At 43.5% G+C, this 1153433-nt stretch overlaps 4 protein-coding genes and 5 long non-coding RNA genes across 33 annotated transcripts; 2 read left to right on the top strand and 7 right to left on the bottom strand.

Moving 5' to 3' along the window:
- Positions 35991–170218, bottom strand: LOC102160303. Of its 2 annotated transcripts, XR_002343180.1 has the most exons (5): positions 168175–170218; positions 45292–45459; positions 41066–41225; positions 37794–37919; positions 35991–36549 (listed from the first exon to the last, which is right to left on the bottom strand). It is a non-coding gene; the product is annotated as an uncharacterized LOC102160303 (long non-coding RNA). The 2 variants fall into 2 exon arrangements; XR_002343181.1 differs by lacking the exon at positions 41066–41225.
- ZNF706 (zinc finger protein 706) lies at positions 180780–189741 on the bottom strand. Its single transcript, XM_003481371.3, has 4 exons — positions 189456–189741; positions 185446–185582; positions 183442–183549; positions 180780–183010 (listed from the first exon to the last, which is right to left on the bottom strand). Exons 2-3 carry the CDS (start codon positions 185578–185580, stop codon positions 183454–183456), a joined length of 231 nt encoding a protein of 76 aa, XP_003481419.1. The 5' UTR covers positions 185581–185582; positions 189456–189741; the 3' UTR covers positions 180780–183010; positions 183442–183453.
- Positions 324565–338512, top strand: LOC110260452. Its single transcript, XR_002343763.1, has 4 exons — positions 324565–324851; positions 337839–337928; positions 338017–338073; positions 338196–338512. It is a non-coding gene; the product is annotated as an uncharacterized LOC110260452 (long non-coding RNA).
- LOC110260426 lies at positions 388334–393071 on the bottom strand. Its single transcript, XR_002343691.1, has 2 exons — positions 392950–393071; positions 388334–390558 (listed from the first exon to the last, which is right to left on the bottom strand). It is a non-coding gene; the product is annotated as an uncharacterized LOC110260426 (long non-coding RNA).
- Positions 392434–589040, top strand: GRHL2 (grainyhead like transcription factor 2). 6 transcript variants are annotated; one of them, XR_002343689.1, is made up of 17 exons: positions 392939–393289; positions 441726–441921; positions 449593–449660; positions 455628–456021; positions 467590–467645; positions 471537–471693; positions 476524–476635; positions 508293–508387; positions 526900–527058; positions 534912–534999; positions 535426–535565; positions 540323–540354; positions 560145–560239; positions 564338–564423; positions 581190–581254; positions 583703–584397; positions 584478–589040. XR_002343689.1 is itself a non-coding variant. In XM_021090600.1 (16 exons), exons 2-16 carry the CDS (start codon positions 441754–441756, stop codon positions 583815–583817), a joined length of 1830 nt encoding a protein of 609 aa, XP_020946259.1. In that variant the 5' UTR covers positions 392434–393086; positions 441726–441753; the 3' UTR covers positions 583818–586691. The 6 variants fall into 6 exon arrangements, 5 of the variants coding, with proteins under 5 accessions (XP_020946259.1, XP_005662992.2, XP_013852023.2 ...); XM_021090600.1 differs by having other exon boundaries at positions 392434–393086; positions 583703–586691; XM_005662935.3 differs by having other exon boundaries at positions 583703–589040.
- Positions 588435–1033567, bottom strand: NCALD (neurocalcin delta). 18 transcript variants are annotated; one of them, XM_021088579.1, is made up of 8 exons: positions 1033421–1033440; positions 1012513–1012617; positions 898145–898194; positions 794238–794287; positions 771558–771646; positions 611897–612293; positions 593975–594080; positions 590293–591243 (listed from the first exon to the last, which is right to left on the bottom strand). In XM_021088579.1, the coding sequence occupies exons 6-8, from the start codon at positions 612272–612274 to the stop codon at positions 591146–591148; spliced, it is 582 nt and encodes a 193-aa protein (XP_020944238.1). In that variant the 5' UTR covers positions 612275–612293; positions 771558–771646; positions 794238–794287; positions 898145–898194; positions 1012513–1012617; positions 1033421–1033440; the 3' UTR covers positions 590293–591145. The 18 variants fall into 18 exon arrangements, 17 of the variants coding, with proteins under 17 accessions (NP_001231395.1, NP_001231394.1, XP_020944238.1 ...); XM_021088584.1 differs by having other exon boundaries at positions 771578–771646; positions 1033421–1033437; XM_021088577.1 differs by lacking the exon at positions 1033421–1033440 and adding an exon at positions 1013908–1015345.
- Positions 831284–833007, bottom strand: LOC110260427. The gene is made up of 2 exons (XR_002343692.1): positions 831974–833007; positions 831284–831615 (listed from the first exon to the last, which is right to left on the bottom strand). It is a non-coding gene; the product is annotated as an uncharacterized LOC110260427 (long non-coding RNA).
- Positions 1058486–1090074, bottom strand: LOC110260425. Its single transcript, XR_002343690.1, has 3 exons — positions 1089601–1090074; positions 1083612–1083714; positions 1058486–1058569 (listed from the first exon to the last, which is right to left on the bottom strand). It is a non-coding gene; the product is annotated as an uncharacterized LOC110260425 (long non-coding RNA).
- Positions 1098051–1133959, bottom strand: RRM2B (ribonucleotide reductase regulatory TP53 inducible subunit M2B). 2 transcript variants are annotated; one of them, XM_021089040.1, is made up of 10 exons: positions 1133680–1133959; positions 1122086–1122187; positions 1121799–1121954; positions 1115577–1115693; positions 1114736–1114869; positions 1113906–1114000; positions 1110170–1110303; positions 1109120–1109224; positions 1107543–1107656; positions 1098051–1101701 (listed from the first exon to the last, which is right to left on the bottom strand). In XM_021089040.1, exons 1-10 carry the CDS (start codon positions 1133725–1133727, stop codon positions 1101549–1101551), a joined length of 1158 nt encoding a protein of 385 aa, XP_020944699.1. In that variant the 5' UTR covers positions 1133728–1133959; the 3' UTR covers positions 1098051–1101548. The 2 variants fall into 2 exon arrangements, with proteins under 2 accessions (XP_020944699.1, XP_001925036.1); XM_001925001.6 differs by lacking the exon at positions 1122086–1122187 and having other exon boundaries at positions 1133680–1133946.

Here is a 1153433-nt window from a genome sequence, read left to right as displayed (position 1 = left end):
AACAGCACGTCAAGAAGTTTTAAAAATTGGAGTTCTCCTCAAGGCTCAGTGGTTAATGAACCCAACTAGTATCCATCAAACACAGGTTCTAACCCTGGCCTCGCTCAGTGAGTTAAGGATCTGGTGTTGCCGTGAGCTGTGGTGTAGGTTGCAGACTTGGCTTGGGTCCCGTGTTGCTGTGGCTGTGGCGTAGGCTGGCAGCTATAGCTCTGATTGGACCCCTAGCCCGGGAACCTCCATATGCCGTGGGTGTGGCCCTAAAAAGTCAAAAGACCAAAAAAAAAAAAAAAAGTTTTAAAGGTGGAAAATGTCATATCCCCTCCTCCTTTGTTGTTCTCTATCCCAGCACCAGATGACCGAGCCTCTTCTGAACGCTTTGATATTTTACCTACATCATTTGCTATTTTACCTACATCATTCTAAAAGATACATCAGATTTCTTTTTGAATCTGGTTTTGATGTACACACACTCTGACCCTTAGCTTCGTGGGGATTCATGGAGCTTGCATTCTAGTTGGGGGGAAACTGGTGATAAAATAGCAAACTATAGGGCATGTCAGATGGAGATTAAGTGTCAAGGGAAGAGGGCAGGGGTGATGGGAGAAGGGATGTCATTGAGGGGACTTTTTATTAGGTGTTTATTCCTGTGTCATCTCAAGGACAGAAATCAAGTCAGTCTTGGTGTCTTCACCTTTCAGGTTTTTGTTTTTTTTTTCTTTTTCCGTCTTTTTTTTTTTTTTTTTTAGGGCCACACCCACAGCATATGGAAGTTCCCAGGCTAGGGGTCAAATCCAAGCTGCAGCTGCCAGCCACAGCCACAGCCAGAGCAATACCAGATCCAAGCCTCATCTTCAACCTACACCACAGCTTATAGCAACAACAGATCCTTAACCCACTGAGTGAAGCCAGGGATCGAACCTGTATCCTCATGGAGTCACAACGGGGACTCCTCAAGAAATATTCGTTGGGTGAACTCGGGAGGCTGGTTTCATGGAGCTCATTTGGTATGGAAATAGTTTGTCTTACACAGCTTTTGATGAAAGAAGTATTGGTGAGACTACAAATGGCCCTTCCAAGAAGGAAGTAACTGTTTATTTATGGGGTGGGTTCTCCACTTTCTCTGGTTTTATCAGAGCCCAGTTTACACTGGCAGTTTTGAACAGAGCTTCAGCATAAGCCCACAGAGAACAAAAAATAGACAGACTTGGTCAGCAAAGATGAAGGTTATTCCTTTTATGGAAGAGATGAGAAATGAGAAATTAGAAGGGGAGAAGGAATGCCAGTGTCAGAAAAGGAGACACGAAAAATCAATGAAAGGAAGCAAGGAAGAAACAACAGAAGCAAAACATGAACGTGAATGAATTGGTAGAAAAATAGAATGCCATGATGAGAAACCCACAAACTCTAACTCTGATGAGGCCTAGAGAACTGGCAGGAGAACTATAGCACAGAGATGGGGGTGGTGAGTGAAGACTCCAACACAAAAAATCCCAACTTATTTCTATTTTTGAGCTATTTCAGCTCTTCCTGAAAGTCTGATAAGAGTTTCTCTCTCCAACACTAGTACAACTATCCTAATTCCTCTTCACGATCCTTCACATCAAAGGGATGAACTTTGGAAAGGAGCAGCTCATGGACAAGCCTTTTTTTTTTTTTTTTTTTTTTTTTTTTTTGGTAACAGAAGAACCAGAAAGCACAGTGAACAGGGGCTTGAAAAGTGGGTGCTGAGTAGGGTGAAAACAAATCCTCTCTCGTGAAAGTTAGAAGCGGGAAACCAAAATCGGCAAATGTGAAACTTTATTAGGACTATAAGGAGAGGGTTGCTCACTCTACTTAAAAATACTCCTCAAAAATAGTCAAAAGCAAGGGTGAAGTGTCTTTTTCAAGACCATTTCGTGATAATTTGAATGCATTTAGTGCCTGTCTTACAGGGTTGCGGGTTCGTGTAGATCTCTGCGTGGTGGCATCAACCATGCCTGCTCATAGATGCCTTGTTTTCCCAGGGAGAGAAAGAGGGAAAGGGAAAGAGACATCCAGTGACTGTAAACCAGGCAGCTGCAGGTGAGTTAGCTGCAGGTGGCAGCCAGGTTAAGGGACCTGAAAATGAGGATGGGACCACTGATAGGTGCTCCATATCACCCACTGAAGAATGACAAGGGCTCCTCCTCAAGGTACTACTTGTGTCCTCTCCTTCGAAGGCATGTCAACCTGAGACCCTTAAAGAAGCTTCTCCAGGGCCTTCACCATCTCAGAGGGATGGGGATTCGCCCTGCCTTCCACAAAGTTATTCCTGTAAATTTATTCCAGATATTTTCTTCTTCTGCCTTCTCACAAAAGCTCTAAAAGTAAAGGAAGGCACGAAGGCATCAGTAACTTACTCCAGGTCTCACTGCTAATAAGCGGGGGTCAGAACGAGAAACTAGCTCTGCCTTTCTGTTTGTGTGCTTCTGACTCCACCTGGCTTCCCGGCGATGTTCACATGAGGACAGCCGCGGAGCATCGAGAGGATGAAGACCCAAGGACATAACAGGGAAGCATTTGTGATTGTGTACCCCATTGTTTTTTTCTAAAGACCTCTTCCACAAAAAAAAAAAAAAAAAAAAAAAAAATTCAGGAGTTCCCATTGTGGCTCAGCAGGTCAAGAACCCAACAAGTATCCATGAGGATGCGGGTTTGATCCCTGGCCTCTCACTCAGTGGGTTAAGGATCCATCATTGCCCGAAAGCTGTGGCACAGGTCATAGAGGTGGCTTGGATCCAGAGTTGCCGTGGCTGTGGTTTGGGCTGGCAGCTGCAGCTCCGATTGGACCCCTAGCTTGGGAACTTTCATATGCCTTGGGTGCAGCCTTAAAAAAGAAAAAAAAAAAAAAAACGGAAATGTTTGGTGTTGGCATATTTTAAAAACAATAAATATAATTTGATGAGACATTCATAAAGCTTGCTTGCTGTTATCTTCAACAAAATACAATTTTGAAATGTATTTTTAAAATGATAAGATCTTTACAGTGAAAAATACCCTACATCTATGGGTTTATCTCTTGCATGTTACTTGATCTAGAATTCCCACTGCTGCCACTTTGTTTTTGTTTCAGAGTATGATTGCAAGGAGCATCTAATCATTAGCATCAAGAAATCAAATATTGGGAGCTATCAAAGAAAAAACGTTCCTGGCTTCATTGCTGATCCTGGGAGTGGGGGAAGGGGTAATGATGAGACCAATCTATATCTTCTGGAACACTTAAGAGTCTACAACTGAAAATGCATCCTGGCAGGAAGTGCTTTAATTATTAAGATCAGCAGAGTGGTTTGCTCTGCAGACAGGCTCTGAGAAAGGTCCCTTTTAGAGTCAGGGTATGACTGGGGAAGGGAATCTGCTTAGGTAGCAATCAGGGGAGTGTTATCTCTCAAAATATTTACAGAATAATGGATAGAGGGGTCAGGGCTTATATGAGACCAACACCCCAACGAGGGTTAGGCCACCTTGTTTCACGGAGAGTAGAAAACAACGGAAAGATGGTAGATGTCAGTTATCAATGTGGGAGGCCCCGCAAAAGGCAGGGAGAGGTGACTCTGGTTTGCTGACGCTGCAGGAAACGGGGCCGCAGTGGGGGAGAGCAGAGAGGAGAGCGAGTTGCAGATTACAATAGGATGCTCTTTTCATGGCCCAAACTTGCTCGTGACATCATGAGGTTGGGTGCTCTCCAGAGCTCCAGGAGATCCAAGAAAGGGATAAGGAATATAAAAAGCTATTCATAGGAAAGTTGCTGTCTTCAAAAGAAAAGCATGCATAGGATAAAACAGAGTCACTGAAAACCCTAGAAGATTGATAGAAAAGATGTGGTTCTATCCTTAGGGTTTTATGAAAAATAAAGAGGCTATTTTAGAAAATACAGATGACTGACGACTTTTTCGTTCTTTAAGCCTTACCTGATGAGAATGTTGTCCACAGGTGGCCTTAAAGACTTCAAAGCCAGTTTCATGCTACAACCTAAAGCTGGGAGAAGGGGATGAGGGGGCTGGGGGCTCAAGTTTATGTTTAAGAATTTCCCTTTTATCTTTAGGTGATATCAAATGTACAGTCACAGAAATACCTGATAGGATTAAAACAAAATGATCTGTTTTTGTTGGTTTGTTTTGTTTTGTTTGTCTTTTTGCTTTTTCTAGGGCCGCTCCCACGGCATATGGAGGTTCCCAGGCTAGGGGTCGAATTGGAGCTGTAGCCACCGGCCTACGCCAGAGACACAGCAACTTGGGATCCGAGCCGCGTCTGCAACCTACACCACAGCTCACGGCAATGCCAGATCCTTAACACACGAAGCAAGGCCAGAGACCGAACCCGCAACCTCATGGTTCCTAGTCGGATTCGTTAACCACTGAACCACGACGGGAACTCCCAAACAAAATGATCTTCATACAACTGTGACTTGAGTCCTATAACAGCCAATATGAATTACTATTTAATAACTACCACAATTAGCTAGCCTTATTTTATGGCATTTTTATTACTGTTTATTTATATTGATTATAATATAATTACTTATTGCATTGCATTGTGTGTGCATGTTAAGAGTCTCAGCTTGTTAAAACTGAGCATTTAAAAAAAAATACTTGAAACTTTTACCCTGTTGTCGCCGTTAAAAAAGAATTAGGCCAGAAACTTCAAAGAATGGAAGTGCCTCCAGCCTTTTTTAATCTGCCAGGGGCCTTGTCTCAAGCCAAGTGTCCTTTTGCCAGCTACCCCTCAGGTCACCACCTTGATAAATATAATTAAAAAAAAAAAAAAAAGACTTCAAGTTCGTTTCCACTTGGAAGGATGGAAGGAGGCAAAGTGAAATGCTTAGTAAGAAGAAGGAAGTAGTCAGAAGACTGCAAATGCCTTGGATTAGAAGGCGTGAGCGTCACTTATGATGCTCCTAAATTTGTGGGAATTACAGAGAACAGTTGGCCACTGATGTTGCAGACAAAGTTTTCAACTGTGCAGGACAGGAAAAGGTTTTCAGGTGTTTTGTCCAGATGTTTGATATGGGATTCTGCAAACCACATTTCTCCTTCCCTGGGATGCGGGGCCTTCCTGCATTGCTCAGGTCTATCCTGTAAGACAAGAGCAGGAATCTGCCTCGGTGGATACTTAGCAGGAAGAATGCAACAACTTGGCTGTTAGAAGTGTAAAGACATGTGTTCCAAGAGAAATCCTCTGAGATGATTAAAATGAAGCAATAGGTGTTAGGACTCTTCCTGGAATAGTTCAGAAAAATGAGGGATATGAAAAAGTTACATATGTGGGGTAAAAATTGTGTTCGGCAAGGCTTTTTCCTTTCTCTGCCTTTTTCTGAAAATGTAACTACAGGACACTTAGTAGACAAGTTTTTTTTTTTTTTTTTTTTTTAATAGTGTTGATGGTTTATCCTTAACTTGGGTCCATTCCTCATAAACTGGCAAACCTTCCAAGGTGCTGCCAGCAGCTTAGAACTATATGTGTGTAAAAAAGTGCAAACAATGTAGAACAAAAATCAATCAGCACATTGATAATGAATGATTCATTTTAAAGGGAAAACACATGAGGCACAATACTTTTGTGGCAAAACTAAATTATATATCCTTCCTATTCTTAAAGAGGTTACTTTTGACTTACAGAGTATTGAAATTAAACATTGACCTTTCTTGATTTAAAAAATTTCTCTAGCCTCCTCTACTCTAAAGGACTACAAAATTTGATTTCTCGAAAAGTAGATGGACCCCCTTTCTCACAAATGCTAGTTTTCTCCCTGCACCTTTGGTTCTTTTTGTTGGCAAGGAGTTTCAGCTTTTAGCGATCTTGTAAAAACTTGGAGCCCTCGGGCAGTGGGGACAGACAAGTGGCGAGGTCTCCCTGTTAGGTCCCAGCCTCCACAGGACCCCCCGGGGGCTGTCTCTGGTTTGTCCCCTCGAGCAACCACATTTGGGTGAATGCTAGGTGCATATTTGTGGACCGATGTGACCAAGCGCAGGTCATTTTTGAGGTTCTCTGGAAGTTTGCCTGTTATTTACTAAGCACCCACAATGGGTCAGAGATTCAATGAATTTCAGAACTGAAAGGGATTTTGGAGGTGACCTGGTCCAACCCCTCTGTTTTATAAACAAGGAAATTGAGATCCAGAGAGAAGGGCCCTGCTCAAGGTCAGACACCTGGCATGTGATAGAGCTGGAAACGAAACAGCTGCATGATCCCCCATCAGACCCAATCCCCCGCTCACTAGAAATTTATAATTTAATTATACCAAATTTTTATAGCTTATGATATTTGCATAATCAGCATGATGGAGTTGGGATCTACCTTTGAATTTAGGGAGAAACTGATAAGACAGAAATAAGGAGAAAAATGAACACCTCTAACATCTATATTTTCAAAATTGTTTTAACTTTACATATATTCTGCTTTGTTCCAAAGAAAAAGATGTTAAGTTTTAAAAGGTATTTACAGTGTAACAAGACAGGTAAGAACAGTACTATAAAAATAAGTAGGAAAAAATGACAAAAAGGAAAATAAAGGTAGTAAAGTAAGTTGGGAACTACAGTGAGATTAGTATACAAAATACATGCCTGAAAGCCCTAGATATTTGCTACAGGGAGGCTTCACATTTGCAGCTAAGCCTCCTAGCAAGAAGCAGGAACTGTTACAAGATTTACAATTCCCAGATAAAAAAACAAACCAGCCCTGGAAAAGCACAGCTTTCTTTACTAATGAGGCCAGAGAGAAGGTTCTCCCCTGTGTCCTCACATACCCTGAAGTCTATTAGGATAAACCGGAATTGGAATCACGGGCTTTTCAGGCTTTGGGGATCATCCAGTTCAACTCCCTTCCCAAGAACTGGAACAGAGACTTACTTCTCAAGGTCACATCCTGGCACTGGGTCTACTGGATTTGGAAGAGGAGGAAGGAATCCAGGCAACCTCTTTTCTCCCACTGCAGATCCCTGGAGAAGGCTGGGATGTAGCCTGCTGTAAACACAGATGCCCTTTCACCTGGTGGAGAAGTCATCTTCCTCCTCCACAAGTGTCCCTATGCCAGAGGGCTGGTATGCCACAGAGCTGCCCTCAAGGGTCGTCCCCTCCCCAACCCTGTCACTTCTTGGCGACGCCCCGAGGGAGACAGAGGGAAGAATCTGGGGCCAACTTCTAAAAAGATACCCTGACTGGCTGGCAGGACTGGTTTAAAAATGCAGAACCTGGAATTCCCGGCGTGGCTCAGCAGTAATGAAACTGACTAGCATCTATGAGGATGTGGGTTCGATCCCTGGCCTCGATCACTGGGTTAAGGATCTGGTGTTGCCATGAGCTGTGGTGTAGGTCTCGGGCTTGGATCTGGCATGGCTGTGGCTGTGGTGTAGGCTGGCAGCTACAGCTCTTATTGGACCCCTACCCTGGGAACTTCCGTATGCGGTGGGTGCAGCCCTAAAAAGACAAAAAATGAAAATAAAAAATGCAGAAACCATTTCCTTTAGAACAATTTTTTTAAGGAACCATTTTCCTTTTAGAACCATTTCCCAGATCTAAAAGGCAGGCGGCCATTCAAAATTCAAAAAACACAGCATATGGAGATCCCATTGTGGCGCAGCGGAAACGAATCCGACTAGGAACCATGAGGTTGCGTGCTCGATCCCTGACCTCTCTCAGTGGGGTAAGGATCTGGCGTTGCCGTGAGCTGTGGTGTAGGTCACAGACACGGCTTAGATCTGGTGTTACTGTGGCTCCAGCGTAGGCCGGCAGCTGTAGCTCTGATTGGACCCCTAGCCTGGGAAACTCCATATGCCACGGGTGCGACCCTAAAAAAAATAAATACATAAAATAAAATAAAATAAAATAAAACACAGCATCTGATAGAAGATTTATTTGGAGGGAGAGGGAAAGGGGGAGGGTAAGTGATCTACCATTTCCCCCTTTAGGGAAAATAACAGAGAACACCTGGGTTCTCTTTGCCCTGAAGAGGGTTGAAAGTAAAGATGTAGTATTTAGTTTGCTTTGCAGTAGAGGTGGAGGGAAATCTGTTATAAACCATGATTTGTATTTTTTTCATTTCTCAATTTCTTTTCTAGTCTACAGAGGAAATCACTGCTGAGAACAACAAAGTGGAATTTGAACAAGCTCAAAAATGTTTAGGAGGATATCCCACCACACGGGGGAAAAGGAATACATGTGCAGACAAAAAAATATTTTTTTTCAGTTTCAAACTTTCTCCTTTGATCTTGATTACCAAAGTATTACGTAATCATTGTGGAAAAGGCAGGAAGTACATTTTAAAGGGATAGAGGATAAGAGCCCCTTTAATCTGATTCATCTTAAGGTTCTGGTACATTTCTTCCTGCTTTGTTTTTCATGTGTGATTTTAATACATAAATATGACTCGATTAGAAAACGAACTAATTTGAAAATCAATTTCAAGTTGCAACATAGTTCTTGAATTTGCTTCTTGTGGACATTTCCTAAGCCTGGAAGATTGGATTTCCTCCACAGGACGTCTCTAAGGTTTGACTATAAGGTAAGGATGCTGGTTTAGAGCAAATAATTCGGAACTTAACCATCAAAATGAGCAAGTCCCCCTCAATGTAGCCTGGGAGACAGTGACGTAATACCACCACACATAGATTTTAATGCTGCTGACTCAGCTCACAATGTTTCTGGACTTCCTCTTGCGGAATTACCTTCTGAGTCTACCGCACGTTCTTTTGAAGTTATCAGACTGACATGCTCTCCCGCTTTGCGGGTGGGTTTCATATTTAGAAACTTCCAAAAGTTATGAGGTCTGATAAATAAAGTGCATTATCCCTCAAGCTGAGCAATATTTTTTTCAGTTAAGAGCTTGTTGGAGTTCCCGTCGTGGTGCACTGGTTAATGAATCCGACTAGGAACCATGAGGTTGCAGGTTCAATCCCTGCCCTTGCTCAGTGGGGTAAGGATCCTGCATTGCTGTGAGCTGTGGTGTAGGTCGCAAACGTGGCTCAGATCCCAAGTTGCTGTGGCTCTGGCGTAGGCCGGTGGCTACAGCTCCGATTAGACCCCTAGCCTGGGAACCTCCATATGCCGCAGGAGCGGCCCAAGAAATAGCAAAAAGACAAAAAAAAAAAAAAAAACTTGTTGAGTCCACAATGACATTCGTTGTTTCCAAATTTTCACTGTTATTATCAACGCTACAATGAACACTTTCTTTATCTCCAGTGCACGTGTGTTTCTACTGAATAAACTTAGCAATACACTCACACAAAAAAAAAAGAGAAAAGAAAAGAACTCGTCTGGTCCAAAATGCAGTAAGTCATTTTCTCCTGCGGTAACAAGGGTTGGAAGAGGAGGTGTTTTCATGGGAGATTTACCCTCTCTCCACTGAGTCTCAAAGAATTACATAGTGTAAAGGGGAAAACGTGTCCGAAGGACCAATTCAAATTGGGTTGTCTGATTCCTAAGGCACTTTTGGTGTCCTGAAGCTATTTGTTTTACAGACTCCAAGATAATTCTCTTCTCAGTTTCTAGCAAAGCAAAAAGTATCCCATACTCAAATGTAAGATAGTCACTGAGGCAAATTGTTCTTAACCGATTAATTAGTTAAAATTACACTTGCCGTTACTATTACCTCAAGATGTGGATGACTTCATGCTTTAATTATCCTGTTACTCATTTATAATGTTCTTTCTATTCGTTTCAGGCTGGACATTCCTTCGCTAGTTTTGGCATCAATCTGGAAGCACAAAAGAGAAAATCAGATGGCCCTATTGGTCAGTACTGATTATTACTATTTCTTTTTTTTTTTTTTTTTTGTCTTTTGTCTTTTTGTTGTTGTTGCTATTTCTTGGGCCGCTCCCGCGGCATATGGAGGTTCCCAGGCTAGAGGTCAAATTGGAGCTGTAGCCACCGGCCTACGCCAGAGCCACAGCAACGCGGGATGCGAGCCGCGTCTGCAACCTACACCACAGCTCACGGCAACGCCGGATCGTTAACCCACTGAGCAAGGGCAGGGACCGAACCCTCAACCTCATGGTTCCTAGTCGGATTCGTTAACCACTGTGCCACGACGGGAACTCCTGATTATTACTATTTCTGAAGGAGTTCCCGTTGTGGCTCAGTGGTTGATGAATCCGACTGGGAACCATGAGGTTGCAGGTTCGATCCCTGGCCTCGCTCAGTGGGTTGGGGATCTGGCGTTGCCGTGAGCTGTGGTGTGGGTCGCAGGCACGGCTCAGATCCCGCGTTGCTGTGGCTCTGGCATAGGCCGGCGGCTGCAGCTCCGATTGGACCCCTAGCCTGGGAACCTCCATATGCCGCGGGAGCAGCCCTAGAAAGGGCAAGAAGACAAAAAAAAAAAAAAATTTCTGAAGGTTGCATATACGGTCATGTGCGACTTTCTGGATAATCAAGCTGGCATAATATTTTAAGTACAAAGTAGCATAACTCTACTCAGTATTCTTTTTATCGTGTTTCTTATATTTGACAGCAAAAGATGGCAAGCTTTTTTTTTTTTTAACAATTCAAGGATTTTAGTAAACAAATTGAAGAACCAACAATATTTCCTTTTATATTTTCTTCCCTACAAATCCTTGTTTCTTCCTGAGAAATCGTGATATACAAGTGGTGAAAATGTGAGTTGCCGTCATGGCTCAGTGGTTAATGAACCTGACTAGCATCCACGAGGACTCGGGTTCCATCCCTGGCCTCACTCAGTGGGTTAAGGATCTGGCATTGCTATGAGCTGTGGAGTAGGTCGCAGACGTGGCTCAGATCCTGAGTTGCTGTGGCTGTGGTGTAGACCTGCAGCTACAGCTCCAGTTGGACCCCTAGCCTGGGAACCTCCATATGTTGCAGGTGCAACCCTCAAAAAAAAGGGGGGGGGGAAGTAGGGGAAAATAGATATATACATTAAAAATTTGGAGTTCCCGTCGTGGCGCAGTGGTTAACGAATCCGACTAGGAACCATGAGGTTGTGGGTTCGATCCCTGCCCTTGCTCAGTGGGTTAATGATCTGGCGTTGCCGTGAGCTGTGGTGTAGGTTGCAGACGCGGCTCGGATCCTGAGTTGCTGTGGCTCTGGCATAGGCTGGCAGCTACAGCTCCGATTAGACCCCTAGCCTGGGAAACTCCACATGCCGTGGGAGCGGCCCAAGAAATAGCAAAAAGACAAAAAAAAATAAAATAAAAAATAAAATTTTTTTTTTGCTGTCTTGTTGATATTCATCAGTTTTCTTATTCCTTGAAGACTGGTTTCCTTTCTTTTACTGAAAAATGTTTTGCCCCTTTTGGGCTGGTCAATTCTGTAAAAGGAAAAGGAAAATACTATCTGTGGTCTGTGTGTATATTATGCTGCCATTTGGCAAGAAAAAAGGTGTAGGGGTATATATGCATACATATTTCTTGTACGGGCACAGACTATTTCAGCGGATATAAAAAAGACCTTGTTTGTCTCTGGGAGGAGAAGTTGTGTGGCAGGGGTAAGAAGGAAAGGAAACTTGACCACCCATCTTTTTTGAAACTTTCAGTTTTTGGACCATGAAGAATGCAATCATTCATTTAACACACACACACACACACACACACACACACACACACACACACACACACACACAGCAAAAAACAAACCTGACAGTTTAAAAAAAGAAAATTAGAGAAAAACCAAGGGGGGAAAATACTTTCTGTTGGTCTGAGTCTGGAATTTGTAGTGAAGATCAAATTAAAGCTATTCCCTTTCCTTTTTTTTATATCCCTTTAGGGCCGCACCCACGGCATATGGAGGTTCCCAGGCTAGGGGTCAAATCGGGGTGGCAGCCGCTGGCCTACACCACAGCCACAGCAGCGTGGGATCCGAGCCACATCTGCAACCTACACCACAGCTCACGGAAACACTGGATCCTTAACCCACTGAGCGAGGCCAGGGATCAAAGCCACAGCCTCATGGTTCCTAGTCGGATTCATTAAACACTGAGCCACGATGGGAACTCATGATTCCCTTTCTCGTTAACTCCATCTCCTCTTCTCTATTCCTTCTTTCACTCTCACCAACAGCTTGTAGCTTCTACTGATCGGATAAGGACTTAGAACCCACAGGGAACAAGGGCATTAAGTGTCCTCGAGCTGCCCCTAAACTCTGCAGGGTCCTACAAAGACAGATGGGTGTCCTTCACGGAACACAGATGGAGGCCACCTCCTCTGGTGTCTTCATCACAGCCTTAGCCTGCACATGTGGCAAGTGAATACCTTTTAATCAGTGTGTTCAAAACCACGTCCTTTTTGAAGAACTTTAGGAATGTGCTTCTCCTTTGCTATTCATTAAGTACCCGTGTTTCACTCACCTCTGAGCCTTCTGCACGTGGCTCTCTCTTTGTCTGGCTAAATTACCAACTCGGTAAGGCCTTACTTCTTGAGCTCACTGAGACTTAGCGGCTGGTTAGTATAGGCTGCTTCCCCCCTAAATAGGAGGAGATGCTTAGGTCTCTCTGCTTTGCATTTCCTCTGTCCCGCATGCCCCCAGATCCTAATTTAGGACTCCCTGTTTTTGCTTCTCAGTGTTTGGTAAAACAGATAGCTCTAGAATAAATAGATGAATCAATAAATGCATGAAAATCATGTACACTTGCCCAACTTTACCTCCTAGCCAGAAGAGATGGTACCACATTGGGGTATCTTTACCTCTCCAGGGTTTCCAGGGGAATTCTCAGGCCTAAGCAGTATAATCCATATATTTTTTTAAATTTAATTTTATTGGAGTATAGTTGATTCATATATGTTAGATCTCCACAAAATGAGTGCCCATGAACTTGAAGCATGATGGCATTCTCTTGTCACATGGTGGATAAACCTTATCTAAACTGAGTTGAAGTAGAAAACCTATATAAAAAATAATCGTTTCAAATCCAGCCTCCTAGAACTTTTCTTTTCTTGTCCAGGACCATAGATCTCTGTCTTTTCTGCTTCTTTTTCAGCCATTTGTTTACAAATGGCTATAACAGAGGCAGAGACTTTAGGTCAACAGTCATCTTTTAAGTACGAAAGCATTAAAAAAAAAACCCTTATTATTCTATGGAAAGTATACTTATAAAACATGCATATGCTGTAACGTTGGAAAGATTGATTTCAAAAATGATCCAAAAACTTTTTGAAACATTGAAAAAAGTTGAAACTAAAAAAAGATGAAGTTTAACAGGATTAAATTAAAGCTCTGTATCTAGGCTTTAAAAAAATCAATTGCTCAAGGAGAAGGTGGGGGAAAGCAGGCTTGGAAGCCGTTCATATGGAGAAAGTCAGTTATAACTGACTAAAATGTTCAGCCAATGGTGTGATGATGTTACTTTAAAATTCAATGCATTTAGATTTCCTTAAAATAAAGACACTAAGTTCTGGACTCAGGAAGTAAAAGCCACTCCAATCAGCCTGCAGTAAGGTACCACCTTCTAAGAATATGTATTGGCTAGAGTGCATCTAAAGTAGTGATTTTCAAACTATGGGTTGCCACCCATGAGTGAGTAGGAAATCCATTGAGTGGAGAGCAACCAGCCTTTAAAAAATAAAATAGAACACAACAGATTGAATAGATTAGAGTTGAATTGGAAAATATATGAGTTTGTGTCAGCTAAAATGGCTGCATATTGTTTTATGAAACGTCTGTTTCAGTTACATGCATGTATATGTATATTGAGGATATATAAAATAGATTTCTTTTTGCGGATCACAGTCAACAGAATTCGAGAAAGAGTAATGTAGAGAAAGATACCCAGAAGCTGAGAAGGATCGACAACTGGTTACTTAAACAGCTGCAACATTGGGAATGTTTAGCTTGAAGGGAGGAAGACTCGGGGATGACATAAGGGCTGTCTTCCAATAGCTGAAGCACCACCATAAAGAGGAGGGTATGGCTTGGTTCTCTGTTGTTTCAAGAGTCAGGGGTTCAAGGGAGGCAGTTTTTAGATCACCATCCAGATAAACTGTCTGACAACCAGAGCTGTCCATCAGTGGAACTATAAAACAACACACTCTAGGGGTGCTTACGCACAAGACAGGGGACCATCTGTCAGGGTTACTGTGGCAGAGCATCCTATATTGGGAGAGAGGTTGATTTAGGTGTCCTTGAAGGTCCCTTTCAACTCACAGTTTTGACCATTCTGTTTTTTTTTTTTCCCGTATGTTTGTTATATGCTTTAGATCATGTAATTAATTCATCAGATATTTTAAACCAGTGGTTATCTTATATGCTTATAATATCATGTGTCACAACATTAATTTTTTTAGCCATGAAATATCTATTTATGGATGAGATTACTAAGTCACTTGGATACTTGGGTAGAAGTAAGAACAGAATCCAGGCCTCCCGAATTCTAGGCTTTCCACTTAACTAATGTAGCCTCTCAAATCTGACATTGGGCTGTGGCAGACTCTGCTGGGTTCTTACCTCAATAGCTGTTCTCTTCTTGCTTGTAACAGAATACCAGTTTTCACCTGGACCGTGACTACATGTTGTAAACACCATATTTCCCAAGCTCCTTTGCAGTAATATATGGTCAATTGGACTAATTGAACACGTAATATGAATGGAAGGCAGTTTCCGGCAAACATGACAAAAAGACAGCTGATCTGTATCCTTTGTTTCTCTGCCTCCTCCTCCTTCCTGTTGGGTGGATCTCAAGCAGCCGTCTTGAACCACGTAGTGGAACCGTGTGCCAAGGATGGCGGAGCCTGGGTCCCTGAAACCATGCAATTGCCAAACAAGCTCTAGTGTGGTTCTTTTATAGGATGAGAAAGAAAGAGACTCCTATTTCACTTAAGCCAATGTTAACTGTTTGCTATAAGCAGTTAGAGCTAGTCTTAATTAATCTTAATTCTCTCACCAGTGGACATTGGGTGTCCCATTCTTATTTACTGTAATGCTGACAGGATGCCAGGTCTTTTGAACTTAGAATTTCTACATCTTAATATCTTTCATAATAAGTAAATACCCCAAAATGCTGGGCCAGTTTGCGTCTAGGTGTTCCCAGTGTTAAAACCAGGGCATATTTCCAAGCAAATTGCTCTTTTAGTATTTTCCATGCTTCCTTCCTTAGAAGCTATGATTAGGGAGACTTCCAAATGGTCCTGACTTAAGACACCGAGAGAGTTGAACTCATCCTCCGCCTGTCTCTCGTTCAGAGAATTTTTTGCAAAAAAGATAGCCCCTCCCTCTTTCCCTATTTCAGTTCATCCTTGCAACCAACCTGGACCTTGATTTATCATCCTTTTTACCACTTAAGGCAACACAATGGGGTTTTAGGTGACTGTGATTCTGGGCAGGCCCCTTACTTCAAAGAACTCAGGGAGCTTGTACAACCCTTCCCGTTTTCTAAAGAAGAGAGGAGTCTGAGATGCCCCCTGAGTAGTCATATAATAAGCTGGCTAAAAGATTATCACAGAATCCGTGTGCAAAGAACAAAGAATGATGTGTAAGACCCAGAGATGGAACTTTTCCATTTCTACTGCTACTGTCTCCTTTTAGATTTGCAGCAACAGGTGGAATCTGCTAGATCTTTTGTTCAAATGCTATAGCTAGACCTGTAACTATCTGGTGAATCAAAATCACTATGATTTTTGTAGATAATGGTAGACCTTACAAAAAAGAATGTGTGTGCGTGCATATGTATATATATGTATATGAATATATATGAATCACTTTGCTGTACAGCAGAAATTAACACAACATTATAAATCAACTATACCTCAATTAAAAAAATAATAAAATAGTACACTTGATTCCTGGTTCTGGCTCTATCCATAATGGTGTTCAGTGGTCCCTATGGTGGTACTTTGGGATAAATTTGATATGATAGAAGTTGGTATCATAATACATGTCCTTTATAAATTTATAATGTTAGAACCAAGGAAAAGTAATAGAGAGACAAGGCATGGTTTGGGGGCGATTCACATAGCAGCCAGAGTTCTGACGATGCTGCTACGAATTTGAAGGGTTTCTGGTATTACAGAGCCTTCATCTAAAATCTGAAGTTCTGCCAAAATTTCTTTTAAAAGTTCATTTTACTTGAGAGTTTTAAAAAAATCCATACATTTTAACGATATGCTATGCATATACCATAAAAAAATTATAATCCACGGAATAGCATTGCTAAAAACGTTTATTTCAAAGACAACCCAGAGTCTCTATAAGAAAGTTCCAAAACTGGACTAAACATAGAATAAACATGGTTTTTGCAAAAGCATCTGGGGTGGTCCAACATAGCCAATAGTGCCCTTGAAGCATTACCATCAGCTACCTAACACTTCCATACACATTTTCATTAGTGCATCCAAAAATAAAATCATTTTTGAAAGACTCACCCATAGTGACACATCAAAGAAACTGAGCACATTAGACTTCTAACATGTGACTTTGTAACACATGCACACATAAACTCTCCTCCTGCTCCTATTTTCCCCTTCTTTAAAGTGAACTCGCAGGCTATCTTTTTTTTTTTTTTTTTTTTTTGATATTTTTGCCACTTCTTGGGCTGCTCCTGCAGTACGATTCCCAGGCTAGGGGTCGAATTGGAGCTGTAGCCGCTGGCCTATGCCAGAGCCACAGCAACTTGGGATCTGAGCCTTGTCTTCGACCTACACCATAGCTCACGGCAACACGAGATCCTCAACCCACTGAGCAAGGCCCAGGGATCGAACCCGCAACCTCTTAGTTCCTACTCGGATTCGTTAACCACTGAGCCCCAACGGGAACTCCCAGGCTATCTTTTTTATAAGACAAACAAAGGGAGTAACCAATTAAAGCAGTATTGCTTAATTTACTTTTCAAATCAAACTCTTTCAAATGAATTTTTTTTTTTTTTTTTTTTTTTTTGGTAAATACCTTTAACACGAGATCACAAAGCCGCAATAACTAAATATCCATAAAGGATGAAGTGCGTCAAGTAGTTAGGGCAGAATTCCTTAGTTTCCTATTTGGCCTCCCCATGTCACTCAGGACCGAGCAGATTTCACATTGTTTCAGTTTTACCAACTCTAAAGGGGAAAGCAATACCCACTTCTCAAAGACAGAAAGGCAATACTGTCTTGACTTAAAGGAATTCCATCCTCATTATCACAAATATGAGAATAAGAATCATTTTGAATCTTCAGAGCTCAGTAATTTTAATACAACAAAATTCTAGTGGGACAAAAGAAACAGGACAAATATACTGATGCTCAGTGAAGCAAAACTGACTTATGTTTAATCTGCACAAAATGATCACAATGACCAAACGTCATTTAAATGAGATGCCTTTCAAATTCTCCAGCGTGAAAAACTTTACTTCCAGGAGTTTGCTGACAAAGAGGTATTTCTCTCCTGGCCCAGAGAACGCTGCATTACTCATGCTCAGCTTTGCCCCTCCCAGGTGACTCCACCCAATTTGATCACCAAATATGGCAATCCTGCAAGGGAGTTTTCCTCCTATTTACCGGAATTGCTTAGTGAATAGGAGGATTTTTAAAGGGATAACTGTTCCGTTTCCTTTTTGACATTCTTGACTCATCAGCCAGGGAGAGGATCAGAGGCACAGAGGAGAGAGATTCTCAAACTTGGTGCACAACAGAATTATCACTTGAGGAAATTTAAAAATGCTGATGTCTTACTTATTGGCCTGGGCTTTGGACTGTATAAATGTTTCCTAGGTGATTATAAAGTGTGTGCATTTTGAGGTGGGGGGAGTTGTTGAGAACCACCATTGGAACTTGCAATTTGTGCTCCCTTAATTCTAGAAGCCACAGGTGACCGTAAAATTAGCTGTCACTAATTGAGCACTCCTTGGGCCCAGCACACTGCTAAGTGCTTTCCTATGTGAAGTCACTGTATCTTCCCCACAACGGTGTGTCAAGCCTTAGCCAGCATCTTCATCATTGGTCTCAGGCAGCAGAGATTCATCAAACGCCATCATTGTTTTAGGCAGCACTATGAATACACAGATGAGTAAGATGTAGTTCATGTCCTTGAACAGTTAATGATGATAACAGGGATTCATTATAACTGTAATATAATGAAGAAGACTTTTCATGAGAGCCTGCCTGTTACTGACAAAGTTCAGAGGAGGAAAGGGGTAGGACAGCTTGGAGGTATCAAGAGAGGTGGCATGGTAGGTGCAGTGGTGCACTACAGCCAGCTCGTTCTGGGTGCTGAGTTTTCAGAAGTTTTTGTGAGCCAATGGATATCAGGTTGATAGCTTGAAATTGGCCACAGTGGGAGTTTTTTATACTATGAACATTGGCAAACACTACAAATCAGGGCTCTTTCTGTCTGCAGAGCTGCTTGTTAAATATTTACCAGCACATCGCTGATGGACCTTAAAAAATGGATAGGCTTTCGCTCTGGAGAGGTGGGATAGGCCAGGTGGAAAGAAGAGTGCGACTGAAGACAAAGAATTGGGAGAGAATTCAAGCTTGCTGAGTGAGAAAGAATGAGTCATCTACTTTGCCCGGAGTCAGATACAGCTAGGAGAACAAGAGGAGTTACAACTGAAAAGTGGAAGGAGGGGTATGTTCACAAAGCCTAAAACTTCAATGCAAAATGTCTAATAGAGCCTGACCCATGGCAGCTGCTCAAAAAAAAAGTTAACACCCTTTATCCCCTCACCCTTCATCTCCCCAATACGTTCAAACTCTTGACATTAACAGTTCTTTGAAAATGAGGTAGGAATTTTTTTTAGCTAGATGAAACTGAGGTTCAGAGAGATTCAGGAAATGGACCCAGAACACACAATTAATGATTGAGTCTTACAGAAAGAAAGTGAAGTGGAGAATGACTCTAAGATGGTAACTGGGAGAATGGAGAACAGAGGTACCATCTGGAGAAATAGGGAAGTAGAAGAAAGAATGAGGGGAAATCCTCTGAGTCCAAGTGCTGGGTGTGCACACATGTGGCAACACCAGCAGCAAAAGTGGAGCTGGGGAGAGAAGCAGGGGCTAGAGGTATGGTTTGCAAGTCACTACCCAGGGCCTGGAGAACAAGAGCCTCCCTTCCATTTCTTCAGATCCATTGGGCTTGGGGAACCATGGGTTTTCTGACTCTTGGGAGCTAGAAAGCTCTTTGCTTCAATCGGCAGCAATTTCAGGGATCCCAGACCAGCTGAGCCTCACCAAAAGTATCACGAATTCGGGGGACTGTGCAAAATGTCCCTGGAGATTCAGGCCAGGGAAGCTAGGGTGCTTCTTGGGAACACCAAACCCCACCAGGCTCTGGAACTTTCAGCTGTGACTTCAGTTCTCTGGTGGAGGCGCTTTAATCCAACCTGGTCTGGGTCTGCTCTCGGAACTGGGAAAACCTGACCTTTGCTCAAGGGAATAAGGCAAATTTCCTGAATCCAACTTTGTTGCGGCCTGGCCACCTCGCAAAAGTGGACTAAGGGGGGAGACGGCACACCCTTCATCTCCCTGTGACTGGCTCACAGTGGACAGCCCATCCAGCAGAAATTGTAAAGCGAGCTTAAGGATGGGCTTGAGACTCAGAGGGTCATTTTGAGAAGCAGCCATTCTGTTCACTCTCATCACGACGGGAGCCCCAAACTGGGGATTCTCCCATCGCATCTTGAACAAAGCCCCGAGCTCCAACGACCAGCCAGGTGTGGAAAGCTCTGCTTTCTTTTAAAACCCTGCTCACGCTGAAGAACATCTTTTAATCCTAGACTGCATTAAAAAAATTTCTGCGTACAGATTGTTCCAATTAAATTCTTAAATGTCAAAAGTTTCTTAAAATAAAACTCCTTAAAATAAACCAAATCAGCCATTCTGGATTACAGCCAACATAAATCAAAGTACCTAACCAGATGGGGAGTCTGTAAACTAAAGGTAATAGCAGTTGTTCACAACTTAAGCCTTGATGAGAAAAAAGAAAAAGGCATCGGAGAGGCCATTTTTCCTTTTCAAACTGTTTTCCAAAACACAGGGTAACATCCTAATAAACAAATGAATCGTGCTTCCTGCAGCACCTGTTCACAGAACCCCCAAATATGCCTGTGAAGTTCTGAAAAAAGAAGCTGCAGTCCAGTTAGCAAAACAACCGAGTTTATTCAGAGTGAGAGAGGAATCTAGCAGCTGCCTGTATAACCTGGAGAGAAGCATGTGGGAAATATCACTCACTCCAGGCTCCATCAGCCTGAATGAGGGCATCAGCAAGATGCAACCGGACTTGACCCAGCGTGGTTCTCTGACTCACCATGCCACCGAGACCTAGCAATGGGGTTTGGCACCAAGAAGATGCAGCAGTGTTGGAAATGGTTTTCTGCACAACCACTGACTATATCACACACACATAAACCCTGCAATGAGCCTGAGTTACTGTCCTGAGAGCCAAAAATGGCTTCTGTTAGAAAAGAAGTGCTTTCTAATAAGCTGAAAGTGACACCATGGCTTATCTTGCTACCCAGCTGGGGAGGAATCCTGTGAGCTGTCAGCACCAGTATGGGAGAAGTGGGGCAGAAAATGGCCCCGGCCAAGGTCAGACACTGACAAGAACGGAAATAAGTGTCCAAGCCTGGGCTGCAGAGCTGTCAGCCCACAGGGCATCGGACGAGGTCAATGTGGAGTGAACAGCCAGAGATGCCCAGTGGGCGCAGGGGGACTTCACTTGGTGTTGGTCTCCAGAGGACAAGGAGATCTTTTTTCTCTGCCCGGCTCACCATTAATCATCCTTTAGGCCCTCGGCTCACACAGCAATTTCTCCAGGAAGCCCCCAGAACAGCCTTATGCACTGTCCTCCCCCTGCAGTGCTCCTACACAGCACTCACACGTGAAGTGATGTAACTGATGATGGATTTCATAGCCGTCCCTGCTAGAAGTCACAAGGTGGACCTGTGTCTTCTTACAGGCTGCATATCCAGTCCCCAGTACAGTATGTGGCCCACTTTCGGCCCTTAGATATCTTCTTGGGAGGAAGGAAAGATAAATAAAAGCCACAAAAGAGAAGAGAGGGCTGGAGGGAGAAGGGCAGGGCAAAATCGGAGGATGTGCACATGAAGCTTCACCCTGTTCCAGATCTCCTTTCTGAGGACCTACGGGAAGGCTTGCAAATATAACTAGGCATGGCTGGTCCCAAAGGCATGAGATCCCCAGCCCGGCAGCTGACCCAGGCGATGGACACTGGAGGGCATATGGTTTAGGTACCTAAAATGTGAATCATTCCCAGAAAAACGGTCTCCTTTTTTTCCCCCTGGGCATTTCATCTCTTGAAGTTTTTTTTTTTTCTTTTTTCTTTTTCTTTCTTTCTTTCTCCTGATGTTCTGAGATGAAAACAAGCTGTAACCTGAAACTATAGATACTTCTGAAGGATGACGGTAGGTTGAAAGAATGTAGTTAAAATGCTCATTAGGGATCATCAACTGTTGTAAAGAACAGGGTAGAGGAACAGATTTCCCCATCCTTGGATTTATTCGAGAGGATTTTACCAAAACAGGATGAACCTCTGAAAAAATGGTAACCATTTACAATACCATTACAAAGAAACCTAATAAAAGACATCTGAAAGAAGATGTATTTTGTAGGCAGAGAGCTTTACCCAAAGCTTTGATAGTCACAGAAGTATTGATGTTAGCCATCAAGTCAGTGGCAGATGGGAGCCCGGGAGTGAAAAGGTGATGGGTCCATGGGTTTAGATGAGGGGAAGCAGTGTTCCTCAAAATTCAATGTTCTTAGCTGGGGTTGAGTAGATCAGGGCAGCCTGGAGTCTGCTTTTGTAACAGTCTCTCAAGTCATGTCCATGCAGGTGGGTTTGGGACCACATTTTGAGTAGCTAGACTGCAGGACAATGCAAGAAGATGTGTTGCTATGGAGACAAGCAGAGGAGAAAACAATAAGCTCCTGGCAAGTAGGGACCACCTCCAGGAGGTTTGTATTTCCCTGAGCCAGGCCTCGAGGACACTGGAACCAGATATGTCTGAATCCAGGGCAGCTCCATGGGGCAGGGATCTGTGGAATTCCTCACCCTCTTGCCGTCCTTTGAAGGACTTTCCTCTTATCTCATAGCCTTAACTCCTCTTGCTTCCTCATAATGACGCTCTCCCACAACCTCTCTACACCACCTCTGACTCAAAGCCTCTGTGTCAGCTTCCTTACAGCGCCCCGTCCCAATGCTGCAGGACCCCCTCTAGTTCCTACTTCAGGCTCCAAGAGTGAGAATCCAACTGGCATCCCTCGAAGGCTGGGAGCATCACCCAGTTTTTTTTCCCTCTCAGGGAAGGTGTGCCCCCCGGGGGCGGGACCGACGGAGTGGTCCAGCGTGGCTGCCAGGGCGCAGACGCAGCAGCACGGGCGGAAAGGGCCTTTTAAGGAAGTGGTGGGCGTGGTGTCCGCCTCCAGGAAATCCAGGGCTGGCTGAGTTCTGGGCTTTTGTGCTCCTTGGAGAGTTACTTGCTCTTGGTTGCTCTCTGAGGCAAAAATGTCTTTCTTCAGAAAAGTATTGGGAGACTTCCTATTTGGAAAGTTCCGGTCTGTTCTACTGATGCTGGGGAAGAGGGTGTACATTTTGCAGTTTTTAAAGCGTTGGTGGTTTTCTAAAACCTCCCGCTTGGGATTCAGAATGTTAACTGAGGCTAAACTCGGGACCCTTTCCCATACCTGCTGCCATGGGGGGGGGGGGGGGGCGCGGAGGGGGCGGGGGTGAGCTGGGGGAGATGGTTGGCCCACTGCCGGCCAGTTCCTGTTTTCCTGATGGGCTGCAGGATGCTTGCCCACACATATCCGTACATACATCATTCATTCAGTACTTCCTTGAGGATTTATTGAGGGCTCCATGTGCCAGGTACTAAAATCAGGGCTGGGGATACAGCATTGAACAAACATCTCTGCCTTCATACATCTTATGGTCTGGTTCGTCGAGGCAATTGATAAGTTCAGGAAACACATGATTTATACGTCATGTTAGAAGGTGATCCATGCTTTGGAGAAAAAAAATACAGTAGAGTAAGTGGGGTTAGGAAATAGGGTGAAACCTTAAATAGTATAGATGAGGGTAGGTGTCATGGAGAAGTTCACATCTGAGCCAGGCTTTGAAGGAGGTGAGGGTGGTTTTGAAAATCCTACAGTATCCCCCAGAACAACACACTAGAGGCATCTTGGAGTCTTGTGAAACCAGCCCTGAAATCCTGAGGAATAAACCATGGGGGAATAAGAGCATAAGTCAGAAATAATCCATGGCTCTGCATCAAGAATGGCCCAACACAAATGTTTTAGGAGCAATGGCAGTGAGATTTGAGAAGGAAAGGTCAAAGCAGCAATGTTGGAAATGGTGGCAAAGTCATCGTTCATTTCAGTGTATTATTCTAACATTTCTGTAGATTTGAAAAATTCAAAATAAAATTGGCAGGAAAGTCTTAGTCGTGATAATGGTATGGTGGCTATGTAGGAGAATTGCCTTATAATTAAAAGGTGAACTATTTGGTGGAAATATGTCATGATATCTGCAACCTTCTATTAAATGGTTCATAAAAATATTTTAGAGAAACAGAGAAGTAAAGCAAACATGGCATGATGTTACCAATTGAGAACTGAGACAAAGGATGTATATTGTGCCCTTTTTTTTTCAACTTTCCTATATATTGGAAAAGTTTCAAAATAAAAAGTTGGATTCTACTCTTCGGCGTTGACTCAAGAGAAATGAAAATATATGACTACACGTAGACTTGTATATAAATGTTTATAGCAACATTATTCATAATAGCTCCAAGTTGGAACCAGTCCAAATATCCATCAATTGTTAATGGACAAAGAAAAGGTAGCAGATCCATGCAGTAGAATACAACCCAGCAATAAGGAATGAACTGCAACGTGGAGCAACCTTAAAAATATTATGCTATGTGAAAGAAGCTAGGAGCAAAAGACAACATATTATGTAATTTCATTTATATGAGCCATCAGATAGGGAAAAATCTATAAGAGACAGAAAGCAGAACAGTGGTTGCCTAGGGCTGGGGGTGAAAGTGGGGACTGACTACAAACAAGTATGAGGGAACTTTGGGGGATGATGGAAATGTTCTAAAACACACTTGTGGTGGTGATGGCACAACGCTATAAATTTACTAAAAAATACCACATTGTACACTTACAGTGGGTGAATTCTGTGGTATGTAAACTATGCTGCCATAAAGCTGTTGGAAAAAAAAAAAGTTAAGAAAAAAGGTAAAAACATTTCTTTCTCTACCTAGGAATCTCGAAAGTGAGACTTTATTTGTTCAACAAATATTTTCTGAGGCCTACCATATGCCAGGCATGTGTGCTGAACCCTGGGCTACAGTGCTGAATCAAATAGGCACTGAGGTTTGATAAGTTTTATGAACTATTTGTTTGGTATATTTTCTGTGGTATCTGCCTGGTGGTGGAGGGAGGGACTGGTTATATTTCTTTGGTTCCTTGCTTTGTTTTGGGTTCTACCAGAAGCACACCCTGAGACTGGTATGAAATGTTTACTTGGCAGGTGTAGTGGGTGGGATAGTGGCCCACAAAAAGCTATGTTCATGCCCTAATCCTCACAACCTGTGAGTGTGACATTTTTTTGGAAACAGAGTTTCTGCAGATGTGATTAAGTTAAAGATCTCAAGACGTGAAATTATTCTGGGTTACCTGGGCGAGTCCTACGTGCAATGATAAGCGTCCTTAGAAGAGACAGAAAAAGAGAAGGCAGGGACACAGAGGAGAAGGCTGTGTAGAGGTATGGGCAGAGATTAGAGTGATGCGGTCACAAGCCGAGGACACCTGGAGCCACCAGAAGCTGGAAGAGGTAAGGGAAGATTCTCCTTGGAGCCTTTGGAGGGACTGCAGCCCTGCCACCACCTGGACTGTGGACTTCAGGGAGAAAATGAATTCCTGTCATTTTAAGCCACCAAGCCTGTCTTCATTTGCTCTTTTTTTTTTTTTAGCTTTTTAGGGCTGCACCTGTAGCATATGGAGGTTCCCAGGCAAGAGGTCTAATAGGAGTTGTAGCTGCTGGCCTACACCACAGCCACAGCAACACAGGATCCAAGCCACGTCTGTGACCTATACCACTGCTCATGGAAACGCCAGATTCTTAACCCACTGAGCAAGGCCAGGGATTGAACCTGCAACCTCATGGTTCCTAGTTGGATTTGTTTCTGTTGTGCCACAATGGAAACTCCGGTCTGTCTTCATTTGTGATGGCCACCTAGGAAATGAGTAGAACAATGATCCAAGTGAGGGAGTGAGATAGCAAGACACGGACAGGAGGCACGCCCAGAAAGGAAAGGCGAAGGAGGGCATTTCTTCCCCGGGAGCCCTTCTGAGAGTTGGTGAAGAAGGGGTGAGGAGACTTAGGGCTCCACCAGCCTGTCCCTTGCTGGTTGAGGGGAACTCCTATTTATTAATATTGAATGGAATGTTCTCATGTTCCCATTATATTTGTTTTACACGTGAGCTTTAAAATTGTGCATTAATAGTCTAGAAATGCTGCCAGCTGCTTTGTGTGGAGACTGGCTCTCCTATGACCCTGGACCTCTCAGCACCAAGCTTAGGGTGGAGACACAGCAGGTGAACTGCGAAGCCTGTTAAGTTTCTTATTCCTCTTCCTGATGGCTCCCTCTGCCCCTTGGTCCTCACCACAGGCACTGCCAAGCAGGGCTTCCTGCAGCCCTCATTTTTGCCTGCCTGTTCTTTGTTGCTCCCAGCCAGCAATGTTCTTTTCTTGTTCCTTTTCTTCTAGTCTCCCTGCGTAGAAGCCCGTGGTGCTTTTTGCCCAGACTGGGTGGGGAGCTCTCAATGATTGTCTATATCACTTATAAAGTGCCCAACATCAGATCTGATATTTCATATCCACTTCCAACACTGGTCAACTGGTCACCTGCACTCCCAATGAGGACTCAAGGGTACCATTTAGCATAGAATAAATATGCACATCTGAAATTTTAAATGTATCTGCTCATTTTAAAAGTGAGCTTCTCCTTTTTCCAGTGGGAAAGGCTCTGAAATTGTCATGCTTTGCTCGTGAGCTCTCACGGGGGCTTCCTGGGTATGATCCTGGCTGTGGCTTCTCCCTTCGCTGTTTACTCTCCTATGAACTGGAAATTAGGAGAGAAGGGCATCCAGAAGACTAAGGTAAGCCGTCGTTGGCTTCAATCCTCCTAGCACCCTCTGACAAACAAAAATAAATCCTCTATCTGCACTAAAGGAATTATCTTAGTGGAAAAAGTGATTATTTCAAATGCCCTAATAATAATAGCTCATATCTACTGCGTGCTCACCACACACTAAGCTCTGTGCTAACACTTGGCATTCTTTATCAATTTTAAGCCTCACAACAACCTTATGAAGTCCCTCCTTTATCATCCCCATTCCACAGATGAGGGAACTGAGTCTCAGGGAGTTTAAACATGTGTCTGGAGCCACATGAGTGATGGAACCAGGATTCAACCCTAGTTCTGACTTCAGGATACATGTGTTGAACCTTCAAGACATGTGGCCTTAGATCAGAAGGACTCTCATCTTCTATTCCTTTTCAGAAAGAGTTAAATGAAGAATTGGAAAAGCAACAGCTTCTGAACGTGTTCTTAGACCATCCCACTATAAGGAGCCAAGGCTCTCAGAGTCAGGAAAAATCAAGCAAGAGAGGCTAGCCAGCTCAAGAGTGGGCTTTTTCTGTTCAGAAACATAGGGCTGCCTCTAAAAGGAGATCCACTGAAATGGACCTTAGAAGGAGAGAGTGGACACTGGACCATGGAGATGGAGGGGGATCGAGGTCTGAGCATCTCAAAGATTGTTTGGGGCAACAAATGAGACTGCAGCTCAAATCATATAAGCCTGCTCTTCACAGAGACTTAGGAGGAAAAGGGCAAGAAGTTCTGACTGCTGAGCATTCAAGGCTTATCTGGGGGCTGACAGTGGAATGATACAGGGTCACTGGTGCATAGAGTGTCAGTGAACCAGTGGTAGCCTGACCCCTTGTCCAGTCAGAAGGGAAGACTTCAGCCGTGAGAATTCTGGCCCAGCATGGTCTCTGCCTGAAGTGTGGCCTGGCCGCCTGCCTCTCCTGGCTGTCTGGCTTTTATCACATAGGAACAGAGGAGAAAAATAAATTGGAGATATGGATAACATTTAAGTGACTCTGAAAAGTTTTGTGGCAACATGGACCTGTTTCAAGAATTATTTTTAACTGCAGACATTTGGTCCCAGTGGGAAATAAAACTTAAAAGGACAGTTATAATTAGGTCACATTTTGAGAAACTTATTACATTTTGCTGAATGTCCCAGGAGTAGTGTATCTTAAATGATTTTAGTATTTAGATTCAATCATGGTACAGAATTCCATTTTTCTCTGCACGAATGGGAAACAAATAAAAGAAATTATGATAGCAGTATGAGATGAAAGCAAAGGTAGGAATAAATTTGGAATAGAAGAAAGAAATATCATATAATTTGTCTCCTCACTCCTCTCTCTTTCTTTTCTCCTTGTCTATATTCTAAAACAGTGTCTTTGGAAGGAGCCTGGATTCTTCCATCTATAATTCCCCTTGAAGTGGCCCTTTATTTTGTTCAGGATGAAAATTTCACTGAAAACAACACCTTCATATCTCAAGTGCAATCCAGTGAAGCAATGTAGTGGGGGAAAGGCTGTTATTTCACTGGGAACAAGAAAATAAACATTAACATTGGCTATAATATTGCTTCTATGATCTCTGTACAGGTTTCGCCACTGAGGGCCAACTAGGGACTAGTTATTGGACCCTTGAGAGTGAGGCTGATGGAAAAAGGGGAGAAAGGTTGAAGGTGGGGTAAGGAGATGACAGTGGCCAAAGCAGGGGTTACACTTTTCTTCTGTGAAAAATGTCCCATGAGACCTTTATTAGACTGAAGACTGACAAATGTCAAGGCCCTTTGCTCTGTGTTTTATAGACACATGATGAAGTCCAGCCAGTCTCTTTTCCATTCCATGTACCTGAGAAATTTAAAAAAAGAACCCTAAAATTTATCTGTATAACAGCGCACTGAAATGGGCCAGGAATGGTGTATCGCAATGACAAATACATAATATATTCTCATTGTTAAATACCTGTCCACAGAAATTCCACTCTATTCTTCCTAACTTTTTTACCTAAAAGGTTTATAAACTCTGTATTCTTTACCATTGGTCTGGGTGAAATCATGATTTGCCCTGGATGAGTAGATGTGTCGCTATTCACTGAGTTAAATAAGATAGAAGAATTGTGTAGAGTGATCAGAGCTACATGTACCATAAGCTCATTTACATTTGATGCACAGAGATGTCACTTAGAGGAAAATGGCACAGTGGGTCCCCTCCCTGACTGGAGAAAGTATGAGGAATCATGCGAGGATGAGTTGCAGCCGTTCATGACGTGATGGCCTTGGTGACAGCTCATACTATGTGTCCTCTCCTCTTGGCAGGTCAGCATCTCTGCAACTTCCTGCCTCAACTGGCCTTCATTTTAAGAAGGTGTGTCAGAAAGTGTGTTTTGCTGCCATGAAATCTATATTGGGAAAGATCAATGGGGAAAAAAACTACTCAGGGAAGTCAAGGATCAGCAGCTAATGAGCTAGTCTACCTTCTAGGCCCACAGTCCCACTGACTTGAGGACCTGTCCCCTCCAGCCCACCTTTTTCATATGTTCTAAGAGGAGGTCTTCCTCCTCTATGTTCTCCTGTCTGACAGACTGTCCTACGATATGGTAGGCTAATCTTTATTAGTTAGCAATGGATGTGTTAAACTTCTAGAGCACACACCAATACCTTAACCTAGGTGTCACCAACTCCAACACTTATAGGAGCCAGGAAAGTAAAATGAATGAGCATGGGATGACTGGGGACTAGTAGAAAAGATGCCGCTTCATAATATGGATATATGGGTCCGTTGTTGTCAGAATTCCCAAGTTTTTAGAGAAAGTTTGGGAATCTGGATTTTTATATAATCTCCTAGCATTCAAACATTGGGTAGTTAATTCAAAAAATTAAATAACTCCTTTTGTAAATTAAAACACACACACACACACAAACACACACACACACACACACACACACACACACACAATGTGGATCCTCCATGAAAGCCAGTTTACTGCATATGCATTAACTCAGAAGAAATTAAACTATATGGTAGAAATATATTGGCACACCAAACTGTGGTCAGTGGTTACCTTTGGGAACAGAAGTGGGGGTGTATGGTAACTTTTACATTTTTCTCAGTATACTTTTGTATTGTTTGAATTTGGGGCAATGAGAATACATTTATGTATTATTTATGTAGTTATTTGAAAAATAAACTGTGTGAGAAATATGAGAGACTGGACTTAGAAGTTGGAAGACTCCAACATTTAAAATGGCTAGAGACTTACATTTAACATGGAAGACTGATTGCATGGAAGACAGAAACCAAAAAGAAAAAAAGAAACTTGGAGGAAGCACAGAAAAATCAGGGAGCAGGGAAAAAATCAAAAGGACTATCAGTTTGTGAAATAAGAACAGGGTCCTCTAAAGATCAGAGAACAAGAAAGAGCTTTTGAAGTTAAAAGTGTAATAACAGAGTAACATTCAATACAAAGTTTAGAAGATAAAGTGATGAAATGTCATAGAAAGTAAGAAATAAAAGAACAGATCTGGAAAATAGGAGAGAAAAAATATGAAATAGAGAGGATTGATTTATATTGATGGTATATTTGGAAAGGGAGAAGTAAGCTGAAGAAAGGAAATTACCATAGAAATAATATAAGAAATTTCATGAAATGCCCAAACACAATAAATAAAAACAATAAGTAATAACAAATACTAAATAATTTTATAATGATAAAACCTCACATTGAGGTACATCATCATGAAATTTCAGAACATCAGGAGTCAAAAGAAGATTCCAGAGAGATTTCCTGGGAGAAGAAATAAGCCACGACAAGGGATCAGGAATAGAGTAACATTAGACTTCTCAATAGCAATACTGGATGCTGTCAGGAAATGGAACACTTGAAAAAATATTTATGAAACTGGTCTATAGAGTTATTTTTCAGTATCCATGAGGGATTGGCTCCAGGACCCCCTGGGGTCACCAAATTCTGCTCTTGCTCAATTCCCTTATATAAAATGGTGTAGTTTTCTCATATAAGCTATGCAAATCCTTCCATGTATTTTAAATCATCTCTAGATTACTTATAGAATGTAATATAATGTAAATCATTGTAAATACAATGTAAATGCTATGTAAATAGTAGCCAGCTTATGGCAAACTCAAATTTTGCTTTTTGGAATTTTCTGGATTTTTTTTTTTTTTTTCTGAATATTTTCCATCCAGAGTGGGTTGAATCTGAGGATGCAGGATCCATGGATATGGAGAGCCAATTGTATAGCCAAACTAACACCAAATGTGAGTGTATGACAAAGGTGTTTTCCAGACATGAAGGGCCTCAGTTTTTTTTCTATGCACTTTTTCTTAAGAATCTGTGAGGATGTACTTTACTAAAATGAGTAAGCTATCTGGGAGACTTGAGATCCAGGCCACAATGGATCCAACACATGAAAGAGAGTGAGCAAAGGAAATTCTTGGTGACAATAAAGACAGGTTTTAAGAAGACAGCTATGCCACAGGCCCAGAAGAAAATCAGTGCAGAGTAGAGCAAGAACACGAAGGGCTGCCATAGCAGTATCTCTAGGAAAAAGTAGAACCGATGGAGGATCTCAAATGTATGACATACATGACATTTAGGGAATGAATTATTGATAAATATACCCAAAAGGGTCAAATGAAAATGAAATGGTCCAGTGAAAAACGAGGCAATTATTAACTCCAGAAAAGAAATTTTAAATGTTCAAGAAAGGAATTTTAATCATCCCATACCTATGTCTCAACTATAAGCAATATTTGCACAGTAATAATACTCAAAATACTGAATATTAGTTTAACAAAAATCACAATGTAACCTTTGGAAAAATGAAGGAGGATAGTGAATAGCTCCCTGTGTGTGCATTATGAGTGGGAGATACATAGTAAAGCTAACTACCTCTCTTCATCAGTAGGAAGTCAGCAGATAATGCTTAAACTGAAAATCAAGAAATAAGTATTAAAAAGAAGTAAATTAATAAATTCCTGAAAAATCAACTAAAAAATTTAAAGCCTCTGGTAATTCAGAACTGGGAAATGGGAATAGAGTAGATAGCAGATGGATTTAAAAAAACAACAACAACAAATTTTGGCTTAAAATAAACCAAACTAGTCACTAAAGGTATTCCCAGTATTCTGCTATGTTGGAAAGAACACCTTTGGGATTTTTTATATAAGATTTTTATTTTTTGCACTATAGTTCATTTACAGTGTTCAGTCAATCTCTACTGTACAGCAAAGTGAGCCAGTCATACATATTCTTTTTCTCACATTATCCTCCATCATGTTCCATCACTAGTGACTAGACATAGTTTCCTGTGCTATACAGCAAGATCTCATTGCTCCGCCACTCCAAATATAATAGTCTGCAGGAATGAATAACTTTGTACATATGTTATTTCATTTGCGTGCGGATATAGCTGGAGGATCAATTTCCAGAGGTCAGAGGGCAAATGTATTTTTGATAGAGAACACCTAATTGCTCCCCATAAGGGTTGTGTTGTATCATCGTATTCTCCCACAAGAATTGTGTGAGAGTGGGTGTTTTGCTACAGCCCCATCAGAACAAGGTGCTGTCAAACTTTTAAGTCTTTGTCAATCTGCCCGATATCAATATGACTGCTCTTATTAAAAGTGAGATTAAGGATCTTCTAAATTTTTGAGTCATTTATATTTCCTTTTCTCTGAATGCTCTGATTATGTCCTTTACCCACATTCCTATTTTCTTTAAATCTTTTTCTTCTTGATTTCTAGAAGTTCTTCATATTTTAGGGAAATTAATCCTTTATATTGCAAATATTTTTTCCAGTTTGTCATTTGTCTTTGCTACTCTTTCAGGCTAAGTTTCTGATGGATATGTAGTCATATTTATAAATATTTTCTCTGATAGATTCTGGATTCTGAGTCATAATTAGAAAGACCCTCCCCACTCAAAAATTATAAAGGAATTCATTTGTGTTTTCTCCTCATGACTGTAAGTTCTTATTTTCTGCATTTAAATCTTCAATCCATTTTGAATGTATCCTCATGTATTGATCCAACCTCACCTTTTCCAGATGGCTACTCAGTCATCCCAACTCTATTCACTATTTGACTCTCAACTTAACACAAAAATAAATTAAAAAAGGCAAGAAAAGGAAAGGGTAGAGAAGCCCTCTTGATGGCCTGAAGTGAAGAGGGAAGGGGGGAGGTGGGAAGGCCATGTTCTCTTTCCCAGCCTCCTCCCCACACTGCCATTCAGATGGCCATTTCTCCAGACACGTCTCGCCCAGTGGCCGTTTTGGCAGGAGGGTTACTTGGCCGCAGTGAGGGGCTCACCGGGGCGATACTGGCCAAGTTCAGACACTGGAAGAGTGAGTTTCATACCAGACCCGGGAGGGATGATGGCAAGAGCCGCTCCAGGAAATTCCCTGTCGCAGGATGACTCAGCGCTAACTGCCTTCCTGCATGACCGCACTGAGAGTTCCAGTCCCCGGGAGAGAGAATCTGATTGGCCCAACGTGGTCTCACTTGCCCATCTCCTGTCAGCAGGGGTCCAAGTGCTAGGATTAGCTGGACAGCAGAACCAAGGGGCTGGGATAGGGAGGGGCAATTCCAAAGGAAGAGATGCCAGGCAACAAAAGCAAACAAAGCCCCCGCAGCAGCTGTCCACGACATTTGTAAAAATAGTCACAATAAAAATAGCAGCTATTTGTGGACTATTTCTATGAACCAGGAATTGTGTTAAGTGTTTGATCTCACTTAAGTCTCACCAGTTGTGTGAGGTTGACAGGTGAGGAAGCTGAGGCTGCGGATAGGTTAAGTAAGAGACGTCTCTGACACAGCTAGTAAGTGGTATCACCAGGATACAAACCTGCATGTCCACTCCTACCCAGCCTCTGCCTTTTAACCCCTCAGATATTGTCCTCTGAGTGAGAACAAATGTTCTGCTTTCTGTAACTCAGCTTCTGGGCCTCGTACTCCTGGCCTCAGTGGGCTTCGGATGCAGCTGTAGATGACGGCTCTGGTACCCACAGGGCTCCTTCAAGTCCCCATCAGTCATCCTGGTGTTTGCTGCCTGCTCTTCTGCACCTGGTGACCACAGCACCCCCAGGGATCAAGCTTTCTCATTCCTCCTCTCCTCACGGCCCTCTTTGGGCAAGGTCCTCTGGGCTGGGCCAGTGACCTTGTCAGGCCTGCACATCTCTTGCTCCATGTGCAGGCATTGCACAGATACTGAACCACTGCCCCCTGTGTACCTCTACACTCTCTTTCCTCAGAATGGGGTCCCTCTCCATCAGGGATGCTGCATGGGAAACTGAGGGGCGGCCTGTGTCCCAGTGGTGTCAGTCACCACACCATCTAGGTCAGTAGCTGCCCCTCAAATAAGGCTTACACATCTCTGGGCCAACACCCGCTGCCTTTCCACCTGCCCTGGGGCCCCTCTAGCTTTCCGGGATGGCAGAATTAGAACTGGGTGCCCCCAGTTCTGGAATCCCCTGGCACCTGCCCTACTCTGCTTCACCCCTAGCTTCTCCAGGCCCAGGAAGCCTGTCAGCAAGGGTCACTGACCCCTTTTTGGCCACATTCAAGCCTGGAATATCTTCTCCTTCCAGTTCCCTTCCTTCATGATTCAAAAGCCTCCAAAGTCCTGGCGTGCCCTGGGCTGGGCAGCTCCTGTTGGGTGTGGTTTGGAGCTCGCCTCCAGTTGTGGAAACACCATGATTGAATTGAAACACTAAAATTACACATTCGACATTGCACAAGTGCTGCTCCTCCAACTGTGATCACTTCAGGACGGAATGACTCACCGTCCCGTCCTCTCCTCCCCCTGGCCAGATGTGCTGTGTTGTGCACACAGGCTGCCTGCCTCAAGTCTCAGTGTGACACAGAAGCTCTGTCTGAGCAGTCACGAAGGTCATTTGCAGCTGGGGATGGCCATGGGGACACTTCCTCCCAGGTGGTCTAGGGGTGAGGAATGCCGAATTGAGGGAAACTCTTCTTATCTGCACCCATGAGGGACCATTGTAACAATGATCAGGGTTCACAGGGACTGGGCTCCATGCAAGGCCATGTCCAAGGTGGCCCATCACCCCTCTAAACCATCATCGGCCCCACTCTACCTGCTTGGACAGGACAAGTCTGATGGCCCTATTTAAAACGTAACCTTACTCTAGGATTCCAGAGCCCTCTTCCCCTCAGCCTTTCCCCCCACAGGGTACTTAAACTGCAGCAGACTTTAAAATGTATTTATTCTGCTTATTGTTTATTTTCTGTCTCCCTCCAGGAGAATTTAACTTGACAAGGGCAGGCAGGGACTTTGGTCTGTTTTGTCTAGGATGTATCCTGAACATCTAGAACAGTGAGTGCATATAGTAGGTTCTCAATAAATATTTGTTAAGGGAATGAGTGATTCACCCCCTAAATGTCTATGGTGATTTTAAAATAAACTCACTAATTCTGTGATACTGCTCCCTTCCAAAGTGGAATTCATTCACAGGAAATGATGCCCCATATCAAAATCATCATAAAAATGCAAATCAAGGTCACAAGGAGATATCACCTCTCACCTGCCAGAAGGGCTATCATCAACGAGAACACAGATAACAAATGTTAGGGAGGATGTGGAAAAAAAGGAACCCTAATATGCTATTGGTGGGGATGTAGATTGGTGCAGCCACTGTGGAAAACAGTATACAAGTTCCTCAAAGAAGTCAAAATAGAACTACCACATGATCCAGCAATTCTATTCGTAGGTATATATTCAAGGAAAACAAAAACATTAATTAAAAAAGATGTAGGCACCCCAGTGTTCTGGAAGCACTATTTACAACAGCCAAGACATGGAAGCAACCTAAATGTCCATCAGCAGATGAATGAATAAAGAAGGTGTGGTATATATACACAATGGAATACTACTCGGCCATAAAAAAGAATGAAATTTTGCCATTTGTAACAAACAGTTGGACTTGGAGGCATTATGCTTAATGAAATAAGTCAGATAGAGAAAGACAAATATTATATGATATCACTTGTATTTGGAATCTAAAAAAGAAAGTAAACTATGAATATAATAAGAAACAGATTCACAGATGTAGAGAACAAACTAGTGGTTACCAGTGGGGAGAAGGAAGTGGGGAGGGGCAATATAGGGGCAGGGGATTAAGAGGTACAAATGATTCGATGTAAATTAAGCTACAAAGATATTTTGGGAGTTCCCGTCCTGGTGCAGTGGAAATGAATCCAACTTAAAACCATGAGGTTGCGGATTCGATCCTTGGCCTTGCTCAGAAGGTTAGGGATTTGGTGTTGCCGTGAGCTACGGTGCAGGTTGCAGATGTGGCTCGGATCTGGTGTTGCTATGCTGTGGCACAGGATGGCAGCTGTAGCTCCGATTAGACCCCCTAGCCTGGGAACCTCCATATGCCCCCAGGTGCAGCCCTAAAAAGACAAAAAAGACCAAAAAAAAAAAAGAGAGAGAGAGAGAGATTTTGTACAACACTGGGAATATAGCCAATATTTTATGATAACTATAAATGGAGTATAACCTTTAAAACTTGGGAATCACTATGCTATATACCTGAAACTCCTATTGTAAATCAACTATACCTCAATTAAAAAAAAAAAACAAATGGTGTTAATTCCCTCCCCAACTGAATGACTCTCTTCTAATGAAGAGAGCGTGACTTCTGAGGCTGAGTCATAAAAATGATGACTTTCACCTGGCTCCCTTTATGGCTCACTCACTCTGGGAGAAGTTTGTGGCCTTGTTGAGAGGACATTCCCATAGCCGGAGAGGCCCATGTGAAGAGAAAGTGGGGCCCCCACCCACACGACAGCACCAGCCCACCCACCAGGTGGGTGAGCCTTTCAAGCGACAGCAACTCTAGCTGACACTTTGACTCTGACCTCACGAGGGACCCAGCTAAGGAAAGCCTGAACCCCCGACCCCACAGATATTGTAAGGGTAAGAAATATTTATGATTGTGTTATCCACTATGCTTTGGGGGTAATTTTTAATGTAGCCATAGAGAACTAATACAATTTCAAGGTTACCTAATGCATGTAAAATATGACTTGTTTTAGAAAAACTCCACACACACACCCTCCCATCCCCCAACTTTACAAGAAAGCAATGCTGGATAGGGTGGGCTACAACTGCTGCTATGCTGTGGAGGTTTGGTGGAGAAAGAACAGTCCTGGGGACATAAAATAGAAAAGATTGGCAGATAGGCCCCTGTCTGGCACTTATGTTGGGAATATCATTTTGAGGCAGCGAGTCCCTGGGGACGTATGTGTTAGCCAGGAAGATGCACAAAGACTTAAGCCCTAACCAGGGGCACGAGCTCCGGGGAGGGGGGGGGGGAACACTTGTCCGCTGATTCGAGAACCCATTGTTGGTTATTAATGGTGCTTACACGTAATGAAGTGCAGGGCTGGGGCCCGCTCAGCCGTGCTCGCAATCTGGACCTCAACAAAGGCTGCAGCTGCTGTTGTTGTCTTCATTTAACTTCGGAGTGACCTGAAATTACATCCCCCAGTGGTGAAACAGCCAGAATAGCACACCGTTGAGGATGTTAATTAACCCCCTACAGGATACAAACGATAGAAAATAACCACGTGGAGAGCAGCACGGTCTCCCCAATCCTCATCAGATCAATGCGGCTGCCAGCGCTCCGAGCTCTTTTCTTTTTAGTGCCTGAAATGGTGCCAAATGAGAGGCTCTGCGGGCTTCTGTCACCAGGGATCACCAGCCAAGGCCTGACAACTTGGTCTGACAGAGGACCCCGGCGCCCGCGCCTGCTCCTGGTGTGTCTGCTGGTGTGTCTGCCGGCGCTGATGCTGCTGCGGCTGCGGCTCGCAGAGGTGCACATGTGCGGTCCAGCTGGGCATTCGGCCGTGTTAAGAAACGAGGCTCTCGGGAATGACTGGATTGGCTTTCACAGAATGATGGGAAATTCTCTTTTGGCAGAAGCCGCTTATTTGGGAGCTTCACCAGATTATGGGGGAAAACCCTGGGAGGGCTCTAGTCACCGGCGGTTCAGGCTACTTCTATCAGTTTTGTTTAATGGGTGGAAGAAAAGACACAGAGCGTGGGTGTAACCAGTGATGCAGGAGGGCAGGCGGTCTCCCGGGGACCTTTCTTGCTGGGAGTCATCGTAATAACAGCAGTTAACGCTCATGAGCCCTTGCTCACCACCCTGTGCCATGCTAAGCATCTAAATGTTCATATTTAAGATTCACGACCCCCCCCAATTGATGTAGCTACTATTTTTATCCCCGTTGAACAGAAGAAGAAACTGAGATTCAGTACAGTAATTTGCTTAAGGCTACATGGCTGAGGGAGGGTCTCACTCCGAGGGCACCAACCAAAGAACACATGTCCCTAAGTAGTATGTGGTCACTCTGCCAAACTGGTGAGTCCTGAGTGTCTGCCTGTTTCCAAGGTTGGTGAACTTGTTGTGTCTCAAGCCTGTCACATCCAGTGCTCCACATCAGGGAAGAGGACAAAAACCCAAACAGGAGGCCCAGCTCTGAGTCATCCCTCCATGCTACATTGCATGTTCCTAAAGATAGTGGATTAAAATGAAAAAGTGGTCTTGTCCCTTGCTTGAAAAAGTAGAGAGGTGAAGACTGTTTTTGAGAGATTTTCTGCCAAATGATTCATATTTTTGGAAAAGTGTTGGTTCTCAAAGGGGAAAAAAAAATGATTGGTGTAATAATAATTACAAAGGACAGGATTTGGATTTGATGATAACCTGGTACCTTGATTGTCCTGTAACGGCAAAGCTTCCTTCAACACTCATGGGATCACTCCTCATCCAAGGGGCATTTTGGGGGCTTAAAGGGGCAAGATTGTTGTAGGTTTGAGGTTTCTCTTCCATGAGGTCACTGTAAAGAGAAGAGTGGGAAGGGAAGAGGTAAGAGCAGCCAGAGAATAGATGATGTGATAGATTTTTTTTTTTTTTTTTTTTTTTTTTTTTAGGGCGGCACCCTCGGCATGTGGATGTTCCCAGGCTAGGGGTCAAATCGGAGCTGTAGCTGCCAGCCTACACCATAGCCATAGCAACACTGGATCCTTAAACCACTGAGCAAGACCAGGGATCAAACCCATGTCCTCATGGATACTAGTCGGGTTCATTAACCACCGAGCCACGACAGGAACTCTTGATGTGACAGATGTTTATGGCATCCTCTTTTGTTCTTCCTGAGGGCCCCTCTTCCTGGGTGGTATAGGCCTAGGTATTGGGAAGCCAATTTTCCAAGGTTCTTCCCATAATTCCAACAGACCAAGCCTCGATGCTGCCATTTACCATCCCTGCAAGTTTGCTCTAGCCCTCATACCTGGAATGGAGCCAAGACACAGCTAGTATCATGGTAGTAAACCAGCTCGAGTTTGGTCCGAACTTGACACCACTGAAACAGGGGACTATTCAACTGGTTACTGGGACTGGGCTAACATGCCAGCATCATTAGCAAACAACATGTACTAAGGTACCAGTAAGCAGGTAATATTTTACCACCCGTGAAGCATTAAGAAATCATACTTATGTGCTATATTCTGAGTATCTAAACCAGAGGTCCCCAAACTACTACAAACAATTATTTGGAGAATTTCCTCAAGATGCACATAATTCACCCCTATCCCTTGAAATCCAGGTCCTCGGTGGCTCTAAGCATCTGTATTTTTGAGAATTCTGCAGCTGATTATGGTTCGTATCTAAGGCTGAGAACCAGTGGTCTTGGTGGACTGCTGAGAGCCTGCAGAGAAAGCTCAAGACCTCTAAAAAGACATGAGAACTTTAAAAATAAAATTAATATATCTATCCTTCCATTACACATTCTCTTTCAACACAGAAGAGTGAAATCCTCTTGGGGAGAACGAACTTTGTGGAGAAGATGAAGTGCATTAAGCACATTGCATACTGTATCAGTCTGAATACAGTCAGGAAAACAGAAATTATGCAAAGTATTTCAACTAAAGGGTATTTAACCTAGTGCATGGATTCACAGGTGTTGGAACATCCAAAAGGAAAGAGTAAGGTGAGTAAACAGCAGGAAGCAACCTAAAGGCTGGGAGGGAAAAGGGAAGGACATATAACCAGAACCTAGGAACCTAGGAATGCAGAAGAGCACCACCTTAGGAGCTGAGCTGCTGCAGGACCTGGTAGCGGGACTGCCAGAAGGGCGCTGTGTGGCTAGTGATGGGGCCTCTGAGAAGGTGGTTTGACACTGGTGCTAGGGGTATCAAGAGGTGCTAGAGTCATGGTTGTCCAAAAGAAGGTGTAAGGAGAAAGAGAGTTCCTTCCTCTCTACCAGTTTCCCACCAGTGCCTCCCAGTTGCAGACTCTAAGTGGAAACCAGCTACTAAGGGAATCTGGGAAACATGATTTGCAGACTCCATGCCCATGGTGTTACAAATGAAAGTGCAGAAGGGTGTGCATGGAACTGAGATAATAAAAACTGACAAATGCATTAGCCAATTCACTGAATACTCTGCAAAACTGCGAATAAGTAGAAGAACCAAAGTTCAAACCAGAGTCTAACACAAGAATCCCTGGTTTTGTGGTAAGTTTTAAAAAGTTTAACTTAGTTTCCATTTATACTCTGCCCTTACTTTCTGCTCTTAGCATTTACTTAACTCCATCTCTGTGCCAGGTCCCATGCTAAATGCTTAGGCTATTCTTACACTATTTAATTTTTGAAACAGTGGAGATAATGTTGATGCCAAGTTGCCCAGTAAACAATTGAATGAGAAAACTAATAAGAATAAAACTTGTTTCTTGAATTGTGAATGTATGGGTGTGCATGTGTGTTTATTTATTTATAATGATTTTAATTATGCAGAACACTAGGGTAAAAAAAATACCATAATTAAAGGGAAATAAGAATATTGTCCTAAATTATTCACCATGTCATTTTAATTTAATTCAATTCATTCCAGAGCACAGTTGTTAAACACATATTTGTGCATGGCATTGAGCAAGAGACCATAGAGGATACCAGAAAAATATACAATATGGAACTTGTTCTCAAGAAAACTATTGTCTAGCTCTGAAACTAAGACTTAGCTGTATGGGACAGCGTGTGAACACAAAGATCAGGGGATTCTCTGGGAAGTCAGTGTGGGCTGGGGTTGTCAGGGAAGGATTGGGGAGGAGGTGAAACTTGAGGAGATGGTAAAGTCAAAACAGGTGTGAAGTGGATGAAATATTCTGTGTTAGGGAAGAGCATGAGTAAAGTCTCAGAGATGGGGTGTGGACTCTGCTTTGAATGACAGTGAGAGACTGAGGGTCCTGGGGAGGGAGAAGGGATGCTAAGTTGGTTTAGGACTGAGTCCTTGTGGTACTTCTCTATGTTCATTCTCCCCCCTTTCCTATGGTAACAGGAGTTAAAGCTGGGCACTCAGCCAGCCTCCCTTGCAGCTAGGTTGTGACAGTGTCACTAGATTCTGGCTAATGGGGTATCAGCAGAAGTGATGTGTGAAGTTTCCAGGTCATGTCCTAAAAGGAAACAAGTTTATCCTCCACTGCTCCTCTTTTGCTTTCCCCTGAAGACTTGTGTGTAGATGTGGTGTGGAGCCATTTTGGACTGTGTGGATAAGGGCAACATCCTAGGATTAGCAGATAAACAATGTGGAAGGAGTCTAGATGCCCAAGACTGATAAACTGCCATACCAGCCCTGGAGTGCCTACATTGTGTGATGAATGAGAGGAAGGATTCCATTTGAGAGTATAGGGGTGCCATTGCTCCTAGGGACCATTGTAGATTCTAGCATTTGTTCTATCAGACATAGAAATGTAACCTTTGAAGTTCCCACTGGGGCTCAGTGGGTTAAGAGTCTGACATAGTATCCCTGAGGATTCCAGTTCAATCCCTGGCCTCAACTCAGCATTGCCATGAGTTGTGGTGTAGGTCACAGACATGGCTCAGATGCCACATTGCTGTGGCTATGGTGTAGGCTGGCAACTGCTGCTCTGATTCAACCCCTAGCCTGGGAACCTCCATATGCCACAAAAAAAGAAATGTAACCTTACCTTAACCGCACCTTTGCATAATTGTTACCAAGAAGATCTTCTCGGGGGAAGACCTTTTAGAGAATGGGTACAGCAGTGGGAGGAGCCATTTTCTCTCCATATGTCAGGCAGGGATATTCAAGACTTTGGCCAACCATGTTCTGAAGGAATGTGGGTTTTGCTGCAAATCCAGAAAGCTGCTGTGAGATCCTACAGTTGGTGTGGGGGAGGTATTAAAAAAACACTAATATTTCTGGAATGGAAACTTTAATTGAATGCAAGAAAGATAACATAACTTAGAACAAATTTCCTTTGAAGTCAAATACATCTTTTGCAGATGATCTGACCTGACTTTTTGGTTGGCTCTTTTCAACATAATCCCCATGAAAGGATGAGTCATTGCACTGGCTCCAAATTTTCAGCATCTTTCTCTTCCTTGGTATAGCAATTAAGCAAAGATCCTAGAACCAGACTTGGGCAAGAGCTGGTAGAATCAATGGTTTTCAGATTCTGAATTCTTTCGTGGTGGAGGGTTAAGCATCAATTTAAAAAAAAAAAACTGAGGTGAACTTACATAACATGAAATTAACCATTTTAAAGCAAACCACTCAATGTCACTCAGTACATACACCTTGTTGTGTGCAACTATTTAATTCCAAAACATTTTCATCACCCCAAAAGGAAACCTCTTACCCACTAAGCATTTATTTCTCATTCTCCCCTCTCCCAGCCCCTGACAACCATGAATCTTCTTTTGTCTCTATGGATTTACTTATTTTGGATATTTCATATGAATGGAATCATACACTATGTGACTTTTGGTGTCTAGCTTCTTTTACTTAGCATAATGTTTTTCAAGGTTTGTCTAGGCTGTAACATGTAGCAGTGCTTCAGTCATTTTTATGACTGAATAATATTTCATTGTATGGATGTACCACACTTTGTTTATCCATGCAGTCATTGATGGACATTTGAGTTGTTTCTGCCTTTGGGCTGTTATTGTGAACAGTGCTGCTGTAAACATGTGCATACAAATATTTGAGTACTGAGTGCCATTTTTAATGAATGTAAAACTTAAGACTCAGAGCACCTGAAAGTCCACTGGCACTCTTTCCATCTCCTTTGACATACTGGAGGAGCAGTTACTATGAAGGGGCTGCTGCATAGCACAAGCCCAGCTCTAATGGTTCCCCAGGTGTGTAACAGTGTGGTAATGAGTGTGAAGAAGTGGTGATTTATGGATCCCGACCTCCCTCCTTGCTGTGGCCACTTCCTCCCTTTGCAAATCGGGGTAAGCACAGTGTTGAGTCAGGCTGAAGCCCATTTCCTCTCTCTGTGATGCGTGATCTTCCAGGTCATTCTCTCATCTGTTGTTCTGTTCAGCCGGCTCAAGGCCAGTTGCCCTCACACACTCTGAAAGATGCCTTCCTGGCTATATTCAACAAACAAAACTTCCCAGGTTAGACCTGAGGGACCTCAGGCCCCCGGATGAGGGACAGAAGGGGAACAAGTTCTGCAAAAATAATAACATCTGCTATTTATTGAGCATCACCTGGGAACAAGACACTATCTTATTTAATCCATTCAGCAGCCTTATAAGACAGGCACATCAGCCCCATTTTATAGACAAGGAAATTGAGGTTAGCAAATAGTAAATACTTTCCTAAGATTATTCAGCTGGTCAGTGGTGAGGTCAGGGGCTCAAACTCAGGCAGCGTGACCCCATGCTGGAACTCTTAATCTCAACTCCCACAAGGGACTTAATTGCCAGGCGGGCCAGGAAAGAAAGGGTTTGGACTGGAAACAGGCTCTGGGGATTAGATGAGTGATGCTGGCAGGGAGCCAGGAGAGGGGGATGCAGCTGGATCAAAGTAGCAGCAAACTGGAGCAAGACCGGCCAGGCTCAACAGGGGTCCAGGAAGGAAGGGTTCTGGACAGAACTAGCTCCTGGGTGGAGTCCTACACACGGCACAGCTTAGCCTGGGATGGTTTGTTGGTCAATAAAGGGTGGCCTGGACCCAGAGACATTGGTGACAATCAGCTTTGAAGTGGCACTCTCCCCAGGATGATTCCACCCACCATCCTTGTATAATCAGCACCTAACCCAAAGCCTGGGGCTTGTGGTTGGCACTCAGTAAAGATCTCAGGGGGGGATGAATGCACACAAGAGTGAGCATCATTATAGTGTCTGTGTAGCAGGGACCCTTCATTTGCTACCCCTTAGGCCGCTGGAGAGTATTTCTGTTATCATTTGGATGCATAGTGCCTGAGACAGCTTCTAGGGCCACTAACAAAGGATACTAGTTTTGTGGATCTGCTGTAAACAAATTATTATAAACCTAGTGGCTTAAAACAACAGAACTAATTGGCTCCCAATTCTAGAAGCCTGAGACTTGAAATAGATATCTGAAGGCTCTGGCAGGGGAGGGGGGTCCTCTTTTGCCTCTTCTAGATTTTGGTGGTCCCAGGTGCTCCTTGGCTTCTGACTGCCTCTGTTGTCACAAGGCCTTCCTCTCTGTCTCCAATGTCCCCCTAACTTTCTCTTTCAAGGAAACGTGCTATTGGATTTAGAGCCTACCTAGATACACAGGATGCCCTCATCTCAAAATCCTAAATTTAATTACACTAGAAAAGACCCCTTTCCCACATGAGGCCATATTCATCGGCTCCAGGAACTAGTATGGCCATATCTTTGGGGGGAGGTACTATTCCACCTACTGCCCAGGGCCCAAAGCCCCAAACAGAGATAAAGAGAAACCACTGACTCCAGTGGGGCTGGGCTTCTCCCTCTGTGTCATCACAGTGGGCTGCTGCCCCATCCCAACACTCACCCCTGCAAGCAGGAGGTAAATGGTGAACCTGGGAAGAGGAGTCACAGGGCATCTGAGGAATAAAGAGAAGGAAACCCAGATTTCCCAGGCTCCTTACTGGGTCCCCATAAGAGAAGTCTGGGTGAGCAAGGCAAGATGAGCTGACTAGGCTCACTTTAGGAGCTCAATAGAAATTCCATAATAAGCATGGAGGTAAAACAGATTGCAAGGCTTCCCCAGGGAAGAGGGGGAGGGTATTTAGAGAGAGGGACAGGGTACAATAAGGCTGGACTTTTCCCCAACCTCCTACTGTTTGGCTGCTCTGAAGCCATATTCCCCTTCCCTTTCCCCCAGCTCCCGGTTTTTGTTCTTTGGCAGAGTCTTCAGCCTCTGGATTACCCCACCCACTGGCTCCTAAGACCCAGGCTATGGACCTGCAAATGCGTGATGGTTAATTTCACGTGTCAATGTGGCTGGCCAAAGTGCCCAGATATTTGGTCAAATATTATTCTAGGATGTTTCTGTGAGGATGTTTTTAGATGAACTTTACATTTAAATGAGTGGACTCTGAGTAAAGCAGATTGACCTTCACAATGCGGGTGAGCTTCACGCAATCAGAGGAAGGTCTGAGTGGAGCAAAAAGCTGACCTCCCCTGAGCAAGGGTGAATTCTGCAGCAGGAGCCCTTTGGACTTGAACTGCAACACCAGCTCATCCCTGGGTATCCAGGCTGCCAGACCATCCTGCAGATTGTAGACATGCCAAGCATCCATAATCACATTCTCTTCCTTTCCCTCTCCCTCTTCCTTTCTTTCTTCCTCGTCCTCTCTGTCTCATTTCACATCCTACTGGTTCTATGTCTATGGAGAATCCTGATTAACACAGAATGTCTCACCTTCCCAACCTAGACGCAGTCTTCTCAAGGGTGGGAGTAGGGATGCTCTATGTTCTGTGCTCGGCCCCATGCTTGCGCCCTCTCTCTCTGGTCTGCATCCAGATTCCAAAGTTTCCAGCTCAGAGAAAAGCTGACTTTTAACACAGATATGAAACTCATATTGGGGCTGTAGTATCGTTCTCTTTCTTGCAAACTGCTGATTACAAGTTGACCCCAGCCAGGAGCTAGCTCAGTGGGATTCGTAGAGGGGGGACACTTGAATAGGAGAAATGGCAGGAATAGAGGAATGGTTTCGGCCCAGCGAGGGCTCCAGAAGTGCCAGCCAGGCTGAGTTGGACTGAGAAGGGCAGCACCAGTGCAAGAGAACACAGAGATTGCAGCGTGAGGGTCGCAGCTAATCCTGTTCTCCCAACATGCAAGGAAGATCCAGGAAAGCAAACACCGAGTAACCAGAAAAAGACCATGAACCAGGGGGTGTGAAGAAACAGGAGGGATGGGCTTGACATTTTACTGACAAGGGGGATTGTTTCAGCCATCTTTTACCTTTGTTTTTGGACACTTTGGGCCTCTCACAGGGAAACCATTTGTTCCTAAGAACTCCTGTCCCTGTGTGCTGACTGTCCAGTGCAGGGAAATGGGAGAGATCTTTCCAGTCTGCAGGCTGATCAGGAATTTTCTTCTCCCTGGAGGAACATTGCCCCTCCTAAGGGGCTAGAAGGAGAGAGAGCCTGGTCAATACCTTGGGGTCTTATGTCAGGCATTTAAAGCACACCCAGATTTAGAAATATAGGAAACAAGTTCCCATTGTGGCTCAGCGGTAACGAACCTGACTAGTATTCATGAGGATGCGGGTTCGATCCCTGGCCTCACTCAGTGGGTAAAGGATCCGGTGTTGCCATGAGCTGCAGTGTAGGTTGCAGATGCAGCTTGGATTTGGTGTTGGCATAGGTCAGCGGCTACAGCTCTGATTCGACCCCTAGCCTGGGAGCTTCCAAATGCTGCACATGCGGCCCTAAAAAAAAAAAAAGGAAGTGTAGGAAAAAATTGTGAAAGATTTTTGAAATTTAGTGGTTATCCTGGCCAGCTCAGCCATTTGTCTTTGTCTTGGAAGAGGCTGTTGTACAACTCTGTAGAGGTAGATGTTTGCTTGCATGAAACTAATGGTAAAAAGCTGTAGCCATAGGAATGCAAATCATGTCCACTGGAATGAAACTGATAATCTCTCTGTGGATATTAGTTTTGCATCCATCTTTCAATTCATTTTAGCATTCCTCATCTAACCAGAAACGTGTGAGACTTTGAGTTCTCTTTGAATTTTCTTTTGTGATACCTCCTGGTTCCCTTGATAATTAATGAGTTACATAAAATCTTCGACATGTGATCATTTTATAGTTGTATGAGAGTCATGATTTTACCTTTATTATTTTTTTTTTAAGTATCTCTGTGTGTGTGTGTGTGTGTGTTTTAAGGACCACACCCACACATATGGAGGTTCCCAGGCCAGGGGACGAATCGGAGCTGTAGCCACTGGCCTACACCACAGCCACAGCAACACGGGATCCGAGCCAGGTCTGTGACCTACACCACAGCTCACGGCAACGCCAGATCCTTAAACCACTGAGTGAAGCCAGGGATTGATCCTGTGTCCTCATGGATACTAGTCAGATTTGGTTCTGATGGGAACTCCCTAAAAGTATCTTTCAACAGACACAACCTCTGTCAAGCCTTCCCCAAATGAAGTGACATCCTATCATTTGATTTCCTCGGCAACAAATAAATCCATTAACATGTTTTCGAGTTGTATGACAGAGATTTAATATGGACACGGAACGAGACTAAACCTTACAAATTTCCAAAATTTCCTATGCTCCTCTTTTATTGACATCATGCGGAACTTAAAAATCAACTTAAGAAGATCAGCATCTTTTTTTATTTTTTAGGTTTGGTCATTTATAATTTTTTTAAATAGGTTTTTTGGAGTATACCTGACTCAGAAAGGTGTGTTAGTTTCAGGTGTAGAGCAAAGTAAATCAGTTATACATACGCATATATTTATTCCTTTTCAGATTCTTTTCTCATCTACGTTATTAGATAATATCGCGTAGATTACCCTGTGCTACACAGTAGGTCCTTGTTATCTGTTTTATTTACAGTGGTGTGTGTGTGTCGATCCCAACCCCCTGATTTATCCCCCACCAATTTCATTTAAAAAATCTTTGAGTCTATTTTGTAGGTTCTTTTGTATAATTTTTGTTGTTTTTGTTACATTCCACCCATAAGTGATGTCATATGTTATTTGTCTGACTTCACCTAGTATGGTAATTCTAGGTCCCTCCACGTTGATGCAAGTGGCATTATTACATTCTTTTTACGGCTGAGTAATATCGTATATATGTACCGTGAGGAAGATCAGCATACTGTTGATAGGAGAAAGAAAAATGACATTGAATCATCTTATTAGAAAATATGGTATATTTTCCTGTGTCTCTGTGTTCTGCTGTGTCCCTCGAATGCTTTTTGTTTGTTTGTTTATTGAGGCATAGGTAACATAATATAACATTTAGTTTCAAGTATACAGCATAATAATTTGATATTTGTATATATTGTGAAGTGATTCTCACAATAAGTCTAGTTAACATCCATCCCCCCACATATAATTCCTGTATGTAATAAGAACTTTTAAGATTTACTCTCAGCAATTTTACCATCTGCAATAAACTGGCCCTTTTTTTCCGTCCGGAGCAGTGGTTCTGAACTTTGAAGAACATAATACATACAGTATAGAAACTTGTACCCAGGAATGAGGATACTGTTCATGGAAGAGATTTAAAGGATTTACTGTATTTTGAGGAGAGCGTATGGCATTATTAACAGAATAAAGATTTTTGTGAATAAAGATGATTCTGAAACTTCCAGTCCACCTCCTCCTCCCCACAAAATACAACTGTCCTGGAACTAAGCTGTCTGGGTCCCTTATGCTGTCAGGTGCTTTGATTTCTTATTGCATTTCCCTGGGAAGGCAGGTGTCAGGTCACTGAGGCCCTAACTTAAATATATATGTGTATTATTGAAGTGAAATTCGCACAACATCAAATCAACTATTTTAAAATGTATAGTTCGGTGGCATTCAGCACATTCATGATGCTTCACAGCTTCCACCTCTGTGACGTTCTCATTTTCAATCACCCCCAAAACGAACCCTCCCTGTACCGTTAAGAAGTCACTCACCATTCCTCTCCCCACCCCCACCCCAGCCCGTGGCAACCACCAGTCTGCTTTCTGTCCTTATGTATCTTTTCTGGATATTTCATGTAAATGGAATCATATCATATGACCTGGCAATTCCACTCCTAGATATACAATACACCCCAGAGATCCGAAAACAAATACTTGTGCACAAAGTTCACAGCAGGTCTAACTTTTAAGTCTTCCCTGGGCCCTCTCTACTTGCTTCCTCACGGGTTCTGCCGGCAGATATCCCATTATCCGAGCTGGACAGGCAAAAGCCAAAAGGACGAAACAGCTGGGAGCTGCACCCAGTCACTGCCCCTTTGGGGCTCAGCTCCCTGAGCCTCGACAACCCCGTGTGGGGGTGAATGCGCCCTACTGAGGGTGCTGAACAATGATGAGTCAAACACACCCAGATAAAAGAGACTTGGCAGACGTGGTCAGCTGCTTCACCAAATTCACAGGAAACTGGGAGTGCCTGCCCTGAAAGCCACAGAAATGGGAATAGCCCAGAGTTCCTCCAGCTTGGAGATGAGTCTTGCCTTGAAGCTTGTTATGTAAGTGAGCTGGATTCCCAGCCTTAAGGGGAAATGTGCAGGAGAACCTGCCTCGGGGTGGGGCAGGGTTCTTGTGGGCATCATGGTCACAGCCAGTAATGAGCCCAAGGCTGGCAGACCCACTGGTAACACAGGCCCATTTCTAAATCTATTCCCACCTCCTGAACTGTGAGGCATTTTTATCCTAACTCTCTGTGAGCTCAGAGGCTTGGCTGGCACTACAATTCCTGGTTTGCAAATGAAGCTGAGGCCTTTTCCAATGTTTTCTCCCCTGCTTTCACTTCCGGCAATTATTATAAAGTGCACTCATTATCCTTACAATGGCTCGGAGATTAAAGCTTAATTTGGCCTGTTATTTCTGTGGCTTTGCCTTAATAGCATTTGTACCTGTACCAGCCTCACTAGGCTGTGAAGCCAACAGATCCTTAAATCACCAGAGGCTGGTGTCTGCGTTCTCATCTTGGTTCCTATTGGTCTGGCCATAGGCCGTTTGCATGAGAATATTTTAATGGGTCACCAGGGTTTTCTGTGGGGACAGCTATCTCTGTAACAGGCAAAATGGGATTCTCTTAAGAGCAAAGCTGGTCTGCAGGAACAATGATCAGGCTGGAACTCTCAATGCAGTAGTGAAATAGGGCCCATTTGTTGAAAGTAAATGCTGGGAAGCTGCTCTCCTCTCCCAGGAGGTTCTCAGTATGCACTGGAGGAGCAGACAGATCTGCGTTCAAATCCCGCCTATGCCGGCGTTCCGTCTTTCTGACAAGTCCCTTCATCTTCCTGACACTTAGCGTGGAGTAGGGAGGTAGAACCAGTTATCTTACAACTGAATAAAAAATTTAGGAAGTACTTGACACATAATAGGTGCTCAGAGATGAAAGTGATATCATTCATTTTATTTTATTTTCATTTTAGCACTAATAGCTGGCTCCAGTCTGAGTCCACCCAAAAGAATCAGACAATTTAGGGATGTTAGTCTTGGAAGGAGGGTTTCTGTGATGTCTGATGCAGCAGAGCTCTCCAGACCTTGACATATTGTAGGAATTCTTGCCTATGATACCAGCCCCTCCACTCATCCAGATACATGGTTGATTTTTATCATTTGGGGGCTTCGCCAGGTTAAAGTAGCATCCTTAGGTCCACAGTTTCTAGGGTGGGGAGGAGAGGGGACCAAAATCCAGAGAGGCCAGTGGGAGGGTAGAGTAGGATAGGACAGAGGGGAAAGAAGAAACTGATTTTTTTTCCGTGTTGCGTTCAAAGCTCTTTTGGTTCTACGAATTATCTTGATACTTTGCTGTGTATCGGTCATTCAACGAATGGTACATGAGCACCTGTTCTGTGACTTCCTGAGAGCCCAGTCCCTCCTAACACACGTTTTCCTACCTCCTTCCTGCCTGTTGTCTTAGGAAGGTCACTATCAGATAACACACTGTTTTCTCTCCAAGAAGAGGAAGGGACCTGTGAGATGGCTGGAGGATGGTGTGAACAAAGAGGGTGTCTGCGAGGAGGAAGGAAGATAGACAGGCTCCCAAAGGAGGTGGGGGAGTAGGAGGGATGGCATCTGTTCAGCAAAAATCGCCTGCTGCCCCTGAACACCCTTCTCTTCCCAAGTGCCTGCCCCTGGAAGTCTCCCCTGGGGTAGCCTGGCTGAATTGCCCAAGGGATTAGAACATTGCATGGTTGCTTGTGTGTGTGAGAGAGAGAGAGAGAGAGAGACAGAGAGAGAGAGACAGAGAGAGAGAGAGGGAGGGAGGGAGAAGGAGGGAGGGAGAGAGAGAGAGTGTGTGTGTGCGCGTGTCTGTTGCGGTGTTTCCCCATCTCCTGATGGAGGAAATGCTTCCATTTAGCTCAAGCCTTCACTCAGTCCATACACACTCCCTCGGTCAGGCTGGGGTGTGGAGGGGACTGGGGAGGGGTGTGGTCCTGCCACGGAAAGCACAGCCAGATTCCAGGGCAGGATCTAGGAGGCACCCGGCAAAGGAAAAGACAGATACGCGGGAGAGGGGAGTCGTGTCTTCCTGCCTGGCTTGTTTATTGTTACAGCTTAGGAAGGAGGAATGTGCAAACCGTTCTTTTCTGGCCGAAACCCTGCCTGTTCATTTTTCTCTTCTCTTTTCCTTTCTCTTTAGCATAATTCTCTCTGCATTCCCCAACAGTCCAAGACAAATTCCAACCACACTTCCCAGTTTTGAGGGAAAGCATTGCTAATGCCCTGTGGGTAATTTGTTTCATTAAAGCTCAGGACACATGTTGGTTCCTGGAATAGGTGGAGAAGTGGAAAGAAAATGAGAGGTCAAGTGAATGCATTGCTCCCCTGATTTTTTGCACCCTTTCTTAGCCAAAGAAAGGAGCAAAATGGAGAATCGTGGATAGATTTTCAGTTCTGTGCAGTAGCATAAATGCAAAACAAAAGTTATGGATTAATTGTGGTACATGATGTTAAGCAAAATCTATTACATATCTTTTTATATGTTGGATCCCTACTTAATTAAACTGGCAATATAATTTATGCTGCCTTTGTCAATTGTGCAATTTAATCAAACCTGCTGTCTTGCTGTGCCAGCCCCTAGAAAACCAGTCTCTCAGACTTTGAAAGTGAGTCCTGCTGTTACACTGTGATTATTTTTATAACACCAACCATTTGAAGGAAAGGAATTGGTGATCTAATTGGGTACACATGGTATTTTGTGTTGTGATATGTGTAATATTATGCAGCTATGTCTTCAGTCATTCAAGGGGAATGGCTGTGCAAAACAATGTAACATGTCCAGCGTAATCCTCTCCCCAGCCCCCACCTTATCCAAAAACCTGGAATCTGTTTGGAAATTTCTGCATATCCACTAGATCCACTGTGATGACTATTTTTAAGTCTTAAGGTATGAATTTTTATTTATTTATTTTTTTTGTCTTTTTGCCTTTTCTAAGGCCGCTCCCACGGCACATGGAGGTTCCCAGGCTAGGGGTCGAATCGGAGCTGTAGCCACTGGCCTACACCAGAGCCACAGCAACGCAGGATCTGAGCCGCGTCTGTCACCTACACCACAGCTCACGGCAACACGGGATCCTTAACCCACTGAGCAAGGCCAGGGATCGAACCGGCAACCTCATGGTTCCCAGTCGGATTCATCAACCACTGAGCCACAACGGGAACTCCTGAGGTATGAATTTTTAAGTGATATGATATAGTTGTAGTATCATATCCTATTATAAGCACATGCTTTAAAAAAGGCTTCATTCACTTCCTTACTCATTAAATGCATATTGAGTGCTTACCGTATGCAGTTGTTACTGTTGGTGCAAGAGACACAGTTACATCACTCTGCATGACTCACTTCCCCTCTTCTTTAGCTTGTCAGCCTCCTGGTAACATCCTGCACTTTGATATTCAGTCCTAGATATCAGATGGAGAAACGACCCCAGGACACTCTAGGCTTTCATTTATCAACTTGTCAACTTCACGGAAACAGACCTCCTCTCTGTTGGGTCCAGCAGAAGCCTGGGTAAGCTTCCCATTAAGGAGCCCAGTTTGGGTCATGGGACCCCACCTGAACCAATCTCTGTAGTTGTGGGTGGTGGGCTGTGCTTGAACAGCCTGGGTAAATATCTGTTCACGAAGGGGTCAGGTCCTCACAACCACACGGTTTTGCAAAAAGTGGTTCACCCCAAAACAAGACAGGGAGGATGGCCAGAAATAGCAACGGATGGCTGCTATACAGCCCAAACCCCCTCCTAAGTACCAGACCTGGATAATCTAACTGCTTACTCAACATCCCCACTCGGATGGTTCACTAGCACTGTGGTGAAAACTGTTCCATAGCACATGTGCGAAGGGACCCATTGTCTTTCCCTACAAATTTACACCTTCCCTGGTGCACCTCCTCTTGGTGATGCATATCGCAATCTACCCAGTCACCCAAACCAAGACCTGGCCATTGACTTCCAGGCCTCAATCCCCTTCATCCCCATGGTCCGTCTGTCACTGAGGATAAAATATTCCTTGTCTCTGTCCTTCTCTAGTCCTACTGCCACCTTTTTGTTTCAGGTCATCATCATCTCACTCAGGTGACTGCAGTGTGCTCCTTGCTGGCTTTTCTCTCTCTAGCCTTACCCCTTTCCAGCCAGGTGGACCTTTCTAGAACTAAAATATAACCATGTTTTAAGTCATTCGAAGACTACTCAGTGCCGTCAGGGTAACATGCAGCTTTGAAGACTTGGCATAGATAATTTCGTTTTCCATACAAAGCCTTCTCGCCTGGCTTGGGGACTGTGCCTCTGGCTCTCACCACTGCCCCTGTACTACATGGATAATACTCTAACGATGTTTGCTTGTCTGACCTTCACCCTAAGCTGGAGTTCTTTAAGTGCCGGGAGGTTGTAATGTGGCTCGCTTAACACCCATTCCAAACCCTTTAGAGCTTGCTTTCCTGTTTGAGCCGGAAAGCTAAAAACTGCATTTACAAGACTCCCTTACAGCTGGGGTGTAGGAATGTGACCTAAGTTCCATCAGGCAGATACACGTGCATAAGACTATAGAAGCCAACAATGAAAACTGGATCTTCCAGCAACCTTGGTGCTGATATCTGACATCTGGTTCTTCTGGGGTTTTAGGCTCCAGCCCCGAGCACAAGGTGGCTGTAGTGATGACGTTCCCACGAGGACATTGCCTTGGTGTCATTGGTCATTCTTCCCAATCGCATTGCTGTTGCCTGGCCCTGACCCTTCCCAAGATTCTGTGAGCTACTTAATTTTCTGTAATAAACCTCTGTGTTTAAACTAGTTAAAGTAGATGTTGTTGTCTGCAAGTAAGCAGGCTGATGAATGTGAATGGCGTCTAACACATCTTTCTGCCTATGCTGCCCAGCACAGTGCCTGGCTCATGAAAGATGCCATATGCCCGTTATGGAATAAATGTTAGAATGAATGCATTTTCTCTAATAAGAGTGTTCACTGTACAATGAGGGAGGAACAGCTGGGAACAAATACTTCAAATATTTCAAGGCAACAGGCTATAAGAGAGTCAAAAGCTTCTGAAAATGCAAAGATGGGAGCATTAGGGTCATCTTAAGTAAGGTAATATTTGAAATGGGCCTTTAAGAATGAGTAGCAATTTGGAGTTCCCATTGTGGCTCAGCCGGTTGAGAACCCAACTAGTATCCATGAGGATGCATGTTTGATCCCTGGCCTCACTCAGTGGGTTAAAGATCCAGCATTGCCAGAGGCTTCGGTGTAGGTTGCAGATGCAGCTCAGGTCTGGCATGTTGCAGCTGTGGTGTAGGCCGACAGCTGTAGCTCCAATTCGACCCCTAGCCCGGGAACCTCCATAAGCTGCAGGTGCGGCCCTAACAAAAAAAAAAAAAAAGAGAAAGAAAACGAAAAGAAAAGAATGAAGCAATTCATTAGCTAGAGTAGGAGATGAAGGTCATTCCAGGCAGGAGACTGTTGTCTGTAAAGGCGCAAACATCTAAGATGGTAGGACACGTTTAGGGGATGTGTGTGTGGTTACACAGGATATGATCCTCTGGTCGGGCGATGGAAAGGGAGGAGGGAGCAGAGTGTGAATAGCAGCAATGATTGTAAACGTGTTTCTGGTACTTGTGAGACACCAGGTACTGATCCATGTCACTCACATACATTATGTCATTTAATCCTCACTATTGTGATTATTCTCATTTTATAGGCTGAATTGCAAATGGCAGAACTCATAATAGAAGTGAGCTCTCTTTACCATGCTAAAGAGTTTAGAATTTACCTTCAAATGAAGAAGAACCCACGAAGGTTGGACAGTAATAGAATTAGATTGTTGTTGTCAAAGGATTGGAGAAAGAGAACTTGACCAGAAGGACTAATTAGGAGTCCAGAGGAGAGATGACAATGACCCCCCGTTGGGAGTAGGAAGAATGGTGAGGAGTGGGTATATTTGAGAAATATTTTAGAGGCTCAATGGACAAAGTCTGGAGACGGATCCCATGCTGCAGAGTGAGGAGGCCACAGGAATTAAGGATGGAGCCACCTGAGCTTGGGTGGCTGGGTAGATGGTGGTACCTTCAGGAAGGTAGAGAAAACAGGTAGAGAAGCTGCTTTGGGGTTAATGACAGATTTTGGGTTTAGATGTGTTAAGATTTGCTTCCTTCAGAACAAGAGCTTGGAGATCATCAAGATATCTGTTGCCCAAATCTGTAGTCCCTGTGACCCAGCAACGAGGCCTGGTGCCCTGGGTGTCTTGGCAGCTGCTCAAGCATGGCTGGAATCTTGCTCAGCACTGGGCCGGGTGAGCACAGGACCGTGAGTTGCTGCATATTTAAAATAACTTGTCAGGCCAGGGAGTTGCAGAGGAGAAAGGCTTGGGCCCGGGCAGACAAACATCGCACCATTCAATAATTCAGTGCAAAGCCTGTCTTGGAGTGTTTTTAAAGTCAAACCCTATTTTTGTACTAAGTCATGCCTGAGTGAGCTGGATAGTTGCCAAAAGACAAGAGAAGATTCCAGGCTTCTTTATGAGCAGGTCCTGAGAGACAGGGGCGTTGCAAGATGAAGCTGTCAGTCAGGTCCCAACTGTCTCTTCCAGCAGTGGGGCTCAGTCCACAGATCCCAGACTCCAAACCTATGGGCACATGAATCTGGGCAGTGCAACCTCTATCAGGGTCAAGCTTTTTTACAGGCGAGATCTAACCTCCTATCCCTCATCTGTACGCTGCTTTGGACCAACTCACAGCCCCTCCAACCAGAATGGAGCTCTTCTGAGGGGGAGCATTTCAGAGGAGGCCCCCACACAGCCCTTCTATGTGGCTGGAGAGGGGAGGGGCTGGAGCCCCATAAACACACTGCCACCAGTAGCCAACCTGCAAAGCTCTGGAAAGACAGGCCACCTCTGCTTTCCAGGCAGGCTGCCTTCCAGTGGGCCAGGAGAACAAGTCCCGTGTGTCGGCTACCTGTTCCCTTGCTTCTCTCTGGCCTTGCTTCTATGCCTCCTTGATTAGCTCTGGAACTCTGTGCCACCCGTACTGGGGATCAATTATCAAGCAGGGGACCTATAAGGAAACCTCAACTGGATATGCACAGCCCTGCGCATGGTCTGATATTGATGCTTATTGACTGGTTAGCTGCCTGGTTAGGGTTGGATTCAGGCATTCATTTTCTTCTCTCTCTCCCTCTGGCCTTTTTATTAGGGCTGCACCTGAGGCATATGAAAATTCCCAGGTTAGGGATCAAATCGGAACTGTAGCTGCCAGCCTGTGCCACAGCCACAGCAACACCAGGTCTGAGCTGCTTCTGTGACCTGCATCACAGCTCATGGAAACGCCAGATCCTTCACCCACTGAGAGAGGCCAGGGATTGAACCCACATCTCATGGATGCTAGTCTGGTTTATTACCACTGAGTCCCAACAGAAACTCCTCACTCTCTCTTGATTTGAGATGGACACCGGGCAAGGCTGCTGCCAGCAGAAGGGATCTGCCCTGGGCACTCCAGGGCACCATCCTAGCCCTTGGGGCCTCCCCAAGGGTCAAAGTCATTCATATTTCAACTCTCTCTAGCTCACTGGCAGAGGCAGCAACTAGCAGAAACTAGGAATAACAAAAGTGTGAGCTTTCCTGCAGGTTGGCTCCTCCCTGCACCATGATGCCAGGCCTGGTGGACAGCACACAGGCTGGATTTCAGTCTCCACCTGCCCCTCATGCCAGATTCTTTGTGGTAGTCACCAGCTGCACAGCCCAGTCAGTGGGGGCCCTGCCCGTGAACAGTCGATCAGTATACTGTGATAGGTCCATTGGTCAATTCGGCTTTATGAGACCTTTCCTCAATCCCCTACCCCCATCATATGTTCCAAATCAAAAAATATACTGACTCTTAAAACACAAACCTAATACAAGTATTGAAATTATGATAACCCTGCTTGGCATGTTTGGACTGCAAAATTTTGGTTCACCTCTCACTGACACTGGACCTGTTTCAGTTCTGCTGGGCTAGGTCTCTAAGCTCCTGTTTAAGGTGCCTGCTAGGCAGTCCAGCTCTGTGCCAGGGCCTGGGCCAGACCTCCTGATGCTGCCGTCTCTTAGGCCCTGCCCCATCCCTCCTTGATCATCCTGCCTAATAAAGAGACTGCTCAGACTTTGGCTAACGATGCTTACCCTTGGCTCCTACTTTCCTCCTTGTGCTGGTCCCCCGAGAGCCCCACCTCAGGAGTGACACGGTTTTGACTGTGCTCTTATACTTAGACCCCTAATCTTTCCTGACCGTGGCTGATTCCCGATTCCAGTCTTGTCAAGTGGACCTTCCACATGCTATTATCACTAGGTTCAAAATAATCTATCACATTTGGGGGATCAGGACAATGGAGGCAGTTCAGGGAATCCAACTTCCTTCACAGCATTTGGTGATTTTAAAATAAGTCCACAAATACTACTCAGCCATAAAAAAGAACAACATATGTCATTTGCAGCAACATGGATGGAACTAGAGACACGCATACTAAGTGAAGTAAGTCAAAAAGAGGAAGACAAATACCATATGATATCATTTATATCTGGAATCTAGGAGTTCCTGTAGTGGCACAGTGGTTAACGAATCCGCCTAGGAACCATGAGGTTGCAGGTTTGATCCCTGGCCTCACTGAGTGGGTTAAGGATCCAGTGTTGCCATGAGCTGTGGTGTAGGTCAAAGACACAGCTCAGATCCTGCGTTGCTGTGGCTGTGGTGTAGGCTGGGGTCTACAGCTCCAATTAGACCCCTAGCCTGGGAACCTCCATATGCCAAGGGAAGTGGCCCTAGAAAAGGAAAAAGTCCAAAAAAAAAAGGGGGGGGATCTAAAATACGGCACAAATGAACCTTTCCGCCAAAAAGAAATGCATGGACTTGGAGAACAGACTTGTGGTTGCCACCAACGCAGGGAGGATGCGGGGGGAAATGGACTGGGATCTTGGGGTTAATAGATGAAAACTATTGCATTTGGAGTGGATAAGCAATGAGATCCTGCTGTATAGCATTGGGAACTATATCCAGTTACTTGTAATGAAACGTGATGGAGGATAATATGAGAAAAAGAAAGTGTATATGTGTGTGTGTGTGTGTGTGTGTGCGCGTGTGCATGTGTGTGTGTGTGTGTGTGTGTGTGTGTGTGTGGCTAGGTCACTTTGCTGTGCAGTAGAAAATTGACAGAACACTGTAAACCAACTATAATGGAAAAAAATTTTTTTAATTAATAAAAAAAATAAATTGTCTGCAAATTATGGGATACTCCTCCCTCTCAGAGCTAGCGATTAATTCTCTCCCCTAGATTATGGCCTGAATTTAGCAAGTTGCTTCTTATGACCAGAAGGTGGTTTCATTCTTGTTCTTTCTCTCAGATCAGTTATTCTGGGGGAAACCGGTTCCCATGTTGTAAGGACACTCAAGTAGCCCAAGGGAGATGCCCACATGGTGAGGAACTGAGGCCTCCTGCCCACAAGCAGCATTTGACAGTCCTCTGAAAGAGCCACCCCAATCAAACCTCCAAGGGACCACAGCCCTGACAATGTTTTGACTACAACTGCCTGAGAGACTCTGAGCCAGAACCACTCAGTCAAGCCATTCCCAAATTCCTAACCCATTGGCACCTTAGATTAATAAATGTTTATTGTTTTAAGCTATTAAGTTTTGAGGTAATTTGGTACACAGCAATTGATAACCAATACACATCCCAAAGGTGAGACAGGAGATGGGAGGAGTCTCATAAAACGGTTTTCTGTACAAGGAACTTTCCTTTTTTCCTTAATTGAAGTATAGTTGAGTTAGAATATTGTGCTAGGTTCAGATGTATTGCAAAGTGATATATATAGATATATAGATATATATATCTTTGATATATATAGATATATATATAGATATATGTTCTTTTTCAGATTCTTTTCCCTGTAGGTTATAAAATATTCAGTATAGTTCCCTGTGCTATACAGTAGGTCCTTGTTGGTTAACTGTTTTATATATAGTAGTGGTATATGTTACAAGGAGCTTTCATATCATTTACTACCCCTTTCCACTGAGGGTGTCACATCCTAATGGCTCATTTGCTTTTCTATCCCCTAGATAAACTGTGGGCCCTGGAGAACAAGGGCTTGACAAACTCATCCTTAAATTAGCTGAGTTCTAAGGATAGGAGCTTAAAGGTGCCGGTAGTCTAAAATTCTTTATTTTGGGGGTTCCCATCGTGGCTCGGGGTTAGTGAACCCAACTAGCATCCATGAGGACGTGGGTTGGATCCCTGGCCTCCTTCAGTGGGTTAAGGATCCAGTGTTGCCATGAGCTGTGGTGTAGATTGCAAATGTGGCTCAGATCCCACATTGCTGTGGCTGGGGCATAGGCTGGCAGCTGCAGTTCCAATTGGATCCCTAGCCTGGGAACCTCCATATGCCGTGGGTGCGGCCCTAAGAGGCAAAAAGACAAAAAAAAAAAATTCTTTATTTTTCTATAACTCACCTGAATATCTACTTTGGGCATCTGTTCTGAGGGTAGCATCCACAACCAGTTTGGGGGACCCTCTACCTCTCAGGTCCTGTTTTTCTCAGCTCCTTCCATGCCCCCGTTGGGTTGTGGGAAATACTTGGTTATCTGTACCCTGCAGGATGTAGGCAATGCTGCCAGCTGTTCTCAAGTCCTCTGGGACCCGACAAGGTTTGTTACTTCCTGGTCTCTTCCTTGGAAAGGAGGCCCCTCCAGGCTCTTGCCTGCCAAGATTTGCTCGATGAACCAGCAGCTCAATGCTTTTCTCCCCATGAGAAAAAATGAATTGCCCTGAACTCCTAATTATAAAAACGTCAGCCAAGGACCCTTGGAGATTTTGTTAGCTATAAACCTTAACCTTTCCAGGAAAGGAGATCACTGTTCCTGTCTGCCTTCACTTTCCCTGCAGCTTGAGGATCTGTGTCAGCAACTATGGCTCCCAGGATGGTACATATTTTCAGAAGGAACAAATATTATGATTGATTAGTAGTGCTGTCTGCATAAGAGAGGGAGAAAGTAAATATAGCTATGCTATATTTACCAACTCTGACCCATACTTTTTTCTTTTTTTTAAACATCAGACGGGTAATGTGCCAGTGTTGTAACAAGATTTGCAGGAGGCACATGTCACACAACCACGTGAACACCCAACTGTCATGCTCATGAACTACAAAAGGATCCTCTGACTCATACTTGTGATGTTACCCTGTTACTTCTCCAATATGGAGAGACAGGCCATTCAGTGGCCAAAAGTCTCCCATCCTTCTAGGAGGCCCAGTTGCTGATACTGTCCTACAGCTAGCTGGCCTAGAAGGGTGCTGCCTGGATGCAGCCTGGGTAGTAGCGTTCTTTTTGTAACAACAGTAATGGACTTAGTGTTAGTATTACCTGGGACACTCTGTGCTAGAGGTGAATCAGTATGGATGTCTGAAATGGCCAATGAGACAGGATCTCACTGAAGGTCCAGGCAGCAAGTCCAAAGGTGCTTTCATTACCTAGCATCCTGGTGGAGGTGCATGCCTGTGGGAGAGGACAAATCGCACACACAGGTTCTGCCATTTCACTGATTCCTTGGATGAAAAGAAAACAGGCGGCCTGGCCTCAAGAACTCGAAGTTGCAAGGGAAAAAAGAGCAATTCCAGCCCATATGCTCTTTCCTGCATGTGCTGGCCCTACTGCAGTAGGCTGCCCATTGAAGTTTTACTGACTCTTGCTTCTGCTAACAGGTCACAATAAAAAAAAAAAAAAAAAAAAAAAAGACTTGGAGTTGCCATTGCAGCTCAGTGGGTTAAGAACCCGACTAGCATCTCTGAGGATGCAGGTTCAATCCCCAGCCTCACTCAGTGGGTTAAAGATCTGGTGTTTCTGTGAGCTGCAGTGTAGGTCACAGACGTGATTTGGATCTGGCTTTGCTCTGGCTATGGCCTAGGCTGGCAACTGCAGCTCCAATTCTACCCCTAGCCTGGGAACTTCCATATGCCACACATTTGGCCCTAAAAATTGGGAAAAAAAAAAAAAAAAAGAAGAAGTGTTAATCTCTGGGCTTTAAATAAGAAAATGGCAGCACTCTCTGAAGGTGGTTGGCAGAACTCTACTTGTGCCCAGTGGCAGCAAAGACTGAGTGTTTTCACCCTGCAGGGCTCTCGGGGACCCCTGGGGGAGGGGCACGCTTGGGGAACAGCAGCCAAGAGAAAGCTGCTGAGGGCCAAGCTCTGATGATCTCCAGTCCTAACTCACTGCAGATCAAAGCAGCCTCACTGCATCCAGAACATATAAATATTGAATAAGGCTGCTGGGAAGATTTGAGATCCTTAAAGGAGTTAAAGGGAGGAGGAAGAGTTCAGCATAGAAGATGGTATCAAAAAATGCTGACCTTCAGCTAAGAGCTAATACACAAGTCAGCAACAAAAGGGTGAGCACGGATTCTATCAGGCGGAGCTTCTATCCCTGGCTTAGAATGTGCACATGCATTACTTCCAAGGTGTAGCTATGCAGGAATTTGACTGTCTGGGTCAGAACAACCAGGAGGAAGAAAGCGATCACTCTTAGTTTCATAGTCTCCTCCTTTACCTGCAAGTCCAGCCTGTTAGCCCGAGGCTTCTTCTGCAGAGGAGAGCTATCCACCCCATCCGGGGACATGTGTGCTCAGGGAAGGTCATTCTCTGAGGGACCCCAATCGGCTGGAGTTATTTTTGCTAAGAAGCCTTCCCAACAGCCCAAATCTGGCCCCGCCCACTGCATCTCCACAAGCGAGGCCCCGCCCACTGCGCCTCCACAAGCTGCATTGCCCTGGTCTGCCAGAGCATACGTGAGGCTGGCTTGTGTGTGTGTGTCCACCTCTCCCATGAGACCACAGACGGGGCAGATGGTGCTTTACTTGCCATTACGTCTCTTAGCAAAGTGCCCAACATGCAGTAGACACCCCCCGGGCAAGTACTGAATGAATACTTGAGAAAGATTGTCTGTGGGAGCCTCAAAGGGAGCTGTGCTGAAGAGCTGCTTGGGGGCAGCCCCCCACCCGGAAGGTGCCTCTGAGTTCTCAGGACTTCTGGCTCATTGCTGGTACCACCTGAAATATTAGCCATGGATGCTTCTCTTGCAAAGGCTGAGCCCCAGGCTTTTTCACCTGACCCCTGCCCTTTCCTAGTGGTACCCACCAATCACCCAGCCTGTCTGCCCTGGAGCACAGCATATCCAGGAGACCAATTTCGAAGCCAGGAAACTCTCCTTTGGCAGTGTGGTGATTCTAGGCACACAGTGGGTGGGACTTCCACTGCCTGGTGTAGAGGCTTTTTTTGTTGTTGTTTTTTAAATTTTTAAAAATATGCATTTATTAAATAAAATACAATTTGTGTAACTTTAAATAGTACAAATACTTTTATAACTTTTAAAATGAAAAGGTAAATGGTGATTTTTTTAATTTAGTTGTTTATTTTTTATTTTATTTTCTTTCTTTAGAGTCACACCTGTGGTATAGGGAGGTTCCCAGGCTAGGGATTGAATTGGAGCTGCAGCTGCCGGTCTACTGCCTGGTGTAGAGTCTCTCCTTGGGCTTGCCCACCTCTCTCCCTATCTCTGGCTGCTCTAAGCCCATACTCATAGGGCATTTTGTCTTTCTTAGTATTTCCCTTAGTTACTTTCCTTACCAGAGGCTGAGCTCTCACTCACTCCTTTTCTCTTTGTAGTTTCCTGGGAATGGTTGTCAGAGTGCCTAGGTTTCCAGCTGAAATTGCTCTGCTTGCAAGCCCCTGAGAGATGCTGTAACCTCACCCTGACTCCCTGGTGTTCATAGTCCATCCTCCCCAGTTCTCCACTCTCTACCTTCCAGCCTCTTCTTTCTTTCTTTTTTTTTTTTTTTCCCCAAGGCCACACCTATGGCATATGGAAGTTCCCAAGCTAGGGGTTGAATTGGAGCTGCAGCTGCCAGCCTATACCACAGCCAGAGCAATGCAGGATCCGAGCCAGGTCTGAGACCTACACCACAGTTCAGGGCAACACCAGATCCTTAGCCCAATGAGTGAGGCCAGGGATGGAACCTGCTATCTCATGGACACTAGTTGGGTTTGTTACCGCTGAGCCGCAACAGGAACTCCCCCTCTAGTCTCTTCTGAAAGCACAGCCCACTGAATGCCTGTGCTCAGGCCTCACATCCCATTAGGGTTCATCATCCCCAGACAAACCCTCCACAAATCCTGCCCTGCAGCTTCTTCACTCGGCCCCTTGGCCTCCCACCAACCCCACTGGACCCACACTCCTTGTCAGGCATTTGCCCAGGTCTCCCCTCACTTTACTGATTTGAAGGAAGAGCCTTACAGTTTCACACTGTCACCCTCCTCTGTTCCCACTTGCTCTTTCTATGACAAGGTTTCACAGCCCTTGAGGAGGTGAGCAGGAATTTACAAAGAGGACAAAGGGAAAATCTCATTCCAGGAAGAGGAAGAAGCCAATACAAAGGCTCCAAGGAAGAAAGTCAAATGAAAGCGGGACAGCCAGAAACCTGGTGTGACCTGAGGGGACAGGGTGGGGCGGGGTGGGGAGAGGTGAGGGTGGTGGTGGAAGGCCTTGCCTTGACAAGGATTTTATGGGAATCATCAAAATATCTGTGGTCAAGAGTTACTGATTAGCTCTATGTTTATAGTTGTTGTTCCTCTTATTACAGACAAAGGGCTAATGTCCTTGATAAGTAGAGTTTGAAATTGATAAGAAAGTTGGTGAGGAAAATTAATGAGAAACCAACTGACTTTTCTTTCTTTCTTTTTATTTATTTTTTGTCTTTTCTAGGGCTGCACCCGCGGCATATGGAGGTTCCCAGACTAGGGGTCAAATTGGAGCTGTAGCCACCAGCCTATGCCAGAGCCACAGCAACATAGGATCCAAGCTGTATCTGCGACCTACACCACAGCTCACGGCAACGTGGGATCCTTAACCCATTGAGCAAGGCCAGGGACCAAACCCGAAACCTCATTCCTAGTCAGATTCGATAACCACTGAGCCACGGCAGGAACCCCCCCAACCGACTTTTAAAAATAGCCAATAACAAAGTTCCCAGGTGGCACAGCAGTTAAGGATCTGCCATTGTCACTGCTGTGGCTTGGGTTGCTGCTGTGGCACTGTTTTGAACCTCGGTCCCCAGAACTTCCACAGGCTGTGGGCCCAGCCAAAAAAAAAGAATGAGAAGAATGAGCAAAAGATACAATCGTGAGTTCACAGAAAATGAAATACAAATGGCTCTTAAACATAAAAGACGTTCAACCTCACTCAAGATACAAGAAATGCAAATTAATTCTTACCGAGATTCCATTTTCACCTATTCTATTGGCAGAAGTCCCAGAATTTGATAACTCTGTTGGCATTCTCAATCATTGCTAGTGGAAGTGTAAATGAGCTCAACTCCAGTGGAGGACAATTTAGCAATATCCACCCAAACTATAAATGCTTATATCCTTGACTTCTACTTCCGGGATTTTACCATAGAGATATACCTCATACGTGTGAAATAATGTATATACAGGGTAATTAATTACAACATCATTGAAATGGTAAAATATAGGAAGCAGCTTAGTGAACATCAATAGGGTACCATTAAACTGATGATGGTTTAACCATGCACTTGTGAAAGAGAATGCCTATCCTCTCTGTCCTGACAGGCAAAAATTCTGAAACACCCAAAACAGTCATAAGTGGTTAAGTAAAAGGCAGACCAGTGTATATTGTTGGTACATTTTGTAAAAAAAAAAAAAGGGGGGGAGAGAAGAGAACATATATTTGCATTTTCTTGTAAAAGCATAAAGGAACTTGGGATGGGTCCAAAATGGCTGCCCAGGTGGAGGTGGGAGAGGTGTGGGAACCAGGCAGACAGTGGATGGGAGTAAGGAGAGGTTTCACTGTGAACCTTTTTATATTTTTTTGAATTTTGAATCATGTGATTATGTACCCTACTCAAAACATTATCTTAAGGAATGCCTGTTTCCATAGTCTTTCACAATAGTTCTTCCATAGCCTAGCTGCCCAGAGGAACTGGCACCTGACTTATGACTCATGAACCATCTCTAGTGATCCTCAAGTGTGAAAAAATATCCTCCCCAAAGTCATAAATGTCTTTGGAGGGCAGCTGCCCTGTATCACCCAACCGTAAGTCATTACAGTTCCTTTGTGGTTGAAAATGTGCTCCTGGAGCTCTGATTCATGTTTCTGCATTTTCCCATGTCCTTCTTTGCTGCTTAAGTCACCCTTTTTCAGGTGGTATTTTGCTCGAATAAAGCCAGCGTCTGCCTTTACTCTGGTGTCTTTCTCCCTCAGGCGTCCCCTCCCTAGGGCGACCTTGCTGCAAAGTTCTGTGGGAACCGGTCTCTTCTGGTGCTTTACGATTGCTTTCCCAGACCCTGCATATCAAATGTGGTTGCCCAATTTGAACACCTTGTAAAAACATTTAAAATCACTCGGTGAAAATCCTTCAAACAAGGAGCAGCTGTGCTGAAGAAAGAGCCAGCTGGTTGCTCACCACTTTCTCAGAAGTGTGGTGGGAAGCCGGTGTTCAAGAATTCCAGGAGGTGAAGGAAGAGTCGCTCTGTGAACCTTTTGGTTGGGATAGGACTGCGTGCAAAATGGCCCTCTCTTCCCCCAGCTCGTCCACAGAGTTGCCCTCTTCAGAAGGCAGGGTCAGAAGTTCGAGGCTTCCTTCTCTTGGCTTCACTGTTCTCTGGCTGTGACACCTGTCACTCAGATCTAAGCTAACTTACCACCCACGTATCTGCAAGCAGGTGCTAAATGAAAGATTTATAAGCTTAAGTCCAACCAGGTCAACTCCCTCCCCTGCTCCTCTTCCCTAAAGCTGACCTTTTGCAAGAGTTCTGTTCACCGGTGTGTAGCTCGTTTTATTCCCCAGATGAAAAAGCCCATAGCTGTGATTATGCCCTACCAAGCTACAATCTCCTGGCATACAGGGACCACTGGTTTTCCTTTTTGTTCCCCCAACACATGGCTGACTCTCCGTAAATATTTGTTGTATAAACAAAGGAATGAGTGGTTAAGTGGATCTCTAACACTTGCTGTGTATTTAGATCAGATCTTACCCGATAGAAATTTCTGTGATAGTGGAGTCGTTCTCTAGCTATGCTGTCCAGCACGGCAGCCACTAGCCACAAGGGGTTACTGAACACTTGCACCCTGGGGAGCTGAATTTCAGATTTTTAATTAATTTGATTTAAAGGGTCCCATGTGGTTAGTGGCTGCCATATTGAATGGTACAGATTTAGATTGTTGGCTATATAATCTGATCATCCACGTTGATAAAATAAACCCTGGCGCTTTCTCAAGTTAACTCTTCTTATTTAACATGGCCAAGAAACTTTCAACAACAGTTTTAGAAGCAGTGAAAAGGCATATTAGTACTTTTCATGGCACTTGTCATCATCAACACAGCAAATGGAAGCCAGAAGGAAGAAGAGTGAATAGAAATTGGTTCTTCTTGCTTTTTTAAAAAAAGTCTTGGGTTCTCCTGAGAGTGCAAATGGCAGCTACTCAGTTTACGACTCACCTAAGAGCCACCCCTCTATGATGGCTCCAAGCCCCCACCAACCGTCTAGGCATAGAGTCAGGGTTGAGTCTGAGGGAAGAGTGCCATGTGGTGAGTCATCCTTACCATTTCTCCGAACAGGTGTTCTTTAGGGAGCCTTGCCTGTGGACGCCCCACCCAACCTGCCTTTACCTGCAGGGGTGACTATAGCCTGAGGACAGGCCTAGGCTTCATTTCTGTTCAGTGTGGAGTTACCGGGGACTTGTGCTCAGAGACCCCACAAGGATCCAGGGGTGGGTATTGTGCTCTGGCCACTTGAATGGAGGCTGAAGTACCAGTGGCAACTTCAGCAAATTTAAGGCCAAACCTGGACCCTTTCTTGGGTGCTTGGTCCCACTGGTTCCACCCATTGTCACCCTGGTAGAAAGCAGACCATGTTCTCATGCTCTCATGCTCTCTGGAGAACCTGGGAGACCTCAGTCACAGCTGAAGTGATGGCTGCACTTGTGTGTGTCTACATGTATGTGTGCGATCCCCTAGGTGCCACTGTCTTCTAATGGATGGGACAGGACAATCTCTACACCCAAGGTGAGCAGCACTTGCTTCTCCTGCTGAACGAAAATAGTTCCTTTGCTTCTTGGGTTAGGAAATGTCCATAGAACAAGTCATGAAAGTGCCTGTGACACCAGGGTCACAAAGCCAGATCTCCCAGAGCATCCTTTGCTCTCATCCCTAGGGAATAAAGACAAAGGTACATGCCACCCAGTGCTCTGCAATCCCACACCAGCCTACTTGCCACCTCTCACTTGGAAGAGTAAAAGACTGCAGTGCTGGGTCCCTGACACAGCAGAACTCTCGAGCTGCCTGAGGCCCAGGGCAGTGTCTGGGCACAGTCTTTGGTTGCTGGTGAGCCATCTTCTAGAGCCTAGAATTGTTTCAACATATCTAACACACCCTACAGGCCTAGCAGGCAGGGTGGGGGAAGCCCAAACTGTATATGACACACAGGAGAAGCTCTGGTTACCAGTTGCACAAACAATGCCTCATTCAAGGGCTCAGGTAAGTGTCAGGGTAACTTGTCACTCCACACTAATGCACCTCGCCCTTCCCTCCCTCTGCTTCTTCTCCTAACCTCATCTTCCAAATCTGGGGGGGTGGGAGCCAAGCCTAGGTTTGAACAATTGGTGTCCAGAAACCCAATTACTATAAGAATAATGTGCAATCTACTGTCACCTAGTCATTTGAGCCTTTGTTCTTGAAATCCCATCCAGCTGTGTCTAAACAACCTATGGTTTCCATCACTGCCCTACTTTTTCAGAGCTATGCATCCTGGCAGATGGTGTGGCATTTTTAAGTCAAGTGTGACTGAAAAGGCTGGTGTGAATGGATCACCTTGGCCATTCTAGAAGACTTCTTTTAAGTTCCCTGGAGAAGGATTCTGTCTCAGACTTTTCCTTGGGATGTTGAAGGTTACTACCTACAAAAACTATTCCCTGAATAAAGAACACTTATTTGGGGCAAGGCTAGCTCTGTGTAGCATTTTAAATGTTGAGAGCTGGAGGAGAACTTAAAGATGACAACTTCATTTTTAGAGTGAAGAAGACAATACCAGAGAGGTTAAGTAATTTGGACAAAGTCACTCGGCTTATAGACAGAGCTAATAGAACCTTGAAAAGCCAACTGTCAAGTCTTAAGGCATTAAGTCAGTGAGTTGAGGTTGACTTCAAATGGGAATGGGGAACTTACTCTGGACTTCTCACTTAGAAGAAAGGGTGTGGATTCAAAATTATTCTAAATAATTTCCCCCTCTTTTTCCAGTATCAGATTCTTTAAATCTTATCATATCTTAAAAGCAGGATGATAATGTGTCCTCTCTTTTACCATAAAATGTTTTGCTTTCCCAACCTCTGCCCCCACTTTAAATTGTGCAACTGGATTTATGTAATTCAGGATTCACTTCATTAACTGAATCTGGTCATAAAGGAAGATCTAAGTGAAAGTTTTGCTGCCCAAATGGCAAGTAAAGCCAGCTTAGACCCATCTTTATGTCTCTAAGGCTCTAGATGGTTCCATGCATCAAAAGGTGTTGAGACCTCTTGGGAGGATGATCTCCAAGGTTGAACTGGGGTCAAGGCTCGCTCTTCCTTTTCTCCCTGAAAATATGCCTGTCAGCTTTCAGGAGATGTGGACTGCTGTGGTATTGAGATGACGATGGGCGGCTGATACCTTCTTATGACTTAAGTAAGTTCGGTCAAGGGAACCCCTTTGAACTAGGTGGCAGAGATAGCCAAAGCCAGTTGCTGTAGAAAAGGATCCACTCAAGGTGAGTGAAGGCTCTCCTTTTTTGTGACCAGATGTGTCTCTCTCCTCCATCTTATCCTGGAAATGCAGGGGTCAGAGCATCTCAAAGTAGAGTCTGGTAAAAGGATTGGTTAATGTTTTCCACAAGGTTCTTTATAGAAGTTTTTTACTTGTCCTGCTAGAGGTCATTCCAGTTCTGTTTATGAAATAGTTGCTACTTAAGAATCTGGCTGTCATCCATCCTCTATGTCAGGCCAGTTTTGTGGTGGGAATCCTGTTTTTCTGGAGATGTCAGGGCTATAAACTGGTTTCTTGGGCTGATGGCTCATGTAGCCTACCAATCTAGCCCTGTAATCTGTGCTATTTGTATTACTCCCTCAACAAGACTGTGCATTCCTTGAGCCCAAATAACACAGTTTATGTTTTCCCTAATTCTCTGTCTGGTACACAGGCTAAACACATTGTACATACGAATAAGCACTTGATTTGTGTTGGTAAAGGCTTAAATTAGGCAGAAACATATTTAGAGCAATATATATATATATATGTTTTATATAGAATAAAAATTTGTAGTAAAAATATGGTGTTAGCTATTTAAGTCAGCAATGAGAAACAATTTTTTTTTAGAAAAAATGATCTTTGTAAAAGAATTTGATTTAAGTGTCCAAATTTTTTTCAATCAAGTCTCTAAAAAAAAGTGATAGAAAATGTTGCAGAGGGTGATAAGTCAGCCTGGAAGGTGCAAACTTGACATTCACATTTGTGAAGAAGCTGAACAACACCTCTGAAAACTTAAAACCAAAGAAAGGTTGAGAAATGTGACAGATATTGAACACCTCCCGGAGAGTAGATGGTTTGTCAGCCTCACGTGTGTTGTAAGGATCGATTAGGCATAAATGTCAGGTGTGTGGACAGATAAGGAGATAAGGAGAAAGCACACTGCAAGAATGTCATCCAGGAGCTGGACAGCCATGGCTTGGATGTGACCAAGAGCCACCACGTGGCATCCTTTCAAAGGGGCTTTCACATCCCTGAGGCCTGACACTCGGGGAAGCTCAACCCCCAGAGGCAATTGCCGACAGAGTGCACCTGGAAATTAAAGGAGGAGTCTGGCTCCTGTCCTCTGAACTGAGTCGAAGGCAGAGTGGTGCTCGACCATTTCATTTTAAATTTTAAAAGCACGAGAGGCTGAGGCAGTCCCGGCTACATCAGCCTGATGCACATGATTCACAGCTGTCAGGGCGGAAAGCGGGAGATGGGACTCAGGTTCTGGAAAGTAGCACTTTGCTGGAAGATAATGAGTAAGAATAGCTAGCATTTTTAAGTCCAGATTTTTCAGCCCTGGAAGGTTCTGTGAGGGGGAGGAGCCTGAGGAAGTTTGAAAGAAGGAATTGTTCTACTGTCTTGGGTGCTGGTAGCAAATTAAAAATCAGCAATAACACGTGCACTTAAATCATTCCATTGGGCTAGAGAAGTTTTAGCCCAAGGTCGCTTATTTCCACTTCTGAATAAAATTATCTAAGTTGTTGCCTTAAATTTTTCAGATGTGTTTTTGAACTGGACTTTGGCCACGCTGTCAGGCAAGCATTCAGGGAAATGTTATTAGCTTTGGAAACAGTTCCTTCTGCAAGGACCCTCTAGGTCTGGAAGAATTAATCCATCTCCTGAAGCTCCTCTTTGGGCCTGGAGACCTCTGTGTGCTTCTGACTTGCTTTTGTCCTGGTTTCTGTTGAAGTCCACTGAAGTCCCCCACCTTTGCTTTTCTGGAGGACTCTCCCAAGTCTGGGGACAACGACAAAAAACAAAGCTCAAACCAACAAAAACCCACACATGGAATTGGATGTCTGTGTTTGGCTGTTGCTTTGAGTATAGTAATGTAATGCCTTTCCTTAAAAAGGACATCTATTTTCAGTGATTACAACCAAAATTAACATAAGAAGATTTGATGTTAGAAGTAAGGGCCACAGCTACCTTAGCTCAAGCATGATGGGGATAGGCCCAGAGGAAGGTGCACTCATGGCCATGACTCCTGGGCTCACTACCCATCCCATGGGAACAGATACCCACATTCTTTTTTTTTTTTTTTAATAAATATTGTTTTTTTGTTGTTGTTTTTGTTTTTGTTTTGGTTTTTTTTGTCTTTTTGCCATTTCTTGGGCCGCTCCCGCGGCACATGGAGGTTCCCAGGCTAGGAGTCCAATCGGAGTTGTAGCTGCCAGCCTACGCCAGAGCCAGAGCAATGCAGGATCCGAGCCGTGTCTGCCACCTACACCACAGCTCACGGCAACGCCGGATCCTTAACCCACTGAGCAAGGGGCAAGGATCGAACCTGCAACCTCATGGTTCCTAGTCAGATTCGTTAACCACTGCGCCACGACGGGAACTCCAGATACCCCCATTCTTAAGCAGAGTGGAGCCATGTAAGATCAAAAGCAGCAGGGACTTGGTTCTTGTCCACAGGTACTCAATGCAGAGATGTGGAGCCCCAGAGGCCCCTGATTCAGGTTGAAGAGGGCTCAACCAAGTACCTGTGGCTTTTTGGGGTCATCTCTCATCAGACTTAGACATTTGGTGAGTGCTAGATATATACTCATTCCAAGAGTGGTACTGAGAATGTCCCCTTTGGTCTCAGAGGGGAAAGAAATTCCAAGATGTATATGTTTCATGTTTAACAACTGGCTCTGGGGTGGGAGTAGGGAGGGAGCCCTGGGTTTGCATCCTTTGCCAATTTCTGTGGTGTAAATACTCCCCACATGGCCATTTCAAGCTAACAACATGAAGTCAACTGGCTTGCAAAATTTCTGATTATCCGTGGGCTCTTGAGAGTAAAGACCAACTCTAGCTCCCCATAGGCACTAGCCTGGCACAGGGTTAATACAGCTACCTGAAGACACAGAACACTGGCTTCAGAGCTAGACAGACCTGGAGAGGCCCTCTGGCCCAAGCACATGGGAGGAGTGTGGCTTGGGCTCTTATGTAAGCTTCTTAAACCTTCATATACTTAGTCAAAAAACCAGGGTGAATATCCATCATCATTCTTTCAGTTGTGAGTGGCAGAAACCATCTAAAGTAAAGAGAAAAGGAGGAATTTATTGGCTCATGGACACAATCAAGGGATTGGAGCATTATGGGGTGTGTTCTTTCTGTCTTCCTCTGTTTGTCAGTGTTTTTCTTTCCCAAGGGTGAGGACTCAGGCTCAACAACAATTTCAAATTTTTATTCTCATGGTTGAGTGACCAAAGATGAGCAGCTCTTTCCTTGCTCCACTTTGGGACATCCCAGGCTTGGCCACCTATTGTGTCACGGTGGGTCACGTGTCCATCCCTGGAGCAGTCTCTGTGGCCGGGTTGATGGAGGACCATGACCAGCAGCCCCCACTCTACCTTGTGGTTCGAATCAGTATTGCCCAGAAGAAGATGCCATTTTGAGCAGTCCCCACCCTCAATGGCTACCTTGGGGTCATGCGTTGATCTTGATGGTTTGTTGTGAGTCTGGAATAAGATGATGAGTGGAAAGGGCTGCCCTGTGGTAGGGATTCAGTAAGTGTTGGTTCCAGACTCACCCCCTCCCATCCTTCCTGCTTTCTCCCACTGAAGTCTCAGTGAAACTCTACAGGATGGACCACAGGCCTCTGATCCAGGTCAGGCTCACCCACTCCACATGTTAGAAACAGCCCAGCACACTTCGCTATCCACCTGTGCAGAAGAACCAGACTGCATAGCCCAGAATGGGGAGGTGTGAGACATGGGCATCAGTGTGTCCCCACCATCTTTCTCAGCATCATTTTCTTCAACCTCCTTGGCCACTGATTTAGATTCTGGGTTCTGTTCTTAAAAAGCTTTGCTCTCGGTCATTGTGAATTTTATGTGAATTACAGTCATGTCTTCTAGCAGTGAGAAGACTAGAACACTCTCCCAGTGCCTTGGCTCCTAGCAATTCACACACTCCTCCAGCTGTCAGCCACTGGTGCTGGTATTTTGCTGTCCAGGAGCCCCTCTTCACCCTGGAGTGCCCTCTGCTATCTGACAGCAGCTGAGAGTGCCTCCTGGGAGCATCCTACAGGCAACAACTGATTGCATTGGTGATGAATACCCAGGCCCCTGCACCCTTTGGGTGAGCCACCTCTGAGGGCTGTGTCCTACATGGAGCCCCAAAACTTCCCCTCACAGCATTAGGCTCCATCACCCATGTTGGTAGCCGGCAAAGTCACAGACCCTCCATTAGCTGCCTTCCCTTCCTTGTCTCTTTTCCCATCCCCCTACTGATTCTCTCTCTACCTCCCAAATACATTATTTGCACTTGAATCCTTGCCTCAGGGTCTCTACTTTAGGGGGAACTCAAACAACCATACGGGATTTCTGAAACAGCCAAAGGAATATTCTTGGAGAGTAAAATTCCAAATTCTATTTTCTGAACCGGAAATAGCATAGTCTGATATGTACACATGAATGGGTAGGAATAACAGGACAGAATACTTGAAATGGAAATCATCCAGCAAAATCAGGGAGGTTTGGCTGCCGCCATGATAACAGTTAATGGAGGATACTTTGGAGATGCTGCTCCAGGCCCCTAAGGCCAAAGGAAGACAGTGGCTTCCTGTCTTGAGGCCAAGGTCAGGCAGAGGAGGATACTCCTACAAGACTCAACCCTGGACCCCTGCATATTGTTGGGACTGGCCCTTATGAGACACCTGGAACACATTCTAATTCTGTGTCTCACCAGATCCTCGAATAAAACCCTCCCACACGTGGGAGCTGTTCCCCTGGAGGGCCAGACTCTCTTTGCTGAGGATAAATTGCTATTTCTTGGGACAGTGGAAGGGAAAGCAGAAGGCAAGGATTCCACTGTGCATGTCTTTGTTAACTCCTGTGTATCTGTGTTTATGCTAGGAGCTGGGAGGGCGGTGGGGGATTCGGGAGAAATATGACCTGCCCTTAGGGAACTCGCAGTCTAAGAGGAGAGACAGACAGGACACCTAGTGACTGTGGAACAAAGCCGCAGGAAAAATGCACTGGAATCTTTGGGCCCACAAAGTGCTGAGGGAGGGAGGGGAGGAACAATCGATTTTGATTCACAGGGTTGCAAACAACATCCTGTATCTGATAGATGGATGTAAATCTTCTAGCAGAAGGTCAGATGCATACAAAGAGCTCCATAAACCTTGATTCACATCTAGGGGCCTTTCCACACTGAGACTTCTGTGTCTAAGTACCAGAAACTATCTACTAGATGTTCGATGAGTTATAGCTACAATTATCTGCAAAATGAAAGGCAAAAAGCCAAGGGTATATTTGGAGTTGAATTACTGAACACTGAGAGCATGTGGCTGGCAAGATCTGGATTGGCTGCCCTTGCTGCCAGAAAACGGTGTACAGTTTCCTACTACCCATCTCACTTGGCACCGATGGCCCTGGCATCCCAATCCCAGAAACTGGGCAGGGGCGGAGCCCCCAGTGAGGGAGGTTACCCATCCAGGAAGGATCCAGAACACAAGTGGCATTTTCAATACCAGCCTCTGCAGCCACTGCTGCTGTCCTCACTGTATTCCAGGGCCCCCCAGAATGGATGGTATGGGAGGGTGAGCTACTGCAGGGAAGTTTCAGAGTCCAGACGCCCTGGCATTTGCACGGGAGAGTATGCTCTGGGGCCTAGTGGGTGGGAATTGTTCCCAGGATATGTGAGGGGGTGGGAAGGAGAGAGGACAGAGAAAACATCAGATGATTTGAGCCCAAGTCCAGGAGCATGAGCACCTCGTGAAGCCCAGCAAGGCTGCTGGAGCCACCATTGTCTTGAAATTTAGGGGAGCCCTTACAATCTGCACCCTGGGAATTCTCAACCCTCCCACACAGCAGGAAGGATGCAGTGCGTGTTCGCTGTCTGTCTGCCGCGCCGGCTCCTGCTCTAGCTGAGCAGCTCAGAGCACAGAGCTGTGGATGGCTGTGTGGGAGTTGGGGGTGGTGCCAGGGAGGGCCTTTTACCATCCTAATTGGCAGGGGGGCAGCTGTTTGGGGATGAGAGGCAGAGCGGGAGCTAGAGCAAAGGTAATTGTTAGCTCGTTTATCTAGCTCTGAGGAGGCCAGAAAGCAATGATTTGTAAGCACTGGTGTATGTGTGTGGGGGGGGGGAGGGTGGAGAAAGAGAGAAAGTCTTAAAAAAGCAACTCAGGGAAAATAGGCAATATTTATCTTTTGTAAATTTTACACTAATTAAAAGTAACTGAATTCATTTCACAAATTATGTATGTGTAAAACCTGATACGCTTATATATTGGATTGTTGGGGGGTTTTATTGGTCGGTTGGTTGGTTGGTTGAAGAGATGTTACAAGATGAAAACGTTTGCTGAGGCAATCAGGCCATTCCCTCCTGACTGTCTCAGCAAATGTTTTCAGTCCCTTGTAACCTTAAAAAAGTCCTTAGAAGAAAATAATTTTACCCCTCCCTCCCACTCTCTCACTACCTCTCAACACTGCAGTTACCTTCCCTCCTTCTCTTTTTCTCCTCCTTACCAGTTGACTCTGTTTAATGTCAGTCAGTCAGTCAGTTGGTCAGTCAATACACATATTATAGGCACATATGCCAAGCATTAGTATCTGTGTGTGTAAGCTAGTACATAAGCAGATTTTAGTTTTCATTTACTCTAAGGAAGATGTCTTTATTTATTTTATTTTTGTCTTTTTGCCATTTCTTGGGCCGCTCCTGAGGCATATGGAGGTTCCCAGGCTAGGGGTTCAGTCAGAGCTGTAGCCACCGGCCTACACCAGAGCCACAGCAACTAGGGATCCAAGCTGCGTTTGTGACCCACACCACAGCTCACGGCAACGCCAGATCATTAACCCACTGAGCAAGGCCAGGGATCAAACCCGCAACCTCATGGTTCCTAGTCGGATTCGTTAACCACTGCGCCACGACGGGAACTCCAGTAAGACATCTTTAAGTTCACCCTTAAAGGCAGTGCATTCTCCATTATGGAAAATGTCTGATTATTTGACTGGCAGCAGCCAGCTGGGATGTTTATGGAGAATCTTCTATGATGCTGGACTTGGCTGAAATAACATCTCAGGCTCCTCCCAACGCTAAGATGCCATGATTCTGTAGTGATGATTTTTAACGGAATTGAAGAGACACCAAGGAAGGACTGTGGTCCCTAAACTGGATTTCTACCCCTCTACTCCCAAGTGATCAGTTCCAACAAAGAAAACGTCAGGCCAATTCGCCACTGCACCCTGAGCTCTGACTTCTCCCCAGCCTTTGATTACTTCAAAGCTGTCTAGATTGCGCTAAGGGAGTTGAGAAAAGGGCAATGTCAGTTCTCCAGAGAGAAGACAGACTTGTGGAGCAGAGGAGTCAGGGTCTGTGATGATGCTCCTCTTGCTATGTCCAGGATGTAGCATGGTTCATCCCAGGAAAGGGTACGAGTCCTCACTTAAAACTGAAAACAGGGCAATTTTCTAACTGGAGACCTGGCAGCTTCTTCAAATCACACTGGGCAGCCTGAGCAGAGCTTCACTTCGGGTCAGCTGGATTCGCTTTAGCAAGACACATTTTGTGCATCCCTATTACACGAATCTGCACTTTAGGGGCCTGTGGGGAAGCTGGGCGCTGTCTACCCTGATCAGGTGGACCCAGGCCTGCCGACTGACAACAGGCGGGTGGGGGAAGGCCAGGCTTTCTTCCTGGAGCCTGAGGTGACTTCCCTTTGCCTGACTCCCATTCTCATCAGAAACAGGGAGATTCTTGCCTTAAATCTCAATGACTAACATGGAGAAGGGTAAGCTCTGACTTTAATAATTCTTCCACAGGTGAGGAAATTCTCCTTGGAGCGCACCCTCCTCTAGTCTTCTCTTCACAAATGAAGGATAAACCTGAACCTTTCTGCTCCCACCCCCGCCCCTCTGCAGGGTCCTGGTGTGTAAAGCTGCCCTTAATCAGGGAAAACGGGAGGTGGCCACGTCTGTCAGAAAGACAGCTTTTACCACCGAGACCTGCCTTGTGTGGGTGATGAGGTAATTTCTTCTTAAGCTTCTGGTATCCAAGGAGGAAAAAGAACAACAAAACAAGGTCTGTTAATAAAGGTGTGAGAGTCTCTGGGTGTTTGCTGTTATGAAAGAGACCTCGAGGAAGGCTGCTTCCGGGCTGAGAGCAAACCTTTGTCAAGGATTTCATTTTAGAACATTCAAAAGATGCCAGAGAGGGAGCGGGAACAAGAGGCAGGAAGAGGCAGGCGCAGAGAGGGGAAGAGATGAAGAGAGGGAGAAGGCAGGAGAGCTGTGCTCGCTGAGATGTCACAGGAGAGAGTTACAAACACAGGCTCGGGCAGTTTGATCACTGGAAAAAAAATGTTTGTTAACGGTTGGTGCAATTGAAGAGAGAAGTTTCCGGATTTTTTTGAAAAAAGATGTGCCTTTGCTCCTGCAGCTCCGTTTGCCTGGAATGCCCTTTTCTGACCATCTTTAGCCCATCTATTCTAAAGCCCCGGCTCGAATGCTCCCTCCTCCATGAAGTCTTTGATAGCCCCAATTAGATATGTAATTGCCTCACTTTCTGCAGGTCAAGAGTCATTTTTTTTTTCCATTCAAAATTGTAAAAGGATTTTAAAATTATGGTAAAATATGCACAACATAAATGTTACTATCTTAAGACATTTTTAAGTGTATAGTTCAGTAGTGTTAAGTTGAGCATCAGACCTTCGGGACTTTTTCACCTTGCAAAACAGAAACTCTACATCCATTCAGCATTAACTCCCTATTTTCCTCTCCCCTGTCTACTAACAACCACCATTCTACTCTGTCTCTGTGAATTTGATTACTCTAGGTACCTCATATAATTGGAATCATACAGTATTTGTCTTTTTGTAATTGGCCCATTTCACTTGGAATAATGTCCTCAAAGTTCATCCACATTATAGCCTGTCTCAGAATTTCCTTCCTTTTTGAGGAATTGTAATATGATTTGATTTGATTTTTCTAATGGCATTTGTAATATGCTATCTTATTTTTATTTATTTAAAATTTTTTTATTATTTCCCCAATACAATTTTTTCTACTGTATATAGCAAAGTGACTCAGTCACACATACATGTATACATTCTTTTTTCTCCCATTATCATGCTCTGTCATAAGTGACCAGACATAGTTCCCAGTGCTACACAGCAGGATCTCATTGCTAACTCATTCCAAAGGCAATAGTCTGCATCTATGAACCCCAAGCACCCCATCCATCCCATTCCCTCCCCCTCCCCCTTGGCAACCACAAGTCTATTCTCCAAGTCCCTGATTTTCTTTTCTGTGGAAAGGTTCATTTGTGCCATATATTAGATTCCAGATATAAGTGATATCACATTGTGTTTGTCTTTCTCTTTCTGACTTATTTCACTCAGTATGAGAGTCTCTAGTTCCATCCATGTTGCTGCAAATGGCATTATTTTGTTCTTTTTTATGGCTGAAGCTATCTTATTTTAAAGCTCTGTATGCACTTTACAGCTTCCCTATAGAATTCTAGATTCCTTGAGGGCAGGGTCTCAGTCTCTTCCCACTGAGTCCCATCAGACCTATTAGCCCAGTGCATGGCTGAGAGTTTGTAATGACTGAGTATTTGTTGAGCTCAAAGGAAATGTGCTGCCATATTGTCTTAAGGGAACTCTTGTATACATCCTGGTCTCTCTCCATAACCACACCCCCCACAAAACTCAATAGCAGTTTAACCCAATCTACGTCATCAAGTTGAGGCAAGCTGAACAGAGTTGGCAGCAAGTGCTTTGGGTTCATCCCACCCTGCAGCTTTCAGTCAGTCCTGTATCTTCTCTTGGCATGTGCCTTCTGCTTCCTTTTGAGGGTTACCTCCTTTGGGACAAGAAAGCAGCCCCAATCTTAAAAGAACAGAGAGCCAGGATGGAAAGAGTAAGGAGAGAGGGTGAGGGTTACCTCCTTTGGGACAAGAAAGCAGCCCCAATCTTAAAAGAACAGAGAGCCAGGATGGAAAGAGTAAGGAGAGAGGGTGACGGTTCACATAGAAGGGAAGCTAATATTTAGAGTTAGGTTTCCCATCCTCTTAGCTTTCTGGTTGTGTCATCATTTTTAATACTCATTTTCTGGGAGTTCCCTGGTGGCACAGCAGTTAAAGATCCAGTGTTGTCACCACTGTGGTGAGGGTTTGATCCCTGGCCCAGGAACTTCCACATGCCATGCCAAAATAATTACTCCTTTTCTGATAAAGGTGAGGTGGTACTGGAGGGTGGGGGACTGCGGAGGTCTTCTTATTAACTGTACTACTCATCCATTCCTACCTCCTTCTCCAAGTTGTCACTATAGAAGATTTGCTTATTTTGTAACTCAGGACCAATAAGGGAAGTCTTGCTAAAATTTGGTTTGAGAACATGGAGAACTAAACGAAACATCATGCTTGGTCTGTAACAGCTATTTTTGGAGTTCTTTAGTTAGCTTGTCTTAGAACTCTGCCTTTCCCTTTGTTTCTACCATCATTTATATGAGGGGATCTGGAATGAACCCAGGTGTTGAGTTAGGCAGCCCTGTGTTCTACGGGTGGTATGACCTGGGGCAGGTCAGTTCACCTCACTGGACCTCAATTTCCTCATCTATAAAATGGGGGAAATATCCCCTTCCTCATCAGGCTTTCCTGAGGGCTCAATGAGACCATGAATATTGTGTTCAGTCTGACACTGTAGATGGATAATAGATGTGAATTTCCTACTCTTCTCCTGAGTTGACCTGATGTCCCTAGGGCTGTAGCTGAATTGGCTCCATTTGATTCCATGCCTCCACACCAGCCACACTCACTGCACTGCCCTTGTTTCTGCCTCAGCAGCCCCTGACCCCTTCGGAAACTCTGTGGTAGTTCATCCTTTGGGGATACTTGGACCCATGAGAGAAGAGCATTGTAGTGTGGAATCAGACTTTTCAGGCTTAACAAAATCTTGCTGGAAGGTGGGATTTTCAGTACCACAAGACTATTCACAGAAGAAAAAACTATCACAGTTAGATTTCTCTCCCAAAGCATTTATCTCCAAGCTGGGCAGGAGGAGGCTCTGTGTCTGTATGTGCTATTGGAGCTACTGGAGCCTATCCTGCAGAGGAGCCTTCAATTTTAGACCCATATCACTTTTATTGGAGAAGACAAGTCCTAAGGGTTAGCAAATGGGTAGGTTCTCAGACAGCCCAGAACAAGTAGAAATATCAAAGCAGTTTCTGCAATTGTGTAACAGAGCTGGTGCCCTCACTGACCCAGGAAACCAAAAGCCAATAGCCTGTTTTTGAGTAAAAGTACATGAAATGTATTTGAATTGCCTGGCTTTTATTCATTTAAGTATCATTGTGTTTATCTTCTTAAGCACAAAGTAGCTCTTCTTTCCCTCAAAAATCTCTTCTCCCTTGGACTTCAGAGAAGGAAATGACTACTTCCTATAAGAGGGTGAACTGCTAAGACTTTATGGAAATGGCATTTGAGTCTAGCCTTAAAAGATGGGTAGGATTGGGAAATGTAAATAATTGGGAGCACATAAGCAGAACACTCTTTGACATAAATTGTGGCAATGTTTTTGTAGATCTGTCTCTTAAGGTGAAGGAAATAAAAGCAAAAATAAACCAAAGGGACCTAATTAAACTTAAATCCTTTTGCACAGCAAAGGAAACCATCAACAAAATGAAAAGACTGAATGGAAGAAAATATTAGCAAATGATATGACTGATAAGAGGTTAATATCTAAGATATATAAATAGCTTGTACAACTCAATATCAAAAAACCAAACAACCCAATTAAAAAATGAGCACCTGAATAGACATTTTTCTAAAGAAGACACACAGATGGCCAACGGGCACATGAAAAGATGTTCAACATCGCTAATCATCAAGGAAATGCAAATCAAAACTACAATAAGATAGCACTTCACACCTGTCAGAAAGGCTATCATCAAAAAGACCACAAATAACAAATGTTGTCAAGGATGTGGAGAAAAGGGAATCCTAGTACACTGTTGGTAGGAACATAAATTGGTGCAACCTCTATGGAAAACAGTATGGACATTCCTCAAAAAACTTGTAATAGAACTACCATACAATTCAGCAATTCTACTTCTAGGTATATATACAAAGAAAATGAATGCACCTATTTGAAATTATATATGCAATGTTCATAGCAGAATTCTTTGCAGCAACTACAATATGGAAGCAACTTAACTTCCATCAACAGATAGATAAAGAAGATATGGTAGATATATGTGTATACAATGGAATACTCTACCCAGCCATAAAAAAGAATGAAATTCTGCCATTTGCAACAACATGAACGAATCTGGAGGGTATTATACTTGGTGAAATAAGTCAGACAAAGAAAGACAAATACTCTATGTTAACAATTCTATGTGGAATCTAAAAAATGAAATGAATGAATATAACAAAACAGAAACAGACTCATAGATATAGAGAACAAACTAATGGTTACCACTGGGAAGAGGGAAAGAAGGAGGGCAAGACAAGGATAAGAGATTAAGAGGTAGCAATTAATATGAATAAAGTCAGTAAGCTACAAGGGGATATTGTACAACACAGGTAATATAACCAATATATTATAACTTTAAATGAGGTATAGTCTATAAAAACATTGAATTGTTCTTTCTCTCTTGCTCTTTCTCTCTGTCTGTCTGTCTCTCCCCCTACCCCGACTCCACCAGGGGCTGCCTGTGCTTTCTCCACACCTACCTTTTCCCTCTTCTCTCTTAATACACACTTATTTGCCTCTCAAAAGTAAATTTAAAAACTAATTAATTAATTAATTTAATCAAAATATTGAATCACTCTGCTATATACCTGAAACCAGTATAATACTGTTAATCAACTATACCTCAATAAAAAAATTTTTTAGGAGCTCCCACTGTGACTCAGTGAGTTAAGAATCTGGTCTCTGCTGAGGTCCCAGAACAGTGGGTTAAAAGATCCCACATTGCTGTAGCTTGCAGCATAAGTCACAGCCTAGAAACTTCCATATATGACCATACATTTTTTAAAATTTAAATAAATAATAAATATTTGCAAGCATTCCTGGCAGAAAGAACAGTAGCAGTAAAACACAAACTTGGAAACTTGTAGTGGCTTTAATGAAGAATAATTTGGGGAATAAGATGTGCAAAAGGAATAATAAAAATAGGTATCAATAATTAAACACTGTGGTAGGCATCCTCTCAAATGGCCCCAATGATCCCTGCCTCCTGATCTTCACATTCTGTGTAACCTCTCCCCATGAAGGTGGGCTGGATTTATTGACTCATTTCTAATGCAGAGAATCTATCAGAAGTAACGAGATATCTATTCTGAGATTAGATTATAAAAAGACTGTGGCTTCCTTCTTGGGCTTTCTCTCTTGTCCTCATTCTCTCTTGGATTGTGTGCCCTGAGAAAAGCTGGCTGCCATGTCAGGAGGCAAGTGATGGGTTGCATGTGCCCCTCCCCACCTCCAGCCAAGCTTTCAGGGACACGTTGGCCAACTGCTTGACTGCATCTTTTGAGAGATCTTGAGGTAGAAGCACCCAGCTAAGCTGTGCTCAGAGTCCCACCTCAGCCACTAAGCCTGTGGGTAATTTTCTTACATAGAAATAGACAAATAACACAAGCACCTAGTGTAATGTGCTAGACACCATAAGTGCCTCATATGTCTGATGTCACTTAAAAATATTAGGTGGGTATTATTACCCCAACTTTTTTTCACTTGAGAAAATTAAGTTTAGTCATCTTCCTGTTACATGTCTAGTAAGTGGAGGAGCTGGGATTCAAACCCAAGCTGTCTCACTCCGGGGCTTGCTCTTAACTAGGACACTGTATGTTCTATGAGGAGTCCCTGTAGGTTACAGTTTGACCCACTTCTGCTGCTCCTTTATCCTGGTCCATGTCCCCCAAGGTCTGTTGGTACCCATTCTTCATACCTCACCAGATCCTGGAAGGAGACATTCTTCTTAAGTTTTTAAACAGAATCTCACTCTCTACACTCAGTTGCCTCTGTTGGACTGTGTCATCCACTCGAGGCTCCATCCCTGCTGATAGCAGTGGCCGCCCACCCCCAGGAGCTCCTGCTGCATGTTCCTTAATCTCCTTGCCAGCCCTTGCCCTGGGTGCCACCTGTGGTCTTAGAAGTCAAGGCTGGTGATGCTACTCTCAGGTGGGTTAATGGCAACATTTCTCTTGCCCTGGGGCAGAGCTTGTTTCCTTGGAGATAGCATCCTATTCTTCAAGACCCAACAAATACAATTTTTCCATTTACTTGGGGCTGGGAGAACCCAGATGGTCCTTCTCTCACTCCAGGAGATGGAGAACTCTAACCCTGAGAGTCCTTCCTTAGTCTCTGATAAGAAAATGGAACTCTGCCCAGTCTTATTCTGCTTCCTCTACAGTTTAATTGGCAGTGCTTTGTTGCAGGGTATTCCTGAGAGATTTGTAGTTGCCTCTGCTAGTCTGTCATTTGTGATAGTCCCTCCCTGGGCCTTTTCAGGGAGGCAAGGGGTGCAGATGTGTGGGTCGCCACATGCTTGGTCCTGAGTGACCACAGTGTTCCTTCTGATCACAGTATTTATGGGCAACTCAATGAGACCTTTAACACTCTGGCTGAGTCTCAAGCGGTCTAAAGATGAATGATTACCATTAGCTAATATTAAAAACAAATAAATATACTAGTCAAACTTTATGAGTTAGAAATGACCTTTCGTGATTGATAAGACATTCTTCACTGTTGCCCTAAATTACATTTTGGTGTGTGTGTGTGTGTGTGTGTGTGAGTAAACTCATAAGCTCAAAGGAAATGACTGCTCAGAATGCTAACTCCAACCAGTTGGACTTTATATTTCAATTTCCTATTAACCCTTGGTGGGAATGAGCAGTGTCCTAATTCAGGAAGAGTTTACAATGGATTGACCAAGGTCCAAAAGCAACTTCTCCCTGGTGGCAGAAGAATTGGGCTCTTGTCCCAATTCCACCTGCTCTCAGGACAATCCTGGGCAGTTCACCTCACCTCTGTGAATATGTTTCTTTATGTATTAAACCAGGAGGCTGGAGCAGGTCACTCCTAAGAACTACTTTAGTCTTGACTGTAATTTTATGGGACTTCATAGTTGCCATAGTGACAATTACACAATACGATAGGGCTGGCCTGTGAGTAGGGCACCCTTGCCCTTGCTCTGTTTCCCTTTCCTCTGCTCACACCAGATCCCTAGTTCCTAGGCCCCAGCCTCCCCTTGAAATAATATTGGTTTTTCTAAAACAGAGTTTTACCTAGAAGCCCTTGGTGGGTCAGAGGCTGAAGCGCTCCAGGCCCAGTACCTGCAGAATAAAGGGACAAAGTCCTTGGCCTTCCAGATCATTCCTAACAAGCCCAGAGCTTTCTTTCAGAAGGGTAGTGCACTGGTCTCTAAATGCCCACAGCAGCCATCCCACACTCTTTGGAAGATGAGGGGCAGAGGAGACAATGACTAACATCCAGCCAGCTCCCATCTTCCAGGAACTGGGAACCAGGATGGAGCCCCACCCAACCTTCTGAACAGGGGCAGAAAATCAGCAACTGCTAGATTAGAAACTCAAACCCAAGTTCATGACAGAGAAGATATTAATGAATTCCATAAATATTTATTAGAGTGAAAGGACCTCAATAAATTGTCTGAGCTGGCTTCAAGGCAATTTCTCAACCAGAGAAGTAAAATGATTTGCTCAAAGACAACCAGCCAGCGAATGACTTTGATTGGCATTATGTATCAAGAACTTTTCTCTAATGTGACTGACTCGGCGTCCTTTAAAAATAAGCTCAAGAAAATGGAGCTGGGAGCAGTCTGTTACTCTGCCTTCCTTCTGGTTCCTAACAGGACTTCCTCTACTTTTTCAAAGGATGTTCTTTGGCCTCTACACCAGCGGACCCGCCCCGATATTGAAGGGCCCTGTGTAAACACTCTTCCTTCTATCTTATCAAAATCCAGGCTGCCTGGGTTTATCAGAGGTGACTCATTCCCTGGAGCCCTTTGTAGAGACTGCCTGGAATTACAGGCCCGAACAGGAACAAGCTGAGCAGGAATGAGCTTCTCCACCCTCTTCAGGGAAGGCCATCTTAAACCTTCCCTCTTCTTCCTTTCCCCCCTCCCCCAGGAGCACAGCCACCCACATTTAGGGAGCTGGACCCCAGAAGTTGGCCCCTGCCTTTCCTGCAAGCCCCTTCTGGGGGCACATGATCCCAAGGAAATCAGACAGCTGGAGGGACATGGGAAGCAGGGCTGGTGGGTGTGGGAAAGAGAGCAAATAAATGCTTTGAAATGTAAGCCAGATGGAGGCCCCCCCACCCCCACCGGAGGCAGGGTGCTCAGGGAACGCTTCCTTTCATGGGAGAAGTGGTAGCTGCTCCCATCTTCAAGAAATACATTTTTGAGAGTAAGACAAATGATCATTTGCTTAAAAAGGCCAAAGCCCTAAATACTCAGCATTTTCATCATCAAGGCCCATGGTCGGATGGGGAACAGTAGGTCAGAAGAAATGTCACATTGGTTTCTGCCTCCCAGCTGGGGCAGGCACAGGGCAGTGGGCTACATGTCCAGTTAGAACAAATGATGTCTTTCTCCCTCCTTCCCTCCCTCCCTCCTATTGAGTGGTGACCATCTGCCAAACACTGCACAAGATACAGGGAATCCAGTGGGAACAGAGGTCCTCCTGGCTCTTCCAGTCCCATTGGGGGGAGGTAACATTGGACCCAGACATAGCAGCTGTGAGGAAGGCTGCAAAGAAGGGGTTCATAGGGGCCTCCGGGAGAAGTGACTGGTCTGAGAGGCCAAGAGAGGTGTTCTGGAGGACGTGATCTTTGGGCTGGTTCTGGGAGGGAGTGCGGACACCCCAGGGCCCTGTGAGGAAGCTGCAGGCAATGGGAAGGTGGCCAGTGTGGCCCAGAGCAGAGCATGAGGGTGCCCAGGAAGGAGGCGGAGTTGGAGGTGATGCCCTGTGCTCAGGCCACTTTCAGAGTCTTATCTTCTTTTTCTTTCTTTTTTTAAAATTTTATGGCTGGATCCATGGCATAATGGAAGTTCCCAGGCTACAGACTGAATTTGAGCCATAGCTGCAACCTACACAACAGTTGTGATGATGCTGGATCCTTTGACCCTCAGTCCCAGATAGGGTTTGAACCTGCATCTCCGCATCAACCTGAGCCACAGTTAGATTCTTAACCCACTGCACCACTCCACAGAGTCCTGTCTTTATGCCCAGAGACACAGGAAGCCTGCGAAGGGATGGAGCAGGGAGTGACATTCAGGGAACACTGGGTGTGTATTCAGAGGACAGCCCAGGGAAAGTGATGGGCCCAGAGCCTCTCTGCCCTGCTGTCAAGCAATATCGATGAGTAGAGACACCCCCAGGGGCAGTTGCCAGTCAGGGAAGTGGACCAGGAAATGGTGGAGCTGGAGGCAGGGCAGGGACAGATGGTCAGAGAGCGGGCCCTCAGCATCATCTCCTCAACCCCACCCTGGTGAAGCTCGGGTACCCCAGGTCTGCCTCCTTCAGGTGCTGGACGCCTCCCATCCCCTTGGAGCCGGCGCGGAGCACCCGAGCAGGAGGCTTCTGAGTGCCGCCTCTGCCCTGGTTACACCGCAGGTGCTGTGAGTCACCCACCTGTGTGATGTCAGGGGAAGAGGTGAGAATGTGACTGCTGAGGAGGCTGGAAAGGCAGGTGGGCGCTTGGCAGATGCCCAGCTTCCGGGGGAGCGTAGCCCCTCCCCTCGAAACCCCTCCTCCCAGGAGCCTCTTCAGAGACATCCTTTGGTCCCATCCCCTGCAGGATGCCTCCTCCCAGCTTCCCTCTCCCTCCCCGCCCCCTTCCTCTCCCTGGGCTGGCTGTCAGCAGACCGCCACCATCACCATGGCTACGCTTGCTCCTGCTCTAGCTCCACAATCAGCAGGAGTCAGAGCAGGGGGAGGGCGGCTGGTCTCATTAGTCTTCCTATTGAACTGCGCTCTTTTAAAACTGGCTCATGGCTGCACACTGCAGATTCAAGACCTAGCTGCTCACCTGGAGAGCTCACCTCAAACAAGCAAGATAAAAACAAGTGAACAGAACATATATACCAAGAGGGCTTATCTGTGCCATGAACAGATGCACTGTGGCTTCCCTTTCAAGCACTGATGCATAATGGAGTGTTGGACATGACTGATTACCCGAGGTTTAAGGCCCCCCCAATGCGTGACCTGAGGAAGACTTACAAGGCTTTGGTAGTTAAAGGCAGTTTGGGGTCAGACGAATCTGAATTCACATCCTGACCCTGCCACTTATCAAAAGGATGAACTGGCACAAGTTGTTGAAACTTGCTGGGTCTCAGTTTCCTCATCCGTAAAGTGAGGATAATAATATCTACCTTGTAGGTTGGCATGGGGATTAAAGATAACAAGCCAAGTGTTTGGCCCGTGGTAGGTGCTAAAAATGGTTATTGCTGCTGTTATCATGACAGAGTTCTGAGCCCTTTGAGACGGTCCACTTGTATTTGTTGATCTGAGGGTAACACAAAAGGCCAACATTAACTTAAAGGAACTGTGCATTTTAAGATGGTGGGTAAAGCAATGTCCACCCCGTCCTCGAAAGTCTCTTACATGCTGGAAATATACATAACCCTGAATCACAGTACATGAAGACAGTGGAAAGCTGAAGAAATCAGCAAGCAGGAGGAAAGTCCAAACTGAGTGCCTGGGGGCAGGGGTGGCATACACCAGAGAGAAGGGTATGGCTCAAAGAACCTTGGCAAACCTCAATGTAATAGGCAAGAAGTTCATCACTAAAGGGATGTTGGCTATAAGCTTAAGTTATACAAAATGGGTCATCTCTGGGAACCCTGCCTCCTAGATAATGAGCATTATGCTAAACAACCTTTATTTGGCTTCCTGCATCCTCCCAAAGCCCACCTGTGAACGACGGGAGGCGGACTGGACCCATGAAGTTTTTTACTTCACCCCTCCCCTTTTAGTCTAGAAGAAGCCTAAATTCTAACTCAGGCAAGATGATTCTCTGGAACATCTATCTTCTTGGTCTGGCAGTTTTCCGAATAAAGTCACTATTCTTTGCTCCAACAACTCGTCTCTCGATGTATTGGCCTATATCGTGTGCTGAGCTGCACGGTAACATTAAGAACTGGGGCATCAGGTGCTGTGGAAGGGAATGATGTGGGGGCTTAAGACAGAGGGATTCTTTTTTTCGCTTCTTAGGGCCGCACCCGCAGCATATGGAGGTTCCCAGGCTAGGGGTCGAATCGGAGCTACAGCTGCCGGCCTACACCACAGCCACAGCAATGCCAGATCCCAGCTGCATCTGCAACCTACACCACAGCTCATGGCAACACCAGATCCTCAAGCCACTGAGCGAGGCCAGGGATCGAACCCACAACCCCTTGGTCACTAGTCGGATTCATTTCCACTGCGCCACGACAGGAACTCCGACAGAGGGATTCTTTACAAGTATTAATATGAGGCAGATAGACTTTTGCAGTTCCCAGCCCCAACTCTGCCTTTTGCAGGAGAGAGCAGGTTTATTTTCTAGAAAAACTGAGCCAGAGGAGACATTTGTGACATCAGATACAGAGGGAGGTCAGGCTGGGGTAAAAGTCTGCACACTAAGCGAGCCCCTCTCTCTGCCCCTTTCCCTAGGGAATCACAGAACAGCGGGGCGGGAGATCGAAAGATTCTTTTCGACAGAAACTGATCCATTGCAGAAAAAAGACTTACACAAATTGACATTTAAAGACTCCTGGTGAAAAAGCTCATTGTCTACCTGATCCCCCTAGAATGAATCCCATCCATGTACTTCCAGTCAGCCCTCTAGGCTCTCATCCCTAAATCGGAGTGGCGGTCAAGGATCACAGGTAGGAAAGCTCCTAACGTGACAGAGCATAAAATAATCAAACAGGAAAACAAAAGGATCTATGAAGGTGGCAGAAATAAACAATGAGCAGCAGAAACCAAAAGGAAATTATATTTGATATCTTGAGAGGCATAAGAGAAGACACAATATCCATAGGATGTGATGGAAAGAAATAAGCAGGGCAAAAAGAGAATTCCTAAAAATCAAAAAATGAAGTAAAATTTTAAAATAATCTGTAGCAGTCTTGGGACATATAGTTAAGGAAATTTCCCTGAAAGCAAACAGAGAGAAAGACAGTGGAGAAAAAAAAGATAAGATAATTAAGGAGTATGGAGTTCTCGTTGTGGCTCAGCGGAAATGAATCTGACTAGCATCCATGAGGACGCAGGTTTGAGCCCTGACCTCACTCAGTGGGTTAAGGATCTGGCGTTGCCGTGAGCTCTGGTGTAGGTCGCAGATGCGGCTCGGCTCTGGCCTTATTGTGGCTGTGGCGTAGGCCAATGACTACAGCTCGGATTCAACCTCTAGCCTGGAAACCTCCATATGCCACAGGTGTGGCCCTAAAAAAAAAAAAAAAAAGAAAGAAAGAAAGAAAAGAAAAGAAAAGAAAATTAAGGAGTGATTCAGGGCCTTTGACATCTAATAAGTAGTATTAGAGAGAACAGAGAAAAATGATGGTAAGGAAATTATCACAGAAATAATGAGAAGATGCCCTAGAACCAAAGGACACAATTTTTTAATGAAAATGCCCAGAGCAATAATTGAAAATGGACCTAGATCAAGATACATCATTGTGACACTATGGAACTCTAGGGGTAAAAAAGGAGATCTTAAAGAGATTTTAAAGTGAAAATTAAAAAGTGTAAATATAAAGGATCAAAAATCACAATGGCATGGGACTTAATAGCAACATTGGAAGTTAGAAGACACTGGAAAAATGCTTTCACTGTCCCCAAAGAAAGTTATTTTCTGCCTAAATTTCTATTCCTAACCACTCTATCAAATAACTATGAGGGCAAAATAAAGATACTTTCAAAACATTCAAAATACACCTGTTGTATCCTTTCTTGGAAGCCACTGGAGGATGCTCCATGATGATGAAGGAGTAACCAAGAAAGAGGAAGCCTTGTGATGCTGTGAAGGACAGGGGCAAAGGGAATATCCAAGGTTCTGGTGAAGGATGACAGCAGTGAGGGAGGCCTAGGAACCAACCAGTCCAGGCGAAAGCAGAACACTGAGGACTCCAGGAAGAATTTCTCCAGGAAGTTCTGATTATCAACAGGTTTGTGATATTTAAAGAAAAAAGTATAGCGAATCAGTTTGCAGAGCTGTTGGAAATGTTTACAGAAAACAAAGCAAATGTAAAATAGGAAGGAGTGATCAACTCCAGGAAGAAAATGTTGAGAAAAAGAAATGTAATCTTGATTCATTGCTTGGCTTAGTAATGAACAATGTTTATAGTACATAATCATAATAATGAAAACACTCTGTGTGGATCTAACCCAAATTTGATAAACAATTGTATTGGAAGGATACAAAGTACAGGAAGGGGAGGAATGAGTGATCTAAAATATTCACTTACTATAGTGGAAAATATTTAAAATAAGCGATTCAAGAGAGAGAGCTGTATATTCCTATGATCTGAAAATATGAATATAAATACCAAAGAAGAATAAGAAGAAACTATGAATGCTGCACGGGTTGCCTTTGGGGAACAGAAGGGATGAGATAGGAAGGAGGTCAAGGGACCCTTACAGATTATATATTTTGATTACATATAAACAAAAAATAATTTAAAAACCCAATAAAAGAAAGAAGGCTGGACCTGCACTGCTCAAGTAGTGGCCTTACCTCCCCCTACACACACCAAGGGTGCTTTTCAAATTTCTCAATGGGAAAGCCAACAGAGTCAAAGTGGCAGGCACACGCACAGCTTTAGGAGAATCTCTGGAACTGGGACTCCCATTCCTACTAATAGGAAAACACTGACAGTAATAACTAGCAATGGTTGCCATAGGTGTTCAAGGCACCCTAGCAAGTTAGGTAACATGCTATTCCCTGTTTTCCATAAGAGCCCAAACTCAGAGAAAGTCCGGACTTAATGGAAGTCTTTGATATAGTGAGTGGTAAAGGCAGGACCTGGAGCCAAGTCCTCTGTGGTGGATTTTATTTTCTATGATGAACTAATATCTCCTGCTCTTCTTCCACTCCTTCATCAAAAGATGGAGTCTATTTCTCCATCTCCTTAAATCTAGGCAGGTCTTGTGACAGTTTTGACCAACATAAAACCATAGGAGTGATGCTGGGTGACTTCTAAGTCCAAGTCATAAGAAGACTTGCAAATTTTTTTTTTTTTGGTCTTGTGAGGTGTTCCTTGTGGAAGAGTCTCGTAGGAAGCAGCTGCCATCCTGGGAGAAGCCTAAACCATGTGTAGAGATCACATAGGCACTTTTGTCAACATCTCAGCTTAACCAGCATCAACTGCTGACCAGGTGAGTGAGCAGCCATCTTGACATCCAGTCCAGGCGAGCCTTCTGCTGAATCCAGCCCTAGTCACTCTCTGACCACAAGGACACGATAACCCCAAGTGGACCCACCCACCCAAGATGTCAACCTGAAGAACTGTGAGAGAGATTAATAAGAGGATTATTTGAAAATATTAAATTTGAGGGGTGATTTGTTATATGGGCCTCTGGGGTCTGTTGCTGGCACACAGGAGGCATTTTGCTGGAATACAGGCTGCTGTGCCTAAGATGACCTACAGTAAACTGTGTGTCAAATCTGTAACTATGATGAGAAGCGTGAGGTCAAACCCTCTTTTTCCTTGTGTAGATAATACTGGCTAAATCCAAGGTCAGAATTCAGTGGAAATTCTTCCAAAGATTTGGAACTGGGGAAGCCCTTTGATTAGTGGCTGACCACTGTTCACACAGCTGCCATCCCAGCAAGAGCCTGACTCCCACACACAGAATGTCTGACACAACAAGGCCTTGGCTCTGGAGAGCCTGCAGTGCCCCGTGGGTCACAAAGCCAAAGTGTGTCTCAGTTCCTCCTCACTCTGCAGTTAGGGACTGTGGGGGTCTGTCCGAGCTGGCCATGTATCTTCTGTCAAGAGTCCAGGCAGAAGAAGGGACGGGGGCGTGTGCGTATGTGTATACTATGTGAGCATTGCTCAGGAAGGGGAAGGGCACTGGTTTGGGAGTTAGGAATCAGACCTGGGTCAAATCCTGGCCAGGCCACTTAGGAAAAATTTCACTTCTCTGAGTACCATGTCCATGGCTGTCCAGTGCAGGGTTTGACCAGATATTTCAGATGAGTTGTAGAAAAAAAAGCAACAAACTTTTAATTTGCACTCAGACCACTATGTACTGTCCGCTAAATATTTTTTGCTTATCTGGGGCCATGTTAAGCTGAGCATTTCTACTCTCTCTGGAATAGAGGTTGGCCTTTTGGTGATCTGGGGCTTAAAGGGGAATCTCCTCCTTGCCAACTCATCCTCTGGGGTCCACTTACCTCCCAACTCCCTGACTGTAGTTATGACATAAAAGGTGTGTGCCATGGGGGAGGGGCAGTAGATTGGGGCAGGATGGCAGGAAGGCTCCTGCCAAGGTCTCCAGATGGCAGAAAAATTTCAGAAAAGAGGATGTCAAGTGGCCCTGGGATGGGAAAATGGCCTTGGGCTTCTCTTGCTCAGATGTACTGCTTCACCTCTGTTCTGGCCACATTTAGAAGCTGGACTGGAGGCCTAAACTAATTCTGAAAACTTCTTAGAATTCCAGCAAGGTGGTCTGGAAAGTGAGGGGGAGAAGGGAGTAGGTTTGCCTTCTCATCTGCCTGACTCATGGTTATAACTTGTCAGCATGCAGACAGGCTTTTTGTTTTTCAGTCAAATGAAGCTTTTGTTGGATGTCTTGAGTGATGAGCACGATACACTCACATAATCAAAACCCTACGTGGGGAAGAAAAATCAGTCTTTATTGTATGAGCGATTGTATATTCCTGAAAATCAGAGAGTATAATTTCAAACACGACGTCTAAATAGACTTCTCTTTTTAGAGTGATTGAATGCATTTTACATGGGGGTGGGTAGGGCAGGAAGGGAGCTGCTTCTGCTCCTCCAGCATCCACCACTCCTTGGGGTGGGCTGGGCTGGGCTCTCCTCTGGAAGACACGCCTAGGGCAGGGAGGGCCTGGGCAGTGCGGGCTCAGGATCTTCCATGCTCCTCTGGGGCCCAGTCTTCACCTTCGTATTAATATTCTAGAGCTGCCAGAAAAAAATATCACAGACCGAGCAGCTTAACAGATAATTTCTCACAGTTCTGGAGGCTGGAAGTCCAAAATCAAGGTGTCAATAGGGTTGGTTTCTCCTTAGATCTCTCTCCTGGCCTCAAAGACAGCCATGTTCTCACCATATCCTCACACAGCCTTTCCTCTGTGTGCCCTTGCTCTTCTTTTTTTTTTTTTTTTTTTTTTTTTTTGTCTTTTTCCATTTCTTGGGCTGCACCTGCAGCATATGGAAGTTCCCAGGCTAGGAGTCTAATCAGAGCTGTAGCCGCCAGCCTGCACCAGAGCCACAGCAATGTGGGATCCAAGCCTTGTCTGTGACCTACACCACAGCTCATGGCAATGCCGGATCCTTAACCCACTGAGCAAGGCCAGGGATCGAACCCACAACCTCATGGTTCCTAGTTGGATTCGTTAACCACTGAGCCATGACGGGAACTCCAGCCCTTCCTCTTCTTATAAGGACATCAGTCCTGTTGGATTTGGGGCCACTTGTATGAGACAGGGCCCTGCTTCCCAGCAGCTCTAGCTCCGCCCAAGATGCCCGAGGGCCTCAGTGAAGGCTTGAGGGGCCCAGCATCCCTCCCTCACCCCCCACACTAGTGCTTTATTTTTACTTTTAAACATATTTGAGGAGTTCCCAAAATATGTGTAGGTGTAGGTCACAGACAAGGCTTGGATCCCGCATTGCTGTGGCTCTGGTGTAGACTGGCGGGTACAGCTCTGATTAGACCTCTAGCCTGGGGATCTCCACGTCTTGGGAACGGCCCTAGAAAAGGCAAAAAGACAAAAAACAAAAAACATATTTGATGTTTCAGTCACTTCCCTAAACGCCAGCAAAACACAAATAAACAATGGGACTCAGGAAGGTCAAGTGGTTTGTGATCAGACATTTCCTTCAGGTTTGGTGGTGGAAGCTGGGGTGTCCCTGAGGCAGGCCTGGGAAGTGGCTGGTGTGTTCTCCTCCTCTCAGCCTTCCTGTGCTCAGCGGCTGATGGCTTCTGTTCCATGCTCCTGTCCAGGAAGGCCAAACCTGGCATTTAAGCCCAAAGTGGAGAAGACCACTGGGACGACCACAAAAGTTTTTCAATAACCACATTAGGTATGTAAGTCTGACTGAGCCCAATAACCCAGAGCTGAAATTAAGGAGAGCAGTGAGTTTGGAGAAGAAAGCAATGTCCTTGGACTCTTTATATTTTTCTAAATTTCTCCTAATTTTCCACCTCATTCTGATGTTTGGAGAGAATTTCCCAAAATTTTATTTCCCATAATATTAACGATGGAAGGAGTCTCCCGTGTTTGCTTACTTGTTTCTGAGAACTATAAACTTGCTCTCTTCCTGACTCAAATCACCCTGAGGTCCCACTGAGAAGACTGATGATCAATTAAAATGTGGAGAAGCCTCGGCAGTGACTGGCATGCATTGAAATCAAGGGAACACCTAGTGTAAAAGATCATTTTCTCTCGGCCCTGAGGCTACTTCTCTTCCTTCAGGCAGGCCTCAAAGAATCAATCACTTCTGCTTTTCCAAAGAGAGATTCCAGGTTTTTCTTATTAACTCATTCCTCATTATGATGAAGGTATTTCTCTTCGCCCAAAAAATCTTCCCAGCTGTAGCTTCAATGTCAATATAAATTTGATTTATATAGCTTCTTGTCTCCCAAGGCTAGCCTTTCTTTCTTTCTTGAAAATTAAATTTTTATCATTTTTCTTTTTTTCCCTATTTTTATCATTACAATCCCCTTCTCCTTCTTCTCCCCCTCTTTTCTAATCTTCTGATTTCATAGTCATAGCACCAAATGCATGGGGATATTAAATAAATGTGAAATCACTTGATCTGCACTAACAGCTCATATTTACCAAGCATTTACCATATGCCAGCCCTGGGCCAAGCTCCTACAATGCATTGTCCCGCCAAATCCTCATCATTACCATGTGAGGTCATTAAGAGGGCTGGGACTAGAGTGCGGAAGGTTGGACACCTAGGTCCTGAGGTTTAAAGGAGTGCTTACTCAGAGTCCTATAGCTGCAACATTAGCACCTGAGAATGCCTCCCAGTACTCCCAGGCCCAGACATTGTTATTACCTTCATTTGAACATCTAAGGAAATGAGGCTCACAGAGGGTAGGTCATTGGCCCCAGATCACAGAACTAAGGAATAAATAGAATTTGAACCCAGGTCTAGCTAACTCCAGAGCCCAAGTACTTAAGAATTATAATTAATATGTGCCCAGAGCACTATCCTTAAATATGAGGAGAAACCCAAGCATCTTCAGACTTCAGAAAGCCTCTAACATAAACACCAGAGAACTACACAAAGAAAAAAGAAATGCAGAAAGTCCTAAAACTGAAATAATGCAGGAAGCAGAAGAAAAATTTCAGCCAAACTGAAGTTTACAGCCTTGAAGAATTAGAAGACACTGCATCCACAAAATAAGAACAGGATAAAAAAGAAACAGAGAAGAAGAAAACAAGTGTAGAAATTAGGAGTTCCTAATAGAAATGAATATTTCAATAATTTCAATAGAAGAGTTGAATAATAAGGTTGAAAAAGTTTCCCAGGAAATAGAATAAGACAAAAAGATGAAAAATAGGAGAGAAAAGATAAAAGAAACAAGCTTATAGGAGTTTCCAAAAGAAAGGAGAGCAAAAAACTAAGAGGAGGAAATTATTAAGAAATGATACAAGAAAACTTGGATATGGTACTGGGAGCATTAAATAAAAAATAGATAAATTATTGTAAAATCTGAGAACACCAAGGATAGAGATGATTATAAAAACTTCCAGAGGAAAATACAAAAGATCCAGAAATCAGAACACTATTCAGATTTCCCACTAACACCTCTGGAATCTAGAAGATACTGAAGCAGTACTTTGAAAAATCTGAAAGAAAATGGCCTCCAAACTGCCAAGCGAATGTGAGGATAAACTGAACACACTTTTCAGACAGACAAAGTCTCAACAAATTATCTTTCCATGGACCCTTTCTCAGCAAACTACTAAAGGATGTGCTTCGACAAAACAAGAAAGCAAACCAACAAAAAGTGACCCAGGAAAGTTCCCGTCGTGGCTCAGTGGAAACGAATCTGACTAGTATCCATGAGGACACAGGTTCAATCCCAGGCCTTGCTCAGTGGGTTAAGGGTCTGGTGTTGCTGTGGCTGTGGTGTAGGCCAGCAGGTTCAGCTTGGATTTGCCCCCTGGCCTGGGAAATTTCAGATGCCGCAGCCCTAAAAAGACAACAACAATAACAACAACAACAAAGTGACCCAGGAAGTATCTAGTCCAACACAGGAGGGAGGTGAAGGGAAATACTAGGGCAGCATGATACCGTAGGTCTAGAGAGCTCTCCACTCAGAGTGGAGCTGCAGGATGGAGCGCAATGGACATCTGTATTCATGCCATAACAAAGACAAATGATCTGACAGCTTACTTCATGTATTTGCCGATGTTGAGAAGAGTTTAAGAAGAAATCTGAGGGATTAGTGAGAGGCGCTAAAAAAAAAAACTGAGTGAATGTAGAACTTCCTTGTGGCACAGTGGATTAAGGATCCTGTGCTGTCACTGCTGTGGCCTGTTTTGATCCCTGGCCCTGGAACTTCCACCTGTGCTAGAGCGGTCAAAATGAAAAAAGGAAAAAAAAAAAAAAAAAAAAAAGGAGCAAATGTAAGGAGGCGATTAACTCCAGGAAAAATAAAACACTGTAGATGACATGAAATGTAATTATGGTAGAGTCTGTGGCTTAGCTGTGAATATATTTAACAATATTTCCTGAGGCATATCAACATAAATTCTGAGTATTCATTAATCCAAAATAGGTGATGAACCACCATATTAGGGAATGACTATGAGTGTACTTGTGTATAAAATGTAAAAATTAAATTTTCCTTTGCCAAGTAAGAAGTTACTACATGTCTAAATTGAGAAATATATTACTTAAAACTATGGAGGAATATACCAGAAAAATATCTGAAAGAGTTGAAAGTGAAATGACACATTTCTCCCACCTGACCTCACTCAAGTTGCCTTTCACCCTCCCTCACTCAGAGTTCCCTCTCACTCTCCCTCTGTTTGAGTTCCCTCTTACCTACTCTCACCCAGAGCTTCCTCTCACCCTCCCTCACCCAGAGTTCTCTCTCACTCTTCTCATAGTTCCCTCAGTGTCTCCCTTACCGAGTTTCCTCCCATCTGCCCTCCCTCTTAGCTCCCTCACATCCTCCGTACCCAGAGCTCCCTCAGACCCTCCCTCCCTCACGATCCCGATCATCCAACCTCACTCAGAGCTCCCTCCAGACTCCCTCACCTCAGAGTTCCCTCACAACCTCCTTCAGGAGCTCCCCTTGTGGCTCAGCCAGTTAAGAACCTAACATAATGTCCCTGAGGATGTGGATTTGATCCCTAGCCTCCTCAGTGGGCTAAGGATCTGGCATTGCCTTCAGCTTAGGTGCCAGATGCAGTTGGGATCTGGGGATCCGCTGTTGCTGGGGCTGGGGCGTAGGCCTGCAATTATGGCTCTGATTCTACCCCTAGCCCTGGAACTTCCATATGCCCCAAGTGCAGCCATAAAAAGAAAAAAAAAAAAAGAAAAAAAGAGTTCCCTCTTACCCTCCCTCAACCAGAGCTCCCTCCCACCCTTCCTCTCTCATAGTTCCCTCTCGCCCTCCCTCACCCAGAGTTCCCTCTGACCTTCCTTCACGCAGGTTTCCCACCCACCCTCTCTCACCCAGAGTTTCCTCACACTCTCCCTCACCCAGGGTTTCTCATAACCTCCATTTCCCAGACTTCCCTCTCACCCTCCCTCCCTCAGAGTCTCTCTCGCTCTTCTTCCTCAGTCAGAGTCCCTCTCACCCTCCCTCAGCCAGAGTTCCCTCTCATCTTCCCTCTCTCATAGTTCCCTCTCACGTTTCCTCACCCAGAGTTCTCTCACATCCTTTCTCACTCAAAGTCCCCTCCCACCCTCCCTCGCAGAGGTTCCCTCACTCTCCTTCACCCAGAGCTCCCTCTCACACTCCCTCACTCAGAGTTCCCTCACCCTTCTTCACTAAGGAATCCCTCACACCCTCCCTCACCCAGGGTTCCTCACACCCTCCCTTACCTAGAGTTCCCTCACAGTCTCCCTCACTCAGAGTTACCTCACAACCTCCTTCACTTGGGATTCCCTCTTACCCTCCCTCACACAGTTTCTCTCCCTCTCCCCTACTCAGGGTTCCCTCAAACCCTCCCTCACTCAGAAAATCCTCTCACCTTCTCTCACCCAGAGTTCTTCCTCAGCCTCCCTCACTCAGAGTTCCCCCACACCCTTCCTCACTCAGAGTTCCCTCACACCCTCTGTCAGAGTTCCCTTATACCTTCCTTCCTTCCTTCCTTCCTTCCTTCCTTCCTTCCTTCCTTTCTCTCTCCTTCCTTCTCTTCCTTCCTTCCTTCCTTCCTGTCTTTTCTAGGGCCGCTCCCTTGGCATATGGAGGTTCCCAGGCTAGGGGTCTAATCAGCTATAGCCGCCAGACTACACCACAGTTCACAGCAATGCCAGATCCTTAACCCGCTGAGCAAGGCCAGGGATCGAACCTGCAACCTCATGGTTCTTAGTCAGATTCATTAACCACTGAGCCACGATGGGAACTCCCCCCTTATACCTTCTTTCACTTAGAGTTCAAACTGTCCCTCACTGAGTTTCCTTTCACGCTCCCTCACTCAGAGTTCCCCCACACTCTGTTTCAATCAGCTTTCTCTCAAACACTCCCTCAGCTCAGAGTTCCTTCTCAAGTTCCTGTTGTGGCTCAGGGGGTTAAGAATCGGACTAGCATCCATGAGGATGTAGGTTCGATCCCTGGCCTCGCTCAGTGGGTTAAGGCTCCAGCGTTGCTGCCAGCTGCGGGTCGAAGGTTGCAGACAGCTCAGATCTGGCATTGCTGTGAGCTGCAGCGTGGGTCGCAGATGGGGCTCAGATCCCGCGTTGCTGTGGCTGTGGTGTAGGTCAGGAGCTGCAGTTCCCATTTGACCCCTAGCCTGGGAACTTCCCTGTGATGCAAGTGCAGCTCTAAAAAGAAAAAAAACAAAAACAAAAAGAGTTCCCTCTCATCTTCCCCTTATCCTCCCTTACCTAAGGATCCCTCACACCCTCCCTTAAAAAAAAAAAAAAAAAAAAGTGTTGAAGTTCCTTGCCTCTGAAATGTAGGACTCACAGGCAGCAACAGAACAGAATGAGGGAATCTCTGGAATCTCTGCTTTTAATTCTAAGCACTGTAGTAGCTTTGGATGTTTAAATAAGGTATGTTTCACCCTGATTAAAATAATAAGTCAAAGGTAGTCATTATCAGCTATTTACTGCCTTTCATTTTCCCTCATAAAACTAGAAGGAAAAGATCTCTTTTTGTTCTTTGAAGAGAATATACTGTCTTAACTCCTCTTTTTCTCACTTATTATAGAACAAAGCAGTAGTTTTCTTGTTTGTTTGTTTGTTTTGTCTTTTTGACATTTCTTGGGCCACTCCTTCAGCATGTGGAGGTTCCCAGGCTAGGAGGCGAATCGGAGCTATAGCCACCGGCCTACACCACAGCCACAGCAATGAGGGATCCGAGCGACATCTGCGACCTACACCACAGATCAGGGCAACGCTGGATCCTTAACCCACTGAGCAAGGCCAGGGATTGAATCTGCAACCTCATGGTTCCTAGTCGGATTCGTTAACCACTGAGCCATGACGGGACCTCCCAGAGCAGTAGTTTTAATCACCCCAAACAACACATAATTCTAACCCAGTATTTGACTTTGAAATTAAATTTACTGTTATATTTGGCTACACTTAGGTCATAAAGCACATTATGAAAAGCCAGCTCATGAAACACCGAAAAGCTTGCCACTTTTTCCATCCGCCTCCTCCGCCATGGTCAAGGTCTGCTTCACTGTTTGTCTGACAGATGGAAGGTATTAATTGAAGCAACACAGTTCCTCTAGCTGTTTTGCCCTGATTTGCATCCCCACACCTGGCTGTTGAATGCAGAGGTGTGAACACTTCAGTGGCTTTGGGGCCACTAACTCATACATTAAAGAAGCCTTCCAGGAAGCTCAATGCTGTCTTAGCCCTCTGGGGGAGAGAAAGTTCCAGAACCAGTCCCTACCTTCAAAGGAATTTAAAATTCAGGTTGGGAAGAGGAAAAAAACAAAAACAAAAACAAAACATTGTGAACAAAGCAGAATTAAGAGAGCAAAGGTGAGATGCAGGAAGACCTGAGGTTTGCATCCAGTGTAGGAGAGACTGGAGAAGATGCAGTGGCCAAATCGGGCTCCAGGGAGGGGTTAGAACTCGGCCTGTGTGCTCCAAAGTCACGTCCTGCTTTATTTTTTTATTTTTATTTTTTGTCTTTTTAGGGCCGCACCCACAGCATGTAGACGGTCCCAGGCTAGGGGTCTAATCGGAGCGGTAGCCACCGGCCTACACCACAGCCACAGCAACACGGGATCTGAGCTGCATCTGTGACCTACACCATAGCTCATGGCTACGCTGGATCCTTAACCCATTGAGCAAGGCTAGGGATCGAACCTGCAACCTCATAGTTCCTAGTTGGATTTGTTTCTGCCGCACCACGATGGGAACTCCAAGTCCTGCTTTAAAATTATCCTCTGGGAGTTTCTATTGTAGCTCAGTGGGTTAAGAATCTGACTAGCATCCATGAGGACACAGGTTCCATCCCTGGCCTTGCTCAGTGGGTTAAGGATCCAGTGTTGCAGTGAGCTGTGGTATATATAGTTCGCAGACGCAGCTTGGATTCAGCATTGCTGATGCTGTGGCTGTGGTGTAGGCTGGCAGCTGCAGCTGCAATTCAACCCCTAGTCTGGGAACTTCCATATGATGCAGGTGCAGCCCTAAAAAACAAAGAAACAAACAAACCAAAAAAGAAAACCTATCCTCCTGGACCCCCTTGACTTGGCACCTCACCCCTTTCAGAGTTAATGGCGTTTTCCTTTGGGCTAATGCTGCATTTTAGAGACATTCTGGTGCCGCAGTCATCATAAGGCACAATAATTTGTGATTATGTGCTCACCTCTCTAAACCCAGAGTTCCCCCAGCTCCTAGGCTGTATGTTCTGGCAGCCCCAACACCCATCTCAGCCCAAGGGCTCAAGAATGAGAGCTGAATGAAAAAGTGAGCAGTGCTTCACATGCGGAGGAAAATGACAACTGGCAGTGGTCTCCCCGGCCCCACCATCCATCCCCCTTTCACACCCTGACAGGTTGGCATGGACAAGTGGGGAGGCCGATGGGAGAGAAGGCCGGAAACCCAGATGGGACGGGGATGAGAAGTTGTCCTTGAAGGCCATCTGGGGGAGAGGCTGAGCTCAGCTGTGTCCAGGACATGGAGACTCCCAGAGAATGCCCACACCATCCTTCCCAGGCCCTGGGACTTTGTCCTCTCTGCCCTGTGATGCCTACAGAGAGCACTCAAAGACACAGAGCAAACCAGCACCCAGGGGGCCTTGGTAGGGAGCGTCTCCGTGGGCAGCCAGGGACCATCCGCCTTGCAGGATTTGCAGGTCTGGGGCCCCAAAGCCCAGGCTTTGAGCCTACGGTGGGCAGGGAGCAGACTCAAGAGTGAGGGGGACGGGTGGGGCCTGGGGGCTCCTGACAGCCCTGGACACACTGCCAAGAAGAGCCCCTCAGGCTCCACACAGGGTGGCCAAAGCTGGTGACAGTTTCACCTTACATGCTTGTGCTACCTTTGTCATGATTATTTAACTTTGTCAAAGGGCCCTGATAAGACCTCCCTCACAGGTGTCCAGGGCTGGGCCGAGATCCTGCAGGAACATGGCCCACACAGGAGCTGGCCCTCACCACCCTCAGTCCTCAGCTTTTCAAGGGTCTCGTGTTGCTGGTACTGCTTCCCACCCCCCTCCCTTGTGTCCCAGGTCGCACACGTGGGAGATGCAGGGCACAGCAGCGTCTAGAGAAATGACAGGAGTTCTAACCATGACTTGCATTTTTTATAATTCTGTTTTTCTTTTGACCCAATTAAAAAAAAAAAGGAGGCTTTTTGCTCCTTTTCCTCTTGGGCCCAGGGGTTGTGCTAGTTAGCCTGGCTGCGGGTGGATTGTGTCAATCAGAAAGCATTGGGAGGGACCCTCTGAGCAGTCCCAGGAGGCAGTGCTGCACCAAGGTCAGGGCGAAAGTCAGAAAGTCAGCCTCCCGGCCTCTCCTCAGCAGGCTGGTGCAGGACGGGTGGTGGGGGGCAGGCTTGAGTGAACAGCCCCTCTCCCCTTGTGGCTTCCTGACCAACCCTGGCCATTCTGGAACCACCTGAGATGCTTTCAGAAAAGGGCAACCCAGTACCACCCCCCACCCCTGCCCTGGTTCCCGCTGGTCTAGGATGGGCCCCCATCATTGTCGTTGGTATTGTGAAAATGCTCCCCTCCTGATAATAAAGTGCAGCAGGGGCCTCATGTGCTGGGTTAACCCCTTCTTGTAAAGTTGTCCTTGGATAGTCATTCTGCACATGGAGGAGCCCATGCCCAGGATTCAAGTGACCAGGTTTGCATCCTGGCTTTGCCCATCCCGACTACGTGTGACCTTGGGCAGGTCATCCAGCATCCCTGAACCTCGGTGTCTTCATCTCCACAATGGAGGTGATGACAGCCATCCCCTGTCAGTGTCTAGTGAGCATTAACGAACTTTGGCATGTAAAGGGGACAAGCATGGGAACTGACATGTGGTCACCGTTAATTACTATCAATACTAATCATGGAGTTTCCATCAGGGCGCGGTGGTTAACAAATCCCACTAGGAACCATGAGGTTGGGGGTTCAATCCCTGCCCTTGCTCAGTGAGTTAAGGATCTGGTGTTGCCGTGAGCTGTGGTGTAGGTCACAGACACGGTTCGGATCTGGCGTTGCTGTGGCTGTGGTGTAGGCTGGTGGCTACAGCTCCAATTAGACCCCTAGCCTGGGAACCTCCATATGCCACAGGAGTAGCTCTAGAAAAAGCAAAAAGACAAAGACAAAAACAAAAACAAAAAAAGCAAAAAATGCTAATCATTATCATCACTTGGAGAAAATGCTCTGCTTTTTGACCTAATCTCGCAAGTGCAGAAAGCCTTTGGATTATTCCAGGCACTCATCTAGTGGATTCTGCGAATAACCACGTGGACAGTGACACACTAGCCCATTTCTTTTCTCCCACTCTACCTATAAGTCCCAGGGAAAGGCCCCCCCCCCGCCCCAATCATTTGTCTGCAACAGCAACAGAAGCATTTTTCAGGCATTATTTCATTGAACACTCGCCCTTGCCCTTGCCCTTGTGATGGTTCCACAGCTCCTTCTCAGCCTGAGTGACGGACTGAGATAGGTCTCTGGCTGCAACAGGCAGGGATAAGCCACTAAGTCAGGGCAACTCGGGTGCCAACTCTGGCCTTGAGAGCCAGACATCTGGACAGGTGCGCCCACTGTCCAACTGCTCTTGCTGACACCTAGCAGTAGAGCGGTTGGGCTTAAAACAAAAAGCAACTCTCATTTCCTCTTTGGGGAAGGGTGCTGGGCCTGGGCTGCTGCCTGCCCTCCTGCTCCAGCAGGTGGTCAGGGGGACAGGCTGCACTGAGGACCAAGGTGTAGTCTCTCCAGAGCAGAGGGCCATGGGGTCACCTAGAGGTTGGGGACACCCACCCCTCATTCCTTCCTACTGCTTCTCCTCTTCCCAGGAGCCACATCCTATGATGTTTCTACCTGGCAAGCAGACTCGACGCCTCCCTGCTGGAGACCGCTCCCTCTCGCCTCTGGGAAAGCAGGGAAGGTCAGAGGTCCCTACAAGGGGTCCCTTGAAGAACTAAAATGAAGCCATGTGGCTGGCATGAGTGAGCTGTGGGGGCCAGGGAGGTGAGTAGGGTGCCCGTAGGGGCTTCTGAGCTGGGCTGAAGGCCTGTCTCTGCTCCTCAGACAATGGGAGACCACTGGGGGCGCTGGCAGTGGAGTGCCATGACCAGCGTTCCATTTCGTGCTGGCTTCAGTTCTGCTTATAATCCTTTGTTCTTTCCAAGAAAAGCTCCACCTAACACAGCAAGATTCATAGGCCAATGTAACTTACCCTGCGTCAAGCCCTAGGCTAAGGACTCTACCTGAATCAGCTCACTTCTCCACGGGGTCCCATGGCACATCCAGGAGGGTGCCAGCCAGGGCCCTGTTTTGTCCCTGGCCCTTTCCAGGCCTCTTCCTGCCTCTTTGCATTGGTGTGTGGGGCTTTTTTTTTTTTTTTTAATTGTAGTATTTTTAAATTGAAGTCTTATTGATTTATAATGTTTTGGTTGTATAGCAAAGTGATTCAGTTTATATATATATATATTCATATGTATGTGTGTGTGTGTGTATGTGTGTGTGTGTGTATATATATATGTATTCTTTTTTCAGATTCTTTTCCCTTATAGGTTATTATGAGATATTGAATATAGTTCCCTGTGCTGTACAGTAGGTCCTTGTTGTGGAGTAAGGGGCTGTTTTTAGAGTGGAGGAGCAAGGCTCACCTCCTTGAGATGTCACATCTAACATACTTGGCCTCAGAAATTCTCATAACCAGATTCTCATAACCTGACATTCACCCAGTACACTCTCTCACCTGCTGCTTAAACACACCCCTCTAAAAGCTACTTCTGGGCACCAGGACAGCAACAGAAAACATCCCTCTGGGGTGAGTGCTTAGATACAGTGGCCCCAGAGGTTTCCCAGTCCTTCCCACCCCCCAAATGGCACATCTCTCACCCCTTGCTGGGGATATGGCTGCCTGGACAGATGACCTCAAGGGTGAAAGTGCCTGAAACAGGGGGCCTGGAGGGGCTGAGCCAAAGATGTGCAAACTTGTTAATTAGACAGCAGTTAATTAGAGAGGGGGGTGAGTTCCCTCATTTATAAAGCCCAGAAGCACCTGCTTCCGAGACCAGGTAGGAACGAGGGAAGGCTGGTGAATGGTGTCCCCTAGCCACCACCATTGGTTGAGAAACTAGGAAGCACCTGGCACTTGATAGACAAGGTCCTTATCCTACAGAAAACCTATTTCACATCTGAGGAAACTGAGGCTCACCGAGGTTATCTAGCCTTGGTCACATGCCTCTTAAATGACTGAGCTGGGGTTTAAACCTTGAGCTGCATGGCTCAGTGGCAATTGTATCCCCTTCATAGGTGAGGAGTGGCCTGAACCTCTCTGGTGAGCAGGAACCTGAAAAGAGGCATTGTTTCCATTGTTTGTATGAGTCTGGTCTTACCATCTAGCAGCTCAGCTCCAACTGGCTTTAGCCAGTTTAGCCAGCAGCTGATTGCTGAGACAGCACTGCGGGGGTGATGTCACAGGAGCTCAGAAACATTCCCTTTCTGTTAACACCCAAGTACAGATTGTCCTAGGAGCCCCCAAATCCTACAGAGGCAGTAAGAATAGCCTTACTGGGACCAAGTTACAGATTTTCTAGGGTCCTAAATTGCATGTCACAAAAATGCAGTCACAGAAATGACTTAAATGATTTTTGACTTTCAAAATACAATCCTGAAATCGATCCTGAAAAGTTGTGAGCTGCATGTCATTTGAAAGTATCTAATAGATGTTGGATGTTGCCAGAGCTATGGCAGAAGTGCTTCCTGGACACCCAGGTAGGGCAGACTCAATAGCATCTACAGTCTGACCAAAATGAATGTATGAATTGGCATGTGTGTATGTGTGTGGTGGCACACACTCACATGTGCACATGTGTGTGTGTGTGTGTGTGTTTTGGACTGGGGGAAGGGAAGGGGAGGCCAGGTATCCAGGAGGGTCTCCAGATGACCCTCCCTATGACCTCTTATTCAACTGTTGTATATTGAAGGCCTTACACTAAAAACAGTTTGAAAAATCACTGCTGGAGGGGAATGGTGACTTAGTGAACAATTCTGAGCAGAAAAGTGGCGTGGTAAGATTTCCATTTTAGAACTATCACTGTGCTTGCAAGGTGGAAGATGGGATTGGAGAGAAATGAGAGTGGAGGTCCTAAGATAATCAGGGCCTATGTGATCCAGCAATCCCACTCCTAGACATATAACCAGAGAAAACGCTAATTCGAAAAGATACATGCATCTCAATGTTCACAGTAGCACTACTCACAATAGCCAAGACATAGAAACAACTTAAATGTCCATTGACAGATGAATGTATAAAAAGATGTGAGATGTGTATATATATATATATATATATATATATATAATGGAATACTACTCAGCCATAAAAATGAATGAATGCCATTTGTAGCAAAAGGAATGGACCTAGAGATTCTCATACTAAGTGAAGTAAGTCAGAAAGACAAAGACAAATATCATATGACATCACTTATATGTGGAATCTAAACTATGACACAAATAAACTTATCTACAAAACAGAAACAGACTAACAGACTCGTGAGTTGCCAAGGGGAAGGGGGGGTGTGGAGGACTGGAAGTTTGGGGTTAGCAGATACAAGCTATTATGTATTGAATGGATAACCAACAAGGTTCTACAGTAATCAGAGGGAATTATATTCAACATCCTGTAATTAAGCATAGTGAAAAGGGAAAAAAGAAGACAACTGAGGGATGACTGCAGTCTCAGGGCAGCCAAAACCAAGGCAGTAGCAAGAGAAGGAGTAGAGGGGCATTTTGGAGATAAAATCAGAGGGGCTTGGCAGTTCCTAGCAATACACAGGAGAGAAAAGGTGGCATCTCGCACAATTTATGGGTTCAGGTCTGGGAGGACAGTGTTGGGGTCGCTGAGTTGGAGCACACAAGAGAGGAGCAGTTTCTAAGGAAGGTGGACAAGCTGAGCACTGGGCCTGGGGGTGTGACTGCTCTGTGGGACATTCCAAGGATGTATGATAAGTCAGCAGCTATAGTCCAGACCTTAATGGAGAGCTTGGGGCTATAGGTATCAACTTAAGTTTTCAATACAAAAATATCTTTAAAGTTACATGAATAGATTAAGCAACGGGGCAGAGGCAAGTATAGCTAGAAAAGGGAAAAAGGCCCAAGAATGAGAGATTCCAACCTTAAGGGGGTGGTACAGAAACTACAACCAGCCGAAGAAATACAAAGTGTTGGAGTTCCCTTGTGGTGCAGCGGATCTGGCATTGTCACTGCAGCAGCTCAGGTTGCTGCTGTGGCATGAGGTTTGATCCATGGCCCAGGAAATTCCACATGCCATGGGCATGGCCCCACCCCCCCAAAAAAAGAAAGAAAGAAATTACAACATGTCTGTGTGTTCGTGGGCAGGTGGGTTTAATTCTGAAGCTGAAGGGAAGCACTAAGTTCAGATGTGTGTCATTGGCATCAAGAATATCAGTTATGATAGGAAAGGATGGGAGTGAGAAGAACAGTGAGCCTTGAAACATCGACTTGTCAGGAAAGCGAGAGAGGAGACAACATGGAAGAAGACGATAAAGTATCAGCCAGAGAACAAGGACAGAATAGAATCTCGGAAGCTGGATCAGTCAGGACACTGTTGGCTGCAAGTAACAGAAGAGCTGACTAAAATTGGCTTAAGCAATAAGAACACAAATTCTCTCATAAGAGGTCAAAAAGTAGACAATTTCAGGGTTGGATCAATGGCTTGGTACGTCAAAAGCTCAGGCTTTTCCTCATGATTTCAAGATGGCTGCAGCAGCTCCAGCATCAATTTTTTATAACCAATAATGTGGCTTTTTCTTTGTGTCTTTCCTTCCCCTTTTTCAAAAAGTAAATCTTTCCCAGAAGTTTTACCAGGTGGACGCTCCCTCAGATCCCATGACCCAGTCCTAGCTGCAAGGAGGCTGGTCACAGGAATAACTAGCATTTCAGTCTCATGGTAGAAACTGAGCTCTCATTGCATGAAGAAGGTGGGAGAAAAGCTGTCAGTCAGGAGGGCGACTAACAGGGCCTTCCTCCAGAGCTCATAGCGTAGATGGATTCCAGAAGCAGGGAGTGGTAACTATCCCATTAGAGCAGTGTGACTCAGGACCATTATAAATGATTTTATAATACAGGGTGGAAGGAACGCTAACAAAAGCAGTAGACTGGGGGAGGAATAGAAACCGAATTACGAGTGAATGGAGGAGTGAATGGGGACCGGAAAATACAATACATAATGTAAATCAAGAGGGTTCTTGGTGTTCCCGTCGTGGTTCAGTGGTTAACGAATCCGACTAGGAACCATGAGGTCTCGGGTTCAATCCCTGGTCTCGCTCAGTGGGTTAAGGATCAAGCATTGCCGTGAGCTGTAGTGTAGGTTGCAGATGCAGCTCGGATCCTGCGTTGCTGTGGCTCTGGCGTAGAGCAGTAGCTACAGCTCTGATTAGAACCCTAGCCTGGGAACCTCCATATGCTGCAGGAGCAGCCCTAGAAAATGCAAAAAGACACACACACACAAAAAAATAGGGTTCTCACAAGGGGGAGATTTTGTCCTCCAGGGAATACTTGGCAAGATCTGGAGACATTTTTGGTTGTCACAACTAGGGGTTGTCAACAACTATCATGACTTGGGGGTTGGGGTAGGCAGCACAACTGTCACTATGGGCTTCTAGTTCTTTGCCATCTTTTCAAACTGAAAAGAATGCATGTCTGGTGGGTAGATGCCAGGGAGGCTGTTAATCATACTGGAGCTCAGTGACGGACTGAATGTGTCCCTCCCAGTTCAGATGGTGAGGTTCTAACCCCCGATGCAGCAGTATTTGAAGACGGAGCCTTTGGGACATGGAGAGCGTTTGATGAGGTCCTGAGGGTGGGGCCCTGATCTGAGGTGATAAGTGCCCTGATGAGAAGAGACATCCGAGAGCTTGCTGCCTCTCTCCTCACACTCAGAGGAAAGGCCATGTGAGGGCATGAGGAAGAGGAGGCCGTCTGCACTCCAGGAGGAGAGCGTTCACCAGAAACTCAATTGCCAGACTTTGAACTTGGTCTTGCACCCCTCAGAACTATAAATTTCTATTTTTAAATTCTGACCCAGTCCATAGTATTTTATTATGGCAGGTCAAGAAAAGTGAGACAAACACACAGGACAGTCCCCACAACAAAGAGTCTGCCCCAGATGTCAACAGTGCCGAGGTTGACAAATCTTGACTGTCCTCTCAAGAAGTCAGGGTGAATGGGGAAGTGGAATGAAAAATGCAGTGGCAAAGAAGGGGGTGGGGAGACAGCAGCATGTTGCTGGCCTGGGGGAGCCAGTGCAGAGGAAAGGGCTACAAATTCTGCAGAGAAAGTTGATCATTGATGGAGAAGGATCGTGGAGAGAGGAGGGAGTGGGTCAAAGGTGGAGTTGAGGGGAGGCCTCAGACAGAAGAATACCTGCTGCCTGAAGCCTGAAGAGGAGAAAACAAAAGGGGGTGGAGACAGGTGACCTGCAGGTGCAGGGCCAGCGGTAGAGGCTATTCCTGCTCCAGGACCCTTGGCTGTCTGGCGTAACAGGAAGGGACAATGCAAGAGGGAAGAGCCATTCTGGAAGTGTTGCTGAGGGGAACGAACAGAGGGCAGGCCACACGTGGAAAGAGACTTGTGGAGCTGTTGAGGGTCTGCCCGAGGCCAGGCTCGGTGGTGGCCACAGTCCTTATTGTGTGACTCTCCAAGATGCCCATCCCCAGGGCAGACCCGGGGAAGGTGCCCTTGGCAGTGGGTGAGTATGCCAAATGGAAAGGAACTCAGAGAAGTGATTGGAAAATGGTCCAGGGGATCAGCCCTGTGGCCTAGGCCCAGGGCAAGTTATTTCAGCTTCTCAGACCTCAGTTTCCTCAGCTGTAAAGTGGGGTTAATGCTGCTACTGTCTCTGTCACCTCATGGGATCGCTGTGGGGTTCAAGTGGCAGAGTTTATGAAGAAGCTTTGTTAACAATGACCCCCGCCCTGAACAGTGGTCATTTTGAACACAAATCCTGGGCAGAGTGGACGGTGACCAGGGCTTTCACGATTGTTTTAAGGATCATGTACCCTCTTCCACACCTGGGTGTACGAGACTGAGATTTCTGTCCTGGTGTGACAGACGGAGAAACAGAATTGCCCCAGGACACACACCAAGCCCAGCAGATCTTCCCTCTGTCTCTGGTGTCACGTCAGCCACATAAGCAATCCTCCTCCTGCCCCCACCCCACCCCCGGGCCAGGCCTCTTCCCATCTCCTGTCACGGGTCTGGTGCGCAGTCCTTTGATGAGCACTTGGAAGGGAGAGGATGTCATCATTGCCACCTGCTGCATCATTTAATTAGAGCTTAACGAGAGCCAGAGGGAGCCACGGAATGGGGAGAGAGAGGAAAGTGAGAAAAACGGGGTGGGGAGTGAGGAGCAGTGAGACAGCCAAGATGGCAAAGAGTTGGAACCAGACAAACACGGGGAAGGGGAAAGATGGCTGGTCCAGGACCTCTGTCCACCTGGTTTCGAGGTGTGCTCTCAGATTAGACGGCGTCCTGGTGAGCGGAAGCAGGAGCCAGGCTGGGGCAGATGTGGGCGAAGGGAGGATTGGGGACAACCCAAAAGAAAGGGGAAAGGGCTGGGGAGAGGACAGCAGAGCTGGGGAGAGCGGGGGGCACCTGGGACACCTGAAATAGGGTTGCCAGAGCGGGAACCTGGTTCAGAAGTAAGAGCAGGTCAGTCCTTGTCACTGACTTATACTTTCTGGCTATAATTAGTGTAATAGCAATAACAGCTCCCATTGGTGGGGCGTCTACTGTGCCGGGTGTACTATGACAGTAGCTTATTTAAGCATCAGCCATGAGGTACCTCTCAGCATCCCCCCCGACAGAGGAGGAAACTGGGGTTCCCAGAGGCCAGGGGACTCACCCCAGGCCACACAACAATATAAGGCACAGCCATCTGAACTCAGCCTGAGTCCAGGTAGGGAGCAGGACCCTAGGGGGCCTTCCCCCACATCCTCTGCCTCAGCTCCTCTCTTAAGTACCTGGACAATAGTATCTGATGTGCATTCCTGAGTTGTCTTACAGATGCTAAAACCATCACCAAATCGAAGAAATTAACTATTTGATGATCATGAGCAGACCTACTAGCACCTAAATGTGAACCCCTGTGACACGGCCCTGTCACCTCTCCATCATGCAGAGAATTATTGTGCACGAGCTGATCACTTGCCCTGGGACCTCCCTCCCTCACCTGGCTTTTAAAATACAGTTGTTGGTTCAGGAGGTTTGGAATACTTTGCAGGCATCCATTTCCTTGCACAGTCTGATGCAGACTCCAACCTAACTGCTGGGCCTCACTGTGCCTTGGGCACATGAACTTGAACTAACATCCCCACCCCTGAACCCCACATGTCACAGTGGCAACAGCGTTCTCTGAAGAAACTCCCAACCCCTTGTTCCTCCCTCCTCATACACTGGGCTGACTTCTTCCCAGGCCACAGCCCTCACCTAACCATCCCAGGGGTCACAGAGCATGGCCTATCACTACCACTGCCCCAATTCCTAAGGGACATCACAGACTAGAACACAAAGGGACACATTTCAATTGCAGATTCACAGGCCCTAAAACTGCTAACAGAGGAAATAATTTTTTTTCTTTCTTCCTATGGATGCACCTGTGGCATATGGAATTCCTGAGCTAGGGGTCGAATCGGAGCTGCAGCTGCCGGCCTACACTGCAGCCACAGCAATGCAGGTTCTGAGCTGCATCTGTGACCTGCACCACAGCTTGTGGCAATGCCAGATCCTTAACCCATGAAGCGAGGCCAGGGATGGAACCCACACCCTCATGGAGACAATGCTGGGTCCTTAACCTGCTGAGTCTCAACGGGAACTCCAAAGAAATGATTTTGAACAGGGGTTTTCGTGTCATTCACTCTTCAAGCCCTTAACTGATTGCTTCATCCATCCATCCATTATTTATTCAGCAAGAATCACTATAGCATAATAGTCAAGAACACAGACTCTGGAGTCAGACTGCCTGGTTCCTAGCCTCATTCCCCATTCCTGAGCTTTAGGAACCTCATCTTTCAGTGCGTCAGTTTTCTCTCTGAAAAATGGGAATAGCACCTGTTCAGGTGGAGGTGAGGGGTCGTGTGCTAACTCAGAACAGTGCCTGGCCCTGGTGAATGTTAACCTGGGCCAGGAGATACCAAGACCAGTGGCATAGTTTCTGCTCTTGAGAGGCTCACCTTCTAGGGAGGGCAGCACGGCTGCTCTGTCCACCCCACCTACCAGCCAGGACAGGGCAGGGGGAGGCCAGATGCCCTCAGCCTCTCCTCAGCCTCCCCAAGGGCCTTTTTTCAGAGGCAGGTGCTGCAGCCTTGGGTTGGGGCCCAGATGGCAGAAGGCTGCCTTTGAGTGGAGCCCCACCAGCCCAGCTGGGAGTTGCTGCAACCCTCAGCTCAGGCCTGACTGAGGCTGCACTGCAGTGTGCGTCCCTCTGCTTACTTTCTTCTTCCCTTAGCGCAGGGATGGCTGCCTGCTGGAGGGAGGGGAAGCTTTCAGGATGCTGGGGGCTGGCTCTAACAAGGGCTCCTCTCCCTGGGGTGGCTGGCTGTTGGAGAAAAAGTCCCAGTGCTCAGAAAGCTGACCCCAGGCACCTCACAGCAGAAGGCAGAGCCCAATAAGGGAAGTCGCAGCCAAAAGTAGGGCACTGGCCTGGGCTTTGTCACCTGCTAAAGACATCCGCTGCCCCCAGTGCTTTGTGCCTCAGATCCTGGCTGCTGCTCCAGCAAGGCGACAGCCTCTGATCTCTTCTTTTTGCTGGAACTCGGGCAGAACAAGGCTGGAGTCTCATTTGTCTGTCTGAGATGGAGGCTTTCGGAGCCAGGCAGCTGGGAGAAATGAGGTGACAAAAGAAGCCGGCCAGCAATTAGGTAATGCCAGCCTGCCTGCTGGGCAGCCCGGCGCAGAGCCTGTCCCCAGAGTCCACCCAGAGCCCAGGCGAGAGCGGATACGTGGATTCCTGGGGTTGAAGGTGCACAGCCTTGCAGCAGAAGAACAGCCAGGATGTCTGAAGGACAGAGGGACCCTGGGAAGTGGCCAGTGACCTAGCCTCTGAGCCTCTCCTGTGTAATGGGGTGGAGAATGCTTCTCTCACTAACCTGACCCTCCTGTGCCAGGACAGGTGCTCAGTAGTGCCACCTTCCTTACTTCTCTAGTGGGACTTCAGGCCAGAGCTTTGGCAGAGGAATCCAGCACAGGGCTTGGTTGAGGCGCTTCTAGTGGCCCTTGTCAGTGGGTCCTGGGTGGGAGCTGAGGGGTTGTGCTCTGAGTGGCACGGGGCCCCAGCCCCAGGCAAAGGTTTCTTCCACACACGGCTTCCTCTTCACCTTGGTTCCCTATCAATTTCTCCATCTTGGACAAACAAAATCCTTTGCTTATTCATTTCTCTGAATTTCCTCCCAGGCTAATCCTCCTGTTAAAAAAAATCCTTACCCAAAGACTTGTTCTTCCTTTTTGCAAAATTCACTGCAATACTCTCCCCCTTGGGTGAGACTTGGGGGTCAGACAAAGCCTGAGGACCTGAATCTGCATATCTGAATCTTTTCCTCTATAACCAGGCACTTATTTACGTGTTTGTTTTCGTCTTTTAAGTATGTGTGAGCCTGAGTTTCTAGGTGGGGAGTGGGAAAAACCCAGAAGTTTTTTTGGTCCTAGCTTCACTACTTACTAGCTGTGTGACTGTGGACCAGTCACTTCATCTCTCTGAACCTCAATTCCCTCATCAAATAGTAGTTTCTAGAAACATTTCCCTCATATATTGTCTTAACAGCTCTTCAGAATAGCCTTAAAAGAGAGGAATTAGAAAGTCTACTTTACAAATGAAGAAAACAGGGCTTTGAGAAATTAAGTTCTCTTAACTGTGTCTCTGAGACATAGAGTTAGTGACAGGACCTTGCCTCTGAATGCCCCATTCTTTCTATGGGACCAGGGAAGGTAAGGATCTCTTTCCTGTTTACTTCTCACAGTGGTTACGAAGGGCAAAGGACATCGTCCAGCTGTTTCTCTACTAGACATTGGTTGAGGACCACTTGGTCTTGCGAGGGGCTCCCTCAGCACTGAGGAGCTGAGCAGATGTGAGTGAGGGTGGGGCACCCCCCCCGGGGCGGGGGGGAGCGGCTAAGGATCTTACAGAGGAGCCTAGGGCAGGGGCGCCCTTAGCCCTTGAGGAACGATCCCCTTCCCTCTGCGGGCCTCCCTGCCCAGGCCCTCCCCAAGTTCAGCCTCACAACGCCCTGTTTGGGAGGAACTGTGAGACCCATTTCCCAGGTGAAGGCAGCGCAACTCCAGGCCTGGCTGCATGTGGGAATCACCTGGGCATCTATAAAAGCTAATGCCCAGGCCGAATCCTAAGCAGTGAAAGGAGGAACCTGGGGCTGGGCCCAGGCACCCGTGTTTTTTTCAAGCCGGGAGGGCCCATTTGGAGTGCGGCAGAGAAGGAACCCACTGTCTTGGTGGCTGGGCACTTACAGTGCGCGCTGATGGCCTGAGAGATGATTTCATTCTGTTTATTCACATCTCCTCCAGAGGAAGTGCAGCTCAGATCAGTTGTCCTTCTTAGTGGTAGCAGCACTGCCCGCAGGCTGGAAGGACCTTGGGAATGGGCGGGGAGAAGCCTGGAGGGGCGGCTGGGGTCTAGGACTGGCAGGTCCATCTCCATGCTTGGCCCAAGTCGGACCTGGAGAGGTAATGAAGGTAAACCGTCTGCTTTGGGCCCAGCTTGCTGGGCACTGGGGCCTCCTCAATGGTGTGGTCATCCTTCTCTGGCCTTGGAGGGAGGTTTGAGAAGCAAGGATTCAGGCTGGGGGGCTGGTTGGCAGACAAGCAGCCAGAACACCAGCTTCCCCAGGTATCTGTGGGCCAGAGGCAGTGTTTCTCCAGGATGGAGCTTGGCTTGATGCCTGGGATGTGGTAGGGGCTCAGTTAATCCCTGCCTTGAAAATAGTATCCTTATTACCTCAGGAAATTCAGGGACTTTATCTGAGAAGTGTCTTAGTGACCTTGGGCTGCAATAACATACCAGAGACTAGGTAGCTGAAACAACAGGAATTTGTTTTCCCACAGTTCTGGAGTCTGGAAGCCCAAGATCAAGGTGCCAGCAGGGTTGATGTCTGTGAGAACTCTCTTCCTGGCTTGCAGATGGCACTTTCTCTTTGTGTCCTCACATGGCACAGCGTACATGAGCTCTCTGGTCTCTTCCTACAAGGACACGAATCCATGATGGTGGGACACACATGACCCCATCTAAACCTATCTACCACTCAAAGGCCCCATCTCCAACAATCATGTTGAGGATTAGGGCTTCAACAGATGAATTTGGGGGACACAATTCAGCCTATAGCATTCTACCCTTGCCCCCCTCCAAATCAATGTCCTCACAATGCAAAATGTCTTCCATCCCAATAGCCCAACAGTCTTCCATCAACTCCAAAGTCTAAAGTCCAAAGTCTCATCTAAACATCAACTAAATCAGACATGGGTGAGACTTGAGATACAAGTCATCCTTAGGGAAATACCTCTCTGGCTGTGAACCTGGGAAACCAGACAAGTTACATGCTTCCAGAATGTAGTGATCCGGATGGAGTAGGCACAGGTAGCTGCAGAAGTCCCAATAAGGGACCATAGATAGAGAGGGAAACCTAGGGGACTTTGGGAGATCACTGTAAGTTAATAATTGCTCAAGGGGGCCATCAGAACAAGGCAGGCTTGCTTAACTAGAGGAGGCAAGATTTGCCGCTGGCCCTTGGGTGGGGGATGGGATGAGGCCTGCATTCAGGATCAGACCAAAGGCAGGAGCTTAAGGACCACCCGTCCACTGATTTGAATACCAGATACCAAGAAGGAGCTGCTACTCTAAGAGGAGGAGGCGGTCTTTTCCCACCTCCACATCCCTTGGGTGAAGAAAACTGTAGCCCACCTAATCCTCAGGGCAGAGCCTCCTTGCCTGCCCGCTTGCATCACTCACAGACGTCCTATCTTAATAAATCTACTCTTGCCTATCACTTTGTCTCTCGCTGAATTCCTTCTATGCACAGGCATAAGCAACCTGAACCTCAGTGAGTCCGGACACAGGGTAAGTGATTCTAATTTAAAACCATGGGTTTAAGTCCCAATCTGGGTTTAGGCCATTAGTGCTGTCAGTTTTAATGGTACAGGCATAGGATAGGCATTCCCATTCCAAAAGGGAGAAATAGGAAAGAAGGAAGGGGCGATGGGTCCTGAGCAAGTCCAAAGCCTAGTGAGGCAAATTCCATTAGATTTTAAGTCTCAAGAGTAATCCTCCTTAGTTCAAAGCTCTGGCTTTCCAGACCCACTGGGGCCATGATGCCCTCCCCTGCAGCTCTGCCAATTGAGATGGGAGTCTTTTGTCAAGGCTTTCTGCCCTGTGGACACCTAAGTGGTGGTCTGAAAATCTCCAAATTGCCTTCAGGGTCCTCTTGACTTTCTTTGAAGAACAATGCAAATTTGTAACCAAAGTACTGTAAGGTCCAGTTTTATAGAACCCAAGACGTCTGGGAGTCTTTTTCATTCTGTCCTGCTTTCTCTGTCCCCTTTAGTTCAAACCAGCAGCATCTCTGCTGTTACAATCCCATCTCCTGGCTTCCCCTGAGGACTGATTAGATCTGTGGTCACACCCATGATCTCTTTATGAAATGGTTGTTCAGCCACACCCTTCGAGTTCTATTCAGAATAAACTTTCTCATTTTTTTTTTTTTTTTTTGCAATATGGCAGACAATTTCCCAAAGCTCCAAGTTCTGGTTCCTTTGTGCTTAACAGTTCTTCAATTCCTCTCTCTCCTTTTGCATTTTACTCTAAGGAGCCAGGAAAAACCAAGCTGTTCCTTCAATACTGCTCAGAAATCTCCTCAGCCAAACATCCAATACTAAGGCCCACACATTCTACCTTCCATAAAACACTAAAACACAGTTCAGCCAAGTTCTTTGCCACTTTATAACAAGGATCACCTTTCCTCCATTTACCTGCTCCTCTACATAACATGCTCCATATTTACATCTGACACTTCACCAGAATTGCACTTAATGCCCATATTTCCAGACTAGTGTGATAGCGAGGACACCTCTGCACGGCCCAGTGCCAGGCTGCCATGCGGAAACCAGTCAACAAGTGAGGTTAAGCCTGCAAACCATTCCCTTGCAGGCAGGTGGCATGCCAGCCCCTGGGCAGGGAGCCATATCCATATCCAGGCCTCACTTTCAATGGGCCTCTGTTGAAGGCTGCCCGGAGTCACCGGTGGGTCAGATGCTTGCCTGTGCTCAAGTCTTTTCTAAAGCCTCTCTAAGTGTCCCACATACACACCAGTTTTCAAAGGCCCAGAAGAGTCACCAGCTCTGCAGTAGAGAAGGAGCCCCTGCACTCAGAGGCGGGGTGCTGATGGGTAGGAAGAATCCCAGCATCACTGCACTGGTGGATCAGTACATACTACTTATGTAATACAGACACTGCCAGTACAGTGTAGCATGTTGATACCCAGGTCTAAGAGCCAGATTACCATGTTCTGGCTTTGCCCCCTCCTAGTAGTGTGATCCTGGGTTAAATCTCTCAATATCTGTTTTAATTTCTTACCCTGAGAGCTGGAGATGTTGATACTAATTCTCATGTCATGGAATGATTGGTAAGAATTACATGAGTTAATTCAAGTAAAGTGTTTACACTAGTTCATGGCACATTGTAACTGCTCAAAACAATATTAGTCACTATGACGCATTCATGAGAATCCGCCTGGCTAATAGCTGATTCGCCTAATCAGGAACCAGGAGGCAATGAAGAGGCAGGGGCTGGGGGGAACAAGCCTGGATGGAGAGGGGGCCACCTTGGGACTTAACTGCCCTGAGCCTCAGTTTCTTCATTCGTAAAGTGGGGATCACATAAAATAACACCCGCAAACCTTGTCGTACAATATCTGGCTGTACTAAGTGTAAAATAAATATTTGCAACTCTCGTGTTTCAGATAAGGAAACTGAGGCACAAAGAGGAAAGAACTTGACAAAGGTTACCAGCCAGTAAGTGGAAAAGCTGAGATTTAAGCCAGGGCTGTCTGTTTTTAGAGTCACATACCCACACTTCAAACAAATTGTTGAGAATATAATTTATTCACTCATTTTTTTCTTTTTAGGAGCAGTTAACAGAATAAGATGACATTTCCCAAGCAAGGGGATAAATTTGTTCTTAAACCCAATTTCCAGTGATTTTTTTTCTCTATCCTCTTTTGCTAGACTAGCAGCTTTTAAAGCAGAGATTATATAAAAATTCATTCGACATGACATTAGACATAATAGACTCTTCTGGGGGTCCAGGCCCATTAGCGGCAGATAGGCTTAAGCTACAGTGCATATACCCAAGTCCACTTACCATGATGAAACATCCTCCCGAGAAAATCAAGTGGTGTGAAAATGCCAGCTAATACTGCTTGTTTCCGCTTGTACTCAGTACCACCAAAGTAGAAAGGATGGGTTTAGAAGCGCCTTTTTTTTTTTTTTTCTGTCTTTTTGCCATTTCTACGGCCGCTTCTGCGGCACAAGGAGGTTCCCAGGCTAGGGGTTGAATTGGAGCTGTAGCCGCAGGCCTACACCAGGGCCACAGCAACATGAAGCCACAGCAACACGGGATCCAAGCCGCGTCTACAACCTACACCACAGCTCATGGCAACGCCAGACTCAACCCACTGAGCGAGGTCAGGGATCGAACCCTCAACCTCATGGTTCCTAGTCAGATTCGTTAACCACTGAGCCACAACGGGAACTCCTAGAAACTCCTTGAGGACGGCTGCAATGCAGGTTTAGCCCGTGCACATAAATTAAACACAGGTGTGGAGGCCTGGTGACCCTGACCTGACTCCTTCTGCCAACTGCTAGTTGTGCCTCCTTGCAAACTCAACTCATGATCCTTCAGTGGGGACCCATTTGTAGTTAAGGCATCTAAGCTCAGGGGGAACCTCCTCAAAATCAGTGACTCTCAAAGTCAAGTCTACCAAGCACCTGCTTAGAAAACGTCAGGACCCTTGTTAAAATGCAGATTCCACAGCTGTAGCTGGTTCTGTTGAATCTCAGGCTCTGCCAACAAGGCTGGCGGATGTGCATTTCTGACAAGTTCTCCAGGTGACCCTAGGCCCGCTTTCTCAGCCCATACCCCAGGCAGGTGTGGGGACATGGGGCAGCTATAGAGGAATCTTCCTGACCGTGTCACGATGGGTCTATCTGGGAGCTTTGCCTCAAGCCTCAAAATCACGATCCTCCTGGAGGTGGCATCCTCAGGGACGGTGCCTCTCGCTCAGCGCTGTGTGAGTGCTGGAGTGACCTTGCTTATGAATTACGAGTAAAGGGCTTTTTAGAACAGAAGCCACCTCTCCCTGGTTTCTGACTTTTTGGCGGCCTCATGAAACAAACCAGCTTCAGGAAAGGGATGCACGTGGTGGGGGGCCATGTGGCCGTGCACCCAGCAGGCGGCCATGACTCAGCTCCGGGGGCTCGCGCCCAGTCCCGGGGCTGGGCGGGTTTGATCAACAAAGAGCTCGAATGCGCACTCCCCGGGCGGCGGCGCACCTGCCCACCTGCCTGCTGCCGGGCTGCCCGGCCCCACCCCTTCCGGAGGCGGCCCTGGAGGCGGCCGTTGCCGGCCCGGTGGGGGCGGGGGCGAGAGCAGGCTGCGGCCCCCGCCCTCTGAGTCACCCCTACCCGCCGGAACCGAGCGGGCCGCCGCCTGGTCCCGCCCCGCCTCTGCGCCTGCGCGCTGCACCCGTTCTCCCAGCCCCACTCAAGGCGCGGGCGGAGCCCGGCGAACTCGCTCCCCCTGCGTTTCTGGCACCCAGACTGCTGGGCTTCCAGAGCAGGAGCCCCTACCCCGCGTCCCTCCACAGGCGATGTCTGTCTAACCGCGCTCGCGCCGGCGGGCAGGAAAGCCAGTCTGTCTCTGTCCTATTACTGGGCCTCCCTGATGCTGCTCTCAAACCTCTGCCTGGGAAGACAGGCAAGTAGCTAGTGGCACCCAGACTCCACAGCTGTCAACTGTCCCTTTTCTTCTGCTAGTGGTTCTCAAAGGTTGCTGCCCATTGGAATCACCTGGGGAGCTTTTAATAAACTGGACAGTTAAATCAGAACCACAGATGTGGGCCCCGGGCATTGGCATTAGTGCAAAGCTATCCAGATGATTCCTGTGTACAGCCTGGGCTGCGAATCCCGAACCACGGATGCAGAGGCGGGTTTCTCAAACTTTAAACGGCATCGAAATTGCCTGGAATCTTGTTAAAGTTCAGATTCCCTCTCAGAAGGCCCGGCAGGGGCCTGAGAGACTGCATTTCTAACAAGCTCCCAGGTGCTGCTGAGGCTGCACGACAATAAATGCTCCGTGTCCCTTTACCTTTTCTCTTGTATTGTGATAGGGAAGACATGGGCTTTGGAGCAGGTAGGGGTTTGAATCTCACCTCTGCCACTTCTAGCTTGGTGAAACTGGATCTTGTTTCTTTGTATGTGAGGGCTTGATACTCTCGAGTTTCTGGTGAGGGTGACATGAGATGATGTACAGAAGGCACCTAGCACTCAGTGAGTGTTCAGAGAAGGTCCCCTGTGTTAGGATGGCTTGGCTCTCCAGTGACCCTCATGGCTGATTCGGCCAGGGATTGGCAGAAGCAGAAGGCGGTCCGTTCAGGTTCCCACTTCCCTGCTCTCCTTCCTGTTAGGAGAACTGGGGTCGAAGCCAAAACACTCACATGAAGGGGAGAAGGGGTATAAAGGCAGGAGGCAGGTGTGAGTTGGGGGAGCTGGAGAGATGGGGCAGTGGCAAGGAAGGTCCATGTGAGAGCCCTGAGGAGGGCAGTGGGACCATTCCTACTGGTGGTGAGCTCCACTCTTGGTCTTGCTCTCCTGAAACTTTAGCCCGTATATGTCTCATTTGGGGGCCCAGTGAAGGGGCTGGAAGACAGAGGTTTTGCATTAAATCTTACTGCTTTGTTTGAGACCAGTGGTGGGGACCATGTGCAATAAGATTGTGTGTGTCATGAGATCTGTGGATGCTCCATCAGGCTCTTCCCAAATGCAAGGCACGTTTGGGATTCTCTTGTTAATGTTTGAGATTGTAATTCTCTTTTCTTTTAAACCATGGGCATTTCTTAGGCCGCTCCCACAGTATATGGAGGTTCCCAGGCTAGGGGTCGAATCGGAGCTGTAGCCACCGGCCTACGCCAGAGCCACAGCAACGCGGGATCCGAGCTACATCTGTGACCTACACCACAACTCATGGCAACACTGGATCCTTAACCCACTGAGCAAGGCCAGGGATCGAACCCGCAACCTCATGGTTCCTAGTCGAATTCGTTAACCACTGAGCCACACGGGAACTCCCTAAACCATGGGCTTTCAATGTAACTCTGATGGACAGCTTGGTGGGTAGGATTTTTTATTTTATTTATTTATTTATTTTATTTTATTTTGCCTTTTCTAGGGCATAGGATTTTTTTTTTAAATAAACTTTCTTCTACATATACACAATGGAATGTTACTCAGCCATTAAAAGGAATAAAATACCGGCATTTTTAGCAACATGGATGGACCTAGAAATTATCATGCTAAGTGAAGTCAGCCATACAATGAGACACCAACATCAAATGCTTTCACTGACATGTGGAATCTGAAAAAGGACAGACTGAACTTTTGCAGAACAGATACTGACTCACAGACTTTGAAAAACTTATGGTCTCCAAAGGAGACAGTTTGGGGGGTGGGGGAATGCGCTCGGCTTGTAGGATGAAGTCCTACAAAATTGGATTGTGATGATCATTGTACAACTATAAATGTAATAAATTCTTTGAGTAATAAAAATAAATAAACTTTCTTCTGCACAGAGCCCATGGGCTCTGACAGTAAGGGACTTGAAGCTGAGACCAGAAGCTCTGGTCCTCTGGCCTTCCACTCTGGGTCCCTGCTCTGAACACTGCTAGTCCTGTGTAGCTGCCGCACTATTGTGTAATCATTGTGTTTATATTCTTCTGCTCCCTGGACAGTCAGCTTTGTGAAGGCAAGGGCTGTGTCCCCCTCCACCTTGAGTTCCCATCACACAGCAAAATGCCTGACACCTAATGTGTGCTTACTAAGTGCTCATTATCAATGCAAGAATAACTGAACTGTGGGACCTGGACCCAGAGGAGGTACTCACTTCCCTCTTTTATCACGGGCTTCAGCTTTTCATGTGTAAAATGGGGTTTGAACTAAATTTGATCTCTTAGGCTCCCTCTGGCTGCTACAACAGTTGAGACTGCACTCTTTCTCATCTGGTTGTAATCCACTTCATTTTTCCTTCCCTAGTACACGTTCTTACACTTGACCTTGATTTTGTGTTTGCTCCTTACTCAAGTTTGGTAGATGGACTTTATACAGTGGGCTTTACAAATGCCCTGCTGGTTAAGGCCTGAAATTTCTTTCTAACTTCTTGCCAAAGCCATCTATCTGGTTTTTGTTAAAGGCACATTGGGCTGATCATGTTAGGCTGATGGAGCCAGTTTTCTCTTCTCTGCTCACCGTAGCAGCTTCTGCAACATCCTTGAGCACATCCCCTCTGGGCCCCCTTTCCTTTGCTTGGGGTTCTCTCTTGATGGAGAGAATGTGCAGACCAAGGGAGGTCCCAGCCCCTTTTCCCTGGTGTGCAATATGGGTACTGGACCCAGCTGGTCACACAGCCCCAAAGAGCATCATTACCACGGAAATAAATGTGTGACTTTAGCTCCAATCTCCTCTAAAATGCATTTCATGTTTATTTACCTGTTAGGGTTGAAAGAGTCCAAATAGAATGTACTTTCTTTTCTTTTCTTTTCTTTTTTTTTTTCTTTTTAGGGCCTCATGTGTGGCATGCCAGGAGAGGGGTCAAATCAGAGCTGCAGCTGCCGGCCTACACCACAGCCACAGCAACACAGGATCTGAGCCATGTCTGCGACCTACACCACAGCTCACGGCGACGCCGGATCCTTAACCCACTGAACGAGGCCAGGGATGAACCTGCATCCTCATGGATGCTAGTTGGATTCATTACTGCTGAGCCACAAGGGCAACTCCGTAGAATGTAGTTTCTAAGGGGAGTCTTTTCCCTTCCAGGAAAGCTACCACAATAGGATTTTCTGTAATACTGGCCTATTCCTTGGCTGTCTGTCACCATGTGTGGTGCTGTCGGCAAAGATGGCCATGCACAGGCCACCCCTATTGGCATATGCTACTCCTCTCATCAGAAGGTGCAGTCTATTTCCCTCCCCTTGAATCAAGGAACTTGAGTGTGGCTTGGACCAATAGAAGGAGACAGAGGGGGTGCTGTTCCAGTCTGGGCTGAGGCCCTTTGCTCTCTTGCCACCTTGAGCCACCACCTAAAGTCCAGGCTGTCATGTTGGGCAGAAAGCCAGCCACCAACCTCTAGGCCCCAAGCCTGTGAGAGAAGCCCTAGTCCCAGCAGCCTAGCTGACATCACATGGAATAGTCCTGAGACAGCACTAATGAATTCTGCCCAAAGTCCTGGCCCACAGAATTGGGAGCAAGAAAATGCTTTTGTGGGTTAAGCCTCTAAATTTTAGGCTGATTTGTTACACAGCAATAGATAGCTGACACATTATACCCAGTGGATCCCAATTTCTTCATTTGCAAAATGATGGATCTGTCTTCCATCTTTGCAGCCAAACCAACACTGCCATAAGTCAGGTCAGCGCCTCCCACCATAAATAAGTCTTTTGATATCTGGGCCCCAAACAAGGGTTTGAAATCAGGAAAATTACTCCTGAATCTTTAAGCCTACAGCACTAATGCAACAGAAATTCATCAAGGAAAACAAAAGAACACACCGTTTCAAAGCACTGATTTTGGAGTGGGGCCTCCAGGCTTTGAATTCCAGTTCTGCCACTTCCTGCCATCTGATCTTGAATAAGTTTCTTTCTCCAAGTCTCAGTCTCCTCATCTGTGAAATGGGGATAATGATAGTGCCTACTTATAGGATTAATGTGAGACGTAAATTAAATAGTGTCCATACCTTATTTAGCATGGTGCTCAGATATCAAAAATATTCAATAAATGGTAGCTATTCTCTTTATTGGCTCCAATAATATTTTTTTGCTTTTATATCTATCTATAGAGGAGTACAGATTAACCAAAACCCAATAGCCTTGTCCCAGCCAATAAGAAAATGAAATTAGACATTCCTAGGGGCTCTCATAACATTGGTATATATTATCTCTATAGATTCAGAGACGATTTACAAGATTTCGACTGTGTAAAGAAATACAGACTGCATGGGGGGCAGGGGGGAGAGAAGATGCCAGGTAATGGTTTGCTTTTGTTTCTAAAAAGATATTGCCCATTGAGTTTTTGATTAGAGAGGATGGTTGGATGAAAAGGATTTTAAAAAATTAACTTGTGCCTTTGTCGAAATAAAGCACAAGAAAACGGCACGTTGGTTAGCACATTTTTAGAGAAAAACAACAGTAGAACAAGAGAAATTAAAACCTAACCTTCTACCATCTGCCACAGCTGATTTTGTAGCTCTCTACAAGAATCTCATTAGCATCTTCAAGAGGCTGATTGTGTCACCAGCAAAACAGTGATGGGGAAAAGGGACACTCACAGCCACGCGGTGCACGCTCACACAACCTGAGCCTGCTCTGGCTGCAAGGTGGCCAGACGGGGACTTGGTCCTCTCTCCCAATTCCCTCCTTTGTCCACGGGAACCCCATAGGCCAAAGCGACAAAAGCTCTGGTTCAGCAAGGAGAGAGTTACCCTTTAAAAAAGATCTGCTCCAGGCAGCAAGCACAGCACGGCAAGGAGGAGGGATTGGCCTAGCGAAGACAAGAATAACACTGCAAACCCACTTTTGCTTCTCGTTCTGGGCCTCCTGGGTCTCCAATCTCCTGGCTACATTTTCAAGTGCTACATTTTCTGGAGCTTTTTCAACCTGGGCCTGCCAGATTTGAGGTGCAGGGAAAATGTTCTCTCCTCCCCAACTCCTCAAATCACCTTCCCACTTATTTCCCAGAGGAAAGCGAGACAATAGGAGACTGTTCTCGAAGGGCTTTCACCTACTTAGCGGCTGTGAAAAGAATTTAGAGCTTTGAGATGAAAAATGTCACAGGAGGAAAGGAGGCCAAATCCAGGAGATGATTCCCAAAGAAGTTTTAAGGAATTCTGGGGTTTTTTCACCATGCTTCTAATTCTTCTATTCTGGAGAAGTGTATGAGGCTGGAACCTGGGTGTACACACACACACACACACACACACGAATAATGATTTACTCTCTCTAGGAAGACTGGAATCCATGAGATTCCAGAAATGCACTAAAGCTTTCTGGGACTCCTGATTCAACCAGACCCTTTTACTGGGGCCAGAATTATAGAAACTCAGGTCCAAAGAGTCACTTTAATCCAGTCCCACATGATTTCAACCCAGAGTCACTTGACTGTTTTGCCCCAATCTCCTTGTCTAGAGATATCCTAGGTCCCCAAGCAAAGTACTGCTCAATTTAGTGTCCCTTGTCTCCAAATACTCTGACTACTTCTACTGGGGGATCTTCCCCTTGGAGGGACCCCCAAGAATCTCAGAGACCGTGTGGGCAGACTGGTCGGTCTATATGGAGGGTGATAAAGTAAAAGTAGACCACTTTTTAGTTCCATTAAAATGTTGTGAGACCTTGGGCTGGAACTTTTAACCAAATGACAACACTGAATTACTCTGAGGAGAATCTCAGCTAAGCCTGTGAACATTCATACTAGTCAAACTTACCATGAATCAGTTAGTCCATTAAGAGTGTGCGGGACCCCAACCCCAACTAGCTTGGGGCCAACAGAGGGGAGGAACTGATGCCTATTGCTGAGAAGGGCAGGAGGCGTGTGCTCAAGCAGAACAAAGCCACCAGAGTTCTCATCTCCTATTTACTCTCTCTGTTGGCTTTGTTCTCCCCACGGCTGATGAGTGAACGGAGGTGTGGATGCAGATAGCTCCTTTCTGTGGCATCACAGCTTAGCAACCCCTGTGGAGGGGAAGGGTGGTCTCCCAATATCTGTAAAAGCAAAGCAGAAATTTCTGATGCAGCTGAGATCTTGCATCCACTTTTCAGGCAAGCACTGAGGACAGGGCATGGCATCTGCGAATGACACGGGGTGGGGATGGGGCAGTAACTCTAAGGGAAGGAGGGGGTGGCATTACCAAAAGTAGGGGAAAGGGAACCTGTGTTCACAAAAAAATCAGGTATTTGCCCCACCTGCATAAAATGCCTCATTATTCACTAGATCTTTCTCTTTGCTTGCCTTCAGATTCAGCTTCTACTACATGGATGCTAACTGAAGGAGCCCTGAGTCATGGTCTGACGTGTGTTTTCCAACACTATCAACTCATTCTCCAATTCTCGGCAGATACTGACTGGAGGTCCTACAACTCCACTCAATTCTGATATTATCTCCCTGGAGGTCAAATCAGATCCCATAGGTTAAGGGCTCAGTCCCAACAAACTGCCCCCACCTCAGATGTCAATCATAACCCAGGTTGTGGAATTCCTGTTGTGGCCCAGTGGAAATGAATCTAGCATCTATGAGGATGCGGGTTCGATCCCTGGCCTCGCTCAGTGGGTTAAGGATCCAGTGTTGCCATGAGCTGACATGGCTCGGATCCTGCATTGCTGTCTGTGGCTGTTGTGTAGTCTGGCAGCTGCAGCTCTGATTTGACCCCTAGCCTGGGAACCTCCATATGCCGCAAGTACAGCCCTAAAAAGACAAAAAATAAAAATAAAAAATAAACCCAGGTTGTTAACTGGGCTTCTGACCAAATGGCTGTAAAGCAGAGGTTCCTACAACCCTTTCTTCAGATTTGATTAACTTGGTGGGGCAGCTCACAGAACTCAGAGAATCATTTACTAATGCTTACCTGTTTATTATAAAAGATACAAACAGCCAAATGAAGAGGTATGTAGGGTGAGGTCTGGTAGGATCCAGAGCACAGGGGCTTCTGACTCCATTGAACTGTGCGCACCACCCTCCCACCACATGGGTGTATTCACCAACCCGGAAGGTCATCAAATTTTGTGCAAAAGTTTTTATAGTTCTTTTGTGGTGTAGATGGCTACGGATCCGGCATTGTCACTGCAGCAGCTTGGGCTGCTGCTGTGGGGCCTGTTCAATCCCTGGCCCAGGAACTTCCTCATGCCATGGGTGTGGCCAAAAAAAAAAAAAAGTTTTTATAGAGCCTAATCTGCAGGCACCATGCCCACTTTTCTCTCCTAGAGATCAGTGGGTAGGACTGAAAATTCCCACAATCTCACTTCTCCGTCTTTCTGGTGACCAGCCTCATTCTGAGCCTAGTAGGGCCCCATTCTAAGTCACCTTATTTGCATAAATTCTGGTGTACTCAAAAGGGGCTCCTAATGAAGACTGAAAAGACACTTCTGCTGCTCAGGAAATTCCATGGGTTTTACGATCTTTGGGCCAGGAACTTGGGACAAAGACTAAATACCAGAGGGGGACATCTGAGGTGCATCCACGGTTGTTGGAACAAGTGGAAAAGAACTCCTGCCTGAGAAGGACTTTACTCTCCTCAGCCCCAGGGGGACTCTCCCTGGTTTGGCATCTCCTGCCAGTTCACCTGCCTATGTGGATTTGGAACCTCTCTCTGTCGCATGTGTGCTCTCAGCCTGTGGCTTCGTAACAACATTAGCTAACACCACTGTGTGCCAAGAGTTGTTCCTGGCACTTTAATTATATTTACCTATTTTATACTCACACTGCCCTATGTGGTATGTGTAATTATTGTTACCCCTACCCTTTAGTTGAGGAACCTGAGGCACCAAGAAATTGTCATTCATTTGAAGTCACGTGGCATCTATGGGATAGAACTGAGAAACCTTAGGTGTTACCATGAAGCTTGAAGCAGACAGACCCCAAAGTAAGACTGTCCTACCATGTGACCTTGAGCAGTCTGCTCAGCTCAGCTTCTCTGAACCTCGGTCTCCTCATCTGTACAATGGAATGTGAAGTTCTCAGTATATTCCAAGATTCTTCCTCAGTCCCCTTCTTGGCCTCAACTCTCCTTCTTGGCTGTCCCATTCAGTCTGCGATCTTTAAAAGTTGTCCACCTGCTGAGAGTTCTCAAAGCCAGATCTTCAGGCTGACTCTCTCCCTGGAACTCCTGCCTCTTGAACATTCGCACTTGAAGGTTCTTTGGCATCTCAAATTTAACACAATGGAACCTGCGTTTCCTCACCAGATTCCTTGCTCCCCAGTCCTCCTGATCTCAGAGCATGGTCCCACCACCCACCCAGGTGCTTAGGCTAAGAACCTGGAATCTGAACGGCATTCCTCTTTTGGCTCACCCCATAACCAGTCTTCCATTAGGTCCTATTGGCCCAGTCTTCAAATATATCCTGATTGCTGGTCATATTTGCTGTTTCCATGGCCACAGCTGTGGTCCCACCCAGAGTCCCCAGCCCAGATCAGTACCCAGCCTTCCAAAGAGTCTCACTTACTCCATCCTTTTTCTATCTCTATAAATAAATTGTTTTCACATCTCTGCTCAGAACCCTTCTGTGGTTTCCCACATTCCCAGGATAAAACCCAAGTTCTTCTCCATGGTCTACACAATCCTACTCAACTGGTCCTCTGCTTCCTCCTCCAAACCCTCCTGCCTGCTCTTTCCTTGTGACAGCAGGCTGCTCATCTATTTTGTCCCCTGCTGGATCCTCAGAGCCTAGAATGGTGCCTGACACATAGCAGAAGCACAGTCTGCATTTCCCTGTCGAATGAATGAATGAATAAGTGAGTGAGTGAATGACTGTGTGCCAGCCTCAAGGACCCCCTCTCTCTCCCAAACCTACCAGGCTTTTTCCTGCCCCAGGACAGCTGCACTTGCTGTCCCTCAGTTCTCATAATCTTCCCCAGGCCCTGCATGGCCATGCCCTCTCCAGCTTTCAGGTGTTGACTGCGTTCCAGCTTCTCAAATACACCTCCAGGGAGCTTGGGACGGAAGCAGGGCCCTCCTCCACAGAGCTCCATCCCCTCCCATTCTCTATTCTTCACAGCCCGTGTCAGCATCTGAAATTACCTGCTCTGCTTCTTTAGATGTATTGCCTGACTGCCCCACGAGAATGTGTCTCAATGACACAGACCTTATCTATTTACTGCTCTATGCCAGCATCTAGATCAGCACTTGGCACATAGTAGGTGCTCGGTTGTGAGCTGACTGATGAACACTTAAGGTTGTTGTGAGGATTAAACATATATTAGAACTATCAGAACAACGGCTTTGGGAAGCTGGCTGTTTCTAATAAAGCTAAGCATACCCTGACAAGGATCAGCGATTTGACCTTGAGGTATATACACAAGAGAAATGAGTACGTACAGCCAGAAAACACATGGTATAAGAAGGATCACAGCAGCCTTATTCACAATGGTCAGAACTGGAAATAATCTAAATTCCATGGATAAGAGAACTGACAAACTGTGGTCTCATCATACAAGGGAATAAGAAGGCCTTCCCAGAATGAATCTCATAGACAAACGTTGATCAAAAGAAGCCACACCCCAAAGGGCACACTGTGTGAGTCTGTTTATATGAAATTCAAGACTAGAGGAACCTGATCCTGGTTGTGCCTGAGGACCCTTTTCCAGCCTGCTGCTCACGGGCCAGAGTGACGTACACAGCTTTTTTGGGAGGAGGAAGTGAGATGACTTTGGTAAGAAGGGGGGGAAGGATTTACATTCACAAAGGTGGAGGGTCAGTGCGGATCCTGTGGGTGGAAAGAATGCCAACGGCCTCGGTAATTTTGGAAAGCTATGTGCAAGGCCGCCCTCACCAACAAAGGTCTGTGGAACAGCTGGAAAAACAGAACTTTCAAAGAACACCAAAGAGGATGCTGCGGCTTCACGCGGGAATCAGATCTTAAAATGTAAAGCACACGATGAGGTGACCCCAGCAGTGCCAGCTGCTGCAGCAGGTGGCTTCCTGCCCAGCCCTGGGTGTGGGATGGGAGGAGGGGCCTGGAGCGGGGGTTGACAGAGGTGGGGCAGCAGCAGATCTTCCTGGTTTTCGTCTGTCTCCAGGGCTGCACAGGTGAAGGTGTTCCTCCATCTAGCGGTGGAGCCAAGCCCCTCTGGGGGCCCTTTTTACTTCATCTGAAACTATGCAAAATGTGAGCAAAACAGGAAGAGGCCTATAAAGCGTCTACTTAGTAACCAAAAGGTCGAGAACTTTGTAATAAAAGCCCCCAGAGGCAGCACACACAACAGCAAAACCCCACTGTCCGTTTTCCTCCTCCAGCATCTACCCTGCAGCCGTTCCCCCCTCCCCCCCATCATTCGTCTGTCATGTTGCTGCAACGGCTTCAGCTGGTTGGGAAACTCTGAGATCAAAATTAACTGCTCAGTGGGTCACCAGAACCTTGTGAAAACTAAAGTAAGCTGAATTCAGAAAGCATGCAAAGACAGGGCCCCAGAAATAAACCCCAGAGAACTGGATCCTTGGGGATGCAGATATGCAGTTTGATGATGCTGTTGATTCTATTAATTACATGCAGATATTCACTGTGGTTTGTCTCCTCAAAGACACTTTACTCCAACTTCTAAAAAGTTGAGAATGTGTTTCAGTGTTCTCCATAACGTTCGATTTAAAAAGGGGAATTTGGTGAGGCTATTTAGAACATTTGAATAAGCATACTCTTGGAGTCCACGTAATTCCAGCCATCTTTCATTTCTTTCTCTTTCTTTCTTTCTTTCTGTCTTTTTAGGGCTGCACCTGCAGCATATGGAGGTTCCCAGGCTAGGGGTTGAACTGAAGCTGTAGCTGCCGGCCTACACCACAACCACAGCAACGCCAGATCCCTGATGCACTGAGTGAGGCCAGGGATTGAACCTGCGTCCTCATGGACGCTAGTCAGATTCATTTCCGCTGAGTCACGATAGGAACTCCTTGGGTTTTTTTTTTTAAATGCATTCCTACACACTATTCTGTGATATCTATAAGGGAAGAGAATCTGAAGAACAGATGTGTGCATATGTATAACTGAATCCCTTTGTTGTACACAGAAATTATAACATTGTAAATCAACTATACATCAATAAGACCTTTAAAAAATTAAAATAAAAAAAAATGCATTCCTGCATGAGCTCCTCCAGCCTGAAGATAAGCAAGTAAAGGAGATGAGAGGTCAAAAGTTCGAGGAAATGGAAACTTGGGTTTCAGTTGGAACTGAAACACTGTGAAGTCAGTACTGAAGAGTGACAGTATTGTTAGAAAATGATCTTGGAGTGAAATCAAGAGGTAACTGAGGAGATCAGTCATCTCTGGGTGTGACAAGGAGTCAGTGAACAAACGGCTCTGGGGAATAAAGAACCTGCAATTCTGTCCAGGCAGCCAGAGAAGGGTCAAAGGACAGACCAGGCCTTGTCTCAACCAATCAATAACCTCCTCACTTGCAGCGGTTAAAAGACTTAAGACCTTACCAAGCCCAAATCTTACTGGTTAGGAAAAAAATGGCTGAAGCAAATCTCACTGACAATAAATTATAGCAACCAAGATGAAGTGTCACCCGTCTTATTTAATTAGATAGTGCATACAGACTTTTTCTGCTCGGTCCTCTTAGATCTTTGGGGGACGTGCTCTGTCTCCAGGCCATGTGTTTGTGGTGAGTTGTCAATCAAGATTCCAGAGCACAGGAGTGAGTTTGTATCCCCAGCCCTTAGCCACGGTGATCAGAATAAAAAGGATGAGGAAACCCAAGCAGGACAGATCCATTGCTATGTGGATGCTGGGAGACAAAGACTCTGTTATTTTAACTTTTTTTTTTTTTTTTTGCTACAGGAGGTTAGACATGGAAGCCAGGGTAGGAATAGCTTTCTGTAGGAGGAAACAAGCAGAGAGCAGCAAAGCCAGAGGCTCAAGAAGCCAGGGGTCTCAGCCAGGACTGTACACCAGACTCATCTTTAACAGCTACTGCTGTCTGGGTCCAGCCCCAGAAATTTTTATTTGATTGGTTGGGGATGCAGCCTGGGCCTTGGGCCTTTTAAAAGCCCTCTGGATGATTCGTATGGGCAGCCACGGATAAGAACTGCTTGTCTAGAAGCACAAGGCGATCCCCGAGGCCTGGATCCTGGCAGCTCTTCCTAATTCTGTAACCCATCGTGGTGCCCTTGGCTGCCAGTAACTTTCCTTGTCTTGCTTAATTTAATTTGAATGGGATTTCTGTTATTTGCAGCCAAAAGAAATCTAACCCAAAACCTAAAAAGACTCTAATCATAGCATTGATTCAGCACAAATGATGTGCCTGGCAATGTTCCAAGTGCTTTCCTTATAGAAACTCATTTGGCTTAATCCTTACAACATCCCTGGAGTTAGAAAACTATTATTGCTCCCATTTTACAGATGAGGAAATGAGACATCACAAGATGAAGGGACTAGCCAACACTTATGGAGCTTGTAAAAGCAGAGCTGGAATGTGAACCTAGAAACTTCCTTAACCACCTCACCTCAAGGTAGAACCAAGAAAGGAGGCCAGTTCTCTGCATGAAGCCCAGAGAGGGGTCTCCAGGGACAACAGGAGTGCTTTTATCAGGAAGAAGATTTGGCTGTAATAACAGAAAACCCCGACCCTTGCACAATTATTTAACACATTAAGAGGAAAGGCGAGGCGGGCAGTTCCAGGTTGGCTGATTCAGCGGCTCATTCTAAGTTGTCAGATAGCCCACCTCTTCCCATCTTTCTTCGCTGCCTGCTCAGAGCACTGGCCTCGTCCTCAGGGTGACTCTCCAGATGACAGCAAAATGGTCATCGTCCCCAGGCGTCATATCCTCATAAAATAACCACAGGCAGAGAAAGGTACTGTTTACGTACCCGTGTTTCTTGTTATCAGATAGAAACACCTTGTGCCAAAGGCCCTGAGTAGGATTTCCCTGGCCTTTCATCACAAGACAGGAGGATAGGAGCCCCAGCGTTTGCTTAGATCCGTGCTCCTCAGCTGGAGCACTGGAGCAATGTGGATGGGGGCATTTTTGATTGTTTTGATGACTCGAGGAGGGCCATGACCTTGAGTGCGTAGAAATGGGAGATGGTTAACAATCTACAATGTGGGGAACTCTCATTCTTGTGACCTGCATGACTTTTGAACATTCACACGGGTGAAGAAACTGTTTAAAATATCGGAGCTAGGAGCTCCCATCGTAGCTTAGCAGGTCAAGAACCCAACATAGTGTCTGTGAGGATGCAGGTTTGATCCCTGGTCTCGATCGGTGTGTTAAGGACCTGACATTGCCGCAAGCTGTGGTGTAGGTCGCAGGTAGGACTAGGATCTGGTATTGCTGTTGCTGTGGTTGTGGTGTAGGCTGGCAGCTGTAGCTCTGATTCGACCTCTAGCTTCCATATGCTGCAGACTGACCATAAAAAGAAAAAACAAAATGGAGATAAAACCTAATTCTTTTTAATCTATAAATCCAAAGAATTTTTTAGCTTTTTTTTTTTTTTTTTTTTTCTTTTTGGCCACACTTACAGCATGTGGAATTTTCTGGATCAGGGAAAAAACCTGTGCCACATCAGTGATAATGCTGGATCCTTAACTGCTGGGCCACCAGGGAACTCCCCAAAGCATTTTTAAAAATGCACTGTATTTTCCAGGGAAGCAAATGAGCAATTACTGTGTAGTACATCAAGGGAACGCTGAACTTTATTTTGTTTAGAACTTTTCCAAGAATTTGTTCCCCGTTTTGGAAAATCACATTAGCAATGTTAGCACCAGTCATAGAATCTGCATCTCCACTGCAATAGACCTGTATGGGCCTGCACTGCCAAATCACAGTGATTTGGGGCATCTAGCACCTGCAAGGTTGTTACCCATTCTTCTAAGGTAATCCTACTGAGCATTTACCCATTGAAAAAACATGCTGTTTTACTGTAAATTATTTTCCTTTTTTTTCTCTTTTTATAGCCACTCTGCAGGATATGGAAATTCCCAGGCTAGGGGTTGAATCGGAGCTGCCCTACACCACAGCCTCAGCAACACCAGACCGGAGCCACATCTGCAACCTACACTGAAGCTCACAGCAACGCCAGATCCTTAACACACTAAGCAAGGCCAGGGATTGAACCGGTATCCTCACGGACACTGAGTCAGGTTTTTAACCCACTCAGCCACAATGGGAACACTATTTTCCTTTTAATTCTACTTTGTGCCTTAGTTCAGGCAGTTGGCTTATCAACAAGAGAAATTTCTTTCTCGCACAATTCTAGAGGCCTGAAATCCAAGATCAAGGTACCAGCGCGATCAGATTCTTATGAGAGTGGATGGCCATTTTCCCTTTGCATCCTCACTTGTAGAGGGAGAGAGAATGCTCTGGGGCCTCTTTTATTAGGGCACTAATCCCATCCACGAGGGCGCCACTCTTATGACCTAAGCACATCCCAAAGGCTCCACCTCCTAATGCCATCACTTTGGGGGTAAGAATTTCAACACATGAATTTGGGGGGAACATAAACATTCAGTGCATAACACTTTGTAGTAAGGTTATTAATTTTTTTGGAAATGATGTATGCAGATAGATTCATTACCTATAAAATTCATTTCAGTGTAGTAAAGGGGAAGTTATAAAAATACTTGTTGTCAAAAGACGGTACTGACTCTGTCAGGATGAGAGCCACTGTTTCCAGTGCTTGAGACAAATATCGCTGCTATCACAGTGGAGAGGATGGCCCTTGGAAAGTACCTCTTACAGGCACAATATTTTTTTCTTTATATTTTTCTGTATACAAATGGGCATGTGTTACTCTTAAAATTATGAAAAGGTTATTAAAGTAAGTTAGAAATAGCTTTTAATAAATGCCCGCGAAGGAAATTAAAATATACAAAGGAAATACCAGGTAATTAAAACATCTGCAAGAACCTTAGACTGTGGACCCTGAGGAGCCTCTAGGAGGTGTGGTCAGAAAATCAACACCAGATGGTTCCGGAGGGAGTTGATTCTGAGCTGTCAAAGAAATCCTAGGAGAAGAACCTTTGGTGTTAGTAGGGCTGGTAATCTTCCTTTCTTCCTTCCTTTCTTTCACTGCACACCATGGCATATGGAAGTTCCCGGGTCAAGGGTTGAAACCGTGCCACAGGAGTGACCCAAGCTGCTACAGTGACAACACCAGATCTTTAACCTGCTTCACTACAAGGGAACTCCTGGGGCTGGTAATGTTTCATTCATTCCTTTAATTATTCATTTAAGGAAAAAAAATTTTTTTTGTACTAGATTCTGGAAATACAGAGATGAACAAGTCTGCAAGGATCCTGACCTCAAGGATCCCATATTCCTGCTGAGGAGCAGATGTGTTAATTGTTACAAACAGTGGAATGTTGAAGGTGCCACAGAAGAATTTGTGAAAGGGGACAGCAGGGACCCCAGAGAAGTAGGCCCTATGTCCACCTGACCATCATTTTATCTTGAGAGGAATGGTACCCACCCGTCTACTCTTTCCCTCACACTTATTTTTGTTTACTCCCTTCTTAGGTTCTAACGCATGAGGAGTTGAAAGATTCTACAAAGAAAACTCCCCAAATAAACCATTTGAAGATGCTATCAAGGCAGAATTTATGTAATCATGCTAGTTTATCACTCAATTTCACATGCTTTGGGGTCAAATGTAGCTAGCTGGTTCCTTCCATCGTGACAATGTCTCCCACCTCTAACCAAGTAATTAACTTTCTTTCTGCTTCCAAAGGGTAGACTGTTAGTTGTAATTTTCCATATGGAGCTAGTAGAGGCAGAAATGTAGGGGTCTCTGCCCAAACCACAGAATATGTTATCAACTGTCAGGACAGAAATAGTTTTCCAGAAAGCTGATCATTCAGTCTTAATAAGAAACTGTTGCTAATTTGAGAGGAGAGAGTAAGAATATGCTTGACTCCATTTAAAATTTATCAAAATCTTGGGAGTTCCTGTTGTGGCTCAGCGGGTTACAAACCCCACTAGTATCCATGTGGGTTTGACCCCTGGCCTCGCTCAGTGGGTTAAGGATCCAGCGTTGCCGTGAGCTGTGGTATAGATCACAGTCTCAGCTTGGATCCTGCATTGCTGTGGCTGTGGTGTAGGCCAGCAGCTGCAGCTCTGATTCGACCCCTAGCCTGGGAACGTCCATAAGCCACAGGTGCAGCCCTAAAAAGCAAAAACAAAAAGAAACAAACAAAACAAGATTTATCAAAATCTGATTCTATTCTTGAGTATTTGGGTTCCCAGTAAAAGTCCACTCTGATTTGCCAATCCCTCAGGTCTATGGGTATGATAAAAGAGAAGTTGCAGATTAGTTCTGATTAATTTCCATCACAAGCATCAAGTCGTGGTTTTCAGGGAGAGAATAGGAAAGGAATGACATTTGGGTAATTAAAATCCACGGATAGTGCAAACACCCAGTTTAACCAGCAATTTCAAATCCTCCTGCACTGATTTTTTTTTTTTCATTAGAGGTACCAAGTGACAGGCTCAGCCCACCTTTGGGGGCTGCATCTAACAACATGTGAACTCATCAGAAGGCAGGCAGGTGGGTGCAAGAGGAACAAATGAGAAGTTGGGCGTTGTTGGCCTTTCTGAAACTGTAAATCATCCATTCTTGCTCACTCTGTTGGTTTCATTTAGAAGATGTACAACATCAGCACTGTTGGTTTAAACTGGGGACTGCCAGGCAGATTGTTTAGAAAGGCCACCACTCTGCTCACCACTGAAAAAGCAGCTCGCAGATAGAGAAGCCCCCTTTGTAAAATGGGTTTGCAGTGACTGCAGGCAGAATGATGTGACAGAGCAGAAGCTGACCTCCCAAAGCAGGGGCCCTTCTCATTTGCCTCAAGTTTAAACTCTAACAGTTGGAGCTTCAGATATGACTCAGACTCAACACAACCTGCAACTGCCACCATTTAGACTTCCTTAGACCTAGCCCTTCCCACAGGTCTTCATATGGCCTCTCATTTGCTGCCATTCAAGGCTGCACATGACCTAACTCAAGTCAGACCTCACTTCTCACTACTCTCCAAACCACATGCGTCAACCTCCGCCCAGGTTTACCCACTGTTACTTACCGGCTTTTATCTGTGCTTCCCATCATCTAGCCTTTCCTATCAGTCCTTCTCTTGCTGATAATGTAGCTTTTCAAGACCCAGCCCTTCCACAAAAGTTTCTCTGTTTCCCCAAACTCAAAGTGATCATTCTCTCCTATGATGCACTTTATTAGTATTTCTTTTATGACATTTACTACATTATGCTTTTCATTATATTACAGTAGCTTATGTCCCCTATGACTTTAATGTTCTTCAGAATGTGGGTCAGGACCCACCAGTGAGTTCTGAAATCACTTTAGGGGGTTATGACTTGAATTTTAGAAAATAAAATAAGATAAAACAGAAGATATTCGAGTGCCTTTCATGTAAACATATTTCTCACTTTGGTTTATGGTCAAAAAGCTTGCAAGTTACTGCCTCACTTAGTAATGTTTTCAGCTTCTATGGTACAGAAACCCTCTATCTAATTAGTTTAAATAACAAAGGATTTATTATGTTATATAACGAGAAGCCTAGAGGTAGGGTAGAGGTAGGAACAGCTCTAGGTTAGTTTATCACTAACTTATCAACATCAAGAGCCTACATTTTTGCCAACTATGTCATACTTCCAGCTACCTTCTCTCATGTTTGCAAGATGGCTGCAGGAGTTCCTTTCATCACAACAACATCCAAAGGCAGAAAAAAAGGAGCTACTTATTCTTAAGATCTCTTTTTAATCAGAAAAAAATTTTCCCCAGAACTCCCTCCAAACCCCTAGAAGATCTCCTTCCATTTTTCTTTGAAATAAACTGAAACAAAAATAAATGATATGGAGTTCCCATCATGGCACAGTAGAAATGAACCCTACTAGGAACCATGAGGCTGTGGGTTTGATCCCCGGCCTTGTTCAATGGGTTAGGGATCCAGCATTGCCATGAGCCCAGATCCTGCATTGCTGTGGCTGTGGCGTAGGCCGGCAGCTACAGCTCTGATTCAACCCCTAGCCTGGGAACTTCCATACGCCTCCGGTGGGGCCCTAACAATAAAAAAGAAAAAAAAAAAAAAAAAGAATGATATGTCTAGATAAGAGTAGCAAGGAAAACCACAATTAGCTTAGATGAGGATAAAATCACCTTCCCTGGTCAGAAAGATGAGAGAGACTGATGAATCTGAGGTAGGAAAGCAAAAGTATCTGCTAGCCCCAGACAAAGTGCATCGAGGTAGGACCAGGGTGCCTATCTTTTCATATTCTCTGCAGGGCTTACCACGTAGCAAGTCTAGACAGTCACCTCAATTTCCAGTGATGAATTAAATCAATCATTTCTCCTCAAAGTATAAATATTCATGGGCTACATAGATCAAATAGCCAATTTGAGACACCAGAGGCATTCTGCAGACACGATTTGCCAATATATAACTCACTGGAGGCTAGGATTTTTTTCTGTCTTAATTTTTCTATTGAATTTTTAAACATGAAGAGCTAGACTAGCAGCATTGTACATTGTAATACCATTTAAATAATAAAACACATATTTGTCACCATGCAGATGGCAACTGAAAATTCCACAGATGGAATTGTGGCTCTCCAGAGGAGACAGTAAACGTGTGACGGTGGGTGTGGAGAGACGGCTGTATCGGGGTGGAGAGACATTACATCATCCCAGATATGGGCTTTCTTTGGGAACCTGGCAAGATTACTGCTGAATCACTCAGCTAGGCAAATTATTGGCATGTTAGTTGTACAAAGGTCCTGTAATTAAGCCCTTGTTCCATCACTTTCCTTGGCATCTTTCTGCTTATGTTGCCATTTAAGGCCAGACTTGAAAATATGAATACATAAAAAATATCATACCTGTAAGAGTTAGTGGTTTAGAGTATGGAGCCAGACCTGTTTCTTCTCTTTTGCATGCACACGTATTTGTGCGCGCGCACACACACACACACACACACAACCAGAGGCTTTTATCTCTGAGATGGTTAGAATCCTTCTCTTCACCCCGTTACAAATGCAAGCTCCTCCCATCTGCTCAGTAGATAAGACTAGCCTTGTGAGTGTCTTGCAACTCCTTAAAAGGTACACCCGAAACTAACACAATATTGTAAATCAACTATACTTCAATTTAAAAAAGAAGGAAGGAAGGAAAGAAAGGAAGGAAAGAAGGAAGGAAGGAGGGAAAAAAAGGAGGCCTTTTGCTCTGGAGTAAGAAGGCAAACCTTTTCTCATCTGCAGGACCACAAGATGCTGTGGGTGCATCTCATTGGTCCGGGGACAGAAGACTTGGGTTCTATTTTTGCCTCTGCTTCTAATTTGTTACCTAGCTGTAAGGCTGTGTTGGGGCTGTGGGCACTCTCCCTGGTCTACCAGAATTCACCTGAAGTTCCGTGTTCAGTTTCAGGGAACTTGTCTTAAGAAGATCTTTGGTTAGCAAACTCGGTGGCGTGCTTGCGGCCAGACCATGAGATGTCCAGAAGCTATGGAGAAACTCTGAAGGACAATAGGAACAAGTACGACTGCACAGGGCTTTCACATATGTTACGGCATTTGATTTGCTCCCTCTATCAACCTTGTAAGGTATTTATATTCATTTTGAAGAGATTCTAGAGACCAGAGACCAAGGAGATTGAGTGTGGTGCCCAGGCACATTGGTAAATGTGTAGTTTAACAGACGGCCTGGGATTGCTTGTGAAGGAAGTGGCAGTTACAGAGGATCACAGGACTGCACCCTCATTTCCTTTCCATAGCATTACCCCATAGTTGATAATAAAAGCTAAGCTATATTGAATGCTTTCTACGTGCCCTGCACTATGCTGTTTCAATGCATTTAAGCTTCACTAAAAACCATGAAGTGAGTGCTATTATTATTACAATTTACAGGTGAGGAAACTAAGCCTTAGAAAGAGAAGCAAATTTTTTCTTGCTCAATGCTTCCAGCGAAGCTTTCCCTGCCTTCCCCCGCCCCATTATCTCAAGTCACCCACTGCCAACCTCACCTCCTCTGTTACACTTCTGTTCATTTCATTCACAGGACATACCAGAAGTTGTAGGTAGCTCGTTTACTTACTGATGTGCTTGTTTATTTTCAGCTCCTACTATCCAGATATAAGCTAGTCAGGGCAGGGACCCTGTCCTCCCAATCGTCCAATGCTATTGTCTAGCAGGGGGTCTGGACTGTAATAGGTACTCAGTAAAAATTTAACTGAGTGAATGAGTTTATGCATAAATTAATGAGGATAGTCAATCAATGGGATCTGGACACGAGTTTTTCTAATGACAGAGACAAAATTCTAGCCTCTCTGCTCACACCTTTACTCATCATTTCAACAAGCATTTATTATATTATCAACAAATGCCAGGCACTGAGGTGGGTGCTGAAGAATCAAGAGTAAGATATAGTTTTTGCCTTTGAAAAATCTCACCTATGGGGGGTGGAAGTGGTAGTTGGAAAGCGTGATTAAGTGGGGTTTATAAAAAAACACAAATAAAAGTATAATGTGATACATCTTAGAGTTAAGCATAAAATGACACAGTAAGAAAAGAAGGGGCATCAGTGCCCCTGCTGGACTCTGCAGATCAGGTGACTTTGAACGTGATCTTGAAAGAACACTCTGAACTGTGGAGAACTGCATGGAGCCTATCCCCTGCCTGTTGAGTCACTTTTTTTTTTTTTTTGGGGGGCCACACCCACAGAATATGGAAGTTCCCAGGCTAGGGGTCGAATCAGAGGTACAGCTGCCAGTCTATACCATAGTCACAGCAATGAGGGATCCAAGCCAAGTCTGTAACCTACACCATAGCTCATGGCAATGCTGGATCCTTAACCCACTGTGTGAGGCCAGGGATTGAACCCGCATCCTCATGAATACTAGTCAGATTCACTTCTGCTGCACCACAACAGGAACTCCCTTGAGTCACATTTTGATCACAGGGCCCAGGTGTTAGAAGGGCCAGTGACCAACCGACCTCTCAATGAAATGTCACAGAGGGGAATCCTGATAGGGGTTGGGGTAGGAAGGCACCAGGAGGTGGGTCTCAGTGGGCTCTAGGTGTCTTCCAACTTAAGAGTGACATGAGGGGAGTTCCCGTCGTGGCGCAGTGGTTAACGAATCCGACTAGGAACCATGAGGTTGCGGGTTCGGTCCCTGCCCTTGCTCAGTGGGTTAACGATCCGGCATTGCCGTGAGCTGTGGTGTAGGTTGCGGATGCGGCTCGGATCCCGCGTTGCTGTGGCTCTGGCGTAGGCCGGTGGCTACAGCTCCGATTCAACCCCTAGCCTGGGAACCTCCATATGCCGCGGGAGCGGCCCAAGAAATAGCAACAACAACAACAAAAAAAAAGACAAAAGACAAAAAAAAAAAAAAAAAAAAAAAAAAAAAAAAAAAAAAGAGTGACATGACTGGAGAGACTGTTTCTCAGAGGAAAGCACCAGAAGACAAAACCAGAGAAAAGCATGGAAACAGTCATAATCCTGTGCTAAATACAGAGAGTTTCCTAACGAGAGGACTGACTATGACCAAAGTGTGTATTCAAAAAAGCTTCCGTGGGTTTCAAAACAGCTTCTCAAACATTGAACCATTTGATCCTCCAAGAGCCTGCCAGATATTCTGAAGACTATTATTCATTTATTCGGTCAAATTTATGGAGGGCCAAGCCTCAGCCAGAACTGGGCAATGCAAGGGGGGAACAGTACAGCCTCTGGCCCCAAAGCACTGAAGTGTGAAACCGTAACAAGGGCATCGTGTAATGCGCCGTGATTCCACTCAGCATACAGGAAAGAGACTCAGCACAAGGGATGCAGGAACAAAGTGCTGAAGTGGTGGCTGACAGCATGGGCTTCCGAGTCAGGCAGTCTTGGTTTCAAATCTTTGCTCTGCACTCACTTGCTGTGCTACCTCAGGTAATTTTTTTTTTTTTTTCCAATGCTAGCAGCATGCAGAAGTTCCTGGGCCAGGATTGAACCCTAACCACTGTGTAACCAGAGCCATAGCAGTGATGACACCAGATCCTTAACCTGCTGAGCCACAAGAGAACTCCCACTTTTGTAATTAAATGAGATCATTAAAAATAAATGAAACAACACTAGTGTACTAGTGCACTAGTTAGGTTATAGGCTGGCTGCTAAAACAAAGATTTGAATAGACAGCCACTTAGCCAAGATGGAAATTTATCTCTCTCACATACACATCCAGCCAGGCTCTGCTCGAGGAAGTCTTCCCATCTGTCTCTTTCCATCTAGTTGCTCTGCCAATTCTAGGGAGTTGACCTCATCTATCTGGTCCAAGACGGCATGGCTGAGAATGGGGGAGGGATGAGTCCCTCCATAAAATCCTCCATACTATTCTACCAGAAGGATAAATGGATGCTAGGGGTTAAAAATTTTTTTTCCAGTGGGATGCCCTTCTAGTTGCTTTGATGGGATGCGTACTGATTCATGAATCATTGAATAAACTCAATTGATCTTCAAATTTACTTGGTTGAAAAAATAAAAAACCTGTTTTCCTTCTGTCAATCAATTATATGCACTTCTAGAGTATTATGATTCATACCAGGGGTCTTTAGACTTCACTCAGAAAGCCTCAATCTAGATTATGCCCTCAACAAGCACATTTATTCCTTTGTAAGTATACACATGTGCTATTCTACTAACATATTACTGTGGTAAAAACTAATAGAGGCACCCTGTGTCCATCCTTCCCACTTCCTTCACGTAGCATTTCCTAATGGGCATGGGGCATTCCAGAAGAAACTACATGTCCCAGGACCCTTTGCAATTAGATGTGGTCACATGATTAAATTCTAGCCAATGAACTGTCAGAAGGGTAAGATGCACTTTCCAGGAAGAGTCCTCAAGGGGAGGAACATGCAGTTCCACCCTTCATTCTCTTTCCTGCTGCTTAGAATGTGAACAGCTTGACTATGAGTAACTGCCTTGAACAATGGAGTGGAAGCCACATGTTGATGATGTGAAACAACCCGAAAAGACAACTTACAAGCTCTGGATGGCTTACCTCCAGACTCCATTTGCGTGAGAGAGAAATAAACATCTCTCTTGTTCAAGCTGTTACTGTTTTGAATATTCTCTTAATAGTTCTTAACCTCAGCCAAATATGATTTTACTTGATAAAATGTTATAGATTATAATACATGTGCCAAAACACATATTTAAAAACTCTAAATGCACATTCTAATGTTTCTTGTATCCCACTGGATAGTCTCACACATCCTGAGGTGCATCCCTTCCCCTCTTCATTTTTGAGACTTCTGGTCTCCTTGGCCCTGGCCCTGTGATGCCCCATAGGGTTACGTACATTTGTGAGGCTATTTGCCTCCTCTCCCAGGATACACTTTGCTCCTGAAGTGAGCCCTCTGAACCACCTAGCCCAGTTGGGGAAGAGTCCCTCCCCAGCCCTACCTTTTGCTGCCTGCCGACTCTTCTGAGTCTATTTCTATCATCCAGACTTTGATTTTGCAATGGGGAAAGCAGCTCAGAAAATCTGAGGGAAGTGACAAGATGAGATACAATCTGAACTCAAAGAACCCAAGGCAATCCGTCACTGTCAGGAAAAAAGACCTGCCCTTCTAGCCTGTGCTGCTGCAGCACAGGACTTGAGCTAACTGGCCTGGTTCTGTAGGGAATGAGAGGGGGAAGGGAGGAGGCAAAGAGCTTCATCTTTCTAGAGCTTTTTCCAAGGCCACAGTTTTCCCTGGAAGGGGCATCTGTGGAGCCACACCCACGGCACCAGAGTGGACCCAGTTCCATGACTCTGAGGCTGAGCGTCACAGACCCCCATCAAGGCTGGGCCTGGGAAAGCTAACCCTGCCCGGTCTCTTTAGGCGAGTCTTTAGGGCAAGTCCATACTCCCTCCCTCCAGCCCCTTGAGGCATCAGTGTCCTGATTATATCACAGCTTCAAAATTCCCTGACTCATGCCATCCTCGGATTTAAAAAAAAAAAAAAAAGCTTGTTCAAGAGGTGTAGGCAGCACACACCACCTTCCACTTGATTTAGTGATTCAATACAGTACCGTGTGTGTGTGTGTGCGCGCGCGCGCGCACGCGCGCGCGTGCGCACCCACGCACCCACGTGCGGCAGAGGTGCCAGAGAGGGAAGGGGGGGGGGGACGAAAGGGCCTCCTGAAACCAGAGAGAAAAGTGCTTGAGGAAAACTTGTGCTGATCTCATGAAAGCAATGAATAGGTGCCCAAAGAATGTCTGACCCTTACTCCCAACACAGGCGGGTCTGAGCATGGAAAAGCACTGGGCTGTACAGGTCAGCTCAGGAAAAGCGAGGGAGCTGGGGAGGAAGGCATCTCCTCTCCCCATCACAGTCTGAGCCGGCTGTTCTCCTACACTTCTAGGGAGCAAGGCTATCATGTGATTTGCTAGTAACCATGGCAACAGACCCTGTTCTGTGGAGTACATGGAGAGAAATCCCACAGAAAGAGATCGAGATGCAGAATGTCGTCCTGTACCCAATCACTGCTGTGGCAATTTGTTGTTACTATTGTTGAGGAAATGGCAGTGATTTGATCTCCTCTGAGCTGGAGACGTTGGCTTTTTTTTTGGTTCTCCTCCTGATACTTGCATCCCCTACTTTCCAACAGTCTCTGAAGACAACAGATAAAAATAGCTCTCTCAGAAGGAGAGGATGCTAATGCATGCTGTGCTTTCAGAGATGGGCTTCTCTGTTGTAAAACATGCATCTCCAGTAAGTGAAGCGGGGCGGGGGTGGGGTGGGGGGGAAACAAGCCCTGCCCCTCCCTTGGCCAAAGAGAAAGCACTAGTGAAGCCCGGGGCAGTGAACACACTGCCTTCTGCCAGGCAAGGCCAGAGGGGTGGTCTGTGCTGTGGAAGCCTAAATAGTGGTGAGCAGGGTGCAGCCAACCCAACTGTGGGTACTTGCCACTCCCCTGCTCACAGGCTTATCGGGAGGAAGTGGCTCTGATATCCTTTGTTGCATATGGAGGACATAATTATAATTTGGGGAAACACACATTGCAAAGCGGTGCAGCATACAGCAGCCAAAAGATGACAGCTGCAGGGTGATGAGAGCACACCTAGGGGCCCCCTCTGAGCTGCGTCTTCCATCTCCCTTTAGGAGACTAGCTAGTGGGCAGGGCGCTGCCTTTCTGGTGGGATGCTATCACGATTACTGCCACTGTGACCTTGAACAAGTCACTTAGACTCTTTGGGTGACAGTTCTTCATCTTCAAAAGAGGCAGAGCGATATTTCTTGTAGCCCTTCTTACTGGGTTTTTGTAACAATCATATTTGATAATCTAAGGGAAAATATTTTAAAATTATAAATCCCTATGTGGTATCATTATCCTTCTTAGTTGTAGAAATATCCATTCTTAAAGGATTCTGAAAGTTAGAATGAGTAATTAGGTCAAAAAGTTATGGTCATGTAAAGCTATACATGTTACCGAGACAGAGTTTTTAGCTAATGTTTAATGAATGCAAAGCAAATGGTATATTGCATGTCCTGAAACCACCCCCACTGGTACGACAATTTTCATTTTACAGATGAGGCCCAAATTCACATAGTTGGTGACAAGAGTCGGGATTCATTTCTTGGCCAGTCTGATTCCCAAGTCTAGAGTCTTAACTGCTGCTGGAGCCTTGTGCTGAGGGGGGGATTCATTGAAACACTCTCCGTGCTTTGGAGTTAAGTTAGCAGGTGGCTTCCTATCAGTTCACAGAGCAGCATGGTGTGTGTGCATGTGTTTATAAAGAGGGGGTTGCCTTCCTTCCTCACCTGGGGATTACCCATTCATCCCATGCTACGTGACCATCTCTTGGCTTCTCATGGAAAACTCCAGGTCAACCCAGAATGCTGCAGGCTGCCCTGGTTTGAATGGCAGCAACAGAAGCCCAATTAGTGTGCACAAACACCAGAGAAATGGAGACAGAGGACATGGCTGCAGAGGCTGAGGAACAAAACTGTTTTAACAGTTAAAAGCTGGACTGCCTGGTTTCCCTCACCTAGTACTGTCTAACCATCTGTGTTTGCCACGTTTGCTGTTCGCAGACATTCTTGACTTTTCTCAGCCTGCTCAGGGCCTGAAGGCTCGCCCCTCTGGACCCCATGGTTGCTTCTGGCCATGAGGGAGCCCTGGCCGGAGAAAAGGGAGGCCAGGATGTCTGTTCCTCTGGCTCCCTCCCTTGAGGGTGGCTCTGTGTCTGCTGCTCCTCTCATCCCTTCAGGCAGGATAAGATCACCAGCCCTCGGGGCTACACTGTTCCTTGCAGGGCTCCTTAAACCCCGTTCACACTTTTATAAAAGTCCCTTTATTAAACTCTCCTCGGTTACCAGCTTGAGTGAGTTAATCTGGCCCCTTCCAGGTCCCTACCTGATATGTAGGAAAACAGCTCCTCCCTCCTAGGACTATTATGGGAATGAGATGAGTGCTTGCAAGTGTGCTCCATAGGGGGCTGCAGGTGAACGCAGGGTGAGCAGCTTCCCTGGGGCATCTGCAGGCATCCTCTCCAGGGGACAGTGTGGCCTGCAGCCACCCCCACTGCCTGGCAGGCTGGCTTGTCCGGTAGCCTGGCCTCCACTCTTCCCCAAGCATTGGCTACTTTGCAGTGGAAAACGGTGCACACTAAATAAATAGCAGTTGGTGATTTATATGATGGGAAAAGGGAAACAAGAACATGAGGTTCATTGAAGGTGAAAATGAAAAATCAAATAAGCATATACGGCAGTAATTCATTTATCCTAACAATATTTATTTAATACCTGCCCTATGCAAAAGATGTAGCAATGAATAACACAGACCTGGCCCTATTTTCTCATAGAGCTTGTGTTTCAGTAGGGAAGACACAGCTAAACAAAGGATACCAAGAAATCTTTTCCCTTTTAATTAAAAATATGGCAGAAGGAGGAATGGTGGTGAGGGAAGTGACTTTCAGTTGAGTACTTACTATGTGCCAGGTACTGGGTAAGGCATTTCATTTGCATTATCTCATTTAATTTCACAATATGGGGTAGAGTTATTCTCTTTCTGCAATGAAGGAGCTGAAACTCAGAGTTTATGTGATTTACCAAGGTCAACGACCATTTGAAAAACATTTATAGAGCACCTACTATATGCCTTGCCCCTGTACCTACTTTTTAAGAATTTACAGATAGGAGTAGAGATAGGTACATAGACATATATTTATCAAGCAATGGGTTACATATGGTGACAGCCGTGTGTTCAAGGCATAATGAGGATCTTCAACCTCACAGGAGAAGTCAGGAAAGACTTATTAAGGAGGGTAAGGTCTCAGCTGAGTTCTGAAGTTGGGTTGGTAATAGCCAGGTTGGACACTGGAGAGCATGGGCCTCTCAGGCAGAAGGGGTGCTGTAAGCAAAGAAAAACAGGCTGCAGAGCAGGGAATGTGGCCAGAGAATTTTAAGCAGGGCCAGGCTCTGGCAGAATTTTACTCTATATCAAGAAATGTGGACTGCAAGTCTCACAGCTTACCTTCTAGGTAAAGAGTTCATACAGAGGAGTAACAAGGTCAGATGTAGGTTTCAGATCGCCCTGGCTATTACATGGAGGACAAATTTGAGGTGGACCAGAATGGGAGCAGAGAGACTTTTTCAGAGGCTTAACTGTCATCAAGGCAAGAGACAGTAAGGACTCAAAGGAGGTCAGAGGTCCAAGAGATGGACAGGAGGGAACAGTTTGGAGAACAACTTTAAGAGGTAAAGTCTCAGAATATAACAATTGATTGGCTTCGTGATGAGCGAGAGAGAGATTTCTTCCCAGTCTAGGTGGTAGATGGGAGGATGGCAGGGCCACCAATTGAAGTGGAGAATGTAGAATAAAAAGCAGATTTTGGAGACCAGGCACGTTGGGTATCATCTTGTCTGGACCCTCTGCCTCTCCTGTCCCATATATATATTTTGTTTGTTTGTTTGTCTTTTTTGTCTTTTTAGGGCCATACCCACAGCATACGGAGGTTTCCCAGGCTAGGGGTCCCTTCAGAGCTGTTGCTGTCGGCCTACACCACAGCCAGAGCAAAGCGGGATCCGAGCTGCATCTTCGACCTATACCACAGCTCACGGCAACATTGGATCCTTAACCCACTGAGCAAGGCCAGGGATTGAACCTGAAACCTCATGGTTCCTAGTCGGATTCATTTCCGCCGCGCCACGATGGCAACTCCTCTTGTCCCGTATTATTATGATAACAGACCCAAGAAGTGGAGCCAAGATCCAAGGTGGCTATGTCAAGTTGGCTCCTGGAATCTATGCAGTGACCCTATTCTTGCCTTCAGACACTGGGTTATTCAGTGATTCCTTTGATTCCATGAGGCACCTTGCAAGCCTTCCAGGTCATCTCTTCTATGCATGGGCTAGTCAGGATCAGTCTCTGTTGCTTACAACCAAAGAGCACTAATGAGAGATGAATTCAGCTCTGGATACGGTGGGTTTCAGGCCCATGTGACAGCCATGTTAAGGCCCGAACCTCCAGGAAATATGAATCAGAGGGGAAAGGTCTGGGCTGGAGTTAGCATACGAATTGTGGCTGAAACTAAGAATGAATCAGACAATTGAGAGAGTGTAGGGGCGAGAATACCAGTGGGAGAGGGCAGCATCCAGAAGAACAAGTGAAGGCTGGGAGATGAAGAAATAGGAGTTTAGATGTTCAGAGGGAGCCCAGGAGAACCAGGAGAGTGTGATTTCATAGAAACCAAGGGAATAAGGGTTTAAAGAACGAATAATTGAATAGTTCACAAACAGGCAGGGGGCCAAAGTAAACAAGGGGCTGAACTTTGACTCGTCAAGTAGATTGTTGATCCGTGGGGTAATTCCTTGGAAGGAGGAGTAAGATGGAAGCCAGGCTGTGTGAGAATGCAAAGCACACCGAGAGAAGACGGTAGCTCTGGGGAGTTTTAAATGAGATACTAGGTCAGAGAAACTAGATAGCGATGGGAAGGGCAGGGTTAAGGGAGGGGTTATTTTAGTAGCTCCAATCAAATTAGCTGAATCAAAGGTCATGCTTCTGGCACTCAAAATCTGCTTTCCTGTGCCCTGAGAGAATTGGCATTTGACTGGTGAAGGGAACCCGGACACAGAGTATGCTTCAGTTTGGTGGTTTTCCTGCTGCCAGATGCCTCACTGGGACCTCACAGAACGGAGTGTGGGAGGGGCTGAGTTGCATTAGGAAAGTTGACGTAAAGGACAAAAGCTGGTGGATTTCTTGTGCCTACTTCCTGCCTGATTTGGTTCTAGACAGGCTAAAAGCCAAAATAAGAAAGAAAGGAAAAACTCAATTTGCTCTTGTACTTTCAAATTTATAATCCCTTCTGTGCTCCCCCCTCCCCAATCCCCAATTCAAGGAGAGGAAAAAAAAAAAAAATCTCAAACCTGCCTGAGAAATGAATTTGTATTAGGGCAGTAAATGCCCTGTGTTAGCTGAGTGTGTTTCTTCAAGGAAGGCTTGGCCTGGCAGATTCACTGTGCTAATGCTTCAGATAGACTTTTTCTTTAGATATTTATTGGCAACGGATGGATGAAGTAGATCTGAATCGATGAGATTTTTTTTAAATTATTTTAAAACTCCTCAGTGTTATAAAACTTATGTATGCTCACTGAAGAAAGTTTGGGAAATACAGCAAGACCTAAAATAGCCTGAAGTCCCACTCCCAGGAGGACCATCTTGGAATACTTCTTTCTTGTCTTTGTATCTAGGAGCAGGGCCTGAGAGCTGTTTTTATGGCTAGTTCACTAATGTCAGTTGCAAGGCTGTTTCCAGAGCAACTGTGCAGCAGGATCCTACCCACAGTGTGTGAGGGGAAGAAAAAAGGATGAAAGATGCAGGGGAAAAATGGTCTAGTGTTAACACCTATGGCAGAAAAGAGCAAAAAGAGAAAGGCTGAGTACGCCCCAGACTAAGATCTGGAACCCAGATCTCCTGACTGCAACATCAGAACTCTTTGCACCAGACAGATGGCTGTCATGTTCCAGGAATGCCTCACTGTAAGAAACCTGACATCCTACTCCCAATTTCCATGTCTAGGGTATCACTTGTATTTCAGATTGGATTCTTGTTCCCTAGTCTTTCCTTCTCCCATCATGTGACCTTGGTAGAGCCAGCCTACTTCCTTGACTTATTGTCTTTGGACTTAGTCACATGACTTGCTTGGGTTAATAGCAACATTAGTGGGGGTGATGTGAGCAGGGGCTTTAAATATGCTTTCATGGTTTGCCTTGGTCTCCTGTGCTTCTGCCATCTGCCACAAGATGAATCTGCCTACACAGCCTCTGATCCCAGAATGAGGAGACACTTGGAATAGACCTGAACACAAATGGCAACTTGCAGCTAAGCCTATCTGGTTCCAACCATCCAAGAGAGTCACAACCAATCTGAACACCCACAAGCAATGAATCAATGCTGATTACTGTAATGCACTGAGATATGGGACCATTTGTTACACAGCATTTTAGCAGCAGACACCTGACTTCTATAATGGCTCAGATGTGCAACTTTAGTCATCTCTGACATCTGCTTTTCCTTTACCCTCATAGCTATTTCTTGTCAAGCCCTCATAAGCAGCTTGGAATCATTTGTTTCCTGATTCCCACTCCACCACCATCACCCTTCATCACTTCAACTTTGGCTTTCCACAAAGGCTTCTGTTCTTTCAGGGCTAAAGTAGCCCGACAACTCAGAGCTAAACTTTGTGCAGTTTTAATAACAAGCCTTAGCCTAGGGTTCTGATACAATTCTCTCCCCTGATTTCCATAGCTCTGATCTTCTATCTTTTTTTTTTTTTTTTTTTTTTTTTTTTTTGTCTTTTTGCTATTTCTTGGGCCGTTCCCATGGCATATGGAGGTTCCCAGGCTAGGGGTCAAATCGGAGCTGTAGCCACCAGCCTACGCCAGAGCCACAGCAACGTGGGATCCGAGCCGCGTCTGCAACCTACACCACAGCTCACGGCAACGCCAGATCGTTAACCCACTGAGCAAGGGCAGGGACCGAACCCGAAACCTCATGGTTCCTAGTCAGATTCGTTAACCACTACGCCACAATGGGAACTCCTGATCTTCTATCTTAATGGAATGGTCCTAGAAATGATGGGGCGTTTCATTTTAGTTTAATTCTTCTCAAGTCATTTTTTAGAGGTAGCAAATATAAAGTTTTCCTCATTTTGAGTTCAAACTTCTGTGATTTTTCAAGCCCTTCTATCATTTGGCCTCACCTCATTATTTAACACTAATAATAATAATAATATTACTTACCCAACACTTACTGAATTGACTAATACATGCCAGACATCACTTTGCTTTTCATGTTGTATAGGTTAAGATTAGGTTCAAACATACAATAAAGGTCCCAATCACAGTGGTTTACATAGGACAGTCATTTATCTTTCTCTCATGTAAAACTATAGAAGTAGCCAGGGGCTGCCATAGTAGCTTTGCTCCATCCTTCACTCCATCCTCAGGCCCAGAATGGCAGCTAGCACCCCAAACATCACAACCATATTCCAACAGCAGACTAGAAGAAGGGACAAAGAAGAAAGAGGGAACAAAGAGTACATGCCAGCTGGCCTTTCACGGTAACGGCCATGCAGCATCTGCCTATATCTCACTGGGCACAGTTATATGGCCAGACACAGCTGTAAGGGAGGCTGGAATGTGCAGTCTTTATTCTGGGAGGCTATGTACCCAGCTAAAGATTAGGAGTCATTACTATGAAAAAAGAGGAAAAGGGGTATTGTGAGGTAACTAGCAGCTCTGTCTCTGATATATTCACTCACTCAAGCCTCAGGACAATCCTCTTAGATACAATTCTTTATTTTACAGATGGGGAAACTGAGGCATACAAAGGAAGCTCCTGTGATTCTGCCTAAATTATGGATATCCCTGCCTTCCAAACAGGAGGGTCTTAGACACACAGGGGAGAGGCGGCCCTCATTGGAGGCCTTTCCACTTATGCCTCCCTCTCCTCTCCCTGAGATCTGCGGGGCTGCTTGAGAAAGGTCATCTATGGCTGACTCTTTAGACATGATCCTGAATGACCATGAGGAGCCACAAGCTTTGACTTTCTTGGTCTGCAAAATAAACTGGCCACCAATGGAATCTACTTAGTGGAGTAAATGCTAGTATTTAATAGATGTGAAATACTGTTCTAGGGCAGAACCCAAAACAACAACAGCATCCACCAAGGGGAATGATTTTTATTGTTACACAAAACATTTCCTACCAGAGCACATACAAAGCCGGAGATGAGATGCAGGCTCAAAACAGATCAGATACTTTTGATGAACTGAGTGAGGTGGCAAAGGAAAACAAACCACATAACTTTAAATTTTGGTAGTGCTTTTACTGAATTTAAACAGAAATGAAAATTAGGGCAGAGTGAGAAAAAACACCTGCTCATGAACAAAAATGCCTTTCTCAGGAGCAGAGCCTATTGCGATGCTCACTGTTTTATGCAGTAAAAACTGGGTTCTATCTCCTGGGCTTGGGAAGATGCAGCAAACCCATTCCTGGCACCCCCCCCTTTCCAATTCTCTAAGGCGGCTAAGCTAATGTGCTCCCCAGATCTGCCCTTCCTAAGAGACGCACACATGGACAGCCAAGCTCTGTACCTTCTCTCTTATATCTGTTCCTCCCACCTATTCTCACTGCTTCCACCCGAATTCCTCACACTGGGGCTAGGGTTGTAGTTTCCTGAGTTTGTAGGCTGCCAGCCTCCTGGACCTCTCCTTGCCATCCCAACTACAATTATGCAGCTAGTCACCCTTAAAGGCTGCCTTTTTTAATTAAGACCATACCCATGGCACATGGAAGACCGCGGGCAAGGAGTCAAATTGGAGCCGCAGCTGGAGGCCTATGCCACAGTCATAGCAGCACTGGATCTGAACAGTATCTGTGACCTACAATCACTGAGTGAGGCCAGGGATTGAATCCGCATCCTCATGGACACTATGTTGGGTTCTTAACCCACTGAGTCATGGACACTATGTTGGGTTCCTAACCCACTGAGTCACACTGGGAACCCCTAAAAGCTGACCTTTTATCCATCCTCCCTCTGAGGGTAAATTCTTCTTACCATTTTTCTTGACCATTTTTGGAGGTTGAGAACTCCCTTAAGGCAGCCCATTCCAGAGTTTCCATCATGATGCAGTGGAAACGAATCCGACTAGGAACCATGGGGTTGAGGGTTTGATTCCTGACCTTGTTCAGTGGGTTAAGGATCCAGTGTTGCCGTGAGCTGTGGTGTAGGTTATAGACATGGCTTGGATCTGGTATTGCCATGGCTGTGGCGTAGGTGGGCAGCTGTCGCTCTGATTTGACCCCTAAGCTGGGAACTCCCATATACCACAGGTGCGCCCCCCCCCAAAAAAAAGACAGCCTATTCCTTCCTTAAGAGTACTAATTTTTTTTTTTTTTTTTTTGGTCTTTCTTTTTGCCATTTTTCTTGGGCCGCTCCCGTGGCATATGGAGGTTTCCAGGCTAGGGGTCGATGCCAGAGCCACAGCAATGCGGGATCCGAGCCACATCTGCAACCTATACCTCAGCTCATGGCAACGCCAGATCCTTAATCCACTCAGCAAGGCCAGGGATCGAACCCACAACCTCATGGTTCCTAGTTGGATTCATTAACCACTGCGCCACGTCGGGAACTCTAAGAGTTCTAATTTTTTTCCTTTTAAATTCAAATCTATGTTTCTGATAACCTCCATTCAGCTGAGATAGAATTAATCAATCTACTGCCTCTTTTAGAGTTTTTCTTCTCACATAGAATTCTGCTTTTTCTCCTGCAGCTGACTGTTAAAATTGTCTTTCCAATATCAATATTCTCTCTCAAAAGTAATAGTTTTATCTGGGCATGAGGCTACCAGTGAAAGACTAGATTTCCCAGACTCCCTTAGGGCTGGGTGTGGTCATGAGACTCAGTGCAGACCAGTGTGACATGAATAGAAGCCACCTAAGAACTTTCTGTTATGTTCTTAAAGTGACCGAGTGGTACATCTTGGTCTCTATCTCCCTTCCCTCTGGCTGGAGTGGTGAGGACTGAAGCAGTCACCTTGAACATGCAAGTGGAAGCCTCATGTTGAGGACCGTGCAACTAAGGTTGGACCACCTGCCTACCTCAAGCACTGAGAGAAATGACCTGTCTCAGGGGTAAAGCCTCTGTATTTTGGACTCTCCTTGCTACAGCAGTTTAGCCTGTACCTTAATCTCTTCATCTCCATTTAAGATAATTCTACTCTACACAGTTTCACTCAGCCAGGAACGTGCCTCCCCATCCTTTGACTCCATGGCCTTTTGACCCAGTTCTTATGTTGGGCCTCATGCTCTACCCTGTACTGCACTGATCTCTGTTCAGGTCTTACTTGTTCTCTGAAGCTCAAATAGGACAAGGGGCCAAATCCTAATCATCACTTTATATTCCACAGAACCTAGCACACTGCCTTACATTTGACTGGCTTGCAGTAAATGAATTGAATGCATAGATTATTCTTCGTTGTCTATGCACACGATAAATTACAACAAAATATGTGCTTAAGTAACCGTATCCAAAGACTGCTAGGTAAGACGTCATTGTGAAGGTAAAGAATGAGGTGCCAAGCTGGAAAGCTACTGGTCGTTTTCCTGTTTAATGGTTATATCAACAACTTCAATGAAACAGTCAGCAAATCCATCACACCTGAGGATGACGCAATGGGAAGCCAATAAACTAGATAAAAGAATCAAAAATCAAAAAGATAGGTATAGACAAGAACAATGGTTGAAAATTAAACTTTAACAAATGAAGTTCTTAATATCAGTTCAAAAGTGGATAAAAGGAAAGAATGGAGAAAACTGGCTTAAAGATTATATTTTAAATAGGCTTAAAGACTTTATTTGACTGGAAGCCCAGTATGAGTCAAGAATATGATGGGATAGCCAAAAAAATTTTAGTGCAATTCTGGGCTGAATAAATTTACTCAAATGCTTCTTGATTGCCTACTATGCGCTAGGTGTTGTGTGGGAGACGACGATGAGGAAGGGGTAGCCCCTACTTGCAAGGAGCTTCCAAAGACCTGGCACGTGGTAGAAAGCATTTGGTGCTGCAGGAGCAAAGAGGTGGGAGCTGGGCGCAAGTGTGATGGAAAGGGAGTAAGGAGCTGAGTTTAGCTTGCGTGTGGGCTCGAGAAGAGCACGGAGCGCTAAGGGAGGAGAGCTGAGTGCCAATCTGCAGTGTTTCCTTAGTGCCAGGAGGCTGGGATTTATGTGAAAGGAGAGAGCAGCTGAAGGATTTTGCAGAAGAAAAAAAAAAAAAAAAAATCAGTATTTTAGGAAGATTTCTTTGGAAGCAGTCTATTTGGCAGATTGGAGTGGGGAGATACACAGCAGATTAGAAATGGAGGCAGCTCTTTAGAAACTGTTTTGTTCAATAGCTTCATTTTATAAGCGGCTAACTTGAGGCCGAAGGTGTAAATCACGCACCTAAAGCCACAGAGCTGGCAGATGCAGACAAGAACCCAGGACTGGGCGTTTCTTGATCTGGGGGTGACAAACTAACAGCAAGTAGACTTTGTATAGCTGTTGAAGTTTAAGAAAGCATTTCCGGAGAGACTTGAGTCAAGGAAGCCAGTTTAGGGACTATTTCAACAGTCAAGGTTAAAAGTTTTGAGTAGTAGAAGTAGAAAGAGGGTGAACTGTGGGAGAAATTGCTTGGATGCTGGGGGTTGGCCGGAATGGAGAAGAGGCAAAGGTGACTGAATTTTTTGGGTTGGGACACATGAAAGACAGCAATGGAATTCATGGACATTGGGAATGCAAGGCTGAGGAATAAGTTGGATGAGCCCCATTTTAGATGGGTCCCATTTTAGTAAAACTGGAATGTGTCGAGAAGATGGTAACCAGAAAGTAAATCACAGAAAGGCACGATAGAATTGTTTCAGCTGGAGAAACCTAAATTCACTACAAGGAGCAGAATTGAGAAGATTTCCGCAGAGTATGGTAGCGGGCTTCACATCTCACATATTTGGAGGGCTTTCAAACAACGTTTGTGAAACTGCCTCCTAATTAGCATAACACCAATGGAGGGAGGGCACTGCTGAGTGACAGTGATGTGGGCTGTAGAAAGGGCATGAGCCAAATGACTGGGGCAGATAACCTCTGTTCTGTGAAGCAGTGTAGCAGAAGGAGCAAAGGCTTTGCAGTCACACAGACCTGGGTTCTAGGCTAAGCTGCAAGCTGTGTGAACTTGGACGAGCTGCTGGGCCTCACTGTGCCTTCGTGTCCCCAGATCCAAAATAAAGAGGCTAGACTGGAAGACTTGGAAGAGCAAGTCTAGACAGAAAATTCCTTGGAACTAAAAAGGTGGCTGATGTGCATAAAATAAATAAATGGAATATTTAAGGTTATCTTATTTGGATTTTGCTCTTGAACTGTACTAATCTTAGCGATGAGCATGAACAGCCAACCTGCTTCCGCTGCACTCCACAATGGCATGGAATGATGGAAAAGAGCTGACATGTTCACAAAAGCACTTTTCTCTGTGGGCAGGAGTGGGAAATAGTCCCATTTAGCTGATATCACTAATTTTTAAAGGGAACCATATGAGCTAAAGAGAACTAGAGATGAATGTGGGAGCTATGAGTCAACCACTGAATTTCAAGTGCATTAATTTTACATTATAAATGACATAATTTTAAAAGTTTCTTAGATTTTGTAAAACTTGGGGTTTTTCTTTTAAAAAGCTCATCCAGATGCATGCCAATACATGTTAAGAAATATCGAACATTTACTCCCATCCTAAAGCATTTTTAAAACAATGACTATGCTTTTAGCTATTTTCAATATAAAATCCATTTTCTAGCAGTCTTATAAATTGATAATAACACTTTTTGTGAAAACTATCTTCTTATAAAAAAGTCTTTGTTATACCTGTGCAATTTTTTCCCCTTTCAAATTGTTTTGTAAGAGATAATATTGCTTAAAAACATCCAGCATTTCCATTAGAAAGGAAATAGAATGCTTGTGGATAAACAACATTTATATATAGTCCCTTTAATCTTAGATATCTAACTTTTAAATAGAAGAAACAAGTGATTGTTTTCCTTTACTGTGGCAGAATCAAAGTGACACTACAAATTTTTAGGTAGAGAACTGAAATATAAGACCTAGAGATTATATAAGCAAGATCCGTACTTGCCATCCTCACCTCAAAGCAAAACAAGACCCAGAGCAGAAAAGAATTTCAAAGACTGACTTTGACGATTGTGGAAAATACTTCTATCAAATCAAAGTTTAGGACAATCTTGGACGGTGGCAAGAAGAAAAGAACATTGTTAAAAATAGATACTCCCCCTCTTTTAACCACAGACAGTTTTCCAACATCTTACATTAGCAACATGGAGAGACTGGACCCAGTTTTAGTTCATCCTGTCACTTAACCTTTCCCAGCATGGTGGGTTGTTTTTTTTTTGTTTTTTTTTTTTCCATTACCAAAGTGGGGGTGATATTATTTATTTATTGCCAGGATGAGTGTGAGGCTGACACAAGACCATGCATGTGGAAGGCACTGTAAATCATACAGCACTTCTCTTACAGGGTTTGTCCTGGCCTAGCTGGAATCTGTCTGCTCACGGTATTGCTACCAACCTGGAAAGGACTTGGAGCTGTTGTCTAATAACACACTTCTGATACCAAAACTGCAAGCAGCATTCAGTTTGAAATAGAATTATTAAGGGGGAAAAAAAAAAATCTGCTCCACCGAGTGCAACCGAGATACGGTGCTGCTTCTTGGGCACAGACCTCCCACTCAAACTAATTAAAGTTCCACACAGAAAAAGATTCGCCATGTGAACCTAAAGGACAGAATTGTCTCTGGCTTTATTGTTGGTGGTAACAGAAGCAGGTTTCTCTTTGTTTAAAAAAGAAACATGGGGGAAGGGGAGTGTATATTTCTTCAAAATGGTTTAAGCGACTGGAGGAATAAAGGGAGGAAAGGATGTACTAAGCCTAAAGGTAGAAGCAAAGAACCCAGGGATGGACTGCAAATGCTTTGATGACAAGCAAGGCAGGTGATGGTGAGAAGGCAGAATGCTCGCACACTGAAGAGGAACCCGTGGAAAACAGGTTTTCCTTTTAACTCGCTTTGCAGCTGGGAGAATCTCCTCCTTCCAGTTTCTGACCATTCACCCAGCCCAGAATCTTGTTTGCAGTCGTTGCTATGTCCTGAGGGGGCTGTGGGTCGGCTCTGATTGGGCCTGGGTCAGTAACTGCAATGCCACCTCACTCACTGGGCCAGAGTCCCCAGGAGGAAGGGCTCCTGAGTCCCTAGTGTTTCCCTCAGCTTGACTGATGCCCTCTAAAGGAAAACCGGGGGGAGCACAGCCAAATGATAGTGACTTAGACACTTTAAGCCAGATGTCATTCTCTGGATGAGAAGATTCCCCCCTCCCTGGTCTGCCCACTCCCACTTCTGAAATGTTCTATTTTCCAGGAATAAGCTAGAGAGATGACTTGCTGTTCCCCAATGTCTGTTTCTTTCTTCCCTCTTCTGTTTTTACTGGTTGCCCAGCTTTCCTCATGGCTGGTGAGTGTGTAAGTGCTGGTTGCATCTTGTTGGGGGGGTGGGGCATGGCCTGCCTCTGCCTCTCTCTTCCACCTGGGCCGAGGATGTGGCCATATGGACGACGCAGATGAGGGCCATCCCCTACAGATGATGAAGCAGTAGGACAAGAGAGCCTGGGTCTCTGACACCATGGAGCCACCACACAAGTCCTAGGTGGCCAGCCTTCAGACTATCAGTAAGAGAACAATGAGCCTCCATATTGTTTAAGCCACCGATATTGCACGTCTGTTAGATGCAGCTGAAGCAGTGGTCTAACAAATGCACTTTCCTGACTCAATGTCACCTTCTCACTCTGATGATTTATATTCATTTTAATGTGTCTACTTCTGCAGTAAAGACATTTTTAAAGGACCCATCAGCTCTTCAATAAATCTGGCTTTCTCCAAAAATATTCCAGCAAATTCATGTGATTGGAGAACTGGGCTACTTAGTAGGGATAAAAATGAAGTTTTCCACAGGTGATTGTTTGGGAAGCAGACATCTCGAAAATGTAGTTCTCAGGTGTCTACAGATGCACTTAGAGCCTGACCACTCAATGAGGAGGTGGTGAGCCTGTCTGAGACAGAAGGTGGATGTACTCGCACAACAGCAGGCTGAGCCTTGGACATCTATAGGGGAACACAAATCAGCTCGGCTGTACTAAAATGGTCCTCCAATATTTGGATAAGAACTGAGCACAAGTGAGTCACCAAAGTTAAAGCTGAAAAACAACAGCTGAGGTTGGACCAAGAGACCAAGAAGCCCAAGCCAGTATATTATTTTACAGTGTTACAGGGAGAGGTTTTGGAAGGAAGCAATGTGGAAGGCTGTGCTGGGATACATATTTATATGTGTATGCCAGGGTTAGAACATAACATCACTTTGGGCAATATTCTTTACATTAAAATGCATTTCCATAATCAAGAGTTTATAGAATCTTTTTAGAACCAGAAAGAAGACTATAGATCCCTTTGGATATGGTTATTCAAGCATCTGTAACTTCACACAAACTGCATTAATAACTCAGTCTACATTTCTCCTTCACAGAGTGTGAGCATATTCCAAGTAACCTTGTCAGATGTAGGGATAACCTCCATCACCAGCAACACTAAGTTTACCCACACAGGAAACGATCCGCCCTTTCTTACTGATTCTTTTTTAAAATTTCACAAATCCTCTTTTTAATTAAGCATTCTACAATTTTTCCAGGAAATAGATTAAAACTTATTGGTTTGTACCATCCATGAGTCTCTATTTGGACAATTGAGTTGACATGTTCTTGACTTCTGTCTTTGGGCTGTTCTCATCTCTCATGAGTTATAAGAACTTAGGACTCCTCAGTTACATCTTCAAATCTTTTAAGTGCCCTGAAAGCAAGGTTTTAGGGCCTAGAGACAAATACATTTTGTACAGCTACTTATATGGAGTGTTCTTTCAACTATGTTTGTTTCATCCTTTCTAAATTTGAGAGCACTATTTTTGATGGAGAACAAATAGGAAGATGTTATTTGTTCATTTGCAAAGAAATAGATATCATGTAGAATAGTCTTTTTTTTTTCTTGTCTTTTCTAGGGCTGCAATCACAGCATATGGAGGTTCCCAGGCTAGGGGTCTAATCAGAGCTGTAGTCCCCGGCCTACACCAGAGCCATAGGAACGCAGGATCCGAGCCACCTCTGCAACCTACACCACAGCTCATGGCAATGCCAGATCCTTAACCTACTGACCAAGGCCAGGGATCAAACCCGCAACCTAATTGTTCCTAGTTGGATTCATTAACAACTGAGCCACGACGGGAACTCCAGAATAGTCTTTTAAATATCATACTTTTCTGACGTTGAAACAGCAGTTGTTCTCCACCATGGCTGCACACCAGAACTATTTAGAAAGCTTAAAACAAAACAAAACAAACAACCCTCCACCCCAAACCAGAGATCCCGCTGGGGCTTAGTGGGTCAAGAACCTGACTGCAATAAATAAATAAATAAAAATAAAAAGGGAGTTCCTGTCATAGCTCAGTGGAAACGAATCAGACTAGTATCCATGAGGATGCATGTTTGATCCCTGGCCTTGCTCAGTGGGTTAAGGATCCAGTGTTGCAGTGAACTGTGGTATAGGTCGCAGATGCAGCTCAGATCTGGCATTTCTGTGGCTGTAGTGTAGGCCAGTGGCTATAGCTCTGATTTGACCCCTAGCCCTGGAACTTCCACATGGTGCCTGTGCGGTCCTAAAAAAGACGAAAAAAGACCAAAAAAAAAAAAAAAAAAAAAAAAAAAAAATCTGACCACAGTGGCTTGGGCCAAGGCAGAGGCATAAATTTGATTCCTGGTCTGGTACAGTGGGTTAAAGTATCTGGTATTGCTGCAGCTCAGATTCAGATTCAATCCTTGGCCCAGTAACTTCCATGTGCCGTGGGTGTGGCCATTAAAAAAAAATCAACACCAAAACACCAAAACCATGCCTGGGTCCCACCCCAGATACCCTGATTTAGCTGGTTTGGGATGAGGCCTGAGCATTTGTATTTTCCTAATATGCAGGATTGTTATGAATCACAGCAAATCTAACTATTAGAAAAGTGTAACTTTCTTTTCCTTAAGGCTGTATTCTATAGGCAATCTCATCTGTTGTCCCATAAGTTAACCAAGCTTTGGTAGTTAAAAAGGTATTTTCAGGCTGTAAGCCCACATACTCATAAGGACCCTGGGCAACAAGAGGTGCTGGCAGACTGGACTTATTAGCCCTCAGTGGTTCTGAATCTCTGGAAAGAATTGCCTGAGGACCATGTTTGTTTTTGATTTCCGGCCACACCCGTAGCATGTAAAGTTCTGGGGCCAGGGACTGAACCCACACCACATCAGTGACCTGAATCACAGCAGTGACAATGCTGGATTCTTAACCTGCTGAGCCACCAGGTAACTCCAGGACCATGTTTGAAATGCAATGAAAATCTAGCGCTCCCTCCACCCTTAGGTCTTCTGCATTGCTTGGGGAGAAGGAAGGTAAGGGTGACCAGGAATCTGCATTTGTAACATGCAAACCAAGCCATCCGATGTTGCCACCTCAAAGCCTTAGATGACGGCACGTGGCCTGGTAACACACATGACCCATATCCTGAGCGTGGCTCAGTGCACTCCAAGCAGAGCTTTCAGTGTCAGGTGTCAATCTGACCCACCAGGATTGGCTTAGAGTTCAGGTCTGCCCTTCAACAAGCAGACCCAACAGGAAAAGCTGGATTCTAGAACAGAGAAACCTGCCAACAAAGCCATGTTTTCTAGACGGTCCCCATTGTTTCTGGGGTCTTTCTTTACCAATCCCTCCGCATCACAGTGTTCCATTTCTTCTCGGCTGTTCTTTATGTCACTCTCTACCCTTAACCTTTGCTTTCCACACACAATTTCCAATTACTGACAAGCCTTGCTCAGAAAGCCTCAGGCTCACAGGTTTAGGCCTTGCTGCCAGTTCTTACCTGTCCACTGGAGCACTCTGTCACTGCCAGGGCCCTTGAGGCAGCTGAGCCATTTCCCTACCACATCAGTCAATGTGCTTATGTGACAGAACTGCCTTCTTTAGGGCAGCACAGTCCCTTTTCATTTCTGGCCATGAAATCCTATCTGCAGTTTTCTAAACTCTTGGTAATCTACACATCATGAAAGGCAAGCCTTCTAGATTGAAGAACTGGATTCCACCTTGTCTTGGAGCTGAGTTCTCTGCTTATCCAGGCCCTCCTTAGCTAGAAGCTCACAGTGTTTGCCCTTTTTGGTGTGAGTTTTCATACTTTCCCACTGTTCTTCCCAACAGTTTTGTGCATGTCACTGTGAACTCAGCAATAATGTAGTCTTCCTTCTTGGAGAAGAGTATATCTAGATAGTTGACCCTTATTTTCCACTTTTTTTTTTCTTTTTTTTTTTTAAATATGGCTGCACCTGAGTTGCCAAGTCTGGGAATAAATCAGAGCCACAGCTGTGACCTATGCCAAGCAGGGGATCAAATCCATGCTTCTGCAGTCAGATTCGTAATCCACCATGCCACAACTCAAACTCCACCATTCATCTTCTCCAAGATGAAACCGACACATCAAAAATTTAGAAAATGCACTTTTAGCAGAGTAAACATTCTAATAAAGGCTCAAAGAGCTGAAATACATTCTTATTTGTATTACATCTTGCCCCTCTTTGGAATCGGGATTAGGAAACCACTGCCTGCAGATGCTGGGAATGGCCTGTGGTCCCTGTTTTATAGAGCTCCCACGGTGATATCACTTCTGATTCTCTCTCCTTTCATCTCCACCCAAATACCCCCCATCATGCTTCTTCATGCAGGGGTCTGGCTTTAGGTGTACTTTGTCCACTTTTGGACATTTACTGTCCCCCTGCTAACCCTTACTTCAGGGCTTCCATATTCTAGTCTGAGCCCGATGTTTTAGGGGAACCTGGGAAATGATTTCTTAACATCTTAATACAATCTCCTTAGCTTGAAATCAGATTTTCCCCATTTTTTTCCATGCAAATTAAGGGATTCTTCAATTGTTTGCTATGTCACACACATTTTCCGATGAATAAATAACCAAGGGTTGTAACGCCTCAATTTCCCCACCTTCTCAAATTTCAGCCTAAAGCTTCTTGGTGAAGTTACTGCATCTCTGACAAGCACATCTTCCCTGAGCTTCACAGGGTGATTTTTGGCCCTCTCCAGGACTCCGATACTCTGGTATGACTGCTGCTCCCCAGGTCATCTGCTTATCAAAGGCAATCAAGTTTGTAACACTCTTACAAAACAAATGATGAGAGATGGTTTTGGCTTTCGACTTACTGTGCAGGTGATATGCAGGGGTGCTTTCTGCCCCACAGCCAGGATGCCTTCGTTGGTGGTAGGCGGTGCAGCTGGATCTCAGAACCAGACCTCTCTACTCATTTCAGTGTCAGTCTTATGTTCCCGAGGGCCACATGCTGAGCTTGTCCTTCCTGCAGCTGCTGCTAGCACTGGCTGAGGTGGGAGAAGGTCTCTTGCTCCGTTATGGTATTAAGAGCATCAACAGGCCCTCATGTTGCCAGCACGTTTCTAGTTTTGTCTTGCTGGCCCTGGTCTCTGAGGTGCTGAACAGCGAGTGTTCTCTTCCTGGAGGACCCTTCTCTCTGAGCTGCTTGACACACCCCACCCCCCGCCCCCGGGTTCTTCTCTCCTTTCCTGGCTCCTATTCCTCTACCTAACTTCTGAATGCTAGGGTTCCTCAGGGCATGGGCCTGCACCCTCTTCTCTTTTCTAAGTTATTTCACCCAGTCCTATAGCTTTAAATACCTTCCATAGGTTGACAACTCTGGAATTGATATCTCCAGCTCAACTTCTGCACTAGAACCATGTCCACCTAGACACAGGCGCTTTAAATACAATGTACTTGACATTACCACTTGGCCAACAAGTAACCTAAACATGTGCAAACTGAGTTCTTAATTTAGTGAGTGCAAACTCCTCCCAAATAAGTTTCTTCTCTCATCTTTTCTACTATCTCAGTATATGGCATCATTGTCTACTCAGCTGATTAAGCCAGGAACCTCAGAGTCATCTCTGATTCTTCTTCTTTCATCCACAGAGAAGCCATCAGCAGGCCCAGGAGGTTCTACCTCTAAAGCAACTTCTACATCAGTTCACTTCTCTACTGCCACCACTCAGGTCCAAGTTAACATCTTTCGCTTGGATTACAATTATGACTCCATATGGCAGGAAGAGTGCTCTTGACAAAATGTAAATCAGAGCACGTCACTCTCCTTCTCTATCTTCAATTTTTTCCATTGCATTTAAAATAAAGTCCCAACACAGCCAACAAAGCCTTGCCTTATCTGGCTTCTGCTCACCTCTAAACCTCATTCCATGCCACCCTGTCCCTGGAGTGTTCCCTTCACTCCAGCGTTTAAGGCCCCTTCCCATTCCTAAAACAGGCAAAGCTCTTTGCTGCCTTAGGGCCTCTGTACTTGCTGTTTCTTCAGCCTGCAAAGCCTAGGCTACCTGGCCTCCAGGGAATAACCTAATGACCACCCTATGCAGAGGAGCACAAACCTGTGATATTCCTTTATGGTACCCACTTACCTCTCTGCCCATAGATGACAAACTGCATGAAGGCAGGGGCTCTCCTACTATGCTCAAGGCTACACCCCAGTGCCTGTACTTAATAATGATCTAGATGTGGGTCCTTCTGCCTAAAGAATTCTTAAGGGCTTACCTTCATATGCCACAGTTTTCCCCCAAAAGTATGCAATTAGGGTCTGCAGCACCCATGAAACCATGCTGCCAAAATCCTCTTCAAGACAACTAACCAGCTGTGGGAAGTCTAGCTGACTGACAGCCCCAGCTGCTGCCCTTCTGGGTCCACCAGCCTTCATGCTGAGGCCGTGCTCTCTCACTCCCCTCCCCATGATGCCTCTAGCCACTGATATACACCAAGGGTGTAGTGCTGGCCCATCCCTGCCCTCCACAGGGTTCCTTTCCTGGACAACTTTTGGGGTCAGAAGTTAGGTCTGGCGGAAGCTTCTCAGAACTGTGCTGTAATCTGAGGGTTTTTCCACTCAACTCTTCCTTTCTCTTCACTTTTCTCCTCAAAGGTGTGAGAACTGCATTGTGGTCTGAAGGCTTTCATAGCCTATTCCCATCCTCTCCCTAATCTGTTCCACATTAGTTTCCCAGGGGCTCCTTAGAACTTTGAAGTATTGATACTATAAACCATGGTTCCAAAAAACAAACTCTCCTTGTTGACACTATGTATAAAACCACCTGTTCACTTCCCATACCCCTTCCAGGCACAGACTTGAACTAGGAGAAATTACAAAATATCCCCGGTGCCCTGGAGCCTTGGTTTAGACCCCTAGGGCTCCAGATCACTGGAGATACAGTTCAGATTTCATTTTACATATGTTCCCATAAAAGTTAGCAGAATGGATAACCACTTTGCAGACATGATCAATTCTAGCACAACTCAGGTCCATGCTCCAGAAAGGTAGCCTGAAGTTCATGCTCAGGCATCAATAAATTGCTCAGTCACCAACACCTGCCCTTTGTTTTACAATATAACCTTTGTAGCAGCTGGTGAGTAGAAAGCTTCAGTAATTTTGTGGGGAATAAAACTTGCTCTCTTCATGAAGGAGAACCATATGTGACTTTATAACCCATATATGTGACATTTCTTTGCCTTCTCTGATTCAAAATCAATATTTAGTTTTACTCTGTGTCAACTCCACGAACACCAAAATTGTCTATGTGCTCTACTGATGTATCCCATAAAGGCACTCAGCAATTAATCTGCTGAGTAAACTGTCCTGCAGGTTCCTTCACATTATCTCATTTAAGCCTCAAAACAACACTAGGAGGCTGGTGTTACCTTTGTCTTACTGAAAGATCAAGTCACTTTCCCAAAGCCAGTTGGCACTCTCCAACAATTCAGACACCAAATATTCAAAGAGCTTATCTAGGGTCAGATAATTAGGTTGCTTATTGTGTTTGGCTTACAATTGTGGAATACTCTCCTCTAAGAACTTAATACTTTTATCACATTTAAGATGCAATTAACTCTTATTAATCATCCTTATTTTAGGGCTAGGTTGAGTGATTTACCTATGGTCACAGAGGTAAGAGGTAGAATTCAGAGCTCATGTTCTAAATTCTCCCACCATTCTGCTTCAGTCCAAATGATAAACCATCACTGCCCCCATCCCCCACAAATGATCAGAAATTAAAACAGATTGCTACATCTTTGGAGATTAATATTCTAACGATAAAATGATAAAAACAATAAGGGCAGTGTCCTCTCAGGCCACAGTAAAAAACAACTACAACAACAACTACAACAACAACGTGTATATGAGCGAGAAGATTTGACAGTACAGAAGGGTTAAGAGAACTAAGCATGTATGTTATGTTTTTCCTGAGGTTTGGTGTTCCCAGCAGTTTTGCATTTGCCCATTTAAACTACTCACCACACTCCTGTATTCAGTACTAAGAAAAAATTTGCCAAACGTAGGTTTTTGTAGTATTCACTGCTGTTCCACTCAGCCATCTTTGACACATAGGGATGAACCTTCAAATTATGGTATTTAACAATTAAGAGGCCATGGGCTATTCAGACCAGATGCTGGGCCACTGCAAGTATGTGATCTTAACTGCTGCATCCTAGGAGGCTGGTGGCAGGCTAAAGGGCAGGGTGCTGAAGCAGTGGGGAACACTCCAGGTATTCAGGCTAGTGGGTATTCCTAACTGGATAGAAGTATTTTAACATGGTGACTGGCAGGGCCATATAGGTTGGTAAAGCTAAAAATCAGCTTTGGACAGACACACTGTTTACTGGGCACCAACCAGTTTCAACCCTAAAAGTGGGAATATCTGACATGGACATTTTTTTCTTTTTTGTCTTTTCTAGGGCCGCACCCATGGCATATGGAGGTTCCCAGGCTAGGGGTCTAATCGGGAAATGTAGCCGCCAGCCTACGTCACAGCCACAGCAACTCGGGATCCAAGCTGAGTCTCCGGCCTACACCACAGCTCATGACAATGCTGGCTCCTTAACCCACTGAGCGAGGCCAGGGATTGAACCTGCAACCTCATGGTTCTTAGTTGGATTTGTTAACCACTAGGCCACAACAGGAATTCCTGGACTTTTTATTTTACTTTGAATTATTTTAATGAAAAACCAGCTTAGAATATTGAGTCAAACCTCTGTATTTATACTTCAAGGTCACTTCAATGCCTTAATGTCTAACAGGGAGGAACAAATCTGACTCCATGTTAGATCTGCTCCTTTTACTTTAACCTTTGTGCTGTTGCCTATGCTTAGTCACGCTTTGCACATTTTGTAAAAGAATGTTGCCTAGGGAGTTCCTGTTGTGGCACATTAGAAATGAATCCGACTAGTATCCAGGATGTGGATTCGATCCCTGGCCTTGCTCAGTGGCTTAAGGATCTGGTGTTGCCGTGAGCTGTGGTGTAGGTTGCACATGTGGCTCAGATCCTGTGTTGCTGTGGCTGTGGTGTAGGCCAGCAGCTACAGCTCAGATTGGACCCCTAGTCTGGGAACTTCCGAAACAGCCTGACCATGACCTGATCTGAACAGAGAATAACAGGAACATCGTGACCTGACCTATATGGACAGCTACAAGAACAAAGAATCTAACACCAAGAAATCTGTAACAATTAACCATGCCCCTCCCTCGCCTCACTTCCCTGAAAGCCTTCAGGGAGTTTCATGAGCCTCCAGCCTCTTTGCACCACCTTGCAACAAATCTTTGCTGCAAACTCCAACGTTTTGGTATTGTTTGGCTTCACTGTGCATTGGGCACAGAGACCTGTGTTAGGTCACAGATGCATTAAAAGTATTTTCTTGGAAATGCATTTTTCCTTTTAATCCCAGGAATCTGATAGTCACAATAGCCCATAACAAGTAGATTTATTCTCTTAGGCCTGTGTTAGACTTCTAAGAACTAGACCAAAAAATGCTAGTAAGCTTCATTTTCCTTACAGAAATAGTGTTGAAAGCTGAGCTGTGACATCAAGCTGCAGGCCTCCCTCACACTGGAAGCTTTTGCATATAGCAGCAGTCTGTGGCATTTCATTAAAGAGGCAGGGCTTTTATAAGCCAATTAAAATCTGATTTTATATTGAGTTTGTGAACATTGTAGTTAGAGCTTTTATGGTGCTTTAAATCACAAGGATTCAGTTTAGTTCAGGAGCAGTCTTTGTCAATAGGTTGACCATTGATCATAGAAATTTCTACCTATAGACAATGCAAACAATCATTAAAAGATAGTGGCGGCATTTTGAATCTGAAAATCAAAACACAAACTCATCAACCCAGCAGTCAACAACACTGAAACAAAAGGAAAACTACTTGCATGGTATGAATGAAAAAGGGATTTTACTTATTACATATCTGTCTATATTGGCTGAACTTCTTACTCCAAAAAACTAAAAATTAATTACCCCCAACAAAACTAATAAAAAACAAGGTAACTTTGAAGAAAAGTTCCAAAACATCTAAGAGCTAAGGCATTTATCACTGCTATTCATTCAAAATATTACAGTCATCAAATATTTGAAACACTCACACCTACCCAAACTGGATGTCCTAGTCTAACAATGCATCTTCACAGCCACCTTTTCCAGGGAAGAATAACTTTGTGGACAGCTAAAAAGAGCCGTATTTTTGTGTTTTAACTTCTACAAGGTGCAAGAATAGAGGTAAATACTCACTTACCCAGTAAAGTAGGTGGTTATCCTCACTTTAGAGACAAGGACTGAGATGCAGAGATGTGACTTAAGTTTACTACTTAAAGTCACTCGGATTCTAAATGGCAGTGATAGGTATGAATCCTGGTTTACCTGTAGGTTGAGAAAGAAGGCTATGCTATTTCTGCTACATCTAATGTATTTTCTTCCTGCTATGAGACACACACTATTTGACATTCACATGTCTGACACACAGGTAGGCATATCTAGGGTCACACATATGGTTCCTGACCTGTGGACTTTAATTCTTTCCCTCTGGAGAGAGCACTTTAAAAGGTAACTAAGTGTTGCTCTTCTGGGTAACAGTCTTTTTTTCCTTTTTGGGAGGTTCCCAGGCTAGGGGTCGAATGGAGTTGTAGCCACCAGCCTACACCACAGCCAGAGCAACTCAGGATCCAGGCTGTGTCTGCGACCTACACCACAGCTCATGGTAACACGGATCCTTAACCCACTGGGTGAGGCCTGGGATCAAACTCGCGCCCTCATGGATACTAGTCCTAGTCGGGTTCCGTTAACTGCTGAGCCATGACGGAACTGCTGGGGAACAGTCTTGAGTCCATTCTAATTCATAAACTATCACTAGTTAACAATCAGCTTTTCATATCTGGAAACCACACACAAGTATACTGCAACCCACCCAACCCTCAAAGTGCTTTACACTTTAACAAAAGCACTTCAATGTACTTAAAAGACTCCTTACAGTGCTACCAAGAGCTTCCTAATGGCCCCTCCACCAATTTCCTAGGCAAACATATTGGACACATGGCTTTGTAACCTATGTCAAAGGACAGCCAGTGGGAGAGCTTTTGGGTACATCTTTAACCCAGAAATTCCTCTTTCAGGAATTTTTTTCAAAAAATAACCACTTTCGCATTTTTTAAAGAATAAAATGGATCTCAGAGGTTAAACAGTGGCCATAAGTATATCACAAGGTCTGTTATCTCCTTATTCAACCAACAGTGAGTGAGTGATTCAAGGTACATTCTGTTTTCATGGTATCAATAAAGGTTAGTGTGCTTTACACATGCCCGACGAATGAAGCATCAAAGAGCATGGGTTCAGATGGCATATTTAATCTTTTTTAAATATTTTATATACAGTATTTTAATTTACAAATTAAGTTTATTGTGCCTAAAAAGCAAATGCCCTCATGGTATCTTTCAAACTGCCAGTACTTTTTCTGCCAACTACAGACTGGTTTTCCCAGCCATCAGTGCTTCACGCCTCTTGGAGAAAGGCCTTGATGGCATGGATGGACATCTGCCATGCGATGCCTTGCTTTTCCAGTCAGTGGTCTGCCTGCTCCTTCCTTGCTGCTCAGCTTCTACCCCTTCTAGTTCCCTGAAACCACACTCCTTTGACCTCAGGGAAGCATGTAAAGGATGACCCCTGCTGTTAAGAACGTTTCATTCAGCCTGGCATAAAGTGGCACCCTTGAATGGACAGTAGTTCATGGCCCTGGATACCCAGCCTTTGACCATTCTTCTCTGCAGGCCTATACATCCTGATACCCCTCTGACCCCTTCAGTTATTGTTCCTAGCTTCTTCACTACCCATCCTAAAAGTGAGGGCTTTCCAAAGTTTATACCCAGCTGCTTGTTCTTTTGACTATATACTGCCTTAAAGGTATCATTTATTTCTAAGGTTTCGAAGATTACCTTTATGTATATTAATGCAAATCTCTCCTTCGATCCTAACTTCTCTTAAGTCCCAGCATAATGTTCCAAACCGCATGTGCTAAATACTCAAAAAATGCTGCCACACACCCTTTACCAGTCTATAAGGCCACTACACTTTTCACATGCTTTGCAACCTATTTTGTACAGAGCATGGACCCTTTATACATTTCACATCCTTTTAGTAATTTACATAGCTCTATGAACCTATGAGTTGCTAGAAATTCTTTAATTAAAAACAAATGAGGAGTTCCCGTCGTGGCTCTGTGGTTAACGAATCCAACTAAGAACCGTGAGGTTTTGGGTTCGATCCCTGGCTGTGCTCAGTGGGTTAAGAATCCGGCACTGCCATGAACTGTGGTGTAGGTCACAGATGTGGCTCAGATCCCTCATTGCTGTGACTGTGGCATAGGCTGGCGGCTACAGCTCTGATTAGATCCCTAGTCTGGGAACCTCCATACACTGCGGGTGCGGCCCTAGAAAAGACAAAAAGACAAAAAAAAAAAAAAAAAAAAAAAAAGAGGATGTTTCCTTGTGGTATAGCAGGTCAAAGATCAGGCAGTTGTCACTGCAGTGGCTTGGGGCGCTGCTGTTGCAGGTTTGATCCCTGGCCTGGGAATTTCCACATGCCCCAGATGCAGCCAAAAGGAGTCCCCCAAAACAGAAAAACAAATGGGAAGCAAGAATTCCAAGTTCTATACCCCAGAGCAATGGTTCCAAAGTCAAGCTATGTATGTTCCAAGTGCAAAATTATCTAATGGAGTGTGGAGAGAAAATATTAGAATTTTTTCTCTTATCCAATTTTTAATGTCTCTTTTTGCGAGGAATTTATAATTACAAGAGAGTACGTGTATATAACTTGTAAATGCTTATATTAGTGGCACACAGCATTTTTTAACTGACAGAACTTATAATTTAAATGTGGAGTTCATGGACATAAAGCACAATCTTTTTGTTTTTGTCCTTTTTTTTTAGGGCGGCCCCTGCGGCATATGAAAGTTCTCGGGCTAGAGGTCAAATCTGAGCTACAGCTGCCAGCCTACGCCACAGCAATGCCAGATCTGAGCTACGTCTGCGACCTACACTGCAGCTCGAGGCAACACTGGATCCTTTAACCAACTGAGTGAGGACAGGGATCAAACCAGTATCCTCATGGATGCTAATCAGGTTCTTAGCCTGCTGAGCCACAACAGGAACTCTGAAGACTGACCTTGACAAACTATTTTTATATTATTACAATACAATAGACCAGGTAATAAAAAAGAAGCACTTCCAAACTAAGTTTGACATCTATGAGCCTATTAGAATACTGACCATAAAAAAATACACCCTGTTGTCAAATACCTATCCAAATGTGAGCAATAAAGGCATCTTGACTCACATCCTGACTCAGTATTCTCCCCATTTAAATTTTTAAGCACCTGAAAAGGACAAATGAAGATTAAGCAGTTTGCATCTTAAAATAATAAAAGCAGTTCTTCTCACTTTTTCTATTTTCCTTTTGACAAAACTTGACCAAACCACCTCCAGCACTGTGAATTACGTGATATCATAGAACTGCTGAGTAAGGAAGGATCTCAGAGTCTACCTACTTTACCTCTTGCCAAGTGCTAGAAAATCCTGCTGCACTGTCCAGACATGATCAGCTATCTCTCTGCTGAGGACTTTGAGGAAGAGATGCTCCTTCCTTAAGCTAAGTCATTCTGCTACTGGATAGGTCCAAGCATTGTATTGATTTTTCTTACAGTGAAGTCATCTCCACTCATGGCTCCAAATCTGCCTTCTAGAACAAAACATTGCAAGAGAGACACCTGGAAAGTTGCTAACAGAGTTTACCATACTGCTACTCACCACCCTAGACTTCCTCTACTGAGTGGAAGCAATGTTTCAACTCAAAAACAATAAAGATACCCCAAATCAAACACCAGTTTCAAAGGGGAACTGGCTATCAATGAATGAAAACAGCTTGGTGTGATTAATGTGTTCCAAACCAAGGGTGCATTCCCACCTTTTAGAGCGAGAAATCATACTTGACTCATAATAAGCATATAATAATTAATACATTTGCTCTCATATGAAAAAATGCCAAGGTGGATTTCTGCCCGTATTTTGGACTTACGCAATGAGATCTCTAGAAATCCTAACAAGATTTACTTTCTCCTGCTTAAACTGCTTCTTGTTGGTTTTACTTGTGTTTCAGTCTAAAATCTTTCTAAATTATAACTCTTTTTGTCATCTGTAAGCTGATCACATACACAACTTAAACTGGATATGACAGCTTTGTGGAACTTGATACATTGACACATTAATATTAAACACAGTAATACAGAAGTTCAAAATCAGTTCAAGTCCACTCAAATGTATTACTGCCTGTATGAACTCTTGTTATATAGAGAGGGAGATTATCAAACTTTCCTCAAGTATATTTTTATGTGCATTTCAAAAGAACATATACTTTGTAAACTATCAAGTATTCTACATGTACAGTGCTGCCTTAATAAGCACTCTTTTTGACTTAAGTAATCTAAAAAAGTAAATCCTAAAGTTTTTTGTTTTTAAATAGACCACTAAGAAAGCAATGAAAATGGTTTCTTCCCATTTAGGGACTATTCCATGTGAAGGTTAATAAACAGACACATGCTCCGTCATGAACAGTCAAGTATGCACAAAATCCAGTCAATTTATGTTAAGGATCCTAAAAAAAAGAATGGCTTACATAATGCTGAAAAGATAAAAGACTACCCCAAGTGGCTGTGAGAGTTACAACTGGAGAGCATCAGCAAAAGTTAGAGATAGGCCTAAAAGGACTGGAAGAGAAGGTGGTAGCCAAATTAAGAGGCAGAAAAATTGCGAGGAGGCAAGAAAGGGGTAGAGTTACTCAGGGACAGCAAGTAATTCACCTTAGCAGGAACATGGGAGCAAACAGGGCAGCACAAGGGGCTGGCTGTAAGCACCTGCTGGGGGCCAAATGTGGAGGACTCATCAGTCACAGTCCAGGAGTGTGTGTTTATCAGGTGAACAGTGGAGACATCTAACAGCTCCAAAGGAAGGGGATGTGACTGGAACTACCCAAGAAATTAGACCAAGTGAGGAAAGAGGAGGCTCACAATAATATTTATATTTACCTAGAAACTAAGAGCAAATTGACAATTCCGTACTTCCTTCAATATTCTTCTGCGCTTTTTGAAAATTAAAGACACAAATTACCTACCTCTAGCCTTCTGGGTAGCATCTCATCTATATCTCTTTCCTAAAATGCTGGCTGTTTCTTTGCCCTTCTAAAATTTAGTCAAGTTCTACAAATTGCTCCAGCTTTCTGAGCTGCAATTAATCAAGGTCAAGTAAAAACTCTAAGAAACCATTTGTCCCCTCGGTATTTCATCCATTGGGTTTCTTTCTTTCTTTTTTCAACCACGCTCACGGCATATGGAAGTTCCCAGGCCAGGAACTGAATCCAAAGTGCAGCTGTAATCTGCATTGTTGTGGCAAGGCCAGATCCTTAACCTGCTGCACTGGGCGGGGATTCAATTTGTACCACCGGAAGAGACGACGACGCCAGATTCTTAAATGCCAGCTCCTGCTGCACCACGGTGGAGATTCTTAAATGCCTACTGCTGCTGCACCAGGGCAGAACTCCTAGGATTGTTTCATTTTTACAATGATACTTTTACAAAATACATGGCATGTAAACAGGAGTTGCTAAGGCAGTGCTACCCAACACCTATGCCTTGGTACAGCTGCCTAATGGAAACATTTTTGTTGTTGCTTTTTAGGGCTACACCTGCAGCATATGAAGTTCCCAGACTACGGGTCAAATCAGAGCTACAGCTGCCAGCCTATACCACAGCTACAGCAACACCATATCTGAGCTGTGTCTGCAACCTACACCACAGCTCACAGCAATGCCGAATCCTTAACCCACTAAGCGAGGACAGGAATCGAACCTGCATCCTCATGGATAATAGTTGGGCTTGTTACTGCTGAGCCACAACAGGAACTTTCAAAAATAATTTTTACTTATTCTCAGGAACTTCGCCCTTCTAAAATTTAGTCTCTTGACTATTTTTAATAGTTTGCAGTCATGTCTCATGTTTATTATTGTGTATTCTTCTTTCTCAGTTAGTACATTAAAAAAATGCTGTTTGGGAGTTCCTGCTATGGTGCAGCAGGTTAAGGATCTGGCACTGTCACTGCAGCAAACTTGGTTGCTACTGAGGTGTGGGTTCAACAACAACAAAAGAAGCTGTCTATCAAGAAAAAATTCAGCATTTAAGTTGGACCCAAAGAATGGATGGTATTAGATACACATCTAAAAAGTTTAGATGATGAGAAGAGAAAGGATTTCAATAAAAAGAAGCACAAGCAGAACACTGGCAAAAATGGTATGTGTGAGACACATGTACTACATGTCAGTAGGACAGGGGAAAGGAAGAAAGTGGGAAGAAAGCAGTTACTGAGCACCAATGACAGCAGGCATTCATACTCATGATGTCATTTCCTCCTGTTAAGTCAGAACAACTCTTTGAGGAAGTATTAGTTTCTGTATTTTATAAGGGGCTTGAAGATACCATAGTTCAGAAAGGTGAAGTAACTTGTCTAAGTTCACTCAGCTTGGGAAACTGAACCTATCTGTTGTCCTTTTTCTCACTAGGCCATTCAACTATAGCTTTAAACTCTCATGCTTTACAATCTTCTATCCAACTTAAGTGAGGAACTTCTTTTCCTAAGAGTAACATCCCTGGTAGAGCTCCCGGTGTGACTCGGCAGGTTAAGAACTTGACGGAGTATCTACAAGGATGTGGGTTCAATCCCTGATCTCGATCAGTGGGTTAAGGCTCTGGTGTTGCTACAAGCTTCAGTGCACACACCAGGCGTAGGTCCCAGATGTGGCTTGGATCTGGCATTGCTGTGGCTATGGCATAGGCCGGCAGCTGCAGCTCTGATTCAGTCCTTAGCCCAGGAACTTTCATATGCCACAAGTGTGGCTATAGAAAGAAAAAGAAAAAACAAATGAAAATACCCCTAGCTATTCAAAGCAAGGCTTAAATACAGTTGATTTTGTCACTATGAAATCCACAGCCAGAATTATGAAATAACAGAACTTAAAATGCAGATTAGAAATCTAGAAAGATCTAGAAACATGAAAGGCTATTTTGTTACTGTCATTTGAACTGATGTAACATGATAAAAATTAGCCTTATTTCTTTGGAATAAACAGGTACCAATTTATCAAAAGCAATTTTCATCAGCCTTGAGTAAGAAATATGCCTTAAATACAAACTGGTTTTACACTTTATCTGTTAAGACAACCAGCAAGTAGTGTACACAGAGCCTATAATTTTGTATAAGTTTCACAACCCTAGTTATCTAATGTCCTCTGGCAAGTTCCAGTTCTAGTTTACTGTGGACGGCAGACTCAATACAGTTAGAAGATCCCAACAAATAAATGGGCAGTGGACAATTCATAAAATAGGAAATATAAATGTTTAACAAATATAATTAAAAATTTCAAGCTCCTCTAGAAATCAAGGAAACACATCATGCTTAAGCTATCAAATTCATGGAAAAGTGAGAGTATTCAAATGAGTGTGATGTGGTAACATTTCAAACACTGTAGGGCCACTGTAACCTTCTCCCCTATCTACCCAGCCTTCAGCTCTGGTTCTCTTATCTTCTACCTTAACGAAACACTACTCTCGGGAGTTCCCCTGTGGTGCAACAGTTTAAGTGGCTCAGGTCACTGCTGTGGCATGGGTTTGATCCCACATGCTGCAGGTATGGCCAAAAACAAAACAAAACTACACATTCTTCAGAGTCTCATCATCTATCTCCTTATAAGCCTTAAAAGTTTATGAAGCTTAATTCTAAATGTGGAAATAAAGCCTTCTACACAAACTTGAGAAGACCCAAATGTTCAACAACAGAGGAATTGTTCAACAACAAAAGCCTGGAGTTCCCGTTGTGGCTCAGCGGAAACAAATCCGACTAGGAACCCACAAGGTTGCAGGTTTGATCCCTGGCTTCGCTCAATGGGTTAGGGATCTGGCATTGCTGTGGATCTGGTGTAGGCTGGGGGCTACAGCTCCGATTTGACCCCTTGCCTAGGGGCCTCCATATGCTGCAGGTGAGGCCCTAAAAAGAAACAAACAAACAAAAAACAAAACCTACAGCAAATCTAACCCATAGATTATAGAGCCACAAAAATTCATTTACACAAAATTTATAACATGAAAAAAACTCCTTGTTGTAATGTTCGTAAAATGGCAAAGCACAAAAATATACAAAAATGACTATATCAAAGCATGAACTTAAAACATATTTGTATGCATTCATATGCACGTGTGTGTATGTTAGAGAAACAAAATGTTTACCTAAGTTCCTACCATGGTGAATTTTAAAAATTCAACTTTATTCTCCAGAATTCAATATACAGTAAAAATGAATTACTTTTAATAAAGTAGAAGACAACAAATATCACGAAAGAGATGCTGTAGTCTGAAAATATTTACAGCAGAGGCAAATATCCCTAAATACAGCTCTCCAGGCCCTAGTAGTACTACTGCACTACAGCAGAGCAAAATTCTGCCTATAAATCTGCCTTCTTAATGACCTTTAGTAATCCAAAGTTAAATTATGGACAAGCAAAGTGCAAAAGGTTGTAAAGATGTCTCTATCAAAACAGTACCAACAGGGGAAAATACTTCACCATTAGGTATTAATCCTCCTAACATCATGTCACTCTCCGCCCCTCAAACCCTGAAAGGGTCCCCCCCTCCCCCCCGTAGCGTCGGGAGTAATTTGAACTATTCACTGCAGTGTGCGAGCATTGCACAATCCCATCCCATCCTCATGTTCGCTCCCCACTCTCATCCACAGGCTCAAAGACTCTCATTCAGAAGCCTTATGCTCTGCTCTGGTTGGCCTACTCACCTTCTCTCAAAGAACTTTATGTACTTGCCTGAGTTTCTGCTCACTCAGCCACCCCCACTTTGATTCTCTTATTCACTCCTACTCCTTCCCCAGCTGAATCCTCATCCTTCCAAGAACAGACGAACATCTCCAACCCACATATCATCTCCTGCCTATATATTCCTGTAGAAGTTACTGTCTATAAAACACACAGGGCACTTAACCATATATCCTAAAATTATATAAACAAATATATATGCTATTTCCTAAAATGAATTTTAATTTCTAAAGATTTAGAGCCTTTGTTATATTTGATTTTATATAATGCTTTAATACAGGATTAGTAGACATTCTAAAGCAACTTCTCATATTAACATTCTCAATAAATATGTTGACAACTTAAAAGACAATGCTTCAGGTAAAAAATGAAAAATTTTAATCACAATTTTTTTTTTTTTTTTTTTTTTTGTCTTTCCTAGGGCCGCTCCCAGGGCATATGGAGGTTCCCAGGCTAGGGAATCGGAGCTGTGGCCACCAGCCTATGCCACAGCAACGCAGGATCCAAGCCGCATCTGCGACCTACACCACAGCTCATGGCAACGCGGGATCCTTAACCCACTGAGCGAGGCCAGGGATCGAACCCGCAACCTCATGGTTCCTAGTCAGATTTGTTAACCACTGAGCCATAACAGGAACTCCACAAAAAAATATTTTTAAAGCATGTGCAGAAAACTGCTCATTCAGAGAGCCCAGAACCTAAAGATCTGGGAGGATACTTCTCTTCCCCACAACCCACAAATAGTAGTAGCTAATGGTGGAAAAAAGTTCAACATTTCATATTTAAAAAAACAAGAAACTTACTAATACCCAGTGCCCAGATCTTAGTTTCTTAATACCATTCTCCAATAATAGGAATCAGGGCTCTGGAGGAATGATTCATTCTAGGGGTGAGGCAGAGAAAATACAAGATTAGCCTGGAGCTTCTCATAATGAGGAAATGCTCAAAAAGAGATGGAGACACATGTCAAAGGGACACATGAGCCAATCTGAAAGAGGTCCCAATGGCCAAAGTCAGTGTAATTTGAATAACAAGACAAATACAAGTACTGGATTATGAGTCCATATGAACATAATAAGGTGACTGAATAAATAAATGAGACAAAACAAATCTTTCTTATAAAAGAATTCCCCTCCAGGAGGTGGAGCTAAATCCCCACACCCCTTGAGTAAGGGCTGGACTTTGAAAAGACAGCATATGCAAAGAAAAATTTCAACTTTCCAGTGGAGAGACCTGGCAGACAGCACCTTAACCAAGTGACAGAGGCTAGCTAACATCACTAGTGATGTCGTGTGAGTATCACTCTCCCCAAGATGATATATAAGAAGAGCACTTCACCCATGCAGTCTTCTTTCCAAAAACCTGTTACCCCAATGTAATCATGAGAAAAAGATCAGACAAATCCAAACTGAGAGACATTCTGACAACATATCTCCATATACCTCAAAACTGTGAAGGTCACACAAAGATGAGGTCAAGACTGAGAATCACACACAAAAGACCAGGAAGAAATAAGGAAATGCAATGTGGCATTCTGGATTGGATCATGGAACACAAAAAAAGATATTACAAACTGGAGTTAATGGTAACATATCAATAATGGTTTCTTAGTTTTGACAAAGTAATGTTAAGATTATAACATTAGGGTAAACCAAAATTGAGTAAAGGGATACAAGAATTCTCTTCTACTACCATTATAACTTCTCTGCAGGTCTAAAGTATTCCAAAATTATAAGTTTATAAAAGAAAATTTCAGAGATATAGGTCAAATAATATGTAGAAGCATCCTGTCTCAAAATCAAAAGATTTGCCTGAAGTTTTCAATACTGTTAGTCCAGAGGATGTCTAACTTGAAGCCAGTGGTGCAGGTTTCCCTTCCTTCCTCAGTGAAAGTGTTCTATACTAACGGGCGGTACCTCTAATCCCAACTAGCCATTTCCTGTAAATCCTTTGGATGAAAGATGATCAGCAAAAACAGTCTGAATCCCAACATGGTACAAACAGTATAAAGTTTATACGAATGCCTATGAATAAAGGCAGTTCAAAGTTTTAAAATCTAGTTAATTTTAACAGATATTTAATGCTTAGTAGGTCATTAAAAAAAAAAAACCAAAATAATAGATTCAAGGCCATTAAAAGACAAACCCTGCCAGTAGCCCGTGTTCCCAATTAATGAGTTGTTAACATTTTCTGGGTATCAAAAGTTTTGTTGTAAACCTACATTTAAAAAAAGCACTTCAGGGAGTTCCTGTCATGACACAGTCATTAATGAGGTTGCGGGTTTGATCCATGGCTTTGCTCAGTGGGTTAAGGATCCAGCATTGCTGTGAGCTGTGGTGTAGGTCGCAGATGAGGCTTGGATCCTGTGTTGCTGTAGCTGTGGTGTAGGCTGGTGGCTACAGCTCCGATTCGACCCCTAGCCTGGGAACTTCCATATGCCATGGGAGCAGCCCTAGAAAAGGCAAAAAGACAAAAAAAAAAAAACAAACAAAAAAAACCCCCAAAAACCAAAATTCAAGTCCCATTCTGAATGGGAATAAGATGAAGGTAGTGATAAAGTGAGATACTTAAGTTTACAAAACCTAAGCCATTATAATTAACATTATATAAAGAAATAATCATGTTGTATAAATTTAAAAATGACTAGAAAGTACTGATTTTAACATAATTGCTTCTCAGTGTAGATATGTCCATATGGACATAAATACATGATTGAAGTCTATCACTATATGCAGATTTTAGAGCCACATTGTGTACCAAAAATTAAACTAAAGAATGGCTATTCAAAAACAAAAACAAACAGGTGTTCCCTGATGGCCCAGCAGTTAAGGATTTAGCACTATCACTCCTGTGGCTCGGGTTCAATCCCTGGCCTGGGAACTTCTGCATACGGTGCGCACGACCATAAAACAAAGAATGTCAATGACAAAAGCAAAAACAAAAAAGAAGATGGTAACTTAGTCAACAGCTCATCCAAAGACCATTTAAAGTAGAAGACATTTAATTTTCAGTTTACTATGGTAATCCACAACCAATAAGGATAGGTTGAACTTTCATTAATAAAACATCCATTTTTCAGCCAAGTAGAGATGTTTTATTAAATCTACACATTGGAAGCACTTAAGATTTTTCTGAAACTTTCCAACAGATAAAATTAAGCTAGCCTGAAAAGATTTCAGAAGGTAAAGCCACAGTAAACACAACCCCCTAGTGTTGACTTTCACTGCTATACACTCTTAAAAAGTACGCATCTTTGACCAAAACTAAACCAGACCAAAAATTACCCCCAGAGTGAAAAACCTAGCACAAATGAATTTATGCAGATTCAGAAGTTCAAATATGACATTTCAGTTAAAGTTTGGACTGTGGATGAACACTGTATTTTAGAAAAAGGCCTCTACAGGTACGTCCTAATCCACATATTTAAAAAATGAAAAAGTTTTTGGGGGTAAAAGAGCAGTGTTTGTAAAGTGTATCTTATTTATCCTACATACATCTCAGGTTTTAATTATGATGCAATCGATCAGCTATATAGCATCTTAATATAAAAACAAAAGCATTATCTCAAATCTGAGTCAATGTCTTTAAGGACTTATCCCTTCAATTCAATCTAAGCATTTTTTGCTTTAATATTATTTTTTACATTAACAGCCAATTACTTCCCCCTTCCAACAACTTAAACTTATTCGATACAGCAAAGTTTCAGAACAATGTTTTTCTTTTTATTCTTAATAAGTATTCTACAGACCCCAAATGGACAGACTGAAAGGAAAAAACACTGAGAAATGAAAGAAATCTCTTGCCACCCTTAGAACTATCAAGTTCTATGCTCAAGAGACAATTCTGAGATGATAAATTTTTAAATAAAATAATAATGGGAAGAGGCAATATAAAAACCTCTTAAAATGTAGAAGAAATTAGACTGGTTTAGTTTTCTTTAACATCTTCTTTAATAAGACATTACAGCACACAACTGAACCCCCAGTGTGTCAGTTAAACACGGGGATGTAGATCCATATGAAGGAGAATGGAAACAAGTTTAATTTTAACCCCATTCCTTTGGCAACTAATGCAAATACAGAATACAAATGGAGCAATTCTCTCTGCATTATTTTATCATGTCCTTGAAGACACCATAACAGTTTTATAATGAACTTTGCTGCGATCTGTTAAGAATCTTCAAATTAAGTAACAAGGACATTTAAAAAACTGTAATCTTCCCCTTATAGCAGATTTAGGCCAAACAAAAAAGGGGATTGCACTAATAATCCTCACATGAAATATGAGAATTAATATTTAATTCAAGATCGATGCAACTATTTCCCTGACACTGAGATCTAGAGATAAATATGGTGTCTTCAGCTGCTTATAAAAAAGAGCCAAGTACAAGAAAAAACTTTTACTCTGAATTACAGTCAATAAAACAAATGAAAAAAAAATTAAACCAAAACGTGTGAAAGGTTTTTAAATGCTTTGTTACTAACATAAACATACATATGCTCAAAGCACTTTTAAAAACTTTTAAATTGTAATTTTTACCAGAACTTCTTTAACACCCACTATAAGCAATTAGGCAAATTCTAATGTTCCGGTAACCAACATTTTGGGAATTAACAGATATTGAATCTGAAACTTAGAAAGTTGAAATGCACAAAAAAATAACTATCTTTAAGTAAGAGTATAAGGACAGGAGTTGCTAAGAAACTATCACCATTGAAGCTTTTCCTTGGAAATATCTTATTTTAAACTTACAGTGAAGACAAACAAGGTGGGGAGAATATGGACAGCTAGAGAACAAATGCAGCGATGAGTTACAGCAGAAAGAGGGAACGCATTTCATAATCCACAGGATCAGATTTGTGGCAACTACCAGTAAATATTTGAATGTTTTTCCTATTATATCAACTTTAAAATTTAAACTGAGTTACAGCAGTTTCACTTGTAAAGTTTATAATTGGCAAAAGCAAATTAGAAGAACTCTAAAATTGGTCTTTTTTAACTGGGTAAGATTTACCTCATTCATCAGAACCAACCCACTTCCCCACCCTTTGAGCCAAGAATGTTGATACTGGCCTATTTTTAATACTTTTCTAGTTCAGATGGAAGTCATATTGTACACAGTCTTTGATTTCAGGAACCAACACAAAGTAAACTCCTAATACCAACTACTCACTTAAAAAGGAAAGGAAGGAGAAAGTTCTAGGAATTACCTCAGCCACAAGTCATTCCAATCTTTCTATTAACATAAAATCCCTTCATAAATTGCCCAAATTGTTAATAAATTCCAAAAACTCTTTAGAAAATTATGAGTTTCAATTTCAAATTAAAGAACTGGAAGAATTTTCAAAGAATTCAGTATAACTTATAAAAGGTAGCTCTTTACCAGTTCACATATTGTTCCACTGTATCTTGTATTAAACAAAAGGCTTACTGATTACTTCATTGTAGCATAAACTCCAGAACCTAGTTTTTCAGAAGGGCTCACTGACAATCCAACCACTTTAAGGAATTTATCAGTTACCTATAGGCTATACCTAGCTGGCAGGTATAGCCAGAACACAAGTTGAACGATTCTAACCTCAAATACAGGAAGCACTCAGAGGGGAAAATGACACAAGACTGCAATAGAAGGCAGCATGTAAGACATTCGTCACCTAGGTTAGCAGCTGCCAAATAAAATCATGTGCACAAATTTAATGAAGGAGTCTGCTCTATTTTAACTAAAGAACCTACCACTGAACTGAGAAAAAGTGATAAGAATTGCACCTGCAATTCTAGCTGATGCATTCATTAGATTTTTATAAGGCAAATAATGTGGAAAGTTAGTACAGAATTTCTAGAACGATTTGTCCTGCGATGTTGTAAAATCAAAGTACTACTTTATTAAATGAGTTATTTTACACAATATGAACATCAATATAATTACAATTGTAAAAAAATTTTTATAACAAGGATGGACTGATTTTCAGATTTCCAAATCAGAGTCAACTGTACATTTACACAGAATTGTCTTTGCATGAAGCCCAAAAGGGAACAGCATAAAAATGAGTGTTTCTGTAGCCCCTTTATTTTTGCTGATCAACAGTTTGTTAGAAAAGCAGCTGCAGGTTTGTTACCTAAGGTCTGAGACAGTAGAAGAGTCAAAGGTGTCATGAATTCACCTACAAAACATAAGCAAAATTTTCAGTGAACATATGCATTGCACAAATGTGACTTAACATGAATTTCTAATGTCTAAAAGCACTCACAGACTTTAGTCTGCATCATTTCTGGAGGCAAGATCCTCAAATACTTTTGCAATAGTTATTTTCTTTAAACTGAAAACTTTCTTCCCTTCTTGGATCAGATTTGGCCAGTATCACCTCATCCCATTTTTGCTATAGTGGTAAAAACTTGGATGTTTCAAAGGCATTGAAAGGATATAGTCTGGGGAAATGGACTTTTAACAAGTGCAAAGTTAAACTTAAAAAGGGGGCAGTAATGAACTCTCATCTAGAAGATAGAAATCAATTTCACAATTACAGACATTATTAATTCTGCTCTTGTATATAACCCTAACATTAACAAATGAAAAGATGAAAAGGTCAATTACCTGTAAACAATTTTATGCCTGAACATCAGCTAATTCTGGAGGAAGTGGAGTCTTAGGATGCTTGCTCTCAAAGTGCTGCTTGAAGGTCTTAGGGTCTGGCATTTGTGTCTAATTTTAAAAATTGTGTAAAAAAAGTTAGACCTAATTCATGAAATAAAAATACGCTAACTTTCAAAATCTTGAGCCTGCTCATGACAATCATCATAAAACACTTTTAAACTCCCAGTAACAGTTGGCTTAGGTAAAAGGATCTTGCAACAAATAAATTCCTAGCATATTTCCACATTTCACATATGACGAAGGGGTGGGTCACATGGAATGAAGTATTTTTATCTGATTAAAAGTAATTAGCAGGTAACATTTACTGAGCACCTTATGTTAAGCATATTACCTAATTTCTCATAGAACCTTGAGTAATCTTAAATCGGTTTCTACTATCCTCATTTTACATGCTAAGAAAACTAAAACCTAGAGCTTAATTTGCTCAAGACCTACAGTTTAACCTAGTACTAGGTATTTCGGTTCTCAAATACTACACTTTACTGACTTACCTAGGCAAAGACCTTCAATTACTTGTTTTTTAGCACATTACATTAGATAAAATGTGGAATAAACATTTTTTGTTGAGTTTTTAAATATATAAACTACTCTAGGAGTTTTAGGAAAAAGTATTTCTTCATCAGTAATTTAGTAAAGTTTACTTTTACTTCGTCTCTTTGAAAAAAGAACTTGAAGTTGCTCAATTTCATTATTTGGAATGCATATGAACAAATTATTTAATGTAATAGATGTCCTCTCTTAATGAGATTTTATGTAGTTAGGAACTATTTCATCAGCAATGACTTCAACAGATGATGAAATTTAGTCCAGGAATTCAGTCTTATCAAGATCCCTTCCCATTCATACTACCAAGTGGGATACAGGGCTCTGGGAGTTGGAGGGGACAAGAAAAAAGTATATTGGACTAACCTCACTATGTACTTTTCCTTTGGCAGTTTTATTTACTAACTTCAAGGGTGGTAAGCTTAAACAAACAGGCAAGAAAGAGACTCTGGCCTGGCATTTAAGAAAATTTTCTTTGGAGTTCCCATTGTGGTGCCATGAGGAACCATGAGGTTTTGGGTTCAATCCCTGCCCTTGCTCATTGGGTTAAGGTTCTGGCATTGCTGTGGCTCTGGTGTAGGCCAGTGGCTACAGATCCGATTTGACCCCTAGCCTGGGAACCTCCATATGTTGCAGGTGCGGCCCAAGAAATGGCAAAAAGACAAAACCCAAAAAACTTCGAGGCAGTGCGTGGTACAGCCCAGAGGTAGACTCTGGAGCTACACTGCCTGGGTTCAGATCCCAGCTCTTCTCCATTCTAGCTGGGTGACCCTGCACAAGTTATTTAGTCCTCAATTTACTCTTCTGTGAAATGAGAATATAAACGGTTTATGTCATAGGACTGCTGTGTGAATTAATGGGCTCACAAATGTAAAACACCTGGTTCAGTGTCTGGTGCATTCTATAGCAGCTGTTATAATTATTCAACTCAAAGCACAAAAGATTTAGAAAAAAATAGAATTTTTCTAACTCTAGTTAAAGCCTTCAATGTGAATGTACTCTATTCAGTTTCGTAGACATCACAGCTATGAATTTAGTGAAGAAAAAAAAGCCAATTATATAACCAGAGGTATCATACATAGCTTTAAATTAAGAAGATAGAGCTGACTTCCTTATAAAGTTCAAAGTGTATTAATTACTCCTAAGAAGACATCTTGATTCTCCATGAGAAAAGAGATTTTCTTCCTTCATTCCTTTTCACTAATGACCAGAGCACCTGGCCAGAAGACCCATTAAAAAATATATATATTTGTTGAACAGATGAATGAAGATGGGTTATTAAAATAACCAGCTCTCAAATCTACTTCAAGTAAAGCATTTATCTTGCCAGGTTTGCAAAAATTTTAACCTACACAAACCAATCTCTCCAGGAGAAAGCTATTATCTGTCAATGCCCCTTACCCTACAAACAGTGCAGGTATATATTAAGGCAGCTTTGGCAGCAGCCTTTTGGTCATGTCCTTGTTTCTTCTTTTGTCCAGCTTGCTTTTTGGCATTTTTCTGCTGAGACTGAATCTTCTGCTGTCCACGAGCCATATCTAAAAACAGAATTTGAGGTATTAGAGGGAAATCTAAGAACGGTAACACTTAGAGTTGAGAAGTTCACTTTTATAAACACAGTTGAGTTCCCATCAGGGCTCAGCAGTAATGAACCCGACTAGTATCCATGAGGACCCGGGTTTGATCCCTGGCCTCACTCGATGGGTTAAGGATCCATCCTTGCCGTGAGCTGAGGCGTAGGTCACAGATGTGGCTCAGATGCCATATTGCTGTGGTGTAGGCCGGCAGCTGCAGCTCTGATTCGACCCCCCCCCCCCCGGGAATTTCCATATATTGCGGGTATGGCCCTAAAGGGGAAAAAAAAAAAAGATAAAAACAGTCATCAAAGTGTATGGATTTTTAAATTCTCATACTCAACACCACTAGAGGATAAATTGGTACAACCACTGTAGAAAACTAGCTTTCTATAACCTCACAATTCCACACTTGGTATATATTCAACAGAAATGAAAATCTATGTACAGAAAAGATACAGCTCAAGAAAATTCAGAGTACCTGTTTCCAAAACTGGAAACAATCTATATACCTGTTAATAGAAAAATGGATACATAATTTGTGGTAAATTGATACAAAGGAATACTATGCAGCACTCAAAGAGGAGCTATTGTTACAAGTAACAATATGGTTGTATCTCAACATTAAAGGAAAGAAGCCAGATACAAAGAACATATGTTGTATCAAGTTGAAAACAGGCAAAGCTAATCCAGGAAGTAATGCTAGGGAAAAGGGGCATTTGGGGGAATGTGGGGGTTTATCTTGATCTGGGTAATGGTTACACAGGCACATTCACTTATAAGAAATCATTGAGCTATATATCTAAGATTTGTACACTTTTCTATATGTGTGTGATCTTTTAAGTTTACCAAAGACAATTTAGCCCTTTCCTCCGTCATTTGATGGTTTTGCAAAGGTACTTTCCCCTTCCAGAATTCACTGCTGTGACTTGAGATTCTTACAATTTGAAGAGTTCCTGCTGTGGTGCAGTGAGTTAAGAATCCAATTGCAGTGACTGGGTCGCTGCATAGATGTGGGTTTGATCCCTGGCTGGGAGCAGCAGGTTAAAGGATCGTGCAGCTGTGGCTCCAGATTCAATCCCTGGCCTAGGAAACTTTCACAGTTTACTGTGTATGACAATTAAAAAAAAAGAAAAAAAAAAAAAAAGGCTGTCATCTTATGCCTCTAAAGCAGCTCATAGAACAATGGGAACTGCTCTCTTAAATACTTAGGTTTCCTACAACCGTTGTGTTATCCTTTCTAAAAAATTGACCTTTGGGGGTTCCCATTGTGGCTCAGTGGTAAGGAACCTGACAGTATCCATGAGGACACAGGTTCGATCCCTGACTTCGCTCAGTGGGTTAAGGATCCAATGTTGCTGTGAGCTGTGTTTAGGTCACAGACGCAGCTCAGATCTAGCGTTGCTGTAGCTGTGGCCCAAGCCAGCAGCTGTAGCTCTCACTTGACCCCAAGCCTGGACACTTCCATAAGCCATGGATGCAGCCCTAAAAAGACAGAAGGAAAAAAAAAAAAAAGTGATCTTTGTAGGATGCTAGACAAATTATTAAATAAGATTAAGGGTAACTTTAAAAAAATTAAAGACACTGCTTTTTACTACTGATGATCTGAAATGAACCTAAATGTGCTAAAAAAATTAACGGAAAAAGGCTACTTTTACAAAGGCTTCTTTTAGGTAATATAAGTTAAACCTCTTCATAAAAGGCCTAAAATGGAGTCTGTCTCTTTTTAAATACTTTAAAACTGGATCTAAATAGAATTCTTATGTATAGTTTTGACTAGCAGTGAAATTAACTTTAAACTTTTAAATCACTGCAGGACATGAACTCACAACGAATCTACAACTTCACCAAAAAAGAATGCTGTTTTTTTGTTTTGTTTTGTTTTCTGACTAGAACCCTAGATAGTTAACAGATATGAGGTCAAAGCATTTCATTAAAATACCTGAGCTTCTCCCAAAAAGAAAAAGGGAAACTGCGAAAATAAATCTACTGACTGGACAGAGTCCCACCAGCATTAAACACCGAACTACAAGTCAAAATATAAAGGCCAATCAACCCTTTTCTAAAAGCCAACTAAATATTTTAACAAATTACAAAAATGTTTAGTATGCTAGTCTAATATAAGAACCCTATTCCCACCCAATAATGGTAAATAAACCCAGATGTGTTAGCTTTTGGAGAATAAACTTCCATTGTGGTTATTTTTTAAAAACCAAATCTTTATTAATTCCAAGCCAAATGGAATGATTTTTTTTTAAAAGTATATTTATGGCAGCTGTACAAACCTATTCCCATGGAAACAGATTTGGATACGTTTGTATTATTTGGATGACAGTCATGTATTCAATCTTTTTTTATCCCGATGTTTATAATGTTCCTAACATCTCAGTGTTAGAATATTTCAGTGCTCTCAGGTCTCTGAACTCTTCCACATAATGTATGCTAAAGATGTTAACATAGTGACTGTACGGATAACCTCTTAATTGTTATACACTGAAAAAAAAATTGTGAGAAGGGAAGCTACTAATTCTAGAAGTTTCTTTGATATCTAGAAGTTGTTAGCTATTTTAACATTTTCATGCAGGGATCTGTACAAAGGAATGCCATTAAATACACATTATTTTTAACTTTTGCAGTTCCAATTTCTTCTAATACATAACATTACACGATAGATTTAACCCATTTTCACTGTCATCTAACAAAAGTAACAAACAAGCCATGAAAGCTTTAATAAATACGTCTGTGGTTGCTGTTCTTATTTTTGAAATAGAAAGCCTAACATCAGGTAAAGGAAACTCAATTAGTCTAAATGTGTTAAGATCGGCCCCTAAGTTCTAACACGCTGCATTGATTTCCTTCCTGAAAGCAGAAATGCAAACGAACAAACCACCTGCTTTTGGACAGCTCAACTTAGGACTTGCTCTCAAGCCAATCGAATTTTCTACAAAACCTTAAGCAATAACTAAGCATAACTTCTCCCTGATTAAATGCGCCAAACTGTGGAGCAGGAAGTCATGTACAACCCTAAAAGTTGGTTTTTAATATAACTCTTATTTTGGACGATTCTCGGAGGGGGCTGCAAAGAGGGAAGTAACAGAGCGAATAACGAGTTCTTCCAAAACGAGGAGCTCTTATCGGAGGTAACAAGTTAAGCACTGCCCCAAAGACCCTCTTAGAACCAAAACAAATAAGAGAGGAAAAAAAAAGATTTTGGATCCAGGAAGTAGGATCATCCTCCCTAAGAATGTGAAGCGAAGAGGCCCAGGCAGTGTTCAACATCCTGACCCTGGCTTTTAACTCCATCCGTTTTGGAGAGGCAGAGGATGAAAGCACCAGCCGTAAGGTCTATTTCTCTCAGCACTTCGCTGAACCCAGCTGCAGCCGGGCGCATCTTCCTTCTCGATCCGGTCTCTTCAGCCTCAGAGAGCCCCCTCCTCTTTTCTGCCACCCAGTCTCTCTCTACCCGCCACTCCCCACGGACCCCGGCCCGAGACGTGCCTCCCGGAGGCCTCAGCTGTCCGAAACCCGGCCCCTTGACCACGGGGAGTCCCGGCCTCGAGAAACCGGCCAGCTGCTGTCGCCAGAGGGTAAGGTTACCGCTCGGCTACCGGTCTGCGACCCGGCCACCTGCAGGGCCTGGCAGGCGCCCGAGCTTCCCCTCCTTCCGCGGCCCGCGCCGGACAGGACGGGCTCGGCCGCCCCCGGGAGGCGGGGCAGGCCGGTGGCCCCTCGCGACCTGTGGTAACCCCCATGGTTCCCGCCGACCCCGCCGGCGGGCCCCCACCCGGGCTCCCGGGCGTCCTGTGCGGCGTCAGCGCCGCCCCCACAGCCGCTTACCCGGGCCGGGACAGTCTTGCGTCTGAGAGACCGCGCAGCGCGAGAGCGCCGGGGAGGTGGCCGGAGAGGAAGGGGAGCGCGTCCAGCACCGCTTCGACCTCCTCCACCCGCCAAGGAGGGGAAAAGGGAGAGCCGAGAGCACAACAGCCCGCGCCTCACACCCGCCGCCGCCGCCGCCGCCGCCGCCGCGCGCGCCCGCCGCCGCCTCAGCCTTGGGGGAGGCCACTACGCCTCGTGCTCGCGCACGCCGCGCTGCTCTCCCAGTCGCCCCAGCGCCGCCCGCTTCTCCCTGCTCCCGCCCACTCGCCTTCCTGCTGAGGCCTCCTCCCCGCCCCCACTCTCTAGCGCGCCTGCCCCTCTTCCGGCCGCGCGGGCCAATGGCAGCGCGCCCCTATTACATAAGTGGAGAGGCGGGGCCTGCAGGCTGAAGGCGGCCCCTCAGAGAAGGGAACTGCAGGGGACGTCGCGCTCTGTCCTCTGTGCCCCTCCCCTGCCGCGTGCTCTCTCCGGGCGGCTTTAGCCGGCCCTGGGACCCGCGTGATCTCGGTCCTGGCTGGTGACGGCCCGCAGTGTGATTCACAAGTCGCTCGCTCACTCATTCGGGCGGTGGCCGGGCCTCAGCCCCTGCGTCCCAGGTCACGAGCCTCCCACCTCGGCGGCGCCCTCCTGTGTCCCAGCCTGGGGAGGGTCCCGGTGAGGCGCGCCAGCCCCGCGGCGCTAAGGGTCGCCGACCCGGGAGCCCGCCACCCAGGCGCACTGCCGTCCCCGCCTCCTGTGAGGCCCGGGCGGGCTGGTCGGCCCTTAACTGGGACGTGCAGCCTTTGTTCGCTCACCAGCTGCCCTTTACCTCGTTTCCGGGGAAACCCTGGTTACTCTACGAATCTGGGAATTTTAGAGAGTTCAAGATTCAGGCCTGAGTGTCTCGCTGAAAATTGCCGGCCAGGCCTCCCTGACCATTTTAGTCTAACTACTTAGCAGTTTAATCAGTTGTTACTATTTGGGGGAATTGTGTGTGTGTGTGTGTGTGTGTGTGTGCGCGTGTGTGTTACTTGACTTAGAGGCCACGACGGCTAATTTCCAATATGTGATCAAGAGCATGGCGATTTAGTAATTATTAAATCTGTTTATCTGGAAAGGCCTTTTAGACCTTGGCTTTAGTCTGCTGCTTCCCTCCTCCCCCCTCCCCTCGCCTCCGCCGCCGCCACCCAACACACGTTTGTTTCAAATTAGAACTACAGATCCAACAACAAAGGAACTCTTGGCATTTGACATTCTCACCTTGCCTCCGCTCTCCTAATTTATCTGTCAGCGCCCAGGAAATGGTAGTTGAATGTAAATACATGGCAAGTTACTAGGATAACTTGGGTGGACCGGGGTATATATATCACAGAATTGTTGAAAATAGCCAGGGAGGAGTTAACTGCTTAATGAATTTGGGTGGCATACAACTTGTTCAGTCGTTCCTTTTCCTCCCCACTTCAGGTCCTCTCACTTTTCACACCCTCCCTTCCATATTGCAGTTTTAAACGACAGGTTCAAATTTTAATCTCTCTCCAGTGCTCAATTGTAAGCTCATTTTCGCCGCTGCATACCCAGTGCTTAGCAGTATATGAAATATAGTAGGGGGTGAGTAAATGGCTATTGATCAGATTAACTGATGTGTATCAAGAAAGCAGAACTGGGAGTCCCCATCGTGGCGCAGTGGAAACAAATCCCACTAGGAACCATGAGGTTTCGGGTTCGATCCCTGGCCTTGCTCAGTGGGTTAAGGATCCAGCGTTGCTGTGGCTGTGGTGTAGGCCCGCAGCTGTAGCTCCGATTGGACCCCTAGCCTGGGAACCTCCATATGCCGCGGGTGCAGCCCTAAGAAGACAAAAAAGAAAAGAAAGCAGAACTTATCGATGTATGAAGCCATAGCTTAACTATTAAGTCACCATAACTGTATAATTATATTAACCTGGCTAATAGGAAGGAAGCACATGAGGCACTTGGGAAACCTAAAGACAGGAAATTGGAAGAGTTGTGTTTCTCTAGCCATGAAAGAGACTGGACGATGAAAAGGACAGGGAAATCTGATTGGCAAAGCTGTCTTTTTAACTAGATAGGTGATTTCTGTGGTGAAATAGGATTACCATGTCACTTGTTACCCAGGCCTAGATGAAATATCTGGTAGAGCCAGTGTTTCTTAAATTTTTGAGTTGTACCTCCTTTGAGAATTTGGTAAAAGCCGTAGACTTTGCCCCCAGAAAGTTCATGTATTTATAGATTTATCCTTATTGGTAGAATTTCTTGATGTTGGTTGCTAATGACACTTTGGGCTAGATCATTCTTTGTTTGGGGGCTGTCCTGAGGACTGTAGGATGTTCGGCAACATCACCCTCTTGATGTCAGCAGCACCCCATCTCCAGTTTTGACTATTGAAAATGTCTTCAGACATTACCAAGTGTCCTCTGGGGTCAGACTCTCCCCTGGTAGAAAACCACTACCTAGAGGATATGGTCATTTTATGTGATGGTTAGGGCATTTGAAATACAAAGGGGAAAAAATGCAAAAAGGAATGGCTAAGATTCAGTATCTGTGCCGTGACAAACAGAATATGAAAGGCAGATGAATTGGCATTACTACCAGCTGGTGTCCCACTTATGTTTTAGAAATGTGACAGCAAATGGGATATGAACTCCTTAGAAGAATGTTCATACACGTTTCTAGTTTTAATCATGAATGCTACCGTATTTCTAATGTTTTTCTTCGGCCTTTCGACAATTACTCTAGGTTAATATGCAGTAAGCCTGTGCCTATTTTCTGTCTCAATCACATTCAGATTAAAGGACTTCTCTGAAGACCTGAGAGGCTTATTTATTTATTTGTATTCATGTCACGTTTTCAGAGGTGAAAGTGCTTCTTATATTACTTCTTATATTACTTCTCAGATACACAGATTATTCTGAATCATTTTCCACAATGTATCTGTGACACGTAGGTTAATATCTAAATGTAGGCAAGTGCTCAGCTCGAGGGTTCATTAGAAAACAAAGGAGGTGAGGTCCAGACTCTAGAGGTCCTTCCATCGAGTGACAAATAATAACAGCAATAATGATGATAGTAGACTTAAAAATGTTTCCTTTGCTGGCTCTTCTTCCTCTACTCAATTTCTACTTGTTGAGATTTCTCATCAGGGCTGCAACCTAGATATTCTTGACTTCTCTACACTCTTAGCCCAAGGGAAAAAGTTGTAGCTTTAAATAAGGAACTTCAGATGACCCCACATTTCTATCTCCACTGCAGTCCTCTCCTTTTTTTTTTTTTGTCCTTTTTAGGGCTGCACCCATGGCATGTGGAGGTTCCTAGGCTAGGGGTCTAATCCGGGCTATAGCTGCTGGCCTACACCACAGCTACAGCAACAAGGGATCCGAGCTGCATCTGCAACCTCCACCACAGCTCACGGCAACGCCGGATCCTTAACCCACTGAGCAAGGCCAGGGATCGAACCCGCAACCTCATAGTTCCTAGTCAGATTCATTAACCGCTGAGCCATGACAGGAACTCCCAGTCCTTTCTTCTGATTCCAAATGGCTATACCCAAATGCCGATTTTACATTTCTACTTCAGTGTCTTATAGACATTCCATATTTAGTGCTAAATGGTATTGAATCTAAGCAGCTATTGATTGTAAGTCAAATTTATGTCAAGATTAAAAAATGGCTGCCAGTTGAAGGCATGATGCTAAAATACTTTTGATTGTTAAGACACGTGGTCTTCATTTCAGAGATGTTAAAATTGGTTTAAAAATAATGTGATGTATTAGAATAGCAACGAAAAGAATAAAATACTGAGGGATAAACTTACCAAAATCAGTGCAAAACTTACATCCTTATTGCCAAAACTCGGCCTCTGTGCAGTGACGTCAGACTGAACCTCAGAGAGTTTTGGGTAAAGGAAAAAAGAGCCAGGCAAAAGGAAACACAGGGGGTTAAAGCCTCCAACAGCTGTGTCCTGCCCAGAAGGATTTGGTGAGCTTTATAGCAATGGTGCAAGGGCAGGATGGCTGATAAGGATCAACAGCAGGGTGGGTGCAGGGCCTGATTCCCTTAATCTGGCCTCTCAGGTGGTCTCCTGATGAACTTCTGTGGTCCTGGAAGTTATCAAACTGTAGCCTTCTTTCTGGAAGGAAGAATTCTTCATCAAGTAGTTAACTTAATCCATTATTGGTGTTTTAGTTTGGCGAAGATCTCAAAAATACTGTTATTCGTATCCCTTGAGGCAGAACCAGGACCCTGCCCAAGGCGGCACTATTGTTTCTAGACTACCCCTCCCTTGTCTTCTGCATCCCCTCTCTTCCCTGATTAGCAACTGCATGAACCTGCCCTCAGGGAAGGTTCTGGAGGCTGAAGCCTATTCCCTATGAACAAGAAGAGGTGGTGGGGGGATACAAAAAGGCTTCTGTGCTCAGGAACTTCACAAAGTCCTACTTCGTTTCATTCTGAACACTAATACCCATTGTTGAAAGAAATTAAAGAAGGCCTAAATAAATGGAAAGGCATTCCATTTATGGCTATTTCCTGGATCAAAAAATATTATAGTAGTTCCCAAATTGATCTTCAGATTCAATACACTCTGCTACCAAAATTTCAGCTGACATCTTTGCATAAATCAACGAACTTATTCTGAAGTTTATTTGGAAGTTGTGAGGAACCTAGATGTGATATCATAAGAAATGTATTTGGTCTATGTCCCACTCCTGGCACATGCCTCAGAATTTTTTGAGGGATAGGAGTGTTTGTCATTTATAAGGAGCTCCTTTTGAGTACACCTGAATTTATGCTAATAAGGTAATTTAGGGTGGGGCTCCTAATGACCTAAGGCTGGGGCTGGACACCAGAAAAACAGAGTTATTAAATGATTAGAACCTTCAGCCCCACCCATTGACCTCAGGGAAGGCCTAGGGGTGGGAGCTGGAGATTACCTTTATAAAAACTTTTTTTTCTTTTGCTTTTTAGGGCCCCATGTGCAGTGTATGGCAGTTCCCAGGGTAGGGCTGAATCAGAACTGTAGCTGCAGGTCTACACCACAGCTCACAGCAATACCAGATCCTTAACCCACTGAGCAAGGCCAGGGATTGAACCTGTATCCTCATGGATACTAGTCAGATTTGTACCTGCTGAGCCACCATAAGAACTCCTTGAACAAGATTTGATTAGCTTCCCCTTTGGCGAATGGGGCATTCATGTGCCGGGAGGGTAGCACACCGCTGTTCCATGGGGACAGAAGTTACCTTCTGGACTTCACTCTATATACCTTTATAGTATCTTTTATAGTAGTAGTTTAAACATAAGTGAATGTTTCTCTGTGAGCTGCTCTAGGAAGTTAATCAAACTTAAGTGGGGGGATCATGGGAAACTTCCATTTAGAGCTGGTCAGTTAGAAGCATGGATAACAACCTGGATATGCAATTGGCATCTGACATGGGAGTGGGGGCAGTCTTCTAAGACTAGATCCTTAAGCTGTGGGATCTGAATATCTCCAGGTGGATAGTGTCAGAGTTAAGTCAAATTGTAGGACACTTACCTGGTGTTGCAAAATTTCTTTTTTTTGTCTTTTTTTTTTTTTTTTTTTTTTGTCTTTTTAGGGCTGCACCTGCGGCATATGAAGTTCCCAGGCTAGGGGTCTCATCGGAGCTGTTGCTGCCAGCCTACGCCAGAGCCACAGCAATGCCAGATCTGAACCGAGTCTGCAACCTACACCACAGCTCATGGCAACGCTGGATTCTTTTTTTTTTTTTTTTTTTTTTGTCTTTTTGCCTTTTCTAGGGCTGCTCCTGCGGCATATGGAGATTCCCAGGCCAGAGATTCATTTGGAGCTGTAGCTGCTGGCCTACACCAGAGCCACAGCAACGCGAGATCCGAGCTGTGTCTGCAACCTACACCACAGTTCATGGTAACGCTGGATCCTTAACCCACTGAGCAAGGCCAGGGACCGAATCTGCAAGATCATGGTTCCTAGTTGGATTTGTTAACCACTGAGCCATGATGGGAACTCCCAAAATTTCTTGATATTTGGGAAACCTACATATGTAAGGTCAGAAGTGAAGCAGTGTTGTAGTGAAGTAAGTGTGGAGAGTAGAGGAGACACACAGAAGTGTGTGTTCTTCCTCACACCAGGATGGCCCCAAAACAATGTGAGGAACAAAGCTAGAGGATGTACGCTTCCCAATTTCAAGACTACAAAGCTACAGCCATCAAGAACGTGGCCCTGGCATAAAGACAGACATAGAGATGAATGGGATAGAAATGAAAATCCAGACATCTTCACATTAATTTCAAAATAGGGGCCAGGAAAATTCAATGGGAAAGGAGATAGTTCTTTCAACAGATGGTACTAGGACAACTGGATATCCATATGCCAAATAATGAAATTGGATCCCTACCTTGGACTATATACAAAAATTAATCACCAATGGATCACAAACCTAAGTTTATGTGATAAAACTATAAAATTCCTAGAAGAATAGACAGGAATAAATCTGCATCAAAACTTTCTTAGATATGACACTTAAAGCATTGATGACAAGGAGTTCCCATTGTGGCTCAGTGGTTAACGAATCTGACTAGGAACCACGATGTTGTGGGTTCGATCCCTGGCCTTGCTCAGTGGGTTAAGGATCCGGCATTGCCATGAGCTGTGGTATAGGTTACAGATGTGGCTCAGATCTGGCGTTGCTGTGGCTCTGGCGTAGGCCAACGACTGCAGCTCCAATTCAACTCCTAGCCTGGGAACTTCCATATATCTTGGGTGCAGCCATAAAAAGAAAAAAAACAAAAAACAAAAACAGATCTGATTAGATATTTCATCAGAGAAGGATAATCATCGTTATTAGCCATCAGGGAAACGCAAATCGAAACATTGGCTTGGAAGTTCCCTTGTGGTACAATGGGTTAAGGTTCTGGCAGTTAAGAATCTGGCATTGACGCAGCTGTGGCACTGGTTCTATCTCTGGCCCAGGAATTTCCACATGACATGGATGCAGCCAAACAAAACATTGTGTTAGTATTTCACACCTACTAAAATGGCTATGATAAAAAAGCAGATCAGGAGTTCCCCTCAAGGCAAGCGGAAATGAATCCAATCAGGAACCATGATGTTTTTGTTTTGATCCTGCCTCGCTGAGTGGGTTAAGAATCTGGCATTGCTGTGAGCTGAGCTGTGGTATAGGTTACAAATGTGGCTCAGACCTGAGGTGGCTGTGGCTGTGGTGTAGAGTGGCAGCTGTAGCTCTGAAACTCACAGTATTAGTGGCCTGAACCTAGCCAGAAACCAGATTGGGACTTGAACCCACATGCTGGGACTTGAACCCAGCCTAAACCCAGACCGGGACTTGAACCCAAGGTTTTATTTTATTTTTTTATTTATTTTTATTATTATTATTTTTTTTTTTTGTCTTTTTGCTATTTCTTTGGGCCGCTCCTGCGGCATATGGAGGTTCCCCGGCTAGGGGTCGAATCAGAGCTGTAGCCATTGGCCTACGCCAGAGCCCCAGCAACGCGGGATCCGAGCCGCATCTGCGACCTACACCACAGCTCACGGCAACGCCGGATCATTAACCCACTGAGCAAGGCCAGGGACCGAACCCACAACCTCATGGTTCCTAGTCGGATTCGTTAACCACTGCGCCACGACGGGAACTCCGAACCCAAGGTTTTAAATTAGAATCACTCACCCTGTATCTGGACTCACCGAGGTTCAGGTTCTTCATGTCTGAGCAGAAGGAATTCAGCGAGAGACAAAGTGATGGGCAAGAAATAGATTTATTAAGATAAGACACCTGTGAGAGATGCAAGCGGCAGGCATGGAAGCTCTGCCCTAGGATCCGGTGGGCTACAGTTTTTATCATCCAAGAGGAGGGGGGTTGGAAAAACCAGCCTTTTCCTTTCCGGGAGTAGTAGCTCCTCCTTAGTATCCAGTAAGGTGTATTCAAATCTGCAGAAGGCGGGTCCTCAGCCTCTTGCCCTTGGTCTGAATATGAATGCAGGCCTAATACCATCCCCCACCCAATGAACTGAGGCAATTCTCAAGGCTCCGCTAAGGAAGCAAACCTGCCTTGTTCTGAAGGTTTTTTGAGCAATTTATTTACTTACAGAGATCTCCCAATGTCCCCTAAGTTTCCCTCTTTAAATATGGTCCCTTATCCGGATGTCTGCAACTACCTGTGTCTACTCCATCCCTATCAGCTCCGATTGGACCTCTAGCCTGGGAACCTCCATATGCCAAGGGTGCGACCCTAAAAAGCAAAACATAAACAAAATAAAACAAAAACAACAGATCATAAGTGATGAATGGGATATGGAGACACTGGAACCTTCACACCTGCTGGTAGTGTGAAATAGTGCAGCCTCTCTGGAAAACATCCTGATAGTTCCTCAAAAACTCAAACCTAGAGTGACCATATGACACAGAATTCCAGTCCTAGGTCTAGATCCAAGAGAAATGAAAACATACATCTACACTGAAACTTGTACATGAATGTTCAAAGCAGCATTTTGGCTATTCATAGCCCTGAGACAGAAATACCCCAATGTTCATCAATTGATGTGTTGAGAAATAAAATGTGGTGTATCCACAAAATGGAATCTTATTCAGCCCTTAAAAAGAAGGGAGTTCTAATACTTGTTACAACATGGATGAATCTTGGAAACACTATGCTAAGCCACTCACAAAAGATTAGATTAGATATTGTGTGATTGGATTTACATGAAGTGATCAGAATAGGTAAGTCTATAAAGCAGTTAAGTGATTGCCTAGGACTGGGAGAACTGAGGGAAAATCAGAAGTGATTGGTAATAGGTATGGATTTTCTTTTGGGGATGATGGAAATGTCTTAAAATTGATTGTGGTGATGATTGCATAACTCTGAATATACTGAGAAAACATTGAATTGTACACTTTGATTGATTTGTGTGCAAATTATATCTCAACAAAGATGTGACATACAGAAAAAAACATGTGACTTAGAATAATAAAGAACAGGCGTTCCTGTAGCTCAGTGGTAACAAATCTGAAAAGTATCCATGAGGACGAAGGTTCGATCCCTAGCCTTGCTCAGCAGGTTAAGGATCCGGCTGTGGTGTAGGTGACAAATGCAGCTCAGATCTGGCATTGCTGTGGCTGTGGCTGTGGTGCAGGCCAGCAGCTGCAGCTCTGATTCCACCCCTAGTCTGGGAACTTCCATATGCCTGGGGTTCGGCCCTGAAAAAGAATGCTATTTAGAGATGTAGAGATAAATACCAAAAGAACTGATGAAGAGAATTATAAGTAGCTGTGACTGAAGAGAAATTTGGCAGGTGGGAACTGCTGTTTTTCATAACTAGACTTGTAGGACTAGTGGAATTTTTAAACCATGTGCATATAGTACAGTGTAAAACAAAAATGCAATTAATGAAATGATTTTTTTTCAAATAATTTTCTAACCATGTTTGATTTCAGGCAGTATGTAGTCACAGGGCTTCAGAAAGATAAATACATGAGTCAAGCTATTTCAAGCACCCTTGGCATTGCCCTGCAGTTAGAGACTTGACTTTTCTTTCCCCGTGTGGACATGCCTCAGGTTACACCATCTCATTTTTCTAGTTCTCTGCATACCATCCTTATCATTAGACTCTCAGGCAGCCGAATAAGCAAAGGAGAAGAGAGTATCAAATTTGGAGTTCCCTCTGTGGCTCAATGGGTTAAAAAATGAACATAGTGTCTATGGAGGATGTGGGTACGATCCCCGGCCTCTCTCAGTGGGTTAAAGATCTGGCATTGCCATGAGCTGTGATGTAGGTCGCAGATGCGGCTCGGATCTGGCATTGCTGTGGCTGTGGTGTTGGCTGGCAGCTGCAGCTCTGATTCGGCCCCTAAACTGGAAACTTCCATATAGCATGGGTGTGGCCTACAAAAAAAAAAAAAGGAGAGAGAGAGAGCATCAGATTTAATGTGCCTGTTCTGCTCTCTTTCCATGATTACCGTTAAGCAGGGGAAAAACAAAACAAGGAAATCATGAATGGAGCAATTCATTCTTTTACAGACAGGAATCATACAGGTGTCTATTGAGGGAGAGCCTTTGCCTTGATTTTCCCTGTAAAGCTGTCATCTGGTCAATGGTCTTGATTTTGGCTGAAGTCTGCTCTATGGGCTGGTCGTGGTGGGTTGATCCCAAATAGAGAAATCTGCCCTGAAAGTGACTCTTGGAGTTTTTCCCTAACTTGTGATGATCTGAAGAGACTTTTTCTAATGCCGTCACTTTGAACTATGACTTTGGGGGAAAGAGGACAAGAGGAGAAGAAAGAGTTTAGTTATGCTCTGAAATTTAACCACTTTTTGGAGTATGGTTACTAATGCTTTTAATTACATACTTAATTATATTCTGGGTTTGATTTTAATAGTAATAAAGCCATGAAGACTCAGAAGAATTTTTAATGACTGATTCCCCAGATATAAAATAAAAGAGCTGGTTTGAGGGACTTCCAAGACCCCTTCTCGTTTTTGAACGTCTATGGATTAATGACTCAACATGACTCTAGGGTCTTTTAAAAAAAAATCCATGAAAGGCAGAATAAAAATTACCTCAAATTCCATCCAGATGAATATTTGAAAGCAAGACTGTTTGCTATTTACATATAAAAATGAAAATGTACTTTCTCTATACCATAGGAGAGCACTAAGTGATTGGGGGATGAGTCAAAAATAGCATGAAAGGGAAAATGCTTGTTTGGAACTTCCATAACTGTATTAATTCTGTTTTTTATTTTCTGTATCTTATGACGCTTTAATATTTTAGGGGCCTTCCAGCTCCAGGGAGAGACTGTACCTCCCAGGCATAGCTAATTCCTAAAGATAATAACAACTTGCTTAGGGATATGCCCTTTGCAAGCAAACCAACCAACCTTGTGTCTCTACCTCCAACCACTCCCTTGTGTATATTATACACCAAATCAATACTTCTCCTGACCTATGCCATCCCAGGGCCAAGTACCAAGCAACTGGAGACCATTCCTATTGCCCAGTCTGCCAGAATCATGCACACTGACTGATCTGTAAATGTTTCCTCTGCCCTGTCTTACCTTTGCTTCACAAACTGCAATAAAGGCTCTGACCTAGACTCCCCCTTCCCACCCCTCTTCCAGCTCTGCCTTCTAACCAAAACCAGTTGGCTCCCAAATGGCCCTGTGTGCTGTGGCATGGCCTCTCCTCTCTGGAGATGCAAGTAGTCCTTTCAATGGCATTGACCTCGCTGCATCCTCATTCAGTCACCTCTGTAAATTAAATCCCATGGGTAGATTACAATGAAAAAACCTTAGTGTTTAGAACACTAACTCTTGATTACTTATAAAAGTAAGTATCTAGTGTGACATTCTCCATAGGCTCATAATGGCTGAGATTTTCTTGTATCTTTCTTTAAAAAATTAAGCTCTAGTAGTTCTTTTTTTTCATTTTTGGCTGCCCCACAGCATATGGAGTTCTGATCCTACCTGCAGTTGCAACCCAAGCTGCAGCTGCAGCAAAGCCGGATCCTTAACCCCCTGTGCCAAGCCAGGGATCGAACTCGCATCCCAGCACTCCCAAGATGCTGCCAATCCTGTTGTGCCATAGCAGGAACTCCTCTAGTAGTTCTAAGTTGGTCAAATGTATTTGTAAATATAGAATTTGCCTAGGTCAGAGGCTGAAATGAATACATCAGAAACACAACAAATCCAAAGGAACTTAATATTATGTGATTCAAATAAATCTCACATGTCAATTCTTTAAAATAAAATCCCATAGGTACAAGAGAGACAGTGACATACATTCAGTTTTGTTGTCTGTGTGAACCAGGGAGTCTTGATCTTCTGTATAGCTCTGGTTGGTTGGTTCACTTGCTTGGGTCAAGTTATAAAGGATCACCCAGACATCTAACTCAGTACTCACGTGGGCTGCAGAACTTTGTTTCGTGATCACACATCAAACTCCTAGACTAGGCCAAATTCTCAAAATAAATGACTTAAAGTATAGGGTGACAAAGGCATTTGGGGATAGGGAGGAGAATGACAGATAATCACTGCAGTTGTGGCTTGTTTCTTCTGGAACAATTAGCCATAGGACCTCCCCTACTGAAACTGGGTCCTGAGTATTATCTTCCCATGTAAACCTGAAATTTTTGCTCAAAGTCTCCTAATGACAATAATAACAGCTGTATTTTGAGCACCTGCTGTGTGTCTTTAATTCTCGTATCAGACCTTTATAGCACATCTGACTGTCCCTATTTATTGGTGAAGAAACTGAGACTCCAAGAAATTAATTTTCTCACCATCATACAGAAGGAGAACTGCTGGAGTTCCCTGGTGGTGCAGTGGGTTAAGGATCAGATGTTGTCACTGTTGCAGCTCTGGTAGCAGCTGTGGTGTGGCTTCAGTTCCTGGGCTGGGAACTTCTGCATGCTCTGGGCAGGGCCAAAGGTGGGGGTGGGGGGTGGAACTAGTAAGTAAAAGAGCCGGAATTGAGAATCCAAACCTTGATTCCAAACCTGGCCTTCCTTCCCCCCACACCACACTGCCTCAGGAATGAATTCCAGTGTGGAGAATTTCTCTTTTACTTGGCTGGGTACCACGGATGCCATGCACCTGACTTAGAATGGCTAACATGGGCACCAAGGTTCTTCCTGCTACCATGACCACACCCTGCTGCTCTTCTGGGTTATACAGGGAAATCTCTTATGGTCTCTGGCTCGTATTTCTTTAATTTGAAAAAAAACTAGAGACTTAGAGTAGGTATCTTTTATGATAACACCTTGGATTCTTAAAATATGATTATAAGTATGCTGTATGAGAAAATTTATATTTTATACACTTGTTATTCCCAACGTAAATTTGAAGCACTCATATACCCATGTGTTCATTTTATTTAGATGACATTTTAACATTTTTTCTTTCTTATAATTTCAGAACATCAGCAAGGAACATGAATTGGTTAACCTTAAAGGGAGCTATCTTTAGTGACAGAATTTAAAGTACAAATAAGAGGAGGATGTCTTTAATAAACAAATGATGTGTCATTTGGGACACATGCAATATGATGTGTGGGTTTACCCAACGTAGTCATCAGGGTCATACTTCGTTGTACCTGGCATAATTAAAATTTCCAAGGTATGCATGTGTTTGCGTCAACCTTACTTAGGATGTCATGTCACTGCTGGTTTCCCTCAGGAGGGCTTGTGCTTTCAGCTGTCTTTCTGTCCGTGGAAGTGGATGGAGAAACACAGATCCCTCTCCTCCCAGATCAGTCTTTTAACTTATGGCTTATTTGTGTCAGATATTTGGCTCTCTAGAAGTCGTGACCATAATAGTGCATTATTATTATTTTGTTTGGCTTTTTGGCTTTTCTGGGGCTGCTCCCTCGGCATATGGAGGTTCCCAGGCTAGGGGTCGAATCAGAGATGTAGCCACCGGCCTACGCCAGAGCCACAGCAACGCGGGATCCGAGCCGCATCTGCGACCTACACCGCAGCTCAAGGCAACACCGGATCCTTAACCCACTGAGCGAGGCCAGGGGTCGAACCCGCAACCTCATGGTTCCTAGTCGGATCCGTTAACCACTGCACCACAACGGGAACTCCCATAATAGTGCGTTATTACCTGACCCCCAGGGGGGTTGGATGCAAAGCCTTGTCCCATTAGTCTTAGAATCTAGTCCACTATCTTTACCTATCGCAACATTCAGGAGATGTGAATTTTTTGCATCAGCTGGCCAAGTCACACTGCTTCATTGTGCTTTAGTTACTACATTTTTTTCACAGGGATAATAGTACCTCTGTGATACTTAAAGAAGCCAAATTTTTGTCTGATAGTATATGTTCACTGCAAGTAGTTGGCTGGACACTATAACCCAATTAACTGGAGGGAAAGACAGTATACAATGTTAAAAACAGCTGTACTGACTAAAACCTAATTATAACCAAGTTGAAAATTGGCTTTTAAAAAAAAAAAATTTTCAGTTTGAAAAAAAAAAAAGATATGGAAAAAAGAAAGAGAAAGAAATTGAGAGAAATAGGAAGATAATTTCTTATATTTTGGAGTCAAAAGTTTTTGAGAAAATATACATATTCTGATCCCTAATTTTTCTTGCTATTCAGCAGCACTTGCTATAACATGATGATCCTAAGTTCTTTAATTGTCAGACAAACTGTCTTTTGCTGTTATATTATTACTGTAATTAGAGTGTATTTTTCAGCAGGCACAGCATTTCTTTTTTCATGACATAAATGCTGAGCCCGAATTGTGACCAAGAAGTGGCAGAGTTAATACTGCAGATCACAAACACATATTGAAATGTGAATGACCGTAGCACGTCCAAAATATTGGAATTGCAGCTGAATAAGCATTTAAAACAGGGTGTGATTCTACATAACACTAATGTATCTGGTTGCTGCCAAGTTAGGAAAAGGATGAGTCAACTTGCTAGACGAGTCGAACAGAGACTAACTTGAAGCCCTGAAATTGTGAGAATGTTCTCACGTTCTGTTCCCATAGGATGGCGTTTGTCAGGTTAAAAACAAATTGCCATGAAAGGTACTTTCAACAAAACATAAAACAGGCCATAGGATTTTAATGTTAAGGCAGGGTTTTGGCATTATCAGTGCAGTTGGTTTTTGAGAGTAATTGGCTGATGTTTTGCATCCAGTAGCTGAATACCCCACATGCCATGTCACTGACTCTTTTACCCCCAGATCTTGAGTGCCCCAGTAGTGTGATGCATTTGCAAAACTACTAATGGAGAGTCATTTCCTGTCATCTGAAAGGATGATCAGTCTATTTGCTAAACAGATATCTGGCTCCACAAATTTTCTTTTCTTTCTTTTTTTTTCAATTGCTTTTTAGGGCTATACCTTGGGCATATGGAAATTCCCAGGCTAGGGGTTGAATCAGAGCTGCAGCTACCAGCCTATGCCACAGCCATAGCAATGTGGAATCCGAGCCTCATCTGTGATCTATACCACAGCTCGCAGCAATGCTGGATCCTTAACCCACTGATGGAAGCTGGGGATTGAACCCACATCCTCATGGATACCAGTCAGATTCGTCTCCACTGTGCCACAACGGGAACTCCGAATTTTATTTTCTTATGCATCCTCTTCTTCCTCCCAAACAAAAAATGAGTTAGGCAACTGTTGACATGCTCTTAGCTCACCACTGCTTCATTGCCATCTTAAAGCCTGTGTCAGGGAAGGAAATGCAGAGAGATTGTCTAATTCGGTGTGCAGACCAATTAGGACTCCCTCTGGAGAATTACAGGAGACAAATCAAGCTCTGCTCAAATGGAATTATCATGAGGTTGATCTTATGTATAAAGTATATATTGATATCTATGAATAACTCAAATTGTCTAGTCTACTTAATAGCTTCTTTGCAATCACATGCAGGGAGTATTTTTTCCTTTTTCTCTTTACATCATGTACTTCTATGCTACTTTGAAATTGTTGTCACGCTAGGTAAAGCATTTAAGAGAAGGAGAACTTAAAGATCTGTTAACACTGGTAAAGAATTTTTTAGAAGCTTGTGGCTTCTGAGTTCTTTTTTTTTTTTTTTTTTTTTTTTTTTGTCTTTTTGCTATTTCTTTGGGCCACTCCCGCGGCATATGGAGGTTCCCAGGCTAGGGGTCGAATCAGAGCTGTAGCCACCGGCCTACACCAGAGCCACAGCAACTCGGGATCCGAGCCACGTCTGTACCCTACACCACAGCTCACGGCAACGCCGGATCGTTAACCCACTGAGCAAGGGCAGGGATCGAACCCGCAACCTCATGGTTCCTAGTCGGATTCGTTAACCACTGCGCCACGACGGGAACTCCTTTTTTTTTTGCTTCTGAGTTCTAATGGGAGGGGGAGGCTGAAATCACTTTGAGACCAATGAAGGTGACGGATGAGCTTGGTTCATCATGGGAGCAGTGAGAAAGGATAACTGCACAGTCATTCTCTCACCCATAAATGAAGATAACCCCTGAAAGAGAGTGAAATTGTAAAAACGAGTATGGCAAATCAGAATACTCACCATTTTTTTTTTTAATAAATATCCTTAGGCATAGGTTGGAGTTCAGATGTAGATGACATATTTAGTTCTGTGTCCTGTATAGTGAATTTCATGTTAAAAGCCTGCAAATATTTTCTATTAGCAGAAGTAATAAGATATTTCCCATTATTCATTTAAATTAGAAAGGAGCATGTTTACTGTGATTCCATTTCTCTGCCACCTGGTGGATTTTACTTAGAACTGCAATAGTAAAATTGGTACGAACCTGTCAGCTGATGTTTATGTTTTGTGTGTGTGTGTGTTTAGGGCTGCACAGGCGGCATATGAAGGTTCCCAGGCTAGGGGTTGAATCAGACCTGCAGCTGCTGGCCTACGCCACAGCCACAGCAACTCAGGATCCGAGCCATGTCTGTGACCTACACCGCAGTTCACAGCAATGCTGGATCCTTAACTCATTGAACGAAGCCAGGGATAGAACCCGCAACCTTATGGTTCCTAGTCGGATTCGTTTCCACTGCGCCACGATGGGAACTCCTCTTTTGGATTTTTTAAAATACAAAAACTTTCAAGCATCCAGGGAAGCCCAAAGATGTTTCCAGTACCTCCCTCTATTACCTCACCCCACCCCACAAAGGAGATTCTACCATTAACATTTTACTTTACTTGTTTTGTTACATATCATGCATATACTTGTCAATATTTATTTTATATTATTTTTATTTTTTGGCCACACGAGTAGCATATGGAAGTTCTGGGGCCAGGGACCAAATCGGAGCTGCTGATGCAATCCCAGCTGCTGCAGTGTCAACACCAGGTCCTTAATCTGCTGCACCACAAGGGAACTCCTCAGTAAGGCTTCTTTCACTCAGCATAATGTTTTTGGCAACAAAACATAATACAGTAATTACATGATGTTCTTTTCAAGCAATATTTTCTTTCTCTCCCCTCTTGCCAACCAATATCTTTTTTGTTTTGACTAATGACAATTTGTACTATACGGATTTTTACCGAGTGCTTTTAATCATGGTTAAAGGAAAGGAAACAAATTACAGAAAAATACAGGTAAGCTTTACTTAAAATTTAAAATAGAAAATAAAATCACATTGATGCTTATTTCATTCTATAATCAGTGATTACTGTCACTATTTCCCCCGTGACAAAACTGAGGCATTTACGCTGGGCCATGGACCTAGACAAGAATTATCCTCGTCCTGACTCAACTCAAAAGTAAAAACTTTTAAGCTTTTGCATTATTTTCCTCTTTTACCAAATTTTTATCAGCATGTTTTTAAAATTCATCCATGCTTTTGCTTGTAAAAGTTGTTCTTTCCTTTTTACTGCTGAATATAATTCCTTTATGTAGGTATACCACAGTCTGTCCATTCTCCTACTGTAGGCACCCAGGCTTTTCCAGTTTTATTATTATTATTATTTGTCTTTTTAGGGCCGCACCCACCACGTATGGAAGTTCCCAGGCTAGGGGTTGAATCGGAGCTGTATCCACTGGCCTACACCATAGCCATAGCAATGCCAGATCTCAGCTGTGTCTGTGACCTCACTACAGCTCACAGCAATGCCAGATTCTTCACCCACTGAGCAAGGCCAGGGATCGAACCTGTGTCCTCATGGATACTAGTCAGCTTCATTTCCACTGAGCCACGACAGAACTCCCTGGTTTTTTATTATTACGATAAACTGGAAAAAAGCCTGGGTGCTGCTATGAATTTGCTAACATAGTTCCTTTTGTGAAAGTATGTTTTCATTTATCCTGTGTAAATACACAAGGGGGAAATTGCTAGGTCATATGATAGGCATATGCTTAGTCTGTAAGAAACTGCCAGACTTTTCCCCAGAGTTGTACCATTTTACATTTCCAACAACAATGTGTGAGAATTCCAGTTGCTCCATGTCCTCACCAACATTTGATGTTGTTTAGAACTTCTCATTTTGATAAAGGCATGCCAGGTCTACTTTCTGTTTAGAAGATTTTTCAGCAAATTAAGTTTCCTTTCATCAGTAACCTGGGCAAAGGGTTTCTAATTTCTTCTCAGAAAAAATATCCAAAATTCCCTGCTACTCAACTCATCAGAAATTTATTTTTAAGAAATCATAATTAAGAAGTTCCCATTGTGGTTCGGTGGTAATGAACCCAGCTAGTATCCATGAGGAGTTGGGCTCAATCCATGGCCTTGTTCAGTGAGTTAAGGATCCAGCATTTCCCTGAGCTGCGGTGTAGGTCATAAACACGGCTCAGATCCAGTGTTGCTGTGATTGTGGTGTAGGCCGGCAGCTGTAGCTCCAATTCAACCCCTAGCCTGTAAACTTCCGTATGCTGTGGGTGTGTTCCACCCCCAAAAAGGCAAAAAATAAATCATGATTAAGAAATAATTACTTGAGTATATAATGCATTCATTCCATACGGATTTGTTAAAATCCAAATCGCATTCCTGAGGCAGAGAGTTGAATGTTTGGACATATTTTTCCCCTCTTATAATTTTTTTTTGAGTTCCACTCTATGTTATACCTTTAGCTTCCTTTGAGCAGCACTATAAGAAACAGCCTTATGAAACTCAGTTCGTGTTTACTATAAGCAAGTTACTGAAGATACAATCTATTGTATTAAATAGTTCTCCTCACTTATCTTGTAATTCAATCCTGGAAACATTTGGCCTTTTTCTTCTGAGCAACTGGTCCTTTTTTGTTTGTTTCTTATCTTTTAAACCCTATGACTCTTCTGACTGATTCTTTCTTGGTCACTAGGAAGCTTAGAAATTATGACATACCTACTGTGCAATAATTTTTGGTATATTCTACATTTTTGGTGTATATTGCCCAGGCTTCATTTTACAATGCCATCCTTGTTTTTCTCTAAATCTTCCTTTTTTAAAAAAATCTATTTTGCTCCTTTTGTATTTTGTAAACTTCCTCAAATAAATCCTGGACTAAGGTTAAAATACAAATTAGGCTGCTTTGGTATACTGTTTAAAGCACTGATTATTGAAAGAGAATGTGGCTAGTGACTTTCATATCTATATATATTTATGAGAAATTGGAAATGTTAGTAACAAAGGTGAATCATAAGAACAGATTAAATACCATTCCTTTATAATTAGGGTTATTAGAGATGCTAGGCATTTAATAATAGCAGCATTATTCACATTAGCCAAACTGTGGAAACAACCTAAGTGTACACCAACAGGTAAATGGATAAAAACTGTGGCACAGGAGTTCCCGTCGTGGCACAGTGGTTAACGAATCCGACTAGGAACCATGAGGTTGCGGGTTCGATCCCTGCCCTTGCTCGGTGGGTTGAGGATCTGGCATTGCCGTGAGCTGTGGTGTAGGTCGCAGATGCGGCTCAGATACCGTGTTGCTGTGGCTGTGGTGTAGGCCAGTGGCTACAGCTCCGACTAGACGCCTAGCCTGGGAACCTCCGTATGCCACAGGAGGGGCCCAAGAAAAGGCAAAAAAAAAAAAAAAAAAAAAAAAACCCCAAAAATAAAACAAAAACAAAAACCCCATGGCACATACATGATAAAATAGTATTCAGCCATAAAAAATGAAATTCTGATACCTGCTACAACATGGATGAACCTTGAAAACATTATGCTAAGTGAAAGGAGCCAGACACAAAAAGACAAGTAGCATATGATTCCACTTATATCCAATATCAAGAACAGACAAATTCATGGAAACAGAAAGTAGCAGTTACCATGGCTAGGAGAGGGGAATGGGAAGTTATTGCTTAATGTTTACAGAGTTTCTATTTGGAGTGATGAAAGAGTTTTGGAAAAAGATAGCAGTCATGGTTACACAACATTTTGACTCTACTTAAGGCCACTGAATTATACACTTAAAAGTGATTAAAATGGTAAACTTCATGTTATACCTATTTTACCACAGTCAAATATTTACAAACTAGATTAAATATCATTCTTTTTGTGATTAGGATAATTTGTGTTGCCAGTCTTTAAATGGGTTGTTAGTAGCTGCCATGCAGCTTTTCCACAAGGCATCCTAGAACTCAGGCCCCTAGTTGATCATTATAAAGAAGATCGTGTTTTATGAAAGGAACATTATACTTGAGAATTACATTTCAGAGAACTTAACCAAGGAAGCAGTATTGTGTAAACAGCAGAGAGGATCAGAAATATACCCCAAGAGCCAGGACACTATAGTAATCGTCACACACAAAAAGGTAGTAGAGAAGGGTGGCCTGACTCTGGACACTTGCCAAGGGCCCAGGGTGACCCTGGGCAATGTCTAATATGGTTCAGAAAAATGGCCTGCCCCAGGGGTCAGCATAGTGGGCAGGTAATGACAGACAGAGAAGCAGACAGGGCTACCTTACACACCTCTAGCCATGACAGGTAAAAGCAGACAAGAAGTGGACCCCTGGGAGGCTTACATAGGAGGGGCAAGTTCCCACCCCCTGGGAGAGGCGCAAGACAGGACCCCAATTCTAGGATGGAGTTAAGGGTGTATTCAGTTTCACAGATCAAGAACAGGGAAATAGGGTGTCTGGGAAAGCTATCAAAAGCCTTGACAATAATTATATCCTTCAATTATAAAACTTATTGATAAGGAATTTAATCCACCAAAGTAATTATTTAGCATAAAGATGTAACTATTAACACAAATATTTTTAGAACCAGCAGTGCTTAAAATAATAAAAACTTATGCTTTGAGTTCCCGTTGCGGCTCAGCGGTAATGAACCTAATATTCATGAGGACTGGGTTTGATCCCTGGCCTCGCTCAGTGGGTTAAGGATCTGGCATTGCTATGGCTGTGGTGTAGGCCAGCAGCTGCAGCTCAGATTCGACCCCTAGCCTGGGAACTTCCATGTGCCATGGGTGTGGCCCTAAAAAACAAATAAACAAGCAAACACTTATTATTAACTTATATGCCCAGCAGTAAGGATACCCATCCAGCAAAATAACCCTGTTCATTAAAAATGCTTTTGTGGAAGAATTTGCAAAGGCATGTAAATCTAGGACCAATCCTGTGGCATATGGAGGTTCCCAGGCTAGGGGTTGAATTGGAGCCTTAGCCGCCGGCCTACACCACAGTCACAGCAATGCAGGATCTGAGCCTGCGTCTGTGAACTAGACCACAGCTCACAGCAACACCGGGTCCTTAACCCACTGAGCAAGGCCAGGGGTCGAACCCGCAACCTCATGGTTTCTAGTCAGATTCGTTAAGCACTGCACCACCAAGGGAGCTCCAAGACACTTCCATTTTTATATGTACTATAACTATTCCTTGGTTAGATCTCTAAGTACTCCACCGAACAAATCAAAGTAGATTACATGGCCAGCATTTCATATCTGAAGCTATCTATGTTACTCACCTTCTTTTTGCTGCAAAGTAAGCTCATGGGATAAGAAGGGTCTTTCTTTCACTCATTTCATCTAAAAATGTCAAAGTATTTTATGACCTTTGTGTAGTTCACAAAAGAACAATTTTTAAAATTTTTGCATAAATGTGGAGGCAAAAGACTGGATTAAAAAGTTTGCTTCTGTGAGTTCCCTTCGTGGCTCATCGGAAAAGAATCTGACTAATAACCATGAGGACGAAGATTCTCGATCCCTGGCCTCACTCAGTGGGCTAAGGATCCAGAGTTGCTGTGAGCTGTGGTGTAGGTCACAGATGTGGCTCTGGCATTGCTGTGGCTGTGGCATAGTTCAGCCGCTATAGCTCTGATTTGACTCCTAACCTGGGAACCTCCATATGCTTTGGGTGCAGCCCTAAAAAGACCAAAAAAAAAAAAAGGTTTGCTTCCGTTATTACAGAGGGGCCATGCTCAGTAATAAATACCACTTTCATTCATTCATTCACTCATTGAACACCTACCAGGTGCCCAGCATTGGTTAACACCAAACAGAGCTCCTGGTTATAGGCTGCTTACATACTAAGGGGGAGGGAGGGGCAGACCACCACTCCCTGTAAGTAAACATACATGATTGTCGGTAATGATAGATGCTATCAACAAATTCAGCAGGGGGCAGTAAGAGTGGATGCAGAGGCTGCTTAAGTAGAGTGTTCAGGAAAGTCCCCTCTTTGAGAAGCCATACATGTCAGTGCCAGGAGGAAATATCCAGCCCTTGACACTTCTATAAAATAATAAGCCATGTCATTTCATATTTCCTATTCTTATTTGCTCTGGGTTAGCATACAGCATATTGCAGGTGCTGTGTTATTGAGACGAAATTTTCAAGAAATGTCATTCTTGACTCTTTGGGCATTTGCAATTAGAGCACTTGGAACTTCACTGAAAAGCCAGAAAAGATATGACCAAGTCATTAATTGAGACTTGACAAAAGGAACTTCAAAATCTGCCCAGAAAATTTCTAGGACACTGCTTGAAGTGGTGTTGCTGGCCCAAGGTGCAAACTCCTGACTTTGGCAGGGAAGATGGGTAGGCCGTGGCTGGCGCCCAGCCTGTGCCAAAATAACTCCTCCCCTTCCTCACCCATCCCCCGTCAGACCCCACATGAGGCCAGGTTTGTGCCAGCTGCCCTGTTACTACAGAGTCCTTTTTATTCCCTCATTCAGTGAATGTTTACTGAGCATCTAATGTGTGCTTGGCTCTGGGGATAAGACAGAAACAGAAATGTTTCCCGTGCCCAGAGCTTGTAGCCTATCTCGAAAGGCAGCCGATTAACAATCAGCAATTACAACAAATGGTAACCCTGTTATAAGCTGTGGTGGGGACCCCCAACAGGGCCCTGCTTTAGAGGCGTCAGGAAAAGCTTCCTGGAGAAAGTGCTGTTAGTTTAATCTGGGTTTAGAGATTGAGTGGGAGTCAACTAGGACAAGGAGGGAAGGATGGAGAAAATAGGGTTCTGAGTGGAGGAAGCATGTTAATACCTACCTGGAGGTTCAATGCTGGATGGGGCTGAATGTTTCATATGGCTGAGCGTGGAAAGTGGAGAGAAAAGGGAAGTCAGGGATTTTCAGTTTTTTTCATCCCTTTTTTTTTTTTTTTTTTTGCTTTTTCTGGCCACACTTGCAGCCAGAAAAGTTCCCAGGCTAGGGGTCAAATGGCAGCTGCAGCTGCCAGCCTACACCACAGCCACAGCAACGCCAGATCCCCAACCCACGTAGTGATGCCAGGGATCGAACCCACATCCTCATAGATATTAGTCAGGTTGATTACCATTGAGCCACAATGGGAACTCCCCATCCATTATATTTTTAACAGAAAAGTTTCAAGCATATATTGAGGTAGGGTTATTTTGAAGCAAGTCTTAGACATTGTTTCCTTTGTAAATATTCTTGTAATTATTCTGTATTATCTCTTCCCCAGCTCCTGGTACAGTATCTGCTCGTGGTAGGTGCTCAGAAACTAAGTTGATTTGTTCGCTTAACCAACAAACAATTGAGTGGGTGAAAGAAAGGCAGGCAGAGCCAGTTGACAGAGTTTGGACTCCACTCTGCAGGCCCTGGGAAGACTGTGCCGGCTCTTGAATCGGGGAGTGACATAAAGTGGCCACTCTGCTGAAAGTGGAGGAAGACTCAGAGGGGCCACCACAGAGGGATTTTTTACGAGGTTGTTGTACAAAGCCCAGCAACCAGATTGCAGTTAAGTGTGGGAGCGGGTAAGGAGCTGGAAGAAGGGGAAGGGACAGCCAGGCAGGACAAAAACCCCAAACACCCTGATAAAGAGAGTAAGAGGTTGGAAAGTAGACTATGAGACAGAACAAGGAAAAGTGAGTCAGAGGAGTTCCCGTCGTGGCGCAGTGGTTAAGGAATCTGACTAGGAATCATGAAGTTTTGGGTTCGATCCCTGGCCTTGCTTATTGGGTTAAGGATCCAGCGTTGCTGTGATCTTTGGTGTGGGTCGCAGGCACGGCTCGGATCTGGTGTTGCTGCTGCTGTGGTGTAGGCCGGCAGCTACAGCTCCAATTAGACCCCTAGCCTGGGAACCTCCATATGCTGCAGGAGCAGCCCTAGAAAAGGCAAAAAGACCAAAAAATAAAAATAAAAAAAAATAAAAAAAATAAAAAAAAAAGGAGTCAGAGAAAGATGAAGGCAAAGCATAAAAGGGGAGGATGCTGAGAAGTGCCAAGGGAGAAGGCGCAGAGGGCAAGGGGGCCAAGAGGGTCTTACCCTGCTCCCCATTGTGCCAGGCCAGGCCAGTGCCTCCTGGAGGCGGCCTGGCTCTCTTTGCTGCTGTGGGTGAAGTGCCCTCAACACTCAAGGTAAGACATCTGGTTTCAGTATTTGATCCAAGGAGGAGGGAGGGGGCTAGAGGAGAAGGATGGACAGACATTCTCAGAGGCTCCTGGGTATCCAAAGAGCCTCAGGACAATGTGGGGAAGGTGGACTCCAGGCAGGGAAAAAGCTGGCAGGAAACAGTCTGAGAGACTTCAGCCAAGTGGGCAGAGGTCAGGGCCAGGTCCTCTCAACTCTCCCGAGGGCGTTGGACTGGGAACAGAGCTCTGGGCAGATGACCAATGTCCCTGGCACATCCAAGTGCTGTTTAATAGATGTCAGCAGCTCAAGAATCCCACAGACACTGGTGGCAGGGGAGGAGGCAGCCGCCCTGTCCCTAGGCACACCCTGTCAGACCTTCGGGCATCAGAAAAGCAGTTCTTGCAAGTGAACCTCTTTTAGAACCTACAGCTTGGCAGGGAGGGGACCAACATTTGAGAGATTCTTATTTTCTAAATTGGCTTTTTTTTTTTTGCTTTTTAGGACCACACCCGAGGCATATGGAGGTTCCCAGGCTAGGGGTTGAATCAGAGCTGTAGCTTCTGGCCTTTGCCACAGCCATAGCAACGCAGGATCTGAGCCTCGTCTTCGACCTACACCACAGCTCATGGCAATGCCGGATCCTTAACCCACTGAGTGAGGCCAGGGATCGAACCTGTGTCTTCATGGATCCTAGTCAGATTCGTTTCCGCTGAGCCACAAGGGAAACTCCTAAGCTGGCAAGTTTTAGTAAGGTTTCTTAACCATCGTGAATATTCATTTGTTTTAGGGTTTGGAAAACAGGGGGCTGGCTGCCTCCCCTCTCTGAGCCAGACAGGGCTGGGAGGGATTTCCCTAGTGCAGTCGGCCTCTTAGCCGACTGTGGTCTCTGTGGTCTGAGGTGAATGAGTCCTTGGATGGTGGGTGACAGCCACTGGTCCATGTGTGTTTAGAGGAGGGAGCCATCTCTGGCAGCTCCTTAGTGTGGACGGGTGGGGTTTGTTCTTGGTCTTCATTTTCCTTCTGGGCCAGCAAGAGGCTGCCACCCCGAGGCGTGTTTGCAGATTTCATCTTCCCTGGGTGGAGGCTGAGCTTGGACTGGGCTTAGCAGGCCCCGAACTATGCTCCCTGACCTAGCTTTCATCAGCAGCTGAGGTGGATTTTGGTTAGCCCTCTGCCTCCTCTCTGGTCCGGAACTTGGGAACTTGCTACTCTTGGGCCTGAGAGCACCTGGATAATGCTGTGTATTGGCGAGGTTTGGCCTCTAATGGACTAAGAAGTTGTCCTGACTTCCTTGAGGACTTTGTTACTCCCTCAGGGGCTGTGGTGAGATCCACTGACCCTGGCTTCTTGGGTTATTTGTGATGTATAGGGACAAGTTTCTCCCAAATTCTGTAAGGAAACATTTGGATCAAAAGAGAAATGAACAGGAACAGGACACAGAAGGGACCCTAAGCAATGGATTGGTGGATGTGCAAAACTGCACCTATCTTGCAGACAAAGGAACATCGACTTTAGCTAATCTTGCTCAGGCGCGTTGGTCACAGTCTACTGTGCACTTTGTTCCTATGAAAACAGTGACCTGTGACTTTGCAGATGCTGGGAGCTTTAGGCCCCATTTGATGGTTTTCCTGCTTCTCCTCCTATCCCTTCAGCTGTGGCTGGATCAGATCAAACACGAACCTCTACCCTCTAGTCCCAATGTCTGTGCTTATAGCCGATACCCCTAATGGTACACCAAAGTAATAGCTCATCATGCATGAATAGAGAATAGTGCGCAATAAGGACATTTTCCCTGAAACATGACAACTTAATCCCTGAAATCCATAGTTTGTAGCCATTTCAAAAAAGAAAGCTTTCAGAGTTCCCGTTGTGGCTCAGCAGGTTAAAGACCTGACATTGTCTCTGTGAGGATGCAGACTGAATCCCTGGCCTCACTCAGTAGGCTAAGGATCCAGCGTTGCAGCAAGCCGTGGCATAAGTCACAGCTGCAGCTCTGATTTGACCCCTGGCCCAGGAACTTCCATATGCTGCATGTGCAGCTATAACAAGAAAAAATAAAAAGAAAGTTTTCAACAATATGTACTCATTACTCTGCCTTAGTTAGCAGAGTGGGATGGAGCATAATTCAAACTTGTATTAATTTAGGATTGCTGTTGACGTCATATTCCGCCTGTGGAGAGACATGGCCTGTCTTGTCCCTGAATTCTGCCAGATCACCCTCACCACTCAAAAAAGCAGCCATCTTTGTCCCTGCTTCTACTTTAGTAGTTTAATAGTTAAGATTAAGAGTTTGGCACCATTCTCCCTTTAGTAGACTCTCTAAAACTCCAGATATTCATAGAATGAGAATTTTTAGATCTAGAAGGAAATTGGAGCCTCTAGTCTTTGATTGTTACTGAGGGCAGAACAGCAGGTTGCCAAGGAAACCAGAGAATCCTCTGGTTGTTGTTTGTAACATGAAGTCAAAATTGTTCTCTGTGCCTCTGAAGAAATAAAGTAACACGACTTTGTCATAATTGCCCTCCTTGAGATCAGAGTCTTTTAAACCAATTTACAGCTTATTTTCATGATCATAGTAAATCTGGAACCAGGCCCAAGGAAAATGCTGCTGTACCCAGATTTTTTTTTTTTTTTTTTTTTGTCTTTTTGTTATTTCTTTGGGCCACTCCCGCGGCATATGGAGGTTCCCAGGCTAGGGGTCAAATCGGAGCTGTAGCCACTGGCCTACGCCAGAGCCACAGCAACACGGGATCCAAGCCACGTCTGCAACCTACACCACAGCCCACGGCAACGCCAGATCCTTAACCCACTGAGCAAGGGCAGGGACCGAACCCGCAACCTCATGGTTCCTAGTCGAATTCATTAACCACTGTGCCACGACGGGAACTCCTGTACCCAGATTTTATCTCATTTGCAGCCAGGGTAAGCGTTGTGGTGTTTGCAGTGATCTCCGTTCCTATCTAAGGCTCACGTGCTTCTGGAGTCAGTGTTAGACGCAGCCCTAGATAACACTGAGTACTTAGGAGGAGTATGAAATTGTCCCAGTGGAAGGTTAGGGGGTCATGATGGGACCAGGGGAGCACCCAAGTTCACCAGATGTTCCAGAAGTGAAAACTGGCAGGTCTGGTGACTGGTCTCTGGGAAAGCGGGGTGGGGTAGGTAGTCCTAGATAAAAGTCAGCTATCTAACTTGACTGTGACACGAACCAAGATTTAGAGTGCAGAGATGGGAGCTATGTTGTTAAAAGTAGAGAATGCAGGTTTCTCTTTATACTTGGATTTGAGGGGACATGCAGGGGAAACACAGTCATCCTTGGCTGAACAAACACTGAAAGCTATTTATGGAGTTGCCCTGACTGTGAAGTTCAGGTGGTGGAAAGACCCAGGACCTTGGTTCTCTTGGGCCAGGTTCTCCCACTAAGCAACTATGGTCCCTTAAGCACATTGTAACTTTTCTGGAGCTTCCATCTGTGTGTGTGTGTGAGTCTAAAATGAGAATATTTTCAAGGTGTGTTTTAACTGTGGCCTCTATAGCCAGATGTGATTGGATTTGCTCTGCCCCTTCTTCCAAGATGGCATACTTGGTTGTTTTTTTCAGTCCACGTGTTTGCGTAACGTACAAAGACAGCCATGCCAGCCAGTATCATGGATTTTTCAGCCGAGTTTATGAGAATCCTTATGGCTCTGTCAGTGCATCACTTGCCTGTGGGGATGAAACCTAGTGCCTTGTGTGGTGGTTGCTTTTTATTTCCTTTTTTTTAATTTTTAAAAATTTCATTGGAGTATATGGTTGATTTACAATATTGTGTTAATTTCTGCTGTACAGCAAAGTGATTCAGTTATACATATACACATATCCAAACTTTTCCAGATGCTTTTCCCATGTAAGTTATCACAGAATATCAAGTAGAGTTTCTGTGCTACACAGCAGGTCCCATTGACCATCCACACAAAAGTGGGCATAGGCCAATCCCAATCTATTTCTTCAATTTCTCTTTCAAATACTTTGTTGTTAGTGTATAGAAATGCAACAGACTTCTGTGTGTTAGTCTTGTATCCTGCAATATCACCTAATTTATTGATGAGCTCTAATAGTTTTCTGGTGAGGTCTTTAGAATTGGTTAGAATTGGGTTACTTTCTTTCTTTCTTTTTTTTTTTTTTTTTTTTTTTTTTTTTTTTGTCTTTTTGCCTTTTTCTAGAGCCGCTCCTGCAGTATATGGAGGTTCCCAGGCTAGGGATCTAATCAGTGCTATAGCCACCGGCCTACACCACAGCCATAGCAACGCCAGATCCGAGCCGCATCTGCAACCTACACCACAGCTCATGGCAACGCCGGATCCTTAACCCACTGAGCAAGGCCAGGGATCGAACCTGCAACCTCATGGTTCCTAGTCGGATTTGTTTCCACTGCGCCATGACAGGAACTCCAGAATCTGGTTACTTTCTAAGTCAGTAACAGGACTTGGACTTGCAGCACTGGGCTGATTCACTTGCTAAACCATCTCTGGGACTCGTTGGTTTTTTGGGTGTTTTGGGTTTTTTTTTGTTTTTTGTTTTTTTGTCTTTTTAGGGCTGTACTTGTGGCATATGGAGGTTCCCAGGCTAAGGGTCTAATTGGAGCTATAGCTGCCAGCCTACACCACAGCCACAGCAATGCCAGATCCGAGCTGCATCTACGACCTACACTGCAGCTCATAGCAATGCCAGATCCTTAACCCACTGAGCGAGGCTAGGGATCGAACCTGTAACCTCATGGTTCCTAGTTGGATTCGTTTCCGCTGTGCCATGACAGGAACTCCTGGGACTCATTTGTTATTGTGCAACCCTAGAAAAGTTTTTTTTTTTTTCTTTAGGTTGTGGTAAAATTTATCTAATGTAAAATTCATTGTTTTAACCACTTTAACATATATAATTCATGGCTTTTAATACATTCACAGTGTTGTGCAACCATCACCATTTTGTAGTTCCAGAGTGTTTTCATCATCCCCAAAGGAAATCTCACACTTTTTTTTTTAGGGCCACACCCACAGCATATGGAAGTTCCCAGGCCAGGGTCAAATCAGAGCTGCAGCTGGCAGCCTATGCCACAGCCACAGTAATGCCACATCTGTGACTTAAAACGCAGCTCACGACAAGACTAAATCCTTAACCCACTGAATGGGGTCAGGGATTGAACCTGTGTCCTCATGGATACTAGTTGGGTTCGATACCACTGGGCCACAATGGGAAGGAAATCTCATCCTTGTTAAGTAGTCTCCCTCCCCTAGTCCCTGGCAACCATGCATCTGTTTTCTGTTTCTATGGATTCACCTATTCTGAACATTTTACATAAATGGAATCATACAGTATGTGTCCTTTTGTTTCTGGCTTCTTTCACTTAACATCTTTTCAGGGTCCGTCTACATCATAGTAGTGCTTCATTCCTTTTTATGGCTGAATAATATTCCCTTCTATGGATATACCACATTTTGTCTATTCATGCATTCGGTGACAAATATTTGAGTTGCTTTCATGTTTTGGCAATTGTGACTAGTGCTGTTATGAACATTTGTCTACAAGTTTTTGTTTGAACACCTGTTTTTAGTTCTTTTGAATATATAGCTGGGGATGGGATTTCTGGGTCATAGTGTAATTCTGTGTTTAACTTTTTGAGGAACTGCCAGAATGTTTTCCACCATTTTACATTCCCACCAGCAATGTGAGAAGATTCCAATATGTTGGTTGAATTAATCCACTTTTGGTGGAAGTTGTTCCAAAGCTCAACTAAGATTGGGACTAAACAAATGAGGGGAAAAAAAGAGCAGATCTGGGAACATGTGCCTTCATTATTCTGTCATCTTGTTTTCTGACTCCTCTTTCAGGGACCTTTATACTGGACTGAGTTTTTGCAACACCGAAAACCTGTTTTTTTTCCTCCCCCAGTTGTCATTGAAACCGGAACTGCCTGAAAGAACAGCTGAACAATTCATCAGGCTCGTGTGGCTTAGAAGGACCTGCAAGCTCACTCTAGATGAGATTTCTAATGACACAGGCTCCAGTGAGGATGTTACAATGTCACGGTCACACATTATGGGCACATTGTTTTACGCCTGCGTGAAAGATTTTGCTAAGCCCAACTGCCTCGAGCTTTGCATCAACTGCTTAGGCAGACTGCCAGACCCTCTGCCACATTCTTTTCAGACCGGAAAGATTGTTGGGTATCCTTCACAAATATTTCTTGGGTGAAACAATTCGGTAGATATAGATATATGTACCCTTGGCTGAGGCAAAGGCCAATGGGATTTTTGTTGTTAATTAAAACTTTATTTGGAGTTCTCCTGTGGCACAACGGGTTAAGGATCCGGTGTTTTTGCTGCAGCAGCTCGGGTCGCCGCTGTGATGCGGGTTGAATCCCTGGCCCGGGGAACTTCTACATGCTGTGAATGTAGCCAAAAAATCCCCAAATAACTTCATTTTTGTTGAGGTAAAATTTATATACAATAATACTTAGAGATTTTAAATGTACAGTTGGGTGAGTTCTTTCTAATGTATACACCTGGGAGTTCCTGTTGTGGCTCAGCAGGTTAAGAACCTGACTAGCACCCATGGGGATGTGGGGTTTGGTCCCTGGCCTCGCTCAGTGGGTTAAGGATTTGGCATGGCCACAAGCTGCAGCATAGGTCAAAGGTGTGGCCTGGATCTAGCATTGCTGTGGCTGTGGTGTAGGCCGGCAGCTGCAGCTCTGATTTGACCCCAGCCCAGGAACTTCCATAAGCCGCAGGTGCGGCCCTAAAAGGAACAAACAAGCAAATGAACAAATGTATATACCTACCCAACTCCCCAAATAAGATGTAGAACATTTCTGTCACCCCAGAAAGTTGTCTTCTCTCCTTTCCCTTTCAATCCCTGCCCCCACCCCCTAGTAGGCAGCAGTATTCTTGTCTTTTCTTGCCATAGATTAGTTTTGTTGAGAGGAAATTATATCATAAGAGGTGCCTCCCACCCACCTCCATCTCATCTTAGGTCTTTGTCCTCCATCAGCATTACAATTTCACTGAAATATGCAAGGCAGAGCAGACACCATGGCCATTCTACTATGTGGAACAGGAAGTTCTCTGGGTATTGAAGCTGATTCCCAGGTCAGAGCTTCGCCAAGAAAATACAGTCAAGGATGACCTCAAGGTTTTAAGTCTAAAACGCTCTCCGCGTAGCACCTTAGACGGCCATCTTTAGAAAACCCCTGGTTTTGGGAGCTCTCCAGGGTACTGGACTTCTGCCTTGAACATATCTCTTGACACTGAAGACTAGTGTTCTATGCCTGCGTCCAACTATTATTTCTGTGTTTTGAACATAATCCTCCTTATTCCAGTTTTTAATTCTAAAGCAAATTTTGCATGCCTATGCCTATCTTTAAGATATCCACTCTATTTTCCCATCTCTCCAGCCACCACATTAGGCCAAATGTAGTGGTCTTCCAATTTAGCACTTCCCAAATTTTAATGTGCCAATGAATCACTTGGGGATCATGTTAGAATGCAGAATCTGATTCCAGGTTTGGGGTGGGGCCAATAATCTGCATTTCCAACAAACCCCCAAGTCAATTTGATGCTGCTGGTCTGTGGACCACATTGAATAGCAAGGCTCTAATTTTCTTACTTTCATCTTTGCCTTTCAACTCTGGAGTGATCATTTTTCAAACATAAAACCTTTCAGTGATGTCTAGTTATGCTTAGAATGAAATAGAGACTCCTTACTGTGGCCAGAAAAACCCTGCTGCATGGACTGGCATCTATTTACCTTTCTTGCCACACCAGGTACACTTTTCCCCTCATTCTTTACCCTTCAGTCACATCGGACTTTGATGACACTTATAGGGGACCACATTCTCTCCAACCCCAGGGATTTGTGCATGCCTTTTCCTTGGAAGCTTCTCTTTTCTATAGGACTGCATTTTTCTAACTCTTTGGGGCTCAGCTGAAATGTTTCCTTCTGAGAAATACCCATGTTTCATTATTCATGGTGAGCTCCACAGATAATGAAATATATCTATTATATTCACTGTTGTACTCTCACCTTATGGTACACATTCAATAAATATTTGAGTGAAGAAGTATAAATAGCACAAGCTCTACCCAAACTTATCTTGGTTAACATAGTTTTTCATCAGTTATAAGTAGACAACTTGGTTTTTTTTTGGCTGGTACTCTAATCACTGATCATTGCATTCCTGAACAATTGCCCCTAGGTTTCTTTCTAACTGTATCTCTAGGATTTCCTGCTTCTTCATCCGTCATCTTCTCCATCATCGATTAATGAACATGAAGCACCTAAGTATGTTTATGTCTTAATGCGCAGATCCTGTTATTGTGGTACCAAGACATGGCAAAAAGAATATTGCCGATGTGGGAGAGTTGTTAAAGATTTTGAGATGGAAAGGTTTTCCTGGATTATCTAGGATCAGATTCAGAGGAAGGTGATGACAGAAGCAAAGGTGAGAGGGAGAAAGACATTTGAGGTTGCTATGCTGCTAGTTTTGAAGATGGAGGAGAAGCAGTCATGAACCAAGGAATGCAGATGGCTTTTGAAGCTGGAAGTGGCAAGGAAATGGGTTATTCTCTTGAACCTCCAGAAAGAACACAGTCCTCCTGACTCATATTAGATTTCAGATCTCCAGAACTGAAACATAATAAATTTGTGTTGTTTTAAGCCACTTGATTTTTGGCAATTTGTTATATCTGCAATAGAGAACTAATATAGTTAATAGCACAGGGAACTTTCCAAAAGCCAAGTTGCCAACCAAAGAGCAACATCAGGCCTACCATGTTAACTCTTTTTTGTACAAGCCTGTAGCCAGTGAATTCACAAACATGTGAGAGAGATCAGCCAAGACCAGCAGAGCTGCCTACCCAAACCACCATCAGTGAACACAGCCAACATGAAAGCACTTCTCAGCATGATTATTATTGTGGGCAACAAGTGCTTATTATTTTAAACCCCTAAGTCTTATGGTGGTTTGTTATACAGCAATAGCTAACTAGATTGCATGGAATTTTAAGTTCTTTGAGTAGGAATTCATGAGCCCAGTCCATAGACTCTGTCTTATCTCTTATGTAAATACATTTTTTTTTTCTTTTTAGGGCCACACCTGTGGCATATGGAAGTTCCCAGGCTATGGGTCAAACCAGAGCTGCAGCTGTTGGCCTATGCCATAGCCACAGGAACGTAGGATCTGAACCTCATCTTTGACCTACGCCACAGCTCATGGTGACGCCCGATCCGTAACCCACCGAGCAAGGCCAGGGATTGAACCCGCTGCCTCGTGGATACTCATCAGGTTCGTTACCACGGAGTCACAAAGGAAATTCCCATAACAGTTTTACTTCTATTGGTCTATTCCATGTCACCCAAACAATCCTTGTTCCTTCCTATCATGATATTTTCTCTCTGTCATTGCTGTATCTGGAGTGCTTTTTTCCATCTTCAGCGTGCCTCCGATTTCGGAATGTAATTGACAGACATTTGGCATGTACTTTCATGAGCATCCTAGTTTCCAAGTCTAGTCAACTGATACCACTTGGAATTTGGTTAGAATCATGCCGTGTGTTACTAGCATTAAAAAGGCTTTTAAGTCATAGCCATCTGCAAACTCTCAAAAGAACAAATACTTTAGAAAACACTTCCCCCTTAGATCAGAAAGTAGAGTTGGTAACAGAGCTGCCAAAGTTATTTTTTTTTCTTCTATTATTGAGAGGGAAATTTATTGATTTTTGAGTGCTTATGGAACTTTTGTTTCCTGGGTCCCATAGCCGGGCACTCTGGTACTCTCGCTGGCACTTTAACATTGATTGTAAAAGCTTAGAGCGTATTTAACCTGCAGTTAGGCAATTTGGATTTCACTGCCATCTAAGAGTTAAACTACCTACAGAGGCTTGAAACCAGCCAGTGTCCTGAGGGAAGAGCTGCAAATCTTGTTGACAATCACAAAATGGCAAGTCGGCAAATGCTCTCATTGGGTTGTAAAAAAGAAACACAAGAGCTAATATTTATGGAGTGCTTACTCTGTGCCAAGCCTTGGGCTCACTCATGGGAATATGGAGTTGAATAATACAGAAAACGTCCTTAACCTGATGGAATTTATAATAGAGAGTAAAAACAATAACAGTTAAAGTCAGAAGTAGGTAATTTCCTGAGGTCAGCAATGAGATATACAGGCATTTGAAGGTGAAAAAAAAATTGTGATGTAATCCCAAGAAAACCCTGGTATCTCTCGTATAATATAACCTCATTTCAAATTTTTATGTCAATATCCTACACAACAAATGACTTATTGAGTGCTAATTATGTCATAGGCGCTCTGTCTGATACCAGGAGGAGATGGACGACATAATCCCCGCCCTCGTGAATCATATGTTCCACTTAAACATGAACAGCACTGGGGACAAAATATCTGGGACCACAAAAGTGTGGTTCAAATTACATTATTTGCATATTTTGCACTATTGAAATTTATGTATTTTATCATCAAACACACTCCTAAAATTATAGTCTTTTCCGGCCAAACTCTTTGATATAGAGACATATAGATTAATCAGATGATTAGAGTTGTGAATGAACTGCAAGAATAAAAGAGCTGGCCCTGGGACTTCTGGTCATGTGTTCAATGGACTCCACATGTATCTCACTATTTGTTTGGTGAATGTTCTAAAAAGAGCCTTGGATTTGAAATCAAGCGTTCCAGTGTCCACTTTGCTGGGAAACACAGCTATGTGAATTTGGGCAAATCACATCACCTCTTCTCTCCTATAAAAACAGGAATTTCAGCTCTGCTCAGCTGACCTATATTACTCACATATAGTTGTTATTTGTATTTCTCTGTCATTTCTTTTTCTCCCTCTGTAATTTCTGAAAGTCTAAATTTGTTAGAGCAAACCAGCGATCCTGAGACAGCACGGTCCTGTAAGACTAACATCATGTGTTACTATCACTCATTTCAACAGCAAGAACCTGAGGGAGCAAAGAGCAGTTGCTCATTGAAGAAGGCGTCTTTGTATTTAGACAAACAGGATTTGGGGCACAAGCCACAATGAGTGGTCAAGGAGTGTGAAAGCCTGTTGTGGCAACTGTTTCAGAAAGAACACTTGTCTTCAATTTCTGTGTGTTAGCGCTGGCATGGGGACCAGGACAGGGGGGGGGGGGCATGGGTGGCTTTGTCATTCTGCCCAACCACAGACTCAGGGACTGAAAATAATGCCTGAATTTGCACTGAATGGTTCTGCTTTAGTTGCTGGGGAACCTCTGAGGAGTCAGTCTTTGAAACTCAGTCATATTAGAAACCGCTAAGGGCAGGTTAGGGAGATTTTTTCACCTGAAGATGTAAAGAAGAATCAAATAAAATGACAAATATAATAATATTATTAAAATCCCCTGAACAGGGATGCCTTGTTGTGGATCGGCAATAACGAACCCTGCTACCATCCATGAGGACTTGGGTTCCATCCCTGGTCCTGCTCAGTGGGTTAAGGATCTGGCATTGCAGTGAGCTGTGGTGTAGGTCGCAGATGTGGCTCTGATCCCGAGTTGTAGCCTGCAGCTACAGCTCTGATTCAATCCCTAGTCTGGGAAGGTGGCCCTAAAAAAAAAAAAAAAAAGAAAGAAAAAGAAACCCCTGAGCAAATAGTGATGCTTTAAGAATTTCCAGATACTGGTTAGAGGGGAGCCCATCTAATTGCATCTTCCTAAGGAATCTTGGATGTAAAATCCCTGAGAGCCCCAAACTGATGGCTCCCTCCTTAACACCTGGGTGAAGAATGATGATGGGGTGGGGGTGGGGGAATATTCAGGAGACTATCTAGGGCATCAGTATTTATGAGGAACCATTAATGTGTTAAATACAGAGGGCGGGGAGTTTCCTTTGTGGCTCATCGGTTAACAAACGTGACTAGGATCCATGAGGATGTGGGTTCGATCCCTGGCCACACTCAGTGGGTTAAAAATCCAGCATTGCCATGAGCTGTGGTGTAGGTCGCAGGTGCAGCTGGGATCTGGCATTGCTGTGGCTGTGGTGTAGGCCTGCAGCTGTAGCTCTGATTCGACCCCTAGCCTGGGAATTTACATATGCTGTGTGTGCAGGTGCGGCCCTAAAAAGCAAAAAACAAAACAAAACAAAACAAAAAACACAAAACAGAGGGGACCCTCTATCACAGCTGCCACCTGGCTGCAAAGAAAGCCTTGTACCTCACTGAACACCATCTTTCCAGATACACACACACACACACACACACTCTCTCTCTCTCTCTCTACCATCCCATCCCTACCACAGCCTCATGATTTGTAGAGTCAACTTTTTATTCTTATATAAGGTATGTTTTAGTTAGCCGTGGTTAAACATGTCTTCCGTACATCTTCGTGGCAAATACCTAATCCAAATGTGGTGTCTCTGGTGCCCCAGGGGATCTTGGAGTCTTCCCCTGGTATCTGTCACCACTGCTTAGTGGGTGCAAGAACCTTTTAATTTTAGCCTGAGTAAATCCCACTGTGGAGGTGGGTCTGTTCTGTGCAGAGATGCCTTGTCAACAGGGGGGACACCAGAGTTGTGAGATCGAGGTGTCTAGAGCGAGGGACACCCAGGCGTCTAGAGAGACTGGGTGTGTAGGCCAGCTTGGGCCCCTGCTGGCTGGGTGAGGCCGAGCCAGTTGTTCCTTAAACTTGCAGCCTGTTTTTGCCTTCTCTAAAGTGGAGACGCTAAAGCAGTGCTATTTAATGTCACAAGGTTGTTGCTAGAATTAAAAGAGCTAAATAATGCATATGAAGTTCTTAGCACAGCCTCGGGCATCTTGATGAACCTCACCAGGGGATCCATCAGGGCCCTGGCAGGAGCCAGGCAGCCGTTCAACCTGGGTCAGCTGAGGCGGTTTAATAACGGGGCTATAGGTGTTTATAAAGGTATTGGGAGGGTTTGAGGGTTAAGTACAAGGGATATTGCAGAACAACGGGGCGACTGACAGTATAACCGCTGGAGGGGCCAGGGGAGAGAGTGGGTCACAGAACCCAGAAAGGGGGGTGCTGCTTGGACAAGCCCACCCCCACAGGAGCTGAGGCCCTTTTAGGAGCACACAACCGGCCCATGAGATCTGAAGGGAGGGGGCATCATACCTGGGGAATTAATGTTCCTCTGTCACTCTCCTCCTGTCTCCCCCTCAACTCCTGCTAGTGCCTCCTTTTGGCTGAACCCAACTAGAAGAGAACCCATTCGTACAGCTCAGAGTAGGTTGGAGAGACCCGCAGAAAGTATCCAGTAGAGTTAGTATTAAAATCTCATCTGTTCCGGTGAGCCAAGGAGACACCCAGTCAGTCTAGGTTAGAGAGCCAGCTAAACCACTGACTACCCAACAGAGACCCAGCATGGGGAACAGGAGAGTCCCCTGGCAGTCACCTCAGTAGGTAAATAAGAAATCACTATTAACCAGAACCTCTGTTACATGTAAATGATACTTTTAAAGCAAATGAAAATTTCAGTTTTTTTGCATATGGAATTTCCCGAGCTAGGGGTCAAATTGAAGCTGTAGCTGCAGCCACAGTAATGCCAAACCCAAGCTGCATCTGTGACCTACACCACAGCTCACGGTAAGGCTGGATCCTTAACCCACTGAGGGAGGCCAGGGATCAAACCCATATCCTCATGGATCCTAGTTGGCTTCTTAACACACTGAGCCACAACGGGAACTCTGCAAATGAGAATTTGAAAACCCTTTGTTCTCTTTAGTGATGTATGCTTTCTCTTTTATATAGTTTACTCAGCAAACACACAGATAACACAGGGGCAGAATTTACCCAGTGATTTTCTGAATTCGTTGTGATTCCTGATCCAGTCGAACACAGTGAATAAAAATTCTGATACCTTTCCAAAGTTCCCAGCAGGTGTTCCTGTCATGGCACAGTGGAAACAAATCTGACTAGGAACCCTGAGCTTGTCCGTTTGATCCCTAGCCTTGCTCAGTGGGTTAAGGATCCGATGTGGCCATGAGCTGTGGTGTAGGTCACAGATGAGGCTCAGATCTGGTGTTGCTGTGGCCGTGGCGTAGGCTGGCAGCTGCAGCTCCAGTTAGACCCCTAGCCTGGGAACCCCCAAATGCCTTGGGTGTGGCCCTAAAAAGCAAAAAAAAAAAAAAAAAAAATCCACCAAGTGATTCTAGAGTATTCAAATGTGAAATGTGTATTAGCTTGTTAGGGCTACTATAACAAAGTATCCCAAACCAAGTGACTAAACAGAAATTCCTTGTCTCGTGGCTGTATAGAAGCCTGAGCTCAAGGTGTCTACAAGGGCCCTGCTCCCGCTGAAGGCACCAGGAAGGCGTCTGGATCAGCCCTCTCTCCCAGCTTCTGGTCGTTCTTGGCTTGAGCAACCTACGTTCAGTCTTCACACAGAGTTCTCCCTAAGTGCTGGATGTGTCTCCGTGCCCACATTTTCCATTTTTCTAAGGACACCAGTCCTACTGCGTTAGGGCCCTCCCTGATGACCTCATTTTAGCTTGATCACCTCTGTAAACACCCTATTTCCAAATAAGGTCAAATTCTGAGGTATTGGGCGTTCCCTGATGGCCTAGTGGTTAAAGATTTAGCACTGTCGCTGCTGTGGCACGGGTTCAATCCCTGGCCCGGGAACTCCCACATGTCAAAGGTGCGGCCAAAAATAAAATCTAAGGTATTGAGGGTTAGAATTTCAACATATATTTTAATGGAGGGGAAACAATTCAGCCCATAACAGAATTCTTGGGGCCACTCTTTCCTCTTCAGGATAGATAACGAGAGCTAGCTGTGTCATGCTTCCATGGAGATATATAAGCACTTTCCTACGTGGAATGATAGACTCTATCTGGGGGGAGCCTCAAGTGGGATGACTTCATGATATTCTTCAAGAAATAAAGAATAAGGGCAAAGTTAGTATAAATCCACCAGCTCAAAGGCAATTAGGACTGAGCCTAAGAAAACAAAGCACCCAAACAAAGCCCTTGATGTTACAGGAGCAGCAAGACAGAGTCCCTTGGGGACTTGCAGCATCCATGTCCCTTCTGGCCACTCCTGGAGGCAGCCGTTGCCCAGACCAGTCTTCAGTGTCAGCAAAAGGTCTTTTGGGAGTCTGCCCACATCTCCCGGCGAGCCAGACGCTACCTGAAACAGCTTAGACTTTCTCCCTCCAAAAGAACTTGAACACAGGTAGCTAGTTACTTCCTAACCAACCTCTTGCCCTGTAGTCCTTGGTCAATGACAAAAGGCAACTCGTTTTTCTCTCCCTTTCCCAGGCCCCCTCTCTCCTCCTCCCGCTCCCTCATCCCAGTATCTCCTACACTTTCTTGTATGCTTATCCCCGTACTGTTAAATGCCTCACCAAGTGTTATTATTTCCCAGGATGTCATCCTTGGCCCATCCACTTTTCTCCCCTGTCTACCCCATAAAGATAACCATATTCAGTTAACTGTGGTTTCAACCAGTTGCTCCAGTTTCTCTGTCCTCCAAGTCTGTGTCAGACAGATCTCTGCATTTTCTCTGCTAAACCACATTGCCACAGCAACAGTTTCTGTCTCTTTCATCAAACTCTGTCTTGTTTGTCATTATATTTCCTAGTCCCTCAGAATGATTGGCATGGGATTGTCACTCAATAAATATTTGCTGAACTGTGCAAGACAGAATGATTCCAGAATATTTATTTTGACACACTTCCTGAGCCTCAGACGCCTACTTACATCTGCCATCTTATTTTTCTCTAGACGCCTGTGAATCCCAAACTGAGCAACTCTCAGTCTGGTTTGCTTGTCTCAGGATGACTCAACCACTGCCCTAACCTCCCACACTGGATGCTCAAGTCTCCATTCTCAACTCCTCTCTCCCTCACACGCCCTTCCCATCTCCAAACAATCATGAGGCCCTTCCACATGCATCTCCTCCATGTCTCTCAAATCCATGCCCCCTGGAGTGTAAGCTCCGTGTGGCCAGGAATCTTTATCTGTTTTGCTCACTACAATATCCCCAGTGCCTAGAATTGAGTCTGCCACATACTAAGGGCTCAAAAATATCTGTTGAATGAATAAAAGCTATTGACACCTTAGTTCAGAGCACACAGCATCAGTTATCTATTCTGCTTAACAAACCCCTTCAAAACCCGGTGTCTTAAAACAATGCTAATTTATTATTTCTGACGAGTGGTTCTTAGACTGGTCTTGCTTGGGCTCACTTCTATAGCTCTGGTGCGAGAGTTGCTGGGGTGGCCGTCTGACTGAGGGGCGTCCATTCTCCACATTGCCTCCTGTAGGCTAGACTGACTCCTTTGCAGAGTGGTGGTCTCAGAATTCCAAAAAGAAGAACATGGAAGCTTTTCGGCCTCTATTTTTTTTTTTTTTTTTTTGGTCTTTTTCCCTTTCCTAGGGCTGTTCCCATGGCATATGGAGGTTCCCAGGCTAGAGGTCAAATTGGAGCTGGGGTCGGTCGCCAGCCTATGCCAGAGCCACAGCAACGCCAGATCCGAGCCACGTCTGTGACCTACATCACAGCTCATGGCAACACCGGATCCTTAACCCACTGAGCAAGGCCAGGGATCGAACCTGCAACCTCATGGTTTCTAGTCGGAGTCATTAACCACTGAACCACAACAGGAACTCCTATTTTTTTTTTTAATGATTTTTATTTTTTCCATTATAGTTGGCTTAACTTCATAGCCTCTTAAGGGCCAGCCTTGGAAGTCACATAAGGTCACTTCTGCTGCCTTCTATTGATAAAATCATGTCACAAGGCTAGGGCACATTCAAAGTGTGAAGAAACAGACTCACTCTCTTGATAGGAGGAGTGGCAGTGTCACATCACAGAAGGGGGTGAACACAGGAAGACATGGTTCATCCCATGCCTTTAGAGTCACGATCGATCACAGCATCCCTCTCCCAGTTTGCTGCAGCAGCCTCTAGCTGCCTGAGGTTGTGCACGCTTCAAATCTGCTTTCCTCACCGTTTCCAGGATGATCTTCCTTGAACACAAATCTAACCCTGCTGGCATCTCGCTTCATTTTCTTCTAAAGGACAGAAGCTGCCAAAAAGATATCCTTCAAGTAGCAAATGATGAGCTCTAATTACAGCTCCATCTACCTTCTGCTGACAGTACTTTGGTGCAATGCAGAAGGAAATACATAGATACAGGCATCCCCTGCCTGACTCAGGCGATGGCCACAGGAACACTTGAATGCTTCGTGATGGCACAGAGAGACTCCTGCGGAGGGTGGCATCAGCAGCCTTCTGGCTGCTTTTACAACATGGCCATCTCCCCATTTTGACTGTGAACTGAAATCTTACGAGAAAGGAAGTGGCAGAGGGAAAAATTAAACAGAAGGAAAATTCGGGAAAAAATAGCAGGTGGTTTGGCGAAGGTGAAACCTGTGGGAAGAGGGGACGAAAAGGGGAATGAAACCAAGATCTTTTCTCACTCTTGCTTCAGTTGTCTTTCAGTCACTAAGACATGCTCTGATGCTGGAGTGGTGGAGAATGTGCACTTTCTTTATCTTTTTAAAAAATTTCTATACATGAATTTTAAACGTTGGAATGATCCGAGCAGGAATCTTAAATGCTTCTGCCAACAAGCTTCAGAGAGCTGAGCTGCCGTTATTAGCATCTTGGGGAAATACTTCCGCCAAATGCTTCTGTGCAGTTTTATTTCTGCACGGGCTGGGTCCTCAGAGGATCCAGCAGGAGATGAAGGAGAATCCCAAGATGAAATGGATGCAGTGATGGCTTAAGACGCCTCAAACGCATCTCTGCTTCTTCCGTTTGCTCTGTACATGGGGAGAGGCAGTGGGATGAGTTGCGGGTAGTTCTTGGTTCCGGGGAAAGGCTGTAGGCGACAGTGGGAGGTTGGGGGTTTCAGCTCAGTGCACTGCCTCCAGCCTTCATTCATAGCCCTGAGCACTTGGTTTGGGGGGGGGGCACTTAGATGTTCTTATCATTCTGAATAGAAGAACAGAGGGAAGGAGGGTGTTAGCAGCTTAAATAAAGAATTAGAGGAGTCCTCCGTTGTGGCGCAGCAGAAAAGAATCTGACTAAGAACAATGAGGTTTCGGGTTCAATCCCTGGCTTTGCTCAGTGGGTTAAGGATCCAGCGTTACCGTGAGCTGTGGTGTAGGTCGAAGACATGGCTTAGCTCAGATCCCGCATTGCTGTGGCTGTGGTGAAGGCTTGCAGCTGTAGCTCCGATTCAACCCCTATTCTGGGAACTTCCCTATGCCACGGGTGCTGTCCTAAAAAGCAAAAAAAAAAAAGAATTAGATGTTGGAGTTCCTGTTGTGGCTCAGTGGGTTAAGAACCTGACTGGAATAAATGAGGATTTGGGTTCAATCCCTGGCCTCACTCAGTGGGTTAAGGATCCAGCGTTACCGTGAGCTGCGGGGCAGGCCTTAGATGTGGCTCAGATCTGGCATTGCTGTGGCTGTGGTGAAGTCCTGCAGCTGTAGCTCTGATTCAACCCCTAGCCTGGGAACCTCCACATGCCTCGGGTGTGATAAATGTCCAGTGGAAAGAGACGTGATGTTCTTGCTTACTGTTATTCCCAGTCCTTGGCACAGAGCTTGGCACATTGTTGGTCCTCAAGATAGCTGCTGCATGAATGGATAGCTGGTTTATGGAAAGCTTGCCTTCACTTTGCCAGCTGTGGGCATAACTGATGGTGGGCTCAGGGGGGGCAACAATGGCCCCGGACCCAGGCGGTATCCTTTGCCAGACCAGGAGGCATAAGGCACGGTGATTGACATCTCTAGTGGCTGTAAGATCATTAGAACATCATTGAGTTGCTGGCATAGACTTGGTGGCTATAAAGTTCAGATCTAAGTTTGGGGCTTAATTTTAGCAACTATCTTCACCTTGGATTTTTCCAATATAAGCATTCCTAACTGCTCCTTGGCTGACCTTCCCCTTCATCCAAAATTTTATGAATTTTTCATTAATGATTATTTTAATGGCTCATGGCCTCTGTGTCTTTGTGAACTTCCCTCTATTTTAAAACATTTATAGATCTTAACAAAATAATAATATTTATAAATGAGAATGGAGACAGATGGTTCAGGGCCATGAAGGCCTGCCCTGGAGGCCCTTGCCTGGATTGAGGGCATAACAGAATGATTCTGGGCCTTGAAGGAGAGCAAGGCACTCTTCCCTCCCATGCCTGAAGAGGACGCTGGGCTTTGCAGGTCAGATCTGGTAGAAACATTAAACATAGGATCTCTGATCAAACTAGTAGTGGGTTAGAGGTAAATACCTTCTATTTTTTCTTTTTAAAGCTGCACTTGCAGCATATGGAAGTTCCCAGGCTAGGGGTCGAATCAGAGCTGCAGGTGCCTATACCACAGCCACAGCAAGGCGGGATCTGACCCGCCAGGAATTGAATCCATGTCCTCATGGATACTAGTCAGGTTCATTAACTGCTGAGCCACAACAGGAACTCACTAGTACTTCCTTTTTTTTTTTTTTTTTTTTTTTAATCTTTTTTACCTTTTTAGGGCCGCTCCCGCGGCATATGGAGATTCCCAGGCTAAGGGTCGACTTGGAGCTGTAGCCACCGGCCTACGCCATAGCCACAGCAACACGGGGTCCGAGCCTCATCTGTGACCTACACCACAGCTCACGGAAACGCCGGATCCTTAACCCACTGAGCGAGGCCAGGGATTGAACCTGCAACCTCATGGTTCCTAGTCGGGTTCATTAACCACTGCGCCACGACAGGAACTCCAGTACTTCCTTTTTAAAAGACGTTTGTCTCCTTCTCTCTGATCTTTAGAGTATAAAGCCCACACACTGGGTTCATTACAGGATTTCCCAGGCTAACACACATAACGACTGGTGTGAACTTTGTGGCGGGAACTGTGTTCTGGATGCTCTCATTCTGGGCCAGGGATATTCTGGATCCAGCGTTCATCTGGAGAGATACTCCTGTTTCCGCCGACCCCACACTCCCCAACTTACGAGCATCCCTCTCCTTTGACTCACCTCCACTCATAATCTGTGCCTCTCCCAGCCTCTCCTGTCTGCCCTGCACCCTCTAGGACTCTGTAATAGGGTCCCCTTTAGAGGTTCCCAGGCCACTGGTAACATAGGACATTGCACTGTCCACGTGGCCTTTTCAGAGGAGGCCTTGGAGAGGTCAGCCTCCCTACCCTCCATCCCATCTCCTCCTGCTGGCAGTGCAGCATGTAGATAGATTTGCTGGGCTCCCCCACCCACACTGTCCTGTTGCCTTAGCAACGAGACTGAGAAAGTTGGGTTTCCTGGTATCCAAGGTTACACTGTCAGACAGCTGCTATGTAGTCTATGTACATATGGATCTGTGGTTGGTTCAAAGAGAACGTTTTCATTGTACACAGGCGTATACAGGTCACACCTTGAATCTGGGTCTGATCATGAGCTTGCCTTCCATTTGTAAAACTAGAGCTCAGGTTATAACCAGATATATTTTGCAGTGTTTTCTGTGATCTTCCTCACAGAGCTCCCCTCTGTCTCCACAGGAGGAAGGGAAGTGGGTTCTTAAAGGCAGGGATGAGAACTGGGGAGACAGGGGATGGAAAGAGAAGATAGATGTTATCATTTACTTTTTATATAGTAATGCGAACTTATGAAAAAGAGGAGGGGGCATCTTGGTACTTTACAGGCCATAGCCTTGGGTGCTATTTCTGGAGGTCCCCTAGGCCATCTCCCCCAAGATAGCCAAGGCCAAGCTCGTAGTTCAAGGGACATGCATAGCTCACTCCAGATGCTGGGCTCTGAGCAGCAGGCCCTCAGCCCATGGTCCTTTGGTGCTCGGCCCCACGCCTCCCTCCCAGCTGTCTCCTGCAACCGAGGAGGCACCTTGGGCCTGGGCTCCTGTCTGGCTGTGGCCTCTCAGTCCAGCTCAGCTGCTCAGGCTTCTCAGTGGGGCTCCTGCACAGGTTCTTAGGCCCTCAGGCCCAGGGTAGCTGGCTCAGTTCCCATCAGGCCCTGGAGTTTCCAAGAACAGTTTTATGGACACCTCATTATAACTCTGCAAAATTCAAGGGCAAGGGAGTTCTTATCAGGCTGATTTGGCAAGTGAGCAAACAGGGCAGCCCACTCATTAGCTGGAGCCTCGGCTGGACCCGTCATCTTGGTTCCCAAGGCCAGGGCTTTAGCCCGTGACCTGGGAATGTCATCCTGCCCAAGCCGTATTTGGCATCCTATTACAGAGGAGACTTGGAGGACCCCTTCTACTCGACGTTCTTTCAGAGAAATCGGAAGAAATTTAAATCATCCCATCATTTTTAGTAGTATAGTTCTCAAGTTCATATAGTATAGTTCTCAAGTTCATAGCCACAGTGACAATATTTCCAGACTGACAAAGAAGACATATGGGCTCACCAAAGATACTTGCTAATTTCTTTGAATTTGGTTTTGTGAAAGAGAGAGCTGATAAAATTTAAATTTCAGAGTTCCTGCTGTGGCATGGTGGGTTAAGAATCCAACTGCAGCAGCTCAGGTCACTGCAGAGGTCCAGGTTTGATTCCCAGCTCGGCACAGTGGGTTAAAGGATCTGGCATTGCCGAAGCCGCAGCATAAGTTGTAGCTGAGGCTCAGATTCAGCCCCTGGACCAGGAACTTCCGTATGCTATGCATATGGCTATAAAATAAAATGAAATAAAATAAAATATTTAAATCTCACGGAGCTGTACATTTAACCAATTGTCCTGAGTGGAAAAAAATAAAATGACTTAAGGAGCTCCCGTCGTGGCGCAGTGGTTAATGAATCCGACTAGGAACCATGAGGTTTCGGGTTCGATCCCTGGACTTGCTCAGTGGGTTAAGGATCCGGCGTTGCCGTGAGCTGTGGTGTAGGTCACTGATGAGACTCGGACCCTGTGTTGCTGTGGCCCTGGCGTAGGCTGGCGACCCTAGCTCCAATTTGACCCCTAGCCTGGGAACCTCCATATGCCATGGGAGCGGCCCTAGAAAAGGCAAAAAGACAGAAAAATAAAAAAATAAAAAATAAAAAAAATAAAATGATTTGAATGAGGATTATCTCGGAAAGTTTGGGACAACTATGGCTATACTTACGGTGCTATGTGGTTTATAGCCATACTTACTCATTTTTAAAAATTCTCTCCAGGAAATTAAAGTAATTTATAAACAACTTCTATTAATTCTTTTGTGAATATTGAAATTGAGTGCAATAGAAATTGATTACTTACTAGGCTTCTTCCAAGAAACCTGGAAGAATTAATATTTAAGAGAATTCTGATTGCTAATTATACCTTTTTAAAAATTCATATTAAATTAGGAAATTTAACTATTCAAACTTGAAAAAAATGTGATTTTTTTTTTTTTTTGGCCGCATGCATGGCATGCAGAATTTCCTGGGCCACAGGAGCAACCCAAACCATAGCAGTGACAATGCTGAGTCCTAAACCTGCTGAGCCGCCAGGGAACTCTAAGATGTGATCTTTGATTTATATCTGATCTATTTTCAAGGCTTTAAAGGAAATTTTATTCTAGTTTTCAAAGTTTTTTTTTTTTTTTTTTTTTTTCTGGTTTCCTTTCAAGGAAGTTTCAGAAGGATTTAACGAACATCTAGGTCAGGCAAAAGTCTGGAATTTCTAAGAAAGACATTATAAATTGTTTGCCATCAGAGCTCTCCTAACAAGGAAAGCTGGCGACAGTAACATGCCAACAACTTTATTTTATGACAATTAGGAATAGTGTGAATTCAGTATTAGCTTGATTAAACTCTGCTCCAGAAATGCCAGCCGCACAGCAGTCATATATTTCTTTCTTTTTTTTTTTTTTTAGATTTTTTTTTTTGTCTTTTTTGCTATTTCTTGGGCCGCTGCCACGGCATATGGAGGTTCCCAGGCTAGGGGTCAAATTGGAGCTATAGCCACCGGCCTACGCCAGAGCCACAGCAACGCAGGATCTGAGCCGCGTCTGCAACCCACACCACAGCTCACGGCAACGCCGGATCGTTAACCCACTGAGCAAGGGCAGGGATCAAACCCGCAACCTCATGGTTCCTAGTTGGATTCGTTAACCACTGCACCACGACGGGAACTCCCGTCATATATTTCTTATAAGTTTTTAGATTAATAAAACCCCAACTGCCATATAATTTTATGGCATATCTATATTGCTAATAAAATTATAATTATACAAATGTGAAAATAGGTTTCTATTATTTGGCATCTCCATTTTATGCCACCTTGGAACAATTTGTCCTCCAGCATAACACCAAGCTCTCGAAAGCTGCCTATTTTACAACATCAACAAAATTAAGCCCCCTGTTTGTCTTAATCAAGAATATGTTGCAAGGAGTTCCCATTGTGGCGCAGTGGAAATGAATCCGACTAGGAACCGTGAGGTTGCGGGTTCGATTCCTGGCCTTGCTCAGTGGGTTAAGGATCCAGCATTGCCATGAGCTGTGGTGTAAATTGCAGACACAGCTCGGATCCTGCGTTGCTATGGCTCTGGTGTAGGCTGGGGACTACAGCTCTGATTAGATCCCTAGTCTGGGAACCTCCATATGCCGCGATTGCGGCCCTAAAAAGACAACTACAACAACAACAAAAAGAATATTTTGCAAGAAGATGTTCTTAAGAGTGCATGAGTGTTTTACAGACTGAAAGGGAATGGAAGTAAACAGACTTACCTGATAATTTTTTAAAACAGGATTTGCATTCTCTCTGCAGGGACTTTAAAAAAAAAAAGAATGAAAACTCAGAACCATAACAAATATTATGGACGCTACTGCAGTGCTTTCACACCTTTACACACACATTTGTTCTTGTTTAACCTTTTAAATTGTAAATTACCTACCGCCATGTCCAATGTCATTCATGACCACGTGTCTAGGGGGCTTAATTTTCCTCCACTTTGGAGATGCCCCGTGTGAAGCTCATTTACATACATATACAGAACTCACAAGGCGCCCATGCCCTCTTTTACAGGGATAGCCGTGTTTTCCCTGCATCTGACTAGTTGTTGCATATTCTGACTCTGAACAGGCGAGACACACAGTCTCTTCCAGGTCTGGGGTAATAAAACTGGGGAAACCACACACCAGAAACTTGGTACCCAGTGTATCCAAGTGGAATCAGATTCTAAAAACAGCCACCAGATTTGCCCAGTTTCAACACTGTGACACACACGGCCAACCAGAATTAAAATGGGTCAGAGACACCGCTTGTGTTACCGAAGTGGCCAGGGTTGGGCACTGCACCAGCATCTTTCATTTCCCTTTTCTCCGCCTCGATTTATCTCTTGGCCACACTGCAACACACAGTACAACTGGACCTCTGTTAGGCTGCCCACCCAGCAGTCAGTGGAGCTTCCCGTTCTTGTGTTTCTCCTCCATTTGCACAGAAACAGCCCTCCTTCTAGGCTCTAAATCAAGATTCATGCCATGGGCAGCGGCTTTTGCTAATAGACCTGGAAAGATGAAAGAGAAAACAGAATTGAGTTGCCTTTGGGGAGGTTAATTGAAATGAATCCTCGATGAAAAGAACAGGTTGAATTCACCACTCTCCTCCTCGCCCCCACCCCAGCCCTCTCCTGCCCCACGCTCTGTCCCCCAGGCTGGGACTCCTGGCTCTGGACACTCAGTCTTGATGCCAGCTTCTCACCAGGTTCTCTGCACAGCACATCCGTTCTCTCCTGCCTCGAGCTCTGTCCCAGTTTAGTTATTTGTTTGTCAGTTCAACACAGGTACTGGTATTTCCTATGGGCCAGGCATTGCACTGGGCATGAAAGGATCTGTTCATTCAGTCAGTCAATTATCAATATTTATTAAATGACTCTTTTGTGTTCTTAGCAATGATCATACGGTAGAGAATAGAATGTCTTTCGTGGAGTTTATAAACTACAGGGAGGGTGGTGGAAACAGAGGAATGAATTACACATGTAAATATATACCATGTTGGCATTCCTGCTGTGGTGCAACAGGATCAGCGGTGTCTCTGGGGCTGTGGGATGCAGGTTCGATCCCCGGCCTGGCACAGTGGGTTAAAGATCTGGTGTTGCTACAGTTAAAGATCAATTGTGCCACAGAACTGATGCCTAGCCTGGGAACTCCATATGCTGTGGAGTGGCAAGAAAGACAGACAGACAGACAAAGTTGGAAAAGTACCTGAAGGAAAAAAGACAGCAGGAAGCAGGCCAGGGAGTGTTAGGGGATGGCTGCACTGTAATGATGACTGGAATAAAGACATTTGGGAGGTGAGGGAACAAGCCATGTAGACGTCTAGGGCAGCACTGTTTAGACAGAGAAAAGCTGTGCAAAGGCCCTGAGGCAGATGAGCGCTTGGTGAGATCATCAGGAGTCAGTAACATGGCAGGGACTGCATTCACAAGAGGGGGCAGTTGTAGGAGATGAGATCAGAGAAATAAGGGGTGGAGGCAGGTATTATGTCTTATAAGATATGAAACGTTGTGGGTTCAATCCCTGGTCTCGCTCGGTGGGTTAAGGATCCGGTGTTGCCGTGAGCTGTAGCAGACACAGCTGGGATCCCGTGTTGCTGTGACTGTGGTGTAGACCGGCAGCTACAGCTCCGATTGGACCCCTAGCCTGGGAACCTCCATATGCCTCGGGTGCAGCCCAAAAAAGATTAAAAAAAAAAATGATATGAAAGAACATTGACTTCAACTCTAAGTAGAATAGGAGCCATTTGGGGGTGCAGGGAAGAGGAAAGATAGGATTTGCTGCGGTGACAATGGGTTGGTTGGGGGTAGGGGACAGGTAGAAGCAGGGCTACTGCAGTGATTCAAGGGAGAGGTGATGGAGGAGCTGGGTGGGGGTGGTAATCAGCACCCGAAGTCTGGGTATATTTTGAAGACAGGACGGGCCAGATTTGCTATGGAGTGAATATGAGATGTGGGGAAAAAGAGAGGAGGTATGACTAAGATTTAGGCCTAGAAGCTGAGAAATAAGACTGAGACACAATACCTGCCCCATAGGAGTTCCTGTCATGGCTCAGCGGTTAATGAGTCTGACTAGGAACCATGAGGTTACAGGTTCAATCCCTGGCCTTACTCAGTGGGTTAAGGATCTGGCGTTGCCGTGAGCTCTGGTGTAGGTCGAAGACGCGGCTTGGATTCCGCATTGCTGTGGCTCTGATGTAGGCCAGTGGCTACACCTCTGATTGGAAACCTAGCCTGGGAAACTCCATATGCCACGGGAGTGGCTCCAGAAAAAGGCAAAAAAAAAAAAAAAAAAAAAAAAAAAAAAAAAAAAAAAAAAAAACCTGCCCCTTAAAGAGCTCACTCTAAGGGGAGCTTCCCTCCTGTGGTGGGAGAGCTTGTGCAGAACTCGGGGAGGGATCTGGGGGTGCCAAGGGGGCACTGAGCTGAGCCCAGAGGGAGGAGCAGGGATTTGCCAGGCTGTCAAGGGGAGTCCAAGCTGAAGCCCCACAGAAGGGCAGGAACTTCCGGGAGCCCTGGGTCAACCCCAGCACACTGGGCAAGTGAGCAATGGCCTCCTGCGGCTTTGAAAAGCCAATGTAGCTTCAGTGTAGCCAGAATGACCCAGGAGACCTTCCCACTTCCTAGTCCCCTGACAGCTTAGCATGGCTGGAAAAGCTTGATCCCCATCTTTGCCAGGTCCTTTGCAGGTGGGAGGCACAGTGACGCAGTTCTGCCCAATGACATGTAAACTTATATCTGCCAAGGGTTTGCAGCAGAAATGAGCTTGGGTCTCCTAATGAAGGAGGCAGCTGTGGCTCTTGATCAGGAGCTCCTGTTCCTGTTTTCTTGTCCTGTATTCCTTGAACACAAATGTGGAGTTGCAGCAAAGAACTTGCAGCCTTGAGGCAGTAAAACTACTGGCCAGGAAGGTGAAGGGGGAAGCTGAGAAGAGACAGTCTTTCTTTCTTTCTTTTTTTTTTTTGTCCTTGATAGGGTTGCACGCACGGCATATGGAAGTTCCCAGGCTTGGGGTCTAATTGGAGCTACAGCTGCCGGTCTATACCACAGCCACAGCAACGGCAGGATCCGAGCTGTGTCTGTGACCTACACCACAGCTCATGGCAACGCCGGATCCTTAATCCACTGAGTAAGGCCAGGGATCAAGCCTGCATCCTCATGGATATCAGTGGGGTTCTTAACCTGCTGAGCCAGAACGGGAACTCCCTAGACAATCTTGGTGAAGGTGAGCTGCTGCGCCAGCTCTGATTGCCTATGTCTAGACCACTTGAATATAAGATCATCTGATGTCTTTGCTTGCTTAAGCCTCTGTAAGTCACATGTTCTAGAAGTGCCCCCAAGCTTTCCTGAGTCACGGGGTTAGAGCCTCGAAGATCTTGCCAGGTCGCTCTGACTTGTGGGCGGTAAGGAACCACTGAAGGGTTTATAGGGGAATGATATGATCTCATTTTTATTTTAGAAAAATCCCTCCGGCAGCAACATGGAGCTGGATTGGATGTTAGAGGCAGGGAGGCCCAGGAGGAGGTTGCCTCACCTGTTCAGCAGAGCTCAAGGTGGGGACAGTGACAGGTGCTTCTTGCAGTCCTGGTCGCCTGTCCCTTCTGCCCCTCTGCTTTCTTCGCTGTCCTTGGGCATCAGGTTTTCACTTGGGTTCCCCGCTGCAGCCAGCCTAGCAAGAGGCTGTGGCTGCCGGGTTTCCTTGCCCCTCTCAGCCTCGTAACCCTTCCTGCCTTCTGGTCCCATCGACCCTCTCCGGTAACTGTGTGGATCAGGGGGCCCTGCTAAGGGGTCAAAGGGCTGGATTCTAGCCCAGGCTCTGCCTTTCTTATGCTGAGGAGCCTCGGACAGACAAACTTCTGCAGGCTGAGTTCCTTTACTGCAAGATGAGGATGTAGAACTAGCAGATGTTTAAGGAACTTGGAAAAATGCATTGGCTTTCTGTGGTTGTCAGGCAGGGGGGCTCTCAGCTCCCAACGGCCCCCACCGAGGTCCAAGGCACGTGGCCCCGCTAGGCCATCCCCATGTGGAAAGTAACATAGTGTCTTTTCTACCAAAGGAGATCTTGGTTACTCCATTTTGCTCCGGTTTTGTCTGAATCAACCCTGCGATCCTCTTCCTCTTTCCCTCTTCTCCCAGTAACAATTTGTTTCAAATTAGCCGACTGGGAAGAATGTGCGCCCTGACCTGACCAATGGGAAGGGGGCAGGTCCATCACCTGCCTTAGGGATCAATACGGGAGGGTCCTTTGTTCGGTGTACTTGTTTTTTGGAGTACCTGGGCCCTTGTGCAGAAGTAAAGAGCCTTGTCGAGATCTCCTCGTGTTCATGTGTCTCATTTTTTGACACTGACAATCCGAGCCATGTCCCCAACTCTCAGTATGGCATCTTACTTTCCTCTTTGAGGCCAGTAGGACGAATCTGTTTCGCTGGTCAACTAAGATGGAGAGTATGTAACCAAAGTAACCCCAGGAATGATTCTTCCATCATATTCCCAGGCCTTGCTCACTGAGGGGAAGGGGATTAGACAGGGCATGATGTTGACAGGGCTGGAAGCTTGGGGGCCACTTAGAGTTCTGACTCCTCTACCCACTCCTGGCTCCACCCTCCCCAGTTCTCCATACTCTTTCGGGACTTAGTCTCTATGTACATCCTACCTCAAATGTCTAGAGCAGGCTGAATAATATGAATAACATTCTAGATTAGGCATTTTATTATCAAAAGGGATTTTGGGAGTTTCCTGGTGGCTCAGTGGAAATGACTCTGACTAACATCCATGAGGCTGCAGGTTCAATCCCTGGCCTCACTCAGTGGGTTAAGGATCCGGTGTTGCTGTGAGCTGTGGTGTAGGTCGCAGGCATGGCTGGGATCCTGCGTTGCTGTGGCTGTGGTGTAGGCTGGCAGCTACAGCTCCGATTCGACCCCTAGCCTGGGAACCTCCATATGCTGCGGATGTGGCTCTAAAAAGACGAAAAAAAAAAAAAAAAAAAAGGAATTTGAAGTGAAGCAAAAGAATTCAAATAAAACTGACCCTCCCTCACTGGCTAGTCTGAAGTCTGCCAGATTTATTTACCAAACCACAGTATTCAATAAGTTCTAGGCATTGCTGTTAAAGGTTTATATACATGTGTGATTTTATTCAGTCCCTCAACATCCGTTTGAGTATTAGTGTCCCTGTTTTACAGATGGGGAACCTGAAACTAAAAAGGGACACACTCGGGCTCTCACAGGCGGCCAGCAGAGGAGGCAAGTCTGTTCATAGGGCCTCTGGCCGTCACCTCACCAGGGGGCGTGTGGAGGGTGTGGGGTGAGGAATAACAAAGTCACCTCTCAGGATGACATTCCTCCTTGCATGAAACAGGAGACCCCATGGGCTTTGGAAGATGCACGTCTGGTACACAGGACAGCCCCCTTTGGCTTTGCTCTTCATGACTGATGGGTCCAGCATTTTCCAATTAGTCTCCAGGCATCTTCCTTAGAAGCACAACTTTGAATAAGAGAAAAATAATTTTAAACCTCAAGAATCAGAAGAAAGGGAGTTTCCATTGTGGCTCAGTGGGTTAAGAACCTGACATAGGGTCTGTGAGGATGTGGGCTCTATCTCTGGCCTCACTCAGTGGGTTAAAGATCCGACGTTGCCACAAGCTGTGGTGTAGCTCACAGACATGACTTGGGTCTGACGTTGCCGTGGCTGTGGCATAGGCCCACAGCTGTGACTCCAGTTCAGCCCCTAGCCTGGGAACTTCCATGTGCTGTGGGTGAAGCCATAAAAGGAAAAAAGAAAGAAAAGAAGGAGAAAGAAGAGACCGTCTGTGGGTTATCCCCAAAGTAATGATTTCAAGCTTTAGAGACTTGCATGCATTCTGGCTAGAAATTGATGGAGCATCAAACAGAAATGCTGAGAGACACCAAAACAGAGCTCACCCCCTTCTCTGGGCTGATGACCCAGGCTTTTCCTCTGCACAGGCCAGCAACGCCTGGCATCCCTTCTTCAGGATTTAGCTCTTGATCCGTGGCAGCCTGGGTTTTGACCAAGGCTTACAAAGGAGGCGGGCAGCTATGGGCACAAAATGGCCACATCGCTTTGTTTGAGAATCTTTGTCTGCACACGTGGACCAAGAAAGCACCACGGGAAGCCTGGCAACGTGTAAGGGAAGCAACACAGCACAGCCCTAAAGACCCCTGCTATTGGTCTCAACACCTGCTTCCTATTTGATAGTTGTTTGACTTAAGTATTTTTTTAATAATACCACTTTATTTCAATTACTATTACATTGATACAATTTAAATATGAATACTGATCTTTTTTTTTTTAACCGAGGTATAATTGACATGTAACGTGTTCGTTTCAACATAGTGATTTGATGTTTGTATATGTTGCAGAATGATCACCGTGAGATAAGTCTTGCTGACATCCATCACACACAGAGTAACAAAATTTTTTTTATTACGACAAGAACCTTTAAGATCTCCTTTCTTTATTGGTTAAATATGCAATGTAGTATTATTAATTACAGTCACTGTGCTATACATTATATCCTCATTTAGGAAAGTTGTTTTTTAACCCTCGTTGAGCCTCAGTTTTCTTATCTGTCAGCTGGGCACATGAATACCTATCTCTGAGGGAATTTCAATGAGGTATCGAATCACCTATCCTTGGGTAAAGCCCCCTGCCCACAGGAATTGTTTGATAAGGGACAACTCTTAATATATTGCTTTTGCAGCTTTGCTTTCCTGCTGCGCTCTATCTGCCAAATTCTAGCAGAGGTACCTCCCTGGCCTTGTGGCAGCTTAGTCAAACTGCAAGCATGAAATGTCACATCCGGAGGGACTGAGAGTTTGGGGTTAGGAGATGCAAACTATTGCATTTGGAGTGGATAAGCAATGAGATTCTGCTGTATAACCTAAGGAACTATATCTGATCACCTGTGATGCAACAAGATGGAGGATAATGTGAAAAAAAGAATGTATCTATGTGTATAACTGGGCCCCTATGCTGCACAGCAGAAATTGACAGAACATTGTAAGTCAAGCATAATTTAAAAATTAAAAAAAAAAAAAAAAAAGAAACCATTTAGGTGGAGCTTTTAACCAAGCCTGGGAAGCTTTTAGTGTGAGGGTAGCCTCTGAGCTACACTGCTGGAGGCACAGGAGTCAGCAAAAGAAGAGTGTGGGGAGGAGTTCCCATTGTGGCTCTGCAGGTTAAGAACCTGACTAGTATCCATGATGCTGCAGGTTCAATCCCTAGCCTTGCCCATTGGGTTAAGGATCTGGCTTTGTTGCAAGCTGTGGTGTAAGGTTGAAGATGTGGCTCTGATCTGGCATTGCTGTGACTGTGGCATTAGTGTGGCTATGGCGTAGAGCAGCTACTGCAGCTCCAATTCGACCCCTAGCCTGGGAACTTCCAAAGGCCGTGGGTGCAGCCCTAAAAAGCCAAAAAAAAAAAAAAAAAAAAAAAAAAAAAAAAAAAAAAAGAGAGAGAGAGAGAGAGTGAGTGGGGAAAGGGGCTCCAGGAAGAAGGAACAACATGTGCAAAGGCCTGGAGGTGAGATATGGTGCATCCCTCATGCTCTGTGGTTTGTTATTGCTGAAACTAATGTCTTTCGTGTTTTACCTGCCTTGACCTCTAGAAGAATGCACAGAGAAGTTTAACACCTATGCCGCTGTCATCATCTATATCACTCAGAGATTTACGTGTTTGAAGGAGTTCTCTTAATATCAGGTTAAAGATCTGGTGTTGTCACTGCTGGGGACACTGCTATGGTGCAGGTTTGATCTCTGGCCCGGGAATTTTCATATGCGGCAGGTGCAGACAGAAAAAAAAGAGAGAGAGAGAGTTTGCTTCAAGTGTTTGGAAAAGTTTCTGTGTTTGTGAGTGAGACCCACACAGACACACAGAGTTAAACACAATTACTTGAAGGCAGCATTCTCCACAATTTCGGTGATGATTCCAATCTCAGGAATCAGAACCTATTTGGCAACCTCTGACCTGGAGGAAGCAAGCCCACTGGCTCTTTGACGCAGGTACCTTGGGAACAAAATTTCCGCTGCATTTTTCAAACAGCAAACCCAAGATCCAGGCCCTGGGGCCAGCACTTTACCTGTGTGATGTCAGCTATGTTGTTTATCCATTTTCCCTTAACTCAGTCTGCAGGCTCTTTCCCGTGGATATAGAACGTATCACAGGGAAAAACGTGCCTGACTTGGCACCCAGGGCTTCTGCCTGTTTGTTTGTTGCTCTTGCTGTTGTTTTGGAACCCTGAACGGAGGCTTTTTGTACCCGTGGCCTTGTGACTTGCAAGGGACTGTGACCAAAGGACTGCTCACACTGGTGAGGGGACAGGATGCTCTCAGCCTTGGGACATTGCAGCTATTCCTTTCCGGCTCTTTGATTTCATCCTGTATCTTATTCAGCTTTGTTTGCATCCTGTCTCTTTCAAACTATGCCACAGAATGACATCATCGCAAAGGTATCTTCCCCCAGATCTCCTGAAACAGAAAGAAGGAAAGAAAGAGGTAGAAATTTCTCCTGGCAGCCAAATGGAAACCAGGGTAGTGTCACTGTTCTTGGGCTTCCAGGTACTGTGACTTACGGGCAACTATAGCTGCAAAAGAAATCACAGACTGGAGTTCCCGTCGTGGCGCAGTGGTTAACGAATCTGACTAGGAACCATGAGGTTGCGGGTTCGATCCCTGCCCTTGCTCAGTGGGTTAAGGATCCGGCATTGCCGTGAGCTGTGGTGTAGGTAGCAGACACAGCTCGGATCCCGCATTGCTGTGGCTCTGGCGTAGGCTGGTGGCTACAGCTCCAATTAGACCCCTAGCCTGGGAACCTCCATATGCCACAGGAGTAGCTCTAGAAAAAGCAAAAAGACCAAAAAAAAAAAAAAAAAAAAAAGAAAGAAAAAAAGAAATCTCAAACTAATGCACGCTCAGGGCCTGAGCAGGCCCCCTGGCAGGGCCAGGCCTGCGACCAGCCAGCCCAGCCCACCTGCCCCCTCTCCGTGCTCCATTCTGAAGTTTGGGTTTCTCTGCCTCTTCATCCCCTTCTCTCTGGAGTCGGCTATTCACACACAGGGGTTACTATGGTAGTAGAAAATCCCTGTTGTGTCAGAAATTTTGTAGGAAGGTAATTTAGGAAGGAGCATGAAACTGGTATGTTGATCTTTTTATGGGATAGGAACCTGGATGCCGAGTTTCCAGGGGAGTGGAAGAGAACGCTGGTCTGAGCACAGCTGTCTAAACCCCTGGAAGTGGATCATCATCGGGGCCCCTGGCCCAGAACGGACTGTCAGGCCTGCGAGAACCAGAAATGGCTGACAGCGGGACAGGGGACCCCAGCCCTGGCCCTTTCAGTGAACTGTCAGCCGCTGGGTGCGCTCGTCAGAGTCTGCACTTGAAGAAGCTCTATGAGTAAGAAGCTGAGCACAGGGCCTCCCTCCCGCCTTCTCTCCCTCCCTCCGTTCTTTCTTTCTTTCTTCCTTCCTTCCTTCCTTCCTTCCTTCCTTCCTTCCTTCCTTCCTTCCTTCCTTTCTTTCTTTCTTTCTTTCTTTCTTTCTTTCTTTCTTTCTTCCTTTCTTTCTTTCTTTCTTCCTTTCTTTCTTTCTTTCTTTCTTTCTTTTTCTTTCCTTCTTTCTTTCCTTCTTTCTTTCTCTCTTCTTAGGGCTACCCCCGATGCATGAAGTTCCCAGGATGCCAACCTACACCCCAACTCATGGCAACGCTGTATCCTTAAGCCACTGATCGAGGCCAGGGATCAAACCTGCATCCTCATGGATCCTAGTCGGGTTCATTATTGCCGAACCACCACAGGAACCCCCAGGGCCCCCATTTCTGCTCCCTCCCCATGCTTTCTCTTTCTCCACTCAAGAGTTGGTGGGTGGGGAGCAAACTTCCGAGAAGCCTTGGAGCTTATTTGGTTTTTGCTCCCTCTTCCCCTGCCCCCATCTGGCCCCCCTTCTAGGCTCAGTGGACAGTTGATAACTGCTTATGTTGACTGCCCCCCCACCCCATGTCCCCCATCGCAGGAGACCAGGAGAGATGATTTGGGCAGGGCTGTGGAAGGAGTGAGGTAAATGGACAGTCTCCTCTGCAGAGACCCTTCTGAGCACCGTTCCTGGGCCACGAGGTGCTTTGGGTTATTGCATGAGTCTGAACGCATCTGTCTACAGGGGCTGGGAAAGTGTCTACCCTCTCCTCCCCTGGCAACCCAGGCCAGTTCCAGGTGACTCTGTTAACTCCATTATGGAGTCCCCTGGAGGCTCAAGTCGTTAAAGATCCAGCATTTTCACTGCTGTGGTGTGTGTTCACATCCTGGCAGGGGAACTTCTGCACACCCTGGGTGTAGCCAAAAAACCCATAAACTCTATTATGCAAAATACTTCTGTGACTCATGACAGGACCCATCGGCAGACCTCCTCCAGCCCCAGGCCTCCACCCTTCCCCTGTTTTTAAGGCTAATTATCTTTTCCTTTGCTTTGCGGTGTAAATCACAGGGAGTGACTTAGCTGTTCACACCAGCATTTTATGGAAATCATAGTCCCGGGGAACATAAGCACCACCGGGGATCTTAAAGATCGTCTGAACAGTGGGTGATTCCCAGTCTCTTTTTCACCCAACACTCTAAGGGGATGAGGCTCTTCCATCAGCAGGAGGACTTTTTCAGCAGTGATTCGACCAGGGATGGGATCAGAGGTCACACTTGGAATCTCAGGGGGTAGGGCTGGTACCTGTCAGTTTGCTTTGTCATCTAGAAGGCAGAGGCACCATAGGACAGATGCATGTTAATAAAGGTGGTCAAGAATAGTCTGGACCAGAGTTCCCATTGTGGCTCAGTGGAAACGAATCTGACTAGCATCCATGAGGATGCAGGTTCAATCCCTGGCCTCGCTCAGTGGGTTAAGGATCCGGCGTTGCCGTGAACTATGGTGTAGGTCACAGATGTGGCTCGGATCTGATGTTGCTGTGGCTGTGGCTGTGTCGTAGGCTGAAAGCTGCAGCTATGATTTGACCCCAACCCTGGGAACCTCCATATGCTGTGGGTGTGGCCCTAAAACAAAAAAAAAAAGAAAAAGAAAAAAAGAAAAGAAAAAGTTTTTTTGTGGCTCCGTGGGTTTAGAATCCCACTAGTATCCGTGGGGATATGGGTTTGATCCCTGGCCTCAATCAATGGGTTAAGGGTCTGGCCTCAATCAATTGGTTAACTCAGATCCTGATGTGCTGTGGCTGTGGTGTAGGCCAGCAGCTGCAACTCCGGTTCGATCCCTGGCCCAGGAACTTCCACATGCTGCAGGTTCTGCCCTAATAAGAAAAAAAAAAAAAAAAAAGAAAAGAAAAGAAAAGTCTGGACCACACAGTTGGAAGAAGTCCTGAACCCCTACACGCCAGGTTCTGATACCCCTTTGTCTATGGTGAAAATCACTAATGGAGTGAACATCTCATATTTGAGATGTGGGAAGCCTGGGAGGCTCAAAGAAGGGAGGCAGCCAGAAATACACAGTAAAAGATAATGCTGTGTGTCAAGCCCAGGTCTTCTAACTCCCAACCCAGGTTAGGACATAGCACAACACATGGCTCTCTAAAAAGAACTCTGCTGAGAGGTCCCTGGTGGCTCATCGGATTAAGGACCTGGCATTGTTACTGCTGTGGCATGGGTTTGATCCCTGGCCCAGGACTTTCTGCATGCTGAGAGCGTGGCCAATAAATAAATAAATTTCATTGATTAAATAGACCCTGCTTTCTAAGGAGAGGTGAAGGATAATGATGTGGTCACTCATTAGTTTTACTTTTTTATTTTTTAATGATTTTTATTTTTTCCATTATAGTTGGTTTACAGTGTTCTGTCAATTTCTACTGTACAGCAAAGTGACCCGGTCGCACACATATATACATTCTTTTTCTCATATTGTCCTCCATCAGGCTCCATCATAAGTGACTAGATAGAGTTCCCAATGCTATACAGCAGGATCTCATTGCTTATCCACTCCAAAGGCAATAGTTTGCATCTATTAACCCCAGACTCCCAGTCCATCCCACTCCCTCCCCCTCCCCCTTGGCAACCACAAGTCTGTTCTCCCAGTCCGTGAGTTTCTTTGCTGTGGAAAGGTTCATTTGTGCAAAGATTAGATTCCAGGTATAAATGATATCATAACAGTATTTGTCTTTCTCTTTCTGATTTACTTCACTTTGTATGAGAGTCACTCTTTAGTTTTAAATATGGGATGAAGGAGGAGCCCAGGATGTTCTTGAAAAGAGGCTGAGGAGGCAGGGGAGACTGGGCGTTAGCTGGAGGCAGGGATCGGAGGGACTGGTGCTTGTGGAGAAGGCTGCTCTGTCACCCTGACCCGGGGTGAACGCCAGCATTGTCTTCTACGTGACTGTGAGACTTTGGGCTCATTACTTAATCTTTCCCTACATCTGCAAAATCGGCGTAATGGTAATGACTAGTACCTGCCCAAGCAGTGGTGGGAAGAGTAGGTGAAGCAATGGAGGGACCGGCGGGCACATTCCTGGCGCCTGGAAAGCTCTTGGCAAACACTGCCATCTTCACCACTGTCATCAGATCCAAGTTCCAATCCCAGCTCAGCCTTTTATTGATTGTGTGGCGTTGGCTAGGTTGCCTAACCAGCGTCAGACTTTCCTCACTTTTACAATGAAGATTATATCTAGCTTGTAGGTTAAATAATTTGGAGGCAGCACTTGGTATGCAAAAGGTACTAATTATGTAATTATTATTACATTTTTTTCTCTGTAGTGAGAAGGCACAGGGTAGGAATATAACACATTCTTTCTGACTTGATTATTTTCCCTCTCTGCTGAAAGAATACCAGGCCCCTTCGAAATCACTCTAGTGGACTCTGAAATTTGTGTAGTGTTCTATTAAGATATGTCAAGGATAGTCTCTCATTTGACTTAATTGTTTTTGCTGACTATAACTGGGGATAAATTGCATCTTTTACATGTTAATTTCAGCCATATTTTGTGCCTATTCAAGTTCATTTCAGAGAGGTGGCGTCTGGGCTAGGAATAAACATTGTCTGAACACTTTGTGTTCAGCACTGGGTCCAGATTTATCTGGACAATCTCATTTTGTCTTCAGAGCCACCTTTTGTTATTTCTCCAAGAGGCTATAATCATACCCATTTCACAGAGAGAGAAACAGACAAAGAGCCGTTAAATAGGTGGTTCAAGGTCACTCAGGGCAAAGCCAAGTTGCAGAGCCAGGCTGTCTCCCTCCAGAGCCCTGGCTTTTTATCACTCTACTATCTCCTCACTCTGTGGGCTTTTCTTCCAGAAGGATCTTTGCTCTGGCAAAATCTTCTCAAAATGAGTCTCCAAGACAGACAGCGAAGGGCTCTGTGCAGACCAAGGAGGGTGAGTGGAGAGAGGCAGCGCTCCCTAGTGGTCAACCTGGGGCCCAAGTGAGGCCTGACCTTGGCCATGCCAGCCTCAGCCCTTCTTGAGTTCCTCTGCTCTTTCCTCTCCTTGAACTTCTGGGTCCCTGCCGTAGTTCAGCCCCTGGCCTTCTCTAGCCTCAAGGTCTAAGTGGACAATGGCTGTCCCCACTTTCCACCCCATGGGGACAGCTGTGCTAGCTTCTCTGTAGGTAAAGAGTTCAGTGAGGCACCTAATGTGATAATGGATTTCCAGGTGCTCTGGTCACATCTTGGTGAACTAGTTTCCAGGTCTGGTTCCCCTGCAGGATGATGCTGTTGCCATGGAGACCAGGTGAAGACTGGTGAGGAAGTGGGAATGTGGGGTGTGCGGTGTGTGTGATGCAGGGAGTCAAATGCAAAATTGCTGGTTGGGTCTAATCTCTCTCTGACTCTCTCTGTCTCTGTCTCTCCAGCAAACAGAACAAATGTTACTTCACGAACACACAAGTTGCAATATCCCTTTTTAAAGAGCAGCATGGTCCCTTATGTCCAGGCTTGCTGTGGTGGGTTGAACAATAACCGTGTGTGGACTAGATCCGGGCTGCATGTCACATAATTCACATTCTTGGCTTCCTGAGTCACTGTCATTATCTAACCTTTCCGGGGAGCCTGCTGTGTGTGGGCGTAGATGGACAGGAAGTCAGATAAGCCCCATCTGTGTGCACATCTGCTTGGGGAGTGATTTACCTGATTCTGGGGAAAGCTTTGCATTTAAAGTAACGTGACTGAAAAATTCTTGTCTGAATTTCTAAATCCCTTGTTAGAGTCTGTGGACATTTCTGGACTGGAAGACACAGGGCTGGCATGAAAGGCTGAATCAGACGGCAGAAAGCTTCTTTTCTTTTCTTTTCTTTTCTTTTCTTTTCTTTTCTTTTCTTTTCTTTTCTTTCTTTTCTTTCTTTCTTTCTTTCTTTCTTTCTTTCTTTCTTTCTTTCTTTCTTTCTTTGTTTTTCTTCTTTCCTTCCTTCCTCCCTTCCTTCTGTCCTTCCTTCCCTTTCTTTCCTTCTTTCCTTCTTTCTTTCCCCACACCTGCAGCATATGGAAGTTCCCAGGCTAGGGATAGATTTGGAGCTGCAGCATCTGGCCAATGCAGCTGCAGCGAAGCCAGATCTAAGCTGTATCTGCGACCTACTCTACACCTTGCAGCAATGCCGAATCCTTCACCCACTGAGCAGGGCTACGGATGGAACCCGCATCCTCATACATACTAGTCGGATTCTTAACTCACTGAGCCACAGCAGGAACTCCAGGAGGCTTGTTCTTTCACACGCCTGGTGGAGGATGCTGGCTGTTGGCTGAGGGCCTCAGTTCCTCTTCCTGTGTCCTCTCTACCTGAACTGCTTTGGGCTTCCTTACCGCCTGGTGGCTGGGTTCCAGAAGCCAGCACTGAGAAGTTGATGGGGAAGCGAGGAAGAGAGAATGTAGTGTTGGGCAGAAGCTGGAATATTCTTAGACTCTAGCCTCTGAAGGCCCACGGCATCACTCCCACCATTCACCAGTGTTGGAGCAGGCTCAGGCTGGTGCCCAGACTCAAGGGGAGGAAAAAGCAGACGCCACCTCTCAGCAGGCAGGGCACCAGTCACATAGGGAGAAGAGCAGGCAGGGTGAGATGGACGTCTCCAGCTTGGGGAAATGCGGTCGGGCCCCATCGCGTGTCGGTGGCCAAGGCGGGAGCAATGGCGACGGCAGCAGAATGAGCCCTGACCATCCTTCCCACAGCCACCAGAGGGACTGCTCAATCCTGTTACAGGTTTGGAAAGACCTACAAAGCTAGTTTTAACAGTTACCCTCCCTATGTCTCTTTCCATCCGAGTCTTGCTCTGAGCCAGTTAATCTGAGAAACACTCATGATTGTTGATAGGTGCGAATGGGTTACCCGTGCCAAGAGACCTAATTGCAGTTAATAGGGATCCACCTCCTGGGGACATGATTACTTAGCCTAGAAAGTGACTGGATAATGGCTCTAGAAGAAGAGAGTGGGCACAAATGCTCCCTTTTGGTGCCATTCAGTTCATAGGGTATGGGCAGCCACCTGTCTTCTCAAATGCAACCAAGGATCTGTGTGACAGCTCAATTAATGCAACATTGCTAAGTGCAAGTGGCCCTACAACAAGAGCTTAGAGGACTCATTTATTTTCAGGGTCAAAAATTTCCCTTTTGGAATTCCCATCCTGGCTCAGCGGAAATGAATCTGACTCGTATCCATGAGGACTCAGGTTCAAACCCTGGCCTCACTCAGTGGGTTAAAGATCCAGCGTTGCCATGAGCTGTGGTATAGGTCGCAGACGTGGCTCAGATCTGACCTTGCTGTGGCTGTGGCGTAGGCCCGCGGCTACAGCACCAATTCAACCCCTAGCCTGGGGATCTTCATATGCCGTGGGTGCAGCTCTAAAAAAAGAGAAAAGGAAAAATTCCCTTTGACCTGGAAAACCATATCATGATGCTACAAATAATTGTGTTTGAGTGGTAGAACTAAGGATGATTTTTTTCTTCCCTTATTTTCTCTGTTTTCTAATTTCTTCCTGCATATGCATTACTTTTATAGTTAAAGTTTAAAAAAATTGTCGTTTAAAGCATTTCATCAGTAAGAGTTGGGAAAACAGGAGACCTGAGCTCCAACCCTCCTCTAGTGATATCTGCCAGGATCCTGGATAGCTCTGTGACTTTCTTTCCACAAGTGTCAATGTTGGCATCATTCCTAATTCTTGCTACTTTCCAAGGTTGCTGTGGTTATCATGAATGAGTGGCCGTGAAGAATTTGGAAAGAGGCATTATTGCTAAGGTAAGATTTATTATTATTTGTCCTTTGTCTTCCTGAACAAACTAGACTTCATCAAAACAAAAAAAGTGAGGCCAAATTGCTTACCTGTTTACCCTAATGTGCAGGGCCACTGCAAAGTCTGAGGCTGAACTATAGGGTTGACAACATGTTTTTTTTGTTTGTTTGTTTGTTTGTTTTTGTTTTGTCTTTTTGCCTTTTCTTGGGCTGCTCCCACTGCATTTGGAGGTTCTCAGGCTAGGAGTCACAGTCGGAGCAGTAGCCGCCCGCCTATGCCACAGACACAGCAACTTGGGATCCGAGCTGCATTTGTGACCCACACCATAGCTCACAGCAACGCTGGATCCTTAACCCACTGAGCAAGGCCAGGGATTGAACCTGCAACCTCATGGTTCCTAGTCGGATTCATTAACCATTGAGCCATGACGGGAACTCCAGGGTTGACAACATGTTTTGAAATCTTATGAGGAGTTCCCGTTGTGGCGCAGTGGTTAACGAATCCGACTAGGAACCATGAGGTTGTGGGTTCGGTCCCTGCCCTTGCTCAGTGGGTTAACGATCCGGCGTTGCCGTGAGCTGTGGTGTAGGTTGCAGATGCGGCTCGGATCCCACGTTGCTGTGGCTCTGGCGTAGGCTGGTGGCTACAGCTCCGATTCAACCCCTAGCCTGGGAATCTCCATATGCCGCGGGAGCGGCCCAAGAAATAGCAACAACAACAACAACAACAACAAAAGACAAAAGACAAAAAAAAAAAAAAAAAAAAAAGAAATAAATTTCCTTTAGCGTTTTCTTCTTTGGCCTTCCTGACTTTATCTTATAACTTTATGCAGTACCTGTGAGCTAATAAATAATGTATCCAAAGAACCCTGCAAATCAGAAAGGTCACCATGTGTGCATTGTTTGTCTGGCAGGAGAAATTTTTGGTTCAGAGCAAAAAAGCAAGTTTATTTTGGGGACTGGTGACTTTGAATAATAGCTGCAAGAAGAAACTGGACATAGGAGTTCCTGTTGTGGCTCAGAGGGTTAAGAACACGACTAGTATTCATGAGGATGTAGGTTCCATTCCTGACCTCACTCAGTGCCCTGAGCTGCAGTGTAGGTTGCAGACGTAGCTCGAATCTGGTGTTGTTGTGGCTGTGGCTGTGGTGTAGGCCAGCAGCTGAAGCTCCGATTTGACCCCTAGCCTGGGAACCTCCATATGCCACAGGTGCTGCTCTAAAAAGAAAAAAGAAACAGAGTTCCCTTTGTGGTGCAGTGGAAACGAATCCAACTAGGAACCATGAGGTTACGGGTTTGATCCCTGGCCTCACTCAGTGGGTTAAGGATCCGGTGTTGCCGTGAGCTGTGGTGTAGGTCACAGACGCGACTTGGATCTGGTGTTCCTGTGGCTCTGGTACACAAAAGACAAAAAAAAAAAAAGAAGGAAAGAAAAAGGGACATAAAGTCCTGCTACTTAATCTTCTTTCTAAATATTCATTTAAAAGTTCAACTTTGGCAAAATTTGACTGGTCTCAATGGATGAGATCTTGCCAGATGGGGACATGAAGAAGACGTGGGAAAGCAACAGAACCTGGGAACCTGAATTGCTGGATGTCTGCCCGCATTGGGTAAGATCTGGGGGCAGAGCCCAGAGGGGTGTCGGCCCAACCCTGACCTGGTGTCCCAAGTGCTGCCTGCCTGTTGCGCAGCTGAGGACATGAGAGACGCTGCAGAGACCAGGGCCCCTCAGTCGTCGGGCGGGCCTGGAGCTTTGTGCAGAGCCCCTACTCACCCCATTGCCAGGGGCGCTGGTACTGAATGGCTTCAGCTCCATTGTTTCTTCTGCCGCCACAGCTCCACCTCCCCCACTATGACCTTCAACAGGCCTTCTGCCCATGGAGGCATCAAACCGCCCCAAAGGGAAATGCTGATGTCAGCATTCTCTCAATGAGGAACTCTAACTTAGAGAGGTCAGACAGAGAGCCTGCACACGCAAGTGGCTGAGCCAAGCGCGCCTGTCTGCAGTTCCTCCCCACCCCCTTTATTTTTCTTTCTTTTTAGGGCCGCATGTTTGGCATATGGAGGTTCCCAGGCTAGGGGTCCAATCGGAGCTACAGCTGCTGGCCTACACCACAGCCACAGCAACGCAGGATCTGAACCACGTCTGCCACCTACACCACAGCTCACAGAAACGCCGGATCCTTAACCCATGAATGAGGCCAGGGATCAAACCCAGATCCTCATGGATACTAGTTGGGTTCTTTTTTTTTTTTTTTTGGTCTTTTTTAGTGACACACCCGCGGCATAAGGAAGGTCCCAGGCTAGGGGTTGAATTAGAGCTGTTGCTGCTGGCCTACGCCAGAGCCACAGCAGCGCCAGGTCCCAGCCACGTCTGTGACCTACACCACAGCTCATGGCAAAGCTGGATCCTTCACCCACTGATTGAGGCCAGGGATCGAACCCGAAATGTTGTGGGTCCTAGTCAGATTCATTTCCGCTGCGCCACGACGGGAACTCCCTAGTTGGGTTCTTAACCCGATAAGCCACAACGGGAACTCCCCCAGTTCCCAGCCTCAGGGCTGGTTTGGAGGTTCACGCCCATGCCATCCTCTGGGCCACTTCACCGTTGCCTCCTGGGTTCCGTGGCTTGGCTCTTTCTCGGCTGTGCTCAACTGGGTGTCAGTAAATCCAACCTCAAGAAACTTCACCTTTGTTGAGAGAAAGGAAGCCTTCCACTCCGCAGCCTACACAAGCAAGATCACGCTGTGGTTCACTCTATTTGCAATTTCCCTTCTCTGCAGGCCCCGGGACTGGCCTGGAGCTCAGGCTCTGGCTTCAGTTCTTGGCCCCCCAGCTCCAATACAGGGCCCAGGGCACAGCAGAGTCCTCTCACAATAAGGGCCCTTTCTTTTTATTTTTTATTTTTGCCTTTTTGCCTTTTCCAGGGCCACACCCGTGGCATATGGAGGTTCCCAGGCTAGGGGTCCAGTCGGAGCTGTAGCCACCGGCCTACGTCACAGACACAGCAACACGGGATCCGAGTCGCATCTTCAGCCTGCACCACAGCTCACAGCAACTCTGGATCCTTAACCCACTGAGCAAGGCCAGGGATCGAACCCGCAACCTCATGGTTCCTAGTTGGATTCATTAACCACCGTGCCATGATGGAAACTCCAACAAGGGCCTCTTCTTGGGCAGATGGCACCCTGACACCGGGCGGGTCCTGTTACCCACACTTGGAGCCACTCCTACCAGTGGAAAGGCAAAGACCTCAGACACAGAAAAGCTAACGCCCTCAGAGGCCCTGACCTCATCCACTTCCTCACACAGGGCAGGGGCAGTCCTGGTCCCTTGGAGGTGGAGCAGCGACAGGCCTGACTGGAATTGCTTTCAAATGCCCCAGTTTCATCTGTTTTCAGTCAGAGTAGGCTGGTCGACCATGAGCAAAGCCTTTCATGTGGCTAAAAATGTATAGAAATTCCAAACCAGTTTTTAAAATTCAAAATTGGACACTGAGCCCAGGAATCTTCCTCTACAAGAGAGAAGTGTGTGCATTTGTGGATTTTGTCTCAGTGCTGGAGAAACAGACTCCCAGATCATGTAACCAAAGGCCTCGAGGTCCCAGAGGCTGCACTGGTCTGGTTCCTGACAACCGTCAGATTCCAGCTTCTGATCTCTTACAGGCCTCACTGTGAACAGACTAAACTCAACATGGCTTCAAAGGCAGTGTTGCAGCATCGCCTGGGCTGTCTGTTTTTCTGGGCTCAAGTTCACTCCTTGATTGCGTGCGCTGTCTTCCCTCGAGACGCAGACTTACTCCACTCCGGCTCTTGAATCGTTTGTGTGGGGCGGGCTCACGCTTTCTGAAGGGCAACTGGTTTTAAATAAGTAGTCACAGGCTCAAGCAAAGACTACAGAATATATTTTTATTCCACTGTGGTGGACACTGCACGTGGATCAGAGAAAGCAGGAGAGATGAGGGTCAGCTCAGGACAGGAAGAGAAGACATTTATCCACAAATTACATAATCCACAATTACATAATCCATCAGCATTACCACATCAGATCCCAAACTCTCAGGGAGGAAAAAAAAAAAGTATTTGTTTTCCTTTTCCCTTGTCCTTTTTTCCCCTCTTAAGTGCTAAAAATGTGTTAATGATGCAAAATCAAATCACTTTGGACCATTAATCAACACCCACACTTGGAGACAATATTAAAACAAGTAGGAGTGGCCATTCTCATTTAATTTATCCGGTAATACTGTCCCTTGTAGCCACCGCTGTGGACTATAACATTGGATTAAAGCTCTTCTTATTCCATTTGTCACTACGAACTACTCTGTGACTCATCATTTCCACGGTCCCCACTTCAGAGATGACTCTGAGATGGATTCATCACTATGGGGACAGGGGAGGTCCAAGGCCACAGCATCTGATGATTTGTGGGCACATGACCCCAAAGTTTCTACCCTCAGACCCAATGGAAAGTGACTAGAGCCCCATGGATGTGGTGGTGACCAGATTCTCCACCAGCGATTTACTGCTGTACCACAGAGTGCCGTGAAACCTAGAGGATGGCGTTCCTGTTGTGGCTTAGTGGTAATGAACCCGATTAATATCCATGAGGATGCAGGTTCGATCTCTGGCCTTGCTGGAGGATCGGGCAAGGATTGGGCATTGCTGTAGCTATGGTGTAGGCCGGCAGCTACAGCTCCGATTCTGTTCCCAGCCTGGGAACTTCCATATGCCTTGAGTGCAGCCCTTAAAAAAAAAGAAGAAGAAAGAAAGGAACCTAGAGGTTTTTGCTTTTTTTGTTTTGTTTTGTTTTTGTCTTTTCTAGGGCCGCTCCCGCAGCATATGGAAGTTCCCAGGCTAGGGAGTCTAATCAGAGCTGTAGCCACCGGCCTATGCCAGAGCCACAGCAACACGGGATCCTTGACCCACTGAGCAAGGCCAGGGATCGAACCCACAACCTCATGGTTCCTAGTCGGATTCCTTAACCACTGCACCACGACGGGAACTCCAAAACCTAGAGGTTTAACACTACAATCACTTTCTTACATCTAAGTTTCATGGGGCAGGAATTCAGGGAGGATGTGGCCAGGTGATTCCTCTGTGGTCTGTGGGGTAGACGCAGGCAGTATTCAGTGGTGTTCAGGTGGCCTCTGGTCTGGTCTGGAGGGTCCAGGCGAGGCAGCCTGCTCACACACCTGCCTTGGGAGGGACAGCTGTGCTCAGTTAAGCCTCTCTTCTCCCAGCAATCCCTGGCCTCTCCAGCCAGGTAGCTGGACTGCTTGTTTGGAAGATGAGGGCCCCCAAGGCCAGGGTTCTAAGAGGAAGGAAGTTGATCTGTACCAGGCTTTTTTTTTTTTTAAGGGCCGCACCCACAGCATATGGAAGTTCCCAGGCTAGGGGTCAAATCAGAGCTACGGCTGCTGGCCTACAGCCTCAGCAACACAGGATCCATGCTGGATCCCCAACCCAAAGAGCGAGGCCAGGGATTGAACCTGCATCCTGACGGATACTCGTTGGGTTGGTTACTGCTGAGCCACAGTGGGAAGTCCTGTGCCAGACTCTTCACGCCCGATCCTGGTCAAAGCAGAGAGCCTGAGAGACTCCAGGGGGATGGCAAATGTGTTCCACATCTGCACATACAGCAAAGCACATCTGTTCAATGCCTCTTACAGTTTTGGGGAAATTTCCACGCACAGGGGAGAAAAGAATATACTTGCTCTGCTTTGGGGCCCCACATTCCTGTTCCTACCCTTCCACAAATACCCGCTCTGGTTTTCCCCAGAGCAGAACGTATGTAAATGGCCACTAACCATCTCCAGGAGGGCTTTCCAAGAGGACACCATTCTGAGGTGGTTTGTGAGGCCTCGCTTTCCAATAGCTCCTTCCTTCCCTGTGGGAGGGGGAATAAGGGCCTCTGAAAACAGTCAGAATCCGAATCCCCTGGACCTGTGAATGTCAGCACACTAGGTGAAAGAGACTGGCAGGTATGTTTAGGTTATTAAAGTTTGGAGATGGGAGAAGCTCCCGTTGTGGTGTAGCAGGTTAAGAACCCAGCTAGTATCCATGAGGATGTAGGTTCGATCCCTGGTCTGGCTCAGTGGGTTAAAGATCTGGCATTCCAACGTTTTCATGAGCCCTGGTGTAGGTCCCAGACGCAGCTTGGATCCCATGTGACTGTGGCTGTGGTGTAGACCGGTGGCTGTAGCTCTGATTGGACCCCTAGCCTGGGAACCTCCATATGCCATGGGTGAGGCCCTGAAAATCAAAATTAAAAAAAGTTGTTTAATGATGGGGGTTGGTGGTGGGAACGGGGGTGAGTGGGGTGGGGTTTCTTTTAGGGACAAGAACATTATACGTTGAATGCATTTCTTAAGAATGATCTGGATGGTTCAGTTGACTTCACACCAGAGAACCAAGGTCAACCAATGACCTTTTTGTACAGGGAAATACTGGAGATTTGTGTAATAATGTTTAGTTACTTTTGCTGAGTGTTTTCACAGACCTCTCCCCATGAATTTTGTGACTCCTAAGACGTGAGCTTGTCTTCCTCAAAAAGGGCTGGGAAGGAAAGGCTTATCCAGATCCCACCTCAAGTCATGAAAAAGCAGGTCTGGGATTGAGTCTGAGCCCAAGTCCCACATGCCTTCCCCCGAACGTCTCAGGTCAACGTCAAAGGGAAAGGTTCCCTCCTAACTCCCTGCTCCTTGTCCAACAAGAAGGGTTGGGAAATCGAAGAGGGTGAGATGGAAAATCAGTAAGATGTGTGTTAAGTAATAATCTGATCTCGGTTTAAGGGAACTGGCTTTTGAGACAACACAGAAATACGAACATGAGCAAATGTGGTATTCGATGATAAAGACCTGGTGGTTATGTTTAAAAGTCCAATCAGTTAAAAATACCCCTTTGGGAGTTCCTGTCATGGCGCAGTGGTTAACGAATCTGACTAGGAACCATGAGGTTGTGGGTTCGGTCCCTGGCCTTGCTCAGTGGGTAAATGATCCGGCGTTGCCGTGAGCTGTGGTGTAGGTCGCAGACGCGGCTCGGATCCTGCGTTGCTGTGGCTCTGGCGTAGGCTGGCAGCTACAGCTCTGACTGGACCCCTAGCCTGGGAACCTCCATATGCCATGGAAGCAGCCCAAGAAATGGCAAAAAGACAAAAAAAAAAAAAAAAAAAAAAAAAAGTCTCTTTGGAGTTCCCATCATGGCTCAGAGAAAATGAATCCAACTAGGAACAATGAGGTTGTAGGTTTGATCCCAGGCCTTGCTCAGTGGGGTGGATCCTGCGTTGCTGTGGCTGTGGCATAGTCCAGCAGCTGTAGCTCTGAATAGATCCCTAAGCTGGGAACCTCCATAAGCCACGGGTGCAGCCCTAAAAAGCAAAAAAAAAAAAAAAAAAAAGTCCCTTTGGCACGTTTATGAGTAAAATGATCTGTTGTCTGAAAAGTGATTAAAATCTTCTGCCTCCCAGAATTAATGACAAGAGGTGACGTAAGAGGAGCCCACCTGTCGCAACTGGGTGACGAAGCCCATGGGGCTTGGCATTACTATTCTTTCTACTTCCCTGTGTTTTGAATTTTCCGTGATTAAAAGTAAAGAGAACTGTGGCCTTAGGTCCCAGGACAAATACAGGGGAGGTCGCATGACAGAGCTTCTCTTCTCTAGTCCATCCATCCCCAGCCTGGATCCTCAGCCTGGCCTCCTTGGACATCTCAGTGCCTGAGAGCAGAGATCTGACCTAGGAGTTTCCGTCATGGCGCAGCGGAAATGATTCCGACTAGGAACCATGAGGTTGCGGATTCGATCCCTGGCCTTGCTCAGTGGGTTAAGGATCCGGCATTGCCAGTGAGCTGTGGTGTAGGTGGCAGAAGTGGCTCAGATCCTTTATTGCTTCGGCTGTGATGTAGGCCAGCAGCAGTGGCTCCGATTAGACCCCTGGACTGGGAATCTTCATATGCCGCGAGTGCAACCCTAAAAAGCAAAAAAACAAAAACAAAAACCCTAAAAAACTGACCTGGAGCATGAGCCTCAGGAAGGTGGATGCTGCGAGCCACTCCCAGTCACATCTCAAAGGAGGGAAAGATACTCTGCAGCTTGTCTGAAAGAGAAGCAAGGAAGTGCTGTGCTTATGGGGCAGCCAAGCAGCATTTGTCACCAGCTCTGTTGGGCACCCGTGGAGAGGGGACCCAAGTGCCCAAGGAAGGCAGAATCAGGGTCAGTGGTGAGGGCAGGACTCCGTCAGGCTCCCGGAGCACAGTTGTGCCCACTCGGCAGCTCCCGCATCTAAGACCCCCCTCCCTAAAGATCCTCACTGAGTTCCAGGGCGGAAGCGGGGAGGCAGGGTGTTCAGGTTCAAAGTTGGAAGAGAGGGTTGTGCAAGAAGCTGCTCATGGGGGTACCTGGGCAGGAAAAGGATGCTCCATCACTAACAGAGATGGTAGGACAACCCCCTGCGCGCCCCCCACCCCCACGCCCTTCGAGTGAACGCACGTGGGGCAGGAAAGGGCTGTAGCCACGTTTCCCATGGTCTTCAGGGAAGTGAGTTGTCTGGGTTCACCAGCCCAGACGACTGGCAGAGCACGAGGCGTTTTCTGGCTCGCAGAGTGAGCCCTGCTGCCCATTTGTCTGGATTTCAGGCAGCAGCCTGGGACCGGGCCTCCTGCCAGCCCTACATCACGCAGTAGCAAAAGAAGTCCCTTTTCATTTAGCTTTGGGATAATTCCCCACCAAGGGGCATGATTTTCTGCTTAGATATTTAGAGTTAATGGTTTTCAACCCTGGCTGTGCTCTAGGATCACCTGAGATACTCAAAAACCTCTAGGGCCTGGACCCCACCCCTGACCAATGAAACCAGCATGCTGGGGGCTGGGGGGTGGGTCTGGGCACCAGTGTGGTTAAAGCACCCTGGGTGATCCCAAGGGTCCCCTGAGGCTGGAGCCACTGACCTAGAATCATTCAGGCCTCTGCTCACCTGTCGCCTCTCCCGAAAGCCTCTGAGGCCTGCCCACTAAAAGAGCATGCTTATTTTTTTCTTTTGAGCACCTGTTGATGAGACAGTAAGTGATAGTTTGTGTGTTTTTATTGGACTTCATTTAATCATCTCTTTTGCTCAGCATTCTATCCACACCTCCAAGAATTGTACCTGGTACTTGGGAGGCACTGCTGAACATTGCTAAACGAACACATTCGATAGAAGGAGCAGTTTTACGTATTTACATGTTTATGATGAATAATGTCTGTAAGGTTGTAGAGGAGAGGGAATCAGTGGAGACGGGTCCTAACTCCAGGCTCTCGTAAAGTAATGGAAAGGGGGCCCATCTCTCCAGAGTGTGGTGCACAGCGCCCTCTGCTGGATAAAACATAAAACTGGGTTTCTTCTGAGACCTGGAGGGTTGCTCCAAAGCACTCTCCTAGGAAAAGAGCATCAGGGGAAACTCATCCTGGATACGTTGACTAGTTTGGGTCGACACCTTCATGGATGTGTGGATGTGAATGTGTGTGTGTGAATGGAGACAGTGATTGAAATTTTACCTAACATACATATGCAAAACCAAATCCCACCACTCTTAGGATTGATCCAGGCAGTAAAGAATCTCTGGGTCTGGAGTTCCCGCTTTGGCACAAGGGAATAGGGGGTGTCTTGGGAGTGCTGGGTTGCAGGTTCAATACCTGGCCCCGAACAGTGGGTGAAGGATCCGGCGTTGCTGCAGATGTGGCTTAGGTCATGACCGGAGCCTTGGATCTGATCCTTGGCGGGGAAACTTCATATGCATGGGCGGCGGGGTGGGGGGGCAAAAAAGGAAAAAAAAACTCTGGGTCTGTGCCAGAAAAGTCAAAAGTAAAGAGCTTCAAATAACTCTAAAAAGTAAAAAATGTCAACCTTGAACTCTGCAGGAGAGACTACTCTTTCTCCTTCAGCATCTGTTGCTCTGAGGCCAGGCTGAGGTGACCACATACAGGGCTAATTTGTGGTCTTTGATCAGTTTCCTGGAGCTAAAATGACAGAGGGCCCAGCTGTTAGAAGAGGTATTCCAAGTGCTTAAGTGGGTTTCCAAATGCTTACCTTATGTTCATTAAACTGTAGACTGGTTTAGGTTTTTTATACTGTAAACTGATCTTTGAATGAAACCTCCATAATTCTCTCTCTCTCTTTCTCAGACAGACAGACAGACAGACAGGCACACATGTTTTAATATATTTAGATATTAAATATATTTTATAGACCCTTAGAAGACCCTTACAAGAATATTGTTTTCTTTTTTCTTTTTTTTGTCTTTTTTGTGTGTGTGTGTCTTTTTAGAGCTACACCCATGGTATATGGAGGTTCCCAGGCTAGGGGCCTAATCGGTGCTGTAGCCACTGGCCTACACCACAGCTCACTGCAACGCCGGATCCCCAACCCACTGAGCGAGGCCAGGGATCGAACCTGCAACCTATGGTTCCTAGTCGGATTCATTTCCGCTGCGCCATGACGGCAACTCCAGAATATTGTTTTATATTTCAGTTTGTGAATATTGGACGAGGCCAGAAATAATCCCTGGAAGAACTGAGATTATTCAACCCAAAGGGGAGAAAACTGATTTATTAGAATCTTCAAATATAGAGCAGACCTTGATTAGGTATAAACACCTGAAATGCGAGGGGCTAGTTATATGGTGGGGGCTTCCAGTTTGTGGGTTCTGTGCAGGGTCACCATGGTACCCTGTATGATAGCAAATCATGTTGTGACCAAGTTCTATGTGCTACCCTTAGGCCACATCAGGCACCAGCTCTTCTCCAAAGCACAGCGATGCCAACAACATCAGCTTATGATACGGTTGGAGGGATTACATTAAACCTCAGGAAGAATTTTCCAACAGTGTGTTATTAGATTCTAGACCAAGCCACGGAGAGAAGCTGTGAAATATGACATTCTATGAATCATCTCAAGATACAACAGATTCTCATTTGAGATTTCTGGGATCTAAGGGTCTATAAACTCAGAGGGACTAAAAAATCAAGTAAACTCAGCAGTCGTTCAACAGACATTTAATGAGCACAGCTCGTGGGTCTCAGTCAGTCACCCCCCACCCCCCAACTCCTGGCTCCTGGAAACCAGTCATCTGTTTTCTATTATCATAATCTTGCTATTTCTAGAGTTTCATACACATGGGACCGTAGAGTATTATGTCTAATTTTTTTCACTTTACATAATGCTTTTGAAATTCATCCATGATGTTGCTGTTACCAAGAGTGAATTCCTTTTTATGGCTAAGAATTTTTCTATTTTTATAAGTATTCTTCAGTATATTTAAGTATTTATCAGTTGATGGATTTAGGTTGGCTCCTGCATTTGGCTATTATGAATAAAGCTATTATGAACATTTGTATCTAAGTCTTTGGGCAGATACATGTTTTCATTTCTCTTGCATAAATACTTGGGAATAAAAGTGCTGGGCATATGGCAAGTATACGTTTAGCTTTATTAAAAACTACCAATCTGTTTTCCAAAATGGTGGCACCATTGTACATTCTCACCAGCAATACGGGAGAGTGCCGGTTGCCCCACATCTTCACCAGCATTTGGTATTATATGTCTTTTAAAATTTTTAGCCATTCTCATGTGTTCGTAGTGGTAATTTATTATAGTTTTAATTTTTCATTTTTTTCCAAGAACACTTTTTATATGCTAGTGGCCATTCAAATATCTTCTTAGTATCTTTTCAAATATTCTGTCTATAAAAAAACCTGAGTGGTTTTTTTTTTTATGAATATTGAATGCTAAGAGTTTTCTCAAGATTCTGGATACAGTCTTTTACCAGATATATGATTTGTAAATATTTTCTCCCATTCTGTGGCTTAATTTTTCATTTTTTTAAACAGTGTCTTTTAAAGAACTGAAATTGTGGAGTTCAGCAGTAATGGCTCAGCAGTAATGAATCTGACTGGTATCCATGAGGACGTGGGTTTGATCCCTGGCCTCACTCAGTGGGCTAAGGATCCGGCGTTGCCGTGAGCTGTGGTGTAGGCTGATGGCTATGGCTCTGATTAGACCCCTAGCCTGGGAACTTCCATATGCCTTGGGTATGGCCCTAAATAGACAAAAACAAAAAAACAAAAAAAACTCCCCAAAAAACTGAAATTAATTTTGATGTCTTTAATTTATTAATTTTTTCTTTTGTAGCTCATGTTTCTTGTGTCCTATTGAAGAAATTTCCCCCCGGCCCAAGTCACTAAGATAGTTTCCTGCATTCGCTTCTAAAGTTTTATAGCTTTAGGTCTTACCCTCCGGTCTGTGAGTCACTCAGGATTTATCTTTGTATACAGTATGCAATAAGGGTTAAGATTTGTTTTCTTTTTTTTTGTTGTTGTATTTTTTTGTTTTTTTGTCTTTTTGCCATTTCTTGGGCTGCTTCCATGGCATATGGAGGTTCCCAGGCTAGGGGTCCAATCGGAGCTGCGGCCGCCAACCTACACCAGAGCCACAGCAACGCAGGATCCGAGCCGCGTCTGCGACCTACACCACAGCTCACGGCAACGCCGGATCCTTAACCCACTGAGCAAGGGCAGGGATTGAACCCACAACCTCATGGTTCCTAGTCGGATTCGTTAACCACTGCGCCACGACGGGAACTCCAAGTTTTGTTTTATTACATGTGATGACCAGTGGTTCCAGCACCATTTGTTGAAACAATTATTCTTTTCCCGTTAAATTTCCCTGCCTTCTTTGTCAAAAACCAATTGGTTTTCTATGTATGGGACAAATTTTGAACTCTCTAGTCTGTTCTTTTGGTCTATATACCTATCTTTATACCAAGACCACTATCTATTATTTTTACATTTCACTTTTCTCCATTCTGTTTTATATTCCAAACTAGAACCCAAGATCTTTGAAGAAACTGCTCTGATAGTCAGTTCAGGAATGTTATGAAGATTAAATTACATGTGAAGATATCCAGCCCAGACTCTGATGTATATAGATGCGTGATACATGCCAGTTGCTTGTTAACATATCCATGCGTTCTTCTGTTCGCCTTTTTTTTTTTTTTTTGTCTTTTTGCTTTTTCTAGGGCCCCTTCCGCGGCATTTGGAGGTTCCCAGGCTAGGGGTCCAATCGGAGCTGTAGCCGCCAGCCTACGCCAGAGCCACAGTAACACCAGATCCAAGCCGCATCTGCAACCTACACCACAGCTCACGGCAACGCTGGATCCTCAACCCACTGAGCGAGACCAGGGATCGAACCCGCAACCTCATGATTCCTAGTCAGATTCGTTAACCACTGAGCCATGGCGGGAACGCCTGTTCGCTTAATAAAAGATTCCTTGACTGGCACCATGAAAGGAATTGAAAGACAAGGCTCTCAGACACATCTGACATCTAAGGTGCTGAGGTTATGTCATCATTGTGGCGACGTGAAATTATATTTTAAATGCTGCAGTTCTGCAGGAAAGGGATGGTATTTTTGCCATAGCCCACATCAAAGCCCAGATGGAGTGAGGGAGGGATGGAAGTGGGTCCCCATAACCCCTGGGAACTCTTGAGATTTCATCTCCTAAGTAGTAATGGTCCATCTGTTTCTGTAAGTTCCTAAGCAACTTAACGAGTAAATCCTTAAATAGTAACTGCCAGCGATATTTCAGTGTTTTCAATTTCTCATTAGGTACAAGAGCTAGGAAGCTAAACTTTTATGACCTCGACCACTGTTAGAACTGTCTTTGAGCTATTCCTCTGGACTCACTTTTAATTTGTCTCTAAGGGGAGGGAGGGGCCTCCTTGGTTATAAGGAGCCAGTGTTCACAAATCCGCTGGTATCTGCTGGTCCAGCCCCCAATACTCTTTCTTTCTCTCTTTCTTATTTTTAGGGCCACAGCTGCACCATATGGAAGTTCCCAAGCTAGGGACTGAATCAGAGGTGCAGGTGCCAAACCCACACCACAGCCACAGCAAAGAGGGATCCAAGCCACACGTGCGATCTACACCATGGCTTCTGGCAATGCTGGATCCTAACTCACTGAGAGAGGCCAGGGATCCAACTCCCATCATCCTCAGGGATACTAGTCAGGTTCTTCACCCACTGAGCCACAGTGGGAACTCACCCAATACCCCTCCTTGAGGCAGTAGCTCCCTGACTTTACTTGGACCCCCTCCCAGTCTCAGACCATGTGGTTCAGATGAGGATGGTGCCTGCAGGGAATTATTTATTTAGAGAACCGTTCTGAGCAGTGTATCTCCTTTTAAAAGAAATATATAGGCATTCCCGTCATGGCTCAGCGCTAACGAACCCAACTAGGATCCCTGGCCTCACTCAGTGGGTTAAGGATCCAGGCCCGGGAACTTCCACATGCCATGGGCATGTGGGAAAAAAAAAGTTGCAGGAAGCAAATCTCTTGCCTCAAGCAGAGAAGGATTATTTAGTTCTTTCTTTCATTCTTCATTTTAATTTTCATTTAAACACATTACATCTTCACCATTGGAGGCTTTGGTTTTCTTTTAACTGTATTTCAAGGCTCTTCAGAATTGAAAGACTCATCTTCCTCTCCTGTTTCTGTTTTGCCATTGGAACCTCAGAAACCTAAAGAACCCAAAGAGAATTCCCTTTGTGCCTCAGCAGCAACAAACTTGACTAGCATCCATGAGGACATGGGTTCAATCCCTGACCTCACTCAGTGTGTTCAAGGATCTGTTATTGCCGTGAGCTGTGGTGTAGGTCGAAGATGAGGCTCCCATCCTGTGTTGCTGAAGTTGTGGCGTAGGCTGGCAGCTGCAGCTCCAATTTGACCCCTAGTCTGGGAACTTCCATATGCCGCAGGTGTGGCCTAAAAAGACAAAAAAAAAAAAAAAAAAAAAAAAGGAACCCAAAAGAAAAAAAATCCATAAATATAGACTAGAGAGAAAAAAGGTGAAGAATTCTAATGATTGTTGATGAAGAGATGATGATAGCTCTAGACGAAATTTGATGGGTGGGTATGTATTTAGTTCACAGAATGATTGTTCTTTTAATGAGAGGAGACTAAATGAACATGAGCTAAACTATAGATCATGCTATGTAGCATCTTTATTATATTTATTTTGTAGGACTTTACTATGGTTTCTTATTTCTATTTTACAGATGAGGAAACTGAGGCTCAGATTTCACACCTAACGGGGGGGGGGGTTGTGACACCAGGTCTCTCCTGTGCTTTCTCCAGCATGTTTGTCACCAGATCACAAATCCATTATTATTTTCTTTCTACAAGTCTCATTTATTAAGTGTAGAGGCTAAAGCAAATTTAAAAATTAAAGACAACTTTGTGGTTTCTTTTTATTCTTTGGCCATGCTTGCAGCATGGAGAAGTTCTTGGGCCAAGGGTGGAACCCACAGCAGTAACCAGAGCCATAGCAGTGATGACACCAGGTCCTTAACCCACTGAGCCACCAGGGAACTCGCTGTGGTTTCTTATTTTAAATGGAAGTGTGTATCTTTCTGAAGAGCTCATTAAAGAAACGTAATATGAGGAGTTCCCGTCGTGGTGCAGTGGTGAACGAATCTGACTAGGAACCATGAGGTTGCGGGTTCCGTCCCTGCGCTTGCTCAGTGGGTTGACGATCCGGCGTTGCCGTGGGCTGTGGTGTAGGTTGCAGACACGGCTCGGATCCCAAGTTGCTGTGGCTCTGGTGTAGGCCGGTGGCTACTGCCCCAATTCGACCCCTAGCCTGGGAACCTCCATATGCCGTGGGAGCGGCCCAAGAAATAGCAAAAAGACAAAAAAAAGAAACGTCATATGAAACTTATGCTTGCTTGGGTGAAAATGCAAACTCTCATGGTTATTTTGGTTTGGAACACAAATTGCCATAATGTGTACTTGAAGGTGGTAGCTACTACACAGTCTGCACAATTTTATGCACACAATTGCACTGTGACATTTTGGTCAGCAGGTGGCGATATTGTGTCACAAGGGACATTTAACAGGCCAGGAAAATGGCGATTTTCTTTATCGATAACTGTATTTTAAAATAAAATAATGGGGTATGATTTGATACTTTGAATCCTGTATCTTCACAGGGACCAAACAACACATATATTTCAGGCAGTTCCTTTGGAGCGGTGCGCAGACCTTAGGAGCCAAGCGCAGTGAGGGATGGGACCAGCCTGCACTCTGACAGAGGTTTCTGGGCTCCTGAAAGCAGGTGCGGTTCCCAGGGTTCAGAGTCAGCTAATGGAAGGGTAGGTTCTTCAAGTGATGGTGGATATTATAGCAACTTCTCAATTTATGGATCCCCGCTTCAATAATCTTCAGCTAGTAAGACCCCATTCAGAAGGTGAAATAAGGTGGCGGGGGGCACTTACAACAGAAAATGGCAGCAGAGTTGATGCACAGACAAATTCATGTAACTTATGCCTGAACAAGAATTTTTACTTAGGGGCTCTTATTATTTTGACTTAATTCTAATTGGGCTATTTACTTTTCTGATGTATATGGATTAAAAAACAGCTGCTTTGGGAAGTTCCCATTGTGGCTCAGTGGTAGCAAACCAACCAGGATCCTTGAGGATGCAGGTTCGATCCCTGGCCTCACTCAGTGGGTTAAGGATCCAGCGTTGCCATGAGCTGTGGTGTAAGTTGCAGACACAACTTGGATCCTGCATTGCTGTGGCTGTGGTGTAGGCCAGCAGCTGCAGCTCTGATTCGACCCCTAGCCTGGGAACCTCCATACACCTCAAATGTGGCCTTAAAAAGCAAAACAAACAAGCAAAAAAAAACCCAAAACAAAAAATGAAACACAACTGTTTGGAAGAGGGTGGGGAAATCATTAGAGACAGGTACAAAGATGGACTCAAGTTCAGAAATCAGTGCAGGGAGGGTCAAGGATCTGGCGTTGCTGTGAGCTGTGGTGTGGGTCACAGATGCAGATCAGATCCAGCGTTGTTGTGGCTGTGGTGTAGGTTGGCAGCTACAGCTCCAATTCGACCCCTAGTCTCGGAACCTCTATATGTCACAAGGGCAGCCCTGAAAAGATCGGAAAAAAAAATCAGGGTAGTAAAACTGGGCATAGAAACATGAAAAGAACAGAAAATAAGAACTTGAAGGCCTGGGACTGCAGAGCAGGGACAGAGAGCCCCTGGGGGCGTCACTGTCACAGAGCTTGGCCTGCTTATAAAGAAGACCCTCAAGCCATTGATCTGAGTGTGAGTTATGTTTGCAAGGCTTGGTTCATAAGGCAAGTGAGTGAGCAACAAGAAGGAGATGAAGAGATTTCCGTCAGTGGGGGAAATAGAAAAAAAAAGTGGTTTGCTGCAGGGAGCAGTTTCAGTGACCGGGAAAATGAACTCCTCAGCCAGGGAGAAGCAGTGCAAGCTCCTGAGCTCTGAGGCAGGCAGCCCTGGGTGGGAACCAAGCTGAGCTGTGTTACAGGAGCATCAGCAGTTATTCAAGCTCCCTAAGGCTCAGTTTCCTCATCTGTAAAATGGGGATTAAAGAAAGTGGGTGAGCCTGCATGGTGCTTAGCCCAGGCCAGGTATACGCCCGTCTCTGGTAACAGCTTTTACTCCAGGTAAACCAAAGTGTAAATGTGTGGTCCCGTCCTGCACCGCTGGCAGGATCCCAGGACCACAGACACACCTGGGCTTTGTCCCTGTGACAGGTGTTGGGCTGGGACCCACGTCTGGGTGCAGGGTCCTGGCGGTAGCCCGCAGCACACTGCTCTCTGTGCTCGCTGTGCAACTTGGCCATGGGTCCCGCCCCACCTCTGAGGTGGGGGCTCCCTGGCCACATGCCACTCTGCCCCCCACATCCCTGGTCATTCTGCCCCCACCTCAGCCCCACAGGATAATCCAGGATGGACGTCATCTCCAGATCCTGAACTTAATTATATCCGCAAAACCCATTTTTCAAATAAGGTCACATCCACGGGTTCCAGGACACGGACATAGCTTTGGGGGCCACCATGCAACCCACTACATACTCCATGTCTTCATGCCCACTGAAGGGAGGAGGGGAGAGTGATGGAGGATGGCTCAGAAGTTTTTTTGTCTTTTGTCTTTCTTTTGAGGGCCGCACCCGCGGCATATGGAGGTTCCCAGGCTAGGGGCCTGAGTCGGAGCTGTAGCCTCCGGGCTACACCAGAGCCACAGCAACGTGGGATCCGAGCCGTGTCTGCAACCTACACCACAGCTCATGGCAATGCTGGATCCTTAACCCGCTGAGCGAGGCCAGGGATCGAACCCCCAGCCTCATGGTTCCTAGTCGGATTCGTTTCCGCTGTACCACGACGGGAACTCTGTAAGTTTCTGGTTTTGATTGAGTTTCCCAGGCTTTCACTCTGAGTCCATCAGTAGTATCTACTCACCCTTGCCCGACTCCCCCTCCCTCCTTCTCCTCGCCCCCAGGCCATCTTCCTGGGTGCTGACAATGGCTTGAAAAGATCGGCAGCTTCTCAAGCTCTGCCCCCAGGAGGCACCCTGCGGCCACCCTCGTGCCATACCATTTCCCCAAACCAGGGTCCTGTGAGTGCCACTAGGAGAGCCCCCAGCCCTCTCAATGCTCTTACCTTGAAGCTGGGAGCCCGCTGAGGCCCCCGTGTGTTTAATTGGATGTTGACTTCACATCGTGAGCATCCAGCTGCAGCCTCAGGGTATCAAACCTGATACACTGAGTTTCAGGTTTCAGTCCTATCAAAACACCAGTTTCACCAGTTTCAGTCCTATCGAAAACACCAGTTTCAGTCTTATTGAAAGTCCCTTAGCACCTAAAATGTACCCATCACACACACACACACACTCACACACACACACATGCGTGCGCGCGCGCACACACACACCTAGTGTTGTGGAATGTAGCACCCTTAATCCCCTCAAATTTTCTGAAAAATTATATCCAAATCAGACTATTAGAATTTGGCTTCCATTTTCCTATGGATTTTCAACATTTTAGGGATAACATACATTTCCTTTCTCATTACTTTTTTCATTCTTTGTTTGTTTTTGCCGTAGGGTGCAGCGGTTTAATGTGGGATCTCAGTTCCCAGAGATTGAACCTAGGTTGCAGCAGTGAAGGTGCTGAGTCCTAACCACTAGACCACCAGGGAACTCCCGCGTTACTTTTCTCATAATGTAAACGCTTCTGTGCTACTCTAAGTTGTGATTGGTACATATTAGCGTGAACAGCCAGAAGTTATGCAGGAGGAAGGGTGGTTCTTACCCAGCAGGACTGGCACCCATTGTAAAATGTCTCAGCCTTGCTCCACTTACAAACCAGTAGGACCTCCCCACCCGTGAGCAGAAGGGAACCGGCAGTGGGCCTGGGAAGGAGCGCTGCTCTCTTCAGAGGGGGCAGGGGGAGCCCTCCTGTGTGCAGCTGTCAGGGCAGAGTTCTCAGAGCACTGGCGCTTATATGGTGTCTCTGAATGTTTTTCTAAGATCCATTTCCAAGAGGACTCCCTACCCTTAAAATAACTACAGATCTTGGTCCTCTGATGTAAATCTTTTTTTTTTTTTTTTATCTTGTTAGGGCCTCACCCTCGACCTGTGAAAGTTTCCAGGCTAGGGGTTGAATCAGAGCTATAGCTGTTGGTCTACACCACAGCCACAGCAACACAGGATCCGAGCTGCGTCTGCAACCTACACCACAGCTCAAGGCAATGCTGGATCCTGAACCCACTGAGCGAGGCCAGGGATCGAACCTGCAACCTCATGGTTACCAGTCGGGTTCATTTCCCATGCACCACAATGGGAACTCCTAATGTAAATCTTGGTGCCTGTTTGTTGCTTACGCTGATGGGTGCCAAATAGACTTTAGGTTTCTATCTTACTAACCTTTCGTAATTTGAAGACCTGCCAGATCTTTCTGTCTACATACAGAAATTTACCTGGGTGCAGATGGCCACGTGTGCTGAGCCTGAATGCAAAGCAACCCCTCAGGTCTTTCAAAGGATTGAGTAGCGTCTGGGATAAGCAAAATCTACAGATCTTTGCCCGAGGGGTAACTGCTGTCCAAAAGAGAGCTCTCTTTCTAACTCTGAAAATCAAGATGTCTAGTGGGGACCTTCCAGCAGGATTCCTGGCTTTGTTTACTGTGATTTCCAAAAGGCAGCTCACTTCACATCTGCATTGCTAATGACCCACATTCCCAGTGGGCTGTATTCCCTTGGGGTTTGGAAGAGCCCTCAGAATTTTTCCTTTTTGGAGGAAGATTATCAGGCCACCAGGTGATCCCAGATCCGCCTCAGGAGTCTGCTTTCACCAGCCTTGCTCAGCCAGCCAGACGCCCAGAAGCTGTAACAGGGGAGAAGACAGGCTTTTTCCCTCTGGGTAAATATTGACTTGTGTGTGGTTCGTATCATGGCCATCAAGGCCTCTCCTGCCCTGGCCTGCCGCACTTCAGACTCCTGCTCCTATTACACAGATCATTAGGTTTCCCCAGTAAGCTGAAAAATAGCCATTAAAAAAACTCTATGATGGAGTTCCCATCATGGCTCAGTGGTCATGAACCCAACTAGTATCCATGAGGATGCAAGTTCGATCCCTGGCCTTGCTCAGTAGGTTAAGGATCCGGCAGTGCTATGAGCTGTGTTGTAGGTCGCAGACACGGCTCAGATCTGGTGTGGCTGTGGCTATCAAGTAGGCTGGCCACTGCAGCTCCGATTTGACTTGCCTGGGAACTTCCATATGCTGTAAGTGTGGCCCTAAAAAAAAAAAAAAAAAAAAGGAAAGAAAGAAAGAAAGAAAAAAAAGAAAGAAAGACAGAAAAGAAAAGAAAGAGAAAGAAAAGTACACAGCAACCACCTGCAGCAACCACTTAATGAAGGTTTACTGAATCAATGAATAGACCAATGGATGAATGAATACATATTATTTAAACTCTTTATTATTTTTTCTTTTTTTCTTTTTAGGACTGCACCTGGGCATATGGAAGTTCCCAGGCTAGGGGTCGAATCAGAGCTGAAGCTGCTGGCCTACACCATAGCTCATGGCAACGCTGGATCCTTAACCCACTGAATGAGGCCAGGGATTAAACCTTCATCTTCATGGATACTGGTCGAGTTCATTTCCACTGAGCCACAAGGAGAACTCCTAAACTCTTTAATATTAAGGACACATGCACACAGAAAAATGCACAGGTTATAAATATACAACACAAAATTTTCACAAAGTGAACACTTATTTAACTACCACTCATGTCAAGAAATAAAATTAGGCCAGTACTCAAAATTTCTCTTTTGCTTTCTCCCAGTAATTACTTGTCCAAAGGTAACCACTTTCCTAGCTTAATCAGAACTTTATTTTGCTAGTTTTTTAATACTAATCAGAACTTTATTTTGCCAGTTTTTTAATACTAATCAGAACTTTATTTTGCCAGTTTTTAATCTTTACATAAATGGAATAATACAGTATGATTCCTTTGTGTCCAGCTTCTTTTGATTAATATCATGTTTGGAAGAATCAAGTATGTTGTGATTTATTAGTTGTGGTTTGTCCATTTTTTTTGTTGTTTTATTGTTCATTGTGTGATTTTATCATCTTTATTTTTCTTCGGATAGATATCTGGGTTCTTCCTTGTGTTGGGGCTGTTGTGATTAATACCGTCTATGAACATTATTGCCCATGGATTTTGGTGCATATGGATGTGTATTTCCCCTCTGGAACATCTATGGGGATCGACTTGCTGTCACATGGTATGCATATATTTAACATTAGTAGTGAATGCAAAAATATTTTCCAAGTGTTTCTATCAATTTACATGCTCACTGGAAGTGTGTGAGCATTCTCATTTGTTCACCTCTTCACCACCACTTGAAATTGTCAGTCATATTTTAAAATTTGCATGGAAACACAAAAGACTCTGAATAGCCAAAGTAATCTTGAGAAAGAAAAACAGAGCTGGAGGAATCAGGCTCCTTAACTTCAGATTATACTACAAAGCTACAGTCATCAAAACAGTATGTTACTGCCCCCCCCCCCCAAACAGACATATAGATCAGTGGAACAGGATAGAAAGCCCAGAAATAAACCTGCACACTTATGCTCAGTTAATCTATGACAAAGGAGGCAAGAATATACAATAGAGAAAAGACAGTCTCTTTAATAAGTGGTGACAGGAAAACTAGACAACTACATGTAAAAGAATGAGATTAGAATACTCTTTAACACCATATACAAAAATAAACTCAAAATGGATGAAGGACCTAAATGTAAGGCCAGATACTGTAAAACTCCTCAAGAAAAATGTACATATAACACTCTTTGACATACATCACAACAATATTTTTTGGATCTGTCTTCTAGTCATGGGAATAACAGCAAAAATAAACTAATGGGACCTAATTAAACTTAAAAGCTTTTGCATAGCAAAGGAAACCATAAACAAAATGAGAAGACAACCTACAGAAAGGGAGTAAATATTTGCAAATGATGCGACTGACAAGGAATTAATCTCCAAAATTTACAAACAGCTCATACAGATCAATACCAACATAAATAAATAAATAAACAACAAAAAAACTACCCAATCAAAAAATGGGCAGAAGAAAAAAAATGAAACTAAAACGAAATGGGCTGGTGATCTAAACAGACGTTTCTCTAAAGAAGATATATAGATGACCAATAAGCACATGAAAAATTACTCAACATCACTAATTCTTAGAGAAATGCAAATCAAAACCACAATGAGGTATCACCTCACTCTGGTCAGAATGGCCATCATCAAAAAGTCTACAAATAATAAATGCTGGAGAGGGTGTGGAGAAAAGGGAACCCTCCTACATGGTGGGGAATGTAAATTGGTGAAGCCACTATGGAGAACAGCATGGAGGTTCCTTAAAAAACTAAAAATAGAACTACCAGCAATCTCACTCCTGGACATATAACCAGAGAAAAACCACAATTCAAAAAGATACGTGCACCCCAATATTCATTGCAGCACTATTTGCAATAGCCAAGGCATGAAAGCAACCTAAATGTTCATCAACAGAGGAGTGGATCAAGAAGACATGGTATAGATCTACAGTGAAATATTACTCAGCCACAAAAAGGATGAAACAATGCCACTTAGAGCAACAAGGATGGGCCTAGAGATTATTCTACTAAATGAAGTAAGCCAGATAAAGACAGTATCATATGATATCACTTATATGTGGAATCTAAAAAAAAAAAAAAGATACAAATGAACTTATTTACAAAACAGAGAGAAACTCAAAGACATAGAAAATGAACTTAGAAAGACGTAAAAAAGAAACCGTGGCAAAGTGGGTTAAGAATCCAACTACAGCAATTCAGGTCTCTGTGGGAGGTTCATGTTTGATCGCCAGCCCAGTGCAGTGGGTAAAAGGATCCAGTGTTGCCGAAGCTGTGGCTTGGAGTCAATCCCTGGCCTGGGAATTTCCATATGCCTTGGCTGTGGCCATTAAAAAATAATAATAAAATAAATAAATAGAAAACAAATTTATGGTTATCAAAGGGGAAAGGGTGGGGGAGGGATAATTTAGGAGGTAGGGATTAACATATACACACACTCCGGGTAAAACAGATAACCAGCAAGGTCCTACCGTATAGCACAGGGATTTATACTCAATATTTTGTAATAACGTATAAGGGAGAAGAATCTGAAAAAAAATGCATACATGTATACATATATATGTATAACTGAATTGTTCTGTATACCTGAATCTAACACAATATTGTAAATCAAATATACTTAAAAAAAAAATAAAGAATGGAGTTCCCTGGTGGATCAGTGGGCTAAGGACCTGATGTTGTTACTGTTGTGGCTCAAGCTGTAGCTGTGGCTCGGTTTGATCCCTGGCCCTGGAACTTCTGCAAGCCAGGGAGGCAGCCAAAAACTAAATAAGGAAAGAAGGGAAGGAAGAAAAGAGATTATATCCAAAAACGAGAAGGAAAATGGATGGACCTAGAGATTATTATGCTTAGTGAAATAAATCTGACAAATACTGTATAATATCACTTATATGTGCAATTTTAAAAGTAATACAAATGAATGTACATGCAAAACAGAAACAGACTCACGGATACAGAAATCAAACTTGTGGTTCCCAAAGCAGAGAGGGAAGAGGGGAGGGGCAAAGTGGGGTATGGGATTAAGAGATACACATTACTATGTATAATACAGTCAAGCAACAAGTGTAGATAATATGTTATATAGTGTGTGTAGGGAATTATAGTCATTCTCTTGTAGTTACTTACAGTCTACAAAAATACTGAATCACTACATTGTAAACCTGAAATTAATATAATACTTCACCTTAAAAAAAACGAAGCGTTCCTATTGTGGTTCAGCAGGTTAAGAACTCAACATAGTGTCTGTGAGGATGCAAGTTAGACCCTTGGCCTCACTCACTGGGCTAAGGATCTGGCGTTGCCACAAGCTGCAGCACAGGTCACAGATGCAGTTTGGATCTGGTGTCGCCATGGCTGTGGTGTAGGCTGGCAGCTGCACTTCCAGTTTAACCCCTAGCCCAGGTGCAGCTGTAAAAAATTTTATTTTATTTTTATTTATTTTATTTTTTGTCTTTTTGCCTTTTCTAGGGCCACTCCCACAGCATATGGAATTTCCCAGGCTAGGGGTTGAATCAGAGCTGTAGCTGCCGGCCTACACCAGGGCCACAGCAACTTGGGATCCGAGCCGCATCTGTGATCTACACCACAGCTCACAGCAATGCCAGATCCTTAACCCACTGAACAAGGCCTGGGATCGAACCCACAACCTCATGGTTCCTAGTCGGATTCGTTAACCACTGTGCCACAATGGGAACTCCCTAAAATTTTTAAAATCAAAAAAGAAAAATAAAAAAAAAAGAAACAAGGTAGGCAAACTACTTTTAGGTCGTTTCTCCACAGGGTAAAAGCACAAACCAGATTTGTTTCAGTTTGTTCTTCCGAACAACTTAGAGAAAATTCGTCGTGCTAGGCAGCATGTATGTATTTTTTACTGGTGGGGAAAAAAAAGCGTATTTACTGTTTGGCTCTGATTCATGTGGAAAACACGAATAGATACTATCTAGTGTGTCCTACATGTACATGACAATTCATCTATAGATTTGAAAGAAAATTTAAAGATAAAATTTTCTTCTCACTCGTCAAAACATTTTCCTCTGCTCTACTCGACACTTGCTAGGATGCTAGATCTTTTTCTTTCTTTCCCGTCACAATGTAATTATTCTTGCTTATTAATTTAGAGCAAAATGGACAAGCCAGTTCCCACCATGTCTGAATTCGAATGCAGTTTCTACCACATTGAACCTGCAAACCATGCTTGGGGTCATGACTTGGAGCAATGGTAACACAGTGGACGTAATTACATGCTAATACTACTCATATTACCTTCCGTGATGCTGGTTTCTTATTTTCTCTGGGGGCGGGGTAGGGGGGGATGGAGACTGAAGAGTCCTGAAGGTTATAAAACAAGGCGCCACAGGGATTGAGATTCGCCTTCTGTCTTAAGTACTTTCCTGCGAGGTTAAGTCAGCAGGGGCCCTGGTCCCTCCACCTCCCAGCTCCCTAGGAAAAGAAGGCGTGAAACTCTGCCACAATCTCCAGGGAGCTGATCTTGGGGGCTAAAGCCGTGTGCTGAAGCCAGGGTGTGCCCCCTTGCTAGACCCAGTTTTGGACATCTCTTCCCAATTCTGTGTTCAATGACCTCACGTTGATAGCTTGAAATCAGCCATGGTGGATTCATTTACACCGAAGGAATTTTCTTTTGGGAGAGCCTTATGTTAAATATTTACCGGCACACCAGCAGCTTAGGTCCTGAGACCAGAGCCTGTTAGAAGAGGAGGGATGGTGGATATGGGGAAGGCTCGGCTGACACCCCTTCAGGGGTGATTTTGCTGGCTACACTGCAGGACAACATGCAACACGAGGACCAAGCTGGCAGGACTGTTCTGAAGAGCCCAGAGCAGCGGCTCGGCTGGTCCTTATAGGCTAAGTGTGAACTGGACTTGGTAAATCTTCCTTTCATTTCCCACCCAGCTGTTCGGGGAGAAGGAAAACACTAGAGCATCAGGGAGCAAGCCTGGCCATCGTGAGAACTAGAAAGATGTCCGCAGGCATCCCGTAGTGAAAAAGAGGTCCCTGTATTAACGAAAATCATACGATCCCTTTTGATATTAGGTATTGTCAGTTCTTCTTTAAGCCTCAATGAAAAAATTAAAAATTAGGTAAAGAGCTACATTTTACCTGAAAAGGGCAGAAAAAACCAAAACCAAAAACCTGAATTAGAACTGATACAGAAGAAAAAGATTGCACATAGCATGTGTGTCTTTATCATGTTGTGAAGTGGTGTTCTTCATTTTCCCCTTGGCCATGCATGTGTTTATGTTTCCTAGTGGGGAACGTATAAATGGAAACCATTATGAAACCATTACGAGACAAGCCCTGTCACCCTTGGTGAGTTTGGATGGATGACTATCTGCTGGTTAAATAAATGTGGAAAAATCCAGAGTTAAATATTTATTGGCTAGCCTGTCCTTGCATTTATTACCTCTGCTGATTTGTCTGCCGCCTCCATTCCAGCTGACGTTATCTGAACTGAACAGAGCCGATGATGGATTGAATCCACTTAGCCAAGCGACAGAGATAAAGTAACACCCAGAAATGTGTAGTTTTAAATATTTTTGTCGCTGCAGAAATGAATTTCCTTTTTCCCTTTCAAAACTAATATCCAGGTTCCAGACTAATCAAACTGTCAATTTTTAAATCCAAAATTGACATTGCTGGTTACAGCAGTTTTATTCATATTTAAAATTGTAAATACCGGAAGGAAAAAAGTCACATAAAATTCCCACTTCAGAAATGTCTGGAGAGTTTTTAAAAATTTATGTATGAATATATATACGGAGAAGAGTCTGGGCTAACAGTTAAAGGAAGTGTGAGAACTACGTAGTGTTTAATTGAGTGTATTCTGGATGTTTGAGGAAAACATTTAAGGTTTATTCAACAATTTGGCATTGGCCTTTTTTTTTTTTTTTTTTTTTTTTTTGGTCTTTTGTATTTTTAGGGCCACACCCATGGCATATGGAGGTTCCCAGGCTAGGGGTCCAATTGGAGCTACAGCTCCAGCCTACACCACAGCCACCGCAACTCTGGATCCTTAACCCACTGAGCAAGGCCAGGGATCGAACCTGCAACCCCATGGTTCCTAGTCAGATTTGTTTCCTCTGTGCCCACGAAGGGAACTTCGAGGTATTGGCCCTTTTTGCAGACTACAGCCATTGTTCTCCGGGGAAGAAAGCTCCTTATCTCAGAATTTATTAAATGCTGAATACCTTGCTCAGGAAAGGTGGAGGCTGAGAATGTCAACTCTAAAATGTCAGAAAATTCTGGCGTTCTCATGGCAATGTTAATTTGCTCTTCTTATTAAGTCTTTTTTTTTTTTTTTTTTTCTTTTTGCAGCTGACTCTGGGGCACATGGAAGTTCCTGGGCTAGAGGTCAAATGGGAGCTGCAGCTGAGGCCTATACCACAGCCACAGCAACACCAGATCCAAGGCACACCTGAGGCCTACAATGCAGCCTTAACCCACTGAGGGAGGTCAGGGATCGAACCTTCATCCTCACAGAGATAACATCGTGTCCTTAATATGCTGAGTCACAATGGGAACTTCTCATTCAATATTTTAACTGTAGTGGAAATGCTATTAGCAGGCCGGGAAAAAGAAGCTCCCTCTGAGTTGTGTTGGGTAAGCCCATCTTTGTGTGAGTGTGTTTGAGTGTGTGTGTGTGCTTTTTAGAGTTGCAGCTGCAGCATATGGAGGTTCTCAGGCTAGGGGTTGAATTGGAGCTACAGTCGATAGCCTGCACTACAGCCGCAGCAATATGGGATCCAAGCCGTGTCTGTGACCTACACCACAGCTAACGGCAATGCCAGATCCTTAACCCACTGAATGAGACCAGAGATCAAATCTACATCCTCATGGATACTGGTTGGATTCGTTTCCTCTGTGCCACAACAGGAACTCCGGTTAGCTCATCTTCATTAATCTACCAGATTCCTCCATTTCCTGGCTGGACAAAGAAAAGACTTCGTAGGTGTGATAGAACAAGAAATTGAAATGGGTGGAGTTCCCATCATGGCACAGCGGAAACGAATCCGACTAGGAACCATGAGGTTGCGGGTTCAATCCCTGGCCTTGCTCAGTGGGTTAAGGATCCAGCGTTGCCGTGAGCTCTAGGGTAGGTTACAGATGCAGCTCGGATCCCCCGTTGCTATGGCTGTGGTGTAGGATGGCAGCTGTAGCTCGGATTGGACCCCTAGCCTGGGAACCTCCATATGCCGTGAGTATGGCCCTCAAAAGACAAAAAGACAGGAAAAAAAAAAAAAAAAAAAAAGAAATTGAAATGGGCGCAAACCCATGGCTGGGAAGCATCAAGAAAAGGAAAGGATCTGAGCTCACAAGGGCATGGCTGGCAGGACTGTCTTATCATTGAAGCAAGTCAATGCAATTGAATTTTATGGTCACGCCACCCACTGGGAAGAAGCTGTCCTTGGCACTGGGGTGGGGGTGGGGGAGGGATTGGGGGGCTGATGCTTGGAATCCAGGGCAGATTATGAAGTGGTGGGGCTTGGAATCTCAGGGCCCTCAGTCTGCCTTAGTGGACTAAATTGCAAAGCTTTTGGTAAACGGTCCTTAATCCCTGACTCACTCTTGAAGCTATAGCTAATGCCTTGGATTTCAGATCCATTCTTTTGTCCTGTAGACCATTAATATAAAACTGCTGAAAATGGCCCTCAAGTCAAAGGCTAAATTTAAAATAAACCTTCGAGGAATTCCCACTCTGGCATGGTGGGTTAAGGATCCAGTGTTGCTGCAACTTTGGCAGAGGTCACAGCTGTGGTGTGGGTCACAGATGCAACCCCGGGAACTCCATATGCCATGAGTGCAGCTAAAATAAAGTAAAATGAAATAAAATGAAATAAACTAAAATAAAATGATAAGATAAGCTGTCAAGATTATTTGATGCAAGTTTCACAAAAGCGACCTGGGAAGGAGGGGTAAATGCCCAGGTTGTGAGGACTGAGACTGTGTTGGTTCCCCGGCCCTTGCGGGGTAACTGTGTGATCCTGGACACATCATTGAAATCTCTGACTTGGAGTTCCCGTCATGGCGCAGTGGTTAATGAATCCGACTAGGAACCATGAGGTTGCGGGTTTGGTCCCTGCCCTTGCTCAGTGGGTTAACGATCCGGCGTTGCCGCGAGCTGTGGTGTAGGTTGCAGACGCGGCTCGGATCCTGCATTGCTGTGGCTCTGGCATAGGCTGGCAGCTACAGCTCCGATTCGACCCCTGGCCTGGGAATCTCCACATGCCGCGGGAGTGGCCCAAAAGAAATAGCAAAAAGACAAAAAAAATAAAAAAATAAAGAATGAAATCTCTGACTTGGATCTCATGTGAAATAGAGACAGTAATGCCTATTCTGTTTGTGTGTGTGTGTGTGCAATTAGATGAAATAAAAAATTCTAAGTGATTAATCAGGTATCTAGCCTAAGATATTATGATTTATTTACTTAGATTCCTCTCGTTCCCAATCCATGCCCCCTTCTCCCTGGCTAGAAACACATGTCATTCTAAAAGGATTGAAAAAGGAACATTTTTGGGATAGAAAGTCTATAAAATTGGGTTGTGATGATCATTGTATAACTATAAATGTAATAAAATTCATTGAGTAATTAAAAAAAAAGGGAACATTTTATACATTTTGTTTGCTTCTTTCTTTTCCGAACTCCAAATTCTTTGTTTGTCTACCGACCTAGGAGTTCTTGTTTGGAGAAACTAAAAATTGTTGTTAAGGTGAAGTTCGGGAGTTCCACTGTGGCTCAGTAGGTTAGGAACCTGACTAGTATCCATGAGGATGCAAGTTCAATCCCTGCCTCTCTCAGTGGGTTAAGGATCCAGGGTTGAGCAGATGCAGCTTGGATCTGGTGCTGCTGTGGCTTGTGGTGTAGGCCGGTGGCTGCAGCTCTGATTCCACCCCTAGCCTGGGAACGTCCATGCGTTGCAGGTGTGGCCCTAAAAAGAAAAAAAAAAGTGATGTTTAACTGGCTAGTATTCCTTACATCGAAAGACAGCCCAACTGCTGCTTCTGCATCTTTGAATCTCCGCTGGGATCAGGTCTAAGCAACTGGCAGTGGTGGTTCGAGCTATATTCCTTAGGGAACGAATCAGGGACAGTCCATAAATAAAGGTGGTAATTTTTTTTTTTTTTTGTCTTTTTGCTATTTCTTTGGGCCGCTCCCGCAGCATATGGAGGTTCCCAGGCTAGGGGTTGAATCGGAGCTTTAGCCACCGGCCTACGCCAGAGCCACAGCAACGCGGGATCCAAGCCGCGTCTGCAACCTACACCACAGGTCACGGCAACGCCAGATCGTTAACCCACTGAGCATGGGCAGGGACCGAACCTGCAACCTCATGGTTCCTAGTCGGATTCGTTAACCACTGCACCACGACGGGAACTCCAAGGTGGTAATTTTCTACCATGGCTGCCTTGTGATCCCCTGGAGACACCTAAAAATGCCGATGCCTGTGAGAAGCAGGAGTCTTAAAAAATTTCGTATATTTGACTGAGAAATTCCCTCTCTAAGAATCAGTCTATTTAAGAGAGTAGACAAAGATGTGGACAAAGATATATGCCCAAAGCCTCTCCTGAATTTTTTTAAAAAGCATCTTCCAAGTTCAATGAAAGGAAAGAGGAACGGTTAAATAGAATATGATATCTCCATAAACTATTGCGGACCCATTCAAAATTACACTTACGCTACGGGTTGGAAGTTAGAACATCACTCCCTCTGGGGTAGGGATAGTGACTGGGAGGGACAGAGCGGGGGAATAAAGAGGGTTTCTGGGGTGCTGGTAAGATTTCATTTCTTCACACAGGTGCTGGTTACAACATGGTGCTCGCGTTGTAAAAATTGATTGAGCTGTATTTGTTGATATATACCCTCTTTTAAAATTGTGAGAAAATACACATAACCAGCGTTCCCATTGTGGCTCAGTGGGTTAAGCATCTGCCTGGTATCCATGAGGACGCGGGTTCCATCCCTGGCTTCACTTGGTAGGTTAAGGATCTGGCGCTGCCACAAGCTGTGGTGTTGGTCACAGATGTGTCTCGGATTCTGCAGCAGCTACAGCTCTGATTCCACCCCTACCCTGGGAACTTCCAGATGCATCAGGTGCAGCCCTAAAAAGATAAAATAAATAAATAAATAAAAATACACACAACAAAATGTACTCTCAACTTTTTAAGTACAGAGTTCAGCAGTATTAAGTACATTCACGTTGATGCCCATCCAATCTCCAGAACTCTTTTCATCTTACAAAACTTAAATTCTATATCCTTTAAACAGGAACTTTGCATTTGTCCCTCCCCTCAGACTTGGGCGACGACCACTCTACTTTCTTATTTTTTATGTTTTATTTTTTGTCTTTTTGCCATTTCTTGAGCCGCTCCCATGGCATATGGAGGTTCCCAGGCTAGGGGTTGAATCGGAGCTGTAGCCACCGGCCTACGCCAGAGCCACAGCAACACAGGATCCGAGCCTCGTCTGCAACCTACACCACAGCTCACGGCAACGCCAGATCCCTAACCCACTGAGCAAGGGCAGGGATCGAACCTGCAACCTCATGGTTCCTAGTTGGATTCGTTAACCACTGAGCCACAGCAGGAACTCCTCTACTTTCTATATCTACGAATTTGACTACCCTACGGGCTTCATATGAGTGGAATGATTAATGCTTGTCTTTGTATTTTTTGTGACTGGCTTATTTCACTTACTATAATGTCCTGAAATTTCATCCATATTGTAGCATGTGTCAGGACTTCCTTTCTTTTTAAGGCTCAGTAATATTCCATGGTGTGTTTATACACATTTTGTTTATTCATTCATCCATTGATGAGCACTTATTACTTCCGCCTTTTCACAAAATGGGACAGTGATGCTATGAACATGGGTTAACCACTACCTCGTTGAGTCTTTGCTTTCATTTGGGGGGCGGGTAGTTATTTCCAGAAATGGAATAGCTAAAGATATATATACTTTTGTTTTCCTTTTTAGGGCTGCACCCATGGCATATGGCAATTCCCTGCTAAGGCTGGATTTGGAGCTGCAGTTGCCGGCCTACACCACAGCCACAGCAATGCAAGATCTGAGCTGAATCTGTGACCTACACCACAGTTCACAGCAACATCAGATCCTTAACCCACTGAACAAGGCCAGGGATCAAACCCACATCCTCAAGGAGACTAGTTCTTAACCCCCTGAGCCACAGTGGGAACACTTATGTACTTTTTATATGTCTGTTATGCTTCAATAGTAATTTAACTTAAAAAATACTAATGCCTGGACTTCACTTCTAGACATTTTCAGTAAATGACCTGAGGTCAGTCTAGGCATCAGAAGGCCTTTTCAGGGAATTCTCACGTGCAGCTAAGGGTGAGAAAGCTTAACCTAAGAGAGATGCATTTAGTGCCTTCTTGCAAACAGCTTGCTGAGAACCATGCAGAGTAATTATTAGGGGCTAGTGTATGCTTTCTTCATGCCAACCTTCAGTCTTTTTAGTCAGATTCATTCCCATCACATGGTGACCTGGACCAGGACAGTATGTCGGTCAATGCTTGTCTCCCATCAATGACAGGTAGGGGACGGAGTTCCCATTGTGGCTCAGTGGTTAACGAATCCGACTAGGAACCATGAGATTGTGGGTTCAATCCCTGGCCTCGCTCAGTGGGTTAAGGATCTTGTGTTGCCGTGAGCTGTGGTGTAGGTCACAGACCCAGCTCAGATCTGGCGTTGCTGTGGCTGTGGTGTAGGCCAGCAGCTACAGCTCCAATGGAACCCCTGGCCTGGGACCCTCCATATGCCTCAGGTGTGGCCCTAAAAAAACCCAAATAAATAAAAATAAAGGGTTGCCAACAGGGGAGAATCTCTTTTAAAAGTCAATTGACCCTGGAAGGTTATATGTGGACTATTAGCCACTCAAACTATATTACAATTTAGTTCAAACAGATATTTTTCAATAATATAAATGTGATAGCCGTACATGAAAGCAGGCTTGTCAGTCTCAGGACTAGTGACATTTGGGGCTGCATAGTTCTAGGATGTGGGGAGCTGTCCTGGGCCTTGTGGGATGTTTAGCATCATCTCTGGCCTCTACCCACAGGATGTCCCTGGGGCGCTCTAGTCCCCAGTTGCAAAATCCCTTCCAGTTGAGAACCACTGTATTGAAGCAATGGGATTTTCTTTCTTTCTTTTTTTTTTTTTTGGTTTTTAGGGCCACGCTTGCAGCACATGGAGGTTGCCAGGCTAGGGGTCTAATCGAAGCTACAGCTTCCAGCCTACGCCACAGCCACAGCAACGCAGGATTTGAGCCGTGTCTGCGACCTACACCACAGCTCACAGCAACGCCGGATCCTCAACCCACTGAGCAAGGCCAAGGATGGAACCTGCAACTTCATGGTTCCTAGTAGGATTCGTTTCCACTGCGCATGATGGGAACTCCAAGGAATGGGATTTTGATGGAAGAAGGGAGGAAGAAGAAATTTTACAACGAAGGAAGACTTAGAGGAGACCAGGCCTGGCTAAGTTTAGGGGCAGCTGTTGATACTCTTACTTTTTTTTTTTGTCTTTTTGTCTTTTGGGGGCCGTCCCCACAGCATATGGATGTTCCCAGGCCAGGTCCAATTGGAGCTGCAGCTGCCAGCCTACACCACAGCCACAGCAATGCCAGATCCAAGCCGTGTCTGCGACCCACATCACAGCTCACGGCAATGCTGGATCCCTGACCTGCTGAGCGAGGCCAGGGATCGAACCTGCAACCTCGGGTTCCCAGTCAGATTCATCTCCGCTGCACCACTACGGGAACTCCTGCTCTTTTACTTCTTATGAACCACTTCTGTCTCAGTCCCAGGAAACCCTCCTTGTTGCTCTGGGATGGGAGACCAGTCACCATGAGACAGGAAGGCACAAAAGACAAAGCCCCTCCGTGTCCCTGCACCTGCGTGGGCGCTCTGCGCCCTCTGGTGCCCGATTGCTCTCCTTTCCGCTTCTTTTCTGCCTCCAAACATGAAATGCTGTGAAAAGTAGGGTTTGTCAGGGGATCCACCCTGCCCCACCCCTCCCCCTAAAAAATATTTCCAGCTTTTCACGATGACAAACCTGCCTCCTGTGAATGGCCCACTCGGGGTTCATTCAGTGACACAGCGTTGTGTTTTCACATATGAGGCCATAATACATTTCCCTGAGTTCTCTAGTTCTAATCTGCCCCAATTCAAAGGCCTCTGTGTTGCGGAGGTGGAGGCGTTTTAAAGCACACGGATGGGAGGTGGAGGGAGCAGGGCTGGCTGAGGGCGAGGTCATGCTTTCCAGAGCCACCCAGAACGTGGGAAAGCCACCCTTTCTCCTCGAAGGTCCTTTCCCCACCGTGGAGCAAGACGCTTAAAAGCTATTTCCAAGGCCTCTCACTGACAGGGCGTGTTTTATGCCTTTGTCCTTTCATTGCGTTCGCTTCCCCCAGGCTTCCACTTTATTGGGGTTGGGGCGCCCCCAGCCCCTCTTGGGGAGGAAAACGCAGCCCAGGCTTTCTCCTGCAGGCAGGGCAGCCAGCATCCCTGTGGATGCAGACGCTGCCCGCTCCCCTCAGCCTCCTCTGTGCCCTGCTCCACCCAGCGCAGCTTATGGCCCTAATTGGGTGGCCACTTTGCAATGAAAGGCGCTGAGTAAACAAAGCTCCGGCCCCAGGAGATTGACTCAGACTTAATAAAGGATGTGCAGGCTTTCAGGGCTCCTCGGCCCACAAGTTTTAACCACTGTTCAAACTGATTTAGAACACTAAAGCCCAACTGTTTGCTCAGTGCCTGTGTTGACTCAATTCCTGCCCTGAAGGCAGGTGGCCTCGCCAGCCACTCAGTCATTGTTCTGACTCAGTTCTCCTCAGTGACACCGTGGCCTCGCCTCCCTGTTGAGAGTTTCTTTCTTTCACTTGCTGGTCCTTGAAAAGCTGGGCAATCGACTCACACTTACAGGTGTAGTGTTTCATTTTTAGAGGCGTATTTCACTCCAGTCAGAATTTTCAGCTGTCGAATTGGGTTTGTTGGGTTGAGGGACGTTTCTTTCTCTTTTTTTTCTTTTTGCCTTTTCTAGGGCTGCACCCGCGGCATATGGATGCTCCCAGGCTAGGGGTCTAATCGGAGCTCTAGCCGCCGGCCTACACCACAGCCACAGCCATGTGGGATCCAAGTTGCATCTGTGACCTACACTGCAGCTCACGGCAACATCGGATCCTTAACCCACTGAGAGAGGCCAGGGATCGAACCCACGTCCTCATGGATGCCAGGTGGGTTCGTTAACCGCTAAGCCACAACGGGAACTCTAAGAGGGACTTTTCTACTTTTCTCTTGGAAAGCAAAGAGCTGATGTCCTGATGGCGGTAAGGAGTGCGGTCACTGCTCTGGTATATTAACTCTTTCCAAACTTAATTTGTAAATGGCTTCCCAAGTGCCCTAATGTATAAGGAAGATGAACCAAAAAGCTTCTACAAACTTCCAGCAGGGCCTGGCTCCACTGTGAACGCTATGGATGTGACCCAAAGTAGCACCTTGGAAGAAAGACCTGGTGATCTGGCTCATTGTTCACTGGAACAATAATATCATTTATTGAGCATATACTTTGTGCAGAGGGCTATGTCTGTTTTTGTTTTTTCAGTAGCACTGACCCCTTGGATCGTCACCCAAGACCTTTGAGCTGAGTGTCCCTGCTCTCCTTTATCAGATGGGGCAGGGAAGGACAGTCCGTTAGTGTCTGGAGGCAGAGCAGGAATTTGAGCCCAGGTCTGTTTGACTCCAAAGCCTGAACTGCTCCCTTTCTCGCAACCTGACCCCTTCCTTCTTCACCCTGCTCGACTAGGAGAGAAGGAAACCCCACAAGATCCCAGGGAGGGGCAGCGCTCATGGGAGGGGTCCAGGAAGCAAGGCGGCAGTGGCCCCGGGGGGTGCCATGCTCCCGCCCCGCCAGGGTGCCCTTGGCACCGAGGTGACCTCCTCCCCCACCCCCATGGCCAGTGCTGTCCTTGGACAACTTTGTCAAGCCTTCTCGTCAGAGGGCAGAGCTTATGTGTCTCTTGATCTGGCTGCCAGTAAAGGAAGCTGGGAGCAGCACACAGACTCGCACGTGCTCACACACACCGCACAAGCACGCTCACCTGTGTCATTCAAACAGGCATACAGGCCCATGTATTCATTGAGACACACGTAGGTGCATTCGCACTCACCTTTATGCACACACATATCCCCCCCAAACAATCATTCAGACACACATATATTCAGACACATTTACTCTCAATACTTTCACTCACACACTCACTCCCAGGCTCACACACACTGTAAATACTCACCTTCATATCCAGTGCTGCCCCCCACACTCACAAATGCACTCACGTGGCCACAACCCCTCCACGTACAGAAATGCATACCCTTCTCGTTTCCTGCAGAGAAGCTGAGGACACGCTGCGGCACAAGGTCAGGAGGCCAACACCCAGTACAATAAACTGCGGGAGAGGCATGTGCTGTGGGATGTGGTGGCTCCAAAGCCACTCGAAATGACGGGAGAACTGACAGCCAAGACCCAGGATTTGCTCTAAGGAACTATGGTCATTCCTAACTTTAATTGCCCTCCGTGTTCAGGAGGCAGGTTTTTGGCACCGGGCCCTTTGCTCAGAATGTTTGCTTTGGAGCCTCACCCACTAGCTGTGACTTGGGCAAGTAGTTTAACTTCTCTCTGTGTCCATTTCCTCATCTGTAAAATGGGGATAATGGGAGCTCCCGTTATGGCGCAGTGGAAAGGAATCCGACTAGGAACCATGAGGTTGTGGGTTTGATCCCTGGCCTCGCTCAGTGGGTTAAGGATCTGGCGTTGCCGTGAGCTGTGGTGTTGGTCGCAGACATGGCTTGGATCCCGCATTGCTGTGGCTCTGGTGTAGGGCATCAGCTACAGCTCTGACTAGACCCCTAGCCTGGGAACCTCCATATGCCGCAGGTGCGGCCCTAAAAAGACCAAAAATAAATAAATAAATAAATAAATAAATAAATAAAAATAAAATAAAATGGAGATAATAATAGCGCCTGCCTTAGAGAGGGATGGCACTAAATGGGCTAAGACATGTGAAGCTCATGGGCCGGGCAGGGCACCCACACGTGTTCAGGGGCCATGGGCTCACAATAGCCTGGGTTTGCTCTATCATTAACTAGGGAGAACTGTACCAAAGTGGATGTCGATTTGAGATTTTGATATGAAAATGAAATTTATGGAGAGACTTACCAAGTTTTAAGGTTTTTTGCCTTAATGGCTGCAGTTTATAAGCCCTTACACTTGAAAGAGACTCCAGACAGGGAGAACCATCCTTTCCCTTCTCAGTCTCAGAGTGTCCTCGACTCCTTAGAAGACTGGGTGATAAATTCAGGCCCCTGAGTTGGTCAGGGAGCATCTCAGATTCCTGGAAAGCCTGGACTTGCAGCTTCCTGTCCCTCCTGTCCCCTCAGGTAAACTGATCCTCAGCTTGTAAACGTTTTGCTCAATGCAATTGGAGAAGGAGCCATGCAACCAATCAGGATTTAATTTTTGTGCTCAGTTTACCTGTAAACAGGTAGAGCCCAAGAATTAGCATATTTACTCTGCGGTTCCAAGACACCCCCTCTTAAAAATGATAGAAGAGGAGTTCCTGTTGTGACTCAGTGGGTTACGAACCTGACTAGTATCCATGAGGATGCAGGGTTGATCCCTGGCCTTGCTCAGTGGGTTAACAATCTGGCCTTGGCCTGAGCTGTGGTGTGGGTTGCACATATGGCTTGGATCCTGCGTTGCTATGGCTTGTGGTGCAGGCTGGCTGGCAGCTGCCCCTCTAATTCAATGCCTGGTCTGGGAACTTTCATGTACCGCAAGTGTGGCCCTAAAAAATAAAAATAATAGAAGAAACAGAAGTCATTTTACGTGAGAGCAGTTAGAACAACGCCACTCTATTTTATTCTATTTCTTTCCTTTCATCCCAGGATCATTTTTAAAATCTTGCAAGTCTTTTTTTTTTTTTTTTTTTTAAAGGCTGCACTGGCGGCATATGGAGGCTGGGGTCGAATTGGAGCTATAGCTGCCATCCTACACCACAGCCACATCAACGCCAGATCCAAGCGGTGTCTGCAACCTACACCACCACTCACGGCAACGCCGGATCCTTAACCCACTGAGTGAGGCCAGGGATGGAACCCATGTCCTCGTGGATGCTAGTCAGGTTCGGTAACCGCTGAGCCATGATGGGAACTCCCCTCCAAGTCTTCTGTCTCCCAGGCATCTTACTTCTCTCTCAGGCTCCCTGGCCGTTTATGGCTTTGGTGGTGACTTAGAATCATGCCCCCTCTTCCCTTCTCTGCTCTGTGACCGCTCCATTTCGACCCTTCCTTTCCTTCACAAAGTCCCCAAGGGGAACTAGAGGCTGTTTCCCTCCCTCTCCATCCCGCCTCCCACCTCTGAATGAGGCCAAGCTTTGATCAGAAAGGCACGGTTTGCCTTAGAATTCCAACTATTTCGTTATCACGGTGCTCATCTCATCGGAGGATGGACCAGAATGAGGCTCTTTTCCAGTCTCTGAAAGCACAAGTTCCTCTTTTTCCCTTTGCCACAGAGATGAATGGAGATTTCCCAGCAATGCTCCTTTATCATTTGTTTTTTACGTTTGCACCCATGTTTACAAAATAATTCCTACCAATCCCTTGAGAGACTTGTTGGAATGACAGTCATTTAATGCTAATGAGAGTTACCTAGGGAGGCGACCTGGGTGATTTTATTTAATAGGATGCCTTTTGCTTTGTATTGTTCTGTATCACCAGGCATCATTTTTTTGTAGAAAGAAAAGCCATTTGAGAAGGAATTTTAAAAAACATATATACAACAATGTGGCAGTACTTTTCTCAAATGCTTTTCAATATGCCATTTTTGCCCCATGGTAATATCTGAACACCCTCCTCAGCTGGCCAGTTAAACAGCACCTCTTTCTGAGCTCTGTTCAAGGCAGGTGTTGAGGTGAAAAGAAAAGTTACTCTGAATATAGAGCCAACAAGTCCCCTCCTTTTGGAAGGCACTGTTGAATTAGTAACTTGTAAAGCTTTTGTAAAATATGCCTCATGGGCTTTTTTTCCCAGGCTTTTTTTTTTTTTTTTTTTTTTTTTAGGTCAGATGTCTCTAAAGACAACCAAAATGGTCAGTTGAGAAAGAGCATTCAGGGGTTACAGTGTATTGGGCTTTTCCCAGTGTGTGGGCATCTTTAAAAAAAGAGGGAGTACTTTTATAAATGAATGTCAGTTTCCTTGGTGAACATCATCAGCTATACTTTTTTTTTTTTTTTTTTTTTGTCTTTTTTGTCTTTTTAGTGCCCCATCTGCAGCATATGGAGGTTCCTAGGCTAGCAGTTGAATCGGAGCTGTAGCTGCTGGCCTATACCACAGCCACAGAAACACTGGATCCAAGCCGTGTCTGTGACCTACATCATAGCTCACGGCAATGCTGGATCCTTAACCCACTGAGTGAGGCCAAGGATCGAACCTGTATCCTCATGGATATTAGTCAGGTTCATTAACCACTGAGCCACGATGGGAACTCCTCATCAGCTATACTTTGGATATACATCCTTGGGGTTGATTTTAACTTTTCATTGAAGTCTGTCTTCTTTCATTCACACTCAGGAATCTGAACGTCTAATTTTGCATGTAAAGAAAAAAATTCATTTTCTTTGCTGTATAAGATTCTGTGGTGTGAACATACTGTGATTTATTTACCCATTCCAGCATGGATGATTATTTGGGTAGTTCACTGTTTCAAGTTATTATGGGAGTTCCCGTTGTGGCTCAGGGGTTAACGAATCCGACTAGGAACCACGAGTTTGCTGGTTCGATCCCGCCTTGCTCAGTGGGTTAAGGATCCGGCGTTGCTGTGAGCTGTGGTGTAGGTCACAGACGCGGCTTGGATCCCGTGTTGCTGTGGCTGTGGCATAGGCCAGTGGCTACAGCTCCAATTCAACCCCAGCCTGGGAACCTCCATATGGTGCAAGAGTGGCCCAAGAAATGGCAAAAGACCAAAAAAAAAAAAAAAAAAAAAGCTATTATGATCAGTGAGACTATGACCATTCCAGTACATGTCTTTTGATAAACATATGTTTGCCCTTCAATTTGGAATGTGTATAGGAGTGTATATACACGTTCTGCTCTACTAGGTATTACTAAACAGTTTTCCAAAGTGGTTGTACCAGTTTGCATTCCCACCAACCTAGCATGAACATTTCAACAGATTTTTTTTTTTTTTTTTGAAAACAAGATTTGTGATGGCTGGCAACCTGGAGAAAAATACTCACCTGAACAAACAGATGATAATGCACCCAAGTCTTTTTAAGAAGCCGAGGGTACCATTCATTTTTCACATTAATTTTCAGATGAAAACATCCCTGTGAAATCAATGGTGGTAAGTTTTATGCCGTTTCCTCCTGAAGCTGAGGAAATACTACAGAAGCAACTGGAATGCTCTTTCTAAGCCCTACTAAGCTTCGTATGTCCTCAGAGTTTTAATTTTAGGTCCAAACGCCGATTTTTGAATTTGTTACAGAAACATCATGCTCATGCTAGCACTTCCACTATAACAGTATTAGTTTCAAATAACAAAGCGCTCATGTCAAGAACCCTCATAGAATTTTCCAGGCAATCAGCCAGCAAAAAGGGGCATACTCATGAGTTCTTAAGCCTGACCTTGAAGGTCTTCTGACAGTTTTAAATGGAAAAAGGAGCCTGTCCAGGTTTCCTGGCCTGGCTGCTTCTTAGACTTGCCTGTGTGACTTTTCAAAATACAGAATTCCCATTCCCACTCTAGAACAATTGAATTGACTTGCTTGGGGTTGGGACTTGGGAATCTGTTTATTACAAAGTTCCTAAGTGATTCTAATTCAACTGGAAATCACTAGTCCATCTTTGGAAGTACTGTTGTTTCCAGATTGGTTTTTTGTTTTTTAAGGATAGCCATCTAAAGCAAACATGATAGCAAAATCCTGAAAATAAGAAGGAAAAATGAGTAAAAGATCAGATCTTTCCCCTCCTTCAAAATACTCTCTCAAAATGCTCTGTTTGGCTAAATAAAACAGACAAGAGGATTCAGCTGAAGATGGCTCTGATTTCCCAGGGATAATACTTACAAGTTAACAATTATATGGCACTTAATACTTTGCTGAATGGTGTCAGGTGTATTATTTCACTTAGGGTTCTTTTCTTTCTTTCTTTTTTTTTTTGTTGTTTTAGGGCCACACCCACGGCATAAGCAGGGTCCCAGGCTAGGGGTCAAATTGGAGCTGTAGCTGCCAGCCACAGCCACAGCCACAGCCACACCAGATCCGACCCATGTCTGCAACCTATACCACAGCTCACAGCAATGCTGGGTCCTTAACCCACTGAGTGAGGCCAGGGATTGAACCTGCATCCTCATGGTTCTTAACTGACTGGGCCACAGTGGGAACTCCACACTCAAGGTTTCTTTAAGGTAGAAATAATAATCCCCAATTTACGAAAGGGGGACTGAGCCTTGGAGGTTAGATGCCTCCTCTATCGGTGGATGTGCATTAATGTTGGAGCTAGTTCACACACCTGATTCCAGTTGTGTATTTCCCGCTCTGCCCCCGTAGTCAGAAAGCTACCTGAGGGCCAGCAGGAGTTAAGTGTTTCAACAACTCTGAATGAGCCTTCCTGGACCCCTTCCCCTCTCCTTCACGCCTCGTCCTCCTCTCCCTTCCTCCAACAGAAGGCTTTTAATGTCTCCCACGCAGCAGGGAATCTGCAATAGGCTAGGGAATCAGAGATGAAAGAAAAAAGGCCTTCCTCTCAAATCATTCACCTTCCAGTGGGGAGATTAGACAGGGACGCACCAAATGTCACGGTCATTTCTGGTAAAATGACAGACCACCCCAACTGGGTGAAGCGGAAGGGGAGATTACGCCTTGATCACCCATCCAATGGGACATGTGGCTTCTCAGTCTCCCCTCAGACAGAAGGTCCAAAGCCTACAAGGTAAGAACTTGCTTTGATGTACTCTCACTTCAAAGGGAGCCTGTTTTATTTTGAAACAATCCTACTGCCTCCAATATCCTGTTAGTACACCCTTCAAAATGTGTCTTCAGATCTCAATTGTATTCTATAATCGGTGTTTACCCTTTTCTGACTAAATCGAGAAGCATGCCATCTTATTAGTGGTTCATTTACATACTCTTGAAAGATGTATCATTTTTCAAAAGAGGGACAAGCCTTAAGTAAGAGTTGGGAGGGGCTCAAGGGTTCCCTTCCGGGCTTGTGCATAGGAAAAGCAGCTTTGTTTTTATTTTTTATTTTTTAGAGCCGCACCTGAGACATATGAAGGTTCCCAGGCTAGGGGTTGAATTGGAGCTGCAGCTCCCAGCCTACGCCACAGCCACAGCCACACCAGATCCGAGCCTCGTCTGCGACCTACACCCCGGCTCACGGCAATGCCGGATCCTTAACCACTGAGCGAGGCCAGGGATCGAACCTGCAACCTCATGCTTCCTAGTCAGATTCATTTCTGCTGTGCCATGATGGGAACTCTTGGAATTGGACACTTTATGTCATTGCTTAACTTGCTCTCATTTCTGAAGCACCGTATCCTGCTGATGGTCCATTTTGTGCTCTTGTTCAGCCTTGGGTTTCTGTGCCTCTGCTCTTTCCCAGTCCTCACTTTTCTGAGTGCTCTGTCTCCTCTGGACACCTGTGGTCTTGTCTTCCCTGCTCTCCCCGCTCCAAGGTCTCCAGCTTTTTAATCTAGTCCCATCTTTCACTTTTTCACTGCAGTTATCTTATGTTTTTTCCCCCTTTCCAGCTCTACATAATAATAACTGACAATCATGTGAGTATTAAAAACATGAACAGAGAAAGTTCCATCCATGGTTTGAATCAACAAGCACTCATTGAATGCCTTCTGTGTGCCAGGCGTGGCGCCAGGTCCAAGTCCAGTGGTAAATACTGAGGCTGGTCCAAGGTAACACAGTCGGGATGGGACAAGCTCAAATACATAATCTTCTCATCTTTGATTCTGGCTCCTTCCATCTGTTGCAAGGTCGTTTCCTAAGAAGCAGATCTTGAGATGACGATAAGTGTTTATAAGGAACACTTTGGGACCCAAGCCTATGGAAGGGGAGGGGAAGAAGCAGGATTAGGCAGAAGAAATCAAGGGACAATGCAGTCTAATGAGAAGTCCTAAGGGTTCTGAACTTGGGGAGATCCCTTTGTGGCTCAGTGGTAATGAACCCACGTAGTTACCATGAGAATGTGAGTTCAATCCCTGGCCGCGCTTAGTGGGTTAAGCATCCAGTGTTACCGTGAGCTGTGGTGTAGGTCCCAGACATGTCTTGGATCCTGCGTGGCTGTGGCTGTGGCTGTGGCTGGCAGCTGCAGCTCTGATTTGACCTCTAGCCTGGGAACTTCTATATCCTGCAGGTGCAGCCCTAAACAAAAAACAAAACAAAACAAAAACAAAAACAGAGTTCTGAATGTGGGATGGTGCTCCAGAGCTGTAGGCTGATAATAATAAGACTGAGAGCTGAAGGTTGGCTGTTAGCAGCACTCATGGCAGCGGTGGAGATTGGGGAGTCGGGGGGAGTGAGTCCTTCGGTCAGGAATGGGGGTCAGGGTGGTGCATCTCAGCATGCAGCACACCTCTCACATTGCTGACAGTCGCTGCAGGTGACCTGACTTGTTACCTTGAGGTTTAGTAGAAAGGGCAGGGAGTTCCTGGAGAAAGATAGCTGAGTCTCATCAGCCAGAAGCACTGCCCTAGGTGGTGGCAAAGCAGGAAAAGGTGGAATGGGCCTGATCAAGTCCCACCAGATGAATGAAGTAAAGGCCAAGGTCAGGCCAAGGCAGGCAACCCTACTCCCCGCCTCAGGTCTTCTTTTGCAGAGGCTGTCCCTTCTGCCTGGAATGTTCTTCACCCAGTCTTCAGCTCTCTGCTTACAGGTAACATCCTCCATGCTGTCTCCTTGGGTCCAGCCTAAATTAAGAGCCTGGAGACACACTTGCTTAATATCCTGAACTTGACCTTTGTCACACTTGTCATTTTAGGTCCTATTGGGGGACTATTTATTCTGTGTTTTCTTCCTCTTTTACTGAGAGTCTCGTGAAAACAGACATTCTTCTTCTATTATTATTCCTCTTCCTCTTCTTTTTCTCTCCACCCCCCCCCCCGCCCCCGCTGCTGCTTCTTCTTCGGGGCACACCCACGGCATATGAAATTTCCTAGGCTAGGGGTCAAATCGGAGCTGCAACTGCCAGCCACAGGCACAGCCTCAGCCACAGCAACACTGGATCTGAGCTCCATCTGTGACCTACGCTGCAGCTCAAGGCAGCACTGGATTCTTAACCCACTGAGCAGGGCCAGGGGAGAACCCAAATCCTCATGGATACCATTTGGGTCCTTAACCCACTGAGCCACAACGGGAACTCCAATTCTTTTTTTTTTTTAGGGCCACACCTGCAGCACATGGAGGTTCCCAGGCTAGGGGTCTAATCAGAGCCGTAGCCGCTGGCCTACGCCACAGCCACAGCAACACCAGATCAGAGCCGAGTCTGTGACCTGCACCACAGTTCACAGCAATGCCAATCCTTAACCCCCTGAGCAAGGCCAGGGACTGAACCCGCAACCTCATGGTTCTTAGTCGGATTTGTTTCCACTGCGCCATGACGGGAACTCCCAAATTCTTCCTTTTTTTTTTTAAACTATGATATCCCCTGTGTCTAGTGGTGGGTTCCTGACACACAGTAGGTGCTCCATAAACACTTTTTAAATGATTAAAACTAAAATAGTGTCTTCATCAGTGTTCTTTGTTTGCAAGCAACAGAAATTGACCCTGGCACAATTAAGCAGAAAAGAGTTCTGGAAAGAACACAGGGAGCCCTGGATCATAGAGAACAGAGGTGAAAACAGGTAATACCCAGCCAGTCTGGAGGAAGGTCATGAGGCAGGAGCTGCTGGACAAAGCAACCCTTTCCAATCTCTGCCATTCAGTTCAAGAGTCAGTTTCCACCAAGGAGAGTGAGGAGGCTTGGCTTGGTCTCGCCTGAGACACACGCTGTTCCCTTGGCTGGAAGAGAAGGACAGCTGATAACAATCCCATCAGGATTTCCTACATTCAATTCCTATATCCAATTTCCTATATTCAAAAGGAAATTGGGGGAGCTGATGAGTAAGTGGGCTAGGGGCAGCTAACAAAACAAAACCCAGAGTTCCGGTCGTGGCGCAGCGGAAATGAATCCCACCAGGAACCATGCCATTTAGGGTTCGATCCCTGGCCTTGCTCAGTGGGTTAAGGATCTGGCATTGCCATGAGCTGTAGTGTAGGTCACAGATGCAGCTCGGATCCCGCATTGCCGTGGCTGTGGCGTACGCCAGCAGCTACAGCTCAGATTAGACTCCTAGCCTCCATATGCCGTGGGTACTGCCCTAGAAAAGACAAAAAAAGACCAAAAAAAAAAAAACCCCAAACCCAAAACCAAGCCAAACAAAACCCATTCCCATCTAGGAGCCAGAGGGAGGAAGGAGTGTGTGGACTACGTGGGGTATTGGGGAAGCATTGATGAAGGTAGGTAGGGGCTCCCTTAGTCACCTCTACTCCAGAGTAAGCGTTAGGCCTGCCGCCCTACTTCCGCCTCTCCCCAAAACTCTCAGTCATGGATTCAATCTCTTTGAGGTTAGTAAGCACTATACTTAGTAAGTAAAATCTGCAAGAACTCCATTTTCTCTCTCTCGTCTGGATCTATTTCTGTTGTCTCACTTTTTCATGGACTACAGTGCTATTACCTGGTATCATGATAGGCTTGGTTATTTTTTGTTGAGTTTCAGACATTGTATATGCAAAATTATGGAATAATTGAAGCCTACAAGGATGCCATCCTTTCTCAGAGAGAAATAGCCTTCAGACAATCACGCTCCCATGAAGAGGTCTAAGCCGTTCACCTGCATGGCTGTCGTAGTTCCATATGAGCAGAAGAGGCCAGCACAGACAAATATCGTTTGTTATTGTCTATGATACCATAATTCTATTCTATTCTATTCTATTCTATTCTATTCCTCTATTTTTTTTTTTTTTTTTGTCTTTTTAGGGCTGCACCCACGGCATATGGAGGTTCCCAGGCTAGGGGTCCAATCAGAACTATAGCCGCCAGCCTATACCACGGCCACAGCAACGCCAGATCCGAACTGCCTCTTCGACCTACACCACAGCTCACGGCAACACCGGATCCTTAACCCACTGAGCAAGGCCAGGGATCGAACCCGCAACTTCATGGTTCCTAGTCGAATTCATTTCCACTGCACTATGACGGGAACTCTTGATACCATAATTTTAAATTCCAGGCCTGTGTTTATCTACATGGAGAACTCTGTGGTTACAAATTTTAAAACTCTTTGGGGCTTAAGAATTATACTCTTGTTTATCTGAGTTCCTTTATCCAAAACTACACCCTTATTCCTTCATGACACCTGTCAACTGAGGCGCCTCCACAGTAGATAATATTGAAGGGCATCAAAGAGTTTCTAAAATCGCCAACAACTTGGGCAGAAATGGGCAAAATGAGATTTTTTCTGGGTTCAGAATATCAAAAGATGACAGATTGTTGGCATTTCCCTACATGTGCATGGGGTTGGCTAGACTGATAGAGGGAAGATATGCGAAGGACTCCAGGGAAACAAGGGGGCAACAGGGAATTCCTGCAGTGGTGCGGCAGAAATGAATCCGACTAGGATCCATGGGGGTGCGGGTTCGATCCCTGGCCTCGCTCAGTGGGTTAAGGATCTGGTGTTGCCAGGAGCTGTGGTGTAGGTCACAGATGCGGCTTGAATCCTGTGTTGCTGTGACTGTGGTGTAGGCCAGCAGCGTAGCTCCGATTAGACCCCTAGCCTGGGAAACTTCATATGCCCTAAGGTGCGGCCCCAAAAAGCACAAAAAGGTGGGGAGGCAACAGCCAACACCCCCTGCCCCAGCTGCTCAGCTGTCTAAGGAATAGAAAAACTACTGTGCATGCCCAGGATTCCAGTACAGTGGTGAGAGGAAGAGTTTGGAGGGACTGAAACCTGAACCAAAGTGCATGTGCAATGACGCCATCGGTCCGGACTGTCAGTTCAAGAATTATTTGTTTGACCAGTGCTTCAGCCATATCAGGTTGAGCTTGTTTTCTGGCACATAACACCTAGGGGTTACCCCCTGGAAGGTACAGGAGGTAGATATAGGACAGGGAAAGGACTTACGGAACTTGTTCTGTCAAGAGGTGACGACAACCCAAAACATAAATACCATCACTCTTGAAAAGTTTAGCTAGGAGTTCCCTTGTGGCTCAGGGGATTAAGGATCCAGTCTTGGCACTGCTGTGGCTCTGGTCACTACCATGGCACAGGTTCCATCCCTGGCCTGGGAACTTCTGCATGCTCCAGGTATGGCCAAAAAAAAAAAAAAAAAAAAAAAAAAATTAGCTAAGTTCCTGCCCAACAGATCACTAGCTGGGATTTGGGGATGCCCTTCTTCAGTCTTTCCAGGGTGACAACAGAGAGACTGTCCTCTTTGTGCCACAACATTATCTACTGGGACCTCTGCAAAAGCCAGATCTTTTCCTCTCACCACTGTTCTGGAATCTTGGGCATGCACAGTAGTTTTTCTATTCCTTGGACAGCTGAGCAGCTGGGGTAGGGGGTGTTGGCTGTTGCCCTCCCCCGTTTTTGCTTTTTAGGGCCATACCCGCGGCATATGGAGGTTCCCAGATGTACAATGGTTATAACTGAAATATTTTCAATGTTCCCATCGTGACTAGTATCCATGAGGATGCAGGTTCAATCCCTGGCCTCACTCAATGGGTTAAGTTTTGGAGTTCCCGTTGTGGCTCAGTTGTTAACGAATCCGACTAGGAACCATGAGGTTGCGGGTTCGATCCCTGGCCTTGCTCAGTGGGTTAAGGATCCGGTGTTGCCTCGAGCTGTGGTGTAGGTCGCAGACATGGCTCAGATCCTGTGTGGCTGTGGCTCTGCCGTAGGCCAGCGGCTACAGCTCCGATTAGACCCCTAGCCTGGGAACCTCCATATGCCGTGGGAGTGGCCCAAGAAATGGCAAAAAGACAAAAAAAAAAAAAAAAAAGAAAAAAGAAAAAAAAATGGGTTAAGTTGCTATGAGCTGTGGTGTAGGTCACAGATGTGGCTTGGATCTGGCATTGCTGTGGCCAGTAGCTGCAGCTCTGATTCCACCCCTAGACTGGGAACATCCATAGGCCACTGGTGTGGCCCTAAAAAGACAAAAAAAAAAAAAAAAAAAAAAAAAAAAAAAAAAAAAGCAAAAATAAATAAATAAAAGGAAAAAAAAAAGAGGGGGGAGGCTGATGGAGGGATCCCATGGACTCCATAGGTTCATAGGAAAGAAACTATGAGTACATGAGCTTGAGTTCCACGTGTTACTCACTCCCCGGTAGCTCCCCATATGGGCAATGGGAAAGCAGGAGAAAAGATAAGCCTTCCAATCTGGCTTATTTAGGAGCAGAGACCCTCAGTTCTTAAGAAACTGAGTGGAAGCAACACCTCAGCCTGATCATAATTCGTGCTAACCGGTCCGCTGCTGGTACATCTTGAACACATGTTTTTGTAAATCCTCATCTCAAAAGATGGGCTCCCTCCTGCTCACAGAGTAGAAATTAGCAGAACTGACAGGGTGTGAGGAGCAAGCACTAGGAAAAGCAGGTTTGTCAAGCTCCAGCGCAGTGGATGCCCCGTCACTTAATCTGCCGAATATCAGATAAGCAAACAAATCGCTTAATGGCAGGAGAGGAAGTCAGGGCTCCGCAAACGAGGCGAGATCAGGCCAGCTATTAAAGGGCCCTTTTCTCTCCAGAGGCCATCACTTCGCTCTTCTTGCTGATAAAGAGGTTGAGTCAGGCGTTTAATATTCCCTGGAACACGAGGTGGTATTGTAGCCACATGTTCCAAATGCTGAGAAGCCTGACAGGAAATAAGAATCACGGAATTTGGCAGAAAGGAGGTGCTAAGACAAGAGGCAAGAATCCCAGAAGCTCAAAGAGATTCAAGGAGCGACTCAAAGAAGGCAGAACAAACGCAGCTTCAGGGCTCGGCTGGGAGGGTCCCCGGGCAGGAGGACGTTTTCCTACTATTGCATTTTGGTGTATTTTCCCTCATCATTTTCCAGTGCATTTTTTTTTTTTAACAATGTTATAATAATGCGTATTCCAATCAATGTTCTGGCTTCCTTTTTTTTTTTTTTTTGGCCGCACCTGCGGCATATGGAGGTTCCCAGGCTAGGGGTCGAGCCACAGCCACTGTAGAAGCAACGCCGAGTAGTTATGTTGTGAGCCACACGGGAAGTCCTGGCTTCCCTTTTGTTTCTACCCAGCCTTCACCCGTGTGGAGTGCCTCCTGCAGCATCTCTACAGCCTCCAAGGAGCCTGCACTTGTCTCTCTAGCTCAGTGGAGGAATTTCATGACAAACCAAACCCATTTTATCACCATTTGATCAAATCATGTATGTGAAAATCCTTTCTGTGTATGCCTGAGGATGCATCTTCATCCCAGATTACTGCGTTTCAGGCTGTCTTCAGAATTTTCAGGGAATCAGTGAATAATAATAAAGAAGTTGGAGTTCTGGTCCTAGCACAGTGGAAACGTATCTGACTAGGAACGATGAGGTTTCAGGTTCAATCCCTGGCTTTGCTCATTGGGTTAAGGATCCCTCGTTGCTCTGAGCTGTGGTGTAGGTTGCAGATGGTGCTCAGATCTGGTGTTGGTCTGACTGTGGTGTAGGCCAGCAGCTGTAGCTCCCATTCAACCCCTAGCCTGGGAACCTCCGTATGCCTCGGGTATGGCTCTAAAAAGCAAACAAAACAAAACAAAAGTTATAATGACGTTGGCAAAGACGACCGTCATCACAATAATAGCTGAGGGCCGAATTATTACTCTTTTACAAATAAGAAAACAGAAGCTCAAAGAGTTGAAATAATTTGCTCATGGTTTCAAGGCTACTCAGGGGTGAGGCTGGAAGTCCAACCCAGAAATATTTGCACTCAATCCATATTTGAGGTTAATATGCAGCCAACATCAGGCAGGGGACATTTCATGAGTATTCATCAATGCTCAACTCTCCCAAGCACTGTCTACCAATAATCTCATTTAAATATTCAGAGTAGCCCATTGCTGTACTCTTATCATCATTCTTTTTTTATTTTCATTTTTTTTTTAGGGCCACTGTGGCCTATGGACATTCCTGGACTAGGGGTTGAATCTGAGCTGCATCTGTGGCCTATGCTGCAGCTTGTCTCAATGCCAGGTCCTTAACGTGCTGAGCAAGGCCAGGGATTGAACCCATGTCCTCACGGAGGCTATGTTGACTTCTTAACCCACCGAGCCACAATAGGAACTCTTCCTTCCTTCCTTTCTTTATATTCTTTTTTAAAATTATGGTTATTATTACAGAGGACAATAAGACTTGAGAGATTCAGGCACTTGCCCAAGGTATTCAAGCGGTAGTGTTTTTTGGTTTTGGTTTTGTTTTTTTGTTTTTGTCTTTTTAGGGCCGAGCTCGATGCAGATGGAGGTTCCCAGGCTAGGGGTCGAATTGGTGCTATAGCCGCGGGCCTGTCACAGCCAAAGCAACACCAGATCCGAGCCGTGTTTGTGCCCACACCACAACTCACAGCAACGCCGGATCCTTAACTCACTGAGTAAGGCCAGGGATCGAACCTGTGTCCTCTTAGATACCGGTCAGATTTGTTTCCGATGAGCCACCACAGGAACTCCTCAAGTAGTAGATTTTGGATGCAAGCCAGGCAGGCCAACTCGCCAGCTCACGCCATTAACCATCAAGTTCCGTTTATAGACTGCCTTCCGGACACACGGACACACACGCGCTGTGTTGCCAATAGTTTGAATTTCCGGAGTAAATCCTATCTGTTTGGCAAGTTCCACTTTGTATTTTAATGATTTAAGGCCTTTTCCGCAGCAATAACGTTTGGCACTTGGTTGATCTCCGGTATTATGTTGGGACAGTTTCTTCTCTCTCGGAGTTGAACTATGTATGGCCCAAACCCTCTATTTCCCAGGCAAAGCTCTCATGTGAATTGAAGGATGATGAGCTTAAACTTCCCCCACCCTCACCCCATCAAACTTTGTCTCTTCCTTCCTCAGATCATTATGTGGCCAACTCCACACTTTCTTTGCCCCCGTTTACCACCCTGTCGGGGTGCGAGCCTTGTAAGTGGCTCTCTCAACCCTGCTGGCTGGTCTAAGTCCAGCCTGTGTCCTAAAGGGCTTTGGGATTTTCCAGCCCTGGACCGCCCCCTGACAGCAAGTGCCAATCGGTCTGCTTTCCCCAGTTCCAGCATTGCCTCACCCCTTCCCGTCCTCCTACACGTTTGAAAAGGCCCACTAAAGCGTTTCTAATGTCCCCTCCATTTCCTGCAGCGGAGTCTGGATGTAAGTTCCCTGGAGTCTTATCAGCAGGAAGAATCTGGAGCCGTTTCTGCTGCACTCAGCCCACCTCCCAAATCCTCCCCATCGTGATCCCTCGTAATTTGATTCCGGATTAAGAAAATAGCAGTTCTTCCCCTCAAACGAAGGCAATGCGCCCCAGGGGGTTCACAATTTCTTTGTCCTTATTTCTTGTATAACACCTTATCCTTTACCATTTGAGGAAGAAATTCCTTTTGTATCCTTAATCATTTGTTTATTGTTCATTGCTTTTGGACCTTGGGATGCTGCACATTTTTTTTTTTTTGTCTTTTTGCCTTTTCTAGGGCCACACCGTGGCATATGGAGGTTCCCAGGCTAGGGGTCCAATCGGAGCTGTAGCCACTGGCCTAAGCCAGAGCCACAGCAATGAGGGATCTGAGCCGCATCTGCGACCTACACCACAGCTCATGGCAATGCCGGATCCTTAACCCACTGAGCAAGGCCAGGGATCGAACCCGCAACCTCATGGTTCCTAGTCGGATTCGTTAACCACTGTGCCACGACAGGAACTCCTGCACCTTTTTTCTATAACTCTGTTGTGTCTTTTTGAAGCAGGACTTGGCCAAGATTTTATTTCCCACTATGTCAAGGAGTTGGACTAGTTCAGGACCAACAACTTTTGCGGCAATGGATCAGGTAATATGTTTAGGCTTATGGGTCCTAGGGTTTCCATGGCAGCTACTCAACTCCACCATTGCAATGGGGAAGCAGCCCCAGACGATATCTAAATAAGTAAGCATGGCTGTATGCCAATAAAACCTCATTTATGGCCACTGAAATTTAAATTTCATATAATTTTCACTTTTGATGAAACACTATTTTACCAACCATGTAAAAAGGTGAAAGCCATTCCTAGCTCACAGGATGTATACAATCTAAAAAATCAAGCAGTGGGGAGTTTCATCGTGGCTCAGTGGGTTAAGAACCTGACATCGTGTCTGTGAGGATGCACGTTCAGTCCCCAGCCTCGCTCAGTGGGTTAAGGATCTGGTGTTGCTGCAAGCTGTGGCACAGGTCACAGATGCAGCTTGTACCTGGCCTTGTTGTGGCTGTGGCCTTCAGCTGCAGCTCTGATTTCACCCCTAGCCTGGAACCTTTCATATGCTGTGGGTGTGGCCCTAAAAGACCAAAAAAAAAAAAAAAAAGTAAATAAAGTCACTATATCTAGAAAACGTTCTTAGGTGAACCGGACGGAAGTAGAAGATGTTCATATATACACAACACACAGATACACATATACACATACAATACACAGATACACACATATAAACATATACACAAATATACACATATACACATACAATATGCAGATACACAAATATACACATATACATAAGCATACAAAGGACACGTTTTGGTGTACCCCTCAAAGACTGATAAAATGAGCACAGATAGGTTAAAAACAACCCCTAGATAATCTGTGTATATGGTTTGCTTTCTCTACCCTCTAGAAAGCCCTACAAAATATTCATGACAAGAACCTGATTTTGCAGCAAGATTGAGTCAATCACAGAGCAGCCAGCTTACAGTATAAAACCTTAATTAAAATATATCAGTCCTGGAGTTCCTGTTGTGGTGCAGCAGAAATGAATCCGACTAGGAACCATGAGGTTGTGGGTTCGATCCCTGGCCTTGCTCAGTGGGTTAAGGATCCGGCATTGTCATGAGCTGTGGTGTAGGTCGCAGATGCGGCTTGGATCCTGTGCTGCTGTGGCTGTGGTGTAGGCCGGCAGCTACAGCTCCTATTAGACCCCTAGCCTGGGAACCTCCATATGCCTCTGGTGAGGCTCTGAAAAGACAAAATATATATGTGTGTGTGTATATATATATACATATATATATATATGTATATATATATATATATATCCTGATCCAAATGGATTGGCAATAAGATAGGTTATCGCAAAAGCCTGTGTTTTCCTTTTCCTTTTTATCTGCTAAAAATGGATAAAGTGTTTTAGAGGGTGTGTGTATGTGTTGCTGTGGGGACTGGGCAGCTGCTTTAAGAATTCAGTGCTCCCCCTTCCCTTTTTGGTGCCCAGGAAAATAAGAAGTGGAAGTTGGGGTAAGAAGGAATGTCATGGAGTTCCCATTGTGGCGCAGTGGTTAATGAATCTGACTAGGAACCATGAAGTTGCGGGTTCGATCCCTGGCCTTGCTCCGAGGGTTAAGGATCCGGCGTTGCCGTGAGCTGTGGTGTAGGTCGCAGACGCGGCTCGGATCCTGCATTGCTGTGTCTGTAGTGTAGGCCAGCAGCTGCAGCTCCAACTTGACCCCCAGCCTGGGAACCTCCATATGCCTAGGGAGCGGCCCTAGAAAAGGCAAAAAGACAAAAAAAAAAAAAAAAAAAAAAAAAAAAAAAAAAGGAATGTTATTAAAAATAGTCAATGAAAGCAAGTTTCCGCATGGTGGGGGGGGGAGGAGAAGGTGGTCCAGAAAGAGAAGATGGTTTCAGCAATTCCCATCTGGAACTCAGTTTGTGCTCTCTGAATCTTTACACTTATTTCTGCAGTTTCTCACCTCCTAGGAGAGTCCCTGTCTTGGCATCCAGCTCTGGCAAGTGGTCCAGGGAGAGACGTTACAGCAAAGAGAGAGGCGAGATAGCTTTCCAGGTGGCCCACACCGTTCCCTCGTCACCCTGTTGTGGATTTGCTGGCTCATCCGCCTTCCTGAACCTTCCCCAAGCCTGTCTGCACTCACATCGGGAGGAAGAGGAAATGGACATTCTAGCAGAGGCAGCCCCAGTGATTAAGCTCACGTCTTTACATCCCAGATGCAAAACCAACCGTGTGACCAGTCATTGAGATGCACTCATGCTCCCAGATATCACGCTGGGATTCATCTCTGTGTGTGACCCTGATCTTGCAGATGCCAAAACATCCCCCCTGCTCCCTAGACACTTCAGAAGTTCAAGTTTCCATCTTACAAAAGAAAAGGGGAGTTCCCTCTGTGGTGCAGTGGGTTAGGAACCTAACTGCAACAGTTGGGGTATCTGCAGAGGCGTGGGTTTGATCCCTGGCCCAGGGCGAAAGCGGATCTGGCTTAGGAGGCCACTGTGTCTTGGAGTCAATCCCTGGCCCAAGAACTTCCATATGCTGCGGATGTGAACATAAAATTTTAAAAAAGAAGAAGGCGGGCGGCGGGGGGGGGGGGGATGAAAGAATCCAGGCTTTTTCTTTTGCAAAGGAGGAAATGAGTTGTGTAGCTTTTCCTCTGGTCCTTTGTCTTTTGTCTTTTGGTTTATCATCCCGGGTATCGTGGGCCGCCTCCCCTGTTCCCTTAACCACACACACCACCCAGTCAGCACTTGGAAAGGAGGTTCTGGGCATCCGCATCCACTCCAGTCCCAGATGTTCTCATTTTCCGCTCACCTGGTCCGTTCGTGGGCCTATCTGACTCCTGCCCTCTCAGTTTTATTCCCCTTTTCCTACCCATACCTAGATCTGTGGCCTTTTAGTCATGTTTGTTGATGCATCTCTTTATTTCTGCCACCAACATTGGGTGCTGCCATGGGCAGGACCTGTGCCAGTGTTGATGGAGACCAGATAAAGAGGTCTTGTGCTCTGGGGACTTGAGGTTTAGTAATGAACCAGGTAGCCAAGAAATAATTACCTGAGTATTTACACCCTTAATGTGGGGTGAGTGCTGTGAAGGATATTTGCTCACTAAATATTTGTAGAGAACCTAGGCTGAGGGCACAGCGGTGATCATCAAGAGTCACTGCCTTGCCTGTTTTCCTACAAACAGACCATTCATCACACAATCACACCTGCCAACACTACAGTTACAACCTGAGGATGTAGCAGGGAACCTAGGATCCTAGGGGTCAGGTGGGCTTCTGGGGAGACAATGGCGTTGAAACTGGCAACCCTTTGGACTTGAACCCAGCCAGAAGCCAGACTGGGACGTGAACCCATGGTTTTTTAATTAGAATCACTCCCCAGGTCTGGACTTAGAAATTCAGATTCTTTGTGTCTCAGCGCAGAAGGAATTCAGTGAGAGACAAAGTGATAGGCAAGAAATAGATTTATTAAGATAGGATGCTTGGAGGAGTTCCCGTCGTGGCTCAGTGCTTAACGAATCCGACTAGGAACCATGAGGTTGCGCGTTCGATCCCTGGCCTTTCTCAGTGGGTTAACAATCCGTCATTGCCGTGAGCTGTGGTGTAGGTCGCAGACTCGGCTCAGATCCCTCATTGCTGTGGCTCTGGCTTAGGCTGGCAGCTACAGCCCCGATTTGACCCCTGGCCTGGGAACCTCCATGTGCCACAAGAAACATCCCTAGAAAAGGCAGAAAGACCGCCCCCCCCCCAAAAAAGGTTGGATGCTTATGAGAGATACAAGCAGGCAGGCAAAGCAGCACTACCCTGAGGATTAGGTGGGCTCCATTTTTATAATCCACGGAAAGTTGGGAGGGAAAACACTGCCTTCTTCCTTGTAGACCTCAGGCTTACGTCACTAGCTCCTCCTTCACATTGGGTAAGAGAGTATTTGACCTTTTGAGGTCAAGCCAGGACTGTCATGGGGCTCATTCAAGTCAGCAGAATGGTGGGAACAGATGCTAAACCGTGTTGAGTCGTCTCTGGTTTCCATATAATGAGGGTCTCCGATGTGGAAGGTCATCTTTCTCTTAAACTCCGGTCCTTGGTCCTAAGGATCATTACCTTGTTGAACTTGAATGCAGGCCTCATTTTATCTTTCCCTTGATGACCTGAGGCACATGTCATGTTTTTTATCTATGGTTTTATAGTTAAGAAAGTCTGCTTCATTCTGATGGATTTCTCGAGGGATTATTACTTAGCGATCTCCCAAAGTTCCCTAAGTTTCCCTTGCTATCTCGGGTCCCCTACTGGAACTCCTACAACTACCTGTGTAACTATCCTACTCCATCCCTAGCAGGGTCAGAGACCTGAAGCCCAGCTAACTATTTTGGCTTCTCTGCCAGATACCCAAGAGTGTGTGTGGCTCCAGGAAACCCTTTAGGACCTGCCTTTTGCCTGAATCTGGTCTTGCTGGGGAGCCACCCAGACTAATCCAAACCTCCCCTGGGACTACCCTAAGGTCCCTGGGAGTGGGTATCTGATCCACGGAGCATCGACTGCTTCAGCTTTTTTTTTTTTTTTGTCTTTTTGCCTTTTCTAGGGCCGCTTCCCACGGCGTATGGAGGTTCCCAGGCTAGGGGTCTAATCGGAGCCGTAGCCGCCGGTCTACACCACAGCCACAGCAACGCGGGATCCGAGCTGCCTCTGCAACCTACACCACAGCTCATGGCAACGCCGGATCCTTAACCCACTGAGCAAGGCCAGGGATGGAACGCGCAACCTCATGGTTCCTAGTCGGATTCATTAACCACTGTGCCACAATGGGAACCCCAGCTTCAGCTTTTCTCACTGCCTAGCACAGGGCCTGCACGTAGGAGCCACTCATCACGGAGAATTGATGTTTGATAGAAAGTAGGTCATGTCCATTTCTTTGATAATGTGCTCCGCTCTTCTGCAGTTGGGGGTCTCCCCTCACATTATTCTCATGCTCCTTTGCCCTCTGGGGAGACCTTGTTGCTAACTTGCTTCTAGTTACTGTAGCTGATTACTACCCCCCAACATACCAGGCCAATTGCTAATTTCTATTTTAGCCTCTGGGGTGGGTGTCTCGCTACTTTGATGAACTGAAATCCATAGTAGTCCATCCTTGCCAGCCTCTGTTGGCGCAGCTGGAAGATTAAACTGGAGGGATGCGTATGTGTGGAGGGATTTGGACAACAGGGAGCTCAGAAGCATGGCTACACCATCAGGCAGAGCTTGGGTCCCAAGTTCTCATCCTCTTTTACTATTTACTCTTTTTAGACCTTGTTCACCTGAAGCATGGGCTGGGCTCAGTGAACGAAGAAGCATTTTGAGGCCCAGGAACACAAAGTTCTGGTGGTGGGTCTCCTCCCAGGGGTGGGGGGTTGTCTGAGCAAGCCATTTGGTGATGGTGGCACCTTGCCTACAAGAAAAATCACAGGCCACCCCTGGGCTGATTCCCCACCCCCCACCAGGGGACAGGGAAGGGTGGGAACCCTCATTAAGTTAATTTGGAGGCACTTAGCTGAGTTGAAGTTCAGGGTCAGTGCCTGCATGGCTCCTAGTAAAACCCGTGGAGTTTTTAGGAGGAGAGCTGCCGAGGAAGGCAAGGTTCTCCAGAGATAGGCCTGGGAGGGGCTGAGAGAGGGCAGGGCCTGGCTCAGAGCTGGCCACATGCAATCCCTAGGAAGACATGGCCTAGCCTTTTTGTCTGTTTCACAGCTATTTTGTGGCAATATTTCTGCCATGGGAACAGGCTGCAAGGTCTGATCGTGTTCAGGTGGTCACCCAGTTTGCCTCTAGGGCTTGACTGAGAGACAGTCGTTCATGTCCCAAGCCAGCAGGTGGGTGTCCTCTTTGAAGCCAACAACCACTTCCCAATTCTCGTTGACCCTTTCCTTCCTTTTAAGTGTGTGATCTGTGATGACTCAAGGTGTTCTCAGAAACTACCTCAGCAGTAAGCTTTAGGAGAAATAATGGTCTCGTCAACCTGACTTTTACTACTGTTTCCATTCCGGTGTATTTTTCTACATCATTTAAAAAAAAAAATGCTATAATAATGTGTATTAAAATCAGTGTGCTAGAGGAGTTCCCATCGTGGCGCAGTGGTTAACGAATCCAACTAGCAACCATGAGGTTGCAGGTTCAATCCCTGGCCTTGCTCAGTGGGTTAAGGATCCGGCGTTGCCGTGAGCTGTGGTGTGGGTCGCAGATGCGGCTCGGATCCAGTGTTGCTGTGGCTCTAGCGTAGGCTGGCAGCTACAGCTCCAATTTGACCCCTAGCCTGGGAACCTCCATATGCCACAGGCACGACCTGAAAAAGCAAAAAAAAAAAAAAAAAAAAAAAAAAAAAAAAAAAAAAAAAATCGGTGTCCTATTTTGCTTTTTTTTTTTTTTTTGTCTTTTTTTGTTTTTTTGCCTTTTTCTTGAGCCACTCCGATGGCATATGGAGGTTCCCAGGCTAGGGGTCTAATTGGAGCTGCAGCTGCCGGCCTACATCAGAGCCACAGCAACGCAGGATCCGAGCTTCGTCTGCAACCTACACCACAGCTCACGGCAACGCGGGATCCTTAACCCACTGAGCGAGGCCAGGGATCGAACCCACAACCTCATGGTTCCTGGTCAGATTCCTTAACCACTGAGCCATGATGGGAACTCCCTATTTTGCTTTTTGTTTCTATCCAGTCTTCATCATAATGAATTTGCTTGGCTAGATACTACTTCTTGAAAGAATAGCTCCTATGTATCTTAATTCTTCCTTATGTCTTTATATTTTCTTGCATACAGATTTTCCACTAGCGCAATGGCCCTGGAAGCAACAATTTTGTGCCAGACCCGTGGTATGGTCCTGGAGAAGAGCCTGAGCCACATGGCAAATCTGTCTCTGCTGAGGGCTGGTGTAAAGCAAGGATGCCTCCTGGGGTATCCAGACTGAGGCTAATCGAACATCAATCAGGCAGTGCTCCATATCTAAAATAAGACTCGGTTCCAGATCCTCAAACCCTCTGCCCTTGCTCTTCCCTTGGGGTAAGACCTCTCCCCTCTGAAATGGGTGGGCTCCTTCCTTACTTCCTTCATGCCTCATAAGGCCCTCCCCCGCCCTCATCACCCCCCTACCCTCTTTCTTGTTCTCTGTACCATTTGTTATTTGGCACAAGAATGGATTGGTTTGGTTTGGGTGGTCTCACCCAATGGAATGCTAGCTTGATGAAGTCGCAGATGTTGTCTCCTTGGTTGGCTGATGCAGTTCCAGGCCCATGGACTGGAGGACTCAGGAAATATTTGTTTTAACTTAATGAGTTTTATTATATTTATGGCTGTACAACAATGATCACAAACAACACAGTTTTATAGCATTTCCATTGCAAACCGCCAGCCCATCCACCGCCCCCCCAACATGTCTCCTTTGGAAACCATAAGTTTTTCAAAGTCTGTGCATCAGTATCCATTCTGCAAAGAAGTTCATTGTGTCCCCTGCCAACTTTTTTTAGATTCCACATGTAAGTGATAGCATATGATATTGGTGTCTCACTGTCTGACTGACTTCACTTAGCATGATAATTTCTAGGTCCATCCATGTTGCTGCACATGCCGTTACTTCTTTCCTTTTAATGGCTGAGTAATATTCCATTGTGTATATGTACCACATCTTCTTTATCAATGGGCATAAAGGTTGTTTCCATGTCTAGGCCATTGTATATAGGGCTGCAGTGAACATTGCGTCTTTTCAAGTCATGGTTTTCTCTGGGTAGAAGCCCAGGAATGGTCAGGAAATATTTTTGAAAGGCTAAGGGACTAGAAATCAGGGGGCATGGAGGAGTAGGAGGAGGGATGGTGGTAATCCGGATCTAGGACTCTGGTTTTCAGGCCTCCCTTAATCCCGGAATTCTTTTTTTTTTTTTGGTCTTTTTGTCTTTTGAGGACTGCACCCGCGGCACATGCAGGTTCCCAGGCTAGGGGTCCAATCAGAGCTGTTGCTGCCAGCCACAGCCACAGCCATAGCAACGCCAGATCTGAGCCTCATCTGCGACCTACACCACAGCTCATGGCAACGCCAGATCCTTAACCCACTGAGCGAGGCCAGGGATCGAACCCGCAACCTCATGGCTCCTAGTTAGATTCATTTCTGCCGCACCACAATGGGAACTCCCCAGAATTCTTTCTTTAAGTGAAAGCGAAGGGTCGAAGGAGTGGGGAGGGGTAGGGGACTGGAGGCTCATTTAAGGGACCCTCCTCCTGCTCTTCAAGAGGGAGCTACCTTGCTGAGCCTGCAGGCGTCTGAGGAGCACAATTTAAAGACGGGTGAACTAGGAGTTCCTGCTGCTGTACAGTGGGTTAAGAGTCCAACTGCAGTGACTTAGGTGACTGCAGAGGTGCAGGTTTAATACCTGGCACAGTGTGGTTTAGGTCGCAGATGTGGCTCGGATTCAATCCCTGGCCCAGGAATTTCCATATGCTGGGGGTGTGGCCATAAAATAAATAAATATAAATTTTTAAGAAGACTGGTGATGTAGGAGTTCCCATTGTGGCAGCACTAACGAACCCATCTAGCATCCGTGAGGATGTGGGTTTGATCCCTGACTCGGATCCCTCAGCGCTGTGGCTGTGGCTACAGCTCCAATTTGACCCCTAGCCTGGAAGCTTCCATATGCCATAGGTGTGACTCTAAAAAGAAAAAGAAAAAAAAACAAAACAAAAAAAACCCTACAGATAACCCCTTTATTTTTTAACCCCTTTATTTTTTCCTTTTTATGCACCTTTGGCATATGCAAGTTCCTAGGCTAGGAGTTGAATTGGAGCTGCAGCTGCCAGCATACACCACAGCCACAGCAATGTGGGATCTGAGCTGCATCTGTGACCTATGGCCACAGATTATAACAATGACGGATGCTTAACCCACTGAGCAAGGCCAGGGATTGAACCCAAACAATCACATACACCATATTGGGCTTAACTCACTGAGCCTCAACGGGAACTCTGATAATTTTAATACTGTAGCTGTTTATAATGGTTTAGAGGGGTTTTTTATATCCTTTAGCTATGATTTTGAATACACATATAAGTTCTTTTAGGATTTTCTTTAGTCAAATAACTTTACCTCAAAAGAAAGTCACCCTTCTTCTGAGAAAATAGAAGTTGCTTTGTGGCCATCAACTTTACAATGCAGTTTTCTGAAACATTATATGGTGAAAAGCAGGGGACTTCATGTGATGATATTTTGGCAAGTCCTCCTTGAACCAGAACCAAGGAGAAATGTTTATGCTCAACGTTTTGGTGATAGGTGAAGAATAAGACACCAAGGTATTCATTATGCAACAAACATTTACAAAGCGGCTGTCACCTCCAGATGCTGAAGATTCAGTGGGTACCCTGCCCATGGTGCTTGCCTGGGAGAAGGCCAGGCAGATAGGAAACACATACACAAATATAAGAACTGTTAATTTTCAGGAGTTCCCATGGTGGCTCAGTGGAAACGAATCCGACAAGTAACCATGAAGTTTTGGGTTCGATCCCTGGCCTTGCTCAGTAGGTTAAGGATCTGGCATTGCCGTGAGCAGTGGTGTAGGTCTCAGACGAGGCATGGATCCTGCGTTGCTGTGGCTGGGGCATAGGCTGGCAGCTGCAACTCTGATTGGAACCCTATCCTGAGAACCTCCATATGCCGCAGGTGCGGCCCTAATAAGACAGAAAGACAGGAAAAAAAGAAAAAAAAAAGAAAGAAAGAAGTAGAAAAAGAAAAGAATTGTTCATTTTCAGATAGCATTGCTATAAGGAAAATAAATGAAGACTCTGTCATAGAGAAGGGCTATGGGTTTGTCAATTAACCCTAGACTTACTTGCTATTCAATTGTCCAGAGAATTAAGTCAATTTCCTTATCCCAAGACTGAAAAGTGAAATCTTACGTTCAGAATGATTGTCCAGAAGATCTGAAAGATTAAATCATATCCTCTATATTCATGTTTAAGAAAGGAAGGAGAGGAAACAGGAGGGAGAAAGGTGGGAAGGAAGGATAAAACTAGATTCTAGAGAAATTCCTTACAGGATAGAGAAAATCCAATTAACCAAAACGTGCTATCCCCAAAGAATTCTAGCTAATCAAGGCTCTGTTGCCACAATTATTACTCTGGCTACTTAGACTGAAAATCTACGGAATAGTTCTTGTATTTATTCATTTTTCCTGGTTTTCAAAATCACCTCTTTTTACTAGAGAAAATCCTGGCTTGGTTTTTATAAATAATGTTTTGATTTCATGTATACCTCATCCCATAATCTAGTTCCTTGTGGATTTACAAATGACATGCTAATCATCTGTGGTCTTTGTATAACTGGAAAAAAATGTCTGCAGAAATAACATATTTGTAAAAGTTACAATATTTCTAAAGTTAAAGTGATTCAATTTAATTCAAATTGATTTACAGCATGCTGTTACTGTCCTGGAAAAGGGTTCGGAGTGCATTCTGGACCATTCAAATTACTTCTGTTTTTTTTTGATTAACTAATAAAAGGCAGGGAGGTCCTTCTCAGAGTGAGTCCAGTTAAACTGAGTGTGACGTGGGCAGGGCTTGCACAATTTAGCTGCAGTTCCCTTCCCATCTATAAATAAAGATTTTTTTTTTTTTTTTTTTTTTTTTGTCTCTTTAGGGCCGCATCCACAGCATATGGAAGTTTCCAGGCTAGGGGTCTAATCGGAGCTGTAGCCGCCAGCCTACATCACAGCCACAGCAACGCCAGATCCAGCCGCGTCTGCAACCTACACCACAGCAGCTCATGGCAACGCCGGATCCTTAACTCACTGAGCAAGGCCAGGGATTGAACCCACAACCTCATGGTTCCTAGCCGGATTTGTTTCTGCTGCGCCATGACGGGAACTCCTAAATACAGCTTTTAAACTCAAGGAGAAAGGACAAGACCCTGAGCACAGTGCCGACCTGAGATTTTTCAGAGCAAATATATGTCATATTAGGGTTCATGGAGAAAATCAATCAAGAGCTTAGAGACACTCTAAGTGTAGAATAGAGACACTCTGGAATGTTCCTGGGTGTGGTGGCACCAGTCTAGGCAGATATAAAATCAGAACAGTAAAACTTGTAAGATCTCCAGTGGAGAGGTGTGGCCAGAGCAGGAGGTTGGTTTATTCTCTCTTCTATCATCAGATACTCACATCATAACCGCTAACCTTTGTGCATAGGAAGTGTTATAGTCACTAGCTCATGCAACTACCCTATTGGGCGTGTACCATAATTATGTTCATTTTGAAGATGCAGAAACTGAGGCTTAGGGGATAATTTGGGCAATCTCACATTCTGGTAACTAAAGCAGTCAGGGTTCCAACTGAGCCAAGTGGTTCTAGAAGCTGTATTCAGAAGCACTCCTCTTTGATCCCATTGTATGTTGGCATTTCTTGTAAAGTTTTTTGGTTTGTGTGTGTTTTGTGTTTTGTTTTGTTTTGTTTTCTTTTGCTTTTAAGGGCCACACTTGTGGCATATGGAAGTCCCCAGGCTAGGAGTTGAATTGGAGCTGCAGCTGCCGACCGACACCACAGCCACAGCAACACCAGATCCTTAACCCAAAGATGGAGGCCAGAGATCGAACCCGCATCCTCATGGTTACTAGTCAGATTCACTACCACTGAGCCACAATGGGAACTCCCTGTACAGTTTTGTTTCAAGAGAAAAAAATGGGTTAGGTGGTTAAAGCACCCACCCTCCAATCCAGGCTTAAAGACCACCCACTTAGAGTAATCAGAACATCTCTAACTAGGAGTTCCCGTCGTGGCTCAGTGGTTAACGAATCTGACTAGGAACCAAGAGGTTGCAGGTTCGATCCCTGGCCTTGCTCAGTGGGTTAAGGATCTGGTGTTGCCATGAGCTGTGGTGTAGGTCATGGATGCAGCTCAGATCCCGTGTTGCTGTGGCTCTGGTGTAGGCCGGCGGCTACGGCTCTGATTTGACCCCTAGCCTGGGAACCTCCATATGCCGCAAAAGCGGCTCCAGAAATGGCAAAAAAGGGCAAAAAAAAAAAAAAAAAAAAAAAAGAACATCTCTACCTAGTGCATCTGAGTGTGGCAAGGAGGGGTCACTGTGATCTCCACAGAGAGGTGAAACCTTTGTCCTGGGAAGTGGCTTAGAGCCTTCTTACTGAGGCCAGACATCTGTGATGATAATGAGAAGGAGGAGACAGTGGCAATAATTAATAACAACACCTATCATTTATTGAGTGCTTGCTCTGTGCGTGACCTTAAGGCATTAGGCTGAGTTTGCTGGAAGGATCATCCCCATGGATCCTTCCCCAAACCTTCCGAGTCAGTATTGTTATCATTCGGAATTTTAAAAGGAGGAAACTCAGACTTAAGCTGTACGCCCTGCCCAAGGTCGTGCAGAATTCCTAAGTGACAGTTGAACCTTCATCTGTCTGATTGCAGAGCCTGAGTCCTTAGCCACTAGACTCCAAGCTGCCCAAGGTCAAACCAAACTGAAGAGCTGGGTCAGGTTAACAGATGCCTGAGTCAGAAACACAAAGATATAAGCCTGCTAAGAAGAAAGTGGATGCGTTCCCGTCGTGGCTCAGTGGAAACGAAACTGACTAGCATCCATGAGGACACAGGTTCGATCCCTGGCCTCACTCAGTGGGTTAAGGATCCGGTGTTGCCAAGAGCTGTGGTGTAGGTCACAGACACAGTTCGGATTTGGCATTGCTGTGACTGTGGTGTAGGCCAGTGGCTACAGCTCCAATTCACCCCCTAGCCTGCGAACTTCCACATGCTGCGGGTATGGCCCTAAAAAGACCAAAAAAAAAAAAAAAAAAAAAAAAAAAAAGAAGAAGAAGAAAGTGGTGAGGGTACAGCAGTTTAGAACGTGTACAATTAAGCCACTGCTTCATTCTGTCCTTTAGCAAATATTTCTTGCATGCTCACTATTTGTTAAGCTCAGCTAGTTCTACTCATGAGCTCTTTAATTCGTTCAGCAAACATTTACTGAATGCTTCATCCTGGAGAGATAAAGATAAGTAAGTCCCTGTCCCCAGAAGCTTCTGCTTGGCAGAGAAGTTGTGGTGACAAATTGCTAAGGGGAAAAAAAAAATCACTAACCCCAACAAATAAACCAAACTCCACTGACGCTGGGGGCTTGCTTTCTGGACTGCTCCCCTCCCACTCACAGAGCCAGGTGGCGGAGGGCGTTCACAGCCACCTGAGGATGCAGGAAACTGGTTTCAGAGTTCCTGCTGTAGGTGCAGGCTGCCAAGGGGGCAGATCTGTGGCGATAGCACTTTCTCATTCGTTCGTGGGTTTTGGGTGACCAAAGACAAATCCAGATCTTAGGGGAGGGAATGCAGACTGAAACCCAGGGAAGGAACAGGCACGGGGAGTGGACAGAAGATGCACGTGTGTTGATGGGTTTCAGGGTGAGACAAGCCTCCTCCCCCAGGCAGATGTCTAAGGCGGGTGGGGGCGGGGGGTGCTTTCTGGGCTATGGCAGAAACCAGGGAACAGAACTGTTGGGAGAATGATAGGACACTGCTATTTCACACACTCTTTTTATTTATTTATTTATTTATTTATTTATTTACTTGTCTTTTTTGTCTTTTTGCCTTTTCTTGAGCCTCGAGTGCGGCACGTGGAGGTTCCCAGGCTAGGGGGTCGAATCGGAGCTGTAGCTGCCTGTCTACGCCACAGCCACAGCAACACCAGATCCAAGCTGTGTCTGCAACCTACACCACAGCTTATGGCAACGCTGGGGTACCCTTTGGTTTCTTTATTTTCTTTTTTTTTTTTTTTTTTGTCTTTTGCCATTTCTTGGGCCGCTCTTGCAGCATATGGAGGTTCCCAGGCTGGGGTCGAATTGGAGCCGTAGCCACCAGCCTACACCAGGGCCACAGCAACACAGGATCCGAGCCATGTCTGCGACCTACACCACAGCTCACGCCAATGCCGGATCCTTAACCCACTGAGCAAGGCCAGAGATCAAACCCACAACCTCATGGTTCCTAGTTGGATTTGTTAGCCACTGCGCCACGATGGGAACTCCTCACTCAAGCTTTTTAGTTGCTGCCCATGTGATGTATGATTCCAGTCTAAGCCTTCTCTCCTTGAAATCTTCAGTGAAAGTCTGGTATTCTGCTGCTACTTGTAAGGAGTGGGACAAGCTGCTTTGAGGACTCAGGAGGCAGCAGCGAAGCTGGATGCAGACTGAGGCCGGGGGCGGGGGGGAATGGAAACACCAGCAGTGTCATGCCCCCCCACCCCATAGGCTCAGAAACCCTGAGCAGGAAGTGCCACGTGCTGGGCTGCAATAGTCAAAGGGGCATGGGAGGGCTGGGAGGGTGGACTCAGCCTCTGAAGCGGAAGTACTTCTAAAGTCTGGTTGACTGGGTGACCCTGCAGACCCTACACTGGGGACAGGGGGAGGCAATTTGGCTGTAAATTCAGGACTTTGGTCAGTACAGTAGAGTAGAAAGTAAGAGGAGATCTGCCAGGTGCTATGGAGCACAGGGGTTGGGTGGGGGCTGGGAGGGCGAGGAGGAGTTGGGGGCTTCCATCGCCAAGGGCTTCCTGGATGAGGTTGTGTCTCGAGGGCTGAGGGAAGGTAGCCCAGCAGAGTAAGGCAGCGTGAGCCTTCTGGGCAAAATGGAAGCGAGAGAACAAGGCCGTGGGCAAGCTGAGCAGGGTCTGCGGGAGATGCCCAGAGGCTCCGCATTGCCCGATCTGGGCAGGGCCAGGTGGGAGGTGGGGGGAGGCCAGGGCTGGAAGGTGGGCTGCATCCTGGGGAGGCTGGTGGTCCATCCACAGGCCCATGGATCCCAGACAGTCTTTCATGATGGAGTTTTCACAGGCCCTGCCGCAATGAGAAAAATATGAACATTGTCATATTTATTTACTTTTATTTATTTTTGCTTTTTAGGGCCGCACCTGTGGCATATGGTACCAGGCTAGGGGTCGAATCAGAGCTGCAGCTGCCAGCCTATGCCATAGCCACAGCAACGTGAGATCCCTAACCCTCTGAGCAAGGCCAGGGATTTAACCCATATCCTCATGGATACTAGCTGGGCTTGTAACCCACTGAGCCACCACGGGAACTCCTGACATTGTCTCATTTAAAAGACTTTTTCTTCCTCTTAAATTACATATATATTTTTCTGTTTGGTTACAGTAACCTTTCTTTTATAAAAAGAAAGTGATTAAAGGGTTGTTTTGAATGTCTTATTTGGCCAAAGAAAATGTTGGCAGCTCTATATGGCTGTCCAAGATTATTTGATTATATTTTACATTTTGTTTCATTTCATTTCCTTGCTTTACTTTACCTTCTGTTAAGTCATCCTGTGGAATCCTGGGTGGAGGGAAATGGGGAGACCTCTAGTGAGGGAGTAACACAGATTTGCATCTTGAAAGGAAAACTGGTCCGGGTGTGAGGATGACAGGAGGGTGGGCTGGTGGCCGGCGAGGCAGAGGCGGCAGATGAGGCTGGAGCCGCAGCCCAGGTGTGGAGGAGGCTCAGCCAGGGCAGCGATGGGCAGAGCAGTGGGCAGAGGGCAAAGGAAGGACCTATGTAGGCAGCAAAGGATCTAAAGAGCCTGTCCTGTTCACCTTCTGGATTCCCGGTGTCTGAGACAGTGCCTGGCCCAGCTGCTGGACATGCTTGGGGATGAATGAATGATCTTGAAGGGTGCTCAGCCATGGGAAGTGAGGGAGAGAAGGGGCAGGCTGGTTATTCCTGCTTGTGCGGCTGGGTGAATGGTGATGCCCAAGGCTGAGATGGGGGAAAATGAGGAGAGAGGCAGGACTGGGGGATGACACCTGCTTTGGAGGGGATGGGTGTTAGGGCTGGGGAACGGCTGGGCAGTGGGGCACAGCAGGAAGCCTATCCTAGGCCTGAAGATCTGGAGCTGAACTTGAGGACACTCCCTGACACCCCAAGGAGGTAGCCATCTGGAGGAGAGGGAGGGAGTGCAACCACGGGATGCTGAAAGAATTCTCTGACAGGACTCTAACAGTGCTAGCCTACTGACTACTCCAGAACACAGCAGTATAAGACACACCTGTCATACTCTGTTCCAAAGTACAGAACCGGTGAGGCAAGTCTCAGATCTAAAGCGAATTGTGGGGAGTTCCTGTTGTGGCTCAGTGGTTAACGGACCTGACTAGGATCCATGAGGATGCGAGTTTGATCCTTGGCCTCGCTCAGTGGGTTAAGGATCCTGCGTTGCCATAAGCTATGGTGTAGGTCGCAGACACAGCTTGGATCTGGTGTTGCTGTGGCGGTGGCGTAGGCCGGCAGCTGTGGCTCCAATTGGACCCCTAGCCTGGGAACCTCCATATGCTGCAAGTGCAGCCCTAAAAATAAAATAATAATAAATAAATAAGAAATAAAGAGAACTGTGCTTTGGGCTTATGAGGCGTTGATTGGAGGTCACTGGTGGGGGCTGGGGGATCCACAGCCCAGCCCCTCGACCATCAGGTTATTCCACTGCACTTGAGGAAAGAGGAGAGGGAGAAGTCGGTGAAACCAGACGTGTTTACTCCCTCCGAGCTCTTAGGAATGAGGTCAGTGCTCCGGACACCTTGACTGTCAGCAGCCCGGGAGGCCCACGGAGGGCATCCAGATCAGGGCAGAAGTAACCTGTTCAGGCAGCTCACCTGCTAGCAGAGGCTGCTCCAGGAACCAGGAGGGGCTCCAGGCACTGCTGTGGGAGCCTCTGCCACCACCCAGTCTTACCATCCAGATCCTGCCATCTGCACTCACTGGGTGATGGAGTGGGGGAGGGGAGGGGTTTTCGGAGGCTCAGGGCCAGCATTCGGGGAAATGTTGAAAATCTGGGCTCCGAGACAATAGACCCTGTTAGTATGGGGCCTATTCACTCATTTTTCTAACATATTCTTTGAGTGCCTGTTTATGTCTGGCACTGGGACCACTAGCGGTGAATAAAACAGACACAAACGTTTGCCTTTGTAAAATTTGTAGTCTGGAAAGCTGGGGGAGGGGTGCTAGATAATAAACAAATCAAATTATAAAACTGTGAGTTGGAGGTTCCCGCTGTGGTGTAGTGGGTGAAGAATCTGACTGCAGCGGTTCGGATCTCTGCGGAGGGGAGAGCTTGATCCCCGCCCGGTGCAGTGGGTTAAAGGATCCAACGTTGCCGCAGCTGCAGTGTAGGTTGCAGCTATGGCTCAGATTCAGTCCCTTGTCTGGGAATTTCCATATGCCCCAGGGGCGGCTGGAACCCCCCCCCCCAAATTCTATGGGTTATAATCATTGCCCTCTGGAGACAGAGACATCGGACCTCAGGAGTCATCCATTCAGATCACAACCTTTGGGAGGCCCTAAGGTGGAGAGCGGGAGTTACTCCATGAGGCTTTCTTGAAAAGACAGCTCCATCATGGAGTTCCCGTTGTGGCTCAGTGGTAATGAACCTCACTAGGATCCGTGAGGATGCAGGTGTGATCCCTGGCCTCGCTCAGTGGGTTAAGGATCCGGTGTAGCTATGAGCTGGGGTGTAGGTCGCAGACGCAGCTTGGATCTGGCATGGCTGTGGTAGCTACACTACAGCTCTGATTTGACCCCTAGCCTGGGAACTTCCATGCCAGAGGTGCAGCCCTAAAAAGACGAAAAAAAAAAAAAAAAAAAAAAAAAGAAAGAAAGAAAGAAAAGGAAAGAAAAGCCAGCTCCATCAGAACCAGCTCTACTGCCTGAGCAACAGTATGTGACAGTCTGTGTTGAGAGATGCTGCCTTGGAGGAAACTGAAGGTGATCTGAGAAAACAGTATTTGGACCCTCGGGAGCAGAGGAGCGTCGGTAGGGTGGGTGGATTTGGAAAGGTAAAATCTGTGCTCTCTCAGGCTGCTTTTGGGCAGCTGTGGGGGAAGGAGGACTGTCCCTGAACTAGGACAGTAGATTAAGTGGCTGCTTGTTTGAGAATATTCACGCTTTCTCTTCCGCCGCCATGGTAGGCATACATTCCCTGTCCCTTGACTTTGGGCTCAGCTGTGTGACTTGCCGTCTGTGGGTTGTGGACAGATGTCATGCAGGCCCAGATGGTGGAGTTGCCCTCCTGCTCCTCTGTTCCAGCCACAGACAGGTAAACGCAGACTGAAACCCAGCCTGCGGCAGGGAGCCCAGCCCTCCTGGAGCTCAGTTGCTGGCACGTGATCCACAGGAGCCACACAGGCGTGTGAGCGTGAGAACAGGTGCTTTCTGTTGAAAGCCCTGAGGTTGGGGGTGGTTTGTTACACAATATTATGTGGCAATAGCTCATTGATATAACCAGTAAGGGTGCCAAGAGGTGGTTGAGAGAATCAGCCCCCTCTTGCCTAAGCCACCCCAAAACAAACAATCTAAGTGAAAACAATGGGTATACTATACAAACGAAGCATCAAAAAGGTCCCTGAGGAGTTCCTATCGTGGCTCAGCGGAAATGAATCTGACAAGCATCCATGAGGACATAGGTTCGATCCCTGGCCTCGTTCAGTGGGTTAAGGATCTGGCGTGGCTGTGAGCTGTGTTATAGGTCACAGACACGGCTTGGATCTCACATTGCTGTGGCTCTGGTGTAGGCTGGTGGCTCTAGCTCTGATTAGACTGCTAGCCTAGGAACCTCCATATACTGCGGGTGTGAGCGAGAAAAGACAAAAAAATAAAACAAAAAAAACACAAGTGGGTATTGTCATGTGGGCAGGGGCACAGCAGACTCTTTCTTTATGCCAGTCCTTGGCCTCACAGAGGCTCTGACCTTCAGGTTAAAGGCAGAAGCTTTCATTGCCACTGTGACTTGATGTGTTCGAATCCCTGTGGGGAGGAGCCAAGGCCAATCAAGTCCTTGCCTGATCTCACCTGAAATCCGGCAACAGCCCCATGAGCAGAGCAGGGTGGAACACATGGCTAAGGCACACAGCAGCCCAGCATGGCACCTGGCGTGGAGGGAGAGGAAAGGCCAGTCTAGCGGGGACTGTCACCTCTTGCCACAGTGAGTGCTGCTGACTTCCATCTCTCAAGCACGGCCCCAGAGTAAGACTGGGAATCTGCCCTCAGGAGCATGAGGGATGAATGCTTCTTCGCTTCTGTGTTCGTGACATCCTCTGGCCCAGCCTATCTGCTGTCTCTGGCATGCGTTACGTGCAGGTGGTGAAGACTGTCACCTAAATCTCTGTGCCTTCATCTTGGTGCCTCTGTCATCAGGCCAGCTCCCTGGCTTCTTTTCTTTCTGCCCCCTCCTTTCTCCTCCTGCTTTTCCTCCTCATTTCCCCCCTATCTTGCGTCTCCTTTTCCTCCCCTCCCTCTCCTGCTCCCCCCTCCCCCCTTCTTCATCTTTTCTTTCTCTCTTTTCCTTCTCCCCCACCCCCACTCCCACTTGCCGTGAATAGGCTCTGGTTGGTTCTATGTGGGTCAAGTGAGCCCCTCTGTTCAATCTTGTGCTCCAGTCACCTGGGCCAGGGTATGGATCATGTTGACTAAGCATTTCTGCAGGAGCCAGCTTTCTGCGAATGGGTGCTAAGATTCGTTTCCATCAGTTAAGAGTTTCGTTAAAAAAAAAAAAAAGGAGTTCCTGTTGTGGCACAGTGGTTAACGAATCTGACTAGGAACCATGAGGGTGCGGGTTTGATCCCTGGCCTTGCTCAGTGGGCTAAGGATCCGGCATTGGCGTGAGCTGTGGTGTAGATCACAGATGCAGCTTGGATCCCGTGTTGCTGTGGCTGTGGCGTAGGCCGGTGGCTACAGCTCCGATTCAACCCCTAGCCTGAGAACCTCCATATGCCATGGGAAGTGGCCCTAGAAAAGGCAAAAAGACAAAAAAAAAAAAAAAAAAAGAATTTTGTTAGGTGGCAGGAGCTTTAAGAAGAGAGGGCGTGGTCTCCTTTTCTGTCATGTGAGAGCAGCCTGGCGATCAGGGGCAGGTGGTGTCTCCACAGTATCAGTAATGACCTTGCCTTCATTCTTCCTGCTCCACTCTTCTTAACTCTGGCGATGGGTGCCCATCCTCAAAGGTGTTAGACATTTACCGAGCATCTGTGCACACGTGCGTGAATACCCACGTGCCACAAAACCCGGAGACCTCCAGGAGTTTCTCCAGGCTCTCTGTCTGTGAAGCCTTCTGCAGGCAGAGTTAGTAATTCCCACCTCCGGTGCCCATACTACTGTGTATGTATGTCAAGTATTGTGTTTACCTCCTTGTACTACATCTTCCCATGTGTTAGGCAGATCTGGGCTCTTGACAGTGGGCGCCGTGGCTTCCTCCTCTTTGGGTTCCTGATGCCTAATCTAGTGCTGGGCATCCAGCAGGAGACTGTGCTTGTGGAGGGGCTGAAGGGTGGATGAGCCAACGCATCATTCTGTCCTCAGCTCGCACAGCCCGTCTCTAACGAAGGAGGATTAGATTGTGGATCATGGTCATCTCCCCAAAGGAAAGGGAGAGGACCAACAGGACGCAGCTGATTATTTACAGGTCTGGAGCTCGAGAAGAGCACTGGGCGGGAGGCGAGTTTGAGAATCTTCCACATACATGTGGAAGTTCAACTGATGGGATAGATTGAGATCATAGAGTGGGTGGATGGAGAAAAAAAGGGGGACACCTACATTTAAAAAGTAGGTTAAAGAGAAAACAGGAGGACCCAGCAAAGGGAACCAGAAGGAATGCAACTGAGGCAGAAAAGAGCTGCAAAAAGAAAACATGGTGAGCCGTCAAAAGACACAATGAGGGAGTTCCCGTCATGGCGCAGTGGTTAATGAATGTGACTAGGAACCATGAGGTTGCGGGTTCGATCCCTGGCCTTGCTCAGTGGGTTAAGGATCCGGCGTTGCCATGAGCTGTGGTGGAGGTTGCAGACACGGCTCGGATCCTGTGTTGCTGTGGCTGTGGCGTAGGCCAGCGGCTACAGCTCCGATTCGACCCCTAGCCTGGGAACCTCCATATGCCGCAGGAGCGGCCCAAGAAATGGCAAAAAAGACCAAAAAAAAAAAAAAAAGAAACAAACAAAAAAAAAAACGCAATGACGCAATGAGGTCAAGAGTGGCCTCTGCCTTGACCAGTCTCCAGAATCACAGGGGACCCACTGACCTGAACCCCAATCCTCACTCTCAGTCCCCTCTGAAAGAAGCACATTTTCCAGAAAATCAGAGGAATCTATTCCTCATACCCAGCCCCATCCAACCATCACAACTACAGCTCCTTCGGACTTCCCGTGTGGCTCAAAACAACTACAGCTCCTTCACTATAAGGTAATTGTATCTATAGCAAAAGCCACTTGCAACTAAATATATATATTTAAGGAAGGAAGGCAGGGTTTTTGTTTTTGTTTTTGTTTTTGTTTTTTTTGCCTTTTAGGTCTGCACCATTGGCACATGAAATTTCTCAGGCTAGGGGTCAAATTGGAGCTGCAGCTGCTGACCTACACAACAGCCACAGCAATGCAGGATCCAAGCCATGTCTGCGACCTACACCACAGCTCATGGCTACGCTGAATCCTTAACCCACCCACTGAGTGAGGCCAGGGATTGAACCTGTGTCCTCATGGATCCCACTTGGGTTCATTAACCTATGAGCCACGAAGGGAGCTCCTGAAGGCAGTTCTTGCTATAGAGGATTTATGGCTGGGTGGTCATAGCTTAGGTCCATCCTGGGGTAACAAGGTCAAAATCAAACCCTGATCAGTCAAGGGAGCAATGAGAACCCGGGTCAGTTCTCCAGGCTGGGATTACAAACACTGCAGTGTTTCCCAAAGTGAATGCCAAGAAACGCTGGTTATGGGGAGATGAGGAGAAAAGCAACAACAGTGAAAGAATCTTGTGGTTAAATAGTGAGAATCAGCTTGCTGAGCTAGAGACTGGGAGATAGAAGCTCAGACTCAAGAGTTCCCGTCGTGGTTCAGTGGTTAATGAATCCGACTAGGAACCAGGAGGTTTCGGGTTCGATCCCTGGCCTTGCTCAGTGGGTAAGGATCCAGCGTTGCCGTGAGCTGTGGTGTAGGTCGCAGATGCGGCTCGAATCCCGAGTTGCTGTGGCTCTGGTGTAGGTTGGCAGCTACAGCTCCAATTCGACCCCTAGCCTGGGAACCTCCATATGCCGCGGGAGCGGCCCATGAAATGGCAAAAAAAAAAAGCGCTCAGAGTCAAAAGTAAGAGGAGTTCCTGTTGTGGCTCTGCAAGTTAAGAACCCAACCATCATGCATGAGGATGCAGGTTCAATCCTGGCATCGATCAGTGGATGGATTAAGGATCTGGCATTGCTGCGCCTGTGGTGGAGGCGGGTGGCTACTGCTCAAATGGGACCTCTAGCCAGAAACTTCCATATACCACAGTTGCTGCCCTAAAAAAAGACAGAGAATCAAGAGTAAGAGAAGACGTGCCAGAGCTGGGCCTCCGAAGGTGGAGCAGAATGACAGCCCAGCCACGTAAAAACTATGAAATAGACAGAGCCCTGAGCGAGCACTGGGGAAGGAGCAGTGATTCACACCAGGGACCCCAGGACCAAACCCAGAGCTGGGAGGGGTCCTAGCAGGCAGAAGTCATTTGTGCAGAAGTGCTGATCCAGGTAGGATTTGAGCTGCACTTGGAAGAACACTGATAGAGAGGAGGGGTCACTGGGGACAGAGGACAACATTTGGACCCTAAATAGCCTGGTTGTGGGGTTAGTTCTGCTGCAGGTGGTTAGCAAGGGGCCATGAGAAGCATTAGCTCTGTGCTCTCAGCATCTCCCCAGGGAGGGAGAGCTCCTTTCAGCCTCGTGCTGTTTCAGGGCACAGCCCTAGAATGAAACCAGACCCACTGCCATCATCAATGCCAGCTTTTGACCGAGAGCGGCGGCGACCTGGGCCAGGCAGCCCAAGTTCCCGCCTGGACAAAGCAGACACCCAGACGCTCCTGGCCTGTGCCACCCGTGCGGGGCCTGCTCAGCCGAGCTCAGCATCTCCATTACTCCGCCCTGCAGGCTCCCAGGCGGGGCCCCAGCTGCTTTGTTCACGGCTGCTCCTTTGAGCCAGAAGGACAGAGATGCTAGTATCTCCTCCCAGGCCCAGACACCTACTTTGTTCTGTGCCATGGCACCACCACTGTGTGCTCTGTCACATGCCATAGTCTTCCTCTCTGTACGCTCTTTAGGCCAGTGGAGCAGGAGACATCATGTCCTCAGGTTAAAAGCTTTCGAGGAGTTCCTGTCGTGGCTCAGTGGTCAACGAATCTGACTAGGAAACATGAGGTTGTGGGTTTGATCCCTGGCCTCGCTCAGTGGGTTAAGGATCGGGCGTTGCCATGAGCTGTGGCGTAGGCTGGCAGCAACAGCTCCGATTGGACCCCTACCCTGGGAACCTGCATATGCCGTGGGTGCAGCCCTAGAAAAGACAAAAAAAAAAAAAAAAAAAAAAAAAAAAAAGGCTTGTGAGCTCTTGGGTAGGAAGATAGTGCGGGGAGTGGGGGAAAATACAAAGTGAAAATGTTTATAGATGGTAAAAAAAGCCCAGCCTGAAGCCTTCTGGAAAGGCTTCAAATGAATCCTCATGTTCAAAATATAACATAAAACAAAAATCGAAAGCTGTCCCTTTGTTCAAGTCACTTATGAGGGATGAAAGAAAGAGTCAGAATCATTTTCTGGCCTCCTTTTTTTTTTTTCCCCCTTTTTCTTTTCAGGGCCACACCCGGGGCATATGGAAGTTCCCAGGCTAGGGGCCAAATCAGAGCTGCAGCTGCAGACCTACACCCCAGCCACAGCCATGCCAGATCGGAACCCTCTCTGCGACCTACACCACAGCTCACGGCAACACTGGGTCCTTAACCCACTGAGCGAGGCCAGGGATCAAACCCACATCCTCATGGATACTAGTTGAGTTCATTACCGCTGCGCCACAACGGGAACTCCTCCAGTGGTTGATCTTTAATTTCTTGGTAGTTCTATTATGCTCCTAGCAGTTTTTCCTGCCTAGAAAATGGGTCATTTCAGTCCACAAGTCCCCGTGCAGCTATTGTGACAAGTAATGAAAGTGTCGTTAAAGCCACTCTGTGAGGACGCAGATGCCTGGTGCAGGCTGGGAGACAGATAAGTGAATTCCTCCAACTCAGCTCATCGTCCCAGCGAATGGATGATACAGAAGTGCTTATGAGAGCACACCAAGATATTTCAGCAGTAAGTCAGGGAGACTTTCTGGGCTCTGCCATCTACCTGCTGGTCAAACTAGGTTCAAGTACTTATGTCAGGATCCTCATGTGTGAAATGGAAATAATCTCATTTCTTTTAAGAGTAGCTGTGAAGAGTCAGTGCAATCATGGGTGTGAAGCATTTAGCACAAGGCCTGCAGCTGGTACGTGCTGAGTAAGCGCTAGCCCCGCAGTGTGAAAATCACTGCCCTCCTTGTCAAGGCAAACAGGTGGGGACACACATTCACAGCCTGTGATCCAGTAATCCTGCTCCCAGGAATTCACCTTAAGAAACTTTATAGGAGTTCCCGTCGTGGCGCAGTGGTTAATGAATCCGACTAGGAACCATGAGGTTGCGGGTTCGATCCCTGGCCTTGCTCAGTGGGTTAACGATCCGGCGTTGCCGTGAGCTGTGGTGTAGGTTGCAGACGCGGCTCGGATCCTGCGTTGCTGTGGCTCTGGCGTAGGCGGGTGGCTACAGCTCCGATTCAACCCCTAGCCTGGGAACCTCCATATGCCGCGGGAGTGGCCCAAAAAATAGCAACAATAATAACAACAACAACAACAAAAAAAAAGACAAAAGACAAAAAAAAAAAAAAGAAACTTTATAACAACAACAACAACAACAAAAAACCAAAAAAAGAAAAATAACAAAAAAAGAAACTTTATAACCAAAAGGAATCTGAAAAAGAATATCTATCTAGGAGTTCCCATTGTGGCTCAGCTCTAACAAATCCAACTAGCCTCCATGAGGATGCAAGTTCAATCCCCGGCCCTGCTCAGTGGGTTAAGGATCCAGCGTTGCCGAGAGCTGTGGTGTAGGTTGCAGGGGTGGCTCGGATCCCGCGTTGCTGTGGCTCTGGCGTAGGCCAGCAGCTACAGCTCTGATTAGACCCCTAGCCTGGGAACCTCCATATGCCGCGAGTGCAGCCCTGAAAATAGACCCCCCCCCAAACAAAGGTAGATGAATGATAACAGCCACGGCTGGATGAAGATGAAGGAACCACAGAACAATTAAAGGTGCCATGTTAGCAACCTGGGGGATTGTTTTTTGTTTTTTAACAAAATGTTCTTTAATCATTTTTTAGTTATATTAGGAAAGATAAAGAGCTGAGACAGGCTGTTCTGTGTTTGGTCGTTTAGCTTTGCAGGGGGTGGGGGAGGAGACAATAACACCTGCTCAAGTTCTAGTTCTTTTCTTCTGCTTTGCTGGAGCGCTTTAGAGACATTAGCTCACGAATCCTCAACCATCCACGAAGCAGGCAGGGAATACTATTAACTCTCCCACTTTACCTATTCCGGTTCATTTAAATGAATTTATGATGAGGGCTTTCTGTGAGGTGAGTTATACTCACATTTTTACGTGTTATAAATCCCCGCAGATGTACACACCAGAACAAATGGATTACATTTTAACCAGCTCTTTGGAACTGGGTTATTTCTCCAACACGCTCATTGTCCTCTTATCCATTCTGAGCTGAAGCTGGGGTGTCGTGTTACCTTAGCTTCCAAACAAAAAAACCACAAGGCCTGCCAAATGCGTCTGGTGGGCCAAAATGGGAATTGTTCTTTTTGTGCTATCTTTACGCTATCCGGACAGTAGAAATGAATGTTCAGGCATCAGCGTATCAAGCTGATGACTGGCATATCCCTTTGTTTTGGTTGGGACTGACTTTCTCACCATCACAAACAGGTCAGGTCCCCTGTTACAGAACCAGTAACTCCTAAAGATCGATCCTGAAGAATGTCCTTGTCATCCACAAATTCCACGGTACATGCTGTCCCTTCCCTAAGATACACTGTCCCACCTTATTTACCAAATGATCTTCCTCAGTCTTTTTTTTTTTTTTTTTTTTTTTTTTTTAAGGGCTGCACCTGCAGCATATGGAGGTTCCCAGGCTAGGGGTATAATCGGAGCTACAGCTGCCAGCCTAAGCCACAGCCACAGCAACGCCAGATCCGAGCCTCATCTGTGACCTACACCATAGCTCATGGCAACGCCCAATCCTTAACCCACTGATCGAGGCCAGGGATGGAACCCAGATCCTCATGGATACTAGTCGGATGCATTTCCTCTGAGCCACGACGGGAGCTCTCTCCTTGGTCTTTTCAGGACTAGTATCCCTTATAATCATTCCCCCTTTTCTCCTTTACTTCTAAGTACCTCCCCCAGCCCCCGCCCTCCACATGGTAAAGCATCCTCTCTCTCAGGCTCTCATGGGTACGTACTGATCTTTATTTTTGTCCTTAGCATGGGCTGTATATTTGTCTCTGTGCTTGTCTCCCTCTAGAAGATTGAGAAGTCATTGACAAAGAGTTCATGGCATAATCATCTTTGAATCCCAGCACAGGGTGATGGCAATAATAGCGATGGAGATGGTGGGACCGCCGCAACAAGTACCACAGGCTGGGTGGCTTAAATGACAGAAATGCAGTTCAGGGGCTAGAAATCCAAGATTAAGATGTCAGCATGTTTAATGTCATCCTGAGGCCTTTCTCCTTGGCCCTCTTCTTCCCGTGTCTTCACACGGTTTTCCCCCGTGTGTGTCTTCACCATCTCTTCTTGTGAGGACACGAGCCATACTGGATCAGGACCCACCCATATGACTTCACTGTTACCTGAATCACCTCTTTTAAGGTCCTATCTCAAACTAGAGTCATATTCTGACACACTGAGAGTTGAGACTTCAACACATACCGTTGAGAGGGGATTTAGCCCATGACAATAGTAATGAAGAGGATGATAACAGGTGCCATTTATTGAGTGCTTATTGTATTCTGAGAACTTGCCTTTTCACCTGCTCTCTCTTTGAATGGTCAAGAATCTTGTAATTATGATACATTGTCATTCCTAGTTTATAGATAAAAGGACAAAGGCTTAAGGAGAGTAAATCACTTACCCAAGGTCATGGAGCTAATGTGCAGTGGAAATGGGATTCAAGTACAAATTATTGTATTGCCTCCAGAATTACACCCTTAATCATCATGCTCTGCTACCTGGTACATAGTAGGTGTGTGGTGCAGTTTTGAAGAGGGCATGACCGAGGAAATGAATGAAAAAAATGAATAAGGATGTGTGATGTTTCAATTCAGTTGTACCACAGACCATATCATAGTTTGCAGAAAACTGAGAAAAATTACACTTAGATGATTATCCCAAAAGTAATTTATTCCTATCTTCTAATGCCAGATTTTTAAAGGGATTCTATCAAATTTAAAATCTAGCACTTTTTGGAATTCTCTTGGGGCTCAGTGAATGAAGGATCTGGCATTGTCCATGGCTTGAGTCACTGCTGTGGCACAGGTTCCATTCTGGGCCTGAGAACTTCTGTTATGACATGGGTGTGGCCAAAAAAAAATTTAAAAAAGAAAATAAAATCTAGAACTTTAAAAAAAAAAATTAAAAGGTGAAGGAGTTCCCATTGTGGCTCAGCAGAAACGAATATCACCATATTCATAAGGACGCAGATTCGATCCCTGGCCTCGCTCGGTGGGTTAAGGATCTGGCGTTGCTGGGAGCTGTGGTGTAGGTTACAGATATGGCTTGAATCTGATGTTGCTTTGGTTGTAGCGTATGCCAGCAGCTACAGCTCCAATTCAATCCCTAGCCTGGGAACCTCCATAGGCCGAGGGTGCAGCCCTAAAAAAAACAAACTAGCAAAAATGGTGAAGCCACCCAATCGAATTTCAAAGTCGGTAGAAATGTCACAAATTATCCAGTTCAAGTTCTGTCTTTTCCAAATGAGGAAATAAAGGCTTAGTGACATTAACTGACTTGCCAGGACTTTGTTAGACTGGGAACATATTGCTAATTCTGCTCTATCATTCACATCATTCATCATCACCGACCTCTTAGGCGTGGAGTAATCAAATTAGGTTTTCCTTTTCTCCCAGGAGCATTCCAGACTAGTTGGGAGGTTAGACCTGGGGGAAGGCAGCAGAAGGGGTCAAATCGTCAGTCTTTCAAAGCCACGAATATCCAAATCCCTCTTTCCCCCTCGCCTTCTTTCCCCTGCGGCTCATCCAACCTAGAGAAAGGGGGCTTTTGCTTTCACACCCTGTGTGGGAGGAGTATCCCCAAACCCTTGCTGATGAAAAGCAAAGTCCTGCAAAGTTTCCAGGAAGATGAGGCACATGTATGGACTGGGGCCAGGGAACCAATTGTCTTGCGTTCAGGGCTGCACCGTTCTCGACAGTGTCTGGGCCTGGCAACAGAATCTTTAAAAAACCACAGGTCCTTAGAGAGGAACTCAGCACCTAATCAGTTCAACTTCCTCAGTTAAGGAAATGCAGTTGTAGTAGGTGAGTGACTAACTCAGGATGGATCAGCCCATTAAGGAGCATGTTGGAACCAATCAGCCTCTTCCAGGGTGAACCGGGCAGAGCATAGAGTTTCACTCACTCTTAGCATCCTCCTTGTAACCAAGCCAGATGTTCTAAAATGTGGTTTGCATGTCAGTCATGGTTACACAAGATGTTTTTCGTTATTATCATTTTTTTTTTTTTATCTTTTTGCCCTTTCTAGGGCCACTCCCGCGGCATATGGAGGTTCCCAGGCTAGGGGTCTAATCAGAGCTGTAGCCGCCAGCCTACACCAGAGCCACAGCAATGCGGGATCCAAGCCTCGTCTGCAACCTACACCACAGCTCACAGCAACGCCGGATCCTTAACCCACTGAGCAAAGTCAGGGATCGAACCCGCAACCTCATGGTTCCTAGTTGGATTCGTTCACCTCTGCGCCATGATGGGAACTCCTCGTTATTATCATTTTTAATGAGCCAACTTTTTTTTTCCCTCTTAATAGATATGTATTTGTTTGAATAGATATTAGGAAAAAAATAGCCCATAAAAGCTATGAATTCAGAGGGAAAACTAATTTTGAAGACAATGGCAATTTTATTCCCAAAATACTCTGTTTAGGAATTCCCTTGTGGCATAGCAGGTGAAGGATCTTGTCACTGCAGCAGCTGGAGTCGCTGCTGTGGTATGGGTCTGATCTCTGGCCTGTGAACTTCCACATGCTTCAGGCGTGGCCAAAAAATAAATAAATAATAAAATAAAATAAAATATTCTGGGAGTTCCCACCATGCACAGTGGGTTAAGCATCCGACTGCAGCAGCTCAGCTCCCTGCAGACGGTTGGGCTCGATCCCTGGGCTGGTGCAGTGGGTTGAAGGAGCCAGCATTGCCACAGCTATGGCATAGTTTGCAGCTATGGCTCAGATTCGATCCCTAGTCTGCTAAGTTCCAAGTGCCATTAAAGAAAAAAAAAAAATTCTGTTTAGATTAAAAAAAAGTGATTTGATTTAAAGAAAAAAATCACTAATATTATAGATGGCATGATGATACAGCCAAAACCGAGGTAATGCATAAATCGTTAAAATGTGGGACACACTGAACTAAGAGAAATCTCTCCTTTTCATCGATACATTAACTGGTGTGTGGAGAGGAGATGCGATCTGCTCATGAATAGGACAAAAATATTTTTGCTTAGAGTGGAGGGATCTGGCTGTGCCCTGCCCTTACAAGCAAGTACTAAGACTGCTCGCTTATGTTTGACAGGTCACGAGGGTTGCCATCAAATAGCGCCTTTATCCTCCTTTAGACAAATCCCCCTTTAGTGTAAATACATTGTGAGAACAGCAATTGTCATAAACGTGTATTGATTCATTTATACGTTTCGTGATAAAACGATGAACCAGGAAAGCTCTCGATGCAAATGTTCTCATAGTAATCTGTCACTTATCAGATCCTGGGCTTTTATCTGAAAATTGGCAGATTAGACCACAACTGGTCCACACTTGTCCTCTCTAGCTGCTGTTCTGACATGTTTACGGCAAACAAATACATTTTGTTTTTATAGGGTGAATAATATCCTGAAAGGGCAGCTTAGGTTTCTCATTGCCCCGTTGAAGCTGGTCCCAGATATCCTTAACCTTGAAGTCATGCCTTGCTTTATTTAAAATGCCTCATTAAATCCTCAAAATTCACAAAGTTGAGTGATGAGTTAAGGTAAGGCTGTGTGTAGAGTTTGTCTGTGATTGTTCTTTTTGTTCAAAAAGTTCCCACCTCAAAGATTTGTATCTGGAACAACTGTAATCAACCAGCAGAGGCTTAATGCCTGGCCCCCCACCTCCAGAAGAAGATCACATTAATCCTGAGATTTGAAGTGTGTGGGCCCCAAACTCTGGGCCTGGAATCCTCTTCTAAGCCCAGTCCCCGGAGGCCCCTTGGGTAATCCCTTAAACCTCCTCCTCCCACAGACAGACCTATGCTCCTGTTTTCTTGGAGACGCCACTCAAAGGACTATCCCAAAACAAAGTGGAAAGATGCAAGTCCAGCCCCGGGGGCGGATCTCGCAGGCATGCGAGTGGCATGCAAGACTCAATAAACCACAGCGCAGTCCTGGACTGGCTTTCAAAACTTCCCAGGGAACATGATTTCCAAGGCCTTCCTAGAATGTTCCCCTTTCCCTTGTGGTAAATATGCCTTAAGACATTTTCCTGATCTTAGAAACGTATCCTCCTGGAGTTCCCGCTGCGGCGTGGTGGGTTAATGATCTGGCTTGTCTCTGTGGAGGCTCGGGTTCCATCCCTGGACCATTGCAGGGATTTAGGATCTGGGCTTGCTGCAGCTGTGGCATAGGTTGTAGCCCCAGCTTGGATTCAGTCCCTAGCTCGGGAACCTTGATATGCTGCAGGAGCAGATGAAAAAGAAAAAGAAAGAAAAAAAAAGAAACACATTTTCTTTCTTACTCCTGGACTTCCTTTTAGTCTGAGGTCATGAGACTAAAATAGCTAAGAACTTCTAAGTTTTCAAACTGACTACAAGTTGACAATTAGAGTCTCACAAGACAAATACAGCTCCAAGCCTGGGAGAGATTTTATGAGCCTGGTATGCAGCTGACACTCAACACAATCACTGGGGTCAAGCCTTCAACCAGCTCAGTTCTCTCATTCTGTCTGACTCTCTGGACTCTTTTCATTTCTTTCATTTTCTTCTCCCCCCCCCTTTTTTTGAGTTGAAGTATCATTTATTTACAATATTATGTTAGTTTCAGGTGTACAGTATAATGTTGCTTCTTTTTTTTCTTTTTCTTTCTTCCCTTTTTTTTTTTTTTTGCTATTTCTTGGGCTGCTCCCGAGGCATATGGAGGTTCCCAGGCTCGGGGTCTAATCAGAGTTGTAGCCTCCGGCCTATGCCAGAGCCACAGCAACACAGGATCCGAGCCGCACCTGCAACCCACACCACAGCTCACGGCAACACCGGATCCTTAACCCACTGAGCAAGGCCAGGGATCGAACCCACAACCTCATGGTTCCTAGTTGGATTGGTTAACCACTGCGCCACAACGGGAACTCTTTTTTTTTTTCTTTTTGAAGATTATATTCCATGATGGGTTACACAAGATACTGGGTATAGGGGTTCCCTTGTGGTGCAGCAGATTTAGGATCCAATGTTGTCATTACAACATCTTGGGTTACTGCTGTGGCTCGGGTTCAATCCCTGGCCTAAGGAACTTCCACATGCTGAGAATGAGGCCCTTCCCAAAAAAGATATTGGGTATATACAATTCCTCCTGCTATACAGTAAATCCTTGTTGCTTATCTGTTTTATATATGGTCCTGTGTATGTTAATCCCATACTCCTAATTTGTCCCTCCCTCTCCTTCCACTTTGGTAACCATAAATTCGTTTTCTAGGTCTGTGAAGCTACTTCTGTTTTATGTATAGATTCATTTGTATTATTTATTTTAGATTTCACATATAAGTGGTAAGATAGTATTTGTCTTCTCTAACTTGTCTCACTAACTTATTTCCATGTTCTCACAGAAGATCTTCTTCAAGGGAAAAACCACGTTCTAAAGAATTTGCATTGGAATTACAACCCTTGGAGATGTCTATAAGGACTGGAAGAAAATGGTGAGAAAATATACTCTGAAGGAGATGTATAGTCTATAAGTATGTATCTTGTATTTTGATGTCATCCAGGTAAAATGTCTCTTACCAGGTTTTGCTAATGTTTGCTGCCCAGTCCATGTCTCCTGCTGAGTGGGCAACCAACCAGGTGAGCCTGTGTCCCCAGTCTCAGCTGATGGCACTTGGTGAAGGCACAGGTCTCAGGAATGGCCACCTGTGACACAGCCTAGCTCAATAGCTAGGCCGTCAAATCCTTCTTTTGGGATTTAGGTGAAGATGCCCAGAAGGAAGTTAGTTGTGATTGCTGAACCTGGAAGATGATGCATATTTGGGGAGTGAATGCGCCCCGGGAGCTCATGCGTTTGGGCCATGTATAGACAAATCAGCAGAAGTAGCTGGTTGGCAAGGAGGAAGATGAAGGAGGCCACGTACAGAGAGAGACTTCGCTGTGAGGGGAAGTGTTAGAAATGCTTAAAGTGCATGTCACAAGAGATGCCTTGGTTCCAGCCTTTCCTGAGGCTGGGTTTTTGGCTCTTCCAGGATTTCCGTGCATACATGTCTTTCAATAAACCTCATTATTTCTGGAACAACTTGAATGAGTCTCTTCCTGATTCAGACAAAACCATGGTAGAAGCACTGAGTGAGTTAGTCTTAATGGACACTAACTTGGGTGACCAGAAAAGCTCTCTTCAAGGGCAGGTTGGTCAGTGATCCCCATTCAGTGTTGCCTTAGACATCAACCCATATTCAGTCCTCATACCAAGACTTGTCTCTGCCATTTTGATTTAAAGGATCTGCACATCCTTAAACCTCTACGAGTCTAGCATCATAGGATCTCAGTGTGGGAAAGAAATGAGACCGTCATGTCCTACCACCCTTCCCATGGTTGACTCATCCCTGTAAATCCTTGGTCAATGGTTTTCCAGCCTAGACTCGAATATTTCCAGGGACAGAAAATTAGAATCAAAGAATTTCCATGCTAGTACCTACTAACTGTGTGCTTCTTTACCCACGTTGTCTCTTTTCATTTTTCCTAAAAACAGAAATGTTAAGTTTTAAAAGAGAAATAGAAGAGAACCAGTATTTATTGAGCACCTATTATGTATCTTTCTCTTCACAGATGCTATCTCCTGTTAGACTCTAAAACCTACTGGGATTATTTTTAGGAGTTCACACTGTGGCGCAGCAGAAACGAATCTGACTAGGAACCATGAGGTTGCTGGTTCAATCCCTGGCTTCACTCAGTGGGTGGGTTAAGGATCCAGCATTGCCATGAGCTGTGGTGTAGGTGGCAGACACAGCTCGGATCCTTCATTGCTGTGGCTGTGGTGTAGGCTGGCAGGTGTAGCTCTGATTAGACCCCTAGCCTGGGAACCTCCATATGCCAAAGGTATGGCCCTAAAAAGCAAATAAATAAGTAAATAAATTCATACATACATAAATAAATAAAACCTACTGGGATTATTTTCAAACGAAAGACCTAGGGCTCAGAGAAATCAAATTATTTCCCTCAACCACAGCCATGCAGCTAGTCAATGGCTGTGTCAGAACTCTTTGCTCACATTATAAAAGCATTCCTCTTAACTTACGCAAAACATAGAATTTATTGGGGGAGTTCCCATTGTGGCTCAGTGGAAATGAATCTGACTGGGGATACGGGTTCAATCCCTGGCCTCACTCAGTGAGTTAAGGATCCAGCTTTGCTGTGAGCTGTGGTGTAGGTCACAGACGTGGCTCGGATCCCATGTTGCTGTGGCTGTGGCGTAGGCCAATGGCTACAGCTCTGAGTAGACCCCTAGCCTGGGAACCTCCATATGCCAAGGGTACGGCGTAAAAAGACAAAAAAAAAAAAAAAAAAGAATTTATTGGAAGACATACATAGCTCATGAATTTGATAGAAGGCTGAAGAATAGGACCAGGGACGATAATTTTTTTCTTCAAGGGCCAACGATATGATAAGGAATTCAGTTTGGTGATATAAAATCTTTGGAGATTCTCTTTAACACTGGAAGAACGTGGTGGGAAAATTGAATGAGTTTTTTTTTTTTTTTTTTTTTTTTTTGGTTGCATTCACGGCATGTGGAAGTTCCCAGGCCAGGGACTGAACCCACACCACAGCAGTGACCTGAGCCATAGAAGTGACAACGTCAGATTCTAAACTGTTAGGCTATCAGGAAACTCCTTGAAGGAGCTGTGTCATATATAAGAATTTCTCTTCTATTTTGGTATCCTTGTTGGTCATGGCCCTGCTCAGGAAGAATCAGCTCCAGCCACCTTTCCACCCTCTGTTATGGAGTTCAAGAGAGAGTGACCTACAAAAAAAGAATCTGAGCTGACTTGGGTCACACATTCAATTCTTGGTGAGGGGTGAATAGTACAAGCTGATGGACGGTCCCACCAAGACTCTTCTCAATGAGGAAATATTTCAAAGGAAATCGGGCCATCGCTTTCAGAATAAAGAGGAGCAGACTCTGGAAAGCAAAAGCAGCAAATGCTTCCCGCAGTGTCGGGACTGGCATTCCAACCGTCTTTTCACGGCTTTCCAGTCGGAAGGATCACTAACTCATCTTTACATGGGATCACATTCTCTTTCCTGGAGTTCTGTTGTGGCTTAGTGGTAACGAACCTGACTGGTATCCATGAGGATGCAGGTTTGATCCCTGGCTTTGCTCAGTGGGTTAAGGATCCAACGTTGCTGGGGCTGTGGCGTAGGCTGGCAGCTGTAGTCCCAATTGGACCCCTAGCCTGGAAACTTCCATATGCTGCAGGTTTGGCCCTCAAAGGACAAAAACAAATGAACAAAAAAACCTCTTTCCTTCCAACTTATTCTTCCTGCTCTTGGTTTTCCAGCTTGGAGCTACACAGCACCAACATATTCTGCCAGTCCCTCAATTACTTGAAGGCAATTCGCACCCTCTTCCTCCCCAACCTCTGGCCCTAGTCTCCTCAACTTCTGGCTATAAATATTTCCGATTCCTTAAATTTTTCTCCAAATGACGTGGTTTAAGTATCTTTTCCTCCCTGGTTGGTCTTTTTAAAAATATGCTTCCTGTTTATTTTCCCACTTAAAGCACGGTGACCAGAGGAACCCAGGGTAACATTTTGGATATGCTGTGCTCAAAGCAGAGTAGAGCAGAACGTCTCCAAACCACACCATCGGGAAGACCAAAGGGAAATATGCTTCCATGTCCTGCCTGATGCAGGCTCCGGTGTGACTCCGATGGGTCACATTCTGCATCTTAGCGTTGCTAATTGTTAACTGTATTTATGCTTTGTGAGCAGGCCTCCTTCACTGCTACCTGTAATCATAACACAAACTCACGGCCACTGTAATGATTAAACGAGAGAATGCATGCAGAATGCGTGGCATGGTGCGTGGCCCATAGCAGACCCTTGGTATCCTGATCATTATGGCTGTTTGTCACTATTTATTCCTCCACCCCAAGGAAGTGGCCATCCAGCCTTTCCGTGGCCACTGAAAGGGGGTCACAGCCAGAGAAACCATATCTATCCCTCAGAGTTTGCTCAAAGTCGCACGAGGGACGGCTTGGTCAAAGAGCACAAAGTTCAGGATTTCTACACACTATCAGAAGGAAACAGTATCAGTTGAGAAATAAGAATGACCTTGCAGGAAAATGCATAGCGCTAAAGGGTAAGGAGACTGCTCTGAGGTACTTCCCCTCCGAAAGGGAAAAGGCAAGCTAATTTCCCTTTTTATTTTTTTAAAGACTTCACAGGAAGCAGTCACCACGTCTGAATCTGTGACGATCAAGTTCAATTATCAAGGGGTGAAAACCAACAAGGAAATATTTGTTATTGATAAGCTACTTAGTAATTGGAGTGGCTTCTCACACCCATAGTAAGGTCTGCTCACAGGACTTTCAAGCCTGCATTTACTGTCCCTACACTAAGTAGGCAAATAAAGCAAAGCAGGCCTGGAGCATGTAGCTCTAGTAGATGGCCTAGAAAATGGTCATTGTCCTTTGCTGCACTCAGCCTCTTACTGCAGGTGTCTCAGCAGGGCTGGGGCGTGGTACAGGTGAAGGTCACCGTCTCTGGTACGGCCTGCAGTGGCCTCAGACGCAATGGCAGACTTTAAAGTGTGTGCACCACTGAGGGCTTGTCTAGAGAGAGTTGGGGGCACCGGTATGGGAGTCAGAAACAATATAGATCTTCCCTCACTTTCAGTGGGGTTACATCCAGACAAACCCATTCTAAGTTGAAACTGACGTTAAGTCAGATTTCCCCGGTGACTCAGTGGGTTAAGGATCTGGTGCTGTCACTGCTGTGGTTCTGGTGGCTGCTGGGGTAAGGGTTTGATCCCTGGCCTAGGAATTTCAACCTGTTACAGGCATGCCCCCCAAAGAGGAAAACAACAACAACAACAACATTAAGTCAAAAATGCATCTCCTGGAGTTCCTGGGCTAAGAACCTGACTAGTATCCATGAGGATGTGGCTTTGATCCCTGGCCTTGCTCAGTGGCTTAAGGACCCAGCATTCCCACAAACTGTGGTGGAGGCCGCAGATGTGGTGCAGGCCGGCAGCTGTAGCTCCAGTCAACCTCTAGCCTGGGACTCTCCATATGTCGCGGGTGTGGCTCTAAAAAGAAAAAAAAAAGACAACCCCCCCCCAAATGCATTACCACGTCTAACCTACTGAACATCGTAACTTAGCCTTAGCCTACCTTAAATGTTGTCACAACACTTCCATGAACTACAGTTGGGCAAAATCATCAAACATAAAGTCTATTTCATAATAAAGTATTGCATATCTTATATAATTTATTGAATCTATACTGAAAGTGAAAACAATGGTTATCTGGGTACAGAACGCTTGTTATTATTTGGGCTGTGGATCCTCATTGTCGGTGGCGTGGCGGGCTGGGAGCTATGGCTCAAGGCCACCGCCGAGCATCACCAGGGAGAATCACACCACACACAGAGAGCCTGGGGAAAGATCAAAACTCAAAATCCCAAGTATGGTTTCTACTGAATGAGTATCACCTTTGCATCATCATCAAGTCAAAAACTCAAACACCGAACTGTCCTAAGTCAGGAGGTGTCTGTAAACAGACTCTGTTTAGTGCAGCTTGTCCCCAGAGAACTGACTCTGAGTTCTTCATGGTCTTGTGAACACCCACCCCCCCAGCCCCGCGCCTATCTCAGAACAAGAGTTCACAACTGTGAGTGAATAAATGAATGAACGACCTGGGTTGAGATGCTGCCTCTGCTACTTACCAGCTGGATGCGCCTCGGCCAGCCCTGGAACTTCTCTGCACCCCATCCCCTTATCTATAAAGTGGAGATCGTGGAGTTCCCATGGAGTCCAGCAGAAACAAATCTGACTAGTATCCATGGGTTGCAGGTTCGATCCCTGGTCTTGCTCAGTGGCTTAAGGATCCCGCGTTGCTGTGGCTGTGACGTAGGCTGGCAGCTGCAGCTCCGATTCGACCCCTAGCTTGGGAACTTCCATGCGCTGTGTGTGTGGCCTTAAAAAGCAAAATAATAATAATAATAAATAAATAAAATACAGTGGAGATCATGATGATACTTGCTTCAGATGGCCGTGGAGAGAAAATGAGGAAATGTAGTCTGTTGAGTACAGCACAGAGTAAGAGCTCAGTAACTCTCAGTTGTTATTGTTTGGAGGTTTCATCATTATTATTACTGACCTTTGATCAATTCTGGCAAAGGACTGTACACAATAACCTTCACATTTACACAAATACCTAAAGAGTTCAATTGCCATAAGAGCGGCCATTTCACCACCAGCAATAGGCAACAAGGAGATGGTTAAGTTTTTGTTTGCTTGTTTGTTTCTGCCAATTGGATTGAAGATCCTCTGCCTCTCTCTAATTAACTCTTTGAACTGGCAGGGCTTTGAAAGCTCCGGGTAATCACCAGTTGCCTGCTCTTCCTGGCCTCTCCCAGCCAACTCCCAGGGCCTCCGTGGTGGGCATCCTGAGACTCTGCCCTGGGACCTCCGAGGTCCGAGAACACACACAGCAAAGGGAAGCACTCATCATTCATCTGGAGGGACTTAATTTCTGCACTGAAGAAAGACAATGTGAAAGAGGGGGAGACTTTATTTTTTAGAAAATGAACTTGGTAAATTAAAAACAAAAACGGAGTTCTCCTGTGGTGCAGTGAGTTAAGGATCCGGCATTGTCACTGCAATGGCTTTGGGTCCCTGCTGTCATACAAGTTTGATTCCTGGCCTGGGAACTTTAACATGCTGCAGGCGCAGCCAAAAATAAATAAAATAAAAATTAAATTAGAGTTCCTATTGTGGCTCAGTGGGTTAATAGCCTGATTAGTATTCATCAGGACGTGGGTTCAATCCCTGGCCCTGCTCAGTGGGTTACGGATCTGGCATTGCTGTGGCTGTGGCGTAGGCTGGCAGCTGCAGCTCCCATTTGAACCCTAGTCGGGAAACTTCCATATGCCACAGGTGCAGCCCTAAAAAGAAAAATAAAATCAAATAACATTTTAAAAATTACTTGGAAATTATTAGAGTCTTGAGTTTGAGCAACGTTCCTTGTAACATCATAACTCTCAGGTCCCAATCTCCCTTGGCTTGGTTTTCTCCCTTGTCATCAATGACAAATACGATACAGGAAGTTGCAGTGATACTATCCCCAGCCCTTAGAATCCAAAGAAAGTCAGCTTATGTGTGTGGGTAGACTCTCCATCATACTGTGTATTATGTACATGATATTTTCCTAATCTCCTCCCATTATTTTATTTTATTTATTTATTTATTTTTAGAGCCGCACCTGTGGCGTAGGTAGGTTCCCAGGTCAGGGGTTGAAGCGGAGCTACAGCTGCCAGCCTCCACCACAGCCACAGCCACACCAGATCTGAGCCTTGTCTGTGACCTACACCACAGCTCACAGCAACACCGGATCCTTGACCCACTGAGAGAGGCCAGGGATCAAACCTGTGTCCTCATGGATCCTATTCAGATTCATTTCCACTGAGCCACAATGGAAACTCTATCCCCCTATATTTTATTTATTTATTTATTTATCTTTTTTTGTCTTTTTTTAAGGCTGCACATGGAGGTTCTCAGGCTAGGGGTCGAATCAGAGCTACAGCTGCAGGCCTACACCACAGCCATAGCGACTTGGGATCCGAGCCCTCAACCTCATGGCTCCTAGTTGGATTCGTTAACCACCAAGCCACGATGGGAAGCCACCCTATTATTTGAAACACCAAATCACTTTAATTATGTTTTATTGGAACAGCATTTTAACTTTTCAAATATATACAGGTTACGTGCAACATATTGAGGGAAAAGCCCCAGCACTTTTCTAGGTGTCTTCTGCAGGTATATCAAGAAAACAAGGGAGTTCCCGTTGTGGCTCAGTGGTTAACGAATCTGACTAGGAACCATGAGGTTGCAGGTTCGATCCCTGGCCTTGCTCAATGGGTTGCCGTAAGCTGTGGTGTGGGTCGCAGATGCGGCTCGGATCTGGTGTTGCTGTGGCTCTGGTGTGGGCCGGCAGCTGCAGCTCCGATTGGACCCCTAGCCTGGGAACCTCCATATGCCATGGGAGTGGCCCTAAAAAAGGCAAAAAGACCCCCCCCAAAAAAAAAAAAGAAAGAAAACTAGCCAACATTTCTAGACTGCCTTAAACCAGACACTACCTTTCAAGGAGCCCATCTTTTGCTCTCAGTAATATTCTGACCTCTTGAAAAAGAAAAAGGAAAAAAAAAAAAAAAAAGTCAGGGGAGGAGATAACAGAACTGACTTTTCAGTTCTATTATCTTTGGCATTTTGTACCAGTCTGGGATTTCTCAAGTCTGGAGACACGAAGCCCATATCCATTTTTGACCAAAAAAAAAAAAAAAGTTCTGAATGCCTTTGCAGTTTCTTCCGTGAGCTGTCTAGAGGGGACTATTTATTTTGCTTCTTTACCTTGCAAATAGCTAACGGCTTCCAGCCAGGGCTCAACCCAACCCTTTTGTGCCCTGCAGTCATCGCTGCGTCTTTAAAAGAAAAGTGAGTCTCTGGAATGCAGTGCGTGCACATGCCTGTCGGACTCAGCAGGCCCCACCTGCTGAGCAGGTAAACCAGATCCTCCAACCGGCCTCTGCAGCCGCATTCCAGCCGGGCAAGCTCCTACTCTCTAATTGTTACCTGTCAAACAGGTCAACCAGGCACTTGGGTCTGGTCCAAACACGCGCATGTTCCCACGAAACCCTAAACCTGCAAACCTTCGACCTTTCCATTGCTCCCAAGTTCCCTTGATGATTTTAACCGGGGCTGATTTAAATCCAAATGATGACTTTTTAGCGGGCACGCAGGTTCTTTTTCCTCCCTCATTATGGATGGTAAAGCTGATCACGCACTGTTTGGGCTTTCTGGGCTAGCACGCAGTCGTCATTCCAGATGACGGAAGGCCCAGGTCAGGCTTGCAAAGGCTCCAGACACAAAATCCACTAGCCCTACCTAAATCACTCATGGGAATCATAGGCTGTCCACCCTGACCTAATGGAGAGTGAGTGGGCGGATAAAAACGGAGGTGAGTCACAGGTGAAAATTCCCTTCCTTTCCTTTCTGGCACTGGTTTGGTAATGGAAACTGTGGCCTATGGGCTCAGCCCCAAATCTACAGGTAAGAGCTTGAGCAAGTCATGGGACCTGTGCGGGCCTCAGCTTCCCCTCTCCAGAAAAGAGAAGCACTGAGACTCCCAGGCTGTAAGGTCTCTTTAGCATGATTCCATTTTCTTTCCTTTCATTGATGCCACTCAAAGTAGGGGGACCACATCACAGGAAATGCTGGTGCCTCTTCACTTTGATATCTGGGGCTGGGGGCTGGGGTTGGGCACTGCTAGAGGGCCCATTTACCAGGTCTTGGGACTTCCCTCAAGTATGGAAAAACCCTGGGCTTCCCCACCTGGGACACTGGGCTAGAATACTGAATATCCATCTTAACCCACATTCCCCTCAGCATCTCGCCCAGTGAGTTCAGGATTTAAATTGGGGGGTTGCCGTCATGGCTCAGCGGAAACAAATCTGATTAGCATCCATGAACACACAGGTTCCATCCCTGGCCTTGCTCAGTGGGTTAAAGATCTGGCCTTGTCATGGGCTGTGGTGTAGGTCCCAGATGTGGCTCGGATCTGGTGTGGCTGTGGTTCTGGCGTAGGCCACTGGCTACAGCTCTGATTAGACCCGTAGCCTGGCAACCTCCATATGCTGTGGGTGCAGCCCTAAAAAGACAAAAAAAAAAAAAAAAAAAAAGGTTGGGAGATGTGGTCATTTTGGTTGTTTTCGTACCACAGACTATCCTTCTTATTCTACTGACAATGAATTCAGAATCAAAATAGGCTCATTGAATCCGAACACTTCGCTTTACTGATAAAGAGACAGAGCCCTAGGCTTGAGCTGCCACACATCTCTCAATGAGGCATTAGGCTCCTCCTCACTTAAGGGGGACCGTGGGAGGAGGCGAACACCATGGGCAAAATCCTTGCCGGAGAAGATGCTCCCTAGACAGGTCTGGCGAAGGAATTGCAAAACTCCAGGCGAAGAACCTGAGCTCCGGAGCAAGTTCCGAGATGGGCGGGGCTGACAGGCCAGTTTGCTGGGCGGTGGGGGGGCGGTGGGGGGGTGGGAGTGGGGGTTCTCCTCCTGGGCTGGACAGGTTATTCTACAAAGAGCTCAGGATCACTGCGTGCAGAGCAGGAACTTGCACTTCCTGCTCGTTCATCCAGCTCAGACTTGTCAGCCAGAGCCAAACCGGCGGGGCTGGCTGGCTCCCGGGAGAGACACTTCCTGGGGCTCTGGGACGGTGGAGTCAGGCAGTCTGCAGGCCTGCTTGGCACCCTGCTCACTGGCTGCTCACTTTAAGGGGAGCAAAGAGCAGAATGCATGGGCTCATGGAGGGGACATTCGACCAGAAGCGTGCCTGGCTTGTTCTCTGGGGTGCCATTAACTCATGAGGGCTGTGGACACCGGGAACCCACTCCCAAGGGGCTGGATGTCCCGAAGGAGCCTTCACGTCAATGCAGCTTGATCTGAACAGGCACTTCCTTCTGTGAAGCCCTCTGGGAACATGGGGCAACGACCTGGTTGTTTTAAAATAAATATGAGACGGTATTTACATGACATACTTGGGTAGCATTATTTTTTTATAATTATCATTACCAAACACAAAATCTTTCACAAAGAATAGTTTAGCAATCCCCTTCCATTAAACCCAGCAGTCCTCATGTTCACGCTCTTCCCTTCGGTCACTTCACCGCATATTGGCCACGGGACACTGAGCCCTGAGCAAGTTACATCGGCTTTCTGCACCTCAGCCTCCTTATCTGCAAAATGGAAACCCTTGTCATCACGGCACCAGAGTGTCGCATAAATGAGATAAAGTTCCTTGCCCTGGATGGGCCCTCGCATAGAATATATATTTAATATATGCTCTTTTGTTGTTGATACAAAGCTTGTTAAAATCGTGACCCAGGTTTAGATGGCATCATGCTGATCAAGAAGTATCATTAGTTCCGGTCATGGCTCAGTGGTAACGAATCCAGCTAGTATGAGGATGCGGGTTCGATCCCAGGCCTCGCTCAGTGGGTGAAGGATCCAGTATCGTCGTGAGCTGTGGTGTAGGTTGCAGTTGAGGCTTAGATCTGGTATTGCTGTGGCTGTGGTATAGGCAGGCAGCTACAGTTCCGATTGGACTCCTAGCCTTGGAACCTACCTTTGCTACAGGTGTGGCCCCAAAAAGACCCCCCCACCAAAAAAATACTGTCAGAATAACTCAGAGTTCTTTACTCATTTTCTCCAACACTTAGGGGAGGGGGTTCTGGTTCCTCATCCACCATCGCTGTTCAGGGTCCACATACTTGCTTTCAATTCTAGGCTCCTTCCTCGGCCACCCCCACACTCCTCACTGCCTCGATTTGCCATTCGTTGGTAAGGAATCAGGGGTTTTCAACAGATTTTCCCATCAAAGGATCCACAGCATGGTTGGAACAGGCACTCTGAAGGAGAGGCTACTTTGGGATTATGGTCTGGGGTCTTTTCCACTGTGGTCCTCCTCTGTTGGCTCAGCTCTTTCAGATGAACCCCTGGCAGCAGCTATGTTGGGTGACTGTCCATTTCTCACCCTTTCTTTAGGCCACCCTACTGATTACAAAGCAGGCTTTCAAAGAACGTAGAGTCAAGAGACAGAATCCACTAACTGGCTAATTAACTCCCAAATCCTCAAGTGCTGACAGCTCTCTTTCTAAAGTCCTGGCTTTCCTAAGACAGGAATGGCCCAGGGCTACCCCAAGCATATTGCACAGGGCCTGCCCCGGGCAAAAGCAACCTGGCCTCTGGCACAGAGGAGGATGAACAGGTTGAGTGAGGCTTGCTGGACATTTGGCCCAGGAGTTGATAAGGAAGTCAATCAGTCAAGGGCCTGCAAGGAACAGATGGCCTCCTCAACAAACACTTGCTGAATTCTTTCCTGACTAAACCCAGGACATGCAATGAATCACCAAATTCTGTCAATTCTACCCCCTAAATCTCTCTTAAATCCATTGGCTTCTTCATATCCTCACTGCTTTTGTCCACCAAAGTTTTGCATTTGAATGAATGAAGCAGCCTCCTAACTGGTCTGCTAAGAATGGTTTATGTGGCCTTAGATTTCTCTCTCCAGCCTCCTCCAGGCCTCACCCCCTCTTTGCTCTGGGCCACACTGCACACATTCCCTCTGCCTGCAACACCCTCCTTGCCCAACCCTCGTTGTCCTTCAGGTATCTACTTAAACATCCGTGTCTACAGCAATGTCCACAGGCCACCACAACCGGTCTGTAACTGCCTCCCAGGCTCTACGCAGCCTGATGACAGGCTCGCCTTCCATCCTGGTCACTATGGCCAGTTGATTCAGAATGCTGTTCAATGCATGTTTTCTCATTTAATCTGCATAACCACCCTAGAACAAATGTATGATCATGCCCATTCAGCAGATAAAGAAACTAAGGTTTTGAGACATGAAATAACTCACCTGCCGTCACCTAGCTAGGACAGAGGCAGAGTCTGTCTATCTATCTATCTATCTATATATTTTTTTAAGTTTTTTTGTCTTTTTGCCTTTTCTAGGGCTGCTCCTGTGGCATATGGAGGTTCCCAGGCTAGGGGTCCAACTGAAGCCGTAGCCACCAGCCTACGCCAGAGCCACAGCAACACGGCATCTGAACCGCTTTTGCAACCTACACCACAGCTCACGGCAATGCTGGATCCTTAACCCACTGAGCAAGAGCAGGGATCAAACCTGCAACCTCATGGTTCCTAGTCAGATTTGTTAACCACTGTGCCACGACGAGAACTCCCGGAGTCTGTGTTTGATCCAGGTCTATGGCACTGAAGTCTATGCTTTTAACTTCTACAAAAAGCTGCCCCAGGGATACTCAGTTCATGTCCTAATTGAACAAGTCAGGGGTCACATAGTTACTGAGGTTCTGAGTCAGTAATGAAGGGGATCAAAAGATTCTGGCTCCCCTCAAATTCAAACTCAAACCCATGACTTCTCAGAGGAAGGTGTGTAGCCCCTTGGGAGCAGCTGCTATTTGGGGCACACTAGATTAGCCATTTTTACTCCCATAAGTATTTAAAAGACTCTTTTAAGGTCGTATTCTGAAAAACCTTTTTTGTTGTTTTTTTAGGGCTGCACCTGCGACATATGGAGGGTCCCAGGCTAGGGGTAGAATTGGAGCTGCAACTGCTGGCATGCACCACAGCCACAGCCATGCCAGATCTGAACTGCATCTGAGACCTTCACCACAGCTCACAGCAACACCGGATCCCTAACCCACTTGAGCGAGGCCAGAGATTGAACCCGAATCCTCATGGATATGAGTTGGGTTCGTTACCACTGAGCCACAATGGGAACTCCCTGAAAAACCTTTTTACAATGATTAAAAAAGAAGTTTGACTGCAGATGCATATTTTTGCTTATAATTTGGCCACTAGCTCTTAGCAAATTTTATGAAAGGACAAAGTCAGGAGGGCAGCCCTCCAGTTGCAGGAATGCAGGGGGTGGCCCAAGTGGCCTTAGAGAAGAGGCAGGAGGGTAACAGTGAAAAAGCTCCGGGTGGTGTGTAGGGGATGCAGGAACGCTAATGCCCAACCCTCCAGAGCGCCAGACCTCAGAGGAGGGACATTAAATGTGGTGCATAAGAAACTAGACAGTCCTGGAAATGGCGATAGTTAGAAATACAGCAGAGGGAGTTCCTGTTGTGGTGCAGTGGAAATGAATCCAACTAGTATCCTTGAGCATACAGGTTCGATCCCTGGCCTTTCTCAGTGGGTCAGGGATCCGGTGTTGCTGTGAGCTGTGGTGTAGGTAGCAGACTTGGCTCAGATACCATGTGGCTGTGGCTGTGGCATAGGCTGGCAGCTGTAGCTCCAATTCGACTCCTAGCTTGGCAGCCTCCATATGCCGCAGATACGGCGCTAAAAAAACAGGAAAAATAAGAGGGAAAGAAAAAAAAGAGAAAAAGAGAAAAGAAACACAGCAGAGGGTGCTTGAATTGGGGGTGTTTTAATCAACATCAAAAGGAGTATGAACCAAAGGCTCCCTAATGACTCATCCAGGTACCCCTGAGACAGCTTCAGGATTAAATGTCTGAGTTAGAGCCTCGAAGGAGATAAGGACATCAACTGATCTGGCCTTCTGGCCTTGAAGAGAATGATGGTCAATAGTATTTAGCCAAGGCCTTTGGTTAGAAATAAGGAGGAGCAGAAAAGGGCAATTAAGACTCTGAGCATCAAGGGAGCCACACCCAGTTGCTCTGGCTCATTTTCCTCCTGCCTCCTCTTCATCCAACAGCCATCCCCTGCTGGACCTCTGGTTTCTGCTCAAGAGAGGAGAGCAGGGATGAATAAGGTTACTGATTAGAAACTTAGAGAACGTAGCCAGGTTTACAAAACTAATAGTGTAAGAAAGGAACCTTTTTGTTAAACTAGCCATCGTAAATCCTTTTTGAGACAAGGCAGGGTACCAGATAATGAAATAAATAAAATATTGAAATAAAATACATAAAATATTGAAAGTAAAAAGAGAGAGTGGTGATGATGCTTATAAAAAATCCCTTGAATACAGGAAAATAGAACTAAAATCCACCAAGTCATTGGTAGCATCCATTTGGTTAGCTAAAAGGAAAAATCAGGAGTTCCCATCATGGCTCAGCGGTTAATGAACCTGACTAGGCTCCAGGCGGATGAGGATTCTATCCCTGGTCTCGCTCAACAGGTTAAGGGTCCGGCGTTGCCGTGAGCTATGGTGTGTTGAAGACGTGGCTCAGATCCTGTGTTGCTATGGTGTAGGCCTGCAGCTATAGCTCCAATTCGACCCCCAGCCTGAGAACCTCCATATACCACAGGTGTGGCCTTAAAAAGCAAAAAATAAAAAAATAAGAAAATAAAGAGCAAAATCACCGGCCCAGCCCAGTGGGTTAAGGATACAGTACTGCTATAGCTGTGGTGTAGATCTACAGCTTTGATTCCATCCTTGGCCCCACCCCAGGGAAACTTTATATGCAGCAGGTGCAGCAAAAAAAAATAAAATAAATAAAATTAAAATCACATCAGAAGGGAAGCATGCATTACAGAAAGGACAATGAGGATCTACAAAAATTAGCTTGTGCTTGGAGTTCCTGTCATGGCTCAGGGGTTGATGAATCCGACCAGAAACCATGAGGTTGTGGGTTTGATCCCTGGCTTTGCTCAGTGGGTTAAGGATCTGGCTTTGCTGTGAGCTATGGTGTAGGTTGAAGACATGGCTCGGATCCCTTGTTGCTGTGGCTGTAGTATAGGCCAAGCTACAGCTCCAATTAGACCCCTAGCCTGGGAACTTCCATATACCATGGGTGTGGCCCTAGAAAAGGCAAAAAGACCAAAAAAAAAAAAAAAAATCAGCTTGTGCTTTAAGAGTGAGCATCATATAAAAGTATGCAGGCCTTACCCCCAAGTGGAAAGTGTTGCTCCTGTTTTTGGAAGCAAAACGTTTAAACTTGAATGTCAGAAAACTACGTGAATCAATTAGTGGCTGAATGAAGCAATTGAAATGTACCCAACTTCCTACCTGGAAAAGGTAATCGTGTTTCATAATAATGAATGATAATAACCTGTGATGGTATGTGAACGCTGGGAGGCTGAAAGACCAGTGGATAAGGGAAGTGGTGGTATGTTTTGTTTTGTTTTAAACAGACACATACAGGCACATACAGTCACACACACATAAAAGGGTTTGGGCTGTTCCATTACTTAACAGTCCCTCCATGGAAAAATAGAACAAAGACCTGTCTGTGTCCAAAGCAAATCAGCGCTGACCCTGATGGGAGCTTTGGAGAAAAAGGAACCCTGTTGCAGAGGGACTGACTAAAACTGGCTAGAGAGAAACACTAGGCTAACTTCTCGGGAAGACGGAAGGAAATGTTAATGCTGTCTGGGATTCACTAACACGTTGAGAAAACATATGAAGAAAGTACAGGAGGTCCCGTCGTGGCGCAGCAGAAAGGACTCCAACTAGGAACCACAAGGTTGCAGGTTCAATCCCTGGCCTCAGTCAGTGGATTAAGAATCTGGCACTGCTGTGAGCTGTGGTGTAGGTGGCAGACATGGCTTGGATCTGGTATTACTGTGGCTGTGGTGTAGGCCGGCAGCTACAGCTCTGATTAGACCCTTAGCTTGGGAACCTCCATATGCCAAAGGTATGGCCCTAAAAAGACAAAAGGAAAAAAAAAAAAAAAAAAAAAGGGAAAGAAAGGACAATTCTTATGCTGGAAGACATTTCAAAGGGATTTTGTGAATTCGTGCAGAAAGACACATTCTACCAGTCTACGGTGTGTCCTTGAAGTTGCCAAGGGCTTTCCGAGATAGAGGAAATAGAAGACACGGTCATTATCCTCTGTTATTCCTATAACTGGGTAGGCAAGACAAATGCCAGTTAAAGCACAGGCCGCTCAAAGCGATGGGTAAGTGAAGGAAGTTTGGGGGGTGGGTGTTGATTCCTTGGGGCCACAGAAAGTCAGAGAGGAGAAGAACACGTGCTGTAGGACTAGCCAGGAGAGTCCCATGAAGTAAGTGAATCTAAAGAAATGACTTGGACTTGACAGGTTCAAGTCCAAGTAAATCATCCCAAGGATTCTTGAGGAGGAGCCCCAGGGCTTAGGACACTGTTGGGCTTATTATAGACAAAGTGTTCTATGTGTGTCATCCACTTTACTCTCATACCACCACCAAAAGGCAGGTCCTAACATGATCCTTGTTTTTCTGGCGAGGAAACTGAGGCACAGAGAGGATAATCACGTGGCCCTGAGTGACAGCACTAGCACGTGACCTGCAATTTTAACCACATCGCTCCACTATCTAGACAGTAAATGCTCCAGAGCTATTGAGGCTTCCGGTCAAGCAGAAAAACTATCATGTTTTAAGCTTAATCTTAATATTTCTGCTAAAGTAACACTTGCTTTAAAATATGGAAATTTGGTTTGGAAATCTCATGGGTATTTCCACATTATGCATCACATAACACAGCTATTATTGTATAAAGGATTTGCAGGGAACGACTACTGCTCAGAGTATTTGCTAATTAAATGTTCAAGTCTTCTCTAAATATACCATTCAGCTTATAAGGCTGATTATAACAAGCAGAGTTTTGGCAATTCATTCTTTCCCAAACTGGAATGTGTGATTCTGCCTAGTTTCATCAGCAGAGATTAGTTTAATGCATATAGCCTGATTTCTTCAACTGGATTCCGTCTTTGCCTCGTTTGAATATGTAAGAGGTTCAAAATTCACAGGATTGAAGAATCTTACCCATTAACATTTTGGAACAAGCCAAGAAATGGTTAAATTTCACAGAGATTTCATTCAAAGTGATTCAGGGGTCTCTGCTAGATACCACCTCCTCTACTAAAATCCAGCCTGATCAAGTATAGGGATTGCAAGACACTGAGATGCCAAGATTCCCAGCTCTTTCCATGGCATTAGGGGTGTGTTTGATGGTTTTCTTATGGCTACTCACACAAGGGTTTGGGCATCCTTATTTATGAAAGTCAGTGTATTACAAATCACTTGGATTTTTCTTTTTGGTATGTGTATTAGTGTAAAAATTTCCATTATGCAAAAACATATGTAATGAGATCTTGAGTGTATAGTTAATAGATCAGAGAGATACTTATGCCAGACCAGTAAGTTCTCATGCAGGTGCATAAGAAGACATCTGAAAGGAGTGTGATGGTAACAACAGACAGGGTGTACCCACCGCAACAGGGATGGAAGAAAAAATTAACCATCAGAATGAGTCTAGGGAATTCCTGTCGTGGCACAGCGGAATCAAATCTGACTAGGAACCATGAGGTTGCGGCTTTGACCCCTGGTCTCACCCAGTGGGTTAAGGATTGGCGTTGGCACAAGCTGCGGTGAAGTTGGCAGATGCAGGTCTGATTTGACCATAGCCTGGGAAATTCTACATGCCACAGGCATGGCCATAAAAAGAAAGAAAAAATAGGAGTTCCTGTTGTGGCACAGTGGTTAATGAATTGGACTAGGAACATGAGGTTACAGGTTTGATCCCTGGCCTTGCTCAGGAGGTTAAGGATCCGGTGTTGCCGTGAGCTGTGGTGTAGGTAGCAGGTGCGGCTTGAATCCCACGTTGCTGTGGCTCTGGTGTAGGCCAGTGGCTACAGCTCTGATTAGACCCCTAGCCTGGGAACCTCCATATGCCACAGCTCAAGAAAAGGCAAAAGGACCAAAAAAAAATAAAAAAAATAAAAATAAAAATAAAAAAAAAGAAAGAAGCAGAAAAAAAAGAATGAGTCTAGGAGTTCCCGTCGTGGCGCAGTGGTTAACGAATCCGACTAGGAACCATGAGGTTTCGGGTTCGATCCCTGCCCTTGCTCAGTGGGTTAAGGATCCGGCATTGCTGTGAGCTGTGGTGTGGGCCGCAGACACAGCTCAGATCCTGCATTGCTGTGGCTCTGGCGTAGGCTGGCAGCTACAGCTCCGATTAGACTCCTAGCCTGGGAACCTCCATATGCCACAGGAGTGGCCCTAGAAATGGCAAAGAGACAAAAAAAAAAAAAAAAAGAGTCTAGAGAACAATATATTTACATAAAATAAAAGGCGTAAGAAGTGGCAAAACCCATTTTTATAAGAATGTATATAAGCACAAGTGAATACAGTATGTACATCAAGTAGATTAGAATGGTTGTCTGTGGGGGGAGGGGAGACACTTGGACCAGATGGCCTTGCAGGGACCCGTGCCGACAATGTGCTTGAACTGATGAATATGACAAATCCAAAAGCCAGGAGAGAAAGACATTTAACCCAACACAGTTTCACCTTGGGTGCTCAGTCTGGTGGTTCCTCAGTGAGGTGTTTAGGGTGAGGTTAATGATTGCCAGGTGGGTTTCTTAGGCTCCTTGGATGTGCTTGGATGCTCTTTAGGCCAGAGGCTCTGAACCTTGGCTGCACCTGAGACACATGGGGCCCAGCCCAGGAGATTCTGTTTAAGTGACCATTGGTGGGGCCCAGGCATCAGTATTTTCTCAGAGCTCCTCAGGTGATTCTGCTCTGCATCCGGGACTGAGAAACATTGAGAAACCCTTCGGCCTATGGAAGTTCCCAGCCCAGGGGTGGAATCGGAGCTATAGCTGCCTGCCTACACCACCGCCACAGCAACGCCAGATCCCCGTTGCCCCTGTGACCTACATTGCAGCTCATGGCAGCATTGGATCCTTAACCCACTGATTGAGGCCAGGGATCAAATCTGCATCCTCATAGATATTAGTTGGGTTCTTATCTGAGCCGCAAACCGGAACACTTGAATTTTTTTTTTCCTAGTTACTAACGTAGCATTCTTTGGCATGTGAGAAGAGACCATGAAATCAGACTATTTTCCTTTTGCCAAACAAGAATTCACTAATTAACATAGACCACCAAGAAGAGTATCCTTCATTTATTCCTTTGATCACACAATGAAAACTTTCAGGTGAGGCCACTGTGTGGGCTTGGGGCGGGTCCTGCCTAATTCTAGGGGATGGGGCCACAGAGTTGTTAATGCAGGTGGGGCCCTTGGAACCAATCAGAAGCTATGCCTACACATCAGCCTGTTCACGTGTCTACTTGTGTGCCATGCGCTGGGCTAAGTGTCTGTGCGACATGGGTGAGCCAGATGACATGGTCACTGCCCTGGCAGAACTTCCATCCTCCCAGGAAGGTGGTCATTCATGTGGTTTCCATGAAACGTGGCTGCGCTGTGGTGGGAGGGGCACTTGAGGAGCTCAGGTGCGGGCCCTCATTCAGTCTAGGGGTCAGTAGCAGGGGGGATCTTGTTGAAGGAAATGAAATTTGAGCTAAAACCTGAGGCTAAGGATGAAGGGAGGTCTGGGGGTGTGGGAGAAGAACAGTGCTGTCCCCCCACGAGGAACATTCCTGCAAGGGCGGGGAGATTTCACTGTGCTCACTACATAACGAAGGCGCTGAAGGATGCTCAGTGTGATGGACAAGGGTGAGAAACAGGAGCTTCCAAGGAAGGCAAGGTCTGGTTACAAAGGGTGTTGTGGGCCAAGTTAAGGGGTTTAGACTTGGAGATCCCGTTGTAGCTCAGTGAGTTAGAAACCCAGTGAGTATCCATGAGGATGTGGGTTCCATCCCTGGCCTCCCATAGTGGCTTAAGGATCTGGTGTAGGTCATGGTTGAGGCTCCAATTTTACCCCTTGCCTGGGAATCTCCATAGGCCATGGGTGTGACCCTAAAAAGACAAAAAAAAAAAAAAAAAAGAAAAAGAAAAAAAGACGTTTAGACTTTATGATGTGGGCAATGGGGAAAGGGATAATCAAATACGAGACTTAGAACATTCTAGCAATACGTGGAGCTGAGCCTACAAGGAGCTCGGACTCTGGCATAAATGGGGGTGAAACAAGGCGGTTGAGGGGAGTCGTCTGGGAAAGAAGGGGAACGGACACGAATGAAAGATGTCCAGGAGAGATGGCCCGGAGAGTGCCGGAGGAAGGGGGGTGCTGGACAGCAGAGATGCCATTCTCTGAGATAAGGCCCAGAGAAGAGAAGAGAAGGTAGGGCAGGGAGGTGGGGAAGGCGATGACTCTGTTTTGAACATGTTGGCTTTGGGGGCTAGTCTCGCAAGTGGAGTTCCTGGGAGGTAGGCTCTGAGACACAGTTGCGTGAGCGGGATATTTCTTGGGGTGTACTTCTGAGGGCTACACCAGCAGGAAGGAGGGGAAGGTGGCAGGAATTGGCAGAGGGAGATCGAGGTACAGGGCCGGCCTAATGATGGCCTTAGATATGAAAGATTAGACTTTCTAATGAATTTTTATTTCGGTTATTATATTTTGCATCTCTGTTTACGTTTTAAATCTTGTATTTCTTTGCTCAGTGTTTGCTGCAAATTATCAGTCTTTGCCTCCAATTTATTTTCAATGTCTTACATCATCTTCAGCATCATCAGTCTAAAGTCTTTTTCTTGGAGGCTGAGAATCTCCTGATCACTTAGGTGTTTTTCTGGGGGGTTTTCTTTCTCCCTCATCTGAGTTACGGTTCTCTGCTTTTTCATTTTTATGGGTTTTTTTGGAGTGGTCTCCTTTTTGCAGACAATAGAGTTGTAGCCTCTCTGACTTCTGCTGTCTGCCCCCCTTGTGGTTGAAGTTGGTAGGGAGGCTTGCTGTAGGCTTCCTGATGGGAGGGACTGGTGGGTGGGGCTTTGTCTCTGGGTGAGATTAGAGGCCTGTGTGCCTGGGGGGTCTTTAGGCAGCCTGTTTACTGATGGGTGGGTCTGTGATCCCACCTGGATTGTTGTTTGCCCTGGGGCTTCTTGGCGCTGGTGGGTGGGGCTAGATTCTCCCAAAATGGCCGCGTCTAGAGGAACACAGGCCGTGAATACTCCCAAGAGCTTTGCCTCCAATGTCCTCCCACAACGAGCCATAGTCACCCCCTGTTTTCCCAGGAGATCCTCCAAGGACTGCAGTCAGGTCTGACCCAGACTCCCACAGAGCCTCCGCCCTGCCCTGGGACCCAGTGCACATGAAAGCCCCGTGTGCACCTTTCGAGAATGGGGTCTCCGTTTCCCCCAGTCCCATGGAGCTCCTGTGCACAAGCCCCACTGGCCTTCAGTGCCAGATGTTCCCGGGGCTCTTTGTCCCAGTGCCAGATCCCCAGGTGTGGGGACCCGACCTACGTGGGGCTCGGAACTCTCACTCCCGTAGGTGAGTCTCTGTGATACAGTTACTTTCCAGTCTGTGGGCTGCCCACCGGCGGGTATGGGTTTGCTTATGTCGTGTAATCGCCCCTCCTACCTCGTGATGTGGCCTCGTCTTTGACTTCTGGAGTAGGTTTTTGAAAGTTTCCAGTCCATTTGGTTGAAGGTTGTTCAGCTTTTGGTTGTAATTTTGTTGTTTTTATGATAGAAGGTGAGCTCCAGGCTTTCTATTCTGCCATCTTCATCCTGTCCTATACTTTCTAAAGATGGCCACACTATCTGTGTCCCATTCTACGTGTTCTTCTTACAGTGTGACATTGATGCCCCTCCCTGGCAAAGTGAGGTCTACACACCACAGTCTTTTTTTCTTTTGAGGACCATACATGTGGCACATGGAAATTCCCAGGCTTGGGGTCAAATCAGAGCTGCAGCTGCCGCCCTTCACCACAGTCACAGCAATGCCAGATACGTGTGCAACCTACACCACAGCTTATGGCAATGCCAGATCTTTAACCCAATGATCAAGGCCAGGGACTGAATCTGCATCCTCCTGGATAGTATTCAGGTTCTTAACCTGATGAGCCACAGTGGGAACTCCTACAGTCCATATTCTTGAACCTGGGTGATGCTGGATGACTTCTGAGACGAGGTCAGAAAAGGTAAATGACTTCTTCCTGGCTTTTTCTCCTGGGATATGCGTTTGAGTTATATTGAGCTCTTTGATGAGCTCTGAGTCAATAAAGTCTGGCTCCCTGGAGTTCCAGTTGTGGCTCAGTGGAAACGAATCTGACAAGCATCCATGAGGACACAAGTTCGATCCCTGGCCCTGCTCAGTGGGTGAAGGATCCGGCATTGCCATGAGCTGTGGTGTAGGTCACAGATGCAGCTCGGATCTGGTGTTGCTGTGGCTCTGGCCATAGGCCAGTGGCTACAGCTCTGATTCGACTCCTAGCCTGGGAACCTCCAAATGTTGTGGGTGTGGCCCTAAAAAGACACGAGACCTCCCCCCAAAAGTAGATTCTAACAATAATGACATCTTTACAATTGCTAAAAAGGAGAAGAGACAAAGTGTGTTTGATGCTCAATATGTAATGCCTGGTACACAGTAGGAGTTGAAGAAAATGTACTTACAATCACCTTCCCCACTAAGAAGAGATTGAAGGGGACCACGTTCAGCAAAATAGTGAAAAAAAGATATTTTACCTTCAGTAACTGCTATTTCCTCTCTCTGCTGTTTTCCTATCTTGAGCTGTGGTATCTCACATGCTTCATATCAAAATCAGTACTTAATTGACACCATTAAATACTTTCAAGAAGTACGCTCACTGGGAAGGAGAGAGGGCATTGTTTCTGGGCTTTCAAAACCTCTCTCTGAAGTTCCCGTCGTGGCTCAGCGGTAACAAACCTGACTAGCATCCATGAGGACGCAGGTTCGATCCCTGGCCTTGCTCAGTGGGTTAAAGACCTGGCGTTGCCGTGAGCTGTGGTCTAAGTCCCAGATGTGGCTTTGCTGTGGCATAGGCTGGGGACTTTGACTCCTGTTTGACCCCATGCCTGGGAACTTCCATGTGCCGCAGGTGCAGTCCTAATAAAAAGACAGAAAAAAACCCAAAAAACAAAAAAACAAAACCGCCAACCAGAAAACTGCTCTTTGGGACAACAATCTCAGAGAATACTGGTAGCATGTAATGTCACTCACAGTGTCAGCTCATTCTTGAATTTCTTACACATAAAAACAAAGGATTTTTAAAGCATTTTCTCCTCGGGCAGTCATTTATCAGAAGCAGCACAAAGGTGCTTTCTTGTGATGGTAATTCGTGTAGTATCTTGGCGCCTCTTCTGCTTTTTTTTTTTTTTTTTTTTTTTTAAATTGGAGCAGCAATGACACAAAGCTGACTCATTTGGAGGCCAAGTTTGCCAGTAGGAGCTGAGGGTGAGCAGGAGAGGCGTTCTACAACCGACTGGTCAGCAGAATCACTGGTACCAACCCTACTGGGATAGCACATTCCCGCCAGGCTTGGGATCTGACTCTTGACAGGCGCCTCTCTCACAGCCCAGGATCTCAAGACTCTCACCCCAGGCCCTGAAGTGTGACCGGACCCAGGCTGCCCCCTCCCCCAAGCCCAGTCAAAACCCGCAAGCTGTCCCCACAAGAGGAAGAAGCCAGAAAGGGCCTAGATGCTGGGCGATACCTGGGAGGGGTCAGCCTTTCACTCCAACCACTGCCCCCTCGGCAGCCGCCCCGCCCCGTCCCACAAGCCAGTGCTTGGCGTCAGGGACAGGGGGACCTGGCGCTGAGGGTAAGGAGGAGGGAGCAGGGTAGCGAAGGCTGCGTGGGCCTGGGAAAATGCTGCTGGGCTGGGCCGGGAAAGAAACTCGGGCAGGTTAGTACAGCTGCAGCAGTTTTGCCAGAAGTATCTTGTGCAGGTGAGAGAGACTGAGAGCCTGTGTGTGTGTGGGGGGGGGGGGGTGTAGGAATGTGAGTGTGTGAGAGAGAAAGCATGTGTGCCTGTGAACACATTGGATGTATGAGTGTCACGTGAGCTGGTGTGTGTGTTTGCACATGGACAGCCAGTGTGTATATGACACAGTGTCTTCATGGGTGTAGGGGCCCGAGAGCGTGCAACGTGGGTTGAGGGTGCAAAGTCTGAGAGTGAGTGTGTGTGTATGTGTGTGAGAGGGAGAGACTGCTTGTATGAAGGGTTCATCTGAAGATGTTGAGATAAAGGTGCTCTCGCTACCCTGGGTTATCCTCTGAGGCACACCTGCTCCTGATGGATCAGGACACCACAACTCATTTTTAATTTTCGGGGAGGGAAAATCCAAAGGAACAGAGTCCCATTGTCACCTGAGCCACTGACCCCTGGGCGTGAAATGCCTGCGCACCGGCGGGACTCATTTAGGGCCTTTCTCAATCAGCGATCATAACACCTGAAGCTTTGAACAGTCGTTGTATGTTTACCTTTCTCTTCAAGTTCACTCTGTTGGCTCTCACAACCAGCCAAGTTCAAACAACCTTCTGTCTGGCAGCCGCGAAGCCAATGCCCCCCGCCCGCACCCCAAAGCAGCCATAACCACACTAAGATTGGAGCCGATTTCCATGATCTCTGTGTGTGTTCTGTTGCCTTTTTGTTTAATTGTGCTTTATGATGCGTCCACTTCCATCCAGAATGTGTGGAAGCTTACAATGTCAAAAACATGCCTCTAACAGAAGTGCTTCAGAAACACACAAAACTCAATCAAACCTCAAGCCATAGGAAGGGAAAGATGTTTTAGAGTGTGTGTGTGTGTGTGTGTGTGTGTGTGTGTGTGTTCCATGACTCAGTTCTCACATATGGTAAAGCAGAACCATGAGAAATGCCTTACTGGGTAATGGTTAGGAATTTGTTTTTAGGAATTGCCTGTCTGGATTTTAATTATTGTGCTGTTTTCCTAAGCCTTCCTTTCCCCATCCCTAAAAATGGAGACCACAGTGATGCCTCCCTCCTAGGACTGAGAACAAAGGGGGATAATGTACATACATAAAGTGCTTAATGCAGAGCCTGGCACACAACAAGCAGTGCATTTCGTTGTGTTGCCATTCTCACTGCCATTGTGGGGTTTCGCTCATCCCCTCACTGCATCTCTTTGAGCTGTGAGCACAGACCTAGGTGGACTGTCCCCTTCTCTGGCCTGAAGTAAAGAGCAGTGAGGTGAATATACCACCCCCATCTCATCAAACAATAGCACAAGAGTGGATGCTATGGATGGCCTACTCTTGTGCGTGGCATGGAGATTCTTTGGGCTGCACAGGAGACTGCATGACTCAGATTTCTTTCTCTGCCTTTCCTTTTCTTTCCTTCTTTCTAGGGCCACACGGGGCATATAGAAGTTCCTGGGCTAGGGGTCAAATCAGAGCTGCAGCTGTTGGCCTGCACCATAGCCACAGCCATGCTGTATACTTAACCCACTGAGACCAAGGATCAAACTTGCATCTTCATGGACATTGTATCAGGTTCTTAACCCACTGGGCCACAATGGGAACTCCTTGACTTGGGACTTCTTTAATTTTCTTTTATAGTTTTGATTTCGTTTGCAAGCTCTGTTGGACTTTCGCATGGTCTGTTTGCCTTGTGGGCTCTGTGATCACTAGGTGTGGAGCTGAGCCGAGCTGAGGAGATGCCAGCTGCTCATCTTCAGGTCAAGCTACCTTGAGACCACAGGCCTCCTCAGTGTGGCTGACCTCAGAGAATGCTGGTGGTCTGTGTGATGGACACAGTCTATAGCAGAAATACTTCCAAGCGGGCTTTCCACTCAACCCAGCATATCTAGACACAGGATGCATCCATTTCTCCGGTATCCAGTCGGCAGGTGAGAGGGGCTCTATGATCTCCTCAAGTGTTATTAAATGCTCAACAGCATCCCACAGAGTCCTCCCACCCATTCAAGAACCAGCCCCTACCTCCTGGCTTCCCCTTTGTGCTGCTTTAGTTTCCCAGGTTCCTGAGACAGGCACCATCTGGACAGGGATGTGTATGGGTCCTACCCCAAGAGCCATCCAGCTAATCCTGCCGGATATTTGTCATCCAGTGGAGGTCCGTCTCTCATTCTCTCCCTCCACCCAGCAAGGTGGGTTCAAAGGCTGCAGCAATTCCTTATTTCTGCATCTCCCTCCCCATGTCTCAGCCCAGGTCTCTGCTTGGTGTCTGCTACTTAATAGGTGCTCTATGAATATTTGTTGAATCAGAGTGTGAGTACAAAGCAAGTGAGCAAAGGAGTATTGCATTTCACAGAATGAGAAAAATGTCGAAGCACAGGGAGCTATACCCAGTCTCTAGTGATAGAACATGATGGAAGATAGTAGGAGAAAAAGAGTGTTTATATAGGCATGCCTGGGTCACTATGCTATAAGGCAGAAATTGGCACAACATGGCAAACCAACTATACATTAACTAAAAAAAAAAAAAAAAAAAGTAAAGGGGAAAAAAAATCTGACATACGGGAGGTGTTCAATAAGCATTAGTTTCCCCCAAGGTAGAAAGGTGTACAAATGAGAGAGAAATATTTCTGGTCAACCCTGAGTTTTGGACCCAAGATAGATTAAAATGAGTTGTCTTTGGATTTTGATAGTTGGGGAGGCTGTGCATATAAGGGGAGTGTTTATAGGAAATCTTTGATCCTTCTGTTCAATTTTCCTGTGAACCTAGAACTGCCCCCAAAAGCCCGTTAAAAAATATAATAGAATATTAGAGTTCCCATTGTGGCTCAGTGGTAACAAACCCAACTAATATCCATGAAGTTTCAGGTTCAATCCCTGGCCCCGATCAATGGGTTAAGCATCTTGGCATTGCTGTTCGCAGATCTGCATTGCTGTGGTTGTAACATAGGCTGGCAGTTGAGGCTCTGATTCAACCCCTAGCCTGGGAACTTCATATACTGTGGGTGTGGCCCTAGAAAAAAAGAGGGGAAAAAAGTACATTAAAAAATATGGAGGAATGGGAAAAAATAAAAATCATTACACACACAAAAAAAATATGGAGGGAAAATATGGAGAAAAAAAATGTCAAGGCAGACAGAAACTCTGGAGGCCATTTTATTGGGCACCCACATATAGCAAGAGTCAAGGGACAGAGGCTGTGTTTCCCTGAGGGGATAAATCTCACTGGAGCCCAAGGGTCCCATGCTTGCGGTGACTCTATGCTGCCTCTTAATTCCTTTTTCCATCCTATTTCCTCTCTCCATCTTCCTCTATTACTCTTCTTGGGGAGACACCACAGAGTCTCCCTGGGTAATTGTCAGCTCCACCTCTTACTGAATCACTGGTTCATTAACTAGGTACAACTTAGACTTACACTCATTACAAACCAAATCAATAAATATTGATTAAGCGTCTACTCTGTCAATAGGCCAGGTGAGAATGAGGCAAGGTAGGAAGCACAAAGAGAAAAGCTGTGTGCAGCTTATCTGCTGTATTAATGGTTGGTCTGACATCCGGGTCACATCCATAACACAGTCTAAGAAGGCAGCAGGCATGCTTGTGGGCTTTCAGCTAGGAAAGATAAGGGGATGGGGGAGGGTCTCTACTGGCTTCAGAGAAAGCCCCTTTCTCCCTCAGGCAAAAGGGAGAGGAGAATGTTATGTAAATAATGAATCCACACTACACCCTGTTCATGTACAAGAATTCCAAGAATGATTAAACTTGACTGTGGCTCCAGGATAAACAGAACTTTAATGTCGCAATTGCCTAGTGCACTTTCACTCTGTCTCATGTGTGCAGGCACACACACACATACACAAACACACACACATGGGCACACTGCACATCTGCTACCTTGTAACTAGTCCATAAGGAAGGCAATTTAGTCTGGTGGAAAGGTAAGGCTGAGAGCAGTCAAAAGACTTGACGTTGTCCCCAATCAGCCATTCATTCACTGTGATCTTGGGTTCATGAGTTAATCACTCCAGGCCTTTACTTGTCCATTTATAAAAAAAGTATACTACTGATATTATTTATCTGCTTTACAGTGATACTGTGATTATATAACTTCATAGAGATAAATAAACATATATAAAAAGATATAAAATTTCCTTAGAAGTTGAACTACTGTATGCTTCCCATAGGAAAATATTTTTCAAAGTTGACTAAAGGATTCAATACCCCATAGGCGATCACAAAGAGATAGAAGACCTGCATAAACCTGCTAGACCTAATGGACATCTATAGAACACTCTACTCACTAAGAGAATATACATCATCTCCAGGGCACATAGAATATTCTCCAGGATGAACTATATGCTAGGCCACTGCTATGGACTGAATTATGTCCCCCCCCCACCCTCAAATTCATGTGCGAAAGCTCTAACCCTCAACAAGACCATTTTGAAGTCAGGAAGTAATTAAGATTAAATGAGATCATAAGGGTGGGGCCCTGATTCTATAGGATTAGTGTCTTTACAAGAAGAAGTACCAATGTCAAAGAGAATGCTGCCTATGCTTTTTTCTAGAAGTTTTATAGTTTCAGGTCTTATATTTGTCTTTAATCCATTTTGAATTTATTTTTGTATATGGCATGGGAAATTAGCTCAGTTTGATTCATGTACATGCTGCTGTCCACTTTTCCCAGCACCATTTGTTAAAAAGGCTGTCTTTTCTCCATTGTATATTCTCACCTCCTTTGTCACATATTAATTGCCCATATAAGTGTGGGTTCATTTCTAAGCTCTCTATTCAGTTCCATTGATTTATGTGTATGTTTCTGTGTTGGCACCATACTGTTTTGATTATTGTAGCTTTATAGTATAATTTGAAGCAAGTACCCTCCAGCTTTGTCCTTTCTCAGGTTTGTTTTTGCTATTTGGGGGTCTTTCATGTTTTCATACAAATTTTAGAGTTATGTCTTCTAGTTCTTGAAAAATGGCATTGACATTTTGATAGGAATTGTATTGAATCTGTAGAGCACCTTGGTCCTCTTAATAATATTAATTCTTCCAATCCAGGAACATGGTATATATTTCCATTTGTATTGTCTTCAATTTCTTTCATCTGTGTCTTATAGTTTTCAGTGTACAGGTTTTTCACAACCTTATTTATTTATTTATTATTATCTTTTGCATTTTCTAAGGCCGCACCCGTGGCATATGGAGGATCCCAGGCTAGGGGTCTAATCGGAGCTGTAGCTGCCAGCCTATGCCAGAACAATGAGGGATCCAAGCTGCGTCTGTGACCTACACCACAGCTCACAGCAACGCTGGATCCTTAACCCACTGAGTGAGGCCAGGGATCAAACCCACAACCTCATGGTTCCTAGTTGGATTCATTTCTGTTGTGCCACAGCAGGAACTCCCTTAATTTCTCTTTCTGATAGTTCGTTGTTAGTATATAGAAATGCAACAGGTTTCTGTGTATTAATTTTGTATCCTGCAGTTTTATCAGATTCACTGATGCATTCTAGTAGGTTTTTTCTGATGTCTTTAGGATATTCTCTGTATATTATCATTCATCTGCAAACAGTGAGAGTTTCACTTCTTTCCAATTTAGATTATTTTTATTTCTTTTTCCTCATCTGATTGCCATGGCTAGGACTTTCAATAATGTGTTGAGTAAAAGTGGTGAAAGTGGGCATCCTTGTCTTGTTCTTGATTTTAGGGGAAATGCTTTCAGCTTTTCATTGTTGAGTACGATGTCACCTGTGGGCTTGTCATACATGGCCTTTACTATGTTGCCATATATTCCCTCTATACCCACTTTATTGAGAGTTTTTACCAACAAGGACATGAAAAGATGCTCAACATCACTAATCATCAGGGAGAAGCAAATCAAGACCATGATGAGATATCATCTCACACCTATCAGAATAGTATCAAAAAAACAACAGATAACAAGCGTTGGTGAAGACATGGTGAAAATGGAACACTTGTGCACTGTTGATGGGAACGTAAATTGGTGTAGCCACTATGGAAAACAGTATGGAGTCTCCTCAAAAAATTAAAATAGAACTATTATATGATCCAGCAACTCTACTCCTGGGTATTTATCCAAAGAAAATGAAAATACTCTTTTGAAAAGATATATGCACCCTATGTTCACTGCAGCATTATTTACAATAGCCAAGATATGGAAGCAACCTAAGGACCCATTGATAGATGAATGGATAAAGATGTGGTGTATATATACAATGGAATATTAGCCATAAAAAAAGATAAAATCTTGGAACAACATGGGTGGACCTAGTGGGTATTATGTTAAGTTAAATAAGTCAGACAAATATTGTATGATTTCACTTATATGTAGACTCTAAAAAGCAAAACAAAGGGGGCGGGATGGACTGGGGATTTGGGAGGGGCCCATGTTCACTGTGTATATGGAATGATTGGTCAACAGGGACTTTCTGTATAGCACAGGGAACTCTACACCATATCCTGTGACAATCTGAAAAGTGTCTATGTATAACTGAATCACTTTGCTGTACAGCAGAACTTACAACATTGTAAATCAACTATACTTCAATAAAACTTTAAAAAACGAAAAACACGAAAAAATAAAAAGCAAAACACATGAACACACATAAGAAAACAGAAACAAAGCTATAGATACAGAGAACAAAGGCCTGGTTGCCGGAGGGGAGGGGGCTGGGGAGAGAAAAGAAACTGGTGAGTGAAATTAAGAGGGGCAAACTTCCAGCTGCAAAATAAATGAGTCACAAGGATGACATAAACAGTGTGGGGAATACAGTCAGTAACTATGTAATATCTTTGCACAGGGACAGATTGTAACTATAATTATCATGGCCACCTTTTTGAAATGTGTAGAAATCAATATGTCATGTGCCAGGAACTAATGTAGTCATAGTTGTGGGTCAGTTATACTTCAAAACCAACAAACTCATAGAAAAAGAGATCAGGTTTGTGGCTTCCAGAGGCAGGACTTGGGTGGGGGATGGGGTGGGGGGATGGGAATTGGATTGAGGCAGTTAAGCACAAATTTTCAGTTATAAATAAGTACTAGTGTGTAATGAACATGATAAATATAATTAACACTGTTGTATGCTATATAAAATATATGTTAAAAGAGTAAATCTGGGAGTTCCCACCGTGGCTCAGCAGTTAACGAACCTGACTAGCATCCATGAGGACGTGGGTTTGATCCCTGGCACCACACAGTGGGTTAAGGATCCTGCATTGTCGTGAGCTATGGTGTAGGTCACAGATGCTGTTCAGATCCTGCGTTGCTATGGCTGTGTTGTAGATTGGTGGTTACAGCTCTGACTGGACCCCTAGCCTGGGAACCTCCATATGCCACAGGTGTGGCCCTGAAAAGACAAAAAAAAAAAAAAAAAAAAAAAAAAAAAAAAGAGTGCCAAAAAAAGAAAAAAAGAGTAAATCTGAAGTGTTCCCATCATAAGAATTTTTTTTCTATTTTTTTAATTTCGTATCTATATGAGACGATGGATGTTCACTAGACTTACCATGATAATCATTTCATGATGTCAAATCTTTATGCTGTACCCCTTAAACATACAGTGCTGTTGTATGAGTTACATCTCAATAAAACTGGAAGAAAAAAAAAAAGAAAAATACCAGAAGGCTCATGTTCTCTATCACACGAGGATGAGGGAGAAGGAAGCCATCCATAAGTCAGGAAGAAGGCTCTCATAAGGAACAGAATAGCCAGCATCTTGATCTTGGATTTCCCAGCCTCCAGAACTGAGAAAATAAATACCCGTTGTATAAACCACCCAGTCTATGAGACTTACTTATAATAGCCACAAAACAAACCTCAATAAACTTAAACAGAGAGAGATAATACAAAGTATGGTCTCTGGAATGAAATTAGAAATCAATAGGGAAAAAAACCCTCAGAAATACATAGAAATTAAATAATATACTTCCAAATAAACAATGGGTCAAAGAAGAAATCAAATCAGCAACTACTTTGAGATGAATAAGAATGAACACACAACATATGGAAATATTTGGATTTCAGCTAAAGCAGTGCTTACAGGAAAATGTATAGCTGTGAATGCTATGTTAAGAAAGAAGATAGACAAAAAAATATATAAATAAATAAATAAATTTGGAGTTCCTCTCATGGCACAGCAGAAATGAATCTGACTAGGAATGAAGAGGCTGTGGGTTCGATCCCTGGCTTTGCTCAGTGGGTTAAGGATGTGGTGTTGCTGTGAGCTGTGGTGTAGTTGCAGACGTGGCTCGGATGCCATGTTGCTGTAGCTGTGGTGTAGGCCAGAGCTACAGCTCTGATTGGACCCCTAGCCTGGGAACCTCCATATGCCGAAGGTGCGGCTCTAAAAAGACAAATGCATGCATAAATAAATAAAATTAAATTTAGAAAAAGAAAGACAGTTATAAGTGATATCATATGGTATTTGTCTTTGTCTTTCTGGCTCATTTCACTCAGTATGAGATTCTCTAGTTCCATCCATGTTGCTGCAAATGGCATTATGTCATTCTTTTTTATGGCTGAGTAGTATTCCATTGTGTATATATACCACCTCTTCCGAATTCAATCCTCTGTCGATGGACATTTGGGTTGTTTCCATGTCCTGGCTATTGGGAATAGTGCTGCAATGAACATGCGGGTGCACGTGTCTCTTTTAAGGAGAGTTTTGTCTGGATAGATGCCCAAGAGTGGGATTGCGGGGTCATATGGAAGTTCTATGTATAGATTTCTAAGGTAACTCCAAACTGTTCTCCATAGTGGCTGTACCAGTTTACATTCCCACCAACAGTGTAGGAGGGTTCCCTTTTCTCCACAGCCCCTCCAATACCATATGATATCACTTATAGCTGGAATCTAATATCCAGCACAAATGAACATCTCCTCAGAAAAGAAAATCGTGGACTTGGAGAAAAGACATGTGGCTGCCTGATGGGAGGGGGAGGGAGTGGGAGGGATAGGGGGCTTGGGCTTATCAGACACAACTTAGAATATATTTACAAGGAGATCCTGCTGAGTAGCTTTGAGATACTCATGTTGCAACAGAACAAAGGGTGGGGAAAAAATGTAATTGTAATGTATACATGTAAGGATAACTTGATCCCCTTGCTGTACAGTGGGAAAATAATATAAAAAAATTCAAAAAAAATTTTAAAAATAAATTAAAAAGAAAGACGGAACTCTAGTCCTTAGTGTGAACTTCCACCATTACATACTGGAAAAAGAAGAACAAACTAAACCTAAGCAAGCAGAAGGAAGAAAATAATAAAGAATAGAGTGGAGGAGTTCCCTGGTAGTACAGTGGGTTAAGGACCTGGAGTTGTCACTGCCGTGGCACAGGTTCAATCCCCGGCCTGGGAAATTCTACATGCTGTGGGTACAGCAAAAACAAACAAACAAAAAAAGTTGAAAATTATTAGAGACAAGAAAGATCATAGAGAAAATCAAACTAAAAGCTGATACTGAAAAATCAAAAAATAAACAAATGTTTAACTAGCTTGACCTACAATCATCTCTAAATAGACTTCCCTATAGATAGGGCCCTCAGATCACTGCTTATCTTGCACAATGGCCAAAGAGGCTGAGGCTCTAAGAGCTGATGACGTGGGAATTCCCACTGTGGCTTAGCACGTTAAGAACCCAACATAGTATCCTTAAGGAGGCAGGTTTGATTCCTGGCCTCCCTCAGAGGGTTAAGGGATCTGATGTTGCCATGAGCTGTGGTGTAGGTTGTATACGTAGCTCCGATCTGGTGTGGCTGTCGCTGTGGCATAGGCTGGGGAACTTCCATATGCTGTGGTTGCAGTCTAAAAAAAATACGAAGTCTGTATTCCTAACTATGCCACATAACCAGCCCCCTAAGGGAGTCAGCTCTAAGGTTTGGCTGTTATTTATTTATCTATTCATTTATTTGATTCTACAGAATAGTTAGCTATCTATCCATCTACTTATTCAGCCTTTTTCAAATTCCTACATTGTTCCTCCGGCTGTAATCCTCTTCAGGAATTTGAGCAATGAGCAAATTCAGAGTCATAATATGCTAGAAAATCAGAACGGGGAGGGACCTTTGGAGTCATAGAGTCTAAGCCTCTATTTAATAGTTGAGGAGACTGAGGGCTAGAGCTTTCGCATGATGTTGATGATAGAAAAATTCTTTAATTAAAGCACAATCAGGAGTTCCTGTTGTGGTGCAGTGGTTAACGAATCCAACTAGGAACCATGAGGTTGCGGTTCGATCCCTGGCCTTGCTCAGTGGGTTAAAGACTCTGTTGCCGTGAGCTGTGGTGTAGGTCGCAGACGTGGCTCGGATCCCTCATTGCTGTGGCTGTGGGGTAGGCCAGCGGCTACAGCTCTGATTCGACCCCTAGCCTGGGAACCTCCGTATACTTCGGGAGTGGCCCTAGAAGAGGCAAAAAGACAAAAAAAAAAAAAAAAAAAAAAAAAAAAGCAAGCACAATAGTTGTAGTTTCAGTCATTAGAGACCACTACAGAACAAATCTATCTTATAGACCCTTCTAAAATAATTCTGGCTCTTTCTGGGAAAAGTGAGGGGCTGCCCAAGGGTTTTAGACTCTGGCTACTCATTAAAATCACCTGAAGAACTTTTTAAACCATCCTTAGGCCTGGGCTCCTTGAATCAGAACCCCTGGGGCAGGTGTTCTGCTTCAACTGCATGTTTTTGTAATTACCTCCAGGTCAACCCCACGCATAACGAAGGTTGGAAATCATTTATTTAGTCAATATTTGATGTGTTCTTGGGGATGGTGAAATCGTTTTTCATTCGGTAGGTAGTTCTTCCCACAAGAGTCTGGGCATCTTCTCAAAGCCAAGTCCACGCAGCTGTTGGTATCTTGAATTCTGTCTGAGTTAAGAATCGTGATCCTGCTGTATAGCACTGAGAGCTATATCTAGTCACTTACGATGGAGCATGATAATGTGAGAAAAAGAATGCATATATGCATGTGTGCCTAGGTCACTTTGCTGAACAGTAGCAAATTGACAGAACGCTATAAAACAGCTATGATGGAAAAAATAAAAATTAAAAAAAAAAAAGAATCAGTTTCATACCATGTACCCCCTTCCCAGTCTTCCATAAGCCTGGCATTAAGTTTCAGGAGATGAGTGTGCTGGAGAAAACACGAGCATTTGGAGGCAAATGAGCTTGTGTTTGTCTAATCCAGGAAGGTCTCAGCAGGTGCCTTTGGGGCCCTATATTCTTGGCCTTTCCCTCCTTTCCCTGCACAGGCCTGCGGGTCTCAGATCAACCAGCTAGCTCCAAGCTAAAATCAGCCCAAATCTAAAGATATGTAATTATAAAAATTAAAAAAAAAAAAGAAAAGAAAGAAAGGAAAAAGGTAAAGTGTGGGCCAAATGAACAGCAGGCTGTCTTCCCAAAGAAATAAGCAGCCCGCTTGCCTGGAGGGCAGGTACTAAGGTCTAGGAGCAGAGGAATGAAGAGGGGAGGAGACAGAAGGCCAAGGCCTAAGGCTGCCCCAGGACCCCAGCCTCCTGCTCTAAATAAATAAACAACAGCCATTTGAATCTCTTTACTTCTTTCTATTCTGCGCAATGATAAAGGCCATCCCGATGGTGTTTGGGGCACTAGAGTTGTATACAACTGCATTTTGTCAGTTCGAATAAGTCAATTTGAAGGACTCAAATTTTTCTTTTTTAAGCCTGAGATCAAACAGAGGTGAAGGAAATCGGGGTCGGAGGTTAAATGGTCTGCTGGAGATGTTTGCCTTGGGTAACGTGAGAGGGAACGGAGGGAAAGCAGAACCACACCACCGGGCAGTGCAGGGTTCCCGCAGCTTCCCCAGCACCTTACCCTGAAGGACTCAAGGAAGCCTGTCAGAATTCCGTCTCAGAGAAGTTCCCAGAAGACGTGTTACTGAAAGCTCTTTGATGAGCAGAGATGAACATTGACTAAAGCGTCTGGGTCCAAAGAAATAATCACAATTGGAAAAAATAGCTGTAATCGTTTTGTATACTTACAAATGAAAAAGCAAAATGTACGGAGTACCCCATCGTGGCTCAGTGGTTAACAAACCTGACGAGCAACCATGAGGTTACGGGTTTGATCCCTGGCCTCGCTCATTGGGTTAAGGATCTGTCATTGCCATGAGCCATGGTGTAGGTCGCAGACGTGGCTCGGATCTTGTGTTGCTGTGGCTGTGGTGCAGGCCAGCAGCTGTAGCTCCAATTCGACCCCTAGCCTGGGAACCTCTATATGCTTCAGGTGCAGCCCTAAAAAGACAAAAGACCAAAAAAAAAAAAAAAGAAAGAAAAAGAAAAGAAAAATGTGTGCTAAGAATGTAAATGTCTCAGTGATTTGTACCTGTGATTAGTTTGTTTTGATAAAGTGGGTATCAATAAAATGATCAGAGTGATACATTACTGATCTTGCTCGGATTCTTTTTTTTTTTTTTTTTTTTTTTTTTCCCTTTTTAGGGCCACACCTGCGGTATATGGAAGTTCCCAGGCTAGGGGTTGAGGAGCTACAGCTGCCAGCCTACACCACAGCCACAGCAATAAGGGATCTGAGCCATATCTGCGACCAATGCCATGCCAGAGCTTGCAGCAGTGGGGGAATCCTTAACCCACTGAGCAAGGCCAAGGATCATACCCGCGTCCTTACAGACACCATGTCTGGTTCTTAACCTGCTGAGCCACAATTGGAAGGGCCTCTGGATTCTGAAATTAGTGTGAAATTTTGAGTTTCCCTCTGTTTGTCTGCACATTTCATGGCGTGCAGGAAGGCCAAGGTGCAACACTGCCATTCCCCAATCCCCAACCCTTGTCCTTCCTTTTAAGTTTTGGCTCCTGTGCTGATGACAAAGGGAGCTCCGAGAGGGGGGACTTTCCAAGCCAAGTTCTTTTGGTGCCCAGCATGGGCTGGAGTCAGGAAAGGAGGGGGGTTCTCTCCCACCGGAGACAGAGCGTCTCAAACAGAAAACCCTGCCTTTTCCTACGGTGGAAAGCCCTGGAGATACGGCTGATTTTAAGGAGAGACAGCAAGGGCACTGGCCAAGTTTTCTTAACCTCTCTTTATTTTTGGTTTGCATATACACCAACAAAGATCCTCATTGTTAAAAAGGAGTCTGAACCCTTTACATGGGTTTAAGCAAAGTGAATTTGCTTTATCTAATCCCTAGGAGGGAGGAGAATCAATATTTATTAAATTCACAAGTGCCAGGTCCTTTACTCATCTTATATCCTGTAACTACCCAATGAGGTCAGCATTATTAGTTTCCTTTTATACTTACCTGAAAGTAAGTTTCAGAGAGGGGAGGTAACTTTTCCAAGGTCACACAGTAAATCCACCATGGAGCCAGGTTTCAAGCCTAAGTATCCTGGGCTCTAGGAGCCTCCTTCCTGTTCTCAACACTAGCAGCCTCCTTTCTGCTATTTTCTCTTGGACCATCAGTATCTTCCTCCAATTCTCTTGCTTCCTGTCCTGAAGGGTGTTTTTTGTTTTGTTTTGTTTGTTTTGTTTCTTTAAACCAAGTATAGCATCTTCACCCATACTCTTCTTATTTCTAATACCGGGCAGTTGCTCCTGACTGAGCTCCCCAGAGGGCCTTACTTAGAGAGTGTGGGAATTTCTAAACAATTGCAAACTTGATGACATTTTGTGACCAGAAGAAAGGATAAACAATAGACTATCTTCTGGTATTTCAATCTGCATTTCTCTAGCCTTTTTTTTTTTTTTTTCTTTTTTCTTTTCTTTTTAGGGTTTCATCTGCAGCATATGGAAGTTCCCAGGCTAGGGGTCCAATCGGGCATTACAGCTGCTGGCCTATGCCACAGCAACGCCAGATCCAAGCAGTGTTTTTGACTTACACTGTAGCTCACAGCAATGCCGGATCCTCAACCCAATGAGCGAGGCCAGGGATTGAACACACATCCTCAGGGATGCTATGTGGTGTTCTTAACCCATTGAGCCACAACAGGAACTCCTCTAGCTATGCTTATGCTCCTTCTTGATGATGTGATACCATTTCTTTTCCATCTTAGGTCTTAAGGCTTAAAAGCTTGGGTCTGGAATAAGAGAGACCCAAGTTAAAATGCCTTGTGCGGCTTTGTATATGTGACTTCCGTTTGTACAATGAGGATAATCATGGATTTTTGTGAGCAGTATGTGAAATAATGCAAGCAAGGAGCTTCGAGTGATGGCCGGCACATAGAAGGAGCCTCTGTAAAGTTTCTCCTTCTTACCCTTATTGTCCTCCTCATGCTTCTCCTCTTGATTATTGCTATTATTTTTCCTGGAAATAATAGGAGGCCATGCAGGGGTACAGAATTGTATGTCTGGCCTGCCAAGCTGCCACAGTCCGTGGGCTGCCTGGTCTCAGCCATCAGCAGGTTCTCAGGGAAGCTGAGCAGGGGACAGTGGTGGGGTCAGCCCTCTTGTCTTTGCCTTTTCTCTGGTTTCAGAGACCTCACTGGTCATATGAGTAAGAACTGGGGGTGGAGATTGGGGCCTGGGGGTGGGCAGAGCAGAGGGGGGCGCTCCTATGATTGGAGCTTATATCAAATACACCTGTATGAGCCCAAAGGAAATAATGGGGGCTTTGGATTTAACCAAATATGCTGGAGCATATTTAACCAAATATTGCTTCATTGCTTCTGAGCTATTTGTCTTTGGGCGCATTATTTCACCTCTCTGAGTCTCAGTTTCACCATCCTCATGTTTATTGAGCTGTTACCATATGCAAAGTACCTTGTTGAGATAGGTAGATAGATAGGGATATATTTCATATACTATAAGAGAGTGCTTCCATTCACATGGTCTCTGCAAGGTGTTATTAACATTCCAATCTGTTTTATGCCACTGATCCGCATCTACCTGTTTAGCAAATATCTGCAAAGCCATACACTGTGCTGAGAACAGGGCTACGACAGTGAAGCAGGCACTGTGGCTTTTATTCTGGGGGCAATTCAGGCATCAGCGGGTTAGCATGCCCAGCACATAGTGTGTCTTCAGAATGTCAGTTCCCTCCTCCTTGGCCCCAATTCATCCTACTGGGCTCCACAAAGTTCAACTACCCAGTTGAATCACATACAACTGACATTTTGGAAGTTCCTGTTGTGGCTCAGCGGGTTATGAACCTGACTAGTAGCCAAGAGCATGCAAGGTTGATCCATGGCCCTCGCTCAGTGGGTTTAAAAATCACACATTGCCGTGGCTGTGGTGTAGGCCAGAAGCTGCAGCTCTGACTGGACCACTAGGCTAGGAACTCCCATATGCTGCAGGTATGACACTAAAAAGCAAAAAAAAATTGATATTTTTATAATAAAAAATGGTTAAAAAGTGGCAATTGCCTACATTCCAACATAACATAAAAGGGAGAGGGCCTGCCTGGTTAAAACAGGAGCAGCAACTTCCCAGTGCCAGCTTGAATGAGCTTCTGTTTTTCTTGACTTCCCAGGAAGGCCCTTCCATCTCTTGCTTTGTTAAATTCAGCTCCAAAAGCAAGGCTCTAAAAACACTGTTGAATGCTCACCAAGGTAGAAAACCAGAGCCCAGCAGTAGCGTCCCTCCCTGGGAGCCAAAGCCTGGGAACAAGGGCCCAAGAGAGCAGCAGAGGAGGCTGGCGGGCCCCTGCCCACTGGACAGACCTGTGGCATCCACCAGCCTCAACCTGGAGCAGGGCCCCGCTGCCGGCCTCCCTCTTTCCCTGTAGCCAATCCAACAAGAGATAAGACTCAAGGTGAAAATACTCCCAGTTGGAGCCCAGGCAACGAACAGACAAGGGGGATGCCCAGAAGAAGTGTACGCTGCCCAAAGGTCATGCTCCCTTTGCCAAAATCGGGCAGGCAAGGAATTCAATGCTATTAACATCTAAATGCCTCTGAACACCTATCTGACTATCCCATCTCAACACTAGCTGTTCTCAAGGACAATTATCAATGCCTTACCCCTGTGAATTAGGATGACAGTATCCAGTGTAAGTGAAATCTTTGCTAATTTCAACTGTGTACAAGGAAGAGCCTTTTTTTCTGCCCCATTCCTTTTTTTTTTCCCTATCTCTTCCCCTCTCCCCGCCAGCCCCCGAGGGTTTTTGGACTGAATTTACTCTGGTTCCTGAAGTGTGGAAAAAGTAAACAAGATTCTGTTTGGATTCAACTCTTCAGTTTCTCTGCACTAAAACACACAAAAGTATAGGAAAGTTATCCCAAGGAAGGGAATTGCCCTGCCGTGTGGTAATAGTTTCAGAAAATGTTATAGAACAAAAAATCCAGAGGTTTTATAATTAAAGAGGTTGGCAGTGGGGAGGGGGGTGTCGGAGACATTGTTGGGCTCATTTCCAAGTGCTTTGCGTTTCCATAGAAGGGTAAACATTTAAAAATTCACATGGAGTGAATTCACGTTAATTTTAGCCAAGTGGGTATTTAGGTCATTAAAAAAAAGATTCCAAAAGGTAGATTAAATATTTCACAGGCCTCCATCAAATATTGATACAAGAACTTAAAAGAATCAATCTAAACATTCTGAAAGATAAGATGAAACAAAAATCAGGGACTGAAAAAGAAGCAGGAACACAAAGAAGCAAAAAACACAAAGAAACCGGAGCTCCCATCATAGCTCAGCATTAGCAAACCCAACTGGATCCATGAGGATGTGGGTTCGATCCCAGGCCTTGCTCAGTGGGTTAAGGATCCGGTATTGCCGTGAGCTGTGGTGTGGGTCACAGACATAGCTCAGATCCCTTGTTGCTGTGGCTGTGGTGTAGACTGGCAGGTATAGCTCTGATTCAACCTCTAGCCTGGGAACCTCCATATGCTGCGGTGCGTCCCTGAAAAGAAAAGAAAACAAAACAAAAAAACACAAATAGAAATTATTTGCATAAATGACCTTAGTCTTTCCTTGTGGCCCTTAGTGACCCACATGGAGGAGTCTAATTAGTAAGCTGACTTAGCTCTGAAGACTGTGCTAGGGTAAGTCTAGTTAAGATATGTCACCATACAAAGATGTTACATAGTTGCTGACTATATTCCACGCACTGTACATTTCATACTTGTGGTTCATTTATTTTGCTGCTGGAAGTTTGTACCTCTGACGCTCCCTCACCAAATTTCTGCCCCACCTGTCCACACCCCTCCCTTCTGGTGACCACCTGTTTGTTTTCATAGATACAGTCATTCTTTACATTAGAAACATAGCAATAGTTTTTATTTCCATAGGGAAATAGACTTTCACAATTTTTTCTTTCTTTCCTTTTTTTTTTCTTTTTAGGGCCAAACCTGAAGCATATGGAAGTTCCCAGGCTAGGGGTCGAATCGCAGCTGCAGCTGCTGGCCTATACCACAGCCACAGCAATGCAGGATCCGAGCCACATCTCTGACCAATTTAGAAGCCTGCAGCAAGGCTGGATCCTTAACCCGCTGAGACAGGCCAAGGATTGAACCCAAATCCTTAGGGACACTGTATCAGGTTCTTAACTGGCTTAGCCACAATGGGAACTCCCACAATTTTGTTAAAATAGGTGGTCTTCTCAGTCTAAAAAAATGTTCTCCATGTGATAAAGGCAAAGAAGCAGCAAAAATGTTACAAGAGTAATGGAAGAGTGGTTAGCGATGGCAGCCGACACCCACCTGAGGACTGTGGGGACACAGAGCATGGAGGAGGCTGAGCAAACAAATGTCACTTAGGGCTGTTCTGGCCACATGGGCCCAGTGTTGCCAGATGGTCTGATTACTAAAAAGAGGCTGAAATCAGATTTTTTTTTTTCTTTTTGCAATTTCTTGGGCCGCTGCCACAGCATATGGAGGTTCCCAGGCTAGGGGTCGAATTGGGGCTGTAGCCACTGGCCTACGCCAGGGCTACAGCAACACAGGATCCAAGCCGCATCTGAGACCTACACCACAGCTCATGGCAATGCCGGATCCTTAATCCACGGAGCAAGGCCAGGGATCGAACCCGCAACCTCATGGTTCCTAGTCGGATTCGTTAACCACTGAGCCACAACGGGAACTCCTGAAATCAGATTCCTATGTGAAATTTCACTTAAAAAATACTGCTTCGATTAAAAAGAAGTTGTGAGTTACCTTTGTGGCTCAGTGGTTAACGTACCCAACTGGGAACCATGAGGATGTAAATTCGATCCCTGGCCTCACTCAGTGGGTTAAGGATCTGTCATTGCCGTGAGCTGTGGTGTAGGTTGCAGATTCGGCTCAGATCCAGTGCTGCTGTGGCTGTGGTGCAGGCAGGCAGCTGTAGCTCCGATTTGACCCCTAGGCTGGGCACGTCCATATGCCAAGAGTGCGGACATAAAAAGCAAATAAAAAGAAAGAAAGAAAATCACTGAGTATATCAACAAAACACATTTTTGGCAGAATCCTCCCCAACCCCCTCAAGGGCCACCAGTTTGTCTATTATCAGAAACAACAGGGAGCTTCTGGGGGTGTTGGATGCCGATGGCTACTGGTGTCATGGAATCTGTTGGGGGAGCACTGGACCATCTTAGGGACAGGCTGTCTTTCTTTCTAGGGGTTGAGACGCCTGGTCAGGGAACAGAGCTGGTCTGATCCTGACTAAGGACCTATTTTGCTTTTGTCCTGGCAGAAAAGCAAAAAAAAGGAGTTCCTGTTGTGGCTCAACAGAAATGAATCTGATTAGTATCCATGAGGATTTGGGTTTGATCCCTGGCCTCACTCAGTGTGTTAAGGATCCAGCATTGCCATGAGCTGCGGTGTAGGTCGAAGATGTGGCTTGGATCCTGCGTTGCTGTGACTGTGGTGTAGGTGGGCAGCTGTAGCTCTGATTCAACCCCTAGCCTGGGGACTTCCAAATGTTGCAGGTGGGGCCCTAAAAAGACCAAAAAAGAAAAAAAGAAAAGTGTAAAAAAAAAAAGTCACCCACCACCCAGGAGTGGGTGACTCCCCAGTGCTTTCTCCAAGATTCCGAGCTGACCAAGTCTACTCTCAGACTTCCTTTCCCTCAATTCTTTCCCTCCCAATCTGCCCATTCTTACTGCTTCCATTTTTTATTTTTTATTTTATTTATTTATGGTTTTTTTGGGTCACACCTGCAGCATATGGAGGTTCCCAGGCTAGGGGTCCAGTTGGAGCTGTACCCACTGGCCTACACCACAGCCACAGCAACATGGGATCCGAGCCATGTCTGCGACCTACACCACAGCCCACAGCAATGCTGGATCCTTAACCCACTGAGCGAGGCCAGGGATCGAACCCACATCCTCATGTACGCCAGTCGGGTTTGTTAACTGCTGAGCCATGACAGGAACTCCATTGCTTCCATTTTTCAAACTAGAGAGGTTCGGCTTCAGTTCAGGTTCTGTAGATTGGTAGAACTTGGTAAATTCTCCCAGCTGAAGGACATGGCTAAATGGCTGAAACAAGGAACAGTATTAACTAAACCAGGAAGGCAGAATGTCTGGGATAAAATACAGGGGCCAGGGAAAAAAAAAAAATGGATTTCACGTACTGTGGAGAATTTCTTGCTGAAGGTTATCAAACAGGAAAGGAGCAGTCTTGTGATATGAGGCAATTTAAACATGATTTTCCAGGTTGAAGACATTTTTAAGTATTTTGAGGCATCAACAATGAGCACGCCTCATTAAAAATCTCAGAGAGAACATTCTGTGCTGCTGTAGCCCCGCCGTGGTCTCTGGGTTCTCATTTTAGCATTTTCCCTTGGGTGAATGTCATCTCTTCTCAGTTTATTTATATTTCATTTAGACCATCAAAGCAATAATAATCCCCAAAATAGACAGAGATGCTCTGATGATCAATGGGATACATGAAAATCATTTTAATATAAAGGTAACAGTGAAGAGGGTGGCATTAATATAATACCCCCCACCATCCTCTTATTCACTCCATCAACCCAGTTTGTGCTATTTCCTTCAAGACCATGCCAAAAGTATCTTTCTTCTGTGAAGCTATTCCTGACTAAATCTACCACATCTTGCTACAGGAAGATCATCACATTTAAAGCTAGCAGGTGGCATGATAAAGACTTTGAAATAAGACTTTGGGAGTTCCTGTCATGGTGCAGTGGAAAATGAATCTGACTAGGAACCATGAGGTTGTGGGTTTGATCCCTGGCCTCGCTCAGTGGGTTAAGGATCTGGCGTTGCTGTGAGCTGTGGTGAAGATTGCAGATGTGGCTCGGATCCTGCGTTGCTGTGGCTGTGGCTGTGGCTGGCAGCTGCGGCTCTGATTCGACCCCTAGCCTGGGAACCTCCATATGCCGCAGGTGAGGCCCTAAAAAGGAAAAAAAAAAAAAGAACTTTGAATTAGACTTTGCAAATAAAGATTTGAATCCCAGATCTGCTAGATACATTATCCAAAATGGAAGTCAAATTTATCATCTGTATTATAAAATTATTAGTACTGTGGTATCACTCTTCCCTTTTTTTTTTTTTAAGCCCAAGGCCAATCTCCCACTACTTTCTTGTTAAGACAACCCAGATCTCTTCAAATATTGAGTGGAGATTTTTTGATCTCATGGGAGGTGGATCCAGCTCCTGATCTATGCTGGTCATGTGACCCAGCTCTGGCCAATGAGATCTAAGAGGAGGTCGGATGGGGGCCCAGGAAAGATGTTCATCCCCGAGGTGGGTGCTCTGTCTACCTTCTTCCTGTTTTCAGACTTCATTGTATAAGAACATGACAATTTTTACTGTGGGAGGCAGATGAATACAAAGACACTGATCCAGAGCCCTGAGTTAGGAAGCTGCTAATCAAATGTCAGTAATGCTGTAAAGCACTGGAAACATAGTGATGAACCAGTAAGAGGCATCATCTCTGCCTGCCCGGAGCTCAGAGTCTAGTGGAAGGCTATGGTCAATGATTCAATACCACACTAGTAAACATGAAACTACAACTGTGATAAGTGTTTCCAAGAAGAGGAACACATTGCTGCATTAATAAATCATGCAGTGGAGTTCCCGTTGTGGCTCAGTGGTTAATGAATCTGACTAAGAACTATGAGGTTGCGGGTTTGATCCCTGGCCTTGCTCAGTGGGTTAAGGATCCAGCATTGCCATGAGCTCTGATCCCGCGTTGCTGTAGCTCTGGCGTAGGCCAGTGGCTACAGCTCTGATTGGACCCCTAGCCTGGGAACCTCCATGTGCTGCAGTAGTGGCTCAAGAAAAGGCAAAAAGACAAAAAAATCAATCAATCAATCATGGAGAAATGTATCTTCCCAATATCCCTATACCGAAACTGGGAAAGCCAAAGATGCTTCTCTGTGGATGAGATGATTGGGGGAGTTCCCACTATGGCACAATGGGATCATCGGCATCTTTGGAGCTCTGGGATGCAGGTTCAATCCCCAGCCCCACACAGTGGGTTAAGTAGCCAGCATTGCCGCAGCTTGCAACTGTGGCTTGGATCTGATCCCTGGTCCAGGAACTCCTTATGCCATGTGGTGGCCAAAAAGGGGAAAAAAAAAAAAAAAAAAAAGAGAGAGAGAGAGGTGATGGAGCACTGATCTGAAGGAAGCTTAGGAGCTAGATGCATGAGGGACAAAAGAGAACAAGAGTTTTAGGGAGACAGAAGAGCAAATGCAGGCTTAAGTTCAATAAGAGGCTAATCAATTCGTGTTTCAGAAACTTCTTTATGCGGGTTATGGGTAAGAAGGAAAATATGTGTGCAATCATATTTTAATTTTTAAAATCTAATAGAACAAAAACAACAAAATAGAGAGTAAAAGAGAAAAAATAAGAAAATTTCAGGATCAGTTAAGAAGGTCTGATACATGACTAAGTGGTGTTTCAAAAAAAGAGAAATGGAAAAATGTTGGGAGGAAAATTATCAGAGAAAAGATAAATATGATTTTTTAAGATCTCAAATATTAAAAGACTTCTGATTAGGAGTTCCCTTCGTAGTTCAGCAGTGAACAAAATCGACTAGGAACCATGAAGATGGAGGTTTGACCCCTGGCCTTGCTCAGTGGGTTAAGGATCCCTGGCCTTGTTGCCATGAGCTGTGGTGTAGGTTGCAGAAGCAGCTCGGATCCTGCGTTGCTGTGGCTGTGGTGTAGGATGGCAGCTGTAGCTCCAATTCGACCCCTAGCTTGGGAATTTCCATATGCTGCAAGTGTGGCCCTAAAAAGCAAAAAAAAAAAAAAAAAAAAAAAAAGACTTCTGATTGATATGAGCCACCTAGTGCTCAGCACAGTGAGTTCTAAATGATGTAAACTGAAGCAGTTATCATAAAACATCTGGGCTGACCTTTCTAGCGCAGATAAATGAAATGAAGATAAAATGAAACAAGCCAAGAGAAAACTGCTGAGACACAAAGGATCAAGAATCAGAATGTATTAGCTCATTCAACAATGTTACAGGGTTGTGGATATTGGGTGTGGGGGTGGGGAAGTGCCTTTAAATCCTGAGTTATAGGCTAGACAAGTTATTGATGAAATGCAAAAATAGAATGAAATTCAACTCCAGAAATTCAAGTTCTAAAAATTGCCTCTCTTGCACCCTTTCTCAAAATGGTATTAGACAATGTGCTCCATTAAGACATATGAGAACAGAAAGAACCAAGAAAGAAATAGTCTTAAGACTCAGAGAAGAAGGGAGGCAACAGAGGAGAAAGCTGGAGAGATGACTTTGTTTTGTTTTGGTTTGTCTTTTTAGGCTTTTCTCAAATGTCCAATGACCTCTAACCTATATCTATATTTACGAGTGTGGAATAAAGAGCTTTTTAGAACCTCTGTTGTGAGGGTGGGGCTTGCTGACTGATGGATCTTGTTGAAAGGAGATCTGGTAGAGAATAGGCTTCCTTCCTCTCTCCATTCCTTTCCTTCCCTTTTCTTACTTTTGTTATTTTTAAAAATTGTATTTATTTATTTATTTTTAACTATTCAATGACTTTTATTACATTTATAGTTATACAACAATCATCACAACCCAATTTTATACCATTTCTGTCCCCAGTGCATCCCCCCACCCCCAACATGTCTTATTTGGAAACCATAAGTTTTTCGAAGTCTGTGAGTCATTATCTGTTCTGCAAAGAAGTTCATTGCGTCCTTTTTTTTTGGATTCCACATGTAAGTGATAGCATTTGATGTTGGTGTCTCACTGTCTAACTTCACTTAGCATGATAACTTCTAGGTCCATCCATGTTGCTAAAAATGCTGGTATTTCGTTCCTTTTAATGGCTGAGTAATATTCCATTGTGTGTATGTACCACATCTTCTTTATCCACTCCTCTGTCGATGGACATTTTGGTTGTTTCTGTGTCTTGGCTATTGTAATGCACATTATTGCAATTATTATTGCAATGCACATTAGAGTACATGTATCTTTTTAAGTCATGGTTTTCTCTGGATAGATGCCCAGGAGTGGGATTGCTGGGTCAAACGGTAATTCTATTTTCAGTTTTCAGAGGAATCGCCATACTGTTTTCCACAGTGGTTGCACCAATTTACATTCCCACCAACAGTGTAAGAGGCTTCCCTTTTCTCCGTGCCCTCTCCAGCACTTATTGTTTGTAGACGTTTCGTTAATGGCTATTCTGGCTGGTGTAAGGTGGTAGTTTGGAGTGGTTTTGACTTGCCTTTCTTTCTTTCCTTCTTTCCTTTCTTCCTTCTTTCTCTCTCACTCTTTCTTCCTGATTGGGGATACATCCACATCATTATCTATCAATCTTTTCTCTAGGACATCATCATTTCATCCAAAGAAGGATTCTCTGATCTCCTACCTTGAGGAGAGGCATGGCTAGTAGTGGTATAAGCTTGGTTCTTGGCTCACTGGGCTGGGTAGACGAAGCTAGGAGATGGTATCTCACCGATTAGCAGATGGCCTTCACATACTCTCCTTGTTATAGGTCCAATGCCTCACTCCTGATGGTTCCCTTGATGTCTTCCTGGTTTATCATTTCATCCAAAGAAAGATGCAAGTGTCTTGTCTAGCAGACACTTCTGTCTCCTGCCAGCATGGAGGCGGGATGGTATTATGCACTGAATTGTGATTCCCCTAAATTTATATGTTGAGGTTCTCAGTAGAGTCACATTTCATGTTACTGTGCTTTGCACATTTTTTTTTCAACAAGTTGAAGTTTCGTGGCAACCCTGCATCAAACAAGTCTGTTGGCACTGCTTTTCCAACATCATTTGCTCACTTCACATCTCTGTGTCACCTTTTGACAATTTTTGCAGTATTTAAATCTTTTTCATTATTATTAGATTTGTTGCAGCGATCTGTGATGTTACTATTGTAATTGTTTCAGGGCACCATGGACTGCACTCATATAAGACAGTAAACTTAAGCGATAAACATTGTTTGTGTTCTGACTATTCCACCAAGTTGTGTCCCCATCTCTCTCCCTCTACTCAGGCCCCCCTTTTCCCTGAAACACAACAAAATTGTGATTAGGCCAAGTCATAACTCTACAATTGCCTTTAAGTATTCAAGTGAAAAGAAGAGTCACCTGAGTCTCATTTTAATAAAAAGCTAGGGAGTTCCCGTTGTGGCTCAGCATTAATGAACCCGACTAGTGCCAATGAGGATATGGGTTCGATCCCTGGCCTTGCTCAGTGGGTTAAAGGATCTGGCGTTGCCATGAGCTGTGGGGTAAGTTGCAGATGCGGCTCGGATCTGGCATTGCTGTGGCTGTGGTGTAGACCAGCAGCTGCAGCTCTGATTCGACCACTAGTCTGAGAACTTCCATATGCCGCAGGTGTAGCCTGAAAAATAAAATAAAAAAAAAAAAAAAAGCTAAAAATGACTAAACTCAGTGAGGAAGGCATGTAAAAGCAGAGTCAGGTCAAAAACTAGGCCTCTTGTGCCAAACAGTTAGCCAAGGTGTATATGAAAAGAAAAACTACCCACAGGAAATTAAAAGTGCTACCCCAGAGTTCCTGTTGTGGCTCAGCGGCAACAAATCTGACTAGGATTCATGAAGATGCGGGTTCGATCCCTGGCCTTGCTTAGTGGGTTAGGGATCTGGCATTGCCATGAGCTGTGGTATAGGTCGCAGGTGTGGCTTGGATCCCGAGTTGCTGTGGCTGTGGCATAGGCCAGTAGCTGTAGCTCCAATTCCACCCCTAGCCTAAGAGCTTCCATATGCCATAGGTGTGGCCCTAAAAAAGAAAAAAAAGTGAGGTCACATGGGTGGCCCTAATTAATATCACTGGTGTCCTTAAAACAGGAGAAGACTGGGACCCAGATGTGTATGGTCATCATGAAAAGCCTAGGTAAGGAGACAGCCAGTGATGGCCACCTGGAAGCCATGCAGAGAGGCTTCAGAATGAATTCACCCCTGCCAAAACCTTGAGCTTGGACTTCTAGCCTCTAGAAGTGTGAGAACATAAATTTCTGTTGTTTCATCCACACAATCTGTGGTACTTTGTCATGGCAGCCCTAACAAATTAATACAGCTGGAAACTCGATTATGCCAGGTGGACCTGGGGACCTAGGTGGGGTCTAACAGCTTTGAATTGAGATTTTGAATCGACGCCTCTGCTTTGAGCCCCACAACTCCCACCTTCCATGATAATTGGAAATTTGATCTTCTATGCCTTTCTGAGGTTCTACAGGCTAAAGAGGCTTGACCTTCAGAGTCTACAGAGGCTCAGGTTCATCTTTCTCAGCTCAGCTAAAGCAGTTCCTACTTCATTAGTCACTTTTCACTTTTTTCCACTTTGTACTTTCCAAATTTTGTTGTCATTTAAAACCACCTAATCTCCTCTTTTATTCATCCATCAGTGGGACTTTAGGAAGAAGTAGAGATAAAGGTATATATTCAATGCACTGTGTTTTAAGAGGACCATGCTTTCTAGCTTTTTTTGGCCATGCCCTTGGCATGCAGAAGTTCTAGGGCCAGGGAATGAACAGATGCCACAGCCCATAACCACAGCCATAGCAGTGACAACACCAGATCCTTAACCCACGAGGCTAAGAGGGGACTCTTTTTTTTTTTTTTTAAATGTTTTCTATTGAAGAGTTACCAATGGCCAGCCTAAGAAACAGAAAACTTCACATCCCTGAAGGAGATATGCAAACCTCAGTCTACTAACTGAATGCAACACTGCCAGTTCCAGAACCTTCATGGAAACAGTAAGTGTCAATGCAAAGACACAGAGCCATGCAACCATGAAAAATGGAAGTGGCCCCAAACTGTGCAAGAATTGCCGTTTAATGCTTGGTTGGTTACATTACACATCTCTATGTTGAATTTCAGATGAAGGCATTCAGGTACATTTCATTCTTCCCAAGCCTTCTTCTTGGGGATAACAGCTGATGGAACAACTTAGTGCTTTTATAGTGCAAACCAGCCTAGGAGATACCACCTCTTAGTCACTTCACAGTAGATTCAACGACAGACCTGCTTTGGTGGCCCCATGTATAACAAGTAGTGGGTGAAGAGGCAGCAGGCAGACTCATTCAGTTAATCTGAATCCCTTTAAAACTTGATATTTCTGCCCAGATGCCACAGAAATGGGATTCTTCTCCCCATGTTTCATTATAAAAGACTCAGCATAATAAAATGACAATTTAGTATCAAATCCTGAAGTTTTAATTTAGGAAAATGGGATTGGCCATCAAAATAGATGCTAAAGATCACCACTAAGATGACAATAGGAATAAACGATACTATTTTTCTTTCCTGAGACTTTAACTAAAATTTTAATTTCATAAATGAGATAATTTGGTCTAAAAACAGCACTCTTTTATTATTAGCTTTTTATATGAAAAGTTACACTTTTGCTGTCATGTAAAGTGACCACCAAACTATAACCTCTACTGAAACTCCTAAATCTATGATGAATACTGTAGCAGATGCCAGCCTAATTTTTTTTTTTTTTTTTTTGGATGCACTAACTGCTCCAATTGAAGACAATGGTCAACAATTATATAAATAATCAGTAGGTTGGGAATGAAATAGTTCAGGTGTTTCTTTCTTTTCAGGGCCACACGAAAGTTCCCAGGCTAGGGGTCAGATCACCAGATCTTTGACCCACTGAGCAAGGCCAGGGATTGAACCGACATCCTTCTGGATACTACTCAGGTTCTTAACTTGCAGAGCCACACCAGGAACTCCCCAGGTCACTGTGTTTCAAACTCTAACAGGATCAGAACCACCTGAAGGGCTTGTTAGACCCACAGGCTGGAGTTTCTTGAGGCCTGGGCTAAGTTGGTGAATTTACCTTTCTCACAAGCTCCCAGGTGATCTGATGTTGATGGTCCAACCAGGGACCACACTTTGGGTGGTCTAATCTAACCAATCAACACAGAAGTAGGCAGCCAATCGGGGGATACTAAGCGAAATAATCAAAGCTGAGTCGTTAGGTGTCAGGGAGGAACAAAGGATTCTTGGCCACCACGGACCAAAGAAATTAAAAGTTTGCCCATAAATTCTGGTTTTGTTTGCATAAACAAATCTGGGACAGCGTGGTAAAGCCTTTTGGATAATTTTAGAAATAGCTTCAGATTAAAAACAGCAAATTATCCTGCTGTATAGCACAGGGAACTATGTCTAGTCACTGGTGATGGAACATGATGGAGGATAATGTGAAAAAAAAATGTGTGTATATATATATGATTGGGTCACTTGACTGTATAGCATACATTGATAGAACAATGTAAATCAACTATAATTTGAAAGAAATAAAGACCTAAAAAAAGGGGAAAAAATAAAGATGGCAAATCGACCCACAGTTGTGTATCTTCCTTGTCTCCTGAAAAGGACAGTACAGGAACATAAAAGGATGAATCCATAGGGGCAAAGAGAAGAGAGGAGGGATCATCTGCAAAAGATGTATTTCAACACAATTCTGGAAGATGGGATGGGTGGAAGAACAGAGAATGGTAAAACAGAACAGCAGAAGCTATCCTCTCCTGTCATTCTAGAGGGCAGGACAAGCGATTATTCTATAAAACCCCAGATTGGCTTGGATCCTGGAGATGCCAGAGGTCATGAGAGAGAGAGACAGATTATGATGAGAGGCCTCAGGATCCCAGCAGTGAGGGAGAGGTTGGGAGCTGAGCGAATGTGTTTGGAGTTGTTAGTTCCCCAGGTCCCCTGTCCCACTTCTCACAGTCAAGTGACTACAACGGCAGCAGGAGAAACAGCAGAGAGGCTTGTGCATTAGGCAGCAAAAAGGACGGGAATGAGGCACCTACAGGAAAGAAAAGAATGAGACACTCTGCATACTAAGCAGTCTGGACCCCTTCCCCTGAACTGTTTCCAGAGTACTGGCTGCCAGGTGAAGGTCCCCTCAGGCAAGAGGCTGCAGATATTTCTCTTGAGAAGCTGAAGAGCCCAGAAGAAAAGACTTCTAGTTTTTGTTTGTTTGTTTTTTAGGGCTGCACTCATGGGATATGGAAGTTCCCAGGCTAGGGGTTGAATCAGAGCTACAGCTGCCTGTCTACGCCGCAGCCATGGCAACATGAGATCCGTAACCCACTGAGCAAGGCCAGGGATTGAACATGTATCCTCATGGATACTAATTGGGTTTGTTTCCCCTGAGCCACAAAGGGAACTCCAAGACTTCTAGTTTCTGACATTTGGGGGATCTCCTTAGGGAAAGATGAACTTTTTCCCTGATCACCACATAGCAAACTCACCAATGAGCAAGCACACTCCCCCGCCCCCCATGTGTAGTTTTCAGTGGGGTTTTATGACCTCATTCTTGAATATGAAGGGAGAGTCAAATGTTTGCAAACATTTCATGAAAGCCTCCAAATTAAGGCACAAAATTATGAAATTTCAGAATATTAGAGATAAAAGAGATTATAAGTTTCTAGAAGGGTAAATTCCAGTTCACAAAGGAATGGGAATCAGGATGGCATTAGAATTCTCAATGACAATACTGAATACTAGAAAATAAGAGTACAGAGTTCCCACTGTGGTGCAGTGGAAACGAATCCGCCTAGGAACCATGAGGTTGCTGGTTTGATTCCCCGGCCTTGCTCAGTGGGTTGAGGATCCCGCGTTGTCCATGAGCTGTGGTATAGGTTGAAGGCGAGGCTCGGATCCTGCGTTGCTGTGGCTGTGATGCCCTGAAAAGCAAAAAAAAAAAAAAAAAAAAAAAAAAAGGAAAAATAAGAGTAATTGTTATGAACTTAATGAAAAATTTCAAAGTAGAATTCTATACTTGGTCAAGCTCCTTCAAAAGTAAGATTTGAAAAAAAAAGCAAGAGTTGAATGAAGATATTTTAAGCTTTACTTTCTGTACCCAGTCCTAGGTTATTACTGGAACACATGCCATGGAAAGTGAAGTAGCAAACCAGGAATGAAGGAACAGGACAGATAAATGGGGTTCTTATTCTGGAGATGAAGGACTGTCCCAGGATGACAACTGAGTAGCAGCTCCAGAGAAGACTTATCTCCACTGCTACAGGGTGGTGAACTTTTGGAGGGATGGTTCCAGTGGGGAAAAATGGGATTGATTGTTTGATTATTTGGAAAATAAATGTGATAGTCATTTGATAGATATGCTATAGGAGTTCCCATTATGGCTCATCAGGTTAAGGACCCAACATTGTCTCTGTGAGGATGTGGGTTCGATCCCTGGCCTCGATCAGTGGGTTAAGGATTCAGTATCGCAGCAAGCTGTGGCCTAGGTTGCAGAAGTAGCTCTGACTGGGTGTTACCATGGCTGTGGTATAGGTCTCAGCTACAGTCTGCAGCTCTGATTAGACTCCTGGCCTGGGAACTTCCATATGTCATAGGTGCAGCAAAAAAAGAAAAATAAATAAATAAAATGATATGTTACAGAAAAAAAATCAGGTTGGAAACATCATAAACTAAGTACATAGATAAAAGCTTTTTATAAGAAAGAAAACAGCCATAGAACACTAGTTGGCTCTGTTGTGACTGGTATTTGCGGTCACTAACTACTTGCTACCCTCAATCTGTGAAAGAGATGTTGGAAGAATGGTGAAAATGAAACTGCATGGGATTTGAAAGAGCTAAGTCCTTACCTAAGTCAGCAGGTGGTCAAAGCACAACATCTAAATGGATAAATCAAGGGCTAGCAGTGTAAATTATTTAGAAATAACAAGGTCAAGAACAGAATGGACAGCTAAAAGTGGAATGTGGTTAAGAAGGTGGAGGAGAGGTGGGTACTGCATTATTTTAAAGTATTGTACCATCTTTAAAAAGTAAGCGTGTGTGCTTATACTGTCTTTAAAAAGTAAGAAAACATTTTGAAATTCACTTGTTGAGAATGAAACATGGAAGAGTCAAACTTTGTTTCATAAGGTAATTAATTTTCAGGAAATACATGATCCATTTAGATTAATCTAGAAGTTGTATCATCTCTCTCAATACAGTATTAACTTGAAATAAATTATAAGCTTTCCATGCTCTCTATTTCTGCAATTCATATACATGTGCTAGACTCCTGTCAGAACTTCCACAACCGCTCATTGGAAGCAGTGGTTGTAAATTACGGTTGCAAATGCCTGTTGTTCCCAATCAGGAGAAAGGAAAACTACAACAAAGTCAGTTTCATCCTGAATTGTTTCCATAGCAACCATATTAAGCTGGAAGGATAAAGCACCTTTGTAGTGGCTGCTTCTATTGAATTACAATGTAAATGTTGATGCCTGCCTGGTAACGTCAAATGACAACAGGTTTATGGGAGGGCATCAGTGGTGGTTTGCAGCTCTGGAATCCCAGGCTACAGAGTTGAGATGGAAGAGATGCACCTGAGCCATTTTCGTGTCTGTTCAATCAAATTTCCTCACCCCATCAAAACCATGCCACTCCCTATATGTCCAGCTCATGAAAGGATGCTCACCTGTGTGTCAATCTAGTAATCTACCCTTTTACACATTGAAACCCGAAGGAAAGTGTTTGTTGTGGATAAGAATGTTAAAAATGCAATTACAAATTTAACAAACTCGGCGATCTTTGGGTCCCATCCCCACCCTGCCCCCCTCGCCCTGAGCACAAAGTAAACTTCAGGCCGGTACTCTTTTGATATTGTCAAACACTGTCCTAGCGTGATTATTAAAAGCCTTGTGGTTGTATTACGCATGTGATTCCGGTTGGCTTGAGATCCCCGAATTCAGCTCTCCTTAGTCCTTCCGTTCCACCCACAATCCCTAGTGGTGGCAGGTGTTGCTTTTTTTTCCTGGTTAACTTCTCTCCCTCAAGGTCTCCCAACCCCCCATCCCCCACCCCAGGCCGGCCTCCGAGAAGGGAAACGTAGCATGAAGTCTACTCGAAGCGCTGACCCTCAGCTCCCACGGGCTGCAGCGTGCCGCCGCTCCACTCAGGTAAACTTCGGAGTGAGTTACCTGCACCTGGAGAAGGGCCTTACCTGAGCGCGCCTCTGCCAATGGCAGCTCACCTGAGAGAGCCCCGCAGCCAATCACGGCGCAGCTCGTCCCTCGGGCTTGTACCCTTTAGTGAAAGAATTCAGCTCCTTGCGAGAAAGTTACCTGTGGCCGCCCAAGTCCGCCACTTTCTGCTCTGTGGCTGCCCAGTGCCACGATCCGGGAGGACTCCGCGCCGCCTGGCCGCCTCCGAGCTCGGGCCCCATGTGAGGGGCCCCCCCTTATCCCACCTTTCCGGCTAGGTGAGGGCGCGAGCGGGCGAGCGAGCGAGAGTGGTGAGGGGGGACGGAAAAGCAGAATTACCTGTAGCTCTTGTTCTGCCATCTCGGGCGCTCTCACACACCTTCACCTGCACAGACTTGAAAGTCCAGTTTCACCAGAGGCTGAGGCTCCAGGAAAAGGGGAGCGAGTTCATTGGATCAAACATGTCACAAGAGTCGGACAAGTAAGTGGATCACACGCGCCGGCTGCTGCTACTACCACTTTGGGCTGATGGCAACTGGTTTGTTGTGTTTTTTTTTTTTTTTTTTAAGTTGTTTTTTTGGTTTTTTTCCTTTCTTTTTTCTTTTTCTTTTTGGTGTATCCAGACTTTTCCAGATTATGTTTCTACCCTGGTTAAGGGGAGAAACCTTGCAAGAATGGAATGTTTAATACCCCCTTTGGCCTTGATAGTAAAAGTAGGTTTTCCTCTTTGCTTCCTCCCTTACGAATGATCTCGCCCCGGTCTCCCAGGATATATACTTGGATATTGGCAGAGGTTGGCAGAGGTTTTGGTAGGAGAGGGTGGGAGGCCTGTTATTCCCCCCTCTCCTTTAGTTGCTCCCACCGCTTCAGGCTCCTAGGGCCCTTTGGAAGTTTAGCCGAGTTCCTTCGATTTACCTAATGGCCCTGCTGGAAAAGCGGGTCTTGGCGGCTTTTGTGTGAGCACAACAAAGAGCCTTTATCCTGAAGCAGAAACGGCCATCTTCCCGCACTGGGCCGGAGGGTGTGCGTATGCGCGCCGGGTGGTGCGCCCCCGACGGGAAGCGAGGCGCCGGGCCGCCGGGGTCTCAGGGCCCCCAGCGCTGTCCCCACCCCGCCCCCAGCTTCCCCGCCCCCTCGCCCCTTCCCGCCTGTCCCCGCATTGTTTGGCCACCTTAAGCAGGTGCGGGAGGACAGGCCCTTTCGGAAAAGAGGGGTGATTGAGCCGAGGTTAGGGTTGGCGCCTTGGTAAGGCGCGCCGGTGACTTATTGAGTCACCTCTGCCCGGACGGCCTTGACGCGGCCCCGGGAGCCCCGCGCCCTCTGCGGCCCTCCAGGCCCAGGCGCCCCGCGCTGGAGGCCGCCACCTCGGGCGTGGCTAGCGGGACGGCGCGGGTGCGCTGGGCCTCCCCGGGGTTCTTTCGCCTGGAAAGGCGAGGGGCCCAGCCCTGATTCCCGCCCCTCGAAGGGCTAGCTGGGGGGCGCGCCCGTCGCAGCTCGGACAGGATCCCTAGACGCCTCGGGGCTCGGCGGCCTGAGCCGCGGGGCGCCGGGCCCGGGTCCAGTCTCGTCCAGGAGGCCTCCCAGCAGGCCTGTCCCCCGCCTCCGGGCCGGCTTTGTGCAGGCAGGGGGAGGTGGGGCCGAGGGCGGGAGCGAAGGGGAGCGGGAGGTGGGTCCCTTGGCCTTTCCTGGGATTCGGTGGCGACACTTCCTTCCCCCTCCTGTCGGGCGCGTCCCGGGCTGGGAACCGGCTGCGTCCTACTGGAAGTGCGCCGGGGCCACCTTTCCGCTTTCCCGGGTAGTTTTGCCCCGGCAGTGTGGCCACTCCAGGGACACCTTCCTCTGGGCGTCTCCGCGGGGCAAGAGACGGGTGCCTCTCCTGGAGAAGTGGCCTGGGACACGTCGCAGATTGAGGGGCCCTGAGGGGACAGCGGGCATGCCCTGCGGACCTGTCCAGGGATGGAGGAGACGATCCTCAAAGTTAAGCCGCGGGTGGGCAGAGCTAACAACACGGGCTGTCATACTTGAAAATGAAAACCTACGAGATAGTACTTTACCCACTAACGAAAAGCTAACTGCTAGCTACACAGCGGAGGGGACGAACTAGTGTTACAAAGACGCCAAGAGGGCCGGAGTAGGGGTAGGGCTGGGGAAGTGTGTGAATCTTTGAGCCTACCCCCATTCCCAACCCAAGTTCTCCTTGTAGCCTTCGAGAACTCCCTACTCAAGCTTAAAAACTTCAGTAGCCAAAGGCCGAGATGGCAACAGGGTTTTGTGGTTTGTTTCGAGCTTCGTGTCAAAAATGGTTGCAAATCTGGTGAATATTGACTAAGACTTACTCTAATTCCTAGGTTAAATCACACAATTACCATTTGGTTGCACACTTCGTTTTGTGATACAGCAGAACTCAAAGGAGTTCGGAATGCAAATGGTTAGGTTTTTATTTTAATCAGTTACACCTAGAACCGATAAAGACTATTGAAAATAAGTTCTCCTAGGCAACACTATTGTGTTCACTTTGGTGATGGATGGTAACTAGATTTATTGTGCGGATCGTTTCGGACTGTAAATAGACATCGAATCACTATGTTGTACACTTGAAACTAATATGATACTGAAGGTGAGCAATAACTATCTGGGGTTACGTATAGTTACACTGAATGAAAGTAGCTTTTGTTTAGTTATGGTTTCCAACAATTCATTTTGTATCCAGGGAACAGAAATACCATCAATATCCCAAAGAGACCAAATACCCCAAAGACCCCTCTCTTTGCTTAGACTATTGAGAAATGCTTGAAATGAGTGTTTTCTGGATCATTTTTGCAAATCCTGGCCTAGTTTTCTTAATGTCAGCATTCCAATGGAGGCCTGGCAGGGGTGAGTCCGTGTTTCATGAACTTGAAGCTTTTGCAATTGTGTATGTTAGGTGGAAGTAGGGTTGAGGGCTCTAAGGAAAAGAACACGTGAGCCTGTTTCTGGGGCTTCCTGCCAGAGCAAACGGGGTTCCTGAAGCTCGATGGTAAATCCACGTAGGAGGCCTCTCTGTATTTTCTCTGTATTTTCTGGAACGAACGTAAAAGAATACACATGGGATTTTTTTTTTTTTTTTTTTTTTTTTTTTTTTCTGTAAACCCATCAAGGTGTAGGTAGCTTTTGGATTGCATACGAAGATAATTCCAGTTAGCAAGTCTGGGCCGAAGTAGCATCATCGTTTTTTATGGTTGTGAACTTTTCGGATTGAAACTATCTGCTTTTTATGTCCTGCCATGTTGATGCTATCACTATTTAAAACAGTATTTTTAGGACAGTTCGTACATACTTAAAATTTTTCTACTCCCCCTTTCTAACATTTTATGAAGATTTATGATCTTTGTCAACAAGCATGTGTATTCTAGCAGCACAATGATGGATTTAGAAACTCTTATTTTAACTGCCAAAATATTCAGAATGTAGATGATTTATTGGAAGCCCACAGGTGTTTTTCATACCTACACATGTTTTTGGACGACCTGCCATTTGCACCATGTTCAGATAGGTATAATAGAATAAAAAGATGTCTAAGATGGCCATGTCCCCAAGGGGCTTACACTCTAGTGGAAGATGAGACATGAACAGACATTACATTAATCCCTCTTCTCTTGACCCACCACATGTTTGCCTTAGGACAATTGCCTTTAGTCATTCTGTGTGATATATCTTAAGGAGTCCAGCCACTATCTTAAAAAGGAAAATGTCCAGAGTTAGATACCTCAGGTGGAAAGGCTTTCAAGTAATAAGATGAAGCATTTTAAATAAATTTTCTGCTCTTTAGAATATCTTTTAAATCACCAATATTGAGTTAATCATATCATCTTCAAAGCACCAAAAATACTCTCTTATTCAATGACCATATCGTGAGTGCCATTATTTACTGGGCATTGATCCTGGTATTGAGATTCATTAGCACATAGAACAAACTCCCTGCCATCATAATGCTACCACTGTAGTGCGAGGAAACAGAGTAAATTAACAAAGAAGTAAATACATAACAAGTTAGATGATGATAAATGAAGGAAAACAAAGCAGGCTAAAGGGATTGAGAAAAATGAGGAATTATTTTATATAAGATGGTCTGAGATGACCTTTTTGCAGAAACCTGAAGTGAGGGATCATGCACTGGAGATACATGGGGTAAGAGTGTTACAGGTACATGGAAGAGCAAGTGCAAAGGTGCCCACTGTGGGTGGATGGATCAGAGAGGCAGAGACACAGTGGTCCCATTAAGTAAACTAATATAATCAATTCTTTACCAACAGTCCAGACATTTGTACATTGAAAACAAGACATTATACTTGTAAATGGTCCTGGCTGTCAAGAGTGGAGTAAATAAAGAATTGGCCGATAGCGTCAATCTTGTCTCTTTCCCCAAATATCACCAGTTTAACGGCTAGGGTCTAGTGTTCTCTTCTAAACAATGGATTAAATCTTGCACACTTCTTAGAGATGAAAAAATGTACACATATTAGATGATCCCTGGGAATTAGATTAAATTAAGTTTAGAGAGGTGGGCGTTTCAGAGCAAATACCTTGTGTACTTGGTCCCTCTTCTTTGGTTCTATCTCAACCTTTTAGATTAGCCTCCAGCAAAATAAGGCTTGCCCTTCTTTTCTCTTGCCCTCATTCAATTTCACCAAATGGATAGCCACCAGAAAACAGACACTGCAGTGTGCTTGGGTTGGTTTTGCATTTTCAATGAAATAAACTAATATACACGCAAAGCTAACCTACCTGAACATGCTAGAATGAAAATCTGGATTTATTTTTTTTTAAAAAAGTTGAAGATAATAGGTATGTGTTTAGTAATAGGAATCTCCATAGGAATTCTTTAAATCAGTGCTACCCAAACCCATCTGATTACAAAAATACCGCCAGAGGCACTTGGTGCAACTACTGATCCCTGGGCCCCACCCCAGAGCTGTGGAATTAGTTTCTCTTGGGAGAGGCCAGGGCATCGTCTACATTGGATTCCTAAGCAAAATAATGCTTTAAGTAAGTCCTTAATCTTACCTTACATAATAAATTCAATTTATATGCAATGTCTCGGGTGTTTATCCAGCATGTAAGTGAAATGAAGCCTGTGGGCTTTCTTTTACAATCATTATGCTACTTCTGGATGAGCAGGATCTGATAACCAGTTTAACTTAGTTTTAAGAATTCCCAGGTCTTCTCTCAACGTCAGTTAATTTCACTGTTTTGCTGAATTGTCCCTTCTGGAAGAGCAGGATCCTTTTGACAGGTCATGTATTTCTGGAGTTACTAAACACCTGATTTGGAAGGATGGCACCCATGTGGGCCTCTGCCAGTCCCAAGAGCTAAAAGTTCAAGTTCATATTTTAGGCTGGATCCCCACTCACTAGGGAGCTAGGTTAAAGCTCGAAGGCCAATCTTGTCCTTCCATAGCTTCACATTGGAACATAAAAGTGGGGTTCATTTTTCTGAGCACAGTTTTTTTTTTTTTTTTTTTTTTTTTTTTTTTTTTTTGTCTTTTTGCCGTTTCCTGGGCTGTTCTCACGGCATATGGAAGTTCCCAGGCTAGGGTTCGAATTGGAGCCATAGCTGCCGGCCTACACCACAGCCACAGCAACTTGGGATCTGAGCCTTGTCTGCAACCTACACCACAGCTCATCACAATGCTGGATCCTTAAGCCACTGAGCAAGGCCAGGGATCGAACCTGCAATCTCATGGTTCCTAGTTGGATTCGTTAACCACTGAGCCACGACGGGAACTCCTGAGCACAGTTATTTCATTGAATTTAGAATCAGTTTTGCAGCAGAGAGTCAAAGATAATGAATTCTGATGTATATGATCAGATCTTGGTCCTTGGTGTATATATCTAAGGGGGCGGTGGTTGCAGTTTCATTTCTAGGACTATTGGTAGCTTTAGTATTACCCTGATGAGATGGTCCCAGGCTTTCTGTTGGTCTAGAATTAATTCCTGTTTTAAACTAACTACTGAGACCATTGCCACCCAGTTGGACCCAGTGCCATTTGATTTAAGGAGGATTAAAACTAAGTGCTGGAGCAGTGATAAAAAGCTGTATCTAACAGTATCTATATCTGCAGCACCCTGCCAAGTCAAAAGGAGAATTTAGACATAGAGCCAAGTAAGTCAAACATACATAGAAACATGAGCACCACCACCCAAGAACTCCAGGAACTATTTGTGTGAAATCTATAGATAATTGAAACAAGATTATTATTTTGATATTAGGTTTTTTGTTTTGTTTTTTTTTAGGGCCGCACCTGTGGCATATGGACGTTCCCAGGCTAGGGGTTGAATGGAAGCTGTAGCTGCTGGCCTATGCCACAGCCACGCCAGATCCAAGCCGTGTCTGTGAACTACACCACCGTTTGCGGCAACATTGGATCTTTTAACCCACCAAGCAAAGCTAGGGATCAAACCCTCATCCTCAGGTTCTTAACTCTCAGAGCCACAACGGGAACTCCTGATGTTAGGTTATTAAGTCTAGTTTTTTTTTAAAGTCTTAGGTAACTTAGGCAAAAGCTTTTGTTCCCCTCTGAGACTTTGACACAACTAGGCATGCATTTCAGGTCAAAAAAGAAACAATTTAGTTAAATACTGTTTTTCTTCTCTCTTACTTCATCCTTAGTTTGAAACAATGTATTTTTCCCCCTTTCTTCCCTCCTGGGTCTGTCTCTTGATGCCACTTTTTTCCCCCCTCCCATATTGCTTGGTAGGAATGCACACCGGGGCACATCTTCTGTGCAGAGAGATTTAGGTATAATTGAGTCCATGAACTTTGCTGTGCTCTCTTAGCATTTGCATCACAGCTGCCCATTCTTGTTAACCTGAGCCAAGAGTTAAGATGATGGCAGCAGATGATGCCACCTCACCTAATTCAAGTCAACTGAGTTTAACCGTGGAACATGTTTACTTTTCAGTTCTTAGTATAAGGCAAGTCTTGTCCTAAATTAGAGTCCTCACTCACGATGCCTCACGTTCATTTTGGGGTGCGGACTCTCTTCCTTTTCAAAACGTATTCAAGGATTCCTGCTCAATTGAAACAAAACAAAACAAAACAAAAAACAAGGTCTAAGCCGAAATAGGGTAGTGATTGGTTTGGCACACTTGTCCAGGAAAAATTCCTTAGCGAGCAGCAACAGGCTGAATAGGAATTTCTGCTTTGGCGCAGGAGGATGAGTGGGTTGCTTAGTAACGACAGCATACACCTGGGAGTCCCTCAGGCAGCTTCTCAAGTCTTCAAAGTTAGGCATCCAACAATCAGAATCTCTCTACCCTCCACCTGCTCTAGGTATTTCCATCCATTAGAGAATTCATGGCTCCTTGGTTCTGTTTTATTTATCTATTCATTCATCCATCCATCACTAGAAAGTGACATTTTATGCTGTAGGTCTTTTAATGGTTTATGGTAAAAAGGACTGGACTATAATGGGGTAAATGGGTCAGAAGCCAGAAAGCACCTCTTGAGAAATCTACCCGTAACTTCCATCCCCATTTATATCGGGAAGAGAAGTGTTTTAGCTTGATGTATTTGGGTAAGCAGCAAGATGCAAGTATTATTATCTTTAACAACAGCACATTTTAATTTGGTATACAAAATACCCACCAAGTACTCATTTTTAGAGGGCTATGGAAAGTGCTAAAACAGTTGGTACCTTCCAGGGGACTTCAGTGAATCTTTTGACAATCTGTCGAGGTTTTGGAGATTGACCACGCATTTGAATGAGCATTCAGTGGAAAGCCATTGCTGCCGTGGTGATGAAGAGCCTTATTTTACTTGCAATGAACAGGGCAGTGAACTTTGTGGGGAGCAAAGTTTGTGATCGGACTTTACATTTACTCCCAAGGAAATGCCTCCTAAACAAGTGTGAATGCAGACGCCCTCCGGAGCAGAAAAGGAAAGCGAGATTTGCTTGTTACTTCTTTTTAACTTGGTGCCTTTCGTCCGGAATGCTGAGTGTACGCCTATAACTAACTGCCCGGGGCCAAAGTCTTTATTTATTTATTTATTTAAGGCTCCTGAATTGAGATCAGAACCTTAGAAAAGGGGAATAGGTTTAAGTGAAGGGGGAGGAGAATGAAGGGAGGAAGAACGGAGCAGGAAGAAACGACGCTTTAGCTACTGTTGAGTTGCCAGCATTCTCTCAGCAGCAGGTGAGCTGCCCTGCTCAGCCTGCAGAGCTAGGGGCCAGGGGAGAAGGACATGTGCTATTGGTCTTCCTGGGGAATTGATTCTGAATTTAACTTGAAGCCTTGACTCCTAGATCTAGGATCAGCCTTAGAAATTATATAGGGTCTGTGAGGAACTGAGTGTAGGATTTGGAGCTAAAAGTTTGGTTTGATGAAAAAAGTGCCTTGTATTCTTTCTTGTGTGTTGCATATCGGCCTCTGCCTGAGGTAGGATTTGAAAATCTGAAGTTTTGATTATTTAAAAATATATATATATTTTTGATAGGGAGATTGGGAACAGGAGAGGCATTGCCTATTCGCTTCTTGGAATATGAACATGAGTATATGAGATGTTAAGATTCCAACAGCATTATTTTGAGTTAGAATGGACTTCCCACACTCACCCCAAATCACAGGTTGAAGTTCGCAGTTCAGTGAGCCTCAGAAAATAACTGCCTTCTGTACTTCTTGGATCTAACTTTTCAAAGCAGCAAGGAACACAAGTAGCTTTTGCCTCTTTCCTGTACTGCCAATAAGATAATTAGCATAAGATCAGAGGGTTCTTTTTTCATTACTTTTCACCTGTACAATGAGGTCAAACTACATGATCTCTGAGGATAATCACCTGCTCCAACATTCTGCTTGAGTCTCATTTTCTCCCTCCAGAGGGGCCTGGGCTGGTGGCTGCTCACCGTGAAGGTTACGAGATAGGAGGGTCCAGGCACAGTGAGACCTGTTTCTGCTCCCCTGCCCCCTCAAATCATTTTATTTAATTTATTTATTTATTTTTGTCTTTTTGCCTTTTCTTAAATCATTTTATTTTAGCAAAATAAAAGGTAGTTGAAGATGACAAAGAAACAGATTTCCACAGGTGGGAGGAATTCAGCGGGCCTCCTGGAATTCAGAAGGGCAGCTAGGAAGTGATATCAATGATTTTACCTAGTGGAGCCCCGCACAGCTTCACTGAGCTGGGTGGTAAAGGTACAGGAAAATCAGATAAAAAGGGTTGGCAGGTACTCTGAGAACTCTTCCCAGAGAGAGCCCAGGCTTGTGGAGTGAGAGTGAGGCAATGGATGAACAACAAATAAAATTTCATGAGCTGAAAACGTCAGAAAGTGGGACTTCTCTTTCCTCTTCTCCCCCCCTCCTCGCCCTCCCCCTCTTCCTCCTTCCTTCTTCCTTTTGCGTCTCCCCCTTCTCCCCTGCTTTCCCATTCTTCTCCTCTTAAGAAAACATAATTCAGGGACACCCATTGTAAACCAGTATTGCCTAGCCAGTGGCTTAATAAGTGTTCAGAAATATACGGATAAGAATGGCACCTGCAGTTTCACCTCGATTATAAGGCAATATATTATTTCACTTCAGGGCACACAAACGACTATTCTTTTAGGTCAGGAATAAAATCTTCTCCGGTATTCTATTGTGTTTAAAGATTTAAAAGTCTCTGAAGTCCATTTTTCTCTGAAGCCAATAGTGGTAGCAGGGCAAGATGGACTGTAGCCCCTGGAAGCTTCTCCAAGGGGAAGACTTTTGATAGGTTACAAGACCCTTTAAGTATATTTATGCGTCCCGTGCAGACGACGATTTTTAGCTGCTTTGACATCTTGGTGGCTACTCTTAAAACTGTATCTTCCCCAAAACAAAATAAAACAAACAAAAAAATACCCCATTGAAAACCAAGCCACTCCCCCAGTATCTCACACAGTTTTGAAAACGTTTTTAAAAAGGACAGAGGTCTCAATAGAACTATGGTCCACAAACATGAACAGACAGTTCATAAAAGCTACACAAGTGGTTAACAGACATGTGAAATAATATTTAGTTTATTAATAATCCAAGAAATACAGATTATAGAACAGGAAAGCTCCAAGTTTCCTGTCAAACTGGCCAAGATTAACAAGACTAGGTTTGGGTAAAATGCATTTTTAGGAGGCTTATAAATTATCATAAACTTTCTGGAGGACAGTTTGGCCCGGTGGAAATGGGCCTACTTTTGACACCTGCCTTCCAGTTTTACGGCTTTAACTTAAGGAAGTAGTCAGGGATACTAACCGTAGGAATATCTTTTAATGTAAAATATCAGGGCAGATTTAAGTGCCCAACTACAGAGGACTGATTTAGTAAATCAGTTCAGTGGGATGATGAAATACTAGGCAAGCCTTATAAATTGTATTATGGAAAAGTATTTAATAGGAAAAAATGTTCATGGTGTATTAGAATGTTTACAGGCATAGAAAATAAAGAATAAACTATAATAATACAAGCCCAATAGGTTAACTGTGATTGGCTCGCTGCCTGGAGAAATTATAGACGCTTGTCTCTTATTTGAGCTTCGCTAAGTCATTTGGCCAGGAAGACATTTAAAAATAAAACACACCTTCCCTAAATGGAGAAGCCCTCCTGCTTGTTTTTCTAGGTAGAATGGATCTGCTCCCTCCCTCCTCCCGATCCAGGCCAGCCCACCCTGTTCCTCAGGGCTGGCGACTGGCGTGCCACGTGTGCCCTCTGCACTATGCCTCGCTCACCTATACCCTTTTGGGTTAGTGTCTCAACCACCCTGTCTTTTTGGATTTGCCCAATCATCAAGTCCAGCTGCTTTTCAAAAGAGCTCAAGTAGGTGTGGGAGTTTCCACCCTTTGTATAACTCGCAGCCATGGGGGTGGGGGCAGGAGGGCGGTAACGAAGAGGACAAGAAACCTTTGCTGCCACTAAGTGAGCCGCTTGCGCCTGCGCAGTTTCCCTGGAGAAAATTCTCTGTAGGCGGGGCTGCCTTTCCTGCCACCTCAACCCACCCGAGTGTTCCTGGGAGAGCCTGGGTGGTAGGTCCAGTTGTATTTGATCGTTTGGAGCAACAGGAAGCGCCCGGAAGATGACTTCCATCAAAACCAAAAAGTAGTTCTAAGCCAGGTTGAGTTTTTACTGATTGATTTTTAACAACAATTTATTTTTTTCTGCAACGTGGACTTGCTTTTCCCTGGAGGGTTGCGCTGGTGACTCATCTACCTGCTTCCACAAGCTGGTGCATAGATCATGCCAGCCGCGAGCTGCACTCTGTTAGTTAACCTGTATGAGATTGCATCACTGGATTTCCTGCAGGCGTCTTTAATGGAGGCTTTGTCGCAAATGTGAAGTTACTTGCTTTTCAACATATCCTAGGAGCATCAACAGCAGGGAACAAAAAGTACACGATGTGAACTTCAGGGAGAAAGTGGCCTCACAGAATCACTCAAGTTGCCAAAAATATGTTAGGAAAAAAAAAAGTCGGGGAGGGTGGTTTTTAAAAAAAATAGAAATGAACTTTGCCTAATGTGAACAAAACCAAAGCAACCTTAGGCCATGGGAATCAACAGAGTTGGTGAAACAGGAACTCCGCGGGTGTACTTTTTGGTGGTGGATTCAAAGGGAAATTTGCAGCTGTCCCCTTCTTTTCCATGCCTACCTGGTTCCCCCTCCTCTTCTCATTGTGCAGAAATTCACCAGATCTCAAGAACTGTACCTTACACTTTCAAAAATGGTTATCTTTTTAGTTGTTCTGAGTCTAAATAAATCCTTACAGGATTTTATGGGAGGGAGGTAAGGGAGCGTTATGGTTTGTCTCTTGATCCTGTGTTTATCTTCAATTTTAGGAAATAGGCCAAAAGATGTGGTTTGTTATGTTCAGCCACACAAAACCACAAATTTGCTTTTTGAATTTGCCTATGTATCTTGGGGCACAGTTGGTTGATCAGGTCTGGTCTCCTGAAGTTGCACTGACTTGCAGCTGTAGCTAGCTCTCTCTCTTCTCTTTTCCTCATTGAAAAGACCCACATGCTTTTTTTTTCCGGCTTCCTGATCCTTTTTAAACAATGGAATACCTATATGGTCAATACCCAGGACAGGTTTAATTACACGTTGGGAGTTTTTCTATTGCAGCCTAACCCACGCTTGGCCAGGTGAACGAATTGAACACGCTATTCTGAGCTTTCAGGACTAACCAGATTTTGTTGTTGTTGTACCCAATATCCTTGGAATATGGAAGGAATTGAAAACATGTTTATGATTCTGGTATTTTTATTATACTTAATATTTGATGGGGTATTTTATTTTTATTTTAATTTTTTGCTTTTTAGGGCCACACCTGTGGCATAGGGAAGTTGCCAAGTTAGGGGCTGAATCGGAGCTGCAGCTGCTGCCCTACGCCACAGCAATGCCAGATCCTTAACCCACTGAGTGGGGCCAGGGATCGAACCTGCCTCCTCATGGATACTAGTCGGGTTTGTTGCTGCTGAGCCTCATTGATGGGTTATTTTATAAATCACTGTTTTGAAGCACTTCTGAATGACCTACCTCACTGCTTTTAATGCTATGGCACAGGCTGACTTGTACTGTAATTATTTTATGGCATAGTTTTGCATTTGTGTGTGTTTGTTTTTTTAAGCAGTTTTTCTTGGGGAGGCGTTTTTTCTGATTATGAAGATGATACAGGCTCCTGAAGGAAAATTGGGAACTAGAGAAAGGTTTATAGAAGAGAAAATACTCATAATTCCAGGACCCTAACCCTTCACATATTGAGTACAGTATCTAACATATGCATGCACATGACTGTTGTTACACAACAGAATACAAAACAAATGATGATCTCCCCTTTTTCCATCATCATGCCATTTGCATATTCTACTTAATGCAATGTTACTGGCATTTTACTGGCCTCTTCAGTATTCTTCTGTATAGCATTCAAAGGTGAAATCTACATTTCTTATTTTTTTATATTTAGGTGGTTCTTCTTTGTCGTTGTTACAAATCATGCTTATACACAAATCTTTGTCTCGTTATTACTTTAGAATAAGTTTCTGGAAGTACAGAAGAAAATATAAATATTTGTAGGTTCTTGATTCATACTTTGAAAATGACTTCCAGAAAGATTGCAAACATTTGTTTTCTCCTAACCGTGTTTGAAAGTGTTTTTCTCACACCTGTCACCCGTATAGAAGAAGTATACTTTTTTTGTCAATTTGAAAGGCAAAAAAAAAAAAAAAAAATTTTTTTCTTTTAATTGGCAATCTGATACATAATGAAGTTAAACATTTTCAGAGATGTTTATTGGTCATTTATATTTCTTTTTTTACTGAAGCTCTTGCCTTGGCTGCTACATACAGCTGTGTTGTGTCCTGGATGAGGGGACCCTGGGGCTGAGATCCAGCTAATCTTCCTTCTGGCCTCTGCCCAGGGAAAAGGGCACCTTCCAACATCTGTACAAAGGCACCGTATGAGATAGCAGGGATCTGTTCTTATTTTTCACTCGTTTGTCTTTTGGAATTGGTATGGTGATATTTTTATTGATTCGTGAGTGCTTTTAACATACCTGCAGTTATGAACAAAAGTCAAAATGCCGGCTGTAATTTTCTCCAGTTCTTGGTTTTCATTTAATTTCATGATTTAAAAAATGTTCCAAACTTAAAAAGTGTTGATGACAGATATATCGTTCTTGCGTGTGAGAATATTCATTGCTTTCAAAGGTGGACGTGTGGGATCAACCTTTATGGACTCAATTCATTACATTTTTTCCCCTTTATTTTAGTCTTATTTTAAAGATAATTTAAAAAGCCCTTTAAAGGCTAATTAATTCAGACATAATTGTAAAAGCATCAGAGAATACAGTTATTCTCAAAACTACCCCTCAAGGAGCTTAGTAGTAACAGGGCCAACACTTTGACATCTATTATTTTTACTTTATTCTACGCCCATACATGCAAATAGACTGTATATATGGGGTGAGATAGGAACTTTATTTTTAAATTGATCACAGAGCGCTTTCCATGATGGCCAATATTTTTAATGGCCCATAGTTTTATACCGAATGGAAACGTCCAGATTAAGCTAACCAGTTCCCTGTTGTACATTTAAATTTTTCCTGTGTTTTTTTTTTAAATTGTTAAAGTCAATATTTGAATAGCTAAATCTTCACACCCACCTTAGTTATTTCCTTGAAATACATTCTAGTGAATAGACATTCCTATCAAAAGGCATCCTCTTTTTAAAGACATTTGGTTCATCGTTGCAAACTGCTATCCAGAAAGCCCCTTATTAACACTCCCACCAGCAGCGTATCTGAGGGAGAAGGATTTCACCTTCCTTCCCAACAATGCACGTTGTCTTCTTTTTAGTCTTTGCCAGTTCGATAGTGTGGAATCAGAACTTGTTTTGAATTGCATTCCTTTCCGTTTACTCAAATTGTACTTTCTTAGGAGAACCGTACATTTTTGTTACATATATGTATGTATATATACGCATATGTGTATATATACATACACGTGTGTGTATGTATGTAGTATTTTGATATCTCAAAAATCTCATTATATACATATACACACATGTATATATACATATACATAACCTCTTGTTATATATACACACACACATACATATACATACGTGTGTGTGTGTGTGTGTGTGTGTGTGTGTGTGTATGTGTATGTAGTATTTTGATATCCACAAATCTCTTGCTGGGGTTTTCCAGAGAGGTCACTGTCAGTAAAAAGAGTTTATCTGCGGAAGGCTCAGCTGTGGTCTCTTCCCTCAGTGCAAGTCATTGGGTCTGAGAACGGTCCCTCATTGACAGCTCCCATCCTTGGCCCATGAAAGCAACGACCCAGGGCTTCACTCAAGCTCCCTAATCCAAGGCCAGGGAGCTTCGTCAAGGGATAGGGAGCCCTTCTCTGCAAGCCGACTGGTGATGACTAAGCTCAGGCTGAATATGTCCAAACAACAAATGAGTGGTCACCACACAAATCTCTTCCACTTAAGGATTTATCGGTGCCTGCAGGCCAGGCACAGAGCTGGGCACCGTGCCAAGCACTGAGACCACAAAGATTAGACAGACTACTAGTTTAAGATCTGAGAACCTTCAACAATATAATTAGAAAAAACATAATTTAGAAAAAAAAAATCCACACTTAGCTTTCATTCTTGAGGTAATTAGTTGTGGGAAGAATGGAGGCAGGCAGGTCCAAAATAAAACAGAATCCTGTGAATCTTTCAATTTTCTGCTTTGTTTGGATTTGGAAAAAATCTGATGATACTTTTAATTTCTCAGGTTTGGTCAGGCTTGCATCCATTCACTTTTTTTTTTTTTTTGGTCTATTAGTGGTTAAGAAGCACTTTAGTTGTTTAAATAGTAGGGCTATTTAAAATGGAGTTAAAGATACATCTAGGGCTTTGTAATTAAAATTTATATTAAAAAACTTCTCTAGAGCTACCAGTTAAAACAGCTATGTCCTCTGTCATATGTATGTTGCTTGTGGCATTAAAGGTGACATCTGTGGAAACTGGCAATTTATGGAAGTGATTTGGTATTTTTCTGAATTGAGACAACATTAAAACATATAGGAAAATTAGAAATTTATTTTAAAAGTGTTGGTGGATTAGAGCCACTTGGATTAATCAGGAATACATTGTCTGGTCTGTGATTTATCCAGCTGCTTTTTTCATCTTCCTCTTATGCTAAACCTTTTGGATATGTAATTTTTTTTTTTTTTTTTTTGTCCTTACAGATCTAACAGAGAGGGTGTGAAAAGGAAAATTCAGCTTAATTAGTTTGGCTACTGATTAAGAGGAAACAAAAATAGCTAATTCCAGTAGAAGGTTGATCTCATTATTTTAAATACATTCTTTGATTATCTAGGATGTCATGTGATACATGTTAGACTTTCTATTTTTTCAAATGTTCCTGCCGCTGTAAACTTAAGGATTGTTTGATTAGGAATTCCATCATTTGTAAGCTATAAAGAATGACCTTCTCTTGTGTAATCTATAAAGCACTATGCCAATGAAGGGAAATTTTTAAGTAACTGGTCATATTGCATATATATATATTTTTTCCAACCTAACTTTACCTGTAAGTATTTGTCCTTGGAGTTCGTGTTGTGGCACAGAGGAAACAATGGGTGCAGTCCTAAAAAGACAAAAAAAAAAAAAAAAAAAAAAAAAATTTCAGTATATAAAACCTTTGACCAAGAAGTTCCACTTCTATGAATTTGTCCTTCAATCACTCTGTATATTCATACTGTGGAATACTGTGCAGTTAAAAAGATGATTCAATACTCCTGACATGAAACAATCAAAATCAATTGTATAAAAGAATATGTATAAAATTTATTTGTGAAAAAATTTTAGGTTCTCAAATACGTATAATTTCATATGGGATATAATGCCTAGGAACACATCTAGAAGGCTAGCCAACAAACTGTCAAAATTCCATTGAAAATGGTATGTGAAAAAATTATAAAAGGAGCATTTATTTTTTCTTCCTAAATTTATAATCATTGTGTAATGAAACATATTTTTTAATACTTGTGAATTTTAACCTAGTAAATTACCCCTATAGAAATTTATTGTAGACAATAAACTAAAATCTTGAAAGGTTTTAGGTCTGAGGACCTATATAAAAGTATGATTTTATAATAGTGAGAACTACGGCAACAAAATTCACATAACTTAAATGTCAGTCAATGACAGTAAATTCACAGCACATAATGTTCTGCAGCTATTAAAATATTTAGAAAAAAATTATAAAATCATGGACAAAAACTATTTTTCCTTTTTCAAGGGCCATACCTGCTATGGAAGTTCCCTGGCTAGGAATCAAATTGGAGCCGTAGCTGCCACAGTCACAGCCACGCCGGATCCCTGCCGCATCTGGGACTTGCACCGCAGCTCACGGCAACCCCAGATCCTTAACCCACTGAGCCAGGCCAGGGATCAAACCTGCAACCTCATGGATACTAGTTGGGATATATACCAAGAAGGAGAGTTGCTGGGTTGAGGGGAACTCCCATGAAATCTTTGATTGTTCTCTAAAAAATGCTACTTTCTACTCCCAATCAATAACATTAGAGTATGCCCATTTCTGCCTATTCCTTATCAATGGATCTCATCAGTTGTCATTCCTTATCAATGAAATTAGTCTTAAAATTTACATTTCTTGAATTTTTTGGTATATTTCAAAGCCGTTTATAGTCTTCCACCACCCTGTGGACTGTCTATGTTCTTTGCCTATTTTCCTACTTTGTTATTGGCCTTATTTTTTTAAGACAGTTTTATGGAGGTATGATTAACACATAAAGAATTGCATATATTTAATATGTACAATCAAAGAGTTTGTTCATATGCAAACCAGATTAAAATTCACAAGTATTAAAAAGTATGTTCATTGCACAATGATTATAAATTTAGGAGGAAAAAATAAATGCTCCTTTTTTAATTTTTTTCACATCCAGCACCTCCCAGTTTCTTTGTGTCCGTGTGTGTGTGATGAACACTGAACATGAGATTTACCTTCTTAATAAATCTTAGACGTGCACAATACTGTAGTGGTAACCATATAGGCACCCTGTTGTACAGCGGATCTCCAGAACTTACTCATCTAGCATAACTGAAAGTTTAAACCCATTATATAACAACTCCTGGTTTTGCTGTCCCCGCAGCTGCTGGCAAGCACTACTGAATTCTCTTCTGTGTGTGTGAACCTGACTACTTTATGTGCCTCAGAAGTGGAGCTGGGCATTATTTGTCTTTCTGCATCCTGCTTATTTCACTTAGCCTCATGTCCTCCAGCTTCAGCCATGGTGTCGAAAATGGCAGGATTTCCTTTTTTCAGGCTGAATAATATTCCACTTTATTTATATACCACACCTTCTTTATCCATTCATCTGTCAATGGCCCCTTGGGTTGCTTCTATACCTTGGCTCTTGTGAGTGGTGCTGGAGTGAGCATGGGAGTGCAGAAATCTCATCAAGATCTTGATTTTAATTCTTTTTGGATATATACCAAGAAGGAGAGTTGCTGGGTCATGTAGTATTCTCGGTCATTTCTTGGTGAAATTTTTTTTTATAATGATTTTTATTTTTTTCCATTATAGCTGGTTTACAGTGTGTACTCAATTTTCTACTGTACGGCAAGGTGACCCAGTCACACGTACATGTGTACATTCTTTTTTCTCACATTATCATGCTCCATCGTAACTGACTAAATATAGTTCCCAGTGCTGTACAGCAGGATCTCATTGCTTATCCATTCCAAAGGCAATAGTTTGCGTCTATTAACCCCAAATTCCCAGTCTATCCCACTCTCTCCCTCTCCCCTCTTGGTGAATTTTAAGAGCTGTTGTTGTTGTCATTTGACTGTGTTGTGGTTTTGCTCTGCAGAGGTTTTTAAAAATTTCGGTAGGCAAATTCATCTGTTTTCTTAAATGGTTTCTTTGATTCCTTGCTTAGGAAGTCACAAACACCCGATACTAACTTTTCCCAAGTTTTATTCTGTCATTCTATGACTTATGATTTCACATTTTCTTCCAAAGCTTTGATATACTGGCAATTTATTTGATGTAGAAATAAGGTAGTAGTCTTAATTTTCTAGGTGGCCACTCTGTTGTGCTAATACTGTTTATTGAATAATATTATTCACACTATAATAGTATTTCCCCAGTTAATTAAAATCCCTTTATGCAGTATTAGATATCTATGTGTATTTTGAATTATCTGAGCTGTTTATTCTGTTCCATTGGTCTGCCTATTTATACTTCAGAAGCAGATATTTTTCTACCTATTTATCTTTGTAAAATGTTTTAGTAATATGTGAAAATGCTATGCCATTTCATTACCCTTTTAAAAAAATTCTGGTTATTTTTGCATCTTTTAAAAATAAAATCTTTAGAATCAGCTTCTATAGTTCTCAAGAACTCATAATTTGAGGGTGGGGAGGAAAGGAAGGAATATATTAAATTTTATGGGTAACTTTGGTATAGAGTTGGTATGAATACTGCATTTTCCTACTTAAGAACAGAGCGTGTTTTGCTTTATTTAAATCTTCTTTTACATTCCTTAATTCCTCATTAAAAACATTTTCTTCATACAGATCTTATGCTTAAGTTTATTAAAAAGTTTGTATACTCAAAAAAGTGTGTTCTCTCTTTGGTATTATTTTAAGTGGGGGTCTTTTAGGTCTTTTTTTTTTTTTTTTTTTTTTTTTTGCCATTTCTTGGGCCGCTCCCGCGGCATATGGAGGTTCCCAGGCTAGGGGTCGAATCGGAGCTGTAGCCACCGGCCTACGCCAGAGCCACGGCAACGCAGGATCCGAGCCGGATCTGCGACCTACACCACAGCTCACGGCAACGCCGGATGGTTAACCCACTGAGCAAGGGCAGGGACCGAACCCGCAACCTCATGGTTCCTAGTCGGATTCGTTAACCACTGCGCCACGACGGGAACTCCCTAAGTGGGGGTCTTTTATATGTCTTAGCTTACTGTTTTTAGGTAGGAAAGGTATCGCTTTTAAAATGTTGTGTTCAGCTTTCCTTCCTTCCTTGGTAATGATTGTTTCACTGATTCTCTTGGATATCAGTCATGCAGCCATACTGTGTGCTAATGTCGTTTATTCACCTCTCCCAGTTTTTATACCTTTGGTTGCATTCTCATCTCTCAGTATATCAACCTATCACTATAGAGCAATGTTAGCTAATTCTAATAGGTGTGAGAGTAGACATCCTGGTCTAATGCCCTTAGGATTTCAGCATTAAATATGATCTAGTCTTTTTTTTTTTGGTCTTTTTGCCATTTCTTGGGCCGCTCCTTTGGCATATGGAGGTTCCCAGGCTAGGGGTCCAATTGAAGCTGTAGCCATCGGCCTACACCACAGTAACGTGGGATCCGAGCCCGCGTCTGTGACCTACGCCACAGCTCACAGCAACGCTGGATCCTTAACCCACTGAGCAGGCCAGGGATCGAACCCACAACCTCATGGTTCCTAGTAGGATTCGTTAACCACTGAGCCATCACGGGAACTCCAAATATGATCTAGTCTTTGAAGAGCACTTAGTTTTAAATGATTTTATATCTGACCACCCAACTGAACTCCTCTGGCCTAATATCTATGCATTCATCTCCTGTCCCGCTCTTCCTGAATCTCAAATTTTCCAGCAATTATATTGTCTACAAATATTGTCTATATTTTATTATATTTTTCTATATTGTCTATATTTTTCTCTTTTCCCATGCTTAGATTTCTTAGATTGTTCTCTTTTACTACATTGTTTAGGAGATCAACTATGATATTGAAAAGTAGGATGGCAGAGGATATTCTGTAAAAGGAAATGGTTTTAATGTCTCACCTGTTTTTTTTGGCTGCACCCATGGCATATGGAAGTTCCCAGGCCAGGGATCGAACCTGTGCCACAGCGGTGACTCAAGCCACTGCAGTGACAATGCTGGATCCTTCACCCACTGTGCCACAAGAGAACTCCCTGATGGCTCACTTTTAAGCATGATGATACTGTGGTTTTCTTGACTATAAGGAATGATTTTCATATTGGATTTTTTCTTCTTAATGTAATGCTATCCATAAACAAATTTCCTAATTTTTTCTGTAACAGTTTTGTATTCCTGGGATAAGCTTTGTGTAGTTGTGATGTAAAAACGTAATAGATTCAGTTCCTCAGTAGTATTATTATTTTTTGTCTTTTTGCCATTTTCTTGGGCAGCTCCCGCAGCCTCTGGAGGTTCCCAGGCTAGGGGTTGAATCGGAGCTGTAGCCGCCGGCCTATGCCAGAGCCACAGCAACACCAGAACCGAGTCACATGTGTAACCTACACCACAGCTCACGGCAACGCCGGATCCTTAACTCACTGAGCAAGGCCAGGAATCGAACCCGCAACCTCATCGTTCCTAGTCAGATTCGTTAACCACCGCGCCACAACAGGAACTCCATCCTCAGTATTATTTTGAAGACTTTATATCTATATTCATTCCAGTCACAGTGCTTACCGGTGAGCTGACCTTGAGTATGTTACTTAATCCCTCAGCGTCATGGTTTCCGCTCTGTAAATCAGAAATAATAGTAACAGATTCCCCCCTGCCCAGCATTGAGGTGAGGTATGTAACTTTTAGAACAGTCTGTGGTACATAGTAAACATTCAATAAAAGCAAACATTCAATAAAAGCATAAATAGGGAGTTCCTGTTGTGTCTGCAGGGGAAACGAATCTGACTAGGAACCATGAGGTTGGGGGTTCGATCCCTGGCCTTGCTCAGTGGGTTGGGGATCCAGCGTTGCCATGAGCTGTGGTGTAGGTGGCAGACACAGCTCGGATCTGTAGTTGCTGTGGCTGTGGTGTAGGCCGGCAGCTGTAGCTCCGATTAGACCCCTAGCCTGGGAAACTCCATATGCCGCATGTGGTGCCCTAAAAAGACAAAAAGACAAAAAGACAAAAAAAAAAAAAAAAAGAATGAATAGTATCATGATTATTAGCATTATAACTGCCCCTGGTCTCTCTTTTTCTGGGGCAGGGGTGTGTAGGGGGATGCGATCTATTTTTGTAGTGTTTTCATGTCCACGTTACGCTAGCTGGTTAAAATAAGTTGGGCCCCTTTCCATGTCTTCTTGTGCTCGGTAAGAATTCCAACACTGTCAAACGATTTGTTCCTTGAAGGTTGCCTGGGCCTGGTGAAGGTCCTTGACTAACCTTTCAATTTCTACTATGCTTTCTTTGTCTATTAAGGCTTTCAACTCCAGGCCAAGTTTGAGCATTTATATTTTCCAGGAAGTCTGTTTCAAATCCCTTTTTTATCACTGCTCTGTCTTCTCGCTCTTTATCTGATTTTTCCCTCTCCACCATCACCTAGTCACCTTCACTCTAACCCCACCCTTGCATGCATGCGCGTGCGCGCACACACACACACACACACACACACATACACACATACACACATACTCAAACACAACCCCATGGTTCCTAGTCAGATTCGTTTCCACTGGGCCACAATGGGAACTCCTGGTATTTTCTTAAGGTTTATTGACTGATTGATTTAATGGCCGTACCCATGACATATGGAAATTTCCAGGCCAAGGCTTGAATCCGAACTGCGGCTGTGGCCCACAGTGCAGCTGCGGCAATGCCAGATTCTTTAATCCACTGTGCTGGGGATGGAACCTGTGCCTCTGCAGTGACCTGAGCCACTGCAGTTGGGTTCTTAACTCATTGTGCCACCGGAGAAAGTCCTATTTTGTATTTTTATTAAAGCAATGCATTTAGTTTAAAATGTCAAGGGAGTTCCCGCTGTGGCTCGGCAGGTTACCAACCTGACTGGTATCATGAGGGTGTGGTTTTGATCCCTGGCCTCACTCAGTGGGTTAAGGATCTGGCATTGCTATGAGCTGTGGTGTAGGTTGCAGATGTGACTCAGATCCCACATTTCTGTGGCTGTGGTGTAGGCCAGCAGCTGCAGCTCCAATTCGACCCCTAGCCTGGGAACTTCCGTATGCTTCAGGAGTGGCCCTAGAAAGGAAAAAAAAAAAAAAAAGTCAAATAATACTAACAGGGTTTGTGAAAAATAGTGATTTTGGAGTTCCCGTCGTGGTGCAGTGGTTAACGAATCCAACTGGGAACCATGAGGTTTCGGATTCGATCCCTGGCTTTGCTCAGCGAGTTAAGGACCCGGCATTGCTGTGGCTGTGGTGTAGGCCAGCGGCTACAGTTCCGAGTAGACCCCTAGCCTGGGAACCTCCATATGCAGCAGGTGCGGCCCTAGAAATGGCAAAAAAAAAAAAAAAAAAAAAAAAAAAAAAATAGTGGTTTTCTGAGACCTGTCGTGCTCCCTGGTTTCTGGTCTCCAGAGGCAGCTGTGTTCCTCTCTTCCCCTTTGTAGCTACACCCCCACCCCAGTCTGTCTCAGTAATAAATTACTACCATTTCTCCATCTATCCATTTAAGGTATTATCTGTTGACTTTCAACCATGAAGATAAAGTGTTTTGTTTTGTTTTCCTTTTGCTAACCAAAATAAAAAATAGTGTTACTTACTCTGGTGTCTCTGAAGCATGTGAAGAAAAAAAAAAAAAAGAAAAGAAGGAAATCGGCCTGTTCACATTTCGGCCCCAGGTCCAGGTCAAGAGACTGAGCTTGCAGGCAGTGCAGGCCCAGGGGCCAAGCCACTGCTGGGCAGAGCTTCTAACTAGCCTCACGACTTTGGCCTTGAGGCCTGGCCCAGAGGTTGCCTGCCTCAGGTTGGGGAGCCCAGGCTCTGGACTAGGGATGAAATGGGAGGTCAAGGTCAGAGGTCTAGGCCACTCAGTTCTGGTGCTCTGGCTAAGGCAGCTATAGATCAGGGTTCAGACATGGGAACCAAAGCCACTCAGTTCTGGTGTCCACCAGAGGGCCCAGAGTCTGAGGTCCTGCGTCCTTGGCCAGGATCCAGAGGGCTCCAGGATGCTTGGTACTGATGCTCCAGCAGGGTCAGGGCAGCTGGCCCTTCGGGCTCCTCAGCAGGGGTGGGCCAGTCATCCAGGGGCCCCAGTGGGCCCACCACTCTCAGGAGCACTGCTTTCCTAGGCTGTTCTGAGGGGTGAGGCTGCACAGGGGCGTCTGAGATTTGGGGGTACCTCCTTGGGGCTCCCAGAGGGTGGATGTCCTTTGACCCCTCTAGCCCCTTCGAACTCCCCAGCATCCACTTCCTACTGGGACCCTCAGAACTGAGGAGGGCAGGCCAGGAGGACTCGGGGGGTGGGGAACTTCCGTGGAGGCAGACAAAGCAGAGGAGCTGGAGGTCCAAGGAGCCCCAGGAGCGCCCCTTTCCGCAGCGGCCCAGAGAGGGCCATGAGGCCCCAAGCAAGGCCTGGTAGTCGTGTTTGGTTACCACTGCCTGCTGTTTCTTGGGGTGCAGTGGGCAACAGAGGGATTATTGCCGAAGAATGTCGAGCCGCTGCCTCCACCGCTGTGCGAATGGTCCAGGTTCTGGCCCCGCTCCCACCAGCACTAAGGGTGGCTGCGCCCTGCCTGCGGGTGGCCCTGGAAGCTGGTGGAGCAGCTCCATCCCTCAGCGCCACCTCAGGCTCTCCCTGAGGAAGGGTCAGTGAGTGGGAGGCGATGTATGTGAGTCCTTGCAGATCTTAAAATGGATTTTTTCCCTACCATCATCCTGGGTTAACAGATGGGTTAGACTCGGAGTTCTAAGCTGAAAATGAACTTTTCCTTAAGATTTCAAAGGCACTACAATTGTTTCTTTTATGTGTGACGTTTTTTCTACCTGGGAACTTTTAAAATCATCTGTGTTTCCTTGGTTTTTTGAAATCTCATAAGTTTTACATCTTAGTTATTATTTTCTTTTTCACTTCTGGTTTGTTTTGGCTGCCCCGAAGGCCTGAGGAAGTTCCTAGGCCAGGGATCCAACCGGTGCCACTGCAGTAACAAGGCAGAATCCTTAACCCTCTGGGCTACAAGGGAACTCTGCTTCCACCTTCTGTGCTTGGTACTCCAAGGACTTACTGGTCTGGACATTCAGGCCCTTCTGTTGTGGGGGATTTTCTAGTATTATTTCTGAAATAATTACTTCCCATAAGTTCTGTCTTCTCTCATTACAGAATTCATACTATTCTCACATTGGAGCTGTTGGATTGATTCTCTGGTTTGCCCGTAATCCTCTCCTGTTGTCCTGCTCTTTGTCTTTTTCATATTCAACTTTCTGGAGCCAACCCTGCCTCTATCATCCAACCTGTAGAATTTTTGTCATTTCAGTCATATTTTTAAAATTTAATTTATAAGATTCTAGCACGCTTTCACTCTTTTTTTTTTTTTTTTTTCTTTTTTTTGGTCTTTTTGCCATTTCTTGGGCTGCACCCGTGGCATATGGAGGTTCCCAGGCTAGGGGTCCAATCGGAGCTTTTGCTGCTGGCCTACGCCAGAGCCACAGCAACGCGGGATCCGAGCCCGTCTGTGACCTACACCACAACTCACCGCAATGCCAGATCCCTAACCCACTGAGCAAGGCCAGGAATCGAACCCACAACTTCATGGTTCCTAGTTGGATTCATTAACCACTGAGCCACGATGGGAACTCCTAGCATGCTTTCACTCTTAAACAGGCTTCTCTTTTTACTACTTAGATGGAGTAGCTTCTTTTTATCTCTCTGAGGGTATTATGTATTTCCCTCTGTTCTCTGCATTCTCTATTACCTGGAGTTTCTTGTCCGTGTTTTGTGGTTTGCTTTTGTTATAACCTCTGAGATCCTTTCCTCTCCATTGGGCTCTTCAGTAGCGGAATGTCCTAGCTCCTCAGGAGGTGACAAGGTGGGGTGGCCAGAGGGCCGGCTTTTGGATGGCAGCCTCCTTTCTCTGGATGATGGACTGGCAGTGCCCCTTTTTTTTGGGTTACTCCCAAGCAGCAGTATCTCTAGAACTTTTCTCTGGGGTTAGTGTCTGTCTCCGGAGAGGCCCCTCTGATTGTAAGTGTGGAATGGGATTTTTGGAAACCAACCGATGGGGAGAGGAGTCTCATGGTTTATTATCTTGTCCTTTGACTCAGTATCTCTTGTCAGTCCAGGGCTCTGCCTTCTCCTTCTGCATTTGATGATCCCAAACCCTGGGCCTTTGGAGCTCAGTGTTACCAGAGAATTAGCCTATTGGGGCTGGGAAAAGAGATCCAGGGGAAAGGGGTGTGTGTGTTTCTTTCATGCACTTTTATTTATTCATTTATTTTTTATTTTTTGTCTTTTTGCCTTTTCTGGGGCTGCTCCTGCGGCATATGGAGGTTTCCAGGCTAGGGGTCTAATCAGAGCTATAGCTGCCGGCCTACACCAGAGCCACAGCAATGTGGGATCCAAGCCGTGTCTGCAGCCTACACCACAGCTCATGGCAACGCCGGATCCTTAACCCACTGAGCGAGGTCAGGGATCGAACCTGCAACCTCATGGTTCCTGGTCGGATTCGTTAACCACTGAGCCACAACGGGAACTCCTCATGCGCTTTTAATAATCCTGTTTCCAGCCACTCCTTAACACTCTCACACTGCCAGGATCCTAATGCTTCCGATTGCTCAGCCTTTCACACACTGTGGTCCTGTCTGTCTTCCTGCTTGGGGAGCCCTCTGCGTGCCTTTAAGCTTCCTCTCTCTCCTCTCTGTAGGGGCCGCTGCCACTCTTCTGATGGACATCTACCCCGTTTAACTGATCAAGCTGGTAGACTTCCATCTCCTCTCCTAAATCCTTTGGCTTCTTTCATTATCATTTTAATGTAGGTTTCAGAAAATGTGTTCAATGGCCGCATTGACCCAGCACTCTCAGTATTATAACTGTGAATAGTGTTTGTCTTTTCTTGGTTGGTATTCTACTTCAGGGATGCTTATTAGCTCCATATTTGTCCTCTTTGTTCCTCTTTGGCCCTGATTATCTATTAGCTCATGCCTCTAATTTCTCTTTCTCTTCTGCATTCCCCGTGATTATCTCAAGCCTTTTCCTCATTAGTAATTCCATTTTCAGTTTGCTTGGCATTATTCTATAATGCTGCTGTTTTGGTCGCTTAGCTCTGAAATTTCCTTTTTTTACCTAATTCTATTGTGCAGTCAACTTTGCACTACTTGTTTTCTTTAATTCCTGGCCTTAATATGTTTTTAGAGTATAAAGCATTTTCTGGGATTTTTTTTTTTTTTTTTTTAGGGGGATAGTTAATTTAGCTTTCTTATGCATGTTATGTTCTTTTCTTAGTTGTCTGGTTTCCTGGGGTATTTTTTTTGCCCTACTGCTATGCCATTTCTTTTTGACTTATTCACGCTTGACGTGTTCTAGTCCAGCCTTCTTTTGTTGTGATATAGTCAAAATGAATGACTCCTTTACTGTCTTTCTGCTGTCTGAGACAGGTTGCATATCTTTCAAGGCCGGGTTGGATCCTGGGCCGCTGAAGATGTGTCAGGGCAGAAAACCTCAGCGTGGCCTTGTGTAGCTTCTGAGTGCCTGGGTTAAGTGTTCTGTATGGAGCTCACTCCATTTCTGCAGGAAGGTATTCTTTTTCTTGCCTTTGGGTTTTAGATCTGCCTCCTACTTAATTTTAATTTTTTTTTTTTTTTTTTGCTTTTTAGGGCTGTGCGTGCTGGCTATGGAAGTTCCCAGGCTAGGGGTCAAATTGGAGCTGCAGCTGCCAGCCTATGCCACAGCCACAGCAACGCCAGATCTGAGCTGTGTCTGTGACCTACACCACAGCTCACAGCAACAGTGGATCCTTAACCCACGGAGTGAGGCCAGGGATTGAACTGCATCCTCATGGAGTTGTCCGTCGGGTTCACTACTGCTTAGCCATGACGGGGAACTTCCTGTCTCCTACTTAACCAAGGGGTCCTGGAGCTTCTGTTTCTGCTGGACACAGTCGCCTTGGTTGTTCATATAGCTTCTGTCCCGTCTCATTCCCATGGGTCAGTAGGGAAAGAAAATGGTACCTGAGAGTGTTGGCGCCATTGGCAATAGTTTCAAGGTGGAAAGTTGTCACACAGCTTCATCTGGAGGTTTCAACAAGCTTCTCCCTGCTCCTTTCCCAGTTGTCTCCTTTCAGAGGGTCTTGCTGAATTTATCTACCATTTTGTTTTCAGTTCTGTTTTTCTTCACTGCTAGGAATATTTAGTTCTAGCTCCTTCTTCCACTCACCCTACCCTCTGGCTGGATCAGAGTACCCAGGACAAGGATGGCAGGCAGTGTCCAGACAGCTGCCACAATAACCCCCCAAAATTGCAAAAGCCACCAGGACAAAAGGACTATACTATTGTTCCAGTGGAGTCTTTCTGGCAGAGAAATCAGGCTGCTCAGTGTGTTTGATTGAGCTCTGTATTGGGTATGAGTCTAACATATTGAGGGAATCTGTATAATTATGAAAAAAATGCTCACTTTCCTCAGAGACAAGGCCAACAAAGCAGACAAGGATTGAAAAAAGCAAATGATAGAAAAAGCACACCACTGATACTTGTCTTGTCTTTGGACTTCCAAATATATTTGCAGTAGACCGACAGCAGGTTCACAAGCGCTGTAGCTGAGTGGCAATGACCTCTTAAAAGGTTTTCTGCCTCTTGTAACCCCACCTCCCTTTCTAACAGGCTTGGCACAAGTTTGGCCAGCATCTGCGGGGTGTGACCGAGGTTGGGAAATAGAACTGTAGATTTCATGCAGTGATGCTACCAGGTAGGAGAGACAAGGCATCTTGGGTTCCCCAGCATCCTGTGACCCTGTCACATGGCCAGCAGTAGAGTAGATGTGTCTGTAGAGTCCTAGATGTTCTAGAACTTCCAGGCTTAAGTTGGTTGTCTGTATTCACAGTACCGGTCATCCCCTACGATTCTGTGCTTTGTCTACAGTATAGCATGGTCCTCTCTGAGCTGTCCTGCACATCCTCCCCCAAAGTGGAGACACCCGCATTAACTTTTGCCCTGCTCCAAAAGAAGACTTACTGTATTCATATGACTTTTCCCATTATAAAACCAGAAATAGGATTTTTTAAAAAATTACTCAATGAATTATATTACATTTATAGTTGTACAACAATCATCACAACCCAATTTTATAGCATTTCCATCTCAAACCCCCAGCACATCCCCCACCCCACAACCTGTTTCATTGGAAAACCATAGGTTTTTCAAAGTCTGTAACTCACTATCTGCTCTGCAAAGAGGTTCATTTTATCCTATTTTTAGATTCCACATGTAAGTGATAGCATATGATGTTGGTGTCTCACTGTCTGACTGACTTCACTTAGCATGACAATTTCTAGGTCCATCCATGTTGCTGCAAATGCAGTTATTTCTTCCCTTTTAATGACTGAGTAATATTCCATTGTGTATATGTACCACTTCTTCTTGATCCACTCCTCTGTCGATGGACATTTAGGTTGTTTGCATGTCTTGGCTATTGTACATAGTGCTGCAGTGCACATTGGAGTACATGTATCTTTTCTAGTCATGTTTTCTCTGGTTAGATGCCCAGGAGTGGGATTGCTGGATCAAATGGCAATTCTATTTTTAGTTTTCAGAGGAACCTCTCTACTGTTTTCCACAGTGGTTGCACCAATTTACATTCCCACCAACAGTGTAAGAGGCTTCCCTTTTCTCCGTGCCCTCTCCAACACTTATTTTTTGTAGACTTTTGGATGATGGCCATTCTGGCTGGTGTAAGGTGGTACCTCAGAGTGGTTGTGATTTGTACTTCTCTAATAATGAGTGATGTTGAACATCTTTAGAAATACGGTTTTGTGAGTGGTGCCCACATGTGTCTCCTCATCTCTTGGTACTGTCTCTCCTCTTGTGTTTGGTCCTAAGAATGTAACCATTCTGCAGGCTCCTGTTCCTTTCTAGGACATTTCTGCCAGCATCTGCCTCCCTGCTATTCACCCAAACAACAGACTATCTTTCTATCAGCGTCCCTTCAATATAGAATGATTCACTCTTAGCCGATGACAGCTACCTCTACATTTTTGAGATTATTTTGTGTTTCTTCTCTTTTCTGCCAGACCAGAAAGACTCTTAAGTTCTTGTCATTTCTCCTAAAGTCTGATGGGGGAGGTAATGATTTATCTCAAAGGGTGTTCCTAAGCTGGTATTCAAGCTACTTTTGTAAATGTGGGTGAAACCAAACTTCACTTAAAAATTGCTTAGGAGGAGTTCCCGTCGTGGCGCAGTGGTTAACGAATCCGACTAGGAACCATGAGGTTGCGGGTTCGGTCCCTGCCCTTGCTCAGTGGGTTAAAGATCCGGCGTTGCCGTGAGCTGTGGTGTAGGTTGCAGACGCGGCTCGGATCCCGCGTTGCTGTGGCTCTGGCGTAGGCCGGTGGCTACAGCTCCAATTCAACCCCTAGCCTGGGAACCTCCATATGCCGTGGGAGCCGCCCAAGAAATAGCAACAATAACAACAACAACAACAAAAGACAAAAAGACAAAAAAAAAAAAAAAAAAAAAAGAATGGAAAAAAAAAATTGCTTAGGAGTTCCTGCTGTGGCACAGTGGGATGGGTGGCATCTCTGCAGTGCCAGGACACAGGTTCCATCCCCCGCCCGGCACAGTGGATTAAAGGATCTGACACTGCCGTGGTTGAGACCTAGGTCACCCTGTGGCTTGGGTCTGATCCTTGACCTGGGAATTCCAGATGCTGCGGGGCGGCCAAAAAAGAAACAAATGATGCTTGGAAATTATCGTAATGGTTTCAGTTAAGGGTCTTATTAAATAAGCCAGTAGGCAGAGCTTCAGTTTTATAAATAAGTAAACCCAAAAATGAAATGAAATACCTCAAATACTTGCCTCAATATCATTTATTGGAAGAGAAATTTTTTCTGTTCCCATCTCTCCTTCTTCCCTCCCTCCATCCCTCTCTCCTTTCCTTCTTTTCTTTCTTCGTTCTTCCTTTAAAATTTCTTTACATGTACATCATTTACACATGCATATAATTTATATAAATGCATAAATGCAATCATATTCTACACAATGTGTTTTTACTCCTTCCTTTCCTTCCCCCTTCCTTTCTTCCTTCCTTCTTTCTTTCTTTTTTTTTTTTTCTTTTTCATTTTTTGACTGCAGCATGCAGCAGCTTGATCTGGGATCTCAGGTCCCAGACCAGGGATTGAACCTGGGTGGCAGCAGTGAAAGCATAGATTCCTAATCACTAGACCACCAGGGAACTCCCCTTTCTTTCCTTTTCTTGCCCCTTCTCTGCACCCTACTCCCCTTCATTCACCTCAGATCCCCCCCCACTGAACCCTAAGTGTATGTATATATGTATATATTCATAACATATACAATTTTAAAATTAATTTTTTAACTTTAAGAGTAGATCTATGAGTTCCTGTCATGGCGCAGAAGAAACGAATCCGACTAGGAACCACGAGGTTGTGGGTTCGATCCCTGGCCTTGCTCAGTGGGTTAAGGATCCAGTGTTGCCGTGAGCAACAGCTCCAACTAGACCCCTAGCCTGGGAACCTCCATATGCTGCCAGTGTGGCCCTAAAAGGACAAAAGACAAAAAAAAAAAAAAAAAGGGATATCTAAAGCCAGAGGAATGACTGAATACTTTTGACTGTTGTTTCTAGAAGAGGGAAAACAAGTATGCAGATGATTCTTATTTTCCAGACAGTGTTTTCAGAAGTCCATCTAAATTCTATAAGGCAAACTAAAGTTTAAATGGTGTTTGTTGTTTCTAGCATTTTTTTTGTTTGTTCGTTTGTTTTTGTTTTGTCTTTTTGCCTTTTCTAGGGCCACTCCCGAGGCATATGGAGGTTCCCAGGCTAGGGGTCTAATTAGAGCTGTAGCTGCCAGCCTATGCCAGAGCCATAGCAACTCGGGATCCGAACTGCATCTGCGACCTACACCACAACTCACGGCAACACTGGATCCTTAACCCACTGAGCAAGGCCAGGGACCAAACCCGCAACCTCATGGTTCCTAGTTGGATTCGTTAACCATTGCGCATTCATTAACCCCTCTAGCATTTTTGTTTTATGTCAGATTTGTTATATAGCAAAACCCATTCATTTGCCCCATTTTGTTTTATGGGAGGGATGTCTTGTATAATCAGCGTGTTTAGTGTGGACATTGTATTGGCTCTCCTGTTACTTCCTTGTATAATCTTCATGGGTCTCTGATGTATTGGCTGTCTGTCACAGATGGAGTTGGATCCTATGGTTTTTACCATTGACTATTTCTGCTAATTTTGGAGAAAATAGGCTCACATGCTATGGGAGCTTACACATTGAGACATAGGACATAATATCCACTTGCATAAAGACAGAAATGAAGATTTTTATCTAAATAAAGAATAAAGTGTAAAATATTGAATGTCTTCAGATAAAGAAAAGGGCTATGTGCTCTTAAGGGAGACCCTATGAAAATGGTATTTTTTTCATTAGGTAGAAAATAATCCGTAATTTATTTCTCTCCTGGACCATTTCAGTAGCCTCTTTCTTTTTTTTTTTTTTTTGTCTTTTTGTCTTTTGTTGTTGTTGTTGTTGCTATTTCTTGGGCCGCTCCCGCGGCATATGAAGGTTCCCAGGCTAGGGGTCCAATCGGAGCTGTAGCCACAGGCCTACGCCAGAGCCACAGCAACGCAGGATCCAAGCCACGTCTGCGACCTACACCACAGCTCACGGCAACGCCGGATCGTTAACCCACTGAGCAAGGGCAGGGACCGAACCCGCAACCTCATGGTTCCTAGTCGCATTCGTTAACCACTGCGCCACCACGGGAACTCCAGTAGCCTCTTTCTTGATCTCCTAGTACCACTCCCCCCACCACCCGGCCCCGCCAGCCCCCCTCCAATCCATTCAGTGCAGCCAACCTGCTCTTTTTGAAACACACATTTGATCAAGTTGAGCGGTTGCTAAAGACCCTGCCTGCCTTTCCCATGCATGTAGAATCAAATTTAAAATCCTTACAGTGAATTACAAATCCTTGCATCATCTGGCCTCTGTCTCTCTCTTAAGCTTCATCAGGCATTGCTTTCTTCCTTCTTGGAACATTTATGGTCCGGCTACACTGCCCTTCATTGTGGACGAAGGTCCACACTGCCTCGGGGACCTGGCACATGCTGTTCCTGTCATGCACTCCTTTACCTCTCCTTGTCTTTTTCTCTAATTCTTCCTCCTTGCAGTCTCAGTGTAAGTATCACTTTCCCACTAATCCACTGGTAAGCAGCCCAGTTCAGTCTCAATTAGATCAGTGTTAGTCTGGGCTCTCTGAGCTGGAGACTCCAGGATGGGATTAAACATTAAAAAGATTTTATTAATTTTTTTTGCTCTTGAGTGCCGCACCTGTGGCACATGGAAGTTCCCAGGCTAGGGGTCGAATTGGAGCTACAGCTGCCGGCCTACAGCACAGCCACAGCAACGTAGGATCTGAGACTTGTCTGTGACCTATAGCACAGCTCACTGTAAAGCCGGATCCCCGACTCACTGAGCATGGCCAGGCGTTGAAGCCGCATCCTCATGGATACTAGTGGGATTCGTTGCCACTGCATCACAACGGGAACTCCCAACATGCAAGGATTTTAACCGGGGAACCATTTCAGTGAAAACAGGGAGGGACCTGTTAGAGATAGAAAAGACTGTGCGCTCACTCTCCAAGGCTGATCCCCGAGGGATGGAGAGAGAAGGCCTACTGAGCAGAAGCCTCCGAGACTGTCCAAGTCTGTGGAAGGTTCAGCAAGGGCCTTGGGGGTCTTGGAGCTAGGGTGAGCCATCAGCGGAGTCCCCTGCCTTCCCAGATGGGGCCTCCCGTCATAGTCCTGCCAGGTGCAGTCACTGCCTAGGAGCCCTGAGGAAGTGTGGCCTCCACCCCCATGTGTTTGATTGCAAGCCTGCAGTGGGGTCCTTGATCATTCAAGGACAATGAGGTGTTCATGGCCATCACAGGATCCCCAGGATGTATTTTCTTGTAGCGTCCCAGGCTTTTTCTTCATCAGCACTTATCTTTTTTTCAGTCTTTTAAAAAATTACTCAATGAATTTCATTACATTTATAGATGTACAACAATCATCACAACCCACTTTTATAGCATTTCCATCCCAAACCCTCAGTGCATCCCCCCACCCCCCAACCTGTCTCCTTTGAAAACCTTAGGTTTTTCAAAGTCTGTGAGTACAAAGTACAAAGTCTGTTCTGCAAAGAAGTTCATTAACACTTACTGCACCTGCAATTGTGTGCCCACCTGTAACAGCTTCACTAGGGTACTGGGGGTCTGTCTTTTTATCATTGTATCCCAGTATTCAGAGCAGTACCAGCCCACAATGGACATTCAAAGCCTGTTGAATCAATTATTATTTTTTTAGGGCCACACCAGTGGCACATGGAGGTTCCCAGGCTAGGGGTTGAATCAGACCTGTAGCCGCTGGCCTACACCACAGCCACAGCAACGCCAGATGCGACCTACACCACACTCACGGCAATGCCGGATCATTAACCCACTGAGCAAGGCCAGGGATCAAACGTGCATCCTCATGGATGTTAGATTAGTTTCTGCTGCGCCACAATGGGAACTCTGAATCAATTATTTTTTAAATTTCCAAGATTGATAAATCAAAGTACCTCCATTATATAAAAATCCATACACTCCATGATATAATATTCTATTATGTTTTGATACCTGGATTCACATATCTAAGAATCAGAGCCCATTATGATAGGAGGACCTCAAAGTGTGAGGCTAGGATGAGATTTCTGTTATCTTCTAGAGGAGGCTCTGGTGATAAGATGACTTGAGTGAATGAATGAATGAGCAAATGCCAATAGCTCAATCAACACTGCACCTAGGTCAATTCCTACTGCACATTAGGAGCTCAAGAGCGGTTTGCTCAGTTGAAGGGGAGGGAACCTTTTGCTCGAAGATGTGTAGAATTTCCACTTCATTCTCAAACAGAAGAGTGTTTGTGTGTCCGATAAGCATTTCAAATTAGCCAATAGTGTACGTGTCTTCCAGCAACTTGTCCTCTAATCAATTTGATGTTAATAAAGATACTAAGGAAATGGCATGATTACCTGGACCTCAATTTCCCCATTTGTAAGACAAGAAGATTGGAGAGTCATTGCGATGATTTCTTTGAGCACTTAATGTGCGACGATTCTATTCCTAAATACAAAAGCAATTTGTGTCTCAGACCATTGGCAATCCTTGTAAGTACTCATCACATAGAGATTATAACTAACTCGATTTGGAATTTAAATTGCATAAAATATAAGGTGCTTTTTTGAGTCTCATTGCTTTTCTAAGCAGGCCTCTTTGGTCATAAAGGGGAAGGGTCCACAGTGTAGAAATCTATTTTTAGAAGAAATCAAAGGGGGGAGAGAGAAAGGCACTCAGTAGAAGCTTTGGGCTTTGGAGCAGGCAGTTGTATAAACGTTGCTGTGATCTGCTTTTCCGTGTGGAACAGAGAAAGGGAAATAAGAGTTCTAGATGCTGGAGTTCTCGTCGTGGCACAGTGGTTAACGAATGCGACTAGGAACCATGAGGTTGCGGGTTCGGTCCCTGCCCTTGCTCAGTGGGTTAACGATCCGGCGTTGCCGTGAGCTGTGGTGTAGGTCGCAGACGTGGCTTGGATCCTGTGTTGCTGTGACTCTGGCATAGGCCGGCAGCTGCAGCTCTGATTGGACCCCTAGCCTGGGAACCTCCATATGCTGCGGGAGCGGCCCAAGAAATAGCAAAAAGACAAAAGAGTTCTGGATGCCGTAGAGAGGAGAGGACCCCCGCTTACTCCTCCGTCCAGCCCTTCTCCATCAGCTTGATGGTCTTTGCTTGAAGTCCTTCACATTTTATAAGTAAACTCATAGGAGAATTGAAGGCAAGTCACTCACAGTTTAACCTCCAAAAGTGGACTTTTTATATTTCTTTTCTGTTTTATAACTGTATTTACTCACTTGTTAACTCGTTTGTGTTAATATGGTTGATAGGATAGTCATCCATACTCAGCTGTTTAGTAGAATGTCCCTCCATTTGGGTTATCTGAAAATTTTTTCATGTTTAGCCTGGGGTTGTGGATTTTTGGAAAGAAGACCACATGGGTGAAATGCCCTCATCACATTATCTCAGGGTGTGCTTGACGTCACTGGTGATATTAACCTCCATCACTTTATTAAGATATTGGCTGCCAGGTTTCTCCTTTTTTTTTGGTCTTTTTAGGGCTATACCTGTGGCATGTGGAAGTTCCCAGGCTAGGGATCAAATCAGAGCTGTAGCCACTGATCTATGCCACAGCAACCCAGGATTCTGAGCTGAGCCGAGGCTGCAACCTACAATATGGCTCATAGCAACACTGGATCCTTAACCCACCGAGCAAGTCCAGGGATCGAACCTGCGTCCTCATGGATACTAGTCAGATTCATTTCCACTGAGCCATGATGGGAACTCCCAACTTTTGTCTTTCTCTCATGTCTTTACTTTGTTAATTTATGTTTTTATATTTTTAGTATATTCTTCTTTCTTCGGGTTAGTTCTATTATTTTTTTCTAGTATATTGCATGCTTAGCTCTTTAACTTTTAGCTTTTATCTGCTTCTAGTATAAGCATTTAAAATTATGAAATTTACCTCAAGGTAAATTTATCTATATCCCATATATAGGATGTATGTTATTATTTTTATTTTTTGGCTGTGCCTACGGCATGCAGAAGTTCCTGGGCCAGGAACCCAAGAACCCACACCACAGCAGGGACAATGCCAAGTCCTTAACTGTTAGGCCACAAGAGAATTTCCAGTTTTAATTTTTAAAAATTCCCTTATTATTTTTGACCTATGAATATTTGAAAGAGTATTTCATAATTTATAAACATAGAGTGTTTAAAATGCATCTTTTTTGTTATTGGCTTAAAATTTAATTATATTATGATCGGAGAATTTAGTCTACATCATAAGAATTCTTTGAAATGGATGGTCTTGCTTAATGGTTTGATACAGGGTTTATTTTTTTTATTTATCATGGGTGCTTAAAAAGAATGCTACTTTCTTTTTAAAATTCAGTTTGAGGAATTCCCTAGAGATGCAAGAGGGTTAAGGATCCGGCATTGCCACTGTTGTGGCTTGAGTCGCTGCATGGCACAGGTTGTATCCTTGGCCCAGGAAATCAGGCTTTCCATGGACTTGGCCAAAAAAAAAAAAAAGAAAAAAATCAGTTTGGAAAAACATCTTTCTTTAAAGGTAAGGTAACTCATTTTCACTCATTGCAATGCTGAAATTGTAAGGTCTTTTCTTATGTTATCATTTTAATTTTTGCCTACTTTGGTTTCATTTATCAGTATTTGTCTTTTCTATTGCTTTTCTTTAGCGATTTTCTAGAACTGTTCTCAAATTGTCCTCACAATCCCTTATACTCTTAAATTATTGAAGTTCCTAAAAAGTTTGTGTTTTGGGTTATTTATATACATCTATTATAATTTATCATACTAGAAATTATATATATATATATATATATATATATATATATTTTTTTTTTTTTTTTAGGGCCTCACCCATGACATATGGAAGTTCCCAGGCTAGGGATTAATTTAGAGCTATGTAGCAGCTGGCCTACGCCACAGCCACAGCAACACCAGATCCAAGTCACGTCTGAAATCTACACCACAGCTCAGGGCAATGCTGGATCCTTAACCTACTGAGCAAAGCCAGGGATCGAACCCACATCCTTATGGATACTAGTTGGATTCATTACCACTGAGCCACCATGGGAACTCCTAAGATTAGAAATTTTAAAATTTGTGAGATTCAGCTAAAATAATAATTAGAAACCCATTGCATATTAACATAACATTTTAAGAATGAACACTAATTAAATTTTCCAAATCAAAGAATTTAGTGAGAAGAGTGCTATTGATTTATATCTTTATAATTCTCTTTAATGTCCGGCTTCATAGATGACAGCTGGGTTCTCATGTCTGCATAATTTAATCTGTTGCAAGATATTATTTTTGTTGGAGTATATTATGAAGAAAATCCTGCTTTACATGGATAGCCAGTTGGAAAAGGAAAACCTATTTTCATAGCCTTTTCAGATAATGGTAGATACTTTTCGATGCTGTGTCGACATTCGGCAGGTGATGGTTTCTTAAAGGTTAGCTGCAATGTGGAAACTGAAATCATACCATGAACTTTCTCTACTCTCTTACATTAAAATCCCTACGTGTGTCTTGCACTTTGAGTGGATCTTTTACCTTCGTGTGATTTTTGTAATGTCAGGCATTGACATTTGGAAATGTTGATTTACAGAATTATTCAGATTTTCCAAATGTTAATATGTTTCATGATGCATTAGCGAAAAATCCCATGCACTAATATACCCATCGGTCTCATCAGAAAATCCGACGGTATTAGGCAGTTGTCAACAGTGGCACAAGCAAGTTTTCAAAAGTTCTTAAGAGCTCAAATTTTATCATTGGCAACAAAGACTGTTAATTGTTTTCCTTCAAGTGATAGATTCACACTTGGTTTGTATTTGAGAAAATGTTGGCCAAACACCCAGCTCTGAAAACATAGCTTGTTGGTTTGTCATTCTATGAGAAAAGAGAGCCAGTTTGGTTTCAACTTAAGCAATCGCATGAGTGCTTTTCTCCGAGGCAATCATTGCTGTTCAGCAGAGCTGCTTTCTGTGTACTGCCCACTTTGTCACACGGAATATTAAAAAGGTGTGTACTCAACGTTTGAGATGAATAAAATTAGTATTTTAAACAACTGCCTCATTAAGGACATTAATTTTTTTGTCTTTTTAGGGCTGCACCTGGAGCATATGGAATTTCCCAGGCTAGGGGTAGAATTGGAACTGCAGCTGTCAGCCTATGCCACAGCCACAGTCACACCAGATCTGAGCCACATCTGTGACCTAGGAACCATGAGGTTGCGAGTTTGATCCCTGGCCTTGCTGAGTGGGTTAAGGATCTGGCGTTGCCATGAGCTGTGGTGTAGGTCACAGACTTGGCTCAGATCCCACATTGCTTTGGCTCTGGAGTAGGCCGGTGGCTATAGCTCCTATTAGACTCCTAGCCTGGGAACCTCCATTTGCCTCAGGTAAAGCCCTGGAAAAAGACCAAAAAAAAAAAAAAATTCTTTTAATTCAACATTTTATTATGGAAAATGTGAAAATACATAGATGTAGAATAGTCTAATGAGCCCAAATATATGAATCATTCAGCTTCATCAAATATCAACATTTTGCTGTGTTTTCCTACTACTGCCTCTCTCAGCTTTTAAAAACCAAATCCCAAACATCATATTCTTCTACCTATAAAAACTTTACTAAAATAAAGACTTTTAAAAGAAATTTAGGTTGAAGTACAGTTGATTTACAGTGTTGTGTTAATTTCTATAGTATAGCAAGTGATTCAGTTATTTGTATATTTAATTTATTGATATAGTTATTTTATATATTACATTTAATTAATATATAATTATATAGATTACATTTAATTTATTAACATACATTTATATAAACATTTATGCATAAACATTTGTTTTATATATTATATAAAATTTTAAAAATATAAAAATTTTTGAAAGTATATTTTTAAATGTAATATTTTTTAAAAATATTACATTTAAAAAAAGAATCTTTTTAAAAATATTCTTTTCATTTTGGTTTATCATAGAACATTGAATAGAGTTCTCTACTGTATAGTTCTCATGGTATAGGGCTATACGTAGGACCTTGTTTTTTATCCATCCTATATATAATAGCTTACATCTGCCAACCCCAGCCTCCCACTCTATCCCTCCCTCAACCCCTTCAGCAACCACAAATTTGTTGTCTATGTTTGTCTGTTTCCATTTAGTTAGCTAGGTTCTTTTGTGTCATTTTTTGCATTCCACGTATAAATGATATCATATGATATTTGTCTTTTTCTGACTGCCTTTAGTATGATAATTTCTAGTTGCATTCATGTTGCCATGAATAGCATTGTTTCATTCATTTTTATGGCTGTGTCGTACTCCATTGTATATATGTACCACATCTTTTTTTTTTTTTTTTCTTTTGCCTTTTTAGAGCTGTGCCCACGGCATATGGAGGTTCCCAGGGTAGAGGTCAAATCAGAGCTGCAGTTGCCAACCTACAGCACGGACACAGCAACGCCAGATCCAAGCTGCGTCTGCTATCTACACCATAGCTCACAGCAACGCCAGATCCTTAACCCACTGATCTCGGCCAGGGATTGAACCCTCATCCTCATGGATCCTAGTCGGGTTCGTTGACCACTGAGCCATGAAGGGAACACATGTACCACATCTTCTGTATCCGTTTATCTGTCAATGGACATTTAGGTTGTTTGCATGCCTTGTCTATTGTGAATAGTGCTGCAAGAACATAGGAGTGCATATATCTTTTTGAATTACAGATTTGTCTGGATATATGTCCAGGAGTGGGATTGCTGGATTGTAGTTCTATCCTTTCTTTTCTGAGGAATCTCCATATTGTTTTCCATAGTGGTTGTACCAGTTTACATTCCTACCAAGAATGTAGGAGGGTTCTGTTTTCTCCACACCCTCTCTAGCATTTGTTATTTGTAGACTTATAAATGATGGCCATTCTCATCAGCGTGACGTGGTACCTCATTGCAGTTTTTAGTTTTTTTTTTTGTCTTTTTGCCTTTTCTAGGGCCACACCCGTGGCGTATGGAGGTTCCCAGGTTAGGAGTTGAATTGGAGCTGTAGCCACCGGCCTACGCCAGAGCCACAGCAATGAGGGATCCGAGCCACGTCTGCGACCTACACCACAGCTCACGGCAATGCTGGATCCTTAACCCACTGAGCAAGGCCGGGTATCAACCCGAAACCTCATGGTTCCTAGTTGGATTCGTTAACCACTGAGCCAGGATGGGAACTCCCTCAATGTAGTTTTGATTTGCATTTCTCTCTTAGTGATGTTGAACATTTTTTGTGTTCCTATTGGCCATTTGTATTACTTCTTTGGAGAAAAATCAGTTTAGGTCTTCTGCTCATTTTTTCAGTTGGATTGTCTGTTTTTTTTGTTGTTGAGTTGTATGAGCTGTTTGTATACTTTGGAAATTAAGCCCTTGTTGGTCATATCATGTGCAAATATTTTCTCCCAATCTGTAGGTTGTCTTTGCATGTTGTTTACAGTTTCCTTTGCTTTTAAATTTGATTAGGTCCCATTGGTTTATTTTGTTTTAATTTCCCATACATTCTTTTTTTTTTTTTTTCTTCAAAAACTGGAAAAAATCCTTGCTTGGATCTTCCAGATTATGACTTTTTTTTTTTTTTCTCTCTCAGCACTTCTCTATTCAACTCTTACACAGAATTTAATTTTTATTACAGAAATTATGGAGTTTCCGTCGTGGCTCATTGGTTAACGAATCCGACTAGGAACCATGAGGTTGAGGGTTCGATCCCTGCCCTTGCTCAGTGGGTTAAGGTTCTGGCATTGCTGTGGCTCTGGTGTAGGCTGGCGTCAACAGCTCCGATTAGACCCCTAGCCTGGGAACCTCCATATGCTGTGGGAGCGGCCCAAGAAATGGCAAAAAAAAAAAAAAAAAAAAAAAAAAAAGACAAAAAAAAAAAAAAAAGACAAAAAATTGTGTATCTTGTTTTGTAACGATTTTTTTTCATAGTAGCCTACTTTGTATGCACAATATCTTCTTTTCAATATTATTTTCCGAATCCAATATTAGGTATTTTCCTCATCAGTAAGATATTTTGTTCATCTTGAGCCTTTTCTTTCATGCTGGGTTCCCTTAAATATCTGGTGATTCTTAGTTCTCCTATGAAAAATAAGAGTTAGACTGCTCCCCTTTCTGAGCTGGCAGGGTTTGTGAGCAGAGTCGCACTCACTCTTCCTAGGTCAGGCTATTCCATTCAGCGGGAGGAGTGGTCACATGTGCCGAGGGTACCTGGAAGATTCCTTTGCATAAGGACAAATGAGGTCCAAGGCGGGGAGTGGAGGCAGGACACATTGGAAGGTTTTCCTGTTGTTTTAAGCTGAGTTGTTTTTTACCCTTAGTTTCCATGTGATAGTTGGAAGTTACTCTAGGCATTTTAGTGCATTATTTATCTCTGGTCCAAGGCCCCCCAAAAGCAGACTCCTGTATTTAAGAAGTGAATGCTGTAGTTGGTTCCTATGAATGGCTTGGTTATAGATGCTGGAGACTGTGGGTTAGAGTTTTCTAGGCTGAGTGGGAAAACTAGTTCTCACTCCTGCCCTAACCCCTCCTGCTCCAGCACAGGTGCAGTCTTCTATCTTTGGTCTCTCCTCTATTCCAGTCTTCTGCCTTCTGGAATTGCACGAAACTTCTGTTTCCACATCGGCCACACGTTTCTATGTCTCTCACCTCAGGGAAATCTTTGAGGGGAAAAATAAACACATGAAATGGTTTTGAGATGGACGCAGCTTTTTCAGAGGCTTTATGTTTTGTGCTGGAGATTAGAGCATAATTTCCTCCAAAGACTGATTCTCTTCTTTTAATTTTAAAAATTGGTTTTCGAATTGACGTTCTTCTTTAAAAATTGTACTTTTGGTCATTTAATATTTCCTAATTATTTAATGTATATTTCTATCACATCAATGATTTAATATTTTTCCACAGGATATTGAAAAACAGATGGCCTCTGTGTCAAACAAAAAATGGATAAGGAGCAGTAGCTACTCCTCCCTGTATACAATTCACTTGTGTCCCTTGCCTACTATGGACCCTACCGAATATTTCAAGCACCTTGGAATTCTACAAATAACTTAAACACCATCTTTTTCTTCAAGGAGCTCATTGACTTCCCCTTTTCACAATTTCTCTAGAACTTTGAAGCTGGACATGATCTCATTTACTTCCATGTAATAATATCCCCTGTCATAGTGATCTCTTGTATGTGGCCTGTTTTCTGGTTGCCTCTTTTCAAGTAACTTTTTTTTTTTTTTTTCCCTGATTCTGAAAATAGAGCCTAGTCAAAAATTGGCCACAGAGAAGGATGCTTAAGAGCTCAGGCTCTGGGATGCAATGCTGGTCTAAGATGACTGCTACGTGACCCTGGTCGAGAAACTTAGCACTGTCTGCTCAGTGTCCCTCTGTTTGTAAAGGACATGATTACTTTGCCCAACTTTAAGGCTATAGCAAAAAATAAATGCGTTAACCCAGGTCAGGGGCTTAGAACACTCTCTGGGATGTGGTAGGGCCGCAATAATTATGTGTGAATTTATCTTCGAACACTATTTGAAAAGTGAAAAAGTAGAAAGAAGAAAATAAAAATTCACCTATTTGTAACGATTAACATTTCAGATTTTGATGTGCACACACACATTAACCAATTTTAGTTATTTTGTAGATTGTGAGCTCTACAAATGGTCTCCATTTAAAAAATTATTTTCTTGGCCTCTTTCTTCTACTTGCCATTATAATATCTTTCTCTGCATAGTTGTTTCTAGTGCTTGATGATGTGGCTTTCCAGTGTCTTATGTACCCCTAGTCCTCTCAGTCGGTCCTTGAGTACTTGGTAGGTGGACTAAGCATGCTTAGGGCTCTAGCAAAGCTAGGGCACTGGTGAGAGAGAGATTACACTTAAATCGATGGATCAGTAGTTTGTAGATGGATTTGCAGTTAATTCATCTAAAATAGAACTATCTTAATTTCAATAGACATAACTTCTGTTTTAACATTCATTATTTTTAGGGAGTTCCCATCGTGGCTCAGCCGTATGAACCCGGCTAGTATCCATGAGGATGTGGGTTTGAGCCCTGGCCTCACTCAGTGGGTTAAGGATCTGGCGTTGCTGTGAGCTGTGGTGTAAGTTGCAGACGTGGCTTGGATCCTGTGTTGCTCTGGTTGTGGCGTAGGCAGGTGGCTGCAGCTCTGATTTGATCCCTAGCTTGGGAACTTCCTTATGCTGCAAGTGTGGCCCTGAAAAGACTAAATAAATAAATAAATAAAATCATTATTTTTAAAAACTGCATTCTCTATGGTTGAGAGCATCACAATATTGGAACTAATCAAATCCTGTCTTAAATAGAACCATCTTCAGCATAAGATTATCATGATTATCCCAGGCTTTGGATTCATTTCTTTTCCTTTGACTTATATATGGATTAGGTCAAGGACAAAAGGTTAAAGGATAAGTGCTCAGTGTAGAAAATTCCTAATCAGTTTCAACCCGTGTTCTAACATGGAAAATATCTGCTATCTCTTGTGATTTGCCTCTGGCAAGCACTGAAAGGAGGGATATTCTTGAAAGTAGCTACTAGTGAAATGACTAACATCATTGGCATTTAAATTGTGACATTAACCCTGGTTAGGATGGTGGGTTCATTAGTTTCCATTTTGAAAGTCATATTTTTTGTTTGTTTTTTAAACAGCTGAACCTGCAGCATATGGCAATTCCTGGGCTAGGGGTTGATTTGGAGCTGCAGCTGCAGGCCTATGCCACAGCAACGCCAGATCTAAGCCTCTTCTGTGACCTACATTACAGCTTGTGGAAATGCTGGATCCTTAACCCACTGAGCAAGGTCAGGGATCGAACTCATATTCTCAAGGACACTCTGCCAGGTTCTTAACCTTCTGAGCCAATGGCAGCTCCCTGAAAGTCATAGTCTCTTGCCGGAGAAAATGGCAGGATTTCTGTAGTCTTTTTTTTTTGGTTTGGGAAGCTAAAGTGATTACATGTTAGTAACTAGCTACAGTTAATCAGCCCCGAGAAATTGAAGTGGATGAAGACTAAACTCCAAATGCTCAAGATTCAGCATCAGATGAGATATTCTATTTGGAAAATAGAATTCATACAATCTGAAGATAAAGGCGTGACTGTGGCGTAGGCCAGCAGCTGCAGCTCAGACTCGACCCCTAACCTGGGAACCTTACAGCACTGTTCTAAAGGAATAACTCAGATATTCACACATGCTGGTTCATTTACAGATCTTCAAGAAATAACAGAAGTGTTTCTTCTCTTTAGAACAAGTCTATTAATTGCCTCTGCTCAAAATCCAATAGTCTGTTCTCAGTTCTTATTTTCCTTGGATTTTCTTGGCCGTCTCTTACGTCTGTAAAATCTTGCCTTTCTTGGTGTCCAAGATACTGTACAAGGATGGTTCTCTGGGCCACAGAGATGAAGAAATGGAAGCTTAAAGACATAAAGTAACTCATCTAATTTCAACAATTGACAGAGCTGAGATTCAAAAAAGGTTTATTCAACTTCAAAACCATCCTCCCCCTCGATGAAGACAAAAATCTCTGCCCTAAATCCCAAAACAACCCTCTCCCAAACAAAAACCCGTGCCCCTCGAGGAAGTATTCAAAGCATGAATGATGAGAAATAGATTAAAATGGATAATGTGAAGTGGTAACTTCACTGTCTTGGGTTTTGCTTTGTGGTTCCAAGGGAAGTGGATTTCTATCTGGATTTGCTGACTGTTGCTACACATATTTTTAGGAGGTGAAGGTGTTAGGTGCTAAGTTTCCCACACTTCTCCCAGCAAAGCATTCCCTCTGCTGCGAGGCTCTTACTAATGCCCAGGAGCGTGGTAGGTTGTCTGTGTCGGGTGCTTTGGAGTTTGCTTGACTTGTTCCTTATGATCCCAATCACATGACTGCTCCACCTCTTTCACTATGTCAGCTGATGACTCACCTCTTTTTTTTCTCTTCCAACATCAACAAAATGAGGTAGTGGATTCAAGGAACAAATGGAAGGGGATAAAAAATTATGTGTGACCTAACAGGGCCTTAGCTTTGCTGTGAATACTCAGGTGCTCAACTCCTCCAAAGAAGAGCAGGGATCAGGTTTAGACCTGAGGTTTACAGTCCTGTGTTCAAGGCAACCCAAAACATTGCCTGCCTAAAGCTGCAGAAAGGGTATGTAAGAAGCTGCCCCGAGCAGGATTAGAAGAGCCATTCCTAAAGGACAGTGATGAAACCCACCTTCGGAAAGCGTTCCAAACTTCGGTCAAAACTGTTCTGTGAAACGTTGCTTTCTTGGCAAGTCTACATTTTTGCTCCGTCTACCAGAGAGGTTATTCTGTTTTTATCAAACCAAGCTTTATTCAACAGTGCTCTGTACCGGAGAGATTATAATCTATGAAGAAAAATCCACAGTCGTTATGAAGTTAAATGGAAACGCATAAAATTCCTTTGGCATCAAAAATACGGACAGAAACAGCTTGAGAGATTGGGTTTTGCCTGAATTTTTTTTTTTTTTTTTTTTTTTTGTCCATTGCTTAGGTGAGGATTCATCAACCATCTCATCCTAGAGGAAAGGTTGATGCCTTGAGATTTATGAGTGAATGTTTGTACCGGGAACAGATGGACTCAGGGAGGGAGTAGGGACTTGGAGGAAGATTCCAGGGAAAATCTCTCTAGTGAATCAGGACACTACTTAGTGTAAATCAAGCACTGGCTCTTATCCTTCAGCTTGGCGTTACTAAACTTTTGGAAATTAGCCAGTGTTGTAATGAATTACCCTTCCTCCCCACCCCCCAGCTTCTCGCAATCCTCATCTTTTTCAATGGTGAGGCCACTGCAAATAACACAAAGCTCTTCCTTCCTGTAGGACCGAGCCTTGTGGGACGTAAGCATGACATCTGGCCCACACAGGCAAAGATTACGGTTAAAAATCCTCTATTTCACCCTCTAAATGAAGGCTGCAGACCAGGCAGCCAGGCAGCCAGGGGAGCCTCGTAAATGACCTGGAGGGGTGGTGATGGCACTGCCACACATGGGTCCACTACCTCCGCCTTCTTGGTTCAGATCCGGCAATACTGGATCCTTTAACCCACTGTGTTGGGCTAGGGATCCAACCCGAACCTCCATGGTGACCCAAGACACTGGAATCAGATTCTTAAGCCACTTGCAGTTAGATTCTTAACCCACTGTACCACAGCGGGAACTCCAAAGGAATGTCTTTGGATGACCATCAAAGACTCTTAGTGGTTGAATTTCCACTGATCAGTATAGGTGTTACATCTGCGATCCTGTCATTGCCTGTGTCATGTTATTGTAAGTAGATATAGGGGTTTCTGAAATACAGTGTCTCACTGTCATTATTTGGTTTCATTTCAATGAACAAACCTGGGGAGCTGCTGAGGACTGTCGTGGTTTGTGGGTATTTAAGCACATCCAACATCCTCCTTAAGAAATTGCTTTGAGGGAGTTCCCGTCTTGGCACAGTGGTTAATGAATCCGACTAGGAACCATGAAGTTGCGGGTTCGGTCCCTGCCCTTGCGCAGTGGGTTAAGGATCTGGCGTTGCCGTGGGCTGTGGTGTAGGTCGCAGATGTGGCTGGGATCTCGCATTGCTGTGGCTCTGGCGTAGGCTGGTGGCTACGGCTCCGATTAGACGCCTAGCCTGGGAACCTCCATATGCCATAGGAGCGGCCCAAGAAATGGCAAAAAGACCAAAAAAAAAAAAAAAGAAATTGCTTTGATAGTCATTTGCTGCTGTATCGGACTTTAGCTTGGTCAGGATTGACTCCACCCCCTTTTGTCTCTACTTACCATTCTCCACTCTCTGCGACACTTTTTTTTTTTTATAACCTGTAGCGTCTATATACTTATAGTAAGATTCTGTGGCAACCCAGGACTCATACACAGTCTGTGTCATTCTTGTTGCTTCGTATCCCTCTTACCTGGCGCATCTGCAGTGTGTCTTGTTTGCAAAAACGAGGTTTCTTTTACCTTTTTAAACGAAAGGACTTGGTCATTCTATTTTTAGTTTTTTGAGGAACCCCCATACTCTCTTCCATAGTGGTTGCACCAATGTCCATTCCCACCAACAGCGTAAGACAGTTCCCTTTTCTCTGTACCCTCTCTAGCATGTATCATTGGTGGACTTTTTGATGATGGCCATTGTGGCTGATGTAAGGTCTAGCAATCCCACTCCTAGGCATCTATCCAGAGAAAACCATAATTCGAAAAGATAAATGCACTTCAATGTTCATTGCAGCACTATTTACAATAGCCAAGACGGGGAAACAAATATCCATTGACAGAGGAATGGATAAAGAAGTGGTACATATATACAATGGAATATTACTCAGCCATAAAAATAATGAAATAATGCCAGTTGTAGCAACATGGATGGAACTAGAAACTATCATACTAAATGAAGGGCGCCAGGCAGTGAAAGACAAACATCATATGACAGCACCTATATGTGGAATCTAAAAAAAAGGATACAAATGAACTTATTGGCAGAACAGAAACAGACTCACAGACTTTGAAAAACTTACAGTTAACAAAGGGGCCAGGTGGGGGGTGGTGAGAGGGATGGACTGGGGGTTTGGGATTGGCATATGCACCCTGAGGTATATGGAAGGATTTGCTAAGGGGGACCTGCTGTATAGCACAGAGAACTCTACCCAGTATTCTGTGATAGCCTATGTGGAAAAATAATCTGCAAGAGAATGGATATGTGTATGTGTACGGCTTTGTTGTACAGCAGAAATTATCACAACCTTATAAATTAACTATACTTCAATAAAACTTAAAAAAAAAAAGAAAACTAAAATGGAGTTCCTTTGGTGCCTAACAGATTACAAAACCAATTAGTATCCATGAGGATGTGGGTTTGATCCCTGGCCTTGCTCAGCAGGTTAAGGATCTGATGTTGCTACAAGCTGCAGTGCAGGTCACAGACTCGGCTTGGGTCTGGTGTTGCTGTGGTGTAGGTCTGCAGCTGCAGCTCCGATTTGACCCCTAGCCCAGGAACTTCTGTATGCCATGCGTGTTGCCCTAAACGGAAAAAAATAAAAAAAATTAAATGAGGGGACTTGGTCTATACTTGGGTAGCAATTATGGTGTAAATTAAACTAGAAAGAATAGTTTTTAATAGTCATTAACATTGATTAATGTATCACACATTCTTATACATTAGCACTCAGAGAGTTAAATGAAACCTCTTTCCAGGGGTTCATTCTAATATTTGTTAATGAAGAATGATCCAATGAAATGATTAGGTTCCAGGAGTGATTGGATACAAAAAGCCAAGGGTAAAGGGAACCAAATTTTGCTCCGTATACACCACCTTTTAAAGACCGTTACTACTTCCGATGGAAAGTAAAGAAATAAATTAGTGGCTTTATCAACGCAATGTGGCAGTCACGTTGGTTTTGGTTTTGTTTTTTGTTTTTTTGTTTTTTTGTTTTCGTTTTGTTTTTTTGCTCTTTCGGCCCATATCGGCGGCATGTGGAAGTTCCCAGGCTAGGGATCTAATTGGAGCTGCCGCTGCTGGCCTGCGGCACAGCCCCAGCAAGGCCAGATCTGAGCCACGTCTGCGACCTACACCACAGCGACGCAATGCCAGATTCTTTAACCCACTGAGCGAGGCCAGGGATCAAACCCGAATCCTCGTGAATACTAGTCGGATTTGTTACCACTGAACCACAACGGGAACTCCCAGTCGCTGTGGTTTTAATCTTCTCTTCTGGGGGGGTACAAATTCACCAAATAATGTGTGTAATCTTAGTAGGAAAAGGAATACTTCTCTGATAATGAAGCATACATCTCTCTTGCTTTCCCAGTAATAAACGTCTGGTGGCCTTAGTGCCCATGCCCAGTGACCCTCCATTCAATACCCGAAGAGCCTACACCAGTGAGGATGAAGCCTGGAAGTCGTATTTGGAGAACCCGCTGACGGCGGCCACCAAGGCAATGATGAGCATTAATGGTGATGAGGACAGCGCTGCCGCCCTGGGCCTGCTGTATGACTACTACAAGGTAGCTCCCCAGCCCTGCCTCCCTCCAGTTTCTGCCCCCAGGCCCTCCCGTCTCTGGTGGGTTCTTGGTCCCCAGCCAGAGAATGAATGCGATTTCCACACGTGCTGTGCGACCAGCCTCTTCCTGTCCTCATTGCCTCTCTGCTCTCCTGTCTCTGAAGCTCACCTGCATCATCCACCCAGAGGACGTGTTCATTCTGAGATGATTATTTCCACAACCTCTATCCACAAGCATACATTTTATCTACACATAATTCCTACCCCATAGCATGTTGTAAATTCTTGGCTGCTGTTTTTACTTTTTTACGTGTTTTGCTTTTTAGGGCCTTACTCTCGGCATATGGTGGTTCCCAGGATAGGGTTCCAATAGGAGCTACAGCTGCCAGCCTACACCACAGCCACAGCAGTGCCAGATGGGAGCCGCATCTGCCACTTACACTACAGCTCATGCAACACCAGATCCTTAACCCACTGAGCAAGGCCAGGAATTGAACCCACATGCTCATGGAGCCTAGCTGGGTTCCTTAACTGCTGAGCCACAACAGGAAGTGCCATTTTTACTTTTTGATTTTTGGTGAATAAAGAATATTACATTGTGTAGCTGTACCCTAATTTAGTCATTACTCCATTTGGGGGACTTTAGGCTGCTTTCAGATTTTCCATTTTATAAGAAACATCAGGGTTTCTAAATTTTTTCATTTTATAAGGAATATTCCAGTATTGCTTTTGTGGTAGACATTTGCAGCAATTCTAAAATCTAATTTTGTTACAATCCTGTCTCCATTTGTTTCAGTGGGTACAAAATATTTGTTTGGAAAAACTCTTAGAACAAAATGAATGTCATTCACTTGGATTGCAAAAATACCGCCACACAGTACCTTCAAAATCGGAGTGTTTCAGGAAATCCAACAGCAAACAATGGTGTGTCTCAACTAAAAAGGGCTTTATCTGGTCTGACCAGCTCTGTTAGAACCAGTGAAATGTAAAAAATCAAGAAGTATTTACTGAATGAGGATATTGATTGCCTAATATGATTGTTTATGCTGGAATTGGCATGAAGATGAGAATAGCCATGAAATCTACATAATAAAAACAAATAAATATAACAAAACAGAAACAGACTTACAGATATAGAGGGCAAACTAGTGATTACCAGTGGGGGAGGGAAGTGAGAAGAGGTAAGATTAAGCGTAGGGCTCTGAGAGGTCCATACTACTATGTATAAAATAAATAACCTCTAAGGATCTATTGTACAATGTAGGAAATAGAGCTAATATTTTATACCAACTATGCAAGTATAACTTTCAAAACCTGAGAATCACCATGTTGGATGCCTGAAGCTTCCATAACATTGTACATCAACTATAGCTCAATTTAAAAAATAAATGTGGAGTTCTCATCGTGGCACAGTGGTTAACGAACCTGAGTAGGAACCATGAGGCTGCAGGTTCGATTCCTGGCCTTGCTCAGTGGGTTAAGGATCCGGCGTTGCCGTGAGCTGTGGTGTGAGTCAAAGACACGGCTTGGATCTGGCATTGCTGTGGCTCTGGTGGAGGCTGGAGGCTACTGCTCCGATTAGACCCCTGGCCTGGGAACCTCCATATGCTGCGGGTGGGGCCCTAGAAAAGACAATGCATACATACATACATATATACATACATGCATAAGTAAATTGGAGTTCCTATTGGTGGCTGCTGCAGTGTCTGTGAGGATGTGGGTTCAATCCCTGGCCTCACTCTCAGTGGGTTAAGGATTCAGCATTGCCACAAACCATGGTGTAGTTTGCAGATGTGGTGGGGATCTGGTGTTGCTGTGGTTGTGGCGTAGGCTGGCAGCTGCAGCTCTGATTCAGCCCCTAGCCTGGGAACTTCCATAGGTTGCAGGTGTGGTCCTAAAAATAAAAAAAAATTAAAAGTAAATAAAAAGTTATAACTCCCCCCCCAAAAAAACCTTCCAAAATCTCCATTTGTAGCCTAGTCTGTAATTTCTTTGTCGAATGAATGTTTTCCAGGTTTATTTTACTAATTTAGGATATAAAATATTTAAAGGCAAAATATTTACATGATGAGAAACCACAGGGTATAATTTAGGATATAAAACATTTATAATGTGTTTGTCATTATATTTACATTTATGTTTTCTAAGACTATGCAGACTAGCCAAGTTACACGGTTCATTTATTTCCCACTAGCTTTACTATATTTTTTGCTTGGAACTTTAAAGGATCAGTCTTGTTTCCAAAAAGTCTGTGTCCAAATGGTCATTTTCAGGCGTTAGCCCTCTCGCTCACAATTTATATATGCTGGTATTGAAGTTAAAGCAAAGATAAATCTACCTTGAGGCTAGATGTTCTTTTCTGTAAAGAAAAATGTTAATTGGGGAGTTCCTATCGTGGCTCAGTGGTTAGTGAACCCGACTAGTATCCATGAGGATGCGGGTTCGATCCCTGGCCTTGCTCAGTGAATTAAGGTTCAGGTGTTGGAGTGAGCTGTGGTGTAAGCCGCAGATGCAGCTTGGATCCAGTGTTGCTGTGGCTTATGGTATAGCCAGCTGCTACAGCTCTGATTTGACCTGACCCCTAGCCTGGGAACCTCCCTATGCCACAGGGTGTGGCTCTAAAAAGACCAAAAAAAAAAAAAAAAAAAAAAAAGTTAATGGAAAAAAATAGAGAGTCTCTTTTTTTTGAGTATAAACTTTGGGAGGTCAAATTATTGTTAACATTTGCTGCCACACTACCACTTAAATTCTACAGACTTTGCATACCTCTTTGGAAGCAATAATTGATTCTTTTTGTAAAACATATCTCTTTTCCTCATTCCTAAGGTTGGCATCCATCACCCCTGAGGGGACAGTATAGAGAGGGGTGTGTGCGACTCAAGGCAGGACTCAAGAAGTGGTGGTTCCTGTCCTTGGAAACTGCAAAGCCATCTCTTATTATAATACTTGATCCATTTCAAAGTCTTTCCACCTATATTTTAAAAACTGTCACCTCAGGGTCAGTGTAGTGAATCCCATCAGGTTTTATATGTTACATTTTTGCCATCTAAGTGGGATTTACTCAAGGTCACAGGGCAGTCCTGTGTATTCCCAATGTCTATTTCATTACACTGTCTGTTCGTCTTCTTGGGCTGCCATGACACAATATCACAGTTCTGGAGGCCAGAAGTCCAACATCAAGGTGCTGACAGGGTTGGTTTCTGGTGAGGCCTCCCTTCCTGGTCACCTTCTTGCTGTGTCCTCACGTGGCATTTTCTCTGTGCACACACACTCCTGGTATCTCTTCCTCTTCTTAGAAGGGCATTGGTCCTATTGGATTAGGGCCAATAATCCCTCTTATGAACCGATTTAACCTTAATCACCTCCTTAAAGGCCCTGTCTCCAAATACAGTCACACTGGGGACTGGGGTTTTAACATACAAATTTTGGGGGCATACAATCCAGTCCACTAAGTGTTCATCAATGAAAAATGCCTTTTTTTGAATCCATTTGAAAATGGGTTCGAATTTTTAAAATATGCATTTAAGGCTACTTAGATAGTATCCATTATAAAAATAACCAAGAATCTGTCATAATTTAAGAACTCAAATTCTAGACCAGTTTTCCATTCAGTTCTAGCTACTTAGCAGTAGCACTCCAAAGTCATGTAACCTTTTGATTAATTTCAGGCACTTAGAAAAATGTGACAGATTCCATCAGTTCTTTTTAAAAGTGGTTTGATTTCTATAGCTTACTTAATTTTTTCCCCAAGGGAGCTGGTGGTTCATAATCATCTGATTCTAGCCCTAGTGAAAAATATACTTCCCTGGCAAGTTGTTTCCTATCTGTTCTATTGGCCTGGTACTGCTAGAAACCAACTGTTTGGTTTGTTTGTCCATCCATTTGCCCATCTATTTATTCATCCATCTTTCCATCCCTCCATTCATCTATCCATCCATCCATCATCCAACAAGTACTACTTTGCTCTGACCTTCCAGTAATGGTGATAGGCATTATGGGAGTGGGTTGACTATCCAAAGGCAATTGGACCCAAGTTTAAGGCCTCAGAGAGGTCACAGTCCTATAAACCTATATAACCACAGGGAATGGCAGTAAATACTGTAAAAGCAATGTGCTCCAGGAGCAGTGAGGAGAGTATGACCGTCTCCCAGAGAACTCAGGCTTTTCAGAGGAAGCAATGCCTCATCTACTGGGAAGCAGAGGAGGATTTTTCAGGTGGACACATGAAAAGGGAACATTTCATGCAAAGAGAACAAGAGATGAGAAAACATATGGTGTCAAACCCCAGGTTGCACTCGGTGGAATCCAAAGAATCAGACTTGCTGATCTATGAAGGGTTAGTGATGGGGATGGGGAGTCAAGGCTGGTCATGAAAGCGGTGACTTCCTCTGAAGGGACCTGGCTAGTGTGCTGGTCTTTATAGTCAGTGCACGGCTGGGTGCATGGCCTGGCTTTTTGTTGGATGAATGAGCGAATGAATGATTTAATATTCATAACCTGTTGAAATTTTTTAAAAAGAAATCAGCCTTTTATTTTAAGCTTACACATATACATTATAGAAAATGCAAGGAAGCTTAAGAAAAAGAAATGTAATTCTTCTTTTCTATGATTTGGATTCATTTTCTCTCTTCCTGAAGGATTTCGAGCATAGACCTGGTGGATTAGAGAAATAATTTACACATATTACAGCCACAGCAGCAGCAGGCAGGTGGGTTATAGGCAGAGAATGCAGTGAACAGCTTGTTGTAATAGTCCAGATAAAAAATGATGAAGCTCTAAAGTAGGACATCATGGTAGGAGTTCCCTGGGTCAACATTTATGAGGTTCTCTTTAAGTCAGCCACTCTCTCTAAATAGAGACGAAGTGGTGTGTTCAGGAAATCATTGAATATTTGTTTGAATAAAAGCTGGCAATTTAGTGTGTGTGTGTGTGTGTGTGTGTGTGAGAGAGAGAGAGAGAGAGAGAGAGATTTGGTGTGAGAAGCCTATAACTAGGATCACAGTGTCTAAAGTGATTGTCAGATTAACCAAAGTGGGCTGTGCAGAAGAAGGGCCTCAGAGAGAAGGATGATTGCATGCTGAGTTGGCTATGCTTGTAGGATGCCCAGGTAGGGATGTCTGCTAGTGATGGGGGTCTAGACTCGAGAAAGGGGCTTGAGTTCAGAGGTGTCAGTTTTTTCTAAGAAGGACAGTCTTTGGGAAGCCAAAGGTAAACATGGTTCAGAATGTCTCATATGGGAGCACACCCAAAGTCAGCCTTTGCCACATTGTGCGCTGCACTCTGGACCGCACAGTCTGCTCAGAACTGGCATCCGTGCATCTTGGCAACACTAACATTCACTTCCATCGTCTTTTGGAGTTGCCAACACATTTTAGTGTCTGGAGTCCTTATTTCTTCTACTTCTTTGGTTCTGCCTTTTGTAGGCCATTTTGAATGATGCGGTCATTCCTTCAACGAGAAGTTAGTAAGGCCTGCGACATCCCAGGCACTTTGGGATGTAGCCGTGCCCAAGGTGGACACTCATGGAGATTGAAAGTTAATCTTAGATATGGACATTGAGATGGTTCTTGAGGTATGCTCACATGTTAGCCTAGAGCAGGCATGGGTAGGGCAAGGCGGGGGATAGGAGTACCTTCTAGGCAGCTAGGACTTGGTGGGATGGCTCTGCTGCGAGGAGTGTTGCAAGGTTAGAGATGCAGTGTGGCCGTGGGCCTCGTGGTGAGGGAGGCTGTCCACAGTGAGGGAGGAGACTTTTTGGAGGCCACGTTCCTGAGAATAATAGGAAGCATTGTAGAGTTTTAAGTAAGAGCATAGTAGGGTCGGACTTAAAGATCAGTCTGGATCTTCTTTATGGATCCAGGGACTAAGTGAAGGAGAGGGAAGACCAGTTAGACCAATGCAGCAGCCCAGGCAAAGAGGTGTGGGAAGCTGAACAAGGCTGAACCAGGAGGGAGGCATTTCCAGGGAAGTGGATGGACTTGTGTCCAATGGGTTTTAGTGTAATGTCTTCAAGGCTCACCCATATTATAGCGTGTATCTGATTACATATTTAAGGTTGAATAATATTCCATATAACATCCATTCATCCCTGGATGGGCATTTGGGTTATTTCCACCTTTTGGCTGTTATGAATAGTGCTGCTGTGAACATGAGTGTGCTAGGTCTTGAGATTTTAAGTTTATCTGTCATCGTCAGTAGATGGTAGGAGCTGTATTTTTTTCATCTGATTTCAGTCTAGCACTTAGTAATGCCTGCTGCATTATAGACCTTCAACATTAACCTGTGAACAAAGGACTTACACTTGATTTACCTTATGTTTATTTAATTATACTTATAAAGTCCTGGACACTCGAAGTACACTTAAAATAAATACCTCATTTAGTTTTACCAAATACCCTGTGAGGTCCAGGACTACCACTATGCCTGTTTTGCAGCTGAGGAAAGTGAGCAGAGTTAGTTAGTGGCAGAGTTGGGATTTGAACCCCGACAATCAGGTCTAGGTCTAGACTATTAGCTAATCTTCCCTGTGCCTCCCTCATCCATCTGGCTGGGCTTGCACCCATGTTCAGGTGAATGAAAACCATGAGGCTTGCTGGAAGAATTCAGATGAAAGATGCTTCTTGTAAGCATTCTTTTATGTCAAAAGAGTGAAGGCTGCATTTTGAGTACCCCCCCCCAAAAAAAATCAAAACCACAGAAAGCCAAAGCATCCAACCAGCCAAACAAATCTGAACCCACTTTTCATGTGTTTGGGAACTATGGCAGGGATAGGTACGTGATCCCTACTGCAACAGGGTGAGCAGATGATGGTCAGAAACAGCCAGTGGGGGTGTCCCTTCTCTCAAGTAGCACCTTTTCAGTAATCTCTCAGGTCATGTGTTGGCATTGTGGTTGTGAAGACAATTATAAAAGTGCATTAGAAGAATGGTGGAAGCCAGTTTGTGAGCTATGTAGGGAAGGTACGTAAAGTCTGGTCCAAGTATTAGATGCTGCTTCCCCATTGGACTGTGCAGCCCCCTACCCAATTTGCTCCCCTCATGTCAGCACCTGGAGTCCCTCATCAGAGTGGAGGGTCAGTCCCTGGTCCTTAGCGGGATGCTTGGTGTAGTTCCAAGATGCTTTCTGTCTGCTGCAGGGCACAGATATCCAGACTCAGCCCCCCACTCATGGTGCCCCTTCCCCCTTGGGAAGGGGAATGCCTTGGGAGTTGCTCAGATCCAGTGAGAGCTGCCTGTGTCAGCCGTGGGTACACAGCAGACTCAGGATTGCTGTGGCCCTACATTTAGCATCACCCTTTTGAGTCTGCTCCACTGTCATTGCCACTCAGGCAATGCCATTTTCCTGGAGAATGTTCTTTTTTTTTTTTTTTTTAAGGGCCACACCTGCAGCATATGGAAGTTCCCAGAGTAGAGGTCCAATTGGAGCTGCAGTTGCTGGCCTACGCCACAGTCACAGCAATGCCAAATCTGAGCTTCGTCTGTGACCTACACCACAGCTCACAGCAATGCTGGATCCTTAACTTTCTAAGCAAGGACAGGGATCAAAGCCGCATCCTCATGGATACTAGTTGGGTTCGTTACTGCTGAGCCCATTTCATTTCCTTTGCTTATGCTGGTATCTTGCTCTGCACAAGGTTATCTATGTAAGCCTGACTGATGGTTGGTGATGTTTCTAGGTTCCTCGAGACAAGAGGCTTCTGTCCCTAAGCAAAGCAAGTGATAGCCAAGAAGACCAGGATAAAAGGTATGATAATCTATAAAGGAATATGCCTGGTTCCCTCAATAACGCTTTTCCTATGTTTTTCTGAAAGCCACGGTACTAAACTATAACTCTTGTTCTTGGGAGGAGATGGAAGTTAAGAAGTTGAATGTCTTCTATCTGTCTTTTGGTGTCTGGACCAAAACTGGATCTCTCAGTGTGGAGAGAAAATTGCATTTTTTGGTTTTTGGATCCAAAGAATCATCAGGGTCTTCCAAGGAGGCTGCAAATCCTGAGAGTAAGAGATGATGTAGTGGCAAGATAGCCCACTGCTGGTGTGAACTTTTCTGTCAATCCAATGGCCGTGTAACTGGGAGGAGGCCTTTGGGAGTGAACCCAGTAAAGATGGCCTTGGATGAGGGGGAGAGGAAGGGGGCCAGGCTGATCTCAGGCCAGGGAGGAGCTGATGGGTGGCAGCGGACACTGTCAGGCGCAGGGGCAGGAAAGATGTTTGCAGGTCATATGTAATACTCCTTTCCTGCAAGCCTGAATTAAGAACCAGGTGAAAAACCAGACACAGATTGAAATTAAAAGGCCTTTTTTTTTTTTTTTTTTAACTTCTGATGACACTAATTAGAGAATGTGATTTTGAATCAGCAGTTTGTAAAATTTCAGTTCTGACCTACATGTGGCTACTCATCCAGTCTCAGGCAGGACTTCAGGCCTTCCTGAAGGGACAGGCCACTTGTGGCTGGAGTAGTCCCTTCTTTTTGGCCAAGATGATCCAGACGACGTATAGATGGAAAAAGAAGGGTCTGAACCACCTTGTGCAGTTACTTCTCCCAAATGAACCAAGCAGATGGGTCTCTTGCCCTACAGAGGGATGGAAAAGCCACAGTGCTTTTCTTTCTTTCTTTCTTTCTTTCTTTCTTTCTTTCTTTCTTTCTTTCTTTCTTTCTTTCTTTCTTTCTTTCTTTCTTTCTTTCTTTCTTCTTTCCTTCTTTCCTTCTTTCCTTCTTTCCTTCTTTCCTTCTTTCCTTCTTTCCTTCTTTCCTTCTTTCCTTCTTTCCTTCTTTCCTTCTTTCCTTCTTTCCTTCTTTCCTTCTTTCCTTCTTTCCTTCCTTCTTTCCTTCTTTCTTTCTTTCTTTGCTTTTTAGGGGGTTGCACCCACGGCATATGGAGGTTCCCAGGCTAGGGGTTGAATGGAGCTGCAGCTCCCAGTCTACGCCATGGCCACAGCCACACCAGATCCGAGCCTCGTCGTGACCTACACCACAGCTCACAGCAACGCCGGATCCTTGACCCACTGAGTGAGGCCGGGGATCGAACCTGCATCCTCATGGATACTAGTCAGATGCATTTCTGCTGAGCCATGATGGGAACTCCCGCAATGCTTTTCTACAGGGGGTTTTTCCACTTGGAAACATGGAGCCAGAACAAACGAAGCCTCCTGCTAAAACGTGTGTCACAATCTTACCTGGCTGTGATGGAGAACTGCTTGTGACATTGTGATGTTATCGTATGACCCGCAGCCCTAGGCTGTACATCACCTGTAAGGCACACTCCCAGCCGAAGATCAGGGCTTTCTGCATCTGACTTGCACTCCCGCAGGGATCTTCCGGTGCTCCACACTGCTTTGGGGCCCTGGGCACTAACTAGTTGGTAACAGTGATGACTGGGAGAAAGAGGCTGCCAACTCTTCAGGACCTGTAACTTTTCCTCTGTTCAGCCAATATTTATTAGCCTGAGCTTGTGCTGTCTGCCGTGTCCTAAACCAGTCATCACAGAAAAGTCCAGGTGGGGAGGCGGAGAACCAGTCTAAGGTGTGGGCTCTGTATGCATCATAAGAGACAAAGGAGGCCACGTTTGGGTCAAGTATCTTTTAGAACAACATTAAAGAGTGACAACCTCTTCTTGTATTTTAATGGCCATTTTGGGGATCTTCATGGAGCATCTTAAAAGATAACTGGCAGTGAGGTATAGACAAACCTCATAGTTCCTAGTTGGATTCGCTAACCCCCGAGCCCTGACGGGAACTCCGAATTTTAAATTCTACTGCGGGTGAGTCAGTATCTCACAGTAATTCTTCCTTTGCAACAATCATCCATTTTTTGGTAGGCTTTCAAAGTTCTCTGCCATCAGCTTTTAAAGCCAATGCAATTCTATAGAGGCGTAGTTACACGTTATAGAGTGGTGCTGAGTCTATTATTTCCTTGTCTCTATAACAGTTTGACAAGGTTTGTACCATTCTCTTAGCTGGCTTTTTTATTTGTTTATAAGAACACCAAAAATATTTCGACCTGTGTTTCTGGTTTAGAATTCAGGTGTTTTGCATGAATTCGAGATTTAAGAAATTTGGACTGAAAGGGACTCTAACTCTAGTGGAGGTGGTTAATTTTGAATTTTTGCAAGGGTTAAGCCAGTAAGTAAGATCATGCTTGTGTAAAACCCAGAAGAAAGGAACGTTGGATGATTGCTTTGGTAGCTCATCAACACAGCCCAACTTCTCTACGTTCGACTTGCAAAATATCATGCCCAAGTATTAATATCTCCTCCACAGAAGGGACCTGGGTAAAATGAATTTGGGAAATTCTGGGCTACAGTGAAACAAGTGAAGGAAGCCCCGGGGCCTTGACTGTAGTCATAATTGTGACCCACCAGGGTGGTCTCATTTTGGCAGTGGATTTAGTTTTGTTTTTGTTTTTTTTTTAATTGTGATTTTATCTAGGGCTCCTTTCTTTGAGGAACATCTATTAACATTCCATACAATATTCTAAGCAGCAAGGTTTAGGAAATGCTGATATCAATGGGTGGTCTGGATTTGGGCCTCATCAGCTCAGTGGGTTCAGATGAAATAAAATTTCTAAATTTTTACTGTTTTAGGTATGGATTTGTTGTATTGATTTGGCCACGAAAGCAGGCTCTTACTTAAAGCCAGAATGTTTGTAGACTTGTGATTTTAGTCTATTCCTTAAAGGAGTCTTTTCCGGGATGATTTCTACAGGTCTGTGTCCGACTCGGAGGAGCTCGGATATTTTTCTGTTGGCTTGGTTCATGGGGAGCCATTCTTTCCTCCAGCTTCACTTTGAAGTTTTATCTGGAAAAAATCAAAGCTAAAAATACCACGTCCTGCTGGAGAGTTAGGCAAGCTCAGAGGCGAGTGGATTTCTCTAAGGAGAGGAATCAGGAGAGCTCAGTTCTTGCAAGAACCAATTTTACTCAAATATTTCTCTTGATGAGAGATGCTTGCAAGTCCCAGAAAGGATGTGCTAGTTTAAAAAAGTAGACATTTAGCACAGGGAATGCTACTCAATATCTTGGAATAATGTATAATAGAAAAGAATGTAAAAAAGTGTATGTATGAAGACATACAATGTATAACTGAATCACTTTGCTGTACACTTGGAACTAACACCACATCGTAAATTAACTATACTTCAATTAAAAAAGGCAAAAAGGCAAAAAGGCAAAAAAAAAAAAAAAAAACAGACATTGGTGATGGGGTTCCATGCCAAACATGAATTTTCTCTCTATGTCATTCGGAATAATCCAGCCTCAAATCTTATTGACCACAAGGATGTTGCTGGTAAAATCATCCTGCTATCAACAACGCTAAAAACAAAACAAAACAAAACAAAAAGACATTAAAAAAAAAAATAGAGTTCCCGTCATGGTGCAGTGGTTAACGAATCTGACTAGGAACTATGAGGTTGCAGGTTCGATCCCTGGCCTTGCTCAATGGGTTAAGGATCCGGCGTTGCCGTGAGCTGTGGTGTAGGTCACAGACGTGGCTCGGATCCCGCGTTGCTGTGGCTCTGGTTTGACCCCTAGCCTGGGAACCTCCATATGCCGCAGGAGCAGCCCTAGAAAAGCCAAAAAAACAAAAAAAAAACCAAAAAAAAAAAAAAAAAAAAGAAACCACACTCTTTGATGAAGACATTTCTCTTTGCTTCTGCTCTCCCCCAGAATTCTGTGGTAATAGATGAAAAGTATGTCATCCTATCCTGGCAAGAATTAATTTTCTAAATCCTTTCCTTTCTCTTTGTACCAGCCAGGAGGTCTGAGATCTGAGAGATCTTGTCTTACATAAGCCCAGTTATGCCACTTCCTTAAGCTCTGAAAGCAATTCAGTGCAAAGGATAGCAATGAGCTCATGTTATTTCTCAATTTAGTGAAAATATTTTAATGATAAATTCTCATTATCTTATTTTTCCTGCAAGGAATGTAGCCCACAGAACAGGGAAGAATATTTTTCCCACTCTCCTTCTTCAAGTTGTTTTCCTGCCCCCGCCTTTTTAAAAAAAGCTATTTTAAAATGTTTTCCTTTATAAAGCCTTCAAACATATCCGTAAATAAAGATGATGGTATGATTAACCCCCAAAGACCCATCCCATCCTTGAGGTTCAGCAATGATAACTTCTTGTGACATCTGCTTAATCTCGACTTTTTCTCTTTCCCTTCTTTTCTTTATTTTTGTTCCAGTAGTATTTAAAATAAGTCCCTGGCTTGCTTCATGTCGTCTCACCTCTCTGACAACTTCTGAGTTGAATCTCTACTTACACCAGGACAAGGACATCTTATTACACAATCTCAAAATCTTATCACATGTCATTCACAGTGGTTCCTCAACATTGGCTAACTGATGAACCCAGTTCATGTTCGATTGCCTCCAAAGTCCTACTGCCTCACAAATGCCTCCTTGGTTTTTCAGATCAGGATTCAAACAAGATCTGCTCATCTTATGTGATCCGTTTTTTATTTTTTTATTTTTTGTCTTTTTGCTATTTCTTGGGCCACTCCTGTGGCATATGGAAGTTCCCAGGCTAGGGGTCGAATCAGAGCTGTAGCCGCCAGCCTACACCAGAGCCGCAGCAACGCAGGATCCGAGCCACGTCTGCAACCTACACCACAGCTCACGGCAACGCTGGATCGTTAACCCACTGAGCAAGGGCAGGGACCGAACCTGCAACCTTATGGTTCCTAGTCGGATTCGTTAACCACTGCGCCACGACGGGAACTCCTGATCTGTTTTTTAAATCTCTTAACATAGAACAAGGCTCCTGTCTGTCTTTTTCTTCACACCTCTGACTTAATGAAGCAACCAGTCCAGTAAGAAGGGTGACATCCTGATATGTATGGTTGTTCCTTTCCCATGTTGTTTAAGACATTCTTCCAGTTCCCGTATTTCCTAAGAACTGGTAGTTAGATATAAAGGCGTGTTTTGATTTCGGGTCAACCTTTTTTTTAGGGGGGTCTTTTTAGGGCCGCCCCTGTGGCATATGGAGGTTCCCAGGCTAGGGGTTGATTTGGAGCTGTAGCCTCCGGCCTATGCCACAGCCACAGCAACGCCAGGTTCGAGCCATGTCTGCAACCTACACCACAGCTCACGGCAATGCCAGATCCTTAACCCACTGAGCGAGGCCAGGGATCAAACCCATGTCCTCATGGATGCTGGTCAGGTTCATGAACTGCCGAGCCACGACAGGAGCTCCTCAACCTTTTTTTTTTTTTTTTTTTGCCATTTCTTGGGTCGCTCCCGTGGCATATGGGAGGTTCCCAGGCTAGGGGTCTAATTGGAGCTGCAGCCACTGGCCTACGCCAGAGCCATAGCAACGCGGGATACGAGCCGCGTCTGCGACCAACACCACAGCTCACAGCAACACCGGACCAGATCATTAACCCACTGAGCAAGGGCAGGGATTGAACCTGCAACCTCATGGTTCCTAGTTGGATTCGTTAACCACTGCGCCACGACGGGAACTCCCTCAACTTTTTTTTGTTGTTGCACTTTATAGGTAGGGCCGATTCCAGGTTACCAGGAGGCACACATGAGTCGTAGTCCTGTGTTCAGTGATGCAAAGATCCAGTTTTCCATTGTAACATTCTTTGTCCATTTTCCCCATAATGTGTAGGGATCCACTGATGATTGCCGGCCTCCGTTATTAGGAGTTGCAAAATGGTGATTTTTCTAATTCTATCCTGTTGCCCGGGGGGGCGGGTTTAAACACACAGAAACTGTCTTGGCACCAGCGACGCCCAGAGTAACCTGAGTGGAGGAGAAAACCGCGTGCAGGTCCTAAAGACTGTTCCAGTGAACCTGTCCCTCAATCAAGACCACCTGGAGAATTCCAAACGGGAGCAGTACAGCACGAACGTCCCCGAGAGCCCAGCCATTGTCCCTGTGTCAGGAATCACGGTGGTGAAGGCTGAAGACTTCACACCGGTTTTCATGGCCCCCCCTGTGCACTATCCCCGGGGAGATGGCGAGGAGCAGCGCGTGGTCATCTTCGAGCAGACTCAGTACGGCGTGCCGTCCATGGCCAGCCACGGCTCCTTCCTCAAGGACGACCAGCGCAGCACCCCGGACAGCACTTACAGCGAGAGCTTCAAGGACGGAGCCCCAGAGGTGAGTCCCCGGCGCCTATGTCAATGGCCGGCACCCAAATCCAGAACCCCCACCTCCCTGTTCCTCTCCGTTTGCTTTTTAAGGGGGGATAAGTGAATTAAACTGTGCGTTTAGGTTTTGGGTTTTTTGTTTGTCTGTTTTACACCTGTTTGCATCTTTCATTATAAACAAGTATCATTAAACCATGGGTCTGTGTGTGTGGAGGAATATTTCCACTTTTCCTCTTAGATGATAGATGGCTTTATGGGTTTGAGGTGTAGTCTTAAAATTAAATACTTAGGAAGAATGAAGAGCCCATTGTGTGGAAACTTCCTACCTTGTAAAGTTTTCACCTTGACCTCTTCCAGTTTTGAACCTTCCAAATGGCAGCTAAAGATGTTGCCTGTCCATCTTTTGAAAAAACAATATAATTCTTTAAAAACCTTGTCTGAATACTCAATAAATAATTAATACCATCAGTAGTCAAGTATATATATGTGTGTATTCTTAGATATGGAGGCGATGTGTTCTTCTCATGTGCCCTTAGAATTTATAGAAGTAGTGATCTCTTGCTTGTTTTAAATTCACATGTTTTAAGGGTACAGTTTGGAAATTTTCGTAGTTGTATAAAATTCTGTAACCAACAGCAGAATCGACAAGGTTTCCTCATCCTAAAAGTTTGGACTTGAAGCCCTCCCCTCTCTCCTTGCTCCTAGCAAATACTATTCTGCCTTCTGTCACTGCAGTTTTCCTTTTTCTAAAATTTCTTATAAATGATAGAGGCTTGCATGTTGTCTTCTTTCATTTAGCCTCATATTTTTGAGAGTCACCCATGTTATTGCTTGTATTCATAATTTGGTTCTTAAATTGCTGAGTCATATCCCACGGTAAGCCTGTGTCCCAATTTATTCAGCAGTTGGTGGACATTTGGTTGCTGCTAGTTTGGGGCTATTACGAATAACGCTGCTATGCACATTCAGATGTATTGTTTTAACGTGGACATATGCTTTCATCTCTTGGGTAAATATCTAGGACTGGACTTGCCGGGTCATGTGGTGAACGTGTGTGAAACTGGGCTGTGCTGTGTTTCGAGGTGGCTGTAGCATTTTCATTTCCACCAGCAATACTGAGGATTCCCATTTTCCACATCCTTGCCCAAATGTGGTATTGTCAGACTTTTTAACTTTAATTGCTTCACTGGATATGCGTTAGTGTCTTGTGGTTTAAATTTGCATTCCTCTGATGTCTGGTGATGTTGAAATAGTCCACGTGCTTATTTGACTATTCCTATAACTTCTTTTGTGAACTGTCTAGTCAAATAATTTGCCTATTTTTTTAATTGGGTTACTTGTCTTCCTTTTATCAAGTTGGAAGAAGAGTTCCTTAAATAGTGAAGCCCTGGGCCAGTTATCTGTTGTGCAGTTGAGTAGCTTCTTCATTTTCTTGACTATGTTTCTCAAACAGCAACACATTAAATCTCACTGAAGTCCCATTGATCAACATTTTTCTTTTAGAGCTTATGCTTTTGATGTACTGTTTAGTGTTGGCCTAGCCTAACGTCACAATCATTTTCTTGTTTTGTTTTGTTTTTCCTAGACATTTAGTAGTTTTACCTCTCACATGTAGGTTTATGATCCATTTTGAGATAATTTTTATGTCTGACATAGGAGAAGGGATGAGTCCGTTTTGTTTTTTTTCCCCCATATTGATATCCAGTGTTCTAGCATCATTTGTTGAAAAGACAACCCTATCTCCATTGAATTGCCCTGGGATCTTTGTAGAACATCGATTGCTGATATAATTGTGGATCATGTCTCCAATTTTTGACCCAGAATATATAGTGCATTATTATTATTGTTTTAATTAGCTCTTGTCCGCTTCTGCAACAGTTAGGAGCAGTGCCTTTGCATTTGAGCCAGTAGGTCATTGATGTCTCTTTTTGCAGTCCACGTAGGCCAGTAAAAGACAAAATGGCAAAAGGGGACAACTTGTGATTTCTTCTTTTTTTTTTTTTTTTTTTTTTTTTGTCTTTTTGCCATTTGTTGGGCCGCTCTCGCGGCATATGGAGGTTCCCAGGCTAGGGGTTGAATCGGAGCTGTAGCCACCAGCCTACGCCAGAGCCACAGCAACGCGGGATCCGAGCCGCGTCTGCGACCTACACCACAGCTCACGGCAACGCCGGATCGTTAACCCACTGAGCAAGGGCAGGGATCAAACCCGCAACCTCAAGGTTCCTACTCGGATTTGTTAACCACTGCGCCACGACGGGAACTCCCTGATTTCTTATTTCTTAAAGAGAAGTGAGTGTGGTGGCAGTATACCCTAAATTGCAGCCTGCCACCCATTTAGTTGCTGTTGGGACAAAAATCATGCCCCTGTGGTTGAAACTGCAGCCCCAAATAATTATTTAAAAATAATAAGCATTTGGGAGTTCCCATTGTAGATCAGCTGTTTAAGGACCCTATGTGGTCTCCGTGAGAATGTGGGTTCAATCCCTGGCCTCATTCAGTGGGTTAAGGATCTGGCATTGCTGCCAGCTGCAGCCTAGGCTGCAGATGGACGTGGCTCTGATCTGGTGTTGCAGTGACTGTGGCAGAGGCCTGCAGCTGCAGCTCTGATTTCACTCCTAGCCTGGGAACTTCCACATGTTGTGGGTACAGCATAGAAAGAAGAAGAAGAAAAAAAAAGGACTGACTGTGTGCTAGGTATTATTCTAAATTATATATACTCAGTCCTCACAAAAGCTCTCTGGTATAGGTCCTGTTATTGTCATCCTAGAGCATAAAAGCACTGATGGTCACACCGCAGTAAATGGCAGAGGTGGGACTTGCCTCAAGCTGTCAGGCTCCAGGTCCTCTGTCCCTCACACCATGACCTCCACTCAGAGACACTGTGTGGGGCTTCTCGTTCTCAGGAGTTCCATTGCTTAACATTGTGACTTGCCCAAGTGTGTTTGTTTTTTAAAAAAATCTTAGTGTTATTTCTGTTATTAGGTATTTGTAATCTTTCATATGAGAATAAGAGAGACGAAAGGACCAGTTCTCTGCAGCGTTGGTAGGACATCAGGGTAGACCAGTCACACCAGCAGCCCTTCCTCTCCCTGCCCCAGTCATTCCTGAGTGCCTGTGTCTTCTATGAAATCAGGGGATGAGCAGAGCCAGACATGGTAAATTCCCTGCCTTTAACAGGCTTCCATGTTTCTTGGGTTCTGGTAGCTTTAAAGCAAACTTTCAATGGCCTTATAATAAACATATTGTTTTAGGAAGTTCTTATGGCTCAGCAGCTTAAGAACTTGACTAGGTTCCATGAGGATGCAGGTTCAATCCCTGACCTCACTTAGTGGGTTAAGGATCCAGCGTTGCCGTGAGCTGTGGTGTAGGTCACAGAAGTGGCTCAGATCTGGCGTTGCTGTGGCTGTGGTGTAGGCCGGTAGCTGCAGCTCTGATTCGACCCCTAGCCTGGGAACTTCCTTATGCTGCAGGTGCGGCCCTAAAAAGAAAAAAGAAATTGCTTTAAGCCTTGCTTTTTCAGCTTCCTGTGCCATGAAGCTTAAAATGGTCAAAGAGCCTCCCCGTGCACACTCTCCTTCCCCCCCCCCGCCGCTGCCACCCAACTGAGCAAGGGATCTTGTAGGATTTTTGCTATCGTTGAACAGTTGATTTACCCTCCAGCCATTAGGGTGCTGCTGTAGGTAAAGCAAAGCATTCCATGTAGGAATGCAAGCTGCATACTTTTCCACTGAAGGGTTGCTGCTGATGTTTTTCTCACACAGTGCAGAAATACTCCATTAGTCACAGAAGAGTCCATGGATATGGTCCAATGTCAACGGAACCATCAGGCTATTTGGGGGATGTGTTATCAGTTGTGTTTGTGTTGTAGATAAAGAGGCTTATGAAAGGCAGCTATTGTATTTGGGGTTTCATTTTGAAGTGGAGGAGAAAGCAACTTACCAGAAACTAGATGTGAAAATTATTTCCACTGAATTTGGTTTAGCTGCTCTCCTAGTCTTAGAAATCAATGTTTACACATTACATTTGCACATTACATTTCAATCTGATGTAAATTAAATGGAATGATGATGATCCCTTTCCTATGGCATTGTCAACTGGTTATACGATGAGCTGAACTCAGAGTAGTTTTACCAAGTACGTTTCACTAAGGAAAACTTGTCTAAAACCTAGTACTTCTTTAGGCAAACCATTAAAATGTCTCCTACTTGTTGAAAAATAAGTTTCATTTGCTATTAGGGTCGAATCGGAGCTGTAGCTGCCAGCCTACGCCAGAGCCACAGCAACTTGGGATCTGAGCTGTGTCTGCGACCTACACCACAGCTCACGGCAACACCAGATCCTCAACCCACTGAGCGAGGCCAGGGATCAGGCCCACTTCCCCATGGATGCTAGTTGGGTTCATTACCCCTGCGCCACGATGGAGACTCCCAGAATTTGCTTATTCTATACCACTTTTTTTTTTCTTTCTTTTCATTTTCATTTTGGCCATGCCTGCAGCATGTGGATGTTCCTGGGCCAGGGATCAACCCACACCACAGCAGTGTCCTGAGCTGCTGCAGTGACAACACCGGGTCCTTAACTTGCTAAGCCACAGAAGAACTCCATAATTTTGTATAAGTCTGTTAACATAAATCCGTTGAGCTCTAGGAATAAAGGAACACTAAGATCTCAGTGATTCGATATACTAAAAGTTTGTTTCTTGCTGATAACAGTCTTGATACATGTCTGCAGATACGGGTCCCATCAGGGACTCAGGAATCCAGGTCCCTTCCATCCTGGGACATCACCATCGTTATGTGGCTTCCAGGGTCACCCCAGCCAGGAAGAGGGACCATGGTGGTGGCACACTGATTTGTAAATACTTTGACCTGGAAGTGACAGTATTACCCCATTCCCATTTCTTTTCTTTTTTTTTCTTTTTTTTCGAGCTGCACCTGTGGCATACGGAGGTTTCCAGGCTAGAGGTCAAATTAGAGCTACAGCTCCTGGCCTACACCAGAGCCACAGCAACGCCAGATCCGAGACTCATCTGGGACCTACACCACAGCTCACAAGATCCTTAGCCCGTGAGCAAGGCCAGGGATCGAATCTGCATCCTCATGGATACTAGTTGGATTTGTTTCTGCTGAGCCACACTGGGAACTACCCCCTGTTTCCATTTCATTAGCTAAAAGGAGTCACATGGTTCTAACTAACTGCAAGATGGCTGAGAAGTTTAGTTTTTTTCCACTTTGTCCTCCTGTGTGCTCAGGAACGAGAACTATTTATGGATGAGGACCAGGTATCTCTACCACATATTTCATTATTTAGCCCCCGGTATATTATTTGTCAAAGTAACATAGTTTGTGGAGAATCCTGAAATCAAATCAGAATTATCATTTATCATACTCAATAGACATATGATGGTTACGTCCATTGATTTTATTCCTCTGTCGAGGGACACCGGAAGTTATCCTGGATCTACACCCTGTGCAACATGGTAAATTTTTAACTGGTAGTCCATCCTGCCACCCCCCAGCACACACAAATTTAGAGAATAAAATCTTCAAAATGTTGATTCAAGTACTAAAATGGAATGTGGCTTCACTTTTGATTAGTGTAACTAATTTTAGTATTTTTATTTCATTCTTTCTTTTCTTTCTTTCTTTCTTTTTTTTTTTTTTTTTTTTTTAGGGCCAAGCCTGCAGCATATCGAAGTTCCCAGGCTAGGGATTGAATCAGAGCTACAGCTGCTGGCCTCCACCACAGCCACAGCAACTCAGGATCTGAACGGCGACGTACACCACAGCTCACAGCAATGTCGGATCCTGGCCTACTGAGTGAGGCTAGGGATCGAACCCACAACCTCATGGATCCTAGTCAGGTTCGTTAACCACTGAGCCATGAAGGGAACTCCTAGTACTTTTATTTTAAACGCATGATATAGTGCCTATGAGACTATCAAATTTCTATTATTAGTTTTTGCATCAAACACAATTTTGCAAAATCCTAAGCATACACGTTTTATGCTTTGTGAGGTTTTAGGTTTCTCTATCTGTCGTCAAAGTTGATGAGATGGGATTGCCCATTTTTCGGGTTCCTAGTGGACACCTACCCTTCTCTTGAATAGAATGGCTCTGGAAATTTCTGTCCTGTTAAGGCGGTTACTTTGCTGCACCATTTGATACTTTGGTCACTGAAAATGCGCTTAGCTTTACGTCCGCAGCTTCAGCGATCATCTATGTCTTGAGTGCTTTTCAGATTGTTTTCTCCAGCCCAGTCCCTCTTCTCTGAGCTCCAGACCTTTATGTCGAATTGTGTATTTGACTCTCCACCTATTCAGAAATCTAATTTACGAGCTTCCCCCGTGTTCTCCACCACAGTGGAGTGGCATTACTAAACTTCTGGTTTCTCAAACGACCACGATTTTTCCTTGATACTTTGCTCTCCACTCATCCCCATCTAAGTCATTATCAGTTCCATCCATTTCACCTTCTTAAATCACTCTGAAACCCATCCATTTGTCTCCATTCTCCTTCCACCATACTGGCCCCAGCTATCATGGTCTCTGGCCTATAATACCATCTGTTTTTGTGCTGTATCTGGGATGCTCTTTTCAAAATGCTAATCTGTTTGTGACACCCTCTCACTTAAATATCATTGTTTCTAGGATTAAGAGCTAAATTGTTAACAGGTTTACGAGGTCTTGCCCATTCTGTTTCTCCTCTGCCTTTCCCACCTTCTCTTGCACGACTTTCCCCCTCCTTTTCCCCATTTGCTCTGGGCTCCATTCAGTTCTGTGAGCCTGATATGCTCCCTCCTGCCTCAGGACTCTTAGGCATTCTACTCCATGTTTTAGAACTGTGCTGAGCAATACTGTGGCTACTGGCCACATGTGGCTATTAAAATTAAACAAAAGAGGAGTTCCCGTCGTGGCGCAGTGGTTAATGAATCCGACTAGGAACCATGAGGTTGTGGGTTCGGTCCCTGCCCTTGCTCAGTGGGTTAACGATCCGGCGTTGCCGTGAGCTGTGGTGTAGGTTGCAGATGCGGCTCAGATCCCAAGTTGCTGTGGCTCTGGCATAGGCCTGTGGCTACAGCTCCGATTCGACCCCTAGCCTGGGAACCTCCATATGCCGTGGGAGCAGCCCAAGAAACAGCAAAAAGACAAAAAAAAAAAAAAAAAAAAAATTAAAAAACTCAATTTCTTAGTCAGGCTGACTCCATTTGAAGTGCTCCGTGGGTACTTGTGGCCAGTGGCTGCCATATTGGCCAGTGCAGAATACAGAGCACGTCCGTCTTTGCACACAGTTCTCTTGGACAATGCTAATGAGAATACTCTTTACTACCTTCCATACCCTTCCTCTTGTATGACTTCCTCAGGGATTCTCTCCTGGTCCTCCCCCTTCAGTTCCTAGTAAAGTCAGTTTTCTTTGTACCTAAGTCCACCAGCCAAAGCCTACCATGAACCCATCTGAAGTTGCATCTATTTAGCCTGCTTCTGCAGGGGACTCCCTAGGGACAACTGAGTAAGAGAGTTGGGAGGAGCTCTTCATAGCGTTTGGGCTTATGCTGGATGCGTCTAAGATGGGATTATAGAAGTGACAGCCAGCTCTGCATTGTGTGTGTCAAGATGTTGGGGCAGTCTAGAAACTGGGTATCTCAGACGGCATTGTTCAGGAGATGGGATGAACAAAGCAGATGAGGGTGTCTTTGCTGAGAAAGCATCAACCTCTCAGAAGGAGGGGAAGTTGTAGCTCCTCTTGTAGCTGTGTTGTTGTCTTCCGGGGTTCTGTTGGGAGCACTGCTTATTCTTCTCTTGGCTTTGCCTGTGTGTGGCTGGAAGCAACACATTCCGTTGGAACCATCAAGGCTGATGGTCAGTGGGACTGGTTTTTACTTTCTCAGTTGTGACGTGCTCTCCTAGAACTCCGTTGCTCTTCCTCAGAGTGCTTGAACACAGTTCATACGTTTTTTTCCTTTTTTTTTTTTTAGATTGTCATGTGCTTTAGTTCCCATCTTGATTTTTCCTTTTTCCCTTTTTTAATTACTCAGTGAATTTTACTAAATTTATAGTTGTACAATGATCATCACAATCAAATTTTATAGCATTTCCTTCCCAAACCTGCAGTGCATCCCCCCCACCCCAGGTTGTACATTTTTAAATGAATATTTGACTAATGTTTTTCCTCTACTAGACCAGCCACTTCATGAGGGCAGGGACCTCTTCTCTTTTTGTTCACTATGGTATCCATTGAACCTAACATGGTATCTAATACAAAGCAGATGCTTGGCAAATCCTTATTGAAAGAGTAGATGAATGAATAAATGATAAGACCTAAAAAATTTGTGGCTGATCAAAGACATGGAATTGCTTAGCTGTATGTGATTTTCCCACTGTTAAAGGATCATTGTCTTTTTGTAGTCGATTCTTAGCAGATGTCTTTTTCCTCCTACCCAAGAAATAACTAGAATTCTAACACTGAACATTTAAATGTAACATTCTAATATTGCCTGATGTCTAAAGTCCTTTAAGAACAACCATGAAAATGTATGTTATTAATCTTTACTATCACTTTTCTAAGGCCAAATGATTAAGAAATGTATAGATGTACTATGTCAGATCACAGCAAGGTATGCTGAAGTTGGCTGTCTGCCTGCCTCTTGGCATCCTCCAAATTATATTAGTAGGTTTCCAAACAATTGTGGAAACTTGGTAACTAGTCAGAAGGACCTGAGCGATGTGATTCTAATTCTTACTAGGAAATCATTTAGGGCCATGTGACCTGTCAATGTGATCAGGTCTCAAGGATTGTGACATTTTCCTAGTTGACTAAACATGCAATTTTTTAAAATTATAAAGATAATGCAACAGAATTATGGATAAAATTTTAAACTTGGGAAAAAGTAATATCCATGTTGGTGATATATCAACTATTTTTTCTTTCACAGTTCTTATTTACATGCTCATATTATTGGAGTAAGGTTTTTCATTCGTTAGCTTATAGTTGACAGTCTCTTTGAGTCTGAATAGTAGTGATATGTCATGTCTTCTAGAAGATTAGAACCCTAGAATTTATCAGATTCATATGTTTTGGTAGGCTAGTTGTCCTCAGGCTACAGAGCTCTATGGCATTGACAATGAATTCATTCAGGGCCATGCTTATTAATACTGCTTCTCCATGTGTTTTTAGGGGTTACTGCATATTCTTTCGAAGAGGACCTTGGAAATGCATCTTCTCTATCTTGAAGTCATTTCCTTAAATGCTCTTTTCATCATGCTACACTCTTACTCCAAAATTTCCTAGTTCTTAAATATACTAAATATAAATACCTTTTCATAGATCAGCCCTATCCAATAGTAATTTTTTTCGGCAATGGAAGTTTTCTTTTATGCTATTCAATATGGTAGCCACTAGCCACATGTGTCAATTTAATACGTGAAATGTGGCTGGTTGACTGAGGAACTGAACATTTAATTTTATTTAATTCTAACTTATTTTAGCACATGTAGCTAGTGGCTACTGTATCAGGCAGTGAAGATCTAGATTTTTAGATTCTTCCTTCATAATCAGGTCAGGCCGCGTCCTTGGCCTCATGTATGCACTACTCTTGTACCCATCATTTTGTCTTGACTCATGGTATTTCTCTCTTACCTGAATTACTTTCTCTCAATTTCTGCAATCAATTCAGGTTCTCTTTAGCTTCTAAGAGTCAGAGCATAGTTCATTATAGCTATAAAATCTTTCTATAATTTTGCTGATCTTTTCTTTCCTGGTAATGTTCATTCTGTACTTTCCCAGTCAGGATACCTGAGTAAATGATGAATGATTTAACATAGACTTTCATATCTAGTCATTTGCTTTTGCTGTTGTCATTTTTCATATGAATTTACTCACCTCCTCAACCAATTTTTAAATCTTGGAGGCCAAGAAATGGTCTCATATATTTTTCTGTATGTCTCTTGGCATTATTCAGAGGCTGAAAGCCCAGAATATTCCCATTGAATGCCTTGTTGATTGGTTGACTGATTGGAAAAGAAACATAAATCTGTATCTTTGATTCTCTGTCATGATGAATGAACCGGTTAACAAACATTTGTTAAATGTTCTTGCATTTGGGTAAACTGAAGGGCAAACTGTCTTCTTGGATCCAAGAAATTTATGACTGGATAAAAAGGAAGATCATATGTATGTACATATAAACTGTGATGGAAAGCTACTCTGCATTCTAGAGGTGGTGGTTAGAGAGTGTGAAGAAAGTTTGGAAAATAGCTCTGAGTAATCCTTTCCTGAGAAGGAAATCTTTGAATTACTTGTCAAAGAACGAAGTTTGTGCAAAGAAAAGAGAGGCAGGAAAGTTGTTTCTTGGAAAGAGACATGAGAAAAAAGGCCATAGTGAAAGGTCTAGGTGTGTGTGGTCCACCAACTGCTTTTTTCATGAGTATTCTATTCACTTTAGGATCAAGAGTTAGGGCTTCAGCGCATCTGCTTTTTGAACAATTCTAAAAATGTGTAGCAGAGACCATCCTACTTGCACTAAATATACAACTAAACCTCTATGGACCAGAGCTTCTTCACATCTAATATTATGACTTAGCATTTCCCCCCAAACTTAACTCTTTAAATATTGTGATAATGAAGATCTTGGGGAAGGGCACTGAATATGATCAAGTGATTACTATAGAACAGAATTTAGTACCCATAAATAGAGTTCACCATGCACCAGGAACTATTCTTAACACTTTACCTCGACTAATGTACTTAATTCTTCTCATCAGTCTAAGTAGGCATTTTACAAATGGAGAAAACATGGCACGTGCTTCAGTCTACACAGGTAGCAGGTAAAAGCGCTAAAACTTGACCCCAGACAGTCTTGCTGTAGAAAATCTGTTCTTAACGTTCTAAATACTGCTTTATGATAGGCTGTGTGGCCTATCATAATGCTAATGTAAGTAGCATTCCATTAACTCAGAATTTGTGACTTTTAGGTTTTTTTTTTTTTTTCCTTTCTCTAAGGCCACATCTGCGGCATATGGAACTTCCCAGGCTCGGGATTTAATGGGATCTGTAGCCACTGGCCTACGCCAGAGCCCCAACAACGCCAGATCCGAGCTGAGTCTGCGACCTGCAACACAGCTCACAGCAACGCCGGATCTTTAACCCGCTGAAAGATGCAAGGGATCGAACCCGAAACCTCATGCTTCCTAGGCGGATTCGTTAACCACTGAGCCATGACGGGAACTCCCAGAATTTGTGACTTTTAGAATAAGTGTTGGAGATAAGAAAATGAAAGGGATGTTTAAATGTTTGAGGAAACAATCTCTAATACCTGAAAACACTGTGAATGCAGATGTGAATAAAACACAAAGCACAAATGCGTTTTCCGTTGAGTGTAATTCTGTGTGCAGGTGACAGTGCGTTCTGTGCACAAATGGCAACTATTTTCACTGTGGTTGAAAACGTAATACCAAAAAATGTGTGGTTTTCCTTTTACTAAAATGAGGATAAAATAGGTTGGAAACATTTTGTCACTTTTTTATTCTTTGCATAATGACTCATCTATCTGTTTTAATTTCGATGACTTTGAAATTTTGCAGAAATTTCGGAGTGCTTCAGTTGGGGCTGAGGAGTACATGTATGACCAGACATCCAGGTAGGTTACCACAAGATCGCCCTAAAAACTGATGAACTGAAAACTGCTTATTTATTTATTTATTTATTTGTCTTTTTTGCTATTTCTTGGGCCACTCCCGCGGCATATGGAGGTTCCCAGGCTAGGGGTCTAATCGGAGCTGTAGTCGCCAGCCTACACCAGAGCCACAGCAACGCGGGATCCGAGCCATATCTGCAACCTACACCACAGCTCACGGCAACGCCGGATCGTTAACCCACTGAGCAAGGGCAGGGACCGAACCCGCAACCTCATGGTTCCTAGTTGGATTCGTTAACCACTGCGCCACGAAGGGAACTCCTGAAAACTGTTTAAATGTATCCCCAAGTTACACTTTCACACCTTGAACAGAAAATTCTTTTCTCTGCACAGGGACTTTTAAATTACCATTTCCCTTCTTGATTGATTTTTTTCCGTGTGGTTGATTTTGTCCCTTTGTAGACTAGGCATCCCTTCCTAGGTGTTCCTCTGGACTTTGAACCCATGGGCCTCCAACACAACATGCACAGAATAGAACTCTTTTTTTTTTTTTCCCCCTCTTCTTTCCTTCCTTCACATCTGTCCTTCCACTTTTTTTTTCTTGTGTCTAATGATGTAGCCATCCTCCCAGTCACCTGCTCTAGAGGGGTAAGGGTCTGTCTGCCTTTCTGCTAAGTTCCTGGCCCTTGCCAAGTGCTGAATGTTTGACTCTACCTGTCCTGTCCCTTCCAACTTACTCTTGTTCACATTCTCCTAAGCTTTTGCAGTAGAACCAATCTCCCAGCCAATACTTTTTTCCCTTCCACATAGGCTATATCTACCTACTGGCCATCACAGACTCTGGTGCCTTCCATGGAAGCAGTGAGATAGGGGTTGAGAATAAGGTATAACCTCTCCTTGCAAGAGGCCCATAGACTTTTGGAGGAGACAAGTGTGGCGATGGACCAATTGCAGGACATTTGCAAAGTGATGAGTCTTGCTGTCGAGCTACAGAAATACATAGCCGAGAGGAGCTACGGGCCTGGATGTGTGTGGGGGGTGGGGCCAGGGCAGAGCCTCACAAGAAGTGGCATTTGAGCTGGATCTTGGAGGATTCTCAGTGGGAATTTTCCAGGGAAAGAAGGACGATTAAGAATATTCTAGGAAGAGGGGCCAGATGTTCAAAGGCCTTGGCGGCGATCACGCCTAGACAGGAGAGAATGGCCAGCATGTTGTGATCCCTCCCATTTATAAAACTTGGCAGTGATTTCACCATTTCAGCCAGAAGGAAGCAAATATCCTTTGGGAAGATAGTGGGGGCCCTCTATGTGCTGGACCCTTTTCACTTTAAACTTTGCCCCCCACTGTATTTCTTGCCCCTGTTCTTTTACATGTGTGGCCTGCTTTTCTTTGTTTCCTTTTGATGTCCTGCTGTTTGTTCAGGGTCTTGCTCTAACCTCAGACTCCCCCGGTATCCTTTGCTAATTCTTCCAGCCAGAATTTGGGGGGTGTGGTGGTGGGTGAAGGGTAGGAGAGAGGCAGGGAAGATAGGGTTCCAAATTGCCTGCTAAAATGTGGAAATAAATGTATAATTTGCATGCTATGTAAATCCAGATCAGCGTACAATCAGGCCTGTGAAAAGAGAATCGACTTCGCAATTACTTGCCCTGGTTTCTCTTTCTGCGGCTGTCATTGTCCCCTGGTATGAGCAAGTTTCTCAGCCTCTCCTCGGCAGTGAAATGAGGAAGGTGGTTCTTATCTTCTGTGAAGGATAAGCTTATGGACCTCACCTGTGCCTCCCTTGAAATTATAGTAAAAATCATTTGTGTTAAAATTATCATGTGCTTTTATCTGGGAAGTGGATTCATCGCTTTCTTCATGTTTTTTAAGCAGTCTGTGCCTTAGACAAGTTGCAAGCTCCTAGTCGAGGCAATTCCTAATATCCTGTCCAGGTCTCAAATTTTATGATTCAATGGGTATCTTGAAATTGCTTTTTCCAGGCAAAATGACAGTGGAATTGGTTCTGTCTTGAATGATTTATTTCTCACCTTACTCTAAGCCACATATTCTGGAATTTGCTTTGTTTATCAGCTTAAGCCTAAGATGTTTATCATGTGAGAGGAATATGATTTTGCCCATCAAATTTTTTCTCCCTATAAATGTTAAAAAAATCAAACATTGCAGAAATACTTGACATAGAAAGCAAGAGTCCCCCGTGATCTTGTAAGTAGATCATCTTAAGGGGTAAACTTTGAGTTATTTTTGCACCCAGCCTTTCATAGACTATGAAATTAAAGAGCTAAAAAAAAAACGACCCAGTGAAGAGCTTCTGATGATTTGGAAGATATATAAAGCATTTGAAATTGGATCATCACTGGGTGCCATCCTGCAATGTAGCAAAAATAAATATTCTTTTTTTTTTTTTTTTGCTTTTTAGGACCACACCTGCAGCATATGGATATTCCCAGTCTAGGGATCAAATCGGAGCTGCAGCTGCCAGCCTACAGCACAGCCACAGCAACACAGGATCTGAGCAGCATCTGTGACCTACACCACAGCCCATGGCAACATTGGATCCTTAGCCCACTGAGTGAGACCAGAGATCAAACCGGCATCCTCAGTGGATGCTAGTCAGATTTGTTACCGCTGAGCCATGATGGAAACTCCAAAAAAAATTAAATATTCCGAAGTAACTTTTTAAATAAAAAAGATTGTGGGTCATACTCATTGCTCATTTTTAAACAATTGATATATTCTTCAAAGTTGAGAAAAATAGTGTTTTTATTTTGAAATTATACTTTTAAAATTTTAGAGAAATTATTAAAAGCAGGGATCTGCAAACTTTTTTTTTTTTTTTTTTTGCAATGGGCTAAGTAATAAATACTTTACATTTGGTGCACTGTCACAGCTACTCAACTGTGTGTTGTAGCACAAAGGCCATAGACAAGATATAAGCAAATGAGTGTAGCTGTGTTCCAATAAAACTTTATTTAGAAAAACAGACAGCTGGATTTGGCCCATGGGTCACAGTCATTGTTGGCAAGCTCCTGATTGAGTGCGGTAACCCTGTTGTGAGTTCTTTTGCAGGCTTAAAAAACAAAAGCCCAAAGTCAAAAAACACTCTGTGTTATGGAGCTAGATTCTCAATCATGAAAGTCTGCATTTTATTTAATTTATTTATTTATTTTGTCTTTTTTGTCATTTTAGGGCCCCACCCGTGGCATATGGACGTTCCCAGGCTAGGGGTCTAATTGAACCTGTAGCTGTCTGTCTACAGCATAGCCACAACAACTCAGGATCTGAGCCACGTCTGCGACCTGCACCACAGCTCACGGCAATGCCAGATCCTTAACCTGCTGATGAAAGCCAGGGATCGAACTCACAACCTCATGGTTCCTAGTCGGATTCGTTAACCACTGAGCCACAACGGGAATTCCAAGTCTGCATTTTAGATTTTACATTTTGAAATGTCTCAAAGCGGAATGTAGTAGCTCTTTGCAACCCAAACAGAAAGAAGTTGTGGTGTATGTATGAACTGAACAAAAGTATTCACACACTTGGCTTGTTGCTAGGATGAAAGTGACGAACTTTCTTGATTCTTAAATTTAGGCATGACCGAGTGCCCCCTGAAAAGAGGCTCCCCTGGCCCGGCCCTGCACAATTGGACAGGCACATCATGGACTTTGTCCCCTCCAAAACCATCTGGTTGAGGGGCCACTGCGAGACATGGGTGCATTGTAACCAGCAGTGCCCTCTGGCCTGGTCTCATCTCTTTTGCCATATGCTGTGTTTTGTCTCTGAAATGGAGTCAACATTGGTTAATATTCATACAAAATGCTATTGATATGAAATTGATCAGGAAGGCAGAAATGTCCAAGCGAGTGTATCTGATCACTATTTGTTTTCTGTTCACAGTGGCACGTTTCAGTACACCCTGGAAGCCACCAAATCGCTCCGTCAGAAGCAGGGGGAGGGCCCCATGACCTACCTCAACAAGGGACAGTTCTATGCCATAACGCTCAGCGAGACGGGGGACAACAAGTGCTTCCGACACCCCATCAGCAAAGTCAGGGTAGGGGCTTCATTTCTCAAAGCATAGGAGGACCCGATGAAAGCAATTGCCAGCTGCCAGGCTGTGGAAGGGCATGGAAAAACATTCCAAAATGAGTAGTTCTAGAACCAATGTCAGAGAGTTGGGGCAAGAGAACTTAGTGGCTTACAGTTTATCATTTTAATCGGTAACCAATAAACCTTGGGCAAGGACGGGGTTGGAACATACTTTCTGACTGTATCCAAGGCATTTTCTTGGCTTCATTCATTGCCTATGTGCTACCTAGTTGTTATCATCGTCATTTTCAATCAAATGATGTCATTTTTCAGGTGAGTCGCTGTCAGACCATATCTGTGGGCAGGAAAGACCTGGGCTTGCTTGCTTTCTGTAAGGGCAGGTGGAATTCACTGTGGCCCTGGGCCCTTTGCAGCTTTGTTTCAAAAGCCTTCTGCAGCCTGGTGGTTACTCCAGAGTCCAGGGGTGGGCCTGGGATGATCCCTCCCGGGAGTGATTCAGAAGAATTTCCACATTCATGGGTGTTAGGTCTGTCTGTGGGAAATGAAACTGCCTTGGAAGCCTGCCAGCTTCTGGCATTCTCGCCACTGCCAAGAAGGGAGGGAACTGGTACTCCTGCTCTACTGAAAAGGAAAATCATAGCAGAGCTCTGAAAAGAGGCTGAAGGGCTTGCTGCCTCGTTGTAAAATGATTTATGTTGCCCCTTGCGTGGTGTCCACCCCACCTGATTTTATCCAGCGCTCCCTCCTCCCGAGCTCTTTCCTGAGCACACCGAGGGAGGAATGCCGTGCTAAGGTGAGTGCAGAGTGCTCACTCCATCCCGGATTCCCGTGCACAGGGACCAGATGAGGTAGAAGAGAAAAGCATACCCGGGCACCCATTCGCCGGCTTGCCTGTTACTGCCTTTAGCTCACGTCATTACAGTGGTGCTCTCTTGAGTCAACCAGGTTTTAGGGCGATGCTTCCATGAGAAAGACAAGGAAGAATGGCTACTCATCGGTTCAACAGCCTTCCTCCCTCAAGGCCGCCCCAGTCCCAGGTCAGAGCTGTAGGAGGCAGGGCAGTTGAGAGTGAGGGGAGAGGGGGGAGGCTTTGGGGCCAATGTCCCACCCAAGGCTGAGCCCATGGCACGTGGAAAGGTGCTCAGTGTACTGTGTGTCCTCTGGGGAGTGAATATGTTCCAACCCTGTGGTCAAGGCTAAGGTGGAAGCTTGCCACCACCATCATCATCTTCACCACAACCAGAGCCACAAAATAACAGCTAGTATTTATTGAGTGTATCTTCTGTGTGTTGGGCACCTGGCCTTAACTCATTGGAAACACAACAACCCTGTGAAATAGGCATTATCGGCATAATGGTACAGACGAGGAACCATGGCCTTTTAGAAGCTAGCAACTTAAAACATGGTAAACCATCGATACTTCAATAAAAACACAAAAAATGGGTAAACAACAAGGTCCCACTGTCTAGCACGGGAAGCTATTTTCAATATCTTGAGACAAACCATAATGGAAAAGAGTATAAGAAGGAGGAGCTCCCACAGGGGCACAGTGGAAACAAATCCAACTAGTATACATGAGGATGCGGGTTCAATCCCTGCCCTCGTACAGTGGGTTGGGAATCTGGCCTTGCCGTGAGCTGTGGTGTAGGCCACAGATGAGGCTCTGATCTGGTGTTGCTGTGGCCAAGGGGTCAGCCGGCAGCTATAGCTCTAATTTGACCCCCTAGCCTGGGAACCTCCACATGAGGCAGGTGCAGCCCTAAAAGGCAAAAAAAAAAAAACAAAAACAAAAACAAAAAAACAAAACCATAATGGAAACTGAATCATTTTCCTGTATAACCGAAATGAATACAACATTGTAAATCAGCTTCCTTAAATAAAAATAAATAAATAGAAGCTAGCCCCTGGCCAAGGGTACGTAGCTCAAATGAGGGAACTGGGTTATATCTTAAGCAGTCACATTCCTCCATCTGTTCTCTTAACCACTAAATGTATGGTGTTGAGTAGCCTGGAGGCCTAAACCGCAGGTGGATTTTAGCCCAGGACCTACCTCTGGAAATATATCCTAGATTTTGCATCCTACACCCTCATATGTAGCTGCTTGGTGAGACGGCACTAAATAAATTTTCTTTTTTAAAAAAATCTTATAACTTACAAGCAAGCGTACAGCTTATATATACCCTGGTGACAATGCCATTGTCCTCACTCAGAAAAGATGATGCCTGGTTAAGAATCTAAGACCATGATGGTACATTTCCCAAGAATTCTTCTTCATTGCATGGATATAATGTAATACTGGAAATGTGTTTCCTTCTGTTCCATTTTGCCTAAAACAAAGGGCCTTCCTTCCATCAAGGACTTCAGTCTAAGAGCCTAGGACTTCAGTCTAAGGACCATCAGCAGGATGGTCCTTCCCAGAGTTGGTCGTTCCTCCGCTGCAGCTCTGAGAGCAAGCGGTCTGGAGGAACGAGGGTGCTCTTGAGACCTCCTGGCACTGATTTCTGAGGACAGTGTTGCATCTCTGAGTTGATGAAGCCTTGGTAATAGCGGTTTCAAACTGCCTTTTTCTTTACCACTGACAAAATACATTTCCATACCAAGCATATGTCATTATTTATGCTAGTTGAGTCATTTGCTAGAAAAAATTACCTGAAATGTTATTTTGATTTTGGAACAGTCAGGAATAAGCGCCAGGGGGCCATGCAGTAACCTCTCACAAATAAAAGGAAGAGCCTGGGTGGGGGGAGGAAGGGGTGGGGAGAAGGATGGAGAACAGGCTGAGCTCCTGGTTCCACCAGCACAGCCAGTAGGTCACTTTCTTCTTTCCTTCACATGCTTGCTGATTGTGAATTTGAATAATATGGATACACATTTCTAAACTAGCTTTTTTTTTTTTTTTTTTTTTAACATCTTGCTTGTGTAAAAAATGTTCATGTGTACTCTGGGAATAAGCCAGATTTTGACTTGACAGTATGGCCACAAACATGTATTTGGTGTCTCTTACTTGTTGGGCACTAAGGCCACCGTGGTGAGTGACACTGTCCTTGCCCTTGTCGAGTCAGATGTCGATGGGAAGGCAGCACCATCGACTCAATAACTGTAAATAATTAAGTAGATGACTGCAAGTATGTGAATTGCTACAAAGGAGAGATTACTGAGGAATGAGAGTCAATGAGATATTGTTATGGAGCAGTGGAAAAAATGTCTAAGAAGTATTTTGGGTGTGGAATGAGAGGCGGAGTATATTCCTCGATACAGTAGTCTTTTTTCTTATCTTTTTTTTTTAGGACTACAGCCATGGCTTATGGATGTTCCCAGGCTAGGGATCCAATCAGAGCTGCAGCTGCTGGCCTACACCACAGCCACAGCAAGGCCAGATCCGAGCCGCTTCTTCGACCTACACCACAGCTCATGGCAATGCTGGGTCCTTAACCTGCTGAATGAGGCCAGGGATTGAACCCGCATCCTCATGGCTACTAGTTGGGTTCCTAACCCACTAAGCTATGATGGGAACTCCCAGATACAGTAGTCTTTTTTTTTTAAATTTATCTTTATTTTTATTTTATTTCTTTTTACGGCCACACCCAGGGCACACGGAAGTTCCTAGGCTAGGGAGCTATAGCTGCAGGCCTGTACCACAGCTACAGCACACCGGATTAGGGTCACATATGCAACCCAACCACTGTTTGCAGCAATGCCAGACCAGATACAGCAGTCTTGATGCTGTAATAAAGAGAGTTTTCGTTTGTTTGGTTTTGATACCTTCTCCATCTCATAAATGACAATGAATTAACATATATTTAGTTTAATGAGACTGTAACTCAGAATTAAAGCAATTTGGGACTCTCTTTTAAGTTTATTTACAAAAATTTTTTTACATGGCTGCACCCAAGGCATATGGAAGTTTCCAGGCCAGGGATTGAATCTGAGCCACCTATGCTGCAGCTGTGGCAATGCCAGATCCTCTCACCCACTGCATCAGGCTGGGGATTGAATCCACACCTCTGCAGCAACCTGAGCTGCTTCAGTCAGATTCTTAACCCACTGTGCCACAGTGGGAATTCCCAAAAGTGGTTTGGAATTCTTATTTCTGCAAGATATAATTAATATTTCAAGCTCATTTAAAAATATATATATATCCACATATTTAAATAACAAAGTTGACCTGTAGCTTTTGGCCTATGAAATATATGTAGCTTAGATCTTTGTTCATTAATATGAACTCATCTTTTTAGTGTTTCTCTCATTACCTGTACTAATCCAGCCAGAAGCTTTTAATTAGACCAGAAACAGATGTTTGCTCCTTTACAAATGTACCAAAGTCTATGTTTAAGGGTATGAAATTTCAAAAATGTGCTTGTTCCCAATATAAGAAAAAAAAAAATCTTTGGTATTCCCACTCACCTCACAATATAATAAACTTGCTGGTAAGTTGGTTAATCTAGTTGTTTACGATTCATGGTTAAAATGACGTAGCATTCTTTTTTCCAAATGCTGTTTTCACTTCGCAGTCTTTTTTTTTTTTTTTTTTCTCTTTTTGGCTGTGCCCGTGGCATTGAACCTGTGTCACTGCAGTGACCCAAGCCACAACAATGACAATGCTGGATCTTTAACCTGCTGAGCTACAAGGAAACTCCCCAGACATTTTTTCAAGTAGGCCCGTTTTCAAGCAAAACAAACCACACACCTGAGCTTCTCTGGGGTTTTCTAAAGCAAGAAAAGCACGTTTGCAGAAATTACAGCCACACACCTCTGGTAGGACCCCCAGAACTGGAGGCTATGAGAAGCAAGGAGGGCTGGACCAAAATAAGCCCCACTGTTCTTCCCTCTGCAGAGCGTGGTGATGGTGGTCTTCAGTGAAGACAAAAACCGGGACGAGCAGCTGAAATACTGGAAGTACTGGCACTCGCGGCAGCACACCGCCAAGCAGCGGGTCCTCGACATTGGTAAGCTGACCGTGACCTCTCTGCGTGGTCTTTGGTAAAGTGCTCTGCTGTCACGATGCAAAGGAGAGCCCAGCCCAGAAACCACAGCTGGGATCCCCATCGCTCCTGAGATGCGCCGACCACCCCTCGGTGCACTTTTCCGGTGTGTTAGTACATTTAGTACAAGTCAGGCTGAGAGCAGAACACTTTCTGTTCCGTGAAAGTCAGCTGTGCCTCCTGTACTAATAGATTTAGATTTGCAGCGGCTGTGCCAGTTTTTAGGACATTGTTCCGTGCCTTTCCATGTTTGAGTTTCATAGGCAGACGGGCCAGGGGAACTCTTCTCCCCCATGACATGAATCTCCTCGGCTCCTTTGGTTCTAAGGCGCTTGCGAAGGTCACATGACTCGACGGAGCGTTCTGGTTCTCTCATTCTCCGTCCAGCGTTCCTTCCGCTGGATCACATGTCGAGTGCAAGTGGTACCAGGTGGTCAGGCAAATGCAGTGTCTGCGAGAGCTTTCCTGGCAGCGGAGAAGGGAGGGGTCTGCCAGGTGCATCCTCTGGAGTCTGCATACTCCTAAGCACGATGCCTGCTCTTCAGGCACCCAGAGCGCCCCGCACAGGACTCAGAGTCCAGACAGGGGAGCTGTGCCTATACCAAGTGGTTCCATGGAGGGACTTCACTGATGAGGTTGGAGGGCTGAAGGCCCCATGAGGGGCTGCAGAGAGGAGCAGCAGCAGGAACCTGCTGCTGTTAGCTGGAGGGCTGGAGGGTCAGAGCGAGAGGAGGTGGGTGCTGTGGGAGCCACCGCCCAGGATGAACGGGAGCCGAGGTGTGGGGGCTGCCTTAGCTGGAGCTGGGAGCATAAAGGGAGCAGCTTTCTAAGAGCAAGTGGAACCACAGCAGAATCACTGCCAGAGATGGTGCGGGAGGGAGGAGGAGAGGGGATGCCTCGGCTTCTCCCTGCCTCCCCATCCTCCCCCAGGGTTCCCCATTGGCCAGGTTACCACGAAGCAGAGGGCATGTGAGCCTGGCACATGCAATTGGCAGGAAATCAACCTCTGAGACATAGAGCAAAGCAGGGGAAGCCTGGATTGGGCCTTAAAGTGTCTAGAAATTACTTAAGAACACAGCAATATATGTGTCTCTAAATGGGTTTAGTACTTTATCTACATGCTGCTTCTATAAGAAATAGTCCTTTCTCATTTATAGGCTTTATTATCACATTTTACGAACCAAGAGTGTACAGTCCCAGTGAGGATAGGCACAGTGGAGTTTCCCACGGTGCTGGGTACCAGTGGTATTAATGAGCCATTAAAGGATGTTTATTTAGGGTTCTTGTGCATTATAGTGATGACTTCTTCAGACCTTCCGTCTCACACTTGCTAGGACCCCTTGACCAGTGGCAGAGAAGTTTATAACTAGGTTAGGATTAGAGATTCACCATGGAACATATTGAAACTAATTGTCGGTTTGTCCTGCAAACCACTCCTCAACCCCACCACATATACACTTACCCCACCATGTGCGCGCTCACGTGCGTACACACATGCTCACTCATGCACACATACACATGCACATGTCTCCTGTTAACTAGTCAAACATATTTATCTAATAAACAAGGAAACCAAGGCTTAGAGAGGCTCACTGACCCACCTTTCCAAATGTCTCGTCTGCAGATAATTAGTGCAAGAGCTGGATAAAAACAATCTTCCTCCAAACCCCAAACTCCCAAGATCAACTGACTAGGATGATGGGCTTGGGGGATGCTTGCCATAACCTGCTTCCAAACTGCACAGAGCAGGGGAACAATTTTATTTTATTTGAGAAGTTAGCCTTATAATTATTGCTCAAGAAAATGAGAGGTGCAATTAAGTAGAAATATGGACCAGGTCCAAATAAGGCCAATAATAGCATTTTACTGGCATACCTGCTGGCTCGACTTTGAAGTTGTTACAAGGTTTGCTTTTCTTAGACCAGAATGGTCTTTCAGATCTCCTGGGATTTCAGATTTTATCTCTCTCCTCTATCACCTCCTGCCTGCCTTCAGACTTTTCTCCCTCATGTAAGCCTTTATACACGTGTGTGTGTGTGTGTGCGTGCACACATGCACATGCATGATTGTCGAGGTTTGTGACGTTTACTGAGTAGCTTTGGAGCGACTTGGGCTGCTTGCTCTGAACTGGAGACCGAGGCACTGGATTAGCCCCTTAGCTTCAGATGGAATATGGATTTTCTGACCACAATTTCTACCCCTAACCTCAATCTGGCAGTTGCTCACACAGGATGAAGAAATATGCAAAAATCTCATCTAATTCATTTTTCTCTACTAGATGAAGAAAACAACCAGACCACGTGTTCCTCTGCCAGTGGGAGGTTAACACCATTTCCTATAGAAAGGGGGGCCGATGCTGCTGAGGCATGTGTACCTGCACGCCGTGTGCCATCACCGGCAGCAGGGCTCCTGTGCCGTGTTGAGAATGTTGGTGAGGCTGCACCTTGGCTGAGCCAGGAGGGTTACTAGTGCCAATGGAGGGGAAGGGGGGCCAAGAGCATACATGCTATTATGCCTTTGCCACTGTGGGCTGAGAACCTTGTAGTAGCCTGAAAAAGAAGAGGGAGTATTCCATAATGTATTATTTCTCTTTCCTTCTTTTCTTTTTTCTTTTCTATTCTATTCTATTCTATTCTATTCTATTCTATTCTATTCTATTCTATTCTACTCTACTCTATTCTTCTCTACTCTACTCTACTCTTTTTCAGGGCTGCACCTGAGGCATATGAAGTTCCCAGGCTAGGGGTAGGATCAGAGCTACAGCTGCCAGCCTACACCACAGTTATAGCAATGCAGGATCTGACCCACGTTGGCGACCTACACCAGAGCTCACGGTAGTGCTGGATCCTTAACCCACGGAGTGAGGCCAGGGATCGAATCTGCATCCTCACGGATACTTGTTGGGTTTGTTACTGTGGAGCCACAATAGGAACTCCTTATGTTTCTTAAGCTCCATGAACTGAAGGTTAAAGTCAGGGCTCCAGAGTTGCAGTTCCTAAGTCTCCACCAGCCCTGTGGTCAGCAAGTTCAACTGAGCTGGTGTAAGAGACTGAGATGAGCCCCTTTTTGCCAAAACAAGATTTCTAACCTTGGACCTTGGGGTCTATGGATGGGCTTTAGGGGAACCTCAAACTCCTCAAATGAGGCACAACACAACCTTGTGTGTATGGAGACGCACATCTTTTTGTCTCCTTTTCTAGGGGTGCCTGGGATAACCAGCCTCCCTCTGGCATGCTGCCTCCCTGCCTCCACTCCAAGCAAAGTGCAGTGGAGCTCTCATCTTTCTTTGTGTCTTTGCTGCTGAGCTTCTTCCCAGCACTCATGCTTAAGGGTTGTTCTCTCATCTCTTGTACCTTGTAATAATCATGCCAGGAAAACATTCGACATCTTTCCTTACATAAATTTGTCTCCCTTGGAGTAGACTGTTGGTTGTTCTTGGAGGCTGCTCTTCAGTGCTCCCAAACTCCTAATCCTCTGAGTACCCTCTGGGCCAGCTGCCTGATGGAAGGGGACCCTCAGTGTCTCCAAGGAGCCCTGCCAGTGGGTCCATGGAAAGGAGAGTTGTACCCTGGGAGCCAGGGAAAGAGGCCCTTCCTCAGAGCCCAGGGAGCCTTGGCTTCCAGCTTCCTTGTGTGCTGAGTGGTGAGGCCATTCCTGTGTCACACCAGGTGGCTTGTTCTTTGACTTCTTGAAGGTCTTTGCTTGCTGTCAACAAATCAGAGAGATCTTCCCTATCACCTAACCCAGATATCACACCTTTGTCACTCTCGAGCTCTCTTTCAAGTTCACTGCAGAGTGCTTGTCACCACCCAACATGTTATTATGTATATATGTTTCTATTTCTAACTTTGTCCCCCCTCCTACTAGAATAAGCCCCATAAAGACAGACACATTCGTTCTCTGCTCCAGCCCCAATGCTTATCATAGGGACCGAATCATTGAGACCATTCATTAAATATTTTTTGAAGGAATGAGTGAATGAATGAATAAATGAATAAATGTGTGGATGAAACTCTTACTACAGTGATAGGGACAGGCTCTCGGAGGAGCGAATGGTGCTTTAATGACAACCCTCATGTGTCTGTGACCTTCTAGGTACAAGGCTCTTTCTAGGCATCAGACATAAACATTTTGTCCTTCATCTTGAAAACAGCTCATTTTATTGGTTAATAACTGAGATAGTGAGGGGCTTGGGGTTTTACCCAAGGTCAACCCCCTGGTAAGTGCTGGAGTCTGTACCCCCTCCCCTTCTTCAATTGTGTGTCCTCATTACACTGTCTCTTGTCTTTTCATCCTGGCCTCTAGATAGTTCTTGGCCTCTACTAGGCCCTGACTGCATGCACGGTGACTGCAAACATTCACGAATTGACCTTGCATTGAGGTCCTGCTTCCCCCCCGCCCCCATCGTTCTCTGCAGCCATTGAGAACGCTTTGCACCGAGGGTGGTGGGGCCCTTGGCTGCTGCTATTCCTGACATTTCTGACAGCCAGGTCAGTTGTGTGGTTCTTGCACATTAGGCCATAACCCGTGTTGGTGAGGAAGGAAACATTAGCCATTGGCTCTTACTGGATATAAGTACCAACCCCAGCCCAAGTGCATTCTGCTGTTTTGCAAAGCATACACGCGGAATTCTCCAAGTTTCACAAGTTCTTCCTTGTGAGCTTGTTGGATAACAGCAGTTATTCCAGGTCATAAGTAAGTTTACATTATGCAGCTCAAGGCACTTTTCTGTGCCAGTTGTACTTACTGTATGGCATCGGCACTGATGATATCCGTCATGAGCTTCTCTCTGAATGCGAAAGCCCCTTTATAAAGGGACATAGAGTCAGTGCTGGTCCCATCGTAATTGCCACCAGCTTGGGGAAAGGCAGAGTGACCCCACATTCACTCAGCAAATGGACCCTTTGTTGAGAACTGGCAGTTCAGAGACAATAAGCTAGAGCCCCATCCTAAGATACCTCGTCATGAGGGGCAGATGGGAGAAGCACGTCCCAAGATGTTTCCAAGACTCTGAAAAGATAACAGGAACATCTAAGGTCCAAAAAGTGAGGGGGGCGGGGCATGGAGCCAAGGACAAAGACCCTTGCCAGAGATACAAGAATCAAGGCAGAAAAAAAACAAAATGAAATTGGCACACCATTTTATAAGATCTGATAAAACCGTTGGCAAAGATGGGAGGGGTGGAAATTCTCATGCAGTGGTGTAGGCTGGTGGGAGTGTCATGGATTCAACTGATACACTGAGTGGGGGAGAAGGAGGGAAGTTCCTGAGTGAACCAGATTGAAAAATAAGAGAGAAGGGTTTGTATTTGTGGGCGATTGAGTTTTTTGGAGAACCTTAGGGTGTCAGGGAAACAAGGTATAAATAGAATTTGCTGGTCTCAAGCTCTAAAAGCTTATGTAAAGCTGTTTCTGTGACATACAGACTGAAGCTCTGGGTCTCCCGTGTGGAGGCCAAACAAGCCCAGCAGGGTGTTAAGGGGTCCAGGGCCCAGAAGGTTCCAGATATTAGATGACTGTTGACGGTCACCCCATGCATCCTGGTGGTAAATCTCGGAGCTGCAGGTAGAATGTTGGAGAAATGAGCTCAGGTCCTCAGCAGAGACCCTGGAAACATTACCTCACCAGATGTGGAGGGGAGTTAAGCTCCGAGTCTCTCGTCCTCTGCTGCGCTGACACTAGCTTGGCTCCGGAGTCTTGTTTTGCAGTTTTGCTGGGGGAGACACTGAAGTGTATCTGTTTGTACTTATTTTATATCGAGACATAACATGCATACTTTGTTTTTAGCTAATCCAGGTTTTTCTATTGTTGAACAGAGTGCCCTTTAGAGATTCAGGAATAGCTAAGAAGGCTAATGAAAGTTGTATCTACACACTGTCACTCATCCAAGTGGGTGGTTTCCATTCACCTATCAGCCCTCCTGACCAAGGAAGAGACTGGGCGGAAATAAAGGCAAAGGCAACATTGTGAGGAGGCCACGTTTCTCTGTAATGACCTGGCGGCTCTTTGGATACCCACTGAGGGTTATTAGCAGGACTGTCATGCAGCAATATCTGTATTTCAGAGAGGTAGTTCTGGGCCAGCACGGGGGTGGGATAAGGTGAGAGAGGGGCTGGTTATAGCTGGGGAAAGACCCACAGGCATGAGCTGTAAGGAGAGATTCAAACTTAACCTAGGAATGAGAGACAAGTTCTGGAATTGTAGGACTTGAGTACTGACTGGCTGTGGGGAAAAGGAAAAGAGAAAGATCCCAGAAGAGAAGCTCAGCTTTGCTAGCAAGGTAGGTGCCTCCTGCAAGGGGGTCAGGAAGGGCAGTGTGGCTGGTGCCCAGGGAATGGAGGCTGGCCAGGTGCTGTGTCCGGCTGGGGACACGATGACCTCACGGCACAGTCTGTGCATTGAGCAGGTTGGGAGATCGCCAGGACTCATTTGCACAGCAGAGGGATCCAGCTTTGCACAGTGTAAGCCATGTTTTAATACTCGAAATGGACCACAAATCGGAAAACGAACCAGACTGCATGTCAAGTTTACTCAAATTGTGGCTAATTCCAAAACCACCGTCTTGGGAAGGGATATTTTTCTCTTTGTTTTCTTTCAAACAGGAAAGGAAACTTAGAAGAGGTTCAACAACTAATATTGACTTAGAGAATGAAAAATCTGAAGCTACAGCAGGTACATTGAAACTCACTCAAATAGAATTTCTCCCCACTGAACAGACTTAAGAATGACTTTCTTGTTTTACAATGCAGATAATGTTTCAAAATAATGAACATCATAGTTTTTGCACTTTCTGAATGGGTGGTATGGATATAATGGAATGAGACCGATTCCATGCATACACCCAGATAAGCCTCATTGCTTGATAGTCACATCCGATGTAACCATTATTGATATAATTTTTGTTGCTAATTGTGAAACAAACCATTTGCTCTTTATTCGATCTGTCTTTCATTTTGGTTCACCGTGAGTAATCTTTCCCTGTATGAGGATGTATTCGTTATATAGTTACTATCAGTCCCATAGTTTTCCCTGGTAATTAGCAGGCAATTATAGTACATCTTTGGTTAGTAGCATGTGATTATAGGATTTTCATGTGTGCCCTAATACAAATCCATTTCTTTATTTTTAAATGGTGTTGTTGATAGCAGTCTTAGATTAAGATAAAGCTTTTCATGAAAACTTAAGTTCCAAAAAAAAAATCAAAACATTTCTTCAAGTTTGGTTCTAAATAGTTTTCTTTGTGGGTCAAAGAGAAGCCTTTTGGAAGATGATCGAATCCAGAATTTTGCTGACCACTGTGACTTAGTCAGTTTAGCTCATCTGTCCAGGGCTGGGAGCTCTCTTGTGTCTGGAGTCATACTCTACTTTCAAATAGGAATTGAGAATAAAGTTGTCTCTCTTTTTTTTTTTTTTTTTGCTTGGAGTTTTCTAGAGGAGGATGGCCTTAGAAGTGCCATACACGTGAGCTTTCTTGCAGTTTCTAGAGTCACACCTGGGTTGGGCTATTCAGAGCTGTGCAGAAAAATGGGCAGATGGAGATTGGTGGGTTCAGGGAGGCAGCAGCTGCCTTTCAGGAGGTCAGGTAGCCAGGTGGTCAGTGTGGATCTGTAGCCTAAATAGACCTGGGAGACAAGCATGCCCTGTAACTCATCTCTCTCTTTCCCAGGGTTTCCCACTCTGCCTTGAGTTTTGTTCTGTGCAGAGCTCTCCTCTCCTGGAATTGTGCAAACCTCCTCTCCCTGCAGTTGGGAAAGTATGGGTCTTCCCTCCTTTAAAAAGAGCTCAAGTTGGAGTTCCCTGGTGGCTCAGTGGGTTAAGGATCTGGTATTGTCACTGCTGTGGGTTGGGTTCAACCCCTGGCCTGGGAACTTCTGCATGCCACAGGTGTGACAAAACAAACCAACCAACAACTTAGGTAAATGGAATTTTGATTTTTGTTTTCCTAGACTCTTTTCACACTTCTGAATAGATACGAAAAATAAATTTGATTCGGAACAAAACAGAACCTCTTGCGAGCCCCCAGCTTAAGAAACAAACAAACAGAAAAGACCCAACCAGGGCTGGTTGGAGAGAGTCTAGGCAGCGAGTCAGGGCTAAGCTTGGAGCAGCCTTGATTTCTGCTTCCTCCACGGGAGGGAAGGGGCTGGGGTTCGGGCCAGCTCTCCCAACCTGCTGCTCCTGTGTCAGGCACCCACTGTTTTATAAAGTGCTTTAGCCACAGTTACTGAAAACTTTTTTTATCTTCAACTTTGGTAAGAAAACCTTTATGTGATAAAAGTGGTAGGCTGTTAAAAGATTACAAACTGCAAGTACTCTTTAAAATTTAATCTTAGTCGGGACAGATCATATTAATTTTCAGAGACACTTGAGCCACTGTGGGTTCTCAGCAGGGGTCCTTGAAACACGTTCTATTGGGGACATCACCTCTGAGGAGAATCACTTCCTCCTCAGTGTGTGTGCCTACGGGTGATCTGAGTTCCCCCATCCTCCCCCCAGGAAAAGGGCTGGGACAGGGCCAGAGTTCGCATACTGCCCACCCATCTAGGCCCTGGTCCTTGCAGACTCCCTTCCAAACTATTGCTGCATCTTCCCATTTCCTTCCAGTCCATGTTTCTCAAAGGAGGAGTCATTTCCGACCCCAAATCCCAAACTACTACTCAAATCTGAATCCAGGATGATGTGCCTTTTATTAAAATGTCTTAATGCTGAAGGTATAGGTCTTATTTTCACTCCTCACTAGTCTTCTAGTCACTTCGAACCTCTCCTTTGTTGCTTCTCTAGGGCTCGGCTTGCCTTGCAGACCTCTTGCCTCTAACCCTGTCCCCCTGTCCCCACTTAGACACCTTGTCCTTCAGGCAGAGTCATATATCCAAACAAGAACACTCTACCGTGTTTCACCTGGCTCATCAGTTTACATCCTGCTCATTCCACTAGATGCTGAGCTTCTTAAGGGAGCGAAGATTTTTTTTTTTTTAAACTTTTGTATAACTGACACCTGGCACAGAGCCTGGCCCAGAATAGATGCTCAACCAGTCTTGAGTAGTTGGTGAGCAAACTGCTCTTATGGTTCTGTGTACATAGGTAACACTTAGGGTGAGAGGGCATGTGTCTAGTTAATTCTCAGTTGGGAAGAAGTCTGGCTCTGTTCTCTCTCATGACGAAAGGATCAATTTTGGTAGTATTTTTCTGGTTGCTAGCTAAATGCGCATTTGGTTCTTTAATTTCTGATATTTTAAATATTATTGTATTATACCGTAGACTTTTTGATGTAGCTTGGTTAACAACTCTTAAGACTCAACTGCTAACACAAAAATATAATACCTGCACTAAGAAACCAAGGGGAAATTTCTCCTTTTAAACTTTTCTAGAAATTATTGTTGTTTCCCTGATGTAAACTGATAGAAAATGATTTTGAGACAGACTTTCCCCTGCAAAAAGGCTAGATATGGAAATTAAAAATTATAATTAGCATTTAATTTGGGAGTTTTTCTTCATTGCTTCTGGGATGCCTCTGAGAATCTTTTTTTTTTTTTTTTTTTTTTTCTTTCCTTTTTAGGGCTGTGCTTGTGGCACATGGAAGTTCCCTATGCCTATGGAAGCTAGGAGTGGGGTCAAATCAGAGCTGCTTCTGCACCACAATGGGAAGTCCTGAGGTCTATTTTCATGAAAGGTTCGGCTGTCCTAAAGAGATACTGACTTAGATCACGAGCTTTCAAAACACACACACACACACATAACTAAAATCACTTGATAGAACCTGTACTAAATACCATAAAATGCTTTAATTTCCTGTCTTCCATCTTTTTCTTTTTCACCTTTTTTGGGTACTACATTGTTTTCCCTTACTTGGGGGAACCTTTTCTATATCTTTATATATGACCATGCTTTCATCTCAAACATGTAATCTATGCTTTTACTTGATTTCATGTTTTTTTGCGTGGGACCTAATTATTTTCTTTTTTCAGAGATGCATTTAATGAAACTTCAGATAACCTGATAATCTTACATTCTTTAGTATTATTTGGTTGGCTTTAAAATGATCAGGAAAAATACCTGGTGATGCAATCTTGACAGTTCGATTTGATTCCTCTATTTATTGAACAAAGCTCCAGAACTGGTCTTTCCCGCTGTCCTGCAGCAGCGCTTGGAAGCCTCTCTCTGCCTGCAGAAAAAAATTTACATCTTTGCTGTCCTCCTCGTACCCGCGAGTGTGGAATTAGGCAAATCCACAGTTCTTCCCTGTTTACAAAACCTAAAATTTGCCAAGAGAAAGTTTTTTTTTTTTCCCCAAATGAAATGAAGCTCTTTAAAGTTGGAGAAGCCAAAATAAGGTTGCGTGAATCTGAAGAAAACTCTCGAAATAGCCTCCAGGAATGTGGTGCTGCCACTAGTCTTTCTGCCTTTGAAAAGGCAAGTACTGAAAACATCAACAGCTGAAAAATGAACATCTCGTTGTTGTTCAGAGATGCTGGGAGGCTGGCGCTTTGTCATCTCCATGTCACAGATCGGGAAGGCAGCTTTCCTAAGGGGCCACTGATTCCCTTGTGCTCGCCCCTGCAGTTCCCAGATGCTGCAGCGGGCACTGCTAAGGGGAAGGGTCACATCGGGAACTGCTTCCCTTCTAGGAAGGACAAATTCACCTCCTTGAAGGAAAAATATTTAAAGGAATTGGAAGTTCAATTCTGATGTACTATCTAAGCCCTCTAATAACTAATGGAAAATAAATAATCAGGAAAAGCAACATACTTCAAATAACAATTAATGAAAACAATCACTTATGTATCAAACACCCGCCACCCCCGTCTTCTGCATAACACCGTCACCTTCCTATAGCTGTTGACCAATTTGGTAAGAGTGATTGGGCAGCTAGGGGCTACTGGGGCATGTGTGTGAAAATAGAGGTTAACCTTAATGGATCTTGAGCAGCTGAAGGAATTGGGTTTGTAATTCCAATTTATCAGAAAGGTAATCCACACAAGGATTTGTAGTTTTCGTAATGTGCCTGTGTCCTGCACCGCCAATTATCAAAGTCATTTCTTTTATTTGAGTCTGTTCAGTCTGAAAATTAGAGGTGTTGAAACATTATTTCTGACCTTGAGGCTCTAGACGCTAGACTTTGAGACTGTGGAATATCTTACAGAACAATTCTCAAGACTCTTGCTGGAGTGCCCAGTAGGATCGGTGGCATCTCTGGAGCATCAGGATGCAAGTTCAATCCCCAGCCTGGCATGCTGGGTTCAGGATCCTGAGTTGTTGCATCTATGTTGTAGGCCACAACTGCAGCTCAGGTCTGATTCTTGGCCTGGGAACTCCATATGCCACAGGGTGGCCAAAAATAGAAAAAAGAAAAAAAGACTCTTGCTAGTAATAAAGTACCATCATTTGAGAAAGATTTCAGTTTCTTTTGTAAATTAGAGTTGGTTTAGTGGGAAGTGCTACGGTTTTTGGAAATATCAGTTGGGATGGGAAAAGGTTGGAGATGTGTGCCACAGGTTGAAGATGATTTTAGCTGATTAACCATTTTGGGCAGTAACTTCTCCTCCTTCCTGCCTCTACTGTTTTGTCTCCTACCTACCCTTGACCGTGTTAGTATCTTAAGTAACAAAATGAAGAATGGAAAAAAGCATGAGTAGTTTGTGCAGTGTACAGGGATAAATTATTTAGTGAAGCACCACCCGTGTCTTCATTCATCCAGGAAACTGTCAGTGTGTGTCAGGCATTTTTGTATTGTTCACAAATTTGAGAGACAAATAGTTTGAAAGGACAAAGTAGAGTGAAGTTAAATCTCACTGACCAACAGACTATTGAGAAGAGTTTAACTTTAAGCCCACCCAGGTTGATTTAAATTCATAGCTGGAAAAAAAAAAAAAAAAAAAAAAAAAAAAAGAGTTCCCTTCATGGCTCAGCGGTTAACAAACCCGACTAGAATCCATGAGGATGCGGGTTCCATCCCTGGACTCAGTCAGTGGGATAAGGATCCCGCGGTGCCCTGAGCTTTGGTGTAGGTCGCAGATGTGGCTCGGATCCAGCATTGCTGTGGCTGTGGCGTAGGCTGGCAGCTGTAGCTCCAATTTGACCCCTAGCCTGGGGACCTCCATATGCTGTGGGTGTGGCCCTAAAAAGAAAAAAAAAAAAAAAAATTCAGAGCTAGAAGCTAGAGTGTGTACATATGCATATACATTTGTCTCCACACATAGAATATGACCTACTTTTAGTTTCAAATCAAGTATATGGGTCAGGACCAGCATTCTCCCCCCCACCCCGCCCCACTGAAGTCTAGTTGACTTAAAATATTGTGTCAGTTTCAGGTATACAGCAAAGTAAATCATTTATATATACATATATTTCCATTCTTTTTCAGATTCTTTTTCCATATAGGCTACTGCAGAATTTTTTTTTTCCATTTCATATTTATTGGCATAAGGTTTTGTGTATTATTTTTAAATTTTTTTTATAATCTTTAAAAAATTTTTCCATTATAGCTGATTTACAGAGTTCTGTCAATTTTCTGCTGCAGAGCAAGGTGACCCAGTCACACATACATGTCTACATTCTTTTTTTCTCACATTGTCATGCTTCATCACAAGTGACCAGACATAGTTCCCAGTGCTACACAGCAGGATCCCATTGCTTATTCATTCCAAAGGCTAGAGTTTGCATCTATTAACCCTATTGTAGCATATTGAGTAGATTTTCCCGTGCTATACAGTAGGTCTTTGTTACTCGTCTATTTTATATAAATATATTATTTTTTGTCTTTTTGTCTTTTAGGGCTGCACCTGTGACATATGGAGGTTCCCAGGCTAGGGGTCTAATTGGAGCTGTAGCCGCCAGCCTATGCCACAGACACAGCAACACCAGATCTGAGCTGCATCTGCAACCTACACCACAGCTCATGGCAATGCCAGATCCTTAACCCACTGAGCGAGGCCAGGGATCGAACCTTTATCCTCATGGATGCTAGTTGGGTTCGTTAACCACTGAGCCACGATGGGAACTCCTATTTTATATATTTATATGTATATGATATTTATAATATATATGATGTGAAAGAACTTATTCACCAAGCAGAAACAGACTCAAAGATTTTAAAAACAAATATCATATTTATAAATATTATATATATAAAATATATGGTAATGTGTATATATTAACCCCAACCTCTTACTATATATATATAAAATATGTAGTAAAAAATGTATGTGTTAATCCCAACCTATTATTTTATATATATATAAAATATATAGTAAAATGTATATGTTAATCCCAACCTCTTAATTTATCCTTCCACCCACATTTCCTCTTTGGTGACTCCAAGTTTTTTTTTTTAAATCTTTGAGTCTGTTTCTGTTTTGTGAATAAATTCTTTTGTATCATTTTTTATTAGAGTCCACATATTAGTGACCTCATATGGTATTTATCTTTCTCTGACTTAATTTAGTATGGTAATCTCTACATCCTTCCATGTTGCTGAAAATAGCTTTTTTTTTTTTTTTTTTTTTTTTTAATGACTGAGTAATTCCATTGTATATATGTACCATCAACAGACTCTGTTGATGGACGTTTTAGTTGCTTCCAAATCTTAGCTATAGTAAATAGTGCTGCACTGACATTGGGTGCATGCATCATGTATCTTTTTTATTTTCTTTTTATAGCCACACCCGAGGCATATGGAAATTCCAGGGCTAGGGGTTGAATTGGAGCTGCAGCTGCAGGCCTATGCCACAGCCATGGCAACATTGGATCCAAGCTGCATTTTTGGCAATGCAAAATCCTTAACCCACTGAACGAGATGAGGGATCGAACCCACATCCTCACAGAGACTAGGTCGGGTTCTTAACCTGCTGAGCCACAATGAGAACACCTCATGTATCTTTTTTAAATTATGGTTTTCTTTAGATATATGCCCAGGAGTGGGATTGCTGGGTCATATGGTAGTTCTATATTTAGTCTTCTAAGGAACCTCCACACTGTTCTCCATAGTGGTTGCACCAATTTACATTCCCATCAGCAGTGTAGGAGGGTTCCCTTTTCTCCACACCCTCTTCAGCATTTATTGTTTGTAGACTTTTTGATGATGGCCATTCTGACTGGTGTGAGTTGATAACCTCACTGTAGTTTTGATTTGCATTTCTCTAACAATTAGTGATGCTGAGCATTTTTTCATTTGCATTTTGGCCATCTGTATGTTTTGGAGAAATGTCTATTTAGATCTTCTGACCATTTTTTGATTAGGTTGTTTGTTTTGTTTTTTATATAAAGCTGTTTGAGATGTTTATATATTTTGAAGATGAAGCCCTCATTGATTGCTTTGCTTGCAAAGATTTTTCTCCCATTCTGTGAGTTTTTTTTGTTTTGTTTATGGTTTCCTTTGTTGTGCAAAACTTTTAAGTTTAAGTAGGTCCCATTTGTTTGCTTTTATTTTCATTACTTTAGGAAGTGGATCCAAAAAGATATTGCTGCTATTTATGTCCAAGAGTATTCTGCCTGTGTTTTCTTCTAAAAGTTTTTATAGTATCTGGTCTTACTTTTAGCTCTTCAAACCATTTTGGGTTTGTTTTTGTGTATGGTGTTAGAGAGTGTTCTAATTTCTTTATTTTACATTTAGCTGTCCAGCTTTCTCAACACTACTTATTGAAGGGACTGTCTTTTCTCCATTGTAAATTATTGCCTCCTTTGTCATAGATTAATTGATCATAGGTATGTCGGTTTATTTATGGGCTTTCTCTCCTATTCTATTGGTATGTATTTCTGTTTTTGAGACAGTAGCATACCATTTTGATGACTGTAGCTTTGTAGTATAGTCAGAAGTCAGGGAGCCTTATTTCCCCAGCTCCATTTTTCTTTCTCAAGATTGCTTTGCCTATTTGGGATCTTTTGTATTTCCACAAAAATTTAAAAATTTTTTGTTCTAGTTCTGTAAAAAATGCCATCGGTAATTTGATAAAGATTGCCCTGAATCTGTAGATTGCTTTGGGTAGTATAATCGTTTTGACAGTATTAATCCTTCCAATCTAAAAACTTGATGTACCTTTCCATCTGTTTATGTCGTTTTTGATTTCATTCATCAGCGCCTTATAGTTTTCAGAGTACAGTTCTTCTGCCTCTTTAGGTAGGTTTATTCCTAGGTATTTTATGCTCTTTAATGCAATAATAGGATTTTTTTCCCTTAATTTCTCTTTCTTTTGTTTTAGTGTACAGGAATGCAATCAATTTCTCTGTATTAATTTTGTATCCTAAAAGACAAAAAAAAAAAAAAAAAAGGGAGTTCCCATTGTGGCTCAGTGGAAACGAATCTGACTAATAACCGTGAGGACACAGGTTCAATCCACTGGCCTCGCTCAGTGGTGTAAGGATCTGGCATTGAGGTGAGCTGCAGTGTATGTCGCAGATGTGGCTCGGATCTGGCATTGTTATGGCCGTGGCTTAGGCCAGTGACTACAGCTCCTATTCGACCTAGCCTGGGAACCTCCGTATGTCACAGTGTGGCCCTTAAAAAGACAAAAAAATTTTTTTTGTATCCTGTAACTTTGCCAGATTCATTGAAGAGCTCTAGCAGTTTTCTGGTAGCATCTTTAGGATTTTCTAGGTATAGTATCATGTTATCTGCACAAAGAGTGACAGTTTTACTTCTTTCCATTTTGAATTCCTTTTGTTTTTTTTTCTTCTCTGATTGCTGTGGCTAGGACTTCTGAAAGTTTGTTGAATAAAGGTAGGACCAGCATTCTTAAACAATGAGACCAAATAGGGTAAAAAAATACTATCATATTTGGAACTCGGGAATAAGTTACCATGTAAAATGCTTTTCTTACTTTAAATTTATGGTCAGTGGAATTGAAATCTATGTCTTTGGTCTATCTAATTCCTTCTCTAGAAATAGAACAGTGAGTCAAACACAAAATATTAGGTTTAGCTTAATGGGAAAATTCCATGCAAGAGACCATCTTAAATGATGTTTGTGAGGGTATTATAATAATAAATCAATAATATTATTAAATATTAATAATATTATTATAAATATCAATAATATCAATAATATTATTAAAATTTGAGCTTTAATAGTATCAAGGAATCACTCTATGCCAGTCACATTCAATGAGTCATAAATTATGTTTTGATAATGTCAGCCGCCTTTGTTATGGATTATGTATGAAAAGTTGCTCATTGGAAAGGTTATATGTCACAGAAAGCAAAAGGCTCTGGCTTTGAATGTAGACAGAACTTCTGGAGGTTTCAACTTGAGTGTTGTCCTTTCAAATCTAAGCCACTGCTGGTGGAGGGAGGTACTTGGCATGTTTGTCTGTTCTAGCAAGTAAGAGTAATTTTAAAACACTACTGATCAGAAATGTCTGAGGTTGTATTTGTGAAGTATATGTATTTAGCACACACTCAGCTCTTAAAAACGGGTGGCTATTTTGACTGTTTGCTCAGGGCCAGGACCAAACGACGAGAATATATTTAGTACCTCTAAATATCAACTTAAGTGTCAACACGCTTAAGGAAACTCAGGTTACCTCTGACTTGGTAAAACTATTATAAAGGAAATGGTGAACTGTTTAGAATTCTTGTGAGTCATTCAGGTTTTAAGAAGTTGCTTCTTTTGATTTTGAAAACAGAAAAAAAAAAATCTCAGACCTTAACTTGGACTAGGGTTTATTTATTCTGCTTACTTCCAGTCGTAACAAATATTCCTCCAATGACCCTTGACTGTTTCTTGAATTTGAGCTGATCGTATCTGGCTATTGCAGACAGAGGGATGCAGGAGGAGTGGCAAAAGTTAGGACCGGCAAGATCTGTTCTCTTAGACATTGTCTCTCTTTTGTGGCTGAGGAAATTCAAGTGCAGAGAGGTTCAGTAACTCACGGAGGTCTCAGAGCTTGGTGAGGAGGACAGAAATTAAATTCAGGCTTGGGTGTCTCCACTACCAGTGTCCTTTCTCTCTGTGCTTGGCCCTACAAATGGACTCCTTGTGGCATCTTGACCCCCAGTATATGAACTATCCCCAGTGCTTGGTTTTGCAAACAAACCATCTTTTTAGGCTGTAGTGTATTGCACCTTGAATTTCAGTAGTAGTGCCCTGAGCCATTTTTAGCATTCCAGCTTCATTATTTCACTAGTCCAGACAGAATCCACACCTTTCAAAAGAGAAGCACTTTCTTGCATTAATTATACCACTTCTTTTAATCTCCAGCAATATGTGCAAAAATAATTAAAAGGGGTGGTTATAACTTACCAAGAACATGAAGCTAAATTAAGGTGAAGGAATTAATGGTTCCTTGGACGGCATTCCAGAATCACACTTACATAGACAATCAGTTTGAAGAAAATCTACAAAAGTCTGAATCTAAAGACCTGTTAACTGTCCATTGGTGGAGTTCCCGTCATGGCGCAGTGGTTCATGAATCTGACTAGGAACCATGAGGTTGTGGGTTTGATCCCTGCCCTTGCTCAGTGGGTTGAGGATCTGGCGTTGCTGTGAGCTGTGGTGTGGGTTGCAGTTGAGGCTCGGATCCTATGTTGCTGTGGCTCTGGCATAGGCCAGTGGCTGCGGCTCCGATTAGACCCCTAGCCTGGGAGTCTCCATATGCCGAGGGAGCAGCCCTAGAAAAGACAAAAAATAAACAAAAACCAAAAAACAGTCCATTGGTTATATGCAAAAAAAAAAAAAAAGAAAATAAAAAAGATAACAAAATCTGCTTCCTACAACAATGAAAATAGAATTTGAATCCCATAATTTCTACACAGACTATAAGTTGCCAGGAACATCAGGAAAGTATTGCACATCCACACGTGCCTAGCAGCCCTTTGATCAAATACTATGAAGTTTATCATCTTTCCCCCCAACACATCTTGCTTTCTCTAAAGGGCTAATCTGAGAGCTTTCTTTCCGTCTTCCTGGTGTCTGTAGGATATGGAGATTGCTTTGCTTTGCTTTCTTTTCACTGCAGCACCCCTAACCTTGCTCCCCATTTTAAAGGCATTTGTCTCATCAAACTTCCATTCCCTCAGCATCTAGTTGCCATGTAGGTTATGCTGTGATTTTTTTTTTCTCTGTAAGTCATTTAATTTGCAAGATCAATTTGCAAGATAAATATAGGCAATGGTTAGAAGTATGGCCTTTGGTAGTGGACAGACTCAGATTCAAATCCCAGGTTGGTCTGTCACCAGCCACATTTTCCACAAGCAGCTGAACTTCCCTATGGAAAGAGGATGCTGATACCCACCTCATAGAGCGGCTGGGAGGGTTCGATGAGGAGACATCAGTGGGAGCCTTGGTGCTCAGTAAGTTCTCAATTTGTAGGTGCTATTGCCACAGTCTTGAGAGCGTTTGGATTTTTAGGTGGGGAGAACTGAGAGTTCTAGGCTGAGATTCCACGCATGAGGTCAAGCAGACGGCCTAGAGCAGGTGGTACCTCGTGTCGCCATGGAAGTAACTGCCTGGTCCTTCTGTATGTGGTGTTAATGTCCACCCCAGAGGGAAGACCTTTGAGGAAGAAGAGCCTGTCACATGACTTCATGGATAGCTGATACAGGACGTCAGTGCAGCTGTGGTGCTTTCTAAGACTATATGTGGAATGATTCAAATGAACCCAAAGGATTCAGTCATGTCAGTTTCCAGTAGAATTGTGCTCCCCAGTATGGTCCCTAGATGAGCAGCATCAGCCCTGCCCGGGAACTTGTTAGGAAGGCGGGATTCTTTGTCACATCCTGAACCCACTGAATCAAAATTGCTAGGATTTGGCTCAGACACCTGTGTTTTAGCAGAGTCCTCCAGGTGATTCTGATGCACCCCACCTTTTGAGAATCACCGTTGTAGCACATCTGCACAAGCCTGTAAGCTATGAGAGTCCAGAAACCATCCATCTTCATCGTTATGGGGCATCCTCACAGGCCCTAGAGAATCTTCATGCTTGTGCTTTCCCACAGGCCTCACTCTGACATTCCAAGGGCACACCCAGCCCAAGAACAAACCCTGGAAAGTTTGACTCTATTGCCAGCAACATGGCATAAATAGGGAGATCAACTTTACTCTCTTTTTTTCTCTCCTTCCCTCCCTCCCTTCCTTTCGTTTTTGTTTTGTTTTGTTTTGTTTTGTCTTTTTAGGGCCACACCCATGGCACATGGAAGCTCCCAGGCTAGGGGTCCAATGGGAGCTGTAGCTGCCATCCTATGCTACAGCACAGCAACGCGGGATCCTTAACCCACTGTTCGATGCTAAGGATTGAACCTCCATCTTCATGCATCCTAGTCGGGTTTGTTAACCGCTAATCCATGAAGGGAACTCCCCCACTTCACTCTTATTTCCTTAGACAAACTTTTCTTCTTCCTATGGTTTCATTCTTTTTGATGCTTTGAGCTGGTTGTGTATTTCAGGGTTATCCGTTTGTGTGGAAATCACTCAGATTAATAACAACTACCTTCTTAACTCAGATTCAATTGACATATGTTTTTATGAAATCTCTTTCAGCCGGTTTGTTCCATCATGTCAGTTTTTGGAAACATGTAAACCGTATTGCTATTTATATCCCCATGCTCATCAAGTAGATGTTGGTATTTACAGATATTTACAAGCCAGTGTACAGAACATGTAATTTTTGTGTTGCCTCATCATTTTTTAGGAAAAAAGTCCATCCAAAAATGTAGTATGAATTGTTTTATTGAGCTTCACTTTATTATGCTTCACAGATATTGATTGTTTTAAAAATTGAATGTTTGTGGCAATCCTGCATGGAGCAAGCCTCTTGGAACCTTTTTTTTTTTTTCCAGCAGCATCTGCTCACTGCATGTCTCTGTGTCACATTTTGGTGATTCTCCAAATATTTCAAACTTTTTCATTACTATTACTATTTTTCATCATTATTACTATCGTATTTTTTTTAATTTTATTTTTTTTTATTGTATTTGTTATGGCAATCCTTGGTGAGTGATCTTTCATGCTACTATTGTAGTTGTTTGGGGCACAGTGAGCCACACCCCTGTAAGAAGGCAAATTTAATTGATATGTTGTAGGTGTTTTAACTTTTCCACTGACAGGCTGTTCTCTTTCTCCCTCTCCTTAACCTCCCCCCCCAACCCTATTTCCCTGAGACACAACAATATTGAAATCAGGCCAGTTAATAATGGCCTACAATGGCCTCTAAGTGTTCAGGATGAGTCCCTTTAAATAAAAAGCTCCCTGTAAATAAAAACCTAGAAATGATTAAGCTTCGTGAGGAAGGTGTGTCAAAAGCCAAAAAGCTAGAGCTCTAGCTCCAAATAGCAAAATGAAAAGGAAAGGTTCTTGAAGGAAATTAAAGATGCTACTTCAATGAAGACACAAATGATAAGAAAGCAAAGCAGCTTTCTTGGCAACACGGAGAAAGTTTTACTGGACTGGATAGAAGTTCAAACCAGCCACAACATTCCCTTAAGCCAATGTCTAATCCAGAGCAAGGCCCTAACTGTCTTCAATTCTATGAAGGCTGAGAGAAGTGAGGAAGTTGCAGAAGAAGAGTTTGAAGCCAGCAGCGGTTGGAGAGTGAAGTTTAAGGAAAGAAGCCATCTCCATAACATAAAATTGCAAGGTGAAGCAGTAAGTGCTGATAAGCTGCTGCACGTTATTCAGAAAATCTAGCTAAAATCATTAATGAAGGTGGCTACACTACACAACAGATTTTCACTGTAGGCCAAACAGCCTTGTGTCAGAAGAAGACTCTCATAGCTAGAGAGGTGACGTCAGTGCTTGGCTTCAAATCTTCAAAGGACAGGCTGACTCTCCTATTAGGGTCTAATGCAGCTGGAGACTTGAAGTTGAAGCCATTGCTCATTGACCATTGTGAAAATCCTAAAAATTATCCTAAATCTCTTCTGCCTGTGCTCTATAAATGAAACAACAAAGCCTGGATGACAGCACATGTGTTTACAACATGGTTTACCAAATATTTCAAGCCCATTGTTGAGATCTACTCTTTAGAAAAAAATGGTTCTTTTCGGAATATTACTATTGCCCATTGGCAAAGCACTTGGTCACCCAAGAGCTCTGATAGAGATTTACAATGAGATTATTGTGATTTTCATGCCTGATAGCACAACATCCATTCTCTAACCCATAGATCAAGGAGTAATCTCTAAGTTTTATTATTTAAGAAGTACATTTTGTCAATCTGCCATAGACAGTGATTCTTTTGATGGATCCGGGGAAGGTAAATTGAAACCCTGGAAAGGATGCACCATTCTGAATGTCATTACGAATGTTTGTGGTTCACGGAAAGAGGCCAAATATCAACATTAATAGGACTTTGGATAAAGTTGGCTCCAGCCTTCATCAGTGACTTGGAGGGGTTCAAGATTCAGTGGAGGAAGTAACTGCGGTTGTGTTGGAAGTAACAAGAGAACTAGAATTAGAAGTGGAGCCTGAAGATGTGACTGAATTCCTGCAGTCTCATGATAAATAAAACTTTCATGAATGTGGAGTTCTTATGGATGAGCAAAGAAAGTGATTTCCTGAGATGGAATTTACTACTGGTGAAGATGCTATGAAGATTCCTGAGGTAATAACAAGGGATTTAGAATATTGCAAAAAGTTAATTCATAAAGCAGCAGCAGGGTTTGAGAGAATTTGACTCCACTTTTGGAAGAAGCTCTGCTATGAGTAAAATGCTATCAAACACCATTGCATGCTGCAGAGAAATCATTCATGAAAAGAGGAGTCAGTTGATTAGGCAAATTTTATTGTTGTCTTATTTTAAGAAATTGCCACGCCCCAACCTTTAGCAACCGCAACCACCACCCTGATCAGTTCGCAGGCGTCAATATCGAGGCAGAACCAAATGATGGTTAGCATTTTCAACAATAAAGAATTTAAATTAAGGAATGTACATTGTTTTTTAGACATAATGGTATTACATACTTAACAGACTTACATAGTGCAAACGTAACTTTTATATGCACTAGGAAATCAAAAAATTTCTGGGACTCCCCTTATGTCTTTTTTTTTTCATCTTTTTTATTTTACGTAAAAAAATTATTGTAATTGATTTACAATGCTCTGTCAATTTCTGTTGTACAGCAAAGTGACCCACTTATATGTATATATATATATGATATAGTTATAGATATATTTATATATACACATGTATATAACACCAAGTTGTATATAGATATATTTATATATACACACATTCTTTTTTTCACCTTATCCTCCATCATGTTCTGTCACAATTGATTAGATATAGTTTCCTGTGCTATGCAGCAGGATCCCATTGCTTATCCACTCCAAATGCAATAGTTTGCATCCATTAACCCCAACTCCCAGTCCATTCTTCTCCCTCTGTCACTCCCTTGGCAACCATAAGCCTGTTTTCCATGTCAATGAGTTTGTTTATTTTCTGTAGGTAGGTTCTTTTTGCTGTGTATTAGATTCCAGCTATAAGTGATATCATATGGTATTTGCCTTTCTCTTTCTGACTTACTCCACTTAGTATGAGGCTCTAGTTCCATCCATGTTGCTGCAAATAGCATTAGTTTTCTCTTTTTTATGGCTGAGTAGTATTCCATTGTGTATATGTACCACATCTTCTTAATCCATTCATCTGGTGATGGACATTTAGCTTGTTTCCATGTCTTGGCTATTGCGAATAGTGTTGCAATGAACATGTGGGTGCATGTGTCTTTTCTGGATATATGCCCAAGAATGGGCTTGCTGGGTCATATGGTAGTTCTATGTACAGTTTTCTAAGGTACCTTCATACTGTTTTCCATAGTGGTTGTGCCAACTTACATTCCCACCAACAGTGCAGGAGTGTTCTCTTTTCTCCACACCCTCTCCAGCATTTGTTCTTTGTGGACTCATTAATGATGGCCATTCTGACTGGTGTGAGGTGGTACCTCACAGTAGTTTTGATTTGCATTTCTCTAATAATCAGGGATGTTGAGCATTTTTTCATGTGCTTGATGGCCGTCTGTATATCTTCTTCGGAGAAATGTCTATTCAGGTCTTTTGCCCATTTTTCAATTGGGTTGTTGAGTTGTGTAAGTTGTTTGTATGTTTTCTAGATTAAGCCCTTGTCAGTTGCATCATTTGAAACTATTTTCTCCCATTCTGAAAGTTGTCTTTTTGTTTTCTTTTGGGTTTCCTTTGCTGTGGAAAAGCTTGTCAGTTTAATTAGGTCCTGTTGGTTTATTTTGCTTTTATTTCTATTGCTTTAGGAGACTGACCTGAGAAAACATTTGTAAGGTTGATGTCAGAGAATGTTTTGCGTATGTTCTCTTCTAGGGGTTTGAAGGTGTCTTGTCTTACATTTAAGTCTTTAAGCCGTTTTGAGTTTATTTTTGTACATGGCATGAGGTTGTGTTCTAGTTTTATTGATTTGCATGCAGCTGTCCAGGTTTCCCAGAAATACTTGCTGAAAAGACTGTCTTTTTCACATTTTACATACTTGCCTCCTTTGTTGAAGATTAATTAACTGCAGGTGTCTGGGTTTATTTCTGGGTTCTCTATTCTGTACCATTGGTCTGTATATCTGTTTTGGTACCAGTACCACACTGTCTTGATGACTGTGGCTTTGTAATATTGCCTGAAGTGTGGGAGAGCTATACCTCCTGCTTGGTTTTTGTTCCTCAGGATTGCTTTGGCGATTCTGAGTCTTTTGTGGTTCCGTATAAATTTTTGGATTGTTTGTTCTAGTTCTGTGAAAAGTGTTTTAGGTAATTTGATAGGAATTGCATTGAATCTGTGGATTGCTTTGGATAGTATGGCCATTTTTATTATATTGATTTTTCCAATACAGGAGCATGGAATATCTTTCCATTTCTTTACATCTTTAATTTCCTCAGTTAATGTTTTATAGTTTTCAGCACATAAGTCTTTCACCTCCTTGGTCAGTTGTATTCCCAGGTATTTGATTTTTTGGGGTGTGATTTTAAAAGGTAGTGTATTTCTGTATTCCTTTTCTAATATTTCATTCTTAGTATACAGAAATGCGACTGTTTTCTGAATGTTAATCTTATATCCTGACACTTTGCTAAATTTGTTGATCAGTTCAGGTAGTTTTTGGGTAGAGTCCTTAGGGTTTTCTATATATAGTATCATGTCATCTGCATATAGTGACAATTTTACCTCTTCTCTTCTTATTTGGATACGTTTTATTTCTTGTTTTTGTCTGATTGCTGTGGCTTGGACTTCTGATACTGTGTTGAATAGCAGTGGTGAGAGTGGGCATCCTTGTCTTGTTCCAGATATTAGTGGGAAGGCTTTCAGCTTTTCTCCATTGAGTGTTTTACTTGCTGTGGGTTTGTCATAAATGGCTTTTATTATGTCAAGAGATGTTCTGTGTATACCCACTTTTAAGAGTTTTTATCATGAATGGATGTTGGACTTTGTCAAATGCTTTTTATGCATCTATTGAGATGATCATGTGGTTTTTAACTTTTATTTTGTTAATGTGGTGTATGATGTTGACTGATTTGTCTATATTGAACTATCCTTGTGAATTGGAATGAATCCCTCTTGATCATGGTGTATGATCTTTTTGATATGTTGGATTCGGTTGCTAAAATTTTGAAAAGTTTTGTGTCTATATTCATTAAAGATATTGGCGTATAATTTTCTTTTTTTGGTAGTGTCTTTGTCTGGATTTGATGGTTTCATAGCATGTCTTTGGGAGTGTTCCTTCTTCAACCCTTTGGAAAAGTTTAAGAAGGATAGGTATAAGTTCTTTGTGTGTTTGGTAGAATTTGCCTGTGAACCCACTGGTCCTATACCTATGTCTATAGGCAGTGTTTTTATTACATATTCAATTTCATTTCTAGTGATCAGTCTATTCAATTGATCTCTTTCTTCTTGATTCAGTTTTGGTGGGCTGTATGTCTCTAGAAAATTGTCCATTTCTTCTAGGGTGTCAAATTTTTTGGCATATACTTGTTCATAGTATTCTCTTACGGTTTTTTGTATTTCTCCAGTATCTGCTGACACCTTATTTCAGTATTCTCTTTATTGGGGTGGTCCAAAACCAAATCCTACCATCTCTGAGGCATGACTTTATGTTCCCAATTAAATGCTTTAATGTTCTTTTAAAGTAGGGTGATTACTTTTTAGCTACGCTGGCTCTTATGCAGGAACAAGCCATACACTCAAACCACATGACTTCCATCACAGGAGGGAATCTCAGATTCAGGTGTTGAATGGTAACCCTCAAAAATGATTCTTTCATTGGAGTTCCCGTCATGGCTCAGTGGTTAACGAATCCGCCTAGGAACCATGAGTTTGTGGGTTCAATCCCTGGCCTCGGGTTGAGGATCCGACATAGCAGTGAGCTGTGGTGTAGGTCACAGATGTGGCTCAGATCTGGCATTGCTGTGACTGTGCTGTAGACTGGCCGCTACAGCTCCGATTCGACACCTAGCCTGGGAACCTCCATATGCCATGGGCACGGTCCTAGAAAAGACAAAAAAAAAAAAAAAAAAAAATTGTTAATAACATGTGTCCCTAAACCTGAAAGTTGACCATATTTGGGAAAAAAGGTCTTGCAAATGAAATAAGTTCAGCATCCCAAGATCATCCTGGAGTTCCTACTGTGGCGCAGTGGGATCAGCAGTGTCTCTGCAGTGCCAGGACGCAGGTTCAATCCCTGGCCCAGCACAGTGGGTTAAAGGATCCAGCGTTGCCACAGCTTGGCATAGGTTGCAGCTGTGGCTCAGATCTGATCCCTGGCCCAGAAGTTCCATATGCTGTGGGGTGGCCAAAAAAGTAAAAAAAAAGAAAAAAAAAAATGAGATCATCCTGGATCAGGGTGGGCCCTTAAGTCCAATGACAATTCCTTAGAAAAGAAGTAAAAGGGAACAGACACAGAGATGCAGAGATTAGAGTGGTGTGTCTGCAAGTCCAGGGAGGCCAAGCATTGCCAGCTACTCCCAGAAGCTGGGAGAGACCTGGGGCCTGTTTTTCCTGAGAGCCTCCAAAAGGAGCCAACCTTGCCCACACCTTGATTTGGATTGTCTGGCCTCCAGAACTGTGAGAGAATAAATTCTTGTGGTTGTACACTTCCAGGTCTGTGGTGTGTGTTATGGTTGCCTTGGGAAACTGAGCTCATTACACCAGCTTCTTGCAATACATTTTACTGGCCATAGCTATAAGCATTTACAAAATCTGGATTTGAGGAGTTCCAGTCATGTCTCAGCGGGTTAAGAACACAACTAGCGTCCGTGAAAGGCAGGCTCCCTCCCTAGCTTCACTCTTTGGGTTAAGGATCCTGAGTTGGTGGGGCTGTGGCATAGGCCAGCAGCTGCAGCTCTGATTTGACTCCTAGCCTGGGAACTTTCATATGCTGCAGGTATGGCCCTAATAAGAAAAAAAAAATTGGGGTTTGTGGAACTTTCTTGAGGACATAAGTTTAGGAAGGCTTAACAACAGGTTGCTGAGTTTTTATTCCTACACCACAAGTCATGAGCCCTTAAGCAAAGAACACTTAGCAAAGGCTATCAAGACCTTTTTCAGAAATGGGAGACACCTCTATTGGCATTTTATTTATTAATTTAAAAAGCATGTGGACTAAGCCATGTCAATGTGTGTAAGCTGTGTAGAAAGTTTTGACAGTGACTGCATGATAGCAGAGCTATTTTACCATCTGTAGATGAATGGCTTAGAGACAAAAAAACAGAGGGGTAAAGCAGACGAGACATTTCTTACATAAGGTTAAAGAGGAGTGTGTGACATCCGTCTCTAATATTTTTAATTTCGAATGTCCGTGGACCCATTATTCATTCATTTTCTCGTGTATGCAACATGTTTATGGAGTACCTCTTATACCTCTTACCAAATTAAAGATAAATCTTATCAAATTTTGGGAGTACATCTTATCTGGGTATTGTTAAACACTGAGAAAGTAGCAGAGTTTAAGCTAAGTTCCTTGCCTTCATCTAGCATGTGTAGCTAATGGGAAATACTGATGATTAAGTGAATAATAAAATATTGATATTTTATCAATATCAATGATATTGATAAACAAGGCAGTGTAACCACCTAATAAAAAGTGGTCTGGCCAGTCTCATTTTTTCTTTTGCATAAAAAAAAATCATATTAAACTATTCATTTGTCTACTTACATGTATTCTGTTGCTTCTCAATTGTTAGCCCAAAAGATCAGGGTCCTGGTCTTGTTTTCTGCTGTTTCTCAAGTGTGAGGATGCTGTCTGGCATGTGGGGGTATCACGCAGTAAATATTTGTTCAATACATTTGTTAAGTCAGTGAACACGATGATGGAGAGAAGCTGACTGAGATCCTGTGTCACATTAGGGGACCCAGAAAGCATTTTACTTGTATTTGTGTTGCATTTGTTTTTAAAATCCTTTCTTTTTCTAAGCTACTACTTCTTTTTTTTTTTTTTTTTTTAGGGGAGACATTTTTCAGGTAGAGAAGGTATGAAAGAGAAAATAGTGCAAAAACTCATGAGATCTAGGATAAGTGTTTCACCAAAGCGCTTTGGGCTAGATATGGCATTTGCTTTTTAAACTTATGATTGACTTAGGATTTGAAAAAGTGCTGATTCACAACTTCAAAACAAAATTGCAAGACTTTGCTTTTAAAACAAATCGCTATGAAAGACTCAGGGAACTCAATTTCTTTAAATTCAATAATCTGCTTCTCTTCAAAATTTTAAGATTGGCTGCCCTGCTCAAAACACAAGTTTGCATTTAAAATCATCCCAAGTATAGACAGAAAGCCTGATTCTAAATTTGTAGGATATAAAATAGTTTTCCTTTGCTTTCTGTTTTCTCTTTAAATGTTTACTTTAAAATCAGTAAGAAAATTGAATTCCTTAGGAGAAAAATGAGCAAAAGACAGAACAGTAAACTGTTATAAATAATGAATAAATTTTAAAAATATAGGAAAGAATATAAAGAAACACAAGGAACCAGAAAGCAAATGGAAGACTGTTCTTTAGCTATTGAGAAACTGCAAATTAAAATAATGCTAACATACTTTGCATACCAATTTGGAAAGAGACAGTTTGAGGAAACAGGAAGTCATACACTGTTCTTGTGAATACAAACTGTTTCAATGCTTCCAGGGGCGATTTGACAAAATGAATTAAAAACCATAAAACTGTATTTGCCTTTGACCCATTAATTTCACTTCTGAGAATATATGTTAATGAAGTAATGACGTATATATGACTATTTTGCCATAACAATAATTAGATGAAGTGCTATTTAAGGTAGCAAAGTATTGGACGGCATTAAGAGACACAAGCAAAATTAAGAGCATTTTATTTTAATCTAGTATAATAGCAGTTGGCCATTAAAATTCTTTCTCACCATTGTATTTAGTGATAGGGAAGGACACTGAAAATGTATTAAAGGGATAAAGAGTAAATTAAAAAATAATGGTTATAATATTTTGTAAAAAAATTTACATATTTTGGAGAAAGGGAGACAGAGTGAGATAGGAAAAATGAAGTATATGCAGATTTTTTTTTTTTTTCTTTTTATAGCCGTACATGAGGCCTGTGGAAGTTCCCAGGCTAGGGTTGGAATCAGAGCTGCAGATGCGGGCTTCCACCACAGCCACGACAATACCAGACCTGAGCCACATCTGTGACCTACATCATAGCTCATGGCAATGCCAGATCCTTAACCCACTGAGTGGGGCCAGAGATCGAACCTGTGTCCTCATGGATACCAGTCAGGTTTGTTACCCCTGACTGGCACTCCATATACAAATGTGTTGTTTGTGGTTGGTTGTGGGTGAGTAGATTGTGGCTGCTTTTCAATATTTTTCTTATTTGTTCATGGTCTCTGACGTTCCTATGGTGAACACATAAGCTTCTATATTGAAGTGTTTGTGCCTTATTTAAAATACAAAGATCTATAATTGTGCTTCAGAGTTTCCCTGGGGAAATCAAGAAAATCAGAGGCAAAGGGCAGAAATAGGCAGTTTACATAAGGAGACACCTGGTTAGTATCCTGCATGAGAAGAGATGCTTGAACTCAGAGGTGATAGAAGAAATGTAAATACAGTGTCATTGAGATAACACTTTGTATCCATTGGTTTGGCTCCAAAAGTAGAAATTTGGTGGGAAAGAAGGGAAATAGAACGCTGGCAGAGTCTAGACTGACCTGACCCATTCTAGAGAGAGTCTGGGGGCCATTCTGGAGAGCACATCTAAGTAGATTTTTCTGCAATTAACCATGAATCCAGGCTCCAGTTATAAGGAATTCTTTTAAAAGAACAAAATCAAACTGACTTTGTTTTATTATAAATTTTTATGAATTTATTATTATTATGGACTTTGTTTTACTATTATTTGTATTGTGGATTGGAAAAGCGAGTAGGAGACCTGTTTCTTTTTTTCTTTTTTCTTTTTTAATTTTATGGCCATACCCACAGCCTATGGAAGTTCCCAGGCAAGTTAGTGAATCCGAGTCACAGCTGTGACTTATCTTACAGCTGCAACAATGTCAGATCCTTTAACCCACTGCACTGGGCCAGGGACTGAACCTGAGCCTCTGCAGTGACCCAAGCCGCTGCAGTCAGATTCTGAAACCACTGTGCTATGGCAGGAACCCTGGGAGCCCTACTTCTCTCAACCTAATTCACACAAACAGAATGAGTTGGATTAAGAGAAGAAGGTAATTAACATCTCGGTGAATGATCACGTAAACTTAGATTTTGTGATCAATCAGTCAGAAATGGCTGAAAATAATCAGATAGGTGAATTTCAGGAAAGCTGACTTCAAAATTTTACAGCATTAATAGAGAGACACTTGTTGAAGCCTCAGGAAGCCTCCAGCCGTGGAGTGATAGGGCCCCTTAGAGCACAGGATGAGGAAATGACCCTTGGACCAGAAACATGTCAGATTTTGGAGACAATGAAACACTATATACATCCTGGATGTTAGCCATCATACCTCATTCCTAACTCAGAAAAATCTCCAAAATGATCCTATAAACAAAAAGATCACTGACATCATTAGAAAGGAACCTTCCTCTGACCCTGTTGTGGGGCAGGTGTGTGCAGGACTTCCTTCATTGGGTAGGACATGATAGGTCGAGGTGTGAGTTTTAGCCTTATAAAAATGATGAAAAATACATGAGCCGACTTACCAGTTTAGAAAAATAATGGACATTTAGAACAGATGTGAGGAGGTGATCACATAATTTGATCTGGACCTCAAAAAAAAAAAAAAAAGAAAGGCCAATGAAGATTACTGTGATGCTGGCCAAGCAGGACAACCCCGCTTTGTTTCGTACGCAAGGGGTGGTGGGAAGGCAGGGAGTCAGAGCTACAGAGGCCAAGAGGAGGGGGACAGTGCTGATGGTAAGCAGGAGCTAAAACCTCAGAAAGCAGTGAGGAGCGAGCCTAGGATGTCCAGACAGAAGAAGACCAATGAAGGCAGTGGTGGTGGAGACAGAGGAACAAGGGTTTTATTCCAGTGTTGTCTGTGGTACTAGAGAGCTTGACACCACTAACAGGTCCGTTTTCTGGGGAAAGGGGATGAGGGACGTGTGGCTGATGGTCACCACGGAATTCTCTGCAGCCACAGCTGGGATCAGGCATGCAGCCAGCCATGTGGTCTGATCTGAAAAGGTTCATAGCTGGGGTTGCTAGATAAAATACATGGTACCTGGTTACATTTGAATTTCTTTTCTTTGCTGCTTTTTTTTTTTTTCCTTCTCCTCCTCCCTCTCTTCCTCCTCCTCCTTTTTCCTTTCCTTTTTCTTTTTAGGCCACCCTGTGGTATATGGAAGTTCCTGGGCCAGGGATCAAGTCCAAGCTGCAGCAACACCAGATCCTTGAACCCACTGCCCCCAGTTGGGGAAGAAGCAACCTGCGCTTCTGCAGTCAGATTCTTAAACCACTGTGCCATAGCAAGAACTCCTGAATTTCTGATAAACAACAAACTTTTTAAGGCTAAGTTTGCTCCACATATTTGCTAAATCTGGCAACCCTAGTCATAGACCATTTTTTTTGTGTGTGTGACAATGAATGCTCTGTACACAGGCGAATCAAGGCAACTTATTTCATAAGACTACACAGCAAACACATTGATAGCTTTTGTGTTTGTAGGAGGGAGAGTGAGGATAAAAAGGAGTAAATAAATATTGCATAAAGAAGAGAGGGCCTTGAATGGACAGGTGGTGATAGCTGAATATGATGAACTCCCCTAAAGAAGTAAAAAGTACGTTTATCTGCTCTCTCCTGGATTTCTTCACAAAAGCCCTGAAGACACTGCCTGGCTGATAAACAGACTATTCTGTTCTGTGAAACGATCTCTCTGGAATACTCTGGCCCCGCCAGCAAAACTAAGTGGCAGAAAAGTGAGTAGGAGAGGGAGTGGGTAGATGACAAGAGACCGGAGGAGAAGAATTTAATTTATAAACCGAGTAAAACGTGAAACTGATGAACAAATTAGTTAGGAACCTTGCTTCACCTCGATTTCCGCTTTTGATGGAGGAACATATATTTTTATAGAGTGACTATTAGTAAAAGACTGTCAGCAGGCACCCATCCTTAGCTGTTGCCATGGAGACAGCCGGAGGAACAGGTGAAGTTGCAGGTTCCCCATCGGAAAATGATAGGTCTCTCCATGCTGCCCAGTGATGCTGACTCTTTTCCATACCTTTTTCTTATTTCACCTCACAGCTGATTACAAGGAGAGCTTTAATACGATTGGCAACATTGAAGAGATCGCGTATAATGCCGTTTCCTTCACCTGGGACGTGAACGAAGAGGCCAAGGTGAGTGCAAAAGTGGCGTCGATTCAGGGGTCATACCTTTTAAATAACGTGTCCTTTCTCTGCAGAGGATTCTTTCATCAAAGCCTCTGTAACTAGGGAAAGACTGGTTAACTTGAGCCGGACACAAGGGAATCGAACCTATTACCTTTCTCTGAAAGTCACACATACTCAGTTATGCACAGTTAAATCGCCTTTTGGGGGGCAAAGGAGAAAGAGGGTGTACTGTTCCTCTGCGGCCTCCCGCAGAATGGACCAGCCCCCCAAGCCCCGTTTTAGCACTCAGGGCTGGCAGGACTGGGCCAGACTTTTCTCACTGCACCGCAATTTCCCCAAACACGTAACTGCCACCACCTTCAGAGATAGCAAGGTGTTCAGAGCTGCTGTTTGCACAGGTAAGTGGCTGGGTGTGCCTCCCGGTCCCCTTCCAGGATAACCTTGTCGAGGGAGGGTGCAGGAAGCAGGGTCTTTGCACTTCACTCCCTGAGGTAGAGCCGCCACCGTGACCTTGAGCCCTTTCTTTTCTATTGACCTAAAGCTTAAAGTTTAAAAAAAATTTTTTTTTAATTTCTGTCTGGTGCCAGCGTGGTTAAGAAGGGCAGTAGTAGAATCTCTGGCCAAGTGTGTCCTGAGTAAGGATAGATGTCCACCATTGCACTGACTGGAGTAACACAAGCAAGGTTGGCCAAGGCTCAGATTTGCTTTCCAGCCACCAGTCTCTGAGTTTATGAAAACCGAAACCGGCTGCTGGGCTCACTCTTCTTCCTGTGTTTCATAGCTTCTGATTCTCGATCCTCCTTTTGCACTAACGAGAAGGTCCCACATGACCCCTAAGCTTGTTTTCTGCTTCAGTTATGTACCATCTAGGAGGGCATTAGATGACTTTGTCTTCGAATTAATGGAAAGGTCAGTGTAAACAACTGCTGTCAATGCTTCATTGTCCCCGAGCAGGGGAGGGCGGGGGAGAGAGCGGAAACGGGTTGGGAGTCTGTGGGCCTGACTTGGAGAAGATGAATTGCTCAGTGTCTCCTTTCACTCATGTATAAAACAAAGTAAATGCAATCGGCTTTAGGCCCAAGAGAGGTGACCTGAATGGGCAAGCCGAAACGGAGCGCTGGGGCAGCTGGGAGAACGTTCCAGTGGCTCTGTGCCTCCCGGAGAAGGAGCGAGGCCTTGCGAGGCCACGGAGCTCAGGTCCCACGTGGAATGCAGGAAAACGCCCCCAGGCTCCGCTTACCTCCATCTGAAGTTCGCCCCCTGGCCCCAGGCTTCCTCCTGGGGCCCCCTTCTTCCCGAGGCCAGCTTCCTGGGTTACATAAGGAGAAGGCAGTAGGGGGCCAGGGTTGGAATCCTGACCCAAGTCATCTGACCTCTCTGGGCCTCTGTTGCCTCACACCACGCAAGACCCCCCAAACCCGCCAATGTTTCAGGTTATCTCTGCTGAACCAAGCATGTGTTGGGAGGGTGACGTGTGAAAATCCCGCGCTCTGAGGGCAGAAGGGGAGCCATTAGCTGGACAGCAGGGTGAGGAGTGAGAGGCAGGCCACGCAGAGCCATCCACTGGGAAGGCAGTGGGATTCTATCCTTGGAAGGGCCCTGTCAAGCCAGAGCAAGCTGGAAATGTGAGCTGTAACTGCAGCTCTAATTTTCCTTATTATGCAATGTGATGATAAGTGCTGGGGGGGGTGTGAATGTATGGACTGTTACCAGTCAAATAAGGACCTTTTAGAGAAAATAAAACCGGAAGGGACATCTTGAATGATGGTGGCTCTGTGGTCAACCAGGGAAGTAGCTAATTTGGGCTTGAGTTGACTTTGCTTTCATTTCCCATAGGTAGGGCTTACTTTTCTTGTTTATTTTATTTTTAAATTTAATTTTTCACTTTTCTTGTCGAAATCTGTGTGTTTAGGCAGGTGCATTGTTCCAGGCTGACCAATTTAAGCTCACATACGCTTTGCCAAATGGCAGTGCTTGCTTGTTGTAGTGAAAAAACTTGTTTCTTTCATACATATTTTCAGTAACTACTATTCGGTAGTTGTCATTGTTTGCAGTCTGGGTTAATCGATAAGTAATAAAAATAGTTCCAAGTATTCTCACCAAAATACCAGAAGGGCTTTTAAAGAAAAAACTTAAAAAGTTAAATCCATTTTATGAGGTAGGCTAAGAAGATTTTTTTTTTTCAACCTGCAGAGCATAAGATTTTTCTTTACTTTTTTGTTTGTTTTTTGTTTTGTTTTGTTTTTTGGGGGCCATACCCGTGGCATATGGAGGTTCCCAGGATAGGGGTGAATTGGAGCTGTAGCTGCCAGTCTACACCACAGCCACAGCAATGCAGGAACCTACCCCACAGCTCCTGGCACTGCCGAATCCTTAACCCACTGAGCAAGGCCAGGGAGTGAACCTGAGTCCTCATGGATGCTAGTTGGATTGGTTTCTGCTGAGCCACAATGGGAACTCCAGGTTTTTCTTTAAAATACCATTGACTTCATAATAAGCAGACTGCAAAAAACTAACATTGCGTGGCTGAGATAAAGGTTTTTGGCAAAGCAAGGCACAAAATGCATCTTCTTGTGGTGGCACCGTCTGTGATGCTCCTGCTGAGGACATCTTCTCGTGAGCAGTTGTGTTCATTTTGAGTTCCTATTGGTAACACCCACACAGAAATCACTTGCAGGCTTCAGGGTTGGGGCTGTTCATTTGTCACATGATGTTTTGGTTTATGTCGCCAGAGCGTACAAGTGTGTGACCTGCAGCCTTCATGTCGTCCACAGAACGTATATATGCATGTGTGTCATGCTTGTATGTACTTATATTCCAAATTTTAAAAAAGTTTGTCCAGATTTAAGAGGAGGTTTTTTTTTTTTTTTTTTTTTCAAGTCAAGTTTTCCAGATTCTTTTGGATAATTAGCGAGTCAGGCAACCATGAGCCCGAGGGTTTACAAGGCCATGGGTGGCTCTTGTGAGGTACTGGCTGTTCTTTTTAGTGTTTTCTCTAGGCTTCTCCATTCTGGAATCTTCCCTGGCCCTTGTGGACATGTTCATGACCCAGTCATGCCTCGTCAGTCAGCTACATATGTGGTTTGCGCCTTTACTGGCTTTCAATGTTGGGGAAAGTAGCAATACAAGGAGGGTGACACAGTGTGGCTGGGGGCAATGGGGCAGTCAGGACACCCCCCTCAAAAAAAAAACCCTGGCTCCTTTGGCTCCAGGCCACACAGAGGCTGACTTGTGTTGCCGCTGTTACAGGGAGCTGCTGTGCCTACCTTCAGAACATCTGTAATGCTGGTAAACCTTGATCTTTGAAGCTGTTTTAAAAAAACATCAGAAATCACTTGGGTCCAAATGTAAATATACACCACAAGTTGGATAATACCACTCCCAGGGTAAAAATGAGATTTTTTTTTTTTTTTTTTTGCACGTGACCCGCTTTCAAGTAGACAATATCCAAAGAGACATTGCAAATATATCTGAGCCATAGCAGCATCATTTGAGAAAACCGTGTGTCTTTCCAAGATAGCTTTTATTTGGTTATTTGATTTTGGTGCATTTATTTTAAAAAATCCAACGGTCCCATGTTTGGTAGTCTTCCCACAATATGCACCATTAAGACCCGATGATAAGGTTTATAGATTTTTCCAGAACACTACTGTTTTCTTTTGCTGCTGACCTGCATTCTCTTCTCGCCTCCCGTGGAGCGGGAACAGAAGAAAGGCAAAAACGGGAAACTGGAAGCATTTAGTTTAATTTAATTATAGGAATAAGTTTGGCCAGGGACGGTGTTAACACTACTAGTTAAAATGAGGCTGGAGGTTAAACTTCAGATTGCCAGTCTCCATTGAAGCATGATTCTGGCAGGATTCTGCAGAGTTCTTCCTCCCAGAACCGGTTTTGCTGGTTGTGCCACAGCGTCTCTGCACAGGGACACCGGGCAGCAGAGCCTCCAGCAGGATGTTGGTTTTTCCCTCAGGGTCAGCTCAGTCTGGAAGCTCATGTGACCCGGTGTCCCTGGGTGCCTGGGAATGACTCAGGTGGCGTCCAGGTGGGTAAGGTTCTGAGCATCCGTGCTGTCCCAGCTGGGAAGTCGATTGGGGAGGGACCGAGGGTGATAGGGAAGAGAAAGCACTGAAACTAGGCTCAGGCAACCACATCTGGTCCTGGCCCTGGGAATAGCCAGCTGTGTGTCTTCACCACCGTCTGAGCTGCAGTTTCTCAGCTCAGAAGTGGCGAGAAGGGGAACAGGGAGGGTTGGACCGGATTATTACGGTCCCATCTGTATGATTCTAAGGGGCGGACCACAGGGCTACATTATTTCACGTGACTCTCATTTACAAGGTCATTTCCATTTTCCTGTCTCCGCTTAGCCAAGCACGGGTACCTACAAAGTAGATTTGTTGGTCACTAATCCCCAAGATGAGAAATTCCCACGCAAGATCCTATTGAGTTATTGAAGAGCGGTGAGCTCAGATTCCTGGCAGGGACCGCCGCCTTCCCCCCGGCGATGACATCACCGCCAGAGCAGGAGCACAAAACCCTAATTACAGGCTCCCCCTCCTCACCGATTTCTAAGGAGATTCTTGAAATGAGGCCCCTTCTTTTTGTCCAGAGCCGTTGTCTCTGTTCACAGTGATGTCAAGATGCAACCAGCTTTCGTGTGCTACAAAGGCCGCTCGCTTGCGACCACAGAGAAGGACTTGAGCATTAAGATGCTACTTAGTGCTTTGAGAAACGGGTTTCCTTTTTGTGCCTTTTCACTGGAACACAGTAGCAATTTCCCCGTTTCTATGCCTTGCCCTGCTTGTGGTTTATAAACTACCTAAGATGAAGGCGGCTTCTGCCCGTGAATCCTTTCTTAATCCCGCTACAGCCAAGCCTTTTGGAATGATCTTGAGTCAGTGAGATGTTCCTCTTCCTTCACCACCAGCACTGCTTCATAGTCAAGCAAACCAGCAAGTCTCCTTTTCACCCATCCTCCTGACTATGGTTTAAAGAAAGAATGTGGAGTTCCCATTGTGGCTCAGCAGAAATGAATCTGACTAGCATCCTTGAGGACGCAGGTTCAATCCCTGGCCTCACTCGGTGGGTTAAGGATCCTGCGTTGCTGTGGTGTAGGTCGCAGAGGCGGCTTGGATCCAGAGTTGCTGTGGCTCTGGCGTAGGCTGGCAGCTGTAGCTCCCATTTGACCCTTAGCCTGGGAACCTCCATACGCTGCAGGTGCAGCCCTGAAAGGACAAAAGAAAAAAAAAATTATAAAGAGAGAACATATTATAATTCAATGTTAGGGAATTCTATCTCTACCTTTGCTTCCGGAGGTAGAGGTGCTGCCTCCTGGTGCGACGTCTACCCCGCCCCCTTCCACCCTCTCTCTTGACTTGCTGGAGGGGCTTCCAGCGAGGAGCCCAGTGGACCCTGTGCTTCGCAAAATCAGACGGTGACGTTCTTCTGGCATTTTGGTGTTTGGAAAGAACTTTCAGAGCGGAAGTTGTTGCAGTTTTAGAGAGGGTCAAGGACACAGGCAAGGCAGATGTTTTCATCCCTGTTAACAGATAGGTATGGTGAGACTGGGGGCGGGCAGGGCCGAGAACTGGTTCAGGTGGGGTGGGGAGCCGAGAGGCAGAGCAGCACATTTCCTGACGCATCTCGGATTCTGATCCCACCAAACATCAACTTTCTTCACAGCGGGCTCTGCAAGATTAGGCAAGTGGGAAGAGGTGAACTTTGAATTCATGTCCCTCTGAGTCTGGAGTCGGGATTCTTAAACCATCCCCGACAGAGGGATATCTGCAAATTTTTTTTAGACCAAAGAATGCTACTATGATTTTCCTACTCAAAGGAAGAGTATAGGGTACAACCTACGTGGGTCCAGAAAAAAAAGACATCAAATGATCAGCCCCACTTTCTTGAGCAAAGCAGTTTAATCAAGTCACCCTGCCTTTGCCAGGCTCTGTCACCCCCATCCCCACCAACAAAAGTGGGGAGCCCCTACTTCCGGCAGGCAGGTCTCTTCCTGCCCGTTGTTCTAGTACATTCCCTGTTGATGTCATACCTGTTACTGACCAGAATGGATATGGGAGTGAGCACTGGGGGGGGATCCCTTGCTCTCTTCAGCTGAGTGTGTGTGTAAGTGTGTATATTAGCCTAGACATGAGTGATCTCATTTGCCTAATTACTACCTCGCTCCCTAGTAATCAAAGATCAACACATGCTTTCTAATATTGCAACTCTGAGACACAGCAGTGTTTTCTTCTCCACGCCTTACACATTTATTCTCTGTTTCCCTCACTTTGCTCCAGCCTCTTACCCTAGTATCCTGTTCTTCATTTTCACTCTTGTACATTATTTCTATACACTTGTCATTTAAGTTTTTTCCTGTTATGAACAGTAGAGGCCCTCTTGCAATACCATGCAGGAAGCACAGCATGAAAAAAATCCCAAGCAAGAAGGATGATTTTTATTCGAGAGAACGACAGTTGCAGAAGGCTCACAGTGTCTCTCTGCTTTATGTTTGCAACTTGAGAAACACAATAAATGAAAACCTGCATTTACCAAGCTGGTAAATTGGAAGTAAATATTCGCACAAAAGCAACATTTATTTTATAGATAGTTACCTCTCACTTTGGATGCTTTAGGAGAATTGCGTTTACAAAAGAGATTTCCATGTAATTTTTGAAATTGAGAGAAAATGCAAGATGAGAGGATACAGGCTGCTATTCCCTCTGGGCCCTAGTTCCCTTAGAACCTCTTTTGTTTTTTTGTCTTTTGTCTTTTGTCCTTTTAGGGCTGCACCCAAGGCACACGGAGGTTCCCATGCCAGGGGTCTAACCGGAGCTATAGCTGCCAGACTATGCCAGAGCCATAGCAATGCCAGATCCGAGCCACATCTGCAACCTACACCACAGCTCACGGCAATGCCGGATCCTTAACCCACTGAATAAGGCCAGGGATCAAACCCGCCACCTCATGGTTCCTAGTCGGATTTGTTTCTACTGCGCCACGGCGGGAACTCCTCCCCTAGTACTTTTGCCTTATTTATTGCCTTTGTGTGTGATTTTGCACCAATACCAAGCAGATGTCTTAGGAGAACTGAGACCCTTCTGAGGGATGGAGACATGAGAGTGCTTGATGAATCAGCTCTCTGAGCATGAAAATAGACGTGAAAGCTGAGAGTAAAAAGTTCTATTCTGGAGTTCCCATCATGGCGCAGTGGTTAACGAATCCGACTAGGAACCATGAGGTTGCGGGTTCGATCCCTGCCCTTGCTCATCAGGTTAACGATCCGGTCCGGTGTTGCCGTGAGCTGTGGTGTTGGTTGCAGAATCTGCTCGGATCCCGCGTTGCTGTGGCTCTGGCGTAGGCCGGTGGCTACAGCTCTGGTTCGACCCCTAGCCTGGGAACCTCCATATGCTGTGGGAGCGGCCCAAGAAATGGCAAAAAGACCAAAATAAATAAATAAATAAATAAATAAAAGTTCTCTTCTAGCTTTGCAATCCCATCCTTAAGGAAGACACTGAAGCTGACCGACTGCCCCAGCACTGCCCTGCTTCTGCCCTGGGTGGAAGGGCATTTGACACGGCATGTGTCATGAATCACTTCATGTTGTGAGATGTAACTAGAGCTCTCACGTTGGGTGGTTTACTCTGGTCCTATGAAGTCTAGGTTTCTTCCCTTTCTTCCTGTGTGGGGCAACCTTTTCTCTGCCCAGTGCTGTCGTTCCAGGGTGCAACTGGTGGTCGGCAAGCCAAGCCTTGTTCTCTGCTCCATCAGATGCCAACAGATAGGAAAACAGCATCTTGGTCCTCGGATCTCAATTTTAGCAGCTTCGAAGACAGGATGGTGCAGATGGCAGCGCTGTGACCACAGCTGGTACATAGGAGAACATTGAAGTGCTCTGACCTTCTTGCACCCTGCAAATTAGCCTGTTTCTTTTTGTGCAAAATAAGGATATGCTCATTGAGAGACCGGCTTGGAGTTTAGCATCACATCAGAGCGGATCCGTTCACATTCTCCCCAATTACTTCTCACCCTCCTTCCTTTTTTCTCTCTCTCTCAATATTTCCTTTTGGTCTAAAAGTCTCCATCAGTTTTTAGGGGGGCAGGGAGGGGGGCGCTCTGTGTGTCAAGCCCAGTGCTTTAGAACTTTACAGTTCCCGTTGTCCTGATGAATCTCGCCGTCCAAGGGGATGCTGCTTAGTCGACTGTGTTCTCTTTCTGTCAAACTCCGGTGCTGGACACCAGGGAGAAGGGAAGATGTGTAAATACTCATGTTGAGGATGGACAGAGGACCCATCCCATCTGAGTTCATGACTGATCCCCGCCTCCCGTCAGCCGTCCAGGGAGGCTTCTTTCTGTTTGCCAGGCCGTCCGGGTGAAATGGGGTTGACGGAGATTACCGATTAAGACAAAGTCCATCTCCATGTTTGGCCTAAATAGGGGCCAGGTTTCCACGAGTCATCATATGGAAGGTTGAAGAAGTTATAGGGCATCTTCCAGGGTCTCCAAAGCAGAGAGAGGGCGGGGGAGGCTCCTGGGAGGGGTCTTGAAAGGTCGAGATACACACCGCAAAGCAGGGCAAATGGCATTTTTATGTGTCTGCTGGGGTGTGGCGTGGGAGAAGGAAGCTTTCAAAGGGAAAGGTAAACGTTTGCTGGAGTCTCTGGCACGGAACTTAAACAAAGCCAGGCCTTTGTTCCAGTTTTATAAGGTAGTGGATGGCAGGAAAAGCTATAAAGCTGGAGTTAATTCATATATAGAAGAAATAATCTTTGGAAAGCATCTCACCAAAGATATCAATGGCTTGATCTTTTGTTAGAAAGGGGGATGGGGGTACCCCATGGTTTCTGGCTCAAATTCTGCTGAGGGCTCTGTACCTTACATGCATAAACTCGTGTGTGTGTGCAGAGAATTTGTTTACAGACTTCGATTTCACAGTCTGAAATGCAAGTGTGTGTGTGTGTGTCTCCTTTTGTGCACCATGGCTAATATTCATTCAGTATTTGCCATATATGAGACACTCTGCCCAGTGCTTTATATACCTTATGCAATAATCTTATTTATTTTATTTTTTGGCCGCTCCTGTGGTATGCACAAGTTCCTGGGCCGGGAATCGAACCTGTGCTACAGCAGGGAGCCATGGCAGTGACAAGGCCAGATACTTAATCTGCTGGGTCACAAGGAACTCCAATATTCCTATGTTAAGTCGATATCATTTTTCATTTAAACAATGAAGAATGAAGCCCAGAGAGGGTAGCTAGCTTACCTAAGCGTGCACTGCAGAGCTGGGATTCCCACATTGGGTGGGAATGTCTGTCTAAAACATGTGCTCTCTCCACCCTGCCTTGTTTTACTGTGAGGACCTCGTCTGAGCATCTTCTGCATTCTCTGTGGTAAAGGGGCCGTCATCCCTTCGAAGCACCTGCCATGCTGCTTGTCACATGCTAGGCCAGGCCAGACAGTGAGAATTCACAGACGAACAAGCCAAGCAGAGTGTCCACTCTCAGAGCACATTTTGCCTGGGCTGAGAACTCAGACACATCTGTAAATGACTGTCATGTGAGAAAGGGACAAAGACTCTAATGAGAACAGAATTCAAGTGGCGGGAGAGTTCTGGAGAGGGAGGGAGCCCTATTTTTTTATTAAAAAAAAATTTAACTAAAAATTTCTTATTTAAAAAAATTGCCAATTAGGAGTTCCCATTGTGGCTCAGCAGGAACAAATCCAAATCTGACTAGGATCAGTGAGGACACAGGTTTGATCCCTGGCCTCGCTCTATGGGTTAAGGATCCAGTGTTGCCATGAACTGTGGCATAGGTTGCAGATGTGGCTCAGATAAGGTGTTGCTGTGGCTGTGGTGTGGGCTGGCAGCTGTAGCTCCGATTGGACCCCTAGCCTGGGACCCTCCATTTGCCTCAGGTGTGGCCCTAAAAAGACCCCCCCCCCCAAAAAAAAATTGCCACTGAAAATTTAAAGGAATGATACAGTTATTACAACATTCCCTTCACTAGATTGACTCATTATTTGTGTTCTGCCAGATTTGCTTTCTCTCTCTCTCTCACACACACCCACATATGCACACACATACGCAACTCCCCTAAACACACAAAAAAAGTCACTTCTAAAGACTTCAGAAGGGTAGAGGGCGCCCTTCTGTGGGGTTGGGGAAGCCTGGAGGGCGGGTGTGGCACATGTCAGCGTTGTAGGGGTCCGGTGGAATTTGGAAGCCTGGGGGTTGGAAAACGGATTCAGGTGGAAGGACGAGGCACGAGGGAACAGAGACTGCGCAGCACAGGAAGAGTCGGGCTGGAGGAGCTCGGGGAGAAATTAGAGTGGCCTGCAAAGAGAGGATGCCAGACACCACGGGAGGGATGAGATGCTGAGGAGAGAACTGGAGGGTGAGCAGAAGGGGGTCAGGGTGGGAACTTCAGACCCACCCATTTAGGGGATGTGGGGGAGAGGAACCTGAGGAGGAAGTGGTGGTCAGTAAAGAAGGGACAGAAGAGGGGCAGGGAGAAGATGACAGAAGGAGGAAGCGGCCATTGAAATCTGTGCTATAGGTGTGGTTTCTCCCAGCCTGAGCCTCTGTGAACAGCAGAGGCAGCAACTTGGGAACTTTTTAGAAATGCAGGTGCGCAGACCTCCCACCCTAGAGCCACTGAATTGGAAACTCTAGGGGGGCAGACTTTGCACACATTTTAGCAAGGCCTCCTGGATGCATACCCCTGTTTATAAGGATGCTACTGAGCAGGCCGACCTCGAGGAAGGCAATCTCAGTGAAGTCCAAAGTAAAAATAGTCCAATATTAAAAAGAGTCGGTGACATGGCCTGTACTTACAGCCAATAATGTATATGTGCACATGTTGACGGGCATGCACTGCAGCCTTGTTTACAAGATGAAAAAGGCTAGAAATAGCTTTGCGTTAAAGAAATTGATATTGCATATTTCTAGGTTTTTTTTTTTTGTCATTTTGGGGCTACACCTGTGGTATATGGAGCTTCCCAGGCTGGGGTCCAGTTGAACCTGTAGATGCCAGCCACAGCAATGTGGGATCTGAGCCACATCTGCGACCTATATCACAGCTCATGGCAATGTCAGATACTTAACCCACTGAGTGAGGACAGGGATCAAACCTGTATCCTCACGGATATTAGTCAGGTTTGTTACCACTGAGCCACAACAGGAACTCCCCTCTTCGCTTTTGAGAGCTTGCATGTCCTTTCTTCTTCTGCTCCATCTCTCTTTTTCCTATATAATTTATTTTTTAAATTTTTTTTTTAGGGTCACATTCGCAGCATATGGAGGTTCCTAGGCTAGGGGTCCAATCGGAGCTACAGCTGCCGGCCTACGCCACAGCAACACAGGATCCAAGCCACATCTGTAACCTACACCACAGCTCACGGCAATGCCGGATCCTTAACCCACTAAGCAAGGCCAGGGATCTAACCTGCAACCTCATGGTTCCTAATTGGATTCGTTTCTGCTGTGCCATGATGGGAACTCCCCATCTCTCTTTTTTTCTAGCTCAAGACTCCAATAGGAAATCTCACCTTGTGGAGTTCTGGCCTTTTTTTCAAGTTCTTCCAGTATGTATAGCCTGAGATATTCCACTTCGTTCCTATTTATATACATTTCACCCCAATGAAAGATGATACTATGGCTTTCCTTGAGGGAAAAAGAGAGATATAGACTTGTGTATCTTTCATAACATTTATATATAGCATCTCCAGTAGCATACGTACATATGCATAATACACACATCCATATACATTCATACTGATTATGTAGTTGGTGCTCAACTTGTGTTTGTTGGTATACAGATAGATAACATTTTTGGGGGGCTAAGTCTGGTCAGAGCAGCTAACTCTGCTCTATTCTTATTATTTTGTCTTTTGAGGGCTGCACGCATGACATATGGAAGTTCCCAGGCTAGGGGTCCCAGGCCCATACCACAGCCATAGCCACACCAGATCTGAGCTGCATCTGCAACCTATACCACAACTCATGTAACACTGGATTCTTAACCTACTGAGTGAGGCCAGGGATTGAACCCACCTCCTCACGGATACTAGCCGGGTTCATTACCACTGAGCCACAGCAGGAACTCCTGCTGTATTATCTTGACAGCTTTGGCTACTCAGAGCAATCCTGGCTTTTAGGAGGTTTCGCTTATGAAAAGTAAGAGCACAGATAAGGAGGAAGATGTGTATGTAGAAAGTAATTTTCTCTTAATTCATTGGATGAATATTTGTTGAGTGTCTGCCATGGGCCTGGCACTGGAAAAAGAGTGAGCTTAAGGCAGACAAGAGCCCTCTGTTTATGGGCTTCGAGACACTCAGAGCAGACAGACAACTAAGCACTAAAGAGATAAACAACAAGATAAATCCAAATAACGTTAAGTGTTACAGAGAAACCAGAAAAGAGCAGTGCGGCTGGGTGTGCTGGTCATGGGCTGAGGCGGGAGGAGAAGGAGGAAGACAGCCCCAAGTGGGGCAGTCAAGTTTGGGATCTCTGAGGCATGGACCTGGCCTGAAATCTGAATGAGAAGAAGGAGCGGGCATGTGGTGATCTGTGGGGACAGCCTTGAGGTGGAGCGCAGAGCACACAGGAGAGCTGGCGACTGGGAACAAGCTCAGGATGTTCTGGAAATGGGGAATATTAAGAATTAAAAGAATATGCGGTAGATTGTGTGAGCAAACCAACTGTATATCTCTGCTCACACCCACAATTTCTTTTTCTTTCTTTCTTTCTTTTTCTTTCTTTCTTTCTTTCTTTCTTTCTTTCTTTCTTTCTTTCTTTCTTTCTTTCTTTCTTTCCTTTCTTTCTTTCTTTCTTTCCTTTCTTTCTTTCCTTCTTTCTTTCTTTCCTTCTTTCTTTCTTTCCTTCTTTCTTTCTTTCTTTTCCTTCTTTCCTTCTTTCCTTCTTTCTTTCCTTCTCTCTCTCTCTCTTTCTTTCCTTTTCTTTTTCTTTTTCTTTTTCTTTGCCTTTTTGCCTTTTCTAGGGCCACTTCCACAGCATATGGTGGTTCCCAGGCAAGGGGTCCAATCGGAACTGTGGCCACCAGCCTGCGCCACAGCCATAGCCACCCAGGATCCGAGCCGCATCTGCAACCTACACCACAGCTCACGGCAACGCCGGATCCTTAACCCACTGAGCAAAGCCAGGGATAGAACCCGCAACCTCATGGTTCCTAGTTGGATTTGTTAACCACTGTGCCATGACGGGAACTTCCCCACACCCACAATTTCTATAGGAGAACATAAAGCAATAGATCATCAGCTCAAATTGTTCATTACAGGTGCTATAGAAATGGGGGTGTCAGGGAATCTAGAAGTTTCTTAGATCCTCAACAAAACTGCAGGCTCTCTGAGGGCAGGGAATCTGTCTCGATGCTCTGCTGTCTTAACTTTGTGGCATGATGAGAAGACACTTGATGGAGGAAATGAAAAATTGCTTGACACTGAGATTTCACCTGCTAAAAGCATTTACTTTTAGTCTGTCTTTCTCTCTCAATGTGGCTTTGCACTTGCACCAAATGCAATTATATAAATGGAAAAAAAATGCTGAAATGAAAACCATCTTTAAGGTCTGTAATAATTCCAGGAACCAAGAAGAAAATAGAGTAGAGAAACTGGCAAGAGCGTACTTACAAATATATATTTATAGATTGTGTTTTACAGTGAAAATGCTGACTTCTTGATATATGGTGCCATATCCCTGTAATTTGGAGGCTTATGTGTATGTAATTTCTCTTAAAAGAGCGCTTGAGATTCTCAATCTTAGGAAATAAGTAGGTTTCTTAGTCTTTAGTCAGATAAAATACAAATACAATTGTTGAAAGAGGAAAATAGATACTCTCCACCAAATCATGGACCTTATGATTTTTTAAATCCCAAATTGCTTTGTAAATCAAGATTGGTCTCTCTATTTTAATAGCAAGTCTCAGAAAAACCTTGGGCGTTACTATCAAGTTAATGTAGCAATTCTAAAGCCCATTTTTCTGTCCTTATCTGAACAAGTCTTACGATACACATAATGCACAACTAAGGTATGATAACCTGGGCGTAGTCACTTTTCTTCAGTAGGAACTACAAAAGGGGGGTTGCAATTTATGTGTCAAAAATGATTTTATTAAAAACTATCAGTTGTCATAAGATGGCTTCTATTTCTGGAAAGGTCTTAGTACCTTTACAAATATCTTTCTATCCTAATCAATCTTTGAACCAATGACAAAATTAAAAATTGTACCTATTATCTGCCTGGGTATACCTGATTCAATTAAAATTTTCCTAGAAAATAAAGTAGGTGCTGTAAGAATTATGGAAAACAACATTCATTAACTGCAGGTTGACAGATCAATTGTCGACAGCATTTCTTTACATAATCAGAGCTTCTACTGAAGTTAAAAAGAACTTTCTGTGCTTGACATTTGAATGAACACTTGGTGAGGGAAAGCATACCTCTTTTCCTTAAGTTGCTGTAATAGACATTTACAAACAGTGCTTCGTAGATAAACTTCCAAGAAATTTGCGCTCACATTTGCCTGCTGTGCCTAGAGCTGGGACATGGTTGGGTTTGCAGGATGAAACAAATGAATGCTTATCAGTCACAAGCCAAGGTTTTAGACAATGTTCATCCATGCCTTCCCCCCCAACCCAAGTTGCAGTTAAAGTTCAACCATTTGGGTTTTAAGTGCAGCACAGTGAGGCTGTGATTGATACCATCGGGCACTTAGACTGCACTTTGCTATTGGGTCAGACAGCCAGGCAAGAAGAAAGCATCCCAACCCTATTATAAAATCCCTGCTTGTTAGGATAACTCTGGGAGCTGGCAACACAGTGCAGCAGAGAAGGCAGATTCTTGGGTTCTTTACTTTTTGTAGAATCAGGATGCCATGAATCAAAGAGAGCCCACTGGATCTTCTACTAAGGACCTTTCTCCATTCAGAGGACCCAAGTGTCTTCTGGTGGAGTCCGGTGTGTTGTAGCTCATTTGACCTTTAAGATGCTGTCTTCTGGGTGGCTGATTGTTATAGCTTCTCCAAGGAGGATTTAATCTGTGTATTATAGGATATTGCCAGTAAGCGTTTGTAATTTCACTGGATGTGTCCTAGTCAGGTGGCCCTTATATATATACATGATCTATCAGCGAAGTTTTCTTAGTCGAGACTTGGAGCTGACAAAGCCAGAATTAATATTGCTTCCTGCCTGACTATTTGTCCACTGTGAGTGATATATGGATAAATTAATGAGCCAACCATGAATCCTGATAGCTTAGGAAATACCCAACACTTTCATCTTCTGGCTTCTGCAGGACTAGGCAGGCTTTACGAGGGAGAGGAAAAAACAGTCTGGGTTGAGGCCCCTGTGAATTACAGTCACTGAAAGGAACATTTCTGCATGAAATATACAGCCCCAAATATGATCAGCCACATCACTCACCAGAGTGATCTTTTGATTCACTGATATAAAGCCATGTTTATTTATACATTGTGGCCAAGATAACCCCATTGTCCATAATGACCATAGCAGTAAGAAGAAGTCAGGTGTTCCTCAGAAAGTACCCTTTAATTTTTTTGACCTAAAGATCAGCATTTGATGAAGGTGTTGTAATCTTTAGGATACCATCATGTTGTTTTTCCCATCCAGCCTCCAACTTCTGTGATTGCAGGGACCATAATTGGTGCATCTGTGCTAGTACCTGGCAGAGTCTCAGCGATGTGGTTGGCACTAAGAATATCTGTGGCATGAGTGAATGTTCTCTGCAGTTAGGGCGTCTCCAGGAGCAGTAGATAGAATTTTCCAGTCTACTCTTACCCTGGAAGCCCAGTAGGAGAAACAGGCATGGCATGTTCTTTCTGAGGGGCTTTTGTCTCTCAGCTCCCCGAAACCATTTGACATTTGCATCTATAGTTACTCTGTCTTTATTGTTCCTAAATAATTCACAGGTATTTATGGAATTCCTGGTCTCATCCCAGTGGCTGTGTGGGTTTTTGTATTTCATGTGTCCCCCAAGTTCAGGGCTCTGTTCTGTGTTCTCACAGCCTTTCTGTTGGTCATTGCTGGTTACTCACCTGTCTTTCCCTTGGACTGTCAGCTGCAGGAGGTTGGGGTCTGGATTTCCTCTGTATCCCTAGTCGCTAATATTGTGTTTGACCTAGTGTGGGCTTGTCTTGATGTTTGTAGAATGAATATAGGATGAATGAATGAATGAAATGACCATATTCGTGGTTAGCGCATCTTGAGGCACTGGTTTTCAGATGTGGCTGGTGAAGACAGAGTCTGTGGCATGACGTACAAGGCTGGTTTAATTAGCATGTCACTGTGATGTTTCATCTGGCCTTGACTGAAATTGATGTGGGGCTTTGCTAATGTGTCTCTCATTGCCAAGTAAGAAGCTCAAGAACAAAAAAATGACTTTATGTAGATATAACACTAACAGCAAGAGGTCTGGCTATATGAATACCTAAATACCTATAGGCACAGAACTTGAATTAGATGATAAAATTCCCATGGTCTTTAAAATGCAGCTCATGGCAGTGGCTCTTTGCCTTCTGCCTGGTTATCCTTAGTGGTGTTTCTACAATATAAAAGGCTTCAGCTGAAGGGTTTGAAGGTGAATATGCATTTCAAGGGGACCAAATAAAACTAGAGTAAGATACTACATCTGTTGAAATGGTTTTCAGAATACGTCACTGTACAATTTTAAAACAGCAAGTTTTGGAGTTCCTGTTGTGGTTCAGCAGGTTAAGGACCTGATGCTGTCTCTATCAGGATGTGAGTTCAATCCCTGGCCTCACTCAGTGGGTTAAGGATTTGGAGTTGCTGCAGGCTGTGGCCTGGGTCACAGATGTAGTTCAGATCTGGCATTGCTGTGGCTGTAGCATAGACGGGCAGCTACAGCTCTGACTTGACCCCTAGCCTGGGACCTTCTATATGCCTGTAGATGTGGCCGTAAAAAAGAAAAAAAAACAAAAAACCAGCAGCAAGTTTAAAGGTTTCTGTTAAATAAAAATAATTCATGATGTATTAAAAGAAAATATTTCCAAGAATATAATATGGTATGCCTGGTTCTCCCCAGAGACTGCCTCTTACTGTTCATGTAGTTGCCACATCACTCTAGATGCTATCCTCACGGCCGTAGTCTGTGATAAATCAACTTTAAATGGACTATATTGACATCTACACACTATATAAAAGGATAAATTTAGCCATTTTTACTCCCAATATTTTATAAAAAATTATTATTATTTTGCTTTTTAGGGCTGCACTCGTGGCATATGGAAGTTTCCAGCCTAGGGGTCTAATTGGAGCTACAGTTGCTGGCCTACACCACAGCCACAGCAGCGTTGGGATCTGAGCCGCATCTGTGACCTACACCATAGCGCACAGCAACACTGGATCCTTGACTCACTGAGCAAGGCCAGGGATCGAACTCGTAACCTCATGGTTCCTAGTTGGATTCATTTCTGCTGCACCATGACAGGAAGTCCTAAAAAATTATTATTAGTCATTCTTCTGTTGGGCAATCTTTACTGCCTTTCCTTCCCCTGTTTCATGTCTGACCTTAACCAGCTCTTCCTTTACTTTTTCAAGAGCATGAAAGTATGTTACTATTTACACTCTGTTCTGCAGGGAAGGATTTAAAAATGATTTAAAGGGAAAATTGAAAACCACAGACAACAGGTGACTTGCCTGAGGTCTCTTAGCTGGTTATTATTAGAGCTGGGACTAAAACCTGGGGCTTTTGCCTCCCAATCTAGTGGGCTGTCTAGGTAAACTCATTGACCTCATCCATCAGATGTTTACTGAATGCTTATTCTCTGCCAGTTACTACATTCGTTACCAGTAATAAAAAATAATAAGACTGTTTCAAATCTCATACTTACTTATTTTTCTCTCCCACAGGTCAGAAATAGAAAAATTGATATAATTATTAGAAGTGACAAGTTTCATCTGTGTAGGAGACAGTGTTTTACCCAGCTAACTTATACATGTTTTAAAAATAAGCAAGACTGGTGTTCTCATCGTGGCTCAGCAGAAATGAGTCTGACTAGTATCCGTGAGGATGAAGGCTTGATCCCTGGCCTCACTCGGTGGGTTAAGGATCTGGTGTTGCTGTGGCTGTGGCATAGGCTGGCAGCTGTAGCTTAGGTTCAACTTCTAGCCTGGGAAATTCCATATGCTGCAGTGTGGCCCTAAAAAGACACACACACGCACGCACGCACACACACACACACACAGACAAAAGGCAAGACTTTGCTGATATAATTTAAGGGAAGTAACTGAAATTGTCAGTTTCAAGATTAAATGTAAAAGAAAAATTTTTACAACTCTATAATTATAAATTATATAATTAATCATGTTGTATATATGTGTTCAGCAATTTTTTATTTGAGCAAATCCAAATATTCTTCAATTGTCCTTATAGGTTTGTTTAGTATTTTGATTTCAAGTCTAAGGCTTATGCATTTTTTTAGTAGATCTTTTTTATGGTGAACTTCTTCCTTTCTTTTTTCCTCCTTTAGATTTTCATCACCGTGAATTGCCTGAGTACAGATTTCTCCTCCCAAAAAGGGGTGAAAGGACTTCCTTTGATGATTCAGATTGATACATACAGTTATAATAATCGTAGCAATAAACCCATTCATAGAGCTTATTGCCAGATCAAGGTCTTCTGTGACAAAGTGAGTAAAGATGACAAACCGTCATAAAGGTATTTTTGTTATTAGATAATACTTTTCATGACATTCCCTCCTTATCACCTTCTCTTGTCTAATGATGTCAATATAATCACTTAGCAATCACAGTGGGAGTAGTAATATTTCATTCTCAGTTCCTATTAGATATCTAGTCAACTGTATTTTTTTATTTTAGTCAACATTCTACCACTACTTGAATGGTAGTGACATTGAACTGTGACATTGAACTGTGCTATGCATCTGATTCATTTAGATAACTGAAATAATCAATTAATATTTCTTAGTGGGTAGATAGATCCTGTCCAAGAACATGTCAATGTAACCTTTATTATTTTGTGGGCTAAATGGGGTCTCATCTAGAGTCTTTTGGAATAGAAATGGCACCTATAAAATAAGTTCATTAGCAAACATACTTCAAGCAGAGATGCGGGAGTTCCCTGGTGACTTGGCAGGTTAAGGATTGGTGTTGTCACCACTATGGATTGGTCGCTACTGTGATGAGCAGAACTTCCATATGCCATGGGCATGGCCAAAAAAAAAACCCAACAAACAAAAACAAAAAAACAGGAGGTTAGTTTTTGAATCTTCCTGAATCCCTCCATAAGCATCCATAAGAGACAGAGCAATTATAATAGCAAAATTAAAATCCCATGATTATGTGATAAGAGACCCTGCCACATCCCAAATAGGAATGGGAACAAGCATCAACAATTTCGAGGTCTGTGTGATGTCAACATTGGGAGGGAAAGTAGTGGGACCACTTGATGACCAAAGAACAGGGAACCCACCAAATTGACCCATGGCACTGGAGAGCAACGTGGGCCCTCTGAGGATGGGGTGTGAAACTGGAGTGAGCAGGATGGACAGTGCAGACTCCAGGGTACCAGTTGGATGCAAGGGGACAGAACTTTGAAGGGTTTGGGGCTCCATAAGCTCTGGAGAATTATAAACTGAAGTTGCCTTCTAGGATAAAATCCTACTCTGGGAAATGACTGCTGGGAGTAGAATCCAAGTTGAGTTGGACCCAAAACAAAAAAAAGGTTCAAAGGAAGGAGAAGTTCCAAATAAAAAGGAAGAGGAGAAAGGATACAGATGGACAGATCTCAGGAAATACGTGACATTTTTCTTTTATCACTTTTTGAACACAACTGAAGCAGGGACATGAGAGTCACGAAGCTGGAAGAACTATCCTAGTCCACTCCTTTCACTTAGAAGTGATCAACAGAAAAGAAAAACAGTTGAATTTCATTCAACGTCTCATGAAAAAAGAGATTAAGGTCAGACTGACTTCCTGTAGAAAAGGGATGCATCCCAGAAAGACATGCCCACAAGGCAGGTGAACTCTATAGCCTAATATTTCAAAATGAGCTAAGTGAAATTAGGTAAATCATAGAAATTATGAAGGGCAACATAATTTACAGTTTGATAAGCGCAGACATGAGATGTTTGGAGAACAGAATGATTTGAAAAGAGATATGAAAGAATTTCGAAGTAAAATATTAAAATATCTCAAAAGTAAAGACTGTACAACAAGTAACACAAGAGTAAATAAATATAAGATAATGTAATTCTTAAGAGAAATACAAGTTGGAAAATAGCAAGATTTTTAAATTCAGAAGAAATAAAGAAACCCGAGAAAATAACAGATAAAGAAGAGAAGTAAAGAAGATCCAATAGGTATATAATATGGATCTCTGAGGAAGAAAAACAATGGCACAGAAGAAATGCTAAAAATGGTAAATGAGGAAAACTTAAGAAGTATACATTTTTAAATGGCCTTCCATGCACTTGGGAAAGTTGGCCTGGGATAGTCAGTATCAAATTGTTAAGCTATTGGACTTTAAAAATATTCTTTGGGGGAGTTCCCCTTGTGGCTAGTAAAGAACCTGACTAGTATCCATGAGGATATGAGTTTGATCCTTGGCCTCCCTCAGTGGCTTAAGGATCTGGCATTGCCATGAGCGGCAGTGTAGGTCTCAGATGCAGCTCTGGTGTGGCTGTGGCTGTGGCCAGCTCCAATTTGACCCCTAGCCTGGGAACTTCCATATGCCACAGGTACAGCCCTAAAAAGCAAAAAAAAAAAAAAAAAAAAAAAAAAAAAAAAAAAAAATTCTTTGGGAATTTAAGAAAAATAATAGGTTAAGAAGTCATTTATAAGGAAAATTTTATCATCAAAGTTTTCAATAGCAGCCCCTTGTCAGAAGACAATATTTAAAGTAATCAAGTAAAGAAAATGTGAGTTAAGGATTTTATATCCAGCCGAGCTGACTTTCAAGTATAAAAACAACAGGCAGAAGCAAAAGAAAAAAAGACAAACAAAAACACCAGCCAACCAACCAGCACAGACAAAAATTCACGGAATATTTCTTCTTGGGGAATCTATTGTTCCTAAAGAACAAGCTTTAGGAAACAATAGGACTGTAAAGACATTGTTAAAAGGATGATGGTGAGCTTTCAGTATGTATTTACATATAGATCCAATTCTAAATGATGGGTGAGACAGTGATGGTAAAATGATATGTTCAGACAATGTAGACATGGCTCAACTATTTAAAAATTGGGGAGGGTGGAGAGAATATGAAGAATAGAAGAAGCTGGCAACTGCTTATAGGTGTATACTGGATGTAAATGGGTATGACTTCAGCTTAGATACTGCAGAGAGGAGAGGACAGGGAAAAAGAGGTTTGTGGCTAATTCAGAACTGCCCCGAACTCTTAAAGGTGCTGCAGTCAGGTGTATCAAAGATCTGCCGTGCCATTCCCATGTCTGAGTTGTAGCTTAGCAGTGATAGAGAGTTGGAAGAAGTGGGCATCGGTGAGCAGAAGGCAGAGATGGTCATGAGAAGAGAGAAGGAAACACATTAACTGGAACTGCCCTGGGTTTAGGGACATGCAGCATAGTGGCAAACACCTCTGCAACCTCGACAGCCTTTCAGTTCATGATGATTTCAGTCAGTGCTCATCATCAGAGCAGCACAGCCCTCTGAGGGGCCATGAGGCAGGATACAGAGGCCAGTTAAGTCCGTAGACACAGTTGTGTGGATGAGAAACTTGCCAGTGAGCACAAGTTAACTTGCCAGAGTCACGTGGTGAAAAAGTAGAGGAGCTGGCTGCAAATCCGGGTTTGATTTCTTACACCTTTATTTCAGCATATTCAACATTAAGAATGCACTTTCAAATGCATACAACATGGAATTTTTAAGGTACAAGCAGAGGAGCATTTAAACAATCTGAATTCCTTTAGGTTTTTCTAGAAATACCTAGGGGGAGGGTAGCATCTCCCTCTTCTTGGAAGTGAGGCGTGAGATGAGGAACAAGGAAAAAGGGAGGGAAGGATGGAACTCAGGCCCCAGGCAATCCATTTACTTTTAGGTCATAGTTGGAATTGAAAGTAGGAAAGGGGAGTTCCCGTTGTGACTCACGGGGTTAAGAACCCTACTAGTTTCCATGAAGATCCAGGTTCAATCCCTGGCCTCGCTCAGTGGGTTAAGGATCCAGTATTGCCATAGGCTGTGGCATAGGTTGCAGATGTGGCTTGGATCCCGCCTTGCAGGTCGGCAGCTGTAGCTCTGATTCGACCCCTAGCCTGGGAACTTCCATATGCTGCAGGTGTGGCCCGAAAAAGAAAAAGTGGGAAAGAGAGGACTTAAGGGATGCTCATTGAATTTTTTTTCAAGACTATGGATGTAATAAATACTAAAAATCAAAAACAAAAATATAGAATGTGTAGAGAGTGTTGTGTTGTTGTTCACCTATATCCTAGGATGAGCGGGGATAAAACTAGTGATGTGGAGTTTCTAGTGAGTAGTGTTTAGTTTACACGTCCTGATGTTGAGGGTCAGGAAACTCGTAAGGAAGAAATCTCATGGGATAAGCCGGATGTATTAACCTTAACAGCTATTAATTTTCCTGATAAACTAAAATATCAAATGTTTTGCTATAATTAGTCATGGTATTTGCAGCTCTAATTTCAAAACCCAGGCAAAACTCATTCCTGGGAGATAAAAAGAAAAAAAAATTATTTTGCACTTTTCAAATAGGTGCATAAATGCAAATGATCAATTTGAATTATCCTCTAAAGCAAAAGAATTAAGAGCTATTCCATTTTAAAACTGTAAATTTTCCAATTATAGTCTAGCATTTTAAACAGGTGGAATTCTGCACAATTTATAGTTCCCCAGCTTGATTTTAATTAATGCACCTGTGAGATTGCCTTCTCTAACTTTTCTTTTTGATTTTATGATACTTATATTGAAAGATATGTGTTTATGCATTAAACATTCAGGATCTGTCTACATAGCTATACCTATATCAATACCTATATTCTATCTTTACATCCATAATTAATTACTTCCATTATCTTTCACAAAAAATAAGAATTGTATTACCACAAACAGCCACAACATATTGTTCAAAACTCAAGAATAAAGCCATATGCTCTTTAAAAACTTTTTTTCTTTATTCTTATTTAGAATGATCTTGGAGACAGTGACTATTGGAGATAACGAAATGCTAAAGAATCTGCTCTTTGGTAACTTCTTGGTACTTGGGTCAACTTTAAATAGGTTGAGGCCACATTCTTAAGATAAATTTAAGAGACACAATTTGTGTCAAATAAAAAAACAAAAATAGCCATCACCTCTCAAGAGGTGGCAGGAGTGATCACAAGATAATCAGAAATAATCCTCAGGCATATCTTCCAAATTTAACCCTCCATAGGGAGCATATAGGTGGGGGAAATTACCTGCAAATGATAAATTTGATATTTGTAGCAAATTATTCTCTTTGGGAAGAACTCAACTTCTTTGCACCTTAATAAGAGTGGAAAGAACATTTTCAAGAAGCTTGGGCCACAAATAAAGGAAAGAAAGGAATTCTCAGAAGGTCATGTTCAAGGACATTTTCTGTATCTTAACTGAATGTCTCAAAGCTGCCTTGGGTCAAAGATTTACTTTGGAAATGAGAACTGTGGTTCTCCTAAGTTTGGATACTATCAGAATTATTTTGTTGTGCTGACATCTGGGTATTTGGGGCAGGAAATTTCTTACACAGATGGGGCACCAAGGCTAAATAAACTCTATGGAGAGTTACTCTATGTTTTATTTTAACCCTTTAGGTCCTGCATATCAAAGAATACCTGTAAAATAATAATAAGCAAGTGAATTTATTTCCTTAAATTGACATTGAACATATATAAATCTTGAAATAGATTAATTCTAGACCTTTTCCTCATAAAAATAGTACAAAACAAAAGGCTAATTTAGAAGTAAATTACTTGGCATACCTGGGGGCACAACTTGGGTAACCTGTAATTTATGTAGGTAAATTTCCACATTTCTGCTTACATTAAATACTGCATTGTACAGACTTCAAATATGGAGAAAAATGTCTTACATCAATATAGCAAAAAAAGGAATAATAGGCGTTTGCTTATATTTCAAACCCATTTGAACAAGGTAACATCTGTGCATTTAACACTTTATTTTCTAAAAATACTATGTTATCTAGACCAAAACAAAACAAAACAAAAAAACCCTTTACAAAACTCTAGTATGTCTTGAAGAGACTTCTAAAGGAAGTATTTCTAAATTTTACCCTCTTTTACTATGAATTTCCAAGGTTTATAAATATCAGGGACAATTCAAAACTTAGACGTGATGTACGGTAAAATAATTACTCCCTTTGGTAGTAAGAATTTTTTTTAACTTAAAAATGTATATTTAAAATACCTAATGAAAATATTATAACTGTCCAAATCTTACCTATGTAAAGCCCTTAGTTAGAACTCATCTCACACAGAATAAGTACCACATAGGTATTAGCTGTAACCACTGATTTTTTTAGGAAATAGCTCTAAAGCCATGTCCTTTATGAGGCCCTCACTGACCATAAATCCCCATCGTGTTGTGGCCTTACTTTGGCCAGAATTGGGAAGCTGCTTTTTTCAAAAAGCCAATTTGATAAGCAAAAAATATATTTCAGTGTTTTATTTCAAACCATTTGAGTATCCTTTTCTATGAATTGCTCATTTCGTGACTCTTGTCCATTTTTTTTTCGTATGTTAGTTTTTCAAAATTTGAATTATTTATATTTTAATGATTTATACTTATGATATTTTATTGCTAGTATTTTCATCAATTTGTCATTTGCTTTTTAATTGGTTTGTGTGTGTGTTTAATAGAAGGATTAAATTGTATACTTGCAAATCTCTCTCTTTTGAGTGTGATAACTTGGGGGCAGTTTCTAGTGGCAGAGGTTGCTGATCAGTCTGTACTTTGTTTTTTAATTTTTTTGCTTTTTAGGGCTGTACCCGTGGCATATGGAGGTTCCCAGGCCTGGGGTTGAATCATCGATGTAGCCAGTGGCCTGCACCACAGCCACAGCAATGTGGGATCCATGCTGCATCTGTGACCTACATCACAGCTCAGAGCAACACCGGATCTTTAACCCACTGAGCAAGGCCATGGGTCAAACCTGTGTCCTCATGGATGCTCATCAGGTTCATTGCCACTGAGCCACATTGGGAACTCCCTTTTTCTTTTCTCATATTTTAATATTCATTAAATATATGGCCACAAAGGGCAGGAACTGTAAATGCAGATCTGAAATCTAGGGGCGTTTAGGTTGAGGGTGTCTTTCTGGATGTCACTTCTTGAGAGTGTCATGGAAACATGAGTATCGATGAATTCTTCTGCAGCAAGAAGGAAGACAGGGAAAGGAAAAGGAAACTGTGTTGGAATGTCTGTATTTGGGGAATGAAAAGAGGCAAATGAGGTAGCAAAGCTGACAGAGAAGAGTGACCAGAAAGAGAAGAGGATAAAAAAGAATCACTGAAGGCCAAGAAGGCAAGAGACGTAAGGTGATGCTCAACTGGTTAGGTCGGATGGTTTGGGCAAGAGAAGCCAATGAAAAGGTCAGATTCCAAGGGATAAAAAAATGAAAAGGAGGTGAATGGACAGAACTCTGTTTTGTTTTGTTTTGTTTTTTCATCCTTTTATGGCTGTACTGGTGGCATATGGAAGCTCCCAGGCTAGGGGTCTAATCAGGAGCTATAGCTGCCGGCCTACACCACAGTCATAGCAACACCAGATCCGAGCCATGTCTGTAGACCTACACCACAGCTCATGGCAACACTGGATTCTTAACCCACTGAGTGAGCCCAGGGATCGAACCTGCAACCTCATGGTTCCTAGTTGGATTTGTTTCCATTGCACCACAACGGGAACTCCCAGAACTCTTTTCTGCTGGGTGAATGAGCACCATCTCCAAGAGCATATGAACATCTTGAAACAAAACCCAACATCCCATTTGTATGTACCAAATGATCTCATGTCCTGTGTAGTTTACTCAGTCCTCCCTCATTTCCACCACTCTGATGATTTTTAAAAGTCCCATGGCATTGAGCAAAGGAAAGGTTTTGTAGGGAATTGGCACTCAACGTTGATGCCCCTTCTTAATACCCCCCCCCATGCCCAGGAATGTTAATTGGCCAGTGTTTTATCCTATGACATTTTATTATAACCACTAAATTTACTTAACCCACTTCTCTAGGATAGGGGAACTGGGTCCGTTTTTTTCTGTAGGAATTCAAAATTGAAGTTAAGTAGGCAAGTGTCAAAAGAGGGAATTGTGGGAAAAATGGGATCCCTTGGAGGTCAACAATGTACCGTAGACCTAGGGGCGGTCTGAGCCTTCAGAGCCGACGCCTGGTCTCACCAGAGGGCTAGAAATGGGGCTACCCACTCTCCTCCTGGTTTTTGTCTCTTATCCCTGTGGCTTGTGTGCAGACAGTCTCTGGTAACATGCTTGTCGTTGTTTGCATTTGTTTTTCCCTTTCAGGGAGCAGAAAGAAAAATCCGAGATGAAGAGAGGAAGCAGAACAGGAAGAAGGGGAAAGGCCAAGCCTCACAAACTCAGTGCAACAACTGTGAGTGTGGCTGAAGGGGGTAGGGGGTGGGCTTTGGCTGGGCCACATCCACTGGGGAACATGTAGAAAGACATGGGTTGCAGGTAAAGCATGCTTATGTTAGGGGTGGCTTGCTTTTCCCTAGCAGTGGAGACAGGGTGAACTGTTCCTATGAAAAGCAGATAGAATCACATGATCACAGCATTCTAGGGCACAGAGAGGGACAGGAGGGCATCAGGGGACTGGGGCTCCCCCTCAGGAAGGCTCACTCCAGTTCCACGTTGGTTTGGTGATGGGAGAGGGGAGGCTTTTGAAGCATATACACATGTGTGGCATTGGGGAAACTTCATAGGAGATAACCACAAATTTTAGCTAAGACAAAAGCAGGTCAGAATTCTTAGTTATTCATAACCCTCTAAAATTGATGGGTTTTGTGACTGTGTCCAGCCTCTGATGGGAAGTTGGCCGCGATACCGTTACAGAAGAAGAGTGATATCACTTACTTCAAAACGATGCCTGACCTGCACTCCCAGCCCGTCCTCTTCATACCCGATGTTCACTTCGCGAACCTGCAGAGGACAGGACAGGTATGGACCACCTGCTAACATCCAACTGCCTGCTGTCCATCCTCAGGGCTGGTAGAGCCTTACGATAGCATCACTTCAGCCACTGTTAATCTTAAAAATTAGGCATTTGACAAAAAGTCAGTCATTCCCCGCAGAAAGTGGAATTTTGTAAAAAGGAATGTCTCAGCAGAGGAAACCGACTTCCTAAGGGGAGCAGAGAGTGAGTTGCTACCAGTGGTGTTGACAAAGCCATGAAAGAAAAAGAAAGTAAGAAGGCTGATAATCTGCAAGAGAAATTTTGTGTTTTTGTTTTGTCATGTGGGATCAGCCTGATGCAGTGGAGCTCCATCTAATGGTAGGAAATTGAACTGCACCTGTAACTTTAGAAGGTTGCACAAGAGGACAAAAAATTCTTTGAATAAATGAAACTCTATTAGCAAATTTTCCCTTAGTAAATTAACAGTCACCGTTGGATAGGAAAATTATTTTATGCCAAAAGAAAAATAAGATTGTAGACAATAAGAAATATTTAAAAAAAATAATTCCCATGTTCTAGGTATATCTACAAGTGAAATTATAGAGGTAATATTATAATGACATAAACGTCCAATAATTACCTCATTATGGTAACTCAAGTTGATGAAATACTATGCAGCCAATAAAATATAATTATGAAAACTATGTAGCAATACAGGAACTAGTTAGGATAATGTTCTGTGAGGAAAAATGTAGACTATCTATTTCTGTCTGTATCATGATTCCAAATTCATCCCAGAATCTGAACAAGAAAAATGGTGATACTTGACGAGTAGAGCTATGAGATGGATGATTTTTTGGGTAATATTTTTAGTATTATTGATTTTATGTGATAAGTTAAAATTGTGTGAAAAAATTACTCCCTTAGAATTAGAATCGTCTTTCACCAAACCACTTGGGTTTAGTGACTTGTGTGTTGATTAGTTTTCTTTCAAACTTGGAGTCCTCTGAGAAAAGGTCTGTTTCTGGAAAGAGGTGCATACTGACACATTCCATTCTAAGTGTTCAGACAATCATTGAAATTGACCTTAGTCCAGGAGGAGAACTCATTACTGTCTTAACTTTTTCTTGGGACTGTTTTGTCCTCCATGTCATTTTATTATATGTATGAAACAAAGCAGTGGTAAAACCAGGGCTTTTTGGTTGCTGTTCTTGACACAATATGGTAACAAAATACCCATGGTTTTTTATTTTAACGTGCATTCCACCAAAATGTAACATTCCCATCTTGTCTTACTTGTTTGATAGGAAAAGGACACAAAGAGGAAAAGGACGTATGTTATGATTTATTAGGATATGAGTGCCAGCACCTAGTTTTATTGATGTATTTTTTTACATTCCCGAGAACATAGTGGTGATTTGTGTATTCACAGTCTTTGCTCATGGGGACTTTTTGAAGCTGACTGTCCACGCCTTCCGAGAGAGGGGATAATGGAGTTAAATTGTTCCTATTGTTTTCTGTCGTGATTCTGGCTTCAGCCCATGTCCAAGCTGACAGCCTGACCTGTTCCTTGGCAAGATTTCTCTGAAATACACAAAGCTGTAAATGAATCTTAGAAGGAAAGGTGACCAAATCTGACCACTCCTGACCGTCAGTCCTCTGGCCTCACTTGGCCTCTTCATGTCCTGAGCTGGGCTCCTAGCCTGTGGCTGAATCAGACGGAACTTTACAGTTTGTTGGTTTCAGCAGTTTGCAAAGCAGTCCAATCAGCGTCCCCCAGGGCATCAGTGAAGTTAAGTTCTGCTGCCTGGGGTCCATCCTTGCAGCGCCTCAGGCTTCCCCTCTGGCCTTGGAGTCAGAGTTAAGGGGGTCAGTGAGGGAGCCTGCCTGAGCTCTAGGAAACAAAGGAACACACTCTTCTGTTTCCAGAATGATGTGTGAACATCCTGTAGTTGATCCAGTTGCTTGGCCCAAGGAAAGGAATGCCTTGGGTGATTGGCTTGGACTTAAGGCTGCCTTTTCTTGGAAGAGCTAGGAGCCTTGGGAGATGGGTCCAGAGGCAGGACAGAATGGGGCAGTGCTGTGGTTTACAATTGGGCACAGGACAGGGCTTGGCTGGCGTTGACCTGCAAAACAAAAGTCAGCAGCAGCAGGTCACAAGCCAGGCCAGTTTCACTGCAAGAGAGCAGGGGCCATGGGGGCAGAAGGCAGGTGGCAGGGCACAGCTCAGTGACCACTACAGGTGTGAGCCTGGCCAAGTCAGCCACGCGGCAGCCCTGCACCACTGCAGCCCCAGTAGCTATCCTGCTTTCATGGTCAGTGAGCACCTGAGCCATGCTGAAGTCACCTCAGCTGTGGTCTCCCAAAGACATGGGCTGGGGAGCGGTACGTTTCCTGTCAGCCCACGGGTCCCCTGCTCTGGCATTATCTCATTGATTCGCCTATGGATTTAAATAGTTGTCAGATGGTTGTCAAAAACTCCTATGAGGGCATTAACCTAACGTGCTGACACTAGGGAGTTCCTCAGCCTCCCTCGCCCCCCTCCCCCACAAAAGCCCTGATCTTCACTGTGGCTTTTGTCAGGAATGCCTTTGGGAAGAAGCGATGAGGGGAACTGGGGAGAAACTGAGGGATGCAGAGGCAGCAGCCTTCCGCATCCCGGGTATTTTGCAGGCATCAGTCTTCCTCAGGGCACCCAAACCCAAGGAGGACACACTCCTCCCTCACATCTTCAAGAATGGTGTCCTCACCTGTGGCTTGTGAACCTGCTCCCCTGAAGCGCAGGTGTTCTTGATGAGAATTCACATTCCCAGAGTTCCCGTTGCGGCTCTGTGGAAGTGGATCCGACTAGGAACCATGAGATTGCGGGTTCGATTCCCTGCCTCGCTCAGTGGGTTAAGGATCTGGCGTTGCCGTGAGCTGTGCTGTAGGTTACAGATGTGGCTTGGATCTGGTGTTGCTGTGGCTCTGGTGTAGGCCGGAGCTCTACAGCTCTGATCAGACCCCTAGCCTGGGAACCTCCATATGCCATGGGTGTGGCCCTAAAAAGACAAAAAAAAAAAAAAGAATTCACGTGTCCCAGTTCCATTCCAGGGCTTTCAAACTAAAATCTGTGAAGGGGGTTCTGGGAATTTGCACTGATGACGAGGCCACCAAATAGTTTTTAGGCACTCTAAAGTTTGAGAGGAACACTGTTTAAAAAGTGAATTTGAAGAAAAAGAAAAAAAAAAGTGAATTTGTGCCATAAGCCCTACAGCAGATTGGGAAGAAACAGTGGGTCCTTTAGTGTCAGGAGGAGAAAAGACAGTGCCAAGTGAGAGGGACAGTGTTGAGGCCGCTCAGCAGGCCAGGAAGATGCTTAAGAGAAGGCTACTTCCAGGTTTGGGTCACCAGTCACCTTTGCAGAGAGCTCTCCATGGCCCTGTGTACACTCAGGCTGGGCAGATGCATCATGCCACCTTGAAAGAAACCAGCACAAAACAGGCCAACATCAGGAAATTTCCCCCACATCCAGTTGTGTGTCTGGTGCTATGGCCCAGGCTCCCTCGCTCTGTGGGTCGCTCCATGCACATTTAAACAGTTGGTCCCATTGCTAGTACATCCCAATGACAGATGCCCTGATGCTCCACTGAAACTTGGGAGGCTGTGGAGGAAACGTCTTACCTTCATTGTTTTCTGTTTAAGAAGAAACTCACTGTACAATACAACAATAGACATTAAAGAGTTTAAGAGGAAAAAGTTCCTGGTAGAAATCCGAGCTCATGACTACAGTGACTCATTCCCAAAGAGTTCCAGGTCGCCAGCTTTGTTATATAACCGAGTTTGGGGCTTGGCAGCAGCCCAGGACCTGCCAGGAGCCTTTGAAGAAGCTTGCACAGAGGGTGTCAGTCAAGGTACAGCCGTCTTTCTCTCCCAGGTGGCTGGGGCAGGAACAGTGACAAAAAGAACCAGAGGCAACGCCTGATGTCAGTGTGTTGGATACAAACTTGAGTCTTGTTCTTGCTTCACCCAGACAAAAAAAAAAAAAAAATGGTCCTGAAACACATGGTTAAAGCCCAGGAAAGGCCCACAATTAATTTGCACAAATAATTAGGCCGGGAGGACTTGCCCTACGTAGCAGATCTCTGGATTTCCAGAGCTGCATAAAACAAGGATACTTCATCTCTGGTCTTCAAATCTGCTTCTGCCGCCTGCTGGGCTGACCTCCTGAAAAAGTCTCTTTTCCTTCTGCCCAGAACACCTCCTAGAGCTAAATGCACTTTCCTAGCCTGAAGACATTGACACCTAAATTTTTGTGGGTTGTGAGTTGTCAGGGTAACCCAGCTCCCCTTGGGGAATAAACAGAGGCCTGCGGTTACTGCTGTGGAACCCTCCTGCTCCTCTCCGGCACCCAAGCACACTGGTCAGCTCACCTGTGGACCGGTGGGGGTGGTTACTCACGGGCCCTGCTCTATAGCCTTTCTAAACAGTTCTTTTTAGATCTTGCCAAAGTATTTCCTTAATGTCAAAAGCAAGCTTTGGCTGAGGGCTATAGGTAATCTGATCAGACTGACTTGAGCTAGAAATAATCAGAGTTCCAATTTTACTTCCTTATAATCTCAGAGTTAACCCTAGGGAGACTGTGAAGAGGTTAAATTTCTATTTCCTTAGATACACACACACACACACAGCATCGTTAAACAGATCTGTCTTCTGTCTTTTGTAAGAGGCAGCGTAACGCTTTAGGAAAGCCTGTGCTTCGCGTAATGTATTTTCCTTTCTCCTGTCTGACCTGCAGTGGGCCTTCTGTTTTGTTCCACAGGTCTACTACAACACGGACGATGAACGAGAAGGGTAAGCCCCTTGGGCCCTCCGCTTAAATGCTCAGAGTCAGTTCACGTTGGAAGAAGTGGGTTCCCAAGTTGAGGGGGCAGCGTGGGTGGGGTTGGGGGATGGGGGGATGTCCCCTCAGCTCTGGACCCAGAGCTCAGGCAGACTTGACTTGGGATTGGCTGGGAGAAGGCTGGGGAGTACCATCCTCCTTCCGTGTCTCTCTTTGCCCCTCTTTGCTGCCCACAACCTGCCTTTGAACAGCTATTTTTCTTTTTTTTTCTTTTTTTATTACTCAATGCATTTATTACATTTGTAGTTGTGCAATGATCATCACAATCCAATTTTATAGGATATCCATCCCACAATGAACAGCTATTTTTCCAAATGATAGAGCTCTTTGGTTCCACTCTTTCACTGATAATCCCATTACTGAAATCTTTGGCCCCCAAACAAGATCGAGCTGGGCTTGAGGCAGGAGCCAAGGAGACCCCCTGTCCTACTTTTAGTGCCTGTCTGGGCCACCCGCGCAAACCTCCCGAAGCCCTCCCTCTGCAAAGGGAGCTGGGTAGGCTAGTGGTGAGGCTGGTTTGAATGGGAGCTGGGAAGGCTGAGAACCTTGTCACTGTCCTTAGGACTATAGGTAAAAGAGGGTTTACCTGGGGCACTGAAGGCTCCCAGTGTCTTCACATTGAGTCTCTGCAGACTGCCTTTCTGTCCATTAACTCATTGTGTGGACTCCTAGAATTTTACAGCCAAAGAGGAACTTTCAAGGTCATTTAGCTGACTCTGTCCCTTAGGTAATGCAACATAGTATACCTCGTCCTTGATAGGTGGTCAGCCAGCTTCTACTTGAATGTTCTCAAGCGATGGGAATACTCTCCATATTCTCACTACGTGAGATAGCTCATTACACTGTTGGATAATTCCAGCTCTAGAAAGTTTGTTGAACTGATGACTGCCTTCTTTCAGCTTCTACCCGTGGGCTCCAGTTTTGCTTTCTGGATAAATCTCCCCCTTTGCTCCTCATTCAAGCATAGATTTACCTTCCAGCATCTCAATTCCCCCTCCAGGGATGCCACCCAATTTTCTCATAGTCTCCTTAAAATTGGCTCTCAGAAATAAACATGTTCTGAACCACATAAATGGGACGTTGTATTAGAATAATTTCTTCTTATGACCTGGATGTTGTTTTTCTCTTACCGCAATCTAGAACTCTCCATTCATTTTTCTTTTTTTCTGTAAATTTTTAAAATTTTTATTAAAGTATAGTTGATTTACGGTGTTCCTTCAGTTTCTGCTGTCCAGCAAAGTGACCCAGCCACCCATACACAACCATTTTTCCCCCCATTTTCCATCAGGTTCTTACTAGAGACAGGTACAGTTTCCTGTGTTGTACAGCAGGACCCCATCACCCATCCATTCCAAATGTAACAATCTGCATCTACCAACCACAAACTCCCCATTAGCCCCCTCTCTTCCCCCTTCCCCCCTGGCAGACACAAGTCTGCCCTTCAGGTCCATGATCCATTTCTGTTTTGTAGATAGGTTCATTTGTGCCCTATTTTAGATTCCACATATAAGCAATATCATACGGTGTTTGTCTTTCTCTTTTTGACTTATTCACTTAGTATGAGAGTCTCTAGTTCCATCCATGTTGCTGCAAATGGCACTGTTTTGTCTTTTTTATGGCTGAATAATAGTCCATTGTGTATATGTACCACATCCTCTTAATCTGTTTATCTGTTGATGAACATTTAGGTTGTTTCTATGTCTTAGCTATTGTGAATAGTGCTGTGATGAACATACAGGTACATACATCTTTTTTGATGAAAGTTTTGTCTGGATATACACACAGAAGTGGGATTGCTGGATCATGTGGTAGTTTTATATTTAGTTTTCTGAGGTACTTCCATATTGTTTTCTATAGTGTAAATTGTACCAATTTACATTCCCATCAACAGTGAAGGAGGGTACCCTCTTCTCCCCACCCGCTCCAGCATTTGTTATTTGGTGACTTGTTAATGATGGCATTCTGATCTGTGTGAGGTGATACCTCATGGTAGTTTTGATTTGCATTTCTCTAACAATTAGTGATGTTGGGCATTTTTTCATGTGCCTGTTTGCCATCCATATGTCTTCTTCAGAGAAATGTCTATTTAGGTCTTCTGCCCATTTTTCAATGGGGTTGTTTGTTTGTTTTTGAGTCATATGAGTTGTTTATAGATTTTGGAGATTAGGCCTTTGTCTCCTACATTGTTTGCAAAGATTTTCTCCCATTCTGTGTGTTGTCTTTTTTTTTTTTTTTTAATGATTTCCTTTGCTATGCAAAAGCTTCTGAGTTTAATTTTATTTTTGTTCTTATTGTCACTATTCTAGGAGGTGGATCAAACAAGATGTTGTGATTTAGGTCAAAGAGCATTCTGCCTATGTTTTCCTCTAGGAGTTTTATAGTATCTGGCCTTGTTTAGGTCTTTAATCCGTTTTGAGTTAATTTTTGTGTATGGTTTTAGAGAGTGTTCTAATTTCATTCTTTTACATGTAGCTTGCCAATTTTCCCAGCACCGCTTGTTGAGGAGACTATCTTTCTTCCACTTGCCTCCATTGTCATAGATTAGTTGACCATAGGTGCTCAGGTTTATTTCTGGGCTTTCTATCCTGTTCCATTGACCTATATTTCTGTTTTTGTGCCAGTACCATATTGTTTTGATAACCATAGCTTTCTAATATTGTCTGAAGTCAGGGAGCCTGATTCCTCCATTTCTGTTTTTCTTTTTCAGTATTGCTTTGGCTTTGGGGATCTTTTATGTTTCCACACAAATTTTAAAATGTTCTATTCTGGTTCTATGAAGAATGTCCTTGGTAATTTGATAGTGATTGCATTGAATCTATAGATTGCCTTGGGTAGTATAGTCATTTTGACAATATCGATTCTTCCAGTCCAGGAGCATGGTGTATCTTTCTGTCTATTTGTGTCATCTTTGACAGTTACTGGTCCCTGAACTATGCAGCTTCGTGTTTTTCTTGCTCTATCAGAATCCTGGGTTCTTATGTCAGCATTCAGCTAATTTTCTGTGAGAACAGTTCCATATATAGATGGATTTTCAATGTATTTATGGGAGTATGTGAACCTCACATCTTACTTCTCTGTCAACATTTTTTCCTCTGCACTTTTCATGTATATTATGTTGCGTATGTACAGCCAAAATCTTGGTTTGCCTTAATTACATATGTATAACTAAAATCTCTAGATCATTTTTTTCAAACTATAGTCAAACCAGGACTTCCCTAATTATGCACTTAACATATTTACTTGTAAAATAGTTCAAAGTGAAATAAGTGGGCCAGATATTCCCAAGCCCATTTCCTAGAGCAAAGCTTGGCAAACTGTAGCCTAAAGACCAAATCAAGGCCCAACAGGAGTCTTTGTGGCTCAGTGGGCTAAGAACCTGGTGCTGTCACTGCAGCAGCTTGAGTCACTGCTGTGGTGCAGGTTTGATTCCTGATCCAGGAACTTCCACATGCTGTAGGCGTGGCCAAAAAAAAAAAAAAAGACCCATTACTTCTTTTTGTACTATGAGCATTTTTAAATGGTTGAAAACATCCAAAAGAATAATGTTCCATGACACTTGAAAATTATGAGATTCAGATCTCATAAATAAAGTTTAATTGGGGCACAGCCACATTAATTCCTTGTGTCTTGTCTCTGGCCTCCTTGGTGCTACAACAGAACTGAGTACAGAAACTCAGTTATAACCTAAATGTTTACTTTCCAGAAAAAGTGTGTCACCCCCTGTCCTAAAGGACAGAGACTCTCAAAAGAACCTAATAATTCCCTAGTTGCTTCCAGGCAGAAGCTCATCTAGGATCTGACCTCTGAATTCTAAGATCTTGATTTTCTAAATATCTAATTAGGTTGTTCTTTTTAATCTCAGCACAGAAGTAGTATATTCCAGTGGCGGGAAGGAACAGAAGTGATTAGCACTATCAGCTCTAATCTGTTATTCACATACTTTACAAGGGACAGGGTGGCGCCATGGAAAGAACATTAACTGGGCTGAGGGAGTCCATATTCTGCTCCTGGGCTGCTGCTCACCAGCGTGAAGGCTGGGACCGCCTCCCTGACCTCTGGACTTCACTTTCCTCCATTATAAAATGAGGATTTTACATAAGACCATCTGTAAGATCTCTCATGAGAAAATTGAGCATTATGACGGAGAAAGGCCTGGGGCCTGAACACTCCTGCATGTGCAGGCCATGCTCGAGGATCTACCTCAGCCTAACTGTCCTTCCTTACAAGCCGGAGACATTTAGGGAGCCAGCTGACCTACTTCTAATTCTTAGCTTGGCCTGTCTGTAACAATTATCTTCTTTTATTGCATAAGCCTGAAGCCTGAGGCCCAAGTCTCTTACTCTTAACACATCTTCTAATTAGAGTTTGATTGAGTAATATGGGCGGCCCTGGAGCTTCAGTGTCAATACACAGTAAGTACTTGGCTATCATTATATGTAAAAGTATTAATTAACATCCCTGGATGCCTTGGCTAGGCACTATACTAATGCTTTATATGTATTATTTTATTGGATTCTTCCAAAATTCCCATAGGGAAGACACTGTAATTTCCTCCACTTTACAATGAGGAAACTGAAACTTGAAGAGACCAAGAGACTTGTTTCAAACCACACAACTAGTAAGTGAGAGAGATGGGATTTGAACTTGGGTCTAGCTGCGCTCCTATCACCTACCTTTAGCCATCACGCCCTATCCCTAACCCCCCTCTTAGTTCTTGGTCTGCAGCTGCCAAGGTGATACTGAGTGATAGGCCCTCAGCGGGATGGCTCTCTGGCCTTGATAAAGTGTAGGAATGTAGGACTTTGGAGTGTAGGACCCAGCTTGGGACAAGCCCAGATGAGAGTACCTGGCAGAAGGGGTCAGTTCCCCCAGCCCAGAGGAGTGCCACCTTCCCTGGCATTTGCATAGCCTTCATCAGATCAGGACTGTCTGGTTAGCTCGCTCTCCTGCCAGGTATAATCAGTGCATCTTAAAGCATCTCACTGAGTGTTGGAGAGCTCGTTCACACAGCCGCCAGCTGGAGGAGACAGTCTGCCCAGCATATCAGAGCCCTCTCCCAGCAACTCCAAAGCCAGAGTGGTGGCCAGACACAGACTTGGTCACAAGGAGGAGAGCTTTTTGGCCTGAAGTGCCAGCAAACCTGAGGGCACTTAAAGAGAGAAACTAGAGAAAATTCAGATGAGGTAGGATGGGGAGCCATCATCGGCTAAGTGCTTAAACTAACATAAAGAGGAACACCTGTTTGTTTCTGCCCCCCTGTCTAAAGATAAGTACTTGGGGTGACTTAGGATGCTGAATTTGGGGACCCCATGCAAGCGTGTTTCTTGGGCAGGACTACAACAGTTAGATACAGAGACTTTTGGACACCAGCTCTTTGCAGCAGGTCTCTTGCTGTGTATCAGAATCAACCTGGGAAGTTAAAAATACTCATGTAGAGGCACTGCCCCCAGGGATTTTGATTTCATTGGTGGTGGGGTACAGCTCAGGCATGGGGACTTTCTAAAAGGCCCTGGGTGATTCTAATGCACCGCAGTGTTTGAGAACCACTGCTCTAGAGCTAGTGGTTTGAGTCTTGCCTTGACCTTACAATTTTGTAACTTAAGACAACTTTTTGGATTTTCTCAGTTTCCTCATCTAAAAATAGCACATGTTAATACCTACCTGATAGAGTTATTAGAAGCATTAGGATGTAAAAAATAATGAAAATAGAAGGTGCTTTCTAAAAACATAGCTATTTTTATTGTTCAGGTTCCTTTTCACGCTCTGAATAAATGGAAAGAGGAGTTCTCATCATGGCTCAGCTGTTAATGAACCTGACTAGCATCTATGAGGACATGGGTTCGATCCCTGACCTTGCTTAGTGGGTTAAGGGTCCGGCATTGCTATAAGCTGTGGTGTAGGTCACAGATGTGGCTGGAATCCTGTGTTGCTGTGTTTGTGGTATAGGCCAGTGGCTACAGCTCCCATTCAACCCCTAGTCTGGGAAACTCCATATGTTTCGGGGTCGGGGGCGGGGTGGGGGCAAAAAGACAAAAAAAGAAATGGAAGAAAGGAAGATGAAAAGAACAGCAAGAACATGTCAGACAACAAGAACACTCTGTAGAGTTGAGGTCTTAACCAGGGATTCATGAATGGCTGTTTTAGGGAAAAAGGAAGGGCTTTACACTTAATCAACAGGATATTAAACCTAAGAAGTCATCACCCGTGTTCATTAGCACAAAATGAAGTTTTTCTAGAATCCTGCCCTATTTTCTGAAAGGAACAATTTCCTGGAGAACTAAGCACTTTTCTTTGATGAGGTTCTCAGGGATGCTATGGAAACCATGAGATGTAAGGTATGGTGGGCTATTAGGTGATTTTAAATATAAGGCAATTTCCCCAGTTTCCCACGGAGAAGAATGAAGATATAAATTAAAGCTTTTGGGCAGATTTGAATAGGTAGACATTTATGAATACAGCCAAAAGTTCAATGATCTCTTGATATTTACTTTGTTAATTGCTTTAACATACCTTTAAAGCATAACATATGTATTTTAGAAATAATGGTCTAAAATATGACATTTATGAAAGTTTTATTCAAACTCTTCACAATTCATGACATCAGTATTTCAAAACTAAAATTACTTTTTATCTCGTGCTGTTTAGTCAAGGCAATTCTTCTCTACCATCTTCAAAGTTGAGATACAACACTTTTAAATCTGTGTATGTGGGACTGTCTTCAGAAATTCTATCCTAAGCCACAAGTATTGATTCTTACATTAGAAATAGTTACATAAGTGACTGCCACCATGTTGCCTCTCATATCAAAACTGTTTTTAATTAATCCTTTTATTTCAAGATAATTGTTGATTTATATGCCATTATAAGAAGCCCACCCCCTTTTTCAATGGCTATGTTTTTATTTTTACTGTAGAGATTGCAGTTAAAAAAATCCACCCCGTAATACTCAAATCTGCATCAAATATACAAGAGATTTTAAAAATATACATAAGGAAATGAAAATAAATCCTGTTTCCCATCTCTCAGAGTAGCAGCTTTTCATCAGCTTCTTCTATTAGTACCAGTTATGCTCGTCAAGGGCTTTCTGCTCACTTCTTAGTCTCTTGTCCTGAGCTGCTGAAAAGCTTGGCAAATACTGGGAAGGAAACACAGCAGGGTCTGGCTCACTTCTCTGTGCTTATCGACTTGATGGACATTTTCCCATCAGTCCTGAATCCCTCAGCGGCCCTAAACACTAATTTCTGTGTCTCTTGTCATCGCGAGATCGCCAAATATGCAAACCTCTTGGTACGTGCCTCCGCTGGATCTACCACCCTCCACTTCCCGTTGAGAAGGGGCATCACTTCCAGATCAAAGTGCTCACGGACTCTCAGCTCACCTCTCTGCAGTTTACTCCTCTGAGATCCCAGCCTCTCCACTCTGGCTGACTCAACCGTAGGCGCCAGTACCCTCAGTAAGATGACAACATAGGTGTATGTACTGTCACGTTGTTGTTCTTTGCTGGAACATTGCTTGGTTTGCCACGAGCTACGACAGACATCTGAGAAACTTCAGTTCCTCTTAAAACCATCCTCCTGTATTTCCTCTTCAGAGGAGCCTTCTGGGGCTTACTGACCTAGTTACTTGCTACTTTCAGTTGTGAGCTCTTAACCACAGATATCCTTACTAAATATATGTGGGGTTTGTTTGTTGATTTTTTTTTTTTTTTTTTTTTTTTTGCCAGTTTGTGTCAGATGAAGGCTGTTGTTACCCGCAAACTTAGCGTTGGTGAAGGTCATTTTGGGATGATAGGTTCTATCCCAAAGAGGGACTTATTGTTGGGAATAAACTCATTTGGATTCTCCTCTGTAATGTGAGAGATGATGTGAGGACTTAAGAGGACCTCCTCTTTTCTGAGGCTGATGAGGGGGAGGGATGTTAATTTATTTAGGAAACACGTGGTCATTAGGCTACATAGGCCACAAGCAGAGTTGTGAACTAAACCCATGGTGTGTCCACGTTGCCTGCAACTCTGTGCTTTATTTTGGCGCCTCCCTTTCTAGGCACCGAAGCTGAGAGCAGCTCAGCCAGCAAGTAGGGTTCCTCATGACTTTTCCCACGTGTGGCCAGAGCCACAGGCTTCAGACCCAAACTCCTACCTAGACTTTTTCTGATGAAACTTAGCTGTCCTTTGTTTATACCTTAGGGACTTGCTTTCCCCTAGGTTGACCCCGCAAGGCTGCTGGACGTGGAGGCCCTCCACGTGTTAATCACACATTGTGCCCACAGTATGGGGACTGATGTCAGAGAAAGCAATTTTCTTCCTTCTCGTCCTTTTGTGGTACAATCCAGTGCAATTGGACAGGGCATCAGGGGACCTGAAATCTGTGTTCTTTCCATCTATCAATTGGGGCAGTCATTTCTGTCCTTCTTTTCTTACTTGGCTTTGAAAAGAAATGAAACAGTCGAATTGAGACCACACAAGCTTATTGACTCCTCCTGGGTTTATAGATTTGAAAGTGTGAAAAAGCATTTCTGATCTCCCAAGAGAAATGTGGTTTATCCAAGATGTTATTTTAATGGCAAAGGTTGTCGTGGCTCAGAATGGGGTGCTGTCAAAAGTCAGCAGAACTGGAAAAATATAAATAAACCCTTCCTTGCCTAGAAAAAGAAAATCACTAGTTTAGCAACCCTGACACAGCATGAGCAAGTGTCTCGTGATATGTCAGGCTATTTACCCATTATTAACCTACTGGTCACTGACAGCTGTGTGAATGGATTTTTAATCTTCTGCTCCTGGGGTCATGGTCAGTCCAGTTCCAAGACATTATTCCAGAATAATATGACCAGCTTTTATGATTTTTTTTAAAAAGTGAGGGGAATATAGTACTAAAACTAAGTTTTAGTACTCTTAAAACTTATTATATATTTAGCTGGAACTTGAATTTTTCCTCTAGTTATTTCCTTAGTTTGACTTACTGTGGAATAAAATAAAATGCCAACTCTTAATATCACTTTTCATACCCTCCCTTGTTCATCATCATCTCAGATTTAATGAATACTTATTTTTTAATCCTTTTTAGGGTTGTTCCTGTGGCATATGGAGGTTCCCAGGCTAGGGGTCAAATTGGAGCTACAGCTGCTGGCCTATTCCACAGCCACAGCAGTGCCAGATCCGAGCCACATCAGCTCACCACAATGCCAGATCCTTAACCCACTGAGTGAGGCCAGGGATCAAACCTTCAACCTCACGGTTCCTAGTCAGATTTGTTTCCACTGCGCCATGGCGGGAACTCCAGATTTATTGAATACTTTATCATGATGTTGTCCCTCAGAGCTGGGTTTGCTCAACAGCCTGTTTCACTTTTTAGCTGCATTGCTCTGCATATGACATATAACACCCTAAGCCTTAGTTTAGTCATCACTGAAATAGGGATGTGGTTGATCCTTGCCCTGCTGGCTCTCAGAGTGTTCAGAAGAGCCATTATTGACTGAGGAGATGAAAAGTGTTTGTAAAACATGGTCTTATTAAAGAATGATAAACATGATTTTGGACCAGCTAGAGTATGAGATTGTAAATTAAAAGTCTGGTTGGGAGTTCCCATCGTGGCTCAGTGGTTAACGAATCTGACTAGGAACCATGAGGTTGAGGGTTTGATCCCTGGTCTTGCTCAGTGGGTTAAGGATCCGGCATTGCCGTGAGCTGTGGTGTAGGTTGCAGATGCGGCTCAGATCCTGCATTGCTGTGGCTCTGGTGTAGGCTGGCGGCTATGGCTCTGATTTGACACCTAGCCTAGGAACCTCCATATGTCACGGGAGCAGCCCTAGAAAGGGCAAAAAAATTAAAAAAAAAAATCTGGTTGGTTTAAGAATTTAAACTATTAGAATTAATAGAAATGCTTTTTGGACTGTCCACAGTTTCATAGCATGTGCTTTTTCTACCACTGGACCACATCATTAGCTCGACTTGAGAATTGGTAAAAAGCTTCTTGATGCCAATGATGCCAATAGGGATTTGGCTTTAAAGCAGGGTTTTGTAGCATCTTGGAAGCTTGGGATTGATATGCAAGTCTCCATGGAGGAAACTTTCTAACTTTAGCCCTTAAATTGGGCCAGAGTGGCAGTTTCAACTATTTGCTATTTGGTAGTAGATGGAAACCTTTTAAACTGTCTGCCTTATGTGCTCTTCTGCAATTATTTGTCTTCCTCAAATCTCTGCAACATTTTTTTTATTGAAGTGTAGTTGATTTACAATGTTGTAATAATACCTGCCGTGCAACAAAGTGACCAATCACACATATATACATTCCATTATTATTATTTATTACTGTCTTTTTAGGGCTGTGCCTACAGCATATGAAAGTTCCCAGGCTAAGGGTCAAATCAGAGCTGCAGTTACCAGCCTGCATCACAGCCACGGCAACGTGGGATCTGAGCTGCATCTATGACCTACACCACAGCTCATGGCAGCTCTGGATCCTTAACCCAGTGAGCAAGGTCAGGGATCAAACCTGAGCCCTCATGGATATTAGCTGAGTTCATTACCACTGAGCCATGATGGGAACTCCCATTCCTTTTCTTATATTTTCATCTATCATGGTCTATCCCAAGAAATTGGATATAGTTTCCTGTGCTATAGAGTAGGACCTCATCACTTATCCATTCTATCCATGTAATAGATTGCACCTACTAACCCCAAGCTCCCAGTCCATCCCACTCCCCACCTCCCAGCAACTGCAAGTCTGTTCTCTATGTCTGTGAGTCAGTTTCTGTTTTGTAGATGGGTTCATTTGTGCCACATTTTAGATCCCACGTATAAGTGATAACATGTGGTATTTGTCTTTCTCCTTCTAACTTCACTTAGTATGAGTCTCTAGTTCCATCCATGTTGTTGCAAATGGCATTATTTTGTTCTTTTTTATGGCCAAGTAGTATTCCATTGTGTATATAGACTACATCTTCTTAATCCATTCATCCATCAATAGACATTTAGGTTTTTTACGTGTCTTTGCAATTGTGAATAGTGCTGCTATGAACATACAGGTGCATATATTTTTTTTTGAATTAAAGTTTTGTCCAGATATATGCCCAGGTGTGGGATTGCTGGATCATATTTAGCTTTCTGAGGAACCTCTATACTGCTTTCCATAGTAGGTGTACCAATTTACATTCCCACCAACAGTGTAGGAGGGTTCCCTTTTCTCTACTCCCTCTACAGCTTTTGTTATTTGTAGGCTTATTGATGATAGTTATTCTGACTGGTATGAGGTGGTACCTCATTGTAGTTTTGATTTGCGTTTCTCTAATAATTAGGGATGTTGAACATTTTTACATCTTCCTGCTGGCCATTTGTATGTGTTCTTTGGAGAAATGCCTGTTTAGGTCTTCTGCCCATCTTTTGAATGGGTTGTTTGTTTTCTTGTTGTTGAGTTGTATGACTTGTTTGTGTATTGTGGAGATTAAGCGCTTGTCATTCGCAAATATTTCCCCCATTCCATTGTCTGCCTTGTTTATGGTTTCCTTTGCTGTGCAAAAGCTTGTGAATTTTGATTAGGTCCCATTGGTTTATTTTTGTTTTTATTTCTATTGCCTTGGGGGACTGACCTAAGAAAACATTTGTAAGGTTGATGTTGGAGGATGTTTTTCCTGTTCTCTTCTAGGAGTTTGATGGTGTCTTGTCTTATGTTTAAGTCTTTAAGCCACTTTGAGTTTATTTTTGTGCATGGCGTGAGGGTGTGTTCTAGTTTCATTGATTTACATGCAGCTGTCCAGTTTTCCCAACACCACTTGCTGAAGAAACTGTCTTTTCCCCATTCTATATTCTTGCCTCCTTTGTTGAAGTTTAATTGACCACAGGTGTCTGGGTTTATTTCTCGGTTCTCTATTCTGTTCCATTGATCTGTATGTCTGTTTTTGTACCCATACCACACTGTTAATTATTGTAACTTTGTAATTTTGTCTGAAGTCTGGGAGAATTATGCCTCCTCCTTGGTTTTTTTCCTTCAGGATTGCTGGGTCTTTAATGGTTCCATTAAAATTTTTTTTAATAATGATTTTTATTTTTTCCATTATAGCTGGTTTACAGTATTCTGTCAATTTTCTACTGTACAGCAAGGTGACCCAGTCACACATACATATATACATTCTTTTTCTCACATTATCGTGTTCGTTATAAGTGACTAGATACAGTTCCCAGTGTTATACAGCAGGATCTCATTGCTTATCAATAGTTTGCATCTATTAACCCCAAATTCCCAGTCCATTCCACTCCCTCCCCCTCCCCCTTGGCAACCACAAGTGTGTTCTCCATGTCCATGATTTTCTTTTCTGTGGAGTTTCATTTGTGCCATATATTAGATTCCAGATATAAGTGATATCATATGGTATTTGTCTTTCTCTTTCTGACTTACTTCACTTGGTGTGAGAATCTCTATTTCCATCCATGTTGCTGCAAATGGCATTATTTCGTTCTTTTTTATGGCTGAGTAGTATTGCATTGTGTATATATACCACATGTTCTTAATCCAATCATCTGTCAATGGACATTTAGGTTGTTTCCATGTCTTGGCAATTGTGAATAGTGCTTGGTTCCATATAAATTTTTGGATTATTTGTTCTAGTTCTGTGAAAAATGTTGTGGGTAGTTTGATACAGACTGCATTGAATCTATAGGTTGCTTTGGGTAGTATGGCCATTTTAACAATATTAATTCTTCCAATCTAAGAACATGGGGTATCTTTTCAGTTCTTTGAAACTTCTTTAAGTTTCTTTATTAATGTTTTATATTTCTCAACTTAGTCCTTTACTTCCTTGGTCAGATTTATACCTAGGTTTTTTTTTGAGGGGGTTATTTTAAAAGGTATTTTTAAATATTTTTTCTAACATTTCATTGTTAGTATACACAAATGCAACCAATTTCTGAATGTTAGTCTTGTATCCTGCTACTTGGCTGATTTTTTTTATCAGTTCTAGCAGTTTTTGTGTGGAGTCCTTAGGGTTTTATATATATAGTATCATGTCATCTGTTATAGTGACAATTTTACCTCTTCTCTTCCAATTTGGATACCCTTCCTCCGTTCCTCCCTTCCTTCCTCCCTTCCATCTTTCCTTTGTTTATTTGTCTGATTGCTGTGGGTAGGACTTCCGATACTGTGTTGAGTAAAAGTGGGGAAAGTGGGCATCTTGTTCCAGATTTTAGCAGGAAGACTCAGCTTTTCTCTGTTGAGTATTATATTGGCAATGGGTTTGCATAAATGGCTTATTACATTGAGATATATTCCTTCCATATACACTTTGGGAGGAGCTTTTGTCCTAAATGGATGTTAAATTTTGTTAAATGCTTTTTATGTATCTATTGAGATGATCATTTTTTTTTTTTACTTTTGTTAATGTGGTGTGTTACATTGATTGATTTGAATCTGTTGAACCATCCTTGTGAACTTAGGATTAATCCTACTTAGTTGTGTATGATCTTTTTATGTTTTGGTTTGCTAAATTTTTGTTGAGAATTTTGGCATCTATATTCCTCAAAGATATTGGCCTACAGTTTTCTTTTTTGGTAGTATCTTTGGTTTTGGTATTATGGTAGTGGTGGCTTCAGAGATTGTCTTTGGGAGTGTTCCTTCTTCTTCAATCTTTTGGACGAGTTTAAGAAGGATCAGTACAAGTTCTTTGTATGTTTGATAGAATTGTCTTGTGAAGCCATCTGGTCCTGGTCTTTAGTTTATAGGGAGTTTTTTTTTTTAAATTACACATTCAGTTTTATTTCTAGTGATTGGTCTGTTCAAATGATCTGTTTCTTCTTTATTCAGTTTTGGTGGGCTGTATGTTTTTAGAAAGTTTTCCATTTCTTCTAGGTTGTCAAATTTGTGGGCGTGTAACTATAGTATTCTCTTTCTCTCTCTCTCTTTTTTATTCTGTAGTATCAGTCAAGATTTCTCCCTTGCATTTCTTTTTTTGGGGTCAGGTGATTCTCTCTTCTTGGTGAGTCTGGCTAGAGGTTTGTCCATTTTGGTTACTCTTTCAAAGAACACTCTTGATTTTATTGATGTTTTCTATTGTTTTTAAATCTATTTTATTGATTTCGTCTCTAATCTTTTCTTCCTTCACTGACTTTAGGTTTTGTTTATTCTTCTTTTCCTGATTCTTTTTAGGTGGTAGGTTAGATTGTTGATTTGAGATTTTTCTTGTTTTTTTGAGGAAGGCCTCTATTACTATGAATTTCCCTCTAAGAACTGCTTTATGGGAGGGGTCATCCCATAGGTTTTATATGGTTGTCTTTTCATTGCCATTTGTCTCAAGGTATTTTTAATTTCTTTTTTTATTTCTTCAATGATCCATTGGTGTTTTAGTAGCATGTCGTTTAGTCTCCATGTAGTCAGTTTTTTCTCATTTCTCTTCCTGTGGTTGACTTCTAATTGCATGCTATTTTGGTCAGAGAAGATGCTTGAAATAATTTCTATACTCTTAAATTTGTTGCAGTTAATGTTAGTTTTGTGCTCCAGTATGTGGTGAATCTTAGAGAATGTTTCCTGTGCACTTGAAAAGAATGCGTATTCTGTTTTGTTTTGTTTTGTTTTTGGATATAATGTCCTGAAAATATTAATTAAGTTTGACTGATCTATTGTGTCATTTAGGATCTCTGTTGTCTTATTGATTTTCTGTCTAGAAGATCTGTCTATTGATGGGAATGGGGTGTTAAAATCTCCTACCGTTACTGTCTTCCCACCAGTTTCTCCTTTTATATCTGTTAGTATTTGTTTCATGTATTTGGGTGCTCCAATATTAGGGGCATATATACTGATAAGTATAATATCCTCTTGAATTGATCCTTTTATCATGAAATAGTGTCCTTCTTTATCTTTTCTCATAAGTCTATTTTGTCTGATATGAGTATCATGACTCCCACTTTCTTGTCATTTCCATTCACATGAAATATCTTTTCCATCTCCTCATTTTCAATTTATATGTGTTCCTTACCCTAAGGTGGGTCTCTTGTAGTCAGTATATTGTAGGCTCTTATTTTTTTAATTTAGTCTTTTGCTTTATATCTTTTAATTGGAACATTCAGTCCATTGACATTTAAGGTAATTATGATAAATATGTATTTATTTCCATTTTTTAACCTCATTTTCCAATTGATTCTGTGTTTCTCCTTTGTCCCTTTTTCTTTTTTTGGTTGGACGATTTCCATTTATTTTATGTTTGTGTCCTCTTCTTTTTGGTTTTTGTGAATGTATTGTTTGGTTTTGATTTGTGGTTGTCCTGTTTATCAAGTATGTTTACCCTTTACTCTAGCTGCTTGTTTTAGGCTGATAGTCGTATAGGCTCAAACACATTCTTTAAAAAAGTCTATATTTTCTTATTCTCCTTCTCTACATTTTTATGATGATTTTGATGTCTTCTTTTACATCTTCACGTTTATCCTTTTACTGTTCCTCGCATTTATCATTGCTTTCACAAATAGGTTTTTTTTTTCCTTCCTTTTTGATCTGTATACTGGCTTATTTAAGTGATTACTTTCCAATTGTGATTTACCCCATCCTACATCTTCTTACTTCTTTCCTATTTAGAGGAGACCTTTCAATATTTCTTTGAGGATAGGTTAAGTATTTCTGTATTCTTTTAGTTTTTTGTTTGAGAAATTCTTTACTTCTCCTTCTATTTTAAATGATAATCTCACTGGGTAGAGTATTCCAGGTTGCAAGTTTTTCCCTTTTAGAACTTTGAATATATCTTGCCACTCTCTTCTGGCCTGTAGTGTTTCTATAGAGAAATCAGCTGATAGTCTTATGGGGGGGGTTCTGTTATAATTATCTTTTTGTTTTTCTCTTGTTGTGTTTAGAATCCCCTTGTTTAACTTTTGCCATTTTTATTGTAATATGTCTTCATGTAGGTCTGTTTAGATTCAACTTGTGCTTGAATCTGTGCTTCCTGTATCTTGGTATCTGTTTCCTTTAGATTTGGAAAGGTTTTGCCATAATTTCTTCAAATATGTTTTCAATCCTCTTTTCTTTTCCATCTGGAATCCCTATTGTGCATAGATTGGCACACTCTATATTATCCCATAGATCTTTTATATTGCTTTCATTTTTTTTCCCCATTTGGCTTTCTGCCTGCTATTCTTTTTTTTTTTTTTTTTTTTTTTTTTTTTTGGTCTTTTTGCCTTTTCTTGGGCCACTCCCGTGGCATATGGAAGTTCCCAGGCTAGGGGTTGAATTGGAGCTATAGCCACCAGCCTACACCAGAGCCACAGCAACGCGGGATCCGAGCCGCATCTGCGACCTACACCACAGCTCACGGCAACGCCGGATCCTTAACCCACTGAGCAAGGCCAGGGATTGAACCTGCAACCTCATGGTTCCTAGTCAGATTCGTTAACCACTGAGCCACGATGGGAACTCCCTTTGCCTGCTATTCTGACAGCAGACAGAAAGCCAAATGTCTGGGTGATTATTTTATCTTTAAAGTCACTTATTCAAATATTCTTCTGCATTATTCATTCTGCCATTCAATGCCTTTAACTCAGCTTTTGTCTCTGCAAATTAATTTTCTAATTTTTCTTGGCTCCTCCTTATGGTTTCTAGCTCATTTTTAAAGTAATCTGCATTAATGTTGATAGCTGTTCTTAATTCCTTCAGTATTTTCATTATAGACCACAGAGAACTGCTTCATTGTTTGCTTCTTCAGGGGAATTTTCTTATTTTTTAAACTGGGAATGGTTCCTGTGCTTCCTTGTTTTGCTTATCTTTCTCTTACTCTATGAGTTTAGGGAAAACAGTTGTCTACGTAATCTAGGAGGGCAAATTATATGAGGAGCATCTCTGAGTAGCTTGTGAGGGCTTAATAGTTTTTTGGCATGAGGGCTGCTTTTGATTTGGATGCTTGTTGTCCTTTTCCCAGTGTGTACTGTGTATTAACCTCTTAATAGTAGTGTGCAGGTGCATGGCCTGCTTGTGTTTCCAGGGAGGTGGGGGCAAGGGATGATGCCTGCATATGACACCTGGTTGCTAGGCCCTTGGCAGTGTCAGGGTCCCACAGGGCAGTGGGAGCAGCAGGCTGCTTCTGGTTGCAGGGCCCTTGGCAGTGACAGTGGCCTTCAGGGAGTTGAGAACAGTGCCCAGAGCCCTTGGCAGTAGCAATAGTGGGGCATATACATTCCCTGGGATGTTGGGGCAGCAGGCAGCACTTGGTTGCAGCACCCTCCACAGTGACAACCCCTGAGCTGATTGGGACTGCAATTGGTGCCTGATCAAAGGACCCTCAATGGTAGTGGGCCATGCCCACCTCTGGAGTCCAAGATGGTTGCGGCAGCTTGCAGCCACCACTGTAGGCCGCACAAGAGGTGTCCTGTTGCCTGAGAGCCCACACATGCCCAGTGAAAGAAGTTTCCGTGGTAGTCCCACCCCTCCTCCTCTCACCCTCCCCAGCAGTGGTGCCTTGCTTCTCTGGTGGGCCCAGGCCTCCTCCTGCACCCTTTGGCGGTCTGCTCTCTAGCCTCTTCAGGCTGTTTCCACACAGGCAACCTTAGTTCTCTCCCTGGTCTGAGCTCCATAGCACGAGTCTCCGTGCCCAGCCCTGCTCGAGTGTCTCAGCGGTGCATGGGGTGGTGGTACTGATGGTCCATGCAGCTCTCCCTCTGCTTTGTCTTCCTCACCTCAGACCAGCTGCTGTGCTTTTCTCCAAGGCTTTGAGGCTCCCCCTGCATCTCAGCTGATCTCCCTGTTAGTTCCATGACCTCCCAGGGTATAGATTTCTTTCCTCTTTCTCAGCTTCCTCTCAGGAATGCTGGTCCCATCCTGATTCCTTTTTTTCTCTTCTCTCTCTCTCTCTTTTTCCTTTTGTTCTACCCAGTTATGTGGAGGGTTTCTTGCCCTTTTTGGAAGTCTGAGGTTTTCTGTCAACATTCAGTAGGTGCTCTGTGAGAATCGTTCTACATGTAGTTTTTTTTTTTTTTTTTTTTTTTTGAAGTGTTTGTGGGAGAAGGTGAGCGCCACATCCTGCTCCTACACCACCTTGATCCTGCCTCTCTCAACTTTAATTATCACAATCATCTCTAACACTTCGGTAGTATCTACAGTGTTTCAAGCAACTTTGTCATTGCTTTACATATGTTGCATTCATTTAATTCTCTCAACAACCTCCTTTTAAAGACAAGGAGGTTGGGACTCTGGGCAGCTAAAGAAATTGTGCATGTTCCCATAGCTAGTGGACTGAAAAGCAGGGGTTTAAACCAAGGTAGTCTGGACCCAGAGATCATGTTTTAACCAATTCTGCTGAACTGCCTACGTGCCATTGCTTCATGCGCCTGCTTTCAGGAATCCCAATAGAGTAAAAATTTCTAAAAACCTACACCTACTTTCGAGGGCTCTAAGGACAGTAAGACTCCACACAGGAACATTTCTCAGTGTTTTAGTTGATATGGGATGCTATAACAAAATAGCATCCACTAGGTGGCTTAACTATCAGAAATGAATTCTCACAGTTCTGGAAGCTGGAAGTTTGGATCAGGGTGCCAGTGTGCTTGGTGTCTGGTGAGGATCCTCTTCTGGCCCGGCAGAAAGAGAGAGGGCATCCGCTTCTTATAAAGACATTCCATCATGCGGGCTCCACCCTCATGGCCCAATTACCTCTCAAAATGCTCACCTCCAAATTCCATCCTCCTGTGGGTTAGGGTTTCAGCATATGAGTTTGAGGGGACACACATGCAGTCCATAATACTCAGCATCAGTGACTTTTCTCCCTTTTTTCTTTTTCTTTCTTTCTTTCTTTCTTTTTTTTGTCCTTCAGGGCTGTACTTGCAGTATTGGAAGTTCCCAAGCTAGGGGTTGAATCAGAGCTACAGCTGCTGGCCTACACCACAGCCACAGCTGTGGCTTGGCGGGATCCAAGCCATGTCTTCAACCTACACTGCAGCTCATGGCAACGCTGGATCCTTAACCCACTGAGCAAGGCTAGGGACGGAACCTGCATCCTCATGAATACTAGGCGGATTCATTTCCGCTGAGCCTCAGTGACTTCTCTTCAATGACAGTCTATTCTCCCATTTTCCTTCCTTGAACCTTCTTTCCTTCCCTAGAGTGCCTAGAAAGGACAGGCTCTTCGGGAGGAAATTCAGAGCCACCAGAACTGGCCGGTTGGGGACATGTGGGCCCTTGGGAAGGGGAACTGAAACCTCCTGGGGGGAAAGAAGGGCTGGGCAGCCAAGGTATGGGTCTCTAGGTAACTTCTGCCCATGGTTGTCTCATCTGCTCCAACCTGATGGAGCCATGGAACAGCAGGAACTGAGGGCAGCCTTACCACTGAGAACCAGTGAGGCAGGCCCGTGCCATTTCCGAAGGTTGCACTGTGCCCGCTGGGCTGGGAGAGCATGCAGGCCACCCAGGCCCTAGCTCGATGGGCAGGACTGTGTCACTTGGAAACCACGCAGGCACCGGGCTCATGTCCACATCCCCAGCCCTGATCTGAGCAGGAAGGGGGTTAGAGGCAGAGTAGAATGGGTAAAACCCGGAGGCCTTACCTTGGTGGATCCATACTCAGCAATAGAGTGTGTCTTAGGGCCCTCTGTTAAAGATGTATGTGTTCTGCCTTAGGGGTGGCTTGGGACACAAGGAGGGGAAGCCAGGAGGTTGGTGAGCAGATCACGTTGTGACTAGGGATGATATAAACAAAGGAAAAAGGTGGGGACTGGCACGTCCCTGCTCCTTTGTGTTATCGCCCTGCGTGCTTTCCTTAATTAACACTTTCTGCTTATCTTTTCTAGCAGCAGTGTCCTTGTGAAACGGATGTTCAGGCCCATGGAAGAGGAGTTTGGTCCAGCACCTTCCAAGCAGATGAAAGAAGAAGGGATGAAGCGAGGTACCCCTCCTGCTGGGGCGTGGCTGTGGGCCCCACGCTCCCTTTACTGATGATGGGGGTGTGTGAAGAGCCCACAGCCCAGCCCAGCCCCTGGGTTTCCATGCTGCCCCGGAGATGTTTTTATGGACACAGGAAGTCCACAGTCTCCTCCTTTGCCTTAAACCTTTTCTTTTTCTTTTTCTTTTTTTTTTTGCCATTTCTTGGGCCGCTCCTGCGGCATATGGAGGTTCCCAGGCAAGGGGTCGAATCGGAGCTGTAGCCACCAGCCTATGCCACAGCCACAGCAACGCAGGATCTGAGCCGGGTCTTCGACCTACACCACAGCTCACGGCAACACCGGATCCTTAACCCACTGAGCAAGGCCAGGGATCAAACCCGCAACCTCATGGTTCCTAGTCGGATTCGTTAACCACTGAGCCACGACGGGAACTCCAACCTTTTCTTTTTAAACACCCTAAGCAAATGTTTATTCTTTCTGGGCACTGGTTCTTTCCTTAGCCTTGAGGGACATGTGATGAATATACTGACTCGTCCAGCAGTGAGATAGAAGGTTAAAGAGAAACCCGTACCGTGGAGGGACGATGACATCTCATAAGCATCAGCCTCTGAGAATCAGTCAGTAGATGGAAATGATTAATTGCATACAAATAGATGAGACTGTTTTCCATGACATCACAACTTTCTCATTAGCTCCCAGTCAAGGATCTCACTCCACTTCACCAAGAGAGTCAGAAGGAAGCACGAACATGTCAGTATCTCGCTCAGCATTTTGAAGCTGTGCTGGCTGACTCACTGGCCCTCCTGGGAGTAAGAGGAAAGGGGTGGGGGGTGGCTCTTCTCCCACATCCTGCCAACACCAGGAGCTTCCAGAGACCTTCTGCGTACACAGCACTGGACTTTAAACATGTCAGGTGACCATGCGGCCACCAGCTGCACAGGCTTGTGTTTTTTTGCTATTGAGAACTTCCCCCCTGTTTGTTGAAATGGGATTTGCCTAATGGTCAGGCGCATCTCCTCTGTAGCCTCCCCCAGCCACATAGACTCGTACGACCTTGGGAAGGTCCTCTCTTGTCACCCTGGGATGGCCAGAGCACCTGCCTCACAGAGGGAGGATCGATGAGTTAATGTGTGTAATACCCTGAACTCAGGACATAGTGAGCACCCCATCTTCACTAATAGAATGATTCCTTTTATTTTTAGGGCATGATCGAGTGAAGGTATATTAGCATAATTGTGAATAAGTGATTAGCATTTCAGAATTCAAAGAGCATAAATACTGGAGTAGTGTTAATTACGGTGGTGATATTTAAACCTTTCAAGAATTTTCCCACTTCACAGGCTCACCATCAAATATTCAAATGCATTTTGAGCTCCGTTCCTGCATGCCTTTTATATCTCTTCCTTTAGAATGAGGGCAGCGGTATGTGGAAATCAAGCATCACACAAGCCAAAGTAACTGTAGATCACATCCATATTTAGTGTGTGCCAGCTGGTCCAAAGGTTGTGCTTTTCGGATTATTTTGAGATTGTGAAGTCTGCACAGAAATTGCCACCAGGCATTGTATTGGGCTGTGATGACATGCCACATTAGAGCCTCTGAAATCTAAATCACAGGGACACATGAGGGCGCTACAACCTTCCAGCAACAGAGGACTCCTTCTGCCATCAGTGGCTTTTCTTTGGAAAAGGACAGTGGACTTACCGAGCCCCTCACCTGGAGCTCCTCCTCTGAGCAGGGCTTTGATCAGCACAGGGAGTCAGGGTCAGTGATGGTGCCCCTTGATTTTTTGTGGGAAGTTCTCCAGGAGAGAGAACGCTCATAATTATCACCAATGCCATTACTTGGTGTTTGGCCTTTGTAGCCACTTCTCAGGGTGGCTCTGTTGGAGGCACTGGGGCCTGGCTCTGTCCGCCCAGTGTCTGGGATGTGTGACAGTGATTATCACCGTCATTAGTGGAGGGATTATTATTCACAGAGGCACAGTTAATGAGAACTCAGCCCTGGGGGTGAGCTCTAAGCCCAGCATGCCAGTGTGGCTATCAACAAGCCCAGCAGGAAATGGTGTCACTGCCCATAGTCCATCACCCTGCCACCTTTAACCCTTTCCAGGGGCTCTTGCAGCAAGCATGGAAGCCACACTATTTCAAAGACAATGATTTTCAAAGAAGAGATTTGCAAACCCAATGGAAGCAGCACTCATTTTAATGGAACATAGTTAGGCTGACTTAGAGGCAGCCTATTGGAAATTGCATTTGTCTGTTGGGGACTAGAGAAAAAAAGTTATTGAATGTTCACCTGTAACAGCCACTGGTAGGGTTTTTTCTTTTTGTATCATTTTGATTTGCTTTAATTTCTCTCATCTAGTAGTAATTGAGGTCCTGTGGTCTAATTATTTCTTGTTGTGCTGCTCAAATTGAGTCCTCTTGTACTGCCATTAGGTCACTAGATTATTTTAGCTGAAATGGGGGCTGTACAATATTCCTGCCAGTGGATGAAACTGGGAAATTTTTAGAGACACATTCAATCTATGTATTTAATTGGAATGTCATGTTTATACTTGGTAAAGAGAAGAAACTCTGCAAAACTTAATGTTTTTTTCTTCCCCTTTTGGGGGGGTGGGGGAGGAGTCCTACATAAACTGAACATCTGGCTGCAGAAAGACAATGCAGGCAGAACCTGTGCTCTTGTATGGATGTTGCTGTTAGGAAGCTTTCATGACGTCCCTGGGGATTGGGCCGGAGAGGCGGAGGGGAGGGAGTTGGGGTTAGAGCTGATTTCATACCCTGCTTCAGGTTGGTGGTGACTGTGGCTCAGGAGGTACCTGACCAAGGTCAGGATCCAGGCTCGGCAGGGTTTTGACCTGTGCATTCTTCCTAGAGGGGCCAGGTGCATGGGGCTTCGGCCTCTGCCCTCTCCTTTCCCTTTGATGGGAGAACCGGAAGCCGCATGCCTGGGAGGCGGGAGAGAGGGCAGCTCTGGGGCTGGAGGGTCGCATCTGAATGACAGTTCCCAGTGCTTCCTGGGAGCTGAGCGCAGCGCCTTTGCTGTGAGGATGGGTCTGCTGTAGCGGAGCGTCTCTGCCTCTCTCGTGACCCTGGGACTCCTGCCATGTCTCATGTTCTGTGTCATCAAATCCAGAATGTTAGCTTATAGGGAAATGGACAGAAAGCTGCATTCGTCCTCCCAGAGGGCACTGGCACCACTCCACTTGCTTCATAATAGCCCCACTGATGGAGGAATGGGGGCTGGCTGCGGGCCAGGTGCCGAGCATCCCAAGGGGATGGTGTTTCATTTAACCCTCTCAGCAATCCTGTGAGGGAGACCTTATCATCCCTGTTTTACAGAGAAACCACAGCTTGGAGGGGTTAAGTGACCAGGGCCCCACAGCAGGCTGAACTGGGGACAGCAGCAGACCAGACCCTCAGCTCCTCCCTCTGTTGGCTGCTGACACACGGTCTCCCTGCCCAGAGTTTGCTCTCCCGTCCTCCCTCTCCCTCCTTCCCCCATTCCTTCGCCTGCGTCGAGGCCATAGTATACACCCTTGGTAACTCAGATCTGTCCTTCGCAGGATCCTTCCAGGAACACTCCCCCTGACACCCCCCCCCACCCCCCGAAAACCCCAGGCCCTAAGAACTCTGGTGGTTTTTTCCGGCATACTCACAATTCTGTTTGTCTGAAGAATGCCTCTCTCTCGAAGTGGACTCCAGACTCCTTAAGAGCAGGCCCAGTCTTCACACAGTGCCGTGACCCCAGTTCCTGGGACCTCAGGGCCCCGAGGGTGTTCAGTGATATTTGTTGGATGATCAAAGAAATAAATAAATAAAAGAGAGAGGTCACGTACCCACCTTGAGAAATTCAAATGGGAACCATATGTGCAAGCATCCTGCAGCCCATTCGGTGTTACCCTCTTGTCTGTTTCTTTCCTCTGTAACAGTCCCTCACTGCAGGTGCCTCGTCACCCTTGTAGGATGTCGTCTGGGTCAGGGGTCCGAGACGTAGCAGATAATGTCAGCCTCTGACACCCGTGCGAGGGAAGCAGTGTCCTGGGGCAGCTGCGGGGACTCCACAGTCACAGCTTCCCTTGTCTTTTCTTTCAGTGCTTTTGTATGTGAGGAAGGAGACGGACGACGTGTTTGATGCCTTGATGTTGAAATCCCCCACCGTGAAGGGCCTCATGGACGCGGTAAGCAATGAACCCCAACAGCCTCCCAGAAGTCGGCATGTAGTCTCCTGAGTGGGAACCCGTTTATTAAAGTGCAGCCTTCACGATGGCTCTGGAATGAGCTTTAGAAAAGAAAAGAAAAAGAAAAAGCAGAGATTGGTGGGGACCCTGATTTCCACCCTGTGATGGCTTATTGGCGTCTTAAGGAGAAAGAAACTTTGAAAAACTGCCAATTCCCTGTCCTTTTAAGGCTGTCAGAGTGAGGTGCCATCGAGGAAGATTAAACTGTGAGTTCCCATTTGTCTCTTTGCATAAAGCCAAATTAGCTATGTTTAACTTCAAATTAAGGACAGAACAAAAGCAATTAGGAACCGTCTTCTCGGCTGTGATGCTGTAATTCAAATAAAATATGACCTCTTTCGGTTAAGAACAAAAGGTAAATTGCAGAGTTAGGATGATTTAAGTAAGATTCTGAAGTCCCTCCCTCCACTTCCATCCCCACTTAGTCTTCCATTACCCAACCTGGGCTCAGAAGTTATTTTCTGTTTTATCCATGTGTGTTCACCTGCATGGATAAAATATGATTTAAATATGACTCTTACTTTATGTTTGTAAAAAATCTTATTGGAATATAGTTGACTTAGAAAGTTGTATTAATTTCAGGCATACGGCAAAGTAAATTCGTTATTAGTTTTATGTATATGTATATAAATATATATCCATATATATATATATATCTCCATTCCTTTTTAGATTCTTTTCCCGTATATTACCACATAGTACTGAGTAAATGTCCTTCTACTCTATACATAACAGTGTGTGTATATCAGTCCCAACCTCGTGATTTATCCCTCCCCGTCTCCGCATTTCCCCTTTGGTAAACATAAATTTGGTTTCGAAGTCTTTGCGTCTATTTCTGTTTTCTAAGTTTTCTTGTATCATTTCTATTAGACTCCACACATTAGTCATCTCATATGGTATTTGTCTTTCTCTGATGTACTTAGTATAATTTCTGGGGGTCCATCCATGTTGCTGCAAATGGCATTATTTCATTCTTTTTTATGACTGAGTAATATTCCTTTGTGTATATGTACCACATCTTCTTTATCCAGTCCTCTATTGATGGATATTTAGATTGCTTCCAAGTTTTAGCTATTATGAATTGTGCTGCAGTGGACACTGGGATGCATTATCTTTTCAAATTATTGTTTTCTCTGGATATATGCCCAGTAGTGGGATTGTTGGATCATACGATAGTTCTATATTTAGGCTTTTGGTTTTGTTTGTTTCGTCTTTTGTCTTTTTTTTAGGGCTGCACCCATGGCATATGGAGGTTGCCAGGCTAGGGGTCTAATTGGAGCTGTAGCCACTGGCCTATGCCAGAACCACAGCAATGCTGTGTCTCTGACCTACACCACAGCTCAAGGCAACGCTGGATCTTTAACCCACTGAGTGAGGCCAGGGATCAAACCTGTATCCTCATGGATACTAGTTGGTTTTGTTAATGCTGAGCCACAATGGGAACTCCTCACCATCTTTTAATTGGGTAGCCTATATATATAATATGGCTGTATGAGATATTTGTATATTTTTTGCAGTTAATCCCTTGTTGGTCACTTTGTTTGCAAATATTTTCTCCCATTCTGAAGGTTGTCTTTTCATTTTGTTTATGGTTTCCTTTACTGTATAAAAGTTTTAAGTTTAATTAGATGTCATTTGTTTATTTTTGTTTTTCTTTTCATTATACTAGTAGGTGGATATGAGAAGATATTGTGGTTTATGTCGGAGAATGCTCTGCCTATGTTTTCTTCTAGGAGTTTTATAGTATCTGGTCTAACATCGAGGTCTTTAATCCATTTTGAGTTTATTTTTGTGTATGGTTTTAGAGAGTGTTCTAATTTCATTCTTTTACATGTAGCTTGCCAGTTTTCCCAGCACTACTTACTGAGGAGACTTTCTTCCACTTATATTCTTGCCTCCTTTGTCATAGATTAGTCAATGACCATAGGTGCTCGGGTTTATTTCTGGACTTTCTATCCTGTTCCACTGATCTATATGTCTGTTTTTGTGTCAGTACCATACCATTTTGATGACTGTAGCTTTGTAATATAGTCTGAAGTCAGGGAGCCTGATTCCTCCAGCTCCATTTTTCTTTCTCAAGATTGATTTAGCTATTTGTGTTTTTTTTTGTGTTTCCATTAGAATTTTAAAAGTTTTTGTTCTACTACTGTGAAAAATGCCATTGGCAATTTAATAGGGATTTCACTGAATCTGTAGATTGCCTTGGGTGGTATGATATGACTCTCTTTCGAATATGATTTTTTTTTTTGTCATTTGAGGGCCGCACCCCCGGCATATGGAGGTTCCCAGACTAGGGGTCTAATCAGAGCTGTTGGAGCCAGCCTACGCCAGAGCCATAGCAACGCCAGATCTGAGCTGCGTTTGTGACCTACACCACAGCTCATGGCAATGCCAGATCCTTAACCCACTGAGCGAGGCCAGGGATTGAACCCGCAATGTCATGGTTCCTAGTCAGATTCATTTCTGCTGTGCCATGATGGGAACTCCTGAATTTGATTTCTGACTTTCCTCTACAACTGTGCTGTAGAATAGCGTAGCTGAGTTTGTTTGTTTTTTTGTAGTGATGGAGACAATAGGACTGCCAAGGGACAGTATTTTTGTTGATCTGGAAAACTGCTACATTGGAATAGCCTACTGGGCTGTGGAATAACAGATTTAAATGTACAGGACAGTGCCTATGAGTGTAATCATACACTATGTGGTCTTTTGTGAATGATTTCTTTCACTTGGTGTAATGTTTTTGGGGTTCATCTATGTTATAAATGACAGTTTCATCCTTTTTTATGGCTGATTAATATTCCATTGTATGGCTATACTGCATTTTGTTTTTCCATTCATCAGTTGATGGACATTTGGATTTTTTTTCTCCCACTTTTTGGCTATTATGAATAGTGCTACAATGAACATCGAGGTACAGGCTTTTGTTTAAATACTTGTTTTTAATTCTTTTAGGTATGTGTTGAGGAGTGAAATTGCTAGCCAGACAGAAAAGGTCACATTGTATGATTTTGTTTATGGAATAGGCAAATCCATAGAGACAAAGTGGATTAGTCATTGCCAGGAGTTGGGTGAAAAGTGCATGAGGAATGACTACTTACTGGGCTTCCTTTTTGGGCAATGAAATGTTCTGGAACCATATAGTCCTGATGTTTGCAGAACATTGTGAATGGATTAAATGCCACTGAATGCTACACTTTAAATGGTATAAGTGGGGAATTGTATTATACGTTAAAAAAAATATTTATTTGTTCATCTGAATTTTTTTTTTTTTAAGTATAAGAATGCTACCAATACAGACTGCCCTCTGTGGTTGGCATTGTCAGGCAGTTCAGAGCAGGGCGTGGAGGACCACCCTCTAAGAAACATTGATAGAGGGCTTGGTCACCTCTTCTGTTCTGCAGGGTTTGTCTTTGGAATGCAGTTTGCTTTTACTGCATCTGCCCCACATAAACGGAAAAGAAAACCAGAAACAAACACAACAAAAAGTATAATCTACACCTCTTCAAATGGATCAGAAAGTTTAAAGTGACCCAAAAATCGCCAGAGCATTGATTCATGAGCTAGAAGCCCATAAAGTATACAGACCTCTCTGGAGTCCTTTGGACAAATTTCACACCCCTAATAGGGCTTTTAAGGTCATATTACTGAAACTGACTTACTTGGACAGTGGTAAAGATGAAAATTACCTTAGCAGCGGTTTCAAATGCATGTTCCAAAATCGCACCCCCCAGATTCAGATTCTGCTGAACTGGGCGTGGGGTCGGGGTAGAGGATCAGGAATCTGTATTTTTAACAAGCTCCTCAAGCTATTCTGAGATCAGCCAGGTGAGAACCACGGACCTAGACCAGTTCTGAACTGATCCACGATGCTTTTTTCCTAGAGTCTTCCTTTCCTGTTTGTGACATCTGGCTAGTTCTACAAGTGTTCTAGAGCTGTGGTCTTGCTGGATGACAGTGGCATTCAATGTCACCTTCTCCCCCACCCAAACAGTCATTGCGTACGTCTGCTGACATGCTTCCCCCCATAGCACCGTGAAGCTGTGACCCTTTTTAGGGGAGCTCACTGTACCTGCCTTGCTCCAGGTAGCTTGGGGCGTCGGGGAGAGTAACATATTGTCTCCTTTGACCTTGTGAGCCACAGAAAGAGCTGGTTCCCTAGGCTGGCTCTGGGCAGATTTCTTGGGACAATTCTAACTTCATCTTTCCTTCACTGGACCTGGGAAGAAAAATATGTATGAAAGCACAAACTTTCTCCTTGCTTTCTAAGTTGTGCAGGTGGGACAGCAGCACCAGAGAAGCTTCTTCACGGCCCTCAGATGATGCAGTCAGGCAGTGAATTCCAAAGGCATGGATGGCCCTAGTGGCTCCTGAAATTTGGGAGTGGCTGGGAAGGACCTTGGGTTCTATTTGAGGGCAAACCTGGGGACACCAGCAAGTGAGAAGGCAGGGTTTTGAAGAGCACTGGATCCTGCTCCGTGCTCTAAGTTTCTGCGGAGCCTCTGAGAATCAGCAGCTCACTAGTGTGTGATATTTTACCACCCTGAAGCTTAGCAAGCGTGCATGCACGCATGCGCGCGCGCGCACACACACACACACACACACACACACAGACACACACCCTAGAGGCACATAGCTTAGTGAGCCAGCATATTAGCTTTGGGTTCAGAAACCTGTGTTCCAATCCTGGCTGTGCCTTCTATGGCTGGGAAAGTTTCTTATCCTCTACATCTTTGAAATGGAAGTAATCTTACCACCTACAGCATAGGGTTGTTACGGGATGAAAGGAGACACTTTGGGTACCAAACTCTGCCTGATTGCTGGCATTTACTCAGCATCTGATAATGGTTCGCTTTCGCTACTAAACTATTGTTTAGTAAGAATCAGAGTAAAGATACAGCATGAAGATTTCTTCCTTTTCCTCAGACTTTGGATGTCTCAAATAATCAGCTACTTGTAGCCACTGTCCAAAAGATGGAAAGTGATTCTGGCTGGAAAGTGATTCAGTTACATAACTTTCCACTATCTTGACATCTCAGCTGCGGAGACGGCGCAGGTGACTGGCAGCTGTGTGGGGAGTCCCCCTCCCCTGACCCAGAGGCAGAGGGCTGCTCCCAAGAAGTGACTTTTATGCTCCACAGTCCAAGGCCCTGCATGAAACAAAGTCTCAGAATAAGAAAGCAGTGTGACCCTGGCTTGCATGCTTTGTTTGCACTCTTAATTTTAAGACAAGTATCACTGCATATGGGTTTTCTTTGTTTTTATCTTTTTAGGGCCGCACCTGCAGCATATGGAGGTTCCCAGGCTAGGGGTTGAATTGGAGCTGTAGCCACTGGCCTACAGCACAGCCACAGCAACATAGGATCCGGGCCACATCTCCGACCTACACCACAGCTGATGGCAATGCTGGATCCTTAACCCACTGAGTGAGGCAAGGTCGTGAACCTGCATCCTCATGGATGCTAGTCAGATTCATTTTTGCTGAGTCACAGTGGGAACCCCATTTTTTTTTTTCTGCACGTGGGTTTTTATTTTTTTAACAATTAAAAGCTACATTCAAAAAAATCCCTAACTTTTAAAGAAATCGGTTTAATCACGGTATATTGGGAATTCCCATTGTGGCTCAGGGGTAAAGAACCTGGCTAGTATCCATGAGGACTCAGGTACCATCCCTGGCCTCGTTCAGTGGGTTAAGGATCCAGTGTTCCCATGAGCCATGGTGTGGGTCATAGACATGATTCGGATCCTGCGTTGCTGTGGTGTAGGCTGGCAGCTACAGCTTTGATTTGACCCTTAGCCTGGGAACTTCCACATGCTGCAAGCACAGCCTTAAAAAGCACACACACAGACACACACACACAGAAATATTGTACTTGACACCAAGCCGTCACTTTGAATTCTGCCCCTGGTTGAAAATGGCTTCTCATAAAAATAAACACAGTCCCCCACTGATCAGGGACCCAGCCTGTACTGTGGCCCTAGAGTGTTGTATCTCTAAGTGGGAGATTCCATCAGAATCTCCTAGAGACCCACACATGACCTTCAGAATCAGGTTCTCTGGGGGTGGGCCCAGGAATCAGCATTGGTGTTAAGCTCTCCAGGGGACCTTGCAAAGCAAAGCAAAGTTTGGGTGCCACTACTTGGTGCGCTTTGGCTGGGAACTGGTTTTAGGGTTGGATTCTGCCCTAAGGTCCCATGTGCATGTTCACTCAGAATGGAAATAAGCCCCCTCATTATACTCTTTTGGGACCAAAAATTCCTGCAGAAGTTGTTTTGTACAGTAGTTTGGAAGCCTGCAGGCTATTTTGTGTATAGAGCCCTACTTCTCTGGGTTTGGGGAGTCGGCTTGGGTCTTGGCTTCTCCTTCATCCTTCGGCGATGGTGTGGGAGGACCAAAGCCTTTCTCTGTTGAGAAGGGGGCTCCTTGTCTTCAAGGATGGCAGATCTCACAACTGCAAATGGAAGAGTGTGCCTTGTGCCAAGTAGGTGTGTGTTTTGCAGTCGCTTTGGAGATAGAAACACCTGCTTCATACAAGTATCCTCATTGTTGTGTTCCCTTGGAGAACTAGCTATTGAAAGGGTGGTTTTGCCTGCACTTCCTCATCTGTACGATGGAGGCATCAGGAAGCAGTGAATGAGTTAACAGAAGCCCTCAGCAGCTGCTAGCCAAGCACGGGATGGCAGTGACTTTGATGATGGTGCAGCTGCTTCCTCAGTGGGAAGACTAGGCTTGCTTTCCAATGGGGAGCTTTCCCTTATGTCTCCTGTTGAACTCCAATTTCCCCACCCTCAGCCAGGTGTCATTTACATGGAGGAGAAAATCCATACTAGAAGATAAAGAGCTCCCCCACCCCCCGCCAAAAAGAGGTTTGCATTTTTTTCTCCTTTAAAAAAAATCAGCAATCTGCAGAGAACGGTTGATGTGTCATGAAGGTGGAATAGAACAGCACTGCCTCCCCTCTCCCAGACGGGAACAGAGGGCTGAGTCAGAAGGTGCCCTGTCAGGCAGATGTGTTGACCAGTGTGCCCACAGCCTACGCAGATTGCTTTGAGCCGGTGGGGCAGGTCACTGAATAGGCTGGAGTCATTCTGTCATGTAGCAATTGGATGACATTTATACCCAGCAGACATTATACGCTCCCTTGAGATAATACTACTAGTTGGCCCTAATTAAACAAGTCTCCTGTAAGACCAAAGTCACGGGTCCCACCGAAAGCACACCCACAACAGCATGCAGAGGAAAGAGGATTGGGACACTTGGTCAAGGGGTTCAAATCATGACTATGGTTGTTTTTTTAAGTACAGTTGATTTACAATCTGTTAATTTCTGCTGAACAGCAAAGTGATGCAGATATATATATATATATATATATATATATATATATATATATATATATATATATATATATATATTTATTTATTTCACATTGTTTTCCATTATGGTTTATCACGGGGTATTCTCTGTGCTCTGCAATAGGACCTTGTTTGTCCAATCTGTATGTAATAGTCTGGGTCTACTAATTCCAAACTGTCAGTCCTTTCCTCCCCAACCCCTACCCCCACTTGGCAACCACAAATCTGTTCTCTATATTTGAATTTGTTTTTATTTCATAGATATGTTGATTTGTGTCATAGTTTATGTATTTTTGTTTTTTAATTATTATTTTTTTGGCTGCGCGCACAGCATATAAAAATCCCCTGACCAGGTATCAAACCTGTGCCACAGCAGCACTCCAAGCCACTGCAGTGACAATGCCAGATCCTTAACCTGCTGCACCATAAGGGAACTCCTGCATTATATTTTATTTATTTATTTATATTACTCAGTGAATTTTATTACATTTATAGTTGGACAGCAATCAGATTCCACATAAGTGATATATGATATTTGTCTTTCGGACTTATTATGATCATCTATAAGTCCATCCATGTTTCTGCAAATGGCATTATTTTCATTCTTTTTAATGGCTGAGTAATATTCCATTATGTATGTACCACATCTTCTGTATCCATTCATCTGTCAGTGGACGTTTTGTTTGTTTCCATGTCTTAGCTATTGTAAATAGTGCTGCAATGAACACTGGGTTGCATGTATAATCTTTCAATTTATAGTTCTCTCCAAACATATGCCCTGGAGTGGGATTGCTGAATCATATGACTATTTTTATTTTTTAAAGGACGCTCCATACTGTTGTCCCTAGGGGTTGTAGTAATTTACATCCTTACCAACAATGTAGTAGGGTTCCCTTTTCTCCACACCCTCTTCAACATTTATTATCTGTAGATTTTTTGATGCTGGCCATTCTGACTAGTGTGAAGAGGTACCTACACTTCTCTAATAACTAGTGATGTTGAGCATTTTTCATGTGCCTATTGGCCATCCGTATGTCTTCTTTGGAGAAACATCTGTTTAGATCTGCCTATTTTTCAATTAGGTTGTTTTTTTGTTATTGAATTGTAGGAGCACTTTGTATATTTTGGAAATTAAGCCCTTGTCAGTCACATACTGAGCAGTCTTGAGCATGTCAATCTCAGGATCTTTGGTTTCCTTCCTTGAAAAATGTGGAGTATGCGTACCTTAGAGAGTTGTCTTATTTGTACTACCCTTGACCTCTCACTGTCTTAGAAAGAACTCTTTGACCACTACCAAAAAGAATAGAGTTATTGTTTAACCTATGCCAAACCAGGTCACTTTTCTATAGGACAGACCAGATGATTGATTCTTCTTCTTACTCATTGGTCTTAAACCTCCCAGACCTTTATTTCACATGCCAGGAAATCATTATCCACACACATTTAGATACCTACACAGACAAAGGAAAAAAATTCTGACAGCCAGATGTTACTGGATATTCCCATACTTGGCATCCTTTGGAAAAAGTAGAATATTTCTCTTTTCATCTGCATGTTTGCTATTATGTCAATCAAGTCATCCATGTAGCTTTGATGATTCACTTTGACTTCTTTATTCTTATAATTAGATTTTAAGTGATTATAGACAAGGATTTGGTGATAATCATGGTGATGACAGTGGAGGTGACATGAATTTTCAATTTTTTTTTTGGCATTTATGGATGAATTTACCTAGCAATCCTACAAATAAAGAAGCCCTAGCTATTATTGCCTCCTTGCTAGTCCTTGAGCATGCCAAAGCCACTCCTTGCTCGGGCCTTTGCATTTGTGGTTCCACCTGCTAGGAATGTTCTTCCACCATATCTACGAGGCTCGCTCCCTTGCTTTTGGCCCCTGCCCAGACTACCTACATAAAAGGCTATCTGTTACCCAGCCTTTATCCTGCCTTGTTTTCCTTCAGAGCATTTCTCACCATTTGACATGGTTACCGTTTGCTAGACATGTATTATTTCTCTCTTCCCCAGTAGAATGTAAGGTTCATGAGAACAGGGGCTTTGTCTCTTGCTGTTTTCTGTGTATTCCCAGGTCCTTGAGCATAAATATTTATTGACTGAATGGAGCACCCATTGTGGATGTGTCACCATGTCAAGTGCTATGGGTGGCATGTATTTCACATGCAGTGCTTCATTTGCTCCTCATGATATCTCCGTGAGCTTGGCAGGGCAGAAGTCACCATCATTGTTTATAGATATGAGACTGAGGCCCAGGGAGAAGGTTTCCCAAGGTCAGGGTCTGATAGCCCCACCGAGCAGCAGAGCCAACTTAAGCCCTTGAGCAACTGAAGCCCACTTAGGGAGATGCCCACATACAAAAAGTTACCATAAAAAGAATAAACATCCCCAGTCACAGCTGATAACAGCCAAAGGCAAGAAGCTTAGGCAGTGGTAAGCGGTCAGAGAAGAAGTACTGTATATGGTGGTTGATCCCACACAGGTTGGGTTCAAATTCTGGCTCTGACGCAGCGTGACCATGAGCAAGTTACTCTAGTACCCGAGGTCAAGGTCTGATAGCTCCTCAGAGCAGCGGAGTTCTCTCTACTCCAGGTTCATCATTTCTGAAGGGAGAATAATAATAATATGGGGCATTATTATGAAGATAATGATCAAGTGAACTGTAGAGTTGCTGTGAGGATTAAATGAGTTCATATACCAGGTACTTAAAGAAGCACATCGAAATACTCTACAAATGAATATATTTATATAATATATATGTCACCTATTATACTATATGTATACTATATATAGTAGAAGTGCTATACGGCGGGGAGGCAGATTGAGATCCCTCTAAGCCAAAGGGGCTGGAGAAAGGGTGTTGTCCCCTGGAGAACCTAACTGAGGTACACAGGAAAGGGTGGCTCATGACCCCGGCAGCACCCCCTTCAATGCAGCTGAGTCCATCACACATGGAGAAGACAACCCCTGCTCCCTGATTCTGTTGATAGGAAGTCCGTCGATATTGTAACCACAGAGAAAGTATTTGCAAAAGACAAAAAGCAAAGTCCCCTCCTTTTAAACAATGTGCATCTTAGAGCCCACACCGAACACTTTATAACTCCACATAAAAGTCACTGACTCACAGAGCTGGCCCTTCTGTCAGATGCCACTAGTCCAGCAGAGTCCAGCATTGGTAGAAATCAGTGGGAATCCAAGTTCTGCCTGTCACATGCCTGAGGTGTCTGGGCAGAAAGAACTCTCCACAAAGTACAAGTCTGAAAGTTCCAGGTCATCAGACAACCAGTAACATGCTGATGAGATACATTCAACACCTGGGGTCCTCCTGCATGTCACGGAAGCCTTTGGGGTCCTTAAAATATTAATGATGGGCTTTTAAGAATGATGGGCAGGTCAGTTCAGATGACTCAAAAGCACAAAGAAAAGACTGAGAGCTGCTAATGCCTTGTTGAGAGAACTGTCAGAATCACGTGCTTTCCATATGCACAGAGAGGGAGTGATGTCATCCAGGCCCTGGGCAGAAGCTTCCCTCTGTAACCCCCACAGATGGCCAGCTTCCTCCACATCCTCTCCCACAGTCGCACTTTTCCCAGGCTTCTGAATTTGGCAAAGCACCCTTCCTTGCGTGGCCTGGAGGCAGAGGACGCCGTGGCAGGGTCGCATTTTATCCAGCTGCCTTTGCCTTTGACACATGCACAGAGGGCAGGACTTTGCCCTCCTGGAGGCTGTTGCCCTCAGCAGCCTGGTGCCCATGTCAGTTTTGCCAGTCGCTTCTTGGTATTGGATCAGGTCCACGCACCCCCCGCTCCCAACAGTTCCAACACATGCCCGTTTTCTCTAAGCGTTCAGACTCCGAAACCAGACTGCCAGGCTGTTAACCTTTCTGATCCTGTCTCTGCCACTTCCTCACTGAGGACCCGGGGCCAGTTACTTAATGACTGTGAGCCCGCGTTTCCTCACTTGAGAAACAGGTCACATAAGAGCACCTATTCCTCCTCCGTTGTAATGATGCGTGGATTGAGGACTGAGTTAATGGATGCAGAGCTCCATACGCTGAGCGCTTAGTAGGCACTCTGGAAATGCTGGCTGCTCCCGTTTTCCCAACAGATCCAAGCCCAAACCGGAATTATGCAGGTTTGTGCCAATTTCCCAGTTCTGACTGTTATCACCTGAGTTGTGAGCCGAAGCATATGTGTTCATGCTTTGGGAAACTGGGAGTCAAACCAAGAGAAGATCCACGAATTAGATTTACTTCTCTTTTCAGCAAAGGAGAACTAGCAGATAAGAGCTTGTTGATGTTGAGTAGAAGAAGAAACCTATTTTATTTTTTCACTTTATTTTAAAAAGAAATTCCAAGTGATACCAACCAGAGTTCAACGCCCAGCACTTGCAGGCCAAGCAACTCACAACGATAAACTTTTTATTTCACTCGATGGTTCCCTCTTTAAGTTCTGCCATTGAATTAGGTCACTGTTTTTCTCCGTTTCTTGAAAGTTATTTTTTACTTTTCCTAAATTGCTTCCGTCTCTTCTCCTTATTTCTCTCTGACTTGAAAATAAATTTCCAACTGTCTTCCCCACCAGTGCTCTCTCGTTCTCCCACCCTCTGGATAAGAAGAGGCTTTTGGAGCCTTCATTCTCCGCTCTCCACCCCTCCTCCCCTCCCTGGGATGAATCCTCTGGAATGTTCACCCCACACCATCCCCACACACGCCAGGCTTCTTGATGTTGCTCAAATAGTTTATTACTTTCTTTCTAGGAAATGATTCGATTTTTCCTTCTATTATGTTCTTTCAAGAATTCTTATTTATAGCATTTACTTCACATTCCCAGTCCATGTTATACCAATATAAGTAAGTATAACTATATAGAGAGGCAATATATATCTATATATATATCTGTGTAAATATAGAGTTGAATGTGGATGTATATCTTAACTATAGAGGCTATATATATATCTGTGTATAGAGAGAGGCTATATATATATATCTGTGTATATATAGTTATATATGGATATCTATCTGTAGTTATGTATCCATATATAATATATATCTAGCTATAGAGAAAATGTATAGAGAATCCCTCTGTGTGTGTGTGTGTGTGTGTGTGTGTGTGTGTGTGTGTGTGTGCATGGCACAATGCTGGTTGCTTGTTTTCTTCCTTCTTTGCCTCGCTGAAATCTTTGTTTGGGTGCATTTTCTGTGTAGCTAGATTTCTTCTATCAGCATTTTTGTCCAATGAGATACTTGGATGAGGTGCATTCTGAACCCTTGCATTGCTTGGATGATGTTCTTTGACCTGAGAAGTGACAGGGAGCTTGCTGGTGTACAGGATTCTTGGGGTGCCTTTCAATAGCCTGTAGGGGCTATTCCGCTGTTTTTGGTTTCTCGTGCTGCAGCTGGGAAGACTGAAGCCAGGTTCATTCTTTTTCTTTTCTTTTTTTTTTTTTTTTTTTTTTTTTTTGTTCTTTCTGTCTAGGAGGTTCTGGGTTGTTTTATTTTCGTTCCCCTTGGAGATCTGGTGCTTTTCAGAATGGCTAGATGCATGGGTCTTTTCTCATTGATTCTTCCTATCCAAAAACATGGGTCTGTCTTCTATTATTTGTTTAATTGTTTGCTTATCTCCATTTGCTCCTTTTTCTCTGTCCGGGACTTTGGATGTTCACATCTGGTACGGCTGCCTCTATTTTTCCAGTCTCTCTCTCTCTTTTTCATTTCCCTTCGTGATTTCCATCTATGCTCTGTGTCTTTGCTTTGCACTTGAAATGGTTTTCTTTTTTTTTCTTGTCTTTTTAGGGCCACACCCAAGGCACATGGAGGTTCCCAGGCTAGGGGTCTAATCGAAGCTGCAGCTGCCAACCTGTGCCACAGCCACAGCAACGCCAGATCCAAGCCTCGTCTGCGATCTACACCACAGCTCATGGCAACACTGGATCTTTAGCCCACTGAGCAAGGCCAGTGGCTAGTCAAATTTGTTTCTGCTGTGCCATGACAGGAACTCTTGAAATGGTTTTTCTAATTGATTTTTCCTAATGTTATTGGTTTGCTGGATCGACCACCTTGCCTTCAATTCCTTGATAGAAATTTACAGGTTTTTTTAGCTCAACAATCATTTTTAGATCAGAAATTGCCCCTGTGTGCTGCACAGCCGTCTTCATAAGTGCACCTTTGGGTTCTGTTCACATGGACGCCTTCCACACACGTTCTGTCCATTTTCTTTGCTGCCCACAGGCCGTGTTATTTTATGCGCTGGGTTTATTTGGGCTCCAATGGTGGCTATGCGGCAGCCCCAGCAGTGATGGAGCAGTGATGTGCAGCAGGCAGGTTGCTTGTTTCCCAGCCTCCCTTTGCTGTTTCAGCCCTCAGCACACCTGTTCTGTTCCCTTGGGGCTTTGGAGGGGTGGGCAGGTCTTCCTGTGCAGTGTGAGGGTGGCTGGATGGGACTTTCTAATTCTCTGGAGAATAAACTCTTCCCAGGATTCAACGCTATTCCATCTTCACTCCAGGGCTCTTTGGCCTTTTTTCCCAGCCCCTGCTAGACAGCCCAGGAGCCCGAGTCCCAAACCTCCCTGCTCCAGCTGTTGGTGAGCCCCGCCAGCCAGTGAGCTCACAAGAGGCATAAGGATTGGATTTGGGAGGGAGAAGACTTTTGCGTAGGTCTCTCCAGAATCCACCTCTAAACAAACTATTATTACTTTGTATTTATGAAACCAAATCACAGCTGTTATAAAAACGAATAGTATAGAATTGGGAAAAGTAAAAGAATTTCCTTATTTCTGTCTATTCTTCCAGGGTTGTCATGGTTAATAAGATTGGTGGGTCTTTCAAGTATGTTTTATTTACTTACATATATACATATATTTTTTGTTTGTTTTTGCTTTTTAGGGCTGCATCCGTGGCATATGGAGGTTCCCAGGCTAGGGGTCCAATCAGAGCTACAGCTGCAAGCCTGTGCCATAGCCACAGCAATGTCAGATCCGAACCGCATCTGCAGCCTACATCACAGCTCACGGCAACGCTGGATTCTTAACCCACCGAGTGAGGCTAGGGATCGAACCCGCAACCTCATGGTTCCTAGTCGAATTCGTTTCTGCTGCACCACAATGGGAACTCCCTACATACATATTTTTTAAAAAAATGGGATTACACTATATATATGTGTATATATATATATATATATATATATATATATATATATATATATACTGTTTTGCAACTTGGGTCTTTTCACTTAATTTTTTAAGACCTTCTGTTTTATATACACAATTTACATTTCCTTTAATAATTGCATAACTGCATGGTTTTCAACTGTGCAAATACCAAAATGTGCTTAATGGATGTCAATAGTTTTCTGTGATATGAACAGTGATGGTTTGAAGAGCTCTGCATACATCTAAGGGTCTTTCTGCAGAGCAGATGACTAGATATGGACTGTGTAGGTCGAAAGATACATGCCTTTTAAATATCAACAGCTTCTGCCAATTTTCCCCCCAGAAAGGTTGAGCATGTTGCTTTCCTGTCGATGGAATATGAGAGTTGCTGTCTCTCATCCTCTGGCTGACCCTGTATTATCAATTTTTCAGTTTTTATAAGTCTGATAGATTAAAGGTCATATCCTGCTGTCGCTTTAATTTCAATTTTTCAATTGTTAGTGAGGTGGCGCCATTTTTTCATTTGCTTCTTGTCCCAGTGTGTTTTTTTCTGTGAATTACTTCATGTTGTTTTCTCCCCTTTACCGATGAATTGTTAGTCTTTCTCTCTCTCTTTATTTTTTTGTCTCTTTCTAGGGCTGCACCCACAGCATGTGGAGGTTCCCAGGCTAGGGGTCCAATCGGAGCTGTAGCCACCGGCCTACACCACAGCCACAGCAACACAGGATCTGAGCCCTGTCTGCAACCTATACCACAGCTCATGGCAACACCGGATCCCAACACCGGATCCTTAACCCACTGAGCAAGGCCAGGGATTGAACCCGCAACCTCATGGTTCCTAGTAGGATTTGTTAACCACTGAGCCACGATGGGAATTCCTCTCTCTCTTTTTTTAATTGCAGTCAGTTTATAATATTGTATTAGTTTCAGGAGTATGGCAAAGTGATTCAGTTTTATATATTTTTCAGAATATTTTCCACTATAGGTTATTACAATATACAGAGTTCGCTTCCCTGTCCTATATACTAAATCCTTGTTTATTGATTCATGCATAGTAGCGTCTATCTATAATCCCTACTCCTAGTTTACCACCCCTCTCCCCTTTGGTAATGAAAACTTTGTTATATCGATGTCTGTGAGTCTGTTTCTGTTTTGTACATAAATTCATTGGTATTACAGAATATTTGGACCACTTCTTGAATCTGCATGTGGCATCTGCGTGCAGGGGCCATGCTAACTTTCTCTGTATTGTTCCAATCTTAGCACACGTGCTGCCAAAGTGGGCGCATTTGTCTTTTTCTTGATTTGTAGGAGTTTTTTCTAACGTGAGGTACTTCCATGTCTGTCATTTGTGTTGCAAAAATGCTTGTGTATTGTTTGGGGTGGTTTTTGCTATATTGGCATGTTTAGTTCTATGCTGTTTTATCAACCTCTTGACCTTTTTCCTTTGGGTTTCAGATCTTGCTTGGAAAGATCTTCCTCACTTTCACTTTTTTTTTTTTTGTCTTTTTGCCATTTCTTGGGCTGCTCCCACAGCATAGGGATGTTCCCAGGCTAGGGGCTGAATCGGAGCCATAGCCACTGGCCTATGCCAGAGCCACAGCAATGCAGGATCCGAGCCGCATCTGCAACCTACACCACAGCTCACGACAACGCCAGATCCTTAACCCACTGAGCAAGGCCAGGGATTGAACCCGAGACCTCATGGTTCCTAGTCCGATTCGTTAACCACTGCACCACGACGGGAAACTCCAAGATCTTCCTCACTTGTAAAGATGTTACCTATGCAAAGAATTGAGTCATGTTTTCTTCTTGTATGGCTTTATCTTTCACATATAAATCTTAGATGTGATTTATTTTGATGTGAGGAGTGGAGAAGAGATCTAGCTTATTAACCTGTTAGTTTTTTCAACTATTTAATCTAACATCATGATTAGAGTCCATCTTTTTGTGACTCAGCTGAAATGACTCACCTTCATCACAGACTAAATTCCCACATGGCTGGAACTTCTGTTGACTGATTGATGGTTTGTCCAAAAGGAGAGCCTTGCAAATGAGCCATTTTGAGAGCTGGACTTCAGATTGAAGGCCACTGGTACCCAGGAAAATCCCCAGGACAGTAAAGTTGGAATTGCCTCTCTTGCCTCTGCTTGGCTCCCCTTCCACGCTCATCTGCCTTTTTGCTATTGGTTACAGATATCTGAGAAATATGGGCTTCCCGTGGAGAAGATAACAAAGCTTTACAAGAAAAGCAAAAAGGGGTAAGAAAGAAACTGAACTTAAATTAACTTCCATGTCTTCAGCTCATTTTTCACTTGGGTTGTTAGTTTTTTTGCTGTTGAGTTGTATAAGCTGTTTGTATATTTTAGAGATGAAGCCTTTATCAGTTGCATCACTTGAAACTATTTTCTCCCATTTTGTAGGTTGTCTTTTTGGGTTTTTTTTATGGTTTCCTTTACTGTGCAGAAGCTTAGAGGTTTGATTAGGTCACATTGGTTTATTTTTGTTTTTATTTCTGTTGCCTTGGGAGACTGACCTAAGAAAACATTCGTACTTGCAAATCAGATATGTCTACATGATGCCTTTAAAAAAACAAAGATGGTACGCATCTTTTGTTAGTTCTGTGGTCCACCTTTTATAAAAAATTGTGTCATCCTTCCACAGGAGTGCTAGGCAGCTAACACCTGCCATGCATTTTCGAAGACCTCTAATGGGGGAGGCGGGGGAAGTGTGTTGTCATGACGTGAGCTGATACGCCCCCTCCAATGACAGAATAGAGGGGTCTGGAAGCGGTGGGAGCATCCTGGGCAGAGTCAACATGTCACCCTTTGGCAGAGAGCAGGGTGTAGAGGGAGCCACATGCTGCTCTTGGGGTTGGTTTCAGAGCAGCACAGTAGGGAAAAGAAGGATTCAGGGCAAAGGGGATTCTTCTGAGGTCTGTATGAACCAGATAATAGGAATGTCTACTGGACCTGTTGTTCTCAGCGTTAAGAATAATAGCGCTCATTTATTTGGTGTCCAGTAGGTTCTGGGCTCCCTGCTAAGTGCTGTATGTGCTTTGCTCTATTACCCCTCACCACTCAGTGGGGTAGATTCTTATCCCTGATTTACTGCTGAGGAAACTGAGACAGATGGAGGCTGAGCATCTTGCTCCAAGTCTCATGTTCGGTAGGGGAAATGCCGATTGGAACGCAGGTCGTTCAAACCCCAAAGCTCCATGCTTGGCTTCCACCTTTTTGCTGTCTGCTGCCTCCAGCCCTCCCAGGGCTTCCTGTGGAGGAGGCTCTAGGTGTGGTGGGCACGGGAGCTGGCTTTGGTGCCAGAGGAAGGTCTCCATTGAGTCAGCTTCTGGAGCTCTTTTCTTACCCAAAACCCCCCAAAACCACACAAACAACAACAACAAAAAAAATAGAAAAATGGGTCTTTAAAACTCTTCTCTGAGCTTCCCAAAGGAAACTGATTATCTGGGGTACTCAGGCTGAGTGATAGGGTCTCTGGGTTGATTTAGAGTCAAACAGGAAACCCTTTCCACTTGAGCCCTGGTTGAAAAGCTCAACAAAATGCACATTACAAGTTCTTTCCAAGGTCAGTGCAAGAGGCCGAGTGTAGTCCTTTGATGGTGAGATTTGAGTGGTGTCTTAAGGTCTTACGCTGAGCAGAAACCCTCAGTGCCCATGTACGTGCTGATGATAACATTTCACTTCCATTGAGCCCTGCATCAGGCCCTGGGCTAAATACTTTAATCCTAACAACCACTCTTTAAAGCAGGGTTGTTATTCTTATTTTTGCAGAAGTATAAACCAAGGCTCTGAAAGGCTAAACAACTTGCCTGATGACACATATCTGTAAAAATGATAGAAAAAAGTTCTCAAACTAAGATCTGTCTGACTTCAAAGAAGGAGACTGGCTCAAGGGCTTCTATCATGGATGGGCCCTGGAAGTTGTTGGGTTTTTTTTTTTTTTTAATTAAACCCACCAGGGATGGTTAACCGAGGAGTAGGTCACATGTGGTAAAATAAAAATTCAGAGCGAGGCAAAGCTAGATCCAAAAACCAAGCTCAGCCGTGAAGCTGAGTGAACTTGGGACATTATCTGACCTTGCTGAGCTCGGGTTTCTCATTCGCAACATGACGGTGACGGCACCTGCTGTCAAGGTTGCCCTGAGGATTGAACACGAGCCACTGGAAGATTACCCTATGCTCAAAGAAGGGCAGCTGAAGCTGTGGTTTATATTCCTCTTCCTCAGAAGTACAGAGTACTTAGAAAGAATGAATTTTTGAGAGGCAAGACGGTTTAATGAAAACACTCAGGGGCCTAACTCTTTAGGTCCCGGCCCTGTCAGTGGCTAACTGTGACTTCAAGCTCTGTTCATTTACCTGGGCTGCAGTTTGCCAGTCGAGAAAGCAAAAGGTTTGGGTGGAACGACCTCTGAAATCCTCTTTCCTAAGGAGCTAGTTCTGAGAATGGAGGTTTTGTTTTCCTCAAGGAGGCTTCTGGCGAAAGAAATACTAGGGGCCGGTGGGGGTGGGGGGTGGGGGGCTCTCCCCCTGCCTGTCTCCCCTCCCTTCCCTTTCCTTCCCCAGTTCTGGCATCATCCTTTGCAAAAGAATGGCCAAGGGAACCCCCAGCCTGCAGCCCGCCCTGGCACCCAGAGCCCCTGGGTGACAAGGCGCCCGGGTGACGGTGTCTTTGTCCCCCTCCCCCGGCAGCATCCTGGTGAACATGGACGACAACATCATCGAGCACTACTCCAACGAGGACACCTTCATCCTCCACATGGAGAGCATGGTGGAAGGCTTCAAGGTCACGCTCATGGAAATCTGAGCCCTGCTGGGCAGCCGCCCTCAGGGCCTTCCTCCCGGGAGCGTCGGAGCCGGGCCCCCCGCACCTGCAGACCCCCCTTACCCTTCTCACCACGGCTGTTACACGCCCGCAACGGGGGCGGCCCGAGGCCCCAAGCCCCCGTTTTGTCCCACCCGGAGGCTCGTGCTGTGGCGCCCAAGCCGAGGCCCCCGGGAAAGGGGGTTGCGGCTGTCACGTCCTTATTTATTGTCCCCCTCGTCTGGAGCCCGGGGCCCAGGCCCGCAGGGACGGTGCAGGTCCATGCCGGCTCCAGGGGACACCGTCCAGCGTCCCAGGGCCCCGGCGCCCGTCCATGAGTCCTGAAGAGCCCTGCGACATCTGCCTCTGCCACCCCACCGCCTTATGTCGCCGTGGTCTCCAGACTCCAGGGGGGCTGGACAGAATGTGATGCCTCCCCGGGCAGTTACCAGAGGTGCAGGGGGAGGTGGACACCCCCCACCTGGTCAGGAGACTGCGCTGGAGAAGCTCACCTTGCTGCCGCCTCCAGGGGTTTCCAGCGAGTGGCCACCAGGCCGAGGCCAGGGCGACATGCAGCCAGCGTGTAAGTAGGAAGGACGCCAGAAGGCGTGCCCAGCCATCGTGTACATAGTGTTTATAATATGGCAATAATATATTTTACAGGGGGTGTGTGGGCATGTTTACTGCTGCTGCCTAGGGGAGGCACACACCCGGACACTCCGCTTCCTGCAAGAGGTTTCCCCCTCTGTGCTGTTCAGGAGACATGCTGGGGAAGGGAAGTGGCCTTTGGAGTATCAGGTGGCCAAGACGGCTGCCAAGGGGGGTGCCAAGACGGCTGCTCCAGTGGATGCCCCCCAGGGCCTCGGTCCCTCCCCATGGATACTGCCCACCTGGAGGCCACTGAGCTGCTCTCAGGGTCATGCGCTTTGCCCGCCTCTCCCTCTGGGCTGAATGCCTAAGGTCTCAGCTCCTGCGGCTTTGGGGTCAGCATTGTCCAGGCTTCCTGGGGAGACTCCAGGGGGACTGCCATCAGCCCCGTCGCCGGGCTGGCTGCAGTAGGACGCCTTGGCTGCCCTGAGGATCCTGGCCCCTGGCGTGCCTCACAGTTTACAAGCACGTCCTTCATCTCAAGTGGCCCCTTAAAAGCCCGACGGCAGAGTCCTGAGAGCAGGGCCAGCAGCTCAGCTCCAAGCCGCTGGGCCTGGAGAGGCAGGGGTTGGCTGCCCCGCTGCCCCTGGCTGCTGGATGAGGAGGGAGGGCACCAGAAGGGCCCAAGAGCCCTGGCTCTTCTGCAACCAGCCTCTGGATGAAGCCTGGGAGAGAATTGTGCGCTGGCAGACGGAGAGGAGAAGAAAGCAGCCCCCAGTCACAGCTTCAGGAAGCCTCTGGGCCACTGTTCTCTTTGAGGGGACAGGTACGTGGTCGAGGGGGTTGTGTTCACCCTGGTGGGTTGAAGCACTAGCTTTCTGATAGCCAGGCACACCCCCCACCCAAGGTTACACTCTAGGACAGGTTCTAGGTAAGGGTCCAGATTTGTTTGTAAAGCACTTTGATGTCTTTTGGGGGTAGAGGGGGCTTTCTTTCCAAGGGCTCCCTGCCCTGAAGCCCAGAGCCTGAGGGACGGGCTGCCTCCAGCCCAGCTGTTTGTCCTGAGGCTGTTGCAGAGGCTCTGGATGGAATGGAGGGCAGGGCAGGGGCTGGGCCGATCTCTAGGTGTGGTGACGGGGCACCTTTCTGTGCATCTTCTGGACACAATTATCCCTCCCTGCGGTGCCAAAGGTTTGCATCCTGGATTCAGCCCTCCTCCACTCTGTGACTGCCACGCCCTGGAACGGCTTCTTAGGGACCTTTCTAGGTACTAATGGGGGCTCGGTCCCAAGATGGACAGATTCAGTGTTGGAACCCCCCAGTGTACCATGCACTTGGCATGCTCCTCGCCTGAGGCGTGGCTTCATACATGATGGGCAGACGTCGTGGTGAATCGTTCTGAGCCAGGGCACAGGCCTCCAGCGCAGGGAAGACAGAACATCTCTGGCAACCTGACACAGGTTCACTGGCCTTCCCTCTCCAGCCTCTATGGAAAAAAAATGTTTGCAGGTCCTGCCCTAGGCAGAGGATGAATCAGAGATGCTTCTGCCTTCATCCCAGGTCCCTGGGTAGTCACTGTAGTGACCACTGCCAGCACAAAGCACATAAGGTCAGTGCCACCAAAGGGTGTGGTGCATGGTGTCCCCTCCCATCTGATCTGTCCCCATTTCACCACGTCTCCTCCGCCTTCTTGGTGTGCCTATGGCTTAGCTTTGATGAGCAGAACTATTCAAGCGAAAACACTCCAGAGACACAGGAAAACCTGCACACTCTTTTTTTTTTTCTTTTTTTTGTCCCTTAAATAAATAAGCTTAAAAAAAATACGTGTTGGATGAGGGACATGCTGAGGGACATGTAAAACAAACAAGTGTTTTTCTTATACTTACTCCAATTGCTGAGACTTTATGGGTATTTTCTTATGGGACCAAAAGAAAAATGCAGTCAGATATCATCTTGGAATTGAATCCTAAAAGACTAAAAAGCATGTCTCAGTGCAGAAACTTAGCAAGCATGAACTGAATCAAACATTTCCTACTCATTTAAAATTAGGAAAACACAACAGAAGCAGAGGGTTTGTGCCAAATTCTATGAGCAGCCCTTTTTTAAAGACAAGCTAGGGAGGTTGCTAGATGGACACTTTGCTCTCGTGTTCATTTTTTTTTTTTTAAAGGCAAATGTAACTTAATAGTTTTGTAAATGGGAGAGGGGGAATCTATAAACTATAAATACAGTTATTTTATTTTTTGTACATTTTTAAGAAGAAAAAAATAAATATTCATACCGTAAGAGTAAACACGAGTGTCTGATGTTTTCTGGGAGGTGGGCGTTGGGGGCTTTTTTTGCCTGATTGGAACGACACCTCTGTGTGAGCTGGGATGATCCTAGGCTCCCTTTGGGCACTTTAGGTCCTGGGCTCCAACTCAACAGACATTTCCTTTTCCTGTGGCTTTGTTGTGCTCCACCCCAAGGTTAAGAGCAGAGACCCTATGGCCCTGGTGGCCCTCTGCACCAACCAGAGTCCTAGCACCGGGGGGAGAAAGGGGTGGTGGCACAGAGTGCCGTGTTCTCAGAGTGATTGTCATGGGCATCCCAGGGCTGTCTGGGACCACACATGGCCCATTACCTGCCCCCCATCCCCACCCCGATGCCCAGGTGCCCAGGACCTAGCTAAGTCCTGGACCTGTGATCATCACCCGGGTGCAGAGACACCTGCTTGAAATGAATATTCCCATTGGTTATACCCTTGCTGGGGACATCTTTTCCCTCTGCAACAATTATCATTTTAGGTGGCTCTGACTGATACTCTACGGCCTTGAAAAACAATGCTCTTTCTCTTGTCTCTTCGGCCACCTTAAAAAACAGGACATTTCAGGCACGTGCAAAGCATAGTCCTGACAAAGATAAGAGAGCTATGTGTGAAGCATCTCCACTCCTTCCAAAGAAAGTTCTCGTGATCGCCTCTTACCTTGACTGAGCAAGGATGCGGAGACGACTCCTCACCTGGCCTTTGCCCCCTGGTTGTCAGGAGGGTCTGCGTGGGGCGGGGGGGTTGGGTATTGGGACAGTGCCCTGAAGAGAGGAGCCTCATGCTTGAACATGTGCTGGAAGTTAACAGGATAGCCTCCCACGGGTGTGGAAATGCAGGTGCAGGGTCCCCGCCACCTTTTCACCACCCCTGCTGTGAACACGTGGCGCTAGTCACACTCAGTGTTTGTGAGCATCAGGGCCATTTCTGGTCCAGAGAGGGACACTGTGTGAGATACAGAAAGACCGCTCCTCTAGCTGACATTCAGCCGCTTTTTCCTACCTTGACGCGCGCTTTGCTGAAGGCAGGGCCAATGGCAGCAACAAGAAACACACCGTGACCTGAACTGGCTTTGAGGCTGTGGGCTCCGTCTCATGGCATCTTCTCTACTGACACCTCTCCAGTTGAGAGGCCCAGAGTGGGGACAGGGGGATGTCAATTTCCCACCAAAGAGGAAGTTGCCTCCATTTCTCCTTCTGTTGCACTGAATGATGAGGCTAGAGTCGTTTACAGCTCTAGCTGCAAGGAAGGAGAGGAGGTGAGAAGAAAGTAAAGGCTAGGAGTGGAGCCAAGAAAGGAAGCCCCCCCCCCTTGCAGACCCAGGATGCTTCAGGACAGGGCTTCGGACCAGCAGACCCCGTCCCCCCTTCCCCTTGCACAAATCCTGCTTCCTTTCCTTATGTCTCTGAGGCAGAAACCATGCCCAGCAGGAGGCCAACACAGATAGCAGCTGGCCCCTCCCTCAGGCACAGGCTCAGCTGGAGCAGTTTAGGCATGGACACCTCATTTCCAAGTCATAGTAAACAACCGACATACTTGGATGCCAAGCTGGAGCCACATAAAGTCAACCAATGCAGGACCCACGCCATAGGAAGGGAGTCATAAATATACGTACCCTTCAATGCCCACGTGGAGAGTGCCCCGGGGGCATACGGATGAGAGGGGACTGCACCCTCTGCGCCCCTTCCCCACCCCAAACCAGGGGATGAACAGTCGACCACTCTGTAGCATCCTTCAAGCCACTTTATTCCCGTCCCTTGAACATCACAGGCCGGCTTGATCTCAGACAGAACAGACTCCATTTCCAGAGGTCCCGCCACACAGCAGCGACACTGACCAGCCCCACACAGGAGTGACGTAAGCCTTGAGCCATTCGGCCTTTTGGGTGCTACTGAGTCCCTTGGCCACACTCAAGGGCACTGCATCAGATGTACAAAGGCCTTGTGAGGCAGGGGGAGCATGAGGAAAACAACCCTCAAAATACAGACAGGGTCACGGGCAGGCCAGGATAGGGATTATTCTTCATCCATCTCGAGCTTGTCAGCATTCATCAGCCATGAGTCTGATCTATTTCCTTTTCTTTCTTTCTTTTTTTCTTTTTTGGCCATCCCATGGCATATGGAGTTGCTGAACCAGGGACTGAATCCGAGCCGGAGCTGCAACCTACATCATCACAGCTGTGGCAACGCTGGATTCTTTCTTAACAGCTCTTCGGGCTTCTCACTGCAGCTCTAGGTTCCAGGGACTGAATCTGGCTCAGTATGATGTCAAGACTGAGGGCAGAGCTCAGGCGGGCTTTCTCAAGCATTAACTGACTCCACCATCTCAGGAAAAACTAAAAGGAGGAACTGGATCTTCAATTAAGTGCGGGAGAGAAAGTGGGATGCAGCTCCAGGACATTGCCTATAGAGGGCGTGGTCCCCTGCCCCTCTGCATGCCACGCTTTGGGTTAATAATTCCCTAGTTGTCAAAACCAGATTTTACCACTTGGCCAGTGGAGGAACTCGGCAAGGTTCACGGTATAGAACCACTATGAACAACTGACAGAGGAAGATGATTTTACAGAGTCCAACTCTCAAAATCTCACCCGGCAAAGTTGTTTCATTTCGGTCCACTGAAAAATCCGATGCTAATTCGGATGTTCATTATCAGTTAAAATGGAATCGAGTAACACACAGGAATCTGGAGGTTTAAGCAGGCTCAGCATCATCTTCCTCATGGTTAGGAGTCTCTCTGTGGTTCATGGTCTACCCAAGGAGTGTGGCCACAGCCAAGGGGACCTCTCTGCCTTCTTGAGGCACATTCTCCCCATCTCCAGCCTTAACTGTTTGGGCTTCCCCATGCCTATTGCTTGTGCTAATGTGACTCACCTGCGATCGGCAACTTTCACTCTTACCTTCCAATTCAAATTAGGGTGTATGAGGTCATCAGACCAAACAGAAACTCAAATTGGGTTATCACTTCTGGAAATAGAAATCTGCATTCAGAAAACGTAGAAATGGAAAAGACTTCCAAGTCCCCATAGCGGGCCTTGGAAATCACAGACACACCTGACTTGCTGACTTCAAGATGAACCAGATGACTGCCCAATCTCTGACTCTCTTAAAGGCCACTGGGGGCATGGGAAAGTCAATATTCCAGCCTACAGCTGCCTAACCATGCATGTGGATTAAAACATTAGGAAGTCTTGAGGATTTTTGCCTTTTGGGGTCGGGGGGTGGGGGTTGGGTGGGGGAAAGCGTCTACAGAGTTATTGATCTGCTCGGAAAAGCACCACACTTCCAATCTAATACTATCGACGATCTGCTGGGCTGGGTGGGCAAACCCACATTTCGAATAAACAAGAACCTTCTGGTGCTGCAGTTGACCCATCCCACTCTACCTGCCCCACTTCTGGAATAGGTGCTACCACTGGAAATGCATTCAAAATGAAGGTTGAGCCCTGGTCACGATTACTTTGTACTTTTCTGGAATATATAAAATATATCTGTTGATTGGTGCATTTGTGCAGACAGATATGACTTTAAAACAAGACAGACATTCCTTATAGCTGGCTTGCTTCACAATAAGCTACTAAAAACAGTCTTCTGTAATAAGATTGTATTAGTGCTCACTAAACATGCATTTCATTTAAACAAGGCAAAACACTTAATTTGGTCTGCAATACCCAATATTTTATATACAATGATCTTTTTTTTTTTTTTTTAAATCACAATAGGCAACAAGATGGGTCTGGTTTTGGAATACAAGTTAGCATTTGCATTAAGTTTCCAAAGAAATTCATCTTAGCTCAACTCATGTAAACCCGGGAAGAAACAGCTGAGCCATCCTTTAGCCATCTTTATCCTCTCCTCTATTAATTTACCTTGAAATGTTCACAGCTTAGTAACTACAGCCTGCTGGGGAAGAGGGTAGGGTGGGCCTCTGGGGGGATCCCCCAGGTCCCTTTAACAGCCTGGCCCCAGAGGATTCCTGGTCCTTGGGGAATCCAGCTTCTGGTGCCATCAACCTTAGGGCATGTGTGACCCAGGTGGGGAGTTTCGTTTTTCAAACAAGCTGCTCAAGCTTGCAATAAAATCGCTGGACTGGATTGGTTTCCCTTCTCTTGCCTCCCCAAGTTTTCAGTTTTCGAACACAGACCTTCCAATCAAAGGAAAAAAAATAATAATAACGATGAAAAGTCGTCAGAACAATGAACACCACAAAGTCTGTGCACGACAGCACTGTCCATGCTCTCCACAAGCGCGGGGGGGGCTCTAGACATTCCCACGAAGCGTCCACGACAAAAGAAGCTGAAGGCGGCACGGAGGGAGGTGCGTCCGACCACATGGGGAACAGCATCACCGTCAATATCGTTTGGCAAAACAAAAAAAAAATTTGTTAAAAAGAAAAATCCAAAGAGAACACAAGCAGCTCTACCATTCGCGGGCTGCCGGGCTCAGAACTGGCCGGCGCTGCTGGGGTCGCACTGCAGCAGGCGCACTATGGACGGGTCGCTCTTGGCCCCTCGGATGAACTCTTCCAGGGAGAGTTTTCCTAGAAAGCAAGAGGATGGTGAGCGGCAGCTAGTGGCACGGACACATAGGGTCTTCTTGCTGCATCTTGGGGGCAGCGGCGGCTCACCTTTTCCTGGGGTCTCACCGGCCACTAGCCCACCCACCCTCCGTCTTTCTGAGACCCTGGGGGGTAGTGCTCGCTTGGCATCGCACCGCCCCTAGCACAGTGGGCGGCTTCCCCGAGAGCGCCCTGCGTGCGCCGCCCTTCTGGGGGGAGGGTGCTGGGTGGCCCCGAGGTGGCCCCTGCCCTCGTGGCTCTTCCAGCGGCAGGCGCCCTGGAGGGACTCGGTGTCTGTGGAACGGATAGCGCTGACACCTTTCAGAGAATGAGCTGGGCTCCAGCAGCACCAGGGCCGTCCCCCTGGTGTAACCCAGTCCTCTGGACTCCTTTGGGCCAGGTCACTGGGGTACACCTAGGTTTGCTGCAAACGTTCTTGCCCTTCCCGCCCCCCGCCCACTCCCTGCATGTGGGAGGGGGGCCAGAACAAACACCTAGGCGAGGGCTCCTTCTTATGGACAAGGTGTGAGGATGGCCGCCCTTCCATGCGAGGTGAGACGAAAAAGGGGTTCGTGCTCCAAGCTGAGGGGAGCCCTGCCGGGTCCCTCCCGTCAATCCCGAAAGGCTGGAGGAGGGAAACTGGCCGCCTCCATTCCTACCCAATGTCCTTTTCTTTCCTGCCTAGGCTGGAGTATGTATTACATTCTCTTCCAGCACTTTCTCGCCTCATACTGTTGGAGGGAGATGCGCTTCTCCCCCATTCCTGGTGCAAACGTCAATTCTGCACTCAGCGTGTTCATCCGCTCTCGCGTTAACCCTCTGCACGCTTTGGTGCCCAGGCTAACTTGCTGGGGGCCCAGGCTTTTCAAGTCAGTGGCCAGGGGTTAGATGAAAAGAGCTTCTACCAAGAGGAATATAACAGGAGACTCTAGATGAAGGCTCTGCTCCAGCGCCCCGCTGTGGAGTCCAGGAGCTCTGAGCTGAAGCACCCAGTCCCCAGGTTGGGTGGTCTGACCCCATGCAGACTTGAAGCCCTTCCCTGTACAGCACCCACTCCCCACCTCACTGCCCCCACCCTCCCACTCCCTGCCAGCCTATTTTTTTTTTTTTTTTTTTTTTTTTACCCCAAGGCTTTCCCTTAGGAAAGTACAGGGTTCTTAGCAGTGAGATGTATTTGGGGAATGCTGGTCCAGTCAGGGCTCTGTGACCCTATTGTGGCCAAGTCCCAGTGGAGAGGCTCTAATTCTTGCAGGGAGGGTTACATCCTGTGGTCCTGGGTCTTCTCCCATCCCCCACCCCTGTTCTAAAGAGGAGGCTGGGCCTGGGGCAGGATATACACCCACCTGTGCTCCCCGGGAGCAGCAGCAAAATGGGCAGTTTAATGTCAGCGAGGTTATCCTTCTCTTAAAAGAATGCTGTTTGTTTAGTCTTTGCAAAGCAAACTATTCACTGTGAATCAAGGCCCACAAAGAAATGGGCTGTGATGGCACCTTTGTGGAAGAACAAAGTAGACAGATTGGCCTGTACCCCTCAAACCTACATTCTCAGGCAGCTGGTGCCCAAGGGCACAGAGATAAGAGACGGAGGCTCACTCTGCCACAAACAAAGCCTTACAGTGGCGATATATGCGTGCATTTGCTCATCGCTGCCAAGAATTGCTGGGGGTGTCCCGCAGATCAGGCAAGCCAGAAAGAGCAAAAGCTATAGATGACTTCCAGCTTATTATGTTTGCACTTTAAACCTGGGTATTACATTTGGAGTTCCCGTTGTGGACGAATCCAACTAGGAACCATGAGGTTGAGGGTTTGATCCCTGGCCTCGCTCAATGGGTTAAGGATCTGGCGTTGCCGTGAGCTGTGGTGTAGGTCACAGATGCAGCTCAGATCCCGTGTGGCTGTGGCTCTGGCGGAGGCCGATGGCTACAGCTCTGATCAGACCCTTAGCGTGGGAACCTCCATATGTGGCAGCTGCAGCCCTAGAAAAGATAAAAAAGACAAAAAACAAAAACAAAACAAAAGAACACCTGGGTATTATATCCAACTAGGGTTGTCAGATTTGGCAAATAAAAATACCCAGTTAAGTTTCAAATAAACAACTGTTTTTCAGTATGTCCCAAATACTGCATAGGGCACACTTACATTAAAAACTTGTGTGTTATTTATCCAAAAATCAAAGTTAATTAGGCCTCTTCAATTCTATCTGGCAATCTAAAACATCTAAAATCTAAACACCAACATCTAAAATCCACTCTTCTTGAGTCTGAAATCCATCCCTCCTTTCATTGAGCTTTGCTTTGCATCCTTTGTTGGGTTTGAATTGTGGGTGGCTCCCTCAGGGTAAAACCTGCTGGCCAGCTAAGCCCCCGACAGCTGAGGGGCCCTGCTTGGCTCCAGGAAAGCCTACACCTTGGAGCATGCACAGGAGACCCCAACAAAACCCTCTGAGCAGGCTGGGAGGAAAGCTAGCAGGGTCTGAATAGATACCAAGCCCTCCCACTGTAGGATCCAGCCTGCTGTGGACCCACTCCAGACCTCTGTCCCCTGCTCCCCCCATCCCCCCACCGACAGGATGAGCCACTTACACAAAGGGCCTTGAACCAGGTCCTTACGGCCCAGAGCTTATCCTAGAGTGGCATTTCCCTGCCTGGACACCCCAGCACCTCCAGCAGCCCTCACTCGGAGCAAAGCCAAGCCAAGCAGCCCGGGCCTCCTACCATCTCTGTTGGTGTCCATCTGGCGGAAGATTTTTTCCGTTCTCTTCTCTGGGGTTGACTCATCTTCAGGCATTTTCATCACAGAGGAAACCATCTTATAGATTGCCTGGGGACAGAAGCGACAGGGTAGTAAGACGGGAACATGGCTGGGTTTGGCACACAGTGGTCCTATTATTCAACCTCCCAAATATGGGGGTGAAGGGAACGCCTACCACTCCCACAGAGAGCCTGAAACAGCTCACACTCTGTTCCTGACCATCTGTTGCCAAAAAGTCATGGGCAGTTGCTGGTGAGAGCAGCCAGGCCAGCAGAGCTTGTCCAGCACTAAGAAACTTTAGAAGCGACAACTAGTGAGATGATCCACTAGACCCCTCATGTCTCTAAACTTATGTATTTATTGCATTTTTAGGGCCACACCTGCGGCATATGGAGGTTCCCAGGCTAGGGGTCCAATGGGAGCTACAGCTGCCTGCCTACACCACAGCCACAGCAACGCAGGATCTGAGCCGCCTCTGCAACCTGGATCACAGCTCACGGCAATGCTGGATCCTTGACACACTGCGTGAGGCCGGGGATTGAACCCACAACCTCATGGTTCATAGTCGGATTCGTTTCCACTGTGCCACCATGGGCACTCTCTAACTTTAATGTGTATGTGAATTCCCTGGGAATCCTGTGACTCTGCAGCATCTGATTGTGTTGGGGAGGTTGGAGAGGTTGGGGGTGGGGCTTGAGATTCTACATTTCTAATGAGGTTTCTGTGTGCTGCTGCTGCTCCTGTTCTGACGTCCTCACTGTCAGCCTGTAGGTGACATTCCTCAGGGCCAGAGAGACAGGTTGGTGTCTGCAGGGGTCTCTCTCTGGGTCCCTCGGGGATAGAAGCACTGACAGTCTGTAAGGACGTGCCCTCCTCTTCTCCCAGGCAGACAATACCAATCCATCCCAGGGCTCTTGCCCCTTGTATGAAGCAATCGTCTCCCATTCCTTCTCAGCAAGCGGTCAGGTATCCCCAGGAGGGGAACAATGTGCCATTTGAGTTTTGAGTTAAATATAAAATCTCAGCTTGAGATAAACTGGGCACTGAAATCAGATGGGCAAAAGAGGGTTCTACTGAACAGGTTTAGGGAGCAGTACCATAAGTATCCTCCCTGCCACCCGTGGATCTCTTGTGGCACTCAGGAAGGGCCTGGAAGGCCCCAGCCATCAAAATGTTTTATTTCGGAAGAAGAGTGTAAAGTCATTGTTTTTATCCCTAGACCATGGTTGTGGCTAGTCAGATTCACTTTGGGACCCTGAACCCTAGCAAAGAGGTTTAGAAAAAGTAGATTTTGCCAGAGGGTGGGCAGAAACATCTGGAAAGTGCTAGAATTTGGGATGCAGTGGGACAGTTAGAAGGAGGGGAGAAAGGAAGGCAGTGGAGGGAAAGGAGCCTCCAAGGGGAAAAGTGGACCCAAAAAAAGGTGGAAAAAAAAAAAAGATGAAGGCTCAACCTCTGCTTTACAGTCTTGTTCAGGGTCAACCCTGCCTCAAGCTTCTAAAAGATTCTGGAGAAATGAGGGTAAATGTTATCACCCCAGTCAATAACACAGGAATGAAAAATGGACTCACCCAGTGTGCTGATGCTCGGGCCGATCCCACCCCAGAGGGGCCCCGTTGGCCAGGCTCTCTGAATCCGACTTGAACCCACCCAAAGCCCAGGCTGAACTGAAGAGCTGCCTCCACCGTGACTCTGTCTGGGAGGAGGGGCACGCTGGGCGTCATGGCCCTGGGGTGATGCGTGTCACTGGGGTAAGTTCGGCCACAGTCAGCTTTCCCAAGGAACGTGCGCTCAAGCGCACTCCAGAGGCGAGGGGCAAGCCACGCTCTGTCTTCCTCCTGGACCCCTCCTGCTGTCCCTGCCAGTCCAGGGCTGCCCTGCCATCCATGCTGGGGCTCTAGGGGCATGTGCCAAGCTAGTAGGGACACCTGACTCCTTGGGGGAGCTAGAAAAGGCCATAGAGATAAAGCCTTTTTTTTTTTTTTTTACAAATGAGAAACCAGAGGTGCTGAGTTTCAGGGCCAAGTGAATATTTAGCAACAGGAAGGAGTGCGGAAGTCTCTGCAGACCAGCTATGCCTTGATTGAGGTCCAGCACCCTCTCCTCGGCCTTCTTTGCTCCCCCATGAAACTCTTGACCCAGACAGGAATCAGTGGCACCAACTGATGGACTCGTGCACACACACACACCTTGCACAGATTTCAAGCTTAACACAATCTAAATATTTTGTGCATTCATAAGCCAGGAATCTTAGAACAACAACAACAAAACAGGATCTAGAAACGGGTGTCCCACTAGATCACAAGTGCACCCCTTTAAAGGTGCAAGAGCTGATACATCTCAGGAGTTGCAGAGGTGATGTGCATTTATGGGCAAATAATACGTTTGCTTTTTGCCAGAAGTCTTTTTATTTTTCGGCTGTACCTGTGGCATGTGGAAGTTCCCAGGCTAGGGACTGAACCTGTGCCATGGCAGTTGCAGTGACGGTGCCAGATCCTTAACCACCAACCACCAGCAAGCAGGGAACGTCTTTTTTTTTTTTTTTTTGCTAAAAGTCTTAAGGATGCTGTGTCATCAGCCTTCTTTGGGGCTATGCTGTTCCTTCCCTGAGTCTGTTCGGGGCTTGGTAAGGTCCCATAGTATCAAGTAAAACTCACTGGTCTGGAACACTCCTTGGAGCTCTCAGCCTCTAAGAGTTGAGGCTCATGAAATTCTCCTTCTGGGGATTCTGAACGGAAGTCCACTGTATAATAATTGAGAGATTATTTTCTGAATACTCTGCTTGAACAAATGAGTGAAAGACCAAGCAAAGAGATGAATGTGTGTTGAGAAAGAAGGCTTTCACACCCAGCAGAAAGCCTTCAAGAGTTTACTCTGCAGCTGTAAGGTTCAAGGAATGGGGTTGGGGCAGAGAAATGAGGATAGGTTAACACACACACACACACACACACACACAAAACCCATAAACAAAAAAACAAAAATGAAGAAAGTCAAGATGCCCTTGCAGGAGTACATTTGTGAATGAGGCTTCTGGAATCAGGCAAGAGATGCAAGGTCTGAGTATACTGTGGAGTTGAGGAGGAAGGAAGTGAGGGCACCTTTAAGAGGCTCACATTTCCAGATGGCCCTTTCATAGCACTCAGACCAGATTTTTTTTTTTTTAAATGTTCATGAGCTCACAGGAAGGGATTAGTGGATTATTCACAAAACCAGGTCTATAACATGGGGGGTACTAGAGCAGTGAGCACAGAGATCAGGTGACCAGGCGTCCCAGAGTAAGTGGGCGATAGCCTTGCAAAACCTCAGTGGGGGATCGTCCGTCCCTTTGTCCTCTCCCATGGCGTCAACAACCCCGCACTCATTGTATTAGAGCTCGGCCTCCAAGGCCCAGGAGAGAAAAGACAGACCCTCAGATAGCGATCTGAAACAAATCATGTCTTTTATTAGCTCCAGCTCCACGCCCCCCCCCCCATTTAATGGGATTAAACCATGAAGAGCCCAGGCTACTTCCCTATTTTATTTTTAGCCATGTCAATGAGAGGCCCAGCAGGGACATCCTGTTTTTAATTAAAGTTGAAGAGCCCTATTCTTGTCTCTGGGTAAATACAGAGCTATGGGACACTCAGGAGTCCCACTCTGGCTCTGCCCTATGCAGGCTCAGGACAGCGCCACCTATGGTCAGGGGTCTTACAAGCTTCCTTGTGGCATACACACACACACACACACAGACACACACGCACACATATACATACATATATGTTTTTTCTTTTTTCCTCTGAATGAACCACCCTTCAGAATGCTGGAAAGGAAGGACTCGTGTCTGAACCAATCAAGGTTGTGGGATTAACTGAGGGCAGGCCCAATGCCAAGAGCTAAAGCTCAGTCTTCTCTTTGAAGGAAACCAGACTGACTTTGCATCCGAAGATGCAGGGTCTTATAACCGGACACCCAAGGCCTCATGACAACCCACCAAGGGCAAAAGAAGTTTAGCAGTACAGGGTTGGTTTTACATTATGGAAAAAGAACAGCCCCCCACTTCGAAGGACATCTCATATCAGGAAAGGAGGGTAGAGAGAGGTCTCGAGGATCTTGGAAATACTTTTAAAGTGGGCTCGATATCGCTCTGTCTAGAATCACATAAGCCCTTTCTTGCTTAGAGCTAGAAGAATACATTAAGTCAGTAGCTCCCATGATGCTCTGCCAAAGCGATGTAGGTGCTTTCACAGGTGGGGAGAGAACGAGGAGAGAATAAGGGTCCTGCCCCTTTTTTCAGCCAAAGAAGCTCCTTCTTACATTAGGTTTCATCTAAGAGTTTACTTGAAAAAATAAACTCCTTACTGTCCAGTCCCAGTTGCCTCTAATTTTTTTTTTTTTGTAAATAGTCCTACCATCCACCACCCTGTTATTACCCAAAGACATCTCTGATATGTCTATCATCTATCTCCACATCCAGATGGTCAACTAAACCTATCAACTCTGCCTCCTTGATATTTTTCTAAGTTTATCATTCTTGCCCATTCCTCCTGCCACTGTCTTATTTCTTTCTTTCTTTCTTTTTTTTTTTTTAGGGCCGCACCTGCAGCCTATGGAGGTTCCCAGGCTAGGGGTCCAGTCAGAACTGTAGCCGCTGGCCTATGCCACAGCCATGGCCATGCCGGTGTCTTGTTTCAAATCCGTGGTGGTACCCATCATTTTCAGTTTGGGGCAATTACCATGTTTTTTTCAATGTTATAGAAAGTGCTCTGCAAAGGCTGCTTCAAACGGCCCCTTCAGAAGATCCCATTTACTCTCCTAAACAGACATTCTGGAGCTGCTGTTTTGGGACTTCACATTTGATGGGGGAAGGGGAGGCAATACGGAGCCTGTTTGTGCAATGTCTGACTGTGAGGTGCCAGTGCAGTGTGTGAGTGGAGTTGTCCATTCAGAGTTGCTCATAGGAGACATGAAGACCTGGACGGACTCTGCTTCTTCATCCATAAAACGGGGTTGCTGTGAGGATTAAGTGAGAAGATGAGGTTGCTGTGAGGATTAAGTGAGAAGATGCACATGTTCCAGGCTGACTCATGTCCTGCAAAAATTCACATCCACCCAGAATGTTGGAACGTGACCTGATTGGGAAATGGGGTCTTTGCAGATGTAAGTGAGCTAAAGTGAGACCACGCTGGACGAGGGCAGGCCTTAATCCAATGACGTGTCCTTAGAAGAAGAAGGAAGTGTAGACACAGACACACAGGAGGAACATCATGTGATGAATGGAAAGATGCAGCCAAAACACACCAAGGTGCCCCAGCCACCACCCAGCGGCAACGGCGGAAGACAGAAGACAGGCATGGAAACAGAGTCCCCCACGGGAGCCTCTGGAAGGAACCAGCCTTGCCCACACCTTGGTGTTAGATTTCAGGCCTCTAGAACTGTGACAGAATAAACGTCTGCAGTTTGAAACCACCCAGTTTATGGTAATTTGGTAAGTTACCCCGGGAACACCAACACAGCATGGAAAACAGTGAACACGATGCCTGGCCCTTAACTAGCACCGAGAAGATGAGACTTCCCAGAAGCAATGAAAGGAAGAGAGGCCTGAGGCTGGACCTCTGCTTGGGAACATCCATGTTTATTTAGAAACAGGAGAGGGAAGAGGGGTCCACAGAGGGGAGCTGGAGGGTACAGAGGAGAGGGCCCTGTGGTTAGTCGGCCCTCACCCATGTTGCTGATGCATAACTAAACTCTTAAGCTCTTATGCGGCTTCACCCATAAGACTAATCCCCCCGTAAGAGAGGCAGAAACCAAACACCACTGACAAACCAACGCTGAGATTAGTCCTTAGAGGAAGTCACTAGCCTGAGCAGTTGCTTGAGAGAATTTTCTCCAGGAAAGAACTCGAAGCCTCATTCCAGGGTAACATCTGCGGTCCACACTCATAACTGAGAATCAGGCCAGACTTAGGAGCTGGATTCCCAGAGGCCACATCAAGATAGCCTAGAAGCTCTTGCCAACTCCCCCTCACCACCCCGCCGCCCTTTCCACAATCAGAAGAGCGCATTGTTTTAGGTCCCCAAGGCACATATTAAAAGTGACATAGTGTCTATGATACCAATTTAGAAAGATCTTTGGGAGAAAAAAATGCCAAGTGGTTCTAGAAAGAAAGTAACCAAATCTCTTTGGGCCCCAATTTTAACCCTTTGTAGTACAGATACTGACAAACGAGTTGTCTGAATTGCACACAGCTGGTGCCCTTGAGACCAGGTCAGATTAATGTGTGCGTCTGCTTGGTATTTGTGGACAGCAACCCTTTTCATGGCCAACACCATCACCTCCCTTCCTCTTCATCTGGTTGCTCTATAGGTACATATGCCTTATTCTGAGTGAAGGAGAAATACTATCCCTATACCGCTAAAAGAAACAAACAAAAAAGGCCGTCTTCTGTGATGGGCTGCCAGCAGAAGCCCAACCTCCTTCCTTTAGCTTTCCTTCTTTTTCTTTTTTCCTCTTTTTTGGCTACCCTGCGGCATATGGAGTTCCCAGGAGAAGAAACAGATCTGAGCCGCAGTTGTGACCTATGCCGTAACTGTGGCATGCTGGATTCTTAATCCACGGTGCCGGGCTGGGGATTTAACCTCTGTCCCAGCACTGCAGAGACACTGCCTATCCCATTGCGCCACAGTGGGAACTCCATAGTTTTCACTCATTTAAAAGGTGTGAAAATGTAGACCAAAGGTGTTAAAAAGTTCACTCTGCCTTCATCAAAAGTGCCAATTAACCTTGAATCACAAAAAGGAGGGAAAGTCTGATTCTAAGACAACACTAATTTGAACACCAAGTATTTTCAAACCAATCATTAACATCCAGTAATGAATATGCTAATTAGAAATTATTCCAACCTGGTTATTAAAGTGAGTTCCCCAGCAACCTCTAAAGGTAACACAGTGCTAGCCTATATATTCCTTTCAGAAAGTCTCTAACTGGAACTTGAGAACAAACCCAAACAGGGCGTCCCCAACAGTCTCAGTGGATGAAATGCACCTATAGGCTTAAATCAACAGTGTGGATTTAGCCACAATCTCTGGTGCCAACCACACTCTGTCTTGAAAGGTCATCTGGCTGTTCCTTGAATCCTGTGAGCATCAGAGCCAGCCCAGAAATTTTAGCTTATTCCCAGTTGGGCTAATGTTTGGTAGGAAAGACAACAACTAAGAAGGCTGTGAACTCCTAAAGTTATCTGTACAGGAATATCTCTTCTGTGAGTTCCACCAATTGGAGGTTTAGTTGGGTGACCTCCCTTCTCTTTGTGAATGGACATTTTATTACTAGGTAAACTTAATAGAAAGTTCTGTTACCTTGTCCTTTGAATGGGAAATAACCTCCCTTTATTTTGTGGTGAAACATTCCGCTCCAGCTTGGAAACTCCTATGGAATAACGGTGGCCAGCATTTACTAAGTGATACCCCATGAGAGGCACTATCCTAGGTGCTCTACTTGCAATAACTATTTAACCCTTATGATTACACATGAGGCAGGTGCTATGATTAGTTCCAGTTCACCAATCATGAGAACAATGCTCTGGAAGATTAAATAACTAACCCAAGGGAGAGAAGAAAAAGGAGACTGAAAAAGGAGAGATGCAAGTTGATATTCACCTGCCTTGCCCAAGACGCCAGTTCTTCCCTTGGCTCTCTCTCCATCTTTATTTTGGATACAGGTGATCAATTTTTGTCTGAGCCTGTGATTTTCATTCAGTCATAAGTGTAAAGCAATGAAACTTATGTCCTCCAACCCAAGGACAGTCCTGTAATTAAAAATGTGTTCCTCCAAGGTTCCTGGTTACTCTCTGAGAACTTACTGTCTGAGAAAAGAGGGGCCAGTTTCATTTCCTGTTCTTTCTGCATTCTCCCCCTGGGAGTGCTGTGGTCCTGTTGATAGATTCCTTCATGTTCCCTCACCCCCAAGAACCCAGAGAGGACCAGAGCATTCACATGGCTCAAAGGGCAATGCCACTCATGCACTTGCCAGCCCCTTCCTTAGACACAGTCTGTGCTGGGCTGGATGTGGATGATCAGACCTGCCTCTGGCTGGGTCCAGGGACAGGGAATTGTGTGGGGCAGGAAGGATTCTCCTTCCTCTTGCAGCAGTGGGCAAAGAGGAGCACTGGAGAGGAGGATCTGCTGTTACAGGGGGACGGTCAGAGCTTTGATCTGGCCTAAGACTCATGGAAGGTGATTTTGATGCAATAATGAAATATTGAACCTAAATCATGTTCCTAAGTTTGTCACTTAAACAAACACGTGAATGTGAAAATGTTCAGGACTCTAAAAATAAATCTGCATATGGTTTTGCTTTTTCACCCAGATGTTGATATAGCACAAAGTTATTTTTTTTTTTAGAAAGGAATGTAACTGCATTTTGACATATGTGGTAGCCTGAATAGTGGTCCCTCAATGATGGGTATGTCCTCATCTCTGAAACCTGTGAATATGTTGCCTTAAGACAGTAAAAAGGACTTTTCAGATGTGGTCAATTTAAGGCTCTTGAGATGGAGAGATTATTCTGAATTATCTGGGTGGACTAGTGTACTCAGAGGGGTCTTTATGAGGAGAAGAGAGAAGAATGAGATACCAAGAGGAATGGCAATGTGAGAAGAACTCCATCTAGTCTTTCTGGTTTTGAAAGAGGACAAAAAGGGCTACAAACCAAGGAATGTGTCAGAAAGTAGGAAAGGCAAGGAAACGGATTTCCCTCTAAAGCCTTTAGAAGAAATGCAAGCTGCAGATGTCTTGATTTTAGCACAGTGAAACTGATTAAAGACCTCCAGCTTCCAGAACTGTAAGCAAGTACATGTGTGTTGTTCTAAGCAATGAAGTTTACGGCACCTTGTTACAGCAACAAGAGGAAACCAATATGGTATATTTTGTGTTACAGGGTCCGCAACAGAGGTCTTCCTACCAATGCAGGAAAAACAAAAGGCTTCCAGTTTTTTTACCACCAACAATATTCTGTGGATATCAAAATTAAACCACAGGAAGCAACATTAGGGAATTAAAACTAGAATATTTATGGAGTTTTAAACTCCATTCATAGTCAAGCCTCATCATAAAATTTGTTTGGACCCAATCTTCACCCTGGCCGGTTAATTAATATTTGTAGGTAAACATTATGAATTTGCATTTTACATTAAGTGGCTTGAATTTCTAAATCTTGGAGGGACAGAAATTCAGCCAAGAACTTATGTGCTGACACTTGTAATCAAGCTGCATTTTCACTTCCTTTAACAAATAGAACCTTACTTTGGTCATGATTCTGCGGGCCCACCACCTGCCTCTATCTCATCACGTTCTAGCAGATATTTTCCCAGGCACAAAACAAACACCTACAGGACAGTGATGTCTCTGGAGTAATTGCAGCATCTGCAAATATGTGTTCTTCTAAATGGTGCGGACCAGAGAGAACCGAAAAAAATGATAATCTCCACAAAACCACAGAGCTCCTTGAGACAGTGACGAGGCCTGGAGTGTGGGCTTTCAATGAAGAGGGGGTGGTGAAAGGAAAAGAAATAGAGTAGGAAGTTCAGTAATATTCCACAGCAAATTCCAATTTAGTCAGACCCAGGATTAGCATAAGAATCAGATAGAATACATGAATTGTCAGTTTGCAATGTAGCAGAATACAATAAAATAGTCCTTAATAGGAAAATGGTTCTAAATTTAATTTAATCTTGCTGACAATTTGGAAGGTGCCTCAGGGTGCTGCAAGATTTTCACTGAATGGTCATGAATATTAATAATCAGGGTGTGATAGGAAACAATTGAGGAAATTTTAGCCTTCCCTTTGCAGGCTTCGGAAGAACCCTGAGTACATAAGGAATCTGTGTCCTTCCAGTTATGACCCGGAAACTTACTGTGGGCCTGTGAGTGGACAGAGTTACATTACAACAGAGAAACTGCCTTGTTAGAAGGACTGTTTTTTCATTCTTGTGATCACTTTTTACATTCTGTAATGAACATGGAGTAAGTCAGCAAAGACTCAGCAAGTACCTACTGGCACCTTCTGTACCTTCTCTGAAATGTTCCATTCTCCTTTGCAAGCTGGATTCCACTGCACAGAGATTGTCTATTTTCCTCCCTATCTTACTATTCCCAGTGCCAGCTACTTAGTAGGTACTTAACTACAGGTGCAAAAGGAGTATGTCATCTGGACGGTCCTCCCTGCCTGGATCTACATCATCAATACTGGATACCACACTGTTGGCCAAGGGTATCCACAAGAACTATGCAAAAATGTTAAATAGGTGACAACACCGTGGTTGACAGGTATTTTTTTTCCCCTACAGCCCAATCAGGAAGCAATTATCTCCAAAAAGAAGACAATATTGATGCCTTTCACTGCCATGAGGCCAGGAAGGGCTCCATGAGGCAGAGCACAGCACTCCAGATAAAGAGAAGAGACAAAATAAAGCTAATTAAAATTGAAAGCCACCTTTTAAATTTTTGTTTGATTAGCAAAGATTCAGAACAATTGGAGTGGTGCAAAGATGGGGGCACCCTTCATTTACTTTGAGGGTACATTTGGAAAAACAATTTGGCAGACTGCCTCAAGAGCTTTAGAAATAAATGCTCAGGAGTTTCCGTCGTGGTGCAGTGGTTAATGAATCCGACTAGGAACCATGAGGTTGCGGGTTCGGTCCCTGCGCTTGCTCAGTGGGTTAACGATCCAGCGTTGCCGTGAGCTGTGGTGTAGGTTGCAGATGCGGCTCGGATCTCGCGTTGCTGTGGCTCTGGCGTAGGCCGGAGACTACAGCTCCAATTGGACCCCTAGCCTGGGAACCTCCATATGCCGCGGGAGCGGCCCAAGAAATAGCAAAAAAAAGACAAAAAAAAAAAAAAAGAAATAAATGCTCATTCCCTTTGGTCCAGTAATTGCACTTCTGGGAATCCATTCTAAGGAAGTAATCCTAAATATAGAAAAAGCTTCATGCACAAGAATTGCATATTTGTTATTTCATTTTAAAAGTTACAGTTTTACATATAGTAACAAAGACTGGCCTAAACAACCTAATCCCTAAAATAAGGGAATATTAGGTAAATTATGATATGCTGTACGACTATTATAGAGCCATTAAAAATCTTTATTGAAGGCTTCAGAGCATGAGAAATGCCTGTGTTGTTACGTTAAGTGAAAATGGCAGCAGGAGGAGACAAGATGGTGAAGTAGAAGGTCTTGAGCTCACCTCCTCTTATAAAAACACAAAAATCACAACTAACTGCTGAACAACCATGGACAAAAAAGACTGGAACCTACCAAAAAAGGTATTTCACATCTGAAGACAAAGAAGTCACAATGAGAGAGTGGAAGAGGCACTTTCATGATATAATAAAATCCCATACCCGCTGGGTGGGTGACCCCAAAACTGGAAAATAATTATATCACAGAGGTTCTCTCACATGAGTGGGAGTTCTGAGCCCCACATCAGGCTCCATCCTGGGAGTCTGGCATTGGGTGAGGAGGAGCCCCCAGAGCATTTGGCTTTGAAGGCCAGCATAGCTCAAGTGCAGGAGCTCCATAGGACTAGGAGAAATAGACACTCCACTCTTGGAGGGGGCATACAAGGTTTCATGTGCACAGGAACCCATGGAAAAGCAATGATTCCATAGTAACCTAAGCTAGACCTACCTACGAGTCTTGAAGGATTTCATGGGAGGCAAGGGTTGGCTGTGGCTCACTATGGTGGTGAGAACACTGGTGGCAGAGCCCCCAGGGAATATTCATTGATGTGAGCTGTTCTGGAGGTTGCCATTTTGGCACCAAATCCTGGGCCCACCCAACAGCCCAAAGGCTCCAGTGTTGGGAAGCCTCAGGCCAAACAATCAACAGGGTGGGAACACAGCCCCACCCATCAGCAGAGAGGCTGCCTAAAGTCATCCTGAGCTCACAGTGGCTTCCAACCAAACTCCTTGTCACAGCCCTCCCCATTAAATTGACAAGACCTAGCTTCACCAACCAGTGGGCAGGCACCAGTCCCTCCAACCTAGAAGCCTGCATAAGCCCCTGTACTAACTTTACCCACCAGGGGAGCAGACATCAGAAGCAAAAGATGCTATAATCCTGAAGCCTGCAGAAAGGAGACAACAAACACAGAAGTTAGACAAAATGAGATGGCAGAAAAATATGGTCCAGATATTGGAACAATATAAAACATCAGAAGAAAAACTAAGTGAAATGGAGATAGGAAATATACCTGAAAAAGAATGCAGAGTAATGATAGTAAAGATGATTGAAGATCTCAGAAAAAGAATGGAGGCACCAAGAAGATACAAGAAATGTTTAACAGAGAGCTAGATGATTTAAAGGAAAAACAAACAGAGATGAACAATACAATAACTAAAATGAAAAATACATCAGAAGGAATCAAGAGCTGAATACATGAGGCAGAAGAACAAATAAGTGAGCTGGAAGACAGAATGGTGGAAATCACTGCTGTGGAACAGAATAAAGAAAAAAGAATGAAAAGAAATGACATCAAAGAGAACTTTGGACAATATTAAATACACCAACATTCACATAATAGGGGTCCTAGAAGGAGAAATGAAAGGAAAGGGCCTGAGAAAAATATCTGAAGAGATAATAGCTGAAAACTTCCCTAACACAGGAAATGAAACACTCATTTAAGTCAAGTAAGTGCAGAGAGTTCCATACAGGATAAACTCAAGGATGGACATGCTGATACATAAGAATCAAACTGATAAAAATTAAAGACGAAGAGAAAATGTTAAAAGCAACAAAGGAAAACCAACAAATAAAATACGAGTTTATCTCCTGATTTTTCAATAGAAACTCTGCAGACCAGAAAGGAGTGGCATGATATATTTAAAACGATGAAAGGGAAAAACTTACAACCAAGAATGCTTTACCCAGCAAGGTTCTCATTGATATTTGACGGAGAAATCAAAAGCTTTGCAGACAAGCAAAGGCTGAGAGAATTCAGCACACCAAACCAGTTTTACAACAAATGCTCAAGGAACTTCTTTAGGTAGAAAAGGCCACAACCACAAACAATAAAATTACAAATGGGAAAGCTCACTGGTAAAGTCAAACAAACAGTAAAGGTAGGAAATCATCCATACTCAAATATGATATCAAAACCAGCAATCATGAGAAAAGGAGAGTACAAATACAGGAGGTTGGAAATGCATTTGAAATTAAGAGCCCAACAACTTAAAACAATTGTGTGTTTTGATATATAGCTATATCAAAACCTCATGGTAACCACAAACCAAAAATCTACAATAGATACACACAGAAAAAGAAAAGCAATTGAAACACAACACTAAAGACTGTCATCAAATCAAAAGAGAAGAGAAAAAAAAAGAGGATGGGGGGAAGAACTACAAAAATAAATCCAAAACAATTAACAAAATGGCTATAAGAATATACACATCAATAATTATCTTAAATGTAAATGGATTAAGTGCTCAAACCTAAAGACGCAGACTGGCTGGATACAAAAACAAGACTCGTATACACTCTGTCTACAAGAGACCCACTTCAGACCTAGGGACATACATATACTGAAAGTGAGAGGATGGAAGAAGATTTTCCATGTAAATGGAAATCAAAGGAAAGCTGGAGTAGCAATTCTCATATTGGACAAAATAGACTTGAAAATAAAAACTGTTACAAGGGACAAAAGGGGACATGCCAGAATGATCAAGGGATCAATCCAAGAAGAAGATATAAGAATTGTAAATATACATGCACTCAACATAGGATCACCTCAATGTATAAGGCAAATGCTAACGGCCATAAAAGGAGAAATTGATAGAAAACACAATAATAGTGAGAGACTTTAACACCCCATAAAAGGAGAAATTGATAGAAAACACAATAATAGTGAGAGACTTTAACATCCCATTTACATCATTGGACAGATCATCCAGACAGAAAAATCAATAAGGAAACACAGGCCTTTAGTGGCACTTCAGACCAGACGGACTTAATTGATATTTGTAGAACATTCCATCAGAAAGCAGCAGAATACACGTTCTTCTTAAGTGCACATGGAACATTCTCCAGGATAGATCATAGGCTGGGCCATAAAGCAAGCCTTGTAAATTTAAGAAAATTGAAATCATATCAAGCATCTTTTCTGACCACAACACTATGAGATTAGAAATCAACCATAAAGGAAAAAATGTAAAAATAAAAACCAAAAACTTTAAGAAAATTGAAATCATATCAAGCATCTTTTCTGACCACAACACTATGAGATTAGAAATCAACCATAAAGGAAAAAATGTAAAAATAAAAACCAAAAACGTGGAGGCTAAGTATGTTAAACAACCAGTGGATCACTGAAGAAATTAAAGAGGAAATCAAAAAATACCTAGAGACAATGAAAATAAAAATACGATCAGCCAAAACCTATGAGATGCAGCAAAAGTAGTCCTAAAAGGGAAGTTTTTAACAATACCACCTTACCTCAGGAAACAAGAATAATCTCAAACAACCTAATCTTATACCTAAAGCAACTAGAGAAAGAACAAACAAACCAAAAAACCCAGTTAGCAGAAGGAAAGAAATCATAAAGATCAGAGGAGAAATAAATGATACAGAGACAAAGAAAACAATAGAAAAGATCAATGAAACTAATAAACCTTTCACCATAAAAAAAAAAAATGGAGAGGGTGCAAAGCAATAAAATTAGAAGTGAAAAAGAAGTTACAATTGACAGCACAGAAATACAGGAATCATAAGAGACTACTACAAGCAACTATATGCCAGTAAAATGGACAAACAAGAAAAAATGGACAAATTCTTAGAAAGGTACAATCTTCCAAGACTGAACTGGGAAGGAAGTGAAAATATAAACAGACCAATCACAAGTACTGAAACTGAAACCGTGATTTAAAAACTTCCAAAAAACAAAATTCCAGGACCTGACGGCTTCACAACAGTATCTTCTCAGATCCACCTCCTAATGTAATGAAAATAAAAACAAAAATAAACAAATGACATCTAATTAAACTTAGAAACTTTTACACAGCAGAGGAAACCATTAAAAAAAAAATGAAAAGACAACCCACAGAATGGGAGAAAATATATGCAAACAAAATGACCAACAAATGATTAACAGCAAAAATATACAAAGAGCTCATTTAGCTCAATTTCCAAAAAAAAAAACCCCAAAAAACCCCAGCCCAATCAAAAACAATGAGCCAAAGATAAAACAGGTACTTCTCCAAATAAGATATACAGATTGGTAAAAAGCATGTGAAAAGATGCTCAACATCACTAATTATTAGAAAAATGCAAAATCGAAATTACATGAAGTTATCACCTCACACCAGTCAGAATGGACATCATCAAAAAGTCTACAAACAATAAATGCTGGAGAGGGTGTAGAGAAAAGGGAACCTTCTTCCTACACAGTTGGTAGAAGTGTAAATTAGTGCAAGAACCATGGAGAACAGTATGGAGCTTCCTTAAAAACTGAAAATAGAACTACCATATGATTAAGCCATCCCAATTCTGGGCATATATCCAGAGAAAACCATAATTTGAAAAGATATCTGCACCCCAGTAGTCACTTACAATATCCAAGACAGGGAGGCAACCTAAATGTCTACTGACAGAGGAATGGATAAACAAGATGTGGCAATATATACAATGGAATATTACTCAGCCATAAAAAAGAATGAAGTAATGCCATTTGCAGCAACATGGATGGATCTAGAGCATATCATACTAAGTGAAGTCAGCCAGGCAGAGATTGACAAATACCACACGATATCACTTATATGTCAAAAGTGATACAAATGAACTAATTTACCAAACAGAAACAGGCTCACAGACATGGATAACAAACTTATGGTTACCGAAGGGGAAAAGTAGAGGGGAGGGATAAATCAGGAGTTTAGGATTAACATATATACATTACTAGATATAAAATAGATCATCAACAGGAACCTACTGTAGGGAAAGCTACTCAATATTCTGCAATAACCTATATAGGAAAAGAATCCACAAAAGAATGGATATATGTACATATACATAAATAGATCACTTTTCTGTACACCTGAAACTAAAACAACATCATAAATCAACTACACTCCAATGTAAAGCAGAAATTCATTTAAAAACGAAAATGGCAAGACAACATTTCACATACATTATGAAATCAATTAGATATCCTTAAATGCATGGACATAGGACCAGGAGGATATGGTAGAAAATTATTAGTGATGACTCTCTTTGTGAGTGAGGTGGGATTTATTTTTTCTATTTTCAGTTTTTAAGAAAAAGTTCTTTTATTTTTTGTAGTAGACATTATTATATTTTCATATATTTATCCTTGGGGAAGGTGAGAAATCCTTTCCTTTTGTTCAAGATCCTCATGTCTGAGGGATTCATTCAACACAACTGATTCAGCTCATCACTATTCTGGGTGAAGGAAGAGCCCCTGGTGGCACAAGCAGAAAGGAGAAGGAGCCGGGGCTCTGGGAGAGCTCATCTGGGTTCTTGCTCCCACATCTACAATGTGTGTAGCTGTCACTAATTGCCCAGGAGCAGAGTCCATGCCTCAGTCACAGGCTCCATAGAGATGAGTGGCATTGCTCTCTTGAGGGCTCAGTCCTTAGTTTCTGGAACAGGGTTGTCGGCAGATCCTCGACCTCACCAGCAGCTGAGTCCTTTCTGTCTTCCTGTATCATGCTCCCCACCTCCGCCACTTCCACCCGCTAGATCTGCAAGGGGCTGCTGTGCTACCTCTGAGCCCACATGGCCTGGGCTGAGTGCTGGCCTCTCAGATGAGCCCCCCAGGACACCAAATGCCCACTTCTTGGACCTGCTCTTTGCTGCCAGATGCTTCCCACTTGTATCCCACTTGCCTGTCAACATGGTGAGCGACTGCCAGCCCTCCCGGGGCTGCCCTGCCGCCTCCTCGTCCTTCTTATGCAGCAGAGGCTCTCCTGATCCTCCCCCAAGCTGTGACTCAGTCTCTCAGCTTGGTCTCTGGGCATCCCCTCATTGCTGACAAAGCTGTCACTGCCATGACTGGGGCATCTTATGCCCCACCCCCTCCCCCAAGTTTGCCGCGGTCCCACAGGAAAGTGTGGCCAACGCTAGGGCCCCTTTTCCTGTTCCGTTTGGGACATTTACTCTGGGCGAGTGATTTGGGGAAATAAAACGGAGGGCTTCCTATTAAAATGATGGCGTTCTCTGAGGAGACAGAAGCTAGACTAGAGGTCTCCACCTTTCATCCAGAGTCTGATAAAGTTGGCAGTTAATGATGGTGATGGTCATAGCATCTCTCTTTAGCTAGCACTGGGCTAGGCATGGAACACAGAGAATCAATCTCATCTTAAAGTAGCCCCACAGCAGTGGGCACTGTTGGTAGTTCCATTTTACAGATGAGGACAAGGAGGCTCAGTTAGCCCACACATGTAGGGGCTGAAAGGGGCAAGATTTGAACCCGGGTCAGAGTTTGATCATTAAACATCACTCCAGGCTCTAGGTCCAGGCAGGTCACTGCAATGCATGGATGGAGTGGCCCCCGTGAGTATGACCAGCTAAAGAGCACATGTCCCTCTGTCGGGGGTCGGGGGAGGAAGTCACCACAAAGCCCCAGATGACCTATTCTGGGCAAGAATGTGGGCCCAGTGTTGTCAGAGTTCATGAATTTCTAAGAGATCCCAAACAACCTGTGTTTTGTTTTTTTTTTTTTGGTATAATCTCCCTCTTTTGTATATGGGTTAAACATTTTCAAAGACACTGGCTAGGCCAAATCAGTGCCCAGGAGGAGGGCCACCAGTTTGCAGTCCCTCCACTAAGCTACACTGTGAACTTTCCAGTTCTTGTGACCCATGTGCTTCTCTTTATAAAGGACAAGAGCTACGTACCTGCACAATCTCGAGCATCTCTGCCTTGCTGATGTAGCCGTTTCCATCCAGGTCATACATGCTGAAGGCCCATTTCAGCTTCTGCTCTAGCTTCCCCCTCGATGTTACACTCAGGGCTATGATAAATTCTCTAAAGTCTATTGTTCCATCTCCATTGGCATCGAAGGTGCGGAAGACGTGCTCTGCAAATTTGGAAGCATCCCCATAAGGGAAAAAGTTCCCGTAAATTTTCTTAAACTCTTCCATTGACAAATGTCCACTGGGGCAGTCTCTCAAGAAGCCTTTATACCATTCCTGGATCTCGTGCTCTGTAAAGTCTGTGCTTTCCAGCAAGTCCTGCATGACCTCTGGGCGCAGCTTGCTGTTCTGTTTTCCCATCTTGACAGCAAGAATTCAGCTGCAGATAGAAAAGAACACAGTATATATAATTTTTTTCTTTTTTTTTTCCTCTTTAGGGCCACACCTGTGGCATTATGGAAGTTTCCAGGCTAGGGGGTGAATCAGAGCTGCAGCTGCCGACCTGCACCACAGCCACAGCAACACTGGATCCGAGCCTCTTCTGTGACCTATGTTGCAGCCTGAGGCAATGCCGGATCCTCAACCCACTGAGTGAGACCAGGGATCAAACCCATATCCTTATGGACACTATGTCAGGTTCTTAACCCACTGAACCACAACAGGAACTCCTGTATATATAACTGCTAAACCTGTTCTTCACAGGGACATTTTATAATTTGTGATTGTTCCTTTGGGAACAGGAAATAAACTGTAATTTAGTCCAATAGAATTGTCTAGGATTTTCCAACATGGTGGTCAGCCACACAAAACGTACAAAGACAGGCAGGCAGAAGATGCAGAGCAGAAATATTACCGAGAAGAAAACTGATATTTCTTTTAAACAGAACCAACAATAGAAGATTCCTTTTATTTCTTTTAGGACTGCACTTGTGGCATATGGAGGTTCCCAGGCTAGGGGTTGAATCGGAGCTACAGCTGCTGGCCTACACCACAGCAATGCAGGATCTGAGCTGCATCTGCAACCTATACCACAGCTCATGGAAACACCAGATACTTAACCCACTGAGAGAGGCCAGGGATCGAACCCGCATCCTCTTGGATACTACTTGGGTTCGTTACCACTGAGCCACAATGGGAACTCCTGAAATAGAAGATTCTTAATGAAAGAGAGAGAGAGAGAGAATTAATTGGTTACTTAGTTTTGCCGTATCCACTTGCAAGATGTTGAGCCTGGCTTTAAGACTGGCGTTCTAACACCCAATCCAAGAATTAGCCGGGAAAATTAAAGGAGAGGAACAGGAGAGAGAGAGCGCATGCGCGTGAAAGGGATAATTTAGCATATTTTAGAGTATTTGCAAACAAAGGGCTTAGGTACCTTCTGACTATTATAAACACAGACATGAGTAAGGAAAATAGAAACCTATCTGATTCCATTAAATGCTACCAAGCTAGGGCAGTTATTTAAACCCGCAAAGTCAATTCACTGTTAACATTGGGTTTAGATGGAAAAGATGATGCTCCATAAAGCTGTTTATGCCTTACGATTGTGGCTTCGGAAACCGGTCACACTTTCCTTTTGAAAATACAAATAACTTCATATTTTATCATTATAATAGCACATCCCTAGTAAAATAGTGAAACAATGCAGTGATGCATAAAGAAAAAAGTCAACTTTGCTTCAAATCTTTACCCTAGCATTTTGGTGTGTGTCCTTCTAGCTTTTTGTATCTAACTATGCTATTAATATATGTTTTAATACATTTACATTTCAAAAAACAAGAATACATATACCCTTTTGTTACATATTTTAAAAGTCAATATAAGGTGTGGAATAAAGACAATTTTGATCAGATGGGCAAAACCCCATAATTACCAACTTCTCAGCTTCAGACCTATTCAACATTCATTGAGCAGCATATGCCAGCCAGGTTCAGGTGCTGTGGATGCAAAAATATGTCCCCTCCTCCTTAAGGGGCATCCAGTAGTGTTATGTATGGGGGTGGTGGTGGCATTGAGAGGGCAACGAAATAAACATTCAAAACACCGCATCAGGGGAATGGACATGGTGCAGTGAGAGTACACAGAAAGGACACTTAAGCCGAAAGGGGATGTGGGTGCTATCAGGGAAGGCTTCTTGCAGGAGGTGATAACCAAGCTTAGTTCCCATGTCCAAAGTCTTATGCTTTAAGCATGCCCAAGATAAATCCTTTCTCATAAAGGAGCTCTACATTTATATTTTACATTTTTTTTTCTGTATTGGAAAATCATAGAACATGTGAAAGAGAACACATCCCAATTTTCATAACGAGTCTCCAATTCCTTTGAGATTTTTACTTTGTGGTGTTCCCACAACAGGGTGAGCCCCTTCAGATAGAGTCTCTGTTGAGGTTACTGTGTCACTCCACCACAATTAACACCGCATGAATGAAGGAATGACTGATCAACAGATAATAACTGCAACGGGGAAATAGGGAATCATCTTCTTGGAAAAGGAGTCTTTCTGCCCCAAAGATGAGGTTCTAGTGTTCAGAACGTTATTTGAGACACTAAAGCTATTTGGTTGGGGATCTCTTTTCCCCCCCTCATGTTATTGAGATATAATCGTTGTAGAACACTGCATAAGTGTGTACAACGTCGTGACCTGATATGTATCAGGGAAATGATCACCATAATAGGTCTAGCAAATATCCATCTCCTCACACAGTTATAGACTTTTTTCTTCGAGTGAGAACTTTTAAGATCTCATGCCTGAAAAAAACTGACTTTCATGGGTGTCTCTTTACGCAGAATCAGGCAAATACCATTCTACGCAAAAGCAAAAAAACTACAACTCCGAGCAGAACAAAAACAGAATTTATAAACTGAACCTTTCAATAACTTTCACTTCCCTCTTGCTCCCCCACCCCGCCTTTTTTTTTCCTAGAGAAAAAAAAAAAAAGCGAAGTTGGAGAGGCTGGTTTGTATTAGAATTTGAACACTGTCATTGAGTTGCTAAGTTGGTAATTTGCCTGAGGCAGGAATTCAGAAACATGAGGTAATACATAATACATGGATTTACAGAGCTCTGAAACATTTCGCGGCATTTACAAGTCATTTTGAGTTTTCCTTTTGGGGAGTTTTTTAGAGCCTAACCCTTTGGTGTGGTATTCCACCAAATCACTATTGTTACACTTTGGTTCTGTGCAAATCACCAAGTTCAAGGCCCTGGGGGAAAAATGCCACTTTGATATTTAAATCTACTCTCTTAAAGAATGATTTATTTCCCAGGATATATAAAGCACTGTTTCTTCAAAACCAAACTTAAGTTCCTTTCCCAATGTTTAAAAAGTCCTTCTCATTTATTAGCTGTTTTTGCACTAGAAACAAATTGCCTCAACATTTTGTCTAAGTCTCCCACTGAGACAGATCTGTGTACAGCTCTTTTTCTGGTAAACAGTAATTACACCACATTTACAAATTCATTAGCACAGAAAGGCCATAACACAAACAAGGCAGAAGAGCATGGAATAAGTTAACTGGGAAGCGGGTGTTTGCAATTTAATCCAGAACTGGTTTTAATAGATAACTACAAATACATTACTAAGTATGGTATCTGAACTTGAGAATACCATCTGGACTTGGTTAGGCTGTACAACAAAAATCTCAGGGGACAGATGATAAGAGTTTCATTCTTTGAAGGAGGAAGGGAAAGATAGAAAAAAAAAAAAAAAAGCCTGACAATACCATTTTCTTTTAGAAGATAGGAATTTCTGTTTTCGTGGAAGAGGGCAAAAAAATAACATTAGGGAAATTCTATATTAATGAGCAGTCAAAAAACCAAATCATCTCGAGATAAAAGTTGTACCTCAGGTCAAAGCCTTTTAATTACTGTATTCAGTCACTAAAATATTTATTTTGTGCCAGTAAAATATAATGGGGAAAAACTTGGGCTATGCGATCAAAATGCTTGGGTTCAAAGCCTAGCTCTACCATCAACTGGGTCTTGGGTAATTCACTTGACTTCTCGGTGCCCCTCAGTTTTCTCATCTGTAAAATGACTTCAGTTGTATGAGTCCATATGTCACTGATTTGCTGTGACAATGAAACGAGGTAGTCATATATATAAATCTCTGGCACAGAGTTAGGGCCAAATGCTATGGTCGGTGGAAACTACATCTTATCATCTTGATGGTGCTACATATATTATCCCACTGAACCTTCACAGCAACCCAGAGTGATAAGCAGGGCAGCTTTTTCCATTTTTTTTTTTTTTTTTTTTTTTGTCTTTTGTCTTTTGTTGTTGTTGTTATTGTTGCTATTTCTTGGGCCGCTCCCGCAGCATATGGAGGTTCCCAGGCTAGGGGTTGAATCGGAGCTGTAGCCACTGGCCTACGCCAGAGCCACAGCAACGCGGGATCTGAGCCGCGTCTGCAACCTACACCACAGCTCACGGCAACGCCGGGTCGTTAACCCACTGAGCAAGGGCAGGGATCGAACCCGCAACCTCATGGTTCCTAGTCGGATTCATTAACCACTGCGCCACGACGGGAACTCCAGCTTTTTCCATTTTATAAGCAAAGAGAAAGAAAGAGAGAAAGAGAGAGAAAGAGAGAGAGAGAGAGAGAGAGAAAGAAAGAGAGAAAGAAAGAAAGAAAGAAAGAAAGAAAGAAAGAAAGAAAGAAAGAAAGAAAGAGAGAGAGAAAGAGAGAGAGAGAGAAAGGAAGGAAGGAAGGAGGGAGGGAGGGAGGGAAAAGGAAAGAAAAAAGAAAAGGAAAGGAACGGAAAGGAAAGGAAGAAGGAAGGAAGGAAGGAAGAGCTCAGAGAGGCAAAGTGACATGTCCAAAGTCACACAGCCTGTGAATGAGAGGGCCAAGTGGGAAACTCTATTTGCATGTGGCTGTCTACTGGTTTTACTACTACACTCTACTAGCTCTATAAACACATAGAGAAATTAAGACAACAGTTCCATACAAACTCAGAAAGGAGTAGTGAAGAGGAAGGAGACAACCTCCTATGAGAACTCATCCATTCCACAAACATGGGCTAAGTGTCTACCAGGAAGGAAGCACGACTTGGGGCAGTGAGGATTCAGCAGGGAACAAACAGGCAAAACACCTCTTCTCATGGAGCTTACAGCCCAGTGGCATGAGTCAGACAATATATAAGATAGGTAAGTGAGGGAGTTCCTATCGTGGTGCAGTGGGAATGAATCCGACTAGGAACCATGAGGTTGCGGGTTCGATCCCTGGCTTTACTCAGTGGGTTAAGGATCTGACATTGCCATGAGCTTTGGTGTAGGTTGCAGATGCAGCTGTAGCTCCAACTGGACCCCTAGCCTGGAAATGTCCATATGCCACAGGTGTGGCCCTAAAAAAAAAAAAGAAAAAAAAAAAGTGAAACATTAGCACGGGATGTACCACGGAAAAAAGTAAGGGGGTTGAGAAATGTCAGGTGTAGGTGGGTGTTAACATTTTAAATAAAAAGCCAGGGAAAGCCCCATTAAGAAAATGACCTTTGAAAAAGACCAGAGAGGTAAGAAGGCAGCCATGGAGATGGCTGGGAAAAGACTATTCCAGGCAGAGAAAACAGCAGATGGGAAGGGTCTTAGCACACTTAGCACACTCAAGGGTAGGGCTGGAGCAAGGACCGGAGGAAATGAAGGAGATGAGATCAGAACAATAACGAGAAGAGACAGTGTGGGACCTGGAGATAACCGCGAGGGTTCTGGCTCACACTGAGTGAGATGCAGCCATGGCAGAGAAGAGGAAGAAGTGACTTATGCTCTAACAGGATCACCGTGGCTGCTGTGCTGAGAGTAAGCTAAAGAAGGGTCAGGGCACAGGTGGAAAGACCAGTTAAGAGGTCATTGCAGTGACCCAGGCAAGGGAGGATGGTGGGTGGAAGCAGGGTGGCAGCAGAGGAGGTGAGAATTGGTAGGATTCTGGACACAGATTAAAGGTAGAGTCAACGGGATTGGCCGATGGTTCAGCTGTAGGGTGTGAAAAAAGAGAACAGCAAGGATGGAGTTGATATTTATCGAAATATGAAAAATGTAGGAGAAGCAGGGCTTGGGGGTGAGGCAGGGGACACAGGTATCGGTGCTTAGCTGTGCACGTGTTAATTCTGAGATGCGTATTATATATCCTGTTGGAGATGTTGAACAGGTAGTTGGATGTTGAACAGGTGGTCAAAAGGTAGAGAAAAAGGTCCAGGGAGGCGAAATAAATGTGGGTGTCACAGGTGTATCGTTCGTGTATAGAGCCAAAGACTGGATGAGACCACCAAGGACGTGAACATAGATGGAAAAGAAAAGGGGGTGAGGATGGAGCCCTCAGTCACCCTGACCTTTGGAATCCGGGAGAGGAGAAGCCAGCAGGTAGGTAGTCTCAGAGGCTGAAGTTATGCCCTCTTTGTCGTCCAGCCCATGGACAAATGGGAAGTGCTCGACGCAGTCACGCAGTAAGGACTGGGTTTCCTCTCTGAATCTTGGGCTCTCCCACACCCCAGCCTGCCCCGTCTCCCTAAAGGACATCATCTTCCACCCACCTGTTCACTCCAAGCCCCTACAACTCATCCGTGAGTCCTTTTGGTTTGGTCCCATCAGCGGGTACTGTGGATTCTGTCTCTACAATGTGCCTCAGATTCCATTCACTCTCACCATCTCCACTGTCCCTGCCTCTATCTGAACCACTGCTGCCTCCTTCCCGCACGTCTATGCCTCGCTGGAACCTCTCTCTTCACTCTTGTCTTCCATCTCCTACCGGGGTCTGCTCTCCACTCGGCTCCCCAGCGTGACCTTTAGAAAACCTAGAACAGACCGGGTCACTCCCCTGCTTAAAGCTGTACATGGGCTAACACACGGAGAAGAAAATCCAGACTCCCTCCTCTGGCCCAAAGGCTCTGTGTGAGCCAGGCCCCATGCCACCCTGACTTCCTCTCAGGCCCCCGAGCACAGGTACCCCAGCCTCCTGCACCTCCCAGCTTCTACCTCTTCAGGGCTTTTGCTTCAGGACCTTGATAAAAATGCTGTCAAATAGCAAATGGCTCTTCAGTCCTTCAGTTTATATACCTTATAACTTTCTTTCTTTCTTTCTTTCTTTCTCTCTCTCTCTCTCTCTCTCTCTCTATTTCCTTCCTTTCTTCCTTTCTGTCTACCTATCCATCTATCCATCTATTTACTATAAGATACATAGTATGTATTAATTTTTGCTGAATCTCTACTGCATTTCATTAAATGAAATGCACATATTTTCTACGAAACATCAGCATTCTGTAGTTTAATCTGAGATGGGCAATGTGAAATTTACCCATTTATTTTGAGTCTCATCCAATCGCCCAGGGTCCAAAAAATAAATAAATAAATAAACCTGGGTTAATATTGACCACAGATGAGAAATGAAAAATATACAAGAGAAAGACACCAAACCACCAGCAAAGACCCATGAATAGGAATCTGAAATACGAAGGTAACTTGCCATCTAAAAAGAACTTTAAAAAAAAGGAACAGCACCTAAAAAATGATGCCGCAGGGAAAGGAACTGGCGAGTCGAGAAGCACCTTTCGGAACACATGTCCTCCCTTCTTTGTGTTTTGCATCTGTGGAGTGCAAAGGGCTGCAGCATTGTCTTGCTGCAATTCCTTGTAAGGTTCTAGAAGTCTGTGAGTTAAGTCTTCAGAGTCCAGAGGTAGATTTTTCCAGGGCAAAGTCCATAACTTAGCTTGGACAGCCTGGTTAACCTCAGAGGAAATTTCAATGCAAATGGCACTGAGGTCTCCTAAAATGGAATTTGCAAGAAGCTGCAGCCAAAGTCACGTTCAGCTGCAACCAGGAACCCAGAACCACAGTGGTTTCCAAAAGAGGCCAGGTTAGTTGAAATGTTTGCCTGTTTGGGACATGTAACCTTGTCCTCTAAGAGTTGCTTTGCATCTTCAACCAATGGAATATCTAAATGATGAAACCATAACTTCAAAAAGCTTCCTCGAATGTAAGGAAGGAAATGATAAAAGTTACAGGCTGATGGGAGGAAGCATCCCTTTACCACGACCGGGACATCAGATGTTTTGGCCGTCTGAATTTTACAGGCGGCCCAAATCCAGCAAATTCATTTCAAGGTCAGTTGCCCTTAGTTCTCATGGGAAAAAAAAAAAAAAAAAGGACTAAATAAAAACCTGAAGAACACATTGCTTCAGAAATTTCTCTTCAACAGAACTTGCCTCTCCGTGGGAGTTTTAGAGGGGAGCATCTATATTAACTGGCATATTTATATGCAGTGGGCAAAGGAAGGAAATTAAACTCAGTGGTGCATAAAAGGAAAAAAAAGTATTACAGAGGGAGAATTGAAGTTCTATAACCATCTCGCTAACTTGGTTGCCTTGACGAAAGAATGCTCTCTCCTCCAGCCTCTGGTATTATGAGTTCATATAAGGAAGCAAGACATACTTCCTACACCCTCACTGGGAGCACAAAGTGGCTTTGCTGGAACTGACTGAAATATGTCAAAATGACACTGCTGCCAGGGAAGCCTTCTGCCCGATATGATACTCAGACCCACAACTCTTGACTCAGGGGTCCTACCTGGGACTCCTGGTCACGCACCTGCACCTGCTCCTGCTCCCCTTGAGAGAGGTGACGGGGTTTGAGATGAGAACCGAACTGGTACAAAATACAGAATGAACAGGAGGCTCACTAGAAACACATCCACTCTTTCTTCTGCAGGCTCTGAGATAAGGCCCGGGAAAATCCATCTGCTCTCCCCAGGGTGAAGCAGGGTTTATGGTCTCTGAAATATCTCAGCCTTTGTTCTACAGAACTTGGATTTCAGGCTGGAGAGGGAGGGCCTGGCCTTGAGCTCTTTTCCAAGTTTTATTTTTCTTAAAAATAAAGTACAACTACGTTACTGCCCATGAAACATATATTTCTGATAGACTCTGAATAGAACATTATCTTAACAACAACCCTTTCCCTCGTCCCCTAAAATGGAAATGATCATTTTTGGTTTTGCTGACTACCAAAGTACTGCACTATTAGTGTAAAAAATGCAAGTGATAAAGGAATTATCAAAACTAGAACGTGAATACCCTCACTCTGATCCAATAGTGCTTCTTAAGAAATAACCACTATTAACAGTTTTATATATTTACATATACATTATATATTATGTATGATATATAATATACTATATATATTAGACATTTAAATGCATACATAATGACATCTGTACATGCTAATGAAAAATGGGATAATTTTCATTTAAAAGTATATGGTGGACAGTGTTCCAAGTTATACATACAGCTGTAGGCTCATCTTTTTAAATGGCTGAATTTTTATTTTTATTTATTTTTTTGGTCTTTTTAGGGCCACATCCATGGCATATGGAGGTTTCCAGGCTAGGGTCCAATTGGAGCTGCAGCTGCTAGCCTACACCACAGCCACAGCAACATGGGATCCTTAACCCACCGAGTGAGGTCAGGGATCGAACCTATGCCCTCATGGATACTAGTTGGGTTCATTAACTACTGAGCCACAACAGGAACTCCTGAATTTTGATTGATTGACAGATTCAACAGACAGTATTGCACGCTGACCTTGGGCCAAGCATTCAATTGGGGAGCTGATAGAATTTTTAGTAATACGAGGCTTATAGGCCATTGCAGACAATTTATTTAACTAATCCCCCTTGATGGCTATTTAGGTTGATTCCACTTTCCTTTCATTCCCTCGGCATTTATCTTAGTCCTAATTCCTGGACTCCTTGGGCAGTGTCTTTTTTTTTTTTTTTTTTTTTTTTTTCCCACTGTACAGCAAGGGTTGTCTTTTGCAAAGAAGTTCTTGATGTCTCTGACAAGGGCCATGATTGCTACACCCACTCTTAGAGACTCTCCAACAAGCCATTTGCCTCTAGAGCCTTGACGCGCTAACCATGCATTCTGTAAGAGTTTATACACCAGCCAGGATTAGAACTGAATTCGAACTGGAGTTGGATTTGGAATTCCACCTCACCCCCGCCCCCGCCCCGCCTGTAAGTTTGGCATTAGCTATTTCTGGGACCTAGGAGGCCACATCCACATCCACCCTGTTCTTTAGAGGGCACTACTGTCACCAGGTAAGTGCCCCCTCTCTCATTTCAGCCTAAAGAGTGATTCTACCCAAATAGCATCCTAAATCCTCCATTGCTTAAACTCAGCTCCTGACTTTTCGTGCCCACTCCTTCCCCTCAACCTCAAGTCCAGCTAATGGTTGACTTCTACCCCTTCCTTGGTTGCCAGCAATTGGCAGTGAATTTACACCGCATGCCTAAAGTGGCCTAAGTAAGTGGACAGGGGCCACACTAAATGGTTTCCTTTCAGGCATGTGGAAACTCCAAAGCTGTCCCAAAGAAAGAAATTGTTGGGATGCCTGAAGTCAAAGGTTTCAGATGAAGCACACATGTCCTCTGGCCATCAGAGCACCTGACCATCAAGCCCCTGTGTCAGAGCTGCTGTCTGGGCCACTGCAGGGCAGGTGCCACGTCAGTGCCAACTGCTGGGAGGGAAGGAGGGGGAAGCTCCGAGGGCCCTTGGCCATCCTCCAGGGGGGCCACAGGCTAAGCCCTCTCTTGGCTGACTTCCATGGAATGCCTGTAGTGATAAATGTCTGCTTAGCCAAATGTCCTAAGTATTGTCTTACTTAAAAGACAGGAATTACTACATTGGGTTTTGAGAGATCCATAAAGCAGAGCAGAGAATCATCATGGACTGAGGAGGGCAAACAGATCGGCTCTGGGGGATCCAGGCCACATCACATGATGAGCAGCCAGAGGGACAAGAGGAGCTCAAGTCTCCATTTTTAGACATCCTCCAGGGGCCACAAATGCATTGAGTTAATTGATGCAAGCCCCTCCATAGAGGTCTAAGAATAGTTCCTAATTCTTTTTTATTTATTCGGCAAACATGTGTTTAACATCTACTGTTTCCTGGCTTAAAATGAATATTCTTACAAAAATAGCATCCTACATAAGATACGGAAAGGAAGGGAGTCTAGGATTCTGGTTGTAGCTCAGAGCATTTTCAATAATATTTTTATTTCTACAATTTTCCTGTGGAGTTGGTGAGAGGGACCTCATATCTTGGTTTTATTCCAGGGGGCTCAGAGGGGCTTGGAGGCACAAACCATCATGATAAATTTGTGGTCCCTGGGGAGCAGGGGGAAAACCACCCTCCCCACTCCCATCCCTTCCCCATCTCTGGCTGGATCACTTTCGGTATGTGGATGCTTCTGTTGGAAAGTACTGATTGAGCAATCCCTATCCTAACTGAAATATTAACATTTGTCCACCAAACTTATGTATAAGTAAGAAGTCCCATAAATGGCTAACCAGGAGAGACCATGAAGTACCTTCTTTTACCCTCTCGCACTTTGTCCAAGGTGTCGTCCAGCAAAGCATGTTGAAAGAGAACTGGGTTTGGTAGCAGAGGAACTAAATTCAAGTCCTTATTACAGCAGTGTTATATGACCTTGGCAAAGTCACGTGATCTCTTTCAGGGTCTCATTCTCCCACCACAATATAGGCACAGTAACATCTCTCTCACGGAGGACTTTGGTGAGAAAACAGGAAGTAAGAAAACGGAACCCCGACAAGGGAGGGAAAGCTCAGTAATTGCCTGATATTGAGCAGGGGCTCAGTAAACAGTGACCATGAATCTGAATGAGATAAAGACTCCGTTTGGTGGGTTGTTTACCACAATGAGCCCTGCAGAGTTGGGGACACTGTCTCCCTTGCTTTAGTTCCGTGGAGAATTAGAACGAGTGCAAGAATGTGATGGCAGAGGAAGAAAGAGAGCGACCACTGTTAGCTTCCCGCCTGACTCCCGGCTTCGATCACTTGCCAGATACGAAAGACATTTGTGGGTTTGCACCGGGGGAGGACTCTGCCAGTCCCCTTGGCGAAGGTTTTCCCCGTGTAGAGGTCATTATCTAAGCAGAAATTAAGCAAAGCGGCCCCACTAAGAGAAGCAGCTGATGCAGAGCAAGGCACTGTTTGTTTCCCTGGTTGTCCTCTGAGGCTGGGAAGGGCAAAGTGGGGTTGGGGCAGAAACAAAGCAGACTCAGAGGAGCCCCGCGGAGAAATGGCCCTCCAGCAGTGGGAAGGTACTACTACTGCTGCATGGAGGACTTGTAACCTGTTCTCAGGGTCTGGCTGGACAAGAACGGTATTTTCAGAACAAACTGGATACAAATTGCATGTCACTCAACAGACATAAGATATCAACGACTGGCTGAATCAATTCTTCCTTACCTGGGAGAAGAAATATTCTCAGGTGTTTTATTGCTTTTATTTTTTTTACTTTTATTTTTTTATTTCATGGCTGCATCTGAGGCATATGGAAGTTCCCAGGCCAGGGACTGAACCTGTACCTCTGCAGTGATCTGAGCCACTGTAGTCAGAGTCTTAACCCACTGCACCACAGTGGGAACTCCTATTTTATTGATTTTTTTTAACCATCTTATCTAAGACCAGAAGTAATGAAGAGGAATAAACTTAAAACAAATACAAAAACTCCGGAGTTCCCATTATGGCTCAGCAGTAAAGAACCTGATTAGTATCCATGGCCCCACTTAGTGGGTTAAGGGTCTGGCATTGCCGTGAACTGTGGTGTAGGTCATAGATTCGGCTCAGATCCCACGTTGCTGTGGCTGAGATGTAGGCTAGCAGCTACAGCTCCAATTGGACCCCTTGCCTGGCAACGTCCATGTGCCACAGGTGTGGCCCTAAGGAGACAAACAAAAACAAAAAACCTCCATCTATTGTTAGGGAAGAAAACGAACAAACAAACCCCCCCCCCCAAAAAAAAATAACAACAACAAAAAAACAGACTTAGGAAAATCCTTGTCTCTCAACTTGATTTCCAGTTACTGCAGCCATTTCTTAATGCAGAATGTCATTATCTCCCACCTGAATTCAGAAATATTAACTACTCTCCAGCCTTAAGACTCCACATCTGATCATGCCATGTTATTTCTCAAAAGTCTCCCACGTGCCCTACTGGTGACAGATTCAAGGCTAAAGTCCATAGGGACTTGGTCCTCACGGACCTTCAAAGTGGCACCCCAACCTCAGCAGAACCACTGAATTCATCACTCCATCTTGAACTTGACACAGACCTTTACTTCCACTCCAATCCTCACATTGGTCCAGGGAATGAAGCTTATGAGAGAATTAACTCAAAACCCTTTGTAAACAGTGATGTGCTTCCCAGTAGCCAATACTCTAAGGACCCTCTCCTTCTCCTTATTTGTTGAAATCTTACTTGGTGTCCAGGTGGAGCTTATTACTTCCTACCTCCGTCTGTCCTTTCTCTTCTAAATGAGCATTAAGCATGTCGCTGGTGTTCTGTTGGTGCTTCTCTTTTCAGCTCTGAGAAGAACGCTGGCATGCGGTAGATGCCTGAGGAACAATGGCTCCATTCTGTGGAGCCTATTTTCTATTGACCACAAAGGGGTGTTACTTTTAAGAATCCCATGAAGTGGAGGGCTGCTGGAAAACTTACATGTATTGGTGTTGGTTAACTAGCAAGTTAGCTGGCAAATATTTCTGGCACTTGTTGATTTCATTCTAACCAAAGAAAGCTTCTCTCTGGAGTTCCCGTCGTGGTGCAGTGGAAACGAATCCGACTAGGAACCATGAGGTTGTGGGTTTGATCCCTGGCCTCGCTCAGTGGGTTAAGGATCCAGTGTTGCCGTGAGCTGTGGTGTAGGTCACAGACATAGCTCGGATCCCGTGTTGCTGTGGCTCTGGTGTAGGCCGGCGGCTACAGCTCCGATTAGACCCCTAGCCTGGGAACCTCCATATGCCGTGGGAGCGGCCCTAGAAAAGGCAAAAAAAAAAAAAAAAAAAAAAAAAAAAAAGAAGAAAAGAAAAAGAAAACTGCTTTCTATGGAGTTCTCCTTGGTGAATCTTTCTTCTACTAAGAATATCTGGGGAACTGAGATTTTGTCGAGGGCCAAAGTTTATCACGAATGGTATTAGTATTGGTTTTCCCTGTAGATTGTTTTTCCTGGGGAACTGAAAGTAGTCTCGGGGATTTTTTTTTTTCTCGATAGTATAGCCACTATAAGCTAGCTAAGGGAAAGAAAAAGTCCCCCAAAATACATCAACAGACACTACTGGGGGCTGATCTGCTCACACAGAAGAGGGTGATAAACCACAAAAGCCTAGTATATGGAGGCTGGCATCAGGGAACACTGGGTTCTAATCTTGACCCTAAGACATACTAGCTGCACGACCCTTAGAAACTTACCCTTTCCCAGGCACAAGCCTCCTCAACTGTAAAACAGTGGGGCTTTTATGAGGAGCAAGTGAGATAATGCAACAGAGCCCAGCAGATTAAGCGCCCAACACAGTATCTTCAGCAGCAGCAGCATTGTTCTCATCAGCATTATAATCCTCCTCCTCCTCTGTTTTTCTGTTTTTCTGGCCATACGTCCTTCTGTCTTCAAGTTCTTTCCCTCCTCTGCAGCTCATGATCCTCTTTCCTTAAACATGCCAGGCAGGTTCCCTTCTTAGGGCCTTGCACCTGCTGTTCCCTTTGCCTCAAATGTCTCTGTTCCTCCACATCTTCATGGCTCAAATGCTGCCCACATTCTCTTGGTTCGACTGCCTTCATCTACCCATAATCTTAATGGCTTGAAGGTCACCCCCCTATATCCTTATAGCTGGAATGCTTCCCCTCATATCCTCATGGCTCAAATCCTCCCAACCCCACCTCCCCACGCCCTCATGACTCACTCATCACCTTCTTCAGACCTACTCCAATGCCACCTTCTCAGTGGCGCCTCCCCTCACCCCCCAGGAAAAACATTAACCCCTGATTCTCTTTCTCGACCGTATCCATTGCCTTCACACCTAACATCGCATCACTTCACCGTCCTCATTGTCTATCTACCCACCCCCCCCACGAGAATGGAGGCTTCCTGAGATCACAGATTTTAGTCTGTTTTGTTTACTGTGCTAACCTCAGTGCCTAGAACCAGGCCCGGCACATAAAAGTTGCTCAGTAAAGGGCTGTGGACCAAATGAATGGATCACTAAATTCAATTTGGTCTTAATTCTAACTTCACTGATTTCCCCTCGCTTCTAATCTCACCATACAGATTTAAAATAAAACACAGGGCACTGCTTTTGAAATCCATGCAGCATATATTTTAGGTTTAAAAAGACCTATTTTTTAGGTCTTTTAGGTCACTCACCCACATCACTAATATTTACAGAACTCCAAGTGTATGCAGGGAACTATACCAGTGGCCCAATGCCACACATTAAAATAAAGCACGGTCCCTTCTTGCCTGTTCACAGAGATGTCACATACACTGTCTCAGCAGAGTCTCGAAATGTTGTGAGAAAGGAAGGCAAGATCAATTACTCTTATATTAACTACACAGAGGGTGACAACTTGAGGGCTTTCCCAAGGTCCCATGGCTGATAAGTTTCAAAGGTGGAGGCAGGACACAGAGCTTCATAACCCCCAGCCCCCAATACACCACTCAGACTGGCATTTGCAGCAGAAGACAGAGCCAAGCCTCAGGGAGGACACTGCCAAGTGTCTGAGGATGTGTGCACATTCAGGGCTTAAGAAAAGCCTTCCTGGGGAGTTCCCGTCATGGCTCAGTGGTTAACGAATCCGACTAGGAACCATGAGGTTGCGGGTTCGATTCCTGGCCTCACTCAGTTGGTTAAGGATCCGGCGTTGCCGTGAGCTGTGGCGTAGGTCCCTGACGTGGCTCGGATCTGGTGTTGCTGTGGCTCTGGCATAGGCAGGTGGCTACAGCTCCGATGAGACCCCTAGCCTGGGAACCTCCATATGCTGCGAGTGCAGCCCTAGAAAAGACAAAAAAAAAAAAAAAGAAAAGCCTTCCTGTGTCCAGCTATTTACACTCCAGTTACTATTTCCATTTCTTGTTAAGAGAAGATGAAAATGGAAGCTTAATCTGAAAGGAAGGTGAAAATATAGCCACAAAGTGATAAAAATGCCACAAATCCAAACAAACGATCCCGATCGGTTCTGAAAGAGGTTCTGTGTCCAACAAGGCGAGCCCCTCCTTCTTTAGGCTGCGTGTGCCCAAGTGGGTTTTCAACTTACCCTGCACAATCGCCAGCCCCTTGCCAGCGGGGACCACCAAACTTATCCCTGTTCCTAAATTCCAATAGGAGTGGTTCACTTCTACTGAGCTACCTTCTTTTCCCTACATTCTTTTACATTCTAGCAAACACTACAAAAACACTGTAGCATCAGTGCAGAAAAATGTTCTCAAAATATTCTCAAGTGGTTCAAAAGGTTGCTGGCAGCATTTTTCTGGCAGCATGTCATCACCCAGGCGTGGGTCAGTGGAAGCAGGTAGGTCCCATGCTAGCTGACCAGGGAGGCTAGCAGGGCGCCTGCTGCACCCTGAGCCCTTCACACACACAGGGACCCACTGCACTGAACGTGGGCTGCCACACCATAGAATGCCCGACATCATTAGAAGAAATTGGAAAGGAAATGACATTCTGCTTTTTCCTGAATAACACGACTTCTGGCCTTTTCTATTTAATCTTGCAGCACCAAAGGGCTTATTAGGATACATAGCGTAGTAGTTATGGTGACAGCAAACACAGCCTCGGTGTGAAGCTGCGGAGATGAATGAAGGAGAGGAGACTTTCAGGCTATGCTTTTATCATGTGTAAGTGGCAAAACAGATGAAATTTATGACCCAGGCAAAAATTTACGGCGTGGACTCAGAAGCACCAGTACAATCATCTTACAAATGGCTGGAACTGACAACCTAAATCTTTCTCATTGATGACAGATCCAAAAATTCAAATACGCTTACTCCTACATAAAATGTGGGCTTTACAAATGATGAAGATAAATTTGCCAGTATTCCTCTTTCCCTTCATTAATGAATTAGGATGTGCAATGATATATAAAATGATACAGAACATTGTTCCCGGTCCTCTGAATTGATTGCTTGTTTCTTTAAGAGCAGCGTTTTCCATTATAAGAAAATTATGCAAAATTAGAATTTGATTGTATTCATATAGGAAGTGATAACACAAGCACGTAGAAGTGAAGTAAAAGCACTAGAATTAACACGCTTCAGTGATCCAAATCGAAGTGGATCCATTTTTAAATAAAAACCAAAAATAAAGATGTAAAAAATCTAAATGTTAACAGTGATATGTACAGGATTTAAGTCATTTCTTTCATTTAGATAACAAATATTTTAAATATGCATTAAGAGGTATATTTTTTCTTGTTTTTTGCCCACACTTGCAGCATGCAGAAGTTCCTGGCCCAAGGCGACACTGGATTCTTAACCCACTGAGCCACCAGGGAACTCTGATAAAAGGTGTATTTTTTTTTTTTTTTCTTTTTAGGGCTGCACTCAAGGCATACGGAAGTTCCCAGCCTAGGGGCTGAAGTGGAGCTATAGCTGCCAGCCTACACCACAGCCACAGCAACAGCAACACGGGATCGGAGCCTTGTCTGCCACCTACACCAAAGCTCACGGCAATGCCCAATCCCCCACTCACTGAGCGAGGCCAGGGATCAAACACTCATCCTCATGGATACTAGTCAGATTCATTTCCACTGAGATACAACAGGAACTCCCAAAAGGGAGTTTTTATACATTTAATTTTTATATGCTTAATTTTTTTATATGTTTAAATTTATCTCCAACAGATAAAATAATTCAATTGAAAAATTAGAATGAATGCTATTCCTAGACTAAAACTGTGAGCTATGTATACAGGAGAAGCTTGGAGTAAGGTCTTCATTCAAGGAGATCCCATTTCCTTTTGAATTTCTTCACAAGAATTTCCTGAGAGTCCACTGTCTGCTTAGGACTGTGCAAGATATTACAGTGGATTCAAAGAATTATAGCAGATGACATAGCAGGGAGACTGGCCAACTGGTAAACCAGAGAGACTATTATTTCACATAAAAGACACGGTTTCTATACTTAAGGAGCCTAATCTAGGCAAGGCAATAACACATCATGGTGTGAAACAATGGAGGTAGGTGTTCTTTTCACTGTGTGATTGGGTTAAGAAGTAGTTAGTTTTTTAGTAGCATGTTGTTTAGTCTCCATGTAGTAGGTTTTTTCTCATTTCTTTTCCCATGGTTGATTTCTAATTTCATGGCGTTGTGGTCAGAGAAGATACTTGAGATAATTTCTATGCTCCTCAATTTGTTGAGGTTAGCTTTGTGTCCCAATATGCGGTCGATTCTTGAGAATGTTCCATGTGCACTTGAGAAGAATGTGTATTCTGATTTTTTTGGATGTAGTGTCCTGAAGATATCAATTAAGTCTAACTTTTCTATTGTTTCCTTTAGGATCTCTGTTGCTTTATTGGTTTTCTGTCTACAGGATCTGTCCATTAGTGTGAGGGGGGTATTAAAGTCTCCTACTATGATTGTATTCCCATCATTTTCTCCCTTTATGTCTGTTAGTATTTGTTGTATGTTATCTGGGTGCTCCTGTATTTGGGGCATATATGTTGACGATAGTAATATCCTCTCCTTGGATGGATCCCTTAATCATTAAATAGTGTCCTTCTTTGTCTTTCTTTATGCCTTTTGTTTTAAAGTCTATTTTGTCTGATATGAGTGTTGCAACTCCTGCTTTCCTGTCATGTCTATTGGCGTGAAATATTTTTCCCTACCCTTTCACTTTCAATCTATATGTATCCTTTGTCCTAAGGTGAGTTTCTTGTAGGCAGCATATTGAAGGTTTTTGCCTTTTTATCCACTCAGCCACTCTGTGTCTTTTGATTGGGGCATTCAGTCCACTGACATTTAAGGTGATAATTGATAGATGATTATTTATTGCCATTTTAAACCTCGTGTTCCAGTTGATTCTATGGTTCTCCATTCTTCCTTTCTTTTTTTTTTTTTGGTTGGATGGTCTCCAGTTATTATCTGCTTGAGTGCTTTTTTTTTTCATTTTTTGCAAATGCAATATTTGGTTTCGGCTTGTGGTTGCCCTGTTTTTTAAGTATGCTAACCACTTCCTATAGTTGTGTGTTTTAGCCTGATGGTCCTGTAGGTTCAAACACTTCATTACTATATTAAAATTAAGAAGAGAAACAAACAAACAAACAAAAAGGGTCTATTTATTTCCTAACATCCCTTGCCCACATTTTATGATTTTGATGACTCTTTTTTTTTTCCTTTTTAATTTTATTTTGTTTGAAACATGTTCGTGATTAAATCCGTATGCTGGCTTATTTGAGTGACTGCTCTCTGACTGTGGTTTCCTAAGTCCTAGTTCTTCCTCTTCTTTTTTTTTTTTTCTTTTTCTTCCCTTTCTTTCCTTCCTTTCTTTTTGGTTTAGAGAAGCCCTTTCAGTATTTCTTTTAGCCTGGGTTTTGTATTGCTGTATTCTTTTAGCTTTTGTTTGTTGGAAAAAATCTTTATTTCTCCTTCTATTTTAAATGATATTCTTGCTGGACAGAGTATTCTAGGTTGAATATTTTTTCCTTTTAGCACTTTAAATATCTCTTGCCATTCCCTCCTGGCCTGTAGTGTTTCTGTAGAGAAATCAGCTGATAATCTTATGGAGGTTCCCTTGTAGGTAACATTCTGCTTTTCTCTTGCTGCCTTTAGGATCCTCTCTTTATCACTAACTTTTGCCATTTTTATTATAATGTGTCTTGGTGTGGGTCTCTTTGGGTTCAACTTGTTTGGGGCCCTCTGTGCTTCCTGTATCTTGAACTCAGTATCCTTTAGATTTGGGAAGCTTCCAGTGATAATTTCTTCAAATATATTTTCCATTCCCTTATCTATTTCTACTCCTTCTGGAATTCCTATTATGCGTAGATTGGCCCACTTTATATTATCCCATAGGTCTCTCATATTGCTTTCCTGTTTTTTTGATTTGGTTTTCTGTCTGCTGACCTGATTGGGTGATTTCCATTATTCCATTTTCCATATCACTGATTCGTTCTTCTGCATTATTCATTCTGGTTTTTACTGCCCTTAGTTCTGTTTGTATCTCTGCAAATGAATTTTCTAAAAACATCAAAGAAGAAATCAATAAAATAGAAATTCAAAAAACAATAGAGAAAATTAATAAAACCAAGAGCTGGTTCTTTGAAAAGGTAAACTAAATTGACAAACCCCTGGCCAGAGTCACTAAAAAGAGGAGAGAAAGAACCCAAATAAACAAAATTATAAATGAAAAAGGAGAAATCGCAACGGATATTGCAGAAATACAAAAAACCATAAGAGAATACTATGAACAACTATATGCCAACAAATTTGACAATCTGGAAGAAATGGAAAATTTTCTAGAATCTTACAGCCTGCCAAAACTGAATCAAGAAGAAACAGACCAACTGAACAGACCGATCACTAGAGATGAAATTGAAGGTGTCATAAAAACACTCCCTACAAATAAAAGTCCAGGACCAGATGGCTTCACAGGTGAATTCTATCAAACATATAAAGAGGAACTGGTGCCCATCCTCCTTAAACTCTTTCAAAAGGTTGAAGAAGAAGGAATACTCCCAAAGACATTCTATGATGCCACCACCACCCTCATTCCAAAACCAGACAGAGATACCACCAAAAAAGAAAACTATCGGCCAATATCATTGATGAATATAGGTGCAAAAATTCTCAACAAAATCTTAGCCAACCGAATCCAACAACATATCAAAAAAATTATACACCATGACCAGGTAGGGTTCATCCCAGGTTCACAAGGATGGTTCAACATACGCAAATCAGTCGTCATACACCACATTAACAAAAGAAAAGTCAAAAACCATATGTCATCTCAATAGATGCAGAAAAAGCATTTGACAAAGTCCAACATCCATTCATGATCAAGACCCTTGCCAAAGTGGGTATAGAGGGAACATTCCTGGACATAATCAAAGCCATTTATGATAAACCCACAGCAAATATAATACTCAATGGGGAAAAACTGAAAGCCTTCTCACTCAAATATGGAACAAGACAGGGATGCCCACTCTCACCACTGTTATTCAATATAGTTTTGGAAGTCCTAGACACAGCATTTAGACAAACAAAAGAAGTAAAAGGTATCCATATAGGAAGAGAAGAGATAAAACTGTCACTGTATGCAGATGACATGATACTATACATAGAAAACCCTAAGGACTCAACCCAAAAACTACTTGAACTGATGAATAAATTCAGCAAAGTAGCAGGATATAAGATTAACATTCAGAAGTCAGTCGTATTTCTGTATACCAGCAATGAAATATTAGAAAAGGAATACAAAAAATATGATACCCTTTAAAATTGCACCTCGCAAAATCAAATACCTTGGAATACATCTGACCAAAGAGGTAAAGGACCTATATGCTGAGAACTATAAAACTTTAATCAAAAAAATCAAAGAAGATGTAAAGAAAGGGAAAGATATTCCATATTCATGGATTGGAAAAATCAATATTGTAAAAATGGCCGTACTACCCAAAGCAATCTACAGATTCAATGCAATCCCTATCAAATTACCCAGGACATTTTTCTCAGAACTAGAACAAACAATCCAAAAATTTATATGGAACCACAAAAGACCCAGAATCGCCAAAGCAATCCTGAGAAACAAAAACCAAGCAGGAGGCATAACTCTCCCAGACTTCAAGAAATATTACAAAGCCACAGTCATCAAAACAGTGTGGTACTGGTATCAAAACAGACAGACAGACCAATGGAACAGAATAGAGAATCCGGAAATAAACCCTGACACCTATGGTCAATTAATCTTTGACAAGGGAGGCAAGAACATAAAATGGGAAAAAGAAAGTCTATTCAGCAAGTATTACTGGGAAACCTGGACGCTGCATTCAAAGCAATGAAATTAGAACACACCCTCACACCATGCACAAAAATAAACTCAAAATGGATGAAAGACTTAAATATAAGACAGGACACCATCAAACTCCTAAAAGAGAACATAAGCAGAACACTCTCTGACATCAACATCATGAATATTTTCTCAGGTCAGTCTCCCAAAGCAATAGAAATAAGAGCAAAAATAAACCAATGGGACCTAATCAAACTGAAAAGCTTTTGCACAGCAAAGGAAACCCAAAAGAAAACAAAAAGACAACTTACAGAATGGGAGAAAATAGTTTCAAATGATGAAACCGAAAAGGGCTTAATCTCTAGAATATATAAACAACTTACACCACTCAACAGCAAAAAAGCCAATCAATCAATAGAAAAATGGGCAAAAGACCTGAATAGACATTTCTCCAAAGAAGATACACAGATGGCCAACAAATACATGAAAAAATGCTCAACATCACTGATTATAAGAGAAATGCAAATCAAAACTACCATGAGATACCACCTCACACCAGTTAGAATGGCCATCATTAATAAATCCACAAATAACAAGTGCTGGAGGGGCTGTGGAGAAAAGGGAACCCTCCTGCACTGTTGGTGGGAATGTAAACTGGTACAGCCACTATGGAGAACAGTTTGGAGATACCTTAGAAATCTATACATAGAACTTCCATTTGACCCTGCAATCCCACTCTCGGGCATCTATCCGGACAAAACTCTCCTTAAAAGACACACATGCACCCGCATGTTCATTGCAGCACTATTCACAATAGCCAGGACATGGAAACAATCCAAATGTCCATCGACAGATGATTGGATTTGGAAGAGGTGGTATATATACACAATGGAATACTACTCAGCCATAAAAAAGAATGACATAATGCCATTTGCAGCAACATGGATGGAACTAGAGAATCTCATCCTGAGTGAAATGAGCCAGAAAGACAAAGACAAATACCATATGATAGTACATAAAACTGGAATCTAATATCCAGCACAAATGAACATCTCCTCAGAAAAGAAAATCATGGACTTGGAGAAAAGACTTGTGGTTGCCTGATGGGAGGGGGAGGGAGTGGGAGGGATCGGGAGCTTGGGCTTATCAGACACAACTTAGAATAGATTTACAAGGAGATCCTGCTGAGTAGCACTGAGAACTATGTCTAGATACTCATGTTGCAACAGAACAAAGGGTGGGGAAAAAATGTAATGTATACATGTAAGGATAACTTGATTCCCTTGCTGTACAGTGGGAAAATAAAATAAAATAAAATAAAAATAAAGATCAAGTAGCTTACTGAAAAAAACAAAAAACAAAACAAAAGAAGTAGTTAGAATGATAGGATTTTTGCCTATAACCCCAGGTATTAAAAGAGGCAAAAGTAGCTCTGTGCTAACATGGGAGGAGGGCAGTGTTTATAGGTGAGACAAAAAGAAGGTGATGATTTTCTCTTGAACCTCTCCTGCCCCTCATTCCTCAGATTCCCACAAAAACCACTGGGTTCTGAGTGTCCTACAAAATCCAAGGCTGTTTTCATTAGTCATAGATACCAGAAGAAACAGGATGACAATAAACTGACCTCTTTGTGGATTTATGAGCACATCATATCAGATCTGTGGATAAAAACACCCCGAGGATGAAGCCTGAGGTAAAGCTCTGGATATAGCATCTCAAGACCATGCTCTGGGTGGCATCTCTGTCCTTGGGTGGGAAGGCAAACGGGGTGAAGGAAGGTTCCTTCCGATGCTTGGAATAACAACAGTAAGTGGGAAAGGGTCCCTTGGGCGGAGGTGTTGGACAGGAAATCACAGAGGTGGCTTGGAGAATGTGCCCCCACTTAACTCCTGAGAACAGGGAGAAAGACCCTGAAATGCAAAGAGCACATGGCATTGACTTGGAGAAAGCACCCACATGACTTCCCGGGAGAATACAATTAGTTGGTGGAGGGATCAAAGACCCACCCAGGCTCAGCCCCTGGGTCACCACTCCACCATCCTTGGCAGTCAGGGTCCCCATGATTATCTTCCTGTCCAAGACCCACTCCCCCCCCTTTTTTTTTTGGTCTTTTTGCCATTTCTAGGGCCGCTCCCTCGGCATATGGAGGTTCCCGAGCTAGGGGTCTAATCAGTTGTAGCTGCAGGCCTACGCCAGAGCCACGGCAACACCAGATCCGAGCCACATCGGCAACCTACACCAGAGCTCATGGCAATGCCAGATCCTTAACCCACTGAGCAAGGCCAGGGATCAAACACGCAACCTCATGGTTCCTAGTCAGATTTGTTAACCACTGAGCCTCGACGAGAACTCCACAAGCCCCACTCCTCTACCCAACCTACTCTTTTCCATCCTCACCTTCTCCCGCCCGAATACAGCTGCTGGAGGCAGTGTAGCATGGCAATTAGGAATGCGGTCTTTTGGGCTGGACCTAGACTGGAATCCTAGCTCTGCTTTGCCAGCGCAAGATCCCTCACCCCACCCTCCTTCCAAACCATACACACACTAGAGCATTTTAAACAACTCCATTTCCCAAGAGAATCACCGCTTTACATTTGCACAACTCAAATGTCATCTAGGTGTTTTTCATAGTCAAAGAAATAACCCCAAAGGTACAGCGAAGTCTCCATCTCTAGCAAGACAGATTGTGCTTGCTGATTTTTAAGTCCCCCCGCCTCCGCTTTTTTTTAAAACTTCTCCCTATCAAGCTTTAAAAATATTAGGTCAAAGTTTCAGGTTGAGCCAGGATCCTGTTTTACTACTTGTTTACCTACCACTTATCTTCATTGTTAAGGTCAAGCTTAGTAAAGAAAATTACCTGTGGGAAGTTCTACCAGCCACATGTCCCCACTGTGGTGGCAGGACAGAGCAGTGTCTCCTGGCCTTCACTGTCTCTTAGCACATGTAGAAGATGGTGCTATTGGTACAGCACCTTGGGGCTGGCGGATGAGGGTGCTGGAGGCTCTAGGAGGTCTGGGGGCTTGTGCCAGCTGGTGGGCTGAGGGATCAATACCCCCCCCCACCTGCAGCTCACCTGTGAGCCCCACACCTGGGCCGAGAAGCCTTGACTTAAATGATCAAAATAAAACTTAGTAATTATGGAAAAGAAGACCTCTCATGACTCTATTATGAATGCCCCACCACTGACTCAGAATAACTCAGCTGCTTTCCTTTTGATTGGATCCACTTTGCCACCTCAGCCTGCTGTCCCTCAGAGGATAAAACGCACACAAATCCAGACTTCTAATGCTCAGTCGTCATGTGCGAGCAAATGGTGGTTCCAATTAAGTTGAAATGAGCTTTGAAATTTGGTCACTGAAATTGAGGGGAAGGCAATCAGTCAAGAGAAATTTTCTTTTCATCTCACACACAGCCGGACTCAGATGAGTCGAGTTTTCTTTCCACGTACGAAATCAAATCTACAGAAACAGGGAACACAGCACAGCTGTCTTTCTAGGCACTGTGCAGGGGCTAGAGTTATTAGAATCTTTTATAGCTAGGACTCGGTTACAAAATTCTTTTTGAGGGAATGACTTCATTACAAATTGATATCACAGAGTAGGTTCTGTTTCCTGAGGCCCGTCCCCTTGCTCTTTGGCACTATCACCGTCACCTCTGATGGGATTGGTCTCTCAGTCACTGAGGGCCTTTTAGTGTCCCCAGGCCCAGTGGTCACTCCCACATCCTTACTTGTCACATGTCCACAGTATGCTAAAGGTTTGGTGCCCGTGATTTCATTTAATCTCTGTAACGACTTTATGAGGAAAGTACAGCTAACCCATTTCACAGATGAGGGCACTGAGGCTGAAGAAGATTAAGTAATTTCTGCCAGATCAGGCACGTCATAAATGGGGAGATTGATGTGAATCTCCAGCCTCCCAGAACCTGCTTTTATCATCATGCAGCACCATGTCACATTTAAAAACAGCAGCCAGCAATGAAGAACACCCCTCACTTGTGTAATACTGGGCAGTTTTACAGAGCATTTCACAAGCATTATCTTATTTAATCCTCCACAATAACTCTGCACATTATTAATCAAAGATGTGAACTTGATTTCCTATTCTATCCCTTTCCAGTTAAGTGACTCTGGGCAAGGCATTTAACCTGTTGAGCCTCTATTTTGCATGTGTGAAATGCCCATTGCAGTAATACCTTACAGAGTATGGATCCAATGAGGTACTGCATATGAAAGTATTGTGTAAATTACCCAGCACCATATGAACAGTTAATAATAGCAATAGCAACAATGATAAAACTTGTGATGCCTGTATGTTTTGTCATTCAGTGTTCATTTCAGCCTCTTCAGGATGCAAACACAGAAACAGACTGGAAGCAGACCTTCAAATATCTTATGCTGATTCAGACTCTTGTGATGAGATTGGAAATTCAGGTCTTGAAATGCAAAGCAGAGTATTTTTGCCGAACCTCTGCTGGTGGATGTCCTTATCCTCTTTGCCTCCACCAAAACCAGCACCCCAAACTGTCATCACCATGTGCTTGTAATACATAATTTCCACATTACATTTTACATTTATCTCTTTAGATAAATTACTAATTTAACTAGAGTAATCTCTGAACAATCATAATGACCACTTTGTTGCTAGCTGTGATTCATTTCTCACTCGATCTTTCCTAAAATCCCACCTGACACGTGCCAAATTTGAGATGCTATGATGCCCTGATGGAATTCCAACCTGGTGGTAGAACAGTTCTGGCCATACCTGTGGGGGGTTAATGGGAAACGCAATCCACGTGAAGACAAGGAACTTGTGCTGAGGAACACGTGTGACCCCATCTCAATTAAGCCAAGACTAATGCAGCACCCAAAGCAAGAGGTGGGGAAGGCATGAGCCTCAGTTCTGGCCAATGAAACATGAGTGGAAGGCTGCTAGGAGCCTTGGGGAGAGGCTTCCCTCACTGATAAAATGGGAGAAAAAGAAAAGAAACAGCCTTTTTGTACAGTTCTATGTGATGACTGAAATTGCTGTGGTCATCTCATGACCCCAAAACATTAAGATGATGTGATACTGAGGATGTGAGAGAAGAGGAAAATCCTCGACATTATTGAGCCACTCGCCGGACTGCTGCCCACAACCTGCCGTGGTGGGAGATGGTCCATTTTCCCTGTGGCAAAGCCAGGGTTGGAGTTTTTGAGACTCATGCCTGGAAGGGTCCTAACTGGAACATCATGGAAACCACCACAGTTCTAATCCCTGCAGACTCTTTCCTCCTTAAATTTATTTTCCAGGGGCCCGTTTCAGGCTGAGCTTGGGGGAAAAAGATTACACACTAATGGTTGTATAAAAAAAATCTCTAATTTGAATGACTTGCCACCAGCCCCTTGGACCTTCCTCTGCCAATGGAATGAGACACATTCATTTCATGAAATGTCCCAAAGGCGTGGGATCCCAGAGTGTGAAGGAGATCTGGCCACCTTCCTTTTTTTGTATCCCAGTGGCTTATAAAAAAGAGAAGAAATGCAGAAACAGGCTTCCAAAAGTTGTGATATACTCTAAGTATGTGTTTTGCAAATGTCTGCTTTTATAATACATTTAAAACTTCAAAGCACTGTAAATATAATATTTAGAAGTGAACTACAGGATGCCTAAAGAATATTCAGTCATGGTGACCACAGGTGCCGTGGTCCAGGGACCCAATGAAAGGAGCGTGATGATGAACTTCCCATCCATTGATTTCATCAGTCTATCTCTATGAGTTAATGTGGACTTGAGTAAACTTGAGTGGAGATAATAATGACAAACGTCTGTGGTCCTTTGTGAATATGAGGCCCAGATTATAAAAAACAAAACAAAACACCTTTCCCATCTGTCTCTTGTCTCATCTGTCTTGCCCACGGTGAGCTCTGGTTGACTGCTGTGATGTTCTGTTACTTCTATAGAGTGGTTCCTATGGACCACTGCTTTATACACATTATAACAACCCTCTGTATTATTATTTTTTTTTTTGTATATTCTAGGGCCACACCCGTGGCATATGGAGGTTCCCAGGCTAGGGGTCCAATCGGTCTGGCCTTTGCCAGAGCCACAGCAATGCCAGATCTGAGCTGCATCTGCGACTTACACCACAGCTCACGGCCATGCCAGATCTTTAACCCACTGAGCGAGGCCAGGGATCGAACCTGCAACCTCATGGTTCCTAGTCGGATTTGTTAACCACTGAGCCACAACAGGAATTCCTATAACAACCCTCTGAAGGAGGTCTTACCATCATCCTCATTTTATTATTATTATTTTGCTTTTTAGGGCTGCACCCGAGGCACATGGAAGTTCCCAGGCTAGGTGTCTAATCGGAGCTGCAGCCGCCGGCCTACGTCATAGCCACAGCCACACGGGATCCTAGCCGCGTCTACGACCTACACCAGAGCTCATGGCAACGCTGGATCCCTGACCCACTGAGCAAGGCCAGGGATTGAACCTGCGTCCTCATGGATATTAGCCAGATTCGTGTTTGCTGTGCCACAACAGAAACTTGCTCATCCTCATTTAATAGTTGAAGAAACTGAAGCCCAGAAAGCTGTTAAGTGACTCTACTGCTTACAAGTGGTAAAGCCAGGATTAAGATTCAGGGCTGTAGCTCCAGAACTCATGTTCTTAACTGGTCCATCACGCTGTCTCTGTGCAGATACAACCATAAAATCACGGGGGTTAAGAGAATTGAATCTGGACCACAGAACCGGGTAAGGCTCTCTCAAAGGCAGGGAGTGTGTGACACGTGGTGTCACAGTACAACCATTCTGGAACATGGGTGTGGTCCCGTCTGCTCCCTTCCCCCTGGAGTGTGTGCACACATCTATGTGCTGGTGTGTGTTTTCTGGACACCAGGCATCAATGTATATTGTGTAGCAGCATGTGTCTGCTATGAGGGTTTAACTGTGTGCTCTTATAATCCCCTCGGTCAAACTTTTCAAAGCCGCTGCTTTGCTCTCTAACAATTATTTCTAATCAGGCTTTGACGGTTGAGTAGAAAGAAGCTCTTAAAATAATTACATTATCCTGAAATAAGGTCATTTGTCTTTTCCTTTTAAAACAATTTTCATGTTATAATCACTTCAATTGTTTCTAAATTAGGACTCATAAATGGCCCTGCAGAATGGATGGTCTCCGCGGTCAGAAACGCTTCCCCAAAGGACCAGACTGTATTACTGGAACTGACCCGTCCCACGAGTCCCATTCTACCCACTGAGCGGGACTGGGAAGAGACCTGACAGGGGTGGGTGGGTAGGTGGGGGTTCGTGGAACTGTTTCTGGGGCCAAGTTTGACAACAGGAATATTAGAGAATAACTGTTAGATCACAGACCACAGTGTCCCCGATTACTGGAACTGACCCATCCCACGAGTCCCATTCTACCCACTGAGCAGGACTGGGAAGAGACTTGACGGGGGTGGGTGGGTGGGTGGGGGCTCGTGGAACTGTTTCTGGGGCCAAGTTTGACAACAGGAATATTAGAGAATAACTGTTAGATCACAGACCACAGTGTCCCACAGATCGGGGTCCAAAACCTCGCTGTGCCACTCAAGCATATGGCAGGCTGTTTATGCCCAGCCTCGAGGTCTCAGTATTGTCTCCAGCAAAAAAGCAATGATACTGAATAATGAGTGTGTGGTGTACGTGGTCGTTATGAAAGAGACATACACAAAGGGCTTTTCTGTGGACAGAGGAAGGAGGAAAATTTGCCCTCCCTCTGCCTCTCTAGGGACCCTCCTCAAGAAGCGCTATGTCAGTGCTAAGTTTCCAGGCTGCTAATTTGCCAAAAGTAAGGATTACAGTTTGCTGAGATCCAACGCACTGCCTCTGCTTCTTGCTTTCCCCTGGCCCTAAGGACAAGCAGAAATCTCTGGCACTGTCCCCCTCGTCCCTCCTGCTTACTCAGAGTACGGTGACTAACCCTCCCGGCTGAGCAGCTGAATGGCAGCGACACTGAGATAAGAGTTGAGAGGGTGGGAGAGGCCTCACCTGGACCTTGAGCTGAAACCGTTCACTCCAACCTGATCACCAGAGAGACCTGCCCTGCCTGTCCTGCTGATGATAAGAAGCACTTTGACTTCTGAGGTCTGTGCCTTTATAGCTTCCAAGGAAACCCCAAGCAGGAGAAGAAGCGACTGGCTGAACAGGATTTGGCTGTTTCCAGGTCTCTGGCCACGACATCAACTAACTCTACCTCACGGAATAAAATGGCAGTGGGTACACACCAAAAGGAAGCCTCACGCTCCTAAACAAAGGCTGGATGCGAGGCTCCTGTGAGTTGCTTCAGTTCCCAAGACAGGGATGTTTCCACTCTCCTTTTAAAAAATTCCCTTTCTTGCCATATCAATCAGACTGCATTTGGTGGGAGCTTTCTGACAGACCCTGAGAAGCCCTTCCTGCAGAGAGTGGCAGGTGGGAAGTGGCAGCCCCTGCATCTCATCTTTACCAGGTGATGAGGCAGGGCTGTTCTTTCCTGGGAGGTGTTTGCAGTTGACTCTGAGAAATAAAGAGGAACTAACTGTAAAGAGGTTTCAGCACAATGACATCCTCCCCCATTAGTGGGCTCTCTTTTTCAGTTGGGAAGTCAGACTTTTTTAGGCTGATCACATCTGGGTTTCCTTTTTTTCATCAGAAATAGACCAAATGCAGAAATGGCCAGAATGTTGTCACAGGTTTTTATGCTCTCTTAAAAGGTACACACAGCTCAAAGGTAGAAAGTAATGCAATGTCCCTCATCAGATCAATGGATAAAGAAAATGTGCTGTATACACACAATGGAATATTATTCAGCCTTAAAAAGGAAGAAAATTCCTACCACACCCTGGATGAGCCTTAAAGACATTAGGCTAAATGAAAGAGGCCAGATTTACAAGGACAAATATTGCACGATTCTACTTCTATGAGGTAGCCAGACGAGGTAAATTTCCAGAGACAGAAGAGAGATGACCAGGCTAGGAGAAAGGAGGTGAGGAAGAATTAGTACTTATGGAAAATGAGCTTTCTCTTTAGGGCAATGAAGAAGTTCTGGCTGGAGAGCAGCCATGGACACGCCGAATTGCCAGTGTACTTAATGCCACTGAATTGCATACCTGAAAATAGTTTAAGTGGTAAATCTGATGTTATGCATATTTTACCACAAGAAGAAGAAAAAAAGAAAGAAAGAAAGGACCACCAAGCAGTCCTGGGATAAAAATTCCCTGGAAAGGGAGGGTCCCAGAAGTCCTCTGGGCTTGCCGGCATCCACATGTCACTGGCAAGAGCTTTTCTGAGCAAGAGAGAAAAGATCAAAGCCAGAGGAGACAATGGTCTTCACAAGACCTGGCAAAGAGCACTTATTAAAGCAGTGCTGCTGACCAAATAATGGACTTCCCCATTGTTTCTGTTCACTGAGGGGGATCAGCACAGCCCAGAGGCGGGGAGGGCCAGCAGGACTCGGCTTTCAAAGGCCCCTCAGCTCTCTGACCAGTTTGTACCCAAGGAAGCCTGCTGTCATCTTTTAGCACAGGATGAATGGCTAGAGATAGTATTCCTTTCCAAATCAGAACTATAAATTCTCTAGATGTTCCTTTAAAAAGATAACTTTCTCCCAACAATGGCATGTTGGGGCTACAGGAACACAGAATTCAATTCCCTCGTTCTGCTTATAAAATATTTTAAAAAAATGTTTCTGATGTCATTGTGCCATTATAAACAGATTTCTTCCTAAATATTTTCTAGACTCTGTTAATTTCTTGGCCTCCTAAATAATCCTAGGAATGATAAAAATGATGATTAAAATATGTCTGTGTAATTCTTTTATCCATGGAAAAAAAAGGAACTGCCAGCTGCAATTCACTGGAGTGAATAGAAAGAGCATCATTTACATCTGCAACTTTATTCCTAATCATGATTGTAAAAATAACTAAAAGATTCTAGAGGTGGTAGTCATGGAGACACCGCTACCTCTAAGGCGTAAAATATAATTTGTTGAGGAATGTCTGCTAAGACAGAATGAAAACTAACAAAGACCAGCAAGCTTAATCAAAATCTTTCAATTCTAGCTTCTCCTTTTAATTTGGATGATTTCAAAGAAACTCGATATCCGGAAGTAACCATGATAAACAGTGACTTCCAAACCTGGCAAACTTAGGAAGAAGCTTCAGATGACTTAGAACACAGAAATCTATGCATCAAAAATCCAGAGGCCAGAGTCAAGTAAATCGACCTGCGCTCTTTCATCTCCAGAGCGAGCTTACACTTGATTTTAACCAAGTCAAGTGTATTGACTAGATTCTAACTCTGCCGGTCCCTGAGGTGGGGAAAGGGAGTTCCATGATGAATAATAGATGAAGAAGATGCAACCCCTGTTCTGTAAGAGCCAGCAAGCTAGTAGTGCATAGACATGCAGGGTGAGCTCCAAATGGGCACCATGCAGGGAATTTTAAACATTCCAGTCGTCATATTGAAAAAGATACAGGTGAAATACATTTTCATAATATGTCATTGAGCCAAAATGTATCTACCATATTTGACATGATCATTTCAACATGTAATCAATTTAAAAATTATTAATGAAGTATTTTACATTCTTCCTTTCATCTGTTCTAGATCTCTGAAATTCAAAGTGTCCTTTGTATTAACAGCATATCTCGGTTTGGGGCAGCTGTGTTTTGGGTGTTCAATAGTCATCTGTGGCCAATACTACTGTATTAGAACAGAGAGAGAGAGAGCTATAGAAAATACACAAATAGCTCAAAAGCAACACTGTCCCTCAGCAGGGCTATCAAAGAACCATAAATAAAACATCTGGCACATTTTTAACCATAAATAAAACATCTGGCTACAACTGACTTGAGACACGAGAGTCTTTATTTTATGTATGTATGTATATATGTATGTATGTAGGTTTTGTTCTTTAGGGCCGCACCCATGGCATATGGAAGTATCCAGGCTAGGGGTCAAATCAGAGCTACAGCTGCCGGCCTGCGCCACAGCCACAGCAACTCGGGATCTGAGCCACGTCTGCAACTCACGCCACAGCTCTTAGCAACGCTGGATCCCGGACCTACTGAGTGAGGCCAGGGATCCAACCCACATCTTCATGGTTACTAGTCGGGTTCATTACTGCTGGGCCACAATGGGAACTCCTTAAGAGTCTTTAAGTTAGGAAATGCTATACTCAGACTTGCATTATATAAAAAGCTGAATGGTGACTGATTGGATAGTTGGGGAATGGTTGGAAGGAATCAAGAGTCCAGACAAGGGAGTAGGGAGCCTGCGAAAAGGCCAGGGTGGATTTCAGATATTTTGGAAGTAGAATCAGGAGTTGTAGTGGCTGACTGGAAATAGAGGAGGAGACCCCGTAGGCAGTACCCAGCAACCATTTCTCTTTCCTTCCGTGCAGGTTCTCTGCATCCTCTGCAATGCCTTGTTTTGGGGGGAAGATGATAGGATTCCCTGCCCCAGAAAGCTGGGTCTTGATCAGCATAAGCCAATTATAATAACTTTATCTTATCATTGCCTGACTTAGAAAGGGACTTGGAATCCAGTTTTGGCCAATGAGACTTTGGTTAGTCTGCAAGCTGGGGCCCTGAGAAGGGCTTCTTAGATAATAAGAAAAGTTACAAGGAAGAGATAGTCTCTTTCTGCCTCTAGTGTGTGGTGTGATAAGGGTGTGATGCCTGGACTATAGCAGCCAAGGTCATCCCGAGGTGAGTTCACCAACACCTGAGAATGGCCGAGTGAGAATATGGACTCTTGATAATATCATTAAACCACAGAACTAACCCATCCTGGAAACACTACCTCTGGGCTTCTCTGTGAGAGAATGTATGTATGGATTATTTAAGACTCTCTTATTTGCAGGTGACCGCTTCCTAATAAATAGGAAAAGGTAAGTATCTGGACAATGCCCCAATGTTAGCAGTACTAAGGGCCATCATGTCTCTCCTTTGTTCAGCATGTTACATTGTGTGTGAAGCTCTATCACCCAATGTCTTCCCATGATCTTCCTAACAGCCCATGAGAGTGTTTAGGCAGATACCATTGTCTGCTTTCACCTGCACAGTATCCCCCGCAACCGCATTGCCCTTTGCATTCCCAGAAACTAGTACAGTACCTGGAATTATAATAAGTGCTATCATTTACTGAGCTTTTTCTAGGTGTCAGAAACTGTTTAATGCTTTATATACAAAATCTAACTTTATTTCCTTATTGACAAGAGCTTGCAACAGCTCTATGAGTTGGGTATTATTATCACCATGTAACAGATGAGAAAACTGAAGCTCATAGAGGTTAAATGATAAGTTCAAGATCTCAAAGTTGGTGAGAGAGCTGCAACTTGACCCCAGTACGTCCCTCTGTAAAGGTTATGTTCTTTGTAATGGCGCAGAGCAAGTCCCTGATTATTGAATGAACAAATGACTCAATTCAACAAAATCAATGAAGGCCTGAAGAGATTAAGCACCTTGTCTAAGGTCATCCAGCTAAAGACAGGTCCATGACTTGACACTAGTCTTCCACCCACAAGGTCACTGTCCTTCCTACCACATTCTATGACTACCATTTTTTCCAGCTTTATAGAGGGGTAACTCCTGACTACCATTTATTTGGCACTTGGTTCGACACCACTTTGAATGATTCCTGTCAATTTCTTTGTGTCTGAGTCTTTTCTCTACGACCAGGCTGTCAATTCCTGGAGGTGGCACAGCTCTTTTGCAGCTCCCGTGACAAGTAGAACAACATATTTTTCAATTAATAGCTCAATTTTTAAACGCAATATCTTCAAAAACACAGATCTATCATGGTTAGGATGACCATAACTCCTGGTGTGCCTACAATGTCCCGCTTCACATCTGCTGTCTTGGCTTTATTTTTAATAGAGTAACATAATACCATCCAAAGTATTCCTATTTGGACAATAAATTGAATGGTCACCTTAATCATAGGAAACAAGAGCTCAGCTCGGCCTGTTCAGCTGTGTTCTGGCAACCATGCCCAGCACAGCTGCCTTTGGATAAAGGTGCATCCAACAGTCATCGAGGTTCTTATTAACACTGGAACACAGAGCACTTTCAAGCTCAGTGCCTACCACACCTCACTGACTCTTTTGTCTCCTATTCATTCCATACTCTCCTTTCTCTCAAAACCTTTTTCTTTGTTTTACTAGCTTCCCTCCCAGCACCCTCTTTCCAGCCTGCATCTCACATCCTAAGTCTTGCTGGCAGAAATGAAGTAATAGGTTTTGAAAAGCTAGGGACATACATGACTGTCTAGCTGCTATTCTTGGCTGAAATCCCTTTCATAAGGCTCAACACCCCCTTGTAAATGGCAACAATGGAATTATAATAACTGTACCAAAACTTTTGCAGCTAACCATTTACCTTTTAGCCTCTCTATCACATGCAAGTATGTGTATGTCTTGGGAATGTGGGGCTATATGGTAAATCAGAGAGTTTTGTTGTTGTTGTTGTTTTGTCTTAACCAACAAAAACATTTAGTGGCAGCAACAAAAGGCTCCCAAAGTGTTACTGCCATTGTGAGCTCAGGTTGCACTACTCTGAGTTCTGGAATTATGACTGATGTGGGGAGAGTTAGAAGCAAAATATTTCCTAAACTCACCATGCCTATTGAGGTGTCTTATCAGAGGAGACTCTCAGAGATTAAATTTTTGTTTCTCTCTCTCTCGTGTTAAGACAAATCGCAAAAATCAGATCAGAAGTGCCCTAATTTATGAGTATAAATGCAGAGCCAGTGGCCCCACTGTCTATGGAGAGAAGTGTTTCAGGAAGTGCTTTATTCTGAGGCGTTAACAGAAAAGCTGCCCCACTTGGGGTGAAGGGCCTTGGGAAAAAGAGTCCACGAGGTGGCAGATGCTTCACAAGGCCTTGACTCAGCACAACTGGGGCCTGCCTGTGTTCCCTGAAGCAGCTGTGTAGGTGGACCCTCTTGGTTGGGGGACCCTCTTGGCTTGAGTTTTCAAAAGGACCAGTTAAGATTCTTGGCAGCAATGGACAAGCAATGACTGTCAGACTGCATGGGGCCAGTGCTCAACGTCCTCCCTGTGTGACAGCGAGAAGCAAGTACACGGTAGACCAGTGAGATCGCAGCAATCTAGGCGAGGCACGTGGAAGGCAAGGGCTGTCGATGAACTGCATGAGCCCTGGAGAATACGCAACAGTTAAGGGAAAGGATCAGATCAAGAGAGATTTATCTGCTTGCCTGCTAATGGGGTATATGAGTGACCCAAAGATTTAAGTAAAAATTAGGAGGAATGCAACTTCTCTTTACTTCAGTTTGTAGAATAATTCTTACCAGTTACAAATGCATTTGATAAGAGAAGATGGCCAGATGAGATTATCCTGGAAAGAATCTGGCTTAAACACACACTATACAAAATGTGTTTTCTTTCATGATTATTAAATGTATCCTATTAGAATATCTACTATTTAATATGTAAGTTACTGACTCTCATTCACCCATGACAGTAAATTAGGCCACATCGCCATAACAAGTGTTGCTGTAATTTCTGGAAGAATTAACAAAATCAAAGATAACAGACTCATACATCTCTTTCTTTTTAAGATTTTGTTACTACTTTATGAACAGCTTTCCAATAAGCAGAAACCATCTCATGCTGTAATTCTTTTTCCTCTCCTTGTTTCCTCCTGGATTCCCTGTAAATATTTACACATCACCACTCACTCCTACTGTTTACCTAAGATGGCTTTCGGATCCTGTCCTGACCTCTGGTCAGATAACCTCATGTTTTCCATTATTTAATATCGTCTCATAACATTTCCACTTGGACGGGAAAACAACTTTCCCAAGTCGAGCGCTGGTCTCTTTTTAAAAAGAAAATTCATTGAACATTCAAGGTGCCATGTGAATCCCGTCCAAAGCTGTCCATTACTTTCTCACTGTTGACTCAGTTTTCATTACCTCTCTGGAAGATAATACCGAGCCTGAGTTGACCCCAGCAGGCTGCTGGACCACCTGCTCAGACAAGGCTGGCCATTATTGGCCCCTGTGATTTCTTTTCCCAAAGAATGAGGAGGAGGGGAGGAGAAAGGCAAGAGAAGAAGTGGCTGTCTTTCTTTCTGATTGCCGATGAAGTATTTTGAATTCCATCAGTCTGAAAGATCTCATTTTCCCATGAAATTTTTTCTCACTTGTCATTCTCCATCACCTCCACTTCCAAACAGTCGCGAGGTTTTATCTATCTCAGAAAAATGTATGGCAGTGTTTCCCCTTTCTCCAGCCCTTGCCTGCACTCTGCCTTCACTGGTTCCCAGCACGATGCCCAGATGCACAGGCTTCACCAAGGACCAACAGTAACCATGGACGTCATCTCTTGCTTGCACTCGTGTATGCAGTTCCTACTTAGTTTCCTCTCTACTCTCCACACACCTATCAGAGAGACTACTTTCTTTTTCTTTCTTTCTTTTTTTTTGTCTTTCTCTCTTTTTAGGGCCACACCCATGGCATATGGAGGTTCCCAGGCTAGGGGTCCAATTGGAGCTGTAGCTGTCAGCCTACAGAGCCACAGCAAAGCGGGATCTGAGCCATGTCTGAGACTGACACCACAGCTCATGGCAATGCTGGATCCTTAACCCACTGAGCGAGGCCAGGGATTGAACCTGTGTCCTCATGGATGCCAGTCGGGTTCGTTAACCACTGAGCCATGCTGGGAACTCCCAGAGAGACTACTTTCTAAAACATCAAGCTTTCTTGCTTGCCAGTGTCAGTAACATCCACTGTCCCTAATGTCAAGTCTAATCTCTCAGTCTGACATTACAAATCGCTTCACAATCTGGCCCCAACCTGTCTTTTCTAAAGCTCTTGCCACTCTCTCCACTCGCTCCTGTCCCAACCACAAAGAGGAGCAGGCTCTTCCCAGATGGGCCTGAGCTCCCACCTCTCCGAAGGTGTCTCCCACTGAGATCTCAGCCCTACCACGCTTCCTCAGACTGTCCATGCTTGTATCCAATCAAACCCCAATCAACTGCCTACTCTTCAGTTACAAACAATCATTCATGGAGCCCGTGCTAGGTGTCAAATGCTATCTTGAGTACATTAGGTACCATTTCAGTACTTCTTTTAATCCTAATAATAAACAATGAAAGTTAGGGATGAATTCATTCACCAACTTGTTTCCCCAGTTAACAATGGCAGATCTAGGGTTTAAGTCCATGAGTCTGCCTCGAAGATCAAGTGCGCTTACCCACGAGGTATATGACATCCCACTCTGCCCCCCGCCCTCGCCATATGCCTCTAGCACTTATCTTTGCAATAGTGTTGACCACATTACAAGAGTTGCCTCTAATAGATGAAAGTTCCCTAGAGGGATTTTAAACACCTCAATACAGGGCCGGTCTTTATATAGCTGCATATCTCTGTGCTCAGTAGAGTGCTGACACACAGGGTATGCGAAACACTGTTTTGTTTTGTTTTTTTGTAATTGAATTTGAATCTCTGCATCCAATAATAATAATAATAATAAAAGCTCTACCCCAATTGAATCAGAGGGTTGAGGCACATGGAGATGTCAGAGCCCTCTTACGCAGAGAGAATAAAGCTAGTGGCTCAACTGGATAATAAGGATGCTGAATGTCCACTTCCACCCAAAACCTATGTCATAAATATTTCTAACTCACCTATAGACACCTGGCATTGTCACCACTCATGGCACCCCCTCTGCAGTTCAACCAGCCAAGCATACAAACAGAAACCACCCACATTTCCAATAACAGCACTGCCTAATCTGAAGCGCTTTTTGGAAGACAAAGACACATTCATAACATGAAACAGCAGTGACTGTTGATAATGAGAAAGTTTTACAACAAAGTGCCTTACTGATTTACACAGTGCTTCCGTGCCAATGGCTAGAAGAAATTTTTACAAAGATTCTGTCTTGTAAGCCTAGGCAACAAGCCAGAAAGTTTGTCCGTGTCTTTAAAGACAAGGAAGCTGAGGGAGGAGGGGAAGGGAGGAGGAGGAAGGGAGGGATGGCGGCGGGGGGGGAGAGAGAGAAAGACTTGCCTTTAATCCCCTGGTACATAGGGGAAATTATAAGCAGTAAAATGAAGCAAACATGCTATTTTTTTTTTTCCCCCTGGAAAGAAGTCTCATCTGAATTCCACCTAGGCCTTGAGAATATATGTGAAACATGCCTACTCTCAGTGGGGGAGAGAGGAGTTTTCTCTTCAACTCCGATTTCAATTCAACCATAAAACAAAGTGTCCAGAAAGCAAGGAGCAGAGAGCCATAATGCTAGAGATAATCCCCTCGAAAGACCAGAAAAAGTCACCAAATTGAATTTCCAGGAGCTACAGTCACTATTATTTCCTTCCCTTGCATGAAAAAAAAAATGTGAAAATACACAGCTTACCCTCAAAGCTCGACTTGGATAGCAACACCTGATGCTCAGAGTATTGGATAAAAACATATCATCATCAGTAGGATACTTCAAACAAGAGGCTGGCCTGGTGCCTGATTAAACAGTTACTCTCCCTTAGTAATTCAATAAAGGGCAACCACTTGTGTTTTCTTTTTTTCTTTTTATTATGCCTGCACCTGCGGCATATGGAAGTTCCCGGGGCCAGAGATTGAATCTGAGCTGCAGGCGTGGCAATGCCGGATCCTTTAACCCACTGCGCCAGGCCGAGGATCCAACCTGTGCCTCTCCAGTGACCTGAGAGGCTTCAGTCAGATTCTTAACCCACTGTGCCACAGGCAGAACTTCTACTTCTGCACTTCTGAATCTAGGCTGCTGCTTATGCCAAATGAGATACAGATTCTTAACCTGCTGAAGCCAGCAGGGAGCCCTCGCCCCGCTTCTGCCTCTTGACACTGAATTTCCAAGGCCATAGCAGGCCCCAAGAGGTGAGTCAAGATGGCAGCCAGTAAACAACTGACCCAAGGTTATGACTCCATTCCCATTGACCTGGTCCTGACATGATTCTCCAGGAGCTACTGATTGATAACACACAGATGAGGCCTGGTTAGAGAATATCTCATAACCCCTTCTCCCAGTCCAGCACCTCAGATGCTAACAGTGTGTCATGCCAAGAACACATGGCCTGGATTTCTATGCCTCCCATACTGCCTGGCTGGCCTGGCTAACAATGGGCTTTATTTTTACAAAGCTTATCACTGCAGCTTTACCTCCTGGCCAGTGGGTTTCGAAGCAGCTGGAAACAAGAGCCAGCTGGGGACCCAGCTGAGCAGCCAGTCACTTGGAGGCTTCTACACTAGCAGAAGAAAAGAACTGGCCAAAGGCCATCACGCTAAATATTCTGGGAAGGATAGATGATGACAGGAGGGGGAAGGGACCTCTATTCATCCTAAAGCAAATGCAAACTGACAGCAGGATTATGGGTAGCTAAGGTTCCAGGAGCAAGTCTGGCTGACTTAACAGATGCAGTCAACTCGTTGCTAATTCAGATAAATGAAGAGAGGCCAGTGTGCAGTAGTGCAATTCCAAAACCATAGAGCATAGGCTGTTTTTTTCAAGTCCATAGCGCAACTCAACTTTATCTTAACCGTGTTTCAAACTGAGGAGGGATTGTACTCTGCTGCTGAATCTGTATCTCATTTGGCATAAGCAGCAGCCTAGATTCAGTCGTTCATGAGGTTAAGTCCTACAAAGGTTTGTTCCCATGAATATGATAAACATCATCCCTTAATACACTTGTTTATCGTATGTATTTACCCAGTCCGGCCTTCCTTTAAAGGCATCATAGAGATAACCCCAGCCTAGTTCACGTCAAATGAGCATAAATTGTTGGCAGAGTACAAGTAGATGAGGTTTTTTTTCCTTTATAGCTCAAAACCCTGTGTTCTGTGCCCTTCCTCATGGGAGCTGTGAGAAGTCTGAACAGATGTTCAGATTCAGAGGGAGGGACGCTTTACTGCTGCTCTATTTACTTCCTCCAGCAGGATCCATTTTCAATTTCCTTATGGACTAGAGAGAACCTTTCTACCAGCTTAACTGCTACCTGGGGGAGGGGAAGTCTGGGATGCTGGGTCCTGTGAAGCATGATGAATTAAGAAAGGAATGCAGTACTCCACAAAACCATACTTACCTCTGGCTTTTTGTTCCCAAAATTAGGTCAATGAAATTGCTGGAGCAGTAGCTTGATGTCTGGGTGCATTAATGAAGCAGCCTCTAAGCTGGAACGCGAATCCTTTTCAGTCCGAGTCTGTCTCTTGCATCTGTTGTTACAACAGGCGGCCTCTCGAGTTTAGTGTGAAGGGGTGTGTAAGTGCACTGAGAAGCTGCCTATGATCATGTTGCCTTTTGATGTTTATTTTCCTGCAGTATTTACCTTGGGATTGAATACTGCTAGTGTGGGGCATTATAATAAAAACTCTCTGCAAAATCTCTCAGATGAAAGTGCATTAATCAAATCACTCAACCAGCAAATATATAGTGAATACTCAGAAAGTGCACGGTGCTGAGAAGGTAAGATTCAGCCCTGCCCTTCAAGACCTTATTATTTAGCTGGCGACAGGAAACTTTACAGATTTGTCTGAGCAGGGACTTTTAGTTGCCTCCCAACCGTCAGGCTCTTCTTCCTTTTAGTTCCAGAATCCCCCAAGCCGGGCAGATGGCTACCCTACAGGCTGTGCTTCTTGGCTTGGTCTAAATATGGTCATGTGACTGAGTTCTGTCCAATGGGATATAAGTAGAAGGGAGATGTGCAACCTCTGGGTCCTATCCTTAAAAAGAAGCCATTTGTTCACTCTTCCTACTCCCCACTTCCCAGAGCCTGAAATGCGTATGTAAGGGTGTGAGCCAAATTCTGCCATCATGAGCACAACACAATCAGGGATGGTGGAGCAACAACTTGGAAGGAGCCAGGGCCCCAGAGGATCTCGGGAGACAGTTTCCTCTCCCTTGCTTGCTCATCAGCCGGTAGGGAGCAGAGACAGAGAGATGGACTAGGAGGGTAAAAGGGACTCCTTCTATCTTACTTAAGCCACTGTTATTTAGTCTCTGCTAAAGCAGCTGAATCAATATCCCAACTAATAGACAGACATTTCCCCTCACAGACCAGAACTTTCTGGAAGCCTCTCTAATCTCCCAGCCCCATCATGGAGCCGCACAGAGTAGGTGCTCACCTCATTTTTGTGGGTGATGATGCAAAGATATAGTTAATAAAAGCCCCATATTGCTCTTGTGAAATAATTTAATACCATTACAAGTATCATGAGAAGAAAAAAGGATCACCTTATAAGGAAATTATTGAAACTAAAGTGCCATCTGGTTTGGGTTCTTAAGGGTTAAAAAAAGGCATGGGGGACATAACGTTGATCTATTAGTATCTGAAAAGTAAAAATATTTCACAACAAGGAGATTTTATCAGATGATTGAAAGGCAATGAGGTAAAATTAAGAGACTGAACATGTTCCTCTGGTCAAGCATAGTCATGAAAATTAGCACCAGGCTGCAGACATCACTACCTGGATAAGGCCTACTTTTAATTACAAAAATGGAAAATAGGAATTCCCCGTGGCTCAGGGTAATGAACCCGACGAGTATCCATGAAGACGCGGGTTCGATCCCTGGCCTTGCTCAGTGGCCTTGCTGTGCTGTGGGTAGGTTGCAGATGTAGCTAGGATCTGCTGTGGCTGTGGCTGTGGCTGGTAGCTGCAGCTCTGATTCCACCCCTAGCCTGGGAACTTCCATAGGCCACAGGTGTGGCCCTAAAAAGAAAAAAGAAAAAAAGAAAAAAAAAGAAAATAGATGTCCAAAAACCACTTACATTTACCAAAACTTACCTAACCTCAGTACTTCTTGCCTGAGAGTCTGAGACTCTGTAAAGAAATGTTTTAGAAGAGCTTTATGCCTCACTAACTGTGTCACCCCGGCAAATGACTCAATTCCTTAAAACCTCCGTTTCCTCATCTCTGTGGTGGCAAAGCATCCAAAATCACTGACCGCATGTATACTACATCTCAGGCCCTGTTCTAGGCATTCTACCTGTGGCAGATAGGAAAAAAAAAAAAAACCCAACAGAATAAATAAGAAAATGATGCGGTACTGGTAGACTGAGTAAAACAGACTGCCCCCTGCCCCCCCAGTGTGGGTGGCCCTCAACCGATCAGCTGAAGGCCTGAATAGAACAAAAAGTGGACCCTCCTTTGAGTAAGAGAGAATCCTTCCTGTGTCACTACCTTCCAGCTGGGACAGGGTGTGACTTTTTCTGCCTTTAGACTCAGATGGAAACATCAGCTCTCCCTAGATCTTAGGAAGATCCAGGCCTATCGGCCTTCAGACAAGACTCAAACCACGGGTTCTCCTGGTTCTTTGGCCTTTGGCCTCAGACTGGACTCAAGCCCTCAGCTCTCCTGGGTCTCCCCCTTTGGCTGACTCACTCTGCACACCTCCTGGGGCTGCCTGTATCCAGAATCATTATCATACATACATCCATACATCCTGTTGCTCTTGTTTCTCTGGAGAACCCTGAGAATGACGCGATGCTTGAGACACCCGAGGGGAGGGTCCAGTAGGCAGCTTGGTATGAGGAATTTGGGGCTGAGTTCAGTGCTGGTAACATATATTTAGGACTCGCTGGCAAGACCAGTCCTCAAGGTTAGAAGGTTGGAGGAACTCATCAAGGGAATCAACAACGATAGAAAAGAGGAGCAGTGACTGAGTCCTGGGTCCCGCAATGTCTAAAGAGCAGGCGCCTCAGCCACAGAGATGAGCAGGAGCAGCCACTGAGACAGGAGGAAACCAAGGCAATGTGCTGTCCTGAAGCCACGAGGACAATCACATCAAGGAGGAAGGCGAGGGCTCCTGGATCGAATGCTGCTGAGGGGTCCCTACCACTGGTAAATACTGTGGCCACTGGTGGCCTTGACAAGGACAGTAGCATTGGAGAGGGGGCCGAAACCTGCTGGAGTGCGTTTAGGAGCAAACATAAGGAGGGCGGTCGGAGCCATTGACTACGGACCCTCTTTGGAAGAGCTGCTCAAATGGGGTACAGGAAAATAGGACAGTTGTCAGCAGGGGAAGAGAAGATCGCAAGAAGGTTTTTGTTTGTTTTTCTTTTTCTTTGTATAGCTGCAACCATAGCATGTGGAGGTTCCCAGGCTAGGGGTCAAATTGGAGCTGCAGCCACCTGCCTACACCACAGCCATGGCAACACCAGATCAGAGCTGCATCTGCGACCTAAGCTAAAGCTTTCGGCAATGCTGGATCCTTAACCCACTGAGCAAGGACAAGGATCAATCCTACATATGCACAGATGCTATGTCCGGTTCTTAAGCGGCCGAGCCAGAAGGGGAACTCCAAAAGAAGGATTTTTTTAATGGGTGAGCTAACAGCATGTTAACGGTATCACTAGCTGCCATCCGTGGAGCCCTGCACCGTGATGCTAGGTGCTTTCCATGTGACACCCCATCTATCCCCCCCCAATGGTTTTGCAGCATAGACGTCGCTACCTCTATCTTTCATGCAAAGAAACGGATGTTAAGAGAAAGTGAGAAATGTTACAAAACCACAGTGAGTAAGCGGCTGTCAGAATTTAAACCCAGGTGGTTCTAACTTGAGATCAGGAACTCTTTACAACATCAGTGTATTTTCTGCCTCCCGTAACAGAGCCTGCTTCTCACCGAGGCCGCTTTCTGCGGGGAGAGCAGACCCGCGAAGGGGCCAGGCTGATGTTCACACTCAGGATTCACATCAGGGTGCAGAGGAAGTGCCCAATCGTGCAGAGCAGGGGCAGAGAGGTCTGTATCCTTCTCTGGTCCCCACCTTTAGGAAGGGGGTGCACAGTATGACACCCTTACATGGACCACGCCAGGCCAGCAGTACCTGCATCACATCCAAACAGTGGAGCAAACAGCAGTGTGGGGCAGGGTAGGGAGGTCCTGCGCTTTCTTAACCCAGCACCTGGTGTGGATGCAAGTTCTTCCTGGAGCTGCTGCCTTAAACTGAAGGGCACCCTGTGCCTGTGGTGGGATGCTGTGGGCAGAGGCCCACTGCTGTCCTTGGCAGGGAGGATTACTGGGGCTCCAGCCATTGTCAAACCTCAATAAGCCCAAAAGCCTATCATGCCAAGGCTACATCAGGCTGCATATTACAGATTCCTTTTTAAAAAATGCATGATGAAAAAAACTTTTTTTTTTTCCTTAGTGAAAACTAAGAGGTTTCTGGAAGCTTTGTTCACACTTGGGATGTGATTTGATTATGAAGCCATATGGAAATTCCCTGCTGCGAAGAGCGGGCGCTGGGGGCTTGGGGGGGGAGAAAGAGTGGGGGTGGGGGTGGGGTGTAAATGCGCATGTAGGGGAGGGGCAAAAACGAGGCGAGAAAGTGTCTCTTCCAAACCCGGCATTACTGTGGAAGATGATGATCAGATCCTGACACCCCAGCTCGAAGGAACAGCAAGAGTGAGGTGGTGAAGAGCTTAAAGAAAACTCCCTCCGCTAAGCACAGGCTGTCCTGGAAACGGCCATTTCAATTAGTGCCAGACTGGCTTGACATAAGGATTAAGAGGTCATGTCCAACGATAGCTGAAGGATAATTTGCTCAGTGTACAGCTCTCTACATGGTATCCTTCGCTCTTCTCCTCTGTGATACAGCGTGAACCTCATTTCCTGTCCATTTCTTAAAGAGCACACAACACTAGTGCTAAAGATCCCATTAGCTCGCACGCAAAGACCCTCACCTGATGTCTCATGAACGTTGGTGGTGGAGAACACGGATAATTTTCAGAAATGCTCTTTATGGTTCCTCCCCACCTAACTTTTTATTTTCAGTTATTCTTAACTTTTTCAAAGTTTCTTTTTGGACAACATAGCCCATTTTGAGTGCTTCCTAAAAGGCATTCTTTGAGATTTTTTCAGAGGTCTATCAGTTTTCTCTGGGTTAGGACGAAGGAAAACATTAGAAGCCCGGTGGTCAAAAGAGAAACAAGCAGTAAATTTCATTGTAAATTGGAAACAATTCAACTTCATTTATTATCTTATTTTTTTTCTTAATAGAAATAATGCCTTCTCATTGAAAACAAATTCAACCAATACAAAAAAACAATGGATAACATGAAATTATCTTACAATCCCATCTGTTAAAGAGCATTTTAATAATTTGGTGTTTATACTTCCAGATTTTTCTTTATGTGTAATGCATATATACATTAGAGATCCCTAAGCTAAACTTTTTTCTTTTTATGGCCGCACATGAAGTTCCCAGCCTAGGGGTCAAACTGGAGTCACAGCTGCCGGCCTACACCACAGCCACAGCAACACCAGATCAGAGCCACATCTTCGACCTATGCCACAGCTTGTGGCAACGCTGGATCCTTAACTCACTGAATGAGGCCAGGGATCAAATCCACACCCTCACAGAGGCAGTGTTGGGTTCTTAACCCACTGAGCCACAGTGGGAATTTCCCTAACCTAAACTTTTTGAAATTGTGTATGAAATTTCTTGGGCACGTGTGTGTGTGTGTGTGTGTATTTAAAGGAAAAGGGGCTGTATATTTCATCAGTTTCCAGGAGAAAATATTTGTAAATGAAGCAACCAACAAGACATTAATCTCCAAAATATACAAATAGCTAATGTAGCTCAATACCAAAAAAAACAAACAACCCAATCCAAAAACAGGCAGAAGATCTAAACAGACATTTCTCCAAAGACATACAGATGGCCAAAAAGTACATGAAAAAATGTTCAACATCACTTATTATTAGAGAAATGCAAATCAAAGCTACAATGAGTAGCTTTGACCAGTCAGAATGGCAATCATCAAAAAGTCTGCAAACAATAAATTCTGGAGACGGTGTGAAGAAAAGGGAACTCTCCTACACTGTCGGGGTTAATGCAAACTGGTAAAACCACTATGGAAAACAGTATGGCGGTTCCTCAGAAAACTAAAAATAGAACTACCTTATGATCCAGCAGTCCTTCTCCTGGAAGTATATCTAGAGAAAACCATCATTTGAAAAGATACATGCACCCCAATGTTCCTGGAAGCACTATTTACAATAGCCAAGACATGGAAGAAACCTAGATGTCCATTGACAGAAGAATGGATAAAGAAGATATACAATGGAATATTACTCAGTCAAAAAAAGAGAATTAAATAATTTTCTAGCAACATAGACCTAGAGATCATTATATTAAGTGAAATAAGTCAGACAGAGAAAGACAAACATATCACTTGCATGTAGAATCTAATAAAAATAATACAAATGAACTTATTCACAAAACAGAAACAGACTCACAGACACAGAATACAAACTTATGGTTACCAAAGGGGAAATATTGGGGGGGGAGGGATAATTTAAGAGTCTGGTATTATCTTTTACACACTATTAATATAAAATAGATAATCAACAAGGACCTGCTGTATAGCAATGGAACTCTACTCAATACTCCGTAATAACCTATATGGGAAAAGAATCTGAGAAAGAATGGATATATGTATATGTATAACTGAATCACTTTGCCATATACCTGAAACTAACACAACATTGTAAGTCAATCATACGCCCATAAATTTTTTTAAAAATTCATCAGTTTCCAAAAAAGTTTAAATCTATGTACATAACTAAAATATAATAGAGTATAATCTCTCTACATATATCCATTCCTATACTCTGGTTTCTCTTCAGATCGTATAAATCTTTCACCTTTTACATATATCCATTCCTATTTAATTTACAAGAATCTGATCAAAATCAACATATAATTCTGCAACTCATTTTTTTCCATTTACATATGCTTTTCCAATTTAGAAGTTGGAAACTTCTAAATATCAGTTGTCATTCCTGATACTATTTTCTAATCATTTGGTTTTTCTCCCCTGTAAGTGCCAGACTCTGAGTATGGAGACAGAAAGATCTGGATTGGACTCCTGGCTCCACCACTTGCAAGTAAGTTTGCCAAGTTACTCAGACTTTCAGAGTCTTTTTTTTCATCTGTAAAACTGACTAGAATTATAATAGAGTTATTGCAAAGAATAAATAATAAAATATATTCTAGGCAGTTGGCACTTGCAATGACCGGCATAGAGTAAATATTCAATAAACATGAGTACTTTCTCTAAGTAGAATGCACTTGGTCCAAACATCACATATATAACAACATCTGGAGAAGGTTTTTAACATCAGGATTTAGGATGACAATAAAGTGGATTATTGAGAATAAAGCTGAAGCCCCACTCTGGGATAAGATAGTATTATCCATTACTTAAGAGTAAGTCAGCAAGCAAACGATGATTTATACAGCTGTAAATGTTACAAATGAGCAGGGATCAGTCCTAGCCAACATGGCTAAGGCAACTGCTTATAGACCAAGCAGATCAGGCCTCTTATCCTCTGGATCCCAATCTGCCTCTTCTATGACATGAAGAAGGTTGGGATCCATACCATTCTTTCTTGGGGTTTGCTTTCCCATTCTGGGTCTTATTGCTAAGTTCTCAGATTTTGCATCTGAAAATGGTGCAAGTTCTATCCGTGTGAGCGCAGAATTCCACTTCTTTGGAGGATGCCGGTGGCCTGCCTTACTTATTAACCCAGGAATGGCTATGGTCTCTGGCTCGACCAGCAGCCATCTCCACTCCAGTGCTCTCTGCCTGGCGTGTGTCCACGCTTTACCTCTGGGGTCCTGGACAGCCCAGAGCAAGGGCAGGCCTGGTAGGAGGCCCTACCATGACCACCACCCTCTGGGCGACAACCCTACACCAGCCTTGTGCTCAGTATTCTGCACATTTTATTTTCATAATCTCACAAGAATTCTGTAAGTTATCACCTCTGTTTTTCAGTACAGGAATTGAGATTTAACTAAAATAGGAACATTGTGCAACATCGCACACTTAGGAAGGGACAGATTTGGTATTTGAAGAGCTTTATTCCAGAGGCCTGGTGCTTAAGAATGCTACCACAACAGCTTTTGATGCTGTGTAGTGAGCTATATCCTACACTTGGAAGACGTGAGTGGAAAAGGAAAAACCATCAATTTGGTGCCCACTGGAAACTTCCCTTGGACAGAGCAGATTCCAAAGCACCAGCAGGCCTTCTTGGGAGGAGGTCCTGCTAAAGGATGGAACATTTAAATTCATAGCCCACGTCTGCAGATCCCAGCAGTAACTAAGCTAAGCTTAACGTCTGCAGGGAGGTGGGAAGACCAATGAGAAAAGTGATCAGAAAGGAGAGACTACACTAGCTGTGGTGGGCAGAATAATGGTTCCCAAAGATGTCCACATCGTAATCCCAGAAACTTGGGCGTATAGTACATTATACAGAAAATGGACCATCACAGATATGGTTAGAGTAAGCATCTTGAGATGGAAAGGTTATCCTGGATCAGCCATTACAAGAGGGAAGGGCAGGAGGGCCAGAGTCAGAGAAATTGCGACAACAGAAGGAGATGTTGGAGTGACGTGGGCAAAGGGAAGGAAACAGATTCTCCCCTAAAGTCTCCAGAAGGGCACTCTGCCTCGCTGACCTATTTTAGGCTTCTGGCCCCAGACCTGCAAGAAAACACACTTATTGTGTCAGGCACTGAATTGGCAGTGACCTGTCACAACAGCAAGAGGAAACGAATACATCGTCCGCATCCCCAGTGTCTTACAACAGAAATGTCCGTGTTAAACTTCCGGTCCTGCGCCAATTACTCACGTTCCTAAAGTTGACGTTTCCTGCTATTTCCAACAGCCCATGAGTGATGTTCTGACTGATCTGGTTCTCTCTCTTCATGGAGAAAATGAAGTATGATACACCACCTGAGAGCTTTGACATGAGGCTTGCACTGAAGACCAAGTATTTTCTTTTTTTGGTCTTTAAGATTTTTTTTTTTTCTATGATGGTTGATTTACAATGTTCTGTCGATTGCTGCTGTGCAGCAAAGTGAAGACCAAATATTTTCAAAACCTGAGAGAGGAAAGCCATTTTCCTTTCCCTTGGAAAATGACCTGGGCGCACTGCCCTCTACGTGACACGCATTCGCTTGCTGACCCACAGCGTGACAAATGTGAACTGGGCATGACGGGAAGGGAATGTTAATGACCTCTTCTGCTGAGACTCCTGTGCACATCTTTAACACCCGCCTCCAACAGCAACGTGCATCGGCTCCATTGTACAAAGGTTAAAAACTCTTCCTATTTTTTTGTCTTTTTAGGGCTGCACCTGCAGCATACGGAGGCTCCCAGGCTAGGGGTCGAATCGGAGCTGTAGCTGCCAGCGTACATCACAGCCACAGCAACGCCAGATCTGAGCCACATCTGTGACCTACATCACAGCTCATGCCAACACTGGATCTCTAACCCACCTAGTGAGGACAGGGATCGAACCTGCATCTTCATGGATACTAGTTGTGCTCATTACTGCTGAGCCACGATGGGAACACCTTAACTCTTTCTAATTTTGATTCTAATAAATGACTTGAGGAAAAGCTGTCCCTGTTTGTTTACATATATAAATTTGGAAGTGCTGTGAAATCTCAAACAAAATTAGCCACCAGGGAGAAAAAAAAAAAATCAGATAACCTAATTACCCAAGGCTGAGCCATTCACACTCACAGGACTCTGGGTAATGCCAGCCCCCCACCGACTAAAGGAAAAACAGGCACCCGATGAAGAGCCAGCAGCCCAAGAATAGAAGTCAAACAACAGGAGGGAAGGTCATTAGCTGATTGATGAGACTTCTGTGGTCCTTGTCACTGAGCATCAAGAAGAGTCCTGGAGCTCTGGAAGGTTCCTAAGCCCATCGTTATTTTAATAAGCCAGGCAACAGCAGATCCCAAAAATGCATCCTTTGTGGACACACATTTCAGAGAGAAAGCTTTGGATTTGGGAAACCTGCTGTGTAGCCTATGCTCTTCAACCAGATACCACGATCATCCATGTTTCTATGCAGATACTAGGCTGCTTTGGAGTAGCCAATGGAGCATTAGTTGCTTCCCTTGTGTTATTATTTCTCTAATCTAGGGCTCCAATAAATGCACCTCACATTCTAGACGCACTCCCTTAAATCTCGTCTAGAGCTAGCCTTATGCTCATTTGCCAGAATTATCATAATTATTACTTTTTCCTGGATTTCCCCCACCACTTACAGTCTCCTTGTCAACAAGCTCCTTCTTAGTCTCTGATAGTAACAATTTATAATGAAGAAATGATTTCAAATACCAGAATCACTATGCAAACACCTTGTTGCCTTCCTGAAAAGAAGTGGGCTGGCAAACACAGTGGCTATTTCTTTACCAGGAAAAAATACAGTTACAGTGAATGGTATGTCCCTGTGTGCCAGCTATCATCTGGGACAGTGGGGACTCTTGACCCACTTGGAAAATGGCACGAACTTTCAGGTCTCTCTTTCCCTCCCAGGGCACAGGGCAGAGATGGACATCGTTCAGACTTCCCAAGGTCTTGATTTCAAATAATTTCATTTTCAACATAGTGATTTGTTTAAATCAAAATGTGGTTTAAGCCAACTGAGGACTGTTCATATAAATGCTTAAGAAATAGATAAAAATCTTGGGAGTTCCCGTCGTGGCTCAGTGGTTAACGAATCCGACCAGGAACCATGAGGTTGTGGGTTCGATCCCTGGCCTTGCTCAGTGGGTTAAGGATCCAGCATTGCCGTGAGCTGTGGTGTAGGGCTCAGGTGCGGCTTGGATCCTATATTGCTGCGGCTGTGATGTAGGCCGGCAGCTACAGCTCCAATTAGACCCCTAGCCTGGGAACCTCCATATGCCACAGGAGTGGCCCTAAAAAAGGCAAAAAGACAAAAAAAAAAAAAAAAGACCAAAAAAAAAAAAAAAAGAAAGAAATAGATAAAACCTTTAGACTGTTTTATGACTCGGGGTGATGAAAATAAGGTCACTATGTTTTCATGCATCATATGTAGTGATAAGGTTTTAATGCAACTCCACCCCCCATCAAACGTAACTTACAGGGCACTTAGTTTGAACAAATGAGATTTCTCTTGGTCATTGCAACTGTGGATCTAAGTCCCAATTGCTCACCATCAAAGTCGCTTGCTTCCCTTCTACTCACCTCCTCCAAAAAATAAAAATAAAATGTGAAGTGCTATAACAGGGTAGGTGCAGATAGATGAAACCTACAAGCAGGAGCTCCTGTCGTGGCTCAGCAGAAACAAATACGACTAGGAATCATGAGGTTGTGGGTTCGATCCCTGGCCTCGTTCAGTGGGTTAAGGATCTGGTGTTGCTATGAGCTGCAGTGTAGGTCACAGACACGGCTCAGATCCTGTGTTACTGTGGCTGTGGCATAGGCCGGTGGCTGTAGCTCCAGTTTGACCCCAAGCCTGGGAACTTCCATGTGCCACAGGTACAGCCCTTATAACAAAGAAACAAACAAACAACAACAACAAAGCCCCAAGCAATAACAAGCCCCAGCTCTTTTCCCAATGGTGTTTTGGTTCAGCTGCATCTGACATGGTCCCTGTAGAGTTTTAGCAGGTACCACTTGAGCATCACGGCACATCCAGATGAGCAAGTTCAGGGCAGGGGTGGGGCAGGGCAGGTGAAAACTCTCACAAAAATGCATCATTCCTGGGGCGCAGCAGCATAAAAACACTTGACTTATGTGGGAAATGGCTTAAAATAAACACTACCCACTATAGAAGAGGCAAAGAAAACAGCCTATTCTCATACCATCTCCCTTTAAACTTGCAAAGCCTGTGGTTACGAAACATACTCAGGGGGTAGCCTTTACTGTCAAGAGCCTAGATTTTCAGACAGGATCAGACTAGATACGGAAGGGCCCAGCAGAACATTAATAGCTGGGACTGAGTACTAAGAGAATCATAAAGATGATATTTTCTATTTGTGGAGAGTTTAATTTTTGCAAACGCTTTCCAGGACTGTTTGGAAGTAAGGTGGGCGGGATTATTATGAGATCATTTGGGATGGGTGCAAAAAAGAGGCATCCAGTTAGGCGGATGGTTCTCATCTCCTGATTCTCAGTCCTATACAAAATTACTCAGAAAGCACATCCCCCCAGCAAGAGAGGGGGTCAGCTGAATATATGATCCAGAACACTCAAGGTGCTACCTGTGAGAGCAAATGGAGTTTGGAATGGACGATCTCATTCATTCGCTCTATGAGTCATCATCCCACAAATAGGCAGTATTTGGATCCTAACTATGTGCCAGAGAGAAGACAAACTGGACAGGCATGAGCCCTGTCCTCACACACTTTACAGCCTCACCTTATGCCCTGACCTGCATGGGAGAGGCCTGGAATGAGGCCACGGTCCACAGAGAATTCCCCACACCCCTGAGAAACGAGGGAGGGGCTTTCAGGCAGAAACTCCAGGAGTTCAGAAGGCAAAAGAGCCATAGGAGTTAGGGATTCTTCCCATGAAGACAGGGCTTGATGGTCAAATTAGCTTGGGAAATCCATCTCATCACATTTTCGTCTTAGACACTCACGAGCAAACTAAAAGTACTGAAAAGTTCTCCAATTAAGAAACATGCTAACGTTCATTTACCCAGCAAATGCGTTTACCATGGAATATTGCATAGCACCAGCCTTCTGTGGGTCTCTCTGTGAGACATGCTGATCAGTGCACAGTCCGAGTCAGGGGGCTCCAATTTTGAAACCATATGTTTCTAACAGCACCCATTGTCAGAATGGCCTAAGATACTCACTTCTAGGACTTCCCAAACTGAAGCAGCTCTTAAAGGAGGCAGAGAATCAGGCCCTGCTGGTGCCCAACAGTGGACTCTAGAGGGCCTATTCCTAAGACCACTTCTTTCCGCCTTGGGCCCCTGCCCCGGCTTCTGAGGCATGGATTTTCTTGGGACTTGGCCCCATAGCCTCTGACATGGTAGCGCTCTGCGCTCTTTGAACCAGGTTTTGTCACAATCCCATTTGGCTCCCCGGTATCTGGGCTCATTCTTCCGTCCAAGGACATAGCCTGACCCTGGGCCCTACAGCTTTACCCCACAACTCTGAGGCCACGCGGCTCCCTGGTAAGGTTCTATGCCCTCTTTCTTCTGAGTCAGCATATATTAAGTCACCCCCTTAAATCTGACCTTGTATTTCCTTGTGAGGACCTTGGAGGAGAGGGTAATGGCCCACCTCTACTTTAATTAAGAGAGCCTAACAGTGATCCAGTGACTCTGGAAAGGCCAGGGGCCACTGATCACATATGATCTCATTTCATTGCCCCCCCCCCCAAATGATGGGGTAGTTGCAATTTTTACTTCACTTTCTTTTTTTTTTTTTTTTTTTTTTTTTTGGTCTTTTTGCTATTTCTTGGGCCTCTCCTGTGGCATATGGAGATTCCCAGGCTAGGGGTCTAATCGGAGCCGTAGCCACCAGCCTACACCAGAGCCACAGCAATGCGGGATCCGAGCCGCGTCTGCAACCTACACCACAGCTCACGGCAAAGCCGGATCGTTAACCCACTGAGCAAGGGCAGGGACCGAACCTGCAGCCTCATGGTTCCTAGTCGGATTCGTTAACCACTGCGCCACGACGGGAACTCCGCAATTTTTACTTCTATTTTCCAAAGTAGGAAACTGATCATTGGAAAGGTAGTAACTTGCCCAAGATCAGAGCTTAAGTGAGAGAGCCGGGACATGAACCCGGGCAGTCTGACTTCAGAGTACACGCGCTCTGAGCCAGTCCAACTGCTTATCAAGGCCTACCTACTTGCCTTCCAGCCCTGGAGCATGGCACTCCCATGGGGGCAGGACTCTGGGGCAGCCCAGGGTGCCCAGCACGACCTGGTCCTCACCGGTCTGGTCAGTACCTCATGCCCTGGGTTTGTTCTCTCTGTCCATCTGTCAGGGCGATGTATTTCCACTAGAGTTAACTCTGTGCTAACGTTTTCTTTTTGGTAACAACATGCTTGAATCCAGACTAAATGTATACTTGAATGGTAAGATGGTGGAGCCCTATGGGGGAGGAGGGGATTGATGGGTCAACATCTATGAACCCCTGTTCACTTTGTCTGGACCGGCCTTCTCAAATCTCCCCGCACATGGGCATCATGGAAGCATTCATTCATTCAATTAAACAAAAAACCCAGGTCCAGGCCACAGCCCAAAGCAAATGACCCAGAATCCCTGGGAGGGGGACCCTGACCCCGGCATGCTTTTAAAGCTCTCTAGGTGTTTTCTACACAAGACGAGAGTTGAATACTCCTTTCCTAACATAGAACTGGTCTTGTACCTGGAACACGCTGTCTGAATTTTGGTCTTTGGGCATCCCACTGAGGCTGGTGAAAGATGACAAGTGTGTTTACTCAGAGAAGGGAAGAGATTGAAGAATCAGGGACCTGACACTGATTACTATCAGTGCTCTTGGGACAGAATCAACTTCTGGGGGTGGGGGTTGGTTTTCTCACTCAGTCATGAGGGGTTAAGACTAACTTATCTCAAATGTGGGTAATGAGAAATGACTAACTCAGATGGCCATGAGGTAGGTACTACTTGGGCAAAGTTAAAATGCTTCTATGACAAGCAGGGGGATTTGGAGTTATTCTCCTCTTAAATGCTATTAAGGAAGCCCAATAATTATAATAAATAAGGAGCCAGAGTGGACATCAATGAAGCAGGCAGCATAGACCAATTCCTTATAGTGAGTCTATTACTACTCTCTCTTCCTGTTACTATCTTCCCTCTCAATAGAAATTTGGAAAAAATTAATCAAAAGAAATGACCATAATATCTTGAAGCTTCTTTGGCCCACTCCCACAAAGCCAATGTCTTGGTGACAAAACTGTTTCCTGGAGACAAGTGTGCCCCAGCTTAGAGAAAATGGATTGACGATGCAAGAAATAACCAAACAAGGTCTTCTACTTCACAAGGCTCCCTTGAAATAGGAACTTCCCTTGTGCATAATTCATTAATTATTAGCATTGGAAGAAAAAAAATGATTCAAAATGGAGAGGTGACTCTGAAATGGTCATGTTAATGAGGTGGAAATGCACTTTAATTTACAAAACCTCTTGAGTGACTCTCAATATTCGAAGTGAGGTTTACTCCTGAAGCCATAAAGAGCTCTAAGAGGAACTGACATATTCAGACACACAATGGTCAGCCCTGGCCAATCACCAGCTCACGTCCCAGTGATGAAGAGCATGGTCAGTGAGTCAGGGTGGAGGTGAGCACCGCGGGACATGGGGGTAGGTCTACCAAGGTGGTCAGTTCTGCTAGGCAGTCACTCCCCTCCTACAATACCCAAGTGGCTAGCATCGAGGGTAGCCTCCTTGGATTAAGAACCCCCTGTTTTTTTTTTTTGCTTTTTAGGGTCACACCTGTGGCATATGTAAGTTCCCAGACTAGGGATCGAATTAGAGCTACAGCTACCAGCCTACACCACAGCCACAGCAACACAGGATCCGAGCCACGTCTGCGACCTACACCACAGCTCACAGCAATGCCGGATCCTTAACCCACTGAGCGAGACCAGGGATTGACGCTGCTTCCTCATGGATCCTAGTAGGATTCGTTAACTGCTAAGCCACAAAAGGAACTGCCTACTAAGAACCATTTAACGCCCATCCTGCAAATGGGCAGCGTTTGGGTCCCAAGTACATGCCAGAGAGAAGAATAAGATTGGCCGTTGGCGTTCCTCTCCACTGACCCAGCAGCTCAGATCCACCTGGGACTTTGAATGATGAGAAGACCTGAGCTTTTCTTCTTGTGTCATCTTTGTGCAGTTATTTCTCTCCTGGTGTCTCCAGGCCTGACTCCTGCAAGGGCTGCCAAAAATGTGTCCCTTTTTGCCAGTCACTTTACACTGTTAGCATTCCCAGACCTCCTTTCTTAGTAACTGGCCTGCCGTCTCACTGATGGTGGCCAAGACAGCTCCTGAGTCAGACAGCTGGGAATGTCCACACCTGGCCTCTAACACCAGGCCCCTGAGGCACCGCACAGCTTTACTCTTAAAAACAAACCCACATCGATGCTGAAAAGTTGGTGTGTGATGGATGTGCCCTTTGAGTCAGGGTCTCTGCCATGGGGAAAAGCACATCCCACAGACCGTCCTGTGTTGTGGACAAATAAAAGGACCCTACTGAGATGGCTTTGGTGACATTCTACATCCTGGAATGAATAATCCCCAAAGATTAAGATGGGTCATGTGTGAAGTACATGATGGAATGGAAGATGGCCGAAACAGAAAGGGTGAACACTGGAGTTCCTATTGTAGCTCAGCAGATACTGAGCTAGTGTCTGACTAGTATCCATGAGGATGCAGGTTCAATCCCTGGCCTTGCTCAGTGGGTTAAGGACCTGGCGTTGCCATGAGCTGTGGTGTAGGTCACAGACACGGCTCAGATCTGGGGTTGCTGTGGCATAGGCCAGTGGCTACAACTCTAATTCGACCCCTGGCCTAGGAACCTCCATATACTGTGAGTACAGCCCTAAAAAGACAGAAAAAAAAAAAAAAGGATTAGCAATGGGATCCTGCTATGTAGCACTGGGAACTCCGTCTAGTCACTTATGATGGAACATGTAATGTGAGGAAAAAAGAATGCATACATGTAAGTGTAACTGGGTTACCATGCTGTACAGTAGAAAAAATATATATATATAAATAAATGATTAAAAAAAAGAAAGAAAAGGAAAGAAAGGGTGAACAGCCTGAAATTAAAAGCAGATTCCTTCATGTCCCCGAGGACAATTTTCAGCAAATGTACTCCTTAACTCTAATTTTGGAAAAGGCAAACCCTGTATCTCCTTGAATGCTGCATCCATTCTTTCATTCATTTGACAGGTGTTTATGGAGCACCTGCTATGTGGGTAGATTACCACATCTCAAAATTGAAAGACTCATTTTAACTAACCAGGAATTGAGAGCCTCCTTGCTCCAGACAACTGGTATTTATTCACTACGTAACCAGAGATTGGAGGTGAGGCCCTCAGACCTCTGGAAAGACTTTCAGGAGGCAACTGGAGTCAGGCATTTGAGGGAGGAAGTTCTGCCTGGAAATCACGTGAGTAGCAGAGCTCTGTAACTTCAGCTCTGTACCTCACCAATTTCCAGCAGGCTTCAGGAGCCCACGAACGATTAGAAAGCTCCACGCTAAGCCATCTGGGGTTTATATTGTTACTGGGACATGAGGGCGCAATACAATTAATGATATTTAATACAAGTGTAAGCAGATCCTTTAATATAAACACTGGTGTAGGTTTTCAGTCATGATTATAAAGTACCATGAAGGAGCCTTTATCGACACCTATGGAAGCGAGGCTTCAGCGTTTCTACTAACACACAACCGTTATAATTAGACCTGCACTCACCAAGCTGGCAAAAATCGAAGAACCCTGCAATCAGACTGCCACTTAGCACACAGCAGAGACAAGAGATCAAATTTGGATGAGCCCATCATCGATGGCCCCCTGGGAATAACCTCCATCATTCTTCTGCCAAGCCAGGCCCCAGCTTGTCTTCAAGTCTTCCTCACACTGTTCTTTCTGCCTGAAACAACCTTCCAGAGTTCCTCCTGACTAATGAGCAGGGCAGTGGCCTCCTTTTCAGCAAGGAAAGACAACACACCTGATTTTTCAAGGTCAACCTCAAGCTTGTTCATTTCTTCAGTTACTTGGTTTTTCCATCTGTTCTGGATACTGACTCCATGCCAGCCCCCGTGGAGTGCCCCGAGGATGCAAACCTGAAATGAGGCGCATCATTTACCTTCAGGAGCTTAGAGTGAAGTGGAAGAGACAAATAGCAAGTTGTAGAACTGTGTGGTTAGTGGTATACTCGGAGTTTATGGTTTGCAGGCGTACTGGGGAAGTTAGGAAGGCTTCCTAGAGGAGGTGGGGCCTGAATGGAGTCCTGAAGGATGAAGCAGTACATGCTGGAGTGAGATATCGTGGGTCTGGTGATGGCTCATGTGTTCCATCAAGTTACACTTTGCTCTCTTTGTATAAATGATGGACATTGATCATGTGGCCAACCAGAGTTGGGAGTGTGGTCCAGGGCCACGAAAGAAAGAAAAATGGTCTTATGCTGAGAAAGACGTGTGCCGTGGCCTCATGCCAATCACAGACTAGCACAGTGGGACAACCACCCTGAATGTTAATACCATCTCACTTTAAGGGGGCAGGCTACGCTTGCAGGTGTACCTACGCCACCTCTAGTTTTCCATTGCAAAGGCGAAATGAAGGTCTACAAGGACTTAGGCCTTCTTCTGCCACTTTGAAAAAATACTTTAAAAAATATACTCTAGGAGTTCCCGTTGTGGCGCAGTGGTTAACGAATCCGACTAGGAACCATGAGGTTGCGGGTTCAGTCCCTGCCCTTGCTCAGTGGGTTAACGATCCGGCGTTGCCGTGAGCTGTGGTGTAGGTTGCAGACGCGGCTCGGATCTTGCGTTGCTGTGGCTCTGGTGTAGGCCAGTGGCCACGGCTCCGATTCGACCCCAGCCTAGGAACCTCCATATGCTGCGGGAGCAGCCCAAGAAATGGCAAAAAGACAAAAAATATATATATATATATATATATATATACTCTAGAAAAACAAAACCAAGAAACAGGTAGACCTGGAAACAATGGAAAGAATCCAGTTCAGAAGGAAAGAAATTCTAGTGGAACAGCCTATGTTTAGTCCAAATTAGGACAGGAGGACAGAGCGTTTGGTGAAGAACATTTTCAACAGAGCAAAAGAACCACAACCAAGCTGGACACTCAAGAGTCAAGAGGTCAACTATGACATGCCTCATATGCACTGAAGATTCAAATTTCTCCAGGTCAACCAGAGAAGAAAGAGATAATTAGAAACCCTAGGAAGATAAATATACATAAAAGGCAAGCATGGTCTAAATGTGAAGCAGCAAACTAAAATATAACTTGTATTTAAACCATCAGTGGATTATAAGAACCACTTGTATCTGAAGCAAACAAAATTAAATCTCTATGGTCAAGGGAGAGGGTCAATTAATACAGTGCATTCCTCTAACTCTCTGTGAGTTCCAGGCAAACAGGTAAAATAACTGCTTCCCTATTATATGATTTATTTTTCTTTTCAAAGTGTTTGTGACTTTATGGACAATGATCCTTAAAATTACCCTTTTTATTTACACCTACGCCCCCCCCACCCACATCCTGGGAGAACATTTACTAAAGGTTAAAAACATTTTTTTTTCCCTAAAGGTATTTTTATTTGATTATCCCTAGTCTTTTCAGATATTCATGAGCAAGTTAATTAAGCTTCACTAACTGAAAATATAAACCTATACCCGTCAGGAAACAATGAGCTTTTAAGAAACATTGATTCCCCAATCTCTTAATGTTTACTCGAATTTCAATTTTTAATTGGCAATTCAATTTAGTTAAAAATCATTAATTCCTGCCTTAAAGAAACAGTTATCTGAAGTTCAAATGCTTGCTCAGGTTCATTTTAGAGTTCTTTTTCCTTTGCTGAAATAAAGGTAAAAGAAGTAAAAGAAGATATAGAATATAATGGTTTTAACTTTTGAATATTAATAGTGATTACTTTAGGCTGTAGAATATTAACAAGTAGGTTTATTTTCTTCTGTATATTCTTCCGTATGTTCCAAATATTCTATCATACACATGTATTGATTCCATACTAAAGTTTCTTAGAACAGATGACTAATATAGGATTACCTGAATATATTACTGGGACCAGAGAAATCTCAGGTTCCATGGCTTTCTATTTGACAAGCAAGGCGCCAAGCTGAGTGATTATATAAAATTGTACTGAATATGGTTTGAGTAGGTGGTTTGGAACACAGTTTTCAACCCATCATCTCTGTTTTATGCCTGAAATTTCTATACCATAGAACTCTGTGTAAACGTTGCCCACTTGTGTAAATTTAGGCAATTCCCAATTATTTAGGGATTTTTTTTAACAGGGACTTTATTAACTGAAGAATTTCTGCATGAGAAAAAGGAATTGTAGGTTTCTTTTAAACTTCCTTAAATTGTTCCCGTTAAAAGAAAGTAGAATGATGGTTACTAGGGTTGAGGTTGGGAGGAGCCGTGTAGATAGAATGGGGCATTGGTGCTTAATGGATACAGAGTTTGAGGCTGAAAAACTTCTGGAGGTGGACAGTGGTGCTGGCTGCATGACAAGGTGAATATGCTTAATGCCAAAGAATCATACACTTAAAATGGTTAATTTTATGTTATGTATATTTTACCATGAGAAACCGGTTCCTGATCCTTAAATCTAGATATAATTTAACACAATTTCAGTGAGATTTCTTTTTTAAACAGTATCCCCAAATCACAGAGTTCCCCTCTTGGCTCAGCGGTTAATGAATCTGACTAGCATCCATGAGGACACAGTATGATTCCTGGCCTTGCTCAGTGGGTTAAGGATCCGGCGTTGCCATGAGCTGTGGTTGCTTGGATCCTGCGTTGCTGTGGCTGTAATGTAAGCTAGCAGCTGCAGCTCCAAGTAGACCCCTAGCCTGGGAACCTCCATATGCCACAGGGGTGGCCCTAAAAAGCAAACAACAACAACAACAACAACAACAAAAAGACCTCAAAAACAAAAAACCAGTATCCCCAAATCGGTATCTTTTTGTCAATCTACAGCATAAACAATCTTTGTGCCTTTAGCAAAGTAATCCTCCTTCCAAGGATGCTGATGGAGCAATTAGGCCTCTTGGTCAGTCTTGGTGTTCATCCATAGCCTACTTGGAGGGCACAGGAGGAAAAGAGTTCTTTTCTCAAGAGCAATGGACTGGGCTTTTAAAGGTGGAAGGTGGCCAACATTTTTGGAGGTGAGCATAGCAGAATTTTTTTTTTTTTTTTTTTTTGGTCTTTTTAGGGCCATACCCATGGCATATGGAAGTACCCAGGATAGGGGTTGGAGCAGAGCTGAGCTGCCGGCCTACACCACAGCCACAGCAATGCAGGCTCTGAGCCATGTCTGTGACCTACACCACAGCTAATGGCAATGCCAGAACCTTATCCCACTTAGCGAGGCCAGGGATCGAACCCACGTCCTCATGGATACTAGTCAGGTTCGTTACCACTGAGCCACAATGGAAACTTTAAGCAGAGCAGATTTTCATGACAGCTACTTTTGCAAAGTGGAATTTGGACCAGAAGGTGCAACTTTCTGAGGTAGTTTCTATTCTGTGCAAACATCTTTAGGATATGTCAGAAAATAACTTTATGAACACGATAGCTTCTACTTAGATTTCTGTTCAAACTCTCTATAGGGAAAACCCCTAAGGGAGTGATTTGTCTTAACTACCCCCAGCAGCTGGCCTTGTCAGAGAGCTCCAGCTTACTGAGGGTTCCACAGCCATCCACTCCTAAATAGCCAGAAAGTAGCCAGGAGCATCAACATGGGCAATGGCCCCAGGAAACAGAAATCAATTTCCAAACATGCACAGCTGCCAGTAGCTATGAGGAGTGACTGTCTCTCTATAAGGGTAAAGCAAGCCTTTCACTCTCCATCAGAGACTGAGATAAAGGTTGTCTCTTTGAATGGCTTAAAATCTTTCTGTGATATCAAAGAGTCAACGCCCATGAGGCCCTGGACTTTAGATCCAGTATTAACCCTGTCCTGAAGCCATCAGCAATATCTGTGGGTGAACTTACACTCCACCAGAGTGACCATCTAGTGCCGGTTTGTGTTAAGTACACAGGGATTTATTTTACAATGTATGTAAGTATTATACACATTTGTGCATGTATAATTTGCAAACATTTTTCTTGAGAATGGCATATTCTGATTAAGAACATTCTGATAGTTGCAAAACACATATATTGATGGCCAGTTTCCAAAGACTTGAGAGATGATGAAATGTGCTTACAGTTTAAAACTAAAACTTCTCACTAAACATGATTTTTTTGTTGATGACTTAAAAGATTTATCAGAATCATGGTGCAATGTTTCAGGGGTGGCATGATGAATATCAATTATCATTATGGTATAGTTCTATAGAAAATGATAGGAAGGTTTGAATTTTCAGTTGGTTTGGATTTTATATGAATGTGACTTTGTTAAATAGTATATTATAAACTATGGTGCTAACCATAGTTCTTCCTACAGATATCACACAGCTAAAGTTAAAAGAGATACATGGCATTAAGAGCCAAAAAGAATTATTATCTTTTTTAATTTAAAAAGAAATTTTCTGGAGTTCCCGTCGTGGCGCAGTGGTTAACGAATCCGACTGGGAACCATGAGGTTGTGGGTTCGATCCCTGCCCCTGCTCAGTGGGTTAACGATCCGGCGTTGCCATGAGCTGTGGTGTAGGTTGCAGGCGCGGCTCGGATCCTGCGTTGCTGTGGCTCTGGCATAGGCCGGTGGCTACAGCTCCGATTAGACCCCTAGCCTGGGAACCTCCATATGCCACAGGCAAAAAAGATAAAAAAAAAAAAAAAGAAATTTTCTATGAGAAAAATGGAGGAAGAAGAAATAATATACATTAACAGTTGTCTAAAGCAAAAAGAAACAGGGTTATTAAAATATTATAACACCATTTGACACATGAATCACTTACTTGCTCCTAACCTTGCACTAGCTTCCTGCTGTGTATCAGATCAAATGAAACTTGTCTTCAATTGATACATTCTAGGTCCTCCACAGACCTACCTTATGGATTTTAAGTTTTTTCTCTTCCCAGCTATTTTCTTGATCCTAGATGGGTAAGTATCTATTTCTGTTACCAGAATGTACTTAGGATCTTTCTTACTCGTGGGCAATCCTTTCACTTCTGGGTCATGCCAAATAGTCTCCATCCTTTGAGGCCCAGCTCACTTCCTTCTGAAGTCACCTCAATGCCATATATCCTTCTATAGTTTGTTTTTATTTTTTTCTTTTTAGGGCCACCCCTGAGGCATATGGAAGTTCCCAGGCCAGGGGTCAATTCTGAGCTGCCACTGCCGGCCTATACCACAGCCACAGCAATATGGGATCTGAGCTGTGTCTGTGACTTACACCACCACTCACGACAACCCCAGATCCTTAATCCACTGAGGGAGGCAAGGGGTCAAACCCCCATCCTCATGTATACTGGTCAGGTTTGTAACCCACTGAGCCACCACAGGAACTCCCTCTCCTTCTATAGTTAATCTAGTCATTAATTACCTACAGAGATTTAATGAGTGGTTACTATGTGTCCAGCATGGCATTAGGCACTATAAGAAGTTGTAACCACCATGGAAGACATAGCTCTGGACCTCAGTTGGGTAGGTTGTCTGGCTTCCTCAAATGGACTGCAACCCTTTTAGAGACTGGTTGGTTCTATGTTACCTTTCTACTGTCCTACTTATCTGGGAGTTCATGGGTGATGTGGGATGCGTGTTGGTCATTGAAAGGGCTGGGTGATTGGGCCACATCTGCCTGGTGTCAGTGGTAAGAAATGAAAGACAACTGAAAGGACTTTATCAGCCCTTAGACACAAAAGAAATCTTCATAGATGCTCAACAATAGTATATGGAGTGGCAGATGCAATATATGGAATTAATAAATGTTGAATGAATACATCAAGACTGAACAAACTAATTAGTCTTCTAAAAGGGTGGGAAGACCCTCAGGATGCGATGGGATTTAAGGAAGCAAGAAGAAAGTCAGGAGTATTAATTTCTCTGCAGCAGAAGAGACAGAGATGCCTCTGAGTCAGGACATAAGGATAGGACTACATTTCTGAGTATTTCAAGTACTAGACGTTTGACCAACACATGGAGCTGCCAGCCAGTGGGATGGCTGCCATTTTGGCAGCTTTATCAAGAGAAAGAAAAAAAAAAAAAGACTTTGCTGAATAAGCTAAATCTTACCTGGTCAAGGGAAATTCCCTAGCTTTACTACAAGGCATTAGAGCAGAAAAATAGGTTTAGAAGCATTGGAAATGGGCCAAAAGAGAGTGTCAAGGAGACAGCAGGGTCTAACAATAGAAAACTAGGCAGCACATTACACAGAGCAGGTGTGAGAAAGAGAGACAAAAGCAGATAAGGAGACTAAGGAGTGAGCCAGGGAAAATGGCACAAGTGCTACTGTCCACATGGTAGTCTCTTGTGGAGAGGATCCCAGCCAGCAGGAAGCAACAAGGGAGATTTCACTAAATGCATACAGTCCAAAGCAGTGAAGCCCAAATCTCCTCCTAGAACCTTCGACAATAGCATTACAATGTAGGGCTACCCTTCCAAATTTATGAATAGGTTTCATACCTAAAGCCCATTTGTTTTTTGGCTTTTTAGGGCCACACCCGAGGCACATGGAGGTTACCAGGCTAGGGGTTGAATTAGAGCTAGAGCTGCCAGCTTACACCACAGCCACAGCAACACAGGATCCAAGCTCCACCTGCGACCCACACCACAGCTCACGGCAACGTCAGATCCTTAACCCAATGAGCGAGGCCAGGTATCGAACCCGCAACCTCATGGTTCCTGGTTGGATTTGTTTCCACAGTGCCATGACAAAACCTCCTCTAAAGCCCATTTGTAATTTAATTGGCATCCAAAATATATTTTTCTCCAGAAATTATTTTAATGAGGTTAGATATTTATGCCAAATCCCAAAGACCTATTTAATCTTTATGTAACTACAGTTTAGTCTTTTACACAGGTATTTTATTCATGTCTAATTACCCCATACAGACCAGTTACTCACTGAAAACTCATGGACTTAAAACAATTTTTATTTTGTATATGCACCTATAATTTAGGGTAGGGCTTAGCAGGGAGAGCTCATCTCTGGTTTACTTGGCATCAGGAGGGGTAAAGGGGACCTGAAGGCTGGGGTCTGGAATCTTCTGCAGGCTTGCCCATTCGCATGTCTGGAAGTTGATGCTCTTTATTTGACTGAGATCTTAGCTGGAGGTGTTGGGTGAAACTTACATGAGGTCTCTCTATATGGTTTGGGCTTCTTCATAATATGGTGGCTGGTTTCCAAGGGCAAATAACAGGTGTAAGATAAACAAAGAACAGCTGTGAGGAAAAGAAATTGTATCTTTTTTTTATAATACAGGCTTGAGAATCCCCTAGTAGGACTGGACTCTATCAGTTGGACCAATCACAAACCAGGTATCATGGTGAAGGCAATAGACTCCATCTCTTGAGGGAGAGTAGCAATATCTCAGAAGAGCAAGTGGGGGTAGATATAATTACATGGCCATATTTGGAGAGAACAATCTGCCACAGCATATAACATTACTTCTAGGGGAAATACAATATTTTCCAGCTTAGAAGGTAGTATAGCATAGGGACTCTAGAGCCAAATACCTAGAACTCAGGTGGGTAATACTGAGAAATTTGCTCAAGCTGTCTGTTCCTAAGTTTCCTCATTTGTAAAATTGGGATGTTGGGAAGAAGAAAAATAGTTATTTTGAAAAGAGCTTAGAAGACTAGCTTCCTAAATGTCAGCTATTATGACACCAGGGTCATAGCTCCTCCAACTGTGGCAGTGGTAATCCCTGGTTCCTGGGGGGATGAGGGTGGTGGCAGCACTACCAGAGGTAGAAAATGAATGATAACAGTTCACATCATTGTGGTACATATATATAATGGAATACTACTCCAGTCATAAAGAAAGACAAAATAATGCCATTTGCAGCAACATGGTTGCAACTAGAGATTCTCATACTAAATGAAGCAAGTCAGAAAGACAAATACCATATGATATCCCTTATATGTGGACTCTAAAAATATGGCATAGATGACCCTATCTACAAACCAGAAACAGATCACAGATATGGAGAGCAGACTTGTGGTTGCCAGGAGGGGGGAGGAAGTAGGATGAACAAGGAATTTGAGGCTGGTAGATATAAACTATTACATTTATAATGGATAAGAAATGAGGTCCTGCTGTACAGCACAGAGAAATATATCCAATCTCTTGGGGTAGAACATGATGGAAGAGAGTATGAGAATATATATGTATATTGGGTCACTATGCTGTATGGTAGAAATTGACAATGCTGTAAATCATCTACACTCTAAAAAAACAAAAACAAAAACAAAAAGGTTCACATCACTGAGTACCTAATGTCTGCAAGTTAGTATGTCAAGTAAGTTGACTTAAAAATCTATAAGGTAGGTACTAATACTATCTACAAACTGTGACTTTGGTAATTTGCCCCAAGTGACACCCATAAGTGGTAGAGACAGGATTTGTCCCCAGAGCAATTCACCTAGGTGGAAGGGGCCTGAATCCCTGGATTACTGTGTGGAGAAGAGATCCTCCCTCAAATCTGATTTGTGGGTGAGTGAAAAATGAACAGTACTGAATTAGGCCATTGGGATTTGGGGCTATTTACTAGAGCAGTGAACCCATCTTGACTGGGTTAGTATAGGGAGGATAGGATTGATATACTGGGGGCCACTAATTTAAAGATTCCTTTCATATGATGAAATGGCTCTCATTATTTGCACCAGGTAAGGTATATACATAAAAATTATTGTCCAGGTCTGTCCCTGCCAGTTTCGTATTTCTGAACTAGAGGACAGATAGCTTTTGGGAAAAGGGCTAGGTGTACGGTTCTGGAATCCTTGACACTGATTAGGTTAGTTGTTCACCAGCTGAAGAATGCCTCTTATACCTTTGACTCTGGTATAAAATGTAGTGGTTCCCAGATTGTTTACTTCTCTCTTTTGCTTTGATTTTTTTTCCCCTTATTGAAAAGATTCTCTTTCTGAGTGCACTGGCCAGCATGGCTGTGAAGGAGAAACCCTGGATGCTGTGACACTGAGATCTTTGGGGAGGTCTCCTGCATAGTTAGACTCTAAGTTCCATGATGACAGAAACCTTATCTGTCTTGTTCACCATCACCTCCCTAGTGTCTAGTCTAATGCCTGGCACACAGTAGGTGCTCCAAACTTATTGAATGCATAAAGGACTGAATGTCGGAATAAAAGCTTAAGCAAACAAAAGTCAGAATCCTATAAGGTAACATGGGCTATTTATGCCAGTATCATATTTCATTCAAGAACCACATGAGGGAGGAAATTAAAATGCCTACTATCAGACTGTGGATGCAGTAGCTGCTTAATAAACACTTTCTCATTGAGTAATGCTACCTCATACTGCACCTGATCCATGGTAAAACCTGGGAAAGCATAGGATCAGATCACTTGTGTGGGATGCCACTTTTTCATTTATCTGCAAGGATGTTGTAAATACGGTCATTACAAAATTGGTCGTGGTTTTAGTTGTATGAATCATAGGAAAGTCTGTGGGAGTCAGCAGAGCAGTCGGCCAAAGAATACAATACTCTTCTCGACATTTACCTCTAATGGGTAGGGTTTAAATTCATACACATGAAGAAATTCTAGAATGGTCCTTAAGAAAATTCATCCTTGCATAAAAGCAATATGCAATTTTGGTTTTCCTACACTCACTGGGACAGAATTAAGAAAATATGGAGAATCCTCCTATTAGGACAGTCAGTAGCTGGAATATCTTTCAGACTGGAGATTTCTTTCTTGAAAATCAAATATAGAACTTTTATGTGATGTAACTATATATATTTTACATTCATGTCAAATGAATTTTGAAAGGATGTGATGTCTCTAATTAAAGGCATTTATAGAAATACGTCCAAAACCCCCTAAAGTTCATTGAAGAGATTAAAAAGAATAGCCTGTCTTTAGTTTAAAGGGTGTGGCTCCAGTGAATTTAAATATTTATCATATAATTTTTACATCAAAGTCTTTATGAGCACCAACTTTTATAATATGACTTCTGGAAACAAGAGACAATACTGTATTTTGGAAGGCTATTTCTAGGTGAATTTCCATCACGGGGCACCATTTAAGTAACAGTTGATTTCATCAAAAATAATAGCACATTCCTTTCTGAACATAAGATATCAAACACCTGCCATCAAAGAAGCAAACAGTACAGGCTGGAGTCAGCAATTTTCAACTTTTTCCAAGTTTTTTTATCAAGTTGCCACAGAGACTCAAAGCCCTGAAGCAGGTGTTCTTTTCTAGTCCAGAGAACAAGAAATGTTTGAGAAAATTCTCTTTTGTAATTCTCCCAAGAACACATGATGAAAAATTGCTAAGCTTCCATTCCAAACATTAGGACTTGGATTGAATTTAAACACCAGTTTGTGCATAATGTCATAGCTCCCATTTTCTTATTCTGGGAGGGTGGGTGCTGATATAATAGAAAGGATGGCCAGGACTAAATGCCGGGCTGGAAAGGCAATGATACATGACATCAGCCAACAACCTACAAGTCATGTAGCTAGTTGGAGAAGAAAATTAGGCAATATCTTCTGCAAATTAAGAGTGACACAGGGAATGAGACCATTCTTCTGTAAGTCACTAAACAATAATATTAATACCTTCTTGTATTGGCCTTGAGTATCCAATGAGTTAAATAAAATTTTGTGTTCAGGTTACTTGTGAAGTGTCTCCACTCCCCCATTTCATTCTGAAGGTGTACTGGTCTAAGATTTCTGAACCAGCAGGCTCTATCCATAGTAACTGGAATTTACGCTACCACTGATCAATTTATGCATGTAGGTGCTTTGCCTTAAACTGAAATGTTACATAAGTTCTTTAATACTCATTTCAATTGTTGTGAACACACAAAGTGCCTTCTAGAAATTCCTTCAGCTGCGATCTCATATAACACTCTGCATTCTTCATCTAAGTACTTCTTGCTTATTTTCTTGGACTTGATAAAGGTCCCTTTGTAAATAGCTATGGTCTTACTTCCATGGTCTTGGTGTTAACTTGCCTAACTTGCATTAATACTATACATTTTCCTTTTAATCCCTACTCACCAGGTCTGAGTTTCCTAGTCTTAGTATACAAGGCTACTTAGGGATTTCAAGGAAGAAAATAAAAAGTTTGGTAGCCATGTGGATATATCAACCCTTTCCACATAGAGAGTAGACAATCCTGTGAAATTCACACATTCAAAGAAGAAAATCAGGAGTGGTAGAAATGAATGCAGAAATGGTGGTGTGGATTTTACCTGGAGCAGTTCCAAGACCTTTTAGCATCACCTGCTTACATATCATTTAACTCAGAGGTGGATAGAATTCGCAGGATCCAAGAAGTTAGATGGGAAAAATTTTAAATCTTTAGTTTCACTAACCTCAAACTGAAATTTAGTGTCTTTCAATTAAAATGTAGGCCACAAAACCGCAGTACCTGAGGTTTTGCTGCCAAGAGAAATCATAGATATTCTCACATCACATTACAGTCATTGTAGCCATCTTGAAATACCTTTCCTCTTATCACTACTTCAAAATTATGGTAGTTAATATTACTGCTAATTCATTTTATTTAATATCAAACTATTAATAATATATATCACAATCTTTAAAAATATGGTTAAAGTATTTCAATGAAAGTGGCTTCTGTTGTAATCCTTCATTCTTTATCATGCATTAAAAAAAATAGTTCTAAGAAGAACCTATAGGTTTTACCAGGCTGCCAAAGAGATCCATGGTCCCCAAAAGGTTAAAAATCCTTGAAACTGTACCTAAAGTATTTACTAATGCAACATCCAGGTTTCTAGAGTACATCATTCCTCACGAGTATCTTTTGAAGTTGAAGCAAACTTGACCTTGAAATCAACAGTCTCACTGCTTTAAATAAATGGTTCTGATGAGAGTCATTTTTTTCTTCTTATTTAGCCATAAGCAAAGACCTATAGATTCTAAAACATAGAGAGAGCATCAAGAAAAATCTTTGCCACCTGGAAAGATTATAATGATAATTTCTCATTTTGAATTAAAGAAGCAAACATCAAAGTACCCTTTCAAAGATACGGCTCTCAAGCAACAGTGCTACTGGATACTGGTTCTATTCATGCTCACTTGAAATATGGCAAATCAATTAACATATTTCTAGAAGTTTAAGAACACAGCCTCTGAGTTATTACAGTTATGAGATAAATTAAACGATGAGATAATGCCTCAGTAGACATGCCTTGAGTGTAAGCACATTAGACTTTTGGGAAAATCCTCCATGGAGATTCTAGCCAAAAATAGATATAGCAAATGCCAGCAAGTTAAATGAATATCCACTCAATGAAAGCTATTGAGAAATTACTGATGCACTTACAATTATTCACTTACCCCTGAAACTAAATACTGTTCAAAAATTTCAACTCCAAGAGTAAAATCAATCAGAATTCAGAAACTAATAAAGAACAACATATTCTTGCATCAAATTGATATATAATTCACATGCCATAAATTATGTGTTCTTCATGTATACATAGTTAAACCATTATTTTCTAGTCATCAAATAGTAGGTACAGTACATGTTCTGCTCTAAATTGTCTTTTTTTCTGGTTAAATTTGTGAGATCTAGATAGCTGGTTATAAATCTAGGCTTTGATTAACTTCAATATCATAGGTTTTCTTTGAATTACAAGCTATAAAAATGATCCAATTTGCAGGCAATAATCAAAAATTCAAAAGTGCTAAAGTTGTAAAGACAATAAACTACAACAATGTCCCCCCCCCCCAATTTGCAGCATATATTGTTACAGGAATAGAGATAAAAGGCTTTATTAATCACCATTATCAAGTTATTCCTTCAAGATCTAGAGGAAATTTTTAGTGACGATATCTGTGTTTGAAATAAAGTAGGTCCACCAATGATAATTTAGTTTTAGGGCTATTGCTTTCTTCTGTAGATAATTATTTCATTTTTTAAATACAAAAACAGCTTACACGACTCCGTAGTGAAGACCGTCCGATGCTCTTCTCTTCACAGCTGAATTTTCAGAGGAAGATACTGAAAATCTGCACTTTGCTCTAACAACCAAAAAGCAACTGCGTGCGCACATGCAAGAGATTCCACCCCAACTACCTTGGCATGTTCCAGATGATTTTTTTCCAAATAGGAATCTGTGGACAGTTTTCCTTGGTCTTTTCAGAATACTTTATTCACTAGAAAAACCCCAACTTTTGTTTCAAAGTATAACGTTCTTTCCCGCTGTGCCTACTGTTGCTAATTATGAATATGCTGCAAGCAAGACAGAAACCAAATTCCAAACTATTCTAGGCTGATTCAGGATAGGGTAGCAAATGTTAGAGAGAGAAAGAAAAAAAAAGCAAAGTTAGCAACATATTGCAAGGCTATGCTGGAGTCTTTAAACCCAAAACAATACTGAAGGGAGGATTCCTGGAATTCAACGGAGAATGTTTGGCTCAGGCTGCAAAATCCCTATCTCTAAATAATGTCATGTTAGCAAGTGTTGAACAAGAAAGACGATTATATTTTAACTGACTTCACAGAACATAAACCCAAGTGTACCCAAATGCCAGAGATTCCACCCCAAATGAAAACTAGAAGCTGACTCGCATTTTTCTTCTGGTACAACAATAATTGTTCAGGAAGACAAACTTGTAAGGGGTAAGAGAGAGGGAAAACCACGGTGATCTATAAACACAGCGAACTCATGTATATAAAGCAAAGTAGTTACCTCACGCAGAAGAAGCGCAAGATTTAACAGTCCATGCTCTGCAGCCGCCGGGACGCAGAAGCAGCAGTGGCAGCAGCAGCGTTAAGAGCAGCGGCGGCAGCCAGCATCCACCAGATTCTCACAGGCCTTTGACTGTGTGGACTCAGCCACAGACTCTGCCTCCAGCTGACGTCAAAGTCCCTGTCACATGGCCAGATGAAAGCCAAGAGAGCATTGGTTGTCGTAGCAACCACAGAACAGCTCTGAAATTATTTCAATAGGTCATCTGTCACTGGGGTGCATATGTGTGTGAGTGTGTGTGGGGGGGGGGAGTGTGTGTGTATGCACACACTCCACAATCATCACGGACAGCTCCCCGACAAGCTCAACCCTTGAAGTTGTGATTCAAAGAGCACCTACAACTTTCCTCCTCAAGGCTTTGGGGTCTGTTCCTTACAGTTATTGGCAGAGAAACGCATGCCCCTCGGTGGTTCCCACTGGTCTGCTGTCGCCAGCATGAAGTTTGTGCCTCTCTCTCTCTAGAACAGAAGGAAAGAAACGGAGACATTCTGGGGGTAGTATTCCAAGCTAATGCAATCTATTTGTAAGCAAACAGATAAAAACAGAAATGCAAGGGGAGCTGAAAGACAAGATATTTTTAAAACAATCTAAGACTCCACATAAGGTACTGAGACCAGTACTAGTGATGGAAAGAAAGAGAAGAAAGATGAGATGTGGTGGTTGCGAATCAGGTGAGCATGTAAAGATGACCACATTAACTGGGATGGGGAATCAGGTGAGATGAACTCAGGATCCCTGCGTTTAAGCTGCCTATGCAAAGATGGTAACCAGAAGACTTTCGAAACAGTGCTGCTTTAAAATACTTTTCATTTTACACTTTTTTTGGATTTTACTTTGGGGGTCACCATACAGGTGCCGAATTATCCCCTCCTAAATGTACATCCCTTTGCGATTCAGCCTGGAGTAAACAGGTGACTATCCTTAAACACAAACATCAGGGAAAGTCTAGGGCAGCAGAATAAAAGGATCGTCCTGCACGTTTTTAACTTCAGCTTCATTTCCTTTAGGATCGCCCTAGCTTTCTTCTAACTCCACACACGAGCTGATTTCCTAGCTCATTCTCCCTCTTAATTCCTAGGAAGTCCAGGAAATAAAATGAAACGAAACCAGAGGAAGGTCCTCTGAAAAACACATTCAGAAAACACATACTATTCAAAGGGCAAAGAGGATAAAGGAGGGCAGAAGAGATTGTTCTCAAAACCCTAAGGATCTTTGCATGCTAGAGTTATCAGGATTTCTATTCTGGTTTCTTTAAAAAGAAGTAAGAGTAGCTCTGGATGCTACAAAATATAAATGGAAGCAAAGCCAACTAAGATTATATTTATGTCACCGCAAAAGACAGGGTCAGCTAAGAGTCAGGAATTGCTTCTAGAACTATAATAAGATTAATGTTCAAACTTTTTAGCCATAGAATTTTTCTGTTCCATCTTCCTCGTCCTTTACTTCTGTCCTAGCCCCAAGTGGGAGAAAGGATACACATTTATTTGAAAAGTTATTTTCCTGATGCTATTAGTTATAGCCTTCAAACGTTAAATAGTTTAATGCTGTGACGAATGCTCCTCCTGTAATTGCAGATTAATGATAGCCAGGAATTGATCAGTTTGCATGATGACAATTTTCTCAATGAATTCCATGCCTATCTAGATGGCTCGGGATGTCTCATCCGTGGCAGATTTCAGTCAAAGCCACAATTAATTTGTTCTAGCTGCAGTTCTGGTTTTCTCTAATAAATTCACATCCTAGGAATGAGGGGGATGGGAAGAGAGGAGAGAAAGCATATTTTTCTAGATCTCTAAGGCTCCACGTTCTCTGAGCTGCCTGCTTTATCATCTCTTTGACTCCAAATCCAAGGGCTGCCTGGCTAAGTCTTCCTTTCTAAGCAGCAAACGTGCAGTACCACGGCTTGCCAATAGGTGATGTCCTCTGAAACAAGAAGTTATCAGTTCAAAAAATTCCTAAATTCTTGGCCTTTAATTACTTTAAAATGTAACAAATACTAACACCTTTTCACCTTGCGTTTTTCTATCATTTTTAAGACTAGGTATACTTTACTGACTTGGTCTTAAACTCACCATAAGTTAAAATCATCAGTGGACTGACCTTCAAAATGGAAAGTGGATACACATAATCCTTTTTTTCTATAGTGAGCTTCCAACCTGCCATCACTCGTTGCCCTTTGCAAACTACCTAGAATTAGAGATTCCTCTTACAGCTAAGGAAGCCACTGGTCTGCCGGGTTGAAATTGTGATGATAATCTCTTTGGAGCTCAAGTTTCTACCAATTTGGCTAGTTAATCCAAATGCAATTGAAAATATCACAGGAAATACACTTAGGGGCCTTTTCCAGTCACAGCCTACCACACTGAAGACAATATGTATCATTTTCTTTTTTAAATGAGAATCCACTTTTTTTTAAAGGTGAAAATGATTCACTGAATTTAAAAATACCCATTCAAAAATAGTTCTGCACCATAGCTTTCACTTTCTGAATGAATGTCAAGACTGCCTATTATTAGTTTGACCACTTTGCTGGAAATAACTGGTAAATGCCACTAAACAAGCAGGTGGATTTGGGTTCACATACCTGAATTAACAGGTGGTTGAGGCCATGAGTAGACAACTATAATCAGCCTTTTGATTGATGTTTCGCAGTAGAACTACTGCTGTGTCCCTGTCTACCCTGGGTGGGAAGGCCATGGACTTCTTTTTTTGGAAGCACTGGGTTCAAGTCTCATCTGAGCAAGCAACTTAAGTCCTCTGAGCCTCAGTGTCTATATTCTGAGATTGTTATAAGGATTATAAAGTTCAGGTTTTCTAAAATGCTGATACCCTGACATGGTCAGTGGCTCAACATGTATGTCATTTCTTATTTGACTCTGACAAGTCTACAAAGACTTCAGGGAAAAGATGGAATCCTAGGCATCTCTACAACTCTATGGTTAGCACAGGGCCCAGAATACAGTAAGTGCTCAATACATGTTGAATGACTCCTCTACTGGGAAATAAATGCTGAGAAAGAAATGGTTCCTTTTTCTTCCTGCTAACAGAGAGGAGAAAGGCTCTTCTCAATCCCCTAAAAAGGCAAAGGAAGGAAAAAGAAAAACAAAAATGTTGAGTTATCATAAAATTTTCTAGCAATGGATGGCTTCAAGTAAATTTGCTGATCAAACTTATCTCTACGAAATCATAATTATTTATGAGTTTATGTGAGTTATATGCTGATGTATTATATGGCTATTGCTATTGATGTTGGATAATCTTTTACATTAATTGAGCACCTACTATATCCAGAGCATTGTTCTAAGTGCAAGAGACATGGTAAATCATTTAATATCTATGAGGAGGAGTTTTAATCATGGTTCAGTGCAAAACCAATCTAACTAGTATCCATGAGGACGCAGGTTTGATCCCTGGCCTCACTCAGTGGGTTAAGGATCCAGCGTTGCCATGAGCTGTGGTGTAGGTTGTAGACGCGGCTTGGATCTGGCATTGCTATAGCTGTGGTGAAGGCCAGTGGCTACAGCTCCAATTCGACCCCTAGCCTGGGAACCTCCATATGCCACAGGTGCGGCCCTAAAAAGACAAAACAAAACAAAAACCTATGAGGTAAGTATTATTCTTTTCCACATTTGACAACTAAGGAAACTTAAGCATAGAGAGAGAAGTAACTTGCCTACCTAGTACATGGCAGAGCCAGGATCTACACCCAGGAAGCCTTGCTCCATAAATTTTTGGAAATAATTTATATTTGATATATTTTTAGGAAGTGTTGAATTATTTCTTATGACTATCTTTTTTTTTTTTTTGTCTTTTTGTCTTTTGTTGTTGTTGTTGCTATTTCTTGGGCCGCTCCCGCGGCATATGGAGGTTCCCAGGCTATGGGTTGAATCGGAGCTGTAGCCACCGGCCTACACCAGAGCCACAGCAACGAGGGATCCGAGCCGCGTCTGCAACCTACACCACAGCTCACGGCAACGCCGGATCATTAACCCACTGAGCAAGGGCAGGGACTGAACCCTCAATCTCATGGTTCCTAGTCGGATTCGTTAACCACTGCGCCACGACGGGAATTCCATCTTATGACTATCTTATACTTTAGGGTTTTTTATTTATTTTTAATTTCTTATCGGGGAGAAGGCCAATTTATCTTTCCTGCGTTTGGGAGCTCTCATGATCTTAATCTAGTTTTGGCCTAAGGAGTAAGAAAAATCTATCCACAAAGTCTGAGTCAAGGAAAATGGGCAAAGGAAAAGAGTGAAAATATCCTGAATAAAACCACCCTAATTATTATAGTCTTAATTGAAGCAAATATTTGGATCACACAGGCTTGAGTAACTTCTGTTTCCCAACATGATGCAGTTTTTTTGGTTGTGTTCAGACTAATGCTCTCAGTGAAATAATAATAGCTGGATTTTTAAAAAGTGGTTTGAAGGCATCAAAGTTAGCCAAGGCAGAAAAACCTTTAAGTGTCAAGACTGCATATAAAAGAAAAATATATTGGGAGTTCCTTTCATGGCTCAGCAGAAATGAATCCTACTAGCATCCATGAGGACACAGGTTCGATCCCTGGCCTCGCTCAGTGGGTTAAGGATCTGGTGTTGCTATGAGCTGTGGTGTAGGTCACAGACGTGATTCAGATCTGGCATTGTTGTGGCTGTGGCATAGGCCAGCAGCTACAGCTCTGGTTTGACCCCCTAGCCTGGGAACCACCATATGCTGCGGGTATGGCCCTAAAAAGACAAAAAAAGAAAAAAGAAAAAGAACAAGCTACTGACGTAAGTTCAATAGTCTCTAAGTTCTCTGTTACTTTTCTCCTCAAATTATTTGATAATTCTTAGGTGGTGGGGCTTTTGGCATTCTCAAATACTGGAAAGACAAGAATTGGGGGTTCAAATACTCAAAATCACCCCAGACTTGGGGATTGAGGTTTTGCGCTTTTTTTTTAAGTATCAGAGAAGAGATCCCAACATTCTGAACTGTTTTCCCCTTGATGGTGTTAGACAAGAGAGCAAAAAGTAAAACATTAAAATGCAGCACAAGAAGATAAAAACATAAAGGGTGAGTTAACAGTCTTGCTGTCTTAGGAGTTCAGGATTCTCCAAGGAGTTGGAACTTGTAAATACTCTATGTTTTCAGGCCTCATAACTGCCTCGGAAGTAATGGAAAATAGGAAATGAATGCATCCTACAAAAGCCAGGATCCATCCTAGAATCATTATACTATACCTAGCTGGATTAAGGCAATTTGCTCCTAATTCTTCTTACTACTTTCCAGAGAAAAGCAACGCTTTGTAAAGAGCTTTTGCCATTTTTTCATATACCATTTCCAACTCACTCCAAAATCACTAATCACGCTGGGAAATAGGTATAACTGATCAAAATCCAAGAAGGAGAAATAGGCAATAGAAACAGATCCAGAGATGATTTATCTCTTACAGTTATCAAACAGGGACTTTAACATAACCATAGTTGACCCCTGAACAATGTGGAAGTGACTGTCTGAATAGTTGAAAATTCACAAAGAGCTTATAGTCGCCCTCCAGAGCTGCAGCTCCACAGCCAGAGATTTAAACAACCATGGATTGTGTAGTACTTGAGTATGTATTTAATGAAAAAAAACCCATATGTAAGTGGACCTGTGCAATTCAGACCTGTGTTATTCAAGGGTCCACAGTATAATTAATACATTCAAGGAAGTAGCAAGGTGGAGAGTTCCATACGCCAAATAATAAAATCTATAAAAATGAGAGTATATTAAAATTAACTGAAAAACATAACTGCAATTAAGAGCACAGAAGATAGAGAAAAGAGAAAATCAGTGAAATGAATGATTAGCAGAAAATATTTAGACTGAGGTATAAGAAGAAAAAAAGAATGAAAAATACTGAAAAGAATGTAAGAGACATTTGGGACATAATGAAAAACTTCTAGGTGTACATTGGGGAGAGAGATAGGATAGAAACAATATTTGAAAAGAACTGGCTGAGAAGTTGCCAAAACTTTACAAAAGATATAAAACAACAGATTTAAGAAGCCCTATATACTTCAAACGGGAAAATTACAAAGAAAACCATACAAGGACACATCACGATCAATCTGCTGAAAACTAAAGACAAAGACAAAATCTTAAGAGCAGCAAGGCAAAGAAAATATATATTGATTTATAAGGAGCAAAAAAGACTTTTTAATAGTAAAAATCAACAGTAAAACAAACAATGCAACTAGGCAATCGGCAAAATACATTTTCCCCAAGAATGTATACAGATGACAAACAAGCACACAAACAATATTTTCCCACATCATTAGCTCTTAGGGAAATGCAAGTTAAAACCATAATGAGATATTTTGAACATACCGTTCAAAATGACCAAAATAAAAAAAAAAATAGTAACAATACCAAATGCTGGCAGAGAAAATGAATCACTCATACTTTGCTAGTGGGAATATAAAATGGTACAATACAGCCACTATTGAAAACAGTTTGGCAGTTTAAAAAAAAATTCAACATGTAACCAATATATAACTGAGCAATTGTACTCCTGTGTATTCCAGAGAAATAAAGACTTATGCTAGCAGAAAAGCGTGTTTAAAAATGCTTTATATTTTCTAAAAAATGCTTTTAACAGTTCTCTTAGTGATGGCCAATAATAGGGAACCACTTAGGTGCTTTCAAAGAGTGAATGGATGGACAAAATTTAGTAGATCCATACTCAGTATAAAGTAAAACAAACTATGATGCACACAAAAACCTGCACGAATGTCCAGAGAATTTTGCTAAGTGAAAAAAAAAATTTCAAAAGGTCACATGCTGTACAATTCCATTTATATAACATTATTGATATGACAAAATTACAGAAATGAAGAACAGAACAGTGGTTGCCAGAGATTAAGGAGGGAATGGGGGGCAGTGCCTAGGATTGTAAAAGGGCAACAGGAGGGAACCTTGTGCTGTGATGGAATCTAGGATATGTTATGTGTCTTGACTGTATTAATGTCAATATTCTGGTTGTAATATTGTACTACAGCTTTGCAAGATGTTACCTTTAGGGGAAAGTGGGTAGAGTGCATAAGGGTTCTTTCTGTTTTGTTTCTCACAACTGCATGTGAATCTACACTTATCTCAAAAGTTTAATTAATGTTGGTGGGAATGTAAACTGGTACAGCCACTATGGAGAACAGTTTGGAGATACCTTAGAAATCTATACATAGAACTTCCATATGACCCCACAATCCCACTCTTGGGCATCTATCCGGACAAAACTCTCCTTAAAAGAGACACATGCACCCGCATGTTCATTGCAGCACTGTTCACAATAGCCAGGACATGGAAACAACCCAAATGTCCATCAACAGATGATTGGATTCGGAAGATGTGGTATATATAAACAATGGAATACTACTCAGCCATAAAAAAGAATGACATAATGCCATTTGCAGCAACATGGATGGAACTAGAGAATCTCATACTGCGTGAAATGAGCCAGAATGACAAAGACAAATACCATATGATATCACTTATAACTGGAATCTAATATCTAGCACAAATGAACATCTCCACAGAAAAGGAAATCATGGACTTGGAAAATAGACTTGTGGCTGCCTGATGGGAGGGGGAGGGAGTGGGAGGGATCGGGAGCTTGGGCTCATCAGACACAACTTAGAATAGATTTACAAGGAGATCCTACTTAGTAGCATTGAGAACTAAGTCTAGATACTCATATTGCAACAGAACAAGAGGCGGAGGGAAAAATGTATACATGTAAGGATAACTTGATCCTCTTGCTGTACGGAGGGAAAAAAATTACAAAAAAATAATAAAAATAAAAAATTTAAATGAATGTGACATAACATTTCAGTCAAAAACTGAGGGAATTCATTCCAACAGAATTATGTAAATTTCTGAAGCTGCTTAAGCATGAGAAAAATGATCTCAGATGAAAACATAGAGATAGAGAAAGAGCAAACATACAGATGAGTTTAAATGAATACCAGTTTTATAAGATGATGATGTCTTGTGGGGTTTAAAATATGTGTAGATTCAAAATACAGGGCAACATTAGCACAAAAGCTAAGAGAGGATGAATAGAATTAAAGTGTTCTTATATTCTTGTATTCTGGTCAAAATACTAACAAATAATAGTCCCTAATAAAGTGAGTGCACAACAGAATCCTTGTGGCATCCACTAAAAGACTAACGAAAGAAAGTATAGCTAATAAGCTAATGTAGCATGAAAATAATTTTTAAAGTTACTTGATTTCCAAAAGAAGGAAAAAAGGAGGAAGAAAAAAAGAAAAGAAAAGGATAGGATAAATAGGAAGAAAGAGTAACCCTGAAGATTTAATCTCAAATGTGTCAATAATTACCATGGTTATTGTAATACATACACTGACCAAATCTTCCAATTAAAAAGGCAATGAATATCAGACTGTATTAATAAGAAAAGTTGAACTCTTTATTCCATATAAGATGAAAATTACTACATAAACTAACAAGAAAAAGCTGGAATAGCAATATTATTATCAAGAAATAGTAAATAGTAGTATAAGAAAGAAATCATACTAGAGACATAGAAGAACACTTCATAATTCACCACTCTACCTGTGCAGACACCTAATAAAATAGCATTGCAATAAATAGAATAATTCACACTCTAGTATTGATTTAATATCTCTCAATAACTGATAGAACAGGAGCAAAATACAGGGTAGAGACAGAGTATATTTTAATGATGAAATTAACCAATCTGACTTAATTAACACATGAGGATGAGATCTCAACAACGACAAAATACGTAACTCTTTCTCTCAAATGAATTTAACAATATTGATAACATGGTGGGCCACAGGAGCTTTTCAACACATTATAAATGATCAAAATCACAGAGTACATTCTGTACACAGTGAAACAAAGTTCGGACTCAATATTAAAAAAAGTAAATGGAAAATTTCTACATGGAAACTGAGCAATACATTTCTAAATAATCCAGGGATTAAAAAGACTTACATTGCAATGCATAAATAGTTTGAACTGAGTAACAAAAACATAATATATCAAAATTTACATGCATCAAAAGCACTATTTAATGGAAATGCATATATCTATTTTAAAAAAATACAGAGGTTCCACTTTTAGCATAGCACTTTGAGGATCTCTGTGGACCTGTTCCCCAGTAAAACAAGTATAACTTGTGAAAATATTTTTAAATATCATATAAAGTCTCTGAGAATCGTCCTTGGGGCATAGAGCCAATGAAGAAACACACTAAAACTTGATAAGAATATCAAGAATCTGTGGAACTTTTGAGTCATGACCCATTTCCTCCCCAGCCCCTCAGCTCAGTTTGATGCAAGCTCCACCGTGGGAAGGTGTAACCAGTAAGATTGAGCCCTTTCTCTCCTCAGCTCTTGATAAAGGGACATAGTATCTCACTGGGAAAGCAGGGCACCAGTATTTCTCCAGCTCTGATGTTAAATTCCTGATAAGTGCAGCCAAGATGTTGGGGGCTCCCTTGCTCCACCTAGCCCCCACTTGTAGGGCAGAAGCTATACTACAGGCATGACAGGTCAGAGATCCCGGGGCACTTATTATCCTCAACTCAGCTCATTTGTAGGGCAGAGGTTTTATGACAGAGGCAATCTGAGACCAGAGGCTACCACTGTGTGGTGTCCAGAGGAGTTACTCAGAGATTTTTCCCAGAGGGAAAGGCAGTCCATCAGAGCAGAGAACTCTGAAGAGCTTCCCAAAGGAACTGAATTTATTTCAAACAGAATGAGGAAAGTTCAAATGTAAGCTTGCTTTTGAAAATAATGGAGATTTTGGCGGCAAACAATTGAGAGGAAGCTGATAGAAGAGCAAAAGCTAGCCTGTAGACCAGCCAGTTTACCAGAGAAAACAAGGGAAAGAGGTAGCCAAAAAGAGCCCTTTTGTGGGTCAGACACTACCTCCAAGAATGACCCCCAAAATGGTCCCTAGTGAATTTAATTGGATCAGACCATGGAACGACTTATGCCCTCACAATACAGCACTGTGAATAATACTAGAGCAGTCAGTCAAAAGGTAGTCAAGCCTAACAGCTAGGTCTGATGCCAAATGCGGCAGACAGCATAACTGAGATCAGGGAGAAAGACAGCCCAAAAGAGCTGTGCTCAAACTAATCACAGGCTAACTGCACACAGTCACTGAAACAGTGGTAAGAGTGGCACCCTTGCATTGTGCTTTATGGATTACATAGCACTTTCATGATTCTATTCCACTTGACCCTGAATTAATAACACCATTTAATTTCTTAAAAGGCTTAAAATCTGGGAGTTCCCATTGTGGCTCAGCGGTTAATGAACCTGACTAGCATCCATGAGGATGCAGGTTCCATCCCTGGCCTCACTCAGTGGGTTAAGGATCTGGTGTTGCCGTGAGCTGTGGTGTAGGTTGCAGATGTGGCTCGGATCCCGAGTTGCTCTGGCTGTGGCGTAGGCCGGCGGCTAGAGCTCTGGATAGGACCCCTTGCCTGGGAACCTTCACATGCTGCAGGTGCGGCCCTAAAAAAGACAAAAAAAAAAAAAAGGCTTAAAATCCATGCTGAGTTTCCCCTTCAAGTAGCTGGGTAAAGAAGGGCAAAGTAAAACCCAAGGTAAAAGGAAGGAAATTACAAAGAGTGAAGAAATTATTAAACTGAAAACAATGTACAACAGAGAAAATGAGAAAGCCAGGGTTGGCTCTTTAAACAATGAAATCAGCAAACACCTTGAAACATGAGTAGAAGAAAAAAGAGAGAGAGAGTGGGTCTCAAATTGCCAATAACTGAAATTAAAAGAGGACATCATTACTCCTTCGGATGTGAAGAATTAAGTTTTCACAGGCTCTTCAAAGAGAAGGTATCTTAGTGGCCACCCAGTCCCATCTTCCCTCCGGAGGAGGAATCCTCTCTCTACCTGAGAGATAGTAAATACCTGCTCTTGAATACTTCCCAGTAATGGTGAGCTCATCCACATGGGAATGTTCCAATTGTTAGAAAGTTCTCCTTACAATGAACCAGATGTTCCCTCCCTACAGCTTTAGTATCAGGCTCATGTTTTGTTCTTTGGTTCACATGATGGCCCTTCAGAAATCTAAAGGAGCACTTCTTATGTCTGCAGCAACCACTGCTAGTTGCCCTCCCAATACCATTTTCTTTTTCTTCCATAGAACAGAATCTTAAGCTGGGGAACACCTGTCCAGAATAAAGACATTTTCTAGCCTCTCTTGTATCTCTGTAGCTTTGCAATGAAAACAGGCCAACTGAATGTGAATGGATATGTCATGGGTAGCTTCCAGAGGCCTCCTTAAAAACAAACAAGCAAACCAATTTGTCTGAGCCCTTTGCCCTGCTCTTTGTTTCGTTTTATTTACCACCCTACTGCTTGGGAACATGGAGGTGATGGCCACCACTGTGGGCCATGAGGAAGTGAGCTGTGTATCCTAGAGATGGAGAGATGGATGATGGAGCTGTGAGCTGGAAGAAGCCTGGATCCTGAAAGACTTCATGGAGAAACTCTGCCAACCCAGGCCTAGATTTGTTCCCTCTGGACCTTTGTGGGGGGGGGGGGGAGGAAGGGAAGGAGGGAGGGAGAGAGGGAGAAAGTTCTCTCTTATTTAAGGAATGATTATTATAGGTCAAGCCTATTCCCAAGTGTTAGAGTTTCTACCATCAAAACAAGAACAACAACAATCAACCAAACAAAACTGGGAACCCTGTGCAAGTGAAATGTCACATGTTAAATACGCTTATGGAATTTCATGAAATTCCCAGGAATCCATCTAGAAGAAAGCAGAATATAGGGCATTCAAAAGCATGGCAGAAGAATTCCTGGAAAACAGTCTTTCATTTCTCCAAGTAATTAAATTAGTAACCTTTAATTAATATTTGATAAAAATCATGCAAAGACTCATGAAAATATTTCTGGACACTGAGGAGCCCCATGGTTTGAAGATAAAAAAACTACTCAAGGAATAACAATTACTTCTCATTTCCCCCTGCATGCCTTTTCATAGATTGCAAGAGAGAAAGAAATTCTTTTGTCAAAGAGAATTTCTTACAAAAAAACCTAAGACTTCATAGGAAAAGGGTCCACAAATCACCTCTTTATATTGTATTTCTCATACAAAAGAAAAGCTGCAAAATGTCACTTTTCCATCAGCAACATCCACTACCATTAGAGCAAATACTGATCTTTGTTTCCGCTTTTTTCTTTTTGAAGATTGGTTTAGAATAATAACACTCTCTTTGCTGTCAAACACTCTTGCGCTTTTATAAACCTGATTTTTACAAATCATCAAAGATTCTATTCCTTCCCACCTCCAAGAGAGAAAGAAATAGAGTGAAAAGCATGAAGAATCTAGATGCGTTCTTGTGGTGCCTGTGTTGAAATACCACGTCTATAAAGAAGAATAGAGAATCAGTGCTAAAATTATTCACAGCCCAAAGTCATATATTCTGTTGAGTTTTAGTACAAAATGGGGGCATCCAGGGTTCTTGCTGCCTTATCATGAGAAGGGTATGAACTTTGAAATCAGGTACACTCAGATTTAAGTGAGGGCTCCCCAAACATGACTTTACACCTCTGTGACTTTGGACAAGTTTTTTAAGCTGAGTTTTGATTTGATTATCTGTAAAATAGCAAAACTAGTTGCTTTGCAGGGCAGTGATCAAGGGTGATGCTCAAGTTTAATAGCACATCTGATATAGCTCAAGAGACAGAGCTAAACTTCACGATTAGGAGGAATAATTAAGAGATGTGCTAATTAGGGTCCAGTTTACCCCAACTTTATGCTTTCTAAAGAATAAACTTACTTGAAGTGTGATTTCCTTTATGGCGGTTAAAACCACAGCACAGGGAGTTTCCAGCGGCTCAGTGGGAACAAACCTGATTAGTATTCATGAGGACATGGGTTCAATCCCTGGTCTTGCTCAGTGGGTTAAGGATCCAGCATGACTGTGGCTGTGGCACATAGGCTGACAACTGCAACTCCAATTTGACCCCTAGCCTGGGAACTTCCATATGCTGCAGGTGTAGCCCTAAAAACAAAAAACAAAACAAAATGAAAAAAAAAAACCCACAGCACAGAATTAGATTTAGCCTATCAAATTATTTATTCTACATAAAAGAGGGAAAATAGGACATCAGTTTATTAGCTTGCTGATATTAGTTTCTCTTCTAAAAAAGATACCCCGAAAAAAGCCCGCATCACACTCCAAGAACAACAAATGCCTAGTTATTTTATGAATGCAAACCCTTTTTCATAATAACCCTTATACAGACAGACTTTGGGTTATTGTGTTAGGTGTTCACACTAAAAGATGTGAATCTTACTTTAATAAAATCAAATACATATAAATCTTCACGTAGCAAAATAATTAATTAGGATATTTAAAGCCTAACTACCTTCCCTGAAGAATATGAAATGCAACTTAATTATTAAAAAATGATTCTATTACAACTTTTCAGAAAGATAATTGACTAAAGGAGATAGCTGTCTTCCTACTATTCTAACAGATCACTGATTTAAGCTGGTGTGTTTGGGCAACATGGTAGGCAGACGGATGCTCTGTTTGCCTCCCATCCCACTGCTGACCACCACTTCACCCCCGAGATCTCTGTTCTAATCCCAGGAACCTGTCAATTTGTCATCTTAGGAGTCAAAGCTCCATGAGGTTGCAGGTTCGATCCCTGGCCTCACTCAGTGGGTTAAGGATCCGGTGTTGCTGTGAGCTGTGGTGTAGGTCACAGACGTGGCTCAGATCCCACATTGCTGTGGCTCTGGGGTAGGCCAGTGGCTACAGCTCCGATTTGACCCCTAGCCTGGGAACCTCCACATGCCGTGGGAGCGGCCCTAGAAATGGCAAAAACAAACAAACAAACAACAAACAAAAAAAAGGAGTCAAGCTAAATTAAGGCTGCCAATCAGCTCCCCTTAAAACAGGGAGATTATTCTGGATTATCTGATGACCCAATGTAATCAAGAAGGGTCTTCAAAGTAGAAGAGGAAGGCACAAAGATGGCAGCATGAAAAGGTCTCGGCCTAATGTTTCTGGCTTTGATGGAGAAAAGGCTGTAAGTCAAAGATGAAAATACCCTTTATGATGGAAAAGGAAAAGAAACTGCTACAGTATGAATATAAAATTCCTATGTTGAGAACCTAACCCCTACTGTGATGGTATTAGGAGATAGGGCCTTTGGGGTTTGCTTAGGCCATGAGGGTGGAGCCCTCCTGAAGGGCATTAGGTCCTTATAAAAGAGGTCCCAGAGAGCTTGCTTGCCCCTTCCATCATGTGCAGACACAATGACACGTCTGTGACCTGGAAGAGGGCACTCACCTGGCCATGATGGCAACCTGATCTTGGATTTCTGGGCTCCAGAACTGTGAGCATTAAATTTTTGTTGTTTACTGGCCACCTAGTCAATGGTATTTTTGATATAGCAGCCTGAATGAACTAAGAAGTGAATCCACTCCTAGAACCTACAAAAGGGAACACAGCCTTGCCTACATCTTGAGTATAGCCCAGTGAGACCATTTCAGATTTCTGACCTCCAGAACTGTTAGATCATAAATGTACATTGTTTTGGCCACTAAGACTGGGATAATCTGTTACAGCAGCAATAGGAAACTGACACAGGCAACAAGCGTGTACTGTACACATCTTCTAAGAACTTTGCAGAGGAAACGAAGATGAATCCAGCCGCAAGCAGCCAGCAGGGCAGAGAGGGGAGAAAGCAAGTATCCCAAGAGAAGCACAGGAAAATATGATGGATGTTCAGGGGAGGGAGCTGTCTTGCCCAGCTGGGAGCAAACCCACTACTGGAAAACATACTGCAGTATCTTCCCAGCATACATCCCAGGAGGCATCATGTCCTCTGATTCTAGAATTTCTATCTGTAAAAGGACTTCAATTTCAATAATATTTTCAAGAACTGGGCTGACTGTGGCTTAAGTCAGATAATGTGCTAAACAGTAGGCAAGAAAAGCAACCAAGGCACCACACTGCTCCCTTGCTATCATCTACAATTAAGATCTGTCCTGGCATCGCAGGAAAGGCTGTGTTCTCTGGCTGGCTGGAATGCAATAGTTTATATCTTAAGCTATCCTGGAGATCTGTCCTGTTAAACCTGCCGTGAGGACATTTTAATTTCCTGTACTCTTATCTGTGGAAAACAACAACACTTTTAATATTGGTATCAACTAAAGAACCAAAATATAGGTTCTCTCTGAAGAGGCAGTGCAATCCCTGAAAGGGCCCCAAGTATAGACTCAGGGGTATAGACCTTCTCTGCCACTACCGAAACAGTCTGAGTTAAGCTCATCCCCGAAACCTTTAGGTCCTTGATTTTTTAAGCATGTAAAATGAGACATTCAGTTATTGAGTGTCCCATAAGGTAAAACTGTCAGCATCCTCAGAGCTCAGTTATGAGATCAGCCATGTCACCAAAAAGGAGTGAGAGCCCGCAGTGCCTCAATATACCTGTGCCAGGGCTGGAAGCATTCAGAAAGATGTCCAGAGCAAGACTGGGCACTGGCCTTGTCTCTCAAAAAATTTTTACAAGGAATTTTACCATGAAATACTCAATTACCAGGAAAGAGAATTGAAATAGAAATGGGAGTAGAGAAGTAATGTGGGGAGGGGGGAGCTCTCGCCAAAGGAGAATCATGAAGTCAAGATGAAAGAAGATTTCTGACTCATTAAGGCTGTCCACTTGGGAATGAGCCACAGTGGAACCTTCTACAAACCAATGAGGGGCTTGCAGTCGGGTTCCTACAGCACAAGTCCCCAGTCAGTCTCTGAGCTCAGCAGGGTTTCTCCAGTTCCTATGGTGACTCCTTAGAGATCATGAGCACCTCAACATCAATAACTTCTCTTTCCACCGAGCCAGCTGGAGTGCATGTTCCATCATTTGAAGTGAGCTTTAATATAAACACAATCAGCACATCTTTGTCTTTCACTGAATCAGGTCACCAATTCCTCAAAATGGAAAAGACTTTGATTATTTTGATCACAGCATTCATTTGCTCATGCATTTACTCATTCAGTTAAGACTCTTTAATGGGTGCTCTCTTTCTGTGTCAGGGGACATAGCAATGAATAAGAAAGATACAGACTTTGGCTTCATGGAGTTTATAGTTACTGAAAAATCACATTTAGTAAATAATAAGTAATTCAGGAGGAAAGCTAATGGCGCCAGCCCAGAAGGACCTACATCAGTCTGGGATTTCACAGAAAAGCTCTCAGAAGACACGCCCCTTGAGTGAAGAAGAAAGACGAGTGAGCCAGTTGAGCAACTGGGAGATGAAAGCCAAGAAAACAGTGAGTTTAAAACCTTGGAGAGACCGCAGAGCATATTAGAGGAACTGAAAAAGAGACCAAGACGGCAGAACGCTAAGAAGAGTTAAGTGCAAGACGAGTAAGCGCCAAAAGTGAAGTGAGCCGGTTCTGTGGCAGCTTATAGAGGGCTTTGTAAACCAACGTCACCAGGTAACCATGCCACTTGCTCAATGACACACAGCTAACAGGTGGCAGATTGGACCCCAGGTCATCTGAGCTCTAATACAAAGATCAATTACATTTTTAAAGAGACATTCTTTCAAAATTTCTGATTCTAAAAGTAACACCTGCTGATTATAGAGAAAACATATCTTATATTGGCATGAAGAGTATTATGCAAAGGGCCCCCAGGTGTGCAATACACACCATGTCTGGGGATAATCTCCAGACACTGGCCATCTTCAGAATGCCTTTAATCACAGTATTTGTCCAGATGGGGCCACTGAAATGTCTCAGGATTAGGGTTCATGATGAAATTCTGTCCATTACACAAAGGATCCCCCACTCTCCCTAGTATGTCAGCTGCTTGCCTGTTTTTACTTCTTGAAAATGTAAACCTGAAGATAATCAAGTGATTATACTCAGAAAAATATCTAGTAAATTATATTTGCACACTCCCTGGTCTCATCATGGCCCGGTCTCTGGAAAGTCTCTTGTCTATTTCAAAATCAGAATATGGTGTTTTCATCAGTCAACCAGAAAAGCCGTTTAGGGTGGCCCTGCCTCTCTCTGCACTGCCAGCGGCTCCAACTCCTTGGAAGACTCCCTACTGAGCACATCTAATAAGGATTCATGTACCAGAATAGAAGCCTGTTGTTCTTCCTTCTGGGAAGATGCTTGGCAAGGCTAAGGGAACCAACCTTTCCCTCCTAGTTGGAATGGCAAGCAGACAAGCCCCAGGAAGCCTGGGCAGCAGAGAAAGTGCTCCATTAAGATGCCATCCTCTTTACAGTTAATTGGCAGATCGTCTTTAGAGTTCATGCCTTAGAATTTGTTCTTTCTGGATTGTCATTTTATTTTCCTTCCACACACACATTAAAAGAAAGTCTCTCTTGCCTGTCTTTGCCATTCGCAAGCCTAATAATAATCAGTTTCAGCCTCTTGCCTTGAGTTTCTGACAGCATAAATAATGCAGGTGCACAGAAATAAAAGGTAGCTATGCTGCCTTTTGCTTCTCTAGCCAATCAGCTACAAAAAAAAAAAAAAAAAAAAAAAAAGTAAAGAGACTGAATTGATAGAGAGACGCATTTTACTGTCCAACTGCCAAGAGGGCACTGCCGACAATGAGGATTTCAGAATAATCACCCTAAAGAGAGGAGGTTCAGAGTGTCCCATTCACTGTGGCCACAGCCTGAAAGACACATTGTTCCTGGCAGGTCAGGTGGAAGACCCCTCCGGTGAATGCAGCATTCTGAGGAAACGCTAACCCATCCATTTTTAAAAAGACCCTCTGACACCAGAGATTTCAGCCGTGATTTGGTTCTCAGGGAGCGATACCATATCCTCACAGGTGTGGGATAATCAGGCATCTAAGAACAGCCGCTTCCCCTCAAACAGCTGCAGGAAGGATAAAGATACAATCAGCCCATTTGCAAATCTGGGTAGTGGACTCCCTGGCTGAATGTTTGCCTTCTGAGAGCTGTGGTGGGGTTGTGAGATGGGGCCTTCCAGCTGCTGGGAAGAGGAGGGGCCCTGATATGAGGATTCACCTGGGAGGCGTCTAGACCTAGAAAAACATATTTTTCAAGGTCAGCATATAAAACATTACATAGGAAAAGACTCAAAAGTAAAATATGCATCCATTGCATCATCCTGCTCAAGACCTTTCCTCCATGTTTTCCTCATCCTCTCTTCTAGTCTTTTATTTTGACAGAGAAAAAAAGAAACATAGTTACAATGATAATCTTTAGGTATGATTTTTTTGGGGGGGGGCTTGTTTTACTTGGCATTGTGCTGAGTGCTTCAGGTGAGTTACCTCATTTGATCTTCACAACAGCCCCATGAGGTAAGTACCATCATGGATGGGAACACTGAGTTTTAGAAGAGCCACCACCGCTTGACGGAGATGCCCTCCGTGATTTGTGGAATTACACAGTCCACACAGAAGCCAGCGTCCAAATGCAGAAGCCAAAGGGCTTCTCTTTTTCCTCTCGTTTGGGCTTATGAATCCCTCCTACACATCTTCAAAGCCTACATATTTATACTTTTCAGGTGCTACATAAATTCCAATGAACTGAATGCTCTGGAATATTGAATATTTAATTCTCGGATTGCTACAGAGTTCAGTGACTTCTACATCTTCTCTATCATAAATAGCAACATCTAAATATGTGTTGCTATTTATATGTAAATATATTCATACTATAAATATTTATCTATAGTATATATTTATATATAATATTTATAATATATAATATAATATATATAATTTTATAATATATATACATAGTATATATAAATATCTTCATACATTTACTTTTTTCCCCTTTGTTTCCTTGGAGGGGGGAAACTAATGAGAGAAAACAGACTAATTACTGTGTCAAAGGTATTGAAAACTGCTGTACCTATTGATATTATTTGCCTTCAGACTTGTAAATGAACTGTAACTGTGTATATCCATAGGCTTATCAGCCCTGCATTTTATATAATAAATATATATTTATTGTTTATATGTTTATTATGTTTATAGGTTTTGTGTATATGTATATATGTGTGCATGTATGTACATATGTGTGTGCATATAAATACATACATATATTATATATACATATGTTATATATATAGTTCTTAGTTTAATAAGTGTCAAACAATAACCTGGGATTGGATTTTTATTTCTTGACCCACTGAAGAGGTTGACATTGTTTTATACATTTGTTTGCCATGTGTATTTCCTTGTCTGTAAACTGTATTTAGGACCCCTGCATTTACTGAGACCTAGATTTTGGTCCTCACCAGACACAGCTTTGTATGATGCCAAAGTTGTGATCTTTCTCTCTCCGCATCCCGGTCTACTCAGTGAGACGATGCTGCTGATTGCAGCCCTGTGGTAATCTCCATCTAAATTCCCTCCCACCCGCTGGGCTTTGCCAGCAGATCCTGTGGCAGGGCCAGGCCGTTTTGACACTTGTTACTCATATACATCTGTACAGATTCCTTAAAGGCTTTTGATGGTGAAAAAGGAATGGCCTCACTTGCAGTCACACGGTTCTAACACTTCCTGTAAGTCAAGCCCGGTGAGATAAAGAGCACAGCGTCCTTTCCAGGGTGAAAAGGAAGGGATGGCCCAGCTGTAAACACACAGTGGTGGCGGAAGAAGCTAGGTGACTCAGCTGAGGTGCCACGAGACTTTCAGAAAAATGGAACCGAGGCCCGATCACCTCACAAACCTGTGGCTGAAACATTCCTGAAAGTCTCCCTCCTTCTCAATTTTTTGCTTTGTTACACTCCCTTCATTATCTAGAACATTCTGCATTAGGTTATCTGCTACTAGCAATCAGACGCTTTGGGCTGATATAGAATGGTCCCGTTTGTAACTCCAAGGGTAAAATATATAATATATATGTTTTAAGAAGGATTTAAGTGTGAGGACAAATGAGTGGTCTGCAAGATCACCTTCCCCTCCACCTTTCACACTCCATCTGCTGACCTCCAGGAATTTTGTACACAGATAATTGCAATCCTGCTTTAATGAAAAACAGCACCAAAAATTAGGGTGCTTTTGAAGTATTAAGAAATTAGGGATTACTTAGCTTTAACATTTTTAACCTAGTGACGTAGGTTATTTTGTTCGCTCTGTATTCATAGCATTGAGCAGTACCAGGCATAGGGAAAGTGCTCAAAATGTATTTATTCAATGAAGGAATGGAGATAGATAAAGGAATGAATGAATGAATGAAAATTCATTTTTTAAGGATAAAGCCTCCTCTGAAAGATGTAAATGTATAATCTGCATTTAGAAAACTGACTCAAGCGTGGTTTCTTCAACTTTAACTAGGGTCTAGGGATGTGAAGAAGTCAAGAAAACCAGTTACTATCAGTTTTGAATTTTCTGAAAATTCATATCCACTTTCTTCAGTTTCTGTTAAAGTAATATGTGCCCTGGTAACGAAGACATCCTGGTGAAGGATGTGATAGACTCTAAAGGCATTCTAACTATGGCATGATACATGAAAAAGCTGATTCCAAAGTAACTTTTCCAGGGTAAACCAAAGCTACAAATGTCAGGGTAAGCTGTCCCTTGACCGTCAATGTCTCCAAAACAATACACTTGAAAACACACAGCCACTGTTTGAATTATCTACATTGGCACCAGCCTTCTACTGCTTTCACAGCAGGAAATGGCAAATACCCAGTAGCTTGGGAGATCAACAGGGGAACAAAACCAAATAGGGATATTTTAATCATCAAGTGTACAGAAAAATCATGGTAAGTAAATCAGCATGTGAAATTCCAAGAATAGTTTTGCAGAGGAAGTAAATCCTGTGAATACTATGTGGGCAAGTACATGTACATGCATGTGCACACACACACACACACAGCGTGATTTATCCATTACTATACACTGAATGTGCCCCCCTAACATTCATATACTGAAACTCTAACCTCCAACGAATGGTATCAGGAGGTGAAGACTTTGGGAGGTTATGAAGACAAAGCTGACATGAATGGGATTAGAGCTCTAATAAAAGAAACTCTAGAATGCTCCCTCATTCCTTCTACTATGTGAAGACACAGCAAGAGGACGTGCATCTACAAGCCATGAAGCAGGTCTGCGTTAGACACCAAGTCTGCCGGCACTTTCATCTTACACTTTCCAGGCTCCAGTCTGCAAGAAATATATTTCTGTTGTTTAGAAGCCATCCAGTATGGAGTTCTGTTAGAACAGCCCAAATGGATTAAGACTCCTACATTTGCACTTGAAAACTCAGATCACCTCAATTCAACCAGATGCTTTACCCCTCCCAAAAAATTTCCAGATATTCAACATATAAAGGAGTTAAGTCTTTCTGATTTCTCATGTACAGTCTCTCTTTTTTTTTTTTCCTTTTTGTCTGCACCCATGGCATTTGGAAGGTCCTGGGCCAGGGACTGAAACCACGCCATAGCAGCAACGTGGGCTGTAGCAGTAACGACGTCGGATCTTTAACCCGAGGTGCCACAAGGGAACTTCTACAAAACTCTCTTTTAATCACCTAATGTATTTTTTATTGAGTCCCAATAAAGTTGATTGTTACATTTTTTAACCAATAAAAAATTATGCAATGGTAAGCTGGTATTTATTAAGCACTTAGCCTATGCTAGCTACACTGCCAGAAACTTTATATGCATGAAGCAACATATTTTTTAGAATGGCGCTTGAGGGTAGGTATTATTTTTATGCCAGAGGGTAGGGAAAAATTAATAGCCTTCCCAAGTCACATAGCTAGTAAGTGGCAAAAAGAGGTTATGATTTAAGTTGTCTGTGAAGACTATGATTCCTGTGGTCTGGTCCTACACAGCCCTCAAGAGGCAGGGCCCTCCGAAACCCACAATTCAATAGCCACACATCTCTTGAGCCCTTCCTAAGTGGTGGCCCTTCACCAGGTCCTGTGAGAGGTCCAGAGATGAATGTGACTGTTTCAGGTGCCTCATACCCGAGAGAGAAGTTATAGTCCTTACGCTTCTTTTTGAAATGAATACTTTGAAACTGAACAGCTTAGGGTCCTTCCTGTTCTTCTCCCTGATTTAATTGCACCCTAAACACAATCCCCCGTAAGCTCAAGATTAGGCATCCTGAGCCTAATTGCCTGTGGGTTAAAGATTATCAGCATATGATGTTTTTCAGGAACTTTCCTAGTTTGTTCTAATCTCTGATCAATGTGCCTTTTTGCAAGTACTGTTATTCTAGACAATAACCTAGAAGGCCATCATCATGAAATCTCCCGACTCTAGCTTCAATGACTAAGATTCCCCCAAAGAAAAAAGAACGCATGTTTGTCCCAATCCTGATGACTATCTGAAAATCTGTTTTTCTCCTTTTTATTATAAAACTCCTCTCAATTCTTTCAGCGGGGGGGGGACGGGGCACAGTCTTTAAGGCATTAGGCTATTGTGGCTCTCCTTTGCCTGGCAAAGCAATAAAGCTATTTTGTTCTCCTTTACCCAAAACTCTTTCTCTGCATTTCAGTTCAGCACTGGCAGACAGAGGCCGAATTCTGTCCACATGACCCTATGCTGGTCCTAAAGATGCTCACAGTCTATTGGAAGGAAATGACAGAGAAGCAAATGAATACTCTGAAATACACACTGAAACCTGTGTTACAGTGGAGTTCAAGCAACAAGCTCTGTTAATTCAAGATGGGCACCAGCATGCACTGGAGTGTACCCTGTTAATTTGAGCTCCTAGTAGCATTACAGTAGGAAAAAAAATGGCAACCTATTACTAAATCCTATTTTTCACATATCAAGGTCTCTCTTGCCATTTTTTCCCAGGTTGCAAAGCCACCAGGTGCTGACTGGAAAATGTTAGGCAGAGTTCTTGTCCCAGCTCTGGAGATGAAGAGCTGTGAAGGTTTTTCTGGGTCTCTGCTTTCTTGCGGAGGGAGAGTGGTACATATAAGTAATTCCTATCTCATAAGGCTGCCATAAATATTAAATGAGAAATATGTGTATATCACCTAGCATGTTGTAAAAGCATAGGCCAAAGTTGCTTTCCTCCAAAACTTGCTAAAGAAACAAATTACAAAAGATAAACAACAGAATGTATTGCTTGATTCTTTTCGTTCACATTCCATCTTTCCGTATTAAAAGAAATGGAAGCTATTTAAAATTTAAAATATTTGGGGCAGTGAAGAGAAAGCCAAGGGAACATTTATTCATTCATGAAGCTGGGAAGGGGGGATGTGACATACTGCGTTGTTCCACGTCAGGTTTATCTAGAACACATTTTTCCCTCTGTGTGAAGGGCAGACATGAGCTGTCATTTGCCTGTTTGCTCTCAATTCTGTTTCTCCCCTTCTAGACTCTGCTCTCTTTTGCAGGGAGTTGGACTCTGCCAGCCACATTCTCCAGAATCCTACCAACAGACTACCAATTAGATCCAAGCAGTAGGAGATGCTGATGTGTGTCTGGAGGATGGGAGGAAAGAAGCCATTGTTATCCTCTGTTTTCAGCTGCCTGCCCAGCCGTGGTGGTGGCAGAAGGCTCTGGGCTCCAATGGCGCTGGCTATTCCAGGAGCAGGAACAGCAGCCTTGAGTGGCAGTGGCTCCAGGAGCCACTGAGGTCCCAGCAGTAGCATCAGGAGGTTCCAAAGCAGATGCAGACTTGGACAACTCTAAGGAGTACAGGTCTCTGCACCTGGGCGCCACCTCGGCTCTGCTCTTCTGGTGGTGGTAGCGGTTTGACACTATCTCTGTGTTATCTCGCCTTATGGTTTTTGTTCCTTCAGGCCTTACTTTTGGAAACTATCCCCTGTCTTAAACTTCGTTTGATAACCCTAATACAGTTTTTATTTTCCTGATTAAACCTTTACTGATATAGTTAGTCAAGAAAAAAGGAATGAGAAATATTTTTCTGATAACCAGAATCATATTCAACCCAAAGCCCATAAAATGTAGTCTAATTGTTTTTACAAGCCTTGTCAGCATATAAAAATGTCCTTTGATATTTTGCATTTATGTAGAGTTCAAAAGTTTTCTGATGACAAATGGCATCGGTTCATAGAATGCCAGAATAGTTTTGGCAAGCAGTTACAGTTTTAGAAAGTTTAAAATATAGTGAGCATGGGATTTATCTCCAAGATATATAAACACCTCCTGAAGCTCAATATCAAAAAAACAAACAACCCCATCAAAAAAAAAAAAAAAAAAAAAAAAAGGGTAGAAGGTCTAAACAGACAATTTTCCAAAGAAGACTTACAGATGGCCAAAAAACACATTAAATGATGTTCAACATCACTAATTATTAAAGAAATACAAATTAAAACCACTATGAGGTACCACCTTACACTAGCCAGAATGGCCATCATTAAAAAGTCTATAAACAGTGAATGCTGGAGAGGGTACGAAGAAAAGGAACCCTCTTGCACTGCTGGTGGGAATGTAAACTGGTGCAAACCCTATGGTAAGCAGTATGGAGAGTCCTCAAAAATCTAAAAATAGAATTACCATTTGATCTAGCAATCCCGCTCTTGGGTATCAATCCAGAGAAAATCATGACTCAAAAAGATACATGTACCCCAGTGTTCACTGCAGCACTATCTGCAATAGCCAAGATATGGAAGCAACCTAAATGTCCATCGACAGAGGAGTGGATAAAGGAGATATAGCACATATGCACAATGGAATATTACTCAGAAATAAAAAGGAATGAAATAATGGCATTTGCAGTAACATGGATGGACCTAGAAATTATCATGCTAAGTGAGGTTAGTCAGACAGTAGGACACAAACGTCATATGCTATTACTTATGTGTGGAATCTAAAAAAAAGGATACAATGAACTTCTTTGCAGAACAGATACTGACTCACAGACTTTGAAAAACTTAGGTTTACCAAAGAAGCCAGGTTGGGGGGATGGGGGATGGGCTAGGGGTTTGGGATGGAAATGTAAAATTGGGATTTGATGGTGGTTGTACAACTACAATAAAATTCATTGAGTATATATATGTATATAGTGAGCATGTAGAATGTGAAAAAAAATTTCCTGCTGTTAGCAAGACCATGAAATGTTCTACTTAATAAAGAGACCTTAGAACTGGCTAAAGAACTAGGTCTTGGGACATCTGTTTGAAAGGCTGGAAATGTAAGAGACACCCACGTGAAAGAGAGGAAGTTAAGGATAACTTTCTTTCTTCAAGTTTAAGTTTCTCTACATAAGGCCTCCCCATTAGTGAAAATCACTCCCACCAACATCCTGCACTTGGCCTGCCTTGGAATTTCAGAGCACTCTTTAGGACAAAGATATTAAAACAACATTTTTGGTCAATCCTTGAAAGACTTTCAGGTAATAAAAATATAAAGACCATTAGTGTCCAGGCTTCTTCAGGTCAACAGCATGGGGGAAAAAATCATTTCTAGAAAAAGGAAGGAGCCACTGAATGTTTATAGATTGAATGGGTTCTCAAAATACTAGAAAATTAAAGACATACTCAGAATACATTGTTTTTTGAATGGGATTTAAGATCAGAATGAAAGATAGTCCTAGAGAAGAGCTAGAAAATGCTCTCAGTACGGTGGAGGCTGACAACAATCCACTGGCAGCATCTGTGGGGCAATTATATAGAGCAGCACCAACTGAGGCAAGGGAGAGGGAACATTCTGGAAAGATGCCTTGGTTTGCCTTGCAAAGTCCTAGGAAGAAAATTAAATGCAGCAGCTTATTTATTGATCTACATGGGGGGCAGTCTGCCTTGCAAATTTTCACTGCCTTCGGTTCACCTATCAAAAGGCAACAATGTAAATCCTACAATGATGCTGAACAAAATGTCATTTAATTGTCAGGAAACTTCTACATTCAGTCAGTTGCTCCTTTGTTCTGATCTCAAAGTCTAAGCAAGAAAAGAAAAAAAAAAAAAATCTCTGTAAGCAGAGCACAGGACCTATGCACTATTCTGTCATCTCGGCCCATTCCCAACTTCTCTGTAAAAGCTGGAGTATCTTATTGTTACTGGCAGTATTTGTACTCATCAGCATCGACCTCCTGTCTATTGAGCCCTCCTAGTTTCTACTGGCCTTTTGTACCAGGGTCCTGATGAGGCCCAAAGCTGCGCTCCTGAATCATTACTATTCTCACAGTCTGACAACAGCTTCCAAATTACAAGTAAAACCACCCTACTGGGGTACGAAGAGGCACAGACTCTACTTTCCCTTAATAACTCACTATAGCTTTATCTTCCTATTTTATATACATTTTTCCTTTTTTTTTTTTTTGACTGACCCACATCTCCTACCCCCATTTCAGACAATGAGCTCATTAAATTTACTTCAAGTGTAACTTAGAGATATTGCAGGTCAGTTCTAGACCACCACAATAGAGTGAATATTGTAATAAATCAATACACACAATTTTTTTAGTTTCCCCATTCATATAAAAGTTATGTTTACACTTTCCTGTATAGTCTATTAAAGTGTGCAAGAATATTATGTCTAAAAAACAATGTGCATTCCTTAATTAAAAAATACTTTATGGCTGAAAAATGCTAACCACTATCCAGGCCTTTGGTGAGTCATAATCTCTTTGCCAATGGAGGGTCTTGCCTCAATGCTGACGGCTGCTGAGTGAGCAGAGTGGTGGCTGCTGAAGGTCAGGGTGACTGCAGCAACTTCTTAAGATAGCAATGAAGTTTGCCACATCAACTGACTCTTCATTTCACAAACTGCTCTGGAGCAGGCAGTACAGTTTGTGACATTTTAGCCACAGGAGATGTCATTTCAAAATTGGAGGCAATCCTGCTGCTATTTTATCAACGAAGCTTATTTTTGGTGTCATTTCAACAATCTTCACAGCATTTTCACCAGGAGCAGATTCCGTCTCAAGAAACCACTTTCTTTGGTCATCCATAAGAAGCAACCCCAGGCGTTCTCATCGTGGCTCAGCAGTAACAAACTCAACCAGGATCCATGAGGATGCGGGTTCAATCCCCGGCCTCACTCAGTGAGTTAAGGATCTGGCGTTGCCGTGAACTGTGGTGTAGGCTGCAGATGTGGCTTGGATCCAGTGTTGCTGTGTGTGGGGTGTAGGCAAGCAGCTACAGCTCCAATTCTACCCCTAGCCTGGGAACTTCCGTATGCCACAGGTATGGCCCTAAAAAAAGAGAGAAGATAAAAAGAAGCCCCCCCCCCCAAATCACTTTCTTAATTCATCCATTCAAGTTTTATCATGAGATTATAGCAATTCAGTCACATCTTCGGGCTCCACTTCTAATTCTAGTTCTCTTGCTTATTTCCATCACATCTGCAAGTATTTCCTCCACTGAAGTCTTGAAGCCCTCAGTCATCCATGAATCAACTTCTTCCAAACCCCTATTCATGTTTATATTTTGACCTCTTCCCATGAATTGCACATGCCCTTTCGGCATCTAGAATGCTTTAAATCCTTTCTGGAAGGTTTTCAATTTACTTTGCGCAGATTCATCTGAGGAATCACTATCAGTGGCAGCTATAGCCTTATGAAACATATTTCTTAAATCCTAAGGCTTGAGGGTTGAAAGTATTCCTTGATCCATGGGCTGCAGAATGGATGCTGTGTTAGCAGGCATGAAAACAACATTCCTCTCACTGTACATCTTCTTCGGAACTCGTGGGTGGCCAGAGGCATTGTCAATGAAGAGTAATAGTTTGAATCTTTTTTTCCTGAACAGTAGTTATCCAGAGTGGGCTTAAACTATTCCATAAACCATATTGTAAACATGTGTGCTGTCATCCAGGCTTTATTGTTCCATTTTATAGAGCACAGAATAGATTTGGCATAACCCTCAAGGGCCCTAGGAGTTTCAGAATGGGGAGTTCCCGTCGTGGCTCAGTGGTTAACGAATCCGACTAGGAACCACAAGGTTTCAGGTTCGGTCCCTGCCCTTGCTCAGTGGGTTGATGATATGGCGTTACTGTGAGCTGTGGTGTAGGTCGCAGACTCCGCTCGGATCCACGTTGCTGTAGCTGTGGCATAGGCTGGTGGCTACAGCTCCGACTGGACCCCAGCCTGGGAACCTCCATATGCCATGGGAGAGGCCCAAGAAATAGCAAAAAGACAAAAAAAAAAAAAATGGTAAATGAGCACAGGCTTCCATTGAAAGTCAGCCATTCCATTAGCTAACAAGACAAGAGCCTGTCCCTTGAAGCCAGTCATTGATTTCTCCTCTTTAGCTATGAAAGTCCTAGAAGGCATCTTCTTCCACTATAGGCTGTTTTACCTACACTGAAAATCTGCTGTTGAGTGCAGCCACCTTCATGAATGATGTTAGCTAGATCTTCTGAATAACTTGCCGCTTAACCTTGCACTTTTCTGTTATCAAGATGGCATCTTTCCTTAAACCTCACGAACTAACCATTGCCAATTGCAGACGTTCTGCAGCTTCCTCACTTTTCTCAGTCTTCACAGAATCAAAGAGCATTAGGACCTTGTTCTGGATTTGGATTTGGCTTAAGGGAATATTGCGTCTGGTTTGATCATCTATCCAGACAAGTAAAACATTCTCCATATCAGCAATAAGGCTGTTTTATTTTCTTACAATTCATGTGTTCACTGGAACAGCATTTTCAGTTTCCTTCGAGAACTTTTCCTTTGCATTCACATCATGGCTAACTGTTTGGAGCAAGGGGCCTAGCGTCCAGCCTGTTTTGCCTTTTGACATACCTTCCTTGCTAAGCTTAATCTTTTCCAGCTTTTGATTTAAAGAGAGAGCTGTATGTCTCAACCTTTCCCTTGATCACTTAGAGAAGGTAAGTGATCAAGGTTATTAATTAGCTTAGTTTCAATATTATTGTTTCCCAGGGAACAAGGAATCCCGAGGGGAGGGAGAGAGACAAGGGAACAGCAGGTCAGTGGAGAAGTCAGAACACGTATATTTATCAATTAAGTTTGTGGGCTTCTGTGGGCATAGCTCATGGTGCCCCCAAACAATTACAATAGTAATATCAAAGATCACTGATCACAGATCACCATAACAAATATAATAGCAATGAAAAAGCCTGAAATAGTGTGAGAATTGCCAAAATGTGATAGAGACATGAAATAAGCAAATGCTGCTGAGAAAATGGCACCAACAGACTGGCTGGAAGCACGGTCACCACAACCTTCAATTTGCAAAAAAAAAAAAAAAAAAAAAAAATGCATTATCAGAGTTCCCATCATTGCGCAGTGGAAACGAATCTGACTAGGAACCATGAGGATACAGGTTTGACCCCTGGCCTTGCTCAGTGGGTTGAGGATCCGGTGTTGCCATGAACTGTGGTGTAGGTTGCAGATGCGGTTTGGATCCTGCATTGCTGTGGCATAGGCGGGCAGCTGTAGCTCAGATTCAACCCCTAGCCTGGGAACCTCCATATGGCCACAGGTTTGGTCCTAAAAAGCAATAAAATAAAATTAAATTAAATTAAAAATAAAACAGATTATAATTAAAAAAAACCAAACCCACATTATCTGAGAAGTGCTATAAAGCAAAGCACAATAAATTGAAGTATGCTTGACACTCTCCTTGTGGATTTTCATTAGCTCAACAGTAAGACCAGCTGAAAAAGACAAAGATTTGAGTGACTACTACCTGTCCAGCAGTGTGGAATTCTTCATATAACTCTTCTACTTGATCTCAGCATGAACACTGTGAGTCCAAAGTATCATCTCCACCTTACAGGTGATAAAACTAAACAAGCAGTATTTAGGATCATGGCTTCTACTTTGTTTCTGGGATTATGTGACTTTATGACATACCCACCGCCTGCCCCTGACACACAATGGGTGGTGACTTCTCAAAAATACAGATAAACACATATCCATACATCAGCACCACATCAAACCACTTCAAGGATCCACAGGGCATTCTGAGGGGAAAGCATGTCCTGGAATCATGCAATGCAGTGGTTCCAAGTATTACATCAAACCGAAATAGTTCTGTCTGACCCACACTCCCAGAACTGTGTTGGAAAGAAAGGATTTAAAATCAGCCTCTGTGACCAAGAATACACTCTTCCAAGCAACCTCCTTCTCATGAGAAGCTAGTGCCAACCATTTGTTTTTCTTTTAATCCTAAATAAATTAAGAAATTACCTTTTCTTTTTGTTTTTCTTTCTTTTTATTTCCTAAATGGCCACACCTGCAGCCGATGGCAGTTCCTGGGTCAAAGGTCAAACTGGAGCTGGAGCTGAGGCCTATGCCACAGTTTGTGGCAGTGCTGGATCCCCAACCCACTGTACGAGGCCAGGGATGGAACCTGCATCCTCATGGACACTCTGTCGGGTTCTCAACCCCATCAGCCACAACGGAAACTCCAATACATTACGTTTTCTATCTCACTTCCCTCTTAGGCACAAGTTGAGACCATGAGCTCCATACAACCCTCAAAATGAGCACAGTTCATTTCCAAAAAGGAGATATTGCCTGATTTTTATGAGTCAGGCACTGGGATCAGGGCTAGGAATGCACTAGACAGGTGGAGGAGACAGAAAAAGTAGATAGATCATTTCAATATAACATGATGATTGAGAACCCAACCCCCTCTCACTGCCTCTGTGCTGGTCTGGGCCACCTGGGACCACCTCTCACCTTGATTACTGCCATACCTCCTAACAGGCCTCTACTTCTGCCCTTGCCCCAAGTTACAGACTGAATGTTTGTGTCTCCTGACTCCATGCCCTCCACCGATTGCTCTGCGGAAGCCCTACCCCATAATGGGATGATATTAGGAGATGGGGGCTCTGGGCAGGAATTAGGATGAGATCAGGTCAGGAGGGGGGAGCTATCACAATGGAATTAGTGCCCTTCGAAGAGTCACAAGGGTCCTTGCTTCCTCCCTCTGCTCTCTGCGTGTCAGGATACAGCACGACGCTGGCAATCTGCAAACCAGAAAAGAACCAGAAAAGGTTCTCCCCAGGACCTGACCGAGCTGGCACCCTGATCTGACTTTCAGCCTCCAGAAATGAATGTCTGCTGTTCATAAGCCACCAAATCTATGGTACTTTCTTAGAGCAACGTGAACAGACTAAGATAAGACACTCTCATTTAGTCTATTCTCTATAACACAGCCAAAACAATCCTGCCAAGTCAGACCAAGTCACGTCCTCTGCGTGGAACCCTCCAGGGACTTCCCATTGCACTTGGAATAAAATCCAAAATATTTGCAAGGCCCCCAAGGTTCTGCACAGTCTGCCCCTGCGCCCTCCCTCCCCCAGCGCCTCCTTCTCCAACCTCAGCTGCTTCCTCTCCCCACCACTCGTTCAGCTCCAACTATAACCTGAAGCGTAATCCTTCCTTGGGGTTTTGTCCTGTACCCTCTGCTCAGTAAATGCCCCAGGTTCTGCAGGACTCGGCCTCATACCTCCTTCAGGTCTTTGCTCAAACAAGATAGTCTCAGTGATGAGCTCTTTGGTTACTGAGTTAAAAATTACAGTGTGTTCCCTGGCACGATTTAATTTCCTTCTCTTTGTTTTTCCCCATAACATTCATCACCACCTAACCTATCATATAGCTTCTTCATTTTCAAATGATCTGTTTTCTCTCCGGAGGATGTAAAATTCATGACCGTTGGGATGGATAGTTTTGTTCACCGTCTGCTTTGTATTGCACTGTCTTGAACACTGACATCTAGTGACTGATCAATACTTATTTGTGGATGGCTGGCTGGATGCAGGGAAGGGTAGGTAAATGGAAAGGTGGGTGGATGGGTGTGGATTATACACAGGGTATTATGGGGATGCCAAGAAGAGATTACTTAATGTGGCCCAAGGTGATGGGCTTTGGGAATGCCAAACAGTCAGTTCACCTGGCCACACCTTTCATGGGTCAGTTAAATAATGAATTATGCCTCCTTGCCACCTTCATTCTTTGTGATAGTTGCACAATGTTGATTTTAATTTTTTCAAAAACTATTATCTAGATAGCATAATAATTGTCCTAAGTTCAGCCTCTTTGGGTCTCATCTTCTTCTAAAAGAAAAATGAACTCATCTGAAGTTCAACAATTCCTTTAGTATTTTGACAGAAGACAACTTACAAGGCATTTATAAGGACACGCTCTACATCTTACACAACATTTTCACGGTTGCTATCCATCTCATTATGCGGTGTTATAAAGACTCCACTGTATTTTAAAGGTCTTGTTTTTATAAAGTTAGCACATATGGATGACAACCTGTAACGTTCTCTGCACTTCTGGCATTAATTGCTTTGTTATAAAAGCTTTCCTGTGTATTTTTCCTGTGATTTGGGGAATGACTTTCATCCGGTCCTGTCTCTGTCTCAGCGGTCAAATTTCCCTAGGTTTTCCATGAAACATTTTTTAACTAAAGAAATAAGTGTTGAAGATATATCATTTCCAGTACATCTTCTCATATGTGACACGCACACTGGCAAAACACACGCACACACAAAATACACAAATTTAAAGCAGTTCTTTAGGTTCTGAATTATGGAAACAGAAGTGAGCAAATACTCTAAGCTGAAAGATATTGACAAAATACATGCTTTTATACAACTACATAGCAAACATCCCACACTGCAACACCTGTTCTAAAGCTTGCTTCTTCAGGCATTCAACAATATTTTCTATTTCTATTCCAACAGTATTAGCTAACGAGAAAGGCATTTTGCTTGTCCCTATGTATATTTTAGGCATTATTTCAACCATTTTCAATGCCATCAAGCAGAACAAATATTTACCCAGTCATATGGAGTTTTTTCAATCATAAGTAGGCAATCTCAAAATAATAAGAAATCTCAAAAGAAGATTTTAAACGTTTATCAGCAAATGTGGCAATTTTTTTTTCCAAGTACTGTTGAGAATCCCATGTGTTTAACCCTCTCTGTTGGGGGAAGGGATTGTAGCATTTTGTCCTCGTCCTGGATGTATAGCTTTTAAATGAACTGCTAATCGTCATGACTTCCTGATGTCCTTGAACTTACATTAAGGTACAGTGGCTGTCTGGGGGACATTCATCATCAAGGTTAGCGAAGGTTAACTCACATTTCAAATCATCCTCGTGAAAATATTTTGGCAACTTGTTAGCTCGGATGAGACCGATGTTTTCAATACTGTATCATGGCTGACAAGGAGCACATATCAGGGGAAACAGAAACGTTGGCTCTGCTGTTTGCTGGGCTGGGTCTGTGTTTACATTATTAGCATGACCCAGTTCACTGTTTCTTTGCAAGAATCACTTTAAGTTGCCTGTCCTCTCTGTGATGCCATGCACTCTATGAATTCACTCCACTAACAGGTGAATAAGGAATAACAGGAGGCAATGTGCTAAAAGAGAACAAGCAAGCTGAGGCGGGGTCCCCCTGACTCAAGATGTGTAGGGAAAGCCCTCAGTCCTCCGGGGTCCTCCCTTCACATGGTAACTGGGGCTGCCTGACATAAAAACTGACAAAATGTTCCAAGCTTAAGCCATATTTTCAATATTGATAAAGCTGAATGTCTTTCTGATTTTTAGGGGGAAAAACTCTAAACAGTTTCCTTTTGCAAGCAATGGATTATCTTTCGCACCCTTCAGTGTGTCCATTTTATTATTTGTTTGTTTGTTTATTTACTTATTTATTTTTGCCCCCCTCCCCGCAGCATATGGAGCTCCCAACCCAGGGATCAGACCTGAGCTGCAGTAGCGATCTATGCTGCAGCTGTGGCAATGCCAGATCCTCAATCCACTGTGCCCAGGCTGGGGATCCAACCTGTGCTCCAAAGACACCGCCGATTCCTTTGTGCCACAGAGGGAACTCTGGGCTGTCCATTTTAGAGGCTTACTGGTCCAGAGAAAAGCACTATCCTTGGAGGGAAATTCCTCACCATGCTGCCATGACAATGGTCTACAGACTGAAAAGCCATGCCAGTGTAGGAACTGATTACTGCTGCCCAGCCAAGTCTGCCTGTGTCACTGGATTACCCTCACCCAAGGCCATGACCGCACATGCACCCGCTCTCCAATTCATCTCCAATTCCCTGGCAAATCAGAATAGTCATAATCTGATAGAAGAAACTGATCAAAGGGTATTTGAACCTCTAAGAAGCTCCTTGGCCCTTTGGCCCTCCCCAATTTTGTGTCTATTTATTTTCCTTGAGAGAAAAACTGGGATGCATTAACCAGACTTGTTTTCCCACAAGACGTAGTGGGCTCATGGTCACCTTTCCTGTGAACCCGGGGAACCAGCTCTCGGGGGGTGCTCTGCCTGCACCCCCTCCTCCTCCCTTCCGCCCGGTGAGTCTCAGCATAGCCGACTGGGTCAGAATAGCCATGGGCTCCCTCTGACTGCATCTAGAATATTCTAGATCTAGACTGGCACTCCCATCATGTCAAGCTAAATCCACAGGAACCCCTGTCCTTGTCAGGAACTCCAGCTTCCTCCTGACCCTAGATGCATGGAGATTCTGCATCTGGGCCCGCTGTTCTTCCGGAGCAGCCGTGATTCATAAGCTGCTCTTTTATTAGGAACAAGGGACACGCGCTCCTTTATGTTTCTGCCGCCACAGATACAGCCTGCCTGAGTAAACCCACTCTGCCTCTGGGTCTCGCCAGGAAACAGAAGCCGGTGAAGAAGAACAAAGGTTGGCCGGTTCCTGCACGCCAGGCTCCTGAGCTGGTCTGCGTTTTCAGGGGTGTTGTGGCCCAGGGACATGCATCCCGCCCTCAGAAACAAAGCAATCGGCCTTCCTTTGCTTTCTCCAGGGGAAAGACACACCTCTTCTCTCTCTTTCCCTCGCCCTCTCTCCAGATCCGTAAACCCGCGGGACCTCCGCTTGTCAATCCTCTAACAGCTGGATCCTTCCGCCTCAGCACAGAGTTCAGACCCACGCCTGTGACAGGGCATTTTAATCCCTTCCTGTCCCATCAGAAATACCCGGTATTCTCTTCTCTCCGCCTTAGTATCTAAACTAATTATTTTCATTGCTTCCCAGCACATAGCAAGGGCTGACGATCAGAAACGATTTCTTTGTCACAATGGCAGCAAAATGTTATAATCTATACACGAGTGATCAATGTTATTGAATTTCTAGCCCTGTTTACAATGAACACGGCAGCCCCAAAGAACTTGGCTGCCTTAGGTTTAATTGCGTCCAACCTGAACTGTGAGAAACAGGTTATGTTTATTGTTTTAAACGAACACCTGACTTTAGGGACCTACTCCATAATAGACATGTTTGTGATTAATGAAGATGTTTCCTCATATAAACAGTGAATATTCCAACATAAATATTGTGGGTTCTTGCCTCCTGCTTCCTTGTAGAGCAGACAACTGTGCTCCCGCCAGCCTGGAGAAACTGTTCGCAGCCGGGGCTGAATAGATGGTGACTCAGTACCTGACAGGTGTGAAATGGCCACGTCAGCTCATATCTGTCCCACCAGGGTGTCTTTCGCAGTTATTTTTAGAAAAGTACCGGCCATGGAGGTAGCTCTAGAACATTCTCTCTACTTTGTGGTCATGGGTAAGTAGGTAAGTAGGATGGAGGGCAGATGTCACAGAGATTTCAGCCACCCTGGGGGCCTGTGTGGAGAGAGACCACCAGGTGCGTGGCAGCCCCTGTTCCTGAGCCACAGCTTTCTGCTGTACTCTGAGATGACCACAACCTGCCTGGGCCTCAGAGCCCTCATATGTCAGTCAGATGAAGGAGTTGGACTAGACAAGTGCATCTCTAATTTTTTTTTTTTTTTCTTCTTAGGGCTGTACCCACAGCCTGTGGAAGTTCCCAGGCTATAGCTGCAGGCCTACACCACAGCCACAGCAACATCAGATCTGAGCCGCGTCTGCAACCTACACCACAACTCATGGCAACACCAGATCCTTAACCCACTGAGCAAGGCCAGGGATCAAACCCACCTCCTCGAGGATACCAGTCGGATTCATTTCCGCTGCACCACAATGCGAACACCGCATCCCTAACGTTAATGTGGACTCAAATCACGTGGGGGCCTTGCTGAACCGGAGATTCTAGTGCAAGAGGTTTGGGAAGGGGCCTAAAATTCCGCATTTTTAGCAAGCTCTCAGGGGGTCCCAATTCTGCTGGTTGGTCCATGGACACACTTTGAGTAGTAAGGAGTTATATGATCTCTACAGAAACTTCCTATGTTGCATTTTAATGCTACTCAAAATGACGCAAAAAGGTTAAGCCAAATGTTGCAAGATGATAATAAAGCTAAATATCAAAAGATTGAAGTCTCACTTTGGCCAGCCCTTGAATAGTTTAGTTTGACAGAGCACATAGGACTCCAAATGTCTATATGTTTCTTTACTTTTTTCCCCATGAGCAGTTAAGATGAAATTATGATTATTTTTTACAATGCTGTTGACTCAGGACAATTCAACAATTAACCGCCAGTTCCGACATCCTGAGATAATGAACTGTTATCAAAAGTAGAGAAAGGAGGAGTTCCCCTCATGTTCCAGTGGAAAGGAACCTGACTAGCATCCATGAAGAGGCGGGTTTGATCCATGGCCTAGCTCAGTGGATTAAGGATTGGGCATTGCCATGAGCTGTGGTGTAGGTTACAGATGAGGCTCCAGATCCTGTGTTGCTGTGGCTGTGGCATAGGCTGACAGCTGTAGCTCCAAGTGGACCCCTAGCCTGGGAACCTCCATATGCCTCAGGTGCGGCCCTAAAAAGACAAAAAAAAAAAAAAAAAAAGTAGAGAAAGGAGAGAGAGAAGAAGAGGAGAAGGAGGGAGGGAAGTGTTTAAAATTGGTATTTAAAATAAAAAATTTAAAATAAATATTTTATTTAAATATAATAAATTTATTTTAACTTGACATAAAATTTGAAATAAAATTTGTAATCCTCATAGAGTGAGGATAATTATTCTCCCAGTTTAAGTTTTATCTGGAAGGACTAGTTAGCAGAAGAGAAAAACAACAGATCTGAGCGGTTTGGGCAGCAATAAGGCAGACACTCAGCCTTCCTTGGTGGGTGAGAGCCTGGCCTCTGCTGCTTGTGAGAGTTTATAGAGACTTAACTGCTTGGGACAAATGATCATTATTTTGTAATAACCCCAGGGAGGCTAAGTCCATTCTTCTCTCCATTATTGGTAAGAAAGAACTAGAAAAGCACCATATTACGAGTGTCTCCTAGCGGGAGAATTTGTCAATCCAGAAGTCGTACTTGTGCTCACATGGTTGGAACTGGCTCAGGGGACAAAAGGACATGGACTAGAGAAAGGGGGTGCATGTGTAGACCTGTGTAGGTGCATTAACTGGTGCCGTTCCTCCAAAGGACGCCCCTCTCACGTGGGAAGAAATGCCAATGCCTCCTGCTAGGACTAGCCTCACCCAGATTCCCCGGGAATGGCCTACAAGCTTGGTGTGCCCAGGGCCTGAGCCAGGGACAGCCAGGCTTCAAGTTCTGCTAGAAACATCTTTTCTCCTTCTAAGGGGACTTATCCCCATCTCAGAGCACACCCAGGATGGGGCTAGGCCACCTGGCAGGCCTTCAGTCTCCCGGGTTTCCTGGCCCCACAGTCCTCCTCTCCTCCCAGCTGGAACTCCATGTTGGCCCTGCCCTGAGGACTCACCCACTGCCCAGCATCTCTGAAGAGTGAGGCAATGCTTTACTCTCAAATAGTTACCCAGACAATATAACACAATGAGCAGGCAGAAGAAACAATGGAGGGATGAACTGAAGGAGCTTTATCCATCCATCCTGGCTGCACGGCAAGGCTGATAGCAGCCCATGTTTTGGCCAGTGCATTAATTCTACTTCATGGTGATGCGGGGACCCAGGTTCCTTCTGTCTGTGGCTTCACCCAAACCAGGGGATATCTGGTAATGCCTGGAGACAGTTTTAGCTGCCACAACTGTGGAGAGGTTACTATTGGCATCAAGTGAGTAGAGGCCAGGGATGCTGCTAAACATCCTTCAATGTGCAGGAAAGGCTCTTAAGATCAAGAATTATTCAACCTCAAACAACCCCGAATGTTAACAGTGCTGAGCTTAAGAAACCTTAAATTCCCTTTTTTTTTTTTTTTTTTTTTGAGGGCCATACCAGCAGCATATGGGAGTTCCCAGGCTAAGGGTCAGATCAGAGCTGCAGCTGCCAGCCTGCGCCACAGCAATGTGGGATCCGAGTTTCATCTGCAACCTACACCACAGCTCATGGCCACACCAGCCCCACTGAGCAAGGCCAGGGATCGAACCCACATCCTCATAGATACTAGTCAGCTTCTTAACCGCTAAGCTACAGTGGGATTTCCCAAGAAACTTTAATTCTGTATCTCCAACCAACAGACGGAGAAAGAGCTACGAGGAACACTGCATGGAGTCCAATAGACCAGATATCACTGCTTCTTCCATTTCAGGAGCCAAACCTGATGATGTGGCCATCCCTAAACCCGAGTGTGTGTGTGCATGTGTGTGTGCGTGTGCGTGTGCGTGTGTGTGTGTGTGTGTGTGTGTGTGTGTGTTTTGAGGCTGGGGGCAGTGGGAGAGATGTGGTTTCTGACCGGGAAGCTACTTCCTGGAAACAATCTGTGCTACACAAGGGGGAGCATGACAAGCTGGTGGACAGTGACCTGCCTGCCACCCAGAGTCCCCTGAGCTGAACACACCTAGTAACAAAGATTACACATGGTAGACCAAGACTCCTAAGCAGTGTCGAGGCAGAATCATGCAGGGCCTTGCTACCCCAAGTGCGGCGGCACCTAGGAGTCTACAAAGGACACCCCCTCCCCCACCCAAGGCTCCTAAAAAGCACGTGAGAGCCAACCGAGTGGCTGCCAGGATCCCACGGGCGATGCCCGTGGAAATCTGTCCTCTTCGGTGGACCTGCACCTTCCACTGCAGGGGCGGCCGGGGCTGTGCATCCTGGCATCCTCTCTTTTCTATGTGAAGAGCAAAGGTGAATACAGTGAAATACAATAAGGGGATTAAAAGTGACACAGTGGATTTCACCTCTTTGCCGCTCAGCCCAGGACACAGCAGTCATTCTTTTCCTCAGTTACTACTGCCAATCAGACAGTGACCCAGATGCAAAGGACCCAGACATTTGGAAACACAAATGAAAAGACACGCAAATTGTGTTAGGTTTTTGGAAGAAAACTCAATGAAATAAGTCCAAATATCGGACCCCAGACCCCTTCTGGCTTCTGACAAGCAGTATCATGAGGGGCTATACTATAGGTGCCCTTCCTGGGTCCTGGCACCCTCCATGGCAAAATGTGGAAAGCTGCCCAGAGCAGCAGTTTGCACACGGTGTCCTGGGGACCCCTTGGAGACTCAAATAGAGCAAGTCCCCTTATCCACATGCACACTTGTCTGTCTGATATGCCACACATCAGTGTGAGGTACTGTTTACAGCATTTGAAAAGCCCCGATAGAAATCATCACTCATTTCCAGCAGTCCATGATTAGCTCACATGACAAGAACAATTGCAGTAAAAACCTCCATTGGTTCCACAAAATAGGTCAATTTTTTACCTCTAATTTTTAAATTACCATTGAAAAGGCAAAATTAGTTTGGCCCAATGCTTTAGACTACATTAAATTAGTCTCAGGTAGAAAAATACACAATGTATCCCCTTGTTCTGAAGAGAATCTTGGTAAATTCTATTTTTTTATTAATGAATTTATTACATTTATAGTTGAATTTTAAATATTTATTATTTAAATTGAATTTTTACATATCAAATATAAGTAACTCTGAACTCAAAAGTCTCTAATAAATTTGATTTTAGTGTGACCTATAATAGTCTCCACCCAGCACCTGCTCTTATCAACCAGACTGCTTTGATAGGATTAAGGGACCCTTCCTCCCACATCGAGATCTGGGGAAACTCCATTGCCAATCACTCCACATGGATGAGCTTTTAAAACACCCAACACAACACTCTTATTTTCCCATTAGAAACCAAGATCTACCTCCATTCACAGCTGGCATTCTCCCTTTGACCTTGAACCTACATGCCCTGTATCCCTGCCTGATGTCATTCCTGGGCTATAAACCCACTGCTGACGAAACAGAGCCCCCTCAGTATCTAACCTGGCTCTTTGCATATAATAGAAATCCAATAAATAACTAAACATTAGTGTAAGACACATGAGACAAAGACCAACAGATGTAAATCAAACAATTTAATTCCATTACTTAACTAATATTTGGCTATCTATAGGACTCAATTATACTTTGTTGTATAAACAAAAATGTGGTTCTAGAAATTCCCCAAGTAGCCAGATTTTCATTATATTCAATGAATGAATATAAGTTGGCTTGGCTTGCAAAACATCCGGAATATACTGATCTTTCCCTAGATCATTTCATGTGAACTTCTCCAAGAAATTCCTATTTCTGAAAAGTACTGATTTAGGGGAAGGACACTTTTAAATACCCAATGACTACTAAAGGCTATATGAACTTGAATTATATATTTTCTTTAAAGAATCAGGTGTTTTCGCAACCAAATGGCCACGCCCTGTACCAATAATGAATCAACAGATGACTTTGTCTTCCTTGTATCCATCCAGTCACTCAATAAGCACAATGTGCTAGGCATTGTGTGAAGACCTAGAGATCTAAGAGTGAAAAATGTAGACACAATTCTACCCTCCAGGTCTTCATGTTTAGAGAGAGAGACAGAGCAACAAACAGAATTGCAGTGGAGAATGTATTTCAATTCTGAGAACTTCACCAGCCCATAAAATATTGTCCACCTCTGCCAAGTCACTGGACATTACTACCAGTTTTTCATCACTGGTTTGGAGACCACTGCAACCCATACAAGGACTGGTTTTATTACCCTGGTGGTGGGGATCAGGGTTTTAATGAGGGTCCCCAGTGATCTCTTTGGACTTGGTTATTGTTGGTGCTTTTGTGGTAGGGTTGGGGGGCTAGTTAAGGGGAACGAGATTTTTATTTGTAACCTCAGTGGTTTGTTTGTGGAAGAGAATAGAAATGCCTATCAGTAATGGGAGGGAGTGGTCCCCAGTAGTAGTGATTATATTCAAGTAAAGAAAGTGGGAAGTAACTGCTGCTTCTGAAAGTTGGAGCAAAAGTTACTAATATTTGGCACCTTGTTAGGAAGGTCACTGGGTAGGCCAGTGCTTTGTCTTGTTCATATGTATTTTTTATTTAAAGAGCATTGACTGACTGCATTATTTCATGGCACTTTCTTCTTCTTTTCTTTTTTTAGGGCTGCACCCACAGCATATGGAAGTTCCCATACTAGGGGTCAAATCAGAGATGTAGCCGCTGGCCTGCACCACAGCCACAGCAACGTCAGATCCCAGCCATGTCTGTGACATACATCACAGCTCACGGCAATGCCGGATCCTTAACCCACTGAGCAAGGCCGGGGATCCCACCCACTTTATCATGGATGTTAGTCAGGTTCGTTACCACTGAGGCACAACAGAAACTCCCTCATGGCACTGTCATAGGTTGCGGGACCCTGCTAATACAAGCGCTCAGTGAAATAACCTACACACGCAAGAAGATCCCTGAATTTATGAAACAAAGCATATCTTAAGCCATTTTCCTATTTATACCCAGGGTATCAATGATTTTTTTCCATCCACAAAATGGTTCAGAATTTATGGGGTCATGTTTTAGCTAACTGTTCACCATTTCTTTAGCGAACACCTCCTTCTCATTGATGCTGGAAAAGACAGATACCACTGTATCTACAACAAAAGATTAAGGCAACATGCATTTACTGAGCCCCAGCCCAATGTCAGAAACTAGGAACTGGTGATGTAGAAGTGAGTCAGATACAGTCCCTTCCTTCAAATTGCTCACAGTCCAAAGCAGAGGAAAGCTAAGTGCTGGACAAATAGAATTCCATGCTGGACCTGGGATGAGTGACTGTCAGCATGTATGAGACAGGGTATGATTAATTCTGTCTGGGGAATGTTCAAGACAGTTTCTGAGAAGCAGGGTCTACACAGTGAGATATCACCTCACACCTGTTAGAATGTCGTCATCAAAAAGAAATAACAGGAGTTCCCGTCGTGGCGCAGTGGTTAACGAATCCGACTAGGAACCATGAGGTTGCAGGTTCGGTCCCTGCCCTTGCTCAGTGGGTTAACGATCCGGCGTTGCCGTGAGCTGTGGTGTAGGTTGCAGACGCGGCTCAGATCCTGCATTGCTGTGGCTCTGGCGTAGGCTGGTGGCTACGGCTCCGATTAGACCCCTAGCCTGGGAACCTCCATATGCCACGGGAGAGGACCAAGAAATAGCAAAAAAGACAAAAAAAAAAAAAAAAAAAAAAAAAGAAATAACAAATGCTCGCTAGGGTGTGGAGAAAGGGAACACTTGGGTACTGCTGGTGGGGATGTAAGCTGGTGCAGTCACTATGCAAAATAGTACGGAGGTTCCTCCAAAAATTAAAAATAGAACTACCATATGATCCAGCAATTCCACTTCTGGGAATATAGCCAAAGCAAACTAAAATATTAACCCCCAAAGATATCGGTACCCCCGTGTTTAGAGCAGCATTATTTACAATAACCAAGACATGGAAACAACTTCAGTGTCCATCGTTGGATGAAAGGATAAAGAAGTTGTGGTACATATAAACAATGACATTTTATTTAGCCATAAAAAATGAGAAAGTCCCACAATTTGCAATAACATGGATGAAACGCGAAGATATTCTACTGAGTGAAATAAGTCAAAGACAAATGCTGTATGATCCTACATGTGGACTCTAAAAACAAATGAAAACAAAACAAAACCAAAAATCCAAATTCATGGAAAAAGGGATCAGGTCTGTGTTTACCGAAGACGGGGTGGGGGGGGGGGAAATGGGAGAGAGATGGTCAAAAGGTACGAACTTCAGGTTATAAGGACAGAAATCCTAGGGAGATAACACAGAACATAAAGACTATAGTAACACTGTTATATGATATACGTGAAAGTTGTTCAGAGTAAATCCAGAGTTCTCACCACAGAAAATTTTTTTTCTTTTTATTGTACGAGAGGATGGATGCTACCTAAACTTCCTGCAGTAATCATTTCACAATACATGTAAGTCAAATCCTTATGCCATATACCTTAAACTTATACAGAGATGTATTTCAATTATATCTCAATAAAAATGATTTAAAAAAAAAGGGCAGACGTAGGGTTTAAACTGGGTTTTAGTAGAGGGTGGGGGTGGTGGGGGAGGGGAGAGAGTCTAGGCCTTGGGAACACGGGAAACTAAGGAGCAGAAGAAAAAAGCAACCGTGTCCAGTTCCTCACAAGCCCTGTGTAGGGGCAGCCTGGCTGAGGGGGAGGCTGCAGTGGCAGGTTGGTGGAACCTAAGAGACACGGGGGAGAGTATACTCCAAAAAGCCATACAAGATGGTCAGCCCTCAGTGGTGCCACTCAAAGGGGCTTTCTAAGAGGGCACTAACCCGTGGCTCTGTCGAAAGGTGACTCAGCGGTGGGGGGGCTTTGTACTCCCTTCCCTACCAAATATCTATGAGCCCCTGCATAGCTGCCTCAAAAAGAAAAAAAAAAAAGCACACATTTTTTTCTAAAAAAAAATAGAACACATTTGCTCTGCAAACACTCATTCAGGACAAGTCCTCTAGGCTTCTTCTATACTACTACCCCTAAATATGCAGAAATTCAGGAGCTGCCCCTGAGGGCTGCCATCAGGTGCCATCTTAGAAAGCCCAATGAGCTAAGTCGAACGAATGAGGTGGCTTGCCTTCTTTATTCAGTTGTGGCACCAAACCAAAGGGAGCTGGGGTAATGAGCGACCCTGAGGTCGCTGAAGGGAAATTCTGAGAAGCTTGTCTGGGATTCAGGCTCCGAGGGCAGGGATCTCATCAATTAGCTGCAGGTTCCCTGTGGCACAAGCTGTACATATTGGCAGTAAAATAACTGCGAACCAATTGTGTCACCCTAGGCAGTGCTAAATTAGATGTACAGTGTATCTTCCACAGCTATGAATAGCAAGGAGCCTGGAGCCAGTTAGAAATATGTCCATGTAATAAGGAACTGGAGTGCTCTGAAATGTGTAAAACATCATTATCTGTCACCCACAGGCAACAAAACAGAAAAATGCAGCTTAAGAGCATCTTCACACTGAAGGCATGGTCCTATGACGACCCTACATCTAAAACAGGACTGAGTGAAAGATGATGGTTCTGGCTTCTCGGCACTGGTCAACGAAGTGAATACCAAAATATATATATATATATATAAATGCACAAGAGCACATATAAGTAAATATATTAGCGGTGATTCTTTAAAAAAGGAACTCTAAGGCAAACCCCTTGTGAACTGATTAAAGAATCCTTAGGCAAAAGTGCAGCCTGGGAGACCCTGTGAAGTATAGCCCACAAAAACAGTAAATGCTTTGCACTTTAAGCTAATTGTGCTTTTTGCTATACCCAAAGCTCATTCATTATGATATATATCAAAGTAAGTACATGATCACTTTCAACAAAACCGGACACCATGAAACTGTTTGCAAAGTTTGGCCGAAGTCTTCTACGTCACTTCTTTCATTTTTATTTGAGGGGAAAATGTGATCTTCCAAACAGAAGCCATAAAGCAAGAATAAATTCTATTTGCAAAGGAAATTGCAGGTCATGATATTGATTTTTTTTTAATCTAGCTACCTTTGTAGAAACAAGTGTGCCTATCACTTGCATATATAAATCAGATTTAAGTGAAGTTTGCAAAGAAGTTTAGAAATAGCTGGGGTATTATTTAATGGAGTTCCCATCATGGCTTAGTGGAAATGAATCTGACTAGTATCCAGGAGGACACAGGTGTGATCCCTGGCCTTGCTCAGTGGGTTAAGGATCTGGCGTTGCTGTGGCTGTGGCATAGGCCGGCAGCTGTAGCTCTGATTAGATTCCTAGCATGGGAATCTCCATATGCCGCGGGAGCGGCCCTAAAAATAATAATAAAAATAAAAAATAAAAATAGCTGAGGTATTATTTAAACCATAAATATATTTTATTACATCATTTCTTACTTATGGGAAAATGTCAAGACATACGGATATTAAAAAAAAAAAAAAAAAAACCCAGTCGGAGTTCCCATCATGGTGCTGCAGAAATGAATCTGACTAGGAACCATGAGGTTGTGGGTTCGATCCCTGGCCTCGCTCAGTGGGTGAAGGATCCGGTGTCGCCATGAACTGTGGTGTAGCTTGCAGATGTGGCTCGGATCTGGCGTTGCTGCGGCTGTGGCCGGCAGCTTCTGGCACACAGAGCAGCTGTGGCTCTGATTGGACCCCTAGCCTGGGAACCTCCATATGCTATGGGTGCAGCCCTAAAAAGCAGGAAAAAAAAGAGCTACCCCTAGAAATTATGAAAGTAATTTAAACATATACCAACAAAATATCAAAATAAGATTATTAATATATTTTAAATATTAAAAAGCATTCATTTTACATGGTGACTAAGACATGAGTATACTCAGAGCTAGTAAAATTTAGTGATTAGAGTGACAGGGTGCCATATTTTTATATTTTTAGTCCTATTTATGTGTCAGACTGCAGTCTTAGAGGCTCTAAATAGACCTCTTCAAATTTCTTTCCAAATCATCATTTGTTTTCTCTCTTCTAATTTTAGTCTGCCCACATCTTTCTGACTCACTCAGGTCTCTGACACACAGTTGTGGATTAAGGGCTGGCTGGCCAATGTAATCAGATCAGCTTCCATCACCAAGGGTGCTATAGCCCGCAGCAGGTAAGACTAACAGGGAGGTGCTACAGGTATAGTTCCATCCGTGGCAGTTGTCCTCCCAACAGCCACCCTTCCCCCTGCCATCACGGGGTTCCTCAGTCTTGCTTATTGACACTTGGGCTGGATACTTCTTTGTGGTAGGGACTGTCCTATGCATGACAGACTATTTAACGCCATCCCTGGTTTCTATGAAATAAATGCCAATGGCAATTTTCTCTCTCTAGGTGGGACGACAAAAAACACTGTCATTACCAAATGCCTCCTGAATTGGGGACAGGGAGCAAAATCACCCTTGGGTGAAAACTACTCTTCTTACAGAATCCTGTTTATGATCTTGTCCCCATCATTCTATGAGTGTCTGTGAGCGCTAAGAAAGGCAGTTTCCCTGGTACAGCCACTATGGAGAACAGTTTGGAGACACCTTAGAAATCTATACATAGAACTTCCATATGACCCTGCAATCCTACTCTTGGGCATCTATCCGGACAAAGCTCTACTTAAAAGAGACACTTGCACCCGCATGTTCATTGCAGCACTATTCACAATAGCCAGGACATGGAAACAATCCAAATGTCCATCGACAGATGACTGGATTCGGAAGATGTGGTATATATACACAATGGAATACTACTCAGCCATAAAAAAGGATGACATAATGCCATTTGTAGCAACATGGATGGAACTAGAGAATCTCATACTGAGTGAAATGAGCCAGAAAGACAAAGACAAATACCATATGATATCACTTATAACTGGAATCTAATATCTAGCACAAATGAACATCTCCTCAGAAAAGAAAATCATGGACTTGGAGAAGAGACTTGTGGCTGCCTGATGGGAGGGGGAGGGAGTGGGAGTGATCGGGAGCTTGGGCTTATCAGACACAACCTAGAATAGATTTACAAGGAGATCCCGCTGAATAGCATTGAGAACTATGTCTAGATACTCATGTTGCAACAGAAGAAAGGGTGGGGGAAAAACTGTAATTGCAATATATACATGTAAGGATAACCTGACCCCCTTGCTGTACAGTGGGAAAATAAAATAAAAAAAGAATAAAATAAAATAAAATAAATAAATAAAAAAAGAAAGGCAGTTTCCTTTCTAAGCCAAATGAGGTGACTCTCGACCGGCCTCCATCGATTGTGGTGACCCAGTCCTCTTCTCAGCTATTGGTTTACACCAGGGCATGTGCCACAATGCTGGCCAAGGAGATCGGACGTCTGCCGAGGAGCCCCAGGGAAGGGATTCCTTGTTCTTGGGTGTCCCCGGAGTATAATTCACACACACACACACACACACACACACACACACCAAAGGAAAAGAAAGAACAGAAAGTACAAGAGGGAGAGGAAAGAATGTATTAGTCTGCTGGTGCTGCCATAACAAAACTGCCCAGACTAAGAGGGTTAAACAACAGAAATGTCTTTGCTCACAGCTCTGGAAACTAGAGGTCCTAGACCAGGGTACCATCAGGGTAGTTTCTTCTGAGGTCTCTCTCCTTGGCTCTTCTCTATAAACCCCCATCTTCTCCCTGTGTGTTTACAGGGTCTTTTCTCTGGGCATTTCCTCTTTCAAGGACATCATTCACATCATCTAAGGTCCCACCTTAACAACTTCATTTTATTTTTTATTTATTTTTTATTTTTTTTTTATTTTTTTCTCTTTTGAGGGCCACACCTGTAGCATATGGAAGTTCCCAGGCTAGGGGTCACCTTGGAGCTGCAGCTACCGACCTGCACCACAGCCACAGCAATGCTGGATCTGAGCCACAACTGCAACCTACACCACAGCTCACGGCAACGCCGGATCTTTAACCCAGTGAGTGGGGCCAGGGATAGAACCAGCATCCTCATGGATCCTAGTCAGGTCCCTGACCACTGAGCCACAACCGGAACTTCAACAACTTCATCTTAATTTAATTACATCCTTAAAGACCTTACCTCCAAATGTAGACACATTCTAAGGTACTAGACATTTGAATTTCAACCTGTGAATTGGTGTGTGTGGATGAGGGGAGGGGCCCATAATTCATCTCATAACAAGGAAAGAAGAAAAAGGAAGACAGAAGAGAAGACCAAAAAAGGGTGGTGGGGGAGAAGGGGATGTATCCATTGGTAATAATTTCCTCTGAAGGTTATAGAAATTAACAGTGTATTAAAACAGGGTTTTGCTTTTATCACTATCATCATCTGAATATGGCTGGTTTGCTACAAGTGGTTCTGCTGGTCAAAAATGTTATCAAAGACCAAGCTCTTTCATTATTTCTACTCTGCCACCTTTGGCTTTTACATCCTGATCTTGGTTGCCTCATGGTCACAAGATGGTTGTTGCAACCCCAGACATCATGTCCACCATCACGGCAGGAAGATAGAGAAAGAGGCTATACTGGTGATCTTCCTCTTACTTCTGTTCCCTTAATACAGAAACCAGACCTTTCTCAGAAGGTCCCCAGCATATTTCTACCATGTCTCACTAGCCATAACTGGGTCATGTCGCCAGCCCTGGCTGCCAGGGATTCTGGCACAGCAAATATCTGGCTTTCTAGAACCTCTGGTAACACAGAAGGAAGAAGGGAGTTGAGATAGCTATCAAATTAGTCAATCAACCATGTTTATCCAAGGGAGGGAGAGAGAAAGGGAAAAAAAAAGAATATGAGAAGACAAGAAGAGAAAAGGAAAATTACCTGTAATCATTATTAATTACTATCTATGAAAAAGCAAAATTTTCATAAACAGCCCTCCCCAGGGTGCTCTCTTATTCTGCTGATTAGCTATTATAATATCCAACAGCTTGCTTCAGTGTCTCAGTGACTGCTCATCTTTTGGCATAAACATATAAAATGTACTTAATGGTTGCTTCTCAATAAGGAGTAAGTTACGTATCTCCAGCATATAATGTAATACTTGGCACACAGTAGGTACTTACTAAACATCTATTGAATAAATGAATCAAACCAGTCCAGATCATTGTGGGAAGAGTATATAAAGATATCATCAGGATTTGTTTTGAGAACTTGTTAGAAATGCAAAATTTCAAGCTTCCCCACAGACCTACTGAATCAGAAATAGGAGGAGTTTAATCTGTGATTAAAACAGCCTATGAGGATGCTGATACATACTAAAGCTTCTGAACACACACACAATGCAAACACACATACACACAGACCCCTAAGCTATCTAGTGTCCTTCATAATTTCAGGGTCATAAATATTTAATTTCCTACAGTTTCTCATCTGTGTAACACTGATCATCTGAGGACACTATTCTGCTCTAAGAATATTGTTTAACATTTTTTGGCCTCATCCACAGCATGGGGAAGTTCCCAGGCCAGGGATCAAACCCACACCACAGCAGTGACCTGAGCCACAGCAGCAACAACATTGGACCTGTAACCTGCTAGACCACCAGGGAACTCCTGTTTGACTTTTTTAATGTTAAGTTTCAAAATATTAAAATGTTTTTTAAAAGTAGAAAAATGTAAACTAGCCATGGATTTAACAAACGTTAACACTGCCAGAGTTGCTTGCATGGTGTTTTAAAGGTGCTAGGCCCAGAACTGTTCACTCCCATCCTTCCATCCTCTCTTCCTAAGCATCCTGGCCTTCTGCTGCTTCCTAAATCCACAGGCTAAGAGACCAAGAGCGCATGGAGACATATGTTCTCACTGGCGCCCCTAGAGGCCAGGTTAATAGCAATTTTCACCACCTGGAGCATCACGGACCCTTCACTCAAGTTCCAAGGATGTATAACTGGCTTTCTATTCATACATCCAGGAGGTAGGTCAGCCGGGAACTGAATTGCCATACCATACGCTTCTCATCCAAAGTGCAATTCTAAATTCTTTTTCCTCTTCTTAAGCTCAAGAACAATGTTCTGTAAGATGAGACCCGCCACAGAGAGAGAAGAATGAAGCAAGTTCCACTAATGGTAGGGATGCCCAGGAATGGTGAGTTTTAATTCAGCCAGTCTTGTGTTCTTGTTCTCTTCACACCTTTTATTCCAGCTAATGGAGGAAAGAGAACACTACCGGATTCTGAAATATAATTCAGAAAGGAAAAGATCTTACGGTTACCATAGGTGAAACCACTAGGCAGAGGGAAGAATTGGGAGGGTGGGAATAACACACACACATCACTATATAAAATAGATGATTAATGAGAACCTACTGTATAGCACAGGAAAAGCTACTCGATAGCTTGTAATAACTTATATGGGAAAAAAGAATGAATATATTTATATATATATGACCGATTCACTTTGCTGTACACGTGAAATGAATACAACACTGTAAATCAACTGTACTCCAATAAAATTAAATTTTTAAAAAAAAGAAGGGAAACAATCCAAAGTTGACATCAAGAGACTTTGGAAGCTGTGAGACTCATACTGAGCAAGATGAGCCTGGGGTGATGAGGGAGATTTTGCAAACATTTTAAAGCTACAGAGCCCTTATTTCAGGAAAGCTTTGTAAGAAAAACAGCCCCAAAAGGAGCTCTCCTGGTTCAATACATCCTAAGAGAACTTTAGCTAATAACTTTTCCTTGCCTAGTGCATCTTGGGGTCTCCAAAGAGCACCAAAGACTATAGGGACCAGATAATGGGGAAGAAGTTGAAGGTACAAGTGGAAAATGGAGTGGTTTAGATACTATGAAATAAGTCAGAGGTGAAGGAGCAAGAGAAAACTTGAAAAAAGTACTGTATGGGGACTCAAGACTCTTGAACATGTTTTAGGTCTGCTGAACTATTAACTCTCAGACTGATACAGGCAAGCTGGTGGATCTCTTAGAAGTTCCATATTCAAGGTGCTTTCCAGACCTAAAAGTATTTTATCTTAGGTCTGAGAAAATTATATTTAAAAAAGAAGAGGATGTGTTTCCCAGATTCTGTAGATTTTACACAGAGTCTCATTGAAATGTCCTAAGCTTTTTTAATGTTCAGTTGCTCTTTGCTCTTGAAAGGTAAAGTCTCTTTAACTGAATCCCTTCTCTACTTTCTGTTTTAAAGGAATAAAATCTCTGATACTAACTGAATTTTTCTGTGAATCAGATAGTCACAAATAAAAGAGAAAGATAAATCCAATCTGGGAAATAGTATTCTATGGTATTGCTCCTACGACAATTTTAAGATAAATGAATAGAATTTGGTATCTGATTCAAAGTATGCCAAGAATTTGTGACTCCCTTGCTTTTTTTTAATAAGATAAAAATGATATGTTGATACTTAGCAACATTTTATGTTGATACTTTACAAATTAACATTGAGTTGTTCATCTGTAAAGTGCCCTGTAATAAATTTTTTGTCAGTTACTCATGTCACTCTGTAAAAGGTCTTTATTTCTCCGCCCATTTCCCAGAGAGAAAACTAGAAAACACACCAAGGTAGAATTCCCTTAGTCTAGCTTGGTGATGGTAGCCACCTGTCTGGCTGCAAGAGCATAGATTCAGAGTCTCCTGCATCCTAGTCTCTCTAAAATTAACCAGTGTGGCCATGATGAAGAAAAGAATCATTCATGTCATAAACCTCTCTTGGACAGAATTATAAGTGAGCAGAGACAAGCTAGTGCCAGCTTTCATCTTTGCCACTGTGACCGACATGGAATTTAAAAGGACTCTGAGCAAGGCAAGTAACATGGTACATTCACATTAAAGACAGACACCCTTTCTTGTGGCTCCCCAGCTGCTACCACCATTCAGGAAGTTCTTCCAAATTCAATAAAGCTAATACAAAATTTAAGGTTTCTTTTCAGACAATATTAATTCAAAGTCCTTTCCACGGCTGGTTGTGGAAGTAACCCTGTCACAGCCAAAGAGGCCTTTGGACCGACCATGTATACAATCCAGCTTGGGTGTCACTCAGAGAGACCTGGTGCTGCCCTGTGGCTGCCTGTCACTCAAGAGACCCTGGTCTTCAAGAGAGCCAAAGGAGTGTCCCAGGCCTCTGCATCAGCCCCCCGGCCTGCAGAGGAAGCTTCTCCCTATAGCTGGGGTCTTGTCTCCTCTCTGCCGTCTAATACCCTGTAGCACTTCTTCTATGGGGCATTACCCAGAAGAACTCCGAGTCATGGCACTTCCAAGATACAGGGAGATGGGGAGTTTCTATTGTAGCTCAGTGGGTTAAGAACCCAACATAGTGTCCATGAGGATGTGGGTTCAAATCCTGGCCTTGCTTAGTGGGTTAAGGATCCAGTGTTGCTGTGGCTTGCAGCTGCAGCTCTGATTCAACCCCTAGCCTGGGAACTTACACCAGGTGTGGTCATTTAAAAAAAAATGTCTATCGACAGATGAATGGATTAAGAAGATGTGGTATATATAAATAATGGAATACTATTCAGCCATAAAAAGAACAAAATAATGCCATGTGCAGCAACATGGATGGAACTAGAGACTCTCATACTTGGTGAAGTAAGTAAGAAAGAGAAAGACAAACACCAAATGATATCACTTATATCTGGGATCTAATATACGGCACAAATGAACCCATCTACAGAAAAGAAACAAACTCATGGACTTGGAGAGCAGGCTTGTGGTTGGCAAGGGGGAGGGGGAGGGAGTGGGAAGTTTGGGGTGGGTAGATGCAAAGTATTGGATTTGGAGTGGATAGGCAATGAGATCCTGCTGTATAGCACAGGGAACAGTATCTAGTCACTTGTGATGGAACATGATGGAGGATAATGTGAGAAAAAGAATGTGTACATATATGTGTGCACACACATGCGTGTGCCTGGGTCACTTTACTGTATAGCAGAAATTCACAGAATGCTGTGAATAAACTATAATATAAAAAATAAATATCTTAAAAAAAAAGATATAGGGAGATGGCTGCCCACACACATAGCCAGGACACACCAGCAACCTGCTGTGTAAATGAAGCTAACATAGAACACATTGGTTTCTGATAGATCATTGCTTCTGGAAGTGAATAATGAGAGAGAAGTGCAGAGTCTGTGAAGGAAAAGCAATGCTACATATATTTTTTATGTCTTTTTTTTTTTTTTTTTTTTTTTTTTTTTTGCCTTTTCTAGGGCCACTCCCACAGCATATGGAGATTCCCAGGCTGGGGGTCTAATTGGAGCTGTAGCTGCTGGCCTATGCCAGAGCCACAGCAACTTGGGATCCGAGCCGCGCCTGTGACCTACACCACAGCTCACGGCAACACCGGATCCTTAACCCACTGAGCGAGGCCAAGGATGGAACCTGCAACCTCATGGTTCCCAGTCAGATTTGTTAACCACTGAGCCACGACGGGAACTCCTACATAATTTTTTTTTTTTTTTAAAGAAAAACTTGTGTGGGGTTAATACAAGCCTCCTTGGGGAAGAAAAGGAATATAAAACGTTGACAGGCTCAGAACAACTTTTCTGTATGTTGTACGTGAGCTTTCCCATTATGCAACATTATCCCTTCAGATAGGCGTGAGGCGGAGGGTCGAAGACACGCTCTTCTGATTTCCGTGTAAGTTAAGTCTTTGCAAGTTAGAGAAATTTATAGACTATGACACCTTCAATGAAAGCAGCAGCAGCAGTGGCAGCAGCAATAGCAATAATCAGTCCAGTTTCGAGCTTGGCAAGTCATTTAATGAGTAGACCTAGATCAGCAGTTCTCCACGTGTATCCAACAGGGTTTAATAGGATTTACCTGGGAGAGGAAAAGTTCCACAGTACCTTGCTTCTGAGAGAGACGGGATTGAAAGATTTTTTTTTTTTCCCATTTCAAGGCAATTTAAACCCTTGTATATGTTTTAACACGCATAGCAAATCTCAGAGCAGGAGATAAAATAGGAAGCATTTCCTCAATTCATTTGACCACAATACTCTTTTCTAGAGAATCTAGTGGGAATAGTGTTCCTTAGCTTACACTGGAGACGCTAAGTTAGAATAAAACAAATTTGTGAGCTGCTATAAAGAAAGAAGGGAGCGGAGAGAAAAGGAAGAAAGAAATGACAAAACATGACGTCTAAGGTGATTTGACGTCGCCTGTGTCTTGTGGAATCATTTTCTGCGCAATAGTTTTAAGATGTGAAGAGAGAGGAATGTGCATGTCATTCAAACTAACCTTTTTTTTTTTTTTTTAAATCAACCATAGATGTGCTTAAAAACACTTAGTATCATCACCCAGAGGTCTACCCTTGATCTCCTTTCTGTCCCACTGACTTTTGAAAATAAAATAAACTGAATATAGGAGTTCCCATCATGGCTCAGTGGAAACAAATCTGACTAGTATCCATGAGGACGCAGGTTCGATCCCTGGCCTCGCTCAGTGGGTCAAGGATCCGGTGTTGCCGTGAGATGTGGTTTCGGTCACAGATGTGGCTTGGACCCTATGTTGCTCTGGCATAGGCTGGCAGCTGTAGCTCTGATTCAACCCCTAGCCTGGGAACCTCCATATGCTGCAGGTGTGGCCCTTAAAAGAAAAAAAAAGACAAAAAATAAAATAAATAAACTGAATATAAGTAAACACATTTAAGATTAAAAACAAAATAAATGATTGCAGCACAAAGTTAAGGTTTTGAATAATCAACCTCTGTCTTGGATTTGCCCTTGAGAACTGACTGGACCCAACCACAGCTCAAGCACCTTCTCTGCACAGAAGCAAACTGCCAACACCTGTTAGTATTCTCAGCAGTCACTCAGGAGCTCCCGGGACTCTGGGTTAGAACCGACCATACCAAGCATCATGCTAAGACCCAGAGTACACTGTCTCATGGGATCCCAACAGCAACTCTGTAGGGCTGGGGCACTGGTTTCGCTATAGGGAGAAGAATTCAACAGACAACTTTTCCAGGGAAGTCCTATCTCCTGACTTGAGTTGCTACCCTATATTGTGCTCTTTCTACCTCCTTCCTCTCTGAACAACTTTTGTTCCCAACTCTGAAGTTCTGGCCTCTGTGATGCCCTTGGTCCTCCAGACCTAGGGCTCATATTGGCCGTGGAACCTTGCCTGGACACATGTTTGACATATCCTGTGATCCTGCTCACCTTGGGGAACCAACCTGCGCCCATCAACCGCTTGCCAGAACCTTTTCCAGAACAGCAGGGGTTTGGGACCTCCAGCCAGAAGAAGTGATTCACTCCCTTTCATGTTTTATCTCTGGGACAAGATGAACCATGAGACATAACTAACCAGAAACCCAGTTACTGGGAAAACTGAGGAAATTAGGTGTCTGGAAGACCGAGAATGCATTTTGGGCCCAGCCCTTGCTGTACTGGAGCAATGTCTGTGCACACAGCAGCCTGACTAGAGGTCACAAGCCGCTAAGCTGGGGGAGGGAGGATCAGGCAGGAAATCTAACTGGAGGCTGTGGTGTGCTGCAATGGGGACGGGGGTGAGTTAGGGGGTGAGCTGTGTGCCTCATCCAAACAGCTGATTGCCCCCAGCTTTTGCATGAGTTAGGAATGTACACCCGACTCACAAAAAAGATGCCTGCTCTTTTTTTTTTTTTTTGCTTTGCAGGGCCGCACCTGTGGCATATGGAAGTTCCCAGGCTAGGGGTTGAATCGGAGCTGCACCTGCCGTCTGCACAGCAACAGCAATGAGGAATCCGAGCCATGTCTGCTGCCTACACCACAGCTCACAGCAATGCCAGATCCTTAACCCACTGAGCGAGGCCGGGGATCAAACCTGCACCCTCATGGATACTAGTTGGGTTCGTAACAGGAACTCCCCTGCCCTCTTTTTAAAAGTCAGAAAATCCAGACTTCTATGTGAAATTTCAGATTCTGAATGAGTCATGTAATACACACACACACACACACACACACACACACACACACACACGAGCCAGTCTACACCCTCTGATCTAGAATATTGATTAGGAATGTTTGTTGTTTGAGAGCCTGCAAAGCATGGTAGTTCTCATCAACTTTAGAGCCCGATGGCCTGTGTCTGAATCCTGGCTCCATCACTCGCTGATTGTCCTATAATCTCTCTTTGCTTCAGTTTCCTCATCTACCCAAAGAAGATGATATCAGTACTTACTAGTCAGGATGAAAAAGTGTTAAATAAATGAACATCCACAAAGGGCTTTCAGTGCAATGGGGTGTTTATTTAATCAAGTTCTAAAGAAGCGTTTGTTTCAAATGTTCTAAAAAATATATCCCAAGGACCCAGGCCAGCTTTGGAACTTCCTGGATGGAGGATATATTAAAATTTCTCACTCAGGCTTAAGCTCATTGGGATGGAGAAACATTTTGGAATAAAAGATGCCACATAAGTAGATGGGGAAAAGTGAAGAAACTGCAGAATGTCATTTTTTGGTGGCCTCGCCTAAACGACAGCGGGACTTTAAATACCCCAGCACTAGGATCTGATGGTTTTTATGTGGTAATGAGATTTGTGTTGATTAGGACGTATTTCTTTCTGGATTCTAACAACCCTCTGCACAAGCCTTGGGCAATTTTGAAAGAGAGAAGGCCAATGGTTCCTCCAGTACCAGGAAGGAGGGAATAACGGAATATTCCTTTATGACTTTGCACTGAACTAAGTTGGCCTTTGGTCCTGGGTGGGGGCACAGTGGCCGGGAGTGGACGCTTGCTCTCTGCTAACAGGCAGAATAGGGGCAGCGGACGGGGCCAGATGAAAGCTCAATAGCTTCCTCTCTTCTCAAGAGACAATTAACTTCCATCTGTTGAAACCTACCCCCCCGCCCCCAGGGGCGGGGGGTGGGGGGGACCCCCTGAGATCCCATTTAACCTCCTTCCACCAACCCAGTGTGACGTTAAGAAAACCAAACCCATTTGAAACACAAGCTCTTCTACATCAAAAGTCACGGGAGAGGAATGGGTGACCTACAGGTCACCATGTGAGACACAAAGAAGCAAAAAGGGATGCTTAGGAACAACTGCTATTCTGAGGAGTCTGAGACTTAACATCTGCTCTGGCCCAAGAGCCAGCTTGAGCCAGAGAAGACAAGGGATATAAAATACATTAAAAAAGTGCAACCTCAAAAGAAAAAGAAACCTCTCATTCTTTTGACTTACAAAGATGAAAGCACTCCCTCGTGTTCCTAAGAGGACTGAGTGGCTGGAAATAGGGTAGCAGGTGCTGCTTGGGGTCCCTCTGAGGGGCTGGACTCAGAGCACAAACCAGCTGCTGGCCCCAAGACGAGTGCTGGTGCCTCAACACAAGTTGCCTCCTTTAAACAGATCAAACAGTTCTTCCCATGGCAAAGCTGGAGCCACTCTACTTCCATCCTGGTTCCAAACAATTCAGCTACTTGCAACCTAAGACACAGGGAGGCGTCTGGGAGGCCTGGGTGGTAGAATTGCCGCCTGAAGTGTGCGAAGCAGGAAGGCCCTGCCCTCCGTTTCCAACTGCCGGGTGACTTTTTCTCCCCCACCCGCTGCCTTTCCACTACCCTTCACGTCCTGGGTTTTATTACTCTAATTTCTAATTCTCCTGGTCTCTCCTTTCTTTTTAGGGCCCCACCTGCAGCATATGGAGGTTCCCAGGCTAGGGGCTGAATGAGAGCTGCAGCTGCCGGCCTATACAACAGACACAGCAACGCCAGATCCAGGCTGTGTCTGTGACCTACACCATGGCTCACGGCAATGCTGGATCCTTAACCCACTGAGCGAGGCCAGGGATCGAACCCAAATCCTTGCAGAGACTATGTCGCGTTCTTAACCTGATGAGCTGCAACAGGAACTCCCCTTTTCTTATTCTTGCTGCTTCATTCCTTAGAGCACAAGACCAGCCATTGATCAATAGTTGATTTAAATTCAAAACTATATTTTACTGCTGAATAAACATATGGTTTTCCAGTCTGTCACAAAAGACATGGGCTTCATTCTTAAATGCATGGCTAGCACAGCTATTATCCTGGCATTTAAAAACGTATTTTGATACAACATCATATGGCTTATTTTTTTCCCCCTTTTTTGGCCACACCCGCAGCATGTGGAAGTTCCCAGGCCAGGGATCCAATCCGAGCCAAGTCTGTGACCTACGTCACAGTTTTGGAAAGCCCAGATCCTTAATCCACAGTGCCAGGGCAGGGATTGAATTGGCATGCCACAGAAAGAAGCCGGATCATTAATCCACTGTGCCATATTGGGAACTCCTCATATGTTTTTGTTTTGTTTTGTTTTTTTCCTTTTAATGGCCACACCTGTGGCTTATGGAAGTTCCTAGGCTACAGGTCGAAGTGGAGCTGCCAGTCTACACCACAGCAACACCAGATCTGAGCCACATCTGCCACCTGCCCCACAGCTTGCAGCAACACCTGATCCTTAACCCACTGAGTGAGGCCAGAGATAGAACCCACATCCTCATGGGTAATAGCTGGGCTCATTAGCACTGAGCCACAATGGAAACTCCCTTTTTTAAAATATTATAAAATAACAGATTAAGACCAGGCACCTAAATCACCCTTTCAGGAATTTACAACAACTTATTACTGACCTCATACAGCAAAGCTTAATGAGTGCTCATAGCTACCCAGCACCCTCAGTACAGGGGACAGTGAGATCAGAGGTATAGCCACTGAGCTGATCCACTGGGAGACTGGTGTGTCCCACAAAGAAGAACCATGAGAGTGGGCTGGGTCACAGGGAAGCACGGAACACCTGGAGAGCAGGGGTCACAACCTCCCAGAGAGGTTGCTGAGACAAAGCGGAGTAGTTGAAGACAACTGGAGGTGATAGTCAAGCTGAGCAGGAAGGGTTAAGTGTCAGGCAAAGTCAGGGCGGGCTGGCATCCCTAACGGAGAGAAGAGCAGTTGCAAAGTCAAGGAGAGGGCACGCTCATGGCTTCTTGCGAGATCATGTAAGTTTTCTGGGTCTGGCCAGAGCATATGGGAAAGTGATGAGAAAGCTGGGCAGGTAAGCTCAGCTCATCAAAGGTCACAGTCAGGGAACAGAGGTTATAATGAAGGAGATGGGAGACATGCAAACACTCTACCTCTCTCTGGAGGCAAGTAGATGGTGGATGGAAAGAGAATCAGATAGGAGGCAGATATACTTGTTACAAAATTATTGTCGTGATGTGGGTGAAACATAATAAGGGCCAAAATGAAGACAGAGGTTATGGGGATGGAATCAAGAGATGGCTGGAGAAGATATTTAGAGGAAAGGAGCAACAATGACTGGGCATCTTTTGTTTGAAGCCCAGAGATGACCAAGAATTAATATCTCCGTGAACACTTACACTTCTGTCTGAGACATTAATATCAAAACTGCTCAGGAGCCAAGCATTGCTACTCCACAGTTGTAACATAGCAAAACACTGAATAAATAATAGGATGCCAAGATTTGTTTTAATTTTAATTTTTTTATTTTTCTTTTTGCTTGTTAGGGCCGCACCCATGGTATATAGGTATAGGGTTTCATCTCAGTCCCAGTCACTGCATTTCATTTTATTATTTATTAATTTATTTTATTTCCCCCACACCTTTTTTCCTGCTGTACAGCATGGTGACCCAGTTACACATACATGTATACATTCTTTTTTCTCACATTATCATGCTCCATCATAAGTGATCAGACATAGTTCCCAGTGCTACACAGCAGGATCTCATTGCTAATGAAAATCATGGACTTAGGAGAATAGATTTGTGGTTGCCAAGGGGGAAGGGGAGGGAGTGGGATGGAGTGGGAGCTTGGGGTTAATAGATGCAGACTATTGCCTTTGGAATGGATTACCAGTCACTGCATTTCAAAGAGCCTCAGCAGGATATTCAAGGTTGCCTAAAGGTACCTTAAGGATAGGAAAAGGTGAAGATGGGATCTAAGCCCCATCCCCGAAATATATCCTATAGCAGCTCTGACCTTACTTGTGCCTCTATTGGGCTTCTGCTTAAGTTTTGATTTGAAGAAACAATTCTGCCATGAAGAAAAAAAGAGAAAGAAAGATATTGGCCCAGGTGAATTAAAATATCGCAAGTTTTATATAAATATGAAATTTTATGGGATAATTACTGAGTCAAAAAAATTATCCCCTAGGATGTAAGTGGCCCCTAGAATCCAGGGTCATCCTATTTGCTCAGCCCCAAAGCTTTTCATTTTCCACCAAGCTAGACACGCTTCCCAGCTAAACCATAGCCTCTCAAATACTGTCATGAGAAATTTTTTATAAAGGATGTCCTGACTCCTTCATCTGCTGGCAAATTCCTGCTTCTCTTTAAGAAGCCGGTTCAGATGTCTTCCTTCAAGGACGCCTCCCTTAACTTCCTCCCCACCCCTCACATCAGTTATTCCTGCCAGTCTGCTTATAATTATAGCACTTCACTGACATCTCTGTCATAATCTGTTTGAAATATTTCCGACTCCTTTCCCCACCATGCTGTGGGCTCTTTCAACTGTGGGTGCCAGTGCCTAGCGGTTTAACAAATGAAGACAATATCAAAACTGCTCATGGACCAAGCAGTGCTACTATACAGTTGTAACATAGCAAAACACTGAATAAATAATAGGATGCCAGGATTTAATTTTAATTTTTTTATTTTTCTTTTTGCTTGTTAGGGCGGCATCCATGGTATATGGAAGTTCCCAGGCTAGGGGTAGAATCAGAGCTACAGCTACCAGCCCATGCCACAGACACAGCAACACGGGATCCATACTGTGTGTGCAATCTGTGCCACAGCTCATGGCAATGCCGGATGCCCAACCCACTGAGCTAGGCCAGGGATTGAATCTGCACCCTGTGGATACTAGCCAGATTCGTTTCTGCTGTGCCACAATGGCAACTCTCTTGTTTTAATTTTTAATGTGCCCTTACTGTACAATGTCCAGCTTTCTCTTCCAGCTTTGTCTCCTTTTTGATTCATAATGCTTTTGGTTGATAAAGTTTCAATAAGACATATTTGGGGAGGTCCCATCATGGCACAGGGGAAATGAATCTGACTAGGAATCATGAGGTTTTGGGTTCGATCCCTGGCCTCACTCAGCAGGTTAAGGATCTGGCGTTGCCGTGAGGTTGCAGATGCAGCTTGGATCCTGCTGTGGCTGTGGCTGGCAGCTGTAGCTCGGATTGGACCCCTAGCCTGGGAACCGCCACATGCCACAGGTGCAGCCCTAAAAAAAAAAAAAAAAAAAAAAAAAAAAAAAGATCTATTTGGAGGCACGACTACTCACTTTCTCTTTGACATGGTGAATTTCCAACACGGCTCCCATCCCGAAAACAATCTACCACTGACATAGCCAAGACAATACAGATGCTCATTTCTACTCATTCAAACATACTCTTCTTTCTCTCTCCTACAGTACTCTGGCTTTTTACTGAGTTCTAGTCTTTAAGAACAAGGTCAAAAGAGGAATTCCCTTGTGGTGCAGTGGGTTAAGGATCTGGGGTTGTCACTGCAGTGGCTTGGGTCACTGCTGCAGTGCAGGTTTGATTCCTGGCCGAAGAACTTCCACATGCTGCAGGTGCAGCAAAAAAAAAAAAAAAAAGAACAAGGACAAAGGAAATAATATAACACTGGCTTCATCTTTTTCTATCAATGCCATTGATTTTGCTATTACACTTCTTCCAGCAGCTCTGGTTTGCTCTTCTATCTCCAAAGGAAAAGGGGGAAGAGATTTTTGTGCAGAATAGGATAGCAAGTCAAATCCTGGTATCTGCTGAGAAGACGGAAACAGATGGAGGAAATAGTGGTAAAAGGGGGAAGACAAGATATGGTTCTTTTTCTCCCAGTGTCAGTAAGTATCTCTGCTTCAACGAAGTTGGGGAAATCATGGTAAGCCAACTAAATTCATTAGCAGGATAACTAATTCATTTTGATTTGCGAGTTTTAATATTGCCCATTCCAGATCCAGAAACCCCCTCATATGTATTAATTTTATAAATTTTATAAAATAATTTTGTAAATATTATAAAATTAATATATATAGTAATTTTTCTATAATGACACAAAATCTATAATGAACTTATTGAATAAAACAAGCCTGTTTTCTTTAAGGTAGGCTAAATGCCTGACTACAATTATTCTCAACTCTAGTGAGTATAATCATCACCAAGGAAATCTGTACAGCTCTGGTCCTGGGCTCTGCTCCTAGACATTCTGGTTCAAACTTTTGACTTTCATAGGGCCCAGGGTTCTATATTTTTACCAGCACTGACATGCCCTCTGCCTCTACCCAGTGATTCCGATGCAGCTGTCCTGAAGGTTACACTCTGAGATTGACTGCTTTAGGGGAGCTGGTAGGTAGAGAAATGCCCCCTCCATCCCACAGAATGCCTCCTTCCCAATCCCCGGGACTTGTGAATATGTCAGGTCACATGGCCAAGAGGAATTAAGGTTACCAATCAGCTGACCTTAAACTGGGAAAGCATTTTGATTACCTAGGTAACGCCATCACAAAGGTCCTGAGATGTGGAAGGAGGAGGCAGAATAAAAATCAGGAAAGGAGCTGTGATGACAGAAGCAAGGTCAGAGCAACATGATATAAGGACTCAACCCACTGTTACTAGTTTTAAAGATGGTGGAAGAGAGCCAGGAGACAAGAAATTGGGTGGCTTCCAGAAGTGGAGAAATGAGGAAACAGATTCTCCCCTAGAAGCCTCCAGAGGGAACCAGCCCTGCCTACACCTGGAATTCAGCCCAGTGAAATACATTTTGGACTTCTGACTTCCAGAACTGTAAGATAATAAAAACAGTGTTATTTTAAGTCATTAAGGTTGTAGTCATTTGTTATAGCAGCGAAAGGAAACTAATACAAGAGGCTTTGTTTCTCTTGGCTGGAGTTAGCAGGGCTGAGGAGCCAAGAGACTGGGCTAGCCCTGCCCACAGGGCAAGGTCACTGAGTTCATTAAACTCTTGCTTTTCCCCTCTGGGTCAATGGGGTTTTCAGCCCCACTGGGGTGGTGCCACGGTGGTTCTTGCTGTCAGAGCACAATACCTACTGATACGAAAAGCAGGGATTGAACATTTGGATGGAGGAGCAGCAGGAGCAAAGAACTCAAAGAGACCTGAAGACATCGTCTGAGTAATACAAAACGAAGGGCTTACGGCCATCCGTGTGATTTTAAAAATGAAAAAAGAAAAAAAAACCAACCAAAGTATGTAACTTATCTACTTCAAGAAAAGTAAACATGAAAACTGCCATGTGAAAGAACAAATACATTAAATGGTAATCAATCACTGGCCAATGAGGGGCGTACCTGCATAAAGACAACCTTTGGTGTCTACTATGTTCACATGTAATTGAACCTTTGGTGTCTACTGTGTTCACACATATTTGATGGCATTTCTCACATATATGACTTCTTTTGAGAGTCTCTGGTTTCATGAGATAGAAAGGGAGATGAGAAACTTGAGCGTTTACCTAACGTAGACACTTTACCCACAGCAAGTTAGGTCACAAGCGGCATGTGTATGTAGGTCTTGGCTTCATGTACAGGTGCTTTTGTTTTTCACTGTAGAATGCTCTCATAGCTAGATATAATCCTTACCCTCAAAGAACTTATTATCACTTATTATCTCATAATTATATAATTGTCCTTACAAAAAAGTCCTCACATGTGCAAAAGGACTCATCACCAGGCTGCCCTTAAATAGTAAAGAAGGCTGTTACGTTCCCCGATACCACTGAGTATTCATTTACAGCCTTCTAACTACTGCAACTGACCATTAGAAGTTACTACGAATTAAAATCAATCAGAAATGACAACATTTCACACCTATTAGAGCAGAAGTTAATGGAGAAATGAATCAAATTATACAAATTTGTTTCAGGCATAGTCGTGTAGAAACATAGTTACTATATAAATTAAAGTATATCTGAATAGTAGTTAATGAACTACTCTGCGACTATGAGAGATTATGGGACAAGGTGGCTTTCCCCTAACCAAATGATTCCTTTTGAGGCCATAAATACAAAGCCTATAATGTGGGAGCTGGTTTCAAATGAATCATGTTGTCTGAATTATGAGTCATGAAACTTTCTTACAGCTTGATCTTTCTAAAGTCTTGGACCCAAGGTAGAAAATGTTTAACATGTGCTTTTTCTAAAAGTAAACTATTTGAATTACAAACAAATATTAACTAGTGACTAATTTCTAATAGCATAATAAAAAAGGAACATAATTTGGATAAACATTAAAAAAAAAACCAAAAACAAATACCCAAGTACAGCATGGCCCATTTCTCATAACTGTGACTCCTTTCACTTGGTGTTTAAATCCAACGCTAGCTTTCCCTAACAGCAACAACAGAAAACCCTTCCAATATTTTGGGAAGCATCCACGTCTGGTCACATGGCTCGCCCCTGTCTCTCTGGGATTAATGCCACGTGACTAAAAGAAAACGTTGTCCAGCTTTCTTGGGCAGTTCATATTTTTAAAAAGGTGTTAATAATAATAGATGCTTGTAAGCATTTGCTATTTCCCAAGTGCTCTGCAGCCAATGTTCCACTGCAACCTGATGAGACAGGGCTCCTGTTATGCCCCCGTCATAGGTGAGGAAGGTTAAGGCTCAGGAAGGAAAGTCAAGTGTGTAAGTCCTGGCAGCTCTCAGCAGGGGGCCTGGGTCCAAGTCCACGCAGGCTGCCCCTCCCCCTCTCCCACCTGCACGTGCCTCCTTGGTCCGCCCACCAAGCCCCCCAGCCTCTCACCCCGGAGCTTCTCAGGGCCCCTCATCAGGCATGAGGCAGGGCAGGCATGGATGCAGCATCTCTGTCATTCATGATCATTTTTTCTGATGTGTTTCTTTGACCAGCCAGATTGATCCCCTCAACCTGGATGATGGTTCTGTAGCTGGAGTGATGAGGTTTCTTACCATTTGTCAGTTTGGCCCCTGCCAAAGACTTGCTTGCAAGTTTTAGAAAGATTGGATCTCTTCCCTTGTCTTTTTTGGAATGTCTTAAAGCCATGTTTCTCACTTTCTTTTTTTTTTAAACTCAGGCTTTCTCTATCATCTGCTTTTCCCCAGGAGCCAGGAGGGTTCAGGCTAGCCTTCCCTTCTGCAGTGGTTATTCTTAAAATAACAGAGGATTGGAAATTTAGGAGTGGTGCCTGGGAGGGCAAGACCCCGTTCCTCCGCAGAAGGAAAATTCAATTCCTTATCATGTCAGGTAGCCATTAAGGGCACTGAAAAACACAAGGCACTTTAAGGGGACCTAGGACTTGAACCTGCAACAGCACAGAGAACTGAACTGCATTAACCAGCCATGAGAACACCGCCTGACAAGCAGAGAGGACGGTACACGTTTGAAAGCATTTTTACATACTTCACAGAATCTAAGACACATGAAGCAAGATTACTTACTGCCATACGGTTGTTCAGGAAACATTTTCAGGAAGCTTTTTGCATCAAATTACTCTTGAAGGCAACTCTGAGCTCCAGCCTCTTTCCAAGAGGCTAACAGTCAGTGAAAATGCATCTACTTGCTACACATGGGTATGAGCAACCTACCAGAAGACAGGACTGTGACCACAAGAGCCACCCTGCAGGTCAGATGGACAGGGATTCATGATGGGCACCTGCATGGAAGACAGGAACTTACCTGCTGCTGGAGAAAAGGGGAGCAACTAGGAGAGGGAATGAGCTAGACATGTGAACAAGAAACAGCTTCCTGGTGTTCCCTTTGTGGCTCAGAAGTTAATGAACCCGACTAGGATCCATGAGGATGTGGGTTCAATTCCTGGCCTCGCTCAGTGGGTTAAGGATCTGGCATTACCATGAGCTGTGGCGTAGGTTGCAGATGTGCCTCAGATCCTTTACTGCTGTGGCTGTGGTGTAGGCTGGCAGCTGTAGCTCTGACTTGACCCCTAGCCTGGGAACTTTCATTTGCTATGGGTGTGGCCCTAAAACAGAAAGAAAAGAGAAGAGCCTCCTGTAACGATTTGACCCCCCCCCCAAAGCCCATACATGACCTGATGGGATTGTTCTGATTCCCCTGAAAGACAAAAAGCATTCATAGTCTTTATCTACTTTGAATGGAGGCATCAACATAGAATTTTTGGTCAGTTAATCATAAAGATTGGCTAGCGAGATGTAACTCAATTGCTCCTGTCTGCAGATGGGACTCAAGGACTCAAACACATGAAGCTGGGAGGTTGCAATTTCTCCCTGATCAGTAGCAGACCTGTTCACATGCACATCCAAGACTTTGGCTTAAATACTCTAAACCCGGTTCTTGATTTCTTAGAATAAGGGAGATTTTGAATAATGAAAACTGACTTGTTCCTAATATCATTTTAACCACTGAACTGTTGCCAATAGAACTTAGACCAAAGAATCAACCAAATACAGTGATTTCAATTCCCTTCCCTGTAGTGTTTGCTGAGATCTGGGGATAAAGAAGTCAAATCCCTCTTCCTCGGATCTTATGTTGATGTGAGACTTCTCAGAGGACTATTCCCAGCCTCTCTCCTCTCTGCCTCACTGTCCTAGGGAGAAGCAGTGTTTTCCTCAATCAGACCCTTGGGGAAAGGAACTGGGCATGTGCAGCCTCACCCCTTCTCCCTCTTTTTTTTATGTCTTTGTGGTACCAACTGCCTGCAAGAAGCATAAACTCTTGCATGCTCTCAGCATATGCTTAGGGATGCAGGGCTTATCACTGTGAGGGTGTCTCTCTCTCCCTTCTTTCTGATAATAGTGGTGATGAATGTGGGTGTGTCTTTTCCTATGAGGTCTGAGTTCACAAGTCTTGGTCTCCAGTTTAGTTGACTTTCTGATGAAACAAATCAAGATTTATCTCCAGCTGCCCTCCTTCACTCAGTGCCATTGGCTGTCTGTTGTGGTGTTTGGCAACACTAACTACTTGGCTTGGGGAATCTCCTTATGTCTTGAGTAATTTTTTAGGAGCCACAGACTATCTTGCATTCTAATTTCACGTGTATGGGGCCAGTGCCCCAGTACTCTTCAGTGTCCTGACAACTCTTCAGATTGTCTAAAAAGCAACCACTTGGATGATTTTGTGTCTAGCTCTACTTCTTGGTATATTAATACCAGAAGAAAAAACATCCATGGAGTTTTTTCTCATGGTTGTTGCAGGAACTTCAGCCCTACCCAGGCACCAGAGCATCCATCAATCTGGCTAAGTCTCCTCTTATCAAAGTCTCCATTAACTTCCATGTTGTTCAATCCAGTGGGCAATTTCCAGTCCTCCCTCTCCAACCTTCCAGCGGCACTTGACACAGTTGTTCCACTCCTCCTCCTTGAAACAATTTTTTCATATGGTTGGTTTTCTTCCCACCTCACCAGATGTGTGTACGCATTTTCCTTTGCTGGTTCCCCCTCATTTTCCTGATCCCCGTGCTGGGGTCCCCCTGAGCTTTAGGTCCTGAAATTCTTCTTTCTCTCCACATGCATGAATCTCCAGGTGATCTTATGCAGCCTCATGGCGTTAAATAAAATCTATACACTGATAATCACCAAATTTATATAACCAGCTGGGCATCTCTCCCCTAAACTCTAGAACCCTATGTTCAAATGCCCTCCCATCTACTTTCGTAGGTTTAATAGGTATCTAAGACTTAGTATATACACAACTGCCCCCTTGATCTCTTCTTCTAAACCTGTCTCCTTCCCAGTTTTTTCCAGTCTATTGATGGCAACACCACTCCAGTGCTTCAAACCAAAAACCGTGATCTCATCCTCAACTTCTTTTTATCTCACACCCCAGACAAATTAGAAAATTCTGTTATCTGGACCATCAAAATATCCCCAGAATCTGACCTTTCTCATTATCTCCTTTTTCTCACCAAGTTTAAACTCTACAAACTATTGCCAAGAGTATCGTGATGGGCTCCTAACTGGTGTCACGGCTTCTGTCCTTAATCTCCCTCAGTCTCTGCATAACACAGTGGCTAGAGGGGTCTGATTTATACTTTAGGTCAAATAATGTCACGTCTCCAAATTTTCCAGTTCCCCCATCGCACTCAGAATAAATGCCCAAGTCTTCCTCTTCAGGGCCCTACGTGATCTGGCCCCCGTTTCCTCTCTGACCACCGCCTCCTACTTTTCCCTCTACTCTCTCTGCTCTAGCTGCTCTGGACATCTGCTCTTCCTCAAACATGTCAGGCCCACACCTGCTACAGGGCCTTGGCCTTTGTGCTCCTTGTGCCCAGCACAGCCTTCCTTGAACTGCCAGGCTACCTCCTTCATATTCAAGTTTTACTTAATTGACAGATAAATGGATTAAGAAGATGTCAATATCCCAAGGCAACAGAAATAAAAGCAAAAATAAATCAATGGGACCTAATTAAACTGACAAGCTTTTGCACAGCAAAGGAAACCATAAAAAACAAAACAAAACGACAACCTACTGAATGGGAGAAGATAGCTTCAAACAATGCAACTGACAAGGGCTTCATCTTGAAAATATACAAACAACTTATACAACTCAATAGCAAAAAAAGCCAACAACCCAATGGAAAAGTGGGCAAAAGACGTGAATAGATATTTCTCCAAAGAAGATATACAGACGGCCAGCAAGCACATGAAAAAAGGCTCAACATCACTGATTACTAGAGAAATGCAAATCAAAACTACCATGAGGTACCATCTCACACCAGTCAGAATGGCTATCATTAACAAGTCAACAAATAACAAATGCTGGAGGGGGTGTGGAGAAAAGGGAACCCTCCTACACTGTTGGTGGGAATGTAAATTGGTACAACCACTATGGAAAATAGTATGGAGGTACCTTAGAAAACTATACACAGAACTACCATATGACCCAGCAATCCTACTCCTGGGCATATATCTGGACAAAACTTTCCTTGAAAAAGACACATGTACCCGCATATCCATTGCAGCACTATTCACAATAGCCAAGACATGGAAACAACGTAAATGTCCACCAACAGATGACTGGATTAATAAAATGTGGTATATATACACAATGGACTACTACTCAGCCATAAAAAAGAACAAAATAATGCCATGTGCAGCAACATGGATGGAACAAGAGACTCTCATACTAAGTGAAGTCATCAGAAAAAGAAAGACAAATACCATATGATATCACTTATATCTGAAATCTAATATACAGCACAAATGAACCTTTCCACAGAAAAGAAAATCGTGGACACAGAGAAGAGACTTGTGGTTTCCAAGGGGGAGGGAGTGGGATGGATTGGGAATTTGGGGTTAATAGATACAAACTATTGCATTTGGAGTGGATAAGCAATGAGATCCTGCTGTATAGCACAGGGAACTATATCTTCTCATTTGTGATGGAACATGATGGAGGATAATGTAAGAATAAGAACGTATATATATGTGTGACTGGCTCACTTTGCTGTACAGCATAAAACTGACAGAACACTATAAACCAATTATAATGGAAAAAATAAAGATATAAAAAAAGAAGATATGGTACATACATAATACAATGGAACACTACTCAGCCATAAAAAGGACAAAATAATGCATTTGTAGCAACACAGAGGCAACTAGAGATTCTCATACTGAATGAACTAAGTCAGAAAGAGAAAGAAAATACCATATGATATCACTAATATGTGGAATCTAATATATGGCACAAATGATCCTATCTACAGAACAGAAACAGATCACAGACAGGAAGAGCAGACTTGTAGTTGCTGGGGGTGGTGGAGAAAGCAGAATGGATGGGGATTTGGGGGTTGGTAGATGCAAACTATTACGTTTAGAATGGACAAGCAATGGGGTCCTACTCTACAGCACACAGAACTATATCCAATCTCTTGCGGAAAAACATGATAGAAGATAGTATGTGAAAAAGAATGTATACAAGTATGACTGGTCACTATGCAGTACAGCAGAAATTGCCACAATAGTGATCAATTATACTCTAATTAAAAAAAAATTTTTTTTAAAGTCACCTTCTCCACAAGACCACCCTTGGCCATTCTACCTCAAATCCCAAATTGTTCCTATTCCCAGTTTCCCCACTTTTTTCCCCTCCTTGGCAACCATCACTAAAATGCAGTATCTTTTACTTATTAATGTTATCTTAAATATGAACTCCTTGAGAGCATGATGTTCTTGTGTTTTGCTCACTGCTCTATTCCAAGTACCTAATACGGGGCCTGGCACATAATAGAAGCTCAATGATTATTTGTTGAATGACTAAATGACTGTGAAATAATGGCTTAGAAATTTCTGAAGTAATTTTAAACTTTGCCTTAATGATGGTAGCTTTCTGGGTTTTTAACTCACAAGAACAAAAGCCTTGTGAGCAAATTCCTTGGGGCTTTAATTTTGGCCTTTTACTTTATAGACTTTACTTTTTCTCCGTAAAGTTCATAATGCAAAAAGAAGTTTACACCAAACTGAAGGCATTGCCATATTGTGGTATTTCATTAATATTTATCTTAATATTGTCATTTAATCTCCCTGCCGAATTTCAAAAGAGCCTATGGGACAATGTGGCATGATGAGGGATGAATTTTTCAGCTTTGAGCAATTTAATTAATACATCATCTCTGAAAGTAGCGTTGACATTCATTGTTCCTTCATTCAATATAATGTTGTCTATTCCTAGAGATTCAGTGCTTTTTCCTTTAATTGAGAGGTCAGTCACAAACTGGAGAGTTGAAGGCCTTTGAGACTTTTTTTTCTTTTTCTTTTAGCTCACAGAGTGTTTAAAATAAAACAAAAACAGCTTTCTAATTTTGTTCAAAAAACACTCAGAAGATGCAGCAACACTGGGTCCTGTTCCTCTGGGACAGTCTAGTTGTCGCCTCTTTTAGAAGGGCAGACAGGCTCCGTTTTCCCACAGTCCATCCCCAGGCGTTTGATTCTGTCACCTGTCTGGCTACTGGAAGCAATGTTGCTTGTAAATTTGAGCAACCAGCCCTGTTCTGAGCCTCTAGCTCTAGAGGGCCCTCCTCTGGACTTCTTTTAGCCGAGGGCCAAGAGCATGTGCCCACAATGAGCTTGCACTGACCTTCTCCTAAACCTAGACTGCATTCCAAGTGCCCAGGATCCCAAAACATCCTGTCCAATGTGTCCAGGCCACCCAGAGGACCTATGTGAACTCCTGCCTAAGTTGGCCTCCAAGGGCCACCAGAGCATCCTTTGTATATGTGTGTGGAGGGGGTAGGTAGATGATGCAGCTTAAAAGTGCAGGACCAGAGAGTTCACATGCATGGTAGGCCTCCCAAAGATGGTTACCTCTTAATCCCCAGAATCTGTAAACATGTCACCTTCCAAGGTAAAAAGGATTTTACAGACATGATGAAGTTAAGAATTTAGAATGGAAAGATTATCCAGGACGATCTGGGTGGGCCCCATGTAATCACAAGAACTCTTATAAGAGAAGGGCAGGAGGGTCAGAGTTAGTAACAGGAAATAATGACAGAAAAAAAGGTTGGAAGATTGAGATAAAGGGGACATGAGCTGAGGAATGTAGGCAGCTTCTAAAAACTAAAAAAGGGGGAGTTCCCATTGTGGCATAGCAGAAACAAATTCAAGTAGTACCCACAAGGAGGGGGGTTCAATCCCAGGCCCTGATCAGTGGGTTAAGGATCTGGTGTTGCTGTGAGCTGTGGTGTAGGTCACAGACGTGGCTCAGATCTGATATTGCTGTAGCTGTGGCACAGGCTGGCAGCTGCAGCTCTGATCTGACCCCTAACCTGGGAACTTTTATATGCCACGAGTATGGCCTTAATAAGCAAAAATAAATAAATAGATAAATAAAAAATGAAAAGGGTAATGAAATGGATTCCTTCCGTCAGGGCCTCCAGATCTTGACTTCAGACTTCCAACTTTCAGAATGCTAAGATAACAAGGTAGCCTTGTTTTGAGGCAGAAAGTTTGTGCTAATTTGTTATAGCAGCTACACAAAACTAATACAGCCTATTTGCATGGAAGGCCTCTCTTGGGAGGCCAGAGCTGAATAACTGCAGACTAAGGTGTTCATCTGTACTTTTGTCTCAGGAAGCCTCAGGAATTAATTTATAATAATACAGGATCAAAAGATACTGTTTCCGTGAAAGACTTAAACCAAAGTCTATACATGCAGTTGAACTTTTATGTGTCGCATCTGTGCCATGGCCAAATTGCCATGTATTCTTAGCACCACAGTATTTAAGTAATTCTCCCACTTATGTGTTTGTCATAAAATTATTCAGGAGTAGGTTACAAAGAAGAATTTCATTGACTCATGATATACCAGATGCAAGGAAGAATGACATTTTACTAGGGCTCAATTTCATGCATCATTTTGATGAGCTCCAAACCGAATTTCCCTGTATCAAATTTCTCAAATATTTACTTGTGTTTTCTGTTCCCAGGAAACAGACACCGTAATATGTTATTCTACAGCTTAAAAATTGAGGAAATTAAAACCAGAAAATACAGCAGGCCATCAGCATGGGTACAGTGCTAATTCACGAGGAAAAAGAAGGACTGGATTACTATCTCGATCTTTTCAATTCAGACTCTCGTAGCTCCCTTCAGTTCCTTTATGTAAAAGATATTTACCCCATCAGAACTCTGATGGCTTCAGAGGCTTAGATTTACAGAACAATGATTCTTTTCCCAACTAGAATGAAGTACTAGATAGAAATGAGTGTTTGGAGGATAAGCAAAACAAATACCTAATAAAAGAAACATTTTCCCACAGTTTCTATTTTATCTTAAGGGGATTCTCTTACATTTTCATTTGATTGTATACATACTCACAAGTCACTTTGTTCACATAAAGTTCATATGAGACAAACAAACAAGAATCAAAGTCACATGAAAGAATTTGCTTTTTTTTTTTTTTTTTTCCTGGTCCGATAATCTAAGCTGTTATTTTGTTATTTGGCTTGAATCATTCCAAGAGCCAGCCAAGGGCAATGAGCTAAGCAGTCAGATGCACACTGGCTTGGTGGCCCATGCCACGTGATGAATGCTCTCCTGGAACTCACCATGGCTGGCACTGAGATTCATGGACTCTAGACAAAGATCTGACTAGGTAAAAGCCTTGAAGAGACTTGAAAACTCTGATGTCAAGGTATACCTTGAAAACTCTTTTTTTTTTTTTCCTTTTTTTTTTGAGGGGAAAGTCTTGGAGAAATAAGATTTTATTCATGGGTCTCCCTCTAAAGAAAACCAACTATAAAATGGAGATGAGAAAATAAATAGGGAAAGAAGCAAGAAGACTTTCAAAGGACAAGGCTCTGAGCAAAAAAGAAAAATGAAGAAGGAAAAAGGTTGATATAAGTTATCTAAAGTACATCTGGCAGAAATTAACCTCAACATGTAACTTCAGATGTGTGTTCTCTTAAGTCTGGAAAGAAACCAAAACCAGTTGAGGTTTTGGAAGAACAGTATATGCGACTACATGTCATGTGCTTTGAGCACAGTTTAATTCTTGGGCTTTTCCTAAATGCATCTAAGGAAGGGGTAATCAATAGCTTTCTTGGCACCGCTTGCTAAAGAGCATCTTGTCTTTCGGCTGAACCTGTCCTCCTGGATGGACAGACCCAGTCTCCTCAGAGCCTCCCAGTTACTGTCATCTTTGGCACAGGATGGAAACCATATCAGCACTCCCTCTTAAAGAGCAGTATTTTTAAATAGAAAAATCTGGAAAAAAATGCAAAACAATGTGGAAAATCTCCCTAATTGGCGCTTATGCAGCTGACTTGGCTGCTAACATACCCCTCTCCCTCATCCCCACCACCAATTAAAATGCTATGGTAGGACTCATCAGCTTCTCCTGGAGTCCAGTTCAATGCAAGCTGTACCCCAACACTATGCCTCTGCCCAACAGGGCTCTGGCCATCTGCAGGCACTTAACTTCAGCTGTGTGCCAGGGAAGATGTTCCCAAACAGAGATATTTTAATCCTCTGGAATTTAGATTTTTGGAAAAGAAAAAGTTTACTCTGTAAATCTGACTGACCCTTGCAGATGTGTGGGTTTGACTCAATCAGATCTGTATTGCAATAAAGGCTAAGGGCCTTTCCTTTCTTTATTAAGTATGGAAGGATGCTAGAGAAAATCTAGACTCTCTTCTAATTCCTTCTGTCTGAGAGTATTAAATTCATCCTTTATATCAAGGTCACATGTCAAGGAGTAGTGACATGATTCCATTTGCAGGAAGTTTCTTGGTGAACACGATCCCTTTAGCCCCTCAAGCTGGCCCTGGGATGTATCTAGTCATTTCTCACACCATGAATGAGAGTCCAACAGTTCAAAAGGAAGAGGCTATGAGGACCTCTACAAAGTCTCTCATCTTTCATTGAATAACCTGCCTTTTGAACAACTGCATTTCCCTCCAGGGTTCTCCCTCCCCAGCATCTTGTTTTCCTGTTACTTTGTTTTAGTCCAGTTCGTGGCTCCTTCCCTCCAGCCCTTTCTTCTGCCACTGAGTCCTATTTTTTAAACCAGAAAAAAATCCTTGCGGCCTTTTCCTCAAAAGGAAGGCTCAGTCACCTCTGTACTTCATTCCAAACCAACATAAAGTGAACAGTCCCCAATGTCTTAGAATGGGATCCCCCAAATTTTCACTGATAGGAATGACTTTTTATGTCCCTCCAAGCTCTCAGATCATGGGGAGAAAGGCACAGAGGGCATTGAGACCTCTAAGGCGCCACCCCTCACCTTCATGGAGGGCTTTCCCCAAAGTGTGGCGTTATACCACTGGCCTTGCATGAGATCATGTTAGGTAGTGCAAAGTTACAGTGGATTTTGGTTATGTATTTGTTGTAATGTATATTAGAAAACATACAGCTGGGATATCAAATGTGCAGTTTCACAGCTATTACTGCTTAGGGCAAATATAAGTTAAAATAGAAAGAGTGAGTGGTTTAAATAAAGATATTAAGTTAAAAATTGTACAGAGTGAATATGGCTATGGTAAAATCATGAAGAGAGAACATGAATGATTAAAGCTTGGGAAGCACCCTTTGATGGACATGACATGGAACTAGGAAGCGTGGGTCATGAGATCAGCTTCTGGCCATAGTTCCTCCTTCCTTGCAAAATCCTGAGCTTGGGGCAGAGAGTGGGAATGCAGCTGTTACCCAAGCAGGGATTCACAATTTCACACTAGGGACCAAACGATGTAGAAATGTTTCTGAAAGGATAAATCAAGTTCACATCCTCCTGTGACCAAGGATAATAGCACTGCCAGTGAATTTACAACTAGAGGCATTCTGGTCCAACTCTTTCAGTTTAGAGGCTAAAAAGCCAGAAATATTACATGACTTGGCCAGTATTTCCCTAGTGAATAGAAGCAGAACTAGAAGTCAAACCCCTAATTTTGCTCATTCTCAATCTTTCTACTACAGTATTGCTGCTAGATGAATCTTTCTGATGCCCAACAAGTCTTATCTATTCCTGATTATATCTAGCTATATTGAAGAAAGTAGCAGGAGATAAAATGAGAGAGGTTATGTGAAGTGTGGGAGGGAGGTGGTGGCAGGACTTCAGTCCAGTATGCGGACTTGGGGGTCGGGGGGGTTCCAGCCCAAGGGTGGAGTGGAGAGCGCTATCTCATCTAGGAAGAGGGCCAGAGTAAGTGATGGAAGCACTTGGAGAACAGTCACCAGGACAATCTGATCACATTGCCAGAGTCCTCTTCCCAGAGCTCTCTTTTTTAACTTGTTATTTTAGAGTAATTTTAGATACATGGAAAGTTGCAAAGGTGCTACAGAGAGTTTCCCAGCTTCTCCTATTGCTAACACCTTATCTAGCCATGGTCGGTTTATCAAAATGAAGAAATTAACAGTGGTACAATATGACTGTACCAGGCTTTATTAGGATTTTCTGTTTTTCCATTATTTTGTTGACATTCTAGGATGCAACCTAGAACACTGCCCTGCGTCTGTCACCGTATCTCCTCTAACCTGTGACAGTTTCTGGACTTTTCCTGGTTTTTCATGATTTTTGACACTTTAAAATAGGTCTGGTGTTGTGTAAACTTTCTGTCAGTCAGGTTTATTTTCTCATGATTAGGTTTAGGGAATCAGAGAATACCACCAAGGTAAAGTGTCCTTCTCACTGAGTCATTTTAGGGGATAGACGCTATCAACACGGCTTATCAATGGTGGTATTAACCTTGATCTCCAGCTTAAGGTAGTGTCTGTAAAGGTTATCACTGAGAAGTCCCTGTCTTTTTCTTTCCCTACTTTATTAGAACCATATCACTAAGTTCAGTCTACATTCAAAGAATACTGAGCTCTACCTCCCAGATGGAGAACTATCAAAGAATCTGTGATGTAGATTTAAACTACCACAGTAATTAATAAATATCGAGGTTTAATACATTAACAAATGTATTAATAAATAATTAATAAAAAATTATTGCTGTAATGTTCTCAGGATGATTTTTTTTTTTTACTGCCTTCATTTCCTCTACATTTATAATTTGGAAAGATTTGTTCCTTCACTCCTATTTATATATTTATTTATTCTCTCCCTTATTTATATCAGTATGAATACATGGATATTTCTTTCATTCTTGTGGTCATAATCTATACTATCCTTACTTTTTTTTCCCCCTTAAATTGCTCCAGCGGTGGCTAGAGGGAGCTTTCAAGGTGACTCCTGCATCCTTTGACATGCTCTATCTTTACAAAAATCACTTTCAAACTTTCCAGCACTACAAGGTGCTCCAAAGTCATCTTGTATTTTCCCTGCCTCAGTGCCACAATCCCAGCCATCCCTTGGTTTCTTTAACTAGAGAATGGTATTTAGAAATAAAGATGTGGGAGCTGGGTGTGTTCACTGTTACTGGGTGTCATTGCTTCTGGGCTCTCTCAAAAGACACAGCTGGAAAATATACATATGTTCAGGAAGCCATCAATACATGCATATCAATACTAATTTCTGCATCGATTTATCTGCATACTATATACAACATGTATATATGTATGTATGAGTGTGCATGTATGTGGGTGATATATATATGTATATGCATGCATTTGTGTAAATATACATACATATGTCTGTCTATCTATCTATCAGCATAACTATAGGATTATATGGATACCCTCAAAGCTTCTTTTCATTAACTAGCCTAATAGTGGCATCCAGTGGCATCTTAAAGCCTCCATCTTGCACCTAAAATCCTAGCCAGCAACTGTCACGGGTTGAATTGTGTCTCCTCAAAAAGATATGGTGAAGTCCTAACCCTCGGTACCTCGGAATGACCTGATGGGAAAACAGGGTAGTTGCAGATTTAATGACTTAAGATGAAGTCATAGTGGAGTAGGATGATCCTTAATCCAGTATTACTGGAGTCCTTATGAGAAGAAGACAGAGACACAAAAGGAAGACGGCCATGCGAAGCCCCAAGTAGAGACTGGACTGATGCTGCCACAAACCAAGCACCTGGGGCCACCAGAAGCAGGAGGAGACAAAGAAGGATTCTTCCCTGGAGCCTCTGGAGGGAACATGGTTCTACCCACATTCTGATGGCAAAGTACCAGCCTCAGGAACTGTGAGAGACTAACTTTCTATTGTTTTAAGTCACTCAGCATGTGATACTTCGTAATGGCAGCTGTAGGAAATCAATGCAGCACCCTGCAATCTGATACTTTTTCTATCCTGTATAACCTGCTCATAAACAAACTGTCTACTTTACTCATACCAAAGCACCCTCAGTTATGGCACATAAGACTGACCAGATCCCTCATGGACCTCTGCCCTTGGTGGAAAATACGGTCTCTTATTTTTGTTAACATCCCTACCACCTGGTACAGTGCTAGGTACAGAGTAGGTGCTCACTAAGTGTCTGTTGATTTGAATACTTCTAGGCCTTTTCTGTCAACCCGTTAGATTAGCCAGGAGGTCTCCTTTTTAAGACTTTTTTTTTTTTTTTTTTTTTTTTTTTGGCCTCAGACTTTGCTGGGTGAAGTTCATTGGTCCTTTCCTTCCCTCCTTCCTCCAAAAAATAATCATGGGACACTTATATGTGCATGGCATAGTTCTAGATGCTATGGAAATAGCAGTGAATGATCGAGACAGAAATCCTTGCCATTTTGGAAACGTGCGTTCTAAAGGGGGAGAAAAATCTAGACTCTGAAATTGCAAATCACCGATGTCTAAATGACATAAGTGGCAGCACAAGAAGACAGAGTGCACTTTGGGAATGGTTTCCATGGGTTATTTGGCCAGCTGTGCTCCGGTGGCTTCCTTTCCAATAACCAAAGGCCCCAGCTGAACAGCTGCACTTTTCTTAACCAATTTCTAAATTCCTCTCCCTCCCTGAGAGGAAAAGAGAAGCGGGGGCGGAATAAGGAGAGAAAACAAACTTGCCAGCAAACAGAATGGGAATAATGATCTTCATACAGCATATTTCAAAGCCAATCCTTTCTGAGTTGCATCAGGCTAAGTACCTTACCTGTTGTTAATATCTTTATTGTTACTAAATCATTACACTGACAACATAACTACATAATAATAAAGGCTACCCGGTCCTGAGAGTTTGCTACGTGCCAGGAAGTGGTCTAGACACGCACCAATTTGATCCCACTTACTCCTCACCACAATTCCGAGACAAGTACTATTATTTCTCATTTCCCAGCTGAAGAGCTGGATGCTCAGAGAGCTAAAGTCATCTGCTTTAAATCCCAGAGTTAGTACAGGCAGAGTCCAGACACGGATGTCAGTAGGTTGAACTCCAAGTCCTAGCTCTTCCCCTGTTCTCGGGGAACACTGCCACCCCTTCCCCATCCACCTCTTCAACAGGAGGCATTAGCTGGCCAGAGCTGCCCAGCCTCTACAGCCTGCAAACAGGCTTTCCTTCCATAAAAATGCTCTCCTCAACAACAGACCTTCTTGCTGACCCTGTCCCTTTTGTCACTTCATTGTGAGTATTTTTTCTAACCCACTGCCCCAGTCCTCTGTCTCCATGGATTATTGGAGTAATAAACATCTGGGATGGTATTTGCTGGATTTCCAATGGTCATGGTCTATCTTTCCCCGCACCTCTCTGCGTTTTAATTCTCTCCTCATTATTTAAACCAGCATGGAGCAATTTTCCAAAAGATCCAATTAGCAAGTGCACAGAAGGAAGTGGGTCCATAATTCATTAGTGATTCTAGGACACAACAAAGCAAAAGCAAAGTCAAGGGTGTGGAAAGCACTGAAATCTGAAACTACAGGAGGAAGATTTACATATTCCAGGACCCTTCCCCAAGAGGGACAAGAACTGAACAATCCGCTCATTCAGATCCCAAAAGTTTCCCCATCAGTCTTGGGACTAAAGAGGCATTAGTCATTGGATGACAATCCCTAGTGAACATCTCCCCCTCCAGGATGAACCGCTGCTTCTGTTCTAGGGATAAAATGATTCTTTCCCCCATTGTTTTCATGAAGGAAGATGAGGGTCCCTTTCCTCCACAACTGCTCAAGCCTCTTTAGGGACAGCCTTTCCTTTAAGACAGCCCCAGCTCCTGGGATTTCTTGCTCTCCTTCAAAGCAGATGTCAAGTTAGAACACCAAAATTTAAGACACCAGGCTAGGATGACTTTGGAGGCAGACAAAAGGAAGACAGTAGAAGAATGCCAGGATTCTCAGATGTACAGTTACTATTTTAACTGTACATTGCAGAAGAATGGAAGGCTTGGGTAGAAGTCCATCCGGATCAAATTCTCCCGATAGGAATTCATTCTCCAATACACATCGTGAAGTGTAATGACAGGAGAACACCGCACCGTTCTGAGTAAAAGTATAAATTTTCATTAGGAAGAGGGATTATGTTTGCTTTTAGTTACTATGGACTCTTCTAGTGCCTGAAAAACAAAAGCCAACAAAACAAGAAGTCTGAAGAGTATCATAGCAAGTTCCCACATCTCACAGGGGTGACCTCAGTACCACCACATACTTGCCAGTGGTGACAATCAGGAGCCTTACATACAACTTTAGGGTTGTAGGAGTCATTTACTACTTTTTCTTACCTACAGCTAAATTTCTTTTGGTTCTACGCTGGGTTAATGCCAGCTTTCAAGGCTGAACTCTGAATTTAAGGCAATGTCCCCTCCCCCCACCACCAACAGTCTAAACATTTTGCTAATACCATGACAATGGATACAAGTATTGCCAGTTGGAAAAGAAACTAAAAATACCTGCCAGGACACTTGTAAAACATACTAGTTACTTTTGCTGCTTCTGCTCAAAAGATTAAATGCTATGATGCATGTTGCTAAGCAATGTCACATTTTCAGTCCTTAATAACTCCATTAGTAACATAGGATCCCTTACTTCTGTGAATAGTTAGCCTCAGCAACCATGGCTTCCAACACAATGCGTAAGTGATTACTACAAATATTCATCCTTCCAATTCAAAGATAACACTGCTTTTAGGGGTCCTGTTTGAGAGCAACTGACTCTGTAGGACAGTCTCAGATCTTAAACTGCAGACAACAATCCTTTGATTGACAGATGCTAGAAAACTGCTCAGAGTAAGCTGCCAACTTATGGCTTCTCACCGGTCCCCCCAGTTACCCAGCATTCCCTAGCTACTCAGCATTCATATGCCTCAGTTACTCAGCATTTCCCAGCTACAAAGTATTAGGTGGAAACAATCTGCAAGAAAATAACCTCTTCAGCAAGATTCTACCAATGAAATCTCTACTTAGAAGAGCAATCCAGCATAAGATGTTACTGTATGAAAGAGCACAGAATCCAAAGCCAGATTCCCTGAGGTGAATCTTAACTATACAATTTCTCATTTAAGTGACTTTGGCAAATTAATGTCTTCATGCCTCTGTCTTCTCACCTGTTATTGCAATGATTAAATAAGTTGATGTGTGTAAAGTGCTTAGAACAATGCCTCCTTCTAGAACCTTCTGTGTTTGGCGCCAAGCTATGTAAGTGTGACTCTTGAAACACCTCCCTATCAAAACAAGTAATACCACAGTTTGAGGGAAAAGGACGGAAAATCTGACGCTAGAATGCACCATTAGCATCTGTATCCATGCTTTTATATTTCAGAGGCAGAAGCTAGAAGTTGCCAAAATTTGAATTCCTATAACATCAAACTGTTACTAATTATGGTTCTGGTCATATGCCATATGTTTTCCAGAAATAACAAATGTTCCATGGAAAATTAAGTGGCTAATAATATGGTGGGAAAAGCATATAGTAAATGTTCTTGTTTTTCTTGGCTGTTAACTTTAATATAATGAAATGGTCAATGAAAACCATGAACATTCGTAACTACCACTAAAGCTTACCACTTCAGAAAGACACTCTTCAACGACTAAAAGCTGGAAATCTGTGTTCAAAGAGCATTGTCAAGTAACTTATTCTGAATTTATTACATTTTAAATTTTGACAAATGTTACTCATATCCCAGGTGTTTTTCCCAGTAAAAATTACAGTGGTAGATGTTAATTCTCATTTTCAAAAATACAATTTTAGACCACATAAGAGTTTCAGTGTATCCCCTTGAGCTGCATAAAAGAAAGCCACTTTGGTTTTAAATATAGTTTTGGTTTTGTGGAGGATTTTTCTGCTAGGAATATTGTCTCTCAGACAATTTCTCAATATTGCTATTTAACAGACAAAATGCTTTAGATTTCTTTGACGCGCCCTTTATTTTACTTAAATGAGGCTGAATACAGTGAGTTTTTACAACTATCTAGGGAAAGAAAATTAAATTATTGATCAAGTGAGCTTCGCTTATAAAGGCTATACCAGCCCCAGCAGGCTGGGCATATGTTTCATTTCAGTAGAGTTGATACTAAAGAGCATGTGTTTTTAAAATAAATTAGTCTGATATTCTCATTCATTCCTATTTTTTTCATCTGCTATATCTCATTTATACAGGTTAGGCATGATAATCCTATAGGTGCTAAAAAATGTGATCAATGACTTTGGTGCTGTTAGCTGCTGTTATCTGTGTATGATACTTCTATGTGGAGTAAGTATACAGAGAATGCTAGGTGCAAGAAATATGATGACGAAAAAAGCAGACCTAGACCCTGTCCTCATGAAGCTTATAGTCCAGGGTAGAGTGGTGTGGTCTGTGTATCAGCACTACCTTAGGAACTATTTTTTATCAGACAATAATAGGACAAGTACAGAGATTGCAAGTAATCATTTAGACACTTGAACACCATTGGACGTAGCTACACTATTCAAATGTGTGACCAGGTGGCCTTGGCTCATTGAATGGGGTCTGGACCAGTCAGATATGATATGTGAATTTCATATGGTGAGATCTAACGGACAGGAAGATACACATTAGTCCGTAATAAATAGGAAATTTTTTAAAAATATATAATCCTTCTCATAGAGAGTTGGAAAAGCACAACTGCAGTGCTTTCTAAACATTATAGAAGACAGAGAAAGGTTAATTCCAACAGAGAAAATTTGGGGAAATTTCATCAAAGAAATGACCCTTCAGCATGGATTGGAATCTGAGGGGTTGAGATCATAGCAGAGTGAAGAGCTATAAAGGCTGAAAAATGCAAGGACGCACCAGGCCACCTCGTTCATTGCAGCTGGGATGTGATATGCGGACGGGTCAAAGGCAGGTAAAGAAGATACCTCTGAAAAGATGGACTGCGGCCCAGTTAGTAGAGGGCTTTAAGGGCCATGAAGAAGAAAGGACTTGAGACAACTGGAAGTTGTTAAATATTCCTGGACATCACAGTGACACGAAAGAAAGCTCTACTTAATGAAATAATATGGATCTCATTTGAGCTATATGCAACACTTTGAGTCAGGAGGCATTGGGTGAAGAAAATAGTAATAGCAAAAGGGAATTTTAAATATGGTTCTCTTAATGGTGTCATATATTAGTCCTCCATCTAAGTACATCTGTGAAATCTTCAGTCTTCCCAGGCAGCAGCATTGTAAAATACCACTTTAGAAGATACAACCATGTACAATTAAAGTGATTTTGAAATGCCCCTTCTTAGCTTAACTGCGACAGAACACATATTCTTCCCATTTTCAGAAACTTTGAGTAAAGCACAGAGATTAAGGGAACATTAAACCAATATACTATTATAATAATAAACCAATATCCTATCGTTATGATAAACCAATATACTATCCTAATGATAGATCAATATACTATCCTAATGATAGACCAATAATCGATCGTAATGATAGACCAATAAACAATCATAATGATAAACCAATATACTATCCTAATGATAGACCAATATACTATTGTAATAAGTAACACTAAAATGTCAAGTACTATCAGCAAAGAACATAAGAATGGCACTTTTTTCTCTGTTCCTATAAAATGAGAAATGAACTCATTGGTTGTGCTTCATTTACGTTTCCACATGTCGCCAAAAGGCTATTAATTCTTGTAGCAACTGAGTGGGAGTCTTCTGCGACATTAAGATTCCCGTAAGCGTATATTTAAAAACCAGCTGAGCTGCTAAGTAAGCTTTAAACAAATAAAACAAGGCCCTCAAAGTGTAAACTACCCCCACCCGACTCCACTCCCAAATAACATATTATGTCCGAATTGCACATATTTGGCTGAGTAAAAATATAATTATTTAGACTTTTAACTCTGGTTCCATAATATCTTTTTCTTTTTATAGCTGCACCTGCAGCACATGGAGGTTCCCAGACTAGGGGTGGGACAGGAGCCGCAGCTGCTGGCCTATGCCACAGCCACAGCAATGCCAGATCTGAGCCACATCTGCAACCCACCCAGCAGCTTGTGGCAATGCCAGATCCTTAATCCACTGAGCGAGGCCAGGGATCTAACCCATGTCCTCACAGAGAAAATGTCAGGTCCTTAACCCACAGAGCCACAGCAGGAACTCCCATAATATTATTTTTAATTGTGGTGTAAGAACTATGGGATTAGAAAGATCTCATCCTGAAAGCTATGCCTTTAGAATTGGACACATTTGCAATCCAGCTCCAATACAAAGCTAAAACAGCACCGCGAGTCCCTGATTATGACATACTAAAGAAGTGGTTCTCAATGGAGAATGATTTTGCCCCTCCCAGAGGGCATCTAGAAATGCCTAGAGATGGCTGTTGTGCCTCAGGCAATACTACTGGCACGAGGATACCACTAAAGAGCCTGCACCGTGGAGAAGAGTCCTTCACAACAGAATTATCTGGTTCAGGAAGTTCCCATTGCGGCGCTGCAGAAACGAATTCGACTAGCAACCATGAGGTTGCAGGTTCCACCCCTGGCCTCGCTCAGTCGGTTAAGGATCCGGTGTTGCTGTGAGCTGTGGTGTAGGTCGCAGACATGGCTTGGATCCTGTGTTGCTGTGGCTGTGGTGTAGGCCGGTGGCTACAGCTCCGATTCGACCCCTGGCCTGGGAACCTCCATATGCTGTGGGTGCGGCCCTAAAAAGCCAAAAAAAAAAAAAAGAATTATCTGGTTCAAAATGTTAACAGCTGAGTGATCCTGTACTCAAGGATCACACTAACAACATTTCTATTATGCCTCTTGGCTTACATAGCAACAGTCTGAATCGTGCAAACTGGAAAGCAGAAACAAGGAAGTTCCTGAAGATTATACCAGATCATTGTTACGCTTCCCTTTGATGCAATGCACTACTCTCTGATTTTTCTAAGACCCGAAGGTGACCCTCACAGGTGCTCTGGTTTAATTCCAACCGTGGTAATCATGTATACGCAGATATGCAAATAGCACCACCAGGAAATCTTCAAGCAGATCTTCCAGCAGAAAAGACATGAATGATTAGAAACTCAAACAAGGGTCCAGATAAGGAATATTTTCTGAGTTGGGAATCGCTGATGATTGTAGGCACCATCAATTAAACAATAGCTCTGAGGAATGTGGCAATGAAATGGGTACCTTGATTATAAGATGGGAATCGCTTGGAGAGATGGTACATGTGCACAATTTATAAAGTATGTGGAAGTTCCCAGGTGAAGGGGGTGAATCAGACCTGCGACTAACACAGCTATAGCAATGTGGGATCCAAGCCACATCTGTAACCTACACCACAGCTCACAGCAATACTGGATCCCTAACCCACTGAGCAAGGCCAGGGATCGAACCCGCAACCTCAAGTATACTAGTTGGGTTCATTACTGCTGAGCCACAACAGGAACTCCTGGAAGGATACTTTGATTGCCATCCAAATAGTTGGTGTCTGGGGCTCTCCACCTCTGAGATCATCTTTCCCCATTACTGCTTCTGAAGAAAAGATAGGCTGTTGAAAAGTAGGGGGGTTTGATAGAAAAGGACTTCTTTTTTTTTTTTCTTTTCACAGCCATACACTCAGCGTGTGGAAGTTCCTGGACTACAGGTCAAATTCAGGCTGCAGCTGCCAGCCTAGGCCACATTTGTGACCTATGCTGAGCTTAAGGAAACATCAGATCCTCAACCCACTGAGCGAGGCCAGGGATTGAACCCATATCCTCACAGAGACAACACTGGTCCTTAACCCACTGAGCCACAAGAGGCTCCTAGAGGAGGATTTCTGTGACATTGAAAATGAAAAGTAGTGAACTCCTAGACTAACAGGATTAAAGTAGCACTTTTTTTTTTTTTTAAGAGTAGCAGGAAAGAGGTCTTTATGCAGAAACCTGTAGAAAAAATACAATTCCATGTAATGTCCTGTAAGCTAGTCACACAGAAAGCCTTGGGGAAGAGAGTCAATTTCTTAGGGATCCAGACAAAATAATTCTAGCCCAAGGGACCAAAAGAGAAACATCCGGACAACAGGAAATCAGACATGATTGTAGACTGAGAGCCTATTCACATACCTCACTTTAAAATAGTTTCTTTAGGAGCTCCTGTCGTGGCGCAGTGGAAACGGGTCTGACTAGGAACCATGAAGTTGTGGGTTCGATCCCTGCTTCACTCAGTGGGTTAAGGATCTGGCGTGGCTGTGGCATAGGCCTGCAGCAACAGCTCCGAGTAGACCCCTAGCCTGGGAACCCCCATATACTGCGGGTGAGGCCCTAAAAAGGACAAAAGACAAAAATAAAAAATAAAAGTTTCTTTACATGTAACTTTCCTATCTATTCTCAGGAACTCTGTCACTAGGTAATTTTTACGAGAGTGTCTGAAATTCTTGAACAAACTTCCAGAAATCCCAGGAGACTGGGGCAGTGTTTTGGAAAGCCCCGGTTGGAAAGTTAAGCTTCTGTGACAAGGGTGACCCTCAGCGCTGCCTTGCCCATTCCTCTCTCAAGCCCCCACTGCTTGAGCAGGAAGTGGCTCCCTCACTGCCTCAGGAGCTTTTCTGTCCATTTCTTATCCAAATTGTCCTCCTTGGGGTCTGGCAGATGCCTCAGATCTTCAGCACAAACTCCTGGAGCCCCTGCCACAACCAGAGGGGAAGGAGAGTGTATCTGGGGCTCGCTCAAGAAGGAAACCTGTTGTGAGGAATTGCCTGTCCCTGAGATCACAGACACAGGAGGGAGGCCTGGATGCTCAAGGAGAGGCAGAAACAACCAGAAGCCAACAGGAGACACACTGATGCTTGACACCTTCGTGCCGAGGGGAAGGGGTCTTAGGATCATACTCAGGCCTTACTGTCTTTGTGGTAAAAGTGCACCTGTTCTATTAATCTTTACTTCGATACCAGAAAGACCTGAGGAACCAATGCAATGGCTATTATCATGCTTAAGGTTGTGACAGCCATAAAGACTTCAAGGATCTCAAGCTGCTGGATCACTGTTCCACTTAAATGCACAGTTCTTTCTTGGCCTCCAGGACAAATGCATTGGGGTTGAGGCTTAGTTCTCAGTTTAGTTTCTCAAGAGAAAAAAAAAACCAACAGCCATAGATTTTGGTTAGCTTGACTTCAGATATTTTATTCCTGTCCTATAGATCTCATGAAGAGGAGGGGCCTATCCAATTTGGAATAAAGGCTTTTCACTTTCACTTTCTTGTTGACCTCATTTTATATCGACTTATCCCCGCTCCCTGCAATGTCAGCAAAATACCAATTAAGGTTTTTCTTGCTCACATTTACTTGAATACATTTTTTTTTTCTTTTTAGGGCCACACCCTCAGCCTATGGAAGTTCCCAGGCTAGGGGTCAAATCAGAGCTGCAGCTGCCGGCCACAGCCATAGCCACAGCCACGCCATGCCAGATCCTTAACTACTGAGCGAGGCCAGGGATCAAACCCACATCCTCATAGATACTAGGTCAGATTCTTAACCCACTGAACCACAACAGGAATTCTCTTTACTTTAATAATTTTGCCATTGTTCCTCATATAAAACTATTTGGCAGGGTAAATATTAGATTAATATCCATGCCTTGTTTACAAACCATGACAAAAAGTATTACCAGGGCTCAAGCCATACTACCTTGCCTACAAATTTTGGATGGCTCACACCTGGGGCTATTAGCATATTTTGAAAAATTCCAAAGAAATTCATAAATCAGTAGATTTCCCTTCCCGAAAAGCCAATTTCCTAAAAATTCAGTGAAATGCTTTTGAGACCCACATCAACAAAGTAGAAAAGTTCCTACCTTTACAGGAAACTCACTATTGCAGGTGCTGCTGCCCTCATTATACCATAGTAGAATTTCAAAATAATCTTTTCTGAATTAAAAAAAAAAACTTCCACCTACTTGCTGCACAATATCCTCTTCAATTTCCCATGCCAAATGAGCAGATTAAGAAAGTAGGGGGTGGGGGGGCTCATACTTATTGCCTATTTTCTAGGAAGCAAGTCTGGTTATTTCATTATCACTTCTCCTATTTGGTTTTTTTAAGTAAATTTCTTTAGGTTTCTATTTAATTAGAGTCACCACAGAAAAGAACACAATTTCTTAAAAATTACAATGGTTGCACGGTTTTCTTTTCCGTAACATACAAATTCATCCAGGATTAAAAATGGAAATATACGTATGTGTGGGTATATCCTTCATGATAATGCTTTAAAGGCAGATGTAAGCTAGCATTTTCTATCTACCAAATACCAAACACATATAAACACACAACAGCTTAACCAGGATACAGCATCTTTGCATTCTGAATCATAATTTACACAACTTCCAACCCACGCATGTGAGAGGTTAAAAAAAAACCCCACTCACGATAAGCAGTCACGCAGCACCTGGGATCTCAGAGCCGTCCACAGTTGTCGCGACAGATTTTTATCACCAGCAGTCCTCTGGCCCTGCAACTGAAATCATTCATAATTAATGAATAATTTACTCAAACACTTGACAGCTCAGTAAGCGGTTTATGTAAGGCTGTTACTTTTATTTCTTCTGTAGTTGCCTTTGCAAACAGGAAACAGGAAATACACCTACGAGAACACTGACAGATCTCAGCCTCATTGCTCTTTGGCTCAAAATACTCAGGGGTGAGTCTTGTAGCTCAGGGTGAAAAGTACAGTCCCTAAAAGAGCAAGTATTTCACAGTCTAAAATCCTTTAGATGGATGCTATGCAGGTAATTAATTACAGGGAAAAGCAAGCATTCTTAGCAGCATTCAGGCCTTCTGACCTTAATCTTGGAAGGACTATGAACTTCAGAATCTCTATCTATACGTATAAACATATATATTAAATATATAAACACATATATGTGTTTCCATAAACATTAATACATTAAGTAATATATTTAAAATATATACATTATCTAAAATAATAACATTAAAATTATGTACATACATTTTTTCCCGGAAAATAATAAAAACTATCATTCAGGAGTCTTTTGGCTATGAAAACTAGAAAAGCCAACATAAACTCACTTATACAAATAATAACACAATAAGGAAATATTTTGGTTCACTGAGCTTGGAGAAAAAGACCCTAAATGTAGAGCCGGCTTTTGAAAAAACAGGTTCACTATATATGTCGTTTGATTCTCTGCAATTCGCTTAGCATAGGTATTCTCTGCAGATTGAGAATAACTCTGTAGATTAATCTCTGTCTGCCTATTCTTGTGGCACAAAAAAATAGCTTCAGCAATTCAAGACCACAATCCAGCTTCCAAAAGGGTAGTATTGGCATGCGGCCAGTCTCAAGCTCTGAAGTCACTCTGATTCCCCATCAGTGAATCAGTTGCTATACTTTATCGAATAGCTTTAAACTCATCAAGGTTTATCCTTAGAGGTGAGGGTTAGGATCATGCCAAAGACAAATCACGTGGAAAAGCATTCTGTGTACTAAAAGCAAGGAAAAATGGGGGACAGAACATTGGAGGAAATCAACAAATGTCTAGCACAACTCTATTCAACAGTAACCCGAATCTGCAGATGGGTATTGGAGGGTGTGTATCTATGAAAATACTGGATCTTGGGTTATGCGATGATGATGTCTGAAAGTGAATGAGTTGAGGTCCAAGGGATATTGATTACCTAAGCCTTTTGCATTTAATAAGACTTTGTAGTATCATTAGGTTTGCTCTCTGAGAAAAGAGTTCAGATTTCCATCCACTCTGGTGATGAAATACATTTTATAATGTATGAAGAGCCCTTGCATGTGATCTTCCACTTTGTTATCCAAACAAGCCTGCAGGGGCGGGGCGAGGAGGAGGTGGTGGTGGTGGCAGGCATTACCAGCAGAAGCTTAGAGAGTGAGGCAGACAATGCTGGTTAACTAACACCCAGTCCACCCTTTGTCCTAATGGAAGCTTGATTTTGCTCCAGGCAGCAATTTGCCATGTAGAAACTACAGCTAATGACGGCCAAGTAGAACAGTTTGGACCCTGGTGATATAATCTGGAAGTACTAGGTAAAGTTCCTGGGAAAGCTCTTTTAAAAGGCTCTAGCATTGGAGTTCCCGTGGTGGCACAGAGGAAACAAATCCAACTAGGAACCATGAGGTTGCGGGTTCGATCCCAGGCCTTGCTCAGTGGGTTAAGGATCTGGTGTTGCCATGAGCTATGGTGTAGGTCGCAGATGCAGCTCGGATCCCGTGTTGCTGTGGCTCTGGTGTAGGCCGGTGGCTACGGCTCCGATTGGACCCTTAGCCTGGGAACCTCCATATGCCGCGAGTGCAGCCCTAAAAAGGACAAAAAGACAAAAATAAATAAATAAATAAAAGGCTCTAGCATTTGCTTTTTGCTCTTTGCCCTTCCTCTTCCTACCTTAAAACACTGATAAAATGCCAGGGTACAGCCTTATCTGACAGTCGTGGAGCAACAAGCATGAAAACAAAAGCCACGTGATCTGAAGACTAAACTGACAGGAGGAGCCGGACACTGGGACCCGTTTGCCTCCTCCTGGGCTGTTAGATGAGGAAAAAACTGTATCTGAGCAAGCCCCTGCAGAAGGATTCTCATTTCTTGCAGTTGAACGTACTCCCAATACAAAGAGGTTTCACAAGCAGGGAATGACAGATCAAGGCCTAACTCCAGGTTTCTTGACTCCCTGTTCAACAATATTGCCAATAAACTGTGTACTCTGAATCCATACTCTGAATACTATACAAACAGGCATTTTATTTTATTTATTTATTTATTTTGTATTTTTAGAGCAGCCGCACCCACGGCATATGGAGGTTCCCAGGCTAGGGGTCTAATGGGAGCTACAGCTGCCGCCCTACACCACAGCCACAGCCAAGCCAGATCCAAGCTGCATCTGCAACCTACACCACAGCTCATGGCAACCCAGGATCCTTAAGACCCACTGAGCGAGGCCAGGGATTGAATCCGCAACTTCATGGTCCTAGTCAGATTCATTTCCTCTGCAACACGACGTGAACTCTGAAACAGACATTTTAAGTGTGTGCTTCTTTCTCTACAAATATCTCCTTTAAATGATCTGAGCCTTAGTTAAAATGCTGAGAGGGGATTCTCTCACCATTCTTGTTTTTGGTTTTTTTAGCTTTTTAACCTGTGATGCTCAAGCACTTGCAAGATTGCTAAGGCAAGAATTTCTTTTGTTAAAGAAACCTAGGTCATTAGACCAAAATTCCTTTCAAGCCTGCCTAGGGGAGAACTGGCCATCTTCCCAAACACTGCCATGGATGAATTTTCTTCCTACACCTTCTCATTCACTTAGTTATTAAAAGACAACTTCTGGCATCTGGCTCCACATGTAAGGAGCTTGGAAGTTGCCACTCTGTTACCACAAGTAGAAACCAACAAACTGGAGTTCCCATCGCGCCTCAGTGGTAACGAACCCAACTAGTATCCATGAGGACGCGGGTTCGATCCCTGGCCTCACTCAGTGGGTTAAAGCTCCAGAGTTGCTGTGAGCTTTGGTGTAGGTCGAAGTCTCAGCTCAGATCTGGCATCACTGTGGCTGTGGTGTAGACCCACAGCTATAGCTCCAATTCGACCCCTAGCCTGAGAACCTCCATATGCCACAGGTGTGGCCCTAAAAAGACCTGCCCAGGGACAGAAACTGCCACAGGCAGCAGTGATAGGAAAGCCTGAATTGTAATTGGCCAATTCCTGGAATCTCCGAGGGCACAACTCTGGGAGTTAAACACTCCAGGGAGACCCCGTCAGGGAGGCCCACATAATACTGTGAGATTTACTTCCAGGAGCTCTAGCAGAGTAAACAGCAGAGAAAAATCCCCTCAGACTTCTGGAAGCAGGAGCGGGGAAGGAACATTTTGAAATATGCCAGAGCGCTGTGTTCTTAACAAAGCCTGCCCTCAGGGGAAACTAGTTCACCAGAGCCTAACTGACCTGGAGCAGGGAAATACACAGCCCTCCTCAAGCCTTCCACGTGGGCGAAAGGAGTCACCAGACTACAGCCCACTCTAGCCATCCTGCCCCACCTGAGGGAGGAGAAAAAAAACCCTGGGAAACACTTGTGAAGTTTGCAGTCCAGGAGCAGAGGCTCATTAAAACACTGAGACCTATAACCATAGGAGGCACCAAATGCTGCCTCTTCCTGAAGATCACATGACTGAAGATCTATTTAGAGCAGTTCCTTTTACCTGGTACATCCTGATTCGCTGGCAAGAAAAAATTACCAGGCATACCAAAAGGGAAAAAAAAAAAAAATCCACACCATTTTTAGAGGCAGAGCATCAGAACCAGCATGGCAGGGAAGTTGGAAGTGAAAGATCACAGAGCTCTCACAAAGGCTGGAATAATTTACTGAGCCAAAAGTCAAGGAGGGGCCAGACCTATATATCAGTTCCAGAGGCATTAAGACCCTAGCCCTGAAAAGCAAAATGTTAAAACTTGTACAAGAAAATCTAGAACATATTTTACACATATTTTCCACCTGTTGGTAGCTTATCTTTTTATCTTTTGAGGCCTTCAGAGAGCAAATATTTTTAATTTGTTTTTCTTAAATGATTTTTACTTTTTCCATTATAGTTGGTTGACAGTTTTCTGTCAGTTTTCTACTGTAGAGCAAAGAGACCCAGTCACACATACATACATGCATTCTTTTTCTCACATTATCCCCCATCATGCTCCATCACAAGTGACTAGATAGAGGTTCCAGTGCCACACAGCAGGATCTCATTGCTTCTCCAGTCCATGTTTAGTTTGTATCCAGATAGTTTTCATTTGGATGAAGTCCAGTTCATCTATTGTTTTCCTTTAGAGATCACAGTTTTGGCATGTTTTAAGAATGCTTTGTGCACCTTTAGGTCCTAAAGATTCTCTCCTGTGTTTTCTTCTAAATGTTTTAAAGTTTTCTTTTATATTTAAAACTATGATCCATTCTGATTTGTATAAGGTATGGGGTTTTTAGGTTGAAGGTTTTTTGAGGGGGGTGGTTAACTACAGATATTCCATTGCTTCAGCACCATTTGTTGAAAAGAATATCTTTGCTCCATTGAATTGCTTTCACATAGTTGTCGAAAGTTAGTTGGCTATACTTACATAGGGCTATTTTCAGGTCCTCTATTCTGTTCCTTGATCTATGTGTCTATCTCTCTGCTAATTCCATCAGTCTTGATCATTACAGCTATATGATAAGTCTTGAAATCAGGTAGAGCGAGTCCTATTTTCTTCTTTTTCAAAATTGTTTTAGACATTCGAGTTCATTTCCTGTCTCTCATAAAGTTTTAGAATAATCTTGTCTATATCTACAAAAATATATGCTAGAATTTTTATAGGAATTGCATTAAACCTGAGTATCAGTTAGGGAAGAAGTGATATCTTTACTATGCTGAATCTTCCAATTCATGAATATAGCATGTCTCTCCATTTATTTAGATCTTTAATTTTTTTTCCATTGGCATTTTGTAGTTTTCAGCATATGAATCTTATACATGTCTTGTTAGATTTACAAATAACTATTTCACATGTTTGTAAGTGATACTGTGTGTTTACATATATATATGTATGTATGTGTGTATACACACACACATATAAATTAGTCTTTTTAGGGCTGCACCCGCAGCATATGGAGGTTCCCAGGTTAGGAGTCCAGTTGGAGTTGTAGCCATAGCCTATGCCACAGCCACAGAAACACCAGATCTGAGCCACATCTGCAACCCACACCACAGCTCATGGCAACGCTGGATCCTTAACCCCCTGAGCGAGGCCAGGGAATGAACCATGTCCTCATGGATACTAGTAGGCTTTGTTAACTGCTGAGCTGCGATAGGAACTCCTGATATTGGATATTTAATTTCAGCATCTATGTATACATTGATAGTATATAGAAATACAATTGAGTTTTCTATGCTTAATCTTCTATCATGTAACCTAGCTGAACTCACTTATTCTAGGAGGTTATTGATTTTTTTTTTTATAGATTCCATTGGGTTTTTCTAATAGACCATCTGCAAAAAGGAGCAGTTTTATTTCTTCCTTTCTGATTTGTCTGCCTTTTATTTTCTCTTCTTACTTTACTGCATTGTGCAGAATTCCAATACTATGTTGAATAGAAGCTGTGAAAGAAGACATTCTTCTCTTACATGTAATAGTCTTTTACTGTTACATATAACATTAGCTATGGTTATTTTGTAGATTTTTTAAAAATCAATTTTAGGAAGTTCCCCTCTATATTTTTCTAAGAGTTTTTCCTTTTTTCTTTTTTTTATCAAATGGGTATTGAATTTCGTCAAATGATTTTCCTGTTTCAATTAGTATGATTTTGATTCTTTTTTCTTTCTTTCCTTTCTTCTTTTTCTTTCCTTTTCTTTTTTGGCTGCACCTGCAGCATATGGAAGTTCCTGGGCCAGGGATCAAACCCAAGCCACAGCAGCAACCCAAGCTGCTGCAGTGACAATGCCAGGTCCCTAACCCAGGTGCCAAAAGGGAACTCCATGATACTTTTTCTTCAGACTGTTTATATGGTAGATTATACTGAGTGCTTTTCATATTGAATAATCATGTTCTTAGAACAAACATCACTTTATCGTGGTATATAATTATATATTTCTGAGTGCTATTTGTCAATATTTTGTTAAGGAATTTTACATTTATCTTCATGAGAGTCATTAGTCTCCAGTTTCTTATGTTGTCCAGTCTTTTTTCAGTTTAGGTACCAGAGTGCGTCATATAATTATTTGGGGAGTGTTTCCTCCTCTTATGTTTTCTGGAAGAAATTTACAGGATTAATGTCAATTCTTCTTTAAATATTTGGTTGAATTTTCCAGTGAAAGCTTCTCAGTCTGGAATTTTCTGTTTGGGGAGTTTCTAAATTACTAAGTCAATTTCCTTAGTTATAAGACTATTCAAATTATCTGTCATATACTGTGTGAGTTGTGTTAGTTCATGCTTTTCAGGAAATTGGTCCATTTCACATAAATTGTGAAACTTAGGGGTGTAGATTTATTTGTAAGTATTACATTGTTATTCTTTTAATGTCAGGAGGTCTGTAGTGATGTCTCCTTTTGATTCCAAATATTGGTAACTTGTGTCTTTGTCAGTATTGCTGGAGGTTTATCAATTTTGTTGATCTTTTCAAAGAAGCAATTTTTTGTTTGACCTATTTCCTCCACTATTTTTCTCTTTTCACTTTTACTGATTTCTGATCATATTTTTATTATGTCCTTTACACCTGCTTTGGGTTAATTTTGTTCTTTTTTTCTAATTTCTTGAAAAACTAGTTTCTGGAGATGGGAGCTTAAATTATTGATTTGAGACTTTTCTCCTATTTTTGTCCTTTGTATTATTCTTTCTTCCTTCCTAGTGTTCAAGATTCTCTCTTTTATTATTTCCTTTTTGTTTAGAGAAGTTTCTTTAGCTACTTTTTAAAGATAAGCCTGCTGGTGACAAATTTCCAGGTTTTCCTTCAACTGAGAATGTTTTAATTTCCTCTTCATTCCTGAAGGATATTTTCACTGGATATAGAATTTTGGGTTAATAGTTCTTTTCGTTCAGCATTTGAAAAATATTCTGCCACTTCCTTCTGGCCTCCATGGTTTCTGATGATAAACCACTGTCATTCTAATTGTTTTCCCCCTATAGCTAAAGTCTCATTCCTCTCTTGCTGTTTTTAGGATCTTTTCCTTGACTTTATTTTTTAGAAGTTTGACTGTAACATATCTTAGTGTTGATTCCTATGGGTTAATCCTGTTGGGATTTCACTCTAACTTCTTGACACTGTAGGTCTATGTCTTTGCCACATTTTCCATTTTTAGGAAAATGAAAATGAAAATAAAATTTCTAAAAGAATACAAAAATCAAAACTTTTTTTTTTTTTTTTTTTTTTTTTGTCTTTTTTGTCTTTTGTTGTTGTTGCTATTTCTTGGGCCGCTCCCGCGGCATATGGAGGTTCCCAGGCTAGGGGTTGAATCGGAGCTGTAGCCGCCGGCCTATGCCAGAGCCACAGCAACGCGGGATCCGAGCCACGTCTGCAACCTACACCACAGCTCACGGCAACGCCGGATCGTTAACCCACTGAGCAAAGGCAGGGACCGAACCCGCAACCTCATGGTTCCTAGTCGGATTCGTTAACCACTGCGCCACGACGGGAACTCCCAAAACTTTTTTTTGAAGTTGAAAAAGGAAACGCATCTCTTATGCTTCCCAAGAAATGAATACCTTGATCACCAGGCAAGGGGTCTTGCTTCAACAGCCCTCTATTAGAACATGTTCTTGGATTTCTCTTCAGACTAATGTGGAGCATGACTGCCTCCAGGAGAGAGGACTAGACCGGCAGCTGAAGTAGGAACAAGCAGTGTTCCATCAGTAAGCCATAACCTGATGCTATAAAGCTTTCTTCTTCTGGCCTTTTCAGCCCCACCCAGACTTCATATTACTTAAACCTTTCAGCTCTCTTAGATCCCAGACTTGGCATGGATTTTTACACTTTTCTCTCCCCTGGGATAGCTCTCCTCTGGCATTCTGCTTATTTACCTGTTCTCTTACCCATTTTTGCCTGCATTATGACCCAGCTCCCTTGATGGAGGCCCTTGACCAAGCTAAACACCACCTACCCATTTTAATGAATTTGCTTTACCAACACTTGCGTTGCTCTCCAAAGCTAATGGAATAGAGATTTTCCTTTCTTCTCTTCAATGTAGGGATAGGGGAGATTGAATTTAAAGTTCCATAGTCCCCTCTCTCTAGGAGATATTTCTATGAGGTCACCAGCTGCTTTTGATATGTGCTTCTTCTATGCCAAGCCCCCGAACTAGAGGCAGGAAGAGAAATGGGTGGGAGGACAAATTAACACTGAAAAGCTTGATAAATACTAACAGCAAATACTAAAAATAACTAGGCAGAAGTAGTCTACTTTTAGGAATTTCATTTGTGCCTTTCTGTTGGGGACGAGGAGGAGGGAGAGAGAGAGAGGGCTGTGGAGAAGGGGCTGGAAATGTTAATGTCCTCTGGAGGTGGAGACACTTAGAGCTTCCCCAGGCAGACAGAACCACCTCACCCCCTCCCTGAAATAGCTCTTTCTCTTTCTCAGCTTCTCAGGCTTCTGCAGCTCTGCAAACCTGGGCTGCAAACAGCATCCCTGCTCTTGCCAGCAGAGAGAAAAAGCAGCTAAGAGAGAGTAGGCTGCTTTGCTACTCAATCTCACCCTCTCCTAATTGCAGAATACCATGGCCATCTCAGTTCCTGGAGATCAGAGGGTGGCTGGGATCATGTGTGTTGCCACCATATCAGTGAGTCCCTGGTTTGCTTGGTGTGACATGGCAAAGCCACTAACTCCATATGACACAATCTGCATGGTAGAGACAGGAAATCACAGACTAGGAATTTTACATGTCCCCAGAAATGCTTTCTAGGACGGGCAGCCCCGTCCTTTCACAGCCAGGATCTTCTGATTTAACAAAGTGGCAGAGAGCAAGTCTGTTCAATTCTGTTTCTGTCATTTTCCCTTCCCTGGTGAGCAATTCAATTATGTTATGAATTTATATGGATGGCTAGAACTGGAGGAAGATACAACATGAGGGAAACAATTCCCACTTGGGTGACTTATATGCACTTTTGAGCTCTTCATCATATCAGTCCTACGCAACCAGCAAAAAGGGGGCATCTCAAGCCTGAGTCTTCTCCTCCTACTCCCCAACCCCTCCTCTGTAATGCACAGTCTCAATAGCACAGATTGGCAGCAAAATGAAATAAGAAGTTCCCCTTCCTCTTACCTCCTCTCAAAATCTCCACATCTTTGTCCATCTCACCCTACCTCCTTCATGACTTGAATTAAGGAGCATCCTTCATGCAAAGGTTAATCCCTCTGTTTATGTCCAGATTGTCCCTCTGGAATCATCCGCAACTTGTTCCACCCCTTTTCCCCATCACTTCTCTTATATTTTCAGGATGCTGCTTCCCTTATCTCCTTCTCTGGAGCTGGAAAAAGCTTCAGATGCTCTAATCCTGCAAATCTGCCTTCTATTTTGTTACCCCCTTTTCCAACCCATCTCTCTCCTTCTCTTCTCCATCACATGTCCTAAATAAGACTCTAAATTGATTATTTCCATCTCCCTTCCTTTATTTACCCTTTAACCCACACAATCAGACCATCATCTGCTTTCTCCAAATTCCCTAATGATTTCCAGGTTGCCAAATGCAATTGTCTTGACCTTTCTGCTTAGCCCTCCTGAACCCACTCATCTCCTCTAAACTCTCTGATGTTTTTTATGCCATTGGTTTCAATGTCTATTTTTTTTCTCAGATAATTCCTAAATCTTCATCTCTAGCATCAGTTCTCTGTCTCCCATTCTCTCTCCTTCTGATACATTTCTCTGCTCTACCTTGAATATTTTGTAGCATCTTAAATTCATTAGGCTTAAAGCTCAATTTTTGCTTTAGACCCTCAAAATTACTTCTCAACCTGACTTCTCTATCTCTAATAATATCATCTCCAGCTTCCCAACCACCTCAACCCAAAATCCAGGAGCCTTCCTAATCAAGTGGCTGAATCTTGCTTGATTTTACCCTCACCAGCATTCTTAGATCTTTCTTCCCATTTCCATGGATACTGCTAACTTGAAGCCCTTGCCACCCCTGTATGACTTAAACCACACCAGGCTATTGATATCACCTTCTCATTAGTCCCCCTACTTATCTTCTTATCCACCCTCCACCCCTCCATAAGCTCCATAAGCCCTCACTCAGTTAACACCCTAATTAAAGCACAAGTATAGATATGCCACTTTCTTGTTCAAAGAAGCTTCCTATTGTTTCCTGGTTCAAGTTCAAGCCCCCTAACCATGAGCTGAGGGTGCTTTCTCCCGGTGGTCTCCTCTCTGTACCCCAAACTCAAAGCACATCAGAATACACTACTGGGGCCTTCCTATCCCTGTTTTCTCACACTTAATAGACAACTTTGAGGGCAACTCTTGCAGTTTCTGTATAAACATATTCTCACTTAACGCTTATATGTGAAGTCAATTCTAAATTATTCACAGTAACAGGATGAAGTAGTTAAATCTACAAATCACTTACGTGATAATGCAAGTGAATACACTTTTCCACAAACCCACTGTTTCCTTATTGCTAAATATGGGCCATGTCAAGCTCTCATAACCATCTCATGTCCTGATGTGTCAAGTCATAGCTGGACTCTGACAGGACACCTGGGGCAGAGACAGACACAGACCTCCACCCTCTCTCTCAGCTGCCTCTTCTTGATGTACTTTTCAAATTGATTTCTTCCCCTTTCCCCGTACTTCTTACATGTGTCAAGGTAGGATATTCCCTGTAAATGTCCTTGAATTCTCTGTTATATAAATCTCCAAATAACTGTATATTCTAAACTGCTGCCAACCCCATATGATGATCCAAAAGCATCTAAGGGCTTTGATCATCTAAATCAGGAGTGTGCTATAGGCCAGATAATAAATATTTTCAGCTTTGCAGACTGAAAATACAGTCTTTGCTGCAATTACTCAATGCTGCTGTTGTGTCACAAAGATAGCCTGGGTAACACAAAAACAAGTGAGTGGGACTGAGTGCCAACAAAACTTTACCTGCAAAAACAGGCAGCTGCCCAGCAGGTCATTGTTTGCCAACCCCCAGTCTAAATTGAGCTTCTGGTGAACAAATGACTTCATGTTTTCTTTCCAAACTCTAACTTTCATTGCAGTCATCTGATTAGAAAGAACACCAGAATTTCATTTGATAGGGCCTTTTCTTTTTTCACAAGATTACAATTAAACCAAACTCAGGACCCTGAGTGGGTGCAGGGAAATAAGGAGGGGACACTGGAAGGCTCCCTGGGACTTTCCTCCCAGCCCATGACATCACCCCCGGTGGGCACAGGGCGAGGCCAGTGGGTGAGAGCATATTCTCCTTGGGCACAGATTTTAAGGGGGCACCAAAAAACACAATAATCAAAATAAATAAATATGTATTTATGTATGTACGTATGTATTTATTTATTTTTTAGGGCCACACCCATGGCATATGGACATTCCCAGGCCAAATAGGAGCTATAGCTGCCTGCTCACACCACAACCACAGCAACACCAGATCCGAGCCGCATCTGTGACCTACACCACAGCTGCCCGTAACACGAGATCCTTAACCCACTGAGTAAGGCCAGGGATCAAACCTGTGTCCTCATGGATACTGGTTAGGTTCTTAACCTGCTGAGCTACTATGGGAACTTCTCAAAATAAATATTTTAACGCAATACTTAACAAATTCAAAATTAATGATAAATGTCCATAATGAACAAAACACCAACATTTTAAATAAAGACAGGATCACTATTACTGATTTTTTTTTCTTTCGCCTTGGGCTCCCATATGGCTCTGCACAGCACTGATCCTATCTTTATTTACAATGTTGATATTTTGTTAATGAAGGATTTTTTTGCATGAATTTTGACTTTTTTAAAATATTGCATTAAAAATTTTTCTTTCATTTATGGAGTTTGATGGTGCTTTCTTTAATTCTGTACCAAAGCAAGTGCCCTACTCACCTCCCTACCCATTCCTTAGAACCAGCCCCATGTCGCTCTCTGTATTATCGGCACCCATCCTCCTTTCAGAGAATGATGTGCGTCTATTTAATGTTATCTTTGGACTAGATCATTCCTCTGGGCTGCTTTGATACCATTTTGGTTACTGGATCTGCCTCATACATAAATTGATTTGAAGCATGTGGAAACTCTTGTGCCAGACTTTCTAGAGTCACTTCTTGAGGAACATGTTAAGGTAAGAGGGGAATTAATATTTTATAAAACATATTAAGTCCAAAGTGACACTCGGCTAAAGAACTTTTTCTTTTTTTTTCCTTTTTGGTGCCACACCCACGGGCATGTGGAGCTTCCCAGGCTAGGAGCTGAATCATAACTGCAGCAGCCCACCTACACTGCAGCCACAGCAATGCCAGATCTGAGCTGGATCTGTGACCTACACCACAGCTCATGGCAACACCAGATCCTTAACCCACTGAGCACTGAGCGAGGCCAGGGATCAAATCTGCATCTTCATGGATGGTAGTCAGATTCGTATCTGCTGAGCCACGATGAGAACTCCAGTTAAGGGACTTTCTTTTTTTTTTTTTTGTCTTTTTGCTATTTCTTGGGCCGCTCCCGCGGCATATGGAGTTTCCCAGGCTAGGGGTTGAATCGGAGCTGTAGCCACTGGCCTACGCCAGAGCCACAGCAACGTGGGATCCAAGCCGCGTCTGCAACCTACACCACAGCTCACGGCAACGCCGGATCGTTAACCCACTGAGCAAGGCCAGGGATCGAACCCGCAACCTCATGGTTCCTAGTCGCATTCGTTAACCACTGCGCCACGATGGGAACTGGGACTTTCTGACTGTCATTGCTCATGACAAACCAATGAGGTTTGATTACATTATTTTGCATAAATAAGGAAATAGAGGCTCAATAAACCAAGATTATAGAAAATATTAAAGCCAGGTGGAAGCTTCCTGCTACAACATGTTATCTGTGAAGATGCTAACACTGTAGACATGGTTAAGGCACTTTCTTACCTTCCTATCTATGTTTGCACAGAACCTCCCACGTGTATAAAGAACTTTCCAGTGTTTCATCTCATTTGAGCTTCATGATAATTCTAGAAGGGAAAAGTCTCATATTTAAGACATGCTATCATGAACTCATCAGTTCCATCATATGGGGGAGGACATATCCAGAAAAGCTAAGCAAACATAACCCAAGGTCACCAGCTAATAACCAGAAAAACTAGAATTATAAACCCAGGTCATGTGAGACCTGGTGAGATTTTCACTACTTCCTTCCCATCCTAGAGGAGCACCCTTGGCTTAAGTATCTTTGACCCAATACCACCCATGTTCATACCACAGGTCATACCCCAAAGGAATAATATTTCGGACTAGAAATTTTGATAGGAGAAAACCAGCAATAAGGGAAGGAGCCTGAAGCACTGAGTGCTCTCTGCCCTGAAAAGGAAGGGCTGAGGCAAATGGGGGGTTAAGGGAGGGGGTGTTAGGAGCCCCTGGAAGGATGGAGACATGAAGAGGCTCAGAAAGACAAGGCCAACCTTGGACCATTTCACCACTTTGTCAAAAGTCCATCCTCTTGGTGCTAGGAGCCATTAGCATTGTAATTAAAGCAACTGTCATCAAAGCAACTTCTACTCACACCCCTAACCTTTCTGGATTCCATGCATCAAGAAAGCAAAAGAACAATTTCCAGCTTCCAGTTCCCATTTGTTGAAGGGGCCATCATGGTTTTGTGATCAGAAGGAGCATCATCTGAACACAGGGCACAGAGGAGACCATGCAGATGGGGGAGAAGGATCGGATCAAAGGGAAGACAGGATGCAGGAGCAGAGGAGAAGGACAGGAGGTCTTTCAACATCATTTCCAATCTGATGCTGGGGAGAAAAGGACAGGTGGTCCACTGTGGAAAGAAATCACATTTTATGTTACTCCAGGCAACTTCCAGGGAGGCATCCACCCACAGGAGAAGTCACACCTGGGATCTTATCTCTGTAATGAGATGCACAACAGGTATTTTCAAGCATTTAAAGTGCCTGAATGTGCCAACTTTCCTGGTTGGTCACAAGTTCCTAACAGCTATGTGCCTCTTTCATTGGGGAGCCACCAGGACATGCTGGGATTCTACGGATGCTCATTCTTCAAAATAAAGCTGCTCAAAGAATCCTCTGGCAATTTTAACTATACAAGAATAGAAAACACCCCAGGCAGAGTGTGAGAGGCCAATCTTGTCAACAGTAGGATGGCAAGGTATAAACAAAAATGGAAAGAAAAATATAGCCTCTAAAGAAAATCATTACTTTTGACAAGGACAACAAGATGGGAATAAAATCAGCCTATAATATTATGGAACAAAAGCCCAGAGAAGTGTTAAATCACAAGCCAGGTGGCTGCAGGAATTCGCAATGATCCATTCCAATCTGCCAACTCATCCTTTTTGGCATCAGGCTTGATTTTACAGGCTCCTCTTCTAGTTTTATATGGTCAGGGTTCTGTTTGGTTGGGTTCTGTTGTTTCTTCCATGCACCACAATCAGCATTTCTTAAGGCTGTTCCAACTCTCTGAAGTCCTATCTTTCTTTGCCTCTGACCCCACAAACAATGTTGCTTTGAAGAAAGAACCAAAACCCACACTCTTTCCATCTTTCATTTGACTGAATCATGTCTGTGCACGCAGGGGAAATATGTTCACACACTGGTCCTGAGTCTTGTGTTGCTGGAAGATGTGGTGCAGCTAAACTCCAGCATCTTCTCTCCTTTCAATCTTTCTACCAATGATTAAGCACTGAGCATATGCTTTCAGACAGTGGCCTGGGGATGACAGAGATGAACCAGCAAATCCTGGCTTTAAGGACCACACAGTCCACAGTCTTCCAAGAGAGACTGGAAAACAAACACTTACGAGAAGGGATGGGACCACCCTGCACTCTACAGTAACAATGTGCACGGGTCCCAGTTGTACGTTTTCCACTCCCTAGAAGACTGCTTCTGGGCCAAAAATGCCAGGGATTAGGTACCAGTGGCCAAGCAGGCACAGATAGTGGACAGCGCTCATGTTCTCCTATGAGGCGAGGAGGCCCTTTGGGGGGAGTCTCCTCCACTTCCACCGTTGCCTTACTCTACATACCTCTTTTCAGCCTCAGACCTCCCAACTGCTTTGCTTGGACTTCTAATCCTCCCTGGCTCTAGTTATTAAGATCGCTGTCACCCATGGCATGCATTTTTACTATGGGCCGAGAATGGCCCAAACATTAACTCCTTGAATTTTCATAATATTCTTGGGCTTTGTTATCCTGATGTTACCAATGAAGGAAATGAGCCCTGGAAAATTCTGGAAACTTGTGCAAGGCCACAGAACTAAGAAGCAGAAAAACCGAGGTTAGAAGCCAGAACTGTGTGATTAGAAAGACTCACAGTACATGGTCTGCTCTATAGGCACGTGTGCTCCAACTATTCTCTAGGTTATTTACACTGTAAGGTCCGAGATCAACATTTCCATTCTTGTAACAGTGCCTTGGCAGGGTACAACTGTAAGCAAGCAGAGCAGGCATTGCCCTGCGTGGTGTTATTTAAAGGAGGCCAGACAAGGATGGGTTAAAATATCTCCACTGTTGCTTATCACAGTGCCTGGAATTTCACTACTGGAAGTGCATTACTTTGGGTCTTAAAATCTTTCTGGTTTTCAGGATTTCTCAGTTAGAACAAGATTGCCCTGGGAGAGGTGATACTCAGCTGAGACCCCAGTGACATCAGGACCTCGGAGAATGAGTCACAAGAGAGATGCTTAGCAAGGAGCCTGGGATCCAGGAATGGCAAGGGGTCCTGAGAAGAAGATGGGAGGTCTCAAAGTCAGGGGTGATGGTTTTGTTGGGCTGAGCCCACCTCGGTGGCCTGCAACACAGAGCCAGGCCAGTGGAAGGCACCTAAGTCTCTTGATTTGAGGAAAACACTGTTTTGATCAGGTCTAAGGGATGAAGGCCTGGGGTATGGTGGCAGGCAGACCCTGCATTGTAAAGGCACAAAAGGCAAGAAGGCAGGATCCTTGCCTCAAAGAGCTAACAGTCTCTTTGGAGAGAAAAAGTATCCATAGCAAACAACAGGCAAGTAAGACCAGACAGGAATGACCAAGCATAGAATACACATGTGATAGGAAACTCAGGAAAAGGAGAGCTCGGTGTGGGAGGAGGTGGTGTGGGCATCTGTGTGGACACAGGGCCCCAAGGGCAGTACCAGAAAAAGAGCTGGAAGAATGAGTTCATGATTTTTTTTTTTTTTTTGGCTTTTTAGAGCCACGCCTGAGGCATATGGAAGTCCCCAGGAATGATTATACATCACTCATTATTAGAGAAATGCAAATCAAAACCACTCTGAGGTACCACCTTACACCAGCCAGAATGGCCATCATCCAAAAGTCTACAAACAATAAGTGCTGGAGAGGGTGCGAAGAAAAAAGAACCCTGTTACATTGTTGGTGGGATTGTAAATTGGTGCAACCACTGTGAAAAACAGTATGGAGATGCCTCAGAAAACTAAAAATAGAACTACATTTGATCCAGCAATCCCACTCCTGGGCATCTATCCAGAGAAAACCATGACTCGAAAAGACACATGTACTCTGATGTTCATTGCAGCACTATTTACAATAGCCAAGACATGGGAACAACCTAAATGTCCATCAACAGAGGAGTGGATCCAGAAGATGTGGTACATATACACAATGGAATATTACTCATCCATTAAAAGGAACGAAATACCAGCATTTTTAGCAACATGGATGGACCTAGAAATTATCATGCTAAATGAAGTCAGCCATACAATGAGACACCAACACAAAATGCTTCCATTGACATGTGGAATCTGAAAAAAGGACAGAATGAACTTCTTTGCAGAACAGATGCTGACTCACAGACTTTGAAAAACTTATGGTCTCTGGAGGAGACAGTTTGGTGGGTGGGGGGATGCACTGGGGTTGTGGGTTGGAAATCCTACAAAATTGGATTGTGATGATCATGGTACAACTATAAATGTAATAAATTCATTGAGTAATAAAAAAACAAAAACAAAAAACGAAAAAACAAAGGAAGGGTGGACATGATTTGATTAGCATAAAGGTGGTTGGCAACCAAACACCATTGGCACTGCCTCGACACTCAAAAAAAATAAATAAATAAAAAGAACTGAGTTCATGAATACTTGTCTTTTTTTTTTTTTTTAACTTTTTAGGGCCATGCCCAAGGCATATGGAGGTTCCCAGGCTAGGGGTCTAATTGGAGCTACAGCTGCCAGCCTACACCACAGGCACAGCAACGCCAGATCTGAGCCACATCCGCAACCTACACCACAGCTCAAGGCAATGCCAGAGCCTTAACCCACTGAGCGAGGCCAGGGATCGAACCTGCAACCTCATGGTTCCTAGTCAGATTCATTTCCGATGCACCACGATAGGAACTCCTGTGAATACCCATCTTATGCCAATAGAAGACCCAAAGGACCACAACCGATTACTACCTCGGTACTCCCAAACAGGGAAATCCAACTTAGATTTGCTCACGATGATGCAAAATGATGTTAGAATGGCTTAGAAACAAAATCTCAAGACAGACATCATGTACAGAGATACTATTTAGAAAATAAACTACTTCAAATTAAATCCAGGTCTTTTGATAAAAAGATCTATTGGTTGCTCCAATCATATTTTACATAAATCCAGAATTTTGGTAATAGATGAAAAAAATACAAAGACATATAGGAAGATACCCAGTAAATAAATCTGGTGAAATTATCAGGCAAGTCTAAATCCCTCTAAAACCTGGGCAAAGAGATCTGATGGTCAGCACAGGCCAGCAACATTAGCAAATTCCAAGACCTTCCCTCGGATTCAGCTCCGATAAAGAATCGTTTTATCCTGTGACCTTCCAGCCAAAGACAAATGCTCTTCTTCTGGGTTTTCACTTAATACTTCCTTCACAAGCAGAAAAGGTTACTTCTATTTGCTCTAACTTATTCTATATTTTCAAAGAGATCCCTTTCTTTAATTCCTACAAAGAAAATAACCCCAAGAAAGGAAGGAAGCAAGCAGGCAAGCTTTGACCTTTATTTGCTAAATGAGTTGTTTTACCAAGAGCTACAATTGTTTATGTTCTCGCCATTCTGAAGAGCAACCGTTTGTACCCCTTGGCATAAGAGAAACTAACAGCCACAGTCCAAGGCTTAGTTGTGAGTGAGAAGAAAAAAGAAAAATAGAGGCAGAAAAAGAAGTGAAGGGTGGGGGAGGAGGATCCACAAGAAATCGTTTCTCCTTTGAGTTTCTTGACAAAATTCTAAGAATAGGTATTTTCTTTTCATGTCAGCGTGGCTGCTAGTAAGCTTCATTTCCACAAGTTGCCCATTTTCTTCAGGGTGGCTGCATATCTGAGACACAGACAACAAAGGTCTCTGGTTCAATCGGCTAATAGGTTTGTATTAACCTCCACGGAGATGCACGGACAGGGATCACATTATCCAAACCCACAATTTAGACGCAGGGTCTCACAAAGGATGCTTGTGTTTTATTTCCAGATGCAAGCAGCAACTTGGCAAATGCAGTTCCAATGACTAAACGTTAGGATTTCTGGGATGTTTTAGTGTTATAAGGAACAATCAGGAAAAAAAAAAAAAAGAGTTTCTGAGAATCTAGGGGATGATGATAATACTGCAGCAAAATGACAAGAGCAGAATTTCTATAGTTAATATTTTATAAGAAAAGGATTCAGAACCCGTAAGAAGAAATCAGTGAAAATGGATACTTAAGAAATATCAAATTTATAAGCCTCATGGAAAAGGTAAAAAATTTAAGCTAAACAGTTATCATTCTATTAATTACTAGACAAGTTAAAAACATTAAATATTTAAAAATGCAAGAGTCTCAAAAATGAAAAAAGAAACTAAGTCATGAAACTTTGAAAATGAGGTCTGTGGAGTTCCCATAGTGGCGTGGTGGTTAACAAGTCTGACTAGGAACCATTAGGGTGTGGGTTCAATCCCTGGCCTCACACAGTGGGTTAAGGATCCAGTGCTGCCATTAGCTGTGGTGTAGGTCGCAGACGCAGCTCAGATCTGGTGTTGCTGTGGCTGTAGTGTAGGCCAGCAGCAACAGCTCCGATTCAACCCCTAGCCAGGGTACCTCCATGTGCCACGGGAGTGACCCTAGAAAAGGAGAAAAAAAAGAAAAAGAAAATAAGATCCTATTATTTGAACTTTTATCATGAGAATTCTCAAAGTGCATAAATGATGTTGTCACTGAGCTGAGAACATATTTTGTGCAAATTTCTTCACTGCTAAGGAGGAAAATCACCCTTGTCAGGAAAATGGTGAGGTATTTATGAACTCTCTCCAAGTATTTTTCTCTGCCTCCTTCATCTTCAAATATTCCTCAAAGTTTAAAAATATTCCTACAAGTTAAACAATGCTGCTTATTTGCGGGGAGAGCAGAAAGAGGGGTGGTGGAGGGATATCATATTTAGTTACTTCAAGCTATAGTTTGCTTGAAGGCAAGAGGCAAGCATTTCTGACCTGTTCTCCTCTTACTTACTTTGCTCCTGGATGCTCAGCTGCTTCGGTCTGTTTCAAAACCCTCCTGTGGTAGTGGCCATACCCTAGCGACTGCCCAGTGAGTCACACCCTGGGATAGGGCACAATCTGTTCCCCTTGAATGCGGGCACAAACTGTGACTTGCTCCCAGCCAATAGAGTACAGCAAAGCCATGTGAGCCAGGCACTCCCTGGATGAGAGTACACTATATAAGCCTCTGTCCTAGCAGACAGAGGTCAGAGAGCCTCCTGTTGGCTTTGAAGTCAGCAGCCAGGTTGTGACAAGGTCTGTGAGAGGCCAATGGCCACAGGGCAAGACATCATGAAGACGGCCTGGGAGGTGAGAGCACCCCAGGTGACCACCTGCAAGAAAACAAGGGACCTCAGTCCTACAACCTCAAGTGAATTCCACCAACGACCCTGTGAACCTAGGAGAAAAAAAAACAAGCTCCAGAAAGGAACACAGCCCAGCCAACATCTTGATTATATCCTCATGAGACCCTAAGTAGAGGACCCAGCTAAGATACACTCAGATTCCTGATCCACCGAAACTGTGGAATAATGATGCTACGCTATTTGAAGCCACTAAGGGTATGGTAATGTGTTAGGCTGCAATATATGGCTAATGCATATATGAGAATCCACTTTGAACTCCAGTAATAATTATTCTTGCAAAAAAAAAAGGCTTGTGCTGCCAGTGCTATTTTTTCCCTCCATTTGAGGAGAGCTGAAATATAACTGAATGCTCTATTGATAGGTACACCTCTATCCAATTCAAACCTTGAATGTGAAATATAACTCTCCATTTATAAGTCTCAAAACATAAATTCGTTGAATTCAACATTTTTCAAAATACCGTTATCTTGGTACTTGAAAATTGGAGAGTATACCTTCAAACCGTTTTTTTCTACCTGCAGCCTTCATTTTTAAAAATGGTTTTTGAAGAGTTCCCGACTTGCAGAACTGTTGTGACGCTGCTACAGAGAATTGTTGTAAACCCCAATCCCAGTTTCCACTGTGGTTATCTCCTATGTTAGGATGGTACATTTTTCACAATTGATGAACAAACAATGATACATTATTATTAACGAAACTCCATACTTTATTCAGATTTCCTTAGTCTGTACCTAAAGTCCTTTTTCTGTCCCAGGATCCCTTCTAAGAAACCACCTTATAGTTAATCGTCCAGTTTCCTTAGGCTTTTCTTGGTTGTGGTAGTTTCTCAGGCTTTCTTTGCTTTTGATAACCTTGACAGTTTTGAGGGCTGGTCAGGTGTTTCATAAGATGCACCTTTACTGAGATTGTCTTATGTTTTTCTCATGATCAGATTAGGGTAGTATGTTTTGGGAGGAAGATGACAGAGGTCAAGTGCCATTCTCATCACATCATGTGAAGGATGCCTACCTATATCAATACGACACATCACCATTTATATTCACCTGGATTACCTGGCTTGAGGTAGTGTTTGTCAGGTTTCTCTACTGAGAGTTGTTATTTCATTGACTTCTTTCCACACTATACTCTTTGGAAGAAAGAAATTATGTGAAACCCCATCCAGAGTTATGTTTTTTACTTCCTGAGTATCCACTTACATTATGTGGAATTCTTCTGCATAAGAATTTGTCTATTTTCCTCATGTATTTATCCAGTCATATATATGTGTATGTGTGTATATATATATGTGTGTGTGTGTGTATGCATATATATACACACATTTTTATGTATTTTATGTGTATATAAATATACATATTTATGCATACACATATAAATAGATATTTATTTTATCAGACTTGGCTTATATCTCAATACCGCTTATTTATTTTGTGGCTCAGATTGTTCAAGCTTTGACCACTGGGTGTTCCTTCAGTTGGCTCCTGTGTTCTTTTGACACACATTGTGTCACATTCACCATTATGAGATGTTTTTTGCTTTTGTTTTATCTTTCTTCTTTTACCTTCTGGCTCTGTAAGAGACTCCAGGCTCATTTTGCATATTTTTTGTGCCAGTCCTCAATCAGCTATTTCTCTGGTTCTTTTCACTGGGAAATCATACTGAAACCAGGATTTGGGCAGTAGGTACATTTCTTGCTACTGGAGCATCATTGCATCTAGGTCAAACAAGTTTTTTGGTCTCTTAAATATAAGGCCTCAGAATACCTCAATATTTCATGTATTCAACAAACATTTTATAGATTATGATGTGCTAGGCATTATTTTAAGCATTATGTAAATATTCATTCGTTTAATTCTTACAGTAACTTCATAACAACAACAAGAGAGGTAGTGTTATTAGCCCCATTTTAAGGATGGAAAACCCCAGGTACTGAAAGATTTGGACCAAAGTCATGCAGCTAGTGAGTGCAGAGCCAGGAGCTGAACTCAAGCATCTAGCTCCAGATTTGGGGCACCACCCAGTGGCACCACATTACCTCTTACTGGTGAGGACCTCACAGAGAAGAAGTTCATGAATTAATTAATCCACCCCTTCATTCCCCACCACATTTCTATTATATGTGCATTAAGTACTAAACTCTGCTAGATGTTAACTGGTGCTTAATGCCATTTGAGACACTTCTTGGGTTATGGCCCTATTTAAAAACAGAGGAAGAGGCTGTTGTAATGTGCCCCATGAGAGGATTCTGGCAGCTGCCCGGGATGAAGATAAAAACCACTCCATTCGGTGGCTGCAAATATACTCTGTTATGCTACATGTAGTATTCAAGATTGATAAGCAGTGTTTATGTATTTCATTTCTATGCATTATCCTTTTCACATATTTTAAAGAGGTTTATTATCTTTCCTATATATAAAACTCCCATTTATTATACTACCATTCACTGATAATGTAGCTGAATGAAACTGTCTCTGGTGAAAACCACTGAGCAAAACTGAGATTTCCATTTATAGCTGATTGAAAGAAAATTTAAAATATACACTTACTTTATCACTGCTGCTAGTGGGTGGTTCCAAGGGACCAAAGCTGAGATGATCTAAAAGAAAACAGGCAAAACAACCATGTTGAATATATAATATTTTAAAGGATGGTTTTTTGCTTGTTTTATGGCCACACCTGTGCCTGTGAAACTTCCTGGTCCAGAGATTGAATCCGAGCCACAGCTGCGAACTATGGTGCAGCTGTTGCAACACAGAGCCTTTAATCCCAGATCCTTTAACACCGGGCCAGAGAATGGAACCTACACCTTAGCAGTGACCCAAGAAGCTTCACTTGGATTCTTAACCTACTGTGCCACAGCAGAAACTCTTTGAAGGATATTTTAAAGGTCATTTATCCCCACATATTTAGTGGCAAGCACTGGGAGGCTTCCCATGACCTTGGCCTTAGTTTTAATAATACCACTTGAGAAAGAGTGCAAGTGGGGAAGAGGTGGGGGGCCCCAGAAAGGACTTGCCTAGGAAAGCAGGCAGAAGCTGACATAATAGGGAGTCTGGCATTGACCTCTTGCTATTATAAACTCCTTGGAAGAGGATACAGATCCAAGGGAAGGGACAGGCAGGAACACAGGTCTTCATTTTTCAGGTCAGAGCAAGTGCCAAATGAGCCGCCTTTTAGGTGTACCAAAAGTTAGGTACATTCCAAAAAGAGTTATTAGATACAATGTCATAGTGTACAATATGACATCATAATAAATAGGTTGATAAATGGGAATAGTGTATTGGTTAGAAGAAAGGAATGACCAAAGCAACTGGCCTGCAAGGAGGCTGGCTCAGTATATCTTACTGAGAATGCTTGGATGAAGGGCTGTGATCTACTGAATTCCATGGCCAGTGGACACAGGGAGGGGCATGGGCTCTTAGCTTTTGTTTCTGGCATTTAAAACCTCTTTTTGAGGAGAAAATGTATTTTAGAACCTCTGGGAACACCAATCTAGATAGTCTAATTAGCCTATCTAATATGGTTTCAAAACCATCAATGGGGTCAAAGCCCTCTTGAGAGGTCTGTTTAAAAAAAAAAAAGAAAAGAAAAGAAGAAAAGAAAGGGGAAGGGATTGGGATGGACTAGGAGTTTGGCATTGGTAGATGCAAACTATTACATTTAGAATGGATAAGCAATGAGGTCTTGCTGTATAGCACAGGGAACTGTATCCAGTCTCTTGGGATAGACCATAATGGAAGATACTATAAGAAAGGAAATGTGTGTGTGTGTGTGTGTATATATATATATATATATATATATATATATATGACTGAGTCACTTTGCTGTATAGCAGAAATTAGCACAACACTGTAAATCAATTATACTTTAATTAAAAAAAAGAAAAGGAAAAAACCCCACCCATATCATTTAATTCTTAAATATTGGAGGATTACTTCTTTAGGAAAAAAATACCAAGATGACACAAAAAGATGGAAAGATATACCATACTCGTGGGTTGGAAGAATCAATATTGTCAAAATGACTATACTACCCAAGGCAATCTACAAATTCGATGCAATCCTGATCAAATTACCAATGACATTTTTCACAAAACTGGAACAAAAAAATTTAAATTTGTATGGAAACACAAAAGACCCCCAATATCCAAAGCAATCCTGAGAAAGAAAAATAGAGATGGAGGAATCAGGCTCTCTGATTTCAGACTGTACTATGAAGCCATAGTCATCAAACCAGTATGGTACTGGCACAAAAACAGAGGTATCAATCAATGAAACAGGATAGAAAGCCCAAAAATAAATTCACACACCTATGGTCAACTAATCCATGACAAAAAAAGCAAGAATATACAATGGCGAAAAGACAGCCTGTTCAATAAGTTGTTCTGGGAAAACTGGACAGATAGTGCAAAAGAATAAGATTATAACACTAACTCCATACACAAAAATGAACTCAAAAATAGATTAAAGACCTAAATGTAAGACCAGATACTATAAAAATTAGAGGAAAACATAGACCAAACACTCTCTGACAGAAACCACAATAATATCTTCTCAGATCCACCTCCTACAGTAATGAAAATAAAAACAGAAAAAAACAAATGGGACCTAATTAAACTTAGAAATTTTTGCACAACAAAGAAAACCATAAACAAAATGAAAAGATGACCTACAGAATGGGAGGAAATATTTGCAAATGAAGTGACTGACAAAGGATTAATCTCCAAAATATACAAATACGTCATGCAGCTTAATATCAAAAAAACAAACAACCCCATCAAAAAATGTGCAGAAGATCTATGCAGACATTTCTCCAAAGAAGACATACAGATGGCTAAAAAACACATGAAAAGATGCTCAACATCACTAATTATTAGAGAAATGCAAATCAAAATTACTATGAGGTACCACCTTATACCAGCCAGAAGAATGGCCATCATCAAAAAGTCTACAAACAATAAATGCTGGAGAGGGTATGGAGAAAGGGGAACTCTCTTACACTGTTGGTGGGAATGTAAATTGGTACAAGCTTTATGGAAAACAGTATGGAGAGTCCTCAAAAAACTAAAAATAGAACTACATTTGATCCATCAATCCCACTCCTGGGCATCTATCTGGAGAAAATAATAATTCAAAAAGATACATGCACCCCAAAGTTCATTGCAGCAGTATTTACAATAGCTAAGACATGGAAGAAACCTAAGAGTCCTTCGACAGAAGAATGGATAAAGAAGATGTGGTACATATACACAACGGAATATTACTCAGCCATAAAAAAGACTGAAATGATGCCATTTGTAGCAACATGAATGGAACTAGAAGCCATCATACCAGGTGAAGTTAGACAGTGAACGACAAACATCATATGATATCATTTATATGTGGAATCTTTTAAAAAAAGAAAGGATACAAATGAACTTATTTGCAGGACAGAAACAGACTTAGACTTTGAAAAACTTATGGTTACCAAAGAGGACGGTGGGGGTGGGGGAGAGATGGACTGGGAGTTTGGGTTTGGCATATGCACACTGAGGTATGTGGAATTACTGGCCAATGGGGACCTGCTGTATAGCACAGAGAACTCTACCCAATATTCTGTGGTAATCTACGTGGGAAAAGAATCTGAAGGAAAATGGGTATGTGTATATGTATAACGGAATCACTTTATTGTACAGCAGAAGCTATTGCAACCTTGTAAATCAACTATACTCTAAAAACTTGAAAAGAAAAGAGAATAGGTCAGGTAGGCACTAGAAGGCTTGAGAGCAATGCACAGTAGGGTGGAATGAAAGGCAGTATTCGCTTTTGGTAGAATTAGTTTCTTGCCAGCATTTGGAAAAGAGGAAGGTGACTCTAGAAACAGACTTCATTCTCCAATGCTGACTGCAAAGCCTCCACCATTAGCAGTCTCACTGTAAACAGCAGATATTTCAGATGCCATTAGGCTTCTATGTACCATGCACGGCAACTGGGAAGACTTCCAAAGTTCTTTTTCTTTTTTTTAAATGTGATAGGAATAAAAAACCCTTATCATTTAATTCTTAAATATCAGAGTGCTCCTTTTATTAGGAATGAAATACCAAGAAATTCACAATTTAGGGAGCTTATGAAAACTTTTTTTAAAAAAAAAATCAATTGTAGTAATTCGAGAAGAAAAGGTGTTTCAACAGACACATTAGAAAAAATGTAATATTCTACCAATTTCTGTATATTTGATGATGTACCAATCATTGCAAAATGCATCTCAGTTAATAAACCAAGGACTCACATTCCTCCAAGCATTTAACAGAGAACTGAAAATAGTTCAGAGAACTAGGAACGTTACCAAAAATTTAATAAATCTGTCCCTTTGAACATAGAGGCAATATATTTCAGTGCTAAGGACCTCAGGCAATATTGAACCTTTGAATGTTCCACAAATAATAGTTATTATGCTATTTTTAGTTCTGGTAATATAAGAATTCTGATCTAAGACAGGCTCTTAATTTATTTCTTACTCATAACATCAGGTTATTTTATTTATTTATTTATTTTCCTTTTTTGCCTGCCCCATGGCATATGGAGTTCCAGGCTAGGGAATCAGATCTGAACCATAGTTGTGACTTACACTGCAGCTGTGGTAACACTGGATCCTTAACCCTCTGAGCAGAGTTGGGGATCAAACCCATGTCCCTGTGCTCCAGAGATGCTGCCAATCCTGTTGTGCCACAGTGGGAATTCCTAATCTATTCATTTTAAAAATATAGATACTTAAAAGATATTTTGACTTAATAAAATTTAATCTTTCCAAGAAATTTTAATTTTAAAAACTCTGTGAAATTGTTTTTGTATATTTTTCTTTCTCTCATACTTTGTTGACATACAAGCACATTACAATTTGAAAAGGGATATTTTAGACTTTTTCACTGTTAAAATGTGGAATCAAGTCACAATCAATTCACAGTGTTTTACATTTTAAAATGTTTACTGTTCACGCTGTTGCAGACTTTAAGATTTTATTGGAAACAAAAACACACAAGATGCTGGATTAAAATGGCAAGGTGAATAAATAAGCAGTTTTGCCAGAGCTGACCAGACATAGGACCCCAAAGGCTTTCCCTAGTGTCAGAGTGGACAGGCCATTCAAGGCCAGGCCTGTGGCTGCATCTCAGTCAGCTGGGTGAGACCAGGCAGTGAGGACATCGCACACAAGATATCAAAGCTTCGTCCATTCTCTATGCCACTGGGCAGGTCTCATTGATCTGCTCCCAGAAGCATACTGAGACAGCCTGCCTCACCTATTTTTTCCTCAGAGATTGTTAAAAAAAAAAAAAAAAAAAAAAAAGATGGAGGGGGAGGAGCAAGAACACAATGGGGAAGTAGCTATAAATAACTCCCAGACTGATAGACTGTTGTTCATGTAACAGCTGCTTTCATTGAAACAACATTGACACAGACGAAAAATTTTGCAGACTACATGCATATCTTGCGAATTTAAATGATCATTTCAGGAAGACAAAGGGATGAGGTAGAAAGAACATAGGCATGGAAGTCAGGAATTCTGGGCTCAACCCCCAGTGTGGCTGGTAGTTAACAGTGGGCTAACACTGGATCCGTCACTTACCATCACGACATCTCTGTACTCAGAATTTGTGTAATCCCTCAAAAAGTCCCTTTTAACATCCATTTCTTGTTGGCCCATTCTTTTCCTTTCAGATCTCTCTCAGGAAGGTTATGGTCCATGAACAAATAAATACACCTAGCCAAATTAGCTTTTGCAGAAAGCTCAAGTGAATCCTTTTTTAATAGTGACAGAGCTTAAAACAGCCACTGTATATATTTTGGTTTGCATACACAAATTTCAGGGACTATGATACAAAAGTCTGAGAACATACGGATAAAAACGACATTGAACATTTCTGAATGTCACATGAAGAAATTGTACAGTTACCAATACCACTGAACCATCATTTCTAACCATTCTACCAGTCAGCCATACCATCCATTCAGGCTAAGGATGAGTGAAATGGTTTCTGGTTTCAGTGTGGGTATCTAATTGTTTGCCCAAAACATGGCATTTTCACTAAGCAGTGTATTCTGGTAAGTACTTGTAAACAGAATCAAATAGCTTTTTACATTTCATTTTAATTTGACTTAGTAAGTCATTTGAGTTTCAGAATCCAACCCGAACTTTCCTCTGAACATGGAAAAGGCTTAATATTTATTTATCTGGAAAAAAGTGTACCATGTTCCAAAACACAATTAAACTGGAAACAGATGCTCTTCATCCTCTCAGGGGCATTTAGCATAAGCTAAATATACTCACAGAGCAGCTGCCCATTTTATAAACACGGCTACCATCACAACCAGAGCACTATGTCAATGGTAGTCCATTCACTAGTCTGAAGTAAAAAGCCATGAACCCTTCTAGGGTGGAGGCCCCATCTGAACACAAGGCAACCAATACCACTCTACTTCATATACATGTTTAATAAAAAAATTTTAAAGCACTCCATCATCTTGTTTCCAACATTTAGACTGAGTACTTAAATGAGCATTGATCTAGCTCTCTCTCCACTTTGGGAAACATGGATTTTAAGTATAGAGGGAACGGACTTCATAGGAATCCAGTTTCCCTGGAAAGGCAATTACTATCTCCCCTGCTTCTAGGGGCACAACCTCACTCGGCCCTGAGCTTCCTTTGAATGCTCTGATTCATTCTGATGTCATGATTCTGGGACCCAAGTTGTGAGGAATACATATTTTTCTCATTTCTTTCTCAGAGCTGGTCTTAAATTCAGAAATGACCACAGAAAAACAATAGGAGCCAAAAGGAAAGCAATATGATTCCAGAGAAAAAGTTAAATAGAGTTAAACAAATGTCTTATTCAGCCAATTGGACAGTGAACAACAGGGAACCAGCGAGGGTAGGAATTCCAGGCCATCTGCAATGCCCCGCTTGGGAGAATGTCTGGCTGGCAGAAAAACACAGTCATGTGATAGCCACACCATAAGGCATATGTTTCTCCATTCAGTCAACAAACAAACATTCATCATCTATCGTGAGGCAGGGGCTCACCCTCAAAGTGAATGACATGACTTTACCCCAAGGTGCCCACCCCTACACAGCAGAAGCCAGGTAGCCACTTCTGACAGGTAAACAAATAAAGTCATCAATATGTGAGTAGTTGAATGACAAACTGGTATAAACATGGATAACTCGGAGTTCCTGTCGTGGCGCAGTGGTTAACGAATCCGACTAGGAACCATGAGGTGGCGGGTTCGGTCCCTGCCCTTGCTCAGCGGGTTAAGGATCCGGAGTTGCCGTGAGCTGTGGTGTAGGTCGCAGACGTGGCTCGGATCCTGCGTTGCTGTTGCTCTGGCGTAGGCCGGTGGCTACAGCTCCGATTGGACCCCTAGCCTGGGAACCTCCATATGCTGTGGGTATGGACCAAAGAAATAGCAAAAAGACAAAAAAAAAAAAAAAAAAAAAAAAAAAAAAAAAAAAAAGGATAACTCATCTGAGCAACACCCTCCTCCCTCCTTCCTTTCCCTGTCTTATGGTTGTTCTCATCAGTGACTGGTCATTAGCACTATCGTCACTTGATGGCATCTATTTATTTGTTTATGTTTGTTTGTCTGTCTCCCCCACTACAGTATAAGACCTTGAGGGCAAGAGATTTCTTTGGTTCGCTGCGATAAACCAGCCCCCAGAACAGAACCTGACACCTTGTAGCTGCCCCCAAAATATTTGTTGACCGAATAAGCATATGAGTGAAGAGCCATTAGAGAAGTTCCTCAAAAGAAGGAATGACTATCTAGAAAGATGGGAATAAAGGAGGAGGGGTTACTACAAAAGGCAGCTAAATTTTGATGAAGAAGACACTGAGAAGGCAGTTGAGGGGCTCTAGTTTGGCAGGGCCCCAGGAACACAAGGACGCAAGGGTGTGTGGAGAACAGGTACTTCCTCCACCCAGGGGCTGTTCTCACAGCTTAGGTGGGTAGGCCAACCCCAGACTTCCACTCTTCCTACCCCAGAGAGGGCCCAGACCAAGCTGGCCATCTGATTCTCTCTCCTGGGCATTGAGAGCCAACAAGAGGCCATGGTAGCACCTCAGGGGAGAGGTAAAAGTGATGGTTTACATGTTCTTGCTTCAAAGACCTTCAGTTGCCCTGGTTCCCAGATTCCCTAAGGCCTCTTCCCTCTGTTCTATAAATTATTTGTATCCTTCCAATAAACTTTTTTCCCCCCCTGGCTACAGGAATCTCCATTTATTTCTGTTGATGACATCCAAAGCTCTCTAGGACCATGGGGTCTGATAAAAGATGAATGTGGTTTGCAGGAACTCACAGTAAAGACTTTGCAATGAACCCTAACCATGTACAGATATTAAGCTAAACTCTTTATAGGAGTTATCCAATTTAATCTCTAGAACCATCTCTAGGAGCACCTATTCTCCTTTAAAAAATGAGGACATGGAGGTTTACAGATGTTAAGTAGTCAAGCTCCCACTCTACAGAGACAAAGCCATCCTTTGCCCTCAAAAACCAAAGTCTTAACAGCTTCTCCCCCTCTCTCCCCATCCTCCTGAGAAACACAAACTGTAGTTTGTGATAACGAACTAGAAATGCCACTGGGGTCAGGGGTTTAGGTAGGATCAGGGCCAGGGAGCACGTGGGAGTGGGTAGGGTTAAGGGTAGTTTGATTAGTTTCCATAGGCATGACCCTGGGATGCTCTTCCCACATTCCAAATTGTGTTAGGGAGTTTTTTCCTACATCATGCAAGGAAACTAGGACAGTTGGTTTCCCACTGAGAACGGCTACACCACGGCTTCTGGAACAGGTGGTTCCAGAGTCTCTCTTCCTGTAACTGACACTGGCCCTGTTCTCCCCTCTGGCCTCCTTTTTCCTTTGAACTATTGTGGGTTTGCGGCCATTGCCTACCACGTGCCAGATCCCAGCCAGTTTATTTACCCTCAACTATTGGTCCTCACCACCTGGTTTTACCTTTTCACCAAGTCATTCATTAGCAGTCATTCAGAAAATAAGGGGGGACCTGAATGCACCAGGCTCCATGCAGGACACAAAGTGTGTACAGCAGGTAAGACAAAGCCCCTGCCCCCACGGAGCATCCAGAGTGAAGGGGGACATGGACGGGATGCAAATTAACAGAAGCAACAGCGTAGCAAGCGCATGTTGTATGAGCATGATGGGCAGAGAAGCTGCCTCCAAGTCCGGCCTAACAGAGAAGAGCCTGCGTCAGGTGACAGACTGTAGGCAAGTGTCTTCAGAGTTGAGAAGTGAAGGGTGCAGAGGAGGCAACCAGGCAGAGGATTCCAGGAGGGCACACTGGGCAGAGGGAAGAGCTCACCCCAGGCCCAGAGCTGGGAAGGGGTTTGGCATGTCCCAGGGTCTGAGCAGTGAGTAGGGGCAGAGGGCATAGGTGAGCCGACTGAGGAGGGCAGGGCCTGATGGGACTGCGGATTTTATTCCGAGTACGTCTTATTCTTCTATTCTTATGCTCCCATAAAAAACACGAAGAAAATAAACTTAAGAAAACAAGGGAAGTATTTTAACAAATATTTCCTTGTCTATTCAACATCAAAGCAACAGACAAAGTGCTGTACCCTTGCAATACGGGGCTGCAAACTGAATGACAAGCCAGGAACTGACTGGAAAACAAGCCTGCAAAAAGCCTCACACGGCAACTGCTCTATGAATCCTTAACAGAAATGAAGAGTGGACAACCTCTCCAAGACCTTACGAGGGAGAGATGATGACCCTCATTTTATATGAGGAAAAGGAAGTGCAGAGGCATCCCACAGCTAATCAGGTAAAAGAACCAGGATTTATGACCAGGCTTGTCCGACTCCAAAATGCAGTCTTCATCATCAGGCTACACGTTCCCCAAATTCCATTAATTTCAGAAAATGCCATGTTGTTTGATCAACATTACTGCAGAATGAGAGATTCTGTAAAAAATAAAACTTTAGCATCTTGGAGTTCCCATTGTGGTTCAGCATTAACAAACCTGACCGGGAACCATGAGGATGTGGGTTCGATCCCTGGCCTCGCTCAATGGGTTAAGGATCTGATGTTGTTGTGAGCTGCAGTGTAGGTGCAGACGTGGCTCAGAGCTGGCATTGCTGTGGCTGTGGTGGAGGCTGGTGGCTACAGCTCTGATTCAACCCCTAGCCTAGGAACTTATATACGCCACAGGTGTAGCCCTAAACATATATATATTTGTTGAATGAGAATATATATATATATATATCTTGTTGGATGAGAATTTTTCTCACTTTCTGCCCTTTATATACCAAATGCCCATGTTAGCCACATGAACATCAGTGATTCCATGTTGCTGCCTGCAGACACTTCAAAATATAAATAGCTGTTTGCTCCTAAAGGAAATGGGCCTATATTACAGACTCAGAACACTGTATTACTATTTTAGTTTTCTGTGGGTTTTTTTTTTTTTTTCCTTTTCCTGTCTCTCTCTTCACGTTTAGGAAGAGTTTTTAGGTTTTTATTCTTTTACCATCTCTTTACCCACTTCCAAGACATTATTTCTTGCCATTTTCAGTGTGATTACCTCTTGACACTCTCCCCTGAACATGAATACACTATTTGTTACCATAGGTGGGATTAAGAAAGCTGACAACTTAAGTTTGTTAGCATTCTTTTTTTTTTTTTTTTTAAGCATTCTTAATAAAATAAGGATAAAGAGAAGACAAGTAAGGACAAACATGCGATTACAGCGCTGTGGAAGATAATGTGTCCCAGGGGCCTGACTTCCAAGCGCAGGCACGCAGGGTGCCCTCAGAAGAAGGTAGGGACAAGCTAGAACGGTGCCCAGAGGCCAGACCATGGAGGACACAGGCTATCCAGAAGGTCCTTGCATGCTGGCAGTTTAGAACTCAGGACACACTCTTTTACGGGACTAGCGTTTTACCTGGTGGCTGGGTTATCAAACCATTCTACAAAATCTTAATCTATTGCATATGTGAAAAACGTCTCCCCTGCCCCGATTCTAAGAGAAAGTGAACTAAGAGCAAGAAGTGAGAAAGTCAGGCAAATACTGGAAATTCATAGCCTATATAAGAAGAAAGAGAAGACGGAGAAGAAGGGGGAGGGGCAGGAAAAGAAAAGGACGGAAGGATGGGAGGGAGGGGAGGAGAGGAGGGAGAGAGGGAGATTTATGGGGGGGAGAGGGGGCGGGTAGGAGGGCAGATCCAGGTGTCTGAGCTTAAACAATTAGGGGCTCTTTTTCAAAAAAAAAAAAGAAATACAAATTACAAATATAAAATTAAATATAAATGGGAATATTTTTAGAATGAGAAAAGTAATTATAGAAATTAGAAATTTTAGTAACTGAAAACTAGCTTAGCATAATACATATTCAGTAATTAACTACCAGCTACATGGTAGTGACTGTAAATCACATAACTCCATCGTATTAAACCCAAACGAACTGTATCTTCAAATCAGCTTCCCCTAGGACTGATCCCCAAAATGCTTCTGGCTATGCCAATGCCTCTCTCTCCACAGGAGGGCAAAGGTGATCGCCATGGAAAGAGACAAGGCTCTGAAACAACGGCAGTCAAAATCTCTTTGGTTTGAAAAGCTTACAAAAACACGTGGCTGGGTGGGCCTAATGCTAGGGTGCGTTAAGCATCTGAGCTGGGGGGATCCTGTGCTCTCCCCAACTCTAACTCTGCCTGATTCCCATGAACACAGGGTCCTCTTCCTCCCACATCACCACCAACAGGAAGCAGAAGAGTTCATGCTCCTGGTTTGATGAGTCAGGAGAGCTCAGGGCCCCTGACCCAGACTCATTCAAACACACCACCTCCCACAGGGAAGGGGTGCAGCAGGACAATTAGCGACACGCATTCCCCTGGAGTTTTATGGCTCTTGGCTCTCCAACATCTCCCTAAGATAGTCATCAAAACAGCTGCATCCAGATCATTCTTCATCAGCCCCAGTGTGTGCCTAGGGGCCCGGGGCAGGGTTGGCAAGCACGTAGCTCTGCAGCCGGGATGTCAAATGCTCCGGCCATGACTTCAACTTTTCCCATTCCAGGGAGGTGGTGACACGGCTGGTCTGGCAGCCTTTATTAGTTTCTACTATAAAGTCATATGCAAAGCTTGTAGAACTCCTTTTTTGGGGGTTTCGTCAGGGACTCTGGCTTCCGAACTAGAAGTTCCTTATCAATGTCATATCATCGGGAGCAGGCTGTGTCCCCAGCACCACTGTTTCTGGCATCACTGAGCCTGACACCAGCCTGGACCTTTCTACCGACTTTCTTTATGGGCCTCGGGGTCAGCTGGTCCATGGCAGATTCAGTACCATCTGCCGTCCAAGGATCAGGGACCAAGTAAAGGTCCATCCCAAGGCGGAAAGGCTATTTGCTGCCCAGTGGTGATGTGGACTTTATCCGAGAACCTGGTTGATGACCAGGAGCAGCTCTGTTATCTGAGGACTGGGTAAGGAGCCAAGACTCCTCCCTTAGATGCAGGCCAGGCCCTTGTCCACAGTGGCTGGCTGGTCCCGCTGGCGGCCCTAAGGCATCCTGACCGGGGGAGTGTGCATCTGAAGTCAGAAACTCTATGAGAAAAGTACCAGGGAAGTGGACCCAGGAAGCAGAAAGAACTCGGAGTCAGGGACTCGAGGGAAATGTGTACAGCTCTGTCCTGAGCTGTGAAACAGTCGCAAACATTATTTGGCAAGAAATAGGAACTCACGGGACGATCTCTCATAAAGGATGCCTCGGGTGACAATAACCTTTCTTTGCTTTTCCTTTCTTCTACTCTTGTTTGTTGGGGTGGTTAATTTTGGCCGTCTCTTTCCTGATGGCACAGCTCCTCTCATTTGTGGGTCTAGGCAGGTCCCAGTGACTATACAGAGAACTCCACATAGATTCTTTGACTTCCCATTAACAGGAGGAACTGTTGTCCTTATTTTACATGGGAGGGAACAGAGGCTTTGGGAGGTGACAGCTATATTAAAGGGTGTGACGCCCCCCCCCCACCCCAATCTGTCTCACTCACCATAGCCCAAGCCTGGTCTATTAGGAAAACTTGGTATCTTTTTTCTATATAGACAGATGCCACCATAGGGTAGGGTGGAGATTTTTCCTTGAGCACCATGTCACACCCCACCCGCCCCTCTGCTCGCAGCTGCTGCTGGAGGGCAGGTGGAAGGGGGAAGGCTCCTCTAGGGCTGGCAGTGCTCTCCCCACCAGGTCCTACCCACCTCCCAACTCTCTGCCTCCAGCTCTTCCCCAGGACCAGGGACCTACAGTCTGGATGTGCAGCCAGGAAGCACAGGGAGAAAAGCCCTGGGACAGCTCTCAGGCAGGGGAGATGGGTAAACGCCCCGCTGTCCTCCTTACACAACTCTGGGAGACGTTTGAAAGTAATCCTGTCCCCACCTCCTACTCAAATCCCTGCCTCAAAATTTGCTTCTTGGAGTTCCTATTGTGGCTCAGTGGGTTAAGAATTTGACTAGTATCCATGAGGATGAGGGTTCAATCCCTGGCCTTGCTCAGTGGGTTAAGGATCCCACTCTAGGCATAGCTCACAGATGCAGCTCAGATCTGGCATTGCCATGGAAAAGGCTGGCAGCTGCAGCTCTGATCCAACCCTTAGCCTGGGAACTTCCATATTCTGTGGATGCAGCCCTAAAAAGACAAAAGAAAAAAGAAAAATACTTCTGGGGGGAAATCAAACTAAGACATCTTGCAATGATCCTCTGGATCCCATCTATCTTGTTAGCGGACCTGCTTCCATGTACATGCATTTTATATGGCTGTCAAGCTTCTCAAATGAAGGAATTTCTTTGTTCATTAATCAGTTATTTATTTCCCATTACCAGAGCTCCTTTTTAAAAAAAGCTCACTATCAATCTTTCTCTCTTCCTTTGCTCAGAGTCCTGAAGCCCAGGCTCAAAGTCCCATTAGGAAGAGAGCTCTTTAGAGCAACTGACAACCCCTCCTGCTTTGTTCAGGTGATAAGGAGACACCTGAACATACTGTAATAAAACAAAACTTAAATGATGGTAATCTGATAAGTTGATTAGTTAGAGAATACTACTGTGCTGTCAGATATTTAGGCATAAATCAGAGGCAGTTCATATACATGACTCTAAGGTTTATTACTTTTATACACAACAAAACTATCTAGAATTTTTCCCTGTGGCATTATTAATTTTCTATTACTTAGAAATAGCATCAATAGCAACAGTTTTTCTTCCACCACACACACACACACACACACACACACACACACACACACTCACACATACACACCCCTTAACCCTCACACCTGCTAAAAAGCAATGACTCTGGATCTCCTTTTACTACAAGTGGAGAGACTTTGGCTTGTATCTTCACCCTGACCCTGGGCCATTATCATAGGCTGAATAATAGCCCGTCAAACATGTCCTAATCCTCAGGCACCCATAAATCTTACTTTATACAGCAAAAGAGACAATGCAGATACCATTAAACTAAGATCTTGAGATGGGGAGATTACCCTGCATCATCCAGAGAGGCCCCATATAGTCACAAGGGTCCCTATGAGAGGGAGGCAAGAGGGTCAGCATCAATGGAGAAGGAAGTGAAAGCAGAGACTGCAGTGATGTGGCCAGGAGCCCAGGAAGCTGGCAGCCTCCTAAAGCTGCAAATGCAAGGAAATGGATCCTCCCCTCAAAGTCTCCTGAAGGAACTGGCCTTGCTGACACTTGGACTTTAGCCCCCTGAACCCAACTGCAGACCTCTGCCCTTTAGAACTCTAAGAGAATACATTTGTGTTGTGTTAAGTCTCTAAGTATGTGGTGTTTTGTTACAGCAGCAACAGGAAACTGATACAACCACCTTTTCATTCTGCCACTTCTTCTCTAAGCTGACCTCACCAGCACTTCTTGGCCCCCTCCCTCAACCTACATACCACAACCAGATGAGGAATTAGAGAGCAGCTCCCTCCCTATCGACTCTGAATATCATGTCCTGGGTATCAGAAAACTCACAGCACTAGAAACCCTGTGCCGTGAGGATGGAGGATGAGATACTTGCATACAAGTGTTAGAACAGGCAGATAGCTGGGTATCAGCAGAGAAGGGGGGCATGGGGCCAGATGGCAGGAAACCCCGCCTCATGCAAATGGTCTAAGGGCAAGCAAAGAAAAGCAGGAACATCCAGACTGACAGGAAACCACACATTCTGGGGTGATAAGTGCCCTGGAGGCAGACAAAGAAAGGTGGAAAAGGATTTGAATCTCTGTTTGGAAGAATATGACCTATTGCTCATTATGCCCTCATTACAATCAAATTATAATAAAATTAGCTATGCAGATAAGAAGTACCCATCATGCACCAACACCATGACATTTCCAATCAAAACTAAATAAGGATAAAAATCCCTCCTCTCTTTGGGAAGTGGAACTGGAATGAAAATTAAGGACTATGACCCCTAAACCCCTCCTCCCAGTGAATATTCTCCCCATGCAATTGGATGCTCCTCATAACCTGTGCCAGAGAAACGCAGGACAGCTGCTCGTCTCTCTGCCCACCTCTCTTTAAGAGGTATTTTTCTCACTTGAATAAATCCTCACTTTTCTTTCTCAATTTCCGTCTCGTTTCACAATTCATTCTGCAACAAGACAAGAACCTTCCCTTTGGGAACATAGGGGCAGGATGTACAGAAACAATCAGGTAGGGACAGCAGTAGAGGTGACAGAAAAGGATTTAGAGGCCACAGACCTAAAGGTGATGGGTGAAGTCAAACCACAGCTGGACCACATATATGATATATGATAGTGGCCTTGGTAGAACTAGGAAGTGGATCGGGGGTTTAGTTTGCAAATGATAAGCCTATCAGAGATCCATGGAAAGTGAACAAGAGAAAGTACGCCCTAGAGTATAATTTTTACAATTTTTTCTTGAGCTGAAATGCAATCTCAGGCAGCTGATGAAGAGGATTATATCCCATTCAGAGAAAACTAAGCCTCAAAGAAAGCTCTTGAATTCTGTATTAGGCCCGAGGATACCAAAAGAGTCACAGTTCCTACCCTCGAGGGGATCACAGATAATTTCATTATAACACAAGGCATTGTATCCTAATGGCATCACCAAGTGTTTGGGGGGCTGGGGCTGATGGAGGGGACAGCTGGTCCAATGTAAGGACAGAAGAAAACCCTGCTGGAGGAAGTAATAACTAAGATGAGTTCTGAAAGGTAAAAAGGACAGGAAGTGAGAGGGGAACATTCAAGACAGAGGAAATAGCACTCAATCATTGGCGGTATCGTGGAGGCAGTTAAAAGAACGTGAGTGGGTGAGTTCCCCTAGGTAGACTATGTATAATGGAAAGACAGAGGAGCAAGGACAGGGCACTGGAGAGGAGGAAGGATTAGACAGAAGGCAAAGGAAAAGAAGACCAGGAATTAGTCCAAAAAGAAAAGGAGGAGCAGGAGGAAAGTCTGGGGGGAAAAAAATCAATGAGGGTGGAGTGCTTCCGGTAGGTGGAAGTTGAGGAAATGGGCTAAAGAGGCCAGAGGAAGCCATGAGGGAGTTTTCCCAGAGCAGGTTCACTAGCTGATGAAAATAAACACCAAGTTGCAAAGGGCTCATGGGTAAAGGGAAGTGACCAATGGAAGCAGCATGTTCAGACCACACTTCCTGGTATCTTAGTTGAGACAGGAATTAGAACCATGGCTACTTGTCAAAATGCTAAACTTCGGAGACCAAAATAGGTTTTATAAACTGCCACTAAAAAGAAGAGATAAGATGTAAATACACAATGAGAAGATAAGAATCAACTTGGATCATCAGACGTAGGCAAAGCCAAAATAAGTGGAAATATCACCACAAGAACAGTGGGGTAAGCCGGCTGGGGAAATGAAAAACATTTTAAAAGTAAACGATTATAAAAACTTGTCAAAGAAGTCTCAAAGATCCCAAAAAAGAAGGAGATCTGGAGGCAGATGAACTAGAGAAGTAAGTGGCAATTATTAAAGTAGGTGAAGACGAAGTAGATTACACATCAAAGGGAGAATTAATAACGAAACAAAAAGCTATGGACACTACCAGGTAAAAAATAAAAAGATAAAAAAGGAAAGCACATCTTAATGGATGAGATGTCTGGAATACAAAATAGTTTTAACGAGGCACGTCTCTGTAAATCACACTGAAGTGAACTGCACATAAACCAGTGGTGAGCATTGCTAAATAAGTTCTTAGTTCTGAAGAATTAAGACATAGAGTAGAAGATAGAAGAATATTCCACAAGCCCAGTTTCCACAGTCGCTTTTGTGTTTAGCCAACAGTCCCAGAGGACTGACCTAGGAGGACAGACTTTCACTTACATAATAGCATAACTTAATAGCAATAAACACAAAACGGAAAATTGAGTTGAAGTAGGATGTGAAAATGTTCTTTTCAGGCAATCAAGGGGCCAGATAAGATCTTAATGGATCTAGTATAAAAGTAAAAATCCAAAACAGAAAACAAGTGATTAAAAAAAAAAAAATCAGGTTTTTTGTTTTTTTGGTGTTCGTTTTTTTGTTTTTTGTTTTTTGTTTTTTTTTTTTTGCTTTTTTTTTTGGCCCGACCCACGACGTGCAGAAGTTCCTGGACCAGGGATCAAAGCTGCACCACAATAGCCAGAACACCAGATCCTTCACCAAGCTACCACAGAACTCCTGAAAGCAAATTATTAAAATGGCTAAGGAAAATAAAGAACAAGAGCAAAGGAACCATTCATTGTGTTAAATGCTGCTGACGCGCCCCAGAGAATGAGAACTGATCACTCCAGTTGGCCACATGGAGCTCACTGGGGACCCTGACAAAGGGTTTCGATAGCTCTCAGCTTACAGCTATTTGGGTAATTTTGTAAAGAAAACATCAAAATGGCAGCCTCAGGATGGGCAAACCAACATGATCCAACTCAGTCTAGTCACTTCTAACCGTTTCCTAATAGTATTTTCTTTTCTCAATAAGCAAAGAAATAACAGTAAAATTTGAAAGTGGCAATAGAAAGATGCAACAAGTAACTGCTTTCTCAAAATGTCTAAATAATGATGACGACCTACAGTGTATCTGTAAGTCTGAAGCTGTGGTCAGAATTTCAACCTGTGCTGAGCACAGGCACATGACCCCACAGATCCCTGGTAATAACCTGTGCTGACCAATGTCTGTCTGGCTTTGCCAAAGGGCTGGATCATCCTTGTATTCACTACTGGACATCAAATAATTAACTCTTGCCTTGTCCTCTTCATTCAAAGGATAGAATATAATGTACAGGGGATGACATCATGACACACTTAGTTAAATCTAGAATCTACCAGTGCTTGGATCTGACCAGGATTCTCACCATTACAGAAAGCAAGCTTTCTCTGTATCCTGACGTCAGAAGAAAAATTCTTCTGTTACTGCATGCCAGGTCATTGATTAGCTATTAATAATGGTTCCACGAATTAATAAGGGATAGGAAAGAAGAGTGCAACCATAGCGTTAATTAGTATAAGCACATGAAGGTTTTTCCCACCGTCTTGATGACGGCCAGCACGTTACCTTAACTCACTGTTCCACTTTTTCCATGTTAGAGAAACTCATGGATTCAGATTAATTGAAAGGAAAGCACATTTTAATTGATGAGATGTCTGAAATGCAGATGAGTTTTAACGGGGCACACCACTGTAAGTCACCCAGAAGATCATTACACACGAGCCAGTGGCAAGCGTTATTAAGCAGTCTGTCTCCCCAGCCCTTTTAATGACTTCGATCATGATTGTTTTTAATTAATTCTTTCTCATTATTTGCAAATAGGAGTTTCTAAAAGCTTTCAGTAGTTTTTCTCCTCATCACCATTCTGGTTCGACAGAAAAATTTGCTTAGCAAATCCCTTCTTCTTAGTAAAAAAACTAATCTCTGCTCAGCTCTGTCGGAACAGCTACACACCCCGATTTAATTAATGATGTTTTATAATAATTAAATGTAGCATATTTACCAGCATAAAACCTGACTGTGTCACTGCATGAGCAAACATTGTGGAAAACCCACCATTGGCAAGGTCGCTTCCATTTGATAATGTCATTTGATCCCCACAATTCCATGAAGCACTAATTATCCCCATTTTACTGATGCTGAAACTGAGATTCAGAGACTTGCAATAATGGCCTTGTGATCAGACAGCTAGAAAGTGACCAATACGATCCTAGGTCAGTCCTACTTGAAAACCTAGCAGCATGTTCCTTATCACACTGTAAAATAAGATCGGATTCTCTGAGAGCTGACTCGGTGCATTAAAGGAGCTTTCAGGGAGTGGCAGTGAGCATGCATTTATTGTTTTTTTTTCATCACTTACCATGCTTTTCAAGGTTGAAGTGTCCTCTCTGAACCCTTACACACATCTTGAGTGCAGCAGATTTTCATTTGCCACTTTGAGAGGAGTACCTGGTAGACTATTCTGGACGTGGCATGTTGAGATGCCTCTCAAACACTTTTAGAAAATGAATGATGAAGGCAGAGATCCCAGGAAAATTGGGTGCCTTGGGTAGCAATAGGAAGGGACTGGGTTAGCTATCAAGGGGAACTTCCTGACAGGAAGACAAGGTAAACATGGAAACAAACCGAGGAAATTTAGTGAGATGCCTGGATGAAAATATAGAACAATCAGTAATCCATCATCCGTCAGAGGACATGTCTACGGAAGTAAAAGGCTGATCCAATTTATATGACCCCGACATGCCCTTATCAAATGTTGACACTAACAGTTAAAATACAAATTGTTCTGTTCTCTTACGTGACGGTCAGTCAGGTGTGGCCACAAGAGGAGACAGAGGAGAGGCTCGGGGAAACAAAAGTTGATTATATTCACGGGTCCCAGGAGCAGAAGGCACACGCAGGAGGCAGGAGGCAGGAGTGAGGGGGACATTTGGCCAGAGCCCCCTCTGGGGTTTCCACAGAAAAAGCCAGGCAGGCAGAGTTAACAGTTGAAGATGGGCTAGTTTGAAGAATTCCTACAGACCGGCCTCCGGTTGGGCAGCAGGCCCTGGGATGGTTTAGGGCAGGGCAAATATTGGCTTGGTGCAAATATGCCAGGTGGAGGAGCTAAGACGCTGGATTGGTTAGGTTTCATATCAAAGGTCTGGTCCCTGCTAATCCTTTGCTGCCTCTAAGAACTGGTTTGCACAGGGAGGGACACTCTCTCCTCAGCCAGAAAGGTTTTTAAGGTGTAGAAACATCACAATATAGAGAAAATAAAAAATTCAAACCATATACAAATATGCTAAAAAGCACTAGAGGTCTGAATCTGGACAGAGCCCCAGCATCTGTTTACCCTTCCCTGTGCCAGCCTTTGGCACCCGCTGAGCCTGTGCAAACAGCAGTAGGCACAGCTGGTTTGGGAAACTCAGAGGCCAAACACAGTGTAATGAACTGCCAACAGACAATCCAAACCCAGAATGAGACAAACTCTAGGTTTGGGCCAAAGATCCTATAAAGCATTATAATATATTGGATAAGCGTCACAGAACCTAATCGGCCGGCTGCGGCGGGATAGAAAACAGAAGAAAGCTGACAGGTCTGTTAAAGGCACATCACACAAAACAGCCAAATCCACACTGCTACAGAGAATACATCTGGATGGCTCCTGAGGCTTCTGAAGAGAACCCATCTCCAAAGCTATACAACAGTTCAAGAAAAAATATTACAAACAGTTCAAGAAAAAATCTTATAAATGTTATTTATGAAATGTTTTTTCAGAAGAGGGGAAATACCAACTAACTTCTCGCCAACCAACAAGGCCAACACCTGAGATTTTAACTTCATCTCAAACAACCAATATAATGGAGACATTCTATTAGATAAATATTCCTCATGCCACAGAGGCCCTAAAAAGAAAAAAAAAAAAAAAGACAGAAAAAAAATTTCCCTCTGCAGTGTAACACATTTTGAACCTCAAGGTCGGACGATGCTTCTCTTTTATCAGAAATCTAACATTCGCTCACTCCCTATCTATATGAGCTGATGTTTATGATAATTCTGATGCGTAACAAAATCTTCTGAATCGGAGTGCAAAAATAACATCTGTGCATCTAAGCACTGTGACAAGCCAGCGCTCACATGGGGCATTGTGTGGTGCACTTGGCATGTTTATGTATCACCTGCAAAGACGTTTACGAGGAAGCGGGATGACAGGTTGGCATGGGGTGTTGACTGAAAGCACATTCTCAGCCTTAACTACAGCAATTTCTGCAATAAACCATTGTTTGATGTCAATTCTTTTGCACTCATTAATATATCACACGCAGAGGCCAAACAGTTTCAAGTGAGAAGAAGATTTATTCCTTTTCGCTTAAGAAAAACCCCAAACAGGAAGCAATCAATTGTTATTTCTTTTTCTTTTATTCCTCTAAACATCTCAAGTCAGAAGCTTGGGGAGGGAATGGAATTCGCCATTATCGGGATGCGGCTGCTTTCACAGCAAACACTGCTTTACGGTGATAACATTCTAATTTGAGGCAAGGGTATGAAAACTCCATTTGCAACCACACAAATGATTCACGTAAAGGGGAGCAAAAAGGAGAGGCCCCCAGTGTCAGTTCTTACCATTCATTTCAAGCACTGTAAAGAGCTTATCTAGAGAAAAGGGACAGACCCATCGGCGGCACTCGAAGTCGCGTTCTGACACTGCACCTGGGGAAGCGTGGGAGCTGAGGAGGGAGGCAGAGGCACCCCAAACCGGAAGTCTTAATCCACCTGCTACCGGCCTCTTGATAGACAGAGAACTCCACTGACAAGCTAGCAGCATCAATCTTGAGGGCGAAAATCTTGCTGAGCTATGCTAACTTTTTATTTTAACCAATCTCAAACATTTATGAATCACCTACTCTGGCCTGCAAGAACCTCAAAGCCCAATATGCTAAGGCAGAATCCAAACAATGACAACACAATGTAAAAAAAAAAAAAAAAAAAAAAAAAAAAAAAGCTAGGAGAAATAGGATTACCATGCTATGGGAACACAGGGGCTAGACAACCTCTCCCTGGCATGTTGGAGAAAAAGAAGAAAAATGCACCAACACAAGTGCCGCGATCATTTATTGAGCACCATCTTTGGGCCCCGCGTAATTCCAATGCTTTGCTCATTTTACCTCACTGTTCCTTATCCTTTACACAATGAGATAGAAAATAATCAACTGCTACATTCATTTAAGCTTCCACATTTGGGGCACTGTTCGAAGAGTTTTGTCTTTAATGAACTCAATTAATCCCCACAACAAATCTATACAGATCTTATCACCTCCATTTTACAGATAAAGAAACTGAGGCCCTGAGAGTTCATTAACTTCCTCAAGGTCATACAGCCAGTTAGGTGGTTGAGCCAGCATTTGAAACCAATCTTGCTCCGATGCTCATCTGCTTAACCCCCGTCAGAGGCAGCCTCACCCATCCTCTATTTACAAATGAAGAAATCAGGGCCTCTGATGAGAGGCTGGACTACGTATAAAGTGCAGATGGTCTGACTACAGAGCCTATGCCCATGAGCATTATCACATGGAACGGGGCATTTGGGAGGAAGCTGGAAAGATGAGACTGTCACAAGACGGAGATAAAGGGCAAGGGTGTTCTCAGTGGTCGGAAAGACGGCGTGCAGAGAACCAGGCACGTGGAGAGTTCTGACCTTGAGAGATGGTCTGGAATGGTAACGGGGCGGCGGGGTTCCTGTGGTGCTGTTCTCCAATGGGGCGGCTTGGAAGAGACCCCACACCAGGGAGAACTGAGCAAAGAGACTAGTCCCAGCCACCAATCAAGGCTGCCTGCCATCCTGGAACCTGACCGAACAGTGCCATCATAAATTCAACTTTCATCATGATCCAAAATGTCCGGAAACACTCATTTTCTATTTGGGAGGTTTTACAGAACTGATTATGACTAAAAAGCATCATGCTCTGCTCCTTTTTATCAGGAACCTCATTGACAAAGCCATTTACTTTTTACGAAGACAAATGAATACGGTGACTCTGATTAGAAGCCCAACAGCATCAGTTCATGAACCAGACTCTGAACACAGTATCTGGGGCAGGACAGTTGTCCCAGCTAATACAGGAGTGGCCCAGGGAGCTAGGGCTGCATCACCCCAGAGGAGACCCCAGTGGGGCACACATGATGAATACAGCTGACAGAGGCAATATGCGGGGTCCCTAGACCCTAAGGGTGAGCATTAGCTCCTCCCTCCCAGCAGCTTAATTAGCCTTCAAACAGGAAGGTGGTCATTTTGTTACAATGTACTGGATATGAGAGGTGGCTTCCCATCAGGCTGTTTCCTCTGAAGTATCTGAAACTGGTAACCATTTTTGAGAGGTTTGTTTTGTTTTGTTTTGTTTTTTTTAATCAGGCCCCCCTGCTTTGTAGCTAACTGAACCAGAGACCAGTGCATGACACGAAGGCTGTATTTACAGGCTGCCCTGTGAGTGCCCTGTCCAATACCACCAGAGTGGATTCTTCTCTGGTTGAAGAATTTAAATGCAAGACAGATAGAGAATAGAGACAGCAGGAGTTCCCATTGTGGCTCAGAGGGTTAAGAACCTGACTAGTATCCATGAGGACGTGGGTTCATGCCCTGGCCTTGCTCAGTGGGTTAAGGATCCGGCATTGCCCTGAGCTGTGGTGTAGGTCGCAGACACAGCTGGGATCTGGCGTTGCTGGGACTATGGGGTAGGGCGGCAGCTGCAGCTCCGAATCAACCTCTAGCTTGGGAACTTCCATATGCTAAAAAGAAAGAAAAGAAAAGAAAGACAGACATCAGAGAAGCAGAAAGAGATGCAGTAAAATGAAGTAACATCAAGAGCCAATAGGTTGGAGTAGGGGATGGGCAGATTGAAGTTGATCACAAGGAACCTCTCCCAATTTAAAGAACTATTTAACGAAAAGCAACGGCACGCTAGCTTTTCTCCTGTTCCCCACCGCCAGGTCCATCCCCTGCTTCCCGGGCCCCAGGCGACGGCCCTCTCCCAGTCATCACGGGGCTCCCCGGCTCTCCGGCTCCCCAAGGAGCTGCGCCACGGGAGTCCCAGCAGGAGAGCAAAGGGAAAGAGACAAATGTTGGGGTGTCTCTTCGTCTTTCCTCCTTGCCTGCTCTGTGCTCCTAGTAGGGACCCCATCCCTCTACAGGCATGCCACCCGCCCCCCATCCCGTCCTCAGCCCTTCCACAGCCCCCAGCTCCCCGACTCCAGCTCTTACCTTCAGGCCCAAGCGTGGCAACAGCTCCTCGCTGTTGCTGGTCCCAGGAACTGTTGGTTTCCCTGCTCCCGCCCCACATCTCTCTAAACAATCCTCTCATTAAATTTCCTTGCAACTCCCAGCCTGGGAGCCTCTTCTTTCAGTTGGGGGCTGAGGTGAGAGAGACCACAAAACGAAGGAAGCGCCTGTGGGACTCACGGAGCAAGGTTCACGCTCTGCACGACGTGAACTCAGCGGCTTTGACGCTCCTCCTCACGCGTCTTTTCCCAGAATCCTCCTCACCTGAGCTGAGTTAAGCAGCCCCTGCTGAGCCTCCGCGATCTACTTCTCAGGGCAGGGAGTCACCCACAGGCCTTTCCTGTTAGGACGTTCACTCCGCCAAGGGTGTTTTACACAAGCATTTAGCGAGCCTACTATGTGCCAGGCATCATGCTAGGCCCCGGAGGTCAACTGACAAAGAGAAAAGCATCCGTCTTTGCCCTCGTGAACCTTATAATGGTCCGGGGGCGGGGGCGGTGGGCAGGTGCTGAAGGGGGGCTGGGAGCTGACAGCCCCTCCACTGCAGGCTCTGGGGCCAGGCTGCCTTTGGGGGTTCCTGGCCCCACTAGTCATGACCTTAAGCAACTGACTTCACTTCTCTGGGCCTCAGGTCTCCTATTTCAAAGGGGGATGATAATATCTATAGAACCCGTTTCCCAGCGTTGTTCTGAGGATTAGATGGACTTGGGTGTAAAGTGCTTAGAACTGGGCGTGGCCATTACCACGTGCGCATCAGGTGTTAATTATCATCAACTAACCTTCCAGTGAACAATATGCATAGTTCCTCCTGCTTTCCAGGACTAAGTGTTCAGAGTAAGGTGAGATACATAGAAATAGATTTCTTACTACAGACCCACCTTGTATAAAGTACTTATATTCATAACTCTCCCCAAATAAAATTCATATGTGAATAGAACTTTCATTTAGCAAAGAGCTTTCATTGTCTCCTGTCCTTGTTCCAACAACTCGACGAGCCAGGAGATTTGCTTTCTCATCCAAGAAATCAAGAAAATTACCCAAGGTCATAGAGAAGGTAAGGAATGGGATTAGGATTTGAACCCCAGTTTTCTGATTCAAGGTTCATAAATGGATACACTTTTTTTTTTTTTTTTTTCTTTTTAGGGCCACACCTGTGGCATGTGGAAGTTCTCAGGCCAGGGGTTGAATCGGAGCTGCAGCTGCCGGCCTACACCACAGCCACAGCAACAGCAACATGCGATCTGAGTGACCTACACAACAGCTTGAGGCACCACTGGATTCTTAACCCACTGAGCAAGGCCAGGGATCGAACCCTCAACCTCATGGATACAAGTTGGGTTCTTAACCCACTGAGCTACAATGGGAACTCCTACAGATCATCTTTCTCCCTTCTTCCCCAGCTTGGAAATACATTTGTACATCCCTGTCCTGATAGTACTCCAGAATATTTCCATTCAATTTTGAGAGGATTCTCACTGGCAAAACCTTTTTCTGCTACTGTAGCTGCATATGCCCAGTGTGTTAGAGAGGCGATGGGTCAGAAAATTGAGGATGGGCATGTCATCACTGTTCACACATTCTTGTCCTCAGTCTTCCTATCAGATGGGACGCTCCAGTGGTCAGCCAACATTTGGAAAACATGAAAGAGCTGATCCAACCATGAGTTACAGCGTATCTTCCTCACTTCTCCTATTTCCAATGAACTCATGGGAAAAGAATGAAGGCAGTCAAAATGGACCAGGTAGATTGTATTTTGTATTCTTTTGCATTCTGACTTAGTGTAAGAAAATCCAGCTTGTTAGTATGCATTATGCATTCATGTGTGTGTGTGTGTGTGTAGCCAAATGATTCCTATGCTCAGATTTAGATCAAAATAGTGATGCTATATATATTGAAAGACTCTGAAGAGGTACATGATTTCTGAAAATGTGTCTGTGTTTATGGACACAACATTGAGTCAGAAAGGGTTATTCTGTAGCTGACATTGTGTTGCAACAGCCAGCCAGACTGAGAAGTGAGTCACCACCCCGTCAGGCATTTCATACAAAGTTTCTTTCCTTGGTGTCTCTGGGCAACAAGGGGCTCTGGGAAGCGCCTAATTAAAGCCAGAGGAGCTGAAGAGGGAAAGAAGGCTGATCATTAAGGTGTCAAGAAGAAGCCAGGTGGGAATGATGATGGATTGAAAACATGCATTTAGCCTTACTCTCTCCCCAAACACCAAGAAAATGACAGTAAAAGGATTTTACTACAGGCATAAACCCACAAGGACCAAGGAAATGCAAAAAGAGACAAAAGCAATGGAATTTGGGAAGCTGGGAAGCAGATGGCCAAGTGGTCACTGACTTAACAAACCTGGAAGGATGAATCCTAAAGTGGTGGTGGGAAAGGAGAGAAGCAACCAGACTTACACTGCATGACCCCCCAAATGGTTCCAGATTTGGTGGGACCAGGGGTTTCTGGAAGAAGGGGTTGATGCTGGCACTAAAAGCTAGAGGATTAACTGCAAGTCTTCTCTAGTGACTGTTAGATGCCCAGACATCCCTCCAATGTTGCTGCAGGAGAGCTGGGGCCCATTTCACTGTCTTCTGAGGTCTTCACCCCTCCCTCTGCCCCATGACTTTGTAGTTGGTCCCACCAGAGAGAGAACATGCATTTCTGCCTCACTGATGCTGTGTTTGGCCAGTGGAGTGTGGGCAGGCGTGACAGTGGACGAGCTCTGAGCTGAGGCCTTAAAAGACACTGTGTTTCCATTTGCCCCCATTGCAGTTCTGCTGTGGCTGGGAGAGGCTACGCTCCCAGAAGCCACTGGTCCAAGGAGAACAAAGGATGTGGAACAAATGGAGCTGATCTAAGTTCACAGCCCGGGGCCCAGCCCAGCCCTGCCCAGCTGACCTGCAGTCACAGAACAGGAAACAGGGCTAGTTGCTATAATATGCCACCAATATTTTTTGGTCATCTGTTCCTCAGCATAGTTGGCTGAGATGGTAATATATCCATATAAGCAGATGTTATTATAATAAAACTAAAGTATATGCTATTCGCAGTAGGGATAGCTGAAATATAAATATGTATTTTATACATTGCATTATATTTTATCATTGCAATAAATAAAATATATTTTATATTTAAATATATTTATAAAATATGTTATGCGTTATATAAAATATACATATAATATATATATTATGTATAAAATATATTTTTATATATTGCAATAATTATTTTATACATTGCTATATTTTTATATTGTAATATATTTTGTGTATCTAAAAATATGTTGCAATATATATTCTTATATTGATAGAAAAAAGCAAGGAGATTTCTAGGCAGAAGGTTGACAGAGGTGACTGGAGCTTCCTTAGCAATCTTGGGCCAAAGCGCATAAGGAGTGGGCAAATATGCAAGGATTTGGAGGGAGGCCATGCTATGTGGACGTGTGGGAGATGGCCCATGTGGGAGGAGGGAGGCTGGACTCAGGACATAAACCTGAGCACAGACCTCACACTCCCACTTCCCTTGACTGGGGCTTCAGTGATGTTTCTAGCTTGATATGGAGGCATCTGAGTTTGACAAGGTGTCTGTGCCTGCCACTGGGCATGGCCAGAACATGCTGGAACTGGTCACTCCAAAACATTCTGTCATATCATATTTTAACCTTCTTGGCAGTGTCTAATACTCAGCAAATGTTTCTTTCTTTTTTTCTTTTTTTTTTCCTTAGGCCACACTCACAGCATATGGAAGTTCACAGGCTATGGGTCCAATCAGAGTTGCAGCTGCTGGTGTACACCACGGCCCCAGCAACATGGGATCCAAGCCACGTCTGCAACCCACACCACACCTCACAGCCATGCCCAATCTTTAATCCACTGAGCGAAGCCATGGATCACCCCACGTCCTCGTGGATACTAGTTAGATTTGTTCCCACTGTGCCATGACAGAAACTCCCAGTAAATGTCTCTTGAACAAATAAATGATCTTAAACAAGTCATCCCTGTGATTTTAATTTCCTTGGTTCCTTCCAATGATAAGCTCCCACGAAGGATATTTGTTCTAATCCTCGAGCTATGGGGAGGCCTGGGAACGTGTGGGAGCTGATGGTCAGCATTAGACTGTCCCGCAGGCATCCGCTGCTAGGAACCAAGTGGTCAGAACCCTCCAAGCTGAGCCCTGCTTCTCCCAAAGTCAGGGCCCCTCAGCCAAGCTTGACTAAACCAGAGAGAAGAAAAGGATAAGATAGTTTCTGTACTGTTTAAAGGCCTTAGAAATTACCAGCTACCAAGAAATTTTTTGTCAGTTCAGCAAAAAGGAGCAAGGTCTTCCTAGAGCAGTGTCAGATCCAAGCACCCCTTAGCATCTCTGGAAGATGCGGGCAGGAGGAAGTGGGAACTGGTGCTGCATGGATCTGGGAGGAAGCCCCAGACAGCCGCCCGTCATCATCCTCTATTCCTCAGGCAACTGAGGATGTCAGGTGACGGTGATGAAAAGAATGCAAATGTAAATTCTGAGTCTATAAAATGAAACCACTTAACAGCTCACATCCTCATATGCTCATCTCTTAAGCTCCGTAGGCTTGACTCACACTAGACCAGCTGAAAATCGACCAGGCTTAGCCACTGCCTGTCTTTTGCCAAGCTCTGCCATCATTCTCAACTTGCGATCGCACCTTCCACAGAGCCTGGGAAGGCAGAGCCATGCTTCCTCTTGCCCACTGGTTTCCATGGCTGTAGGCTCCAGGCAAAGCCACTCCAGCAATGCTGATTAGACACGCTTCAGCCCTCATGTAGGGAGAAACATTCCTGATGTCCACACCCCTGGGCCACCTCCCTAGCCCATCTCTGATCACAGCTGCAGAGCACACCTGTGATCATCAGTCTCATGAGGGGGACCCCTCAGCAGCTCCAGAAACACAAAGAGGCTGAAGGCAGAGCTGAACACCTCCCGTGCCCTGGAGAAGAGGCAGGAAGGAAGCCGGGGAGACGTCCGGCATGCATGTTGTGCTGATGCCAGGGACTGCAGTGCGGATGGCACTGAGAGGTTTCCTGGGGCTGAGTTTTCCCAGGGTGCTAAGGGAGCAAAGAGACCTCCACCTTGTCAAGATAAGAGACCAGCTCTCCAGGCAGACTTGCCACCTGCCAGCTGGGTGGACGTCTCTGACAGAACTGGCTGTCAGGAGGCAGCAGAAAGACTCTTCTTTCTAGAAATCACACCTTCTCTTTCCCAATTTCCCTTCTGTCTTCCTTCTCTCTTTCACCTCCACAATTTTTGAGGAAGTTGGGTGACAGCATAAGCTGGAGCTCTCTAATGAGCCTGGATTTCTTTCAGGAATTCTGCTGCTGCTGGCTCAGGGCACTGATTTCTCAAGAAGGGGAGGGGCGCTGTCAGGGCCATCATGCACCACACTTGGAAGGATGACGGCATCTCTTCCAACCTGAGGTAGATGTGGGGCCACGGCTGCCCCTCTGTCACCCGTTCCATCTGTCATCCAATGAAGCACAGCCACTGCTGATGGTGCTGTGGTCCTCAATCTGGGAACATCCGACTGCTGGCTCTTTCCCCAACTTGAAGAGCATCAGAGGAAGCACAAGGTTGCCCCAGACCCCCAGCAGTTTTCACGACATAAACTAACAGTCATTTGGTGGCTATTAGGAACCCTGCTTTAATCCAACCATCTCTGCCAGCATCTCTCTTGTCTCCTATTTAGAGAGACACTGAGAGTCAGACAGAAATCTGCTTTGCAATAAGCAGTCTGTAAAATAAAATGTCAGGACAGTTATCACTCTGCCCTCTTCAAGAGCTGGAGTAATCTTATCATTTTGAAATGAAAGATCTCAAACCTCAAGGAGTTCCTGCAATAACAACCATTTAAAAGAACCACTCAGGTAGAGAAACAAGGCTTGGTCCAGAGTCTTGTTCAAGGCAGGCACTAGAAAAACACTCACTGCATTTGATGCGATGGAAGAAGGGTAGCTCAGGTTCTGGTGCTTTTTATGAAATGACTGTGTGGATTTTAGAGGGCACAGCCATCTTTGCCTTGCAGCATTGTGGCAGACTTACCTTTTGTTTTGATGTAGAGGGTCTTGGCATAATCAAACCTGGAAGACTATTTGTAAAATACCTGCCCTGTGCTTATGCTTCTGGTCAAAAACTTTCAATGGCTCCCTACTGCCAATGGATTTAAGTACTGTCCATTCAACCATGTCCATAATCTGACTCCATTAGCTCTTGGCTGCCTGTGTCCTTCTACGTCCTTCTCTCCCGCATGCTCTGAGTCACATTAAGGGGCAGGTCAGCCAGACATCCAGTCCATAAAAAGGTACATAACAAAAAGAACGCAAATAAATGCCAACAACACATCCATTCTCTGTATAAAGCCTTAGGCATTCAACAGGACAGGATGCGGCAGAGGCTGGGGGTCTACAAGCTTGGTGTAAAGGACTGAGAGGTCCAGGGAGAGACAATCTGAGAAAGGAAGGCAGAGAAGGGGAAGGCTGAATGTGGGAAGGGAAAAAATGGAGAGAGAACCCAGCAGGTGCAAGGTGGAGAACCAAGGCTTGAGAAAAGAGCCCAATAATTTCAAATCGAAGGATTTAAACTTTTCCCTTGTCTCCTCTTTGAAATGGTACGTAACACTAGATCACATAATCTGTAAGCCAGGCAGTGTTGTGATTTGTCTCTCCCCTTCTCAAAATTGCTAGTTTTGATATCATATTTTTCTTTGGATGATTTCCTGTTTTTATTTTATGTTTGCTTTTACTGGTGAGCTTTCTCTTTGTAATTTTCTTTTTTCTATGGGTGACCTTTTCTTTTCTGCCTAGAGAAGTCATTTGTTTAGCATTTGTTGTAAAGCTGGTTTGGTGGCATTAAATTCTTTTTGCTTTTGCTTGTCTGTAAAGCTTTTGGTTTTTCCATCAAACCTGAATGAGAACCTTGCTTAGTAAAGTATTCCTTCATCACTTTAAATATGTTGTGCCACTTCCTTCTAGCCTGCAGTTTATGCTGAAAAATCAGCTGATAACCTTATGAGGTTTCCCTTGTATGTTATTTATGGGTTTTTTTTCCTTTTGCTTATATTTTCTCTGTCTTTAATTTTTCTCAGTTTGATTAATATGTATCTTGGCATGTTCCTCCTTGGGTTTATCCTGTATGGGACTCTCTGTACTTCCTGGACTTGAGTGAATGTTTCCTCTACTATGTTAGGGAAATTTTCAGTTATTATCTCTTCAAATATTTTTTCAGGCCCTTTCTCTCTCTCTTCTCCTTCTGGGACCCCATGATGTGAATATTGGCACATTTAATGTTGTCCCAGAGGCCTCTTAGATTGTCCTCATTTCTTTTCATTTTATTTTCTTCATTCTATTCCACAGAAGTGATTCCCACCACTCTATCTTCCAGCTCACTTATCCATTCTTCTGCTTCATGTATTTTGATATTGATTTCTTCTAATATATTTTTCATTTCAGTTATTGTATTGTTCACTTTATTTGTTCTTTAAATCTTCTAGCTCTTTGTTAAACACCTCTTTTCTTCATCTTTATCTCCATTCTTTTTTTGAGATCTTGGGTCATCCTGACTATCATTACTCTGAACTATTTTTCAGGTAAATTGTCTATCTCCCCTTAATTTAGTTGTTTTGTGGGTTTTTATCTTGTTCCTTCATCTGAAACATATTTCTCTGTCGTCTCATTTTGTCTCACTTTTTGTGTTTGTGGTATTTCCTTAGGCTGCAAGATTTTAGTTCCTCTTACTTCTGGTGTCTGCCCCCTGGTAGGTAAGTTGGTCCAGGGGCCTATGCAGGCTTCCTGGTGGGAGGGGCTGGTGCCTGCCCACTGGCAGGTGGAGCTAAGTCTTGTCCCTCTGGTGGGTAGGGCTGAGTCAAAGGGTGTATATAGAGGTGGCTGTGAGGTCATTATGGAGTGTTGTGGAATAATGCAACACTTTGTTCAGGACAGAACAGTTTCTACCTAGAAAATTCCTAGGTGAATGACCCCACTTCTTACTTGCCCATATGGGTCATGCCACATGGAAACTAGAAACATCCCCATCCCTGAGGGCCTCTTCATTTCCCCTGACCTCTCCTGGCTTGTCTACCCTCTGCTTTTCCTTTCCTTCATGACCTATCCTCCTCATTTCCCCTTTTCCTCATTCTCTCTCTCTCTCTCTTTCTCTCTTACTCTCTCCCTTTCCCTTTCCATCTCTCTCTCTCCCTCTGTTTCTTGCTCATCAGAGAAAAACAATCGCACTTAGAGGAGGAGCAATCATCTTCCTCCCTCGGTCTAAAGGATGGCTAAGTTTTTCTGCACTCACAATCAATAGTGACTTGATTGAGAAAGGAGAAAAAAAGAGGACAGAGAAGAGGAGAGAGAATTGGGGCCATAATTCTTTCCCCATAGTGCTCTGGGTAGGCCCTGCACCTGAAATGAAACCTACCTGCCACTCCTGACAAGACAAGTAAACTGAAAGACCAGAACTTTTGCTACAGATAATATAGAAACTAGACTCACCACCATCACCATAAATCTGAATACTGAGCACTGACCATGGGCCAGGCATGGTTCCAGAGTAACAATTAATGTTTTCAAAAATGATTAATCCAGGAAGGTTAGCCCTTGCTCCAGTAAGTGACAGAGCTAGGACAAGGAGTCCTGTCTCTGAAATAGTCTATCTACAGCTTCATCCAAGGCCTTGATCCTCTCTGATCCTCAGTTCTTTATTGGCAAAATGAAGCTTAGAACCATGTCCCAAGGTAACACAAACAGCCTATAAAGGAGCCAGGATCTGGCCCAGATCATGTGACTCTGAGCCCAGAGATCTTTCATCCTCACAGCTCCCTCTGTCCTCTTTCAAATCACCGCTGTCTCTTGTTATGATGAGACATCATAATGCTATGAGAGAGAAGAAAAATTTTAAAGAAAAGGTTTCCCCATATGCCTCATATAGTTAATTAAATGGGGATTTAGAGACGGAACAATCAAATCCCTAGACCTAGTTTTATGTTTTTAATGGGAAGGAAGACATGGATTCTCGGGAAACAAGGGAAGTGCTTTCTATGGATCCCCAACCCTTACCCTTTTATGGAGAAGGCCAATATGAATACACACAACCTCACAAAAAATTTAGACTGACTGGGCTATGTCAGAGGCCACACAGAACAAAAGTAAGCTGAAGCACAAGAAGGTTATCCTTATGGAAAAAAATCCTAGTGATTAATAATTAGAACGCTGAAATATCGGGGATCTAAAATTGGGCTTTACTCCATTTATTCATTTAGCAAATACAGGCAGTAAGTTAAGGGATCCAGGAGATAAAAAGTTTAATAACACAGCAGTCTCTGTCCTTAAGAAATCCAGGCTCACATACTTACCAAAACTTCCAGTAAAACAAAAATTAATGCCTTAGAAACCAAATCATTTTTAATATAGCTTCAGTTTAATGAAATATGACAATCATGGAGGAAATGGCTTTACACAGAGGTAGCAAAATCATAAGTTTGTGCTTTAATATATAACTGATTTTAAAAATCAAGAAAATATTGGGACATTTGACAAAATTTATATCTAGAATATGAATTAGATAGTATTCCTACATTAATGTTAAATTTCCTAGATGTATCATCTGGTTATGTAAGAGAATGTGCTTGATCTTAGAAGATACACACACAAGTATTTAAGGGTAACAGAGTGTGATGCCTCCAAGGAATCCAAAATGTAAATGTATATAGAATCTTAGTAATGGAATAGAACTATTTGTACTACACTTGAAAATTTTCAGTAAGTTTAAAATTATATTACAATTTAAAAGCATCCCCAAACCCCTACAATGATATAATGGATAAACCCCAGATACTAATGGAGCATCACCTAATCCCAAAGAGGCTCCTCCTGACTGCTGCTGCCCCCAAGTCATGATTTTTCTCATCTTCTGCAACAAAAACACAGGAAAATCTCAGGCTGGTTGCATGCCAAGCATGGGAAGGTAACATGTTTTAGAATGTGAGTCAAATGACCATGTTTAAATGAGCCAACACAAACCAGTTTTTTGGAGAGTTTATCTAAACACAGCTGGTAGAGAGAGACACCTTAATCAGAGTGGGAGGGTCCAAGTCATAAAAATCATTAACCCCCAATCATCCTTAGGCTAAGCTGCTGTAGCAAACATATATCAAAGGCAATGTCTTTGAAACTTACAGCAATATAAGTATGTATAGGTATACTTTGTATATATATATGTTGTGGGCAGGAGGGAAAGAAAGGAAGGAGAGAGAAGGAGTTCCCATTGTGGTGCAGCAGAAATGAATCTGACTAGTATCCATGAGGATGTGGGCTCCATCCTTGGCCTCGTCAGTGAATCGGGGACCCGGTATTGCCATGAGCTGTGGTGTAGATTGCAGGTGTGGCTCGGATACCACATTGCTGTGGCTGTGGTGTAGGCCAGCAGTTGCAGCTCTGATTTCACCCCTAGCCTGAGAACTTCCATATGCCACAGTTACAGCCCTAAAAAGAAAAAAAAAAAAAAAAGAAAGGAAGGAAGGAAGGGAAGGAGGGAGAGAGAAAAACATCTACTATGGATTATAAAACCATGTTTACTTGAATGTCAGACAAGAAAGAATATGGACCAACAGTTCAACTGTGTATTCCCCTACTTAGCATAGGACTGAGCAAGAAAAATGATGGAAAGAATATTCCTTAGAAGGCAGAAAACCCTTTCACCTAACCCACACCATCAAGCCCCAGCAGGAAAGATATGATCATGTCACATGTGACATTACGCTTTATTCTCACTTCTTTATTCTCACATTTTACCCAGAGTTCATTGTGCAGCTTAATAAACTATAGAAACACTAACTGGGGGAAAGCTAAATTCTGAACAAGCTGTATTTAAATAAAAATGTCATGTTTTTTTCCCCCAAGAAAGAAATGAAAACAGGGAAGTTTTCTTTCTTAATGAATCTCAGCAATAAACACAGACACTATTGTTAACCCACCAAGACTGATGAAATCCATTTTGATTCCTGAATTATTGAAAGGGATATAGTGCTAGTATACTCTAAATTCTAATTAAACAAACAAGGGGGAAATTTTTAAAATGAACAATGCAATCAAATGTAGACATTCTATTTAGACACAGTAATGTTAGCATAACCAGGGAGTTAAAAGAAGAGAAGAGAAAATAATTATTAAACAGATGGGTGGTGAAAAGAAAAGTTGGTATTTTTTAACACACAAGGCCTTAATCTGAAGCCAAGCAGAGATGAAAATAAATAAGAAGTTGCCCTCCACAGCCAAGGAGCAGCCTACAGGAAATCAAGTGAAATCAATGTAAAATACTGAATGCAGTTAAAATGAACCTAGTATCCTGATGCCAAGTGAAATATTAAAGCAAGCTCCCTATTTTTAGGGCTTTGTATCTTGATGGTTGTATGATGAATCCGGATGTGTCTTGGCAAACTCACCAGCAGCCTGGAGGATATTTGTTTTCCTACCAGAAATAGTTGGAATCTCTTAAACCGTGGAATGGACATAAAGTGATCAGAGCACTTGAGGAATCTGACTCAACCACTTAATCAGGAAGATCAGTCAGGGGCTCAAGGCCAACGGCCTGACACCTTGTCTGGCCATAGAGGAACCTGCTGGAACACAGTGATGCAATCAAAAGATTAGACAGCACTTTGCAGTCTGCAAGGCACATTATACAGATGCACTGAGAAAAAGTGGGACATTCCAGAGCTGAGACCTTACGAGGCTGTCAGAATGGATCCCCCAGGCTGAAATCTGGTGGGTCAAGGCATCCCCCAGCAGAAGTCCCCACTTAGAAACTGGAAAATTCCTCCACTACCACCTGAAAGATGTGCATTTGTCCACCAGAAACATTTTTCTCCTTCCGTCATGGGACCCAGCTTTGCCCAGACTATTTTACCTCTGTGTCAGACTATCTTCAAATTCTAGCATGATCCTACATGGGGCAAATTTTACCTCCCTGGACTGCAGTCACCTCAGCTATAAAATGAGAGGGTTGGGCCTAGTGATCTCCAAAGGCCTGTGAAGTTCTAAAAATGGAAATTACAATGAGAAATTCTGGATTCCAAACCCAGAGAAACTAATTCTGGGCCTTCTACAGTCTCGGCCATTGGTGCTAGCAATCAACACATGTACATCTGGCCAAATCTCACGATTATGTCTAGTTGGCCAAAGATGGGCCCATGGCCTCCCCAACAGCTCTAAGAAAGTCTATAACCCTGTCACCATAATCTCAGGATGCTTGTGGATATTTACTTTTAGAGCATAATTGGTCAAATAAACTGGAGCTTAGTTAACGACACCACTGAACATAGGGAGCAGTTCAGTGCAAGAAGGGACTTTCTTGGAACTCATTCAAAGGAGCTGTGTCATTAAAGGACTGAGAAGGATAAATTACATAGATGTTTTTACCAGCTTAAAGAATGAGAAGAGTAGTTAATAGGTATTGACCATTTACCATATGCCAGGACCTATTCTAGGGTTGTTGCCTGATTATCTCACTAATTTCTCCTCTCAACCCTGTAAAATGGATGGTCATCCCCCAGGAGCTCAAAGAGATGACAAAGATAGGCCTAGAGAGCAGAGTTCCCATTGTAGCTCGGAAGTAATGACCTGACTAGTATCCATGAGGACATGGGTTCAATCACTGGCCTCGCTCAGTGGGTTAAGGATCGAGTGTTGCCATGAGCTGCAGTGTAGACTGAAGACGTGGCAGGGATCCAGCATTGCTGTGGCTGTGGTGTAAGCCGGCAGCTGCAGCTCCGATTCAGCCCCTAGCCTGGAAACCTCCATGTGTGGCAGGTGCAACCCTAAAAAGAAAAAAAAAAAAGAGTCCAAAGAGGATAAATAATTTACCCACGGAGGCCCAGAGCTAGAATTTGAGCCCAGGCACTCTGGTTTCAGAGCCATCATGCTTCAAACAAGGTTTTGTTTTAAATACAACTGTATAGCATATGAGGGATATTAGTCTCTTGACTTTCTAGTCAGCTTTTATCTAATTTTTTTTTTCATTTTCTGCTGTGCCCATGGCATATGCAAGTTCATGAGCAGGGATTGAATCTGAGTCACAGCTGCAACCTATGCCACAACTGCAGCAATGCTGGATACTTAACCCACAGCACCCCAGCAGGAACTCCCTATGTAATTTTTAAAACATTCACAAGCATATGGAAAAGTTGTGGAAACAATACATTTGAACCACTTGAAGTTAAGTTGCTGACATTCTGCCTCATCAGCTCAATGAGTGCTTCAGTGTATTTATTCTATAACCACCATACAACCATCAAAATCTGATAATTAGCATTGAAACACTGCTGTCATCTCAGCCTCCGACCCATGGAGGTTTACCCATTTGTTCCAGTCATGTGTTTTCTAGCAAAAGGAACCAGTTCAGAACCACAGGTTGCATTAATTGTCATGGCTCTTTAGTCTCCTTCAATGTGCAACCACTTCTAAATCATCCTTCACTTTTACAACCTTGGCAATTTTTTTTAAGATTATAGCTTAGTTGTTTTTTTTGGTTTTTTTGTTTTTGTTTTGTTTTTCCTTTTTTTTTTTTTTTTTTAGGGCCACACCTGTGACAGATGGAGGTTCCCAGGGTAAGGTCGAATTGGAGCTATAGCTGCCAGCCACAGCCTCAGACACAGCAATACCAGATCCAACCATGTCTGCAACCTACACCACAGCTCATGGCAACGCAGGATCCTTAACCCACTGAGCAAGGCCAGGGATCGAACCTGCAACCCCATGGTTCCCAGTTGGATTCGTTTCCACTGCACCACAATGGGAGCTCCTACAGGTTAGTTATTTTCAAGAATGGCCCTTTGGAGTTCTCGTTGTAGCGCAGTTGTTAACGAATCCAACTAGGAACCATGAGGTTGCAGGTTCGGTCCCTGCCCTTGCTCAGTGGGTTAACAATCCGGCGTTGCCGTGAGCTCTGGTGTAGGTTGCAGATGTGGCTCAGATCCTGCTTTGCTGTGGCTCTGGCGTAGGCTGGCGGCTACAGCTCCGATTAGACCCCTAGCCAGGGAACCTCCATATGCCGCGGGAGCGGCCCAAGAAATGGCAAAAAGATAGAAAAAAAAAAAAAAAAAAAGAATGGCCCTTTGATTTCAGGTTTTCAGATGCAGACTCCTGATTAGATTTGGGTTGCACTTTTTTGGCAGGAATATCACAGAAGTGATGCTGTGTTCTTCTCACTGCTCTTACAAGATAGCACATAATTTTGATGTGTTCCATTACCGGTCACTGGAGAAACCTGGCAGACCCACCCATGTAAATTACTCTTTTGGGGTAAATTATTTCATAAGAAGGCACTATGAGACCATGTAACTATCACATTGCTCAAGAAAAATTCCAGTTATTTGTTTGAATATAGACTCACAGATTCCTGTTTTATTCATGAGGTTACAACCTGTTACTTTTTTTAGCTCAAAATATCCTTGATTTGGCCAGTGGGCAACCTTTAAGCCAACATCCATGCTCTTTTGACATATTCCATCATTCTTTGAGTACCTTCTTACTTTGGGGCACAATATTATGTTCCAGGTTCATCTTGTACTTTCCCTGCACTAGCTCTGGAAGCAGCCACTTCTCCAAGGAGCCCTGGTTTTTTCTGGTGAAACGTGGTATTTAGAAAACAACACAAGGGCACTCAGTGGGCTCATAATAACTGCTCATTGCTTTTACTGTCCTCCCTGCCCCCCGTGTAGACATCCTCTTCACCCCTCTCTGGCTTCAATACCTATGACTGTGCAGATAATCTCTTCACCCAACTTGGGCTCCAACATCCTGCCTGAGCCACCTCAGCACTCCTCCTCTGTTTACTCAATGCCCACCTTCCTCTCCTATCTAATGGCCTTTGGACTGGATTGTTCAGAAGGACAGGGAAGGAGGAATGAGCCTGCCTTTACATCATCAGATTTGCTCATTCTTTCTGGTAGAAATACCAAAAGAGCTCCTAGACTATTAACTTCCATTTTCTGTACACTTCCATTGAGATGCACCAGTGCCCATCACATTGTTCTTTTTTTTTTTTTTTTTTTTTTTTTTTTGGTTTTTAGGGCCACACACTTGGCACATGGAAATTATGGAGGTTCCCAGGCTAGGAATCAAATCGGAGCTATACCTGCTGGCCTACACCACAGCCACAGCAATGCCAGATCCGAGCCGTGTCTGTGACTTACACCACAGCTCACGGCAACACTGGATCCTTAACCCACGAAGCAAGGCCAGGGATTGAACCCAAAGCCTCATGGATCCTAGTTGGATTCATTACCGCTGAGCTACAATGGGAACTCCCCACCATACTGTTCTATTGCCTTAGTCAGAGTCCAAAAATAATGGTACCACTAGACAGAACAAAATTTATTGAAGTAGCTGCTGGAAGACTTTTAATCATGAAAGTCATAGTTCTTTCATTCTTTTACAAACAAAATTCAGTGAAGCACATGGCCCCTGGCCCATTTTTCAGGGGAAAAACATTAGATTAAGCATTTAAAATTTTAAAAAGTCATTTAATGTACTAGTAAAACACTGAACTGTTTTAAATGTAGGAATGGCATGAATACAGAAAAAAAGAGAACATTACAGCATGGGATCTGGAGTTTTTCAATTCAGAACTGATACCAGCTATGCCACTAAATAACTAAATGACCTTGGGCAAGTCACAGGACCTCTGTGTACCTTAGTATCTCATTTGTAAAATGAGGAAGCGATAGAAAAGGAACAGTAATAATCATAAACTGGATCATTCTACTTCCCTGCTTTTTAACACACACACACACACACACACAGCTGCCAAAGGCTTTCACTTTTCCAAACTCCTTCCCTTGACCTTGAGGACACTTCATGGTTCTTATCTTCTTTCACTTTCACCCTCACTAAAATGGTCTGACCACCCTGACTTGATTCCAATTCTTTGAATATACCAAGCTCCTTCTCTCCTTGGGGCTTTGCACCTGCTGTTTCCTCTGCCTGAAACATACTTTTTATCACTCAGCCCTCAGCCCACATGTCACCTCCTCATTTTAAAACCATCCTCTTCCACCCCAGGCAGCCTCCATTATACTAGTCTATTTTATTTTCATCATAGCACTCATCACTGTCTGATGATCATATTTGCTGGTGTATTTCGTCATTGTCTATTGGTATAATATAAGAATATAAATGCAGTTATTCTGGTTGTATTCCCAGCATCTGGGACAGTAGTTGATACATAGTAGGCATATAATAAGTATGAATGGCATAACAAATGAACAGTAGCTTTTTATATGGCTTTATGAGTAGTAAATGAGATAATAAAATAAAATATTTATCATAGAATCTGATACATAGTAAATCAACAATTTGTGGATAATTAAAATATCAGGAGACCCAAGTCCTAGTATTGGCTCTTTCTTCAACCAGAAGGATGATTTGGGGCAAATTATAAATTCTCTGAGATTTAGTTTCTCATCTTAAATCTGTGGGAGGGGTTAGAACATCTCTAAAGTCTCTTCCAGGATTAAAATTCCATAGTTTTGCATATCTAGTGGTCAAAGTGTCCAGTCTTGCTCAACGGTAACTGAACTACTGTTGCCTTAGTGGCAACTCCAGAAGGCCAATTGTGGTGTTGCCTGAGTATTACAGTTTCCATTTGCTAATTATACTTTTAGTGCAAGTTTACTAGGGGTTTCTAAGCAACTCTGTAGAGTTCCTACATTTTCCACTGCACCGCAACTCTTTCCCTTAATTTCCAGGTGCAAAACAGTTTAACAGTCATCTGACCTGGACCATAATGAAAGACTTATCAGAACAGACCTTGGGAAAATTTCAGAAAGAGCAATAAAGGTTGGTACTTCACTCAGATATTTCTAGTGGAATGTCTGGACCCTGGATAGAAATTTACAATTCTAGAGACATCAGTTGATCTCCAAAGAGAGAGCACCTAGAAACATTATTAAAGAAGAGAACCAAACTGTGACTCATTCATGTTGTTATTTCCAAGAAAAATGTATTAGCCTACACTACCCACTCAAAAGCCCATGACGATCTCCTCAGTGACTCTGATCTCACTAAATCATCCTGCTTTATGATGATTGAGAAATGATTCCTGGCACCCTTGAGAAATGATTCCTGGGCAACAGGTTAAAAACAAAGTAATATGTCTCACAGACAAAGCTGTATCGTGGCAGAGTCTGCCAAGCTCAAGTGGGGAGCCTACATTCATCTTTTACCTTAATAGTCCAGCAGAACATATGATCTATCTGCAGAAAATAAACACAAAAGAAAAAGGATAAACATCTCTTCCCATTCGGCTTGCTCTCATTTTTTGATTGCTTATGCCAATCAAGCCAATTTGGCTGCTGTTCTGTTTGGTAACTGGTTTCAATCAAATCACTTTTAGTGCTTCCAGCAGTCTGCATCCCTGGTTAGTACCTGGAAAATCTCCTTCCATTTAATTGACTTAACAAAGTCAGTTTCCCCAGCAGGGCCAGACTTGAAAAGCATGGTTCCCTGTCATTGCTGCAAAATGTCACCAGGAGAAAGAATCCCTCTGATTTAACACTCTTGTATAACAGCAGTCACCCTTTTCTCCCACAACATGTGACAAAAATTAAGGGTTGAAGACTTGTTACCCAATGTCCCCAGACAAGCAGCAACAGCAAAGCCTTTGAGCTTGCTAGGAACTTGAAATCTAAGACACTTCTCTAGACCTACTGATTAGAATTTACTGGATTAGAATTTGCACTTACAGGATCCCCAGGTAATTGACATGCACATTAAAGTCTGAGAAGAATTAAGTTAGAATAATGCCTTCGAGGTATTTATTTCAAATGAAATAAACTTATTCCCATTCAGTTCCTATTCATTTGGGAAGAAAGAGAATAGATTATTAGGCTTGTTTGTCTTAGAGCAGTAACTGATAATTAACCCCTACGGGACTTATTGTAATGTTAGTTTGGTCTTAAATTTTATTTTCTCTTTTTATATAATAGGATTTCTCATAATGCTGGAGCAGGGTGAGAAAACCAGATGTATTAAGCAATATCCAATGGTGTCTAGTAAATTGGTTTTCTGAAGAGAAACGCTCTGATTTGAACCATTCATCATTTTCCATGGTGTAAATGCTTATTCATGTTCATTTAAAGCTATCAATGATTTTAAAACTGCATGCAACATTCCAGAAAATGTCATAACTGGCTTTCACAAACTGTTATGAACAACTCCGACACTACTGAAAGACTCTCAAAAAGGAAATCGGGAGTTCCCGTCGTGGCGCAGTGGTTAACGAATCCGACTAGGAACCATGAGGTTGCGGGTTCGGTCCCTGCCCTTGCTCAGTGGGTTAACAATCCGGCGTTGCCGTGAGCTCTGGTGTAGGTTGCAGATGCGGCTCAGATCCAGCGTTGCTGTGGCTCTGGCGTAGGCTGGTGGCTGCAGCTCCGATTCGACCCCTAGCCAGGGAACCTCCATATGCCGCGGGAGCGGCCCAAGAAATGGCAAAAAGACGAAAAAAAAAAAAAAAAGGAAATTGCCTTCCAAGTCATGGCCATTCCTGGCCCAAACCTAAGAGTGACACCAGGCTAGACTTCCTAAACATCCTTTTCATTACATCATTCATCCTCTGCTCCAGAACTTAAGAAGCTTCCCTGTTCATCATTGAGTGCACGTATCTAACCTCCTTTTCCTGTTTTTCAAAAACTCCCCCTCATTCCTCATACCCCCTTCATTCCACCTCATTTTCTGATTCCCCTTAACATGCTCCATGTTCCCCACTTCTCCTTCCTGCAACTCATCCGTTCTTGAGGTATGACTGAGGAAGCACTCTCCTCCAGTTGCTGTGCAGCTAACTTCCAACAAGGAACAGGACTGCTCAGAATAGGATTGGCCGAGCAAACCGCGGGTGGAGGAACAGAAAGAATCTGAGAGTTGATAACTTCTTTGAGGGGCTGACTCAATTTTCTCTGACCTCACCCTTCTCATGGGCTTTCTGTTAACATCGAGCCAACAAATTTCTAGATTTTTACACCTGCAACTGAAAGCAAACCTAACAGTGGGCTGAGAGAGAAAGTTCATGGGTGGAATAACAAGCCATGTGACTGTGAACCCAAATGAGGCTGTCACCAACACAGCCCGCAATGATCCCTCCCAGCCCTGTAATCCAAGGAAAAGAGAAACTATCTGAAAAAATACCAGTAAGGAGTTGATCATGACAACCATGTGTTACAGTAGTTCATAATCTCACTAAATCTTAGATATGAAAAGGATCTTAATGGTCTTAATTTTACTTCCCACCAAAGGCATCCATGACAAGTAATGATCAGCCTCTTACAATGAATGGGAATTCATATTCTTCCCAGGTAGGGCATTCTGTCGTATTATTTATTTTACTTATTAAGTTTTGTGTGACACACTAAAATATACCTTCCTGTAATTTCTAGTCACTAGTCATAATACTCTTCTCTTGAATCACATATAAAAAAACCCTTGAGATACAGGAAAAACATTGATCTTGGCTTATCCCTTCTAAGTTCCCTATTCCCCACTCTCCAGACCTCTCGACCACCTCTCATCCATGGATAAAAAGACAGGGTACAATGGCATGCCTCTAGACCGATCCTAACCACTGAAATCAGCCCACAGTAATCTACTTTCTTTGCACACAATATTTCAGTCTGCTACAAATCTAAATTTTCTCTAACTTGACTGTGAGAATACAGTATTAGTCAAGGCAATACAGTTGCTGTAACCAGATTTCAGTAGCTTAATCCAATAAAAGTTTATTTCTCCTTCACAAAGATTCAAAAGCATAGAGTCCTGACTGATGGTTCATGATCTCAGGATCTTTCTACTTTGTGGCTTCATCAACTTCAACCCTGGCTTCCAAAGCTGCCAGAAACAAAAGAGCTAAGAGGATCCAATAAAAGGTATGATTAAGATAATATAAAGAAGGGAATGTATATATGTGTATGACTGGGTCACTTTCCTGCACAGCAGAAACTGGCACAGCACTGTAAACCAACTATGCTATAATAAAAATTTAAAAATAAAAATTAAAAAAAATTTTTTAAAGGTGTGGTTATGGGCCAAGCCTGGAATGGCACACATCACGTCCACTCACATCGCATTGGCCATGACCCAGTGAGATGCCACAAGTGACTAAAAACACATGCCTGGGAAACATATTAGTTGTGTGACCAGGAGGAAGAAAATACAAGCTGGGTGAATAGCCCGTCAATTTCTGCCACAAAGACCATAAGAAAATATCTGGCTAAATGTCTCAATATTTACAGAAATCCAAGTTATTCCTAAGGACAAAGACTTGCCTAATTTCGAAAGGCAAAAATTGGAGACCCACAGGAAAATAGTTTTGACAGCACATTTTATGTATTTCATAAAAATAGACAATGTTTTAGCATGGAATGGAAAACACCTAAAAAAAAAAAAAAAAAACTTCCAAAAGGTTTCCTAAAGAGTGTATTAGGAAAACTCCTTTCCTTCAAAACATAATAAAAAAGTAATAGTAAGTCAAAAGTCAACATACTTATTTTTAGAAAATATTTTCTGTTGTTTGAATTATTTAAAAGGAACGGCAATGCTGTGTCATGTTATTTTCACATTATTCATGTTTGTTCATTATTTAACAATATGAAGCAGAAGATCTTTTTTTTTTTTTCTTGTCTTTTTGCCTTTTCTAGGGCCATTCCCGAGGCATATGGAGGTTCCCAGGCTGGGGGTCTAATCGGAGCTGTTGCTGCCGGCCTACGCCAGAGCCACAGCAATGCAGGATCCAAGCCACTGAGCAAGGCCAGCTGAGTCTGCGATCTACACCACAGCTCACGGCAACACTGGATCCTTAACCCACTGAACAAGGCCAGGGATCGAACCCGCAACCTCATGGTTCTTAGTCGGATACTTTAACCACTGTGCCACGATGGGAACTCCTGAAGCAGAAGATCTTGTAGAGTAAATGGATATATTGGACTATGTAAAAATTAAAGCGTTTGTATATCAATAAACAGCATAAAAATTAGGAAAATATTTGCAACAATTATGACAAAAAGATAAAATTCTTAAAATATAAAGAACTCTTGCAAATAATGAAAAATGGAAGATGAATACTTCAATGTATTTATTTTCGACAAATAAAAACATGATTAGACAATTTACAAAACATAAATTATCAATGTAATAAGATATTTGACACAATATCAATCAAAACAAAAAAAAAGGAAAAAAATTACCCATTTTTAACTGGTCAAGTTGGTAAAACTTATTTTAAAGATTAGTATCTGTATCAATAAGAATGTGGTAAACGTTGCATTCTCACTTAGAACTATTCCATTTAGGCATGAAAAGGCTTAAAATTGTTTTCTGATCCACAAAGTTTCTATCTGGGAGTCCACATTCAGGGATAATCAGAGAAAAGTACAAAACCTTCTCTGTTAGGATGTTTATCATAGCATTTTTTTTTTTTTTTTTTTTTTTTTTTTTTTTTTTGCCCGCAGACCACGGATCAAACCCAAGCTGCAGTTGCAACCTGTGCCATAACTGCAGCAATGCTAGATTCTTAGCCCGCTGCACCACAGGGGAACTTCCACAGCATTAACAGTGAAAAATGGAAATTCCTATGTGTCTAAAAGTTACTGAAATAAATGATGGTGCATCTATACAAGAGAATATTATGCAGTCTGTGAAAGTTATACTTTTGAAAAATATTTAAAAAAACATTATGTGGATAAAACAAATTACGAAACAAAGTAATATATATTGCATGGCCCTAATTTCCTAGAGCATATATATATGTTCAGTAGTATATGACAGCACATCTTTATAACAAGTAGTTGGAATGCTTGATGAAGAGAAAGAACTAGAGCTTTCAAAATAATTGCTGACATTTTCTGAAACAAACTAAATTTTAATTATTTCCACTTGTTCCCCACCTGTTAGTGATAACATAGTGCCTACAAGGACCTTAAAATCTTAAAATTTTACCATTGGTTCTGGAACACTGTTATAAACCACAACAGAAGCTGCTAAGGATATGTGCTCAATTCCCCTTTTCCGGGAGGAGGGAAGCAAACAGAATCAAAGAATTCAGAGATATTGATTAGGGAAACCTGGACGTTTCTTCATCACATTTTGTTGTGAAAACAAAATTACTCCACCTGCCTATTTTGGTGAGGAGGTCTTTCTTCCTGGAGAACCCCTGTCTGGACGGGACAAGAATCCCAGGGTCCCTATTCAACCCAAGCCGTCAGATGTGGTTGCTGTCTTTTTGCAAAGGCGGGAGTAGAAGGTTGGATCCCTTGGTTGAAATGACCCATCTCCATCACTGTAGACAACCCCCAGTGACACTGCTGAAACAGAGTCCAGTACTCTTGCTAGGGCCTGTCAACTGGCAGGTAGCCCAGACCTCAAGGGCCTGCAGGCTTATCCATGCTAGTAAGAATCTAGGGAACTGAGGCCCAGTAAGATAGCCAAGGATGAAGACTCTCTCCCAGCTCACTTTCTTGGACACTCTGCTCCAAAGCGGTCCTGATTTCCCAGCATTAGAGGAGCTTATTGATACAGCTCTTGCAATTTACACACATGCGCACAGACACACAGACACACACACACACACTCTCTCTCTCTCTCTCTCTCTCACACAGAGGACCATTTTCAGGTTCTAACATCAGAACCTCCCCTCTGACAGCGGACAGCTCTGGAGTAGTATGGAATCCAGGTCGCTAGTCAGGAAAAAAAGTTAGATCCTTAAAGGGAAATAGAATGTAGAGGGTGGCCTTTTAAGTGGCATTATGCAAATCTACCCATCACTCCACCCAGGAACCTGCATAATGAGAATTAGAGGATCTCTGGCCACTGCTATTCATCAACAGTTTTCTCCAAGCCCCAAACTCTCCTGTTAAAGTCTCAAAACAGTGGATTGGTGTTTTCTTTCCATCTACATAATTAAAGGGGGCTATTCAAATGGGTCTTCTCAGAATCTAGTTTTCTTTCCAGGTGAGGAAATCACAAAAACTGGAAACAGAAATGGCCAACAATTGTAGAGGAGAGTGTATCTTGCTTAAAAGAAAAAGAATCAAGTTCCCCCTTCACCAGGCCCCCTGTAGCTTAGAGCAACTTTTCTGGCTGCAACAAGGAAATCAATACACCATCTCTGTGACACATAGATTTTTCCATGTTGGAGTTTTAACCATCTAGGACTAAGTCATGGCAAACGAAGGTCATCTCTTTGAGGTCAGTGGTTGAGACCAAGGCACCACCTAGAGAGCTGTGCTGCTGAAGCTCAGTCTTTTCATCTGTGAGATGAGTCATAATGCTCCCTGTGTCACAGGATGCTGTGAAGACTCACCCCCAAACCCTCCACATTCCTTCACGTAAAACAAACAAAAAACAGCCAAAAACACCCAAAAATGCTGGTCCAGATGGCATGCGCTTTCTACACTGTGCTCCTCCAAGTTTATCAGTGATTTTCCCCTCCAAATAAAATCTCAGCAAAACCCCACAATGTAATCAGAGAGTACTAATGGGTGTGTTCCTGAAGCAGTTTGCTTGACGCTCCATGATGAAAAAGGCTCAAGAAGAAAATGTAACCAAAGCATCTCTGGGTCCCCAGGTTGCTTTGGAATACAGTCCCAGGTGAAATGTGATTGGATTCTGCTGTGTTCCCAGGAGGGCAAGCAGGTTGGAGTTTTCATTCCCTCAGTCATTTAAACCACCTTGGAATCTGGCAACAGAGGCTTCCTCTGCACGAGAGAAAAGCACCCAGGGCGAAGCTGAACACACCACCTGTCTAGTTAGGTCTGGTGACATACAGAACCATTTGTTCCCTTCTGTTCTCAACACATAGCCAAAGATATTTTTAATTTAAAAAAGTAATAAAGTGCCATCCAAATGATGTCTCCATTTTTATCTAAACTGAGCTCTTCTGACCCGTTCTCACATTCACAGGAGAAATCTCTGGGCTGCCTTAGCTGATGGCTGTACCACCCAGAAGGATTAGAGAAGCCTGGGCAGTTTGTCTTACTCAAGATTATGTTCTCCTGTCTCTGAACAGCCTCAGTCAGATTCCCTCATGCTTGGCCGTGATGATAATGATACCGCGCTATCCATCGTTCAACCTCTCAAAGCCCTTCCGTACTTCCTTCATTTGACCATAAAAGAAATCCTGAACAAGACAGAGGTTGGGGAAGGTATTATACATTCATTATCATCTCTTTTAACAAAGACATAAGTAAAGCCCAGGTTTGCTTAACTCCTAGGTTGGCTTCTGCCAGGAAAAAAAAAAAAAAAAAAAAGATATTTCAAGATAAATCTCAGGAGGACTTTTAAATCTCTTCTAATATGAAGCGTCATCATTGGTAACCACCACCAGATAATGGGTAGTATTTCATTACACTTTGTGACACGTAGACTTTACCAAGCCCTTCCACATGTGAGCTTGAATCACATGAAATTGCCAAGTTGGCTGGTTTTGACTTACAAAAACAGTTTCATATGGTTTGACGTAATACTTGACAACTTTCAACCTTTTGTAGAATAAATAGGTCTGAGCTCTTGGGTTTATTTCAGGTCTAGGAAATGTAAACAGCAGGAATAAATCTAATTCCATGTGTGTATTCATAGACAATAAAGCCTAAGTCATTTGGCTTAGCCATTTAGGTACAATTCCCAAAGTGCTCTCAGAATATAAATAAATAAATAAACAAAAAAATAAGAATTATAAAATTAAGTACCTTGCCTCAAACTTGACTCTTATGAACCTCATTTTTCTAATCAATGGATTATCTCTGTAGGCATTTACCTCACACAAACCATGTCTAAGCCCACCTCCAGATACTCAGATAGCATGTAATAACAATCCCATGTATGCCTTTTATTCTTTATTCTTAGCAAGGAAAGTATGGAGGTGTATTTAATTATTTAAACTGCACTCTCTGATTTCTACTTTTCCTTCCAACCTCCCACATGGATACTTTAATGGCATCATGCATTGCATTGTAATAGTATTGTAATAACAAAATCATTCCATGCTAATTTCCCATAGCTGTTACTGCCAGATTCTGGAGGGCAGATTTCTACCAGATTTCTACCACTCAAAGAGTCTTGACATTTTGTAAAAATTTTTGTGGCTGCAACCAGTGAAGCGCTATCTGCTCAAAAAAGAAAGACATTTCCATTGTGGCGCAGCAGAAACAAATCCGACTAGGACCATGAGGTTGTGGGTTTGATCCCTGGCCTCGCTCAGTGGGTCAAGGATCCAACGTTGCCATGAGCTGTGGTGTAGGTCGCAGATGTGGCTCGATTCTGGCATTGTTGTGGCCGTGGCGTAGGTTGGCAGCTACAGCTCCAATTCGACCCCTAGCCTGGGAACCTCCATGTGCCATGGGTGAGGCCCAAATAAAAACAAAAAGACGCCAAAAAAAAAAAAAAAAAGAAAGAAAAGAAAAGAAAAACAGTTTTACAGACTGTGTAAAATAACCATATTCTAGCAGCACGTTCCTCTATATACTTGTTACATTTCTGAGCTCAAACTTGACAGGTAGTTTAACAAAAATTAGGCAGGTCTTCAGAAAACATATGAAAGATTTCTTCTTCTACCAGTGCTGTATAAGGCTTGATTTTTTTGTTTTTTGGCCATTGCCTGTGGAAATTCCCAGGCCAGGGATCAAACTTACACCATCACAGTGACCCCAAGCCACAGCAGTGACGACACCAGATCCCTAACCGCTAGGCTACCAGAGAACTACAGGCTTGATTTTTTTTTTAATGACTCAGAAGAAACCTATAAATGCACTAAGTTGAATCAACTGTGCCTGTTACGATATTGTTTACATTTCTTCCCCCTGCTGAGATCATTTTCCTGAAGATTTCTGAAGATACAAAGGATAAGACTTCCGTGTCCATCATGGTCTTTCAACATGACTTCCACTGTCCTTGAAACATCACCCCTTCTCTCAGAGTGCAGAGGTTAGCTGATGGTCCAAAGTGGTGCTGGACCCACAGGAGACCTCAATCATTCTTGCCCCTGTTGTTTACTGAAATGGCTTCATAAAAGACAAAGACCCCAGAAGGACCAATCTGGCCTCCTAACTCTATTTTGGGGTTTGGACACTGGTGTGAAACCTCCTATTGGGTGAACGCAACTTATCTCCAGAGAGCTTGTCACCAGGCACACTTTTTAAATGTCCTCAGTGTCTGACACTGCATTGAAAAGTACTTCTTATGTAGTTTAGAAATATTTCAATATGAACTTTGTGGGGGAGAAAGGGGGGAAATCATGTAATTATTACAGAGGTAGTCTTAAAAGAAGAGCAATCTCTTCTCTCCACAATGAGCCCTGCTCTCTTTGGTACAAGTTCGCTGCCCTGAGCTGGGTCACGCTGACAGATCATGATGCCAGAATTCCCAAGACCTGTGTGAAAGGGATCTGGGCTGGCAAACAGGTCTCAACAAATGGAGTCAGTTTGTCCATTTGCAGTGGGAAGAAACAATAATTATAACTTCAAGAGCATCTAGGTGAGCTAAAGAACCCCTGAAGTGCTCTGTGAAAAAAATGAATGGGGATTCATGGGGGAGGTGAATTTAGAGTTGCCCCAAAGTGAGAGAGGCCTGAGGAAGAGAAGAGAAGGTCAGGATGCTGGGGGCAGCACCTTGACAGGGAATGCAAGGACGAAAATTGGCAGAGAGAAATTTTCTGTTCCAGGTATAGAACCAGGGTACCTTGCTTTTAATGAACAGATTTTATTTTTTAGAACAATTTTAGGTGTATGGAAAAATTGAGCAGATGGTAAAGAGAGTTCTATATATCACATCCCCCTCACCATGTAGTTTCAGGTTATTAATATCTTATATTAATATGGTATCTTTGTTAAAATTCATAAACCATTATTGATACATTGTTATTAACCACAGTCCATAGTTTATTCAGATTCCCTTAGTTTTACTAATTTCCTTTTTATGTCCCAGGTACCACATTACACTTAGTTGTGACATTTCCTTAGGCTCTTCCTGGCTATGATAGATGTTACAGACTTTCCTTGTTTTTGATGACCTCGAGAGTTTTGAGAAGAACTGATCAGGTATATTACAGAAAGGCCCTCTGCTGGATTTGTATGATGTTTTTCTCATGGGGTTATGAGGTTTGTAGAGGCTGATCAGAGGGATAAAAATGTATCGCATCATATGAAAAGTTCATACTATTAATATTTTAAGGCTATTGATGTTGACCTTGACCACCTGGCTGAAGGAGTATTTGTCAGGTTTCTTCACTGCAAAGTTATTCACTCCCCACCTTTTTTTTTATACTGTCCTCTTGAGAAGAAGTCACAACGTGCAGTTAAGAAATGAGAAGCTATGCTCCCCAGGAGAATATTTTAGAACAACACTAAATCATCTCTGGCTGCTATCCTCCAGCCAGTATCTCTGAATAATTGGGAGTAGTCTAGTGCACACAAATGCCAGGCCTGAGAATTATTTACGGGAAACAAATGAAAGGAACTGGTAACTGCCTATGGGTCCATAAGGGGCAGAGAGGGGAAAATAGCCACAGATGAGCCACACATGTGACCAAGACCTCAAGAGGAACCAGAAATCAGACCAAGGAAGGACCTGAGACCAGAAGCCACCAGGATTTCAGAGAGCCTTGGATGGAGTTCAAGTCCATTTTATGTATATTTCAAAGAACAAAGACCTAGGTAACCTCTGAGTTACACATCTATCTGCACTTTACATATTTATTTAATAGCTACTAAAAGACAGACACTGCACTGGGGGCAGAGGAGCTAAGGAAAGGCACAAAGATGAATTGAACACTGCTTCTTCTCTAAGAAACTTAAGGCTATCTAGATGCTACCAACCTAATAATCCTTTCATTCTTATACTTGCTCAGTTCTTTCACTGGTCTATTACCTTCACAATACCCCAGGGTCAACTAGCAGCTATGTCATGAAGTAGGTGAGAGAGAGAGAGATTGAGATGGTGGAATAGGAAGATCCTGAACTCATCAACTCCCAGGGGCACACTAAAATTACAACTACTTATCTATGAGAACAGCCTAAAGACTAGCAGAAAAGATTTTCCACAACTAAAGTTATAAAGAAAGAGTCTCACTGAGACAAGCAGGAGGGGCAAAGACATAGTCTATTTAGGACCTACACCCACAACTCACAAACAGGGGCATTTTCATAATTCCAGCAGCCCTCCCTGAGGAGTGAAGGGTCCCAGATCCACATTGGGCTCCTCAGCCCAGGGGTCCTCCACTGGGAAGATACGGCTACAGAATAACTGCTTTGAAAATCAGTTTCAAGAGAGCCAAAGGGTTATAGGAAACAGAGACCCCACTCTAAAGGTCATGTGCAAAACTGCACATGCTCTGAGTCCCAGTTTAGAAGCAGTAATCTAAAAAGCACCCAGATCAGACCTACAGGCTAATTTTGGAGAATGCTTCAGAGAGGCAGGAGGCAGTTAAGACTCCCTCTGGGGCAGAGATACTGGTGGAAGCCATTTGGGAGATCTTGTTCTACCATGCTGACAATGGTGCTAGCAAGCACCATTCTGGAATCCTTACTCTAGTCTATTAGCACTGGGTGCTTGCCCCACCCACCAGTGGGCCAACAGCAGTAGCACATCACCAGGCATCACAAGAAGCCACACTGGAGGCCTTTCCCATTCACCCACAGCAACCACACAAGACAGAGCCTGGCAGATACCCAAGCCTGGAGGCCATCCATGCTTACCAGCACACACACAGCAGTCAGCGCTACAACAGAAGAATGATGAGATCTTTACAAGGGACATACCTAGAACATATAGCTCTGGGGGTGTATGCTGCCAGGCCCTTTAGAACATCTCCTAAATAACGCCACTTCCCCAAGACTGGGAGATGTAACAGACATACCTAATACACAGAAATAAACACAGAGATTTAGGGAAGTAGGAAACAGAAGAATATGTGCCAAGCAAAAGAATAATATAAAACCTTGGAAAAATAACTAAACAAAACAGGAATAAGCAATCTACTCAATGAAGAGTTCAAGAGAGTGATTATAAAGATGCTTATCGAACTCAGTAGAAGAATGGATAAACGCAGTGGGAATTTCAACCAAAAGTTAGAAAATAAAAAGAAATCATTTTGAAGCAGATGAAGCATAAAATACACTAGAAGAAATCAACAGTAGATTGGATGATACAAAGGAATGGATTGTTAATCTGGAAGACAGAGTGGTGGAAATCACACAAATGGAACAGGAAAAAAAAGAATTTTAAAAATGAGGATAGTTTAAGAGATTTTTGAGAGAACATCAAACATACTATTTGTCTTGTAAGGGTCTCAGAAGAAGAAGAAAGAGAGAAAGGAGCAGAAAATTTCTTTGAAGAAAAGTCACTAAAAACTTCCCTAAGCTGAAGAGGAAACAAACATCCAGGTTCAGGAAGCACAGCAAGTCCTAAGCAAGAGGAACCCAAAGAGGTCCATGCCAAGACACACTACAATTAAAATGTCAAAAATTAAAGATAAAAAGAGAATATAAAGTCAGCAAGAGAAAAGAAACTACTGACATACAAGGTAATTCCCATTGGGCCATCAGACAACTTTTCAGCACAAACTTTGTAGGCCAGAAGAGAGTGCACAATATATTCAAGGTAATGAAAGGGAAAAAACTACAACCAAGAATTCTCTACATCACAAGATTATCATTAAGATTTAAAGAGGTAAACAGTTTCACAGACAAAGATAAGGGGAAAGAAAGAAAGAAGGAAGGAAGAGAGGGAGGAAGGAAGGAAGTAAATAAAATTATAAGCCAATATCACTAATGAATATAGATGTAAAAATTGCCAACAAAATATCAACAAACCAAATTCAACAATACATACACAATGATCAGGTGGGATTTATCCCAGGGATGCAAGTAAGATTCAATTTCCACAACTCAATCAATGTGATACATAACATTAACAAATAGAAGAATAAAAATCAGATGACCATCTCAATAGATGCAGAAAAACTTTCGACAAAATTCAACATCCATTTATAATTTAAAAACACTCTCAACAAAGTGGGTATAGAGGGAACATACTTCAACATAATAAAAGCCATATATGGCAAATGTACAGCCAACATCACATTCTATGGTGAAAAGCTGAAAACATTTCTTCTATGATCCAGAACAAGACAAGAATGCCCAATCTCATGACTTTAATTCAGCATAGTATTGGAAGCCCTGGCCAATAGTGATGGCCACAACAATCAGACAGACCAATAGACAGACAAAAATAAATGGATTCCAAACTGGAAAGGCAGAAGTAAAACTTCTGTTTTACATCTGTCTACATATGACATGATATTATATGTAGAAACCCTAAAGACTCCACCAAAAATCTATTATAACCAATAAATTAATTCAGTAAAGTTGCAGCATACAAACAAACAGAAATCTGTGGCATTTCTACACACTGAAATTGTGTATTATCAAGAAGAGACATTAAGAAAACAATCCCATTTACAATTGCATCGAAAAGAATAACATACCTAGGAACCCAGGAGGTAAAAAAACCTGTACTCTGAAAACTATGAGTTACTGAGGAAAGAAAGTGAGGATGACACAAATGGAAAGATATACCATGCTCATGGGTTGGAAGAATTAATATTGTTGAAATGATTATACTACCCAGGGCAATCTACAGGTTCAGTGCAATATCTATCAAAATACCAATGTCATTTTCTACAGAACTAGAGCAAAAAAACCTAAAATTTGTATGAGACCACAAAAGACCCCAATTTCCAAAGCAATCTTAAGACAGAATATAAGAGTTACCAGGCTCCCTGATTTCAAACAATATTACAAAGCTATGGTAATCAAAACAGAATCGCACCAGTACAAATAACAGACACAAAGATCAATGGAACAGAATAGAGCCCAGAAATAAACCCATGCTTATATGGTCAATTAATAAACGACAAAGTGGCCAACAACACACAATGGGGAAAAGACAGCCTCTTCAATAAATGGTGTTGTGAAAACTGGACAGCTACCTGCAAAAGGATGAAAATGAACCACTTTCTCACACCATATACAAAAATAAACTCAAAATGGATTAAAAAAAAATGCAAGTGTAAAACCTGAAACTATACAACCTCCAAAAAAAGACCTAGGCAGTATGCTCTTTGACATCAGTTTAGCAGTATTTTTTTTTAGATCGGTCCCCTCAGGCAAAACAAACAAAAGCAGAAATAAACGAATAGGACCACATCAAACCAAAAACCTTTCGCACAATGAAGGAAATCATTAACAAAACAAAAAGATAGCATCCTGAATGGAAGAAGAAATTTGCAAACAATATATCCAATAAAGGGTTAATACCTCAAATATATGAGACTCATATAACTCAATATCAAAAAAAACAACAATCCAATTAAAAAATGGACAGAGGACTTGAATAGACATTTTTTCAAAGACATAAAGATGGACAACACACACAAGAAAAGTTGCCCAACATCACTAAGCATCAGGGAAGTGCATATCAAAACCACAATGAGAAACTATCTCACATCTGTAAGAATGGCTATTATCAAAAAAACAACTAATAACAAGCATTGGTGAAGATGTGGGCAAAGGGAACCCTAGTATACTGTTGGTGGTATTATTAATTGGTACAGCCACTATGGGACACAGTATAAATTTCCTCAAAAAGTTAAAAATAGAACTATGCTATGATCCAATAGTTTCACCTCTGGGTATTTATCCAAAGAAAACAACACTTACTGGAAAAGATATATGCACCCCTTTGTCCAATGAAGCATTATTTACAACAGCCAAGATATGGAAGCAACCCAAGTGCCCACCAATAGATGAATGTATAAAGATGTGATATACATATGCAATAGAACATTACTCAACCATAAAAAATGAAATTTTGCTATTTGTGACAGCATGGAGAGATCTAGAGAATATCATGCTAAATGAAAAATATCAGATGAGAAAACCCAAACTTGTATGATCTCACTTATACATGGAATCTAAGAAAATAAAGCCAATGAACAAACAAAATAAAAACAGGCTCATAGATACAGAGAAGTGAGGTGGTTGCCAGAGGGGAGAGGGTGCAGGGCTCGGATGAAATAGGTGAAGAGGATGAAGAGATACAAACTACTGGTTATAAAATAATTAAGTTGTTCAGTCATGGGATGTAATATACAGCATAAGAAATTATGGTCAATAATACTGCAATAACTTTGTATAGAGACAGGTGGCTATTAGACTCATCATGGCAATCATTTTATAATGTATTTAAATGCCAAATCACTACATTGTACACCTGAAACTAATATTGGACATGAACTCCATAAAATTTTAAAAAATGGCTAGCAGCAAGAACTTTACTCCTTCTGCTCCAATAATTTCTTTCCAAAAAGCCAATCTAAGTTTTTAAAAGAGTATTGACACAATTGATTGTCAATTTATTAATTTCCCATATAGTGAAAATAAAAGCATTTAGGGAGAATTTTTTTATTTTTAAGTGTTGATATACAAACTAAGAAAAACAGTGCATGCTTGCTTTACAAATTTACCCACAAGACAAGTAAGTCCCTATTCCACTCCATCTCCAACAATAAGGTTTCTGCCTCCATATTGTTCTATGTGGAAATCCTGGAGCCACCACATGTAATATAGGCATCTAGTGAATTATTATGGCTATTTAACACATAAGAAGATGCAAGCACAGAAATGATGGGTGACTGTCCAAGCTTTTGGATTTGTAAGCCAAATACAGAACCAGGATTAGAATAACTCCAAGCCTACCTGCTGAACCATACCGTTTTCCATTTTTAAATATTTAATAGCCTAATGCTTACATGGACAGTTCAGACATACCAGTTGATGCAAGCAGAAATGTAATGACACTTTCTGCAAACTCTGTGTTCAAAACAACAACTCAGGACATGTGGCCCAGAAGTAACTGCCATTCTGGAAGTCACACATGCACTCAGGGTAGAAAGGCTCATGGGCACACCCGTTCAGCTGCACCACAAAGGGCAGGAAATGGAAAAATAGCACCTCTGGCCATAAGTCAGTGCTAATACTCGGAAATAAAATACAGTATGCATCTATGTAAGCTATATATACAGATTTCATACATATTGAATCAATGCACTTGACACATAGATACAGCGCTATAGAACATTTGAACAAGAGAGAATCTTAGATCATCTCAAGTGGGGATTTTTCAATGCCTAAGCCTTAGAACCTTGTGTTCAAATGAAATGTTAAAAAAATAATTGTATCATATTAGTTGAGTAGATTGGCCCAGTGATTCCCTTGACGCTGAAGGGGAATCAGATAAATGTGTGGAAACAACTTCTTTAATCCAATTTCCTTATTCTATAGGACTTTTGGAAAATATGCCAAGATTAGGATAAAACTGTGTGAGCTGCGATAGTGCGTGTGTGTGTGTGTGTGTGTGTAGGTGGGTGTGTATTACTCACAGTCCTGAGCTTTTTTTTTCCAAGCTCCAAAAGTTTATGACATCTGCCAAAGCTTCCCAAGCTTAGGCCTGCATAGGAATCACCCACAGAGATGTTAAAACACAGTTTTCTGAACCCCAATCCAGAGATGCTGATTCTGAAGGTCAGAATCTGTGGTCATGGATTTGCATTTTTAACCAGCTCCAAGGTGCTGCTGCTACTTCTGTTCCTGATGGTCCAGGAACCTCACTTTAAGTCCTTGCACTAAAGGACAGCCTACAGATAGAGCCTTGCACAACTGCAAAACGAGAGCACCAAAAACCTGCCTTACAAACTCTTGTGCCCCATGGAGCAAGGTGCTTGCAAATGCTTGCTGAACAAATGACCATTTAGTGAGACCTCTAGGATATAAGGTCAGCTGTTTCACTGAGTAGCAACGTGACATTGGATACAACACTTGTCATTTCAACAGTGCCTAGATTGACTCTCCAAGGACCTCACATAAATCATCTCATTCCATAATGGGATTTTCATCCTTTCTGGGCTTTCTGTGTCCTCCAGTGGGTTTCAGGGAAGAGACTGTGGCTGTGTCTTCGCTCTCCTTTACCTTTTATCTTCTCTTTGCACCTCACATTCACGCCCCAACTGGTCCCACCCTGCTCTGGGCTCTGCACAGCTGGCACTTAAGGACTAAACTCATGGCTTCCCTTAATCCCTGACTTCTGCTGAAACTGAATTCAGAAAAGGCACTGGCAGTAGGTTAGGAGGGAGGAGAAGAGGGAGGGTGCACTTTGCATGGCCCCAGCTCCCTCCCTGCCAAGATGCCATGGACTGGCAGTGCTCCTACTAAAGGGCACTGCTTGCATCCGTGGCCCTTTCCTTTCAGCCACCCTCTGCAGGTTCCAGTCACACTCCACCCCCTGAACTTTCAGGACTAATGGGAGTAAAGGCTCCCAGCTGTAGCTAGCCCGGGGGTTCTGCACTATCTCTTAATAGTTTCTATAAACACCAGCCTCATTTTCATTTCATTAAATTCTGCTTGAATTGCCAGTTCAAGGGTGCTTCACTTCCTGAGGGGCCCTGAACCGGGGTATAAGGATGTTTCTTTAACTGCTCTCATGAAAGGCTGGGGGGGCTGCGGACCCACCCTCACCCTCACCCGTGACTTACTTTCCTGATGCTCATTCTCATTTATTTAGAATAACTACCTACCTCATCTCCATCTCACACAGGGACAAGAAAATACAATAATTTATTTGAAATCAATGCACACTTTTCAGAAACTCAACTGTTCATTTCCAACGTGGTTGTCTCATTGGATATATAGCCTGGTTTAAAATTCAAAGCAATATACCAAAATATGTCTCGTGGATTTTTCAGACTTGGCAGTTGAAGGTTTGCAAGTATTTTGAAAGCTGATTTTTTCATTAACAGGATGCCTGTTATTCAATAAACGTTACCTATTACTCGGAATATAAACTGAGCTTCTACAACGTGCCAGGCACTGGGCCTGGCGGAGTCTATTCCGAAGTGAACAGAACCACCTCCTCTTTTACCCTCATGGAGATTCCAGTCTAGCAAAAAAAGGAGATATTTTTTTAATGAATCACAAGTTTTATTTTTAGATTATTGCCATAATAGGTGCTATGCAGAAGAAACACCAATGCTGTGAATACACAAGGCAAAGGGGCAGGATGGGGGAGGGGGGCGTGGGGGAGAGGAGGGGTGGGGTGTTGGGGGAGGGGAGCCTGACCAAGCCCAGGAAAGAGCAGGTTTGCAGGGACTCACTTCATCTCACTATTGTCTTTTCTGAAGCTTCTCCTAGTGGAAATTTACATTTCAAGAACAAAGACACTCAGAAATGTAAGTCCTTTGAAAAGCTGAGGGAGGGAATTAGAAGATGGAGAGAAGGAGAAACCACTGTTTGCCCAGCATGATGGGTAAGGTGGAAAAAAGAAAAATATTGTGATTGTTACACATGTTCGCACACCAGGAGAACGAGTCTCTATTTTCTATTTTTGTCCTAAACTATATTTATTCAGTATTCACACTCTACTATGTTTAGATACCTCTGAACAAGTATTCAAAAAAACAAGTATTCTAAGACAACCAAGAGGCTTTTTTTCTTTCCTTTAGAACATTTTTGTTGGGATTGTTGTTAAGTTTCCCAGAGTCATTCTAAGTGCTCAAAATGCTAAAAGGCACTGAAAAATAATGAATGTATTTTCACATAAGCTGAATTTTTCAAGCAACAAACTTGGTGTAATAAGGGGACTTCAATGTGGCCCCTTAGACATGTAAGGAACTTCAAACAGAAATCCTATTAAAAGCCACCCAGGTGGAAGTTCCCTTCATGGCTCAGTGGTTAACAATCCCGACTGGGATCCATAAGGATGAGGATTCAATCCCTGGCCTCACTCAGTGGGTTAAGGATCCAGTCTTGCTGTGAGCTGTGGTGTAGGTCGCAGACGCGGCTCAGATCCGGCGTGGCTGTGTGGCTGTGTGGCTGTGGTGTAGGCCAGCGGCTACAGCTCCGATTTGACCCCTAGTCTGGGAAACTCCATGTGCTGCAGGTGTGGCCCTAAAAAGCAAAAAAAAAAAAAAAAAAAAAAAAAAAAGGCGCAGAGGTGACCCCTCATAGAAAACTGCCCACCTGCACCTTCAGGAGCAGTCACTCTGGGGTCTCCTCTCAGGCCCCTGTGCACAGGTACCTGCCCTCCCTTTTCAGCAATCAATTCCCTCTTTATCACCCACAGCAGTCCCCTCAGAGTGTGAATCATAAGAGTTTCCACCCTAGTTCAGCACAGGGCAAGAGGGCCTATTACTCATTTTGTGTAACTTATGGAAGGTTCTGGTACTTCAGATGGTCTTCAATTTAAAGACGAGGCTATAAAAGCTGCAGGTGAGTTATGGTAAATGGAGCAGGAGATGAGAAAGCCCACAGGCTCTGTCCTCTTGTTCTTCTTTCCCCACTCTGTACCTGCTCCCCAACACGCCCCTTGGCTTTTCTCAGTAGCTTTTTCATTACAGGACACGTGCAGCCATGTACACAGTGACTAGTGGCCCAGATACAAATATTCTGCCCCCTCCCCAGAGAAGTGCATATGCATGCTTGGCAGACGACATGGGCTGATTTTTTGAGTTCAGAAAATGTGATTGCTCTCACTCTCCCAATTATGTTTACCTCTTTTTCCTTTTTATTTCCTTTAAGTTAACAGGTCCTATTATCTTGGTCATGAAACTAGAGGAGTTCCCATCGTGGCTCAATGGAAACGAATGACTAGCATCCATGAGGATGCATGTTCGATCCCTGGCCTCACTCAGTGGTTAAGGATCCGGTGTTGTCATGAGCTGTGGTGTAGGTCACAGACGCGGCTCAGATCCCGAGTTGCTGTGGCTGTGGTGTAGGCCAGTGGCTACAGCTCCAATTCAACCCCTAGCCTGGGAACCTCCTTATGCTGCGGGCGTGGCTCTAAAGAGACAAAAGAGAGAGAGATAAAGAAACAAAGAAAGAAAGAAAGAAAGAAAGAAAGAAAGAAAAGAAAGAGAGAGAGAGAGAAAGAAAGAAAGAAAAGAAAGAGAGAGAGAGAAAGAAAAGAAAGAGAGAGAGAAAGAAAGAAAAGAAAAGAAGAAGGAAGGAAAGAAAGAAAGGCAGAAAAGGAAAGAAAGAGAAAGGAAGGAAAGAAAGAAAGAGAGAAAGAAAAGGAGCAGAGGTTAAGAGCACGTGTACTGTGAACTGGAGGCTGGCACTGCCATCTGCTTCCACAAGAATTGAATCATGAGCCACTGCAGGTGCTGACCGTCCACACCCCCCAAAAGGAGCTCAGGGTGGAGATCAGGAGTGAGGCCCTCTGTGCTCTGGGAAAACTGGCAGAGCATCTTCGGAGAGACATTTTCAGGAGAAGATTTTATGAGCTCACCTCTTACATCTCCTCGTATCTGGAAAAGCACTAAAATTCTTCATGGTGCTGTCTCCTCCTTGTGACTGGTCGCCTACTCGTCTACCTCCCGAGACCAGCAGCAACTTTCTATAAGATATGTGCTTGGTTGCATGTACCTCCCCCTTTGCCAAAATCACACATAGACTGACCTTCTCCCCTACCTCTTTGAAGTATTTCGGAGCGCTCTGAAATGCTGCCTCCCAGGCTATAGTCCTCATTTTGCCCCAAACAAAACTGAATTCTCACCTTTTAAGTTGTGCATATTTTTTAAGTCGACAGTATCATAACCAAGGTCGAACTATTTCCAAATGCTCCACCGAGGCTCCCAGGTACTATCACCATCTTCATTTTCATTACCATCGTTTATTAAGACGCAGGTTCTGCCCTAAGTGCTTTAAATCCATTGTATTTCATTAACTTCCCATGAATGCTATAAAGCGAATACTAGTGAATAGTAGTATTCTCCCCATTTTACCAATGAAAACGCTGAAAAGAGATCAAGTTACATGGGTAAGATCACCCAGGTCATGAATGGAAGACCTGGGGTATGAGCCCAGGCCTATCTGATTCCAGAGCCAGTCCCTACACCATAATGAGGCTTGTTAAACTGGAACTTAACCTTCAGTTTAAGCATGTATTACGTGTGTGTTGGGGTGGGGGGGCAGAGGGGGTGAGGGGAGTATTATTTTATGGTAATGTCTAATAAGCCTCATGACTGTAGGCTCTGAGAGGGCAGGAATCCTGCTTGTCTATTTTTCCCATGGTATCCCAGATCTTAGCACAAGACTCAGCACAGTGGAGGGGTTCAACACATAGTAGGTCTTCAACCAAAGCCTGTTGAAAAAAAGAGAGAGAAGGGGAGAAGGGATGGGAGGAGGGATGGATGGAAGGGAGGGAGGGAGGGAGCGAGGAAGGAAGGAAGAAAAGAAGGGAGGGAGGAAGGTTGAAGCTCAAAGGAAGCAGTCTGCTTGGTGAAGTAGATTGACATGGACAATGGTCTGTTGCTCAGCTCCTGGGTCTCAATGTTGTGGCCCCTTAAGACATAAGGAGGTGGTTTTCCATTTGATCAGAGTGATAAAGGAGTAATGAACAAGACTGACAGCAAAATATCTGTCATATGGTAAATAGTGTACTCGGATCGATCTGTTTACACCACACATAAATGGGAAAAAAATACTCAGAGAGCAAAATCCTAGGAAAGTATAATGCAGTGGGTTGTTTTTCATTCCTGCAGAGTCAACTGGGGGTAGGCAGGTGACCACTGGCGATGGGACATTGGGAGCAACCATAGGGACTAGTAAGTAACCAGGAGGGTCTCTTTCAGGTAGCACTCATTCTAGAAATGTTTCTCTCTTTGCTAAAACCTGACGAGGCTCATAAGACCACCCCCAACTCTAAAGTATGGAGAAGAATGCATTTCATACCATGAACAATAGAATATTCATTCCACAAATATTCATTGCACATCCATGTGCTGGACATGGACAGAGTAATGAACAAAGACAGAGTTTATACTCTCGTGCAGCTCACAACAAACCAGCAAGTTAATGTGAGAAGTACTAGGAAGTGATAAGCGCTATGCAAACAATTAAAATGGGGTGCTCACTCACAGACAAAGAGAACAGACTTGTGCTTGCCAAGGGGGAGGCGAGGAGAGAGTGGGATGGACTGGGAGTTTGGGGGTTAGTAGATGCAAACTATTCTATTTAACTACTTTTTTTTTTTTTTTTTTGCTTTTTAGGGCCGTACCTATTGCAGACAGAGGTTTCCAGGCTAGGGGTCTAATCAGAGCTACAGCTGCTGGCCTACGCCACGGCCACAGCAATGCCAGATCCTTAGCCCACTGAGCAAGGCCAAGGGATGGAACCCGCAACCTCATCGTTCCTAGTTGGATTCGTTTCTGCTGTGCCATGACAGGAACGTCTAAACTATTACATTTAGAATGGATAAGCAATGAGGTCCTACTCCTTAGCACAGGGAACTATATCTAATCTCTTAGGACAGACCATGCTGGAAGATAATATAAGAAAGGGACTATATATATACATATATATATATATACATATATATATGTATATATATATATATGTATGACTGGGTCACTTTGCTGTACAGTAGAAAACCAGGCAATAAAATGAGGTGCTGGAGGCTGTTGTGGAGCTTATAGCAAACCGACAACTGAATATGAGAAGTATCAGTGTGGGATAAAGGCTCTGCAGAGAAACAAAGTTATTAACTTCAAAATGACACAGAAGAAAAATAAGAAGTCACTCTGAGTTTTTGCAATAAAGCCAAAATCTACCTTCTACTCTTCTGCTCTGAATTTATAGGTAGACTTTTCCTTTCAGAATGCTGCAATAAGCATACTGAGTTGGACTATAACAGCTCAAATCATTACAAGACAGAGTGATATCATCAAACAGAAAGAAGTAAATGAAACTCAACCTACAGAGTGTGAGGAATGGATTTCACAGGCCACGGTCAGCTTTCTTTCTGGGAACAAACCTACTTTCCCCGCCAGTTTAAATGCCACAAAATACCCTTTTTGCTTTATGGGGCAGTGAAAGTCAGAAACTCGGTCAAGCATAGCCTTTGTATTACATTAGCATCTGAGGACCTCCACGAGCTCAATGCTCAGGACGGGGGCAGTGATGGCCTTGGACCAAGGATTGGCAGCTCTGAGGAGCAAGACACAGAATTGGCGTGAGGCCAGAGCAGAAGGAAGCCCTGGTGATTCCACCTCAGCCTTGGCACCCCTGGAAGCCATGATGTAATGGCCAGGACAACAAAATGCAGTACTTAACAACTCACAGGCAATGGCCTTGCTCCTTCACCAAAGAGAAAATACCACAGTGACAAGACCCACTCCCTCCTTCCCCTTCCCCAACCAGGAACCTAGACCAAACTTAGCCAAATCCACTCCCAGGAGAAGCGGAGGTGGGGACACATCAGGCGCTGCATCATAGTTATGCATCTGGTTAAGGTGGCATTTTACAGAAGGGGGAATAGGTGCAAATGTTTTGGGTTCCTGGTGGGGAACTAAGGTCACAACTTCTGGGTCAACCCGAAGCCTGTATTCATTCTGTGGGACCTAAAAAGCCACTGCAGGTTTTCAATAGTGGAGTGATCAGATCTGTGCTCTACAGGAGAAAAGTGTATTGGCAAAGAAAGGGTCTCAAGAGACCCACAGAAAAGTGACCAGGATGGCAAAATATCTGGGAACAATGAAAAATGAGAAAGAGCCAAAGGAACTTAGGTGACATGAAAGAGTCCCCTTTAACAGTTAGAGGATATCATATGCAAGAGGGATTCCGAGTTCTCTGCAGTAACTCAAATGGAAGTTAAAGAGTCGGAATGGGGAGGGGATATAGATCTTACCTGGAGGCCAAACAGAACTTTCTTTTTTTCTTTTCTTTTTTTTTTTTTTTTGGTCTTTTTGCCATTTCTTGGGCCGCTCCCGCGGCATATGGAGGTTCCCAGGCTAGGGGTCGAATCGGAGCTGTAGCCACCGGCCTACACCAGAGCCACAGCAACGCGGGATCCTAGCCGCGTCTGCAACCTACACCACAGCTCACGGCAACGCCAGATCCTTAACCCACTGAGCAAGGGCAGGGACCAAACCCGTAACCTCATGGTTCCTAGTCGGATTCGTTAACCACTGCACCACAACGGGAACGCCCCAAACAGAACTATCTGATGGACTAATGTTAAGCAAAAATAGAGCAGGTTACTCACGGGCGGTGTTCAAGTACAGTCCAGATTGCGTGACCATGAAATCCCTATCCTTTTGAAGCTCTATTATGTCATGATTTCTTCCTTTAATGCCCAAGGCCTTTCCAAGCCTATCAATTCGTTCCTGCCCTGAAAAACCCAACTCAAGTTCCAGCTTCAAGTCACTCCGGGCCTTTCCATCATCATCTCTCCCTTTTCTGAATAAGACACTCATTACCTGCCCCATTTATCTGGGAGATAAGCTTGTACAGCTCTGCAGCATTGTTTTGATTGAACAGTTATGTTCCTTTCTGTGGGTTTTATTTCTGTAATTAGACAAGCGCTCATCTTCTATTTCTAGAACAAGCCCTGTGCCTTGCACGTAGCGAATGCCCAGCCTGCTGCTTTATGTCCAAGACGCCTCAGTGCCAATCCTGTGAAACTGCAAGTCTTAGGATAAATTTCTTGTGTGCATCCATAGAAGAAACCTTGTGGGTTCTCTCAGATGTCTGATCCTGATTATTTCATTTCCTGATGATACTCAGTTATATTTTAGTTTTATTGAGCTAAGTATTTCTTCCAATTAAAACAGTAGTCTTCTAGCATATTTTTAGAGAAAGGGAAAAAAAGACAAAAACTTTTAATTGAAACCATTTTAAACCTTTCTTTCCATCACAAGATGAAAGGAAGGGTTCTGCCACAGAAATGTAGTCCAGAAAACCAGCCACTTATGAAAGGATTCATTTTTCTCATGGTTGAATTAAACAAGTGCAATGAACACTCCTGATTTATTCTCACAGAGGTTACCTTTGTGAATATTTGAATTCAATACCCACAACAAATTAAGGTGACTTTCAAAGTGAATGACTCTAAGGAACTTTTCATTCCCTTTGGGTCTTTTGCGCTTTTTTTTTTTTTTTTTTTTTTTTTTTTTGTCTTTTTAGGGCCGTACCTGCAGCATATGGAGGTTCCCAGGCTAGGGGTCTAAATGGAGCTGCAGACGCTGGCCTACACCACAGCCACAGCAACACTGGGTCCAAGCCACGTCTGCAACCTGCACCACAGCTCATGGCAACACCAGATCCTTAACCCACTGAGCGAGGCCAGGGATCAAACCTGCATCCTTATGGATCCTAGTCAATTCCATAACCGCTGAGCCATGAAGGGAACTTCCCCCTCTTTGGGTCTTTACATGGCTCCTTCCATAACCTATTTATGCAACCATTCCTTTTTTCAATGTATATATATTTCTAGTATCAGAGGGCAGTTCACAACCATATTTTTTTGGAGGAGGATCCAGCTTCATTCCAAAGCTGAGAAGCTGGAATTGCCCTAAGATGCTACTTTTGAGCAAGCACCATGAGCCTGCCATAGGCCAAGTCCTTCTTAGACTTTAAGATTGGGGCAGATTGAATGAGAAACGCCACAGACCCACTTTAAATGCTGAGAGCCACAGCGCACAGTCAGGCTTCTTATAAAAGGCTTCTTATAAAAGGTTATAGCCTTGAAAATCCCTAAGATTTCTTAGACATAAAAAAATTGCTCATACTGTTTTCCTGCCATCCCATAAATTAGCATATGTTAGAAACTGGAAAACTTCTATTTCAGGCTGCTTCCACACTAAAAGGCAAGACCCCACTGGGCATGCAGGGTTAGATTAATTCTATTTTTAAAGGAGAAATAAACCACGGTGCGAACAGTTCTAAACCCCAAAGTGGCCAGATGCTACCATATAAATATACTTCTGAGACAGAAGCACAACACTTCTTGGAAATTGCTCTCATTTTCGAGCACATTTACCACAAAAGTTCACCTACCACTGACCCCTGAAGCCCTGTCCCTCTGCCACCAGGCAGCAGAGGGCTTGCAAATCTAATTTAGGGGCACGCTTTCCCTTCATGGCTATCCCTGGCCCTCTCGGGGGCTCTGCCAAGGGTTTATTTCCTGGGACAGAACCAGGATCTCCTTTTCTACAGGAAACGTTAGTTTCAAATACCTTAGCCCACCTCTGCTCACTACCCTACACATGGTGACCTGAAGAAAACCAGACACAGGAAGCCTCCAATTCCCTTGGTCTTCACACTCATGAAATGTGGCAGGGGGAGGGAAGGGTTTATGTAATTTGAACTTTCACCTTTATCCTCTTAGAGGGAAATGAGTATTAAATTCATTACGCAACTGGCCTGCCCCCTGCCCCCTGCCCCCACTGGGCTTGTTTTTTGTGAAGCAAAAAAAAAAAAAAAAAAAAGAAAGAAACAGCAGCAACTGACAAACCCAAACTATTATAGGGCTGTGTTTATTCGCTATGATGGCTACTTTCCATTGGCCCCTTCAAAGCCGCTCTCTGTACTTCTCTCTGCTCGGAACCCTGGAAGGTTACATGTTATGGGCTGCAGCCCTGGGCTTCCTGCTGTCTCCTTGGGTTTGGGTTTTGATTTGCCAACAGAAAGCCTCGGAGGTAAGCAGAAGAAGCAGGAGGAAGAGAGGCTCGAGGGTTGACTCTTCAACCTTCTCACTTCTCGCTGGCAGGTGCTGTTCCTCTGCCTCAAGCGCAGCCCCATCCAGTGGCCTCTTCCCACGTTAAGTTCAGTTCCCCCCACACACCCCACCCTGGCCTAGGGATGGTGATGCCCCCCACCGCCCCGGGTGCTTTCATTGTCCTTTCCCAGTTTACCGCAGCCACGCCTGTGCTTTTATCAATAGGTCTTTCCTTACACTCTCATGAACCACCTGCTTGAGTGTGTCGTGCCTGGACTCAGTCTCCAGACATGCCTCGTCCTGAGTTTTCTACAAACCATGAGCTCCTACAGAATCCAGTGAGAGGAAAGAAACCAACGGGTTACATATTGTTTATAAAGAACAACTTATTCCTTGGGCCGTTTTCTGCTTCTAAGTCTTTTTTTTTTTTTTTTTTTTTTTTGTCTTCTTAGGGCCGCTCCTGCGGCATGTGGAGGTTCCCAGGCTAGGGGTCTAATCGGAGCTGTAGCCTACACTGAGCCACAGCAACACCAGATCCAAGCCGCGTCTGCAACCTACACCGCAGCTCATGGCAACACCGGATCCTCAACCCACTGAGCGAGACCAGGGATCGAACCCGCAACCTCATGGTTCCTAGTCGTATTCGCTTCAACTGCGCCATGATGGGAACGCCTGTTTCTACGTCTTTACCTTTCTAAAGGTTTTAATGCAAAAAAGAAAAAAGAAAAAAAACCTCTTTAAAAGAAAGAGTTCCTGTCATGCTCAGCCAAAACGAATCTGCCTAACATCCATGAGGAAACAGGTTCAATCCCCGGCCTCACTCAGTGGGTTAAGAATCCTTGAGCTGTGGTGTAGGTCACAGAGCGGCTTGGCTCTGGCATTGCTGTGGCTGTGGCATCGGCTGGCAGCTACATCTCCAATTCGACCCCTAGCCTCGGAACCTTCATATGCTGAGGTTGCAGCCCTAAAAACAACCCCACCCCCCATAAAAATGAAAAGAAACAAAAATCTCTGCTTAATTAAAGTATCATATTCCACCACTCCAGGCTCTGCATCCAACAAAACAAGCTTCTAAAACCAGTGTTTCAGACGTAGCCTTCTTCCAGCATATGGTTTCATGACATAAATAGTTTTAATAAATATCAGTATAACAACATATATCATGATAACGTCAGATAGTATTATTTACAGAAGAAATGGGCTAAGCCTGACAGAATAAGAGTCAAGACCTGCTCTATAGGACAGCTGGCTAAAAACTGTTAGCCTTCTTAAGGGAAAGGAGTTTGCAATTTAACACCACAAGTGTTCCGCTATGTCTAAATGACTCAGTCACGACTCTCGGACACAGAGGAGATCAACACGCACTGAAGCGTGTCCTTTCCATCGGTGGAAAAGGCTTAAAGAACTCTGCAAATTACATCCTCTCTTGCCCATATTTGAAATTAAAGGAAGGCCAGACGCTATCACGTGTCACTTGAGCCAGGCAGAACCCATCTGAAGAAACGAGAATATGTAACGTTCTCAGTGTTTTTTAAGAGCAAGGTTAAAGGCGTGCCGAAAAACCACCACTTGACTTTCAACTCACAGAGAACGGCGCTCTACCACGGACGCTGCGGCTCTCTGAGACAGCTCTACCCAGAGAGTTTCCACCCGCAACGCAGATCACGTCTTTGCAGCTCAGCTTCTCACCTCTGCTGAGAGCTCGGGCATCCCACACACCTTGGGGCTGGAAAACCTCAAAGAGACACCAGGTTTCTAAGCAACCTGTGACAGCAGACACCAGACATGGATTTTATGGAACTATGCAGCAGAAGGGCCTATGCAAAGATTACCTACTCTGTAAGAGCAGAAAATACCTACACAGGTCAGTTCTATGCTCCCTTGAATCTAGCGTTCTGCCCCTCACTGAGAATTCTTATTTAAACCCCGGCTTCAAGGATGAAGGAGACCCGCTAAAAGTATGTTTCCAGAGTTCCCATTGTGGCTCAGCAGGTTAGGAACCTAACTAGTATCCATGAGGATGTGCATTCGATCCCTGGCCTCGCTCAGTGCATTAAGGATCCGATGTTGCTGTGGCTGTGGTGTAGGCTGGCGGCAACAGCTCTGATTCGACCCTAGCCTGGGAACCTCCATATGCCATGGGAGCAGCCCTAAAATAAACTTAATTAATTAATTAAAGCATGTTTCCACCTCTGACCTTTATGGATTATATTATCTGCTGTCCTGCCTTAAAAAGAGAGTCAAGGAGTTCCCGTCATGGTGCAGCAGAAACAAATCCGACTAGGAACCATGAGGCTGCGGGTTCAATCCCTGGCCCCGCTCAGTGGGTTAAGGATCTGGAGTTGCCATGGGCTGTGGTGAAGGTCGCAGACATGGCTCGGATCCCGTGTGGCTGTGGCTGCGGCATAGGATGGCAGCTGTAGCTCCAATTTGCTCCCCAGCCTGGGAACCTCCATATGCTACCCCTGTGGCCCTTAAAAAAAAACAGAGAAGGAAATATAAACTGGCGGGGGTGGCGGGGTAGGAGCAGAGAATCCCATGGATGCAGCAGTGGTTTTAAAACTTGTTGGCAATTCTGTGATATTTCTCCTCTCTAGAGGTAGAGTCGAATTCCCCTCCTCTTGAATTTGGGAAGGTCTACTTGCATCTGCCAAATAAAATGTGGTGGAAACTCACCTTGTGCTGGTACCTTGCACATTTAGATCAAAAAGGCAATAGGAGCTTCTGGCTGGCTCTCTCCCTCTCTCTTTTCCTCACTGAAGATTTTCACTTTTGGAACTCAGCCACCAAGCCACGTAGAAGCCAAACAGCCATGAAAAGGCCCATGTGAAGAGGGACTAAGATTCCCCATCCCAGCCCTCTGGCAAGCCCCTCACCTCAAGCCCCCAGTCAAAAACAGAACCAACCAGCCACCGTGACAGTGGATCCTCCAGTTGACCTGTCCCAGCTGATGCCATGTGGAGCAGAGATGAGCCTTCCCACCCAGCCCAGCTCAGATTAGAAATTTGTATGGCATATAAATGATTGATATGCCCTTGGATTTGAGGGTGATTTGTTATATGCAGCAATCCCAGAACAGATGCTTGGACTCAGAAACTTTTACTGGTGTTTCCAATATGGAACCTGTTCAACATATCTTCATCCAGTGAGAGGACAGAGAAACGAGGAAGGAGGCAGATTCCATAGTTTTTCTATTTTTTAAAATCATGAGAACCTAAATAAAACCCCAGAAAAGCACCTGTGGCCTTTCACAGTTTGAAATTGTGCTCACTTTTAAGGGCTAGAAAAACCGGAAGAGGAAAGGGGATGAATGCCGATGATGCTGGGACTGGAGAGCCAGATCTGAATGTATGTGCCGATCTCTGTCCCTTCACTTTAAGATCCCTTAGAGACCTCCTTTTCCTTCCCAAGCTGCTTATTTTTGCTGGCAAGATTATTTATAGTCAACCCTTCTTCCTAGAAGGACATCAGATCACATTCCAAAAATATTCATTCAATAACATTCAAGGGGTGAGGGCTGAAGCTCTGAAGTCTTAGGGGCTGTTATTTCCTGAAGACTCTTCTACACACTCTGTCACATGAAGTTCCTGAAATCCACCCATCAGTGTGTCATTCCCTCATGCAAGAACAAACGATCACTGTCTTTTACTTATTGTATTAAATGTAATTCTCTTTGTCCATCTTATACAGCTTCACCTTGTATATTGAACAGTACTTGCCAATCGGCCTGGGTTAGTCCCACCTCTAACCAAGCCAGAGCCCTTTACCTGTGTCTATTTGAATGATCGATTGTCTTTCAAAGCCATATTCAAGATGGATCTCAGGTTTTGGAGTTCCCTTCATGGCTCAGCAGTTAAGGAACCCAACTAGGATCCATGCGGATGCAGGTTCGATCCCTGGTCTCGCTCAGTAGTTAAAGATCCGGCGTTACCATGAGCTGTGGAGTAGGTCGCAGACACGGCTTGGATCCTGCGTTGCTGTGGCTCTGGCGCAGGCCAGCAGCTATAGCTCAGCTTAGACCCCTAGTCTGGGAATTTCCATATGCCACAAGTGCAGCCCTCAAAAGCAAAAAAAAAAAAAAAAAAAGACTGATCTCAATTTTTTAAAACCATTCCCTGCCCATTCCCCCCCCCCAGAGGTCCTCCATGAGCAGGACCACAAGTTATTCCTCCTCACCTTCCCCCCATCACCCCAAACACACCTGAAGCCCCGCTCACTGCCCTGAATATCACATGGGCTAAATCACTGCTTCTTGGATTAAACGATCTAAATAGTACGGCAAATAGCTTCCAAAGTTCCATCTGGTAATATGTGTATTTTAACCAGTGCCTAATCTTAAGGCGTGAATCTTTAATGGTGCTATTTGAGCCTGAACCAGGCAGCTGAGGAGAAAAGGAAGCCACTCAAGTGGGGAGGTGGCTGCCTGTGTTAGAACTGCCCAGGGAAATTCATCTCGTGTTTATTCCATATGAAGAAGGGTATGGACATTAGGCAGTGTAAACCTTCATTTTACAGACGAAGGCAGTAAGACTCAGAGAGGATCAGTCGTAAGTCCCAAAGCAGCTGGTCATCAGCAGAAATGGCCTTGATCTCAGGTCTCCTGACTCCTGTTCAGCCTCTCTTCCACTATAGAAAACTGCAGGATTGGTTGCCTTCTCAATAAGCTCTCCTCTCGGAAGAGCAGATTAGAGGCAGTGTTTCCAACCAAATATTCAAATGGTCTTTTTAAAGTCCATTCTGACTGTGAAGAGTGACCTACATTGCTAGACATTTTCTTCTCAAGAAAAAAAAAAAATAACTTTTTTTTTCCCACTGACTGAGAAAAGCATTCATGTATCTAACTTGCAAGCCATTTTTTTCCAAAAGAAAAGGGGATTCTTATCTGAGTTATGGCATCATACACTGTCTCTGGGCTGCAAACAGTGAACCAGACCAAGTAATTGGCATATCCAAAAGAAAAATATCAAAGGTGAAAGCCGATGCATTAAAAATAAACCCAGAACATAGGGAGGATGTGTGCATATACTTGAGAAATTGATAAAAAGCAACTTAAATTACAAACTCTTTAAGAGGCTCAGCCATCACTCCCCATTAGTACACTGGCAAATCCTTTCTTACTAGATTTATCTTCCAAGTCTAAGATGGATTAATTCGTTCCACTGACCTTGTCAAAAGAGGCCTTTTTCCTAACAAGTAATAAAAGCAGCTCCATGGCCTAGATCAATAAGATTAGACAGGCAGACTTTCACAGGCAACAGCACAAAGTCCCCAAGTAATTTTAATTTAAAAACGTAACATGAGAAGTGAGTATTTCCCTTTGTTTTCAAGTTCTGACTCTCTATTTCGATTAAGGAAAAGTTACATGTCTATAGCTATAAAACTACATCCAAGATATACACATTTGTCAATGGCTATGTTAAAAGAGAAATTTAATAGGTCCACAGGTAAGAACCTATCCTCTAAAGCCAACCACCAAGTCCAAATCCCAGCTGTGTCCTGCACTGTGTGTGAAAGTTACATTAAAACATTTTCCAGTTCAGTGTCTTCATCTAAAACTGGGAATTAATATTACTAGTTAATGCATAAGGTTATTATGAAGAATCCATGACAAGACATGTAAGATACTTAGAGCAGTGCCTAATAAACACTTATAAATGTTAGCTGTTATTATTATCCAAAACAGGGACAAAATTATTCATATGTGACTATCCACAGCTTCCCCCACCCGCTCCTGCTCATCAGGTCAGCTCCAGGGTTTTCTCTTGTTGCACGAAGTTTGAGTCTGAGAAAGTTCACCAGAGAACATGAAGACTCTATTTCCCGGGGGAGGTTCTTTGTAGGAAAAAGGGTCATGAGTAGGGTGTGTGGGCTTTGGGGAAGATGGCCAAATGCACCTAGACAGCAAGTGTCAGCAGAAAAGGAACGGAGAAGCCATTTAGAAATGAGAAGGCGACATGAAGAGAGGGAAAGCTTCCAGCAATTACAGCATGAAACAGAACTGAAAAGAAAAGGTAGATTTAAGAGTTTCGATTTCATGTTCCTTGAGAGGGGTAATAAAGATAACAATTAATTTTTTTATTATTATTATTTTAGGGCCACACCTGCAGCATATGGAGGTTCCCAGGCTAGGGGCTGAATTAGAGCTGTAGCTGCTGGCCTACTCCACACCCACAGCAACGCCACATCCAATCCATGTCTGCGACTTACACCACAGCTCACAGCAACGACGGGATCCTTAACCCACTGAACGAGATCGGGGATCGAACTCGCATCCTCATGGATGCTAGTCAGATTCGTTATCACTGACCCATGACGGGAACTCCAGGAATTAATTTTTTGTAACTGCATTGGTGGACATTGCTCCCTTGAAGGTGAGGCTGCCCTAAGACAGCCTCAGGGGAACCTCATTTTTCTGTGGGTGCAGAACATGTTAGGGAGAAAGAGCAATTTGCAGTACATGGCGTCTGAGTCACAAGAACAGATTACCACCAAGTGGCAAGCACCACTGAGCAGAGCACAGAGCTTTCAAAAGAAGCCCAAACATCCCCTAGATGTATTCACTACAGCCCTTTAAAAAATAGTTTGGCAATAGGCATCCAGAGCCATAAAAAACATTTATCTCCCTTGGTACAGTACTAATTCATCCTAAAGGGAAGAAGAAAAAAAAAAGAAACTGGACCCAAGATGCTCATGGCAACATTACTTATATAACAGGAAAAAAAAAAATAGAAATAACCAATCAACTAACCAAAACAGAATGTGTTGATTTAACAGAATGATATGTCTTTGCTTATAATGATAAGGTTGAAACTTGAGAACATTTTTTAAAAACCCAGAATACTGATGCTGATCCCAGAGCTTAAAGGACATAGATCCAGCTTAAAGGACATAGAAAATACCTCTGCCCTTAGGATTATGGGCTACAGCCCTGTTTGCTACAGCTTTCTGGCTAACCTAGGCTTTCAAACTCCTTTATTTTCCTCAGATGAAATGACTATGAGATTAGCCCTCACCCAACTAACCTAGTATCCACAACTACCCAACCCCCCCAACGCCGACACTGGTATAAAGAGATCTGGGCCTGCCCCCTCTTATTCTCCTTAGTTCTAGAACAAAAATAAGAAGTACAAGCTTTTGCATTTATTCTTTGGGTATTAAATCTTTTTAAATTTCACATTCTCTGATGAGTGGATTCAGAAGCTTCATCAAGCCTTTCAGAAGACATTTCTGCACATAACTCTGGAGCAGAGTCCTGGGAACAAGGCTCATGCTGAAAACCTGTGCCATCTCTGGATGCATCATCTGTAGCATCAGATCCAGGTTTTTATTTAAAGGACTTGCAGACAAGGAAAGCAACATGAACTCGACCACCACTCATTCATTCACTCATTCCGATCACCCCCTCTGCAGCAGACACTCTTTAAGGCCCAGATGACGTCACAATCCCAACGTGCCAAAGATGCACAGAACTGGTAAATAAAAGGTAGAATGTGATGAGTGCCTGACAGAGGAGGGTGTGGAGACGAAGAAGGCATGACTAACCCAGCTTCCAGTTAGTGGGGGAAGAGGGACTAACACTCTCCTTTTAATCAGCCCTAAAGATTTCAAGCCAGTCATGTAGAAAAAAAAAAAAAAAAAGAAGAAGAAGAAGAAATAGTCCCAATTTCGACTCTACGTTCTGGTTTCGGAGCCATATTCTCTCAGACTGTGGTCTTTAAAGCAAGTAACTTTCTCCTCAACACCGCCTCCAACTATCTTTTCAGCAGCAGACTCCAGCAACGTCATCAGAGACACAAAGTACCCTCAGCAAACAGCAGAGGAGCCAACATTCTCCAGCCGCCCCCCTGGATGCCAGGCCCTCAAACCAACTGCCAATCCTGCCACTTTGATTTTCTCTGTCCTGGATGAAAATATTCTCTCTCTCCATCCTGGTACGGTTTTAATTTAGCTCTGTGAATGACAGAAGTAGGAAGTAGTTTATTTTGGTTTGAAGTAGAAAGGAAGACATATTTTGTTATTTTCTTAAGGGTGGCAAAGGGCAGTCTGAATCATCTTCTTTTGCCTGGCATCGTATAGACAACATGCTATTTTTACAGAAAAGACTCATCTTCTCTTGGAGTTCCCGTCGCGGCTCCTCGGAAATGAATCCAACTAGGAACCATGAGGTTGCAGATCCCCGGCCTCGCTCAGTGGGTTAAGGATCTGGCATTGCCATGAGCTGTGGTATAGGTTGCAGAAGCGGCTCAGATCTGGTGTGGCTGTGGCTGTGGTGCAGGCTGGCAGCTATAGCTCCGATTGGACCCCTAGCCTGGGAACCTCCATATGCAGCAAGTGCGGCCCTAAAAAGCAAAAAAAAAAAAAAAAAAAGAAAGAAAGAAAGAAAAGACTCATCTTCTCTAATTCTGATGGTGTCCGAAGTAGCCTCAGTTTGACAGGTCAGAGAAGCCACACACTGACATGGGCTTGTCATAACCACTGTCAATAATCAGGATCCTCTCCTTCTCCTGGTAAAACCACCAGGTCTGCTACTCCCGTGAGCTTGAGACCCTTACAGCTTCACATAGGATGAAGATTCAAGAAGAAAGGGAATCAACACGGATCCATCTCCACAGTAAACCCACTGATACAAAAACCCCAACCTGGAAATCTTATTTTGGGTTCTCCACTAATATTTCAGCAGAAAAAAATAATTTTGAAACATGCAGAAGTTTGCAAAAGTTATCTGCTTGACATAAATAGTACTACTTCATATGCCGGAGTTCTCTTGCCAAGAGAGTTTGGGAAAGGCCAAGGAGGGCAGAGATATTGTGTCAACAGAGAGAGCGAGAGAGAGGAGGGTAGGGCCGAGGAGACAGAGAAAGAAAGAGTCCAGCCGACCATCAAGTGCAAAGGAACTCGGCTGGGGGTGCGGGGGGCGCAGGTGGAAAATAGGAGAAAACAGAGGAGAATGGAAAAACCTGGAGGTGCTATTTATAGGGACTCTGTGGACAAGACAGGAGCAAAGGGGGACCCAGAACCATCTCAGAGGGACAGGCAACATAATTAAAACCCTTGCTATGCTCCTCCTCCTGACTGCTCATAGCCCGCCAAGCAGGGCACAAAAGATCTCTTCAAGAGCCATTCCCCTTGAAAATCCTGCAAGAAGGTCTCACGGGGGCCCTTGCCATGCCCCTTGTCAAAAATTCCAGCACAGCTAGTTTGGGTTCTGATACTGGAGGGCATCTTCGGTTGAGCACCTGCTGAACAAGCTGGCTTCATTTATGGGCCACCTTGGATGGGCACATTGCTAAAGCTGCACACAGCAAGATGTTCACACCACGTAAGTCATGTGAGAGGTAAAGCCACCTGAGCAAAGAACACGGGCTGACGCCCCCACCCGCCCTCCATGGAAAGGCAGAAAGAAGTGCTGGAGTCATTCAAATGTTTAGTGGGCTTGTTCTCTCTCCCCCACTTCCTCCTTCTCTCCCTCAACTCTGATCACAAAGAAGTGAATTATGATAAAGAAAGGTGCCTGACCTTCCCCCAAGGTCAAGTGACTTCACGAATTTCCATTATTAAGTTAATATATATATATATATATAATCTGTAAAGCCTGGGAATATAAACCACTGCAAAAAAATAGTAAAATATATAAGAACAATGAATGTATAATGGGTTGATAAAGAACATCGAACTGCAGTTCCCATGATGGTTGGACAGGTTAAGAATCCAACTAGGATCCATGAGGATGCAGATTTATCCCTGACCTCGCTCAATGGGTTAAAGGATCCAGCTCTGCCCTGAGCTGCAGTATAGGTCACAGACATGGCTTGGATGCCACGTTGCTGTGGCTGCGCTATAAGCTGGCAGCTGTAGCTTCCATTTGACCCTTAGCCCTGGAACTTCCATATGCCTTGGGTGCAGCCTTAAAAAAAAGACCAAAAAAAAAAAAAATCCACTGTTTGGGAGTTCCCACTGTGGCTCAGTGGTAATAAACCCAACTAGTATCCGTGAGGATGCAGGTTCGATCCCTGGTCTTGCTCAATGGGTTAAGGATCTGGCATCACCACGAGCAGTGGTATAGATCCCTCGTTGCTGTGGCTGTGCTGCCAGCAGCTACAGATCTGATCCAACCCCTAGCCTGGGAACTTCCATGTGCCGCAAACACAGCCCTAACCCCGTCCCCCATCCCCCTAAAAAAGGAACATTGAACTATTTAGGAGATCAGGAGATGCCTTTCCATTTTGTGATCGACAGGAAAGACTCAATTCCATAACAACACAATTGGCCAACATCCCAGCTTTGCCACACACCAGCTGGCTAAACTTGGGCGAAGCAACTCGGAGCTGGGTCTAGGTTGTAAGCAGGACTAATAATGGACCATTGTGAGGATTAAAGAATCAAAACACACAAAGCGCTCAGAGCAATTCCTGGCATGTGGCCACTGCCTTGCATGACTTCCGGGTGACATTCCCAGGGAAGTGTACAAGGAAGGTGCCCCCCGGGAGCCGTGAAACGCACAGCCTGTGCCCAGGCCTGGCACAGAACAAGTGTTCCTTCAGTATTTGCTCCTCTTCCACATACTGGGTCTTTGCTATGTACCGAGTAACATGCCAAGCAATTTTCAAGGATTTTTCTTGTTTAATCTTCAAAATAACCCCATGAGGTAGGTACTCTGAATAGTCCCATTTTAGAAATAAAAAAAAAACTGAGAAAGGTTAAGGAACTTGCTTGATATAATCCAGGGAATCAGGATTCAGGCTCTCTGGCTTGGCAGGGAAGGGACCAGCTCATTCTTAGATTAAATCAGCGAGTTTATGCAGTTAATCCACAAGCATACGCCAGAGGGGGAAAAAATGCTGCATCACTCCCTTCATCTCCAGAACGTGCAGTCCAGGGATCACGAGCTACTGCCACCACCTTTCCCGGATGCTGTGAATTGTCACACCAAATTAACAGAGATCGGTACTTGTCAAGAGTCAACAAAGATCTTTTTGTGCCCACAGCTCCTAACAAGGGCACCTGCCGTTCGTTAAATAAGCAAACCACTAGGTCGATAACAGAAGGGTCAACACAAATATATCTGTTAATCATCTGACAAGTCTGTGTCCCAGCAAACCTGAGGCGAAGTCACTGCCCAAGGAAAAGCGCAATTTCAGGCCTTAGCTTTCTGGACCCTCTCTTTGTCCAAGAAGTGACACTGGGTGAGGGTGTTATTTTCAACCCATAAATTCCAATGATTGCATGCAAAGGGAGGCAGGGCTGGCATGCGATGGGGGAGGGGTGGATGAACCCCAGCAAGTCCCCTCCTCTGGGTCTCACCACGGTCCTTCCATCTCCTGACTACAAGCTCTCCATGGCATTTGGCTGCCTCTTGTATTGGGGGCATTCGGCTAAAAGGAAAGACTTCTTGAGGATGTATGATAGGACGAATGGGCTCTGCCATCAGGCCAATGGCTGATTTCAGGCTCTGAACTGAAATCCTGGCTCTACCCCTTTCCACTGTGTGAATTGCCAAAATCCCATGAGTCCTCTGAGCCTCAGTTTCCTTATCTGTACATTTGGGACATAAACAGTAGGCATCTAATGGGATAGATGTGAAGATTAAATGCATGTCAGCTCCCAGAACTCCATAAATAAAAGCTGCTATTCAAGACTCTGGATTGAGGGGTTGTTCCTGTTGTGGTGCAGTGGAAATGAATCTGATTAGGAACCATGAGTTTGTGGGTTCGATCCCTGGGCTCACTCAGAGGGTGAAGGATCCAGCATTGCCATGAGCTACGTGGTAGGTCACCGATGTGGCTTGGATCCCACATTGTTGTGGCTGTACCATAGGCCTGCGGCTGTAGCTGTGATTCGACCCCTAGCCTGGAACCTCCATATGCTGCAGGTGCGGCCCTTAAAAAAAAAAAACAAAACAAAAAAAACTCTGGATTGGGAAGTTCCCACTGTGGTGCAATGGGTTAAGAATCTGACTTCAGCAGCTTGGGTCTCTGCAGAGATGAGGGTTCGATCCCCAGCCTGGCACAGGGGGTTAAAGTATCCGGCATTGCTACAGCTGTGGCTCAAATTCAATCCCTGGCCCAGAAACTTCCATATGCCATGGGTGCGGCCATAAAATTAAAAAAAAAAAAAAAAGACTCTGGATTAATTGAAAGTAGTGACATTTTCTTTAATTTACAAGGACATAGGCATGCAAACAAAAGCAATCACCTTAAGAATATCTCAAGGCAGTGTTTTTCCCCTAAAGCTTCCTTTGCTTGACATATTTCTGGAACTTCTTTGGAAATGCCTTCAGCAAGAGTATCTTAGGTGATGATGGATCCCTTTCCTTTGGGGAGACATTAGGACCAGAATGATCATTCAGAGTTAACTAAGCACAGTGTCAGGAGAGGAGCATCCTTCCGATCAAATGTGAGGGGCAATCGTGAGGTCCCAGTCCGGTCCCAATACATGGGTCTAATTCTTTCAGCCGCCACTGCTTCCTACTCGATACATTAGAGTTCTCCAGTCCAGGGATCACGAGCTGCTGACCGAGCAGAGCCCCTCCTGCTCTCAGGACTCAGCGCTGCCTATTCCCCCTGAGTGGCGTTGGCAGAGCCTTCTCTCCCTGATCTGTCTAGAAATATCCTGCTTTCCCACCATGTCCCAGCCCACGTTCAACCCTTCCGTAAAGCTAAAGCACAGAGGGTAAGAACACAGATACAAGAGTCCAACAGCAGGGCCCGGGAGAAGCAGCAGCCCAGGTGGTGACATGCATGGACCGGGGAACCAGGAGCTCCGGGTCAGCGCCTCCCTCTACAGCATGGCCATGAGCTCTATGATCTTAGATGGGTTATTTCACTTCCTCGTGTCTCAATTGCCTCAACAGTGAAATAGTAGAATAGTACTACTTCAGTGAGTTCCCATGGTGGCTCAGCAGTAATGAGCCCGACTAGTATCCATGAGGACACAGGTTCGATCCCCGGCCTCGCTCTGTGGGTTAAGGATGCCATGTTGATGTGGCTATGGCTGTGGCGTAGGCCGGCAGCTGCAGCTCCAATTCAACTCCTAGCTGGGGAACTTTCATATGCAGTGGGTGCAGCCCAAAAGAAAAAAAGAAAAAGAAAGAAAGAATAGTATTATTTCAAAGGTCTGTTTTGGAGACTACACAAAGCACAAAGAACAGTACCCCAGAAATATTGGTTGAATAAGGTCCTAAATCTATCATCTCCTAGCTAGGTGACTTTTGGTGGGTTATTTAACCTGTCTGCATCTCAATTTTTTAACTTCATTTCTTTATTTATTTTGCTTTTTAGAGCCACACACATGGCATATGGAGGTTCCCAGGCTAGGGGTCGAATTAGAGCTGCAACTGCTGGCCTACACCACAGCCACAGCAACAAGGGATCCAAGTCACTTCTGCAACCTATACCACAGTTCATGTCAATGCCAGGTCCTTAACCCACTGAGGGAGGCCAGGGACTGAACCCGCAACATCATGGTTCCTAGTCAGATTTGTTTCTGCTGAGCCACGAAGGGAACTCCAATTTCTTAACTTTAAAAGAAGGATAAGATGGGAGTTTCTGCTGTGGTTCAGCAGTAATGAACCTGACTAGTATCTATGAGGATGCAGATTTGATCCCTGGCCTCCTTCAGTGGGTTAAGGATCCAGCATTGCCATGAGCTATGGTGTAGGTCACAGACATAGCTCAGATCCTGCGTTGCTGTGGCTGTGGCATAGGCCAGCAGCTGCAGCTCAGATTCGACCCCTAGCCTGGGAACTTCCATATGCTGCATTCTGTCCTAAAAAGACAAAAATAAAAATAAAATAAAATAAGGATAAGAAAAATAGCTCCTACTTTGTATGATCGTTGAGAATTAAATGAAATAACACATGCATGTAATTTGCCTAGTACACAATGTATGTAGAGCCTTGTATATGGTAAGATTTCAATGAAACAGAGTTTTTTGTTTGTTCGTCTTTTTGCCATTTCTTGGGCCGTTCCCGTGGCACACGAAGGTTCCCAGGCTAGGGGTCTAATCGGAGCTGTAGCCACCGGCCTACACCACAGCCACAGCAACGTGGGATCCTTAACCCACTGAGCAAGGCGAGGGATCAAACCTGCAACCTCATGGTTCCTAGTCAGATTTGTTAACCACTGTGCTATGACAGGAACTCCAGAGTTGTTCTTTTTTAAGTTAGTTGTATCTGGTGAAAAGAGAAGCCTCCTACACTGTTGGTAGGAATGTAAATTGGTACAACTACTATGGAGAACAGTACAGGGTTCCTCAGAAAACTAAATATAGAACTACCATATGATCTAGCAATCCCACTCCAGAGAAAACCATAATTCTAAAAGATACATGCACCCCAATGTGCACTGCAGCAATATTTACAATAGGCAAGACATGGAAGCAACATAAATGTCCATCAACAGAAGAATGGATAAAAAAGATGTGGTACAGATATACAGTGGAATATTATTCTGCCATAAAAAAGAATGAAATAATACCATTTGCAGCAACATAGATGGATCTACAGATTATCACACTGAGTGAAGTAAGTCAGAGAAAGACAAATACCATATGATATCATTTTATGTGAAATCTAATAAAAATGATACAAAAGAATTTACCCATAAAACAGAAACAAACTCACAGATTTTAAAACCAATCTTAAGGTTACCATAGGTGAAACCACTAAAGAGAGGAAAGAATTGAGAGGGTGGGAATAATATATACACATTACTTTCTAAACTAGATGATTAGTGAGAACCTACTCTATAACACAGGAAAATCTACTCAATAGTCTGTAATAACCTATATGGGAAAAAAGAATGGATATATTTATATGTATGACGGATTCACTTCACTGTATATGTGAATCTAATACAACATTGTAAGTTGATTATACTCCATAAAATTTTTTTTTAAATGCAATGTAGGAGTTCCCGACGTGGCGAAGTGAAAACAAATCCAACTAGGAACCAAGAGGTTGTGGGTTCAATCCCTGGCCTCACTCAGTGGGTTAAGGATCCAGCATTGCCATGAGCTGTGGTGTAGGTCACAGATGCGGCTCAGATCTGGTGTTGCTGTGGCTGTGGTGTAGGCCAGCGGCTATAGCTCCAATTAGACCCCTAGCCCAGGAACCTCCATGTGCTGCTGGTGCGGCCCTCAAAAGACAACAACAAAAAAAAAAAAAAAAAAAAAAAAAAAAAAAAAAAATGCAATGTAAAAAAATATTGGGCAAAAAAGCAATAATAAATTTCCATTTTGTTACTATAGCAAAACACATGCACATTTGAAAATAATAAAGATGAATGTGGATAAAAAATAAAGTTAGTTATTTCTTCTGGACACCAGAACACCTTATTTGTATGCCTGTTATAGCACAGATCCAACTATAATAACCTAGACTGGAAAGTCCTTGAGGACAGAAACTATGTCATTATTCTTCTGATAAAGGGAAAACCCATTCAACTGATAACTAGGATGTTAGAGGGAAACTGAAAATTGGGATGGAAACCACAACTTGTAAAACTGTACTATGACTCACAAGTAGAAAAACTGTACCAAACTATGACAAGACAAACTAAGCTCAGACTCAACACAGACTCATTCAGATGCACGGTATTCTAAACAAGACCACAGGCAAACTAACCTGACAAGAAGTCCACGCAAGGTTATGAGTCCCAAAGATAAGGCCACAGGCTGTTTCAAAGACTTCCTACATTACAAATTCTGGCTCATCTCTATGAGCCTATGACTGACTCCAGTCCTGCAAACTTTATAGATGTTCCTTCCTAACGTCCACCAGTTGAAATGACCCCCAGCTCTCCATGATGTGTGCTCCCCCTTGCCGCAGCGAGCTAAGAAGCCTAAGCCTGTTTGATGGTAGTATGTCCCTGGTCATCTTTGTTTGGTGGGTTTAACACAGGCTAGTGTGCCAAAGACTTGGCACAGCACCTGGTACTAAGCAGACATTCAGTAAGTTGTGTCTTAAACGGAGTAATGAGACGCTTTTGCCTTCCTAACATATGAGTTCTGAAGATCATTCTAAAGAGAGGGTTTCAGAAATATTAAGAGCCACACCAAGCAGCCTTGAGGAGACTATGCATGCAATTCTCCAAGCTGTATACCTTAAAGAGCTATTCTCAGCTGAAAGTATGTAATGAGGAACACTGATTAAAAAACCAGTCTTGGGAGTTGCTGTCGTGGCTCAGTGGTTAACGAATCCGACTAGGAACCATGAGGTTGCAGGTTTGATCCCTGCCCTTGCTCAGTGGGTTAAGGATCTGGCGTTGCCGTGAGCTGTGGTGTAGGTTGCAGACGTGGCTCGGATCCTGCATTGCTGTGGCTCTGGAGTAGGCCGGTGGCTACAGCTCCGATTCGACCCCTAGCCTGGGAACCTCCATGTGCCATGGAAGCAGCCCTAGAAATGGCAAAAAGACAAAAAAAAAAAAAAATAGTAATAATAAAAATTTTAAAAATAAAATAAAAAACCAGTCTTGGGATTCCTGTTGTGGTTCAGCAGGTCAGGAAGCCAACATAGTGTCTGGGAGGATGTGAGTTCGATTTCTGGCCTCCCTCAGTGGGTTAAAGATCCAGCATTGCCACGAGTTGCAGCGTAGGTTGAAGATCCACTGCTTTGGATCCAGTGTAGGTTGAAGATCCACTGGCTTGGATCCAGTGTTGCCGTGGCAATGGCTGTGGTGTAGGCTGCAGCTGCAGTTTAGATTTAACCTGGAGCCTGGGAACTTCCATATGTCGCAGGTGTGGCCTTAAAAAAAAAAGAAAAAGAAATTAAAAAAAAAAAAAAACAGTCTTGTTGTTGTGCACATAAACATATCAAGCATAATTCCAGAAAGATAAAACTAATCAAGGACATGAGATAAACCAGCAAGTGGACATAATCTGTGCTCCTATAGCAGTTGCTCACAGACATGTATTTGTTAGTTACTAAAAGGGATTTTGCTCTGTCGGTAAGAAGTGGATGAGAGTTTCTGGGCAGAGGCAGATCCTGATAAAGATGATAGTCCAGGAAGCTCAGTAGCAAGAGCAAGGAAATTCTATGAGCAGGAAGACTTGTGGGGGCTTAGCTCAATAACCAGACCATTGGGAAGGTCCTTGCCTATGGAGGTAACGATGGGAAAGGGAACAAACCTATGCTGCAGAGCTGGAATGGATGACCACGGTGACTAACTGAACTTGAGGGAATGTGAAGGACACCAGAGTTAAAGATGCGTCTGTGATTACCAGCACAGCCATGTGCAGAATGATCCTGACACAGACAGGGAGCGCTGCCAAGGACAGAGATGATCTTTTCATCAGTGCTAATGCCTATAATTGTGGGATTGGGACTTAATTTAGGTTAAAGCAAGCCAGCATGGCGTTCCATTAACCACTGCCTACCTGCCCTAACACTGTGTACAGGTCAGATCCATAAGGGTGAAAAGGTTTTTGTAACCACTTAAGAGCCACTAGCTCTAAGCAGCTTATTGATCCCAGCTACTCAGAGTCACAGCAGGCATTCCTTCATACAGCATGATTGACAGCTTTTTTTTTTTCTTGGTTTTTAACCTTGCTCAAAATTGCAGTTAAACTCATTTAAGCTCTGAGAGTCAAAGACTCTTGAATTTAAACCAATCAACCACTAGAATGAATAGCTTAGGATCTTTTTTTTTTTTAATCTTTTTACTTAATATAAAGAGAGCCCCTCAATATGACTGAAGACAAAGCCAGGCCAGACATTTTTTTCAAGCTAGGGAAAAAGGAAATGCAGTTGAGACTAAGACAGAGAAAATGCATGGACATAAATACAGAAATAATACCTTTGAAGAGCATTAATTTATTTTATTTTTCTCTGGAGCCTTTCAGATGAAGGTAGCTTTGCCCAAGAATCCATCACATATACCGATAGGAAAAGCAGGGTTAAAATAGGACAAAAATATCACAGCACATGGGCGACTGATAAGCTTCCATTGCATCATATTTAAAGATTGGATGTAAAATATTTCAGAGAGACAATCCACCAGGAAAAGGAACATCAAATATAAATTTCTTTTCCCAAGAATGCAATCTTCTGGGTACCATCAATTTGTCACTCACTAAAAACCCTCAGCTAAAGAAAACATTTTCATGTCCCTCTGCTGAAATTGCTGCATCCGATCTATTTTCAGCTCTATTTTCTCTGAGGCTCACAGCAGAATTTCATAAATGATCCTGGGGCCAGGTTTGGTTAAAGTTGCCAGAAGCATTTAAGATTGTGTGGTTGCTTTGCTTTCCTTTTCGAATCATCTGCAACTGGGGGTCCTGGGCTGGAGTGACTGCTTTCCCAGTAGTGGGCCTCTCTGCCTCTTGGTCATCTGGGTCCATTTTCATTAAGTAATCATGTACAAATAATCAATGAACAACTGGAAATGATTATTTAGTAATTACATGGAGCTCCAACAGAAACAACCCATTAAGACCATAAGAATTACACTTTATGGTGGCCTTTTTTTTTTAACTCTAAAAATGCCCCTTGGGGTAACCAACGATGAAAGCTATGCAGGTCCCTTTCCTCCCTTGGGTCCCCTGAAGGTCAAAGTCAGGCTTCACATCCTGTTAAAGGTCAATATCTTCCTCACCACACAGGGAGGCTAAGAAAATGGGAGACATCGGAGTCCATGCCCTAAAAATCTTCAGAATAGGCTAAGGGAGTCATAGCTTTTTAAAACAAGAAAATGGACTCCATAGAAAATGGATTTACTCATTCATTTAATGAATTACTTTGTAGTTCCTCCAAACCTAGTGTCACAAGTAATTCTATTGGAGGTTCAAAGAGCAGCAAACCATCTTGTTAGTTATTCCCCATCTGCCCTCTAGAACCCCCACGGCCCGACCTCACCTCTCTGGCCCATGTCATCTCTACTGTTGGCTTCCTGTTGGGTTTGACGAAGGGGACACCAGACAAAGCTGGGAAGGCTGGGAGGATAGCGACAGGGGATTGTTTTCCCTCTTCTCTCCTTGTGTCACTTCAGTGGCTGACAACAGTTATGCCCCTTTCCAGCTGTGACTCCTGTCGAGTGGCCCCTTCCTCCATGATTACAATGCTCAGTGAACTACACAATTTGCCCCTCTTGTCCCTTAGCCTGGGGACAAGGGCCTCCCATTACTGCCTGTTCCTGGGTATTGGGCCACCTTTGTTTGTTCTCATAACCCAACCCACAGGTTTGCAATGGTTCCTTCATTACACACGCTTCATGCAAACCCTCCAACATAAATTCTCGATCCTGCCAAGATCCCAGGGCAACCACCTTGCAAAATAAATAGAGCAGTGCTTGTCTCCTCACTGAGGATGGTTGGCAAAGAAGACAGGCCTGCATCTATGAACAGCACGCATGAGCAACACAAACCTCCACCAAGCTTTCTGTTTTGGCAAACTCGATCTATGTACTATCACACTTAATGTCAAAAACAGCAAAATATAATTAATATTCCTCCTTGCTAACTTCTACTTCTTTTTAGAAATGAAGGGGAAAAAATATCACCCATTCACTCCACCATCCAAAACCAACCAACCAAACAAATAAATTCTATTGGATGAACCTCCAGAAAGCCTAGTTCTAAAAACTGGTGATTCTCTCTAAGTCCCATGGATGCTTAAGAAAGAGGAGGTTTTTTTCCTCAATTCTTATCCTTTTGCAACTACAGGAAGAAGAGGAACATTTTCTGAGTCTTTTTTCTTTGATGCCCAGAATTTCATTCATTATACCCAGAATGGGTGACAATACTGCCTTTCAAAAACTAGAGCCAAGTAATAAAATAGAGGAAAAAGATATAAAAGCACTCTTGTATCCAAACTGCATAAGGTGGTATGTGATGCTCAAAGTCTGTTATCAATTTTAAGACTGCATTTCAAATGGAAGTCCTTTTTCTTCAGTCTGAATGTTTATTAGCTGAAGGCTACAGTTTTATTTTGCTTTGTTTTGTTTTATCTTTTTGCCATTTCTTAGGCCGCTCCCACTGCATATGGAGGTTCCCAGGCTAGGGGTCCAATCGGAACCATAGCCACCAGCCTGCGCCACAGCCACAGCAACTCAGGATCCGAGCCGCATCTGCAACCTACACCGCAGCTCACAGCAACACCAGATCCTTAACCCACTGAGCGAGGCCAGGAACGGAACCTGCAACCTCATGCTTCCTAGTCGGATTCGGTAACCACTGTGCCACGACGGGAACTCCTACAGTTCTTTTAGGATCATTAACACACCAAAAGGGTATTTGTTGAATTTGCAATGAGTTGATAAATTGTACAGCTTCCAAGCTCAATGTAATTTTTTTGTCTTTTTTTATTATTATTATTAAGCTGTGGGCCCCTACTAACATAGTAGCCAATAAACAGAGGACATGTTTTAACCCAGGCACAATGAACTAATCAGACTATCTCTGCTGCATTTTGCTTTAACACAGAGCTAGTTATTCTCACCACAACCTCTCTCTAAATCCATTCTCCAGATCCGTTTTCCACCCTTCTCTTCTTCCTCTGTGCCCAGCAACTGTATTGTCCATTCCCCACCCCCTGGCTTCTTGTTAAGTCTCGCCAGTGGGAGGCTCAGGGCAAAGGAGAAAAGCATCCATGCCCTCCGCATGTTGGAGTCCTGCACTTCTGGCGATGGCTGGTTCTCTAGCTACATATCCCTTTTCTGCAGAAAATTCCAGGTTGCCTTAATATCCCTTATTGGTTTCTTTCATCCTGTCTACAACTCTGTAAATAGTGCTTTTGCTGGATTCTCTCTAGACTCCTCCAGAGTGTGCCTTCCATTTCTGGCTCCATCACTGACAGATGTGAGCACAACTTGGGATGAAAAGCACAAGTGCCCCTCAGGCAAGGACAGGTCCCCCAGGCACTTCAGCACTGGATACCTAAGTAGGTGGTTTGAGGACTCAACTCTGAAAAGCACCACCCCTGAAAGACAAGGAACTAATATCTTACATTGAGATAAGGAGGGAAGCACTTGTTTACAGATTCCAAATTGCAGTGTAATTACTTGACTATTTAAAGAAAAGAACCAATCGAAGCATCATCAAAGTTCACCTTCTTTTCCAGTTAATTAGAATGATTTATCCTTCCCAACCCATCTCCATCTTTAGCTTCCTGTGTGAAAATACTTGCAAAGGTACAGGTAATTACAGAACAAAACAAAGAAAGTGACAGTCAAGTTCTTCCACTCCCTCCTCCCTCTGAAATAAAGGTGTTTTGGGTGTGTTTATTTATTTATTTATTTATTTATTTATTTTTGCCATGTGTGTCCTTTTTCTTTCCCCCAACTTTGAGCTTCCAAGAAAGCAGAGACAACCAACCAGACTGCTGGATCTTCCTTGCGGTGAGTTGTCCTGGGTCTCTAAGTTGCCTTAAACTCCGTAGAGGCAGGAGCTCTATGTTCAGTTTCTTCTGCGTTTTTCTGCAGCTCAGTTGAGTGTTCCTCACCCACTCCTTCGAGGGACTGACAACCTGCACGTCCCTGCCATGCTCATATCTTTGCCTAGTCATTTTAGATATACTTCTTATTATGCCAATGGGAGATACAAGAAGAGGATGGGTAGAGGTGGACATGTTGGCATTGCTATTACTCATCTATCAACAAAAGTGTTAATTGAGAACCTACCACATGCCAGGCACTGTTGTAGGCACTAGGGACTTCATAGTGAATAAAATAATCTTCACTTTAGGAGCTTCAAGTCAAATCAAAGAGACAGAAGTTTCCAAAGATAATTACCAAACAAGCTATAGGTCCTCCCTTACCATCCATCCTCACACCTTGCTCATCATGACAGGGCAACTTGAAACAAAATTAGGTATGGGGAGGGTAGATTCTAGTTCCTGGTCCACCTCTGCTAAGGATTTGTTTTAGGAGTTCCCACTGTGGCTCATGTTTGAGGGACCTGATGTCTCTGTGAGGATGGGGTTTGATCCCTGGCCTCATTCAGTGGGTTAAGGATCTGGCATTGCTGAGAGGTGCAGTATAAGTCATAGATGCGGCTCAGATCCAGTGTTGCTGTGGCTGTGGCGTAGGCCTTAGCTGCAGCTCCCATTTGACCCCTGACCCTGGGAACTTGCATAAGCCACAAGTGCAGCCCTAAAAAGAAAGAAAGAAAAAGAAAAAAAGAATTGGTTTGAAGGGACCCCCGATGTTCTCATTCCAATAAAAACGGAGCGATTAAAAAATCTTTCTGCCTTCAAGGTTTTGTTACAAAGCTCAAATAACAATGGATGTGAAAGTGCATTGAACATTACAAAGTGTTATACAAATGTCAAGCCATCGAAATGATTTAAACCATCCTTGCCTACTAACTCTAAAGCAAAAACGTAAGGGTTCGGTGGGCCTCCCCTTACGCAGAAATTTCAGATAATAAGAATTTATCAAAAGCAACCCTTCCCAAGATCAAGGCTCTGTTGCTTTGGAGTCAGCAATTAATGAGAATTAGATTAACAACAAAGAACTGGGTCAGAGGGGAGATGCTGCCCGTGAAGAGAGCAGGCCTGCCATTTATTCACAGCCGACCCTTTCTGGCTTCACTCTCCTTGAATAAACAGGGCTCAGTTACTTCACCTCTTGTCTGAAATTGAAAGGGATTTCTTAGCCAGAGCCATTCAGCCTTTCTACCTTCTTCCGAAAGACACTTCCAGATCAAGAAGATGAAAGAAAAAACCTTCTCCAAGGCAGTGCTAGAGCACATAAACCTGAGAGCAGTTTTCAACCAATGTCCTATAAAAGAGTGTGCTTGAGAGATGTTTTGAAATCAGATTTGCTGCTTCAGATCAATCTAGTGTCTACGCTCAGCTTCTAAGGGAGAAAATGTCCTATCAGAGCAGTTTACCATCTTGCTCTGTCCAGAGAAATCGATGCGCTTCTAAGGGCTCTCTCTGGATGCCATGGTAACTCTGGTCACGTCTGCTGTGACTGGGGTACAGCTTATGGAACTTGACAATGCTACCTGAGAAAACATGCGTGAGAGTCCTGCTGGCGGGCTTGACCTGGACGCAGGACACGTTCTCTTCAGGGGCACGTACACTTGTGAGCCTTGACTGCATCCCAGCACGGAGCCAGCACCAAGGTAACCAAGGGAACGTAAGACACCATGGCAGAGAACTCACAGTGGGTATGGTATTCAGGGAGCCCCAAGAATACAGAGCAGTGATGTCATCAAGTTTTAGCTCTTCTTCCAAAATCTAAATTTTACTCTCTAGTTTGTTCTGTGACTTCAAGTGTGGAAGTCTCTCACAAAGATTACTTCAGCTAAATACAGATGTAAAAAAAGGCTGAATGTTGAGCATGGGAATGAGGCTGGGATCAGAAAAAAGTTTCAGTTGTTCATTGGGTCCTTGGATGCACTTCCCCTGAAGAGTGAAGGGAGAACTACAGGCTATGGAAAGGAAGTGCCTTCTTGGCTTAATGCAGAATCTCACCCCCAGCACCTGGAACTCTCAGATGTCTCCTCAGACTGTCTCCCTGAGGAAGATACTTTCCCATCTCAGTTGTCGTGTTAGGTTGGCACTGCACAGAAATTAACAGCCATAGTGGTCTAGAAAAGTTAAACAATTTTTTTCATTGGTACAGCAGTAACACACTGTATTACATATGTCAGGTCTTATCTACATGGGTTTGATTACAGAATCTAATAAGTATTCTCTAAATTTGAAAAAAAAGAACATAATTTTCCTTCCTCTGGAAACACTGAACAAATAGGTGACAGACTCCCCTCTTCATTGTGGTTAATACATATGTGCATATTTACACCACTGTCAGATTATAGGAGGAATCACTTTGGAGCTCACCGTGTACATGAACCAGGGACCACCTCAATAATTTCTATATACATGAAATGATCTATGATTCCTAATGGTCCTTACAAAGCCCAGGAGTGAGGCGAATTTCTTCAGGAGATATTTGGGAAGCTCATGCTCTAACCACCATGCTGCACCAGGAGCTGAAGGGGAAAGAAAAGAAACTTCATACTTGGCCCTTTTTTTACCCTTTGATGGAGAAGACAAAACAGGTCAGGTAGCATTTTGCTCCATTTCTCCTCTCTTACTTGCACTCTGTTTCTTCGCTGACCTAGTGGAGTTCTGTCCTTGGCCTCTGTCCACCCACCATGTCTGTCACCCACTTTCTGCATCTTCACAATACCCCCCATCTGACCCCCGACACACACCTTGGCCTCCTTTCTTTCTCTGCTCAAAATGAGATGAGTATGGAACCATCAATACCTTCGCTCGCTTTTCTTCCCAACCCTGAAGAATCCCATATTCTGTGTTCTCTGCTCTAACACTGAACACTCTTGGAGAAAAAATATGGAACACTGAAGATGTCTTCAACAAAATCACGAAGAAAGGACCACTGGAGAATGTCAATTTCCTAACTAGAATGTAAGTGCCTTGATGGCAGGGACTGCGTCTCAATGACTTGTTAAGCCCAAGGGCACTCTAGCAGGAGTTATGATGATTCCTCTTTGCAATGAGTTAATACCAAAAACAAAAAATAAGAAAAGAAGGATCTATACTCATTGGACAAATAGGCTGATTTTTTAAACTTTCACACATAGTTTATATGCAAATAAAGAGTTATTCCAAAATAATGCATTCAATAAAAGAGTCTTAAAAAAAAAGGCTGGTAAAAGTTATTCTGTGAATTTCAGAGTTGTAAATATCTTCAAACCTATTTTATAACTCAGAAGGTTTTTTTGTTTTGGTTTTTATTTTTCTTATCAAAGAGACAGAAACCATTTTTAATTTTATTAAAATATCATTGATTTACAATGTTGTGCCAATTTCTGCTATACAGCAAAGTGACACAGTCATATGTATATATACATAAATTATTTTTTTATATTCTTTACCATCATTGTCTATCCCAAGAGACTGGATACAGTGCCCTGTGCTATACAGTAGGACCTCACTGCTTTTCCTTTCTAGATGTAATAGTTTGCATCTGCTAACCCCAAATTCCCTGTCCACCCCACTCCCTCCTCCCTCCGCTGTGGCAACCACAAGTCTGTTCTCCATGTCTGTGAGTCTGCTTCTGTTTTGTAGATAGGTTCAATTCAGGAGTTTTATAATTTAAGATGGTTCTTCCTGGTAATCAAAGCAATGTAGTGAGATCTCACTACGCTGCATGGCAAACCACTGCTAAAGCTTCACCAAACAGAAGTCAGCCTCAGGTCATATCCATATTTCCACCAGGGAAACATGAAAGGGTCTTTCTGTGTTAATCAGAAAGGCAACTATCAAAAGAATCCTGAAACATCACGTTTCAAAGAGAAGAAAGCCAGCATCCTTTCAGGGTCATGCCACTGTGAGGTGCAGAATTTCAGTGAGATGTTGCTGCCTGGACAGGGGACCCAAGTGGATGCTCGGGTATTCTGAGCCCACACTGGGAATGCAGAATGCTCCTCCCCCACACCAGGGGCAACCCTGTTTCAGAGCCAGGTGGGGTCCGCTGATCTGCCAAGTTAACTGCCATAGGCCGCAATCCTCATACCAACGTGGCAGGAACAAACCTGAATGTCACCTGATTATCCTACAAATGTAATAATATCTGACAAGAGGCTGATTGGACAGCACACGATGTCATTTCCTCCAATTACGGAATGCTGGAGAAAAACTGAAATAGCCACAAAGCACTGTCAGCAAAGCAATCAGCGGCAACAATTAGCTGGCTACTCAGAGCTGAGCCTTGTGCAGGGAGCAGGGCTGGTTGTTAGGGGTTTTCGAACAGCATGACAGCAGAAGTCAAGGATGTCCAAGCGAGAAGAAGGGCCGGAGGGTACTGCACACCGAGGGGGTCTGCAACAAAACCCTCGAGTGAAGGGAGAGGCAGCAGTTGGTTGGTTGGTTGGTTTGTGGGTGGGTGGGTTGGTGGGTTGGTGGGTGGTTTAGTGGGTGGGTTGGTTTCTGTCCAGCAGTGTAGAGGAATGTTACAAAGAGTCCTGCAGCGAGCTTCTGAAACAGCTGAAAGTCTACTGTCTGCAGCCCATGGTGTTTATTTGCCCTGAAGCACCCTTCTTCTCAACCTGAAACAATTCTACAAATCTATAAATCTAGTAGCAGTTCATCACAATCTCCTTTGTGAGGGTTTTACAACTTCAACACCTGTGAATTCTCCCTCTTCTACACTCCCATGAGAGACTGCCATCTATATTACAAGGTCACTAAGAGTAGGAGTTGGGGAAAATATATAAATACATATAACATAACTGTCACAAAATGTCATTACTCATAACAAGACATTGTATGTGTGACACACATGTCCATAAAACAATTACTAGGAGGAGCATCATTATCTCCCTCCCAGCATCCCTGCCTGGGCACTTAAAACTGTTTGTCTTCTTAAAACGAATGGAAGATGACTTCTACCCTTCACTAGAAGCCCTCACTCCTCCTCAAGGGAGTGACTCCTTGGCTCGCTCAGACTCAGTGAGGGACAGTGCGTGGAGGTCTGGACACCGCCCCCCCTTCTCTCTACTTCTGGCCTCAGCAGCATGTATTTTTCTTTTCCATGAAAGAAGACGTCAGCAATAAAAGTAATAGGATGCCTGCTTCTAGCTGGTCCTGTCCATAATTTAAGCTCAGGCTCCAATCCAGGATTGTTGGGAATAAAGCTGATGTTTAGCTCCCTGTCTGTCTGATGTCTGTGTTTAATTCCCTATCCATAGCAAACCCAGCTCTGATTTCTTTTGCAGCAATCATACACCCAACTCAGATATACATGTCCTGGCCTCCCTTAGAGCTAATATTGACCCCTGAGATTAAAGCAGAAGTCTCTGGCCCTGGGAAATCAGGACGACTCTTGACCTGGGCTGAGTCAACTAAGCGGCATGACCTTATGCCCTTTTCTGTCTACCTGCTTGGAACATATACATGATGGCCCCAAGTTGGACAAGACATGCGAAAGAAATTTAATGATATTGGCAGAACTCTTTGACTTTACATCTCTCAATAAGGTGCAGAGGCGGAGGGGGGCGGGTGTTGAGTAGAGCAGGGAGTCTTCAAAATATCTGGGTACAAAGGCAAAAGGAAACACAAAAGGAAAGCAGACACGATAATCCAGCAATCTGGACCAGCATTTTTTATGAAATCAAAGGAAAGAGGAATTGAGATAAATGCAAAACGAATCTTTGTTGAAAGGTAGGGAAAAAAAATAGAGAAAACTAGAATTTGGGCAGCACAGTCCCAACCATCATTGCATCACAAGATACTCAAAGTTAGGAAGATTCAAAAGCTTAGGGTCTGTTGGCAAGAACCTTAACAAAGGGATGAGTCCTTGCTAGAATCCTTTAGGCCAGATTTTGAAGCATCAATTGAAATTTCATGCAGGAACCTGTTGCTTGAGCTGAACCCAAGGTGAAGAAGAAGACAGAACCGCCCCTAGGAGGCAAGCTTCAAAGGTCTAAGAAATCCTTTCATAAGAGGAAGCCACAGAAAAACCTCTGCTACAAGAAAAAGTCAAAGTTTTAGAGTGCTAAGAACACAAAGCTCAAAGACTTTGAAACTAAGAAGCTTTAAATATGCATATCAATGATAATTGTTCAATTAAATTCAATAATTTAACTAGAAAATGCATTTTAATACCTTATTTTGGTGTACTACAATCTGGTTTATTCTTAAAGTATTCTTCAAAATATTTTGACTTGAAAGATTTTAATTTCATTATTAAAAGCACATTTGGCCAAAAATAAGAAGAAATGAGTGAGAGGAAGGAAGGAAGGAAGCAAGGAAGGAAAAAGAGAAGGGAAGTGAAGGGAAGGAAGGGAAGGGAAGAAAAGAAAAAACAATGATTGTATAAAAGATCAGAGCTCAAAGTGCACAAGAATCCCTCAAAGATCTTGTCAAAATGAGCACCCAGATACATTCAACAAATATTAACAGGCATAAAGGGAGATATTGATGAGAATACAATCATAGTAGGAGACCTAAATACCCCCCTCACATCAATGGACAGATCCTCTAGACAGAAAACCAATAAAGCAACAGAGATCCTAAAGGAAACAATAGAAAAGTTAGACTTCATTGATATCTTCAGGACACTACATCCAAAAAAAGCAGAATACACATTCTTCTCAAATGCTCATGGAACATTCTCAAGAATCGACCACATATTGGGACACAAAGTGAATCTCAATAAATTTAGGAGCGTAGAAATTATCTCAAGTATCTTCTCTGACCACAATGCCATGAAATTAGAAATCAACCATGGGAAAAGCAAAGAGAAAAAACCTACTCCATGGAGACTAAACAACATGCTACTAAAAAACCAATGGGTCAATGAGGAAATCAAGAAGGAAATTAAAAACTACCTTGAAACAAATGATAATGAAGACACAACCTCTCAAAATCTATGGGATGCTGCGAAAGCAGTGCTCAGAGGGAAATTTATAGCAATCCAGGCCTTTCTCAAAAAAGAAGAAAGATCCCAAATTGACAACTTAACCCTCCACCTAAACGAATTAGAAAAAGAAGAACAAAAAAGTCCTAAAGTCAGCAGAAGGAAGGAAATTATAAAGATCAAAGAAGAAATCAATAAAATAGAGACTCAAAAAACAATAGAGAAAATTAATAAAACCAAGAGCTGGTTCTTTGAAAAGGTGAACAAAATTGACAAACCCCTGGCCAGACTCACTAAAAAGAGGAGAGAAAGAACCCAAATAACCAAAATTATCAATGAAAAAGGAGAAATCACAACGGATACAGCAGAAATACAAAAAACCATAAGAGAATACTATGAACAACTGTATGGCAACAAGTTTGACAATCTGGAAGAAATGGACAATTTTCTAGAATCTTACAGCCTGCCAAAACTGAATCAAGCAGAAACAGACCAACTGAACAGACCGATCACTAGAAATGAAATTGAAGAGGTCATAAAATCACTCCCTACAAATAAAAGTCCAGGACCAGATGGCTTCATAGGTGAATTTTATCAAACATATAAAGAGGAATTGGTGCCCATCCTCCTTAAACTCTTTCAAAAGGTTGAAGAAGAAGGAATACTCCCAAAGACATTCTATGATGCCACCATCACCCTCATTCCAAAACCAGACAGAGATACCACCAAAAAAGAAAACTATCGCCCAATATCATTGATGAATATAGATGCAAAAATTCTCAACAAAATCTTAGCCAACTGAATCCAACAACACACCAAAAAAATTATACACCATGACCAGGTTGGGTTCATCCCAGGTTCACAAGGATGGTTCAACATACGCAAATCAATTAGCATCATACACCACATTAACAAAAAAAAAGTCAGAAATCATATGATCATCTCAATAGACGCAGAAAAAGCATTTGACAAAGTTCAACATCCATTCATGATCAAGACCCTCGCCAAAGTGGGTATAGAGGGAACATTCCTGAATATAATCAAAGACATTTATGATAAACCCACAGCAAATATAATACTCCATGGGGAAAAACTAAAAGCCTTCTCACTCAAATCTGGAACAAGACAGGGATGCCCACTCTCACCACTGCTCTTCAACATAGTTTTGGAAGTCCTGGCCACAGCAATTAGACAAACAAAAGAAATAAAAGGCATCCATATAGGAAGAGAAGAGATAAAACTGTCACTATATGCAGATGACATGATACTATACATAGAAAATCCTAAGGACTCAACCCCAAAACTACTTGAACTGATTAATAAATTCAGCAAAGTGGCAGGATATAAGATTAACATTCAGAAGTCAGTCGCATTTCTGTATACCAGCAATGAAACATTAGAAAAGGAATACAAAAAAATGATACCTTTTAAAATTGTACCTCACAAAATCAAATACCTCGGAATACACCTGACCAAGGAGGTAAAGGACCTATATGCTGAGAACTATAAAACTTTAATCAAAGAAATCAAAGAAGATGTAAAGAAATGGAAAGGTATTCCATGTTCCTGGATTGGAAAAATCAATATTGTGAAAATGGCCATACTACCCAAAGCAATCTACAGATTCAACGCAATCCCTATCAAATTACCCATGACATTTTTCACAGAACTAGAACAAACAATCCAAACATTTATATGGAACCACAAAAGACCCAGAATCGCCAAAGCAATCCTGAGAAACAAAAACCAAGCAGGAGGCATACCTCTCCCAGACTTCAAGAAATACTACAAAGCCACAGTCATCAAAACAGTGTGGTACTGGTATCAAAACAGACAGACAGACCAATGGAACAGAATAGAGAACCCGGAAATAAACCCTGACACCTATGGTCAATTAATCTTTGACAAGGGAGGCAAGAACATAAAATGGGAAAAGCAAAGTCTATTCAGCAAGCATTGCTGGGAAACCTGGACAGCTGCATGCAAAGCAATGAAACTAGAACACACCCTCACACCATGCACAAAAATAAACTCCAAATGGCTGAAAGACTTAAATATACGACAGGACACCATCAAACTCCTAAAAGAGAACATAAGCAGAACACTCTCTGACATCAACATCATGAATATTTTCTCAGGTCAGTCTCCCAAAGCAATAGAAATTAGAGCAAAAATAAACCCATGGGACCTCATCAAACTGAAAAGCTTTTGCACAGCAAAGGAAACCAAAAAGAAAACAAAAAGACAACTTTCAGAATGGGAGAAAATAGTTTCAAATGATGCAATGAACAAGGGCTTAATCTCTAGAATATATAAGCAACTTATACAACTCAACAGCAAAAAAACCAATCAATCAATGGAAAAATGGGCAAAAGACCTGAATAGACATTTCTCCAAAGAAGATATACAGATGGCCAGCAAACACATGAAAAAATGCTCAACATCGCTGATTATAAGAGAAATGCAAATCAAAACTACCATGAGATATCACCTCACACCAGTCAGAATGGCCATCATTAATAAATCGACAAATAACAAGTGCTGGAGGGGGTGTGGAGAAAAGGGAACCCTCCTGCACTGCTGGTGGGAATGTAAACTGGTACAGCCACTATGGAGAACAGTTTGGAGATACCTTAGAAATCTATACATAGAACTTCCATATGACCCCGCAATCCCACTCTTGGGCATCTATCCGGACAAAGCTCTACTTAAAAGAGACACATGCACCCGCATGTTCATTGCAGCACTATTCACAATAGCCAGGACATGGAAACAATCCAAATGTCCATCGACAGATGATTGGATTCGGAAGAGGTGGTATATATACACAATGGAATACTACTCAGCCATAAAAAAGAATGACATAATGCCATTTGCAGCAACATGGATGGAACTAGAGAATCTCATACTGAGTGAAATGAGCCAGAAAGACAAAGGCAAATACCATATGATATCACTTATAACTGGAATCTAATATCCAGCACAAATGAACATCTCCTCAGAAAAGAAAATCATGGACTTAGAGAAGAGACTTGTGGTTGCCTGATGGGAGGGGGAGGGAGTGGGAGGGATCGGGAGCTTGGGCTTATCAGACACAACCTAGAATAGATTTACAAGGAGATCCTGCTGAATAGCATTGAGAACTATGTCTAGATACTCATGTTGCAACAGAAGAAAGGGTGGGGGAAAAAACTGTAATTGTAATGTATACATGTAAGGATAACCTGACCCCCTTGCTGTACAGTGGGAAAATTAAAAAAAATTTTTAAAAAATGCAGATTCTGATTCATCCGGTCTAAAGGTAGGACCTGTGATTCTGCACAAGCTCTCAGGTGATGCTGATGCCGCTGGTCCTACCCTGATGGAAGTACAAGGGACTCTTCAGCCCAGGACACAAAGAAGAGGGAGGAAGAGGAAACTCTCTTCCACCCAAGCCACCTACAAAAACACAAGGCAGAAATCAGATGCCATGAGGAGGAGCAAGAATGTGGACAAAGTGACAGTCCCAAGGCCAAGACACTCAAGTCCTGCCCAAGACTAAGGCTGGACCAGAAGAACTGAGACCCCCATCCCAGCCCCAGCTTTGCACTGAACCCTGAGAGCAGTGTACAGCTAGGAGAGGAACACGTGGAGAACATCATGGAGAGAGATCTCCTCAGCAGAACTGCTGTGGAGGGTCTGTGAAAGCTGAGGATGGCGTTTAGAGAGTGAGAAATACCCTCTGGCACAACAGATCACATACTAGGCATGAGGTAACTATAGTTCACCACAGGAAAACTTGGGAGTCTGGCAGGTAGAGGGTAACTACGGCAATTAGGAACCCAACACCACCCTAACTCCTCACTAGCAACTAATCTTTTTTTTTTTTTTGTCTTTTTTGTCTTTTTGTTGTTGTTGTTGTTGTTGTTATTGTTGCTATTTCTTGGGCCGCTCCCGCGGCATGTGGAGGTTCCCAGGCTAGGGGTTGAATCGGAGCTGTAGCCACCGGCCTACGCCAGAGCCACAGCAATGCGGGATCCGAGCCGCGTCTGCAATCTACACCACAGCTCACGGCAAGGCCGGATCGTTAACCCACTGAGCAAGGGCAGGGACCGAACCTGCAACCTCATGGTTCCTAGTCGGATTCGTTAACCACTGCGCCACGACGGGAACTCCACTAGCAACTAATCTTACTAACTGCTAACAAGATGGACTAAATCTTTCTTACACCAACAACCTCACAAAAGAAGTGGGCCGATTTCTGGGTGGCCATATTATTAGCTTTATTATCTACTGCCCTTCCACCAACAAGGTCCAACATCCAATCAAAATTATGAGACATTTAAAATCCAAGGAAAAACAACCCATTAACAAGATAAAGCAACCAACAAACAGAACTAGACAGAGAGATGGCCCAGATATTGGAACAATCATACAGAGAATTTAAAATAGCTATGATTGGAGTTCCCCTTGTGGCTCAGCGGTTAACGAACCCAACCAGTATCCGCGAGGAGGCAAGTTCCATCCCTGGCCTTGCTCAGTGGGTTGAAGATTGCCGTGAGCTGTGGTGTAGGTCACAGACACGGCTCAGATCCCACATTGCTGTGGCTGTGGTGTAGGCCAGCGGCTATTGCCCTGATTTGACCCCTAGCCTGGGAATTTCCATATGCCATGGATGTGGCCCTAAAAAGACCAAAAAAATATATAAATAAAATAAAATAGCTATGATAATATGTAAAAGGCTCACATGGAAGAGAAGGATACAATCCATGAAAAGATGGAGAATTGCAGCAGAGACATAGAAACTATAGGAAAGAATTTTAAAGAAATTCTAGAAATAAAAATGCCGTATCAGAAATGAAGAATTCCTTTGATTGGCTGATGAAACAGGACATTAAAGAGTCAGTAACCTGAGCATTTCAGTAAATATTATCCAAAGAGAAATGGTAACTTTTAAAAGTATCCAAGAGCTGTAGAATAATATCATACAATTTAATATGCATGTAATCAGAGTACCAGGAGGAGAGAGAGAGAGAGAGAGAGAGAAAGGCACCAGGTATTTAAAAGGGGGAAATTCTACATATGGCGATGGAAAATGCAGACATCCACATAAAACATTTAACCTTTACCCTTATCTCACACCAGATACAAAAATCACCTTGAAATGTGTCATATAACTCATATGACTACATGCAAAAGTAAAAACTATAAAATTTCTAGAAAAAATTAAGAACATCTTTGTATTCTTGGTTTTAGTGAAGATTTCATAGGACGGAAAACTGTGATCCACCAAAGGAAAAAAATTGATAAATTAAACTGCATGAAAATTAAAGACTTCTACTCTGAGTGATGATTTTAAGAGTATGAAAAACAAGCCATGGATTGGGAAAAGTTATTTGCGAAGCACACATTTGATGAAAAGGTTTGTATCCAGAATATATTCTATTCTAGCTCAATAATTTAAAGTCAGATAACTTAATTTTTAAAATGGATGACTGATTTGAACAGACACTTCACCAAAGGAGATATACAGAGAGCAAAGAAGGAAATGAGAATTAAAGTTACAACAAGATAACACTATACATGAATTCAAATTGCTCAAGTTAACAGAGACTGATTATACCAAATGCTGGAGAGATTGTGGAACAAGCAAAATTTCACATACTGCTGAATGGAATGCAAAATGGCACAGTCACTATGGGAATAGCTGGAGGGATTTTTATATATATAAAACATTAATCATATACTTGCTACACTTACCATATGACACAATAATTCTCCTCCTACTAATTTACCCAATAGAAATGAAAACATGTATCCAAAGGAAGATCAATTAACAAGCAATCATAGTAGCTTTAGTCAAAGAGCCAAAAATTATAAATAACCCAAATGTTTATCAATTGGTGAATGGATAAGCAAATGGTGATATATCCATACAATGGAATTCTACACAGCAATAAAAAAGAACAAATGACTAGTACTGGCAACAACACAGATGAATTTTTGAGATTTTTTTAAAATGAAATTTGTAACAAAAGGCTAAATATTATATGACTCCATTTATTTATTCTGAAAAACCTAGGGACAGAAATCAGATCAGTGGTTGTTTACTACAAAGGAGCATTCTTTCAGGCGTTGGGTATGTCCTGCCTCCCGATTGTAGTAGTGGTTACCTGACTAACCGTACCTAATTTTTTTGCTGAAGTTTATCAAACCATGAATTCACCAGAGAGTGAATCTTACTGTGTGTCCCTTATACTTCAGTAAACCTAACCAAAATAAGTAAATAGATAAGTCGTGCTATAACAAAAGAATGGCTGTTGATCAAGAACATGAAAAAAATTAACCTTGACCCTCTCCCTCACATCATGCACACTAAAACCAATGCCAGATGTATCACAGCCCAAAATGGAAACGAAAAATGATACAGCTTTCAAAAGAAAATATCAAACATCAAACGTTTTTGTGATCTTGAAACCAGGCCAAGATTTCTTAAATAGCGCCCAAGCACAAAGGAAAAAGAATGGATCATTTAAAGGAATTTCTCTTCATAAAAAGAGTGAAAAGGTAAACCATAGGAAAAACAGTAGATATTTACAATATATACGTTCTACCAAGGCCTCAAATCCAGAATACATATTATTAAAAATGTCTATAATTCAATAAGAAAGACCATTCAATAAGACAACCCAATTTTTTTTCCAAAAGACCTGAATAAGCATTTCACTTGTTTTTTGTGGTTGTTAAAAACTTGCAAGGGCTTTTCACAAAGATATTCAAATGGTCAATTAGCATATGAAAAAGTACCCAATTTCTTTAGTCTGCTGGGAAATAGAAATTAAAACTTCAGTGATACTACTTCACACCCACCAGTAGAGTCTCAATGAAAAATCAAAAGAACAGACAAAACAGAAAATACTTTGTATTGGAAAGGATACAGAGAGATCAGAACTCTCATACACTCCTGGTTGGCATGTACATTTTTAAATTAATACAGGGAGAAAAAAATTTGCTAGTATCTCTTAAAGCGGAACATATACCTACCCCATGACCCAAAAATTCCCTTGCTGTATACATATCCAACAGAAATGTATGTTTATATATAAAAGCAAAAATAAAACTTTCCAAAACTGACTCAAGAAGAAATTAGAAAACCTAACTAAATCAGAAATTAAATCAGCAGGTAAGAGTTCTTCCCTCGAAGAAAACAACAGATGTCAACTGTTTTTTTTTCCTATTCCACCATACATTCAAGGAGCAAGTAATTCCAATATTTTGAACATCATTCTTGACGAGGAAAATAGCAGAGAGGAATATTTTATCCAATCTCAGGTCTAAAACTAAATCTTAGCTATATACAGAAAGGCTAATGCTTCATGGTCAAGTTGGTTTTTATCACAGCAATGCAAGATAATTTAACATTAGAAAATCAATTAATATAAGTTACCAGGAAAAGATGAAGAATAAAAATTATTTCATCATCTCAGTAGATTAGAAAATTCCGTAAAATTCACCATCCAGGCTAACTTACTTTTAGCAAACTAGGAATAGAAGAGAAACTTTTTTTTTTAGGGCTGCATACGTGGCGTATGTAAGTTCCCAGGCTAGGGGTCAAATCGGAGCTGCAGCTGCCAGCCTACACCCCAGCCACAGCAATGCTGCCAGATTCATGAGTCTGCAACTTGCGCCACAGCTCATTGCAACACCGGATCACTGACCCTCTGAGCAAGGCCAGGGATCAAACCCGAGTCCTCATGGATACTAGACTTGTTTCCACCATGCCACAACAGGAACTCCCAAAGAGAAACTTCTTAATCTTGATTTAACAAAATGTGCCTACTATTAGATATTTAGATCCTCTCCTCTTTGTTTTGTTTTATTTGGCAATTATAATTTATTCTGCAATGAACATCTTTGCACATGTTGATCAAGTTGCCTAACTTTTCTGTTCTCAATTTCCTCATGTGTAAGACGGAAATAAGGAGTTCCTGCTGTGACACAATAGGAGCCGTGTTGTCTTGAGGGTGCTGGGATGCAGGTTTGATCCCCTGCCCAGCACAGTGGGTTAAGGATCTGGTGCTGCCACAGTTGCAGCTTAGGGTGCAGCTATGGCTGGGATCTGATCCCTGGTCTGGGAACTCCATGCCACAGGGTGGCCAAAAAAAAGAAAAAAAAAAAGGATGGAAATAAAATAATAAAATACACCTAACTTATAGGATGTTGCAAGGATTAAATAAGATGTTGGATTTGGGTCTTAGGATGTCTGGGCAGAAAAACATGGTCTATGAATCTGAGGAAATTTGTCCTGTGTTTACCTGGTGGAGGATCTCTCAAAGCACACCGCAGGTTCAAGTCAGAAGTCACTCTGTCAAAAATAAAGAAAGTTATTGTCTTAGGTTATCAGAACTAAGGATAAAATATCCAAGAAAGCCAATTAATGATGGGGACTATTGCTCACTGCAGGATTCCCTCGCATTATTTTTATGTTTTGCCTTCTTTTAGGGCCATACCCACCGCATGTGGAGGTTCCCAGGCTAGGGGTCAATTCCTACGCCACAGCCACAGCAACACAGGATCTGAGCTGTGTCTTCGCCCACACCACAGCTCACGACAACACCAGATCCTTAACCCACTGAGCAAGGCCAGGGATCGAACCTGCGTCCTCATGGATCCTAGTCAGATTCATTTCTGCTGAACCACGAAGGGAACTCCTCTTTCGCATTACTTGATAGCTTCCGCCCATTGCAGCTACCATGTCTCTAATCAAATGAAGATGACAAACGCATGCTCCCTTCCTCTGACCTTGATCGACAACCCTCTAGGTTTTTGGGTTTTTTTTGTTTTTGTTTTTGTTTTTGTTTTTGTTTTTGCCTTTTCTAGGCCCACTCCCGCGGCATATGGAGGTTCCCAGGCTAGGGGTCCAATCAGAGCTGTAGCCGCCGGTCTACACCACAGCCACAGCAACGAGGGATCCAAGCCACGTCTGCAACCTACACCACAGCTCACGGCAATGCCAGATCCTTAACCCACTGAGCAAGGCCAGGGATCAAACCCGCAACCTCATGGTTCCTAGTCGGATTCGTTAACCACTGCGCCACGATGGGAACTCCAACAGCCCTCCATTTCTGCACAGTGGCCAGAGTGACCATTCTAACATTTGAGCCTGGCACACCACACCCCTCCTGAAACCCTTTCCAAACCTCCTCGTATCTAGGGGATAAAGACCAAGCTCCTTGGCATGACTTAGAAGTGCCTTGGTCATCCAGTGCCTACCTACTTCTCCAGCCTGGTCTCTCATCACCGTATCACTATCTGGGCCCCAGCTACCCTGCACTTCCTTCGGCCCCTCACTCCTTACCACACTCCAGCTCTTGCACCCACCCGTCCCTCTGCTAGGACCACCCCACTCATCTCCACCTGACCACCTCCTACTTGTCCTTCTATTCTCCATGTAAGGCTCCCTTCCCCACTCGGGCCGTCTGCTTCCCTTGACCATCTTAAGCTCCTCTACCCTTCCAAAGGAGCCTGCGAGTCTTCTTTTGTAATATCATCCATGCAACTACTTATTCAATATACCTTGTCTTGGAGTTCCCGTCTGGGCTCAGTGGTTAACGAATCCGACTAGGAACCACGAGGTTGTGGGTTCAATCCCTGCCCTTGCTCAGTGGGTTAAGGATCTGGTGTTGCTGAGAGCTGTGGTGTAGGTTGCAGACGCGGCTCGGATCCTGCATTGCTGTGGCTCTGGCATAGGCTGGTGGCTATAGCTCCGATTCGACCCCTAGCCTGGGAATCTCCATATGCCTCAGGAGTGGCCCAAGAAAATGGCAAAAAGCCAATATATATATATATATATATATATATATATATATATATATATAAAATCTTGTCTTCCCTGTGAGCCTGGGGGCCTATCTGCTTTGTTCACAGCTATATCCTCATGTCTATCCCAGCACTGGTCTCACAGTGGACGTTTCATGAGTATTTATTGCGCAAAAGAATTATTAAACTCATTCCTCAGCTCTTAGCTTTCCCACTCATCTTTTGATTCATACTGATAATTTGATAGGCTTCCAACTTCATTACCATACTTCACTGATGAAGATTCACTGGTTGTAAGAGATAAATGCTATGTTACATAACAGTGGGAAAGAAAAATGGTTGCAAATTAAACGGTGGTACAAATATTAGGATCAAGAATTTTTATCCTGTACTTATTAAAAGAGCTCTATCAGACCTACTTAGGCATCAGTTTTTACTATATTCATAAAAAGGGAAAATATGAAGATATTCATGAAATAAATTGTTTAGTTTTTCCAATTTAATTTGACTCAGGTATCCCATTCAAAACCCACTCTTTCGAATCACTTTTTGCCACAGGGTCCAACCACTGTGTTTTTCCACACAATACTGTCCCCTGTATCACCAAGAGCTTCAGCGATGAAGCATTCTTTTGTCTTTTCTAGGGCCGCACCAGCAGCATATGGAGTCCCAGGCTAGGGGTCTAATCAGAGCTGTTGCCACCGGCCTACACCACAGCTCACAGAAATGCTGGATCCTTAACCCAGTGAGCAAGGCCAGAGACTGAACCCACAACCTCATGATTCCTAGTCAGATTCGTTAACCACTGAGGTGCGACGGGCGCTCCGATGCCGCATTTCTTAGAGGAGTGTTCAAGTATCGCATTGCGGATTTTCTTCTAAGCTTCTGATGCCTTCCCACAGTACTGATACTGGCAAGAAAATCTTACTAATAGAGGTTAGCAGATTTCTGTCGACACCTAGGGCCACATTCCTTCCTCAGATGGTCGTGGAATGGATGGCTGACTGAGACAGTAAGAGGTTTCACTCATCTTGTCATGCAACCAGAACTATCAAGTTCACACACACACAGGCAAGGAAGCTGCAGCACAGCCACCACCTGACCAACTGCAATAAAAGATGCTTTCAAGGGAACTCTCCTGCACTGTTGGTGGGAATGTAAACTGGTACAGCCAACTATGGAGAACAGTTTGGAGATACCTTAGAAATCTATACATAGAACTTCCATATGACCCAGCAATACCACTCTTGGGCATCTATCCAGACAAAACTCTACTTAAAAGAGACACGTGCACCCGCATGTTCATTGCAGCACTATTCACAATAGCCAGGACATGGAAACAACCCAAATGTCCATCGACAGAGGATTGGATTCAGAAGAGGTGGTATATATACACAATGGAATACTACTCAGCCATAAAAAAAGAATGACATAATGCCATTTGCAGCAACATGGATGGAACTAGAGAATCTCATCCTGAGTGAAATGAGCCAGAAAGACAAAGACAAATACCATATGATATCACTTATAACTGGAATCTAATATCCAGCACAAATGAACATCTCCTCAGAAAAGAAAATCATGGACTTGGAGAAAAGACTTGTGGCTGCCTGATGGGAGGGGGAGGGAGTTGGAGGGATCAGGGGCTTGGGCTTATCAGACACAACTTAGAACAGATTTACAAGGAGATCCTGCTGAGTAGCATTGAGAACTATGTCTAGATACTCATGTTGCAACAGAACAAAGGGTGGGGGAAAAAAATGTAATTGTAATGTATACATGTAAGGATAACTTGATTCCCTTGCTGTACAGTGGGAAAATAAAAAATAAAAAAATAATAAAAGATGCTTTCAGTTATAAGACACATCTGGTAGCAGAGTATTCAAGTAGGAGGAAAACAAAACATGTCTTAGAATCAGTGAAAGACGAGGAGTCAAAAAAGATGCTTCAAGAGGGGAGGTTAATAAAAGGAAGAATGCAAATTCAGTCTCTCTCTCTCTCACACACACACACACACTCTCAATCACTCACGAGTGGTCAGAGGCATGGTCAGCAATTCTGACTCCCCACATGCTGGGGTGGGGAGATGGGAACACAAGGCATAGCTGAGAGAGGGGTGGAGATACATCCAGCCCGCACCCCTCTAGCCAAGCCCTGTACGAGGTGCTTCCACCCCGAAGGAAGAAGGCATTTCCTGCCTTTCCAGTGGCCCAGCCATGCCCCTGTGAACAGTGCCACCCCACCACCACCCTGCCGCCGGCCCAGAGGAGACTGCTTTCTCTAACTACTTTTTGATCTATTAAAATACTTCTTTTTTGCTTCTTTTTTTGTGTGTGGTTAAAAAGAAGAAGAACATGAGATCTACCTTCTTAAAATTTTAACTGTATAACAAAGTCTTGTTAACCACTGGCACAATGTTACAGAGCATCTCTAGGGTTTATTCATCTTGCAAAACTGAAACTTCATACCCACTGCACAACGCCCCCATTTCCGCTCCTCCCAGCCCCTGGCAACCATCACTCTGCTTTCTGCTTCTATGGATTTCACTATTTATTTATTGATTGATTGATTGTCTTTTTAGGGCCCCACCCGAGGCATATGGAGGTTCCCAGGCTAGGGGTCTAATCGGAGCTGTTGCTGCCGAGCTACGCCACAGCCACAGCAATGCCAGATCTGAACTGCGGCTGCAACCTACACCACAGCTCATGGCAATGCCAGATCCTTAACCCACTGAACGAGGCCAGGGATTGAACCCGCAACCTCATGGTTCCTAGTCAGATTCGTTTCCAATGCGCCACGACGGAACTCCAGATTTGACTATTTAGATGCTTCATGTGGACAGAATCATGCAACACTGGCCAATTTCACTTAGCAAAACATCCTTAAGGTTCACCCATGTTGGCGAATACAACAGGGTTGTATTCTTTTTAAGGCTGAATAATATTCCATTGTCTGTATACACTACAGGAAATAACATTTTTAAGGACACAGTTTTTAAGGAAATGCAAGTTTCTTAGAAATGTGTCATCACATTAGAGAAGAGCAGATTCCAGGGCCAGAGGTTTTCTCATCCCTAGCATTCCAGGGCCTCAGGGTCTCAACCTGTGAATACTCAACCATGGCTGGGAAAAGGAGGAAGGAAAGGATGCCGCTGGAAAAGCCAGTGGGTTTCTGTGTCTCAGTTTCCTCATCTGTAAAATGGTCATACAGATTAAATGATGTATCATTTCAGGGTCCCAGAAAAAAAAAAAAAACAGATCTCACTCAAATAAGAGCTTTTATGAAGGGGATTATTTACAAGGTGTAGACAGGATTTAAGAAACTGTCAGCAGAGTTCCCGTCATGGCTCAGCAGAAATGAATCTGACTAGCATCCATGAGGACGCATGTTCAATCGATCTCTGGCTTCGCTCAGTGGGTTAAGGATCCGGCGTTGCTGTGAGCTGTGGTGCATGTCACAGACGCAGCTCGGATCTGGCGTTGCTGTGGTGTTGGCCAGGGGCTACAGCTCCGATTCAACTCTTAGCCTGTGAACCTCCATATGCCACACCCACTGGCCCTAAAAAAAAGACTCCCCCCCCCCCAAAAAAAAAGAAGCCATCAAGGGATGATAAAACGGGACCTCCCACTGGCCAGATCCAAACAGAAGCCAGAGGGCAAATAAGTGACTGGTCCGTGGACACTAGACTCCCAGGACCCAGAAGAGTGTGGGGAAGGTGGGAGAAGGGTCTGGAAGGACAAAGCATATCCATCTCAGATCAGCTCTAAGTTCCCACAGAGCTTTGCAATACTCTATGACCATTTTGGTACAGAATTCAGTTTGCTACAGCACGAAAAATTCTATTTACTCTAAAGATCTGAGGAAAATCCACCAGGATGCATTTTCTCATCATTCTGTGCTTAGTTCAGACAGCAGCACTCATCTGCTGCTTTTAGAAACAGCCCAGGTTGAGAACATCACACTCAACAGTCCCTGTTTTTCTCTAGCTGAGCTCTTACAAATGTACTGGGATTCTGTTTGGAGCTAGTAATTGATGTTTCTCCCTCCTCGTCTTATCTGCTGAGATCCTTCCCTTTTTTCCTGCAGGAGGATCCTAAAGTGTCCACTGCCTCACAGAAGAGACATTCCAGCAGGAGCAGAATAAAAGCTCTTGGCTTTTTTTTTTTTTGACAGAATTATTTTATTAAAATACACATCCACGAGCAGTCACGAGTGTCTGTTGTGTAGAGACTCCTGGCTTTCCAAACCCAAGCATCTGGCAGCTCAGAGCACAGACAACGTGAGGAGCCATGGCAATGCTTACCACCTGCTCCTACCCGCCACCCCGTGCCCGGGCCAGAAAGTACAGAGAGAAAGCTGGGGCTCAGCAGACACTGAGGTTCCTGAGAAAAGGACCCCTGAATCCCTTTCCCCTGTCTATGCTGAGACAGTAGATGGTCGGTACCCCATAAGCTCTTTTCTTCTCCCCTCTCATAACCATCTTCAGATCTGGTCGCACTTGTGGCATATGGAAGTTCCCAGGCTAGAGGTTGAATTGGAGCTGCAGCTGCCGGCCTACACACAGCGACAGAAACGCCAGATCCCAGCAGCATCTGCAAACTATACCACAGCTCACAGCAACATCAGATCCTTAACCCACTGAGCGGGACCAGGGATGGAACCTACGTCCTCATGGATACTAGTCAGGTTCATTACCGCTGAGCCACAATGGGAACTCCATGAGATTTTTAATTTCACAGAATCGAGGATCCGTTTGAAAGTCTGATAAATGGTTCCGTCTAAGGAACGTCTTAGTATCGCCGGCCCTAAAGACCCAGGTGACCGTGCTGACCAAATTTTAGCATCTGTCCTTTCCTGAGTTTAAAGGCACCACCACACTCCGAAAGGCAGAGGGGATTTGCTGTAATGTGAGCAGCTGTCTGACTGTCCATTAGAGAGATGTCGCGCTGTGCAGTGAAAGCGCTCTCTGAACAGAGGGGACTCACTCACGCTGCCTTAGAACCAAAACCCATTTGGAAAGAAAACAAAAATAAGTTTTCTGAGTAAAGCATGTCCTTTCTCTCAATGGAGTTAAAACCATTTCCAAGAGGTTTTATAAAGGGAAGGGAAGCCTCTTACGTCCTGACAAATAACAAACGAAAAGGAGGAGGGAGGTTGCCAGCCTGCAACTCCTGAAGGGGGAGTCAAGCTGGGCTGGGGGTTCCATGATTAGTGGGATGGCCGGGGGCCAACTCGCTTCACCTCTCTGGGTCTTGTTTTTCTCATCTGCAAAAACGCTCGGGGTTTGGCTTGAGATCTTTATCGAGGTCCCTTCCAACGCTAAGCATGTGTGACTTTCAAACTGGGACAGGGACTTTCCAGCTCAGAGTCCAAGGAGTTGCCATTGAAAAATGAAGCAAAGGAAGAAGAATTGCCATCATCAGCCAACAGGGCTGCAGCCTGACAAATAACAGAAAAGAAGTGCTCTTCGGAGTCTGTCACCCTGGCCTTGATAGGTTAGGGCTGCATTCCCGTCTCGGAGGATGCTGCACCAACAGGCTATTCCATGCATCTCGAGAATGCCCTGACCATATTAGGAATTCTCCTAAGTGGCTCCTCCCTAACATTACACAGGGCTGCTCCCAGTGCGGACATTTCAGTCGGCGTCGAACTCAGCTCTAGACGAAAATATTACAACTGGATGATTTGTCAAGTGCTAAGTCTAATCCTTGCTGTTCTTTTTTTCCAGAGTCCTTAAAAAGAAGAGTGCCAGATGTTAGGCTTGTATATTTAATGGGAAACTGAATGGGGAAAAATACACAGCGCAGCAAGCCTGGTGGTAATATTTCACTGTTTTTGAAAACTCACCATCTAAACATACCAGAAATAACATATTTTCAGAACTGTGACAAAGTCTAATGTCTCTCCAACACACACACACGCAAAAAGTCTGTAATGCGTAATTCAGAATAAAGCAATCTGCCAGTTGTAAAACCCAAGAACTCTTTTATAAGTAGTTTGAATGCTTTCAACTCTTTCAGCAAACACCCTGTGAACCTATCAAAAATATTCAGAGAGCATCTCATCAACTTCAGAAAACATTAACTGATCAGATATTTAGGTAACATCAGACTAGATCTCCCACAAGCACTTGGCACATATCAGGGACCAAACTAACTCATCATCTATGGCCCACACTGGTCCCTCTCCTACTATTCCTTTCCACGTATCACCCAAATCAGGAACCTGAACAGCGTTTCACCCTCCACCTCCTCCTCTCATCAATAACCCAATTCTACAGACCGTGTTTACTGGGCATCGGTGTCTCCTTTTCTCTCTCTCTTGCCAGAGCCTTAGATCAAAGCTTCAACCCCTATTTGTTGGACAATTGCACGGTCTTCCGGCCCTCAATGTCTTCAGTCAATTCATTCATCCTTGAGATTTCTCCTTCTCAAATACACATGTGATATCTCATTCCCTAGTTCATATCTACTCTTCAATGGCTCCCTGCTACTCACGGGAACGCAAAATGCGAGGCGGCATCCTCTTTCACATCCCACACTCCAGCCTTGTCAAACGGCTTACTTTTCCACTGACTCATTTCCACCATGACATGCAGGTCTCTGTGTCTTAACCAATGAACCCCTTCCTGTCCCACCTCCAAAAGAGTCCATCTAACCATTCAACTTCATTCAAGAAGAAAATGTCTTATCCTCATATGTCACTACTCTCCTCTTCCACTGCTCAGCTCCAACTGCATCAGCCCTCTGCAGGGTCTGCTGCCCTCCTCCTTTGGGTCTCAAGTTCAAGGTGATTCTCTCAGAGAGAACTTCCCAGAACCCCAAAAGAAAATGTGGTCTCTCTTCTACGTACTCTGCAGTCTGCTATTCTTTCCCCTTATTGCATGTATCACAGCTGATAGCTGGATGTTTATTGTTGTGGTTATTAGTTCAAAGCCCACCATCCTCAATGGATACGTACCTCTGTGCAGTGGGGATAGTTTAGGTCTAAAGTTAATTCCCAGAGGCCTGCCACTCAGTAAAAAAATTTAAGCCAATGTGTTGTATTTCCAGCCTCACCGCTTCTGTGAATAATTTTCCACTCACTCCCATGACACAGGTAAAGACTACTTCCTCCCTTGCAGCTCAGATGGAGCCCTGAACAGACTTATAAAGGGGCATGCATGATGCATAATGCACTGACCTGTTGCTCTTCTTTTACTCAACTATAAGCTCCTTGTGTGCAAAAGTCATGCCATGTCTCTGAGGCTTCTGCATCCTTAAAGCATAATAAAAATATATTTTTTTAGGGCCATACCCGGGGCATATGGAGGTTCCCAGGCTAGGGGTCAAATCAGAGCTGTAGCCACTGGCCTACGCGAAAGCCATAGCAACCTGGGATCTGAGCCATGTCTGCGACCTACACCACAGCTCAAGGCAACATCAGATCCCTAACCCACTGAGCAAGGCCAGGGATAGAACCTGTGTCCTTGTGAATGCTAGTCAGATTGATTTCCACTGAGCCACAATGGGAACTCCAATAGTAAAAAGATTAGAGAGGTGGATACATGTTCTCAGATATCAATTTGCGATGGTGCCACAAGAATGGCACAAGATAATTTCGTATTTCAATTTGCATTTTAGGTTTTTTCCAACATAAATAACAAACATGAACCTACTATGCTTTATTTCTGCTGAGTTCTAGCTGGAAGAGGGAAAAGGGCACAAATACAGTATATTGCTCTTGAGTACCAGATACCCACTCTGTGCAACTAATCCATGCCCAGTGTCTGGCATAGCATCTGCACATTGTAGGTGGGCAATAAATGTTTGATGAATAAATGAACAAAATATAAATAATAGAATGAAAAACAATTTTTATTCTCAAAGGCTTTACTACTTAAAGAAATAAATAGCCATCAACCAAAATTCTGAAATCATTATAGACACCTCATGAGACTGCTACTTGTGTAAAGCAGTTTCATATGGTTGAATCTAATACTTAGATGCACTAATGTACATGCATTCATTTTTCTCATCATGTTTTCTTATTACTTTTATCCATTTGGACAAAGTAAATTGTGGTGCAAACAACAGGCATCTATAACCAGGGGATCCATATGTTTTGGTTGGCCTGACATAATTCTAGCTTAAGTCTATGGCCCTGAAATAATTATTTCACTATCAATAATTATTTCATATGCACTATAAATAGTTCACTCTCTAATGCATCCCAATTTGAATGATAAATCGCTGTGATCTTCTAAAATCTTCTTAAGATATCCTAAGGCTTAAGATCATAGCCTTATGAAAGCTCTCTCTCTATGGGCATTAATCTATCTCCTTTGAGGAGGAAAGACCATATATGAGCAGAATAAATACTGGTTTCCCATGAAGCCTCATCTTGGGGGAGTGTCCCATTCAGGGAGAAATAGTCCAAAAGTAACTAGCAAGTAGGCATAGTTCTTTACTAGTGCTGGAGGAAGAGTTACGAGAATCCAACACATAACTCAAAGCAGTACTTCTAATAAGTTCCTTCCACTCCTCTCCCAGCCCCCACGTCTTAGACCTATAGGGTCGGGGAGGGAGCACAGGAGAGGTACCTTAGCTTTTTGGTATTTTTCTTTTTTTAGAGCTGCACCTTTGGCATATGGAAGTTCCCAGAATAGTGGCTGAATTGGAGCTATAGCCGCTGGCCTACACCACAGCCAGAGCAACACCGGGTCCAAACCACATCTGCAACCTACACTACAGCTCACAGCAATGCCGGATCCTTAACCCACTGAGTGAGGCCAGGGGTTGAAGCTGCATCTTCATGGACACTAGTCAGATTCATTTCCACTGAGCCATGATGGGAACTCCAAAGCTTGGCTTTTTTAAAGCCTCAGGACCAACTTCCAAGGCGCTTACCTCTCCTCCCACCTCTTCCTCACTCCAAGCCTTTAACCCACCTCCAGATTCTTCATGACTGAATTCTAACACACAGAGAGCAGATCCAGCAATGACGGGACCTTCTTTAGAAGACAGAGGAGGAGGAAGACTCTAAGTGGGTAAAGGCAAAACTCTTTAAGGCGTGAGAGGGGGAAGAATTGCAAACACTGCATGTCAATGATAGGTTGCATACACACACACACACACACACACACACACAAAGAGACTGTGCAAGATTAAAAGAGATAAAAGAGACATAATGGATCAAATGGATTTGGGATCCAAAACTGTTTAAGGATATTTGAATACGGACTGCATGTGAGATGATTCTGTGGGACTACTGTTCATTGTCTTGGGTAATGATGACACTGTGGTTACGTAGAAGGGTGTCCCTATTCTTGGAAGCGTGGGGAAGTATTTAGGGGGTGAAGTATCATGATGGCCTCAAAGCAAAATGCAAGTGGTTCAGAAAGAGAATGTGAACCCTTACCCATAAATCTCACTTAAACACAAACTTATTCCTCTGTGTGTGTGTGTGTGTGTGTGTGTGTGTGTGTGTGTGTGTGGCCAATGAGAGAGGAAAAGCACATGAAGCAAAATGAAGGCACTATGACTTTGTACTATTCTGTCCACTTTTCTGTAGGTGAATTTTAAAAAGAAAAAGGAATGGAAAATAAAAAATTAGTAAATAAATCAAATCCCTTTCACATGTGTACTAAATATTCCACACGATGCCCAAGTGTTCTCCTTTGAAGCTCTAACTGCACTTATCTAAGGAGGAAGCAATGCCCGCAGCCCTTCATGTTGGGAGAGATTGTTCGTTAAACCCTGAGGGAATCTAACTTTCTGATGAGAAAGTCATAGCTCCAGGCAGTACCATTAGGAAGACCAGCTCTGGGAAGAGTCACGATTTTTTTTTTTTTTTCTGTCTTTTTGCCATTTCTAGGACCGCTCCCTCCACTCCCAGGCTAGGGATCTAATCAGAGCTATAGCCGCCGGCCTATGCCAGAGCCACAGCAACTCGGAATCCGACCCAAGTCTGCAACCTACACCACAGCTCACGGCAGCGCCGGATCCTTAACCCACTGAGCAAGGCCACGGATTGAAACCGCAACCTCATGGTTCCTAGTCGAATTCGTTAACCACTGTGCCACGACTGGGAACTCCAAGAGTCACGATTAATCGCTTCATCATTTCTTTTCTTGATGGCCTCTGCAATGTGGTCCCTGCCCCGGCACAAGGCAGGCTCCTTTTTGTGAACTCCTTTGCCCGCACATGTGGGTTCCACCCCCCCTTCAGATAAATGGCCAGTGACTCAAGCACAAGTATGAGGCAGCCTCAACCCCCCAGTTACTTATTCCAAGGGTGATCACATAATTTATTATTCAAATCAAGATACTTTTGAGAATGCAAGGGGGTGCTAAACAACCGCGTGCTGGGACAGCGCATATACTGAGACTGTCCCAGGAAAGTGGGAACCGTCTCAAGAAAGCCTGGATATCCATTCATCCTACACCACGAGCAAGTGTATCAGACAAATGCATAAATGACAGCGACAGCAATCGTTAGCCATATAACAAAATATGACAAAGCAACTGCGTAAACAAATGGCCAGGAAGTTCAAAGGAGGAATGAAGTGATTACTTTGGAGAAACCAGGAAGAAATTCTTGGGGGAGGAGGAATTTCAAATTGGTGCTAAAATAACAACAGGGGTATGGACTGGGAGTTGGGGTTAGTTGATGCAAACTATTGCATTTGGAGTGGATGAGCAATGAGGTCCTGCTGTACAGCACTGGGGACTACAGGGACTATATCCAATCACTTGTGATGGACCATGACGGAAGATAATGTGGGAAAAAAAGAATGCGTATGTGTATATATATAAAACCAGATCACTTTGCTGTATAGCAGAAATTATGAACATTGTAAATCAACTATAACAAAAATTTTTAATAAAATAACCATAGGATGTCTGCAGATGGAGATGGGAGGCAAGGTCATTCCAAGCAGGAGGAATTATGTCAGCCAAAGCCAAAGTAGGCAAGCACGGGATGTACCCAGGGAACGGAAGCAATCTAGGATAGCTGATCTAAAGAGGCATCCACAGGACAGCCAAGGAGATGAGCCCAGAATGTAAACTGGAACCACAGGAAAAGTGCACTCTCAGTCCAACAGGCAACAGGGAGTCACGGAGAGTTTCGGGGGGAAGGATTTAACAAGGCTGTGGAGGGGCTTGACTATCTGGCTAGGGACTTAAGGCCAGGGAATCAGACCTGTTCCAGAAGAGTCACCTACAGTAAGAACGTCCCTAAGTATAAATCCATACTCCCCAAGCCTGAAAACACAAATGATATAAACCAGAAGAAAACTGTCTCAGACAAGGCGGCCATAAGCCTCTCAAAACCACCTTCATTTTCTATTGTGGGAGGTTCTGTTCTTTTTTCTTTTTTTTTTTTTTTTTTTTTTTTTTCCTTTCATATGGAAGTTCCCAGGCTTGGGGTTGAATCAGAGCTACAGCTGCTGGCCTACATCAGAGCCACAGCAACGCAGGATCTGAGCCACATCTGCAACCCCCACCACAGCTCTCGGCAACTCTGGATGCTTAACCCATTGAGCAAGGCCAGGGATTGAACCAGCATCCTCATGGATATTTGTTAGGTTTGTTACTGATGTGCCACAGCAAGAACGCCTGTTTGGGGTTTGTTGTTGTTTGGTTGGTTGGTTGGTTTTGCTCTTTAGGGCTGCATGTGTGGCATATGGAAGCTCCCAGGCTAGGGGTCAAATCAGAACCACAGCCACTGGCCTACGCCACAGCCACAGCAATGCCAGATCTGAGCCACATTTGCATCTGACACCACAGCCCATGGCAATGCAATGCCACATCCTTAACCCACTGAGAGAAGCCAGGGATCGAACCCATGTCCTCATGCATACTAGTCAAGTTCACTACCACTGGCCACAATGGGTGCTCCTGGAAGGTTCTGTTTTATATGCTGGCTCAAATATTCCTTCTCCCATCAATTTTTAATCATAATCTTCTCACAGGAGCCCTACTGCAGAAAGCTGCTATCACAGAAACAGTACTGAGAGAGTTAATGTGTTCAGAATTGTGCAAGCTCAAGAAGATGGAAACAGAAAAGACAGCATTTGAGCTAAAGGCAAAGCAAGTTACCAAGAGGGCAGGGAGGCGATACATTTCCTTTGAGGACAGGAAATTACATTTTCAAGGCACATCTCATTTTCAATGCAAGTCCTCCTAGCCCACACGAAGAAGCCTGAGGCAATCTCACGTTTAATAAGATTTAATTTATTTTCCTCAAAGGTTAATTTATAGATATGTATTGGATTAGAGAATTGCAGGGAGGAAGGGAGTAAGAGACGGTGGTTCAGCTGTTTTTAATTTTATTCCAGATCTTTGACGAGGCCTCAGAGAAGAATTAAGTCATTCTAGAGAAAACTATTAATATCAAATCTTTCCGGAAAAGGTGGACAACACTGGCAAAGCAATCTCCTTTTTCAGAGGAGAGCAGTCCAACAGGAAGCCGTGCTCTGGTCTCTAAAGACAAAGCCAGGAATATTTGTAAACAGAAAGCAAATATTCCCTTTCTATAGAGGGTGTGTCCTGCACTTCAAACATATTCCCTGGTCAGTTAAGGCCATATGTGAATGGAGAAAAGCCTGAACTAGAAAAGCAGTCTCTTGAGTTTTCAGTCCAGGGAGTTTTATATCTACAAAGGAAATCCAGGAAAAATACACAGGAGCCAACTTTCAGAGGCTTCCTCTGGGCTTTGAGCTTTCAAAAAGATAATTGCAATTAAATAGAGCCCATCAATACGCCTAAGTCCACAAGGTCATGTACACACACACACACACACACACACACCCCTTTGGAGGATGAAAGGGAACCAGATTCATGATTTTGAACCTGGTAAATAAAGGAAAAGAATCAAATATCTTGTCCCTCCTATGTGAACTGTACCACTGGGTGATCAAAGAGTCGATGGGGGAAAGTAATTCTTTATAAAAGTATTTCATCTGATAAATGAAAAGTCTAAATTAGAATATCTCTGTTTCACCAGCCCCAATAAATAAATGAACCTAAGCATCGCGTATTAATCATAGGTAACATTACAAAAAGAGGGACAATACCCATCAATACCACATGCTTCCTGATGGAAGACCATTCTTCAGTGTTGCCGAAGGAATTGCATCTAAGTCTGATCAAGCCTCTAGTCCACACTGGAAGAGGACAGAAGACAGAGGAACCCAGTGAAATGCACCACGATGATGAGAAATTCTACAGGTCAGAAGGTTGAGTTCATCCACAAACAACCAATAAAGAGAAGAAAGGAATGGAGCAGGAATCTATAGATTACAGAATGGTGTATCAACTGTTTTAATGATCAAAGTCATTTTTAAAAATTGCTAAGCTGTAGGATCTAAGGATGCACATTTGGGTGATAACTATTAAAGCATGGATAATGGTTACTTATGAAGGGAAGTAGGGGATTATGTTTGAGACAGGGCATGTGGAACAGGCCTGTAGAGTGGGTGGCAAATTTCTATTTCCTGACCTGGGTGGCAGTTACAAATGCTTTTCCCTTATGGGAATTTGCTAAGCTATATATTTGATTTAGGAGGAGGGTTCTACCTGTGTTTTGTTTTACAAGAAAGTAGCTTGATTTTAAAAGGAGGAAAAAGGAGTTCCCATTATGGCACAGTGGCAACGAATCTGACTCGTATCCAGGAGGACACGGGTTCAGTCCCTGGCCTCAGGCTCAGTGGGTTAAGGATCTGGCATTGCTGTGAGCTGTGGTGTAGGTCACAGACACGGCTGGAATCCCATGTTGCTGTGGCTGTGGTGTAGGCTGGCAGCGGCAGCTCCAATTCAACCCCTAGCCTGGAAATTTCCATATGCCTCATATGTGGTCCTAAAAAGCAAAATAAATAAATAAATAATGAAAAGAAGGGAAAAAATAGATATTTCCAGCAAAATTCCTAGAAGCATGAAAAAGGATCTAAAGAAACATCAGACATCTTCCAAATTTGGGGGAAGTATGACAGGTAAATAAGGCAATGATGATTCATATTTGGGGAAGTTGAGTTAAAATATATTCGATACATATCTATAATCAGTACTAGAAAAAAATCAGCTAGGAAGAAATAATATAACTAAGAAACCTTGAAAGGAAAGCTGTTGCTTGATACGTACAACCCCATGGCCTCCATTCCCAAGCGTTAGAGCTCAGCTGCCATGTACTCGAGGGGATGGTTTAACAATCTTGGGGCAAGTCCTGTGTAAAATTCACAACTTAGAAGACTAATGTTTTGGAACGAAACCCACCTCTTCCAGTAATTTTCTCCCTCTGAGAAACAGCTGTTGACCTTTCCTCTTGAAAACCTGTTCCTAGGCTCTTGTGGAAACAGGCCTCCTGGCCTTGGCCACTGGATGACCCCATGACCTGAGCTGCCCACCATAAACCAACCACGTCATGTGATCCACCAAGCCAGAAAATCAGTTAAGTGCAGTCCCACTCTGCCACCGAGTGGAAGTGATGCATAAGATGGGTCTGGAGCAGGTCCAGAAGATAAAGTAAGTTGCATGATCAGGTGACTCAGATTCCTATGGCCACCCACACATGCTACATTGCTTTCTCCCTCTCGACTCACACCTATGACCTCCTGAGGATTTCTTATAACCAGCTGATAGTGGAAAGAAGACTCTGGTATGTTTTATAACTAATTCTTCATTATATACCAACACACTACCTGGAAACAGACTTTCATATTCACTCAGGGGTGGCCCTGAAAAATAATGGAGCAGAAAATCCTTCCGGTTGGTAGAATTTCACAGTACATCTGGATATTCACTTTGTTTAGAAGAAAAGGTGGCCAGAAGTACAAATCTATACTAACTCATAAGGAGTAGTTAATGATTTAGCCAGGTGGTCAGAGAACTAGAAAGGACAGAATTGGAAAATTGGTTAAAAAGGAGGACTGGGGAAGAGACAAATGGATGACCTTCCAGAATGGTCAAGGGAATGAAATCTTTGTATCCTATGTGAATACCCACAAAAGACCAGCCACTGCAGAGGCTCTCAGTGAACAGGTGGACCAGATAACACATTCTGAGGATGTCAGAAGACAGTCAGCCTTCTTTTCCCCGGCAACTCCAGGGCTTTCTCCAAGGACTCATCTTCAGCGTTTCGATGGCAACAATCAAGCAGGCGGGGAACAGAAGCATCAGGGCAAATCTTGCTACCACATTCCTGAGTGTCCAAGCTCCCAACAGTAGGACCAACCGTAAGCCCCAGTGGAACAGCTGGCCCCCTCATGAGGGTGGAGAGCCCAGATCCCCTTCTAGCAAGAAGGGGGCAAAGATTTGTCCTCACTGGAATAAACATATTCTATATACAGACTTGCCTTTTGCAAGCACCACCATCCACATACTTATGTACCAACACAGAACCCTTCACAAAGCTTCTTCTGACCAAGGCACTAATTTCCCAGCAAAAGAAATACAGCAACTGGTTCATGACCATGAGCCTCTCTGGTCTTGCCACATTCTCCATCATCCAGAAGCAGCTGGCCTGCCGGAATGTCAGAATCACCACCAGAAGGCTCAGCTATGTAAGCAACTGGGAGGTAACACTTAGAAAGTTGATGGCGCTGCCTTACAGGACCCAGTACACGCTTTGAATCAACAACCCATATAGGGTGTTATTTCTTCCATAACTAGAAGACATGAATCTGGAAATAAAGGATTCAAGTTGGAGGGTCTGCTTTTATTATTTTTTATTATTACACTTAATAATTCATTACAAAATTTTGTTTCCTGTCCCTGAGATTTGGGGCTCTGCTGGTTTAGAGTGATTAGTTCCCAAGGAAAAATATTCCCACTGTGGGCACAAAAAGTCTCAAATCTGAGACTTCCCCTTGGTCATTTTAGACACTTCCTGTCATTGAACTGGTGGAGAAAGAAAGGTTTTACTGCACATATTGAGGTGGGTGGTCCCAAGTGTAAAGATGAAACAGGACTGCTGCTGAACAAGGGGTGTCTATAGTTCAGAGGATTCTGTAGGCTTCCATTTATTAGTTCCATGTTCAAGAGTAAAACTGACTGAAGATTTCACCAGCCCAATGAGGACACAGGAATGAAAAGTCAACCCACCAGAAAAAGAAGCCTCTTAAATCAAAGGGCTCATTAGAAGAAATGAAACGGGGAGTTTGCCTGTGGCACAGTGGGTTAAGGATCTGGAGCTGTCACTGCAGCAGCTCCGGTTGCTGCTGTGGCATGGGTTCGACCCCTGCTCTGGGAAATTCCACATGCTGTTGGAACAGCCAGAAAAAAAAAAAAAACATGAAAGTGAATTAAGGGAAGAAGTAAAATAAATAGCTATTGATTATGGATCCTCATGTCAATCCTGTATCTATACCTATCTATCTTTAGCTCGATATCAATTATGGCCCTGTGACCAGATACAGAAGTGAGAACTGCAGCAACTATGTGAATTTTCTTCCCTGTTTTTTATGTACCTGTCTGTATACAGAAATCATTTTCTCCTTTTTCCTTTCCCCTGACATGTCCAATAAGGAGGGTTGATTGACAGTTTACTTTATAATTTAGTCTTGCAGGTTATAAGATGGGATTTTTTTTTTTTTTTGTCTTTTTTTGCTATTTCTTGGGCCACTCCCACGGCATATGGAGGTTCCCAGGCTAGGGGTCCAATTAGAGCCGTAGCCGCCAGCCTACGCCAGGGCCACAGCAACCCAGGATCTGAGCCGCGTCTGCGACCTACACCACAGCTCACGGCAACGCTGGATCTTTAACCCACTGAGCAAGGCCAGGGATCAAACCCGCAACCTCACGGTTCCTAGTCGGATTCGTTAACCACTGCGCCATGAGGGGAACTCCTATAAGATGGGATTTTGACTGAATCAACATTTAGTGAGAGGAAGTAACATCATGCAAATATGGATGCACAGATGATGAAACTTTGTGTCTCCCTTATCTGGGAAAGGGCAAGCATGCCTTCATTTGTGAAAGGGGTAGTCACATCAGCAAAAACATTGCAATGCTGCTGTTGTTGTTCTATTAGGTTTCTATGTGGGTAGACAGCCGTGTGTGGATACGGAGGAGACAAAGGTGTCTAATGGTGCCTTCCTGGCTCAATCCCTCACTCTCTCCTCTACATACCTACCCCTGAAAGCACATCAAGTTTTTCACACTAATTCACCAGTGGGCTTCCTACTGCATTCTATCAACTGAAGCACTAGCAGGAGAGTAGAAGCGAGCACAAGGAAGACGCATTGTTTCTTCGGATGTCTGGTAGCACCTGCAGGTGCAGCGGCAGTGACGTCATCACAGCTGGCTAGTGAGGGCCCTGGGCTCCTGCTCAGGCACCTGGCTTCTCACAGGAGAGGTGGACTGTCAGCCAACTGAAAGCAGAGACTCTCATATATTTATGGGCTCCCTACAGTGCCTGGTCTAGAGCTAAACTCGTAGGCACAGGGTGGTTTTGTTTTTATTGCGGTAAAAAAAAAAAAAAATTTTTAAACCATAAATTTTACCATCTTGGCCATTTTTAGATGTACAGTTTGGTTGTGTTAAGTGTGTTTACTTCGTGTGAAAGATACCTCCAGAACCCTTCATCTTGCAAATCTCTATATCCATTAAATATCAATTCTCCTTTCCTCCTGATCAATTCCAGAATCCAGCTCTTAACTATCAAATAATTATACTAGAGAGGAATATATATATATTCCTACATACATACACACACACACACACATATATATTTGTCTTTTTAGGTCCGCACCTGTGGCATATGGAAGTTCCCAGGCTAGGGGTTGAATCAGAGCTGCAGCTGCCAGCCTACACCACAGCCACAGCAACGTGGGATCCAAGCTATGTCTGCAACCTACACCACAGCTCACGGCAATGCCAGATCCTTAACCCACTGAAGGAGGACAGAGATTAAACCTGAGGCATATGGATGTTCCCAGGCTAGGGGTCCAATTGAAGCTGCAGCTGCCGGCCTACTCTGCAGGATCCAAGCCACACCTGCGCTCTCACCACAGCTCATGGCAATGCCAGACCCCTGACCCACTGAGCAAGGCCAGGGATCATCCTCATGGATACTAGTCAGGTTCATTACCGCTGAGCCACAACGGGAACTTCAAAATTTGCCCATATATAATAGAAACCTTAAAGGTATTAATATATTTTGGTCCAGAAACTTTATTTCCTGAAATACAGGCTAAAGAAACAATGAAAAAAATGGACACTATAAAATGTGTATATGAGGGTTTCATAATTTGTAATAATCAAAAATCCAAAGCATTCAAAAAGCAAGCAGTGGATGAAAACTACATTACGTCTCAGAAGATGGGAATTCTATGCAACCATTAACAAAAGCAAACATTACATAGCACCTTTCATGCAGCAGTCTATATCTTAAGCAATTTGTAAATACATTAACTCATTTAATCTTTACTATAATCCTAAAATGTAAGTATTATTATTGCCCCATTTTACAGAGAAAGCCAAGGGAAAGAAGTTAAGTAACTTACCCAAGGCCACCAAAATAAATAGCACTAAGCTAGTATTCAAACTCAATACTTGATCCTGAATTTTGCTGCCTTTCCCTTGGCTATGGAGACCTCTGCCTCCCTGGGCTACAATTAGCATAGATAGTTGGCCTTCTCTATCCATGGGTTCCTCATCCATGGATTCAACCAGCCACAGATCCACAGATGTGGGATTCGCAGATACAGAGAGGCCACTGTACTAGGCAATTTTCTATAAGGGACTTGAACATCCATAGATTTTAGCATCTGCACCTGGAACCGATCTCCCACAATACCAAGGAATGACTGCATTACATTCATAATTTTAAAAGTAAAACAATGCTCTCAGTACCATCACTTAAATATTCCTGATAGGCCACTGCCTTCAGCCTAGAACTGGAAGAGACCCACCTCTTAGCATGATTATTTGGGCAAACTAAACTGCTTCACATTAGTTTGCTCCCTTCTTGACTAAGAGATACAGTTGTTTTTAAATCTTCATGAAAACTAAAGAATAAAGGATCTTGACCTGAACTGACAGTGCTTGGTATATAAAATATCTTAGATCAATGAAATAATATTATTATTTCAATACCTGAAGCTTCAAAGCACTCAACACATGTCCAAATAAAGTCTCTCTATGTCCCACCGTCACCCCTAAGTCACCTGAGCTTATCAGTGTGCAGGTCTTTAATTTCACAAACAAAATTCCCAGCTGGCGAGAATGGTGCTTGTGTGTGACTCTGGAGAAAGTAACCCATAGCAGGGAAAGAATGGGTCCTCACCCTTTAGCTTTTGTCCTGAGTAGAATGGGGGGAACATAGGCAAGAAAGAAAATGAGCTTTCTGCTAGAAAGGACCACACATCCAGAGGCAAGCAGGAGTGGACGGCTTCCTTCTGCAGCCAGGTAAATCAAACCCTGAGCTCAACACTATTCTGGATTTGAGGTGAAAACACAGACACAAGTGAGTTCCTGCTGCTCTAATGAGACTGGCACAGCCCACATCACACACATTCTGGAACATGGACGGGCTGCCATGATGACTAGTTCCAGCAGACATTCCTTCCCCGTGACCTTGGTAATAAAACCATTAAAAGTCAGTTGGGGTGGGCAGGGAAGGTTGGCAATGCCTCCTGAAGTGCTTCCAGACCATACATGACAAAGACAATAGTGGTTTTGTCACTGAGACTGCCAATCAAAGAGCACTGCTGGAGTACCCACCTTCGTGACACAGACAGGCTCATAAAAGGACAGTCTTCAGTTTAAAGAGCACCCTGCCAAGCTGTCCCATAGGTCAAGGTGGCTGTGGACATGGTGGTGTTTTGGTTCTTGGCCACTGCTCTAGTTATACATTGTAAAAGTTGGGTTTTGTGTGTTGTTTTTTGTTCTTTTAGGGCGCACCCAAGGCATACGGAAGTTCCCAGGCTAGGGGTCGAATCAGAGCTGCAGCTGCCAGCCTACACCACAGCCACTGCAACTCGGGATCCAAGCCACGTCTGCGACCTACACCACAGCTCATGGCAATGTCAGATCGTTAACCTCCTCATTGAGCAAGGCCGGGGATCAAAGCTGAGTCCTCATGGATGCCACAACAGGAACGCCTAAACGCCGTTTTAGTTTAAGGAGGAGTTAAAGGCGTATTTTCTCCATGTGCTTTTTGTCCCTTTAACAAAAATAATCATTGACCAAAGGCCTACTTATTATCCCTTGTCTGTTTTACTAAATTCTCAATTTAAATTTGGGGTTTGTTTTTTTCTTTTTACGGCTGCACATGCGACATATGGAAGTTCCCCAGCTAGGGGCTGAATGGAAGCTGCAGCTGAGGTCCACACCATGGCCACAGCAACACAGGATCCAAGCCACATCTGTGATCCATGCCCCAGCTTGTGGCAACACCAGATTCTTAACCCACTGAGCATGACCATGGATCGAACCCATATCCTCAAAGAGACATTGGGTTCTTAACCTGCTGAGCCACCATAGGGCTTCGAATTTAAGTTTTAAAGAACTCATTGGTGGGGGCGGGGATGTGAGCATATCTTTTTTTAGGGGGGGGAGGGTGAAATAAATGCATCTCTTTTGTCTCCAGCCCTTACCTGTGCATCCTTCACGCCCCATAGAGAGAGGTAGGTGTCTAATGTCTCCTGTCTATCTGTTCGGAAGTTTCCCATCACTTCTCTTCCCCCAAGACAAATCAATCTATGATAAAGGAAATGGAAAGTACAGCAGACAGAGCTTTACCTTATCTGCCAATTATTCAAAGGCATACTCGTTTGTTTCAGAGAGTTTCCCCTTAATTCGCACTAGAAGATGCCCTAAAAGATCCAAAAAGAGATAGGAAAGCTTGAATGCCTGCAGGCATGCGCAGTTAGCATACAGGAACTATGAAATCTAGGTTGAAATGAAGAAACCCAGAGAACATGCCTTTTTTTTTTTTTTTTTTTTGCTTTTTAGGGCCACACTCACAACATATGGAAGTTCCCAGGATAGGGATCAAATCGGATTGAAGCTATAGCTGCCGGCCACCACCATAGCCACAGCAACTCAGGATCCAAGCCATGTCTGCAACCTACACCACAGCTCACAGCAATGCCGGATTCTTAACCCACTGAGCGAGGCCAGGGATTGAACCTGCATCCTCATGGATGCTAGTCAGATTCATTAACCGCTGAGCCATGACAGGAACCCCAACCTGCCTTTTAAAACACTGTGCAGACCTCACAAAACAGCCAAACAAAAATCTCACCCGTGGGCCATCTATGGCCTGGGGCCACAATGTGTAATGACCCCTGACCTAGCAAGTAGGAGGTTCTTTCAAAAGCCAGTTTGGTATCTGATATGCAGACCCCCAGGCCAAGGCATGAGGAGCTCAAAGGGAAAATCAAAGCAAATTGAACTGCTCTCTGAAAATTGCTACCCAAGCAGATCTGTCAGCTCAGAATTCTCCGCTTTGCCTGGCCTACAAGTCCGAGGAAGGCCGCAGTAAGACCAGTCCAAACACAGAAGGCTGCAATCAAGAGGAAATGCCTCAGTGGCTGGCACCCAGTAACCCTTGAGATTTTGATCAGAGGAAAATGTTTCTTCTTTCTAATCAAAAAAAAAAAATCCCATCACCTACTATGGTGGGGTGGGTTTCAAGCCATGTAGCAGCAGCTCACTCATCAGGGCATCACCCACAGAGGAAGGTCTTTTTCTCAAGAGGAATCCCCTGCTAAATTCCCTTGAGAGCACATTTGGCCCCAGCAGAGCTCAGTCAAGGCCTCATAGTACGTACAGTCCTCAGTGAGTTTGGTCTGTTTATTGCATGTGTAACAGGAGGTCAAAATGGAACATTCTTCTCTCGGTAGCGAGAGAACAAACCCCAGGCAGAATTTTAAAGTATCCAAGAAGTAGTTGGAGGATGCAGTCGCCTCGCGTACAACAAGAATACTAAAGTCAGAGATGAGAGAAAAGCCAGCGAGACAACAATTTGTGAGGAAGATTTATTTACAGAGAGCTGTCCTTTAACTGCCAGGAAGAGGAAAGGGGTGTCTATTCTCACTTCAAACCTGGTTGAAGGGCCATTTGGTGGCCCTCTCAGGGAGCTTCACGTGTGACGTCTGCATCACGGAAGTCACCGTGGACTGGAAATCTGCAGGGCAGAGGAAGACTCGGGTGGCAAACATAGCTCAAGGATGTGACTGTGTTGGAATCCGGATGGGCCTGCATGCCCAGAGCTCATTGGGGACCTCCTGTTTCCTGTGATGATGGGGAGATGGCCACTCACAAGAGAGCTGCTGTGAGGGCACATGAGACCCAGTCCTGTAGGGTCTCCTAGACACTTGAGGGAAGCTGGAGGTGGGTCTAGATTCCTTTGGATGAAAAAGGAGTAAATGAAAAGAAAAAGAAAGAATGTGTGTGATTAACATCAAGAGAGCTACAGGTGGGAGTTCCCATTGTGGCTCAGCAGTAATGAACCCGACCAGGATCCATGAGGACACGAGATCCATCCCTGGCCTCACTCAGTGGGTTAAAGATCTGGCATTGCCAGGAGCTGTGGTGTAGGTTGCAGATGTGGCTTGGATCTTGCGTGGCTGTGGCTATGGTGTAGGCCAGCAGCTGCAGCTCCAATTTGGCCCCTAGTCTAGGAACTTTCATATACCGTGGGTGCAGCCCTAAAAAAGAAAAAAAAAATGAGAGAGAGAGCTACAGGTGAAAGAGCCCCAACAATGAGGGCAGCAAGTTGGGGTAAGGAAATGGGAAGCCTCTGAAAAAATCCATAAAAACACACAGGAGAAAAAAAGTTAGCTGTAAACACCTGGCAGGCCCAGAGAGTGTAAAGCCATCTAATAGCAGTGCCATCAAGTCAGACTTTCCAGCTCCCTTTATCTCTCCATCCCAACATGAGACCTGGACAGTCAATGGGTCCCTGGGATGGGAGGCAAAAGGGAACATAAGTGAAGGAGCCAGACACACCCTTCTCTGTGTGGGCTGGCAGCGCACCTCTGCTAACAAATGCCACTCCAACAAAAAAAAATCTCCTAAGACTTATCTCAGATTTGCTGTCATCAAGGTATTAAAAGAAAAGTATAAACTCACCTCTCACACAAGGAAGTCATTTTGGTCACACCTGCTTCTTCTTTTTTTTTAAAGAGCTGCACCTGCGGCATATGGGCGTTCCCAGACTGGGGTCAAATAGGAGCTGCAGCTGCCAGCCCACGCCACAGCCACAGCAACGCGGGGCCTGAGCCACATCTGCAACCTATATCACAGCTTGTGGCAACACCAGATCCTTAACCCACTGAGTGAGGCCAGGAATCGAACCCACATCCTCACAGACACTATGTTTGGTTCTTAACCTAATGAGCCACAAGGGGAATCCCACACCTGCTTATTCTTATTTTAACTTGCTGTTACATAACTATGGATGTTTAACTAGATTCTTCAAGTAGGATGTGCCCCATGTGAGTCCTTTATTCATTTCCATTTAAGGATAATATTTTGCTGAAGTTTAAGCTTTGGAAATTCTTTAACAAGAAAGCATTGAGGCGTTGAGGGTTTTCTTTTTTCAGTTTTTTTTTTTTTTTTTTGGCTTTGTTTAGTTTTTTTTCTTTTTCATGTTCTTCCTGTTGCTTTCTATAATCATTCCCATAGAGGTGACAGCTATCTTATCCTTAATCCAGCAGCAGTATCTGTACTGTGGATTAAACATTAATAGGCTGTAACAGGTTGAAAATCTGGATGTGGGCAAAATGCTGTAAAGACAAATAAAAGCTGAGAATTGAGAGCTTGGCCAAGGGAAACTCAAAGGATTTGACCTTAGGAAGAAGTGACCTAAAATTGGAATTAAAGTATAAAAAGCAATATGGGAGGAGGTTAGCAAGCAGCTGTTCTCCATTGCTATTACAGATAATTTGTTATAATAAAAAATAAGGCTACCTATTCTGTACTAAATCAGGCTGGAGGGGTTAGAAGGGAAACATTTTGTAACTGCTCATTTTCTTTGCTTCCTTGTCTCTATCTGAAAGGCCAAGCCAGAAAGAAGACATCTGGAGGCTACTCCTAAGCTCTAGGACTCAGCTTGCATCTCTACTGGGAGGAAAAATAATTCCAACATTGGTTCAAAGCCCCCAGTTTTCCTCAAATGACTGATAGGAAAATATTACCAGACGATGGCATTCCCACTGTGACTCAGTGGGGAAAGAACCCAACATTGTCTCTGTGAGGAGGCAGGTTTGATCCCTGGCCTTCGTCAGTGGGTTAAGATTCCAACGTTGCTGCAAGCTACGGTGCAGGTCACAGATGCAGCTCGGATCTGGCACTGCTGTGGCTGTGGCATAGGCTGGCAGCTGTAGCAACGATTCAACCCCTAGCCTAGGAACTTCCATAGGCTGCAGGTGTGACTATTAAAAAAAAAAATTGCCAGACTCTCTGAATGTCAACACTCAGAAATATGTTTCAATACACTTTCAGTTACTTGCAGCCTGTTACGGTCTTCATTTTAAACATGATGTGTTAAAAGAGCATATGGAAAATTACTACATGAGTCATTTAAAAACAGTCCTTTTTAAAGAATTTAAGTCGAATTTAAGTTGCATAAAATAGTGGAAGAGACAAGAGAGAGGAAATGGAGCCGATGGTTGGAGAGGCTGTAGAGTTAATATTTGCAACTTCAAATAATGAATAAACTAACAAAAAAGTTAATTCTTGCCAGGAAGCCTGAGGACTTGAAGAAATGGGTTCAGGAAGAGAGGAACTTTGGAGAAACTGCTCCTCTGAGCTCAGGAGAAAGCTGGCATAACCTTTACAGGCCTAGGAGGGGAAAGCCCATCCTTCATCCCACAAATGGAGTTAGAGGGGAGAAGGCTGATGGCTGACACTACTGAACGGATGTTTCTATTAGCTAGAAGGAACTTTCAGACCAATCAAAAAGGACTCAGAAAGATGTCCAAAGAGTTGAATGGGGAAAACTTAAGAAGGATTTCTTTAGCATTTGTGGAGGATCTTTAGCGTCATGGTTAAAACCACTGCTCTGGAGAAGGTCTACATGGGCTGAACTCACAGCAATGTCCCTTAATAGCTACGTGAGTCTGGGCAAGTTCCTGGTCCTTTTAAGCCTTCAGTTTTGACCCTAGTAAAAGAGGGATGCTAACAGGATCTACCACGTAGGGTTCTGTGAGACTTCACTGCACCCGAACAGGAGAAATGCTTAGAACAGCAACTGGCACGGAGTAGGTGCTTTGAAGAGCATGGGTTCAAGAGTGCCCTGGTTGCCTAGCAATTAAAGGGTCTGGCATTGTCACTGCTGTGGCCTGGGTTCAACGCCTGTGCCGGGAACTTCCACGCCATGGATGTGGCCAAAATAAATAAATAAGCACATATATTCAGGGGACAACAGCTCTATGGAAAAGGATGAAGAAAATAGAGGAGGAAGCCAAGACTCACAAAGGTTAGCAACTGTTTGATATCACAGTCAATTCAAGCCTCTATTCTAAAGCCAGGGCTTCCTACCATAATGCATGGCTGCCATGAAACCAAAGGGCCAGAACTAGATGGGATCAAGGCTAGCTTCATCTTTTGCTTCTGTGGGCTGTCCTCCGAGGGCAGAGCCACTCTGCAATGATCAAAAGGTTGAGAACTGCTTAGTTCAAGGTGTCTTAAATGAAAACATGGTGATTCTAGTCCACTGACCCTGGAGACAGATCATCTTTGTTCACATCGCAGCTCCACTTCTGCGGCAGCTCCATGACCCTGGGAAGGCACATCAACCTCTCTGAAACAGAGACCATTAGTATTATGTGCCCATCTTGGTGGGTATTTGTGAGAACAATGGTAGGAAATCCTTACATTTTATTCTTTGTTATGTAGCTACATTATATGTGTTTTCCAAATAAAATGTGATGTGTGTAAAAAAAATAAAAGCACTGGTACATGGTAACCATTCCAATTTTAGCTGTTGTCATCATCAACAACAACAGGATTCAGCTATCCAACTGATAGTTGAATTTCCTCTAAACAACTGGCTTTTAAATATTCCTCACCACAGCCCTTATTAGAAAAAAAATTCATTGTGACTCCGTATGCTTATATACATATGGGAAGCAAATATTATAGCTCAATGCTTTGCCCTTAATACATACCACATACTCTGGTATTTCCCATTCCATTTCATTCCATTTCTTTTTTGTGGGCATCTTTTGTCTTTTTAGGGCCATGCCTGCGGCATATGGAGATTCCCAGGCTAGGGGTCGAATCCGAATCAGAGCTGTAGCCGCTGGCCTACACCACAGCTACAGCAATCCGCATCAGGATCCAAGCGGAGTCTGCCACCTACACCACAGCTCACAGCAATGCCAGATCCCTAATCTACTATCGAGGCCAAAGATCAAACCTGTGTCCTCGTGGATGCTAGTCAGATTCGTTTTCAATGAGCCACAACAGGAACTCCCCCATTTCATTTCTTAAATTCTGTTCATGACCCACTAAGCTGATTCTATGATCACAAATTGGTCACCACACACAGCTTAAATAATGCTGCATTGCACCGTCTCTGTCCATCATTTCTAGGAGCTCAAAGACATTTGGTTAAGTTCACCCATATTCATTGAGCCTATCATGTGCTAAGTTTCAATTACTTTCAAATTATATAACCCACTCCCAAAATAATTTAGCCTATGTGATAAAAATTATTCTTGATTCAGAATTCCGGGGAGGCCTAGTGGTTAAGGATCCAGTGTCAGTGCTATGACGGGAGTTCGATCCCTGGCCCGGGAAACTCCACATGCCATGGGTATGGCAAAAAAAAAAAAAAAAAAAAGAAAAGAAAGAAAGAAAAAGAAAAGAAAAAATATGCCCGATATTTCATAAATAAGCAGTGCTGCTATTAATTTTGCTTTTACAGATGATTGTTTACTTTGGAACCTGTGTGCCAAATACATTAAAATAATTCAATGTTGCGTTGATGTTCCCTCATGTTGTATCAAGTATCTATAAACTCCACTTGACCAACTGAAAACAGTGAGTGATAAATCCTCCCAGAACCTTCAAGGACCCCCCAAAAAGACACAAACTCAGCCTGCTACGAGATGCTATTGGTCTTTACAGTATCTGAACTCCCCATCTCTGTTTAAGCTTCTCTGTGAGAATGGTATACTCACAAGTACTTCCCTTACATGTCCTTACACAACATTTACAAACTAGAGAGTGACTGCAATGCACTCTACTGACCAATATGTTTTACCTGGCCACATTATTATTGTTATTATTATTATAGCTTTATTCTAATCCATCTTACAGTGAGGTCATATCTGACATGGGGTTAAATCTTTAATTAGCTGGTATTTGAAAGATGATATGTGGCTTATGAGTTTATATTGCCACTGGGTATACTCCAGAGCAGCAATGTCCAACAGAACTACCCTCGATGATGAAAATGCTCTATGTCTGTGTTATCCAATATGGCAGCCACTGGCCATGTGTAGTAATGAGCCCTGAAATGGGCCTAATACGGAGTTCTCGTGGTGGCTTAGTGGTTAGCGAATCTGACTAGGAACCATGAGGTTGCAGGTTTGATCCCTGCCCTTGCTCAGTGGGTTAAGGATCTGGCATTGCCATGAGCTGTGGTGTAGGTTGCAGATGCGGCTCGAATCCCTCGTTGCTGTGGCTCTGGCGTAGGCTGGTGGCTACAGCTCCCATTCGACCCCTAACCTGGGAACCTCCATATGCTATGGGAGCAGACTGTAGAAATGGCAAAAGGACAAAAAAAAGAAAGAAAGAAAGAAAAAAAAAAAAAGAAATGTGCCTACTGCAACTGAGGAACTGAAATTTTACTTTTATTTTAGTTTGATTAATTTAAAGAGCTGCATATGGATAGTAGCTACTATATTCGCACATATCTAGAACAGTACATAGTAATGATGATAAAGAAAATATTAAAAGGTGCCATTTATTGCACATTCCTCAAGGGCCAAACATTACCCTAAGTCCTTTTTATATGCACTACGTAATTTATTCCTCACACCAATTCTTCACCAATGAATAAGTGATATCATTCTTCCCAGTTTTCAGTTGAAGACACTGAGATCCCAGCCAGTATGTCATAAACCTAGGTCTGGCCCCAGAGCACAGAGAAGAACTATATTTTTTTCCCACAACAATATCTACTGGCCGTGTGTGTATGTCTGTTTTTAATTTCAGTTGGAGAAAGCTGTAAGAAAGACTTAGGAATGAATGACTTTGTCTCTGTCCTTTTAAACCTTCCTCTACTTAGTGCCCTAGACTGGCCTCTAAAGAAAGGAAAATGCTATGAGTGAGCACTCTTCCTGTTCTGGAAGAAAAAAAAAGTCTCTGTGATTTAAATAAAAGGTTTGAGATCAAGAGGTGAATGAGAAATCAAATCATAATTATGGTTTGGAGAGTCTCTGCCCACTTGAGGAAATGACACTATTTTTACAATTACTAAAGATTTTTTTCTTGCCTGCTTCTGAGAGGATTTGAGGGGGCTTATACATTCAGATATTTAAGGATCACAAAGAGCATAGTTCACTCGAAAAATATTAATGGACTAAAGATTTCTAAGCATCCAATTTCTAAGACAGAGGACTGACTAAAGCTTACCAGCTAAGGCAAAATAATGATAATAATAATAGAGAATCTGTTGTTCTCCGTTTTTTTCCTGGACAATGAAATCAATCGGATCAGTGTGCAGTTTTCACTAAAGACAGGGGCTGCTCATGCAATTCTCATCTCTTTTCCTCCACAGAAGCAGACAATGTTGCAAGAAAATATAACTCAGTAAAGGTAGTTCTCTGAGGGGAGAAGCCACACAGCCCAGGAGCTGGTTTTTCAAGAGCATGTAAGTGTCCTCCTGCCCCTTCAGCATTAATTCAGAAGCAACTTCCCTGCCTGGTCTTCTCTGAATGGCTCTTCTGTCCGTTGTTGCTGCTGACCACTCAGAAATTGGACTGGGGGTGAGTGGGCCCCTCTACCACCAGAAAGGAGGAGACTAGTTAAGATAAGTGGCCACTTGGCTCTCTACAAGTATGCTCTTCTTTTTTCTTTTTTTTTTTTCACAGCCACACCTGTGGCAATATGGAAATTCCCTGGCTAGGGGTCGAACCAGAGCTGCAGCTTCAGGCCTATGCCACGGCCACGGCAACACCAGATCCTAGCTGCATCTGTGACCTACACCACAGCTTGTGGCCAGACCAGATCCTTAGTCCACTGAGCAATGCCAAGGATCAAACCCGCATCCTCATGGAAATTATCACCGGTTCTTAACCCACTGAGCCACAACAGGAACTCCAAGTATGCTCTTTCATGTGGACGTGGGAAATCTTTACAAGCAAAGAAGTGCCTATTGTCATTTATTTGTTGAGCTGAGTGTGTGTGTGTGTGTGTGTGTGTGTGTGTGTGTGTGTGTGTGTGTGTGTGTGAAAGCTTTCATTAAGTGTTTTGCATTTGGTTTGGGGTTTTGTCTCCGTAGGTACTTTCTTCTCCTTATTTGGAGAAGTGAAATAATCACAATAAACATACACATATACACTTTCTACATTGAAACAATAGCTTCTGTGGGGATTTTCTAAGGAGTGCTGCTTTGTCTTTATCAGATGAGACAGTTAAAGGACTTGGTTGCCTCCGACCCTTCCATTCATAGCTGCTTCTAACCCATTTTTTCCTAACGATGCTCCTTGAGCTGGGAGGGAGGCTTAGGTTAAAGAGGATAAAGGAATGCCAAGCCTTTAGCAGCCTTACTGTACTTCCGATTCCACAGGGAGATAAAAGGAAAAATGTATCTTTAATTTGCATACATATTATGCGTGAAGTGCTTGATACGCCAAAATGCAATCCTTACATGTCTGTCAATGGTAGGTATGATCCTTATGGACAATTTAAAGATGAAAATCACTAAGGTAAATCAACCAAGATTTCATAGCCCATAGGTGTCAGAGCTACAATCAAAACCAAGACTGTCCCTCCCAAATGTCATGATCAAAGTCACTAAACTACTGGTCCTTGACAGAGGGACCTTGTCTATATTGAATACCTGTGTTGTGGGCCCAGAACATAGTAGCATTCAGCAAATATTGGCTGACTGACAAGGTGACTGCTCTTTCCCCCTGCTTCTTTTTGGTTATACCACAACTGTGCTCTACGTTGGAAACTGAAAGGAATAGAAATTCAAAAAAAATTTCCAATTATTGCTAAAACATCATTTCTTCCCACAGAACACTTTACAAATCTTCAAGAGTCTTCTTTATTCTAAGGAAAGGGGATCTGTCAATCTATTCCATTCATTCTTCTATCTCATTCTTAGGCATTCAACTCAACAAATATTTGCCAACAGTGGAAATACACATTCTAAAAATTATATCTCTTGGTTATATATGAGTGGCTGAACCACTGTTTTTTTATAAACACAGTTCAGAGTTTCAAAAATCACTGAATGTTAACAAGAAGAAAAATAAATTCAGACCTAGATACTGCTATTATACACTGTTTGCTTTTAACTAATAGACTCCATTTTTTAGAGCAGTTTTGGGTTTCCTGAAAAACTGAACAGTAAGTACTAATTCCCATATACACCTCCTCTCCTGCCCCCCATCCATACACAATAAGTTTCTCCTACCACTAACATCCAACATTGGTGTGGTACACTTACAACTGATGTCAATATTGATATATTATTTTTAACCACAGCTCATTGTTTACATTAAAGTTTACTTTTTGTGTTATCCATTCTATGGGTCTTGACAAATGTATAATGACATATATCCACTACTATGGTATCATAGAGAATGGTTTCACTGCCTTGAAAATTATGTGTGCTCCACCTGTTCATCCCCCCTCTCCCCTAACTCTAGAAATCACTGGTCTTTTTACCATTTCCCATAGTTTGTTTTTTTCCAGAATATAATATTGTTGGAATCATATAGTATATAGCTCTTTCAGATTGGCCTCTTTCATTTAGCATATACATTTAAGGCTCCTCTGTGTTTCTCTGTGGGCTGATAACTCACTTCTTTTTATCATTGAATAATATTCCATTGTATGGATGGACCACAGTTTATCACAGTTTTTCTGCTGAAGAACATCTGGTTGCTTTTGAGTTTGGTCAGTTACAAATAAAGCAACTATAAACATTCATCTGCAGGTTTGGGTGCGTTATATACTTTCAATTCATTTGGGTAAATACCAAAGAAAGTTATTGTTGGATCTCATGACAAGAGTAGTTAGAGTTTTGTAAGAACCCACCAAACTGTCTTACGAAGTAGCTGTACCATTTTGCGTTCCCAAGAGCAATGAATGAGAATTCCTGTTGCTCCACATCCTTGCCAACATTTGATGCTGTCAGTGCCTTAGATTTTTGGGTGTAGTGGTATTTCATTGTTGTTTTAACTTATAATCCATAATGGCATATTTTGCTGAACATACTTTCATAAGCTTATTTGCCATCTGTATATTTTTTTTGGTTTAGTGTCTATGAGCTCTTTTGTCCACTTTTTGTTAGTTTTCTTACTGTTGCATTTTAAGAACTTACATTTTTTTCACTGTCATTAAAACATAAAGCCTTCCTTTCTGCTCCATAATTTTCTTCTTGCTTTTGTCAACTATATACTGCAACTCAAGTGCTGCTTTTCCAACGTCACTGAGCTCTACATCGACATCTGCATTAACACTCTTATTCCACACCCCTTGCTCCAAAGGGCTATAGGGATAAGACAAATGGAAGAAATAAGGCAACCATCGCAACAAAGCCTGGAACAGCCTCAGCCCATGACCAAGACATCAGAACACAGAAGCCAAAAACCACAGTGCACCATGCAGAATCCATGTGTGTCTGGTTAACATAATGCCCCATCATTTCAGTATTTTTAAAACATAAGACTTCCTGAAGGTATCATTTCTCTAGAGTGTTCATTCCAAAGAATAATGAGGAGCTATATCAAAAGACAGATTTCAACACAAAGTTAAATAAGCAGGTCTTCAAATGGGCAAAAGAACGAACTTTCTAAACAGCAACTTGCCATAGAGAATTATATCCACCAGAACCATTGAGAAAGAAACTGAATTTCATGTTCTTTGGATCTCAATCAGCAGCAAAATAAACAGGAAGAATCTCTCAGAAGCACTTTTATGAAGTTATAAAAGAAATAAGTTTGAAGCATTTCAGGGTTGGCAGCTTAAGATTTTTTTTTTATTTTTAAGGAAAAGGTTTCTTAGTTCTTTTGATGTGTTGATAACATGTACCACAGATCTCAGTAATTACAGCAGATAAACTCTGATGAAGCAGTTGAGAAGATTACAGCCTAAGAATATCTGTAAAGAAAAGGAAAAACACTCCCACTGGGCTGTGCCCTTTTTATCTAATGCATTTGGGCCTAAAAAAACTGAGAGATTACAGACCTCTGTTCACAGGCTCCCTCTTGATGCCAAGGCAGCAGGCCCACCTGCCATGACAACCTTTTGACAGCAACTCTAAAGGCATTTACCTTTCTCTCATCTGGGGCTCCACTGTCTCTAAATGTTCTTACTTGCACTATCCCAGAAGGTAAGAACGACTTAAACTAGTTAAATCCACACATAATCCAGGAAGTTTATTTTACCTAAAAGCTTCTGTCTCTGACCTCACGAGCTAACAGCTTTCAAAACAGACAAAGAGGAATCCGACCACTTTCTTTTACCACATTTGGAACTGGGCAGGTGCTGGCAAACCTTTCCCATAAAGGGTCAAGGAGTTAATATTTTGGGCTTTGCGGGCCACACAGTCCCTGTGGCAATGACTCAGCTCTGCAGCCCTAACACAAAAGCAGCCACGGACAAGACCTGAAGGAATCAGTATGGGTGTGTTCCAACAAAATTCTACTTAGGGACACTGAAATTTGAATTTCGTCTAATTCCCATATGTCATGAAATATTATCCTTCTTTTGATTTTTTTTAACCATTTAAAAGTGTAAAAATCATTCTTAGATCAAGGGCCATACAAAAAAGCATCAGGCCAGATTTAGCCCACAAGTCATAGTCTGCCTTGGAAGAAATCTCAAAACATTTGATGGTCATAATATACAGTAGGAGCCAGACCTTTCTATAAGAACAATCTGTGGAATCCTATAGGGGGACAAGATTCCAATCTATAAATATAAAGAACAGTATGCCCCCCCCAACTTTGGGTATGTATATTTAAAAAGTCACCATAGATGTATATTCTCATTTCATATGTGCTGTGAAATTCAAACCCAATGAAGAAATCGTGATTTCTTTAAAATCTAATTTAATATATCCTCTCAAAAACCCATTAAAAACATTGCCCTAAATATTAACATTAAATATGAATTTAACATTTTAATATTGATTTAAATACTAAGTGCTTAAAATTGAGATATTTAAACACATTATTTCTACTCTTAACTAGCTATTAAAAGCAGCATATTAAAAGTTAAATATGGGGGGAGTTCCCATCGTGGCGCAGCAGAAACGAATCCAACTAGGAACCATGAGGTTGAGGGTTCGATCCTTGGCCTTGCTCAGTGGGTTAAGGATTTGGCATTGCTGTGAGCTGTGGTGTAGGTCGCAGACACGGCTCGGATTCTGCGTTGCTGTGGCTGTGGCGTAGGCCAGTGGCTACAGCTCCGATTAGACCCCTAGCCTAGGAACCTCCACATGCCTCAGGTGCGGCCCTAAAGAGACCAAAAAAAAAAAAAAAAAAAATTTAAATATGGAGAGTTCCTGTCATGGCTCAGCTGAAATGAATCTGACTGTATCCATGAGGACGTAAGTTCCATCCCTGGCCTTGTTCAATGGGTTAAGGATCCGGTGTTGCTGTGAGCTGTCGTGTAGGTTGCTGGCAGCTCAGATCTGGTGTTGCTGTGGCTGTGATGTAGGCTTGGCAGCTGTAGCTCCTATTGGACCCCTAGCCTGCGAACCTCCATATGTCGCAGGTGCCACCCTAAAAAGACAAAAAGATAAAAAAATAAAATAATTTAAAAAAAAAATTTTTTTAAAGTTAAATATGAGGAGACTGCTAATGGGTAACATTGCTTGACCACTTATTCTACACTAGATACTGGATTAAGTATCTTCCACATGCAATTCATTTAATCCTCACAGCAATTCTAGAGGCTGATCGCTGTTATCCCCATATTACAGTGGAGAAAACTGAGGCACAAAATTAATAAATAGTGGAGCCAGGATCCAAACCCAGGCAGTCCAGCCCCAAAGCTGGCATCGTTAATTACCTGGCGATACCAACATGTGTCAGGTTGGTTAGATGTCATTTTTCTTTGACTTAGTAACCTTTTAGGGTTAAAGTGTCCTCTCATCCCCTTATTTATTTTACTTTTACTGATACATGAATGCCTGTTTTTTTAAAGGACCTTCCATCTGAAAGTTTTGAATTCATCAATAAATGAATACATATACAGTACGTGTACATATATAAATACACATAAAGACCTCACCCAGCCATTCACAAAAGTTTCACTCTTCATTCACACACAAATTGTATCCTTTCCAGTTCTATCAGTATGCAATTCTTACACACATTGAGAGTCTTTAACATCTTGTTTTCTAAGACTTTAGAACATGTTAACTGCCCTTTTTCTCACCTATCTTCATGACATCTCTTACAGGTAAGGAACTAACACCCGGGCGGAGTCATGTCTTTCTTCCAATCATTCATTCCCACATTCATTCCAAAACACTGGCACTGAACATGCTTGCTTACTACGTGCAAGGCACAGCCCCAGGGCAGGCATGTTTAAAAATATCCTGTAATGAACTTAAAAAAAAAAAAGTTCCAGCCATGGCACAGCAGAAACAAATCCAAATAGGAACCATGAGGACACAGGTTCAATCCCTGGCCTTGCTCAGTGGGTTAAGGATCTGGCACTGCCATGAGCTGTGGTGTAGGTCACAGACATGGCTTAGATCCCACGTTGCTGTGGCTGTGGCATGGGCCAGCAGCTACAACTCCGATTAGACCCCTAACCTGGGAACCTCCATGTGCCTCAGGCATGGCCCTAAAACAGCAAAAAATTTAAGAAAAAAAAAATATATATATATATCCTCAGTCTAGATGTCACTGTGAAGGTATTTTTTAGATGAGATTAACATTTCAATGGTAGACTTTAAGTAAAGCAGATTACCCTCTGTAATGTAGGTGGGCCTCATCCAATCAGCTGAAGTCCTTAAGAGAAAAAAAAATCAAGGTCCTCCAAGAAAAAGGGAATTCTGCCTCCAGACTGCCTTTGGACTCCAGCTACAACATGACCTCTTCTGGGGGTCTCTAGCCTGCCAGCCTGCCATGCAAATTTCAGACTTGCCAGCTCCACAAATACATGAGCCTGTTCCTCAAATCAATTTCAATGGATAGATAGATAGATAGACAGGCTGATAGCTAGATATACATATATATGTATCTGTATCTAGCTATCTATAGCATAAACATTTATATATCATGTGTATCAAATTAGGGGAAAAAAACCTTAAGTTCACCAAGAGTTAATGATCTATGGACAAAAGGAGCCCTCCCATGCTGCTAGTAGGAATAGAAACTGTACAATCATGGTGGGGTGCAATCCACTGATATTTAGCAAAGATAAAGGCACCCTCATCCTATGACCCAGCCCCAGAAGAGCCACCACATAGCACTGCATGGCCAGACCCCCTGGGAATCGTTACTGAATTGCCAAAAATAATCGCCAAGTTTCTAAAGAAAAACTGTACTGAATGCGATAGTTTCAAAACTGTCTCAAATCACTCAAGAGAGAGTCATGTTCATTCACAATAAGCTAGAAAAAGCCAATGGAACGATGTCCAACATTTTTGGACCCTGCTGCCACCTCCATCCCCAGACAGTCACAGCAGCTTCTTGTGCTTACCAGCCACCTACAAATGGCTGGCTGCTCCCACACTCCAAAATGAGAAGATGACATTAATGACAAAACAGAAGGCCCTAGAGCAGTGTCTGTGTTTAATAAGTGCTTAACATTAGCTATGATTAAGAATATAAAAATACATACTTCATTCTTCTCCTTTTAAGCGACTTGCTAAATAAAATGCCTGCCTTTTCCCTGGCACTTCTGCTCTATAAGGTGGTACCAAATGAATACTTTTGACAAAATCACTCCTTTCTGGTAAACAGTTGACTCAGATGTGGCTGGATTGATTCTTTTTTCACCAAATTAACAAAGAGTGGGAAATGATTAATCATCAGTTACTCAGTTGATGTGAACTACCATCTTACTCTTTTTCCCCCCCTTTCTAAGGCTGTACCTGCGGCATATGGAAGTTCCTGGGCTAGGGGTCGAATGGGAGCTGCAGCTGCTATCCTAAGCCTACACCCATGGCAACACTGGATCCAAGCTGCATCTATGAACTACACCACAGCTCACTGCAACGCTGGATCCCTAACCCACTGAGCGAGGCCAGGAATAAAACCCATATCCTCATGGACACTATGTCAGGTTCATAACCTACTGAGCCACAATGGGAACTCCCCATCTTACTCTTAAATACACGACACATTGCTACTGTCCAATATCTCACAACGAACAGTTGATAGAACAAAATGAACTGAAATCTAATTTCTCTTTCAGCTTCCTTGTCGATCTATTCTTATTTCCCAGTGGATCCTGGTAAACCAAACCATTATGAGAACTTAGTTTCTCCCACCTCCTGTTGTCGTAGATAAAACCGAGCCATTGAGCACAATGAGCACAGAACAAACACTCAAAAGTAAGTTCCATTACATCCTCAGCTACATTTTGGATACAGGTTTGTATGAAGAACACACATTTGGGGGAGGTAACTCTGTACTGTTCCAGGAGGTCAGTATGCCAGACACATTTTTAAAGCCTTAACATTCTGTACACTTTTTAACTAAGCAAGTATCCAAAAGGAAAAATTATCCAAAGGGAAAGATAACATCATAAAATATGTGGAAAGATGTAACTGCATTATTTATTTTCTAAAAAGTTTACCAAGAATTTGTGTTGCTTCCCTTGGAAGAACAATGGAGCTTATGCTTCTTTGTGTTTGTTCTTAGACCATGAGTTTTGTGATGAAACAATCCTGAGTCAGAACTCAGAAGCTGCCCCCTTAATAGTTGCATGGCCTTGTGCAAGGACCTGGCTTCTTGAGTGCCAGCTCTGAGATCTGTGAAGTGGGGATAATACACACATCCCTGACAAAGGATTTTGAATAATTCCAGAGAGAGAAAGTTCATTTAAAACCCTTGCAACACCTACATTTCACTATCATTAGATGGAGGAAGTGTCCTTTTGAAAAAAGGAATGGATGAGTGAGCAAAAATGTGAACAAAGCATCCTTGAGACTCTCTGTGGGGCTGGTTGCTGGTGATGAGAAGAACAGATCAGCAGGGAATAGTGAGAATTGTCACAAACTCTAAACCAACCCGGTCAGAGTATAAGTGTAACTTGTCTTGAAAATATTCACAGTGAGCTTGAACCTGACCAATCATATTTGAGGGCAACCTCGTCAGGTCCAATCAAAGACCAATCCCGGGTGCCCATGAGACCTCGCCATCCAGGTGACCAGTCAGTAAGATGGACCCCATCTCCTCATAGTCACACCTCTGTGTAATTCGCTCCCACAGGAAACCAGGGCTGGTCACCATTTGTCTCTGTGACCACTAGAATGTAGCAGAAATGACGGTACATCCCTTCTGAGATTAGATTATGAAGGACTGCAGCTTCTATCTGGGGCTGTCTTTCCTTGGATCACTCATTCTGGAGGAAGCCGGCTCATGAGCCGCCCTATGAAAAGGCTCATCAGGGAAGGGACTGGAACCTCTTGACAAGAGTCATGTGAGTTTGGAAGTGGATCCTCCTATCCTACTCACAACTTCAGCCCCACCCAACAGTGTAACTGCCACCTCACGAGAGACCCTGAGCCAGAACCATCCAGCTAAGCCACCTCTGGACTCCTGACCCTCAGAAATTGTGTGCATTATTTGCTGTGACTTGGAGTAATTTTGTTCTAACTTTTGGGATAATTTGTTATATAGCAATAAATAACACACTATTCCAAGCAGAACACGTCTTCAGGCTTCAGTAGGTATTATTATTGGACTCGTTTTACAGATAATGACACTGAGTGACAATGAGGTTAAATGACCTTCCTAAAGGCTACCCAAGTAAGAAGGGATAAAACCAGGATTTGAACACCACTGCAACTGAGCTCAGATCCAATGCTTTCCAAATATACTGTACACGTCTTCCACATCCTCCTCACTATCGCTAAGTCTGGGATTGTAGCCCTGCCTACAAGTTCCCAGAGCACTCCCTATTTCCTCTGTCACAGAGGGCACTCACCACATCGTATTTTAATTTTCTGTTTGAGTCACTCTTTCTTCCCCTGGACTGTAAATTCCTGGGGGGCAAGAACCTGTCTATATTCATTCAGCCAGTTGACAAATGTTTATTGAGAGCCTACACTAAAAATACAATGACAAACACAGTCAAAAGGCCACTCTTGGACAGCTTACAGTCCGGGAGAGGAGACAAACATCTCTCAAATAATGTAAAGCTACACCTGCCAAGTGCTACACAGAGCATCTGACCTGGTCGGGAAGAGCCACGGCGATCTCCTGAGAGGTGGTCATTTCAACTGAGGCTGAAGCGGGAGCTGCAGTTGTTACCCAGAGGAAAGGGAGAAGCAGGAACCCCCAGCAGAGGAAAGCACATACCCCAAGTTCTGGAGATGGAGGGGAGAGAGCTGTGTTGGGCAAACCAAAATGAGGCCAGTGGGAGGCAGCGCAAAAGCCCAGGGCGAGGAGTCTGGAGGAAGAAGAGACAGGAAGAAGTGCATGGGCTGAACACAGATTGTCCCCTGCAGACCGTGTTCAGGAAGCTAACTTGCCCCGAAAAGCCCTGGGACCAATGGCCAAGGGGTGGGACTATGGGGTAACAAGATGATCCGTGTGGCTTAAAACAGTCACTCTGGGGAGTTCCCATAGTGGCGCAGTGGAAACGAATCCGACTAGGAACCATGAGGTTGTGGGTTCGATCCCTGGCCTCGCTCAGTGGGTGAAGGATCACGTGCTGCCATGAGCTCTGGTGTAGGTTGCAGACTTGGCTCGGATCTGGCATTGCTGTGGCTGTGGTGTAGGCCGACAGCAACAGCTACGATTAGACCCCTAGCCTGGGAACCTCCATATGCCGTGGGTGCCGCCCTAAAAGGACAAAAGACAAAAAAAACCAACAACAACAGCAGTCACTCTGGTGGCAATGCAGGGGGCAGCCTGAAAGCTGGTGGATGGTTAGGAGGAAGCTGCAAGAGGCAGCTGAGAAGTGAGAGGAGTTTGTTCACATTGGACCCCCAATGCCTTGCAGAGCATCCTGAATAGGGTCAGCGCCCCGTAAGTAGCAACAGAAGTGAAGTACTTTTTAAATGAGTGCACAGTGACCTGCTGCAAGTAAGAAAAAAGACACAGCATGCAAGAGCTCTGACACCTCAGGAGTTCATAGGAATCCCCTCAGATTCAAAAGGGGAGAAAGAACATGGTTTAAAACACACAGGATAGGAGTTCCTATTGTAGCTCAGTGGTGACGAACCCAGTGAGTATCTGTGAGGATGCAGGTTCTATCCCTGGCCTCGCTCAGTGGATTAAGGATCCAGAGTTGCTGTGAGCTGTGGTGTAGGTTGCAGATGCAGCTCAGATCTGGCATTGCTATGGCTGTGATGTAGGCTGGCAACTGCAGCTGCGATTCAACCCCTAGCCTGGGAACTTCCATATGCCATGGGTGTGGCCCTAAAAAGAAAAAAGCGAAAGAAAGAAAGAAGGAAGGAAGGAAGGAAGAAAGAAGAAAGAAAGAGAAAGAAAGAAAAGAAAAAAGGGGGGGGGAGACATAGAGAACAGACTTATGGTTGCCAAGGGGGAGGGAGGAAGGAGTGGAATGGATGGGAAGGTTGGGGTTAGTAGATGCAAACTATTTACATTTAGAATGGATAAGCAATGAGGTCCTACTATATAGCAAAGGGAACTATAGCCAGTCCAGTCTCTTGGGATAGACCATGATGGACAATGTTGTTGGAGTTCCCATCATGGCTCAGTTGTTAACAAATCTGACTAGGAACCATAAGGTTGCGGGTTCGGTCCCTGGCCTTGCTCAGTGGGTCATGGATCCAGTGTTGCCATGAGCTGTGGTGTAGGTTGCAGAGGCAGCTCGCATCCCGTGTTGCTGTGGCTCTGGTGTAGGCTGGCAGCCACAGCTCTGATTCGACCCCTAGCCTGGGAACCTCCATATGCCACAGGTGCAGCCCTAGAAAATGGCAAAAAGACAAATAAATAAGTAAATAAATAAATAAGAAGCTATTGTAAGAAAGGGAATGTATATATACACATAACTGGGTCATATTGCTTTAGAGAAGAAATTGGCATAATATTATAAATCGACTCTAATACCAAAAATTCAACTAAAAAAAATACACAGGGTAGAAAAGCAAATCAAGCTTGCCTGGTACATGACAGTCCTGGCATATTAATTTCTTTTTCCAAAACTCATTATACGTAAGTCATCCCACCTGTTTACACCTAAAATAAGAAGCCAGTAAGGATTATCTAGGACATGAGGCATAGCCTGGGCAGTTTTTGAGCCATTCTAAGATCCATGAGTGTCTGCCATTCGGTCAAGACCACTTCAAGGACTATTTTTTAAAAGATGCTGGGCAAAAATAAAAATAAAATAAAATAAAATAAAATGATGCTGGGCAACTCAACAGTTTATAGAACTTGGTGACCACTTTGCCAATTTTATCTCAACCACAGTTAAGATGAAGAGTAAGCTTAGAAGCCTTAATTTTATGTTTTTTCCCATTAAAATTTAATATCCCACAATCATATATATGAAAAAATTATTCGTTGTTTATAAATCCCTAATAGATTTAAAGGGCGTTCAATGAGTCTTGACCCTCGACGGGTTCCTAATCTGCTGAGTAGTGTGAAGGATGTGAGTTTAAAGAAGGTTGGATTGAGTAAACCTACTTTGCAGAGAAAAGGGAAAGACTGAGAGATGGAAAGATCTAGAGGGGAGGAAAGAATGGTGGAAGGGATGCAAAGTGATTCAGTTACTGATGAGCTAAAATCAGAGATGGAGGTGAAATGCCTAATGGGGAATTTTTTTTTTTTTTTTTGAGTAGGAAAAAACCTATAGAGTATGTGATGTAACTTCTCATCTCGTTTTCCAACTCCATCATGAAATCTTCAATAAAAACCTAAGTGGTGGTGCATCAGTAACAAACCTGCCTAGTAACCATGAGGACGAGTGTTCAAAACCTGGCCTTGCTCAGTGGGTTGAGGATCCAGTGTTGCCGTGAGCTGTGGTGTAGGTTACAGACTCATCAGATCCTCCCTTACTGTGGCTTATGGCAGCTATACTTGACCCCCGCCCTGGGAACCTCCATATGCTGCAGATATGCTCCTAAAAAGACCAAAAAAAAAAATCTAGGAGTTCTGGCACAGCAGAAACGAATCCTGAGGTTGCAGGTTCGATCTCTGGCCTCACTCAGTGGGTTCAGAATCCGGCGTTGCCGTGAGCTCTGGTGTAGGTCCAGACTTGGCTCGGATCTGGCGTTGCTGTGGCTCTGGCGTAGGCTGGCGGCTACTGCTCTGATTAGACCTCTAGCCTGGGAACCTCCGTATGTCGTGGGTGCGGTCCTCAAAAGACAAAAGACCAAAAAAAAAAAAAAAAAAATCTAAATGGGTTCTATGGAGGGAATGCAAGGAAGTGCCAAGTCTAGCTTAATGGATGGCCTGAGGCAAGACAAGGGACTGTCTTGGGACAGGAGCAGGAGAGGTTATTCCTTGCTGATTGACAGCTGGGCAGCAGTGGCCAGCAGCCTCTGCTCTCTCCTCTCTGAGGATGTGCCTACGGGCACAGAATGCGTTCCCCAGTCCACTTCTCTTTGCCTTTGAGGTGGGCACATTCTCATCCTCGCACGGCTGTGACAGATTCAGGGCAAGGAATCCACAAACCCATCTTGCCTCATGTTTAAAGCCTGATAAAAACTGGATTGAAGAATTGGGCTTTAAACTTGAGGCTAAGTGGGTTTAGATATGAGGCTAATTTTTTTCTGTCTCTCTGCCTTCTGTGTCTCTTTCTTAATTAGCTCCAAACTCAGGCAGGAAAGAAGAATGAAATTTATAGAATTCCTCAAATTTCGGACCTCAGCATCTGTGAGCGTACTGAGGAAGGTTCAGAAGAAAGTACCAGTAGAGATTTAATAGAAGTTATCTCTGTGTAAGTTTGACTACCTGTTATAGTTTTCCTGTTAGAAACAGGTATGGTTACAATTTTCAAACAGTTGCAAAAAAAAAAAAAAAATCAACTGTTTGGGGGTGGGGGATGTGTTTGGGTTGTAGGATGGAAATCCTGTGACATTGGACTGTGATGATCCTTATACAACTACAGATGTGATAAGCTCATTGAATAATAAAAAAAAATGATAAAAAAAAGAAAAAATCTATTGTACTTTACATGTCCACTTGTCTCAACGACCCAGGATTTAAATGCAGGTCAGTGTGTCCTCCAAGCCAACACTCTCCTATTAATGAGCTTCTCCCTACCCTGACCTACCAGTCATCTCAGTTTGGGTGAAAATGACTTCTGACTCTACACCATCTTTGATTATTTCCCAGATCCATCTAACATGCACTGTCTGATCTTCTTCTCAATGCATCTCTTCCCAGTGGTGACATATTCAGGGAAGAATATGTCTTTCATGATGCTAAGTTACTTTCATTCAGGATAGTTTGGCATCACAAAGCACTTGAAGACCAAGCTTTTAAAGTTTAAGCTTTAAGACAAGAAAACGCTTGGTGGAGACCGGATTGGAAGAGGGTGTGTAGGTTATGGCCAACCTAAAGTCCATTATTGCACCTAAGTATTCAATAAATATTGATTGATGACTCTTTGAAAATGCCCTCTAGAGCACAGTAAGGAAGATGATTCCCCAGCTAAGGGACTTGAGTGTTAGGGTCTTTAATACAGTCAGGGTCTCCCTTTTTTTGGGGGGGGTCTTTTTTTTGTCTTTTGGGGGCCACACCCACAGCATATGGAGGTTCCCAGGCTAGGGGTCGAATCAGAGCTGTAGCCACCAGCCTACACCAGAGCCACAGCAACATGGGATCCGAGCCGAGTCTGCAACATACACCAGAGCTCATGGCAACGCTGGATCCTTAACCCGCTGAGCAAGGCCAGGGATCGAACACGCAACCTCATGGGTCCTAGTCAGATTCGTTTCCACTGTGCCATGACGGGAACTCCCAGGGTCTCCTTTTATGATAGGCCATCCTTACCTGGGAAAGAAGCTCAAAGAATTAGGACACACGTCAAATGTGGTTAGAAAGGAAGGTATTTCACTGCAGAGGAACCTCCTGTTCGTGCGTCATTCTGGGTGCATGTTCCCACCAGGTGAAAAACTCTATTAAGGGTTTGCTTTTTGTTTGTTTGTTTATTTTATTTTTTACTCTAGTTAGCAATGCAATGTTCATTTTTATTGAAGAGTAAGTTTATTATACCAAAACTCCTTTGATTACCAGTGGCTTAGCCAATATATTTCTGGTGGGTGAGACACATAAGTAAAACAAGAAAAATTACAAAAAAGAGGAAATGGGGAGTTCCCATTGTGGCACAATGGAGGCCAATCCAACTAGTATCCATGAGGATGCGGATTCAATCCCTGGCCTCCATCAGTGGGTTAAGGATCCGGTGTTGCCGTGAGCTGTGATGTACGTCACAGACACAGCTCAGATCCTGAGCTGCTATTGCTACGGCTGTGGGGTAGGCAGTCAGCTGTAGCTCCAATTTGACCCCTAGCCTGGGAACCTCCATATGCTGCAGGTGTGGCCCTAAAAAGCAAAAAAGAAAAAAAAATTAAAAGAATAAATGGAATTTCTCTACCTATCTCTATTGATCCCTCTGGCCAATATCCTTCCCCCCCCTTCAAAGACAGGAATTATTTTTCTAAAGTAGTAGTCCACTGAATTAATCACTCAAATATTTTAAACCTGGGCCTCTGCTAAAAACATCTCTGTTCCATCTTGCTGTGTACACATTCCGTTTCTCAGCAGCATTTTCTCCCTCACTCCTGGCCATAGCACAACCACACTGGGCTTTTTTATTCTTTCTCAGTCTCCACACTCAAGCATCCTTATGCTGTCCCTGTGGTAGGCAGGATAATGGCTCCTGAAGATGCTCTAAACCTCAGAACAGGTAACAGTGCTCTTGACACGGCAAAGGGATTTTGCAGGTGTAATAAGGTTAATGACCTTGAGATGGGTAGATTATGCTAGATTTTTCAGGAAAGTCCAATCTAATCATATATGAGTCATGACAACCAGATAGGAGGCAATGTGAGGATACCATCCCCCACCAGCGGCTTTGAAGACGGAGTAAGGATGCCACACATCAAAGAAAGCAGGCAGCCTCTTTTAGCTGGAAACAGTATGGAAACACCTTGTTCCCTAGAGCCACCAGAGAGAGATAGACTCCACCAACACCTTGATTTTCACCCATGTCAGACTTCTTCTTTTCTTTTTAGGGCCACGCCTGTGGCACAGGGAAGTTCCCAGACTAGGGCTCAAATCGGAGCTATAGCCACCACCAACCTATGCCGCAGCCACAGCAATACAGGTTCCAAGCCACATCTTCAACCTACACCACAGCTCATGCCAACGCCGGATCCTTAACCCACTGAGCGAGGCCAGGGATCAAACCCGCATCCTCATGGATACTCGTCAGGTTCATTACCACTGAGCCACAATGGGAACTCCCATGTCAGACTTCTGACCTATCAAATAACAAATAATTTTGTGTCGTTTAAGCCACCAGTTGTGTGGTCATTTCTTACAGCAAATACAGGAGTTCCCATCGTGGCTCAGTGGTTAACGAATTCGACTAGGAACCATGAGGTTGCGTGTTCAATCCCTGCCCTTGCTCAGAGGGTTAAGGATCCGGCGTTGCCGTGAGCTGTGGTGTAGGTCGCAGATGCAGCTCGGATCCTGTGTTGCTGTGGCTGTGACATAGGCCAGTGGCTACAGCTCTGATTAAATCCCTACCCTGGGAACCGCCATATGCTGAGGGAGCAGCCCAAGAAATGGCAAAAAGACAAAAAAAAAAAAAAAAAAAAAATACAGTCCCATATGTATTCTCTCCACCTAGAACATTCTTCTCTAAATGGAGTAACTGGTAAGTGTTTTGTTCCTTTTGCTCTTTGTTCTGATACTGCCTTCTCCATGAAAACCTCCTGAAAGCCATCCTCCTTTCAGGTCCTGTGGTCACTCTGTCCTCTTTGCTCCCACATCTCTGTGTTCACTGCAAGCCGGCACCTTGTGATTATTGCCATAAACAGAACCCCATCATCTCCCCACCCTACCTACCTGTCTTTCACAGCAGAGCCCTTGTTTTTTCAGTAAAGCACAAGGTCTAGTGTATAACAGGTGCTCCTTGGTATCCGAATGAACAGATGCATGAATGAACAAGTGTTTTAAACACCGAGGTCACAGGTTTGAGTTCCAAAAGCAGTCAGGGCAAACATGAATGAAATCAGGTTATAAAAATGTAAAACTATTATAAAAAATTGTACAACTTTTAGTAAAACATTGAAATATGACCTAAAAACACATTTTTTTAAGTTTGCAATGTGCCATACTAGTGCATCATTCAGGGGGAATACATGAATGAGCATTTAGTGATCTCTTAAAAGTGACCATTTCTGCTAAACTGGAAAAAGTTGTTCACGATGAGCCCTGGAGAACCACCTTCCAGTCCTGGGTGACAGATCTGGGATCCCCGATACTCTTTTTAAGGCTATGATTCTTCAACTTAGGATGCCGGGAGAGCTTGTTAGAACAACCTGTCTGGAGCGCCATACTCAGGGCGTCTGACTCAGTGGGTCTGGAGTGGGGCCGAGGAATTGTATTTCTAAATAAGTTCCCAGCAATACAGAAGATGCTGCTCAGAGAACACACTTTGAGAACCACTGCTCTAAGGCAAAGCTCACCCCAGGCCTCCGGTTCTGACCACCTCTCCGGATAATCAGTCTAAGGAGACCCCACGTCCAAGTTCAGGCACTGGCCAGAATCACTGGGCCCAGGCCCTTGCTGGAGGAGCGATGAGGTAAATAATTATTTCCTCCCTCCCCTTCCCCAAGCACATGGAGATCTTTCTCATGGAACCAGACCCTCAATTCAGCTTCAGTTTCTCCAGCGCTTAATCCTTCCTGGCTGTCATTGCAACACCCTGATGAAGCCCAGGGCTTGATCACAAAAACAGACCAGCCAAAGCATCCAGGTCCTGGGAAGCAGTGGGCTGCAGGAGAGCACAGGAGAGTCAACAACCCTGAGAGCAGATCCTAGGAGATCACATTACTGTCAGCATCTGTCCTGAGTACTGTGCCCTTAACTCCATCAGAAAGAAACCACAAACATCTTAACCTGGAAATAAAACATTGTTTCTAAATGGTCGAAACAACACACCCCACATGCTTACAAATCATTCCCTCCTCACTTCCCCCCAAAATAATACTTGGACAAAGCAGAGGTGCTAAGAAAGAACAAGGAAAATATCCCAAAGATTATGGTCAGTCACCTCTGGCCAAGAGCAGGACCATCTATAGAATGGGGAGGTGGGGGAGGCAGCTTCCACCTACCAATGGATCCCCAGGATGGATGGAGAAAGACTCTTCATGGCGCTGATGGACACCAAAGTACTTCATGCCTGTCCACAGGGTTACCCCCCAGCCTCGACCCTCAACCATTGACATTCAAAGACCTACGGGAACTAGACAAAAGGGAATTGGACATCAAAGCAAAAAATACCAAATTTCACCGCATTTCCAAAGGGCAGTAAATCATTTTTTTCAAACTCCCTGCTCTTCGTTATTATCTATCTCGTCTAGTACCAACCTGGATAAGTAAGCCTTACATCCTTAGAGTTCAACCTGAATTGGGCCCTGCAGCTTTAAGGCCTCTGAGAACTGAATACCCTACAGCTGCATTTCTGTCCTGCTCTCCATGAAACAAGAAATATGAATTCTTTTGCTGCTGATTCCCAATAGTCCCCAAAGTCATAAAACTGAACTTCTCCGTCATTTGAATAATATTTTTAAATGTATTCAACATTACATTCAAATTCTCTTCCCAGGATGATGTTTTCATTCCAGACCAGCCACCGCAGACCTCCACAGTCGGCAGAATTTTCAGACGTGCATAAATATAAGCACACACACAGCCATTTACTCTGGTGAAATTTCACGTACACAGGGAGATTATTTTTAGTTATGGAACCCAGTCAAAACTTTGCATAAAGCAAAATCAAGCAAGAGCAAAAGTGGTAGAAAAAATGGTTAGGTTCTTTTTTTTTTTTTTTTTTTTTCATCTATTTTTAAATTCTTTTCTAGACATTTCTGGACATGAGTCAAGAGGGGTCAAGGCCCTAAGCGAGGCAGTTTGATGATAATGGTGGCAACGTGAGTAGTCAAGTTATTCCTTGACTTTTTTGGTCAACATATGACATGTAGATAAGATCACATGTATAGACAAGATCACATCTACCCAGATAACTGTCACTTTCCAAAGACGTCAGCGCAAAGTTAGTTTGCCTTCTTGGGAAAAGGAGAAACAAAACATTCATCAGACACATAAATAGTTGAGCAAAAATTATTGAACATCCACTAAAATGTACACTCCAGGGCTGAGACTGGATCTGTCTTGTTGACTGTTGTAATCTCGGAACCTACAGCAATAATTGATATATAGTTAATATTCATTAAAATCCAAGCTTATACACTCTGATGTGTGGCTAACAAATAAATGTGCCAGACCTTAAAAGTCAGTTATTGCTACAATAATGCTGTGCGGCAAACCACCACAGAACCTCAATAGCATACAACAAGAAGCGTTTCCTTTTGCTCTCATATCTGCTGATTGGCTAGAGTTTAGCTGACCTAGGTTGGGCTCAGTTGGGTTCTGCCATTCTCTTTGGACCAACAGCACCTGAGCCATTATCTTCTCCCAGAGAAGGGGAGGAATATAAGAGGCCAAGCAAAGCATAATCTTCTTTCGAGCCTCTGTTTTCGTGTCTACTGATATCCCACTGGCCAAAGCAAGTTACATGGCCACACCCATCATCCCTGGGTGGGGAAATGTACTCCTCCCGTGGAGGTGGGATGGGCAGGAGGATAAGTGTTTTGCACAGACCAGGATTTCCCACACTTGAATAAGAGACTTTCCTCTTGGAGTTCCCATTGTGGTGCAGTGGAAACAAATCCAGCTAGGAACCATGAGGTTTCAGGTTCGATCCCTGGTCTTGCTCAGTGGGTTAAGGATCCTGGGTTGCCATGAGCTGTGGTGTAGGTCGCAGACGCAGCTTGGATCCTGCATTGCTATGGCTGTGGCAAAGGCCAGCAGCTGTAGCTCCAATTCGACCCCTAGCCTGGGAAGCTCCATATGCCATGGGTGGGGCCCCAAAAAGCAAAAAAAAAAAAAAAAAAAAAGAGCAAGAGAGACTTTCCCCTCAAAGGAAAAAATAATTCCTCAAGGACCTTCAGGGTTGACCAGAGTTATTTTTGTTTGTATTATAATTTGCTTAAACATAAATCAACATAAAATTTTATATATATATACACTATGTGTGTGTGTGTGTGTGTGTGTGTGCTGGTAGTTTCATACCACTATAAAAATAAATGTACAAATTAAACTCAGACAGAACTGCAAAACCAATAAAACTCAAAATACCATTAGTGCATGTAAAAGATTATGTTGTTTTGTTGAAACTAAATTGCTGCTTTCAATTTGAACATGGTGCCAACTGCTACGGCCCAATTTCCCTTGCATTCATCATGCCTGTGCTGCAATATGCCATACGAAAACTCCATTTCCCAAACATTTCCCTCTCTGCTAAAAACAGCACTCTGTGGTATCATTTGGTCTGCAACTGACGCAAACATTATTTTTATATTAAGCCTGCTGCTATTTTTTTCTCATTAGACCATGACAGTTAATGAATTTCTATTCAGAATCAATGCTTCAGAAAACTCAATGCACCAAAACGAATGAAGAGAGGGCTCGGTGCTTGTGGTGTTAAGTATCACCAGATGATCCTGAATAAGGAGATAAATGGGCCCTTTCGTAAGATCATGATTTAAATGAATCTTCATGAACTTCACACTGAGAAACCCCAGAGAAACCTCAGTCAGAGAAACACTGAGCCAGCCCACCTTCTCCACTCTACAGCTTCCTAACCAGGAAGCCACTCTGGGTGCAGCCTCTCATTCTGGGGTCCAGAGCTCCCCTTCTCAGCCCCTGTTGCTCATTCAGAGTCACCAACATGTCCACTACAACCCCAAGCCAGGCACTGAAAGTTCAAAAGTACTCTTGATGGACTAACCTAGAACTAAATAGGCCAGAAAGATTAGCAAGAAAGGGGCTGGGAAATACACCATCATTTCGTGGTCAGGGTGGACCTCTGTCAATGTCTGGCTTCCCAGCATCCACTGGGACGACCCTCCTCAGCTCTTATAGCCTTGGCCTTCTGGTAGGAGATGGGCAGACCCAGGCAACTCACTCTTCCAGGAATTTGAATCTCTAAGGAATGAATGTCAGGATAGAAAGTGATCCTTGCTGATTCATCCCAATGTGAGTCCTGAAAAGATTATCTTTTAGTTCCCCAATATTTAGAACCTCAGAACTGTCCAACTTCCTTTCTGAGCCCAGGTCATGTACAAGTCATTCTTTTCCTTCAAATTCTGGGAGCTGCCCAAGAGCCTTCCAGAGGAATCCTTTTTGGCTTCAGCAGCCAGAGTTGGTTTCCGTACCCCAGCTGATAAATATTCCAACATGAATTTCTAAACATAAACAATCTCAAACAAGGCCATGATTACCCAGACAAATGCAACTTGTGTTTGCCTTTGGGTTCCCAAAACAGAAGTGATCTCATCCCCAAATGCTGTTTATGCCGCATATTCAGCTGCTGCAACCCCAAGATTAACACTTCCTCTTCCAACCTCCAGCCCCAGCTCTCTGAGAATCTCCCACCCAAGAGGGGAGAACACTGATGAAGGTCACTCCCGGACACTGCCAGGGCTCAGGGCTCGTTTGAGGCAGGTGTATGTCCCTCTAACCCAGCCCCAGGACCCTCAAACATGTGCTACCAGGGCAAGGAGGGCTTGCAAGATGTGGATGGCTCCCCACATCTCCAGGGCACAACTGGGTTCAAGGCTTCCAGATACAAGGAATACCAGCTGAATCACTTGAGATTCTTCTACTCTTTGTAGGAACATGGTTCCATCCCCTCCTGCACATCTATAGGGCCCTTTCTATTTCTACAATTGTTGCAAGTCAAAAACAAACAGCATTCCACAGACAGAGAGCCCCTTAGGAATAGAGACTAAATCCTAATGACCTCTGCAACTTCAGGGTCAAGCACAGTGCCTACATGTCATGCCTGTCCAAAGAACCTGTTCCTGGAGCCAGATGACTGAACCAATTATTCCATCAATCCTAGGACACACCAGGCACTTCCTGGAACAGCATCGCTACCCTCATCATCATAGCAAACACTAATATAGCAATTCTTCTATGCCAGGTACTGTTCTAAGAATCGGTCATTGAGAGGCAATAAAATGTAATACACACTAAGCCAAAGCTGAAGTTACTCTCTTATTTGTGGATGACATGAGAATATTTACCACTTTCAATTCGATGTCCAAAAATAGATAAAAGGGAGAATATAGAAACACCTTCCTAGGAGATGAGGATACTTTTAAAGAAAAAAAAGGCTTTTCATTCATTGTGGCTTGAAGGTGGGAACTGAAACAGAAACTTCAACGTCGCTTACTGTCATTAATACTCTAACCAATTAAAGGAAAAGTTAAATCAAAAAGCACTCAGTACAAGTTAATAGAGATGAACCCTAGGGTATTTTAACTCAGCAAAGTTAACAAAAGTGTCCCATAAGAGCAAAAGGAAAGACAAAGAAAAGGAAACGAAAAGGAGTTTTCGAAATTTCATTGCTCCTTAGAAATAAAATATCAAAATTAAAAACAAATTCCCAACATCCCATTTCTTTATGCTTTGCTTGAAGTACTAGAAAGAGCCATAAAATGCAATTCAACAACTTTTGAGTTTTATTTCTCTCAGTTGTTCCATCCTAGTAAATGGGTAAACACTGGCATAGCTGCTCCAGCCAGCAGAGGCACAGGGGGCAGGAGGGAATATATATCTGATCTAGATAATCACTGTCTATAGCAACTAAACTGAGCTGCTGTTGTACTGATGATAGGAAATGCACAAAAATTACAGACTGCACAGGAAACTTTCTGTCATGGCTATTTGAGCCAGTGGACAAAGTTAAGTGGTGTCAGCTAAGTCTCTTCGTAGAATTTCATGCTTTATTCTTTGGGGCTTTGTACTTCTGTATGTGTGTACCTCACCTGCTCATGCACTCACTCATTCAATCAGCATCCACAGAGAACCTGGGCCTGCTTCGATTTGAGATTCCTCTAGTGAATTGCAGCCTATGATAAAATATCAGAGCCAACAATCCTTCTCACTCCAGGTAATCAAGAAACCCCAGGGAGTTCCCGCTATGGCACAGTGGGTTAAGAATCCAACTGCAGTGGTTCAGGTCTCTGCAGAGGCAAGAGTTTGATCCCTAGCCCAGCACAGTGGATTAAGGACCTGGCATTGCTGCAACTGCGGCATAGGTCACAGCTGTGGCTCAGATTCAATTCCTGGCTTGGGAACTTACATATGCTGCTGGGGTGGCCATAAAATTTTTAAAAAAGGAAAAGAAAGAAAAGGAGGAAGGAAGGAATGAATGAACAAAAGAAGGAATGAACAAACTCTAGGCAAGGGGCTCCACAGCACTGGAAAAATGAAAAAGTTAAAAAGCAGAAGGGGCTTTGAACCCTGAAGAGGGAGTGGAAAAAAGAAGAAATAATTGGAGAGATGCTCTCCAGACCCAAAATAGAATTGCTGAGCTGCGGCAACAGATTTCAATCTGCTCATCTGGAAAGTCACATTACTTTGTCCCGATGTGAATCAGTGAGGCATTTTTTTTTCATATCCGTCCCTGTATGTCCACTGCCCCATACACAGGCACCACCTTCCAGGGAAACCCATCTGCAGGCTGCCTGTTTCCTCCAGGACATGAGGGTGCAGGGACACAGTGACAGTGGGTGGGGTGGGGATGTGAACAGTTCCAGGAACCACTCAAAGCCCTGTCCAAGCTACTGGCAGATCCCCAAGGAAGGGTCACATCAAACCTTTGGGAGGTTTTTCCTCTGTTTTCAAAGGCATACATGTAAAGCGGAGGGATTTCCTGTCATCGAAGGGGAGATACCAAGAGCAGGAGCAGTGAGCCTTTGGAATTCAGCTTTTTACTCCCATCATCGGCATCCTCCCTTCCTGGCCTCATCTCCGATTTTAAACTCCTTCTGAGCTATAGGAATTAGGTATCAGAGCAATAACGTTATAAATACTGCCACCGCCCATTCGCCCCCCCCCAAAAAAAAATCTAGCACATGCCACCCCACCACACTTCCAAATAGAGAGGGTTGTGGGGTTTTTCTTGGCAGTTTTGAATCATTTTATAACTAGATACATTTTTATGCTCTCAGTTCCTCAAAGGAAGACAAGTCTTTAGAAAATCCACCAGGATTTTTGAGCTATACGTTTCACCTTCCTGGACCCAACATACAGCTACTACCAAGTAGTAAAATCAGTCATTTTTCTTCACACTCCATCTTCCCTGACAATGAGGCCAATAAATATGGAAATGATGAAAATGCAGGCAGCCCAGAGATGTCTGCAAAGAAAGGTAGCAGGTCATTTGTTCTAGAATCATCTTGAGGATGTTGAACCGGAAATACTTCTAGCCCCAAGAAGAACGGCTCCCTTCCCACTCACTCTCCCTAAAATGTATTTTATGTATCAGGTTCTGGTTCTCCAGGACCTTATTCATTTGCCATGAAGATCAACTGAAGCTTTTTGCCCCAAATAAGAGGTTTGTATCTCTAGTGTCACCTTGCAGTTAATTAGAGCTTTGCTCAGCCGTTCCAGAATCTTTATTGAGCCCCTAGTCTGTGGGGGAGGAGGTGCTGGGTCTGAAGGATGCACCACAAACAAGAGAGAGTTCTGCCCTTGTGGGGCTTAGGGCATAGCCTGGGAGGCAGCCATGAATTACATAAACAGCCATTGAATTACTAGCGTGAAATAGTTTTAAAAGAACACTAGTGAAAATAATTTCCTTTCAAGGAGTTCCCACTGTGGCTCAGCAGTTAACAAACCCGCCTAGTATCCATGAGGATGCAGGTTTAATCTCCAGTCTTGCTCAGTGGGTTAAGGATCCAGGGTTGCCGTGAGCTGTTATGTAGGCCGGCAGCTGCAGCTCAGATTCGACCCCTAGCCTGGGAACATTCGTTCATATGCCATGAGTGCATCCCTAAAAAAAAAAAATCAAAAAACAAAATTCCTTTCAAGACATGAGGATGGGGGGAGAGGGAAATTCAGCAGTGAGGCAGGCATGTGCCCAGAGGTTCATGTCTGACCATGAGGCATGTCTGAAAAGGAATCTTCCACCTAATTCTTTCCTGTACCCTGAGACAGCAGCATGAATTTTGCACCCCAAGTCATCAGTGAGACATGCACAAATTCATGTTCAATTACAAGTTTGGAGGAAGCCTTCAACCAAAGCACAACATTTAACAAAGAAAGTCAAACTATGAAGGAGGCATTTGGCCTGATGCTTGTCTTTGATGTCCTTCTCCAGCTCCCATCAGTGCCTGGTTCTGTCCTGCTCTCACCGGCTCCAGGCTTCACCCCTCTCCATCTGCCCCCGGACACCTGCCCTCAAGCTCATGACTACTAATTCCAGCAGAAATATTAACATAACATGTTGTTACTGACAACCCAGTATCAGGGGATTGTGGTCTGGCTCTGAATTATCTGCCTTTTAAAGGAGGATTCCTGAACACTGAAAGAAGCCTTTCCGCTCCTAGAAATTACAATGATAGAATGATATTGTCTGCTTCACCCATCAAACCTCCCCCAAACTAACCCCTCCTCGATCCTGATCCACCTCAAGAAATGGGTCCACCCATGAGTTCTTTCCCCCATTGTTCAAACCCTGGACCATTCCCTTATTTCTATTTTTGATTGTTGTCAACAACCTGGCTTCTGGAACAGCTAAAATGACAGGGAAACACATGAAGTCATTTTTATTTTTTTATCTTTTTTTTTATTTTTTATTTTTGCTTTTTAGGGTCACAACTGTGGCATATGGAGGTTCCCAGGCTAGGAGGTGAATCAGAGCTGTAGCCGCTGGCCTACACCACAGCTCACAGCAATGCCAGATCCTTAACCCACTGATCGAGGCCAGGGATTGAACCCACAACCTCATGGATGCTAGGCAGATTTGTTAACCACTGAGCCATGATGGGAACTCCTAGAGCCATATTTAAAACAAAAACTGAACCTAAATCTGCAGCCTGTGTCAGGCTATCAAATTCAGATCAGATATCACTGAAGAAAAGAAAAATGCAATGCAAATATTTAACTCTGCTGTTGCTTTTTTCTCATCCTTCAACTGTGTGCTTTTAAGTGATACAGAATCAGTCTTGTTCCAAACACAAACACACACACGTAACACATGCACACACAGACACCAATTGTCCTCATATGACCTTGACATAATTTCCTTTTAACAAGGACTTTCCAGGAAGAGAATCTAGTAAAGTACCAGTAGGAGTTATCTTTCCGAACCACCACAACCATAGAATCCTGGTATTTTTGAATTGTGAAATAATATACACCAGACTCCAAAAGCTAAACAATGTAGGCTGCCTGAGCAGTATCATTTGTGCCTTTTTCTCCTAAAGGAATGGGTAGCTCAAGGCCTCATTCCAGATATTGTTGCATTAACACAACTCACAACCCTGCAGGAAGAAGCAGAAACCAATGAAAGAGAGAGAAGACATATAGAATAGAGAACTAGGAGTTCCCATCATGGCTCAGTGGTTAACAAACCCAACTGGCACCCATGAGGCCGAGGGTTCGACCCCTGGCCTTGCTCAGTGGGTTAAGGATCGGGCGTTGCCGTGAGCTGTGGTGTAGATCGAAGACATGGCTCAGGTCCCATGTTGCTGTGGCTCCAATGTATGCCAGCAGTTACAACTCTGATTCGACCCCTCGCCTGGGGACCTCCATATGCCATGGGTGCGGCCCTAAATATTAAAAAACAAACAAACAAACAAAAAACAGAATGGAGAACTAAACCGAATCAGAGCCAGCAAACAGACTTCCCCTTTCATATTACACCAGCGCCTGATTGTCCCAGGCTCCCATCTTTCCCAGCCTAATAATGTTACTTTCCACCTGGCTTCCCAGTGCCAGCGTTCTTTTCATCACATGCCCCACACTTGCTCTGTGCTGTTGAATCACAGGTACAGTTCCAGTCCTCCAGTTTTATCACTCTTGATCTACACAGTTGACTTTATCTTCCAGTGTGTCCCCCACAGACCCAGGTGAGAATTCATTTTGTGGTCTACCATGATCCAAAGCCCTAAATGTTTAAAGGAGAGATGACTCTTCCCGCAACCCCATGCCAGGTATGCACCGTGCAGAGGCATGGCAAGACCACCAAGAGGCCAGGCATCCACCCAGGTGCCAGACCAAGAGTGATCAGAGAGCTCTCTTGCCCCAGCTTTAACCCTCCTGAGGCTGCCCACTGCATCCAGAACATTCCATGCCTTGCAGGATCCACAAGGCCTTGGGCAACCTGCCTTTACCTCCGTTTCTAGCCTCACTCCCCATCATGCACCATTCCTCCCTCCATGGTTAAGTCTCTCTGGCCTCCCTGCTACTCGCTTTATAAACAAAACCATACCCTACCCAGGGCTTTTGCTCATAAACACTGCATAACAAAATAATTAAGAAATTAACTTGAGTTTCTTGTCTTTGTATCTCTCTCCCTTGTTCCGTGAAAGTAGCCAAGTCGACATCTCTTGGAAAAAATCTTGCTTTTCCAAGTGCCAAGTGAACTTGTTAGCAAGATATTTCCTTCCTAACATTTTCCCCTAAAGCATGATGAGTTCACTGGTGGTGTTAGCTAAGTTCCCTTAGAGACAACAGAGGGGCATGGGGGAAAACTTAACTGATGTTGGCAAAAAAGAGATGGGGTGGGGTAGACAGCTGACCAACCACCAAGGATTCACAGTCCCCTTCTGCAGTTGAGCAGCTGCTTCACCAGGGACCACCTATCCAGCACGCCTGGCACCCATATGAGGCCATGCGACTAATTTTCCCCACCTGGCCAAAGGCTTCATCCTGCATATTCTTCTTTTTCTCTTTCCACAGCCCAGGGAGATGGTCACTTCTTAAGCTGGAAATAGCTTGGGTCCCTGACTCAGTGCCAAGGGAAAAATAAATATGTCTTATGTTTAGCACTGAGGTCCATTGGTTGGTTGCTTCAAGAGTTATTCACCATGGTTAGCACAAGCCAGGCAGGTCGGGAGACACAAAAAAAAGGAGGACCTGACCATCCCCTGGTGATAATGCCCTGAGGATATGCTGAGTGTACGCGTGGTACAGCCAGGAAATCTGGACTCTGCACCCAGGCCCAGGTCCCATTGTAATGAGAGGGTTTTTGTCTGTATTCCAAGCCCTTTAACCATAAGCCCCTTCAATCCTGATGCAACCCTGATTAAAAAAGGGGGGGGGGGCCTCAAGAGTGGCTGAGATTCTACTCTCAGCAGTCTAGCAGATGAGATCTCCAACTCATTTTTTTTCAATGGCCACACCCTTGGCATATGGAAGTTCCTAGGCCACGGGTCAACAGGAGCCTATGCCACAGTCACAGCAACGCCAGATCTGAGCAGCATCTGTGACTTACCCTGGCTGCAGCTTGCAGCAACGCTAGATCCTTAACCCACTGAGTAAGGCCAGGGATCAAACCAATATACTCACAGAGACAATGTTGGGTTCTTAACCCACTAATCAAATTTAAATTAAAATAAACATGTTGAGTTGTATAAGCTGCTTATATATTCTAGAGATTAAGCCCTTGTCAGTTGCATCATTTGAAACTATTTTCTCCCATTCTGTAAGTTGTCTTTTTGTTTTCTTTTTGGTTTCCTTTGCTGTGCAAAAGCTTTTCAGTTTGATGAGGTCCCATGGGTTTATTTTTGCTCTTATTTCTATTGCTTTGGGAGACTGACCTGAGAAAATATTCATGATGTTGATGTCAGAGAGTGTTTTGCCTATGTTTTCTTCTAGGAGTTTGATGGTGTCCTGTTGTATATTTAAGTCTTTCAGCCATTTGGAGTTTATTTTTGTGCATGGTGTGAGGGTGTGTTCTAGTTTCATTGCTCAGCAAAAAAACCAATCAATCAATGGAAAAATGGGCAAAAGACCTGAATAGACATTTCTCCAAAGAAGATATACAGATGGCCAACAAACACATGAAAAAATGCTCAACATCGCTGATTATAAGAGAAATGCAAATCAAAACTACCATGAGATACCACCTCACACCAGTCAGAATGGCCATCATTAATAAATCCACAAATAACAAGTGCTGGAGGGGGTGTGGAGAAAAGGGAACCCTCCTGCACTGTTGGTGGGAATGTAAACTGGTACAGCCACTATGGAGAACAGTTTGGAGATACCTTAGAAATCTATACATAGAACTTCCATATGACCCCGCAATCCCACTCTTGGGCATCTATCCGGACAAAGCTCTACTTAAAAGAGACACTTGCACCCGCATGTTCATTGCAGCACTATTCACAATAGCCAGGACATGGAAACAACCCAAATGTCCATCGACAGATGATTGGATTCGGAAGATGTGGTATATATACACAATGGAATACTACCCAGCCATAAAAAAGGATGACATAATGCCATTTGTAGCAACATGGATGGAACTAGAGAATCTCATACTGAGTGAAATGAGCCAGAAAGACAAAGGCAAATACCATAAGATATCACTTATAACTGGAATCTAATATCCAGCACAAATGAACATCTCCTCAGAAAAGAAAATCATGGACCTGGAGAAGAGACTTGCGGCTACCTGATGGGAGGGGGAGGGAGTGGGAGGGATCGGGAGCTTGGGTTTATCAGACACAACCTAGAATAGATTTACAAGGAGATCCTGCTGAATAGCATTGAGAACTATGTCTAGATACTCATGTTGCAACAGAAGAAAGGGTGGGGGAAAAACTGTAATTGCAATGTATACATGTAAGGATAACCTGACCCCCTTGCTGTACAGTGGGAAAATAAAAAAAATAAAAAAAATAAAAAAAATAAAATAAATAAAATAAACATGTTAATATTCCTTACACATCTAAATTTTCATAGTGTAATTTCTTTTCTTTTTTTTGTTTTTTGTTTTTTACAGCCAATCCTGTGGCATATGGAGGTTCCCAGGCTAGGGGTCAAATGGGAGCCAAAGCCGCCAGCCTATACCACAGCCACAGCAACTCGGGCTCTGAGGTGCGTCTGCGACCTACACCACAGCTCATGGCAAGGCCAGATCCTTAATGCACTGAACGAGGCTAGGGATCGAACCCATGTCCTCATGGATACTAGTCGTGTTCGCAACCTGCTGAGCCACAACGGGAACTCCCTCAAACTGAAATTTCTATTTGCTACACTCATTGAGTAATTAAATCAATAGAGAGTAGCAATCCCACAGTCACAAAGATCAGAAAGCAAAAAACAAACAAAGCACTCTGAACAACAACAACAAAAAGAAGTATAAAATTAATGAAACTCAGCTCATCACTAATCCCCCAACCACAGCAGCGAGAATTTCCTGATTGGAGCAAGTGTGTCAGGGGAGGTCATCCAAGGTAGAGACGGAGGAAGATCCTGAATTCAGCTCCTCCCCTGACAGCCTGAACCTACAGCTACGTACGGAACAATTTCCTCCGAAAAAGACCTGAAAACTAGCTGTGCAGCTCCTTCTTCTCTACAAACAAGGAAAGAGCCACATGGAGGCAGGCAGGACACGCTAAGCCACGATGCCTCCCCAAGGCCGTGACCCCCAATCAGAGGGAACACACAAACCTGGGGCCTCCCCCTGAGGACAGAGAGGTTCATACCCCACATCAGCACTCCAGCATTTAAGACCAACCGCTGAGAGATGAGCCTCCAAAACATCTGACTTCGAAAACCAGCAGGGCCACACCCACGAGAAAGACCCAAAGGCTGCAGCAAACTGAGCAGCACCCCTGCAAGGGCACGGACTCAGTGGCCAGGGGCCAGCACAGAAGCGGCTGTTGGAAAAGCATCCAGATTTTCTGCCAAAGAACTCATTTGCAAAGCTTAAGGCATGGGCCTGAGGGGTTGGGGTCTGACAGATTCTGGATGGAGGCACCGGTGGGCACCCTTCCAGCACGCTCCCTCTGCCTCGCTAAAGCCAGCAGCTGCCATTTTTCTTTCTTGGTCCTTAGAGGGTGTCTTCCTTGCCTGCTCCCTCTGCCACAGTCCTCAGCACCAGTGTCTCCCAGAGGGGAGCTTTATACACACCTGGTGCCCAGTTTTCATGTCTGGGTTTTAAGTGTCCCAGTTTTTACATCTAGTGTCCTGGTTTTTGCAGCTGACACCCAGGGGACATCCCTGAAACACCTGACTCGAGTGCCCAGGAGGGCTTTCCTTTCTGGGTCCCCTAGGACTAGAGCACTAGGACAGACAGGTCTTGACAGCTACCGGCCCAGGGCACCGCACAGAGAGCAGACTGAAACACACCCGGCCCCTCTGTGAAAGTGGCCTGAGTACTTGTCCTAGAGTTTCTGCCTGAAAGGTGGGTTTTAGGGCGGTACATACCTGGAGGCTATGGAGTGGCTCTCAGGGACTGTAGTTTGGGGGGGACACCACTTTTTCGCTCTCCGTCTGACTCAGTATAGGTCACTGGAATCTCCCAGAAAGCAGGTAACCATCTCCTCTAGATACTGATTCTTGTGATTGTCACCCCGGAGGGACACCTCCAAATCGCCTGGCCCGGTGGCCAACAGGGCTTACGCTGCTGGTCCCACAGGACTGTATATATTTTCCACTTTGAAAGCTGTTGCCTGAGTAGCTGGCTGCCAATCAGGTGCTGATCTAGGTGCTGACTGAGCGTTCAAAGTGATGGGCATAAAGATGCTCTTTGGAGTTCCTGCTGTGGCGAAATGTGAGCAGCCGTGTCTCTGCAGCACCAGGACACAGGTTCGATCCCTACCTGGCACAGTGGGTTAAAGGATCCGGCATTATCATCAGCTTCGGTGTAGGGATAAGATGCTCATCAACTTGGAAGAATGGATAGAGAAAGGATGATACTGTCTTTTAGACGCCTCTGTATTTCTGACACACACTATTCAATTACAGTGCTCCCTTGAACAACATAGGTTTAAACTGTGTGGGTCTACTTACATGTGGATTTTTTTTTTCACTAAATATATACCATAGTATATATTTATACTGTATATACCATGAAGACATGATCTGAAGTTGGTTGAATCTGCGGATGTGCAAACATGGATTCAGAGAGCCAAGTGTAGTTATATGTGGATTTTGACTGCTTAGAGGGTTAATACAGTTGCATTATTATTAACAAGTATTTATTGAGCACCTACTATATACCAGACACTTTTCTACAGGCTTGCTATACTTCAGTGTGCAAAGCTAACAAAAATGCCTCCCCTATGGAGCTTAAACTCATACAATAGTAAATGTATGTATACATTAAATATATACATTTACTACTGTATGAGTACAATATTGCATATTGTTTTATAATAAACTGAGTTGATCTACAGAACTGATAAGACTTTGTTATATCAGTAGTGACTTTGTAACATTACCTAAGAAATGATATTATCTTGAAAAAATGCTCAACATCGCTGATTATAAGAGAAATGCAAATCAAAACTACCATGAGATACCACCTCACACCAGTCAGAATGGCCATCATTAATAAATCCACAAATAACAAGTGCTGGAGGGGGTGTGGAGAAAAGGGAACCCTCCTGCACTGTTGGTGGGAATGTAAACTGGTACAGCCACTATGGAGAACAGTTTGGAGATACCTTAGAAATCTATACATAGAACTTCCATATGACCCTGCAATCCCACTCTTGGGCATCTATCCGGACAAAGCTCTACTTAAAAGAGACATTTGCACCCGCATGTTCATTGCAGCACTATTCACAATAGCCAGGACATGGAAACAATCCAAATGTCCATCGACAGATGATTGGATTCAGAAGAGGTGGTATATATACACAATGGAATACTACTCAGCCATAAAAAAAGAATGACATAATGCCATTTGCAGCAACATGGATGGAACTAGAGACTCTCATACTGAGTGAAATGAGCCAGAAAGACAAAGACAAATACCATATGATATCACTTATAACTGGAATCTAATATCCAGCACAAATGAACATCTCCTCAGAAAAGAAAATCATGGACTTGGAGAAGAGACTTGTGGCTGCCTGATGGGAGGGGGAGGGGGTGGGAGGGATCGGGAGCTTGGGCTTATCAGACACAACTTAGAATAGATTTACAAGGAGATCCTGCTGAATAGCATTGAGAACTATGTCTAGATACTCATGTTGCAACAGAACAAAGGGTGGGGGAAAAAATGTAATTGTAATGTATACATGTAAGGATAACCTGACCCCCTTGCTGTACAGTGGGAAAATAAAAAAAATAAATAAATAAATAAAATAAAAAAATAATAAAAAATAAAAAAAAGAAATGATATTATCTTCTAATTGTTAAATAAAAGTTCCATTTGCCAAATGAAATGTACTATTTTTGATTAAATGGACAAATACAAGCCAAACAGGACCCTTAGAAAGAAGTAAAAACTAAGAAAACTGGACCTAGAGAATATACATTGTTGCTGTTGTTAGGTAAAGACAAAAAATATATATATAAAGGAAAGCACATTCTAAGAGCAATTTTGATGGGGAAAAAAGCAACCAAAAGAAAATTTTTGTTATAAAAAATCGGTTAAGAAATCCAATTCTGAGGAGTTCCCGTCGTGGCACAGTGGTTAACGAATCTGACTAGGAACCATGAGGTTGAGGGTTCGATCCCTGCCCTTGCTCAATGGGTTAATGATCCGGCGTTGCCGTGAGCTGTGGTGAAGGTTGCAGACACGGCTCGGATCCTGCGTTGCTGTGGCTGTGGCATAGGCCGGCAGCTACAGCTCCGATTAGACCCCTAGCCTGGGAACCTCCATATGCCGCGGAAGCGGCCCAAAGAAATAGCAGAAAGACAAAAAAAAAAAAAAAAAAAAGAAAGAAATCCAATTCTGAGATTTCAGCTTCCATTAAGAACATTAAATACAAAGACTCTACAACTACACAAAAATTCAAGGGAAAAAAACAAACCCGTGTGGAGAAAAGAGAACCCTCCTACAGTGTAGGTGGGAATGCAAATTGTTGCAGCCACTATGAAGAACAGTGTGGAGCATCCTTTAAAATCTAAAAATAGAGTTACCATATGATGCAGCAATCTTACTCCTGGGCATATATCTAAAAAAAAAAAAAAAAGATGAAAACTCTTAATTTGAAGCAATACACTTGCCCCAATGTTCATAGCAGCTCTATTTACAATAGCCAAGATATGCAAGCAACCTAAATGTCCATCAACAGATAACTATATAAAGAACGTGTGGTATATATACATAATGGAATATTACTTAGTCATAAAAAAGAATGGAATCATGTCATTTGTAGCAACATAGATGTACCTAGAGATGATCGTACTAAGTAAGTCAGGCAGAAAAAGACAAATACTATATGATATCCCTTTATGCGGCATCTTAACAAAGCTACTCCTGAAAAAATGAACTTATTTATAAAACAGAAATAGATTCATAGACATAAATACAAACTATGGTTACCAAAGGGGAAAGGGAGGGAGAGGGATAAATTAGGAGAGTGAGATTGACAGATACACACTACCATATATAAAATAGATAAAGAACAAGGACCTACTACACAGCACAGGGAACTATATTCAATATCTTGTAACAACCTATAATGGGAAAGAATCTGGAGTTTTATACACATATATTCATATGTATATGAACCACCTTGCTATACAGCAGAAATTAATACAATAATGTAAATTGATTACACTTCAATTAAATAAAAAGTAAACCACCCTTTTCAGTAAGTCCGATGTCATGGATCATCTCCACAGGAGACCACTCCCCAGGAAAGAAGGGAAATTTAAGTCTGATAGAAGAACACTGCAACCCCCAAAGGAAGAATGTGATTAAGGAAGAATTAATCTGCTCCAGGTGTGAGATTTGAAATAAACACCTTTTGTTGTCCTGCCCACCTGACTTTATTTCTACCCCCATCAGACAGATCCCTTTCCTCTACTCTCTCTTTTATTCCCAGGCTCATTCACTCAGGTGGTTACGATGACAACCTATTGTGTAGGAAAGACCCCTGATGCCACAATCCAACCAGACTCCCATTCTGAGACCTATTTGGGAGGTTGACTTTGCATCTCCACTTGAAGGTCTTACAAGAATACCTATTTATAGTAACCAAAACTAAGGCCACTACATTCCCCCACCAAGCCTGGACGTTCTTCGGTCGTTTCTTGTCAACGCATCGTCCACCCAGAAACCTGGAGTCAATCTTCACACACCCCTCCTTCCATTCCCACTTGTATAAAATCAATCCTCCACTGAAACAATTTTTCCTCCGAAACGCCTTTAACATTTGTCTGCTTTTCCTCGTCTCCACTGCCGACACTTATCTGACAGAAGTCAAAACTGCAAATCCTTAACCACACCCCAAGACCCCCATGTTCCCAGCACAACTCCCCAAATCATTTCTCTAAGCTTCTGCTGCCCTTTCTCTAGCCTTCATGATGTTCTGGTCCCGGCCTTCTTCTAGTTCCTGGGAGGTACCCAGTTTCCTTTGCCATAGGAGGCTCCTGCTGCACTGATTTCTCCCTTGATCATCCCCTCAACTCCTCCTCACGCTCACTTCTCAGCTCCCTGAGTTCTCAACACACATCAGATGAGGTTCCGATACTACATTGCACACTGCGCCTTTCCTTCCTGGCATTTATTATAATAAACATTATTAATCAGTTGATGATGATTTGTGTAGTGCCTCATTTCCTTGCAAGACAGCACATTTCAAAAAGGAAAAGAGTGTGTCTGTCTTGATTTGTTTGACACACGGTAGGACCTTGACAGGTACCTGGAGAATGAATGGACATACAACCTCATTATCGCTCACACTCTGTAAAATCCTCTCTCCTCTTACCTTCGGGTCTCAGCTCAGCCTGACCCCTATGATGGTAGCAGTCCATTCGCAGTTGTCCATTAGTAATAAACTTAAACAAATCCTTCACGAATCCTTACTAAATTAACCGGGAATCACTCACCAGATCTATATAATCCTAGATCACTTGTCTGCCCCTTCATGTGGACGTCTATCTCCTGGAAGATAATATGCATGTAATCCACGTTCACAAAGTCAGTGTTGAGGGAGGATGAACCTCCGAATGCATGATGATGCCTGATAACTACAGTATTAAATCCATTTGAACGCATCACCCACACCATGTAGCTTATTATCTACAAAGACACTTAGCAAAGCAGTTAAATGGCTTAAGAAGATCTCAAAGTTAGGGATGAAGCTGGGGCTGGAGTCCAGTTTCCTAGACTCCCTACCCAGGGCTCCAACAACTGGTTGAGTCAGCCTTATGCTGAGGCCCTGGGGAAGGAAGTGTACCCTAGAAACACCCTACAGAGGCAGGCGACGGTCAGACCCATCACTGTAACTCAAACTTTAGAAGTATCTAAAGAAGGGGAGTTAGGATAGAAGATGTGGGTAAAGAGAATTCCTTCCCTATATCACTGTCTTCTCCTTGTCCTTCAACACCAAGTTCAAGTGTAACTTCTCTTCTGAACACCTCCAGGACTAACTGTGTTGCCCCCTTCAAGACTGACTGGGTACCAGGCCCTGGGCTAATACTCAAGGAAACAAAGACAGTAAGATCCCAGGGTACCCAGAGCCTGTGGTTTCCCCCAGTGCTTATCTAATTCCTGCTCCAGCACAGACTGAGTATAAATAATTATTTTCATCACTAAACTGACAAGGTTTCCAGGGTAGTGACTTACTCAACTCTGTCCTGCCTCATTCCAAGTTCAGATGGCGCATCACAAAAGGTAAGAAGTGAAGGAGGAAGAATAACAAAGTAAGTCCTATGGTTTCACATCAAACCACAGAGTCCAGGACACTGACCACTCATTTTCTCATGACAGGTTTGACTTTGTGCCCAGGCATTTTAAACTAGAGTTTGTCCTAACTCTCCACTCCTTGGTAAGATTCCAGAGGAGAGGAGTCATCTCTGATCTGATGGCTGGAACCACAGTTTATCTCGTTCACTCAGGCTATACAGTGTTCTATGAAATTCTAATCAACACATTAGGAACAAGTTAGTAGCATAATATGTGTCCATGTGATATGAAATTATATCAGGAAGCATTCAAGGCCACAAAAATCAGCCGTCCAACTAAGCCAGATCAGCTGCTTCTGCATATTAAGGTTTAAAAAATGCTGCAATTTCTTGTCCATTCATTTTGTCATCTGCTTGTACTTGCTGGCAAAATGTGCCATAGCAGTCACTACACTTAATTCTATTAGTTAAGTTTTCTTTCTTTAACATCTGGAATACATCATTCTTTGAGTCAGGGTGGGAAACAAAGTCCAATTCATGAAACCAACATTCTAAGGAAGCCTAGCTTGAGATTCACTGCCGTGAAAAATCTCCTAGCAAATCATCCACCACATCCATTCTGTGCGTGTCTAACAAAGCTTTCTGAATGCAGCAGAAGCCAGCAGCTGGTCAGAGCATACTACATCCCATTTGCCTGCATCCTGAGAGGGAACCCTAAAAAAGAGATGGGCCCTTCTGTCCCAGACTCAAATCCTAACGAATAAGCGACTATGTTATAGCCTTCAGTTGTTGATCAAGCAGCTTCCACCCACTTAAGAGGATAAGCTCAGTTCATCTGAGCTGCAAAATTTCTTTTTTTGCTTATAGGATAAGTGATTTTCCAACAATAGGAAAGTTTAGAATTAAAGATAGAAATGAAATAACTCAGAGTTCCTGTCGTGGCTCAGTGGAAATGAATCTGACTAGCACCCATGAGGGCGCAGGTTCGATCCCTGGCCTCGTTCAGTGGGTTAAGGATCCGGTGTTGCTGTGAGCTGTGGTGTAGGTCACAGTCACAACTCGGATCCTGTGTTGCTGTGGCTGTGGTATAGGTCAGCAGCGGCGGTGCCAATTCAACCCCTAGCCTGGGAACCTCCATGTGCTGCCAGTTCGGCCCAAAAAAAAAGAAAAAGAAATAACTCAGACTTACACTTATGTGTTAAATTTAGGAACCAGTTTTATAACCATCAGGACACTTTGCATGCCTTTGATATTTAACTATTCATAAAATTTAAGGACATCTAACATTTTAAAACTATGTCTAGATACTCATGTCGCAACAGAAGAAAGGGTGGGGGAAAAAACTGTAACTGCAATGTATACATCTAAGGATAACCTGACCCCCTTGCTGTACAGTGGGAAAATAAATAAATAAATAAATAAATAAATAAAAAATAAAAATAAATAAAAATAAACTGCAGCTCTCCTTAGTAGCCAAAAAAATAAATAAATAAATAAAATCTGAAGGATTTTTAAAATTTCAATTTAAAATGTATAATGACTTTATAAATTTCAGAGCCTAAAGATTAGTGTGCTTCCTTTAATTTAGCATTTATTCACTTACTAGCAATTACGAATCACATTCTTTGTACCCGGGACTAGAAGAATGCAAAGAAATTAATATAGCATTTTAAGGCTGAATGGGTCCGAATCTAAAGAAGTTTATATACTGGTGTTTGGGATTGAATTGTGTGCTCCAAAATTTCATATGTTGAAGTCAAAATGCCCAGTGCCTCAGAATGTGACCTTATTTGGAACTAAGTCATTGCAGATGTAATTTGTTAAATTAAGATGAGGTCAAACTGGAGTTCAGTGGACCTCACCCACTGTACTAATCCAACAAGACTGGTAAGAAATACCTTAAATCTCTAATTTCTAGGCTTCAGAAGCATGAAACAATAAATTTCTGTTGTTTGGAGTTCCTGTCGTGGCTCAGCGGTTAACGAACCTGACTAGCATCCATGAGGACCCAGGTTCAACCTCTGGCCTCGTTCAGTGGGTTAAGGATCTGGCATTGCGGTGAGCTGTGGTGTAGGTCGTAGACGCGGCTCGGATCCCGCGTAGCTGTGGCTATGGTGTAGGCTGGCAGCTACAGCTCCAATTGGACCCCCAGCCTGGGAACTTCCATACGCCACGGGTGCGGCCCTAAAAAAAAATAAAAATAAAAATAATAAAAAAAATTTCTGTTGTTCAAAGCCACTCAGTTCCTGGTCACAGGTATGGTAGTCCCAGCAAACTAACACAACTGGTTGCTTACTTGTTGCCTCTTAGCTCCAATCCGGCATTCTCTTTCCTGCTCTGTGATATTGAGGATGAGACCCCGCAAAACAGATTTTACTAGCTCCCTGGTCAACTGGCTTCCTGGAAGTTTTTGCCAATATAAGGCACTAGAGAGAGAGAGAAAGGTAAAAGGAGAAAGAAGGGACTTCCTTCCGGTTTCCAATTTCTGTCAGCATCACACCAAAAGTACAAGGCTGGCCTCAGTCCCCACTTTCTCTATAATCCCAACACCAGCCACCCCAGGCCTCCCTGGAAGTGTTGGCAACTGGCCACACTCTCCTGGAAGTCAAAATGCCAGCTGCTGCGTGACCTTACCAGCCAGGCTGCAGCCACCTGAGGTCCAGTCCACCCCCGCCAGAGCCCTCCCCAGAGTTCATCTTCCTACAAGATTTTTATACAAGTATACAAATACACTCTTCCCTGCTGCTTCTTGCAGTTACTACCTCTGGGTGACTTTAGCAGTTCCTTTTTGCACTTTCAGATTTCCAACATGTGTGGAACCAATTGCCTGTATGAACTCTCTGCTGATTTGAAATATTTAAGAGTGGTTTGGGGTTTGCTGACTGGATCCTGACTGATTTCACTTACAACCCCCATGAAGAGACGAATATACAAAAATTCAAAACTATAAGCAGGTTGAGAGTCACAATAAATAATGCTGGCCATGGTACAGGTAAACACTCCCAATCTGATTCTGATGAGAATAAAAAATAACTCAAATTTTCTGCAGGGAAGTTTGGCAAATGAATCTAAAGATAAAACATACACAGCTTGAGTCCTAGAATTCCACAGCTAGAATTATAAACTTGGAAAGAACTAATCAGATAAATGCTCAAGATTTTTATACAAGTATGTCCACTGCAATGTTGCTTTTAATGGTAAAGAAAAATGTTTAACAAAAATATTCAACAAATAATTGATTTGTTATTTTACATACTCATACCCAAATACACACACAAGAAATCCCGGAAACACACCCATATCATAGAACATTAGATGACACAAGCATGTTTCCAAATAGCAGGTTTAAAAATGTTTGGAAAATTAATTGTCATTATTTCATAACAAGTAAGTATGAAGAGTAATTATTTCTGGGTGGTAAGAATGAAGGTGATTGGACAAAATGGCAGTTTGCTCATCTTCCTACAAGATTTTTATACAAGTATACGTCTCCAACAAAAGGCCACTTCTCCAAGATTGGGAAATGTCATTGACCTACCTAACTCATAGACATAAAGAGAGAATTGGACAAAATCAGGAAACAGAGAAATATGTTCCAAATAATGAAACAAGATAAAAGCTCAGAAAAAGAACTAAACAAAGTGGAAATAAGCAATTTACCTAGGAAAGAGTTCAAGGTAACGATTTTAAAGATATTCACTGAACTTGGGAAAAGAATGGATGAACACAGCAAGAATTTCAATAAAAAATTAGAAAATATAAAGAAGAATCAAACAGTTTAAGAATACGATAACTGAAATTTTAAAATACAGTAGAGGAAATCAACAGTAGGTTAGATGATAGAGAGAAACAGATCAGTGATCTGGAAGACAGAGTAGTTGAAATCCCTCAAGCTGAACAGAGAAAAGCAAAAAGAATGTTTAAAAATGAGGATAATTTAAGAGACCTCTAGGATAATACCACACACATTAAAATTCACATTATAGAGGCTCCCAGAAGGAAGAGAGAGAAAGGGGCAGAAAACTTGCTTGAAGAAGTAATAGCTGAGTGCTTCTCTAACCCAGGAATGAAACAGGCATCCAGGTCCAAGAAGGACAGACCATCCCAGACAAGATGAGTTCAAAGAGGTCCACACCAAAACACATTACAATTAAAATGTCAAAAATTAAAGAGAAAGACTCTTAAAAGCAGCAGGAGAAAACCAATTACTTAGACAAGGGAACCTCATAAGACTATCAGCTGACTTTTTGGCAGGAAATTTGCAGGCCAGAAGAGAGTGTATGACATATTCAAATAATGAAAGGAAAAAAACTATAACCAAGAATACTTTACTAGTAAGATTATGATTCAGATTTGCAGAAGAGAAAGAGTTTTAGAGACAAGCAATGCTAAAAGAGTTCAGTATCACTGAACTGGCTTTACGAGAAATGTTAAAGGGACTTCTTGAAGTGGAAAATAAAAGGTCACAATATATATGGAAGGAAAATCTCACTGGTAAAGGCAAATATACAATATAAGTAATAGATCAGTCACTAATGAAGCTAGTAGGAAGGTTAAAAGACAAAAGCAGTAAAATGATCTATATGTGCAATAAGTAGTAAAGGGATACACCAAGCAAAAAGATGCAAAACATGATGCCAACGCATTAAACGTGGGCCTAGGAGAGTAAAATGTAGAGTTGGTAAAATGCATTCAAACTTAAGAGAGCATTAGCTTAAAATAATTACTTATGTATAGATGACTGTATATCAACCTCATGATAACCACAAACCAAAAACCTAAAATAGATACTCACAAACATGCAAAAGAGAAAGGAATCCAAATATAATACTAAAGGTAGTCATCAAGTCACAAGAGAAGAGGGCAAAAGGAGAGGAAAGGAACAAAAAAGAACGACAAAAATAACCAGAAAACAATATTAAAAATGGCAGTAGGTATGTACATATCAATAATTTCTTTAAGTGTAACAGATTAAATGCTCTGACCAAAACACTCAGAGTGGCTGAATGAATTTAAAAAGTAAAAATAAAAAAACCCACACATAGGAGTTCCTGTTGTGGCTCAGTGGAAACAAATCTGACTAGTATCCAGGAGGATGTGGATTTGATCCCTGGCCTCACTCAATGGGTCAGGGATCCTACATTGCTGTGAGCTATGGTGTAGGACGCAATGTGGCTCAGATCCCGCATTGCTGTGGCTGTGGGGTAGGCTGGCAGCTACAGCTCTAATTCGACCCCTAGCCTTGGAACTTCCATATGCCTTGGATGCAGCCCTGGAAAAAAAAAAAAAAAAAAGACCCACATATATACTGCCTACAAGAAACACACTTTAGATCTAAAAACATATACAGACTGAAAGTGAGGGGATGGAAAAAGGTACTCCATGCATACATAAGCAAACAAACAAACAAAAAGACTGGTGAAGATGAGGAGAAAAGGGAACCCTCACACACTCTGGTGGGACTGTAAATTGGTGTAGCCACTATGGAGAACAGTATGAAGGTTCCTCCAATATTAAAAATAGTACTGTCATATGATTCAGCAATTTCTCTTCTGGGTATTTACCCAATTAAAAAAAAAAACTAATTCAAAAAACTATATGCATCACAATGTTCAATGCAACATTATTTACAGTAGCCAAGATATGTAAGCAACTTAGGTGTCTATCCATAGATGAATAGATAAAAAAATGTGTGTATATACACACCATGGAACATTACTCAGCCGTAAAAAAGAATGAAATCTTGCCTCTGTAACAACATGGATGCACCTCGAGGGTATTGTGCCAGGCGAAATAAATCAGCCAAGACAAATACCGTATGATCTTATTTACATGTAGAATCTAAAATATAGAACAAGCAAACAAACAAAGCAAAATGAAAACAGACTCATAGATACAGAGAATAAATGGGTATTTGCCAGAGCAGAGTGTGTGAAAGGGTGCAAAATAGGTGAAGGGGATTAAGAGGTACAAACCTCCAGTTGTAAAATGAATAAGCCATGGGGATGTAATATTCAGCATAAGGAGTATGATAATATTATAATAATTTTGTATGGTGACAGATGGTTACTAGAATTATTGTGGTGGTCATTTCATAATTTATGCAAGTGTCAAAACACTATATAGTAGAGTGAAACTAACTATATTTCAGTTAAATAAATAAATTCACAAAAATACTTACAGAACCCTGTTTTAATGTCAGTAAGTAAATGCTTAAGAGAACCAAATATTTAAAATGTTTAAAAATTAAAGTATTTGAAAAAATAATCACCTACGTTTATATTATTTAATCCAAATATACAAGGGTATGCATTCTTTTATTTTTCTTTTTATTTCTGTCACTCTCATTCTTTCCAAAGTGATCCATATTTATTCAACAGCAAAAACATAATTAGCTCATTTCTATGCTAGCTCTTTATCTATGTGTGAGCCTAATCTGATAGTAAAATGTCAACCAATATGGAGAAGAAGACCAGAGAGCAGTCCCTATGGCCTCAACTGAAAACTGCCTTAAATATTTTACCAACCTACTGCTTAAACTGCTAAGCATCCCTGATGCTTACCAAGGAACAAAAACACAATGGAATTACCTCCTTAGAAACAAACAGCGTGCAATGGAAGAAATATCCTTTTCCAGCCACACAGACAATAGCATCTACGAAAGAGAAATGACTGTTGCAACCAAAATGCAAAAATGCCTATCAAAGTCCTATCAGTGCTTTTCCTCCTGCCCTCAGAGTCATCTCAGCTCACAGGCTGCCACCTCATGGTCCCATGAAGCTTCAGAATGGCCATGAGCAGCTGCATACAGGGAAAAGACCACCACCCCCTCCCAAGAGCCCTCGTCTTCCGTCCTTAACACGATCTCACTCACAAACTCCAAGTGCACTCTAGAAATCTAAAAATAACATTGCTCCTGGAATTTAAAGGCTCAAAACAGAATATTTCCCAGGCTTCACTCCAGTAATATTGAAAATGCACGTTTTTCCCCCTACACCAACAGAAGCTTGGGGAATTGGGACTGAAGCTATGAGGTCCAGGGATCCATCTGCTGCTCCATGATATCCTGGGGAGAAGCAGTCACTGCTATTTTGGAAGTTTCAAAATGCTTAGCAAGAATCATATAGAACATAACATTAGAGAAGCCTTCTGAAATTGGGAACCAAAAACCCAGGCAAAATGACCTGGAGAATCTTCGAAGCACCTGTAGTAACCCCTGCAAATCGAGATGTACCAACTCACCGAAGTGGGTTTTAGCCAGCATCCTTTTTCTTGATGGTGGTTCACTGATCATATAGAATAGTAAATTATAGCTTTAATTTCATTTTTCCCCATGATGATTTAAAGAGTCAACCAAAATTCTCTTTAATATCTCCCATGTTTAAAGTACCATGGGATTTGTCCCAAAGGATCTCCCCTCAAGTAGCTTATGGTCTGATGGGGGAAGAAAGAAATGTACAGATACTGTGCGATACAGCAAGAAAAATTTTAAATAAAAGGCATAAATATTAGAAAGGAAGAAGTAAAACATATTTATTAGCAGATGACATAATTATACATTTAGAAAATCCAAGGGACTGTACCTACAAACAACTATAACAACTCCTGTGTGAATTAAGGAGGGAAACAAGATACCAAGTTAGTATACAAAGGCCAGTTGCATATCTATGTACCAGAAATCACCCATCAGAAAATACAATTTAAAAAGTAATACCAGGAATTCCTGTCATGGCCCAGTGGTTAACGGATCCAACTAGGAACCATGAGGTTGCAGGTTCGATCCCTGGCCTCGCTCATTGGGTTAAGGATCTGGCGTTGCTGTGAGCTGTGGTATAGGTCGAAGATGCGGCTCGGATCTGGCGTTGCTGTGGCTCTGGCATAGGCCAGCGGCTACAGCTCCTATTGGACCCCTAGCCTGGAAACCTCCACATACCGCCAGAGCGGCCCAAGAAATGGCAAAAAGACGGAAAAAAAAAAAAAAGTAATACATACACAATGGCGTGAAGAATCAGAGATGTAGGAATAAATTTAACAAAAGATGTGTGAAAACACTGATGAGATAATGGAAGAAGACCAAGTACATGGGTTGTTAAGACATCGATTCTCCCAAATTGACCTATAGGTTCAAGAAAGTCCCAATCAAAATCCCTGAAGGCATTTTTTTCAGAAATTGACAAGCTGATTCTGAAATTTATATGGGAATTCAAAGGATTCAAAATAGCCAAGACAATTTCACAAAACAAAAATGAAGTTGGAGGGCTTCAACTTCCAGATTTTAAGAGTTTTATAAAGGAGTTCTTTACTTGTCTCAGCAGAAATAAATCTGACTAGTATCCATGAAGACGCATGTTCGATCCCTGGTCTCACTCAGTGGGTTAAGGATCCAGCGTTGCCATCAGCTGTGGTGTAGGTGCAGATGCAGCTCAGATCTGCCATTGCTGTGGCTGTGGTGTAGGCTGGCAGCTACAGCTCTGATTGGACCCCTAGCCTGGGAATTTCCATGTGCTGAGAGTACAGCCCTAAAAAGATTTAAAAAAAAAAAAAAAGATACACTATAAAAATACAGTAATTAAGACAACAGTCAAAAACTTGAACAGGCGTACTTTACAGGAGTTGATATCCCAGTAGAAAATAAGCATATGAAAGTGTACTAACCATCATTACTCATTACGGAATTAAAACCATATGTGTCAGTAAAATCATGAGATGCCACTACACACACAATAGAATGAAAAAGATGTACACCATCCAATGATGGTGAGGATGAAGATCAACTCTCAGATTTTTTGTAAAAATGTAAAATCAAATCACCGCTTTGGAACACTGGTGGTTTCTTGTAATGTTAAACATACACCTACCCTATGATGCAGCAATCCATTCCTAGGTAAATGCGCATGAGAAAGAAGGATGTGTTCAAAACTATTTATTGTATCTTTATTCATTATTGTGAAAAACTGGAAACAACACAAGTTCACCAACAGGGGAATGTGTAAACAAACTTTACACAGTGGAATTCTATATAGCAATTTAAAAAGGAACAGGAGGGAGTTCCCACTGCAGTGCAGTGGAAACGAATCCAGCTAGGATCCATGAGGATGTGGATTCTATCCCTGGCCTCGTTCAAGGGAGCATTACTGTGAGCTGTGGTGCAGACAGAGATGTGGCTCAGATCCTGTGTTGCTGTGGCTGTGGTGTAGGCCAGCAGCAGTAGCTCCGATTCAACCCCTAGCCCAGGAACTTCCATATGCCACAGGTATGGCCCTAAAAAGCAAAAATAAAATAAAAAATTTAAAAAATAAAAAGAACTAGGACTTCCCACTATGGGGCAGTGGATTAAGAATCCAACTGCAGCAGCTTGGGTTGCTACAGAGGTGTGGGTTTGATCCCTGGGTTGAGGATCCAGTGTTGCTACAGCTGTGACCTTCGCCACGGGCTCCGACCTCTAATTCGACCCCTGACACAGGAACTATGAAATGCTGTGGGTGAGGCCATAAAAAAATAATTAATTAAAATTAAAAGAGGAACAAACAATTGATGGACACAATAGCATGGGTAAAATTCAATCTTTTTTTTTTTTTTACTTTTGTTGAGCAGAAGTAATCAGACACAAAAGAGTACATATTGTATGATGTCATTTATGTGAAGTTCAAGGACATGAAAACTAGTCTATGATGGTAGTTGTAAAAGATGTGAAGAAATTACAGAGCCAGAGTGTATCTGATTTGCCAACTCATAAAATGCAGAAACTGGAGCTCAGGAGAAAGATCAGAGCTGAAGATGGTTAGGGAGTGAGTCATTCTTAGCCAGGTGAGAGGTACAATTGGTTAATAAATATTTGTTGGCTGGATGGATGGAAAGATGGAAGAATGGATAGACAGAAGCAGACTGAGTCTGATTATCAAAAGAAATACATCAGGTTTAACCATATAAAATTGTTGATATTTGACCATTTTTCAACCAGAATGAATAAGAATAAAATTGCCATTTCATATGACTCAGTCTAATGGATAAAGAAAAAAAAAGGGTCAAAAGCAGGTCTTAGGAGCACTCCCTTATTTAGAAAGAGGAAAAAAAGCCAGAGAAAGAACCGATTGGGGGAAAGGCAAAATAACAATAATAATAATAAGCACTCTTCACTTGGGAAAATACATTACCTTAATTAAAAGCGCTTGCCTAAGGACACTGATGGACAATGTACAGAAAATAACACAAAGTCAAAATGTATATAAGAAGTATTCACTATCAAATAATCAGAAAAATAAGTATTAAAACCAGGGGATACCATTCCAAAGATTTTTTTTAAATAATAGTACATGTTTCTGGCAAGAGTTTAAGAAAACATTCTTACACATTTCTTTCAAAAAATATAAATTCATACAGGCTTTCTAGAGAGCAATTTATCTGTATGTATAAAATAAATTTTTCACATCTTGTGATTCAGTAATTTCACTTCTAGTAACTTACTATGTACACAGTAGAAACTGCATGTACAGATATATGTAGGAAGATATTTACTACAAGCTTATTTATAATATAAAGCATATTAAAATAATCTAAATGACAAATAACAGGGGCCTTTAGAATGACATTCTGTTATTTTTTAAAGCCCTACTTTTATAAGAATATTTAATACCGTAGGGGAAAACTCACTATATATTTATATAATCCTCAAAATAATATTTTGAAATTGACCCCTTTTTGCAGATCAGAAAATACACACACACAATTAAAAGACCATCTGAAAGAAAATATACCAAAATACACACACACACTAGGATTACAGTAACATTTTATTTAACTTTCCATTTCCTTTTTCTGTTTTTAATAAGAGCATGGATTATCCAATTTTAAAACAAATGAAACATTATTTATTAGGAGAAAAAAAAAAAAACTATTTCCCTCAAATCGTCAGGCAGCATACAAAATAGTCCAAAGGGGGTTCATACATGCCACAGGCACATCTCTTTAAAAAATGCACACAGATAGGTTAACCATAAAGCAAAAGAAACTTAGGCTTTAGGACTCTTTCTAAGGCACACAGGCCTTCCTAATACAGTAGGAGGGGTCCTAAGAGTGTTCCTACATGGTCATATGTTTGCTTAATTTTACATAAATAAGCTATTTCAACAGCAATTGGTTAAAACTGTTGTCTCCACCTCAATTTCTCCTCTATCACACTTTGCCTCACTTTCGGTGGCATCAGAATTGCCCTGGGCATTCTTGGGTCTGGATAAAAGGAAGTTGAGTTGGGGGTATAGTTAGTTTGGAGTGTCACAGGACCTATTAGGAAGGTTCCTGATCATTTCCAAGTAGAGTTAAGTTCTTGCTGGCTGTCCCAGGGTAGCTAGGCCTTCAGGAATATTCCTACCACCCCCTGTGCTGACCCACCCAGGCTCATTTAACGAAGGTGCAAGGCTAGAAGACGAACATGTCTTAGGATCTTAGGCACCTCGGCGGGGGCCAAGCTCTGAAAGTATGTGGGTTGGAGGACAAACAAGTTTTGAAACATACAGAACCAGAAGCTAGTCGATGGGGAGAAAACCTTCCAGTCACCAGAGGTGTATTGGAAGCTTCAGCTCTCATTGACATCTAGTGCCATTTTTCAGGATGGGACTATGGAGGTACTGAGGCAGAAAGTAAGCTGGTGACAGATTTAGATTGAGGAAGTGGTACTAGAAGCACAGCTTAGTGTCCATGGGTTGCTTCTCTAAGGTTAGTCCACAGATCTGGACAAATTCCTTTTCTAATCTGGGAATTTCTCCCTGCCTTTTACCTCAGAAGCTCCTGCCCTTGGTATAACAACACACTCTGAACCCCTAAGAGTCTGACCTAACTTCCTCTTTGTCTCATTTCCTTCCTTTGAGATCTTAATCTTTGTGCCCCAAAGCCAGACGGGTGACCTGCAGGTATCCGTCCTCACTGGCTTCTGGGTCTCAGGAATTAGGCTTCACAGTCTTTCAACCCTGATTCAACTTGTATCAGCAACTGTCATGTCAGCTCACAGGAAATTCTCAACCTCTTGCTGTGGGCATACAGACTTCCATAAAATATTTATGATTTATGTGTATAGAGATGTATACCTGTCTCTTTCTATGAAAGTCTTGAAGAAGCTGTGAAATACATACATGAACCAAAATCTTTAAATCAAGTACAGGCATTTCAGTTAGAGTTACATTCAGCTGTGAATTTTAGTTTACTGCTGCTCCACATTCCTTATGTAGGACTTTCTTCCACAGGTCATAAGATGGCTGCTATATCTCTCTACATCACAGCTGCATCCCAGGCAAAAAGAAAGAGGAAAAGGAAAACAGCATCACAGGCTTCTGCTTTGACCTCTTTTTGCTCAGAACTGCATGCTATAGCCAACTTTAGACGTAAGGAATTGAGGTTTTAACAGGGTCCATTGCTGCTCTGAACAAAATTACTATTACTAAATACTGTTAGTACTGTTGGTAAGTACTCCTATTAGTCAGTACTAACAAAATTGCTATTAGTAAGAAAGGAAGGGGACACAGAGCAAGTAGGCAACTAACAGCAAGTGCCACACCAGGGAAAGTACAAACTATGTAGGTGTTACCAAAGTCTATATGGTCTAAGAAACTTGTCCTTATGTGTCAACAAATATTTATATAATATTATATGTAAATCTGCTAAAAATTAAAAGTCAATAATCTAGATAAGTATCTATGGAACAGCTTAAGAGTTCCCCTTTTCTCCTTTATATATCTACCTTCTGAAAATTGTTCCTCCTTAACTTAAATCAATAAGAGAATCTTAATGACAAACTTGAGAAGTTTGACAACATGTATCGAGACTCAAGAAAATGTTCAGGAGTTCCCATTGTGGCTCAGGGGTAATGAACCCTACTGGTTTCCATGAAGACGCAGGTTTGATCCCTAGCCTCACTCGGTGGGTTAAGGATCTGGTGTTGCCGTGAACTGTGGTGTAGGTCACAGATGCGGCTCGGATCTAGTGTTGCGGCAGCTCTGGTGTAGGCCGGCAGCTGCAGCTCCAATTAGACCCCTAGCCTGGGAATTTCCGTATACTGTGGGTGCAGCCCAAAAAGACCAAAAAAGAAAAAGAAAATGTTCCCGTAATTTGATTCATAATTAGGGTTACCAGATTTAGCAAACAAAAACACTGGCTACCCAGTTAAATTTGAATTTTAAGTAAAAATGAACATTTTTTTTTTAGTATAAGTATGTATTGATTATTACATGGAACATACTTATACTAAAAAACTACTCATAGTCTATCTTTCTTTTTAGGGCTGCCCCTGAAGCATATGGAAGTTCCCAGGCTAGGGGTCTATTGGAGCTGCAGGTGCTGGCCTACACTAGAGCCACAGCAAGATGGGATCTGAGCCGCATCTGCAACCTACAGCACAGCTCACAGCAATGCCAGATCCTTAACCCACGGAGAGAGGCCAGGGATTGAATCCACATCCTCAGAGACACTATGTCAAGCGCTTAACCAACTGAGCCACAACAGGAATTCCTACTCAGAGTCTATTTGAAATTCAAATTTAACTGGGCATCCAGTGTTGGATGTGACAACCCTACCCATAGTACTGCCCCCTGGGGAATTGATCCTAAGGAAAGAATGAGAACGCAAAAGGAAGGGAAAGAGCCCTGCAGTGACAGAATAGTGACAAACAGAAAACATAAGCAAAGGTGCTCAAGAACAGTAAATAAACTCTGGTCATTCGAATCTGTGGAACAGTACACAAGAAAATAAAACCATTAACTTATTCTTAAAATTATATATGCTAGTTTTGTGTATACTCTAATTAAAACACTAAAAATACATGTAAATAGTAGAAAGACCAAAAAGAAAGAAGGAAAGAAAAAAAAAAGGTTGTGTTTATTAGGAAAGATCTGAGATTTCCTCTCCTTCTCAATTTTTTTTTTATTTGGCTTTTTAGGGCCACACCCGCCACATATGGAGGTTTCCAGGCTAGGGGTCGAATCGGAGCTGTAGCCACTGGCCTACACCACAGCCACAGCAATGCAGGATCTGAGCCACGTCTGCAACCTACACCACAGGGCACAGCAACACCAGATCCTTAACCCACTGAGCGAGGCCAGGGATCAAACCCACATCCTCATGGATACGAGTTGGATTCGTTTCCACTGAGCCATGATGGGAGCTCCTCCTTCTCAACTTCTGAAAAGTCATAATCTTTCTACCACATTCTGCTAAGAGAACACCGGTGGGTCATGGTTAGGAACCCCGCTGGGCTGATCCCAGCGGTCTGCAGATGAGGGAAATCAGGGTCACCCAGGAAGGTGCAGAACCCCCTGCCTTCCAGATCATGGCTTTGCTGATTCTCACAGAACGCCTCACTAAAAATGAGACCAAAGCGGGTAAAAGCAGAGAAAATGAATAAGATTTTCGCAGCCATGCAGCCTTTGCCACACAGCAATGGCATTAAACTCAACCATGAGAAAGGTCAACTCCACTATTACAGTTGATAGGTAGGCATAGAAGCTCAAAATGACTTGCCAAGAAGAACACCTCCTCGCACAGCACAGAGATTTGCAGAATTAACACAGGTAATACCTGAATTCATCGAAGAGGTTCTGGATGGAATGAGTATCTCTGACTGTATCTCTACGCACAGCCCGCACATGCTGCTGCACAGGTAACTGTAACGCGAAACAATGGATGGTTTGCCTTCCTTTTTCAAGGACACACGCTGTAAGCTGTTGTCTCTTTTTTTTTTTTTTTTTTTGTCTTTTTAGCTATTTCTTGGGCTGCTCCCGCTGCATATGGAGGTTTCCAGGCTAGGGGTCCAATCGGAGCTGTAGCCACCGGCCTACACCAGAGCCACAGCAACGCGGGATCCGAGCCGCTTCTGCAACCTACACCACAGCTCACGGCAACTCCGGATGTCAACCCACTGAGCAAGGGCAGGGACCGAACCCGCAGCCTCATGGTTCCTAGTCGGATTCGTTAACCACTGCGCCACGACGGGAACTCCTGTAAGCTGTTTTCTTAATGGTGACAGTGGATGTGCACAATCACACACACTTTCCACCCCGCTGTGCCTGTGGTCCATGCACGACTCAATGTCTGCACAGCAACCTGCTGGCCAGGACGGAGGATTCGGGGAAGGGAAGGCTGTCATGCTAAGCCAGCTCCCCCAAACACCCCCTTCCCTTAGGGGACCGCTCTAAAATCAAGTCCAGCCTCTTAATCAACATCGGCTCACAGCATCCCCCAGCTTAAGTCATGCTTTCTCTTCCTCCCCCATCTCTCTTCTGGGGGGAGCTTGGAAGGCCTTAGTGCTATTGGGGGGAGAGACTGATTCGGACAGAACCTGTATGAGGCTGAAGGCTCATTTCACCTCTGCCTGGAGAAGTGCTGACATAGGATGGCAGCCCCATCCTATGGCTCCTCCCCAGGTACCAGATGCCTGGGGCCGTGGACACTGGGTTGTGTCCATGGATGTGGACGCAGAAGGGAATGCTAAGGCTGGACTAAGAAAGGAAAGAAGACAAAAAGGTAAGAAGAAATCTGGAGACTGGTGGTACCAAGAGCCTCTAGGATCCTTTGGAAAGTAAAGGATAAGAGAGAACTGGTGAGTCGTCTGGAAAAGTGAGATAAATTACACCCAAGCTGTGATGGGAGGGTGGGGGGAGTAATATCCTTAAGAGTTTGTCAACAAAATTTCAATTATATTTTAGGCAGATGTTAGAAGCTCCAACCTGTCCTTCCTCCTTTGGAAGAAATCTGATCCTGCCCACAGAACTCAGTGAACCTCAGCAGGCCCCATACCCCATTCACCTCGGCCACTGCTGACTGGGCCAGGGGTACCGGCAATCTCCAAAGGGGACCTGCGCCTTGGTGGATGAGTTTTCAATTGAATTCACTGCTTCTGGAATCTGACTTCCTTTTCAGTCTTCTTTGTTGGCGCCCTCCTCTTCCCCACCTCTGGACGTTTTGGGATTAGTCCTGGATCTCCTTCTCTGCCCTAAAAACACAGTGTCTCCCGGGGATCCTCGCTAGAGCCCTGGTTAGAATTAGCTCCCCAATTCCTGAGCTCTCCCCAGCTTCAGATTTAACAATCCAAGTAGCTGCTCGACATCTCCAATCTGGATGTCTGGTAGGCAAGCAAGCCAACACGTCCAAAACATACATTTCATTTCTCCCCTAAGTCCCATTCCTTTCCCAGTCTTGCCACGTGCGCCAATGTCCACTCACTCCACTGAGGCTCCCTCCTCTGGAAAAAAAAAACTTAGTCGTCAACTTTGATTTATCTCTTTCTCAACACTGTACATCCAACTCACCTGCACATTCTGCAGTACCCTTCAATGGCCCCTTCTCACCAGCTCCTCCGCCCCCAACCTGGTCCCCTACCCACCACCATCACTCTCAAGGAAGACTGCAATATTCTCCTACCTCTTCTCCTTGTGTCTTGCTCTGGCCCCTTTACATTCTATTTTCCCAGAGCCACCAGAGTGATCTTTTTGCAAGATGAATTAGATCACGTAACTCTCCAACTTAAGATCCTTCCAGTGGCTTTCCTTTTCACTTAGAAAAAGTCCAAACTCAGAGTTCCTATTGTGGGTCATCAGTAAGGAAACTGACCAGTATCCTTGAGAATGTGGGTTTGATCCCTGGCCTTGCTCAGTGGGTTCAGGATCTGGCACTGTAGTGAGCTGTGGTATAGGCCACAGTCAGAGCCACAGCTCCAATTCAACCTCTAGCCTGGGAACCTCCATATGCTGAAGGAGCAGCCCTAAAAAGCAAAAGAAAGAAAGAGAGAGAGAGAGAGGAAGGGAGGAAGGAAGGAAGGAAAGAGAGAAAGAGAGAGAGTGGGAGAGAAAGAAAAAGAAAGAAAGAGAAAAAAGAAAAAAAAAAGAAAAAGTGCAAACTCCTAACTATACTATAAGACCCTCTGTAAATTGCCCTGTTGTCACGTTGCAGACCTCACATCCCAGCATTTGCCCCCTCATTCATTTATACTCCTGTCACTATGCCTTCTAGCTCTTCCTTCAATCGATCGCTTTCATTCCTGACTCAGGGCCTTCACACATGCTGATCCCTTTGCCTGGAACTGCCTTTCCTAGATTTCCACATTGATGGCTCTGCTCATCACTGATGTCTCTTCAAATCCTACTTTCCCCTTGCCTTTAAAGTGGCACAATATTCCCCATCTCTATCTCATCATCTTACTTTATATTTTTGTTCACTCATCTATATCTGCAAGTATTTTGTTCACACATTTGTTTGCTTGTTTATCTGATTCTTGTCAGACCCTTCCTCTAGAGGGCAGGACTTTAAAAAAAGGGGGGACTGGAGCGCAGTAGCTACTCATCAACACTTGTTAAAGGACTGCACAGATCTTAGAATCCATAGACAGTCAGTAGTGAGTTTGACCTCAGAAGTCATAAAACCCTCGAGGTTGGGAGTGAGACTGAACCTAGCAGAGGAAGCTGTTTGACAGAAGACAGAGGCAAAGGTGAAAGAAGCCAGACAAGCCTTCAGGGCTAGAGATCCCAGCTTCAGTGTCTAGTCATCTTCCTGCTGCAGCTGCCATGTACCTGGCTGCTTCCAGAATCTCTGTCTAGGAATTCATCTGTTCTATCCTTTCCTGCAACTAGCCTCTGCGGGCATCTGTTTCATGCACACAAACAGCACCAAATACCCGATCAGAGCAGAGACTACAAAGCTGCCAGCTGCCTGTTTGTAACCCTCACACAGCTAAATCCTCCTCATGACATGAGCTGGACAAGAAGGATACTCTGCACAACCACAGTATTTCTCCATTTTACAGGGAAAGAAACTGAGACCCAGAAATGCACGTGTCTTTCTCGGGACAGCCCGCTAGTCCCTGGCAAAGTTAGAATTTGACGATAGGAAGGATTAACACTTCCTCTCATGAAACATGAGCTCTATACCCAGGACATGGAACCCACTCTTTGAATACAATCACAGCACGATAGCCTTTACTTTCCAAAAAAAAACAGGGGGACCCATAATTCTGCTAACTGGAATGCCATTCGCATTAAATAAGGTTTTAAAGTTAAAATTGTGCATTTCTTTAAAAGATCATGGGCGTCACAGCAAAGAGCCCTATCTAAAGCAACAAGTGCTGCCGTTTTAACAGTCCTTTTCTCACGCACCTCCTAGGGCTAATCCCTTGACAGCTTTAAATGAATATTAACTGCAATGCATAATTAATAAATTGGATTACTCTCCCTTTGCACATCTGAACATACAAAGCAATCTGCCAACAATTAAGGAGATCCCATCATGCCACGAAGCGTTAAATCAAACTTAAGGAAGTGAGAAATTAAGACACAAGGATCATGGCAAACTTGCCCAAATATTATAAAGCACATCCAGCAAAGTGCCACAGCAAGGAGGCAGGACCACGATGTCGTCTGCCTCCAATAATTCATGCCTTGTCAAATAACAGGAAAGACCTGATTGCAAATACATAGCCCTTTCATTGCACTTCTCAAACCTTTTTCATAAAAATAGATCCCTGCTGCCACCCACCTTCCTTTAAAAAAAAAAAAAAATCCACCCAGGAAACATAATTCATCTCTTTTCCAGTGACTTCACATGAAAGGTTAATGGCACGGTGTGCTTCGGCAGCCAGCATTGTTTGCTATTTTGACTTCTCACTTAAGAGTTCCATTATTCTGAACAATCCCAGGCAAATACCTTTATTTAAACGACCCCCAACCGACCTTTATAGCCTAATACCAGGTTCATCTTGACAGCTTCCTATAAGCATTCATTTCCAGATCAGCCCACAGAATTCTCCAAAAACAATCTGCCATGTCAAACAGCAATCATTCAGAGAGCACAAACTCAGGGGGAGGTGGGCCAAATACTTCCCTGAGGATTTTTAAGGGTTGGGTTCAGAGTATATCATTGTTCTGTTCCTGTCGGAGCTGGTCATGGAACTTCAGGTCACCGCAACCCAAACGCATTTGAGTTTTCTTGTCAGGGGTTCAACAGGGCGGGGAATTTAGCAGGTGTTCCCACTAATCATAGAGAATGTCTTAGGTGTTTCATTTTACTTGGAAGGGAGCTCTCAAATAAAATCATGGCCTCCAGCAAGCCTGGGGGGGACACAGACAGTCTGTGACCATTCATCACGGTGGGCATGAAGGGCATGAAGCTCCCACAGAATCACAAGGAGATGCACTGGTGATCATCAGACTAATGGATGGTTCTCAAATTAAGTACTGGGTGGGGGTGGGGCATGAGGGACGCTGGCTGAGATTAATCTTCAGCCCACTCACTAGGCAGTAAGGCAAAGCTTCTCAGAGCATGCAAATGTTTAAAGGTTTGAGATGCAGGACAAGATTTAATGTTAGAGATGTTTGGATGTTCAGACTACCTGCATCACAATTGCCTGTGGTATATGTTAAATATTCAGGTTCGGGGGGGCCCCTCTCCTTGTGTTCTAAATCTAACTATTGGAATCGGGGGGGGGCTGGTATCTGCATCCTATGCAGAATCCCCAAGTTTGAGAACTGCTCTCTTAAGAACACAAGCAATAAAAAAGCTCTTTTATGACCCTTCTCTTGGTGGTTCATCCCTTATTGTCAAAAAAAAAAAAAAGGTAGAACAAAATGTGGGGGCTTGGGGGGTTGTTTGTTTGTTTTTCACCATGCCCATGGCATGCAAAAGTTCCCAGGCCAGGGATTGAACCTGCACCATGGCAGCAACCCAAGCTACAGCAGTGACAACACAGGATCCTTCACCTGCTGAGTCACCCGGGAATTCAAAACATTGATTTAATAATGTGAGAAAACGTATTGTTTACAACCATGTCAATGAATCACACAAATACAATAGAGTCGGCCTAAACCAGGTCTGCTTAGAATTCAAATGCATTAGCACATTATTTTCAAGGTTAAATCTCTAATGAGTCATTTGGTTTTCACTGTCCCAGCAAAGCCCCTTTCAAACAGAAAACTGCTCTTTAATATTGTTGGTAGCACACTGGTGAAAAGAGGACTATCTGGTGGCACAAACAGCCCCTGGGCTGAATAGTAGCTTAGGCCATTTATGCCTATTATTGATGTAATGTTGAGGAGCTTGCAGATAATGGGAAGGTAAAAGCCCATTGGTTTTCTGCACAGGCACACTCTCTCCTCTTCCAAATCCACACTCCTTTTCTCTGCTTTCCCCCACTGGTTCAGTCAGCCAGCCAACGAAAGTTCTGTGCTCATACTTTAAGCCAGATCATGCTGATATTTGAAGATGCTTCCCTTTTCATTATTAGAAGAAAAACAGCTAGAACACTGTTATGGGCTGACTGCTATGACTCCCCAAAATGCGTATGTTGAAGCCCTAACCCTCCATGTGATGCTACTTCGGAGGCAGGGCCTTTGGGAGGTAACTAGATTTAGACCAGGTCTTGAGGGTGGAACCCCCTATGATGGAATTTAAGGCCCTATTAGAAGAGCAAGGGAGAGACTTCTCTCTCCATGTGCATGCACTAGGCATCCACAGAGAAAAGGCCACATGGGCACACAGCAAGATGACAGCCGACTGCAAGCCAGAAGGGGCCTTCCCCAGATACGGAATCTGCCAGCACTTTGATCTTGGACTTCTCAGCCTCCAAGATTATGAGAAGTAAATATCTGTTGCTTAAGTCACTCAGCCTATGGCACTTTGTAATAGCAGCCCCAGCTAACAGACACAGAAATCGTTTAGTAAACCGAACAACTTAGAAAATTTAAATGATCACCTGTAAGTCATTTTCAAAGCACTGGAGAAACACTCAGCGGGGCATGGCCGGGGCTTTCGCCAGCACCAAGTCTAATGGAAACGACCAGCTGCTGGACCAATCCTGGAGGCACCAATTTGGTCTGTGGGTGGGAATGAGATCTAGTAGTGGCTAGTGGTCACTGAGTAAGTGTTGTATTTAAATTGCCTTCCTAATTGCAACTTCATAACCCAACACCCCCTCCTGCTCTTTGAGAATATCACTAATGCTGCCCTGGCCAAGCTGGCTGCTGGCTTTTTACCTCTAAGGGTAAGGGAATAAAAAGGCATCACAGCATAAGAGGGCCACTTCACAATCCCCAGCTATAAAAGCTTCAACTCCTGCAACATCAGCAGTTCAGAATGCTCTAATTAATCCAACATTAGTTGCCTCCAAGAACATTCTTTTTTTTTTTTTTGGTGTTTTTTTTTTAGGGCCACACCCACAGCATGTGGAGGTTCCCAGGCTAAGGGTCTAATTGGAGTGTTGCTGCTGGTCTACGCCAAAGTCACAGCAACGCCAGATCCGAGCTGCAGTCTGCAATCTACACCACAGCTCAAGGCAACGCTGGATCCTTAACCCATTGAGCAAGGCCAGTGATTGAACCTGCAACCTCATGGTTCCTAGTTGGATTTGTTTCCAGCGCCACGACGGGAACTCCCAAAAACTTTCTTATCACCACTAACATGATGTCATCACAAAATACTGCCAATGAATCATCAAATGCTTTGAAAGCATGAAGATGATGAGAATGACAAGGATGATGATGGTGTGTATAAGATAAATTATCTGTGATTACTTGTAATCATTTGTCCTAAGACACCTTCTCTTGGTGGTTATTGTTTTCAAATAATAGCCCTTTAGGTGAGCAATTATTTGAGAAGTAAAGCTCTCTTTGGAGATATGACCAACACATGAGCTCTCTGTCCCTACTAGCAATTGCTACAAATTAAAAGCCCTCTTCAAATTGCAGCTTCTCCCCAAATCCCTCTCCAAGATACATAAGGGGCATCCATAGCCCTCCCCTCCTCCTTTGCAAAGGACCTGACTACACAACCTCCAGAAGTGCCCCCACAGAGAACACTCATCCCAATGTTTTGTGTAGTATTTGAACGTAATGATTTCCTCACTCCCTGCAGGGATCATTTTTTTTCTTTAGGCTGGAGACATCAGGAAAGAAATCGCCAGCTTTTAAAAAAAAGAGAGAGATAGGAGACTTGGAGACAACATATGGTTGACCAGAAGCCTGAAGAAGACTTCCTGGCAATAAGAAAGTGAGCACTGCCTCCCAGCAGGGTGAATCTGTAATGGAGCTGCAAATTCCTGAGAGCATTTGGCCTGCCTCTCAATTCCTGATGGAGGCCGTTCCTACTATGGCTCCGATTCAAATCATTCTCCAGTCCCTGGGAGAAGAATGCAACAGAGAGCTTGTTAAAAAAAAAAAACCTGAGAATTACTACTCAGATGTGAATATCTCCTTCCCTCCTGCCAAAAGGGCTAAAGAAAAGCCACTGCATTTCACTGCTTGTGTTTATGAACAATGACTCTTTTGGCAAATAAGGAACCAAAAGAATACCTGCAGAAGGCAACACTCATAAAAGAGAAACGCCACCTGAGTGTCTCCCCCACCGATGAGTTCATGAAGTCTGACTCAACCCTAAAATGACTCAACCAGCCCCACGACTTTAACACTGGGTTGTCTAATTACATCTACACACCAAGCCAGGAAGACACTTTGCTTTAATTGAAATAACCCATGAGTAGCAGACCAGTATTTCAAATTGACTCAGCATGATTTGGGCTGATTTTTGGCAATAAACAAACCATTCTGGAACCGTTTAGAAGCCTTCCCATGACCAGTCACAGTGTGATGGCTGCAGTCATGAGCATAAAAGAAAGGTGCAGTGCCTCTCTGGATGAGGACGGTGACCCTTTCCTGTGCAGCAGCTTAGAGTCCAACCAGGTGACCCAACTTAAGGCTAAAATATTCCTTCATTCTTTTTATCTTTATTTAACTTCTTTTTTTGTTTGTTTGTTTGTTTTTGCTTTTTAGGGCCATACTTGTGGCATATGGAAGTTCCCAGGCTAGGGGTCAAATTGGAGCTGTAGCTGCCAGCCTACACCACAGGCACAGCAATGCCCAGATCCAAGCCTCATCTGCAACCTACACCACAGCTCACAGCAACATGGGATCCTTAACCCACTGAGTGAGACCAGGGATTGAACCCGCATCCTCATGGATACTAGTCAATGGAAACTCCATATTATTTTAAAAGCAGATCAGGAGTTCCCTTCATGGCTCAGCGGTTAATGACCCCGACTATAATCCATGAGGATGCAGGTTCAATCCCTGGCTTCGCTCAGTGGGCTAAGGATCCCGGGTGGCCGTGAGCTGTGGTGTAGGTCGCAGACACGGCTCGGATCTGGCGTGGCTGTGGCTGTGGCAAAGGCCAGCAGCAACAGCTCTGATTCGACCCCTAGCCTGGGAACCTCCGTATATGGCAGGTGCAGCCCCAAAAAGCAAAATAAATAATAATAAAATAAAAAATAATAAAAAAATAAAAGCAGACTAAGAGGAAAAGAGAGCAGTTTGTCATCCCATCTCTCTTGGAGTGTTCCATCCGCCTGTTACAATCTGCACAAACTCTGTGGGCCTGACGCACACCTAAAATCAATCCTTCCCATCTCCTCTTACTGTGTGAGTCCCATGCTGCCATGTCCAGGCCCTTCTCTCTCTCAATGTGTATTCCTTTTGGATGGAGCCCATCCCCCAGCATATTCCTAAGATAAAGTATATAGGAGGTAAATTCCTTCAGTCATGTAACTTTGAAAATGTCTTTATTCTCCCCTTAAATTTGCCTGAAGTTTTGCAAAATATGGAATTCCGTGTGGAGATAATTGTCTCTCAAAATATTGAGGGCGGAGTTCCCCATCGTGGCTCAGTGGAAATGAATCTGACTAGTATCCATGAGGCTGCAGGTTCGATCCCTGGCCTTGCTCAGTGGGTTCAGGATCCGGCGTTGCTGTGATCTGTGATATAGGTTGCAGACACGGCTTGGATCCCACATTGCTGAGGCTGTGGTGTAGGCCAGTGGCTACAGCTTCGATTGGACCCCTAGCTGGGAACCTCCCTATGCCATGGGTGCGGCCCTAAAAAGACAAAAAAAAAAAAAAAAAAACTGAGGGCAAGGCTCCATCATCTTCTAATTTCCAGTGTGTCTGTTAAAAAGTCTAGCACTACTCTGATAACTGATTTTTTTTTCCTTCTGATAGCTCGTAAGATTTTCCATTACTGCTGGTATAAAATTTCCTAATGATATGCCTCTCTGGTACTGGGCACCCAGCGGGTCCTTGATTCTGAAAACTCAAATCCCTTGGGGAAATTTTCTTGTGTTTTTTCTCTTCTGATTTCCTTCCTTCCATGTTCCTTTTAGAATCCCTATCAGCTAGATGCTGACCTTTTGGATTTTTCTCCACGGCTACGTTTTCCGCATATCTCTTGGTCTTTCTGTTCTACCTTCTAAGCTTTCATCAACTATACTTTCCAATACTTCATTTTTATTTCCACTTTCATATTTTTCCAATAACTTCTTTGGTTTTCTCATTATCCCTTTCTTGTGAATAGCATACTATCCTAGTGCAATAGCATCTCATCTCTTTGGAAGTACTATATGCAAGTTATTTTTGTTTTCTTCTGCTTATTGCATTCTTTTTTTTTTTTTTCCTTCTAAATTCCTTTTTTCTCTTCATTTTTCTCTCCATTTTTCCTTCTGAGACTCTCCTCAACTATCTGGTGAGTTACGCCTCCCTGTTCATCTTTAAAACAGTCTCAAAAAATGAATGAAAGTTCTTGGAGAGCGGGTGGAACTCCAGTGGGTGACTGACAGGGAACGGGAATGCTGTTGAAAGATTTAGAGATGTCAGTATTTCTTCGCTGGTCATCTTCCTGATGGAAGTACTCGCCCATCTCCTGAAGCGCTTGTGCATGCACATGTCTGTGTCGGCTGGGAGGCAGGGAGTCTCACCTTAGATCTGCACTTAATTCAGAATTTGTCAAGTTCAACACAACTGACATTTGGGGCCAGATAGTTCTTTGTGGTGGGCGCTGCCCTATGTATGATGGAACATTTAGCAGAATCTACCCACTAAGATGCCAGTACTTAGCTCCTGCCAAGTTGTGACAACAACAACAAAATGTCTCCAAGAATTGTCAAGGAGCTATTGGCTTGTCCCACAGTCTGGGAGCTCCCCAGTTCATGCTCTCTAGGCAGTAAACTCCGATCTGTGCAGAGCAGAGGAAGGATCCTGGCCTAGGATCCCTACCGGAGGGAGGGGCTCCTTTTTAAACTAATCCTCCTATCGTCCACCCTCAGAAGTATCTAGTCACTAATATCTGAGCCTGTCTGGGGTCTCGTGGCACAAATCAGTTTGCTTATGGTTGGCTATAGGCTTTGAGCAGAAAAACTAAAACCTAAACCAGTTATCATTTATCCATCTGCTTTCCACACCTTGAAATTCTGTTACCATCTTTTGCATCCAGTCATCTTCTTCCCTAGTCTCTTTGGCCCCATGGGTTAATGCTGCTTAATCCTTTCTCTGACATTTGGTGATGCCAAGGATGAGGGTGAGTCAACAATATACATTGCATTTGGGCACCATGTTTAACCCAAAACCTCTCGATTCTTTATTAAGTCTCAAATTCTGATATATGAAAAAAGTCGCAAATGTCATAAAGGCAAGGAAACATCACCTCAGCATCTCTCATCTCAGTGTACATGAACCTATAGGTCTTTGATGAACATTTTATCAAAATACCAGAATTTAGGATTAGAAAAATATGTGAAATCACAAATATTTTACCAAAACCAAACCAGGACCAAATCTCACCTCAACTCATGTCTAGTGAAACCTATTTTGAGTTTAAACAAACCTCTAAAATAGAATTCTGTTATTACCAATACATTTAACGTAACCATTTTCTCTTGCATATTAATGCTTTCTACCTGAAGCATGCATTTTAGAAAGACACCCCTGGATCATTATCAGCCCTCAAACTGGCTCTAAGAACTACTGGATCCATCTACTTCTTGCCAACCTACAATTCTGGATTGTATTCTCTACAATCCAGAGGGAGATGTACCGCCATCCTTCTGGATCAAGCCACCATTTTCTCTTATCCCAGGCTCCTGTCTGGGCTGTCTGCCACCACTCAATCCAGTCCAGTCCATTCTCTGTCAGAGTAATCTTTTCAAACAGCAAATATGATTATGTCACATGCCCCCAACCCCTACACCTACCTTAAAACTCAATGGCTTCCATTGCTCTTGGGAGGAAGACTGAAATCCTTAACATGGCCAATACATCCCCACATGGCTCTTCCTTGTCCAGCTCTCTCATCTCCCTTCTAACAAGCTTCCTCTTGCTTCTTCCAGCCACACTACCTACCTTTTTCCCATAGTCTTCTCACCACTGGCCTTCACCTGTACTATTCCTCCTTTTCCAGAATGTCTGGAATTCATGGAATGCTATTTACCCACACATCCCCTGCAAGTAGGTATTTCCTACTCATCCATCAAATTTCAGCTCATTTATGTAGCCAGAAGCCTTCCCCAACTCTATGACCAAGAGGATTTTTCTTTTCATACATAAGGCACAGCACTCTTTGTCATCCCAGTAGGAATTCTTCTCATCTTTATGTGACTCTCTGATTCATGTTATCTCTACTCCTGCACTGAATTTTAACTAAGAGAGAAGGGTTGGCACCTATATTGACTCATTGCTCTATCCTCGGGCTTCACAACTTGTCAGACATTTAGGAAACACACAAACTTACTACCTGTTGAATAAATGAACAACTTCACTAATTCTTTAATGAGCTGAAGAACTGTCCTAGGTGCTCTAGAAAGAACTACTCTTTAGTTTTTTGAGTGATTCTTTTTGTTGTGATGGATCATTTTGGTTCGATAGTAGGAAATGCATTTTCATCATGAAGGGGTAACCAAACGAGTTGAGGGATCAGAATCAGAGATTGCTAGAGGCCAACATCAATTCTCTCTTATCCATATCACTGGATAAGAAAGTGCTCAACTAAAAATATTTGCATTTCTCTAGCCTCCCTTACAGATAAGTGTAGTTAGTAATATTTCAAAAAACAAAACAGAAGGTAAAGCTTTGACCACTTGCTTTTTTTTTTTTTTTTTTTTTTTTTAATGGCCCTCTTGTGGCATATGGAAGTTCCTGAGCTAGGAGTTGATCGGAGCTGCAGGTGTCAGCCACAGCCACAGCAATGCTGGACGGAGCCACATCTGCAGCCTATGCCGCAGCTCATGGCAATGCCAGATCCTTAAGCCACTGAGCAAGGCCAGGGATAACCCTGGCATCTTCATGGACAGTAGTCGGGTTCATAACCTGCTGAGCCACAACAGGAATCTGCCTTTTCCTTCTTTCCTCCACCTTTCTACCTAAGGATGGATGTGATGGCTCCAGCTCCAGGAGACATCTTGGACTAGAAGATTATCTTTTTTTTTTCTCCTTCCAGCTTTATTGAGACATATAACACTCTGTAAGTTTAAGGTATACAAAGTGATGATTTGATATTCATATATACTGTGACCCATCCATCACCTCATATGTTTACTCTTTTTAGGGTGTTATCATGAGAACCTTTACGATCTGCTCTCTTGGCAATTTTCAAGTATACAATATTGTTAACGAGAGTCACTATGTTGTACATAAGATCCTCAGAACTTATATTCATCTTAAAACTGGAAGTTTATAGTCTTTGACAACATTTATCCATCCTGTGCCTGCCCCCTTCCCAGCAACAAACAATCTACTCTTGGTTTCTAAGGGTTTAGTTTTCTTGGATTCTAAATATGTGAGATCATACAGTATTTGCCTTTTTCTGATTTATTTCACTTAGCATAATACCCTCAAGGCATATCCCTGTTGTCACAAATGGTAGGATTTTGGATTTTCTTTTTTATGGCTCAATAATTCCTGTGTATGTGTTTGTGTTTGTGTGTGTGTGTGTGTGTGTGACATTTTCTTTATTCATCTGCTGACTTTTAGGTTGTTTTCATGTCTTGGCTACTGTAAATAATGCTGCACTACACAGGGGAGTGCAGATACATCCTCAAAATAGTGATGTTTATTCCCTTCGGATATATACCCAGAAATAGGATTGCAGTACCATAGGACAGTTCTAATTTTAATTTTTTGAGGAACCTCCATACTGTTTCCCATACTGGCTGCACCAACTTATATTCCCATCAACAGTATATGAAAGTTTCCTTTTCTCCACACCCTCACCAATGCTTATCTACCTTTTGTCTTTTTGATGAGAGCCATTCTAAAAGGTGGGAGGTGTTCTCTCATTGTGTTTTTGATTTTTTTCCTCGTGACGTTGAGCATCTTTTCATGCACTTATTGGTCAATTATATATCTTTGAAAAACTGTCTATTCAGGTCAATTGCCCATTTTTAAATTGGTTTTTTGCTATTGAGTTATGAGAGTTCCTTGTATATTTTGGATATCAACCTCTTATCAAATATATAACTTGTAGATACTTTCTGCCATAAAAGCTGAGAAAATAGTGTGCACTAAAGATGGAACAGAAAACCAGAAGAGTCCTGAGTTCCAAGGACCCAGATGCTGCCAGCTCTGGGTTACCAATACATTTAACGTAACCATTTTCTCTGGATCAACTACCTCCAGATATTTTTTATAAGAAAAAATAATAAATCCTTATGCTTCTGAGTTACTGAAGTCAGCTTTGTTCCCAGCAGCCAAACACAATTCTTAACCAATGTGATGGTTAATAAAAAGAAATAAATTCTGCCCCTAAGCACCTTACAAATTCCTGGGGATATGAAAGATGGGCCCAGAGCCACAAACCTCATCATATTAATCAACTGCAACCCAGTCTCTGAGGCAACTGTTTCTAGGTAGGCCAATGTATTTGATTACCCGTATAGTTACCAGTGATGGACATTCCGCCAACATCTTCATGATGAAAAGGCACTTCCTACTGCATTTCCAAAATTATCAATCACACTCGGAAAGAGTCACTTAAAATACAAAACTAGAGTGATGCTTAGATTGGCTAATCATCTCCACATCAGCAATATAGTTATTACAGTTGACCCTTGAACAATATGTAGGCTTTGAACTACGCAGGTCCACTTATATGTGAATTTTTTCAGTAGCAAATACTACAGAACTATACGATCTGTGACTCCTTGCACATGTGGCTGTAGCACCTCAAAACTGGAAGAACCACCTTTAGAGAGGGCCAACTCTAAGTTATATAACTTTTGGAAGGTTGACACCCCTAACCTCAGCATTGTTCAAGGGTCAACTATACTTCTGGATTCCACAAAGAGCTCAAATACATCTGCAAATTCACTTGCATCAAGTCAACTTGGTTTAAAAAGGAAGTGAGAGAGACCATTAACTGAACACTCAGTCTGCGGCACCATGCACTGTGCTTTGTGTGAGCCATCATAGGTGAACCTCGCAACAGCTCAGTCTGATAGAGATTATGCTCATTTTATAAATAAGGAAAGTCTACATCAGAAAATGTGAGTCACTTACCCAAGGCGTCTCACAAACAAGTGGTGGGGCTTGGATTTGACGACATCTGTCTCTATATCCTGTACTGTTTTCACGAAGCCATTCTACCTTGTGATATTGTCATTTATAATAAGAGATAAATATTTGGGCTACGTCCTAGTTCCCCCCTGCACAGAGGTGGTAAAACCCTTGGAATTTCCTAAGTGATGCCGGCAAAGAGGCGTCTTTTGTTATGTTAATGAGGTGGCTGTTGGAAAGCCCCTGGGCCACCTAAGGATGGGGCTGTTCACTAGATGAACCAACCCTGTGATTTCTGGGTTGGAACATTCAGTTCCACTCCAGATCTCCAGGGAGAGAAAATGGGCTGGAGATTGAGTTTAATCACCAATATCCAATGATTTACTCAATCATTCCTATGTGATGAAGCCTCCATAAAAACCTAAAAAGATTTGGTGGCTCAGGGATATGTGGCTCAGGGATTACGAATGCGACTAGGATCCATGAGGACGAGGGTTCGATCCCTGGCCTTGCTCAGCGGGTTAAACATTCTGCGTTGCCATGAGCTGTGGTATAGGTCACAGACAAGGCTCAATTGCTGTGGCTATGGTGTAGGCAGCTGCAGCTCCAATTCAACCCCTAGCCTGGGAACTCCCATATGCCACGAGTGTGGCCCTAAAAAGAAAAAAAAAATTTTAAACTAAAAGGATAGGGTTCAGAGAGCCCCTGGGCTGGTGACCATTTGGAGATGCACAGAGAGTGGCATCCTGAAAGCATAGCAGCTCTGAGTACCTTGCCCTACGCAGATCTTCCATCTAGTTGTGCCTGAGTCATTCCCTTTCAACATAAACTAGTGAGGAAAAAGGAATCAAGTTAAGTAAAAACTTTCTCTGTGTTCTGTGAGCCTCTCCAGCAAATTAACTGACCCCAAGGAGGAGGAGATCATGGAAACCTCGGCTCTAGAGCTGGCTGGTCAGAAACACAAGCGATAACCTGAACATGCCACCTGGAGGGAGGGGACTCTTGTAGAACTAAGTCCTTAACCTGTGGGGTGAGTCACATCTCCAGGTAAACAGTATTACAGTTGAGTTAACCGCTTGGCAGCGTGGGGAAAAAAAACACACATTGGAGTCAACATCAGAATTGGAGCTTCAAAGCCAGTAGGTGCGATGACTCCGAGTGAGGGGTTGACTTCACGGTGTCCTGTTAATAGGCTGATGCTCTTCTTTACAGGATTTATTAGCAAGAAGTTTTGTGGGTTGAACTGTGTCCTCCCCATACACAAACACACATCAAAAGATAGGAAGATATAAAGTCCTAACCCCAGGACCTGTGAATGTGACCTTATTTGGAAATAGAGTCTTTGCAGATGTAATCAAGTTAAAATCAGGTCATACTGAAGAAGCGAGGGCCCTGATTCAATGACGGGTGTCCTCAGGAGATGGAAATCTGGGCACAGAGACACACAGAGAGGAGAACACCATATAAAGACAGAGACCCAGATTGGAGTGATGTGCCCAAAAGCCAAGAATGCAAAGGATGGCCAACCAGGCATGCCAGGATCCCCACAGAAGCAGAAGCTGGGAAGAGGCAAGGAAGGGTTCCCCCCTCCCACCCCCCCAGCCCGAGCCTTCAGAGGGAGCATGGTCCTGCCAACACTTTGACCTCAGGCTTCTAACCTTCAGAACTGTAAGAAAATAAAATCCTGGGGTTTTGGTTGGTTGTTTGTTTTGTCTTTTTAGGGCTGCACTGCGACACATGGAGGTTCCCAGGCTATGGGTCGAATCGGAGCTATAGCCGCAGCAACACAGGATCTGAGCCATGTCTGCGACCTACACCACAGCTCACGGCAATGCCAGATGCTTAACCCACTGAGCAAGGCCTGGGATCAAACCCTCATCTTCATGGATACTATTCAGGTTCATTAACCACTGAGCCACGACAGGAACTCCAAAATCCTGTTGTTTTAAGCCACCTTGTTCATGGTGACTGTTTAGGGCAGCCTTGGGAAACTAATCTAAATTAACCCTGACCCCTGGCTGTAACAAGCCTGGTTGAGTGTGAAGTTATGCCCATGACTGAGGGGCTGGGCACTGGTCAGATGGAGCTGAATGTGTCCAATACTTCCTCCTGCCCAGTCCAGGAAGGCACTGAGAAGGACAGGAGAGACGGCGGTGGCAGATGGAGCGAGGGAGGCAGAACCGGGTGTGGTAGGCAGCTTGGGCTTAAGAACGGAGCTGGGCCAGTGAGACCTGAACAAACAGCACGTGTTCCGCATGGTAATAGGAGCTCTCATCATTACTGCAGCCAGAGACCTGAAGGCCTCATTTTGTCCACACATCCAGAATGGAGCCAGGATAGGTAAACCAATTTCGTCCTCTCTTTAGATTTGAACCATCTGTTGAGTTTGAACCAGCTAAGACCCACTGAGCAACAGCTGGCTCCAACTCTGGACTTTATGCAATGCCAACAATACTGCTGGTGGATTCATTAAAGGGTTCAATCAGCTCTAGCAAATGCTTAAGATCGTTGGAGAGATAATGACTCAAAATGTACACCCTGGGAGTTCCTGTCATGGCGCAGCAGAAATGAATCCAACTAGGAACCATGAGGGTACAGGTTCCATCCCTGGCCTTGCTCAGTGGGTTAAGGATCCAGCGTTGCCGTGAGCTGTGGTGTAGGTTGCTGACACGGCTCAGATCCCGTGTTGCTGTGGCTGTGGTGTAGGCCGGCAGCTACAGCTCTGATTCGACCCCTGGCCTGGGAACCTCCATATGCCGCAGGTGTGGCCCTAAAAAGACAAAAAAAAAAAAAATACACCTTGAAATGGACAAAATTTTTAATACTACAAACCCCATGCCAAGAAAATCTTGTTTAAAATGGAACTAATAGGAGATAATGGAACTGGAAGGAACGTATTTCAAACTTGCTCTTTATTATTAGGCTTGTTTCACAGTGGAAGCGTCCATTTCCAGATTGTTTCTAGAAAAAAAATGAACATTTCTAAGATGATAATACTAACAATAGTTAGGACATTCTCTTAGGCCAGTCACCTTTCCATGAAGCCAGTGAGATGAAGTAAATACATCTGGCAAAAGTGTCCCTCTTGCTAGGGTGACCTAGCCATCCCACTTTACCTGGGCCTGTCCTGGTTTTAGCACTGGGGGTCTCACAGCCCTGGGTAACCCTCAGTCCTGGGCCAACGGGCACAAATTTGTCACCCACCTCTAATGAACAAGAGTGACGGCCACGTGAGCAAACGCCTCGGGGCAGATGCAAAGATCTGAACTGTAGAGTCAAAGAAGACTCTCACGAGGCAAAGAGGTGCAAGGCCTGAGTCTGAACCCAGGCCAACGGGCTGAAGATCAAAGGTCACTTTTCAAGTACATGCACACGCTACCCACCGGTCTCTCAGTGACCACTCCCTGTGCTCACCCCTCGAGCCTCCAGGGCTCAGCCGCAGGCCCTCTTTTGCCATCTATGCTCCCTCCCAGGTGGGCTGATCCAGACCAGAACTTTAAAAACACCTGCATGCTGACAACTCCCAGACCACTCTCTAGCGTTCCCATCTCCCCAGGTCTATAATCCAGCTGGTGACCTATCCCCACATGGGGTCCAACCGGCATTTAACTTGATATATATGAGTTTGCCAAGGCTACCAGAACAAAGTACCACAGACCATGTGGCTTGAACCACAGATATTGATTTTCTCGCAATTCTGGAGGCTAGATATCCACGATCAAGACATAGGTGGGGTTCTTTTCTTCAGCCCTCTCTCCTTGGCTTGCAGAGAGCCTAAGTCTTTATGGCTCTTCCCTCAGCATGTGTCTGTGTCCTCTCCTCTTTATGAGGACACCAATATTGGATTAGAGCCCATGCTAATGACCTCATTTGAACTTAATTACTTTAAAAAACCCTGTCTCCAAACATAGTTATTTTCTGCAGTCCTAGAGGGGAGGACATCCACAGATGAATTCTGTGAGAACACAATTCAGCACGGAACGCAGAACCCTGATCCACCAAACCCACCCCCATGATACCTCCTCAAGACATACCTGGGTTTCTCCGGCTGAGAATAAAAGACTCACCATCCATCAAAAAACAGGAATCATTCCTGAGTCCCCCCCCCCCTTCCCCAATCCCCACAGTACCTCAGTACATCCCATTATCTCTGCCTTTTCTCCACCTCCATCACTACCACTGCTCTTTCCACACCACCATCCTGCCTTGGGTTACAACACAACCTAATGAGTCTCCCTGCTTCAGCTCCTACTCTCTAGGATCTTCTCAAAAGCAACCCTTTTTAAAATGTCAAAGAGAATATGCCATTTCCCTACATACAGCTCATCAATAGCTTCCCATCGCCTTTAGAAGAAAATCCAAGCCCACTGCCCTAGCCACCAAGCCCCTGTGCACCTGGGCAACCTGAGCTTGGGCATTTCTTTTTCCTTTTTTCCTTTTTTTTTCCGGCTTTTTAGAGCCACACCTGCAGCATATGGAGGTTCCCAGGCTAGGGGTCGAATCATAGCTGTACCTGCTGGCCCATACCACAGCCAACCTGCATCTGTGACCTACACCACATGAGCTTAAGCATGTCTCCTTTGCCCTCTAGGCCTCTCTGTTCCTTCCACACATCAAGTTCATTTCCATCTCCAAGCTTTTGCACTGGCTGTTCCATCACCCTGAAATGCTCTTTCCCCTGCTAGTCTTAAGATGTGCTCCTTCTTCTTATTTATAATTAAGTTTAAGTCCTGTGTCCTCAAAGAGGTTTTCCCAGACCACCCAGCAAAATGTGGTGCCACCATCATTCTTCTCTATATGAGTGGTGATATAATTCTACTTTAATTAGAATTCTATAGAGTTCTCACTGTGGCACAGCAGGTAAAGAATCCAACTGCAGTTGATGAGACAGCTGTGGGAGGCACGGGTTCAATGCCCAGCCTGGTGCTAAAGGATCCACCATTGCCACACCTGCAGTGTAATAGGTCTCAGCTACAGCTCAGATTCAATCCCTGGCCCAGGAACTTCCATCTTCCGTGGGTATATGGAAATTCCATATTCCATATGGCTGAACCTCCTTATTCCAGACTCTCATCCACTTATCCTACTATTTTTACTACTGAAACCTTACTCTTCCTGCTCCCTGCCCCAACAGCTTCAGTCCGGTGGAAGAAGATTTCTACTCCTAATTCTCTTCAATTCTACTTTAATTCTATTTTCTTGAGGGTAAAATGCCTTCCAGTCTCTGACACCCCCATAATCCTAGTGCCTAGAAGAATGGATGGCACAGAGTAGGTGCTTGGTAAATAGCTGCTATTTATATCGAAGCAATTAATCACATGTGCAAGGCAGGGTGCCACCTTTTCGCCAGTGTGATTCAGGAAGAAGACATACCAGACACAATGGGCTGGTTCTCTGGCGCCTTCTGAGAAACATAATCACAGACCTGAAAACACAGGCACAGCCAGAAAACGCGGATGTGTAGGGATTTGAGAAGGCTGGCAGTTCCCACTTAGCTTACCTGGGCTCCGTAGTCTTAGTTTACCTAAGTCACAGCTTACCTAAGTTCCAGAGTCTAAGACATTACAAAAAGGTAAGACTAAGAATTACTAACCAAAACAGAAGTAGCAGAGGAACAAAAATGGGGAAAGGCCAAAAAAAAAAAAAAAATGGGTCGATTCACAGCATCTAATATTCATACCACACTTGACAGTCCATATTTTCCACCTATTATTTCACTCACCTGCTCACCTGCATAACAAGCCTGTAAGCCAAGGCGCTTACTCATAACAAGGGGGCCCCAAACCAGTTCCAACCCAAGGATGACTAAGTGCAAGGTGATTTTATTATCTCTTGTTGTTATATTTGTGCCCTGTCTTGCACAATATCACCAGCTGTTTAGTCCAGATCCCTTACTCCTGATAAGACGGACACACAGACATGGCATTTCAACAGAAGTCGGCCCAGTCATGAAAGCCAAGGCTAGAAGTTTTGAATGAGGCTGGATACAGCTTGTGGGTAGGTACCCATTCTCTGGCAATAGTCAATAACCTCTTTTCAAAGAAGCTCCTTATTCCAGACTCTCATCCACTTATCCTACTATTTTTACTACTGAAACCTTACTCTTCCTGCTCCCTGCCCCAACAGCATCAGTCCGGTAACCTGAAAAAGACAAAATCTGCCACCCTGACAGGTACATAGGTCATTATTTTCAAATTTGAAATTGTAGCATCATAAGGCTTGGTGCTATCTTGTCTCTCTTCTTTCCTTGGGCCACACCCCCAGCCCCAGACAACACAATTCCAAATGCAGTGTGAAGGCAGGGCCACAGATCAGGCCATGCCCTGCACCATTTCAGAGGATGCCACTCCCACAGTGTAAGTGGTGCTTCCCACACAGACCTCTGCTCTACCCCTGGCAAAGGCATGTGGTGTAAGACAGGAAAATAAGTATAGTCTGCACTTGGGGTATGAATTGTCAGAGGGGCATGAATACATCTAAGAAAATCTCCATTAAGATAAGGTCTGAAGGGAGCTCCAGTTGTAGCTCAGCAGTAGCAAACCTGACTCGGATCCATGAGGATGCAGGTTCAATCCCTGGCCTTCCTCGGTGGGCTAAGGATTCAACACTGCCCTGAGCCATGGTGCAGGTCACAGACATGGCTCCAATCCTGCATTGCTGTGGCCATGGCGTAGGCCAGGAGCTGTAGCTCAAATTCAACCCCTAGCCTGGGAACTTCCACATGCTGTGGGTGTGGCCTTAAAAAAAAAAAAAAGGTAAGGTCTGAAGAAGACTGAGAGAGAAAAGAAAAAGAAAAACCAGGAGGAACTCTACTTGCCCTTCCAGGTGCTAGAGACTGATCTTCCTGCACTAAATTAACTGGACTCTCCTGCCCTCTGGCTCCTCGAGGGGTTTGAGCAATGGGAAGCACAGCAGAAGACTGGAGGTCAGGACAAGAGAGAGAGTTGGCGAATTTATCCTCCTCCATTTCTTCCCTAACAGGACATGGTTTGACAGCAGTGTGTTCTCTATCCAAAGCCGTGGCTCCCACCGCTACTGCGCTCTGATTCCAGAAGCTATTTCTCCCATTATTCCTCTAGGGCTGAGGATTCTAACAGCTTCCAGGAGTCTCTGGCCCTGAGGTACCTTGCCATTCTTCCATGGTTTTCTTTCTAATCTTGTTGACATCTTATAAATAATTCCTTAAACTTTCACCAATCATTAATTGAGCAACTGTGTTAAGGCTTGTGTCATCTAAAAGAAACAAACATAAACAAAATTGGTCCTTTGCCACAGAGAGTTTACAGGACACCTAAATGGTGTCCTGGGCATCTTTCTTCTTCTAACACCAGACCCTGTTCTTCCAATGAGGAATCCATCTCAAACACTTGGAACTTAACCAATCACTCCCCAGCCCCTGATACAGTGGTGGTCACATGACTCAGACGGGCCAATCATGGTATCCATCTCCCCACCACAGTGATTGGCTCAGGGATGGCCATGTGACCTAGGTCTGGCCAATCACTCATTACTCCCCCACCTCAGGGGATGAGCATGTGACCCAGACTGACTTCATCCCTCTCTTATAACTTTGTCAGAGCTTCTGTAGATGTTTTCTCTTTTTCCTAGGACTTCTAACTGTGAGGGCAAAGTATACCTGGAGCTGCTAGTGGCCATCTGGGCTTCCATGTGGAGAGAGTCTGTTGAGAATTAGATCAACCCAGATGAAAGCAGAGATGAGAGGTAGAAAGTATAAGAAAGAAAAATTCCTCACATTCTTTGAACATCATAAGTGGATCTCAATTCTATACCCAGAATATTCAGTTATTTGAGCTATTTTGCCTCAATTTGAGTTAAGTATCTGTCACATGCAAATAAAACAGTGGGAGTAGTGAAAACGGCCTCCATTGATGCATGCATGTCACTAATTATAACTATCCAAGGTACCCAAGCCTTATTACAGGAAAGTCAATTCCCTAGAACCATTACAAAGGATATCTTTGGGTAATGAAGTCGGGGCAGATGGAAAGAACATGCCAAACCAAAAAACACTTAGATGAGACAAGAATCTTGGACCTTAACTTTTAAGGGATTTCTCCTACATGACTTAAAATTTAAATGTATTAGTTTTTTGTTTGGTTGGGGGTTTTTTTGCTTTTTAGGGCCACACCCGCAGCATATTAGGCTAGGGGTCTAATCAGAGCTACAGCTGCTGGCCTACACCAGAGCCACAGCAACGCAGGATCTGAGCCATGTCTGCGATCTACACCACAGCTCACAACAATGCCAGATACTTATGAGCAAGGCCAGGGATCGAACCTGCAACCTCATGGTTCCTAGTCAGATTCTCTTCCGATGTGCTGTGCTGCGATGGGAACTCCTAAATGTATTAGTTTTAAAATAGGTAAACAGGAAGAGATAGGTCCTCATCGAAAGGCAATAGGGAAACTTCCTTCACTGTTGGTGGGAATGTAAATTGGCACAACCACTATGGAAAACAGTATGGAGGTTCCTCAGAAAACCAAAAATAGAGCTACCATATGATCCAGAAATCCCACTCCTGGGTGTATATCCAGACAAAACTTTCATTCAAAAATATACATGCACTCCTACATTCATTGCAGCACTATTCACAATAGCCAAGACATGGAAACAACTTAAATGTCCATCAACAGATGAGTGGATTAAGAAGATATGTGGAATGGAATACCATTCAGCCATAAAAAAGAATGAAACAATGCCATGTGGCAGCAACATAAATGCAACTAGAGATTCTCATACTAAATGAAGTCAGGAAGAGACACACAAATACCATACACTATCACTTATATGTGGAATCTAAAATCTGGCACAAATGATCCTATCTACAAAACAGAAACGGATGGCAGACAGGGAAAGCAGACTTATGGTTGCCACAGAGGAGTGGGAAGGAAGTGGGACGGATGGGGAGTTTGAGGTTGGTAGATACAAACTATTACATTTGGAATGGATAAGGAATGGCGTCCTACTACACAAAACAGAGAACTATGTCCAGTCTCTTGGGGTAGAGCGTGATGGAAGATGGTATGAGAAAAGTTATGTGTGTGTATATATCTATGTGTGTGTATACATATATATACACACACATACATATATGCTATGTATATGCTGTATATATGCTCTTTCTCTCTCTACATATATATATATATATATACACACACACAAACATATATATATATGCTGGGTCACTATGCTGTACCCAGAAATTGATGCAACATTGTAAATCAACTATACTCTAATAATTAATTAATTAATTAATTAATTTAAAATGTACTGGGTCAATAGGTTAAAAAAGAGAGAGAGAGACAACAGGTCTATAGTAAGATACAAAATTGGTCCTTGAAATGTGATTTAATGATTAAGCCAACTTGAAATTTAAAATGTGCCCACACACATTAAGACTGGCATGTTTTCTTAAAATTGCAAGCACATTCAAAATAATAAAAAATAATTACAGCAAAAATTCAGTAATTTGGATGAAGATTTGCTACACTAGTTTCAAAGTCTAGGTTATAAAACACTTTTAAGGAAATGTAATCATAAAGCTTTCAAGAAAACACTAAGAGGAGCCAGGCTCTAAAACAAATCTTATGTAATAGCAAGGGAGCTATGAGGGGGTCTAGCTTTAATGAAGAGAAGAATCTGGGATTTGCATGTCAGATTGTTTGTAAATTCACACTTCTCCTAATCCAATCATCTGTGATGGACATTTGGGTTGTTTCCATGTCTTGGCTATTGTGAATGGTGCTGCAATGAACATGCGGGTGCATGTGTCTTTTTCAAGGAAAGTTTTGTCCAGATATATGCCCAAGAGTGGGATTGCTGGGTCATATGGTAGTTCTATGTATAGATTTCTAAGGTACCTCCATACTGTTCTCCATAGTGGTTATACCAGCTTACATTCCCAGCAACAGTGCAGGAGGGTTCCCTTTTCTCCACACCTCCTCCAGCATTTGTTGTTTGTGGACTTACTAATGATGGCCATTCTGACTGGTGTGAGGTGGTATCTCATGGTAGTTTTGATTTGCATTTCTCTAATAATTGAATATCTGCAATATAATATATGGCACAAATGAAGCCTTCCACAGAAAAGAAAATAATGGACTTGCAGAATAGACTTGTGGTTGCCAAGGGGGAAGGGGGAGGGAGTGGGATAGATTGGGAGCTTGGGGTTAATAGATGCAGTCTCTTACCTTTGGAAGGGATTAGCAATGAGATCCTGCTGTATAGCACCGGGAACTATGTCTAGTCACTTATGATGGAGCATGATAATGTGAGAAAAAAGAATGTATACATGTATGTGTAACTGGGTCACCATGATGTACAGTAGAAAAAAAAATAATATATTGGGGAAATAAAAAAAAAAAGAAATCCACTCTTTTCATTTTCTGCAAGAACTTGAAAACAATTTGTTTTCTTAAAGGGTTTAATGTTCTCTGTGCAACATCAGTTGTACTCTTGACTTCAAAAAGTCATGTCCATAACTGCATTAGTCCCAGACGCCAAATAAGTATCAGCCAGGCAAATTCTGGCCCAGTGCCTACCTAAATAACCAAAATTCCAAGTTGATATCAAGATTTTGTTCACATAATAATAAAATGGAATTGCCATATGCCTATATCAGATAATGACATGTAGGCTGATGTTGTCATTAACAAAGAACAGATCAGAAACAGTGCTCTCTCAGAAAGAGGAAAAACTTATCTTGACCTTTCCATTTAGCACTCAGTGAAAAAAAATTACATTTTGCCTAGCTAGCATAACGCAACCTGAAAATTCAGAAATAAAAGCTCAATTATTTTTGTTTCTCCCTTATCAGCACCTACAAGAAAAAGGTCTCATTAGCATACATAGCTCATCAAAGCAAGATGAAAATGCCTCATTCAGATCAAGAAAACCAAATACACTGCAGATTTCTTCCCCACGTAGATTCCATAGCTAAACTCAAGATTGAATAGATCACAAAATGTTAGCTCTAGATCTTTTTAATGTGACATGACATTTTGGAAATCCCACCGAAATTACTTTTTATCATTTTAAAGAATCTAAGTTATTTTCCTGAGACATCTTGAAGATTTCTCAATGCTTCTCAGGAAGTTAATACATTAAACTAAAGTCAGTTCCTTGCCTCTGAGAGACTAGGAAAACTGAGGAAAGCTGGAGCTAAAAGAACATAGTGGGGAAATGGTCAAGAAAATTGTCCCCAAGATGCAAATGCTTAAGGCACTCAGATATTTGGTCACCCATGTTGAAATCAGCATTATTCCACCAAAACGTGGAAGCAACCCAAGGGTCTACCGACAGATGAATGGATAAACAATGGTGTACTTATGATGGAATATTATTCAGCCTTACAAACGAAGGAAATTCTGACACCTGCTACAACATGGATGAACCCTGAAGACACTAAGTGGAATAAGTCAGCCACAGAAGGAGAAATATGGTATGATTCTATTTATATGAAGTACTGACAGTAGTCAATTTCATAGAGCAGAAAGCAGAATGATGTGTGTCAGGAGCTGAGGGGAGGGGGACAGGAAAAGTCTGTTGAATGAATAACAGAGTTTCAGCAGGAAAAACGAAAATGTTTAGGAGGTGGATGGTGGTGATGGCTGCACACAAATGTCCATGTACTTAATACCATTGAACTGTGCACTTAACAACAGCTTAAACGGTAAATTTTATATTATGTATATTGTACCATAAAAATACAAATGCTGGCGTTCCCGCTGTGGCTCAATGGGCTAAGAATCCGAGTGTAGCAGTTAGCTCGCTGCAGAGGTGCGGGTTCAATCCCCAGCCCAATCCAGTGAGTTAAAAAGATCGCAGCTATGGCTCGGATTCATTCCCTGGCCCAGGAACTTCCATATGCCATGGGTGCAGCCACAAAATTTAAAAAAAAAAAAAATGCTATTGGGGCAGGCCAGCCTGTGAGTGAGCAGAGCAGACAAGGTTTGTGATGGTGGGAAGAGTGGAGATTCTGATCAGTGAGCGCACATGAGTCGTCTCTAAAGAGAGCAGGCTCTGCTCAGCTCGCTGATTGCAGCCGTGTGTCATTTAGTGGCAGATATTATGAGTTTTCAAAAGAAGCATGAAATCCACATTTTTAATGAGACATGTTCTGTTTTCTTTTTTAAGTCAGCAACAAATTTTAAGTTTTAAAAGCATGACGGGTCAAATAAAGCATGTCTGCAGGCCTCTAGCATACATCTTTTAATTTAGAGAGTCGATAGCCTTCTCTTTATATCCAAAGGCCATACTTGATTCAGGGGAGCAAGCCAAGTTCTGAACCACATCAGCTTGAGCAGAGCAATTATTTCCAGCCTGTGCTGCCAGCCTGTGCATTCAGGAAGGAAAGCATATGAGTGTATCACAATCATACGCTTTTCTAGGAAGCTACGAACAAGTGGAAAGGGGATTTTTTTTTTTTTTTGGTCTTGTCTTTTTTTAGGGCCACACCCGTGGTATATGGAGGTTCCCAGGCTAGGGGTCTAATTGGAGCTACAGCTGCCGGCCTACACCACAGCCACAGCCCCGCCAGATCCGAGCTGCACCTGCTACCTACACCACAGCTCATGGCAACACCGGGTCCTCAACCCACTGAGCAAGGCCAGGGATCGAACCCGAAACCTCATGGTTCCTAGTCGGATTTGTTAACCACTGAGCTACGACAGGAACTCTGAAAAGGGGATGTTTTTAATGTGTCTTTAGTTTTGCTTTGGTGTGTCTAACGTGAGAGCCTGTAGAATTCTTGCATATGTGAGAATGGACTGTCCACTTGCTGGCCAGTTTAATAGATTCCCATGTTAGTCTCAGACAAAAAAACATGGATCCTTTATTGACAAAAGACAGAATAAAGATGTGAGCAGCATTTATCCAAATGACATGAAGGACAACTCTGCAGTATTAACACCCCTAATTCTTGCCCATAAGACTGTGGGAGGCTGGATTTTAAAACAAAATTAATGTTCTAATTTTCTATCTCCTGAAGTTGGGGAGGCAGGGGGTGATCATTTCAAAATGATAAAACATCCCAGAATAAACTAACATGAGTCATGATTAGGTAAATACAACTCTGGAACAGAGCTAATAGCCCTCATAAAGCATCCTCTGCTCTTCAGAATAACGAGTTTCACTTTTCATTTGTTTTCATCTTCATAATGCCCCTCTGTAGATGAGGCAAGTAATGTCTTTAGCATAAGAATGCAATTTGAATTAATTGGTTGTTAGGCAGTAATATTCAATTCAATTTAACAAGTGTTTATCGAGCCCCTTTAATATGCTCCATGATGTGATGGGCATAGTTGACCATACATGAGAATTGGATCCATCCACTTTCCCCACCATGAACACCCCACCCACACAACCTCGCTTCGCGTCATATGGACCAACAAGGAAAGCAAATGCGAAACAACCAGATGGCAGGAGAAGGTAGAATCCCCCTGAACGTCACCTTGGTTTCCACACGGTGGAAATATGCTGAGCCATAATATCCTCAGTCCTTGCTGGAGTCATCTTGTTAGGGCATAAGTGTTGGACCCAGAAGAGAAATCAAGAGGGCATTCAGCCATGGTCTGCCTTCAGCAGGGAAAGATTTTATCTTCATTGCACAGATAAGGCATGTGAGGATTGGGTAAAGGATTTGTTTGAAGGCACACAGTTAAGTAGGAGAAGGGACCAGACCCCAGAGCCCTGCTTCCTGGGCATGACACCTCTGCCCTAGTCCACTGCCTGCTGCATCACCATCAGCAAAGTTCAGGAAGCATTTAATGGGCATCATCCTTCCGCATGCTGTGCTCTGCCCAGTCCCACCGCATATTTGGGGTTCAGCTTGCCACATGGTCTAAAAGTTAGAGTAAGGAGAGACAGAGGTGGGCCAGTCCCCTGTTTGTAGCTGGGCCTCACAGTGCCTGCACCTCCAAGGGGTCACTGCAGGTCCAAGATCTGTTCTTCAGCTCTGCACATTCAGGAATTTGATTTTATCAGCTCCCTCAGGGGTGATGAGACTCTGGGGGACTGACTCATGCCAACCAAATGCTCAAGACCCTGATTGATAAACCAGAAGGCCAATCTGCTCAGGAAACATGGTTAGGCAGGCCAGGATATGCTTCCTGAAAGAGGTTCCTTTTCTTGAAAGAGGTTCCTTTTCCCTTTGGGGGAAACCTCTTTCAAGAAAAGGCTCCTTGGAAAATACAGACTTAGAAGAAGGGACCCCGGGTGACCTGGGCTCCAGACAGACCACATCGCTGTTAACGAAGTGGGTGCCTGTCCTCCCCCCACTGTTCACACACTGCTTCAGCCTGCGGTCACCACCTCTTTCGCAAACACACCCCACCCCATCCTCTGCTGGTTAAAGTAACATGAGGAGTTCTCATCATGGCTCAGCGGAAGTGCATCTGACTAGCATCCATGAGGATGCAGGTCCGATCCCTGGCTTCGCTCAGAGGGTTAAGGAGTCAGCGTTGCCATGAGCTGTGGTGTCGGTCACAGATGCGGCTCGGATCTAGCATGGCTGTGGCTGTGGCTGCGGTGCAGACCAGTAGCTACAGCTCCAATTCGACCCCTAGCCTGGGAACTTGCATATGGCACAGGTCCAGCCCTAAAAAGACAAAAAGACCAAAAAAAAAAGTAATATTAATAACCAATGGTAATAACTTACTGAATGCTGACTCCAGTCTAAGCACAGCTCTAATAGTTTCATGTGTGTTGTCTCATTTAATCTCTCCAACATTGCGTGATAGGTAGTGCCATTATTCTCTTTTTAAAAAAAAGAAGACTCAGAAGAGTTAAGTAACATGCCCATAGTCACATAGCCAGCAAGCCAGCAAGCCAGCACAAGGAATCAAGCGCAGGAAGTCAGAGCCCAGAGCCCATACTTCTAACCATTCAGCTACCCTGCCTGTAAAAGACATTCCAGCTCACCCAATGCCCACTTCACATGGTCCTGCCTCTGCTGAAGCCTCTAAGGATCACCTGACATGAGATGTGTTCTCTCCTTCCTCCAGGCCCCATTGCTCCCCCAGCTTTTGCTGCACGTGTAACTACCATCCCCACCTTCCTATTTGGAATTTAAGGCAAATGGATCCATATTCCTCTGCTCAGGCTGCTGTAACAGAATACCAGAGGCTGGTGACTTCCACAGTGGGTATTTGTTGTCTCACAGTTCTGGAGGCTGGAAGTTCAAGATCAAGGTGCCGGCAGGATTGGGTTTTGCTGAGGTATTCTTCCTGGATTACAAATGGTCACCTTCTCACTATGTTCTCACATGGCCTTTTCTCTGTGCACACACAGAGAGATGGAGATGAGAGAGAGAGAGATGGAGGGATGGAGAGATCTGGTGTCTCTTCTTTTTCTTTTCTTTGTTTCATAGCCACACACACAGCCTATGGAAGTTCCCAGGCCAGGGATTGAATCTGAGCCACACATGCAACCTATGCCACAGCTGCAGTAATGCTAGATCCTTCTAACCCACAACATTGGGCTGGGGATCGAACCTGCACCTCCACAGAGACCCACCACAGTCAGATCCTTACCCCTCCTGCACCACGGCAGGAACTCCTCTTCTTTTTCTTATAAGGACATCAGTCCTCTCAGCTTCGAACGCTACCCTTATTTGTAACCTCATTTAACCTTAACTACCTCCTTAAAGGACCTATCCAAATACAGTCACATTGGGGATAAGGACTTCAATATACAAATTTGGAGAGAAGGACACAATTCATCTAATAATGAATTATATTGTAAAGAAGCCATGGTATTAGAAGTTCCAGTGCATATCTTTAAAGCTTCCATTTGCAACTAATAATATTCATTTCCTGGTTACATCTGGGGCTTAGCTGTGACAGAGACACAGGTAAACATCACTTCCATCACCAGCACTGCACAAGTCATATTTGAAGGGGGAAGAGAGACAGCACTGCAGGTTCAGCAGAGGTCCAGCAGTCTCTTTATCACACACTACTGACGAGGAAAACCCTCAAGTCAGAGTGCAAGGCAGGACTGCAGAGTTGTTAGCAAAGTGGGCTCTGGAAGAGACTTGGGTTTTAATCACTGACAGGCTGTGTGATTTTGAGCAGGTGGGTTACCCTCTCTGAGCACCTGAGATGACTCATGTTTGGTTTTTAGACCAGTCTCCTGTCTTCCTGCAGGGAAGTGATGGAGATGGATTTAGCAGATACTGATGAGGCAATCAAGAGCAGTAAAAAGGTGGGTAGTGGGAGGTGACTGGGTTTAGGCTCAATAAAATAATGAACCTCCCATATGGCATGGGGCCGGGGGGGTCCTTCTTGGATTCATTCGATTTGTTCTCAGTAGGGGACAGCCCCTACTCTTAGATGGCAGTCACAATTTTAGAACAATAAGGTATACAGAAGTATGTGTAGTAATTTGTCATATTTTGTGGCTAAACAGCCTTTTTTTCTAATACTCCTCCCACATTTGAGAAACTTCCTACCTTCTGAGTCTACTCTCTCCCAAGATGAAAGTCAGGAATTTGCATCCCTGGCCCACTTTGCATGTGACCTGAGGGCCACTGATCGGCAGCATGCATGCAACAATTCTTCTCAGAGAATACGGATACAGAAGAAGGCACCAGATGGGATTCACTGTGGTGGAAATGGGTGGGGCACGGCAGAGAGCTGCCCAGCTCACAGAGGCAACAGCGACAGGGTCCCATCAGAAGGACTCACTTGGTGGTACGAGGAGAGACACCTCTGCTCTGTGACAGCCACACCAGGGTCTCCACTGGACCCCCAAGGGTGTAATTTGTGCAGTGTTCCTAGCTGCATAGCCTCCCAGTCTGACTCCGGTCCTCCCAGAAATTCTGGGAGCTCTCATTCTCCTTTTAAAAGATCTCTTTCTGTGTAAACTAGCCAGAGTGGGCCCTGTTGTCTGCAATTGAGAACTTCAAACCAATACGAAACCAAACAATAGTTGCACCACTAACTGAAAGTCAAGAGAAAAGGAACACATTTTGGCAAATGAGGGAACTGTTTCAATTCCATTAAAATATAAAATCTTACATCAATAAAAGAAATGAAGGCAACTGATGGCAAAACTTCAATAGTCAAAAGAAGCTGATCGCAAAGATCCTGTCGTGGCTCAGTGGTGACGCACCCCAACTATTACCCATAAGGATGCAGGTTTGATCCCTGGCCTCTCTCAGTGTGTTAATGATCCGGAGTTGCCATGAGCTGTGGTGTAGGTCACATACATGGCTCGGATCCTGCCTTGCTGTGGCTGTAGCACAGGCCAACAGCTACAGCTCCAATTTGACCCCTAGCCTGGGAATTTCCATATGCTGATGGTGCTGCCCTAAAAAGACTAAAAAAAAAAAATAGAAGAAGAAGAAGAGGCTGATTGTTTGTTCCAATGGACATCTGGGACCATTGCAGTAGAAACAGTAATCAAAGAGATATGGCAATTCTATCAACACAAAGTTGTATCTACACACACACACACACACACACAAATTACTACTAAAGACTCATGGTTACATAGATTCAACCCATATCTGGAAGCATGGGGACTTGCTAGTTTAACCTCCCCTGGCCTTAAAGTTCATGGTTTATGAGATAGTTAAAAGCCAAGCAATTATTTCCCAGTGGGTACTAAGATCATGGATATATAAACAGGACAGTTTAATCATTATCTAGTTAAACTGGGTCTTAAATTCAGGCATTGCTAAAGGTTTATGCAAAGCCTTTATGTAATTCACCAAAGTCATTTCAATGCCAGAACAGCTTAGACTTTAAATAGAGGGCAGCTAACAAGAGCCCTTCATGCCTTAACCTCCTACTCAATCAAAAATGAAGATAAAACCATCCTATGATTGACTTTCTCAAAAAGATGCAAGACTTAATAACAACTTTGTTTGGTTTAAAAGCATCATCTTTCAGGATTCATGACTGAAAAAACAAAGGAGATGAAGGCCTAGCCAAATACTTTGAATTTCCTAGATCTCTGGATTTGTCACATACAAACAAGATAAAGTCAGTGACGCAGACGGCTTTCCTTGAAGCCCCAAAATCTTGATACTGGATGTCCAGTTATTTATGACACACCTGCAAATGTTCTGAAGTAGTCATGGGTTGTTTTTGTCTGGACAGCATCCATTCCCATTTCTGGGGGGGCACCAACATCCCGTTTGTCTCTGAAGACTATACTACCCCATATCCAGTCCATGTCTTTTAATAAAGGGGTGGTTTAACCTCCCTCCAAGAGTTGACAGGGACCCAAGCGTGACCAATCAGGCTGGCTGCCATGTTTGGTTGAGGGATTGGCATGTAACCAGTTCAGAGCAATGAAGAATCAAACCTGGGGATTTTGCCGGCACTATAAAGAGAAGCTCTCCACTGAGTGGCTCAGCTAACAGATGAACCTGGAGCTTCCAGTGGTGTCTTGATATCATGAAGAGAGGGCCTGAGGATGAAACCAATTCAGATGAATGCAGAGCCAAACGACAGCAAGAGAGAGACTTCTAATGTTATTGTTTGAGACCTAGATCCAGCCAAGACTTTGCCTACATGGTTAGAAGAACCAATTAAACCTGATGTTCTTCTAAGCCTCTTGGAATTAAGTTCCTATCATGTGCAACCTGAAGAGTCTTAACAGATACAGATTCTTTGAACTTGAGACTTTATAAAGATGGCAAGTGCGTTAAAGTATTTAAAAATATTAAAGTATATAAAATGAACTTATTTCAGATGTTAACGTCCTGCTCTGAACAACTTGCCATGCCTTAGCCATAATCTCCTGCTTGGGGAAATGGTGCTGCAGAAGTTTGTACACGAGGCAGCCACCAATGGACCTGAGAGGAACAGCCAACCCATTTTCCTGGCCAGGCGCCAAAGGCTGTGTGGCCCTGGTCCATGAGCTGGATCAATAGGAAACCCTCACTTGTGAATCTGAGCCAGAAGACACGAAGGTCCTAGGCTGTGGCCTTATGGGTTGGCCATTCAGGGGCCATATTGAAGAAGCAGCAAAGAGAAAAAGGGAGGGGCTCCCTGAGCAGAGACCACATGACCTCTGAGAAAGGGAATGACTCCATTCCCAATTTTCCAGTTCTTTCTATTGGTCCCCATAAGACCCAGCCATACTTTTGCTTCACAGGCTCAGGATCCTTTCAAGGGGGCAGAGCAATACAGCAGTTAGAGGCAAAGGTACCCCAGCGGCCACTTGCATGTGAGTCTGGATTCGGGCTGACCACCTACATGCTTAGGGAACATTCTCTAAGCATGTCCTCTTCAGTAGAATGGGGACAATAACACTCTGCCTCCCCGGGGAGGGGAGACGTGTCCGTGGGATAATATACTCAGAACAATGCAATGACAGCAGTAGCATCATTACTCGTTACAATGAGCCCCTTGTACTGAGACGCTTTTGACTCTTTTGAATGACATCCTAGTCCTTGACCACTGAGAAGGCCCAAACTAAAGCAACAATTTCTTAAGTGATTAACTTAAATAGAAATATACGTTTATCCAATATATATAGAACGGTCAGCGTACGGATAGAATGACAGAGAAAATCCTCTTTAACGGGGAAGAACTTGAGCCACGGGTAGCTCGTGCAAGGGGCCACGCCTCGTCCCCATCCCCATCCTGTATTGTGCCCTGTTCCTCTTGGCTCCCTCACCCAACCCATCGGGACTAGTTCCCTCTGTGTGCCAGGGCAGATATGCCACCATCCAAGATTCTCCTCCTGTTGTACCTGCTCAGAGTTTAGCCTCAATTCCATTGCAGTCCACAGCTGGACCGCCCCGGCTTTCAGTGTGAAGAAAACAGCTAAGCCAAATCCAGAGCCTTCTCTCATTGCTCAAACCGCTGGCCTCTGATTACTTCCTGTTCCGAGGGGGCCCACCCCTTCTGAGGTTGGAAAAAAATTCACCTAGAGGCTGGGGGGAGGTTTACTCTTTAACTGTTTTGTCCCTTCTGGGAAAATTACACAAGCAACTGTACAGACTTAGTTCCTTTCCAAATAAGTATTGTTCAGTCATTCTGAACCTCTGATCTAGGCTTTCCAGCCTTTAAAAATATAAATCACCTTTCGAAGAACCTCTTTATTTAGGGGGAAAAAAATTCTCTATTTCCCTAAGGGGAAAAAAAAAATCACAGGCATATTCTTCAAATCTCTTCCCCAAAATACAGGAAGAATGAGAGACATGTAGGAGTCCTGAGAAAGGAAGAGAAGTTTTATTTCTAAAGCAAAATAAATAAATAAATAAGGGCCTCCCCTAAAGGCCCCCGTGTATTTGATTTTGTATTCTTTGCTAAAAGGCAAAAAATCAAGGATTTCCATGTATATTCCCAAGATCTTTCTCTCTGTCTTCTTTTGGTAGAATTAGGACGTGAGGTTTTTTAGTACAACTGCTGCTCTAAAAATCAGAGGCCTATTGTACTCTGACAGCTACAGGGAGGCCAGCGGGGGCAGAAGGGCTAACCTGTCTGGCACACCCAGTGGTTCAGACAAGGGGCCACTCCCATGCGGGAATAAACCACTTTTTGACTTTAAAGCCAGACCCTCAACTTACAGACTGATCGTGTTCTAAGTTTCCTCCTAATCTAAACTGCTCCTAGAATCTAGAAAGACTTTTCCCCCAAGAACAAGGTTCTAAGCATTGATTCGGGTCACCCTGAAAGAGCTGTCCTAACCTCAGACGTCCCGAAGAATCCGTTTCATCCTGTGGGCCCTGCACGGTCCAGACACAACTCATACCTTCCTTTACAGAAATGCACTCTGAGCTCCAAGTCAAGACATGGTGTTTCGGTGCTTCTGACCCTACAGCGCTGTCACCAGTGCCGAGATGCCCATGGTGGCCAGGGCCTGCCCCCCGGGGGAAGGGACCCACCCCACCAATGCTGACCAGATAAGGGAACCGGGAGGGTTAAGGGGAGGGGTGGCAGGGGGTATTGTGTGTGGGGGGGTCCTTCCTGCCTCTCCTGGTTCCCACTTGGCCAAGGCAGAACCTGAAGACTGCCAGGCAGTTCCTGTGGCCACAGAGCACAGGTTGGGGGAGGGAGGGAGAATCCTCTGAGGCTTTGGCTGGCCGGTTCCTCCAGCTCAGCCAGGGCTGCCTGTGCTCTTAACTTTCATTTCCACTGTTGGTTGCTAAGTGCTATACATAATGCAAAAGTAAATAGCAACTCAGAGCAGTTTGGGAGACACGAAAACACACATCAATCAGCCAAGAAAAAAAAAAAGAACTCTCAAAGTTTCTAGGTTTATTTTTAGATTCTGGTTGACCAGATGAGTAACCTAAATGCCCAAAGGAAGAGAAGCTGGGGCCAAAACGTGTAACACAGATACTGCAGATCTCCGGGTCCATCTTAGCTTATAAAATATGCATCAGTCAAGCCTTCAGGTGTTTAAAGTACCTCATTGTAGTGCTCTGACAAGGACACAACATCCAATGCCCTCTGCCCACAAGACTCGCTCAACAGAAAACATCATCCCCCTGCAGGTGCAAGACCGTGGAATGGGGCGCAACACAAAATATTGATATCCTTTCGTAGAGAATGTAATTTAATAAGGGTAACCAGGCGTTCCCGTCATGGCTCAGCAGTTAAGGAACCCGACTAGTATCCATGAGGACGCGGGTTCAATCCCTGGGCTCACTCAGTGGGTTAAGCATCGCAAGTGGGTTGCCATGAGCTGTGGTGTAGGTCACAGACACGGCTCAGATCCTGCGTTGCTGTGGCTGTGGTGCAGGCCGGCGGCTACAGCTCCAATTGGACTCCTAGCCTCGGAACCTCCATATGCCTCAGGTGGGGCCCTGAAAACAAAATAAATAAATAAAGGTAACTAAAACAATACTAAAGAAATGAGTGTAAATCCATTGAGGAAATGAAAAGTGTTTTATTCACCTTGTATTTCTTACGACACTTGGCATAGTGCCTTAGAGCAGACAGGCAATAAATGTTTGTGGAAAAAATAATATTAACAATAATAATAATAATAACGGTACCTCTGAGATTCCCTAACATGGTGATCAAACAATCCAAATGGGCCTGAACTTTCAAAGATAAATGTATCACTTTAAAAAGGAATCAGGGAGTTCCCATCATGGCTCAATGGTTAACGAACCCAACTAGCATCCATCAGGATGTGGGTTCCATCCCTGGCCTTGCTCATTGGGTTAAGGATATGGCATTGCCATAAGTGGTGGTGTAGGTCACAGATGCTGCTCAGATCCCACATTGCTATGATGTAGGCCAGCAGGTGCAGCTCCAGCTCCATTGGACCCCTAGCCTGGGAACCTCTATATACCATGAGTGTGGCCCTAAAAAGATGAGAAAAAAAAAAAAGAATTAGAAGGAAGAGCAGAACAAGAGAACAATACAAAAGAATGAACTCTGGGATTGGAAAGCAGAAATAACCCGGAGTGAGTTTTTGAGATCTCTCTGGCTTCTTCACCCATAAGAGGAGCTATCTGTGGCCCTATCACCTCAAGGCAATGCAGCAGAGATGGATGAGAAATCCTTAGAGGGAGAGCTGCTCAGGCTTCACATAGAGCAGTGTTGTGATGGTCAAGATACAAGACAAAGATCTGGAACCTCGGGGACCAAGTGATTCTCAATGTAACTACCAGGGTCCCTTAGAACAGACCCTTCTGACTATAATAACACTATTTAAAGTTGAAAAAAATGCAGAAATAAGAAAAGACACTTGCCTTATGGAAAGTAAAAAAAATTAAAAAACGCCATTCAGTGAAGAATACTAGGATATCTTTTACCTTTTTAAATGTTCAAAACTTCAATCTGCTAAATCTACTGGAAATGTATCCTAGCATATAATCGTACATAAAGTAAAAGTTACTGTACAAAAATGATAACAGCAAAAAAAGTTATTTGTTATCAAGTGATCAATAATGGAATGGCTAAGTAACCTGAGGTATATCCATTCAATGGAATATTATATGCTCAATTACATATTATCTACAAGGAATATAAAAGAAAATGTAAAATTCCTTAAGAAAAGTAAAAACTTCTATTTCTTTTACTCTCAGTACTTCACTTCTGACACTAATGTGTGAGGCGTTTTCCACACTAACCAGTTCTGTCATTCTGAGTACCAAGTGGGTGGCCTATAACTCAGTTCTTACAACTCACTACCTGGAGTTAATGCAAAAAACCCTCAGCTTAAGGGCTCAGTCCAAGACTGTTCCCGACTCCAGATACCAGCTACAATCCCAGGTTGTCACCTGTACTTCTGACCAATTAGCTATAGATCAGAGGTTCCTAAGACACCACCCCCCAGGTGTAATAATTCACTACAATAGTTGGCAGAACTCAAGAAAAGAGTTTACTTACTAGAGTACCAATTTGTTATAAAAGGATACAACTCAAGAACTTCCAGATGGAAGAGATACACACAACAAGGTATGGGGGAAGGGGCGTGGGGTTTCCATGCTCTCTCCCAGTAGGCCACCCTTCCAGCACTTTGCTGTGTTTTGCAACCTAGAAGGTCTCCAGACCTCATTACTCAGGATTTTTAGGGAGGTTCCATCCCATGGCATGGTTGATTAAATCATTAGTCATTGGTGACTGAATTCAGTCTCCAGCTTCTCTTCCCTCCCTGGAGGTTGGGGGGTAGGGGGTGGCAGGAAAGAAGAGGCTAAGAGTCCCAACCCTCTATCCACCAAGAGATTTCATGAACATAAATTCAGATGTGGTTGAAAGGGGCATTTTATGAATAACACTCAAAAACTCCAAGGGTTTCAGGAGCTCTGTGCCAGCAACCAAGGACACAGCTTAGGGTATATAGTTAAACTAAAAAAAAAAAAAAAAATTCTTTTTTGTCTTTTTATCTCTTCTAGGGCCTCACCCAAGTCACACGGAGGTTCCCAGGCTAGGGGACTAATCGGAGCTATAGCCGCCAGCCTACACCACAGCCCCAGCAACACCAGATCCTAGCTGCATCTGCGACCTACACCACAGCTCACGGCAACGCGGGATCCTTAACCCACTGAGTGAGGCCAGGGATCGAGCTCATAACCTCCTGATTCCTAGTCAGACTCATTTCCGCTGCACCACGATGAGAACTCTCCCCCACATTTTTTTTAATTATATATGAATGTGACTATATAACTAAGAAAAATCTCTCTATAAAAATAATGAAATGGTCCAAATATTAACCCTATTTGCCTTTGAATATCTGTATTATTATATTTTTCTTATATTTTTCTACATTGTGCAGATTTTACTTCATGATAATGCCCTACTTTTATAATGATAGGGAGGAGGGTATGAAGGAAACAGCACCCAAGCTCCGGGGAGCATATTCTTTAAGTGTCTGGATTAGAAAAACACAAAACGCAGCCTTCCTGTTGCTTTCCCAAGACACTTCAGAGGCCGGGGCTAACTTCTGATTCTCACTGCTTGCCTTCTGGTCTCACGTGGAAACAGCCCGTCATGTCCTCCAAAGGATGAGGTGGTGGGAACTCAGCATCCCAGACTTCCCACATCCTGGTCCTCCCCTTCCACGAGTCACAGAGCAAAATCCCATCAAAGGGCTCTTACTTTAAATATCCTATTAGAAATATTAGGTCACATGTCTAAAGAGGAGTGAGTGTGTGTGTGTGTCTTTCTGTCTGTACATCTGCTTCCTGCCCTTTCCCTCTATCTTCAAGGCCAGCAAGACAAACTCCAGGGCAACAATGCAGCGATCTGCCTGTGTCAACTCTGATAAATCTGAATGATAAATGATAGGTCTATTAATCAAAACAGAAGATCAATGCCAAAAAGTGAGAACCAAAGGAACTCTAGTCAGGATAATAATCCGATATGAAACAATTTTAAATAACAAGAGATTCAAGTCCATCCTGCCTCTCAAATGCCAAAAAAATACAAATTAATAATCTCAGACCCCTATCAGCAGTATTCCGGGCCCTAATATTGAGTTAGGCTACCTATTTCCCCTCCAAGTTCATACAACAATCTGATAAATACTCAAAATCCCTTACATAGCACTATAGAGATATATATCACATATTCTACTACTTTAAAATAATGAAAGAAAATATCCCAAATATGAACACCAGCTGCCTATGAATTGCGGGTAATATACTAAGGTTATGGGAGTTTCTGTTGGCTCAGCAGTGACAAAACTAACTAGTATCAACAAGGATGTGGGTTCAATCCCTGGCCTCAGTGGGTTAAGGATTCCTCATGGCTGTGCGCAGTGGTGTAGGTCACAGATGTGGCTCAGATCTGGCGTTGCTGTGGCTGTGGTGTAGGCCAGCAGCTGTAGTTCTGATCTGATCCCTAGCCTGGGAACTTCCATATGTTGTGGGTACAGCCCTAAAAAGACAAACAAACAAATTAATCAATTAACTAATTAAATGACAGCTATGTTCCTAAAAGCACCTAAAAGCATGGGGGTAAATTAGAGTGTTTTCCCTATTAAAAGTACACCCAATGGTGAGTTCACCATTGACAGAAATTCTCTGAAATAATAAAACACAAAACACATTTTGGTAAAGAAAATAGGGATCCCTCTAATTTCTCTCTTTAGTAAATTCAAGTATATGCAGCATCTTGCAGAACATGATGGCTGGAAAGTGGCGCGCCTGTGCCGTGGCTGAGCCACCCCGGTGGCAGCAGGGGTTCTCTGTGTGAGACGCTGCACCTCATGCCTACAGGTGTTGCCCATCCAGCCTTCTCAACCTTCACAGCAGCAACGAAACGGGTCCAAGGTATTGCCTGGTTGTCACCGGAAGACGCAAGCTGCAGGAGGTAGCCCAGCAAAAAGTGGCCGCACTAAGACTGAAGCCAGGTTGATCCAGCTCCAGAGAAGAGGTGCTCTTTCCACTATGGATCTACAAACTGCCTCTGCGTCCCTTTTGGCTTCCACCAAAAATAGCCTTGCCCAAGCTTAGCTTGGACAACCTGTGGGAAAAACAACTGGTACCAACAAACCAAAGACACTATCAATATAGATTTGATAATGCTGAATGATGAAGGTGCTGAAGGATTATGTCGATTTTCTTTTTCTTTTCTCTTTCTTTTTTTTTTTGTCTTTTTAGGGCCAAACTGTGGCATATGCAGGTTCCCAGGCTAGGGGTCGAATCAGAGCTGTAATCGCTGGCCTAAGCCACAGCCACAGCAACACAGGATCAGAGCCATGTCTGCGACCTACACCACAGCTCACAGCAACACCAGATCTTTAACCCACTAAGCGAGGCCAGGGATCGAACCCACATACTCATGGATCCTAGTCAGGTTGGTTACCGCTGAGCCACCACGGGCTCTCCACTGTGTCCATTTTCAAAGAGTTAATCAGTGCTCAAATTAGAACTAGAGGAAGGAAACTATATATGGCCCTTCCAATACTGGAAACAGAAAAAATAAACCAATTACATGGTCTGGTGGGGAAAAGAAAGGTATTGAGGGCCTAAAAATAGTTGTCATGTTATCTCTGCTTCAATAATAGCAGATTAGCACACATTCTCTTGGAAATGTCACCTAGGCAACCAGAAATACAAAGACAGAGACGTTCAGAAAAATGTATGTATGTGAATCTATTTTTGCCATCTTTTGAACGTAAATGAACATTATTGCAAGGACAAAAATTAGGAGACTAAAAAGGGGGGGAAAGGTAGGCACAGAAGAAAGTTTGTAAGCAGGTGCCCAGTATAAAGTTGGATAATAAGGTATAAAAATAAGTCTCTATTTGTACAAGAAGCCTGGACCTAATATCTCAGATGTATCTATTAAGAGTGTTAAACATATTTTTTCTATGTTGTTGAAATCTCATGTTTTTATCTCATAAACCAAAGGCAGATTAACAGAAAAGAGGGTAGCCTGGCAAACTTTAAAACACATTTGGAAAACTCTCAAGTCCCACTTAACTAGGGTAACATATGTCCCCATTTGCCTGAATTGCCTAGGACATCCTTGTTTGTGTCTGCTGTTTTGTTGTATTAATTAAAAAGCACCCTCCCACACACATGACAACCCATGGAGTTCCTGTTGTGCCTCAGTGGGTTAAGAACCCAACATAGTGTCTGCAAGGATGCAGGTTCGATCCCTGGGAGCCCTCAGTGGTTTAAGGACTCAGCGGCAGGGATCACAGATGCAGCTCAGATCCTGTATTGCTGTGGCTGTGGTGTAGGCCAGCGGCTGCAGCTCCAATTTGACCCCTAGCCTGGGAACGTCCACATGCCGCAGGTGTGGCTACCAAAAGAAAAAAAAAAAAAAAGGCTCCCCTGCTTCCCACTCAAAAGTGTCCTAGTGTGAACAGTAAATTATATAGTCACTTTACATTTAGCCAAGATGTATTTCTTGACCACTTAATGATGTACTAGCACCTAGGTTGGGAACTTAGACGAATACCAAAATGATTTTGGAGACAGAATCCCTGACCTCCAGAACACTACAATCTGGCAGAAGAGATAGAAATAACACCTGAAACAATTGTGAAATAGTGAAAACGTGACAATTATTGGTGTGATCTAGGCTGTACATGCCTTGGTCCACATCAGAGACAAAGTAGAGAGTGTATCCACTCAACTGGGACCCTCCAGAAACGCAATGGTAAAAGCCATCAGGCTTCATGAGCACATACTGCATACCTGGCACTGTGCCAAGCATGCCCTGTGACGTCACTTCACGCCCTAAACAACCCTAGATGCGAAGCATTAGCATTATGCTCATTTTGCAAATGAGATGACTCACCCGAAGTCACACCAGAGAATTCAAATGCCCGACTCCCCGAGCATACATTCCCCACCCCTGCAGTGTGGACACACTGCTTCCTGAAGCCTGGTTTCTCCAGGAGGTGAGGCAGCAGTCACCTGGTATCAGAGCCATCAGCCCTTCTTTGGGCTCAAGCTGCGGACAAGAGCTGGCAGTGGGTGGCTGCATCCATCAGGGCCCAGGCCAGCCCCAGAGGACTCTGAGATCCTTCGGAGGAGGCTAGAGAGGAGACAGCCTGAGGGTTCAGGAAAGCAGGGAAGGCTCACAACAGCTAGAAGCATTACCATCCCAGGCCCAAGTGCCCAAGGGGTTGGGGGGGAGCGGCTAAAGGACACAGAGAGAATGGCTGGAGGGGGAGGACGCCTCGAAGGAGCTGTGGGTTTTGGCCACAGAAAAGCCAACCCAAAGCCTGCAACCCAGCAAGAGGGACAAAGGAGAAAAATACCCTCACTCTCCTCCCTCCCCCACTCACACTCCCCCACCCCAACTCCCAACAGTGAGCGAGACCCACCACTGTCTGCACTGTACTAGCAATCAGAAGATAGGGAGTTCCCGCTGTGGCTCAGCAGTAACAAACCCAACCAGCATCCATGAGGATGCAGGTTCATTTCCTGGCCTCGCTCAGTGGGTTAAGGATCTGGTGTTGCCAGGAGCTGTGGTATAGGTGGTTTGGATTCGGCGATGCTGTGGCTCTGGCATAGGCTGGCAGCTGCAGCTCTGATTTGACCCCTAGCCTGGGAACCTCCACATGCCACGGGTGCGGCCCTAAAAAGCAGAAAAAGAAACAAAGAAATCAGAAGACAAAGACGGACACTGATGCTGATGGTAGAGATCAACCTCTCAGGGCACAGAGCCAGGCAGATAAGGGAGGAGAGAGGACACAAGAGGAGGTGACAAAAGATGGCCAGGCTGCTCACTGTCCTTGTCCCTATAGAAGAGTATGCTTCAACTAAAGTGGAGTAAACTGGCCTGGGCGCTCTTTGGGGGTCAAGAAGGTGCTTATAAGCCAGAAGATGCCATGCTCAGCATCTCTGTGACACCAGGGCCAGCTTCATGGGCAAGTGACAGGTGCAGTCCCACAACGTACTGTGCTCAAAAGGGCCCCCTACTTGGTCTAATACTCTGCTGACACCATCGTGAAATTCTCAATAACTTTTTAACAAGGGCCTCACATTTTCATTTTGCCCTGGGCCTCATAAATTATGTAGCCAGTCTTGTGGAAGGCAAACCATTTTCTTCAGTTGGTGAGATTAAATTTTCTAAGCATCACAGTATTCCAAGTATACTCCTCAAAGCAAACAGATCCAAAGTTAATATCAACCAGAGCAACAATGTTACAGCAGAATATATAACATAATAAAGTGAAGGGATATTTTACCTTTTTTTTTTTTCTTTCCTCTTTCTGTTATGAAGTCACACTGCAAAGTGACGGAGAAACCAAAATTAGCTGCCCCCTGGAGAGAAATGGCCTTAATGACAACTGCCTCTCCAAAGCACAAAGGAAATGGATTTTGGCTCTTACCAGTTAATGTGATCAATACAGACAAACAAATAGCATAATTTACACCCTGGGATGGACTCTCTTGATATATTCCACCTGATGAGTTATAGCCATCGAATTAGCCAGGTAATTGCCAAAGCTACCCTTGACCTTGTCATATGTGCCTAGGTCCCGCTTATGTGCACAGGCCCCACTTTGGGATTCAGTATTGAAAATACATGCATAAAAGGCTAGTTGAGGGGCTGAAGACATTTACAAACCATATTTCTAAGCCAGGGTTTTCTGAAAGACAAGAAACTTGAGCCTTTATTGCTTCTGCTTCATTTTCCTAAAACACTCCAACATCCCTAAGATTCCTCTGAGTATTTACAGTTTCAAAAGCATCTAGCAGAGTTCCCATTGTGGTTCAGCAGAAATGAATGAGGATGCGGGTTCACCTCCTGGCCCTGCTCAGTGGGTTAAGGATCCGGCATTGCCGTGAGCTATGGTGTAGGTTACAGACATGGCTCAGACCTGGCATTGCTGTGGCTATGGCATAGGCTAGCAGCTACAGCTCTGATTCGACCCTTAGCCTGGGAACCTCATATGCTGCGGGTATGACCCTAGAAAGCAAAAAAATAAGAAATAAGAAATAAAAGCATCTAGCAACCCCACGTGAGCACCAGAATAGGGCCAGCAGGTGCCCTTCATCTATTCATTTTCTCCAAAGCCACTGGACAAAGCAAAGCACAGAAAACTTCTAGCCAAGGTAGAGATCAAACTGGTTTTTGTGAGCTTCTTTCACTCGTCTCTTCATTTCAGAAATAAGGAATGGCAGATTCTAAGAATTTTGTTTGTTCTGTCACTTAAAGTTAAAATGAAATGTCAACAGACCAGTTCAAAAGCATTTACAAGACCTCTCCTGTATCAAGGAACCTATAGTCTAGGCAGTAAATAAAATCTATGGGCATAATGACAGAATCAGAAGATCAAGGGTGGCAATGCATACTCATGAAGACTGTTGTGGGTTGAATGGTGGCCCCCCAAAAGATATGCCCAATCCTAACCCCAGGAACAGATGAATGTGATCTTATTTGTTAAAAAGGTCTTTGCAGATATAATTAAGTTGAAGATATTGACATAAGATTATCCTATAAAATGAAAACTAAAACCATGAGAGAGCACCTCACCCCTGTTAGAATGGTCATCATTAAAAATACAAGAGATCACAAATGCTGGTGTGGATGTGAAGAAAAGGAGACCCTTGTGCCCTGTTGGTGGGATTGTAAATTGGTGTGTCCTCTATGAAAAACAGTATGGAAGACCTCAAAAAATTAAAATTAGAACTACCCTATGACCCAGCAACTCCATTTCTGAGAGGATATCTAAAGGATATGCAAAACACTAACTCAGAAAACTATCTGCAACCCCATATTCATAACAGCATTATTTACAATAGCCAAGACACAGAAACAAACCAAGTGTCCACTGATTATGAATGTATAAAGAAGTTGTGGTATATATACACATGGGAACATTATTCAGCCATTAAAAATGAGAAAATCCCACCATATGCAACAACATGGATGGACCATAAAGGCATTGGTGCTAGTAAGTCAGACAGAGACAAATATTACATGATATCACTTATAAGTGGCATCTAAAAACAAAAGAATGTTAAAACCCACCAAACTCACAGAAAAAGAGACCAGACTTGTGGTTACCAGATGTAGAGGATGGGGGAGGAAGGGACTGAAAGAAGACGGTCAAAAGGTACAAACTTGAAGTTGTCAGAGGAGTAAGTGGTAGGAACAGAATGTACAATGGGATGACTCTGGGAACACGGCTGTGTGATGGATGGGAAAGAGGTTAAAAGGATACATCCTGAGAGTTGACATCATAAAAGAACCTTTTCTTTCTTTTCTTCTTTCTGTTCTTCGTATTGTATCAACATGAGGTGATGGATGTTCACTGAGCCTTAGTGCAATCATTTCACACGACATGTACATTCAACCATCAGGCTGTACACCTTAAACTGAGAGTGATGGATGTCAGCGTTTCTCAGTAAAACTGGTAGAAAAAGAAAATCATCCCAAATCATTATCCAGGTGAGCCCTAAATCCAGGGACACATGTCCTTAGAAGGGACACACAGAGGAGAGAAGGAAGCCACATGACCCCGGAGGCAGAGGTGGGAGTGATGCAGCCTCCAGCCCAGAAACTAGGAGAAGCAAGCACAGAATTGTCCTCCAGGGCCTCTGGGAAAAGCTTGGCCCTTCTGATGACTTGATTTCAGATTTCTGGCCTCCAAAACGGTGAGAAACTAAATTTCTATTATTTTAAGCCATCCAGTTTGCGGTAATTTGTTACAGAGGCCACAGGAAACTCATACAAGCCCTCAGCCACATCTCTCACCTGTGGCTTCAGCTTTACAGACTCTGGGAATGGAAAATATGAGGCCTTCCGAAGCAGCCCGTTCTGTTTCTACAGTAGGCCTCGTTCTAGCCCCAGAATAAGTCTCTTTCCGGTGCAGTACTTCACGTACTTGAAGATCATAATTCCCAGGCTCCCACAGGGCTTTTTCCGGCTAGAGAGCCCCTCAAGTCATGCCCCTGGGGAGATGGGTTCTACCCCCCACCCCTCCCCCCCACTCCTCCATCCCCCACCCCTATCCTCTCCTCCCCACCACACTAGACAAGGCCTTCTGTGTCCAATCCAGCAGGACAGCACCAAGGAAACCACCATCTCCCTTGGCCTCAACACTCTTCTCCTTCCAATGTTTAAGCAGCCCGGTTATACTGTCAACTCTTTTGGAACCTTCCACTAAAAGCAAAACAAAACAAATATGTCTTTTTATGTGTGTTTCAAGGACATACTGTCACCCCATAGATTACATAGAAGACACTTTGTATCAAAATATAATCAATCAGGGAGTTCCCCTTGTGGCTCAGTGGTCAAGGAATCCGACTAGGAACCATGAGGTTGTGGGTTTGATCCCTGGCCTTGCTCAGTGGGTTAAGGATCTGGCGTTGCCGTGAGCTGTGCAGACGCAGCTCGGATCCTGTGTTGCTGTGGCTGTGGTGTAGGCCGGTGGCTACAGCTCCAATTACACCTCTAGCCTGGCAACCTCCATATGCCACAGAATCAGCCCTAGAAATGGCAAAAAAGACAAAAATAAAAATGAAAAAGTATACATATAACCAATCAACTACGAAACATATCTACAAAATACACATTGTGATTTAGAAAAAAAGGGGGGCAGGCCTTCCGAGCAGTCCCTTCCTCTACATTTTGACAGCCGAGCTAGATTTGTATAGATTATTATCAAAGAATCAACACACACAGGTTTCAGGAAAACCTCACATTCCAGATCCAACTGGATGTGCTGAAGAAATGTTCCTGGGTTGAAATTCCAGCTCCACAACTTACTAGCTACTGACCTAGAGTAGGTCACTCAACCTCTTGTTCCCTCACCTGTAAAGGAGAACGGGCAGGCTCCCTTGGGCTGACTGAGCTCTGCTTTGTCCCTCTAGATGCGGCCCTCTCCCTGCTCCACTCAGCTCTCAGACCCAGGAGGCTGATTTCTATGTACAAGGCAGTCCCTGCATTTCTTGCCCTCTGGCCTCTGGCTGATTGGGCCAATCGGAAGGCACCCGTCGAAGATTCTAGGGAAAAGAGTGGTTGGGGACCTGGTGCTGCCTGGCCAGACCACAGCTTGACAGGAGCTGTATTCTTTTACTGAAGTGCAATTCCAGAAACCACTCTCTCAGGTCACCCTTCCAGGGCTGGGAGGTAAAGGTTTCACACTTTGCCAGCCAGTCTGGGTGACTTCCCTTAACCTTGTCCACATCTTTTTGAATACAGTGGTCCCCCACTTACCTGTGCAGGATACGTTCCAAGACTCCCAATGGATGTCTGACACAACAGATAGTACTGAACCCCATATATACTATGATGGTTCCTGTACATACGTACCTGTGGTAAAGCTTAATTTGTAAGTTAAGCACAGTAAGAGACTAACAACAATACCTGTAAGAAAATCAAAGTTGTAACAATATACTGTAATAGAAGTCATGTGAATGTGGTCTCCCTCTCTCAAAATATTTCACTGCACATATTTAATGCCTTTTCCATCTTCACTAAACATTAATCCTGTACTTGGGCCATAACTTTCAGTTTGAGGTACGACCTCAAAACTAACATGCATGTCTTTTTCTTGCTTCCAAATTTCACAGATGGAATGGGTTAAGGATCCCGTGTTATCATTACAGTGCCTCTGATCACTGCTATGGTGCAGATTCAGTCCCTGACCCGGGAACTTCTATATGCCACAAGAACAACCAAAGAAAAAAAAAAAGGTTAAATGTAAATTTTATGTTATGTATATTTAGCCACAATTTTTAAATGTATTTAAGAAATATTTATTGCTCACTTATTGCACCAAACATTGCACTGGGGAAAAACAAACTGGAAGGATACTACGCCCATCAAGGGGGATCATCTCCTGCACTCGCCCCCATATACCCTGCGTTTCCACTGAACCATTTCCTAACTATGTCTGGCACTTTCATGCTGGAATACAAATTCCTTCGAGACAGGGGACTAGATCATATTCATCCAAATCCCTAGAACTTAACAAAATGTCAAGCACATAGAAACGCCTCAAATGGAGTTCCCGTCGTGACGCAGTGGTTAATGAATCCGACTAGGAACCATGAGGTTGTGGGTTCGATCCCCGCCCTTGCTCAGTTGGTTAACGATCCGGCGTCGCCGTGAGCTGTGGTGTAGGTTGCAGACACGGCTTGGATCCCGCGTTGCTGTGGCTCTGGCGTAGGCCAGTGGCTACAGCTCCGATTAGACCCCTAGCCTGGGAACCTCCATATGCCACGGGAGCGGCCCAAAGAAATAGCAAAAAAAGACAAAAATAATAATAATAATAATAATTTAAAAAAAAAGAAACGCCTCAAAAATAACAGTTGAGGAGTTCCTGTCAGAGCTCGACGGTAATGAACCTGACTAGTTTCCATGCGGATACGGCTTTGATCCCTGGCCTCGCTCAGTGGGTTAAGCATCTGGCATGGCCATGAGCTGTGGTGTAGGTGACAGATGCAGCTGGGACCCACATTGCTGTGGCTGTGGCGCAGGCTGAGAAATTTCTACCCAGAACTTTGACCCCTAGCCTGGGAACTTCCATGTGCTGCAGGTGTGGCCTTAAAAAGACTATATAAATATAAATACGTTATATTTATATATTTTATATATATATATAAAGACTGTAAATACAGTCCTAAAAAAGGCCTAGATAGGCCTATAAATATATATAGTCTTTTTAGGGCCACACCTGCAGCACATGGAAGTTCCCAGACTATACATATATAGTTGAAACAGTTGAATCATGAAGAAAAATCTAGCCCAAGAAGTCTGTTTTCTTTTCTCATGTCTTCTAATCAGTCAGTACTTAATACTTCTTTTTTTTTTTTTTTTTGGGTCTTTTTGCCATTTCTTGGGCGGCTCCCACAGCATATGGGGGTTCCCAGCCTAGGGGTCGAATCGGAGCTGTAGCTGCCAGTCTACACCACAGCCACAGCAACGTGGGATCCGAGCCACATCTGCGACCTACACCACAACTCACGGCAACACCAGATACTTAACCCACTGAGCGAGGCTAGTGATCGAACCCGCAACCTCATGGTTCCTAGTCGGATTCGTTAACCACTGCGCCATGATGGGAACTCCAATACTTCTTAAAGTTAGTTACCAACATTTTCAAAATGAAAAGAACAGAGCTTCATGCTAAACTCACTTTAAATTATTCTGTTCACAAATAATTCTATTAAGTGCATGAATTGTGGTGTTTCAAATCAGAACGCCTTTGTCTGCTAGCCATGTGTCCTTGGGCAAGTTACTGAGTAGCCCTAAGCCTGTTTTCTTTATCTGTTAAGTGACAAGGCTGACACTACTGTACTGAACAGCTTTTGCTTTTCTATCCAAATCTGTTGGCCAATCTCCTGGTGACAGTATAACAATATTCTGCTGGAGAAACACCCTTGCTCCTAATTCTTAGTCTATGGTTCAGGGATAAAACCTGTAACCAAGACCAAGCCCTAGACTAGTGTGGAACTCGGGCCACGGGAACAGGCATGGGACCCAATCAAAGCCAATGACCAGAGCCTATCATTGCCAACAAAGCTGGGATAGAGGCTCCCACCTTCCAGATGGACTTAAATCCCAGACTACATAAGCTCTATAAACTCTAGAGCTCTTCCATCCATTCTGCAGTGAAAAGGGGCCTAAAAATGGTGCTAACTCAAAGAAAGCAAACCAAGAAATGTGAAGATGGAATTCAGGTGCTGATAATTATGCTTGAGCCCTAAATCGAGCCAGACTTGAAGTTTCTTCCTCTGGACTGAGGAGTTATCAGAACCAAAATAATGTTCTTTTTTTTCACTCAAAATAGTCTGAGCTTTGGGGTTCCTGATCCTTGCAACAGAATTGAATCCTAATTAAGTATCTCCTGAAAAAATTATTACAAAGATGAAATACATATATGGAGAGCACACACTCAATAAACGGAAGCTATTAATGTCAACAGCAGCCATAGTTCATTGCTGTGGTGGAAGGTTCCGGTTTCTTCCGGGGATCACTTCTAACTCATGCGCTCTGTTCTTAATTTCTGCCTTCATTGTTCTCCAGTGATATTCTATCATAAGGATAGAGACAGAGGTCTAGTGAGGACCAAGCCTGGCTGTCCCTACTGCCTAATCCCACACCCTGACAGACATCACTAATTGACTGCAGCACTCTTTCCTACTGAGAGCCTGGACCCAGCCTTGGCTTCCTCTTTGGACTCGGCACTTCAGGAAGCCACTACCAATCAATCAAAGATGACAGGCAAAATGAAACCAGTTGTCTCTGCTCCAGAACAGCAGTTGGCAGGTTTTCTATAAAGAACTGGGTAGTATTTTAGGTATGGTCTCTACTACATCGTCTTTTTTGTGTTTTGACTTGTTTTGTTTACCACCCTTTGAAATGCAAAAGGCTTTTTGTTTTTAAATGTTTCATTTCATAAAAGCCCCCTGGTCTGGAGTCTTGAAATCAGAATCTGGAGCTGTCCCAGAGATCCAGGCGCTATCTTATATTCCTCTGCAGGGCTCTTGGGCGCTCAGTCACCGAGCCCTTGGAAATGCCACCTCAGTCGGAAGTGCATCCACAGAATGCACTGAATTGCCTGAAATGTACTAAGGAACTTAGATGACAGGAGACTTCCTGTTCTCATCAATCCTAGGACACACTGAAACCCACACTCTGAGGGAGCAAAAATCCAAGGAAGAGCTACAAAGCCCATGCATGTGGTAACCTTCACCTCTGCCTCCAGAACCAAACTCACTGCACAATCCCTCGGAGAGCCGACCCACCACTCCCCACGGCCAGTCGGAGATGTCCAACATTGTTATGAGGAAAGTAAGGAAATAGCTCAGATCACTACATTTCTCCATCGTTAGTCTGATCCCTTAAATTAAGAAAAAAAAATCTCTGAAATTATTCCAAGATAGTTTTGTCATATTTCTTTTAACCAACACTTGATTCTTCAGTATTCCTGAAAGTTTTTTATTGCAGAGTAGTATGACTGATGTTCACTTGTTCATCTAACAAACAACTATGGACAATCACAGGGCACCTCTCAAGGCATTTACTGCTAAGGAAGACCTATGTAGATGCTGATGCAGAGTGATGAGAGAGGTGTGTGCTTGGGAATATTCCAGCAAGAAGCAATGGCAGCTCAGTCAGCTAGCAGGGACAAAGTCCCAAGAGGTCTGCCGGGAGGCAGCATCCCTGCAGCTGAGGAAGGAAGAATGCCTAGGAGTTGACCAGACAAGGAAGGGTGGGAAGACGACAGGTCCTGAGACTCAGTGGCTTGAGCCAAGGCTACACATGGGGAGGCTTAGGAGATAAGGTTGGCAGGCTCGTGAAAGTCTTGGAGTTCAAACTCTATCCCGAAAGCCACAGAAAACCTCTGAAGGAAATTAAGCCGAATAACTGGCTTAGATTTTTGTCTCGAAACCAGCATTCTAGTTTCGGTTTGCAGAATTGACTGAAGCAAGAATGTCCTGATTTGAAGCAAGGAGCCAGCTTGTGAAGACTATTGGAACACTCAGGGAAGAAGAGATGAGGTTATAAACTAAATCAGTGACAAGAGGAACTGAGAGAAGGAGGCAGACATCAACAACAACAAAAAAATAATAAGAGCTCCATTTATGCAGCACTTGCAGATGACAAGACACTGTGAAGTGCTTTCTTTGCATTCATTCACTTTATCTCCTGAACTAGGTTTGGTACCTATTATCAGCTGCAAGCCGAAGATTAGGAAACACAGAGGTTAAGGAGCCCAAGGGGTTCCCTTGTGGCTAAGCACATTAAGGATCCAGCATTGTCACTGCTGTAGCTCTGGTCACTGCTATGGCGCATGTTTGATCCCTGGCCGGGGAACTTCCACAGGCTGCAGATGTGGCCAAAGGGGGGGGGAGGCAAGGAGCCGAAAGTCTAAGAACCATTCATGTCCCAACTAGAATTCAAATCCAGCAGTCTGGCTGCTCCTCACAGCCCACTCTGCTAAGCACACGTACAGACAGTGGGTATTTAGTATGGACTCGGATATGCTGAAAGGAAGGAGACTCTGGGGCAAATGCCAAGGGTCTGGCTTAGGTACCTGAACATTTGGATTTCAAGCTGCTTACGCCTCCCCTTCTGAAGGAAGCCCCAACCCCAAATCTGTATTTAGCCCTCAACCAGCACCTCTCAGGTCCTCACACTCTTTCCATCACCCACCACCCCTTTCTCCTCTGCAGTCCTGTCATTCTGCATTTGACCCTAAAACACAGGCATCTCCCCGTTGGAGTGAAAAACTCACAAGCATTGCCAATGACGTCTAAGAAACCCTGAGAGCAAAGCCTCCTGTTGGTAATACAGAGGCTCAGGTCTGTTATTTTCAGATCAGTCAGAAGTGGGAAAACTTAAGCAAGCCCATGTGGTTTCCTTCTCAGCGAGTGAGACCTCGGCAGTCCTTCTTCGGTGTTTCACACCAGTTGCCCTAAGGAGTGGAACATGTACCGCGACTGGGGGCCAGGGCTTAACAACAGAAGCATGCTGGCCTGGTCTGCAGCCCCACACAGACCCGCAGAAAGAAAGTGGCCCTGGCGGGGAGACCTTCAGAGAGCCAACTGGCTTTTTCTCCAAGTATGAAAGTTAAAGCAAGCATCTGCAGCAAAAAACTTGTGTATTTCCTGCGGACAGGGAGACCTCCTGCCCCTCCCGGGCTGATACAACCCACTTTGCACATCCTGCTTCTCTGGGAGCTAAAAATAAATCGGTATGCACTGAAAAACACTCAAACACATCTCCCCAGCACACCCCTTCCCGACTCCTCGAGGGCAAGAGACACAAATCTTTCAGGTCCTGAGTCCAAAATGCAAACCACTTCCTCCTCTAGGTTCAACTGGCGCCTTTTGGTGGTTCCCAAAGCCCCCTCCCCAGGCGCCCACAACTCGCAAATGCCTACTGCCGCGGCTCCGGGCCAACTCGAAGGCCTGGAGCCGGCGGGTGCCCACGACCCCAGCCTCCTCCCTCCCTTCCCCCCAACCCCGGGAGGGATGCTTCTGGGGTCCGGGCCACCAGGCGCACGAACGCCCCCTTCCGATGCAGCGCGCCCCTAATCCTGCCTGCCCTGCACGCCTCTGCGCGTCCCTCTGCAAAGTTGCTCTCTTCTTTTTCGCCACCATCCTCAAGGTCTGTGGTTTTGTTTTATGTTCCCTCAAAGGCATTGAGGGAAGGACAGGGGAACTGACAAGATGAGCTGCGCCCGGGCGGGGCTGCGGGGACCGGGTCCCCAGGACTTCGCGCTCCTCGCGCCCACCCCGGCGCCCGCCGCGCCCGGAGCGCGCGGGTCCCCTCAGCAGCCGCTCACGGCGCCACCGCCCCCGCACACCCGCCCCGGCTGCGACTCCGAGTCCACTCTGGCTTCGGAGAAGCCGAGGGAAGGCGCTGCGACTCACCGCCTCTGCCGCTCCCGGTGTCTGTGTCGCCGCGGGTGAGGCGGCGGCAGTGGCGGCGGCAGCGCCTTCCCTCCGCCCGCCTCCCCCTGGACAGCACCGCCGCCTGCCGCGCCCCCCTCCCCAGCCTCGCTCGCAGCCTCCCGCGTGGCGGCCGCCAACCCCCCCTCCCCAGTGCGACTCCGAAGGCAGCCTCCCCAAGGTGGGCGGGCCGCTGGGGTGCAGGGGGCCAAGCTGGGGCGCGGCGTTTGCAGGTGCAGTGAACACCCCATGTGGCCCCGGGGCCGCCACGAGCTTATCATCGCCATTGTACCCCTAGTCCCAGCCCACTCCCAGGCTTTCAGCTAGGCTACACTGGCACTTTCCAAGGGGTCCCCATCCGTTTGCGTGTTACGGGCGTGGGAAGGCCAGATTCAACATAGAGCATCACCTTCTAGGCTTCCTTCCGTTGGGAGACCCTAGGGTCCCCGCTACGCAGCTGTGAAGTTCAAGGGAAACTTGGAAGGACAGACCCACCAGGTGGGGTGAGCTGCTTTGCCCCATCAGTGTGTTCTCCGCCCAGAGCTTAACAAAAAGCTGGAAAGAAGGCCACCTAAGGGCTCTCTTACCACCACCCCCTACGTCCCCCCCCACCCCGCCTCCTGTCGCCCAATGGCAGAATGTCACCAAATTTTCCATCTCCCCTGGAGATGATGAGAAGCAAATGTCTTGTCAATTTATTCAAGCAATATTTATCAAGTTACTGCCAGTACATGTTCCTGTACTGCTGTGCTGGCCGCTCATGACCTCTCAAAAAACCACCATCATTTCCAGTGCTTGTCAACCCCAGCAATATTTCCAGAACCCACCGAAGATCTCAGTAGCAAGTCAAATCCATGGATTCAAACACTTGCTGGTTACAAATAACCAAAAGGCACTGTGTAAAGCCGTAAAGGCCCCTGACTTGTCCATGCTTGTTAAAATGATGACAAAAATCTTTTAATGTGACTAACAGTTATAGAAATGACAGTTACATTTAGGTCCAAACATCCGCCAACTTTGATTTGAAAATCAAGCACAAGGTTCAGCTGACCAAAACCATCCTCTTGGTTCTGCTTTCCATTTCCACATCATTTACTCCTTCAGGCAAAGCTTAAAGAAACAAAAGTGATCTGAGAGGACATTGAAGCATTATTGGATGCTAAAATTTGTTCTTGAATTCTAGCGGATTAGTCTGGGGGGATTGCCTTCCTGGATGCACTTTGGAATCACTTAGGGAATTGGATTTTGTGTGTGTGTGTTTTTACTGGCAGGCCTGGGCTCCACCCGCACAGATTCTGATTTAACTGCTGGGGGTGCAGCCTTGCCTGGGGTTTTTACAAGGGCCCCAGGAGATTCTGATGTGCAGCCAGGGTTGGAAACCCAGGGATGAGCCAATCACCAAACACAGCCAAAGGCAATGGGATGACAAACAAGGAAGTTTTGATGCAGGGAAAGGTCTGAGCAGGTATTGCAAACTCAAATGTCCCTAAGGGATTAAAAACAAGTAACAAAGAAGTGACTTTGGCTGGTTGTACAGGGGCAAACTGGGAAGGACATCAAGCCCTAAAAAGGACAGTCTCATTTTTCCGCGTGGGAAATGCAGGTCCAGGCCGGCTGTTAAGTTGGGCTTATTTTCATTTGGATTTTGTTTTGTCTCTCTGCCTCCAGAGAAGCCAAGAACCCACATGTAATGTGAACTCTTCTAATTTTAAAGTGTTGGTAACTAATTTTAAAAATACTTTAAATGCTCCATAGGCTTTAAAAAAAAAAAAAATCTGTAGGCCACAAGGGGTCCCTAGATTATCATTTCGTAACCTGTGGTCTGGGCAGTTTAGGCCTGGTCATTGCCTACAGACTGCAGGCAGAACTTCAGTGAGTAGAAGGCAGTGGTGAGAAAGTGGCCGTGCTTGGGGTCAGGGTGTGTCTGAGGGAGAACGATTTTAAAACCCACTTTCTCTATTTTTTAATTTTGCTTTAATGACCTCTGCTTTAAAAAAACAAACAAACAAAAAAAACCTTTGTTAAAATATAACACATGTAGCATACAATTCACCCATTTAAAGTATACAATTTGGGAGTTCCCTTGTGGTGTAATGGGTTAAGGATCCAGCATTTTTATTGCAGTGGGTGGCTCAGGTCCCTACTGCGGTTTGTCTTCAATCCCTGGCCCAGGAACTTCCACATACCCTCAGGCATAGCCAAAAAAATTTAATTTAAAAAATAAAAAATTTACAATTTGATGTTTTTAGTATATTCAGAGGGGTACAATTACCACTGCAATCAATTTTAGAACAGATTTTGATCACCTCACAAAGAAATGCCGTGTTTATTAGCATTCATATCCTTTTTTTTCCCAACTGCTAGCCCCTTGCAACCATTAATCTACTTTTTTTGCTCTATAGATTTGCCTATTATAGAAAGCTCATATAAATTAAGGTCTTCCTACCATATGAAATCTTTTGTGACTGCTTTCTTTCATTTAGCATGATATTTTCAAGGTCCATCCATGTCATCAATACTTCATTCCTTTTTATGAACAAGTGATATTCCATAGTATAGATATATATTTTGTTTATTCTTCAGTTGAATATTTGGTTTGTTTCTACTTTGGGGCTATTATAAATAAGGCTGCTATGAATATTCATGTATAGGTTTTTGTGTGGATGTATGTTTTTGTTTTTCTTTTCTTTTTTTTTGTCTTTTGTCTTTTTAGGGCTGCACCCACAGCATATGGAGGTTTCCAGGCTAAGGGTCTAATCAGAGCTGTAGCCGAAGGCCTATGCCAGGGCCACGGCAACGCGGGATCCGAGCCTCATCTTCGACCTACACCACAGCTCAAGGCAATGCTGGATCCTTAACCCACGGACCAAGGCCAGGGATCAAACCCGAAACTTCATGATTCCTAGTTGGATTCGTTTCCACCGCGCCTCGATGGGAACTCCTGTTTTTTGTTTTTCTTGGGTTTATATCTAGGAGTAGAATTGCTGAGTCACATGGTAACTCTATGTTTAACATTTTAAGGAACTTCCACACTGGTTTCCAAAGCAGCTGCACCATTTTACATTTTCATCAGCAGTGTTTGAATGGTCCAGTTTCTCGACACGCTTGCCAGCACTTGTTATTTGCCAGTTTTTAAGTATACATCATCTTAGTGCATGTGAAGTGGTATCTCATGGTTCTGATTTGCATTTTTCACAGCTAATGATGTTGATCATCCTTCCATATGGTTATCTTCTTTGGAGAAATATTCAGATCCATTACGCTTTTTAACTTAGCTATTTGTCTTTTTTATGTATTATTCAGGTAATGTGTTCTTTGTCTATTCTAGTTATAAGTCCTTTGTCAAATAGGTAATTTGAAAATATTTCCCCTCATTCTGTCTTTTCATTATTTTGGTGGTATCCTTTGAAGCAAAAAAAGTTGGGTTTTTTTTAAATTTTGATGAAGTATAAATTATCTGTTTTCCTTTGTTGCTTGTACTTTTGGTGCTGTATCTAAATGACTTTGTCTAACTCAAAGGCACAAAAATTTATACCTAAATGTTGGCCCTACTTTCTAAAATGCTCTTTAGCTGTGTGATACAGGCACTTGAAACAACTAGCCTTGAGTCCATGCTAAGAGTGTCCCACTTCCAGTGGTCTAATGTGCTGAGACAGACCTCTGGCATTTGGTCAACTCTGGGCACTGAATTGCAAGCTTTTCTCAAGGAAGTAACCAAGTGTGTGAATTTGGGGCTAGCTAAGTCAACAGTGCCATGCATTCATGCATCTACTCCCGCAAATATTTCCTAAGGGCCTCCTATGTGCTTTGAAATATTCTAGGTCCTCAGGACATAGCACTAAACAAAGCAGGCAAGATTCATGTTCCAGAGACAGTAAATAGATAGGTGATAGATGATAGATAGAACACATAAGATTCACATCGAATAAGTCCTATGTCAAGAATTCACATAGAGTTATACACTGGAAGAACCAGGGAAAGAGCTAGGCAGAGAAAACATGGGAAAAGCTCCAATTTGAGGGGAAAACACATAGCTTTTTCGGAGAACACAAATCATGTGACTGAAGCTTAGTGGGTGTCTTTGGCTGGACTCCCTAGAAAGTCGAGTCCAAGCAAAAGGTTAGGTGATAGGACCATAGGAAAGTGAAATCGCAGGAAAGGACTGAAAGAGAAGAGGAGTGAGTCCGGAAGAGAGGGAGTGCAGCTGCGAGGAAGTATGTTACACAGCTGATGGTTGTGCTCAAGCCTGCAGGAAGCACGTAGGAACCACGTAGGAGGGAGCATGGAGGCATCAGTGGACAGGCTGAAGAAGAATTCAAGAGGACCATGTTGATTTCTGGTCTACGGAGAAGCAACATAGTGCTTCTGAAGCTTCAAACATCTATCCGGGGTCAGGGAAAGAGTACCGGTGTGTTAGGAAGAGAGAAGATGTGTTTGCAGGCTCCTTTCTCCCATGGGTCAGTCTTAACTGGGGATCCGCACTCCAACTGCATGTCAGTGGTCACCACGCAGGGGTCCGGCCAGGAGGAGGGAAGTCCCAAGGCAGAAGGCCAAAGGCATATGGTGAGAGGTGAGGCATTGTTGGGCTGTACTCAAGACCAAATGGAGAGATTCCATCCGAGGTAGTGACAGAAGTAGCAGCAACCTGGCTCTATTACCATGGCTCGATTTACTCGAGCAGGTTGGTGCCTTATCATCAGTGGACCTGGGGCATCAAATGAGGACAGTACAATGGGCTCAAAGGGGGAGTGTGAAAGACAATGTGGTCAGAGGGGCAGGGCCAGGTCATGCACTGCTTTGCAAGTCAGGATAAAGAATACAGAACTTAGCTTGGAATTTATTCTAAGAATAATACAAAACCAATGAAGGCCCTTTAAAAATTTTTTTTTAATTTATATACAGTAAAATTCACTTTTTAAAGGAACAGTTTGGCAAATTTTGATAAATCCTTCACCACCATCAAGATTCAAAATGGCACCATCACTCTGAAAATGTTGCTGCCTCTTGTAGTCAGGCACTCCCCCTGCTCTAACCCTGGAAAACACTGATTTTTTTTTTTTCTTCTACATGTTGTCCATTCAAGAATGTCATATCATGGAGTTCCCTGATGGCTTAGTGGATTAAGGATCCAGGGTTTTGACTGCTCTGGCTTGAGTCACTGCTGTGGTACAGGTTCAATCCCTGGCCCAGAAACTTCTACATGCCAGGGGCTCAGACAAAGAGAAAAAAAAAAATGTCCTATCAGTGAAATCATGCAAGATGTAGCTTTTCAGAATTCCCTTTGTGGCTCAGCAGGTTAAGAACTCATGAGGATGCAGTTTCAATCCATGGCCTCTCTCAGTGAGTTAAGGATCCAGTGTCACTTCAAGCTGTGGCATAGGTCACAGATGTGGCTCGGATCTGGCATTGCTGTGGCTGTGGTGTAGGCCAGCAGCTGTAGCTCCAACTCAACCCCTAGCCCGGCAACTTCCATGTGCTGCAGGTTCCACCCTAAAAAGAAAAAAAAAGAAAGATGTAGTCTTTCAAAACCAGCTTCTTTCACTGAGTACAATGCATGTGAGATTCATCTGTGTTGTTGAGTACAAGTTATTTATCCACTCACAGTTGAAGGAAGTTTAGGTTATTTCCAGTTTAGGGAAACTATGAATAAAACAACTGTAAATATTGGCCTACAGGCTTTTGTGTGAATAGAAATTATCAATTCACTTGGGTAAATACACAGGACTGGGTTTTCTGGCTCCCACAGTGAGTATATGTTTACTTATATAAGAAACAGCCAAACCACTTTTGAAATTACATTCCCAAGAGCAATATATGAGTGTTTGGTTGTTCTGCATTCATTCCAGGATTTGATATGCAAAGGTTTTTGTTTTGTTTTATTTTAAACCATTTTAAATGGTGTGTAGTAGTTTTTGCTTATTTGACACCTATTGCATTCCACTAAAATACCTTTTCCAAAAATGTTCTGTGTCTTAATTGATTTGCTTGCTTATTGAAGAGTTAGATACTGGATACAAATTCTTTGTTAGTTAGGTGATTTGAAAATATTTTTCTCCCAGTGGGCATTCTCTTACCATGATCCTTTACAGAGCAAAAGATTTCATTTTGATGAAGTCTAATTGATCAATTTTTTCCTGTCTAATTGATCAACTTTTTCCTTTATGCATCAGATTTATGGTATCGTATCTAGTAACTCTTTGCCTAATCCCAGGTCACAAAGATTTTCTCCTAAAAGTTTTACAGTTTTAGATTTTATATTCAGCTCTATGATCCATTTTTCAGTTCATTTTTGTACAAAGCATGAGGTCAAGGTTTGGGGTTTGTTTGTTTTTTTCCCTGTCTTTTTTAGGGCCATTCCTGCAGCATATGGAAGGTCCCAGGCTAGGGGCTGGCCCACGCCAGAGCCACAGCAACGCCAGATTCAATCCACATCTGTGACCTACATTACAACTCACAGCAATGCCAGATCCCTAACCTAGTGAGACCAGGGATCAAATCTGGATCCTCATGGTTACTAGTCAGATTCGTTTCTGATGAACCACAACAGGAACTATTTTTTTTTTTTTTTGCTTATGGATATCCAATAGTTTCAACACTATTTATTGAAAAGACTATTTTTTTCCTCCATTTAATCACCTTGCACCTTTGTCAAAAACCATTTAACCCTATTTGTGTGGATTTATTTCTGACTCACACATGGATCTATGTGTCCGTGCTTTTGTCAGTACCACACTGTCTTCCTTACTGTGGGGTTTTTTTGTTTGTTTGTTTGTTTGTTTTTGTTTTTTTGTCTTTTTGACGTTTCTAGGGCCACTCCCTCGGCATATGGAGGTTCCCAGGCTAGGGGTCTAATCAAAGCTGTAGCTGCCAGCCTACACCACAGCCACGGCCACGCCAGATCCGAGCCGCATCTGTGACCTACACCACAGCTCACGGCAACGCCGGATCCTTCACCCACTGAGCAAGGCCAGGGACCGAACCCGCAACCTCATGGTTCCTAGTCGGATTCGTTAACCACTGAGCCGCAACGGGAACTCCTACCGTGGTTTTTAATGAGTCTTGACATCAAGTGGTACAAATCCTCCAACTTTGTTCTTTTTCAAAACTGTCTTAGCGTTCTTATCTCTTTTGCCTTTTCACATACACTTAAGAATCACCATGTCAGTATCTATAAGACCCCTGACATTTTTATTGTGATTGCATTAAATCTATAGATCAATTTGGGGAGAATTAACATCTTAAAAATGTTCAGTTTTATAATCCATGAACATGATAAATATCCATTTACATCTTTGACTTCTTGTTTTTTAGTTTTGAACATAAAGATCCTGCATATCTTTAGTCTTATCACTGTATTTCTTTTGCTGTGTACTATTGAACATGTAAATTTCCATCTTCAGTGGTTTATGGCTTATGTATAGAAAATATGATTGGTTTTTGTAGACCGGCTTTGTATCCTGTGACCTTGATAAACCCACTTTATAGTTCTAGGAACTTCTTTGTAGAATCCTTGGGATTTCCTATGAGGACAATCATGGCATTGGGGAATAGGGAGAGTTTTCTTTCCTCTTTTCTAATCTCTATGGCTTCTCTCTCTTTTTCTTACCTTATAGTACTTGCTAGAACTTCTAGTTTTATGTTGAATGACAGTAGTGAGAGCAGACATCCTTGCCTTGCTACTGATTGTCAGAGAAAAGAATTCAGTCTGATGAGGGGGGTACTTTGGGTTGTGTCCCGTGGAGGGAACAAGTGGTGTATCCTCTGTGTATTCTAGAACCAGGATTTCTAAAAAGAACCCCCACACACTCCACAGGCAATTCTTTTTTTTTTTTTTTTGTCTTTTTGCTATTTCTTGGGCTGCTCCCGTGGCATATGGAGGTTCCCAGGCTAGGGGTCGAATCGGAGCTGTAGCCACCAGCCAACGCCAGAGCCACAGCAACGCGGGATCTGAGCCGCGTCTGCGACCTACACCACAGCTCACGGCAACGCCGGATCGTTAACCCACTGAGCAAGGGCAGGGACCGAACCCGCAACCTCATAGTTCCTAGTCGGATTCGTTAACCACTGAGCCACGACGGGAACCCCCACAGGCAATTCTGATGTCTAGATAGATGTGGAAACGACTAGGCTCTTTGCTCCCTTCTGGTTCTTAAATTCTACAAGACAAGCTCTTTTATTCAACAACAAATATTTATTCAGTGTTTTCGATGTGCTGGGTAGAATCTTCTCTCTATATACAGAAATGAAGGCTCAGCATGCACCCTCACCACCTAGGGTCTAGCAGGGAGGGCTCACACAGCAGCCCGTGGTGCAAGGCAATGTTGATGTTCTGATGCAGGAACGCACTTGCTCTACCCACTCACTTCCCTAGATCCTCGAAGGAGAGAACACCTGCCTACTGAGATCTAACTGAAGACACTGAGCATTACATCAAAGCCATATTCCTCGGAGTTCCCGCTGTGGCACAATGGCATCGGCACATCTCTGCAGCACTAGGAGGCAGGTGCCATCCCTGGCCCTGCACAGTGGGTTAAAGGATCCAACTGCAGCTTGGATCGGATCCCTGGCTTGGGAACTCCATATGCCATGGGGCAGCCCCCCAAAAAAGAAAAAAGCTATATTCCTCATAGCCACCCCAAAGCCAGTCTTTTCCAGATTTTGCCCACAGAGGAGTCTTCCTCTTGGTTATGAAGCCTCAGAACTTGTGGGCTCCCTTTGAGATACTTTGAGCCTGTCATCTTCCATAGGAGTTTTGAATTTCTCCTATCTCCTATTTCCTCTTCAACCAGTTCTATAAAAGGATCTCATGTAAGTGTCTCTTCCTTCATCTCCCATCAGGGGTGATCCTATCTTCATACCCCTTCATCTAGATTGTGATGTTTTTAACCTCCTACATGTGTATTTAATAACATAGTTTCATTTAATTATAGCTCATGCCCACTGGCTAAGAATGTGCGGACATATCCCACCAAAATCACAATATCACTGGGGGGCAGGGAGGGAGAATAGAAAGGTTTTTATTAAAATGGATTATTCACTGGTGCTAACCAGTATTACTTCAATCCCACTCCGAGTCTCCAAAACACACAGGTGAAAAAGTAGACCAATACCGTTTTGACAGAGGTAGCTGAATCATCAATTATTTTTTCTTTCTTCCTTTCTTTCTTTCTCTTTCTTTTTGGCCATACTCACAGCATATGGAAGTTCCTGGGCCAGGAATCGAATCTCAGCCAGAGCTGCAACCTATGCCATAGCTATAGCAACGCCAGATCCTTTAACCCACTGTGTTTTGCTGGGGATCCAACCGGCACATCCACAGAGGCAGTCTGGCTCGTTAACCCACTGTGCCACAGCAGGAACTCCCTGTTTATTTTCTAAACGTTGTCTAAATTAATAATGACCTTCTAAAATAAATATTCTCATCAATTAATATACTTTGTAATAACGTTTTTGTTTAATCTGCAAGTGCTCCATAGAAGACAAAAGCAAGATGTTCCAAAAGTTTGAGGAAAATGTTATGGGAGAAAATTAAGCAGCTGAGAAAACTTTATCCATGAATTTTGCGGGGCTTTTTGTGATCAGAAAAAGACACATTCTCCACTCTTGTTTGTTGTTGTTGTTTGTTTGTTTTCCCTTTTTTACGGCCACACCTGTGGCATATGAAAGCTTGTGGCGACGCCAGACCCCTACCCCACTGAGCAAGGCCAGAGATTGAACCCACATCCTCATGGACACTATGGTTCTTAATCCACTAAGCCACAACAGAAACTCCTCATTCTTCACTCTTAATGGTGACACACTTCAACCCAATCTTTTACCGGGGAAGCCTCTTCTGTGCCAGGCATGAAGGAGTCACAAAGATATATAAGCTAGTCCCCCCACTGTCAGGGAACTCTGTTTAACAGAGAAAAGAGACACATGAACAGATGGTGACAATGAAATGTAGCATGAGCTATGGTTGCTGAAGGACAGGCCTCCGTGGAAATTCAAAAGAGGGGTCTCCTGGAGTTCCTGTTATAGCGCAGTGGTTAACGAATCTGACTAGGAACCATGAGGTTGTGGGTTCGATCCCTGGCCTTGCTCAGTGGGTTAAGGATCCAGCATTGCCATGAGCTGTGATGTAGGTCACAGATGCAGCTCAGATCCCGCATTGCTGTGGCTCTGGCATAGGCCGGTGGCTACAGCTCCAATTAGACCCCTAGCCTGGGAACCTCCATATGCTGCAGGAAGTGGCCCTAGAAAAGCCAAAAAAAAAAAAAAGAGGGGTCTCTAACCCAGAGCCAAGGTGAGCAAACATAATTGAGGTCTAAAACAAAACCAGCTAACATTCACTGAGTGTTTGGTATGGTCCAGGCATCCTTTTAAGCACATCTAATCTTCACCAAAAGCCCATGAGGAAGGTACTGCTATCACCCCACTATCTAATGAGACTTAAAAAGTTTAGTGACTTGCCCAAGGCTATATCACTCTAAAGATACTGGATTGGAATCAAGAAATAGGTCATTAAGCACAATAACAGCCCTTCAACGATGTCCATCTCTGAATCCTCAGGACCTATAAATAACACAGGGCAAAGGGGAATTAAAGATTCAGACAGAATTAGGATTACTAATCCATTGGCCTTAAATAGGGAGATCATCCTAGATGACTAGGTGGGCCAGTATATCCACAAGAGACCTTAAAAGTAGAAGAAAGGGAGCAGAAGAAGAGGTAGAGAGAGAGATGAGCAACAGAAACCAGTCAGACAGAGATGCAGCGCTGCTGGCTGTGAAGATAGAGGAAGGGGTCCCAGAGCAGAGGAATGTGGGTGGCCTCTAAAAACAGGAAAAGACAAGGAAACAGATTTTTCCCTTGGGTCTTCAGAAAGGCAGACAACCACACCAACACCCTGATGTTGGCCCAGTGAGTCCCAGTCCAGACTTCTGAACTCCAGAACTTTAAGATAATATATTTGTGTTGTTGTAAGCTACCAAGTTTGTGGTAATTTGTTACAGCAGCAATAGGGAACTAATACACAGGCCCAGGTCTTTCTCATTTGAGAGCTCAGGGCTTTGACTCCAGAACCATCTTCCTGAGTTTTAACTTAGAATGTAAGACAATATTTTTGCCTGTGTGGCTTGAGTATTTGGCCCTAAATTCCTTGCCTCATTCTTACCCACTGTGCAAGGCAGCACCAGCCTTCCAACCCTCATTCATTCACCTGAGTGCCTCCTTATGCTTCCTCTCTACCCCCAGAGTTCCCGTCATGGCTCAGCGCAATGAGTCTGACTAGCATCCATGAGAATGCAGGTTCGATCCCTGGCCTTGCTCAGTGGGTTAAGGATCTGGCGTCGCTGTGAGCTGTGGCATAGGTCACAGATGTGGCTCGGATCTGGCGTTGTTGTGGCTGTAGCATAGGCTGGCACGTACAGCTCCGACTCAACCCCTAGCCTAGGAACTTCCATATGCTCCAGGTGCAGCCCTAAAAAGACAAAAAATAAGTAACATAAAATACTTTCTTTCTATCCTCTTGGCACTTCTCCGAATAGCTTCGATTCATCTGCAAGATAGAAGGATTCATCGCGTACAGATTTTCTCCTAGAACATCACCCAAAACGCCAAAGAAAAACCATACAAACTGAGCCATGATCAGAGGGGGTAATGTTTCCATCAAACACCTTGACAACTCCTATCAGCCAGACCATCCCTGCTGCGCCCACCACATCATGTTCTGCAAGTTTTGTATAAGGTGGAGGAAAGCCTGAGTAATACCAAGTCACCTTGACCACAGGCAGAGGTTTGCTGCATTCATTTAGGCCTCAAAACATACTTGTTTGTGTTCAAGGCAAGTATTCCAAAGAAAAAAAATAGCTTCCTGAGAGTCTCCATTGGCTCAGTGGTAACAAATCCTACTAGTATCCATGAGGAGGCGGGTTCAATCCTGGCCCTGCTCAGTAGGTTAAGGATCCAGCGTTGCCATGAGCTACACTGTAAGTTTCCAACGTGGCTTGGATCTGGCGTTGCTGTGGCTGTGGCGGAGGCTGACAGCTGCAGCTCAGGTTTCACTCCCAGCCTGGGAACTTCCATATGCCATGGGCGTGGCCCTAAAAAGCAAAAAAAGAAAAAGAAAGAGAGAAAAAAAGAGAGAGAGGAAGAGAGAGAGAGAAAAGAAGGAAGGGAGGGAGGGAAGGAAGGAGAGAAGGAGCAAGAGAAAGAAAATAATTTCCCTTCCTGCAAGTCCAGCCTGTTGCTTTGCCTGCAATTCATCAAGAATGAGTGCAGAGGAGACTGCAGCTCAGGGGACAGGAGGCCATGTTTTCTGGTCCCCTGCTGGCTGCAGAGCTGCCAAGACCAAGAGAGCAAGCTGAATGGAGGCCCTCGCCCACCTGCTTCCTCTGGCACCAGCCTCAGATCATTTCATCATTTTTGCGGTTCATCTACAGCCTTCAACACGTTCCCTGGGTCTCTGGTCAAGTGGCAACCAGGATGATGTGCAGCTCACCAAGGAGATCCTTCTTCCAGGCAGCCAAAGGTGATGGCACCAACCTTGAGATGATAGCTAAGCACTGGAGTTATGAGAAACTGATGGTTAAACAGGAATTTTGCAAGCCAGTGGAGGTATTTACACAACAGAATTGACAAAAGACTACAAATCAGGATTTCTCTCCCTCCAGACTCCTGCCCGCAAAGCTGGTTTATGAGGACACCACTGAGCCATAACGGGCTGTATGCATTTTGAAACATTGTGTCTATTTACTTGCTTTTGAAATCAATTTGGGCAGATGAGACTGCCATTCAGCTTGTAGACAGAAAACAAGGTCAGTCAGTCACCAAGAAAAAATACAGCTTCCACACAGCAAGCACTGCTCTTTAGTAATTCTTTAAATCTCTAAGAGAGTAAAAGTTCAAGTACCAAATACGTATAACAGAATTAAGATAAAAACCTAGAATGTCACACTGGTAGGGCAGAACCTATCACTGGGATTCAGGGGAAATTGAGGATATTTGATTAAAATCGGAGAAGGCATTAGTTGGAGCTTTATTCCTTGTTTTGCCATTAATTACATTGCACTTCTCGTGGCTTCTGTAGGGCACAAAAGTGAATCTGCATGTGACTCTTCTCCCAGGAAAGCGTGTGACTTTGAGGGACCTCCAAGAAGGGCTCTGGGGACATCAGGGCTGTCATTCAGGATCTATGCCAAGACTATTCCTTCATCCCTGCTGCTCCCTCATCTTCTGTTTTTCTGCTCCTTAGCACCCTAATTTGACCTGTTCCTTGGCTTCTGTTTTCTGCTTCTCAGATTTTTGGACTTCCTATCTCATTGTCCAAAGCCTTCCATGGCTCTCAGCTCATGTGCCAGCCCCTCGCCACACCCTAACACATTCACCCCATACAGAGAGGCGCCCAGAGGCACAGGCAATCTTTATCACATCCTCAATTTCTGTCTCTGGCACCAGTTATCATAATCGGTACTTAGGTCATTGACATGTTTATTTTTTTATTGTCTGTTCTACCACCACCTGCCCCTAGGTAAGTTCTCTAAACATCGGGGATCTTACCTGTCCCATTCCTTACCACCATGTACTACCTATGGCCACACCCATGCACTCAACAATAAACATTTAATTAGTTAATACAAATATAAATGAAGTGCAATGGTTGAACCTCACAGGAGGATGTGGTTACACCCAACTGTAAAGACTTGATAGAATATGAAGGTTTTGAGCTGCTCCTTGAAGGATGGGCAGGACCTGGGAGACAGAGGGTACACACTGAGTAACAATGTGCAGAAGTAAACAGAGCAGGAAACCAGCAGAGGGAGAGAGAAGATTGCTCCAAAAAAGATTGGACAGCTAGCCCTAGTCATCCGTTCAAGCCCTAGTCATCCGTTCAACCATGAATTCAAAACCCATGATCCTGGAAAAAGAAACATTTTATATTTTTTTGTTTGGTTTTTTGTTTTTTTTTTTTTTTTTTTTTTTTTTTTTGTCTCTTTGCCATTTCTAGGGCCGCTCCCACGGCATATGGAGATTCCCAGGCTAGGGGTCGAATCAGAGCTGTAGCCACCGGCCTGAGCCAGAGTCACAGCAATGCTCGATCCGAGCCACGTCTGCAACCCACACCACAGCTCACAGCAACACCGGATCCTTAACCCACTGAGCAAGGCCAGGGACCGAACCCGCAATCTCATGGTTCCTAATCGGATTCGTTAACCACTGAGCCATGACGGGAACTCCTAATTTTTCTTTATTTTTCTTAAGACAGTGATTTCAACACTGAGCTCTACAGAATCCTTTTCCCACACAACTTGGCTGGGGGTGACTTACCTTCCTCACCCCACCCCCACCCCCACCTTCTGTCAACCAGGCAACTCTGCTTTAACCTACTGTATCTGTCTACGTTTTAGATGGTTTGATTTGCGGAAAAGATCCCACCTTTCTTTATCTTTCCTATACAGTGAAAATATTTCTTTCTTTTTTTTCAGGGCCACACCTGCAGCATATGAAAGTTCCCAGGCCAGGGGTCAAATGAGAGCTGCAGCTGCCAGCCTATGCAGATCCAAGCCTTGTCTGCAACCTACACCACAGCTCATGGCAACACCAGATCCTTAACCCACTGAGTAAGGCCAGGGATAGAACCTGCGTCCTCATGGATACCAGTCAGATTTGTTTCCGCTAAGCCACTATGGGAACTCGGAAAATATTTCTTTGTGTATCTTCCGTTTTTGTTTTCATGGGAAAACATACATTTCTCTTTTTTTCCTTTTTCCCCCCTCCACACCCTTGGCATGGAGAAGTTCTTGGGCCTGGGACTGAACCTGCACCCCAGCAGTGACAATGCTGGATGCTTAGCCACTAGGCAGCCAGGGAACTACTCTTTTCTTCCTTCTTAAATAACATTTTTTTTTCAGACACTTAGATCTTTTACCATATATAAATTTTGCAGAGTAAAGATTTAGTCTTTTAAGAAGATAGCACTTTTGAAAAACAGAGTCTTTTTTCTTTTCTATAGATCCTATGAGCCACCCATAGATATATTTATAAATTATGTCTATGTCTATGTTGAAAGACAGGACTGTATATGGACATGTTTAAAGAAATGGAAATGAAGAAAATATATTTAAATATCTAGGCAGAAAAAAATGCCTTCCGGGTACTGGGACAGTGTGCTAAATGGAGTAGCTTTGAAGTATTTTGAACTGCATTCAAAGAGATAATTATTAAAATTCAAAGTACACTTATCAGCTCTGACACTTTTATGTTACATTCTGCCTCTGACACGTTTGGGTCTTCTAGTAATTTATTTCAAGTCAAAAGGAGAATCGATGCCTCCCCATCTTACAAATACCAATTTCTTCACAGATCACATTTATTTCCATTTAAAAAGCACCTCTACTCAAACCTTTGTCTGCCATGGCCTGATCAAAAAACATGTCATTTTATCTTGACTGGTATTAAGAACTTTTACACCCAAAAGATTCAGAAATACTCCTACAGATTACTCCTTACACAGTCTTACAGGTTGAATCCCTGCTACAGTAAGTTCCAGGGTAATTAAAATTGTATGATGATAAGTCTCATCCATCTAGAAGCCCATTTATTTCAAGAAATTCTAATAAAATAATTTGAAATTCAGTTACAATGAGATTTGTGGTGTGTGTGTGTATGTATATATATGTAACATACATATTACGTATATATGTGAAATTTTTTTTTTTTTTTTTTTTTTTTTTGCCGCCTCACAGGCCAGGGATCACATCTGAGCTGAACATATGCCACAGGAGATCCTTAAGCACTGTGCCAGGCTGGGGATGGAACCTGTGTCTCAGTGCTCCAGAAACACCATTGATCCTGGTGTACCACAGCAGGAACTCTAATATTTTTAATATCTTGGTGAAAAGTATGCAAATAAAAATGATAGTCTGCACAGAGATACAAAATTTGGATGAAAGATCAGGAGATTTCCTTGTTCTCTTGTCTCATCATGCTCTCTCCTGTGGTGCCGATATTCATATTAGAATGCTTTCGTTCCTAGTTCTAGAGCATTAAGAAGTGTACCAGTGGATTCATGCCAATGAAATCCATACATACCACCACCCAAGGGCAGCTGGCTTAATAGAATGATGGGACGGCCTGCTGTAGACTCAACTGTAGCTTCAGTTGGAAGATAAAACTCTGAAGAGTAAGGTGTTCCCATCGTGGCTCAGTGGTTAATGAATCCGACTAGGAACCACGAGGTTGCAGGTTCGATCCCTGGCCTTGCTCAGTGGGTTAAGGATCCACCATTGCCATGAGCTGTGGTGTAGGTTGCAGACGCAGCTCGGATCCCAAGTTGCTGTGGCTCTGGTGTAGGCCAGCAGCTGCAGCTCCAATTAGACCCCTAGCCTGGGAACCTCCCTATGCCGTGGGAGCGGCCCAAGAAGTGGCAAAAAGACAAAAAAAAAAAAAAAAAAAAAAAAAAAAACTGAAGAGTAAGACAAGATGCAGTTATGCTTTACCAACCAAAATAAAGTGATGTTTCCTTTATAAGCAAAATAGGCCCCGACAGCATAGAATGAAATCTTGCCATTTGCCACAGTATAAATGGACTTGGAGGGTATTATGCTCAATGAAATGTCAGACAGAGAAAGACAAATACTGTGCGATATCACATATGTGGAATCTAAAAAATTGAATAAACTAGTGAATTTAACAAAAAAGCAGCAGACTCACAGATAAAGAAAACAATCTAGTGGTTACTAGTGGATGAGGAAAGGGGGGGCCAGACAGGGATACTGGATTAGGAGGTAAAAGCTACTGTAAAAAATAAATAAGCTACAAAGATGTATTGTACAGCATGGGGATATGACCAATATTTTACAATAACTATAAATGAAAAGAGTATAACCTTTAAAAATTGCAAATCAGGAGTTCCCGTTGTGGCGCAGTGGTTAACGAATCCGACTAGGAACCATGAGGTTGCGGGTTCGGTCCCTGCCCTTGCTCAGTGGGTTAAGGATCCGGCGTTGCCGTGAGCTGTGGTGTAGGTTGCAGAAGTGGCTCGGATCCCGCGTTGCTGTGGCTCTGGCGTAGGCCGGTGGCTACAGCTCCGATTCAACCCCTAGCCTGGAAACCTCCATATGCCGCGGGAGCGGCCCAAGAAATAGCAACAACAACAAAAGACAAAAAAAAAAAAATTGCAAATCACTATGTTGTGCACCTGCAACTTATATAATATTGTACTTCAACCACACCTCAATTTAAAAAAATGTATTTTTTCTGGTTGCACCTGAGGCATGTGGAAGTTCCCAGGCCTGGGATTGAACCCACATCACAGCTGCAGCAATGTCAGATCCTTAACCCACTGTGCCACAAGGGAATTTTTGGGAAAAAAATTATTCTAAAACATTAATGCAATGACTTTTGGAAGTTTTTATTACTTCATTCGGGGAAAGAGTGAGGAACATTTTGGGTTGTACAAAACATAGTTGCATTTAGTTACGTGAACGCAGAAAGAAGTGTCTTGTTACTGTACAGAAGTTTGAACATGTATAGATAAGAGGTTATAAATGTTGAATAGCCAAAGAGATGAACTGTGACAGTTATTAAGCTATTATCTCTCAATTCAACCCACTCTCTCTACTGCTTGGGACTACAACACTCCTCTCTCAGTAATCAGTAGAACAAAATAGCAGGCAGAAATTTATCAAGAATATGGATGTCCTAAAAATAATACTATTAACTTGACCTTCTGACAAAGAACACAACACCCCCACAACAGCAGAATACACAATTTTCAAGTATATATGGAACATTAACCATGATAGACCATACTTTTTATCATAAAACAAACATCAGCAATTTTAAAGGAATTGAAATCTTACAAATGGTGTTCTCTGGTCATAACAGAAAATAAACTAGAAATCAATAGCAGAAAGACACCTAAAAGATCCCTGGGTATTTAGGAATTAAATCCCCACCTATTTGGAAATTAAATAATATTTCTATATTAGATATTGGTTAAAGAGGAAGTTTCAAGGGAAGTTAGAAATATTTTGAGAGGGGAGTGGTACTAGCTCTAACTATAATTGTGGATTTGTTTGTTTGTTCTTAGCGTTCTTTCAGTGTTTTTTGCTGCGTGTATTTTGAAGCTCAGTCATTAGGTGCATCAACATAGGATGTTTATGTCCTCCTAATTGACTGGTTTACCATGATGAAATGATTCTCAGGATCTCTCGTAATACTCTTTGCTCTGAAATCTACTTTGATATTAATGTCATCACGCCCATTTTCTTTGATTAGTAATAGCAGGGCATAATTTTTTCATTCTTTTAATGACCTATATCTTTATATTTAAAGTTGGTTTCTTGTAAGCAAGATATAATTGGGTTTTGCCTTTTATCCAATCTGATAATTGCTGCCTTTTGATTAGAGTGCTTAAGCCAGTACCTTGAATGTGATTACAGATATGTTTGGGTTTAGAACCTAGAAGCAGGAGTTATTCAACCATCTGATGCCCATTCAGGGAAAGCCTCACAGAGACTAAAACCAACAGAACACAAATCAGAGCTAGAGAGGGAGAGAAACCAGGCCCTGGTGACATTATCTGAGCCACTGAATCTGGCTGTCCCTGTGGCTGGACTAACCCTAGATCTTCAACAATCTCCATAAATCCTCTTTGTAGGTAAGTCAATTAGAGGTGACTGAGTTCCCTATTCAACCTCAATTTCAACCCGAAAGAGTCCCAACTGACCTAAGAAGGTTCCTCTCAGAGTTCCCATCGTGGCTTAGTGGTTAATGAATCCGACTAGGAACCATGAGGTTGCAGGTTCGATCCCTGGCCTTGCTCAGTGCGTTAAGAATCCGGCATTGCTGTGAGCTGTGGTGTAGGTTGCAGACAGGACTCAGATCCTGCATTGTTGTGGCTGTGGTGTAGGCCGGTGGCTACAGCTCTGGTTAGACCCCTCCATATGCCTCGGGAGCAGCCCAAGAAATGGCAAAAAATAAATAAATAAATAAAGTTTCCTCTCTCTGGAAAGGAATGACTTGAACATGCCTATAGGTTAAAAGAAGGCTGACAGAGAAGAAAATTACTTCAGAGATAATAACATAAAAGAAAAACACACCTTTATTTATTTAGCCAGGGTAATACAATATTGTCTTAAATTTTCTTTCTGTTATATGTACATCCCTATCACCATCTAGTGTCTCTGAGGCAAAGTAAGAGCTCAACATCCAAAGAATAATTATGTGCCATGGTCTACTTAGGAAAGGCAAAACTCTTTTGAGAACACTTTTTTAATTCCTACAACTCTATCATTGCTCATTTATTTATATGGCTAGCTCCCACTTAACCTTCAAAACTAGTTCAAGGGTGTTAAACCCTGGAAGGGTGTTAAACTCTGGAAGGATGTCCCCTTAATTTTTTCTCAACCCTATACCGCGCCTAAGCTAAATGAGGGCCCTCTTTGATGTCCCCTATGCTTCCTGCATACGGGGATCAGAGCCCTTTTAACCACCATGTGGCCACTTGATCGCCAGAACCACGAGGGCACCTACTGACTGGGGTGAGCTCCATTAAAACCATAGGGAAGCACAGTAAATGCAGGCACATGAGAGTTGAGAAGAAACTAGGTAACCACTACTCTCTCAGACACCCTCTCTTCAATTCTGTGTATGCTAATGAAAGAGTCTGCAATTTGCTGCTCTGAACTCAGGAAAAGCATTAGAAGAGACTTACTTTGTCTTAATGTCTAGCGTCTGCTTTTATTAACAGCTTTTTGGGGGCTGGCTACACTTATCCAGCTTTGAGGCTAAAGGGAAAATAAATTGCACCTAATTTACATGAAGTTAGAAGCTTAGGAAGAACCGCTTTCATCTGACGGCACACAGTATTGTGGAAGCAAACAGGCATGTACAAGCAATTATTTTCTTCTAGGCTCCCATTAAGGGGAAAAAAAAGAAAAAAGAAAAAAAAAAACCCAACAACCAGAGAAACCCTGCCCCATTTTTGAGTTTTTACTTCTACCTGGTGTGCTGCTGAAAATCAGATCTGATCAGAGAAAGAAGGGGTCTGTGCCTTTCTTTGTCTGTGTGTTGCCCTTTCAGCAAATTCCTTGATCTTTTCAGTGGACTGAAGAGAGATGGCGCAAATTGCAAATCCCCTTGGCAGGATGGTGAGATGGGATGCAGGCAAAAGCTTTTCCTGGACCACAGCAGAATTTCACTTAGTAAGTGTGAAAATTGTCCATTTTTAAAAAGTATTTTGGCTCCCTCCAGCTAGTTAATGTGAATAACAAACAGAGCAAACTGCCAACTCCGTATTTAGTCATTTCCTTCAAATTGATTCTTTCCTTAGTCACTCAAATTTAACATCCCTTACCTTGAAAACAGTTTGAGAAACTGAGAGAGGATGTGCAAAACCTGTCAGAACACAACCTGAGACAGTCTGGAGCAATGGCTACGTGAATTATCAAAGGTGAGTCATGGTTCTCTTTGTTATGCTATAGTCCTCAGAAACTGTTCCTTGAGATGGACACTAAATGCAAAGATAAATTATGAGTGCCATCTCTCAGCCCAGGCTCTCTAGGAAGCTGAGCCTGAAGCAAGAATTGAGGTATGGATGCTTTCTTTGAGAGGTGCAAGCCCAGGAAGAGGTGAGACTGATGAAAAGTGGAACTGAGACAAAGAAAGATATAAAGCAATGCTCTGTGATTCATTCCTAGGCTGACTAGTCCTTTACAGCAGCACATCACAAAAAGATGTAGCAGATCATTCAACAGGTTCATTTGCTAGTGCTTTGGGACTTTTCCAGAAGGGCTGCAAAGAGGAATTGCATCTCAGAAAATTCTATAAAGAGAAGAAAGGAAGTGGGGTTTATCTGCCCAGCTCACTCCCATTTCCCATCTCCTTTTCGTTAAGGTCTACCCCTTGAAGAGCTAATTCTCCTGCAGGCACCGGTTGTGTCATCCAGCCCCCTGGTGGTCACTGGGAAAACCAGATTGTACATGTTGTTTCTGAGGCAAGGCAATAAACCACGTAGTACCCCTGAGGATGATTTTGGGCGGGCACAGTGGGATGATCCTTCAGGTGGAATGATTGGTCGGGATCAGACTGTAAGAGGTCTGCTGGATTAAACTTTATCTGGGAGGCAGAGAAGAATCATGAGAAAGATTCTGGCAGTGAAATGACAAGAGGAGCGAAGAGGCATTGGGAGAAGATAAATCTAGCCGCAGCATGGGTGTAACTTCCAGGGTGTGGAGGGGCAAGTGCCTGGGTGGGGCAGGTTGAGAAGGGCAGAAAATAACCAGAGAGGACAGATAAGGGAAACCACGAGGGCAGCAGAAGTTGGCAGAAGCAGTCTGAGACAGAGACCCTGAGCTAGAGGAGGAGGGAAGAACAGAGGCAGGCAGAAGCATCCGAGGGGAGGACCTCAGAGGAAACGAGGTTGTGCTTTCTCATCCCAAGTGACTGGTTTTGAAACTTGGCCATGCCTCCGGTTCACCTAGAAAGAACTTTTTTTGGGCCGTGCTAGTGGCATGTAGAAGTTCTCAGGCCAGGATGGAAACTGGGCCACAGCCACAGCAGTGACCCAAGTCGCTGGAGTGACAATGCTGGATCCTTAACCCACTGCACCACCAGGGAACTCCACATAGAACTTGTTCAAAAATACAAATTCTGGAGTTCCCTAGTGGCTCCATGGGTTAAGGATGTGGCATTGTTACCGCTGTGGCATTGGATCTGGCATTGGTCGCTGCTGTGGTTCCCTGGCCCAGGAATTTCATGGGTGTGGCCCAAAAATTAAATAAATAAATAAAAATACAGATTCCTAGTTCCCATTCTTAATCTTCTGAATTGGAAGTGGAAGGGTGAGAGAGGCAGTAAAAATATAGATATTTATACGATCTCTACCACTAGCCGTCATCTCCTGCCAGAAATATGGACGGCCCCTGTTAGTCTCTGGCCTCCCCTTGCCCTCTCTCATGCTCTATGCTCTTCCAAAGGACAACCAGAGTGACCTTTCAAAAGCCAAAGTCAGATCTTATCTCTCATCTGCTCTAAACTTCCAGTGCCTTCCTATCGTACTCAGTAAAAACCCTAAATCCTTTCAATGGCCTAAAGGTCTCTCCTAATCTTCACCCAGTCTCCAGCTCCCTGCTTCATTTCCTAAGTCTCTCTCTACCCTAACTTGCTCATCTTCACTCACTGGCCTCAGATTGTTGGTTTTTGAAGAAGTAAAACAAAATAAATATTCTCCTACCTCAGGACCTTTGCATGTGCCAGTCCTTCTGCATAATGGCTCTCAGTCCAGATATCCCCCCAGATGTCCACATGCCTCCTTCTCTCATTTCCTTCAGGCTTTTGCTCATGTATCGCCTTATCAGAGAGGTCTTCTCAGACCACTTGTCTACAATAACATCCCATCCCCTCTATGACCCTCCCTAGGTTCTGGTTTTCTTCATAGCACTTATGACTCTCTGACATATTATCTTAAGTGTTTATCACACTCAATGTAACCTCCACATGAGCTAAACTTTGTCTTGTTCACTGCTGCACCCCCATGTCTAGAGTACACGTTAGAGACATAGTAAATACATTCAAATGAATAAAATTATTTATTAGCTTCCCTCAAGTGAATCTTATGCACCCAGCCTGGTGTACAGCCTGGCAGCTAATATGAGGTAGATTCCCAAGTATCACCGTGTGAATGTGATACAGCATTTCTCTCAACCAGCACTGCTTTCATTGACATTTAGGGAACAGACACCACACAAGCCCATTCTTTTAAAACTCTCCCTCCCTCCCCTTAGTATGGAGTTAGACACCAGCTCCGGGCACATGAGGGAGCAGAATCTCTACTCATTCTGTTCTCTGCCTGGTTCTCCAAGGCAACCACATCCCCCTGTTCTCATCGGGGTGAGAACAGGACTGTATCCCTATAGGCCTGGAGATGTGCCAGGACATCACAGGAGCCACAGACAGTGTGAAGAACTCAGAACTTGTTGAGTGTCACTTTCTTTGGCTGTAAAATTTGTCTCTTTTGGTTTTTAATTTCCAATCGGATAGCCTTAGAACTTAAATGACATACTAGGAGTAACACAACAAGGAAGCAAATCACATTGAGTAACAGTGAAAGGAACAAGCAGATTAATGATACTGCCTGTGTAACGAGAGCCTCATCAATGACATAAAGTTTTCACAGATCTTATCCCACCTTGAACCTCCCAAGAACCCTGTGATGGAGAAAGTGCCAACCTCCAAGCCCCCATTTTGTAGTCAAAGAAACAGGGGCTCATAAATGTTGGTTGCCCTCCTGATTAAAAAATAAGCCAAAGACCTTAACAGACACTTCACCAAAGAGGATACAAGGGACATAAGCACAGGAAAAGAACCCCACATCATATGTTATCAGAGAAATATAAATTAAAACAAGATACCACTACACACCAGTTACACTTGGCCAAAATTCACAACACTGATATCAAATGCTGGTAAGAGTGTGGAGCAACAGGAACTCTCATTCATTTTCAATGCTTTGGAAAACAGTTTGGCGGTTTCTTACAAAATTAAACACACTCTAATCACTTGCTATAGCAATGGTCTCCTCGGTACGGTCCCAAGGGAGGGAAAAACTTGTGGGTACACCAAAACCTGCACCCAGACATTTAGAATAGTTTTATTCACAATGGCCAAAATTTGGAAGCAATGAGCTGTCCTTCAGCGATTGAATGGTTTCTGTAAGTGGTGGTACATTCAGACAAACAATGAACTGTTACTCAGCACTTAAAAAGAAAAAAAAAAAAAAAAGCCACTAAACCCATGGAAAGACTTGAAGGAATCTTAAGTGCATGCTACTAACTGAAAGAAGCCAACCTGAAAGGGCTACATGCTGTGTGATTTCAATTATATGACATTCTGAAAAAGGCAAAACTATGAAAATAGGAACAAAATAACATCAGTGTTGCCAGGGGATCCGGTGGGTGGAGGAATAAGCAGAACCCAGAGGATTTTTAGGGCAGTGAAAATACTCCGTATAATACTATAATGACGGATATATTATATTATACATTTCTCCAAGCCCATAGAATGTACAAACCCCAAAGAGAATCCTAATGTAAACTCTAAACTTTGGATGATTATAATGTGTCAATATAGGTTCATCAATGGTAATAACTGTACCATTCTGGTGGGGGGGTGTCGATAAAGGGGTGAGATAGGGGATGGAGTGGGGTGGGGGGGAGTGTATCGATACTTTCCACTTAGATTTGCTGTGAACCTAGAGCTACTCTAAAAAAACTGTCTGTTGTTTTTTTTTTTTTTTTAATAAATCTGATTGGCGCATAGTTGACTCAGAAAGTTGTGTTTGTTTCAGGTGTACGTACAGCCAAGTAAATCAGTTATACATGTAAATATATTTGTTCTTGTTCAGATTCTTTTACTATATAGGTTATTACACAGTACTGAGTAGATTACCCTGTGCTATACAGGAGCAAGACCACACAGTTTTAAACAAATTCAAAATCAGCTGTGGGACCCAGTCTCTGGATTCCCAGTGTTTCCCTTTTTGACTCACCAGGGCCATTTATCCTCTTCCAGTTTAAGTCTTTTTTTTTTTAATTGAGTTTAAAAAAAAACAAAAAAACAAAAAAAAAAACAGCTGTGTTTTCTGTAATGACACTTCCAGCAAGGAAGCTATTGAAACTCAGACCCTTCTGTTTCCAAATCCCAAGCTATTTCCACTACACCATTTAATATGATAGAGGAGGGAGTTCCTGTCGTGGCTCAGCAGAAACTAATATCCATGAGGACACAAGTTCGATCCCTGGCCTCACTCTGTGGGTTACGGATCTGGCATTGCCATGAGTTGTGGTGCAGGTCACAGACACGGCTTGGATCCCAGGTCGCTGTGGCTGTGGTGTAGGCCGGCAGCTGTAGCTCCTATTCGACCCCTAGCCTGGGAACCTCCATATGCCATGGGTGAGGCCCTGAAAAGAAAAATAATAATAACAACAATAATAACATAGAGGAGAGTTAACTTGAATCTATGCTCACATCATTTATTATATTAGTGCCATCATCATCACTGTACCTGCTGTCTGTGGAGCTCTTGGTTTGTGCTGGGCTGGAGCTAAGGGCTTTACGTGCATTATCCTATGGAAGCCCCACAAAGACCTAAAAAGGAGACACCATTATTACTTTAATTTTCAAAAAGGAATTTGAGGCCAAGAGGTTGAGGAACATTTGCACAGCTAACAAAAGAAGGTAGAGAAAAAACTGGACTTTGTATATAATTCCAGAGCCAAGTTCTTAACCACAATCTCATATTTTCTCTACTAAAAACTTAGTGTTGGAGTTCCCGTTGTGGCTCAGTGGTTAACGAATCCAGCTAGGAACCATGAGGTTGTGGGTTTGATCCCTGGCCTTGCTCAGTGGATTAAGGATCCGCCTTTGCCGTAAGCTGTGGTGTGGGTCGCAGATGTGGCTCGGATCCCTCATTGCTGTGGCTCTGGTGTAGGCAGGTGGCTACAGCTCCGATTCAACCCCTAGCCTGGGAACCTCCATATGCTGTGGGAATGGCCCAAGAAATGGCAAAAAAGACAAAAAAAAAACAAAAAAAAAACAAAAAAAAAAAACCTTAGTGTTGAAACAGCGATGTCACCAAAGATCATATCCTCATCTTCTCTTTACTATATTTTAAGAAAAACCTCTTTCCAAACTTTCTCCATATCTGAAGTCTTGATGACCTCCCCCTCCCCAATTCTGTCTCCATACTAAAATTCAAGTAAAATCCCCAAAAGACAATTGGACAGGGAAAATCCTCTACTTTGAAAATTACCACTGATTACAAATCACTTCCATGATGAAAGCTAAGCTCAGTATCCTCTCATCATGTGAATGTCCGACCTGAATGAGTCCTAACCTGCGTTTTCGGGCTCATTCTTGCAACTTCACTCTGTTCAACCTATGCTGCATCCCCACTGTGGTGTCACCGGACTTCTCTGTGCCTTTTTACTAATGCTCTTTCTGCCTGAGACACTCACCTGTCTCCTCCAACTGGCAGACTGGTACTCACATGAACCAATTGGTATGGCTTAGGTTATGCTATAAAAACAAGCAATAAACTCTCAGTAACATAAAACTAAAGTGACATCACATGCTGAGAAGAACTAGTCTGATTTCTCCTTACTCCAATATGCAGGCTTATAGCGCAACCCTCAGGTGAAGTGTTTTCAGGAACTAGGGTAGGGGATATAAAAGAAAGAGTGATAAATTTGCATTGATTTTTAAAGGTTTTATTCAGAAATAATTCCAATCACTTTCATTGACAAAAGCAAGCTACATGCCTGGATCCAGGCACATGCTGAAAGTCATTAGGTTTGGAATATGCCAGGAGATTGTGATGGAGGAAGACTCTAAGGGAGGAGGGTTTGAAATGACGGACTTTGGGAGCTTCCGTCGTGGCTCAGTGGTTAACGAATCCGACTAGGAACCATGAGGTTGTGGGTTCAATCCCTGGCCTTGCTCAGTGGGTCTAGGATCTGGCGTTGCTGTGAGCTGTGGTGTAGGTCACAGACGTGGCATTGCTGTGGCTGTGGTGTAGGCTGGCAGCTACAGCTCCAATTAGAGACCTAGCCTGGGAACTTCCATATGCCATAGGTGTGGCCCTAGAAAAGACAAAAAGAAAAAAGAAAAGAAATGATGGACTTTGGTATCTGACCTGGATAAGAAAAGAAGTGAAGTCATAATGGGATATTTGACACTGGTGAGGCCATGAATCAGAGACCTCTATAAGACTGAAGCTGAATATCTTGGGAAGCACTCTCTATTTATTGGGAAAGATACATACAAACACGTTTTTGGAGGGAGGCAGTTCAACCCACAATAACTAATTATCTACTATTTTCTTATTTATTTAAATACATATATTTAAACATTTCTCCTCCAACTAGAGTGTGAGCTCTGCAAGAGCAGGGACTTTGTCTTATTCACCATTATATCCACAAAGGCTGGAACAGAGCCCAGCAAAGTGTGGATGCTCAATAAAAAGCTGATAATGAATGAGTAAATGAATAAATGAGTGAGTCATGGATGTCTTAAACTTCCATTGCACTCCGGAAAAAGCTGATAAATGACCCCATCACCCTGGCATGGTAGAAAGACTCCAAAAATGATAACCGTTACCATCTCACCTCTCTGTGCCTTTCTTCCATCAAAAAGTGGAGTTTATTTTTCCTTCTTTCAAATCTAAGAACACTCTAGGACGGCTCTGATCAACAGAATGCAGCAGACACACATTCTGGGACCGCTCAGCTCAGACGAGAAGCTAGAATTTTCTAGCTCCTTCCTCTTGGAACTCAGTTGCCATAATGTACTAATAAGCCACCTGGAAAGGCGGTAGAGAGGAGAACCGGGTCCTCTGTTTGACAGCTACCGCTGAGCTCTCAGCTGACAGCACCAACTCCCTGTCACGAAGGAACCACATTGACACCCCGGGCCAATCTAGGCTCCGCAGCCCCTAAACACCCCATGGAAGGAAGCCACAACCCAGCTAATACCAATCAACCCCCAAATTCGCAAAAAAATAATACAATGGTGGTTGTCTTAAACCACTAAGTTGGGTGTGTATATGTGTGTGTGTAGGGGGGGATTTGTTCATTTGTTACACAGTGAGAGAGAAATGAAACAGAAACTAGCACCTGGTAATGCAATCCTACTGTAAGAAAAACCTAAAACGTGTAGGATTAGTTTCAGGAGCAAAAAATCAATAGAGACCTGAAGACTTTCAAAAAGACTGTTAGTGAAGGCAGCAGAGCAGTGAGGAAATTGCTCTAGATTGCTAAAGCAAGGTGGATGCAATTTATGTACCAAAAGGAATTTTATTGAACCTGTTGCCTGTGGTAACACCACAAATAGAAAGGGTGCCCCATGAACTTATGGCTCAGGCTAAGGAGATTTCCAGGCAAAAGGCTGAACGTGTCAACTGGCTTCTTTCAGCTTCCTAGGCTATGATAAATACAAGAAGAAAGGAATGCTCTAAATAAAGAACCACTGGAGCAGAATTTAAAGGAAATATAGATGGTCCAGGAAATCCTCTAGGAAGCAAAAAGTCCTCAAAGCAAAAAAAAATGGCTATAAGGCAAAGACCACATCTAGGGTGCTGCCAATAAAACATAGCCTCAGTGCAAAATTCAGACCAAAGGTGAAGCTCCAAGATCTTCTGCAAAGACCTTGGAAATATTTAAGTTGCGCTGAGAGACCTTTAGGCCAGACAAAAACACTTCTGAAAATCTTAAGGGCATGACCTGTAGACCCCCAACAAAAGAGCTGCTAAGCATATTAAGGCTGCTATTCCATAGCATCTTTGATGCCATTACATATCTAGTAAACTAGCAAAAATAAATAATAATGTTAACAATCCAGTGTGGGTGTGGCTTCAAGGAAACATCCTGCTGATAATGCTGTAAAACTGCTGCAATCTTTTTAAAAAGCAGTCTGGCAATAGGCAATAATTTTCTTGTCTCTTTTCTAAATAATTCATCTTTTGGAATATTGACCTAAGGAAATGACCCCAAAAAGATAATTTTAAAAGCCATGGGTCTAAACAAACCTTCACAGTCACATTATTTATAATAGAAAGAAACTGGAAACAGCCCAAATGTCCAAAAATAGAAATATGGATGAGCAAACTGCGGCATATTTACATGACGGACGGCTCTATAATCATTAAAAAGACAAGTTTATGGATTGTGTTAACTCAAGGTTATGTGGGCCTGAAATATTATTAATCAAGAGCAAAGTTCAAAATGGTTTAAGTGCAAAGCTATTTTAACTCCCTAAAAATCAGTACTGCCTATACATTTTTCCTAAAATAAAGAAAATGTGCATGTAACAGTTTAATGTTTAGTATGTTTGTAAAATTCAAAATACTTGATGTCCTAGTTTGAAATGAAGAGGATTTTTTGCTTATTACTAGAAAAAAAGGGAATTTAAGTCATATATATTTATGTGTATGGGGTATGTTTTGTTGATTAAGAAACGCTGTCAGGGACCTACATTATGCTCAGCCCTTCATGACACACAGCAATAGAACAAAGGAAAAGTGAGATTTAATCTCTGGGTTCAAAGCATTCAAGGGGGAAAAAAAAATAGGAGAGATGATAGTATAGATGAATATTTTTGTTGCTGTTTAGTTCTGTGGAAAAGACCAAAGGCAAAGCATATTTTTATTTGTTTTTGTTTTTTTTTTTTTTTTTTGTCTTTTGTCTTTTTTTGTTGTTGTTGCTATTTCTTGGGCCGCTCCCGCGGCATATGGAGGTTCCCAGGCTAGGGGTTGAATCGGAGCTGCAGCCACCGGCCTTCGCCAGAGCCACAGCAACGCCGGATCCGAGCCGCGTCTGCAACCTACACCACAGCTCACGGCAACGCCGGATCCCTAACCCACTGAGCAAGGGCAGGGACCGAACCCGCAACCTCATGGTTCCTAGTCGGATTCGTTAACCACTGCGCCACGATGGGAACTCCCATATTTTTAAAATTGTGTTTTTAGAAACACTAAGTTTTATAAAAAACCTTCGTAGGTTTTGTTCTGTATTTTGTAAATGGAATTAGGCTTTGGGTAATTTTATGAAATTGTCTATTTTTAACTACTATTTTTATTGGAAAAGGTTGATTTTTAACCATTATCTTTATTTTAAAATGTTCTTTTGCAGCTCCCACTGTGGCACAACAGAGCTCCCAGCAGCAACTTGGGAGCACTTGGATGGGGGTTTGATCCCCAGCCTGGCACAGTGGGTTAAGGATCCGGCTTTGCTACAGCTGCGGCTTAGTTCCCAGCTCCGCTCAGCTGATCCCTGGCCTGGAAGCTCTATATGCCATCAGGCAGCCAAATAAATAAATAAATAAATAAAAATTAAAAATTAAAAAAAGTAGGAGGTATATATATATTCACAGATTTATTGCAAGGAAGTTGTTTACATAATTGTGGGGCCTAAATAGACAAGCCTGAAATCCATAGCACAGGCCATCAGGAAGGACAGGATAGAACTCTAGGACACAGGCTGAACAACTGTACACAGGCAGAATTTCTCCTTCCTCAGGGAAACCTCAGTTTTGCTCTTCAAGTTCTTTCAGCTGAACCCGGCCCACCCAGATTACCTAGGGGAAAAGTAAAATAATCCCTAACTTAAAGCCAACTGATCATGGACTCCAATCATATCTAAAAAATATCTTCACAGCAACACCTAGATCAGCTGAATTATTTTATTGAATAACTAAAAAATGTAGCCTCGTTAACATAGTTGACGCCAAAAAGACCATCACAATCCACCTCTTGTCCAACTTGGCACACACGCCTCCCTGAACCACAGTAAATCTCTAAGTAAAGATAATAACAAGTCATACTTCTGCTTAGCAAGATACAGCTAGCATGTGTGCCACCAAATCACACTAACCCATTCTCTAGAAGAGGATGCAAAGTCCTTAGAGGGTTTTCATTCTTCTTGGCTGTTCTCTAACTTAAACACTGTGATAGAAATTTACCTTTTACTGACATATCTTATGTTTGATGATAGGGGATAAGAGGAAAGAAAAAAATATTTGCTTAACATATATACAAACATATTCATAAAAATACTTACAACAATTAGTCCTCATTCCTGCAACTGGTCACCTGGTCATAATATTTATAATTACATTTGTCTACTTCCCATTCCATGTTCTCTTTGCCTTCAGCAATCACCTCAACCAGCCCTGGTTCTGACCCAGTAGGGTAACCCAGGTCTTCTTTCCTCAAGGGCCTGGGGCCTTAGCAGTTCAGCCTGAACTGGGTTGTAATTTTCCACTGACTCTAATCATAGAGCATAGCAGTACAGAGATAGCCTTAAGGGATCGCCTGTATTCCAGGCATCCTCTTCCTTACCTGCATTGTGTTATGGATGCCCAATTTCTCCTTGATAATTAGGATCAAACATTCTTCTCTATCTACTGATTTAGCAACATGAGGACCCCAAAGGGACCAGGTGATAGTGTCAACTTCCAGTTCAATGGAAACATCATTGTGTCTCTTGCAAAGCTATTCCTCCCTTTGGAATTTACATCTCTAGACCAGAAAAGCCTATAGCCACAGGGAGGAGAAGAAGAAAATTGCTAGTAGATTACCAACCACTCACATTTCTACCCTTTGATAGACTCATGAGCCTCGCCTGTGAGAAACATAGCTTCGTAGAATGCACACTGATTTAGAACGCAGACAGAAACCTAGAGGTCATTTCCTAGCCCTGCAAGGTGTGGCCACGTACCTGGTACTGCAATTGGAAAGCCATTCTGCCTCAGGATGGTGGATGTTGGCAGCAAAATGGTAGTACTTAGCCGCCAAAGGGAAGGTGGATAGTTACCATAGTTACAACAGAGTCCAATCAGTAATCAGAACAGTCTGACTCAAGAGACATATAGCTTTGATTAGCTGATCTTAGGGTCCCATGTAGCAGATTAGTAGTTGCCATAGGCTGGGTAAAAGGAGGAGCTGTGGAAGGCCTGCCAATGGGTACAGGGTTTCTTTTGAGGGATGGCAAAAATATTTCTAGAATTAGATAGTGGAGATGGTTGCAAAACTACCTGTAAAAATCCCTAAATTGTGCACTTCAAAAGGGTGAATTTTATCATATGGAGTTTAGGATATTCAGTAAAACAAAGAAATAATTTACAACGTCTTTACTTCTTTCCAAAGAAAGATGTATTCAATACAGGTTTATTTTAGAAAATTAGAAAGTACAAACAACACAAAGAAGAAAATGAAATCACCCAAAAATCACAACAAAGGAATGGGAGAAAAAGATATAATTTCAATTTTCAAAGGACTTATATTTTGGTCCTCTCTAGCTTAATATACAAGCTAAATGCAATCTGATATAAAAGTACTATTAAAGCTATGACCTGTATACTTCAGGGACTAAGTATTTCCGGATATTCTTTCCCCAGATGTGTGCAGATAGGATACACTGTCTGCTAGCTTCCTCGTTCCCCCAACCATCCATTATAATTAATGGGAAGATGCCTGTTTCAGGAAGAAAAGCCACTCCACCCTCTGGCAATGGCTATGCCTTAGGTTGGCTCTTGGAGTGGTTGCTCAGCTGTAGGTGCTCTGGCAGAAAAGACTGGGCCAAGAAATACTGGTGAATCTAACTCTAGTTGGAGGACTTTTCGAAGGCATTTTTGCCTTTTGTCATTTTTGTCCCTCAATACACAATGTTCAGCAGTTGCCATGGCTTGTGTTTGCTGCTACTACCCATGCTCTGGGGGAAGCTCAAAAAACAAAGGGTGAAGCTTGACAGGACCTTCTCCACCTTCCTAGGTATTTGTGGAGCATCAGGAGCTCTTCAGCTTGAAGACACATTAGCAAAGTCTGTGGAGTAGCTACCACTGTCTAAGAAATCTAATGACACCTTTCATGGGTGAGGTCAAGTCCAACATTTTGCGGGGTCACCTTCGAGACGACTGTGAAATCTTTCTCTAAGATCAAAATGGGATGATCTGGAGCTTCAGAGACTCTCTCCAGAAGAGCTGAGAAGTGATCACCTGCAATCACTTTCCTCTCTCCCAGTGCCCTCCCCTCACTGTCTGCAGCCAGCGAGCCAGCAAGAAGGCTCCCAGCAGCCACCATCACATCAGCCATGCAAGAGGCAGCCTGGAAACCATTCTCCATGGAGAACCTGATGAATTACTTAACTGTGCATGTTCAGCAGAGGATGCTTTGCTCATGATTTCTGATTCATCCCACTTTCACTTTTGTGGTACGAAAATGGGGTACAAGAACGATCCCTTCTCCATCCGTTGAAACAGTGTTTCGGTTCTGATGGATCAGCTAAGGGCAGGAAGAATTAAAGGGCTTTGCATCATGAGAAACTACATTACAAAATCCTAACCAAGAATTATGTGGAGAGAGAGAAAGAAAAGATGAAGCGATGCGGCAACACTGGGGGAGGAGGCGGAAAGGGGCCAAACCTCCAGGCTTCAGAGCCCTACTTCCTAGTATTTGCTTCCCACTCATTGCTTTAAATATCAACTCTTTTGTGTTTCGCATCCTTGTAATCAGTTCTTGTCAGGAGGAACTGTATTGTGAATTCACACCTTTCATTCCTAGGACTGTGGCTGGATGAGTTCATAGAACCTGAAAGATCATCCTGAATAAGGTCCTAAGAGGAGAGATGAGGATGAAAAGGAAGCGAGGCAAGAGGGTGGTTCTCTCCAAGGAAAGGAAAGCTGGACCCACTTGACACCAGGAAAGGCCTAGGAGAGGGCTGAGTATTCAATATCCGACTAAAGTTAGCAAGGAGGGCTTTTGTTGGGGCCTCAGTCACACGCTGATCCCTGAGAAGTAACAAGGCCTTATGTTCAGGGTAGGGATACAGGCATCAGAGTCAGCGCTACTCTTAGGCCAAAGGGTTCTATCACACAGACACAGACACACATGCGCGTGCGCACGCGCGTGCACACACACACACACACACACACACACACGCTCTTTCTCCCTGTCTCTCCCCAAGTGATTCTAGAGTGGGTCCTGGTACAGAATGAGAGCCAGAATGGTTTGCAAAGCCACCTGAGTTATTCTGCTTTATGACCTCATCTATGACCCAGCCAGTTCCCTGGGTTAACACCCAAAGCCACAGAAAGCTCTCCTTTCCTTCTCACCCTCAAATGCCGCCTATAATATGCCATTTATCACAATGAGCATAACCCACACTGGCTTAAAGAAAGACTAGGGAATGCAGTAGCTCACTTTGGTGTGTGGCTCAGAAGCCACTTGATCTAGGATTCAAATGATGTCACCAAGACGTGGGTCCCACTCCCTTGATTTCTGTCTCTACTTCCTTAGTCCTAGTTCCAACCTGTGAGCCCAGGTGGTGACCGATGGCTGCAGCAGTTCCAGAAATCCTATCCTTTTTCTCTCACCTCCAGCAAGTAGGGAGCAAGAATCTCGTTCCCAGGATTCTTAGTGACTGTATCATTTCACGTCATTGACTGGTTTCTGAATTTATTGCTGTGATCAAGAGAATGCGATACGCTAAAGAGCCAATCAGGGCCTACCTCTAGACCCAGGCTTTGAGGTCAATTCCATCCAAACCACAAAGTGGGAACAGGAGAGGTAATTTCCCCAAGGAAACTCAGGATGCTTTTGTCAGAAGGAGAGATGGATACTGGCATCAAACCACCAGTGGCCCCTGCATCCCATTCAACTCTACTCCACTCCTACCAGCCAGTACCAAAGCAAGCATCTCAGCAATCTCACAAAGCCTTGCTAGACTGACCTTGTGTGGCTCTTTTACATGACATGCCGTTCCTCTGCAAGACAAATGACAAGGAGACCTGGCCCCTGACCTCAAGCAGGTTACAATCTAGTCAACAAACATGTTTCAACTTCGAAAGAAAAGAAGAGAGAAAAAAGTGGCCCATCTAACTGAATATTCCCTTTTATGTTTTTGTTTTTGTTTTTTTAGTTCAATTCTTAATGGTCCATCAAAGTTCTAAAAGTAAACATATTTTAAAGGGTTATTTTCTTTAACCGGCATTTAACTTCATTTCAAATCTTCCCTCTGAGATTGCCACCTGACACAATTGGGTGAGCTGTCTCACAGGGCCACGAGATGCATGCACTTTCATTTGAGGACAGCTAGTGGCGAAAGTGAAGAGCAATGAATGGGGAGGCAGAAGACCTATGTTCTACCCACTTCTCAGCCATCACTAGTGATGTGATACGGGGAAAGTGGCTTTGTTTCCTAACTAGGAAAGGGCTTTTAAAACTTTGGAATTTCTTGAGGCTCAGTAGGTTAGGGACTCAGCGTAGTCTCTGTGAGATGTGGGTTCAATCCCTAGCCTCGCTCAGCAGGTTAAGGATCTAGCATTGCCACAAACTGCAGCATAGTTTGCAGATTTGGCTTGGATCTGGTGTTGATGTAAGCTGTGGCATAGGCTGCAGCTGCAGCTCTGTTTTAAACCCTAGCCTGGGAACCTCCATATGCCCACAGGAAATCAAAGGAATATCATTCCTCTTAAGTAACTAAGGTTTTCAAGTTTCCATTTAAAATAACCACAAAACACAAGGACTTTCCACTTGCAGAAATATAAAGATACTCATTAAGATATAACTATTGAAACAAAAATAAACAAATGGGACTTAATCAAACTTAAAAGTTTCTGCACAGCAAAGGAAACCCTAAACAAAATGAAAAGACAACCCACAGAATGGGAGAAAATCTTTGCAAATGAATTGACTGACAAGGGATTAATCTCCAAAATTTATAAACACCTTCTGCAGCTCAATACCAAAAAAACAAACAACCCCATCAAAAAATGGGCAAAAGAGCTAATCAGACAATTCTCCAAAGAAGACATGCAGATAGCCAAAAAACACATGAAAAGATGTTCAACATCACTATTTATTAGGGAAATGCAAATCAAAACCACTATGAGGTACCACCGTACACCAACCGGAATGGCCATCATCAAAAAGTCTACAAACAATAAGTGCTGGAGAGGATATGGAGAAAAGGGAACCCTCTTGCACTGTTGGTGGGAATGTAAATTGGTGCAAGCACTGCATAAAGCAATATGGAGATTCCTCAGAAAACTAAAAATAGAATTACCTTTTGAGCCAGCAATCCTACTCCTGGGCATCTATCCAGAGAAAACCATGACTCAAAAAGATACATGTACTCCAATGTTCACTGCAGCACTATTTGCAATAGCCAGGACATGGAAACAACCTAAATGTCCATCTACAAAGGAGTGGATAAAGAAGATGTGATACATATACACAATGGAATATTACTCAGCCACTAAAAAGAAAGAAATAGTGGCATTTGCAGCAACACGGAGGGACCTAGAATTATCATGCTAAGTGAAGTCAGTCAGACAGTAAGACACCAACATCAGATGCTATCACTTACATGTGGAATCTAAAAGAAGGACACAATGAACTTCTTTGCAGAACAGATACTCACAGACTTTAAAAAACCTATGGTTTCCAAATGACACAGGTTGAGGGGTGAGGGGATGCACTGGGTGTTTGGGATGGAAATGCTATAAAACTGGGTTGTGATGATCCCTGTACAACTATAAATGTAATAAAATTCACTGAGTAATTTAAAAAAAAGATATAACTATTTAGCATGGACTGGGTACAGTCACAGTGCTGGTCTCTAAGAAAAGAAAGATACAAAAGGCCCAGCTGCAGTTCTGGCTGAACACCCATGTTGGTCAGGGAAACAGATGGGTAAATAAACAATTACAATGCAATGTGTTCCATGTGATAATTGAAATCTGCACAGGTTGCTGCTGGAATTGAAAGACAACATGAGTCTTGATGGCTGAGGATGAGTTTATTACGTGAATAAGGGACAGGAAAGGGGGTGGGCCTAGGTGAGCCTTTCAGACAGAAGGAAAAGCAAGTGCAGAGGCTGATGAAGCTCAGTAAAGATGCTCATATTGTTTGCCTCTCCAGAGCCACTCTCCACCCCTGACTGCCCTGCTCTGTGCCCTGGGACTGGCCTCTGCAGAAGGCATCTTTAGAGCTCCCTTGTCTTCTGGTGTCTAATTGAGTTCAGCCAAATAGGGTGCCCCAGGTGCAGAATGGAGGGAGGTGGGGGATAGAGTTCCCACATAGAGCCCCCCAGCTCTCTCCCTGCACTGCAGCGGGGAGGCCACAGCTCCAGCTCCCTGGGATGTCCATCTCTTTCGAGGTCCTGGAAACTGCTCTTTGCCTTGGCCCTTCAGGCCTGGAAGGCTAATGACCTTCCATTCTTATTTCCCTTTACCCTGTCCACACCTCTGTAAGTAGTCTAGGAAACTCTTCAATTGCCCCCTTTGTGCGTATCATCCGTTTCCTGCCAGCACCCTGACTGATCAGTGTGTGGATTATATGGAAACTGCAGGGCCAGAACACAGCATTTACATCTGCACGTGGGGAGAGTGAGGAGGACAGAAAGTTGGCAGGAACTGGGTCTCTGAGGGCCTTGGATTCTCTGTACAGAGTGAATGGAGATTGTATTGTAAGGTAGTGGGAAGCTATTTTCTGAATCATTACATTGCATTTTTAAAAAGACATTTGCCATCCTTACAGGTAATACACTATGCACAATTCAAAAGCAGCTGCTTGCATGCTACTAGGCCTTAGCAGGAACAGAGTCGCTCATTTCCATAGAGGTAAAACATGGAACAGCAAGTGACCATGCAGCCAGAGCGGCTCATCATGAAATATGTTCTGTCAAAGGCGAGCCATCCACCCTAAGGGATGTGGACCAGGCAAAGCAGAGCAGGGGGTACAAGTAAGTGGTAGAACCAGAAGGCCCAGAATTCCTCTACTTCAGTTCATGTCGATGGCTACATGGAGGAAGAGCGGAAGCTTATTACCAGCTGAAAAAGAAGGGAAACAGGTTGATCTTGGTTCATGGAAGGGCTGGCTTGTGCTATGGATTGAATTGTGCACCCTCCAAATTCATATACAGAAGCCCCATCCCCCAAGGGATGGCATTGAGAGAGAAGGCCTCTAAGAATTAATCAGATTTAGATGAGATCACCACGAAGGTAGGGGTCCCATGATGGGATTCACGCCCTTATAAGAAGATATGTCCCTATTGGGAGAAGACATGGTGGAATACATGGGTAGAATACAAGAGATGGAAGCAGGAGTAGCCCTCCTCATCCTCACTCCCCAGAACACAAGACCAACCAGAATCCTATAAAAGCTTTTCTCAAGTGGGATAAACTTACTGTAAGAAGCAAGTCAGTATGAATTGCGCAAGGGCCACAATGGATTCTACACTCCTCCACCCAGGTCTCCTCTGGGGGGTCATTCCCCCAAGCACCTAATGCACTTATTCCCTATCTGCTAATATCAGCCTCTGGCAACTCACAGTTGTGTCCCTCGCTGAATACTGTCCTCAGGCACAGGGCTATGCCTCGCTCAAGACCATGCCCCTGCCCAGAAAGCAGCCCACAGCCATGACTTGTTGATGGAGGGTTATGAAGGCCGGACTCTTTGCCTCCATGCAAGACAATTACGAAGCACTTTCCCACCTCCAGGGCTCCTCAAAGGATGATCTGAAGCCTCAGCGGCAACCACCTTGCTGGTTACCTTCTCACTCTATACAATTCTGCCTTCCTCGCAGGCTTACAAGCATATGTCCCAACAGACCACGCCCCACCTCAAATCCTTCAACATATAGCCCTCTATCTCCAAATCTGTTCCCAAGGGAACCCAGTATAAGAGCTGAAACTTCCATTCATTCTAACAAAGTAAACACAATGGAAAAGAAAACAAGGAATTATTTTAATTTTAGGTTAGTACTAGGAGCAACTAAACTTGCATTTTGAATTTAGGCAACTTTTGCTGTTTTGTAAAGGGAAACATTGTGCACAGGGACTAGAATTTTCAAGGCCACCTCCACCAACTCTTCCTTGGCATGTTAGGTACCCATAAACATTGTTCAAGCCACCCGAATGATGGTATTTTGTTATGGCAGCCTACGCAAAGAAATATAAGTAGCCCAGAAACTCGTCTGCAAGACTATCAGAAATATTCCAGCATGGAAGAGAGGGCATGGTTCTAGCCAGCAGAAGAGAAAAGAAGGTTGAGAGTTTATAATCCATACAGGCTTATTATAAAAAATGTAAAGTTTACTGCTTATCACTACTAGAAATTTACTTTGTGGCTGCCTCTTCCCTAGAGAGTGTTGTGGTGCCAAATGGGAGTAAATGAGAATCAGTCATGACAGGTGAGATTATACTGTGGCAGTAAATCTTTGCAACAACCAAGGTTTGTTTCTCCCTTATTCTACTTGTCCACTGAGGGTCCACTACTGTTTTGACTCAATTAATTTTATTTTGGCACTCACTCCAATGGAGAAGTCTCATTGTGGCCCTGGGAACCACACAAGCTAACTCTCACAGCCTCTGCTTAGAAGTGGCCCGCTGGGAAACCTGGACAGCTGCATGCAAAGCAATGAAACTAGAACACACCCTCACACCATGCACAAAAATAAACTCCAAATGGCTGAAAGACTTAAATATATGACAGGACACCATCAAACTCCTAGAAGAGAACATAGGCAAAACACTCTCTGACATCAACATCATGAATATTTTCTCAGGTCAGTCTCCCAAAGCAATAGAAATAAGAGCAAAAATAAACCCATGGGACCTCATCAAACTGAAAAGCTTTTGCACAGCAAAGGAAACCCAAAAGAAAACAAAAAGACAACTTACAGAATGGGAGAAAATAGTTTCAAATGATGCAACGGACAAGGGCTTAATCTCTAGAATATATAAGCAACTTATACAACTCAACAGCAAAAAAGCCAATCAATCAATGGAAAATGGGCAAAAGACCTGAATAGACTATTCTCCAAGGAAGATATACAGATGGCCAGCAAACACATGAAAAAATGCCCAACCTCGCTGATTATAAGAGAAATGCAAATCAAAACTACCATGAGATACCACCTCACACCAGTCAGAATGGCCATCATTAATAAGTCCATAAATAACAAATGTTGGAGGGGTTGTGGAGAAAAGGGAACCCTCCTGCACTGTTGGTGGGAATGTAAACTGGTACAGCCACTATGGAGAACAGTTTGGAGATACCTTAGAAAACTATACATAGAACTTCCAAATGACCCTGCAATCCCACTCTTGGGCATATATCCAGACAAAACTCTACTTAAAAGAGACACATGCAGGAGTTCCCATCGTGGCACAGAGGTTAACGAATCTGACTAGGAACCACGAGGTGGCGGGTTCAATCCCTGGCCTTACTAAGTGGGTTAAGGATCCGGCGTTGCAGTGAGCTGTGATGTAGGTCACAGACACGGCTCGGATCCTGCATTGCTGTGGCTCTGGCACAGGCCGGTGGCTACAGCTCCAATGAGACCCATAGCCTGGGAACCTCCATATGCCATGGGAAGCAGCCCTAGAAAAGACAAAAAAAAAAGAGAGAGAGAGAGAGAGAGAGAGAGACATGCACCCGCATGTTCATTGCAGCACTATTCACAATAGCCAGGACATGGAAACAACCCAAATGTCCATCAACAGATGATTGGATTCAGAAGATGTGGTAAATATACACAATGGAATACTACTCATCCATAAAAAAGAATGACATAATGCCATTTGCAGCAACATGGATGGAACTAGAGACTCTCATACTGAGTGAAATGAGCCAGAAAGACAAAGACAAATATCATATGATATCACTTATAACTGGAATCTAATATCCAGCACAAATGAACATCTCCTCAGAAAAGAAAATCATGGACTTGGAGAATAGACTTGTGGCAGCCCGGGGGGAGAGGGAGGGAGTGGGAGGGATCGGGAGCTTGGGGGTATCAGACACAACTTAGAATAGATTTACAAGGAGATCCTGCTGAGTAGCATTGAGGACTATGTCTAGATACTCATGTTGCAACAGAACAAAGGGTGGGGAAAAAAATGTATACATGTAAGAGTAACTTGATCCCCATGCTGTACAGCGGGAAAAATTAAATTAAATTAAATTTTAAAAAAAGAAGTGGCCCACATTAGATTAGCCAAAGCAAGTGACATGACCACTTCTGATCTTAACAGGGCAGAGATATGTTATCTTCTCATAGGCAAAGACACCCCACAGAGAAGCAGCAAAATTATGAGTAAACAGTAACATAGTCTACCACAGTAAGGTGGCTTCTTTTGCTCCCTAAAGTGGTCCATACATGCACAAATCCAACCAAAGTTAGCCTGCAACTATAATGCTCTGTATTCCTGGGATTTAAAGATTAAGGATACAGACATTTAAGCTAAAGACACCAAAGGTTTTAGATCTGTGGTAGATATCCTATAATCTTTCTCCTAAAACAGCATTCTCTTTTATTGTCTTAGCACGTGAGAAACGTATTTGTATTTTTTTTTGGGGGGGGGGGCTTTTTTAGGGTCATACCCATGGCATACATAGGTTCCCAGACTAGGCGTCGAATCAGAGTGGTAGCTGCAGGCCTACGCCACAGCCACAGCAACATCACATCCGATTCAACCTACATCATAGCTCATGGCAATGCCGGATCCTTAACCCACTGAACAAGGCCAGGAATCGAACCTGCATCCTCATGGATGATAGCCAGATTCATTAACCACTGAGCCTCAGTGGGAACTCCCATATTTCTACTTCTAGTCCTCAGAAAATTAGAACCTCAAAATTCAAAATGTAAGGGACAAGTTAACCAGATACATATTTTTTCCTGTAACATCTATCTAATTCATAAATACACAAGGGTAGGGAGGAAAAGAGAGAAAAGGAGGGAAGGAGGAAAAAAGAGAGAGAAAGAGAGAGAGGCCTGGCTAGAAAGTCAGCACCATGTCTAACACTGGCAAGTTCCAGTATGGCTTGGGAGCTTGAAAAGAACCACCATGGACAGTTCCCAGGGCAGGCTTCTGCTGCAGAGAAAGCAACCATACTTCAAACAGTTGAGGAGTTCCTATTATGGCTCAGCAGTAACAAACACAACTAGGAACCATGAGGATGCGAGTTTGATCCCTGGCCTCGCTTGGTGAGTTAAGGATCCAGCATTGCTGTGGCAGTGGCGTAGGCTAGCAGCTGCAGCTCCGATTCAACCCCTAGACTGAGAACTTCCATATGCTGCAGGTACAGCCCTATAAAAGCAAAATATATATATATATATATATATATATATATATATATATATATATATATATGTTGGGAGATGTGGAGTTCTAGGGTAAGCTAAGTATATCACCTTTCCAAGCAGGTTTACTAGATTTACAACTAGCTTTGTAGGTTTCTACAATGGTTATCTCATTCACCTCACAACTAAGTTTATCATCTTTCCAAGTAAGAGGACCATTCAAGTTATGAAAAGTCACCTGCAGTATCTAATAATGCAAATATACTTGGGATAAAAACAGGGTATCTCCAGGCATAAGGATTTTGGCATTGTTACAGATACCTCTGTATCTTCAGGTGTCAGAAAAATGGTTTAAAAGGTGATCTTGACAAGGCAAAGGGGAAAAAAGGTCTTTGTCAGTGATCCTGCCTTGACTATGTCGCTAGAATCACGATGTGATGTTCAGCCCTATAGATGTTTCAAAAACAAATACAGGTGTGACTTGGTCTAGCAAAGTCTTTGGGGTCAAGCATCCTTGGGTCTGAATCCTGTCTCTACCATTCATTAGCCATGTGACCTTGAACAAGCTGACATCTCTGAGTCTTGGAATCCTCTTCTGTAAAATGAGGATCATAATAACTTTTATTCAGAGGGTTGGGTGAAGATTAAATGAGCTAGTATTCCTGGTAAATAGTAAAACCTTAATAAGATACAGTTATCAACATGAATCATCATCATCAGCTTCTTCTTCATCTTCATCATGATGATGAGCCAATTCATAGAAAGAATTAGAGAGGTACAAAGGTAGCTCAATCATAAAATATTCCACAGATTGGGGAGGTAGTGTTTGCTTTCACAAATACATTCATACTATAATTACAAATACTAGATTTCCTTTAAAAAAACTAGATTTCTGATTTCAAAAACATTATGATACCAAGTGTCCATTGACAGATAAATGGAATAAAGAAGATGTGGATAAAGAAAATATATATATATATATCCATTAAATATATATAATGGAATACTGCTCAGCCATAAAAAAGAATGAAATAATGATATTTGCAACAACATGGATGAACCTAGAGATTATCATACTAAGCAAAGTCAGACAGAGGAAGACACTGTATGATAACACTTACATGTAGAATCTTTTTTGAAGTGATACGAATGAGCTTATTTACAAAATAGAAATAGACTCACAGATGTAGAAAACAAATTTATGGTTAACATAGGGAAAGAAGGGGAAGGGATGAACCAGGAATCTGGGATTAGCAAATACAAAGTACTATATATAAGTAACATAAAACAGATAAACAACAAGGTCCTACTGTTCAGTACAAAGAACTATATTCAATATCTTGCAATAAAGTTTAACGGGAAAGAATCTGAAAAAGAATACACATATGCATGTATAACTGAATCACTTTGCTGTACTCCAGAAGCTAGCACAACACTGTAAATCAACTACACTTCAATTTTTAAAATTGTGATAAACCTCATTAATTAAGTGGTTTAAAAGAGTTTAGAAAAACCTATGTTTTTTTTATCTTAATTGCTTTTCCCATTCAATTTAGCATCAACCACCACACCACAAAATGAGTGCCTTTGTCATCCTACTATTTCCTTTCTCATTAAAAAGTGTCTGAAATCTGTGATTTCATGAACTGAAATGGTTTCTTTGTCCTCATTCAGAAAGAGAAAGCATCTGCTCACTAATAATAATGCCATGGGAAAAAACTGCCACAGAAACCAGGCATTTGCATTTCCTCCTTGGATAAATTTGCAAAACTTCATAACTTTGTAGGGTCCCCTCAAGGGAAGAGACAAGTTTATCAAAAAGTATTGCATTCTAAATTTAATTGCTATTACACTATTTTATTTGCATACTCAAACAGTTACTGGGTGAAGCGCAATTCATGGGATGGTGTGTTTCAGAAAGGCACAGTGGAGAAAAATTAATCCAGAGCTCCAGAGTTCATTCACCCAAGTGCACAGAAAATATACATTAATAAGTGACTAACTAGAATCCATAGGAGTATGCACATTTTCCTTTTTGAGATAGGAATGGGTTTTTCTTAGGTGCTTTGATAGCCAGGGGCTACATAATTGGGATATCATCCATAAATGGACAGGGTGTTTACGTTTCAAATGCCAATCTATGTCGGTTCTCCGTGTGGCCATTTCACTAAGAGTTTAATTTAAAACTTATTTTCTTTAAAAAAAAATAAAATAAAAAAGCAAGTTCCCTTGTGGCTCAGCAGGTTAAGAATCCAGTGCTGCTCTAGCTGTGGTATGAGTTGCAGCTGTGGTACAAGTTTGATCCCTGGCCAAGGAACTTCCAAATGCCACAGATGTGGCCAAACATGAATAAATAAATAAAATTTATTTTCTTACTTGAAAAGAACTGGAGATGCTTTTCTCATTAGCTTTTCTCTCTTAATACTCCTAGAGAATATTATCTATAAATGGACTGCTCATGAAAGAAAATACAGCTAGAAATTATTTTTAAATCTGAGGACGTATTCAAAGAAAAGCAAATTTTAGAAATTATGATTTTACTTGCTTGTAAATTTGTCATTTTTAAGAGAAATAACCAATACTGTCAAGGATGTTAACAAATAAGTACCCTTATCCACTATTCATAAAACTGTAAACTGATATAAAATTTTTAATAGGTCAGTACAGTATCTCCAAAACCAAGAATCTGGAAATCTTATCAAAGGCAGGTTAAAACCAAGGGATCTAGAGTTGGAAGCCTGTCTTCAAATTCCTACTCCTATACTTGCTCTGTAACTCTGGGCAAGTTTCTCAACTTCTCTGAACCTGATAATCCTCATTTATAAACAATGTAATAATATCATAAATTTCTTAAGGCTTTTGTGAGAATCAAAGTATTTTCTATTGTTGATTAACAAATTGCCACAATCTGTGCAGCTTAAAACAATATATATTTTTTTAATTTCAGTTTCTGTGGGTTGAGAGTCTAGGCATGGTTTATCTGGGTCCTTCATAATATTTTAATCGAGGTGTCAGTCCATGTAGGATTCTCATCCAGAGTCTCAACTGGGGAAGAGTCTCTTGTTGGTTCTTGAATATGCCAGGAATAAAGTCTCCAGAATGAGTCTGCTAACAAGACTGAGTTTTATATACTATGACATAACCATATCCCACAACCTTTGTCATATTCTATTGGTTAGAAGTAAGTCATGGATCCTGCTCACACACAAAACCATAAATACTAGGATTATGGATGTCATCTTAGGGTCTGTCCACCACACAGAGCCTGATAATAAACATGCATAAGGAAAAGAATTAAACAAACAAAACAGAGTATCTAAGAGGCATGGGACAGTATCAACGATCTAATAAATGCATAATTAAAAATCCAGAAAGAGACAAGGAAATGAATGGGGTAGAAGAACTATTTGAAAAAAGAATGGCTAAGAATTTTCCAAAAATAATGAAATCAGAGATCCAAAAATCTCAGAGAAACACCAGGTAAGATAGATGCTTCCCCAAAGTACATACTTGCATTATATTGAACCATATCATAAACAAAACAGAAAGAGAAAATCTTAAAGGTAGCCAGAGAAAATGAATATGCTTCATGCAGAGAAACAAAGGTAATAATTAAAGAAACTAGGCAAGCCAAAAGACAATGGAGAGGTATCTTTAAAGCACTGAAGAAAAGCCTCTCAACCCAGAATTTTACACCCAGCAAAACTATCTTTCAATAATAGAAGTAAAGACTTTTTTTAGATAAAATCCATTCTGAACATAAAGGATTCACATTTTTTTTAATTTTACTTATCTATTTTTTCCACTGTACAGCATGGGGACCAAGTTACACATACATGTATACATAATTTTTCCTCCCATTGTCAAGGACTCAAAATTGATTAACAAAAACATCCTTGCCCTCAAAATATCATGGAGCCTAATCAGAAAAATATACTGATAAAAAGAATTTCAATACAATGTTGTAAGTGACAGGAAAGATAATGAGTTCCATTTGAATGACATCTGGGTGTGAAAGGTGTCTAATGAGTAGTGGAAATGTATATCTGGAGAGAGGAAGAGGATCTGAGAGTCACCAACATACGACTAGTAGTCCATGCCATGGAAATAAATGAAATCACTCTGCAAGAATATGAGTAATAAAAGGGATGGGAAGAAAAAGAAGGTGGTCCAAAGATGGCACTGGAGAACACTGATATTAGAAAACATAAAGAGGCAGGATTTCCCATCTTGGCTCAGTGGTTAAAGAACCCAACTAGTAACCATGAGGTTTGAGGTTCCATCTCTGGCCTCGCTCAGTGGGTTAAGGTTCCAGCGCTGCCCTGAGCTGTGGTGTAGGTTGCACACATGGTTTGGATCCTTTGTTGTTGTGGCTATGGTGTAGGCCAACAGCTGTAGCTCCAATTCGACTCCTAGCCTGGAAACCTCCATATGACATGGGCATGGCCCTAAAAAGACAAAAGACAAAAAGAAAAAAGAAAATACAAAGAGGGAGAGTTGTGCTGGTCTCTGTTTTCATCCATTTTCTTAAAATATCCATATCTGTGGATGGACCTGGAAGGTATCATGCTTAGTAAAATAAATCAGAGAAATTTGACAGAGAAAGACAAATACTGTCTGATACCATGTATATGTGGAATCTAAAACATAAAACAAATGAATGAATATAACAAAACAGAAACAGACTCACAAATATAGAGACCAAACTAGTGGTTACCAATGGGGAGGGGCAAGAAAGGAGGAATATGATAGGGGTAGAGGATTAAGTACAATTTACTACATATAAAATAGATAAGCTATGAGGATATATTATACAGCACAGGGAATACAGCCAATATTTTATAACTATAAATGAAATATAATCTATAAAAACACTGAATCATTATGCTCTATTCTTGAAACTAATACATTATAAATCAATTGTAGTTCAATTTTATATATATATCCATGTGACAAGAAACAGGAGGAGAGACAAATGAAAGAGAGAGGAAAAACCAACACTAACTGAGATCTCAGCAATGCCAGGTGTTATTCTCAGTACTTTAAATGTATTATCTTATTTAATCCTCACAGCAGTCTTTATTTTATCCCATTTAACAAATGAGGCACAAAGATTAAATAATAGCCCCAGTGTCACATTGTATAAGTGGTAGAGCTAAGATCTCAAGCCAGATGTTTGGCCTGAACTTCTCCTTCCCACTATACTGTATTACTTACAAAGTAGGGATGAAAAAAGAATGCTGCATGCATAACCACTCAACCCTCAATCACAGTGGAAGTCTAAAACCTTAGCAATAGAGCAATAGAGGTCCCAATTTTTTTGTATGGTGACTGACCAAGGTTCCAGATGAAGGGTTTGCAGCACTGACTTTCCATGAAATATAAGTCACTCATGTGCACTGAGGGGGTCCCGCTGAGATCTAGCTTCACATTTGGTTTCCTTCTAAATGGCCATACTAGCCCTAAGGCCATGTTTCCTCATTCAACCGCATTCTGGTACAAAGCTACAGAATTCCCCTTTCAGAGAAGTACAAGTAACCTAGGAGGATGAGATTATTCATAGGCTTTTTAAAAACAGATATATTGTTTCTTTAGCCACAAACATAATTTCTATCAGAACTAACAGTATTTGACTAAAACTCCTGCTCCAAACAGAGGAGAAAGTTTATCGAGGGAAACAGTAACATATAATAAATGGAGGGTTTGTTTGGTGGCAAGAGGGACAGTCTTCTTAATAATGCTCTGTTTCAGAGAGATCTTTTCCTGCCAAAGATGATAGGATCGGTGTGCTGGGAGTGTGGGACTAAAGAATAAACAGAGCTTTGTCTTGTGTTTCGATTTTATTTTAACCACCGCACAAGGGGAGACAGAGAACTGGTATTTCACATACCATAAATTAGAGCATGGTTTTCAGAGCATTAGAACAGGGAACTTAGCTTTTGGCAGGAACAGAAGTGAAAACTCGGAGAAAGGTTTATTTTAAGTTCAGTTACACCCGAATTGACTCACAAATATAGTTACCCATTATTACCTCCTACCCCAGTCATGTTTTGTGACTTCTCATAATTACCTAAAACATACTTCATGGTTCTTGGGAGGCACAAATACATGGTAAGTTTACACATCAGATGGGTAAATATTTGCCATCAAGAGAATCCTGATTCTCCTTTACACCAAATGGCATCTAGAATAGGAAAACCAAGTTTATTCAAGACTTTGTCCCCATCTGATTAATGAGTAAATATTTAGCTCCTGAAGGTCAAAAACATACTGTATTCTTTGGCCCTTTGCATCAGCAAATAGAAAAGAAAGCAATTTACAAGTGGTGCTGCAATAAATAGTTTGTTTTCCTCAGAATTTTCCTACTAAAACTGATTCCCATCTTAAAGGAAGACTCACATTCCTGTTTTCTGTTTTTCTTTCTCAAAGACAGAACTGGTATTACTCTGTTTCCAGAGAAAATAACCATACCAGTCGACAGGTGGGGAAAGGCAATTAGGATAAACTGTAGGTATACGACCAGAAGGGTAGGAATACGAATATAGATTCCCAGTCAGTAGGTCTGAGAGTGACCTGAGATTCTGCATGGCTAACAAGCTACCAGGCCACATCTACAATGGTGGTCCAAGGACCACACTCAGAGTAGCAAGGGTATAGGTGGTGTGAGGCCAGAGCTGGCTGAGAGGCTGGGCTGAACTGGGTGGGATAGCAGAACCCAGGGCAATCCAGAATGCAGGACCAGAAAGAGCTAGGAAACCAGTACAGATGACTAAGCTCATAGTCCCATAACCAAGGCAGACTCTACTAGAACAGATGATCCCTGCAAGTTTATCCCGAGACAATGACCTCTCCATCTTCCAGTGGCTACAAGTCACCCCCACCCCCTGCAGCCTCCCCTGGGGCTCCATATCATCATGCCAGTTTGTCATATGGGAAACAAGAATATCATTTTCCTGGTGTTCCATGATTGGCAAAAGGTTGGGAAACACTTCTTTAAAGGTCTGAAGGCTGAAGATTGGGCTTTCATGAGCAGGTGTCTAAGAAAAAGCCTTCAAAGGCCATGCAGAGGGCAAAATGTGGAAGAAAATGTGAACAAAAGCAAGCCCAGCATGGGAAAGCCTGAGGCCAATGAAAGACAAGGCCACAGAAGCTGCATGAGAATGTGATGTAGGAGTCCCCATTGTGGCACAGTGGAAACAAATCTGACTAGGAATCATGAGGTTGCGGGTTCGATCCCTGGCCTCGCTCAGTGGGTTAAGGATCTGGTGTTGCTGTGAGCTGCAGTGTAGGTCATAGACTCAGCTCAGATCTGGTGTTGCTGTGGCTCTGACGTAGGCTGGCAGCAACGGCTCTGATTAGACCCCTAGCCTGGGCACCTCCATATGCTGTGGTGCGGCCCTAAGAAAAAAACAAAAACAAAAGCAAACAAAAAAAAGAATGTTGTCTAGTCACTTATGACGGAGCATGATAATGTGAGAAAATAGAATGTATATATGTATGTGTAACTGGGTCACCATGCTGTACAGTAGGGAAAAAAAAATTTGTATTGGGGAAGTAATTTTTTTAAAAAATTGGAATTTTGGAAAAAAAAAAAAAAAAAGAATGTGACGTAGCCCGGTGCTTTAAGAGGTAAAGGTCAATGTGAAATTCTAGCAGTGAACATAGGCAGGGATGAGAAGGATAAAGTCTGGAAAAAGTAGGCTAGAATCAGTTTTGAGATTAGCCACTCATGGCTAAAAGAGTGTGCCAAAATCTTGAGAAGAATTAAATTTAAGCAAAAATATATATAGTATATATCATATTTATTAATGACATGCATATGAGTGCTCTATTTTCAACAGACTGTGTATCACTGATCCACAGCTATGTTTTTATTGTCAGCTAATTCCTTTTGTTGCTTCCAAAGATGGAAACGTTAAAAAAGGCCTTCAGATATTGTAATCCAGTCCTGGGTAGTGAACTCTGGGGAGATGCAGCCAAGCATCTGGTCTTAATCTTGGTGTCTTATGTAAGGATTCCCCCTAACTAGGTTAGCCCCAAACACAGTATTTACAAGGTATCTTTTTGGGGAGGCGGGGGGCAGTCTCGACATATGGAGGTTCCCAGGTTAGGGGTCAGTTGGAGCTGTAGCTGCCAGCCTAGGCCAGAGCCACAGCAACTCGGGATCCAAGCCTCATCTGCCACGTACACCACAGCTCATGGCAATGCCAGATCGTTAACCCACTGAGCAAGGCCAGGGATCGAACCCACATCCTCATGGCTGCTAGTCGGGTTCTTTAACTGCTGAGCCATGACAGGAACTCCTACAGGGATCTTGGTGTCTGACAAAGAAACTAAGTTCCAGCAGTTACAGTCTCCTTTCAGACCTTTCCCCAAAGTCCTCTACCCAACAGGAGCTTTCAGTGTGGGACCCTCCAGCTTCCACATGGAAGGTGGTGGCCTTGAGTCATGATCTATCTTTGTCAGAGAACCTCATCTTCACGCTCCCAGCAACATCCCCTGGGTTCTTTCCACGGGTTCAAGTTTATCTTCTGTCATTGCCTTACCTGGAATCCTTCTTGATTACTTGTAACTCTTCAACTTAAAGAAGTCCCAGCTCATGAATTAAACCTGTTGGCTGTTGTTTCCCATACAGACAACTGTTCAAACCTGTAAGGTAAATTCATTCCATTTAATCCACTTGACATTTTGGGCTCGCCTTTCTTCCTCCTCCATATGTTAAATAGGCACAAACTGAGTTGCAATCAAAACGCAACTTTCTTTTGTCACCTAATGAGCTTTTAAAATTAATTCCATGAGCAAACTCTTTCCCTGCCCCTGAATGAAAACGTTTCTGTTCCTTCTTGGCTTAGAGACTCTCCTCGAGTCCATAAAGTACAAATACACATCAACTGAGTGATTTGAATATCCAGTCCAAGATATGAATTAACGCTTCAACTTGATTTAGCCTTAAATACACCAAATACACTTCCTCCCACCTGCTCCAGTTCAAATCTATTTTCTTAAGGTGGCAAAAAGCGATGTGGTTGGTTTTATCTCAGGATCAGCACTTACGAATTGTGCAAACTGGGCGTTAAACGAGGCCAGGGGGAGGACCACCACTCATATTCATAGACTTTCCCCTAATTTTCAGAAAGAAGCTGTTGGGGGAGGAGGCACTAGCTCTTCCCCCCGCCCCCTGCCTCCACCATGGTCAGAACTGGAAGAAGGAGGTGTACTGAACAGTAAATTGCTTCCTGACACGGGTCCTCCCTCTGCTAGATTAGCAGCTATTTAACTCTCACTCTTTGTCTCTTTCCTTGGAGGGGGGGATTGGTCTTCTGAAGACTTGGGGAGAAGTCCCCAGTGAACCCCTCCAGTTGCAATCCCACAAGGTCGGCACTGCGGCTTTCCTCTATCAGGCTTTCCGTCCCCCTCCGCATATGCTTTCCTGGGGACCCACCCCCATCACATTCCTTCCCTATCTGAATGCCCTTCCTTGGGCAAAAGCCATCTTGGGTAGGACCCAGACGGGTCCAAGCCAGCTCTTTTCTGGTCCATGGGAATTCCTGCAAGTTCACCCCAGCAAAACCCCCTCAGTTCTGGGCTGCAGCACTTGAGTCCTCTAGCTTATTAAACACAGATCCTCTCCCCTGTGTTTCCTGGGTGCAATGAGACCAGGTCAAGCTCACCAGGGAGTCCTGTGGAAGTGCCCTCTCCAGACTTGAAGTGGAAATACCTTCACCTCTCTGGGGCTTACCACAGAATAGCGCCTCACTCCAAAGGAATTCACCCATGCTGCCTCCTCATTCCACTCTGACCCTATTTATGGCCTTAATCTGACTAAAGGGTCCAAATATCATGCATCAGTTCTGCACAATTTCCTGTGTCAGTGCAGCACATGGGGGATTGGTCTAACATTCATTTTGGCACCTGATGGCTACTGTATTGAGACCTTTTGAAATTAAGCTCCAGTTACATCCATTTTATTTTATTTTATTTATTTGCCTTTTCTAGGGCCCCTCCCTTGGCATATGGAGTTTCCCAGGGTAGGGGTCCAAGCGGAGGCGTAGCCACCGGCCAACGCCAGAGCCACAGCAACGAGGGATCCAAGCCTCATCTGTGACCCACACCACAGCTCAGGGCAATGCCGGATCCCCAACCGACTGGGCAAGGCCAGGGATCGAACCAGAAACCCCATGGTTCCTAGTCGGATTCTTTAACCACTGCACCACGACGGGAACTCCAGTTACATCCATTTTAGAGTCACTCCTCTCTTCCCTTCCTAGTGTTAAGCATTGAGACTAAACTTTCAGGGAAAATCATGATTCAATAGGAAAGAAAACAGCAGAATTCACTGGGTAATGGACTTTGTCCAGGTCCCTACAGGACCACTGGGACAGCCAAGCTGAAGGTCAGCTTAGGATTCTCTCAGACACCAGGTCCATGAAAGATAGGCTGTCTTCTGGTCCAGTCTGTGATAATGGGATTCTGTCAAGTTGGTATAATTGTTCCAGGGCCAAAGAACAAAGTGTAAATGCACCAAGTGGAAGGAAAGAAGGAAGGAAAAAAGGGAGGGAGGAAGGAAGAACGAAATACCCTCTAAGTGAAAGACACATACTTCAAGGCATTTAGCTATGAGACGAAAGTGAATTCTAATAATTACATTCTTATTTCACACTTTAAAAAAAATTCCACTGTCTCTCCCTGCTAGCCAGAGAACTATCTCTCAGAAGTATTTCTTCTCTGGGGGTCCAAACTTCAGCATCAAAGGGCCCCAGACGTGCCATCTATGCTCAAAGCCCCATGATCAACCTTCTCTGGTGGAACTGAGTTTGCAGAACCAAATTACCAGCTGTTCTCACTTGCAAGGAAGATGGCTAAGAAAGAGGGACATCTCTGTGCTATGGGAGTTCTGGCTATACCACTGGGCCGTGGACTGGGAAATCTCCAAGTCAAGGTCTTTGTGTTTCTGCCCTGAAGGTTCTAATAAACTTAATGTCCAGCATGTACTTAAATATCCGGACATCCTATTTCAGTCCAGACTGGAATCTGAAGTCTGGATCCTCAAAGAACTCACAGGCTAGACACTCTTTGAGGTTGATCTGCACAGATTGGGAGATCTATGGGGCATGTGTGTGTGTGTGTGTGTGGCCACCCAATCCCCTGGACTATTTCTCAACCCCTGTGAATAATTTTTTTTTTTTTGTCTTTTGTCTTTTCTAGGGCCGCTCCTGCAGCATATGGAGGTTCCCAGGCTAGGGGTCTAATTGGAGTTGTAGCTGCCAGCCTACGCCACAGCCACAGCAACATGGGATCCAAGCTGTGTCTGTCACCTACACCACAGCTCATAGCAACTCCGGATCCTTAACCCACTGAGCAAGGCCAGGGATCGAACCTGCAACCTCATGGTTCCTAGTCAGACTCGTTAACCCCTGCGCCACGACAGGAACTCCCCCTCTGAAGAATTTGAGGCAGATGCTGGAACAGCTGTTTTCATGAGGGAATTTATAAGACACTGCGCACACAGAATACTGCTTTGGGAGCCTGGAGATGAATAAGTGCCAAGCCAGGAGATGACACCTTGACACAGACACTGGTGTTCTCACTCTGGGAGCCACTGGCCTCTCTCGGTGAATAGGGGCAGTGTCAGGCGGAGCCAGGGACAGAGAGGATATGGCAGCAGACCCCTGTAGTAGCTGTGCGTGGATCATGAGCCGGGAGTGGCAACCTTTGCCAGTCTCTCCAAATACCAGGGGCTGGGGGATTTCAGAGCAAATATAAGGGCAGAAACAGGAAATTTGCAAGACCAGTTTTCGTAGGGCTTCATTTGTGCCCACAAAATGGTTCAGCCTTGATTTCCTGAGATCCAAGAAAAAGTGCTTACAAAATGGGGGACTTTACAATAACAGTTGAGTCTGGTTACAACATGACTCATATTACATAAACGAAGGCTTATTCCTGGGCAAATCCTGACTGCAAATAAATCTACCACGTTGGGGTGCTTATGAATCATTTCCAGATTCTCTCTATGGGGGTGAATTCTGGATCCCCTCCCCCAATGTCTAATTGAAGAGATTGATGGTGGGGCCAAGAATCTTTTAGCAAGTCCCTCAGGTAGTTCCCAAGCCAGTGAACAAAGGCCCAAGCTTTGCCAGACACCAGCTTACAGTAAAACGCCAACCAGTATAGCACAGATATCCAAAAACTGGGATAGTTTAACTTCCACCCGAAAATAATCTGCATAGCTTGACTGCCAAGGTTCCCTATCAGGTCCCTCCCCTCACACAATTTACCTTTGGTAGCAGGAATAAGCTTGGAAAACAATCTTGCTGCTGGGAGCTTAAATTCCATCTAACCCCCAGGGCAAGAGCTGGCCTTTTTAAGCAGCAGCAGCTTCTCACCTGAGGCCCTCAGCAACTCCCCATCAAGTTGCATTTTGATTAGAATGAGATCAGTAGTGAAAGGATCCTTGAACAAATGAAGTAGATGGATAAGCAGGGCGCCCTTTCTTGGCTCTGAGGGTTGGATGAAGAAACTGCAAGTTGCCCAATGACAGAGACAATCTCCAGGGATGGGAACTTTCATGCAGTCGTTTTCCAGGAGCTTGTAAGAGAGAACTAAATGTTCAAGATGCTGAGCCACCAAGATTTCAGAGATCCAGAACCAAAATAGAAGGCTATCGAGAAAAGAGTGCCCCCAAACTGTGAGGACTGGTATCTGCCAGAGCTTCGGGAAGAGCCACAGTGCATGAAGGGTCAGGAAAAGGAAGCAGGGATGAAGAACGAGCCAGGCAGAAGCCTGGGAACACTGGAGGCAGGACAGGGACCAGGCAAAAGCCCAGCGGGCAGCCCTGCCAAAAGGCTAGGCTAAGCCGGCATTGGCATTCTGTGTGCAGTGTGTCTGACTTACTGCCACAGACTTACTTCCTGCCGTTCTTTAGCTAATATTCCAATATTGTCTGTCTCACTCCATTCCATTATCTAGTGGTTCTCAGACGTGGGTGTGTGTGCCTCAGAGCACCTGGAGGGCTTGTCAAGCCACAGATCTGTGGACCCCCACCCAGGTTTTCTGACTCAGTCATTTGTGTTCTCACAAGTTGCCAGGGGATGCTGAGGCTGCTCATCCAGCAACCACTCGTTAAGAAGCACTGATAGAGCCCATCCTGCCCTGAGACAGGTGACAAAGGAGGATTGGAGGCAAATGAAGAAAGGAAGGAAGGGAGGGAGGAGGAGGAAGGAAGGGGGGGGGCAGGAAGGAAGGGAGAGAGGAAGGAAAAAGGAAGGAAGAAGGCGCCTGGGAAGAGGCAATATGTGACAGTGTGTGTAGGGCAGTTTACTCCATGAATACTGTGATTTTCATGGCCATGGAAATGTTAATAAAACAAAATGTGTACCAGCTGATTGATGAAATGAATTTACTGCACTGATTTGAAAGTAAACGCTTCTGAGAGAAGATATTTAAAGGGTCTCAGTCTTTTACACTTTATCCTCAACAAGTTTAAAAATTCATAACGACATGTAAGGGTGTCCGTTGCAAAAGATAGTTTCCGTCTTCCTTTCTAACTTGGATGCATTTTATTTCTTTTTCCTGTCGAATCACTCAGGCCAGAACTTCCAGTACCACATGAACAGCAGTGGTGAGAGTGGACATCTATGATTGTGTTCCTAAGATTGGGGGGAGGATTTCTATTGGGTGTGAGGTTGCCTGTGGGAAAATTCATTGCCGAGAAGGGAAGGGAGGTGAAAGAGCACCAAACGTGGGGATGGCCTGAGGCTGAAGTCATCAAGCAAGCTTTAAAGTTAAAACTGATTGCCTAAGTCCCGTGCTAGTTACTATTGCTCTAACTTGTAACAGCTGTGGAATCTTAGGCACAGTTCTTCTGAAGCTTAGTCTCCTTCTCTATAAAATAAAGCTGCAAGTGGCCCTAGGTTATCCTGAGAGTTACATAGCTTTAAGGAGGGTCTGGCCTGACCACAGCAGAGTCAACTACAAGTTTAAACGATTTAACAATTACAACCCACCAGGACCATCTCAGGCACAAACTGAGGCCCAACCCCTTCCTCCCCCTCACCCAGTGCTCTTCTGTTTCTACACCTAGGTCAGGTCCTGGTTCCTTATTTTTGACAGGGAACTGCTCACCCCATACTGCAAGTCCTTTATTTCTTTTTCTTTTTCTTTTTTTTTTTTTCTTTTTCTTTTTTTTTTTTTTTTTTTTTTTGGTCTTTTTGCTATTTCTTGGGCCACTCCCACGGCATATGGAGTTCCCAGGCTAGGGGTCAAATCGGAGCTGCAGCCACCAGCCTATGCCAGAGCCACAGCAACACGGGATCCGAGCCGCGTCTGCAATCTACACCACAGCTCACGGCAACGCCGGATCCTTAACCCACTGAGCAAGGGCAGGGACAAAACCTGCAACCTCATGGTTCCTAGTCGGATTCGTTAACCACTGCGCCACGACGGGAACTCTGTGCAAGTCCTTTAAACCTCAAATCAAAAGGCATCTCCATTTTACAGATAGGAAAAAGGAAGTTCAGAGGGATTTAAGCCACTCACCCAAGGTCACGTGACTAATAAATGGTAGAGCCAAGATTTCTCATCTGTCTGACCAAAGTATTTTATCTTTCCACTTTACTGCTTTCTGTGACTCCCAAACCAGTACTGTTTTCACTGCACCGAGCACTGGGAAGCTTGGTCTCTGTTAAGCGCACCTGCAACACCTCCACCTGAGCCTCTGCCCCTCCTCCCACTCTCTTGTAAGGTTTGGATCCCTCAGCTGGGGAGGGAGCATGCCTTACCCATCCTCCTCTTCCCACTCCAGCCACTGGGCATGTGCACGCCCTTCCATAGTCTCCCACCAGGCTGTTTGTGAAAGTGTGGGCTAGGGGATCGAATAAGCCCTGTAATTTATTCCTGTCACAGGAAACTTGAACGTTAGCTAAATCACAATAGGAAACCAGCCATTCAGGGGTAATACAATCAAACATTTCACTCAGTCCAAACATACCTGCGGAAGGGAAACCGACTCTAGCTGTCTTTGAATCTGAATGAATGCCTGCGTTCTTTGTATTCCAGGCACGAGCACCTCGTGTACTATTTTCAGAACAAAAGTTCTGGCTTAAACATCAAGCATGTCTAATTGTGGTCTCAGTTAAAAGGCAAGAGCACAGAGTTCCCATCCACTCTGACCTGTTCTCAGGAAGGAAAGGTGCTGGGGGTTCAGTCCTGAAATGAGAAGCAGGCAGGGAAGCCCCATAGCAGAACCCAGCAGTGCCCTAGACACCTTCTCTGACCTTGCTGCTGGGGAGAGTGGGGGATTCGGGTGGACAGCAAGGTGAAGCCACAAGATAGGCAGCTGATTGCCCAGAGCCACCTTGTGTCCTCTGCCTGAATGTGGAAAAGCCAGGATGAACCAGGGCTAGGTGAGAATGAACATTGTGAAGGATGCCAGAATTGCTGAGAAATGGGATCTGGGTGTCTTAAGACATTTAAATGTTTTGTTAAGAATGTAGAGTGGGAGAATCGAAACCACCTTATGCATGAGGGATGCAGGATGAGAAGAGAGAGATAGCGATCTCATTTGAATTGATTTACAAAGGGGTGCTTGTTTCAATTAAGATGCATTATAAGTAATAGAAGTCATGAGTAAGAATAGCCCAGTTCATCTTTATACTTTTTGTCTCATAGAACAGAGAATAGAAGGTAGCAGTACCCAAGGCTGGTCCAGCCATGTAACAGTATCATCAAAATCCAGGCATCTTTTGTCACTCGCTCTCCCATCATCAGTTTCTTGCCTTTTTTGTTCTTCCTCATGCTTGTTGCCTCGTGGTCACAAGACAGCTGCCACAATTCCAAGGAGTATATCCTCACACAATTCTTTGAAAGCAGAGAACAAAGGAGTACTTTTGGCAGAGATTTTCTTTTTTCTTTTCTTTCTTTTTTTTTTTTTTTTTTTTTTTTTTTTGCCTTTTTCTAGCACCACTTCCCGCAGCATATGGAGGTTCCCAGGCTAGGGGTCTAATTGGAGCTGTAGCCACCAGCCTACACCACAGCCACAGCAACGCAGGATCTGAGCCACATCTGTGACCTACACCACAGCTCAGGGCAACGCCGGATCCTTAAGCCACTGAGCAAGGCCAGAGATCGAACCCACAACCTCATGGTTCTTAGTCAGATTCGTTAACAACTGAGCCACAACAGGAACTCCGAGATTTTCTTTTCATGAGCCTCACTCTCAGCAGAAAGGAAAAACTATTTCTCCATAAGACCCCGAGAGGTTTTCCTTCATGTTTTCTTACCCAAACTGAGCCACTTAGCCACTTCTAGCTACAGAGGAGCCTAGAAAAGCAAATACATGGCTTTCCCAACTTCAGTCATCGGAAATGGGCAAGGGTTGGAAATGGGCAAGGGTTGGAAATGGCTTTGGAGTAGACAGCTAAGAGTATCTGCCATGGGAATAAATAGAAATGTGGTCAAAAGAAAAAGAAAAACCAAAATTCCTCTTCCAAGGCCAAGGAAAAGATTTTAGAATACATCTACAGTTTTAGCAAAAAGAAAGTTTTGTATATAAATATCTCTATTATTTTAAAGAAAGAAAAAAAAAAAAAGACCAACCTGTCTATGTAAGTACATTTTATTTCCATACAATTTTTTTAAGTAGGACAGCTTCAGAATTCCACATTCTTCTGACCCAATATATTCCAGGGGGAATCATGGATAGGCATAAACTTGTAAATGGACATGTATAAATATAGATAAACGCAGCAGCGAGAAGTTGAAACAACCAAGCACCCTCTGCTCTGTCAAGCCCCAAAGTCAATTACAAGTTGACCTGGAAAGAGGACTGGCCCTGTCCCCTCTCCTCGGTGTGGTTTGTATCCCAGCATGAGCAAGGCGCTGGGAAGCCACTCTTTCAAGCTCCTACCTGGGGGAGTGTTTGCATAATGGCCTCCTTGCTGCATTCAGAATCTCTGCTGCATCCCATCACTTGGATCAAACCCATCAGAGCTGCCTCCTCCTTGCCCCAGGGTTGATTCTTTCCCAGGAGACCCCATGCAAAGAAACCACAGTTGAGCCACCACCCCAGTTCTCTCAACGCGCCCAGCCATGCCGGAACCCCAGTGCTGGGACCCAGGTTCAAACTAAGGTCCCTACTGCAAGTGAAAAACCAGTCTGAATCTCACCTGGTGCAAAGAGGGGCAGAAGAGTGGCAAATCTGGACCCTCAAGCTCTCAATCCAATTGAGGAAATGGCAGGATGAGATCCATTTGGGCTAAGGATTATCCTGAGAGCAGTGATATACGGTGGCACTAAAGCTACTTGACTTTGTTACTTGTAGAACGAAATTGAAATCATTCATTATGAAGGCTTGTGATGGGTTCTTTAGCCCTAAAAGGGAATGTTCATGAAAACAGCAACAAGGGGTGTTAAGCCTATATCGTTAACTAAGGTGAACTGAACTTCACCTGCTCCTAAGGTTGCAGGTGGAGTAAAACCATTTATTTGTTAAGGAAACACACGCATATATTTCAAAGACCATTAAGAGGCTAGATACTAAGACCATACAGAAATTTATGCTAAAAAATTGAACACTCGGAAAGACAAAAATGAAACTTATACAAAGATGAAATTGTTAAAGGTAACATAGCCAGAGGCCCATAGATCAGCCTTACAGGAACTATTGATTTTAAGATCTCTCTAAGCTTATGGGAATGTTGTAGGCATAGAGTTAGAACTGTAGTGCTAGACAAAAGCTTTGTGATAATAGCGTCAGTTACTGAGGGCTGACTCTGAGCTGGGTGCTAGTTTAAGCGTTTTGCATATTTTACAACAACTCAAGAAGTCCACACTGTTTTTCTTCCTGGTTTTACAGGTAATCACTTGCCAAAGTCCAGCCAGGAAATGGTAGAGCCAGGATTTGAAACAGTAGTTTGGCTCGAGAGCCTGTACTCGTTCACACCTCACAACGGTAATGCCCCACATTCTGAGGTGCTTTCTGTGGGCTGCAAGTGAGTTAGCTGGGTCAAGATAGATTTAGGCTAGAGGGAGGATTCCACAATGGTACCTGCCAGTGCCGGTGTCCACATAGGGGTGGGAGACTCCCAGGCTTGGCTGCCACCAGTATCTGTGTCCCCAGGGTGAGCTGCAGGCACCTTCCGCCTCTCTGGGAGACTCTCCAAGGCCAGCAGATATATGCCTGGAAGTGGGATTTCCAAGTTTAAATTTTTGAGCTCATCCATACCAGCAAATCAAACACTCTGAGACCCAGCACTGTGTTTTGACAAGCCGATAACCTTGCAGCAGGTGTAAAGCATTGCAGATGAGACACTGCTCTTCACAGGGAATAATAATACAGGATTGGACACAGATTCACTCCTAAGCAATAGGCCTTAAGCCTCAAAAAATAAAGGAATTGTTGGAGCTCCTTAGTGGCCTGTTAAAATCTGGCGTTGTCACCGCTGCGGCTCTGGTCACGGCTGCAGCATGGGTTCCATTCCTAGCTCCCAGGAAACCTGCTCTCATCCTTCAATTGTGAAAGTATCCCCTATCCTGCTCCATCCCTAAGTATTACCTTCCTCAGACGGAGGTGGAGGAGCCCTTCACGTATCTAGAGCCAAGGAACTCACTTGACCCAATCAGGTACAACAGACTAGTACGTTCCCTCCATCCCCAGATGCTCCCCGAATGGGCCAGAAGGGAAGTGCCACTTCTGATCTGCTCTCTACAACTGATGGATAAGCGACCCCCAAACTCACAGGTGACGACTAGTATGGGGCTCCTGATGCCTCACGAGGGTGTGTGGTTTGTCAGCTGTTTCATGCCTGACATCCTTTTATGGAAAGAGGTTTTTCCTCTTTCAGTTGGTACCAAGATGCAAGGCTTTCCCTCTTAGCACAGTCCCTTCTACTTTCATCTCTTTCCAGCCGGCCGCCACATTCCCAAGGGTTGGGAGTTTGCCTTTCTGGAGGGCCAGCGCTGAGTGTGAATCTCTTCTCTGTTTTCGGAGGCCTCCCTCGGGCCGAGCAACCCACAAGCAGGACTGGAAACAGAATCATCCTTCTTTAAAGTCCCCTTAAACTCCTCATCTCCACGAGGATGGAGCAGCCGCTGAGCTGAGACACCCGTGGCTCAAGGGCTCCACCGTGAGGAAGCCAGGAAGTAAGACCTTGGCAAAACATTTCCAGGATCTTCCTGAGCAGGTACCACCCATCTTCTGGAAGCCAAGGCTTCCAGCAGTCATAGGAACAGAAATTTGCGTGCACTCGGTGAAAAAATGATGGCGTTTAAAGCCATGACAGCTGAGTTGGAGTCCTGCCTCTAACTTTTACTAGTTGTGAGGCCTTGGGCAAATAAGTAACATAATTCATTTGAGCCTCAGGTCCCTTACCAACTGCCACTGGGTCATAGAATTTCCTCATAAAACGAGGGAACTGAGTTCCTGCCATGGATCAAGGGGTTGAGAGCCCAACTAGGATCCATGAGGATGTAGGTTCGATCCCTGGCCTCACTCAGTGGGTTAAGGATCCACGTTGCTGTGGCTGTGGTGTGGGCTGACAGCTTCAGCTCCAATTCAACCCTAGCCTGGGAACCTCCATATGCCACAGGTGTGGCCCTAAAATATATATATATATAAAATTAGGGAACCAATAAAATGATTGGAATAATAGATTGCAAAAATCACCTTATAAATATTAGCAAATGTACAAATATAATTTTATTGAGAATTAAACATACAAGATACAACAAAGCACACAATTTTCCTCTTAGAACTTGGACACTATTGTTACTGATGGGGCAACATCAAGAGTATTCTCCTGGAACATTGCTCAGACAAACTGGAGATACTCTTGTTTCCTGTGATGTGTAAACACACCAACCTGGAGAAATGAACAGAAAGCAGATGTGGTTGTGAGAAGTGGCAACCCAGGGACACCTAGAAATATCATGTGAAACAAGGACAGTTGCTTTTTCCTATTTGCAGTAGCCAAGACATGGAAACAACCTAAATGTCCATGGACAGAGGAGTGGATCAAGAAGAGGTGGTACATACACACAATTGGAATACTACTCAGCCATTAAAAGGAGCGAAATACCAGCATTTTTAGCGACATGGAGGGACCTAGAAATTATCATGCTAAGTGAAGTCAGCCATACAATGAGACACCATGACATGTGGAATCTGAAAAAAGGACACAATGAACTTCTTTGCAGAACAGATGCTGACTCACAGACTTTGAAAAACTTATGGTTTCCAAAGGAGAGAGTTCGGGGAGTGGGGGGAATGCGCTGGGGTTGTGGGATGGAAATCCTATAAAACTGGATTGTGATGATCATTTTACAACCATAAATGTAATAGATTCATAGAGTAATACAAAAAATTTAAAAAAAGGACAGCTGCTTTTTCATCACGGGATGACCATGGGAACTGCGGACGTCACATCCTTTTGAAACAACCCTGCTCTTCCAGACTCGTCTCTCAGCTGTGCCTCCCTCCCTTATTCTTCACCTTGTCCTCCAGACAGTACTTTACTTTCACTGAAGACTCAGACACTCAGCTCTCAGAGTCCAGCCAATGTACAAACTCCAGTCTCTCAGCTCCTGGACAGATACACACATGGACACTTGGTACTTTCTAATCACTTTTTGTTTCCAGGAACCAACTTCTGTTTTAACTGGGGTCCTTTGGGTTGCAAATCAAGAAACTAAACTTAGGAGTTCCTGTAATTGCTCAGTGGGATAAGAACCCAACACAGTTTCCATGAGGATGCGGGTTTGATCCCTGGCCTCGCTCAGCGGGTTAAGGATCCAGTGTTGGTGCAAGCTGCAGCGTAGGTCACAGATACAGCTCAGACTTTGCATTGCTGTGGCTGTGGTATAGGCCGGCAGCTGCAGCTCCTGTCCAATCCCTAGCCTGAGAACTTCCATATGCCGCAGGTGTGGCCCTAAAAAGAATGAAAAAAAAAAAAAAGAAATTGGAACTATCTTAGGCAAAAGATAGGCATTTATTACCTTGGCAGTGAAAGGTTGCTAAGAATTGGGAAAATGTTGGGCCTCAGGGGAGTTAGAACTAGGATGCTTTCTCTAGCTTTGTCATTAGAATAAAAGTGATCCTTTCCGTTTTGCTTCAATTAGGAAAGCCTTAGGTGTGGACCTTGCCCCACCTGGATCGCATGCCTAACCCTGATGCAGTAGGCATTGTGCAGAGGAGGGAGTGCTGGCAGCCCTGCGAAAACCACACGGTGGGAGAGGGAGCAAGAGCTCCCAGAATAAAGTGGCTGTTATTCTCAGAAGGGAAGGAAAAACAGGTAATTCTCCTTAATCACTCTCTGACTGTAGTAATTACACCAAACAGAAAGAACACATAGAAACATATATCTTGGGAGTTCCCATCGTGGCTCAGCAGAAATGAATCTGACTAGCATCCATAAGGATGCAGGTTCGATCCCTGGCCTTACTCAGTGGGTTAAGGATCTGGTGTTGTTGTGAGCTATGGTGTAGGTCGCAGAGGTGGCTCGGATCTGGCATTGCTGTGGCTGTGGTGTAGGCTGACAGCTAGAGCTCTGATTTGACCCCTAGCCTGGGAACCTCCACATGGTGCAGGTGCGGCCCTAAAGAGACAAAAAAAAAAAAAAAGAGAGAGAGAGAGAAAGAAATGCGTATCTTGGACGCAACTGCAAGCTTCTTCAGTTCTAGATTTAGAACCCCTATATTGTCAAATCTTTCTGACACTATCTCTTGTGTGCCCACGGTCCAAAAAGAAAAAGATGATAAAGGTACCTCTTTAGGGAGTAAGGGTAGGAGCAGAGAGTGGGAAAAGCATGAAAAGCAGTTATGGAGAGTGGAGAACAAGTTTGCCAGGAAATTGTAGTATGATCGTCAGACAGTGCTGAGGTAGGCGCTAAAGTGAAGGCTTGTGTCCCACCAAAAGCCATGTTGAAACCTAATCCCCAATATGATAGTATTTGGGGGTGGGGGCCTTTGGGGGGTGATTGGGTCATAAGGGCAGAGCCCTCATGAATGGGATTAGTGCCCTTGAACAAAAGCCCTCGGAGAGGGCTTATTCCTTATTATTCCTTATTCCTCCCTCCATGTGAGGACAAAGCCAGGACACAGGTGGGTATCAACTAGGAAGCAAGGCTCACCAGACAACTGTCAGCACCTTGATCTTGGACTTTCCGGCCCTGAGAACCGTGTGAAATCAAAGTCTTGTTTAAGCCACCCAGTCGACGGTAGTTTTTATCACAGCACAAATGGACTGAGACAGTAGGTAATCAAGAATGTACAGTAGATCCCATTTGTCTTGCATGATTTCTTTCTTTAGGAGTATTTTGCTGCACGGGTTCAAACGTGGAAAAACTGGATGGTTGTTTCATACACGTTGGAGGAATTTTTGGAATTTTCTATGTAAGGTAGACATGCAGATGAAGAGCTGAGTTCAGGGCATTGATAAGGAATGTGACTAGTTATATGATAGGTTGTAGACTCGGCTGGATACAGAGACATGAAGAAAGATAAGGAGTAAGCAGATGAGAGAGAACTGGGGGAGAGGGAGTCCCACTTAGGTCAAAGAAGAGTGGTGGGGGCAGTAGTTGAACAAAGAAATAAAACATGCATTTATCTGTATACACAAATAGAAAATATATACACTATTAGGGCAGCCCCCGAATTTGTAAAGAAATATTCTTACTCAAGGAGTTCCCATCGTGGTCCAGCGGAAAATGAATCCGACTACGAACCATGAGGTTGCAGGTTCAATCCCTGGCCTTGCTCAGTGGGTTAAGGATCCATCGTTGCCGTAAGCCCTGTGGTGTAGGCTGCAGACGTGGCTAGGATCTGGTGTTGCTGTGGCGTAGGCCGGCAGCTACAGCTCTGATTAGACCCCCTAGCCTGGGAACCTCCATATACTGCAGGTGTAGCCCTTAAAAAAAAAAAAAAAAGACAAGAAAGAAAGAAAAGTAAAGAAAGGAAGGAATATTCTTACTCAAAAAGGGACATACACAAAATGATATAGCTATGATACAGTTTATTTCAACATACTAAACCAAAAAATAACAAAACGACTCATTTTTTTTTTGGAAAAAAAATTCTATATATTCAGGGTTGGCTTGATTGACCATTACATATTTTAGCAAAAAACATTTAAGTACACACCACCCTTAAAAAAGCTTTCCATGTATAAATACTGAATTTGCTATATGACCAGACATTTAGAAAAATCAAAACAGTTGTAAAAGTCAAATGCCTAAGTTAAGATTGTTGTAAACTTAGAAAAAGATTGAATCGTTATATTTTAACCTGTATCCAAAAAAAATTATCCTTCAGCCTTTCATTTCACCTATATTTTCTTTCACAGAATTAAGCCTCAAATTTGAAGGCTTAAATTCTTTTGTCCAAATGCCTCAGGAATAGCAGATTTTCCTTCAAACCTGTACCTATCTAAAAAGAAGTAGGCCATTCAAAGAGTGGGAAAAACAAAACTATACAGATCTATCTCTGTGCCCTTCATGCAGATTCTGCTGTGAAAGAATTCCTGAGTTGGCTGCCAGTTCATTCAACTTAGCTCAAAAACATCATAGCTAGTTATAGACCTAAACTGGCATTCATGCAGTTCGTCAGATTTCTTTACCACCAAAAATCAATCAGTGACATTCAGGCCTTAGCTTAATCTGCACGAATGCAATTTAGGACATGATGATGTTAGCATATTTAATTGTAAAATGCAAAATTCTGAATATTAAATCATATTTTTTAAGTATATAAGCTGCTATGTCTTCTCACTAATCACCGTTTCTGTGAACAAATAAAAAACAAAAGGGCAAAAAAAGCTGAAAAATTTGGATGCTCCAAAATGAGAGAACTGGAACAATTTCATACATAAAGACATGACTGAGGTAAGCTTATATTATAAGAATAATTGTTTATTATTGTATGCAATTGGACAGCAAAACACCCCAATCTGAAAGTACTGGATCAGTCTTCCTGAGTCCAAGCCATGACTCTGCATGCTACAATGAAACGTTTTTAATAAATGCAATCTGCCATAGAGCAACTAGTTTTTACATTCTTAAATAATCAACTAACTCTAGCAATGATTTAAATACACAGGCTGTTAAAACAAAAAAGTTATAAACATACTCTGAATTTTTTTCTCTGTGAGATATTAAAAAGAGGTTCCACAACTTCTTGATTTCCCTAAGAACTAAGAACCAAAATATTAAACATAATAAATAAATATGAAACCTGGAAGCCAGGAAAGGGTCTAGAATACTGACTATAATAAACCAGTGTATTAAAAATCCAGTATTTCAGTATTAAAACTTCATCTCAACACAGGTTTATTGCTGCTATAAATAAGCTTCATAGAAAGGCACCTGTCATTACCTATGAGAAAGATTTGGATTCAAAACAAAGGGAATATGCAATATAAACCACTTTTTTTCTTTAACTGTGATGTCACTACTAATATTTTATCAGTAGTAATTTTAAATGTAAGGTTTTTGTATGGCAATAGATAAGTACCTTTGAACATATGACCTGAATATAGTTTAAATGATTATGATACCATGGTACTTTAATGTACAGGGCATCTTCATGGCAAATTAGGCAAAATCAAGTGAAGATGGATGGCAAAGGACTCAATACCAGAAATATGACAACTTCTAAGAAAAAATAAATCTTGTAGGGACAATGACTATGAGCAGATCTTGGCCAAGTCACTAAACTTCTCTGAGCCTCCCTTTCTCCATCTGTAAATTCCAATACTACCTGCTCTGTCAAGCTCATAAGGCTGTTGTGAGATCAAATGAGGTGATATAAAAACACTTGGCAAACTACTGATGCCTTGAACAACTAAATGGTATTATCATTGGCCAAAATAGCTCAATTTTCTGATCTTCTAATAGATAAGGTTATAAGCAATTCATTTTGCATCCACTTGAAAGTTCCCAGTTTTAATCAATTAGATCGTTGTGGAATGAATGGAGCAAACGTGTATGCAAAGAGGAAATCTCTAAAACTTAGTCCAGAATTATATAAAGTAGTTTGCTGTGAGTGAGGACCCCCCACTGCTTGTGGGAGCCTCAGACTACCTCTTGACATTTCCTACAATGGAGGGGGTAGACTTCCCAGGGACCCTGGCTGCTGGCCTTTCCTCTGTCTCCCTCACCATCTGCTATCAGGCAGCATGCATAGTTCCACGAAAGAATTAAATCTCCTAACAGCACAGAAGAGTTTTAGGAGCATAAGAAACATAGCTGAGGTTAATCACAAGTACAACGCTCAGCTTGGTGTATTTCACAAAGTTGAAACGGGTTCAATAATCCCTACCACGTTTCCCCTTGCTTCCTCTACGTATAAAATGGTCCTAGGCCAGCTTTCTCCAAATGATGTTCTGAGGAATATTAGTTAGGTGAGATGTTACCAGGTCAAAAATAGATCTTTGTTAAGTAAGTTTGCAATATGCCGGGGGAAATAAGTTTATGTACTACAGAATTTCTCAGTCTTTGATGTACTGACTCTAAATCCTAAAGAGCAATGGAGTATACAGCAGTTCCCAAATTCATCTGGCCATAGAATCTCCACCTCCCACAAAATATCTAGAGGGACTAACCACTCTTATAATACTCTTTGGGAAATGCTATTCTAGCTAGTTCACCCTGGTTTCGAACGTTCCAGGGCTACGTCTGGTGAAAATTACCCTTTTAGTTTCTGAAGGAGCAGAATTGTTTTGCTTCTAAGATCAGCTTCCAGAATAACCTCCTGGATCCCCCTCCATAAGTATCCTGCCCAAAGCAACTAAGAACTAAATTTCCTTAACTACACATGGAGAAATTCAAAGATGTTATTCTCATGTTAGTGAAAATTATAATCCTTTTAAAACAAATCTTTATGTTTTCCTCCAATATTAAAAATATAAAGATCTAATTCCAGAACTTAAGGACCTAGAATCACAAGGAGGAGGAGGACTTTATCACACCACTCCAGTTAATACTATTACTAATGATAATAATAGCAGGGAGAGTAGAGGAGGGGGAGGAGGCTGCAACAGCTGTTTTGGCTAAGAGCATATTTTATGTCTTAGTCCTCATACACACTCTATGAATTTAGGACCTACTATTACAGTCATTTTAAAATCTTTAAAATACACTGAGATTTAGGAAGATTAACGGACATACCTAGGGTCACACAAAGTAGGACAGAATCTCAAAGTCATGTCTGACCCCTCACCCCATGCTCTTAACAACTACATAATGCCATCTTATATCTTAGTCATGAAACAAAAGCATTGTAGGTCATACTCTGGCTGTTAAACAGAAAAATTAAAGCATATTCATATAAATCCAACTTGACGGTCACTTGGTTTTGGATTTCCTTTTGAGCCAACTCCTATGCCCTTAAGGAGATCTTTTAAGGTGGTTTTTTTTTTTTTGGTTTTGGTTTTGTTTTTTAAGCAGAGAAAAATAGATTGCTCTTTACCAATGATAACTTTAGATATGAGGAGGATTTTAAAAATCTGCATCTAAGGTGAAGACATTATCTGTAGTTTCTGCCATCACTGCAAAACGCTGATACTCTGAAACTCGTTTCTCAAAGAAATTTGTTTTCCCCTCTAAAGAAATGTTTTCCATAAAATCAAAGGGATTTTCTGCCTGAAAAACCTGAAAAGAAAAGAAATATTGTTAGACATTCGGAAGAAGCCAAATCATACCCCACAAGAGCAACAGGTAGCTAAAGAAAGCTCAGGTTTCCCAACCTGTCTAGTCACCTGCAAGATCACACTATCCCTAGGGTCCTGGATGCACTCAAGACGGATACATTTTAGGATGACTAAGAGGAAATACCAAGTAGTTATGCTACGAGCCACATGGGAAGTCCTTGCCTTTGGAATGGATAAGCAATGAGATCCTGCTGTATAGCACTGGGAACTATGTCTGGTCACTTGTGATGGAGACCGATAATGTGAGAAAAAAGAATCTATACATGTATGTGTAACTGGATCACCTTGCTGTACAGTAGAAAATTGACAGAACACTGTAAAACCGGCTACAATGGAAAAAATAAAAATCATTATAAATGAAAAAAACCTGAGATCGAGAGAAGACAATCTCAGTAAATTATGGAACACCAACTTATGGGAACATTTTACAACTATTAGAATGACTGCTATAAAGATGATGGAGCAAAATACAAATATTTGCAATAAAAACCAGGGAGCAAAAATTTTATCTATCCTATGATTATGATCTTATAGTAATTACGAATGTATGTAGACCTGGAAAGAGATACAGACAATGAAAAATACTTTTAATCCTGTTTAAAAAAAAAAAAAAAGATGACTAAGGTCACCTACTAACCTCCTAAAGAAATGATACTAGCATTTCTGGAATTCTAAGAAGTAGAATGAAAGAAGAAAAAAAAAAAAGATTATTCCAGGAAATAAAAGATTTAATACCAGACTTAAATGTTTTCACAGCTTGAGAAATCTAAAATATCATAGATAATATGACCCTGCAATCCCACTCTTGGGCATCTATCCGGACAAAGCTCTACTTAAAAGAGACACATGCACCCGCATGTTCATTGCAGCACTATTCACAATAGCCAGGACATGGAAACAATCCAAATGTCCATCGACAGAGGATTGGATTCGGAAGATGTGGTATATATACACGATGGAATACTACTCAGCCATAAAAAAGGATGACATCATGCCATTTGCAGCAACATGGATGGAATTAGAGAATCTCATACTGAGTGAAATGAGCCAGAAAGACAAAGACAAATACCATATGATATCACTTATAACTGGAATCTAATATCCAGCACAAATGAACATCTCCTCAGAAAAGAAAATCATGGACTTGGAGAAGAGACTTGTGGTTGCCTGATGGGAGGGGGAGGGAGTGAGAGGGATCGGGAGCTTGGGCTTATCAGACACAACCTAGAATAGATTTACAAGGAGATCCCGCTGAATAGCATTGAGAACTATGTCTAGATACTCATGTTGCAACAGAAGAAATGGTGGGGGAAAAACTGTAATTGTAATGTATACATGTAAGGATAACCTGACCCCCTTGCTATACAGTGGGAAAATAAAATTAAATAAATAAATAAATAAATAAATAAAATAAAATATCATAGATAAGCAGTTTTCATAGATATTACCATTAAGTAGTCACATCTACATGATACTCCAAAATATTAAATTACCAACAATGTACTGTTGGCCTAAATATGTCTCTTAGTTCCTAAGAGGCCCTATGAGCATCAAATGGAAGTTAAGGGACCATGATCATGCTATCCAGAAGAATCCCAAACAAAAAGTGGGATGTACGTTGACAACGCCTTTTTACTGCTCTGAATTCAAGAAGTAGACTCGGAGATAGAGCTTGATGGAAACTGAGACATTTCAATGACTCATGAGGAACCATAAAAGAGGTTTTTTAAAATTAGGGCTATTCCAGCAAGAATTGTGAATACCACAGATGAAAATATATTCAAAGAACCCAATTAAAAATGGGCAAAGGATCCGAATGGATACATAAGCATTTTTTAGGAAAGATACACAAAAGACCAAAAAGCACATGAAAAGATGCTTCACATCATTATGCATTAGGGAAATGCAAATCAAGACCACAGAGATACGCTTTCACACCTACTGGGATGGCTGTAATAAAAAAAGAGAGAGAGAGAGAGAACTAGTGTTAGTGAGTTTGTGGAGAAAACGGAACGCTCATATATCAATGGTGTGAATGTAAAATGGTGCAGAGGAGTTCCCATTGTGGCACAGTGGTTAACGAATCCGACTAGGAACCAGGAGGTTGCGGGTTTGATCCCTGCCCTTGCTCAGTGGGTTAAGGATCCGGCGTTGCCCTGAGCTGTGGTGTAGGTCGCAGACACGGTTTAGATCCCAAGTGGCTGTGGCTCTGGCAGGCCGGTGGGTACAGCTCTGATTTGACCCCTAGCCTGGGAACCTCCATATGCCACGGGAGCGGCCCTAGAAAATGACAAAAAGACAGAACAATAAAATATAATAAAATGGTGCAGAGGCTCTGGAAAACAGTCTTGATCATTCCTCTAATGATTAGAAATAGAGTTCCTGGAGTTCCCTCATTGCGCAGCAGGAGCTGGCATTTGTCACTGCAGTGGCTCAGGTCACTGCTATGGCGCAGGTCTATCACTGACCCAGGAACTTTCACATGCCATGGGCACAGCCAAAAAAAAAGAAAGAAATAGACTTGCTATATGACCCAGCAATTTCACTTGTAGTTATAGACCCGAGAGAAAACACGTCTACCCCAAAACTTCTACATGAATGTACACTGCAGCATTATTGATGAGCCAAAATACGCAAACCTCCCAAATGTCCATAAATGAATGAAGCCAATAAATGAATGAAGTTTGGTATAACCATATAATGAGGTATTATGTAGCCATAATATGGAATAAAGTACTAATATATGTGAATATGAATGAAACTTGAAAACATTATACTGGCTTTGTGTATACCATAGACCCATATATAGTATATACCATATATTGGATGGTTCCATTTATAGGAAATGAGACATATTGAACAGGCTGATCTAAAGAGATAAAAATTAGATTAGTGGAGTTCCCATTGTAGCTCAGTGGTTAACGAATCCAACTAGGAACCATGAGGTTGCGGGTTTGATCCCTGGCCTTGCTCAGTGGGTTAAGGATCTGGCATTGCTGCGAGCTGTGGTGTAGGTCACAGACACGGCTCGAATCCTGCATTGCTGTGGCTCTGGTGTAGGCTGGCAGCTACAGCTCTGATTGGACCCCTAGCCTGGGAACCTCCATATGCCGTGGGTGTGGCCCTAGAAAAGACAAAATAAGACCAAAAAAAAAAAAAATTGGATTGGTAATGCCTAGGGGATGGAGGAAAGAAAGGGAAGTACTGACTGCTAGTGGATGCAGAGTTTCTTTGTGGGGTGATAAAAATGTTCTCATGTAGATTTGTTGTCAGAGTTGCACAACTCTGAAACTATACTAAAAACCACTGAATGGTACATTTATTAATAGGTAAACTGCGTGCTCTGTGATTTATATCTTAATAAATCTACTTTTTCTGAAAAAAAAAAAAAAAAAGTTCATTTGCCGGGTGTGGTTGAGTGGTGGAATTCTGTGAAATTGTTGAAAATAGTGTTAAGAGGGAGTTAAGATGTGAGTTATCATGTACAGTAGGTTAAAGGATAGTGAGTTCACTTTAATCCATAAGTAAGCAAATTAATTATCCTATAACAAACATACTGTACAACTTAGGAACAAAGACAATTTATTTTAATATATAGTTTATAAATTTTAGAGATCATAATATGATCTTTATTTCTGTCATGAATAATCAGTAAAAAGAGAGGATCTTGCAACTAAGACAATAAAAAAATAATTTTTTGTTTCTTTTTAGGGCGGCACATGCGGCATATGGAGGGTTCCAGACTAGAGGTCCAATTAGAGCTGTAGCCGCTGGCCTACGCCACAGACATAGCAATGCCAGATCCCAGCCGTGTCTGTGACCTATACCACAGCTCACGGCAATGCTGGATCCTTAACCCACTGAGTGAGGCCAGGGATTGAACCTACATGTCCTCATGGTTACCAGTCAGATTCATTTCCACTGAACTGATGGGAACTCCCCAAAATTTAGATTTTATAATATATAGTTACATAAAAACCTTTTCCCCATCTGATTCTTTCATCACAGTATTTCTGTTAGTACCAGGAAATAAATGCATTACCAAGGCAGGTAATAATTATCCCAGCATCATGAATTTTGTGTGTGTGTGTGTGTGTGTGTCTTTTTGCCGTTTCTTGGGCCGCTCCCGTAGCATATGGAGGTTCCCAGGCTAGGGGTCTAATTGGAGCTGTAGCCGCCAGCCTACACCAGAGCCACAGCAATTCGGGATCTGAGCCTCATCTGTGACCTACACCATACTCATAGCAATGCCGGATCCTTAACCCACTGAGCAAGGCCAGGGCTCGAACCCATAACCTCATGGTTCCTAGTCGGATTCGTTAACCACTGAGCCATGACGGGAACTCCCCAGCATCATGAATTTCATAACGCTTTCCATTAATTGAAACTTCCATTTCCATGCTAAGTCAAAATCTCTAATTTCTAATTAACATAGTATAGTACATAGTATATGTCTGTGAATGTTTCACTTATGATGAATACAGTGTGACCATTTAGTGTTCATTTATATGTCTGACAGAATTTAAGTGTTTTAAGTATACCAACTCATCAACAATAATTTGTGATAAGTATTAGTATTATTATCTTCATTTTATAGATAAGGAAACTGAGACAGAGGTTTAAGCAACTTGCTTAAGGTCACTTTGCTAGGAAGTGGTGGAACCAGGATTCAAACCCAGAGAGCCTTGCTGCAGCCTCCATTTCTTAAGTTATGTGAAAAGCACACCTTTTTATGAAATTCAGGTACATTGTCTCTGATAAACAAAATAAAAGAAATAACTTAAAGGCAACTGAGTTCAAAGAGTCATATTATGACAGTTAAGATCTTCCTAATAATGATTTTCTATTTAAAACTATGGACCCAGGGATTCCTACCACGGCTCAGCAGTAACGAACCAGACTAATATCCTTGGGGACATGGGTTCAATCTCTGGTCTCGCTCAGTGAGTTAAGGATCTGGCATAGCTGTGACCTGTGGTGTAGGTCACAGACGTGGCTCGGATGTGGCATTGCTGTGGCTGTGGTGTAGGTCAGCGGCTGTGGTGTAGCCCAGCAGGTGCAGCTCTGATTTGATCCCTAGCCTCGGAACTTCCAAATGCCGCAGGTGTGGCTCTAAAAACCAAAAAAAGAAAAAAAGAAAAAACTATGAACCCTAAAATTACAACATATGCACAGGGAGATTTATCTGAGGGTAAACATATATTTGCATATTAAATCCCATTACTTAAAGAGAGTCCTATTAAATAGAGACCTACAATTATTACAAAGTAATTTATTGATCTTATTAGTTCCAAGATTTATCAGCTTCCTACTTCCGTTATGAAGTTCATTTTAAGTTTCATTTAAGGATTTTGCAAAGCCAATTTGTTACGCAAAACAAGCCTCTGTCATGGACAATCTAAAAACAGATTGATCTGGGAGTTCCCACTGCGGCTCATTGGGTTAAGAATCTGACATAGTGTCCATGAGGATGCGGGTTTGATACCTGACCTCACTCGGTAGGTTAGGGATCTAGCATTGCTGCAAGCTGCGGTGTAGGTCATAGATGTGGCTTGGACCAGCGTTACTGTGGCTGTGGCATAGGCTCCAGCTGCAGCTCTGATTCAGCCCCTAGCCCAGAAACTTCCACATGTTGCCGGTGTAGCCATAAAAAGAAAAAATAAAAAAGGTAAAAATAGACTACTGTGTTACAAAAGTTTTTAGTGAAATGCAGCACGTGTTTTAAAGGCTTTACCTGACTCTAACATTTAAGTCAGTAGTAATCTGTTTTTAAACACCTTACCTTTGAGAATCCAAGTTCTGTAAGCAATCTGTCAGCTACAAACTCAATATACTGTTTCATCAAAACACAATTCATTCCAATGAGGCCAACTGGCAAGGCTTCTGTTAAAAACTCCTGAGATATATAAACAAAAACAGAATAAAGTAGAAAGAACAATAAATAAGTATGTATTTTCCAAATAAAAAGAGTTTTATTAATCTTCCAAGTCACTGATAAGATTCAAGGAAAGTACACTAGAGTAAATTCTTTCAACATGGCAAACAATGCCCATTTGTTTAAAAACGTTTGGGGTATGACTATGTACATTATTTCACATTCTCGAATAGCCTAAATAAATTGAAACTATTAAATTATTGGTATTCTTTTATTTTATTTATTTATTTATTTTAGGGCTGCACCCGCAGCATATGGAGGTTCCCAGGCTAGGAGTTGAATCTGAGCTGTAGCTGCTGGCCTACGCTACAGTCACACCAGATCCGACCCACATCTGCGACCTACGCCACAGCTCATGGCAACGTGGGGTCCTTAACCCACTGAGCGAGGCCAGGGATGGAACCTGAACCCTCAATGATGCGAGTCAGATTCATTTCCTCTGAGCCACAATGGAAACTCCAAAATTACCGGTATTTTTTAAAGCAGCATTTCTAGGACCTGAATTTATAAACCTTCTCAACAGGCAAAATATACTTCGCCCTGAAACATCCAGAAAAAGATTCACCTAAGGATGATTTGTGGCAAACACCACTATGAAAGGGAGTTGGGAAAGAGAGAGAAAATGAAATTAACAGAGAAGATACGAAAGAAACAGAAAGAGATCTGGGGGTTGGAAGATACTCTGAACTCCAGTTACACTGAAAGACAGTGGTAAAGTGTTAACAGACAAAAAAATAAAAACATCCTGACCATTTGGATTTAGTTCTTAGCATAATTCAAGATACCAAAGTGCATTTCATGCTTTTCCCCTTCCTAATACGAAAACTATGGCTGCTAAAGTATGCACTATTTAAATTTCTTTTGAAATTTCCTTTACTTTTAAATTAGTTCTTTTAAATGAGAACTAGTTTCAAATAAAACGAGTTCTTCACATTCTAAGCAAAGCATCCAGGTCTTTCTAGTCAGAGATCTTTATATGCCATACAAATATTTTGCTATTCACTAATTCATTTATTGATTCATTCTATGAACATTTGATGCACGTTTCAAGCTAGATATTCTGCAAGTTTTTTGAGGACACAAAACAAAGACACCATCATAAAATTCTCAAAGATCTTTAATTATCTAAAGATAATTAAAATTATTAGTTACGGCATGAAATTTGACAGACAGATTGATGAGATAATAGTCCTAAAACGAATTTTAGTATACATATACCTAATAAAAACTGGCTTATAAACCAAATTATAGGTTCACATAATAACCACAATACATCATCTACTGGTACTGTCAAATTGATCATATAATATTGCTAATAGCTCTTTTGACCTACAAAATGGAAATTTCAGCATTAACCTCATGCAGTAATGGTACAAACATCAAAGAAAGAGAGGCGTACTAATGATATAAGCTTCCCTGCTTACCTGCTCAATTTCAACAGCATTAACAATGATCTCCCTAACTCTTGCTTCTGAAGGCTTATTTACCAGGTACTGAAACATGAGGCAAGCAAAGTCACAGTGAAGCCCCTAAAATAGAAGAAAAATAACACAGTCAAAGGACATTTATTCAGCTATCTTCACACAGTGATGTGCCAGGCATTACAGAAAGTAAGTTCGGGAATGCACCACTGAACTTCTGGAAGATAGAAGAAGGATGAAGAGGGCCAGGAACTTCTTTTCTTCAAATCTTATTAAAATGCCAATTATAACAACCTATAATGAAAGATTTTCAATGCCAGCAGTGCATGAACAAGAGAAAAGAATTAATGAATGACAACAAATCTACAACCAAAAGCATTTGAGAAAGGAAAACAAAGAACCAAAATGAAATTCATTCATTTTTCATGTCTCTAAAAAATTAAGAAATGATTGAAAAACGGTCAAGTATTTAAAGAAGAAGTGAAACGCAGAGATTTCAAAAACACAACACTTGCTATGTGGTGTTCATTTATTTTTCTTTTCCCTGAAAATCCTTATAGTGATGCAAATATCCTGGTAATCAAAAAAAAAATTAAAATAAAATAGGAAGTCATTTCTTCCTCAGATTTTAAGACTCTGCTGCTTCTCCTTCTGTTGCTCCTCAATCTCTGCCCATCCTTGTATATCAATGTACTTGTAGGTTCCCACCTTGGCCTCTCTCCTCCCCTATACATGACTTCTTGGCTGATCTTATTATTTCCATGGAACCAGCTACCACCTACCTGCTCATAACAACTAAAACTTAATTTTTTCCTGAGCTCCAGACCCATCAAACTCAAGTGCATGTTAGAGGTTTTCTCCTGGAAGGCCCCACAGATATCTCAAACCTCATGTTTCAAAAACCAAACTCATCATCTTTCTCCCGAAACATGTTCTTCCTTCGGTTTTCGCTACCTCTTTGAGTGGCACTACCTTCTATCCAGTCATCCAAATTTGAACTCTGGGACACCAAACCTGAATACAAATACAGCTGCAAGAAATGTCATTCCTTACCTCATCTCTGCTGATGAGTTCATTGGAAAACGTGAGTCCAGGCATAAGACCTCTTTTCTTTAACCAGAATATAGCAGCAAAAGATCCCGAGAAGAAAATTCCTTCTACAGCAGCAAAGGCCACCACCCTTTCCCCTGGGAGATATAAAATAGGTTCACTTTCTTTTTTTTTTATTATTTAATAAAGTTTTATTTTTCAAAATGTACTAGGGCCACTCCTGCGGCATATGGAGGTTCCCGGGCTAGGGGTCGAATCAGAGCTGTAGCCGCCGGCCTACGCCAGAGCCACAGCAACGCGGGATCCGAGCCGCATTTGCAAACTATACCACAGCTCACGTCATCGCCAGGTCCTTAACCCACTGAGCAAGGCCAGGGATCAAACCCGAAACCTCATGGTTCCTAGTCAGATTCGTTAACCACTGAGCCATCACGGGAACTCCAAAATAGGTTCACTTTCTGAAATAACATATACTGCAGACATTTTCAAGCTTATATATGTATACTATATATTTTTACATATATATTTTTAAAAAATAACAATACCACAACTGTTTGGCTAAAAAACAAAATCAACAAGCTAGGAAGTTCCCTTGTGGTGCAGTGGGTTAAGGATCTGGGGTTGCCACAGCTCTGGCGCAAGTCGCAACTGTAATGCAGGTTTGATCCCTGGCCCAGGAACCTCCACATACCACAGGTGCAGCCAATGAAAAAAATCACTAAGTTAGTGTTATGGCTGAGAGTCTTCAGAGGAGGAAATTTGCCAGCTCTACCTACTAGAGCAGAAAGCTATGTCTACTTTAGGACCTGTGTCTGACATTGGACTCCTGTCTTGGAATTGGCAAAGGAGAGCCTTCCACACTCAAAAAAAGAGGTAATTTATCTGTGCATCACACATGCCTGTGACTGCAGGTACATGTATGTGAATGCAGGGTGTACATACGTTACTGCAATATGCTCTGTTGACTCTTTTGAAAAGAAAAATGGCTCTTTAGACTAGTGAGGTTTTTTTTTAGGCTGGAGATTTATCATTAATTTAACACAAGTTATAGTTTCATCTTACTGTAAGATAATGGATAGTTATAATGGATACATTTGCAACTATATAAAGGTGATGTGAACATTTATCTGAAAGATTATAATCTTATACAAACTGTGAGTGAGAGGAACATGGTTATTTTAACTAATCTGAGCATTCACGTGAATGCTAAAGAGTGAAAATCATAACAGAAATAGTTATAGAAGGCTATTCTTCTGGAGAGGATTGAAGGACTATAGGAATAAATTTTATAAATTTTCAAGAATATGTATGCGAATTGGAGTTCCCTTCGTGGCTCAGTGGTTAACAAACCCAACTGGGATCCAAGGATGCGTGTTCGATCCCTGGCCTTCCTCAGTCGGTTGGGGATCTTGCGTTGCCATGAGCCATGGTGTAGGTCACAGACACGGCTCAGATCTGGCATTGCTGTGGCTGTGGTGTAGGCCTGCAGCTGCAGCTCCAATTCAACCCCTAGCCTGGGAACCTCCCTATGCCGCAGGTACGGCCCTAAAAGGACAAAAAAAAAAAAACAAAAAAAACCTATTTTCATAGTAAACCTAAGGCACTGTTTTATCTTTTTTTACTATCGTTCTCTCATGAATATACAGTGATGTTTACCAGAGGATACATGACATGTTCACAACAATCTGAAAAACCTTGTAAATACTCTTCCCTTTTCTAACCATGTATCTAAAAGAGGCTGGATTTTTTTATAAACTTCAACAAAAACAACGTTCTGCAACAAATTCAGCACAGAGGCAGATATAAGCCAGCTATTTTCTATTAAGGTAGATATTAAAGAGATTAGCAAAAATAAAAAACTATGCCGTTCTCACTAATTTTTTTTTTGAAAAGACAGTGTTTCATTTCATAAATATGTTATTTATTTAAAAATGTAATGGGTTATCACTATTAATTTAAAATGCATCAATAAGTAAATGTCTTTAAAGTTTCTTAGTTTTAATTTCTAACATGGAAATATCAGTGGATATAACCACATAAATAAAAGGACTTTTGGTGTCCTCAATAATTTTTAAGACTGCAAAGGAGTACTGAGACCAAATACTTTGAGACCTATTCCTGCTTATAATGAATAAAAATCAGAAAATAAAGACAACCAATTGTAAAATAAATAATAGGTAAAATAGGAGTTCCCGTCGTGGCGCAGTGGTTAACGAATCCGACTAGGAACCATGAGGTTGTGGGTTCGGTCCCTGCCCTTGCTCAGTGGGTTAACGATCTGGCGTTGCCGTGAGCTGTGGTGTAGGTTGCAGACGCGGCTCGGATCCCGCGTTGCTGTGGCCCTGGCGTAGGCCGGTGGCTACAGCTCCGATTCAACCCCTAGCCTGGGAACCTCCATATGCCGCAGGAGTGGCCCAAGAAATAGCAAAAAGACAAAAAAAAAAAAAAAAAAAGAATAAAAATCAGAAAATAAAGACAACCAATTGTAAAATAAATAATAGGTAAAATATTGAGTCATTCAAATTTAATATCTGAATATTTTAATTAAATGTGATAAATATTTATTGAGCAACTACTACATATGAGACATTAATCACTTCCTTAAAAAAATGTTATTGAGGAGTTCCTGCTATGTCACCATGGGTTAAGAATCTGGTGTTATCTCTGCAGCAGCATGGGTTCGATCTCCAGCCTGGCACAGTGGGTTAAGGATCTGGCATTGCCAAAGCTGTGGCATACGTTGCAAGTGTGGCTTGGATTTGATTCCTGGACCAGGAACTTCCTTATGCTGTACGTGCAGCCAAAAAAAAAAAAAGAAGTTCCTGCTGCGGTTCAGCAGGTTACAAACCTGACTAGTATTCATGAGGATGAAGGTCTGATCCCTGGCCTTGCTCAGTGGGTTTGGATCCAGTGTTGCTATGAGCTGAGGTGTAGGTTGCAGACACAGCTCAGATGCTGTGTTGCTGTGGCTATGGTGTAGGCTGGCAGCTGCAGCTCTGATTCCACCCCTGGCCTGGGAACTTCTATATGTTCAAGTGCAGCACTGAAAAGAAAAAAAAAAAAATTTACTGGATTTCAACGCATCCAAAAGGGTGTTTGCATTTAACTTCTCTGTGAAAAATAAACCTGTTATCACAAACTGTTTCTTGCCTTAGCTGGGTGCACTAATAATCTACATTATTTCTTCCCTGAAAAATGTCAAAACTTTGACATGCTTTATTTTAGAGAAAAGAAACATTCCTGAAAGCATATACGCTTGCTCCGATATTCTTGTCCGAGTCTATGTGACTGACTCTTATTTACCTGTAATTGAGCACTGACATTTTTAACCTTTCAACTTTCAATTTAATCAACAGAATAGGTAACAGCTTTAGATTTTTTTTCACCATTTCTAATTAATTATTAAGAATAGTAATTTTTCGAGTTCCCATTGTGGCTCAGTGGTAATGAACCCAACAAGTATCCATGAAGACTCAAGTTCAATCCCTGGCCTTGCTCAGTGGGTTAAGGATCCAGTGTTGCTGTGAGCTGAGGTGTAGGTCACAGATGCAGCCCAGATCCTGCGTTGCTATGGCTGTGGTATAGGCTGGCAGCTACAGCTCTGATTGGACCCCTAACCTGGGAACTTCCATATGCCATGGGTGCAGCCCTTACAAAAGAAAAAAAAAAAAATAGTGATTTTACACCATATAAAATAGTACTGAGGAAATTTGATCATACATAAATTAAAGCAACGTACCAAAAGTAGCTTTTCTATCTGCTATCCATCTCAAGGCCCAATCTGCTTTTTTCTTAACATATGGCATTGTCTCAATTGCATTAAATAAAAATTCCCTGTAAAAACAAAAGAATTAATGGCAAAATTATTCACTTATTTTTAATTTGACTATATGCTTGATTCTACGCAGTTCTATGGTATGCAACAGACCTGTAATTTTTCTGCTTTTTTTGCATGTCCATAAAACACAGAACTGGAGTTCCCGTTGTGGTACAGTGGTTAACGAATCCGACTAGGAACCATGAGGTTGCCGGTTCGGTCCCTGGCCTTTCTCCATGGGTTAAGGATCCGGCGTTGCTGTGAGCTGTGGGGTAGGTTGCAGACGTGGCTCGGATCCTGCGTGGCTGTGGCTCTGTCATAGGCTGGTGGCTACAGCTCTCATTCAACCCCTAGCCTGGGAACCTCCATATGCCACAGGAGCAGCCCTAGAAAACGCAAAAAGACAAAAATAACAATAATAATAAAATAAATAGAATAAAATATAGAACTGAAAGAAAACTCAAATTAGTGGTTTGCATCTGGTCTAATATAAAAATGACTAAACTATAATCTCATTTCTAAACAGAATGTGCTCACAACCAATTTTTAAAGATATAATATCCGAAGATTTACTGGTCCTCCTATACAAGCTTTTTTTTTTTTTTAACCCAACACACTGCAATAAAAAAAAAAAAAAACTGTAGTCCTGAGTTTCCATATTTCAATCATCTTTCCCTAATATTTAGTTCCGTAGTATTAACATAATCAAGCAATAGGATAAACCTCTGTAAATAAAATCCCAGTGTCAATACCTTTGCTTGGGATCTCTGATGTAAGTGTCTATTAGCAAACTGTACATCTCTGAGTGAACATTCTCGATGAGAATTTGAAAGCCGTAGAAACAGCGTGCCTCTGGAACCTGCACCTCCTGACTAAAGCGCTCCACCTAGGAAAAGAAGGGGAAAAACATATCCAGTTCTATGGGGATTCATTAAACATTGCAAATCAGAATCTGGACCTCAGAATTGTCACTTAAAAATCACCAGTCAGGAGTTCCCGTCGTGGCACAGTGGTTACCGAATCTGACTAGGAACCACGAGGTTGCGGGTTCGATCCCTGGCCTTTCTCAGTGGGTTAAGGATCCGGCATTGCCGTGAGATGTGGTGTAGGTTGCAGACATAGCTCGGGTCTGTGGTATAGACTGGCAGCTGCAGTTCCGATTTGACCCCTAGCCTGGGGACTTCCATGTGCCATGGGCAAAGCCCTAAAAAGAAAAAGAAAAAAGCAAGCAAGCAAGCAAGCAAACAAGCATGTCCTCTAATCAACCATAATACAAGTTTAAAATAGGGAATCCAGACTCAGCGCTCTGTAACAGAGCTCTGGAAGGGTTATTAAGGTACAGGTTCACTATCAGGATAAATAACTAAGGGTAAAAATCAAACTCATGTTTATGCCTCATAAACATAAGTAGTTTGGGTTGGTACAGAAATGTATCCTTTCCTCTGACACTTCATCAGAAAAACATTTTCAAGAGTTAAGCTTCTTCTAGTTCATTTCTTAGGCATCATTTTTCAGGCTCAGTCTAATTATCTCATTGCCATTGTCATTATTTAACTGCTGAAGGAGAACAAAAATACAAACAAAATATCTTACCAAGTTTTCATTCACAATTCCATCACTGGCTGCAAAAAAGGCTAAGATGTGAGAGATAAAATACTTCTCATCTGATTTAAGCCTGTTCCAGTGAGGGAGATCCTTTGATAAGTCAACCTGAAATAAAAAGATTTTCAAAAATGTTAACATATTCTTCTCAAAGTACGGAAAAGAGACTTTCATCTCAAAGTTAAGGAGCAAAAGCTCATTAAGTAAAATGTGAAAAAGGAAAAAATGTCATCATCATTGCTATAGACTGTGCTCCCCTCAAATCCAGTTGAAACCTAATCCTTAATGTTATGATATTTAGAGGCGGAGCCTTTAGAAAGTGATTAGGTCACCCTCATGAATGGGATTAGTGCTGTTATAAGAGACCTCAGGGAGTTCCCTCTGTGGCACAGTGGCTTAAGGACCCAGCATTGCTGCAGCTGTGACCTACCCACAGCTGCAGCTCAGATTTGATCCCCGGCCCGAGAACTTACATATGCTGTGGGTGCAAACAAAAAATTAAACTAGAGATAAAAAAGAGAGAGAGACCTCAGTGAGCTCCTTTGCCCCTTCTGCCATGTGAGATGCAAGAGGACAGCCTTCTAAGAAGCAGGAAGTAAGCCCTCACCAAATATCAAGTCTGTGGGCACCTTGATTTTAGAATGCCCAGGCTCCAGAACTGTGAGAAATAAATTTCTTTTGTTCATAAGCCATCCATGCTATGATATTATTATAGCAGCTCAAACTAAGGCAATTATAAAGGAACACAAGAAAATTAAAACATTATGAAGAAATCTATCTTCGAACTAATTGAGAATCTGGCCAGGATGTCCTTTCGAAATATTAAAATTATCCTAATCTACTCTCTCCATGAAATAGAAATGGTAATTATGTGATGGGATACAGGTATAATGTTAGCTAATGCTACGGTGGTAAGGATTTTGTGATACCTAAGTGTACACTTTATACTTACACAATGTTATATGTTAATTATATCAATAAATCTGGGAGGAAAGCCAAAATCTAGAAGAAATGAAATAAGGTGCAAAATGGGGAAAGAGAGTAGAAACTGATCAAGAAGGAACTGAAGTGAATAAACTAACGACTTTCAGCAGCCATTGCTTTGATATTTTATCCAGTACTTACCTTGTGTTCGATAACTGGGCACCTGTTAAGCAACTGTAACTGCTACTTTACTGCTGGCTAATCTACTGTCATACTCAGAAGTAATGTCAGGCAGGTAACAGCCTGGGTTTTAAAACAATTTATATGCATGGCTTCTGGGAATATAAATCTTTTCGAAAATATTTATTAAAACTAGTCCTTGGGGAGTTCCCGTCGTGGCGCAGTGGTTAACGAATCCGACTAGGAACCATGAGGTTGCGGGTTCGGTCCCTGCCCTTGCTCAGTGGGTTAACGATCCGGCGTTGCCGTGAGCTGTGGTGTAGGTTGCAGACGCGGCTCGGATCCCGCGTTGCTGTGGCTCTGGCGTAGGCCGGTGGCTACAGCTCCGATTTGACCCCTAGCCTGGGAATCTCCATATGCCGCGGGAGCGGCCCAAGAAACAGCAACAACAACAACAACAACAAAAAGACAAAAAAAAAAAAAAAAAACTAGTCCTTGGAATTAATAGAACTGCACTCTAGAGTTTGGTGGACTCTACAACCTAAATGTCCTTCGACAGAGGAGTGAATCAAGAAGATGTGGTACATACACACAATGGAATATTACTCAGCCTTTAAAAGGAACGAAATACCAGCATTTTTAGCAACATGGATGGACCTAGAAATTATCATGCTAAGTGAAGTCAGCCATACAATGAGACACCAACATTAAATGCTTTCACTGACATGTGGAATCTATATACAGGACAGATTGAACTTCTTTGCAGAACAGATACTGACTCACAGACTTTGAAAAACTTATGGTTTCCAAAGGAGACAGTTCAGGGGATGGGGGGATGTGCTGTGGTTGTGGGATGGAAATCCTATAAAATTGGATTGTGATGATCACTGTACAACTATAAATGTAATAAATTCATTGAGTAATTTTTTACAAAATAGTCTTTAGGAGTTCCCGTCGTGGTGCAGTGGTTAATGAATCCGACTAGGAACCATGAGGTTGCGGGTTCAGTCCCTGACCTTGCTCAGTGGGTTAAGGATCCGGAGTTGCCATGAGCTGTTGGTGTAGGTTGCAGAGGCGGCTCCGATCCCGTGTTGCTGTTGCTCAGGCGTAGGCCAGTGGCTACAGCTCCGACTGGACCCCTAGCCCGGGAACCTCCATATGCTGCATGAGCGGCCCAAGAAATAGCAAAAAGACAAAAAAAAAAAAAAAAAAAAAATAGTCTTTAGGGAGTTCCTGTTGTGGTTCAGTGGGTTATGAACTTGACTAGCATCTATTAGGATGTGTTTGGTCCCTGGCCTCAATCTGTGGGTTAAGGATCCGGTGTTGCCGAGAGCTGTGGTATAGGTTTCAGACATGGTTCAAATCTGGTGTTGCTGTGGCTGTGGTGTGGGCCGCCACCTGCGACTCTAAATTCAGCCCCTAGCCTGGGAGCTTCCACATACCACAGGTGGGGCCCTAAAAAGCAAAATAATAATAATAATAGTCTTAAGGAGTTTGATTGTGGCCCAGCAGGTTAAGAATCTGACTAGCATCCATGAGAATATGGGTTTGATCCCTGGCCTCACTCAGTGGGTTAAGGATCCAGCATTGCCACAAGCCACAGCATAGGTCCCAGATCCAGCTGGTTGCTGTGGCTGCAACATAGGCTGGTGGCTGTAGCTCCAATTCAACCCCTAGCCTGGGAACTTCCATGTGCCGTGGTTGCTGCCCTAAAATGAAAAAATAAAATAAAAAATAAAAAATGTAAAAATAATCTTTAAATTACCTTGTAGATATCATTTTGAATGAGGAAAATCTCTTAAGCATGTTTTATAATTACCTCATAAACATTTGAAATATGTAACTGTCCTTTGTCCTTCTTTTATTTATTCTAACAAAGCCCTAATCTCTTTGACCATTCCAAAACAGACTAAAGTTGCATTCTGTTGATCACTTGGTGTTATTTTCTAAAATCCTTTTTATCATTATTTTTTAAATGTTTACTCAACACCTACTACACACCAGACACTGTGCTACATGTTGGGGATACAATGGAGCAGAGGAGGAAATATTTGTATCCATGTTTTAAAATATGAAAGCTAAAAATCAGGTCCTATTCTATTAAGATTTCACTCAGGGTGAACCAACATCTTCCTGGTTTTTCCTGTATGTTATACTCCTCATATTAAATTTTAATATTTGCTCACTCTTAAATATTAAATTGATCTCTTTGAACACTAAGATTCAAAAGCCCTTGGAAATTTTATTTATACTATATTAGTCATTTTTCCATTCTTAAAAGGTAAACCCTTTTGCCCAGCTTCATCTCATTTGAATAAATTCTCAATTTCGTGATCTAAATATTGGTTACAAATTACTAGTTAACAGAACTGCCTGGGAGTTCCCACTGCGGTGCAGTGGGTTAAGAATCTGTCTGCAGCGGCTCAGTTCGCTGCGGAGGTGCACATTCAGTCCCTGGCCTAGTGCAGTGGATCTAAGGATCCAGCATTGCTGCAACTGCAGCATAGGCTGCATCTGCGGCTCAGAATCGTCCCTGGCTTGGGAAGTTCCATATGCCACAGGTCTGTCCATAAAAACAACAAAACTGCCTGGATAGCTTTGGAAAAAACCTAAACACCCAAACCTTGTCTTCCAGATCAAGGTTTTGATGATCAGCCATATTTAGAAATAAAGCTAAAGCACTCCTACAACAAAGAAATCTAAAGTTGATCAAATTGTAAGTTACATGATATGTTTAAATGAAAACTATGTGGAACTAAAATGTCTTTGCTTCCCTCAAATTATGTATTTGAGTCTTCCTATAAGCTGCCTACAAAATATGTACCAACCTGTCTATTTTTATTTTTAAAAATTAGTTTTTTAAGTCATAGTACAACACATACTGCATTTCCTAAAGGATGCAAGAAACTTTTCAATGAATTTCAAAAACCCAAGTGTAACAAGTACCTTTTTTAAAATGATAAATGAAAAAGCCACCTATATCTTCCATTTGTTCTCATAATCATACCTAACAAAAACTTTCTAAAAATCACAATTAGGGAAATTCAGGTGTGCCTGGCACTATGGCCTAATTTGAAAATTTGGGGGTTTGGTTTGGTTTTTTGCTCTAAATGTTAACTGCAATATAACAAAGATGTTAATAATGTAACAATACAAAATAACAAAGATGGGTAGGTGGGTAAAATCTGTGTGAATAGAAGCTTCAAAAATTAATGACTTCTGATTTCTAGTATAACTCTCCTCATTCTGTGTAAAATAAGAGCTTACCTTTATTTTGTGCTAAGCGCCAAGGTACACTCTCCGCATCTAACTGATTCTCACAATCACCCAATGAACCAGGTACTATTAGCCCAGTTCACTGGTAAAAATACACAGAGAGGTTTCAGAGCAACTTTCCTAGGTGCCCAGCTAGTAAGATGGAGTCATGATTTGTACCTAGGCATCCAGACTCCAGAGTCTGCAGTCTTTTTTTCTTTTTGTGACCACACCTCCAGCGTATGGAAGTTCCTGGGCTAGGGTCAAATCAGAGCTGCAGCTGCCAGCCTACGCCACAGCCAAGGCAACACCTGATCTAAGCCATGATCTATACCACAACATATGGCAACACTGGATCCTTAATCCACTCAGTGAGGCCAGTGATCAAACCTGTATCCTCACAGAAACAACATCAGGTCCTTAACCCACTGAGCCACAAAGGGAACTCTAGGGTCTGCATTCTCAACAGCATATGTAAATAATCGATTTTTCAAAAAAAATAGTTAAATAAATAGATTGATAGATCTAAATAGGTCTATACAAATAGATATATCTCACTATATAGATAAATATGCACCCAGAGAGGGTGAGAGTGCTATACAAGTACCATCCATCGTACTCAAAGATGAAGACAATGGCTATTTGTGGGTTCAATTTAGACTGGAGAACAACCGCTTGCATGCCTACTGTCCTTATCAAACCAAGTTAGTAAGCTGTGTTCAACTCATTTCCTAGCTGGAAAGTGCCACACTAAGAGGACGCATTCCACAGCTGTCCTATCTGTCGGGGCAGCCAGGCCAGGTCTGATGTGGCTGAGGGCAGGGCCAGACTGCAAGGCACACTGTGAAATCAGGCCAGCACCTCAGAAGTGAATGCCCTGTTCCAGCAAACTCCTTGTGTGATAGCTCCTTCTGCATAGATAAGCCTCGCCACTGAAAGCGGGGCACCTAAGGCTTTCGCTCTCTCCTGTTTTAGCTATAGCTGCAATTTGATTTATTTCGCTGACCATAAGTTAAGATTAGTCTTATTTGGTCATAGCAAATCAAAAGTCAGTTTAAAAATGAAAAATGTTCGGATTTCCCGTCAAGACTCAGTGGTAATGAACCTGCCTAGTATTCAAGAGGATGCAGATTCGATCCCTGGCCTCTCTCAGAGGTTTAAAGATTTGGCTTTGCCCTGAGCTGTGGTATAGGTCACAGACATGGCTTGGATCCTGTGTGGCTGTGCTGCAGGCCAGCAGCTGCAGGTCTGATTCGACCCCTAGCCTGGGAACTTCCATATGCCACAGGTTTAGTCCTAAAAAGTCAAAACAGGAGTTCCTGTCGTGGCTCAGTGGTTAACGAATCCAACTAGGAACCATGAGGTTGCGGGTTCAATCCCTGGCCTTGCTCAGTGGGTTAAGGATCTGGCGTTGCTGTCAGCTGTGTCGTAGGTCACAGATGCAGCTTGGATCTGGTGTTGCTATGGCTATGGTATAGGCCGGCGGCTACAGCTCCGATTCGACCCCTAGCCTGGGAACCTCCATATGCTTCAGGAGTGGCCCTAGAAAAGGCAAAAAGAAAAAAAAAAAAAAAAAGTCGAAACAAAACAAAAGAAAAGGGAAAATGTTCTAAAAGATATTGGAGGTAAAAACCCAACAGACGGAAATGTCATTTTTGCAGCGGGAAACATGTCTATAGCCAGTAGTCTAAACAAAAAACACTGGTGAACCCCGTATTTAGTCTCAGAAAATTCAGACGTTATCATGTACAAGGGATCTTACTCAATGTAAGCTAAGTTTTTAAATGTCCTGTAAGAGAAGATGTGAACACTGTAGGAGGGACCTTGTTTGCTAATGAAGGTGATGTCACTTACCTCTTCCGCTGTCCAGAAGGATGCCTGTGCCTGTTTATACATTTTCCAAATGTCGGGGTACTGTATCGGAAAGATGACAAATCGGCGAGAACTCTTTCTTAAGAGTGGCTCTTCACTTGACTTTGCTTCGTTTTCACTGGTATCTGAAGATAATCTCTTTGGACAAATAAAGTAAAACATTCATTTTATGTAAATATTTCCTCTTTATTCACATCTAAATACACATCTGGGAAGGTTAGGAAGATAGCAGAGTTTTGGGAGCCAGGCTCCCCAGCTTGCATCCTTACCATTATCTGACAGTTTGTTAGTGGTGTTTGCTTAGACGCGTGGCTGTAGGGAGCTCCTAACTTCTCTGAGTCTTGATTCCTCATCAGTAAAATAATACCTAACTTAGAGGTTAATTTTGATGAGTAAAAGTGCTTTACACAGGGCCTGGTGCATAATAAGCTCTCAAAATAATTATTATTGGAGTTCTCTTGTGGCTCAGGGGGTTAAGGATCGGGCATTGTCACTGCCGTACCTTGGGTCTCTGCTATGGTGCAGGTTCGATCCTTGGCCCAGGAATTTCTACATGCTGTGAAAATGGCCAAAAAAGAAAAAAAATTTTTTTTATTCCTTTTAAATTAGGGTTTTTTTGTTTGTTTGTTTGTTTTGGTTTTTTTTTTTTTTTTGGCTTTTTAGGGCCGCACTCACAGCATATGGAAGTTCCCAGGCTGGTGGTCGAATCAGAGCTATAGCTGCCAGCCATAGCCACAGCCACGGCAATGCGAGGGATCTGCGCTGAATCTGGGACCTATACCATACAGCTCATAGCAATGCCGGGATCTGGGATCCTTAACCCAACGAGTGAGGCCAGGGATCACATCCACATCCTCACGGATACTAGTCAGGTTTGTTACCACTGAGCCACAACAGGAACTCCCCATGGTGGGCAAATTTCTAAAGCTGTGGACAAAATATCCCCTCAGTGCCTCTCTCAGAGACAGGATGCTGGCATGAACAGGCTACTGTTATAAGCTACTTTTTATTTTTCTTGATTTTTTTGCTTTTTAAGGCCACACCTGCAGCTTATGGAAGTTCCCAGGCCAGCTGTAGAATCAGAGCTTTAGCCACCGGTCTATACCACAGCCATAGCAACACCAGATCCGAGCCACATCTGAGACCTAGACCACAGCTCATGGCAACACCAGATCCTTAACCCACTGAGTGAGGCCTGGGATCAAACCCACATCCTCATGGATACTACCCAGGTTCCTAACCACTGAGCCACAACGGGAACTCCTGTTATAAGCTTTTTAATTTTAATATTTTCTCTCCTAATCTTAACTGAAATATTATAATACCTATCTGAAAACTCCTTACCACAACTTAGCAGCCTTTGTTTGTCTGAACTTTCCCATATACCACTTGGTTTTTGCTATTTCATGTTAACATTCCTTTACTGCGTATGGTCTCACTGTGGGCTGTCTCCAAGCTCTGGGAGCTAAGGTGAGAAACACACACCTCAATACATACTGCTGACAACAGGGTGGCACTCTAAAAGGGACAGTGCCACCCATATACTTTTTAAAATTGTCAGCAAGAGTATCAGAACAGTTGTGTGTGCATGAGAAGAAGTATATACAAAGTTTATACAGATAGGCAAAAATGGTATAAATTAAAATTATTGGGGAGTTCCCGTCGTGGCGCAGTGGTTAACGAATCCGACTAGGAACCATGAGGTTGCGGGTTCGGTCCCTGCCCTTGCTCAGTGGGTTAACGATCCGGCGTTGCCGTGAGCTGTGGTGTAGGTTGCAGACGCGGCTCGGATCCTGCGTTGCTGTGCCTCTGGCGTAGGCCGGTGGCTACAGCTCCGATTCGACCCCTAGCCTGGGAACCTCCATATGCCGCGGGAGCGGCCCAAGAAATAGCAACAAGAACAACAACAACTAAAGACAAAAAGACAAAAAAAATAAATAAATAAATAAAATAAAATTATTGGGATACAATTAAATTCTGGATTTCTAAATCAAATGGTCTTTGTCCTGTTCGGGGGGTGGGGAGATGCACTGGGGTTGTGGGATGGAAATCCTATAACGCTGGATTGTAATGATCATTGCACAACTATAGGTGTAATAAATTCATTGAGTAATAAAAAAAAAATTGTCTCTCCTGTGCCAGGCCCATCCATCCTATTCTTTCATCATTACCATCGTCTGTACTAGTCTTCATCCCTCTCTGAATCAAATGTGCTAACTCAGATGAGGCGAAGGAAAGGCAAGAGAAGAGAAAAAGCCCCAAATCCGAGCATGAGGCTATGCAAATCCGGGTAGGGCTGGCACCTTCACACATACTGCCATTAAAGAACAGACTTTTATTTTATTTTTCGGTCTTCTGTATTTTAGAATCGCACCTGAAGCATATGGCGCTTCCCATGCTAGGGGGTCTGGTCAGAGCTATAGCTGCCAGCCTATGCCAGAGCCATAGAAACGCCAAATCCAAGCCATGCCTGCAACATATACCACAGCTCACAGCAACGCTGGGTCCTAAACCCACTGAGAGAGGCCAGGGATTGAACCCGAAACCTCATGGTTCCTAGTCAGATTCGTTTTTACTGTGCCACGATGGAAACTCCCAGACTATTATTTTATAACTGATTATTTGAAGGCCTGAGCCTCTCCAAATAGAGTACTTGAGATCCAGAGAGCAGAGCCTAGTTTTATATCCTGTGGTGTTCCCAGAGTACTGTGGCAAGTGTAACATCAATCAACATTAGCTAAGTAAATGAATGGATGTTAATTTTGCTTTATCTTGTGCTCAGATTACTGGATACCATTATATTTTTAAAAATAATTTAACCTAAGACAATTATTCATCAGTGAAATAACCTAATAACCACTCAAACCAAGCCTTCTCTGTGTGGCCTCATAGCTCCTGCTTCCCCCACCACACCAAAGGCCAGATTAGGTCCCTAGCAGAGCACACAGCTCATTGCAATTTAATTTCCTCTTATTTGTGTACAATCTTCTGCAGACTACGCTTGTTAACAGTGAAAAACAACTTTACACTTGTGGGATCCCTGGGGCCTAGCACAGTGCCTGGCACTTAGTCAATATGCATTCTGCAAATATTCAAGCAAAGTTTTAAAACAGAAGTTGTCACGTTTTTTTGTTTGTGTTGCTATGGAGGGCTTTGCAATCGCAAAAGAGCCATAGGATCCTGAGAAGGTGCAGTTCCAGGCTCTAGGACAGGAGATACATATAAGAGCCTGTCCTCTGGGTCTGGCATTGAGGCTGCTTTGAAATTGTTACCATCAGATGCTTTATATACATCATTCTGCTTAATCTGTACAGCAACTTGCTCAAATAGTAACAGTATTCTCATTTTACAGATGGGAAGGATGTAAATAACATTCCCATGATTCCACACCTACTAAGTGGCAGAAATAAAGTTAGAACTGAGATATGTCTGAACTCAAAGCTTTACCTTAAAACTACATTTCTGGGAGTTCCTGTGGTGGTGCAGTGGTTAACGAATCTGACTAGGAAACATGAGGTTGCAGGTTCAATCCCTGGTCTTGCTCAGATGGTTAAGGATCCGGCGTTGCTGTGAGCTGTGGTTGTAGGTCACAGATGCGGCTTGGATCTGGAGTTGCTGTGGCTCTGGTGTAGGTCGGCGGCTACAGCTCCGATTGGACCCCTAGCCTGGGAACCTCCGTATGCCGCGGAGAGCGGCCCTAGAAAAGGCAAAAAGACAAAAACAAAACAAAACAAAACAAAAAAACTACATCTCTGTATGTGTAGATGGCAGCCAGAGGAGGGCCAGCCTACATCTAAAAACCAAAATTCACAACAGTGAGATGAACTAAAGCTAAAAAGAGCATCCACTACAAGCGACCTTTGAACAACACAGGCTTGAACTGTACAGGTCCATTGATATGCAAATTTTTTCCAAAAAAAACTATAGTACTACACCACTCACTGTTGGTTGAATCAGTGGATGCAGAACCATGAACACTGAGTGCCAACTGAAAAGTTATATGAGGTTTTCAACTGCACTAAGGGTCAGTGCCTCTAACCCCCAGGTTGTGCAAGGGTCAACTGTACTATCTCCTGCTAAGCAAAATTAATTTAACAAATGGTACTGATATAACGAGTGAAATGATGGGGGAGGAAATCACCCAATTTGATTCTAGGAAAAAGTAAGAAAGTTAAAAATGATCTCCTTATAAATGAAGTTGAAAGAACCAAAGTGATTTGAAGCTGGTAGACACCTGCCAAACTGATAAGTCTTACAGCAGTGATTTTTAACTCGTGCAAGTTTCAAAATCTCAGAGTAAAACTTTCTGAAAATGCATTAACCTTCCCCTTTACCAGATTAAAACCAGTGTCTATAATGAGATCATGAAGCGTGTAGTTGAGGAGGATGTGTTTCACAGGTGAATGATCAGACAGTAAAAATAAAACTGAAAATCAACATTTCGGAAATTGCCACCCCCACAGCACAACGTGATGTGAACCAAATTATTATGTTTTACTCCGACTGTTCACTGTAGTATAAAAAGGTGTTCAGATACAATAAGCACATAGTGTTCATGTTTTCAGGGATGTCATTTAATCTGATTATCATCACCTGTAAATTAAAGACTAACAGTTACCATATTTAAAAGGAACGTTATAGGGAGTTCCCATTGTGGCTCAGTGGGTTACGAACTAACCAGTATCCGTGAAGATGCAGGTTCAATCCCTGGCCTCACTCAGTGGGTTAAGGATCCTGCGTTGCCATGAGCTGTAGCACAGGCCAGCAGCTGAAGCTCCAACTAGACCCATAGCCTGGGAACTTTCATATGCCACAGGGGCAGCCCAAAAAAAAAAAAAAAAAAAATTAAAAATTTTAAAAATAGGTAAAAGGAATGTTATAAAGATCACAGGAGCTAACACAAATAAAAGTACTTTGCACATTCTCAAGGGCTAGAACTTTTTAAATTATTATTGTTCTATTATTGACTGTTAGGATGTTTCTAGTTGGCCTTAGAAAGGTTGTCCCTATAAATCAAAGAACTGATAAAAGAATGATTACAGTGGTTAATTATTTGGTCAATCAATACCTTCCATGACTGCCGTCAGGGAACTTTTATTCATGAAATAATTAGAAAACTGTGGGAAAGGCTTAAAAATGAGATATTCAAATTTAAAATCTCTATTTAAAAGGCTGAGAACTGCAGTCAACAAATATTTCAAACTTGTCTTGGCCCACATCGATCTTCTTTTAGTTCTTCCACATTGTGTTTGCTTTTATTGTCACTAGATGGGATTCTGGTCTGATTCTGCATTTTCTTTGAACTATATATTTTGTCCCTGGGGCACAGGTATGTATTCAGAGTTGGAATTCTTTGCTTTCATTCTATTTGCTATGTGGGCCATACTGAGTTGGGAAAGATATCACAAGCAGTAACTCTGTGGCACTAAGCACTCTTGCTCTGAATGGAGTTTTTATTTTAATTTTATTGTTTTGTCTTTTTTTTTAGGGCTGTACCCTTGGCATATGGAAATTCCCAGGCTAGGAGTCAAATCTGAGCTGTAGCCACTGGCCTACACCACAGTCACAGCAATGCCAGATCCTTAACCCACTGAGTGAGGCCAGGGATCGAACCTGTGTCCTCATGGATACTAGTCAGATTCATTTCTGCTGAGCCACGACGGGAGCTCCCTGAATGGAGTTTTTAAATGCTGATAAATAATTGATTGGGAGTTCCCGTCAAGGCTCAGCAGTTAATGAACCTGACGAGTATCCATGAGGACATGGGTTTGACCCCTGGCCTCGCTCAGTGGGTTAAGGATCCAGCATTGCCATGAGCTGTGGTGTAGGTCAAAGATGCAGCTCAGATCAGCACAGCTGTGGCTGTGGTGCAGGCCAGCAGCTACAGCTCTGATTCGACCCTGGGAATCTGGGGATCTCATAAACTACGGGTATGGCCCCAAAAGACCAAAAAAAAAAAACAAAACTTTTTTTGATCAACACCAAAATCTATGAAAACTGCTGAAGATGACTACCTTTAAATTAGAATAAAAGTCACATTTGGAGACACATTCTTCCTGTTCCATCCTGATAATGTGTGGATTGTTAAGACAAGAGCTGAATCAGGTATTATGAAACAAATTATGAAAGATTCTACCATCTGAAGAGAGGAACTTTAACTAACATAGACCTTTGAACTGGGCTAGGGTTGATGTGTTGCTTATTTTCCTGGTGCTTAGAAAAATCCACACACATTTTAAAACAAAGTCAGGAGGGTCATACAACCCAAAGTTCTAGGGTTTCCAGGGTATCCTCTGTGGATGTGAACTAAGAATCCATATTTTAGAAGAAAAGACAATATGGAAAAAGGCATGATGGCATGTGACACTTTTTAGAACTGGCCTAAGTTTCTAAATCTGGACTTTATGATATGTGGGGGACAGCAGAAGAAGATAAAATCAGAAAGAAAGCAGAAAACACTTCACAATGACTTTTTCCAAATGTGCTATGAAGAACCATGTGGTCTAAGGTCACAAACACTGGATTTAAAATTTCAATTTTAAATGTGTTTTTACAACAAAGACCTGTATAGCATAGGGAACTATACTGGATATCTTGTAATAACTTAATGGAAAAAAATCTGAAAAACTATATACATATATATACACACACACACACATATGTGTAACTGAAATACTTTGTTATACACCTGAAAGTAACAACATTGTAAATTAACTGTACTTCAATTAAAAAAATAAAATAAATGTGTTTTTAGGAGTTCCTGCTGTAGCACATCAGATTAAGGATCTGGTGTTGTTTCTGCAGCTGCTGAGGTATGGATTTAGTCCCCTGCCCAGTACAGGGGGCTAAGGATCTGGCATTGCCACAGCTGTGGCATAGGTTGCAGCTGCGGCTCAGATTCCACCCATGGCCCAGGAACTTCCCGATGCTGCAGGTTAAGAAAAAAAAAAAAAGTTTTTAATCTTTTAAAATAGTAATAAAAGCAATAGAAGAAAATGTTGGTGTTTATACTATACAGAAAGGTGGCTACTAATGCATGAACTTGTGTTTCCAGTTTGTCATTTTTTTTTCTTCCTTTTTTTTTGGATGAACTCAAATGAAAGTTTCTCTAGCTATCTCTGCTTAACTGAAGAGATCATGAGATGAAAAGACAGGAAATTAAAAAGCAACAAGATAGACAAAACCAAAAAAACCCTGTAACCATTTGTCTCTACTTTTCAGGAGTGACCTGAGATTATTTTTTTCAAAACCAAACAAAAAGGAAAAAAACAATAATGCTAATAGTAACAATAGTATAATAGAAGCTCTCATGTGAACTGATCTAAACTGTTAATTGAATGTTGGTTAAATTAAGGAATCACAAGAAAATGATATATGCCTTAAACTATTTAACTTAAAACATAAACATTTACATTTACTTGCTAATCTTTGGCTATAAAGCCAAAATGTTGTTGGCTCACTGATTGAAGTCCCAAATCTTTGTGACATAAACACACCATAATGCATCACCTACACTTTCTAGCTTCAGCATGCTTAAGGTAGGACAATCTGAGTGCAGAATCCTTATCTCTTTCATAATTCTCCTCAATCCTTTTTTTTTGGGGGGGAGGGGCACTGTGGAAGTTCCCAGGCCAGGGACTGAACCTTTCCTCACAGGAGCAACCCAAGACACAGCAATGAACTGCTGGGTCTTTAACCCACTGAGCCACTAGGGAATTCCTCCTCAATTTTTTTTTCCCCCCGCTTTTTAGGGCCTCACCCTCAGCATATAGAAGTTCCCGGGAGGTTAGGGGTTGAATTGGAGCTGCCGCTGCCAGCCTACACTACAGCCACAGCAACAAGGGCTCTAAGCTCCAACTCATCATTTTGATGAAAATAAACAAAAAAACTTTTCACTTTTCAAAATATGTACTCCATCCCCAAGCCTCATCTGAGGTTAAGTGTGATGTATCTATTTTTTGAGTATTAAAAGGATATAAAGATGTCAATTTTTTTGAAAATGTTGGAGCAGGTCAAAGTGGATCTATAACATTTGGGCATCTGGCCTTATGCAGGGTATTGGGAGCCAATGTGGGATCCAAGCTGCATCTTCAACCTACACCGAAGCTCACAGCAACACCAGATCCTTAACCCACTGAGCGAGGCCAGGGATCGAACCTGCAACTTCGTGGTTCCTAGTCAGATTAATTTATGCTGCACCACGACAGGAATTCCTTTTTTTGTTGGTTTTGTTGTTTTGTTTTGCTAAATGAAGGTGTTTAATAAGGTGGGAAACATCATCAGATTTGTCTTTTAAGGCTACTTTTGTAGAAATGTGACTAGATTAGAAGAGAAATTGGGGGTGGAGATCACAATTAAAAGATTATTGCACTATTCATCTCTTGCCTGAACTAGGATATCAATCGAAACACAAAAGACTGATGTAAGAGACATTCAAAAGATTTGGTAATTCTTGTTAAAATTTGCATCTGGGGATAAGGAAGAGTTGAAGATGCCCTTGAGGTTTCCAGCTTCAGTAACTGGATAATCAACTCAAGAAATAAGAGACTCAGAAAGTGCTCAGCATCTGGAGAATAGCAGAATAAATCAGACAAAAACTCCTGTTTCCCACATTAGATGTTTAACAAAAGCTTAATTTGCATTAACCCCGCCCACCTACCCGAGCCATACCAATCATTGAAAGCTACAAACACAAGCCTTTTGAAAATCAATTTGGACAAAAAAAAAAAAAAAAAAAAGATAATGGGTTCGTGTCAAGATAGCCAATAGACAGCTGGAAATGTAACACTCAGGTAGGCAGAGGCACTATCTTCCCTCCATGGATGTGATTATCCCGGGAGAACACAAAGAGCAGCGACACAGCTGCCCAAGATGCAGACTAGAGAATGCCGTCATTTCTCTTCCCAGAAAGAGGAGTCAGCTGGGATTACAACTGACTGAAGTGGATCTAAAGCAAAGGCAAAAGTGATCTGATTTGCCTAAAGCATACGATCAACAGAGGAGACAGAGTGGAATTCCATAAAGGATCCACACCATGGAGACCCATTGCGCTAAGAAGTTAGGAATTTCCTGGGCAAAAGATTTTCAAACACCCCTGGGGCTAGGAGATTCAGACATCAACTGTCCCCACTTGGCCCCCATCCCCAGGTGCTGGCATTCACCATGGGGCACAGTTTAAAATAATTCCTATGGATAGTCATGGAGAGTTTCTGAGTAGGAATTAACATGAATAGGGGTGCCATGAGAAAGATAAATTGGATATTACGTGCAAGTTGAATTAGAAAATAAAGCCCTAGGAGTTCCAGTTGTGGTTCAACGGTAAGGAACCTGATTCCTATCCATGAGGACACGGGTTCAATCCCTAGCCTCGCTCAGTGGGTTAAGGATCCAGTGTTGCCGTGAGCTATGGTGTAGGTCAAGGATCTGGTGTGGCTGCTGCTGTGGCATAGGCCAGCAGTTGCAGCTCCAAATGGACCCCTAGCCTGGGAACTTCCATATGCTGCAGGTGCAGCCCTAAAAAGACAAAAACAAAAAAAAAAACTAGATTTTGGTAGCAACTATACTGTCCATTGCAGAGGTGGAAATGCCAGCCTGAATTAAGATGTGGCAGTTAGTATGAAAAAGCTACTTAAATGGGATTTTGCCAGATTTGAGAAGCTGGAGATTGTTGGTGGGGATTGAGACACCATGGTGAATATTTATTTGTGAGTGACATGGAGGCACGAGTTAATGGTGGATTAATTTGGCAGTGGTAAACAGGATTGGAGAGCATGGAAGACGGCAGAAAGACAACTTATTTGTTGTAGCTGTGTGAATGTGCAGTGAGGAGAACATGAAATAATTTCTTATAAGCCTTCCTTGGCAACATTCCATGTCTTTTCCAGAATAGTGCTTCCTGGTTCTGGTCATCTGGTCCTGAGAGATGCCCGGACATGCTGGGGCACTCATCTAGGTCAATATTCCCCAGATAGCACTCACCATGCACTGATCTAGGCTGGCATTCTACATGACCCATCCCTTCCGTTCACCTCCAGTTTCACCACTTTCATTTGCTTGCCTTCACCTCTCTCCTACTCCTCGGGTAAAGGAGACTATTTGGATGCTTGTCGGAATCATACACTATTTGTGGGTGTTTTCATTTTCATTCTCCTATCCCCATCAAATCTGGCAAAACAGATAGAATATTGGCCCAGGAGTGAGAAATTGGATTTACACAGCAGCTCTACTACTGAGTTGTGTGGTTCTGGGCCTATCACTTAATCTTGCCTAAACTGTCTTAAAAATAGGGACTATCAATTAGATTGAGTTAATTTTGAGAAGCAGATGAAAGCTATGGACACCTCCCTTTCTTAGGAGATACACATCTACACATATAAAGTCTACAAATTTCAGGAGATTTATAAATTCCTTTCAAGCCCATCTATAAACTCTTTAAGACAGTGTTCTTAAAATGTGTACCAGGATCACCTGATGTGCTCGTTAAAACTCCAGTCCCAGACCCACCCCAAGAGATTTTTGATTTACTAATTTGGGGTATAGGCCCAGTAATTTACATTTTTTAACAACGAGTTCCAGGTGATTCTGATGCAGGTGGCCCATGCTGCACCAATATATCTAGAGAAACAAAAATACTTAAGGCATCCTTGAATCTCAAGTTTAAAACAGGCGCTCATTCAAATTCATTCTAGATCTAAAGTTATGCCTTTGTCTTTGTGGGTCTGTATCCAGACAGACATAATAAGTAAAATTTAACTTCCAGGTCTTAGGTCTGAATAACCTAAGACTAGCTTCTTTTGGTGTTACTAGCACAAACAAAATAGTTGAGTTGCCCCATTAGTCTAAGGGGAGTGGTACTAAATTATTTATTTCAAAAGGGAAATAAAGAGTTTGAGGGATATTTACAATATATATAGTTACTAAATGTCTACAAAATCAAATCCCAAATCTTGAATCTACAATTTTCTGAAGAAGTTTAGAGCTAAGCAAGAGTCACTGAGAACTGAAACTCTGTTCAATCAAAGATACTACACACAGCAACAGGTTTAAAAGTATTTACAAAATATCACGGTATGAAAATTACAGCACAATTTGAACTACCCTACAACCCTACAGTCTACCGAATCCCAGCTTACTGTTATGTACCTCTACTAATATAGAAGTAGAGCAGATTAACATGGCTCATGGTTTTATTATGTACCCCCAACTTCCGTGGCACTTTGCATAAAGCTTTTTTTTGCTTAACCCTCTGTGAGGGAAAGCATCACTTCCATTGAATACATGAAAAAAAGTGATACCCCAAAGATTCATAGCTACTTTAGCCAGGTCTGCGCAAAACTGGCCGCCCAACTGATCATTTCCATTGTTAGGAGGATTTCTCGACGCCTTTCTGCCTATTATCGTCACCCCATCCACCTGTGTCAATTTCCACAGCCTCAGCCCAAGTCCTTTTAACCAGCCCAGAGATGGCATGCATTTCTCCAGTAAATGCCATGAGTCCTCGGCATTTGCCTCAATTTCCCCAGCCAGGGCTCCAGAACAGGGAAGGATGGAAAGGGAAAAAAGGGGTGAGCCTCGCTCGGGTCTGAAGTCTCAGAGCGTTGCCCTTGGGTAGCCTCGGGGCAGATCAGTGGAGCAGAAACCCAGCTACCTCCTGACCCCTCCCTGGGGACGGCCTCCCTAGCGCTAGAAAAGATGAAACCAGGCTGCGGCGAAGGCTGGAGGCCGGGCCTACACCAGGTTTCTGACGACAGTGAGTAGAATTTCCCATAGTGAAATTGCGCAAGGTGCAGGACCCAGCAGCAACCCGCACTCTAGAGGCCAGGCGTGACTGCGGGGCGGGAGAGGAAGCGACAGCAAGGTTTACCTCCTCCTGTTCAGACCCTGCCGCTTCCGGCCTTTCCGCGTCTCCCATCGCGCAGACTCCGCCAGAGCTACCGGAGCAGAGGGAACCCAGAGCCTCAAGCCACCTCGAACTAGGACAGAACCAAGTGGCCAGCGGGTCCTCTGGGTAGGCCCCGCCCCCAGACGCAGAGACCCTCCTACTTCTGTCTGCCCGCCCCGCTCCACTGTGCTACCCGGTTTTCTCGCCGGCCCATTGCGTGACTATCCTAGCTGTAACCTGGCCCCGCCTCCCCTGCCTCAGGGATCCGCCTACTTCGGCCGGCATCGCCTCAATCCTCTGTGCAGGCCCCACCTCCTGCCAAGGCCGGAGTAACTCTCTAGGTTTCCGCCAACTTCTCACAGCTCCACTGCCCCGGCCCCGCCTCCCACCAGCCCAGAGAAGCCCCTCTGAGCCTGCCAGCCCCGCCTCCCGTGCCTCCGGGCCCCTCCTCCTCCTCAGACCCCGCCCCTCAGGCCCCGCCTCCTCTTCAGACCCCTCCCCGCTGGCCCCGCCTCCCGCCCGCTCTCCGAAGGAGCTCGCCGCAGCTCCGGGCCCCGCCTCCTCAGCAGAGCCTGCCCTGCCCCGCTGCCCAGCCTCGCCTCCCAGCCTAGCAGCATGGGGCTCTCCGCCTTGGGCTTTCGGCCCAGCCTGCGTCGCCCGGCTCTAGGCGCCCAGTGCGAGAGGTTGCCGGGACATGCCAGGTCACCTCTCCAGCTCGAGACTCCCCAGCTAGCTCTCGCCGTGCCTCCGGAACACGGTATGTCGCGCTAACTCGGCCGGTCCTGAGAGACTCCCAGGTGCCTGTCGGACCACACACCGAAGGGGCTACGGAGGAGAGAGCGCTCTGGGCGTGTGGAGTGGTGGCGGTGCGGGAAGCCACGCTCTTGGTGAAAACAGAGCCGCCCCGCTACACCCTCAGTGAGGAGGAAAGGCTGCCGGGCTTTGTCCTTAGCCGAAAAGGAGAGGCTGAGGGAAAGTGTGGGGACGGCTCGGTGGGGCTTGAGAGTGACGGAAGGCAGGGACAGAGTTTGAAGGCGGCTTCCACACCCTAAGCTTGTGGTGACACCTGCCGAGCTCTTAGCAAGAGCCAGGCGCTGTGCCGCGCTGTCAGCCGGGCCGCGGAGGCTCAGGATGTCCCTCCGTTTACAGACCAGAAACTCGGGCTTGGGATTAACGACCGAGGTTTTCCAGCGCCAGAAAGTAGGAGGTTGCCCCGCTCCCTGCGAAACGCTCTTCTCAAGGCCAAAAGGCAGTGGTGGAGGGAGGACAGACCCCCGTGGGCTGGCCGAGCGTACTGGCTGCTGCTCGTCCCCTCTCTGGGGGGAACTGTCTCAAGATGACTGCCACGGAAAGAAAAAAATAATTGGGTCTTAAACAAGAAAGGAGGTGAGAGAAGGATTTGCTTTAGTAGTTTGAGGCTGACATACCGAGGGAAGCTTGTCAGGCCTTGAACAACAGGCACCTGCTTTGTGGATCGCTGGGTGAAGAATGGTAAAAACAGGGTAGAAAATTAAGGTTCGAAAATGATGAAAGCTCGTTCTCAAACCTGCCCTACATCAGAGGCAACTACTAGGGGCCAAGTGCTGAGTAAAAAAGTTTACATATGTTAATTTTGAATAATTGTTAAGGGAGTTCCTGCTGTGGCACAGTGAGTTAAGGATCTGGCATTGGAGCACCTGTGGCCTAGGTCACACCTGCAGCTGGGATTCAGTCTTTGGCCTAGGAACGCCCATGTGTGGGGAGGGGTGAGGGTTGCAGCTGGAAAAAAAAAAAAAAAAAAAAGATAAGTTTTGTGAGGAAAATGAGTCTTAAAGAAGTTGGATAATTTATCACAGGCCACGTGACAAATAAAGGGCAAGGATTCTACTATTTAATTAAAGTTATCAAATAATATATCTACTGTTTGTCAAGGTGTGATATTCAGAATTAAAGATACAAAAGTGAATGAGCCTAGTGAAAAAGAACATGAATCCTAGAATCATATCATTGTGGGCATGTGCTACCTTGGACAAGTTACTTAGCCTTTTTGAGACTCAGTTTCTTCATCTGTAGGATAAGAAAAATTCCTTCCTTGAAGGATTGTTGTGTGGATTTACTACTTGTAAAGTTCCTACAAGTTCCACACAACAAGTAGTGGATTTACTACTTGTGAATTTATTAGTCGTAAAGCACTAAATGAGGTGGAAAATTACAACTGTAGGGAGTTCCCATCGTGGCTCAGCGGAAACGAATCTGACTAGTGTCTATGAGGACACAGGTTCGATCCCTGGCCTTGCTCAGTGGGATAAGGATCCAGTGTTGCCGTGAGCTGTGGTGTAGGTTGCAGATGCGGCTTGGATCCCGCATTGGTGTGACTGTGGCGTGGGCTGGCAGCTACAGCTCTGATTCGACCCCTGGCCTGGGAACCTCCATATGCCATGGATACAGCCCTAAAAAGACCAAAAAATGAGAAATTATACAGAGGGGTCCCATCAAACCTTCACCTGGTTTCCCCCATGGCGCTCCTAAACAGGCCATCCTAGAGGTCGTGGAATGGAAGGGCTCAACTGAGTTGCTTAAATCACGTTTCTTAGATTCATTGAAAACACAGAGCAAGGGGAAAGAGTTGGGGTGTCTAACCTATTTAAGATAGGATGCGGGAGGGAAGGGAGTGGAAAAACCATACTATTCAAATGTTAATGATAGTATTCCTGTATCCTGACTTTGCTGCATCAGCCTTCCTGGCTGGTGGTATAGTTAGAAACACCAGTGTTGAGGATGGGCACAGGGGTCTCAGCAGCGGAGCCAACATGCACTTGCTCTTTTAGAGGGGTGCAGGAGCAGCTGTAACTTGCCACAAATTAGCTTTCTGAGCAGCTATGAGTTTTATCTATGTTTCTTGGGAAGAAGAGCACATGTGGGGCCAGAATGGATGTCAGCAATTGGTGGCTGATTTAGAGATAACATAGTTGTCAATCTGGAAGTAACATGATCCCTACCTTATGAATACTTAAGAATTACTTGGTCCTTCCAGCCCTTTCTATCTGCAACACACTCATTTATTCCATTATTTTTATCCATGTTCAACACATTTGTGTTCCATTTATTCTATCTTCAACATGCCTCACAGATTAATAACATTTACTGTTTACACTTAGCAGGTCTTTTGAACCTCCTTGTGTCACAAGCTATTTGCTTCCATATTTAGTTTTGTATCAGAATTGAATAATCTTAAATAATCAAAAAAATAATAGATCAGGAGTTCCCGTCGTGGCGCAGTGGTTAACGAATCCGACTACGAACCATGAGGTTGCGGGTTCGGTCCCTGCCCTTGCTCGGTGGGTTAACGATCTGGTGTTGCTGTGAGCTGTGGTGTAGGTCGCAGAGGCGGCTCGGATCCCACGTTGCTGTGGCTCTGGTGTAGGCCAGCGGCTACAGCTCCAATTCGACCCCTAGCCTGGGAACCTCCATATGCCGCAGGAGTGGCCCAAGAAATAGCTAAAAAGACAAAAATAAATAAATAAAAGATCAGAAACAAACATTTCAGCACCTATTATAGTGCCTGGTGCAGAGTAGGCAGTATGTATTAGTTTACCTCAAGAGGTTTAAAGTTAACAGGAACAGCAAAGGTGAAAAATTAAACATGTAGGAGTTCCTGTTGTGGCTCAGCGGGTTACGACCCCAACTAGTGTCCATGAGGATGCATGTTCAGTCCCTGACCTTGATCAGTGGGTTAAGGATCTGGCATTGCCACAAGCTGCAGTGTAGTTCACAGATATGACTCAGATCTGGCATGGCTATGGTGTAGGCTGGCAGCAGCAACTCAATTCAACCCCTAGCCTGGGAACTTCCATGTGCCTCAGGTGTGGCCCTAAAAAGAAAAAAAATTAAATGTTTAACTGAAAGACCTTTGGGGGTAGGAGGATTCTATATATTCATAAACTCTGCAGCTTACTATATTTTCAGTTTTTCTTATTGTTGATTTCTAGTCATATAGTGTTTTGGTCAGAAAAGATGTTTGATATGATTTCAGTTTTCTTAAATATACCAAGGCTTGATTTGTGCCCCAGAATGTGATCTATCCTAGAGGATGTTCCATGTGCACTTGAGAAGAATGTGTATTCTGCTGCTTTTAAGTAGAGTGCTCTATAAATATCTATTAAGTCCATCTGATCTAATGCATCATTTAAGGCCTGTGTTTCCTTGTTGATTTTCTGTTTGGATGATCTGTTCATTGCTGTAAGTGGGATGTTAAAAGTCCCCTGCTATCGTTGTGTTATTGTAAATTCCTCCTTTTGAGGTTGTTAGCAGTTGCTTCATATATTGAGGTGATCCTCTGTTGGGTGCATATATATTTATAATTGTTATATCTTCTTCTTGGGTTGAAACTTTGGTCATTATGTAATGTCCCTTTTTGCCTCTTATAATATTCTTAAAGATCTATTTTGTGTGATGAGTTTTTTTTTATTTGATTTCCATTTCTTTTCTATTGCCTTTCTTTTGATTTCCATGTGCATGGAATATTTTTGTCCATCCTCTCTCTTTGAATCTGTATGCGTCCCTGGAACTGAAGTGGGTTTCTTGAAGACAGCATATATATGGGTCTTATATTTGTATTCATTCAGCAAGTCTGGGTCTTTTGGTTGGGGCATTTAGCCCATTTACATTTAGGGTAAAATATTGATATGTATGTTATTATTGCCATTTTATTGTTTTGGACTTGTTTTAGTTGGTCTTTTTTCTTCCCTTCTTGTTATCGTCTCTTGTGGTTTGATGACTATCCTTAATGTTGTGTTTGGATGGCTTTTTCTTATTTGTCTGTATCTATTATAGATTTTTGGCTTACAGTTACCATGAAGTTTTAATATAGGAGCCTATATATATATATAAGATTATTTTAAATTGTTGGTCTTTTAATTGCAAGTACATCTCTAGTATCCTGCATTTTTGTACCCTCCTCTTCTCACGATTTCTGATTTTGGTAGCATATTTGTGTGTGGATGATTTCCTACCCTAACGATGTGTGTGCCTTTACCAGTGAGCCTTGTCATTTGTAATAGTTTTGTTTCTAGTTGTGGCCTTTTCTTTTCCACCCAGAGAAGTTGCTTTAGTATTTGTTGTAAAGCTGGTTAAGTGGTGCTGAATTCTCTTAGCTTTTGCTTGTCTGTGAAGCTTTTAATTGCTCCTTCAAATCTGAATGAGAGCCTTGCTGGATAGCGTAATCTTGGTTGAAGGTTTTTTTCCTTTCATTGCTTTAAGTATATTGTGCCACTCCCTTATGGCCTGCAGAGTTTCTGCTAAAAATCAACTGATAACCTTACTGGGGTTCCCTTGTGTGTTATTGTTTCTTTTCCCTAGTTGCTTTCAGTATTTTCTCTTTGTCTTTAATTTTGGTCAGTTTAATTAATATGTGTCTCAGGGTGTTCATCCTTGGATTTACCCATCCTTGGGTACTTCCTGTGCTTCCCAGATTTGAGTTATTCCTTTCCCATGTTAGGCAAGTTTTTGGCTATTATCTTGGCAAGTATTTTCTCTGGTCCTTTCTCTCTCTCTTCTTCTTCTGGAACCCCTGTAATACAGATGTTGGTGCATTTAACATTGTCCCAGAGTTCTCTTAGACTGACATTTCTTTTCAATCTTTTTTTCTCTTCTGTTCAGAATCAGTGATTTCCACCAGTCTGTCCTCCACCTCATTTATTTGTTCTTCTGCCTCCTGTAATCTGCTCTTTGTTCCATCTAGTGAGTTTTTTATTTCAGTTATTGTATTTTGCATCTCTGCTTGCTTGATCTTTAAATCTTTTTTTTCTTTGTTCAGTGTTTCTTATAATTCATCAGTCTTTGCCTCCAGTTTATTTCCAAGATCTTGAATGTCTTTACTGTCATTAGTCTAAAGTCTTTTTCATGGAGGTTGGTAATCTCCAGATCACTTAGCTGTTTTTCTGGGTTTTCTTCTTGTTACTTTAGCTGAGTCGTAATTCTCTGCCTTTTCATTTTGTTTAGATTTTTGGCGTGGTCTCCTTTTTGCAGACATTAGAGTTGTAGCCTCTCTTGCTTCTGATGTCTGCCTCCTTGTGGCTGCAATTGGTATGGGGGCTTGCTGCAGTCTTCCTGATGGGAGGGACTGGTGGCTGCCCACTGGTAGGAGCAGCTGATTCTTACTTTTCGGTCAGATGGGGCTTTGTCTCTGAGTAAGATTAGAGTCGGCTGTGTGCCTGAGAGGTCTTTAGGCAGGCTGTTTGCTGATGGGTGGGGCTGTGTTCCCACCCAGTTTGTTGTTTGGCCTGGGGCTTCTCAGCCCTCATGGATGGTGTCAGATTTTTCTAAAATGGCCACCCCCTAGAGGAGTTCACACTGATGATTATTCCCTAGACCTTTGCCTCCAATTCCCTTCCCCCACAACAACCCACAGTCACCCCCTGTTTTCCTAGGAGATTCTCCAAGAACTGCAGGCAGGTCTGACCCAGATTCCTGTGGAGTCTCTGCTTTACCCTGGGGCCCAGTGCACATGAAAGCCTGTGTGTGCCTTTCAAGAGTGGAGTTTCCATTTCCCCCAGCCCTGTGGAGTTCCTGTGCACAAGCCCTACTGGCCCTTCTTGCCACATGCTCCGAGGGCTCCTCCTCCACTCAATGCCAGATCCCCAGGCGTGGGAACCTGATGTGAGCCTCAGAACTCTCACTCCCATGGGTGAACCTCTGGGGTATAGTTACTTTACAGTCTGTGGGTTGCCCACATGATGGATATGGAGTTGCTTATATCAGTAATCACCCCTTATATCATCTCAATGTGGCCTCTTCTTTGTCTTCTGGAGTAGGATAACTTTTTTGATAGTTTCCAGTCCATTTTGTTGAAATTTGTTCAGCAGTTGGTTGTAATTTTACTGTTTTTATGAGAGAAGGTGAGCTCCAGTCCTACTCCACCATCTTAATCCTGTCTCATTTCCCCTTTTATGAACATACTGTGTTAATCTATTTTCCTACTATATTTGGAAATAATATTTCTAGTCTCCCATGCTGTTCCAGATCCTTGATGCTCCTCCCATCAAAAGGTGGAGTCTTATTCCCCTTCTGCTGTGGTTTGTGTCCCCTCACATTCTTATGTTGCAAAGCTAGTGACTGTGGTGATATTTAGAAGGTAAGGCCTTTGAAAGGTGATTAGGTCCTGACAGGGTAGCCTTCATGAACAAGATTAGTGCCCTTATATTGGGTTGTTTCTTTTTTTAGGATTGAGTATGTGTGGGTTCTTTATATATTTTGGATATTAACTCTTTATCAGATATATGATTTGCAGATGATTTTTCTAGTCATTAAGTTGCCTTTTCATTTTGTTGATTAATGTTTTTGCCGCGCAGAAACTTTTTAGTTTGTTGTAGTTCCACTTGTTTATTTTTGCTGTTGTTGTTTTGCTTTTGGAGTGAAATCTAAAAAATCATTGTCAAGACCAATATTAAAGAGCTTACTGCCTCTGTTTTTTATGGTTTGAAGTCTCCAATACATTTTGAGTTAATTTTTGTGTATGACTTAAGATAATGGTCATTTCATTCTTTTGCACGTGGTTGTCTAGTTTTCCCAGCATCATTTATTGAAGGAGCTGTTCTTTCTCCATTAAATATTCTTCACTCTCTTTTCACACATTAATTGACAAAATATGTTTGGGTGTATTTCTGGGCTTTTTATTCTGTTTTATTGATCTTTGTGTCTGTTTTTGTACCATATTACAATGCTTTGATTATTAAAGTTTTGTAATATAGTTTGAAATCAGGAAGCATGATGCCTCCAGCTTTGTTGTTCTTTCTCAAGTGTTCTTTGCTATTTGGGATATTTTGTGGTTTCATACAAATTTAGGATTGTTTATTCTGTGAAAAATGCCATTGGAATTTTAATAGGAATTGCACTGAATCTGTAGGTTGCTTTGGGTAGTATGGACATTTTAACAATGTTAATTTTTCCAGTCCTTGAGCATGGAATAGCTTTCCATTTATTTGTGTCCTCTTCAATTTCTTTCACTAGTGCCTTATAGCTTTTAGTGTACAGGTATTTTACCTCCTTAGTTAAATTTATTCCTAGGTGTTTTTTCTTTTTGAATTTAAATGTGGTTGTTTTCTTAATTTCTCTTTCTGGTAGTTTATTGTTAGTCTATATAAACACAATAGATATTTGTATACTGACTTTGTATTCTGCAGCTTTACCAAACTTGTGTATTCTAACAATTTTTTGGTGGAGTCTTTTGAGATTTCTATATTATGTTGTCTGCAGATAATGAGTTTTGGTTACTTCTTCCTTTCCAATTTGAATGTCTTTTATTTTTTTTTATCGTCTAATTCCTCTTGCTAGGAATTTCAATACTGTGTTGTTTTTGTTGTTGTCATTTTTTGTTTTTTGTCTTTTTAGGGCCACTCCTGTGGCATATGGAGATTCCCAGGCTAGGAGTCGAATCAGCTATAGCTGCTGGCCTTTGCCACAGACACAGCAAGGCCAGATCCGAGCTGCATCTGCGACCTACACCACAGCTCATGGCAATGCCACACCCTTAACCCACTGAGCGAGGCCAGGGATTGAACCTGCAACATCATAGTTCCTAGTCAGATTTGTTTCCGCTATGCCACGATGGGAACTCCCTCAATACTGTGTTTAATAAAAGTGGTGAGAGTGGGCATCCTTGCCTTGTTCCTAATCTTAGATAAAAAGCTTTTGGCTTTTCACTGTTGAGTATGATATTAGCCAGGCTTATCATATAATGGCCTTTATTATGTTGAGGTAAATTCCTTCTATATCCATTTTTTTGAGTTTTTATCATGAATGGTGTTGAATTTTGTTGAATGCTCTTCCTGCATCTATTGAGATAATCATGTGATTTTTACACTTCATTTTGTTAATGTGGTGTAATCACATTGATTTGCAGATATTGAGCCATTCTTGTATTCTGTGAATTGATCCCACTTTATCATGGTGTATGATCCTTTTAATATATTGTTGAATATTGTTTGCTTACGACATGGTTTGCTTACATTTTGTTGAGGATTTTTGCATTTATGTTCATTAGTGCTATTGGCCTGTAATTTTCTTATGGCATACTTGCCTGGTTTTGCGGTAATGCTGGCCTTATAACATGATTTTGGAAATGTTCCCTCCTCTTCTATTTTTTGGAAAAGTTTCAGAGGGGTTGCTATTAATTCTTCTTTGACTGTTAGGAAAGCTTTCTGGTACCGGACCTGTGTTTGTTGAGAGCTTTCTGGTACTGGACCTGTGTTTGTTGAGAGCTTTCTGATTACTGATCAATCTATCTCCTTACCAATAATTGGAGGTAGGTTTTCTATTTCTTCATGATTCAATCTTGGTAAGTTGTGTGTTTCTAAGAATTTATACATTTCTTCTAGAGTGTCAAGTTTGTTGGCATATAGCTGTTCATAGCAGTCTCTTATGATCCTTTGTATTTCTCTGGTATCAGTTGTAATGTCTTCTCTTTCATTTCTGAGTTTGAATCCTCTTCTCTCTCTCTCTCTCTCTCTCTCTTTTTTTTTTTCGGTGAGCCTAGCTAAAGGTTCGCCAATTTTGTTTATCTTTTCAAAACACCAGCTGTTAGGTCCATTGATTTTTCTCATGTCTTTTTACTCTTTGTTTCACTTATTGCACTCTGATCTTTGTTATTTCCTTCAACTAATTTTGGGCTTTATTTTGTTCCACTTTTTCTAGTTCCTTGAGGTATGAAGTTAAGATTTTTTTCTTGTGCCTTGATGTAGGCATTTATTGCTGTGGACTTCTTTTCTCTTAGAACTAATTTTGCTGCGTCCCATAAGTTTTGTTATTTCCATTTGAATTTGTCTAAAGGCATATTTTTTTTTCAATTTCTCTCTTGATTTCTTTTTTGACCCATTGGTTGTTCAATAAATATTGTTTAATCTATGCATATTTGTGAATTTTGCAGTTTTCTGCTTATAATTGATTTCAGTCTTCTTAAATGTGTTAAGACTAGTTTTGTGGCCTAACATATGATTGATCCTGGAGAATGTTCCATGGGCACTTGAGAATGTGTTTTCTGCTACTTTTGGTTGGAATCTTTTACATTGTGTGTGTGTGTGTATGTATGTGTATCCATCCATCCGTATGATCTATCATGTCACTTAAAGCTGGTGTTTCCCTTAATGATTTTTCTGACTGGATGATCTATGTATTGATGTAAGTAGGATATTAAAATCCCCTACTATTATTTATTTCTATTTCTCCCTTTAAGTCTGTTAATATTTCTCTTAGGTATTTAGGTGCTCCTATGTTGTGTACATAAAACTTTACAAATGTTATATCCTTTAAATTTTTTATTATAGTTGATTTACAATGTTCTGTCAATTTCTGCTGTACAGCAAAGTGATCCAGTTATACATACATATACACATTCTTTTTCTCATATTATCGTCTATCATGTTCTGTCACAAGTGATTGGATATAGCTTCCTGTGCTATTTAGCAGGACCTCATTGCTTATCCATTCTAAATGTGATAGTATGTATATACTAACTCCAAACTTCCAGTACATCCCACTTCCTCTCACTCCTGCTCCAAGTCTACTCTCCATATCTGTGAGTCTGGTTCTGTTCTGTAGATAGGTTCATCTGTGCCATATTTTAGATTCCAAATATAAGTGATATCATATGGTATTTGTCTTTTCTGACTTACTTCACTTAGTATGAGAATCTCTAGTTCCATCCATGTTGCTGCAAATGGCATTATTTTGTTCTCTTTTATGGATGAATAGTACTGCATTGTGTATACGTACCACATCTTAGTCCATTCATACTGCATTGTGTATACGTACCACATCTTAGTCCATTCATACATCACTAGTACTGCATTGTGTATACGTACCACATCTTAGTCCATTCATACGTTTAGGTTGTTTCTATGTCTTGGCTATTGCAAATAGGAGTGCATGTCTCTTTTTGAATGAAAGTTTTGTCAGGATATATGCACATGAGTGGGAGTGCTGGTTCCTATGATAGTTCTATATTTAGTTTTCTGAGGAAGCTCCATTCTGTTTTCCACAGTGGTTGTACCAGTTTACATTCCCATCAACAGAAGAGGAGGGTTCACTTTTCCCCACACCCCCTCCAGTATTTGTTATTTGTAGACTTACTAATGATAGCCATTCTGACTGGTGTGAGGTGGTATCTCATTGTAGTTTTGATTTGAATTTTTCTAATAATTAGTGATGTTGAGCATTTTTTCATGTGCCTGTTGGCCATCTGTATGTCTTCTTTGGAGAAATATCTATTTAGGTCTTCTGCTCATTTTTCAGTTGGGTTGGTCATTTTTTTGCTGTTGAATTGTATGAGTTGTTTGTATATTTTGGAAATTAAGCCCTTAGCAGTTGCTTCATTTGAAACTATTTTCTCCCATTCCATAGGTTATCTTTTTTTTTTTTTTAATGGTTTCCTTTGCTGTGCAAAAGCTCGTAAGTTTGATTAGTTCTCATTGGTTTATTTTTGTTTTTATTTCTATTGACTTGGGAGACTGACCTAAGAAAATATTTGTATAGTTGATGTCATAAAATGTGTTGCTTATGTTCCCTTCTAGGAGTTTTATGGTGTCTTGCCTTATGTTTAAGTCCTTAAGCCATTTTGAGTTTTATTTTTGTGCATGGTGTGAGGGTGTGCTCTAGTTTCACTGATTTACATGCAGCTGACCAGTTTTCCCAGCACCACTTGCTTTAGAGACTTTATTTTTCCCATTTTATATTCTTGCCTCTTCTGTCAAAGATTAGTTGACCATAGTTCTCTGGATTTATTTCTGGGGTTTCTGTTCTGTTCTGTTGGTCTATATGTCTGTTTCTGCACCAGTACCACACTGTTTGATTACTGCAACTTTATAACATTTCTGAAGTCTGGAAGAGTTATGTCTCCTGCTTGTTTCCCCACTCCCTCTCCTCAGGATTGCTTTGGCAATTCTGGGTCTTTTGTGGTTCCATATGAATTTATGGATTGTTTGTTCTAGTTCTGTGAAAAATATCATGGATAATTTGATAGGGATTGCATCAGATCTGTAGATGGCTTTGGGTAGTATGGCTATTTTAATGATATTAATTCCTCCAATCCAAGAGCATGTGATAACTGTCTACTTTGAATTCTCTTTAATTTCCTTGTTTAATGTTTTATATTCTTGGATCCTTTGTCAAAGATTAATTGACCATAGGTGTCTGGGTTTATTTCTGGGATCTCTAGTCTGATACTTTGGTCTGTATGTCTGTTTTTGTACTGGGACCACACTGTCTTGATTACTATAGCTTTGTAATATTGTCTGAAGTCTGGGAGAGTTATGCCTCCTGCTTGGTTTTTGCTCCTCAGGATGGCTTTAGCAATTCTTGGTCTTTTATGGTTCCATATAAATTTTTGGATTGTTTGTTCTAGTTCTGTGAAAAATGCCTTGGGTAATCTGGTAGGGATTGCATTGTATCTGTAGATTGCTTTGGGTAGTATGGCTATTTTAACAATATTAATTCTTCCAATCCAGAAGCATAGAATATCTTTCCATTTCTTTGAATCCTCTTTAATTTCCTTGATTAATGTTTTATAGCTCTCAGCATATTAGCCTTTCACCTCCTTGGTCAGATGTATTCCTTGGTATTTCATTTTTGGAGTGCAATTTTAAAAGTTATCATATTTTTATATTCCTTTTTAAATATTTAATTGTTAGTGTACAGAAATGGAACCAGTTTCTGATTGTTAATCTTGTATTCTGCTATTTTGCTGAATTCATTAATCAGTTTGAGTAGTTTTTGTAGAGTCCTTAGGGTTTTCAATATCGTATCATGTCTGCTGCATAGAGTGAGAATTTTACCTCTGCTCCAATTTGGATACCTTTTATTTATTTTGTTTGTCTGATTTCTGTGGCTAGGATTTCTAATACTATGTTGAATAAAAGTGGTAGTAGTAGGCATACTTGTCTTATTCCAGATTTTAGTGGGAAGGCTTTCAGCTTTTCTCCATTGAGTATTATATTGGCTGTGGGTTTGTCATAAATGGCTTTTATTATGTTAAGATATGTTCCCTCTATACCTACTTTGGTAAGTGTTTTGATCATGAATGGATGTTGGATTTTGTCACGTGCTTTTTCTGCATCTATTGAGATCATCATGTGGTTTTTTATTTTTCTTTTGTTAATGTGGTGTATGACATTGACTGATCTGTGTATGTTGAACCATCTTTGTGAAATGGTGTAAATCCTGCTTGGTTGTGGTATATGATCTTCTTCATATCTTGCTGGATTTGGTTGGCTAAAGTTTTGTTGAGAAACCTTGCATTTCTATTCATCAAAGATATTGGCCTATAATTTTCTTTTTTTGTTATTAGTGTGATGGTGGCTAAAGTTTAAGAAGGATGGGTATAAGTTTTTCTTTATATGTCTGGTAAAATTCGCCTGTAAAGCCATTTGGTCCTGGACTTTTGTTTGTAGGGAGTGTTTTTAGTACATATTCTATTTCATTTCTAGTGATGGGTCTGTTCAAATGATCTATTTCTGTTTGATTCAGTTTTGGAGAGCTGTATGTCTCCAGAAAGTTTTGCATTTCTTCTAAGTTGTCAAATTGTTGGCATATAGTTGTTCATAGTATTCTCTTATGGTTTTCTAGTATTTCTGCAGTATCCATTGAGATGTCTCCTTTTTCATTTCTTATTTTATTTGGGTTCTCTCTCTCTTCTTGGTGAGTCTGGCCAGAGGTTCATCAATTTTTTTTATCCTTTTGAAGAACCATCTCTTGGCTTTATTGATTTTTTTCTATTGTTTTTTGAATCTCTATTTTACAGAAGTCCTCTCTGATCTTTATGACTTCCTACTTTCTACTGACTTTAGGTTTTGTTTGTTCTTTTTTTCTGATTATTTTAGGTAGTAGGTTAGGTAGTTGATTTTAGATTTTTCTTTTTTGAGGAAGGCCTGTATCACTATGGACTTCCCTCTAAGAACTGCTTTTGTAACATCCCATAGATTTTGTGTGTTTGGGTTTTCATTGTCATTTGTCTTGAGGTATTTTTTAATTTCCTTTTTGATTTCCTCTTTGACCCATTGGGGTTTTTTGGTTGTTGTTGTTTTAGTAGCATGTTCTTTAGTCTCCATGTAGTCAGTTTTTTTTCTCATTTCTTTTCCTGTAGTTGATTTCTAGTTCTTGTCATTGTGGTCAGAGAAGATGCTTGAAATACTTTCTGTACTCTTATATTTGTTGAGGTTAGTTTTGTGCCCATTATCTGGTCAATCCTAGAGACTGTCCCAAACCTATATTCTGGGTTTTTTTTGATGTAATGTCCTGAAAATACCAATTAAGTATAATTGTGTCATTTAAGCTCTCTGTTGCCTTATTGATTTTCTGTACAGAGGACCTGTCCATTTATGTGAGTGTTAAAATCTCCTACTATTACTGTATTCCTATCAGTTTCTCCTTTTATGTCTGTTAGTATTACATGTACTTGGGTGCTCTTATATTAGGGGCATATATATTGACAAGTGTAATATCCTTTTCTTGAATTGACCCTTTTATCATTAAATAATGTCCTTTGCCTTTCTTATATAGCCTTTGTTTTAAAGTCTGTTTTGTCTTGGGAGTTCCTGTTGTGACGCAGTGGTTAATGAATCCGACTAGGAACCATGAGGTTGCGGGTTTGATCCCTGGCCTTGCTCAGTGGGTTAAAGATTCTGTGTTGTTGTGAGCTGTGGTGTAGGTTGCAGGCGTGGCTCAGATCCCACGTTGCTGTGGCTCTGGTGTAGGCTGGCAGCTACAGCTCTGATTCAACCCCTAGCCAGGGAACCCTCCATATGCCCTTTTTGGAGATTTAAGTTCTTCTTCCAGTGTTCAATAGATGTTTTGTGACACTTGTTCTACATGTAAACTTTTTTTAATGTGTTTGTTGGAGAAGTTGAGGGAGGATGGTCTTACTCCTCCACCATCTTGATCCTGCTCCCAAATCTTATATCTTCTTATTGGATTTGCCCTTTTATCATTATGTAATGTCCTTTGTGTTTTATTACAATCTTTGTTTTAAAATCTTTTTTGTCTAGTATAATTTTAGCTACCCCAGCTTTCTTTTGGTTTCCATGCACTTGGAATATCTTTTTCCATCCCTTCATTTTCATCTGTGTGTGTCCTTACATCTGAAGTGAGACTTTTGTTGGCTGCTTGTATATGGGTCTAATTTTTTTTATCCATTTAGCCACTCTCTTCTGATTAGTTCCCTCATAAAAGGCTCCAAAGAATTTTCTCACCCTTTCTGCCACATAAGGATGCAGTAATAAGTCTGTGACCCAGAAGGGGGCCTTCACTTGATCATGCTCAGATTTCCAGCCTTTAGAACTGTGAGAAATAAATGTTTATTCTTTATAAGCTACCCAGTATGTGATAATTTGCTGTAGCTACTGTGATAGACTAAAATACCTCCCTTAAATGTGAGCTGTCCTCCAGTTTTATTGAGATATAATAAACATACAATATAAGTTTAAGGTGTACAATGAAGTAATTTGACTTATATAGTGAAATGATTGCCTCAAGTTTAATTAACATTGTGATCTCGCATAGACAGCAAAAAATGAAAAAGAAAAAAATTTTTCTTTGTCATGACAACTCATAAGATTTACTCTCAGTTTTCATATATATCACACAGTACTGTTAACTGTAGTCATCATGTTGTACTTTACATTCCCAGTATTTATCTTTCTTCTAACCAGAAGATAGATTTTGACCATCCTCATTCAGTTCCCGCTTCCCACACTCCCCTGCCTTGGGTAACAACATATCTGATCTCTTGTTCTGTGAGTTTGGTGGTGTTGGGCTTGCGGGGGAGGGGGGGTTGTTGTTTTCTTTGTCTTTTTTTAAAATTCTACATATAAGTGAGATCATACAGTGTTTGTCTTACTCAGTGTAACTTATTTCACTTAGCATAATGCCTTCTAGTTCCATCCTTGTTATTGCAAAAAGTAGGATATCCTTTTTTTTTTTTTTTTTATAGCCGAATAGTTATGTGCCACAACTTCTTTATCCATTCATTTGGTAATGGTCACTTAGGTTGTTCGCACGTTTTGGCTATTGTAAATAATGCTGCTATGAAAATGGGGTGCAGATACTTCTTCAACATAACACTTTCCTTCGCATATATTCCCAGAAGTGAAATTGTTACTTAGCTAAACTTGGGTCCACTCACCTGTTGCTCAGCAAAGCCAATCTCCTGACACGAGGTTGTAGTAAAGGAAAGTACAAAATTTATTTCAAGGCACCAAACAAAGACAATGGGCATCTCATGCTCAAAGACCCAAATTCCTCGATAGATTTAAGGAAAGGATTTTAAAGGCAGTGTGAGGGAGAGGGTCAAGTGGTTCACGATCAGCACATGCACAGTTGGTTGGTGGTGAGGTAACAAGTTGGCATTTTGAGGATCTCAATTATCAGTTTTCTGGCTCCAGCCAGTCTGGGGTCTAGTGTTGGTGGTCAGCATGTAGTTAACTTCCTCAACCTAGTGAGAATTTTTCTATCTGCAGAACAATTAAAGGATATGACTCTATAGCCCTTGAGAATAAATTAAAGGATCTTGACTTTGTTTTAGAGCCAAATTATTATTTTTTTATTTTTACTTTTTTTTTTTTTTTTTTTTTTTTTGTCTTTTTGCCTTTTCTAGGGCTGCTGCCGCAGCATATGAAGGTTCCCAGGCTAGGCGTCTAATCAGAGCTGTAGCCACCGGCCTACACCAGAGCCACAGCAACACGGGATCCAAGCCACATCTGCAACCTACACCAGAGCTCATGGCAACGCTGGATCCTTAACCCACTGAGCAAGGCTAAGGATCGAACTGGTAACCTCATGGTTCCTAGTTGGATTGGTTAACCACTGCACCATGACAGGAACTCCTAGAGCCAAATTATTATTATTTTGTCCTGCTTGTCTGCTTTTCTCTGTTTATGCATTTTTTTCACTTCTCTGATTAAATTTGCTCTTTGGACTCAGGGAAGGCCCAGGAGGCTAAAACTTTTCTACAAACAAGAGCTAAGAGGACATGGGGGGCTCTATCTCTGTGAAGGCCTTCCAGGGTCCTGCTTGATTTCAGAGTTGCTCAATTATATGGTAGATCTTTTTAAAATTTTTTTTGAGGAACCCCCATACTGTTTTCCATAGTGGCTTGATCAATTTACAGTTGTGTTAACAGTGTACAAGAGTTCTCTTTTCTCTAAATCCTTGCCAGCCTTTGTTATCTGTCTTTTCAATGATAGCCATTTTAACAGGTATGAGTTGATAGCTCACTGTGGGCTTTAAAAAAAAAAAAAAAACTATTGAAGTGTAGTTGATTTACAATGTTGTGTTAATTTCTGATGTACATCAAAGTGACTCAGTTCTGTATATTCTTTTCCATTATGATTTATCATAGGATATTGAATATTGTTCCCTGTGCTATACAGTAGAACCTTATGGTTTATCCATCCTTTATATTTTAGTTTGCATCTGCTAATCCCAAACTCCCTTCCTTCCCATCTCTTCCCCCCCTCCCCACAACCACAAGTCTTTTCTCTCTGTCTGTGAGTCTGTTTCTGTTTTGTAGATAGATTTTTTTTGTGTGGTATTTTATTTTTTTGCTTTTTAGGACTGAACTCACGGCATGTGGAGGTTCCCAGGCTAGGGGTCGAATTGGAGCTACAGTTGCCAGCCTATGCCACAACCACAGCAACACAGGATCCAAGTCGCATCTACAGCCTACACCACAGCTCACAGCAACACTGGATCCTTAACCCACTGAGCGAGGCCAGGGATCAAACCTGCAACCTCATGGTTCCTGGTTGGTTTTGTTTCAGCTGTGCCACAATGGGAACTCCTGTGTTGTATTTTAGATCCCACCTATAAGTGATATCATATGGTATTTGTCTTTCTCTGTCTGATTTACTTTGTTAGTGTGATAAACACTAGGTCCATCCATTTTGCTGCAGATGGCATTATTTTGTTCTTTTTAATGGCTGAGTAATATTCCATTGTATATATGTGCCACATCTTCTGTAACCATTCATCTGTTGATGGACATTTAGGTTGTTTCCATGTCTTGGATACGGTGAGTAGTGCTGTAATGAACATTGAGGTGCATCTGTCTTTTTGAATTATAGTGTTGCCTGGATAAATGCTGAGGAGTAGGATTGCTGAATCATATGGCAACTTAATTTTTAGTTTTTTGAGGTACCTCCATGATGTTTTCCAAGTGGCTGTATCAGTTTACATCCCTACCATCAGTGTAAAAAGGTTCCCTTTTCTCCACACTCTCTCCAGCATTTATTACTTCTAGTCTTTTTAATGATGGCCCTTTGACCAGTGTGAAGTGGTACCTCATTGTAGTTTTGATTTGTATCTCTAATAATTAGCACTGATGAGCATCCTTTCATGTGCCTATCAGCCATCTGTATGTCTTCTTTCGAGAAATGTTCATTTAGGTCTTCTGCCCATTTTTCCATTGTTTTTTTTCTTATTGACTTGTATATTTTGGAAATTAAGTCCTTATCAGTTGCATTATTGCAAATATTTCCTCCTAGTCTGTAGATTGCCTTTTCATTTTGTTTATGGTTTTCTTTGCTGTGCAAAAGCTTATAAGTCTGATTAGGTCCCATTTTGTTTATTTTTGCTTTTATCTCTACTGCTCTGGGAGCCTAAGAAAACAATTGTACAATTTATGTCAAAGAATGTTTTGCCTATGTTCACTTCTTGCAGTTTAATGTTGTCATATCTTGTATTTATGTCTTTAAGCCATTTTGAGTTTATTTTTGTGTATGGTATGAGGGTGTGTTATAACTTCATTGATTTATATGTGGCTGTCTAACTTTTCTAGCATCACTTGCTGAAGAAACTCTCTTTTCCTCATTCTTGACTCTTTTATTAAAGACTAATTGTCCATAGGTGTGCGAGTTTATTTCTGGGCTCTCTATTCTATTTCATTGATCTGTATGTCTGCTTTTACATCAATACCTTTCTGGGGTCTTGACTCTTTTATTAAAGATTAATTGTCCATAGGTGTGTGTGTTTATTTCTGGGCTCTCTATTCTATTTCATTGATCCATATGTCTGCTTTTATATCGATACTATTCTGAGGTCTTTTGGGTATGCTGTGACATGTGGAAATTCCTGAGCCAAGGATCAAACCTACACCATAGCAGCAACCTGAGCTGCTTCAGTGACAACACCATATCCTTAGCCCACTGTGCCACAATGGACTCTCAATATCATGCTATATTACTGTAGCTTTTTATTGTTGTTGTTGTTGTTGCTATTTCTTGGGCTGCTCCCACGGCATATGGAGGTTCCCAGGCTAGGGGTCCAATCGGAGCTGTAGCCACCGGCCTACACCAGAGCCACAGCAACGCGGGATCCGAGCCGCGTCTGCAACCTACACCACAGCTCACGGCAACGCCGGATCGTTAACCCACTGAGCAAGGGCAGGGACCGAACCCGCAACCTCATGGTTCCTAGTCGGATTCGTTAACCACTGTGCCACGATGGGAACTCCAACTGTAGCTTTTTAGTATTGTCTGAAAGCTGGTAGGATTATGCATACTGCTTTGTTCTGTTTCCTCAGGATTCTTTTTGGCAATTCTAGGTCTTTTATGGTTTCATATAACTTTTTGGATTGTTTATTCTAGTTCTCTGAAAAAATATGATGGGTAATTTGATAAGGATTGCATTAAATCTGTAGATTGCTTTGGATAGTATGGTCATTTTAACAATTAATTCTTCTAATCCAAGAGCATGGGGTATATTTTCATTTCTTT

Source organism: Sus scrofa, chromosome 4 (genome assembly GCF_000003025.6).
Source record: "Sus scrofa isolate TJ Tabasco breed Duroc chromosome 4, Sscrofa11.1, whole genome shotgun sequence".
Classification (NCBI taxonomy): Eukaryota; Metazoa; Chordata; class Mammalia; order Artiodactyla; family Suidae; genus Sus; species Sus scrofa.
The sequence above is the reverse complement of the archived record's forward strand: the minus strand, read 5'-3'. Positions and strand labels throughout refer to the sequence as shown.

Excerpts from the sequence above, each read along its gene's own strand:
- ZNF706 (XM_003481371.3), bottom strand. The coding sequence starts at position 185,580 with ATGGCTCGTGGACAGCAGAAGATTCAGTCTCAGCAGAAAAATGCCAAA. Across the intron at positions 183,550-185,445 it reads ATACCTGCACTGTTTGTAGG|ACACAAATGCCAGACCCTAA; the intron begins GTAAGGGGCATT and ends TTTTAAAATTAG.
- RRM2B (XM_021089040.1), bottom strand. The coding sequence starts at position 1,133,727 with ATGGGAGACGCGGAAAGGCCGGAAGCGGCAGGGTCTGAACAGGAGGAG. Across the intron at positions 1,115,694-1,121,798 it reads CCTTCTGGACAGCGGAAGAG|GTTGACTTATCAAAGGATCT; the intron begins GTAAGTGACATC and ends TTTTTATTTCAG. Across the intron at positions 1,101,702-1,107,542 it reads CAGAACTTGGATTCTCAAAG|GTTTTTCAGGCAGAAAATCC; the intron begins GTAAGGTGTTTA and ends TTTTCTTTTCAG.
- GRHL2 (XM_005662935.3), top strand. The coding sequence starts at position 393,270 with ATGTCACAAGAGTCGGACAA. Across the intron at positions 449,661-455,627 it reads CAAGAAGACCAGGATAAAAG|AAACTGTCTTGGCACCAGCG; the intron begins GTATGATAATCT and ends TTAAACACACAG. Across the intron at positions 540,355-560,144 it reads ACGGACGATGAACGAGAAGG|CAGCAGTGTCCTTGTGAAAC; the intron begins GTAAGCCCCTTG and ends TATCTTTTCTAG.
- NCALD (XM_005662922.3), bottom strand. The coding sequence starts at position 612,274 with ATGGGAAAACAGAACAGCAAGCTGCGCCCAGAGGTCATGCAGGACTTG. Across the intron at positions 594,081-611,896 it reads AGATGCTCGAGATTGTGCAG|GCAATCTATAAGATGGTTTC; the intron begins GTACGTAGCTCT and ends TTCTGTCCCCAG. Across the intron at positions 591,244-593,974 it reads GATGGACACCAACAGAGATG|GAAAACTCTCCCTGGAAGAG; the intron begins GTAGGAGGCCCG and ends CTTGCTTTCTAG.